At 42.8% G+C, this 975,650-nt stretch overlaps 25 protein-coding genes and 5 long non-coding RNA genes across 58 annotated transcripts; 17 read left to right on the top strand and 13 right to left on the bottom strand.

Moving 5' to 3' along the window:
• Positions 1 to 61,176: 61,176 nt before the first annotated feature.
• Positions 61,177 to 214,120, bottom strand: MAST2 (microtubule associated serine/threonine kinase 2). Of its 6 annotated transcripts, XM_081868214.1 has the most exons (30): positions 213,755 to 214,120; positions 203,142 to 203,289; positions 202,743 to 202,885; positions 153,715 to 153,746; positions 119,457 to 119,548; positions 112,270 to 112,345; positions 105,025 to 105,045; positions 100,968 to 101,046; positions 99,170 to 99,324; positions 95,971 to 96,046; positions 94,092 to 94,301; positions 90,190 to 90,291; positions 86,460 to 86,592; positions 85,595 to 85,662; positions 85,041 to 85,126; positions 83,874 to 84,082; positions 82,144 to 82,282; positions 81,103 to 81,235; positions 80,337 to 80,502; positions 79,999 to 80,100; positions 79,472 to 79,594; positions 77,728 to 77,837; positions 75,844 to 75,995; positions 73,904 to 74,190; positions 72,707 to 72,922; positions 70,818 to 71,044; positions 69,478 to 69,600; positions 67,893 to 68,029; positions 67,269 to 67,456; positions 61,177 to 66,819 (listed from the first exon to the last, which is right to left on the bottom strand). In XM_081868214.1, exons 1-30 carry the CDS (start codon positions 213,917 to 213,919, stop codon positions 64,715 to 64,717), a joined length of 6,003 nt encoding a protein of 2,000 aa, XP_081724340.1. In that variant the 5' UTR covers positions 213,920 to 214,120; the 3' UTR covers positions 61,177 to 64,714. The 6 variants fall into 6 exon arrangements, with proteins under 6 accessions (XP_081724340.1, XP_081724342.1, XP_081724341.1 ...); XM_081868216.1 differs by lacking the exon at positions 72,707 to 72,922; XM_081868215.1 differs by lacking the exon at positions 105,025 to 105,045 and having other exon boundaries at positions 213,755 to 214,119.
• On the top strand, positions 164,161 to 168,415 carry LOC309345304. 2 transcript variants are annotated; one of them, XR_014158165.1, is made up of 3 exons: positions 164,161 to 164,261; positions 164,377 to 164,727; positions 168,235 to 168,415. It is a non-coding gene; the product is annotated as an uncharacterized lncRNA (long non-coding RNA). The 2 variants fall into 2 exon arrangements; XR_014158166.1 differs by having other exon boundaries at positions 164,165 to 164,727.
• A 2,552-nt stretch (positions 214,121 to 216,672) lies between the features above and the next one.
• LOC309345295 (riboflavin-binding protein-like) lies at positions 216,673 to 227,198 on the top strand. Its single transcript, XM_081868306.1, has 6 exons — positions 216,673 to 216,778; positions 216,872 to 217,043; positions 217,857 to 217,956; positions 219,312 to 219,440; positions 224,447 to 224,558; positions 226,798 to 227,198. Exons 2-6 carry the CDS (start codon positions 216,902 to 216,904, stop codon positions 227,041 to 227,043), a joined length of 729 nt encoding a protein of 242 aa, XP_081724432.1. The 5' UTR covers positions 216,673 to 216,778; positions 216,872 to 216,901; the 3' UTR covers positions 227,044 to 227,198.
• A 7,582-nt stretch (positions 227,199 to 234,780) lies between these two features.
• On the top strand, positions 234,781 to 247,135 carry IPP (intracisternal A particle-promoted polypeptide). The gene is made up of 9 exons (XM_081868251.1): positions 234,781 to 234,940; positions 235,663 to 236,008; positions 236,701 to 237,132; positions 239,201 to 239,356; positions 239,481 to 239,648; positions 241,564 to 241,701; positions 242,858 to 242,980; positions 244,854 to 245,074; positions 246,175 to 247,135. Exons 2-9 carry the CDS (start codon positions 235,717 to 235,719, stop codon positions 246,397 to 246,399), a joined length of 1,755 nt encoding a protein of 584 aa, XP_081724377.1. The 5' UTR covers positions 234,781 to 234,940; positions 235,663 to 235,716; the 3' UTR covers positions 246,400 to 247,135.
• Positions 246,946 to 291,099, bottom strand: TMEM69 (transmembrane protein 69). Of its 7 annotated transcripts, none has more exons than XM_081868303.1 (4): positions 290,847 to 291,091; positions 283,757 to 283,900; positions 251,269 to 251,324; positions 246,946 to 250,636 (listed from the first exon to the last, which is right to left on the bottom strand). In XM_081868303.1, exons 3-4 carry the CDS (start codon positions 251,311 to 251,313, stop codon positions 249,926 to 249,928), a joined length of 756 nt encoding a protein of 251 aa, XP_081724429.1. In that variant the 5' UTR covers positions 251,314 to 251,324; positions 283,757 to 283,900; positions 290,847 to 291,091; the 3' UTR covers positions 246,946 to 249,925. The 7 variants fall into 7 exon arrangements, 5 of the variants coding, with proteins under 5 accessions (XP_081724429.1, XP_081724428.1, XP_081724431.1 ...); XM_081868302.1 differs by having other exon boundaries at positions 283,757 to 283,897; XM_081868305.1 differs by lacking the exons at positions 283,757 to 283,900; positions 290,847 to 291,091 and adding an exon at positions 256,438 to 256,497.
• Positions 256,777 to 288,292, top strand: GPBP1L1 (GC-rich promoter binding protein 1 like 1). Of its 3 annotated transcripts, none has more exons than XM_081868278.1 (12): positions 256,777 to 256,918; positions 276,204 to 277,037; positions 278,386 to 278,501; positions 279,815 to 279,944; positions 280,890 to 281,170; positions 281,783 to 281,855; positions 282,969 to 283,162; positions 284,042 to 284,182; positions 284,359 to 284,517; positions 285,609 to 285,730; positions 287,045 to 287,147; positions 287,387 to 288,292. In XM_081868278.1, exons 3-12 carry the CDS (start codon positions 278,442 to 278,444, stop codon positions 287,534 to 287,536), a joined length of 1,413 nt encoding a protein of 470 aa, XP_081724404.1. In that variant the 5' UTR covers positions 256,777 to 256,918; positions 276,204 to 277,037; positions 278,386 to 278,441; the 3' UTR covers positions 287,537 to 288,292. The 3 variants fall into 3 exon arrangements, with proteins under 3 accessions (XP_081724404.1, XP_081724403.1, XP_081724405.1); XM_081868277.1 differs by lacking the exon at positions 256,777 to 256,918 and adding an exon at positions 256,988 to 257,186; XM_081868279.1 differs by lacking the exon at positions 256,777 to 256,918 and adding an exon at positions 257,890 to 258,269.
• A 19-nt stretch (positions 291,100 to 291,118) lies between the features above and the next one.
• On the top strand, positions 291,119 to 296,154 carry RPS8 (ribosomal protein S8). The gene is made up of 6 exons (XM_081868311.1): positions 291,119 to 291,252; positions 291,739 to 291,845; positions 292,734 to 292,833; positions 294,193 to 294,368; positions 295,232 to 295,361; positions 295,993 to 296,154. Exons 1-6 carry the CDS (start codon positions 291,249 to 291,251, stop codon positions 296,100 to 296,102), a joined length of 627 nt encoding a protein of 208 aa, XP_081724437.1. The 5' UTR covers positions 291,119 to 291,248; the 3' UTR covers positions 296,103 to 296,154.
• Positions 296,155 to 296,578: 424 nt separating this feature from the next.
• Positions 296,579 to 309,301, bottom strand: BEST4 (bestrophin 4). Of its 2 annotated transcripts, XM_081868264.1 has the most exons (10): positions 309,249 to 309,301; positions 306,197 to 306,381; positions 304,737 to 304,831; positions 302,600 to 302,833; positions 302,243 to 302,397; positions 302,094 to 302,171; positions 301,472 to 301,645; positions 300,399 to 300,479; positions 299,401 to 299,555; positions 296,579 to 298,920 (listed from the first exon to the last, which is right to left on the bottom strand). In XM_081868264.1, exons 2-10 carry the CDS (start codon positions 306,346 to 306,348, stop codon positions 298,500 to 298,502), a joined length of 1,545 nt encoding a protein of 514 aa, XP_081724390.1. In that variant the 5' UTR covers positions 306,349 to 306,381; positions 309,249 to 309,301; the 3' UTR covers positions 296,579 to 298,499. The 2 variants fall into 2 exon arrangements, with proteins under 2 accessions (XP_081724390.1, XP_081724391.1); XM_081868265.1 differs by lacking the exon at positions 309,249 to 309,301 and having other exon boundaries at positions 306,197 to 307,537.
• Positions 299,472 to 301,822, top strand: LOC309345319. Its single transcript, XR_014158187.1, has 2 exons — positions 299,472 to 299,602; positions 301,582 to 301,822. It is a non-coding gene; the product is annotated as an uncharacterized lncRNA (long non-coding RNA).
• A 2,472-nt stretch (positions 309,302 to 311,773) lies between the features above and the next one.
• LOC309345282 (uncharacterized protein) lies at positions 311,774 to 327,051 on the bottom strand. Of its 2 annotated transcripts, none has more exons than XM_081868281.1 (2): positions 326,901 to 327,051; positions 311,774 to 315,649 (listed from the first exon to the last, which is right to left on the bottom strand). In XM_081868281.1, the coding sequence occupies exons 1-2, from the start codon at positions 326,917 to 326,919 to the stop codon at positions 314,409 to 314,411; spliced, it is 1,260 nt and encodes a 419-aa protein (XP_081724407.1). In that variant the 5' UTR covers positions 326,920 to 327,051; the 3' UTR covers positions 311,774 to 314,408. The 2 variants fall into 2 exon arrangements, with proteins under 2 accessions (XP_081724407.1, XP_081724406.1); XM_081868280.1 differs by lacking the exon at positions 326,901 to 327,051 and adding an exon at positions 316,357 to 316,611.
• A 15,752-nt stretch (positions 327,052 to 342,803) lies between these two features.
• PLK3 (polo like kinase 3) lies at positions 342,804 to 358,517 on the top strand. The gene is made up of 15 exons (XM_081866760.1): positions 342,804 to 343,104; positions 347,246 to 347,353; positions 347,446 to 347,562; positions 348,930 to 349,059; positions 349,335 to 349,422; positions 350,645 to 350,740; positions 352,467 to 352,665; positions 353,170 to 353,296; positions 353,809 to 353,918; positions 354,027 to 354,147; positions 354,822 to 354,905; positions 355,356 to 355,518; positions 356,176 to 356,305; positions 357,189 to 357,299; positions 357,887 to 358,517. Exons 1-15 carry the CDS (start codon positions 342,907 to 342,909, stop codon positions 358,079 to 358,081), a joined length of 1,977 nt encoding a protein of 658 aa, XP_081722886.1. The 5' UTR covers positions 342,804 to 342,906; the 3' UTR covers positions 358,082 to 358,517.
• Positions 358,518 to 363,548: 5,031 nt separating this feature from the next.
• Positions 363,549 to 366,913, bottom strand: DYNLT4 (dynein light chain Tctex-type 4). Its single transcript, XM_081866271.1, has 2 exons — positions 366,661 to 366,913; positions 363,549 to 364,313 (listed from the first exon to the last, which is right to left on the bottom strand). The coding sequence occupies exon 2, from the start codon at positions 364,291 to 364,293 to the stop codon at positions 363,586 to 363,588; it is 708 nt and encodes a 235-aa protein (XP_081722397.1). The 5' UTR covers positions 364,294 to 364,313; positions 366,661 to 366,913; the 3' UTR covers positions 363,549 to 363,585.
• Positions 366,914 to 371,717: 4,804 nt separating this feature from the next.
• On the top strand, positions 371,718 to 423,731 carry BTBD19 (BTB domain containing 19). Its single transcript, XM_081865580.1, has 8 exons — positions 371,718 to 372,189; positions 377,668 to 377,875; positions 384,253 to 384,306; positions 406,930 to 406,989; positions 417,355 to 417,423; positions 417,912 to 418,043; positions 420,088 to 420,213; positions 420,823 to 423,731. Exons 1-8 carry the CDS (start codon positions 372,101 to 372,103, stop codon positions 420,955 to 420,957), a joined length of 873 nt encoding a protein of 290 aa, XP_081721706.1. The 5' UTR covers positions 371,718 to 372,100; the 3' UTR covers positions 420,958 to 423,731.
• A 15,092-nt stretch (positions 423,732 to 438,823) lies between these two features.
• EIF2B3 (eukaryotic translation initiation factor 2B subunit gamma) lies at positions 438,824 to 537,994 on the top strand. Of its 3 annotated transcripts, none has more exons than XM_081865542.1 (12): positions 438,824 to 438,884; positions 457,760 to 457,916; positions 460,087 to 460,226; positions 472,641 to 472,800; positions 474,118 to 474,229; positions 491,349 to 491,438; positions 507,077 to 507,207; positions 507,497 to 507,687; positions 511,528 to 511,605; positions 513,638 to 513,786; positions 529,571 to 529,674; positions 537,778 to 537,994. In XM_081865542.1, exons 1-12 carry the CDS (start codon positions 438,855 to 438,857, stop codon positions 537,828 to 537,830), a joined length of 1,395 nt encoding a protein of 464 aa, XP_081721668.1. In that variant the 5' UTR covers positions 438,824 to 438,854; the 3' UTR covers positions 537,831 to 537,994. The 3 variants fall into 3 exon arrangements, with proteins under 3 accessions (XP_081721668.1, XP_081721669.1, XP_081721670.1); XM_081865543.1 differs by lacking the exon at positions 438,824 to 438,884 and adding an exon at positions 456,921 to 457,080; XM_081865544.1 differs by lacking the exon at positions 438,824 to 438,884 and adding an exon at positions 457,110 to 457,347.
• On the bottom strand, positions 518,577 to 552,344 carry LOC309343750. Its single transcript, XR_014157383.1, has 3 exons — positions 551,325 to 552,344; positions 548,554 to 548,631; positions 518,577 to 520,547 (listed from the first exon to the last, which is right to left on the bottom strand). It is a non-coding gene; the product is annotated as an uncharacterized lncRNA (long non-coding RNA).
• LOC309343746 lies at positions 547,935 to 553,115 on the top strand. Its single transcript, XR_014157377.1, has 4 exons — positions 547,935 to 548,399; positions 548,491 to 548,649; positions 550,039 to 550,101; positions 552,829 to 553,115. It is a non-coding gene; the product is annotated as an uncharacterized lncRNA (long non-coding RNA).
• Positions 553,116 to 564,690: 11,575 nt separating this feature from the next.
• Positions 564,691 to 623,370, top strand: PTCH2 (patched 2). Of its 2 annotated transcripts, none has more exons than XM_081865477.1 (23): positions 564,691 to 564,810; positions 569,378 to 569,883; positions 570,971 to 571,163; positions 597,498 to 597,687; positions 597,980 to 598,049; positions 598,903 to 598,994; positions 603,525 to 603,720; positions 607,211 to 607,332; positions 608,745 to 608,892; positions 609,423 to 609,839; positions 610,528 to 610,620; positions 610,737 to 610,862; positions 611,125 to 611,243; positions 611,794 to 612,196; positions 613,057 to 613,369; positions 614,237 to 614,379; positions 614,722 to 614,902; positions 615,142 to 615,425; positions 616,600 to 616,737; positions 617,403 to 617,545; positions 618,327 to 618,426; positions 618,714 to 618,962; positions 619,574 to 623,370. In XM_081865477.1, exons 2-23 carry the CDS (start codon positions 569,719 to 569,721, stop codon positions 619,985 to 619,987), a joined length of 4,299 nt encoding a protein of 1,432 aa, XP_081721603.1. In that variant the 5' UTR covers positions 564,691 to 564,810; positions 569,378 to 569,718; the 3' UTR covers positions 619,988 to 623,370. The 2 variants fall into 2 exon arrangements, with proteins under 2 accessions (XP_081721603.1, XP_081721604.1); XM_081865478.1 differs by lacking the exon at positions 564,691 to 564,810 and having other exon boundaries at positions 569,104 to 569,883; positions 609,423 to 609,554; positions 609,684 to 609,839.
• Positions 623,371 to 632,764: 9,394 nt separating this feature from the next.
• On the bottom strand, positions 632,765 to 649,084 carry HECTD3 (HECT domain E3 ubiquitin protein ligase 3). The gene is made up of 21 exons (XM_081865490.1): positions 648,587 to 649,084; positions 647,303 to 647,463; positions 646,010 to 646,102; positions 645,588 to 645,723; positions 643,947 to 644,062; positions 641,980 to 642,093; positions 640,511 to 640,593; positions 639,600 to 639,765; positions 639,104 to 639,185; positions 638,555 to 638,737; positions 637,414 to 637,466; positions 636,934 to 636,998; positions 636,288 to 636,391; positions 635,805 to 635,924; positions 635,465 to 635,554; positions 634,846 to 635,052; positions 634,622 to 634,751; positions 634,232 to 634,306; positions 633,729 to 633,810; positions 633,387 to 633,458; positions 632,765 to 632,970 (listed from the first exon to the last, which is right to left on the bottom strand). Exons 1-21 carry the CDS (start codon positions 648,941 to 648,943, stop codon positions 632,886 to 632,888), a joined length of 2,574 nt encoding a protein of 857 aa, XP_081721616.1. The 5' UTR covers positions 648,944 to 649,084; the 3' UTR covers positions 632,765 to 632,885.
• Positions 649,085 to 650,938: 1,854 nt separating this feature from the next.
• Positions 650,939 to 663,253, top strand: UROD (uroporphyrinogen decarboxylase). The gene is made up of 10 exons (XM_081865570.1): positions 650,939 to 651,069; positions 652,284 to 652,396; positions 652,963 to 653,042; positions 656,847 to 656,909; positions 656,999 to 657,196; positions 658,183 to 658,344; positions 659,487 to 659,624; positions 661,712 to 661,812; positions 662,570 to 662,636; positions 662,938 to 663,253. Exons 1-10 carry the CDS (start codon positions 651,047 to 651,049, stop codon positions 663,100 to 663,102), a joined length of 1,110 nt encoding a protein of 369 aa, XP_081721696.1. The 5' UTR covers positions 650,939 to 651,046; the 3' UTR covers positions 663,103 to 663,253.
• Positions 663,254 to 664,992: 1,739 nt separating this feature from the next.
• On the bottom strand, positions 664,993 to 789,513 carry ZSWIM5 (zinc finger SWIM-type containing 5). 3 transcript variants are annotated; one of them, XM_081865482.1, is made up of 14 exons: positions 788,735 to 789,513; positions 700,907 to 701,263; positions 692,015 to 692,163; positions 689,561 to 689,711; positions 679,467 to 679,646; positions 678,058 to 678,234; positions 674,992 to 675,138; positions 674,143 to 674,280; positions 673,159 to 673,419; positions 672,077 to 672,212; positions 670,476 to 670,630; positions 668,704 to 668,867; positions 668,216 to 668,297; positions 664,993 to 667,429 (listed from the first exon to the last, which is right to left on the bottom strand). In XM_081865482.1, the coding sequence occupies exons 1-14, from the start codon at positions 789,447 to 789,449 to the stop codon at positions 666,567 to 666,569; spliced, it is 3,675 nt and encodes a 1,224-aa protein (XP_081721608.1). In that variant the 5' UTR covers positions 789,450 to 789,513; the 3' UTR covers positions 664,993 to 666,566. The 3 variants fall into 3 exon arrangements, with proteins under 3 accessions (XP_081721608.1, XP_081721609.1, XP_081721610.1); XM_081865483.1 differs by lacking the exon at positions 788,735 to 789,513 and adding an exon at positions 744,234 to 744,282; XM_081865484.1 differs by lacking the exon at positions 788,735 to 789,513 and adding an exon at positions 710,482 to 710,506.
• Positions 788,732 to 797,790, top strand: LOC309343749. The gene is made up of 4 exons (XR_014157382.1): positions 788,732 to 788,839; positions 793,295 to 793,397; positions 795,563 to 795,771; positions 797,646 to 797,790. It is a non-coding gene; the product is annotated as an uncharacterized lncRNA (long non-coding RNA).
• A 4,038-nt stretch (positions 797,791 to 801,828) lies between these two features.
• MMACHC (metabolism of cobalamin associated C) lies at positions 801,829 to 811,626 on the bottom strand. The gene is made up of 4 exons (XM_081865603.1): positions 811,465 to 811,626; positions 807,177 to 807,371; positions 805,219 to 805,371; positions 801,829 to 802,778 (listed from the first exon to the last, which is right to left on the bottom strand). The coding sequence occupies exons 1-4, from the start codon at positions 811,546 to 811,548 to the stop codon at positions 802,467 to 802,469; spliced, it is 744 nt and encodes a 247-aa protein (XP_081721729.1). The 5' UTR covers positions 811,549 to 811,626; the 3' UTR covers positions 801,829 to 802,466.
• A 223-nt stretch (positions 811,627 to 811,849) lies between these two features.
• LOC309343741 (uncharacterized protein) lies at positions 811,850 to 823,178 on the top strand. Its single transcript, XM_081865616.1, has 12 exons — positions 811,850 to 811,972; positions 812,694 to 812,760; positions 813,941 to 813,974; positions 814,731 to 814,891; positions 815,366 to 815,447; positions 816,251 to 816,431; positions 816,969 to 817,036; positions 817,182 to 817,258; positions 818,666 to 818,766; positions 820,786 to 820,880; positions 821,683 to 821,814; positions 822,977 to 823,178. Exons 2-12 carry the CDS (start codon positions 812,695 to 812,697, stop codon positions 823,111 to 823,113), a joined length of 1,134 nt encoding a protein of 377 aa, XP_081721742.1. The 5' UTR covers positions 811,850 to 811,972; position 812,694; the 3' UTR covers positions 823,114 to 823,178.
• Positions 823,179 to 829,335: 6,157 nt separating this feature from the next.
• LOC309343717 (uncharacterized protein) lies at positions 829,336 to 847,880 on the bottom strand. 2 transcript variants are annotated; one of them, XM_081865561.1, is made up of 5 exons: positions 847,377 to 847,880; positions 835,076 to 835,480; positions 832,562 to 832,873; positions 832,179 to 832,345; positions 829,336 to 830,945 (listed from the first exon to the last, which is right to left on the bottom strand). In XM_081865561.1, the coding sequence occupies exons 1-5, from the start codon at positions 847,456 to 847,458 to the stop codon at positions 830,901 to 830,903; spliced, it is 1,011 nt and encodes a 336-aa protein (XP_081721687.1). In that variant the 5' UTR covers positions 847,459 to 847,880; the 3' UTR covers positions 829,336 to 830,900. The 2 variants fall into 2 exon arrangements, with proteins under 2 accessions (XP_081721687.1, XP_081721686.1); XM_081865560.1 differs by lacking the exon at positions 847,377 to 847,880 and adding an exon at positions 844,306 to 844,555.
• Positions 847,881 to 862,574: 14,694 nt separating this feature from the next.
• Positions 862,575 to 921,168, top strand: TESK2 (testis associated actin remodelling kinase 2). Its single transcript, XM_081865506.1, has 11 exons — positions 862,575 to 862,856; positions 871,238 to 871,545; positions 879,022 to 879,143; positions 882,392 to 882,440; positions 893,910 to 894,056; positions 905,494 to 905,576; positions 907,209 to 907,284; positions 908,388 to 908,471; positions 914,088 to 914,174; positions 914,606 to 914,753; positions 917,124 to 921,168. The coding sequence occupies exons 2-11, from the start codon at positions 871,324 to 871,326 to the stop codon at positions 918,128 to 918,130; spliced, it is 2,025 nt and encodes a 674-aa protein (XP_081721632.1). The 5' UTR covers positions 862,575 to 862,856; positions 871,238 to 871,323; the 3' UTR covers positions 918,131 to 921,168.
• Positions 921,169 to 924,136: 2,968 nt separating this feature from the next.
• Positions 924,137 to 930,559, bottom strand: TOE1 (target of EGR1, exonuclease). 2 transcript variants are annotated; one of them, XM_081865531.1, is made up of 8 exons: positions 930,449 to 930,559; positions 929,894 to 930,014; positions 929,539 to 929,579; positions 929,014 to 929,110; positions 928,624 to 928,782; positions 927,610 to 927,869; positions 925,749 to 925,923; positions 924,137 to 925,053 (listed from the first exon to the last, which is right to left on the bottom strand). In XM_081865531.1, the coding sequence occupies exons 2-8, from the start codon at positions 930,002 to 930,004 to the stop codon at positions 924,277 to 924,279; spliced, it is 1,620 nt and encodes a 539-aa protein (XP_081721657.1). In that variant the 5' UTR covers positions 930,005 to 930,014; positions 930,449 to 930,559; the 3' UTR covers positions 924,137 to 924,276. The 2 variants fall into 2 exon arrangements, with proteins under 2 accessions (XP_081721657.1, XP_081721656.1); XM_081865530.1 differs by lacking the exons at positions 929,539 to 929,579; positions 929,894 to 930,014; positions 930,449 to 930,559 and having other exon boundaries at positions 929,014 to 929,524.
• A 295-nt stretch (positions 930,560 to 930,854) lies between these two features.
• Positions 930,855 to 944,689, top strand: MUTYH (mutY DNA glycosylase). 2 transcript variants are annotated; one of them, XM_081865539.1, is made up of 17 exons: positions 930,855 to 931,382; positions 932,516 to 932,631; positions 933,743 to 933,864; positions 933,975 to 934,014; positions 935,029 to 935,102; positions 935,229 to 935,270; positions 935,505 to 935,576; positions 936,419 to 936,532; positions 937,296 to 937,393; positions 938,139 to 938,283; positions 938,949 to 939,036; positions 940,262 to 940,456; positions 941,378 to 941,520; positions 942,664 to 942,825; positions 943,226 to 943,273; positions 943,784 to 943,930; positions 944,181 to 944,689. In XM_081865539.1, the coding sequence occupies exons 2-16, from the start codon at positions 932,523 to 932,525 to the stop codon at positions 943,898 to 943,900; spliced, it is 1,569 nt and encodes a 522-aa protein (XP_081721665.1). In that variant the 5' UTR covers positions 930,855 to 931,382; positions 932,516 to 932,522; the 3' UTR covers positions 943,901 to 943,930; positions 944,181 to 944,689. The 2 variants fall into 2 exon arrangements, with proteins under 2 accessions (XP_081721665.1, XP_081721664.1); XM_081865538.1 differs by having other exon boundaries at positions 930,867 to 931,382; positions 943,784 to 944,689.
• A 2,492-nt stretch (positions 944,690 to 947,181) lies between these two features.
• On the bottom strand, positions 947,182 to 948,835 carry HPDL (4-hydroxyphenylpyruvate dioxygenase like). The gene has a single exon (XM_081865559.1). It carries the CDS (start codon positions 948,494 to 948,496, stop codon positions 947,294 to 947,296), a length of 1,203 nt encoding a protein of 400 aa, XP_081721685.1. The 5' UTR covers positions 948,497 to 948,835; the 3' UTR covers positions 947,182 to 947,293.
• A 215-nt stretch (positions 948,836 to 949,050) lies between these two features.
• Positions 949,051 to 960,675, top strand: LOC309343733 (selenoprotein Pb-like). 4 transcript variants are annotated; one of them, XM_081865597.1, is made up of 7 exons: positions 949,051 to 949,166; positions 950,034 to 950,210; positions 951,554 to 951,630; positions 956,128 to 956,362; positions 956,999 to 957,211; positions 957,825 to 957,963; positions 959,444 to 960,675. In XM_081865597.1, exons 4-7 carry the CDS (start codon positions 956,148 to 956,150, stop codon positions 959,693 to 959,695), a joined length of 819 nt encoding a protein of 272 aa, XP_081721723.1. In that variant the 5' UTR covers positions 949,051 to 949,166; positions 950,034 to 950,210; positions 951,554 to 951,630; positions 956,128 to 956,147; the 3' UTR covers positions 959,696 to 960,675. The 4 variants fall into 4 exon arrangements, with proteins under 4 accessions (XP_081721723.1, XP_081721722.1, XP_081721721.1 ...); XM_081865596.1 differs by lacking the exon at positions 951,554 to 951,630; XM_081865595.1 differs by lacking the exons at positions 949,051 to 949,166; positions 950,034 to 950,210; positions 951,554 to 951,630 and adding an exon at positions 951,998 to 952,113.
• A 6,123-nt stretch (positions 960,676 to 966,798) lies between these two features.
• PRDX1 (peroxiredoxin 1) lies at positions 966,799 to 975,215 on the bottom strand. Of its 2 annotated transcripts, none has more exons than XM_081865592.1 (6): positions 975,057 to 975,215; positions 971,859 to 971,975; positions 970,708 to 970,861; positions 969,932 to 970,054; positions 969,134 to 969,264; positions 966,799 to 967,287 (listed from the first exon to the last, which is right to left on the bottom strand). In XM_081865592.1, the coding sequence occupies exons 2-6, from the start codon at positions 971,962 to 971,964 to the stop codon at positions 967,202 to 967,204; spliced, it is 600 nt and encodes a 199-aa protein (XP_081721718.1). In that variant the 5' UTR covers positions 971,965 to 971,975; positions 975,057 to 975,215; the 3' UTR covers positions 966,799 to 967,201. The 2 variants fall into 2 exon arrangements, with proteins under 2 accessions (XP_081721718.1, XP_081721719.1); XM_081865593.1 differs by having other exon boundaries at positions 971,859 to 971,969; positions 975,057 to 975,165.
• Between the last annotated feature and the right edge of the window lie 435 nt (positions 975,216 to 975,650).

The raw sequence follows: 975,650 nt of genomic DNA, 5'->3' as shown, positions 1-975,650 counted from the left end.
TATAAAATCATGTGTTACTTGACTGTGAATGAACAAAAGCACATTATATGAGCAGGTTTATGCACATGTGTGATGACGTTTTGCTGGGTGCAGGAAAGGAAAAGGGGAGGAATGGAAGGTTCAGCTTTTCATTCCAGCAGCTCTCAATCTTGCCTGATATGAAGCAACACACATTTTTAAAATATGTTTTTACTGCTCTTTTGTGCAAATCTGTTATTTTGGAAAACTTGTATTTCAAAACAAAAATGTTGAAAGCTGAACAAATATCCACATGAAAGGATGTGACAACAACACAAAAAATCAAGCACTGGCCACAAGTGTGGACAGGAAACATCCAGGTATAATAATAATAATAATAATAATTTATTATTTGTACCCCGCCCATCTGGCTGGGTTTCCCCAGCCACTCTGGGCGGCTTCCAACAGAGATAAAAAATACACTAAAATGTCACATATTAAAAACTTCCCTGAACAGGGCTGCCTTCAGATGTCTTCTGAATGTCAGGTAGTTGTCCATCGCCTTGACATCCGATGGGAGGGCATTCCACAGGGCGGGCGCCACCACCGAGAAGGCCCTCTGCCTGGTTCCCTGCAACTTGGCCTCTCGCAGTGAGGGAACCGCCAGAAGGCCCTTGGAGCTGGACCTCAGTGTCCGGGCAGAACGATGGGGGAGGAGACGCTCCTTCAGATATACTGGACCGAGGCCATTTAGGGCTTTAAAGGTCAGCACCAGCACTTTGAATTGTGCTCGGAAACGTACTGGGAGCCAATGTAGGTCTTTCAAGACCGGTGTTATATGGTCTCGGCGGCCGCTCCCAGTCACCAGTCTAGCTGCCGCATTCTGGATTAGTTGTAGTTTCCGGGTCACCTTCAAAGGTAGCCCCACGTAGAGCGCATTGCAGTAGTCCAAGCGGGAGATAACCAGAGCATGTACCACTCTGGCGAGACAGACCGCAGGCAGATAGGGTCTCAGCCTACGTACCAGATGGAGCTGGTAAACAGCTGCCCTGGATACAGATTTGACCTGTGCCTCCATGGACAGCTGTGAGTCCAAAATGACTCCCAGGCTGCGCACCTGGTCCTTCAGGGGCACAGTTACCCCATTCAGGACCAGGGAATCCTCCACACCTGCCCGCCTCTTGTCCCCCCAAAACAGTACTGTCTTGTCAGGATTCAGCCTCAATCTGTTAGCCGCCATCCATCCTCCAACCGCTTCCAGACACTCACACAGGACCTTTACCGCCTTCACTGGTTCTGATTTAAAAGAGAGGTAGAGCTGGGTATCATCTGCATACTGATGAACACCCAGCCCAAACCTCCTGATGATCCCTCCCAGCGGCTGCATGTAGATGTTGAAAAGCATGGGGGAGAGGACAGAACCCTGAGGCACCCCACAAGTGAGCGGCCAGGGGTCTGAACACTCATCCCCCACCACCACTTTCTGAACACGGCCCAGGAGGAAGGAGCGGAACCACTGTATGACAGTGCCCCCAGCTCCCAGCCCCTCAAGACGGTCCAGAAGGATGTCATGGTCGATGGTATCAAACGCCGCTGAGAGATCCAGCAGAACTAGGAAACAGCTCTCACCTTTGTCCCTAGCCCGCCGGAGATCATCAACCAGTGCGACCAAGGCAGTTTCAGTCCCATGATGAGGCCTGAATCCCGACTGGAAGGGATCCAAATGGTCCGCTTCTTCCAGGCGTGCCTGGAGTTGTTCAGCAACCACTCGCTCAATCACCTTGCCCAAGAATGGAAGGTTTGAGACTGGGCGATAATTGGCCATCGTGGCCGCATCTAAAGATGGTTTTTTAAGAAGTGGTTTAATAACCGCCTCTTTCAGCGGGTCTGGGAAAGCTCCCTCACGGAGGGAAGCATTCACCACCCCACGAAGCCCATCGCTCAGTCCTTCCCGGCTAGCTTTTATAAGCCAGGATGGGCAAGGATCCAGGAGACAGGTGGTTGGCTTCACTCGTCCAAGCAGCCTGTCCACATCCTCGGAGGTAACAGATTGAAATTGATCCCACACAACTTGACCAGACAGGACTCTAGCACTCTCCCGCCCCGGCCCTGCTCCCACGGTGGAGTCTACTTCTTCCTGAATCTGAGCGATTTTATCTGCAAAAAAATTTGCAAAATCATTGCAGGAGAACATGTGGCCCGTACTGGGCCCCGATGTTACAGGTGGTTCCGCTAAATTGCGAACCACCTGAAAGAGTCTCCTGCTGCTGTTTTCTGCAGATGCAACAGAGGCGGTGAAGAAAGTCTTCTTCGCCGTCGCTATCGCCACTTGGTAGGCTCGACGTTGAGCTCTAACCCGTGTCCGGTCAGATTCAGAATGAGTTATCCGCCACCGGCGCTCTAGCCGTCTCAACGATTGTTTCATTGCCCTCAGATCCGTGGAAAACCACGGGGCTCTCCGGGCTTCATGCAATCGGAGAGGGCGCTTCGGAGCCAAACAGTCAATAGCCCTGGTTAACTCCACATTCCAGCGGGCCACCAGGGAATCGGCTGAAAGGCCATCAACATGGGATAAAGCATCCCCAACCACTCTCTGGAAACCATTTGGATCCATTAAGTGGCGGGGGCGGACCATCCGAATCGGTCCCACCTCCCTGCAGAGGGGATGGGTCGCAGAGAAGTCCAGTTGCACCAGGAAGTGGTCTGACCATGGCACTTCTTTCGTTTCGCTTTTACTTAGTGTCAGATCACCAACATCCGTAGAGGTAAACACCAGGTCCAAGGCATGTCTGCGGCTATGGGTTGGGCCTGACTTATTCAGGGACAGCCCCATGGAGGCCATGCTTTCCACGAAGTCCCGAGCGGCCCCTTGTAAGGTCGTGTCGGCATGGATGTTAAAATCCCCTAGGACGACCAAGCTAGGTGTCTCCAGGAGAACATCCGCCACGACCTGAAGCAGCTCGGGCAGGGAATCCTTGGTGCAGCGGGGAGGTCGGTACACCAGAAGGAATCCTGTACTGCCCCTATTGCCCAACTTCCAGAACATGCACTCAGAAAACTGGGTCTTCCCAATAGGACGCCTGGTGCAAACTAATGACTTCCTAAAAATCACTGCAACCCCCCCTCCCCGCCCACATGACCTGGGTTGCTGTGCGTAAGAGAAACCTGGTGGACAAGCAGCAGGTACATTTTAGAAGCATAAAACTGAATGTGCTTGTGTGGATGAAGGGACACAAACACAAGGAAACAGCAAACATACATGGAAATGCGTATCTACACATTCATGTCCTAGTTTAGACACAACCGAGGTTGCCTTCCAAACTTAAACAGAGGTTTCCACATTCTGGTTTTGGTTGAAGTCGTGGTAATAAAGCAAGGTATGCCTGTAAGTCATTTGTGCATGCTCAATACCCTATTGGGACACGGGTGGGTTAAACCACTGAGCCTAGGACTTGCTGATCAGAAGGACAGCGGTTTGAATCCCCTCGATGGGGTGAGCTCCTGTTGCTCAGTCCCTGCTCCAGTTTGAAAGCACGTAAAAGTGCAAGTAGTTAAATAGGTACCGCTCCAGCGGGAAGGTAAATGGCGTTTCCGTGTGCTGCTCTGGTTCACCAGAAGCGGCTTAGTCATGCTGGCCATATGACCTGGAAGCTGTACGTCGGCTCCCTCGGCTAATAAAGCGAGATGAGCGCCGCAACCCCAGAGTCGGTCACGACTGGACCTAATGGTCAGGGGTCCCTTTACCCTTTTTATTACCCTATTGCCTTAATACTTCTCTGTGGAATTTACACTCAGTTCATTTCTGAGCATGCACATTTTTTTCTTCTCCAGTGGCAAGTAGAACTTGTCAGGAGGTGTTGTGACTGCATGAGTAAAGTTCCAGAACTAGGCCCTCACCATTAGTTCCTGTTTCGGGAGACCACTGGACGAGTGGTTTTCAGACAATTCAAATGAAATCATCAAAATTTATTCTTTCCTTTCCTTTAACTGCAACACAGTCCACACTGACCATGCTTTCTAAAGGACATAATGCCACAAAAAATTCATAAGTGAAAACTGTCAACAGTTTTTCTTCAAATTACCCTTAACTTAGTTTTCCATTTCTACAATAGCAGTCTCTGACATGTTTGCTTCTGAAGTGTCCAAAATTTGAAGCAGTATACTTCTGTATGCCTAAGATTTTGGATGACCATCTAATCTGACTGTCTTGTTCAAACGATGCTTTATTAGTTTTCTTTAAACTCTCCCCCTAAGAAAAACATTCAAAAATACTAGGCAGCTGCCAAAGATTTAGCCTCTGGCATTAAAGCAGCTGCAAAAACCTCTACAACATTTGAACTGTGGGTAGCACATAAAGATCTGCTTTAATACTCCAACCTATAACACATTTATGAATACCTGACACGTTTGCTTTATCATCATATAACACTTGGCCTTCGTGCTCCCAAATATACAAAAACCTCATCCTGAACTTTGATCTGGTCTGAGCCACAAACACCTCTATGGCCCCACTCCTCTTGTTGTTTTAGGCTAGTTCTCCCAGTTTCCCTTGCTCACAGCCACAAAGTGTTGAAGAACTGCAGTATATTTCTGGGTCACTAGTATGGGAGGGAGAAGGGGGAATATGTTAGTGTATGTAGCATTACACTTTCATAGAAGGAGAAATCAATGTGCAGCCCTCCAGATGCTTTGGACTACAACTCCCATCTGGCCATGCCAACATGGCTAATACTCAAGAGATGGTAGGAGTTGGGAATTCACAACACGCAGAGGGCACCATGTTGACTCTCCCTGCTTTACAGAAACATGAGATTGTAGGAGTGTAGCTCAATATACGTATGAAAGGGTCTTCTTCTCCCATATAAGCTCACAGGAAGCTGCTTATCCCAGTAGTGATTATACATCCATCAAGCCCAGCATACTTTGCTCTGAAAAGCAGAAGCTCTCTCTGGGGTCTTGGGCAAAGGTTCTTCCTTTATTAGATATCCTTTTAAGTGGAACTACCAAGGATTGTATCTTGGACTCTTTGAATGCAAAGCATGTGCTCTGCCACTAAGCTATGGTCTCTCTAGTTCCAAGAACCCAGGCCCTAAGATCCCCAATGATGGTTCTGCTGCAGATTCTGGGAGTTGTGGCTATGCAGTGTTATGAGTTTGGGGGAGGGGCAGACTCACCATAATCTGTGGATTCAGTAAAGAGCTAGAATTTGAGCAAAGTCATAAATTCATTAAGTAAGCAATGCACCAAGTAAGCAATTTGGCTAGTTAAAACTAAGTCAAGCACTGTTAAATACAGTGTAGGAACACAAACCCAGGCAGCTTCACATAGCTAGCTAGCAATAAGCCATGTCGTTAGCATGACAACATGTGTTGATGGCCTATCCAGGAGGAATCCTTGGGCCTGGACAGACAGAAATTGCCAAGATGGTGGGGTAAGAGAGAGAGGGGTGACAGGAAGAGAGTGATTTTTATCAAGGTGTGCTGGGAAGAATGGGGAGAACAAAGGGAGAACCATCTTAGCAGGCAGGCTGAAGGAAGGCTGGGAGAGATGCCTTGGGCTCCAGTGCTGCACTTCTGTGGGGAGCAAGTCCCTCCTGAGATGACCATGCTGCAAGATCTGGACTAATAAGACAAACAATACGCAAAACACTAAGAATAACATATAAAGCAGACAGTATCCTAAACAGCTCTATCTTCCTTGTCCAAAAGCCCAACTACTGCCAGAAGTAATCTTTCGAGAGAGAACTCTGCATAAATGCTGCTGGCCTCCAATGCAGCTGCAAGGGCACTGGAAACTTCCATTTCCTGTTTTTTATCAACTACAGTTCAGTGGTAAACACAAACCCAGATAAAATGTGGTTTGTCTTTATACTATGGTTTAGGCCTCTTGTTAAACCTTTTCGTCTGTTGAGGTCTGCATTAACTGGGGGATTATTTTGACGGGCCACATGCTGTTGAGTGACTCAGTGCCAGAAGGGGGTGAAGCCTGCCCCTTTTTCTTACTCTCTTTTCTGCTACCTCCTTTTTCCTTTCTGCCTACCAGGCCGTTGGAAGAGAGACAGATCTCTCTTGCCAGAAGTCTGTATTGATCAGTTACAGAATAATTTCCCCTCCTATTCCACTGTTTGATACGTCCCTGTCCCCCCAGGATTTTTCCTCTTGCCCTCCTTATCTCCCTCCAGCCATACAAAATTAGGCAGAGAGCTACATGTTGCCCTTGGGCCACAGTTCACCTACTCAGGGAAACAAGCCAACTTCAAGCCATGTTTTATGGATTTGGTTTGTTTCAAATAATACAGTAGTTTAGATTAACTACAGAAGCATTGTACTGCAGTTACTTGAAAATAAAAGTGAAAGCTTCTGATCTCACGACCAAACTGGAGAAGAAAAGTGCAGTGCAGAAGTCTCATGTGTGCAATGCTAAACCAAAGTTTACAATTTCATTGAAATTTTGCCATTGTGTATGGGCATAATAGTGTTATGAGTATGAAGGGGGTGGGCTGTATGCCAAGACCCTTCTATTTCCTGGATCCAGCTAGTGTTAAAAATCTAAGCAAGGATTCAAAAATCATATAAAGTTTAAGGATATTAATAGATAGTTCAGCAGTCCTTTCAGCTAAAGAGCAGAAATGCAATCTCTCAATTTTGATGCTTTCCATTGCGTAAATTTCTGAGGCTCTTCAGATAGGCTGTGAAGGAATGTGAGATACCAGCCCAATCTAACTGGAGTACTGTTGAGTGCTTGGTGATCCCACATGCCTTAATCTCATAGACAACCACTGTGGAATGTGACAATCTTTAAGCTAGTCATGCACTTGCAACCAGAGTACACTTATTCCTCCTTCCCACTTAACCACCCCTCACTCATGGGTTGGCAGGCACTCTACACGAGCAAATGCTTAGTGGCAAAACCCAGCATCCTTCAGGACAGGACACTGCAAGACACAGAATGGGAGGAATTCAACATAGCATTATGGTAGTCATTCTGTCAATGCAAATGTTTCCGTTTGCCAGATGGGATCTCTCCACTCCTCCCCCGTGCGCTGTTCTGGGGATTCACCTGACATACACACACACACACAAACACTGAGCCAATGCAAGGCATGTGCGCTAGTAGAAGTCCTTGCTTGGGTTTCTGCTACTGGGACTCAGCTGAATCTGCCCCTATATATCTGGACTGAGGAAAAATAGCTTCTCTGTCTAAAATGGGAAAGGAACACTATTTTGAGCTTTTGGCATTAGACACAGAAGAGCATGTTGCAAAGCCCTATGAGTGCATAGCTAACACAGATTTAAAATGCCATTCTTCACCCTCACAGTAAAGGAAGTCTGCAGACATGTTAGCTAGTGAGAAGTTGAAGCTGCTGGTGCCGAAGAAGCTGCCATCCTTCTTTTATTAGAAGCTGGGCAGCAACCACAGCAGACTGTGAATTAACATTTCCTAAACATGATGGGCAGACACAATAGAGTTTGGGTTAGCTCTAATCAATATATGCAAATGAAGACCCCTCCTGGCGTCTCCATTCCGTCAGTGGGCACAGATGAAAGTGCAAGTAATTAAGAGCTTGCTCTAGTGATACTGAATCGAAATCAGCTTAATGAGAAATTGTCAAACTTGAAGTCTGTTGGGTAAACAGTGCATGAGAGAGAGTGGCCTAGCATACACAAAATGAGCTTTTCCACACTGACGCCTTCCCTGTGGGGGCTTCTGTAGATGACAAGCAGATAACCTCTGAGGTCACAGCTACTGGGGAGTGGTTGCATCCTCCCTCTTGAAAACTGATAGGGACAGACAAGCTACACAGAGCTAGTATTTAGTCAAAAATTCCTTTATGGCCTGTGAGTCAACAGGACTAGTTATGGGTTGAATAGAAAGATATATCTACTGGGCAACCCAAGGCCCAAGTCCAATCTCACTGCCCCTGCCATGCCATCCCGCAGTACCCAAATAGAAGCAACACACAATAGGGTGACTTGTTGAGGGAGAGATTTGCTTCTGTCATGGCCACAGGCCAGAGAGTGCATAAAAGGGACTACCGCCAACCCTGTAATTTACCATATTTTTCGCTCTATAACACGCACCCGACCATAACACACACATAGTTTTTAGAGGAGGAAAATCTGTAGGCATGCCACCCGTAGGCATTCCCTCCATAACACGCACAGACATTTTCCCTTACTTTTTAGGAGGAAAAAAGTGAGTGTTATGGTGCAAAAAATACGGTATATAATAGATACTATTATCTCTTTTCAATGGCATTATAAGCACTCCTTAACCTACACGTTAAAAGTTGGAACAGCATCTTTTCTAACCAACAAGCATCAGAAGCCAAGTTCTCAGAAACACTAGATAAGAACCAGGGAAGTTGCCTTGTTCTTTTGGATTCAATGGCAATAATACCACAAGTGGAGGGAAGTTCGATGCTTTCATTAAATAGATTGCACAAAAAACAATATTTAAGCAAAATAGCACAGCAAGAACAAGATAAACTACTTCCCCATTCTGTTATAGGGAGCTCCAGCAAATAGTAATGAACAGACTCCAGCTGGCCATTACACAGCAGTCTCAGTCCAGGCCTATGCTGAAGTTCAGGAGTCAGAACCCATCTGAGAGATTTAGATAGTCCAGCTCCTTAGTGACATCAAGCTGGCCAGCCTTATATCTCAATTCCTCCCACCTGGTAAGGTAGGCCAGTTTACTGGGGCCAGCATAATTTATGTGCCTGCAGGCACTCAGCCTACAGTTGGCCCACAAGTGGATCTTCCCACATCCTGCTGCTACTGATCCCTGGAGTCCAAAGCGTGAATTAAACCCCAAATCATTGGCAGTCTAGGGGTGCCAACTTGAATAAAATAGGGAGGGCAAATAAGCCCTGTGCTGCATAATCAGTCACATGCACACACAATTTTGAATGATATTTCCCTTCAGCTTTGGGGGGCCCAGCCCCCTCAAATATTTTAGGGGGGGCAAAGTGACCTTGGCCCCTAGGACTTGGCTCCTATGTGCCAGTTCCAAAGGTGACAATAAGAAGGGAGGAAGTATCATGCAAACCAATATCTATCTCCTCAAAATGCAAAATTTGCCCACAGTAGGTTTCCCCTACACCAAGTCAAACCACAGCTCAGTATTGTTTTACACTGACCAGCAATGGCTCTCAAAGATTTCAGATGGGGTCCCTCCCAGCCCTACCTGGAGATGCCAAGTACTGAAATTGGGACCTTTTGCATGCAAAGCCATTGCTTTGCCACTGAGCTACAGTCCATTCGTAAATGATGGAAGATGAGGTGGTAAACTTGTGTTTGGATTAATGAACATTTTGTAACAGGTGCAGCTCACATAATTTAATCTTCCTACAGACAAAAAAAAAAAAATACATATAGAAAACATGGTTGTCAGGAAGAATTCCAGGCTAAATCCTTCTCACGAATACGGTAATTTCTATGTGCACTGTTATATAGAGGAACATCCATTAGGAAAGCTGCTACTTACAAGGTGGTCTGGTCCCACTGTTGCTGCTTTATTTGTGGTTTGTAATGACCTGCTGCTTTATGATACCATTTGATATTAGCTAGCCTACTCTGAGACCATGTTTAAGAACAGTTTTATTACCGGGGGGGGGGGGGTAATAAAAATTATTACCTTAGAAGGTTACGCCTTATTTGACGAAAGTGGCAAATCAGGTTGACTAGGAAACATTTCACACAAGCCTAGCGACAGGAGGATGGGTGCATAGGACCAGTGTTGGCACCTGGCATGCTTGGGCAGCTGCTAGGGCACCCTTAAAAAAATATATCAGAATGGCACTCAAAACAGTCCCAGGCAGCTGCGGCTACCTGTCATTTAAATTTCCCACAATATTCCCACAGCAGGGTATTGTGGGAAGTTAAAATAGTAGCTGTTCCTAGCAACCTGGCCCTGCTCTGAGCACTGCTGCCACCTGAGCTTCTTTTGGTAAAATAAATGAATAAGATGCCAATACTCCTATCTTAATAAATGTGCTGTGGGTGTTGACACAAAATGGCTCCTGTGGGCAGCAAAAGAAGAAGAGGAGTTGACAGGAGTACCAGTGAATACCATCACCACGGCAGCCACATAAGGCTTTCAGGACCCAGTGACAGAGGAAGGGACCCACCAGAGAGCACTTTGCTCACCCAAGACTCCCTCAACCCTGGAGCCAACCCTGCGTGCACAGTGTCTCTCAAGACTCAGCAGTGCAGCCAAGTAATGTTAGATCCTGGACTTGAACTTGCGGGGGTGAGCAGGCACTTTAGATAGCCACGCGTATTAAATTAGAAGCACACAATAAACATTTCTGTTCTTCCCTCCCCCACTGCCGTTCTGGGCCTTTCAATCGCTTCTGCGTTCCTTATATGTACAGTTCGTGCAGTTTTGCATTTTAAACTCACTTAAATCACAGCACCATTGTGACTACAGAACTAAAACGAGCATTGCTTCTGCTACCCTACTGCAAACTGAATAAGCATCATTTAGTTACCCCCCCCCCAAAAAAAAGGATAGTTTTTGAAATGGAAATATCTGTAATCATGTACATGCCTGGCCATCTGCCATAAAATAAGAAAGGGTGACCTGTGGCAGCCCCAGTGGGGTTGATTTGCTCGTGCTGATTGGGGGGCAGGGGGCTTTGGGGCACTGCCTGCCTCATCTGCTGCTCTCTGAGTGGTCATCTGGAGGGAGGGAGGTGGGCCTGGGTAGAATCTAAACACATATAAAAATTGTTCTGAAAACGCTTTAAATTTTTTTTAAAAAAACATACATTGAATTTTCCATAAGGCTCACCATCGCCATCTAGTGTCACATTCTGTACTGTACTTAAAACACACTTAAACATTTTATTTGCAGCTGTATAGCTGAGTCCCTGGACTGTAGGCCCTGGCGCCAAGGTCCATCCATAGATGCACTGTTACAAATTATGACTGCAGGTTTTAATTAAGAGATTTAACATTTTGCTCAGTGATGGGTGGAGGACAATTTTAATAGATGAATACGAATTTAAAACAGTGACACTAAGAGCTGAGGGGACACTTGTTGGATGTTTAAAGTTATTTTGGTTCTGGTGTCCTAAATGTAATAGGACAGTGAAAAAGACAAACATTAAAAACAGCTGTTCCTTCTAATATCTTCTAAAATACTGGATACAGTCCAGTGGTATAACAGAAAATGAGAAGCAGCTTTTAAAAACTAAATTCACCTAGAAGAAAAAGAAGGGCAAGCACCTAGCAATTTCCTGAAAAGATGGGAGGCATTTCAACAGAACATTCGGGACTGTAGCCAATGCTAGTCCTTCTAAGAGTAAACCCACTGAAATTTAATGGGCATGACTAACTTAAGTCAATTACTCTCAATGGGTCTTAGATATTAATTTTAAAAAATGTATAGTGAAATTAAGAAAAGTAAAACTGTCATACTGGATCACACGAGAATTATTCCTTCTAGCAAAGGGGCTGGAATTCACAGAACCCCAAAAAGTTAGACAAAGCATTTTTCATAAATGGCACCTATTAATAATGGTGTTTCACCTTCTTACATTTGTAAATCAAATGAAAAAGGCACATTGGTCAAATCAAATATTTGGTTTTAAAATAGCTCTTTACTATAGGGGCACACTGGACATTGAGGCATTTTTAGCATCACTTAAAATATCAATACAGGAGGAAGTGGCAATGTATCCAATTGGGTCACTTTGCAGAAATAGAAAAAAACCTGAACTGACCTTTTGAGTTTCATTAATCACTTCTTCTGACTAAAATGACTGGAGCACAAACCAAAAAAGGGAAAGGTGGTCTGAGCAGAACTGGATGGTACATCAAAGGCAAGCAAAGTATGTTAGTTTGGGAAGATCAGATAATAACATAATTAAGAGCAATGGTCTGTGCCTGCCTTTGCAAGAGAATATGACCTTCTTTATTAGGCAGATGCTTCTTTTGCTCCTGCCCTTATTTGAACTCCACAGAATCCTGATTTTCAGTAGAATATGGGGAAAGCCACAATAAAGCCATTCACACAGGTGAACAGTACACAGAGGAGATAATTAAACTGTAATTTAAGCAGTTGCAGATGTGTGGTTTGGAAAATATCACTGTGCAAGGCTTTCCACTGGACAGACTTGCACAGTCTACACATCCCAAGTTAACAGTTGATCTAGTAAATCACTAGTCTACAGAGAGGTTGGACTGTTACAGCAGAAACCACTGTCTTGTAGACTAACAGATTCTTTACTAGGACATAAGAATCTGATGAAGTGGACTCTACTCCATAAAAGGCGAAAGATTTATACGATCTGAAGAGAAACCAGAGTATAAAAGCTCATGCCCTCATAAATTTATTAGTCTTTAAGGTGCTTCACAAAGCTTCAGTTTTTGCTTTTATTCTACCAGAACCACCTAGGATAGGGCTTAACAGCCAGATGACAGTGCAGCTGACGGTAGAAAAAAGTCCATTGAACCCCGAGACTTCTTCCCAGTTCATGGAAAAGGAACTGCAATCAGTGCATGACAATCTTCCAGCTTACAGAAGGGAGCAGGTGATCTTGAATGAGTTTGCTGCTCTCGTTATACTGCTCACAAAAGTAGGCTGCTTATGGAAACGTTGTGTGGGTGTGTATGAGAGCAGCTGGCTGATTATCAGAACAAAGTCTCATCTGCAAGATCTAAATGCTAAGCAACAACCATGACCTCTTGGGGCCTGAGGACCAAGTACACCGAGACAAGCAGAAGAGGAAGAGACTAAAGATCCACAACATGGTGGTTGTCTACAAGGTCAGGGCAGTAAGAGGGGCGGTGAATCTGGAATCGTCATGATGCAGTGCATGCAGAGTGCAGATGCAACTAGTAGTGTAGTGGTCAGTTCTGCAGTTCTGTCACTCATCATGATGATCGCCCCCATAGCCATATCCCTGCTAAGCCTATACAACAAAAATGAATTTTTGACCAATGAAGACACTATGGCCTCAATACTAGTATGTCAGCTTCCCCTTCTATCCTGCTTTAATTAACATCTAGCCTGATGAAGAGTGTTGGTAGACTCAGACGTTTGTTCATTATATTCTGACATTCTGGTTGGTCATTATAAAGTTTGGAATTCTTCAAAATAAAAAATCCAGTTTAATCCATAGCTGTGCATGCTAATGCCAACTACCTATTCCTCTGCTTAGGTGATTTGGTGGGTTTCTCTCTGAGAAATGTTTCTTTATTTGGTATGCCGAGGACTTGGAAACAGTACCTCCAGGAGATGACATTATCCCCACTGTGAAATGAATGGTGACGCATGGTCCCTGCCTGATGCTGCTCCACTACACCACTTTTGTAACCCAAATCCAACCTTGCCTGCATCTATTGCATCCTTCTCCCTCCCTCTTTCAACAGACACCACGGTTCTGTACATATTACCAACTTAAAAACACAGCTAGATCATTCTTTTTCTCAGTTCTGATTGAAGCTGGCTTTGCACATATATTCCATATGAAACAAAACAGCAGATACAGATTAAATAGGGATTGTACACCACTTCCCAAGCCAGTGGTGGGAGTGCCCAGGGTGCAGAGTAAATAGGAGTACACAGCCCAAGGCAGCCACTCAGTATCTTCTTATCCTAAACAACCAGCCAATTTCATTCTGCAGTTTCTCCTAGCAAGCTGTCACTATACCTGCCTGTTCTGCTGTTGCATTTGCCACTTTTATTAAGTCAAAAGATGGTGCAAGAGACTGGGCAAGTTGGAAGGAAAACACTTCATTCTAAAATGTCTAGTCTCAAAGGGGCAATGTGCTATTTAAAATGGGAATAAATTTGCATAAGACTAAATACACAAATTAGGGTGCCCGAATTTCCAGTTTGCAAAGGTGGGCACCCTACCAAATTTTGAGAAAGTGTCCCTTATTTCAAAAACAGATCAGCCACAGAGAGTACAATGTATGCCCTTTACCCAGATTCCAAACAGCTCTGCAGAAGAGACTAAAAGCAGCCATGTGTTTTTGAATGGTTAATCTGGCAAGCCTAACAACAGGTTATATTTATAGTCCCCCAGCAAGGAGCATTTGTTGGCCATTTGCCCAAGAATCTGGATACTAAACTGAAAGGAAAAAAGAAGCCTTCCCCTCGCCATACTTACCGCCCCCCTCCATACACACAACCCCCACACAATGCAACTGGGAGGGAAGCATGGGGGGGAATAGCTGACACAGCACAAAGAACTGCTTTTTCATCAGATCCTGTGAAAACTGCTTAGCAACCTGGCCTGTTGGCTGCACATGGCCCCAGTCACTGAACACTGAGGAATCCCTGACGCCCATAGCCTCCAGCACCTAGCAACCAGCCTAGCCAGTGACTGTTCAGCACGTTGAAACCCCTTCTCCCCCCACCCTAGTTTCAGCCTACGTGCCAGACACGCCTGTATCTAGCCAAATTAATCCCCCTTCTTGGAAAGCAGGAGGCTTTTGAATGACAGCACTGGAACAGTTTCCGTGTGAACAAGGCAGGATTGCCTCTCTCTCCACCTCCCCTCTCCCTCTCTATACGCTGAAAGGAAAGGAAAACTATAGGTGACTGAGGAGATGGTAACAAATCCGAAAGCACTGCGTGGCTGTTGCTGTGACCACTCAGAAAGCCATGGCAACAGCAGAGCGAAACCCAGCTCAGGCAAGCGCTAGGGAGAGAAAGGCAAGGGGGGGGGGGGAGAGAGAAAGACAACAGCCTACAAGGACCACGTTATTAAGTGTGACAGCTTTGAAAATTTACTCACTCAGGACATGAGGCAAGAACAGAATGAGGGGAATAATTTTTCCCTCTGTGTGCCAACAATGGCTGCAATGATACACATCCAGTCTGGGCACACAAGCTTTATGGCACACAGAGACGGGAAATGTTGGAGCAAATTCAAAACGTACATTGGGGGGGGGGGCAAAGCAATGAGGAATGCCTTCAGATAACCAGAATAAAGGGCTAGGACACAATTTCAGAAATATTTTAAGCCCTATGGCAGAATTGAGGGGGAAAGCCCCACTCATCCAGAAAGACACAAAGCAAGCTTTTCCACATGGAGAGGGGATCCTGAGAAAAAACTTCAGCAATGCTTCCAAGCTTGACATTTTAAAGGCACCAGCTGCAAAATGTATTGTTACTTGCTCACCCCACTTTTCAACACTGTGAAAAGTTCCAAGGGAAGTGCTACAGAGTTTAGTATCTGACAAGTACACTGGAACATGGTCTTGAAGTTGTTGTTTTTTATACTAAGGCTACGGCATGATCTAAGATTTCACTCAGCAATGGTGATCTGATATATGGTGTTCTGCAAATTAAGTGCTGTTATTTCTCTTAGGCATAAGCATCATGTCAGGCCTCTTACTGGGTCAATTTGTTTTAGATACAAAATAGTCTGTGAACGGAACAGATGGCTGAGCTTCCAGTCATAGAAGCAGTGTGCTGTAACCGAAAGGCAGATGAAGCACGTACCCTGAAATGTTGCCTACATGTTCCATAGTCACTATCCCTGTCACATGCCTATTGTTCCCTAACTTGATCCCTAGCCTCTTGTTCCCCTCCTTGGATTACTTATGAAACTGAGAAATGAACTCACACCACTTAGAAGTGACTGACAGACACGGAGCAGTTACTGCTAATTTCTACCTTCCTATCATTGGACCAGGAAGGGTCTTTTGCTAAATCATCTCCTCTTAATCTAGTTATATAGATATACTAAGACAGGAAAGTGGAGTTTTTATCCTTTGCCATCATTTAAATCATTAAAGCCCTATCTCAGGCATTAAAAAATGCTTGCTTTCTGAACATGCAACCCAGATACCTCCTTTCCCTGCACAGGAACTGTCCTGTGGACTCCTCCTCCAGCGTTTATTCACACTTACTTTTCCTCTGCTCTTTCCTGGCATGGTCTGCATTTAAAAGCTCTGTGTCTGAGCACCCTTTTCTGTCATTGTTCCGGAGCTTCCTCCAACTTGCCCTTTTAAGCTGAATCAGAGCAAACGGTAATCTGAGGAAACCCAAACTGATGTTTGCTCTGAGTGATAAAGAACAGGTTTTCGTGGGGAAAGCTCCATGACAAAAATAAGGTAACAAACAGACCTTTTAAGTGTGGACCTGTGCCTGGAAAGAAGGGCAACAGCTAAGTGTGGGTGTTGCTGAAGACATACCCACACCTCCAGCACATCACAGAAATAAGGACAGATACTAATTCTACCTAACTCTTTCTTCCCTGCAAGGATCCATTTCCCTTCACTCATTCAGTCAAAATCTTTCCCCAACCCACCATTTAGTTGCAGTCAACATCCTTCCCCCACTCCAGTGGCGGAGGAAGGGGGCAGGGGGGCATTCGCCCCAGGTGCCATCTCTGAGGGGGGTGACAAGTAGGCATCCCGCAGGGGGCTTGCCCTGTTGCCCCCAGGCGTGGTGGTGTGAGCGGCCGCCTTCACCCCGCTGCAGCCATGTGCAGAGGATCCTCCACTCGTGGCTGCACCTTCCGCCGCCGTCCGTATGGCGCTCGAGCGGCACCATCGGCAAACCACCAGGCGGCACAGGCATGGCGGCACTACATACAGTGCTGTGCATGCACGCTACATGCGGTGTGCACGCATGCGTCATACGTTGCGGCACACGTGCATACACACTACATAGTGGTGCCACGCATGCGCCACCAGGCTGTTTGTCCCACCCCAACACCCTGAACCAAGTGCCGGTTCTCCTTTCTTTGCACCTGCCCCACTCCACTCTTTCTCTCACCAATTTTACTGCATCCTAATTTTCCTAAGTGAACCTATGACTTGAAATAACAGGACAAATGGAAGTGTGGAGGTCCCCACTTGGCATCAGGACCGCAGTTAAAGAGCGAAAGCCACCCCTGCACCCCACGCCACCCACATATGCCTGGGTCCCCAGCCCAGACTGGTCCCCTGTACATGCAAACAGCTTGCTTGAATGCTGTTTCGTTTAGACCTATAGCTCATGGTAGCAGAGGGGCTGTGATAGCTTTGCCTGCACAGCAAGAAAGGCAGAGCAGACAGAGATGAAGGAGGGAACAGCAGGGGTGAAAAGTTCAGAGGGCAAGGAGGATATCCCAAGGCTGTAGTAGGTGGTTTAACGCTGCTCACAAATTGTGTAGCAACAAGGAACAAAGAGAGAGGCAATGGCTTCTATTGACTCAGATAATTTTCAAGCTGTGATGGGTGTGAGTGCAGGATCTGCTCTCTGTGTTTTTAACAGAGAGGAGTAGGTGGACATAAATGGGCACAACAGAGATTTGTTCACAAGCCCATTTCTCCATTCCAGTGTGAGACTGTGTTCCTATGGTAGTAATGCTAAGGGGTTGAACTTATGCTGACCAACCTCAGAGCTTAATAATAAATGTATGAGGCCAACCCATAATCCTCTTAAGAGCATTGTCTTGTTTGCTGATCCAACACTCAATGAACTCAACTTTGTGCAAAAGCTGGCTTGGTTTGAGTACCTTACTGCTGACACCTCCCGTAAGCAAGCAACTTCCGTTGTCACTTCCATGCAGAGCAGGTATTTCACATGGAAAACATAGGAGGGGTATCATAGGGACTTATATATTTGTTAATAAAGGAAATACCATATACAAAGCTAAAAGTTAATTGAGGCAATAAGAAGAAAAGTTAAAGGAAATGGGGAGCTGTGACTTATAGGCAAAAATAAGCCCATAACCAGAAATGTTGTGCTAAGGGACAATTTTGCAGTGGTAAATTTTGAAGTGTGTGAGGTCATCATGAGAGTCCAAATATGCAGGCAACTGAACTGTGATGATCCAAATACATAAATCCGAAGAGCAGCAGAACATAGGAAAATACCCAGTTTATTAGTATCAGCAATGAGCTGGGAAACTGTAGTGGTTCACATGTTGGACTTTGGCTGGGGAGACTTTGGTTTATAGCCCTGATCAGTCAGTTCACTGGTCAGTCACAGCCAGCCCTAGGCCCAACCTTGCTCACAGGGTTATGATGGTGGTGGTGGTGGTGGTGGTGGTGATAAAATGGAGGAATCCACAACCAGGTATGCCATCAGTGGAAGTAAGGTGGAATATAAATGTAAACCACCTTATTATTATGAGGAGGAGGAGGAGGAGGAGTACAATTAACATTCCGTGTAATACACATGCTAGTAAGGCTCTTTATGGACTGTTTATAATCAATATCAGGATAATTGTGTTAGCACAGTAAAGGCGGTTGCCAGATAAATTAATGAATACAGGATGTCCTATACTGTATTACAATCAACCTACCCCACTCCAGATTTGCAACACTGGCAAATGCAGCTGCTGCAGACAACACTACTGCTCCTGCTGCAAAAAAGGACCAGAGCTGTGAGTGTCTACATTCCTGCTCCACTGCAGATGGGTCCCATGAGTACATGATGTTGGCAATTTTATCAGTACAAAAGAGCCAAAGCCTGCATACAAAGCCCAATATGTTTAAAATTATTAAGCTACGTTGTATGTTGAATGGTAGATAATGTAAAACTATACTTTCAAAACAATGCTTAGTCGTTTTCTTATTATCCCAGCAAATTTGTACTCATTGGCCAGAACACAGGCAGGCAGGAGAGCAGCTGTCCTTCTGCAATCATGAAGAACACTGCTTGCACACTTTACCTTATATTTGATTTTTTTTAAAAGAAAAGAAAAGTGGAAGCTGCATGCTCGGGATGGGGCCAGTAATAGTCCTTGAAGGGCCAGGTCCTTCCATTGCTGCGTCTCTGCACACAAAAAAGTTTGGTTATGCCTGGCAACAGGAGGTGACATTCTTTCCTTGGACAAGTACCAAAGGCTCATCATTGCCAACACTGCTACCCCAGGGAACCTTTCCTGGCATTCTGATAGATGCTGGGTGGCTGCCATTATAATTGCCCACAATGTCCCACAGTGACGCTTCACTGCTTTGGAGCATTGTGCACAATGTTTAGTGCTCACACTTCCAGTTCATTTTTGTGGGAATATTTAAGAGGTACCAACATTCGACTTTCAACAGTGCAAAAAATTGATCAGTCTTGGAAACTGATTTTATGCAATTTACCATTACTTGTTCCCCTTGTCTAAGGGGATTTTTTGGATGTTCCACACATCACAAGGCTTTTCCCTCTTCCCCCTTATTTATTTGGATCCATTTCATAAAATGGATAGGGGTACTTGTGTTCACATGAGTGCTTGGTTGCATTAAATTTATAGCCTTCCACTGATCAAAATCAGGTACCCTTTGTGGTGGCCCTTGACAAATGTCCTTCATCTTTAACCTTGCTGGAAGCTAGGCAAGAAAATATTGTCAGTGTCCCCCATAGTACATTCCCCTTAGCACTGGCAAGTTAAACTTAAGGTTTAGAACACAGGTTTTCACACTTGCCTAGGATGGATAAAAAAAATATTGAGTCCACCATGCTCTTTGAGCCTTTATGCCGCTTCCTCACAAAAACCTAGACATTTTGGTATACTTTTAGCTGGGTCCTTTGCACTGGTTCCCTGGACTGACTAATGAGGTAGCATTACAGGAAATGTGTCAGTCACTAATTGACTAATAATATTCAGGGCTTTGACAGCTGAGTTATGAAAGCACTGCAGGGGAAATTGGGGGGGGGGGGCAAAGAGAGGGTGGTGTTTGGAAATTTCCAGGCATACTGTCACACTCCAAAATGACGCATGCTTCAGATGTCTTCTCACAGAAAGGGCAAAGACCTGGCGCTTTTTCCACTTTGGCTTCTTGAAATCTCTAAAAGACTAACTATGGCAGATAGAAGCAAAACTGAAGGAGTTTTAACATGTTAGGACGACAAATGCAAAAAGTCAAACTAAATTGAACCTGACCCCATCCCCAAAACTCCAAATTAAAATCTCTCTGCTACCTTGAACCTGAAGCACGAGAGAATCCTCTAAAGGAAGAACAACTAACCAGTTCTGATTGAGTTTATATTCAGGCAGTTCCTATTTGGACATAACGCAGGAGCATGAAACCCTGGGGTTTGCTCACTTGTACTTCCACTCCCATCTGAAGCCTAATCCTGTCCCTGCAGTGGTCAAACATCACCGGCAGAATTCCTGAGGTATCTTGATAGTAAATAAGACTCTTAATCCATCAGGTCTAATAGCCTCTACTAGTTCAGAGAGCTCCATTCACACAAAATGCTAAGCCACAGTTTGTTGCAAACATGGCTTGTTCAACAAATCACAGGTTGTTTCACAGAGAAGCAAACTAGCAATGACTTGTTTCCTTAAAGCTTGGTTTGCTTTCCATCTGCTCTTGCCTTGTACCTTTGTACCTTGACAAGTATCTGGGTGGGATGCCAAGGCAACTTAGTTAAGCAAGGTTGTTGGGCTTAGCCAAAATACCAAACAAACCATGGTTTGTAAGTCAACAGCTAGCCATGTCTTAATATTGTGGATTGTTGGCAGGGGGAAAAAACATGGTTAGTCTGCTGGGCTGCATTTGTGCAGTCAAATAAACCATAGTTGGGGTAAACAAACCATGGCTTAGCAATATGTACAAGCCAGGCCAGTGCCTCATCTTGTAGCCACCTCCATAACTACAAAACAAATACACCTATGCCTCTACTCAGTTCACTACTAGCAACCCAATACTTGCAGGGGAAATGTTGTCCAATTACCCAGGATAAGGAAAATTCACTGGACTTGTGATAAGGAGCTGGCATCCTGTGGTCCTTTATCAACTATTTTGTCCCATGTTAGTTGTGATTATTTCAAGTACAGTACTGTAAACAGCCCATTGTTATTGTTTCAGGCAAGTGTTAGCAGCACATGAAAGGTTGCTCTTGCTCCTCTTGGTTTTACTGTGTTCATTCACAATTTCAAGGGCTATTTATACCATAAGCATATTGGGTATGAATACTGTGACTGCAACTGTCTGTCCTTGTTCTAAAATGGAAACTTGAAATTTAGAAGTCACTTTCTCTTAGATTCATTTCTTCATTTGCAAAAACACAACAGTAAAAAAAATCTTGTGAGAGTGGTGGGTCCTCTGACCATTCTTACATATTTGTGTTAGAAATACCTTTATCAATGATTCTATAAGAATTAGGGACACAGCTCCTTCACTTCCTTAGAAGTGCCCATGAAGCCTGATGTGGCTTTTCTAACACATCGGTAAAGGTAAAGGGACCCCTGACCATTAGGTCCAGTCGTGGCCGACTCTGGGGTTGCAGCGCTCATCTCGCTTTATTGGCCGAGGGAGCCGGTGTACAGCTTCCGGGTCATGTGGCCAGCATGACTAAGCCGCTACTGGTGAACCAGAACAGCACATGGAAACGCTGTTTACCTTCCCGCCGGATCGGTACCTATTTATATACTTGCACTTTGACGTGCTTTAGAACTGCTAGGTGGGCAGGAGCTAGGACTGAGCAACGGGAGCTCACCCCGTCGAGGAGATTCGAACTGCCAACCTTCTGATCGGCAAGTCCTAGGCTCTGTGGTTTAACCCACAGCGCCACCTGTGTCCTGTTCTAACACATAGCACCTCCTTTATACAATCTTCCTAAGATTGTATAAAATAAGAGAAACAAAGACTCTAGAGATGACAGAGCCAAAGTCTGCTGCGTGATAGCAATTCTTTAGCAAGTGATCTGCTGATGGTGTTATGTAACCCCTAGATGCAGCTTCAAAAGATGTTTCTGCTCATCAATAAATAATTGGTTAAGAAATACACTTAAGGGCACATGGAAATCTTATTGTGCCTTTAACCCTCCTACATGCAACTTCCAAGGAAGGAAAAGAATTTCACAAATTGTCCTGACAGTTCCTCTCAGCTCTTCCGTACATGAAGCCCAAAAGCATCACAGCTATCACTATAAGTGCAGGAAGGGACGTACGTAGATTCAAAAGTACTGCTCCCTACCTGCTGTTCAAAGTGGGAAGAAGACCTGGCCATCAGCCTTCCTAAGAAGAGAGTCATCAAGGAACCAATGCCAGATGTGGCTTCTTAGGCCAAAAATGGAGGCATGAGTTTAAATCCCACCAACAAAAATTAGTCTTTCCCTATGGCCTGGGATTTAAACTCATGCCTCCATTGTTGACCTAAGAGGCCACAGCTGGTATTGGCTCCTTGTTGAGCCATTACACCTCAATGTGCCAAGCGCTATCCATGCCATCAGAGCAAGTTACCCAATAGCATCAGAGGTGGAGGAAGCAAAGAGCCAAGGGGAAGTTGGCAAGAAGTAAGAAGAGCTTGTCCGCCATGGGGAGGTTACATGTTTGCAGTTTAAGTAATCCCTAAACTTTCCCATTAAGCAATAACATACTTGTATCTTGTTCATTGAAAAAATATGTCTCTCATGATCCCCACAGCCTGCGGGATATAGCAGGATAGCAGGTTTAATAAATGCACATTTAGGCAGGCTCTCCATTCAGACACAAGTCCAAATTTGATCGTGTGATAGTACAGCTCAGTTGCAAGTTCAGTGCGCACGCACACACTTAATACACAATTTTGCTGATTTCATTCATTTTCATTTTCAAACATTTCTACAACTCATCTCCTCTACACACACTTCCCGCTCCCTCCTATCGGGGCTACTGGAATTTGTTACCTAAAATTTCTGTTCCATTTTACCACCAATATCTTTTGCTCTGATTAAGCAAGGCACCCAGGGCAGCCTCTGTGCACTGACATGGGCACGATTCCAAAGAAACCAGGGAGGATGCTGTGGGTTGCTGCTGTTAGCATTCTGATTCTGGATAATGCAGCAGGGCTGCCTGGTATCCAGGCTTTGTAACCAAGTGGGGGGTTTGTTTCACAGGTTATTAAAAGAAAGTGAAACCCACACAGAGTCCCTCACCCTCATCTCCTTCAGCTGCATCTATTGTCCCATTCGCAGATAGGAGCTTTCCCTGTTTTAAAAATAGCACAACTGGGCAGCAACACTTGGGAGATGAAGCAGCCACTTTTTGCAAGTGGCGGGTTCAGCCAATGCCAACACACTTTCCATGAGTTGTCTAGCAGCATTCATTTAGCTGAGGATTGGAGTTATTTTGGGAAGCTTCAATAGCATCCAGGGAGACAGCCTGTCACCTTTTCATCCGTCATCAGAGAGAATAACTTGCTTTTATTTATTAAAGACAACAACAAAAATCCCATCATTTTCTATGATTTCGAGCTTGAATGTGAAAAAAGAAAAGACAGGCAAATTGCTTTGACCTCACAGTAAAGCGCTCTCACACAACTTCCCTTTTCTGAAGCTGGTGAGGAAAATATGCATTATCATAACTCAAAGGCTGTCAGGAATGGGCAGGAGGCTGGCCGATCTGTAGTTAGATTAGCATGGACTTCCGACTCTGTTGTTTAACAGAAGGCCTTTCCTCCCTAAATCAGAAATAAACTGATATGTAGATATGTACAAACGGGTCATTCCAGTCTACATTTTGTGAGGCAATTGGCTCCAACCCAAGCCACCAGATTGCTTGTGTTTCTGTTTGGTAGAACTTGGTGCTCTAACCCCACAAGCCTGAAGCCTACCAGCACCTGACTAACAATCCAATCCAATATACAACTACTCATAAATAAGCCCCACTGAATTCAAAAGGACTTACTCCCAGGTAAGTGGGTACAGGATTGCAGCCTTAGAGATTCTTTCTCATCGTTTTATATACAAATAAAAGTTTCTCACACGCCCTTATAGTGCCCACCCGTCACGCAGTGGTCCACATTCAACCACCCTGGTGTGCTACTGGAAGCCAATGCAAGACTGCTGCTAGTGCAACAGGGCTTTCCTCCCTGCCCTGCCCTCCATGCCTCCAGCAAATCCACTCTGAGAACTCCCAGAACAGCAAATGTAAATGCCCATCATTTCATCTGGCAAGTAGAAATGCTTGCACTGACACAACTATTGTTTTGGTGTGATGCCGAATTCCACCCAATGCTCATATTCCCAAACAAGCAAGAACTGATGCTTGTTCTTGCCATTAATTAACTGCAGGAGTTTGGACAGTACCAAGCTTGTTTCTGTTGGGAGTAAAGCAACAATGTGTCTAATAAGTTACCTGTACCAGTGGGTAGGTGGGTGGGGTGCGTGATAGAAAGGCAACCTATTCTTCCCTTGCTGATTTCTTGTTCAGTAATTACTTGCTGATATGTAGGTTGTTTTCTCAAACTTAGAATCATAGAATCATAGAGTTGGAAGAAACCACAAGGGCCATCGAGTCCAACCCCCTGCCAAGCAGGAAACACCATCAGAGCACTCCTGACATATGGTTGTCAAGCCTCTGCTTAAAGACCTCCAAAGAAGGAGACTCCACCACACTCCACCACACTTTAGTTGCCTCCTACTCCTCCTTCAGTGTTAGCGCTGGTTCTCTGAACCAGATGACTCCCAATGACTACATGTAAGCCTAAATTCAGAATAGCTTTGTTTGTCAAGAGTAATAAACCTTCTTGTTGTTGTTTAGTCGTTTAGTCGTGTCCGACTCTTTGTGACCCCATGGACCAGAGCACACAAGGCACTCCTGTCTTCCACTGCTTCCCGCAGTTTGGTCAAACTCATGCTGGTAGCTTTGAGAACACTATCCAATCATCTCGTCCTCTGTCATCCCCATCGCCTAGTGCCCTCAATCTTTCCCAGCATCAGGGTATTTTCTAAGGAGGCTTCTCTTCTCATGATGTGGCCAAAGTATTGGAGCCTCAGTTTCAGGATCTGTCCTTCCAGTGAACACTCAGGGCTGATTTCCTTCAGAAATTTGATCTTCTTGCAGTCAAGAGTCTCCTCCAGCACCATAATTCCAAAGCATCAATTCTTCAGCCTTGTTGTGGCAAAGGGGCTTGAACAACTCAGAGAAGCTATGAGCTATGCCACCCAAGATGGATAGGTCATAGTGGAGAGTTTTGACTAAACATGATCCATCTGGAGCAGAAACTGGCAAGCCACTCCAGTATCCCTGCTAAGAAAACTCCATGGACAAATACAACAGGAATATAAAAATAAACCTTACTTTTTATTATTTTAACCAGCAGTCTCAGGCTATTTCTTCACTCTGTTGCAATATACTCCAACAGTTTCCACCTTGGAAGTAAAATATGGGGCGAGAAAAGAATTGCCATTCCAATATTTTTTCTGATATTGTGACTGAGCTCTCCATTGGCACTTAAGGGGTATTCTGAGTATTTTAAGTGCTTTGCCTATTTTGGGCTGCAATTATTAACCAGACTCACTTGTATTGTAGCTCAAAGTTCAGGGGTAGCATTTCACAGGCAGTCTTCTTCCTTATGGAGAAACAGTGTGCAAGGAAATGCTGGAAATAATTCTGCAGAAAGAGAGATTCATCTGGGGGCTGGTGTCAGACAAAGCATCCAAGTTAGCAGGTCCCATACACCACTTTCTCAAGGAAATCTGTACAGTAATATTTTCTGTACAAGAAACTGATGTTATGTATGTGCTTCTTCACTCACTACCAAAGCTACATCAATACTTTTCTTTATATTTGCCATCACTGGTTATCTATACTCAATGCAACAATGCTGACAAGGGCAAATCAACAGCTCTCTGTTTCTTTCCTCTTTTTCCCAACTGTAAAATGGACATTCTACAAAAAATTAAAGACAATGCAATGAAGAGGCACTGAGGTAGACACAGTCCCAAACCCACATAGTTTTTCTCCTTTTGAGAGGACACAATAAAACAGCAGCAAAACTAAGAAAAGCTCCCACTTGTGGAACACCCTCCCCTCTGAGATCTGCCTGGCATCACCTTCATTGGCATGCAGCCATCAGGTTAAAACCTGGTTATTTACTCAAGCTTTTAGTCATTCTAATCTCACAATATAATTTTGTAATCACTGTCACTTATGTTTTACGATTCTTTATTGCTTTATTGTTTAATCTACTCCCAACTTTGAGCTGGATTTGTTGTTTTAATGATTGGGAAAAGGGCGGGATACACGGATACACACACACACACACACACACACACACTTATCCTCCCAATCTCAAAACTTCCCTGTTTCTGCACAACAGGTTCAAAACTGAAGGTTATTTTGATATACACAAGGATGACAATGCATTCTCAATGACCAAGTCCAGGAGAATGCCTCTGATGCTTTAACTTATCTGAGATGAGCATTGTACTGTGAATTCTGATGGAAGTAACTACACAGGATAGAATTTATGCATGTACTATAAACCCACTGATAAATAAGGGCTCACTCTAGTACAGCTGCTATGCCAACTAAGAGGCCAGGTGGTTTACTGGAGATTCAATTTGGATCTGGTATATGGTGCTGTGGGATGAGGTTGTTGTTTTTTTAATAAAAAAACCCCTCTCTTCCCTCACAATTTTTCTGATCCAAAAGTTATTAAAAGAGCCAGAAAAGAAAGAAAAGAAAAGCCCTGCTGCCTCTGGGTTGTGGAGTTGAGTGAAGCTCAACAAATGTTGATTCCAACGGCAGGGAAAAGAAGGGAAGGAAAATGTCTAGAAAGCCAGCAACCAACCAACCAAACAAACCATATTCCTATATTCCTCAAGTGTCCTACACTGTTTTAGGGCAGTGGCAGGCAAAGAGAATAATATTCCACATGTGCTGTTCCTTCCCATGTAGAATTTTCTACTTCTACTGTCCTTTGAATCCATGGTGTCTGGGGAGTTGAGCTCCTTTCATTCCTTCTGTGATTCATCCAGGGCTTCAATGCCTCCCACTGCCCCATATTCCTAGAAAAGATAAATCTTTCTTGGCTCAGTGAGGATGGTGGAAACATACCATCAAGCCAGCCAGAATCATTGCTTGCAGCAGCCAAGAATCCTCTGCCAAATGAGGAGTGTGGGTGGGCTGCATAGGTGTCAGATCCAGGCATTCACAGATCCTGGCTTTTCTATGTATGCTGCCTGTACTAAGACAGTCTTCTGGTGCATTCCAGACATTTTGGACTACAGCTCCCATCAGCCTCAATCAGCACTTCCCCAGCCTTCTCCCACCCAGATGCATGTCTAGAAGGCATCAGATTGGGGAAGGCTGTACTAAGGCAAGTCACAGACCAGTGCCTGAAGTTTTAAAAATACCTGTCAATGCCCTCCTCCCCCATTTTGAAATGATGGGGCCATTTTTCTTAGGAGGAAGCCCATTGGCACCTAACACTGTCCACCTAGACTGCAAGACTGGCTTTTTATTACAGAGAGAATAAATCATTAGCATAGAATCCTTTCAACAAATATGGAATCTCTGTCTCCTCCCTCCCCTTCTCTGTTCAACAAAATTATTATTTTTTATTTAATTCATTTCTATTTCACTTTATATTTAAAAAACAGCTCAAAGCAGTTTCCAATCTATCTTAAAACATCAAATAAAATATTTAAAAATATCAAAACATGAAAAATGAAGGTCAAATAGAAATACTCTATTAAAGAAGAATGATGAATGGGATAACAAAATGTTATTTTAAACATAAAAAATAGATAATTAAAAAAACTTCACAGAAACAGTATCATTAGAAACAAAATAAATGAAATAGAAGTTGCGCACGCACGCACACACACACACACACACACACACCATACCCTGCTACAATGCATTCTTAGCCATCTTCCACACACAAACATTCCCGCCACCCATACAGATAACACAACTAATCCCCAGCCAACCATTTGTTGCAAAGCAAACATCCAACCTACAAAAAATCTCTGGCAGAATTAAGCATAATTTACAAACAGCTCATTCAGCCACCTCAATCTAGGGCAATAAAGTATCATACAAACAGCAACACCTCTGTATCCTCGTAACATTTCAGTCACTGATATTCTCAGTTTATTGTGGGTATACTGTGGTCTGTGACAATATAATGCTTTGGGATGGCAGTGGGGTGGGAGCCCACAAAATAATGGAAGGTTCATCCTTGAAGTCTATAATAAAACATGAAGATTCTCCCTTTTGCCCTCAAGCACTAGAGGCCAGGGAAAGCCATGGAGACCTATTGGCTTCAAGCCAGACCTAGCCCACCATCTTCTGATCTTTAGGCTCCCAGCCTCTCTGTATTCCCTCCTTTACAGAAGGAGAATTGTTGGTACTATTTTCCACAGCACTCTTGGCAGCCACTCGGCATTCTGGGAAGACTTTGCACCTGTATATATAAAGCTGCCCGGCATGCAGTGGGTGTGGACAGGGAGCCTCCTCAGGGTGGGCCAGTAAAAGCTACACACACACCCTCCATTCGCATCCTGAATAGTTTTGACTTTCGTTCTGGCAAGCAGGAAATGAGACTTGTAGTGATGCCAGCAGCAAGAGGTGGGGGTGGGGGTGGGGGTGGGAGAGAGAGTGAGAGAGCAGGAGGAGAGGAGATAGAGAAAGGAGAAAGATGGAGAGGAACTACTATGGGACTTCTGTGCTGCAAATAACCAGGCAAAGGAATGAGATACCCAAAGCCCCTTCAGACGGATGTTGGCTTTGGACTGAAAGCAATGTCAAGCCACAGCTGCTAGGCAAATGCAACAAGAGAAGAGACGCACACACATATCCATACGTCACTGCGGACATCTGGAACTAATCTGCAGCACTGCCTCCCACCAAACTCCCCATTTGCTATTTAGTTAAAACACAGGCCTTTCCCCCAGGCAAAAATCGCAATATAAGCAGTTTGCGTTCCAGTTGGCTGTCAAGCGTTGCCCAGTTCCCCATCGTCTGTGCCAAGGCAGGCCTGAAAAGTTGCCATGGTTCAGGTGTAGCCTGCTGTGTCAAAGCTATGCCAGTCTGTATTTTGGGTGGATGGAGGGGCAAAGGCCTTATTTTGTTAGAGTGACAAAACCAGTTCAGCCCAGGGCATCTCTAAGTCCAGCCTGACCATGTCAACTCTGTCCCTGCTCCCACTCCACTAAAATTCACCCTTCTACCAGCAACACATTGTGCTGTTTCAGTACACACCTTCCCATTCATATGATAGGCCAGACAAAGGATCGCCTTTAAGGTACCATTGGCAGGGAGAATTTGAGTGGAAACAAAACAAGATATTTTCTTGAGTCGACATAGTGCCCTCTTGTGGAGGCTAGTTGCTATTGAAAGGAGTGAAGCCCCAGTTGTGAGGTAGCACCCAAGGGTGTGAAGAAGTATTGGTGTAGTGGAGATGCTGATGTAGAGATGCAGGGTGTCAGGCTAAGCAGAAACAAGTAGTTTAAGGAGTGCCGCTTCCAATCTGATCATTTGGAAACTTCAGGAATTTAGCTGAAGGAGGAACTGAGGTCATAAACTCACTTCAGCAAATCACTTTGATTTACATAGCTGGGATTAGGTCCCAATCTGAGGTTTGCTTACCACATGGAGACAGAACCACTGTCAGGGAACACAAACCTTTATGCACACTACACAGTTGCTTCGAACATTGATGGCTTCCTGATGGCTTCCTGATGGCTTTCTGTTTCCTTTGTGTATCTGTTCCATCATGTTAAATTAACAGCCCCCAAAACCAGTGCCAAAGAGGTTATAGAAACTGGAAGAGGAGGAGGGAGGGAGGAGAGGGATATTGGATTCTTGTCAGAAAAGTTTTTGCTATTCCTCACTTTCCATGAAGTAACATCTCTCTCTCTCTCTCTCTCTCTCTCTCTCTCTCTCTCTCTCTCGTCTCTTGGCTCTGGAATTGGAAAATAAACTCATCTAACAAACGGTGCCTTAATTAGAACCTGTTTCCAAGCAAGAGCAGGGGAGGGGGAAGGAAAGGAGAAACGAATCTGCAGTTTTCAGCAACCACTGTTATTATTTTATTAATTCATTTATTTTGCTTCATTCTATTAGTACACAACAACCATAAGCCCATTTTCACATCACAATTTCTGAATGTTCTAGGAACTTAGATGCCCTTTTTTTTTTTGAAGAGCCATAACACACCTAACTGTGCACTCATTTATAACAGACATTTTACGTTTTTAGTAATCGCTACCAGTCTTCATAATGCAGTACGTAAGCTTTCAAGTGACACAAAACTCCTCTAAGGATAATTGGTCAGGCGGGCAGGGGTATATGTTTCCAAGCAAAAGCAAAGTGTAGGTCTTGCTTATATTTGTCTATAGATTATTCCAGTCTCGGGATGGATGTCCTTGCAAACCCAGAGTGCAATCCTATTCATGTCTATACATGTTCACTAGATCTTACTTCAAGTTTAAGTGTGTACATTGCATACAGGATTGCAGCCTTAGGCAGACAGACATAAATAAGATTTTGGTTTTTCATTAAATTAGAACTTAGTTACTTAATATCTCTGAGAACACTGGAATGAAGAAAACTTGGTAATATTACCTAGTAGTTACTGTATCACATGCTGGCTTGTGAAAATTGATTGGCTTTTACATGTTATGTTATTGTGTCTGGGAATTTTATTCTACTAAGCCAGCCAACATTTAAAATATGCAATTTTGCTCTTCAAAAATCCTGCTTGGTCATCCAGTCCGAGGAAGAGTTCTGCTTACCTAGAAGCTTAAATAGTGCTTTGCAAACATTGGTTGGTCCCAATAAAAGGCATTTAACTTATTCTGTAGAGATGGCTACCTCATTTTAATTTATATTTCCAGATGTAAATATCAGCCAGTCTCAGCTCCAGCAGAACATGTTCAAAATGTCAGGGTTCAGCTTCTAAACATGTAGCCATCAGGAAAGTATGTCTGGAAGCACAAGCAGAGTGCCTTCCCTCTATCAGGTAGCCATATCTCACTGTTCCTTGACATTTCACATCCAGGTGTGTGTTTTTTTACGCCCCCCCCCCCCAAGCAGCTCATGACACACAACGGAACAGAGCAACAAAACATTAACATGCAATAAAAATCCATCACAAAACCTCATAGCCACCTAGAAAGATTAAATATTACAAACATGTCCCATGCTTCCCACAGCAATGGGTGTGTGTAAAACAAGAAATCAGTCATTTAATCCATAATTAAATCACAGGTGTTTGTAGTTTTGGGGGTTGGATTTTTTGTTTTTGTTTTGGTAAGAACTAGACTTGGCATTCAACAGGAGCAGAAGGTTGGGAGACAGCCTAGAAGAAGAAAAAGCTCTTAGCTATCTGATCCTAACCTCCCTATTTTGGCACAACATCTACCCAATGGTGCCTGCAGATGGAAAGTTCTCTCCCTAGGGAAGCTTGCCTGGCGCCTACTTGGTTATCTTTTCTGCACCAGGTGAATACTTTCCCCCTTCATCCAGGCTTCTTAAAAATCTTTCGGCTCTGAATCTGCATTGTCTGCTGTTTCATTTTTTATTGTTGTGTTTTTAGTACTTTAATGTAATTGTTGTGAGTTTAGGGGACTTAGGCTGTATACCTTTAGGGAAGTTAGGCTGTATATTCTAATTCCTGGATCCAACAAGGATTAAATATCAGGAACGGTCAGGCCATCTTCCTGGTGAAGTAATGGCCGAAGTATGGGTAGTTAAGGTAACAGATGAAATGGCTCTGGGCCTGAGGACAAATGAGTGAGCCCCCACTTCAACTTGCTGTCAGTTAGAAAGACAAAAGATCAGAGCTGAGGTGTGTGAGCTAGAAGGAAAGACTGGACAGCTGAGAGACAGAGCCCTGCCTGATTTTCTGCTGGGATCCAAGGCTGTGGCTATGGGAGAAGCAAGACCTTCTTGGGGTGTTAATACTGTGAGGCCCTCCACTGTAGGCTCCAGTTGTATATACGTGTAAATAAATCGTATTTCATAAAGATACCATAGCATCCACTGTCTCTCATGCCTATTGCCTGGAATCTTGTACTGCTCTGAGATTCGGATGGTGTGCAACATTATTTTAATTGAACATTATAAACTAGCATTACTGGGGGTTCTTTTAAAGGGCAGGATATGATTTAAAAACAAAACTAAATACTGAATAAATGCCGCCGCCTCTGAATTAACAATGATTATGAGATATATCTCCAAAAACAATGGGGTCCATCTTCCAAACTAAGTCAGTAACTTGTCATACCAACAAGCCAGCAAAAAATCCAAAAGATTGGCTGAACCTTTCCACATTCTTCTGTCAACATAAAAAAATAATAACCACCTTCGCTCTCACAGACAGGGAATCAAGCAGTCTGACTTTGTCTTCACTGATATGGTTATACTCTTAACTTGGCCAGTCTATCATTCAGTCACTTTTACTGGGAGCCTGAATCATATGTATGGCAGAGAAGACTGGGCAGACATGATGACCCTACAACAAACAGGAATAGGGTTAAAAACACAGGTGGGGCTCATCAAGCTCAGATAAAGCAGCTGATACTACTTCCAGGCTGAAGACTAAAAGCCTGCCTCCAACACAAGCAAATTCTAGGCCAAATGCAGGCCTCAAACAAAATCAAGAAAACTGGGGGCCAGTTTTTAAGGGCTGTAATATTCCTGTTGAGTCCTTTTGCAAGTGTCAATCCTAACACTACTATTTGCTCCTTTGATAATCTTTACAAATACAGTTGGGTAAAAACATTTCAATAGCTTGTTTGTGCATGATATCAAGGTTTTCTCCAACTTCAAAATATTTTTGAGAGCAGCTATAAAAAAGAATATTAAGTAAGCGCACAAGAAAGACCAGGTTTTTCCTGGTTTCTACTATCACTGGGTAATAGAGGAGGAAGGGGATGTGGGAAATTGCTGCTCTGTGAGTAAACTACAGTTCCCAGGAGTCTTTGGGGGAAGCCATGTATTATTATTAAACTTACCATATTTTTCTGTGTATAACACGCCCCCGTGTATAAGACACCCCCTATTTTGGGGGGCTCAAATTTAGTAAAATGGGTGATGGCCCAGAGTTTTTCAGCTTTTTGGGGGGAGGATTGCCCAAAGTTGTTGAGCTTTTTGGGGGGAGGATTGCCCAAAGTTATCTTTATTTCCCCCAATTTCAACTGTAAAATGGTGATTTTCTTTTGTAAAAATGACAGTACCCCTAAACATTTTTTTTTGGGGGGGACACACTGCTTAGGACCTTTGTGGTCTGCAGCAGGGAAAAATCAGGCAAAAGTAACAGGATAGCATTGAGGTAGCTTGCTGTATTTCCCCTTTCCTCCAGAGCTGCCACACTGTCCTCAACAGAGCTAGTGTTTTAGGGCTCTATCAAGAATAAATCAATTTCTCAGCCATTGTCTGTGGCTGCTTCCACACCAGAAGAGTCACACTTTGCTTACTTACTTTTTAGAGGGCAGATCCAGAACATCATCCACAAAATACCCCCTCTTGCATTTTCCTTCTTCAGGTTTCTTTCTAGAGCTGAAACAATCCAGCTTTTTAAACTAAATGAAATTGATGAGCAATTTCCTCCAGGTGTAGGTGGTTTATTCTGGCCAGTTACCACCGCTAGAGATCTGCCTATCTAGGATTCAGCTCTATTGCTTCAAATCTTCCCTACTAAATAACATCACCTTTATGTGTGTGTTTTTTAAACAAAATCCATGGGGAGGGGGACTAACATTACAAAAGCACAGAGAAGAAACAGTGCATTTAACCCTTTCCAGAAGCACATTGAACCCCAGTAAAAATTGCAACACACACTTGACATACCACAAATCACAGCACCCTTAATAAACTAGTTACCAGGATTTTTGGTGTGCGTGCTTTAAATAATATTTTGAAAGTAACATGTGTGTGTGTGTGTGTGTGTGTGAGAGAGAGAGAGAGAGAGAGAGAGAGAGAGAGAGAGAGAGAACAAGAACCCACTTGTGCGAACGTGTGCATGGGTCATATGCATATAGCCATATGTTCCTAGACAGAACGTCTGATCCTTCTGCCAAATGGCCCTCCCAGAAGAAAGTACCTCCTTAGCAGTTCAGTTCCAACTAAATGTACCTGTAAACTGAGAGCAGGATATGCAAGTATTCGTATGGTTACTCTGGGTTCTGGCAGAGCCAGAGAGCTGACACAGAGCTGTGGAAAAAGAAATATAAACCCAGCCCATCCTAGATTGAAATCTTACACCTATTTGTATTGCCAAACCAAAGCAACCCCAAAGTATTTCCTGAGCAGTCTAATAGCATTTGTTTCGCTTTGACAAACACAGTAAATTTTGCTATTTCATATCCACTCAAAGCCTAAATCAAAATTGCTGAAAGGTGTGGAAGATCCAGTCAACGTTTTTTATGTATACCCAGTTAAATACATATGCTTCAAGTGTATATGTGCCTTTGCTTCTGGTGTACATAGTCTTCATAAACTGCCTCATATTCAGTCAGGTGCTAATGGAGTTGTTAATAATTCAGGTTTTTTCCAAGCAGAAAGTTCTAACTCTTTTTAACATACTGTATATGGGTAGTCCAATCCTCTAAACTGTCTGGCACAAATTTCCCCCCACTAGCTTTATACAAGGCACTGGGAGAGGAAAAATTGCACCAGTATTAGTCATTGTAGAAATTGGTGTCACAGTCCATGTATGAATCTTAGAGATATGTTTTATTTGGTTGGAGGCAATTTTGCATACTGTATTTGGTTTTTGACATCATTACTCTTTTTATTTTGAAGTTTTATAGTTTTTAATAGTTATATCTTTATCTAAAATAAAAATGTCTAAATCCTAAAACAGAAGTCATTTCCATCACTGCACATTTCCTCTAAAACCAGTAACTTATGGAAAAAACAAACTTTGGAGTTAAAGTGTGCAGCCAGCAGTAGGCAGAAGAGGGAGAATGAAAGGAGGCTAGATTTAACGTCCCTCTCTTTTCCTAAATTAATACACTGGGCAACTTTTGAAAGGTGTTTCAGACCAAGGCCCTCAAGGAATATACAAGTGCTGGAATTTAATGGGGTTTCCCTTTTTCCAGAGGCCCTCACTCAAAACAGCTTTTGCTGGAATGTGCTGACATTGCAGAGTTTCAAACAGCAGGGCCAAAGCAGCACCAGGGGCTTAGAGGGGTGAAAGGGCAACAGAGCCTAATTAATTACAGCTTCCAAATGAATATCAATATGCCAGGGATGGGGGAGGAGCCCACTTGTGAATATCTTGAGGTTTTTGGTCCTACTGTGAAAAATGCAAGGGCTTGGCAGCGAGAGTTGAGGAGAGGTGGAGGCCCTCCAGGAAGCAGGCAGAGGCCCAGTGACAAGCTTTTTGAAACTTTGGCCAGTTTCAAAGAGCTGAAATTACTGAAGGATGTCTGAACTTTTTTTTAAGCATGCCAGATCCACTTGGATCCAAGTGAAAGAAAAATACAAGGAAATTGATGTTTAATGCAGTCATCGTCTTTGCAGGAACAGTGTTATCCTCTCCCACCCACTCCTCCTTGGGGTCTAATTTAAACTGCTCAAACATCAAGGAACAGAAGTCCAGTATTTTGAGTGCTCCTGGAGGAAAGCAGCAGCAGCAACCAGACCAAATTCTGTTGCTTTTCAACATCTGTATTTTGGAACGCTTTGGTGTTTTGCTTAGCTCCACATCCTAGTGCTTGGATTAGCAAAGAACAGAAGCATAGTTTGGGTCTAGAAGAGAGTTTTTGGTGTCAGGCACAGGGCCCCAAAAGCCTGGACCTTTGATCCTCCAGGTTAGCAGGCAAGGATATTTGCCAGCTGCAGAGCACCTTTGGCTGTGCTTACAAAAGGAAACAGAAATCTTTATATGAAGTTTAACACCAGCAGGGGCTTTTTTCTCTACTCACAGACTGTTAGCTAGTAACCCTTGAGAATGACTAGCAGGCAGTACAAGAGAGACCTGTGCTATGAAATGTGGAGCGTTTTTGTTCAGGGTTCCAGGGAGGCAGCCATGCCCCTTTGCAGGATACTCCATTCCAATTTTTTTCTCAATTTTCCATTCTACCTTGCCTTCAATAGTCAGCCAGAAGTCCTTGCCTACTGAGAATGCTGAGAACTATGTGGTGGGGGTTTTTTTGGGAGGGTGTGTGTCCCTCTGTAAATTTTCTTCTGAAATGCTATTGTACTTCTGTAAGCATGGGGGTCCCCCTGAGACTGCCAAAAGCAAGCTAATTGGTAGCTGTGCAGTCCCATCCACCAGTGAAACTAGCCAGCATGTGGTGGGCCAGTACTCTTGTTTGGGGGGGGGGGGGAGAAATGAACACTGGAAGCTGCCATGCACAGAATCAGTGCATTAGTGTCAGTATTGTTGACATTGACTAGTGACTGCTCTCCAGAGTTTCAGATAAGGAACACCCTCAGCACTACCTAAAGATGTTGGGGATTGAACCTGGGACCTTTTGCATGCAAAACATGTGCTCTACCACTGCGCTATGGTCTGTCTCTGAGGTCGTCCTTGAAGATTTTAAGAAACTAGAACGAGTACAAAATACAGTAATAAGTTTATTAGCTGAGAAAAGGCATATGAAACACACCTTATCTATATGGGCTCCTGGTCCACTACTGAATCCAATTCAAGGTATTAGCTCACACTGTTGCAGCTAGGACTTAATGGTCTTTAGACCACCATCTCTGTTACTTCAGTTGTGAAGCACACAATTAACATTCCTCTTCTCTATTCCATGACATTTAAAGCCCTAAATGGCTTCAGCCCTGTATACCTGGAGCATCTCCATTCCCATCATTTAGGTCCAGCTCCGGTTCCCTCATTGTGAGAAGTGAAGTTGCAGGGAACCAGGCAGAGGGCCTTCTTGGCAGTGGCACCCATCCAGTGGAACACTCTCCAGTCAGATGTCAGAGATAAACAATTATACAACCTTCCATAGACATCTGAAGGTCGTCCTGTATTGGGAAGCTTTTATTGTCCGATATATCATGTGTTCTTTATATTCTATTGGAAGCTGCCCATAGCGGCTGAGGCAACCCAGCCAATGCTACTACACTCTTAAGAGTTACACTTTGCCAGACCCAATTAAAAGTAAACACTGAGCATAAGTTTAAACTAACTTAACTCATAGCGCCATCATTACTATAGGAATAAAATGAAGTTTGTATCTGCCTGTTGGACTGATACTAAAAACATATTTACTTAGGAATAAGCACTGTTGTGTTACAGAAAAGGATAATATATTTTTAAGTGAAAATGGTAAAATGAGTGTTTGTTACTGTATACATACCCGGCTGCCAGATCCATGACTAGAGGAGGAGGAGGAGGAGGAGGAGGAGGAGGAGGAGGAGGGAGTGCGGCAAGCAGTGTCACCTCTGGTGGACCCTGGCATGCCCACACCAGCCTAGGTACTGGCACCAAGGCTCTTTGCTTCTGCTACTATCCAGGTAACAATGTCAGATTCTTCCCATAATGTCATTATTAAAATTATTATTATTTTCTAAAATAATTGTAGTTTTATCAAACACTGCAACATTAAGGAGACATCTCAATCATGTAAATATCCAATTATTTTACATAATTGTATCAAACTATATGTCTAGGCAAGGCCCTAAAACTTTTCAAACCTATCAGGCAAAGATAAGGTCACAGTATTAAATCAAATTGGGGTGGGGGGGCAGGATGGTTTCAATATTGACATTATTGTAGCCATTCTACTCTATACAAATTAACAATTCTCTGTATGTTTGTCTCATTGTTACCTGTTATATGCAACTGCTCTCCTAGTTAGATGCTGGGGTCTGAAGATTTTCAGTCAAACCTTCAGATCTCTGTTCTTGGTGGTGTCATGCCTCAAGACATGGAGGAGGGTGCCACCTAGTGTACTTCTGCTTAGGACTTCCTTATGCCAAGATGGTGAGAAACATACACATTTGGGACTATTAGCATTTCCCCCGCCCCACATTATAAGGATTTTATTGCTTAAGGAAAACCACATTATTTTAGAAACATGGATGCAATCCCTTGGTGGACAAAAGCTCACAAAGCATTATTTCTTAAGGGGAAGCTAGGAGATTCAACAGAGCAGTGTTTCTGCCAATAGGTTTATTAACCATAGCTTAGATTCTGAAATAGGCTCCGGTTGTGACTCTTGACAGTGGTCAGCAACTATTGAAGGGGGATTCCAAATCCATTGGCACATGAGCCTCTGTATGGGAGGGAAGACTGCTTCCAGTATGCTAATGGCAAGCTTTGTTGAAACTCAGGAGCCTGTTGTCCTTTAATAGCTGCTTTTTTTTTCCAGAGCAAATGGCAGAGATGCATTTACGAAAGAGAGGCCTCCAGTAGACATGGATATTCACTCTAACCTAAACAGAACAGATTCTGAATTATTGTTGCTGGTGTGGGAGGATGCTTTTCCACTCAGCTTCTGCCTGTGAGCTTCCCATAGGCATCTGGTTGGTCACTGTGAGAACAAGTGGCCTGATCCAGCCAGGCTCTTTTTATTCAGTTTCTTAGTAAAAGACAGTGGAGCTGAACTGTTTTATTTTCGAAGCAAAGCTGGGAGCCTAAAGGTTCTCTCCAAATCTTGTAATTTTAAAGTTTTGAGAAATAGCACTATATTGCAGTTTCCAGAAAATTCTGTCAAGCTGAAGCAGAAGCAGAACACAAACTCTTAAGGTATGTCTACTCAAAAGTAAGTTCTGTTGCTTTCAGCAGAGCTTAAAGCATAGGATCACACCTTTTGAAACTAAGAGTACGATCCACTGAGAAGTTTTCCTGCACCAACAGTGTGGAAATGAAATGGAACTGTACAAGAGGAAAACGGCACTCTCACAATAGTGTCTGCCATGTGGAGCTACCACAGGAGAAAATGTACCGCAAGTGCTTTCCTGTGTCATGAACCCTCATAGCAAACAACCTGTTTTATCAGCTTCATGGAGTGACAAGCAGCCATCCAAAGCAGTTAAAAGTGAAATGGAAAATATTTTAGAACTTTATGCTACAACACTCAAGAACAAGAAAGGTCATGGCTCAGTGGTAGAGCACATGGTTTGCACTCAAAAGATCCAGCTGGCAGTCTTGGCATCTTCAGATACAGCTGGCAGTCGTAATGAGTTAGATCAGGGTTTGCCAATGCCACTCCTGTGGAGACGTGTGTACCAGCAGAGGCCTTCACCGAGGCTAAAAGAGTACCCTCCCCACCTACTGAAATTCAGCTTTTAAGTATTATAATGTAGTTAATAGACTAGGTTGTAGTCTATGTGAATGTGGAGTGCCCATGACAGTTTCACCAATTTGAAAATGTGCCCACAGGCCCAAACATGTTGGCAACCCCTGAATTAGAGAGACCAATGGTCAGACGCAATTTTAAGGCCGCTTCCTACATAAGGAACCACTAGACAAGTGCTACAGGATCAGCAGCAGAAAGATGAGGACAGACTGTGATTCTTACAATTTCCGCAGCTGGGACTCCAAAGAAATACTCAACTGGTCACCCCAGATTTTTTTTCCCCTCCCTATGCAACTATTGACAAGAGCAGGACAAGAAAAACAGAAAGTGAAGGTGGTGAAGGAAGAGTGGCCACTTTCTGTGGGATGTGGGGGAACTGCTGCACATTCCTAAATTAGACGAGCCAGTGTCCAAAATGCAGTGGAGGCGGTGGATTCCAAGTGGTGGGGAGGTCAGCTGGAGGAGGATAATATTGGTCACATCTCTCGCTCTCCCAGTGGAGCTGGCGGGCATTTAGAACATTGCTTTGTACTGGAACATCAGAGGAAAGCTACAAAGGCAAACAGCAGTAAACAGAAAAAACAGCAGAGCTCCAGGAACAGATTGGGAGTGATGCCTTGCTTTGAATGTGTTTCAGACCCAGCCTCCTTATGTAATAGCTGCTCCTGGTTCAGTGTACCCTCCCTTGCTCCAAAGGCAAACAAACCCTTAATTGGAGCAAAAGGCAAAGGAAGAGAGGGGACAGAATGAACTCTGGAACTGGAAAGGGCTCAAGTCTTTTCTCCGCTGGTGGAAGCTACGTCATGTGACTCGAGCTTTTGAAAAGGGGCAATTGCCCCTGCTAATTACAATACGGAGATGTGTGTGAAAACAAATGTGCATTAGCCCTAGGTGTGCTTTGTCATCATGGTTGCCTCGTGCAGGGTAAGTGGTTTGCCCATGTGGTCTCCCTTTCCCTTTGCTCCTGCTGAAAGTGGCCGAAGTCCCTGTTGCATGCTGCCCACTCTCCTGAACAGTGAAATGTTCCGGGGCAGCAAGACTGAGTTTAGCTTCCTTTGGATGCACATACTGGAGGACTTAAGGTGTCTTTGTAACATTGGTTTTTCTTACAAAGCGGAGCATAAGCGAATGTAAAACAGCAATATTACAAGGCAGGAAATCGGCTGTTGCACATCAGATGCCCAAAGGCCTGGCACACCAAGGTGCTTTCAGTCAACTCACAACCACCTCTCTCGCTTTCACACTCCGATCTTATGCCTCCCTCCTCCCTCAGCTGGAGGAGTGGTACTTCTATGACAAGTAACAGAGATTGCAACTATGGTTGTTTACACACAAGCAATTTTATCTGAAAGAGAAGAGTGACTCCAAACATGTGCAGAGTCCTTCTCTTACTCCAAACCCACAACCAACTCCCACACACCACAGATTAGGGTAAAAAGGTCTTCCAGTGTGTGCATTTAAAGACCAGCTTGTGCCCTGGGATGTTTAATTTTAGAAAGTAAGCGATGTCAATGTTTCAAAAGTTCATGTCTGAATCTTTGATGCAACCCAAGGCCTTCTCCTGGTACAGCTCCTACTTCTGGTTTTTGGTCAGCTCAAGCAGAGGCCTCCAGTTTGTCCTCACTGCTCACCTTAGGTGCTTCCAGGTGGGGGTTTAATATTGTAAATGGGGGCAGTGAGATATCACAAATGGGAAATTGGAAACACTTAAAGAGAGAGAGAACAATTGTATTTCCCCTGAAAAGGTAAATCCAGATTAAATTTAGAAATATAAAGACTGGTATTTTGAAGACAATGGCATCATATGAATGCTGCAAAATATTTTGGGAAGTCCTGCAAAGAGGGAATCTCTTAATAGCTGGTCTGCACTTTCAAACAAGCCCAGGGCTATTTGGGAAGAGCCCAAGACAATAATCAGGATTTGGTTCCATACATTTGTACCTTCTACATGTGCTCTAGGGGCATCAACCTTTATATGTCCTGCACAAGGGTCTTCAGACTGAAATAATGTGCTATTAGCAGCATTGCAGAGTTATCAAAGGAGTGATGGAAAGAGGCCCACAGCTAAGGACTATGCTAGCCATCCAAATTACCTAACTGGTAAATATGCCTCTGCTTTCCCAGGCTCAGGGAGCTACTGCCGCAACCTGGTGCTCCCTTTTGGAAACCAAGAGTGACAGAAGCCTGAAAAGGCTCCTGAAACCTGCCACATGCAATCAGTAAAGCTCCCATCACACAGCACAGCTGAGAATTAACGATTGTGGCATGTAGCTGCTTCACTCCTGGGCGTTTGGCTAATGCTTGAAAGGAAAGCTTGAACCAGGAACAGAGTGTCCAAAATTCCACAAGAAAAAGAAAAATATGAAATCTACTACATAAGAAGGCCAAAAAAACGCTGCAAGTTACTTCCCTTCCAAATAATAACACTAGCCAGGAAGTGGTTTAGGATGCCATTGAATTTCCTTAGTATGGAGCAAGGCAGTTCCACTTAAGCTACCCCACTGTTTTCCCTGCCTCCACCTGGGCCTATTGACTGCTTTGGAGGGAAAGGCCTGAGAACCACATGAATGCAAGCTATTGTTCAGGCGCACCACCTTGTCCCCGTGACAGAGGGGGCCTGGGGCACGCCAACATCACTGCAGCATGTGCACGTGACATCAGCACACTCCACAGCATGGTGACATTACTTGCGCATGTCGCAGGGGTGTGCTGACATGTCGTGCGGATGCCCCAATGAGGCATCTAATCATAAGCCTGCATTTTTATCAAAGCTTCTATATGTTTAATCAGGGCTTGCATTTTAAAAATGAGCTTAAAAAAAGGATTTTCAAATGTTTCATGCCAGGCAAAAGACCAGCTGCCTAAAAGAACCTTGGCAAGATGTTTTTCCTCCTAAGACAAGAAGGGCCCCATTGATTTATAGTAGAAAAACAATTCTCAAAGTCATAAAAAGGGAGAATTACATATGCTGCCCCAAGGCTGAGAAAACACCATTAGGAATGGGGAAAGATAATACTAATGTGCCTCCCAGTAAAATGAGCCAGATCTTCTTTCTAAGGTTAAAAGGCCAGGAGCAATGGGGAGAAACATTTAGCTGGAAAGAGAACATTTTTGGGGAAGTCCTTTTCTAAAGCTGTTTCTTAAACTGAGAGAGTTAAAAAAGGTTAAAATGTGTTAAATGTTGGAAAGGCAACTGGCTTGGCAGAAGAAGCAGCTTCTTCCTATTTTATTTTGAGGCTGGAGAGGAGGGGGAAAGGGGGAGGTGCAAACTGAAGAGGCTTCTTTTAAAAGCTGTGTTTTATTGAGTTCCTTCCTTTTTACTTTGAAAAGCTTTATTCTTTTAAGAGGCTACCTATGATAAATGTATGAAATATATTAGCTTAAATATATTGGCTTAAATGTAATTATGCAAAGGATTTAAGGAATGCTAGATTCTTATTTCATATGGTTGTAAGAGTTGTATTTATCCTGAAATTAAGTCAGCCACCAGCCCCCCCCCCCTGCCAGACAGAAGACGCCATCCGGGCAGTCTTGATATATAGTTGTCAGGCATTTTGTTTAGAAACATTAAATGAAGGAAATCTTTCAATGTTGATGTGAAACTCAAGATCCTTGACATCTGTTGAACATAAAATGTAAGATTAAACCATTTGTTTTAGAAGGCAATAGGGCAAGAAGGGCAAGAGGTGAGCTGGTAATTAAGATTCCATGTAAGATATATTATTACTTATATGTCATATATATAGCTCTTTGTCTCCCATATAAGGGCAAGGAAATGGGTGTATCTTTTGTGGGTGTATCTTTTGTGATTGGTTCTAGCAAACAGCCAATAGGAATTTCAACCAGGCTGATTGGACAGAGGCAGCCACAGGAGGAGCAAAGGGGGCTGGATTAAGGGAATATAAGTGCTGGCCAGAATGGCAGGAGGCCAGGCCAGAGCTTGGTAACCACGTACCACTGAGCCTCTTATTTATTTGTCTGACAAATAAATTACTATTTTAATTTCTCTATTGCTGCGTTGAATATTTCATTCCAGCTAAGCGTTAACCACAAGCAGGGTGCTACATTTTATGGTGCCCTGTGACTCGGATAAGTGGTCTGCTGGAACGCAGCCCCTTCGCCCTACTGGGCAGGGTACAAGAGAGAGGACAACTGCTTACCCAAAGCGCGCACTGGTAATTTTTTCCAGGGGGAACGCAGAAAACTCGTCTGTCTGATACCCTGCTCACTGGCGGCGACGGACCGGGGGAAACAGGGAACCAACCAAGGGTAAGTGCACAAAGGGATTTTTGGCCCTCCAATTAATTGGGAGGAAGAGAAGTCTTGATCAAACTTCTGCGTCTCAGTAAGGGGAAACTGAGTACGCTAGGTGGTTGGGTACATCAGATGGTGATCTGGTGTAGGGAAAGGGAAAAATTGGGAGGTAGAGTGTGGTGAAGTATCCAGCGCATTGTATGTGTGAGAAAGTACAGAGCAATCTGTAGCTGACCCGAGTGTGGAGTGGGCAGTACTTCGGTTCCTAGTAAGGCGACTTCACTAGGCAAGGAAACCCACGAAGCGCGTCTGTGAGTGACTGAGTGGATACTTCACAGGGCCATACAATGGGAGTTGGGGGTTCAAAGGGGGAAAATACACCTCTTGAGTGTATGTTAAATAATTTTAAGAAAGCCTTCTCAGGGGCATATGGAGTCAAAATGACGCCAGAGCGCTTGAGAACGTTATGTGAACTAGAATGGCCAAAACAAATTACTGGATGGCCATCCCAGGGAACCTTTGATATAAATTTAGTAAGCAAACTTTGGACTGATATCGCCAAAGAAACTGGAGGGTGCCCAGAACAATTTCCATATATAGATTCCTGGCTGAGCACATTAAATAAAAATCCTCCATGGATAAGGGAATGCAAAGTCAAACGATGCAAATTATTGGCTGTAAAAGCCGAAGCTAGGAAAGGAATCTTGCCAAATAAACTCAAACCCATTTTTGAGGGGCCAGAGGAAGAGGTGCTTCCACCTCCACCCTATGCTCCACATCGAAGGGAGCTTAATCCAAACACTCCACCAGTTGTAACCCCAAGGCAAGAAACTGGAATGAATAATGGGAGTGGAGTCACAGAGTTTGATTCCTTGATAGATTATGATAAATATCTTCAGGAGGCATTGGAGTCCTATAATAAAGCCCAAGCAGAAGTGGTTATTCCACCTGTGACTCCTAATAGACCTCCATCTACAGTCTCCTTTAGTGGAACAACTGATTGCCCACCCCAAACCCCTGTGCATCCAAGTCCCAGAGAAATATTACAGAAGTTACAGGGAGACCTTGCTCGGTCAGCAAGCAATACAGCCAGGCGTATAAAGCTGCTAAAAGAACGCCTTGCGACAGATACCATCCCCTATGATTTGAGGCCCCTAGAGCAAAGTGAAGAGAAAGGTCACGTAGTAGCCCCTCTTAGAAGAGTATTTGATGCACTTGAGGAGCCTGCGCTGGTTAATGGGCAACCCGGACCACGGCCACCTCGAACTTCGACCCTGCAATATATTCCATTCACAACTACAGATCTGATGAATTGGAAAACACACACCCCATCTTTTGCAGAAAAACCTCAGGCTATGATGGACTTGGTGACTTCAATAGTAAATACTCATAGTCCTACTTGGACAGATTGCCGCCAGCTCCTGAATACTCTGTTCACCACTGAGGAAAGGAGAGACATAATTGAAAAGGCACAGATATATTTGCGTGAGCAGGCCAGAGCGGGAAATATTTATAATGTTGACCGTCATCTCCAAGATAACTTTCCCTTGGAAGATCCTAATTGGGATCCAAACAATGCAATTCACCTGGCCAGACTCACCACCTACCGCCAGACACTTGTGCAAGGTATCCGCAGGGCATGCCAGAAGCCCACTAATATGTCTAAAGTTTCAGAAGTAGAACAAAAACCAAATGAGAGTCCGGGAGACTTTTTAGAGAGGCTGCAAGAAGCCTATCGTATATGGACTCCTTTTGACCCTGAAGCCCCTGAAAACAGCAGAATGATTACTGCTACATTTGTGGCCCAGTGCGCTTCTGACATTCGTAAGAAAATTCAGAAATCAGAAGGATGGGAAGGGATGCTGATGAGCCAAATTATGGCCATTGCACGCCGAGTTTATCGGAATAGGGATGAGGCTGAGAAACAAGAGAAGAAGAAGTGGCAGAAGGAAAAGATGGTAATGCTAGCCACAGCAGTGAAGCAAGACCACCGCCCCTTAAATGGAGGGCGAGGGCGAGGAAGGAATCCACCACTGGGAAGGAATCAATGTGCAAATTGCAAGAAGGAGGGTCATTGGAAGCGGGAGTGTCCTGAACCCCTGAGGTTGGAAGAAGTACGCCCAGGCCCAGGCCCAGGCCCAGGCTCCGGCCCAAGAAACCAGGGACGGGGACGGGGAATGATCCGAGATGGAAGATATCAGAGACCAGGACAGGGACGGAGTAGAGACAATTTCATTGGACTGGCAGAAGAGGATTTTACCCAAGACTAGGAACGACCGGACTCCATAAAGTTAGGCTTCCAGGAGCCCACGGTCACGATTCAATTAGGGAGCCATTTAATAGATTTTATGATTGATACTGGGGCTGAATACTCGGTACTCCCAGAACTATTGCAGAAAAAGGCATCTAAAAGTGTAGTCATTAAAAGTGCCACTGGACAGTCAGCCAAGAGGTCTTTCCTCCAACCTTTGGAATGCCAGATTGGGGGACATCGTTTAACCCATCAGTTTTTGTATATACCTGAGTGTCCAATACCTCTCTTAGGTAGAGATATGCTGTCCAAATTGCAGGCCCAAATCACTTTCACTCCTCGAGGTCCAGAAATGAAACTGCCATCAAAAGCAGCAGGAATAATTACCCTCTCAGTACCTAAGGAACAATCATGGCGCCTAATGTCAGCCTTGCAAGTCCAACCCACATTGGATACAGAATTAAACAAGCTCCTCCGAACTCTACAGGTGCCACCAGGAGTATGGGCTGAAAATAGCCCACCAGGAATGGCTAAGAATATAGCTCCAATTGTAGTAACCCTAAAACCTATGGCTACCCCTGTATCTGTAAAGCAATATCCCTTACCCCGGCGAGCAGCGGAGGGCATCCAGAAACATTTGGACCGCCTATTAAAATATGGTCTGCTTAAGCCTTGCCAATCAGAATGGAACACACCCCTTTTGCCTGTTCGAAAACCTGGGACAGATGAATACAGGCCAGTGCAGGACTTGAGGCTCGTAAACCAGGCTATCGAGACCTTGCACCCAAATGTACCAAACCCATATACCTTGCTGAGTTTGATCCCACCAGAAGCAACATTTTTTACTGTATTGGACTTGAAAGATGCATTCTTCTGTTGCCGGCTGGCACCACAGAGCCAACCTATATTTGCCTTCCAGTGGGAAGACCCTTTGACAGGAACAAAAGGCCAGCTAACCTGGACAAGATTGCCCCAAGGATTCAAAAATTCCCCAACTTTATTTGGCACTGCCTTGGCGAGGGATCTAACAAGTTACCCCTCAATACCGGGAGAAAAGGTGGTTCTGCAATATGTGGATGATCTTATACTAGCTGCAAAGGATTTTGATACCTGTAAAGAAGGGACAGAGGAACTGCTCCACTTGCTCTGGGAAGCTGGCTACCGAGTTTCCCAGAAAAAGGCACAGTTATGTTTAGAAAAGGTCAAATATTTGGGCTTTGACATCTCACACCAACAACGAGCATTGAGACCAGAGAGGAAAGAAGCTATTTGCCTTATCAAGGAACCTACCACAAGAAAACAACTTAGGGGATTCCTGGGAACAGCAGGGTTTTGTAGACTATGGATACCTGATTTCAGCAGTCTGGCCAAGCCCTTACATGAAAGCACTCGAGGTGCAGAAAAGGACCCATTCGTATGGGGACCTGAGCAGAAACAAGCCTTTTTAGTTATCAAACAGCGACTTATGGAGGCACCAGCCCTTGGATTGCCTAATTCGGAAAAACCCTTTCAGCTGTATGTACATGAACAGAATGGGATTGCAGCGGCAGTCCTGACCCAGAGATTAGGAAGTTGGAACCGTCCAGTAGCTTATTTGTCTAAACAATTGGACTCAGTAGCAAAAGGATGGCCTCCATGCCTAAGGGCAGTAGCGGCCACTGCGAGCCTTGTCAAAGAAGCTGATAAATTTACCTTTGGCCAGACGATGTATGTGAATGTACCTCATGCTGTTTTGACACTCATGGAATATAAGGGTAGTTATTGGCTAACGAACCCAAGGATGGCTAGATACCAAGGCCTATTGTGTGAAAATCCCAGGATTCATCTACGAGTAGTGAATATGCTCAATCCAGCGACTTTGCTGCCCCTACCAGAGGTAGATGATGAGGAATCACATGATTGTCTCCAAGTAATGGATGAAGTTTATTCCAGTAGACCTGATCTGAAAGATGAGCCATTAAAAAATCCAGATGTTGTATATTATACTGATGGTAGCAGTTACCTGCATGAAGGTGCCAGACGAGCAGGATATGCTGTGGTCACCAATGAGGAAGTTGTGGAAGCTGAAGCTTTGCCTGCTGGCACCTCAGCACAAAAGGCTGAACTTATAGGTTTAACTAGAGCTCTGCAATTGGCAGCCGGATGTAAGGCAAACATCTATACTGATTCAAAATATGCCTTCTTAACCCTGCATGCACATGGAGCTCTATGGAAAGAAAGAGGTCTAATCGGAGCCCACGGGAAGGCTTTGAAATATGGACCTGAAGTAGAAATCCTGTTAGAAGCAGTATGGGCTCCAGAACAGATTGCTGTAATGCACTGCAAAGGTCATGGACGAGGAAGGGATCCAATAACCAGAGGAAATCATGCTGCTGACAAAGCAGCCCGAGAGGCAGCCCAAAAGCCTGTGGGAGGATTTATAGCAGCCCTCATACCAGAGGTAGTTCCAGAAGAAGTTAAACCTCACTATACCCCAGAAGAGAGGAAGTGGGCTGAACAGGAAGGAGCAGTTGTGAAGGACGGTTGGATGATCCTGCCGGACAATAGGATTTATGTACCTCATCATCTAGCAGGCACAATTGTAAGAAATTATCATGAATCTACTCACCTTGGCGGTACTGCAACTAGAGAGAGTCTCAGTCGGAAGTTGTATATTATTAATCTATCACAATTAGCAACTTGCATTTCACAGAAATGTGTTCTTTGTGCTAAAAACAATCCCAGGCAGGGACCGGTACAACCTCCTGGAATTCAGCATGTGGGATACGTCCCCATGGAAAGCCTAATTGTGGACTTCACAGAGCTGGTCCCTTCTAAGGGATTCAAGTATCTCCTTGTGTTTGTAGATACTCTTACCGGATGGGTTGAAGCTTTTCCCACCCGAACTGAAAAGGCACGAGAGGTAACTAAAAGACTCCTCACTGAATTGATCCCAAGTTTGGATTACCTAGATGCATTGGAAGTGATAATGGGCCAGCGTTCATTGATCAAGTAGTACAAGATGTATGTCGAGTCCTACAAGTAAAATGGAGACTGCATACAGCATATAGGCCTCAGAGTTCAGGGAAAACTGAAAGAATGAATCGGACTCTGAAAACCCAATTGGCAAAATTAACCCAGGAAACGGGATTGGGATGGGTAGATGTGTTACCCATAACACTGTTTCGTGTTCGGTGTGCACCCACAAAAAGACTTAAGTTGTCACCTTTTGAGCTCCTGTATGGGAGACCGCCCTCCTTTGTTCAGGATATTCCAGCTGACCTTAAACAAATAGGAGACCATGTGACACAGGAACAAGTGCAATCTCTCTCCCGTGTTTTTGTTTCTCTTAACAGGTGGGCCCTCGAGCGCACGCCGTGCAGCATTGCCGAGCCGATTCATCAGTTCCAGGCTGGCGATAGCGTATGGGTGAAAGAGTGGAAACGCGATCCACTTGCACCTAAGTGGCGTGGACCTTACACCGTCTTGCTCTCTACTCCAACAGCGGTGAAGGTAGCTGAGGTGACCCCCTGGATTCATCACTCTCGTTTGAAGAAGTCTGAAGGCAGTTGGACGTGCAAAGGTGACCCCTCTAATCCTTTAAAACTAACTCTCTCCAAAAACCCCTGTATCTAGCCCTACCGGGAACGGGCTAGGTCACGGGCAACATTTGACGACCGGCCTGCTGCAGCCACAACCTGGAAGCTGGCTGACCTGCGCACGCCTGAAGCTTGAGGAGCGTCTGAACCAGCGACTGTGAACGGAAAGATTCTCTAATACAATTGATTGACTGCCCCCCCCTTGTGGAACAATTATCAGAGATATTACTCATTGGGGATCCTCGGGATATATGTTTTGGTCTTGGTGGTTCCCCATTTCTGTCACTGGGGGAATTATATTGGGGCTAATAATTATTTGCTATCACAATAAGGTAATCTTTTGTGGAAGGAATGCATATACTAGACATCAACATGATTTTATTAATCCTGATCCCTTGGGAAGGGGAAGGGTCCTTGAATCTGACCAAATTGGCTAAATATGGATTCAGCCATGACCACAATATGTGGGTAGGTTTAGCTGAAATGGTAGCTAATGTTGCAAATAGGACCAATTGCCTTGTTTGCTCTCTTGGGCCAGATGATTCAGAAGGAGGTATGCCCTTATTACCGATACCATTAGATGCTATTGGTATGGTAAGCGAAATGCCACACCAAACTGAAATACAGAATTTCCCCGGATGGAACTCAACTAAACCATTACGAGTTATACCTGTACAAGGGGAATTCTGTGTACATAAATCATCAGATGCAGCTGATTCTCCCATGATAGGCTCTTCTCATTGTCACTATACTTGGGATTATAAGAAGAATAGTCATACCTGGGCACACGGTACTACCTATCGAACTCGGAATGCCTTGCCCTGTGCACCTCCTTTTATTCATGCATGGAAAGTGGTGTGGAACATAACTGTGACAGAAGAAGGCAATCTAACATACTGCACTGTGAACTCTCTACCCCTTTTGGTATTTCGCCTTCTGTATTCCCCGTACCAAAAACCTCAGACCCGATGGTTGTGGTGGATATGTGGAGAATGGGCATACAAGAAACTCCCTTCCAAATGGAGTGGGACTTGTTTCTTGGGTTGGGTATTACCACCAATGTGGATTATGCCCACTAGTTCGGCCAGGCGAACACGAAGGAATGCTGATATTTCTCATATAGCAGGAGGAAGTACCCAAAGTTGGAGCGGTACTGATGATTGGCCGCCAGAGCGCATTATAGCCTATTATGATCCTGCCTCCTGGAATCCTGGTGAGCTCATACAAGGGGCACGGGATCCTATTTATAATCTAAACAGAATAATTCGATTGCAAGCAGTAGTGGAACTTGTAACCAATGCAACGGCCCAGAGTTTGAGACTTATTGCACAACAGTTGGATGAAAGTAGAGCCGCCATTTTGCAGCTGAAAATGGGAATGGATTATGTACTTGCCAGGCAGGGAGGCCTATGTGGAGTCTTGAATTTGACAGGGAATGCCTGTTGCTTTAACATTTCTGATAATGGTGAGGCAATCCGTGTGTTGGCCACAAAGATGGAGAATATAGCACATGTCCCAGTACAAACATGGGAAGGATGGGATATGGGATGGCTCACCAATTGGTTACCTAATGTCACAGGACTCAAAGGGATACTATTGTCTTGCTTGTTTTTCTTGACAGTAGTAGTATTGGTTTTATGTATGATGCCATGTATCATTTCATGTTTTAGAAGTACAATTAGCAAGATGGTTTCAAATGAAACTCTACCTCATATCATGGCCCTATACAGAGCTTTACCTCAGGAATATGATGAAGGTCAAGCTATCAAGGACACTTGGGATGAAGGTCCTTGAGCTTGAAAGGGGGGAATGAGGCATCTAATCATAAGCCTGCATTTTTATCAAAGCTTCTATATGTTTAATCAGGGCTTGCATTTTAAAAATGAGCTTAAAAAAAGGATTTTCAAATGTTTCATGCCAGGCAAAAGACCAGCTGCCTAAAAGAACCTTGGCAAGATGTTTTTCCTCCTAAGACAAGAAGGGCCCCATTGATTTATAGTAGAAAAACAATTCTCAAAGTCATAAAAAGGGAGAATTACATATGCTGCCCCAAGGCTGAGAAAACACCATTAGGAATGGGGAAAGATAATACTAATGTGCCTCCCAGTAAAATGAGCCAGATCTTCTTTCTAAGGTTAAAAGGCCAGGAGCAATGGGGAGAAACATTTAGCTGGAAAGAGAACATTTTTGGGGAAGTCCTTTTCTAAAGCTGTTTCTTAAACTGAGAGAGTTAAAAAAGGTTAAAATGTGTTAAATGTTGGAAAGGCAACTGGCTTGGCAGAAGAAGCAGCTTCTTCCTATTTTATTTTGAGGCTGGAGAGGAGGGGGAAAGGGGGAGGTGCAAACTGAAGAGGCTTCTTTTAAAAGCTGTGTTTTATTGAGTTCCTTCCTTTTTACTTTGAAAAGCTTTATTCTTTTAAGAGGCTACCTATGATAAATGTATGAAATATATTAGCTTAAATATATTGGCTTAAATGTAATTATGCAAAGGATTTAAGGAATGCTAGATTCTTATTTCATATGGTTGTAAGAGTTGTATTTATCCTGAAATTAAGTCAGCCACCAGCCCCCCCCCCTGCCAGACAGAAGACGCCATCCGGGCAGTCTTGATATATAGTTGTCAGGCATTTTGTTTAGAAACATTAAATGAAGGAAATCTTTCAATGTTGATGTGAAACTCAAGATCCTTGACATCTGTTGAACATAAAATGTAAGATTAAACCATTTGTTTTAGAAGGCAATAGGGCAAGAAGGGCAAGAGGTGAGCTGGTAATTAAGATTCCATGTAAGATATATTATTACTTATATGTCATATATATAGCTCTTTGTCTCCCATATAAGGGCAAGGAAATGGGTGTATCTTTTGTGGGTGTATCTTTTGTGATTGGTTCTAGCAAACAGCCAATAGGAATTTCAACCAGGCTGATTGGACAGAGGCAGCCACAGGAGGAGCAAAGGGGGCTGGATTAAGGGAATATAAGTGCTGGCCAGAATGGCAGGAGGCCAGGCCAGAGCTTGGTAACCACGTACCACTGAGCCTCTTATTTATTTGTCTGACAAATAAATTACTATTTTAATTTCTCTATTGCTGCGTTGAATATTTCATTCCAGCTAAGCGTTAACCACAAGCAGGGTGCTACACCATGGCGTGTATGCGAGCATGATGTGCTTATGTCCCACAGTGTGTGAGTGCCACCATGTAGAACTTTAGGGATTCCCAGCCCCTTCATTGAAAATCTGTGGGTGCCTGGGCTCCATAGTCCCACATAGATGCTGCCTGTGCTCCTGTTAAAGAGAGTTCCTGAGAGGAAGACCAGAGTGTATTTCTAGTGTAACACTAGCGGTATCTTAAGACTTAGTATACACAGATCATAGTGACAACTGTAAAGAGTGCCATGAAACGAAGTATATGCTTAGGTCAGAAAACAAATACCAGTATATAATTACTATTACAGTACTTGGATTTTTATCCAGCCCTTCCCCCCACTCCAATAAGGCTAGGGAGGCAAACAGCAAAACAATAAAAATAACACAACCATTAAAAAAACACTTTAAAGGAACCAAGTATCACCACAACTAAAAAGCACAGAATACAAAAAGAAGGTGCAAACTGACTGGGTTTGGGTAATAAGTGTATGGTCTAACCAAAGTACACAAATTGAAGCTATGGTGATACAGCAGAAGTCTAAACCCAGGAGCAAAGCAGTGTGTATGAGTGTGTTGTTTTGAAGCTAGGTGTGGTTATCTGTGTACTTCACAGTTGCCTTGTAAGGAGGGATATTTGAGCACATTTAAAACGAAGCCAAGAAACCTGTGACATGGTAGAGTCACCCTCAACCAGAAACAGCAGTGTCATTCCAATAGTCTTTCTTTTCCTATCCTTGCTGCCACACTCAGGTGGGTGCCCTCAGGAGCTGGGGGCCAGATTTCACAAGGTATAAGCCTATTAAGCAAAACACTCACCAACAAGGACAGGGTTGTAGCTGCAGCACAGTGATCCAGAGGCAAGGTCAAGCAACAGTGCAAGGTCAACCTCACGGGGACGTAAAGTAAGACACCATTGTCTACAGCAAGGAGTGGGGACTCAAATTAGAAAAAAGGCACCAAAGACCTGTGTTGCTTCCATGGAAGGCTCAAGAGTGTGACCTTATATATCCTGGCTTCCTAGATCACACCCTAACAACAGCTGCTGGTACTTAGAAGAGAGATTTGGTGATTTCTTACTCATGAGTAGATCACTTACTATCTGTGCAACAACTCTGGGCCCACTGTCACATGCTATGTTGTCGCTTTGGCCTGGACCCACAACCTTTTGGTACTAGCAAGCCCAAGGACTGTGGGGTGGCTCTACCTCCTTCCCTGACAGCTCCAAGGAACTCTCTCTGGAGTGCTCCTCTAGGGCAGGCTTCCTCAACCTTGGCCCTCCAGATGTTTTGAGACTACAATTCCCATCATCCCTGACCACTGGTCTTGCTAGCTAGGGATCATGGGAGTTGTAGGTCAAAAACATCTGGAGGGCCGAGGTTGAGGAAGCCTGCTCTAGGGAATCCTCAGTACTAGTTCCAGAGGACCACACCTGCTTCTCAAAAGTCCTCAACCTGTTCAGCACCTTGTTCATTCTCTGAGGACCCCATGCCACATACCAGGTAGAGGCTAGGCATGACCCTCCACTTATAACCCACAAAAGCCTCTCTGTGTATGTCCAACACAATGCAGTTTCTTTCAGTTTTTGAAGATTTCCATGGGAATGTGTGTGAATGCATGAGCCACTCTCACTCTCATTTCAAAGAGAATAAGAAAGTGGGGGTGGGGAGGGGAGTATGCCTATATACATTGATTCCAACACTTTCCCCACTCGAGGGGAGCTACGCTTCTAAGGAAGGGGCTTGCTGTGCATTTCCTACACTGCTCTGCCTGCCCAATCCCTTGCTATTTCTAATTAGGAGCAAGTCTGCACCACTGGCACCACTGTTGTGAGACCTCTGCCAGTCCTCCTCTCTTCCTCCTGGTTGAAAAATGAAACATTTATAGGAAAAGTAAATGAAAGTTATGAAAATAAGCTGCAGCATGGGACTTTGCCCCCTGTGTTATTATCTGTTTATTAGTCTGTGCCTGAAGGCAAAAGTCTTTCATAACGCAGTGTGAGAAACCAATACTTGAAGGACTCTTTAGAACAATCTGCCTGATGCTTCATATTTATTTTTAAAATGTAGCAAACAAGAAGGGGAAAGGGAGAAGGGAAAAAATCTTTTCTGGTCCCTTAGGAATGACAGACGGTTTTGTTTCAGTAATTTTCTTGTTGGGCACCTTCCAGCTGGCAACTTAGAAAGCTGACAGGGAAGGGATTTTTCATACATTTTAAGCTGAATTATTGACCAGATTGTTTCTCTAGTAACTTTTTAATTTTGGAGAGGATGACTACTTACAGAGATGAGAAAGTGAGCAGAATTGTTTGTATGTGCGGCAGCCCTGATTTGAAGCTAATTGTGCAATGTAAGACAAGTGGTGGGACAGGGTAATTTGCAATATTGTGGAAAGGACTTGAGGACTGAGGCAAGGAAAGAGTGGATAGGTGGGATGGTCAGAGCAGGAACAGGAGCAGCACTGTGGGCAGTGCCTGGGGAGGACTGGGTCACCAGATACATGCAAGTAAAGCATAGGGGAGCCCCCACCTACCATGAATTGCCCAGAGTATAGAGTAGGGGAGATTTAGCATCCACCCTTTCCCAAAATCTTAGGATGAAGGTCAAGCTTCCAATACTTTACATATAGCCAAATACAATAAAAGAAATTTATTAGCAGGGACCACCCACAAACTGCCACCCTGGGGTTTCATATTTCCCTTAAGCATGCCATATCACTCCCCAAATCTCTCCTCTTTCTTGCTATTTCTGCTTGTCTCCATTTCCCAACACATTGGGGCACATGGAAGCCCTCTCCTAGTCCCTGAATTTAAATCCCAGTCATCTGCCACAACCACAAAAGCCATTAAAAGCATCAAAGCTCCCTTCCTCCCAGTCTCTAGCTGCTTTTTTCCTGAATCAACCCACCATCAAAATGTGCTCCAGTTTCAGACACACAGATAAATTATGAACCAGGCCTGTTACTGGTCATCATAGCTATGTACTTACTAGATGTTATAGACTAGTAGGGGGTATAGTACAAAGTACCAGAAAGTACTTGACACTGCTGCCCACTGCCATCTTGTGTGCGTACTTGGCTATGCCATGTGGCCAAGAGAGGCAGACAATAAGGAAAAAGGGGGTGTGGCATGGTGGCATATTTAATATAGGAAGCAACTGCCACTCACATGCCTGTTTGCTTCATTACTTGTGACCTAAAGAACTTGGACACCAGTGAACACAAGCTAGCCCTACAGCAGCCACTTTGCCACTCCTCCAGCCACAGGGGCCTGCTGCAGCAGAATGCTACCTTGCATGGTGTGGGAGCACAGGAAAGTGGTTTGTGCACAGGGAAGGAGCACAGGTTGTGGCAGGTGCCTGAGATAGGTAGGTGGCACCTGCAGGAAATGGGAAGTACTTAGAAGTGCAGGTCTAGGTGTTGGTGGTAAAAAACCTCTGGTTTCGATGCTTGCTCGATCTTCGCATTTTCAGCTTTCCAAAAGGATTCGTGAAATCTTCATTTACTGAAAAACCTGAAAACTTTCCAGCTGGGCTTGTTATAACTGCAGTTTCCTCCCTCTGAACATTTCCCAGCGTTATAAACTTCTATTCCTAAGGATGATGCTCATGCAACTCTAAAGATTGTGCCCTTGATAATTAGGAACAGTAAACACCAAATAATGTTCTATAGAGTAGTTAGTTACTGCACCCTCCTTTCAAGAATCATTTCTGAATTTGCCATTTATGGCTACCTCCATTAATGACTATATTTATTAAAATATGTTTGTGAATGTCATTGACACGTCAGAGCCACCATGCTTATTTGTAGCACTGTATACATTTTTTTCCAAATGCATTCCAGGATATTTAAAGTATCTGAATGACAGAAACAACATATGACCAAATAACTCAGATCCTGCTTACAGGCTTCCTTCCCATAGGCATTTGGTTGGCCACTGTGAAATTAGGGTGCTGGACTAAGTAGACCTTTGGCCGGATCCAACAAGACTTCTATGCAGAAAAAAGATGTGCATTTTAAATCAGTTGGAGTAATGAATTTGTATAACAAGATTTTTTTTTACTACATTACTAAATAATTTAAGACACAGTACATTTCTTAATAATTTAATAACTTTTTTAATCCAGAAAGGGTGGCTACTTCCAGGCAAAAGAGGGTAGGGTTGTTTGTGTGTGTTTCTTGTTAATATGGTAGCCCTAATTCAAAGCTAATCATGCAATTTGCTTATTTTTTTTATTATTGTGCAATCTGCCTATTATTGTACAGCATTTAGAAAAAAAATTAATCACGTTATATTCAAAAGAATGTCAAAGTGATGTAAAAAAGAGAAATAAATAAAATATATTAATAATCAAGTAGAAACCTATTTAAATACAATTTTACTATTTCGTAATTAACCAGGCCAGGATTATCTTCTGGGAGACCTAGTGGACTAAAGATGTCTTATGGTTTTTATTTATTTATTTCCCACTCTTCGCTTTAAGGTCTCAGTCCAGGTTACAACATTAAAACAACATTAGAAACAGTTGAAAACAACTGAACAGGTGCTGAAATCTCCAAAGGGTCAGTGACTGTCTGATACCCACAGCCAGTACAGTACTTCACAGCACAGACTTATTGAGTTAGCTGCCCTATATAAAACAAGCATAAGGCGATTTTCTTGTTTAAGGAGAAACAAGAAACAGCAGCGGGCTATGCCGTATTGTGATGCCACACATGATGGATCTAAGTAATGGCATCAGTGGCCATATTTAACACAGAAGAGGGGAAAATCCCCAAGATTTAGCCTATGCATTTTCTTTTTGTGCAACAATGCTGCCCTCTAGTGGAAGGCTAGTGGCATTTAGGGGAACCTATTGATTTCAGTGGAGATCATTCAGCTTCCACTGCTGTAGGTGCAACAACAGATCAAGTCTGCAGAGAACTCTTGTAACAACAGCGGTGGGCATTGCCCACTGTAGCTGATAGGGTGGGAAGCAAGAAGAACAGTAGGTGGAGCTAACTGTATTTCCAGTTTTCTCCCTGTCCTCTTTTCTGCTGAATTCTTTGTTTATTTATAACTGGAACATGGCTGCAATATATGGGGAAAGAGGAAACTTTCCCCTAACCAACCTGCATAGCCTGTTGATTGCTATTGCATTTGGTAAGTGAAATGACGTCGTACTAACATTAGGGTACCCAGCGGATATACTTTGTGACATTGTTGATGTCCAGCAACATCTCTCCCCCCTCTCCACTTCAACCAATCATACTCAGTACTTAATGCCTCTTAAAACTGAGCATAGAACAACACATGCACAATGCAATGTTTGAAGTATGGCATAGCTTTCTCTTTCTGATGCAAGTACACAGGATTGGAAAGCTGAGCATATATTGAATTCCAACATGTAAGATTTCCACTGCAGTTCCATCAGTACCATACACTAGACAGTTTGAGGGGTGGTGTTGTGGATCTAGAGAGTGTGTTTCTGGCACTGGGCAATCAGGAGTACCTACCCGGCTTGCTAGTGTGCACTATAAAGCACAAACTCAATCACACATTTAGTTACCTTGTGGCCAGAAAAAGCAAGCTTCTTACAGTAAACTCCTATTCCATGTCTCCTGGCTTGTGGGGCAAGATCAGGTCCTCTTGGAGTTATTAAATTGGGCAAGGTCCCGATATCACACACGAGGCATCTGATTTTCTCCCACTCTAGACCCTGAGCTAATACGCATCACAAGAAGTGCTTCCTCACACTTCTCAGTTGAGCCCTATTAACCAGTAGGCAGCACATTTCTGATGTGGCACTGTTTTAGCTTTATTCTAGCAGTTTATTTCTATTGGAGGAGAAATACACCACTTGGGATGTGCTTTGGTTAGCACTTCTGCGGAGAGGCAGAGTTCCTCTTCTGATACAGCTTGCTGCACTTTGCTTTTCCCAATTACACGAAGAGCAGGAAAGCTGAAGTGAAAAAGGCTTGCAAGGACCTCTTTTCTGCGGCACATCTTCTCTCACATACTTGCCTTCTGGTCTGGGAGGAAAGCAAATCAGCTGCTCAGCAAGGCCAGCCCTACCGTTAAGCAGAGTGAAGCAACCACTCTGGGTGGCAGATCTGTATGGGACCATCCACACATCACGATCCTTCCTCAATGTTACATTATTTCTGCCTGGAGATGTACTTTTGTGGCTATAATGCAGCAAAGTGGAACCAAAACAACAACAACAGGAATATTTGTGCTATGAAAAATTACAAGATTTTAGCAGGAAGCTATGTGACATGCAGTATGTTCACTCTGAAAAAAATTTCACGTGCAGAATATTGAAAGTAGGATTGCATGTAGCCTCCCTAATACCATAATTAATGGAATTCATAATACATGTGCAATTAAAAGGACACCCCACCCCCCAAGATTCAACTACCAATCATTTTGTGCATGTGGAAGGCGGAAGCCACACACCATCTTTGTTTTAGGCAAAAAAAATGTCCTTAGGCTGCCCTGTTTAACCTAGCAACCCATGATTTGCCTAACTCTTGCCACATCGCATGACATTTTGCAGTGTCAACAGCTACGCTTGATTTCCGTTTGGTGTAGTAGTGCAAGTATGACAAAATATTGAATGTCTATTTGAGCAAGTAACCTACCTTTGTTATTGCATATACACATATGTATTCTGTTTTTATGATAGTCAAAAGAACAAATATTCTTAAAATATTTACACTTGTATATTTTCTTTTGAATAGTGGTTCTTTCTAAGATGATCATGATATTTACATATTGTTTATGAAGAGCTTCTTTATACAGTATTCAGTTTGGGTAATTACTATTTTTCCGTGTACGACTAGGTTTCCCCCCTAAAAAATGTCAAAAATTAGGAAGCATCTTATACATGGATACATCTTCCCTCATTTTCTTAAATCTGAGTCCCCCAAAATATAGACAGGAAAATACGGTATATTTTTTAAAAAATTATAGTTTCCCTAAGGAAGGACCAGAGTGATCTGAAGCACATTGGGTAATATTATTTTTTCTACTGTGTGGTTTTTGCTCCTTTTCCTTACCTTTTGAAATGTGGCCTAGTTCCCAGGTGACAGTGATCATAATCTCCATCATAGTGGCAGCCATCACTGCATCCCTCACCTCAGCAGATGTAACACAGCCTCAAGCAGCAACTAGAGCTATGTCCCATCAAGGTGCTATAGGCCTCTCCTGCTTTCCCGCCTTTTTTAACCTCAGGGCTGTCATGAGCAGTGTGGCTGCTTTGGCCCGTTTATTCTCTACCCCAGTGCCTTACAGAGGCAGGCCAAGCCTATTGAAGCCCTTAGCCTTTCCTCTTCTGAGCAAACAGCTCTCAATTCCCCTCAGGAGTTGCAGGATAGGTGTGTATAAAGAAACAAACAGCAGTATGAAGGCCTTTCTATGTGGTGAAAAATATGCAAGCCATGCCATTGGTGAGCCAAGAGCTAATATTGGGAGGAGGGACCACCTGCCTCCTAGAGCAGCTTGGAATCAGCCCCGTGTGCTTAAGATGGTCGTTAGCCTACGTCTACGGCTGCAGACGCAGGATACCTTTTGACCACATTTGAACCGCATGTGTGCCCCCCCCCCCAAGAATTCTAGACACTGTAGTTTATCCTTCACCAATTTACAATTCCCAGCAACCCTTAACAAAACACAGGGGCAGGGATTAACTATAAAACATGCTTTAAAGCAATGTAAAGGCCCTGGTCCCCAGTTGTTTTACATCCAGAACAAACAGCTGGCTTACTTCATAAGATGATGGTGTCTGCTGAAAGCTGTAACTTCATTTCAGCATTTTACGGAGAGGAATAGCTGTTGACTCCCTCCTCTCTTGAGTAAACAGTTCGTTTTCCCTCATGAGGCGCAGGAATGGAATGTGGCAGGGGCTAAATTGTTGCACAGCAGCCTAAGCCTTTGCTGCAGGAACACAATGGAGAGAGGGTGATAGCTCCCAGGCACTGCCCTCTCTTAAGGTTTTTATAGCTCTACATTTATTTCTTATGTGAGTACATGTGTCTGGCTGTCTATGGAACAAGACTATGGAATCGCAGAGCTCATTTTACATGATGCCCAAGCATAGTACTTGTACGGAAATATGTTGCATATTAGTGGTAGGAAGGCATAGGATGACTGCTCAAATAAAACTGCACCCACCACCCATGGCCATCTTCCCAGGCTGCTGGTATATTGAACTATGTTATGATGAACCAACTAGATTTCATGGAAGAACAGGAGTAAATGCAGGTGACCACTTACCAAGTGGTAAATTACCACAGTACATATAACACTGGCACGCAGTCTACAGTATCAAGAAGCAGTTGACATGAACACTGAAGTACATTATCAACTGGCAAGTCTTATATGCATCCACCCATTGGTTGCATTTGCATATCATAAAACAGTTAGGAGGGACTAATGAATCACAATACCTGGCATAGTACAGTGGTGCCCCGCAAGACGAATGCCTCGCAAGACGGAAAACTCGCTAGACGAAAAAGTTTTCCGTTTTGGAGGCGCTTCGCAAAACGAATTTCCTATGGGCTTGCTTCGCAAGACGAAAATGTCTTGTGAGTTCCTGCGGGGTTTTTTCCCTCCCCCCCCTTTTTCTAAGCCGATAAGCCGCTTATCCGATAAGCCGATAAGCCACTAAAAGCCGCTAAACCGCTAATAGCGCTAATCCGTCAATGGGCTTGCTTCGCAAGACAAAAAAACCGCTAGACGAAGAGACTCACGGAACGGATTCTTTTCGTCTTGCGAAGCACCACTGTACTACATTTGTTTTGCTCCAAACAAACCATGATGTGAAACAAAGGTTTCTTCTTGGGTTACCCATCATGGATTGGGAGAGGGGGAATTCACTGGCTCAGGCATAATGCTAAGCCAGGGATTGTGGTTTGTAGCTCCCACTAGGGGAGGAACTAAGTGGAAGCAATCTTTGTGTTTACAGTAAACCATTAAGTATAGTTTGCTACAACATGTGAACTGAACCACTGTACCAAAGCCCATTAGGGTTGTTGCAGGACACTCAGCATGGATCAAGTGAAACACAGCATTAATGCAACGTATCACAGGAAATGTTTTCTGAAGAGAAATAATTAAGAAATGGACACGGGTTTATGTAAAAAAAATGAAGTGTATTTCAGGAGTATTTGAACATCAACATGCAGGTACAACAGGAATAAAAATTATTGCACCTCTATTATGTGGCAATTGTTCAAGTTTCTAAAAACACTTATATCCCAACATTCTGTTTCTGCTAGTCAGGTGCTGATTGGCACCAACTTGAAATTGAAGCCCATCTTGAAAGGTGGGCTCACAGCCTCCAGAATAACAAAAACCAAAACACAATGTAAACACACACACAGCTGTAAAATCACCCACTAGAAGTACGGCATCATCCTTCATGTCCAGTAAGAGAAAACTGGAGAAAGACACAATCCTCCCCACAGGAAGAAACAAACAAAACCCCCAAAGAACACCTTAATTCAGTGCTAATGAGGGAAAAAAGCCCCACAGGTCATTCCTTTTACCCTGTCTATGTTGAGTATTCTTCCGTAGCATAACAAACACCAAAAAGTCTTAGGCATTGTTCCCCAGGAGTGGTTTTTAGGCAAGGTGAATGTCTAATATTTACACTTAATATCTAGTTGATGGTTTTAGATGCACCATATAATGGTGTGAAGTATTGCTGAGAAATGCACCAGCTGGATATTGAAAGGTTTAAAGGCTGTATGAAGGAAACTAAAGTTGAAATTCTAGACACCAAACGAAAATAAGAGAAAGTGGGAAAGCAACTTGCTAAGGGAACTGTGTATATTGCATGCCTAAACAAAGTTATCCAATCACCCCCATTCATGGAACATCATGGAGATCAGTCTCAACTAACTGGATCAACACAGTATACATATAGTGGCTTAACTAGACTATAGTTATGCAAACACCTGTCTCCTCAACATGGCAACATCAGTTCAACTCTCATCACATGCTGCCTCCTGATAAGCACTTAAAAATATTAAGCCTAAGACCTTAAATTTTTCCCTCAGAAACATCATGATTGTCTGAACTCTTCAATATATATATATTAGATGTCCAAAGAATAAATCTGATTTACTGCCATGTGGTTTCGTTGCAATGATTTTTTGTGGCCAATCATTTTTACTGAAGTGGGACAACAGTTACAGGAATATATCAAGTAACATGAAAAATGAAGGCTTCTGCAGGCTTTAACAATTACATAGGTTTCCTGGTAATGGTAGAATGAATACATAAAAAGGTAATATCTAAGTGGCATCTATACAGAAATGAGATGGCCCAATATGCTTTATTTGGCTAAACTAGAGATATAAATCCTTTGGCTGCCTTTGTGTAAACAGATGCTACAAGGTATGTTTGAAGCTACATTATTCATCCCCGGGGCTCAAATTCACACAGGGTAAATCAATGCATTTAATATTTTTACATTATTCAAGTTAATGTGCATTTCTGAGTGGCTATGCCATCAATTCCCTTTCTCTGAATGTATGTATTCACTGAGGCCCCAGTTGCCTCTGTTCTGAGGGCAACACAGCAAAGGAAAGGCTGGTAAGATAAAGGTGTGGCTGGATGGACGAAAGCCTAATGGTTTATTTTTAAAATGTTAATGCATAAATTTAGCTATTGTGCACTGGTGGCAGGATTAAAGAGATTAGCAGATCTTAAATCATTGTGGGGAACTACTATTGAAGTTTTGAGTACTGAAGCTTCAGGTTCTATATGAGAAAGCCAATGGATCTTTCTGCAGCATTACAACACACACACACACACACACACACACTATTCCCTTTATTACACACACACACACACACACACACACACACACACTCACACACAGGCTAATATAAAGAAAACCCCAAATCAAAAATAAATTGGTCCAAAACTAAAACCAAATAATTGGGTATGTAGTGGGGAGAATCAGGGAGTTTGGGCAAGACTTGAAATGAGATTATAATAAATTAAGGATTTAAGAGCATATTCCTAGTCAAAAAGTACATGTAGGCTCTGTAAGGAGAAATGGTGCAGGAAGAGCCTTCATATCAGAAACCTGGCTGAGAAATAAAGCTGTGCTGTAATGAATTGCAGTGCTTGCCCTGGAGAGCGATTAGTCAACATGTGATCACCTCTGTAGGTAGAACAGCAGACTATGCAAATAATTACTTTTTCTGCTCACACAGACACATACAGATGCATTTTGTTAGGCAAGGCTGTAAGTATTGTGGAGTTTATGGAAATAGTTACTTTTGCCTATAAACTGTAATTAGATTCAATAAGTAATTTACTTGAAATGCTGCAGCTAGTGCTATACTGTATGTATCAGTGCAGTATCATAGACTCAGATGTCTTTAAGCAAAAAGCACCAACTGATGTTGAACTTTCAAAAACATTCAAAAGGTTACTTAGAAAATATAGACATTTAAGAAAGATAGTAGGTGGATTAAACAATGGAAGGGAAGGTTGAATTATAATAAACTTTCTATATGACTGAAGGGTCAATTTACTGAATTACCTACTTACACTTGGGAAAGAGACACTAATGCTAACGGGACCATTTCACTTAGACACCGTTTGGTCTTAGCTGCCTCCTGATGAATCAATGAAGATCACTTCTCTCACTCACAAAGTCAAATGAGAACACTTCACTGGATTTTAACTTTCGTCCACAACAATCAAGATAGCTCCATAAGACTGGGGATGTGATAGTCCCAAATGTTTGCCTCTCACAGCAACATGTCAGTAAAGTAAGTTAGCTTAGGTTGCTAAAGCAGGGGTGGGAAACCTGTGGCCTCCAGGTGTTACTGGACTGCAATTCCCATCAGCCCTAGGCAGCATGACCAATACTCAGGGATGATGGGAGTTATAGTTAGCAATTACAGTGAAAGCCTACAGGCCCCTTACTCCTGAGTTAGCCTAACTGAAGCACCATGTGCCTCTTTTGAGGTTACTGACTACTTTGAGCAAAAAGGATTAAAAATTCTAAAAAGGGAGAAAAAGAAGTAATCTTCTTTTAAATCAAAGCCTTTTTAAAAAAAAAATCAGAGATAAACTAAATATTTTATTTTGACGTTTTGCTTAACGTTCTTTTTAAAAGGAGGATATTGCCCCATTGCACAAGCTGACACAAGGTTTCCTCACAGATATACATAAATTGGACATCTATGATATGTAAGAAAATATGTGAGGTGGCATAATGATTCAGAACAGTCTGCCATCAAAAGTGTTTATTTTAATCCTTGCCAACTTAAAATACGTGACCTAAAATTTTGGAAACAAGGACTGAAATTTGGAATTTCTCAAAATGTGCCATTTCCAAGTGAGTGGTCTAATTTGGCAAATGTAATTCCCTGGAATTTTGAAAGAAAATAGATATTTAACAGAATGCTTCAAATTTAGGGCCAAAAATGTTGGGGGGGGGGGGGAGTTTGGAAATCATTTTTTAAATCTTGCTTTAAAGATATCCTGCTAAGAGGCATCAAACGCTGAGTACAAAAATAGAATTGCAAGAATGAAAAAGGCAAGAGTGTGAAAACACAAATCAACAAAAAAAGTTGCACAAGTTTTGTGTTTTATATTTGTGTTCTACTAATGTTGTCTTTGCTTCTGAATGTAGATATGTTGCTATGTTTTCTTCACGACGTCACCATCTGACAACAGGAAGTCTCTTGTTTGTGATTGACCTCCAGCCTCTCCGATTTCTCCTGGCATCAGAACAGTTTCCTTTTTGGAATTCTGGCTAGAATCTGGTCCAGATGAAACCCCTGTGCTCTGCCTTGCTGTGCCATCTGCTTGTTTTTCAGGTGGAGGCAATTGCCACCTGTCCTCCAAAATTTCAGGTACCTTAGAATTACCAGTCCCTGGCTTCTCTTTTGCTCCCACTGAACACTCTGGCTCCAAAGACTCTGCTAGGCTTTCGGACCCAATATGGGAACCACATATTTTAATGAGACTACCTATGCTGAAAGGTTTGGCTGTTACTGGGCCTGGGCCTTCCTTTAGTGTTTCCTGCATTTCTTCCTTTGGCATACTCTCTTTCATATGAAACAGTTCCTTCGGGGGGAACTCTTCTCTTGTTCTTTCTAGTTCTCTTGAGCCAGATACGTTAATATTTCCTGGGCCCAACATGCCTTTTGCACCTATTGCTAAAGGAGCTGGGCAAACTGATTTTCCATTTTCAGCTGCTGCATCAAGTGTGAGACTTGGTCTTCCTATAGTACAACTTAAGTTTGTATCACTTGTATGACTTTTGTGTTTTGAAACTAATGCTGCAGATGACAAAGCTTGTGATTCTTCGGCATCAGGAGACCTTTGTGAAGATGTTTTGCCACTGCTTGTCAGGTTCGGAATACTGGTGTTTTCCTTGACAGACTGGGCTTCCTGTTTCAGAGGTGCATCTTTGCAGTCCATTTGGCTTATTAGTGGATGAGAGCTTGTGCTAGTTGTGCAAGTAGAAGAAGAAAGTGCTAACAAAGGCATAATATCATGAGACAACATATAAGTAGTTTCTGTAGAAGCAAATTCCTTCAGGTTATCTTTGCCACTTGCCAGCCCTGAACAGTCACCTTGACCGAGCTGCAGATATCTCACTGGTAGGCACTTCACCTGCTCTGGGCAGTCTATGCTTTCCTGGATAATCAGAGTTTGTTTAGGGTCCTCAGCATCTTCGAAACAGGCACATTTCTGATTAGCAAGTTTGAGAGTATTGCCTTGTCCTGACTCTAATTGGGTTTCAGAATCTGTTAGCTTAACTGCTTCACAGTCACCAAATTTTTCAATAGGAGAAGTTCTCGCACAAACTTCAGATTGTGACTCATCTATACCAGCCAGTGGTGTCCTTGCAACATCCTTTGGTTTGTGTTGATCTGCCCCTTTCTGCAAACTGACAGTTTTTGGTTCCTCAGGAAGAAACGCATCATCCTCCATACTGTCTTTGCTTTCCAACTTGGAAGAATGCTTCATATCCTCGGAGAAAGGATCAGAAACTTGGTGGTCTCTACTGAAGGCTGGCCTGTCCATTTTCTTCCCATCTTGACTATCTTCTGATCCTTCGTCAGTTTCATCTTCAGAAGAATCTACTTCTGTGATGGCCTCCTGCTTCTGTAGAGACTCCCTTCGCTCCACCCTATCGTGCCGAATAGGTCCCAGTTTTCTGGAAGAAGGTTTCTGCAGGGTCCCTTTTTCTGCAAGTCCAACTTTGCCTCCAGTTGTTTCACTCATGGATTCCTGCCAACTTTGGAGGCCAGGATCTCTCTGGAGCATCTCCTTTTTGAATTCTGAATGGGAGATGTCCAAGCTATGCTTGCGCGAAGACGACATCTTTTTTTCTGAAGAGAGAGAGGAGGTAAGTTTTTCAGCTGACTGGACTCTCTTCAGCAAAGGGGATCTTGGCGGCTCAGCACTCTTGGGCCTTGAAATCTGTCGGACAAGAGGTGGGGAGGAGTGCAACTTGACAGGAAATGATTGCATGATGCCTGAACTGCCAACTGAATGCCCTGGCAAAGGAGAAGGGGAGCGCTGAGGTGACGTAGACTGTGGGGTTGGCGAGGGAGTGTGAGCTAGTGGCGAGAGAGGAATGTTCCCTGCAGATTTACGTCGTGGAGATCGATATTGCCGTTGAAGCTTTGGTGCTAGTCCATGCAAAGAGCTGGGTCGGATATGTCCCGAACTAGCAGGGGAGTTGGGAACACTCGAACTAGGTGAACTGCTCTGAGAAGAGTTTCCACCAACTGTGAACATAAAAAAGTAGGATATTAAAAAAAGCATGGAAATACATTGAGAAACATTAGGAACTGCTATAATACGTGCATCACATTTGAAATAAGTTGGCTACTGCAACCTGGCAAAGGTGGAGTTGAATTTAGGCAGTTGTGGTCCACTGCAACAGAAAATATCAGTCAGCTACACCCTGTCTCGATTGTGCTGCTTTCCCCCACTATTTTCTACACCACATTATAATTTTTGGTGCTTGGCCACAACACAGTGAGAGAATTCACGTAACAGCCATCAAACCCTTTCACCTCTTCCAAGAGGTTCATGCTTAACTTTGGGAACCCTGATAGTTTGTAAGACATGTCTCCTTGTGCCCCTCAGGCTGAGAAAATTCTACATTTTTACTACCAAGTCCGAAAAATTTGCTTAAGGTCTGCCATTCTCTACTCCCTGCTTCCCCTTTTACCTGAATGTGCAGACTCAGGAGTAGATCGGTAACTCTGTGTTGGTGAACGAGGGGAGAGGTTGTGAGTAGGTGAACCAGGAACACTCTCTCCAGATGACAGAGAACGGTTGAGAGAAGACAAACTCCTGCTGGTGTGAAGCAGAGAAGCCTGCTTGGTAATCTTCCTGAACAGAGAGCTCTTCTTCTTACTGAGAAAGTGAAAGCGAATACTATCATTATTTGTAAAAACAAATAGGATCAGCATCTTTGATATGCATCTTTTCCCAGCAAAAACTTGGATCCAGCAGAGACTTCTGTAGACAAGGTGCAGGGGGGTGGGCAAATTTTGCCGGTTTCCCTTTCTCCCTGCAACCCTACCCTGTGCTATTCCCATGCAGAGGACCCTACAGGAATCCAGAATAGATTTTTAGAAGGTGCAGATGGAGGCAATTCTGAGACCACCCTGTTCATAAGCAGGAACTTCACTTACGGAACTCTGGGTGCAACCCATAGCTTACTAAAATCGTTTCTCACTGTGTAATTCTTGTGATATAGAACATTCACTGGCAGAAGATATTTCTGCAATTTTCCTTGGCAACTGCTATCAGAGCATAATTTCATTTCCTAAGAGAAAGCATCACTAACCTTTCCTGTCCATCTTTTGTTTTGCTTTTCTTGTTCCTCCTTGCCATCTTTGATTTATAGCTGGCCTTCCGAGCTGGCCCCACTTTAATTGATGTGTTCTCAAAAGGTGTAGTAGATATGGACACTTTATTTCCACTCTGCCAACAAGAAAACACACACACACATTTTACTTATCTCTTTATCTCTCATGAGTATTTTGGTTGAGCTGGATGCTAATGCTAGGGGAAATGCCAGTCTACCACTGTGTGGCTTAAAATAGCCTCTGTAATTCTGTTTCTTCTCCAATATGTATTTATTCATTTTGTCTTTAGAAAATGCTGCTAGAAGGTCTTCTTGAGTCACAGGTTTTTCAACTAATTAAGCAACATTTTTTCTAGTTGAAGGACAGCTCCAAATAGTTTCAACACTGTGATTCCCATTATGCAACATAAATTTGTTAAGGTAACCAGAAGACAATCAAAATTACATGTCCAGCAGCTTCATGCTAGAAATTATTTCAAGCAGCATTTCCCAACTCCAGCACTTCTACTTGGTTTTCTCTTTGGTATTCCTTCCTCTTCTAAAGCATGGATGGGTTACCTGTGGACTGCCATATGTTGTTGGACCAATTCCTATCATCTTTCACTATTGACCATGGTGGCTGGGAGGTTAAGAGTCCTACAACAACAGGAGGGTCACAGTTCCCATCCCTGCTCTAAAGAAATATTTATTCCAATTACTCCCCATTCAGGCAACAGGTTCAAAGTGCATTTGCTCCTTGCATTTCTCATGCAAGTTCCTTCTTTGTCAACTGAACTCCACTGCTGCTCCATAGCATAGGAAGGCTTGCAACTTCTGTGGTGTCACAGGCACTAATCTACTTGCGAAATTGTATTCCAGAAAGCACTTCAAATGCTAGCTAGATAAAACTTTTCGACAGCAACAATATATTACAGTCTGAGTGTTAGGAAAATGAATCAGAAGCACTACCCTGAAGAAAAGCATTTGGACCTTCCAAATCAAAGAAATCATTTCACATTTACCATGTGGAAAAGCCTTAAGACAAATCAGAGCAAAATGCTTAAAAAAATAGTTTTCAATCTACAATGAGAGCAATAAGAGAAAATAGTGTTTTGCAGCTTAAAAATTAGAAGAATAATTCAAATAGCATGTTCCTTATGGTGAAAAAGGATTGATGTTTTAGTAATGCTGCTATTAATGGTTTTGGTTCATCTGCCTCTATTTTTCTAGTACAATATGCTAGGCTCTGTATTGCAGAAGCCTTAACAACGCAAGGCTCCTTGAAACTTTTACCCTGCCTCTCAAAACCAATCTTCAGGAACAGTGTACAATATAGTAATCAAAATACAAATAAAATAATTAAAACTAATGAACAGCATACAAAGAGCAACATACAAAAGCAACATAGATTAAAATCATCAGCAAGATAAAGCAAAGTCTGGGGAAATAAATGGTCAGACACCAATATGACACAAAGGGATACTCCAGGAGAACCTCCTTGGGGTAAGCATCCCTTTTTTATTAAGTATTTATGTTTATGCACATTGCACTTGTCGCACAGCACGTGTGTATACTCCATCTTTACCTTCAAGACCAACTCCACCACTTCAGTATGAACCAGTCCATGTACAGGCTCTCCATTCACATGGGTTATCAAGTCCCCTTCTCTCAGACCAGCCTCACTTGCAGGGCCACCTTCTTCTACATGCTGACAATATAGAGACAATACATAAATTTCAACAAATCATCTGTTCATGTTATCTGCCCTCAACTCTACATACAAACCAGTCTCAGAATTTCTATGCACTATATGCTATAAGGCGATGCTATGCTCACTACCAAGTTTTTCATTTGGACCTTTGTGAAGATATAAATGAACTGCCTCATACCAAGTCAGACTGCTGGCTCATCTAGCCCACTCGTCTATCTAGTGTAGGTTCTCTGGGGTCTCAGGCAGAGGTCTTTCTCAGCTTATCTACCTAACTGGAGATGTCAGGGACTGCACCTGGGGCCTTATAGCTGCATGGCATGTGGTGTGGTTCTGCTACTCATCTCTAAGTTATTAATAATAATTTCTCTCCCAATACAAATAGTTATGAATATTTATGAGTCAAGATGGGTAAACAATCAATTGCAACCATGAAAACAAACAACCCAAATGATGACGTGTTCAATTTGTGGCATGTGATCCTGTGCCTTATGACAGCTAAGTCTTCTACATAATGCAGTCCTTGTCAAGGTCAAGCAGAATAAGGATCAGAAGCAGATTTACAAAAGCAATTATTCTATTCCATATTATTATTGTATCACTGATAATTAGATTCAAACAATAATCACCATTTTGATGAGGAAACCTTAAGTGATGTCTATAGGGAAATTGGGGCACTCTTTCCCCTCCCATTTCTTTTTTTCTTTTTAACCTGTGAGCATCATGCAATTAAAACTGAGAAACATTCTTTGTGGGGAATGGCTCTGGCAAACAATCGCATATAAACTTCAAAAAGAGAACACGTATACAAGACAGGCTGTCTGAGAATACGGGTGAAGGAGAAACAGCAAGCACGCACAGCAAGCCCCTTGTATAATTCACAGCTGAACTGAATTCCAAGTCCCTAGTCAATTCAGTGGGAAGACAGTGATGCTTTAAGACATGTAATCAACTCCAGGCAGATGTGTGAAAAATCCTAAGGGAAGGAGATGATCCGAAGCAGACCATCATTGTCAACACAGCTCAGAAGGAATTAAATGTAATTAACCCAGGGGTTACAACTCTGATAGGGAGCTTCCCACCCCCCACCCATATATTTCTGCGTTGATTCTGAGAAGAGCCAAGGAAAAACAAGGGATTTTATTGGGCCCAGTTAATTAAAGGTTCTTTCCAAATTAGGCTATAAGCGAGTCATATCATGACTGAGAGGAACGTACCCAGACCATGTGTTGCACTGTGTAGACATCACTGTTCCCCATGTAGACTCTAATGGCACGAAGTGTGAAGCCGTATTTCTTCCCAGCTCGGTGGATGATGATTGGTGGTTTGGGATTCATGACAGCAGGAGAAAAGTCCCGACTTGGAGATGAGTCTCTTGAAGATGGATTGGAGGAGAGAGAATGAGGTGACATTGGACTGGCCAATGGAGAACACGTATGGTGCTCTACATGAAAATAAAGAAGGACTGCAAATTAGAAAGCCTGGTTTTCATAAGAAAATACAATGTGCATTAAATTATGAAAGCGGAACCAAATATCTTGATTTGTAACACTTGTAGAATTATAGCACTTGCATTTGAAAAAGCCTAGTGACACTTGATCCCTCTTTTCTTGGCCATTGAAAATATGTTTTAACAAATCAACATCAGAGAAACGGAATATCAGGATTGTGCATTATTTGTCACCGCTAACCTAGCCAAGTTATACTCTTATTCTGTAACTGACCTGTAAGCATGTCCTAAAAAATATTCTGATTTCAGATCTGAAGCTATGGGTTTTTCTTCTTTTATAAAATCACCTGTCTGAAAAGGAGTGATTTGACAGGCTTAACATGATCAAGAGGTTGGAGCACCTTCCTCATGAAGAAAGCCTGAAGTGTTTTGGCTGTTTAGTTTGGAAAAATTACAGAAGGCATGACGGAAGTTTAGAAAAATATTAATGGTATAGAGAAATGTTTCATATAAACAGACCAACCCTAGGAACATGAAATGAAACTGATAGTGTTTTTCTTTTCTTTTCTTTTTTGGTTGTTTTTATCTTTGTATTTTTATATTTTTGTTATTTTTTCTTTTTGGTTTTTTCATTGTATTATTTCTGAAAACCTTAATAAATATTCTATAAAATAAAAAAAAGAAACTGATGGCCACTTGAATCAAGAGTCAGGACATTAAAAAGAAGCACTTTTTAAGGCATTTAATACCATAGGATGATGTGAGATTAAGCAACTTCATAAAGGATATTCATCCACAGCCTCTGGCTGTGAACTGAATTGCCATATTCCCTATTCACTGTTTAACCACACTGTCTAGTATACCAGACAATGGGAGCAAACAGCAGGTGGTAATGGTTAAGTAAATGGGAAATATTGGCCCACATTGACTCACTTCTGGACATAAAATGGTGAACTTGACCACAGATATGAACCAATACTGTCTATGGCAGGCAATGAGAAAAAGGGCAAACCCACACAGCGAATTTTACCCATTTGAAACTCATTCTGTTGACTTAAGTAGTAAATTCACCCACAGCTTGTTCTTTCAATGAATGTTAGAGCTAATGACATGCCGGGAGCAGTGCACAGCTCCTTAAGAATGAGCCGTCAGGAGAGGGTTATATGCAAATAGCTGCCTAGGGCCATATTGCTGCCACATTGAGGTTAGATTTCTATTTTTATGGTTCAAATGAACTTAGTAACTTGATCCATTGCAGCATTTATTTATTTTTGCACCATCTCAGCTGTTCATGAAATTCTTGAAATGCAGTAATGTCGGTAGATGCCTGCACAGCTACAAGACACCTACATTTTTCTCATGCTTGCAATTTTAACATGCTGCTCCATAAACATCTACAAACAAAAGAAGCTGCATTTTAAGAAACTATAATAAAATAGCTTATGGTAGATGTAGTTAAAAAGCTGACAAATAAATTGCTGTCCTTGGTATATAATTGTGTTATAAATGGCAAATCACTGCATCTTCACCGCCAGAACAACATGACTTTAAATGAATCTTGGCCCAACTTGAAATATATAAAGGTATTACTTCAAGTGCTTAAAAGTCCTCTGGTTTTAAGCAAGTCACCCAAATGATACTCTTTCCGTATCTTACCTGAAGGAATTAGGAGAGAGAGGGCTGTGGCCGATGCTGACTTAATCACTTTATTAACAGGACGTGTGGTCCGTTTTTCCCCAGACTCCCCAGAGAGTAGCCTATGTCGGGCTCGCCGCACTGCCAAGTCACTTGTGGCTTTAGGAGTAGTAAACTCTGGGCCCTCGTTGCTATTACTGCGAGTGCACTGATCAGAGAAGTCTGTAGTGCTTCCAGCTACAGTATCAATTAAAATAGATTAGAACCATAGGGAATTTCTAACAGTCTGTTCCCCCGCAGGCACGTATATGAAATCAAAGTCATGTTTACACACAGCCCGACAGTGAACTTTCCTCAGAAGCAAACCCAAGCCCTGAAGCCTTATTTATAGATGCATTTAACTAGGGGTGTTATAATCTCAACAAAATTACCATGTTTTCCTTCTGCTACAAAAACACATAATTAAGCCAAAGAAACTTCACCCCAAACACCCTGAATAAAGCTAACTCTGCCACTGTGTTGGAAGCAGCAGAAGTCTGAGATTTTTTTGAGGGAGGGGTGGTATTAAAGATCCAAACAACATGATGAAAAAAGACCAGTTAGTCTATCAACAAAAGTTGGGGACAAAGACCATAACCTGTTTGTTTGCTACTTCTAAACAAGATGTTCTGTATTATAGAAGGCATTATGAGATAGCTTTTAATATTTTAACATGGACCCGACAAAAAAGCAGTCTAGCTTTTTTACGGTTCCAAAGTGAAGCCAGCTACTGGCCCTGTGGAACTGTGCAAACTTGAGTAACAAGCTTCTTGAGAAACAATCTCCTTACCTGCGACAGGTGAGCAAGACTGCAACTCCCTGCCACCCAGGTCTATCTATATCACCTCAGAGAGATCACTGGACATCTATGTGTGGGTTAACATCTGCATATGGTTTATGAATGTAAAATCCAGTGCATGTAGTGCCAAATTGCACTGTTGATCCCCAGACTGTATGTGTGGTATCACCCACACTGTTCAGATCTATGTGACATTTATGCACATACTCCCTGTTCAATATGACGCCTATGCATAGATGCCTAACAGAACAGAAGCATCCAGGGAGGCAAAATCTTTCTACCCCATGTTGTGTAGGGAGATGTTTAGAATGACCTGCCCAGATAACAATAAGCTTAGTGCACCTAGCGGAGACAATGCTTCCATCTTGAAAGGCACATACCTGTCAGTGTTGAGCTGCTCATATTACTGACAGTTGAGGAGGGTGTTTTAAACCCATCCTCATCATCCAGTTGTAGTTCTCGCTCCACAGGTTGTTCTGGAATTGGAAGAGGGTGGCTTTCCCGTGGCTGCGTCCCATCCAGCTGTTTCTTTTTACCTTCTTCCTCAGCTGAAATGGCAAAGCGGGGCATGTCTAGAAGCCCAGAGCATCGTCGGCGGACAGTCAGAGGTGGACTGGAGTCACTCTCTGTGTGAGAGGATTCAGACACTGAGAGATGTTTACGCAGTCTGGGGGGAGAGAACAGAACAACCCCAGATAATTTATTTTTCAGGAAGTTGGTGATTTCAAGATGCAGCTACTGTTAATGATATACAAGCATAATAAAGCAAAAGTCAAGAATGAGCAATCTAGTTGGAGCAAACTTTGACATGCTTATAAAAAAGGCAAGATAATTTGGTGCTATGATTTGTTAATCAAAGTGATGGTATTTCAGTCAAGACAGAACTGAAATTAGATGATTTGAAAAGACTAAAAAGCCACTATTGAAGCCACAAATTTCACAAATATGTTGAGCAATTTATCAAAACTTTTAATCTCAAACAGCCCACGCTCCCTATCAATATAGGTAGCTGTGGTTACATTTCTTTCTATTTTTCAATACAGTGGTACCTCAGGTTAAGTACTTAATTCGTTCCGGAGGTCCGTACTTAACCTGAAACTGTTCTTAACCTGAAGCACCACTTTAGCTAATGGGGCCTCCTGCTGCTACTGCGCCGCTGGAGCCCAATTTCTGTATTCATCCTGAAGCAAAGTTCTTAACCTGAAGCACTATTTCTGGGTTAGCGGAGTATGTAACCTGAAGCGTATGTAACCTGAGGTACCACTGTACACCAAAACCAAAGTATAAGTGGATTTTATATTTAGAAATAAAGCTTTCAGAAATCTAAAACCTTTTATACTGAAATTTTATACACCAATTGCAGCAGAATTGATATAGTACAATTTGAGGGTTGTACTCTATATTCCATTATCTCAGCAAAGCTAGGAGATGGTTTCACTTGCCTAAAAGTCACATTTTGAAGCAGGAACGTACCAGCTAATTCCTCATACTCTTTAACACTATGCTACACAGCACTACCAATGAAAGATCCAAGTGAAGCATTGAGTACAAGTCATAAACTACTGTTTTTCCATTTAGTATCGAAAAAGGGGAAGGCATGATTAATGGCCACAACAGCTGTATATATGATTTCCTCCCCACTCTTACTTTTAAAGAAATCATTCCTTTCAGCCAAATTAAGCATTTTGGTAGTTGAGTGAAGGCATTTTATTTTGATAGAAGAGTTTTTTGGAGAACAGTTTAAAAACAATCTTTACTGAAGCTGCATATTGTTTTCCACTATCACTGAGATTTAAGCAGAATATACAGAATTGCAGCTTGAAATATTAAGCTACCAAGTCCAATATTTAGACGTGTATTAGAAGGGAACATTGGTATTCAGCATAATCAGAAGTACCAATACGTTTCTTTAAATACATGACTGTAAAAACCTCTACACTGGTACTTTATTTGGATGTTCATGTGAGCATCCCTTTTAGACAAAAGGTAGCCAGCATGGTGTCTGTCATTCAGATGCTATGGAGTAAAATTTCCATTAGCCTGAGCCACCACAGTCAACTGTCAGAGATAAGACGAGCTGTGGCTCACAACATCTGGGGAGCACTGTGTTGATTAAGACCCCTCACAAAATACTTTTTTGCTTAACAGTAAAACTTGTTGCATTATATTTGTTGTGATAAAAGTCTGGCAACGCTTCATGGAATATTAGCATATTACGAAGTTTATCTGTTCATACACTGCTTCTTTGCCCCCACAAACATTATTTTAATCCAGAGGCAGGGAGAAAAAGTAAAGGACACCTAGCATTTGTTACGCTCACATTTCAGGAGACCCAATCACCCAGCTGCGGTCTCGACACTTCAGGCCAAGGCTTTCTAGTCTGTCATCTTTTTCCTCACTCAGGCTACGCTTGGTAGGCGGTGGCGTTTTCCTCTCTTCATGGATGGAAAGACGTTCCATACTGCTGTACACCTATAGGTACAATCAAATTGTATATTAGAATGACAACGGTCACTGATAGACTCTTTAAATCGCAGGATATTTCAGAATTCCAATTTTTAAACTGAAAAGATGGAATTGGCAATGTCCTTTAATTATCTGCTGAGCCAACAAAAAGATGTAGGTGCCCACAAATTGCTGTTATTTCTGTAAAGTGCTTTTAAGTTCTATGCTTGCAACAGAGGTTTTGGAAAACAAAGCTTCACCAATTTAATTAATGGTGAGGGTGTTAAGATTTCCAACCCCAGAGAAAATCTATTTCTAGAAATTCTGTAGTACAAGCTTAACCAAGAGAGATTTTTTAAAAAAGAAATCCTACACCCTACTGACTAATTTGCTTAGTCAATCATGCCTCAACAACTGCTTTACAATGACATTTTAAATCATTGAACAGTTAACAGGAGAGAGAGAGAGAAATCTGTGTTTATAAAACTGAACTCAACTGAGAACCTGATTTGCATATGAGACTGATGAAAACAACATTATTAAAAATTCACAACATCAACAGGATAGCTATTAATAAATTATCTGGATGAATTGTCAGACAACATTTTCAAACTATAATGAGCCTTTCATGCCACCCACATGATGAATGCTGTATTATTTTTCAGAGCTCAAGACACAGGCAGGGCTACATCAGCTCAGTTTTGCACCGTGTCCCCCCAAATACTGCATCTGTACCTCATTTTGTGCCTCATCACTGAGTATTCTGGTTCAGAAGTCAAATTTCAAAATCCATTTGGATTTTTCTAGAGAGCTCATTGAGCAGGACATAAGGCCTGAGCAGGACATAAGGCATTCTGCTCATGCCTATTAGTATTGCTAATTACTAAGCAACCATCATGTTCTAGGATCTTTTCTGAAAATCCTGCTACGAATTTTCAATTTTCTCCTAACGTCTTTTATATTCTTCTACTGAAATAATTCCGAAAAAAGGCCTGCTTATGTGTGTCATCTCTAACAAGTTCCTACCCCCACAAAAGTTGACAGAGCACGTATGCTGCTCTGTGTTTAATTCAATCCCATCAATCACAGCACAGAACTCTGTTGGGCCCAGAGTCCATTTACAAATGGGCAGCTCTTGTACAGGTAAGTAATTATAGTGGTACCTTGGTTCTCAAACACCTTGGTATTCAAACAACTTGGAAGCTAAAATGCAAACCTGGAAGTAAGTGTTCCAGTTTGCGAACTTTTTTCAGAAGCCGAATGTGCTTCGTTTTGAGCACCACGATTCTATTTTGAGTGTTACTCTGAGTTCTGTCTGGTTTTGCTATTTATTTTGCGTTTTTGTTTTTACGGCTCTTTTGTTTTTGTGACTGTGACTGTGTGGAACCCAGTTCAGCTACTGATTGATTGACTGATTGATTGTGTGACTGCAGTACATTGTTTATTGCTTTCATTTTATGGATCAATGGTTTCATTAGATAGTAAAATTCATGTTAAATTGCTGTTTTAGGGGTTGTTTTTAAAAGATTGGAACAGATTAATCCATTTTGCATTACTTTATATGGGAATGTGCACCATGGTTTAGAAACGCTTTGGTTTTGGAACAGACTTCTGGAACGGATTAAGTTTGAGAACCAAGGTACCATTGTACCTCCTAAACAGCCTAGCTTCCATGTAAGTTATAGATATCATACAGCTGGTTCATACTGTTTTGACCACAACAGAGTTCAAATCCCAACTATTTATTAAAAATATATACCTTGCTAAACCTTGGTGAACATGAGGAAAACTGCCTGAGTTCCACATGATCATCATCATTCGTGTCATCCTCTTCCTCAGAATCTAAATGCTGATATCGCTCGGTGCGAGCTGCAAACGAGAACACAAAATTGAGGTCATGTATTCAACAGGCATGGAGGGCACAAGGAGAAGGGGACGACAGAGGACGAGATGGTTGGATAGTGTCTTCGAAGCTACAAACATGAGTCTGACCAAACTGCGGGAGGCAGTGGAAGACAGAAGTGCCTGACGTGCTCTGGTCCATGGGGTCACGAAGAGTCGGACACGACTAAACAACAACAACATTCAACAGGCAAGGAACAGTTGGCACTCTTGGGACTTACAAATAAATATCCTACTTGAGATCAGGGACTTTCCTGAGATTCATCAATTATACAAGTGGAATATAATTTGGCTTGATTCTTAGATAGCAGTCATTGTTTTCTTTCACCATCAAATTTTCATTTTTCCTGGCCATAAGGTACACAAAGTTATCAAAACGAATTACAAAAGTACAGCTTTTTCAAACTTTTAAAACCAAAGATTCAGGCAGTTCTCTTGTCAGTCCACCATGACTACAATAAAAAGGCGGAGTTTCAATTATTAACATCATGGTTGTAGAAATCCTGTTAGCCTGGCTGTGCACATTCAAATTACTTTTAATATAGTTTTGCTACAGCAAGAGCAACTGAAGCTACTTTTACTGTTATACCTCTGTCACACTTGCGGAGTAAACAACAGATTGTCTGTTAGCTGCACTAATATTCACATCCTCAAGTAGCTGAGACAATAAATGTACTCAACGCATCTTGACAACAGAACGGTGGGACTGAAAAGTGATAACTTTTCTTAGCAGAAACCAATTCAATTGTAATTGGTAGTTTTCATAGCCATGATGGAACTTAATCATTGCATATAAGGAGCAATGGGCTAGCAAGACAGAATGACAATTAGTCTAATTTTAAATTCTAATTTTGAAACTGACAACTCAAAACAACAAACCAAAATACTTAATTGAGCTGCTTGATGCACATGCTGTGCTGCAGAAGCAAATAAAATCCACCTTTTCAGGTACATATTGATTATAGTTGGCCTCAACACCAGCTGCATGCTGTATAGGAGACAGAAATGACAATTCCTATCTGGGAGGCTTAGCTTGAAAGAAAACCTGTATCTGGGTAAGGTAGACTTCTCAAGGCCTTTTGTCAGATTTCTCAAATTCGAAGCTCTCTCTACAATAGTCTACAAATTGTCTTTTATTTTACTATGAGTAGTTTAGTGCAAACTTTATAGATCAGTATGTGCAACAGATCATCCTTAGTGGTCTTGCCTATTTTATAGCATTCTCCCTGTTACTACTTCATTTCCTCATATAACACCAACTTCCAATGCACAAAGTTTTACTTTCAAATCCAATCCAACTAAAAGCTTATCATGAGTTTATCTGCACAATGCAGAAGAACCTTAATATAACTCAGACTTCTGAACATTACATTGGGATCCAAGAATGACATTTTTTGCAAGGCGTAATGCAGTATGAGGCTGTGTGAGTGAATGATTTCTGAATCAGAAGGTTGAATGGGTTTTGTCTGAAAGCTCAAAATATGCCCATAACTCCCTTTCATTAACAGGTTTGCAAGCTACTTACGTGCACATCTTAATACACAATATTAACAATAATACTGAAAATCATCTACAGTTAACAGTCAACTTTCCCCCCTTACTGTCAAAGTAGCTTGTGTCATCTTCCGATTCTAACTGTGGAATAAATTCTGCCTTTTGTCGGAGTAATCCATTCCAGTCCAAATCCTTGAAGAATCTGTGTTGCTTCACCTCAAAAGCACTCCCTGAAATGACAACATTGTTAGGAATTCTTAAACCATGTCATAGTAAATGAAGCCAGTAAGTCTACCCTTCAAAAAATGTTTAAACATCAGTCTACTGTTAGAACAAAGTAGAGCTCAACTACAAGACCCAATTGCTATGATGGGAACAGGTCAGGGAATGGGGAGGAAATTGCACCATTCAGCTCTTGCTCCCCATTTATAATGACATATTTCTGCTGCAGAACCCTATATACTTTTAATGGCCAGTCTGCCAAAGACTGAGGAAACAGCAGATTACTGAGAAGGTTAACTGCATGGTCACCATACTCCCCCCTTGCAATTAGCAGGTTTGGGGGTTGGTTTTCACATCCTGTGGTTATATTTCAGAGTTTCCCACAAGCGTTATGATAAAAATGAGTTTGTACCTGTTCCCAGCCTTTCCATAGGATTTTGTCGGAGAAGTTTACCGATGAGGTCCTGCGCATCTAGTGGTAAAGCATCATCTCCTTCTGGCCAGGCAATTTCATCTATATAAATTAGTTTGATAGGATTAGAATAGAAAAATGCAGTATTCTGCCCGGGGAATGAGATTTTATTGCCTTCCCCACCCCCAACAAAGATGCAGCTTTCTGTGCTGTACAAAAGCTGTTTCTGCAGGGTCAGTGGAACTTCCCAACACCTCCTGAGCCAAATAAGTAGACTTGGAGCCATTCACCAAATACAGGGAGACAACCCTTTTTGCTTATAAAGGTAGGACACATACCGTGGATAACTTGTCCAAATAATTCTTCCGGTGTGTCGCCAAAAAAAGGAACGCAGCCAACTAGAAACTCATACAAGATTACTCCCATGGCCCACCAATCCACAGGCTTTCCATAACCCTGCCGCAAGATCACTTCTGGAGCAATGTATTCTGGAGTCCCACACACCTGAACAAGAAGCAGGGGGAGGGGAGATAAATGAGCTATTGCATTCAAAATCACTGTTGTTCCACATAGCTCAAGGAATGAAGATTATCTTTCCTACTGGAAGCATCCCAGAGAATGTAACTTCATATTAGAAAACTTAAAACCCCACACCGAAGCCAATTAGGAGTTACAAAGTTACTGCAATTATCCTGAGATGGTTCAGAAGATTTTAAAAACAAAACTTTTGTCCTTTTATAGTTGAAACTTTCTTCATAAATAAAATGCATCCATGAAGACAACTCACATTCCTTTTTTATTTCATTAAGAAGTCCAATAGTGCCACGGCTTTGAACAAATTATATAAGGATTTTTAACTTTCAAATGTTTGAAGATGTACACAAGGGTCATCAGCATGAATGTAGCTTTGCAGTCCAAATGGAACTGTATCTGTAACTGCCCTATACCTAGGGATCTTTAATAAATATGGATTTTATTATACCACCTGTGGATCAAAGAGATACATGTCACAAAACCTGCAGGGCACATACTTGCTACTGGCTTCCTTAAAGAACAGCATGTGCAGTTATTTATAGATGTTTCAAAAAGAAAACTTCAAAGTACCTGCTTATCCAAGAATTCTCTGGCATCTTTCTCAATGTGTCCTTCATATAGGTTGGTTGTCAAGCTCATTAAGCCAATTTTAGAGAGGCCAAAGTCTGTCAGCTTGATGTGACCCATCGATGTTATGAGAAGACTGAAGCAAAAATAGGTAAGCGTTACTGAAAAGTAAAGCAAACTAAAGTTTTATATATGTTATACTGTTTATGATCTACCAAAACACTTGATAAAATGTCCTTAATTTAGAGTCTTGACCAGTGGCGTAGCGTGGGTTGTCAGCACCCGGGGCAAGGCAAGTAATTTGCACCCCCTAACCTGTGGATTTGCGCCCCCTAACCCGTGGATTTGCGTCCCCTAACTCTAACCCCCAGGTGTTGCGCCCGGTGCGGCCGGCCCCCCCCCCCCCGCACCCCCCACACTACGCCACTGGTCTTGACTGCCACATAGTATAGAGGCAAACCTCCACAGGCAGAGAATTCTACAGATATACTCTTTTCCACAATGAAGGCACACTCTTAAGTGAGGAAACACTGATCAGGGCCTCTCGTACTGATCTCAATGTGATGACTTTCAGGCCACACAGGACTGTAAAGATCAGCATGAGTATCTTTAGCTGGGCATGAAAGTGATCAGCAACATTTTAATGTCTTACTGATTCACTTCTGAGCAACTTTGTACACAAACATTTAAAATTAAAGTTTGAGCCAAGATATCTGCTATAAAGTTGTGCCCTGTCTGCATTTTTAGCAGCTATTAAAGTATAGGCACTGCACAGGGACAATGGGATCCCCCACTTTGTTATATTTAAAATTTAACTCTCACTTCAAATTTAAGCTATCATGAATCGCCTAAATATATTTCGAATATATTTCACTAATAAAAGCACAGAATGACATCTGTAAAGAAAGAGCTCAGTAACAAGAATATTAAAATAAAAACTTGCCCTTGCGGGGGGGGGGGGGAATGGCACACATCGTTCCTATAACTATTTTTAGCATGGACAGCTGCGACTACAGGTCCAAACATGAGAAGCTAAAAGCGTACTTGTCAGGCTTTAGGTCACGGTGGACGATGCCATAATTGTGGAGATATTCCAGTGCCAGAACAGTTTCTGCAAAATACATTCTTGCCATATCAACAGGTAAAGCTCCAATATTCTTCAAGAGAGTTGCACAATCACCTCCTAAGACAACATGGTTAAAAAAAAAAGAACAGCATAAAAAGATGTGTGTCAAGTCACTGTCTGTCAGCCAGATCTGATGAATGCAACTTGTTATAGCAAAATCCGATACACATCTATTCAGAAACAAGTTCTATTGAGTTCAATGAGGTTTATTCTCAGGTAGGTGGCTATGGGTATGAGACTGCAATATGCCAGTGCAACATTTTAATAATATCCTCCTTTATACTGGCTAAGATTTGCTCCAATACACTGCCTCTGGCATAACAGTCTGAAGTCTTGGGCTTGTAACCCTTTTCCCAGTATGAATGTGTACTACTGAGGAGCAGTTCCCGTAAGTACACAAAAGAAGAAAAGGGGTGAAAGAAAAACAGTAGTGTATTGCTGCTAGAGAGAAGGTAGTGTTGTATGTATTTACATTTAGGTGAGCACTCTCTACAGCAATGGGTATCCTATGTCATGCTTAGCTTCTAAAGACTTTTCAAAATAGTAATACACAACAGTGAAAGCACAGGAGGAGGACTGATCTGTAGTGCTCATGGCATCACCAGCCACAATAGCTGTGCTTGTTGGGTAAAATATGGCAGACCTTGCGGTGCTTAAAAACAAAACAAAAAACACTGGCTTTTGCAAGTCTCCAAGGACAAGGAGCAGCACAGAAATGGAGCAACAGACTTGCAGTAACTTTCCTGTTCTCACTTTACACACAAAAAAGCAATGAGGATACTTCTGGTTCATCAAAAAGAGACATGAACCTCTGCTAAGAATGCTGGGGTCCAATCCACCAAGAGTTGTGCAAGTCAAAATTTTGACCTTCCCAAATAAGAAAACTTATACAGACAACAGAAGACTGGCATCGTACGCTCCTAGGAACCCAGTCTATGAAGGGGTGAGAACCTCTCTCTGCACTAGCTAAAGTGTCTGGATAGTGCTCCACTTTGAGTGCACTCGTGGGTTTTAAAGGCATGAATGGGAGTTGTCGTGTGAGTACTCTCACTCTTAAATGTAGTTAGTTGGGTAAAAACCCCTCCTGGATGTTGCACAACTTGGAATTTTAGAACACTACAAAAACTGCAAACCTAAGAAATAAGGGGACACTGATCGCAGATATTTGACTAATTTTAATTATTCCTCAAGTGACAGACTCTGCCAAGCATCATTACACTTAATTCTGTACGGATAATATTATAGTTATTAGCCAGCCTCAAAATCCATGGCTGTTTCCCTATGGAAGAGAATATAGTGTAAGAGTATATTCAATTCATTCCGCTGTGAACATTCTCCAATTTCTTATTTCTTTCACATGACCCTTAAGTCAGATACCAGTACCTACGGTTTCAAGAGCAAACATGGCTAACTAGTCCATGATGAACAGGACCACCTCAAGAGAATGCCCATCTCCATTCAAGGTTAAAACCTTTGTGGCACATAGTGGATTTCTTATTCCATCCTCTAAGATGGCACCTATGGGACACTTTTGAGAATACTGGAAAGCACCATGCAAGTCAGCACATATAAAATTCTCTACCACTTTCTGGTCAATATGTAAGATCATTATTGTGACAAGATGAATTCTATGGTGGTGAAACAATACCTTCCACATACTCCATAACCATGCATAGATGCCTCTTGGTTTCGAAAGAGCAGAACATGCTCACAACAAAGGGATTCTCTGCAAATGTTAGTATGTCTCTTTCCACAAAAGCTTGTTGAATTTGGTTCCTCAAAATGAGATTCTGCTTATTGATCTTCTTCATTGCAAAGCGCTGACGGGTAGTTCTGTGGCGCACCAAGAACACTGCACTGAGACAAGAAAGTTGCACTGCATTAGTGCTGCCATGAGCAGACTCCAGGAATTCTGAATCCTGCTTCTCTTATTCAGGATTCACTTATTGGATTAGATGATAAAGTTACGAAGATTTTTCTTGCCCTGTTCCTTCTGCAATGATAAATATATTGATAAGATCTCAGTTCTGACTCAAATTCATAATGGGTGAGTGCAACAAGTCATAGTTTCTGTCTGATCTCTGTGTAATGTTCATCTATAAGAAACAGGACTTCTATAATCAAATATTATTTTCACGCTTATCATTATATCATTATCTGCCTGTGCACTAATATCAACATTTTCCAATTCTTTTGAATAATCAGAGAGACTGCTGTGTCATACTATATACAGAATATTTCACAAGTAACTGGAGGGGCGGAATTATCAGCACAGCATAACAAGAGCAGCTGATCAACTCATCTCAAGACTTTTATAAAATGTTTAGAATGCAATTATATATGAAAACTTTTAAAATCTTACCAAGTAAAAAATAAAATAAAATTGAAAAATTTCAAGGAAAACCGTTGAACATGTGTCGTCGTCCCCCAAATTTTGTGATCAAAATTAATTTCATACTTTCCCCCTATTTTATTCAGGGCCACAAGGAATAAAGAGTAGTAGAACTTCTCAATGTTTGAGCTGAAACAGGTGCAATATGGGATCTTCAAACATGTTTGGTTAACTTTAAAGCAGTTGTGGGGGCGCTGAATGTGCTTCTACTCTGGGGATAGCACAGAGAGATCACAAAAACAGCACAGAGGGGCAGCATGGTTTCAATCAAATCTGACAAACTTACCTTCCCCCAGCAGTGGATTTAAAGTACAAATATCAGGAGCTATAGCTACAGATCTCCTGCATCATTGTCATTTATGACTCATGGTTAGACTTCAAATGAATTTCTTTTAAAGGCTAGACATCATCTTATATCCTTACCCATATGCACCATTGCTGATTAGCTTAATTGTTTCAAATTCCTCTTCAGATGGAGTTTTCTTGGCTTGCACAGTGGCTCCCCGACTCTGAAAACACCAGAAATACTTTTCACTCTCCTTTTAATGTTAATCTTTTAAAAATACATCTATTTAAGTCTAAAGCCAATCACAACCAAATCTGCTTTGGAAGCGTCTTTAAATTGTTTCACTGTGCTTCTAAAATCTCTATTCTTAAACTTTGTTCTACCTGTTTTATCTCAACAATTTAACATACACTTTTGTAGCTCTTTACTGATATTATCCAGAGAAAGACTGGAGCAATTCTTACGGTTTCTGACTGAAACACATCATGTATGTCCATGCATGGGGGGGGGGGCGGTAGAAGAGCTTAAAATTTTAATCTCCTTTTTAAATATAGAGCATTCAGGTATTCTTCATGAACATAAATCATTCTATCCATGCACAATTTAGACTTTAATAATACCCTATTAACACAGAATGGCTTTATTACAGACCGGCTATTACATGATTAAAAGTGATCATTTAACTCAGTACCTTTCCCTCAGTAAAATCATCTGTCTCTGGAGTGTCTGGACTATCAAAGCTGTTCAGCTGGGCCATTTCTGGGGGGAAACCAGAAATGCACACTCTTAGGATATAATAGTATGCAATATGGTGATCACATACCTAGTTTGTTCACCCACATGCAAGCTAAGACACACAGTTCTCCATACTCAAGAGTATGTGGCGAAAATCTGAAGGCATCAGGTGGAAGAAGGTGGTGTTCATAATATTTTTTCATAGCAGGATTCTTTAATCAAAAGTTTCTCCAGAACATTTAAACAAACTAATTGCAACGTGTGTGTTTATTTAGGGTTAAAGTGATAATTTCACAATTTTACAAAAGTGTCCATTTCATCTCAAAGATTCTGATGAGCAAACAGTACATCAGAAAAGTCACCATTTACCTGGAAGCTGGAGAGCACAGAATGCTGAAGATGGAAAATACGTCAGTCAAAGATGTGCCACCCAGGGCCACGCCACACATTATGATGTTACTGTGTACACTGCATGGACCCCGTAAAGGAAACCACCTTTGGAAATACTTTGTGGTCACCTGGTGCTAACTGGAGCTCTCACTCACTATGTAATTACTGTATATAAACAATTTTTTTAAAAAAGCAGTTTACCTCTCACACTTAATACACAACCACTGTATTTCTTAATGTGTGAATCAGCCCTCAGACTAATCTTGCAATATTATACTCACAAACACAGAAGTAAGTTCCATTGAACTCAGTGGAACTTATTTCTGAGCAGACATGCATAGGATTGCGACTGGAGGTAACAAGGAGGGCTTCTGTTTCTTAACCTACTTGTGCTCTATATAGTCCTAAGAAAGCAAAGTGAAAGTCCTCACCCTCCAGGGGATCCCTGGTGAGTCCCAGCTGGCAAATAATATAACGAGGGATGTCACATTTAATTCCTTCCCCTTCCTTGGCATGGCCTTCAGCAGCTTCTAGCAGATGGTAGAACTCTTCAGGATCAAACTCCTAAAGCACAAGAATACAAGAGGAGAGTGGTTAATTCAGTTCCCAAAGACTATAACTCTGGGTGGTGAGATATTTTAAGAATGATAAGAATAAAGACGCCATTTACAAACACTTTAAACATGTGGGTCCTTCTACATTCAAGTTATGAACTGGATTCAGCAGCCAACAGCTCATCTCACACTGGTACAATATGCACAGCAATAATACTGTATATTGCCTTGTGTAAAAAAAAAAACCCAGTAAACGATTATTGGGGATTACTGTGCTTTTTTTACTTTGGAAAATTTAAGGCAACACAGAAAAGGGGCAGGAAGAAGAAGCGATTATACACATCAGAATTATAACATCACATCGAGTATTTCCTAGCATAATAAGCAGGGAGAGCAAATAATGTGAGCTTGACATTTTATCTTTTCATAATCATGGTAACATTCATTTATCACCCTATTCCCAATAATTAGAAAGGAAAGAGACAAAACAAGCCCTTTTATTCCCATTCTGTGGATGGGGAACAGTTACATAAAAGTAGCTTGTCCAAGCCTTTGCAGGAAGTGTAGCAGGCTGAGATGGGATTTTAGTCCAGGCCCATCTTTAGCAGTGCTCTATCCACTGTGAAATGTACCTACAACTGACCTCAAACTGCAGCTTTTAATCTGAAGGCATAAGCCAACAAGAAAGAAGGGTGGTGCACAAAACCCGTAAAAGGACTGTTAGGACATAATATACAGTGCAATACTAGGAGTCTGTGTATAAATCCCATAACCCAAGATTCAGTGATGAGAAAAGATATCTGAGGATGAAGAAAAATGACAATACAGTATATCAGAATAAAGCGAGTAGTTGACAAAAATCAAAGATGGAATGAGGAGATTAATCCAGCAGATTTGTGCAAATTTAAAATGCCCATATAAAAATACACTGCTTTTAGAAGTGAACAAGTAAATGATTAATATGTTCAATAATTTTATCTTTTGTAGGAAACAACCCAAAGTAATCAATTCTGGGCATTTAAGAGTTCGTCTATCTGTCTACGGTGCTCATAAAGTTAAGGCAAATAAAACCAGATGCTGTTTTGTTACAAGAAATCAATAGTAGTGAGAGTAAGACACCTACTACTAAATTTTATATTCATAATAGATAATGTGAAACTATCACTAGGATTACATGGTATAGTAAAGTAAGCCACAAAAATTATGGATGTATAAGAGAGGTTGGATACTAGAGCAACAGCTAAATTAGAAATGTCCTGTACTTTATAATCTGGGATCTTGCCACATTATTTACATGACTGTCACAACAGCCTTTGGAATTTATTACTCAGATCTCTGAGATGTTACTGAATACACCTGCTTCCATTCTCTTTTCGAAAGGATGAGGGAAACTGGCACACACTGCAAACCTTATCACCTAATTTTAACTAAAGACCAGTCCAATTAAGAACCTTCCGAAAGCAACCTTGTTTAGACATGGGGGGGGGGGGATCAAATGGCAGAAGAACAATTATTTATTTGTTTATGGTATTTAAATATCATTTTTCAGATGAGCTTCACAAACAAGCACCATGATATGAACACATCATAATGACCAACTTTTTGAAGAAATGCATTACATTTTGTTCCACATGTACTACTCTGAAAGTGCACTTTTCCCCGAATGTTTAATCAAGTAAACAATGCTTTATTTTTTCTACAGCAAATGAACACAGTTCATTATTAGTTAAAATAGGATAGTTAGATATAGCTCTGATCATTGGCATGGATATAATGTGACATATATTGGATTTTTTGTAATTGAAAATTAATAATAATAATAATAATAATAATTAGATCTATCTATCTATCTATCTATCTATCTATCTATCTATCTATCTGTTCAAATAATGTAGTCAGGATTCAAAGATTTGTAAACTGGCAGACAGGTGGGCTATAAATGAAATAAATAAATTCCATGCACCAAGACGACTTTTGGCAAATACACAGCAGTCCTCCATACTACAGTGGTGCCCCGCAAGACGAAAAACTCGCTAGACGAAAAAGTTTTCCGTTTTTGAGTTGTTCTGCAAGACGAATTTCCCTATGGGCTTGCTTCGCAAGACAAAACGTCTTGCGAGTTCTTGCGAGTTTTTTTTCCTTTTTTTTAAAGCTGCTAATACCCGTGCTTCGCAAGACGAAGAAACCGCAAGACGAAGAGACTCGCGGAATGGATTAATTTCGTCTTGCGAGGCACCACTGTACAGTCTGCAATATGAAATGGTTGTCTACCATTCAAAGCCCCCACTTGGGAGTCAGCAAGCATTGTTACCATTACTCGCATGTATCAAACATAAACATCAATAAACAAATAAAATTTCAGATGAGAGAAAAGGCCCAACAAGTACAATGGCATCATAGCTAAACAAACATAATGTTCTTTCTTATTATGTGTCGAATATGGAAGACAATGATCACTGCCACAACTTTAGTCAGACAGAGGACCTTAAGGCAGTATAAACTGCATTAACTGATGCTTCCCCAGAAACGACTTGGAGACACACTCACCACAGATGAATACTTGCCCTACTGCCCAAAGCTTCTCCCACTGTCGCATGTAAGTGCCCTGTTGATTGCCACCTCACCTGGGAGTCTGTAGGCCCAGAGCTGATTTTAACTGCTTCAGCTCAAGCACCCCATTTTAACAGGACTTCACATATTGTTAACTGTGGGATCTTATCAACTCAGCTAAACTACAGCCATTACTTACATTTAGTATTACAGCTATTGCTGTATATATGTAAGTATGGTAGGGGTCAGCATGCAGCGGGAAACGTGTCTAGCAAACATCTGGAGTCTGCTTCCTTGACCTAGACATGCACCTGGCAAGGGAGTCTTTTAAGTATGAAATATACTGCATTTTAAAGACTGTAATTGGACTATATGGTCTATAAGGGCACTGCCTGCTCTAGTTCTAAAATGTAAATTTCTAAGGTGCTTAATTAATTAATGTTGTACAAGGATTTTTTTATTTTTTTAGGAAAAATTTCCTAACAATGAAACTAGTTGGCACAGTTAGTATCCGTTCTGAGACTTAGCAAGTTTTCCTATATCACCATGCTTCTATGGACATGATCCACAACCTACAGAGACCCTTTATGTGCATTCATAAATTTGCAATACATCCCAAAACTTGCAGTTTCTCATCCTAAACAGCTTCCCCAATGCCACAGCCTAACACATGCTTAGAATTATCCATGTTATCCAAAGTGACTTGCCATGATGCTGTTCCAGGAGAGAACAATCAAATCTCCTGCTGGACATGAAGAGTCATTGCACGGTCCTCTAATCTGCATCTATTATCATTATCTGTGCATAATGACTACTTAAAAGCTGGTAAGGTCTATTCTGCAGAGAAACACTTAAAACAACGTAATAGCCAGTGTACTTCTATAGAACTATGTACTTCTCACAGAATCACCAAGTCTTTCCTAATGTATGCTCTTTCAAAGCCTATCTTGTTGTATGCATTATCAGTTGGTAAAATCTGTTAAGATTCCACTGGAATTACATTTCATACTCATCAAACAATATATTGCTACACCTCCTAAAAACGCTTTTTACTTACCAGACATTCTAGCAATCGTGCTGGCCGTGCAATGATTATCATCAACTTCTTCACCAACTGGGTAACAAATGCCACTTCTGAGCTCTCTGATCGCTCGTGAGCCTGTGGAAAGGATGTCACATCATGGTTTAAACAAAGAATTAGTCCCTCATAAATCAAGTAGAGTAGCTATCATCAGCTATTTAGCTATAATTCACTGAAGGCATGATAGAAGAAAGGCAGCCTTTTCCTTTTTTCAAGTTCTGTGTTGCCAAAGTTTTGACACTAAAATATTCTCTGCCAATTCACAAACAATATTGCAGAAGGTTTATTCACGGTAAACTCACTGGAAACTTTTTAAAGGGTTTTTTCTTTCTTTCAAAAAAGAGTGTTAATTAATTATACATTGATTTTTTTTCTATGCCAAAATAGGTTTTTATTTCAAGATTTACTTGACATTGACTTTTCTTTGTGTTATTTTTTCCACTTCCACTCTGAAAGATATTCTATTTTATAATTCTTCCATGAAGACATTAAACAAACTGCAGTGCACACAAAAATAGTCCCAAAAGGAAATAGTAAGCTGAACAAGGTGTCTATAGAGCTGCATGCAGAATGCCATCAATATTCTATTATTAATATCATAGTACAAATAGTATCTATACATTATAAAGCCACATGGACTGGTTCAGTCGAATGTTTTTATTTGTTGATTGATGACATAATATTCAAACACTGGGACAGTCAGCATTTTGTTGGCCCACTAAATCTTGTGTGCACATTTTACAAGAAAAGAAAGGAATTTTTTTTTCCCATCACCCTAGCTCAATACAATAATAGCTATACAAAGAACATGTAAGACATAGTTCACTCTTCAAGCTCATAGTATTCCAGAGAAATTAAACACAACTACAGGTATGTTCACTGGAATGATAAATAATACTCAGAAACAGGTTTCAAATACCATATGGGGGACACACACAGAAATAACCTGAGCTTTTTAGCAGCTTGCAGGCACAAGCATTTAATCAAGAAATGTGCAGGTAACTACCAGCAGCAAAGAAATTGGTTGCTAACGTTCACTGAAAAGAAATGAAAATTCATACACTGGCCAGTAGTAAGAAAGCATTGGCATTACTAAGGAATGTGGAAAAATAAGATTGGCACAAACTGCAAACAGAGACCACTGTGTGCATTTAAGAAGACACATACACACCCTGTTGTTTACGGGGAAATTACCAACTACTTAATTTGGCTCACATATTAGAATGACTGTTTGGTATATAATTCTGTTTACAAATTTGGATCTAATTCTGCTTACAATATCTGTTTAGAGTATGCATGCACAGTACATAAGCCCTTCACTCAAGATGTCACAGGAAAGATTTCAAATCTCTTAAACTAACGCAATATATAGATACATATTGCAATGAAAATTTGCCAAGTATTTCAGAATTTGTAATTCACATTCCATTAAAGGAAACTGTACAATTCCTTTAACTGATTTAGTTTGGATTTTGTAAAAAAAAAAAAAAAAGTTTTTAAAAACAATTCCTCCAAATATATAAACTCACTGAAACATAATATGAGGTAGTACGATTATTCAGAAAGGAAACCAATGTTTTAAATACTGAAAACAATTTTCATAGACCAACAAAGACTAGCTTTATTTAAAACAGATTTTAAGACGTTTGCCATGTGATCATGTCCATTTACGTTAATAAAAACGTTCAGTAACTTTAAAAACTGCTATAGCTAGAATTAGATTGAAAGTTTTACTACAACTTGTAATTTGCTCTGAGTATTGAAAAGTTAAGCTATGTAGAAATTAAAAACACAACAGTTAGAAACAAGATTACATAAACACAAAAATGAACACAACTTGTAGCAGCCACTCAGCCATGATATCTGCACAGTGCTGCAGCTCCAGAGTCCTTAGTAAAATCGTTGTTTCTTGTTTCTGTATTTCACACAATAGCCTCGACATCGCTCCAAATGTCTTGTTTAGAAGACATCCCACTTTTATTGCATCTTCAGTGAATAGGTTATATGCCAAACAACTGCCTATCGTTTGCCTCCCTTCCCTTGGTATGATGCATGCCATCTAATTAGCAGCTCCCAATGACAACATGCTTGTCTGAAGGTTGTGGGTGTCATTTCAGGTCCCCCCGCCTCCTTGAGGGAAGGGGGTGGGGTAACCACAAGGGCTATGGGCTGAAGCTTGTGTCATTTGTTTATAGAAACGAAGTCATTTCCAGTGACATATGTACTGGAGGTAGCAATGGGCAATTTACAAAGTGATTCCCTTATCTGAAAGACTCATCCGTCACTAACTGTAGCCACTGGGGCATGAAATTAAAATCACTGTCCTCCCCTGGGGTTTAGCAGGACCAACAGCAGTGATATTCAAGTCACAACTCTGTAATTGAGCTAATATACTGATATAGATCAAGCCAGCCATACAAGAACCAATGCACTTAAACCCTATTAAGAACAGCAACTTTAATCGGGATTTCAGGTTAAGTGGGCAACACAAGCAACTACTGATATAAACTTACTAAAACCTCTGCGGCTTTGCTGTATCTACAAGTTTTTCAATTGTTTCTTCTTTCTTTGTTTTGAAAGCCAAATGTGTATGCATTTCATGCTTTCTAGTAATTCAGTGTGAAGGTTATTACTTTTCTTAATTCTCAATTTGTATTATCTTTCAGTTAACAAAGCTAATTATATATAACAATACAGTTTAGAAGAAAAGGTTAACTGTTCAGTCTAAATAAAGCAGGGCTTGAGAACTCATGACACTCCCCCCCCCCCAGATGTTGTCAGACTCCAGCTCCCATTAATTCCAGCCAGCATGGTCAGAGATGATAGGAGTTGTAGTCCAACATTTCCATTTGTAGTAAATGGTGTTTGGGAGATTTTACAAATGCTAGATGCAGTCTCACCGCAATCAAGTGCTTTCATCTATGACTGATTTCAGCATATGTTTAGGACTTTCAGTGAGACCTACAAATTAAGAGTGCCTAACTTAACTGGACTGTATTCGTTCTTCTTCAACCAAGAATATAGTACACCTACAAGGCTGATTCTTTCTACAATTGACTGGTTTAAAATGAACCCTGAGTTTGTGAGAAACAGAGACTTTGTTATGAGAAATCTGGGATGTATGCAGTCATAACAGAAGGTAGACTATGCAGGAGGGTATTTACATAATAAACTTGGAGGCCAGTATTTTTAGAGCAAAGGAAGAAGAGGAGGGGGAAATAGGAGTGTCTCGCTTTTCTTCGTAACAGGAATCCTACAGACTCTCCTTTATCCTGCTCCTTTCAGGTATATTAACATTTATCCCAAATATATTTCTTCCCACTACCTAATCTTCATGCCTTCTTTTGTAGAGGTGGCCAATTGGGGGGGGGGGATTAACAAGTACCAGCTCCCCCTGACAACTCAGATCTCATTGGCTCCCCCTGTAGAAGGTCAGTTCAGAAACAAAGGAAGGTTAATAAATATAGATCTGGATAAATGTGGTAAACTCTACTCATTTATTTATGGCACAACACCTCATTACATAATATTCACTGGGTGTCTTCCGATAGTTAAAATAAAAACAATTTAAATACAAAATAAAACAAAACCATAACATCAAAAGCTACTTAAATCTAACAGATAAACTGAGTTTCACACATTAGGTATAAATAATCCCTTCACTATTTGAATGAAGCAAACGTTTTCATCTCCATTTAGATGGGCTGTGGCTTGAATTAACTGGGGTAGGGTGTTGGTCTGAAGCACCTATATGGTGCATTCTGTTTGCCCATGTGCTTTGTGGATGTAGCCTGCACTATGTGGAGGGTTGCCATGTGAATTATTTCAGGTTACAGCAAGGCAGGCTGAAGCTGATAGCCTGTGAATTAAATACTTACATCTTGTAGGAGCTTCTCAAGGTTTTCCTGCAACTCATAAAAGTACCGAGAAGTAATAAGACCTTCACGTGATTTATCCAAGCAGTCTCTGGCCAATTCAATAACTTGATGGTGAATGAAACTTAGGACCCCATCTGCTAGCTGTAGCACATTCTCTGGTGTGCTGGATGCAATAAACTCGGCCAGCCGTTCCTCCATCTGGGCAGTGGCCTAAACAATGTAGAAGAATAGTTACAAGCATTTTGCTACAAAAATATCTACATTTGAACTGAAGTAAACATATCAAATCTAACTCATGGGTTTTGTTTGACTGTTTAGGAATTTTGGCTACAGAGACTGAACAAGCGTTGTCCTCCATCACCACCATTCCTAATTTGAATGCTTAAGTGTCATGAAGTTGAAGCAATTTCTAGGTGAAAGGTGCACTAATTTAGAACACACACAAATAAATTTCAAGTAAACTAGAACACCCTAGATGTAAAACAGGTTGAAATACACAGGCTAAACTACATATTAGGTGGAGGAGATGAAATGGAATCTTTCACAACGTGTAGTTTGGCCCTTTAGATGTTTTTACTTCAATATAACCATGCCCTGATTTCGATCAGAGCAGCAGCTGTGGAAGTACGAAGTGGAACGTGTTTTTTTCGTAAAGAGGAAGAGGAAAGTTTAACCTTCCCCCTCATCTCTATCTCCTCAAAGTTGCTATTTGTCCTGCAGTAGAAAAACTATGGGTGGTATCCAACTACGTTTTACACAGAGTAGACCCACTGAAAGTAATGGATAACTTGGTCATGTTCATTAATTTCAACAAATCCACTCCAAATAAAACTTTGGCTTCACACATCCTTCTTGGGAAGTTTGATGTCCATAAAGCCACAAAATGGTAAGATCCTCCTGCAATTTGTTTATCTTACACATTAACCTGGGACGCGGGTGGCGCTGTGGGTTAAACCACTGTGCCACTTGGGCTTGCCAATCGATAGGTCGGTAGTATGAATCCCCGCAATGGGATGAGCTCCCATTGCTTTGTCCCAGCTCCTGTCAACCTAGCAGTTTGAAAGTGCAAGTAGATAAATAGGTACCGCTCCGGTGGGAAGGCAAACGGCGTTTCCATGCGCTGCTCTGGTTGCGCCAGAAGCAGCTTAGTCATGCTGGCCACATGACCCAGAAAAACTGTCTGAGGAAGCGGAGAAACGCTGGTTCCCTTGGCCTGTAAAGCAAGATGAGCGCCGCAACCCCAGATTCGTTCATGACTGGACTTAATTGTCAGGGGTCCCTTTACCTTTACCTTACACATTAACCTAGATATGTATGTTTTTCCATACACACAAAATAGTCTACAAAGCAAGTGGCAGAGCATGTTTTGTAAGGCGTAAAATAATTTAACTACATTAAAACAGCAAAACAATGCTCCAGCCTACAAAAAATTATGCAACAGTGCACTTAACAGTCTCTACTGTGCCATATGTGTTGTTTCTTTCCAGTTCAACCATGGCACCAAAGATATGGCCCTTTCAGATGCAGACCATGATAGGAGCTTATATTTACCATTAAAACAAAACAAATGTTTTGCATCACAAGTCATTAAAACTTTAAATGTTTCCCCACATATATGAGGGCAAGATGACAGTGTTTTGTTAGATTTTTTACATAACATCTACAGTTTCAGTATAAGTGCAATATAAGTTTGATTTCATTCAATATTGATTGCAAAAATGATGTGGGGTCTGTTTTTTAATTTTCATTTTAAATAAACAGGGCCATTTTCCTTAAGAATTGGAAAAATGCAGAATGGCAAAATGTCTTTGTATCAGAAATCTGCTCTTAGTGCCTCAATAAATGTACTGAAAAATAAATTTATGAAAATGGTTCTTACCTTTGGAAATCTTTCTTTGTATACATGGTTCATCATTACTATTTCACTATCAAAGGACACTGGAGAACGGCCAGGACTAGGGAGAAAGTTAAGAATGTTAAAATGTGGTTGAAATGGTAGGTAGTGTGATTGTGCCATATGTGCAAACTACAGTCATCACTACATTGATGTAATTACACATGAATGTGTGCACAAGCACATAAAAGGTTAAGGTTTTTATGTGCACAAGCACATAAATGGTTAAGGTATATCCTTTACCAAAGTTTCTCTCTTGCAACCTTGGGCAAATATAAACAGCAATGCTGCTATTGCTGAAGAAAGAATATGTCCACCCCTTAGTTAAGTATAGATTGGAATATTATTAGGATTTTCTTTTGCAATCTCAGTCATCTGTGTGAGGTCAACTATGCACAAAGAAATAGTGTGTACTTTTGTGCATATTTACACTGAAAATTCACAAACAGTAAAGACACAATTATTTACCAAGTTGGGGAAAGGAACACTGGTTTCTGAGCTATTAGAAAACACAGTTGTTAAAATATGTACTATGAAGTTAATTTGAGTTACTCTGAGTTCATTGTATAAAAGGAAGATTAAAGTTTCTAAACTGAAAGTGAATTTACATGCTAGCAACATACTGGGTTAGACCACTAGTCCACTCAGCTCAGTACTGGCAGCACTGACTGGCACTTCTCCCATGCCAGACTAAAGAAACCAGACATTGGCTTGTCATGCTGTCCAAACCCAGGCTTGCTGTTTGCTTTCCTTGACTATGGGCTGTAAGATATGAACAAACCTTCGTTATCATTCATGGTTTGTTCAGGTGGGGAAGAACAAACCATGAGCTCAGGTCCTGATTTTCAGGACAGATTTCATGTAACCTGTTTCCTCCTTAAATGAGGGTGGGGGAAGATTACTATTGAGGCATTTTACCCAATGTGATTTGAATTTTCCAGTAGTTTTACATTGTCTCCAAAAAATAGTGGAGACAGGAGTCTGCTGCAAGGCCAAATGTGTTCAAAAACCACTGAGCATGATGGATAGATAAGATAGAGAGTTATTTATTTAATATACCACCTTTTTCTTCCAAAGAGCTCAAGGTGGTGTAAATAGTTCTCTTCCTCCCCGTTTCATCCTCACAACAACCCTGTGCAGTAGGGTAGGCTAAGAGATATTGACTGGCCCAAGGTCACCCAGAGAGCTTCATGGCTGAGTAGGGATTGGAGCTCTAGTCTCCCAGGTCATAGTCCAACACTCTAACCATTACGCCACACTGGTTCTCAGATTAGAGATTAAAATATGTCATACTGGCATGTAAACCAGGTGTTACAGCAAGAAAATTTTGTTGATCATCATACCATGGCTTGAAAGAATATATTTTAAATTCTAACAGGGTACACAAAGAGCATGATTTCCCTTACTTTCATCATCATAGAACAGAAGCCAGAATGTAATGCTATGACTCATTCTATCATTAAGTAGCCTTTAAGGGAAAATGAGGTAATGCAGATAGAAATTACACTTCATTCCTTGATTAACTATAGCAAATTAGAGCCACGTTTTCCCTTTTTGGTTTTATATTTATAATATGTTGCCTTTTCCAGTCCTGCATAAATGTAAATAATAATTTAGTAAACTATAATGTTGACAAACGCTTCATGTATAAAGCATAAAGACAAAGTATTAGCATAATTTATAAGATTTCAGCTAATGGTTACATCTATCATGGGGAAGGCAAATTTTAAAATAAAAAGTACACAAACTAAACTTCCACCAGCTCTTCAGTTTATTCTCTGAGGGCAAGGTTGTGGGTTCGAGCCCCATGTTGGGCAAAAAGTCTCCTGCATTGCAGAGGGTTGGACCAGATGACCTTTGTGGTCCCTTCCAACTCCACAACCCTATGATTCTTATGACTACCCTGGATTAGAAGCATAATTTATACAATAATTATCACTATCAGCTGTCTTTAGAAAAAGTTATAGGAACAAAAATAGCTTACATTTTTAAAAATACCAATAGATTAAATTTACAAAGATTAATGTTTGAAATGTTTTAGTACTGGTTTATCAATAAAATATAGTACTCTACCTACAGATTGGACAATAGTCGTAGGAACAGTGGAAGTGTTAAAGATGTAAATAAATAGTTGGACAACAGAGTATCTTTCCAAAACTTAGAACAGCTAAACATACTAGTAGCTATCCAGGCTAGCAATAAAACTGGCATTAGAAATAAAACTTGTCAAATCAAATGACTACTTGAGTGTGGAAAGAGTGTGATGAAGCATATTGCATGCTTGGCTTTAGCCTGGGAAACTACAAAGAAGTGTTTCATCTGTAAGAAGTGTCTGATCCCAGGGAATGAGTGGTTCAGTGGCTTGGGGGGACAGAAATGAAGATGCTGGGGAGGAGCTGAGTAGGTTGTTGGAGAAGCGTCCCACCTCTGTGGCACTGGATAGCCTTAGCCTAACACCACCTACTATGGAACCACTTCTCCCTCTTAGTGATGAGCCTTCCCCTTCTGGAGTGGCAACTGAGAGTAAGTCTGATGCTGAGGGGGTCTGGACTCCACCTCCATTTCCATGGACACAGACACCAGCGCAGATGCAAGCCAACTCATTCAAAGGAATGTCCGTTCTTGGGACTCCAGCTGTTTGATGAACTAATTGCTGTGGCTGTCCTGTTCTTCATTAGGAAGGTGCAGAGGGTGTGTTACTTGTTGGATCAACATATTGGCTTGTGTTTATTACCTTATGTACTGATCTCATTTGAGCATTAAAGCCTTTAGCATAACCACAGCTGCCAGTTAGAGCTTTTCCATCTGGCAGTGAGGGCCAAGACCATCATCATTGCAAGCAGGTTAACACAGGACATGCAGCACTACTCATCAGATTAGAAGAGTGGGAAAACAAGACATTTTCTTTATCCAGTACTGGGACATAAGGGAACTTTCAAGTGAAGGGTACTGCATGCTAAAAATCATTAGTTTGTACCAGCAAAAAGATGCAAAACGGCAACTGAGAGGTTTCATGATTCTAATGTGGCTGTGTTGGGAAGCCATGTTGTGCTTGGTTTACACAAGGAGTTCCTTTAGCTGTTTTGTTGCTGCTGCAGTGGAGTGGTTATTCTTGCAAGTGTGAAGCAGAAAACTAGGCAGGTGAACCGGATTGCTGATGCCAGAAGTAGAGTGTGAGGCTCACCTGAGGCTGCGAGATCGGGGGCGCATTGCTGGAGAATGCCGCCCTTCCTCATCAGTGATGCTCTCTGTGCTGAAGTGCTTTGTCAAGAAATGGAGTTCATCTGGTGTTGGCTGATAAGGCAGTTGGTGCAGCTTCTCCTGAGATGAACATGATGACTAAGAACAAAGTATATACAAGGGAACACTTAATGTGAGGCACAAGACTTAACATAGATGAATACACTTCACGAGTTCTTTCGTTTCAAGAGGTAGAAGAAAATGCTTATGAATCTTCAAGCTGGCATTGGTGAATTCCTTTAGTGAATGACTATTCCTGCAAGAATTAACCATTTTTCTTTGTGTGCTTCATCAAACCACTTGCTGGCAACCCCTGCACTGAACAACTGAATGTAACAAGATTTATGTTTGTTCACCACCCTGAAATCATAATGGGATGAAGGGAGACATAAAAGTATAAATATTAAATTAACTGAAGTTTTCTATAAAAAGACGAGGCTGTCCATAAAAAGTGGGGGATTACAGTGGTGCCTCGCAAGACGAAAAGAATCCGTTCCGCGAGTCTCTTCGTCTTGCGGTTTTTTCGTCTTGCGAAGCAACCTTATTAGCGGCTTATTAGCGCTATTAGCGGCTATTAGCGGCAAAGCGGCTATTAGCGGCTTAGCAGCTTAGAAAAAGAGGGGGGGAGCGGAAAAAATCGCAAGACTCGCAAGACGTTTTTGTCTTGCCTCGAAAAACGGAAAACCCTTTCGTCTAGTGGGTTTTTCGTCTTGCGAGGCATTCGTCTTGCGGGGCACCACTGTACTAATTTGCAGTGCTCTTCTTTTGTGTGAGAATGCAATTTTTTATGAATACTATTTTCAAAACGTGCTCTTGGGTGGTTATTACTGTCTCACTTAAGACAAATTACATAAAAACAAGGTTTAGTGATACAGGGTGGAAATGTGGGGTAGAGGGTGTGGCTGCATCTATGCTGTAACTGTCACAGGATACAGAGTTTTTAAGTAAAGGTGCAAGATGGCAGTACTGGCAATTAAAACATCTGTTAACAACTTTCAGCCTGAGGTACTAAGTGCCTCAGAAAACCCTGCATTATTGGAGGACTTAAAGACTTCAGAACAACCCTTTCAACTAATGGTATCTCTTTACTAAACTCTTAAGGGACAAGTCTAAACCAAATCTGGAGGGACTCAGGACAGAGTACAGTGGCAAATTTAAGCATCCACTTCACATTTGTCAATGGAACAAATATTAACTCCTGTCAGACTGATTTCCATATACATGTGATTCTGTTGGACACAGCAAATTATTATTAATAACAATAACAGTAACAATAACAATAACAATAACAATAATAATAATAATTAATGATGATGATGATGACGACAGCTCACTGGACTCAACAGTATCTTTTTCGGAAAAACTTAACTAGCACTGGCAAGTGCTGCCACTGTAATGCCTTGCATGCAACACTCTGTCACATGGTTAAGTTCAGTCCTAAAGTCATGGTCTTTCAGAGGTCATCAGCTGCATAAATATGGTTTAGGACACCTCCTTGAGATTTGCAGATGTTTAATCTTCCACTGAATTATGTACCAGTCCTTTGAAACCTGATAGAGGGAAATTTATTTGAAATACTTTTGAAGTCCCACTACAGAAGAGTTACAAAAACAGTGATTGTCAAATTGACAAGTTATAATGCATGTAGTAAAATAACAAGTAGAAATCACCATTAACTATTGGAAACAAGAAGAATTAGAAGTACTTTACTAATTAACTAACCATTATGAAAATTTACTTACTGAAACTGTTGAACTGGGAGTGTTTGTTCCATATCCAGATGAGGGGAGGGAGGCCAGGGACCAACGACGCCCATCTGTCCTAGAAAGAGATGCAAGCAACATTACTAAAACTTTGCACTGGTGTTTATAAGCAACAAATCTCTTCTGTTTTAATAACCCATATGCCATAGGTGATTAACAATGTGTTTGTTTATCCGACACAACCTCTTCATTTCTCCGTGAAATTGTTTCAAGCTGGCATGAAGCTGTGACAGAAATGATTATGTAGCCGAGAATCCAGTTCACAAATGACCAGTTGTTGACCTATGGTATAAATGTCACTACCCACACCCAAACAAACCCATGAAAAATTGTTTAGAGTTCCTCTAATTACCTGAACCCATTTTTTACATACTCAGTGTCATGTTATCATGGCATCCATGATAACATTCTGGATGCCATAAAAACAGTTTCGGATTCTCAAAATTCACAACATTTCATTGACTTACAAAATCTGTGGTGAAAAGATATGGCCAGTTCATCTACTGTTCTGACTCATATTAATATTTTTGTAGACTCAGTATTTATTGAAAATAAAATCCCCATTTCCCATAGGCAGATGTTCTATAAGCAAACTGCTTTATAATCTGATTTAAATAAAGGTATGTTTTCACAATCTGTATATAACTAAGGTGATTTTTTTAAAAAAAGACAAATGGCTTTCTAAGGCAACATTACATGGTTATTCCACAGGATATCCAGGACATTCATCATACTTTTCAGATAATCCACAAATTTAACAGATGTAATATGGAGGGTTTTTCTTTTTCTATTTTGCAATTTGATACTATAAACACCTACTTTGGGCCCTTGAATATCTGACCAAACTCCACTCAGGTCTTCATGCCATACTGATCCTTGCCCATTGATATTGTAGACAATAGTGATCGTGGTACTTGCATGAGCTGAACATTATGCAGGACCCCACAATCTGCAATGTGAGCACAGGGCTCTTCCCACTGGTACTGGGAAACAGTAGTTTTGTTGGTACAAATCCCGCTCTTCTATTTAGCACTACAGTGCCTTGCAAAACCATGAGAGTCCTATACAGATAGACAATGTTGAATAAAGCTCTTTACACTTACCCTCAACACCATTTTAACAGGCAAGCCATAGGTTTGGTTTGGTGTCTTAGCTCCAACCTGATTATTGCCTTTTAATTTAATAAATATATATATATTATTTATACCCCACCCATCTGGCTGGGTTTAAAAATGAATAAACATGGAAAGTCAAAACAGATATCTATGTACATATGTTCAGTTACAGATAGGTAGCCGTGTTGGTCTGCCATAGTCAAAACAAAACAAATTCCTTCCAGTAGCACCTTAAAGACCAACTAAGTCAGTTCTTGGTATGAGCTTTCGTGTGCATGCACACTTCTTCAGATACACTGAAACAGAAGTTTCCAGACCCTTCTATATAGTGAGAAGGTGGGGAGGGGTATTACTCAGAAGGGTGGTGGGAATGGGTGATTGGCAGATAGCTGTGATGAGCCTGTTGACGACTCTTAACGACTGCAATAGGTCTTACAGGAAAAAGCAAGGGGTGAAAAGGTGAAAAATGGCTTTGTCATGTATAATGAGATAAGAATCCAAGGTCTTTGTTCAGACCAGGTTTCTCCATGGTTTTAAGTTTGGTGATAAGTTGTAATTCAGCAGCTTCTCTTTCCAGTCTATTTCTGAAATTCCTTTGTAGTAAAACAGCTACTTTGAGATCTTGTATAGAATGTCCTGGGAGATTGAAGTGTTCTCCTACTGGTTTCTCTGTCTTGTGATTCCTGATGCCATTTTTCACCTTTTCACCCCTTGCTTTTTCCTGTAAGACCTATTGCAGTCGCTAAGAGTCGTCAACAGGCTCATCACAGCTATCTGCCAATCACCCATTCCCACCACCCTTCTGAGTAATACCCCTCCCCACCTTCTCACTATATAGAAGGGTCTGGAAACTTCTGTTTCAGTGTATCTGAAGAAGTGTGCATGCACACGAAAGCTCATACCAAGAACTGACTTAGTTGGTCTTTAAGGTGCTACTGGAAGGAATTTGTTTTGTTATGTGCATATGCATTCAGTTCTTGAGGAAAAGAGCAAGAGTCCAATGTCACAAAATATGAACACAAAATAGAGTTAAATTTAAATGAGTGAGTGAAACACAGTTTTGTGATATTTAATGTGAAAGCTGTGACTGCTATCTTAGCTAGAAATAACAGGTCACATTTTTCTCTATAACACATGGAGAAGGTTTAGACCAACAGTGCCCTGAACAGATCTTTTGCAAAGCTCTTGAATTACCTTTATTCTGCTTGATGTTTCAAAATAAAATCAGGTCTAATTTGAGAAAGGTGCAAGCATCTCATTTTACCTCCCAGATTCAGGCAAACAACTGACATTTCTACCCCCCAATATCTCTCTTACAATTAAAGAATGAAACAGCACAAGCATTTAATAAACAATGTCTTCATGCTTCATGCACAGGATCACAATGTTTTAAGCTGCAGTTACTGAATCCATGCTATAATTACAACCCCATTAAGGCAATTGTTTAAACAGAATGACATTCAAATGTCACTGGTATCTACATGTATATATGTCTATATATCTATCTCTATGTATCTAGATAGACAGATATGTCTAGGAGGACACTGTAAGATGCTGTTTAAAACCATAGCAGCATTTTATTTTGGAGGAAGGCTTCTTCATATGCCAAATACACTGCACACTGATTTATCAGAACAACCAATCAGGGCTTTAAAATTATTTAGAAAAAGTTGAGACAGCAACTGCATGCCCATTCTCTCTGAATGGTGAACTGAAAATAATTCAACTTCTATGAAACAGGTTCGTCTTAGAATATATATTTTTCAAAGAAATCCTGAGGCCCTTTCTAAAACAAGTAGAAATGCAGAAATACAGAGAGCTACCATAAGCTATAGGTCTAGCAACCTCAGGACGGATTCTCCTGTGGCTGTCATATTGAAGGTGCTTATAGTTGCTTCTGTTTTACAACTGCTTCATACAGTAGGCTGTTCCCATATGGGCCAGCTTACCACATAGACTGGTCTCCACGTTACCCCCTACCTCTGAAAAAAGCATTCCTGGAAGTAATGTGAAGACACTTATGCAGTACAGCTAATATATTAAACAAAAGGAAATGTATGATTTAGCTCCTTGAGAGGGAGCAGCTGCCACTCAGAAGTTTCAAGAAGCCTTCATATGGCAAATGGATCATCAAAAGTGCCTATTAACAGCTATTAAAGATTTATAACCTTTTTTCTGTCCCCAAAGTCCTCTCTAGTTTAGCACTGCTACGAGGCACAATGTTCCAGTTTAGGCACAACAAGAAAACACCCCTGTGTCTTGCATAGACGCTGCACAAATGCAATACACATTATATTCTGGACTGATATTTCGATTATATCCTACTGAAATTTTCAGAGACCAAAAAGAGCTAGAAATAACTTTGCCATGCAGAAAGATGGATTTTGAAGTTCAAGTGAAACTGAGGGGTTGTCAGATTAGTTATTTCATCATGTTCAGTTCTTTGAGAACAGAACATGTTGGATGTAAATAATTGGGCATGTTTTCTGCAGCTCCAGTCCAGAATGCTGATCTGGAAAATGAGAACATTATTGGATGCAGCATAAAAAGCTGCACACCACTAAAACAAATTGCTAAAAACATGGGATTCTTTAAATTCTGGTCACTACCTATCTTTTAAAAGTAAGTTTAAAGCTATTTTATACTATCATGCAGCAGAACTAGACCAACTTCACTAAGATTGCAGTTCTACACAGTTACCTGGAAGTAAATTCTGCTCAAGAGAACTTACTTCTGAGTAGATATATCTAGGATGATGCTTTGAGATAATGTTTAAAAAACACTTGCTGCTCATTTTAATTGACAAAGTTTGCACCGGAATGCCTAAATGGGGTTATAGCAGCATATAAGCTCACTAGGACAGTAGCATGCAGAAGCATTCCATTTACATTCCACATAATATATATCTGATGTACCATTACCTGTCTGCCCTGTGTCCATGGCTATATAAAAAAATAGTACCAGTAAAAAAAACAGGGGGGAAATTGTAAACATAATCTGCTTCTGAAAAAGTAATAAATTGTTGTTTTCATGCTTGTAAATCATCCTGGGAATTTTTATAGATGGAGTGGCATATTTGTTTATATTTGTAGATAAAAATGAAACTGCATATGTGAATGTGGCAAAATTCTGTAGTTTGAAAAAAATAATCCTTTCAATTACATTGCCATAATTCTAATATCACTGAAGCACTCTATTTTGAGAATGGTTCATCTTTGTTTATCAGGTTTTAAAAGCACTCAGATTTTTTATAGTAACAAAATAAATATTCACAAAATAAAACAGCTTGAGATTTATTACAAAACACAGCAAGCCAGAGTGGCAGTATCAAACAAAATATCTAAGCACATTACCCTATATGAAAGGAATTCTAACCAACATATTTGCTTACCCGCAACCTCTTCAAGCCAACATATAAACGTTAAGGAAGCCACTGCGCAAAGAGACAGCTCAGGTCTTATTGAGGACCCTGCTGGCCACATCAATCAAATCACCACCCCTTCGAGATCTTTGGCAATATCACGCCTGGTGCCGTCTCAGACCCTCGGCAATGCTTCTCCCACCAGCAATCAGAGTAATTGACTAGCATATAGTCCCTCTTTAAACTGCTTTAATGTGCTATCCTGGAATGTGGCGGGATGGACGTCCAAACAGGATGGTGGGAATATGAAAGAGTTTTTAGCGAAATTCCAGATTATGGGTATACAAGAGACCTGGTGCCTAGAATCGTCACCTCCCCCATCCCTACTGGGCTATGACGCCTTTGTGATTCCTGCAACCCAAACACATTTGTATGGGTGCCCTAGTGGTGGCCTGGTAACATTTGTCGCGCAGGACCTTCAACTTAATATCTCTCCTCTCTCTTGGCTAGAGAGTAATTCCATACAAACTTTACACATCACTAACAGCCCGGTTGGGGACTTCATATGTGTAAACCTGTACAATCCATCTACCTACTCCCATTCCCATTCAAATCAGCTTTGGGAGGATTTAAGATTTATCCTCGATAAATCCGTGGCTGAATTTCCAAAGTCAGAGATCCTTATAATGGGGGACTTTAATGCCAGAATTGGAGCAGATATAAGCTCATTCACCCATAAGTCGCAATTATTCGTTGAAGAGGAGTGGTTTCCTACGTGGAATTCACATGATAAGACCACCAATAGGGCTGGCATCATACTACTGGAGTTTACCATAAACTGCGGGCTCCGCAGCTTGCATGGCACACCCAAAGACTGGTCCGGGGGATTCTATACTTTTCTAGGATCGAGAGGGGCAAGCGTTATAGACTATATCTGGTCCTCCTCGGCACTTAATGATAAGGCATATTGTTTCAATGTGTTTAATAGAACCGAAAGTGACCACCTTCCAATTGCCATCTCCTTCCTCCACACACAGCTGGGGCTTCCCAGCTCACTCCACCTCCAGGACCCACTGATCTTAACCCCCCGATGTAAGAAGTGGGATACCTATCTGGAGCAAGACATAAAAGTCCTCCTAAATTCCCCTGAGATCCTAGCCTTGAAAGCTCAGCTGTTAACAATGAATGTGAATCATTTCTCAACTTTTCAGCAAATCCTAGCCTACTTGCTTCCTTCTCTCACGAAACCTCCCCATGCGATTCCAACCTGGAAGAATCAAACTTGGTTCGACCAAGAATGCAAACAGTGCAGAAGTTGGCTTAGATCTCTTCAGTCTGATTTGAAATCAGACAGCACCCAGAGCAAAATAAGGGAGGTAGCCCAATTCCGTTCATACTATAAGAAGCTGCTTCAACATAAGAAATTGCTCTTTGCGAAAGAACGCTGGACGGCGCTGTCAGTGGCCATTAAAACCTGTGACGACAAGAAATTCTGGAACTTAATTAATGCAGGTTTAAGACCCCACTCATTCATTGTTAATAACATCACAGCAGCCAGTTGGCACTCTCACTTTGCTCAGCTGTATTCCGCCCCAGATCCAGTAGTAAACGTAGTCTCTATTCTACCAGCATCTGCCTTGCCCACCTGGGAACCAGTTTCCCCAGAGAGATGTTTACAACTAATCAGCATGCTTTCAGGGGATAAATCCCCGGGGGAGGATATGATACAACCGGAGGTATTTTTATCGAACCAGACGTGGTGGGCCCCTATTTTAGCATCTCTCTTTACCACTATCAATGCTACTCTTAAGATCCCATCTAACTGGAAACAGAGCATAGTCATCCCAATACATAAAAAAGGGGACCCACAAGATCCGTGTAACTATCGACCTATCAGCCTGCTGGATACTTCATACAAGGTCTATTCTAGATTCTTGCTAGAGAAATTAATCGAGTGGGCAGAAGAAACAAAGCTATTCCACCCGGAACAGGCTGGCTTCCGTAAAGGTCATAGTACATCTGGCCAATGTCTTGTTCTATTTACCCTGATTGATAAATACCTAAACAGGTTCAACTGCAAACTACACGCGGCTTTTGTGGACCTGACCTCCGCTTTCGACTCCATCCCTAGAGATAGGCTATGGCAGAAGCTTAGCTACACCAACATAGATAAGAGACTCCTCCACCTTCTTATGGAAATTCACAATGATATATCGGCCAGAGTAAAATTTGGCCCTCTGGGAGCCCTTTCTGATTCTTTCCCTCTAAATAAAGGGGTCAAACAGGGCTGCCTCTTGGCCCCTTTTCTATTCAATTTCTACATCAATGACATCGTTACAACCATGAAGGCCCTAAACCAATCTGCCCCCTCTTTACAACAGCTAAAGATCCCTATATTACTCTACGCGGACGATATGGTGTTACTGTCTCTAACCAAGCAGGGCTTAAACAACATGCTCAGAGGGCTCATGACATATTGTGATACCAACTCCCTCAAAATCAATTTTGCCAAAACCAAAATTCTTACTTTTGGCACGAAAACTCGGAAGCCATTCTGGAATTTTGAGGGCCACTCTACTGAATATTGTTCAGCATTCAAGTATTTGGGTATCACTTTTCAGCATGGGCTTAGCTGGTCAGCTCACCTAAATATGTCCATCCCGGCTGCCCGTAGAACCATCAAAGCCTTGGAGAAATTCTTCTATGCAAAAGGCATAGAAGTTGGTTCCACCAATCAGAAAAGCATTTATCAGCAAAGTCCTCCCGATGCTACTGTATGGGGGTGGAATTTAAAAACACTACAACGGCTCGAGATTCTACAAAACTCCTTTGCACGAAAGGTACTGGGTCTCCCCAAGGGCTTGGTTCCTGCACAGTTAAGAACAGAACTGGGCCTCCCCTCCATTGTCGCAAGAGCCCACATTAGAATCATTAGTTTTTATTGTAAATTAATCAAAGCCCCAGGTTCCCTTTTAGCCAGGCAAGCCTTTTTAACTTGTTCTCACAGCAATAAATGGTCCAAGGCCATGGAGACTATTACTGCACGCTACTCCCTCCCAGATCTGGGCACGCTGTCAGCTTGGGATCAACATAAAATCCGGGCCTGGATTCTTACTAGAGACGAGGCCATGGACCGGGCACAGTCCACCACAGCTCGCCTCTCCATGTGGCTCCCTAAAGTGAAAGTGGTAAGATCACTTGCCAACTACTTGATAGACCTGACGGAGCCCAATTTGAGAAGAGCGTTTACCATGGCCCGTTTCCATTCTATACCCACGGCCTTTCTGCAGGGGATTTACTCTAAGACCCCTATTACACAGCGTCTATGTCCATGCACAATGAATGAAGTTGAGGACTTCATACATTTCTTTTTCTACTGCCCTATTTATGAGCTAATAAGAACTAAGCTCCTCCTCTTGATCCCGTCCACCATCACATCCAAGGAAGACTGTTTGAAATCGCTTCTTGTGGACGCATATCCCCAAGTTACACGTGGGGTGGCAATCTTTATAGTGCAGGCCTTGAAACTCAGGGCTACTCTGACGGGGTAGTGTGTCCTAGACCTGGTCCTGTCTTAATTCTTTTATTACCTTTTTATTATTTTATTTTTTATTATTATTATCCTGCTATGGCTGTATGCTAATGCAATAAAGGTTTGATTGATTGAACATATTTGCTTAGTGAAGCAGCACACTGGTTGTCAAAGCATTCTTTTTCTTTGGTGATCACTCATAGCCTGACTAAGATTGTCTTCCATGAACACGGTCTTAACAGTGAGTCCGTAAGTGACTGTGGAGGCCAATTCTGGATCCACACGTCCTTCCACAGTGGGGACATAGGTTTCCGGGTAGGAACGGATCACGGTGAGGGTTTCCCAAACGTGCCTTCTTCTTAGCATGTTTCTCCCTTTTGTCCTGAGTTTGAGCATCTGCAAAGTCCACAACACCCTTGGTAAAGGCTGTTCTCCAATTGGAGCACTCGCAGGTCAGTGCTTCCCAGTTGTTGATGCTTATATTACCTTTTTGTAGATTTGCCTTCACAGAGTCTTTAAACCTCTTTTGTTGACCACCAGCATTACACTTTCCATTTTTAACTTCGGAATAGTGTAGTTGCTTCAGAAGACAATAATCAGACCTCTGAACAACATGACCAGTCCAATGAAGTTGATGCTGAAGAATCATTGCTTCAACAATGGTGATATTTGCTTCTTCCAGTACACTGGTATTAGTTCGCCTGTCTTCCCAAGTGAAATGTAAAAATTTACAGAGACACCATTAATAGAATCTTTCAAGGAGTTGGAGATGGCGTTTATAAGTGGTCCATGTTACACAGCAAGATTGGTAGTACAGTAAGATTGGTAGTAGAATAGCTTTGTAAACACGCATTTTGGTTCTCCTGCAAATGTCATGGTCCTCAAATACTCTGTGCTTCAATTGGGAGAAAGCTGCACTCACAGAGCTCAGGTGATGCTGGATTTTGGCATCAATGTCGGCCCTTGTGGAAAGATAACTGACCAGGTAGGAGAAGTGATCCACACTTTCCAACATTTCACCACTGAGTTAGATTTGTGGCATTGCAGAGGGGTTGTTCTGTGCTTGTTGGTGCAGCACTTTAGTTTTTTGGATGTTGAGTGATAGGCCAAGCTTTTCGTAAGCTTCTGCAAAGATATATAGGATACTGAAGCTCTATGACGGAAGTTATGGTAACCTTACTCTTTCCTTTCAGCCTACTCAGATTAAAGAGCTTTCCATCTGTTTGATGCATGACTTCTACCCCGGTGGGGAGTTTCCCTTTGACAATGTGTAGGATCATGGCAATGAAAATAATTAATAGAGTTGGGGCGATAACACAACCCTGTTTAACACCTGACCCCACTGTGAATAGTTCACTTTGAGAGCCATTGTTATCTGTAATAGTTGTTGTCATATTATCATGGAGGAGCTGAAGGATGTTCACAAATTTATCAGGGCAGCCAATTTTCAGGAGGATAGTCCACAGGGCATTATGATTTACAGCTTCAAAGGCCTTAGTCAGGTCAATAAATGCCATATAAAGGGGTTGGTTATGCTCTCTGCAATTTTCTTGAAGCTGTTGAGCAGCGAAGATCATGTTCCCTGACCCAAGCAATTATTAAAATATTCAGGAGAGAAGAAAAATGCCACCTAAAGAGGATGAAAGCACAGTCTCCAGTCTGGCAAAGTTTTCCCTGCCTCCCAATTTCACTGAAGTGACTTTGCCTCACACTCTTTTGGATCATGGAAGTTGGGGGAAGGGTCTCATGTGCCATGATCCAGTGTAGGTTGCCTCATGTAGCATAGCTATTTTGTGAATGACATAGGACTGGCCTTTATGGTAGCTGGCCCTCCTCCCACTATCTGTCTCCTGTGAGCACAGCAAGAGAGAAGGTGAATAACTAGTCACAGATCCTGTGAGATAATGCACTACTGTATTAGCAACAGCTGAAACAGTAAGACCACTTGCGACTGAGGAAGACCCAGGCTTTAGGAACAGTTGTAAAGACACTGCAACATGGCTTAAGTGCCCAGAACTGTATGTGTTTGCTGTAGGCTGGAAAGAGTTGGGAAAGCAATTGATGAAGCAAGGCACAGGCTCACTATTTGCATAATGTATTGCAGTATGAGCAAGGGGTAGCATTGGGTGTTATTCAGTTATCCTTGAAAAAATACACTGATGCAATGAGTAATGGATGGGAGTTGGCATTGTTTGCTTCCCCCTTTTTCCTTGTACCCAGGGTTTTCTTTGGGGAGGAGAGCTGCTTCAAACACACAAGCATATTATGGATAGCCTGGTGTTATTTTGGGCAGCCAGATATTTAAAAAGTCATTTCCGAAATAGATGACCAAAAGATAAACGCTTTCTTTCTAAATAGCCAGCTCACTCAGTCTTCCCTCTAATGAGAAGGAAGGCCTTGGTAGGCCAGGAAACCTGTAGACAGAATAGAAAGATAAAGGCAAGCAAAAGAAACCAGGTGTTCCAGTGCAATGAACCATTGGGAAAGGATGACAAATACCCCACAGCCCAAAAGTTAATACCAAACAACTATAAAAAATCTTGCTAACCAAATCTATGCCCTGAAAAAACAAACAGGCAAGCAAATAGTGCCATCCAATAATGCAAAAGCTATTATGGGAGTACCTGAGCCACATACAGAAGCTGCATCTTACCCACAAAAATGGGCTGTCAGAGGTAGGTTTTGATTCTCTGACTGTTTTGCCAATCAGTGTTTGTCTATAACTTACAAGGGCTGACTGGGCAGGGTTCCACACTGGTAGCCTTTAAAGCACTTTATTTCAAACAAGCATTCCCCATATGGTCTGTGAACAGAATTGGCAAAGGCCATTTTCATCTGTCCCAATCTGGAAACAGCATGAGGGGAAATGTGATCATAACTTTCACTTCCCCTTCTCTCCCACTCTAACACTGCAGAACACAAGGCATACCAACTCCACAACTCTTTGCATCTCCTGCCACATATGTTCAAATATAGCCACAGGAACCCACTTTCTCAAATATAAGCACAATAATAAACATTTGCCTAGGCCAGGCAGTCTTCATGTGTGTACTTCTTTCTTTCATTTTTTCCCCTTTTGCTTGCTTTTCTGCAATGTCTCACATTCTGAATGAGAAGCTAACAAAAATGTTTTTAAAAAAATATTCTTGAGAATTGAGTTAAGTGGGTCAGTGAAGAACACAACACCAAATTACTTTAAGCAACAAGCAAAAAAGAACTGCCTCATGAGGCTTTTACATGCAAATCAGAACTAAAATGTGCATGCATACATACCTCCGGGCAGGAACGAAGGAAAAGTGAGAGGGTGCATTTGGGGAGAAATTTCTGGGACTGTCCAACGGACTTCCACCTGTTCAGAAAATTACAAAATGTTGACATTTGCTGTGCATTCAAAACTATTTCTGTTATTGTAATTTGATGAGTGCCTCAATGCTGTACAAGTCACTGAGATTTCTATGTTCAGATGACGGTAACCAATTTTTACTATCTATTTTTAGTCTACATCAGTTTAAAGGCACTGATCTTTCATTGTTTCTATAGGAGCAAATGTAAAGTTATCTGAATATGGGAACTGATGAATTAGCATTAAAATAACCAGGATACCTGATTAGAGTAACATATGATTATCTACTTTTGCAGTGATTTAATACATTCAAGATGTGGCAGCATTCAGTAGAAGATTGACATTTTAAGCAATAGATGTAGCCTGACCCGACAAATGAGATTAGTAAAATGTTTATAAACTGGTGGTGTTAACAAATGCAACACAGCACATAATCTGCTAGATAGCACACTCTGACTTCTCAATAACAGTTTGATAGGGGTTTCTGTGGCACACACACACACACCCCATTCTGGAATTTTAATTAGATCCCAGGTGAGATATTTCCCAGCTCAAGATGAAAAACAATTAGCAGCCCTATTCTACTTGTCAAAGTGAAAACACTGAAAACAGAAGGGAGAAGGGGAATGTAGGAGCTGTAGTTCAGTTCGTCCTATGTAGTATTATTTCTTGTACTATTCTATGGGTTGGACCCATACTTGCTCATTCCATTTATGGAAGGAACCAGGATCCTGTAGAGGCTTCCCCACTGGAGGAAGGGATTAATTTTTGCAGATTCTCTATGCAGGCCCCACAATCACCTCCCCAACTCTCGAGAGCAGCTTTCCAGGGACATAGGGAGCTACAGGAGGAGGAAGGAGGAACTGGCAAAAATAACCTCCCCACCCTCTTTCTCAAGCATGAACAGAACTGTGCTCATTATAAGTTTGAATCCAACCGTATGTTTTAAACAACCCATAAATCGGAGGGGGGGGGATAGGGGGCAGGCAGGACCATGAGTGGCAGCAGTCAGAGGGTTAGGCAATGAAGATGGAGGGACGTTCCACAGGTGTAGAAATGAGTGGAAGTACACTATCTGCGCTTCCCTACATCAATGTACCTCTACAGTTGCGGCAAGCAATAAATATGCCAGCATAAGCTTGCAGTCTATGAAACATGAGGAAAACAGTTCAAATAGTAGGGCTTACATAACATTAAGAATATACTGATAGAAATACACACAAATTTGCTGACATAAAATAAACTAATCTCCATTGTAGGAGTTTTTGTCATGTGACATACATGAGTCTTTGTGTTAACTAAAAATCTAAATAGCAGCATATGTTGTGAGTGTGCATTTTATTTGTATGAATGATTTTTGCAAATGGTTGGATTTTGACAGTGTTGTTCCCACTGTCTGTCAGCCTTAAGATCTGCAGGAGAGGCCCTGTTTGGAGTTCCGTCAACAGCTTGGTCTTCTCTGTTATGGCCCCCTGGTGTATCCCACTGGATACAGTTGCCCCCCATTTTAATTAGTTTTTCAACATTAAGATGTAACTTTTCCTTCATACCCAGAGAGGTGACTAATTTATAGAATCCATTCCTGTTTCATGACTACTTTCTTATTACGTATAGATTTCTAGATTTCTATGGTTTACGTAATATATTGTTTTTAACTGAAATGTTGTGAACCAGCCTGATACATTCAGGCTGAACAGTAGGCTATAAAAAAATAAAATAAATAAAGCAGGGTATCTCTCTCCACGATGGATGTTTAAATTGTGATTAGGTGAAAGCCTCTGATTGAATATGACAATTTTAATGCTTTATAGTGAGCAATTGTATACCGGGCTCCAAAACTCAAATCTCTTCAAATTCTATGGCAACATGTGACAAATGCATTTTTAAAAACAACAACAACAACAAAAACCTTGGCAGCAGTGCCAATCATCCTAAGAGCTTTAAGCAACTCTCCATGAAGCATTTGATTAGGACCATCAATCTCTAAAATCCTATTAGCCTAAATCCAGATATCACGTTCTCTAGAAAATTCATGTTGTGAATTTCAAATTAACAGACAGAACATTTAATCAAGCTGGATACATTATGGAAAAGTTAAAAAATAATTATTTGAACATGTAAAATTAAAGTCAAGCTAATCCACTACTACCCATTAGGACAACAGCAGAATTTGGTAATCTCTGTGTGTGCACGCACGTAATGCAATAGTGCCAGATATTTATAAGCAATTATTATTATCAAGGTAAATGCCAGAGAAACTGCTCACAAGACCCCCATAAAGATCTGAACAAGTCCTCACTGTCTATACTACAAAAAAAGTTGGTGTTGGCAAGCCTCTTCTCATTGATGGTGTCATCTGTCTGTGATTCTGCATGTATAAGAAGAAGCAATCCAAGAATACCCTCCTGTCACTAAGAAGTGAAAATGCAATAAATATTTAAATTACATTTCACAACGGTAGACCATAATGAGACAGTAAGAAATGCACAACTCTTAGCAGAAATACTCCCCCCCCCCCGGCCCCCGTTTACGTTAGTACCATCTTGCCCCTGGGACAGATGTCTATGGAGAAGAAAAGGGCACCACTGCTGCAACACCATTTTACTGTGCCGTTACCAAAAGTAGAGCGCTCTGTTTGGTCATTAAAGCTGACAGGCAACAAGGTGGTGGTCTTGCTGCTCAAATGCTTACACAGCTTTAATGATCAGGTGGCAAGGGATCTAGAATCAAAGGGTTCTCAAATATCTCTTAACACCTCGCAAGTTGCTGCTTCCTATTTCTTCCATATATTGGTGCTGCCATCTATTATTCTTAAACACACACACACACACACACACACACAAATATCAAGCAGCTCCAGTAATTGTTTGCATCACTACTTTGAAAGATGATGCACAATAAAAACATCCATATAACAGTGTATTCATTTGAAAACTGAACTATTACTCATTTCACCTATAAACCTTTGAGGTTGTTTCCAGTGAAATTATTTTTGAAAAATGTCCATTGAAACTTCTTGGGAATGTGTAAATTCTTTTTACATTAGAAATGTATATTTTAGGACCCACCCTATTTTTACGATTGTATGCTGTTCTGATTTGTTTTTAATGTTGTGTTTTAAATGGTTGTAACCTGTCCTGGGACCTCAGTGTGAAGAGTGGGTTATAAATTTATTGTTGCAACTGGGACATCTTTTCATGCATAGTGGGAGTGTGGAATAATAAACCATATTTTGGTCTTGGGTATCTGATACAATTTAATCATTAACTTAAGATACCTTGCCTATCCAATCCAGTGGGAGGAGTCATTCAATCAAGTGAATATCCTCTAGTTAACTCTGACAAACTTGTAATGACAAAGATAATTGAATCACTTCTGTGATCTAGTTTGACTCTGTACTAGGTATTCTGTAATCTGTGTTTGTAACTGGTTTCTGTTATGAAATCAACAAAATTATTAGACCATCATAATAATTTCTTTTACATTTCTCAGCTACAGGATTCTGTCTTTAGAATAGAGTGCTTCTTAGAATTCTGAAATGCTTGTTCTGTCAAAGGCCAACAGGCAACTGTTTAAACTCTCCTTTGAGAACTTAAGGAAGTTCTTGGATACCAGTAGGATAAGCAGCTCTTAAATCAGAGGAACAGATGGCTCATTCTAGTTGAACTGCTACTATTCCTTCGGTTTTGCTGTCCAAAGAGGATATGGGGGATACACTTTGAACAGAATGAACTGTAGCGTTTCACTAAAAACATGAAAGCCAACAATTCCCACTTTTTCGGTATTCTATTCATACTTCTTGGCATTTCTTGGCAGGATAATTATAGCATCTGGTGATCCCCAGGAAGACTGGATCAATGCCAACGTTTAGGGCTGTCTGGGTCAGTATCTCCGGAAAGAGAGATATCAGCTCTCTTAGCTTTTATGAAGCTAAGAGAGATAATCAGAGATACCCTGAAATATTAGCAGCATTTAAATGTACTTCCAAAGCATCATTTGGTACTATCAAGAAAGAGCCGCAAAACAGACACACCCCCGAAGTGATTTTTTAAACACTGTTAGAAACCCACGATATATAAGCTAGGTGACAAATGGCTCCTTAAACCAGGGTTACAGTTGCCAAAACAGAATGCCTAGTTGCCATTTTTGGGCCAAACGGCTCAAAAGTCTTATGCGTTGCTGGCGTGTGACAATGCTTTTGCCTGGTGCCTAAAGATATGTAACAAAGGTGCCAGGCGAGCCTCCCTGGAGAGAGCATTCCACAAGCTGGGAGACACTGAAGAAAAGGTCCACTCTCGTGTTGCCACCCTCCGGAGCTCTCATTTAAGAAGCAAATGAAGAAGGGCCTCATGATGATAATTGCAGGTTCTGAGTGAGTTCATATGGGGAGAGGCGGTCCTTGATGTACTATGGTCCAGAACCATTTAAGACAGGCATGGCCAAACATGGCCCTCCAGATGAGTTGGGACTACAATTCCCATCATCCCTGAACACTGGTCCTGTTAGCTAGGCATGATGGGAGTTGTAGTCCCAAAACATCTGGAGGGCCAAGTTTGGCCATGCCTGATTTAAAGCTTTATGAGTAAAACCAGCACTTTGATTTGGGCCTGTAAACTAATTGGCAGCCAGTGAAATTGGGCCAGGAATGGAGGTTTATGTTCAAAGTTTCTTGCCTGGGTAACCAGTCTGGCCGCTGAATACTGCACCAGCTGACATTTCCAAACCATCTTCACTGCAGTAATCTAACCTTAATATTACCAGAGCATAGATTGCAGACATTAGGCTTGTTGGGGGATTGATCATTCGTTTTGCAGAAAACTGAATAAGTTTCTGTTAATTGGAAATGGAGAATGTTCCAGAAACTGACCCGAGAAGCCTAACTACTTACACTGGTGCAAGACAAGGATCAGGTGTTAATTGGTTTCCTTTGAACAGCCAGGAACCTGTAGCCTTAAAAGGCTGGTCTTTAGTTTCTCTTTCTAGCTAGAGAGCCAGAGAAACAGCTAGAGAAAGATTCAGTGAGAGTGTGTGTGTTAGTTTCTCTCACTGCCTGCAACTGATGAAACTACTACTACAACTGCTGCTGGTATGGATTAATGATGTATTCTGCTGTATGCTGTATGAGATGTCTGGCTGCTGGGATCAGTAGCCTAAGTGGACTATTCTGTATATATTGCAACAGTTACGCTTAATGCTGGCAATAAAGAGCGAATTGCCTGGACTGCTTCTGTGTCTTGAGTGTTATCTATCAGGGCAACTCCCACATACAAGAGCCACGTGTAAACTAACTCTGCTGGAAGTGTGCTAGGCATTTGATTTATGCCAAGAGGTGAAGGCCACAAAACCTGACGAGGCTATCCCGGTCCAAATAGGGGCACAGCTGAGCCACCAGCCCAAGATGATGGATGGCACTCCACACCACTGAGGTCACCTAAGCCCCATGTGACAGCTATGGATCCCAAAGTACCCCCAAGTTATCCACTCCTTCAAGAGCAGGCAGCCCATCTGGTCTAGTGAATCACCCACTAACAGTGCCTCAGTCTTATCTGGATTGAGTTTCAGTTTATTGGCTCTCATTCAGTCCATTACTGTGACAAGAAAATGGTCCAGCACATCCACTGCCACAGCTGTATATGGAAAAGAGAAGTAGAGCTGTGCCTCATCAGCATATTGCTGACAATGTACTCCAAAGCTCTGGATGGCCCCACTCAGCGGTTTCATGTAGATGTTAACAGCCTGGGGGATAAAAATGGACCTTGAGGAACCCTACACTGAAGTCTCCATGGGATTGAAGAGCACTCCCCAAGCATCACCCTCTGGAAACAGTCATCCAAATAGGACCGGAATCACCACAAAGCAGTGCCACCCATCCCTAACTCAGACAGCTGCTCCAGAAGGATACCATGGTCGATGGTATCGAAAACCACAGTGAGGTCAAAGAGAATTAACAAGGGCAGATTTCTCCTGTGTCTCTCCTGAGGTCATCATGCAAAGTGACAAAAGCAGATACCGTGCCATAACCAGGTCTAAACCCCAATTGAAATAGATCTAGAAAATCAGTTTCCTTTGAGAGCACCAACATCTAGTCTGCAATCCACCAGCTCAGGAACCTGACCCACAAAGCGAAGACTGAGAACTGACTGGTTCCAGTAACAACCTCAAATCACTTTCTATGGACCTTGGGATTTTGAAAACAAAAACAAAAACAGCTGTTGCAGCATGTATTGTATCAACTAAAGCAATAAAACTGTGCCTTTAGAAACGGGGTCAATGCAAAGGTCGATGGCATGTTCAATATGCTTTTAGAGCAAACTCATTTAAATGGACTATTTTCTATTATTAAAGAACAACAAGTGAGAGTTCATTGGACTGATCTGATCTAGGGATAATATGTTTTAGAGGGATTAGGTAGGAAATCGCTCTGGAAATATTTTCAAAAAAATATAAATATTTTTTAAATGAATGATTGCAGGGTGGGGGATAAAATAACAAGGAAAGATGTGGTGTGGTGGGTACTGAAATGTGCCAGGAAATGCTATTCAGGGGAGTTTGTTGGTTACTCTTCCAATGTGGTTTGCTCCATGTTGATCTTCGTTTCCCAACTGTAACTGAGCTCACAACATGTTTCCCTATCATAGTGAAGTGCTTGTATGGATCTCTGCCCAAGACAAATAAAACACTTTTTAGATGAATCAAAAGAAAAAGAAATGAGAGAATTGGGAGAAGTGCTCTGGAGAATAAATAACATGAAACAGAAACCGTCTCTCTTAGAGGTAACAGAGAAGTTAACAAAGCATAAATGTAACATTAAAAAGTCTATACAAAAAGTAAACTTCAGACTGTTTTTAAAATGCTTTGAAACTAAGAACGGCAGTCCTTCAAACAGAGGTGATTAATTGCATTATGACATGATGCCCAAGCTACAAACCAAAAACAGATGCTATTCCTACTGTCAAAATTAGGGACACAAATTATTAATGAGCTCTGATTCGCTTCACTCACAAATACCAAATTCACTTCAAAAACTGATGCCCAGCATCGTGAGAACAATAGCTGCTCTGTCAAAAAAGATTTACAGAAAAAGGGGGGGGGAGAGAGAGAGAAATATTGTCATTACCTGCATGGCCATGGAGTGGAGAATGTGGTCGAGGAAGTGTTGGAGATGTGCTGGAGGTTACAATCAAGCTCTTTCTATTACTGGTCCTACAACTGTAATGAAAGGCAAAGAGAAGCAAATACTGAAATAAGGGAAATAATTTTGTTAGGGCATTTACAATGACTCTAGAGGAATAATATTCAATTTTACTCTAGATTTAAAGAAATCGATGTAATACCTTTCTTGATTTTGATTTACTTTATAGAAATCTTAGACACTAAAAGTAGAAAATAGTATCAATAACTGTCCGTGAATCGCATTATCAAAAGAAAAAAAGAACTTTGATAATTAAGGAGGAAACTAATATAATACGCATGTAAGGTACATATATTAGCCAAGGTATTTGGTAAAGTTTTACCAAATGAGATTACATGAAGTATTCCTAGTTTATGGAAGAAAGGAAGTCATGAATGGCTATACAAAAACTGGCTGTAATTAAAATGCTGCTTCTTGTTTCAAGTAGTACCAGTAAAGGTCAAGGATTCCTACCTGAGAAAAGCATAGCAATTAAAATTTTCGAACACAGGTTAAACACCAAGGCTTCTGTGAGGAGTGGATTCATTTGAGGAGCTGGTTTGAGTTAAATGACAATGACACTGGGTGAGCTTTTTTGCACACGTCGGTCTTTAGAAGTCCCTCAGATTGTTATATTGCGCAGCAATATAATAGGTTTTATAGGTACCATACCTGCAAGAACCCTTTTGGCCAAGCCCCACCCTTACCTGCCCCACATTAAACATCATACATGACATCAGGTGCAAGGCAGGTAGTGCAGCTTAGCCACAAAGGCCTCACAAGCCAAATGTGACGGTGGTGGGGGCCTGCAGGCTGCTGTTTCACACCCCTGATTTTAAAGAAGAGCAAGTAAAAAACTATATGATCAGATGGGAATAAAAATCTAGGAAGATCTAGAACATTTGATATTTGCAAGTTTACATTGGAGGGTTTTTATTGGTAAGTCAAGGCACACCATTCTAACATGTTTACTTAGAAACCTAAAAAAGGAAATAATTTCTAATTTTGTGCATCAGTTACATTTTTTAAAACTTTTCATCAAAAAGGGATAGCAGTTATATTGAAAGCACAGATAATAATACTCTGTTAAAAGAATTTAAACCATTGTGAACATCTCTGATAAGAGTGGGTAGAGAAACAAGAGAAAATTAATGTACAAGGGGAAAAAATCAAATGCTGGCCCCAGAACACGATTACTTTGTATCCTTTTGTTTGAAGACTCAATACTTCGACAGAAGGCACATTGGGATAACAATGCAAACGAAATGAGCTTTTAAACACCCCGATAATCATTTGTTGTTCTTTTGTGTCTCTGAATATTTTTATTTAAAGACAAGTTTACTGTTATTCAAGAGAAGCTAAAGCACATTAAGGAAAATTGATCGAGCTACCAACCATAACCTAAAGCACCATTAAGCTGCTGTTCTACCTCTTTGGTATACTTAAAATGTTCAGTAAAGTATCAAATTGCTCTTTTGAGTAAGAGAGTCCATTCAAAATGTGTCTGCTACACCACATACAGTATGCAAATGTTGATCTTCAGTCTTGTGCTGTTAAGTCTCAGTTTATAAAATATATTCACAAAGTGTCTTCAAGTTAATGCTCTGCTTCAGATTCTCCAGAAACACATTTAAGAGATTAGTTGGGGGCAAAGTAATCACAAAGAAATGGGGGGAAGAGGCCGATTTCAGACTCAAGCAATGGAACTGACAGTTGTGCCCTGAATATAGGATGGTCCAAGTAATAAACCTATTAGCGAAATAGTAGTTTTGCTGGAGGACTCCTGGAGAAAGGGCCTTATCCTCCTCCTCCTCCTCCTCCTCCTCCTCCTCCTCCTCCTCCCCCTCCAACCAGTGGGGCCATGTTAGGTGCTAGCTGGCAAGAGTGGGGAAGCCTTCCCTGTCTCTCCACTGGCTCCCCCACTCCTCCATGTGTGACTGGCAGAAAGAGCTACTAGGTAATGTCCTCTGTTCATTATTCCCATTGAGAGGAGAGGAAAAGCTGAGATAGAAAGAACGTCAAGACAACTCATTTTACATGCTTTCCTCCTTCCTGTCTTTTTACTTGTGCACAGACATCCCCAAGTTGGGAAATGCAAGAGTCAGGCAGCATCTGTCAAGGAGCTACATTCTGTTTCAGGATTATTGACTGCCAGCTCAACTATTACAACATTTGAAAACTATTTGAGGTTCATCCTAATTATAACTTCCACTAATGTCACCTGTTTTACTATAAACTGCATTATACATAATGCATATTTGGCAAAATTTACATGTTATGAAGGATTTTAAAAGCTTCCAATAATTTCAAAAAGCAAAACAGTAATTTAAGAGACCTGCAACAATACTGAATGTTACTATGGGGACAGAAAGCATAGGGAATTATTTGTGTTACATAGGGTTAACCATGCACTCCTGTAAGTAAAAATAACATTTGTTACATGTGTTTAAGAGTTCCCAAAGCATTCTTGAAACTCAACACTATGGAACACTGGCCTGAGATATTGTTGACATGATACTGCACCGCAGCTCTCTGACAGTGTTGGATCAACAAGGTATGAGAGCATTTACAGGAATAGGCGGAAGGAAAAGCAGGCATGCATATGCTGTAAAATGGATAATACTGCCTCCAATAAGGTTGTTTTCAGGCCAAGAACTTGTTTACCGATCACATAAAAGCTGTATCAAAATAGCTCCCACCATTTTGATCCCTACCTGCTTCACTCCAATTTATTTCTTGTTTTCAACCATGCTTGATATTTTCAGCATTAAAAACACAATGATTTCACAGTGCGCTAATGTTTATGGAAGCAGCCATTTAAAAGCAGTTACTTTTAAGGGTTATTTAAAATAAAATGTTAGAAAGTAACCTGCATCTATAGTCCTCATTCTTATGAAGCACTGCACCATGGTTTAGCTCCTGTATGTGCACATACTGGAATGAGCCTGGGCAAAATCTTGGGCCTATGAGCTCCTCTTTCACTTTTTCCTTCCACACAGCTGAGAGGAGAGGCTTGTCAACATTACATTCAGTTTTCCCTAATCCCGGCTTGTATGCGAAGCAACAACATGATTCATCACAAATTCTGGTTGGTTGTGCAAGACAGCTTCATAAGCCATGATTTGCACTTGTTTTGAAACTGACTGGAGCTTGTAATAAACCATGACCCCCAGTTCCCACACAAGGCCAAGCTCAGAAGACATGTAGACACCCACATATACACACAACCAGGCCTCAATGGATGGAACTGGCAGAAAGAATAGAGATGTGATGTACTATTCTGCTCCTACAACATCAAAAGTAAATGAATTCTTGCTCCTTGCTCCTTCCTTTGTGTTTAAATTTCTCAGACAGGATCCTACCAGTTGCAAACACAATAAATTCTCCCTACTATTGTTGCAGCAAACGTGAAAATCACATCTGTTGAACACTGAGAACCACAAAACAATTTCTTTATAGCTTTGGCATTGGACAACTAGCACATGCTTCAATAATCCAGTCCATGTCTTTAAAACAACGTCTTCACCTGGGTCCATGAAACTTTATTAATTGTTTAAACAGTCAGCATCCACCTATTCATAATGTCTTGTACACATACTGAAGAAAAAGTCTCCACATTTTCCTGCCTATATCAGAGGAGGAGATGGAGAGGACCTTCACTGCGAGACCATGCATGGTGTTATTGTCCCATAATACATTTCAAGATTGAAGGCTCATCACACAACTGCAGGAAACTCCAGCTATAACTAAGTTTGTTCCATCCTTTCAGGAACCCAGCTTGTAGTGACAAAAACATTGCAAATCTCAGGGAAGATCTTTCTTAATACTATTAAGAGAAAGTTTTCTTTATGAGAAATGGATATTTTGAAGATGAAAACAAATATTAATTTTTTTCTTTACAATGCAGCAAAGCATATAAGTCTAAAACTGACATGTTAATGAAAGCACCAGCTGCACAGCAACATTAACTAGATATGGGAGTTATAGCTCTAATTATAGTAATTTAGAGATGGAAGCAATTTTGTAAGCAATTGCACTACTGACAACAGGAATAATTAAGTCCTTCAAAATAGATAAGAACAAGAAAGCATCCAGGAAAAGATTGTCTTCATACTCAGCGACAGTTTAAAAAGGTATCTTTGTTAGAATAAATGAACTAAGTGTTATCTGTTTGCATTACACTGTGCCACAAACAAGATTGGTCAATGTACTTCTTATTAATCTCTCTTGTACACTGTGAGTGAAGTAACAAATTAGTATCAAAGTAACTAAAGTATGCATTCTATAATGGGATGGAATTTGTGACAAAGCGAAGCCTTTCTAAGCCTGAGCTTAATGAGTTTCAGCAGCCACTGCAAAGAATTGTTGTTCTTTCAGACTTTCACAGAGACTGTGCAATTTTGCTGTAGAAAGGTATCTTCACTGTATAATTACTGTGATTTTGGCTTTAGCACATCACTCCAAGCTCTGTAAATCCTGAACACCATATCAATTCAATAAACTTCAACTAATTATCTATTTAGCAACCATTCATTAACTGTGATGATAGCATAACATCATAGGAGAAACCCTCTGGGATTAGCCCTCCACCTAATCCAGCATCTTGTTTCCACCAGTGAACCAGCCAAATACTTCCGGCAAGCCCACTAGCAGGAAATGAAGACAACAGCAGCTGGTTTTCAGAGCAGTGTTGCTTCTCAACCTGAGGGTTCCTCATAAGGACATGGCTAACAGCTGCTGAATAGGTTTATCCTCCCCATAAATGTGTCTAATCCTCCTTTAAATCCATATACACCAGTGGTGGTCAACATATTTTATGCATACATACATCATATTTGTATGCTTACTGCATGAAAAGTTACATAATTACAAACATATCGAAAGTTGTCATAAACAATAAATAAAACATCCAAAAGTACACAACCAAGCTGAACAATTTCCACACACATCATAAGAAGGTCTAAAATAAAGATACAAAAGATTAATATCAATAACATCCACAACCCCCCTCACCCAACAAAACCCCCTAAACAATACCCGAGCCCAAGAGTCTGTTCAGCAGGCTCAGCTTTTGTAGGTGGAGTCAGTCTGGGCCCTGCCCTCCACGGCCAAGTGGAAAAGGGTCTGCAAGGCAGGGAAATTTTCCACTAGAAATATTCTTTTAGATATGCCTTATGTTCTTTGGTCAATCTGTCATGATACTTACAACAAATCTATATTGTTGTTATAAGACTACCAGTTTTTTTTAAAGTTAACCACAGCTACAAGAGATTCCCAAACCACATTTTAACAAGTTTCCCTAGCCAGGAAACCCAAACACCCACCAGTGCCCAGACCACTAGATGATTTCTGTGAATTTTTACAAAGGTATTACAAAGGTACACAGCTGAGGTAACATCAATTGGGACAGGTTTTCTATACCGCTTTAACTATATCACAAGCTCCAAATTCTGAAACTACAAAAAATCCTAGCTACAAATGGCCAGGGCTAAAAGGTGAAATCCCCCTTTTAAATACAAGCATGTACTGAAAGAGGGTTCAGCCTCAATCACGATAAATTCTCATTTGAACAAGATGCATTGTTGGGTATCCCTGCTAATGACGGAATAGATCTTTACTTAAAGAGAAGGGAAAGAAGATCACTGAGAAATTGGGAAATGGGATATTTAGGTTGACTTAAACCAGCGGGTGGCGCTGTGGGTAAAACCTCAGTGCCTAGGACTTGCCGATCGTATGGTCGGCGGTTCGAATCCCCACGGCGGGGTGAGCTCCCGTCTTTCGGTCCCAGCTCCTGCCCACCTAGCAGTTCGAAAGCACCCCTAAGTGCAAGTAGATAAATAGGTACCGCTTTATAGCGGGAAGGTAAACGGCGTTTCCGTGTGCTGCGCTGGTGCTGGCTCGCCAGAGCAGCTTCGTCACGCTGGCCACGTGACCCGGAAGTGTCTCCGGACAGCGCTGGCTCCTGGCCTCTTAAGTGAGATGAGCGCACAACCCTAGAGTCGGACACGACTGGCTCGTACGGGCAGGGGTACCTTTACCTTTAAACCAGCTTAGTGCCTTCCACCCACACTTTGATATTCAGTCCTAGTAACTGCAGTGGCAGAACTGTACTCTGCATTCTCCTCCCTTGTGCATCAGTCTCTATACCAATCCACACACAAGTATCACATATGGATATGTGCCAGAAATGTTTTATCCTACTATTTTCCTCAACCCACGTACCCAAATCTCTCTTTTAATCAAACATCAAGTCACCCAAGGTATCCAGGTAATGATGGTTATACCATATAAGTAAGTATTTGCACTGCCAAACATTTCCTCATCCTATCTATCTTCAGGGACATATTATTTTTAACTTAATTTGTCCAAGAATAGGGCATAGGAAATCCCTACAATTTGACAAAAGTCTTTAGAAATTAGTTGTTAGGTTTACATTAGATACAGGCTGCATGTGTAAGTTAGACTGTGTTCACATTAGCATTCTTCATGGGGAGCGCCCACTGACTTTTAGGTTAATTCACATGCCTTCCACAGTAAAGTACTGTATTTTTCTGTGTATAAGACCATATTTCCCCCTATTTTTTCAAGTTTAAAATTGGGGGTCGTCTTATACACGGATAGTGCATATGGGGGATTTCTTTATTTTGAGTCCCAAAAAATAGGAGTCGTGTTATACACAGGGGCGTATTATACAGTACGTAAGCAACAACTTGTGCTCATTTAACGCATTTCACCTTCAACTGTCAGTATGAATAGTTCCACATTAGGGCAAACTCTTTTTTTTACAGCAAAGGGAACAAGTAGAAGTTAGAACCACCCTTCCTCCATTGCCTGTTCTAATTTTCATAGTGGCAAGCTGAGCTGACCAGCTCTATTCCAGAGCAATGACTTCAACAGCAACTGCCGCCTGCCTCTTCTCTTCCACTTACTGCAGAGGTAGCCCTGGAGGAATACAGCTATGCAAATGCAGCCTCAGTAAGTGTGTAATTTGAGATCTGAAGACTTCATAACTTTTGAGAGAATACCATCTGGTTTCAGAGAGCAGGAAATTGAAGCTGCTGTTTACATCATCAGTAACCCTGATGAAAAATCTAGTGGTGTAAGCTGTAAAACCTACAGTCATTTAAACAGAGATCAGTCTTCAACTGAAGGAAGTAACTCAAATTTGGACTTCTTCCACCACTCCCCTTTTTTAAAGACAGATGTTAAAAACTTATAATCATCACAACTCTCCTCCTATCTCCCTGTCTATACTTCTTCATTCAACTCTGAAGTACACATGGGGTACACTCAAGTACACTCTCACAGGGCATACTTGAGCACCACCACAACACATTCAGAAAAACCCCTCCAAGTGCCTGCCATTTCAAAGGAAGAGTAATATGACTGGTAGATCAGCAGTGGCTATTGGAATTGATAATGCAGAAACAAGGCAATCAAGGCAATACTAACTTATACAATGAGACAGGCTACTGAAACATCTGCACCAGAATACCTGCAACAATGCTAAGAAATTTGCTTTAAAATATTTAATTACCGTAGCCTTGCAAAGCTTCCTGTGACTCTATGAATATACTATAGTTACTATAGTTAAACTACAGCATATATGTTTATTCCACACACACACTTTGAGGCAACACCTAATGTGCAGTCTTTATTAATCAAACATGCCTCCTCCCCAGTCTATTTTGAAATTAATATTGATGGACCTTGCAGAAGACAAGGACTGTTCCTCCATGCTCACTGCTTACTCACTTGGAGCCAGCAGGTGAACAGGCAAGCCACAGTATGGAAGAAAAGCAGCAGGGTAAGGAAGCTTATGGGGCGCAGGTGACGCCGTGGGTTAAATCATAGAGCCTAGGGTTTGCCAATCAGAAGGTCAGCAGTTCGAATCCCTGCAATGGGATGAGCTCCCGTTGCTCGATCCCTGCTCCTGCCAACCTAGCAGTTCCAAAGCACGTCAAAGTACAAGTAGATAAATAGGTACTGCTCCGGCAAGAAGGTAAACGGCGTTTCCATGCACTTCTCTGGTTCGTAAAAGGCGAAAGATTTATACGATCTGAGGTGAAACCAGAGTATGCACTTCTCTGGTTCGCCAGAAGTGGCTTAGTCATGCTGGTCACATGACCCGGAAGCTGTACGCCGGCTCCCTCGGCCAGTAAAGCGAGATGAGCAGCGCAACCCCTAATGGTCAGGGGTCCCTTTACCTTTAAGGAAGCTTAAAATACTGGCAATGAGCCCCATAATGGGGTATGGGCCTTGGCAGATGCCCAATGATGCCAACTCATGATATCAGCATTCCTGTGCTCTGTTACCTACTTCTACTCACCCTCTGTTTCCTTCTAAATGGGGCCTATATGTGGAGCTTTTATTTTAAAAGTACGGTAATTCTGGTGCAGGTAGGGATGGAGATGGAATCTGATTGAGCTTTGTTCCACATTCAGCTGTCTCTTGCATTAAGCACCCTCTTTGACACAAGGTGCTCATGCATCGTTTTTTTTTTAAAAAAACCACCCCAACTAATTATACTAAAAACGTATTTAGTGCATGTATATATACATATGAATCATCAAACCAATTTCTTTGTGAAGGAAATCGCCCTAATCAACCTTAACAACGTGTTCAGTTCAGAGATGTCTACAGAAGTGTACAAGCTCAGAATCTCTCTGGCTCTCTTCTTACACATACATAGATGTATTGAACCTTTATATCTCTATTAGCAAATCTCATCAATTGTGTCACCTAATTTTGAAATATTTAAACAGGTGAAATTCTGAAATACTTAAACAGGTGTTCCTTCCCACTCCATAAGCTTCTATGGTTCCCATTATTTTGCTTTGATAATGGGACACTTATATCAAGGACTCCAGTCCTCAAACCTTTGTTAGGTGCCTAATTTCAAATCTTTGTTTAAAAAAATTGAGAAAGTTTGATTGCTATATTCCCAGGGCATATTAATTTACTGAATCTGCCAACATAAGCTGATTTGTAGTTATAATTGCAGAGTTTAATACTACTATAATTCATCGTTTTGTGAAACCTAGAGCTTCCTTCCAGTTATTAACTCCTACAGTAACAGTCACCAACTCAGCCAGTTCTTTAGCTATTTAAGTACTTAACAGATTAAGCTTGTGCAATGTCCCCATTTTCTGCATATATTGCATTATTTGACATTATACACACATCACATGCATAATATGAATTTTACATGCATTACACATGAAAAAGATGAGAGCACATAGTAACGGTTGGTAATCAAACAGAACCAGGGAATAATCTCAGACCAAGGAGACATAATTAGAAAAAAAAAGGCAAAATAGAAAATTATTCACTTCACTACCAAAAGAAAATACATTGCTCTGTTGGCCCTTGCGTGTAAATTACTGTATAAGTCCTCATATTACATGCAAAGTTAGCTGTGTGAACTTAAGATGTTGTAGGAAATGCAAACTTATGTATACAGAAATTTGTTTTTGCCTCCAAAAAATACAGGCTTCATATGGAAAACTTAAGGCAAGCAATTATGCCCTTGTTTCGCTTACATCCATGTTCTCTCTCTCTCTCTCTCTCACACACACACACACACATACAGTGGTGCCTCGCAAGACGAAATTAATTCGTTCCGCAAGTTTCTTCGTCTTGCGAGTTTTTCGTCTTGCGATGCACGGTTTTCCATAGGAATGCATTGAAAATCAATTAATGCGTTCCTATGGAAACCGCCTTCCCCCGACCTCTTCTGGCGGGCGGCATTTTAAAATCGCCCGGGACAGCGGAGGACTTCTCCGCTGTCCGGGCGATTTCAAAGCCCCTGGGAAGGCAAGCAGGGGGGACAAAGACTTTTGCCCCCCCCCGCCTTCAGAAGAGGTCCAGGACAGGCTTCGCGGACCTCTCCGCAAGCAGCGGGAGCGCTCCTTGCGGAGAGTTGCCAGCGCGCCCAGGCTTCGCGGCCCCGCCGCCCGGCTTCGGGACATCGTTCCGATGCCAGGCGGCGCGGGGAGGCTTTCTCGCCCTGCCGCCCGGCATCGGGACGATGCCCCGAAGCCGGGCGGCGGGGGGAGGCGTTCCCGCCCCACCGCTCGGCTTCGGGACATCGTTCCGATGCCGGGCGGCGGGGGGAGACTTTCCCGCCCCGCCGCCCGGCATCGGGGCATCGTTCCGATGCCGGGCGGCGGGGGGAGACTTTCCCGCCCCGCCGCCCGGCTTCGGGACATCGTTCCGATGCCGGGCGGCGGGGGGAGGCGTTCCCGCCTCGCCGCCCGGCATCGGGGCATCCTTCCGAAGCCCGGCGGTGGGAGGAGGTGTCCCCGCCCCGCCGCCAGGCTTCGGAGGAGGTCCGAGGACAGCGGGGAAGACGAGCTGCGCTTCCCCACTGTCCCGGAGATTTCCCTATGGGCTGTCGTCTTGCGAAGCAAGCCCATAGGGAAATTCGTCTTGCGAAGCGCCTCCAAAACGGAAAACCCTTTCGTCTAGCGGGTTTTCCGTCTTGCGAGGCGTTCGTCTTGCGGGGCACCACTGTATATCCCATGGATAGCTCTGTTGGTAGAGCATAAGACTTTGCCTCACATTGAGCAAAAAGATTCCTGCATTGCAGGGGGTTGGGCTGGATGGCTCTCATGGTCTCTTTCAACTCTTCAGTTCTATCATTCTATGAAGTTAGTGCTTAAAGGCCTTTCTAGTCACCCAACAGTTCCATCTGGATTACTAGAGCAGCAGTAGCTAGGATCTACTGCTATATCTACAATACACAGTCTCCATGCAATGGTTAAATGGAATCTCTAAGTTCAGAGGAATTATGCCACTGAAGAGGAGGCCAATTGCCCTAATGCCCCATTTGTAGGCTTCCTGAAATCATCTGGTTGGCTGCTGTGGGAAGAAAGATGTTGGACTAGATGGAATTTTGGTTGACCCAGCATAGCACTTCTTGTGTTCTTATACAGAAGGGTGAGTAAGGTGTTAGGGAGTTAGATGTGCATGTCAGACATGGAATAAACGTAAATCAATAAACAAACAAACAATGCAGTGAGATGGCATTTGCTACTATGAAAGACTAAACTTTTAATGAGTAGTCTCTCAAAGAGTTTAGCACACACTACTTTGTATATGCTTTAAGTTCTAAAAAAAAACCCCACCAAAATCATTATGCTGTGCACTAATTATGTGTTCTATTAGTGCACCTGGCAACCTGGATATTAGCATAATTATAACATACATGGACACAGCACTGCAAATAACAACCTGATGCACCTGTGTGTATGAATGTAGGACAGGAAGATAAAGAGTACAAGTGTGTAAGAGAGGGAATGAACTTTTCAAGTGCCATCTATTACTGGGGGGGGGGGTGTAAACAAGCTGATTTTATGAAACATGGATTGATTGTAGCTGAGCATTTCTTTAAAAAATATTGCGTGGAAAGGCCTTTTTCAGGATCGAACAATAAATTCTGATTCTAAAATGGATGGCATTTTCTAATCTCTCTAGATTTGGGGAGGATTCTGGATTCTTTTCATGCAAAATGAAGCCCAAGGTGTTTTCCACTTATCTATTCGAGATGAGGAAGTAATATAAAATATGGAAGTATGCCAAAGGCATTGCAGAAAACAATATCCCAGGCAAAATATGTATCACAATATACTAAGCTGGAGGTTACTTGATACCGAAAGATGATAGAAGCCAGTTTCTGTGCCAAAATGATATACACTAGGCTGGCAGTGAGACAGGCTAATTCTACCATCAAGGAGGCGGAGTATATGGCCTTCCAGATGTTGCTGGAACTACAACTCACATTCTTCCTGACTACTGACCACCCTAACAGAGCATGGGGCAAGTTTATCCACTTATCTGAGGTATTCGCAGTCTACTTTAAGAGTCCTAGGATGGTAAACTCTAAAAACCACAAACAATAACAATGTAACAAAATTAATTGATCAGAATCATAAAATTAATAATAGTCACAAATAAACAGGCAGCAGAACTGAAGATAAAATATCACCAGGCACTTCATCCCTCCCCAGAATCCTGGGTAAAAAGATGCACCCGACAACCACATCATGAAACCAGCAACAAGAAGCTGCCAGCTTTAAAAAACAAAATACCAAACTATGTGGCAATAATGACAATAGCCTCTTCCACCAGACATGTGATGTAGACATTTAGATCAAACTATGTGGAGTTTTTTAAAAAGAACTATTTCACTTACATTGCTAACACTGGAAATGAATTTCTCTCTGCACATTTGAAACCACATTAAAGCAGTAATTATTATGAACTTGAATATTGAGGCTATAATCCAACTTGTGGCTCCAGAGTAGCCCAAATGAAGTCAATGGGGCTCCATGGAGTAAGCAGCTTAAAGAACACACGCTGAATTTAAAACTGAACTCCCCCTCCCCTGAGCATACTAATACAAAGGGCTAAAGCCAAGTGCCTTATTGTTTTCTATTCAAAAATGTTGCAAATTATCCACATGAAAAGTACTTTGACCTATATTAGTATTCACAATGAAAGGATGGATATAAAGCATAAGAGGATATAGTGAGCAAGGTCCACAACAGAGATGCAGGCCAGTAGACACCTCTTCCTTTAAAAAAAAAAAAAAAAGTTATAGAATTCTTGAAATCTTTACACAGCACATCCTTTGCAGACTTCCTTTGCTACATTTTAAAATTCACAGATTCTTCCTGGTATAAGATTCCAGTATTATCATGTCATTAAGACCACCATGTCAATGTGATCCAGTCTTGGTTACACAGTTTACTTGTTTACCTGCTCACACCCTTCTTGCTTCATAGCAAAATTTAAACTTCGCTCCAACCACACACTACAAAGTAGGAGGTAATTAATGGATCCATTCTTCTTTACTGCAGCTCGAAGAGGAATATTCCTACTGCTAAGAGTTCTTGAAGGTTCTAGAGTGTTACCAAGGAAAAATACGGGAACCCCACCCCACTGAAAAATTCAATTGGCAAAACAAATTTAATAGCTATTAGTCAACATCTGAAATTTTAAAAAATAAATAAAGGGAAAGATCCCAAATCTTACCACAGGTTTGCCACTGCCTAGGATTTAAGACAACAAAATAATTGATATAATTTACTAGTAGTAATACTAGTACTCTGCAGCTGATGTAGGCTCCTACAAGTAGTAACACTATATCTCTTTGAATGCATTTTGGATTAAGATTCAGATCAAAATAGAAATTAAAGATATCCAAAGCACTTAAGATCCAAGTTTGACATGCTGAGGTTCATTTCACCACTACAAAAAAATGTTAATCTATGGATCCTTGTGAGAGATGCCCTGGTAATTACCAAAACAATTTGAAACAACAAATGGTGCTCTTCTGCTTCTTTCTTAAATAGTTTAAGTATATTATGCACTTCCATTTTAATGTCATATACATGCTCTGAACAGACAATTTGCATGAATTTATAATCATCTTCTATCCCCTCACATATGCATTTTTAAACTTTGAAACCACAGGAAAATACTAGAACCCAGCAGATTACTGTGTGAATTAAGTGAGTGAAATGACATATTAAAGTCCCTACTATGACAAAATGTTAGCACATATATTAGATAGCAGCTTGAAGCAAAGCATTAAAAATGCAATCTAGGATATTACTGCCAGCTAGCAAATAGAAATTTTGAAACAGGGACTTTGCCATTTTTTCCTTAGCATTATTATGGGCAAACACCACGGCTATTGATTAATCTAATTTAAGAAATAATATATTTACAGATGTGCTTCGTTCTCATATGCTCTTGTGGAGAAGAGACTACATTTTCAGTTCCCTTGTATTTTTGTCGACTAAAAATTCTAAGCAGCTCCCATTTTTAATACATTATAAATTGAAAACCGCATGTATCCAACCATATAATCTCATCCATCAGCTTTAATCTCTGCAACAGTCTCGACTACATGAAACAGACAGAGTAAACATTCTAAGATTTTGTTTTGAGAATCCTTTGATTACCTTTTGGATCGCCTCAACATGCTGGTTTCTGGCAGAGAGAAATTGGATAGCACTGTCCAGAAGGAGTCAGACATGATCTTTGTAAGCTTTCATTTCCAGCAAAAACACTGCACTATCAAACCACAAGCAATAAAATAAGGGACCAAAGAAAACCAGTGACAGAGCCAATGCAAATTCCCTGTAGATCTTGCAGGCTGTTCCATTAATGTGAACGAGACAAGTAGGCAGGCAGGCAGGCAAGCAGGCAGCTGCTTTCAGTGTCTCTGCTTTCTATTGATTTCACCCTTGCCTGTCTTTCTTCCTTTCTCTACCTAGAACGGCATTTACAGAATGACACTGGACTGCTTAAGGAAACTTACTGTCAATACTACAATGTATTTGGCTTAAATTACATTTTATTCATATATTGTGCTCAGTAGTTAATTTATTCCTTTTATTTAAAGAAAATATGAAACTGAATTCCCCTCAGTCCTCACGTGCACTTGAAAGAAAGCCTTAATGTATGAAACCATATTTAGTTCATATCATCCTTTGCTAGACTTTGCATCTCCTAGTCCACCACCCTATTCTTTACTTTTGCCTCAATCTTCACTGCCCTCTATTCTCTTCTCCACTGTGGAAATGTATTGTAACTTCTTTGAGGCCAGGGATCCATCTTTTTTGCTTATGAAGCTTTGAGAAGTGTCATGCAAATTGAGGGTATCATATTAACCAAAGCAGGAATTTCCAATAAAAAATCACTGTTTTATCTTAATTGCAAGAAAAATTAATAATGCCCCCCATGTATATAGGTAGCTGCAACTCAGGATAGCACTTCATGCACCTGATGAAGTGGACTATGATCTTGGAAAGCTTTACTGTTTAAGTTCCCATGCTATAAATCAATAGATTATTCAAGGAGAGATTAGTGCAAAGCTGCTCAGAAACCTGTTGGCTTGAAGCTGAGATTAATCATTTTGGCCTATCACAGGTAATAATGCACACTAGGACTAATATCTGGCATTTCAGTGATGGGTTTTATCTCTATACTAGCAGGGAATGGTTGGTGCTGTTCAGGATTTTTTGTGAAACCAAAAATTATTATAGTTTTTAATTAAAGAGTGTAATTTTTGAGTTTGGGTGCCTCACAACAAGGACTAGGTGAAGTAACGCCCAATTCCCGTTTCAGTTCACCATCTTGATTCAAAATGGTGTCCAGCATCCCAATGGCAATGAAGTCCACCACCCCAGTCAACGAAGACTGCTCCCCATCCCCACTTCAGCAATCCTCATGCTGAGTTTGGTGATGATAACCCGAGAGGCTGCTGAACCTATGCCAAAAAACAAATTCACCCCAAAGTCACATGTCAAACATCAACAAAAAGTACGGTCCCCATCTTGGAAAAACCTTGTGCCAAGTTTGCCAACAATATCTCAAGAGGCAGCTAAACACAGAGAGACTAGACAGACAGACAAACCACTTTCCAAAATATATAGCAGACTAGCAGGTAGTGCCTGGTGCTGCCTGAGAATTTGTAGAAACCAAAAAGCATTTTTTAAAATGCATAGTGTAATTTGTGAGTTTGGACCTGTCACACCAAAAATCAGGTAAAATTATGTCAAAGTGCCATTCCAGCTCTTGTGCCACCATCACCATCACAAACAGGTAAAAAGAAAAAAGAGCTGCTGCTACTGTAGCAGGGGTAGGCAACCTAAGGCCCATGGGCCACAAGTGGCCCACGAGGGTCGTTTAACGGGCCCATAAACTGCCCCCGAACTGAGCCGCCCACTTGGTGAGTCCCCACCCGCTGCACTAAACCGGTGCAGTGCGGCGTGGGGACTCGCTTCTGCGGCGCCGGAAATCACGTCTGCGCAGACGCCGGAAATTGCGGGCATGCGTGCAATCCAGCCCACAGAGGGATCTCCGCTGGAGTAAACTGGCCCAGGCGAGGTAAACCTTGCCGAACCCTGTACTATAGTAATGAAAACCATAGCAAACAGTTCCCCCCTGAAAATAATCAATGCCCCCCATGACACAATTCACTATCATCTTGTTTTAATAAAGACAAAAAATCAACATAAAATGCAAGATACTATCAAAATATTTAAATTCAAAAAATTTAGCCTGCCGTCATAGTCTGCCTGCCCACCCATCAACATCAGGGAGTTAGAATCACACCTTAAATCATGTAATAAGTAATTTGATTTTCAAAATCATGAACAAAAGATACAGTGACCAATGTCATGTTATACGTAAAAAATACTAGCCAAGAGAGAAAGTTGGAAAGTTACCGTATTTTTTGCCCCATAGGACGCACCTAGTTTTTTTTTGGGGGGGGAATAAAGGGGAAAAAATTATTCCCCCCCCCCGGTGTGGGGCTGGGGCAGGGGAAGCCCTAGCTTCCCCCGACCCCAGCCCCCAGAACAGGCTGCTATCCGCAAGCCGTGGGAGAGCTGCGCGAAGTCGCGCAGCTCTCCCACGGCTAGTGGAGGACTGCGCGAAGCCCGAAGCTTGGGGCGCGCTGAACTCAGCGCACCCCAAGCTTCTGGGTGCCGGCAAGGTCTCCGCTAGCCGTGGGAAAGCTGCGTCTCCCACGGCTAGCAGATAGCTTCCTGAAGCCTGGAGAGCGAGAGGGGTCGGTGCACACCGACCCCCCTCGCTCTCCCGGCTTCAGCGAAAGCCTGCATTCGCCCCGTAGGACGCACACACATTTCCCCTTCATTTTTGGAGGGGAAAAAGTGTGTCCTATAGGGCGAAAAATACGGTATATACCTTTTGTTAAGAAGATATTCAATGAAAGGCTTAATACACACACACACACACACACACACACACACACACACACACAATCTTTCACAAAGAATAAATTGCAATTGAGGATAAAAAATAAAACCCTGTGTAAATCATTCTCTCATTGCTGACCACCTTCCAAGACCATCCATTTTACTTCTAATAAATAAATAAATAAGAGTTTTAAAAGCTCCCTGCAGATTCTATGCTACAAAAGTAGAATGCTGCTTCAAGCAGCCTATTTTGAAAAAATAAATAAATTTCCCTTTGTGGATCTGTATAGCAGAGTGAGATTAATAAAGAAAGCAGCTGGCTGAGAAAAGAAAATGGCACCAACAAATAATTTGACAGAAGATAAAATCATCTAATAAAGCTTATAATTTATATTAGAATGGTAAGATCTATTTTGATGAAATGAATAGATTGTAAGTGAACACTGCTACACTGCTTAAGAAAAGGTCTTTGGGATGTTTTCACTGAACATTTTTTATCTACCTCTAATGCCAATATCTTTTTATGCTGCTCTGAATATGAAGTCTTATTGAAGCTGAATGTATGAGATTACAATATTAAAACAGCTTGAATTCAATTCAGTTTTTCAATATAAGAATACGGAAACATCACCCTTATAAATCTTTCTAAGTAAGGCAAGTCCCACCTGTACTCCATCCCCCACCTGCCACAAAAAAATGAAGCAAATGGTAGGGCCACAAAGCATTCCGTAGACATCAAATGTGTTCCAGGTTTCTCATGGACCTCCAACTCTGGCAATCAAAATGATTTCTAGTTACTTGATGCACAACACACTCTGTCTTTTGAATTTTGTCAAAAATAGTGAACCCACAACAGTTCATAACCCTTGTAATATATACGCACAACAGCAACAAAAGCATGCAAACGTTGGAATGCAACAGCAGCAAACAATATATAATGGTTACAAATTAAAGTGGTTAAATTGACAGCCTAGTTAAAAAAATGGCAATCAATGGACACATTCCCATGCTTTAAACCCAGTGAAACCATGGCTAAGCGCAAACATGTGAACATGCTGGCTACCAAGGATTGCACCTGCTCTGCTGCTCTTCGGGCTTTTTAGCTTAGCACAGCATAGTTGCAAAGTCAACATCTGGATCTGGGTCTAATCCAAACCCAAGATTAAGGTCAAGGTCTCTTCTCCTTAACCAAGATCTTCTGCAAAGAACAAAACCTGGCTTAGCTGACATCCCAAGCCAAGCTAAAAAGTCCAGAAAAGAGCAAAGCTGATGGAAGCTCCTCCTGGAAGCCAGCATGTTTGTAAATTCCTGGTAATCCATACTTTGGGTTACAGTGACATGAAAATAGGCCAATATAGGACAACATTTCCTAGTTTTGCAGATTACTCCTCATTCATTGCATCTTTTGATGAAATTGCACAGCATTTCAAGCTGTTTTTTTTTCTTTTACAGAATATGTATTTTATTTTTAAAATTGTACTTCTTTATAAAAGCCCAAAAAAATATCAGCAGCAAAATGAAACATGTCCAGACATCTACCACTGCATCTACATCTACATCTGACAATGTATCAGTTGGATACAAATCTACAATAGTCATTATATGTCTCTGTAATTTAGATCATTCTCATGAGTATTTCAAAGCTCTTTTGCATAAGAATATGTTTTACAATAGCTTGAATAGCAATGCAAAATTCAGATAATTTTACGTACTGACATCATGACAGGTCTGGAGTCTGCTACAGAAAAAAGGCTGTACCCAACTGGAGTGTTCAAAACAGATGTGTGTAAAGACTTCAGAATTCAAGTCCAAATCTTTCCTTAGGTTACATTCCCTATAAAGTGCCATCTTCTATGACATGTGAAGTTGTTAGATACTGTACCGTAGTGCTTGTCTGATGGCTTTTTCCAGCAGTAATTAGTGCTTTTTCTTAACTATACGTATTAGTTCACCAACTGAACATTTAATAACCCATTTAGCACTTAATGCTAATCCAAACCATGGTGTAATGCAAAAGCATTGGCTCCCATAAAGAAGGACTTTACTCCTCCTCTGGTCCCCGTCCCCCCCGCTTCTGTGAACTAAGCAATAATTTGGCTTAGTGTGTCATCTGAACCTGGGCTCAGTTTTTCTTACATCAGGCAAACTACAAGCTGTATACAAGGTTCATTCTATGGCTTACCACTCATGGTTTGTCTGGAGAAAATAAAGCCATGAATCTGGGTGCAGATGACATACAAAGGTAAACCAGGGCTTAGCTCACAGCAGTACAGCATCAGGGTACTGGAAGAGGAGCAAAATGGCCAAGATCTCTTCTCAGGCAGCTTGCACACTTCCACTAAGCCATGGTTTGTTGTAGTTTTGTGCATGAACTGAGTCACTGTCACTTTAAAGCACTACTTTATTTTTTGGATTATTAAAAAAATTAAACAAGCTTCCTAAGGACCTATAGTGTTCGCAATTATATATGCACTCTTTCATGCTTTAAAAATCACATGATTATCCTAATTATAGCTGACACATTTACTACGAGAAAAAAATCGCCTTATTTTTCCAAAACAAAATTTGAATGTACTCAGTGGCAAAGCTCAACATTTTTCCTATGTGCACCAATATACAAGTTAACGTCACATATTCAAAACCTACTATCATTCTTCAAATTTGAAGGCAACTTCTTCACAATGATGTACAGTGAGACCATGATTTATGCTCATTTAACTTGTGCGCATTCAGCTTTATGTGCTTGGCAATTTAAAAAAATGTAAAAGGGGGGCAGAAAGGGGGCAGGCATATAGAAAAAAGGCTTTGGCAACCCTGTCTGCCACTGCCTGCAATGTGTTTTGACTATATGCAGCTTTGGTTTAGGCATGAACCCTGGAATGCAACCCCTCCATAGGCTGAGGGCTTATGCAGTGTTATGTTATCAGTATAACACTGATATTGACTCAGTGACCTATCTTCATGACACTGGTGAAAGGTGGCAGCGGACTACAACCCCTGCTTGCTATTGATGACTAATACACACACAAATGTTTCCCATTATAATTTCATATATGCTTATTATTTCTTCCCTTTAAAAAAACCCCCATCAAACAAACCTGCCCTTCCTGCTAATTATCTTAAGGTACTGTACATTTTCTTTCCTAAATTTGATAAAATTGTTCTGCCTCAACTCGTTTGCTTTAAATCCTCTGTTGGATCTTTATCATTCATTTATTTTAAACAAAGGAAATTTAAAAATCTCACCAGCAGTCAACTGAAACTGCCCTTGAATACATTTGCAGTTTGCTTAATCTCGCTAAATCTCATATTATCTTTTCTAGTCTTCTTCTTGACATTCAGCTTTTGATACTATCAGCCATGCTACTCTTCCCACCATTTTGCAAAAGCTTCGATTTGGTGAAACTGTTTTGTTCACATATTTTTGTAAGTTCTGGTGATTTTTAAAAACACTTTTATTTTCTCATCCTTTTCTGTTGCAAGTGCCCTTTAAATATTCTCCCAGTAGAATGAAAATTCCTCACCTTTAAGGTGAGGTGCATAGATGGGAGAATGCCTAAGCCATTCAACCATATAACAGGGTCTTTCACATAGGTATTTCACAGAAAACTGGCACATTCAGTGGAAGAGACAGATGTATTCAGCCCCATTTAGTTGAATTACCGAGACATTCTCCCGGCTGCATGAGATCTGGTTATTTAAGTATTTTTTAAAATTCTGTATTGCCCTTTTAGCATAAGATGCAGCAGTGGAGCTCACCATCATCTGAATAGCCTCCTCGACACTACAACAGCCAACAGGAGCCTTGAGTGGTGTTGAAGCCACTCATGCAAGCTATTTCATCCAGTCTCCATGCAGCTGGTATAACATTAAAATAAGTTCTCACTTATAGAGCATAGAGAATGCATGGGAGTAAATTCAAGAGTAGAGTTCTCCATGGAGTAGGAATAGAAGTTCTTTAGTATGCTGGAAAGAAAAGAAGTATATCTGTCTCAGAAACTACTTGGGGCTTTTTACATGGCAGAACCAATAGTAGCAGAAGAAGCAGTGTCTTGGGACTGTGGCTAAATTTCACAAGCTTCTGCTACCCATCCTTTCTAAGCCCCAATATTTTCTCAATGAGTCTGGAGTTATTGTGCTATAAAGCATGTCTGGGTCAACCTCCATTGGAAAAAATCATATCATACCACTTGGTACTGAGCAATTACTCATCATGTTTAAAGCTAATGGAAGCTGAAAGAAGCAACAACTAAAACTGGCAATTGCCACCTGCTGTGACAGAACAATTTCTAAGCAGCATTTAGCCTTAATATAGTTACTCCACAGACATCTGTCAAGCAGCAACCCTCCACGCCAGAGATCAACCAATATTCTACCCCAAATAAACTGTTTAAACTAGTGTGTCTCCATTTAAGAATACATGCATCCTAAATTAACCTACTGATATCATTTTTCAATATACCCTAAGACCATACATACATACATACATACAGTGGTGCCTCGCAAAACAAAATTAATTTGTTCCGCGAGTCTCTTCGTCTTGCGGTTTTTTCATCTTGCGAAGCACCCCTATTAGCGGCTTAGCAGATTAGCGCTATCAGCGGTTTAGCGGCTTAGCGGCTATTAGCGGCTTAGCGGCTTAGAAAAGGGGGGGGAGCGAAAAAACTCGCAAGACTCGCAAGACGTTTTCGTCTTGCGAAGCAAGCCCATAGGGAAATTCGTCTTGCGAAGCGCCTCTAAAAACGGAAAAACCCTTTCGTCTAGCGGGTTTTTCATCTTGCGAGGCATTCGTCTTGCAGGGCACCACTGTACTATATTTTACTGCAAGTTGTCCTGTTAACTGAACCGTAGAATATAAATCTTAGTAACTAAAAGCTTACAAATCATATTCCAATCACTTCTGTTATAAAGATGTATTAACTACCCTCCTTGATCGCTTAACAGCAACAAATCTGGAATATCAAGGTGCTCTGATATTGGTCTTAAAAGAATGGACTTTGACACAGCTGCTGAGGCATACCTGGGAAACTTGTTTTTACTTGCTTTTTGCAACTAAAAGTTAACTTGGTTATAACTTTTTACAATTTTATTGTTTGGTTTTATGTTTTTATATTGCTGTAAACTGCATTGATATTTTTATGATACAGTGGTATAGAAATATTTAAATAAATAAATACAATTAGAATGGAGGATAAGTGGTGGGCTAAGGTTAGGCAAATCTGATTATGACTAGCTGATCTTATAACTTGCTAGAAGTTCAGATACCTCTAATTGCTAAAAGTCTGATTTTTCCAGTCAGAGATTCACTACACCAAGATGTGCCTAGCAGTCACTGATAGCCTTATCCTCCATTCATTTGTATAATCCCTCTTGAAAACCAGTCAATGGTTATTTTGTGGTAGTGGATTTCAAAGAAGCACCAATATTCAGCTTTTTAGATGACCCTGAAGTCTAGCATTATATGAGAAAGAAATGCTTCTCTCTCCCTACTTTCTTTACACCATGCATAATTTTATGCACCTCTGTCATGCCCCTGCTTAGTCACCCTATTTCTAAACTAGAAAGCATTAAGTGTTGTAACCTTTCCTCACAAGGGAGTTGCTCAGGCTCATTGGTTATTCTGGTTGCCCTTTTCAGCACCTATTCCAGCATTACAATATCCTTTTTGAAGTGCAGCAAGAAGAACTGTACACAATACTACAAACATGGTTGCACTATATATTTATATAATTTGCAGTGTGTGTCTCCCCCCCACCCCCGATTCCTTTCTATTTATCCTTAATGTAGAATCTGCCCTTTTTACCCAGCAGTCAGGCTGTTTAACTCTCTCCAGCAGCTGAGCTGAACAAGTTATGGGCATATGTACCAGGCCCTGTCACAAATTAATTGTCAGGGTAAATAATAGTGGTACTCTATCATCAAGATCTTGCTTGTATTGGCTCTCTTATTTCTCCCTCCTTCTCTACTCTTTGCCCAAGTAAGCACAGAAAATACTTTAAAACCACACTTCTGGTATTATAGAAACTGGAGCTTTGTGATGTTTTCATTTGTTATTAGACATCAATAAACAAGGGTAATCCTCGTTCCTGAATGTTAATCAAGGCTATCATGGTCATATTTAAATGTCTGGTTTCAAGCAATTACAAAACTATTATAAAATTTTATATTAACTGACACATGTGAGGTACAAAATGTTTGTCTCCAAGTATATTTGACCTCCCTAAAGTTGGAAACTTCTTTTATCAGATACTGTTACAAGAGAACTGGATCAGGCAAGTGGACAGCTGTTTTTCGCACAGAAAGGCTGACTACGCCAGAACAAGAGGAAAGGAAAAAAAACCTATGTAAACATTTATGGAAGAACACAGACAAATCAATGTAATGTTAATACCAGACAATGTAATTCCCTACAGAGCTAAGGTAGCTGCAACGTAGCTCAATTGTGGGTGTTCAAATGTAGCTGTCAGAAAATAACTTGACAGGATGAACTTAGATTCCAAATCAGCAGCAAAAGCAACCGACTGGTATCCAAGTAAATAAAACGACAACAAAGAACAAATGGATAAAATAGGATTAAGAGCTGCACAGGTGAAGCAAGGAATTCGAAAATTATCATTACAGAGCTGTGCTTTTAGACACAACTACATATCAACAGATTATCATCTATTGTGTATTTACAAAGCAGAAAGGCAGAACCTCTGAAACTACAAAAAGCTATGATCACCCTAGTAAAAGCTGAAATCAAAATCAATATTAGTTATTAAAAGATTTTCCATCTTTTGGGACAAGATGGCATAAAAGATCATAAAACGTATATAAACAAGAGCTTAAAACAATTAAGCCTCTTTAAAAAAAATCAATAAAACAGATTCCAACACAGAGGCTTTATCAAAAACTTTACTTGTTGACTTCTTAAGACTCAGCCTTTCAAACTTCTACCAGTTAAGGTGCAACTTTAAGGGCAGAACTCAATGAACCCCATTAGTGGAAGCCCTTTAGGTGGGTAGGAGGGAGGATTGTTCAATCTAGCAAGCTGAAAGGCTTGCACAAAAGGAACATTTGAATTCCACCTTAAGTGTTCTTTAAACAGCATATTAGTATCACTTCCTTTTCCTTCTTTTTTTAACTCATTTGTCAGGAGGTCAGGTGTTACACTGCTGCACAAAGTAGGCCTAAGGTTTTTATGTAAGTTTCTGCATATTATCCAATGCTTCCTCTTTATAACTTGAAGGTTTTACCCAACCAAATATTACAGATTTGTTCTATTTTATAATTGAACTTTCATACAGACGTTTTGATGCAATAATTTCATTTTGGCACACCATGTGTTCAAAATAAACTTTGATATCTCTCTCAATTGTTGCAGGCAAATCCCTGTGGTTCCCCAGAGGGTTTCATCCCTCAGGCCCCTCAGCTGCATTACCCTGGAGTTGGCCCAGGAAAACATGAGGAGAGCCCACGCCTAACCTTCTGCTCTAGTCCACATGCGCCAAGAAGCCATAGGATGTGACAGTGGATTCATCAACCCACACATATTGTTGCTCTGTCAAGACTAGGAGCCTTCACAGGTAACACAACTCTTGATCTATAGAAAAAAATACTATACTAGATTAAAAAAACACTGGGTGGGATTCATCCAACTTATACTCAGAGTAGACCTATTAAAATTAATGGACCTAACTTAAAGTCATGTACATTAATTTCAATGGGGTGACTGAATAAAACTTCACTGAATATCATCTCTTATGTGCAGTCATGTGTAAAGATTCAAATATTTTTTTATTCTGTATTAGTATATGAGAGAAAGACATAGAAATTATTACTTATCTGCTTCTGGCAGCCAAACTGACAATATGTCAGAACTGAAAAGCACCATCACTGACTCCACTATTTTCTTCAAACTCTTGCTTAGCTAAAATTTGGGATATGGTATGCATGATGAAGTTAAAAAACCTGGTTTAAGTGAGAGAAGGTGAAAGAAGTTGCACCTTCTTCCCTGAGCTGCTGCCTGCTTGTTGGCATTATTTCATGGTGTTATAAGTATGACAGAGCGTCAAATTGCCTCATAGGACAACTTTATGCAACCAAACAAGTACCTAGAATTGTTTGTGCACTGCCCACAAAGGAGTTCATAACAAAGCATCTATCTCAATTTAGCAGGAAAAACTGGCCTTATGTTTGCATGCACAAATTTGTTTGAATTATTACTCTACATGCAAACATAACAGCTGGTTAACAGGAAGCCTGAGGAAAGGTTCTACTAAAGAGGATTAAAAATAGGGAAACTACCAAAGGCTGACTTGAAAGAACAAATGAGCAGATATTATGATAGCAAATTTAATTCACTTAAAACAAGGAACATGTGAAAAAGAAAGCATTTTTGGGATGGGCTGAATGTAACTTAAAGTGGTACCTCGGGTTACAAACACTTCGGGTTGCAAACGCTTCAGGTTACAAACTCCGCTAACTCGGAAGTAGTTACCTCGGGTTGCGAACTTTGCCCCAAGATGAGAACAGAAATCACAGGCCAGAGGCAGCAGGAGGCCTCATTAGCGAGAGCGCACCTCAGGTTAAGAACAGTTTTGGGTTAAAAACGAGGAACGAATTAAGTTTGTAACCCGAGGTACCACTGTATTTTAGAAAATAATATATCTTGTTAAAGATAGAAAGACTGTAAGAATTATGTTTTAAAATTGTAGAGGAGGTGAGAAGAGGCCAACATCTGTATGCTTCAGCCACTCTCCCCCCGGATCTATATTGACACACCTTCTTCCAGTCTGTATTCACTGAATAGAGCAAAGGCAATAAGTAAATGCGGAAGTCATTCAAGAGAACGCAGGGTCAGCTCAAGCCTTTCTGCTGCCGGGGTGCAGGACAAAATAACAGAATGAGATAGCAGATGGTGAGATGTATGTTTTAGGACCCACCTTATTTCTTTGACTGTTTTTAATTGTTTTAACTGATTTTAATATTGTATTTACATTGCTGTAACATTTCCTGGGAATTTATGTTGAAGGCCATATAAGAAATAGTGATGCTGGTGGTGGTGGTGGTGGTGGTGGTGATAACAACAACAACAACAACAACAACAACAACAACAACAACAACAACAACAACAAATTATATTTCTTTATTATTCTTAACTTTATATCCTGCCCTTCCTCCTTTGCTCAGGGTGGCAAAGGACATGTAGTAAATAAAAATTTGAGAAATAATGCTTCTGTAAACAAGTATAGTTCTATTAAGGGCCCATCTATAAATGAGAAAAGCATTACACAGAACTGTGGCAAAGACAAGGGGGGCACATGCATACAAATGATTTTGACCATGCTTATTGAACTGGGAGGAGATAATCAGTCTACTATGACTGATAATAGAACAAGGTTTCTGAATAATGCTTCCTTTCTTATTTTAGATGTTTCATGACCCTGACAAAATTTTGAATGCTACAGAGATACCTTAAATTCTAAGCCTACTATTGAAATGACCCAAGTTAAAGGTTATGCACTACTGATTAAAGAACGCATGTTCCCAGTTTAAATTCCTCCTTACCTCCACTGAAGTGGGTTGCTGCAGCAAGGGCTACCAGGGTTGCTCTGAGGTTGTGGGTTGAGGTAAAACACTAGAGGAGATGTAGCAAGGGCACAATCAGCACTAAATGGGATTTTAAGATGCTGCAGACCTGGAGCAGAAGTAGGAGAGAACACATGCTGGTGCCCATCACTTCCTCGGCAGTGGGAAAGGAAAGGAGAGGAGATTCTGACAAAGCACCACAACAGAAACAGTCAGTTTCAAAATTATCCTGCCACGTACTTTTTGTTTGTTTTTAAAGAAAACAAGTTGCACACAACAAATAACAGATCTACACCTAAACAGACACATGTACCTTTGGATTGGGCATGGAAAGTATAAAAGCTACACATAATTGAATCTTCATGCATCAGCCCAAATTCATCTAATGAGTAAACTACAGGTTAAATAAAAACATCAATTGCTAATCTCTTCTTAGGCATCGAATGGGAATTTATAAAAGACTGAAAAACTAGATAACCCTCCACTTACATAATCGTCATACCTAATGGCATATTCCATGCACATTCAGTGTCACTTGCAGCCATGGCCACAGTCTCACAAGCTGCACCTCTGACTGCGGCTTTTCTCTTCCATGGCAGTGGCTCACAGCAAACTGCAGTCACAATATTTTATTTTTTATTTCTAATATGCTCTCATATGTGGAGATGTATATTAAAAGTGCAAGAACTTATACATTAATGGGGAAACTTGAGGTTAACTTTATTTACTCCTGATACTTAAGGCACTAATCTCCATAATTCAGCTATACTGAATATTTAATTGGAATCAATAGCCCTACAAATACGAATTATGAAATAAAATAGACCAGAAAGCTCAATATGAACTTTTATTCACTTCATACCAAGGAGAGCAAAAAATTAAGTTGCCCCATTATATAAAAATAAGTGATAGTACATTAATTATATCTATGCTTAAAAGACCAACAAAATGTATGACTGTTTATTCTAAAAACTTAAATGAAAGCATGGATTTGTTAAACTATTGCTTAACTGACACTCAAGATTCAGATTAATATTATATTTGTTCACTCCAATAGATAAGCTAAGCACTGAGTCTATTTCACACAACAATCCTTACTGGATCCGTAGAGATGGGGCTCCAAACCTCTCTCTTCTTCGTTTCATCATTTCACTGTGTGAAATGCTAGATGTGTTAAATGAATAGATCTTAAAGCCAGAAAAGTGGAAGTGCTGTTAAATCCAAGCCTGAGTTTCTTGCGTAGCCTCAGAGTCAATGACAAATAACTATGCCTTCAACTGGAGTCGAAATCTATCAGATAGATCACATCACAAGGCAATTGTTTAAGAAGCCTTCTGCAAACTTATTTATGGCATCCAGAAACAACCAAGCCGAAGTCAGCCAGCATGAGGAGCAAGGTCTGAGAAGCCGAAGATAGGGACTGAACCGTTTTGTTTCACCGCCTACATTTTACTTCCATTATCACTCACAGTTGAGGCACGGCAAATCACGGAAAAACATTTGTTCATTTCAGCAACACTTTCAGCAAGCCACAAGGAAACAGAGACTGAGAGGGAGAAATGGCACATGAGCAAAAACTTTGGCAGAAGCCTCGCATACCAACACGAAAGCTCACACTGCAAAAGTAGTACACAGTGACTGCTGACCCAGAGCCCCAGGAAAGCCACAGGCAGCTGCTCTCTGACTGCTGTCGATTCCCACCCCACCCCCACCCCACCCCACCCCACCCCCCAAAAAATATTTTTTGGATTTCTAACATGGGGGTTGGATCTCATACCTTTTTCCTTATTCTGGATTTTTCATATTGTACTCAATAGCACTTAAGCATACTGTATTAGGTTTTTTATATACAAGGCTTTCCAGGAAGAGGAAACAGGACTTTGCTTCAACCTGTACTTTAATTCTTTCTGGATCTACGAAGAACTGACAAAGGTGATGAGAGCTCCAAGGCAAGAGATTTAACAATGTGAACTAACCAACTCCTTTTTAAAGGATAAACCATGGGTAGGCAAACTAAGTCCCGGGGGCCAATCGCCTTCTAAATCTGGCCCGCAGACGGTCCGGGAATCAGCATGTTTTTAAATGAGTAGAATGTGTGCTTTTATTTAAAATGCATCTCTGGGTTATTTGTGGGGTATAGGAATTTGTCCATTCCCCCCGCGCAAAGGTCTGAGGGACAGTGAAAAAGTTTGCTGACCCCTGGGATAAACTTTCCCCCCCTGTCTAAATAGTGACTCATTCATTTTGGCTGTGAAGCAACAGTTCTTGCCACTGACTAAGATCAGTGTAAGCATACCAAACTATTAATCAGTATCTTCAAAACCACCATGTATAGAAATTGCCACTTATACTGGAAGCCCAGGAAGCACACTGATGCATACTTACATTTTACTACTCAAAAAATGTCACCTGAGCCCTGCAATAAACTCCAGTGCCCAATCTGTCCTTATGTATTGCTCGGTATCATTACTGTATGATCAAATAATGAGCTTTCAAAAGCATGGATGACCAGCCAGCACATTTTCCATCACTTCCTGTATACTATCAGGAAGACTAATTCTCAAATCAAGAGACAACCATGTATAAAGCTGGCCTTTAAAAAAAACATGTTACGTCAGTATGTAAACTAGTATCCCAGATATAATCCTGATACTATTTGAATGACGCCATTTTTGACTGACTCACTGACAAAAACTTAACCCAAAGTTGTCTAAATGATGCCTGCATAATTTAGCTGTGGAATGTCTCTTAATAAACACATCTCAATTAAAGATAAACCTTTTTAGCTGAATTTAGAGAAAGAGGGGGGGGGGGACTCAGGCACCAGAAGTTACCTAATTGTTCTAAAGAATGGTCAGCAAAAATCTATGAAGACGAACTCATACATACGAAAAAGGTGCCAAACAGCATATTATGGGGTTATTTGAGCAATTTCAACAGAAGGGTTGATACTTTTGAACTGCAGAACTACAACATGATTTCTTGAAGTTACCAGCACTCTGAGAAAGTTCGTCAGTCTACTGGCACATGACAGGATTGGGACACCTCTTAATCTGATTTATCAAGTTCTTCTAAAGTAATCTACATTCTCTCTGCCTCACTACGTATAACTGTTCTTACCAGGGGGTGCAGGGGAATCAGCAGAAGTCCACACACCCAAGCAATATCCCACTAAAACAACTCTGGTTAAATCAATATAATAATGAAGTTTAGCCCCAAACAGCTCCTATGCATCAAAACCTGAGTAAAGTTGTGAACGTTCGACCAGGCCAAGTTATAGAACCACTGGCTATTAGCTACTACTGGATAGAAATGAATGGGGCTGAAAGTACTTTTACATATTATTTAAATATTAATGGTTCTCCCGTGTTAGTTAAGATACAAGCTCCTTGATTATAAAACGCTATCCTCAAGCAAGAAAATATAGTACTGTACAGTTTTTGTTAATAATAATAATATCACACTGAAAAAACACTACCAATGTGAAATTTACAAGATATCCCAAATGTATTTGGTTGTAAATGATATAAGCTATTTCAGCTGACCAGTATTTATAATATGGATATTCAGAAAGCATAGTACCAGATTTTCTCATTTTAAAGTACTGCTAAAATACTGCACTAATTCCTTATGCCTTAAAAGCTTGCCATATATGCAAAGCTAATCACCCCCAAGTACGGTGAATGTACTTCTTGTTCAACAGAAACACAGACTTTCTTCATGCAATTTTGGGAAGTCATGTTGCAACATCAGCAATACAGTTTGCCGTTCCAATTTCTGAATCAGCACCTCCTATCTTTTTAGAAACAGGTAGTTATTTTTAGAGCGGCTCTTCTTGAGAGCCTCTCCCCTTGGCTGAGTTGCTATCACTCCACACTTTCAAATTAGGAGCACTTGGGAAACTCTTCAAATTTTCTTTAGTGTTAGAATCTGTACACAGAAGGCTACCTTTTTATGAGCACACAACTGACTCCTACTACTGGAAGGCCAGGTAAAGCCTTGAGTGACCAGAGCTAAAAGCTGCCCATTGCCCCTTCCAGCACCTCAGTAGAATGTAGAATACTTATTAATATTCCAGTCCAAAGCACTATATGAAAAGTATAGTATACTGATAAAACATAAAACGCTCAAGAGAACACAGAAAGTATTTTACTGAATGGTTCTGACAAATGCAGCAACTTATTGTTTTGCCGTTCAACAACTTTAAGTCAGCTTAAATATCTTTTCAAAGTTAAATGAGTGGGGGCTTCCGGGTTACCGCCTCCGGCAATGGCGGAGTTCCTCTGATCGGGAGTAACTTGCTCCGTGGAATTTAGGGTCTGGCCGCCACGGCAAAGGCGGAGACCCACTAAAAATCGCAGGCGGGAGAAGCCTGTGAACGTGGGATTCGGCTGGCACCTTTTACGCCTCCCCTACTCGCGGGGAGACCCGGTTTCGGGTATCCAGAGCGATGTGGGGTGAGTGGCGCGGTGCTTCGAATTGACTGCTTCTTTCACGGAGTGAAGCCGCATTGCTGTTGCCGGAGAGCGCTGACCTTTTCCTGTGGACAATTTGATTCTAAACAACTACCCATGAGTAGAACGGAAAATTGGATTTTTAAACGTCTTAATTTGGCACCGAAACGGGGAGGTTTCAAACAGGAAGTCCACCTTCCCCTTTTGTAAATAGATTGAAGCAAAGAATTTGCAAGCTAAAGTCTTGGAAAGTCCTATGTAAAGGATTAAACTTCCAACGGCTAAAATCATTAAACCCCCCTTGGAGGCAGGAGAAGAGGGGGGAAATTTTGGATCGCGTAAGCCTGCAGGAGAGAGTGAAGAAAGTTGGATCACCACCGCTCTGAACCTGGAAATGGACTGCTAGTAAGACTGACGTTTTTGGGAAAGTTCATTGACTGTGACAGTTAGTTAAATAAGAGAAATACATTGTTTTCATTGTCTCCTGCGTTTAAAAAGGAGTAAAAGTAGCTGAAAATTGAAACTAATTACTGCTTGAACTGTGCTTAAAAGGATTGATACAAACAGAAATTGTTTCCCTCTAGAGGGAGCCTTTGAAATTGTTACAAGAGTTGGGCTGGTGGAATCTCCAGCTGCAAGAGAAAACCGTGAGATTGACCTTGGATTGCTTGAGAATGTCGACAGAAGAAGCCTTAGTGATTGCACTATGCAAGATAAGTGAGTCATTGGAACAGCTCCATAAAAAGATGGACGTGATGAATATTAAAATTGATATTTTGGGACAAAAAGCGACTAATTTGGGACAGAAAGTGAACATCTACACAGAAACTATTCAGGAACCAATACAGGAATCTACTTTGACATGCCAAATGGTGGAGAAAGCGAGGGAGAAAGTTGTGGTTGTTGAACCTAAAGTAATACAAGTGGAGAGGGAGAGAGCCCCAGCCTTACAGAGGCAACTTGATGATTACAAGTTGTTGCCCTCTATGACTGAATTCAGAGAATGTCAGATTGGAACCCTGCTTGGACTGGAGAAGGAAAGTTGGATAGATCACTTCATGCAGGGATTTACTGACCTTTGGGATCTGGACCTGGGTCAGGAGGAAATTGGAGTTGTGGGGACCTGCAGATTTGGAGGGACTTTGAAACACGTCCTGAAATATCTTTTGGATTTTAGTTTTAACCATGGAGATGTGGATGACATGTCGAGAAGGAATAAAAACATTGTTAGGTTGGAGCTCCCTCGAGATCTACTCTTCAGCATCAAAGAAAGGAAATTAAGAACAAGATCAGCAGAAGACAAAGTAAAGTGTATGTATAAATGCGAAGAAGACTTGCAGAAGGGACCTGGAAAAGAGTTTAAAGCCTCAGACAGAAGAGCACCAGGTTGATGGACTATATGGAATTGACAGAAATGACTGGCAGAATCCGAGACCAGGGAGAAGAGACGGTGGAAGAAGATTGGAAAAAGTTTAAAGTTTATTTATAGAAATATGGTAAAATTAATGAGTGTTAGAAAAATGTTGGAATGAAATTATAAGGAGTTAAGCTTAAATAAGTATTATAGTATTAATGGAAAATAAGGTTAAAATAAGTTAAGATATTTATATGACAGAAAATAGTGAAAGATGGAAAGGATTTGCTGAAACAATTAATAGAAGTGGAATACAAAAAGGGAGGTGAGAGGAAGGGAATGAAAGATAAGGCATTGAAATGGTATGATGTATGTTTTTAAATTGTTTTTGTTCTGTTTTGTTTAGTTTAATGCGTTAATGTTGTGTGGTGTATTGTTTATATATTGTATTGTTTTTTCTTTCTTTTTCTTTCTTTTGGTTTTTTTTTCTCCTTTTCTTTTTCTTCTTGTTTGTAAGGTTTAAAAGTAATAAATATTATTATAAAAAAAACAAAGTTAAATGAGTGAACTTCACTCCAACTGTTTCTTTACTGAAAGCAATTTTACTTTCTCAGTCTAAATATCTGTTTCACCTCCTTTCATTGTGGACTGCTTAGACCAACAATGCTTTAATCACCAGTTTATGACATTTCTTGAAAACACATATCTGGATGATGTACTATTTCTACACCGTTTATTCTATTATTCTATGTTAAATATTTCAACTTGTCAAGCACAGGTTCCATAAATTACTGGATTTACACAAAGTACTCAGGGAGGTTTCATACCAGTTCTTTTAGCCTCTGACCCTTCCTGTTTGTAAGTGTTGCTGCCAAAGAGTGGAGAAATCAGAGGAGTATGAGTTCAATGCTAGTTTCCTCAGGAAGGAATTCACTTACCTGGGAGATTTAACGCCATTAAAACAGATATGAAGGAAGTGAGTTAGCTACACTGGAATTGGTAACTTAGAAATAAAATGTGAGAATGGCTCTATCAAGTGTCACACAACCAGTTCTCTCTGCTGTAAACATGAACACAGGTTGTGTGTCACTAGTTTTATATTCACAAGCAAACAGCCACAGATACAAGCCAAGACAGAAATAGACCATATAAACGCAACTACTACATTATCTCTCATTTGAGAAGTGTAGCTGATGACCTGTGGTGCCTATGAAGACTAGAGAACTATGACTACCACTTAAGACTGAGCCTCTGATAATGCAAACAAGGTTCATAAGTTGAGAAATAATTTACAAAAATTGCCAAAAACCTATACTCAACACACTCTTTGAGAAAGAAAGAATGCATAATTTGGTCTACCGACAAGCATCTCAATATGTTCTGTAATTTTAACAAAAATACTGTTGCAACCATTTCATCAGCATTGCAAAAATCCAAAATAGTTTCATGGAAGTTTAACAATAGGGAGTGTTGCAGTGGCTAGGGCCTCTATGCAACAGAATAGGTTCTGGAGAGACACCAGACGTAGAGGCATCAAGCATTGTCCTTAACAAAAAGGAAATACTAACAAGATTTCTCTCAGCAGCATCCTAAATCTAAGCCTATTTCTTGAAAGATAACATAAATATTCAGATCATGTTTTTCAATTATACTACTGTTTTTCATTTTCAGTCCAGGATTAGGCAGAAGGCTCACTTACCTCTCACAAATCCAACCAGAAACAGTTTCATTTTACCACTGACCAACCATATTGGCAAGTAATCCTTAAATCATGAATCTGCATAAAATGTCTGTACTGCTAAAATTATGAAGACCACATGGCACATAAAAATGTAAAATACATTCAATTTTCAACATGATGGTTTTAACAGCCGGCTTTGTTTCTTATTCAAATGCTTCCAAAAGCCTAATTCCACAGTATCATCCATGTTTCTGGAGATGCCTAATGTGCAACAGTATTCCATCATCCTCAGTAACCATGGGCTTTTATGTGCCCCACCCTCTGTTCCTACAAAACATATAAAAGATCCAAAAATATATCTGATACATTTAGTTACTATTAAGACAAGAAAGAAATGTATACTTACAAACTTCCTCTTCTAGGGAGACTAAGTTCCTTCTGTGGGAAAAATACAAACAACAAATCAATCAAGCTGATGAGGACAATGGGGACCAGCCTGCTTTTGATCAAGTAATAACCATGCAGCTGTATTACCAGAACTCCAGGTATAACATTGTCCCCATATGCCTACAGCCAACCATGTTACAATTTGGATTTTACAAGAAGCAAGAGTTGCTGAAATACAGAGGTATTCTGTAGTTGTCTTCTAATGTGCAAAGAGGAACCTCACTGATGTCAATAAACAGTACACAACATTCCTAAGTTCCCACTTCTTATAAACATCCCCATTAGCTCTGAGAATATAGCTGGTCTGGTATGCCGGCATTGTGTTTATGACTGTTATTGTCACAACATTAAGACTATCTGTAAACATATTTTATTTTATAATTAATTTTTAAAGCATATTAAGCATATTAGCGCACATTACGTGAAGCTAATACTTTTTTCACATTGAACAGCTACAGTACATGCATTGAACTGTTTTCACAAAGATGTTGGGTATAAATTAGATGTATGATATAGAATTCAATTTTTAAAAATGCTTCTGTTTCAGATCAACCTATTTATTTTTATGTTGTAAATATAATATTGTACCACTAGATGGTATCATTATCCTACTTGACAATCTTGCAAAGATTAATAAAGGTAAAGATTAATAGTGTTCTGAAACCAGAAATATTTGCGGTAAACGTTTACTACAGAAAAAACACACAATTATGCTACTTTTTAATCCCGGGGGAAACTTATCTATTTAAAGTAATTCTGACATCTCATGCAATATTATTTACCAGACTGTCTGCTGAGTTGTTGTTTAAGCCATAGCTAGTTATATTGGTCCACTGAGTCTGTATGGTTTACACTGCTGTAATTCAAATGGACCTTTTGGATCAGCTTTGCTCTTTCCTATTAACATGTGGAGGCAGCAAACCATTTTATCTTTGGGCTCAGGGTTGCATCCAAACCAGGATTCATGGTTTGTTTCACTCTCAGCAAGTTATAATCTGTAGGCAATGTTCTTGTTTCCTCCACACACTAGCAAGGTGGAGGAAAAATAGTTCACAAAGTCACATTCACAATAAACCATTAACTATGCTAACGGTGGCATGTAAACTGAGCTGGCAGTAGCTCTCTGGGATTTCAGACAGTCTTTGGCAGTCCTACCTGAAGATACCAAAAGTGTGAACCTAAAACCTCTTGCCTTAGAAGCATGTGTTTTACCCCACTGAGCTACAGCCCTTAACCTTAATTTCCATATTCTCTTCGGAAATTCTGATTGCATCCTGTAACAACATAAAGGTGAAAATATTCTTCTAGTTCCTTGTGCTTAATGTTAGGGCACCCTCCACCTCACCCTCCCAAACCACAGAGGCATCCATTGTGCTTTGAAAATTCTGTATGAAGGAAAGCAGTTTTCCTTGAAGTCACAGCCATCAGCAGTTGGAGGGCTGAACCAGTTACTCTTCTTCTCTTGGAAACAGTTTGACTTTATCTGCTCAAACCTCACTTGCTGTGGATTTCTTGGATTTGGGTAGGTAGAACCTGGGAATCCTGGATAGTCAATTATCTGTCTCCAAAGTACAATGACATGCAAAATCTGTCCTGACTATCAGGTTGTTGGTGATGCAAAGCACTAGAAACTGTCCTCACAATGTGTGATGATTAAGGACAATTGAATTAATTCATCTCTTCCCTTCAAATGTCACTTAAGAAAAGCTTGGCAATACTTTACACAGCTATATATTCATGGATACCAGTAGGAATCACAGCAGGGAAATTAGTATGCCAGCCTAGCTAATGAAGCATTTCAAGTTTGGAAGCTGCATATTCTTGGTGTCCCAGCTTAGTCATAGCATTCTGAATGTACAGATAATATGAAAGAATAAGGTCTTTTGCTAGTTAAGAAAAAGGTTTCCATCTACTCATACAGAAATGACAACCTAATAAATATACTGTCAAGCTGTGACCAGCTTTAACCCTGGTAGTAATTCTCCACAGTTCAATAAATCTATTCCTAAATGTACTAATTATGTTTAATGCTTTGTCTCACATAAACCCCTGCATACAAATTAGAAGGAAACATGAAAGCACAGCTGAGTCAAGTGTACTGTCCATTTCTTAAGAGTACTCTGGCTGCCAAAACACAAATTTAGATTGCCCTAGTTAGGTGTGTTTAGTCAGTCTAGGTGTGTTTTAAGGTTGTAACAACCTTACAAATGTAGCTATTTGCCCAAAGTACTAAGTCCTAAGCTATTTAAATACATATAGATAGAAACCAGGACTTTGAGCAAGTATCATTATTTAAGTATTGGTGAGATAATGTTCCCTATTGCCAGCCCCACTGGTAACCTAGCAGCCGTGTTTAATACTAACCGAAGCTTCCAAATGATATTCAGTAACAGCTCCACATGCAATGCATTGTGGGGGGTCCAATTGAGAAGTCACCAAGGAACAGCTGAAAAAAGACAAGTACCATGGCTTCTACTGGGCATCCAGTGACAATGGTGAATCGGTTGGTACCTCCAAACATATCTTTCAGAGGGAGAGCAATTACAGATGGAGCAGCTCTGCCCTGATAAAACAAGCCATTAAGTTTCAGTTAATTGGCCCTCAAGCAGTCCATTAATGAGCTCAATTTAGAATCTCCATGGCCTCCCTTAAGTTTGATGACAGGAGAAACAAAGCTGGGTGTTAGAAGTTAAGTGTACCAATCTCATTTCATTCAGTGTTTTCATGAAAAGGCTAAAAAGCATGGGAGACAAAATGGAACAAGCAGCAGTCTCCCAAATACCACCTTCTGAAACTGGCCATTCAAGTAGGGCTGGAACCACTGAAATATAGTGCTCCCATCCCAAACCAAGGGAAAGCTATAGCATCAAAAGCCACCTAAAGATCCAACAGAATGGGCTTCTCTTGGGATATAATATATAATACATAAGAATGACAAAAAAGTTCCTAAAATGAAACCAGAAAGAGGAGGAAGTGTGGCAGAAAGAGTGAAAAGGGGACCCGGTGTGCTTTTGACTTTGACCCTACCTAATTTAACTCTGGCTCTCCCCGCTACTGGTTCAAGTTACCACTGAAGGACTGTGGCCCTCCAAATAAAAATGTTGCCACCCTACCTCATAGCTTCTGTGAAATTATGCTTAATTTACCAATTGGCCCAATAAAAAACATTTTCCTTTTGCATCAGAACGTTCTTTTAAGATTCAGCTATATTGAATTTTCACTTCTCTCACTAACTTTAGTGCAAGATTTCAATGACTATATCACATTTAAATGTTTATTCCTCGTTACACTTCAGACTAGAATTTCCAAGCTACTAAAGGTGCAAACCTCAATGACACAGCATACAGCAGCAATTAATCAGTACTACCAGGCAGCATTATTATTTTCTTTTGACAAACCATCGCTTTGTTGGCAAAAAATGTTTAAGAGTGTACCAACTGGCATTTCCCTAGTATAAAAACATATTAACGGCTCATATTTCCAAGTTCAACAAGAATACTTGGTATTAAGCTTATTTATTTTGGGAGAAGTCAATATTATGTTTCAACGTGTGGTTATTATGAAAGAACACAGAGGGTTCAAATTACTAATTCTTCACTGGTCACCATAAAGAGTATTTTATTGTGCACCTATGTTCATGGAGCAATCACAGCTCAGACTCGATTTTCCAGTGTTCAGACCTGCTTAGCTCCTAGAAAAGCAGAAATTCCCACCCTCTCACCTACTACTGCAAACTTCACAAATGCTGGGAAATTAGAACAAAAAGGAAACCACTCATTTTCACTATATCTTGTGAGGCTTAGGAAAGCAAGCTGTGTTTCTACTGTAGCATTCTCAGAAGAGCATTACTTGATCAGTATCTGGCTTTGAAAGCACACAGGCATCATAACAGCAGCAGAACTATAGTACACTGATGCCTCACATGATAATGTTCTAAACCCTCTTTATGAATATGAGCTTTTAGAAACCACTAGTAGAAACAGTATCTATATTCTACAAAGAATACTTGAATAAGCACACATTCATCTTGAACAAAGCACGCTTTCCAAGACTGGGCATGCATCAAGAACAAATACATCATCGTGGCTGCTACAGAATATAACCAAATCCAGAAACAAACATGTGCTAATTTAGTCTCCCCTCCCCTCAGTATGATACAATTATTAACTATGACTTCTCATTAAAGTAAAACTGCAGTTTACTGCTAAGCAATTTTGAATATGTACAAAACAATGGTAAAAATGTGTGGGGTAAGAGATCGAAACCAATGATACAAAACATAGAAGCTGTAAATTCCCAAGTATAAATATTTTGTCATCAAAGCAGAAACTGGTGGAAATCTTTTTCAGGTAATTTTGTTACTAGTGTTTGATATAAAGTGACACACAAACCATTACATTAAGTTGGAAATTCATTCACAAAAGTTATTGTCAGGGAACTGCCATCGGAAGAGCAGGTGGTGGAAGGGCTCAAGGAGGTTAGGAGAGACTTAACAGCAGAGGAGGGAACCAGCAGGGGGAGAGAAGGAGCTCCGAGGGAAAGGGAGTCGGAGGGATGGCTCTGGGACACTTCTAGCGAAAACAGTGAGGAGGTTTCAGGACCTCCTATAGGGACACCCACACCTCGCCGGAAACTGTCACGCCGAGAGTCCAGAAGACGCGTTTCCGTTAAGGAGCTTTTATGTTGGAAGAGATTCCGCAAACGCCCACTGTCGGATTCTGCCAGCGATTGAGGGAGCCATGCTTAAGGGGCTCCGCTACAGACAGAGCTTTGCTAATCTGGGCAAACTCTGAGGGACTAAGCTTTTACGCACAAGCAGCTCATCATCCCATCACAGTTATGAACTTATTTTTTTATTTTAAAGTGTATTGTGTCACCAAGAAGCCACAAAACCCAAACTAATTTGAGATTTAGGGAATTCTACATATTTCATGACACACAGAAGTGTGGCCCCAGCTGCATGTTCTCATACCCCACAGTAATGAAGTCTAACAATATACAACTTTTAAAAAACCCTGACTGTTCTTCTCACTTACCTGTTTTCACACCTGTGTGAAACCTTTAATTTTAAGCTCTTCAGAGCACAGCAAAGACTTGCCTTCTTGCAGCAAGAAAAAATGCCATGAATACTGGTAGTGCTATATAAAACATTAGTAACTTAGCACTTTGCTCACTAAAGCCCAGTCAAAACAGGTTAGAAAGGTCTTACCTGCCTATGAATATACTGATGGTTTGGATTCCCCCAACATGACAGAGGGGACGTTGCTGATAGTACAGTATCTATTTGTCTGAGCTAAAAGCCTGGTATTGAGAGCTCTCTATCAGCCTTAATTGCATTGGGACAAAAATCACTTGACTCCATGGGTATTTGAGGCACAAATAAATTAGCACATGCTAAGTTCATGTCTAGCCTTCTGTATCACTTCTGCCTCCAATAAGCTCACAAAGCCATTCGAGCACCTGTATAATTGATCCTGATAGACCTTCATTTTCAGAAGGGACATATCATACTGTGCACCAGTTGCCATCTCCAAGCATTTCTTAAGAGCTGTCCTATACTGATGTCATTATATAACCATCAGAGCAAAGATATGAATGACAACTGCCAGGCTTGAAACACTAGGTTCTCAGCCTTGCAGACATGGTGGAGCCATCATTTCCTACATCTTCAGCTGATGAAGCAAATCCCCCCCCTCCCTCCTTTTATCTGTGAACATATGAGTGTGGTGGATTTGTGAAAAGAGTATGCCCATTTCCAGCCATACCTAGTTCGACCCATTAAAATGCCTTAATTAAAAGACAATGTTCTGTTCCTCAAAGCATTGCTCATAATCTCTAGTGCCCTCTCTGTACTATTCCACAAGGCTCCATGTAGCGATAAGGGAATATCTGCTTGCTCAGCTGAAGCGGAACAAAGACTTGAAGGGTTTTTTCAAGTGTTTGACCTGAACTCTTGAGCAGACCAATTTCTCCCTGCATTTTCCCGACAAAAGAAAGAAAAAATAATTAACTTAAGGAAGAGCGGTAAACAAGCAACGGAGAGAGCACAAGCAGCTGTTGTAGCCAGACTGTGGGTTTTTCACTTAAATATTAAATTTTCTGATGCAGAAGCATCAGAATGTTATCAAATGCAATCCACTGATCAACCAGAGTGACAACTTTCTCCTTCCCATTAAAACACTTTTAATAAGCCCAGAAGCCGAATATGCCTCGGCATGTCTCAAGCCTTTAATCTAATCTTCATAAAACATTAGCTGCAGATCCTTGCTCAATACTTGCTCTCCCCCACCCTCCACTTTTCCACTATTTCATTTCCCACCTTCTACAACTCCAAAACATAAGCACTTATTGCAGTGAGTCATTTGAACATATAGGCACTTTCTCCAAGCAAGGATCTGGAAACTCTCAATACTTGAGAGAAAGAGCAACAATACACCTTTTCAGCTTTAATTCCATCTAGACACCAGGACTACAACACCATCCAGTTTTGCTGCTCTCAAACAACTAAATGTTCTGAATTTTATTGAGGGGAACTCCTTTTCTGACAGGCAGAGAAGTATAGCATATGTACTATACATATACATAGCTAAAATGAGAGGAAAGCTAGCTTTCTCACCTATTAATGACAAAGCAAAAGGGCATGTACAATGGTGGCACATGGCCACAAAAATTTAATGACCACTGCATGGTGGAGTGGAAGGTGGACAATTCAGAGAAGTAGCAGAAAAAGGACCATTTCTTCCCCTGTACTAGATGGTACTCACACTCACAGGTCATTCTGCCCAGATGCTGAGGTCCAGCGCCGAAGGCCTTCTAGAATTTCCCTCACTGCGAGAAGCAAAGCTACAGGAAACCAGAAAGAGGGCCTTCTTGGTATTGGCGCCCGCCCTGTGGAACGCCCTCCCATCAGATGTCAGAGATAAACAACTACCTGACATTTAGAAGACATCTGAAGGCAGCCCTGTTCAGGGAAGTTTTTAATGTGTGATATTTTAATGTATTTTTTATCTTTGTTGGAAGCCGCGCCCAGAGTGGCTGGGGAAGCACAGCCAGATGGGCGGGGTACAAATAATAAATTATTATTATTACCACCAATGACTGCTCGCAGAGAGGAGGTACTGGCAGACAGAGCAAAGGGCAGCAGCAGTTCGGGACATAGCCCTGTTCAATAAGATAAGGTTACCAGATGTCCCCGTTTCCTGTGGACAATCCCCGGATTTACAAATCAGTCCCAATACAAAATCTATTGAAGTTGGAAAATATCCCTGGATTCACTGAAAAAAATCTGGTACCCTTAACATAAGAGCAACCTGCAATAGTAGTCACTGTAGAAAAAGACTAGTTTTCTGTGTGAGTGAAAAATATATCAGTCTGGATCTAGCTGCTAATATGTGGATGGGGTGGGTAGTATGGATGCCCTCAAAATACTGCTGCCATGGCAGGATTCCTGTGTTATCAACTACTGCTTTTTGTGAATAGTTCTGTTGTGCTTTTTGGCATATCCTCTCATTTGGAGCTCACTGCTTACAATCTTCCTCCACACCAGCCATGTCCAATTTCATACTAAACTATTCAATAGTGTATATTCACGAACCACATATATATGTACCTGCAATTCGGGATAATACAGCATCTGATGAAGCGGACAAGAAGCCATGAACACATATGTCGTAATAAATCTGTTAGTCTTTAAAGTGCTGCAAGTCTGTGGGGTTTTTTCTGCAAGAACCTAAAACGACTTCCCCTCTGGAAATCAGTTCTGCTGAATAGATCAGCATGAAACTAGACATGACAGGGCAGCCACATTTCTCTTTACCTATCCGCCCTATTCATGCATAAAGCAAGAATAGCAGTCTCATTTTTACATCAAAGCGAATGCACAAATATGGGATGGCAAATTCTTCCTACCTGCCCTCACCTTACCTCTCCATGCTCCATTGCACCAGACACATTTCTCCAAGTTTAGCTCATTTCTGATTTCTAAGACAAGAGCTTGTGATGAGGCAAGGGGGAGGAAGGGGAAAGGCTCAGCTCCTCATACCTATGCGTTCATTCTGATGCTATAATTATTGTACATTCCTTGAGACAATGGTGTAGAAGGTGATTAACAAATTAATAATAATAAATAAAATAAAGAATAGACTCTTGCTATATAAAACCACTTTGAGGTTGTTGTTTACAATCAAGCAGAATATTTTTAAATATATATACATACATACATACATACATACATACGCAGGACAGACACATGTATGGACAAATGTGACTGCTTTCATCATGTCTAGTTTAGACCTTTTAAGGGGAAAGAGCACAAGATCTCCAAAAACTAAACCAAAGAACTCTTTTTTTGGTAACTGTCAGAAAAGCAAACTGGCTGCCCCTGCACTCACTGGGGTTACTGTAAGTGACAGCAGACTTATAAACAAAGCCCAGGCTCCAAAGATCCATGGAATTATGTTTGTGTACACACGTACATGTTGATTCAGATTTAAGATTACATTATCTTCTCAAATTAGCTTTACTAAAGTCGAGCTCCCTACAGGCTTGGGCAAAACAGCTGATGAGCCTCTGTGGAGCTTCCTCAATGCACTGTCAAAGCTGCATCATCTGCAAGCAAGATCTCTCAGATAAGGGCCTGCCACACTTTTGTTTTGGTGTGGTGATGTGCCAGGTTCAACAGACCCATCACTCCTCAAATGAAAGTACATACCGCCTTCAGCCAAGCTAAAGGCATATGAGAGCAACAGGGACAAGAATATCGCAAAGCAAATTGGGGGAAGGCATTCAATGTTCTTGTGGAAAAATACATTCATTTTGTAAAGCTTAGGTGGGCATCCTATCTTGCTGAGCAGTCCTTTTTGGCTGAGTCCTTTTGGGATGGGGGTGCTCAACTAGGCTCATTTGTATAGTGATAAACCATGGTTTTGTGTTTCATCTGAACTGGGCTAAAGAATTCTAAACATGGCTTTCTGCTTTCTTTTTCTAAGCTATATGGTTTTATCAATCTTTGCACTTTGCTGATGAAAAACAATACCAAACCTACCATTTACAAAGAAATTATTTTTACTGTTACAAATCAAGGAACCAGGGAACCCTGCACTGTGCTTTCTCGGTAGTGGTGCCCACCCTGTGGAACACCCTCCCATCAGATGTCAAACAGGTAAACAACTATACTACTTTCCAAAGACATCTAAAGGCAGCCCTGTATCAGGAAGTTTTTATTGTTTAATGTCTTAATGAGTTTTTATATTATGTTGGAAGCTGCCCAGAGTGGCTGGGATAACCCAGTTGGATGGACAGGGTATAAATAATAAATTATTATTACATTATTATTGTAAGTCCCATCAGAAGGCACAAGATTTCTGCACAGCAGGGAGGTTGGATTAGATGGCCCTCAGGGTCCCTTCCAGCTCTACAATTATGGGCTTCTATGAAAGTTAACATACCAATTTAATCTAGCGGATTTTTTTGCACACAATATCCAAGAAGACTGGCAAGACAGTCTGAAAACTATACAGTCTGCACTACACCTGCATGCAAAGATATATAGTTAAGCACATATTGGAATTTTTAGTTTTAAGTAGAGGGAGAAGCACAGCATAATCCTATCCATATTTACACAAAAATAAGCCCCACTGTGTACAATGAGTATTTCTTCCATATAAGTCTGTATGGGACTGCACTCTTAACCATCTTAAGGTTTAATTCTCAAGTGATGGATCTTTGGCTAATGCATCATAATGAAAACATTAATACTTTGTAATTCCTCCTTAGTTAATAAAATGTTCAAGGGAATTAACTTCTGTGATTGATCATTCTACTAAGCAAACCCCACAAGGCAAATTAAACAACTACAAATGGGTAATTAACCCAAGTTGCAAGTCAGATGGTTTCCAGCTATTCCTCATGAGAGCAAGATACAGAGATTGGTAAGGAGTCTCAGTCTCTCTCTCTCTCTCTCTCTCTCTCTCTCTCACACACACACACACACACACACAGAGAGAATTTTGCCTTCCATTGTAACACATGATTTGAGTCACTTTCAAGAGTTATATTATGCTCTGGGTTCTGCACTTATGGGACAGGCAATTTATTCTGCATTCTGGGAGGGGTCAGAGTTGACAATCACCCACCATTTAGATGGCTGCCCAATAAAGAGAACAGAATGATGGCTTAAAAAGCAAAATATTATTCCTTAACTGTATTACCGTAAATACTTCATCTCAAAATATGTTACTATTGTAAGTTTATTCTGTGAAAAGCACAGTCTCATCTAAACAAGTTTTTTCTCAGACTGGTACTTTGGAGACATAGATGACACATTATAAATAGCAAACCAGCTTGCCAGGGCTTGATTTGAAAAGCACTTACCTTAATCAGCTCAAGAGCAAGGATATTTATAATGGCAAGATGGCGATAGTGGCTGTGACTGCACTTTTGTGTTTCCCTGCAGGGCTGGCTGTGTTTGCATTTTGTTTTGTGCTCAATTTGATTCTCTGGGGAGGAGTAATTGTTCTTTTATTTATCATCATTGTCTTTGGTTCCATTTATTATATGATTTTGCGACTGCCGTTTTTCTATTCCTTTTCACCATTTTTTTTCCTTCTCTCTTCACCTACAGTGAGGCCTGTCTAGCCAAAATCAGCTTTTTGTAACTGAACGCAGGAACTATTATACAGTGTACCTGCTTGTGTCACCAAGATCAACTGTACCCATAACAGTTAGAGAAGCATCTTTCATCTGCTGGGGAACTATGGTTCCACCAAAACTACTGAAAGTAGTATATTGATATATTTAGCTGCAAGATGCTGCAAGCAAGTACCTGCAGTGCAAATACACTGAATGGAAGAAGACAAGGAACATTTCTAACAATCTCTGAATTACAGCTCTTAACTTAAAGACAGTGATGATAGAAAATCCAAGATCTGCAAGCAAAGAACTAATTGTTGAGTCTCTCTGGGATCAAGCAATGGTAATTATCATCATTTTCTCTGGAAAGCTAATGAAGAATTCTGTTTAACAATGACTTTAATTATTTTGTTTCCATTTTGTCCACAGGCATTGCTTTATTGTCCAATATTTTGTCCGTCTTAAAGTTAGTATATGCAATCAGTTGAGTACTCTGCATTTTCTTACTGTTTCTGCAGGGTAAATTATATGGCTGGGCTCCAAAGAGATATTTTAAGGACACCTGAGGGCTCACGTATGCCCAATAGACTTTTTTTCACTGAAAAACAGCACTCTTGCAACAAACACATCTCAAAATTCTGTTTGCAGTTTCTCAGATGCAAAAGTGATATTCTAGGTGCTATAAGGGGCTGAAGTTCAAGAAGCTCAAGCCCAAAGCCCCCTTGCAGTCCTATATTGTGTCCTATAACTGGCACAAATCTGAGTTTGATTATGCTTTTTTGCCGCTGACTTTTAGTTTGTATGTTTCAGATATGATTTTTGGAAATATTAAATATATATAGTCTGAGGTTCTAACTCTAGGGCTACACTTACTATTAGATGAGTGTGTGAGTCAAGTAGAAAGGTTAAGGGACTGAATTGAAATAAAAGAGCCATTTAAATCCCATAATTAATTTAAAAATTCTTATTTTAATCTATTAAATGAAGACAGGCTTCCTATCTGAAAATATTACTGCAACTCTTAGGAAAGAATGAAGAGCTCCCCATCTGTACAAACAATTACTGTTTAGGCAAGAAAAGCATTAATAGCAACCAAGACAGAACGGGATGAGATTATATGAACTTCCTTGAATAAAGAGCATTCCTTTAGAATACATTTGGAACAGATTTACAAAACTGAATTATGTTGACTGTGGGGCAAACAGAATAATGTTACCCACAAATATTTTGGGATCTACTGTCTTTACTGTATTCGCACTAATTCCTGGATAAAATTATAATCTTGAAATGTATGTCTTCCCTTTGGTAGAGTTGCATAAACTTTTTTCTAACTTGCTTTTGGTGTGTATGCCACTATTATTTTTTTATTTAGCTATTGTTACCCCACTTCAAATTTCAAATCCCCTAACAAATGGCAAAAATAACCTTCAGTTAAAGAAAACACAAATAATGACATATTTTAGATGTGACTTTTACTCAAAATAAAGTTAATTGTTATCGCCCATCAGGAAAAAAATCCATATTGAAGCAATATCTTTTCTCAAGTAAACCAAACTGTCACAAAAATGGTACTTAATCTTCTGTGTTCTACAGAACTCTTCACCAAGCTAGATGGTAAACAAAGTTGGGCTGGGGGGGAAATATCAAATACAGGAGCCATTAGGCAGTATCCACCTAACAAGGGGTTTTAGCTGGCTTTTGTATTTCTAGAGGTGGAGAATCAACTATTGAGTGTTTCTCTCTCCCCAAAGACCCTGGTGCAACTGGAAACCTACAGAGCCTCATTTAATGATCTGCAGTATCTGTCCACAATCCATCTTAAAACTCTTACAGATGCAGATTCATTACTTTTACCCGCCAACTTTTTTCCTCTCCTGCTTTATTAACCTGATGAAGAGTTCTGGAGAACTTGAAAGCTTAAACTATTTTGTGTCATTTTGGTTGACCCAATAAAGATATGGCCCTAAAACAGATCCATTTCTTATAGGTCACTTACCTTCACTTTCAAATAAAAGTCATAGGGACTGTGGTTTTCTTTTAGATACTGAACCAAGTCAGAAATATATTTCCAATTCACTTCAATTCATAAATGGCTATTACATCCTGATGTAAGCAGTACAAGAAGCCTATTAATGCAAGAATTAACACATCTATCCCAGACATGTACAACCCAGTTACTTCAAATGTTCTCTAAAGCCTTCCATGCTAAAGCAATTACCTCTCCTAGCCATGTAGCTGATGAAGGAAAGGGCAAAAAGGATCAGTACAGAATCCATTATCACCTCCCTGCTATGCTAATCTAAGTGCCATACTTATTTGAGCTTCAGTGATATTAAAAGAAGCATTTGTCTGCAGAAAAGTTTATCTGACCATAACTCCATGCAATCAAAGCCTGTATCCTGAACAGCTGACTCCAACCTTTTTATAACTTAATGTAATAAGAACATTCAAAAGTTATTCTACATATAGTGAAGAAAATGACAAAACAAGGATAGATGAAATTTTATCAAAGTCTTTAAACCCTAATTATAATATAAAAAGGGCAAAGGCAAAGAAGGAATTGCATAGGGGGGGAGTTTGGGGATACCCAAAATTCCAATTTATGATGCAGAAACATTTATGTTATCACTTTGAAAATCATATATTTCTGCTGATGTTTCTCTTCTTTTGCTTTTTATTTTATTTCCTCTTCCTCTCTTCTTCCTCTCTTTATCTCTATTGTCCCTTTCTTTTCTTTTTTCTCTGTTTTGCATATTTTGTAGTTGTAATTTTATTGTATTATGAGAAAATCTCAATAAAAAAATCTTACCACGAAAAATAGAAGAAAAAAGAGAAATTGACATATTTCTAAAATCTAGCACTATCAAGCTGACTTTTTAATAAGTCACCTTTTCATCCTGAGAATTGAATAATTCATTTATTGAATAAAATAAAAAATAAAAACATGAATTATTAAATTGCATGCAATTTTCACAATGCAGAATACCTGGAGGCAAAGAATATACCAGTTACTTAGGAGCTCCAGGACACTAAATGGTTTCTATCTTTGACATATTTAGGCATGAGAACTTTGGAGGATTACAGAAAGAATCAGCTTTGTTGTTTTGGGTGTTTTCATTTCTCAGCTTTCAGGTATCCTGGGGGTAAAAGTTATAGTAACATACAACCAAAAACAGGTTGCCATGATACACAAAAATCCAAAACTAAAATGCCATGCCAGGTAGGGGATGAGCCGTACAACCCAAACTGTAGGTAGGAAGTACCTGTTCCTGTTCTGCTGCAGAGAGAATACGTATGAAGGATGAGGAAAACACAATAATGTTTCGACTTCCCTTTGTGCAAATTTAGTTACTTTCTTGTTTGCTGCAAACCATAGTCCATAATTACATTTTAAATCACAAACCATGTTTTGCTCTTGCTCTGTAAAACCAGGATCAACCTAGTTTACAAACCTAGGGCAAACCATGCTTTGAATGTTCGAATGAAATGGCAAACTATACATAAGAAAAAAACTAAATAAACACCAAGGACTGCACAAGGACAGTTAAAGGGGAAGCTTAAAATCAACACTCCTTTTACTGTCAGACCGTTAATGCACATTAGCTAAAGAGAGAGAAAATATTCAACCCAAGCATGGCCAATGTTTTTTTTTTTAAAAAAAATACAATTAGAATCAATAAAACTATTGCTGATTTTATTCTGAATTATTTGATGAAGTAAACCTTAAAGGCTTTGTCCAAATTAATATCTAGCAGTAACAATTGTCTTCATCCTTCTTTCATGTTGGATCATTCTGGATATCCAAATTCTGCACCCTCTTGCCCTACCTCCCTCATCTGTCAATAATCAGGAAAAGGGAGGGTACAGAAACCAGCATCAGGAAGGCTAGTCGACCCAGTGGACCATGGAATAAAGGATCAGAGGGTGAAAACAAGCCGTCTACAGTGTCCACATTTTTGTTTTCAAACTGGAACTCTGCATATTCCCTGTACTCTATAGAGCCAGCAATAAATCAGTAAATTGTTCTCTAATCCTTTCTTTTCATTGTCTATTTAATACTATAAACATTACATCATATCCAGAGTGAACAGCAGAAACAAGATCTATATTTCATAATATTAAACAAGCTGACAATCATGTTTTCTTTGAACATCAAGAGAATGCAAATAGAAGGGCAAAATGCAAGATATCATTCAACTTGGACAAAAGCAATTTAAGACATTTATGAAGGTCAGTAAATGCCATAAATTCAGTGAACAGAAGCCAATTATTGGAGATCTCTTACAGATACCAGTCATCTGCCAAAGAGCTATCTACTTAATACTTACTATGCATCAGTTCAGCAAAGTTGACAATTGCATTTTCTTCTATTACATTTTCATGACTCTGAGATAAGTATATAGCCTTCTCTTCCTTTAGGATACATGCTTTCAAAAAGATCAATAAACTAATGTACCTTCTAAAAGCAATAATTATAGCTGACCAGGAATTATTTAGGACAGAAGGAAAATAAATCCTTTAGGAAACAAATACGGACAGAATGTTTTAAAGTAAACAATCCAGTCCTTACTCCAGCAGTACAAGGGAATAATATATTTAAACACTATGCACGTATACCTCCAGATTTTTGAGTTGTTCAATATACATGAGCCTACATGCCACCCTGGCTGAAAGCAGGTCAAATGTAGGCATAAACTCTAGCTATTTTCTAACTCTAGTAGGGCACTGAGAGTGTATAGTCGGTGTGTTCCCTCCCATTTTTCCTGTTAATGTGAACTATGGTATAGCATTGTATCTGCAATTCTGCACATTTGTGCACACGTAACCAACTGTGTGAATTATTAGTTAGCTGGATTAATCTAGCTGTCAAATGCTGGCTGTCAGGAATGAATGGACAAAGGGCACCAGAACAGGAACAGAGGCGAGAGAAGAGAGTTCAAAGGTTGTATTCGGAACAATTTAGTAAGGATCTATAGTGGTACCTTGGGTTAAGTACTTAATTCGTTCTGGAGATCCGTTCTTAACCTGAAACTGTTCTTAACCTGAAGCACCACTTTAGCTAATGGGGCCTCCCACTGCCGCTGTGCTGCCGGAGCACGATTTCTGTTCTCATCCTGAAGCAAAGTTCTTAACCCAAGGTACTATTTCTGGGTTAGCAGAGTCTGTAACCTGAAGCATATGTAAACTGAAGCGTATGTAACCTGAGGTACCACTGTATAAGCCATATCATATAAAACCAATTATAAAGGCCCTCTTAATCTTCCAACACTCAAAGATGGTATCAGATTAGTAAGTTGACAAGAGAGACAAAAAGGACAGGTGAAGCAGTATAAAGTTAAATATATTTATAAATATAATATAAAGTTATAATAAAAGGAATACATAAACAGAATGATATTTTACTTTACAAGTGTCAGCAATATCATAAGGTTGTGTCCAATGTTGTGTCTCTACCCATCCTGCAGCCATCCACACACCCTCAAAATCTTATCCAGAGCGTTGGAGGACCCTCCAGAGCAGATTTTCAGGGTGCACAGAGTGCTGCAGAGGGCAGGAAGGGAAAGGAAAGGAATAGGTCTAAAACAGCAAGTGAACCAGAAAGGAAAGACTGTGGAGTAGAAAGGAGCAAAGCTACATAGTAAGTGGAAGAAAATGTGGGACAAAACATGTTATACAGATCTTATACAGAAGGCATAACAATATACAGATCTTATACCTAATAGAATATTTAACAATTTCTAATAGAAGGAGAGGACTATCCACTTCATGTTCAGATTGAAATATTTCCATAGGCATCTTGATGGCCATTGTGAGAACAGGCCTTTAGGCTGATCTGTTAAGTAGTTTCTAGCATCTCAAAAAAAGAAAAGAAAAATTTGGCATCTTAATTCCTGTTCTAACCCTGCAAGCAGATTCTATCTTTAATATTTGTTTTTACTGTTTTATTGTTACCGGTATTTCATAATTCTGGTTTTGAATCGCAAGCTGCCTTGAATAAACTTTCCTGTAGAAAGGCAGGGATAAGTTGTACATTCCTAATGCACAATTTAGTCTTATGTCTCCTGCATTACTCACAATTACCATCCAGAACAGTAGCTCAACAGCATGGACAGATAGACAGACAGACAGACAGACAGACAGACAGACAGATATAGAATTTAAAGTTGATCCTTGGAATAAAATACTAAATGAGAAAATAATTCATTGGGAATTATAGAAGAGATACTAATGCACTTTAAACAACAACAGTATTTTCAGTGTCCTTATTCCTCTTCTACCCTGCAAATGGGTTCTCTCTATCTAGTATTAAATTACACCCCAAGGGCTCATTTTTATTCAGTTTGTCATGTTGCAGATACAATAGCCAGTACACATAAACAAGCATTACAAATGAAATATTGAACATTAAAAGAGCAGTATGTATTTATCAAGATTCATGACAAATCAATGTTTGCAGCATAACTAATTTACATTTATTGTATTCACCTCTTAAGGCAATGTGTAGGGCATGTTTTTTCTTAAATCAGTCCCATGGGTGTTACATTCCATTCCATGTTACAACAAGCTTTAACAAAAAAGATTTTATTACACCACTCCATCACCTGTCTAAACTTAATCAAGCACAACATTGCTTTCTGCAACTCTACTGTACTCTCACATCCCCAAGGGACTTGACTCGTACTAGTCACTTTGGAAGAAATATAGCAGCCCAGCACGCCCAATTTATTAAAATTTACAATTGGGTAGTCACCAGTACTCAACTGGAGCATGCTGTTGTCATGTGGCGGGGGGGGGGGTTACTCCTTTTTACAGCTGAGTACAAGGGATTATTATTTTTATAAGCAAATATTTAGAACATCAACTTGAACATTGGGCTTTCTTGTACTTTTATGCCAGCAAAGTGGGAAGCAACAAGGTATTGGGAGGGGGGTGTTAAATAATCTAGACTTCAGTACATTTGGAACTTCCACCAACATTTAAAACCAATTATAGGCATAATTTCTGCAGTAACCATCCCTAAAATGGTGGGATGGCATCTTGTATGCCTCTTTCCAGCAACTCCTGCAGCGAAGCTGGTGCGAAATGTATTGCTCCGCTTTCCTTTAGACCACATCAGCGAGGCCAAGAGCGAGGTTTTGTCGTCTGGGAAGCCCAGGACCTCCATACACACTGCTAAGGCTTGCACCCCAGAAAGGTCACTTTGTGGCTGCTAACATAACAAAAACAAGGGAGGCAGTAGTTATAGGTTATGGGCCTCTACAGCTACAGCAGGCATTCTCCAGTGGTTAAATTTCGCCCCTGGAGGCACATTCTATTATCTTTGGAGAGAGATGCCAACAATACAAATACTATTTGAGGCAGGAGGATCAGAGTGGGTAAGAAATTAAAATACAATAAAACTATCAGGAAACTGCACAATTGTGTGTCAAAAAAATGCCTTGCTTCTGAAACACAGTCAATGCTATACAGTATTTGACAAACATATAGGGCAGAGGAGTTTCAAAAATGTAGCAAAAGTATCAAGAATGTTTCTCTATGCCCATGAAATGACAACTATGTATGTGGGTGTTTTTGTCAAGAGGCATTTTTAGTCAATTTCAAGGCTGTGAATAGAGGGAGAGGGATGTCACATATACAATGGGTGCTTTTTAGTTTTACCTGAACAAAATATGCAATGCAGTATCCCTCCCTGCCCCCACTTTTAGTCTCTCTTGATTACTACCATTTCCCCAACCTTTTTTTTTTTTTTTTGCAAGGTTAAGCTTTGTCAACGTGCTGTAACAAGACAATGGGAAAGAAAGAGATCACTCCATCTCAAACCTTTATTTTTGTTTTATTTGATGTATCCCATCCCAATAGGCATGTGGATTACAGGTGAGTTACAAATGTTCTTAATTTAATAAAATAAACCTCTAACAAGCTCCTACATTTCCTCTAATCAAGGGCCTCTGCCCTAACAAAACAAACTCTGCTCCTTCAATCACTACCTGTCATAGCAATGGAAAAGAAAAAACTACCGTTGACACCCTAAATTCACAGCAGCTCAGTCAAGATAAACACATAAGCCCAAGATCTGTATCAGAGACAGAACCTGGGGCCTTTCAGGTGCTGCTGTACTACATCTCCAAACATCCCTTGGCTGATGGGAGTTGAAAAACATCTGGAGGACCAAAGGTTCCCCATCCCTGATCTATATAAAGGTCAGGAAACAACAGCAATTTAGAGCTGTACAGAAGGCAGACAACTCCCTTATGAAGATAATTCCTATCATGTCCAAATAAGGGTGTTAAGCCTTTATCTGAAGAAGGGTGCTCAAATATGAGGAACATACTACAACAAGGAAGCAGTCTAATTAGGTCTGCCTGGGAGAAAGGGGTGATACTAGAAATAAAACAGAAGCACTGTAGTTCATAAGCTTGAGCCCACTCATATTATGAAATGCAGTCTTGAAACATTTCTTTCCTTACCTTCCCAATAAAGGTAAAGGTAAAGGACCGCTGGCAGTTAAGTCCAGTCGCGAACGACTCTGGGGTTGCATCGCTCATCTCGCTTTACTGGCTGAGGGAGCTGGTGTACAGCTTCCGGGTCATGTGGCCAGCATGACTAAGCCGCTTCTGGCAAAACCAGAGCAGCACACGGAAACGCCGTTTACCTTCCCACTGGAGCAGTACCTATTTATCTACTTGCACTTTTTTGTGTGCTTTCAAACTGCTAGGTTGGCAAGAGCTGGGATTGAACAAAGGGAGCTCACCCCGTTGCAGGCATTCAAACCGCTGACCCTCTGATCATGGTTATTCAGTTTAGATCAATGTCCTATTTTGTTCATTTTAAAGTATTAATGAGAAACCTCTACACAAGAGCTTTTTCCTCCAACTACTACAGTCAAGTTCCAACTGATTTCTTTTACATCACATCTCATTTGCTGAAACATGCCAGACAACCTTCATCCAAGCTATCATCTTATTGAAAATCCAAATAATGTTATAAGAGGAGCTCATTTGCCAAAGCAGCATCTGGTCTACTAAACTAATTTGATTGCAAAAGAGCAAGAACACCAGGAAAATGAGTCACTAAGCCGCTTGATTAAAATAAACTGAGGACTGTTACCTTTTCTCAATCACCTAAACTTTGGAGTTATGGCTGTGCCATCTCAGTTTCCCTCCAAAGTCAGCCACTCATTTCTCTCAATAGCATATATAGCAGCAATTGTGATGACTTAAATTCAAAACACATCCACTGATTGAACAAGAACACACAATATGAAGTACAAGAAGCAGAAACTATCTTCTATTTGGATCTGTTTATTCAGAATACTTAATACTATGAATCCTCAGATAAAAACTGACAGGATAGTGGCGTATGATGAATCACAAAACATGTCAGAATTGTGAATCTACTGAATAGGAGATAGACACCAAATAAATTGCTTTAACAGGAAAAAAATGCAAAAATTTCAAGAAATTGTCACTAGACAAATAAACACTTGAGCAGGGTTGCTATTCATTTATTTATGCAAGCTTGTATATCCCACCTTTCCTCCAAGAAGCTTGAAGTCGCTTACATCAGAGGTTTTCAACCACAGCTCCCTTGACCAACTACATTCTTTTTGCAGCACCCCTTGCCTGCAGAGCTGGTAGCCCCTCACCCCTTTTCGAGCCCCCTCCCTTGTGGAGTGTTCCTTCAGCCTCCTCTCTTCTCTTCTCCACTCTCCTTGGGAGTCCCCTGGTCTCTAAACTGCCCCTCCTACCCCAAAGAAAGGTGCTTCCTCCCACTGCCCCACAGGGGCCTGGGAAGCACCCCCTGGTCAGTTCCATTTGCCTGGTGAGATTATAGCCAGGGTTGCTGCAACACACAGCTGTTCAAGCTTTGGGGGGGAGGAAGAGATGTGAGAGGGCATCAGAGGATGGGAGGGAAGGAAAGAGGGACAGAGGCCAGTGTTGCCAGCGGCAGCCCTGGCCATCATTCAGGGCACCCCAAGGTGCCACGGCACACTGGTTGAAAACCACTGGCTTACATGGTTCTCTTCCTCTGTGTATTATTCTCACCATAAGCCTGTGAGGTAGGTTAGACTGAGAGATGGCGACTGGCCTGAGGTCACATAGTGAGCTTCATGGCTGTGTGGGAATCTGAACACTGGTCTCCCAGGTCCTATTCTAACACTAACTACTACACCACACTGGTCACTGCAAACAAGTTGAAAGAAGAGACAAACACCACACTCCAATACAGAGGTACTGTGGCTGATGCTCTGATGCATTTGGATTCCTGCAGGACATGGTGCAAAGGGGGCAGTTTTACAATCTATTATGTTGTGTCAACTCCAGTCAAGCACAGTACCAGGGCCTGTGACACACACAAACACACACACCCCTCCAGTAAACAAACTGGATCCAGCACATCCATTAAAGCCTCTGCAATGGTATTTAACAAGGAAAATACTGAAGTTGGGGTGGGATTTGGAATAAGAACTATCTGACAGAAGAAATATTAACTATTAACCAAGACCTGTTTTCACACTACAGTTGCTATGCCACCTATACTGATGTTGCTATGCCATCTGTACTAATCCTGTTAGTCTGCTTCCGGCATCAATCAAGACAGGAATTAGCAAAATTCCCATTTGAATTGGGGGTGTCAGCATCACCAATATACCTAACACAGAAAAATGCTGTGGGAGGCTAGAACATTGGGAATGAGTCCCTTCTGAAAATAAGCTAGGGAGACTATGAATGTGTCATTTAAGATGTGTAAGACAACGGATAAACACCTGCAAAAAAAGGTTGTGGCTAGTAAACCACACCTTGAAGCAGAGGATCTGAGTAGGTAGACCATTCCATTCCTTACCAGACACACATAAAAAAGGGAGTATCATGTAACATTCTGATCTCTTCAGTCCTTTTAAAATAATAAGCAGGGTTGACAACAACAAGGTTGATAACCAATTTCTGCCTCTAGGCATCAGTTTTGCTAAGCAAAATGCATGCTGCCTTCCTGCGAGATGCTCTCTCTCATTAAAGTGACAAGTGAGATTTCTTACATAGCGAAGATGGATAGCAGAGCAAATTAGAAAAAGTCAGCTTTGTAGCATGCTGGCAGCATATTATGCTGCCAAGAGGGAAAACTGGTTCTGCTATAGACTAGGGATTTCTGGCACAGACATGGCTGCATCTGGGGTGATATTAATAGAAGTGATATATCCTATTTCTCTAACGGCCACAAGGATTCAAGCAATTATTATTTGGCAGAACCAACAGAGGCTACCAAGGACCCTGTTGACTATTTACCACCACCAAACTGGGAGTAAAATAACCAAGCCCATAACATTGATACAATATGGTGCAGATGAAAGGACAGAGAATAAAAGTAAACATTAGTTTACTCAACTTATTTTCCGCATCAGCAAAACACTAATAAAGACTTTTCCTAATAGGTTTTGCTTTTTAAACACAATCTACGCAAATCAAGAGCAACAAAGCAAGTGCACAGTATTACTTTAAAATGCAATTTAAAGGACTGGATAAATCAGGTGGTCATCAGAGAAATCCTTCACAGAAGGCTTTCACTGATTTCCTACTCACATTATTCTTCCTCTAACTTGTCAGTAGAAAACTACTTAAATATTATAAACAGTAAATAAATAAAATCTAAATGCATGGAACTTGGGAGTACCTAAAAACTTGACAGGCTGTATTTAGAAGAAACTAGCTGATTAAAAGAACAAAATAAAACAGAAATCTTAAAATCAACTTGAATGATTACCGTCACACTCTTACAAGCATCCATATCTCAGTAATCCCAATCCATGTGTGAAATGTCTTGTAAAGGTGATTTTCGCAAATTTTGCCCAGTCTCCAATATTCCTCCTGTGCACATGTTTAATAGTAGACATTACTCATCATTTAGCACAATAATAATGTGCAATAGCAGGCCTTGAAGTTGCTCATTGCCCATCTCTTTGTCTTCTCCTCTGGAGCAGTCACAATAAATTTAGAAGCTTTCACTTCCAGTATAGAATAACTGCAGTTTATATAGTTTGACTGAAACAAGTCAGCTTCAAACCATGATTTATAAAGGCAGCTTGTTTTTGTGTGTGTGTGTTTTGTTATTTAAAACGGCTAAGATTAACTACAGTGGTACCTCTGGTTACAAACTTAATTCAGTCCGGAGGTCCGTTCTTAAGCTAAAACCGTTCTTATCCTGAGGCGCGCTTTTGCTAATGGGGCCCCTGGCGCGCAATTTCCGTTCGCATCCTGGGGCAAAGTTCGCAACCAGGGGGAGCTACTTCTGGGTTAGCAGAGCTTATAACCCGAAGCGTTCGTAACCAGAAGCGTTCATAATCAGAGGTACCACTGTACTGTTAAAGCTTCAGGCAACACATTAAAATATAGCTAATGGAAATTGGAAGCAATAGTTTCTGAATTCCTCCTTGTGACTGTGAAGAAGGATGAGTCAAGAGTCCATGAACCTGAGGCTTGATAGGGTTTCTCTATATACAGTCAATGGCATTTGGATATAATGGTGAACTATGGTTTATAGTGCCACTACTTAGTCTCGTGAGTTCCCCTCTCCTTTGACACAGCTACAAGAGAGAGATTAGAAGATGTTGTTTCCATTTTCAATTAACCACAGTTTAGTTTTATGTCAAAAGCATTAACTATATCTTAATTGGCTTGTTTCAATCAACCATAATGAAGACTAAACCACAGTTTGTCCCAGTTCAGACATAACACTCAACTGAAGCTAGTTAAAAATGGAAATGAAAGCTTTTGCTCTCCTTATCGCTGCTCCCCCCTTGGGGAGCAGGCAAGCCCTAATACAACAGTTTAGCCTTATGTGCAATTGCACTTGTGACTAGGAAACATTTTAATTTTTGCAGTGGGTCAAGAAAACCCACAATTTCAAACAATAATGCAGAAGTGGCAGAACAATTCAGATTTCCATCAGCCTCCTTCAGTCTCCTGCTGGCCATCACATGTTAAAGGACACCAGTGCAAAGCTTCCCCTTCTGTTTGAGCTGACCCATAATCTGTTGGAACCTAAGCTGGACCCACTACAGTCTCGTGACAGCACTGGGCTCAATCCTGACCCAATCACTTTGCCAGCTCAAGGCTTGCTGCCCATGCACCACAGCAGGGCTGGATATGCCAAGCTTGGAAGGGCAGAATTTGCATTTTAATAATTCATAAACTATAGTAACCGGGGGGGAAAGAAAGTGTGGATGTGCCTGATCCCCAGGGTATTTAGGGCCTAAAAATCAAGAGACTTTAATTGGTACTACTCACTCCATGTAAAAGAAGGAGAAAAAAGCTGACTAAGTGCATCCAGGCTGCATTTGTTTTTAACTGTATGTTTCAAGGATACAGGGAGAGGTAACAGGAAATTTGGGTTAGCATTCTGCCCCCTAGAATTATCTGTCCACAAAGTATGAAGGTCATCACTCTCAAAGTTGAGTCAAATTGAATGAGGCAGATTATTAACTTTGGAGGCTTCTTTCCCACTTGGAAAAAACTATCTCTTTACTTAGAGGCAGGAAAAATTAAAAAGAATCAAAAGAAACAATTTGTATTTTCTGCTTCAGCACCTTTAAGTACAGTACCCATCTCAAGCACAGACATATTCGCTCTTAGCAATCCAAAATGGTTGAATTGCCTGAATTAAATGCCACATCCTTGATATAGATAACCCCTATAATGGCAGAAGGGGAAATTGTTTCAATGAATCAAGTACGTTAAAAAAACAATTTTGGACCTATGACATTACTAATGACCAGAACAAGTTCCTCTTTTCCATGACTGCATTGGTCTGAAGCCTCTGCTAGAACTAAAACACTCTCACTGGTACCCCATATTCAGAAAGTATTTGCATTACCTGATTAAATTTTAAAGTATTTAGAGTAAAGTATTTAAAGTAAATTTAAAGTACATGGTACAGAGCAACAAACCTATATTCTCCCCCACAGCACTGCTCTGCTACGTGATATTTTCCTCTCTCCCACTTTTCCCTTCTATTGGGCATCCTCAAACCCTGTTTAACAAAAGTTTCTTTCCAAGCTATATATTCTCCTTAACTAGCACTGAAATAAACATAACAGACTTGCTATACCACAACCCTTCTAGCAGCTATTAAAATGCTGGATTAAACAAAAACAACAACAACTGGGTGGGATTCACCTAACCAGCTCCATCAGCAGAAGCCCTGTGCAAGACTTCCACTTGCACAACAGGGCTTCCCCTTCTCTCCTCCCATGCCCCCCAAAATTGGCTCAGGGAGGGGGTCAAGGAACCCGCAGAGCAGCACACAGAGAGGAGGATAGCAGGAACCATTCCTTCCAGCAAACTGCAATGCTTGTTCATCATGGTGTGACACTGAATTCCACCCTGGGCTAGTTTTAGCTATTAAGGCCTATGACAAAGCAAGTCATAAACTACAATCCTATGCATGTTTATTCAGAAATAAGTCCAACTGAATTCAATAGGGCTTACTTCTAGGTAAGTATGTAGAGGGTTATGATGAGGCTGCAGTCCCCTAACCCTGATCTGATTCTTTAACTGCCATTTAAAGACTACCTTACATCTGCAGCAACCCAAGCACACACAAAAAGACTGAGGAATTTGTACTGAATTGAACTAATGACTAATATTTAAGAAATATTTTAAAGCCATGGTTTATTCAAATTACCCAACAGACACCCTAAGCACTTGGATAATCTGAATGAGCATAATGATAATTAAACATAGTTGATTTAAAACAACGTAAATGGAGAATGCACAGACAATCAGGAAAAAATTAAGAAGCCTAGTCTTTAGATACGAGTACTATGGCAGTCCAGATAAATACACTTAGCATTCCTTGTGCCCAGAACTAGCAGTAGAAATGTTTTAAATAAACCATGGCATTTAATCCAAAAGTTATAAGATTTCATTCTATGTCCAGCTGCAACCTTTACGTCAAGCCTGTGCTTACTCGTATCACATGCCAACAGAAAGGTTTGTTCAGTACATAAGCAGTAAATTTAACGTGTGTTAAAATACTTCTCTGGCCTTCAGAAATCTGTAAGCAGAACTATGTGCTATTGTGTTGAATAATGTTAAGATTCTATGGATTACCATCCATCAACACAATCTATTTGAAAGTGGGTTTTGTTTTGAGCAAAAACAACATTTCAAAAGACAAGCATGAAATTTGAGTTTGCTACATTGTTCCGGTGCTGTTTGTTCCGGATAAAACTGTAGAAATATTGAGCAATACCCAGTAATACCACTCAGGCAAATTCTTCACAGATGAGATCTGGCTCCAAATATCACTAAATGTGGGGCAACACAAAGTAAAGTCATGCTTTAATATATTTTTATTATCTAAAACTATCTATTTTAGAATATATCTTATATAATTTATAAGCTCTTGCTTATAGACAAGAGATGTTTCCAAATCTATATTGCTATTTACTGGGCTTACCCTAACTAGTGTTCAATTTCAAACAGAAGTTTCTCTAGAAATGTTACATTTCCACACAATCAAGTGGGGGCTCACTCTAATTCCATATTTTTAACTTGACACCAATTAACAGTACACTCCTACGCTTGACTATTCAGAGGTCAGTGGGGCTCACTCGCAGGTAAATGTGCAGAAAAGTCAGTCTTGTCTCATTAAGACAGAAAGGCTCTAAGGCTATTTATCCCAAATGATCTAGTGAAATACCTAAAACTGCAAATAAGTCATTTCATCAGAAAACCTTGAGATGTGCTTTCCACAATACTAATTTATGAATCTAAAATGCTTTTGCTCATAAGCATTTAAGTATATTCCCCAATGCCAACGGGTGACTTCATACATTTTTCATACAGCTTTGGAAAGTTGATTCTCTTTAAAATCAAACACCATTGGACTGCATGAAATCAAGAATTTTAATGCAGCTTCAAAAATCATTTTCAAAACCCTGTAACAGAATTCTATTTAGAACGTTGTCATTAAAATAACTGAGCTCCAAATGCAGCTACAGCCTTATTGTATTCTTTTTCTACAGCAGAATGACAGTTCTATAATTTTCACAGCATTTTAAACTCACCCTAGCAGGGAATTACTAATTAGATTTGTTTCTTACCTGTAACCCCCTCCTTCGTAGAATGCTCGAATCATCCATATTTTCAACTCTCAGCAACTCTAGGTTATCAAAATCTTTCAATACTCTCCTGTTCCTCACTTGTGCTGTTTTCTCTCTTATTTTCAATATTTCTTCTTTGCATATAAAGAAAAATTAGCTTCCTCTATCATGAAGAGTAACAGTCAGTGCCTCCGATCACTTATATACACACACTTTAATCTGCTTCCTTATTGACACTGTCATAACATATTCAAGTCTATTGAGAATCTAGGTTCCAGTATGGAGATGTTTTTGCTCTCTCACACATGTGTGTACAGGTTAAACACCTAGGAATGCAAGCACAAACAATATGCCAAAAGCAATCAATTCATATTTTCTCCTTACTTTGGTCAAACTGATCTCCTGCACAAGCAGAGCAAACTACAACAGCTGCATTTATCTTGAGAGTACAATAAGCTTTGAAAATCCAAATCCTGTTTCCTTGAAAAAGCAGTGCCCCAATTCATTCATTTTTAAAACATCTTCGGTTAGTCAAATGAATGTAAAAATCCCACATTCACACAGGGATTTCATTATGTTGAACATGTAAAATTCCTTTATCCTCTATACAGACAAAGCAAATGTCAGAGTCTTCAAATACAGTAGCATATTCTTTTGTTTCTGATGTCTCAAGTACGCTGGGCTCCTTCTTCCTTGAACGTAGTAGACATGATTTTCCTTCTTTTAGTTCTGTGCTGAGAGCTAACTTCTCCTTTTATGTAGTTCCAATCCGAAACACGTGTTTTGAATGCGTAAGAATTCATTCATTGGCACTGCTTTCATCACTGACAGAGCGGTCCTAAATAAGCTCTTCCATTTTATATCCCAGAGGGAAGTGGCACATGCATTATTTCTTATAGATGTTCTGTACTCCGTATTATGGTATCTTCCAACCCCATGATATAGTTGTTTTCAAAATGCACCTCTTCAACACAAAGTCCAAAATGTTTCCTCCTACATGTGACCCTAAAATCTCATTTTAAAATCCAAAGATATTAAGAAAAAGCAGCAAAAATACGATAAACAGAAGAGAACTTCAAAGAAAAACTTCTAAGACACAAGGCAGAATATAAAGTGAACCGAACTTCCTCAGCTTGCTTTATAGAGGCCTTGACAAGCAAAGTTGCAAACAAAGGAAATATTGTGAAAGAAGCAATCTAAAAAAAAAAAAAAGTACAGTAATCTTAGAAAGTGTTTTCAGGCAACAGATCCCACCTTCTGATCAGCACACACAACAAAAAGCTATCAACCAACTTTCCTTTCTGAATCACTTACACAGATATCACATAAATCCTGTACTTTACAAGATATTCATCAAGTCATTCCACTTATTAAAAGTGTAATAACGGCAACAAAAACCCAGACTTCAGCCTATTACTAACAGCTCCTCAAAAAGCTCCTGTTCCTGCAAGGACAGCTGCTACCAACGAGTGTCTCAGTCAGATATAATTTTCTGGCTCTGAAAGAGGGTGGATATATACATATTTTCACCAGCTTCTTTGTGACTGTAGTCACACAAGCTAACCATGCCATTATAAAGTGACCTAAGCACAAATAATGCCCAGATCCATTCACTAGCAACATTCTGATCCTCAGTGGAATCACTGTAGTCTTTTTTGCAAGGTGTTAACAAATCCACAGCTCACCATCCTTTCCTTCCATCTGCCGTTTTAAACAACTGAATGCTGAATTAGGTCTACTGATTCTTTGTGAGCCACCCAACAGAGCAACTAACTGCAAGCAGACTGATCAGGCGGCTTATTTGCATAAAGCACTATACAAAGCAGAACCAGTGTGCTGCAGAAAACAACTCTTGTCAGTCCTTGATTTTAAAGCAACAGCATCCTCTAGCCCCCAAAAGAAGCACATAATAGAAGCAGCAGTTAGCTTTGCTCTACGTGTACAGTACTAAGTAACAGAGTATAACATTGTTTTAAGTAAGTGCCTGCTGGCAGTGCATGACTGCTTTCAGAAACCACAGCATGAACTTTTATATTTTTCTCATTTTCTCTCTCTTTCTCTCTCTCTCTCTCTCTCACACACACACACATATATATATGAGGAAAAACAAGATGTGTTTAACAATTCCTTGAAGCTTTTCTTACTATCGGATATGAATTTTCAGTGGAGAAAAATCAATTGCAAAACAAACCATACGGCTCTGGTTATTTTTAGAGGAGTAAATCGATGGCCACATGTACTTTGACAAACCAAATGTCAGTAAAATATTAAATCAGTGTCACCTGCCAACGATGCAGCATACAGGTATATTTTAAATGTTTCTAGATGACATATTCCAGCTTCAAAACCTAATGTCCAATCTTTCTCCCGTATTTGCCATAGCTACATGTATTAATTTTTTCCCGCATCCTAGAATATCTGCAGAAATCTATCTCATAGTACTTTGTCACAGAAATCAAGCCTGGAAAGTGCATCACGTAGAGAAGCATTCAACCAACCTGGTACTCACAAGATGTTTTGGATTACTGTCATTCGAAACTTTCAGAGAACACCAGTTTGGCAAAGATTGGTGCACGCAGCTTGCCCAACTTAACATTTACGTCCAACCAACTTAGAGCTTTTTTGGGCACACCATTAAAAAGACCATACATAATTAGATCAACATAAAAGACATCCTCCATCAGCACCTTGTAGATTCAACTCCCAAAGGATTTATTTCCAACTTCTGGTGACAGTAAGTTTATATTAATCAGACAACCTTCAATTGACATTGTTGAACAGTACACACACACACACACACACACACACACACACACACGAGTTAGAATTCAGGAGGTTCTATAAGCCAGCAGAAGGCACTTTCAATCATGCTTAATGCCCTGTCCACTTGTGCCAGTTCCCAGCTCCCACTTCAGTCCCTATGCTATATGCCATGGGTAGGCAAACTAAGGCCCGGGGGCCGGATGCGGCCCAATTGCCTTCTCAATCTGGCCCATGGATGGTCCGGGAATCAGCGTGTTTTTACATGAGCAGAATGTGTCCTTTTATTTAAAATGCATCTCTGGGTTATTTGTGGGGCATAGGAATTCGTTCATCCCCCCCAAAAAAATAATATAGTCCAGCCCCCCACAAGGTCTGAGGCCCCCTGCTGAAAAAGTTTGCTGACCCCTGCTATATGCATTCCAAAGTGACCTCAACCCTTAGTGAAGGTTTGGGGGGGGTGCAGCAGAAGGGGGAAAACAGGAAACTAAGGTCTGCTCATACTTTTCTAGATCCAAACCAAGATCCATCTGTGAAGTTTAATATTTTCATGCTGTATTGATTCAGGGTAGGGAGGGTAGGGAGAATTCTCTCTTTTAACCCAAACTTTATTTTCACTGCATCTATTTTAATGTATGTTATAAGAAGACGTAGTCAGAAATATGACCTTGCTTGGTATGTATTGGTCTCAAACACAAGGGCATTCCTCACAAATTCAGTTTCCTTGCTAGTTACACTTTGAAAAGCCAGTACATGAGAAATATATATATACGACTCTGCAAAGAAAAGTGGTATCTCATAATGAAAACCTCTAATTTTCTTAGCTAACCAATATAGATTTCTTAGTACTAGATAGCTTGTATTGCAAAAACTAGTCAAAACTATTTTACAGAGGGGGGGGTACTTTGCCAGAATACAAAAAGACAACAGCATAGTGCTGCAGAGAACAAATATATCAATGTTATCTACTTTCTACTCCTAAAGATGAGCCACTTGAAGACTTAAGGTTCCATAATTTCCGAGCACTATCAAAATGGCTCACAAGGCTTTTAGTAAATGGCAAAGCTGCAGCTGAAACTGCACTCTATGTTCCAATACTATCCCAAGTCAATGTTTTTTCTTACTTCTGGCTGAAGAAACTGCAGCCATCAAAGCTATTACCCTGTCTACAAGCTTCAAATGTCAAGAGGGTCTGCAGTGCACAGCCTCTAAAAACAAAATATGGAAGACAATATTTTTCAACTAGCCATGTGCTGATATAAAGCAAGCATAAAAGTTAAACAGAAGTTTTCACAAAATCACTAATTCTCATTTATTCAGAGCACAGGGTTAGAAATGTAAGGTTTCCTCTAGTCACTTCCTTTTTCTTTACATACGTCTTATGCATTGATCAACAGGCTTTATAGTACAGATTATGGGTTGTATCCAGTGCTAGTCCTACTCAGAGTAGACCCATTAAACCTAATGGGCATTATTCTCTCGGGTCCATTAATTTCAATGGGTTTATTCTGAGTAGAACTTAGTTGGATACAACCCTGTATCAGCCAAGGCCCCTAAACTGCTACATTATAGTTGCCTATATATCCCTGCTAACAAGAGGATATTCCCTAGGGTAGACCAAAATCTATTCTATCCTATCCTAAACAAAACATACATTTTGAGCCAATGTGAATGTAAAAATTCTCATACAGTACTATTACTATGTGTTTTTGCTTTCCACAGACAACTCTTCAACAAGTGTACAGGACCTTCCACGTGCCCAGTTCTTTAAAATGACCACAAGAGAGGCTCACAGCATGAACAGCAACAGTAATCAAAGTGCTCCTAGCTGTTCCCCTGTGGCATTACCAACCTACTTGGCTCCAGATAGCCTCCTACAACTCTACAAACTTCATTACATTTATGAAGGCATATCCAGGATCAAGATGGAGCCATGGGAACCACCAGGGCTGCTACTCTGGTTATCTGCCACACAACTGTCAAAAGCACAGATACTGGTCAAGAAGGCTGGCAACACCATCCATGCGTCTTTCTCCCAGAACCCATTCTCTCCATCTCTGAAGTTCTTCAATTAAAAACAAAATAAAAAAATCCTTCCAGTAGCACCCTAGAGACCAGCTAAGTTTGTCATTGGTATGAGCTTCCGTGTGCATGCACACTTTGACTATGGCACACCAACACGGCTACCTACCTGTAACTTCAATAAAAACTTTCACTTTGCCATAGATTTGTTACCTAGTGACTAGCAGACACAGATTCCTTTCTCCCATTCTAGCTCAATATCACTTCAGCTGGCCTCAGGATCAGACACTTATTGCAACCAGAGAGGGAACTTTTGCAACAAGAGCTCTTGCTCCAGAGAGTATAATGGAGGCAGGCCTCTGAGACCAAATGTACCATATTTACTCGAGTAATGCACCATCAAATCTAATGCGCACCTTAATTTTTGCAATTTGGCCAAAAAAGGTGAGCATTAGATTCAAGTAAATATGGTGTCTTAGAGTAGATTCTCGTGCTCCTCCCTCATGTTGCCAAGAGTCTGGAAATCTTTGCATCAATACAGTTTGTGTGTTTCCCAAACTGAGACACTGTGGTTAATGCTGAATATAGTTTGTTTGAAGAAAATCAACTTTGTTTAGGTTCTGGAGGTAACGCCTCGGTCTTTACCTAGACTTTAATATCAACAAATGTTTCCCAAATCAGTAGGCAGCGGCCAACAACTCAAGTTGCTTTGTATCTGCATGGACACAAAATCAAACATGCCCATGTGAAAAAAATGTCCAGAGTATTTCATGGACACGCTCCTTCCGTAGCCTGAGCTTCTGATCTAGGTAACCCACAAACAATTTATTCAGTTTCTACTAGCAAATTAAAGATCTGTATTCAATGCAACTTTGCCCCATAGCTCATAGAAAAGAACTCTTCAGCCAAGCTTGCAATCTACTATTTGTGATCACCCTCCCTACCCTAAAATGAAGTCCATTAATAACAGTTGCTGCTTTAACACAAAGTGTGGAAGCACTGAAATCGTCCGGGAGGATGGTTGCAGAGAAGCAGGGGTCAGGCAACCTCCATCATGCATGGATACAGCTTCATGCAAGAGCCCCTCCCCCCAGCTACCATCACTGAATACTAGAGGGAGAAGAATCCAAACTCCTTCATTGTGTTTACAATAGCTCAACTTTGTAACTAGGGCCTGGGTTTGTTTTTTGTCTCCTCCCTACAAAGTCCTTTTTTCTTTTGTGTTGTATTTTTCTCAGACAGTAAACCTGAGCGCAGGGACTCTCATATGTATAGCCTATGCTTGAAACCCTTTCCAGCGGAGTAAAATTCTTTAACTAAATAAAATTACAATTTTCTCTTTTCTCCAGCAGCAGCCTTAGGCCTTGTTTCGACACCTCTATTTCCTCCCAGGTAAACAAACTACGTACTGTAACTCGTGTGCCTACTCTTTTTTATTTTAAGGACCTTACATGTTGCATTTTAGGTTGTATTATTTTATATGTACCACACCCTGGGACCATGTGGTGAAGGGAAGAATATATACGTGAGAATAAATAATACATAAAATACAACTACTATTGTAAGCAAACAGCACACACACACACACACACACACATATATATACACACACACACACACACACACACACACACACACACACACACACTGGTTATGTTTATATACAGACTGTGGTTATTAATATGCAGAATAATAATAATAAAGTAAAACAAAACAGAAGTTTGTTACACAAACATAGAATAAGATATTAAGTGACTGAAGGAAATACTCTCATCTTCCTAACAAAAGGAAGAAAGACTGAAAAAGATGCTTTGTAACATTCACTGCTTAAAATTTATAAATGATGGGAGTTAGAGATCAATAATAAGCAACAGCAGATAGACAAATGATGTAGCAAGTGAAAAGGCACCTGAGGGTACCTATAACTGGCAGGTAGCAAAATGTGCTAATTAAAACAAGTAGGGTTCAATCCACAGAATTCCTTCTCTGCAGCCAAGAGATGGTACAGCTATTAAGTACCTGAATGTTCTTTTTGGAGCTATTAAGAACAATATTTTTGCATTAATATTTTTAACAGTATATGATTAGAAACATATTTAATACTACTACAGGTGTGTTTAAGAACTTAAAAAACATATTGTTAAACGCACATTCTACTTTCAAGAGTCTCATTCCTTTCCACTCTGATTAACATCTTAGAGCCAAATGGTCTAGAAAAATCAAATCAATGTCTATATAGATATTTCTGCTACCATGATAGAACAATCTGTCTCACAGACAAAGCACTGCACATCAGTATATGTAACAAGGTAAAGCTCAATTATCAAGCCTATCATAATTTAAAATGTGACATATTTATCCTTAAAGCTAGGCAATGTGGAAAGGGACTCTAGAACAGCTGCTCCTCACCAATTTAAATGCTCATGTGTTTTACGTTGACCTAGAAATCAGCATCATCCTAACCAAAAGCCAATTAGATAATGGTATTTTTTCAGCTTGTAGAATGGTAATTGAACAGATTTAGTACTGTAAAGCAAATCAATAAATCACAGGTGTTTAGGCTGGTTTTTCCTTACTATGGATCCAAAACATCCTAAAGAAAAAATGTAAGTGTCTCCTTGCTGTAAACAAATTCATACATGGCCAGGCTGTTATGTTATTACAATTAGGCCACTATCTTATCAGGGTCAGACACACAAAATGTAAAAGCTGTTCTACATAGAACTGAGAATTCCGATTCAAGAAGATTTGTAACATTCAGGATTATAACATATTAAATTTGTATTAAGATCGACCTATGATCCACAAAGTCCATTAAAACCTACATTGATTGGAGGAACTCCCCAGGATCCCAGAAAGAGAAACATTTCCCAATCCTGCTTGCCCAGATCCTTTTAACTGGAGATGCAAGGGGAAAAGCATGTGCAATGAAGGACTATTATATTATATAATAGATTGAACAGGTGCAGAAACACACAACAAAACTGATTGTGGGTTTGGGTCTGGGACACATGGGGATTTTAGTCTAGAAATGCAGGGGGAGAACATGATACTAGAGAGCTTGGAGCAATCCAATGAAGCTGATTGTTGGAAGATTCAGGACAGAAAAAGGAAGGCACTTCTACACACAGTGCACAATTAAACTATGAAATCTGCTATCACAAGATGTGGTGATGGTAACAAACTTGGACAGCTTTAAAATGAGATTAGATGAAATCCAATAAGTCTATCAATGGTTACTAGTCATGATGGCCAAGGCAGCACCTGCAGCATCAGAAGCACTATGCCTCTGAGTACCAGTTGCTGGGGAACACAAGTTGGAAGAGGGCTACTGCCGGCTGCCCACAGGCATGTGGTTGGCCACATTGGTTCAGGATGCTGAACCAGGCCTTTGGCTGCTCTTATATTATTATGCTCTATTATAAAGTGAAACTTGCTTATCCAATAATACATTACCTCACGTCTTTTGCAACTCTCACTGCCTAGAATCAACATCTACAGCAATAGTCGGCATCCAAATATGCAGACATCCATGCTGAGGCAGCAGCAAGTCACATCACAGCTATCTCAAAGGCAAATGAAACAGAAAAGCACAAGACCCTGTGTTGGAAAATCCAACAAAGCTGGGGAATGGGATAGGAACAATTGACAGTGCTGAACAAATGCATTATGTCATCTCCACTTCCGCCCTCCCCACAAAAGCAGTCCTGTCCCCCCCCCCCCATTTTTGAAGTTCCTTCAAAAGGGGAAACGGCTGGGGAGGAACAGGTTGGGAAGGAACAGTGATTGGGTGTGGAAAGAAAGAGTTCAGCAACCGCTCCAGCAGCCCGCCATTCTCTGTTTCAAATCATACTCCTGCTTCACAGGAATTCAGCACAACCTACACATTCATTCGAACATGTTTGTCATCCTGCTGTAACATGTAGCTAAAGCCCAAGCACAGCTACAAGCAGGTCAAAAGTCAGTCCACACCCACTGTACACCTCCACAGTTGTACCTCCTCTGACTGCTTTTGTACTATCCATTAAAGCCCTTAATGGCTTGGGCGTGGCAGCACAGGAGCTGCCTTTTCCTGTATGTCCTCTGTGCACACTCCAATCGTTATCTGGGGCCCTACTTCAAATCCCTTGACCTCAAGAGGAAAGGCTGGTGCCAACTAGGAGTAGTGTCTTTTCTGCTGTGACACCAACCCTACAGAATTCCTTGCCAACAAGGGTCCATCAGGTAGTTGGTGAAGACCTGGCTTGGGGGGGGGGGCGGGGAGAGCCTTCAGTTAATAATGTTATTTTTGCTGCCTCAGTTCTACGTTATTTCTCTTCTGCTGGAACTGTTAAGCTGGTTGGTTATTGTTAATTTATTAATCTGAGTGTATACTAGAGGGGTTTTTTTAGGGATTATGCTTGTTTTATTCTGTTTTCATTACTGCTTCTTAGCAGCCTAGAGTCTCTTTGGAAAACTAGGTGGGATAGGAAAAAGTAAAATAAATAAATAAGCTGTTAGAAAGAACATGGAATTTGTGACATGTCTACATGCTTATACACACACCTTTGTTCCTATGTTAGAAACAGTCCTGCTGATAGGACTGTTTGCCAAGGATTCAGGCAACAAATGTTCACAACTGACAGGCAAAGCTCTACACTGACCTAAGTACTATAAGTTGTGTATCAAATCAAAATAAAAGCAGTGGTTCCCAAATGATCAATTAAGACTCAAAGGGCAACTGAACAGGAAATGCAATCATTTGGTACATCTGCTCTGATTACAGCTTTATGATTCTGTCTACAGAGGATTTTGAAAAGCAAAGGGATGTATTGTGGTAAAGATTTTCATTTTTTTCCATTTAAAAATTAGACATTGTGTATAGGCACATATGCTACAAAATTAAAATATTTACACAGTGACACATTGCTGCAAAGTGCCAACAGTACAGTAGGGCAGTATTTACCTGCAAAGTGATGAAAAAACAAGATTTAATATTTTTCCTTAGAGAACTTTAGCAACATTTATAGTCAGAGAAGCTTGAAGAAAATGCTTACAACTCATAAAATTGGTTTTTTTATTATTTAAAATCAACATTTTGCTTTATAGGTACTGATTCTGGCTTTGTCAAACATATGCAGCTAGTAGTACAAGGACTTGATCACTCCAGCTGTCTTAAAGATTCTGCTGGCAAGAGAGGATTTGTGACAAATCCCAGCATGCTGTAACTTTCCCAATTACATTAATAACTTATGCAAATGAACTGTGGCCTCCAGCTCACTGCAAACTGCCAATGTGTCCTTCACACTGTGAGTTGTACTAATATGTTCTGTGTCCACTAATCAATTCCAAAATTCTGCAAGCACTGCAAAAATATAAAATTTTAGAATCCAATGTAAGGAGCTAAAAGAATTCAACTAAACACAGTCAGCACAACAAGTCCTGCTGTCCCCCGCCCCATCCCAGCTCCCCACCCAAATAAGCTCTGGTGAGAGAAGAGATTGTTTCATCTGGCAAGCAGAAATGTTTGCACTGACAGAATAATCATAAGACCACAACACTGAATTCCTCTTTAAGTTATTATATCTTCCCATGTTGTTTTTTTGTGTGCATTTCTACACCAAACATGAACAAATTGAATCGAACACATTGTCCATATAGCGGCTTACTTGAATGATAAAAAATGGTATTCCGAGATGTCACTGCATGCAATGAACTCAGTCAGCACTGACTTTTTTTTAAAAAAAGTGTATGTTCCATTTTATTTATTCCAAAACATATAAGAAACCTGTCATTTTGTTCCCTGCACATTTTGAATGCAATGTGTAATTCAAAACCATTTTGATAAATATTTGAAGCAAGAACTGTCAAGACCAAACAAAATACAGCGGTACCTCAGGTTACATACGCTTCAGGTTACATACGCTTCAGGTTACATACGCTTCAGGTTACAGATTCCGCTAACCCAGAAAAAGTGCTTCAGGTTAAGAACTTTGCTTAATATTTACTTTCATTATTATCATTTTCTGTGCAGGTGTGGGTGTGTGGGTGTCTGCACATATGTGTGTTGTATGCAATGTTTGGGAGGAAATACGACGGTAAATAACAAATAAACTAAATATTGATGTATGTAATTTTTATTTCTTAAGTATATTTAGTGGTAGAATGGCTGTATTGTTTTTTGTAACATAAAATCATTCAATAATTTTTTTTATTTAAAAAAAGAACTTTGCTTCAGGATGAGAACAGAAATCGTGCTCCGGCGGCACAGTGGCAGCGGGAGGCCCCATTAGCTAAAGTGGTGCTTCAGGTTAAGAACAGTTTTAGGTTAAGAACGGACCTCCGGAATGAATTAAGTACTTAACCCGAGGTACCACTGTAAAGCTATAAATATTAATTTGTTTAAGAATATGCCAGACCTTATTCCACATTTATTCAGCATGAAGCTTAAAGTAAAGCAGCTGATTATTTTTTGCTGAGGCGGGGGGGGGGGATACGTTTGAAAGCTTCTTGGCAGAGTTTCATGAAAAAAATAAAATCTGAAAGTTAAAAGTAGTCAGGTAATTACCAGATTGGCAGTGCTGTCAATTTTCAGCTAATATTGATCTTTAATCTTAAGAGCTAGCTGAAAATGCTCAGCATTATTCAATAATGGCAGAGATCCTAAGGCATAACTAAATACAGTGGACGCTGGGGTTGCGAACATGATCCATGCGGGAGGCACGTTTGCAACCCGCAGCACCGCGTCTGCACACACGCGGGTCGCGATTCGGCGCTTCTGCGCAAAGCGTGATTTAGTGCTTCTGCGCATGCGTGAGAGCCGAAACCCAGAAGTAACCCATTCTGGTACTTCCATGTGTGGCGCAGTGCGCAACCCGAAAGCCCACTACCTGAATCGTCTGTAACCCGAGGTATGACTGTACCTATAAATATATCTTAACAGTGCAGTCCTATACATGTCCACTCAGACGAAAGCCCCCCTGATTTTGGTATAAGTATAGGGCAGCAGCCTTAAGTAGTATATAGGCTGCACTGGCAGCATTTGCTAAATCTTTAACAACTTTCAAGAGGTCTGAAAATACCAAGCAGAGTTCTCACAGCATTCTGTTCCATATACTCAACTCGGAGTCTGGAGGCTAAGCAAATGTTATAACTATGGTCTGTCAATTCACACATCACATCAAATAATGGTCTGCAAACCCGCTTCAAACAATGGCTTTTTATTCTGGATTGCTGGGCCTGCAGATTGTATACTAGGGTATACTTAAACACAGCAAACTAGCACTACAATTTAAGAAAAAAATAATCAAAGAATTATTGCAATCCTATGTATGTTTACTCAGAAGTAAAACTATACAGTTCAAAGATGCTTACTCCTGTCTAAGGACTGAAGACTACATCAGTGTACTGATTAAATTTGCACAAGAATAAAAGATTTCAGCAGAAATGTATTTAGGCATGTTTTTCAGCGGGGGAAAGGACAGCTGCTTTTAAAGATTTTTATAGCATCAGAAAAAAATAAATACTACCAAAAATGGGAGAATATATTTAGCTTTCATTCTGCATTCAACCATAATCAACTAAAGCTGCAATCTTATGCACACTTGCCTAGGAATATGCCCCATTAAATAGAGTGGGACTTACTTCCAAGTAAAGACCCAGGATTCAACTGCACAGCTGCAGCTCTAGTGAAAAGGGTATTCATTTATAATTGCATCATTTGATATCTTAACAAAAAAATGCTCCACTGACAAGAAATTTTCATCTCACTATAGGAAAGGGAATACAGGGCAGGAACTGTGTTTAAAAACCACAACATATGCTTGGGGTGGGGTGGGGTTGATGTTGGCAATGGGCTCTCTTGAGCCTATCTGACAGAGTGCGACTAGCTAGGCAGAGACAGAGGCGTAGGAAGGTCAGGTGGTAACCGGTGCGGAAAATTTATTGTCATACCCCCCCCCAACACACACACATTGGGTTTTTTTGTTTTTTGTTTTTTATTTGCCTGCAAAAATGGTTTTACGTTATTTCATATTTTCTTACAAAGGAATGTGGATGCTGGGCCTCTGATAACAAGTAGGCGACTATGGACAGCTACTTAAATCTACAGAATGGATTGTGTTTTGGCTTGTGTTATTTTATTTATACAATATTTATTGTTTGTGTATTTAACAAAATTTATTTCAAAAAACCTGCAAAGCGGTTTACCCAAACAAAAAACAAAAAAACACCACAGCAGTAAAATCAGGAAAAATTAACAATCCTACTTTAAAACATTCAAAAGCTAAAATATTAAGATTAAAATTACTTCAACTTCCCAAACATCTAGGTATGCTTGCCTCAAGAAGAATGCTTTTAGCAGGTGCCCAAAAACAGTCTAGCAAAGGCATGTGCTTTGTTGCAATAGGTGGGGAGTTCCAAAGTACAGGTGCTATCACAGTAAACAATGCAGTACAGATGTTATGTGGAACCTGTAGTAGTGCTTGAAACTAATGAAGGGGAGGTTTTATTTATTGTGATTTCACCATGCTCTGTATTATCTGAAAAGGAAAACATTTATTTAAAAAACAGGACTGCACAGCAGCAATCTAGTCTCATGATCAGTGAGTTATTCCCAAGCAGACAGTGCATAAAGATGGGCTATGCACCCCTTGCATTCAACTTGTACTTAAAACTCTGGACAAGCCCGCACCAGAGAATTGTAGAGTTGGAAGGGACCCCTGAGGGTCATCAAGCCAAACCCCTGGGGCATTGCAGGAATCTCAACTAGACCGTCCCTGACCAATGGCCATCCATCTTCTGTTTTTCCCTGGAGGTGGGGGAAAAGATAAATTTTGACCCTGCTCCACTGAATTGAAATTTCAGCCTTCACGACATAGGAAAACGGGCAAGTAAACAGCTATTTTCGTGGAGGAGGGTCAATATATTAACTGATATGCATGCAATTTCATATATAGCTATATAATCCCTAACGTAGTAAAGTTAAGACCTTTGGAGCAGGCGTTTTCAAAAAAAAAAAAAGTTTTTTATGAACTGCCCTAGTAGGGCAGTAATTGTCCCTTGATAATTTGTCACCCCGCTCCATGATGGCACCTGGGGCGGATCGCCCCCAACCCTTTCCTACGCCTCTGGGCCAAGGAGGTCAAACCCCAGCTCTGTAAGATCTGCCATGTATGGCTGCATTACAGCCATTTCCTGGAAGGTTAAAGGTCACTGTTCTATTTCTCCGGAACCACGAAAGCCTGTTTTTGAAAGGAGTGGAACTATGAGCAGCCCACAAGCTGATCATTATAAAAAAAACTGTAACATTAAAAATTTGATGCCCATGTTTCCCTCTTTCTTCCCCATCCCCTTTTCCTTTTGTGTCATTTCTGTTCAGATGTAAGTCTGAGAGAAAGGAACTGTATTGTTTTTAATAATCTGTAAGCTGCTCTGGGAATCCTTCCAAATGAAGTGCAGAGTATGAATGTTTTGAATGAAGTAAGTGCTCTCAGGCTAAGAAATCCAAACCTATTGCTTTTATCCTCACAACCATCCCTTGGAAGGTAGTGAACTCTCCTTCCTTGGAGGTTTTTGATTCTATGGATGCTTGAAGAAGGCTATTGTGACTTAATAATAAAATATCACTGTACAGTGGTACCTCGGGTTACAGACGCTTCAGGTTACAGACACTTCAGGCTACAGACTCCGCTAACCCAGAAATAGTGCTTCAGGTTAAGAAATTTGCTTCAGGATGAGACCAGAAATCGTGCTCCGGCAGCACGGCAGCAGCAGGAGGCCCCATTAGCTAAAGTGGTGCTTCAGGTTAAGAACAGTTTCAGGTTAAGAACAGACCTCCAGAACGAATTAAGGACTTAACCCGAGGTACCACTGTACTTTTCAGAACTAAACACAACAATGAGTTATACTAATCTAAATCTATTGAGGTCCACTAAAACTACTAATAAATTTTGAGTTCCAAAAGTTATTTTTATTTTTTGGTTGCAATCTTAAATACACCTACTAGGTGAGTAAGCCCCAGTGAACACTAATACGCATAGGAAAGCACTGTTGCACACCCAAAACGAAATTCCCCAACTGATATTTGGTCCATATATTTGGTCAACGAGTTCAAGGGCAAGTGTCCTAAAATTTGAATTAGGCCTCAGAAACTAGCAAAGCAGAATCAGTTCATTTTATATTACTTACATAAGTTAGAACTCGTTTCAGAGAAAGAAGGAATTTAAGAGTCAAGAGGGACCTTAACTTTTCCGAAGTGCTTCCTGATGTTTCCGAAGTGCTTCCTGATGTTTCCATATTAATTCTTCAGAATAGCAAAAAGAATATTGAATTTCTCTAACACAGCAAACCAGAATGTCAGGAGTGGAATAGGCACTTTTAAAAAAGCTGTTCAACAGGACATCAAGGGCGAAAGATTAAAGCTTCCAATATAAAAAAAGAGCAAGCTGAAATCAGACTCACAAGATACTCATCCTTTGAGGGGACGGATTGCAACCCACTGACCTAACATTCTGAATCCTTCTTTATGAAATACTTTCAAGTTAGAATAATAAGAATCATGCTTGCCAAGCACTCTCCAGCAGTTTCTCACTTTACACTCACAATAGGGCTGCTGTCAGAAAGAAAGCAGAGTCTGCGTGCCAAAATCAATTCAACAAGCTCTTGGATAAAAAAACAAAAAACACAGCATTTGAGGATAATGAGAACTGCAATCATTCCAGCTGACAGTAGATGACTACCAATTATCATAAGGCAAGTTCCATGCATTTACATTTGGTTGAGTAGCCCCTAACCTGACTTGCTTCTAAATATATGGCAAGCATTCAAGTTCTTTTAGAAATTTCGTGTTAGCTGTTGAGGACATCCAGAAATGAGAGAAGCTTATTTAAAACTAAACAACTCTTTGCAAAAGAAGTTAACATTTCTACCACAAAACAAGGCAGTGATGAATACTGTGCTAAATGGAATGTGTGCCAACATAACATCTTTCACCAAATCTAACTGCTTAATAATCAACCGAATGGACATGCATTCTGCATGTGTATACAAGGTGGATGCCTCCTGCAAATTACTACTCCTTCCAGAGCTATTTACTAGTTAACACAGAATAATAAACTATCAGCTACTGCCACACTCTGGGTATAGCCTGCTACTGTGCATAATTATCTTCCCTATAATTATCATCATACAAATAACTGTGTGCAGAATCGCCTCTTAAAGTATATTCATTTTAAACATTTGTACTAAAAGGCATTGAAGAGTAATTTACTTTTTTTGTACTCAAGATAATTACCCTTCCATTACCATTGCTCATCACAAAGAGCTGAGGATGTCCTTGTAAAACAGCCAATTTGGCTCAAATATTTCTACCAGAGATCCACTTGTGCCTTAAAACTGTAACATAGAGTTGAGAATACTGCCTCCCTATCCAGTTTCCCTCAAATTGTCTGTCACCCCATCTATCTATCTATCTATCTATCTATCTATCTATCTATCTATCTGGGGTACAAGCTTTACAATCTGTCTGCTGAGACTGTTTTATTATAACTAATAGCCAGCATTTTATTGTAAGTTAATTTTAATTATTTTGTCATATAGCAACAACTGCCCTATGCTGAAGAATATGAAAATTTTAATACTGAACCATCTACTATCTGCTGTATATTTTGCAATTGTGTTTGTTCTCTATGCATAGAGTAACTCTAAAGATACTTAACCATCATTTTGCATGATAGTTTCAATCAAGGAGCAGGTTATTGTCTATGCTGGGATACAACTGGACAAAATTTTGAACCAGGATGGTTGTAGTTTTGCTTTTTAAAGAATTAACTGTGTATCAAAGAACTATAGTCACAGTAAGTCGATTTAGGTGAGTCACGATGTGCTTTTCCCAACACATACCACCCTCTGAAAATGCTTAACATGGTGTGGAATACAGCTCACCTTAAGCGCCTCTAAGACAAGCATTCTCAATTCTTACAGCTTCTTGAAGGAGAAGCAATTGATTTACTAATAGAAGTTTCAATTAACTTTCAACATTCTTATATAATCTGGGAATACCAGGTAAGTACTAAGAGAAGGTCAAAGAACCCACTATATAAAAAATTATTCTTGCCAGGACAGGACAGGCAACATGATATAAGAAACCTCTACAGTAGAACCTCTACTTACAACCACCTCCACTCGCGGACATTTCAAGCTGTGACCACGGCAAACCCGGAAGTAACCGGTGGGTTTGCCGCCGTTCGCACCTGCGCAAAAGTGGGCAATCACAGCTGTACCTGAGCACAATGGTGCCTCTCCCAGCGACCTGTTTTGCCATAAGGACGGGCCTGCGGAATGGACTGTGGTCGTGAGTAGAGGTTCTACTGTATTATATCTCAACAGAAGAGAAGTACAACAGAACAGAGGTATTTTCACCTGGCAATTCAGGTGACCTACTCTGATTCTCAACAAACATATATCCATACAAAGCTGTCAATAAGATATCTGTGTCGAGGTCATAAAGCACCACCTATGGAATTGAGGGTGAATTCTCCACCACCACTAGTTGGCACTTCTTAAGAGAAACGGACGGAGTGGAGTGTGGAAGGAGAAGCTGAAGGTATTTGGGAGCTTGTAGTTACAGCCATCACTGTAGGTATTTGGGAGCTTGTAGTTACAGCCATCAAACTTTCAAAGCAACATAACCTTCATTTTAAATTAAGCAATGGGGAATATCACCTTGTACGTTACCTATTGAAGAAGCTGCAAGGTTTGTCCATGCTGAGAAAGTGACTTTCTTTAATGAAAGGTCTTGCTGCTTCAAAACCTAGTGATTTAAGAAAGCCGAAACCCAGATTGCCAACTAGGTGATCAAAACCAGCGTCTCTCTAACTCAAAGCCAATGTTTACATGACCAGAAAAACTTGCTCAATTTCAAAATCTTGGCTTTAGCTTCTGATTTGTTAGGAGAGAAACAAGCCACAAGCACTGGTTCATAGGTAACACTTAGCCAGTGCTGTGGTTTGTTTCCTCCTAACTCAGAAATGGGAGAAGCAGGGTAGGTGTGATTTGAGCAGTATGTACCAAATGCTGTTTGATCTCAGTAAGTCAAGGTTTGTTTCTTACCACAGCTCACCATTATATACAAAGGGAACAAATGTTGCCTTTCATACCGGTTTCTTCCTCCCGGAACCAAGCAATTTGATTTCATTTTTGCTTTGAAATGTTATAAAAAAGAGTGACGGAAACTGTAAAATCAAATTGTGTGGTTGCTATGTTCCTGGCTTGTGAAGTGGCCAGTTTTAGCTGATGCTAAGGGCATTGGTTAAGTGGAATGCGTGCAATTTTGCAATTTCAAATAGGTGAGAAATAAATGGGTCTTTATTATGTTAAGGGTTTCATGTGAAAAAAGCATGCAAGTGAAATATTAAAGAAGGAAAATGAACAAGCCAGAGGATTTTGTACAGACCGCAGTCACCCCACCATGGCCAAGACAAACACTGTTCAGTGGTGGACTGCACACTAGGTCTGATACACCATTATTTCCTTCAGCTGCTTTGTTAGAGTTTAGTAGAAAACAAAAAGCCTACAGGGTAGTTTACAAGGCAGGAAAAATAATTTGCAACGAAGGAAAAATATTCCTTATTAAAATGAAAAGGACTCCCAAAGCAAGTGATGGAATCCTTTCTATTCAACCAAGACTTAATTAGACTGTCATTCACACTTTCAGAATCTCAAGGATAGGACTGTCCTCAGTTGTCTGGAAGCTTCGGCTTTCACATTTTCCTTGTGAAAATTTATCATAGAGAGATCACACACCACCGATACCCTACAGGCTATGCCACCTCCCTATTATTTTCCAGGCATAAGCCAAGATGCTGGCTGTAACCTACAACATCCTCATACAGCACATACATGACCACCTTTTGTCCTTTGTACCATCCTCACAGTAAGGTCAACTCAGCAGCGACAGCTAGTGCCACACTGCTTCTCCCACAACACCAATGACATTGTTGCTGACTGAGATGCTGTGTGGGCACACCAGCAGAGCCAGTCCAAGGCTCACACTGATAATAAGCAGAACAAAATAGAAAAACTGTAAGAACTTTGAGAATAAACTATTAAAGGCAGCTTCTAATACAGGCATCCCCAACCTGCGGCCCTCCTGATGTTTTTGGCCTACAACTCCCATGATCCCTTGCTAACAGGACCAGTGGTCAGGGATTATGGGAATTGTAGTCCAAAACATCTGGAGGGCCGAAGGTTGGGGATGCCTGTTCTAATAAAACACATATGTACTCAAATTAAGTATTAGAAGACATAAGGAAATAATAAAACAGGCAGCCCACCCAAAAGCAATTTAAGCATTCCAGTTTTCAACTGCTTATCAGCCCAAGTCATTAAGAAGGACGGAAGAAGAATTTTAAAATAAACTTAGCAAGTGAAAGTATGTTTCTCTCCTTCGCCACTGCATTTCCTCTTTCTTTCTGACAGGAAGAGCTGTTTGACAGTGGAGCAGACACCTGCAAAAGGTGGTGGACTCTCCTTCCTTGGAGGATTTTAAGCAGAGGTTGCATGGCTCTCTCATGTATCTAGCCGAGATTCCTGTACTGCAGGGGGTTGGACTAGATGACCCTCAGAATCCCTTACAACTCTACAATTCCGTGATTCTATGACAAACATTGATGTTCTTCAGTCTTTGGACTTTAAATTGGCAAATCTCCCCCAGTAGATGGCACCATAGCATAATGCTCAGACAACTTGTGGTGAATTGCCATGTTCATACTTTAAAATGTATTTTAATAATGCCTATAGGTGCAAAATGTTTTTAAAAGAACTGAGAGTACGCAACCTGTTTCATAAGAATTATACTCAACCTGTTTTCAAAAGCATTAAATGTGCAGGAATTGTATCCTGTGCTATGCATACAAGAGTAGAACAGACTTCTACATGCACAATGGGGCTTCACTTTCTTCTCCTTCCCTGTAGCCCTCTATTACTACTCTGCTTTGGAGCAGATTTTTCTTTCTGTGGGGGGAATGGGGGGGCTGCAGTGACGAGAAGAGGAAGGTTAAGTCCCATTATGCAAGTAGAAGCCTGCTCATACAATGCTGGATTACACCCAGTCTTATCACTAAACAAGATCTTGCAAGTGTATTGTGACAGCTTAAAGAACAACTTTGTAAATCTTTACACTGGAAGACTTTTTCTCATATTTGCTGCTGCAGGCTAACATGCTACCCTCTGGAATAAGAACATGAGGATCCACCCTATGAATAGTGGAGATCAACAATTTAAATCCTATTTTTCATTTAATCCAAAACTGTCAAAGTAAATATTAAAAAAGATATATACTTGTGTGTGTTTCTTTACTTTTGGATACTCAAGTTGCCATTTTATTTTCCATGAACCACTTAGAATACAACACATTTGTAGAAAATGCAGTATATACATGAAGTAGTAAAACAATTATTTGCATTTATACACTCATTAAAAGACAAAAAAAATCTGGACCTGTCAGGGAACTGCCATTGGAGCCAAGGGTGGTGGTAAGGCTCCCAAATGACGCTGGAGAGGGAACCAGCAAGGAGAGAGGGGGAGCGTCCGCTGGGGAAGGAAATAGACGTGACGCCAGGGAGAAAGGGGAGGCTGAGGGAGCTTCGGAGGGAAGGCTCCAGGACTCTTCCAGTGAAGCCAGCGGGAAGAGCACAGGACCTCCTCTTGGGACGCCCACTCTGCGCAGAAAGCTTCCGCGCAGAGAAGCTAGGCGGCGACTTGGTGTCAAGGAACTTTTATGTTGGAAGAAATTCAGGAAACGCCCACTGACGGATTCTGCCAGTGATTGAGACAGTCACAGAGTACTGACTGTCCAGCCAGGGGAAAGTTTTAACCAAACTACTCAGCTTGGAGCAGTTTGCGCCTTATGCACAAGCAACCCCAAACCCCATTACAGGACCAATAAAAGCTTTTTAGCACTAAATCATTGTGCACACAAAACAACTTCCACAAGCACAATGGAACTTCCCCTCCAACTGCACCCCCTCCAAATATGATCCAGAGAATTAGGATACAAGAGAATTTGAAGACTTACTGCAAAAGCAGAAGTCCATTCATGCAATGTTTGATTCTTCCCTATAGCCCCAATCATTTAACACTAGTTCATCCAGTGTTCTAAGAAGTACAGCCCCTTATACTGTTACTGTCAATTTACCTATCTTAAATGGCTAAATCATACCTAAATCCCCAAAATTATTATCATTAAGTTTAATAACCACCAGTGAGGCATGCATTATTTAACAGAATGCATCATGAGCGCACAAATAAGTACAAGTGTCAGCAAACTCCTAAATACATTATATATTTTCCAACATGCTAGTGGATCCACCCAAATTAAACCTGTTCCAAACAGGTCCTTTCGGAGTCTGCACCCAGCACCAATATTGTTTCTATCAGAATTAGGCAAGCAAACCTGGAGCACATAATATTACACACCAGGGCAAAACTAGCCTCACAAATCAGCCAAACTCCTGTCTCAAACCTCATTTTTCCATGAAGTCTAGCCATCACAAAAATATCATTCATGTTGTGAACACATCCATGTGAATGACATGCTCTTAGACATCTGGTAAGTAACCTAAATGGCGGAGCTCTTCGCCCGCAAGGCTGGTTTTGCCCCCTCTCTTATAGCGTTTTACGCTATGGCAAAGCTTTTATTTTACTGTTTGGCCAAGCTTGTGTTTTACTGGATAATTTTCTTTTAAAAATGATTCCTGTTTCATGTGCTGTACTTATATCTATTTTCATTATATTTTATATCAGAAATATTATTGTATTTTACAGTTTTAATTGTTGTAAGCTGCACTTAGAGGCTGTATATTAAAAAGAAAGAAAGAAGTGGGAAGAGGCATGCCAGGGAGGGCATTATTCACTGCAAAATGGCCAGACTATTGCTACTGCCTTGCACAAAAGTATAGGCCTCTTAAATCCTAGACTGCCCAAGAGCCTAATCCAGATTTAATGTGAGGACAAGACCAATTCTCCCAAGATCCAACAGGTGTCTAAGGACATTAAACCAATGACTGTAAAATGTAATCTGGATCTGGTATGGAGGTTGTTCATCCCTACAAGCCCCATCCTACAAAAGCAGTTAATTTTATTGATTTGATTTATATTCCATCTTACATCCAGGAGTTCAAGGTGGCATACATGGTTCCCCCCCTCCCCATTTTGACTTCACAGCAATTCTGTGAAGTATGTTAGGCTAAGAGACAGCGATTGGTCCAAGGTCAACCAATGAGCTTCATGGCTGAGAGTGGACTGACCACTCTTGGGATTCTTGGGGTTCGTCCATGGGTAGCAACACAAGATGTATATAAATCAAGTATAAATTTGATAATGAAAAGATGAGAGGAACAATCAAAATGGTGACAGATCTAAAAGCAAGTCATCCTCTTCTTAAAAACAAAAAACAAAACTTTGCTAATGAAATTGTAAAGTGCATCAAAACTTACCAATCCAGCTGTAAGTGAAGGAGCAGACTGTCCCAATGACTGGTTCCTCATGCGGACCAAATTGGATGATTCTCCAGATGGCTGCCATGCTGCCTGGCCCACTCCGCTGTGCATACTAGTGGATAAAGGAAGCAACTGCTTTCCTTTAACGAAATAAGCAAAGCAAAACCTTCTTCACTTTGTGGTTCATTAGTTCATTATACAATAATTTTCACACAGAGCGATCAAAAATACTTTTTATGCAACAGCCTTAGATAATACATTTTTAACAATCTTTACCCACAACCAAAACAAAGAAATTCTTGCCCAGGTAAATATACAGTTTGAACTTCTCTGTACCATTAATTTGCTTAACTGAAGAAACCTCTAAGCAATTTGGTGAATAGAACAAATCTTTACCTGACAATGAGCTGGCCAAACTACCTCTCTGAAGCTTGCAGTCATCTTGACTCAGTTGACGATGGATCTTACTTTTGCCAGCTGAACCAGCTATATCAGGGTTACTAAGCTTCCTGCAGCGCAAAGAAATTGGTTCCGCTGCAAGATTCTGAAACAAAAGCCAAAAGAGAACAGGATAAATTTTGATGAGTAAATTACTTATGCACTAACTTCTTGATATATAACTTCAGTCTTATCTTGGTTGTTTACTCAGAAGGAGAAGTCCTAAGTTCAGTGCAACTTATTTCCTAATAAAAATGCTCAGGGCTGCAGCCATAAAATGCTCAAGTTGTTATTGCAACACAAATTATGGCCAAATTTCCTTAATTTGAAAGATGTCATATTTATTGCTTAATCAGACACTTTAAAAAAAATCTACTGTTCCCTCATCACTCACAGACAAGCTATGATCTGCACAGACTTTTCAAGAAATCTCTAGATTCACAAAATTTCATGTGTTGGATCCAGACATCACCTTCTATATACAGTGGTGCCTCGCAAGACGAAAAGAATCCGTTTCACGATTCTCTTCGTCTAGCGGTTTTTTCGTCTTGCGAAGCAAGCCCATTGACAGCTTAGCGGATTAGCGCTATTAGCGGTCTAGCGGCTTTTAGCGATCAGCTGAGAGGCGGCTTATCAGCGGAACAGCTGATAAGCGGCTTAGCGGCTTAGGAAAGGGGGGGGCGAAAAAAACCCGCAGGAACTCGCAAGATTTTTTCGTCTTGCGAAGCAACCCCATAGAGAAATTCGTTTAGCGAAGCGCCTCCAAAACGGAAAACCCTTTCGTCTAGCGGGTTTTCCGTCTTGCGAGGCGTTCGTCTTGCGGGGCACCACTGTACAGAAAAGGATTCTTCCGTCCATGGCAGGTTTTTAACCTAGCAGAAGACTCCTGTTGGTGGAGAAGGCTCCCAAACTGTTCCAATGCGCCCCCCATACACTCAGCGTGTGAGGTGGCCCTGAAGGCCAGTGGGACAGGAATCTGCAAAAATCAGCTCCTTGTGTTCTCCACCAGCAGGATCGCTGGCCGAGCAACACTCTGGTGAGAATGGTCTGCATCAAATTCCCTGTGTTTACTACAAGAAAGGTTTCAATCTACTTTCTTATAGCAAAATATTCTACCAAAAAACTGTACTGTAACCCATTGATGGAAACAAAGTTAGAATTCCAAGGTATTTTCATGCTAATTTCACACCAGCAACCTTATTAGAAGCAAGGTACAATCACAGTCACATTATACTATAAATATATTCTTGCCATAAATTCATTAAGATAGATTCATAAAAAGCAGTAAACAAATCCAGTTAGTACCCTACCATTTTAGAGAAAATAGTAAACATCCATTCATATTATAAATGGACAATAAAGGTTAAAGAGAATTTAAAAACATATCATATAGCATATTTCAGCCAAAGGGATAGCACACACGGTTACAAATACTGCAACGGTACAGCATGAAGTAGTAGACTGATTTCATGACAAATAAGCAACTAAGGCATGCATAGAACACTGCATAACAGAAAGCAGCCTAGATGATAACAGACACCAGTGCAGATACCTATAGGTGTAGTAGATAAGTATCATGGACTCTTTTAAATCCACTGTATATAGACATGTTCTCTGATACCACCACCAGTGGCTGCCACACGTTTCTCTAGGAAAATCAATTTGACATAACAAGCTTAACTCTTATCCCAAATAAGAACAGCTGACATGAGCTATGTCCCCCCCCCCCGCCGCCGCCGCCACCATACTAAAAACATTACAACTTCCATCAATCAAATACCCCATATGACAATGTCAACTGTCATGAGCACTAGGCATTTCAAATATATTCAGAAAGGAAAAGGAAGGTAAAAGTGGCACTAAAATGCCTACCTACTTTCCAAGTGAACTCTAAATCTATTACAGTATGTATACACCAGGGACCTGTAGCAATTCACCCTCATTAAAAGTTGATAGAATTAAACTGATAGCATAATTATGGTAAAAGAGAAGGGAAGACAAGAGAAAAGGCAGGCAGGCAGGCAGGCTTTCTTCAATGACATACCGGAACAAGTATTTGGTGGCCAACAATGAGAGCAGTGTGCCTTGTAACTCTTTTTGTGTAAAACCTAGACTCTAGGCTCTGGTGAAGTAGAACACAGAAGACACTAATGGATTTCTTAACATTACAGTGATTAATATCTGTTAATCTACAGCCACTTGCCTCTGGAGGGTTTCCTTCCCATTTTGGTAAAATAATGGCAGTGATTCCATGTAACATGTGGCTGACTAGCAATGGAGGGTTCTATCCAATGCTACTCCTACTCAGAGTAGACTCATTTACATCAATGGACCTAAGTCAGTCATGTTCACCAATTTAAACTGGTCTACTTTGAGTAGGACTAGCATTGAATACAACCCAATAAATTTATATTTCAGACTTGAACTGTGAAATCTGCTTATTAAATGTAAACAGAGATACCTCTTTGGGAAGGCACAAACACTCCATGCATGCTGATGACATTTATTTCTGAAGCTCACAATTCTGAATTATGTCTACCCCTGCTCAATTTAAATCACTTAGTATAAGTCATTCCTAGACTGAATAGAATACTGCCTGCACCCTTAGAAGAGTAAATAATTGTTTAGCTACAGATAGGTAGCCGTGTTGGTCTGCCATGGTCAAAACAAAATAAAAAAATTCCTTCCAGTAGCACCTTAAAGACCAACTGAGTTAGTTCTAGGTATGAGCTTTCGTGTGCATGCACACGAAAGCTCATACCTAGAACTAACTCAGTTGGTCTTTAAGGTGCTACTGGAAGGAATTTTTTTAATTGTTTAGCTTCTACTATATATCAGGAGGATTTAAAATCTATGAATATTTTATCAAAATCTTTGAATTTTCATTTGTTCCTTTAAATATGTATATAATTAATTAAAAATAAAAAATACTGTTCAATAATATAAGTTAATAAAATTGGGGTTTTTTTATTAACTCACTCTTATATATTTAGATGAATCATATTTTCAGATATAGTCACACTTATTTAGGTAAACAAACAGGGCCATCACAAAGGGCACACAGACCATAAATACACCACAGCCTGTAAGTTCACAATCTGTCCATTTAAAAAAATTGTAAGGTGCAGAGTCTCTTTTAAAGCACATGTTAGAATATATTCTACAAAATCTTCCTCCACAGCACATAATGAGAGTTGTAATTCTGTGCCTTTTAATAACATATTTTGTCTGTATTATTTAGTTTTTGCCATGCTAAAACAAGAATACACTGAGGCAGATAATTTAAGAAAATTAAAGTTGTATCCAAAGTAGTGCTTTGTAGAGGCTGAATCAGTGCAAGGATTTCTTATTGCACAACATCGCATTCTCTCCTTCTCCCACACACCCCAGGCATTTTCCCACCCTTCCAGAACAAATCTGGGGAGAATGTAGGATGCACACAGGAAGAGGAAAGGGTAGATTCATTGCAAAATCCTTGCACTAATCCTTGTATGTGGGAACTGGATACTACCTGTTAAATCAAAGTCTGGTGTAGTATTTTATCTACAGTAACTTACATGACACACACACAGCCATCACATTGGCAAGTGGAGATGGGATGGCAGGCAGGAGGGTCCTAAATGATATCCTGGTAGAAAGGAAAACTGCTGCTGTGGGGCAAAAGTACCCATTCAAAGGGAACCATCTTGCTCCAAGTATCCCTTGGGGGGTAGGCTTTTGTACTCCCAGGTGCAATTTTCCCCCTAAGCAAATTAACAGGAGAATATCTCCCTTAGTTGACTCCTTTCCAGAGAGCCCACTTCTCTGGCTATTACTGAGATAACTGCTTCTGGAATGTAAAATCACCGAAGGAGTCCCAAGGGAACCATAAGGGTGGAATTTTGACTTCCCCATAAGTAATGTTCCAGGTGCAGTGTGCTGTACATGGTTCCTCAATCACTGTGCAAAGAAAGGTAAGATGCATGCACATTTTCCATTTCTGTTTACCTTAATTTGCAAGGTATTTGAACTAGGAGCCTCTTGATTTGTAGCAGAGTTTCACAGCCACTAAATTACACCGGCTCTAGTTAGTAAAAACAGGCCCCCGAAGCAGATCTTTTGAAAATATAACAGCAGGAGTATACAAGAAAGGGGCCAGCGTTACAGCTGCCCAATCTGTTTGGCTGGAGCGGATAACAATTGTACCAGCGGAGGATTTGAGTGGGCAAACTATCTGTCTATGCTGTGCCAGCAAAGCTGCAAAGTAGCTCTTTAAGGATAGAACAGTTACAAGAACTACACTTTAGGAAAGCACATCATTGTATCAAAATTTCATAATTACCTCAGCTGACACTGTGCATCTGTCCCACATCCTAGCAGGGACCTAGATGGTGCAACATTAGTCACCTCTTCAAGGAGGAGAGGAGCTAGTTGCAAAGGTGAGAATACAGAAGAGGAATATGACAGGCAGGACTCAACCACTCCTATTTTACTTGCAAGACTACAGTAATCTAAAATGGCATCCTGAACTTGCCATATGGAACAGCACCAGTTGATTCTACACCCTTACTAGTCAAATTCCCCAAAAATCTTTAACTGCCCTAAAATTAGAACAAATCACCAATGGGAAGCACTTGGCTCCATACTGATAACCCTCAATCTAGCACTTAAAGGGCTGCCAGATCAGATTCTCATTTCCAACACAATACTCCACTGGAGTTGCATAACACCCATTCATTTCACAGTTGTGAAATCCAAGAGTGTGAACAGTACCAGTGCAGAAGTGCCAAAGGCATTTGCTGTCCCAACACTGAGAATCAATCTCAATAGACCTGAGGATCCACAGAGACTCTTACGAGAAATTTCAGAGGCTCAAAATTTTAGGTCCTATTGATATATGCTTTTTTTCTAGTCAAGTTATAACACACAACATTTTAAAAACCTTCCTAAGCAGAAATACTTACTTTAGTGTGGTTGTGACAACAGTTTCTGGCAAAAAATAAAAACCCCTCAAGAACCAGATAAATAAAACTCTGCAAATACAACTGTAGCTCTATGTTTAATGCAACTCAAATTAACTTTAAAGTTCAAAACAGTACTGTATACACATTTAAGATGCTGAAAATGGCTTAAGAATGTTAGTATATTCTATTGCACACCAAAAAAAACACAACACAAAACTTAAGCCTTCAATTTTCTAGCCCCAACTAATAGTTCATTTCAAATTCTTGAGTTCTAGACTTCTTGGTTGTGAAGAAACATGAAAACATGCCAAACCTATGATTCGCTTGAGAAGAGAGGGCATTTTCCGCTTAGCATGCAAAATGACAAAATACCCAGAACTATTAACTGTCATCACAGCCATTTTTATTTAGGACTAAACAGGATTTTTGTGAGCTTCATTTTTCAAAGCTAGAAATGACATTTCATGAGGGATTTCCCTCCCCCCAAAAAAGCAGCGTACTCTAAGAGGGAACAAGGGAAATTGGGAACCTCCCTAGCCTTGGCAAAGCACTTGCAAAAAGAAAAGGAAGATCTTGCTGGCCCCTGCTTATTACTGCTATTCCCCTTATTTAAAATGGCTGCTGCAGCTGCTATAAGGGAAATGACCCCCCACCCCAAGACATACAGAACACAAGCCATGTCCTTTCTTGGCAAGAGAAGAGGTGGATCTCACTGCAGAATGAAGAAGCACTCCAAACACATCTGCAGCAAGTGAAGTAACATTCCCTTCCCTCGTGCTGCCCCCAAATATCACTAAAACTCAGAGCCCCTTTGCAAGGCCCCCTCATTTAGACTCAATCCTACTTCTTGGGGAAAGGACTAGAGTGCCTTACATGCAGAACGTCCCAGGGAGGGCTGAGAGAGAAGCCTGTCTGAACCGCTAGAGCAGAGCTTTCCAAACTTTTCATGTTGGCAACACACTTTTTAGACATGCATCATTTCGTAACTCAGTACAGTGGTACCTCGGGTTACATACGCTTCAGGTTACATACACTTCAGGTTACAGACTCTGCTAACCCAGAAATATTACCTTGGGTTAAGAACTTTGCTTCACGATGAGAACAGAAATCGTGCTCCGGCAGCGCGGCAGCAGCAGGAGGCCCCATTAGCTAAAGTGGTGCTTCAGGTTAAGAACAGTTTCAGGTTAAGTACAGACCTCCGGAACGAATTAAGTACTTAACCCGAGGTACCACTGTAATTCAGTTTTGCTAGCAAACAGGAGGTTAAACTAACCCCTTTCCAGCCCTGGGAGGAGCATTAGCACGATACATCTACATGCTGCAGCTGACACACTAATGTGTCGCTACACACAGTTTGGAAAGCTCTGTCCTAGAGAACCACTGCTAGTCCATGCAGACAATACTAAGCCAGATGGGCCAGTGTTCTGACTCAGTATAAGATAGCAACTTCTGCATCACTATGTCCCTGTGGTTTCTGCAATGATATGCAGCAGTACAATTAATGTGTAGCTCATCAGCCAATTCCTAAAAGAACTTTGCAGTTACTCTATCCATATTACCCATTCCAAAGCCCATTTGTTCTCCTTCAATACTGATCTAATTAAGAAAAGAGTAAATACTTTTGCTCAAAACAAAACAAATTCCTTCCAGTAGCACCTTAAAGACCAACTAAGTCAGTTCTTGGTATGAGCTTTCGTGTGCATGCACACTTCTTCAGATACACACTATGTTTTGACTATGGCAGACCAACACGGCTACCTATCTGTAACTGGTACTTTTGCTCAGTTTTGTTTGGAATTACCGTATTTTTTGCTCTATAAGACGCACCAGACCACAAGACGCACCTAGTTTTTGGAGGAGGAAAACAAGAATAAAAATATTCTGAATCTCAGAAGCCAGAACAGCAAGAGGGATCGCTGCACAGTGAAAGCAGCAATCCCTCTTGCTGTTCTGGCTTCTGGGATAGCTGCGCAGTCTGCATTCGCTCCATAAAACGCACACACATTTCCCCTTACTTTTTAGGAGGGAAAAAGTGGGTCTTATAGAGCAAAAAATACGGTAAGTTGCAGGTTCATTTACCACACTACAACTGGAGCGGGGTGGGTGGGGGAGATGGTCCTATTCAACAGGGGCACATGTCCACATGCACCATTAGTGATAACTTGCCTAAAGCCAAATGCGACTGAAAAACTTTCAGCGGCTTGTTCTTCGCAGATTATTGCTTTTGTGTGCAGCTGTAGTGTTAAGTGACTTTGCAAAACCTTAACTTAAAAGTAGTCTTATCACAGACACCAAATAAGAGGCTTCCTGCTTTCCACTTCTAATTCTTAAAGCTCTCAGGGTAGCTTCACACAAGGTAACACACAGTACCAATCAATGGATGACTATATGCTATCTCCAAGATCAGAGGCAGCATGTCTCTGGATACCAGATCCTAGGGAACAGCAGGAAGGACTCAAAGTCCTTATGTCCTGCTTGTGGGCTTCTCATAGACAACTGGTTGGCCACTGTGAGAAACAGGAAGCAGAACTAGAATAACCTTTGATCTGATCCAGCAGGGATGTATAGAAAGCAAGTTACATGAATGCACTCATGCTTCCAAATGTTATTATCCCTTTGGCCAGATGCAACTCCTGCAAGCGAGATATGCAGGTTATCTTTTTTGATACGACAAGATTCCAAACTTTTTAGTATATTATTATTGATCTCAGAACAGGCCAGAAGGGTTTATATGTATTTTATATATAAGTAGCAGATTATCTATTATATTTATATTGTTGTTGTTATTTAAAATTGTATACCACCCTTTATCCATAGATCTCAGGGCGGTAGAGAACATAAATCTAGCTCTCATCTAACTCCCCTAGCTCTTGTGGTTTACTAATTAGGCATACAGGCTATGTGAAAGAAGATCTACCGCACTTCATGAGAGCTAGTATTCACCAAAAAAAACCCAACTACAGATAGTTTGAACTACATAGTTTCCTATTTTTTAAAAGTGAGTATCACCAGCCAAACCACTCTTATAAAATCCAGCTGGACCTATCAGGAAATCTGATTCTTTGCCAATTAATCCAACTGTGTCAGTCATTATACCATGGCAGAGTATTTTCAGAGGCCCTAGAAGCTGTAGAAAGGATACGTTTTCCCCCTGCTGTTAACATTTTGGGCTTCGTTCTCTCCTTATTTTTTCCTATTTTGCCACCACTCCTTTCCATTTTCATATCAATACCAGTTGCTTCCTCTCATACCATTACTCAAGTTGCACACTGCTTGCACAGCTACCCATCTACCAAAACAGATAATGAGCAAAAGATTTAATGAAACTACTAAAAACTTTCAGGTGCTATTTATTTGGAAAATGGATAGGCTGCTAGACATTTGCCAATATCATACAATACTTCAATGCAAAATATCTCACACAACAATAAAAAATACAAGAAACAAAGCAGATAAAAGCAGTTTTTCAAAATAAATCTGATGGTGCCCATTAATTACAGGAATGACAGACCTGCTCTTCCACAACACTTCAATCATTTTCTTACTATAATGCCCAAAGGGGAGGTGCATATAAGCAAATATGTTGGGAATGTGCATCTGGAAGATGTGGTCCTTGAAACCTTTAGACATGAACATTCTGTATTTTTGTACATTATCTTCCCTACAGTCATTAAGAGGAAAGGAATAGTCATTGTGCTATGGAAATGAAAGAACCCTATAAAATAGCTAAATAATTGAGTTCAAAAATTGGCAAGTATACAGCCAGTGACATTTCCAAAAGGAAGATCTTGTTTATTTTATTTTTATCTAAGCAATTTATATACTGCTTAACTACAGTTGTCTCTAAGCCACTCTTTAACACATTCAGCAGTAGTCACCTATAACAGGGTAGGCAGCTCGGTGATAAGGCATGATAGTACTCGCCTTCAGACATTGTTAATTAGGGAGAAGTTAACATTTATTTATTTAAATATTTACAGGATGCACTTTCATATAAAATCACCAGGTGGTAGACAACCTAAAAAGACAATCATGTGAAAATTATGTAAAAGGTGCATTGGTGATGTCCTATCTCCACCTCCCTCATCACCATTCAACATTCTTCATCACCTTGGAGGGCAACCTTGGGAAGCAGGCTATCTTTTGTACAGTGGTACCTCAGGTTAATAACTTAATTCATTTGGAGGTCTGTTCATAACCTGAATCTGTTCTTAACCTGAAGCACCACTATAGCTAATGGGGCCTCCTGCTGCCGCTGTGCCACCAGAGCACGATTTCTGTTCTCATCCTGAAGCAAAGTTCTTAACCTGAGGTCATATTTCTGGGTTCGCAGAGTCTGTAACCTGAAGCGTATATAACCTGAGGTACCACTGTACTCTTAAAAGCCCCTGAGCATTTTGAAAATCCAACTTTCCAGTGCTTTACTGCACACACACAGGGAGATTCCACAAGTACTCTCTGCTTTATGAAGTTGCCCTCCACATATTGGATGATATACCTATATATATATTGATGGGGGGGAAGTAAGGTAAAGGTAAAGGGACCCCTGAACGTTAGGTCCAGTCGCTATCATGCTAATCCCTATTGCCCCCTTTGTATGCCGCCTCTCATCAGATGTTACTAATCAAGAATAAGCTATGAAGCATAGCTGGATTCACACACTAGCCTAACTGCCAGTCTGCCACAAGGTATTTGGTGGTGTTTGGCATTGGACCATACCTAAGAAATGATAGACAGGCAGGGCCAATGCTGTAAAAATGCAGCATATAAACTGCATATGCTGTACATATAAGCACATAGCTAAAAGATCTAATTGAAACTCCTACCCCATAACAGGACCATTTATATGCAGTCTGCATCCTCCTTCCCACCAGTCCACTAACAGCAACAGGTGATTAGATCACATTTCGCAAACTAATGAATTATATAAACTTCCTCAGCATAGCTCCAGATCTCTTAACTACTCATCCCAATGCTCATCCCATGTTTACATATTCTCACATATTCTTATTAAAACAAATGATGCAGAGTAGCAAACTGAAGAACACCAAGATGGAATTGAACATGCCTGGCTGCCCCTTCACTAAAATGGTACCTACGTGCAATCAAGAAAATAGGCACAAATACAGACTTATGGAAAGTAGGCCATCCAAAGGAATAACCAAAGGTCCAGGCTACCAAAGACAGAATCCCTTTACCATATGAGTAATATTAGCCTGGCCAAGCAACAAAGACCATAAAGATTTAAGAGATATTTTTACTTTTTACTGGAGCATCAGGAATGATTGCTCGACACCAGTAGACGATCTTCACTGGCTCTCCCGCTGCCCAAAGTACAGTTTAGGAAATACCCCTTCCCCCCAACCCTCTGGAAGGCTGTGCCTAGAATAACATACCCTCCCACAACACAGAACCGCTCATCGTCCACAACGTGACCCTTTCTCTCCCCAATTCTCTTGCAGCGACCAAGTGCCAGGGCTGTGAGCATCCCCTGCCCCCCCCCCAAAGCCCGCTGTCTGGACATGCCTCCGAAAGCAAAACCGCAAAAGACGCCTCTGGACTCCCCTTTTCGCGGACCTCCAGTTTACACAGACCAGGGGACAGAAGAACACACTGCAACCGCAGTACCTTCTCGGGCGGTTCCCTGCAGGCTGCGCCAGCCCGACCCGCTTCTTCCGCCTCCTTCCTAGGACCCGCCGCGTCTACGGGGCCCCGGACGGGCTGCTCCATCCTCCTGGGGACCTGAAGAGCCGAGGGCCCCGCTTTGTCCCCCCGGGAGCGGCCCTTCCTCATGGTGGGCGGCGGCGGCGGCGGCGGCACTTGCTCAGCGCGGGGGCTCGCAGCCTAAGCAGCCGGCCATGGCTGCGGAGGAGGGCGGCGGGGTTGGCGCTGGGAAGCACTCAGGCAGCGCAACCTGCCTCCCGCGCGGACATCCCCACTCTCCTGCCAGAGGCGAGCACGCCGGGCACTGCGGCAATCCCGCCCCCTCAGCCACGTATCGCGAGAGGTGGGGCCACCGGCGCGCGAGGGCGTTCTAAGGGGCCGGCGGCGCGGCGGAGGCGAAGAAGCGAAGTTCGGCGCGAGGTGGGAGGAGCCACACGGCAGGGGGCGGGGAGACGGAAAGGCGAGGGAAGACGCGTCGCGGAACAGCTTGGAAGGCGAGGGGAGGGGGCGGCGCGCAATGCATGATGGGGTACATGGAGCAGTGCTGTATAAGTGCAAGGCGGCGCAGAAGCCTTTACTGTGTGCGGCTCCGTAATGGTGCAGAATGATGCCGTGTCTTCATCCATCACCCTTGCCCAGCTCCACTTGCCTTCCCCAGCAGGGCAACCCTGCTAAAGAGGGCTGCCCCCATGTGCCTGGCTAAATGGTGGTAGCTAATTGGTCTTAAATCCAATTCTAATATGGATTACTTCACTGGTTATAAATTATGGAAATAATGATGGGCAGCCTGTTAACATTTCCCAACTGATCTTTGTGACTTCAGCAGCTATACACAGAGTGCTATCAGAGTTTATGCTGCTTTATTAAGATGATATGTTGCCTGTTTCTGATACAACAGCTGGCTTTTGGCCATTGAGCACTGGTGCCAATCTTGTCACAAAGTTACATCCAGAAAGACTCCGTTCCCTAGACTCTTTAAGTACATTTTTAAATGTTATATGAAAAGGCAAAGCACTCTAGATTCAGAACAAATTGCAGCAGCTTTACTTTGTTCCATATCACTGCCCACTCTGGCCACTCATAAACAATGCAATTTGTAACTTTAAATACGAAATAAGCCGAATTGAACCTTCAGCGTGGCTTACTAGTACCAAGTAGACATAGAATTGTGGAGTTGGACCATCTAGTCCAAACCCCCTGCAATGCAGAAATCTCAACTAAAGCATCAATGGCATGATACGGCCATACATAACTGGAGTAAAATAAAAACTGAGTTTCTAGGAGGGAAGTGAAACTCCCTTCTTTTCCCTGTACTGTAATGTAGCTATATTTAAATGAAAATCTAATAAAAATTGCAGTGATTTTCACAGTTTGTAGCATCAAGGTACAAATTGCTGCCAGAAGGTAGATACTACCAAAGTTTCTTTCATTGTTGTTCTCAGACCTCCTGTTAGAGCAATATAATTGTCAGGAACTCAAGCTTAAGCACTATAACCAAGCATTGGCTCCTTTAGAAGCTTCAGGATCGGACTCAGTGCCTGTTCATGCTCTTCCAGATTTGCCATCCTTTTGAATCAGGCTGTTCTCCCCAAGCATGGGGCAAAACAGAGAGCAGATATGAAATCTTATATTGTGTGCTTGCATAATCACCTTCTGTTTAAATTATTTGGACACCATGTTTTGCTCTTGTGTAGCTCAAAGTGTCTTGGATTTGGGTTTTTTTTCTGGAATGACACACACACACACACACACACACAAACACACACACATATATATATGTATGTCAAGCAAAGCTGAGCAAAACAATCCCTCAGGTATTGGGAAGCAGTGCTTCCCTGTCAAATATTAGCAGCTTGACCTGGTTTTTAAAGTCATCTTAACTTGTAGTTGGTTAGGGCACAGTGAGGAAATTGGACTCTACTCTAATTCTAATGTTTGAAATGGGTTTCCAGGGCAAACATTTGCAAGCTCTTAGAATCTTGGGCAGCTTTACCTTTTGGAAAAACTGGAACTTAAATTCAAGCAGACTTTTTAAAAACTAAAATGAGCAGTGCAATGGTCAAATGCTATTGACAAGTAGTTATAATTATTAATACAGTTAATAGTAATATCCAGGATGGGGGGGGGAGCTAGGAAAGATTCACCATCTGGAATCCTAGAAAGCTACTGCCAGTCACTTCAGATGAATTGGATGTACCAATGGTCTGATTCAGTATCAGACAGCTTCCCATAACAGGCCTGCATAACTTGAGTCAAGAGCAGACTACCATTGGCTTGATAAATCTCCTGGTTTTGCTGTCTGGCTAGGACTGCAAAATCAGGCTTTTAGCATCCACATGTTTAAAAAAAAAGGGGGGTGTTCTTAAGCATCTGTCAAGTCAAAAAACTGACTTAAAATATCTTTATGCTGTTTTTCCACAAGCTCAAGGCAGCACAAGTGAGAAATAAACATCACTTAAATCAAACAATGAAACCCCCCCAAAATCATACAATGAAGCCTATACAAAATAACAAAAAATAATAATGGCACCCATTGACTTCCAACTTACCCAATGAATCTCATAGCCCTTGACCAGACATGCCAAAAATTAGCTAGGCATTCCATGGCCTCAGTAATGCTTCTATAAAGGCCCTGCTCTAACTTCTTAGGTTAATGTGTGGTACAATATGGCCTAGCTGCTTCTGAGCCTTAAACTTCAATATATCTTCCCTGAGCAGCATTGGGTCACATTGTGCAATCTGTTTTAGAGTATTCTGACAGACTACTGTTGGAGACAGGATCCTAAACTATGCCCAAACTAAGTTATTATGCCTTTGCTGCAACTGACCCTGAGATAAGTCTGTTAGCTTTGCAAAGGGTCAGGGAACTTTTCTTGGCAAACAAACTATGGATTTCTGCTGACAGGCAATATATATAGAGAGAGAGGAAAGAAAGAGCAGCAGCACTTTGTGTTCCAGCCTATCTCAGAGACGAAAGAAGCAAGAGGTGTGTTATGCCCTACATTTATTTCTGAAAATTTAATGAAGCTTGCTCCCCACCACCCCCAAATTCTTTGACCATAATGTACTATTTCCATACAGGGCTATTAAAAAGACAACGGCAACAAGAATATGCTAAGGTTTTCGGTGCTCCTGTTCTTCGCGATCTCGGCAGTGTCAATCAGTGGAAAGAGGCAATGTCTGGAAGGAGCAGCTCACAAGCACAGACCCAGCCAGGAGAATAACTTGCACGAATGCACCCTATATTCCAAATGTAAGTCCTGTGAAATCTGTGAAATATTTGCAAAACTATTTAAGTTAGCCTTTACATTAACTTAGCAGCTTTGATGCCACCCATATTAATTTGATGCCCTGAAGAATTTATTAAAGTTAAGTTTTTATATTGATATATCAATATATAACCAATATATCCAACGGCACAAGAAAAGTCAGCTGCCCAATTGGTTATTTGCATCAATTGGATTTTAGTGAATGTGTGTGTTTTGGCCCACATGTTGAAATCTTATTATCACTTGCTCCAGGAATGATGTTAGGTTGTTGTAATTAACAATGTGTGATATCCTGTTTATGCCTGAGCTTTATGCATCAGGGTTTTGCTTCTAAATGGGGCATGCACTGGGTGGTGGGGTAAGAACTGTCTTTATGAATTTGTCAGTATCAACAATTTCAGCTTATGTTCATGATTTCCAAAGGGTCCCCCCCCCCAAGTCTTTTTTTTAATATAGAGATGATAAGTGCACTGAAGGAATGAAGCTCACATTCTTTTGCATGAAAATAAATCTGTATTACTGTATAATTTTAAATCTGTATAATGTTAAATTATCATTTCCAATATCAAATTTGAGTTTGAAGTATTTAATTAAGATATTTCCTTTGTAAATTTTAACTTCCCAATAGTCTTTTGGTTTTAAAACATGTTTTTAGTAGCATGTTTTTCATTTTACAAAAGCACATGAAAAATAATGACGGAACTCACTTCCCATTTTTAACTAAGGGACCACTGTGGGAACTTACGTTACAAAGTAAACCTTCAGAATGAGATATATTTGTTTTTAATTCCCCACAGCCTCTTGTTGCTCTGAAGACATTACAAAGGAACTAGCTGATTCACCAGTGATTAAAGTAAATACCACCTATTGGAACCGATGTGGCAATAACAGTAAATTGTAAGTGACTTGCCCTTGTTCTTTTTCTCCAAGTGCATTCAAATTTTTTCCTTAATTCAAGGGTTCTTGAATGAAGCATAACTTTGTGAAAAGCACAGCATAAGGCTGCTGCCCTTTTGGGGGGTATGGCTTGTGTACCTTTAACAGTAGCATTGCATGCAAAAATGCATTGGGTCCAGTTATGCGTTTCATGACAGTGCAGTTGTTGAACTGTTGAAAACAGGAGCCATTGCAGAAAAAAGGTTGGAAACCCTACTTCCATATGCCAGAAGCATCCCCTCTTTTTTGACTGAACACTTACATTTCATTGACTTTAATATATTGCATTATTATCAGTGCACAGCAGGTATACACAGGGGAAGAGTTTATTGTATGCATTTTAAAATTTAAAAAATACATAAAAGTAGAGGCTCACTGCAGAATAAAAAGCATTTCTGCATCAAACCTATTTATTTTTGTAGAGTACATGGTTCACAACTACCCCCATCATCCTATCAAAGTCAGAGTGGCATTCAACTAAATTTTAACCAGAACAGATCTATTAAAACTAATAAGTATGACTAAGTTAGGTCATTAATTAAGTGAGCCTATTTTGAGTAAAACTTATTATTTGAGTAAAACCTATTCTTCAGATGTGGGCCCTTGTGTAGACAAAATGTTACTATCCATGCACCAGAGGGAAATATTTAGAGGCTTGGGGATCCCTGAAGTTTGCAAAAATTCAATGGCTCTTAGAAATGCTGACCAACTATTGTTTGGGATGGACGTTGGAAAACTAAGGGGGGGAAGGTGAAATGGAATAGAGTATCCTGGGAAAGGACAAAGCTGGCTGGCTGAAACCCTAAGTAGGAACACTGAACACTGCAAGACTGTTGCAAATAACACTTGCCTGATAAGGCATAATGGCAGAATCTCCATAGAAGTGGAACAGTTGCCTGTGGATAGTATGTGTTCCATAACCAAATAAGTTCTATTACAGAGTGTCTGACCATTTAAGTAGAGGAAGTCAAAGGTGTTAGGATAAAGTAATGGCACATTATTCTCCTGTGTATTGTATACCATAAATACATGCAGGTCTTGAAACATGTGAGTGCCAGGGGCTGAACGGCAGAACTCTAATTGTATTGTAAACCGCATTGAGATTTTTTCTTTAAACTATAAAGCGTTATAGAAATGAAATTAATAATAAAAATAATAAATAATGTTGCCTTGGTACCCTAGCCTAGCCTAAAGTGTTGCATTCCAATAAAGTTCTTTGGAAAAATGCAGGCTGATCTCCTAGAGCATAGAGGTAGCCACATATGCAATGCTAGTTGTTTTTCATGTAATAACAATGGTTATTTCTAATGCAACAGATGTCAGAGCTATCTGAAGAAGATAGAATGCTTTTACAGGTGTTCACCATATATTGCACATTGGGCACATCCCCACTACGCAGCTGCTATTGTGTCTGTTCCCATGTGCCAAAACTTCTGTGATGACTGGTAAGTTGGGGATTATGCTTCTCATTTTAATAAAACAGTATCTTTCAGCCATCAAATGCCCAGGTAAACAAAGAAGTTATAAAATTCCTCTTGACGGTTAACAATTAGGGTGACAGACACACCTCAGTGTGGTTGATATTGAAGCAGGAACTCTTGATTCTTGGGTCCCAAGATATTTAGGGCTTTGTATGCTAGTACTAACACCTTGAATCGGATATGCACAAAACCTTGCACTGACAGAACATTCGCCTTAGCGCTATTTTGAACACATCCCTGACATTCCCACCACCCCATTACATCCCTGTGCCTGTTTTACAACATGCCCCTTATTTTAAGATAAAGGCAAACAATACAACACACATGCCAGTTCTAATGATGGACAACTTTATTCTACAACACTTCAGCTCTGTAGAACTGATGACAAAATTCCTGAACATCTTGCAATAATCTAGAGAACCACACAACAAGCTCCACATGTACAGTGGAGATTTGAACTTCTGTTTCTTGACAAGAAGCAGAGGTTGCTGATAGACTTCTGTTCAAATAACAGAGTTACAGATCCCACGGGGCATGTTCAAGACCTTAGATGGAGCTTTCTGGATTGATGTCTGCTCTCTGGGGGTGGTGTTCATTTGAGCAGACTTGTTCCCAAATGATAAAATATTAGTAGTTCCTCACACTATGGACAATATATTGCACCTATCTCTGGCCATCATCTAATTCACTGACGAACACTTTGAAAAGAGAGTGAGGAATAGCGAGCAGCACTTCTAACACTGCTCTGGCACCCCAGATACCACTTATCCACAACACTTTAACCTCTAGGTTGACAACTGGGGGACCAGGTAGCATTCTTCAAACAGCTGGATTTGACCTAGAGTGCTCAAGTTATTGACCCACAAATGAGTCTACTTCAAGCTATATGCTGGGAAAGCTTTGAACAATGTTTCTACTTCTCCTGTACACCCAAGGCGGAAGTTGAAGAACTCTTTTGTTATATAGACAGTAGAATCTGTTTAACATACTGCATGGCTGCTAAGGGTATCCCCATTCCCCACATCCTACAGAGATCCTTATTTCAAAATCCTCTGAACCTTTGTTGTAAAGGGTAATTTTCACAGTGTTCAGAAGAAACAAGAACTTGACTTTAAGGGACATAAGGAATCTTACTTCAAGCTTTCCTCTTTCTTTCTAATGGCTTGGAATTTCCTGCACCAAAAGCTCATTTTTCAGTATATATGTGGACTTTGGAGAGCCCTTAGGGGTAGCTTCCCTTTCCAACCCACCTGCCAAAGAGTCCTTGGACAATTACAGAGGAAATGGTGAACTTGACACATTTAATAATTCTCAGCACTGACATAAGGATTTGTTTTAAATGAAAACAGATCTCTCTGGTGAATCATACTTTGGGAAAGTGCATTGCTTTTGTGTTATTATTTCATTTCTTTGACACTGTACACCATATGGTTTTTCTCCAGATATCCTTTTCTCCAGCCCTCAGTATACTTTAAAGCTGGGTCATCATAAAGCACTTAAAAAAAAAAAAAGGCAAACCAAGTAATTGATAAAGTATCTACTTTTCTACACTCTTATTTGGAAGTAAATCCAACTGAAATAAATGGGACTAACTTCTGAGTGTGAATGCATTCTAGTGGGCTGCAATCTAGTGACTATTTTATCATTTGTTGGCAGCATGGAAGTAAGTTTGTCAGATCCAGTACAAGGTGGGCCTCCAGAGTTTTCAATAGTTTGACCAGGCAGAGATTAAACAGAGCTTTTCCTGTCATAGTGCTAGAATGAAAGGAGAATCTGTGCTTGTGACATATCCCCCTCCTGTACAGTAATTAAAGTAGTTCCCTGTTGGATCTGATGATCACAGCTGCAAAATAACCATCCTGGAAAGCCAATGCTCTTGAGAGCTCTTGAGAAGGGGAAGGAGCTGCAGAAGGAAGTGACAGCTGTGTGCATATCCTGCCCTGCCCAAGCCTTCAAAGAAGCACTAGGGGAAAGAGAAAGTGTGCTGCTAATTCACTATCCTGTCGCTCTGAGCTGGAAATGAAAGACAAGTCATTATATTGCCTATGGTGAGGGCTGTGGAAGGGAGCAGGCGATTAGTCTCTGATCCTGTTCCCACTTGAGAGAAGGATCAGGGACATGCTGCCTTCTCCTTTCCTTTAACCTTCTCTCCCTTTGTCTGTAATTGTTGAAATGTCCTTTAAAAAACCTGACCTAGAATATTAATCAGAACAGGCATTATATCATCCATACTTGTGTTGACAGTACATAGCCTTGAAAAGCGGGACTTTAGGCAATACAAAATTCAGCAATGACACACATGTCGCAAGCAATATTGCCAGGCTGCAACACGGAGAAGCAATAGAGACTTCTTTTGTCCTTTCCTTTGTTAGTCCTTTCACCTACTCTGCCCACCGCCAACTCCCATGAGCAGGCCATGCAGCAAGCAGTGGAGACACAGACAGAGAGGCCAAAGAAGAAATAAGTGTGGCAACTTATTTTCTTGCTTTCTCAGTGGCTTTAGAGAAAAGGTGGGGAAGCTGGAGTCCGGCCACATCTGCCCTTGCTGGCTAGGCTGATGGGAGCTGGAGTTCAACAACTTCTGGAAGCCCACAGCTTCCCCATCTCTGCTTTAAAGCTGCAGTGTAAATTTCAACGTCGTCACACAAGTCACGTCTAAACAGCAAACCTGCTTTGAGAAGATGAACGTTCACCCTGGCATTAGCACATTATCGCAGGCACTGCTTATGGGCAGATTTTTACACCTGTAAGAAATGAAAACGTTACCTTTAGGAGCTAATCTTAATTTCAAAATCTTACTACATCTGCTAAAAATTGTCCGGAAGAGTCAACTGAGATGCTCATAGGAGCCTGCAGCTCTTGGAGTTTCTATTATATTTATATATTTTCATGACCAGACAGGAATAATAAACTGAAGAGATGCCTTTATAGCATTTTAAACAATAGATTCTTCTAGCAAACCATGATCTAAGGTAGTTTTTATGTCGTCGTCCCCTTTTAATTTGTAGTTCTTTGAGATTAATTTGTAATTAACCTCTTTAAACAATATTAATTTTAAAACAATTACCTTACTGACAGGAACTAATCTTTCCACTAACCATATTTAAACTAAGGCATGCTTCTTATTTATAATATTAATGTGATTATACAAAATGGTCTCTTTGATCCCAGTCAGAAGTTAGGGGGTTTGCTTGAGTTTTGCCAAGGCAAACTTCTACAAGATACAGGCTAAAAAGGCTGGCAAAAGATGAAAGGAGGAGGGGAGCCAATGTTGCTAGTGTTATTATGACTCAAACATATTTTTTCATTAATTTCCATGGCAACATAACCATCATACAGTGTCAGCTTTTGAAAAAAACATGCTAAAAGACATAGAATTTTAAAAGTATGTTCATATCACGCCTTTATTTTTAAGCACAGATTGCATTCATATAAATGGTGTGACTAAAGCCAAATACGAACTTATTGACCTGGTATTTGTAAACTAATACAGTGGTACCTTGGGTTAAAGACGCTTCAGGTTACATATGCTTCAGGTTACAGACTCCGCTAATCCAGAAATAGTACCTCGGGTTAAGAACTTTGCGTCAGGTTGAGAACAGAAATCGCGGTGCAGCAGCAGCAGGAGGCCCCATTAGCTAAAGTGGTGCTTCAGGTTAAGAACAGTTTCAGGTTAAGAACGGACCTCCAGAACGAATTAAGTTCTTAACCCGAGGTACCACTGTAATATGCTGAGTACATAAGAAAGAACTGTGCTTAATTCTGTTAAAATTTAGATACATTCTCTTGCCAAACAAGAAATCATGCGTCAAAGTCCAGTTTATGCAAACATGTTATTCTTTAAGCATTTTCTAGCTGAAAACAAGGTCAAAGGAACTGGTTCACCTGTTACTGAGGGCCCCTGCAGACAGGAATTTTAGTATGTATTCAAGGTGATTTGTGTTCTTGTGGGTATCAGGATGGTCATATGTGATCTTGCATTCAGGGCAGTTCACACCATCAAAACACTCTGGATCACACAGCATCTGTTATGAGCTTTGCATGGCCCATAGCTTCCTTACCACCCAAACGTTACTTTTCAGATCACAAATGTTCTAGGTGTTTTTTAATCCAACATTTATAGTACTGCAGTGCTTGGCTACTCTGGCAATGCACAGACTTAAATTTGCTTATTGGTGATGTCACTACTTACACATACTTCCTATTGATGCCGTTTTAGTGGAAACAACTGAACTTTTAGCACAACAATCACACAGAATCATAGAATCTTAGAGTTGGAAGGGACCCAAGGGTCATCTAGTCCAACCCCCTGCAATGCAGGAGTCTCTGCTAAAGCATCCATGACAGATGGCCACCCAACCGCTGCTTAAAAACCTCCATGAAAGAAGAGTCCACCATCATCTTTATAATCTTTTTTTAAGGGCATAAGGTTGCACTAAAGTGGGATGCCACAACGCTGTGAGGAATACAGGCTCATTCACTTCTGTTAGATCAGCTGGCATTTACTGAGCTGGAAATGAGAGGTGGAAAGGAGAGGGATTGTGTGTGAGAGGTGTGTAGGATCCTGTTACTGACCTTAACAGATTGGAGAACTGGGCCCAAACTAACAAAATGAATTTCAATAGGAACAAATGCAGTGTTCTATATTTTGTTTATAATTTTCACATTTACAGATTTTCCACATTCACATTCACCATACAAAAACAATACACAAGGTTTTACACTTAGGCAGGAAGAATCAGATGCACAGCTATAAGATGGGGGACACCTGGCTTTCCAGTAGTACATGTGAAAAGGATCTAGGGGTCTTAGTAAACCACAAGCTTAGCATGAGTCAACAGTGTGATGCAATAGCTTTGAGCTAATGGAATGGAAGCAAATGCTATCAGCCCAGCCTACACACCTTCCTCTGTGTTGATTTATGAGAGATGGCACATAAATCAGTAATCTATGCTTTCTTTACCTTGCAGGTATGAAGCTTGTAAAAATGACTTCACTTGTGTTAGCAACTGGCTGACAGACTGGGCAATTGATGAAAAAGGAGAAAACCACTGTAAGAACGCGTGCATCCCCTACCACGAGGTAGTGTATCATAATGAACCACAAACAGTGCACCTATGTGAGGTAGCCAGAAGGCTACATATAGCTCTGCATTCAACACCAGGGACCTAGTCTAGTAGATGTTCCTTCAACAAGAAAAAACTCACCTACTCAAACTCCACCGGTATTCCAATATCCTTTAGTAGAACTTGTGCACAGTAGTAGAGTAGTAAAGATTAACAATAATCTGCAACAAGTCACTTAATTGAATTTCTAAATTGTGACATCCATAAGACAAATTCTAAACCATGTGTTAAAATGAAGTGATGCGTTATTTGTTAGAAATAGATATATCTAAAAATATGTTTTCCAAGTTTCCAATAGCTGATCTACTTTTTCTGAATTAAAAGATAATTGTTTTAGAGTGAAAGGAGGAACTTAACACCTGTGTTTGTGCACTGCTGTGAACTTTCATTCAGAAGTCCAGAGTGATCATACAAAGACACAAAAATTCAACCTTATCTTAAGGCAAATAATTCTGCTTAATCTGCATTGGAAGGAATTGACAGTGCAATACTTTGCATGTCTATGCAGAGGACTTTCTCTTGGAGAAGTGGATCTAACATAGCAGACTGAATTTATCTCAAGCACCTCCGATTCAGAGACACAAGTTAATTATCCAGCCCTAGTGGAGGCTGATTGAAAGGAAATAAAGGAAGAGCAGTGAGTACATAGAGGGCCTTTGTGAACCTGCTTATTTCACTAACAGTCCTCACTTTGGGAATCGCTGATCTAGATTAAAAGGATGCAGGTTTTGTATTTATTCCTAACTTTTACATTGCACCTTTCCGCCAAGAAACTCAAGGCATTATGCATGGTTCCTCTCCATTTTTATCCACACAATGACTCTATGAGGTGCATTAGGCTGAGAAGTAGTGACTGGCCCTAGGTTATCCAATGGGCTTTAAAGCTGAGTGGGGATTTCAATTTGAGTCTTCCCAGTCATAGTCTGCCACTCTTAACTACCACACGGGCTTCCTGATTACTTTCTCAAAGCAATATCAATTTTGCCCTTTAATAATGGCCCATAATACATGCTAATTTACCAGCTTGCAGTCTATTCATCAAACCACTGCCATGTGCTGCCCAATCACATCCCAAAGTATGTTGCTGCTTCTACATTTGGCAAGACAGAAAGGGGCCGTGTATCTCAGCTGGAGATGACTTGGGTGACATCCACACCATACACTTAAATAACATGGCTTCCCCCAAAGGATCTTGGGAATTGTAGTTTAAGGGTGGTGAGAATCAAAATTATGTGAGGGGTAAACTACAGTTCCCACAATTCTTTATTTAAAGTGTGCTTTAAATGTATGGTGTGGATGCGACCATGCTTCGCATGCAAAAATGTCCATACTTCAGTTCCTGGTTAAAAGGATCAGGCTAACTAGTGATAGGCAAAACCTCTGAGAGCCAAGAGCATGGGTAGGCAAACTAAGGCCCAGGGCCGAATCCAGCCCAACAGCCTTCTAAATCGGATTCAGCGTGTTTTTACATGAGTAGAATGTGTCCTTTTATTTAAAATGCATCTCTGGGTTATTTGTGGGGGCTGCCTGGCGTTTTTACATGAGTAGAATGTGTGTTTTTATTTTAAATGCATCTCTGGGTTATTTGTGGGGCATAGGAATTTGTTCATTATTATTTTTTTTCAAAATATAGTCCGGCCCCCGACAAGATCTGAGGGACAGTGGACCGGCCCCTTGCTGAAAAAGTTTGTTGACCCCTGGCCTAAGGAGCAATTGCCAGTGAGAGCAGGTTAAAAAATGGGCTAGATGGAAACACTGTATAAGCCAGCTTCCTATGTTCTTGTGGAAGCAAAGAAAATTGAGATTTCTGTTTGAGTTGGCTCACAGCTGAAAATAAAAGTGACTAAGATCCAAAAGGAATAGAGCTGGTCAGCGCACTGAGGGAAGAAGATTTGTCTCTTTATTTCCATTGCTTTTAGCTCATACAGTAAAGCAATCAGCCACTCCCCGCCCCCCGCCCCCCCCCCCGATTTGTACAAATGGCAGAAAGGAGCAGTGGAGGGGGAGTGCTATGTGCCCTACATGGGCTGTTGTTAATCCTGGACCAAGCTTTTCCAAGCATGGCGTAATAGAAAGATCTAGAGCAGGAGGAACATGTGGCCTAATTTTGCAAAGTGTCATCAAGAGCCATTTCATTTTGTGTCTATTGCATTGGATGTCGTAAATTTAGACAGTTTTGTTTCTCTGACTCCTAGATGTATGGCAATGGGACTGACATGTGCGAGAGCATGTGGGGAGATTCACTGAAGGTAAGTGACTCCCCCTGCCTGTGCCTGCAAATGGATGAGATGGATAGCAAGGTCGTCAAGCTCTTGGAGGAGAGGGCCACCGGTAATAGTAGCAGCAGCAGCAGAAGTGATGAAGAGCAGTTCTGTCGCCTCAAGTTGGACAAAATAAAGAAGCTGAAGGAGCCGAAAGAGGAAGGTGTGGAGACATTCTAAGTGCCAGGGTTTCTTTAGGTTTTAAAGTGACGCATGTTGCACCTTTCCACTATTAAAACAATACTCAGGGTGGCCATCAGCCACACACACAAAAATACAATAAAGTGACTGAACAATTAAAATAACTTTAAAAAATTAAAAGCCTGAAAAGTAAACAGTGTGGCAGATAATGAAAGCATCAACCACCATTAAAAATGGCATGGCTAACCGAAAGCCTACCTCAAGAAATGACCTTCACTTGGTGGCAGAAGCTGAAAGGAGAGGGAAGCAAACAAACCTCCACAGGAGAGAGTTCCATCACAGGGGGCTGGCACAGAAAAGACCCTGTTGTACATCATCAGTCAATGTCAGGATCCACAAAGGGGCCTTTTCACCAGATCTCAGAGTGTGGGCAAAATGGCATGGGAGGGCAGCAGTCCTTAGGCATCCTGGACCTGAGTCATTTAGGGCTTCATTTGTGATAACACTTTGAATTGTCTAGATGTTGCTGGACTACAACTCCCATCATTACCGACTATTGCCCAAGCTGCCTGGAGTGATAAAAATTGTAGTCCAACAACATTTGGAGGGCACCATGTTGACTGCTGTAGCTAGTTGGGTGCTGACTCTAGTGTGATTATTTCAGTTCGTCCTGCTCCCTTCATTTGGGAGAGTAGGCCACTTCATCAGTCTTCTTCAGCCTAGGGTCCACAGATGTTGTTGGACTTCTAACTCCCATCATCCCTGACCCCAGCTGGCTGGGGATATGGAAGCTGAAGTCCAACAACATCGGGATACAAAGTTACATCATGCTGAAACATAAGGCAACATAAATCAGCTGCTGGCTTAATCCCTTCACTCATTTACTTACACAGTGCATAACAGAATTACAAAGCCAGTTAATGAATACACAAGTGAGCAAGGAAGCAGTGCACCTGCAAATCCTAATGAATTGCAGAATTGTATTATTAGGTTCTTTCAGAACCCACTTCCAGCTCTGTTTAGCTGTATCCGTACTGAGCAGGTTTCCATGGCAACCAGACGTAACTGCACTCTTCACTAATCTGGTCTCAGCCTCCTAGCAGCCCTACAAAAGGAAGTAGGATAAAGCTCCAGGCTGGAGATATCGGCAGTTTTAACAATTCCTGCCTGTTACCTTTGGCATATGTCACTTGATTTGAACTCTGGAGTTCTGCTTGCCTTCATTGATTAGATACTTGGCAACAAGTGAAGTCAAACCCACACCATACATTTATCCCAAAGACCCCTGGGAACTGCAGTTTGTTGGGTGTTGATGGTTGTTAGACCCCCCCCCCCCAGCGCTGTCCGCAGACACTTCCGGGTCACGTTGCCAGCGCAGCACATGGAAACGCCGTTTACCTTCCAGCTAGTAAGCGGTCCCTATTTATCTACTTGCACCCGGGGGTGCTTTCGAACTGCTAGGTTGGCAGGTGCTGGGACCGAGCAACGGGAGCGCACCCTGCCGTGGGGATTCGAACCGCCAACCATGCGATCGGCAAGTCCTAGGCGCTGAGGTTTTACCCACAGTGCCACCCGCGTCCCACCTCCACCCGCGTCCCACCTCTGCCTAACATAGTTTTTAAAAATGTTATATTGTCATTTTTCACAATAGAAGGGTTACAGACATAAGCAGTGAAAATAATTGTAAAAAATAATAATAAGGATAAGGATACAGAAGGGAGGGAGGGAGAAAACCTAGGAAAAACTGAGTGTGGAATTCAACATTACCATAATGGCTGCTCTTGGGAGGTCTGCAAGGGGTGAAATGGATGAAGTAATGATGGCCCTCTAGTTCCTTAGATAAAAACAAGAAAAAAATAAAAGGGCAATTGAAGGCTTAACTAAGCATGAAATAAGTAAAAAACCATAGGTAACAATACCCTTCCAAAAGACATATGAGAAGCCCAGCATTACATGCACCTCTATTAATATTTGTGAAAAAGGATACCAGGTCTCTCTAGCTTTGACCATGGACAATTTCTTAACCTGCTGGGTGTCTACTAAAAACCTTCCTGCTCCAGAATATTGGGATCTACCTGATCATCCCCAGGATTTTCAGTTATTGATACGAGAGTCAATAAAACTCAGGATACTGTACAGAGCCTGCTACTGTTAGGAGGGACCAGAGTGGGCAAATAATGCCCTAGCAGAAGCCAGTGCTTGCTCCAGGTTTGAGAAGGCCCTGGCCAGTGTCCTCTGGTGGGCCCTCTTGTCATAGATTTAAAGAATTGTAGAGTTGGAAGGGACCCTATCTAGTCCACCCCACTGCAATGCAGGAATCTTAACTAGATCATACATGACAGGTGGCCATCCAACCGCTGCTTTAAAACCTCCAGTGAAGGAGAGCCCACAACCTCTGGTAGCAATCTTTTCCCACAGGCAAACAGCTCTTTCAGAAAGTTATTCCTGATGTTTAGTTGGAATCTCCTTTCTTGTAACTTGAATCAATTGGTTCAGATCCTAGTCTTTGAAGCAGGAGAAAACAAGTCTTCTCCATCCTCCATGATATCCTTTAGATATTTGAAGATGGTTATCATATCTCCTCTCAGTCTCCTCTGGACCAGGCTAAACATACTCAGTTCCCTCAACCACTTCTCATAAGGTCGTCTTACACATTGCAGGCAATACTTAGAACTACACGTATGTGGAACCGGGTCTAGTAGCTTCAACTGATGGCCATAATGAAATAACTGGCTCTTAAGTATTGGAGGAAATATTTTTGTTATGAGGGAAACATTGACAAAACTTCTGTCAAATCTTGCTGGCTACTTTGTGACACTAAAGCTGGTCCCAGTGAAGGCATTGCTCAGTTGTGGATTTTGATTGTTTTCCCAACGAATCAGTAGTTTCCTCTCCTTTTTGTGTGTGCTGACTAAACAGTTACTACAGTTACAAGCAGCGTGAATCCTGAGAAGAGAAATATGTGTGTGTACATATTTTTTCTTTCACTCCTCTGCAGCTCTTGCAGTGGGGGACCACACCCCTTAACTCCTGAGCCCTGCTGTGTCCCTGGTTTACCCCAACTCTGGAACGGACACATTGAATCCTTGGCAAATTAAGCTTCTGAGTCTCCTCTCACTCAACACAGCTGTGATCAATTAATTACACAGACTCTAGAGTTAATTTCCTTGTTAAGCCATTTTCCTTCTCAAGAAGGTGATTGTCCCCAAGGGGGAAATGAAATGTACTGTAACTAGCATACTGTAACACTGAGGTTTTACAAGCAGCGCTCGGTATGTTTACTCATAAAAACAAGCTGCCTCAGTGGGTTGTATCCAGGCTTAAGAGTTTAAACAACACTGTTCTCAGCTATACATATCAAACGTAAAACTCCTATAACATAGGAGGAAGATTTTGTAGGGGCTCTGGCAAGTACAGCTTTTATGTCACAGTCCTACAGGAGCTGGAAAAGCTGCATGTGGAGCCTCCTTTCCCTCTGTAGTTTTGTTATACAATTATGCTCCCATGTGCAGTTTTAGCGTTGGGTTAGGCATATCCTATTTCACTGTTCTTGTCCTGACAGCAATGCCCCACCCCAGATTCTCTATAACGGGGATAGGGAACCTGCAGCCTCCAGATGCTGCTAGACTCCAACTTTCATTGACTCCAACCTGCATAGCCAAAGATCAGGAATGGTGGGAGTTGTAGTCCAACAACATCTGGAGGGCCACAGGTTCCCCACTCCTTCTGTAAAAGATATCATTTTAGTAGATGCAGCCTATGTAACAATGCAGCAGAAATCAGAAACACTCACTGTTCTTTCAGTCTTTAATAATTTTATCAGGGATGGCTATTAACCAAGTCATAGGCCACTTGGTTCCCAAATCAATTTATTTATCTTCTGGCAATCCTGCCAAATAAAGGTATGGTTAAAAGCTTTTTGACCGAAACTAAAGTGGTTCTTAAAACATTCTAACAAAGAAAGTATCCACATTGTAATGCTACATCTCTCCTTGTATGGGGTGCCCCAGCCATGAGCCTGCAACTGCAAACCCCTCTTACTGCTTGATAACATGTGATGGAGTCAGTGTGTGTGGCAAAATACACTTGTGTGTGACAGTAGCTCCCAGCAACAAAGAAGCTGGTCACCCCTGCACAGAAAACTTCAAAATGTAAAACATGGAGCTACGTTTTCTGTATAGTCTGCAACTTTTGAGAACTTTAATTTCAGAGAGGCAATCTGGAAACCTCAGTACATCAGCAAATATTTTTACTGGTGACTCAAATTCTAAACAAATGATGTCACTGGAAAACCATTGTATGCTTTAAGAGTTGCCTATGTCCCTTTGAGAAAATTAGTGAGAGAAATATTGAACATTCCAACAAGTAAAATTTTCAGAAGAGGGAAAGCAAAGGATTTAAAGGCAGGAATTGTTAAGCAAAAATTGTTATAAATGAATAGTAAAATTGTTTCTGGTATCAGCATGTAAATCTGGAGCAAAAAAATGCATTAGGTGCAGCCTGTCATTCACCTGGTATGTTTTTGCACTGACCAATTTTATAAATCCTGTTTTATGAACCTCATACTAGGTGGGAACTAAACAGAAGAGTCCCCAACCCTTCTATTCTGCTGTGACATTATTCCCGGTATTCTGACCCATTATGCTACAAAGCTAAACAAATGGAATAGGGATTTTTTTTAGTAGATTAGCTACAAAACCTTAATAATGGAAGTGGCCACTTCCACAATTGTTAACCCTCCTCCTATATTAATCGCTGTATTTAAAACATGTTGCAGTTGTGCCCTCTGCTGGAAGCATCCACCTCCTGTTGTATTACTTGGAGAAATGTTAAGGATTCCCTCCTACTGGGATGATTTGTGGTCTCCATTATCAAACCCCAGGAACTGTAAAAGTGGTGTTAGTTTATCAAACCCTCGAGAGTCAAGTTTCAAACAGTTGCAGTCAGACTACTGCAATTGATCCATGTGCATTTCAAAACTGGTTAAACCACTTACTTTAAACCAGGGGCGGGGGGGGGGGTTATTGCAGTTGATATTGCAGTGTCCCGTGCACAGCGGAATGATGAGGAATACGTGCACATACTCTAAGTTGCTTTATTTACTTTTCAAAGCTGGTAGATTACAGAAAAACATCTTGCCTCTGCCGGAGCAGAGAAAGCATCCTCTCTCCTCTAAAGTACGGAGAGAACAACACACTGAACTGCAAAGAACAGTGAAAAACAGGAAACCAGTGTACGTCACATCCAGTCTCCCTTTCCCGTGGGAAAACTCCAACAGCAACTGACTGTGGAATGTAAACATTGTCTTGTGACAAGCACTTCGCTGCACAGTGAAAGAGAGCAGAAACCAACACTGTGGCCCTCCAAATGATTTTGGACCCCACCTAGCCCCAGCCAGCATGGCCAATGGTAAGATATTATGGGAACTGTTGTCCAACAAAATCTGGAGAGCCACATGTTCCTGATCTCTCTATTAAACAGCACTGTCTGAGAATATGTCCAAGTGCTATGAACATCTGTGGTGACGTGTGAAAAAATAAATCTTAATCTAAATAGTATTTCAGTATTTAAGAGTGCATTTCTGCATATGATAATGTTTGTATTTGCTAGTTAGGACAGAGACCAACTATAGAAACGGTGGTGCAACATTATTTCAAGTACAAAGTACAGTGGTGCCCCGCAAGACGAATGCCTCGCAAGACGGAAAACCCGCTAGACGAAAGGGTTTTCCGTTTTGGAGGCGCTTCGCAAAACGAATTTCCCTATGGGCTTGCTTCGCAAGAAGAAAGCCCATAGGGAAATCTCCGGGGACCTCTTTTAAATGCTAGCGGTGGGGAGCAAAGCCTTTTCCCCCCCTCCGGCCTTCAGAAGAGGTCCAGGAAGGCCAGCGGGGGCCGAAAGGCTTTGCTCCCCACCGCCAGCATTTTAAAAGCAGTCCGGGATAGCAGGGAAGCGCTTCCCGCTATCCCGGATGGCTTTTGAAGGCAGGCAGGGGGGAGCAAAGACTTTTGCCCCCCGCCCGCCTTCAGAAGAGGTCCAGACCTCTTCTGAAGGCGGGCGGGGGGCAAAAGTCTTTGCTCCCCCCTGCCTGCTTTCCGGGAGAGCGGAGAAACGCTTTCTCCGCTTTCCCGGACGGCTTTTGAAGGCAGGCAGCGGGGGGGGGGGGGAGCAAAGACTTTCGCCCCCCACCGGCCTTCAGAAGAGGTCCTGGACCTCTTCTGAAGGCGGGCGGGGGGCAAAAGTCTTTGCTCCCCCCCCCCGCCGCCTGCCTTCCCGGGAGAGCGGAGAAACGCAGCGCTGCGTTTCTCCGCTCTCCCGGGAAGGCAGGCAGGGGGGACAAAGACTTTCGCCCCCCACCGGCCTTCAGAAGAGGTCCAGGACCTCTTCTGAAGGCCGGTGGGGGGCGAAAGTCTTTGTCCCCCCGCCTGCCTTCCGGGGGCTTTTAAATCGCCCCGGGACAGCGGAAAATTCCTCCGCTGCCCCGGGGCGATTTTAAAATGCTGGCGGGCAGCAGCGCTGCCGCCCGCCAGCATTTTAAGATCACCCCAGACAGCAGAGGAATTTTCCGCTGTCCCAGGGTTTTTAAAATGCTGGTGGGCAAAGACTTCTCCGCTGGTGGGCAAAGAAGTCTCCGCTGTCTGGGGTGATCTTAAAATGCTGGCGGGCGGCAGCGCTGCTGCCCGCGAAGCCTTCGCTGCCGCCCACCAGCATTTTAAAAACCCCAGGACAGCGGAAAATTCCTCCGCTGTCTGGGGTGATCTTAAAATGCTGGCGGGCGGCAGCGCTGCTGCCCGCCAGCATTTTAAAATCGCCCCGGGGCAGCGGAGTAATTTTCCGCTGTCCCGGGGCGATTTAAAAGCCCCCGGGAAGGCAGGCAGGGGGGACAAAGACTTTCACCCCCCACCGGCCTTCAGAAGAGGTCCAGGACCTCTTCTGAAGGCGGGCGGGGGGCAAAAGTCTTTGTCCCCCCTGCCTGCCTTCCCGGGAGAGCGGAGAAACGCAGCGCTGCGTTTCTCCGCTCTCCCGGGAAGGCAGGCAGGGGGGGGGGAGCAAAGACTTTCGCCACCCACCGGCCTTCAGAAGAGGTCGGGGGACAGACTGTCCCCGGACCTGGTCTGAAGGCGGTTTCCATAGGAACGCATTAATTGATTTTTAATGCATTCCTATGGGAAACCGTGCTTCGCAAGACGAAAAATTCGCAAGACGTAAAGACTTGCGGAACGAATTAATTTCGTCTTGCGAGGCACCACTGTACAAAGTTGAAGTCATTACAGTGGTACCTTAGGTTACATACGCTTCAGGTTACAGACTCCGCTAACCCAGAAATAGTACCTCGGGTTAAGAACTTTGCTTCAGGATGAGAACAGAAATGGTGCTCCAGTGGCGCGGCAGCAGCAGGAGGCCCATTAGCTAAAGTGGTGCTTCAGGTTAAGAACAGACCTCCGGAAGAAATTAAGTACTTAACCTGAGGTACCACTGTATAAGTAAGGGAACTTTACCCTCCCTTAACACTTGTAAGGCTTACAAGAGCTGCCATTTTCCTGCAAGCCCTGTCTTCTAAATAAGTTAAATTATACAGTATACTAATTTATCTCATTTTTGAGAGGCTCATCCTGCCTCGCTAACAAATGGGTGTCTCTCTTTCGCGCGCGCAGCGTTCTCTCCCGCGCATCCTCTCTTCGACCCTCTCCTTCTATTACGGGCAAAGGCCTTCACAGTCTATAATGCGCAAGCGCCAAGAGTCGCCTTCCTTCTCCGGTCCGTCTCCCCGAGACATGCGCAGTGGTATCTCCCGTCCCGGAGAGCGTTGAATGGACGCTTCTTCCCAGCTTTCTCTGGTGCCGGAAAGGCCGGGGGGGGGCGGGGCGGGCGGACGCAAAAGTTGTTGGGAAATCGGGGAAGGACCATGAATGGCTGAGTGGAAAAGAAGAAGAAGGTAGTGTCTAGAGTCCGTTGCGCGCAAATGAGCACGCGAGGCAATCCCGTGTTTTGATAGCTCACAGTCCCCGCCTCCCGCCCCGACTGTTAATTTTAAGTACTGTATTGGATGCAATAGATTTATTAAGTTCTCGCGCTGCGTTAGCCTTCCCTTGTTTTAGACCTGAGTGCCGATTTGCTTAGTTCGAACTGTAGTTGAGCATAGGGACATAGAAACAGAAGCTTGTCTCTGAGCGTGTGCAAAGTGCCAATTCCATTAATATTGTGCTCCCTTACCGAGCGTCCATTTCAGTAATGCCACCCAGACCGCTTCTTCTTTTCCCAATTCCGTATTCCTGTTCTGATTGTCGTGCTGAGGATGTGACAAGGTCCCAATCTATTTTCCTGGAGTGATGCAGATAAAATGAATAGAGATTTCATTCTCAGGCCTTCTTAGTACTGTACCTCAACAGATACCGTTGTTTGTGTTATGCCTGCCATGTTCATTTTGGTGAAATTAGATTAGTGCTGCACCCCTAAACAGGCTTATTTGGAAATAAATCTGATTGAAATCAACAGGATTTATTACCTGTGGGGACCAAAACTGAAATCCGGGCTGATCAGACCGGGAAGCATCCTTAGTTTGTCAAACGGGGAAAATGTTATTGTCACTCAAAATTATGTTCATTACAACCCTGTCATTAGATCTTTAATTTTCAAAGGGTTTCTTGTCCTTCCTAGATCATCATTGGGGGATGATGGGCATCACTCACTCCATTTCTCTGTGATCCTGCCATGGCTTGTGTGCCTTGTTCCAACACCAGCGAATTCCCCTTCTTGGCAGATAGGCATGCTCGTCTTATACTGGCCCAGATCAACAAGATGAGATGTGGGCAGCACTTCTGTGATGTGCAGCTCCAGGTTGGTGAAGAAGTATTTAAAGTCCACCGGCTTGTCTTGGCTGCAAGCAGTCCTTATTTTGCAGCTCTGTTTGCAGGAGGGATGAAAGAGTCTTCAAAGGATGTTGTACGGATCCTAGGTGTGGAGGCTAACATCTTTCAGATCCTGCTGGACTTTATTTACACAGGTAGACTCCATTTCTAAAACATTTTTGAGACCTTGTTATGCTTTTTGACAATGCCTTAGTATCCTGGAGCTTGTGAATCAAATGTATGTGCTGTTTTATAACTTGTCGCTGACTAGATCACAGGCACCCCCCAAATTATGTCACAGGGTCTTCATTGGTCTGAATTGTAACACTTCAGAGTTCATATGAGGAGCTCCCTTGACTGAATGTTCATCCATAAGAAAAGTTCACTCTGCATGAAAAAATAAAATGTGAGGTAGAGGGCTTCTAATCTAGTTTTCTCTGTCATGCTATGTGCTGGGGTTTGGGGAGGGGTAAGGAGGAACATTTAGTCTTGTCAATGTCTTTGTTCCCAGTTTGAAGTTATAATTGAGACACATTTGCAATTATTTATGAACAGAGCCAGCTAATTACCATGGCATTAGCTGTTTTATCATCCGTTTAGTGGGGTGGGGAAAAACATTCAATCTGTGCTATTTGTTTTATAAAAAGGGTGCCTGTGCTGTAACGTTTCCTGATCAGTTAATTAATTTAATGGCTGATGATACTCCCCCTAAGGTATTAATAACGTGGCAATAATGTACTTCAGTAGTATCATTCAAGGGACATTCACAAATTTTGTGATCAAACTGTATGCTATTGTATTGGCAAGATTTCGTACCAGCTGAAATAGTTCTCTATTGTTCGTTTAGGCATAGTCAGCATTGGTGAAAGTAATGTCCAGGAGTTGATAGTGGCAGCAGACATGTTCCAACTCACAGAAGTGGTAGACCTTTGCTGTGAATTTCTGAAGGGGCAGATTGATCCTTCAAACTGCATTGGACTCTTCCAGTTCTCCGAGCAAATTGCCTGTCACGATCTGCTAGAATTCACAGAGAATTACATCCATGCCCATTTCCTGGACATCCAGGATGGAGAGGAATTCCTGGCTCTGACAAAGGACCAGCTCATTAAGATCTTGCGAAGCGAGGAACTGAGCATAGAAGATGAGTACCAGGTTTTCATAGCTGCAATGCAATGGATTCTGAAGGACCTGGGGAGAAGAAAGAAACACGTGGTGGAAATACTGGATACAGTTCGATTTCCACTGTTACCCCCACAAAGACTCTTGAAATACATAGAAGGTAACTCAGAGTAGGGTAGTGTGTGTCTGTGCTACAACTCTGTATCTAAATCTGTATATCTTTTCACATCACTCAATGACCCATTGTGGGCTCTTTGGACTAATTTTGTGAAGCCCTAACAACTAGAAACACTGGCATCCCAGCAGAGCTCCAAAACCTCTCGTTAGCATTTAGGCCTGGAATCACTATTACATATAGCACCTGGCAGATTGGGGCCTGTGATAAATCTGAAAATCATTTTGGAAGTTTGCAGCTGTGGGTAATACTGGGTAAGGTAAAGGTAAAGGGACCCCTGACCGTTAGGTCCAGTCGCAGATGACTCTGGGGTTGCGGCGCTCATCTCGCTTTACTGGCCGAGGGAGCCGGTATACAGCTTCCAGGTCATGTGGCCAGCATGACTAAGCCGCTTCTGGCAAACCAGAGCAGCACATGGAAATGCCGTTTACCTTCCCGCCGGAGTGGTAGCTATTTATCTGCTTGCACTTCGTTCTTTCGAACTGCTAGGTTGGCAGGAGCAGGGACCGAGCAATGGGAGCTCACCCCGTCACGGGGATTCGAAACGCTGACCTGATCGGCAAGCCCTAGGCTTGGTTGAAGATCCATTAAAAAGACCTTGTATTTCATTTCTAACAGGCAGGGAAACACTGGATACACACACACACACACACACACACACACACACACACACAATTTTATTTGTATGCCGCCTTTTCACAGTTCAAACATATTCAAGGCAGCTAACAACATGGGGGGGAAATAACTACAACATAACAAAAGTAGTCATAAAACATTAGAAAGTACACAACCAAACGGAACAATTTCCACATAAATCATGAAGAGATATAAAATAACTATACAAAGAAGCAACAGCAACAAACTCCCTCACTCCCACAAAATATGCTCCCATCTCCCGGAAAACCCCAAATACTGACAGTTTGGTCAGTGTGAGGGGTAAGGCTGAAAACTTCGGCAGGATGGGGTGCGGATGAGTATGCGCCTAACTTCAGGTGTCCATACTTCTAGGTGAAGAAGTGGTTTATGTATCAAAGGAAAGGGTAAAGACTGTAATTCAACGTAGAGCCTTTATACTTTTTTAATCTGGCCTGGCGTGTATTCACAAAGGCTGTTAATGAGAACCATTAATGTAGACAGCATTAGGAGTCTGGGGAACTTCTTTCTGCCCTATAGATTGAACAAAACCTGAGCCTGGATATTTCCCAGCAGGGCTACGAGGCATTTTGCTGTACGTATATTGGCTCTTAATGGTTGGGGTTAAGGAAGCAGAAGGAAAGTGATGTATTTTAGTATATGAGTTTATTGATTGTTTTTTAAAATGTGCTGTGACCTATGCTGAGCTCTTTGGCTGGGGGCAAGCTGCAAATCCAATAAATCAGTAGTGGGAAACATTTTTCTGCCCAAAGGCCACATTCCCTTCTGGGGTCCACATACCAGTGATAGGTGGGGCTGGAGGAAAAAGTTGGTAGAGCAAGGAATTTCAGTTTTACCTTTGTATAGTACACTAGTTTCTACACACACTTAAACATCTCTCTGTCTTCTATCCAGGTAAGCATAAACCATTATCAGAGTTCAAAGACACATTCTAGTCACTCAAAAGCACCTAAAGAGTGTGTGATTCAAAGGCAGTGAGGGATGTGGCCTGGAGAGATGAAGAAGAAGAAGAGTCTCAAAGCGGCTAACGTTCTCCTTTCCCTTCCTCCCCCACAACAAACACTCTGTGAGGTGAGTGGGGCTGAGAGACTTCAGAGAAGTGTGACTGGCCCAAGGTCACCCAGCAGCTGTATGTGGAGGAGCGGAGACGTGAACCCGGTTCCCCAGATTACGAGACTACCGCTCTTAACCACTACACCACACTGGCTCTCTGAGGAAGAATAGATGGTCTGAGGAGAGTCCCAAGGGTCAGGCAGGCAGGAGTGCATTTGGCCCCCGACCTGAGGTTTCCAAGCCCTGTAATAAATCAGTAACAATGTAATTGCTAAAAACTACACATCCACCTGGTTTATCTGTAGATTGACTATCACTGATTGTCCCACACTTTTGTCTTCTCAAGGGGTTCCTGATTTCAGCCTTCGAGTGGCCCTTCAAACCCTGTTAAAAGAATACTGTGAAGTGTGTAAATCTCCAAAGGAGAGCAAGGTTAGCAGTTTCCTGCAGGCGGCAAAGGCGCGTCCCAGGAGGAAAGCCAGGAAGTACCTGTATGCAGTAGGTAAGAATCCTGTCTCCTCATTAGCATTTCATGTCTCTTCAGAACCTGAACTGCTGGAGAAACGCTGCATGAGAAGAGCCTGTGGAGCTGCTAATGGTGCCTGCCCTCTCTGTTTTTTGAATAGGTGGATATACTCGCTTGCAGGGAGGCCGTTGGAGTGACAGCAGAGCTCTCAGTTGTGTGGAGCGTTTTGACACTTTCAGTCAGTACTGGACTACTGTGTCTTCTTTGCACCAGGCTCGAAATGGGCTGGGAGTTGCAGTAGTCGGAGGAATGATCTATGCTATTGGAGGTAAGGGCAAAGAATTGCATTTCTGGGGGTGGGGGATAGACTGTTCTTTAGTACTTGCCACAGGTCTTTCTTATTATTCACTTAGTGGAAGGAACTCGCCGGAGACAATATGTAGCATTCTAAAGCCACAGTATACAAAAGGTACAATGATGTCCTGAGTTTGACAGGGAGAATATCTGGGCCTTGCCCTTTGGGATTCCCGGGGTTTGGGGACTCTGGTACAGTCCATTTCCCCAGACTTCTCCAGTCCTTGCACCACGCAGACATAAACCCATTCATTGTCTTGCTAACATGTTGCAGACATTCATAGGTATGTAGTCAAACACACAGATGTAGTTCCACTCACATATAGGGTTATCAAAGTAAAATGATCAATGACTTTTCTCAGTGTCCCATTGTACCTTCCACCCCTGAAGATCTCTTTTTTCTGGAGGAGACTGAGTGAACCCCTGTACTTCTTTCAGGGTGGCAGGAGGAAGAGGAAGAAAAAACTTTGATCCACATTTGCTTTCACCTTCCTGAAGCCTACATATTTTTGTATTATCATCTCTCACACTTGCATAGTACACACACAAACCATGGTTTAGTGCTATATAGATGAGTTTGAGTGATGCATGAGCTTGAGTGCTTCTCCCATGGAGTTTAGGTCCTGGCTTAAAACAAATTCTAATTATCTGGTTTTGTAACTGTGGTTTGGAATTAGCATATTACAAATCTTAAGTTTGTTTTAAATCAGGATCCCTGATTCACACATTACACTAAGACAGGATTCTGTAAAAGTTTAACTAAATTTAGCAGAAGGACATCTCCTTACTGCATTGGGGGTGGAGGGTGCTGAGTGTGTGAGCTGGTTCTCAGCTCCTTCATTCTGATCCACATAGCACTAAACCATAGTTTTGCATTAAATGGTTTACTGTTTTGCATTAAATGGTCCCTGTTTTATTTATATATGCATATAAACAACTATGAAACCTACCAGAACTTTCTGTGTTGCCAAATAAACGTAGATGCTTCAAATGATCTTCTTTCCTGTTCTACAGCCACTACTACTAAAAATACAATCGCTTGTGGTCATTCAATGGCAGCTGCTTTTTGTAGGTTTAAGGAAATGTAGGAAGCTGCCTTATACTAGGTCAGACTATTTGTCCACCTAGTCCAGTTCCACTCTAGTTCTCCCGACTTTCTGGTGGAGAGAGGTCTTTCACATCACCTGCTACCTCATCATTTCAACAGGAGGTACCAGAGATTTGAACCAGGAATCTTCTGCATGCAAAGTGTTTTCATTTATAAACTGGAACACCAGGCACTCATAGGAGGCATTGCATCCAAAAGTGGAGCTGTGCCTTATCTTAGTTATACTTGTTAAGGATGTGGTAAAGTTCCTGCCAAAAGTGAAAACTCTAAGTGCATCTGTAGTATAGACTACTGCTGTGTGAAATGAAAAGTTTTGTAAATACTGTTAACTGTTGAAGCATTCCATCCTGTGCTTGCAGGATACTCACTGTCCTATTAATTAACATCCTGCCATTGCTGTTCCTGCTGCATGCTTTTCTTCCTTTTGCCATTTAACGCCTCAAACCTTTCGGTAGTTAGAATTTTGCAGAAATGCAATTATTGCATATTACTTAAAGAAGATGGTATGATTTACATTTTCCTTTATGCTGGATAACTTGTATTTTGGAGATAAAGTCATACCAGTTTTGACTGGTGGTACCTGTGCATCAGAGAACTCATTTAGAAATTGGGCATTGGGGGAAGGAGAAGACCTTTGGCTTCAGAAATGAAGCATTGCATCTTGCAACTATGCTAAGATGCTCAAATGGATGAACTATTCTGCTATTAGTTGATCGATATATTGAAGAGATAGCATACAAAAGATGTTTTAACTTCTCTATGTTCTTGCCTCTCTTCTAAGGTGAAAAAGACTCTATGATATTTGATTGTACTGAACGTTACGATCCTATTACTAAACAGTGGGCAGCTGTAGCATCTATGAACCATCCTCGCTGTGGACTTGGAGTGTGTGCTTGTTATGGTACCATCTATGCTTTTGGCAAGTCCTTTGACTCTACAAAATCCATTACCTCCTTAAGCTAGGGGCAGAGTTTCTTTAGTGTTGTATACTATAGAAGATAGGAATAACACCCAAACGTGTATGGTAGCAACTAACTAGTAGCTTCTCTAGTTAAGTATCCTTTTTTCAGTAAAAAGATAAAGGGACCCCTGACCATTAGGACCAGTCATGGCCGACTCTGGGGTTGCAGCGCTCATCTCGTTTTATTGGCCGAGGGAGCCGGCGTACAGCTTCTGGGTCATGTGGCCAGCATGACTAAGCCGCTTCTGGCAAACCAGAGCAGTGCACGGAAACGCCATTTACCTTCCCGCCGGAGCGGTACCTATTTATCTACTTGCACTTTGACGTGCTTTTGAACTGTTGGTTTTTCAGTAGCCAAATGCAAATGCTTTCCTTCAGTAAATTCTTGAAGATTCCAAAGCCTGGAATATTTGTTGGTGACGTAGCTGAGAGCTGCCTTGCCTACAACTTGCTTGCTGTCCTGTTGGAGTCTCTAGACAGTTTGCAGTTAAATTAAGCTGCAGTCCTGTCCTCTGGCTTGCAGCAGCAGGGCTTGATGGGGTGGTGCAGCCAGTGCTGCATCTATAGCCCTGGAAAGTAGAAATGCAGAAAAAAAGCCCTGAGGGGACAAGGGAAAATGTGCAAGAATAAATCTTGGCTCAGTGAAGATGCCTGGATTGGGCAAATTGTTATCATGTGATAGCAGCAGGGTTGGCTCAGGATCCAATGGATCCCATGCTGGCTCAGCCCCTTCCACATTTGAGTAGGATTCAACGCTAGCTGTTGCTAACAGAGATAGTGAGATAACTCATGCAGCAGAAGTTGCCCCCAGTTACTGTCACCACACAGAGGCAGCTTATGGTCCAAAATAGTTTACTGCTGCAGAAAATCAGGCTTCAGTAATACAGCCCAGGACAGCCTGTAGGCTTTGTAGATAGAGATATGTACAAATAGAAAACATTTATGTTGCTCTAGCAATCTGGCTTTCCAGATGTTGGGTTCCAGCTTCATCAGCCCTAGCCACCTTTACATTAGACAGCCTTTTTGGCTCAGCTGCCATTGTAGCTGCTTCAAGGAGATAGAAATATTCACAATGTTTTCTATTCCTTGCCTTCAAACGTACTCTGGTTTTCAGGAGGCTGGGTTGGAGCAGAGATTGGCACCTCGATTGAACGTTTTGATCCTGAAGAGAATAGCTGGGAAGTGGTGGGCAGCATGGCTGTGCCGCGCTACAATTTTGGGTGCTGTGAAATGCAAGGTGAGTGGGCTTGGATACAGTCATACCTTGGGTTAAATATGCTTCAGGTTGAACTCTTTCAGGTTGTGCTCCTTGGTGACCCGGAAGTAACGGAACATGTTACTTCCAGGTTTCGCCGCTCGCGCATGCGCAGACGGTCAAAATGACATCACACGCATGCGTGGAAGTGGCAAATCACGACCCGCGTTCGCTTCAGGATGCAAACGGGGATCCGGAACGGATCCCGTTCATATCCAGAGGTACCACTGTATTTGAATAATTGTTGTTTACTGTTAAAACTGTCACAGACTACCCTTGGGCTGGTTTGGCACTCCAACTTGTGGTAAACCTTGCAGCGAGATTGCGGATGGGGACAGACTATCGGCAGCACGTAACTCAGGTGCTCAAAAGCTTGCACTAGCTAGCCCATAGGCTATCAGGTCAGGTTCATGGTTCTTGTATTAATTTACAAGGCCCTTAAATTGGTTCCAGGATACTTCAAGGCTTGTGGAGTGTTCTAGGGGCCAGGTAGAGAGACATGGAAGGCTGCTTGTGGTATACACACTTACCTCAAGTCCCATTTGAATTTAACTTACTTCTGAGTAGGCATGCATAGAATTGAGGTGAGCATTTGGAAAAATTGATAACCTAACAAGTGGTGTTCTATCTTGAAGGGCATTGAGCAAACTATGTGCAACAATTTTGTTGCATTGTGCAAAAGAGCTTATAGTTTAAAAAGCAACTTCAAACTGCAATCCACAACCCACTCATTCAAGAACAGTCCTAATAAGGAAGACCATTGAAATTCTTAGAATCATAGAATCATAGAATCATAGAGTTGGAAGAGACCACAAGGGCCATCGAGTCCAACCCCCTGCCAAGCAGGAAACACCATCAGAGCACTCCTGACATATGGTTGTCAAGCCTCTGCTTAAAGACCTCCAAAGAAGGAGACTCCACCACACTCCTTGGCAGCAAATTCCACTGTCGAACAGCTCTTACTGTCAGGAAGTTCTTCCTAATGTTTAGGTGGAATCTTTTTTCTTGTAGTTTGGAACCATTGCTCCGTGTCCGCTTCTCTGGAGCAGCAGAAAACAACCTTTCTCCCTCCTCTATGTGACATCCTTTTATATATTTGAACATGGCTATCATATCACCCCTTAACCTCCTCTTCTCCAGGCTAAACATGCCCAGCTCCCTTAGTCGTTCTTCATAAGGCATTGTTTCCAGGCCTTTGACCATTTTGGTTGCCCTCCTCTGGACACGTTCCAGTTTGTCAGTGTCCTTCTTGAACTGTGGTGCCCAGAACTGGACACAGTACTCCAGGTGAGGTCTGACCAGAGCAGAATACAGCGGCACTATTACTTCCCTTGATCTAGATGCTATACTCCTATTGATGCAGCCCAGAATTGCATTGGCTTTTTTAGCTGCCGCGTCACACTGTTGGCTCATGTCACGTTTGTGGTCAACCAAGACTCCTAGATCCTTTTCACATGTACTGCTTTCAAGCCAGGTGTCCCCCATCTTGTATTTGTGCCTCTCATTTTTTTTGCCCAAGTGCAATACTTTACATTTCTCCCTGTTAAAATTCATCTTGTTTGTTTTGGCCCAGTTCTCTAATCTGTCGAGGTCGTTTTGAAGTGTGATCCTGTCCTCTGGGGTGTTAGCCACCCCTCCCAGTTTGGTGTCATCTGCAAATTTGATCAGGATGCCCTTGAGTCCATCATCCAAGTCGTTGATAAAGATGTTGAATAAGACCGGGCCCAAGACAGAATTGGGAATTCTGGGAATTACTAGGCTGCAGATTAGTCCACAGTGCATGTTTTCTAGAAATCCTTGAATACCAACAGTGCTGGTGTGGCATAGGTATAATAGAAATTCCTTGCATTTCCAGGTTTAATTTATATTGTTGGGGGCATCAGTAATGAAGGAATAGAACTGTGTTCTGTCGATGCCTATGATCCAATATCTAAGCGCTGGTCTGCACTCCCTGAAATGGGCACCAGAAGGGCATATCTGGGTGTGGCTGCTCTGAATGACTGTATCTATGCTATTGGAGGATTGAATGAGTCTGAAGATGCTCTTCCAAGTGTTGAGAAATACTCCTTTGAAGAGGTAGGTTTCAGTTCCCACAAATCAGATTCCAAGGTGTATTCGTTGTTTATGTTGGTTTGAAGTAGTTTGTCTCATTGATAGGTACAAAGAAATGAACTTATCAGTAATGCGTTCACCAGTCCCCCAATGCAGCTGAAGTCGTATGTGTGTGTGTGTAAGGTTATGTTCAGATGCACATAGTTAAAGCAATGAACCTGATGTTGGCCTATACTTAGACTTCTCAACTGAATGACGTTCAGGAATATCCAGTTTTCCCTGTTTTCATAAGAAGCCAACTAGGTAGCGTATTAATTGACTGGTTCTTGTGGCAGCCATGAAGCCACTCATCTGTGCAAAGTGTCCAGAGCAATATTTTAAGTCTAAGAAAACCAGATTGCTTCCGGGGGGTGTGTGTGCTTAAATAGATAAACATACTAAGCAGGGAGAGAGGGGGAAGTAGAGCTCCTTCCACAGCAGAAACTTTCACCTGCTGTTGGAGGTTCTTATGTCTATATATAGCCTAAGGGTCCTACTTCCCAGGTAATAAGTAGGCTAGTAACTATAAAATCTCATCCCACTATGCCAAGTAGTAACTAATGGGGGTTACAGTCCTTCTGTTTTCCTGTTGTGACACCATAATACACTTGCCTTTGAATGTGCAGATATTCCTTTCCCGCCCCCCATCTTGTTTTTACTCAGAATTAATTTGAATAATTGCCACCCCCTGGCTCTGTACTTAGGCTCATTTGGAGGGAAGGATAGAAAAGAAATGCACAGCAATAATAGTAAACAGTAGTAGTAAACCCATGGGTATAGGGCAGGCACCCCCAAACTCAGCCCTCTAGCTGAGCCACTGGTCCTGTTAGCTAGGGATGATGGGAGTTGTAGTCCCAAAACAGCTGGAAGGCAGAGTTTGGGGATGCCTGGTATAGGGCAGTATATTAATAAAAATCATGACGACGATGAATTGGAATTCCACTACTAAGAATACGGTGAATGGTCAGTTTAACACAGACCTTCCTACAGTTTATTTACACCTGCTAACTAGATTTAAAGTACATCTCTGGAGAGGAACATACTACATAGAAAACATATTTTTGCTTGTTTGTTTCATTTATTAGGAGAAATGGGTAGAAGTTGCTTCAATGAAGGTCCCAAGAGCTGGAGTATGTGTTGTAGCTGTGAATGGCCTCCTTTATGCCATTGGAGGAAGGACTGCTAGTTATGATTCATCTGCCCCAGTAACATCAGATTCTGTGGAAGTTTATAATCCGCATTTGGATACTTGGACTGAAATTGCCAACATGATCACCAGCCGCTGTGAGGGAGGTGTGGCCGTGCTCTGAAGTACAGAACACTTAAAAACAGCTAAGATTGGGGAGTGGATTTTCAAGTGTTCTCGGAATGGTGACAGTTTGGGCTAGAGACTTCTGTTCACAGGCTCTACTGAAACCGTATGCTTCTCCATGTGGAACATAAACTTCATGGGTGATTCTGCCAGTTTGTTGATGGTTGATTGCTGCCCTTGACACTTGGGAAACCGTCTGCTGTTCATCACATGCCAAGACACAATCAGAATGCAGTTGCTGTATTTGAAGTGGAGAAGGTTGAAATTGTCCTAACCACATTACTTCTTAACGGGGATCCTAAGCAATAGTTTTATTCTCATGAAAATCCATTACATTATTTATTTATGAGCAGACGTTGGCTTTCCATAGCCTAAATTAGTTTCCTTGGAGAAATGCAACTAAATGATGGAGCTATTATTTACATACTTGTTTGGGACTTTTGTTTTAGCTGCTCATTGCCTTTAGGAATAAGTCAAACTTGCTTACAAAATGAAAGTAGTTTACATCTCACTCTTATTTATTTATTTATTTATTCATACATACATACATTCATTCATATGCCACCTCTTTCCCTGATGGAACTCAAGACAGATAAGAATATTCCATTCCCTGGCTCATGTTGGGTATTAAGAATCTGCCCTTGGCTTTGGGCTTTTGTTCCACATATGCATACTTAGCTATGTAGGACTGTTTAAAACAGGAGACAACTGGAATATTAAAAACCAAAAACAAATCTGTCTTCACATTTCCTTACAGGCTGCACCATGTGACTTCCAAAGGATCCACATCATGCCCTGTGCTTCCATGGTAAAGCAAATAGTTAAAAGTAGTAAAAACAAGCACAATAAAGGAGTTGGATGAGAGAGGAAAATGGCAGTAGCAAAATGAGGTAACATCATATGGTAGCCTACCAGTTCATTTATTATATTATAAATGCCTTTTCCATCTTTGTAGCGCCTTACCCCATACACAGTTACATCTGTGGAGAAGCATCACTATTTATGGCTGAGTACTATTACCATGTCAGTTGAAAACAGTTCCCTGCCTTATGACACACAAATCTATTTCTCCTTTGTGAGGCACTGGGTGTGCTGGGCCGGTGTCTTGCCCCAGTAATGCACTGGATGACAGCCAACAAACTGAAGCTCGATCCAAAGAAGACTGAGGCAACTTAGACCAAATGGCTGAGAGGATGGGGTTACACTCCCTCTGAAGGAGCAGGTACATAGCTTGTGGGTACTCCTGGATCCTTTGCTGTTGCTTGAGGCTCAAGCAGCCTTGATGGCACAGAGTGCCTTCCATCAGCTTTGGCTGGTGGCTCAGCTGCGCCCCTAACTTCTGTTGTCTATACTTTGGTAACCTCTATGTTAGATTACTGCAATGCCTAATACATAGGGCTGCCTCTGAAGACGAATTCAGCTGGTGCAGAATTTGGCGGCCAGGTTGCTCACTGGGGTATATTACACAGATCCTAGCCCAACTGCTTTGGCTGTCAATTAGCTTCTGGTCCCAATTCAGAGTGCTGGTTTTGACCTATAAAGCCTTAAACGGCTCAGGACCACAAAATACATGAAGGACTGCTTCCCATATACAGTGGAACCTCTATTTGCGACCATAATCTGTTCCGGAGGTCCATCCAGAGGTTGAAACAGGTTGCTGGGAGAGGCGCCGTTGTGCGCAAGCGATTGCCCACTTCTGCGCATGTGCAAATGGCGATTCACTCCTGCACATGCACAAACAGCAGCAAACCCACTGGTTACTTTCAGGTTTGCTGCGGTTGCGACTTGGAACAATCGTAAGAGGCGGTGGTAAGTAGAGGTTCGACTGTACTGTCCCAGACTCCACGTTCATCTGAGGCCTTTCTCCGTGTGCCTCCACGTGGGGTTTGGAGGGTGGCAACACAAGAACAGGCCTTTTCCTCAGTAGCTTCCCATTTGTAGAATGCTCTCCCTACAGAGCTTCACCTGGCACCTTCATCTTTAGACACCAGACAAAACTTAACTCTTCAACCAGGCTTTTGGCCGATTAATATTCTATAGCCTTTTAAATGTGTTTGTGGGAAGGAGGGATTGTTTTGTTGTTTTTGTTTATTTACATCCATTTTTACCTTGTATTTTATCCTGTGAACTGCCCTGAGATCTTATGATGAAGGGCGGCATATAAATCTAATAAATAAACAAATAAATAAAATACATGCAGGTCCCGCTATTGGGACACTAATTATCCAAAATCTGAGTTATCAGAACCCAAAGGACTATACCTAAACCTTGTTGTCTAAACAGCTGATTGAGATATCCAAAAAGCCATTGTTTGTCTACTTCCCTACCTATTTCTAAGGAGAAATTGGACAAATTGGAGCAGGAGAAATCAGACAAATCATTTTTTCCTTTGTTTGACTTTTGCTGGCTGGCTACAGCAGTTTGGGGCAGAAACCAGGGAGGGAGTTTGGACAAATCACAGATTAGAAATGTTCCCATAGGAAATAATAAAAATCAGCTTGTTATGTAAGCACTCGCCTAACAGTTTCCTGGGAATAGAAAGCAGGACTTGTGTGTACTTTTATCACAGTCTAACCATCCTTAACTAGAAGTCCCATTTATGTAGTACTAAATATGAGGAGCTTCCAGACTGGCTGTTTACTGAACATCCATCCCAATACATTTGCACAGAGGTTGAACCATTACTACCAGCTAGTGGTTGCTATTGCAGGCTTCCGAGTTAGGAGTCCACTGATCAGGATTTAGCAGAAAGCAAGTTCCATTAAAACAAGAGATTTACTGCCATTTAACAACTGTAGTATTAATTACATAACATAATTGTTATTTAATAATGGCTAGTAATAATTCACCCACAGCAGTTTTTAAAAACTGTGAAAGGGGAAAATATTTTACTCACTAAGAATTAGCCTATATAAACAGCAGCATACAACTTGTAGCTTAAAAAGCAATGGATGGATGGCAATTGAACAGCCTGTGGAAAACGCAATGCAGTTAGTACATCTTCTAGCTGAGCATCCTAGAAGTATTTAAAACCACAAGAATTGGATGGCTATTGAAGTTTCTGAGCGAAACTGGACATTTGTGGTGTTCTTTCAATATTCAGTGTGTATCAGAACATTCTACATTATCAAGAAGTCTCCACAAGTCTTATCTCTGGTATAACATTCAAAGAAGTAATTTTCTTGTACAGGGAGAGAGATGTGCTCCACAGCAGTGGCTGAGCCACCTAACCCCGGAAGAAGATGCCCTAACTCATCTTTGCGCATTAGAGCAGAAACATTACACACCTCTACTAAATTGTAACTAGCAAATTCATCTTAGGTCTTCAGTATCCACCCTTCCATGGAGCTTGTTCTTCTTTCAGTCCATAAATTCAGCCATAAGTTCATAAGCAGAGAAGTCAACCAACCTTTTCTCATTCCCTCACAGTAGTCTTCAGAGGGGAAAACATGTAAAACAGATTATGAAAATGGTTAAGGAGAGAGGTCCCCTCTCACTGGACAGGCCAATGCATTTTGGGTTGTTTATTTCAATACTTTTGTTTCACTTGCATCACGACTTAGTCGTTTCTCTGGATACGTGTTTGCAAGACATAGTGTGGTAATCAGAGAAACTGTGGCTACTATAGTCAGGACTGCCCTCATGGCTTTAAACCATCTGGGATAGGTGGGAAGAAGACTAAGATCATAATGCAAGGCTATCCCTAACCCTATTATAAGCATGAGTCCAGCTTGAGTGAGGTCATCTTTGAAAAGCAAAGTAAACCAGGCAAGTAGTGAAGGAACAACACTGTTAGCCAGATTAATCCAATCAGGACTGGCAGGACTGCCTTCTGGCAAAGCAAATCCCCATCTGATCCCTCCTAGGAAAGATAGTATAGATGCACCATATGCAATCTGAGCAAACACCAACTCTGGGTAGGAGACCTTCTGGATAGCCATTAACAATGGCACTGAAACAAAGGGAATTAATCCTGCAAACCCCAAATACAGAGCAGGCTTTGGAGAGTCCTTGAGTGAGGGCATGTCATATCGCAACAAATCCAGCTGTCGCGGTTCAGGTTCCGGAGGTTGTTTCTTCTTCCAGCTGCAGCAGGAAGAATGGAAACCCTGTGCCTTGGTTATGCTGGCAGATGCCTGCCTAAGCAGCTGTGATTTCGGCAGCACAGCCAAAGGGACAGGAGAGCCAACTGCCTTACTCCTTCCAGGTTGCAGAAGTCTTTGAAGATACATCATCTGCAATTACAAATGCAAAAAGACATCACTCAGCCTTGTGGTAGCTTAAAGAACCAACTACAGTACTTCATACTTTTCAGAAGGACACTTCATGCATCTAATAAAGTGGACCATAGTCCATAAATGCTTACATCATTAAAATGTATTAGTCTTTAAGGTGCCATTTTCATCGTTTTTGCTTCAGTTCTTAATTGGGGCCTCTGCCACAGCTAAGTGTTAGCAATGAAGAGTGATTTATATTTCCATTTTTTATGAATTTGTCCAAGGGAGTAGGGTTCCCCACCACCACTTATGCATATTGGGAGGGATTCAACTAAGTTTTACTCAGGACAGATCCATTTAAAGTAATTAACTTAATCATGTTCATTAGTTTCAGTGGGTCTCCTCTAAGTAAAACTTAGCTGAACACTACCCATTATCTCTAGTTAAATCCCACCAACATATGAGAAACTTGCCTAGGCAAGACTTGTATATTCTTTAAATTTTACACTTCTAAAAAGCTGCAAAGTAACATTTATTTCCACAGACATATATTAAGGTAGCCTTCTTTCACTTCAGTGAGCAATGAGTGTTTCAATATATAGACAGGTCTTAAAAGCAAATGAAGATGCAACTGTTTTGGAGACATTTACCTTGGAAGGAACTTGAAAACAACATCGCTGTAGAAGGTGAAACATTTTCAGAGATTCTGAAAGATAGGGATGGTTAGCAAAATATGCTCTTGCATTACCTCACCTGAAGTATAATACATGGATAAGGGTGCAATCCACCACATTGCTGTGGCATGCTATGCTGATTCAATTTTCATCCAGCACTAGAACTGGTGGATTAAATTCAGAATATCCCAGAGACATTTGGGAGGTCAAGTCCCAGACAGTCCAGCAGTCAAAGCTGCTGTTTGATGTGTGAAATCATTCCCAACCATACCAAGCCAGTAACGGGAACCACATGGTACTGTGGGCTTGCAAGCCCTGCAGCAGTTGCACTATCTTTGCTCCCCAGTTATGTTGGGGATTTGGTGGAACTTGGCTGTGTATGTTGGTGGATGATGTCAGCAACAGTGGATAGCACCACAGACCTATTAAAACAAGATTAAAGTAGCACAGAAGCTAACACAGGTTTGTACCCAGTGCAGTGCTGAGTGAACATCCCATCAGTGTGAATGGAAATCTCTCCCCCTTTCCTTCCCCTGCATCTGCCTCAACCTTGCCCAAATCTGCCCTGAAGGGTTTGGGAAACCCCAGAACAAATGAAGGGGCATGCAGGGAGAATCCCATTGTTTAAGCAGGAATCTTGCGCTGATGTGCTGCTTGCTTAGTGCTGCACTGGATATAAGTCAGACAAGCAACAACATTCAAAACAAATCAGATACTATATGATATAGCTGCATGTGCCCATTTATTTCCCTCCCACCCAAGTTGCTCCAAGGTAAAGGCAATGCCGGAGGCAATACAAAGTTATTGCAACCTCTCATCAGTTAATACAACCCTGTAAAGAGAAGGCTCAGATTTTAAACATGTGTAACAAAGCCAAGTTTCTTAAAAGCCATTGTAGAATTTTAAGCCTGTGAACAAATCACGGGCCCTACCTAGTCCAATAGCCTGCTGCAGACAAGGTGTATCCCTAATAAATTTGTGCAAACTTTCTCAAAAGCAAAAGGTAACACATGCACGTTATGCACTTCCTCGCATGCAGAACCGCACTCTTCCGGGAATTCACTCTCCCTCCTTTCTCTAAGCATCCGGTCCCGCCAATACTTTGCTTTTCCGCGAGTTTCTCCCACGTCCCGCGCCTGTCACAAACCCATAGAGCCTCACCCTTTAGTAGCAGGGGGAAATCGAGGGCGTTGCAAGGGGCTCCCGGTGGGCACTTTGGGCTGTAGTATCAACCTAGTTGCTCACTAACTTTCACCTCTAAGCGGCAGACACAATAAACGCGACTCGCAGCCTTTGTAGATTCTTACAGGAAGCTTTCCCACAATCCAAAGCCTTTGGATTTGTTTTGTTTCGTTACAAAAACGTGCTTGGTAAAATTGTCCCGGGTGCGGAAACTGACTCTGCCTTCCCAGCGCAATTCGCGTTGTCCTAGCTTTGCTCCAAAATCAGCCACTCTTCACATCAACCTAAACTCAATCCACACTCCGCCTGGGGAAGGGGCGTTTCCTGTCCCCTGCTTTAATTCCGCCGGGTGCGCGTGCGTCGCGCTTAGTCTCTCGGCTTGGAACAGAGGCGAGACTCCCGCCCTTGCGTACTAAAAGTAACAACGCACGAGCGGATCCTCCTCCCCGTGTTTAATGGCGCTGCAAGGCCAAAATGAAAGGCCCTATTGCCGCCATCTATAGGCAACAACGTTATTGCACTTTCCTACACTTTCCCATAAATCCTTGTACAGTACTAGCTAGATCAGGGGTCAGCAAACTTTTCTAGCAGGGGGCCGGTCCACTGTCCCTCAGACCTTGTGGGGGGCCGGACTATATTTTGGAAAAGAAATACGAATGAATTCCTATGCCCCACAAATAACTCAGAGATGCATTTTAAATAAAAGGACACATTCTACTCATGTAAAAACACGACCATCCACAGGCCGGATTTAGAAGACGATTGGGCCGGATTTGGGCCTTAGTTTGCCTACCCATGAGCTAGATCCCAACTCAACTTCTCCATAAGAAAAATAATCCACATCCAACTACATCTCTACAGTCCTCAAAATAACCATCCTTTCACCAGAGTTCCCACAGTGTGAGCTGAACAAAGTATAACCATAACTACTCCCTCTAGCTTTCAAAAAAACATAAATAATCCCTACAAGGGCAAGTTCCATCCACACAAACTATACCAGACACCTGCACATTCCTGGCCATGAGCCAGTAAACTGAACATTCCAACTCCTTATCTCAAGGCCAAACTTGTTATGTCTTGGAGCACCTCAAAACCTGACAAGATGAAGATCCAGCCTTCCCTTCTTAATTTAACTGGCACCTCAATCTGCTCAAGGCATGTCTTCCCTGAGAATTGCAATGTACTTGGGCAGAACTCTTCAAACATTTTGGTAATGGAAAGTGGCAGATTGCTCCTATGTAAGAAGTCTTTGGTGGCACTCCCTGACTCTGCTTAGGACTGGGCTCCAAATATTTGAGGTTAACATAAGGTTACAAGATGTCCCCGTTTCCCAGGGACATTCCCCGGATTTGAAGTTGAAAAGTGTCCCCAGATTCATTGAAAAAAAAATCTGTTAACCTTAGGTTAACGCATAGAACAAATAGAATTTAAGGACACATATAAAAGGTAGGGGACGCGGGTGGCGCTGTGGGTTAAACCACAGAGCCTAGGACTTGCCAGTCAGAAGGTCGCCGGTTCGAATCCCCGCGACGGGGTAAGCTCCCGTTGCTCGGTCCCTGCTCCTGCCAACTTAGCAGTTCGAAAGCACGTCAAAGTGCAAGTAGATAAATAGGGACCGCTCCGGCGGGAAGGTAAACGGCGTGCGCTGCTCTGGTTCACCAGAAGCGGCTTAGTCATGCTGGCCACATGACCCGGAAGCTGTCTGCGGACAAACGCCGGCTCCCTCAGCCTATAGAGCAAGATGAGCACGCAAACACAAAGTCGGTCACGACTGGACCTAATAGTCAGGGGTCCCTTTACCTTTACCTTTATAAAAGGTAGGTCTGAAAAATATTCCCAGGGAATCCTCCACTCAGTAGGTGGCAATCGCACAGTCTCTTCACAGCTGTAAGAACTGCAGCCTGTTACTCAAAGATAAATACTAATCTGATCTGCTTACACAGACATGAGTCTATGCATGCTCCAGTTATACCGAAGAGCTAAAAATTCTAAATACTCTTTAACTACTGTCTCCTATAAGTCAGAGCAGGTGGTCATTAAGCCAATGGGAAGGAAGGTATTCCAGAAGTTAACCCCAAGTGATGCTCAGGCATAGCTGGTGTTATTAAACGGACTATAAATGGTGACCACAGTACCCTTGTGAGTTGAGGCTGGTGATGGTAGGCTGTATGCCTGAGTCCCTCTGATTTAATTTTTCATTACCTACAGCCAGTGCTTTTTTTTAAAAAAAAAAAGTTTAGGGGTGCTCTCATTTGGACTCAATAAAATTACCATTCTATAGTTCAAATCGGAAAAAATAAATACAGTAAATGGACAAAAGTACAAAGATTCACAAAATGTTTAGGGGTATGTGTACCCCTTCGTCCCCCCCCCCCAGAAAAAAGCACTGCCCACAGTACACAGCACACATGTGCATAGCGTACACACTTATCCCCCACCCCCTGCAAATAGGCTATTAAAAAGGCAGTCAGTGGTAATGAGGTGGCCTGACAGGGAGGTCCCATAGCCTGCGATTGGGCTTGTGGTTCCCCAACCTTGGTCAAGGAGGTAAAATCTTTACAGAACACACTCAAAGCCACAATAATAGAAGATCAGCTAAAATTTGTAGCACAGATCAGTTTCACACTGACATCTGGTTAGCCAGTGTGGGAAAATACTGCTGGATTAGATAGGCCTTGAGTCTCAACCTGAATGGCTCTTCTTATGTACCTACTTGATGTTTTTACACACAAGTTGTTATGTATCCATTCATATACACTGTATATACCATAAATAAGATACAGTAGATATCAAAATGATATTAATTAAGTTATGTATCATTTCTGCTATGCTAATTCTCTGGTTTGCTCTTCATGTTGAGTCTTGTTGCTGCTGTCTCATCCTGCCTTGCAATGAATAAGGAAGTGTGAAAGAGAGAAAGGGAGATTCAGTATTTGAAGGGAACAGTTACATCATACAACTATTTCTGTCCATGAAATATACCGTACTTTTGAGTGCTGAAAGTACTGTAGAAAGCGCTGAACATTTTTTTTAGGGGGGGGGAATATTATAGTAACTTCTACACATAAATTCATGTTTCACAGCATATCTCACATTACACTCTTTCTAGCTTCATTTGATCTTTATGGTTTGTGACTGTATGTATAATAATATTTGTATTAATCAGGCAGCCATAATATATTAGTTCTTTCCCCCATTAATTTCTCCTTTACTTTCAGTAACCTAATTTTCCCACCCCATGTTTCATAGCTTTATGGATTGTACACCACTGAAATTAATTAGCTCTGCACAACACACCAGGAATCAGAATAACAGGGAGAAATATACAGGAGTAACCAAAGAGCTAGCATCTTTTGCCTGTCTCTATGGCAAAATAAAGCCAACCGCATGTAGTCAGCATTGTGTCAACATAAAGGAGTATAAAGCACCGGATCTGGCAGCTGCTGCTGTTTTTGCAGTTTCAGTTTTCTGCATTTGCAAACAAAGATTAGGCAAAGTTTATGTCTTTTTTTCCCCCTCGTTCAAAATTATTTGTTGTAATGCTATTTATTCTAATCCTAAATCTGTTTTGGAGGGCACGACTGGTTTGTCTCTTTTCCTTCCTGACAGTTAGCTATTGTCATGTAAGGTTTACCTGACAATACCTAATTATTTACTCTATAGAGTTGACCCACTTTAATCAGTGAGAGCATAGTGGAATCAGAAGACTGCAGCCTTTCTGGAGTCTGTCACTGCAAATTAGTTTGCTTGGCCCAGTTACCTAGATTTTGCTGTAGAAGAATGCATAAATTGCTTTGGCTACATTTCTTTCGGCCTGGTTTATGCACACGAACGAAAAAGTCTGGTTAGATAAAGTTGCTATTGAATTCCTGAGAATCATTATTAAAATTTAAGTAGCCTGTGGTGGGGCTGTTTGCACCACTGGGCTCGCGGTCGCTGATAAATAGAAAACTACAGACATACAAATGTTTCGGAAAGCTTTTTCTTTTCATTCCTATCAGCAATATTAGGCAGGCCTGCGCGCTTCTCGGTGGCGGAATGCCTGCTTGTTCCACCGGCTTAAATTATTTGGGAGAATAAATGAGTGCCTGGCGCTTTAAGAATGAAGAGACTTCAGAGCCATGGCTGGAGATAAGGGCGAAGGAGGAAGAAGTGAAGTCTATAATGTATTCGGGCAGCAGGACGTTAGCGTGCGGGGAAAGCGCACAGCATCACGGAAGTAGCTGTGAAAGGCTGGTTTGCCTGCAGCCTCCGATAACACAACCAGGAGGATACACGCTCACGCATGCGCAGAGCAGAAATGGAAGGCGCGCGAGAGCCCTGAGCAGCCCCTTTGGTGGGCGGCACGCGAAAGACTACTTCGCCTGGCTCGGACGAGCCAGAGCACGAGCGGCGGAAAGCGAGTGCGCGTGCGCCCCGGTCTTTTGGCACGGGCTGGGCCCAGGTGGGTGTGTTTCCCCCTCTTCCCCCCCCTTCGCACGCGTGAGTAGCCCCGCCCCCTCCGGCCCCCGGCCGGGCTGGGCCGGGCAGCCATTTTGGGCAGAGCTTTGTTATGGTTCGGTGTGGGGAACTCAAGCGACACAGAGAGTGAGGCGGGAGGGGGCGAGTGGGGCCTGGTCCCGTAAGCACGGCCTTGTGTGGAGAGAAGGGAAGAGGAGCTGGACTTGAGGCGGCGCTGAGCGGCAGCCAGCGGCCTTTGGGGAGAGAGTAAGGTAGGGAGCGGGCAGGGGGAAGCCCAGAACAGGCGAGGGGGCGGGAGCATAAACAAGTGGAGGTTCTGTTGCAGGAAAGAGCCGAGGGGGCGGTGGAGGCCCTGCGGGGTCGCTGGGCGGCCGGAGAGTTGCTCGGGGCAGTTGTTGGTTTGCGGAAGCGCTCGGGACGAGGGGCATCGCGGAGAGGTGCTTGGCAAGGGTTGGGGGGGCAGGGAGGCGGCGATAGCTAATAAGAGGGTAATGGGGGGACCTGCTTGGAGGTGTCTGCGCGGGCAATTGGGGGGGGGGCAGGGGTGGAGACTGGAGGTGTGCGAGGAACGATCAGCTGGAGTAAAGAGTGAATAGCGGAAGGAGGAGGCTACGGTAGGCCTCTGGAGTGCAAAGTTGAGCAGGAGGTGCGGAGTGGCCAGGGCAGGCAGTCGGTGGCATGTGATTTTCAGGGCAGGTGGGAGAGGGTTTTTTTTGTTTTGTTATTTGTTGGCATGGGGGTGAAATGGATTTGGGGTTCCAGCGTGGGTATAGGAAGGGAGGGAGAAGCTGATCAAAGCAGTTGTGAGACTAGGCTAAGGTAGGGGGCGGGTCTGAAGTGGGGTAGGCGGGGGGGGGGGCTGTCGAGTAGGGCACAGGATTTTATAAAGTGCGAGGAGTTATTCTTTAGAGGAAAGGGGGCAAATGCTGGCTTGTTGGACAACTTGTAGACAGCTTGTTGGACAACTCGAGACAGTAAAGTGTGGTGGGTCAAAACTAGGAATATTTAAGTAAGAATGCTTGACTTGGCGTAGTTTCCCTATGGAACTGTTTTCGTTTTCTTTTTCACACACACCCGCCCCAAACAACAACAGCGACTCTGTGTTCAGGAACAAATATACAAGTGTCAGGACTGGATAATTATATCTTGCCTTCCATGCAGACTGCCTTGTAAAATCTAGTATTGTTGTTCTTGCTGAGCAGGCTGAGAAGGAGGGAGTTGACTTGTGGGTGTGTTTGTAGGGAGGTACAAATAGAGTATTTTGAATATTAAGGCAGAAGGAAGGCATACAGTATTATACTTGTGTAATACTTCTTTGCTGCATATGACTCAAGGTAAGGAGTAGTGTCAGATTCTGGCAGTTACTGGTAGATTTTTTTAATGCTTGAATGGAATGTGCACTTCGTGTGTCTTTCCTGTTGGCTATATAACTCTAGATACTGCTTGAAATTATGTGGGGGTGTGAAAACATTTTCCTTTAAAATTTGGGTAGCTGAGTTAAAATATAAATGTTAAATAGAATCTAGTGCAAATGTGGAAGTTGTTGTGTGTCTTAAAAGGATAGTTGCTTTGACTGTTCTGCACCAACATTCCTTGGGAAATAGGACAATTTGTCTATATGCCTTCTATGTAGAAGATAGCCTGGAGGAAACTGAACAATTCTTAACTTTTAAAGAGAATGTACTAAACTAGTACTTCAGCCTGATAACCTTAACAGTAAGAATTTGCATCTAGAGATCTATCAATAATACTTTAGTAACTTGTTTGACTTTTAGATGCAATAGAAAAAAAGAGTTCCAGTGACCAGTGTTTTCTTAGGGGTGGGAGAAGAGACCAGACTTATAAGTTCTACTTTTGTTTTTTTCTGGAACCCCAAGATCCATCAACCAGAGTTGGGTGCAAAAGGCATACTTAAAATTAAAGAATCTGAACCCAAGAATTTGTTTTTAGTACCAGACCTGAACTGAGCTGACAGTTCTTCCACACACATATCCACTCCTTGTTGCTCTATGCCACCCTATTTTCTTCATTTCAGCAATCTGATTTGTGCGTCTTGCTATTATTAAGCAATTGATAGTCAGAAATCATTGCCAAACTCCTGAAAATCACATAGATCTTCCATTAAATCCCCAATCTCTGCACCCCTGTCTTGGGTGATCATTGTCAGGGTAAGGATGAGAACTAAGTATATTATGAAAGGATAATAGAATTTTGCAATCATTTTGATAGGTACTTCATTTATATAAACTTGTACACACTTTTGCATGAGTCACATGGTGTTCTTTTTTAGATGTATCTCAAAGAGATTAGTGGGTTTGGGATTATTTGTATGTCAGCTAATACTTTTTAGTCGATTTACCATTTGCAATTCTCCCTTTCTGTACAACAACCATAAGTGAAATTTAACCTTACAGTCCAAATACTGAATGCTGCATTAACACTTCTGCTAATAGTAGTAGACAGATATGACTGTGGGTGGGGATTTTTTAATTAGATTTTGAGTTGTGTTGTCAAATTTCTGCTTCTGTTGTCATATACCCTACTGTAATGAGAAGTGGAAATAAGATTAGAAATTTTCTTAAATCCTGCAAAATATTAACATTGTCATGCTAAATGCTCTTCAAATATGTCCACCCAGTTAATAGTCTGCATTCCTATTCACACTAACTTCAAGCTGCATGTGTAGTGGAACTTCTGAGCTAACTGGCTTATTGCACAGTTTTGTTTTAGATACCTGAGTTAAACTCAAGTGCTTTGTACATAGTGAAGCTTATACAGAAACTCGTTTGACGCTTAGGCATTCTGGTGCTTGCTAGTTTTTCTGCCTCTGTAAATTAAGAGAAGAGTGTAAGCCTCACCACTCTGAAAGACTTCATTGCTCCAGAAACTTTGCCCTAGTAACAAATTGTCAATATTTCTGTACACAAGAGTAGCAGTGCAAAAACATTTAGTATTAGAAGAAACAACAGAACTGGAATATAATTCCCAAAGAGGATAGGTTTCCATTTAAGTTTCTAGAATTTTGTTAATGTTTAAGGAAAGAGATGAGAATGGCTATGTTGCATTCAAAGCAAGTACTGAAAGAGAAGCCAGTATTGCCTCACCAGTTGATTTGCATGGTATTTGGTAGCCTTTACTGACTTATGGACAACTGTTAAGGGGGAAGGAATGACTATTGTGAAAGAAATATGTTAGTTCGCTCTTTTGCTGCAACCTCTGTATTTTAGAAAGAACACTGTACTTTGAAAGGTTTTGATACTTCCCATCTCTCCACTTCCCCTTTCCCTACTCCTTTAGCTGTAAAAATAGTTGAGTACTATATGGTAAAGTCAAGCTAGATTGAGACCAATGTAATGCATTTCTAGGGCACACATTTCTTCAAAAAGGTGATGAGACTGCCTAATTTTTATTCTCTTTCCAGGCTCCTAACATGTCTCCTACAGTAGGCTGCAGCATGTTACTAATTTGTCATGAATAATGTTAAGCTCAGGTACTTGTAGCATAACCATATATCAGGGGTCGCCAACGTTTTTGGACCATTTTGAATGTTGAGAGAATGCTGATGGTGCCAGTTACAATATGGCAGCCACGGCGGAATGGCATGCCACAAAATTAGAGAAAGTGAAGATACATTTTCTGCCCCTGAGCAACCTCATGCTTACCGTGGGAAATCAGCTGTGGAGGTACTAATGTCAAAGGCACAACAGCCTTGTTTTCCCCAATGGCAGTTCTAAACCAAAGCATAAACTGCCATCCTGTATCTAGAACATAAATAGAACAAGCCCTATTTAAAAATGGAGAACAACTTCTGAAATAAACGTGTGTACTGTGCATATGGGGCCTATCACATTTTTTTGTAAAATGGTATAAATACGGCCTTGTAACATAGTTTCAAGTACCGTATTAGGTCAGAAGAAGAAATGCAAAAAAATTAAATTGTGGTGGTCTTAAAATCTAAGCTTTCTTTTTGAAAGACTGTAATATGTTTGATTCATGGTGGAAAGAAAATTCTGTTCTAGATAATAAAGAGAAACTCTGTGAAGGGTGAATTCCACTATGTATTTGATCAAACACGGGATTCACTCATAGCACACTTTAAAAAAAAAAAAAGATTTTGAAAGTATGTAATAGATGCTATGAACAATTAATGCAGATCTTTCATTGGCTTAATTTCTGGAGTGTACACAGATATTTTACAGCTGTGTGTGTTTGGAAATATGGAAAGTAGTAATTCAGGTTCAGGTGTAACTGAATTACAAAAAAATGGTTAGGTGTGTAAAATGGCTGACTTGTCTTCAATTTGTCTGACATGACTTTTTAAAGAATATATTGAAACAGACCGCTTTCATTTTAGAACTATAATACGTTGTTTGTTTTAAAAGGGGGAGACTCAAGACCACTTATTTCACAATGTATGGTGTTTATACCCAAATAATTGCATCTCCAAAATAGCTATGTATTTGTCCAGGCATTTAAACTTGCCCATACCAAAATTGGAGCTTACTTGCAGCCCATTATGGGTTGAATCCAGCAACCATTGGATAAATAGAATGACTTCTGCTCCTGCAGTGGAATGTCTCCTCCCCATGACCCCCAAATCTGAGGTAGTGGGTTGGGGAGGTGGGGGTGCATGGAGGGGGGAGGAGAAGTATATGAATGAAAGCCATTCCACTTGTGCAATGATCTTTTCGGATACAACCCAGAACATTTTAAAGCTTGGGAAGTTTTAAATAGTGCGGCAGTGGAACTGGTCACCTTAGACTTTGTTTATGGATAAATATATGTGTTGTGATGGTCATCACCATTTGATGTTGATAGACATCTGTATTAACCTGAGATACAAGCAAGAGTCAGCATCCACACACAGCCATTTCACTCCTTCCTTCAGCAGAGTGAAGCAGCCTGTGGTTTGTATATAGAAATACACCATCTTGCGTGAATGGAAATATATGATTTTTGTGGCCACAATGTAGCCTACTTTACGAAGGTAACAGTGTTCGAAACTCCCATTGTTTTAGGCACATTGTGCGACAGGAAATTTTATTAGTGTGAGCAGTTTCTGAGCTCTGGGCGCAGTACTACGCCTAAGATTTCAGATTAAAATTGCAGTGGAAGGAAGAGAGGACCTTTTCTGACTCCCCACTTCCAGCTACTCTCTGAAGACTGGAGAAGAGACCCTCTTAAGAATAATCCTTAAGGGAAGGATTACACCATGTGAAAATGAACATAATATTTTAGCTGCAGTTCATTCATTTTCAGCTTTGTATTGTTACTTAAAAAGCATTCCGTTGTTGCACCCATAACCTAGGTTTAAGGTGCCATTTAGCTCCTAACTTTCAAATCTGTTTCTAACACTGGAAGGTAAGACTTGTATTTGATATTCTGTCCACTCTTGTACCTGGCCCTTTCTGCAGCCCTTTGGCTGAGACCTTTCTCACTCCCATTTAAAAGGTTAATACCAATACCAATAACACAAGCAAGATATGATTGCATAGCATTCTTGTTGGCAGTCTAGCTGCAATAGTCTAAGCTGCAGTTTCCAAAATGTCTTCAAAAACAACCCCTTGAAAAGCTCATTGCATTATTCCAGTCTAGAAATTAACCAGCCATGGCCAGGTTGTCTCTTGTCAAGAAAAGGTTGCAGTCAGCATATCAGGCATAGCTGATAAAATGCACTACATGCCACTGAAGCAATCACACGTTGAAATGGCAAAGTTGAATCCATAAGCACCCACAGGATGCACACCTGATCTTTTCGGGAGAGTGAAATCCTTTTCAGAACTGGTTGAACAGCACCTTCCTGGGCAGATGAACCGCCCACCAACAGCACTTCCATCTAGTTACAATTTATTGGTTCTCTGCCAAGACAGCAGTGCTTCATCAGGAATTGACAGAGCTGGGTGTCAAAAGCCCCATAACCCTTTATAGGACACAGGAGTTCCTCAGCAGATAAGTTGGTGCAGAATGGGTTCCCATAAAATAAAATTCTGGTGCAAATCATAAGCACTGCAGCAGTTGTCTGAACCACCTAAGAACATTCCGCCAAATCACCTTCTTCCATCTAATCAACCATATTCAAGGTTTCAGTGGAAGGAAATGAAGGTGGAAGAACCATCTCCAGTACACGGCTTCAAATTTCAGATTTAATGACAGTTACTTGATTTTAAGCTTTCTCGGAAGTAATACATGCAGATCCCATTATCTGAACATAATGCGTTCCTAGAAAATCACTCATTAGGCGAACAATCGCATAATGATCTGATGAATCCCATATTCCCCTCCTAACATTTAGTTTGGCCTTCAGTCACTGCCTCTGCTCTGCAGGTTATATTAATCACATACCTTTTGAAATTTTTATTGATCAGGGTTGACCATACCAGTTTGAATTTTGTCATCCTAAGGATGGAAGGTAGGGCTGTTGTTCGCTTTTGTAGAAGGTGAAAAGATGTGGTGTGAAATGTTTGTACTCTGTTCTACATGAGTTGGGCCAGACTGCTGTTGCTCCTTTTTTCTGTGCTTGAAAATAGACTAGGATTTAGACTGAAGCAGTGTTAGTTGATTATACTGGTTCATCATAAATACATTCTGCCATACTAAACTGAAAGATCAAATTCAAAATTGTTAATATATGAAGATGTTTTCTTTGGTGTGGGAATAAGTTCAATCCTTCAAGTTCTTTTTTTTTTTTAAAAAAATAATTTTTATTGATTTTACAACATAAACAAAAAACAAATAAACATAACACGACTTCCCCAAACCTCCCCTTCCCTGCATCCATATTTTAAAAATTTTTAGCAATTCTTCATCCCATTTTTATATTTAATTCTCTTTAAAAAAATTCTATTTTATAAATTTCAATTTATAGCTGTAATTCTTTGTATCCAATCCCTTGACATCTTAACATTCCGAAATTTTACAACAATTTTTAAGATAGATTTTAAATTTTTTCCAGTCCTCCTCCACTGTCTCTTTCCTCTGGTCACGAATTCTGCCGGTCATCTCTGCCAGTCCCATAAATTCAGTCACCTTGGTCTGCCATTCTTCCAGAGTAGGTAATTCTTTAGTCTTCCAATACTTCGCCAAAAGGATTCTTGCTGCTGTTGTTGCATACATAAAAAAGGTCCTATCTTTCTTTGGTACCAATTGGCCGACCATGCCCAGGAGAAAAGCCTCCGGTTTCTTTACAAATGTCCACTTAAGGATTTTCTTAATTTCATTATAGATCATTTCCCAGTAGGCCTTAATCTTTGGGCAGGTCCACCAAAGGTGATAAAAAGTTCCTTCACATTCATTGCACTTCCAACAATTGTTATTGGGCAAATGATATATCTTTGCAAGCTTGACTGGAGTCATGTACCACCTATAGATCATTTTCATTATGTTCTCTTTCAGGGCACTGCATGCCGTAAATTTAATACCTGTGGTCCATAACTGCTCCCAGTCAGCAAACATAATATCATGACCAATATCCTGTGCCCACTTAATCATAGCTGATTTAACCGTTTCATCCTGTGTATTCCATTTTAGCAGCAGATTATACATTCTAGACAAATTCTTGGTATTGGGTTCTAGCAATTCTGTTTCTAACTTTGACCTCTCCTTCTGAAATCCTAGTTTTCTGTCCTGCTTAAAAGTTTCATTGATCTGGAAATAATGTAACCAATCTCGAACTTTAGGTTTCAATTTCTCAAAACTCTGTAGTTTCAACTTTTCACCATCATATTCTATAATTTCACAATATTTTGGCCACTCTGTATCCATGTTCAGTCTTTTTACCGCCTTGGCTTCCATTGGTGACAACCACCTGGGGGTTTTACTTTCAAGCAAATCTTTATATCGATTCCATACATTATACAATGCTTTCCTAACAATATGGTTTTTAAAATTTCTATGTACCTTTACCTTGTCATACCATAAATATGCATGCCAACCAAAACTATTATCATAACCTTCCAGGTCCAGAATGTCTGTATTCTCAAGAAGTAGCCATGGTTTCAGCCAGCAAAAAGCCGCTGCTTCATAATAAAGTTTTAAGTCCGGCAGGGCAAAGCCCCCTCTATCCTTTGCATCAGTCAAAATCTTAAATTTTATTCTGGGTTTTTTGCCCTGCCAGACAAATTTAGATATATCTTTCTGCCACTTCTTGAAACAGTCCATCTTATCTAAAATTTGCAATGTCTGGAACAGAAACAACAATCTCGGCAATACATTCATCTTGATAACAGCAATTCGGCCTAACAAGGAAAGTCTCAATCTTGACCATATATCGAAATCTTTCTTCACTTCGGCCCAGCATTTCTCATAATTGTCTTTAAATAGGTTCACATTCTTAGATGTTAAATTCACCCCCAGATATTTTACCTTTTTAGTAATTTCCAAACCAGTTTCTCTTTGAAAACTATCTTTTTCCCCCACCGTAAGATTTTTTTCCAACACCTTTGTCTTATGTTTATTTAATTTAAAACCTGCTACCTGACCAAATATTTCAATAAGTTCCAAAACTCTTTTTGTACTGGTTTCTGGCTGTTGTAATGTCAAGACTAGATCATCTGCGAATGCTCTTAACTTATAATGTTTAGTTCCGACCTGTATACCTTTAACCAGCTGGTCTCTTCTAATCATATTTAGGAAAACCTCCAGTACCGATATAAACAATAGAGGGGAAATTGGGCATCCCTGTCGTGTCCCTTTCTCTATTGGAATTTCGTCCATAACCATACCATTTACAATTAGTTTGGCCTTTTGCTCAGAGTAAATTGCACTTATACCATTTTCAAAGTTTTTGCCTACCCCCATCCCTTGGAGATTCCTCTTCATAAAGCTCCAACAAATGTTGTCAAAGGCTTTCTCTGCATCCACAAAAATCAAAACAGCTTTTCTATTTATGTCAGTTTCCAGAAGTTCTAAAATGTCTATAATATTCCTCACATTGTCTGACAATTGCCTGCCTGGTAGAAAGCCAGTTTGGTCCCTGTGAATCTCCTCTAACAAAACTTTTTTGAATCTTTTTGCTAAAATGTCTGCAAAAATTTTATAATCCACATTCAAGAGTGATATAGGGCGGTAATTCTTAACTTGATGTTTCTCAGTTTCTGTCTTCGGTATAAGTGAGATGAATGCTTCCTTCCACGATTCGGGAGCCTTTTTCCCTTCCAAAATTTGATTGCAAACTTCTTTCAATGGTTGTATTAACCAATCCTTCAGTGCTTTATAGTATCTCGCAGTTAGTCCATCTGGTCCTGGTGATTTTCCCAGCTGCATATCCTGAATGGCGCTCTCTATTTCTTGATCTGTAATTTTCTCATTCAAACTCCTTCTATTATTTTCAGAGATTTTTGGTAAGCCGTATTTTCCAATAAATTCTTCTATCTCCTGTTCGTTTTTTGGCCCTTGTTTGTATAATTTCTTGAAGAAACTTTGAAAACAATTACTTATCTCATTTGGTTTATTAATAGACTTCCCATCTACTTCGAGTGATGTCACTGTATTCAATTTTTGCCTCTTTTTCAATTGCCAAGACAGTAGCTTCCCACATTTATCTGCGGACTCAAAAGTCTTTTGTCTCATTTGTTTAATTTTCCATTCTATTTCCTGATTCATCAATTCCATATATTGTGTTTGATAGAATTTTATTTCTCTTAATATCTCTTGAGATTTAGGTTTAGATCTCAATTTCTTCTCCCCTTCTTTTATTAGATTCCAAATTTTCTCTTTCTTCTCATTCTGTTTTTTCCTCTTTATTGAATTCTGTTGTATTAGGAAGCCACGCATCACGGCTTTACTTGCATCCCAAATAACTCTTTTTTCAGTGTCTGATCTCAGGTTAATCTCGAAGTAGTCTTTAAGTGTCTTTTGGGCCTTTTTACAAATTTCTTCATCTCCAAAAAGAGTGTCATTCATTCTCCATCTAAAGGTTCCAGCTGTTGTCAGTTTCATTTCCATCTTGACAGCATTGTGGTCAGAACAGGTCTTTGGGCAGATTTCTATTTTTTTAACTTTTGATGCCAGATTACTAGAAGTCCATATTTGATCAATTCTAGTCCATGTCATTTTTGCTTCAGAGAAGAAGGTCCCCTCCCTTTCCAGAGGGTTCCTAGTTCTCCAAATGTCAATCAGGTCCATAGTGTCAGTCAGTTCGAAGAATGTCTTTGGTAGTCTTCCATCATTAGATATTGTTTGTCTTTGGGCCTTATCCATGTTTGTGGAGACGACTCCATTCATATCACCCATCATTATAATTTTAAAATCCAAAAAGTCCATTAAAGTCTCATGCAACTTCTTGAAGAATTCAGCCTTCCCCTCATTTGGTGCATAAACTCCAACAATCAAAATCTTTTCTCCATGAATTTGAATTTCCACTGCCAGGTATCTTCCTTGGTCATCCTTAAAGATCAGTTTTGGTTCAAATTTTTCCTTGACATAGATCACAACTCCTCTTTTCTTAACTCTATCTGATGAAATAAATTCTTGTCCTAATCTCTTATTTGTTAAAAGTTTTCTATGTATCCTGGCAATGTGAGTTTCTTGTAGACAGATTACATCTAGATGTTCCTTCTTTAATAGATGGAATACTTGACCCCTTTTTCGAGGGTGGTTCAAACCATTACAATTCCAGCTGAAGAGTTGCAGAGACATTTTTGTTACTGGGTAGCTCTTCCACCGACTGCACCAAGTTGTTGTTCCTCCTCGGTCGGTGCTCGGTTCAGTCCAAATGATAGATTTGAAATGTCCGGTACTTCCCCCTCACTAACAGTTCCTTTTTGAAGATCCTCTTGATTTCTTTCCAAAAAGAGTTCTTTATCCTGGTTTGTTTTTATTTTAATTTTCTTCCCTTTAAAGTTAAAGGACAGCCCTTGTGGAAATTCCCACCTGAATGGGATATTATTCTGTTTAAGTAGATCAACTAATTCTTTAAATTGAGATCTAACCTCCAAAAAGTATTTAGGAATATCCTTGAAAATCTGGATCTGAGAATTTTTAATGACCAAGGCCTTCTGGAAATGTAGGTTCAGTATTTTGTCTCTTTGTTCCTTTGATCCCAAGGTAATTAAACAGTCTCTTGGCTTCTTCCCTTGCTTCCTGCCAATCCGAAAGGCTGAGGTTATCACAAATTCATCTTCTTCTCCATCTAACTCATCATTCCAAAAATCTTGAAATTTATCTGTGAGGAATTCCCCAAGCTTGTCCTCTTCCTCTTCTGGAACCAGTCTTAATTTCAGGTTCTTGCTTTTCCTTTCCAGTTCTAGTAGGGCTAATGCTGTATCATGTTCATGTACTTTTTTTGCAATAGGCGCAAACTTTCCTTTGGTTTCTTCGGCAGTAGACCTAGCACTCTCAGCTATTCTCCTTGTTTCCGTAGACTCTTGAACCAAACGGTTTATAGAATCTGTATTAGATGAGATTGTTGTTGTGTTCAGGTCTAGTCTTGTTGTCAGCTCCGTCAGTTTCTTAGAGTTCTCTGTAGACTGTTTAGTAAGTTCTGCAGATTGCTTGGTGAGTACTTCTAATGACTGATTTATTTTGAGCAGAGCCTGTGTCATTGACTCCATTGATGCTGCTGTTATTTTTTCTTGTGCAGCTGCTGCTCCTGATAAAGAGCCTCTTTTTTGAGCTTGTTTTTGAGCCTGCTTTGTTTTACTTCTTGTTGAAATTTCTTCTGGCGGGTTGCTCATAACTCAAGGTCATTCACACAGGAAAGTTGCAAGTGGAAAATCCCGCTGGATACACCGTAATACAACTAAAGCCCTCTAGAGGAGGAAATTGTAACCATCCAAAGGCACCCACAACAAAGAAACAGAAAGTCCAAAGGCAAAAGTCCCACTAAGAGTCTTTAATTTGTAGCACTTTACTGTTAAAATTGTAATCCACCAAAGTCCCGTTAATATGTTTCAAATAAGTCTTATTTTGTAGCCACTGTCTTTTGACAGCTCACTTGACAGTTCCTTTTTCAGGCGATCGCTGCTCCGGCAGCCTGACCAGAAGTGTCAGCAGCAGAGGTTTTTTATTCCTTATCCCTTTCTTTTGCAGGTTAAATTAATTCTGTTTCCTCCCCCCCTTCTCCTGCACTACAGGGGGGAGATCCTTTCGATGTCTGGTTTAATAAGAGTTAAAAGGAAAGTCCGTTTAAACACAGCTCAGTCTTTCATTGCTCCGTTAATCATGCAGATCCGGGAGGCTGACTTCCTTAATTTTTGCCTTCCCGTTTTCAGCCAAATCTTCTAGATTTTTAAGTCCCGTTTTTAATTTTGCGTTCTTACTCACGGGTATTGTTGTTGCCAACCTTTAGTTTCAGAAAGGAATCGGCGCTCTCCGTTAATGGCGACGCGGCTTCACTCCGTAAGCTGGGTAGCGATCCTCAGCACCGCGCTCACCCCGATGCCGCTCCGGAGCCTTTAAAAAGGCTCTTTCACGATGCCGGGGGGGCGCAAAGGTGCCCACCGAATCTCCTTGCTCACAGGCTTCAGCGCCTGTGATTTTAGGGGTCCCCCGCTTGCCGTAGCGGGTAAGACCCGAACTTACGGAGCAGTCCTGCCTCGGAGCCCGAGGCTAGGACCGCCATCAAACGCTGGCGCCGACCGGAAGTCTCAATCCTTCAAGTTCTGAGGGTCCAGATGCTAGTGCTGCTTGTGACCTATGGGCCAGTAAGTCTTAGTATGTGGCTGAACAGCACATCCAAGTGTTTTTGCCTACCAATAGTGTCTTCCAGTACAGAATTCCATTGCTCAAAATGCATTTATATGGGAAAATGCAATGTAGCACTAACTAGCAAAGAACTACTGCACATGGCGTTGGAAGTTATGCAATCAAGAGATGTATGGAGCAAATTAGGTTTCGGAAGTAGGATGAACTGTGTTTTTAATTGAGAACATAGTAACTAATCATGATTGGGTAGAATTAATGGAATCTGGACTGGTTTTTTTGCAGATTTCTGTTTAAGGTTAGATAGTAGATCCCATGTGAATCACTCAGTAATTTGTGTATACCTATACCTAACAAGGGACGCGGGTGGCTCTGTGGTCTAAACCACAGAGCTTAGGGCTTGCCGATCAGAAGGTCAGCAGTTTGAATCCCCGCAACGGGGTGAGCTCCCATTGCTTGGTCCCTGCTCCTGCCAACCTACCAGTTCAAAAGCATGTCAAAGTGCAAGTAGATAAATAGGTACCACTCCGGCGTGAAGGTAAATGGCTTTTCCGTGCGCTGCTCTGGTTCGCCAGAAGCGGCTTAGTCATGCTGGCCACATGACCCGGAAAAACTGTCTGCAGACAAACACCGGCTCCCTCGGCCTAGAGCGAGATGAGCATGCAACCCCAGAGTCGTCCACGACTGGACCTAACAGTCAGGGGTACCTTTACCTTTATACCTAACAAACATTGAGCTGTAACTGTATGCATCAGTGATTAGAAAGCTGAATGCATAAAACATGCAGTTTTCTAGAGTAAACTAGGCTCTTCTGCACACTCAGCTGTTTGTCATATTGGTTTATTAGTTGCACTTAAGTCACAGTTTCCTGTGAAGCTGTGGTTTGACAAACCTTTGAAGCATTGAAGTAAGGCACTCGAGGAGGTAATGAGATGGATGCATTGTCATATTGCTAACTTTCAGACTGATGAGTGATAGCTTATCTGTCAGATTGTTGAGAGGCTCCCTGGGACAGTAGGTTCCTTTGATTTAAACATTTACATACAAGGTTTTGACCACTATAATATGGATGTGGTACACAAACTTGCAATATTATATATGTATACATTTTTGAAGGGGGCATGATTTCATAGTGTTTCACTAGATATAAATTGCAAAGCTGCCAGACATGCAAATAGCCATTTTAAAACTCTTTAGAAAGAAACAATACTAAAAACATTACAAGTAAGGGCTATTCTATGGAGATTACACTTAACTTTTTTTGTTCTCAGTTCTATTGGTTATTCAGTGTCTATGGTAACATCTGTTAGGTCTTTAATAAATGCACAGGTATTTGCAGACTTACATGTAACTGCATTGTGTTAATTTAACCCTTCTTTGCTTTGCTTCTCAGGTAAACTGAGCAATAGCTTGGAACTTTTATCCCAAAATAGAACCCAGTTACAACTTTGCTGAAAGGAAAATAATTTTAGTATTTGAGTTAATTGAATAACTTTTCCTCCCAAGAGTTGTAATGTCAAATTCCTGAATTATACTGTGTATTAACTTTCACTTTTAGTTTAGACAAGTATATTACGTCATTCATTCTCTTTTTTTTAATTTTTTATTAAAGATTTTCTTAATACAATAAAAAAAGAAACCAAAATAAACAGAAAACAAAACAGAAAAAAAACAGGAATATAATTAACATCTTGTAATAGCCATATTTTCTTCGCTTTTTGGACTTCCTCACATCTCTCGCTCCTGCATTCCAAAATTATACAATTTTAACCAGCAATTTATTACCTTGTTTCCATTCTTATTATATAGATTGCCAGTATTATGTCCCTAACTTTAAATACTTTTATCCAAATCTTAAATACCCAATTTAAACATAATAATTATTCAAAATTTATTTTTCTCTTTAGGTTCACTTATTCTCATATTCTTTTCAACTAGCTTAATGGAGCCGTGTTATTTTCAATCTCGCATCCTTCTTAGCATTCATGTAATTTACAATGTTTTTGTAGATAGTCCTTAAATTTCTTCCAATCCTCTTCCACTGCTTCCTCTCCCAGGTCTCGGAATCTGCCGGTCATTTCTGCTAGTTCCATATAGTCCATCAGTTGCATCTGCCATTCTTCCAGCGTGGGCAAATCTTGAGTTTTCCAATATTTGGTGACAAGTATCCTTGCTGCTGTTGTAGCATACATGAAAAATGTTCGATCCTTCTTTAACACCCTCTGGCCAACAATGCCCAAAAGTAAGGCCTCTGGTTTCTTAGGGAAGGTATACTTGAATACCTTTTTCAGCTCATTATATATCATTTCCCAGAAAGCCTTAACCCTAGGGCAAGTCCACCAGAGGTGAAAGAACGTTCCTTCAGTTTCCTTACATTTCCAACACTTATTATCAGGCAGGTGGTATATTTTTGCAAGCTTGACTGGGGTCATGTACCACCTATATATCATTTTCATAATATTTTCTTTCAAGGCATTACATGTCGTAAACTTCATACTGGTGGTCCATAACTTTTCCCAATCAGCAAACATAATATTATACCCAATGTCCTGTGCCCATTTTATCATAGCTGATTTAACCATTTCATCCTGTGTGTTCCATTTTAACAGCAAGTTATACATTCTTGAGATATTACGTCATTCATTCTCAATTGTTACTTGCTAGAAGGGTAAATACTAGTTATCCATGGATGAGCACCCAGCTGACACCATGCATCTGTTTCTGCTGGAGAGCTTTAGTGATAGATGCCACAGCACTGCAATGTGCTTTTCTATTAATAATACTGACATTTTTGAACAACTAAAATACAAGTACACACCCAGAAGCACAATAATTGAACAATAGGACATAAACAACCTAACTTTAGGAATGGAAGCAAGAAAAAAGTACGGTATAATCGAATCTAAAGATACGTGGTATACATTCTACTTGTCTTTGTTTTCCTTCAAAGGATCCTTACTTCTGAAGGAAAAGTTGAAGTTGGGATACAACCATATCTTGCTGCACTTAAGCTACGCTCTGTATAGGAAAAAGAGGTGGGGGAGATGCTTATGTGTAACATAGATCAGGAGAAGATGACTAATCAGAATCTAGAAAAGGGTTCTGTATTTTTTTCAAACAATTTAAAAGTTTGCTGCATCTTGTAGTTCACCCACTCCTTGCATACCAAATCCAACATTCCAATCCGGGCTTTCAGCTGGGTCCTAGTGCTTTCATGACTGAATGATTGTGAGGGTGGTACAGGTGGATGAGAGTGGGTAAGCCTCATTGCACGAGCAGAAACCCTTGTGTTGGCTCCTGCTAGCTAGCAGAAATACTTAGCCCAACAGGTCTACTGTGAGTAAAATATAACTGAGTACTATCCACAGGCTTTTGAGTATGCTAAAATCAAGTTGCATTTTCAGTGCATTTTTTAATTAAAATTTAAACTGCATAAGGCAGGCATCCCCAAACTTGACCCTCCAGGTGTTTTGGGACTACAATTCCCATCATCCCTGACCACTGGTTCTGTTAGCTAGGGATGATGGGAGTTGTAGTGCCAAAACAGCTGCAGGGCCAAGTTTGGGGATGCCTGGTATAAGGGAAGTGCTGCTGGCCTTATGTTCTTGCCTTTGTAAATGGCATACTTAATGGTATAGTTAATGATTTACTGTGAGCATAGCTTTCTGGGCTGTTACCATTTCCCTTCTAGGGCACAGTGGAAGCAAACTATGATCCCTGGCTTAGTATTGCATCTGAATTGGGAATTATTATTTATTTCACTTCCAAACAGACCATGGTTTGTGAATTATGCTTTGTTTCTACTTGTGCTAGCAGAGAGAACACAACAGCCCAGCAAAACATGTTCACAATAAAACATTAAGTATGCAATGTGATGTGTGAAATAGTGTGTTGTCATGTCAAAAATGTAAGTATTGTAATAAAAATCTGAAAAGCTTTGCATTTGTTTGGATATAACATCTAAATCACATTTAGTGTTTTGATTCCCTCCAACCCCATCATATATTTAAGTTCAAATACTCTTGGGAGCAAAATGGTATGTAGATGAACTTTTGGTCTCATTCAGCGGGGTTCATCTTCTTAATTATTATTATTTTTTGAGATACTTCATTAGGTAAAACTAACCCATCTTTTTTGTTTTGTTTACTTTAATAAGTCAGAAATGTTAAATTGGAATCTATTCAACTGAGGGCATCAGGATATGTTCCAGGAAATCAACATTTCTGGTTTGAGTTGAATCCTGAGAAGGCTTTTGTGTGTGTGTTAATGTCTCTTGCAAAATAATGTTGAATTCCCATCTGGCAGATATGGAGTTCAATTTCCAGGTTGTGAATGGATTGTTAACCTCCCTTCCTGCCCCAATCAGTAAAAGAAAAGTCATCACTTCACTGGGGACTTGCATGAGGAGGTGTTGCTAGAGGACCACAGTTCCTGGCCATGCTGGCTGCACTGATGGGAGTTGGAGTTCAGTAAAATCTGGAGAACCAGAGATTTCCCATTCCCAGCATAGTAATTATGGGGCCAGTATATTAAATCGGCGATTCTTTTAAAAATAATGTGCCAATCTTGACATGGAACTTTTTGAATCAGGGTAGAGCAGCTTTCCCTGACTTGGAGCCCCCTCCATCCCCAACTACAGCTTCAGCTAGCATAGCTAATGATTAGGGATGATGGCAATTGTAGTCCAAAATGTCATGAGAGCATCAGGCTGGAAAAGGGTGAACTAGGGAATATAAACTTACTACTTTGCCATGATTATAGCTCTACACTGAGCTATATGAGATCATAGAATCTTAGAGTTGGAAGGGATGCAAGGGTCATCTAGTCGAACCCCCTGCAATGCAGGAATCTCAGCTAAAGCACCCATGACAGGTGGCCATTCATTCAACCTCTGCTTAAAAACCTCCAAGGAAGGAGAGTCCACTACCTCTTGTGGGAGTCTGTTCCACTGCCGAACAGCTCTTACTATCAGAAAGTTTTTTCCAAATGTTTAGTCGGAATCTCCTGACAACTTGAAGAAATTGGTTCAAGTCCTACCCTTCAGAGAGGGAGAAAATAAGCATGTTCCCTCTTCCATGTGACAGTCTTTAAGATACTTGAGGATGGTTTTCATATCTCCTCTCCTCTTTTCCAGGCTAAACATACCCAGCTCCTTCAAGTGCTCCTTGTAAGCCTTAGTTTCCAGACCCTTAATCATCTTGGTTGCCCTCTGCACATGTTCCAGCTTGTCAACTTCCTTCTTAAATTGTGGTGCCCAGAATTTGGACACAGTATTCCAGGTGGTCTGACCAAGGCAGAATAGAATGGTACTATTACTTCACTTGGACAATGTACTTCTGTTGATGCAGCCTAGAATAGTGTTAGCTGTTGACTCATGTTAAGCTTGTAGTCCACCAAGACCCCTAGATCCTTTTCACATTTACTGCTAGTAGTCCAGGTGTCCCCCATCCTATATTTGTGCATCTAGTTCTTCCTGCCTAAGTGCAGAACCTTAGATTTGTCCCTATTGAAATTCATTTTGTTTGCCTGGGCCCAGTTCTCCAGTCAAATATAACTTTACAGGAAGTATGTATCAAAGAGAAATTCAGGACTTAAAGAAATGAATGCTATGCAGAATACCTTAAATGTTGCTGTTCTGGGGTTTCTTTTGGACCAGTTGGAAACCTTCCATAATTTACCTTTCGTGATTCTAGGCATATAATTTCTGCCATGGTGATAAATCAACGGAACGTGGAATTTTTAAATTCTAAAATGCATAGCATCCTTAGTGATGTGCTAGTGTTCTGTGGTGTGTGTGTATGCGTCCAATTTCAAATAAGTCATAGTTTAGTAGTTGTTAGGGTTGATTAATTATAGACACTGTATTAGTGCGGGTTATTTTAATAGGTAATAAAATCTAAACCTTTCATAAGAGTTTTTCAGAGCTAGATTTACATATTCAGCAATGCATAGTATTGACTGTGCTCAGTCCTCTTTTGGTTGACTTTGGGGGTTTTGCCCCCTTGTAAAGTTTTTTTTTATATATCTGCAAGCCTCAAGGTTCCCTCTGAGCAGGCAGATAACTTTCCTTTGGTTTCTTTCTGGACCTTTTTGGGGGCTTTTGTCAGTATTCAGTGAATTTGCAATTAGAGAGTGTTATTTGTATCCTCTGTTGGTAGTGCATGTTGGCAGACCTGTGTTTGAACATGGCGGCAGCTGCAAAGTAGGAATGTCTGGAGTGTTGAAAGTTCAAATCCTTATTCATGAAGCTCACAAGGTAGCTTTGATGGTGGTAATAATAATAATGATGATGGTGATGATGATGATGATAATTTGTACCCCGCCTATCTGACTGGGTTGCCCTAGCCACTGTGGGTGGTAAAGTCTTTCAGCCTAACCTACTTCATGAAGCTATTTTATGAAGACAAAATAAGGCAATAAACATGGACAGATGGGGTACAAATAGGATAACTTTCAGGTTAAAAATGCTGAAATAGGGTGTTGATTGAAAATAATTACAGGTAACTTAAAAACTGGCTTGCTTCATGATTTCAGTAGAAACTGAAGAAGACATGGAAAACTTATATGTTATTGAGCTTTTAGATCCTTTTTGCTTCACTTACTGATAGGTAATACTGTCTTTCTTTCAGAGAATACTTCGTGAATTCTACACTTTTCAGAAGATCGTCACCCAAATTCATTATAATACACCAACTTTCTCTTTTTTAAAGCAACAACTCAACTAAATTAGTTCAGGGAGAGATTATTTTCTGGCTTAGCCCCTTTTAGCTTTAATTGAATGCATTCATAGCAAAAATAGGACAGAAATCATTGTGAATCTTACCTCTTCATCAAGTTGCTTTTAGTTCCTCCGCAAGGAAATTTAAGTTACATTATGTGAAAATCCTTTCACGATACAGTTTTAAGAATGCTAACAACTTTTTAAGCAACTGTAAAAGTGGTGAAGATGAGTCTTGCATTTTAGAACTTCTACAAATATAAGTTTTAACACACATTTTCAGAATTTGCAAGATACTTCATGGTCCTGCCACCCACCTCCCCGCCCCCATTCCAAATCAAGTTGTTGCAGAAGATGAACAGAGTGGATTTGTGGAGTTCACCATTAATCATGGTGTCTTTCTGAATGCTGTGCATATCTGATAAGTACTGTTGTAATGTAAAAACTGAGTTGCATAGCATTGTAACAACAACAGCAAAATTAATGAGGTGAATGTAGTTGTGGCTTTTCAAAAATGCACACTCCCTTTTAGGTATTTTTTTTCTCATATAAGTGCAGAGAGCAATTAAGATGAGCAGCTAGAGGGGTGAGGGGTGCAGTCGGCACGAAGTGCGGCTTCTCGTGCTTCCTTTGGGACTCACCCTTGCCACAAAGCTGGCATAGGTGCACGCTGGAGAAGGAAGAAATCTGGAGAGCCAAGAGAAGTGCTAAAAGTGAGAGTGGTGGACTGCAGAGGCCGGACTAGGTAAGTCATTGTGGGACTTTTTTTGTTTATAGCTATATGAAAATACACAATCTTTGCGCCTTCATTTCCATCTCTGTTTGTGATATTTCACAACAGGTATGTTCAAATGATCATATCTTGATTTAATAAGAAGAAATAAGAAGTCTTGTGCACCCACATGCAGCTGCTCCTTTCCTGTATTTGCATGAAGTGGCAAAGAACAGGGAAGTCTTTAGTTAAAAATAATATCCTGTTTAGTAGCTTTGGAACTCACCAGTATTTGAAGCCATGGCTTGAGGTTGCCTTCAGATGGTGTCTAGAAGCATAGAATTGTAAGTTGGAAGGGGCCCAAGAGTCATCAGGTTCAACCCCCTACAATGCAGGAATCTTAACTAAAGCATGACAGAAGACCATCCAACCTCTGCTTAAAAACCTCCAATGAAGGAGAATGCACCACCTTACAAGAGAGTCTTTTCCACTGTTGAACAGCCCTACTGTCGGAAAATTGTTCCTGATGTTTAGTCAGTATCACCTTTCTTGTAACTTGAATACTTTGGTTTGGGTCCTAGCCTCTGGGACAGGAGAAAACAAGCTTGCTGCATCCTCCACGTGACAGTCCTTTAGATAACTGAAGAAGTTTGAAGAGTTTCCCAGTTCAAACAAAATGGGAAATGGGATATTGTTGACTGTGGATTTCTTGTTATGTGCTCATGGAAAAGCCATGATACCGTTCAAACATGCTTATTGTGAAAGATTTATAGCAGGGGTCAGCAAACTTTTTCAACAGGAGGCCAGTCCACTGTCCCCCAGACTTTGTGGGGGGCCGGACTAAATTTTTTTTTTGGGGGGGGATGAATGAATTCCTATGCCCCACGAATAACCCAGAGATGCATTTTAAATAAAAGCACACATTCTACGCATGTAAAAACATGCTGATTCCCAGACCGTCCGTAGACCGAATTTAGAAGGCAATTGGGCCAGATCCAGCCCCCGGGATTTAGTTTGCCTACCCATGATTTATAGTGTACAGAGGGAGACCTGAGTGAATTCTAATATGCTGGAGGGGAAATTAATACTGAATTCCTCATCAACTTTTTCTAGTTCCCAGCAGAAACTAGAAAGGTTGATGGAGCTCAGTTTCTAGGTTTATTGGTTTGAATTGAGCATGGAGCGTGGAAATCAACAGGAGTCATTGAACTACAGTAGTTCAGAATGGATCTATATCAAGTTGTACATCCTTCAGTTAGCTCTTGGAAAGATACTGAGTTGCTGTCCAAGCTGTTGGGGGCAGGCCCAGTCCTGTCTTTGCTGTGTTGTCTTTGCTCTGGGAATGGCTGACAGTGGATATGTGTTGTTCATCTTGTCTTAGATCCTGGCCATGAGGTTTGATGCCTCGCTTTATTGAAGGAGAGACACTGGACCTAAATGGCGCAGCATGACTTTGTTCCTGCCTGGCTTAACTTCTCTACACCGCAGTCTGCTAAGGTAAACGACTGAATCTTGGATCAAACTCTTCAATAACATTTAGACAAGTTATGACTAGGTTGCCTATTTGATTATGAAATGCATACATGGCTTTGTAAAATAGTTAAGTTAAATTGGCCATATTGAGCCCACATTAAAAGTGCACCAACAATAAAATGGTAGGCCATTGCTACCAGAGTTGATAGCCCATTTGTCAAACTAATGCTTGCATTAAAAAAACTAACACACAAATTGCATTTTTGGACAATTTGTCACTAATGATGTGTTGTCATGACATGGAAAAAGCTGCAAAACTTAAATGTAACCAGTGCCCTCATCAAACTGTTTTTTGCTTCATTGGTAAGGGTTGGTTTAAACTCTTGTGTTTTGCGTGGCTGCAATGTAGCCTATTCTAGTTACATTAATTGATCCATGCACTTTTGCCTCTGGCCCCACCCACCACTGGCATGCATCCCCTGGAAGGTTCCCAGGGAATGTAGACCTCGGGTTGAAAATGGTTCTCAACCCCTGGTTTGGAACAGCCAGTCTCTCAAAGTCATGCACAGAGAAAATCCAAACATTTACCATTACAGTAACACACAAAATTGTTAATTAATATGCGGGCAAAATATGTGCCCTGAGGGACAAAGTGGATGTTCTGGGAACAACAAATGCTACAATATGACTGAAGCTAAGCTGGTGTTGTCCTGGAAGCCAGGCTACTGGGAGCCCCTTGTAAGAGTATATCTATAATTTGGATAGGGTTGTCTTTACCCTTAAGATTCAAATGTGCAACATAGGGGTGTGGCATTGCTCCTGTGTGCCCAGTAGCAGCTATAGCCAGAAGTGCTTTTTGCTAGTTTTGATAGGTGCACCAGCAGTTCCCGTTCCTGGTTAGGACAGACCTGGTAGCAATAATTAATGACAATATCCAGATTGGATTATCATAATGCATAGAACTATTATAATGCACTCAATGTGCACTTTCAGTGGCTTCTTATAAATGAAGAATCTAAATGCCATTTTCCAATATAGGTCCTAAACTGTTTGACAGTTGATCAATCTGTTATCCTGAAATAATAGCAAGATAATTTGCTGTCACAGTGTATTTAAAAGGCGTCAAGGAAGGAACAGATTCTACACAATTGCAAATGTGTGGCTGAAGCTGGTACATATATACCAAATATAGCTTTGTTGGTTGTTTCTGGTGGTCACTGGAATATCACTTTTGAACAAAGTAGGAAACAGTCTGTTGATAAACTCCTGAAAACTCATGCGGAGCTCATAATTCCAGAGCCTTTGCATATTTTGATTATTATTTTTTTCCTTAATAGGCCTCTGGAACCACTCTTGAGAAGCACGGAGAGCATCTTCCTCGGGGAGAGGGCCGCTTTGGAGTAAGCCGGAGACGCCACAACTCTTCTGATGGCTTTTTTAATAATGGTCCCCTCAGAACTGCAGGAGGTATATAAAAAGGCTCATACTAGAACTTGTACACACTGGTCTTAGGTTTTATTACTCAGTTAGGTGCTGCAAACATTTAAATGCTTGAAAAACCTGATTGTTTGAGATAAAAGTGCGGAGGTTTTCAACTTACCCAGGGCTTTGTAACAGTTGATTCCTATGAGAGAGTAAACTGTGAGCACCCCGCCTTATAAAAAGTAGGTGGTATTCTGATTTTTCATGATGTGCTAGGAGTCTGTTGGCATACTTAAGCAAACAACAAGAAGACAGCTGTGATAGAAAACTATAATGTCATTGCTTGTATGGTAGAATGGTTAGGGTATATTGTTCACTTGGGCTTCACAATAAAGGCTGTAATCCCAAAATCTGGTTGGAGTAGTATTCTGAACTGACATAGAGCAGGGATGGGGGAGTTTTCCCCCAAGTGGGCCAAATCTGTTTCTGCCCTACACTTTGCAGGCCAAATTTGGGCAGGGTCTCCTACCTGTCAATCACAATGAGGTGATGTGCCTCTATGAAAGAGTACTCCCAGTATGCCTTCAAAGAGGTTTGCTCCAGGTTTGCTATGGTGTTTGCACTGAATGCCCTGCTAAAGTGAAGAATTTTCCCTCCTTTTGAGCATTTGTTTCCATAAAAATCAACTGATGGATGGTTAGAGTGTGCCCTGCTTCAGCAAGGGAACAATGATGAGCTTGCTTCCAATTGTTCCTTTGAAGCCACTTCAATAGCTGCATATGGCATTGGGGGGAGGGGAATAGATAGGTGTGATTTGCCAGAAGTAGCTGGGGGTGCATTGTAGGTCCAAATTGGTTCCTGCGCCAGAGGTTCCCAACCCCTGACAAAGTGCATTGTTGCTGCATGCTGGCTTCATTAGAGATCTGTACTATGGCAGATATTTTAGATATTGACTATTTTTATTCATACAACAATCTTCCTCTCATGCAGACTGCTGGCATCAGCCTTCCCTGCACCGTCATGATTCTGTGGACTCTGGTGCTTCTAAAGGAGTTCATGTTGGGCTAGCTGGCAATCAGCCTGGCTGGTATGGTTCTTCACGAGGCCATGATGGCATGAATCAAAGAGGAGGAGGAGGAACTGGATCCCATCGCCACTGGAATGGCAATTTCCACTCCCGAAAGGGTTCAGCCTTTCAGGAAAAACCACCTGCTGAGACGAGGGAGGAAAAGGAAGAAAAGGAGAAACTGCAATTTGAGGAGGAAGACTTTGTAAGTGTACAATACTGTGTTTTCAACAAGGTTTCCTGCTGATTTTTCACAAGCACTGATTTCTTCTATGCTTTCATGCATCTCTGTGTTTCCCCAAGCTGCATAATGTGTGAAGGCTCTGCCCCCAGAGATGTATCCAGAACATGTGTCCACTTACATGTTCAAAGGAAAACTTTCTTTGGATATAGATGGGAAGTTCCTACCATGTGCCAGTTGGGCAAACCAGTATAATTTTAGTTTCTTCCTCTTTCCAATTCACAGCTTTCCCTAAGGCTAGATGCTAATCAGGCATACTGATTATTCCATGTTTAGACTATATTAAAAAATTAAATCTTCTTTTCATGCAGTACATTTGCTTCACTTAAACCTATTTGTATCTCCAACCTAGTTCTTTAATAACTTGCTATTTGCTCACACTGGTTTGCAGAGTAATTAAGTACAACAGCAAAGGAACATTGTCAAGATGTTGGTATATAAATTGTGAAAGAATAATGTTGAATTTAAATACAATTATTAAGTTTTTAAAACTTAGTCCTAGCTAAGTAACTTGAAAATGGAGTTAATAAAATTTTGTATCATAGTAAGACATACGTTTTTCTTTTTGTTTTCTAGCCATCATTGAATCCAGAAGCTGGAAAACAGAACAGCCAGAGTAAACCAGTTGGGACTCCATCTGGTGTTTGGGGTAGGTATTGAGGCATCATCGAACAGCCACCTTCTTAGTAAAAGATATAAATTGTCTTTCCATTTTCAATCCCAAGAATTCTGAAGCAGATTGAGCTGAATCTTAGAATTTTCAAAGATGCCTTGGATATTTAGTGGTAGAGTTGTAGAGTTCTTGGGTCTCACCAAGAAATGCCTGTGTTCTCTTCTCTTCTTCCCCCACCCCCATCATGTTTGACATTCAGCATCCTAGACATTTAAATTCTGCCCATTCAGTATCTAGAGCACTTCTCCAGTTCTTTCCAGCAATGTGGAAAGTGCTGTGTTTCCCATCCCTCATTCAAACCACCAGACACATGGCACAAGCAAGAGTGGTGCTTGAGCCCTGAGCCTTAAGAAGCCACATAGTAAAGGAAGGACTTGATTCAATGAGTTATGGATCCTTTTTAATGCCCAAAGCAGCCCATGTTATCTACTAACCATTAATCACACATCTACTGTACCAATGTTCAGCCATGTAACATCCAAAGTAGTCCTTAAGATTGTTAGGCCTTATGCATACCACTGGTTACAGACATATAGCCAGAATGGAACATACTAATTGAAAATCAAGACTTTTTGTGAGAGGCCTAAGATAAGCATAGCTATTTGCATCTTAGTGCTCATCTAAACTATATTGGGCCTAAAGATGAGCTTGTAACAATATGCACAACTGATAATTCCTACTGGTCCAGGTTTGTTCCCTTCAAAGACGCTCATGGAAGAATAGTGAATATAACTTGTTTCATCAGATTGCAATTATATAAAGCATTGTCCTTTAGAATTGGGCTTTATTTGAACTGAATATCCATTTTGGTTGAAAACCTAAAATAAATCTATTTGTTAACTACATTTCCAGACTAGTCCTTCTCAGATCCCGTCCTATATGATGAGCTGTCACCAAATATTTCCTATTTGAGCAGGTGCTACAATAACTGGACTGAGAAAAGAGTGAACTCGTAACTCTTGAAGACTATGTTTCTGCCTTCCTGTAACAAGCAGTGTCTATAAAACCATCCATTCCCATTTGAACTAGGGATGAACTGCATTTTTAATGGAAATTTGGTGTGTTTCTCTTCCCCACCCCTTTTACTAGAAAACCCTCCTAGTGCCAAGCAACCTACCAAGATGCTGGTCATCAAAAAGGTTTCAAAAGAAGATCCTGCTGCTGCCTTCTCAGCTGCATTTACGTCACCAGGGCCTCAGCTTTCAAATGGCAACAAGGCAACTACCATTGTCCCAAGTGTCTACAAAAATCTGGTTCCCAAGCCTGCAACACCCCCTTCCAAGGTATGCATAGGTTCACTCAGATAAAAGATAAAGGTACCACTGCAGGGGAAGTTTTAACATTCTGTTGAGTAACCTAAAGGAAATATTAAATTGTGCTGTACTAAACCTATACAATACTATTAGAATGTAAATGGAAAGAAGGGGTTCATGTTGAAGGTTAAAAGTTTTTTTAAAAAACTGGTTATCTTGAGTTGGTGTTCTATATGCACTTCCCTTCTTTTCTCTTTTCTCCCCGCTCCCCAGTGTGAGGGTGTGCCCTCTCTCCTTTGCTGAGAAGGGCTGCATTATGACAACCTAGACACAGGAACATTTGGTATTAAGCTCTCAACAGTCTCTATTTACTTGTGACTTAGGGACATGTGCCAGGTTCCCTCGTTACTCCAGTTCTGCATGCTTTCCCCCCACCTGTTCCTGGCTTCTACTTTTGTATTCCCTGTCTTCAACTCTTAGTGCTTCCTCTCCAGTTTAAATGTTTTACACAGGGTGTTACCATATAATCACCATGCACAACATGTGTCTTGTAGGATAAATGCAGCCCTCTCTATTTGCACACATTCAGGGGAATTCTAATTGCCCACAGTTGCACCTTCTCACCTCTTTGTAGGAATAAGCAAGGCCTGCCAAAGCCCGTCACAAGTAGAAATGGGGATGGGAAACTTTCTACATTACTCCGACCACTTTCTTTTCCTTTTCTTTTCCTGGATACTTGATGGGGCTGGTGCCAGTTTTTTCAGCCTGCTGACAAAAATATAAATAATAATCAAGGTGACTGTCTAGTTTTAAGCAAGATAAAAAATTAAGTTACTAGATTAATAGATGTTGCTTTTATGCAGTTTCTTGCTCCCTAATGTTACTGTATTTGTTCTCTTCACATGGTAGCCAAGCCAATGGAAAGCTAACAGAAGTGAACATAAACCAGGCTCGCTCTCCTCCAGCCGTGATTCTGCTTTTACAAGTCCAGTGTCTGTAACCAAACCTGCTCTACTGGCCAGTGGCTCTGTTCTCACCTCTTCCAAAGAGGTAAGCTTGAAAGGTTGTATTAAAAAACTGGATTTGAAAGTATTTGAACATCAGTGAACATATACTTATGATCACCCAGCTTAAATGACACAAATAGAAATGAGGTAGGGAGGACAGGATCCCTCTGGTAAAAAGTAAACTCTGGAAGATTTGCAGCACTTTTATTCTCTCTACAGAGTCCTTCCAGCATCACCCCTCCCATTGAAATAAACTCCTCTCGCTTGACAAAGCTGATGCGCCGCACCACAGATAAGAAGAGTGAGTTCTTGAAGGCCTTGAAGGATGACCGGAATGGGGAGTTGCCAGAGCGCCATGAGAGCAACAAATTGGAGGATGTAAGGGTGCAGCTCCCGTTTTTCTTTCTAGAGTATTAAAATGATAGGGATTTTTGAATGTGAAATGAAATGCTGTGTTAAAGGTATGGCAGAACTGGTATTTTCCAACTATTCTAAGTGTTTGACTTGTCTGGTAATCAGCTACTTTTTATGGGAATTTGAATTTTGGTTCTGTTCTTTGACTTGTGCAGATATGTGATAAATGATAGTTAAAGGAGTGAGTTTTCGCATAAACAAAATGTGTGTCCTCTTCATGCACAGTATGTCCATTTAGCGAATAAGCCCTGCAGAAATTCATTTTTTAATCTATATATACTAGTTTTTTCAACAAATAAAACAAAGCTGTATTTAATTTTTAGAAATGTAAAGTGCATAACACAAAACAGTATAGACATTTTCATTCCCCCACTCCCCAAATAATTGTGCTGGACTAGCACATTAAGGTAATTGAAAGCTTTTAAAGTCTTTTTACTTTTGGGAAATAAAGGGTGATAGAGGTATTAAAGAGTACTGGCTACTGACCTTGGAAGCAAAAGACCCTTATTGGTTACAATAAGGTTACAACTAAGCATTTTGTCAGATGTCTGTGGGACCAGATCCGATGTCTGCAGAATACATGGTTAAGTTATTTGTTGGGAACCCATTCACAATCCTTTATTGTAGGATTCATCAAGGCTCGAAAATTGCACACATAGCACCGTTGCACATGTGTTTTTACTTTGCTGGATTGTGTTCTTATTAGTAGGACTTGTTTAACATTCTAGAAACTACAGCTTCTAGATAGAGGGACCTTGAAAAAAAGGATATTTTTACAATGTAATTTGTTAGTATTAATTATGGTCAGGAAGGCAGGGTATATATTGATTATTTTCCCAAAAGTAAACTCCTTACAGAGCAATTTGTGCATGTTTTGAAGTCTTGCTGGGCTTATTCCATAGAAAGTGTGGTTTTGATTAGATAGATAGCAGTACAAGAGTGGTTGTTTAATACTATGATCTAAAAGCCTAGGTAGGCCTTGTATGATATACAAGGCCTACCTAGCTCAGCAGCCTTCACCAGGCAATTTGACTTATTTTTTTCTCCCTTGCCAGATGGAGGATGGCAGCACACCAGAACCAAAGGAAAACTGGGAAGAGAATTGTCACCAGAATGGTCTTTCTCTGCCTTTAGAAGAAGGGGAGAACCTTTCTCACTCATTAGAAGCAGAACACAGGTGAGAGGGAAGACAGACTGCTAAAGAAAATCTTTTTCTACCAGCGTTGTAGATAAATTAGTGGAATAAGAGTCAGAAGTAAAAGTAGAACCTGAAACTACTTAAAGTTCTATCGCCAACCACAAGTTATTGTCAGTTTTTGCTTCTATTGTTTGATCATGCTGTTCTTGCAGCGTAGTGTGCTGTCCTGCAGTGGGTGCTCATATACTGGGAGAGTCTTTGCACAGAGGCATATTATTTCAAAGGTGATGGCAAGGGTGTAACTCCCTAACAGCTATCTATCACACATAAGACCAGAATGTTTTTGTGGAATAAATCATTAAGTCTTCTGACACTACCCCAGCTGTTTGAGCACAACAGTAGATACTTAATGTCACGGCTAGATCAGGCCTGCATAAACCTGAACCCAGTAATTGCTCAACCTCTGATGCTGCAGTGCTGCTTTCTCAGAGCAGGCATAGGAGTAATGGCTCCTTATCTGTTAGGGATGCTTTAGTTGTGATTCCTGCATTGCAGGGAGTTGGACTATATAACCCTTGGGATAGCTTCCAACTCTACAGTTCTATGATTCATAACAGGAGTAGGGAGCAAGGTGTATTTGCCATCATTTGTCACAGAGTCCCTGTTGACAGTGATGTTGCTGCCACAAGGTAGAGTGAGTTGGGGAAGAGACATTTTCTCCCATTTGCTCTGGAAGAGGCAGATGACACAATTATTTTCCCCATTATTTATCACCCCTCAGATTTTGACATGCTGACAAGCACCTAATATATGCATGTCAGCGTGCATACACAAAAAAACTATTCCTCAAGAATAGTTGCTTTCTTACTAATGAATAAAGAATACAAGAGGTGTATTCTACTCAGTTATAACCTGAGAGGGAGAAGGGGGCAACCACTTGGCTTCCAGCTCCAGCCATCACTGGTCCAGTTCTTTCTCACATTAACCCTCAGTAGTGGGCCTGTCACAAAAAAGCTCCCAATTCCTGCCATATTCCTTTTTCATTCCCCAGTCCCTCATAACCACATCATTTACTTTCATTACCTAGGTTCCTTCTTCATAAAGTCACCCCATGTTCCTTTGCAGCTGAAGAATACATGTTAAATAATTGTTAACAATTATTTAATATTATTTAACAAGCATTGTTAACAATGCTTGTTAAATAGAACTTAACTAATTCATGTAAAAATCAGTGGTGAGTATCTATAGAAAACGTGTCAATTTTGTATGCATTGTGATGTGGGGGTGGGTCTTTCTTCCATTGTTAATCCAACCTCTCTTTCTCAACCCACCCCATCTCCTTTAAATTGCTAGGTTATTGAAAGCAATGGGGTGGCAAGAGTACCCTGAAAATGATGAGAATTGCCTTCCCCTCACAGAGGATGAGCTCAAAGAGTTCCAAATAAAGTCAGAGCAGGTATGTTTAGCTTTTGTGTTTAATATTATTATCAATCTTTTAGCATTGGTCATTTCCTAGTTTTATTTCATAAAACCTGTGAGATGACTGCAAAAGCATCTACTCATTTATTTTTTTGCATGTTGACAAGCCTATATAGACTTTGTTTTATATGTACATAGTATTAGAGTGTACTCTGCTTTGAGCTCTGAATGGAAAAGGGAAACAAATATGAATTCATTTTCCTTTCTTTCCTGCAGCTAAGAAGAAACGGCTTTAGGAAGAATGGATTTCTTCAAGGCCGTGGCAACAGTCAACTATTCTCCCACTGGAGAAGCACTTTTAAGACAGAGTTTGAGGAGTCGGATACAGAAACAAGTAGCAGTGAAACTTCAGACGATGATGCCTGAAAATAGGCACAAAAAACCCACAGTACAAAACAACCCAGCAAACTCAGTTTGTAGTTCAGCACATAAATGTTTGGGGTTCAAATGAAGCAGAGTTTATTCTGTCTCAAGTCTGTTCAGTTTCTTTTTATTGTTGAAAACTTCATGCACAAGGGAAAGAATTATATCCCAAAGAAGAAAGCTATTGGCTTATTTTTGGTTTTGCCCTTCTATGCTTCATAGAGAACAGTCCATGCAGATGGGTGACTCATGGCCTTCTGGTGCAAGGCATAGTTTCAGTCTCATCAGCAGCAGGATGTAAGGGACTGAGTTGGGCAGCCACATGCTTCTCATACTGCCGTCCACATAGCAAAATGCTGTGCGGCAATAATGTGCTAAAACAATCATTGTCAATGACAAAATGGCTATGGAAGTTCTAATTGTGTTAAATTAATGCTAATAACATGGAACTTTTTTATTTTGTTTTTTGGCGGCTCGGGGAGCTTCATCACTTAACCAGGCGTGTTTGGTTTTTTTTCTTTTTTGGGGGTACAGCTGTAAAATATTTGGATATAGGAATTGTTTGTGTTCTTGCAACCTTGATATTCAGGGTGGATTGTAAAATATAAATTTTTGTGGGACTTCAAAGATTAAGATTATTTTGATAACATTATTTACAGATTTAAAAAAGTGACTATCACATTGAGTCTGTATGAGGGGGAAAACTACTGCAACAAAAGATAACTAACTTGGAATAAATATTTTGCATCAGTTTGCCAATTCTGTGTCTCATTTCTCGTGAAATACTATATAAGTAAGGCAACTTGGCTATCCTTATTTTGTGTTATTGTGGCCTTCATATAACAGAACCTGCTTTAAAGAAAAGTTTTGAGTAACTTGAATAAATCCTGATTTGGTTTTTAAGCAAGGGTTCCCTGCTCCTGCCAACCTAGCAATTCGAAAGCACATCAAAGTGCAAGTACAGTGGTGCCTCGCAAGAGAAAATTAATTCGTTCCGCGAGTCTCTTCGTCTTGCGGTTTTTTCGTCTTGCGAAGCACCCCTATTAGCGGTTTTGTGGATTAGCGCTATTAGCGGCTTAGAAAAAGGGGGGGGAGGGAAAAAACTCACAAGACTCGCAAGACGTTTTCGTCTTGCAAAGCAAGCCCATAGGGAAATTTGTCTTGCGAAGCGCCTCGAAAAACGGAAAACCCTTTCATCTAGCGAGTTTTTCGTCTTGCGGGGCACCACTGTAGATAAATAGGTACCACTCCCGCGGGAAGGTAAACGGCGTTTTTGTGCGCTGCTCTGGTTCGCCTGAAGCGGCTTAGTCATGCTGGCCACATGACCCGGAAGCTGTACGCCGGCTCCCTCGGCCAATAAAGCGAGATGAGCGTCGCAACCCCAGAGTCGGCCACAACTGGACCTAATGGTCAGGGGTCCCTTTACCTTACCAGTTGAATAGTTGTACTTCTCTTTCTCTCTGTGCAGAGCAATTTTACATTACAACGCAGATATTATCAGAACTGAACATAAATTAACATCTGAGTGTAAAGTGAGGGAGAGAGGCTAAGTTGAAATGCTAATGTTTATACACTGAAGAAAATATAGAGAATTCAAATCAAACCTACTTTAATTTGATACTCATTGTGTCAGTCTCAACCTAGACTAACTCACAGGGTTGTTCTGAGGATAAAACGGCGGGCGGGGAACCAAGTATACACACACACTATTTAATTTGTATACCGCACTATACCTGCAGGTCTTGGGGTGTTTACAATATAAAATCACAAAATACCAAACAACCCAATAACCCCCCCATATGCTATATTGAGTTCCTTGGGGGAAAGTGGGAAATAAATATAATAATCCACATGCTCTAGAAACAGCTTCAATTCATAAAATTCAAAGACACAATTATTGCACCCAAAGAACTTAGTTCCTTATGCTCAGCAGTTCCTTGGGCTTGAAGCTTCCTGAACAACACACTCATTTCTACATGGCAAATCACTTCTAAAAGCAATGCATTATACAGCATGGGAACCTGCTATTCAACAACAAAACCTCACTAGGAATGTGCAATCTTAAGAGGGCCTTTGCATCAGACTCAACATGAACAACCAAAATACTTAATTTGCAGAAAGAGCAGGAATATATTATGAATCAACATACTACAGGCAACTTATATATACACAGCCAGCATAGGAGACTATCCTCTGCTCGCCAATAAGCAGAAATCATCTGTTGCAAGTACTCTCAATCACATGTTCAGGTAACAGCAGAAGAATGCTGACTCACCAAAGGATAACATTTATTGTGACTCTGGACTACTGTAATAAAAAATAAACTTAGCTGAACTTGTAGGATGGATATATAGGTTCACATGTACTTAAAACATTTATCAACTTTCAAATTAATTTCAACTAGGTTGCAAGAATTTCATAGTAAAATCTGGAACTTTCCTAGAGCTGTAGTGATATGACATGACTAGACTCTCAGCTGGGGATATGGCTATGCTTGGTAAGACAGGTGATATTTGTGAAGAATCAGTCTCATGTCAGTTTTGATGCACAGTGGAGGATTAGAATGGGGTATCGGGTTTTTTCCTAACTAAATCTTGGTCTCCTATTTGGGATTTTGTAGATTTTCTGCATCAGCAAAGAGTTGAACTTCAAGGTCCCATCCAATTCTGATTCTATGCTGAAATACTGGCTTTCCGGCATTGACACCTTAAAGTCTAAAGCAGATTTATTGTGGTACATGCTTTTATAAACTAGAGCCCATTTGTTAGATGTATAAAGTGTTGTCTTCAATGTGTGTGTAAATGTGTATGTGTGTGCATGTGTATATGAGGTGCAAGTGGATTTTTGACATACCTATGCAAAGCCCAAATTTATAGAAGATACCCTTATCATAATAGTTGTAACTGATGTTTCCTTCGTATCTAATTTAGCACCTATCGGGGATAATGTGACTGGAGTAAGATTTGTTGAGAAATCCTAGTTTTTAATTCAAGTCTTACTATTTTTGTGATCAGCACTAGCCTATTCCAAATGTTCTGGTTTCCATCTTTCTCAGACTGTTACAACCCTTCACTGTATGCCATTGTCGCCAATTGTCATATCAAACTGTCATATCATTTGACTGTCATGTCAAACATTGTCATATCAAACTGAAGGACAGGCGTAGTTGGTACCACCTACATTTTGCGTTAATCTGCCTTTCCGTTTCGTTGCGTGCGTATTTTTTTAAACTACCGGATACAATTATTTTACAAGAGCCGTGTACATTTTTAACGGTCATGCAGGAGAGGGAACATTAGCAGGCTTAGCTTACCTGTCATGGCTGCAGAACTGCGGAAAACGTGCGAGAAGCTCCCTTTTCTACAGCTACTGCAAGTGGAGAAACCTTCCCACGCGATTGCATGGGGCGAGTAACAGACCTGCGCAGAGTAGTAAAGCACTGAAGCACTAATGCGGCGTGGAGCGATCATCCATGGCTGGGTACAAATGGCTCGCTCTCCTCCGCGCACACCTGCCATCGGACACACTTCTGTTCTTGTCTTTGCCGCGGTCGCATTCCTTCGCCGACCGCGCAGGCGCGTCTTACTTCGATGACGTTTAGACGCACAGAGGACGCGCTGAGATCACGCAGAAGCCATCGCGAGATTTGACGGGCAACAAACCGCCCCGTGGTGCTTTGCGGCCTTCTCTTTGCAGTCGGCGCCTCCGGAGAAGGATGGGTGAGTAGCTTGGGAAGCTGGAGAGTGAGGTCCTTCCATCCGTTCCCATCCGGCCAGGTGGTCGATCCAGCGGGGATGCAGCTCAAGTAATGGGGGACGGGGGCATTTGCACGATTCAATGCAGGGTCTATTGGGGCCGGTGGCTCCTTTTTGCCGCTTTCATGGTTGGGCCCCGCCTCGGCCGCAGGTTGTGCCTGGGCCTGCGTGCCTTTGCCATTTTGACGCGTTGGCTGCCTACCCTGGAGGAAGGGTCTGCGGGAAGCGGCCTCCCACTGGCGTTGAGCCAAGGGCCCCCTTCGCGTTCCTTTGCCCCGTGTTACTGTGATGAAGCATCTTCCACCGAGAATGCCGTGCGGAGACATTTTTTACCTTGGAGAGCTGAGTAACTCTGGGCATAAGGAACTCTTGCAGTCGGCTGAGGTGAAAAGGCCCTGCTCTGTGCCGCGCGCTCGTCTTCACCATTTGGCTTTTGTTCTGTCCGCTCAGGTATCTCCAGGGACAACTGGCACAAGCGCCGCAAGACCGGGGGAAAGCGAAAGCCCTACCACAAGAAGAGGAAGTATGAGTTGGGGCGACCCCCTGCCAATACCAAAGTATGTGCTTGTAGCGAATAATTACTTGTGCAGCTAGCTGTCTCTTTGTGTTTTTGGTGCTCAGCTTATGACTGCAAAATCCCTGTTTAAATTAGAAAGCATATACAGTATCTGTTTCTTGAAGTACTTGAGACCTCCATGCACTGCTCAGGACCCCTCAGTATTCATTGCAGGGGTTCTTTGTTCTTGAGTAATCTGAAAGGGCACACTTTAAAATGCTGATCGTATGGGATTATCCTAGTTTAGAGTCATCAAAGGTTCATGTTATAAAAGATAGTATTTTATTTTTGTGTGCTTGACCTGGAAGTAGTATGAATGTGCAAAAATTAGACTATAATCAGAGTACAACTCATAAATTATAACATAATAAAAGTGTGCCCCTGAATTTCCCAGTTGTAAGTGTGTTCCAGAGTTTATTTTTCTGACTGTGAATAGCATGCAGCAATTTCTTTCTTGTACTTATATGTATGGACCAGGATCCAGTCTACTTTGTGTTCATACAACTGCAGAGGCACTCTTGGTGGGATGTTTGACTTCAAGCAACTGAAGCACACCACAAATATGCCATTTCACAAATTGCATCTGAATTTCCCCTTAGACTCTATAGTGCAGCACGGGGAGTTAAACACAAGTCCAAAATCTGGTGTGCTGGAGTAGTTGCATAAATAAGTAGATCTGAACCATTATATTTGGAATGGGAGGCAACTGGAGTGATGAGAGCTACACCTTAGGTGGATGCGAGACCGTTTTGGTCATGGTTGCATTCACCAATGCTAGGGGTTGTCATAGTTACACTGACCATGTTGCCATGTGGTTTGAGTATTTGTAAGAAGATTTTAGTGCTGTGTACCCGTGTGGTTTGACCTAGTCTGTTCTGTTTTGTTGTAGATTGGACCTAGGAGAATTCACACAGTAAGGGTACGTGGAGGGAATAAAAAATACCGTGCTCTGCGTCTCGATGTTGGAAACTTCTCTTGGGGGTCTGAATGTAAGTGCAAAATGGCTCCTCTGTGTGGCATTAGCTAGGATGGTACATACTAGTGACCTGGAAGCTAAAACAAGAGAACAGTGATGATAACTTTGACCTTAAGAGAGTTTTGGTGAATTCCTAAACTCTCAGTGATGGTGGTGTCATAGTTACCCTGAGTGAGTGCATTGTTGCTTCAAGTGCGGTTATGTAAATTTAAAGGGCAAACAAAATTGTTTGTATACTACATTTGAGGTGTATTTTCCCAAGAATTTTATTGTGTGAATTGATTTTGATCACAGATGCTGTTAAACATAATGCTGTGAGATGTTAAAGATGGATTGAAAAACTTCAATTCTGTGGCCAAGGGACAAGAAGGGAGGAGGCCTGGTCTAAACATTTTGTGGCTACAGAGACAATAACAGGCAAAGAAAATCCCCTGCTGTGAAAATCAAATACTGAGTGTACATTGAGTGTGATTCCTTATTGGTGCCTTGGAGCACCTATTTGGGTTAGTCTGCCCAAAGTTTCTAACTTTATGGAAGTGTCAGATTACAATCTTGTTACTATTTTTTTCTAATTGGTGGAGATTATTCACTTGATTGCAGATTCTGTATTTCCACCATTCCATATTTAATATTGAACTTGATCATTAAAATCTTGTGCAGATGGGCAATTGGAACACACCTTTTCATTAATTGATTGTAGACCATTGGCTTATGACCAATATTCCAGACTATCTTCCAAAGGCAAAAGGTAATCATAAATTTAAAAACAGAAGGTACAGGCACACGTTCAGTTGACGTGGAACCTTCAACACGTGGGTTGTTTTCGACCTGGAAGGGGGCGGGGTGGGCTTACGTGCGCTCTGCCAATGTGTGAAGGCCCAGAACACAACCCATTCACAGACAGGGAGTTGTTTGTAAAGCATTTGCCTTTCACAGAAGGGGATAAGTTGTTCTACTGAAATCGGGAAATACTGCACATTTCTAGGACTGCTTCTCTGCTGTTGTTTTGTCTTACAGTAGTAAGTGCAGAAAATGCTCCTTCCCTATGGTACTGATCTGTAGCAGATTATATTTTTTTAAAGTTGAGGTTTGCAGAAAGAGTGGGTTGGTTAAACTTGGGTCTGCGGAAATTCTTTCCAAATTGTAGTATGCAAATTCCAATTTTCCTCATGATCTTTAAATGTGTGTTTTAAAAGTAGATGTAATAGAAACTTCACAGCTGTATTTTTAAAGCAGAAGCTGTATAGATCCTGCAAACTTCAACCTCCAAGGGGATTTCGGGGCCTATGGTTTTTATGTACACGAGAGGCTCTTTTGCCATGGATTTGTATTTTGTTCTTGGAATTTGTAACATGGTCTCTTCTCTTTACAGGCTGTACCCGCAAAACCAGAATCATTGACGTAGTGTACAATGCGTCTAACAATGAATTGGTGCGCACAAAGACCCTGGTCAAAAATTGCATTGTCCTTATTGACAGCACACCATACCGACAGTGGTATGAAGCCCACTATGCCTTGCCACTCGGGCGCAAAAAGGGTGCCAAGTTGGTATGTATTAAGTGGGTCTGCAGAAGCAGATGGTTGTCCTGTGCTTTTTAATTAAGTGTTCAGCCACTGTGCCCTAGAGTTTAGGGTTCTTCTGTCTTCTGGTGAGGATACCTTTGTCCAGTTCTGCTTCTGAATGGAGAGTGATGACTGACATTAATCTGAAGAAGACATCTGACCACCCTCCATTGTTGGTTCTTGTCCAGTTACAGCATCTCTTTGCTGATATGGGTACAGATGTTTTGAATTAAAAATGCAGAAAGTTAAATGAATTCTTAATGTACACAGTGCAGGTACTGGCTCTTTCTATTACTTGTCACTTGGCCAGGCTCAGATCCTCAATATTGTAATCGTAGAATCTTAAGAGTAGGAAGGGACCCCAAGGGTCATGTTGTCCAACCCCCTGCAATGCAGAAATCTCAGCTAAAGCATCCATGACAGATGGCCGTCCAACCTCTATTTAAAAACCTCCAAGGAAGGAGAGTCCACCACGTCTACACTGCTGAACAGCTCTTACTGTCAGAAAGTTTTTCTGAATGTTTAGTCTGAATCTCCTTTCTTGGAACTTGAAGCCATTGGTTTGAGTTCTACCCTCCAGAGCAGGAGAAAACAAGCATGCTCCCTCCTCCATGTGACAGCCCTTAAAATACTTGAAGATGGCTATCTCCTCTTTTCCAGGCTAAACATAACCAGCTCATTCAAGTTCCTTCAATCACTTGTTAGTAAATTATATACTGCTTAATGCCAAATGAGACTTCTATGTTGGTTACAAAAACCAATTACGTAGACATTAAATGGGTGAAATTATGGGAACTGACTATCAGTTGAACTCCAGTTCTATTCACATGCTTCTGCTCTTGTTCCAGACTCCTGAGGAAGAAGAAATCTTAAACAAGAAGCGTTCAAAGAAAATTCAGAAGAAGTATGATGAAAGAAAAAAGAATGCGAAGATCAGTAGTCTTCTGGAGGAGCAGTTCCAGCAAGGGAAGCTACTTGGTGAGACTCTGAAACAGGAAAGGGTGCTGTGCTTGCCAGTAGCCTAGGTGCTGTGGTGGGTGGATGCTGTTTTATCTTATAGTTATTATAAAATTGCATTTTATTACCTTCTGGATTTCAGGAAACCCTATGGTACTAATTCAGCAAATCTGACTTTGCATTGCTGATTTGCTCATTCAACTCTTGGAATAGTAGTTGGCAAAAGCTGAGAGACTCAACTAGAAAAGTGTTACAGGCTTTTCTCAACCACGATGGACACATGTGTAAAGTCATTCAAGTGGCAGGCAACATTGTGTTCCCTGGTGTTTTGAAGTTGGCCTTGTGACGAAAACTTTGTCCAGTTCTGCTGCTGAATGCAAGTGGTGACAATTCAAATTCTGAAGGTGACTTCATCAGGATGGTTTGGTGGTTCCTTAGACTTTGCAACTTGGGGAGGGGAGATGGTATGATCCTCCCACCCACCCTAATTTGGAAAAAAGATGGGTTCATTAGCATTAAATTGCTTTGTCTCAAGAGGTTAGCAATGATGTCCTGGCATGAAAGACTGGCAAGAAGTACATTACACAGGGAAAAGCAGCCCAGTTCTTCTTACTTGATACTTCCCCATTTCTAATATGATTTCGTTTTGCAGCTTGTATTGCCTCCCGGCCTGGGCAGTGTGGTCGAGCAGATGGATACCTTCTGGAAGGCAAGGAACTAGAATTCTACCTGAGGAAGATCAAAGCCAGGAAAGGCAAATGAACAGTCACTGTATCTAATGTGCTGAATAAATACCTACAGAGTCTTGTATAAATGATTGATGTGATTATTTATGGACAGTGAGGCAAAGACTTGAGTATGGTTTACTGTGACCATGTGAACGTGTTGGTTGCTGACAAGGAGCTCACACCTACTTAGCTTTCTCCCAGGATTTTTAAGTGCTATGGGATGAAAGCTAATGCAAGGCTTGTCTTAATATGTCTTCTAAACCTGGGATCCTAGTTAGGGTTTCTCCTCCTTAACCATGATCTGTAGCCAATGTTTGCCCTGTGGTTACACGTTGGTTAAGGAGGAGACACATTAACCAGGATCCTGGGTTTGGACAAAATACTAAGGCCAGACATTTGTTTAGCTGCTGTTCTACATTGATACTAAAAACCCAGGGAGCAGTTGCTTCCTCCTGTTTAGGAGCTAGTGTATTCACACTAAGTATGCTTGTATGGAAGGTTTTTTTTAAAAAAAAATGAGTGAAAGTTGTTTGACTTGGAAGCGTCATCCGCCTTAAAAAGCACATGCTGTTGTAATGGTAGGGTCAGGCTTTTCCTTACCACTATACTAAAATGCCACCCTTAGAGCTGTGATTTTGGCAGGCAGGTATTGCTGAACGGGATTCTTCACGGTGTAGAATTGGTAGTCTCCAAATGCCATCAGGCATGCCAACTAATACTACTCCCTTGAACATGCATTGAGGGGGTGTGGGTTCACTTTTGTTTAGAATAGTATATAAGTAACTAAGGACTTAATGACCATCAATCTGCCATGGTTGTTTCATTTGTGTGTTGAGTACTCTAGTATAAAAGCAGCAAAGTTTTGCTTTGCATTTACGTCTTTGCTAAATTGCCCAAGTCTTAAAGTTAATAATTGTTATGTTTCCCTGAATAGGGTTGAAGCTCTATACTTAGGTATGATGAACTCTCATTATATAGTATGGCGCTATAAATGTCAGCAGCACAGGTGTGTTGTCTTCTATTTGTTCTCCCAGTTCCCTTGCAACATGAGCTTTGTAGTGTGCACTTCAAAATATCCTGCTTTTGGTGGCCCCATGGAGAACAGATTTTCAGAGCCTTCATCCTCTTCCAATGCATAGCATATATTTCTAATGATTAGGTATGTGCACAGGGTATTAATGAATGGAAGCTGAGAAAATTATTAATGCGTTTGTTGTTGGCAGTTGAACTGCCCAAATTGGAAGCTGTTAGTTGAATTTTTTACATTTAGCGACAAAACAACTGGTGCACTGCTAAGTGTCTAGATTGTCTTCTTCGTGACATTCTGGTCTCATTCCAGTGCAAGATTAACTCCCTTCTAGCAGAAGGGCCAGGCCTCTTTCCAAAAGTCTGGTCCTTTCGAAGGCTGGGAACAATACTATCTTCTAACAAGATACATTTTCATCAGTTTGAGAGGGTAAGGACCAGTTCTATGAATGGGAGCATGGATCTCTAAGAACATACCAGACAAATAAATGGCTTGCTTATATGGGTTTGGACAGATAGCAAATCTCCAGACTTCCACATAACTTTACAGAAAGCATATGCAGCTAGATACAGTGCTCATCCCACTACTAAAATTTTACAGTAATAGTCTAAAATCAAAGTTGGAGTTAACTTTTATTCAGGAGATTATCCTAAGTTATTTTGTGTGTATAGCTCTAGGAATGCTCATATGGTCAGATTTCAATGCCTTCATTCATAGCCCCTTCTCAGGCTGCACTTTCAAATATGCTTACTAAGAAGTAAGCCCCATTGACCTATTTACTAATAAATATGCATATTTATACTAATAGGAGGAGGGAGAGAGTAATCCTGTACATGCTTACTCAGAAGTAAATTATTTTGAGTTCATTAACTCAGGTAAATAAGTATAGGATTGCAGCCTTACAATAAACATTTTGAAAGTAAGCTTTGAATTTGTTTCATTGTGCTTCCCTAGAATTTCCTCCGACATTTCAGTTTAACCACACACATTTCTCTATTGAAAAAACCTTTCAGCTATTTATACAGTATGTAAAATTAACATTTCTTAGATTTGTTTGATAAATATAAATAAAATAAACTAAATTAACTCTTCAACTGAGTGCTGATTCCAAAAAGCTGCATCACTGCAAGTACCTGTTTATTCAAGCTTTTTTTTACCTGTTCAAGGACAACCCTGCTAGGTAAAAGGATGATGTTTCTATGTGTGTTCATATGTCAGTACTTTCTTCCTATTTTGAGTGCGTGGCTTTCAGTATGAGAATGGGCAGCTGCAAATCTTTGGCATTAGTGTTTTTATCCCTTGATGTATGCATGTTTAGATAGGGCAAGTTTCTCTTGTATATACTGGACCTGTGTGGCTTGAGTGGGACATTAGTCCTAAATTCTGCCTTAAAAGGATTGGGCCTTAGTTAGATGGTTGGTCACTGATACTGATCTCATCTGGGGGCTCCACCACTGTAATGCTGGGCAGCTCTTTTCTCAGATTCTCAGTGTTTGTCTTCTTATGGGGGACTTTGAGGTGGGAGCCAGGGGAGGAGGTTTCACTAAGTCTGGTCTCTTCATCTTCCATGTCTTCTTCGTCAATGCGACCAACTGCTTCAGGATCTTCCCTGCGATAGAAGCTGGGGCTGGAAGAGGGGAAAGTGCCCTCAGTCCTTAGGCGCAGTAGCTGGGGATGCTGAATCCGACTGCCCTTGCCAAAATTTTTGAGGCTGACTGCAGGAGAGGCAGCTGCAGTGAGGAAGCGGTTGAGCAGGGGAGTCTGAATGCGGCTCATGCTGGGTGATGCTTCCACCTGCTGGCTCTGCTCTGGGTCATCACTCATCCTGCAGAAGGGGAACAGACTGGGTGAAGTAAACATACACCTGATTGAAGCACTGAAATTAGCCCATACCATCAGAATGGTCAGATTTCCTACTATGAAATTCAAAGGAAAATGATGCAACAGTGGGGTGGATGCATTCATACAATCTTACCAAATGATCTGATATTGTAGGTTCTTGTATCTCTAAAAAGTGGTTGGGCCTGTAAGCTAACCAGGATTGGATTAGGCCACTTTGCAATTTTTGGATGTGGCCCTGTTGCTCACAGTATGCATCCTGTGTTCATTATGCATTGTGTAAATATTCCCTCTTAACACTGGATTCAGGGCTAATTGTAAAAGCTCTATAAGTAAAGGCTGAGATGGTAAAATGCAATCCAGGAAAATGGTCCCCTCCCTTATAGCTGATGGAAGAGATTGTATTTGGCAAAGTTGCCAGGCTCAGGTTGTCAGCCTTTTGCCATGGCAACATAGCTGAACTTACCGCATGTCAAAGGTAGAACCCATGAAGGAAGGTTTCAAGGTCTCTGCCACTGTGGCAATTGTGTACGGGGGCTGAGCTGTAGATTCATTCCAGTATTTGTCTTTTCCAGTTGGTGGTAAGTTCTGATACATGTCATCCACTGAAAGCAAAGACACCTGAGCAGACAAAGGAATATTTCTCATCAAAGACCTGCATAAGACTTGTAATTGCTTTAATTACAATTGTGCTTTAATTACAGTTGTGCTTTAACACAAGGTTCTCAATAGGAAAAAGTATCAAAAGAACACCAGCAATATAAGAGGCAGCTAAATAAAAATGCTTCTGTCTCAGATCGACAGTTGCACCCTTTATACCTGTATTACTAAGATTGATTACATTTATTCATTGCTTTGTACAAGTCTCAAAGTGACTTGCAGATCTGTAAAACAAAAATCATTTAATAACCAGGGGAAAAAGATCCAATTAACAAGATCTTAGAATGCTCCTCATGATACTACAAAAAGGACAAATTGCCTCACTCTAAGTGCCACTTTTTCTGTGTGTTACTAGAGATTTGAAGTAAGCAATTGGTTGTCCCAATAAAAGGTGAACTGGTTTATGTCCAAGCCTACAAGGGGATTTTGTGTACTATCAAGGAAAGTATCCTGTCAAAAGTGTGGGAAGGGGAGCATTAATAGACAAACTGAATATTCAGGGCGCTATATTCAGCATGTGGGTAAAGACAATTGATTCTTTGATATATGGTCTATTTTGCATCCATTGCTTTGCATAAAAAGTTTAGAGAACGTTAAAGGTTCAGACTGGAGAGCAGAAATGGGAAAGAAGGTATACACAGAGGTAGAACAGTATAGATGACAAATAGCTTACCAGATTTTTCAGGCCAGCATGGCAGTCATTAAGCGTTATATGAAAAAATACCCAAACACCCAGGGCGCCAAGTTGTATGCTGGATATACCTGTGTGAAGTGTGACTAGGCCTTTGTTTTAAACAGACTCACTTGAAGGTTCCTGTCTATCAATTTGTTAGTTTCAAAGTCATCGTCATCCTCTCCGAAGGGATTAATTATCTGCTCTGCCACCTATAGGAAAAGAAAGGTGTAGCATATGAATATTCCATATTTGAATGTGGGAGGGAACTGAGTGGCATTAGGGCTATCCTTTTTTGTAAATTTTAGCAGGCAGCCCTTCTAAGCACAGTCTCATCTAGCTTGTCTTCACTGCCAATGGCATTCTCTGGAAAACAGAGACAAACATTGCAAAGCATTCTGCTTTGATGTGATTAAAAAGTATTAAACAGTGAAGCTGCTGTATTTTAGCCATGTTCATGCCTGAACACACAAATGTTCAAACTGCGAATGGGGTGGGTGGCGTGTTGCACATGCAACCCTTTAGCATCCCCATGTGCACGAAACCGCCCCCATTGCGATTTACTGGGGCCCTTGATCTTATGGAGGACTCTACTCCAGTGGGCACAAGCAGAAGTCCTCTGCAGACCTTCCCCAGTAAACAAAGGCTGGAGACTGAGCATCCACAATCAGAACAGTTTACTTCTTCATGTGAGCATCTGACTTGCACCTTCTGTTGCAAGTCTTTGCTCCCTTTATTTCCAGCATTTAGGCTGTGAGTGTTGTTTGTGTAGGCAAATCATCATCACCCTGCTACAAGGAGAGGTAACAGCAGGCTGGGGGAACCTTACAGTGTGCAAAGGTTTAAAAGACCTTCAGGATAAGGGACCATAAGGGGAGGAACCACAATAAACCAGTCCAACGAGGATTGCACATGCTCAGTCAGGATGCTGACTCAATGTCAGGGAGAGTGGAATTGAGGCTGGAATGGAAGAACACCCCCAACCCACTTCTCTTTTCAGTACTGTAAAATCCAGAAGGGACAGAATCTGCAGATGGGGACAGCCTCTTGCGCCCCTGAATCTTCCCATCTGGTTCAAACAATGCATGGGACTCACTGATGCTCACACCAACTCTGTCTCAGCACCCCATCTCTTATAATTTGAAGACTGAAGATCAAGTCAGATGAAGCCATCTGCATGGAAAATGGGAGCCAACATCCTTACCTTCAGCCAACCAGCATAGAAGAAGAACTGTAGAAGAGTAGGTAAGGGAACATACAGATCTAGGTCCTCATCTTTTTTTGTCATGGTTTTGTTTTGACTTGGGTCCACAGGTTGTAGGAACTGACGCCCAATCACACACAAAGCAAAGAAGGAATAGACAGCAATGGTGACCACCTGTGGAGAAGTGGCTGTTAAACATTTGCCAGGGTTTCAAGAGAGCATCGTGGAACTATGCTTTTCATTGTGGAAACCAAAACATTCTCCTACAGTACAGGAGGTCTGCACATTATGCGCTAGCATGTCCTGCGCACCCTACCAATTCAAAAACAACTAAACTGGCACTTTCACGAACTGATCTATTTCCCAGCTTGTTAGTCAGCTGTTTCCCAACGAACATCAAATATTTTGGAGCTGGAAACTTGTTCCTTTCTTCTGCAATAAAAAAATGAGATGTTAAATGAAACTAAGTAGAGTTGTGCTGTGGAGATGCACCAAGAGAGAGATTTAGAAAGTGTATGGGAAAAGTAACCTTTAGTCTACTTGTAGGAACAAAACTGCTACTGAGAGATGAGCATTGAGATGTGCAAGAGTATCCCGAGGATGTGGAGTGCTCCTTGCTCACCTGTGTGTACACCAAGGGGATGCTTATCCAGTCATAGTGGAAAAGCATGCTGCATTTGGAGCGGTAGAGGTTCAGTTCCTGGATAGAGAAAGACAGGTGGTTATTTCACGTTTGCACAGCTGGTAAAGCAATTCCATTGCAATACTTACATCTATGAGCAATCTGAGTGCCACGTCATCCCGGATCCTTCCTTCCCGCCTGGCTTGGGCTGCTAGATTAGTGAACCACACACAAGGGATCCAATACTTGTTGAAGTCTGAGTAGTGACTCTCAAACTTCTTACGCTCATCTTGTGTCATGAAACCTGCAAGAGAGCAAGGGAAAGTTGGAGCACTGCTTCTCCATCTGCTCCTTGATACTGGGAAGAGGTTCAGGGGCCACCAGTCAGTGACACTGGGTCATACTAAGTTCTGGTGGAATAATCTCTTGATCCCTGTGGCACCTTAGAAAGACTAATAAAAGTAGACTCCCAGACCATCCTGTTCCTTTCCCCAAGTTAAACTCACCAGCTTCAACTAAGTGGTCCATAGTGGGGAATCTCTTAAGGACTCTAGCACTGACTGAGCGCAAGATGAGCACAGAGGAGAGGTTGGCGTAACGGATGAGAGTGCGGCGCAAGATGCGGCCCTTGTCATCCTTCCCATGCACATTGCTGGAAATGACGCACATGAGCTGGTCTGGCAGAGGAATGCTGGTATACTGCGCCCACCAGCGGTTCACGATCAGTGTGACATAGAAACCTGCCAGGAGAGAGAGATGGATGAGGGATGAGGACTTGGAGACAGTGAGAGAGCATGAGGCAAAGTCATCAGGCATAATGAACTGCTGCCATTTTAGCACGTTGGCACTGAGAGCAGAAACATTCTACCCATTTGAGCTCTAGGAGTTGCTTAACTTGTCAAATACTTTGGTAAGGAATTGTGAAAGAACTTATCTGTATGACACAAGACAAAATTTCACTCCCCTTTTTGTTGGTTGGTCATCTTTACAAAAGAAGCAAAAACATTTATGAAAGCTACAAAATTAAAGATTTATGAAGTTGTCAAATTATTTTTTACATTTAGAATTTGGTAATGAAAAGTTTCAGTATACTGTGTACCTCATAGCTTGCTATTTCTTGTTAGGCAAATAAAATTCTTTAATACTTAATGCAGAAGTCTGCAATCACAATTTAGAGGCAGTTTGTTTACAAAAATCCTTCAAAGAGTCCACACATGTTAATGGTGGGAACCATTTCTCTAGGAAATTGCCAGGGTGCTTAGGATTTGTCATAATCTTCAATTGAGTACTGATCTTATCTGCTGAAATTTCACTCTTTTTAAAAGAGTTAACACTCTTGGAAAGAAATAAGAGAATTTTTCAGGCTGTGGCTGAGTCAAAAACTAAACAGCAGACATACAAAACAGGGAAGTGCAAAGAGTCATATTTATCAATATTCAGAGATTCTGGCAGACATGGAAGCAAAACCAACCCTTGCTCTTATCTATATTTGCACATATTAACAAAAGATCAACACATTCAAAACCACTGGGTTCCCCCCTGCCCTCCCATTTTCCCTTTTTGAAGCTTTCCTATGAGGGAAAAAAATGGTATGTTTCCCATCCAGACAAAGAACAAGAGGGTTCCTCTTCCCACCTCACCTGCATATTGCATGTACGGAAACAGAGTCAACAACAGTACTGATGTGCCAGCAACCTCAACCATGCCTGAAGGCTAGCTTAGGAAGTGCAGGGCAGGCCCCATGGTACACACAGATCTCTGCCTTCCAACACTTCACCTCTGGTCCTTAGTCATCAGTATCTTCTGCCTGAGGCAGCTGCCCCATCTGCCTAATAGAAGGGTTGTCCCATCTTACCCTTCCCTTCCAATGCTTGCTATGGCATGATATAGGCTTCTTGGAAGCTTGAAAGAACACCTGGCCCACGTGGACAGTCATTGTTTACTCCTTCCAATGCCTTCCTTCTAGGAATAGCGAGTCAACAGGCTAGGGAGAACTGCAGTTTTACTTTAGTTGACCTTTTTACAGGAAAGTTTTGCAAAGGCAATGAAAATTCATAAGGGAATCATTTTTAAGCAGATCAATTTAGGCTTGCATTTATGATATAGACACTTCTAATGCAAAAACTAGGTCTGTTTACTCAGGAGAGTCAGGCATGTTCATTGTGCATTTTTGCAGCCCTAGCTGTACATCATTTAGACATAAACACTCTCACCTGTCAAGCTGTCACTTCCTTTTCCATTTTAATTATCCACCTCCTACTTTTTAACTTTCCTTTTTTCGTTTTGTGACACCACTCACATTTCTTTTTTCGTGATGTGGTGTTTGCTGCATCTATCTCACTTTCACACACGCACACACACAAAAATCAGGGTCAGCCTCCGCAGTAATTCAGAGCAAGACTTTTAGAGTAGTCTATGGCAAGAGTCCTTCAGATCATCTGACTCCTCATTCACTCCTGGATGCATACCATGAGCTCTGCCACTGATTTGTGGTACCTCCCAATGGGAAATAATTTGGGATTCTGTGCAATCGAAAGATTAAAGGGGCTTTTGCCAAATGTATGCATCTGGCCTTAATTAAAGCAAGCAATCAAGAAACCATAGCAACAAGGCCTCCTATCAAGAGCAGGTACATAATCATACCTAGGACGAAGGACAGAGGGATGAGGTCAGTTGAGCGGTTGCAGTATTCAGCCACCTTTGCAAAGAGACGTTTCTGATCCACATTCAGAAGGTGACTACAGGAGATGGGGAAGAATAACAGGCTTGAACTCTCTCATGATATAAACATTCTTCTTCAATTAAACAGAAGCCAGGGCTCTTCTCTGTCCCTGCCAAAGCAATCCCTCTGCTTGGTTAAGTACCAAAATAACTGTCACTATGGCAAACAATAGGATTCTTTCAAGGATACAAGGAATATTAAAACAACAAAAACAACAACAACTAATACCACCTCCAACAGATTTCACTAGCAGGTCCTAGGGCTGGTTACAACTATTTAAAATTCTGTATTAAAAACAGCTAAAACAAATTGCAGTCATAGGAATAGTCCCAAAAATACACAGCACTGATATCAAAGGCCAGGGTACAGAGATGTATCTTCAGCATTTGCTAAGAGCTATATAAAGAACATGCCAGACACACCCCTGTGGGGTGGGACCTCCACAACTTAGGGGTTGCTACAGATAATGCCTTCTTGGGAAGGTGGTACCCTTCAAACCCTCAAAGCCCTACCAAGAGGACTCTGCTGATTTAAACACTCCATCAATTCTGACATTGGTGGTCTTGCAGATATTTGGGGCTTAAGTCATTTATGGGTTGCAGGGCATGAGCCTCTAGGCATAAATGTGGCAGTCTCTGTAGTCTAAGCTCTACCCTTCTCAGCAGAATCCAACAATACCCCACTCACCCATCCTGGCCAACTAATAATGTTCAGGGGAAACAGATTCTCCTGAATGTTAGAACAATTTGATTTATTTACTAGAATGATTACTATTACTATTATTTTATTTATATGTCTCCCATATGACTGGGCTGGCCCAGTCTGGGTGGCTCCCAACAAAATATTAAAAACACAATATTTAAAACACATGAGGACAACCCATAGCCCTTTGAAGGCCATCTGTGCAGCCCACTGCAGGTATTCAGTCTGCCTCCCACAGCCAAATTTGCCCCTTGAGCACTGCCAAATTTTGCTTCAGGGGTGGCAGGGGGGTGGGGAGCACCATGTATTTGGTCTCCTTGCAGCCCATTTGGTGGTCTGGAAAGAGCATGATTGTGATGGGAAGAAAGCCTGGAAAGCCATCCCCATATAAATGACCTGGTGGACTGCGTGGAATGCAATTGTAATGGAGAGAAAGGCCCAGCAAGAAAGTCACCCCTGGAAGCCTTCCTTCCCACTAAACAGTGTAATTCTGAGGTTGGTTTAAAGTGGGGCAAGCAGATTGGTAATGAACCTCTGAAAGTTGAGAGCAAAAGTACCACAACACTGAACGCTCCTAAAAAAAGAAGAGCAATTTTACGTTCTTCAACCATTTCAGACGTCTTTAACTATGTCCCCCTGGAGAGGTTTCATTCCATTAAACAGGATATTGCCAACTTACCGGTAGATGACACTTAGTGTTCCGTAAAGCAAGACGAAGACAATGAACTCCTTGTAGAGCAGCTTGTAGATGCTCCCTTTCCAACGAAAAAGTAGCTTGGAGAAGCCCCCAAAGCGAGCATTGGCCACTTTCAAGGTGTAGGAGACTGTCATGGCTGCCTTGTCTATGCCTCATGCAGGCAGCAGCTGAGACACAGAGAGAAATAACACCCAGGGAGGAAAATATCACTTCTCTTTTCTCTCCTGCCACCTTGATTATGGGAAGCTAAGTGCAGGGCTGGATCTACCAGGAGCTGCATTGAGCCACAGGGCTCAGGCAACAAACTGGGAGAGGCGGTGAATCGTGGGCCAAATCTCCCGCCCATAGAGCTGCCTGCGAATGATTGGTCAGCCAGCGGGTCACTGGAGCTACTGTACGATCTGTTCACCACTCTTCTTCCCTTCCGCCTTCACCTGCTCAGCTGATCAACTGCTGAATTGATCACCCACCTGCTGCTAACAAAGTACCTGTAAGAGCACTCCAGGCATTATTCTGAGGGAAGGGTTGTCACTCACCCATTCCTCGTTGACAAAGTGGTGGCAGTGTGAGCAGCCTGGACCTCAGTCTGAGGAAGGGGTCTTCCGTCAGAGTGTGGCATTGTGGGACGGCCCATCCAGGTGGGTCCTAGTGCTGCTGTCACTTTTATACAGCAGCGGCAAGTGAAGTTAGCATTTTACATCACTTGAAGACATCTAAGGTTTTGGGTGATTTTACATAGTAGTTTGCCAAGATGGCCCTGCTTAAATGTTGATTGCCAGTACAAAGAATTAATCACATATCAGAAAGGCCATTTACTTCACCATGAGATCTTCTGCAGGAATGGTTTTGCACAGTGCTATTTTTCTAGAAAAAGAGGTGGCTGGAACTCATCACGCCTGCCTCCTTTGTTTTCTGGCACCCACCTGAGAGGCGCAGAAACAGAGTTCCGGCAAGTTCTGGCTGAAAAAAGCCCTGGCTGTGCACAAGCTGTTTTGATAGTGTGTGCTTGCCTTATTCAAGGGACTTATTCAAGGGCCACTAATTGCACCCATTACTTACATCCAGATAATCTGACCTTTTTCTAGCCACATTTTCACAATTACCCATCAGCTTGAGGGGCAACAGTTCTTTTCTGGTGATCCAAATAAATGGCAGTTCTCCATGGCCTAGCAGCAGAATTATACAGGAAAAGGAGTCCCACCACATAACATGTTTTGCAATCTTCCCAAAGAGCGTTGGCATGTGTGCAACATGTGAGTGGCCCCTTCCTCGAGGAAATTTCCTTTTTTTCTTTTTTCTTTCCCATAATAGCTTATGTTTTATGCCATGTACTTTGATATTTTTTGTAGTTTTTTTTTTAGCTTTTTCCATTATTATTATTATTATTAAGGATTTTTCTTTTGTAATTTTGGTTGTTTATATTTATCTGTATTTGTTTAAAGCGCAATAAAAGTATATATAAAAAGAATAGAATAGACATAATAGTTCTTGTGGCATAAGAACTAAACAAAATCAAGGACCTGTATTTTTACTGTGATAGGAACATAATCAGAGTCCTGCAGGATCAGGCAAATGGCCCATCTAGTCCACTATTCTGTTTCCCAAACAGGCTCATGGGAGGCCCAGAAGCAAGACATGAGAGCAACAGTCCTCTCTCAGGGTTGTTCCCCAGCAACAGGTATGCATAGGCAAGGGGGGGGGTGTCAGATCCTGGAGGTGACATGTACCCAATAAAAAAGTATACAGCCAATAAAGGTGTCAATAAAACACTACTGAAATGAGTGCTTCCCATGTGAGATTTCACTACAATTAAAAGAAATGAGGAGAAGAAAGCAGTAATTAGAGCCTCCTGCATGAGACAAGTAATAGAGGCTTTTCAATGGTGGATATATATGCAATTTATCACTAATTCCCGACTCCTGTTCATTGGAAAGCAATAAAACAGGAAGGGTTTAATTAAAGGCACAAGAACAGTTAAAAGCCTCAGTCCTGCATTGCCTGTCCACACAGGTCAAGCTGGTGCTGCCATTGAATTTTATTACCAAAAGAAAATTGCAAGAAAACTGGCTATGGAAGAAACCATAGAGGACTACACAGAAAACACTAGAACGCAATGAACTGAGATCATCATCATATGGGTGTTCTATAAAAAGTGAGTGAACAGGTAATGGCAATCTCAAGGGGGCAGGAACTGCTAATGTGGTAGCAAAGCAAGCCTCAGCTTTTACACCGTTGCCAGGGATTACAGCTAAAGGGTTGCCATATTTCAAAAAGTGAAAACCGGACACAAAAAACTGTTGAGCAAAATCTCCCAAAAACATTTGAAGCTATTTTGGGGGAAATTCACAAAAAATCTACACTTCTGATATGGGCTGCTATTGGACATTTTGACCAATTTTCAAACTTTGCTCTCGGACACTATTTTTGACAGCCGAATCCCAGATATTTCCAGGAAATTCCGGACGTATGGCAGCCCTAATACTACTACTCATGTCTGGAGAGATACTGAGAAACAACAGTGGAGGTGAACCAGGGGGTGACCTAAGAAGGTAAATAGGAGGAGACGAGAGAGTAACTCGGATTTGGAAGTCCACAAAAACATAGAAGGCAGCATAAGATGACTTTCCATAGGCCGTAATCCTAGGCACACTTACAATGGAGTAAGTCCCATTGAAACCAGAGGGCCTTATTTTGGGGTAAACATGCTTAGACTTGCATTGTGAGTCTCAGAATTATAGGCAATCTTGAGCAAGACAGCTGCCGGGACACATGGAGAAAGGAAAGGCTGGTTGCATGGCCAGCCCAGCGCTGGAGCTGCTGCGTGTGAGAGAGAGCTCCTCTGCCTTTGGCTTACTAAGTGGATATTCAGCAGGCATGAGCAGCATTAGATAAAACTATTGCTGTCACTGTTAGGTTTCTACTGCCATTCAGTCAATAAAGGCACAGGAGCTTTGCTTAGGGCAGAGTGGAAGGGTGGAGTGGCAACCACAAAGTGACAATACCTCCCTGATGAAAAGAAGCTAGAACTTCTTACCTGTCCTGGGAGTTCAGTTGAGGCTGGTTATAACTGTCTCACTAATGCAGAGAAAGAAGAAAAGCTGCTACCCACTTCCTTTAAATATCTTACTCATGGTAAATAAACTAGACTGCTCAGAATGATTGATGGTGGGCTGTTAGTAGCCCAAGAACAGGGAACTGTGTAAATGCCTATGTGATGTTCATGGTTATAATTTACTTTTGTGAAAATTAAGCCATAGATGGAAATTCCATTCTAATTTATTTATGACATTTACACCTCACCTTTTTTCCTAAAGAGCTTAAGATAGTGTTCTCTTCTCTCTCCCACCATTTTTATAGCAGGCCTGCCTCTAAATCGGACCAAGTTCAATGTGTTACTATTAGAACTTAGCAAGTTGGGTCTAGTTTACTTGCGGGATCGCCTTACCCTATATATGCCCACTTGAGTGTTTTGCTCTGCAGAACTGGCACTGCTACATCTGCCATACAGTACTCATTCTCTAAGAAACCGATCTTTTAGTGTGGCACTTTAGAACTCCCTGCCTATTGACACTTTCACTGTCCTCTTTCCAATGCCTGCTTAAAATATTTTTGTTTAGGCAGGCTTATGCAGACGTGTAGAAGTTACATGTGTTCTCATTGTTGTTTAGTTTTTGCTGCTTTAAAGTAGTTTTTGAACTACTTTAAAGTAGTTAAAGACCTGCTTTTAACTTTAATTTTTAATATTTTTTGTAAACTCACTTGAGGTTTTACGACAATCAAGCAGTATATGAATTATGTTAAATAAATAAGTAAACAAAACCTTAAAGACTACTGATGCTTCAAGACACCAGGTATGTCTGTAATGTATATCACATCAATACTACTCCAAGCCATGTGTGCTCTTGTCTGTACAGATCATGCAGTCATGTGCTGTGTTTATTCTGGTAAGGTTTCCACAATTCCAAACTAACACAATCGTCATTGTGAGAAGCTGATCTCCAGCTGCAGCCTTAGGCACTCGTCACACTTTACAGGATGAGCATGTGTCTATGTGCATAAAGAACATAGCCACATAAATAGGTGTGTATTGTCAGTGCATTGCTGTGATCTTAGCTTTTCTGGATCTCCATTAATGAGTGACCAGGGTTTCAGCCAAAGAATGTTAATGTTCCTTATGATTTCGGCACTAAAGGAATTTTTGTTTTCTTGTGATATTTGGATGAAAAGATGGGGGGGGGGGAACCATAATAAAATAATAGCAGAAAGGGAAGACACAGTGGATCTGATCACAGTTCCTCCCTCATCCACATGCTCACTCACTGGACATCTACAAAAGGGCTGTGCATTAACCTGCATCAGACAGCCTGGTGCCAGAAACAGAGAAGAGGAGAGAACAAGGAGCATTAGCTCAGAAACACCTGCCTGCAGGAGACCTACATCATTGTTCATTGATTCCCATTTCACACCATGTCATAGTAACTTGTTGCTAACAGTTGGCTCTGAAGAATGGATGAAATATATCCTCTGTGAGAATTCCCCTGGGAAACATAGCTGGACTTTACACAGATAATGAATTTACAGCTCTGCGGTGTCATAAAGAAGTAATTTATCCCACGGGGATGTAGGCTTGGATGGCAATGGTTATTGCTGCTTGTAAATCCATCCTTCAAGAGAGCTTTCTCATTTGCTTTAGGGAAGGGTCGTAGTTCAGTAGCAGAGTTGAGGCAGAAGGTCCCAAAGTTCAGTCCACAGCATCTCCAGGTAAGGCTGCGATTGTTCCTTTTCTGAAACCATGGAAAGCCACTGCCAGCCAGCAGGGACAGTACTGAGGTAGATAGACAAATGGCCTGACTCTGTACAAGGCAGTATTTGTCATAAGCAGCATGTTGCTGATCTAAATCAAATTTTTCAGTTCTTCTTCAGGATTAAAGCACTCACCTGTTCCCTACCTGTCCCTCTTGTTTCAGAGTTCAGCTATCTAAAGATTGTTGGATAATGTAAGTAATGCCTTTCAAAATTACAATGAATTATTTCCCCCAGCCAGTTCCGATTTGGGGGGGGAGGGAGTGTAGTAACAGGAAGCATTAAAGCAGAGCTGACCAAATTACAACCACAAAAGTTGTGACACAATTGTGGTTTGGATTGCATTAGGCTAAGTTGTGGTGGGTGGGTGGTATTGCCTGGTAGGACAGAGCATATTCCATAGTTGTACATCTTTGATGAAAAGAGCATATTTTGCAGATATAGTAAGTCATTAATGTTGCACCTGCTGAATGTCTGTCTCAATAGGCAAATCCCACCCAGTTGTTCCACAACGCCTCATTCTGAGTAAGGGTGCAGAAAAATGGCTGCAGGAAGAGGAGAAGCCAGCAGCAAGTCTATCACTGCAGCATGGGAGGGGGCAGTATTTAGGAGGAGGAGGAGGAGGAGGTGGGGTGGCAGGGGCATCATTTGCTGGTCCACCTCAGGTGGCAAAATGTCTTGGGCCATCTCCGTCCATATAACAGCAAGACGAAAGCAAGAAAAAGACACGCTTTTGCATCTTTGTTAAACTCTTACAAAAGTAGAACATAGTCATTTATTCCATGTTATTTACATTCCCCCACACACACATATGCTAGTATTCTTTTCTTCTCTTTTTGAAAGGGATGCAGTCCAGAAAGATCATAGATTGAATAGTTTACTGCAAAAGTTAGATCAGGACAAAATATATGTTAAGTCTTTTACATTCAGTGTATTGTGGTTTATAACGATGGGGAGTTAAGATGCCAGTGTCTCTTTGGGAAGCAGAGCTTTCATCTGTCATATGGAATACATTTGTACAGCTATACATCTTGCTCCTGAGAAAACTGGGAAGCATTGCAAGACGGTAGAAAGAGCTTTACAATATCAAAATTCAAGGACACAGTCTAACCAGGGAAAAGCACTTGAGGTGGTTGTGGAGGAGTAGTGTAAGGCATGGGGAGAGCCCCAGGGTGCCAGAGAGAGATACGCATTAGACACCTTGCAGGCCTGAGGTGCCTCATCCTCAGCATAGAACAGGGTTTCCCAAACTTGGGTCTCCAGCTGTTTTTGGACTACAATTCCCATCATCCCTGACCACTGGTCCTGATTAGCTAGGGATGATGGGAGCTATAGTCCAACAACAGCTGGAGACCCTGGCCTGTTGTTGTTGTTTAGTCATTTAGTCGTGTCCGACTCTTCGTGACCCCATGGACCAGAGCACGCCAGGCACTCCTGTCTTCCACTGCCTCCTGCAGTTTGGTCAAACTCATGCTGGTAGCTTCGAGAACACTGTCCAACCATCTCATCCTCTGTCGTCCCCTTCTCCTTGTGCCCTCCATCTTTCCCAACATCAGGGTCTTTTCCAGGGAGTCTTCTCTTCTCATGAGGTGGCCAAAGTATTGGAGTCTCAGCTTCAGGACCCTGGCCTAGACTCTGACAAAACCTGCTGAGGACATTTTATGCCTTGAGGTACAGTACATTCTCTCTTTCAATTCCACATACACGATTAGATTGCTGGCGACTGAATTTTATCTTAACATTGGTGGCATCTCAGTATCCTCTACAGCAGCTGATGGGGCAACACCCCTACCATTTGAGACGTTTTAGGTGACATGGCAGAAGTTTATGAAATTATACATCATGTGAAGAAAGCGGATAGAAAAATGTTCTTTCTCTGTCGTAGCATTAGAACTTGTGGACATTCAATGATGCTGAATGTTGGAGGGAAGATAAAAGTGCTTCTTCATGGAGTGCAAAGTTAAGCTATGGAATTAGCTACCAAGAGGAGGCAGTGATGGTCTTGAACTTAGGTGGCTTCAAGAAAGCATTAGACAAATATATGGAGGACAAGGCTATTGATGGCTAGTAGCCATGATGGTTACGTGCTGCATTTATAGTCGGAGGCAGTAATGCTTATGAGAGCAGAAGCCCAGCTTAGGAAGCTTAGCACACACCACGCTGTCTACCAACTTCTTGCTACTGATCTGCACCCCCAGCATCTGCTACCTGAGGTACTTGCCTCTGTCTGGCAATCGGAAGGGCCGGTGCTGAGAAGGGGAATTCTGCCAGTTGTGGCTTCTCCTGCCAATGGCAGTCCTAAGGGGAAAATATGAAACAAGAACTCTCTGTGTGTGTGAGTTTCATATGTTGATTTCTACTAACCAGCCACTCTAGTTTCATTAACCTCTGTGCCACATAAATTTCTGTGATGCTCAGCTGCTGAATCATAAGAGCAGAAGGGGTCAAAACACCATCTTTAAAACAAGAGGCAGGACCTACCTGTCACCCCAGATCAGGCTACATGCATAGCAAGTTCCATGAGAATAAACAGAAGGAAACGAATGCACTTAACTTAGATCAGAGAAATGTTAATTGGATGTAGTGAAAATATGCTGGAAAAGTTTTTCAATGTTTAGAAGGACAGCAGAAAGAAAGGTGGCTATGTGCAGACCTCTCCACTAGATGTCACTCTCCTCCTTGCAGTGGAGACCTAAGCCTTTAAATAACTGGAGGAGATTCGTGGAATGCAGAGCCCATCTATGACTGGTGTTTGACAGGGAAAGAAACTGAAGTGCAGAGACCAGCTCACACAGCAGAAAAGGAGGTCAGTGAAGAGGGTTTGGGGATTTAAGTGGGAGCTGCAGGCAAAGCCAGGCAGGGATATGTAATACCCCAAAAAATCTAAAAATGCCAAAAAATTCTCTAAATAAAATGGCAGATTAAAAAATAATGGGCACAGCTGTTATCCTGTCCCAGTTTGCAACCTTCATCCCTGCTCATATGGGCTCCCCGCTGACCCCAACTATTGTGTTCCTCATCTTATTTCCTGGAAGGAGGCTAGATTATGAGAAATCTTCACCTCTACTGGAAACCGCAATTAAAATTAATTCTATCAAAGGGCTAGAAACTGCAGCTCATACTGTCCCTCCATCACACACACCCCCCCAAACTGGAACAGACACTAATACAAATGTTCTTCTAGGCATATTAATAACAACACCTGTGTCATTCCAAAGGCTCAGAAGAAAGAAGAACAAATCCCGGAACACAAAATCATTTACAAGAGAACTCTCATTATTTGTGAAGTTTGCATAATGTTGGGAGCTGGTGATCCTGCTGCCCCTTTCATAAACTGGATAAGAATTAGCCTATTTTGTGTTCTTATCATACTATGGATCAACAAGCAGCCTCAGCAAAGGTCAACATTCTCATACTCCATGTGGTCTGAGTCCTCCAGTTCAATGCCTGGAACCAGGTTGTAATAGTCTACCGACTGGTTCATATAGAGCTTTTCACGGTCTGCAGAATCCTTCAGAACGTCTGTCACACTCACTGTCTCGGCTTCAGACTCCCCACCTGTGTAACCTTCCTCTGCAATGGTGAGTTTTTTGGATCCCGACTTATCTTGCTCAAGGCTTTCCCCATTGGCCTTCACCAAGGAATCATCAGAAGCTCCCAGTTTGATCTCCACCTCTTCATAGAGGTCTCTGCTGCTCCCTAGTAGTGCAGCTGAAGGCTTTAGCAAGACCTGGTTCCTCAACAAGATGTTCTTCTCGCTCTCTGCAGCCGATGCCATAGGCAGCTCACATGGGATGTAGCAGTGATGGTCCCCAGGGTCTTTGGAACCGTTCCTCTCCACTGTAGCCAGCCGGCATTCCTTCCCGGCGTGAGGATGGTAGCTGGTTTTCTTCTGCCGCTTGCAAAAGCACCAGGTGACCAGAACCAGAATAGCTACCACAGGCAGGCAAACAAAGAGAGCCGTTAGGCTATGGTTCCGGCACACCTCCTGCTTAGGGATATCTCTGAGATTCATGCCATGGTAACGTTCTGGGGTGCTACAAGCCACCTCAATGTTAAATGGTATAGGCAGGCATTTTTCCAGATCTTCAAGCAAGCTGCAAGTACAGTGCCAGCTGTTGTTGGAGAGACCTAGCGTGAGGAGGGAGGGTTTGAAAATCCCCGAGGGAAGGGAAGACAAGTTATTGAAGGCAAGGTGGATCTCCTGGATTTGGTCAGATGCTTTCAGGAATGACTCAGGCAGCTTCTGGAGTTGGTTGCTCTCCAGATGAATGACACGCAAGCTGGGTGCATTTCTTAGGAAACCATCTGGGAGCAAACTTAGCTGGTTATGGTCTAAGTGTAGAATCTCCAATGTAGAAGAGCCATTCTCTGCGTTGATAATGTCTGATATGCCACAGTTTGATAGGTAGAGCTCCCTCAAACCCGCAGTTCCAGCGAAGATGCTCCAGTCCAAGGAGCTGATTTTAGTCCTGGTGAGATTCAAGCAACACATCTCAGGAGCCAATTTGGTCTGCAGTTCCTGGAAATCAACTTCTGCGCTGCAGTTGCACATCTCTTCCAGAGTTCCTAACACAAGTTCTCTTGCTAAGAGGACCACGCCAAAGAGTATGAGTGTCCACCTCTTCTGACCTATAGCAAAAAAAATGACAAGCATCAGTGATTTCTCACAGGTTACAGGTGGGAACTAGATGGCAACGTTGTTGTTCCTGGTTCACTCACAGACATAACAGACAATAATCTGTGAAGTGCCATTGCCTCTAAATTGGATTCCAGTAGTTCACCAAATTCACAAATAATGCATAGGTATTTTTAATACACACACACACACACACACACACACAATATTAATGTGTCTGAGCTAAAATTCATATTATAATGTGAATTAGATTTTAAAGAACCAGGAATACCATTTTATTTAATGCATTAGCACCCCCTAGTGGCAATGTATGCTTAAACACAGTAAACATTGAATTAAATTACTTAAAGTTTTAACTGGGCTGGATTTGGGTTCATATGCCCTCTTTGGAAATTTAACCCCTGTCCAGTGAAACCTATACAGTGGTACCTCGGGTTAAGAACTTAATTCGTTCCAGAGATCTGTTCTTAACCTGAAGCATCACTTTAGGTAATGGTGCCTCCTGCTGCCGCTGCTGCACAATTTCTGTTCTCATCTTGAAGCAAAGTTCTTAACCCGAGGTACCACTGTAATGAGTATCAGCTTCAGCTCACTGCGAAAGGAGCTTAGAGTGGTACATATTTGACTATTCCATTCTTGCAATTATAACTTATGAAGCAACAACTCCATTACTTCCTAGCATATCAATGGGAACACACACCTGGAGGCTTCTGGTGGCTGCGTGGGCTAATGACATCACTAGTTTGTGCCCCTGCTGGTCGCTGGAGCTTATTACCATACAGGTGTAGCATCACAGAACAATATTCTTCCTTGAATGTCGCTAAGGATCAAGACCCAGAGGCCAAAGAGTTGAGAGCTCTCCTCCTCTTATCAGCAACCAAGGGCTCTGAGGAAGACTGTGCTATACAACTGCACCTGTACTTCACCCCCCCCCCCCATAGCCTGGTGACCTTAATCACACCACGCTTGTCACTGGGTGCACTGTGGAGTCACAGTGAACAGCATGACTCTCCTCCAAGTGCTAAGTTGCTGGTATGAGAAAGGGCAGCTACTACTGACCAGATTCAGGCAGCAGGATGTCCAAATCTGGGCCTGGATATATATAGCCTGTTGGTTGAGGCTGATAGGAGTACATTTAAACTTCATAATTTACAGCTTTATAACTAGGTTGTTGTTTAGTCGTTTAGTCATGTATGACTCTTCATGACCCCATGGACCAGAGCACGCAAGGCACTCCTGTCTTCCACTGCCTCCCGCAGTTTGGTCAAACTCATGCTGGTAGCTTTGAGAACACTATCCAACCATCTCGTCCTCTGTCGTCCCCTTCTCCTTGTGCCCTCCATCTTTCCCAACATCAGGGTCTTTTCCAGGGAGTCTTCTCTTCTCGTGAGGTGGCCAAAGTATTGGAGCCTCAGCTTCAGGACCTGTACTTCCAGTGAGCACTCAGGGCTGATTTCCTTCAGAATGGATAGGTTTGATCTTCTGGCAGTCCATGGGACTCTCAAGAGTCTCCTCCAGCACCATAATTCAAAAGCATCAATTCTTCCATGATCAGCCTTCTTTATGGTCCAGCTCTCACTTCCATACATCACTACTGGAAAACCATAGCTTTAACAATACGGACCTTTGTTGGCAAGGTGATGTCTCTGCTTTTTAAGATGCTGTCTAGGTTTGTCATTGCTTTTCTCCCGGCAGTGATCATGGAGCCCAAGAAAGTAAAATCTCTCACTGCCTTCATTTCTTTCCCTTCTATTTACCAGGAGGTGATGGGCCCAGTGGCCATGATCTTCGTTTTTTTGATGTTGAGCTTCAGACCATATTTTGCGCTCTCCTCTTTCACCCTCATTAAAAGGTTCTTTAATTCCTCCTCACTTTCTGCCATCAAGGCTGTGTCATCTGCATATCTGAGGTTGTTGATATTTCTTCCAGCAATCTTAATTCTGACTTGGGATTCATCCAGCCCAGCCTTTCGCATGATGAATTCTGCATACAGTGGTACCTCAGGTTAAGAACTTAATTCATTCTGGAGGTCCATTCTTAACCTGAAACTGTTCTTAACCTGAGGTACCACTTTAGCTAATGGGGCCTCCTGCTGCTGCCGTGCGATTTCTGTTCTCATTCTGAAGCAAAGTTCTTAACCCGAGGTACTATTTCTGGGTTAGTGGAGTCTGTAACCTTAAGCGTTTGTAACCTGAAGCGTCTGTAATCCGAGGTACCACTGTATATAATTCCGATTTGCAGGAACTCACTCCTTTAGCATTGCAACACCTGTCCTCTGGAACTACTGACACTAGGCAGGCACCCCTTCACTATAATGTTTTAAATTCTTGCTAAAAACTCGTTTGTTCCAGCAAACCTATCTAGACACATAATTTAGTGCTTGCATTGGCCATCAATCACTGACTCAAACACGTAGCCCAAGAAAGAGACATTTGCAACTGTTTAGTATTATAATCCTCTGAATCGAAGGAGGCTTTCTTCAGGACAGTGGCCTAGCGTGGGGGGTGCAGGGGGGGCCGGCCGCACCGGGCGCAACATGGGGGGGCGCGCTCGCACTAGCAGCTCTCTGCCCCTACTAAAATCCACGGGTTAGGGGGCGCAAATTACTTGCCTTGCCCCGGGTGCTGACAACCCACGCTACACCACTGCTTCAGGAGTGGTCTTACATATTCTTCCTTCCTGGCAGCTGGAACCATTCCCTGTGCTAGGAAGAAATTTATAATCTCCTGAACCTAGTCCCTTTCCAGTAGTTGCAAAAAGCCATGAAACGCAAAGATTGAACACACAAGTGCTAGACTGGGTCTACTGAACCTTAGACTAGCATTGACTACCACCCTAAATGTTGTTGGGCTCCGACTCCCTTCAGTCCCCGCCAGCATGGCCAATGGTCAGGGATGGTGGCAGCTGTAATTCAACAATATCTGGAGTGCCACACATTCTCCTCTCCTTCTGTAAGGAAGTCAGGAAGAAGGATCTAAGTAATTGTGTCCCCTCTAAGTTTGCCCCACTGATCTTCAGCGCAGAGCCAACCACTCCCTGCCACTTGTATTGAGGTGTCTCCCTCAAGCCTTCCTGCTTTGGTTACCTAGGCGCTCTCATATGTTGATAGGGTTTCTGAAGCAACCAGACCAAATGCAAACAAAGAATTGCCTCCAAATCCCTTGCAAACAGTGATTAGCTCCATCTCTGCTGTTAACACAGCTCAGAGAAGTAATCACACTCTTGCTAAGGTGGCCTTTAGACATCATATCAGCACCACGGGAGGCATTTTTCAAGGAGTGAGTGAGTGAGCCCGTAGTATAGCTATTACTCACCACAGCCTGGGCAGGGCTGAGCATGAAGACCTTTCCTTGGAATTGTTACCTATCCTCCCAGAAGGGGTTTTGATTCTGTGATGTGGGGAAACCCACAAACTGGTCCCATCCATGTGGTCCTGGGATTCAAATGGTACTGCCCCACTGTGGGATGAACCCATTGGAAAAAACAGCTCCCAAACCAGTGTTAGAAAGCTAGGAGCTAAATGGCACCTTAAACCTAGGTTATAGGAGCAACAATGGAATGTCTAGGTGCACTTTTTTATAACAAGAATACAAAGCTGAAAATGAATGAACTCTGGGCTAAAATCTTATGTTAATTTTCACATGGTCTAGTCCTCATCTGAAGACTCCAAAAAACAAAGCCATGCTTCCCCTGCCCACCAAACTAATATTCTTAAGAGGGTCCCTTCTGCAGTCTTCAGAGAGTGGCTGGAAGTGGGGAGGTAGAAAAAGGTCCTCTTTTCCTTCCACTCTGCAGACAAGCCCTGGATTCTCCTTTACCCTCTTTCCTTCATATAAATATATCTTTTTGGCACCACAATTAACACATATCAAAGGCCTATACAGCTGATGGCAGAGACACCCACCTTGAGTGTCCAGTTCGCAAACCTTAGGTTTAAGGGTCCTTCAATGATCCTACTCCAAACTTTGATTTTAAACATCACTGTGAGAGTCTGAGGTAGATAACACTTTAACATGCACTACTTAAACCATTTTAACTAATTGGCTGGTATACCGTATTTTTCGCTCTACAAGATGCACCAGACCATAAGACGCACCTAGTTTTTGGAGGAGGAAAGCAAGAAAAAAAATATTCCGAATCTCAGAAGCCAGAACAGCAAGAGGGATTGCTGCGCAGCGAAAGCAGCAATCCCTCTTGCTGTTCTGGCTTCTGGGATAGCTGTGCAGCCTGCTTTCGCTCCATAAGATGCACACACATTTCCCCTTACTTTTTAGGAGGGAAAAAGTGAGTCTTAAAGAGCAAAAATTACGGTATTTCAAAATCAAAGCACATCATACCTTAAAAGTACATTAAACAAGGCAACTAAAACCTAAACAAAACATGTTGGGTTTAAAAGAAAAGAAAAGAAAGTTTTCAGGACCCCAATCCATATTTTACTTGGGAGGAAGCCCCATTGAACTTGGTTGGGACTTACTTCTGAGTAACAGTGGCAATTTTAATCTGAAATCTTAGATGAAGTACTGCACCTAAGAGCTCAGGAACTGTTCGTGTTCATTAAATTCCCCGTCACAAAACGCGCCTAGAACAATGGGAGTTTCGAACGCTGTCCCAGACTGCTGTGATAACATTTCTCTCAGTCTAGCATACCTCACAGGGTTGTTCTGAGGATAAAATTGGGAGTGGGAGAACCATCTATACCACCTTGTGCTCCTTGGAGAAGAGGTAGGCTCAAAGTGTAATAAATAAATAAATAAAATTAATGAAAAGTTTCTCTGGAATGCAATATGGAGCACCTTAAAAGGTTAGTGCATAGGCAAGTAATATAATAGGCAGGCTGGTTTTCATGGGACCAGAAGGATCCACTGAAAGGATCCACTCTACTAGGCAAAGGTTAGGCAGACAGCACATAGTTCAGGGGAAGTGAACCCAATGCGATCTCACTGAGTGCTTGAAGCATTTTAAGTGCATCTGAAGCTGCTTCTAATAAACATTTCACAAGGGGAGAGGAAAGTTGGCTGCAGAGAAGCTCTTCTGCAGTGGTGCCATCAGGGTAGGGCTTTGGGGCTGATGCCTGGGGCTCCACTCCGCAGAAGGAGCAAGAGGTTCCCCCAAACACAGAAGGCATAGCTGTCAACTTACAGATTTGAAAATAAGGGACCAGCAGCCAAAATAAGGGACCTGCAGCCTCACCTGTTCCAGGCACTCCAGTCTTCCTGTCCTCCTGCAGTCTGGTCAAACTCATGCTGGTAGCTTCGAGAACACTGTCCAACCAACTTTGTAACCAGAGGTTTAACTGAATAGAATCTGAATCACATGCACCACAAGGCCTATGCAGCCTCAACTGAAGATGGCTCCCCGGCCTGGCTTTGCACTGCAAAGTTTGCAGCAGCACGTGCAACAAAATGGCGTCCAGCATTCAAAAACCCCCTCAGCTTGCATTAACTAGCACACACAAGGCATGCAAGCTCCACCCCCCAGTTGTTCTTAGACTTCTTATTGGGTGAGCAACACAGCCAAGCAACACAGTTGGAGCCTCCGTCCTCCCTGGCCGGCAGGGAGGGAGGGAGAAGAGCTGCTTCCTTTGAAATTTAAGGGACATCATTTAAGGGACATCCACCAATAAGGGACAGCAGCGGGACATGGCGCTCGAATAAGGGACTGTCCCTTCAAATAAGGGACACTTCACAGCTATGCAGAAGGGCTGTCTTGTTACAATTTGAAGCGAGCAAAGTCATAATAATTTAAAAGGGGCATTCTCAGAAGTCCAGAGTCTAAAACAAATTTCTAGAGTGCGCTACTTCCTCTCTGTCTGTCATGTAGTGACCTTCTGACGATATGGAAAAAAGGAAACCAGAATGATTGGAACTGTGTTTCTGAAGCTTTTGTAACCTGGAATAGGGTGTTTGGGTTTTTCTATGGCTTAGAACAGAAAGCACAATTTACCTTTACACTCAAGAGAGATGCTCTAATGGTAGCCAAGAGGCTGATACAGTATTGATGAACTGGAAGAGTAAAGATTGGATTGATAATATGATAACACTTGCAACCTGCGAACGGACTGCTTACAGACATAGACTCTGCTTGGATAAGTATGACAATATTTGGAACAAATTTATACAAAATGTAGTAGACTATTAATTTTTCTATTAGGATAACATCAAATTTATAAAAGAATGTATGGGTTAGGGTATTTTTTATACATATTCATATAATGTTTTCTCCCCCTTTACACAGTTCTGTGTTTTGTTCCTTTCCCTTTTTTCTTCTTCTTTTTGTATCACTTTACTGCTTTATATTTGTCCCCCCCCCCCAATAAAATATGAATTAATTAAAGAGAGAAAGAGAGAGAGAGATTTTGTTGGTCTTCTACCAGAAAGATGGGCAGGCATCGTTGCAACTAATGATCAATATTGCCCGCAACTCTGTCCACTCTTCCCCTTTACTCAAGGGTTCAGGATGAGGCCAGGCTTCCTGGGCAATGGCGGTGTTTCTGGAATTCTCTCATGCCTGTCAGGGAGACTCATTCCCTTGGAAAGATGCCACTGCCCATGTATGGGCAGAAAGAGGGAGGATCAATGCTGCTTGGGGCCTCTGTGTTTCAACAGGCAGAGAGTGGTGGATGAATCCAAAACACTGGCTTAACTTTTTTAAGGCATGTCTTGGCACACAGTTTGGAAATCCCTGGACTAGAATGTACCATGTAGAAACTCTTGCTAGTAGATTCCAGGGCCGGGGAGGCACAGCCTCAAACTGGTGCTCATATATATATCATGTATTTACAACATTTATCTGCTGTAACTGGATGTCATTTTACTTATATAAATAAATGACTTCAGTCCCAAATATCTGAAAGACAGTCTTCCTTGCAGACCCTCTTGGGGTTAAGGTCCTCCACCCTCAGAAGCTCAGGCGTGGGGTTGACCCATGAGAGAGAGTGGCTGCCCCTACACTGTGGAGTTCAGTCCCCACAGAGGTGTGTCTGGCACTTTCATTGTACAGCTTTCATCCTATGCTGAAGATACACACCTCTTAACCCTTGCCTTTGACACTTGAGAGATATAAATAAATTTAGGACCCACTCTAGTTGTGATTGTAATTTGTTTTAAGGTGTTTTAAAAGTTGTATTTTACATTGTTCTGATCTGGAACAGCTTAATTCTGAGCTTTTAAGACCTCAGACCTAGATTTCTAAAAGCTAAATTGCTTCTTATTTGTCTCTCTTGACAACCTCCCATCTTATAGCCAAGCCAGCCGCTACTTGTGTTTCTACGATGTTATGCTTCTGCCATTGTGTGTAATCGGAAGTTGTGGTGCTTTGGAACCCGTTCAGGAGACATTGATTTTATCTAGGCAGTGCTGGAACAATTAAAATACCTTGAGCCGGAATAGGGTCCCTCCCTGGACTCTTCCTGAGCAGCGATGTCAGCTTTTCCTCCCCAGGCTATTGTCCTTAAAGGCCCAGTGACCATTCCCAACTCGTAAAGCAGCTTATTAAAATTAGTGCCCAATTCCCTGAGAAATGTATAAGTGGCAAAGAGCAGCAGCCGTACCTCTGTTGGTGTGAACAGAAACCAGCACTATTTTGGCCAGGAGCAAAATTGGTTTTTCCAGAAGGGTCATGATTAAACTGTAGATTTGTATTTGTCATGGAATCATAAGATGAAAATTAGTACAGTACTAATGAGTTTCCCAAAAAATTGAGATGAATTCATGGTAGTCAGGCCAAAACAATATCTTTTAAGATACAATTTTGTGGGAGGGATACAGACCCGAAATTTTCTAGCTACTAAAATGCTTGACAATGGATGGCTTGCTTTACAAATGTGCTTTTGTTGTACCATTTCCTTTGAAGCATCTGACTCAGGCTGCTGTTAGGCACAGGATATTAGATTAGATCCATAGCATTCACAAGGCAGTCTGTGATCCCTTTGTTTACAGCCTCTGCGCCGGCCCTAACATTATGCCGATTGAGGCAGTTGCCTCGAGCAGTGGATACTGGGTGGTGGCGGCAGCAACCATCCTCCTTGAGCTGGTAGAAGTAAGATCCCAGTAGTGGGAATGCTTGCTGTGTTGCCTAGGCTCCTTCTCCCAACGTGTCACAGAGAGCACAACTGTGAGCAGGCAAAGAGGCACCTTGCAGCCCAGGCCATGAACTCCCATAGGCATCACACACTCCAATCATGTGATATGTATTGGTGCAGCTGCTGCAACACAGCCTTACTTTCTGCAGGTAGCATATAGGTGTCAAGCAGAGTGGGAGCAAGGTGCTGGAGGACAGAGCTGTGTGTGTGTCATTCAACGTGACCTGCACCCCATTAGCACATAAGAAAAGCCCTGCTGGATCAAACCAAAGCCCCATCTAGTCCAGCATTCTGTTCTCAACATGGTCAACATGCTGATGTCCACAGGAAGCCCACAGGCAATATGTGAGCATGACAACACTTGCCCTACCCACTAAGCTAGCCTGCTGCGCTTGGGTGAAGTGAGAGATGCTGCCCCATCAAAAGCACTGAAGTAGGATTCAGTTGCTAGTCTAGTCCGCGTCTGTGTGTGCAACTGAGGAGGAGGGAATATTGTCCTTTGTCCTAGGCGGCAAAATTATTGGGTCAGCTATGGGTTTTATTCTTCTTACCCCATTTCCCATACCTGGTCCAGGTAGCTCTCTCAGGTGGTGAGTGCACATCTCTCCCCCCCCCCCGCCTCCTTTTCTAGCATAACATGCACATGGAAAGCTGAATCATATATCCCTGGTAGGGAAGTTAATGAGATTCAAAGTAAGGCAGAATGCATTGACTCTCTCCCTGCTAGGGGAGGTCATGAGTTCTCCGTTTCCATGTTATTCTGAAAGCACAAAATCCAGGTATGCAGCTGACTCACAAGCACACTCTCACCATTTCCTGCATTGTGAAATGCTGCCCTAAGGTGGCCACTTCCCATCGCTAGACCTCTGTTTACAGCCTTGTTACCAGGGTAAAATAACTCTCTTGCGGGCAGAAACAAATGACCAGAATGCTCACGGGTGCTAGGCATTGCACCGCTTCACAGTGCAGCTGAAAGACTGCCTATTTTAATACTCCCCATGTACACTAGACCAGTGTTTCCCAACCTTGTATCTCCAGCTGTTTTTGAACTACAACTCCCATCATCCCTGACTAGCAAGACCAGTGACAAGGGATGATGGGAATTGTAGTCCAAAAACAGCTGGAGGCACAAGGTTGGGAAACACTGCTAGACCACAGTTGTCTGCCTGCAAGGAGTGGGATGTCGCATCTCATTTGCCTCTGAACAGGGATTCAGAACTTACCGTCACCACATACTTCTTGCTCAGACATCCTAGCGATGGCTCTCATGTTCTTTTCTGCCCTGCTTGCCCTACCCTGCTTACACCCAGGTCTGCATTGTGATATCTTGCAATAGGATGCCTATATCCCACACTGTAACCCTGCTCTTTTCACCTGCTCCCTTCTCATAGGTTTCACATGCTACATTGGGCCAGGATAGACAAACGATGTGTTGCGTCCATGCTGTGCGACTTGCACAAGTGATGCGAGGACGTCGCACAATGTGCATGCATGGCGTGTGCACGGTTGCCATGGAATTTTGAGGTGGCTCAGCCTCTACTTGAAAATGTGGGGGGGGGGCCTTAGCCTCCCCCTGCCCCCTGCCCACCACAATTCCATGTACAGAAGATGACGGGACAGGTTCTTGAATCTTACTTCGACATTTGTGACAGGGCAGCATCCTCCATCACAAGAGGGCAGGCACCTGTAGCACACATAGCTCCACCCTCCAATACCTGCTTGCCGCCCCTGAGCAGTTGCCACCTGAAGCAGCTGCTTCACTTTGCCTAATGTTAGGACTGGCTCCGGGACCAGCTCTGGCTATTCCTTCCCCAGCTCTTCTTCAAAGGAGGAGTAGAACTTGGGGGTGCTGACACACAAAGGCATGGTGCCGCCACTGTACGCTGAACGTTCCCCCAGTAACCAATTCTGTGCCAGGGGAAGTATGTAAACCTGGAGAGAAAGCAGCTGCCTCAGGGGAATTGCCTGGTGTGTAACAATTATACCAGCACAGGTAGTGCACCCTTGGTGACCTTTCCTGAAGTTTACTATTTGCCTGGTTACAAAAATATAGCAAACAAGCTACCAAGCCTTTACAGAGCCACCCATTCCTCTCCCAGGGACTGCTGCCCCCTAGAGCCCTGGGGGTGCAAGTGACTCGGAGAGAAGGGCAATTGAGGAACTGTGGGAAACCCGGCCGAAAAGATGGAAAGCGATACCCTCCCTTGGACCTGCTTCGCGCCGCCAGGCAGGGGCGATGAGAGAAACGTTTCATTTCTCCCCCAAAAGAGCTAAATGCTGCCCTGATGCTCACGCACTTTCACCCACGAGAATACGGTCCAGCAAGAGGTATCTTTTTACCTTCTTTTGTTACGTCCTGCGGCACACAAAATACTCTGAAGAGCAGTCCTATCCCCTTCCCACCCCACCTGTTCGCGTTTTTGAAAAGGGTGCAGGCTCTCCCCCCTCCCCTTCATGTTTGGCTGAAAAAAGGAGAAACGGGTACTCAGGGCCCTTTGACTGCGGGGCAAACCAGGGAGGCAAGAAAGCGGATTTTCCTCCTCAGTGGCCGCCTCTCTCTCCCCCCCCCCCCCCGCCCGCCCGTCTGGATCAGACTTGGAACAATGAGGCCCCTGTTTCTTTAAGACTCGCCGGCCGAAACTCCGCGTTCTTCTCCCTCAAAATAACTTGACCAGAGGGGAGGCTGGTCTCCCGGGATACAAGGTCAGAAACAGAGGGCATCTTCTCTCTGCTTCATGGCAAACCACCTCGGGCCGAGCCAAGAAATGGCAGGGAGACCCTCGTCGCCGTCCCAGATTGCTTTCCCCCTTGACAGATCAGCTTAGCGCTCCTGGGAACAACGCAGCTCGCTTTTCCCACACAGGCGAGCCGGGCAGCTGCGCGCGATCGCCACCCTCCAAACTCTTAGGGTGTAGTGGGGATTAGACGAGGGCTCCCCCTATAGATGGGTGGAGATACAACCTGACCCCCCCCCCCCCGCCTCGCCCCAAAGTCTCATTGACCCACTGATGCATTGATCCAATATCGGACGCTCGTAAGGGAGCAAGAAGCGCAAGGGGGCGCTCTCGGGCGGGAGGGGTAAGGGGAACCCTAGGCGACCCCACCCGCCTCGCCCAGGGCGGTGGGGGTGGCGCGCCCAGCCCTGCAGATGTCCCGGCACTCACCTGCCCCGTCCCGTCCCATTCTCTGGGCGCGTTGCGGGGAGCCTCTCTCAAGGCTCTTCCATACCTCGGGCGCTCCGGGCTGCCTGGCGGTGCGCGATCTCCGCCGCCGGGCAGCCCTTGGCTCTGCCTTCTTCCCCGGGGCGTGGCTCCCGCGGAACTGTTGCGAACGGCGCCTCGCCAGGGCTAGAAGCAAGCCGGCAGGCGCCTCAACGCCACGACCCGCTCACCCAGCACACTGGAATTTCAGGGCAGCTGCGCGCAGCTCAAAGCCAGGACAAACCTCTTTCCCGCACCTTGCATTTGGGCTCTGCTGAGAGAAATGTGGTTCTCTTGGCGTCCTGACCGCCTGGCCTCTGTTCTTTAGAACAAGGATGGAGAAATTATGGCCCTCAAGGTGTTGTTGGACTCCTAACACTGGAGAGCTATTGATAGTCAGTGTGGTCTGTACAAGGCTAGAGAGATCGTTTTGGCATTCTATTATACATCTGACTTACATGGGAGGAAGGTGCATGAAAATAACTTATACTTCCAAGCGCGCAGAGGGGCAGGTGTGTGCGCGAAGGTGGGGGCCTGTCTGAGTCAGTGATTTCAGAGGCCATTTGTCTGCCCTGATGCCAGGATGTTTGTCCAGCCAGTGCAGCAGGAACATAGACACCCCATGGCTTATGGTCACGAAAGCATGCACAATTCAAGCCCCTTTCCAATGATCCACCACCTAGCCTGGTTTTACTGATTTATTAATTCTGAATCCCACATTGCAACATTAACCAGGGAGAAGCAATTTTGTTACAGTTTAACTCTGGGTGCTTTGCTTTACCCCCCACCCCCACCCGCTGTTAATCACCTTTTGCACACAGCTCCTTTTCTCTGCTAGCCCTTTTCCTTTACGCAGGAATACTCTTTTCTCACTGCACTCAAAGCCAAATGCACTCTCTCCTCTCTTTGCACAAGATCTGCATCCTTCCCTCACTTGTGCTACTATTATTCTCTTTCCCCATCTGCAGTTCTCATGACTTCCCCATTCACAGAACTTGCTGCTTTCCCGGACACCTCAAATACAGTATACATCCTCTTTCCTGCCACTGCAAATAAATCACACCCTCTGCTCCTCATTGCACCTCATAGTACTACAGCAAATACCCCACCTCTATGTCACCCAACTTTTCTCCTTCTCCAGCCCCCAGGCCTCTCTACACCCTTATCTCTAAGCTTCTGTATTTGGTTTCTCTCTCTGCCCTACCGAGTTCAGTGGCAGTAGCCCACAGGGCTTTTGCTCTTCCAGCAACCCACATGTTAAGGGAGATGCAAGATGGCCATGTCGTGTGGCTGGCTCCTGTAACAGACTGGCAAGGTAAAGCTAAAGGGATCCCTGACCATTAGGCCCAGTCGTGACCGACTCTGGGGTTGCAGTGCTCATCTCGCTTTATTGGCCGAGGGAGCCGGCGTACAGCTTCCAGGTCATGTGGCCAGCATGACTAAGCCGCTTCTGGAGAAGCAGAGCAGTGCACGGAAACGCTGTTTACCTGTGGTACCTATTTATCTACTTGTACCTTGACGTGCTTTCGAATTGCTAGGTTGGCAGGAGCAGGGACCGAGCAACGGGAGCTCATCCTATCACGGGGATTCGAACTGCTGACCTTCCTACAGAGCCACAGAGCTACCTGCTGCACCTGCCTGAATCCCTTCTGGAAGCAGGTATATCAGCATTTGCCAACGTAGCAGGGGTGGGTGGGGTGTTCCAAAACTTTGCTTTCCAGGCAGTTGCTGGAAATCTGGCTTTTGTCACTCCCTTCATGACAATACTCCTCCCTGCTGCCTCTGCAATGCACCTTCCTGCTCATCAATGGTCCTTCGTCAAACTGGAGGGAGGATTTGAGTGGGTCAGTTTTGTTAGCTCAACCTCACAGTAAACAATACTCGGCTTTAGAATTACAAGCGTAAAGCAGATTATTAATATAAGCAAATTAACATTGGGGTTTCCCTTCTTGCCCAACCAAAAGAGGTAGAAACAATCCTCCTTATATGCACTGATGTACTGATTAATTGGCCCCTTGGGCCTGGGTAGTAACTCTTACTACCCAGGGAGAAACCCAGGATAGTGGTTTAACTGTGAAATATGCAGGCACCTGGGGGAGCATGAACTGCCTGGCTGATTAATTGGCCACTAGGGCCTCTCAGCAGCTCTAGCAATGTATATCTGCTCTGGAGAAGTCTATTTGGATATGCTTACCCAGTTCCATTTTAGTTTTGTGCCTTGAGATTTGGGTCATCTGACAGAAGAAGCAGGTAACACAAATCCAAAAGCGCAAAATTTGGAGCAAACCTACACAATTTGTGTAAAGAATGATGGATTGAAACCAACATGCATACCCTCCAACATTCCTCCAATGAAAATAGGGACATTCTAAGGAAAAGTGGGACATTTCGGGATCAAAACAGAAACTGGGATGGCTTCTCTAAATCAGGGGCATCCCTGGAAAATAGGGACACTTGGAGGGTCTGAACCTGCACCACTTGGCATCTTTTAGCTTTAATTCCAAGACTGAGTAAGGGTTATGTGTAATCCAAAAGCTTGCTTCCGTCATGTTTTCACAGCCAGTTGTTTTAGAAGTATATAATTGCATTTTGTGTGTGTGTGCTATGTGGTATTGATCCAGCTAACAAACACTCTGATCCTCTCAATCCTCCATTAGAGCCTTGGGTTTATGAGACTGCTGAGAGATCACTGGTGCTTCACAATTTTTATGTTCAGTATATGTCAAACGAAAGTTGGTAGTTCAAAATTTTAAGCCGTCTTCCTGATCTTGCCGTTATCAGTTGCAAAATTTGCATTGAACATAACAGGGTCAAGACAACTCCCTAGAAACCTTTCCTCCTACTGATAGCAGAGCTTTGGGAAGGTGGCATGAGGCTCTGGCAGGGTCTTAGAGTCCTCCCAGCTCCTTCCTAAAGCTGGGAAAGCACTAACTAGGTTTTGGGAAGGAGAAGGGGGGACTCTAGAACCCTGCCAGAGCCCTCACACCTCCTTTCCAAAGCCCGGTGCCTCACTTACCTTGCTTTGGGAAGGCAGCATGGTGGCTGCTTTGTGTTGGACCCTCCTGGCATAGAGAGTGCAATCCTGCATTTGACCTGTAGGCCAGAGCATCTCTACCCCTGAAGCAGGGCTTCCCAATCCCAACGTGATGATTTTGTTGGTTGCCGGGGCAGAGCTTTCACACAGCAGTGGGAGGAAATTACCAGTATGCTTCATTGTAGGAATCGGCCTAGAGGAGGGCCAAAGTAGAATTGGGTAGTTTTTTTGGCTCTGCTTGGAATAACTTTGCTTGGGTTCTTGGTGATCTCTTCTACAAGATCAGTTTTATCCCACAATCAGAAGTCTTTTATCTACTGAATGAATTATGATGGAACCATCCAGCAAAGGAATATTAAGCACTCTATGTAGATCAGCCAGCAGAAGAGACTGACTGTATCCAAACAGATTCAGAAACAAAGAGAAGTCTATGTACATCAAGAGAACATTGGAGGGCTCTGCAAAGACTAGTTTAGCATAGGTACACTAGCACCCTGTGAACAATACAAGTCTCATAGCAACAGGCACAACAGTATTCTGGCCCCAGGGACTTTTCAGGAAAAAAACCAAAAAAAGTGGTGTGCAGAAAAAGGGAAACAAGCCCAGAGGAACTTCCCCTTTCAGGATGAGACAGAGGAAATAGCTTTTAGGTAGTGACAGGCAGTTCCTGGATGGGAACTTATGAAACATTCTGAGATGGAAGCACGTGCTGCAAGTGGCATTGGAATTTTTCCTGGTGGAATTACTGAACTGGTGAAGTGGGAACTTGGAATATGATGAGGCTGAGAGCTGTGTCTGTCCCACAGGTGTGTCAGTGACCTAGAGATACAGAAATGTTTGCAAGTCATCCCAACAGTGCAAATGACTGAGGCAGCAACACACAATGTACCTTTAAAGAAGCAAGCACCACATCTTCATAAAGGTAAATGGTAAAGGTACCCCTGCCCGTACGGGCCAGTCGTGTCCGACTCTAGGGTTGTGCGCCCATCTCACTTAAGAGGCCGGGGGCCAGCGCTGTCCAGAGACACTTCCGGGTCATGTGGCCAGCGTGACGAAGCTGCTCTGGCAAGCCGGCACCAGCGCAGCACACAGAAACGCCGTTTACCTTCCCGCTATAAAGCGGTACCTATTTATCTACTTGCACTTAGGGGTGCTTTCGAACTGCTAGGTGTGCAGGAGCTGGGACTGAAAGACGGGAGCTCACCCCGCCACGGGGATTCGAACTGCCGACCATGCGATTGGCAAGCCCTAGGCGCTGAGGTTTTACCCACAGCGCCACCCGCGTCCCCGTGTTCATACCTAATGCCAAATGAAGTCTTAGGATGCTTTCCTGGCCTCTGCATCACTGCATTTCCAAAGGGGCCAATCTGCTCACCCAAATTATGTGTTCTTTATCCTTCTAGCATGAATCAAGAGGAGCAAGAGGGTCTGAATTTTTATCTTCGAAGTTGGTAGCTCTGTAGATTATAATTTCTTCTGTCCTATAGTTGAGATAATCCACTCCTGGAGCACTGCACCTTCCATTTCTCTATTCTTCATCTCAACACCACCGGCTTCTTGTCTCAGTGTTTTAGGCCCAGCATATGGGTAGAGGTGGTGGCATAATTATTTATATGCAGGGTCTGATGTCGAGAGGGTCTCAACTCTGCCTGTTACTCACAACACAACTGATATGCTGTCATTTGTATTTGAGACTAGTGGTTACAGCTAGGTAACTTTAAACTCTGTACCTAGTGACTTGTATCCAATGCAGCACTAAGTCTTCTTCTTTGAGTAAGATTGTCTTCCATGAACATAGTCTTAACAGTGAGTCCGTAAGTGACTGTGGAGGCCAATTCTTGATCCACATGTCCTTCTATAGTGGGGACATAGGTTTCCGGGTGGGAGTTGATCACGATGAGTTTTCCATATGTGTCTTCTTCTTAGCATGTTTCTCCCCTTTGTCCTGAGTTTGAGTGTCTTCAAAGTCCATGACACTTTTGGTAAAGGCTGTTCTCCAATTGGAGCGCTCGCAGGCCAGTGTTTCTCAGTTGTCTGTGTTTATACTACATTTTTAAAGATTTGCCTTGAGAGAGTCTTTAAACCTCTTTTGTTGATCACCAGCATTACGCTTTCCATTTTTAACTTCGGAATAGAATAGTTGCTTTGAAAGACGATAATCAGGCATCCGAATAACATGACCAGTCCAACAAAGTTGATGTTGAAGAATCATTGCTTCAACACTGGTGATCTTTGCTTCTTTCAGTACACTTGTCATCCCAAGTGATATGTAAATTTTTTTGGAGACACCGTTGATGGAATCTTTCAAGGAGTTGGAGATGGCATTTATAAGTGGTCCATGTTACACAAGCATACAGTAAGGTTGGTAGTACAATAGCTTTGTAAACAAGCATTTTGGTTTCCCTGCGAATGCCCCACTCCTCAAACACTCTGTATTTCGATCAGGAGAAAGAAACCTTGTGGAAAGGTAACTGCCCAGGTAGGAGAAGTCACCAACATTTGCCAATATTTCACCATTGAGTTGGATTTGTGGCACTGCAGAGGGGTTGTTTTGTGCTTGTTGGTGCAGCACTTTGGTTTTTTGGGGATGTTGAGTGAGAGGTAAAGCTTTCCATGGGCTTCTGTGAAGATATTTAGGATGGCTTGGAGGTCATCCTCTCAGTGTGCACTGGATACAAGCCCAGTAGTGTTATGCTCCTCTCACTCTGCAAAGGAGTCCCCTGGGCTTCTGCCCCAAAGTCACGGCCCAAGACTGCAGGTTTGGTGAGGACTCTTGTGTTTGCTTGGCTAGGGTAGGGAGGTGACATTTCGAAACAAGCCTAAGATAAGGAGATGACATTTCCAAACACAGGTGAAGCAAGAACATGGGCAGATTTTGCTAAACAGGTCCTTCCAGACATGCAGGGGTAAGGTCCAATGTCTGGCCATGACCTCTCCCCCATGAAGAAGCTGCCTGCACCTTATTGTTGTGTCACTCACAATTGTTAGGTGATCACATAACCTCCTGCTGCTTTGTTGTTTCAAGCAATTATAGCTTCAGGTCTCCTGAGCTGAACATGGTAATGTTATGCCGATTTGGATATAAGATACCTTTAAAATAATATCTAGGTTGCATAGTGAAAACTTCAATGAAGTGCTTTCTTTATGAACAGGTGAGGTCCTATGGTCCTGCAGTTCTGTTATGCCAGGGCTATTGCCAACATTTATTATTTAATTTATATACAACCATTTCCTCCAAGGAGCTCAAGCGATGTACATGAATTTCTGTTCCCTGTTTTATCCTCACAACAACCTTCTGAGGTAGGTTAGCCTGAGAGACAGCGACTGGTTTAAGGTTACCCAGTGAGCTTTATGGCTGAGTAAGGATTCGAACCCTGGTCTTCCAGGTCACAGTTCAAAATAATAACAATAATTTTAATTATAAATTTCTTATACCCCACCCATCTGACTGGGCAGCTTCCAGCAATAATACATCAAACAAACAAACAAACAAACAAGCAAACATTAAAAGCTTCCTGAAAGAGGGATACTTTCAGATGTCTTCTAAAAGTCAAATAGTTCTTTATCTATTTGATCTCTGATGGGAGGGCATTCCACAGGGTGGAAAGTCCTGTGCCTGGTTCCCTGTAGCTTAACATCTCACAGTGAGGGAAGCGCCAGAAGGCCCTCGGAGCTGGACCTCAGTGTCCAGGCTGAACGATGGGGGTGGAGATGCTCCTTCAGGTATACTGGGCCGAAGCCGTGTAGGCCTTTAACATTACACCACACCGGTCTCACATAACATAGCTTGAACGCTTATCCCTAGGCACTAAAGCAAAGCAGAAAACAACAAACTAGCAGCAGAAATACTGTAACAACTAATATGCCAACCAAGACAGCCACCCCAAGAAGCATCCCTAGCATCTCTGTTACCACACACCAGTCAGAATTACCCTTGTTGATCTGATCTAATTATCAATTTATGGAAGGTATCAATCAATGTGCAGCAAAAGCAAAAAGTTGTGATGGGAACATGAATCTTTAAGAAAATAATTTTGATTAAACCTTGCTATTGCCATGCTCCACTACCTTATATTGGCAGTGTCCTGCGAGCGGTAGGGTTCCACTGGCAATAGGATACCACAGATATAAGGATGTCACTGTGTGTATTCACTTTCCTAGCACACACACACACCAATAGTAATCCTCTCCTCATTTAGTGAGCATTACTTGAGATAGAATTGTCTTATGAGATGCTTTACTTAAGAACATTCAGCCTTTCTTCGTTTGTAATATATATAGGTATATTATGTTAGACTATGATCGTTCCTATTCGTAAGTGAAATATTGTTTCTCATTCATCAGCCTCCGTTTTGTCTGCCCTTCTGAGCAATAGGTCCCTAAGAAATGATTCCCACCCCCGAAACATGTCATGTCATAGCAAATCCTTCAGCCAAAGACACTTTTAAAATGTGATTGTTTCCAAGTTGTAAATAAGAATTTATAATAATAATAATTTAAAATCTGAATTTTGAGGAGGAAATAACAATTTCACCATATCTATCAGCTGATCTGCATAACACTGCCTCGTTTTCCCCCTACTGGTGAGAATGATACAGTACAATCTGATTTTGTGCCTACACATTAGGTATGTATAGATACAGCTGGTTCATATAACTGACACATGTAATTTGCCTTCCAGGTGTGTATGCTCAGAGGCACGGTTGTACTGAACTGCACTATATCAGGAATAGTAATGCTTTTGATTCCTCCTGTGCTATAAATAAAATTTGAGCCCACTTTCATGGGTGGAGCCAAGGGGGCAGGAGGGGACCTGCTCCCCTAAATTTATACAAATCAATACAAATCTGAGGTTCTTTCTCCCCCTAACAAAAGCCTGCCCCCCCAAACAAAAATCCTAGCTACGCCCATGTCCACTCTGGTAGTTTTAAAAATCCCTGTAAAAATATTAGGAGATCCGAATTAACCTTGGGGGTTGAAGGAAGGGCTTGTCCACACCAGAGCACAATGTGGACCCCATCCTAGTGTTATATCACTCCCAAGGGCATACTTGGGGTTTGGGCAGGTTGGCTACTGCCAAGCATGCAGGCCTGGGGGGGGGGAATTGTGCCTCTCCCCTCTGACTCGGAGCCCGCCTGCCCTCCTGCACACTCCCCTTGAAAAAGCCATTTTAAATGCAGGCTTTTCAATTCTGGCTATTTCAGACTTTACAGGTTGAAGTCATTACCTACATGTTTTTTTCTCTAGGCCCATGTATATACATATATACCTGTCAGGTTTTCACTTTATGCACTTAATATTGTGGAATCTAGTCCATGAACGTTTATGCTGTAATCAATTTGTTAGATTTTTAAGGCACCACAAGGCTCCTCATTGCTTTCACAAAGTGTTATCATCTTCTATTGTCTGCACATGAAGCCGGTCTTAAAAGGAAAGCTACAGGGACCTGATGAGAAGCTGGCAACCCTAGCAAAAATCTCATGTTTGTCAAAGACGTTGCCACCCCCACCCCAGGATTTGTTTGCCTTGGAAACAAAGATTGCAGGAACACATCCATTCCCACAACAGATATCAAAAGACAGGAAACCACTAAGCTCCATTTGCCTTCCACATCCTAAACCCGTCCCATGCTGCAATTTATCTGGGTGTTTGCAATTAATTAGCTACGCCACACGGAAGTGTGACTTTTGCTAGACTTGCTCAAAATGAATCTCATCTGGGAAGAAAGGAGCAAGCAAAGTTCTGTACAATCCTTTGATTGGTCAGTAGAGGGCAGTGCCTTCCTGTCATTGCTCATTCCTTGCTGGGTGGAAACTTGGTATTTGCTTCCTGTGCTTTGGGACTGGGTCAGCAGCAACCCCTGGTGGAAATATATTGCAAAAAGTTTTCAGGTGGTAATATTTTTGAAATATTTTTTCTCCATCATCAGAAACAGATAATAAAACACAATTACACCTTTAACCCAACCCTGTACAGTAACAGCTTATTCCTTTCAAGCAAGCCTCAGTCTGTCAGGATCTCTAAAGGCCTTCTTTATCTTTGGTGCACAATTCTAGTCAGTTCTGTATCCAAATAGCTTACCTGGTCCCCACACTTGCATGCCTAATATGATGGGGTTTCAGACACATTTAAGCCAGGATTACAAACCTCAATACCAGAGTGACATTATCCAAAGGCCTTGTTCATTCTTTCCTTCGTGCCACTGCAGCACAAGCAACTTTCAAAGGTAAAGGGACCCCTGACCATTAGGCCCAGTCGTGGCCGACTCTGGGGTTGCGGCGCTCATCTCGCTTTACTGGCTGAGGGAGCCGGTGTACAGCTTCTGGGTCATGTGGCCAGCATGACTAAGCCGCTTCTGGCAAACCAGAGCAGCGCACGGAAACGCCGTTTACCTTCCCGCCAGAGCGGTACCTATTTATCAACTTGCACTTTGATGTGCTTTTGAACTGCTAGGTTGGCAGGAGCAGGGACCGAGCAACGGGAGCTCACCCTGTCACGGGGATTTGAACCAACGACCTTCTGATTGGCAAGTCCTAGGCTCTGTGGTTTAACCCACAGCGCCACCCGCGTCCCATAGTCAAAGACACATAGACCTTTCAAAATAATTCCTACACATCACCACAAACATGCAAAAAGCACAAATTAGCAGCATTTCAAAAACCATTGCCAAAACTTGCAGGAAGGATTCCTGCAGCAAATCAGTACATAGTACCCAAAATCAGAAACCTCCACCTGCATGGCTCTTTGTCTTGGGATTTCACAGAGTTCTCAGTAGACCAACAGCTACTTCAGGGCTAAGATCACAGGGCACATCACAGCAAACTCTGCCCTCAAAACTTAGGCTTTATCCTTCTAACTATTTACAGGTAGGTAGCCGTGTTGGTCTGCCGTAGTCGAAACAAAATAAAAAAATTCCTTCCAGTAGCACCTTAGAGACCAGCTAAGTTTGTCATTAGTATGTGCTTTCATGTGCATGCACACTTCTGAAGACGTTGGTCTCTAAGGTGCTACTGGAAGGAATTTTTTTATTTTGTTCCTTCTAACTATAATAGAGCTGGAGAAAAGGCCCCACTCATTTACCAACCTGGCACAGATCCCCCTCTCCTTTGCTCTCTTAATTACCCTTTTCTTTTGTTCTCTTAATGGCCCATCATTCAGGCAATTGCCTGAAGCTAGCCTGGCTTCTATTTTAACACTTGTTGGTTCCAGGGGTTGAAAGGGGTCCCATACCTGCAATCTCATAACATTATGAACCTGCTTCTTCAGAGAGTGAGAGAAGAATTGCATTCAGAAAAAGTAACTCCTCAAGTGTTTCACTGAGTTGCCATTATTTTGTGTTATTATTACATATTTAAATGGCTGAGCTACCTTCCTCCATACAGGTCTGTAGATTGCATGCTGTAATAAACACACTTCACCAACCTAGCATCCTCCAGATGTTTTGGACTATGACTCCCATCAGCCCCAGTCAGCACCTGCTGGCTGCAGTTGATGGAGGGTGTGGTCTAAAGTATTTGGAGGGTGCCAGGATGGCAAAGGCTGCTATAATTGCATGAGTTTTCCCACTAAGTTAGCTGAATAGAAGAGTGAGGTGTCCAGAAAAGGGAAAATAGCTGTATTCACACTGGTTTCTGACCCAGCTGTGGAGAACTGAGATAGAGCAATAGCTTGGAAATTGGGATCACTTTCAAACAGTCTGATTATAGAGCATTCATTCTGGTTTGTTTGTGTACAGGTTAGATGGTTCAATCAAGTGTTAGCCAGTACATTTCCCCCATCACTTTCCCTATAGCAAAAAGTCTGATTTCCTGAGGAAGTGTGATTGTTGCACAAGAGTTCCAAATCAACTGCAATTGGCTAGCCTGAATTTAGCAGTAAGTGGCTGAATCCCACTGGAAAATAGCCGTCTAGAAGCACCCAGACTCCATGCAGGTGGGGGGGGGGCTCTCTGAGAACTGAACAAACTTCAGACAACAAAAGTTAAGGTCAGGTGGCTCTCTACAGATAATTTTCCTTCTGCTTACACTAAAGACAGTGGCAGTTCTCTGAGGGTGTTGTGGCAAGGCTGATAGATACAGGGACTTTTAAATAGTTTTATCATTTCCAATGACTGTGTCGTTACAACAAAACCCAGCACAGGTTTAGACTGTTCTCTTGAAGGATATTTGCATGGTCAGGGGCATAGGAGGACAGGGCCTCTGTGGTGCAGAAGAAGGGATGTTGGGCAATGCAACTGGTAAGGCAATTGCTGAAATGTCCTTTTCCTTTGCCTCTAGGTGGCATAAAGTATTGCAGAGTTGCATCTGGCACTTTTAGGCCAGTGTTTCCACATATAACTGGAAAAGCAGGAACATTCCCTAGAAAATGTGTATACGTTTGCTTCTGGGGTGTTCTGAAGTACTGATACTGGAAAGCTGTCTCTGCGAACGCCACAACCCACACTTGCCTTGTGCAGTCACTTGAAAGTCATGCAGATGGGTAGGGACCCAACACACGCTAAAGATCACAGTACAAATGGATTGTAGAAATTGGATGTACTGCATCGACAGACACATAAAACCACCACTCCCATTAGCACCGTGAAGAAGTTTGTTTGGTATTACAACAGGTCTGCAGGGAGAAACAATGCTGTCATCCTCCTCCTCCCCCGCCACCATGTGAAAGCAGACAGTGATGAAAGAGAAGCCATAGCTGGTCCTTCACCTGTGGTATGAATAACACAATAAACACCCAAACCAGCAAGCTGGTTCAACCACTAGACTTGCCTTTCTTAGGATTCAGGTAGATTGTCTGCTTTGTTCTACAAAACTTTCTCTTTCTTTCTTTCTTTCTTTCTTTCTTCATGTTATATTAAACAGCTAAAAAAATGCTCTGGCGACTGGGGAGGGTGGTGGTGTATTGATGATGTTCTAAAAACTAGCCAACTGGTGCTCCCCCCCCCCAAGCTGGCTTTTCCCCAGGTCAGATCCACTTCTGTACTCTCTCCCTTCTGACCCAGTCTGCACAGATTGCTCAGAGGCGAGAGTGCAGGAGAAGTGGAGGAGGCTGCTCTGTGTCCTCTTTCTTGCATTGCTCAGCGAGGGTAGGTGAACCAAGAGCGACACTGCAGAGGAGGGCCATGAGGCTTGGAGTGTGGCAGTGGGCTTGCAGCAGGGATGTGGGCCTTGTCAGGTGCCCAGTAACTCCTATCTCTGATGCAAGTCCAGATTCTATAGGAGATAAGTTATCAGTGGGGTGCCCACAGGTGCCTGTGTGACCACCAGCAAAGGCCATGATACCCACAAAAGGTCTTAGTAAATATCCCCTCAAAAATCTACAGTGCAGAAGAAGTTGCTATTTCTGCTCAGTTTCTGTTTGCCTTGGCTCAGCCTCTCTTACACTGAATATTACACCTTGAATATGTCATTGGATGCCAAAGCCGGATACCCTCCCTCCCATAGCTGTCAATGTTTCCCTTTTTCTAAGGGAAATTCCCTCATTCCGAATAGGATTCCTCGCAAGAAAAGGGAAAAGTTAACAGCTATGCTCCCTCCTAGTCTGAACAGAGAAGAGGTGCAAAGAGCTTCCTTCTGTATTCACAGAATAGTGGCTGGTGTAGGTGCCTTCCTGCCCACTGCCACCACAACTGATGGGAACATGCAATCTTGTGGCAGCGTCTTGTTCTGCATTTTTAGATGTGGCAGCCATATTTTTTTTATGCCACAGCCCCATGGCAGCCATTCTGTGACTGGTGTCCACAACACTTTCTCAAAGTTCCAAATAAAGATTGTCAATCTCTGCTTTAGTATATTAGATGACAAGGTGCATTGATTCCCCATATCTTCAGACATGAGCATCATGGGGGAAAGTCACAAAGGAAAACAAGTGTGCCCAATTTTTTGTGTGACTTTATATGCCCAGGATCTGGTTTGAGAGGCAAAACTGCACATGGAAGAAACATATCCTGAAGGATGCTAAGAAAGATGCTGGGCAGAATCTAAATATCAGCATATAAACGGAAGCAGAGTAGCTCCAGTAATTTCTTATCTCTCATTTGTTTTATTCTTTGAACAGTAAATAACAATGCTCTTTTCTACACAATTTTATTTTGCACATATCTTTTTTTAGTTTTGGGGGTTGTTTTAACCAGCAAACAAATAAAGGAAATGGACTCTTATCTGCAGACATCAAGTGTATTTTGAAATGAGTTCCACTTACATAGAAAAGTATAGCTATTCTCCTCCGCACCCTCACACATGATATTTGTCTTCAATGTATACAGTGGTACCTCAGGTTACATATGCTTCAGGTTACATATGCTTCAGGTTACAGACTATGCTAACTCAGAAATAGTGCTTCAGGTTAAGAACTTTGCTTCAGGATGAGAACAGAAATCGTGTTCCGGTGGCACGGCGGCAGCAGGAGGCCCCATTAGCTAAAGTGGTGCTTCAGGTTAAGAACAGTTTCAGGTTAAGAACAGACCTCCAGAATGAATTAAGTACTTAACCCGAGGTACCACAGTACATACATTTTTGTATCTACTGGGTATGCCCAATAGGCAATTCTGAGATTCTACATAGCAGAGAAAAAGAAGCCACATATACAATGTAATTCGTACACTTTGGCTACATATATATCATATCTGGAGTATGGAGGAGCTAATTCACATATATATGCCATGCAGGATTCTACCCACAAGTTTCAAAGTGTTAGCCCAACTTATTTTTGGGTGCTTTCGTGTTTAAAATTGTTTCCTTACAAAGAGGAACCTCCTCCAGATGGCCCCACAGTACTGTTGCCATGGCAGTTTGTGTTGTTGCTTCAGTGTACTTTTTAAGGGACAAAATAACTATTTCCAGTCGCCAGAACAAACAAAAGGACAGAAAAAAATGGGTAGGGAAATGGTGTGATACCTAGAAATTCATCCACTATTCCAAACCCACCTGAATTCCTCTGGGGAGCAAAAATAGCCATAGGACAATTAAAACAGAGGAAGAGAAGTGTTAGCTACATTTTCCATTCTAATATGAAATCAAATGCAAACATCTGGAAAATAAATGCAGGGGAGATGGTAAGTTGCGTGGGGAAGACTAAAGAGCTTCTTTTAAATTTGTCTACCTGTTTAACTAATAAGTTATTTAAAACAGAGTTTCCAACTGACACCCTCCCCCAAGTACTTGATCTATTATTGTGTGGCAGGAGTAACTTGATCTGTGAATAAATAAGCATGTGAAGCTTTAAGGTGTGGAGATGAACATCATCACCAGCTAATATTTCCACACCAAACTGCTCTTAAAGGCACTGTTACAAAGGTGTTTGGAAAAGTTGGAAGCCCTGTTGAAAAGAGCAGATAATTTAGTTTTGTTTTAAAGCTACATTGGCAATTGCAATGAGTTTGCATTAAATATCTTGAAGCAAGAGAGTTTTTATTAAATAGAAGTTAAAACAACTAGTTTTCTGCCTTCAGCTGGTCAGGCTCCACCCACTCATAGATTCTCCAGGGATCATCTTCCAACTCCCATCCCAGTGTTTCTTATACGGAAAAGTCACTCAATTACTACAATCACCACAGTCATCATATGCAATCCTAGTTCACAGGATGGATAATTTTTGGGAGTACACAGGTGCATTCCCATCAACTTGTGGTATGGGCAATCAAGCATCCTGTCAGGTCACAATCCCACAAATTTAGGTTCATAATAAGAGTTACTTTTAGCTGTGCAGCTTTTCCTTTAATGCTTGCTTGATGTGCAGACTTTAGCAGATTATAATGCTTCTTTCCATGCTGTGAATATAGCCGGGCCATATCACTGCCTGAGGTGAAATGGGAAAGTGCCGCCCTCCCACCCCCCTTTGATTACTGGGGTGACATGACTGCAGCTTCTGGGTTCTGGTGAGGTCTTGTGAGAGGTCTGTGAGATCTCACCAGAACTGGGAAACCAAAGCTGCTTCTCCTCACTTCTCTGGCACTGGTGGCAGAGGTGGGCACAGTACCTGTGAGGGTGCCACCCCTTGGGATTCTGCCATTTGAGGCGGCTGTCTCAGACCTCCTCATGGGCAGGGTGGCCCTGGAACATAGGGAATTGCCTTATACCAGGTCAAACTTCTAAAATAAAGGAGGACTTCAAATTCTAACATAACAAGGAACCTGTGGGACTACCACCCATCACCTTTGACCATGCTGGGTGGGTCTGATGAAAGTTGGAGTCCAAAATGTCATCCAGGTGTACTACAACTCCCACCAGACCCAGCAAGCATGACTGATGCTCAGTGGTAGGTGGAGGGCACCAGGTTGACGAAGACTCCTCTAGCCAGTCCAGCACAGTTAAGATGGAGTAGGCTGAAAATTAGTTTTAAAACCAGATGGTTCTCTCAACATAAACTATAGGATGATGTCCCAAGTGGTCTCTCTCACTCCCTTTCCCTTCCCGAGCCCTACTAAACAACCCTACTGAGTGAGACACACGAGGAATTCCCCACAGCATAAACTAGCTCATGGGTTCGAAAGAAACAAGGCAGAGTTCACTGTCCTAGGAAAACCGAGCTCAAGCCGCCTTTGGATTTGATTCATTGGTCTGCCTGCCTCTCCACTGTTAATACTCCAAGGCCTCGGTCGGGGGGGAAGGGAGTGAGCGAAGAAAAGCTATTTTTATCTCTCTCGTTCCCTTTCATGCATTCTTCCGAATTTCCCCTTGGCCTTGCAGAAAAAGAAAGTCATCACGCAACTCCCAGCGGGCAGCGGCTGCTTTAAAAAACTAACCCCGCCCCCTGGCTGGAGGGAGGGTTCCCTAGCCGGTGACGTCTGCCGCGCTCATTGATAAAAGCCGCGGGATTCCCTGGCCGCGGGTAGAGGCAGCGTGCGCGCGCGAAACTCCCGGGGCTCCACGTGATTTTTGTGCGGGGAGAGAGAACCGGGGAGAGGGCCGGCCCGCTCGCAGTAAGTGGGCCCCGTCAGCCATGGAGCCCGCTTGCTTCCTCCAGCCCCACCCGTTCGGCGATCCTGGGGTGGGCTCGGATTTATACAAGCCTTCGCCTCCCGCGGTCGCTTCGCCCAAATCCGACCGGGTAGAGCAGCCGAAGCCAGCCGAACCGACGCGGGTCATCACCGACCCGGTCTCCGGCAGATCCTACAGCAAAGGCCGCCTGCTTGGAAAGGTACGTGCGGTGTCTCGGGAGAGCGGTGGGCTACGCGGAACCGAAAGGCGAGGGAGTTTCTCCCTCCCCAGCCCCGCTGCCTCCTAGTCTGAGCCGGCCGGCTTCTAGCGTGCGCGGCCAGGGCTGGGTTCTGGCGCGCGCTAGTGAGGGATCGTGGATTTAAGGGCCAATTCCGACCTCCCCCTCTCCCCCCCCCCCGCGGAAAGCTACCCGCGAGTTACGACGGAGGAGACTTGTCGCGATAGGGGACCCAAAAGCGCCTCATCCGCTTTCCTTCCTCCCTCTTCTCGTTCTCTATTTGCTCGCGTGGAGGGTTTCCTTCCCCCGCCAAGCCTTCCCGCTTGATCCGAGGCAGGCATGTCGAGGCACGATTCTCTCTCCCTCTCCCCCCCCATCTCGTTTTGTGTGGGGCTTCGGGTGCAGATGGGGCTTTAATATTTAACTACTCGCCATTCATCCCCCCCACTTCGTATTTTAGTGCGCTCTTCCCCGTCCACCCACCCCACCCCCAAATGAGGAATCGTCCCAACAAGCGACCGGAGCTTTTAAAGAATAGATAGAAACGGTTACGCTACCCAAGTGGGTCTTAGTTTGGGGGGGGGGGTGCGAGAGAGGGAGAGAGAACGAATAGGAGGCGGGAAATGGCTGCGGTTTTCCCCCCAAAATTACAATAGGCCATCTCTTAGGACTTCTCCAGGGCAGCTATGATTCCATTTGACTGAGTCAAGCACGTCTGGGACCGGATGTTCAAATCGTAGTTCTTAGCTCTTTGGCGACTAGTAAGCCGTTTTCTGGTGGGTTTCTTTAGGTTTTGGGTTCTCTTGCAGATGCTGAACTGCAACTGCTGGTCTAATTCAGTGAATACGTTCTGGGATGCCATAACAGATCCCAAGTGCATTCTTATACTATTTGTACAACATGGACCACAGGGATCTGGGGGGGCGGAAGGGATATGGTTGGTGATTTAGATTACTTAATCTGCATTATTTATAGTCCTACTTCAACAAAGTAGGTGCTGGGGAAAGCTGACCACCATACCTTACACCTTCCAGAGAGCTAGTGTGATACCATGATTGGAGTTCTGGGATGGGATGTACCGTAGATGGCCATATTTAAAATTCTGTTTGCATGAAGTTTGTTGAGTTACCTTAGGCTGGTCATAGTCTCTGCCAACTGTTCTGTACAGGGCTAAGATTATGCTACTGTGACCTCCTTGGAAGAATGGTGGAGCCTAAATGTAAAAAATTTAGCAGACAACTTGGGGATTGGATCCCAACAGTTTCTCATGTTTATCCAGGAGTGTCAAGTAGCTTGCTTACCTCATGCAGTAGATTGCTATTGGAGGCTTGCTAATCTGCAATATGGAGGTTTCAGAAGGGTGGTGAGTGTCTGTTTCTGCTTGAAACATACGTTGTAGATATTTTCCAAATTTATTATGCAATTTTTGTGATACACAAATGACACAAGAAACTTGGTATACATACTTGTATAACATTATTGTTTATAAAATCCTAATAATAATAATAATAATAAGCACATATCTGATGTTTACTGTTGCGAAGCCATGTGAGCTTGCTAAAGATCAGGGATCAGCAACCTTTTTCAGCTGTGGGCTGGTCCACCATCCCTCAGACCATGTGGTGGGCAGGACTATATTTTGGGGGGAAATGAACAAATTCCTATGCCCCACAAATAACCCAGAGATGCATTTTAAATAAAAGTACACATTCTACTCATGTAAAAACACGCTGAATCCTGGTCTGTCCACGGGCCGGATTGAGAAGGTGATTGGGCCACATCCGGCCCCCGGGCCTTAGGTTGCCTACCCCTGCTAAAGATGCTCAAATGGATTCTAGGCAAGGACTTCAGTGATTGGAGAAGGGGCCTTCTGTCTGCTGTTCCCTTAAAGGAGCAGGGGCCTTCAGGGTTCCATTCATCCTTTGTTCCATTCTATAGCATCATTCCCTGGCAAATGCAAATTTTGCTCAGCAGCCGATTTAGTAACAAAGTCTGCAAAAGGATGCAATTTTTGTTGACAGAAAGGAAAAAAGATGACAGAACATTTTGAAACAGTAAAACAAATACAACACTGTGGTAATAGTTGATGAGATGTTGCATGACTGCACTGGTTATATGCATTGCAAACACTGGTTTCCCAGACTGCGCATATATTTTTCTTTTTTGCCTTAGAACTCTTCTGATTCAATTTTTTTCCCCTGGCTCAAAACCACCTTGCTCATTGAGCAATCTGTGTAATCAGGTTTCAGAGTAGCGGGTGGGGGAAAAGCAGCAGCATTTCCACTGGAAATCTCTCCTCTTGGTGAGCAAAGCTGGCATTGTTTCGAAGATCGTGCTTTGAAGGAGGGGTGCGTCGGTTGGTTCCTTTTGCCCTACATCAAACAATGTGATGTGTCATATGGAAAATCTGCTCATTGTGTATGGGGGTGTCTTGGCACTTCCAAACGCGGTAGAGCTAATGTCAAATTTGGCAGTGTGTATAATTCTCTCTCTCCCCCCAACCCCTGTTCTTACTGCTTCTTTGAAAGATCCTTTCTGGCAATACCAGCCAGAGCTGTTTCTGTGCTGATGCCCAAGCTAGGATTTTATGAGAAACTGGTTTCTCTTTGTTCAGGATGTTGTATAGGTGTGAGGCTTATTTTAGGTAAGGTGTAGGCTGCAGCAAAGATATACTTTCTTTACAGCCGGAAAAACCTGTCTCTAGTCCTCCTTCAGTGCTGGTTGTCTTGTGAGAAGAACTAAATCATATTCTGTTAAAAAAAGCATGATGACAGTGGGTGTGGGGAAACCCAAAGGAATAGACACAAACCCTAGGATAGTGAGAGCTGTAACATGAAATAAAATGTATGCCTGGAGAATGTGCTAAACCATAGTCAGAAGTGGAACTGTTTCTTTAAAATGGAATGTTTTCACTACATAACATGTTCAAATGTTTGAACTAGGAGAATATTTTGTTTACCATTATGAAAATAAGTTGGTTTTCAAGTTACACAAACTTGCCCATAAATTTTGAATATCCAAAGGGGCAGGACACAAATGCTGGACTTCCTCTGTTCGAGTTTCTCAAACTTGTCCCTCCTGACTTGGAATGGAACTTTTATTTTATTGAGCCATATACTTGGCCTAGGTTATAATTTCAATATATTGCAGTGTCACTGAGGGAATGGAATGGAATGAAAGAAATGTCTTGAGCATGTTTCCCAAATTTGAAATTATGATGCTGGATCCCTCTCGTTTAAACAAAACTTGGAAGCCCGTGAAATATTTGAATTGATTATTGAGTCTGTTCTTTAGCACCATGGTTGAGATATTACTGTGCTTAAGTGGCTATGACCATGTTTTGAAGTAGTCCATCCTTAAAGGACTTGAAGGGTGAGTTCACATTAGCTCTTGCCATCTGGCTGGGTTCCTGTTTTGGTATACTTTGCCTGAGGTGCTAAAGCAGTGATCTCAGGCATATGTTAGATGTTTCTCACACTTCAGGTTAGAATGCTTTTAGTCATGCGGCAATTGCATTTTCTGTGATCTCATCCTACTTAGATCTGAATTGGATCCCATCCTGATCCTGTTTCCTTGCTTTTTGTGGTCTTGATGTCTAGTTCTAGTTTTAGGCGAAGATCTGAGAGAATGCTGAGTATGTTGAAAGGAGGCACATGAACCTCAGTCCAAAGTCCAACCATTGACAAGCATCAGACCTCTGGGGTCTCTAGCAAAAATTGGTCTTCCCACTACTACTTATGAGCCTTTTAACTAGAGATTTTCTGTATATACAGCATATGCTGTACAACCAACCTTCTGAACTAAGGACTCCTCTTCTGATACCCATTACGCATGAATGAAAGCAGGCAGTTCTTCCAGTAACTTGTGATACCTTAAAAGAAGAGCCTTAAAATCTATCCTCAACTAGTGTTTTATGTTGACTTAGTTTTGGTGGCAAATATAGTCCTAGCACTATGGCTGAAGACCGCGGTTCCCCTATTTTTATTTTAGAAGTCAAATTGATGGTACAGGTGCCAGGGGGAAAGGAGACCTGAGATGCTTCCCATGAGTTGCTAATCTATCAAGGACAAGAAAGGAGTTCTCTTTAGCCCACCCTCCTAATTGCTGCCTTATTGGTTTGCAGGGTGGATTTGCAAGGTGCTATGAAGTAACAGACCTCTCGAGCAACAAGACCTATGCAGTGAAGGTCATTCCTCACAGCAGAGTGGCCAAGCCACACCAGCAGGAGAAGGTATGTAGCTCCCTAGTCCTGAGCAGAATGAGGATAGCTGGGGTGTTGGCCATGTCCTAGCTACCAACTCTTTCTGATTATGCTTCTTCCAGATCATCAATGAAATCGAGCTGCACAGAGACCTGCACCACAAACACATCGTGAAGTTCTCACATCATTTTGAGGATACGGAGAACATCTATATCTTCCTTGAGCACTGCAGCAGGAAAGTGAGTCCCAACTTTTCTTTCTCTACAGAGAACCTGTACCTCTCCATCAAGCATACTTTATTTCTATTGGACTCAATGTTTTATTGCACTGTGAACAAAGGGCAGCAGAAATAGAACCCGTAGAATGGTTTGCACTGAACAACAGGTCTCTGCCTATACAAGATATATCATCCACTGGATACTTCCTATGGGTACAATGGATGAAAGTATGGTTTTCTGTTATGATTAGACATGGTAGGAAAAGATGGGATATATTACTGCAGCATAGGGAGTTGCTGGATTAGAATGCCTCTTATTGTGTCAAAGCAGTAGGACCAGTAATAGTGGCAATTAGTGCTGCTGTCAGACATTTCCCAGGAGTGCTGGGGACCATGTAGGTCAGGCAGACCTCTTTCAGCATCCTTGGGAATGTAGGAATGTTCACAGGCAGGTTTCCTTACCGATACTGAATTGGCACATTTGCTGTTTGCCATTTGATACTCCTGCTTTGCATGATACAGCGCCACAAATGCTTGCATAAGAATCTGTCATACAGGTGCCCTTGGCATGGAAGCTGCAGCTGCCATGCATAACAGTCATGCTGTTTTAGCTGCTTGTTCTGTTTGCAGTTCAAACCCCTGTAAACACAGTAAGTCAGCCACTGGCATCTTAATGGCTTTGGCTGCTCTGGGATAGATCAAACTTGATATAAAACTGCCCTGCAAGGATTACTTGTTGGAATAGTGCTTGTATAGAAGGAATTGGGATCGGATCCAGGATTTCACACAGGAACTTCATTTTGCTAAAACAGAACTGGTTATTGCTATCTAGAGGCTTTTCTTGGAGCACTTCAGTTGCATTTCTTAATGTTTAATAGAGTTCGTTTATCTTCATTCGGCTTGCTTGTAAGCCTTGCATGATTAAATCTGCAGTCTTCACATCCATTTTGGAATAACTGTTGGGAGAGGTTTAGTAAATCCCCCTGGACTCAGTATAAAGGGCACATTGTAGCAAATCTTGGAATCTTTGTGATTAGACCCTGAAAAGAGATTTATTTTGAGAGAAGCCATAAAACATGAAGACGCATCCCTAGCTGGATTCAGAGGTTTAGGATGGGAGAAGGAGGAAAATCTGATAGTGGAAGACAAGTGTGTGAGAGTTTGGAATACTTGCCCAAACCACTGTTTTGAACCTGAGAGGAGGTTGGCTTAGCATTGTCCAGTGAGCTTCATGGCTGAGGAGTCCTTTGAATATGGTGCTTCCAATACTAATACTGGAACAACTACACCGCCCTGGTTCTTGCCTGCAATACACCAGGACAACTAGTCATTCTTAGACTAATAATAGTCTGCAAGAGCATCTCTGTAACCAAACCTTTTCTCTTGCAGTCTTTGGCACATATCTGGAAATCCCGGCACACTCTTCTGGAGGCAGAGGTCCGATATTACCTCAAACAGATCATCTCTGCCTTGAAATACCTCCACCTTAAGGGCATCCTGCACCGGGATCTGAAACTGGGTATGTGCAACATAGCAGCTCTCTTGTTCATTTGGGAGCGAATTTGTATTGTTGAGGTTGAAGTAACCTTCAGAAGTCGGCATCTAATCTCCTTGTATCTTAGAAACTTGCATTTAAAAAATACAAAAACTGGGTTTCTAGATACTAAAGTCTATTCAGGAAATGCTGTTCTGTGGGGAATAAGCACAGCTTTGTCTTCTAGGTATCTAGAGGAGGAACTGCTGAGACAGTTGCACAATGTTTGACATTTAGAGCCCTGTTATTTTCTGTTGCAGGTAACTTTTTCATCAATGAAAACATGGAACTGAAAGTTGGAGACTTTGGTTTGGCTGCCAGACTGGAGCCCGCAGACCAGCGAAAAAAGTAGGTGGCTTGATGGATCACTTTCGTATGCTCTTTCTTTGTCGAATGCTGCCCTAGCTTACTCCAGAGTAAAGAGGTTCTCTTACAGTGTCTCCTTGGCCTGTTTATCCCACCACACACACCCCTTTGCAGCTGTGTGCGTTTGGGGAAGGGGGAATTGGAGTACAACAGGGACACTGGACTTGAAATACTCCTTTGCTTCAGCCTGGAACTTGGTGGTGAAAGGAACAAAGCAGTTACTGTGTGTGCAGTTCTGTCTAAGGCAGAAGCCTCATGTTTGCACAGCAGAGAGAAACAATGCCCAACCTTATATTGGATTTCTGCCTCATGCAAAGTGTTGGTTGCTGCTGTAACTGCGATGGGCAAGCATACAGCGTAGAAAGGAGTTCTGGATGGGGAAGGGTTCTTAACACAACAGGGTAGCAGTGAGTGGGTATAGGTGCAAGGGACAGCCGAGTCAGTACTATTGCGATTCTAGTCAGAAAGATGTGACTGAGGCTACTGGGAGGCTCACGCAGCAAAGTAGTATGGTATTGGTTGGTTCATTCACATGTTGCAGGGGCACCAGGGGGCTGGAAAAGGAGCTACAGTGAGATGCGCCAGTCAGAGCCTCAGCTGCAGCCTTGAAAACTGGCAGAATGATCTTGTCAGATCAGGGTTTTTGTTACCCACTTGATCAGCTGTGATCCTATTGTAGTAAAATAAACCTTGTTCACTGTTTGCTTTAAGAAACTATAATCCAGCCTGTACTATTGCAAAAGAGGACGCCCAACGTCTAACAGTAGAACTCTTTTAAAAAGGGAGAAAAGAGACCTTTTTAAAATAAGAGTTCTGTGGTTAATTGAATCGCATGTTGTAACTTTCCCCAGGTACATGTTTACTCAGCTTAAATCTTTGCAGTAGGAAATGAATCTGAGAGGATGTTGTGAAAGTGGTATTTCTGTAGAAACTTCGGTGAAGTTGGCGTGGCTTGGCATGGTCTATGGTAGAAGATCTTAAGATGTCACAAACGAAGCTGCCCTGAGCCAAACCACTTGTTCATGATAGCCAAGGGATTGAGCTTGAGACAGAGTTCTGCATGCAAATCCTGCACTCTATTCTTTCCCCTTTACTCTTCTGGCAGCAGCATTTCCTATGCCAGAACTTCCCTTTTTGTACTGCCGACATGGCAAGGAATCCCTGCTGTAGCCCAACTAATGATCCTATGTGTGTTTGCTTCCAGGACTATCTGTGGTACCCCCAATTACCTTGCCCCCGAAGTGCTCCTGCGACAAGGGCATGGGCCGGAGTCAGATGTGTGGTCTTTGGGCTGTGTCATGTAAGTCCAAAGCACGTTTTTTCCCCTCTGAAGGCTTCTTGCAGGCCTGTTTCAGTGCTGCAACTTCTTGGCTTTTTAGCTCTTGTTGTATAGCTAAATGGGAGGAAGCAGGATTCTTTGGCCAGCATGTTCTAGCACAGTGGTTCTCAACCTGTGGGTCCCCAGATGTTGTTGGACTACAATTCCCATCACCCCTAATCTCTGGCCTTGCTAGCTAGGGGTGATGGGAGTTGTAGTCCAACAACATCTGGGGACCCACAGGTTGAGAAAGGCTGCCTAGCACAACATAAACCTTGTTGAAGATTAGGTACTAAAAAATAATAGGCTACAAGCAAGAGCTTGGAGTGGGCGGCAAATGCAGGAACCCTAAGGAGAAGCTGCGATGAAATTAAATGCATGAAGCGTGGAGTCTGCATGCAGCTGAGCAGCCTAAATTCTAGCTGTTGACACCTTGCTTCAAACAAAGGATTCCTCTTCTCAAAAAATGTTGATGGCTTTGTTGGGGAAATTGTTAGTTAGCCACAGAGCACCACTGCATATCCCTCTATCTGGGGCTCAAACAGACAGGTGGTAATTGAAGTTGGGGTTATTGGAGATTGGTAGAATGAGGAATCAGTTTGCTCCAAGTATATTGGGATCAAATTGCAAACAGCTTTGTAGGGCTTCTTGCTAAGTGCTTATTGCCTCCCTATTGCTTCCTACAAATGCTGAAGCGCTTGTGTCAGCTTGACAGCATAGTGCACCATGTTCTGCACTAGATGAAGCTCACAAACACTTACCAAGGGCATCTTAAGAGGGAAAGTAGCGGTTGAAGCTTTTCAGAGGTTGATAAAGCTGAGGGCTTTGCCAATTTATTTTAAGTGCTCTTGGCTATGATAGTAGTGTGGAATTCAGGCTACCTGTTGGGTCCCCTGAGCAATGGAAGTATTGGTCTGAGTATTAGATAAAAGATGCTTGTATGCTGAGCACATGTTGCTAGCATAGCTTGACTGCAACTAGACCCATAAAGCTGTGCCCAAAATGATTGCTTAAATGTATTTCTGGGCCATATATAAGGAGGTCTGTTTTAAGGACAAACCTGTTTATTTGATGAAACTCAAAACGCCACAAAGCTGCTGCTAATCTTCCACAATCTTATTGACAATTTCATTAGAACAAATGGAAAAAGTGGCTGGCCTGTGGTTCACAGCTGGCTATTTGGCTCAGGTGCTATTCGGCTGCTTTCCGGAGTGTCGTCTTAAAAAATAGTTTGTGCCTTCAGTTGTCTTTGCCCTGGTTAGCCACAGCTTCCTGTTAAGTTTTCACAGCGCAGTAAATGGAAATTTTTTATCTTGAGTGCTGGGGGGTGAGGGAAGAGTAGCCTTGAACCTGGTGACTGCAAAGGGGAGATCCCGCCTTCTCTCCTTTTCCCAGTTTTCAGCTAGGCACAGAACCTCTTCTAGAAAGGCTTGGCTTGCTAGCTCTGATCACATGGAAGGACTGTCACTTGCTCTCCGGATGTGCCTCCGGTCTGCAAGCACCTGAAGCGACAGCAGTGTCTTATGAGCTTCATTACAGGGAGCACTTAATTGGGTGTTGCCACCTGTCAGACTTCCTCCAGAGTTGTTGCTGAGTCATGTGCTTATGGAGGCTGCCAAGGGCAGGCTGCTAGGCCAGAACTATTCTGGAGTCTCCTGAGCACTGAGTGAATTCACCACTTGCCACCTTTCTTCTCCCCACCCCTCAGGTACACGTTGCTATGTGGGACCCCCCCTTTTGAGACTTCTGACCTCAAGGAGACCTACAAGTGCATCAAGCATGTCACGTACACGCTCCCAGCCTTCCTTTCCCTACCAGCCAAGAACCTGCTTGTTGGCATCTTGAAACGCAACCCCCAGGACCGCTTCACGCTGGAGGAGATCTTGGACCATGAGTTCTTCAGCAAAGTGAGCAGCAATCTTGTGTGTGTGTGTGTGTGTGTGTGTGTGTGTGTGTGTGTGTGTGTTCTAGCGATGTCACTGCCAAGGTAGTAAGCTAGGCTACACAACATGCTGTAAGGCGAGAAGTAGCAATATCTCTTTCTTGGGGTGATAACTTCTTCCTATTCATATGGAGTCTGTGACTGGGCCACCTCCATTATTGGAATGGCAGTGTTCTATTAATATGGGTGTTAGCTCCTGGGATCCTGCCTGGATTGCAATTTAGATAATTACATCCTGCTTCTAATTATCGCTTAACAATCCTCAGATATCTTTGCTCTATGCTGCCTGGTTATTATACCCTTTCCAAGGGTGCATGTGATTTAGAGGACTTGCAAAACTTGTGAATGTGGCCAAATCCTGTCGATTGGCAATAGGGCCTTGAAGAAGCTGGCATTGGTCCAGTATATTGTGCACAGTCTGTTCTGATGCATAGCTCAGCTTCGCTAATTAGTTTCCTCAACTTTCAAGGGGTACACGCCTGATAAGCTCCCACCCAGCAGCTGTGTGATGGTGCCAGAACTGAACCCTCCCAACCCTGCCAGGAGCCTGTTTGTAAAGGTCACAAAGACTCTCTTTGGGAAAAGAAAGTCAAAAGGTAAGTTGCACGTTGACCTCTTGTTCTGGGAACTGACTGTAGCCCCTGTGAAAACTTATGCTCACACTTCTGCTTAATAAGAGCCAAAGGCCCACCTAGGTCAGTGTTTGGTTCATGCCAAGGCCAACAATATGCCTTTGGGAAGCACATAAGCAAGGCATGAGGCTAATAGCAACATGTTGGTCCTGCCTGGAAGTAGCCACTAGTTTTCCCTTGATGTTTCATCTGCAGGATTGGGAAACTGGGAGATACTAGGATTGGCAATAAACTCCAGACACTGCAGCCCTTCACCACCTGATGCATGGAATAGAAGAATATGGGGAAAGGAGACTTGCCACTTGGATCTGTAAATTAACACCAAGTGGCCAAGCCAGAGCAACCCCTAGAACTCCCATGTTAGTCCCTAACCCCTAATGTATGTACTTGACAGAGTCTACTTTAAGCAATATCTGCAGCCCTGACCTGTTGACTTTGTGTTAGGATCTTATTAACTTGTATTCTTCTTACTTTAGTTAAGAAGGCTCCTTCAGAAGAGAGAGATGATATCTCCAAGCTGGTAACAGGCCTTGTGAAGACCTCCATCTGTAGGCAACTGAGCCACAAAACTGTCGAAGGGAATGAGGTAAACTAACTGCAGGAACTTGGCTGTTCAGTTGTGGCTTTCAGAGGAAGGAAAGAGAAACAAGGAAGTTACCCTGCTATGTGCTGATCAGACTTTCTGCCTCCTTAGGTCACTCCTTTGAATGGTCAGAGTCCTGGCTCTAGCCCAGTAGATACGGTAGCAGAGGAAGCCTCACAGAAATCCATCTCCAGGTCCATTCGTGGGACGATGGCTAGCAGCAGCTGTGAAGGTGAGAAGTGGCAATGTCTCAATTAGCAGTTCCTCCTTAACAGTGTATTTTGGTCAGATGAAATCTGCTGTCTGTCAGGACTAGTCCCAGGGTGGTAGAGGGCCCTTCAAGAGCAAAGCAGAGAAGCACTTCATCGTGGACAGTAGGGCCAACAAGCAGTTTAAGTCTTGAGCAGACTGGCAGGTTCAGTCTCACAATGCCTATCAGTCATCGAAACTGAACAACAAATCCATTCTTAGAGGCGGGGTAACTCTGGATACTGGAGACAATTGGGGAGGGCCATTGCTGTCACATCCTCCATTGTTTCTGAAAAAAATTCATTTCTGCTCATGGTTAGATAATGAATTCTATTCTGGGTTCGATGGTCTTTTGGCTGGGTCCTGTAGGTCTTAATGTTAGAAGTGGCTTAATTTGAGGATGCAAAACTGTGGCCCTGCAGAGGTTGTTGGGCCCCAATTTCCTTCAGCCCTAGACTGCATAGCCAGTGGTTGGAGATGATGAGAGTTGTAATCGAGCAACGGGGGGCAAGGGGTCAACAGGTTCTTCAGCCTTTCTCTTCCCACTCCCGTTTGAATTTTGAGCTTCGGGAGCAGAAAATCTCTTGAGCTTGGCCCATGTAAGCTGATTTTGTAAAAACTTAACTATCTTCTTCCCCTCTTTCCCCCACCCACTAGTATTTGAAGACTGTGTCACAGCATCATCTGTCATTGAATCAGCCATTGGTCTTCTGAAGAACTGTCTATCTGTCATGCCACCAGGTAACTTAAGCTTCAGGGAGTATCACAATCCCTGGGATGGTTAGAGACAAATGGAAGAACTGTTGTCTTGGATGTTGATATTAGGGGGGAGAAGCAGGAGAGGTGCAGCCCTAGTTCCTCTAACCTGCTAAAGAGGCTTTTAACATCAGGCTCCCTGGGTCTCGGTTACCTGATATTTGTCGTCATCCAGAATAAGGGCCACCTCCTTTTAGGTAGCATCCTGATGGAATGCAGAAACTAAGGGGTGGGGTGTGTGTCCATCTACCTATTTATCTAGATAAATGGTAATCCAATGATTAGTTTGCAACATCTGGGGGTAGGAAAGTTGAGACTGATTCTGTTCCTATCCCAAGCATGACCTCTTCTCTTTCAACCTCATTTCAGTACCACTTTTGAAATAGGTTTGAACCTATTAGCTTTATTTAATGAGTACCTTTCTTCCCTGTCCAGCTGAGAGGAATCCTGCTTCCCTGGCCTGCCATGAGCACTTTGTCTGGGTGAGCAAGTGGGTGGACTATTCCAACAAGTATGGTTTCGGCTATCAGCTCTCCAACCACAGCATTGGTGTCCTCTTCAATGATGGAACTCATATGGCCCTTTCTGCCAACTGGAAGTGAGTGGAAGAAACAGATTTCCTGGAGGGTTTTGAGGTTGGGAAGTGTAGAAGTGTAGTCATGGCCTACCTTGACTAGGGTTCAGGTCCTACTTAGCCACCTTCTGGTGTGGTGAGGGGGACTGCAAGACATTATATGAATCAAATTCTTGGGTAACCCACAAGCATGAGAGAAGGGGCTTCCCCTGCTTGGAGCAAGGCTAGAGGACTAGATTGTGGGAGAAGTTGAACATTGTGCTAAAGCAAGCATTCTTTTTAGTGTGAGCATTTCTGCTTGCCAGGCAGAAAGACCTCCCTTCTCCCTGTGTGTTCTGGGGGGGTTCTACCAACCCCTGCCCGCAAGTAGCTGGAGGAGGAGAGGAGGGCAAGCCCAGTTTGCAATAGCAGGCACCCTTGCACTGGTTCCAGCTAGTTGAATGCACTTAGTTGAATCAGGCCCTATCTTTATGATCTTATGGCAGTGGGGACAGTCTGTGTTTACCCACATGGGGGTTTGTCTTGGGATGATGCAAAAGGTCTGATTCAATAAGGAACAGACAACCTTTAAGGGTTTGGGTTTTTTGGAGCATAGCAGATAGACCACTTTCATAAACTGAAGCTAAAGTTTTATGACTACAATCTGGCTACTGCAGCTAACTGCATTCTCTTTCCCTTCAGGAAAGTGCATTACAACCTGACAAACAGCAAGCATTTCTCCTTCCCGGCTTCAGCTGTCCCTGAGCAGCTGCAGGGGCAGATGGGTGTCCTGCAGTACTTTGCCTCATATATGGAACAGCATCTAATGAAGGTGAGCAGCTGCCTGGCTTGGCGTAGTTGGTATGTGTGTACAGAGTTAGTTGCATTGGCTTGCTGACGACTCAGCTCGATGCAGAAAACACGAGTTGCGTTTTAGCAGAGAACAATCCCCCCTTCGTCTCAAGTATGTTTGACTATATTCAAGGTTCATAGGAAAAGCCTCCCTTGAGGTCTTGTGGGATACACCTGAAAGAACTGAAGCTTTCATTATACAGTGGTGCCCCGCAAGACGAATGCCTCGCAAGATGAAAAACCCGCTAGACGAAAGGGTTTTCCGTTTTTCGAGGCGCTTCGCAAGACGAATTTCCCTATGGGCTTGCTTCGCAAGACGAAAACATCTTGCGAGTCTTGCGATTTTTTTCGCTGTTTTCTCCCTTTTTCTTGGCGCTAATCCGCTAAGCCACTAATAGGGTTGCTTCGCAAGACGAAAAAAACGCTAGACGAAGAGAATCACGGAACGGATTCTTTTCGTCTTGCGAGGCACCACTGTATTGGCCAAACTTTGGTTCGAGGCTCCAAACACCAAAACATGTATTTGGTGGGCTCTTTACTGCCAGATTCTGCACTCCTAGTTGCCTTGCCATGCCTGCTCACTCTTTATGATTACTTCATGTACTCAAAGTCTCAACTGATGGATCGAGTAGGACTTCCTTTCCCAAACAGAGATGATCCATTAAACGGATGTGCTAATTCATGTTCCTTGAATTTGGCCAATACTTACCTTCTCCTTTGGCTTGGCAGTAGTGTCAGGGATAAAGTTATACAGAAAAACAATTGCTAGGACTAAGCCAGTCATGTGGTGCCAATGATTCTCTAATTTCTCTTTTTTCTTCCCTTCTCTCCACTCCCTCCCCCCCCCCCAAAAAAAATCCCAGGGAGGAGACTTACCCAGCATAGATGAGACTGGACAGGTTCCACTGTTGCTTCTACAATGGGTGAAGACTAATCAGGCCTTATTGATGCTTTTTAGCAATGGAACCTTTCAGGTAATAATGGCACCAAGTCTTTTTAGCAGATTACGTAGGCCTTATGTCCTACCTATTGATGGAGGTGGCACATGCTGGCGTTTCATATCCAGTTGCTATAACTATTGTGGTGGGGTATAATCTGAAGTGTTGCCTTTTGATTTGGACAAGAAGCTTTCTATGGAGTGCTTCTGAGAATGTGGATGCTAAGCTGAAGGTAGATGCTGGGCTATCTGCTTTGTAGAGCACATTCAGTTTGTTATGGCTATTCTGCTTTTTTTGAGTAGCAGCTGGTGTCTTGAAATTAAGAATTCTAACACATTTTAAAGCACCTCTACAAATACTAAACATATCTGATTCCATAGGCCCTTTTCTAAATCTAGATTCCTATCCCTTCAGCAATTTGCCCTTTGTTTCCACTTAGATGGAGATGTCTGTGGTGGGGGCATAAAACTACCCTCCATATTAAGGCTATGCTAGCAGATACCTAGGTGCAGGCCGTGGTTGATGGCTAAACCCAATTGAGTTGGGAGTTGAGGGTAGGGAGTGCTACACAGAAAGAGGCACAAGTATTAAATGCCTGTTGTGCTCCATCTCCTTTATTCTAGGTGAACTTCTACAATGATCATACCAAGGTGATCTTCAGCAAACCTGACCACACCTGCCTCCTCACCTACATAAACCGTGACAGGAATTCCTACACCTACAAGCTCAGCAGCATTGCAGAACTTGGCTGTTCACCGGAGCTCCAGCGTAGGCTCAAATACATCCTTAAGCTGCTTCAACAGCGAGTGGATGCATAAGGCTACAGGGTGGACACCTGGTATCCTTGGCCCTTTCTGTTCTTCCAAGAGCTTTGTTGTTAATGGTGCAGGAGAAGGCAATGCTTGAGACATCAGAATTCTTCCTTGGTCACATGCCTTTCTACAAGGGAAAAGTTCAAAACCCAAACTGCACTCAGATTGGGCCAAACCCTTCTTCGGAATCCATCAACTTCTGGGATGCTAGCCACCTAATGACTTTTTATTATTGTTAAAGAAATGGGATTTTTTTTCACTTGCTTTGACATGACTGCTCCAGTCCACATTGGAGAGGAGGAGTAGAGATAACTGCCTTTACTCCTGTGTGGCCTTTGCACAGATGGTTATGCACATTGGCTTGTTCATGGGGAGGGGAGAATCTGTGATCCATACACTCCATGGGAAACAAGTAGTGAGGGTAATAGCAATTTTTTTTTTTTTTAAGTTTTCTGAGTTTTGTCCAGTGCCTAATGCCAAATCTGCTGTTGGATCTTGGCATCTCAGAGTCTGAAGGGTTAAAGGGCTGTGAGTCCAGTTCATGTATTCAGGCTAAATCAAGTGATTTCTGTTGTGAGCCATTTCAGGCTCTTGCAACACTACCGCTGCCTTCCCGTGGAATGCAGTTTTTTGTTTCGTTTTTTGCTCAGAGTTGCATTACTTGCCTAATCCTTGGCTGGTTCTGACTCATGGACCAAACAAGAAATCTGTGAATTGGGTGTGGCTGCTCTGCTAAGAAGGGCAGCAGAAACGGATACTGCAGAGGCACAAGATCAGACAAACTGCTTCCCTGCTTTAGCTGTGATAGGACCTCCACAATCCTTGGGGGACTGTAGTTAGCTGAAGAGCCAGCTTGCTGCCTTCTGGAATTGGTAGGGAAGAACTGCTACAACTCTTTAATTTGGGAGGAACAGAGGTAGGATAGCTGAATCTTCAGTCTGAAATCAGGGTTAATTCAAATACCTAGTGCTGCTGCTGCTAAGCACTCGAGGCTGCAAAGGTACATGTTGGGTAATGGAACTGTTACACTAATTAGGCAAATAGGATTTTTTTTTTCTTTTTGTGCTGAGACTGTGAAACACCCTGTTTGCCTCATTTTCTCAGCTGTTTTCATTCCAAGATGCAGCAGAGGGATTCTGTAAATTGCCATGGTACAGACTTGAACGGCTTTGTTGGAAGCTGCCAGTTTAATGTTTTGAACTTGACAAGACTATTTGTCCAGCTATGGAGCCTAAATGGTGTGAACATCCTAAGATTTATTTATGTATTTATGAGCTATTTATTTTGCACCTGTGTCTTGTCAATCATTGCACACCATGTCTCCAAAAACCCAGCTGTCTTGATTACAATAAAACTCATTTTTATTTAAAAGCAAAAGAACAATGGTTACTTTGTAAGTGTCTCATTGGTGGTTAGGAGTTTCATTGGGGCTGCCGGCGAGGCAAATAAAAAGCTGTATTAAGGTTTCCTTGGTCTAGACTACTATGACATATTCGTGCTATGGAAAGCTGCTTCATATATTAGCATGTCCCCAGAGGAAACTTGGCAGGTGTGCACTTACATAGACAATAGACATACATCATATGCTAGCTAGCAATACAACATCAGCTGCAGATAATAAAAAACAACTTCCGCTCAAGCAGCAGAAAAAAGATTCTTTTATAGACCTTGTTTGGGGGGGGGGGGAATTCACCTGGTGCTAGAGAAATCAAAGAAGGTGCATTGCTGGGCATTGCACAGTCAGGATCCCACTGCCAAAAACCCCCTCTTCCCAATAACTGTCTACTGCACTTGTTGGGGGTCACCTGGAAAGGCATCTCTGAACTTCATCTCAAAGACTGGGAGGAAGCCATTGAGTGGGATTTAAAGATCAAAAACAGAACTGGGAATAATAATAATAATAATAATAATAATAATAATAATAATAATACTTTTTTATTTATACCCCGCCCTTCCTGGTTCAGAAAACCCGGCTCAGGGCAGCTAACAACAAATTTAAAACACTTAATTGTAGAAGCAGCATAAAATACAGTATAAAAACATGAATAACAATAAAATTCAAAGTTCTGAAATCAGTTTGGGGGAAATCCATCTAATAAGCATTAGTCACCAGGGCTAGCTGGCTGAATTAGTCCTACTTGCGCCAGCGAGGAGGCTAGGGGAGAATTAGCTGTGGGGTCTCAGAGCACATAATCTTCATAAAAGGGGAGAGGGGGAGGGAAGAGAAGGGAAGGGAAATAAAAGTCAGGCTGAATTCAAATTAAAGGCCAGGTGAAATAGCTGTCTTAGAGGCCCGACGGAAGGAGGTTAAATCCTGAAGGGCCCTAGTCTCATGGGACAGAGCATTCCACCAGGTCAGAGCCATCACTGAAAAGGCCCTGGTCCTGGTGGAGGATAGTCTGACTTCCTTAGGGCCCGGGACCTCTAAACTATGGTTATTCATGGACCTTAAGGTCCTCTGCGGGGCATACTAGGAGAGGCGGTCCTGTAAATACGAGGGCCCTAAGCCACAAAGGGCTTTAAAGGTCAAAGCCAGCACCTTGAACCTGACCCTATACTCCACCGAGGGGCAGTGCAACAGGTAAAGCACTGGGTGAATATGATCCCATGGCAGGGACCCCATGAGGAGCCTCACTGCAGCATTCTGCACCCGCTGGCGTTTGTAGAACAGTTTCAAGGCAGCCCTGCGTAGAGTGAATTACAGTAGTCACGCCTGGAGGTGACTGTCGCATGGATCACTGGCCAGATCGGGGTGGGAAATTGGAAGTGGAAATGGACTGGAAGTCAGTGCTGATGAGAGAGCACTGGTGTAACATGATCAAAACATCTAATCTTGCAGGCTTATTCGGGACCAATTGAAGTTTCTGGAACATTTTCAAAGGCATCCTGCGTACAATGCATGGCGGTTATCCAAATGGGTGGTTACCAAAGCACATGAGTAACAGAAGCAAAGGCTATTTTGGTCTAGGCAGAGCATGAACACTGGGGACTTTCCTGTACACAGGCAACATGGCTGGAGGCTGGTTCAAGCATGAAGTTATGTCCAGTACGGAAATCTCTTGCAGCTGTTTGAAAGTGGCTGAAATGTTCCTACTTGTGAGAACTGATTTAGACATTGCATAGACTAAGCTAATGAAATGCTGAGCTGAGATGTCGTGTTTGTGGGTTGTTCTTTTAAAAAATCTGTCTACAAACGTAAAGTGTCCTTGTTGTTGCTTGTGATTTTTGCTGTTCTTTGATAGTCAACGAGTACAATTTGCAGCACCTAATCACAGTATAGTAGGTGCAGGATTTCTCTAGTGACCTGTCCAAAATGAACCCCCTTTAGGAATTATTGGAGGTACTTGGCGTATGTTTCCAACCTTTCGCTGACTGCTTTTGTTGTCACCTTGTTACCTCTCTAGCCTCTTATTTTACTACTATTTTTGATGAGTGCGCAAAGGAATTTCCTCTGGGTTGAGGTCATGTGCAACAGTGTGCGTTAGACAAAGCCACCTGCTTTGTTTGGTGCCCTGACATCCCTTCTCTTGGTGCTGTTGCCATCAGAGGCTTACTGAAGCATATCCAGTGTCTGCAGAAATGGGGCAGCTGTTGTAAAAAATGGAAAGGAGTTACTTTAGGGCAGGAGTGCTCTGTGTAAGGTTGCGAGCTGGCTGTTTTTGAACTGGACTGAGGGGGTTCTCCTAGGTCATTCTCAGACTGGCAACAGCCAAAATGTGCATGTATTTAACTGAATTACCATGCACAACTGAACAATGGCAGACTCCATAAGATGAGCCCTGTTGGATTTATTTATTGATTTCTACCCCACCTTTCCTCCAAGAAGCTCAAAGCAGTATTTATGGTCCTCCCCTCCACATTTTACCCTCACAAAACCCCTGTGAGGTAAGTTAAGCTGAGAGGTGGTGACTGGCCCAAAGTCACCCAGTGAGCTTCATAACTGAGTGGGAATTTGAACCCTGGTCTCCCAGGTCCTAGCCCAACACTTCTTCCTACATGTGGTAATTGGCTTGTTAAATTTAATGCTTGGTCATATGTACATGTATTCACCATTAAGTGTGCATGGGATTGTAGCCTTTGTTTGCTGTGTGCTGATTTGTCAAATGTTTATCAGGGTGAAGAAAGTTGACATTCTTAATCAGCACTGAGACTTTTTCTGAATGTTGGCTGCAGCATAGTTTATGTGAAAAGCTTATTAAGATGGCTTAAGATGTTAGAGCCTACTGAGGTCATGGAGTTAGTCTATTCCATCTCCTCTCCACACCCTCATACCTACCAAAAGGAAAAAAAGTCTCATGGAGATTCATCTTATTCATCTGAGAGACACTGTACTGGCAAGTGGGTTGATAGATGGAATTATTTTTCTGGCACAATCAGAAAATTGCACAGATACAAACTGTTCAAAGCACACCCACATGAAAAACAGTATCTTCTAGCAATGGGTTTAAATTACGGTAAGCCTGTAACTTCTTATAGCACCTTGCAGAGAATTCATGGCAAATACAGGCACCCAGATCCAGGATTGTTACAGTTGAAGCCAGTGTCCTAACTTTGAGTCATCTCCACACTATACAGTAGATGGAAATACATTGGTATTTGTGAATATTTCATGCCTTTTCTGTACTTGCTTTTCTCATGAAGTTGATGCTGAAATGTACTGAATCAGCAGTAGATGCATGTTTTCCATAAGCAACTGTATTTGGTCATAGGGAGAGACAGATAGAGGCTCTTTAAACTTGTGCATGAAGAAAGATACCTTTCTACTTGTGGAAAAGATCCCCAATGTTCTTCTGCTTGCAGAAGTGGTTACACAACATCTTGCACAAGCAGAAGCCTGAGAACTGCTGTAGAATCTATGTAGTTTAATGCTCTGTAAACTCCTTTGAGTGTTTGCAAAACTGCGCTGGTAGCTATTTTCACTGCACTCATGGTTCTTTCATGTCTTTGGGAATTAGTTTGATGCTAGAATATATTACTCTCTTTATATTGTACAGTCTATGTGTAGGTAAATAAGCAGCCTAAAGTTAAGCTAAAAAGAAACTAATAGCTCCTGAGCCATCAGAACCCTTCTATTTCATATTACAGTCATACCTTGGTTGTTGAATGCCCTGGAACTCAGACATTTTGGCTCCTGAACACCACAAACCTGGAAATGATTGTTCCAGTTTGTGAACATTCTTTTGGAACCCAATGTCCAGTGGGGCTTCCGCAGCTTCTGAATGGCTGCAGGAGCTTCCTGCAGCCAATCAGAAGCAGCAATTTGGTTTTTGAACGTTTTGGAAGTCGAACGGACTTCCAGAACAGATTCTGTTCGACTTCCAAGATACAACTGTACTGTAATACATTTTTATCTGACAAATAATACTACGGATATTAAATTCTTCCACTATTTCATATCAACTTAAATTAAATATGGGTAATAACTACCCAAGTCACATTATGCATTTATTTTATTGCTAGCTTGTCACAGCAGGTAAGGGAGAGGGAACTTTAGGATCAGCAAAGCAAACTCATTCAAAATAGAGTCCATGAACTGTGGCCACAACAAAGAGTGACGAGTTAGTGAAAGTGGCAGATGCAAAACTGTCATTCTCCACATCCCAGAGGGATTGACTAGCAATGCGCAGACCTTGGTTGGCCTTTTGGCCCAGAAAGACATTACACACCAGCTTGTAGCGAGGTGGGATCAGCTCTTTGATTCTGTTCCGGATGAGGTCTGACAGGTTCTTGGCCACCTGCCCGCCGTTTGCAGGGTTATACTTGGCATCCCCTAGGTAGGTGGCTAGGACAGATTCAAGAACTTGCTGCACTTGGGAGGCATTAAATTTGCAGCCTTCATCTGGCTTTGTCTTGTAGCTATTTTCATAGTGCGTCTCCCGCATGGGCTCAAAGAGTGGTAACCCAGAGAAACTCACTCGGCCGCAATGCATCCAGGGTCCAATGGAGAGCCGCCTTCCCCCAGCAGCCAGCGAGTTCCTCCTGCTGGGAAAGGGGGCATTGAGGATGCTCATGATGGAGCTTCTCCGGGATGGTGGAAAGGGGGCTTTCCCTTCTTCGATACTCTGCAAGCGAAGTAGTGGCTTGGGTGCCATATCTGTTGACTGGGAGTGCAGGGGGAGAGAGAGTGGCCCTGCCTTCGGATGGCCAGAGTCCGTGCCCTCTGAGGACATCATCTGGTTTAGAGTTTCCTGGGACAGTACCTGAGGCTGCTCTGCCATGCCTAAGTGGTAATCAACTCCTGGGACACAAGGGAAAGAAAAACTAAATTGCATTGATACATTACTGCTCACTAGGGCCACTGTACTCCCAGCAACCCATTTCTTTGTTCATCTGGACAAAAGTTTATTTACAGGTAAAAGGTAAAGGGACCCCTGACCATTAGGTCCAGTCGTGACCGACTCTGGGGTTGCGGCGCTCATCTCGCTTTATTGGCCGAGGGAGCCGGCGTACAGCTTCCAGGTCATGTGGCCAGCATGACTAAGCCGCTTCAGGCGAACCAGAGCAGCGCACGGAAACGCTGTTTACCTTCCCGCCGGAGCAGTACCTTTTTATCTACTTGCACTTTGGCGTGCTTTCGAACTGCTAGGTTGGCAGGAGCTGGGACAGAGCAACGGGAGCTCACCCCGTCCCGGGGATTCGAGCCTCCGACCTTCTGATCGGCACGCCATAGGCTCTGTGGTTTAACCCACAGTGCCACCCGCGTCCCTGCCTTATTTACAGGAGCATTCCTCAAAAAGAAAATGTTGACTCCCTCCTTCAAACACCAGGCAAAACCAGTAACGTACAAATGTCTATGTGGCCAGTGTATCTGAGAATGTCATTGCATGACTTTATGCTGTTATTTTTGGATGCTTTTTGCTGCTATTTTAGGTTTGTTTTTAAGTTTGCATGTTTTTATTGAGATTTAGGCCTTGATTTGTTTGGTTTACTGCCCTGGGAGGGGGGCACATTATTGGGCAAAAGGGCAGCAGATAAATATGTTAAGAAAGAACAGATCGATGGAAACAAGTGATGGCGCTTGGGATAGAGGACCTGCCTCCTTCCCTGGTCTACCACATCCAGGCTCAGAGGCTGGATCTGTCCATCAAGGAAAAAGGTGTTGGGGAGGGGAGAGAGTGGTTCTAGGAAGTAGGGGTTGAAAGCAGGTCCTGCTCATTGCTTCTCTGGTTGAAACTTGCACCACCAAACTAGCTGTTTTTTAGAATACTGGTGCAAGCCGAGTTCTAAGTAATTAGTCAATCGTTGCAGGAAATAGACAGACCTTTAGCTCAAAAGGCTAAGAAGTAGTTTTGTTACTTTTAAAAATTACACATGAAAACTGAGATTTTCCAATAAGTCTGTAACTCCAGATTCTATGAGGCAAGAGTCTTAAGGAAAAAAACATCAAAGGAAGTGGAATAAATGGGTCATTGCCAGGGACATTAAAACCAAGAAGGAAGAGTGGAAAGAACAGCTGCAAAATTATTTCAGAGGCTTCTTCACTTCTTTTCTGTTGGGATTGGAAGCAATACATACTACAAACTGCCCGAAAGTGAGTGAGGGTGCATACTAGAGATCACATCTATGTAGGAATAATTTAATACTGGATTTCCTTTCCTTTCTTTGCTATTTTTAAAAACCCAGTTTTAATTTTTATTCAAAACAAAACAAATTCCTTCCAGTAGCACCTTAAAGACCAACTAAGTCAGTTCTTGGTATGAGCTTTCGTGTGCATGCACACTTCTTCAGATACACTGAAACAGAAGTCACCAGACCCTTCTATATAGTGAGAGAATTAATTTTTATTATTATATTGAGAGAATTAATTATTATAGTGAGAGAATTAATTTTTATTATTATTTAATCCTATTATTTATTTGGCATAGAATATTTATAATAACATTTTTGTAGGGCTGTAGGCGCCTTAAGCTCTTGGAGATAGAGCAGGTTAGGAAATTAAGTAAAATATGGCTAATTTGATTAGAAACAGCATCCTATCTTTTAAGGAAACGTTTACATGATAACAGCACAGATCTATTACGTTTTCAACTGACTTCCATATCCTTTATTCGAACAACCACAGAAAAACAAGAAAGGAATGATTTCCCATAGCCAATGATATTTTTCTAGAAAAAGAGGTGCCGGAACGCACCATGAACACCTCCCTTGTTCTCCTATAATGGCAATGGCACCCACCTGACAGGTGCTGGAACTGAATTTGGGCAAGTTCTGGTTGAAAAAAAGCCCTGGGTCTTTCAGCTGAAAGTAATGGAAGTATTCTCGCAACCATCTGGTAACCCTTTGCATTTTAGGTCAGATTAACTAAACAGAACAGTATAAATCTCCCTCCTCCATTTTCAAATACCCATTAGGTGGAAAATAGGCACATGCTTAACCTCACCTGATACTGATTAAGCAAAAAGGATGACTAAAATGTGATTACAGGTAATTAATTCCCATTAAGTGATCTTGTGTGCACAGCACACACGAGTTCCAGAGCATGCGAGAAAATCATTGAAAACATCAGCAAAATATTTTGCTCAGTCAGCAAAAGGTGTGATTTATAGAGATGGACCACAGTGATGTTTGAGTCTGGCCTATCTTACCTGGAAGCAACGAAGCCTCACACAGAGGCCAGTGGGCTTGATAGAAGTTGAGTCCTGCTACATCCGTGGTCAAGAGATAGGCTGTAGAAGCTGTTTAATACCCTTCATCTTGCTAAAGCTTGCTCAGGCTTGTTGCAAGGACCTGCCAATGCCCTCGCCCCTACCTCCCTGCCTTATTCAGCTCCCTCCCCTCCCCTGGTAAATCATTGGCTGTTTAATGTGACAGTTCAATGGGGAGAGCCATCAAAGGCATTGCAGGAGGACTGGGCAGGCTGCCACCTGAAATACACAGTCTCCGTGGAGACTGTCTCACTCACATTATTTTTGCACAGATTAGAGTGTGTGTGTGGCAGTTAATGCCTCTATGCTTCATGGGGAGGGGGTGCAGAGGAAATATTTGGTTATGGCCTAATGTCCCTTGTAGCCACTAAAGCGCTAGGCCAAGCTTATGGGGTTCTGTTCTCAGTCAAGGGGCCTCCATGAGGTCATACATTCTGACCCCACCTTTCCCTTCCTATTAGTGTCTATGGTTCATAGCTGAATATAGCTTGTTGTCCAAACTGGATGTGATATTAACTGCATGAACTTCAGCAGCCTTGGAACCTTGGGAGAGAGAGAGAGGAGATCTCTCCAGACTGGTGTTTGATTGAAGGTATATTCTTCAACATGTCCTTGACACAATGATAATGCATTAGTGGCAGGTTTATTCTGCTTTGCTGGTTTGATTTGTGATGCTTCCCCAAAGCTACCTCATTATTGCTGTCTGGAGGAGCTGCACATGACTTCAGCAGGACAAAAGTAAACCAGCAGGAAGTTACAGGATATATACTGAATGGAAACAAAGCCATACGACCTCAAAACCTCAAACAGCATTGAAAGTGGGATTGTGTATGACTGCCCAGGTAGCATCATGAGTACCAAATAATCATGAATGTGAAATTATGGAGGAGCCCAGGAACTCCTTCTCTTCCTGCCACACTCCTGAAAAAACTGTGCCCTCTTTGAAGCTGCTGTATGCATTTTAAGCGAACCTACCTTTGGCAATCAGGGAGGATTCCTATGGACAGCAAAGATCAGCTTCAGAGCAGAGGATCTTTGTAGGCAGGGTGTGGTGGGGGGAAGTCAGTACCATGGCAGAGAGAGGAGTTTAGATCTCTTTCCTTTCCACCACAGTTATGAGGCTCCTCAGACTTGCGAACTGCATGAGCTTCATCCACACAATTCTAGTTTGACCCTCATTCTCACTGTATGCCCAAGTCCTGTTATGTAGGCAAAACACCGTCTCACAATGGGCTTATTTTGGAATTGCCAGTTGCAACAACTGGATTTCATTTATTTGCTCTCTTTTTCCTTAGTGTGCCTAATGGAAAGGAAAGAAGAAACTTAATAATAATACGTTTATTTTACAAGGTTTGTTACTGGCTCCAGAACAGCATGGCTCTTAAAAAAACCTACTGAGTACCTTGTATTCCAGAAATAGTTCGTACTATTTGGTTAGTCAATACAGTGGTACCTCGGGTTAAGAACTTAATTCATTCTGGAGGTCCATTCTTAACCTGAAACTGTTCTTAACCTGAGGTACCACTTTAGTTAATGGGGCCTCCCACTGCTACTGCGCCGTGGCAGCACGATTTCTGTTCTCATCCTGAAGCAAAGTTCTTAATCTGAGGTACTATTTCTGGGTTATTGGAGTCTGTAACCTGAAGCGTCTGTAACCTGAAGCGTCTGTAACCTAAGGTACCACTGTATTATTTATTAGATAACATTAATTATAGGCATGTCTACACACACACACACACACACACACACACACACACCCCCCCCTCAACAAGGGGACATTCCTCCATTTGAAGGGCTGGCAGAGTACAGTCCTCTATTTCAAGGGCTGCCTGAGCCAAATTTGGTTTAAAGATAAGGAACCATAACAAGGGAGAACAGTGGGAAGTAGGCACATAGGCCACAAAGTTGGGCAGATGTATTTTCTTTATATATTTTTTAAAAATTGCATCCATGCATATAAATTAGCACTGCAAATCTGTGTCCCCTTTTCTTATGATGCATAGATTGCCACTCTGACACATACACACATTCCAAAATAAAATAGAAAAGAACATTGGCTGACTAAAGCTACTCAAAGCCGGATTAAATTTGTTGAGATGCCATCAACAGAGCCTTATGATCTAGCTACCAGCTGCACATGAATGCATGTAATGAAACTGTGACAGGCCCTATTGCTTAACTGCAAAGCAGCACCAGGAAGGGGTGATTTGGAGCAAATAAATAACGGGGGGAAGGGGTCTCAGTCCTGTCTGCTCCTTCACTGATGCAACTCTATCTTAAGTGCATTTCGCCAGAAGGAAGAAGCCCATCATGGTTTTATTATTTACACATATACATGAAGAATGTGCCATTAAGTATACAGTTGGCTATGATCAAATGTCGAACCTATTCTTATGTTATCAGGTTGCCGTGGTTGCAGCTCCCCTGTGGCTCCATCAGTTCCAGTGATAGCTTTGGTTACCCTTCATCCAAGCACTTGCCATCCACTTCCTGCAAACAGTCAGATCTGATCTATTGTCCAGCTAAAGGTGTTCACTGATGCTGGGTCAAATCTGACATTTAAGTAGAAGTCAAAAGGCATTTTCCACGTATCTCTTTTTAGAGGAAATATAGCGATGCGGGGGTCCAGCTGCAGTCAGGTGATTTCTGACTGACTGCTTTCTTTACCTGCATAATAAAACAATTTTGACATGAATAGCACTTAATTGCCAGGCAGAGAGTTATACAATTGGAAGTGTATTGCACACTTTGTTCTGGGGATAGGAGAGAGCAGTTTTTAACTTAGTCTGCGTACACATTACTGCTCACTTTGGTTCCAGTGCACTCTCACCACTGGTGTTCAAAGCCGGGGATACATGACATTCGCCACAATTCCTATATGTCATATAGTTTCTTGAGAAATACTGCTGTTTGGTGTTACAGTGGTACCTTGGGTTACATATGCTTCAGGCTACAGACTCCGCTAACCCAGAAATAGTGCTTCAGGTTAAGAACTTTGCTTCAGGATGAGAACAGAAATTGTGCTCTGGTGGCGTGGCTGCAGCGCGAGGCCCCATTAGCTACAGTGGTTAAGAACAGTTTCAGGTTAAGTACAGACCTCCGGAACGAATTAAGTACTTAACCCGAGGTACCACTGTATTTCCCTCAAACCAGCTTCCATCTGATTTGAAAATGTAAGTCTTGTCCCCTTTGCAGTAAAGCTGAGGAGTGTACATTTGAGACAGCTGTTGCACATGTCAGATGACAGCTTCATAAATTCTAGGGTGGCGGAGTTGCAGGCGTGGGAAAACCAAACAGGTCCCTGACGTATCTCTGGCGCACACAGCAACACGCAAATGCAACTTGTACATTTCACTTTAGACATTAACTAGGCTTCAGTACTGTACCTTGGGCAGTAAACCTTAAGGATTTGATTAAAGAGCCTTCAGCCCCAGAAGGCCTTGTGGAGACCAACAGTCTCCCAAAGATATTATTTCAACAGCATGAAACCTATGTAGGGCAGCTCCTCAGCTAAGGATAGGTTTGGGTTACTTACAAGTGGGGTTGCCCAGTGACTGTTTCAGAAATTGAGCCAGGCTCCTGCACCTTTAATATGACTTTCCTGATAAGGCTCCCATCCACAAACAGACCAACCTAGCTTCATTGATGGAACTACATAACCCCTGCCCATTGGAAATGCCTCAACAGATACAATGGACTGGCACTTCAGACCATTCGCTAGGCCAGTTAGTTTAAGGCAGTATTTGGCTTTGAATGAAAGCCTGAGGGAGTAGGTGTTAGCAGTGTCTCATTCGCATCACAGGCGCAAAGTCCAAATGGGAGCTACCTCCTAAAAGTGACAGGGGCTGTTAACTAGGGCCACTTTTTATGTTTTATTTAACTTCTCACACTAGTCTGGTGATGCTGAAACAAGTCGCCTGTGTATGTAGGAGTGTGTGTCAGATAAAAAGACCCTTTCCCCATGTCACTGCTAGTTTCACCTCTCCTTGGGGCCAGATAGCATTGTGGCATGGATATGGGGAGTTATGATGTCATCTGCCCCTCCTCCCAAGTGGTATCCCTGCTTCAGACATTACTTCAGCTGTGGGACATAATAATTAAGGACGTCCATTTTATTGTGGTCATACTGCTTCATTTCCAATCAATGCACATTCCATAACTTCCTGTAGATGTTCTGGGTTTGTTGTCCCATTTTTACTGTGCTATAGGCCTCGGGATAGCAATAATGTAGTAGCATTGGGAAAGTATTGCAGAACTAATAAAGTATTGCAGAGCTAATAAAGAGGAATTATAAAGAGTGGCTGGGGAAACCCAGCCAGATGGGTGGGGTATAAATAAAATAGTAACAACAACAACAACAACAACAACAACAACAACAATATCTGACACTAATTCACATGTTGCGAAATATGCCCACAATAAAACATTGGCCTGGAGGGAACCACAGAAACAGTAACCACACCAATTAGGTACCGTAATTTAAGAATTGGTCCTTTGAGAGCAGGCAGGATGTTCAGTGTCAAAGGCCTTTGAACTATTTGAGTGCCAGGCCAGGTATATGTTCTTCTCACCATCCCCCACCCAGTCTACACCTCTGTATTGGCCTGAGCTGCTATTGACAGAAAGCTAGTGCTGGAGTCTGTTCTACGTGGATGTCATATGACCTCAGCACATCACAATCTCTCTTTTTGTCACATGTGCACACACACACATGCATTCTGCGACAATGAAGCAATCATTTCTATATGCCTTCAGGAAATTATGCAAAAGACCTTAGCAACTCTGTGGCAAAGCAGAAACACTGAGGATACCAGATGCAGAGATGTGTCATTTTCATTTTGCTGACAGAGGAGCTGGCAGTCCTGTGACCTCCCCATGCCAAGGATGAGCTCCTGCCAAGTTTGAGCCGGTTCTGACCCCCCCCCCAAAAAAACCCCATGCAGGCAGTTTCCGCAACACACAAAGGTCCAGTTTGCTTGCTTAAGACAGCCCCTGGAATGAGTCTATCCCCCTTTCCTTTTTTATTTAATCCCCGCCCTCTCATTTTTCCACATTCTCCAGCCTGTTTTGGCGTGTTGCTCCCTCTTTTTACAAAAGCCTTTCCCTTCAGGATTTCTGCGGTCCCTCCCAGAGCAGCTGGATTTTAGGGCCTGGGCAGCTGCTGTTGCCTGGCAATGAGCTATGTTGCTCTCCCCTTTTCTGGCCTTTCTCTGCATTCCTGCCTTGCAGCTGAGCGCCCAGCCAGCCGTGACTTCTCTCAGCTATATCTTTATCACAGACAGCCAGGCCAAGGAAGCCACCGCTGAGCCCCTGAGCATGCCTGCTGCCCTGCTCTCCTAGGCCTGGTCCTGATCCTGATCCGGAAGCCCATTCCCTAACTATGGCCTCTTCTTGCTCAGCTGTCCTGCTAGGGGATTCAGCTGCCTTTGCTGCTGCCCTCAGGACTCTCATCAACAACCCACAGTTCAGGTGAGCCAGCTGGAAGACCCAGCTAAGAGAGCCTGGGGATCAAGGTGGAGCTGGGAGTGAAGGCCGCAACAGGGAGGTAAACTGGAGAGCAGGTTTTAAGTTAGCTCTGCCAGGCTGTTGAGCTGGGAAGATTCATAATACTGGGTCACTGTGAAGAGAAGAAACAGACCCCACCCTGCTCCACTATCTGCCAATCTCTCTTGCAGATTTGGCTCGTGACTGTCAGGGAAGCGTTACATGTTTGTAAGCAGTACAGAAATACTGTAGTGAATGATACCGCATATGATGGTGTTATCTTGGATCCTCTGCTTTTAGGGATCATGAAAAGTGGGAGGGGATATCTGAAAAAAGTTTTAAAATTATCAAAGAAAGGAAAATTATCCTCTCACCCAGGTGCAAATAATCTGATGAGATATTTTTTTGCATGCATTATTGGGGGGGGGGAGGAGGTTGGAACAGTTTGTTTTTAAATCACAGTTGTAAATTTTTTAGTGATAAATCTATTGCTTTATCTTTTTGTAAACTGCTCTGATGTTTTTTTCTGCAATCAAGTGGTATATTTTGTGTGTGAAATAAATAAGCAGATTAGAATACAAAATATGTTATTAAGGCATGGGTCAGCTGTTCCTATGAGCTTTTCTGTTGTTGTTTTTTCATGTGGAGATGATAGTAAAGGTGAAACCATATATACCAGAAGCACAGCATGAGTGATTGGCTGTGCATTATTGTGTCAGCTGGGAATGCTTTGGCTACCCAAAATATCATACAATACAGCCTTTACTTCACCAGTTTGATGCCCTCTAGATGTTTTGACCGTCAACTCCTATCACCCCCAGCCTGCTTGCAGTTCAGAACAACTGGAAGGTGCCAGGTTGACAAAACTGGTTCAATTGATGGGCACAGCAGAGCAAGCCTACAAGGGGTTGGGGATGTATGGAGTGGCAGATTCCTACCTTTCATCCATTGCCCTGCCCAAGGTAAGGGCCCTGTCCATGCTAGGATCCCCATCATGGCACCATAGCACTCCACATTGGGTCTTTACACCTTGTTATCTGCCTCTTTCTGAGTCACAGCTTTGCCTTCTGTATAACACCAGAATCTATCTTTCATAAACAAGGGGGAGAAACACTGGTGTAGCCTTGAGCACAATTTACAGGCCAGGCCAGTGGCCTGTCCACACCAACATCTTGCTTTCAACAAATGTGGGATTATTTTGGCAACATGCTGCATGTCCTGCTGACCACTCTGATTAACAATAGTGTTGCTAGGTACTTAAAGGGTCACGAAACAGATCAGCAACAACCTTGTATGAATATTATAGGGTACCTTTAGACAAATGAAGCTGGTAGGTGGCTCAGGTCTAACCATCGCTGCACTTAGATGCACATCCTGCATATTAAAATGGCGGACCCTGCACAAAAGGACAGGAGATATGGGGGCCCGTACAAAAGACTCAGGGCTTCAGCCCCCTGTACCAAGAATGCCTTTGCTGTTTAACATCCACTGGATTTTCTGTGTTAATACTGATACTTGTTAGGTAATAGTTATTGAAGAGATGCATTATAAGCATCCTCTCCAAAGATGCTATCCTCTTGAGTGAAGTACTACTTACCGGGAACTTGGTACTTAAAAAGGTTCCATGTAATAGCTCTTAACTGCACGGAGAGCCTGTTATCTCTTGATTCCTGTTATGCAGTGCCTGAGCACACTCCCATTTCCCGACAGTGATGACTGGCCCTTCACAACCCACTCCCGATCTATGTTTAGAGGTGCTACATCAGTGATGGCCAAACTTGGCCCTCCAGCTCTTTTGAGACTACAACTCCCATCATCCCTAGCTAACAGGACCAGTGGTCAGGGATGATGGGAATTGTAGTCCCAAAACAACCGGAGAGCCAAGTTTGGCCATCACTGTGCAACATGGACAACAACATTTTGAAACAATTAGCTGCTTTCACCTGTTTTATTGATAAAATTGAGCTTCTGTGTATATGTCATGTTACCTCATCTGTGCCTCAGATGATGGGCCCAGGACTGAAGCTAGGCTTCTCTCAAAGGATTCTCAGCCCTACTTCCTTGATTGCTTACTTGATATTGCATACAACATGAGATGGGCATTAAACCTGTGAAAAATTGGAGCTTCAATTTGTGCTAATGTCCTAATCTGTGAATGCTCTTCAGTCAGTGCTAATGCCCTAATCTGTTAATGCTGGTTGAGTAAAAGTTTGAGGATCAATGCATTAATTAGTTTCTTAGTATTACTTCATACGTTTAATTCAGCTTAGAACCGATAATCATTTTTTGTCCTCCAAGCCATCGGAAATGGCTGATACTTAAGCAGAATTTGAGATGGAGATTTCCCTCCTTATTCAATGTGGGTTGCCTTGCTTTTTGGAAATATCAAGGTGTGTTTTTCTAAATGCTTTCCCTATCCGAATTGTGCTACTGGTACAGTGGTCACATTGCATGATTTTCATCTGTAATAAACAGGATATTTTCCTATTACAATATCTAATTTAGAGGATTGCATCGGGGATAGCATGGGACAAGTGAAGATTCTTTTCTGAAGAATTTGGTTAGGATATAAGCGATTTTTCTAGGGGCTTACCATACAGAATTGCATTATGTGGTTACTGAATATAGAGGAGCCTGCCTCTACATTCTAGGTGAAATTTCAGTTTTTATCAGTTTCTCATTTTTTCATACTTAATTTCAATCCATCATATTTCTGCATCACTTTGATTTTTTTTTAAAAAAAGTCCCCCAAATTTGCAAGGAGATTTTAAGCAGATTGTATTTGTACATTGCAGTAGTGTTGATGAGGAGCTATCCCAACTGCATGTGAGGAGACCATTTTATTCCTCCACTGAGGGTCTTTTATGAGAGATGGTTTGTTTGGTTTTGCACAGTGTTGATTCCTATTTGTTCCTTGGGGATGCAGAGCCATTGCTGAATGAATACTGCATTTTCCTAGCTGTCAAACTATATTTTGTTGTCATTGAAAAGAATGATATTTTCTCCTCACCTGTTAACATGTCCACTGTGAATGAGAGTGCTGAATGGAATGTGCTCATGGGCGTAGCCAAGGGGGGAGGCAGGGAGGGGCAGCTGCCTCCCATAATCAATAAAAATCAATAGAAATACATAGCAAACTGGGGTTCTGCCCCCTAACAAAAGGCCTGCCCCCCCTACAACGCTGGCTACGCCCATGAATGTGCTTATGTGAATATTCCAGCCTCCTATGGATAGCACCTATGACTTAATTAGTTGCACATGGCATCATGGTGTATCATTATTATTACAATAACAATATCGTCACCAATCATTATAACAAAAATTATACTAGTGCAATATCTTCTTTAGAGGCGTAATGCTTCCCACTAATAAAAAGACATTTAACAGAAGGCTGCCTCCTTTGGTCTACAGTAGTGGATGCTATTTTGTGGTACTTTCACTTTATATTGATTTAGTTTACACTCCATCTTCAACAATGGAACATGTGTGTCCCCTGCTTTTACTTTCAGGTGTTGGTGTCCCCCTGCCCTCCTGCAGCAAGGCATGATATTATTCAACTGGTGCTAGCTTGGGGCTGGGAAAAGCCCAGGGAAAGTGCAGCTTATTTAGCAACTGATACTTTCTATAATATGTTACTGTGGCTGTTTGCGTTGGTGTAGTTAGCAACTGAGATGATTGTTTTGTTTCAGAGGAATTGACATTTTACGAACAGGTGTGAGTCAAAAATGCAGATTAGTTTTCTGGTACATAGAGGTCAGAGAGAAAGCCGCTAAGGTAATGGAAAATGAAGTGAAGTGAAGTCAATTACAGAACAGGCCCTGCTGTGGCTACCTGGGTTTACATACCCGTGTACTGTAATGTGGCAGGGAAATCTTCCTACATCCGTGCTTCGACTCAAAACAAGTGTAGCAGGCCCTTTCTATAACTCTGGTGCCCTTACATATACAATTGGGGAATTCAACATACTACTTGGAACACAGAAGTAAGCATCAGGTGGCTGCTTTACTTAAGCCCATGTAGATTGCCAAATTATTCCACTTCTACTTCATGCTGATCTGGTCATGTGCAGCCACTTGTGTTAAACTTATTCATCTTTTTTGCCATGCTGTTGCTTCCTGATCCCCTTCAGGCTCCGTTACATGAGCTACATAGATGTGCCTGCATTCCTTAATTTTTTACCCAAATTTCCAGAATGTGCCCCCACCACCTGCAGCTCAAACCCAGCACTGAAGGGGTGGAGTTGTAAGGGGATTTTACCCCCTGGTTTGGTTCTGGATCAGATTAGTCACCCACCCCTGTAATTTGTAGTATTACAGGATATAATAATGGCCACAAACATGGAAGGCTTTAAAAGGGGGTTAAACAAATCCATAGAGGATAAGGCTATCTGTGGCTTCCGGCCATGATTCTGGAGGTGGCATGCCTTTGAATATCAGCACAAATGGGGAGGGTGCTATTACTCTCAGGGCCTGCTTGTGAACTCCCCAGGGACATCTGTTTAGCCACTGAGAGAGCATGATGATGGATTTGATGGGCCTTCAGCCTGATCCAGCAGGGCTCTTCTGTTGTAACATGTAGTTCGACCCCAGGAAACAATACATGCAGCCCAGATAGTGTATTTACTGAGTTTGCTGAAACTGAGGAGGAACAGCAGGAAATCAAGTGTGCTATTAAAAGGCCCCATTCAAGTGCTTTATGCTTTATTTCTAAAATGAGAACTTTTGAGGTTAATGTCACATCCTCTGTCTGGGAAGCTCTTACTCCATTCTTTCTGTATGGTGACTGGCTTTCTTCATGCAGTGCTGAAGAGAAGGCTCTCTGCTTGATGGATTACTATTACTGCTTCATTTATTCTAGGACTAAATCTGGCACTCGGGTTGCCACCTGTCCCTAGAAAGATGTGATTGTCCTTTCTTTGTGGGGGGAGAAATGTGTTCCCTGTCCTGTTCGGACTTCAAACAGGACACCTTTTTCATGTATTCAAGCACATCCTGGTCCTCCTCAATGTGGGCAGAGGTGGGTCCGATGGGAGCAGGTGAGCGAGAGCCTGAGTGGGAGTTTGTGCAGGCAGAAGGTGGGTTCATGAGGAGGAGAGCTGAGAGCAAGAGTTATTGCTGGACACAGGCAGAAGGTTGGGCGGCACTGGGTGGAGCAGTTCAAAAGAGAGTTTTTGTGTGGGCAGAGGGTAGGTGTTTGCAGCGCACGGGTCTTATAGCCCAGCCAGGAGGGCTTATGATGAAAAAGTGGTAGGCATGGAAGGGCTTCAGCTGCTCTACAGCTGATCAAAGAAAGGGGGATGCTGCTGAACATGTAGTTTGTTGGCCTACTGCAAATTTTCTTTGAGCACAGGCCAGCTGAACTCTGCAAGATGGTTCTCAATGGGGAGTGTAGCTGGAGAAAGGGGAGAGCAGGGCAGGGCATTGAGAAGTGTGCATGGTAAACTCATTGCCTGTTTTCCCACAGTGATGTGACATTTCTGGTAGGCAGAGAGCAGAAGGAAATCTTTGCCCATCGCTGCCTCCTCGCTTCCCGCTGCCAGGCACTCCATGCAATGTTAAGCCAGCCCCAGGAGATGCAAGCCCCACTGATCCTGAGCCACGTGGAGCCAGAGGTGTTCCTCGCAGTCATTGAATATCTGTACACCAATAATGTCACCCTCAACAACAACATTGTAAGTATGACTTGTATTAGTACAGGCTTGGCTTGCAGTGAAGTGAGTAAATGGAGAATGGCTTAAAATTAGTAAATGGTATTATTAATGTGCTTATGAGGAAACACAAACCTTTTAAGTCACCCTTGCAGATCAATTAAAAAATGTTACCAACACGAGTCTTGACAGATAATAATAGGTCCTCCCCGCAACCTTTTCCATTGTGTGTCTGATTTTTACTGCTGGTCCTGTTTGCAGATTCAGTGTACACAATTTTAAATCATGGGTACTGTACATATATATTTCTCTATAAAAAGTAACCCACACAGTCTATTGTTGTTAAAAAGCAAAGGTGGATGATGTTTTTATCCATAAGATGATGATAATTGAAGTAAGTCACTTCTGCTTATGCGCTATATTTATAATGGCAATCTGGTAAAACAGATATGTTAGTGATTATGCTGATAATGGAGAGAGAGAGAGAGAGAGAGAGAGAGAGAGGCCCTGCTCATAGCAATCTATTCACCTGAAAAGAATCAATATGCACCCCACATACGTACTTAATCTCAAGGCTACTCTAAACCACAGAAAGGGCAGCAACCACCCTGGTATAATGCAGCTGTTGCTTGGTTGAATGTGCTAAGACTCAGTTCTAGTAAAACAGTACAGTAGTGATATTTGAAAGCTGAGTAGCATCAGTGTCTTAGTATTGGATTTGCTCCATCCTCTGCCGCATTGCCCTGTGTCTAGCATCTCTGTCTTGTATCACAGAGCCAGTGCTTTGAGCTCTGAAAATCCTGTCTCTTTTCACTGCAGAAGATCTAGAAATTGGGAGAGGATGTGGGCTGGGTGTCTGTGCAAGAATGCTGACTTAATCAACCACCATTAGCAGCTTCCACATACGGTAATTGGATTGTTACTTAGGTTTTTCTTAATTTAAAAGCTGTTGAATCAGATCTGTGCATCTCCTAGTGATTTCAGACTGCAGCCAAGTAAGGCAATGAAATTACTTGTGAGTCAGTGCAGTAGTTTCAAGATTATGTTTAGCACCTAAAATGGAGCAGCAAGCTCATAAAATGGAGGCTTTTTTACTGGCAGAGATGAGGGAAAGTCTCTGATGAGCACCACAAAATCCAATTCTCTCCATCAATGTCATATGTGTGGCACATCCTCTTTTTAGCTAACCCTTCTCTATTTTACGTTTTATTTTTAACAAATGTTTAGGATAGGGGCTCTCTTGTTCACTTGTGCAGTGATTGTAGAATACAGATAATTTGGTCTGTGCCTTTTCCCCATTGTGCATTAGCAAGCAGGGAAGACCACATTTTTCTCTTACTGATTCAGGGACCTTTTCTTTTTTGGAAAGTTCCATCTGGATGAAGCTGTTTATTTGGATGAGGGTGGATGGAGCTGTGGCCCTCCACCATCCCTGACCATAGGATATGTGGACCGGCTCTGATTGGAATTGAGAGTCCAACAACATCTGCAGGGTCACAGGTCCCCTGCCCTGATCTAGATTCACAGAATTCTGTTCTGGGCTTGGTTTTGGGAAAGAAATTGCTGTCATCATGCTGGTTAAAAGTTTCAGTTTTGATCTGTAGATATATTATTCTATTTTTTTAAAAAAATATATTTTATTTGGGTTTTAAACATAAATGCAAAAATAAAAACAGCATAACATATATCATAACATCTTTTCTTGACATCTATGGACTCCCTCACGCCTCCCGCTCTCATTTGCATCATTTTCAATTCTTGCCAGCAATTTATCATCTTGTTTACACTCTTGTGTCAAATTCATTTAAATATAATCTATAAATTCTCCAATAGGTTTATAATTTTTCCTCAAATTTACTTATCATCTTAAATCCTTCTATTTTAGTGGTGCACAATTATTTATGATCTAGCATCCTTTCTTAACATTCAACCAAATTACAGTATTTTTTAAAATAAATCTTGAATTTCTTCCAATCTTCTTCGACCTTCTCCTCTCCCAGGTCTCAGATTCTGCCAGTCATCTCAGCTAGTTCCATATAGTCCATCAGTTGCATCTGCCACTCTTCCAGTGTGGGTAGTTCTTGGGTTTTCCAATTCTTAGCGATGAGTATCCTTGCTGCCGTTGTTGCATACATAAAAAATGTTCTGTCCTTCTTTAACACCTTCTGGCCGACAATGCCCAGAAGGAAGGCCTCTGGTTTCTTGGTAAAGGTATACTTAAATACCTTTTTCAGCTCATTATATATCATTTCCCAGAAGGCCTTCACCTTAGGGCAGGTCCACCAGAGGTGAAAGAATGTTCCTTCATTTTCTTTACATTTCCAACATTTATTATCAGACAAATGGTATATCTTGGCAAGTTTAACTGGGGTCATGTACCATCTATATATCATCTTCATTACATTTTCCTTCAAAGCATTACATGCAGTGAAGTTCAGCCCAGTGGTCCACAACCTTTCCCAGTCCTCAAACATAATATTATACCCAATGTCCTGTGCCCACCTTATCATAGCTGATTTAACCATTTCATCTTGTGTATTCCATTTTAACAGCAAGTTATACATTCTTGAAAGTACCTTAGTTTTTGGTTCCAACAATTCTGTTTCCAATTTCGATTTCTCCACCTGAAACCCTAGCTTTTTGTCATTTTTAAAGACTTCTTTAATCTGAGCATAATGTAACCAGTCTCGCACTTTGTCCTTCATTTTATCCAAACTCTGCAATTTCCAATTGTCTGTAGATATATTATTCTAGCCTTATAGAATAGAATCATAGAGTTGGAAGAGACCACAAGGGCCATCGAGTCCAACCCCCTGCCAAGCAGGAAACACCATCAGAGCACTCCTGACATATGGTTGTCAAGCCTCTGCTTAAAGACCTCCAAAGAAGGAGACTCCACCACACTCCTCGGCAGCAAAATTCCACTGTCGAACAGCTCTTACTGTCAGGAAGTTCTTCCTAATGTTTAGGTGGAATCTTTTTTCTTGTAGTTTGGAACCATTGCTCCGTGTCCGCTTCTCTGGAGCAGCAGAAAACAACCTTTCTCCCTCCTTTATGTGACATCCTTTTATAAGGAAAAAAAAATTGAACATGGCTATCATATCACCCCTTAACCTCCTCTTCTCCAGGCTAAACATGCCCAGCTCCCTTAGCCGTTCTTCATAAGGCATCGTTTCCAGGCCTTTGACCATTTTGGTTGCCCTCCTCTGGACACGTTCCAGTTTGTCTGTGTCCTTCTTGAACTGTGGTGCCCAGAACTGGACACAGTACTCCAGGTGGGGTCTGACCAGAGCAGAATACAGTGGCACTATTACTTCCCTTGATCTAGATGCAATACTCCTATTGATGCAGCCCAGAATTGCATTGGCTTTTTTAGCTAGCCTTGTTTTATATCAACCACTGTGGAAATATTCCTTCAGTAAGGGCGGTATATAAATATTGTAAACCAATCAATATATTCTCATAGGAAGAAAGGGGCAACCTTAAGATTTGGAAAAACTTCCTTCTCTGTTAATCAGCAGATAGCTGTTGTTCAGGTTTTACATACGCCTGCAGTATTGGCAGCATCTCACTCCTGTGACTCAGCTTCTCTGTCAGGAGCCGCCTCCAGGGAAGGTTGAATTCCAGCCCTGTCATCATAAAAGGACATAGTAGATGGTGTACTTGACATCTCGCTGCCTCCCTCTGTCATTCCCTACTGTGAATGATTAGAGACTGAGTTTGTACCACCCAAACAAATGCAAAATCAAATTCAAATAGCTTTGGTTATTTTATGTAAGAATAAAGGTAAAGGGACCCCTGACTATTACGTCCAGTCATGGACGACTCTGGGGTTGCGGCGCTCATCTCGCTTTACTGGCTGAGGGAGCCGGCGTACAGCTCATGTGGCTAGCATGACTAAGCCGCTTCTGGCAAAACCAGAGCAGTGCACAGAAACGCCATTTACCTTCCCACTGGAGCGATACCTATTTATCTAATTGCACTTTGACATGCTTTCGAACTGCTAGGTGGGCAGGAGCTGGGACCGAGCAATGGGAGCTCACCCTGTCGTGGGGATTTGAACCGCCGACCTTCTGATCGGCAAGCCCTAGGCTCAGTTGGAGATGGAGAGAGAAATAAAGAGACATAAAAATGTTGCCCTCCCCCAGTTTTTCAATTACACCAATCTGTCCCACTCCACCCCCCTCCAAAAAAGGAAAATATTGCAATCAGTGCTATTTTTCTGGAAAAAGAGGTGCTGGAACTGAGTTCCGGTGAGTTCTGGCTGAAAAAGCCCTGGTTGCTATATTGGTCGATAAAAATATCCAAAATCCATAGCTCTTCAATACTATTTGCCATGCTTTTGTGGCATTTTGGTGGTCCTGAGAGATGTATTGCTCAACTATGGATTTTTGAATATTTGCCATAGAAACCATAATCAGGTATCAGGTACATTTTTTTCATTACATCAACAACAACTTCTACATAAGGTAGAGTCTGGATTTATTAAATAGGTAATAGTTTGAGAGTATATGAACTGCAGTTTGTTGACATTCATCAGGGAAGTTTGGACTGTCCTCTTGCTGGCTGCACCAAACTCATCTGATCCTTATAATGTTTTCTCTTATTCTCTCTCACACAGCTCAGGACGTTGCTTTCATTCTTTGGAATTTTTAGCAGCCACACCCAGCAGCATGAGAAGGGCTGGATGTTTCATGGGCTGGGAAGAACATTATACGCACTCCTTAATGCCCAGTAGAAATTCCAGGAGAGATATAACATCTATCCAGGATGGGGGCAGAAGGGGAGCAAGCTCTAGTAGACAAGCCTAGATTCTAGGGTTTAAGGGTTTAATTTGTTCTTAATCTGTAGAAATGTGATGATTATCAACCTAAAGGGGCAGAGAATTGCAGCTGCCAACTTTGTGAACTGAAGAGTCCACAATGGTGAGAAGAAAATGTAGGGAAATAGGATTTTGAAAAGAGGGAACTACAAACTCATGTGTGTGTGTGTGCGCACGCACGCACGCACGCACGCGCGCGCACACACACACACACACACACGTGCCATTAAAATGAATATATTGGCTAGGATGCTGTTTTTATTCCAATCAATCCCAATTGTAAACAATTTAAGCTACTTCAAAGAATGGAAAAAGATATCTCTAAATATATCTGGCGGGGGGAAATCCAAGAATTAAACATAAAATTATGATAGATACTAAAGAAAGAGGAGGCTTTGCTCTGCCAGATTTGCAAATGTATTATGAGGCAGCTTGTTTGTGTTGGTTAAAAGAATGGATTATATTGGACAATCTTAGCTCAGGGGTCAGCAAACATTTTCAGCAGGGGGCTGGTCCACTGTCCCTCAGACCTTGTGGGGGGCCAGACTATGTTTTTTTTTGGGGGGGGGGAGAATGAATTCCTATGCCCCACAAATAACCCAGAGATGCATTTTAAATAAAAGCACACATTCTACTCATGTAAAAACACCAGGCAGACCCCACAAATAACCCAGAGATGCATATTAAATAAAAGGACACCTAATCATGTAAAAACACGCTGATTCCCGGACCGTCTGTGGGCTGGATTTAGAAGGTGATTGGGCTAGATCCGACCCCTGGGCCTTAGTTTGCCTACCCATGTCTTAGATCTAGAGGGTCATGGCTTAACATTCGACTGGCATGCATGTCTCTGGTATGGGAAGGCTAAAACCTACAACAGTTTTATGAAGCACATCCTTAGGAAGGATCTGTATAGAATCTGGGAGAAATATAAAAATCTGCTGGAAAGAAAAACACCTTTATGGCTATCTCCCATTGAGGCAATTACAATTAAGAGAGTTGATATGGACAGACAATGGGCGATTTACAGGGAACTGGTGAATTTTACAGCGGGGGGACGACCCAAACTGAATTCAATGGGAAACTTTAGAAGCCAAGTTACGGTTTGGTTGCAGTATCACCAGATATACGACATGTTTAAATTAGAAAGAATGGATTTCTGGACCAAAGCTCACAATCTGAAAAACAACTCTTAGAAAATAAGGAGAAACTTCTGTCTAAAATGTATATTTTTTTATTAGAATGGGAAACAAAAGACGAGCTCGTTAAAGCTTCAATTACACACTGGGCAATAGATATTGGACACAATATAGATCATAACCTCTGGGAGAAACTTTGGAAAAGCATATTTTTGTGGCACGAGTGCTGGAGGGTGGAGGGTAGGAAGGCAAAGTCCCATCGTGTGAGCAGCAGTCTAATTGTGCAAGTCAAATTTTGCCCATAGAAACTTTACAGAAAGCTGAAGGGCAAAAGACCGAGAAAATCAGGATGGATTCAGGCACGTGCCATCATTGCCGATAGAACAGAGAGCATTAAGTACCAAGAGCGTGCATTAATCACTCCTTTGTTTTGACTGTAGGCCCTGGAGGTCCTGACTTCATCCATAGAGTATGGGCTGGATGACCTCAGAAAGGTAAGCACTATGCTTTGTGTCACTTAAGTTGATTCTCCACAAGATGTATTTGTAATGTACCGTAATTACTTCTGCTTGCATATTACAGGGTGAGGGATGTAGGAGTTCTTGCTCAATGACACAGCCTCTGGGATGCAGCAGGGCATGTTACTGGCTGCTTTAAAATAGCCTGCTGGTAATTGAACCCAGATTCCCCTAATCCTTATCAGTGGATCCCACACAGACATGCCTTCCATTGTGTGCTCTCTTTCACAATGAAAGCAGAATCCCACAACTGTGGGTGCTAGAAGGCCAGATCCATACAGTGTCCTCTGTCTGTATCCAAACCTGGCAATGTTAAACTTTGGACTGCCCCACCCCAATCTGCTTTTTGGATGCATTACTTCACTTCAAAATGTGGTGAGCAGCCCATATTTGGAGATCCTTCCTGACCATTCTGTTGAGCAAGGGCTCTGGACTCTGTCCCCAAATCCTCTTCTGATGACGCCACTGATATAAACTCGGGGAAGTATTTCACCTTTCTAGCGTCTTCCTGTCTATGGTGGTGGTGGTGGTGGGGAGGTAAATCAATGATAGTTTGTAAATGAAAGATGGAAAGAAAAATGCTTGCTATGGACAGTTACTACTAAGCTGATTTGACTGAATTGGAATCCCTGTCCCTTCAGCTCCTACAGTTTAGTGGGCAGAAATGTTGGACTCAATGACTGACCTTACGTTGGGCCTACCTTAGATGTTTATTTTCCACTAGCTAGTGCCTTCCAGCAGCCGCCTACAGAAACTCAAGCATCTGTGTTACATTGCATCTTGATTTCACTGTTGTGGTTGGGGAGGAGGCAGGAAAGCTTTCTTCTTGGTTCTTTCTCACTTGTTTCAGAGGAACCTTAGCTAGAGAAATTGTGAGGGGAATAGAGGTAGGGAAGCCCCATGACAAAGCTTGCAAAACAGAAACTCTCTGCTTTTAGGAACAAAGAACTTGCCTTATCTTTAAATTACAGGAGACATGGAAGCAGAATGCACTGGCAGTGTTCAGGTTCACACCAGCCATGAAAGAAAATACACCATGCCAGTACTGTCAGCAATGCAGCCTTACATCGGCAGATTCCTGCTAGCCCAGGAGCTGCCAAACACTGTAAAACTCTGTTCTAATGACTCCAGTAAAATCCGCCTTATTCAGGAAAATCTAATCCGGACAGCTCCTGATTCTGACTGGACTTTGTGTCCATTTTGGACAACTTCCAGGTCCCCTCCAGTTGTCCTGCTTGGGAGCATCTTCCTGCCAAACTGATAACTAGATTTTCCTATTGCTGATTCAGGGTGATTTCATGTGTTTACACAAGTCTTCATAATGGTGCATCTGGATAGTGGAGGCCAGTTCATTAGGGCAAATATGCCATTCCCCCAACAATCTCTGCTTGCCCTCAGGCAGCCCTCAAATGCCTGCCTTCTTAATTACATCCACTCCAGGGGGTTGTCTTGGCTAAGGGCTTCCTCAGTTTTGGCTTACAGAACTCAGCAGGGAATAAGATTGGAACAGAAACAGAATTAGTTGGCTCTTCCTGCCATTGGCTCTGGCTCCATCTACTGATGGTCTCCCTGTCTTCCATCCTGCTAGTCCCAGTGGGCATAGCCACCACTGCAGCTCAGCTGGTATTTTTTGTATGCAAACTGTTACTGGTTTTTCCTGAAGAATGAGATATGGGCACATTGCACTGCTTGACCCTGCCAACTTTTTGATCCACGTTCTGTGTTTTTCCCCCATTGTAAAGCCTGTAATTTGTTAAAGACCTACCCCATCTTGGCCTGCACAGGTTGGTTCCTTCTACATCTGCATCACATCAGGATGTTGATGCCAGTGCAGTCCCTGATTGGTGGGGTGTGGTGGTGTTTCCAGGGATGCTGATAGCATGTGCATCATTTTGGTCTTTTCTGGCTCTGAGTTTTTCCCTTTCCTCCCTGTCTGAGCACACAACGGCTGTTCGACTGGCATTGCAGCCATGTGTCCCCAGTCCCGGCATAATGTGAGTTTAGGATTGCTTTGTGATAGTAACTTTTTAAATAATTAAACAAAAGCACTCAAAGCAAGCTGACATTATGCACACCACTGTTGGCACTGCTTACACTGAAACTTGGGACTCCAGGGTCATGACACTCCCCAGCTGTGCAGGATGCTGAGTCAGAGGCTATAGGGTCACATGCTGGGAGCCAGACCAGGTGGGTGCTGCTCCTGGGCCCAAGGAACTGAGTGCCTCCTATGCTCCCTCGCCAGTTCATTGGTGCAGGGTGTGCATGAGGTACTATGGGGTGTGCAGGAGAAGTGTGTTTCTTCAGGCGAGAGGTGACTCCTTAAAGAGACCCTAGTTCTCCTAAAGGGGGCAGAGCTTAGAAGAGGTGGATGGGAAGCCGAGGTTCAACATGGCCCCAGTTCTTCCAATCCTTGTTGGAGCAAGTTACTCACTAGGAGCTCTCTTTGCTGTCTTGTCCTGTGGGTGCATTTGCAGGGCAGGGAGTTAGAGGGGACACTGTTTGGGATGTGTAAAGTATATAGAACAATTTGAATCATAATGGAGGAGGCATCTTTTATGACATTCTCTGCCATCACAATCCATTTGTATATTTGTTATCGTTGGATATGTATATAGATGGAGGAAGAAAATATGGTGCGTAATGAAACAAGAACATTTATTAATGAAGGCATGAATGCAGCTAACAATTAGTAATTTGGCCTGCAGTGTTAACATTCCTCTGTTGGGCAGTTTTTTTAATGTGTGACTGAGTGTTTTAGTAGTTGTGTCCTGGGAAAGGCATGTTTCACCAAATTTGTAGCAGCATGGGACTGTCTAGAATCTGTCCCTATCCTGACTGCCTTCCCAGAGAAGACTTAGCAGCAAAGACTCATAAAACGATGAGAAAGTAAGCAGAGCTTGAGGAGAGCTAGGTTTCTGGTGTGGGTGATTTTACTGGTGGTGACATTCTTTGGGTTAGAAAGAGGATCTAAGGAATGGGTGGGGAAAAGTAAACACAGGACAAGTGAGAGCTGGCCAGGAACATAAATTTTCCCAGCTGCTTTCGGATGACTTGAAAGCACGGGACACTGAGTTCACAGGGGAATTTAATGACTTGCCACTTCCCTGCTAGGTCAGGAATCCAGGAATAGGTCTTATGTGACTATTAGGAGTTTCCCATCTGTTACAAGGATCTGAGGCTGTAAGGGAATAGCAGGGAACTCCATTCTTGTGACTGCACACATGCAGCGCAGGGGATCTCACGGAAGGCAACTGAAAAGGAATCAGTATCATTGTCTTAGCACTTAAGGGGAAATTCTAAGAGACTAAACAGAAGAGAAAGTTTTAGAAAATGACTGTGAATGGATAGTCATTATGGATTTCATTTGAGGTTTTCTCACAGTAGAGAGGTAGTTAGGTAGATATAAAAAGGAAGTGTGAGGAGAGCAAGAAGACTAATGGGAACAATTAATGGTGGGGAAGTAAAACCATAATGAATGAATTACCGGTATGATAACCTGAAGAAAAATAGTGATTAGCAAAGGTCAGTTGTGTTCACACTCCCATTTACTGTGCCCTCACTGCATTTCTGACCCTGGATTTTTAATCTGTGTTCACACAACACTATCCAAAATGCATATGTATCCTGTACTTATAAAATACTAGTTTGATGTGTTGTTTCTCAAACCTGCTTAACACAGGTTGGAGCCCTTAAGCTGTTCCTAATTCTTCTCTAGCAAAAGTGATAGCACATTTGCATAGAGTAAAGTCGCTCCCTTCCCATCAACACTCCCTGGTGAAACACAAACAGAAATGAATCTGACATTAATGAAGTCATGCTGATGTGAATAGCTAGCAGAGTTGGTGGGGGGTGGGAAGAGCAATGAAATGCACTAGGGAAAAACAACAACTTCAGTGCATTCTGAGGTGGTAATGTGAACCCAGCCTTTGCTTTGGGTTCCTTGATCTATCTGGCAGACCTTAATTCTAGGAAGAATATGACAAATGGTGGATCTATATGGTGGTTTTGTGTGCCTTTTCAGATGACAGCCTCTTGTGGTCTTTGTGTGTGTGCCTTACACATCCCAAAATATATTACTTTGGATTTACCCTACCTCACCAATTATTGCAGAAATCCATCCTTCCCTTTTTTCATCCCAAATAGGAGCCAGCATACACCAGATTTAGGCTTTCTTCCTGATTTGAGGTTATCTGCTGTTCAGCCAGTTACATGCTGACTCTCTACTGTTTGCCTTCAGAGTTATTTAAACAAGGCTTGAAATATTTGCACAGTCTGTTAAATTCCATGACGAGGGGAGGTGGAAAGGTCTTCTCTCTCTACCTTTATCCTTTGTCACTTTACAGAAGTTCAGAGCTTTTGTAAATTCATCCATATGCAAAAAGGTTCTAGTCAGAGATACTGGCAGGGCAATATGTGATTGCCAGAATGTAAAGGGACAGATCAGGAATAGAATAATTCCCCATAACCATCAATTAGCAAAATATGTTAGCAACTGCAGAACTGTTTGGAGAGGAAGCATGAAGCAAACGTGGGGGGCTTGTTGCAGGATGGGAAAGTAAAAATAAAATATTTTTATTGGTCTAAATTAAATATTTATATCCTTCATCCAAGGATCACAGGGCAGTTTTCAATATAAAGACACAAAAATACATAACATAATAAACCAAGCAATACCCCGCTCCAGTTTAAAAGGCCATAGATTGTTTAATTAGCCAAAGATATGTAATAATATTCATGAAGGCAAAAGTTGAGCCTGCCGGGGGAGAGTATTCCACAAATGGGAAACAGTTGCAGAAAATGCCTGTTCTTCTGTTGCCATCATCTGGTCCTCTTGTGGAGTTGGTTCATATAGGGAGAGGCAGTCCTTGGGTTATTGTGGTCAACAGAAAATAGAAAACAACAACAAAGTAATCAAACAAAATATTATAAATGAAATAAATTACTAAGCTGAAAACTAAATACAGATCCAATTACAACCCGTTCTTCCATAACTTAGCTGGCAAAATGACTCGCCAACCCATTTTGAGGCATGTCCTCATTTTTCTAGGATCCAGCTGGAAGGGAACCTGCAAACGCCTTGGGTACCAAACCTAATATCACCTTGGTGTGGTTGCCCCCACAACTTTGATAGGAATTTGACAGGAAGGGGATTGTATGCCACCTGCTTTACCACACTGCTGTTTGTCACATTTGTATTCTGTTCCTCCAGAGATCTCAGAGCAGCTAACACATGGTTCCAGGTCATCCCGGCTGCACTCAGCTAGTTAGATTCCGCAATAGAGCTGGGATAGGTACCCATGCAGTATGGAACTGAATTACATGGAGAAACACAGGGTGCTTACAGACTGTCGCTATTTTGGGATGGGCTTTAATCACATACTGGCAAATTGAGGTTGCACCATTGAAGTTAATTTGGAACTGCTGAACAAAACCAGACCTTTTGCGGTAAGAAAAAGTGATGGGGAAATGCACTGGAAAATGTGAGATAAAATTTGCTTGACACAATGCCATCTAATCTTCCTGCAAACAAATTGGAATGAAAACTCAATAAAACGGCATCTGGAAGCAACCTTGGACTCTCCTTGTCTTCAGGGAAGTGGCAGAGAGAGACATCTGGGAAGAGGCTTGGGTTCTTCTTGCCTGTGATTTTAACACCACGTTTCGTTCTGATTATCATTTACAACCTGTCCTTCTGGGAACTCATGAGAACACAGACGGCTTCCATTCCCGGACACATCTGATGTTTCTTAGGGGCATGTGAGCATGCCTTTGAGAGTGGGGCAGGGTTGTTAACAGCTTCTGATGTGACAAACAGGGAATGAGAGAAACCCCTGCCAGGAGATCAGGCCCTTGTAAATGTTTATACAAGCAGATTATTTGTAGGACCTTTCCACACTGCCCTGCATAGGACTTTTGGCATCCCTACATACCTTTGAGCTTTACACGTTCACGGGGCCTTGAGAAATACAAGTGTTTCGTAACTTGAACCTTTGCATACACTGTTTTGACAGTAGCTTGACATTAGTGAAATATACTTTCTGTTATTTAAATATGTTCAAATCCGTGTCTTGGCAACGGCCTTCAAAACCCTTTGGTGCTCACCTGACATTTTCAATCTTTTCTGCATAATGATGAGGGCCAAAAATTGATATGTGTGTGTGTGTTTTTAAGGGGATCTGCAATTCCTTTGGTTCAGCATAAATCAGGAGACTGGTGTTATCCTGTTGCCAATCTCCAGATGGAATTAACACATGCAGCCACACTATCTCTAAAGCTCTACTCATGCCCAGTTTCAATGCATTCTGGAAAAATCAAAACTAACCTCCAGAAGTGTAGCCAGCAGTGCTACAATGAATATGTGCACATTTGGCAGTTATATCACAGTCTCCCACACTCGCTGAGTTCTTTTACAGCTGTTTTAGAAAAATCAAAATCATGAAAATATGAATGCTTATGTACCTCCGTATAAGTGTGCACACAGCATTTTTAAGAAGGGGAAAACAATGCAAGTCTCTCCCTTTTGGACTTGCCCCTCAGCTTAAGAGCATCAGTAGTATAGTGGTAAAATCAGAAGTGCAGCTGCTCTTCAGGACAACCCCCACAGCTGCACCCCACAGCCATACCCCTTCTGAGACTGGGGAACAAAAATGAATTTTTGAACAATGCAGATGTTATGGCTTTAATACCAAAAGAGCCTTCCCCTCCTTCCCCCAGTTTGTTTAACATCCAGTCTGATGAAGAGGCTCAGCACAGATGGCAGGTGTTTTGGCCCACTTGGACAGATAAACTAGCTGGTTCAGTACATTTATAGACCTATTTGAGCAGCTCTCTCCTACTTGCCACTCCATAGGCATGTCAAGACCTGTTGCTGCATTCCTTGTTCTGCACTGCTAGGGAAGGCAAGGATTCTGTAAAGGCCACCCAGGTGGGGACATGCTGCCCTGTTAGGTTGAAGGGCTGGGGGTCATAATGCTTCACTAGGTACTGTAACCCACAACAGAAGAGAACAATTGATCATAGATACAGGAAAATGCACTGCTATGCATTTTCATAACACGTCTCACAACAGTCAGATTAGGGTAAGAAAGTGAAACAACAAAAGCCAGCAAAAGTTAGCAGACAGCCTGTTGGTAGATGCCAGCTTTTTAATGCTATTGGATTTCACTTCCCTCCTATACCTGGGATAATCGAACCCCAGAGTCTGGGTCTTTCTGGTCCCCTTGACCTAAGCCACAAAGCCTACGGTTCTCATAGAACATGAAATCCTTGTTCCCAAACCCCTTGTTCAAGCAACACACACACACACACACACACAATCCTCACTCCTATCTTATTCCAGCAAGCTAAACAGCATTTATCTGTGACACAGCTCATAGCACGCTAAGGTTTCACTCTAAATGTATCAGGTGCCCAGGGCATTCTGAATTCCAATCAGCAAAAGAAACGAGCAAGGGAAAACTGAAGCCTACATCCGAAGTATATATCCCACCTTTCTTTCACAGCAGCATGTATAGATTGTCAGGAGGTCTCCCAGCTAGACGCTAGCCACACCCAGACCTGCTTAGCATCAGTTAGATTTCTAAATCATGTTCCTTCAGATCATAGCTCTGGGTGAGACACCCTAGCAGAAAGGCATTGTGTATTATTCACTTGTACCTATATTACATGGTTCTGGTTTACACTGCTTATGTTGCTTACAGAAATACATAGGGTTTCCTGCATTGGCAGGGGATGGACTAGGTGACCATTGAAGGCACCAAATCTGTGACTTTTTTATTTGTATTTAATCAATTGCAGAGATGTACCTAGGCTCCCTTGCGCCCTTGGCAAGGAGATGTATCGGCAAGGAGAGGTGCAATTTTTGTGCCCTACTGGGCCTGCTTAGGGGGCCAACTTAGCCAACCTCTAGGTATTCCTCTGGCTATTTGCCTCTTCCAGGCCTCTGCATGTATTGTGTGTGGATGGGGAACTTGTGGAGATGTTGTAGGATTACTGCTCCCATCATCACTGGCCTTGCTGACCAGCGTGGATGGAAAGTAGAGTCCAGCAACATCTGGAGGGCCACAAGTTCATCAAATAGCCTGCCCCTAGGAATGCATTATCCACCCTTGTTTTGCCTTTTAAAAAACCCTCTTGGAACAATTATACCAGTGCACACCCTAATGAGCAATGAATGTGTATGCTTATAAAGAAACAGCTTAAAAGAAACATGTGTTATTTCCCATCGTGGAAATTATGGAGCCCATCTGCCCAAATGAGTACAGCAAAATCTGCACAATTGTGCAAAACATAATCAAGGAAATCCCCTGCAAGCCTTACCTTTTGAACTGGGAGAAATATTGAAAGAGTTGGGGTTAGGGGAGTGGGATGTAGCTAACAAAAACATACTCAAGTCTAGAAATCACTGCCTGTTTTCAATCTGCTTGTGAAAATCATCAAAGATCGCAAAGAAAGGAATATACGATAACAACAAGAAGAGAAAGAAAGTAATAAAGGACTATCTGGATCGAACTGGATAGAAGTGTCTAATTAAAGCAGTAATATAAGTGATGCTTGGACTTGTCCGGAGTTTTGGACTCGTGCGGAGCTTGATGTATGGGTACCCCCAACAAAATTTAAAATTTGGCTGTATAGTTTGGAACTAATGTGATTTGGACAATGTGATGTGATTGGCCTGTTAATAAAAATTATTTTTTAAAAAAAGGTCTAAAAATCACACCTGTGGCTTCAGACTTTTCTGGGATTTCTGCCCACAGTTTGGATAGTAGTGAATTGAAACATCAGTCCTTTGGTTCCGTTTCATGCACACACATACCATGTCCTCAGAATGGTGAGGCTGGTCCATAGTATGTAAAGGGGGGTGGTTCCCAAGATTAGCAAACCAGATGCCCCTGGGTTAAATGCATCTTAAAGGTACCATAAAATGCACTGACTCATCAAATTAGACGTGGCACGGTCTGTCATCAGAATCCCCTCTTTCATTTTTTAAAGTAAAAGAAGCTGGTAGGCAGATGGGGATCAGGACCATGATGCTGGGGGCAGAGGGTTTAATTTTCCTCTCCCCTTGCTGTTTTCCCAATTTAAATGCCACCCTTCCAAAGCTTCTCTTTGCTGAAAGGGGTGGGGAGGGGGGATATGCTGGCAGAAGGACTTAGGGACAGCTGACCTGTATTGCAAAGCCCAGACTGAAGCTAAAAATTGCCCTCACTTCAGCAGGGGATGCAGCTGATTGTTCTGAATCAAAGTTAGTCAGGGCGGAAGGAACAGAGATCCCCTTAATCCATCCAGCCATGAGCTGGAGCAAATCTTTGTTAGGCTTTCCCCCAAGAAGAGGTCTTGGAAATACAATCCCTTGGCATGGCCCCATGGATCCAAGCTGCTCATTGTCTGTAGGTCAGCAGCTGCAGAGAGCTGGCTGGGGCCCATGTTCTCTGTGATGATTTAACAGCGCCCACCCCCAGCTCCCAGGCCTTTGCTTTTAGTATAATAACTTCCCATTCCAGAGCCAGAATAGAGTGGTGATGGTGGTAGTAGAACACAGCCTGCTATTCCCAGAAGGCGCGTGGGGTTATCTGAGTGTTATTTTTAGGAAATATCATCGGCATAACCAGCCTGCAGAAATAAAAGCTAAATAAACAAAGCTGCATTCCTAGGCTACTAGGGTAAACCCATTAGAGTTCCTGCAACTGATACACTGAGGATATACAAGTAAGCCAGAGCAGTTGACCCCAAAGAGGCTCACACTTTTAGCTCTGTTTGTATTGTTCCAGTCTTTGCAAGTAGTAAGTGTTCACAGTGCTTAATTTGCATTCTGGTAATGGCAACATGTTTTATTTAATTTATTTTCAGCATATTAATGCTGCTGCATAATATAAAGTTCTCTGGGTGGATTACAATAAATAAGAAAACACAACATGTTATATCCAGTGTTGAGCGTGTGGACTTCTCTTTGTGCAATGGACTTCTCTTCCCTTTCCGATTCTCCTTCTGCTGTCCTCAGATCTATTTTGGAGTGTCCCCTAACCCTCTGGAGCAGATTTTTGGAGAGCACGAGAGGGCGGAGATGAGAGGGAAGTTCCATTACATGGGTAAGAGTCTTTTCCCCTTGTGGAAGGAAGATACAACCACATGTAAATATAAAGTAGACCACAAAATACAAAATTTACAAAAAAGCTCATAACAGGCACAAATTGAAAAACACAGATTGAAAAACTGAGAGGCCCAGACTACATAAGTTGTTTGAAGGCTTGGATGAACAGAGATGTCTTCATCTATCACTGAAAAGACCACAAAGGTGGTACCCAGACAAAGCTGTTCCGTAACCTGATTCTATTACTGCAAAGGTCATCTCCTTGGTGGTTACTTGATAGGTGCAGTCTCTGAAGGTGAACTTAAGATTCAGGTTGGTAAATATGTTCCATTCATGTACATGTTTATTTGGCTGGACATACCAGGTTTTATATAAGAAGAATTACTTGGTTGGGTATGAAATAAGGGGCCTTCATTGTGTGTGTGGGATGGGTGTTGTAATGTAGTATTTATTCATTTTCATATTTAAACTGTTTAACATGGTTGTTTTCAGATACAACTTGGTTTACATTGGAGCATATTACATGAAGCAATTCCATAAAATTAAAATTTAAACAATAAACACTCAGATAAACATTCCTGGGCATATTAGCAAAGTTGTTTCAAAGTGTATGTACCAAAATTATTACAGATATGAAAAATCCCCTGATCTAGTTTCCAACTTTCTGTTTCCAATAGGGGTCAGCCAAATGTCTCTGGAAAATTTGTGTAGAGAACTGAACCACAACTGGACCATAGGGCAGTGGTTTTTCAGCTGTTCTGTGTTACCACATTGCCTTGGTAACAAACTAATAGCTAGTAGATCACATATTGCAGGCACACAGGAAAGGAAGCGGGCCAGGCCAGGAACCCATTATAGCTAGGAAGAGGCGACACATGAGATGAGCAGTACCAAAAAGTGCTTCTGTGGCACTTGTAGTGAGAAAGGAATGTGGGCATGATGGGGCAGAAGCTTAGCTGGTAGCACAAGAGGAAAGGAATACCTAGCATGGAACACCTATCTGGTGTAAAAGGGGTTTTCTTGGGAAGCTGAGAATGACTAAGGGCTTAGAAATTGGTAGCTAGAGCCAGCTGGCTCCCGTCCAACTGCTTCTTGTGAAGCTTGCCGAGCTCCAGACCACAGAGGTGGGAAAGGAAACTGAGATCATCCAGTCTGTTGCCATGTGCCAGGCCAGGCAATCCCTCTGCACTGCATTCCTGAGTGCTGAGTTTAGTGTGACTTCAGATACCATGTTCACTTTTCAGAGTCTGTTTCTCAGCTCTTGTAGTAGCAGTACCAGTAATGTAACTTGATACTAGGCCTTAAAATTACAGTTTTTCTAATCATAGCAGCATACCTTGTCCTTTCCTGGGGGTTGCAGGCCTGTGTTTCCAGTATGGTTGGTTGGGGACAACTAGTGGAGGCTAAAACTTTATGGATGTTGAGTTTTTATCAATGTGTATAGGTGACAGAAAAGCAAAAAATGTGATATGTGTATATGACTTCAACACAGAATGGTTGTATTCCCCACCAGCACCACTTTCTAAAACAAGCGATGGGCATGTCTGCTTCAGGTGACTGGAACTATACTACTGGTTTCTATTTACAACAGAAATATCAACCACAATGAGAAGAAGTTTGAGTTATAATTGCAATGTACAGTTGCCTTTCATGAATGGTCTGACTAGTTTCCAAATAAGCAACTCTGGCTGTGGTTACCAGTCTGGGAATGGATGAGAATTTTGTTCAGTCTGAACTGAACTGATCTGTTTTGAACTTCCTGGACAAATGCCAAGATTGGAACACAACAGTGGGGACTGGGTGGTGCACATTGGAGCAGGCAAGATACCAATAGGAGCAAGAGCCAGGGCCAAGGACAGGCAGAACCACCCGCCTGCCTGGTTGTAAATAAGAAGACAGGCAGATTGGGGGCTGGTTGAGGTTTGTGGGGCAATGTCCAATTTGCTGAAATGGACCAGCCTCCAGTGGATAATTATCCTTAGGATTTTTTCTAAGTTTTATTATAACATTCTTGTTGAACACGCCCCCCCCCACAAAATGCAAAAAAAAAAAAAAAAACTTCCTGTAGTTTGTGCTAAAAAAATACTTTTAGAAATGTGTACATTGCAAGAAAGTTGTATTTTAATAACTCTTTTGTGATATGTATTTAAATTCAAATTTTGCAAGGATTTTTTTTTTAATTACAGATTGATTTGGAAACAGAAAGGAACAAACTAATGAGTAAACACATGTGAAATAGATGTGGAATAAGAATAGACTGATCTGTCCATCCTATTCCAGTCAAGAATCAGATGAAGGCCAGTATCATTGTAGGATATTGGCCAACAAAATTGGATCATCTTAACCAGATGTGCACCAAGAAGTCATTGCAATAAAAGCCCCTGTTATCAAACACTAGCCCTGCCTGAAGATTCCAGGTTCCTAATCAACTCTATGTTAAATGGTTCCTTGCTGTAGCCTTTTTATCTCACAATACAAATGCCAACTTTTTTCTGACATGGTGCCTATGACAGCTCAAGGGCAAGATGAAATTCACCCTGTGACATTTTGCCTGTCTGTCACAGGAAATCTACCAGAAAAAGAAGGTGGCAATTTTATTTAACCCAACAGTTTTTTTCCTTTTTTTTTTTTAAAAAAAACTTTCCTAATAAGCTACCCTGCTAATCACTTTTGTAGGGCATTAACCTTTGTAGTTTGACATTAAATACCAGGTTGTCAATAGGATCACAAAGGCAGGAACTTTTCACACCTTCTCTGTGGCATGCTTTGCCTCTGAGTTTACGCCCCAAACCCACAGCAGTGCTACTTGCTGCCCTTAGCTATAAAAGGTAAAGGTAAAGGGACCCCTGACCGTTAGGTCCAGTCGTGGATGACTCTGGGGTTTTGGTGCTCATCTCACTTTACTGGCCAAGGGAGCTGGCGTAACCAGAGCAGCGCACGGAAACATCGTTTACCTTCCCGCCGGAGCGGTACCTATTTATCTACTTTCACTTTGACATGCTTTTGAACTGCTAGGTGGGCAGGAGCAGGGACCAAGCAATGAGAGCTCACCCCGTCACAAGCATTCGAACCGCCGATCTTCCAATCTGCAAGCCCTAGGCTCAGTGGTTTAGACCACAGCGCCACCCTTAGCCATACTGCCTTGCAAATCTGTGCTTTATATGTTCCGTCTACATGGAGATCCTGCACAGAGCCAATTCTGTTTTCCTGAATTGTTTTGTACATCATAGAATAATAGAATTGTATAGTTAGAAGCAGTGCTTTCCCCCCCCCCCAAAAAATGTTTAGGGTTACTCTCATTTTTAGCATGTTTAGCCTGGAGAAGAGGAGGTTAAGGGGTGATATGATAGCCATGTTCAAATATATAAAAGGATGTCACATAGAGGAGGGAGAAAGGTTGTTTTCTGCTGCTCCAGAGAAGCGGACACGGAGCAATGGTTCCAAACTACAAGAAAAAAGATTCCACCTAAACATTAGGAAGAACTTCCTGACAGTAAGAGCTGTTCGACAGTGGAATTTGCTGCCAAGGATTGTGGTGGACTCCCCTTCTTTGGAGGTCTTTAAGCAGAGGCTTGACAACCATATGTCAGGAGTGCTCTGATGGTGTTTCCTGCTTGGCAGGGGGTTGGACTCGATGGCCCTTGTGGTCTCTTCCAACTCTATGATTCTATGATTCTATGATTCATTTTCCTACTCATATTGAAATACTGCCCCTCAATGAGGCCAAACTTAGATTAACAAAATGTTTAGGGGTATGCGTACCCCTGCGTACCCCCCAGAAAATAGTACTGGGTAAGAAGGAACCACAAGGGTAATTTAGTCCAACCCCCTACAATGCAGGAATCTCAACAAAAGCATCCATGACAGGTGGCCATCCAACTTCTGCTTACGAACTTCCAAAGGAGAGTCTACCACCTTCTGAGGGAGTCAGTTCCACTGTTGAACAATCCTTGCAAATAGTCACGATCTGAATGATTTGCCCAAGCTTTCTTAACTGATTTTTATTAAGTGTTGTTGGCTGTGCCACATTTGTAGTTACCTATCACCATCCCTTCCCCAGCCCCTATGTTTTATTCTGTAGTGTGTTTAATCCCCTTTCCAAGCCATTAGTGCTGCTGAACGCACTTCTGGGACACGCCTTTCGCATGTTCATACTTACTGGTTAATCATTACCTCTCATGGTCTTTCAGTTAGGGCTACAGTGTGTGTGACAGTGTTTTGATTAAGACCTGTTTTGAACAAAGATCACCAAGTTGCCTGAAACCATGGCAGATGGCTCAGACATAAAGTTGGTGGTTTCTCCAGGAAACATGGAGGGTGACCGTGACCAGATGCAAAGGAGGACAAGGCATCTGTGCCTTTAATAGTAGTTCTTAGCCTAAATTACTATTAATTCAATACTGTGTACACATTACCAGCTTAAAAAGCAGCGAGGTTGTTCCTCCTTCCCTCCCTGCTGTGTTTCAATTCACATGTGCATGTTGTTGTAAACATCAGTACAGTTGGATGTTTTTCCAAGTTGCCTACTGCCTGCCCCCTCCAATGGGTGAAGAAAGGGCTAAGATCATTTTATTTGTATTTGGTAGTCTATGTACACACACCTACACATGTTCATATGCACAACTGTTAATGTTCTAAGTATTATTATTTTTGATATCACTCATTTTCACTTGGGTTCCTTTGGCTTTTGTTACTTATATTTGGGGATCCTCTCCTTTTTCTTTACATGGTTTCCATTTTATCCTTACAACAACCCTGTTGTTAGGCTGAGAAATAATCATAGAATCATAGAATTGTAGATTTGAAAGGGACCCCAAGGGTCATGTTGTCAATCCCCTGCAATGCAGGAAGCTCAACTAAAGCATCAGTGACAGAAGGCCATCCAACCTCTGCTTAAAAACCTCCAAGGAAGGAGAGTTGACAACTTCTCCAGGGAGGCCGCTCCACTGAACCGCTCTTACTCTTAATGCATTTGAACCTGAGCCTCCCTGCTCCTAATGCAACATGCTAACAACTCCACTGCACTGCATCCCCGATGGGCACACTCTATCTGATGAGCACAAAGCAGTCTCTGGGCATACAGTAGTGCTGTGAATGAATATAGCAAAGTGCTCTGTATACTTTCATGCAAGCTAGGACTTTGTATTGGGATCTGTTACGGCTAATATGTGTACCAAAATACAATTAAATCAACTTCAGTGCCAGCCTCCTCATCTTCCTTTGCTGGAATCTGTAGAAAGCTCAGCATCTAAATGCAAGTGGCTTTTTTCAGGCCGTAACCAAGCCTTGAGTAATGCCCAATTTCTCCAGAATCTCTGCCGCACTGGTTCTATTTTGGGTGCTACGTTCAGCTGCAGTTTTCTTATGCAACCATGGCAGCCTGTGCATTGCCGATATTATGAAGAAACAGGAAGGATGAGGCATTTACCATTCCCATCTCTCTTCCTCCTCCTTCTCCACCTCCTCCATCTCTGTATGTCAAAAGCTGCTCTTTGGTCTGGTTTCACATGTCACAAGATTGCCTTTTCACTGGCATGACATAGCATAGATGCTCCTGCAGCTGGTTTTTTTTATTTTTAAATAAGCTATAAAATCCATAAATGTTGGCTCCTCCTCCAGTCTGGCACAGACAGCTTCTATGGCTGGCAGAAATTCCCACTACCTATGTAGACTGCAGCTACTGTCTAAAGGAGGATAGGGATTTCTGTTACCAAGTTGCTGTGGAAGGGAATTCATCCCTTAGCATCAATCCAGTTTGGCAGGAAAGAAGGGCATGTTCCCTGCCTCACTTTGCCCAAAGTGCTCTGTCCTTAGTGTTACCAAGGATGAAGGATAAATATGCACCATCAAGTTGCTTTACATGCTGTTGTGGATACCTATTTATCCTTGGCCATTCTGCACAGTATTCTGCTTCTCCCTCCCAAAGCAAATTTGGGTTAGAGCAATGTTTTGATGTGTTGTCCCTCCTCTTTCCCCAAGTCAGTTTCCTTAACTTTCCAAGGCATTGCCTCCCAGTCTTCACCTTTGCAGGCCGAAAAGCTTTCCCCATTAGATATGCTGCAGTGGGTAGAGCGATGGATTAGAACTGAGCAGACCCAGGTTGAAATCCCTACTCAGCCATGAAGTTCACTGGCTGACCATCAGCCAGTCATCATCTCTTACTCTGACCTACGTAACAGGGCTGCTGAGAGAATAAAATGGGAGTGAAAGAAAGAGGACCGTGTTTGCCATCTTGAGCTCCTTGGAGGAAAGGTGGGATTCGACAATAATAAATAAATACCTCTCTCTCTCTCTCTCTCTCTCTCTCTATGAGTCAGGTGATAGGTGCATTCGCACCATTTGGGATAAAGTGGCCTAGTATGATGACCAGTCAACTGCATAAAATAACAAACCAGTGTGAAGTACCAAGTGCTTTGGGAAGACTGTGCTAATGTCATCTCTTCATTTAGTTAGGTGATGCAGCACATGGGGTTGTAAAAGGTTCCCTGTGTCCTTCACTTCTTTGTCGTAAAAACAGCTAGTTTGTGCAATGCTGCCATAGTGACATGACAGTTTCCTCTTAGTGGAGACATTTGTCATTTATGCTTTCATAATTTCCACTGTGTTAAGAATATGATTAAAAACTGACTTCTTAAGGGCTGATTACCAACTAAATGGGAAGGAAAGCTGTGTTGTGGAATACACTGGAAATTCTGTTGCCTTACGGCTTCCTGGAGTGGAGCAGTAGTGGTCACGACCCTGTTTAAAGACCTATTCGTATTGTGGTTTGCTTTCTCCTTACACAGTGTCCCTCATTGCAACATCTCTGTGGTGACCATTGTTGGTGCTCTCACACATTCCAACCAACAGTATATACAGACCTACAATATACTGTACTGTATACCCTGAGCCCATGTATCTGAGGAAACATCTTCAGTAGAAAGCCCATCCCTTTCTTGCTAGTGGGTAACCAAGGTTTGTCCTTGACTTACTGCTTCTTGTTTGTTTCGGTTGTTTCATCCCTGGCAGCGGCAACAGCAGGAGTAAGGTTTGATGTGTGAATTGGCTGCTAGTGTGTGTACAGTCAGTTATTTGATTTCAAGAGTTTCTAAAAGGCAGAAAGCATGAGACCTATCAAATATCAAGTATCCAGCTTCTAATAACTCTTGTAATTGTGTGAAAAAGCTGAAGGAGGAATGTGATCAGTAGTTTCTAATAAACTCTTCTCCAGAAGAGTTTATTTCTACTCTAACTTTTCTAATGCATTAATTAGACAGTTTAAAAAAACCCCCACCATTCCAGTTCTAAACACAGTTTTATAACTTGGAGAGGAAGCTATTAATGTCATTAGATCATCCTCATTAGATCATTTTATGCTGATGATAACCATACATCGGAATTAAAGCTTAACCATACATCGGAATTAAAGCTTGGCTATTTGTTCTGCTTTCAAACATGTCAGTTGCATCTGCTTCCTTATTTCATCTCTATGGTGACCTTCAGATAACCTTTTTTATTCTGCACTCATCCTGATTTGCTTGTGCAGAGTCAACACAGTGGTTAGATTAGACCAGGCATGTCCGAAGGCTGTTTTGGGGGGCCTAGTCCGATTTTATCCAGTACCTGTGGCAGTATATGTCCTGGGGTAAAATCCTAACCCTAAAAAAAACTCAACAACTTTGGTCGGCCTCCACGCATGTTCAGTCCATCAATCTGGCCCGCTTTGAAAAAAGTTTGGGCACCCTTAGACTCTGCCTGATTTTTACTGATAATTCATTCTGATTTGCTTACAAAATACCGACCGTATGGAGTCGGGTTGTAGGAAGATCATCAGGATATCAGGATATAATTCCAGGTAATCATGAAAGTAGAAGCCACAGCTAGAGCAATGGGAGAGAACGTAAGCACAGTGAAAGCCAAGGTTATCCAAGTTTTTATTCCCATGTCTAGAAGGTCTGCATGTTTTTTTTTTCTTTTCTTTTCTAGGCTCTGTTGAACTAAATGGCAGCTCCGGTTCTCTAGAGAGAATGCTGCTCTTGATCAGCTGGCATGGCAATTCTGAGTACTACTGACAATGTGCTCACTAGAGCCAAGTGGAACTGCTTAACTGAGAGTAAGTCTCATTGCAGTTAGTGAGAGCTTCCTTCTGAGTAGACATGCATGGCATTTCCTTGTCACTGTACTACAAAAGCACATTCTCAAAAAGAAACCAGATGTGTCTTATTGTAAGACATCCTGTTTTCTTTACATGACCTCTGGCAATGTTGTCTAATAATTTTAAAATCATTTTCCATTGTCCAATGTTGCTGAACTCCCAGCTTCATAGATGTTGTTGGATCAACTCTCAGAAATCCTTACTGCTGGCCATTTGGGGATCCAAGGTTCAAAAAAAGCTGCTGTGTAGCATTTAGTGTCTACCACCAATTTTCTACAGCTCTTCTTCCGCTTTGTCATGTTACTGTTCCTTGACAAACAGAGACATAGAATTGTAGAGTTAGAAGGGGACACAAGGGCTATCTAGTCAAACCCCCTGTAATGCAGGAATCTTTTGCCCTCTGTGGGGCTCAAACCCACAACCCTGAGATTAAGAGTCTCATGCTCTACTGAGGACAAACTATTCAATTTAAGGAGGGTCATGCTAAATGATGAAAAGTGCATTCATTTTATGGTGTGTGTGTGTGTGTGGACCAGAATTCAATGTTTCTGTTGCATTTTAAACCTCTTTTGGTGGAGGGAGTAGATGTGAAAAACAAAATAAAGAGGAATGGTTAAGCACCCCCTCCCTTGTCACTTCTCCATTGCAAATTTACCATGTAATCAACGATGTAGTTTGGTCCTAAATCCTTGTCTATAAAATATGTGTGTCACTTATTTCTGATTTCAATTCCATTATGTTCCATCTGACTCCAATTTTAATATTTTCAGCATTAAATCCTAGTTCCCTCTAGGATTTCTTTTGCAAGAGAATATATTTGTTTAGCCAGCCTGCCTCCTTGGTTGAAGACCAGTTGACAATGAGAGCTTTTTTCATTTGTACTTCATAGTGAATATGAAAGTATGTGATTCAACAAAAGCTAATTCTGGCTCATTCTGCACCACAGTGAATGGGACTGTCATTGAAAAAGAGAGGATCCCACACTCCTGGCTATTATGTGTCATGTTTAGTTGGCAGTGATAACGAAGGCGCGGAAGGATCACGCTCATCAATTCCGTCCTTGGGGAAAACCCTGCATGCGCTGCACTTATTGCTCCCAATCTGCTGGCATTCTGCTCATTGCTAGGAAACTAATTATAGCTTTGAAATCAGAGAGTGTGAGTGGGGGTAGAAAGCCAAGTAGCAACTGCGTTTCTCACAAAGTGTGGGAGTGGAAGACAGTGCCTTGCTCCAGAAAAAAAGCTGGGATTAGGGGTGGTGGCAAAATTCACTATTAGCAGACTGAACTGGCCTTTAATCCACTTGTCTTTGCAAAGTGGTCTTTCTTGCACCAACTTTCTGTATTTCCCCAATGCCAGTTTGATCGTTTTTAGAACAGAGTATGACAGCATTTGTACGGATACAATTTAGCCAGCTACCACCATCATCAAAATTTGATCTTAACTGTCTGTGCATGGGGTACTGCTTAAATTTGTATTCACTTTAACTTATATTTCATGGATTCACTACTGAGGTAATTATGTTAGCCATTTACCACCATTAACAGTCATTTTTTAATTGTTAACCTCTCTCTCACTAATTCGTCCCATGTGACTTAGCTTTGTACGGATCCATCCAATTTGCCAATTTTGCTTTAATTCTTCTATTACCAGCAGCATCTAGGCTCATTATTCAACACTGGGACTCGTTTGGCTCTAAATTCTGGGTCATCCTGAAACATGCCCAGCTGGTTCATTTTTAATTCTTAGTCCCCTTGGCCATTATGACACTATACTAAAAGTCTGCTCTCCTTTGCTCTTCTTGTAAAGATTCATGAAATAACCTGTTATTGTAGTTAATCATCTCTGCAAGAGTGCTAGGGAGGTTTGGAGCATTTTTCTTTTTGTAGTTGGCAGACAAACTCTGAGGACAGGACGTGGGGGGTGGGGTGGCACATCCTCTCCTGTAAATCCCCTGTTACTGCCACAGAAAACGTCAGCACCTTCCATAGATGAATGGTAAAACACATGTTTTTTTCATGCAGAAGGTCCCATGTCCTGGCTTCTCCAATAAAAAAAAAAAACCTAATTTATTTCCCAGCCTAGTTTTAGACTGAATTTTATATCTTCAAATCTTTAAATTGTCCAAGAGGATATTTGTAATTCTACAGAATATCTGCCTTATTAGGGAATGCTATTTTTGGTTGGTGTTGTTGTTTTAATTAAAAACAATATGCACATACTCTCTTGTAATGCATGTAGTCTGCAGTCCTTTTCCACTTCATGTAGCCCTGGTGTAAGTGTGTAGGTGAGACTGAGTAGTATGCATCTGGGTCAGAAAGCAAAAGTGACATTTGCAATACATGATGTGTGATTTGACCCATTAGCACTTGAAAATCACTGTTCAGTTGCAAGCCCAGAGGGGTTATTTTGAGCCGAGTGACTGTGTCACAGACAGGGATGACATCACTCCACTTTGCATGACCTTCACATGGTCCTATCTTACAATCTTTGTTCACTAATGAAATTCAAAAGCTTTCACTGGTTTTGTCAGTCCAGCAATCTCTGCTCCAGTATTTCTTATTAATAGTTATAGTTGTTGTGATGAGGATATTATTATTATTATTATTATTATTATTATTATTATTATTATTATTATTGCTGCTGCTGCTGCTGCTGCTGCTGCTGCTGTTAATTATTATTACTGTTATTTTTATCTCACTTCTGGCTTTTGAATCATTACTCTTTTGTCACTTTCTTGGTATACTTCACCTGAACGTCCAGCTTATGATTGCCTTGCAAAATTCTAGACAGTCTCTCAGTGTTGCTACAGCAGCTGCCAAGGTTGAAGTGCGGGTCAGGCTGCTGCTCAGACTCCACAATGGGAGTGATGAAGCTTAACTTGAAAATCTCTCTGACTATACAAATGCAGAGAAGTCAATTCCCAAGGTAGCAAGAAGCACAAAATGGTATAAACTTTGCTTTCTAGCAGCCCTTATTTCCATGGTTCAGAAAGCCTACTAAATTTTCTTATAAACCAAAGGGGCTAGAACTATCACCCTCCCACCCAGCTCCACCTGCCAAAACCTGCCTCCAAGGCTGCTCATTGTTGTTGTTGTTGTTTAGTCATTTAGTCGTGTCCAACTTTTCGTGACCCAATGGACCAGAGCACTCCAGGCACTTCTGTCTGCCACTGCCTCCCGCAGTTTGGTCAAACTCATGCTGGTAGCTTCGAGAACATTATCCAACCATCTCGTCCTCTGTCGTCCCCTTCTCCTTGTGCCCTACATCTTTCCCAACATCAGGGTCTTTTCCAGGGAGTCTTCTCTTCTCATGAGGTGGCCAAAGTATTGGAGCCTCAGCTTCAGGATCTGTACTTCCAGTGAGCACTCAGGGCTGATTTCCTTCAGAATGGATAGGTTTGATCTTCTGGCAGTCCATGGGACTCTCAAGAGTCTCCTCCAGCACCATAATTCAAAAGCATCAATTCTTCGGCGATCAGCCTTCTTTATGGTCCAGCTTTCACTTCCATACATCACTACTGGGAAAACCATAGCTTTTACTATACAGACCTTTGTTGGCAAGGTGATGTCTCTACTTTTTAAGATGCTGTCTAGGTTTGTCATTGCTTTTCTCCCAAGAAGCAGGCATCTTTTAATTTCGTGGCTGCTGTCACCATCTGCAGTGATCATGGAGCCCAAGAAAGTAAAATCTCTCACTGACTCCATTTCTTCCCCTTCTATTTGCCAGGAGGTGATGGGAGCAGTGGCCATGGTCTTTGTTTTTTTGATGTTGAGCTTCAGACCATATTTTGCGCTCTCCTCTTTCATTAAGCTCCACCTAATGCAAAATGTGGCTGGTTGAAGAGAAACTGTGTACTGCTCTTACTAATCCATTCTTTTTCAAATAGAAGGGTAAGGGGAAAGGTTTGTTTATTTATTATTCTTACATTTCCAACACTTTAACAATAACACCATGCTGGCTCTCAGTTCCCTCCCTGGGGCATGGGATGTCCCTTAGATTGCACAGGCGCTATAAGCATTTATCTGTAGTGGCTAGAGAAGGCAATTTGGGTGTGGCCATGCACTGGGTTTTGTGGGACTGAGAAAGAAGGTGCTATATGGGGTCTGTTTTCTCTGCAGCAATATGTGGAGCAGCCCTCAGTTCACAGTGCCATTGCCTAGAAAAACTCATTGAAGGTCAAACTGGAACAGAGACAAAGTTCAGAGAATAGATTTCAAAGCAGCAATGTACCGTAGGTCTCCTGTTCCAAATTGGAGAGGCTGTAGCTCCAAAAATGCTGTAGATCTCAGGAAAGTGTTGGGTTGTTGCTAGTGCTACAGGCGTGTTCAAGATTCTGTCTTGCACAGTCTGATTCTCAACCTCTTTTGTTCCAGCTATGTGTTGAATTCATCAAGGACACACTGAGTGTGGATCAGGCCTGTGAGGCCTTTCAGGTGAGTGGCATTTCTCCCTCCTCCTCACAATGCCTGTCAATCCTAGAGACCTAGATTAATTTACATGAAGGGGCGGAATACCTTTCCTAGGACATCCTGTTGTTAGTCAGCTGAACAGTTCCGATTCCCTTCAGATTAGGCTGGTTCTAAAGATACGCATCTCCAGTGATGAATATATAAAAGACATGGGATTGTTTGTGTGATTGTGGGCAGGCTGCAGAATGGTTAAACAACCAATCCATCTTCTCAGGGAGCTCTGAGAACCATAGCTCAGTGAGGGGAATAGGGGCCCCCTATCAACTCTCAGCACCCTTAACAAACTACACTTCCTGGGATTCTTTGAGGGCTGGTTGTGACTGTTCAATGTGATACATTACTTTGAATGTATAGTGCAGATGGAGCTTCAGATTTGAGGTGGTAATGTTTTCTCTTTAAGAGCGCCCTATCCACTTTCTTTAAAGCCACGCACAAATTTGTTGAAATGGAACGTAAGTAGTTATTTATCTTTTGGCAGCCTATCTCTGTGAGGAGGGATGTTGGCATGGATACTACCCATGTGATCCATCAGCCCAATGGGATTCTGGCCTTCAAACACTCAGGAAAGTGGCAACAGTGCCTTGATGATATATTAATTGGGACTAATTTAAAACCAGTCAGACGATTCCTAATGGGCAATAGTTATTCTTGGATCTCATTAGCTAAGCTATAGAAGGTTTTTGCTGCTACGAGGAAGCAAAGGCTTAATACTACTCTTGTTTTGGCAATACGTACACTCTCATCTCTTTTGGTATATAAACAGAAGAAATTGTTATAGCCTATCCCACTCTACCACAGACCTCATGAACGCAGCTTGTATATTATTTTTACATATTTATTTCCTAGCAACAAAAACAAAACAAAAAAGCAACACATCACCCAGGGCTTGATATCAATAAAATTGCTATTACAGCTTCAACCTTCATCTTCATTTATCTGCAGAAAAAATATCCAAGCATCAATTTCAGTTTGTGAGCTCTTTTGCCCCTCTGTTATTAGAAATGGAGGAAAAAAACAGAGCCTAATCGCCCTCTCTGGAACAGACTTCATCAGCATGAGAAGTGCATGTCTCAGAGTTAGAGCAAAAAAGCTGCCAATATTTTCTCAGCTTTATTGCAGATATTATGATTTTAGATTTTGTGGGTAAGAGACTAAAGTTTTGGAAAGAGGAACTGGCCAAGGAGGAGCAATGCATATGCTGGTGAGGGAGCACTAGAAATGTATCCTGATATAAAAATCCCTTTTCCAGCTTTGTATTGCCTCTGTGGTGCCCTCCCTCCTTTACCATCTCCCTAGAGATTGTACTGCCCCTTTCAGGGCAATAGAGGAACCATACTCTCTTTGAACTTTACTCTCCCAGCTCCCACTCCACCATCTGAGTTCTCTTTACAGGACCATAGCAAGGCCTCCTGTAGTGCTGCAGCCTTTGTTCTGGCGGCACCTGCCCCTTCCAGGCCAACACTGAGCCCTGCGGGCTGATTTCACGCCAGCTGACACACACAAGCCAAATCTAGCAGCTGAAGTTCAGGAGCAGCCGGTAAATGGGACTCTGGCATCTACCAGAAACCACTCTAAGCTGGTGACCAGGCATTATAAAATGGGGAGGGGAGGGGAGTCCTGTTGTGCCCGGTTTCCTTTGCAACAATGCCTAGACGCTTCCTTTATTTTTGGTCGATTCTTTGTGTGCATCTTCTCCCCTGCCCCCACATATAGCATGTATGGGCCAGAAGGATGAGGAGCGGCAACAAAAGGGTCTGTGCTCACTTTGCCTCAGGGAGCAGCCAGCCTTCTGTGCTGTATCAGTTGTGCCCAAAGGGAAAGGAAACTACCATGCTGTAAAATCTCTGGCAAAGGCTGGGGCAGCATTCAGTTGCTAGATCCTTGACACAGTAGGCCAAATACTATCACCCCATTTATGTGATCAAACATTGAGAAAACATTGAGAGCCAGTGTGTTGTCATAGTCAGAGTCCTGGGCTAGGACCTGGGAGACCAGGGTTCAAATCCCCATTTGACCATGAAACTCACTGGGTGACCTTGGACTAATTGCTATCTCCCATGCTAACTTACCTCACGGGGTTGTTGGGAGGATAAAATGGGAAGGGGGAGAACTATGTATGCTATTTTGCATTCCTTGGAGGAAAGGTGGGCTATAAATGCAATTAGCAGCAGCAGCAACAACAACAACAACAACAACATTGCTGTGGTACCTTGGATCCCGAACGCTCTGAAACTCAGATGTTTTGGCTCCCGAACGCCGCAAACCCAGAAGTGATTGTTCTGGTTTGCGAACGTTCTTTTGGAACCTGAATGTCCAACAGGGCTTCCACGGCTTATGACTGGCTGCAGGAGCTTCCTGCAGCCAATCAGAGGCCGCGATTTGGTTTTTGAACGTTTTGGAAGTCAAACGGACTTCTGGAATGGATTCCATTTGATTTCCAAGGTACGATTGTATTCTCTACTACAGTAATCTGATTTCATGAGGGTCTCAAATAGGCCTCACTTGATATAGTTTGCCACTGCTATAAGAATTGAATAAAGCAGATGTGGAAGCTCTGTGGCCCACCAGATGTTCTTGGACTCCCAGCCTCCATCAGCCCCAGCAGTGGTCCCTGGTATCCATTGGGACTACTAGGGCAAAAGGCAAGGAGGCCAACAGTAGGCAGAGGCAGGATCAGTCATGAATCCTAGTCATGAAGCTAGTTGTGTCCCCGTCCTCATCCCTGCTAAGTACTACTAGGGGCAATACTAAGATTAAGGAGCAGGAAGCTGACAGTCAGTGGATTGGGTTGTAAGTAAGAAGGCAGTCAGGTGGGGCTGAGAGATGGTGGGACCATTTGCTCTAATGGGCCAGCCTCTACTCAGCCCCAGCCAGCATGGCCAGTGGTCACAGAAGATGGGATCTTCTGGAGGGTCACTATTTTCCCGAAAAGGTAAATTTTTGCAGTGATGCCCAGGATAACTGGAGATGCTCCACTGTTGAGTCTTGTTGGCTTCCATAGGTGCTTGCTGTCACAAACTGAGTCTCCCACCTTGCTTCTTGCTTGTATCATGATCACATAGCATCATAACATGTTATGATTATAACTGTGATATGATAGCAGGCTACAGGCAAACTGTGACCAAAGGTGTGTCAAGGTAGCAACCTTGAATGCAGCAAATCCATATGTTCTAAATGCACCCACATCCTCATTCCATGCTTCTCCCTTGTCCGCTTGCACCACTCCACACTGCAGGTGGTGGTGGTGGTTATAGGACCATCACAAGCTGTGCAGTGGCTGAATATATACCATTCAATGAAAGCACATTAAAAGCACATGGTTTACCTCAAAGAATATTGGGGCCTGTAGTTTGTTAAGGGTGCTGGGAACTGTAGCTCTGTGTGGTATAAACTGCCAAATATACATACACAATCATTTAATTGTATGCCACCTTTCCACAGCTGAAACTGTGCTTAAGCTGGCTTACAACATGAAAAAGTTCAAAACACAGCAAAAGTAGTCAGAAACAATAAATAAAACATCAAAAAGTGCACAACCAAACTGAACAGTTTCCACATAAATTATAATAAAGATACAAAAAAAAAAAAAATCACTAAGAGCAACAGTAACTCCCTAACAGGGGCACTAGCTGGTGGGAGGCGAGGGCCCTTGCCCTCCCCCCAATTTTCAAGGAGGGGGATGAGCCCCCTCAATATCCTGTGGCAACGTGCATTCCTTTATTTATTTAACATTTATTTATTTTTATTTATTTAAGATATCTATACCTTGCCCTTTAATAAAATTACATGGGAATCTTGCAAAATTTCAGACACAAAAAAAGAAATTTAAAAATACCCTTAAAAATACCCCCCCCCCCCGTTTCCTAATGCATGCTTTGTGGTTGCTGTTTTCCCAAGGGCATTTGTGAAATTTGTGGAGCTAAAGTAGGCTAACCAACTGATGCTGCTGCTATTTTTGAATGAGCCACTGACCCATATTTCTGTAGCCCAGGGGCTATCACTATACTAATTAGGGGAAGGAAAGGGAATACTGGACTTATTCCAGTACAGTGTATATACATACTCTCACCCCACTGAATAGATAACCAGTGCTCTGGTAGCACTATCTGTGCACCAATCACCTCTTGTGCAGATGATGGTCAGAAATCGGCACTTATGTGGCCCCCACAGTGTATTCATACCCTCCAGCCTAGATAAAGCATGGTTAGACATTCTGATTTTCCCCTTGCCTGTGAGAAGGTAATCAAATCTTCCCTAAGCCGCAAACTCTGCGTTGAGCAATGTGATGCACTACATGCACTCTTTCTTCTGCTTATATCAGAAGCTACCCCTAAATTGTTTGATTAATAAGAGCACAATTTCTTCATCTTCTTTCCCCTGCCTGTGTATATTTTTTACCCCTATCTTCAATGGTCCTTCATGTGTCAGCAAATGCAGGAGGGCTGCACTTCCTGGCTGTAACCTCATTCATCATGTGGTGGCCCCGCCCTCCCAATCTTATTGCATTGAACATGAAGGCCTGAAGAAGGAAATTACTCCTGCCCAGGCAACCCAAGACACCATGTTCAGTGGAGTGAGAGTAGACCCCTACTGAATTGAGTCAGGAATTCCCTTTCCTCCCCCTAATTAGTATTGTGATTGAACCTGCCCTTGGGATCCAGAAGCCTTAGGCATGAAAGTCAAGAGTCAGAGTCGGCAGGACACACAGCACCATAGGTGGAATCAGCAGTCACAGTCCCATTCTGCCTCTGTGCACATGCAAAGGTTTTTTTGTGTGTGTGTGTGAATAGAGCTAATGGATAACTGTATTCTTAACTGAACTAGCAGAAGGACACAGCACCAGCGCCATATTAGTCCCCACTCCCCATTGCAGTGCACATCCATAAGAACTTAGGTCCAAATAGTAATTGATCACTATCAACATGTGTGGAGCCTCTTTCATGCTCATGTTTAGGTTAGCTTCATCCCCACCTTCAGGCAGAGTCGGTGGATGTGAGACTAAAACGAGGACTCCTGGCCTGGGGAGTGAAAGCAGTACTAGTTACAAACAGAGTTGTGGGTTCACAGATACTCCCTCCCTTTTCCTGTTTTGCTGCAAAAAGAGAACAGATAAAGGGTAAAGCCTCACCGTGCGCTGTTGATGAACTTTGTGTGGCCAGGTCCAACCCAGTTTACCAGAATGTCATCAGCATGATGACGTGTGCAAAACTCCCTCATATCTGTCTGTTAGGCTAGGTTTCTCCCACCTACGACAGGACGGATTCCCCTTAAGTTCTCTCCTCCCACCCCCATTACCAGTTAAAAATAATAATACTTAACTTTTGGTACTGTGGGAACATTTTATTTGTTTATGAAATGTAGTATCTGTTGCCTTTTGGTCCCCAGAAAGGACCCCTAAAGCAGCTTGCATTTATAATAATGTGCAACACAAATAGACAAGAAGACTAAGTTAAGGTGGAGCTAGTTTAAATACAATCAAGTATTTAAATAATCCAGAGCCGATATAACACCTGGAAGATTTTTTTCAAAAAGTTTTTACATCTCACTAAACAACCATAAGAATGGGAGCCAAGTGAAGCTCGTGGGAAAGGTGTTCTGTGATATGGGTGCTGCACCCAAAAAGGTTCTTCTGCAACTGAATGTATCTTTGAGGGCACTTGGAGATGGAACAAGGCCTCAGATGATGAACATGGCGGGTGGACCAGTTTACGTGAGGGGACAAAGCAGTACTTTGAGTAGCATGGTCCCACAAAACCATTTAGGGCTTCATAGACCTAAATGCATCTTAACCATGTTGGGACTAGTTGCATCAGCACCTCTACTGCTTCTTTTTTTCCCTCTCCAAAGACAATCTCCAGAGATGAAAACCATGAAGCAATTATTCAGGTCTGCAGCAAAGCTGTTGTCCAAACTCAGATGGTTCCGGCTGTTAAACAGGAAAAACATTTCTTGTTTTCACAGATGTGCCATCTGACAGAGTGCAGACATCCAAGGTTTAGTGGGCAAAAATATAAAATAATGTTAACTCGCATGACAAAGCACTCCTTGCAATTATCTCCCCAGACCTGCTTATTGAGCATTCATCTCAGTTTGCTTGCACAAAGAGTGGAGATAATTCAATGTTAGCTGCTTCTGATTTGTTTGCAGGGAGGTTATACATAACTGAGTCAAGTGATTGTTATCTTGCACTTTCTGCTGCATTGCCCTGTCACTTTCCATACCACAAGAAGTCTGGGTGTGTTTTTTTATTTAAAAAAGTGGTTTGCTAACTGCATAACCTAAATTTGTCAGTAAGTGACTGACTCTCACTCAAAAATAGTGACATTTTGGAAACAGCTTGATTTGCTCTAGTAGAGGATGTTGAAGTCTCCTGCTCCACAAATGTTGATGCCTTGGACAAGACATGCACTTTCAGTCTTTGGACAGAAATGTGTTTTAAAGTTGAAGTTCATTGAGTCATTAAGTATCTGATAAGATTTGGAAATATAAAATTTCCATTCATTCAGACAAAAATCGGGAAAAGGAAAAAATCAGGAGGGGAAAATGCATCCTGGGCAGCAGGTAGAGGAATGACTCTTTTGCTTCTTAACAATTGAGGTGTTGGTGTGACTGGGATGCCTACCTCCATCTTCTTCATTGATAGCTTTTAAGGAAGCATTCTAGCATCTCTCACTTCTTTCTTCCGCAAGAGTTCTTCAAGTGGACATACACAGAGAGACTGATTCTGCTAAACACAGAAAACTGCTTGCTTTCTGAAAGCAGGCTGGTTGACTCCTGATTTGTCACAGGATTTGCTCTGTTCTCCCTCATGCCTTTAGCTCAGGGGTGCCTGCCACCTTTGACCCTCCAGATGTTGTTGGACCACAACTCCCATCACCCCCTGACCATTAGCCATGCTGGTTGTGGCTGATGGGAACTGGAGTCCAATAATATATGGAGGGCCACAGACTCCTCATCAGTGAAATCACAGGAGGACCCATAACTCTTGTTCACACCACTCTTCCCATACAAGACGTCAAATATAAGGCTATGGTGAGAAATGAACCATATCCAACTGGAGTGGAGGCAGACAGATAATCTCCCCACCTCATGTCTCTCTCTCGGCTGAATTACATCTGTGGTATTCACAGAATGCATTTCATTGACCTGACACCCAAAGCTTAATGAGCCCTAGGCAAAACCCTTAGACATGTAATGGCTACAGAATGAGGAGAGACACAGTTAATTTCACCACAGCTGGACAATACATTTGCACCCCATTGTGTCAGCTTTTAAGATACAGCTCATCCAGTTGGTCTCCATCCTGTTTTATGTATGTAACTGGCTTCTTCCAGTTGAGTTGCATTTCAATTTTCTTTTTAGAAGAACCATGCATTTCTACCAATATAGGAATCCCTAAGGCTGGAATGTTGCCAAATTGGGTAGAGGGTACAAACCTGGGCTAGTTGAGCTCTAAGAAGGGCATGGCCTATGCCAGGCATGGCCAAACTTGGCCCTCCAGCTGTTTTGGAACTACAACTTCCACCATCCCTAGCTAACAGGACCAATGGTCAGGGAAGATGGGAATTGTAGTCCCAAAACAGTTGGAGGGCCAAGTTTGGCCATGCCTGCCTATGCCCCTTTGTGGGGAAAGCATTCCATATCTGTGAAGTGTTGCTTCTGGCAGTTCCCATGTGATACAGGGATCAGTTCCTGTAGGAGACATGAGATTTGGTGGTGTCATATGTGGTGGGCTAGCCATACCCATGTGTCAGAATTCCCCCTTTTTAGGAGGCTGGGTTGACTGGAACTCATAGTTTATACTGCATTCTCCCTTTTACTCTGTCTGATAATAATAGAAAAACAATGTTGCTACTCTGGTCACATGTGGTTTGACGGCTGTTTACAGTGGTCAGCTGGTGCCGTTAATTGGAATCGTTAGTTTCCAGCTGCATGCTTGGCCATGTGGTGGGGCTGGTGTATCCTGAAAGCAACCAGCAAGATAATGTGGTTTGCCACAAACACATTGTTTTCACACAGTAGAAATTGTTTATTTCTTGCTTAACTGCACAACTTACTACTCCTAGCTCCCACCTGTAATTTGTGCTCACTGAGCCTAGGATGTGTCTGACACAATATTCACTAGTTCTATCCCCATGGGAATCAGCAGAGTAAGCAGACATCATCACTTTCTATGGGGACTGATCATTTTCCTTGTAGCGTTGAATCCACAGATGCTTCTATTGCTCTGTAGGAGATTGTGTTGATATCATTTGGATTTTCAGATAGTGATACAAAGGGAACATTCCACAGATGCATTTCTGGTTTTACCGAGGTGATACCTGCAAGTTCTGTCTTTAGAGATGGCCATGCTTGACCTTTCAATAATATGAAAGTTCATGTAGAAAGTAAAAAAACACACAACACACACACAAAAGTGACCCTGTTGCAGACAACGTTAATTCAGAACTTGGCCTATGTTTTAAACCATGTATACAGTGTGACACTTCTATATTGATAACATCACAAAATGTGTTTAACTAGAAATTATTTTCAATTTCCTAAGTACCATCACATATCTTTATTGTCATTTGCAGTGCAGTCCTTCACATGCTTCATTATAAGTAAGCCCCATTGTGAAATAAACTAGGTGAAATGCCATTCACACACTTAGCATGACTGGCTTTTTAAAGGGAAACTACAGGCCCAGGGAGCCCAATCTGCATTGAGACCCTGGGGAGGGGACTTTAGCCTTTAGGTCTTGATTGAGATCACAGTACAAGGCAAGAGCTTAATGTCATCTATTCCCCATTCCTGGGTCTTGCACTCCTGCAATTTACTTTTAGAAAGGCATTGATACAATTACAAATTACATGATAGCCACTTCTAGTTTGGCCCCAAGTTCAGTGGGGCTTACTCCCAAGTAGTGGGCATAGGATTGCAACCTAAAATGTTATGTTTAAAAATATTTTTCAAGCAAAGCTTTGCATTTTTTTATAGAAGACGTGTAAATATTTTAAGAGATGACAATTCAGTTAGCATAAACTTCTCTTTCATTGTTTACATTTTTAAAAGAGAATGAAGGCATTGAAAACCATTAATATACTAATTTTAGCCTGCCCTCAAGAGGTGCTGATTAGATCTATATATATTTTGAAGTATAGACTTCTGGTTAAAAATTTTTTATAGCTTTGAAACTGCCCAGTAATTTTGTTACGTTCCAAATTAATTTTATGATACAATGCATTTTTAGAAATGAGAAAGATTCCATGGAAAAATGTAGTAGTGGAAAAATTTCTACTGTACATCCGCAGTATAAACCCACTGAACACCAAATCACAAACACATTTGGTCATTTTGAACTCTGTTACTTAAACTACGTTATAAAACAGCTTGTGATTGGGTTCAAAATCAGGTTTTGTGTTTGTAACGAGTAATTCAGACTGGTACAATGAAGGTAGGAATCCTATGAAGGTAGGAATCCTAATACATCCCCATCATTATACAGAATGGGCATATGAAACAGCTCTCGGCCCCATCTCTTTGATTTCCAGAGGAACCTTGCTATTCTAGAACACAGACTTGCATTTGGTCCCAGGAAAGGATCTACTGATTGCAGAGACTTTCCCAAGTTTACCCAAATGTACCCTCCAACAATTCTCCGATGAAAATAGGGACATCCCATTCCATAATCATAATTTTACTATTTATACCCCACACATCTTACTGGGTTGCCCCAGCCACTCTGGGCAGCTTCCAACATATATAAAAATAATAATAAAACATTAAACATTAAAAAAAACTTCCCTATACAGGATTGCCTTCAGGCAGCTTGGGGCTCAAATAACTCCATACCCTCCAACATTTCTTCCAGTGTAAATAAGGACATCCTACCATGCCCTCCAACATTTCTCCAATGAAAATAGGGACGTCCTAAGGAAAAGCGGGACATTCCATGATCAAATCAGAAACTGGGATGGCTTCTCTAAATCAGGGACATCCCTGGAAAATAGGGACACTTAGAGGGTCTGCCATAAGTATCTCCATTGTGGGAGAGGGGAAGACTTTTGATGGTGTTTCTTCCAGGTTCAAATACTTAGAATGAAATGAAAAGCAAACTGCAGCCAGTTCTGTCACTCCCAACCCACGATCCTTTCCTGCTTCACCTCTACCTAAAGCCCCAACATTCTTTCATGGATGGGCATCTGGTTGGTCTGTGTGAGAACAGTGGTAGATTAGATGGACCTTTGGCCTTATCCAGCAGAACTCTTCTTACATTCTCTCAGCTTTGTCTCTTTAAAGTAAACACAGCCTTTTTATCAATTTTTCTTCTCACTCTCTTAATGGCAGGCAGCTGTAGCATATGGGCAGATGGGTTTGCAGATGCATTGCCTGGCTTTCATCGAGAGTTGTACTCAGGTAAGCACAGGACAAGTGCAGAGGTTTCCCCATGAAATAGGGAGGTCCTATTCTAATCAGACCTCTTCCCTATAGGACCATGTTTGTTGTTTGTGCATTTGATATATTTATATCCCACCTTGCTTCCATTACCGTGGCGTATATAGGGTGTCCAGAGTTGCTGTGTCATGTGCTTTCAGACCATACTGGCTCAGTATCATGATTTGGTTATGCAGGGAACAGGGTGCCACCGGCAGAAATGACCTGTCCTCCAGATTACATCATCTCTCAGTACCTCGGTGCAATTGGGAGGGATGGTGGTCTTTGTGCTTCATCATGGTAGGAAGAGGGCTCTAATGCAGTTTATGTCATCTAGCAGACCTAACTAATTCAACCCTAAACTCTCTATGGACATACCATGGGTACCTTACTCATTAGCTGTGGCCACCATTTTTTAATGACAGAGGAGTTCTCTCCACTCCACAGATGAGCTGCATATTTTCCCCCAGGATGTGGTGCTAACACGTGGCTTCTTGGAATTGTCGGAACTGGCAATGCAAACTATCTTGCGCAGTGACTGTTTGGCCATCGATGAGGTGAAGCTGATTCGTGCTGTTCGGGAATGGGCTCACGTTGGATCCGTAAGTGCTCATTACGTGGTGAGAAAAGGGAATAAAGGGAGCAGGGATTGAGGATCCCGCTCACGGGATTCTCTTGGAAGATATATAGAGCTGAAAAAGTCATGTAGGGGAGGAATGATTGTGGATTCTTCCTGGTGATAGCAGGTTGCTGTGGAAGTGGGGAGTGCATAATTTTGCCCCACAAGTTGGAGAGGCAGCAACAGATGTGAGAGTGCTGATGCTCCATATAAATACAGGCTTGCACAGTTGGTGGGTGGGGCTGGTTGTCTCTGCTGTAGTTCTGTATTTCAGTCAGCTAGTGGTTATTATTGTCTCCATATGTTAGTTGTTTTAGTTTATTCTCATGTTTAAGAGGATCTAATTGTTCTGTGTCGTAATTTTTGGTGATATTTTTATAATGTTGGGAACCACTCAGACAGTTCTTGGAGGAATGAAACAGTATATAAATTACCTAAATAATATAAATAACTGCAACCCATTGGCCAAAGGCAGCAACTTAACCTTTATTGAGTATATAAAACGTTTTCCACAGAATTATGTGGTTGGAAAATAAATGTACAACCAGCAAACCACATCACATTAATAGCAGATGTTAATCTACAGTTATTTGCAGGTTTTCCATAGCATTGGTGTTAGGGCTCTAACTCTCTCACACCCACCCACACTGAGTCCACCTCCCTCATTTAACTACCACCAGGCCTGGCTCCAAGATAGAAGAATCTTGGTTTTCAGACCAGCCAATCAGGCACCGCAGCTGCAATGTTCTAAACCTAATGAGCTAGTCCAGTGCTCTCCTTCAGTAAATTTGCTTAGAGCCAACCACCTACCAACCAACAGAATCTAGGCCACAGTGTGTTCCAAGGAGATAAGAAAGGGTTGTAGGATAGAGCAACTGCTTTGCATGCAGATGGTCCAAAATTCAGTCCCTGAGAACTTGAGGCAAGGTTGGGAGATACTCCTGTCTGAAATACTAGAAAGCCCTAGCAAGTCCATGTGGTAGACACTACTGAGCTAGACACTACTGACTCAGCATAAGGTACCATATTTTTCGCTTTATAAGACGCACCTTTTCCCCTTCAAAAATTAAGGGGAAATGTATGTGTGTCTTATGGAGTGAATGCAGGCTCCTTGGCTTCAGGGATAGCAATGCGAAGCCTCCGAAGCGCAGAGGGAGAGCTCCCCCCGCGCTCTAGAGGCTTCGCGTTGCTTTCGCTGAAGCTACCTGAAGCCCCCGGAGCACAGCGGGAACTCCTGCTGCACTCCGGGGGCTTCAGGCAGCTATCCACATGCCTTTGGAGCGCAGCAGGAGTTCCCGCTGTGCTCCGGGGGCTTGCGGATAGCCGCCTGAAGCCTGGAGAGCAAGAGGGGTCGGTGCACACCGATCCCTCTTGCTCTCCAGGCTTCACTTCGCTGGAGAGGCGCTGCACAGTTTTCCCTCTCTGCGCAGTGTCCCTTCAATGAAGCAGGAGGAGAAATAGAAGGGGCTCCGTTTCTTCTGCCACTTTGCTGAAGGGGCGCTGAGCAGAGAGGGGGAGAATTTTTTTCCCCTGTTCTCCCCCTCCTATGGTCCGGTGCGCCCTATAGAGCTAAAAATACGGTAGCTTCAAATGTTCCTATGCTGCACTTGCCCCAGTGAAATGACAGCCATCAAATTTCCCTATGTTCTTACCAAAAGCTGCCTACAAAGCAAGTAGCTCCGGCTTAGCTAAGAAAGCGAGATGAGACACATCCAGGAAAACATGGGGATTTTCCTACTGGTGCCACCATCACATGAGTTTTCCCTATTTCTACCCAGCTGCAAGAGCACGGAGCAGGGCCCACTAGATCCCAGGAATTCTGAGGTGCCTTTCTCTGATACTTCACATCTCCCATTGTTTGGCGACCCACTCCCTGGAACTGAAAATTATTTCCTTCCCTTTCCCCAGAGTTTCTGCTGCATCACAGCAGCTCAGAACTAGGACAGCTTGTGGCATGATTGCTTATCCAGGTCTGTCAGCAGCCCCTCTCCCCTGGCCTGTGCTGATCCTGAACTCCCTTCTTGCAGGCTGTTCTAGACAGGACTGTGCATGATGTGGCAGCGGCAGTGGTGCCAGGGCTCCGTCTGGATCTGCTGTCACCAAGTGAGCTGACCACGGTGGAGGAGGAGAACAAGAAGGACCAAATGATTCCAGTGAGAGAGGCTACCCACCACAGTAATAGCTTTTTGCACCAGCTTGCATGGATCACATGTCTCTCCCTGTCTTTAGAGCGCTTGCTCCTTCTTTTCATATTTAATTAGCTAAAATTAATGGCAGAGAAGAAGCGCCTTTCCTGTGGTTTGCAGAAGTACATAAGACTTTTAGGGGAGTGGGGAACCTTGAGGGAGGTGGGACCAAAAATAGCTCTGTGACGACTGAGAATGCTCAGTGGCCGGACCACAGAATACTGACTAACTCACTGGGGAAGTTGTGGAAGGGATGAGGATAAAGGAATAGAATGGATTATCCTGGAAAAAAGCATCACTGGCTCAGTGGAACCCTGGACAAGAACACATGTAGAGTTCTGAGACCAAGAGAGTTTGTTGGTTTACTAGGTGATGGCTTCAAGGCCTCTGATGGAAAAGAAGTAGCTGTCTCTACTTGTTCCATCTGCTTCCCACTGTATCCTCCTCAATTCTCCTGTGCCATCCCTGCTTAGACACCATCCTGCTGCATTACCCACCTGGGTATGGTTCCCACTTATCTTCACTCCTGTCCAGCACTGGCCTGAATATAATGGATTTGTTTCTACCCTTGCCTAGGTGGAAAGCCTGGCTCAGGCCTGGAAGATGCATGCACTACGGAAGGGGTGTGGAATGAGATCCTCCTTGTGCCAGCGCCGGCGTGGAACACTGTCGCGGGAACATCAACGCCCCCTTGACCCACAGCACAAGTGACATGGTGACGCCTGAATAAGAAGGGGGTAATACCTCCATGCCCAGCCCATCCAACTTTGGTCATGTTGGCACTGGGAACTTGCAGCTCCTGCTTTGAATGCCTTGGGGGCACCCTGCCTGGAGCCTGAGCCTTACAGTCAATTGGCAGAGAGAGGTAGGGGAGAGTTCCATTGTGTGAGGGGGAAAGGCCTGGTTTCCATCAGAGGTAGACAGGTTCCATCCAGGCTAGTGTTGTACAGTGGTACCTCGGGTTACAGACACTTCAGTTTACAGACTCCGCTAACCTGGAAATAGTACCTCAGGTTAAGAACTTTGCTTCAGGATGAGAATAGAAATCACATGGCGGCAGCGCAGTGGCAGTGGGAGGCCCCATTAGCTAAAGTGGTACCTCAGGTTAAGAACAGTTTCAGATTAAGAACGGACCTCCAGAACGAATTGTTCTTAACCAGAGGTACCACTGTATCTAATATTTGGTTTTTTATTCTTTTGTTTCTTCCAATCCCAACCTGCTCTTAGTGTAGTGATGAGTGTGTCAGACTGAGACTGAGCAGGGAGAGGGAGAGACCCAGGTTCAAATCTCCACTTACCCTTGAAGTCACACTCTCTTAGCCTGATCTTTCTCACACGGCACCAGGCATGCTTCCCTGGGGAAAGCACTCCTCCACAAGCAGAGAGCCGCCACTGAAAAGTCCCCATTATCATGTTGCCATCCCCTGCACTTCCCTCAAAGGTGGCCCATAGAGAAGGGCCTCAGATAATGAACACAGTGTCCAGATAGGTTCATGTGGCCAGATGCAGTCCTTGAAGTTCTGGGTTCCTGAGCAGCATAAGGCTTTATAGATCAAAACCAGCACTTTGAATTGAGCCCCCAAACTAGCTGGTAGCCAGGGCAGTTGTGCCAAGATTGTTGTTATATGCTCAGACTATCTTGCCCCAGCTAGCAATCTGGCCGCCTTATTCTTCACCATGGCTCGCCTACCACAAGGGACAAAGGGTAGGAGAGATGTGTTTACTTGGACTGGTCATGGAAAGGTGCTCCTACATTGAAGTGAATGTTTTCATTGTAGACAATAGGGTGTGTCATAGGAAATCCTGAGCACTATCGTATAATCAGCTACCATAAACAGTGCTTTCTTAATACTTCGATGCACTTTCTGTTAAGCAACCAGCTTATCACTTGAAAACTGCCACTCCAACCGACCTTCTAAATTGCACCCGTTACTAAAAGTTATAATTGCATCTACTCAGAGTAGTGCTTATACATGCTTGTCAGTCTGTGTCAAAGCTCGGGAGCTAAGGTCTCTTTGACACTTATCTCACTTATCTCAGAAACATTGCTTAGTATAATATACTCATCTATATGAGTCACTTTTCCACTAGGAGATTGCAGAAGTAACAAGGGCAAGGTTCAAAAGCTGGTCAAGTTGTGGGAGATGGTTCTGTAATGACCCAAGCCCTCATAGAAACTGGCTGTTCTGTGGGCAGGATCATCCCTTTGCACTTACACAAATAATGTTGTCTTTTCTTTTAAATGGAAATAGAACCTCATCTTAGAATAATAAGAACAGCAAGCATTATAAATAAAACTCATTCCCCTTTAACGTAATCCAAGCAACTTCTTATGAACTTTAGCATTTTCCAAATAGTCCCTAGTATAAGTAATATGAAGGAAACAAAACAAACCAAAGAACACATTTGAATACTGATAGCAGCAAGGTTGCTCATCATCCAAACTTGGATGTATTTGCATGGTTTAACAGTGGAGTTAGTTAAAGGTAAAGGAACCCTGGACAGTTAAGTCCAGTCAAAGGCGACTATGGGGTGCATTACGATGATAATGATAATGATAAATTACTAATTTCCCAGTCTTCAGCCTAAGGTCCCAGAGCACATTACAGCGATAAAACAACAGAAATAAGGTGGGTCCTAAACATATACACCTAAGTGTCAAAAACCAGGGTGAATAGGTATGTATAGAGATGGACTATAGCTGAAAAAAATCACTAATAGTAGTAGTAATAATAATAATAATAATAATAATAATAATAATAATAATACAAAAGGGCTGCCTTCAGAAGTTGTGTAGTTCTTTATCTACTTGCCACCTGATGGGAGGGCATTCCACAGGGAGGATGCCACTGCCAAGAAGGCCCTTGCCTGGTTCCCTGTAACATCACTTCTCACCTTGAGGGAACTGCCAGAAGACCCTTGGGGGACAACCTCAGTGTCTGAGCTGAATGATGGGGTGGAGACGTTCCTTCAGGTATACTGAGCTGAGGCCATTTAGGGCTTTAAAGATCAGCACCAACACATTGAATTGTGCTCAGAAGCATACTGGGAGCCAGTGAAGATCCTTTAGGACCAGAGTTATATGGTCCCGGCGGCCACGCCCAATCATCAGTCCAGCTGCTGTATTCTGGATTAGTTGCAGTTTCCGAGTCACCTTCAAAGGTAGCCCCACACAGAGCACACGGCAGTAATCCAAGCGGGAGATAACCAGAGCATGTACCACTCTGGCGAGACAGTAAGTTTAAAGTGTTGAACAGCAAGGAAACACCAGGTGTGTTTTTTATACTACATGGTAGCAATTTATTTCGTACACCAATGAAACAGGACTTAAAGAACAACATTGCAAATACAGATGCCATAACTGTCTCTGTCTCCTTTAGTATGAAACAACTTTTATTTTTTTGGATGATGACGGGACTGTCGCTCAGATGTTGTACTTGATATATCATATTTTGCTGTAATAAATTACAGAAAGCTTTTATAAATGCTATGTACCTCCACTGGTGGGAGGGAGGAATAGGCTCAATTTCATTGTCATTATTTTATATATCTCCTCAAAATATTTTTAGAAAACAACACATTCAGAGTAAATAAAATATCAGTTGGACAGGAGCAGTTGAAGTTTGCTATATCCAATATACAACTTACTCTCTATGCAACACAAATCAAAGGTTAGCTCCCTGAGCCATGGAGAATTCCCTCACCTCCAATGGCCTCTTTCATGCAGCATATTCAGCCAATAGATGCTCCCAGAACTTCATTCTAAATTCCAGGGACTTTTTCCCCCCAATAGTCCCAACATTCTAGGAGTGGAATACATGGAAATGAACCCATCAATCTGTATCCCCAGTGACTGACTTATGCAGAAGTAGTAACAGCTTCATTTTTAAAGGCCAAGAAGCAGAGGATCTAACTGTAAGGGCCAGTTTTTCCCCCTAACAACACAGGCTCTGGTGAACCTCTCAGTCTTCATGTGGATGCTAGGGGTTCAGATTAACTTCTTAGGTCAAGGTGTGGTGGATACTGTCATTGTGTAACCAGAGTTCACCATGAATGGGATTTGACTGTACTGTAGCCTTTGGCACAGTTGGCTGGCCACTCCTTTCAAAAAGAGGCCTGCTAGCCAGCTGCTTCAGGTCAGACACAGGTAGGTCCTGTCTGGCACGGTTTGTTTGAGTACCTGGTTGCTAGGCAGGCAAATGGCCCAGGAAGTCCAGAGAAAACCTGCTTTTCACTGTATTGGAATGTGCTGAGTCACTTGTGTAGTTATCAGCCATTAAATTTATATTTTTCATCGTTAGCCACACTCCTAGGTATTTTACCTTTTTCGCTTCTTTAATTCCCGATTGAAATTCTAACTGCCTCCTTAGAACTTCTCCCATGTTCTTAACCATCATTTTAGTTTTAGTTTTGTTTAACTTAAAGCCCGCTACTTTCCCAAATTCCTCTAGAAGTACCAGGACTTTGTCAATACTTTGTTCTGGGTCCTCCACTGATATTACCAAGTCATCAGCGTATGCTTTTAGTTTGAATTCTTTCGCCCCCAAGAATAGGATAAAACTCTCCTGGTCAGGTAGAATGGCAGCAATTAAGATGTGCATTCTGCCAAAATTATTATTCTTATTCCAAAATGTCCCGGTGATTAGAGGAAGTGTAATATTCAAAAACTGGCAGAAAATTCTCTCTAAATTCATATGGCAAGGCAAAAGACCGAGAATTAGATTTAAATTGTTAACGGATAGAAAAGACAGAGGAGGATTCTTGGTCCCAAATTTGAGATTGTATTATGAAGCCTCGTGCCTTTGCTGGCTTAGAGAATGGATTACCTTAAAAAATACAGATCTGCTAGACTTAGAAGGCTTCGATTTAAGATTTGGTTGGCATGCTTATCTCTGGCAGAATAAGGAGAAGGTGCATAAAGGCTTCTCAAACCACATTATCAGAGGAACACTGTTAGAAGCATGGGGAAAGAATAGGAAACTATTGGAAAAAAATACCCCCTGGTGGCTTTCGCCTATTGATATCTTAACTATTAAAAAAATAAACATGGAAGGTGAGAGATTGACCTATGAAGATCTCCTGGTAAGATCGGAAAGAGGATGGAAAATTAGACCATACGAAGAGTTAAAAAGCAAATTAACAGGTTGGTTGCAGTATCATCAAATTAACGCCTTATGGAAGGAAGATAAAAAGATTGGAATGAATGAGAAAAAATCTAAGTTCCAGGTAGAGATAATAGAAAGCAAAACAAAACTGCTATCTAAAATGTATAATCAGCTATTAGATTGGGACACCAAGGATGAAGAGGTTAAGGAGGTTATGGTAAAATGGGCAATAGACATTGGATATAATTTGGATTTTGACAAATGGACGAGGTTGTGGACTAAAGGAATGAAATTTACAGCCTGCACTACCCTTAGAGAAAATATGGAAAAGATGATGTACCGTTGGTACATCACCCCTGTGAAATTGCAAAAAATGTATAAGACTGGTGATAAAAGGTGTTGGAAGTGTAAATCCAAAGAAGGAAGTTTCTACCACTTGTGGTGGAAATGTGAAGAAGTTAAAAAAATTTGGGAATCCATATACAACGAACTGAAAAAAATACTTAAATACACTTTCGTTAAAAAGCCCAAAGCCTTCCTTCTGGGAATGATCAGAGATGAGATTAAGAAAGAAGATCATATAATGTTTCAATACGCAACTGTAGCTGCCAGGATTCTCTTACCACAAAATTGGAAAACCCCAAATATCCCGACCGTTAAAGATTGGCAAATTAAATTATTTGAATATATGGATTTGGCAAAATGACGCAGGATATCAGACAGCAAAAAGGTACAAAGTTTATTGACAATTGGACCAAATTCATAACATACATGGAAACAAACTCAAGAGACATAAAAATCACAGTAGGTTTAATATAACCCTTGCAATGTGTAGACGATATAAAATGAAAAACTGCAGAATGGATGTAATATTTACATAACCCAAAACCGAGATGGAGGGAAGTCAACCGTTATTTGTTGTTAATTAATGTTTGTCTTCTGGTTTGTTCATGTTTTTTGTGTTGGTTGATGTTTTCTTTTTTCTTTGGTGTGTGCTGTTTATTTTTCTTTTTCTTTTTTTGTTGTTTGGTTATAGAAAATGAATAAAAAGAAGTTAAAAAAAAAAAAGGACTGTGCTGAGTCACCTAAGTCCAGGAGTTGCTTTTATTTGCTTCTCATTTGTGGGAAAAGAACAGCTACCCCAAACAAAGATGTGAGCCCTTTGGTGGAATTGTACAAGACAAGTGCACTGGAAATAAAGTTGTGAGTTCGACCATTTTGAACACTGAAGTAAAACTAAGAGCTAGATTTAATGAGATGGTGGGAGATTCACAATTGGATCTCCCATGATTTTCAAAACTGATAAATGCAGCTGGTGGGGGGTGAGATTCAGATCAGGAGGTGCACTGAAGAAGGGAATTACTTTCCCATCTCCATCTGGTTTCCTGGTTAAAATTCCCCTCCTTCTGCCCCTACACAGCTGCTGTTGCCAATTCATGGATTAAAACATATGGTGTCCTCCTTCGTCCTGTAACAAAAAGATGAAGTCACAGGAACCCAGTTTAAAGTGAAATTAATATAAACATAAACATAAGATACAAGCCAAAGCCATTATGCGAACAACAATATAATTCTCTGAACAAATTGGTATGTGTAGACAGTGAAACAAATCTCCAAAATAATATTTACATTCATATCACTTTACATTGAGTTCTTGTGACTTGGTTACTTTCAGCTGGGGACTCCCTCCTCTGCTTGGCTTTTGTCTCCTTCCTCCTGTGTCACAGGCCCAATTTTCTTCTCTCCCATGGTTGCATTTGCCGTTTTTCTAAATCTGTTGGGAAGTCAGTAACAGCTCTCCCTTCTTCTTGTCTAGTCGCTGCTTAAGAAGCTGAGATGTGTTCTCTGGTCGTGTGGGACGATAAGGTTTTCAAATAAACCTGCGTTTTCAACCACATACCTGTTTTTTCAAAGCCCATGAGTGAGTGAGGACTGGTATAATTATTATTTTAAATCAGGTTACGAAAAGTTTATACCTTAGGTATAACAACACAAACATCATCTACTGCAAAACATAGCAAATTACATACATACCATACAGCCATTTTCAAAACATCCTTCTAGCATTAGACAGCATTTGCTCCAGCAAAATATTCTCTATCTTTAACTATCTAATAGGTGTTGTGCAGCCTGAACCTATGAATGTAAACGTCACTGAATTCATTAGAACTTACCCCAGAGCCTTGGTGCGCAAGGTTTTCCTGATGTTTCTGGTTCTCATGAAAAGCACCTTTGGAGTCCCAAATTAGAATGAAGGGGAGCCTTTTTTAAACCATTTCCCTCTTTTATCCCTTTCCTTGAGCTAAACCGGTCATCCCCTCCTGATGCTATTTGCCCTACTGAGAAAAACCGACCCCAATCTCCTTCATCTCATGTAGTTCAGTCCAAAGGCAGCAGACTTGTGTAAACTGTTTTGCATACATGCCTACAAATCTGTTATTTAATCTGCTCTCTTTAGTATACAATAAATGGTTTTTTTAAAAGAAGAAGAATATGTCTATTAAAAATAAGGACTGTCAAATCATTTTAAATAAGGGTGCACAGTCCTTGGAACGGTCTCCACCCTCCTCATGTTGGGCAACATCAAAACTGGCCACGCCCTGACTCACAGCTATTCCCTGTCAGGTAGATTTTCTTCACAAAACCTATGGAGACTTGACAGAAATTTGTTCCAGATGCTGCACCTTTATCTTAAGGCCCAGGGCTGGGTGGGTTGGCCCTGCTGTTGTTTGGGCCTCACAGAAACCAGGAGGTGCCAGAAACTGGATGAGGAGAATGTGTCTTGTATAAATGTTACTGTCTTTATCTGGAGAATAAGGTCATCGTGCTCACAAAGCTATTCTTTTAATAGTATTGACTGTTGAGCTCATGTGGTCTAAATAACAGAAATGTGTAGCAGGGTTTTGCCTATGCCAGCCGTTTGTGTGTCTACATGGCTAGGGGAGACTGAGGGAACAGTGGAACCAGCCCATTGTATGCAAAAACTGTCATCGTCTCAGCATTTTTGGGATGATGGTGCCTGTCCTTTCCAGGGAGATTTCCTGGACAACCAGTCATATGCCTGGCTGTAGCGGCTGCTGTGTAGACATACCCACAATACAAAGCAGGTACAGTGTTATCTTCTACTGGATCGTCTTACATTGGAGTATGTAAGCCTCTTTCTCACACAGAACTCTTAGTCAGGCAGACTGGGAATGCAATTCTTTCTGGGAATGCTTTGTCTAATGAAGCTATTTCAGTGATTCCCAATATGGCCACTCCCTCTGACACCTAACTACTTATAATACAAGGAGTTGTTTACCTACCACACCTTTTTGAAAGTTGAACGGAGATATTTTGGGATCGTTACAATTGTATTTAACTCTTATGAGCCAGCACAATTTGCATTTGAAGTGCTAAAATCTTTGAAAACAGGCTGCTAAATTACATTTGTAACCAGTCAGGCGCCTGTCCCTCTCTCTGCCAAGTCCATGGCAAGAGCACATGGGATCTCAGGCACCCACATAGGGTCTGTGTCCCTTTGGAGAACAGAAGATACAGTGGAGCCTATCATGCTTTAAGAAAGAGGATTTATTCGCCTAATTACAACCTTGGTCTGTGTGGAGGGGGTCCAAATCTTACAGCATGGCCCAGATCATTGCAGGCAGTTTTTCTTTCACCCTCACCATGATCTGTCTCCCCTTTTCTTCCTCTTTCTTCTTCCCAGAAGCCCCTTGCCCTCCCCCAGAGCAGTTACCCTGGCAACCTTCCAAATCCCCAGTCTCTGGTCTTACCTGGGACAAGGAGTTGTTGACTGGTTTGCGTAAGGCAGCCCAGGAACCCCCTTGCAGCTTTTATTTCCCCTGCATATCACAAAAAACCCATAATCCTAGCATTTATTAATTTCTAGGGTTTAGGGGGATTCCCCCCAATTTCTATAACAGTATATACACCCAGACTGCAAGAAGGAGAGTCCAGTTTAATTTGAAAATTTGCATACTTAGGATTCTTACACCAAGATCAATTAGTCAAATCAAAGATTGTCCCTTTCAACATGGAGAAGGATTCTCTTGCTGGGTTTTCATCGGGTTCAGGACATCACACTCCACCAAACAGATGAGAGGTACTGTCAAAACTGTGGTAAATGTGCCAACCATCAAGGGAACAGAACTGTTAATCAGAACTCTGTAAACTATTTTGGTGCACTCTTAAATCTGTGCTTATGCCAACACAAGATCAAGAACGGGCATATGGGGATACATAAGGGGGAAAGTAGAGTGGTAAGCAAGGTTTCAAAAAGCACTGTACAGGAATCCCCTGTCAAATTATATGAGCCTTTACCAAGAACATATTTGGCACACTCAGACACACCCATTGATCACTGTCCATTCTAGAGTCAAATTTATTACTCAGCTAAGCAGAGAGAGAACTTCAGTTAGTAAAACTTAGGTGCAGAGAATCACTTTTGTACTTCTGTACTGCCCTCTGGTGGGGAAAACAGATCTCTGGCGCACATGATGCTGTTGACCAGGCCTGTTTGAATCCAGTTTCTTTGTTCTTTTCCAGTTCATTTGTTGATGAGAAAAAGCTGAAGGAACTGAATATGCATGAGAAAGAAGTAGGTGCAGAGAGGAGTGATTAATAACATTTTTAATATTCAAAAGGTTACCATCTGGGATGTAAGAGGGTACTGATTTATGGTCCGCCACGTATCTAAACCAAGGAGTAGTCAACCTTTTTGGACAAGTAGGCAAATTGGAATTTTGAAAAAGTGCTGTCTTTTGAAAAGGCACCAGTCAGAAATGGTACCAGTCAGAAAACGCTGCCACAGGATAATAACTTAACACAAAATGACTGCCTAGAGGGGCATGGCATAATGCAAAAAGGTTGCCATGGCAAAACAAAAAACAAAAACAGAAAAAGAGAACCACAAAATGATGCTGGGGTACATACAGCCCCATCAACAGAGAGAGGAAGAAAGAATCCTACATCAGCCACTACCCCATTCACTCAAAGAGATAAGCTCTTTGCACCTCTCCTCTGTTTGGAATGGAAAGGAAGGTAGATGTCCAGTTCTGGCATCCAAAGAAATGTGGGCCTGTTTAAGGAATTTTAGGAGAGAATGAGTCAGTGCAGACAGGAACTGAGCAGGAAAGGCAATAGACTTTCATGGGGGGGGGTTGAGCATATTTTTACTGTGACAATTTGCAGGTGTCACAGGAGATACTGGTGAGCACAGTGGTCACACTGGTGCCCCCTGATCTAAACAAATGGTCTTGCTCCAGGTTTGACATGGAACATATTTTGGACCTGCAGTGAGGTGGGTATGGATTTAATCTGTTACTTTTCAGGGGAACGCATATGGGGAATTCCCATATTCAACACCGGGGATGACAGAGGACAATAAATTAAGGCATTTTATCAAAAGAAAACAATACAGGTTTAAGCCAGTATTTTTATTCTTATAAAATGCAACAAAAAAATTAACCAAAAGGGAACATACATGGGGTTACTTTCATTTATAAAATAAGATATGTTACAATTAAATAAACAACAAGAATGATACAGTATTCGGCATATACCTGACACATGCCTTCATGAATTTTAGTTCTAGTCCAACGTAACCCAAAATACTTCCATTGGATCATGTGTGGAGTGTCAGTTCTCCCATAGCTTCTGGAAGTGAATCATTTTTATCATTATCAAAGTTTCCCAAGCATTTTGAAATCATTCATTTTTTGTTGGTAAATTTAGTTTTTCCCAGGCTCAGGCCAATGTTGAAGCTTTGCCAAAATCAAAATGCACATCTTGCTCTTGGGTTAACTCACCCACCTGTCATTTAGTCTGTTTGTAATTTTGTTTGTAAATCTGCTTGTTTCTCTGTAATGTGATAAGTGAGTTGATAGCTGAAATATTGTTTTAAATATCAGTTCTATAGTGGGGGGGGGTGAGGTTGAATGTTGGAACAGATTGTTGAAGGTATGATGGCAGAAGGATTCCAGGCACATGGAGGAAAAGAGGATGGGATGAAGACCATATGGGGAAGGGCTACAGGGCAATATGAGCATATGCTTTGCATGCAGACAGTCCCAGGTTAAAATCCCTGGCATACCCAGGTAGGAAAGGAAAAGACTGCCAGTCTGTGTAGATAGATTGTACTGAGCTAAATTGACTTGGTATAAGGCAGCTTCCTATGTTCCAGTGAAGCTTCAAGGGGTATGATTTAGTTCTGTGAAATATGGAATAATATAGAAGGAGAAGGCTACCATTGGCTACTAACTTGGTTGGCATCTGTCTATCTAGAGAGACAAAGGAAAAGTGGCCTACGTAGATGGGCCACTGGCCAGCAGGTCTCTCCTTACATTTTTAGGACATTGGCATCACTTGCTGAATGTTGATGTGAGACCTTCCCAGCCCTATAGGAAGCCTGTGTGGGCATCCTAGTGTTCATCCATATAGTATATAGTCATGGAAACGGTTCTATATTAAAAGCTTCATTATTCTTTAAATCACGAGCATGCTGTTTCTTAGGGAAACTGATATGATTCATCCTGTTGCTATAAAAAAAAGTCAGAATGCAAGATTTAGAATGCAAGCTGTCAAAATTTCAGAGAGATCAGTTGAAAGGTGGCTTGGCTTATGGCAGTTTAAAAATGGGAAAGCGGATGGTACTTATATACCCTGCACACATAGTGGCATCTGCTACTAAAGAGCAACTACAGTGAATGTAGCTACTCCTCACTCTCCTGAAGTCTTTCAGCGTTTGCCCAGTCCTCTTGTTCTTCACCATTTAATGTTAATTGATAAATGCACCCACAAGCCACCTGCTTCCATCAAGCTGCCCACTGACAGAACTTCCAGGTTATACTGGCTGGCTTCCCATACAGCACTCAGGGATGGCTGTCCTGTCAAAGGAGCAGTGATGCAACCAACCGAGATGCAGAGTGTTGACAATTGCTTCTGGCGCCTCAGATGCCTCCCGAAGTTTCATCTTCTTCCTCTAGCTGCCTGGTTGACTCATGCGGGGATACCAGAATTGGCTAGGGGAGCAGGGAACATACGAAAGAGGGTATGGGGCAAGGCAAGCTTTTTCTCCATGATGAATTCCCCTTTTCCATTGGGTGTTTATAGTGGCAACAAGAGTTTTGAAATGTAATGTCAGGGAACCTATAAAAATAGGATGACAATCCTGCTTTTAGATTGCCAGTTTGGATCAGGGACAGTGCTTTGTGGTATTTCAACATCTTCTTGGAAAGCAGATTCCAGAAGGGGCTCCTGTTCATTCCTATGAGAGGTGTTCTGTGGGGTTCAGTTTTGTCCCCCATGTCTGGAATGAAATGGTTGGTGGAGGTCATCCACATGCAAGTATGCTATTTTCTCCTTTTCATCAGATCCGAGGAGGGTGGTAGATCTCCCAAAGGGTGCAGTGCCTTCAGTGATTAAAACTGATCAGTGGTTTCTGTGATAAAGAAAATCCTGGTGGGGATGACTCACAGCAGTACATATGTAGTAGTTGCTATTTATTGTATAAAGCAGCAGTAGCTGCTGTGAAAAGGGATTGATTGTTAAACCACTCTAAGAATTGTAGCTCTGAGGGGGGGAATAGGGTCCTCTAACAACTCTCAGCACCCTTGATGAACTATAGTTCCCAGAATTCTCTGGAGGAAGCCATGGCTGTTAAAGTGGTATAATAGTGCTTTAAACATGCAGGTGTGTCCCTGGCCTGCAGTGTTGCAGATCCACTATGGACCATAGTGAACTCTCATTGCTTGGGACGTTGACTATACTACAGATTTGCCTGCAGGTGGTGCTGCTTGGCCACATTTTAAATGTTCAGAATAGTTGACCGGCTCTGAAAAAAGAGTGACAGAAGACCTAACCCCTCTGGTGTTTACAGTATTGTGATCCTTGAAATTGATGCTGCATATAATTCTTTTAGCCTTATTCTATGCATGACTTTGTAGATTGGGCTAAGTGACCATGGCTGGGTTTTTGCATGGCCATGCTGTTTATCTAACTACAGTTTTATCCTGCTCTAAGTTCTCCAAGGAACTCAGGCTGGCATAGGTGGCTCTTCTCCCTGCCCTCCATTGCCTGTCACAACAATGCTCTTTTAATCTATGATGCAAAGTAAGAATCCTAAGTATTCTTATTAGCAGACAGCAAACACCACTGAATGCATTGGGACTTCCTTCTGAGTCAGCATGTTCAAGTGTTGTCCTGACAATTTTCTATCATGAGTCCATGGCAGGTGTGTACATGTGGTAGTTCACTAACATTGCAAGAACTATCTGTTTATTACTGATCTCTGTTTCTTCTTCTTCTTTGACCACTTATCACTCCATAAGAAAGTCCAGCTTCTTACCACTTGTCCACTTGTCCAGAGCAGAAAGTTATTCTGCCATTTGAGTGGACATAATTAACCCGAGATGTGTGAGTGCGTGCCTGTGAAGAGGCAAGACACAGATCAGGAAAAAAGCTGGGGTAATGCCAAGGGAATTGAAAGCAACCACCACCAAAGAGTTCAAAGCCTCCTCAGGAATTTTGCTCAAAATGAGATTTATGGGTAATGTAGTGTACCCAACACATTCTTCCTTTTTCAGGGGCAAAAGGATTTTGTTCCATTCATTGTGGTAGCTTATTGTAAATTACTACAATAAGTGGAACAAAATCTTTTTTCTCTGAAAAAGGCAAGGCTCCAAAATGTGTTGGGCACACTCTATTTGTCACAAACCTTTTCAGTGTTTTCTTCTTTGTTTTTTGGAGACAGAACCAATATACCCATCATATTTTTGTCTTCAGGCATCCATGCTGCAACCACCCCAGACACATACGCACATACTGATCCTTCCTTAACTTTATTTTATTTTTAAAATTTCTATGCCACCTTTCAATATAAATATTCACAGAGCAGCTTATGCAATAAAGTTTAGTCAGCCTCTTCATATTTTATATGATAGAATTTTGTTTTTACTCTGTTTTTCTCTACAATAGATTTTTAAATGCTCACCATCTGTAAAATATCTACCCAGTTGCCAAAATGTTATCAAGCATCTCCTGAATTACAGCCCTATTTAAAGTGCTGGCAATTGCACAATTACAACCTTGTTTTGCCGTTTTGATCACTGCCCTTCCTGTTGCTCTGTAATCATAGTTAGGTAAAAGCTTTGGTCAGTGACCAACCCTCGCATGGCCTCACTCAGTGCAGCCTCCCAAGTTGGCAGGGAGCAACTAAGTACTATTTCCAAACAAATTGTCAATTGATTTTTCATCCACCTTAAAGTAATTTGGCCCAGTGCGAGGGCCACACATGGAGGCAGAGCAGCCCTTCCTTGCTCCCCCATAGAGATCAAACAGCTGGCTGAGCCTATGGACTGCCTGGAAAGATCAGGCGTGGAGTGTGGTGGGTGAGGGGAATGCCCACCCCCAGTGAATAGGGAGACACAGCCTTGTGGAAGTCTTCCCTCAGGGCCTGTCCGGAGCAGTTTCCTGTGCTCCTGGTTCCACCACAACACACAAATGCAAATGCAGGAAGTGTCCTTCCCATTAGCCCACTGCGAAAGCTGGCTGTGCAATCCATCCACATGGGCTGGTGGAGGGAGCAGCAACAACAGCCAGAAGCACTTTTTGCAAGGGGGCTGAAAGTTAGAAGCCCTGCTGAACCCACTAATCTGATCTTCAAATTCAGGGTATTTTTGCACGTGTTCATATTTATCCCTTTCATCCCCTTCCTCTGTTATCCAGCCCTACCCGCCCCACTCCACTCTCCATGCTGCTTCAATGTAAGCTCATTGCAGCAGGCATCTGTGCTCCTCTTCCTCCTCCTTCCCGTCTTATATTTAACATTCATTTTGGATTCCCTTGACACAGAATCCATGCTCCAGAGTTCATGCTCCTTGATGCCATGAGGACACCGCAGGAACCGTCAAGCAAGGTGGAGAAACTCCATGTTTCATACAACCAGGCCTTCGGTCTCTGATAAGGGCAGCCCCACCATGCTTAGGTGACTGGCTCAGCATCTGATAGTGTGCAGTGATGTCTGTCATTCACCTCAAATCCTCACAGCTCAGGCATGCTCCCAAGTAAGTGTTTATTGAGGAAACAGTGCTGCTCGTGCATGCATGCTTTCCACAGCTGCCACTGATGCTGTCAGCATCAAAATGCCAGCTCATACTTTTAACATGGAAAAACCACTGTTGTACATCCAAAGGAACCACTGTTATGGATGCTTGTTAGTGCATTTATTTTGGTAGGTGGCCCTTATCACTCTACTCCTATTTCTGTTTGCTCCTCATTTGTTTCGGGTGGCCCAAATGATACAAGCATGTCTATTCCCACTGATTGATTCATGCTGAAAGCAAATCCCAAACTGAAACAATCCGATTTGGAGGAACTGTCTCCACACTGCTCATGTGTGAGGGATTATTCTAGAGACTGTATGCGGCATATACATTAATTGAATACATTTTTTAAAAAAACACTAATAGGGAGGTCTTATGCAAGACCTCTTCATCACTCTTATGCAAGCCTTATGCAAGTCAGGTAAATATTCTTATGCAAGATCTCAGTATTGGAAATGGAAAGGGGAAATGAAAATGGATATTGCCCCCAATTAACCACCACAACAACAAAGCCTTAGTTTTGCACATTATGAAACATAGTAATTAAGGCTGGTGATGTTTGTTCTTGTATACTTCCAGGGATTTATTCTTTTTAAAGGTGTGCACACACAGGTACATAAATACCTGTGCACATGGCCAGAGAATGAAAATATAGTGGAGGGCTAAGAGAGAGGCGGGGCAGAAAAGCTCCACCAACTGGTGTGGATGACATGCAGGAGAATAGCAATGAGTATCCATGACTTAAAAAAGAGGAACGTCAGATCTTTACAAACATTTGCAATGTAAACTGTTTGTAATATAAGACCCGGGTCTGGAAATATACTAAGTCAATCTACCAAACAAGGAGAGTCCCCCCCCCACTTTCCTAGTTTGGTTGTGTGAATCATCTATCTGCTAGATTCAAGTTGTTGTTGTTGTTGTTGTTGTTGTTATTATTATTATTATTATTATTATTATTTTACCCCGCCCATCTGGCTGGGTTTCCCCAGCCACTCTGGGCGGCTTCCAACAAAGACCAAAAATACACTAAGATGTCACACCTTAAAAACTTCCCTGAACAGGGCTGCCTTCAGATGTCTTCTGAATGTCAGGTAGTTGTTTATCTCTTTAACATATGGTGGGAGGGCGTTCCACAATAATAATAATTTAGTCCAATGTGTCAGATGGAAACATGTTAGCAACAGGGATAGGGGCCCTCCCCAAACAGAGGCTTAATTCAAAATTTCCTTGGAGTTTTTTGTTATGCATTATGGCAGGTGGAAAGAAAATAATGGTCCACTAAACTTCTTTAGATGACTAATAACTTACTCATATTTTGTGCGAGGTCCATAGCTTTGTGGCATGTATACAGCTCCAACATAGTTAACATTAAAATACTTAAGCAAGTTATATTTATATGTACATGGATAAGGCCCTCTAGTGTTCTTTGGGCTGCAAGCATTTTTGTCTCCGTCTGCTGCCACCATCCAGTTACTCTTCACCTCATTTGTTTAAACAGTTGCTCATGTCCTGGGGCAGTGAGTTCCAAAAGCCCATTAGTCTTAGCAGGAAGCCATCTTTTATTGAATTCATTTGGAATTTAACATCTACCTTGAATTTTGTTGACTTTAGGATAGATAAGTAGCAATTCCTATTAATATTTGTACAAAATGTTATTTTATATTATAAATCTCCATATACCAAAATGGAGTTTGGGGAGTTACTTTATTTTCCCCATCCGCTTCTGGTGTGTGTGTGTGTGTGTGTGTGTGTGTGTGTGTGTTCCAGTCCTTCTCTCCCTCCTAAGTCCTCAACGTTAGGAGCACATCCCATTCAACTCAATAGAATTTATTTCCAAATAAGTGTACTTACAACCGCTGCATGCTTTTCTTTCTCTTTCTCCCCAAGCCATTTTTGGTGTTAATTATGTTTTTCATGTGAATCCAATAATCTTCTTGGCAAGTAGCGAGGTGGGGGTGGGGTCTACACATTAAAGGATCCACAAATCTTGCCAAGACTGGCAAGATTTATTGAAAGCAGGATTCTGATTCCTGCATGTTGGGACAGCACTCTATTTTGGGTCTGGCTGGGAAATGAGACACAGTGGGCACATCTTTTCTTTCTCCCTCTCCGTTTTCTTCAGCCCCCTCCCTCCCAGGATGGAGTCTCACCCAGTAATGGTGTGAGAGAGAAAGCGATTGTTCCTGTAGTTCCAGACAAGCTCACATGAGAAATCCAGTCCCTCACTGGGTTCCTTGGCACAGACAGGCATCTCAGCTGCTGATCAGTGATTGATTGATGGCCCCTTAGCCATCAATTGGGCCTGGGGGAGCAGAGGCGGGTACCAACCAGCTGGATGAATCACCCTGATCAGGATGCGTTCCCTACCCCCCTTGGCTTGTTCAGTCATGCTGAAGCTGCTTTAAGAAAAGGTAATGATTATTATGAATCTTTGGAATGGATTCCTGCTCCAAGTCCCCCTCCACACACCCTGCTGTCTGCAGCGTGAGGCATTCCCATGAAGCGCTGCTGAGGAAGTCAGCTGGTTTGTGGGTGAGGCACCCCAGTGAGTCTGGCTTAGGTAACACTTCCAATTCCTCCGTACAGACAGGGAGTGGTGAGTAAGCAACTGTGGAGTTGCAATTTTGGGGGCAAGGGCTGTGTGTTTGCTTGTGCGTGCGCTCTCCTCTCCCAGGCCAAAACCACCCACTGTGTGGCCCCAGGGATGTGTCTGTGTGTGCAACTGCATGCCTGCACGTCTGTGCATGTGTTCAGAGGCACACACTGCTTTGTCCTCTAGGAGGCATACACACAGAGATAGGATATTTATAACGCTACTACAGTATGATGTGCTGGGAACTAACGAGACTTTCCACAGAGATGTTTCCTTGTGGAAGTAGCTCTGAAGTAGCTATAACGTCCACATAGTTCAGGGTGCGGTCTGAAGTCACATCAGGGTACCACCCTGCTAAGGCTAAGTAGGCCTGGCTCTGCTGAGGGCCAGATGAGTGACCTTCTCAGATCCACAAGTGACACAGCCTTGGCTTCCATGATGGAAGAAAGGTGGGGTAGGAGCATGAGAAAATACAAGAGTAAAAAATAATATAGATTATAAAAAGGATAACTTTTTGCAACTCCTTGCTGATTACAGTGCCCTAGCTTTTATCCTTTAATCTTATTTTTCTGTTAATTTCACTATCAATATTAAGAAGAGGATAGGATATCTAAAGTAACATGATTATACCAAAGCGCTTGTCGGAAGTTATCAAAATGATGTCGTGTGACACTCCAGTTTATTCCTTGGATGCCAGCAGGCTGCATGAAGCTGCAGGAGAAGTGATATTTGCATCAGCCTTTTGTAATATTATGTTCAGGTTTTTTAAAAGCACTTTCTCCGCCATTGCCTGGCATTCGTCTTGGTCAGATGCCTGCTAAGCTTCTTCCTCACAAGCAGGTGAGTAAAGGGCGGGTGGGGAGGTTGAAGCTATTCATGCCACTAATTAGCAGCCATTTTTCTTTAGACTGAGGGAAATAGGAATGTTTCCCCCCAGCCAACCGGGCCCCAGGAATGAATTGGAGGCAAACAAGCCAGGGGATAAAGGGGTAGGCGGGTGTTTTCCTGCCTCAGTTGGCAACTGTTTCCCTAATAAAAAGAGAAACATACTTGAGGAGGGGGCTGCAGGCCCTAATTAGAAGGAAGGGGATTAGAATAGTGAAAAGGGGGCTCTTCTCTCTCTCTCTCTCTCTCTCTCTCTCTCTCTCTCTCTCTCTCTCTCTCCTGTATACAGGATCCCTGAGTTAATGGGAAGAAAGGGCTTTTGGGGGTGGATGGAGTCAGCATGCGGGGGTGCAGGTCCCCCCCCACACACTGATACAGCTCAACTGCCACTCTTGCCACCACCCCATGGGAGAGAGGATCGCCTGATTTAGGAATGGGGATTGTCTGAGTAGGCTGCACCAGTTTTGATCTGGCAAAGCAAGAACCAAATTTCAATAACCATGTGCCTTGGGAAGGGGAGGGGCCCAACCTCTGGTGCCCTCACTTGGGAGTTGGATTGATAGTTTTTTGCCCTTCGGAACAAAAACGTATGAAATGGAGATCTTAGCAAATGTTTCGATCCTAGAAAGTTTTCTGGCTGAGGGAGTGAGTAGCTGGGAGTTAGTCTGCTTCCACAACAGGTGTTTAGTGTGGAATCGCCCTGCCTTAGGTGCTTATATTTCACAGTGGGGTCACACAACAACCTTGCCCAATATTGTAACCCTCCTGTGTTTTCCCTGTGCTGCTTCTGTCTTTCTTCTTACCGCAGAAAGTCTGACTTTTTTTAAAGGGACAGTTGTAGCTGCCTTGAGCACTACTCTAACTTATTAAAGATGGATATCTTTACTTTATTTATTTATTGAAATACTTGTATAGTGCAGTTTCATTTAAAAAATAGTTAGAGCAAGTCCAGTTGAAGCATTCAGTGAACTGTCTGCTTCATCTGTACTGGATCAGTTGTGATGTGAGGATGTAGAAAAACTGCTTGAAAAAGTGTGACTGACAAACTGTCACCTTTGTCCATCTTGGCTTCTTAAAGCTAGTAATGAGGGCTGACTGGGAGTGATCAGTGCTTCATTGGAAGTGGGGGAAGTACCATTCTCCTTGAAGGAGGTGGTGGTCATCCCCTTCTTAAGAGGTCCCCCCCTGGACTTTAAAGTGCTAAGCAGCTATCACTCAGTGGCGAATATCCCCTTTGGGGGCAAGAGTGACATGGTGCTTGGTGCAGTCTCACTCAATGCACATTGCTTAATATCTGGTACTTGTTATTCTACTTGTTTATCCCAGCTATCCTGGATGTGGCTCTTTCAATGGCGGTTTAACCTTGGCAAAAGACAAATTTTACTGCATGCACCTAGCACAACCTTATCTAGCCTGGTGTCCTCCAGGTGTTTTGAAATACAACTCCCATCAGCCTAAACCAGCACTGCAAAAATATCTGGAGGGTACCACGTTGGCCTAGTACAAGACTCAAGAGTAAGAAAATTAGGGGTTTGTTTCCCTTGTAGACACTTCTGCACCCAGCAATAAATGCTTCTGGTTTTCAACATTATGCTCACAAGCAGATTCCAGAGAAGATTGATTACTGCGTACTATGCCCCTGCCACTTCGGATAAATCTCTGGAGTTTGAAAATCATCAAATAGCAGTAGGGAAGGAGCCCAGGGATAATATTAGTACAGTGGTACCTTGGGTTACATACGCTTCAGGTTACATACACTTCAGGTTACACACTCCACTAACCCAGAAATAGTGCTTCAGGTTAAGAACTTTGCTTCAGGATAAGAACAGAAATCGGGCTCCGGCGGCGCAGCAGCAGCAGGAGGTCCCATTAGCTAAAGTAGTGCTTCAGGTTAAGAACAGTTTCAGGTTAAGAACAGACCTCCGGAATGAATTAAGTACTTAACCTGAGGTACCACTGTATAGGGCAGAGTGCCTCAAATTCACATCATTCCCAGAATTACTTCTGGTTGATTGTTACCAGGCATTTTCATCTGCCCAGAAAGTTTATAAAAAATTTTATGGAGTGGTGGCTGCTGGTGGTATCTCAGGCTATTTTCTCTACAACCCACATTACATTTGTTTTAATCCCACCCCTAGGGTCCCATACAGAGTTCTCCCCATTTACCCTATTTTAACCTCACAATGCCATCATAAGGTAGCTTCATTTCACAGTGAGCTTCATGGCTGAGTGGGATCCCTGGTCCTAAGGTGGTAGGGGTTGCCTCATGAATCCTGGGAGCAACTCCTGTTTCATGTGGGCACTCTTAGGGCCCTGCTGCTGAAGTCCAAAGAACCTAAGAGTGAGTGAAAAAGCCCTTGAGCCCATCAAGCTTCTTGTCCTCCCATCGAGAGCCATATCGTGAAGCTGGATGAAGCCAAATCACACTAGGGTATGGGAGAGGGATCACTATTTACCACTTCCTAGGAAACACACGGCATTTCCGTGCACTGCTCTGGTTCGCCAGAAGCGGCTTAGTCATGCTGGCCACACGACCCGGAAGCTGTCTGCAGACAAATGCCAGCTCCCTTGGCCTATAGAGCAAGATGAGCGACGCAACCCCAGAGTCGTCTGCGACTGGACCTAACGGTCAGGGGTACCTTTACCTTTAGGAAGCACACAAAAAACACATGGCAGTGTCAAATCTGGGATGGAGAAGATCCCTGAAAAGGAAAGGCCCATATGTGGGAGTGACAGTCAGTCAGGACTGCAGGACTCCTGTGCCTTGAACAGTGGCTTGGCTGACAGAAGGATGGTGCAGTATTCCTTACAGCCCCACCAGCATGCTAAGGATACCTTTGTCTGTTGCATAACTGTCACGGAGCTTGCAGAGGTACAGGAACCTGCCAGGAGCAGATAGTTTAACACTTCCAAATAGGAACAGCTGGGAGCATCCTGGGCATTGCTGTGAGTCAAGAGGTGGGCCTGCCTCCTCACCTGCACAGAACAGTCACAGGATAGATCCTGTACCTGTGAGAAAAGTAACCTATCAAGAAAGTAATGGGAAACAGGAAGCAGCTGGAGCATATAGCCCCTGAATTTGCATGCACAGTAGGCATGAGGAAGTAAGCAGGAGTATGGGGTCCTTGTCGCGGGATGACATTCACCCAGTGGTATACCAGCTGCACTGGCTCCCGGTGGAGTACAGGATCAGGATTAAGGTGCTGGTTTTAACCTTTAAAGCCCTATACAGCCTAGGACCCTCATACCTACGGGACCGCCTCTCCTGGTATGTCCCATGGAGGACCTTACAGTCTTCAAATAAAAACATCTTGGAGATCCCGGGCCACAGGGAGGTTAGACTGGTCTTGACCAGAGCCAGGGCTTTTTTGGCCGTGGCACCAGTCTGGTGGAACTCTCTGTCACAAGAGACTAGGGCCCTGTGGGACTTGACATCTTTCCGCAGGGCCTGCAAGATGGAGCTGTTCCGCCAGGCCTTTGGCCAAGGCACAGTCTGACCCCCTCTCTCCTCCTGTAATCTTCATAGAATTCTAACCCAATAATTGCCATTAATTTGATTCTGAATTGATTCTAGAGTGTATTTTAATTAACTGACTGTGTAATTTTATGTACACTGTGCTATTTTTACCTGTTGTTAGCTGCTCTGAGCCCGGCTTTGGCTGGGGAGGGTGGGATACAAATAAATTATTATTATTATTATTATTATTATTATTATTATTATTATTCCCTCTCTCTTGGTGATTGTAGTGAAACACTGTGTCCAGCCATCGCTTGTTCTGTTCCATATGATCCTGCAAGGCAAAAGTATTCATGTCAGTAGGGTTGCCATATTTCAAAAAGTAAAACCAGGACACCCCAAAAGTTTTTTTTTAGGAAGACTCCCTAACCTGAAAGTTGTACTGGTCAACAATGCCATTGGCTGGAATGGAGTGCCTCATATTTGGAGGAGACAGCACTCCCTGCTGTTGGGAGGGGAAAGTGTTGGAGCAATACAGTTCAGAAAAGACACAGTACTGTATTCACACATGGCAAAGGGGTGTAGGATCATGGGAGACAATCAGTGCAGTTATGCATTAGATTAGATTAGAGCAAATGTTTTACCACCCTCCTGTCAAAAGGTAGCCTAGAGGGTGAGCCAGATCTGGACCTGACCCACTGGACATATCCATTTCCTTACCTCTGCTATAGTGTAGGATTGTACCCTATGATTCTGAATTTCCAAATGCGTGTTATGTACCAAGCCCAAATGTCTTTGAATTAAAGAAAGTTTACTATTTCAAATTTTCCACCATTCCATATGGAGATGAAAATGAATTTTGAAACATCAGACTCTCATGTGGGATGGGGATTCCATTTTTGGCTGTACTCTAGCACAGACATGCTCAGGAGACTTACATTGTTCAGAGAGCTTCCAGATGTGGGGAACCTTGAAGAAATGAAGTATTAAACAAAAACAGTGAGAGCTTGCTCAGGAGAAATACTGGAGATGGACTGCCTTCCCTAACTGCCATTAATTGATCACGTTTGCACAAGCCCTGCCTAAATGTTCTTTAGTCCTGATTTTGGCCCAGATAAACACAAGGTGATCTTTTTTTAAGTTGTCATTAATGTACATCTTACAATATGGAAAAACATGTTTGCGTATGTTTTAATTTCCTTGTTTAAACATTCAGTTCTATAGAATCAGCAGAAGCATAACATTTTTGATTGGTTCATACATCATAGCTTGACTCTTTTTTATGTTATGACTTTTGGAAACATTAAGTGATTATTGCAGAGCATATACAGTATAAGCATTCTGCATTCCCATATAGAAGGCACTCGGGGACCACAGCTCGAAACCATTCAGCAATGAGGCCCAAACTGCTGTTATAAATACAAAATAACCCCATTTACAGTACTTCTATATTATATTAAAATTTACATGCAAATATACTGCAGAATGTGAGACTATCCCTCAAAATTACTTCTGTTGCCTAATTTTAGCCTTTAAACAATCCATCTATAGTGTCTCTAGGTAAGAACACAAAAGTATGGGCAGGATTCAGCGACTAAGCCCCATACGTAGAAGCACACAAGGACTTCCACTAGTGCAATGGTGCTTTCCCCCCACATCTCCCCCCTGCATCCCCATTTCCTCCCCAATTGGCTCAGGAGAACCTCCCAAATTGGCTCAGGAGAACCCCAAGGACAATATGCAGGGGGAGGTGAGGGCAGATCGTTCCAGCAGGCAAGAAGATATGCTTGCGCTATTGGAGTAATCTGCTTAAAGCTAAAGGGCAGCACCAAGATAGTAATTGGTTCTGAACTTTCATAGGCTAAGTTTCATGAGCCCCTGAAGGAAATGAGGCAAACTCCTAATCCTTTGGGAGCCAATGCCTGCAACCTATAATGCCTAGTGTTATGTAGTGAAGTTTCACCCTGGGCCAGCAGGGGGATACTGTATATAGTTTTCAATCAGGTCTGTAGATAGTTTTCCCTCAGGTCCGCGTCAGTTATTTTAGGCGGGAACTCTGGGCTGTTGTTGTTACAATGTTGACAGCCGGCTGCCTATAAAAGCAGGCCGGCTGAGCTGTTTGCAGTCAGTTCTATTCCAGCTTACGAAATAAAGAGCTAGTTGGAGAAATCGCTGTGTCGTCGGCTATGTCAACCCACAACTTAACACTGGCGACGAAGGTGGGATTGATGGACATCAGAGCACAGCCAGATGCGGCCAGCCTCTGAACTGAGCTGAATCACTGAGCTGAATCACAGAGCGAAATCACTGAGCGAAATCACTGGACAGAACCAATTCAGAGCTGACTGTTCTGGCTAGAGCACTGTGTTCCATCCATCGCCCTTCACGCCGGCATCGGAATCATGGCTTCACTTGTGCCTCTACCGCCGTTTGCGCCAGCCTCTGAATCATGGGATTCCTACCTCGCTCGGTTCGACTGCTACCTCCAAGCCAACGAGCTGACAGCAGTATCAAAGGATCGGAAGCGGGGCCTATTCCTCAGCCTCTGTGGGCCTGAGGTGTTTGAGACGGCCCGAGCATTGGTTGCGCCCGAAGCAGTCCAGGCAACACCATGGGACACGATCCAAGAGAAGCTCCGCAACCACTACGCACCAAAGCCGTCCAAGATTGCTGCCCGCCATGCGTTCTACCACCGGAACCAGGCAGAGGGGGAGTCAATCAACAACTACACCACCGCCCTGCGACAGGCTGCAATGCACTGTGAGTTCCGAGACTTAGACGATGCCCTGATGGATCGAATCGTCTGCGGGGTCCGGGACATCCATCTGCAACGGCGTCTCCTCGCCAAGCCAGACCTCACGCTGCAGAAAGCCATTGAGGAGGCTGTGGCCTCAGAAGCTGCTGAACGCTCCGCCCAGGAGATCCGCAAGTGCAGCAGCCCGCGTCTTGCTAGGGAGCCAGTTCCGGTGCATCATGAAGAGGCCAGCAGTGATGAGGCATCCTCCAGTGAAGGCGATGACGTGCACCAGACAAAGCGGGAGCACAGGAAGTTCCAACAGAAGTCCAAGGGCCAACCGGAATGTGCCGGCTGCGGAGGCAACCATTCCCGTGCCAAGTGTCGATTCAGAGACACCATCTGTAGGAAGTGTTCCAGAAGGGGCCACATCGCTAAGGTCTGCCGATCGGCTCCGTCTGACACCCCCCCTTCATCGACTCGCAAGTCCAAGCCTTCCCTCCAGTCTGCCAAGGAAAGTTGTTTCGCTCTCACCAACTGTCGCTGCCCGTCTGGAACCACGATTGGCCAAACCGACTCGCCTACGCGACGCAAGCTGAACGTCACGGTGCTCATTGAAGGAGCTCCATGTGACATGGAGATCGACACCGGGTCTGCCCTGTCCATCGTGTCGTGGAGCACCATCAAAAGACTGGTACCCAGAGTGTCCAAAAGGCAACTCGACTCTCACCGCGTACACCTGAGAGACTACCAGGGAAACGACATTCCCGTGGTAGGCGTTGGCCGGTTCCGGATTGCCTTCAAGGATTTTTCGGGCCTGCTCCGGTTGGTGGTGGTCGAAGGTCAGCGGCCAAGCCTCCTAGGGCTAGACTGGTTTGATGCCCTCGGCCTGGAAGTCACCGGCATCAACTGCATCTCTAACGCAGAGACTGAGGGTCTGGTCAAAGACTTTGCCGAGGTTTTTGACGGCACCTTGGGGCAATATACAGGTACGCCCATCTCCTTTAGCCTTGATCCACAAGTCGCCCCCATCAAGCTAAAGCCACGCCGGGTTCCCTTTGCTCTCAAGGCTAAGGTGGACGAACAACTGGACAAACTGATCGCCCAAGGAGTTTTGGAGCCGGTTGACCACGCCAAGTGGGAAACCCCCATCGTCACGCCTGTCAAGCCAGATGGGTCGGTGAGAATCTGCGCTGACTACAAGTGCACGATCAACAAGGCACTTCAGCAGCACGCTTATCCGGTTCCTGTTGTCCAACACCTGCTGCATTCCCTGGGTGAGGGTAAGGTCTTCGCTAAGCTGGACCTTGCCCAAGCCTATCAACAACTGCCAGTCGATGATGCCACTGCTGAAGCCCAGACGATCGTCACCCACCGGGGGGCATTCCGTTGCCGCCGGTTGCAGTTCGGGGTGAGTGTGGCTCCTGGCATCTTCCAAAGCCTTATGGAGCGTCTCCTGCAAGGGCTTCCGGGCGTGGTACCATATTTTGATGACGTCTTGGTGTCTGCAGACTCACACCAGCAGCTGTTCGAGCGCCTCCGTGCCGTGCTGACCAGGTTCCAAGAGGCCGGGCTCAAGGTAAAGAGGGAGAAGTGCCAGATCGCCGTTCCACAGGTAGAGTTCCTGGGCTATCTTATCGATGCCTCCGGCCTTCACCCGACCACATCCAAGATCCGCGCTATCCAGCAGGCCCCCACCCCAAAGAACAAGACGGAGTTGCAGGCATTCCTGGGGCTGCTGAACTTTTATAACAAAATAAAAAAATTCCTTCCAGTAGCACCTTAAAGACCAACTGAGTTAGTTCTAGGTATGAGCTTTCGTGTGCATGCACACTTCTTCAGATATACAGATATACAGATGCATGCACACGAAAGCTCATACCTAGAACTAACTCAGTTGGTCTTTAAGGTGCTACTGGAAGGAATTTTTTTATTTTGTTTTGACCATGGCAGACCAACACGGCTACCTATCTGTAACTGGAACTTTTATAACATGTTCCTGCCCCACAAAGCCACAGTGGCTGAGCCTCTTCACCGACTCCTTAGTACAAAGACGCCTTGGGCCTGGGGTCATCGGGAGACGGCGGCCTTCAACGCGGTTAAGGCTCTCCTTTCATCAGACAGTGTGCTGGTACAGTACAGTGAATCCAGGCCGCTGGTCCTTGCCTGCGACGCCTCACCTTTTGGCATCGGTGCTGTCCTTAGTCACCGTTTTCCAGATGGAAGAGAAGCACCACTCGCCTACTTTTCCAGGACACTATCTCTGACGGAACGGAATTACAGCCAGCTCGACAAGGAGGCATTGGCACTTGTGGCTGGAGTGAAGAGGTTCCATGAATACCTCTATGGCAGGACTTTTGACCTCATCACTGACCACAAGCCACTCCTGGGCCTCCTCGCCGGTGATCGTCCAACTCCACCGGTCCTCTCGCCACGCATGCTGCGATGGACTGTTTTCCTGGCTGCCTACCACTACCGGCTCATCCATCGCCCGGGGAAATCGATGGGCCATGCTGACGCCCTCAGCCGTTGCCCTCTTCCAGCATTTGTGGAAGACCCGGCTCCAGCTTCATCGCTCCTTCTGATTGAGGATCTTCCGGCAGCGCCTGTATCAGCTGCCTGTGCTGGTCCCGGGGGAAGGTACCGTGGGTGTAAGCAGAGTCCACACGAAGAGGGGCGAGGTCCAAGACGGGGAGCCGGGCGGGGAACAGGTACGCTGGAACAGGAGGCCGAGCTGGGAACTGGAACACCGGATAGTCAGGAACAGGAGGCCAAGCAGGGATCAGGAACACAGGAAGGTCCAAAGCCAACAACGACGTTGCTCCCGCAACCTGGGGCCAGGCTGACTGGGCTTTTATCCTCTTCTAAGGCCGGGGGCGGTCCCGACCCCCAGGAGCCCCGCCTCCTCTGGCCTTAAGGCGAGCACTCCTCCTGGGGGCAACCAGTTCCCTTCGCCTCTCTGCCCTAAGCCTCTGCAGATCAGGAGAGGCCGAAGGGTTACTGGGCCCTGGAGGAGGCTCACCTGTGGCCACTGAGTCGTCAAGCCCCTCTGGGGCCAGAAGGGCTTCACCTGGGGCCAGCTCCTGATGCTCTGTCACAGGTGCAGGCTCTTCAGCATCTAGGCCTTGCCCCAGTTCAGCCGGCCCTGGAGGCGGGGACTCCTGTGCAGGCTGGGATTCCTCTGGTTCATCCTCTGAATCGGAATCCCAGGCCATCACACCATCCCCCCTCCCAGGCCCCCCCCTCAACCGAGGGTCCGGACCCGGCTTGCCGGGGTACGTCGCATGGAACTCTCGGAGGCAGGCAGGTGCGTGGACGTTGGCCGCTGGTTCCCAGGAACGGTCCTCCGGTCCATACCCCTTCCAGTCAATGAGATACTGCAGCTTTCCCCTGCGGTATCGGGAGTCCAGGATGCGTTCCACCTCATACTCAGGCTCTCCCTGAACCAACACTGGCTGCGGACGGGGACGGTTCGGGTGGAACTCGTCGGGTGGGGCCACCGGACTCAGCAGGGACCTGTGGAAGACCGGGTGAACCTTCAGGGTTGCGGGTAACCGGAGACGGAATGCTACAGGAGAGACTTGGTCCACGATAGGGAACGGGCCGGTGAAGCGGGCGTCCAACTTCCGCGAAGGTCGAGAGGGGTGGAGGTGGCGAGTGGAGAGCCAAACCAGGTCACCGACGCGAAGTTCCGGCCCCACCTGGCGGTGGCGGTCGGCCTGGGCTTTGTACGCTTCCTTGGCCTGGTGCAGTTGCTCCACCAAAAGCTGTTGCTGGGACTGGAGCTCTTGAAGCCACTCCGTCACCGCCGGGACCGCGGATGCTGGCAGCACATCTGGAAACAGCCGTGGATGATAACCGTAACTGGCCTGGAACGGGGTCTGCTGGGTGGATGCATTCACCGCGTTGTTGTAGGCGAACTCCGCCAATGCCAGGTGGTCGACCCAGTCATCCTGCTGGTAGCTGCAGTAACACCGGAGGTACTGCTCCAGCACCGCGTTCGCCCGTTCCGTCTGGCCATCGGTCTGTGGGTGGTAGGCTGACGAGAGGCAGACCTCTGTCCCGAGGGTCTGGTGTAATGCTCGCCAGAACCGGGATGTGAACTGAACGCCCCGGTCGGACACCACGCGCTCTGGTAGGCCATGCAGGCGGAAGACATGCTGAAGGTACAGCTGAGCGGTTTCCTTGGCTGTGGGTACAGATGGGCAGGGGGTGCAGTGCACCATCTTGGTGAAATGGTCGGAGAACACTAGAAGGCAGGTACAGCCACGAGACGGGGGTAAGTCCACTACAAAGTCCAACGAAACCGTGTGCCAAGGGCGCGGTGGAACTGGCAATGGCTGAAGTAGGCCGGGGGGTCGCCCGGTAGGACCCTTGGCGCGCCGGCAGACATCACAACCAGCAACGTAGCGAGCCACGTCGGCCTTCAGGCGGGGCCACCAAAACTCACGACTGACCAGATGGGTGGTCCGATACCGTCCAAAGTGCCCCGCTGCTGGGGCATCATGGGCCATCCGGAGAAGCTCCAGCCGCAGTGGCCCTGGCGGGATGTACAGACGGCCGTGGTGCAGCAGAAGGCCCTGATGCAGGACCAGCCCCGGATACTGTGGGCTGGACCCTTCAGCCAGCTCCCGGAGTCGTTCCTGGGCCCAAGCGTCGACCCGCTGCTGTTCCCGCACCCGAGCCTGCAGTGGTTCCGCCTCCTGGGTGGCCAGGAACGCAGCTGGAGGTAGGATCGTGGTGGGTTCTGCTTGCTGTACCGTGTCTGCGTTGTCTTCAGGTTTCCGGGACAGGGCATCTGCCTTCTGGTTCTGAGAGCTAGGGATATAGCGGATCCGGAACTGGAACCGGGAAAAGAACAACGCCCACCGGATCTGTCTTTGGTTTAGCTTGCGGGTGGTCTGGAGGTACTCCAGATTCCGGTGGTCGGTTCTCACCTCCACCGGATGTCGTGCCCCCTCAAGATGGTGGCGCCAGACCTCAAAGGCCACCTTGATGGCCAGTAGTTCCCGCTCCCACACAGTATAGTTACGCTCCGCTGGTAGGAGCTGGCGGGAATAGAAGGCACAGGGCAAGAGTGGCGCTTCAGGTCCATTCTGTTGAGACAAGACGGCACCGAGAGCCGTACTGGAGGCGTCGGTCTCCACCACAAAGGGTCGAGAGGGGTCAGGATGTTGTAAGATCGGCGCCCTCTGGAAACAGGCCTTCAACCCCTGGAACGCCTCCTCTGCCTCCTCGTCCCAGGAAAACGGCGTCTTTGGGCGCAGTAGCCGGGTCAACGGGGTGGTGCGATGAGCATAATCTGCGATGAAGGTCCGGTAGTAGTTGGCGAACCCCAGGAAACGCTGTAGGTCCTTGCGGTTCCGGGGTGCCGCCCATTCTCGAACCGCTGCCACCTTCCCAGGGTCCATCTGCACCCCATCTGGAGAGAGCCGGTGACCAAGGAAGTCCACAGTCCGCTGATGGAACTCGCACTTGCTGAGCTTTGCGTACAAACGGTGCTCACGCAAGCGCTGCAGCACGGTCCGGACATGTCCCTCATGGCGAGCCGGGTCACGGGAGTAAACCAGTATGTCATCCAAGTACACCACCACGTACTTATCTAACAAATCCTGGAACACGTGGTTGATGTAGCGTTGGAACACAGCAGGCGCGTTGCATAAACCAAAAGGCATAACCAAGTATTCGAACTGCCCGTACTGGGTCCCAAACGCTGTCTTCCACTCATCCCCGGCTCGGATCCGAATCAAGTTGTAGGCCCCCCGGAGGTCCAGCTTGGTGAACACCTGTGCCCCTTGCACCCGCTCCAGCAACTCCGAAATAAGGGGCAAGGGGTACCGGTCTGGGATGGTGATTTTGTTCAGGGCTCGGTAATCATGGCAAGGACGGAGTTCCCCACATTTCTTCTTAACAAAGAGCACTGGTGCCGCAGTAGGCGAGGTGGAAGGCCTAATGAACCCACGCTCCAGGTTCTTGCGCAAGAAGTCCTGCAAAGCCTCGCGCTCTGGCTCTGTTAGAGAGTATAAGCGACTCACCGGTAGGGGCGCTCCGGGCTGGAGGTCTATGCCGCAGTCAAAAGACCGATGCGGCGGCAGCTGGTCTGCCCCCCGTTCCTCGAACACGTCTTGGTAGTCCCGGTACACGGCTGGGAGCGTGGGTGCTGCCTCCTCCGTGGGTGCGGCCGCTAGCATCTGCGACTGAGCATGGGAACATGGATCTGGGAAGTGTACGGTCCGTTTGACCCAGTCAATCTGAACGTTGTGAGCCTCTAGCCAGTCCATTCCGAGCACCAGGGGGAACCGGGGCATGGAGGCAATGTCCAAGGTTCGCACCTCCCGGTGCTGCTGGAGACACAGGACCAAGGGCTGGGTCTCCCGAGTGACGGCACCCGAACGCAGGAGCCGTCCGTCAATTGCCTCCACCTGTACCGGTTCTGGTTTGTTCTGAAGTGGCACCTGATGATGCGCGGCAAAGGCAGCGTCCATATAGGAGCGGGTTGCCCCCGAATCTACCAAAGCGTGGGTAAGAATCCAGGGCCCACCTGGAGGGTAGAGACGCACCGGTACCATGAGATGTCGCAATTCTACTGGTGAGGGCCCTTCTTGCATGGTTTGGGACCCCACGTTGCTAGGGCCTTCGGCTACCGAGGTTGGCGGTTTCCCTGCGACTGGTAGCTTCTCGGGACAGGAACGGGCGTAATGTCCACCCCCACCGCAGTAAAGGCACAGGTTCCCCTCCCGACGCCGCGACTTCTCCGAGGGGGAGAGCCGAGGTCGCGCAGTCCCGAGCGGCGTTGGCTCGACTGGCAACTCGGCTGTGGGCGTGGACCTGCTGGGAAGGACTGGCGCCAGGAGTCGGGAGTGCTGGCGGTCCCGGGTCTGGCGACGGTCCTCCAACCGATCGTCTATCTGCAGGCTCCGCTGAATGAGGGTATCCAGTGTGGTGGGACGATCCATCATGGCCAACTGGTCCAGTATCTCGTCCGACAGTCCCTCAAGATACTGGTCCCGTAGTGCAGAGTCATTCCAAGACAAGTCTTGTGCCAACAGCCGAAATTCTGTGGCGTAGGCGGCGGCTGTGGACTTGTCCTGTCTCAACTGACGAATCGCCCGATTGGCTTGGCTCTCCTTCAGTGGGTTACCAAACGCAGTCTCTAAGTGGTTACAAAACCCCACATAGTCCGTTAGCAAAGGAGAGACTTGCCGGAGCAGTGGCAAAGCCCACTTGGCCGCCTGGTCCTTTAACAAACTGATTAAAAAATGCACCTTGGTGCGGTCGTCAGGGAAGTTCCGGGCTCGCCCCTGAATGTACAACTTGGCCTGGGCGAGGAACATGGGAAAACTGGCCTGGGTCCCATCAAATTTCTCTGGCAAGGCCACTGGGTACTTGCCTGGAGCTAGGGCGTCGGCCCCAGGATCTGGAAAGGCTTCCAACCGCTGCTGAAGCGCCGCAACCACATCGCTTAGCTGCTGAACGGTGTGGGTCAAGGCCTGGTTTTCCTGGGCCAATGCCACCAGCGCAGCCGCCTGGTCAGCCATGGCCTCTGGCTCTTCCCGAACGCACCCCAACGAAGGGGGAGTGCGGGTGTGGCGGGAGCAAACTGTGCTGGTCCCGGGGGAAGGTACCGTGGGTGTAAGCAGAGTCCACACGAAGAGGGGCGAGGTCCAAGACGGGGAGCCGGGCGGGGAACAGGTACGCTGGAACAGGAGGCCGAGCTGGGAACTGGAACACCGGATAGTCAGGAACAGGAGGCCAAGCAGGGATCAGGAACACAGGAAGGTCCAAAGCCAACAACGACGTTGCTCCCGCAACCTGGGGCCAGGCTGACTGGGCTTTTATCCTCTTCTAAGGCCGGGGGCGGTCCCGACCCCCAGGAGCCCCGCCTCCTCTGGCCTTAAGGCGAGCACTCCTCCTGGGGGCAACCAGTTCCCTTCGCCTCTCTGCCCTAAGCCTCTGCAGATCAGGAGAGGCCGAAGGGTTACTGGGCCCTGGAGGAGGCTCACCTGTGGCCACTGAGTCGTCAAGCCCCTCTGGGGCCAGAAGGGCTTCACCTGGGGCCAGCTCCTGATGCTCTGTCACAGGTGCAGGCTCTTCAGCATCTAGGCCTTGCCCCAGTTCAGCCGGCCCTGGAGGCGGGGACTCCTGTGCAGGCTGGGATTCCTCTGGTTCATCCTCTGAATCGGAATCCCAGGCCATCACACTGCCACTGTGGCCTCCGCGTCTGCCCAGGATTGCACCATCAGCCGGGTGCTCAACTGGGTGTGGAGGGGGTGGCCACAAGGGCCTTTTGCATCGGAGTTCCAGCCCTTCGCAACCAGACAACATGAACTCTCAGCTCATCGCGGCTGTCTGCTGTGGGGAGACCGCGTCGTGATTCCCCAGGGACTCCGTCAGCGCGTCCTGGAGGCTCTGCACGTTGGCCACCCGGGAATTGTCAAAATGAAGGCGTTGGCTCGGTGTTATGTCTGGTGGCCTAATATGGACGATGCCATCACTGCCTGGGTGTCCGCCTGTCAAGCGTGCCAAGAGTCGAGGCCTGCACCACCGGCAGCTAAGGGACACACCTGGGAGACGCCAAAGACACCCTGGTCAAGGGTGCACATCGATCTGGCTGGCCCCTTTCACGGCCGGACCTTTATGGTAGTGGTGGACGCCTATTCCAAATGGCTGGAGGTCGCCCTGATGCCCTCCACCACTACCGAAGCTGTCATCCGGGTGCTGCGAGGCCTGTTTGCAACGCATGGGTGTCCTGATGTCCTTGTCTCTGACAACGGACCACAGTTCACGTCAGGCACGTTTGAGCGGTATCTTTTGGGACTGGGCATCCGCCATGCCCTAACGGCACCCTTTCATCCATCCAGCAACGGGCAAGCGGAAAGAATGGTGCGCTCGACAAAAGAGGCACTGGCGCGCCTGGACCGGGGAGACTGGCATGAGCGGGTCGCCGAATACTTGTTCTTGCAACACATCACCCCGCATGCGGCCACAGGGAGGAGTCCTGCTGAACTGCTTATGGGCCGCCGCCTCAGGTCACCACTCGACCGGCTACACCCGGACTTTGCCGTGGCTGAACCCCCAGGCTGTGCCAACGCGCCACGGTCATTTGTCCCAGGAAACCAGGTCTTTGCCCGGAACTATGTGGGGGACATTCCTTGGGTGCCAGCCACAGTAGTGGGAGTCACTGGACCTCGCTCGTACCAGGTGGCACTCGAAGACGGACGCTTGTGGCGACGGCACATAGACCAGCTTAGGCGCAGGGTTGGGGACTTGGACACTACCGAGGTGCCCCCAACTGCGCTTGCGGCTCCAGAAGAGACACGTACAGATGGCGAGGCCCCACCTACACCTCCCTCGCAAACTGCCAGCGTGGAGCCGAACCAAGCCGCTTCAGAGGGTCTGCCAGACTTACCACAGACTCAGACCACTCCACTTGCGGAGGCTCCACCCACAGCAGCGGATCCAGGGGATTTGGTTCCAACGCCACCTAGGGTCGCACCACAGCCTCAGCAAGAACTGTGTGGCCCTCCGGACTTGGCTACCAGTCCCCGGCGGTCTGGCAGAGTTCCCAAGCGCCCAACTTATTTAAAGGACTATGTTGTTGGACATGTATCACTGTTGGTCTAAGTATGGGAAATGTAACCAATATGCTTTTGTGCCTAATTGAACCATTACGCGTAGTGCTGTATATAAGGAAACCATTACGATTGTAACTAACGCCTTATCTCGGTGGGGAGGGGTGTTATGTAGTGAAGTTTCACCCTGGGCCAGCAGGGGGATACTGTATATAGTTTTCAATCAGGTCTGTAGATAGTTTTCCCTCAGGTCCGCGTCAGTTATTTTAGGCGGGAACTCTGGGCTGTTGTTGTTACAATGTTGACAGCCGGCTGCCTATAAAAGCAGGCCGGCTGAGCTGTTTGCAGTCAGTTCTATTCCAGCTTACGAAATAAAGAGCTAGTTGGAGAAATCGCTGTGTCGTCGGCTATGTCAACCCACAACTTAACACCTAGGTACCAGGTTTTTTGGGGTGGGTGGGTGTGTCTTTTGTTCTTCATTAAAATAACTCCTTTCCATTTTACTCATTATATCCAACCTACACATACCCAAGTGACATATTGCTTGCTACCTAAACATACAGTCCACTTGGCAAGATTACATGTGGAAACTCAGTAGGTTCTAAATTACTCTGCTCTTTTTGCCTTGTGTGGTCTCTCACAATGTTAAGCAAAGTTAAGCTTCAGCACAGATTCAGCCCCTAAATGTTATGTTCTTGGTCTTGCTTCAACTGTTCGACCTCCCTCCCCACAATAAGCTTCTAGTTATCTTGGGAATGCTGTAGTCAAGCGGCTGTACTGAGTCTGGTTTTCTGCAGACCAGGAAGCAACAATGTCATTCTGGTCACTTCCAGACTGTATTTCATGGGAAAGAGTTAAGTGCATACCAAAGGTTTCTGTAATTAAAGTTAATTAAAAGGTTCAGTCACCCTAGTGCAGCAAATCCACTCTTAAAAATGGTTAGACTTTTTGTGATTTGAAAGTGATAGGGAAATGCATTGAAAAGAAACAGGAAGACACCAGAGCGGCAAATCAGGAAGAATGCTCAGTTATATAGCCACCCTTCAAGCAAAGTAAATGTTCGAATAAAGACAGGATATAATCTAACTTCTGTGTAAGGTTTCTGCAATCAAATCATGTTTCTGGACTGCCATTCCCAAAGAGGCTCACGTGGCACTGATTCATGTTGTGGGCTTTCAGTGCCAGGTAGACCCTTTTTCATTCCCACAGGCTATAAGGAAAGTCTTTTTAGTCGTTTTTAGATCTTTGGCACTGCAGTTTCCTGTGTCAGTTTTTAAAATTGTTTTTATATTGTGCTGTTACTCTTTGTTTTAGAGTCAATGTATATATGCTTCCTTTTTTCTAATTTTGCTATCTTCTCCAGCATCTTGAAGCCTTCTGTATATGCACTGATGCAAAAAACAACAAGACAAAACACTAAAACGGTAGCTGAAGATGTCTCTTATTTTTCACATCATTTTCTGGAGATGATAACAGTGAGCAGCCAACAGATTTGTTTTTAAAGCCTCTCTGATATTTCAGTGTTTCTGGGCAGAAAGGCTAGAAATTTTCCACAACCCTGGATTTGCATTTGTCACTAAACCCGTGTTTATATTGAACCTCGGTTACCACTAGCTGTAATAAAGCTCAAATTTCAGAAACATGCATGTCTTCCAGAGCCAATTTTGACAAAACCCAGTCAGACTCACTATCTGTATTGGCAGATATTCTAAGCTGAAACAACGTGAGATTTCAAGTTTCACTGCTTCCCATCAGGCAAAAGTAGTCAACGGCAAGCACACACAGAGAGAGATAAATCCGCGCCAGGTTGCGCGGATTGACTTGTCCCATTCGAATCCGGCTTTACTCAGCCCAGATGTTCCTGGACTACAACTCCCATTATCCCTGACCATCGCAGGCTCTGTTGCTCTGCGGCTGGTGGAAGCTGCAGTTTAACAACGGGGCAGGGGCGAAGGTTTACCAACGAGAAACAGTAGATATTTTATTCTTTGGGAGTTATACTTTGGGAAACAAGAGGCAGCAAGCCACCCCACCCGCCTCCCCTCCTTCGAGCAGCTGGGAATGGGCTCCTCCTATCCGAAAGAGCTTCAGAAAGAAACCTGCAGATCGGTAGCTCGGCGTTGCTGCCCCTGCGGGAATCGACAGCTCGGTACTCTTCGCGCCCGGCTTATTTTCCCCGCCCGCAAGGAGGAGGGTTGGTTGTTCGGCGCTCTTCCTGAGGGGATGCTCATCGATTCGCTCCGCGGGTAAACACGCTGGCGCGAGCCTATGCACGTTGCGGCGGCGCAGGCGCGGAAGCGACCCTGAAGGAAGGGGAAGTCACTGCGATTGGTTCCTTGTCACTCTGGCAGGGGACTAACCGGCAGCCTTTGGTTTCCAGGTGACAAGGTGAGGGGTGTGCTGGGCTGCGAAGCCCCGGCGAGCCCACCGGGGGTTTCTTCGCTGTCACTGGGCAAGGGGGACCTCGGCCATCTTCAGCTATCCAGCATAATAAAAGAGGCCGAAGTTGCCAGGGGACATCATCAAACCCCGCCTCGCTTGCTTTTGCTGAAGTCCGTGGGCGCTGCAAACAGGCTTTGATACCAGAGCTCAGTTGTGGGACGCCTTTGGCTTGCTTGCCTGAATTTCTAGCCCTCGCCAGGCCAACCCAGTAAGGCAAGTACTGTAAACACAAAGTAAAAGTAAAATTCAGCATGAAGCAATAAAGGTAAAGCCTCTGAGCGTATGAAGAGTGTGTTTCCCCCGAGTTACTGTACCACAACCTGCCCTGTCCCAGAAGATTCAGCTCTGGCCCCTCTGGTTTTATAAACTGGATCATTGTGTTTCAAATTTTGAGTTCAGCTCTGAGGTCGGCATACTTTGGGAGCAACTTAGCCTGGTTGGGGGCATGTTAATTGTCTGTAAATAAGAGATTAGGGTGATGGTTGTGCTCCAAGGCAGTGCAGAAGCCTGTAGATAAGTTCAGGGGCAGTTGCCTCAGGGTGACACTAGCTCTGCATTTTCTTCCCTAGGAGACAGCCTATTTGCTGGTTCTGTTTCTAGATTGCTCTCTAATTTGTCTTTCCAGATCTTTGCCATGGAGTTTCAAGCAGTGGTAATGGCGGTTGGGGGTGGATCCCGCATGATGGATCTGACCTCAAGCATCCCTAAAGCTCTCTTACCTATTGGCAACAAACCCTTAATATGGTACCCACTCAATCTGCTGGAACAAGTTGGTTTTGAAGGTGAGCACCAAACATTGCAGAATGCCTATGATAAGATGACCTGTAGTGTGAACAAATTACACATAATATCGGAAAGAAAAGAGAGATGGCATTGTATTTCTTGTTTGCAGCAGGTGTAGGAATGAGCTACAAAGAAGAAGCAAAATTGGAGGATTTTGCTTCATATATGCAGGCCAAATAAACCCAAACTGACACCCTACTCTTCAAGGGGTTTATATATAGTTTTATATATAGTTATATATAGTATATATAGGGGTTTACATATAGTTAAACTATGGCATTTACTACCACAGGATCTGGGGATGGCCTCTAATGTAGTCAGTTTTAAAGCGGAATTAGACACATTTGTGGATAGTAAAAGCCATTAGTGGCTACTAGTCGTGATCCCAGGATCAGAGGAACAGAGCAGGTGCTGGGAAACAAGAATGGGAGAATTGCTTGAGAATTGTGCTCAAGTCCTGCTTATGGGCTTCCACAGAGGTGATTGGTTGGTTGCTTTGTGGAACAGGATGTGGCACTGGATGGATCTCTGTTCTGGTCCTGAAAAGCTTTTCTTATATTCTGATCCTGTGACTGATATAGCTTGGTAATTCCTGTATTTAAGTGTAGGGTTATATGCATTGGTGTTATATATGAGTGTTCTATAGTATGGCCATGATCCAGAGGGATGCATATGCCATAATTATTCTTATTGCTTTTCACTTTTGGGATTTGGCATGCAAGCAGAAAAACAGTGCACATCAGCAGCACTATCTTTTGTTTTAAAACTGTTGTGCCAAGTTTCAAAAATGCCTTCTGAGTCAGAGAAAGTTTAAAGTTTTGGGGTTCTTGTAGGGCCAACTTCTGTGATGAAAACACAGAAAAAATTGAATGTATGCATCTGGATTTCTGTAGAATAGTTTGGTTCATTTTAATATGATTCCCCAGATTGTGGCTTGCAGTTAGTTTAAAGTACCGTATTTACTTGAGTCTAAGCCAACCTGAATATAAGCCGAGGCACCTAATTTTACCACAAAAAACTGGGAAAACTTATTGACTCGAGTATAAGCCTGTTCACCACACCACAAACCTGGTGGCGGCGGAGGAAGAACAAGCAGCCCCAAAGGGCTGCTTTCAGGCTGCTCATTCCTCCTCTGCCGCCTACAGCGGCAAAGGCGGAGGAGGAGGAAGGAGCAGCCTGAAAGGACCCTCACTCGAGTATAAGCCGAGGGGGGCTTTTTCAGCATAAAAAATGTGCTGAAAAAGTCAGCTTATACAGTACCTTTCTTCCAAGTGCATAGGTAACATTTTCCAGGTATAGCTTTCAAATAGTAAATTGTTGTTTGTATACTGCTTTTCTACCCTAATAGTTCTCAGAGCAATTCACAGTAGTAAAATTGGATTTATAGGTAGATTACTGCCTCTGCAATAGTAAATCTGGAATACCAGGTACTACTTATGGTATTAAACACTGATGTCATCTGGTTCCTGGCCCTGTTCTCCTGAAATGTGATAGCTGCAAAGTGGGGTACTGGGAAACAGATGTTCTTCAATTGCTCCTCTCATGCAGGTACTCTTGCCAGAGATCAGACATTAGCCAAACTTACCCAACAAGTTTTGCTACCCCTAACAAGTGGCCCTGAGACTTGATGGTTTACCCAAGGTGTGTGATTAATAGCCTAATGGAGGAGTTGGACCTGTATTTCCCACATCCAAACTTAAGCATTCTAGATACTCTTCAGAGTGAGGTGTTCTTACGTACCTATAAAGTCACATGTTTCAAACATGATCTGTTCAGGTAAATATTGAGTGCCCATTTAAGTCCATGGAATGCCACACTAAGCAGAGGTGCTACTATTTCTTCATGTTCTCCTTACGTTTTTGGTAACTTTCTTATACTTTGATTGTGAGCTCCTTTAGGTGAGACTGTTGTCTGCAAGGCAACTGTGTCACAAATATAAAACTAATATAAAAATAAAATACTTAACTCCATGAACTGTTAACTATTTACCTATTCTAATGCAAATCATTTTTAGTCAGTAAAAAGCAGGTGTTCTAGATTTCCCACAATAGCAGCTAGTCTTGGGGAAAAACAAGCTTTGATTGATTCATATTCAGTTCAGTAGACGAGCATAATAATGTTAGAACTTTTCATAGTTGTACTCATACAACATTTTCTTCTGCACTTTAGAAGTCATTGTGGTTACAACAAAAGAAGTTCAGAAAGTGCTAAACTTGGAGACGAAGCTGAAGCTTGATATTGTATGTATTACTGATGATGCCGATATGGGGACTGCAGACTCACTGCGGCATATTCATGAGAAAATAAAGGTATTACTGTATTTTAAAATTTTACTTTAAATTATTCATTTAACAGAATTTTTAGTAGATATGGATAATGTATAAGGAAAAGCTAATAACACAATTAGCACAATATATTCTTCTATAATGAAGAAATGATTAGTACAATATATATTCTTCTATAATGAAGAAATGAAATAAACTTAAAAATAAATAAATATAAGAAATAGGGGAAAAAAGAATTAGATTTCCCGTATCCAGGTTTCCTGTATCAGATTAATGGTTGTTCTTTAATCATCGTACATCATGCTAAATCACAATTTAGTATGATAAAATGAGCTGCAGTGAACCTTTGCTCTCCAATGCAACTGTGAGAAGGAGTTTGGGAGCATTTGCTTCTATTGTGGTTGTTGTACAGTCATACTGCGGGTTGCGAACGCTGCGGGTTGCGTGTTTTCGGGTTACGGACGTGCCGAACCCAGAAGTACCGGAATGGGTTATTTCTGGGTTTCGGCGCTTGCACATGCACAGAAGCACTAAATCACGCTTTCTGCATGCGCAGAAGCGCCAAATCACGTCACGCACGTGCGCAGATGCGGCGCTGCAGGTTGCGAATGTGCCTCCCGCATGGATCACGTTCGCAACCCAAGGTTCCACTGTATTATCAAAATCTGACAAACCGTGGCTAACTATGGTTTGAAACAAGTCAACTTTGTGCCATGAGTTATAAAACTAGCTTATTTAAAAGAACCATAGTTAACATTATTCTAAACTGTAAACTGTGGTTGAACTGTTGCTGTGCAACTAAAAGCATCCAATCTCAACTTCACAGCAGAGCGGGGAGGCAGGGGCAGAACATGGTAGCCAGAGGTTTTCTGCAGCTTGTTCTTGTCTCACTGAACTATAGTGTAATGTCTATATGCAGCCAATAATTTTATAATTTTAGCAATCTGCCAGACCTTGTAAAGTCATGGATATGTTTTTGAACTTAGTATTTCTCCATTATATCGTACTTGAGTGAATTTCAGTGTTTCAGTGAATAGATTTGCTGTTCATTTCAGTCAATCCCTGGGCACAGCATCTTTTAAGATAATTCAACATTTGAACAAGTAGGTCATGTACACCATCCTGAGCTCCTTGGAGGAAGGGTGGGATATAAATGCAATACATAAATAAATGTGAAATATTAATTCCATTATTTGTTTTGTTTAATACCCTTATTCCCAAATCGAGTAATAGAAATACGTTCACTCCAGATGCCTAATAATTCTTCTAAGAAACTTAATCCTTTTGAAACACAGAAACAAAAAGGATGGATTCTTACCATTTTTGTGTATTGTATTTCTCATGGTGTAAGATATCGGTAAAACAGCTTTGTAAAAAATGTTTTGGATTTATGGGTGGGGGGGACCCAAACCAGAGCCTATGTAAACCAAACTTTTTCACACTGTTTCATGCCTTCAGTACTTTCCCTCTTGTAAGATATTTTGTTACAATTATATAATCTCCATTGCATAAACACCATTGCTAGCTAATAACCAAGTATTTTCTCAGATATTTATGCATAATCTTAAAACTACTTATTTAAGTGGTTGCCTTGCCCATTATTGTGCTACTTCCTCATGTGAAAGATTGTGGTGTCTTATTATAGCCTTTAGCAAAGCTGGCCAAAGGCAAATAGTGCCTTTCCTAGTAATTAAAATGGTACAAGATCTGCTGAAATATCCTTCTATACAAGCTGCCTTTGAAATGAGATGGTTTCCTTGCTCTTTCCCACGCAGCTGATGCAAATGCCTCCTCAAATCTGGAATCTCAGGTGGCTACTTCCTGGCAGTTGTCTTCTCTCTCTTCTCTAGCCATACATTAGACCTTCCCAGTTTGACTGGTTAAAATCTTTTTCAAACAGGCATGCAGACAAGGGAGGGTTTCAAATAGGCAAGCAGACAAGGGGGACTCGATATATTCTGGAATTCATCCCAGGTGCTGAGTAACAAAGTGGAGAAAAGTCTTGTAAAACAGTTCGGTTTGTTGGATTTGTATCCCACCAACTGACTGTAAAACACAGTTTCAAAATATTCCAGTTAAAATAAAAGTGATGCTTTTCAAACAAAATTAAAAATCCAAAATGTTTAAAAACAGCAAATAAAATATCCTCCTCCTGGTCAGTTTAAACACAAATGTGAATTGGCTGTCTTACTGATTCACAACAAACAATCCAGATGTATTTTGACTTGCTCTTGTTCCAGAGCTGCCCAAGAAATGTTGTCTTTTCTAAACATTAATCCCTTCTTTAATCTTAGTTTGTATAATTAATAAAAGAATTTCAGGATTGGGAATGCCATGTCACCTTTAGCATGTGATTTTTCAGTGTTCTTAGAAAAAATCAGAATGTTTTTTAATTTCATGTAATTTAATTTCATGTGTACTCAGCTGTTTTGCTTAAAAATACATTAAAGGTACATACATTTGGAGACATGGTGCATTGTTTGTTACCCCAGTTCAAATGGTTTCCTCACATTTATCTATTCTTCCCTTTAATTCAAGTCAGGGGGATTTTCTGCTTGATTGCAGATTTGTTGTGTGTTTAGATAGGATATTTTGCATAGCCATTCTTATCCTATTTCCTAAGTCATGCTACCTAGCAGAATAAGCCATGATGTCACAGGTGTGGGCTGGAGTATAGCAAATGTGCATTATGTACCAGTGTTGTATGTAAAAAATTATGGTAGATCCTCAGCAAGATGACACCAAACAGAAGACAACCATGTTCTAACACAGCAATTTTCCAAGGGTTTCAGTGATGTTGCAATACACATCCCTGTGGTGCCTTACCAGACACTTTGTTTAGGAATTATTCTCACATGATTCTGCACATGTTAGACTCCATTGGATAGCAGCTGCAATGATTCTTTGGGAGCCACCTGAACTGATTTCTAAAGGTTCCTCTGTGTCTCTTGGTCCTCTCTACAACTCTTCTTCAGAGGCTTAGGAGAGGAGGCAAGATTAAAGGGAAGGTATATAAAAAGATAGTCGAAAGCTCAGAAGTGCGGTGGAGCTTTTCACTAATAAGATCCTTATAGTAACCTTCAGATATCCTCTTAGCCTTTGTAAAAAGGGTAAACTTTAGAGAGACACCTGAGCAAATTGCCTGGTACGGCTTTTGAAAGCATTATCTGTGGTTCTTAAAATTACCTACAGTGTTAAGGTAAAGGTAAAGGGACCCTTGACCATTAGGTCCAGTCGTGACCAACTCTGGGGTTGCGGCGCTCATCTCGCTTTATTGGCTGAGGGAGCCGGCATACAGCTTCCGGGTCATGTGGCCAGCAAGACTAAGCCGCTTCTGGCGAACCAGAGCAGCGCACGGAAACGCAGTTTACCTTCCCGCTGGAGTGGTACCTATTGATCTACTTGCACATTGACGTGCTTTCGAACTGCTAGGTTGGCAGAAGCAGGGACTGAGCAACCGGAGCTCACCCCGTCGCGGGGATTCAAACCGCCAACCGGCTGATCGGCAAGTCCTAGGCTCTGTGGTTTAACCCACAGCGCCACCCGCGTCCCTAATACCTACAATGTTACATACATACAATTAATGCCAAGATTCTTGTGACTGAAGCAGTTCTTGAATGGGTACATTGTTCTGTTTGTATTTATGAAAATAATTATATTTTTTTCCAATTAGTTTTACTCTGGTAATGATACAGGAAAAGGAAGATACAAATATCTCTGGGGACTATGAAGAGGGTCTGGAAGCTATACTGAATTCTGTTCATTGGCTGCCCAGTGCTGTCTATCTTTGGTTTAAGTCTTCTGTAGAAATAGCTTTCATTTGCAGACATTTTAGCACTCTGTATACATTTTTCTTGCTCTCTGTGTGCCTTTGTAACATTGAGTGCTTCCATTTTATTTTATTTTTAAAGGGGTTCATGAACCTGTTAAAGTCATCATAATGTACAATGCAGGCCATCTTCCCAAGGAGATTCCTGGAAGTCCTGGCCATTTCAGTAATTCCATAGCAAGTCATTTGGTGTAGCATCTGTAATGCAAGTGGAAAACATAGAAAAGTGCATAACTGGCAACTAACTGAGAGGGTGGAAAGGAGTTAGTGTGAAGAAGCTAAAGATGCAGATTGTGATTGTTATCATATTGGCATTCTGATCCCAGACTTTGCCAAGATGCCTCTATTGTATGTTGAAATTTATTTTCATTACAAATTAAGTACTCTGGGACAAACAAATCTTTTTCATAATGGAAAATGGGGCTAACTCTTTACTTTTTAAAACAGTTGAATTTCTTACAATGGTGAGTGAACGATAGTGACACCTGTAATATAAAATGTCCTGATATATACATACATATATATATATTGTAAATCAATAGAATTTATGCTGTTGGATCCTCAGTAAATTCAAGAAAATTCTAGGTCACCTTATGCCAGCAGTAGGAAACCTGTAGCCCCCTCCAGCTGTTGCTGAACTCCTTCTCTTACCATATCTTACCAATGGCCATGGTGGCCGGGGTTGATGGGAACTGGAGTCCTACAACATTTGCAGGGTCACAGGTTTCTCATTGCTGCCTTAGGCCATGAAATGATCCACATGTTCCACCTGGTACTCTGGCTATAATGTTTTAATTTGACTTGTATATCTGTTTACCATGTGATGAAGCGGAAACTTTTATTACCACAGCTGTTATGAACAGAATTAGTTTTCAACGTGAAGGGCTAAGATTTGACTTCTCGGTACAAGTAATGTTTTTGAGCTGGGGTGGGAGGATATCCATTGCCTTCCTATGTTTTGAGGCATTGTTCCCAGATCACTCCATGTGCCCCCTTCCCACCTGGCAGGAAGTGGGAAGTCTAAACCTGGACAAAATTTCATCATTCAGTTTTCTGAGATTTAAAAGCAGTTTTCATTAAAACCACTGCTGCCAAGAGGTTTTTTCCTTCCTGAAGTGCTACTCCACAAGACCCACTTGACTTTATAGCACTGTAACTTGGTTCTCCATCTTCCATCTTTACCCTTGAACCTTCTCTTGTGCTACCTACCATCTCATACATTCCTGGAATGCTGACTCCCATCGCCACTCTTCTTATAACCCTAACGTTCCACTACTTCAGACTTTATAATGACAACTCTAAGCCTAAGAAGTCTAAATGAATGTATGCCACCTTTAAAGAGCTTCAATGAGAGCCTTGAAGACCCTGGATATGCAAGCATCCAGCTTTCTACTCTTCTACAGCAGCAGCAATTATGCTTCTCTTCAAACTGAATTTGGACCATCATCTTCCTTGCCTTGATGATTCTAACTCTACAAGTCTCCCGTCAAGATCTTTGCATAGCATCAGAGCAGATAAATACAACTGTGTATCCCCATCACATGTGTTGGGAATTTGGTATTAACAGCCCATAAAAGAAACTTGTATTGTTTAGAAAAATAAGCATAATATCACTTAACCTCCAAATCTTCCAGAATAGCCCTCTCAGATTGCGTTTCTCTTGCCTAAAATCCACAATACTTGAGAATGAATTCATATGCAATATTAGCAAAGAGATAGTTAAGCTCCTGCCTGTTTCTGCTTATGGCTCTTTCCTGAAAAATGTATGCAGATTTCACTTTGTGACCTAATGATTTTCACATGTGTTCCACTATCAGAATTGGGCTCCAAACTGGGCTATTTCCACTCTTTTACGTTATGTATTCCACTGCCAATCCCTTGAATCCTAATTTTTTTTCTATACAACGTGTTAACATCATATGCAAAGCACAAGAGTCTCCATGGAGCCATCAAGAGAGGTAAGTGAGGCAAAGCAATTTTTATTTGTATTTTAGAGGGACGCACTGCAGCCTTAAAGTACAGAGAATGTCCTTTCAGCCTCACTAAAGGAGTCTGGTGAAATGCTTTAAGAAAACTAACTGCTCTGTTTATCTTTTTCAAATTTCACTCCTAAGTGAGGGAGGAAAAGGTCCCATTTGTCTCTTCATAGATGAATTTCATGGTACTTTAAAAAAAAATCCACCAAAACAGTCCAAAAATATCTCTAATATGAGTTTGAAGTTTTTCTTTCCATGGTCACCAAGTTCTCGTCAACTGTACAAGAGATTCAGATTCCACCTCCCAGCCGTTACAGTGAGCCTTCTTACATCATGTGTTTGGAAAGGAGATTTTTCAACAGAGGAAGTGAAGCGCTAAGCTGCTCCATCCAAGACTACACGGATCAGTGATCCTCAGCAGCATACAGACCACTGCTGTGACATCACACTTTCCACAATGTGGCTCCAAAAGATGTACATACCAAACAAGATCTGGATTCTCGGTCTTTGTTTAGCTGTTCTGAGACATTATTCCCCCCTCCCTCTCCATCTGTGGAAGAATTGTGAGCCTTTTAAAAAACATTACTTTGAAAAAAATAAGGAGAAACCAGGTAGTCCATCTGACAGAACATTATTTAATAGTCAATGTCTTAGCAAAAATGGAAGGTAAAATATAATGAAGACTGGTTTGCTATGTGTTAGTCAGGGCTTCCATCACCCAACTAAGAACTCATTGAGGAAGGAAAATGTAAAAATTTTCCATTGCTGTAACACTACAACTTAATAGCTGGCCAGAGTATAGCTAGTGACACAAGGCGGAGAAGAACTTAATAGCATGAGAAATACTTAGGAAAAACAAAATAAAGTATATGGGAACACATGCATATACTCCAGCATACTAGCTTCATGTTCCAAACTCTCACCAAATAGTCCAAATGATCCAGTTATATCTGCCTAATTAAAAGGGTGTGGCAGGAGACAAAGAAAATAGGAGAACTATTGTCCTATATTTGTCAAGGAGCTGTACTTCCTGGTCACATCTGTGGCTCTATGTGGTTTGGGTTTCTACCATACGCAGCAGGGACCTCTTCCAACATTTCCCTTTGTTACATGTGCCATTTGGTAAAAAGTCAGAGATCTTGTGGGAAGAGTTTTCTTCTCATGCTAGCATTGCTCCTATTCCCAGGAGGAGCATTAAGAGCATGGCAACCAACCATGCCATGTGTTCCTTCTATGAGTCTTTGGTTTTCTGATATTATTGGTAGAAGTAGGTTTGTATGAGGCATTTCAAGTCTAGTGATGAGGACGGTGCATTAATTGAAATGCTTTTTCATGTGGACGTAGAGAGTTTTCACTGTCAAGATAGAGTTCTATTTCAGATGTGTGAGATGCTCAGTGGGTGAATAAAGATCTCGCTACAGCCCATATTGATGGTCTGGGGGAACTGCTGAACTGATAGACATTTCATTGATGAGATTTATATAAGTCTTAGACCATGTCAGTGCTGTGAAGAAACGTAGAAGGATTTGTATTTCATGTTGAATTATGAGGTTTGTGGGAAGGAAAGTTTTATTTGAGTTCTTGACCTACTTACTGCAATTCTGTAGATCGCAACAAGCTTGATACATTTCCTTTCCTCCTAAGCATCAGTCATTGCTTAGTAAGTCAGTGAACTGAGAGGAAAATACACTGATGCTGAAAATGGTCTGTTCAACCCAACCACTAGTAAAATGGAGATAAACAAACAAATAATTGTATTTTAGGATAACTTTGTTCTTTGTTCTTGCATGTGTGTGTATCAGTTTATTACTCCAAAAGTGTGAGATCATATTAAAATGAGTGATAACTTACAACTTCTGTTGGGAGCTGCCCAGAGTGGCTGGGGAAACCCAGCTAGATGAGCGGGGTATAAATAATAAATTAGCAGCAGCAGCAGCAGTAATATTGTGTCCAGCTAGGAATCTAGAAAGTACAGAGCCAAAAATAGCTTCAAATTCAAATACCATCAATATCTAGATTTAAAAGATGTATTTCATTCCATTTCAGCTGGGCATTATCCCTGCAATTGTTTGTGGTTCTTATTGCCCTGCATACTCAAGAGTGAGTGAGTGAGAGAGGGAGATCTGTCTGGCCCCCTCCTCGATAACATTCTGTCCCTGTATGAAGGCATTTCCTTTCCAGTAGGCCTTTTACCTGACCAACACTTGGCCTCTTGGCATTTTTTAAGATCTGCATTTCCTGTCTTTGTTCCCTTGTGTATTTATATTCTGACTTTTTAAAATTATGATCTGAACCACCTTAGGCATATATTTTTTTCCAAATGGAAAGGTAGGACATAAATACTTTAATAGATGCATTTAAATCTTCCAGATTTATGTTTGGCTGGCAGGCAAGGGGACTATTTGCTCACCAGGGCTCTTCCTCCCCACCCTACCCCCTGTAATTCTAACTAATTCACACTTCTGCAGCATGCCAGATTTTAAATAGCCAGAATGACCTGAGAGAGAGAGAGAGAGAGAGAGAGAGAGAGAGAGAAAGTTCTCTGGTGTAGTTGGGGGTTGAATGGGATGATTAGATTAACCAGAGTGTAGTTGCATCTTTCCTGTCCTTTCCTCAGCCAAAGCCCCATTTCAGCTCTATACAGACATGGTTATTAGCAGCAAAAAAAAAGCCTTTGCTGGCATGGATGGACAGGTTCCCCTGTTTTTTAGTCTAGCCACTGTTAAGCTGGCATGAATCCCAAGCACAAATGTATGGGGTGAAAGGGATATGTATGGGGGAGTGTTGCAGGTGTTCCCCATATGTAGCATGTGCTGCTTTCAAATAACTAGTTTTGGCAGTGCAGTTTGTATAGGGAAGAGAAACAAGAACATCACCATCCTGAGAATCAAGCTGCTGGGAAGTTTGTGCTTGAAATTAAATATTTTAGAAGGGGTCTTGGCCTTTTATCCTGGTTATTTATTCTGTTTTGTTTGTTTATTAATACATTTACTGTATATGCCACCCTTCATTGAAAATTCCAGGGTGGTTTAATAATAATAATAATAATAATAATAATAATAATAATAATAATAATAATAATAATTTATTTGTACCCCGCCCATCTGGCTGGGTTTCCCCAGCCACTCTGGGCGGCTTCCATAGAAACCTTACAACAATTTCCATAAAAAGCAGTAGAGTAAAGACAGAAAAAAGATTTTTTAAATCCAAAGTAGAAAAATTCAAATACTAAAAGCTAGGTAATAAGAGCAGTAAATCGTTAAGCAAATAAGTTGTATGGGTTGTACTGTTTGTTACTGTTGTTGTTGTTAATTTAAATTTATATCCCACTTTTCCTCCAAGGAACTTGGCCTAAGTGATTTTGTGGGTAACAAGTTGTTTATTGTGTACTATATAAGCCTATAAATAAATAAAATACACTAAAAGGAAATTGGGATCTGTTTATCTAACAAGGACCTAAGGTAACGAAAGTGGGGGTAATACACTGAGGAACAGGTCTGAATGATTTAAATCACAGACTGAACAGATTGAACATTAAGAGTGACTTCTTCATGGTAAAAGCAGTTTTGGCAATGGGACTATTCACCAGAATTGTGTTTCTTTCTTGGTGAAAGTATTGAAGCAGAGACTGCAGAGTTTATTTATTTTTTATTATTACATTTATATCCTGCATTTTTAATCCTCAGAGGAGTTGAAAGTGGCATACATGACACCCCCACCCCCATTTTATTTTCACAACAGCCCTGTGAAATAGGTTAGACAGTGACAGGCCCAATGTCACGAGTGAGCTTTATGGCCAAGTTAGGATATGAACCCTGGTCTACCAAGTCCTATTCTAGCATTCTGAAGCTGCTACATCACTCTAGTCTTCCTTCATTCTCAACTTGTGAGGATTGCACTAGATGTCCTGCAAGGCCATGTTTCTGTTCAGCTTTCATGTACAAGTATCAAATAAAGGATGTTTATATAAGTAATGAAAAATATATAATTATAGGTGATCTGGGAGGTCCCATGATACTTTGAATATTTAGATCCCAGTGTTTACATCAGGTATAATTTTTATCTCTTTCCCAAACTATGTTATGAAAGTATAGTTGTTCCGCATGATTTTTATTCCTGTTTGCATTGACTGAACCTGAAACATAGCGCCCACTTCAGCATCAGTTAGTGTTGCTTCTTATTGCGTCCCTTTTTAATAACTGGGGTTTGATCTATCCGGTATGGAACATTTTTAATTAAGATTTGCTCTGTTGGGATTTTAACGTTTGCGGAATTTATGAAATCAAGCGGTAGGACCACATTTTTGTGCAACCCCCCCCCCCTTTTCCTAGTGGACATGCACTCTGTATGTGATTGTCTTCCAATCAGTGGCTCATCACGAAAAATTTTGTATTCTATAGTTTAAAAAATACAAACTGTACCATTTATTTTCTTTCTACTGCACCAACTATTGAAAGTAAAGGAAAATACACCCTTCTACTAGGGTGCTCGCCTGGTTTATTTTTTCATTCAGCCATTAGTTTATTCTTTCAGGGGTTCCACGTTGGAAAAAGGGCATCCGTCAGACAGTAAGGGCTTTATTTATGAGGGTGTTGGTGTTTCAAAGGGGAGGCTGTTGAATCCCAAAAGAGCCTTTCATGGTGTACTCTCAGCGTGCATCTGAGGCCACTGCTCTGCTCATCAGGAGGAGAGGCAGAAATGTGGGCTTTACTTAGCAACCGTGTGTTTCACTGGTCCCTGTGCTCTCTGACGTTTATTTACATATTGAGAGAGTAAATGGGTAGAACAGATGGCAACCAGACATTTGGTGGTTCTGTTCCCTTGCGCTCCTCGGGGGTCTTGCATTCAGCCTTTGCCAAAGTTCATCCTAAAACTAGAAGCCTGTTCGCAATTATGAAAGTCTTGTTGGCAGTTTACTAGGGTGACAGATTAAAGTACATAGTTAAATAATTGCACGATTGAGTTAACAAGTCCAGATAGTTGTTTCTAAAGGCATGTCCGTGGCCCTGACGTAGTTTTCATCGTGGATGTGAATTCTTTTCAATTTTGAAATAAAGAGGTTTCCTAATGGAAAAAGAACAGTCTAGTCTTTAACAGCAGCTATGCCATAAACTTTTTGCTAAAACATTTTCGACAGTTTTTTTGGTGCTGTCACAATGAACTTGACAGGCCGAGCACTCACAGATTTCAACACTTCCATGTTTTTTTCACTCTGTTCAAGATTAGCTTATGACCATTTGCAACTGTCAAAAGTTAATGGTGGAATTTTATTTCTGCTGTACAAGGGATCACTTCTGTGTTGAGGTAGGGTTGCTCTGAAGCGGACAAGTTGTGTTTTATCCTTTGTAATTTTGATTTGAAGGCAGGGCAGGGGACAACTGGAAGGACATTATCTTTGGAAAACAGCGTATTAGCAGGGACATGGGCAGTTTGATAATGGTAACATTTGCAGTTTTACCAGTGCACTTACACATTTTCTCTGGAATTTGTACAATTTGATTTCTTCTGGATATGTTACTATCTCTGTAGAGTTTACACTTCATAAGTGGTAGCCTGGTGTTAACAATTATTCCTTGAAGACCCAGTGAAAGCTCAGTCCTGTTTTCCCTGGGCTCCTCAAAAGAAATATATCTTTCTGAAGCAGTGTGTTGGTTTCAAAAGCAGCAATTCATATATTCCCTTATTCAGTGCAACGCAACATAGGATAGATGTTTTGCCTGGAGACAGTGCAATTCAATACATATCTACTCAGCACTAAGTCTTGTTGAGTTCAATGAGACTTACTCTCAGGTGAGTGTGTATAGGATTGCAGCCTTAGGCTTACCTGGAGTTTTGCACCCATTGAGTTCAGTGGATATTACTTCTGGATAGAAATGCTTCTGGACAGAAATCATTGTGCTATAACTTACCTGTGAATTTGTGAAAATTAAACTAAGATAGGCGAAATTTGGTTTAATTTGTTTTTTAAAAACAGCCTGTTAAATGAGATTTAAGCAAAAAGGCTTTTTAAATAAATGCCCATTTATTTAAAATGTTTTGCATATTTCCTTTTATCTGTGGATAAGTTGCGATCTTGAAATTTGGGGCTCAGGAGAGAATCAAATACAGTAAACTTTATTTTCTCACATGGCACACAAACTAGGAAGCATGGGAACAGAGGAAGCTCAGTTCTTCTAGCTCAGCATTGTGTATGCCAGCTGGCTTTCCAAGGTTTCAGGCAAGGGGCCTTTCCCTTATTCTACCTGAAGATGCCAGGGATTGAACCTTCTGCAATCAAAGTAGATGTTCTACTACTGAGCCAAGAAACGTAGCAGTTTTAACTAGGGACTTCTATACGATTCTAGTGTTCTGTAACCTGATAAAAGGTTTAACGGATCAATTCTGGGTAGTGCACCAGCAGCAGAAATATGCGAAATGGAAACAATCATTTAAGCTTTGTGTGCTATAAGTAAGTATGACAGGTAAAATTTCTTAGTGGAATGGCCCATTGGTAACTCTGGTAGTTTGATGCAGATTCCAGAAAAATAATAATATTTGTTGGGATAACCTTCCACATTGACTTCTCCTTGACAGTTTGTATTTCAGATGTGTTTGCATGTGTATGATCTCTCCTCCTCTTTTCTCTTTTGACAGACAGATGTGTTGGTTTTGAGTTGTGATCTGATTACAGATGTTGCTCTTCATGAAGTAGTGGACTTATTCCGAGCCAATGATGCCACACTCTCCATGTTGATGAAGAAAGCATATGAACCTACAGAACTTATACCAGGACATAAAGGGAAGAAAAAGCTAGGTAAATTGGGTGCTCTTTATACCAAAGTCCTGTCATTTTCACAGGGATTGCCAGCAGAAAATGACAGTTTTCACAAACTTGGAGCAGAATCTGCCAGCTGAAATGGTTCTCCATGTTTGTGTCTGGTTTCCCATATTTGTGTCTGCCAATCCCTCTGTAATCTTAGCATTGTTGCCACATTGTCCTGAAGAATTTCCAATATCCACATGTACAGGGGGGGAAATACAAAGTATGTATGTTAGTTTGTTTGAACAGTTATCAATCACTTATTAATGTCTTGACCATAGTCAGAATCCCCATCTTAGGGTTTGAGGCCTGGGATTCAGAGTAGGAATTTCCTTCAGAGTCAGCCCCAAATATTCATTTAAAGACAGAAATTCTGACACTAGAGGAGCCTGTTCCTGTACATCTCCAGTTAGTTGAGGTTTTGTTGCCCTGCTCTCACACTATGGATGCCAGCTCAGAAGTCCTAGCGGAATCAGTATTTCTCATTCTTTTGGACTCTTAAAGTAGATTGAGCCCCTTCAATGGAAAAGGGAGTGCTAACTAGTCAGGGCTGCAGTTTAAGGCTCTGTTGGAAGTTCAATGGTGCTGAAACAACGCTTGATCTCTCTTGTTATGGAGCTGTCCAGGGTGCCACTATATCCTGCAACCCTTGCCTTGCCAAAACCTAGAATTGATTGCTTTGATTCTTCTTGGGCAGGGTAAACAGTTTCTTGAACAAAGCTACCACCGCCCTGAAACCCATACTGTACTTTGCTGTTTATGCCCTTTTCACTTTTGTATTGTCACTTTTAAAGAGATGACTTGTTTCAAGAATTTATTCTGGAAACCAAAGCATGTGCCCAAGATTTTAGGTGTTGAAGAATATCCTTGTACAAAATGAAAAGCTCCACAGTAACGAACCATGTCAAAAAATAATCTGATTTATGTTGAGAAGAGTGGCTTGTGATGACAACCTCACTATTGCTGATTCTTAATGAGGCAAATTTTAAAGCAGTGATGCGGTGCCAAAATGTATGGGAGGAGTTCTATCTAAAATTCATCCAGTATTCTGAGGGTTTCATTCTCTACATATATCATTTCCAAATTATAGATGCAGGTAGCTGCAGGGGTGACACATATTGTTTCTTCAGCTTTTCTGCCTCCCCTCCCTTGAATGGCATGAGTATGCTCCAGAATTTTCAGGAATTCTTTCAGCTTTGATGAATGAACTTTGCTGACATTTATATATGCTGTGTTTCAGCTGGAATATCTATCATTAGATTGCATTAAAACAGAGGTGTAAAATGTTTGTGTTATGATTTTCTACTTCAGTGGAACAGCGTGACTTCATTGGAGTGGATGACTCTGGAAAGAGGTTGCTCTTCATGGCCAATGAAGCGGATCTGGATGAAGAAATTGTCATTAAGAGATCTATCCTTCAGAAGTAAGCTTTGGGACTCCTCTTTCAGCCAACTCATTTGGAGTGGGAGAGTATAACTAAGGGTACTGAAAACAGATTGGGTTGTTAAAGGAAATGAAAAGCAAGGAACTTGTCGTAATGGTAAAGAAAGGATAGCTCCTGTAGGTAGTAGTGGGAATATAGGTAGGGCTGGATGTATATTCTGTCCCTTACAAATTTTAATTCTATGCCCAAGCAATAATTGGTAGTAGCTAAATTGGAGTCCGTGGAGGGTTCCTTAAGAAATACCTACATAGCTTCTGCCTCTTGAGTGGAGAGCATTGCCTTGCATCTGGTTACTCACAGGAGACCCATTAAAATTAATGGGCCTAAGTTATTTATGTTCATAAATTTCAGTGGATCTACTCTGAGTAGGAGTAGCACTGGAAACAGACCATAGTTATATAATTTAGAAATACAGACAATACAGACGATTCACAAATATTTTCCCCCTTCAGCATCAGTGTCTAGAACAACTTCCTAGACTGCTGTTCTGCCATAGATTAATGTTGAACATTTGACTTCTGATTTTTCACTTGTTGCAACTACCGTATTACTTAATGTGCAATAAGACATGCAGTTCCCTTTCTTAATCAGCATGGTTGCATTTGATTCCTGCATTGCAGGGGGTTGGACTAAGTGACCCTTGGGTCCCTTCCAATTTACAATTCTATGTTTCTGTTATTATTGAGTTGTCTGTATCACTTTTTGGAGAGGATTTTCTCTTGATTATGTTGTGTTGTAGATGCAGTTCTTGTTTGCTAGCTCATATGCCAAATGCAACTTACTGTCTTACCAGTCAGTTGGATTGTGTCCAGTGAAGTTGTCCGGTTCATGTGTGGATTCCCACTTGCATAACAGAGCTACTTTTTTCTCTCTTCCCTCCATGTAACCTCCCCCATTTGTTCTGGAGTTTCCTCCAAACCTCTGAATAAATTTGGGGGAGGGACATGGAATGAGGAGAGGGAGGGGACCTTCTGTTGTGCAAGCCCTTGAGCAAACAAGATTATTTCATTGGATGCAACCCATTGTTTCTTGTCTGTACTTATTTTTCTATCTTGTCTGTGGGGCATGGACTGCAAAAAGCCACTTGATTTTCATAGAAAATAACACCGATTTAAATGTGAAGATACCATAAGCAACACAGCCACTGTTGGTTTTGTTTAAGCTTTCAAACTGTCTTTCTATTGCATGCCTAATCATCTGCGTTGAGGATTCAGCAATCCTATTTCTGCCTCAAGCATTTCTTTTCAACCCATATTTTGTTTGTTTGTTGCATTTTAATAACTTGCCTTTCAGTTCTCAACAAATAAAACAAAATATAATACAACAGTAAAACAGTCAAAAGGAACTGTGAGCAGAGAGACTAAACAGCAATCAAGAAACCCAAATAAAACCAGGCACTTGAAACATCAAAAGTATCATCCAGATGTTGTTGAAGTACAACTCCAACTATCCCTGATTATTGAGCAAAGTAGCTTGAGTTGATGGGATTTGGAGTCCATGAATATTGGAAGTACATCACATTGTCTCCCCTGATCTAAATAAATAAATATTTCATTAAAAGTCTGTTTTTAAAAATCAAGTTCCTGAACTTGACAGAAAGCTGGTTCTGTAACCTGGGAGCTACCACCAAGAGTGCCCTTTCCATTGTGGCTACCAACTTAATTAGAGATAGAACCACCACAAGTTTTTCTCAATTAGATCTTAGAGTGGGGAAACATACTGCTTCCTTCATGCAGTTTACTTAAAAAGCCACTGGCTCAGTTTGAGCATGACACTAAGCTAAACCATGGCTAAATTTAACGAGTATATGTGCTCATGCATATTTGGAAAACTGCTGCTGCTTTATTTCTCCCTTGCTGTTGCTGCACTTCAAGAAGTTAAATGATGGAATGGCTTAATGTTACATCTGAACCCGGGCTCATGGTTTGTCTCCCCAAAACAAACCAATGTCCTCAGTAACAACTACTAAAATAAATTAAAAGCTGCAGCAGTTTATTCAGTTGATCCCAAACACCCTCTTGACTAAAACTGTCATCACCTGATGGGAGAAGGAGAACAAGGAGAAGGAGAAAGGTGGGGCTCCATGAGGAAGATGTTCTTTAATTTAGGGTCTTTTCAGTAGAAGTACCAAACTTGTGTCATCATCCTTGCACTTCTGGCAGAATGGGAGTCTGAGGCCAGGCCTTCAAAGGTAACTTATGTGGGCAGGTTTATATAGAAGAAGGCAATCCAGGTTCCAAACTGTTTAGAAATTGGAGCAGAATATGGTGATTATCTGCAAAATTGTTGGAACTTATATGGAAGAGACCAAACGTGTTGAAATAGTGACTGATCTAATGATAATGCTGAATATTTTATATAAACTGCTTAAAGATTTTTTTATATATATTAAGCCCTATATGCATTTTATAAATGAATCATTAACATCTAGCTGTTCAGGTTCTGTTGCACTAGAGGTCCTAACTTTCTAAAAAAATATTTGATATGAGGATCCTGTTGGGTCCCCCCCCCCCCCCGGAGATTTTGAAAATTGAAATGTCTGCAATACTTACTTAGATGTCAGTATTATTCTGGTATAGAATCTGATGAGCTCAGATATAATATTTAAAATAGAACTACACACATAACCCACAAATCAATTCTAAATTCTATGTCGTAGATCCAACACAGAGTTAGGCTTGCCAGATTTAGGCCTATCATCTGCTCATGTTCTGCACAAATCTTCTTAAAATATATCCTGGTACCCTCTTTTGTGTCCATGGAAAAATATTTGCCTTAAAGTGACCAAGGACTCCATTTCATTCTGGATCCCTTGCCTCTGACACCTTCGCACCACCTCCACCCTCACCCTTTATACCCTATTGGTCAAAGCAGGGCAGCAGCTAGCCCTGCCCATTTTTCCTGACTTCTGTTCAGTGTCCTCCTACCCCACAGAAGCTTCACTTCACCAAACTCCATCTCTTTAAGCATTTTGGCAAGCCATGGGGTTGAGGAAATAATGAGAATTCCATTGGCCTTCGTTCCCCCCCTCCCACCTCAAGGATGTGGGGGCTGATATATTTGTTTTCAAAGAGTGATTATTATGGGCAGGGAATTGTTTGCCTCACCTTAAGACATTTATGGTTGCACAAAGAAACACAGCAAAAGACACCTGTTGGAGCAGGTCTAAATTTGGAGCATTTCCTTTTAAAATGCTGCTGGGTTGTTTGAGGATGAGCTGTCCCTAATAAACCATCCGCCTTCGTGGGTGTTCCATCTGTGCAAATGCAGGTGCAGTGCTGTTTCCAGAGGATGTGCTAATAAATCACAGTGACAATCCGGACTACTCATTACCTCATACAGAAAAGAATACCTCCTATATAAATGTATGGGGTAATTGCAAGAATGGCTTTGAAGTGACAGTGCAGCCTTCTTTTAAAAGATCATACTCATCATGTGTTTGAAACAGGGTGTTTGGGGTACCCCCCCTTCCCCTTGTCTCACTTTAAGATGCAAATGAAAATAGTCCTCTTGAAGTTCTTAATGTGGGGAAAATAGATGAAAACCTCTTTAAGTGCAGCGATAAACACACACACAAATGTTGGTAGATCATGGGGACTTTTGGTTTGGGTAACTCCACTTAAAATGAATATAAAATAAAGACAAAACCTAAGTTAAAACAAAAGAAAACATCAACCCTTGGGTTCACTTGCAACATTTTTAATTTTTTTTGCCACGGTCTTCTCTTTAAATTCCCTCTCTAAAAGCCAACTTGACTCCTTTTGTACCTTTGGAGCATAATACCATAACAGAGGGTAGCTGCTATAAAGTACATATTTCAGGTTAATTTTGGGTTTTATGTCAATGTTGAGGTTTTTACGGTTTCCTCCAAGGCATCATAAATCACCATGATTAGAAAAGGGGTAACTAGTGAGAAGGGCATGTTAAATAGCTAAAAGATCCACCCACCCACCCTGCTCCCCCCCCCCCTTTGGTAGATTCAGAGGATTCCTCTCCCCTGCCCCCTTTATTGGCAGTTTAGCTATTTGCCATAAGTGGTTGGAGGATGGAATTCTCTGCATGTCAGACTAAGTGCTGATTTTTAAAATATAGTTTGCTATGCTTTTGGTACACTCCTGTCCCAAACTGCCTGCAACAGCCACAAGCTCTGTCTAAATATCCTGGGAAAATTACCAGAAAAAAATCATTTGGAAGAGATTTTTTTTTTAAAAAAATATTATTACAGTATTTAAAAAATCAAACTTTATAGTTGGCTGTGTGCCTGATTTTACAATAGTGTGCCCATGGAGTGAGTCATCAGTTTGCCTTAACTCTAACCTCCTTTGCAGAGTGTGGATTTGTGATGGAGAACCTTCTGTGCGTGTTTGGATGCACATATTTTTCTTCAAATTTGAGGGGCACCTTGGTTCACTATTTGTACTTGGCATCAATGCTATGAACTGATCCTGGTAGTGACACCAAATACTTCAGGGTTGTCCTGTTTCCTTATTCAAATTAAGGGATCTCAAAGGAGCACAGAAAGCTGCCTTATGCAGAGTCAGACCATTGATCCATCTACAGTGGTTGGTTGGCATCCGTCTGTCTTGGAAGACAATAGAGGAATGTGCCTTTGGGGGTGAAGTCAAACTGTTGGAAGGTTACAGTGCCTGCTGTGGCTGTAGAGACTGACACACAGCACAACAAGACAATAATCCCCCCCCAACAGCATACAAATCAATATGGCTAGCCTGACCCAACAACCTGCCCCCTCCACACACATATAAGCAAGCCACACTGCAATCAACTGAATGCAACCAACCAAACTCAGGACCCCCTAATCTCTCGCATTATCAATATAAATAAATAAATAAATAAATGCATAAACAAAGGACCTCACTATGTGATGTTGACACAAACTCTTACACTAATAATAAGCAATAGAACAAAAGTTCTGGTATTGTCAGATATTGGACCTGGGACCTTCTGTATGCAAAGCATAAGTCCTCTTATTGAGCTATATAGTGGTACCTCGGGTTAAGAACTTAATTCGTTCCAGAGGTCCGTTCTTAACCTGAAACTGTTCTAAACCTGAGGTACCACTTTAGCTAATGGGGCCTCCTGCTGCCACCGCACGATTTCTGTTCTCATCCTGAAGCAAAGTTCTTAACCCGAGGTACTATTTCTGGGTTAGCAGAGTCTGTAACCTGAGGTACCACTGTATATCCTCTGTATGTGCCCCTCTCCCTTCCCCCATTGCAGTTCTGCACATCAGCTCTTTTGTAGAACTGAAAGCTGTGCGTGTATTCCTATAAAATCCATGCATACCTGAAGAAATGTGAGGGAGAGGGCTGATTAGGCCCCTATGTTCCTATCTGTGGATGCTGCAGTGATTAGAGAAGACTGGATCAATAATAATAAATACCAAAGCAATTTCCCTCAAGTGCAAACAGCTGTGCATGTGGGGGGGGGGGGCGTCCAATGTTTTGAAAGCAAGCTAGAAACTACTTCAGTAGTTTAAACTATATAAAAAAGTCAAAACCTCATTAACTAGTTTAAATTAGCTATAAACTCTTCCGATAATGGAAGTCTCAGCAAAACAGATGTATCCTCATTGGCTGCCTGAAAAGATATGTAGCATGCTAGATCTTGCTTGGGATGAACGCCAAAGTTGCAGAACCACCTCAGCATCTTAATGGCCCCCCCTTTCACCCTTCTGTGAACATGAGTGAGTGTGTCTGCACATGCGCAGACACATACATATCAATTACAGTGATGCCTCGCAAGATGAAAAGAATCTGTTCCGCGAGTCTCTTCGTCTAGCGGTTTTTTCGTCTTGCGAAGCAAGCCCATTGACGACTTAGCGGATTAGCGGTTTAGCGGCTTTTAGCGGCTTATCGGATTAGCGGATAAGCGGCTTAGAAAAGGGGGGGGGAGGGAAAAAAACCTGCAGGAACTCACAAGACATTTTCGTCTTGTGAAGCAAGCCCAAAGGAAATTCGTTTTGCGAAGCACCTCCAAGACGGAAAACTCTTTCGTCTAGCGAGTTTTCCGTCTTGCGGGGCACCACTGTATTTTTTTATTTGTTGCATGTGCACACAGAATGTGGACCTTTTGCCTAGAATTGAATAAGGAATAAGGAATTCACTTGGGCCAGAGTTGTTGAATTTAAGTGTCCCGCTTCTCTATAGTGTGTAAAACGGCTGCATGCTGGTCACATGGGAGACAATATCCTGGTGGCTTTCTGCCTCTTACTGTAACACAGATATTAATAGAACTCTATATGGTCAAATTTGATAGATGAAGCTTGACCTGTGTGAGCTCCTGGTACATTCAAATGTACAAGTGTGCAACTGTGTACCTTAAGAGACACTATTGAGGGTGGGAAAGCAGTATCAAATTTCCTGGTGAGAATGTGAACACTGGTGAATCATAAATGTTCCTTTTTTATTAAGTTTGAACAGGCCTATGTGATATATATATATATAGATAGATAGAGAGAGAGAGTATTGATCTTTGGAATTTGGGCAGCATCCTCTTAGTGGACTGCTCCTAAGCTGTCTAGCCGCATTTTACTGTGCTGCAGGGATGGCGCAGAAGGCTGAGTCAGAGGTCAGAAGAGTTATCCATGCCTATTTGAACACGGCCTGAATCTTCTCGGCCACATGTTAGACATATGTTACTCATCAATGGGCTGCGGAACTCCATGACGCAAAGCAGACTGGAATGCAAAGTGAGTTAACACCCCTGCCCTAGCTGGAAATATATTGACAAATGTAAGGAAGCAGAATAGAGAAGAAATATTACATGAAGCACTGCAAGAGTAATGTGAGGCATGTGGCTGTTCCTTCCTAAAAAGTTAAATGTCCTCAATCCTTGAGAGACCTGAGACTGCTACTAAACTCAGCTTAAGCTCTTTTTGCAGCTTCTGTTACTATCCCGCAAATGTCTAATGTTGTGCCGTAGCACAGCATTTTTAAGGTGGGTACAGGAATTCCCCCACACCCCTGTGGGATTTATTTTTTCAGCTACCTGTGTGATCATTTTATTTTCATTTTGCAAGCTACTATTGATTTGCCTTACTCCAAGAAGCCTCGGACAGATAGGGCTGTTACTCAAACCCAATCATTTTGTCTACAAATGCATGCAGTTTGAAAGAATACTCGAAAGTGATCTCATTGTTTTTAAACTTAGCTACATTTGGTATTGATTGAACTAACTGGAATTACATAATGCCAATTTGCTACACTTACTGCACTGGCTGCTGAGGGAATGTTGTGCGTGGCCAATGCTATTCACTGTGGTGAAACTCAGCACCATCAGGTCGAAACAGCAAATTAAATATCAGCAGGAAACATGAACTAGTAGATTGCTTGTGAGGTCATTTAGGACATTCTGCTTTTACTGATGATATTTTAAAAATCCTCCTTTTATTGGTGGAGAATCCACTGAATCATCTTCTGACTGTTGTTCAGTTGGTCCCCAACCAGAATTGCTCTTATGGTTTTATTATTAATTTGATTGGTAGCACAGGAGAGAGAGCGCGTGCGCAAGTATTATTTCTCTTTAGTTTCCCTGACAGGCCAAGTACAGTGGAACCTCGACTTACATCAGCCTCTTCTTGCGGACGTTCCAAGTTGCGACCGCGGCAAACCCAGAAGTAAACATTGGGTTTGCCGCAATTTGCGCCTGCACGGAAGCGGCGTCTGCCATCTGCGCATGCGCACAAGTGGCTGCCGCCTCTACGCATGCACAGAAGTGCGCTGCTGCCAAATGAGCGTGCACACAATGGCGCCTCTATTAGCGGCCGGTTTTGCCCAGTGGATGGGCCTCCGGAACAGATTATGATCATAAGTAGAGGTTGTACTGTAACTGGAGAAAGGAATAAAAGAGTGAGACACTATATCAGCTTTTACCCTGTTTGACGGCCACCATCTTCATGCCTTGTGGAACATAAATAGTCAACAACTGAAAGTTGAAAGTTAGTTCTCTCCAGCTGCTGAATGGACTGCCTCTAACATGGAAACCTTTTGTGGGAGCAAGAAACTAGACAAGCCACTTCAAGAGTCTGGTTCTGGTCCTAGGCTAGTCAGATGGAAGCATAAGTGAAAACAAGTATTTCCACACAATAATAACCTGGGTGTAGGAAAAAAGTATGTATGTATTTATGAAGAATGATTCAAGAAGAGAGCGAAGGAGGAAGGCAAAGACCACCTTGGAGCCTCCCCCAGCTGCTCTCCAAGTTGTCATATGCAAAGGATTTGAGAAGTGGGAGGCAGGAAGATGAAAGAGGCAGGTAAGCAAAGAAAATACGTGTTCTAGCAGGACTGTACTGCTTCTCCCCCCCCCCCGCCCCCATAGGCAGTTCTACTATCAACTGCCCTTTGGGAATGCTCCCAGGAGAGAGAGAGAGAAAAGCAGGCGAAGAGCTGGATTGGCCCTTCTGTTCCCTCCTCCCTGACCTATTACCACCAATAATCCTGTGGGGAAGTTTGTGGTTAGTTGCTACATTAATAAAGCCATGACAGTATTATTACTTGTAAGACATCTTGGAAGGATAGGCATACCAAAATGTAGGGTATGAATAATTTAAATAAATGAATGTATCAATAAATAATTTAAATATATATGGTGTTTTCCTCAAACTGTATATTTCACAAGCCCATACCCTAAGAGGCTTAGAATCTAAAAATAGACACAATGGGAAACAGAAGGGAAGGCAGATGTAAGCTGGAGAACTCTAGTCAATCACTTTAGTAACATGCACTTCAGCTTGGTTGCAATAGTGTATTGAGACTATATATGAAATGTGTACAGCATGTGGATTGCAAATGCTCCTGAGAGAAATCTGGTGGGCATATGAAGGAGCTTGTTGGATCATGACCACTGTCTATATGTTTTAGCTATTATTGGCAAGTCATTACCTTTCATCTTTGGCTCCCCACGTGTACAATAGGATTATCTTGTGTCTTTTTCACGTTGACTCTGAGGATGAGCAGAAGGAAAGGGGATGCCGTCTGAAAACTGAGGAAAACCTTTTAAAAAACCAAGAAAAAGAAGGGGCAAAGTTTCAAACTGCTGTTCAAAAAATAGGAATTGATTGTGGGGTGAAACATGCTCAACTAAATGAATTGTTGCAATAAAACTGGAATAAAAATGGTGCAAAATTTTGCTTGCCACTGAATACTAGCATAATGGATTATGAGGATGGTCAAGAAAAGATGCCCAAACTGCTTATGTGCTTTAAAATACTATAGCAGTTATTGATATAATAATCCAGGGACTATCAGATTCCTTGCATTGCATCTGCTGTAAGCGTCACTTATTTTTAAAGTGTTAGAAGTTGAACATCACACTCATTGGATAAGCTATGGTCAAATAAAGTGAACATTGTTGAATATCTTTGAGCTCCCCACTTGAAACTCTGAGTCTTGGCCAGATAGAAGAGTAATAACAGAATCTCAGGGTACTATAAATTCAGCTAGAACCTGGGGGGGATGCCAATTTCTGTTTGCATTATTATTAAAACTATTTGTGCAGGAAAGGCTTTTCAGCAAGCCTGATTATTTTCAGAGGGGCCCCATTTTTCAATTCTTGCAGTAGAATGGGCTAGGGTTGTGGCTGGAACATTTCACCCGAAGGGCAGCCACCAGATAGAATATCTAAAAAGAACCCCTGAGAACAGGACCTCTTCAGACTCCCTTTTCTCCTGCAGCCTTTAGTTTTAAGAGTACTTGAAACATATTGTTCATCAGGTAGAGTACTGCTCTGTGCTTGGTCCATGCGTTAGCGTTTCAGTGAACACCTCTTTCCCAGGCCAAGCAGCTATTGAATTTTTTTTAAGCTTTTCAGGAAGGAGAGTATGTGAGCACATATTTAGCTGCACCAGACGCTATTGAAAGAATAATGGATTCTTTCCACATTCAGCTCCATTCTTCTCCTAATGGCCAGACTACTGGAGCGCGGTTGTGTCAAAATTATTTCATTTCTGTGTTTCAGTCTTACTTTTGCTCACCCTCTCAGCCCCAAGTGTACTTAATGAGAATGCTGAAGGCCAGAATTTAAAATTCTGTGTTGGGCAAAGCCCTTTAACCTGTGGGTTTTTCCATTATTATTATTTTTGGGGGGTCCCCCTCACTATCTGTCTGCACAATAAGACAGAGCATTCCTTCATGTTCTGTTCTTGTTTTCCTTCTCCGGCCTCTGCTTGATATACCTATTCCTTAATAATACAGTGCTAGGATACAGCCATTGTCAAAAGTACATTGGTGTATGAAGATAAGAGACATTTGGGAAGCTGGGTAGGATTCTCACAATTGCATGCTGCTTAAAAAGAGGAAACTGAGAAGAAAAATGTAAGAAGTTGTGAGTGCTTACCATTGAAGATGAACTAAAGCCAGGGTGAGAACAGGCAACCTTCAGCTGTTGCTGAACTAAAACTCCCATCAGCCCCTGCCAGCATGGCCAGTGGTCAGAGATGATGTGATTTTGAGTACAGGTTGGGGAAGGCTGTTGTAGGTTATGGGTGTGTATGTTTAGCATGGTTGATTTTCCAACACACTGCTTGAGTTTGCTGGGTCTAGAATAGTGTGTGTTATGTGAAGTGACTCCTTTCTAGTATGGATAAAACTGAACAGTTGTGGAGAACTGAATGTTTTGGGTTCTTATTAGAATCCTGAAAACTGAATGACAACTTTAATTGTTTTCAGAAAAACAAGTGAGTTTAATAACCTGTGCTAAAGACTTGGGAATCGGAGGAAAAATAACAAAGGCACAATTTTAGAGGCACTGACTTAAGGATTTTTATATCTGGGCTTAATAATTCCACCAACTTTGGCTTGCTACCTACAACATTCATTTAAAAAAAAAGAAATAAAAGTTTTTGTCAGCTACTGAGTGTCTGGAGTAAAAATGTAGAAGAAAGCCAGCAAAACCCCTCAAAGGAGAAGTTTTGCCTTGTAATCCTATTTCCTATGGCAGTTCCTTAACTTCAGTCATCACACATCTGAAAGAATTTTTATGACCATGTGAGACAGAGATGAAGGTAGTGAGAGAGAGTAGTCTAATCTTATGATGAAAGACACTCTCCTAAGGTACATGAATCACTTGCATTAGTGCAATTCGTGTGGATATTTTCTGCAAGGTGTCTGAATAAAAGCATCTTTCAGTAGAAAGAGTTTTGTGAATCCAATCTGAATCCAATCCCAGTCCCTATGCTACAACACTTCTCATCAAAGAGTTACTCCTGATGTTATTCAGAGGTGCCAAAAAGGATGACACAGGTGATTCTTGCATCCTGTTCCTTTGTTTTAGCATAATATTCAAAGTGGGGACTTCTCCTGTGGGGAGTATGCACAAAAGACTGTAGGAAGATATGGAGGTTTCTGCTTAGCCTTAGATAGTTAAATTGAAAGTAGGGCTGCGTGATATATTGATCTATTGTCCAAAACCGGTTTGAAGTTCAAATCATGATAATTGTTTCATAATATTTGAGCTGGCAATACAGTGGTACCTCAGGTTACATACGCTTCAGGTTTCAGTCTCTGCTAACCCAGAAATAGTGCTTCAGGTTAAGAACTTTGCTTCAGGATGAGAACAGAAATCGGGCTCCGGCGGCACGGCAGCAGCAGGAGGCCCCATTAGCTAAAGTGGTGCTTCAGGTTAAGAACAGTTTCAGGTTAAGTATGGACCTCCGGAACGAATTAAGTACTTAACCTGAGGTACCACTGTATATTGCGAATCACAATGTGTGTAAGGGCTAGGTGATATCTAGTTTTCAACATCATGATAACTCACCAGCTGAACATTGCGATAACTCACCAGCTAAACACTGCAATGTTATCAGCAGGTAAACATTGCAATCTACCACAACGTCTGAAATAAAGATGGAACTATACAGAGACAAGCAGGACAATGTCCTGGCAACTTGCATTTTCAGCTTGTCCTGGCAACTTGCATTTTCAGCTTGGATTTTGGCTTGCCTGCTGATCAAAGTGATCATGAGGTGATTGATAATATCATAATTTATCCGTTTTGGACCCTAAGTAGTAGCAGTTGCCAGGACATTTTCCTGTTCACCTCTGCGTGGTTCCTTCTTTGTTTCAGATATCGTGACATAGCAATATATCACAATGTTTAGCTGGTGATATATCATGATATTGAAAACCAGTTGTCACCCTAATTGGAAGTGTGGGGAAAGTATCCTCTTTTCAGTGCTTTTGCATATTTTCTGAATTGGTCCAGAGAGAGATGGCTGTAGAACAGATCTGTTAGCTCCTCCTTGAAACTCATTCAACCCAGTCTATGTTATCTCTCTTGATGGAAAGCCCTACTGCTGTCTTTTTTTCAGTGGTGAAGGGACTTTGGTGATGAAATTAAAGCCCAAGATTTGGCTTAGCAGGTCATGTGAACCAGCTCATACTTCACGTTTGAGCTGTGTTATGGTTCTGTGACTACCTTACCCCATATAACTGACTCTACTATCCTATTCATATGTTCTACTTCTACATCTCCACAAGATGCAAGAGGGGAGTGTGAGATAACATGTACAACTTTCTACCACCAGCACCCAATCTCCCTCCATGAATTGGAGGGATAACTCCTGGGGCAGGGAATTTTCTCTACTCATGCATGATATAGAACCCATATTTTCTGTCATTCTAAATCTTTCAAGGAGCCTACTTGAGCAGAGAAGTTTCCCTCTCCAGCTCATAGAGAGCAATGGGGGCAGAACTAGCATGGTTATCCTCACTCTCCCTTCTTGCATGTTGATTAATCACAGAAGAAGAAGGCTTGCCCTGTTTATCCATCGCCACCTCTTTAAGATGTCATTGACACTGATGTCTCAGTTCATTTCAGATATTTCTATTGTGCTAATGCCACTGAATATAACACTGCTGCTTCTTCAGGACTCCATACTTCTTCTACAAATATTCCATGAAGCAGTTACTACACTATTCTACTTTTACTGTGTAAAAACATAATTCTGGAGGCTTAGCTCTAGCATCCTGTGTTTGTCAATGCAGTACACCCAAAATATTCAAAATTATTCATCACTGGTTTATTAACTTCAAGTATGTTCCATGCTAATGTTAACATAATTAGTGCAATGTGTATATAGTCTCTTCTTGAATTATTCCTGCAAGTTCTAAATGTTCATTATAAAACTGGAAAGATGTTGAGCACCAACACAATATGCCTATCCAGCTTTTTGTTCCATTGTATTTGACCACATGGCAGTTTTTAATAGATTCCTAAATTCTCTCTACATTTCTAAAACACCATATTGAAAAATGTCTTTTTGAATAGCAACTAGACCATTGTTGTGCATGCTTTGTATCTGATGCTTTTTTTCCAGGAAGCCTTAATTTTATTCCATAAAGAACAGGACCAAATTAAATAAACTTGATGACAGATTCATATGTTGGTGTTCTTGGACTTTCATGCCTTGCACCACTTCCGTCCTCCACTGCTCAGTAGTCTGCCCGTAGCTCAAGTCTCTGTTAAGGGGAAAGCCTCTTAAAAACAGTGCTTTTTTCTAGGGGTACACAGGGGTACGCATACCCCTAAACATTTTGTGAATCTTTGTACTTTTGTCCATTTACTGTAATTATTTTTCCCGATTTGAACTATAAAATTGTGATTTTCTTGAGTCAAAATGGAGTACCCCTAAACTTATTTTTAGAAAAAAAGCACTGCTTAAAACAGAAGCAAAGTCATTGAAAATCAATCTTCCACCTCCATCTGCTTTGAATCCATTAGTCAGAACATGGGTTTTTATTCTTTATTGAAATGATTCTCCCCCTCCATTTTTTAAGCAATTAGGTCCTGCCCCTTGTCTTGTCTTCCAATAGAAGATTGCCATTGTGGTTTTTATGGACTTCTCCATTGCCTGTGACTCTGTGTCTTCCCCAAAATTGTTTTGCAGCTTTTCTTAATGCCCTACCTTGTACAGCTTCCAGCTATTTTCCAGCACTAAGGATATCTCTCCCACTATCCCTCAGTGAAATTAACAGAAATGGTTTTAGTCTTTAAAACACACACTTGCACCTTAAGACTAAAGCCCCCTCTGTCCCCCTCACCACCCCTACAATTATAAAATACAAAGGTGCTACTTTTGTCTCATGCCTCTAAGCAAGGAAGAATTTAGTGCTCTCATGAGAGGCTGTCTCAGACAGAGATATGTGACGATACTGAATGTTAATTAAATTTAGGGCCCTTGTTGCTTTGAAAGTTGAGTTTCCATGTTTTATGGGAATCTCATCTTTATCAGTCAGTTTTGTAGGTGCTCTAGTTTCACGGTGTTGGGTCAGAGGAGGGAAACTGGTAATTAAGGGAGTAATTAACAGACATGAATATTATTCTATTAATAATATTATTTTTTATTCTGATGTGTTTAGTTCTAGATTTAGCCTCAAAACTCTGATGATCCATACTTGTTTGAACTCCATAGGGCAATATTCTTTTAATCCTGCCTAGATTTGTTTTAACACGGAAGGTTGTCGTATTTGCCAGGAATAGAATTGCAGTGCTTCAGGGTTTGTACTTCCATAAATTCTTTCATGACTTTAATTTGTATTTGATTGTTGGCAGGGTTGCAAGATTTGTATGATCTGATTGACTGACTGGGTAATTTTTTTAATTAAATATAGTTTGAACTCCCTTAAAACATGCTGCATTTGCTTATAAAGGAGTTTGAAATGAGTTTTGAAGTATCTTCCCCGCACTTGGTCATCTTTAAGTAGTTGAGCAAGCAGTTAACATTTATGACTCCATTTTAATAAATGTGTTGGAGGTCTTTAACGCAAACAAAATGTGCTATTCAGGCTAATTAAATCAATACTACCATGTAGGAACTTGCAGTTTCTGGAATTGCTCTCTTAAAGCTCAGATATAAACAAAAACCTCGTTATTTTTGTGGTGTACTACCCTGAATGAGGGAGGTGTTTCCTGCTTTATGCTGTTAGTGGAATGCATATGGGATTTTTTTGTTGTTGAAATGTGACCTGCAGCTGCATTGGATTTGAGCAGAGCTGTGTGGGGTGGCAACATATGAGAATTCCAAATTCTCCAGCACATTGTCTCCAGTTTACAAGAGAAAAGAAGAAGTTTCATTTCCAACAATTTATTCAGTTTCTGTAGTTGCCACACTTGGCTGAAACGTTTAATTCAACCAACAAATTAAATAGGAAGGATACTACAGGTATTGACCCAGAAATCAATTATACATTATCCCAAATTCTCTGAGCAGAAGAGCCAATATTTTAGCTACAGTCCAAAGTTGCTTGTGTACTCAGTGAAGTCTCCTATCCCATGTCAAAGCAACATACAGGGTGCAATCTGCCATTTAAGTGAATGAGGAACCTTGCTTCTGGGAACTTTCAGTAAGTGTAAAAGTCACACTAACAACACATGTCTACTCAAAAGCAGGTCCCACCCTGTTCAGTGTGATTTACTCAGAAGTAAATCTGTGTAAGTTTGCACTCTAAAGGTGCAATCCTTTGTATACTTACCTGGGACTATGGATTGTATCCTACAAAATCATTATGTGAGCAAGATGGCTTCTGTTTGTGCATTGGAACTACCCTACCCTTTCCTGCCTTGTGTGTCCCCTGCACTTCATAAAATCTCATCTGGAGGTTTCCCCAAACTTTTGGAGCCGATTGGGTTGGGTGTAGCAAGGCAGGTGGAAGGGCGAAGAAAGTTACTCTTCTAACTTTGTTGGATCTACCCTAAACCTCACTGAAAATTGAACACAGAAGTGGGACTTTTGAGTAGACATACATAGGACCAGTGCTTTTTTTCTGGAGGGACGCAGGGGGATGCATACCCCTAAACATTTGGTGAATCTTTGTACTTTTGTCCATTTACTGTATTTCTTTTTCCTGATTTGAACTATAAAATGGTGATTTTCTTGAGTCAAAATGAGAGTACCCCTAAACATTTTTTTTTAGAAAAAAGCACTGCATAGGACTGTGCTATAAATAATAGAGTCCTTTCCCATGGATGTAAGTAGCAGAATTGCTGAGAGAGCAAAACTGGAACTATCATCTTGCCTCATTCAAGATGCACTAATTGTATATTCTGCTTTGACCCTCATGGTTAGATTCTGACCCTGATTATGCTGCTTCATTGGGTAAGCCTGGTTTCAGGAGTCAGTGTCAAATTGTATGATTCTAGTTTCTTTACAGTACATGTTTGCTTTTACGTGCAGAAAACAGGACTGAACATGAAGCACTATGTAGTATTTTACTTTTGCTTTGATTGAGTTATCTGTGTTAAAAACATTTGCAGGTCAAGGAGAATTTAAAGTGATGATGCAGGTCATTAGCAAAAAAGAAACAAAAAAATCCCTAGGTTTCATGTTTCTCCTCTGCATGTCATGATCTCTTGTCCATGTTGTGTGCACAGCTCAAGACCACTGCCCAGACTTGTGCCCCCAGGAGGTCACTTTGGCGCTGCTAATGAAATGGTTTGACTTCACTTCCAGAGGTGCACTCCCATTGTCTCTCAAGACAGATGGATGCCACCAACACCAACGTTTGTAATACCGTCTCTTAAGAAGAAACAAACCCTGATTTAAAATGTATTCATGTGGGGGGAATCCCATATAGTACATGAGAAAATTAGTGTTTCTATAGAAATAACTAGCAAAGTGATGTTGGTATACCTAACTTGAAATCTTACTACAGTTCATAATAACTTGGTTTCTGCATTTAATAAAAAATAAAGAAAATATATTCAAAACACTTGTGAAGAATACCCATTGTATTAGAGGTACAACAACAACAACAACAACAACAACAACAACAACAACAACCTTATCAAATAGTCTTGTGGCATCTTCAAAGGCTATTGGATTAATTGTGGCCTAAGCTTTTGCAGGCTGGAGCCTACAGCACTTATGGAATAAGGGCAATGGATGAACAGGTGTATGTTTGTATGACACAGTCTAGTCATGGAAGCCATCAACATTCACCTCCCTACTAATTCCGCAGCAAGGGTTTGGGAACACAGATGTCTCTTGTAAAGTTTTACCATGTAGTGATTTTAAAGTGGAGCTCTTAGAATGGCTGTGGAATGCAGATCCGAATAACTTCACTCTCTTTCATTCCCTTTCCAGGCATTCTAAAATGCACATTAGGACAGGACTGATGGATGCTCATCTGTATTGCTTGAAGAAATGTGTGGTAGATTTCCTTGTAGAGAACAGGTAAGGAAAGAGGTCTTCTAGAGTCTAAATCACATGTGCATTTTAAAGCGTTTTAATAATCACATTAGAAATTATGTGGAATGCACAAGGTGGGATTTTCTGTTCAGAGATTCTTCCACTGTTGGAAGAGGGTGGGTGGGCAGAGAGAAGATACTTTTATGATTCTCAACCCCATTTAATTGCTGTGATTGGGTTTGAATGCTTCCTAAATTCCTCCTCTCTTAAAAAACAAACAAAAAGACAACAAACCCTTAAGCTTTTCCCGTTCTAGCAGCTGCAGTATTTTCTACCCAACCTCTGTTCCATAGGTTAATCTCTTCCACCGCCTATGCCAACCCTGTAGTGACAATGTCAGATACAAAAGCCCCTTTAGGCCACACAATCTCCAAATCTGCTTTGGAGGGTTGGGGGGGGGGCTCAGAACAGTTTTAGGAAGCACATTAGGGGAGGAAAGGGAGAGAATGATTTGCTTAGTGATATGTTGAATACAACCCTGTCTGTATATCACCCCTGCGCACTATTAGTGGAAGAAAGCACTTCTGGTGAGACACTGTGTTCAGCAATCTTGCTTTTAGCCCTCACCTGATGAAAAATCAGCTGGGCTCTGGTGAACAAGAGAAGCCAGAAGCTTCCTCCCAGAAACAGAGCTACAAAGGTGGAGGGATGATTCCAGCCCCAAAGATGGGAGGAAGGTTGCAATTTGCTTTAGCTTCATGCTTGCTTGATGCCAGCAAAGAGCTAAAACAAGCCTTTGCCCTCCCCACTGGCTCATTTTTGTGCCTGTGCCTCAGGTGGATGGAACTCCAGCTGCATGGCAGGTGCAGAGAAGGCCTGCAGGAGTCCACAGCCCCTTTCCATTTCTGAACTGCAGGAGAACCACAGAGGTGCCTCTGTTTGTCCTTGACCTTCTGCTGTGTTTCAGAGATACAGCTGGTGTCAGAGCTGCTTCTTAGTGATGGCTATGTTCTTTTAACCATTAACTTTTTAACTGAGTTTTCCTGAAACATTGGTACAGATTGCATAGTTGCAGAGACAGCAACTGAATCACTATAAATTCAACAGCAACAACAAGAAATGACATTAATCATATTGACAAAAGATGCACTGGCCACCAAGTCTATCCAGAATTAGTTGACCACTGGTGCCATGTGTGATATGGGAAGGCTCATTGGTTTTAACTAAGAAGTTGCCACAGGACCTCTGCTAGCTGAACATATCAAATGAGAGGGAAGTTTGTTCAGCATAAATACTTGACAGTTAACTGTATCTGACAAGACCAAAGCAAGCTGTTTAGACACTTAAATTAAATCCAAACCCTCAAATGTGTATTTTTTTATGACTGATAACTTCCCACCCAAAAGCAGTAGCAATAGAAGATGGGATATACCACACTGAACCAATAATCTTGCTGGTTTCTTAGAGAAACCTAATACGTGCCTGCTTTCTCTTAATTCACATCTATTGGGGCTTCCTTGTTAACAAAATTAACATATTTCCATTCCTTTTGTGTGTATATTGTTTGGTGCATCTGCAAATCCCACCCCATCCTGGATAACCTTGCACATCTTTGATACATCCTGTATTCTTTAACTTGTGGTGTTTCTTCTATGAAACTGAGACCACCCACTGAGAGGAAGCAAAACAACCATTTATGGAAGGGAGCAATCCTGGCTAGAACAGTCTTTGTAGGAAAAAGTCGGCGCATTTGCCTTAAAATCAGGAGCAGCCCATAGCTGAGCCCACGGACCCTCACTTTTCTTACCACTTGCTGTAGTCACTACCGTAAATGAGATAGGCTGTGTACTTCAGTGTCTCTCATCACCTTGAAAGCCAAATGTCTGGATTTAGGAAACTTCAGGAATGCAACTCTATTTTTTACTTTTAAAAAAGCTGGTGTGAGTGGGATAGAATGAAAATCAGTAAAAAAATGCTGCTACGTGATACAGCAGAGATAATAGTTTACTAAACCTTGACTTGTTCATGAAAAAGCCAGCCAAGGAAGAGAGGTCAGCTTCAAAAATACATCTACATGCAGGATGTTCCCTTCAGTACAATGCACTCTAATGGTAAAAGGACAGGGGCAGTACTGTATTCAACTACCCACATCTCATCAGTGCAAGGATTTCCTCTTGCACAACAGGGCTTTTCCTCCCACTGTTCATACCCTGCACTCTCCACAAATCTGCTCCAAATTGTTGCAAGAACCCCTAAACCAGGTTTGGGGGGGGTGGGGGGCTGTGGAGAGAAGGGGGGAGGAGAATGTTCTGTTGTGCCTTTGTGCTTTTGAATATTCTACAGCCATTTGTGAGAAAGGCAGACTTTGCATTCTGTAGTGACCTCCAGATTAGGCTGCTGTAATATGCTCTATGTGGAACTATTTTGAAACTTCAGTTTTCAGAATACTGCATGTAGAATGCTGACAGAACTGCAGCACTCTGATTTTATCATGTGGGTTCTATGTGATTTTCTGGGCTCAATTCAAGGTGCTGGTCTTAAACGTAGCTTGGAATCTGTGTGCTTTGGAAACTGTCTTATTCAGAATGTTCCTCCCTGCACATACTGAGTGTCATCTGGGGCTTTGATTCAGATCCCTCAACCTTGGGAGGTGAAGTTGGTGTTAGCTATGAGTAGGGCCATTTCTGTTGTGCCACCTACCCTATAGAGTCCCTTGCTGTGCAAGATCTATTGGGAACCCATACTCTATTGATTAGTACGATAAGCTAAAACTTGGCTTTAAAAAATGCATTTAGTTCATGTTTTAAGTTTTGCTGGGTCAGTTTTGCTTACTTTTGTGCTTCTGGAATTTATTTGTTCTTAATTAATCTGAATGCTTATGGGGTACATTTAGGGATTATCTTAATTTTGTTCTTAATACTGTTCGTAAGTCCCATTGAATCTCTTTGGTGAAAGAGGCAAGATAGAAAATGATGAAATGAATAAATTTCTGGTTCTAGTCCTCATGACTCCCAGCAGAACAGGACCGGGGGCCTGGATATCATCTATAGCGGGAAGTTCCACACCTTCCTATATCACCAGACCAAGCAGTTGCCATTTATCTAGATTCAACCTGCGTTGGTTGGTTTTCATTCATTATTACAGTTAACCTCTCCCACCACCTGCCTCCAAAGACCTCAGAGTGCTGGATACAGTTCTTCCCCATTTTATCATCCCAGTAACCCTGTAAGGTAAGCTATGCGTGGAGCAGTTCGCTGAGTAACGTGGTTACTGTGCTCTGCTGAAAAGCTCGTTACATTCCAGTTGTAGCTCTTGGCTGGCTTGTATTCAGACTAGCTAAATTGTCACCTTTAGTGCTTCTGAAAAACAGGAATTTAAAAAACAACTATAAATGATTGAAAAACCCTGCATTTTGATAAACCACTTCCTCTATAGTTCCCCTTCCTCTTCCTTCAGCCAGCCCTCCAGACCTGCCTTTCTCTGGGAAAGTGTTCCAGAAAAGATCGCTTCTCCAACCTCAGCTACAGTTTGAAATTCTTCCTGCGAGGGAAAAGTTGAAATGTGTCCTGTACCTCCTATGAAGAATACTGAGATTACCAGGGGGTGGGAAGCTCTGCTTCAGTTGATGAGGGTATAGTGTGTCCATACGCTTCTGCTTGATTTGCTTTGTGGTATGTTGTACACAGAGGCCTCTGCAGGTTTACATTAAGATGCTGCCCAGACTAAACCAGCCCATAGCTTTGCTTTCCCTTCTCAATGCCTTTTTATCATTCACACTGTCACCTGTGTTTCCTGGCAAGGCCTACAGACTGTGAGGGAGGTCTGGCAGAGCCAAACTCCTGGCTTAATGCATGCTTTCTCTCTCTCTTTCTCTCTCTTCTCGCATGCCGAAAAGATGGCTGCAAAACAGAGCTTGCTCTGTGGACACCTAATAGAGAACACGTCAGCCGTAGGGCTGGAATGTATTTTTTTGCCCTGTAAAAATCAGGCTGTATAATGAATACTTTCCTTGTGATTAAAATGCATAAAGAAACAAATTTGTTCAGAAGAAACTGAGCAAATTGCAATATTTCTAGTAATCAAAATGCAAACAAAATGTATATCCTAATTATTTATAATGTGGAATATGAAGTTTTGTCTGTTAAGTAAATGTGCAATTAAGGATATGTGGTTGTTGTTTTTCCTTCCTACTTATGAGGAGACCACTGCTTCACACTTGCCTACATTTTAAACAGTCCCATTTATTTTATCTCAATAACTCTTAAATCTGAAGATTTACAGAGTTGGGGGTGGTCCTGCAGTAGGGGAGGACAGAGTACCTGAAAGGGAATGAAACTTTGAGGGCACTGAAGTCACCACCTCTTCCATAGGAAGCTTTTTCTCTGCTCAGCGCTACTTAGATTTCTTTGGTGCCTATGTTTCCTAGCTGGTCTCAGTTGTATTTGTAGCTTTCAGATGTGCACACTGTCAGATTTTAACAGTCTTTGTAACTGTCATTTCAGAGTGTTGTAGGTATATGAGTATTTTGAATCATAGAACTGTATGTGAATCCTTTGATTTCTTGATATATTAAAATACGAGCAACCCCATCCAGAAGAGGCTGTTGGTCCCAGACCTGGGAACTACCTGCAAATAGCACCTCCATCTTACCTGGATTTAGCTTCAGTTTTTTGGTCCACATGCTGCTTATTACTGCCTCTAAGCACAGATTCAATGTCTGGACTTCATCTCCTGACACTGATGGAACAGAGAGAGAACTGGATGTCATCAACATAGTGATGGCACCTCACCCCAGATCCTCTAATGACGCCATCATATAGCTGTTAAATAGCTTGGGCAACAAGATCAAATCCTGTTGGGCAACCACAGAAGAACTTTCATGGAACCAAACAGAAGTCATCCAGTGTTATGCTCTAGAATTGCTTTCAGAGATAAGAGCAGAACCACCATGAAACAGTGCTCCCAACTTCCAAATTCTGCAAGTGGTCTAGGAGGATACCATGGTCAATGGTATCAAACGCTGCTGAAAGGTCAAGGAGAATCAACAAGGTCACACACACTGTCTCTCTCCCAACAACGGTCAACCAGAGCAACTGAGTCAGTTTCAGACCCCAAACCAGTCTGAAGCCAGTCTGGCTCCAAATAATGTTTTATCCAAGCATGCCTGGGGCTATACCACATTCTTGAGTACCTTTGGACATTTTTGCATACATTGGGGTATATTAAGAAGCACCTTAGTTTGATTTAAGTGAGATTATTGTTTTGTTTTTTGAATTTGTTACCAGAAACAATGAATAATTGGGAATAGGAGTCTGGAATAACTAACTCCAATATATGGTACATCTCTGAACATGGCTTTATAGTCCCACTTAAGGTCTGTACCTGTTCTGTGTTATAAAATTCAATGGCATAGAACTGTTAGACTGCATGGAGACCCTGAAGTCATCAAACTGATCTGTGTCCTTAGACTTAAACTCTTGTCACTAGTAATATAACAGGTACACAACAGTAGATGAACGTATCATTTTGTAACCACAGCCATGTGACACTTTCAGTGGCAAGATAAGCACTGCATGAGGGAAATAATAGATTTTATCCAGTGCTTCTACAGTAGACATATACTGTGGAATTGCCATGCTTTCTTCACTGTTTTTATGAAACACCCTCATGGCACCTCCATCCATCATTGTCATCCTGTATTTTCTTTGAGGTTCTTCCATCTATTCTCAGACTGCAGAGTGACTTTTTTTTCAGTAGAATGGAAAAGTAGTTTAATCTCCACACTTGTGGATGCCATTTTTTTCCAGGAGATCAAACGGGAGCTGTGAGCATGGAAAGACATGAGGCAAAATGATGTACACACAGTCCAGGCCAAAAATTGTATGCCTGTTTATTTTCCCTACTGTTGCATATAACACACATCTGCTAGCACTGCATTCTTAGCATGTCTCTGAAATTCCTAAGTTTTAGAGACGGGACTCAGTAAAGAAAGTTAAAAAAAGAAGAAGCTAATAATGGCTTCTTCCATTGTGCTCACTAAAGCCATATTGTGGGAAATCAACCCAAACCCTGTCTTTTAAGGAATGTGGAGTCTGAAGCAGGTGGTATTAACTGGGGGCTGCATTAACTCTTTTCAGATCTCTTTTCCCTTTCCTTGAAGAGACATGTTTGGTGTGTATATATGGTAGGGGCTGTTTGCCCGCCTCCTGCATTGACATTTTAATTTGGTCCATGATATAAATATCATTTCCCTAATCCCCCTGTTCTTGGCATTGTTTTGTCTTTTTTCTTCAAAGTGAGTTGACTTTTTTCTTCTTCTTTAAAGCAGTGGGGATTGAGGGGGGGAGGGGAATTGTGACTGGTTGCTCTAGTTTGGAGAAATAGAGAGCTGGGGGGAAACCTCCAAGTAACTGTTGTTTCATTATTTGTATTCACATGGAAATTTTTAATCTCCATCAAAGGATCAGGAGAAAATAATGTTGAGATCCAACAAGAGTGCGCCTGGTTTACACGGCATTTTTAAACGTTATTTGGCTTTATCCCTTAAAACGATGAGAACCATGAACTATGTACCAACAGGGTTCATAATTAACTTTTCTCTTTCTTCTATCCTCTTTACTTTTTTGTCCCTCCCTCCCTTCCTCTGCCCCCACTTACATTTTTCTTATTTTTTTGAATCTGCAAAACTCATCAGGACTGAATTGGCAGGATTAATATTTAATTGACAAGCATCTGTCGGTTAGAAACCCATACTGCTATAGGTGTAACACTGGTCTATTCCTATTAAGATCAATATGAATTTCCTGGTCATAATAGAGGTAGGAAACCTAGCCAAATCTCTGCTTAAATTCTAGCCAGATATTACCAGATGGTGGTGTAAAAGACAGACCAGAGCAATATCAAGTCACAGCTCTCCAGAAGTGTCAGGTGAACTTCCCATAGGAGGTGCAGCTGGCTTGAGAGGCGAAGGCAAAGCAGTGGCAGATATTAATAGTAGAAAGATACTAAAAAGTGGGAGGGAGGCAACAGAGGAACTGAGCCAAGAACCAAAGAGCTCTTTTCAAAAGCTCCAGGGAAGTAACTTTATAATTGTTTAGGCTTAATCCCTCAGTATGTTAAGAAACCCTACCTACAGTCTCAACAAACCTTCAAATGAAGCAATCAGTCAGGGGGACCCTGAAATTAAAGGAACAATTCTGCTCTGTTGCTTTGGTCTTTGTAACTACTATTATACCTGAGAAAATAAGTGATGGTGTTGCTCTTCTTAATGAGGAGGGCAACACTCCCACCCTGTAAGCAGTGCTAAAGAAAGGATAGCAGATTTCACAGGTGGGGGCTGGCAACAATAAAAGATTTCACACTTCATCACAGATCAGTATTAAAAAAACACACGAGGCGCTATTAAAATGCTAATACTCATTAATACTGTTTTATGGTGTTTAACTTTAAACATAGAAAATAAAAATGAATGACAGCCAGTGAAATGGGAGTGACACTTGTAGTAAAAACATCTCAAGCAAGCAAGAAACAGTACAAGGAAGTATAAGCAATGGCTGTGTCCATCCCTGCCGGGGGTCAGGCCAAAGAGCACCATTTTGAGGACTAGGAGGCAGAGGAGACCATCCAAGAATTATCTGTATGACATGATTTTGGAGTAGCTGGTTTTGTTGCTTTTTGGCATGACAGTGGGCCAGTTTTTGTTACTAACAGCGTTGTCAAATATTTTTCAGGATTTAGGGTGTGCTTTGCTAAACGCCTGTTCTTGGGATCCTGTTCTGCAGAGGCGGGAATCTTGCTCTGCATGAAGGACATTTTATAAATATATTGTAAGCTGTAGGCCTGTGGCTAATTTTACATATTTTATTTGGATAATGGAAATTTCATCCCTTCCATGAAAACATTCATGAAGCTTCCTGTGCGATGAAGTGTAGATGTTCATTTGGTGAACATGTGTGCATTACCCTTGTCCTAAAAATATTAGCCCTCAAAATAAAAAGCCAACCCCAGAATTGTTTTAGATTTGCCTTAGAAATCAACAGATTTTGCATGCAGTTTGTTTTTCTTATTCAGTTAACCTTTTGCATGAGACTTTGTCCGTGGCAATAAGGCCAAACCCCACATTTTTCAAATGAGATTTTTATGCTGCTGGGGAGTCCTGTTTCAGCCATTGGCGTGTAAGTTGCCTGCCTCTGTTCTGCCTCACTATATTCCTCCTCCGACAGAGTTCTGCAGGCTTCAGCTGCCATGACTGCAAGTTTTCACTCACTTGTGGCTGAATTATTTTCTGTATGTGGATCGGACAGTACAATTCAATCACTTGGAGGCCTTTGGGGAAGCTATAGGATCCAGGATAAGAGGGGAAATTTCTGGGTTTTATCAGTTTACCTCTTCTTATGCCCCATCTGCAGAGAGTGATGAGAGTTGTTGGAGGACTGCTATTCCCTTCAAGGAGCTACAGTTATCAGAGCTCACAGCATCTTCAACTAACTACACTTCCCAAGATGCTTGAAGGGGAGCCATGACTGTTTTAAGTGGTATGATGCTGCTTTAAATGTATGGTGCAGATGGCACCTTTGTTATAATCTGAGCAGGCAGCTGCTGCTGCTTCTATCTTACCTGAAGAATCAAGATGGGCTACTTTGGCTCTTCCCATCTTCCTTCTGATTGGCTGTTAGTGTTAATCCTCCTGCCTTTCCCTTCCTTCTTGCTCCAGCTCCATATTAATTTGCCACATTGGCTGGCAGACTTCCTTTTTTTTAAAAAAAAATAATATTTATTAACATTTTAAAGACTACAAAAGAAAGAAAAAGAATTAAACAAAACAATACAATACAATACAAAAACAAAAACACCACACAACACCAACCCCAAAACATTAAATTAACAAAACCAAACAAACACAATTTAAAACACATCTAATAAGTTCAGTATCTTAACTTTCATTTACTTGTTTCAACGACCTCCTCACACCTCCCTTTTTGTATTCCACTTTAATTAACTGTTTCAGCAATTCCTTTCCATCTTCCTCTGTTTTCTGTCCTGTAATTTATCTTAACATATTTTAACCTTATTTTCCCTTTAATACTCTAATAATCTATTTGTGCTTAATTCCTTGTAACATTTCTACTAAAGCCGTATAACTCCTTTCCAACATTTTTCTAACACACATTAATTTTACAATATTTTTATAAATAGTCTTTAAACTTTTTCCAATCTTCTTCTACCGACTCTTTTCCCTGGTCCCGGATTCTGCCAGTCAAATCCGCCAATTCCCTATAGTCCATCAACCTGGTGATCTTCTGTCCGATGCTCTTAACTCTTTTCCAAGTCCCTTCTGCGAGTCTTCTTCATATTTATACATGAACTTTACTTTGTCTTCCACTGATCTTATTTTCATTTTCCTTCCTTTGAGGCTAAAGAGTAGATCTCGGGGAAACTCCCACCTAAAGATAATTTTATTCCTTCTCGACGGGGCAACCAAATCTCTGTAGTTAAATCTAAGATCCAAAAGGTATTTCAGAACGTCTTTCAAAATTTCCACTCTTAACTGTTGTTCTTCTAAGTTCCTCTGGTAGTTCCAACAGTCTCTTATTTTGTTCTTCTCTTTTTTCCCTCCTCTTCCAAGTCCGAAGGCCCTCACAGTTTTAATCTCTTCTTGACCCAAGTCCCGGTCCCAAAAGTCATCAAATTCCTGTGTGAGGAAATCTATCAAACTTTCCTTCTCCAGTTCAGGTAGGGCTCTGGTCCTCGGAATCTGATTTTCTTTAAATTCAATCGTAGCAGGCATCAACTTATGGTCATCAAATTGCATCTGTAAGGCTGGGACTGACTCTCTCTCCAATTGTGTTACTTTAGGTTCAACAGCAATAACTTTCTCCCTAGCCTTCTCCGCAGTTTGCCATGTCAAAGTAGATTCCTGTGTCAGTTTCTGAATAGTTTCTATATTGGTATTCACTTTTTGTCCCAAATTGTCAATTTTAGTAGTTACCACATCCACCTTTTTGTGAAGCTGTTCCAATGAGTCACTTATCTTACATAATACAACCATTAAGGCCTCTTCTGTCAACATTCTTAACCGATTCAAGGTCCCCAGAATCTCACAGGTTTTATCTTGCAGCTGGAAATTCCCCCAGCTCAACTCTTGTGACAGTTTCAAAGGCTTCCTCTAGAGGGAAACACTTCCTCTAGAGGGAAACAGTTTCTATTTGTATTAGTCCTTTTAAACTCAATTCAAACAATAAAGTTAGTTTCAATTTTCTGTTACTTTTACTCCTTTTTAAACGCAGACGGAGACAATGGAAACAATGTATTCCTCTTATTTAACTGTCAGTGAACGTTCTAATCACGATCAGTCCTGTTGGCAGCCCGTTTCCAGGATTGGAGCGGTGGTATATTAACTCTGTTCGCTCTCTCCTGCAGGTATACTCAGTCCAAAACTTTCCCCCCTCTTCTCCTGCCACCAAGGGGGGTTTAATATTTTTTACTGATGAAAATTTAGTCCTTTACAATAGACTTTCTGAGACTTCAGCTTGCATCCTCATTGCTTCAATCTATTTACAAAAGGGGAAGGTGGACTTCCTGTTTTAGACCTCCCCGTTTTGGCACCAAATTAAGACGTTTAAAAATCCAATTCTCCGCTCTACTCACGGGTAGTTGCTTTAAGATCAAATTGTCCACAGGAAAAAGTCAGCGCTCTCCGGCAACAGCTATGCGGCTTCGCTCCGTGGAAGAAGCAGTCAATTTGAAGCACCACGCCGCTCACCCCATGTCGCTCCGGATCCCCGAAACCGGGTTTCCCCATGAGTAGGGGAGGCGCAAAAGGTGCCAGCTGAATCCCACGTTCACAGGCTTCACCCGCCTGTGATTTCTAGTGGGTCTCCGCCTTCACCATGGCGGCCAGACCCGGATTCCCATGAAGCAAATTCCTCCCGATCAGAGGAATTCCGGCATTACCGGAGGCGCTAACCCGGAAGTCGGCTGGCAGACTTCCATGTAAGATTCTCACGCCGTCACTAGTGTTGGCAAAAGCCTTAAAGAAAATTCCAAAGGCTTTATTGCTCACTGCCTTTCTGCTAATAAAACAATACCTTCCAAAAGCATTAGACCCTGGGACAATCCACAATAAGCCCTGCTTAAGCAGCACCGAATGACCAGCATTCACATGTGATTATTTTTTTCCTACAAAATGTGTGGTACAAAGGAAGCAGGTTGATAGTGCCAAGCTAGAGATCATGCTGTTTATCACATACACCCCTATTTTTATTTTTTGAAGGGCAATATAATGCTAGGTAGAAGCATCCTGAGACAAGCTTTGCCATCTTCCTTTTTCCATCTCTTTAATGCCATGCTGGGCAACACTGCATCAGACAATGTTGGCCTCTGCCAAACACAGCAATTTTATATGTAATGGATCCCATAAATGCTCTGGTCAGCCTCTGAGAGAAACACAGGACTGTCAGTTTTGGACTCAGCATAAAACCCAAGCAGGAAATCATTGCTGAATGACACAGCTGCATGTAAGCATTTTAAGCTAGTAAACTGCCCATCTGCATACCCACATGCATGGCAGAAGGCAAGGCAGAAGGCAAGGGGAGGAACTATGGTGCACTCAGATTGTAAACAGCAGGGAGAGATGCTGTGATTCAAGAATGAAGAGTTATTCATTAGTTCTTGATTATAGCTCTGTGATTATTTCAGACATTAAGGACAGATTACAAAATACAATGCACAGAGGAGGGTAAAATTATGACAAAATAATATAATTATGTTTAGATACTTCAGCTTGCTCCACAAGCAGTGCCTAAAAATTTATAGGGTACAATTATGAAACTTTGGTTGAAAACCTCAGTGGTACCAATGCCAGGAAAATGCTGGGTTTAATCTTTACAGTAGGTCTGGGGATGAAAGCTGAAATATCCCATGGAAGTCAGAGATGGAAAAAATCAACTCTGGCTTCAAGCCTAATCCAACTCCTCTATGTCTCAAGGCCATTTTGCATATTACTTTTCAAGCATCATCTCTGAGTAGGAAAAAATGTGTGTCCTGTAATATATGATGGGTGGCTTGTACACATCAGGAAGCAAATACCACCATGGCTTCCTGATGTATGAACCTGTGATGTTCACATCCCTCTCATTTCACTTCATATATTACACTATACACATTTTCCAACACTACAGACAATTTCCATGTTTGAGAAAGTGTCATACATATGGTACTATGAGAAGACCACAGGATTGTTCTTGGTGCATATGCTGCATCTTTTAAGAATCCATTCAACATGTGAAATAACTCACTCTCCATGATTTATTTCTATGATCTTCATCTTTGCTATGTGCCAACCTAGAAGCAATGCCTTTTTTCCTCCCTAAGGAAAGAACCATGTGTGGTCCAAGAGCTTGCAATTTTAAACAAGCAGAGTTAGCCTCTTATCCTCATTTCGTGAGGCAAATAAGTCAGCACTGCTGGAACATACAAGGAGACAGCAAATCAGTCCCAGGTGTCCTAGTTACAAACATAGAGGAGAAATCTATAATGCCACAAAAATTGTTTTAATCCTTTCACCACTAAATTTTTTGTCTGAAACCATGATAAGATTATAAAAAGGAACACCTGCTGAGTGAAAGCTGCTTGGTACCAACAATATTTTCAGAACATAACTATTTAGATTCTAATTTTACCCAGGTTTTTGTTGTTGTTTTTAAAATGACATGGCTAATGCTTTTAAGTTGTGAATGTGGAGTGGGACAGGGCTTGTAGTGCCTGTGCCTCTCAGAGCATCTCTGGAACTTTCTAAAGCAGGAGTGGCTAATCTGTAGTCCTCCAGATATTACTGGACTGCAGCTCCCATCATCCCTAACCCTTTGGTCATGCTGGCTGGGGCTGAGCACAGTTGCAGCCTAAGAACAACTGGGGGGGGCACTAGGGGCGCATTGGAAGATGGCCGACAATACCATCTCTCTGACCCACACGGGGTAATTAAGAGGCTGTTATGGGAGTAGGCAGCCTCCCTTGTTGCCCCAAAGAAATGGGGAACACTGCCCTTGCCTGCTGTGCCCATAAATCACCCCCTAATTCGAAAGAAGGGGGTGAGGGCCCTAGGCAGAATGCCCTCGTGTGGACCTTGGCTCTCCTGGACGCTTCTCTGATCGCGCACTAGTTGCAGCAATTTGGAATAATTAATTACAAAAGAAGCAAATGCACATATTTCAAGTGAAAAAGGGGAGTGAAGTCTGTTAATTTAAGTGACCTCTGCGAAAGAAGACGACGGGTTGGAGAAACAGGAATATTTTACGATGAAGATACACCAAAGGCTGGGTATGTTGACAACGGGACTGAATGGGGGGGGGAACCTTTTTTACTTTCCTTCTATGTGATTTACAAGAACCCCTCCTCATTAGAATCGTCGGTTGAACTGACCCAAGCAGGATGATTAAGGTCTGTGTGGAGATAAACTTTAACCAAAAGTATGCTTTATGGAGATCGAGAAGCAATAAGAGCTTTTGGAATGGCGCAGCAATTAATTCGGAGTTGCCATCTTGCCAAAGGATTTATAGCCGGGAGGAAGAACGGACTTGTTTTCAGACTGCATTCCTGGTGAACCTCCTCAGAGGTTTTGAGAAAGGAGGCAGATTGGTGAAGATTAATGACGCTAAGACTGTTTTGATGTATGGAAGTGATGTTATATGGAAAACGTCTGGATATGGTTACTGGATAAAAAAAATAATATCCACGCAGGATTACAAATTGTTCTAACCAGCTTGTGGAGACTATAGGAGGTCACAAAGAGAAAGGAAAAATATATGAAAATAACAACAAGAGATGTGGAAAAACAATAAGAAAGGACTGGATAGTACTGTGAACATCATAAGGTTAGATTTGTGGACATTAAAACAACAGCAAGAAGCAAGAAGTTGATTGGATCCCCTTCGGAACTTGAAATATGGGTACCCCCAACAAAAATTTAAAATTCGGCTGTGTAATTTGGAATTTATGTAATTTGGTTTGATTTGATGTGATTGGTCAGTTAATAAAAAATTATTCTTTAAAAAAAAGAAAAAGAACAACTGGACAGAACAACAGTTTACCCAGGCCTTTCATGCATTTGTCGCAAGAGACAAAGTGGTGCCTTCCTCAGTTCTCTTCTGATCATTGCAACATAACAGAGAACTTTATCTGAGAGTCCTCTCTGAGCTCAGTGATTTTACTCATTTTTCTTTCATTTTCTTAGTATTTTCAGTTAATTGGCTTAGACTCCATTCGTATTTTGCAAAAATCATTTTATTTTATTTTACCACCACCCCTGTGACACAGTAGGTAATGTTTAAAAAGTATCTCATGTGTGGAAGCAGGCAAGGTTATTGCTTGATATGTCTAGTTGGGGAGCACAAGACTGAGCACTGTTGCTAAGGAAATTATCATTTTAGAGTTTATGCTTTTGGTGAAGGCCTCCTCTGCTGAATTGGTGGGGGGACTTTCCAGGGAAGCTGTATAAACGGTCTCTGTTCGGCACCTTCCAACCCTGCTTCTGACCCCACTGTCCATTTGGCTTCTGATGACTAAGACCTCTTGCCTAAGACTGAACATGCCACCAAGAAGACTTCCAAGCACTCAGAGGAGACAAAGCTCTTTGCCCCTTCAGATCCACGTACTTGATTTTTATTTGCATTAAATTGAGCTTCTTTTGCATAGCTTAGAATATCATTGTAGTTAAGCTGTATATAAATTGTTCAAATAAATAAATAAATAAATTTCTGATGGACAGGAGCAGCCACAGTAACACGTTGGCAAAGTCTCCCATCTCTGCTTCCACTTCTCCTCCTACTCTAACTACGGTATTGTAAGTACTTGGGTTTCAGTCCCAAGACCTGCTGATCTGATCCAGTTATTTACCCTTCGCCCACTTGTGAGGCTACACAGAGACCTCAAAGAAGAAAAGCAACGTGCTTATCTCTCCCCCCCCCCCGTGTTCTTCAAGTGGTCATCTGTATAGTATAACACAAGGGGGCCCTGCTGGACCAGAACAAAGGCCTGTCTAGTCCAGCATTCTCTTCTCACAGTGGCCAACCTCATGCCTATGGGAAGCCCACAAGCAGAACCTGAGGGCAAGAGTGCCCTCCCCACCTGCCATTTGCAGCAACTGGTATTCAAAGACCTACTGTCTCTGAGGTAGAACGTAGGTATTGTGACTAGTGGCCATTGGTAGCCTTATCCTCTGTGAATTTGTCTAATCCTCTTTTAAAGCCATCCGTCCAAGTTATAGTTGGCCAAGTATACTACAGTTAACCCACTCTCCTTCCCTGCTCCTGCTGTGTCTTCTTTGTTGGTTGGTATAAGGAGGCTGTGTGGAACGTAATGAGCACTAAAGGGTTCTTGTCCAAATCTAGTTCTCTCTGTCTCAGGAGAAGGGACACAGGAGCACCAGCTCACTGGCTTGTGTCATCTTTCTGTATTATATATAAAGTATCTAATATGTGCTCGGTGCTGTACAGAAGTCAAAACCAAAGTGCATGTCTACTTGCTCACAGTTTAAAGGTTCTGCAAATGCTCTGCTCGAGTTTCAAATCCATTGGCACGAATGCAAAGATAACCACTTGAATATCAGTTATAAATAAGCAACTTGTTTTTCTCAAAGTGTTTCCAGATTTAATATCAATATGTTGTTTTGTTTTGACTTCCCCTAGGTCATTTACATCAATCCGAAGTGAGCTGATTCCATACTTGGTTAGGAAGCAGTTTTCATCTCCTGCACCATTGCAACAGGGACAAAACATCAAAGAGCACGACCAAAGGAAAAAGGACCAGAAACCACTAGGTTAGTTCAAAAAGGAGTATGTATTTATTTAGACAGCTTATATACTGCTTAATTATAGACAACCCCACCTGCTTCAGCTGAATTGCACAGATCAATTGATGGGGGACTGAGTATCCTGAACATGTGTGCATGCATGTGAGAGCCACATCCACTTTTGTGGATGGCATTTTGTACAGCACACAGAAACATGCATGTGAAGATGTGCTGTATGCTTTCCCAAGTAATGTTTTCAAAATATTATGTGATGTTCACTCAAATCTCATTTTTATGGCTTTTGCATATTGTACAGACATCTATAGCTTCTTGAAGGAGGATAGCCTGTTTGAATTGGGCACAGACAACCTTTGTTGGAACAATCGGAGAGGAGATATGAAGGAAGCATTCCATGAAGGGAAAGTTCGTTGTTATGTTCACATAATGAAAGATGGGCTGTGCTACCGAGTAAACACTCTTGGGCTTTACATTGAAGCTAACAGACAGGTAAAACAAAAACAAACCACATCTACATGCTTATCTGTCTACTGGAACAATTTTGAGATGTTGCATGACTTGTGGAAGATGGAGGTGTGTACATGTTTGCAACAGTCCAATATAGACTGGTGTCCTGTGATCATAAATACACAAACTTAAGGAATTTATTTTTTACTTTGTTCTTTTGTCGGGCACCCTGTGCTATCTGTTGGAAATCTAAACTGTATGGGTTGGTTGGTTGGTTGGTTGGTTGGTTTAGTAAGTAGACCACCCTTCGTCTGTAGGTCTCAGGGTAGTTTGCAATATAATATTACAATATAAAAAACACAAAATACATAGTAAAATTTCCAATACTGTGTGTAGCTGTGGCAAAAATGCTGCATGATTTTGTTGATGGGTAAGGTGGGAAGTTTCTGCATCTTGGCTGCATCACTTAGAGGAAGGAGACTGAGTGGCCAAAGACTGCTCACACTTTTAAAGGATACCATTGCATTCTCCAGATTGCCACCATTTTGAGGGCAATTTAGGTTTGTACAATCAAAATAGATTAAAGTGCTCCGTCACAACAAATCCACTTAAAAAAACAACACACAGAGAGAGTTCTTGCAGTTAGGAAAGTGACAAGGAAATGCATCCTAAAGTGTGGGATATGGATGGATTGGTAGGAAGACCACCCTGAATTCTCATTGCCATGTAATATCATTGCAAACAAAACTGCTCAATACAAATGCTCAATAAAGAGCAGGCATAGTATTACATCTATGTAAATTTTGTAGAAAGAAATCAGGATAAATGCTTAATAAACAGGTCATCTGGAGGAGCTCCAGGCATTGGACAGTAAGCTGTTCTACCATTTGAGATGAATGGGACCTGTGCTGTGGCATAGCTGGGATGGCAGCCATTTTATGGCAGGGGCAAGAGAGAGAGAGAGAGCACTGCTGCTACCATTGTTAATTTTGAGCAGTATGGCTAAGGGGGCCACTACTTGCTGTCAGCCTGTGTAAGAAGCCACAAAGTTGAATTCATCCAGAAACTGTGGGTTGCCTCTAACCCCCCCCCCCAGCCGCCTTTAAGATATCTAAACAGTTGAAGCATTTGGGGTCAGGACTGAAAATGTGTTTGCACCTGGGTGGTAATCCCAACTAATGTGCAAATCTTCACAGGGGTCTCGATGGTCAGAGAAGATTTTCCTTGAATGTTTAACTTTCCAGGATGGTAACATTATTAAGGAAACTATGCCGAGGGAAAACATCACAGCAAAAGTCAATGAGGAGTCCTTAAAAGGGAGTGTTGTTTCTAACATTCTGATTTTGTTTTTTCGTTTTTTGGTTTGAGGTGCTCCTTTTAAAAAAAATCTGTATTTGTTCGATCTGCGCATACATCCCGCCCTACTTTTTCTGCTTTAATTTGTGGAGTTGCATTCAGAATTCATTCACTCATTTGTTTGTGAGCATATTTAGTCCACTGGTACAATAAAAATTACGCCAAAGTCAGCATTTTGTTCAGAAAGCAGAGTCTTTACCTGCAGCATTATTCTCTTAAGCCTGCTTCACTTATTACTGCTTTCTTTGCACCGTTTGTGTGCATGTTGGTTGCATAGTTAGGTTTGGAGTGGCTACATGTATACCTGTTCCATCACATGGGGGGAGAGAAGATTAGCTTCTGCTTCACCATATGTAAGCCACACCATTAAGGAGATGCATGTACAGATGTGCACACAGTATATTCTTTTTTATCAGTAACTTGCGAAACAGCTGTTAATGCTTCAGCAGCAGAAACAGAACAGCAGTTTACCTCCCTGCCCTTGCACTCAGGAAATGTTTTACTTGTTTTCAGTTGACCTCTTAAGTTTGCCGCTGCCTTTGTGTGGGCAGGTGGCAGCAGGAGGGAGTAGCTCCAAGAACAGGAAGTAGGTTTCTTCAGAAAAACGAAAAGCTAAGCTAAACCTTCTCTTGACCCTGACACTCCCTGCAAGTACTGCTCTATCTTTCATATCTCCTTTTTCTATGTATAGCCGCTCTCTCTGGCCACTTTTTATGCTACTATATGGGCTCTGATATTTTAACTGAGGATTGTGCCTTGAGTATGCACATTATCTGTGTATCTTACTCGCTCCTCTGAAGACGTGACTATTGTGGAACATTTTCCTATTCTTTCATGCATTTGCTGAAGCACCTGGAATTTACTACAGTCAGCATTAGTTTGACCTGGTAGAGATCATGCTCTTCTATCTACCCTTATGTCTTAAATCTTATTCTTACTACACACCTCCCCTATACCAGAAGCCTTCAAACATACCTTGAGAACTCATATATTCCAGATGGCCTGTCTTTAACAGTCTTTGCCACTGATTCTTACTACTTCTTTTTTTACAATGCTGTATTCTTACAATTTTTTAGTCTTCCGGTGTATCTTAAAGTATCCCATCTCATTGTTTCCTGCCTTGTGAGATTTCCCCCCGAAAGGTGGCCTATAAGTACTTTGAATAATAAATACATAATAAATATATTCTGGCTCCTCTCTCCTCATCTCTTAAGTCTTCAAGGTGGCTAAATATGTACAGCGTTATGCACAAGGTCTCTAGCCCCTTACACAGGCAAAACAGGTCTTCAACATGGAACAAAAAGTGCTCTAACAACTGCCTGATCCTGAACTAGCCCGAAATTGTAACTGGGGAGGAGGGACCTTTGTCTCTTCTTCATGCCTAGTCCTTGCCTTCTATCTAGCAGCAATTCAGTTTTTCTACTTGACTTCTGATGTGTAAATCTAGGTAGCAGAACTAGCATAGGAAAAAATTTCTCCTGGGTTGTTTGGAATGTTTCATTTCTTAGGTGCATAGCTGATAGTTGCCTCTTAGATAGTTATTTTCATTTTCTCATGCAGGCAACAGGCAGGAATGGTGTCCTTTTAGTTGACAATTTTTGCATTATTTAACTGAGTTACACATTTTAAAGCTTCACAAAGCTCTTGCACCTTTTCTCCTACAGATGGGCAGGAAAGCAGCTTGTGATTGGAACAGTTTTGAGCAAGGAAATGGCTGGAAGGGAAAGAGTTCAACAGCCCCTCTCCCTTTGCTTTCTGCATGGTCCTTTGCTACATCTTCTTTCATATATCAGGGAAAAGTGGGTACAAAATTAGTGAAGATAGTATACAAAAAAATGCAAAACAGTAGGTGAAAGTGCTTGCAAAAATGTGTATATTGGTCAAAACTGCATACAAAAAGGGGTTTATTAGGAGAAATTCACACTAAAATGCTAAAGAACTTTTGTGAGGATTGACAAAAAAACATGCAGAGAACTGACTTTCAGATTGGAAAAATGAGAAACTGAGAGAACCAAAATTGATGGTGCCCTAATATTTCCCCAACACATCCATCCCTAGCTCTAGGTCATAGCTCTCTAGTCACACAGCATATTGCTTCTAATAATATTGCTTGCTTTTAATTAACTAGGACTAGTAGTATTTTTCTGTCTCATCATGAACACCTCCCTTGTTCTCTTAAAATAGCAGTGGCACCCACCTGAGAGTTCCGGCTGGAAAAAAGGCCCAAGACACCCAAAAGATTGTCTCACCACATAGATACCTAGACAATCACTTCAGTCTGCAGGAGCACTCCTTCAGATAGTATCGCATCAGGAGATTCATTCCATATGATGTACAAATCAGATTATTAACGTGGTGGCAGCTACACTTTGGAACTCCCTCCTGATATATATCAGAAAAATGCAATTTTTGCTGTCTCTTTGTACCTATTGAGGACCATTCTGTTCCCACAAGCCCTTTGGGTGTAGATTTTTATCCTAGTTCTGCAATGGATTGTAACTTGTGACTTTGGATATCATCTTTCAGGTTCCTAAAATGCTGTCTTCGCTTTGCCCAGAGGAACCTCTGGTTCACTGTACTGCACAAGTAATTGACAGAGGTCTGGTGAGTAGCAACATCTCTTTATATGGGGTGCTGGGACAAAAAAAGGTCCTTAATTTACATGATTTCCTTCCATATTAACGGTCCGCCTAATACAATGAAAGTTCTCAGAGACTGTCTTTGGACTTACTATGCTGAGATATGAGTGATAAGTGTGTTCATGCATGCAGCCACACCCTTTTGCAGCATGCCTGAACATGGGCATAGCCAGGATTTATTTTTGGCGGGGAGGCTTTATGTTGGGATGGGGGCAGAACTGAGTTATTTGTGACACAATTGGTCATTACTTAAGTATACGTGACTACGCCCAGGTGCCTGAATGCAGTATGGAAGTCTCAAATTAACCCTATTTTTCCATTTCCTCTGAACCAGGAAACTGTGGTTACCAACTTTAGAAAAAGACAAGATCTTAAACAAACTCTCAAACATGGTTTAAGATGCTGGTTTGTTTTGAGGCTAGTAACCATAGTTTCCTGGTTTGGATGATATGGGAAACTATGGTTAATTGAAAACAACCACACTGCATTCAGGTGCACTGAAAAGGGAAATGCTTGCATGCCTACAGGCATAAGGCTCACTCATAGCTCAGCTCAATATATAATTGTACAGACTGGGCCAGAATGCATCCAGCTTCAAGTCAGACTGATCCAGCAGACAGGCATCGTTGTTATGTATCAAATTTGTAGATCTTGATGTAAGTATTCAGTCAGATAGAGCTGTCTTCCCCCACCTATTGCAACCAATTACCATTTATGGCAGGATGTATTGGAAAGTATTAAACTCTAAGTGAGAGCAGCAACCAACAGTAGTATTATGCTTTTTCCTGCTTCCTCATAAATTTTAGCCAAAGACTCTGACCATTGGACACCATTGTTCTACTATGGTAGATTGATTGATTGATTGATTGATTGATTGATTGATTGATTATAGTGGGTTGCACCAGTCACTCTGGGCGGCTTCCATCATATATACACATAGTAAAACATTAAACCTTAAAAAGGTTCCCTGTACAGGACTGCCTTCAGATGTCTCTTAAAAGATATATAATTACTCATCTTCTTGACTTCTGATGGGAGGGCATTCCACAGGGTGGGCAATGCCACTAGCTGTAGTGCACACATACACAGTTCTACGTGAGCAAAGACTGCACCACCCTCTTGCTAAGACTCATATCCTGGAGCCAGTTCTTTAGTTCTACAGCACTGAAAAGAAATAAACAGACCTTGTTTATGTGGAAAAGACTCTTGGATCACAAACATGCTTTGTATGACTAGGGGAAGGCATAGCTTTTTTCAGAGATCAAATATCTCTGAAGTAATAGTGCCACTGTATTCTGCTCTGGTCAGACCTCACCTGGAGTACTGTGTCCAGTTCTGGGCACCACAGTTCAAGAAGGACACTGACAAACTGGAACGTGTCCAGAGGAGGGCAACCAAAATGGTCAAAGACCTGGAAACGATGCCTTATGAAGAACGACTAAGGGAGCTGGGCATGTTTAGCCTGGAGAAGAGGAGGTTAAGGGGTGATATGATAGCCATGTTCAAATATATAAAAGGATGTCACATAGAGGAGGGAGAAAGGTTGTTTTCTGCTGCTCCAGAGAAGCGGACACGGAGCAATGGTTCCAAACTACAAGAAAAAAGATTCCACCTAAACATTAGGAAGAACTTCCTGACAGTAAGAGCTGTTCGACAGTGGAATTTGCTGCCAAGGAGTGTGGTGGAGTCTCCTTCTTTGGAGGTCTTTAAGCAGAGGCTTGACAACCATATGTCAGGAGTGCTCTGATGGTGTTTCCTGCTTGGCAGGGGGTTGGACTCGATGGCCCTTGTGGTCTCTTCCAACTCTATGATTCTATGATTCTATGATCTGTCTGGGTTCCCATCTCCTAGTCTGCTGTAAGGGACTGTTCTTCCCTGCTGGTTTTCATTTAAGCTTCCATGAGTCCTCTGTATCTGTTCTGTGCTCATTGGACCTAGCAGCACCTATAAAAGGTAAATAGGAAGTTTAACTATGTTTTCTTTCTGCTCCTCTCAAGGTTGGATCTGACAGCATTGTAGGTGCATCAACACAACTAGGAGAGAAAACGGCAATTAAACATTCTGTCATTGGTTCTTCATGTGTGATCAAAGACAAAGTTAAAATTACTAACTGTATCATCATGAACTCTGTCAGGATTGAGGAAGGGTAGGTAGTTTTCTTAATTTTTTTGTGGTTTGACATACTTAAGTTTTGGTTACTGATTCACCAATGTCTGCTGAAGTAAGTGTATTCCAAGCACACTTGATCTTGGCTGAAAGCCCCGGGACAGAAGCTTTCATCTTCCAAGACCAAAAGAAAAATGATGAAAGGAAAATAAATGTTAAGTTGCAAAGGTAAGGGGTTGCATTCAGTGTAGCATTACGGTGAACATTACATTAGCACAACCATACCTTTCTAGGTTGATGAGCCCCCTCTTCCCCTCATTTCCATCTACAGCACGTGCAGAAATCATCTTCTTGGCCATTGGATTCATTATTGGTCCCGTCCATTCAATCCACCGTAGCCTGTCTTTGCTTGCAGGGGAAGTCCCTAACTCACTGAGGGTTTGAGACCCATCGGTTACCCTCACCTGCTTTAGCTGGCCGGTTGAAGCCATTTCTGGGATGTGACACGCAAATTTATGAAGCATTCCATCTTTTAAAAAATAACAACAAATGGTTACCTAAATGGCAGCTGCCATGAATGTTTTCCACCTCCCTTTACAGAGCAGCCTCCTGTGAGCACTAGTGAATAGGAAACCCTACGAGCTATTGACTCCTTTTTGCTTAAGCTTGACATTGACTCATAGCTCTCATGAGAGTGGTGAGACCCCTGAAAAATGTGAAGTTGGTTCTCACAGCCACATGCTTGGGTGGAGGGGAGGAAGCAAAAGATGTCAGATCTCTGGAGAACACTGTACTTAATAAAGGAAACTACAGGTGAGTGTGGTGCCCAGTTGCCAGACATTGAGTACATCATAAATCCTTTGGCTCAAAAATAATGGCTAGCCTTTGGTTCATTTGTAAATTGATCCCATACAGTTTTGGTGCCATGAATTACACTTGATAAATGGCACTCATATTCTGTTGAGAGCTTTACCTTGGAGAGAAATAGCTTTTTGGTGAAAATGGAAAGCTTGGGATATAAGGATCTCCAGTGTATAAACAAATGGAATATTTTAAAGAGTAACTGCAGGTTTTTTATTATTCTGATTTAGCACCCTGCATTTGACAAACAAAATGGATCTGGGTGCTTTAAATACTACATTTAACAATGAATATCAAAAGCTGATTGTTCATTGGGTGGGGAAATATTCTGAATATCTCATGTGTGAAATTATTCTGCACCTTCTGCTGTGGCATTAAATAATATTTTCCTACACTATTCTAAATACTGAATATTTTAAAACTCCACTGCCCATCTGCTTTGCTGTCCATGATTCACCTTCTGATAGAGCTCCTCTGTGTTAGATTGAGTATTTCTTCTAAGGTATTTGTGAAATCCCATCAACCCAAAATAGCCCTTGTGCTGCTTGGCCTTCATAAAATGAATCAGGAATTCAGCACCAAATAACAGCTAGGATCTTCTCTTTAGAGTTGTGGTTTAGCTCACTTTCTCACCTGAGAGTTTTTATCTGGCTGCATGTGTTCAACCTACAGTGCTGTTTTCAACAATAAAGAAATGTGGAGATGTTTGGAATTTGCATCAAGGCAACTCTTTAATAATGTTTATCTTTTAATTAGCGTGCATGAGCCCATTGATTTGCTATGACAGAAAGAGTTATTTTGTAGAACTCAACAACAATGAGCCAGTTCTCTTTTACATCAAGTCTAGATTCCTAGTTTGGTTAAGTAATCCTTAGCATTTTTTTAAAAAAGAATCCAATATAGCTAAGTGAGATTATCAGTTCTCTCCTTAATGCTTTCCTAACTACAACGCTTGCCCTTCAATTCAGGAGGCAGTAAACTAACGCAAGTTCCATATGTGCTGAATGACAGGCATGCTTGACCAGGTTTGGCAAGCAGGCGGGGTGAACTGGTAAAAGCTGTTAAAGGAAGTAATTTATAGAAGAGTATAAGTGCTGAGAGATGCTGGCAAATCAGGTAACAGGCAGGAGTGTAGAAAATGCCCATGTTTCCTTGTGGATATTCCCGAGGGCTCAGTGACAAATGACTGCACTGAGCTGTGCAGCCAGGAAGAAACTGCTCCCCACACTGCAGAGACTATTCAGTTGCCAGCCAGGTGTATCCATGCACAGTGCACAGTAGCCACATGCTCTCCTTCAATCATTACAGCAGCTGGGAAAGGGACGTTGGCTTTTTTACTTTGGCTAAAGTGTGGCAAGGTAGGAGTCATGATTTATGCCTCTGAGTGTTTGACACTTAAGTCTTTTGTTTTTAGGCTGCTTACCATGCAAACAGCTACGGCCCCTGGCAATAACTGAAAGGTGACCCTTGGCTCCAAGCTGTCTCATTGGTTCTGTTCTGCTCCTTCTGCCACATATGTAACCAATGGAAGAGTGTGGCTTGCAATGAGAAGTGAGCACAGAGATTGGCTGGTAAGTTAATAGCCAATCTCTGCATCAAAGCCAGTTCAGCTAAGTAGAAGCAACTCTCCCACAGCCCACCCCAACCATCCCTAACAGTAGGTAATCTGCCTGAGTTTCTACAGCCTGAAATCCAGTTGTTGTGACCAGTCAAGGATTGTTGCATAGTATCAGAAGGTGCTGGGGAGAGAAAATCTTAATAGAAGCATAGCTTCAAGATGCCATTCATATTATTCCATTTAGTGCTTCTTTCACCAGAGCAAGTGAGCCTCTGTTTTTTGTAGCATTAAAGTTGATTCTAGAACCCCAGAATCAACTAGTTGCACTCAGAGCCAAACTGGGTGTCAGGATCACAAATCCATGAGTTTAAACCTAGATATTCCACAGCCACGTAGAAAGTGGGGAATTGGAATGGTGGTCACTATATGGCTCTTAGTTATGTAGCAGATTCTAATAGATGTTATGGTTAGAGGTGGGAGATTCACAAGAAGTATCCTGATTCCCAAGGGAAATGGAACACCAGACAGCGGACGGGGAAGGAACAATCTTGGAAGCAAAGTTGACAAAGGACAAACTTGCATATTCCCAAGCTTAAGTTTAGTCAATAGTACTAGAGAGATCCACATTTGGAGTTGCTAATTTTGAATTTCATTAAGTTGGAAAAAACAGTGAAGCAGAAACATCAAGGTCTTACCCAAATTTCAGTTTTTGACATGTAAATGGAATGTAGAGGAAACACCTCAGGGATACTCAATTGACAAATTATCTGTGCATTGTTTAATAGGAATGTCTAGGTGTCTAGTCTCATGCTCAACCAACTCCTTGAAAAGGGATTCTGTTGCTACTTGTCACAGAGCCCTGCAATTTATAATTATTCTCCATGTTAAAAATACTCAGTTTGCTACTATAACATGGGCAGGAGACTGTAGCCGTTCCATTGGGAACTTCCAGCCAAGTTCTCACAGCACTGAGCTGGCTTTGCCTATCATGTGGCATGCACAGCACATCTGGGAAGATTGCTTGCCAAATGACAAGTGGTAGTGAATGTCATCAGAGTAAAACTGATGTCATTGGTAACAGTAACATGTTTGGCAGGCTCTTTGCTCTTATTGTATAATTCAGTCAGTTTTATTTTCAGCATATTACTTAAAACACTGGATGTGCTCGGCTGCATTCCAAGATGCCATGGGCTTAAGCTGGCTATGTTTGTATATAAAATGTTTGCCTCTGAGTCTGCATGGTTAATCCATTGGGATAGAAGTGTTAAAAGACAAGATAAAATCAACAAAGTACTTTCTGGGCCATTTTTTTGTTTTGTTTTGTTTTTTTCCAAGTGAAGGCATGGAGTTTTTGCCTATAAGCATGGTAATAGAACACTCAATCTAGGAATGATAGACGACTTCTATTCCTGCAGTTTTCTTGCATTTTTAGAACTAGTCTAGACTATATTGGCCTCCATTTGTGTAGTGTGGTAAAAATACATTTGATGCTTGAACACGTCCCCTCCCAGTTAAGGGACCAGAGAGAATCCCTGCCCTGATTTGCACTTTGATGGCAGTGGAAGCCCCTCCCCCTCACAGACACCTCGCAGAATGTGTGAGCCAGACACACTAATGGCACATGATTGTGCAGAGATCTCACACCTGCTGTCCTCACCAACCAGGCAGATATGCTGCATGACTAGGGTCTCCATCTGAAAAGATGTCATTGTGGAGGATCACTTGACTTGCATATTCTTCAAGGGGAATGCAAGTGGGCGAGCTTCACAAGCACAATACAATATGAAGTTCGCTTGAGGTATTGTTCAATAATAGCACTATGCCTCTTTGTATACTTTAGACACTTGTTAAATGAGGTAACTTGCCTAATTAGGTAATTTACAGGTCAATTCAAGGAACAGGTGAGGATAAAATCTTGGACAAGGGTTGGGTAGAGATCTGAAGGGCCTGGTGACTTGAAAGCTTGGTATCATGTGATAAAACAGACAAGGGAGGTCACTTGTGGGGATGATGACTTGAGGGAAGTATGAGGAAGTGAACAGGCACTTTGGTGTCTGAGGCACAAAATCCAAATAGCACCCTTGCCACAGGGCACAGTCTATTGGGAAATTCTGCTCATGCTGCTTGAAGATGAATGGGCATTGCGAAAGCAATGAGAGCCAGTGTGGTGTAGTGGTTAGGAGCGGTAGACTCGTAATCTGGGGAACCGGGTTCGCGTCTCCGCTCCTCCACATGCAGCTGCTGGGTGACCTTGGGCCAGTCACACTTCTCTGCAGTCTCTCAGCCTCACCTCAGAGTGTTTGTTGTGGGGGAGGAAGGGAAAGGAGAATGTTAGCCGCTTTGAGACTCCTTAAAGGGAGTGAAAGGCGGGATATCAAATCCAAACTCTTCTTCTTCTTCTTCTTCTGTCCTTTTGTATAGCTCCTGTTCATTCAGTGGAGTGCACCAAGAGAATTGCTCAGTTTAAATGCTAAGGATCATTGTGATGGGAATCAGTGTGGTCAGACAAGGATGTTGAGGTGGAAGAGCCTGGATAAGATGTTGGGAGTTTTGAAAGGGTTGGGGAGGAATAAGCAACAATATCTGAACACAACCTAGATGATATATTTGGCATCCAGAATCTGGAACATTCTACAAAGGCCAGTACACCTGGTCCCATCACTGTTCACTTTCAGATGAGCAGTGGCTTTATTTCAATGAAACGTTTTGGGAGATAAAGATTTTACTCCTACTGAAGCTGCTGCTGTGAGCTGGCTTACATAATTTTATTGTTCTTGATTGTTTGTAAGCTGCCTCAATTATAGTTTATATGGAAAAATGGGATAGAAATATCTGGGACCTTCTACAGTCACTCATAGTTAGGAAATGAGCTGCTTCTTGGTGGTGGTTGTGTTTTTCTAAAGCACCTTTTCAGTTACCTGCCTGAGTGAACGATGTAGATGCATTCACTGTTCTCCAGGCAGCAGGCTGATGGGAGAAAGAGCACATGTGTCTAGTTAAGCTCCGCTGCCGCCTACCACATGTCTCCAATTTAATGCTACTTTCTATGAGAATGTGTACAAGGGCGGGGGAGGGGAGAGAAAAACCCAACCAGCAAGGCAAGAGGAGTTGGCTGCTAACTGCAGATTGATTGTGAAGTTTATGAGTTGTTTCCTCGATGGTGCCAAATCAGCACCTGATGTACAAAGTTGCGAGCAATCTGAAGAAAGTTCTAATTAAGCCCAGGGTGGTATTGGGGATTTATAGGGGTACAAGCACAGAAGCTTTCTCCCACCCCCACCTTGTATAACACGTACAAGGGAACAAGCCTGCTGCCAAGGCAATATTTGTGTGGCATCATAAAATATATTTTACAACATAATCCCTCTTGAGTAGGAATGAGAAAATGAAGTTGTTTCCAACCTCATAGTTGCGAAGCTGCAAATAATGTGGAACTCATGTGGAGATGATCAAAACATTTTATATTGTGGTGGTCTGCATCCTAGGATGGTAACTGTCACAGGAATGCCTCCTCTTCAGTTGCCAGTTTGGCATGCTCCTTGTGGGGCTAGACTAAGGGTGATCATATGGGACACACTGATGCAGGCTACTTATGTCCAGTGATAAATGATGGATTCTTTCTGGAGGACACTTTGCCATCAGTCAGGCAGTATGGGCTGAACAAAGTGCTCTGGCATTAATGTGAACCAGAATTTGTTTCTGTTCTGGAGAAAGCATTTGCCCCACAAAACTGAAGCAGCACGAATTTGGAACTCCCTGTTTATACTGAGTGGGCTTTGTGGAAGATGTCCACCACTTAAAAAGGACAAAAATATTCTACATATAAGATTTATATTTAACGCCAAAGCAGCTCTTGCCAAAGACAGACAAGAAACAGCCAGCAAGATGCTTGCTTTGGCGTTGGGCCTGGCCAGCTATGCCTCTGGAGCTCCAGGATGAGCTCTGCACTGCGTTATACTAATAGAGAATGTCGCTTCTTGACACCTTACATGTCCTTCACCATTATGAAGGACTCTAGTTAGCAGACCACCCAGAACCATTGCATAATGGCCCATAAGCTTGTAGGAATGCCCACTGGATTTAATGGGAGAGGGGGTGATGCTATTGCCCTGCCAAAAGACCAAGTCCCCGCTTGAAGAATTGAGACATTTGTACCATTTGCCCCTATCCTTCCTTATTTTACATGATGCTTTTTACAGTGAAGAGTTCTACAAAACTGTTCATTGCACTTTGCTGGAAGCAACGATGAAGGTACATAACTGAAAATATTGCAAGAAGTAATGAAAATATACTAGCACTTACATGACTTCTCTCTCTCTTCCCCTCCTCCAAGTCATAAGGCTGTTGCACTCTGTTTTAAAGTTGGAGAATGGTACCTAAATCTGAAGAGAACTTATCTGAATGGATAATCCCCCAAATCAAGCATATGAAACCTGGAGGTACTTTATATGAGAGTAGAAGGTGATGGGGTCTGCTGTTACTGCAAACATTAAGCTATTTCCCAAAACAGTGCCATAGCCTTTATTGCCTTATTGAATTCAGCAAGTGGCCACAGTAAGAAATTCTCATGCTGTTTTCAGAACAGGTGTTTTTTTTAAAAAAGAAATCTGTTCTGCTCTTAGGCAGAAAAGTGAAAGGATGGAGAGTGCAGGTGCATGCAGGTGCAATGAGTGTTTGGGCTTAAATTTGATCCAGAGGTCTGTGGGACATAATCTCAAAAGTAATGTTCTGACCACATGAGGAAGAATAAAACACCTTTCCATCATGGTCCAATGATCAAAGATAAGATGTTCCAGTAACACAAACACTGTAACAAATACATGGCTGAAATAAATGTTATTGTGTTAAGCAGTTGTGAAATAACCTAGGGACAGGGTTTTGACAACTGCGCTAATAATTCCTGAATATAAACATATTTCGGCAACAACTGAAATGTATCTAAGCAGTTCTGACAAGCAGGTACTGTGACATCTCTGTTTTGGATTCTGCTCCAACAATCAAAGTAAGCTTGTATTATTTTATCTGCAAATTGCTTTGCAAAAAAAAAAAGAGTCCACATTAGCTTTAAATACCATAATATTCAAACATGGGAAACATAGTCTCTGTACCAGCTGGAACAGCTCTTCTGGGCATAACTGTGTTGGTGATTTTTATGCCACATTATAGCCCTTCTGATTGGCTTTGTGGCATATTTGGTCAGATTCAAACTTGCATTGTCACGCCTCCTGCTGCTTTGCTTCTCTGTAAGCAGTGTAACTGACTGAATCTACAATTATGGGTGGCTTCAGAGTGGAGTAGAGAAGCACTTAGGAGCAATTGTACCAACAGCCTCTGTGTTATATTAGACCTTTTTCCAGAAACTGACTACATCATTACCTTGAAAACTTGTGAATTAAGTGAGCAATTTTGAGTTCCGGAAACGAGTCAGATCCATAGATCAATAGTCCCTGAGAGTCATGCCCTGAAAAAGCAGTCAAAGGTAACATTCTAGTCCCATCACAATACCAGTTAGCAGATTCCAGCCTTGTATGGAATTTATAAATCCACTGTATATCCTGCCACATCTGTGGGGCTGCCAATACAATACATGATGAGATCTGTGGTTCCCTCAGGAGCCTTGAAATGTTGAGCCAGTCTTGACACCCGTGATTTAGATGTCGGCATTTTCTAGGACACCAGGTCCTGGAGTCACAGACACCAGCTCTGAGACAGGTTGATCAAGATTGTTTTAAGAAGCTGAATGTTCAATACAGCTGCAAGACTTCTAGACTATCCCAGGTTCCGACACGAAATATGCATATTCCAAACTTGCAATAATTTTGACCTAAAGGATGAAAACTTTACAAGTTCTGGCTAATTACACTTTCCTGTCCCCTTACTGGGCTGAATGATTCACCACATATTCCTTCACAACTCTTCAGAGCAGCATAAGCCATCGTTCAAAATCCAGCCAGGGCTTGTTGAAGTGTGCCACATTGCCAGCCTTGCCCTGTGTCAAATAATAGATGGCTGCTGCTCCATTAGCCACTACCCTGGCATTTAAAAGCACCACATAAAAGAATAGATGTGTTGTGCTTCTCCATGTCTGTAGACTGGCTGCAAGGCAAGGGTTTGTCATCCATACCTTTTTGGGTAGCTGAGTCTAGAGCTGGCGCTCTGCTTGAGGTCTTGACCTCAGTCATCTAAGCTCCTTTTCCTCCATGGCTGTTCATTACTTTAATCACTGACTCCTAAATAATTGGCGGGTAGCCTGTAATTATGGGCTGTGTTTTGGATTTCTGCAGCCTGTTCCTTGTGTGCTGAATGCTGCAGATTTTAGTCTCCCACCCTTCCCATTCTCCCACTCCTCCACACTATGTTTGATTTCACTCAGATGCATTTTTCTGGGGCTAAAGAGAATAGAAGACCACAATTCCTTGGCTCTCTCGCTACCTTTAGGTGGTGGAGGCTTTGCTTTTCTCTCGCTCTTTAAGTATAGAGTTAACTTCCCTCAACGCACTTGATTTATAGACAGATAGCAAGCTTTGAAAGTCAGCAGTCCTGGCACTGTGTAAATCAGCCTTCCTTATTTATAGTTTCAACAGGAAAAGGAATTATTTCCCAATTCTTTACATTTCTTTCCGAAGTAATCGACCACCCTGTCCTTTGGTTTAAAGCTGTGTAGCTTTACCACAAAATGGGGGGGGGGGGAGAGAGAGAATGAGGCCTGGGATTGCTCTGCTATAAAAACTCCAGATTGTATGTTCTTGGACATTGCCTTTAAAACAGCTTCCTTCAAGCCCACACAAGAGATGGCCTGTGTCTTTGCCTCCCTCCCTCCCCCTTCTTTCAAACAATCTCTGACCTCTTAGAAAAATAAATAAAAGATAAAGCAAGGCCTGGAATGCTGCAGAATGAGTATACATTTTACTCTCTGTTGTTTTCTGCTGGGATTAGTTGTTTACAATGGAGGCATGGGGGAGGGGAGGGGGTGGGTTGCGGCTTTACTGAAATTAGAAGCATTTCAGAGTCATCTTGTTAGGTGGTCTCTGCTTTAAAGACTTAAATCCTTGTAATCTACCCCCCCCCAACTTCTTGGTCATCACTCCTCTTCTCCATGCCCCCCCCCCATTTCTCTCAAAAGTCAGACTCCCAACCCGTTTTTCTCTCTATCACACCTGGTCAACACATTAACATATTTTAGCATCAGATGGCTGTGTCTGCATTAGTATCACAAAATTGGGCTAAATCCCTTCCTCTCCAGAGAAGACCAGTTCAGCTACTTGGATTTGCTTGAAGCCGATCAAAACTCCTAGTTGTAATTTCAGTTCTAAGTCAAACGGTTTGTGATGCATCACAGTTTTGTTGTGGTTGATAGCTTTTTCATTATTAAAAAAATTAAAAACTCTTTAAAAAGCTTTTCAAACAAAACAAAAAAAGAACATAAATTATGCTACTGAACTTAAAAACCTGTATAAACATTCATATTGAGATGTATACATAGCCTTCCAAATTTAATGAATAGATGCCATGTTTTGACAAAAGTTTCCATTTGTTGGCTTCCTTATCCCAAGTTTCACAATCTCAGTAACTTTAGACATTTGTACAATGTGCCATTCTTTGGAGAACCATTTTTAAATTGTAGTTTTTTTTGTCTGTGCCCATTTTTAGCAACTAATCAATTGTCCACCTCCAATTGTGATGCCCTTTTGTTCATGAAAGGGCTTTTGAGCTCATGTAGAATCCTAGAATTGTAGAGTGGGGAGAGACCACAAGGGTCATCGAGTCCAGTCCCCTGCAATACATGAATCTTTTGCCCAACGTGGGGCATGAACCCACCACCGAGACCCTGAGATTAAGAGTCTCATGCTCTGCCATAGGAGCGATCAAGTGGTGTCCGCTAACAGCACAGAGAGGTGGTTTTTGCCAGTTCCCCCTTCTCCCTATAGCCCCTTGTGCCACTCTTCACCCTGTCCTGGAGGGTCCCCCAACTCCTTGGAGCTACTTTTCAGTGGGAGCTGCAGAGTGCTTGTGAGAGGCAAAAATACCTCCCCTCCTCTTCCACTAGCATGAACCTAAGAGCACCAGTTTAATTCCACCCACCATTAATAAAGGAGAGGTGAGCATGTGATGTTTATCTCTCACCATTCCATCCAGTAAAGCAGGTACGTTGTAATGTCGGAAAACATTTCCATGATACATTATCACACAATAGATCACATCTCCAGCATTTATGAATGACATAATCATCGTTTTCAGTTTGTTGGGGCTCAAATACTATTATTATTTTATAATGTTTCCCTCATATTAATATTAACTGGCATATCAAAACATTTAGTACAGATTTTATCCCACTCAGGCACTGCAACAATTTTGTTCAAGCATATTTTCTCCACTTAAAGATTTGTTTCATACTAGTAATTAATAAGATAGCAAATTGACAGTGAATTCTAAATAACATTTTTGGAATCGTTCCAATTAACAACTAGTATTTTAAAATCGGTGAATGCTGTTTTCATATTTTTCCCATTTCTCCATTCTGTATTTCAATAATGAGAGCTTGTTACTGTCTGGTTTTCTGTATTCTTAGAAACACACAATTTCTTAAAATATACCACGGGTTCCCAAAGTGGTCTGCGGACAAGCTTCCTTCAGGTGGTCTGCACTGTGTCTGTGAAGAACTCACTTGCCTTTTGAATTCCATAGAATTCTGTGGAATTCAAATTGTAATAGGATACAATACAATATAAGAAATAAAAAAGCAATAAAGATACAAATAAAAACCATACAGCGCCTATCACGGCATATTGTGATTGCTACAAGAGGCAGAAAAATAATGAATTGGTCCACCAAGATCCTCAGCAATTTTTAAGTGGTCCGTGGGGAAAACCACTTGGGAGCCACTGAATATACCATTATAAAAACAAAACCACTACAATTGCAAAACACGTAAAACAGTACGAAATGGAACAGAATGGAATATCTTCCAATGGGCTTGTGCCATGTATTTAATGTGTCATTTTCAGTGCCATGACAAAATAGTAAGAGTTTGGGCAGGCTGCTCTCTTTCTCTTTTGAATTCTGCAAAGAAACTCATTATCATTTACCCTCCCAACTAAAATTAGATAACATTTTCCTGCCAAGTTGTCAGTATTTGTGCATGTATACTAATTGGCACATGTTCAAAGACAAAAAGAAACCTCAGGAGTGTATTAATTCTAATAGCAGCAACTCTGCCCATGCATGACAATTTTAATTTCATCATTTTCCTTAGACTTATTAAGCAAAGAGACCACCCTCGTTACTTATTAAAATAATAATAATTACAAGATATCTTACAGGTTTTTCAGCGCAATAAATACAGTGGTACCTCAGGTTAAGTACTTAATTCGTTCCGGAGGTCCGTTCTTAACCTGAAACTGTTCTTAACCTGAGGCACAACTTTAGCTAATGGGGCCTCCTGCTGCCGCTGCACCGCTGGAGCACTATTTCTGTTCTCATCCTGAAGCAAAGTTCTTAACCCGAGGTACTATTTCTGGGTTAGCAGAGTCTGTAACCTGAAGCGTATGTAACCTGAAGTGTATGTAACCCGAGGTACCACTGTACTATTCTGTCTCGTAATGTCTTTGTTGATATCTGTATTTTATTTTGTATTGATTTTACAGCCTGAAATTTGACTATGGCTCTTAAACAAAGCTTGAGTTGCGGGATTTAATGGACATTAAATATATTATGATTAACATAGAGGCTGATTTTGTGTTCACATTGGCCAATTTGTATACCTTTAAATCACTTGTGACTTGTTAATAAGGTGAGTGCTGCAGATTTTAGGATCGGAAGATATCTACTTTCACAGTGCTGAAAATATAGATTGTCCTTTTCGCAACAATAAATGTGTTTCCCATTAGAAACCACTCTATCCGATACATTCTTACATAGGTGACTGCTAGCATCAAAGCTGTTATACAGGCTAATGTTATATTTGTAGTTTTATAAGGATACAGTACTCAAAACTGGAAATCAAATTGCCAGGAAATCAGATGCTTACCACATAAGAAAATAAGCTTATTTCTTGACAGGGGTGGGGGAACAGAAAGGAGTTTGAAATAAAATAAACACAAAATTCTTCTGTTGGCAGTCTTTATAGTTTGATTTTAAAAATGTGCACAAAAAAGCATTTGCAAGTAATTTCCAAATGGCTGTATTACATCTGTCAGTGAGTGGAAGGAACACCCACAAAATGTGTTTTACGTCTTCAATTTGTTTTCCACTCCTGTGGTAAAATCTGGCCAAACTGCTCTATTGTGGGGCAGGGCCCTAGTGGGAGCTTAGAATTATCAGTGTGTGTTTGAAATCCTGCATTATAGATACTGAATTTAAAATGTTTCCAGCCCTGGTAAGCTTTTGTCATCCTGGAGCTGGAAAATACGTTTCCCTTGTTTTGCTGGAATCTGACATCCAGAATGAGATTTCTGCTCTTTCACGGATTCTTTCAGCCCAACAGATGTTGAAAGCAGCCAAATTTTGTTTCTTAATAAGCCCAAACAAGAGCAGTATTAGAATGCCTTTATTAGGCCAAATAAAAGCCACAAAACATTAAGCGAGCTTTTGAGTAACACAGAACTCTTCCTCAAGCTCCCTGTTTAAAAGGGTGATGGAGGAGGGGGTGAGGGTGTTTGCCTGTTTGCCATATGTCTTAAGAGGATGCTTCTGGAAGTTCTTTGCAGACTAATTGATTTCAGTTTTTCCCAGTGTAAAAGATTTTGTAACACCAAAGCATACTGGTATAAAGAACTTGCCCTTTGAAAATATAGAGGTGAGCAGTTTACTTTATGTATCTCCTGAAATTACAGCCTAGCATCACAAATGAAGCCAGCTTAGGAGCATGGGTAAGTTCAACAGTATGCGAGAGAGTGTGCTCTTGATTTGTTTTCCATGACATTTGTTTTAGAGTCACTTGGGATCAAGATATCGAGAAACTTTCAGCTTGGAAAGTTATAGTTTGCAATTCTCTGCGATGGCAAACCACAGGTATTTTGCAAGGGCTGCACCTGAACTTGGGGTGCATTTTTTAAAATCCCAACAACACTCTGTGTTTCTAGTGTGTAAACCAGTGAATCCTAGATGCTCTTCATGCTAGCACTGCTGTGCAGTAAATGGAGCTGTTGGAAAGGAAGCAGCTGTGTCAGTGTAGCAGGGATAGGGAGCAAAGGGAGAGAGAGAGCTGTCTACACAGCCTTTCCCCTCTATTAACATCTCAATAAGAGGCCTTGCCAAGGCAACCTGAGCTAGATGACTCCATCATGCATAACTGTGCAGCCTTGCTGTGTGAGAGGGGAGGCAGTTGGGCTTACAGCAAGGAGAGTCTTGCCTGTTCAAAATGTCTCCCTTTTCATACCATTGGCCTGCTCCTCTCTGAGCCCTATGATGTCTTAGAGAGGGAGTTAAATTCTTTTCAACAAGAGGATTGTCAACTCAGCTTTGACTGGAGAAGCTCAGTTCCCAATTGTCTGAGATGGGAGTCGGTCTCCTTAGCAACCCGGGGCATTATGATCGTATCCTTGCGAATTTTCATTAAGTCCAGTCAAGGTCTCTGTCTTGATATTTGAAGCCCTGTATATGCTGCTTGTGCTCACGGGACAGTCTGCCTGCTTTGACAGCCGTGTTCCACTGAAACAGTGACGGGCAACCAATGGGGGGGGGCAATTTCGCAGGGTCTAAATCTATCCTGTGCCAGGGGACTTGAGTGCAGCTTTCTTTAGCTGCAAGTGGGCAACTTGGGAATGAAACATGAAAAGCTTGAATTTTACATTTCAAGTGAGGTTGTCATTTTCTTCAACCAGAAATGAGGAAATGTCATAAAATGTGAAAATTATTAAAAAATTTCCCCAATTCATCCAGGTTTTAATAGAGCTTTGGAATTTGATACCAAACACTAGGTGATGAAAAGAAATATAGATTTGTGTCTCATTGTGAAAGGGCTTAGGGAAAACACATAGAATTCCAGCCTTTTGGAAGTATCCAAAAAGCATTATGGTTTCTGCATTTCTGTGTGCTATTATTTTCTGTTTCCACACAGAATAGAAACTTCTGGATTTGCATTGAGATTCCTGCATTGCAGGGGGTTGGACTAGATGACCCTCATGGTCTCTTCCAACTCTACAATTCTGTGATTCTGTTACATAATGAAATCAAATCTGTTCAAGTAGCTGGATGCCTATGTAGCTTTTCTGTTTTTGTACTTGCTTGGGCACAGACAAGAAGCCTTTGATCTGACAATGCTTTGGTATGTGTTTGGGAAGGAAATTGTGTGTAATGCCAGTGAATATTTCTAACACTGATTTTCACACTCCCTATTTTGTCTGATGATGGATTCTCATGAGACAGAGATGCAAAGGAATAGTACCACTTACATGTATGATTTTGAGAGAGCTGATCTGGTGCTTGCTTGCTTGTTTCTCCTCTGATTCTTTAACTGTGACTTAAAACCATCCTTTTGCAAAGACTGTTGGCGGGGTAGTATACCTTTCACTATTTTGGCTATGTCCTTGTTATTCTAGCAAACAGTGTGCAAGCTTGCACCAATTGGGAATCCCTGAACCAGAGAGCATTCCAGGCTTTATTTCCTTGGCTTTTGTTGGTTTAACATAGCAGGGTATTTGTGTGTGCATGAATACAAAGTCAGTGGCAATATTTACCCTAATACAAAAGGGTGGAGGGAGCTCTGCAAGGCAGTAGAAGCTGCAAATAGAAAAGCATCCTGAATGTGAAAGGTGGCAACTGTCTTGTCTTTGTCCTTTTGTATGCTTCCTTTGTGACATCTGGCAGCAGAGCTCTGTCATAGCAACTAAGCACCCAGGCTGGGAAAGAAGAAGACTGGAGTTGGAAGAAAGGCAGGTTTTACATCCCAGGTCTGCTCATAGGAAGCTGCCTTACACAAGGACAGGCTATTTGTTCATATAGACCAGTATTGTCTGCTCTGCTATGACTGGCAGTCATTTTCCAGGGTCTCAGGCAGGGAATTTTTTACCCACCTACTACCTGATCCTTTTTTACAACAGAGATGGAATCTGAGACTATACATTTATGGTTCCTGTCCCCTGGTGGCAGTAGCGGTGCTATTGTTGGTCAAGGAGTCACTACTGTACTTGGTCTAACTTCCTGCTGCATTTCAGAGCCAGCATGGTGTGGTGGTACCTGAGAGACCAGGGTTCAAATCTCCACTTAGCCATGAAGCCCCCACTGCATGACCTTGGGGTAGTCACTAGCTCTCAGCTGAGCCTACCTCCCTGGGTTGCTGTGAGGATCAAATGGAGAGGGGGACAAATATGTATGCCACCATGAGCTCCTTGGAGAAGGTGGGATATAAAGGTAATAATAAAACAAATATCATAATAATAAAGCCCCATTTATAATTGCATTACAGGTGCAGCTTACAGAACTGTGTTGTGTGCCATAATGCAGTGATAGAGAGCGGAGCCGATATCAAGGACTGCTTGATCGGAAACAGCCAGCATCTGGAACCCAAATGTAAGCAGATGAATGATCTTTTAACTTTACTACTGTTTTCTAGAAGGGCTACTATTTCTCATTCATCACCACTTCCAGGATTTATCCTTTCTCAGCTAGAGCAATATGCAAGTGCACATGATTAGCAAATCAGTGGACCCAAGAGAGTACATTGGTGGTAAAAGCAATATCGTGAAATGGAGATTATTTAGAATCCTGCCCCAAATGTAGACAGTAGCGTACTAAAAATAGCTCTGTAGTGAATAAAAGTTATCCTTAAAAATGATGGTGGCCCTTAGATCACACACAAGTGTCAGGCAACACAAGGAGTTACTAACTAACTAGCTATTTTCACATGCCCCAGATCAGGTATGCTTGGTGGCATGAATACAAGTGGGAAATTAGATTGTGGCCATTTTGAGGAGAGGGGTTGTCAATATATCCATGATCTGATCCATTGTTGCCGGTCTATAGTTTGGTTCCTGGATTCTCATGGAACCAATTTCAACAAATAATTTAAATTATTTGAAAGTACCTCCTAAAACATATGTGCCTGTAAAATGAGTTTGTGCTCAGAGGATACGCAGCCTGCCAAGTCGGACCATGCTGCCTCTAACCTTTGAAAGTGCTGGCAATAGAAGTTGCAGGGACCAACATGCTGTCTTGTGCCTGGAGCCATGAAGCACACACTCGAATCAAGGTGGAACATACACACGTGAAATAAAAAGTAGCCTAAAGCAGTTTTGCTATAATCATGAGGTGCATCAAAAACTGGTCCCTACAGTACAAGGAGCTGGTATTGAAGTCTTAGCAGCTGCCCATCTGAGCTGGTTGATCAAGGACTAGCTGTTTAAACTATCTTCTCTGAAACCAGGGTTTTAAAATGAGTGGAGGAGGGAGGGTTGGTACCTCCTTTGCTTGGGATGTGGAACTGTGACAAAAGCATTGCACCCAAGCAGTTAATTTGTGGTAGAAATGGTTGGCTTGCCTTCTCTCTCAAGCTGATTTTTAGGCTTTAACTGTCTGTAATGGAAAGGCTGGCTGGATTTGTATACACTGTGTATGACCCGAGTTGCAGAAGTGTTTACACTGTGTTTTGTCATTTAATTTGGACACTAATGCATTTGGTTCTCATGGGCATGAACAGACACCACGAAGGCTTTCTGATCATAACGATTTCGTCATTATTTCTTTTACTTGTTTAAACCACCCTATCCCCCACAGTGTAAGCTGGACAATACTTTAAAGAAATAAGTAGTGAATCTTCTAAATTCTGCCTTTTAAAAAACCCTCATGCTCATCCTGGCCATGGATAATTTGCTCAGGCTTGGACTTTGTTGGGTTGCTAGAACTTCCAAAGTGAGTAGCAGCCCCAGGAATACCTATTTATATTCCTTGACTGTTTGCTGTACTTAGCCCACTCAGAAGCGGTATTTCCTGTTGCTATCAATTGGAGCTATTGCCACATCCCATCAAGAGTGCACTTTACTTCCACTATTCCATTTTTCATGTTTGATATTGAAGGGAATGCAAGAGTAATCTAATCTTGCCTTTCCCACTCACATAGGCCAAATCTTTGAGATTTAGCATATCCCTGGGGACATGAATGGAGCAATCCTAACCCCCAACCCATGCTGCTAGGTGTTTGGATTAAGCAGAGATATCTCTGTAAGGGGCAGGGAGGCTCTGACACAGACTATTTTACAACTACCACAGGCAATGTTCCCACTGATGAGAGGCCCCCAAATGGGTGTGTTGAGGGTGGGGTGCAGAGGAACATTGATTGATTGATTGATTGATTGATTGATTTGATTTATTATATTCTTATGCCACTTTTCATTCAAATGATTCCCAAAGTGGCTTACAAACAGTAAATAACAATAACATGATAGAACATAATAGAAAGTCACAAATACAGCATAAAGCATATAGAATAATTAACAGACTGCCAGTAAAACAATTACAGTGGTACCTTGGTTCTCAAACTCAATTTGTTCTGGAAGTCCGTTTGACTTCCAAGATGTTAAAAAACCAAGACACAGCCGAAACGGATGTTCGGGTTCCAAAAAACGTTCACAAACCAGAACACTTACTTCCGGGTTTGTGGCGTTCAAGGGCCAATTTGTTCGTCAGCTAAGCTGTTCGGGAACCAAGGTACCACTGTACAGAGAACTGGGCTGGCAAAGGATCGGCTGGATATTAAGCCAGCCCCTTTGCAGAAGAGGAATGTGAAACTGGAGCAGTAGAAACAATGTGTATTCTAAAGGGATGCCAGATCGAGCTCTCTGCTGTGGCAGCCTGGCGCTGACACTCCCCCCCCCCCTGCCCTCCTGACCAATAGGAGGCAACAAGGCTTCAGATGTAGAGGTGGTGATCAACAGTTAGGGTTGCTTTGTAATCCAGGAAATAACATGCCATGCAGCATTTTCATTCAGTTGCCCAACTACTCTTACAGCTGGGAGGCACTTTCTGCAACCCACATTCAGTCTAGTCCACTATAAATTGAACCCACTGAAGTTGTCATTTGTTTTGTTTTTGTTTGGGGGCTATCTCCCGGTTATCCTAGCAGTAGCTGTTTCTCCTTCTTTTCCCCATCTTTATTGAATATCTGACAACAACTTATTTCTTCTTCATCGGTTTTTCCCTCTGGACCATTGCTTCTCTAATAGTGAAGTAGGCATCCCTTGTGAGGCACCTGCAATTTTTAGAAAAGATTCAAACTCTGCCCCGACTCTACTACCACCACCACCATATATTATATGTATCTTGAAAAAGAATCTTGTTCACTGGTGATTAATTATCAGTGCTAAATGCCCATTGGAAATCAGCACTAATACCCAATTGATCGTCTTTGGTGGGTAACAACCACTTGTTTCCTCCATGCATGCAAATGTGCACACAGGCAAACAAACACATTGTTTACCCAGTTACTTATTGCCTTGACCCCTAAGCTAAGAATTAAAGTGAATGTTGCAAACTATGAACCACTCTTCCAGTTCCTTGGGGATTATTGAGTGATGATCCTGTTGACTTGGTAAGACCCATAATGACAGCTTTTGAGGATGCCTGCTCTAGAGTAAGTCTGCAGTTCCTGTGGCCAGTCTTCATATGTCATGTGTTCTGTGTTCTTTATTGTTTTTGTAGGTCCCCACTTAATTTGCCTCAATATGTTCACATACTTACAATTTGATGACCAAAAGCTTAGCTAGTACACAGTTATTTTGCTTCAGTGTCTTGTGGATAGTGTTTCATTAAAGGCAGCTTACTTCCTCATGCTACTCTTTACACTCAGCTCTACGTTATACTTAGTTCTATGTTTCTGACCCTTCCAGTTCTCTATTATGCTGCTGCACTTCCTTGGAAAAGCCATCATAGGTCCAGTGCTAAGGATTTGAACATACTTTTTATTTGCTAATAGATAAACTTAAATAATATTCTTCAAGAACAGATGGGTATATAACCCTTTTTGGCATGCTGCTTCTTATGGTTTTGTAGGCCTTAAACAATTTGTTATAGTCATGAATCCAAGAGCTGCAAGCATTCATCTTTCACATGCCCATTAAAATATAAAGTCAGCCTGGCACATTTGTTGCAGCCAATAGCTGGCAGTAGCCTTGTAATCCAGTTTTACCTTCTTCAGTGGAAACCAAGTTAAAGTTAAAACGCTGCTTGTCTCCTTAAAATGTAAAATGTTTCTCTCTTCTTCTATAATAGTGATCATACTTTTGCAGAAAGGTCAAAAGAGATCAGACTCTGAATGCAGAGGTTTATCCTGGACTAGAATCTATCACAACAGGAAACTGCTCTGTGTGGCCTGAGGTTCTCTGTAAACAGCCCATGTGAGTCAGAGACCTTGTTGTTAGCTGTCCAAATCACTGCATGACATTTGTATAATCGCAACTGTACATCTGGAAGGCCTTGGAAATTTAACTCCAGGGAACTGACTTTAGGGGCTGTGTACATGCAGCCTACAGTGGCATTTGCATATGGGTGGCTCTGCAGAAATATAGAAAAAGCACATTGCAAGAACCTGCAGTCCCATTCATCTCCTGTTCTTGTTTCTCCCCAACTCACCTTCAGAAGTGGGCTAAGGAGCCCTGGATATGCATCTGTCACATATGCAACTGGAAATGCTGACAATGCTTTCCACAATTTTTCTACATACATTTTAAAAATATTGTTTAGCTCTGCTTCACAAGCATGCCGTTTCTTCCTCTCTAATCATTAAATTTAGGGACTTGGTTGCCACGCTTGATGAAATCTCTCTTGCTCAAATAATAGTAGGTACCCATAAAAAGACAAAATATAGACTGATGTGAGCTAGATATGAAAATATCCAGATTCTTGCTAATCCAAGATGAGTGTTATCTACCGTATTTTTCGCCCCATAGGACGCACCACCCTATAGGACGCACCTAGTTTTTTTTTGGGGGGGGGAAATAAAGAAAAAATTTATTTCCCCCCCCAGGCACGGGGCTGGCGCGGGGGAAGCCCGAGCTTCCCCCGACCCCAGCCCCCAGAAGAGCCTGCTATCCACAAGCCTGGGGAGCCACGCCGGTCTCCCCAGGCTTGCGGACAGTTGTGCGAAGCCCGGGCGCGCTGAGGCTTCCTAATGCAGGCAGCTCTGCGCAACCCTCCGGAGGCCAGCGCGGCTTGGCGTGGAGCCCACATTTCCCCTTCATTTTGGGAGGGGAAAAAGTGCGTCCTATAGGGCGAAAAATACGGTAACTCTAGGATTGTTTGTTCACAATAAAATATAGCTCCCCTGTAGCAACTTATCTGCAACATGTGATTGCAGAATCAGTGACAGGCACCTTAAGAGATTGCATATGGCCCTCTCAATGAGACAGAGCCACTGAAAGGGAAGGCCTTGCCAGTCTGTTCTTTAAGTCTTCAGGTGACTGTAGTTCTTGGAGACATCATCTATACATGAGCCAGCAATGAACACTGGGAGCTGCGCAGGGGCTTGCTCTGATCTTTTTTATCTTGCTCTTGACTTGACGAAGGGTCTGTTTATCCACTATCACTTTCCCACCAAGCCCCAGCAGAACATGATACCACGTTGTGTGCAGTGATCTAAAGATTCAAGTGCAACAGTCTTTGAAATAATGGGATTTTGATGCTCCTTGGCAATTCCTTAAATCCTGAAATATTAGTCTTAGAACTCTTCAGGTTTTTTCCTTCTCAGATGTGGAGCTCTACCTGTCTCAAGAAGACCTAAATCAGCAAACCAATCTCCCTTCCTTCTGTTTCTGGGTAGGTCCAGCGGGGTTTCTAGGTTTAGTTCTGGAATGGGGTTCTCTTATACCAGCATTCCTTCCCTTTGTCTTGGCTTGCAGACTCTTGGAGAGCATTGAGCTCCTAGGTTCTCCTGGCGCATCTACTGACTTTGTCCTACCAGCAATAGAAGGGACATGTCTGTCCTTCTTCTCCCTCTGCATGCCTCCTGGACTTCATCTGCTGGCTCTTCTTCCATTGGTCTAAGTCAAGGGTACCAGCTTGTTCATCTTCAGATGTTGTTGAAGTTCATATCTCATCAGCCCCAGGCAGCATGACCAGTGGTCAGGGATAATGGAAGTCAGAGTCCAGAAAGATCTGGAGGGGGCGCCATTCTGCCTTCCCCTGGTCTAAGTGCATGAGGGGCAACCTATCCGAACTGAACCAAGTAAGCAGCTTTCTTCAGGGATCTTGAGCATAGTTGCTGCAGCTGTTCCATTACCTCCATCATGATCACAGAATATGCCTAATTTGTCAGAAGCAGGAAAGGTGCTGAATTCAGAACTTTGAGGCAGAGCTAGTGGTTTCTTGCTACAGCTGGATGCATGGATATTCCAATCCTAGATATTTGCAGAAGCAAATTTCTCCAGTTTTGCCCCTAGTTGCCTTGTCCATTGTTCCTCTGTAAGACATTTACTTTCTTGCCCAGCTCCCAGCACTTACACCAGAAGACATCAGTCCATAATTAATCCTGGTTAAGCAAGACTTTTCACTGTGGGAATAGCTTTCTGGGGCTAACTAGTCCCAAACTAAGTAGTTATTGTCCAGGCAGAAGTCTCAGATTAATTGTTTTTAGTGAAAACATTTTGATAATAGATATTTTGGCTGTTTACCCGACAGGTGAATGCAACAATAGGGATTAACTACGTCTTTCCCCATTTATTACACCTGGGAAGACCCAAAGGCGCTCAGCCTACTGACACACCCCATTATAGTGAGTGCATCAACTAACAAAAGTCTCCTATTTAAATAGAGCATTGCATCCTAGGAGCTGCAGTTATCCCTGTTGATGGCTAAGTGTACAGCACCATCTACTACATTAGGCCCGTGAGGCACCACTGAATTGTCTAAATAAATCCTGAGCGGAATAGAGCAAGCATTTGTGAGAAGCTCCCACTCCTGTTACCAACACAAACAAACCAGCCCCACACCACCTGTTTCCCTTCTCCCTCACCACATGGTACTTCCGGGCCCCACCCCACCTCCTGACCTCTAGCTGCAGCTGCTCCCTGCGTCTGTGGGTATCCCCTCTATCCCACCTACCATCAGATCAAGAGAGAGAAAGGAGTTGCTTTTTGCACTAGCTCAAGCCACCCAGAGAGTGTGCTTTTTCATCTTTGCAATTCTACAATCTCAACCCCACCCTCTCCTTTCTATTCTGTTTTTTAATGTTATTGTTATTGTTATTATTATTAATTCATCTCTGGCTTTTCAGGAGTGCTCATACACAGCGGAGTCTTTCATCACTACTGTATAATAGAACAGGAACTCTGTGCCAAGGACTGTTTTCTATTTTATTTTAAGGGTTTATAAAACAGTGTATGTAATTGAGTGAGTAAACTGAACGTTTTCTGGAGCCCCTGAGGGCTGGAGCTTCGTGGTGGTCCTGGGTTTTGGCCCTCGCCCCTTCTCTCTCTTCCCACACACCCTCTCTGCTCCTCCTCCTCCTCTTTTACAGCTTAGCTTTGCCATCACCAGCAGCAATCTGTCTGGAGCTAATTGAGCAAACAACAAGGAGATGCTTTCATATTCCCCCCCCCCCCCGAAGGCAGAGCTCTCCAGGACAGATGCTGCCAGCGAATAGCTGCTGTCCGGTGGAGGAAAGCACTTTGTCATGAATGCCCAGTGCCATGATGGAGTTTTGCTAGGACTGAGTCATTTCTGTCCCTGTGTTTATTCAAATTGCAGTTTGATTGCAACAGAAGTTCATCAGCCTTCTAGATCCCAAGCTTTCTGTGAGGGGCTCTCTGTCTGCGTTTCCCAAGGAGTTTGCTTGTTGCAGCACTCCTCTGTTCCCAGCAGAAATTCCTGCGTAACAAGTGACACATTTTCCAAGCCATTCAGGTTGGAGCACCCAGAACAAATGGGCCAGGCAATGCTCCCTCACCAAGCACTAATCAGACATTTTGATGTGGCTCTGGATCTGCTTGGCACAGATGCTCTCAGTCTGAAACAATTGTGCCAAGCAGAGCCCAAATTCTGGGACCCTTTTGAAAGTACCTTCTTTAATCCCTCTCTTTTCTTTGCGGCTTGAATGCATCTGTAACCTTGCCAATGGCAAATAAAAGACAGCCTGGTAAGAAAATTTTGAGGAGGTGGAGAATTTGCAAAACCCTATCTGGGTTTTAGAACAGGGTGAAGCCAGCTGAAAAGAACTGCCTCTCGACCCGGGACTGAAAACTCCCAGAGCCCTTTTGTTTCTGCTAATTCTGGGCCCACTTCCGTACGGGGCTGACAGAAGAGGGTTCAGCTTCTTGCCAAAGGGAGGTTGGTCTGGGTGGGGTCGTACTGTGATTTAGTTTCTACAGCATTTCCTTCCTTTACACCAGTGTGACTCCACGCTGATTTCCAGATATACACCTGCCAGCTACAGCTGCTGCTTGCTCTCTGCCTTTGTTGCATGTGGCAGTGATTGATACTTGTAAGCACTCTCATTCAAGGCACCTTCTAATGTTTGGTTAGGTGCCTGCCTCAGACAGGAACAGATCATTTGTTTGCTGTGCCTTACTTACTAAAGAATCTGTGCCCCTCCCCCTCAAAAATAAATAAATTCATTTCTAAATTGGATAAGGCATAGGTTTTAAATAACTCACTTTTCAAAAATGTGTTTCTCTTTCTCTCTTACAGCTAAGCACATTAATGAAGTTATTATGGGTACTGAACAGCTGATGGAAATCTGAATTTGACAGATTTAAAAGAGGGTTTTCTGGCTGCCTGAGCTTATGGCATGGCTAGAGCCTGCAGTCCTGTTTCATGATCTGACTCCTAGCATCGTTGACACCGGTATCCTCTCCAGCTTTTAACTTCTTATTTACACCTTAATAAATAAATATTTACAAGAACATCTCTCTGTTTCCTCTGTGTGACTCTTCCCTCCCCCCCCCCATATCCTCCCTCATTGACATGCATGCTGCCTTGCACAGGGTGATATTGGTTCCTGTAAATCCAGTGAATGCTGTGTGTTGCCAACCAAGCTAAGAGCAGGGACCACACATATTGTACTCAGTCAAAAGAACAGCTTAGCTGATCTCACTATGATGAAAGTGCCAACTTTCTGGGTTCCAGTACCTTAAAAAAGCAAGATAGTACAAGATGATTCAGTCTTAAGGCTAACTACGCAATGTTACAAAACGATTAAATAACAGTGGGAGGAGAAGCAGTAACTGCAAGGTGATGCACAGTGAGAAAAATATTCTCTGCTAAAAATCCACTTTGATTCTGAATTAACTAGTCTCACTCAGGCATCTGTGCCTATCGTCCCTAAAATTGTCAGTACAAAGCACTGCAGCCCTCAAAAGGCAAGCAGAATGTTGGGGAAAGGGGATAAAATATTTCAGAAACCATACATTCATTAGCCCAGCAATCAGTATATTGAGAATTGTTTAGGTGTCTGCTGACTCCACCTTAAAATATAATAAAACTGAAATATCTACAGAAAAACAAGATGGTCATGAGTATGGAATGCCTTCCAAAGCAGATCAGGATTCATCTCCTTCCAAGGGAAAAGAGTGGGGGAGGATAATAGTATTTAAAATCATGAATGCCTGAGTTTTGGGATTCACTGCAAATGCGTGATTGTTTGCTTGCAGGAGATGTTGACACTTACACAATTTTAAATTCTTAAGTCTATTTGAGTGACAATAATCCAGTATCTGAATTGGCTCCATATGATCTTACTCCTTATTCATGGAAATGCACAGACACACAAGGCTTTAGAGCTGTGATCACACCATGTCAACATAATACAGCAGATAGGTCAAGGTTATATCAAGGTTTATAATTAAATGCCAGCATATACATGTATCTGAGAAAGAAGGATGTCTCACAATGATAAGACCACAAGTAGTTGCTTTGGGGACTATACATTCAGTAAAAGCTCATGAAAGAGCCCTTCCAGGTGGGTAATTGTGTTTTTAAAATCATTTGCAAGCACTTGCTACCTGGTAGAATACTGGTATATAATATGAACTAAGCTTTGCTCATAAACTAATGAGCACTTTATCCTTAAACCACTTATGTTATCAAACCACCTTGTGCAGATGTAAACTCAAATATTTTTCAAGCTTCCACATGATGAACAGTACCTGCATATGAATGGCTTAGCCCAGGCTATATCTGCAATACCCTATTATCTCATATGAACCTGCCCAGGCCCTGAGATCTTCAGGGGGAGGCCCTTCTCTCAGTCCCGCCACCCTCACAGATGTGCTTGTGAGAATGCAGGAGGGCGCCTTCTTGGTGGCTGCTCCCTGACTTTGGAACTCTCTTCGTGGAATGAGTTAGACTGGCTCCTTCCCTGTCGTCCTCTTCCTTTTTATTCCAACAGGCCTTTAGGAACTGCCTGTTTTAAGGAAAGAGCTGCTGCTGTGATGTTTTTATTGTTGTTATTCATATTTTATATTATTGATTAATTACTTTTTAATGATTTCTGTGTTTTTAGCTTTTCTGTTTTAGCTGTATTTTGCACTTTTTTTGTAAGCCACCTTGAGTCCCAAGCCAGGGAAAAGGTGATATATGAAGAAGAAGAAGAAGAAGAAGAAGAAGAAGAAGAAGAAGAAGAAGAAGAAGAAGAAGAAGAGCAACAGCAACAACAACAACAACAACAACAACAACAGTGGATGTTACAGTGGATATCAAAGGAAAATATACCACAGGCTAGCCATTTAGTGAACCAACTCCTGTTGTTTATCTTAAATTTTTGGCAAGCTTTGGCTTACCTTGGGGCATATATTACCATTCCTTTACTATCTTAGAGTGTGTCCTGACCACTCAGAGGGTTTTTGTTCTGTTGTTAGTATTCACCTGAAGATGGAGCACACAGTACACCATTTCCTGTGCTTTGTCACTGCCTTACCTTTGCTGATTTTGGCAGAAACTAAAAGCCTGAGTGCTTTATGTCACTGTTTTACAGTTCCACATTTAGTCACCTCTTTTAGGTTCATTGCATCAAAAGCTGGTAGCATTTAACTACCCTAAACTTTGTTATTCATTCATTTAATTTATTTATTTAATTAATTTGTATACGGCCCTTCATCTGAAAAGCTCAGGATGGTTCATAGCATAAAAATACAAAATAAAAACACAAACACATAATAAAAACAACAACAAAAAGCAATAAACCCCCCTGCATAAGGATACTGAGACTATGCAGTGATTATGGATTCCATAAAACCAAGGAAATATTTTTTTAAATGGATGGAGGACAGGAAAGAAATGGTAAACCTGAGTCCCATTTAAAATCTCTTAAGCCTCTTGAAGGTTAAATATTTATCTAAATGTGAATATTACTATACTAGCATAGTCATGGTAAACCAAGCTCCAGTGGAGTGGTATGCATCTAACCCTTTAGCCAAAATAGTTTTATTTAAAATAACACGCATGTCCTGTCAACCACAATTCAAAATACAATTCCAGGATCATGGTGCAAAATAAAGTTCTTGAACTTTTGTGTGTCAGAAAGAGGCTCTTTACTTCTTAAAATGTTTGGTTCACAGGAATCTGACTAGCAGAACTCTTAAATTGCACATCTAAGCCTGGTTGTTTGGTCTCTGCTACCAGATATTGGCCCAGAGGAATATTAGTTCATTTTCATTAGACAAAGTGATAAACATGATCCTGATCTTTTTTCCCCCTAAGGGGAGCAGCATTTTTTCCCCCATTTAACACAGGAGAATCAAAATTATAAGCCAACCCTGCCCATTCCTTCATAAATTAAAAATAACCACATTAAAGAACTGGCTCCAAATGGAAAGATGTGAAGCAGCAGCTGTCTAAGATGAAAGGCTGCTTGTCTCTCCACATGCAGCCCTGTGCAGCTCTTTGGTCCTCCTATATGGCCCAAGTTAACCCTGCATCTAAGTCCTTATGAACTGCTCCAACATCTAATGTCACATTGCACTTGTGGAAAAGAATGCAGAAGCATAACTTTGTTCCACAAATACCCAGAGAAAACTTCAGCACCCTATTATCTTTTTAAAATGTAACTAGCAATAGAACTCAAGGTACCAACATATTGAACTATTCTGGGACATCCTGTGAGCAGGTTACAAAACAATAGCATGCCCACATAGTCAAGGCATTTAGATGTATGTGTACATAGCACTGATATTGCCATAAATTGTGAGATCTGTCTAAAGTTCAGGTTAGTGGATTGGGCAGAAGTCTGCAGAACGCAACCTCCATTTTAAAAACTTAACATTTTACTTTAAAAAATAGAGAATCTCATCCATTGCCCCTTTGTGTTATTCTACTGTAACCCAATGTTGCTCTACTTCATACATAGCCAGATAACCCAGATCATATTCTGATTCATTCTATAACTTTGGGGTTTGCTAAGTACAAAATGTGCATTGCTTGCATTTGCTGGAAATGGTTCTCATGCATTTAAACCTGTGCATTCGCATAGAAGCAGCAGTTGGGAAAAGATCAACCTTTCCCACTCTCCTAAGTGAATTTACTGAGAAAATCACAAAGGTGTGTTGAAATCAGAAAGGTGTGCTGATCTTAGGTGACACAATATGTCTGTCTTTTGTATGCAAGTATCCTGAATACAAAATGTAAATTGAGAAGTGAGCCTGAGGAGTTGGTACCGTAGTTTTTTGCAAGGTCTTTGCTCCTATGATAACTCCCCATATCTATATCAGATGTTATCTCCTTGTCTTCATAATTCTGTTTTGCTTAGTGTCGTGAGATGGGATGGGAAGCCTCAGTGAGCAGATTAGAACTGAGGTCCTCAATTCAAGTTTTCTGCTGCTTGCAAGTGCTGCTGACTGCTGGAGGAACCGGCTTTTCCTTTTTGCCTTTTATGACCTGCAGGTGTTTGGGGCAAGATAAAAGTAGATTATCAAAGCACAGATTTGCTCTTGATGTAGTCACTGTGTGTGGCAGCAGTGCAATTATGAATAATTCCAAATAATGGTTCCTCTAAAAATCACAAGATAGCTGTTTTAATTTAACCCTCTAGTGATCTGGCAGTGAGATTCTGGGGTCTGCTCTGCACAAGGCTCACCTTACACATCCTTCCAGTAACAGAGGTGCTTCCTCTGGGTTCATGCTAATGTAGTTGTGTCTTATAGCAGGCACCCTCCACACGGCTAGTTCCTGCTCCCTTGCATCCTAGCAGCTGTTTGCCTCAATCCTCTTCCAAGTGGAAACCATCAGCTCTTGAGTCCCTACAACTGCACAGATCTCTGCAAGGCAGTGGCTTCTCTAGTGAGCTGCTCTTGTACTGTAGTTACTTATTGTGACCCATTTCCATCACACATCTTAAGCCATGATATGCCATAGTTCAAAGTACCTCTTTCAAAAAGCCCTGGGGCTCAAGCAGCCACCACCCCACCCCCAAACACCTTCAGTGTCCAATTTGCCTGTTGTACATTCTTGTAACACACACACACACACACAGAGAGAGAGAGAGAGAGAGAGAGAGAGAGAGAGAGAGAGAACGTAATCATTTTGAAGGTGGAGCTGCAAGTGTGACCAACAGGTCCAATTTAAACATGAAATTATATGGCCACATTAAACTTAAAGAGCTCACACTGTGCTATCAACACACATGACTAGCACCACATTTTCTTTGGCACAGAGTGCCATGCAGGCAAATGAGTATCAAAAGAGGCAACAGCCACATCTTTACCTCTTTTTCCCTTTCCCATTCTCATCCCTGCAGATCTGCATGAGGCCAAGTTTGAAAATGTGTCAATTACATGTGGCTGTACTCTTAAAATAGGCAGGATGAGGGCTGCAAGACTACCAATACCACATCAGGTGTTTCCTCTTCAAGCATCATCTAGAAAAGCACTCTACACTGTGGTAAAAAATAGCTTGGCCCAAACGGACACACTTTTCTGGTGTAATGGGGTTTCCAGCTGTGGGGAAATCTCACAGATTGCTTGATTCCCCCAAAAGACCTGTAGACTGGCCGTCAGAGCCTAAAGGTAGAGATCTCTCCTCAGGGCCCCAGGAGAGGGGAGGTGGCCTCTAGTGCCAGTGGGTCCACACAGGATGGTTCAGGGAGTAGACCCATCTCCTCCCCTGTTTTATCCTTATATTTTCATGGGACTGAAACTTTTTATCATCTGTGTTGCCCTTTCAGTAGTATCTAGTTTCTTGACATGCATCTCAAAATGTGATTATAAGACCTGGAGACTGACTTATGGGTTCAGTTCTCTTCAGGGAAGTATTTCTTTCATTAGAAATGTACCCTGTAAATGCATTTGCATTGCATTTACAAGCCAATGGAGAAGAATTGTTCTCCAAATGCTGTGAGGCTCAAGAGACTCCAACATTTTTATAATAAAATCAGCCATATCTTTGTTCTGGTGTGTCATGTGCGGCCTGTGTGTTCTGATAGATAGGCCAGCCTATCTTGTGGCAGGCCAGTTTAGCAATGTAATATTATCAGAGTCCCATTTTTGTCAGACCAGTTATGAATGTGTTGGCTGAGATTCGTGTTAGGAATAGCGAAGATACAATAACTACTCTGCTTTCTGGAAGGAGGGGCAGGGGAACATGGCATATTGTGCATTTATCACTCTGTCTCTGGAGATGCCCATTTTCCAGCCTGGAAAACTAGATGACAATTTAAAAAATCTTGTTTGAACACAGTAGCAAACTCTAGATGTAATTTGAAAGCTAGATGTAAAACAAATCTTACCAATGTGCTTTTGGCCCTGCTGGGTGTGTGGCCAAAACCAGCGGCGTTGCCAATTAATCGGTGTAATTTTGCTATGAGTAAATACCATTTTCCTAAACACACTAATTGCTGGGAAGATATGATTTTCTTCATCTTAATGACATGCAGGGTTGTTATAGCTGAAGGTCTAGAAATCTGCATAGCTTCTATTATATCCCAAGGCACTGAGCTTTCTAGCACGGGATCTACAAAACATTATGCACATTATGCACATCTAAGCAAATTTGCAGCATCAATTACAAAATTCACATGCTTTGTTTCAGACCTTGAGTTACAAGGTTTGGTGCAGATATCCATATACACATGAATACATGCAGCCATACATTTATACCAACTCTAACTAAGCTGCCAACCCAGAGTGGTAGCCTTTCAAACATATCCCAGGAACTACATTTAGGAACATAGGAAGTTGCCTAGCACTTAGTCAGGCCATGGAGCCATCTAGATCCTTATTATCCACCCTGACAAGCAGCAGCTCACAAGGTTTACCAGTGGGGTCCCTTCCAGTCCTGTGTGGGAATGCTGGGGATTAAACCTGGAACCCTTTACATCCAAAGCTGAGGCTCCACCACTGAGTTATGGCCCAGGGCCACTTAAGTCAACGTGCACAACAGCCAAGTGGGATAGCTCAGTTGGTACAGCATGAGGCTCTTACTTTCAGGGTTGTGGGTTCAAGCCCCACATTGGGCAAAAGATCCCTGCACTGCAGAGGATTGGACTTGATGGTCATCATGGTCCCTTCCAACTCTACAGTTTTATTAAGTCAATGTGCACAGCAGCTTCAGACAAGGGACACTTGCAGGTATCCAGTGTCCCAGCTCTACAAATGCAATACACTACGGAGCTCAGAGCCTGCTCCAGCCCAGAAGAAGGGCATATGTGCTCAGCATTTCTTGGGAGAGCTTGGACAGTAGATGTTTTTGGACTTCACTGCTTTCCCTGCTCCCTGGCCAGAAGTACAAGAAAGTGGCCTTGAGGAAATGGCTCTGGCATGATATGTGTGTGTCTATGCGAGAGTGCACACCAGTTTCTGATCCCTTGCTGTCATTTAGAAGAAGAAGAGTTTGGATTTGATATCCTGCTTTATCACTCCCCTTCAGGAGTCTCAAAGCAGCTAACATTCTCCTTTCCCTTCCTCCCTCACAACAAACACTCTGTGAGGTGAGTGGGGCTGAGAGACTTCAGAGAAGTGTGACTGGCCCAAGGTCACCCAGCAGCTGCATGTGGAGGTTCCCCAGATTACGAGTCTACCGCTCTCAACCACTACACCACACTACAATACAGCTGCCAAACCAAAGTTCAAACAGAGGCTTCTTCTCCCATTGTCAGGCTCTCAAGAGAGGAAGCACCTGTATATACTCCTCTTCCCCAGTGGTGGTAACTCCAGTTAAGGAGTGAAGCTAATCCTGAAGTAGCAGGATTTTACTTCATCTCCCAGGTTTGACTTGCTGTTCTCATGAGAGTTAAAAATATTTATACATCAACAGACTATGTCCACACATGTGAGTACTTGGTAGGTATATCTGAGGGGGAATGACACTCTCCACTTTTCAGAACACTGTCTCTTAACATCTCTGATTAATCTGCATTTGAGAATACAGGTTACCTCCACATATGAGTGGCAGTGGGTCGAGAAATAACTGTTGCAGGCACAGCAGACCAGTGGATAGGCAAAGCTCATAAACAGATAGTGTGTTGAGGCAAACTTCGGGTTTATAAGGTACCAGAATTTCTGGGTGCCACATCAACTGGGATGCTTAAGGCTGTTTCAGTGCTGACCATCAAGATAAGAAAGCAAGGAGCTTGTGAGGCCTGCACTTGAGGGCAGCTGAGGAGCCTGCCATTGGGCCTTTATCATTCAAGGAAAACTGAAGGGGTTAGGGGATTTTCTTGGCTTTTGTATTTTAGCGGAAAGTAAAAGATCTGCCCCCTGGTTCCTTGCCCCCACCCCCCTTCCGCCCCCCACCTCAAGGAAAAGGACTAGCGTCTGGCCTTGTATGCACAAGCTAATCCTTTGTGCAACATCTAAATGGTTAATTGTGTTTGAGGAAGACGTACAGGCAAATGGGGGGGGGGGGAGAGACCACCCAGCATGAAATAGACAAGAAAGAGCAATCTTTGCAATGTTTAACCAGGGAGAGAGCAAAGTTGTTTAAAAATATTTAATTTACAACATTCCACTCTGCTGATTATAAGCCAGGCAGCCAAGAAAACGCCACTGCGTGTGGGGAACCATCCAGGAAGTTTGCAACAAATTCCTTGGATTGTTTTTAATCTTCCTCTGTCAAGCGCTTTTTAACCCAACCATTGCTACACTTAGGTTGCCAGAGGCCAGTAAAACAAAAGCCCATGCCTTCCTTCTCAAGAATTGTGTTTTTATTTTATTTTTAAGGAAGCCAGAGCAGAGAGGGAGCAAGCAGAACAGACTAGTGGGAAATGGCCTGGGTTATCTATCTATCTATCTATCTATCTATCTATCTATCTATCATCTATCTATCTATCTATCATCTATCTATCTATATCATCTATCTATCTATATCTATATCTACCGTATATCTATATCTATATCTATCTGTCTGTCTATCTATATCTATCATCTATCTATTTATTACATTTATATTCTGCCTTTTTAACAAAGAGCTAAAGGGAGTGTTCAGGGTTCTTCCCCCCATCTCATTTAATCCTCACAACAACCTTGTGAGGTAGGTTAGGCTGAAAGACAGTGACTTGCCCAAGTTCCCCCAGTGAGCTTCATGACCAAGTGGGGATTTGAACCTTGTTCTCCCAGGTCCTCGACCGGCACTCTAACCACTACACCACACTAGATGTCCAGCTTGCATGCTCGTCACTGGTCCAGAGGATAATCTTTTTCATAATACTTTTGGCCAGATGTCTGTATCACTTCACTAGCTGAATGAAGGGACTCTGCATCTTCTTTGGCCCTAAAGTGCCAGTTCTGTTACCTTTGCAATGTAATATCATGGTAGTTCCTGTCACACTCAAGGCCTATGGGAGAGTTACAAAAAGAGAGATGCTACACTGCCTTTCCACTCATTTCCACATAGGCAGGTTTTTGGACTTCTAGAGTGGTAAACTGTGTCACTGCTGATATGTATATGTGCATGTATTAATATGTGGATGGATAGCCACTGTTGTGCAGTGTTTAGAAAAGCAGTAGCCAGCATCATGATCTCTTGAGGTTTTGGACTACAACTCCCATCAGCCACAGTTAGCGGTGAGGAGAATTGGAGGGTACCATATTGGCTACTCCTGGATAAGAGTGTCAGACTAGGACCAAGAAGACCCATATTCAGATCCCTGCTTTGGAAAGGCACTCACTGTGCGTCTTTGGGCCAATCATTATCTTTCAACCTAATCTTCCTCACAGGGTGACTGTAAAGAAAATGTAGGACAAGATTATTTATTTACTTATTTACTTATTTATTTGAATATTTATATACCACTGTATCATAAAGATGTATCACAGTGGTTTATAATAATATAAAATCATAAAACCAAACAATAAAATCATAAAGTTAAAAACAAGTTAAAAGCAAAAAAGGAATTAAAAACAAACATCACTAGTACTTTTGCTGCCCTGATAATCCTGGATAATATACTCTACCCAGAGGTAGGCTCACTCAGTCAGATCCGTTCACACATTGCAATTCATAATGCTCCCATATTCTGCTGGAGGCAGAAGAGAATACCTTGTGGTCAGTGGCTTTATTCAAGGCCGCAGCCGGCCCTGCCATTAGGCAAAGTGAGGCGGCCACCTTGAGAGGCAGCTGCTGAGTGTTGGGGGTGGGGAGCAGAGGCAGCAGCCCCTTCCAACTGAGGTAATTCGCCTCTGTTGAAAAGCAGAGTGATATATATGCCTCATATCCTACTCTGCGTTTCCAAAAACTAGCCTGCTGTCTTCAATGGGACATTGTCATGTTGTTGGTGATGAAATACAATTCAGTTGCCTGCCTGCTTGATTTCTGAATGTTGAATGATGGGTGCCATCTTGTCCTTGGCTTCATGCAGTAAGGCCGCACCCTGAAGGTCAAAGATGCCCAAGCAAGATCTGGTTGGCATAGGGTGTAGGCGGGGTGGGTGGGGAAAGATTGGCAAAACACAGTTTTGATAACAGATTTAATAGAACGATCACTCTGCCAAACAGGGAATGAAGCAAGATGTCTCATTCATTTCCTTGTCTCTACTTTTCTTCACATCCACACTGTACATTGAAAACACTCCTATGCTACTTTAACAGTCATGGCCTACCCCCACCCCCCAAATCCTGGGAACTGTAGCTGTTAAGGTGCTGGGAATTGTTGCTTTATAAAGGGTCTCCTAACAACACTCAGCACCAACAAACTTGCAGTACCCAGAATTCTTCAGGGAGAGGCCATGACTGCTATAAGAGTGCTTTCCATATATTGTGAAGATGTGATTTCTGTCTCTCTCATCTAAGTAGAGGATTGTGGGAGAGTCACTAACTTGCTTTCAGAAGCAGACAGAAGAGAAAAACTAGGAATAATTGGCTTACATGTGCTGTAAATGGAGTATGGTGAGTAGACAAAACGGAAAGTATTTATTTTACTGCCTTTATATCCCATCTTTGCTCCAAGGAAATTTTCCATTGCATCTACCTTTACCAGGCCAAGTCTAAGGTTATGATATTGGCATACATAGGAACCTGCCTTATACAGAGGGAGACTGACCTGCTGTCCAAAGGGAATGCCCATTGGAACGCCCTGTGATCCATCAATTCCACTGGGGATACACTCAGATGCGAGCCCCTGTTGAAGACAAAACAGGTAAAGTGTGTCAACTCCAAATTGAGCTTTGGCCCTTGGTACAGTGCCAGATCCCAAACCTTACATTTCTTTCTCCAGAGAATATAGTCCCGGAAGCCATTAGAGCAGCAGCAACTACTCCTTCTTAGTGAGTTGTGCCTTGCCTCTCTCAGTGTCCCCTCCAACGATATCTGCCATAGGCACCAGAAGTTCAGTCTTGTCCAAGTGAGTTTGGTCAGCTTGTGGGGTCTATGGCAGCCCAATAACCCCTTTCCCAGAGCTCTGAGGCTTTGGGGAGTAAAAGGTCTTTCCTGATGAAGGCTCAACTGTATTTTTACTTCTTCACAAATTGTTTCTGGCATTAGACATCTGTGTATGTTGCAGTTGGGATTTGTGATCTGTATTTTAACCTATTTTGCATTTTATGGAATGGTTTTATTGTGCACCACTTAGACACATCATTTTGAGTTGTAAGTAGGTAGGTAAATAAATGTATGTTGGATTTATTCCGTACCCGTTCATTCCTTCTCCGTAGGTCAGAAACTCTTTGCTTCCCACCCAGGCCCACTGTAGAGATAACTTATCCCAGTTCCTGTTGTTCCACAAAACTGACAAGAACCTAGATATGCAGTGCAGTTCACAAGGCTAGCTTCCAGTTGTGAGTTAGGGGGTATCTCAGGGAATGATACCTACCAATTCCTAAAGTGCTTCCTGACTGTGTGCTAAATCACTGGGCATAATGATGGAAGAGGAGTGAATACAAAATGGGGTATAAGCAGCTTGAACCACTGTACCACCACACAGTAGAATAAAACCCAGACATGGTTGTGATGTGGGTTTACAGGGTAAACAGACAACATACATTAATGACAGGTCTCCAATCTATTGCTTCTCCAAGTAGGTCCAAAACCCTGGCAGTCTGCTGCCAGTCAGTGGGCCCTTTCATATGCTAGTGCATGCTGCTAAATCACTGCCCTCCTGAAGCTGGGAGCAACAAACCACAAGCCTTGGCTTCCCATGGCATATGAACCAGCACTCATGGTTTGTTCAAAACACAATTTGAAATCAATGAGCAAACCTTGGCTAACCATTGTGGTATGTTTGGAGCAGGGGGCAAACCCACGAGTGCTGTTTCAGATGTCATAGTAAGCCAAGTCTTGTTTGTTCCTCCCAGTTTGAGGAAGAGTGGAGTAAAATGGGAGTGATTCAGCAGCATGGACTTGCACTCTGCTTGTTCACAGTAAGCCATGGTTTGTGGCTTTCTGCAACATGCAGACAGGACCACTGACTGGTAGCAGTTCTCCATGTTTGTGGCTGACCATGAGGCATGAACACAGCCAGTGTAATGGAGTCAATGAGTCAGGTGAACAAATGGATATGTTATATGGCACCTTCCTATTCATCTTTCAGTGTTCTGTTCTACTGTTTGCCTTGTCGAAGGGTCATCTCAAGCTAGTTGCTGTCACAGGCAAGGTAAGCAGAGAGACCATTCATCTGACATAGTAAGGACTTTGTTAGGTTATTCTGTAAGTCCCATGAGTTGTTTAATGACTGACACTAAGCAAGAGATTTGTTCTTCTTTGTTTGAATCTCTGAGCCAGGCCTTTAGTCTTAGACATAGAGGCCAGCCTTAGGAGCATGATAGACTGGGCAGAGATAGCAACGTGGCTTTCGAGAATACTCTGCTTGTGTCCTCTGAATTCTGTTCTGCCTGAGCTAACTTTATAAAGACTTTTTGGCTGCTGATGTGAGAGGGTTTGGTTTGTCAACTCCAAACATTCTGATCAGAGCTGTTGTCATGGTAGGAGTCTGGATACCTCAGGCAAATTTGGGGCTCCATTCCTGAATTTCCTTTTTCTTTCCTTCTTCCCCCTTCTCCATTCCCCACGAAGTCTCTAGGCAATTTACACATGCAGATAGAAGGGCAGGCAAAATTCTACCCAATTCCTCACTAATTAGTAATACCATTATTTATTTATTATATATTTGTTTATATTTGTCAGATGCCTCATAAATAAGTTCTCCGGACATAATGCAAATAAATGAAAAGCATAATAGCACCATAAAAATTCAGACTGTAACTTAAACATCTAGCCAAAAGAACAACAAAATAAAATACAATATTTTAGCTCACAGGAGCTAAAAAACAACCAGCAAATATAGAAATACTGTACATAAAGACCGCTAAGAATATCACGGGGACTAAAAAGAAAACCAGACACATGGTATTAGATGGCTTGAGAGAACAGAAAAGTCTTAAGCCTGATGCCAAAAAGAGAACATGGATGCCAGAGAAGGCAAACTTCCGCAGGGAACACTTTCTGCCACTGAAAAGACCCTCTCTCTCCCTCTCATGACCACCTTCACAACTTTGGGTTGAGGGGGCAGCTGCAAAAGGGCACCCACAGATGAGCTCGCCATATAGGCAGGAAGAGGCGTCCCTTCAAGTCTCAAGGCCCCGAACTGTGTAGGCCTTTTAGGCCAAAACCAGCACTTTGAATTAGGAGACAGTGAGGATGAGAAAAGTGTGAGATATTATGTTCATAATGTCTGGTCCCAATTAACACTCTCACAGCCATATTTGGCATCTGCTGAAGCTTCCCGACTGACTCCAGAGACATGCAGCCCCACCCACAAACACATTCTAATAATCCAAATGAGAAGCTACCAACGCATGAAAGCTTTCACACACACACCTATATTTGCGTCAATCCTCTTCCCCCAGACTTTTGCCTGTGGGTAGGATCCCAATGATAAGTGGCATAATTCAGGACGCTCCATCTTGACTAGTTCTTTTCCTTGCTTCACCTGAATGTTTTCAGACCTGAGACTTCTCAGTGCCTGGATTCTAGCTGGTCCTCCACAGGTCTGAAGCAATCCCTGGCCTTGCCATCCTAGCCAACAGGCAAATAACTTGGATTCCCAGCTGAACCACTGCCCTTTCCTCAGGCATTTTGTTGGTGAGCTGCTCATTCACAGAGATTGCCAGCAGCTCTCTGTGTGTGCGTGTGTTGTGGATCCTGGCTAAAAGTTGTGTAGCTGAGCTCAGTTTGTGTAGTGGTAACCTTGCCTGACACTGTCGATTGCTTGCTTGGCAGCCTTTAAAAGTGTTTTCCTTCTGTTAATTAACTCCTGGTGGGAGCCAGAGACTTCCTTGTTTCTAGCAGTGGCCTATTAAGAGCGGGGAGCCCTGGGACACTGGCGAACTGCTGTGGGTTTGGCCTGCTCTCTTCTACATGGCTGAGAAGGCCTGAGGTGAGTGCTGGGCAGCTTGTGATGATGCAGCCAACTCCAGTAGTTACTAGGTAGAAGAAGGCTTGAAATAAAGGGGTTTCTGTCCAGGTGCCAAGGTTACAACCACCTTGCCAGCCAACTCAAACCTTCACGCTTCCCATGACGCAAGAGCCTGAGCCAATTTAGTCCCCCCACCCCCCGTTCAGCATGGAATCACAGAGGTTTGTTTCTTCACTGTGAACACATCAGAAAGAGCATGGCTAGCGGAGGCCCAACTCTGTCATCACTCCCCTGATGTCTCCTCTGCTCAGCAGCCACAGCACCTATTGTACACATACACACACTGCTGCCCCAAGTGAGACTGCTATATGGAGGCTTTTCATACAACCACAGGAAGCTGCATTGTACTGAGTCAGATCATGTCTAAACCTTGTCTACGCTGCCTGGCTCTCCAGAATTTCAGACAGTGTTTACCATAACTTCCAGGCTTACCTTACAAATTTCTCCTTTCTTTTGCTTTAGGTCACTACTCTCCTCCCAGCATCTCTCCAAACCAAAGGGAGATAAATCACCATCTTGTAATTTCTTAGAAGAAATTTCTTGTAGACAAGTCAAACTCTTCTGCATGTCCTAGGGTGGGAAGGTGGGGTGGGGGGGAGTAGCCTCTCCCACTGTCATTTTCACTCTTACTCTGCCTCCTTCCTGATATTCAAAGGGGAGGTTTCCTAATTGCCATAGTCAAATAGCTGTATTTGATTCCTGCATCACACTTTTCTAGCACAGGAACTTTCTTCTTCTTTTTGCTATCATCATGTGTTTATTTGTATGACACTGTTCCACAAAACTGTACCCAAAGTGGCTCACAACATAGCAAATGAACACTAAGTATAAGAATTTAAAAAACACATAATCAACCTTTGATCTTTTGGCAACCTACTTAACTTTAGATTCATTGCTGTCTTGCAGCCAGACATGATGCAGAGATACATGGCCAGTTTCCAGTAATGCCCAGCAGGAAACTTCCCAATTTGTGACCTCTAACCTTCAGCTGTTCCTGAGATTCCACCATGCTGCCAGGCTCCATCCAAGTTTCTGAATGAAAATTCCAAATAGGCAAATTTTCATATCAGTTTCTTGTATAATATTCCTTCATGAGCATATTTTATGTTCAGAGGTAGTCCCAGCTCATTTATTACCTAGGGCTGAATGAGGTTCAGAATATATCTAATGGTGGCCAGCAGCTTCTCCTAGTGGGAGTGCCAATGGGCTCTCACATGCATGGGCCCAGACATCATTCAGCCCCCAAGATACATCTTTATAGCACTCAACCAATGTCTCCAGCTGTCTTACTGAGGAAGCATTTGGAGATTGGCTAGGAAGAAATGGCCATTACTTAGGGCTGCCATATTTTAAAAAGTGAAAATCTAGACACTGTTTCCCACCACCGAATCACGGCTATGTCCAGGAAATTCCGGACGTATGGCAACCCTACATTAATCTAAGCCAATACTTGAAGCCTTTAGGGTTCCATTGCAGCTGCTCAGGGGCATTCAGTAGTTATAACAATGCTTTAGAACTATTTACTTGTGTAGAATCTACACATCTGCTGCAAAATACATGATGGTCCATAGAAGTGCACAGCACATTTCATTAAGGTGTGCACCCTTAATGGGTGGATGGATGATTTATTTATTTAAACAAAGGAAGGGGGAGGGAAATGACAAGACAAACAAATAAGGATTAGGAAGAGGTAAAGAAGAAAAACAAGCCAACAAAACGATCACATCTAGAAGCCAAAACATTAGATTTTTCCTGCAGAGAAAAAGACCCTTGCCAAGCTGACCAAAGGCAGGGTAATTCTGGAGGGCCAGGGGCCAAATGGCTCCTCCCCCTTGCTTGCATGCCACAAAAGCAGCCCCTCACCCCACAGATCTCTCTCCACAAAAGGTGGCCAGTGGAGCTTGGATGGAGACAGAGCCATGAGAAGAAGAAGAAGAAGAAGAAGAAGAAGAAGAAGAAGAAGAAGAAGAAGAAGAAGAAAAAGGCTGGATGGATTTTTAGCTTTTGCCTGAGATGGAGGGAATTCCTGCTCCTTCCTTACTGCCGTCACTGGAGCCAATTGCCTTGTCACCGCTTCCAGAGGCAGCTGCAGATCCATTCCAGCCCTTTTATTCTGCTTGCATCTCTCTCTGTCTGCTTCCTTTGACCCCCAGTTTTTTTAAAACATTAGGGTGTGTGTGAGCACACCCCCTTTGCATGTCTATCCCTAACTCAGGGACAAATCCTGACCAGGTTGAAGTCAGGCTGCCTAGTCATCTATAAAGATGGGCCTGCTATTGCTCTGTACTGCCTTGTATCCAGGCCATCAGAATAATCCCTTTTCCACCTCTGCCCGGGACTCTGATGTCACAGCCACTTAGTCTGATCTGCAAACATCGTGGGCTGACACCTTGTTAAACACTCACAGGGGGTCGTGCTTCCAGGCCTTTTCCTGACCTGCTTTCTTTTTGCCCGCTGCAAAGTTTCAGTTGGCAGGCACTTCCCTTGCACTATTAGGTGTCATTCGAGGAACAAGGCACCCAGATCACTTACAAATTAATTTGGAGTTAAAACTACAGAAAATTAGGAACATGTTGCTTTGCAGACTTGGCTAGCTCTCAAGATAAATACATGGAAAACTCCTTCATTTGTAACTTTGCTCTGTGAAAAGGGGGGGGGGGCACAAGCATTCCTGCTTCCTGTCTCTTAACTGTTGTCAAGGCCTTCAACAGCTGTTTAATGGTCTGAGGCCTTACTTCCCAAGGAAAACTGAAGCAAACAAACAAAGGATTGGAATTATTTTCCTTAGGGCCAAATTAAGCTAAATAAAACTGATGAAGCACACAATCTAAAACCCTTGTCAACCATTAGTTTTGCAGGAGAGTCGCCTTGAGAAGCTGGCCCTTTTCCCCTGCCAAAAAAAAAGTCCTGCTAGCAAGTTCTGTTTCCAGTGTCATCACTTTGTCTTCATTGCTTTCTCACTTCTGGGTTGTCAGCTGAGGAGCCACTCTTAAAAAGACCAAATTGTACCCAGCAGGCCTCTGGTTTTAAACCTCCAATCTAAAAGCCAATTTCATTGGTAATCATAATGCCAACCAATACAGGGTTAGAGTAGTGCTCAGTCAGCATAGACTGACATGCCCTGGTGTGCACAGGCTTAGGTTGTAATGGTATCATAATACCACAGCAGGGCAATTCAGCCTTTCTATGCTTGGCACAATTGTTATTGCCAGATGCAGAGTTGTGGCATTGTGCATGTAGCTGGTACAACAGGGCACAATACCTGAAAATGGTTCTGCCACCACGGAGCTAGCTACATAGCCACAAACCTGTACAATTAGTTATTGCTGGTAAGATGTTGTTATGAGTACAGTAGACCTGCCCACTTGCCTCAGTTTGTCTGTCCCTATAATTCATACCTAGGTTACTATGCATATCTACCCAAATATTAGAGGGTTGGGTGTCACTGGTCTACAAAAATATATCAAAGGATGCATTCCATTGGTGGGCTCAATTATGAGCTCAATTTTAATGTTGGCACCCTCATAATGTTTTGTCATGCTGTACCCAATAAATGGGACACGGGTGGTGCTGTGGGTTAAACCACAGAGCCTAGGACTTGCCGATCAGAAGGTCGGCGGTTCGAATCCCCGCGACGGGGTGAGCTCCTGTTGCTTGGTCCCTGCTCCTGCCAACCTAGCAGTTTGAAAGCACCTCAAAGTGCAAGTAGATAAATAGGTACTGCTCCAGCGGGAAGGTAAACGGCGTTTCTGTGCGCTGCTCTAGTTCACCAGAAGCGGCTTAGTCATGCTGGCCACATGACCCAGAAGCTGTACGCCGGCTCCCTTGGCCAATAAAGCGAGATAAGCGCCGCAACCCCAGAGTCGGCCACGACTGGACCTAATGGTCAGGGGGCCCTTTACCTTTACCTAGTAAATATCTACTAGGTTCAATACATCTTTTTGTTAGAATCATAGAATTATAGAGCTGGAAGGCACCACAAGGATCATCTAGTCCAACCCCTTGCAATGCAGAAATCTTTTGCCCAGCATGGAGCTCAATATTATTACTATTATTATTACATTTATATCCCACCTTTCCTGCCAGGAGCTTAATAGTTCTTCCCCTTCTCATTTTATCCTCACAACAACCCTATGAGGTAGGTTAGGCTGAGAGGCAGTGAATGACCCAAGGTCACTTTGTGAGCTTCATGGCTGAGTGAGGATTTGAACTCTGGTCTTCCAAACCCTAGCCTGACACTGTAACCACTATACCACACTGGTTTTCTATGTTTCTGTATGTATCATACAACACTTTCCATATTTTCCCTCAGACTATTGCAACATTTTGCTCTTCTTGCCACTAAATATATTATCACAACCAGTGATGTCTAGACCAATTCCTTTGTATGCATCTATCTACACCCTGAGGGCAATGGGAGAGGCCCTTCTATGCCCTGTGAGGATGGGAATGCATAACCAGGCCTTCTCATCATCAGCACCCACTCTAGCCACTGCCCCAGAATATTTGCCTCACTTTACCTCTTTGAGTGTGTTCAGATGTCAAGTTTAAATAGTTTTGTTTCATGGTACTGCCAACGTTTTCAATATTGTCCAGCAAGTGTTGTGTTTTTGTGCCCATACCTCTTGAATATTAATCCATTTTTTTAAAAAACAGCAACTTTATAATGTTTTATCATGTTCTTAAATCTATTTAAGCTTATCTGAGGACCCTGTGTTGTTGCAAGGGTGAGATACAAATATTTAATAAATAAGTAAAATAAACTCAGAATTCCATGCTAGGATCTAAGCAGGCAAAATGAGCTACACTAGGATGGCTCTGGAAAGGCCATGTTTTATGTCTTACACGGCAAATTTCCTCCTTTAAAGGGCTCTATTGGTCTCTGCAGTCTGACAGTCTTACTGAATGTGGAGCATATGACACAGTCAATGGTCCCTGATGGCGGCTGGTGTCCACGGGGACTGGCAGGGCAGATGGCAGGGAGATTGACAGTAGGTGGCGCCATAGCCAACAACAGGCAGAGCCAACTCATTCTAGTTTTGTCCCCATCCTCTTCCCTGCTGAGTTTTACAAAGGCAACACTGAGATTAAGGAAGAGGAAGCTGACATCCAAGGCTGCTCTCTGGGCTGGTTGAAGGTAAGAAGGCAGGCAGGTGGGAGCTGACTGATAGCTCACTGAGGTTGGTGGGGAAGTGCCCCCATTTGCCTTAATGGAACAGCCACTGCTGAATTGGCCTCTGATTCTAAGAGAGAAATCTAGAGACCTTGCATTCCCCCTGCCATGTTTGTGTGTGTGTGTGTGTGTGTGTGTGTGTGTACTTGCATGCATGTACCAGTCAATAGATGTCTGGAGGGCAATGTGTGTGCATGCCTGAAGGGTACATGCATCCATGCTTGAGGCGTGTATGTCTGTGCAAAGCAGGTTGGACCGACTGCTGTGTGCTGGGACTGTGAGTGGGCGAGTTCCCTGCTCCTGCTGTCCTCTCCCTCCCCTTCTCCTCCCCCTCCTCAGTTCAATGCCCTACTGCAAAGAACTGCGCCTCTATTGTTTCTCTCATGCAGATTTTGGGGTGTGAGGAGAGGAGGAGTGAGAAGGGAAGAGCAGGGACAAGATAAAAGCTTTGCTCTCGCCTCACCAGGCAGAGGCAGAGCCCACCCAAGTTTCAAGGCGTTCGCTCAGACGTCTGACCTCTGTGCCTGCAGAAGGTGCTTTCTTACATTTTCAACGGTGCTTCTGAATTGCAATTTCCTCCCTCGCAAACAGGACTTGGTATGAAAGGGACTACAGGGATGCATCCCATTCCCTCCTCCGTGATTCTATTTCTCTGTTGAGAAAGCCATGAAGAAGAAGAAAGAACTAGAAAGGCCAAGCCTCTAATCATGTATTGAGCAGTGGTGCTGCTGCCTTGTGTGCCCCATTACCTGTTTATAATCTCCCCTACAAACCCTTTCTGCGCTACAGATTCTTCTTTGGGGCTTCCAAGCTGAATGTTGCATTAATGTAATCATTCTGGCAGCCGGGTAGATTTCTGCATCTTGTAAGAGTTGTTACTTTCTGAGTCCCAGAGAATGCAAGATGCCCCCAAATGGATGAGGTGCTTCTGTGTCCTTACCAGTTTCATGCCTGCTTACAGCCATATCCTTACCATGCAGGTTGGATCAATAAAAGCACTAATCTCACTGGTCCTGACAGATCCTGGGCTCCTTCCAGAAGCCGTGCAACCACAAGTCCTTCTTAACCCATCTGGCATCACCTTTCCCACCATTTCATTGCCAGATTCAGAATGTTGGACATCTGGACTTAGTGCAGTGAAAGGAGATGTATTTATAAATATGCACAAAAAGAGAGAGCATAAGTTAGTATTGGGCCAGCTTTTTTCCCCTTTTTTGCCTGTCACCTTTATACAATCAGAGCTTAAGAGGATCAGGCTGCCACTCTTGGTCAGGGTAAAACCTTACTTAAAGGCTGGAAATTATTTAGAAAAGGGTTATTCAGACCAACAAAGCTATCTGTGCTAAAGGGTGACTGAACCTCGTTCCTCTAAGACATACCAAATCCAGATGGAGTTCATCAACCCCAGCCTTCCCTACCCCTGCTATTTCAGCTATGAATGCCCTCCCCCATATCCAGTTTATGCTGGTGCCACTAAGTAAAGGGCATTAAAGATTAACTGGCCCAAACCCCCAGTTTGGAAAACTCCAACAAAGTCCATCTTGTCCAGTTTTATGTTGCTACTCTCTGCCTAGTACTCAAATTTATCAAGTTGATCTGTTTTTTGAAATGTTTGAGATCCCTCCAAATATCACTCTGTCTTCAGATTTTATAAACATGCTCACAGTGTGCTCATCCAAATCACAATGAAAACATTTAACACACAGCCCCCCCCCCATTGTTTCTGTGGGACATTATTTGGCATCCTTTTCCAAAAGGGTGTGGCACTTTGTACGCCAGAGAGACCATTAACTCTCTATAGTAGTGCCAGTTTCATTAGAAGTTCTTTGCCTGTTCTTGCATAAAATGATCAAGCATCCTTCATGTGCTTCCTAATATTTAAAACACTGAAGAAACCATGTCCTGCTGAGTACAGAAAGCAGCCCTTTTAGGGACTCAGAGGTGATATTCCTAAACTGTAGCTCCCTGCAATACACATGGTCAATTTCCTCACCACAGTATTGGGACAAAATAGTTTTGCAGGTGTATGTCATATTTTAAGATGTATTGCAAATCATGAGAAGCCTCAAGAAGCATGACTAGCACAACTCCATTCTGAAACATTGGAAGCGGTGCAGAATCAAGGGACATTATTGCTCCATCATCTCTGGACGACACCCCGAATTTTGGATTGCTCTGCTCTTTGTAGCAGTTGATAGAACAGACACTGACATTTTGATTTGGGAGATCTGCTTGCAGTGATTTGTCTAGACCTGCTCACATGTGGATGCAGGATAGAGAATACAGATTGGGAATTTGGGAGTGATCTGGAGGATACAGGATGGGTCCCATTCCATGTGAGGTGTGTGAGGTGGGAAAGAAAGAAAGAGAGAGGGGGGTTCTCTCTGAAACTCCCCTCCCCAAGCAAGGAAGTTTCTCTCCTATCACTATCAGTGCAGTGAAACTGACTGAGGAGTGTCTCTACTCTGCCTCTCTGCATCTTCAACCAGGCTACCCCCCCCCCCTTGCACAAATCCACCACAGGAAAAGAAAAGCCCCCAAAGAAGACAAAAGAGCCTGTTTTGGCCATGCCACCTGCTATCCCCTACCCTACAATACCGCCTTAAAAACTGGACAAACAAAAGGCCTTAAAATCTTAAAGGGGCCCATTCATTAGGGTGACAAAAGGGGAAAGAAATACATTATCATAATTAATCCTGCGGCTGGCGGTGGGTGGCGAGGCCCTCTGTCTCCCAAGGTGGCAGTGGCGGTTATGTCACCAAGTCCTGCACTAATGTACACTGGGTAGGCAAAGCAGGATGTGAAATAAACCCCCAAAGGATGAGTGCAGGTTTGTTTTCTCTTTGCCTGCCCCCACCTCTGCTTCCCCCCACTGATATATATTGATTCCTTCCCAAGTGCCTGCCCCCCCCCTTCCCTCGCTACCCATCAAGTCATCCCTGTTTTGCAGGGCTGGAACAGCCCGCATTTGTCTGTGCCTTGTTCCTCACGTGCACAGACACACAAGCATTGTGACCCTCCCTTGCAATCACAGCTGAAGAAATGTCTCTCACCTTCTCTGGCTCCTTAGACAGGCCAGGGATCTCTTCCTGGGAAGCTGTCAAAAATATACCTGTAGCCCAAACTCTATATTGAGCCTATATTGGTTATTTCAGGAAAATGCTGAAAATGCTCTAGCAGTCCTCCATCCATCTCCACCTACTCAGCTTCCAGGGCTAGAACTATAATAATGCATCTCTAGACCATCTACATTAATAGAAGTTCTCCCAGCAGCATGCAGTCACAGAAGAACAAAGTCCCACTTAATGCATGATATGGGAGATACAAGCCCCCACTGAAACTGAGTTCTAAATGTCCTTTTTGGGGGGTTATGTTCATGTAAGCTATTCTTTATTGCTCACCTTTAATTTATTCTTTTCTTTCACGTTTCCTTAGTTCAGCAGTATTTCGTTAACTTGCAATTGGCTACTGTTTTTCTTGCTGCTTCTGTTGAATTTTAAACCTGCACCTCATATATGGCTTAATATTAGTGGGGGCAAGTTGCATTTCTACCTTCCCTGCATAAATCCTAAAGGTACAAAAGCTCTGCCCTCTATGGCAGGTTCCTCTAGGGCCTATGAGGGGGGTGGGAATCTTCCTACTGTAGCATTAATGCCTGCTAGGTTTTGCCAGGCCTGAGCACTGAGAGGCTCCTTTAGGATTCTAAAAGAAGAATGTAAGAAGTACTTTAATCCACTGCACCTTTTCTGTTCACAGTGCTGCAGTGATAACAGGAAGCTGCGCATATGCATATAGTGGAGTGTCCCCTTCTTTGCAACTCTTAAAGATACAGGAGCCCTCTCAGGGTCTGGATTTCATATACCAGTAAGTATGATGCTGGGCAAGCCATTCCTAACCAACCCAACCAAATACTAAGGTGTGTGGGTGGAGAGAGAAACCAGGTCTTTGTGATCCACCTATAGGATGAGCTTGTAAGGGCACCACTTCCCTTGGTGACACTTCTGCCTCATACAAAATGTTGTCCAGACGCCCTCTAGCTATGCATTGCCCTGGGAGCTCTCCAGCGTTTTCCAGATCTGAACTTTTGTCACATATTACTCAAATAGTTATCTAACACATTGTTTTCCAACCGGGGACTATATGGCCCCCTGGGCCCCCCCAATAATATTCCAAGGGAGCCACAGGTTAAAATCTTGTAAATGGGGGGCCCACAACACAAGGCTTGGGGACCACTGAGGGAAGTGAGAAGTGAAGGGGGAAAATTCTGATTGGATGGCTATCTGCTTGGCCAATCACAAGCGGGTAAGGGGGTGGCCCACCAAGGGCTAGCACTCCTTTTTGCCACCTGGGTTTCCTTGGAGCAGTCCTGGTTTGTTTCCAGTGGGAGAGGATGATCACTGAGGCTCCCTTTTTGACCAGCAGAGCCCACAAACCAGAACCCCCAGGTCAGGTAAGTGCAGTGGTGGGGTGGCAGTGGGTAGGACTGGGCGAGCTGCTTGTTGCTGCCGCCAGTGCTGGGCCCAGTAGCAGCCTGGGCCTGACTCTGCAATGTGCAGGGTGCAATCCACCCCAGCACCTAGCCATCTGGGGCTGCAGACTTGCATCTAGTAAATAACTAAGAGTCTACTCAAAAGAAAGCCACACTGTGTTTAGTGGGCCTTACTCCCAGGTAAGGGTGTGTGAGACTATAGTGTTTTATCTAGGCAGCCAGGGCTCCTCCGCATGACAAGATCTTTTTGCACCAGGTCAGTGAAGACCACTTGCTTTAAAAAAATAAATAAATCCCATATATACAGAACTTCCTATATACTTTTTGGACTGTATCTGTGGGTTTCCACCTCTGTGTCAAATAACTGGGGTCAAATAAGTGTTGTTTATTTTTTATAATACATGGAAGATGGATCTGCCTCTGTAGGTTCTGGACTCTCCTTCCTTGGAGGTTTCTAAGCAGAGGTTGGCTGGCCATCTGTCATGGATGCTTTAGCTGAGTTTCCTACATTGCAGGGGGTTGGGCTAGAAACATGATCCTTGGGGTCCCTTCCAGCTCTATTAGTCTCTGTTTTTCTGCTTCAACAATATTTCATTATGTTCCTATCATTTTATGTAATTGTATTCTGTATAAATTATAAAAATTATAAACAAAACATTTAAATAGATACCTTTCGACCAGTAGGAGGGGGGCATGGATGTAGCCAGGATTTTTGTTAAGGGGGGCAGGCTTTTGTTGGGGGGGCAGAACCTCAGATTTGTATTGATTTTTACTTATTTGTGGGGCACAGCTGCCCCCTGCCCCCCTTGGCTACGCCCATGGGGGACCACGGTTAGAAAAAGGTTGGAAAACACTGGTCTAATGATAGAATGCAAAGATTGTGCAATCTAGGGTGCAATAGTGATGGGACAGGGTACCCTTCTCCTGTAGATGTTGGAAGGAAGGAAGGAAGGAAGGAAGGAAGGAAGGAAGGAAGGAAGGAAGGAAGGAAGGAAGGGTCTGATAGTTGGTGAGCTTTGTTTTTTCGAGACTGTAGCCAATAAGAAGCACTATTCTACAGATTTTAACTCAGAAGTATGTCTCAGGTAAGTGTGCATATTATGGTAGCCCCAAAGTGTATTGTGCTACAAACCTCCTTCTTTAGAGTCAGCAGAAGTTTTTACTTCTATAGGTGCAGGACTGTGTCTTTACAATGTGTGTATACTTAATTGGACCTAAATCTCACAGTGTCTAATGGGGCTTCCTCACTAGTAAGCCTAAGTTTGCAATTCCATACATACACACTTACCTGGGAGTGAGTCACATTCAACACAATGGGCCTTACTGCAGGTGCTAACTTTTATTAAAAGTGCCCATACTGCTTTTAAATGGGGTGGAGTAGCAACCAAATCTAATACAGGCATGGGAGAGGAGAGGGAAAACATGTTCAATTAAAAAACAATGGAGGGTGGAGGAACGGACACACTTAAAACATCCCATCAGAGATTGTGTCGATTACAGTGCCCACATACAGAGGCAAACAAGGACTCACAATGACAAGGGCTGGTTGGTCATGTCTGTGGAAGTGCAAACATGCTGGGAATGTGGGCTTGAGAGAGCAAATATTTGTTTGAGACTCTGTCCTTCCATGCAATGTCCAAAATCTTCCTGATGCAGTACATACGGAAGGCGTTTAGGGGTCACTCCTGGCGGGTGTAACTTGCCCACGACTCACTTCCATAAAGCAACATGCTCAACACTCATGCCTGGTAGACCTTCATCTTGGTATTGGTCATTAGCATCACAGTCTCCCTTACCTTTTTGGAGAAACGAGCCATTGCCATAGCTGCCTTCCCAAAATGCTTGTCCAGCTCAGCATTGGTGGTGAAGCTGCTGGTTGTGGTAAAGCCCGGGGAGATAAAAAATCATCTACCACCTCAGGCATGTGGTCACCCAGGCTGATGCGTGGCATGCTGGTGATGTCCTAACCCAGAATGTTGGTTTTCATCGGGCTGATGGTAATCCTTGATTATAGCTTACAGTGATTTTTACCAAGGTGGCTGACAATGGTGTTCTCCTGTAGCATATTATTCCTGGATACCATTTCACTTCATTTGGTAGATATTGCAATGTAATAAATGGCTGGAATTGTGCATCTCCGTCCAATGGGTCAGAAGAGGTGCAGCTGTGTTACAGGGCTTGGCTGTAGTTGATGGGATGTGTTAGGGCTCGCCCACACTTCCATTTCTGTTGTGCCTAGAAAGCATGGGTCTGAGTGGTTATTGCAATGTAATAAATGGCTGGAATTGTGCATCTCCGTCCAGTGGGTCAGAAGAGGTGCAGCTGTGTTACAGGGCTTGGCTGTAGTTGATGGGATGTGTTAGGGCTCGCCCACACTTCCATTTGTGTTGTGCCTAGAAAGCATGGGTCTGAGTGGTTTTCTGCTTGACCCAGGCTTTCTAGGCACAGGTCCAAATGGTTTCCCCCTTGTCCCACGCCTTTCCAAGGGAAAACTCACTCTTTGGCGAAAGATTGGAACAAGTGGCAGTCTAGGGAAAACCCAAATTGACATTTGCTTCAATTGAGCATTAAAGAGCGGTTTCCCCGGGGGTGGGGGGGGGGAGCAGTGGGACCAGAGGAAGTGTGGACAAGCCTTTAGTCTTTAAGGTGCTACAATGCTTTTTTGTTTTTGCAGCAGCAGATTAACGCAGGTACCCCTCTGAAAATATAGAGCTGTTCTCTGAAATCTCAGCATTTATCAATTTCAGTTCATTCCTTCTCATTGTCAGAATTTATCAGCATATCATATTCTGAAAACTTTCAGTGGCTGTGCAGTACAGACTTCCCTTGGCAATTTGCCATTAATTTATGCAAGGGGAGGGAGGGAGAATAACACCAAATTTACATTCTGTGGCAGCTTATCCCACCATTGTCCACTAGGGGGGTTCTCGCTCCTTTTTGTGTTCTGGGTCCTTCTCATTGACCAACTGAGTTAGTGGAGCCATGAAGCTGTTGCAGTTATTATAGTCCTCTCTAGGATTAGTGTTTAACGTTAGATATGCAAGTGGTAGCTTTCATCACAGCGTTTCACATATTTTTTCCATCACATTGCAGAAGGCATTCAGCAGTCCCACCAGCTCCGATGGGTTCCAGCCACCACTGATGTCCAGTGAACATTAATTCAGATAAAGCAGAACTGGGATCATGAAGTGAGAGGAAAGGCCTCTTCGAAGCCAGGCCTTTGCTGGTGAGAGAAATGAAACCCCCCTGAATATTGAGACCAAATGATGGTTGTGAAGCTGTATGAGGGATTGGGGAAGATGTGTGCTCAGAAACGGAAGCTGTAAAGACTTACAAAAAGAACCGGTATGAGCTTGTAGCTTCTGAAAAGGAGACAATAAGATGGCATGATACTATTCTGTATACACACTCATCAAAGGGAAGGGAAGGGAAGCAGGACAAGTGGTACTGCTCTTCACTGTTTAACAGTCTGGCAAGGATTAGGAACCTGCCGTCCTCCTGATGTTGTTGGACTCCAATACTCATCATCCCTGACCATTGGCTGTGCTGCTTGGGGCTGGTGGGAATCCAATAATATCTGGAGGGCCAACGGTTCCTATCCCTTTTGTTAAAAAAGGGCCAACCACTAGAGCAGAAAGGTGAAGGAAGACCAGATCGATCCTATGGGATTCACTGCGCCAGAAGGGGAGCAGACACCAAAATATTCAAGAAGAAAATAATTACTGCCCATGAATTAGACCTTATGTAGAGGAAAGTAATGCTGTTCAGGACCAGAGTTTGTGGGCAAACTATTATTGCAAGTGCTTAATGTAAGTTCTGACACTTCCTCCTGCAGCACCAGCTGCTGTCCCTGTAGAATGGAAACAGTGAAAGCAGCCAGGTACTTTTAGACCCTTTAGATGGCCGTACATATTCCCTAAATAGTGAAGCACACAACTAATTTTTCTCTTTCTCTTTCTCTACCTCACTATGCCAAAACAGTGACCAGCATCAGTCTATGAGACCTGGCATCCCCACACTGGCCCAGGTGCTAGTGCCAGGCCTGTTTGCCAGTGTTCACAACATCTGCTTCTCTCTAGGTTGTCATCTTGGAGATGGGTTTTGACACTAGCTCTGGTGTCGTGAACCTTTGGCCTCCCAGATGTTACTGAACTACAACTCTCATCGTTCCTGGCCACTGATGAGGCTTGTTGGGACTGATGGGAGTTGTGGTTCAGCAACATCTGGAGGGCCAAAGGTTTCCCACACCTGCGCTAGCTGCACCACCAGAGAGAAAGCCAGGATGCATGGCCAACAGCACAGAGCAAAATTGGCCACTGCCATATTTCTGCAAAGACCATCATCCTCGGAGGCTCATCATTTCCTGTGGGTGATGTGTGTTTCAAAAAAGGGGATAGGCGGTGGAGGTTTGTTTTTAGGCTTTTGTGAAAGAAGCCCAGAAGCCCCAGAGTTAAACAGTAATACCAAATAGGCAACTAGCCAGTAGATGACAGATGAATTGCTCTTAGATGGGAAAAACCAGGGCCCTCACTTACATTGCTGACTGGGACCCGAGCAAGCTAGTAGTTGTAAGGAAGTTGCATTTCAGGATATAGTGGGGGTGGGTGGGTGGGAAAGAGTCATCCTTCAGCTGGTGCTGTGCACACAGAGACAGACAGAATGTGTGGGATGTTATGCGGAGGGCTTGTTCTCATTACCTCGACTGCCTTAAATATGTCAGCATCCCATTGCCTCTGAGGAACGATCAGGAGCAATACTGTGCTAATGGGGACTGAGGCCTTTCAGAAACTTTTAAATCCTGTTGTAATTTTTGCTTATTTTCTGATGTTTCAGAGTATGTATGATCTTGGTGAAGAAAAGGGTGAGCAGAGGGGGGGATATAGTGGCAAAAGGCCACTTTTGGGGGATGCTGAAGGTAGGCAATTGTTCCGGAATCAAATATTGTGGATTCCACAAACTTTCCCTCCAGCAAAAACATGAAACTATCTATCACAGATAATAGTAAAGACAGAGTTACGTCAATAATGCATTTTCCTCACCCTGGTTGTTGGTAGGAGCACAGGGCAGGGTAGGGATGAAGGAGAGGGAGAGAGTAGAACACTGTGAAGAAGATTACTGGATTTTAAAGGTAGTGGGTATTGTTTCAGGTCTGGCTGACCATCCAAGGAAGCCCCCAATAGGATTTTTTAAACATCTGTCTATCTAGTTTGAAATCTTCTCTAGCTCCCACTTGATCACTTCAGAAGAAATAAAATGTTTCACTTTTATAATTTTGTCAGTGTCCAGTTCCAGACATACCTCCCACAAAAGCCACTACATAATACTCACATTTATCTCAGAACATAGCATGCACATGCATTCACGTTGTAATACACATGCATAAACCCTAACACAAAAAAACCAGATAAACGGTCTCCAATATGTAATACGTTTCTTCTTCCTTACCACCCAAGTTCTTCTGTAAAATTTACATTCCCAAATATTCATCAAAGGAGCAATCTATTGTTTCCTAATATGGGAACAGCAGTGATTGTGCCTCCATCAAAGAAGGATGGAGAAGTACAATTAAACGCTACTGGCTTTGGTTTTGGTTCTCCATATTAATGCACACTCCCATTTACTCTGCATCCAGTACACTCCTGCCACTGGTTTCAGAAATTGTGTATACATACGTTTTGATGCATTTTCCTCCAAACCAGCTTCAATCCAAATTGAGACTTGCTCATTGGGTAAGAAAAGTCCCACCTTGTCTCTGTCTACCAGTGCAGATATACAACGGGCGACTTAGATATGCATCAAACCACGTTTGTGAGTACAACAATATGCAAACATGGGGGGAAATGCAGTGAAATGCAATGACCTCACTGCATGTGTACATGTGTCATGTGTACAGGCCTTCACTTCAGCCCAGAGTGAGTCACATGATTACTCAGGCTGCCATCTCTCAGCCAGATTAGTCCCTCCCACATAGTGGGTCTGTTTTCTTCCAGTCCAAGTTCTGCAGCTAGAATTTTGCTGGTGCCTCCTTCTCTGGCAAAGGAAGGTATAATGGGCATCTTACGGGGCTGAGAGAAAACAGACCTACTGGGAGCTCATCACCTGCTAATTGAAACCTGTCACTTTTTTTCTGTGTCAGAGAAGAGTATTTCAAGGTTACTTTAGAAAAAAAATGTATGAGGTTCTGAGTATGATGTAGGGGGTGATACAATCCTGCCCCTTTGTGGACCACCAGCCTGGTTGTAGTTTCTCAGTGGTGGAAAGTGAAGCACTGACTTTGCAGCTGGCTTTGTGTTTCCTGGCTTTCTTGTGGGTTTGGTCAAAGGAAAGTTTGTCAGTAAATTTCCAAAATGAAATTCTTGGGTTTCAGGCCTGCCTGGATGTCACACAGACTAGAAACCCATCCTTCCCTCAACCCCTCTCCCCCCTCCCAAAAAAACTGGATAAAGTTGTCACTGCTCCAAGGTGTATGAAGGCTAGTGATTATTACTCAATGATGAGTACTTTGCACATGTTCAGAGATTATTCCTCCCCCATTTCCAAGACTGGCAGTGCAATTCTATATGTCTTAAGTATATACTCCTAGATATGGGATTATATGATTGCAGCCTAAGCCATTGAAAATAGGTTATAATTTGAAGGTCTGGAGGACCCTGGCTCATATTTTGGCCCATCCATATGGCCAAAATAATTAGTTATTCCATTTTTATGGAAATACAGTTTTGTTTCTGATGTTGACTATTATTATTATTATTATTATTATTATTATTATTATTATTATTATTATTTTGCCCCGTTAGGAACCCTGCATGCTTCGGAAGCAAGAGTTCCTTGGTTTGTGTTGTTTAAAGATAAATTTGTTTTCTTGGATTTGTATCTGTTCCCCTAAATATGTATTGAGTTCAAGAATCTATGCCATGTGATATGGCTTAATTTCTAAGCGACAGGTGTTGGGGCTCCGTTTTGTTTGGAAGTTTCATACTCATGTCTGTTCGCATGGAAGACATTCCCTCTTTCCACAGGGTGTGCAGAATAACCAGGGTTTCTCAGTGCAAGGGACTGGGACTACAGCACTCTGTACATGTTCAAAGGCATTTTGCCCCTGTGTGCTTTACAAGTCCTGGTGAAGGAAAGGGTGTGTGTGCATGTGTGTGTGTGTGTTAGATCACACACACACACACAGCTCAAAAAGTCATTACAAAGCCATCACAGGATAAGAAAAGTTGTGTTGTGTTGCCCCCCCCCCCTTGATGACGGTGATAGTGCCACTTTGGCTTTTCCCACTGTTTATACCTATTTAAGCTTTTTCAATAAATCAGTCCTCTCCACCTGCCTTTTAAAAAACCAAAACAGCAAACCCCAAAGTTTTTACCCTTTTCTCCCCAAATCCTGGAGAGTCCACCCTGTGTGTCCCCGTCCCCCCCGCCCGCAAAGTTTGCAGCTGTCCCACTACATCGCTGCGTCCGCTTGCAATAATAAATAAAGGAGCTGGTTTGGATTTGGGAGGGGGGCAGCTGGGAGGGGGCAACGGGCAGCATTTGAAAATCTGTGGAGCAGAATTCCTGTGTTGAAGGCAAGTCTCTCCCTCCCTCTGCCCTCATTGATTTGAGGCGGGGAGGAGGGAGGCGGGGGAGGGCGCTGCCTGGGTGGTCTCTTCTCTCTCCACTTTGGTGAGCTGTTGCTTAGCAGCTAATAATAGGAGATGTTTGCGGAGTAATTTGCCTCTTCCTCGGCCAATGGGAACCGGGGCACTTTCCCATCAAACCAAACCTTCCTCCCCCCGCTCCTCTTTTCAGGATCTCGAAGGAGACTGTTTGTTCCAAATGTTGGTGGGACGCGATCCGAGGCGCACTGCACCGCCGGGCACCCGGGCGCCTCTCCTTTCGGGGGCTGTGTGAGCTTTCGATCGCCGTCTGCTGCCGCGCGTCGAAGGGGCCACGCTGGGAGGCGCCGAGGGCGCATGGGGCGCGCTTGGATGGCCTCGGATTCGCCCCCATAATGTCCACATGGGATCCCCGCAGCAGCCACTCCTCTGAAGCCTCCGACCCCGCGCTTCTCCCCTCTGGATTACCGCTCCCGGGAAGCCGCCTGCGCCCCTGCGCCTCCCGTCAGCACCGTCCTCGCTCGACCCTGGAGCATGGCTTCGGATCGGCCGGTCCCGGGGGCCGGGGGCTTCCGGGGAGAACTCCCGCCGTCTTACGCGGCGGCGGCCACGGCGGCGGCGGCGGCAACTGCCAACTCGGATCTTCTCCGGAGACCCAGCTACTGCCACGCTGCCTTTGCCCTCAAACAGATCTCCAAGGTAAGGGAATGGGGCGAAGGCGCTTTCCCACGGGTGGGGGGGGGGACGAGAAGTAAAGTTGGGGCGACCCCGTCCACCCGGGAGAGAGGCGCGCAAGCAGCTGCAAGGAAGGGGACAAAAAGGCGAGGGCTCGGCTCTTCTGGGCCCGGGGGGGCTGGGAAAGGGGGTCCTCTTCGAAGCTTTCGGCTTCTTTGGGGCCAGGGAATGAAGGAAGGGGGCAGGCTTTGGCCGGCGCGCTCCAGAGCGAGCCCGCGCCGTGGCCCCTGGAGTTTGTTTATGGAAAGGGGAGACGCCGGGGAGCCGTCCAGGAGGGACGCGAGGGAGAGGCCAGCCCCGGATCGGATCTGCGAGGGGAGACGGCGGCGCGGGGGTGGGTTTGCGTGGAGCGTTGCGCTCTGGAGCGAGCAAGGGAGGCGGGTGGACTTGAGTCGCTGAATCGGTGGAAGGAGAGGAAGGGAGACAATGGGGGAGTCTCCCGCAAGGGAAAGCAAGGGAACTTGACAGGTCAGAAGGACGCACCTGAGGAAAGGGTGCAGCGGACATCTGCTCTCCCCAGAGCTGGAAACTAGACTGTGGTAGGACTCCTTAACATACCGGGTTGCCTTTTGCAGGGCTCCATTCTAACAGGGCACTTCAGCTGCTGGGTTGCTCTGAAGGTGAGGAGTGTATCTGGAACTGGGGAAGGGAAGCAGACCACCGCTGAGGAACAGAGGAGGGAGATTCCCGCTCAGCAACCTCACAGACATAACACATGGATGGTGGCAGGAGCTTCTCAGTGGCCTGTTTCTCCACCCTGAGTAGGGGATTCACCCGCATCTACAGCTGTCACTCAGGAGTTCATCTTTCTGTAGACTGGGAGGATATGGGCACTGGCCTTCACAAGTTCCGAGCAGATGGAAGCGCTGCAGGGACAGGCAGGCGAGCACATATATGCCCCCACAAATAATCTATGGCAAGGTTCTTGCTGAAATGCTTGCTCCCAAAGGCTTGAGGTCTGCTTTAACCCCAGTGCCAGCTACCCTGGGGCAGGATGTTGCTGTTCCCTGTAGCAACAGTGTCTTGGCTAACTCTCCATTTCTCTCCCCAGGGTAAGGCTGTGGGCCAGAAAGCCCCGCTGTGGCTGCGGGCCCAGTTCCAGGCCCTGCTGTTTACACTGGGCTGTTGGATCCATCGTCACTGTGGCAAAGTACTTTTTGTGGGGCTGCTGGTCTTTGGGACGCTGGCTGTAGGGCTGCGAGTAGCCTCCATAGAAACGGATATTGAGCAACTCTGGGTGGAAGGTAAGTTCCATTTTGTGAGTGTGTGTGAATACTGGAAGGGCTGCATAGCGCTTTAGGACATTGTTGGGTGATGGTGGAGCAGTTGTCAAACATAGTGGAAGCAAAAGGTCTAGAAGAGCCTTTTAAAGGGAGTTGTTACCAAAGGGGCCCCTCTCTAAGCTCCACACATGTGTGTAAATCCAGATTTGCACACAGTTTCTTGGAATTGGCATCTTGGGGGAAGCTACCAAGTAACAGGGGGATAGAGAGCACTTTCTTGGATATAAAAATGTATTCTAGTTTGAGGAACTCTTAAAACCTCAAGTCTTGCAATAAAACCCTGTTTCCCCATTTTAACTTTTTTCGATAATTGAAGAAGAGTTTGTAAGCCTTGAGAAAAGCTTGAATTATGTGACTTTTCAAACAGGCTAGAAAGCCTCCAAGACCAGCTGGCAAAGTGATGAAAACAAGAAGCTCTTTTATTTAAAAAGATAATTGCACAGGGAACAATCATGCTGGGAACTTCTTCTGTGCAAGCCCCATTGATATGAATAAGAGCTGGATGATAATGTGTGAGTGCCCTTGTGCAACTCCATTCAAGTTGAAGGGGCTTCCTCCAGAAATGTTTTCAGTGGGTTGTGCCAGTGGTTTTTAAGCCAGTTCTCTGATTTTCAGAGCCCAAATCAGAATTCTTTTGAATGTTGGTTAAATACTATTCTCCATGATGGTAATGAGCACTGTTTGTGAATACTGAATGATGGGACAGACACTTTCCATGCCCTAAATTTACATGTAGACTTGTGGGGTGACATGGTATAAAGCTGGAGAATGTAGGGTTGCCTTAAGTGCTTTTGAATAATTGAAGATTGTGCCAACGATTATGGTTTGGATTTAGAGGCACCTGGCAGTTCTGTTCTTGGAGGTCTCAGTAATCACATTTATGACACCCTGTCTTGCAGCCCATTCTTCCTCTTACTTGCTCAGAGTGGTTTCCTTACATGTGGTTTCCAGGCAGTCTCCCATCCAAGCACTATACAGTGCTTAACCTGTTTTGCTTCAGCAATAGAATCTCACTCACCCTATACCTTCAGACCACCTTCCAGAAAGAAAGGTGTTGTGGTGATCCTCACTGATTTCCTGTCCAGGCATGGAATTTTCTTCCCTTTTTTTGGATTCAATCTTGTTTGGTTATATTGGTCTCAGTCTATGAGAAACAATGATTTATACACCAGAAATATTCGGAGACAGACCTCTTCCGTAACCCAAAGTGTTTGGTGTGGTTGTGGTGTTATAGAGAGAGATTTCTACCTTGAACTTGTTCCGCAAGAGTGTGTGCGAGTGTGCATAAACCTTCCTATGCTGCTCTGCATGTGTGTGCCTGTGTTCGCCATGCCGTGTGTGCAGTCCAGATCCCTATCGGTGCAAATACATGCCCCCACATAGACAAGTGCAATTAAATTATTTCCCCCATCTCAGATAATATGGCTTTTCTTGCCACCGGGCCCTGCTTGCTGCATTGCATTATTGACATTAAAATCCTAAATTACCTTTCTGAGGGTGGTGCTGAAGGAGAGGATAATTACTGTCTACAGCAGAGCTGTCAGTTGAAGTTTAACTTGGGTTACACTTGCCTGCCAGCTGAGAATGGAATTGGGTTGAATGCAAATAGCCGAAAGCAAAAGGGGTCACCAGGAGCAAATCCTAATTTCCTACTGGAAACATTTGATAAAAATGATGCCTTTGTTATTAATAAGTTCAGCATGCTATGCTGCCCCCTCCATTCTCGGCACTGCCGTCAATCCATGTGGCAGTGCCTGGGGTTTGCTCCTTGCTTTCCATCCCCTGCTTATTGCAGTCTCCTCTCTTTTCCAACACCAGGTTGCGCCGAGTTTTCACACCCTAGGATTTTTATTTTATTTTAATTCTTTTTTTAAACAAAAAAAATTGCAAGCAGCCTGGGAGCTTTCCAAGAGCAGATGTTTCTCTGTGATGACTGTCAGCGATCTTTGGCGTTCCACACCTCCTCCCCCTGCACAACCCCAGCTCCATGTGTGGTCCTAAACTACTCTTGGATTTTGTTCAACAATAGAAGCAACTTCACTCTTCCACCCTCCCACTCCCTTTTAAATAAAACCCACACTCACATGAATGCCAGTAAAGTTTACCCACCTGTTTCACACACTGAAGGGGGACTGGAAAGGGAAAAATGCCTCAACCTTAGCCTTCTGCCCCCTCCCCTTCTCTCCTTGCTTCTGCCTTCCAGAGGCTTGTAGCAAAAAGGAGATCCATCAAGACCTGCAGCTGTTAAACATTTAAAGAAGGGAAATCCCCTTTTTGTAACCAGCCCATCTCAGCCCAAATCAAGAACATCCCCTGAGAACCTGCACGGTTGGGCTTGTACTTATTTATTGCTTTTGATGCTGACATTTGCTTAGCTTTAAAAGAAAAAAGAAAAAAATCTGTTGGCTGTCCCATAGTTGGAGTGATGGCTTGTAAGCTACATAAAGCAGAGGGCACACATGATCTAGGTTTTGGGGATGTTGCACTGAAAAGAGCACTAAACTTTGTGGAGCTTTTTGGTTGGACGTTTTGTTTTGCTACAAATTTATATTTGGATATATCTTCATTTTGAGATTAAAAAATGCTCAGTGATACTATTTTACTTTAAATTATGCATGTTAGAACTAGGTACTGCAACAAACAGTGTAAAAAAAGCGATATTCTGATTTATCACTTGCATTTCCTTGAATCACAGTTTATCCTCTCAGCTGGCTGGCATTTGCCAAGTGGGGCTTTGCAATATTGTCTTTCGGTTGGCTGCTTGGTGTGTGGCAAAAAAGCTGGCTGGGAAGAGTTGGCATACAAGTAGAAGTGGAAAAAGTTCACAGCTGTAGATCTCCTGTTGTGGATAGTTCCAGTGTGTAAAATGTTGCTGTGATTACTTGTTTGCTGTGACGCAGGCTCCTTTCATTGGAACCCCATGGCGCTCTGAGGATACTTCTGTGAAGCTGTGCTTTGAACTGTACTGCATCCCCCTTATCCTCTGTTGTGGGCCATTTGGATCAGAAAAGGTTTGCTGTCAAGATTTGGATTCCTACACCAGAAATTCCTTAGCTTCCCTTGCATCCGTGACAAGCAACATGCAGCATTGATAGTGAAAAACCAGCTGAATCTAACTGCGAATTATCCACAGGCCTAGCCATTCTGCAATATGGCAGTTGCTCCATGACTGAGTTTTGTTCATGCCATGCCCTTTGCCACATTTGATTGATCTGATTTGTGCATAGCCCTGTACAAATGCCTCTGGAGAAAGCTTCTTTGCATAATGATAGTATAGTATAGATGCTCTTTCTACCAGTGGTGCTTTTCACTAACTTAAATTAGACAAATCCAGAAACACATAATTTGAAGGAAGTGACCATTGACTCTTGTTTGAAGGTCGCAGTCCCCATACTCACCACTGTTCTATGAACAAATATCTGTGGTAGCTTCTCACACTTTTTGCACTGTGGTACACTTCAATCACCCTGGAAAAGATGGTTGAGTGTATTTGTGCTCAAAACATGAAGCTGTCATGCAGAGTGTGTGGGCCAGAGTGTGCACGCGCAGGGTGAAGCACCCTGACCTTGTGTATAGTGGAAAACATCTGATTCCTTAAAACAGATGGGGTATCATTCTAGACGTTAGTGTAACCATGGCTGTCTCTCCTTCCAGCCCAATCATCCTCCCTAAACTACTCCTTCTACCAACCTCTTCCGTTTGCAATGCTGTTGTGGATCAGCCTTTGCCAACATGGTGACCTCCAGATATTTGGGAATATAACTCTCATCAGCACCAAACAACGTGAGAGATAGCAGGAGAAAACATGTTTAAAAGAAGGAATATGCTTCTGTGACCAGTATGTTTGGCCCTTAGAAAGTTCTCTCTTGGTGTGTGTTGTCCACAAGAGAGAGAGTAGGGAGGAGTATAGATACATGAGTTTAAAGAACTGCCAAATTGAATTGAACCACTTGACCCTTATTTATGAATGGTGTTGAATTTTACTGAGGCAGATAAATGGAAACACTGTGGGAATAGATCAAACAATTTGATATTGGTGAATGAGCTGTTTGCCCTACTGATATCCCATTTGGGGGTTATATGATGTGGTTGGTAGATTCTGTCCATGGAACTGTGTTGTATCCACAGATGCACTCTGACTTCACACTGTTGTTTAGTTTGGATGAGGAGAGCAGAGGAGACAAGGGACCTGCTGGGTATTGATGGGATGGCAGTGTGTCATCCCAGCTCCATCTTAACAGCAGGCTCTGCTTGTTCCTTGTATTGGCATTTGGCTTTAGCAGTGAAAAACTGAGCTCCTCTCTCACAGTTTGGGCATATACTGTATGCCTTTTCCTTAATTCCACTCTTACTGTAAATGCTCATGTTTAAGAAATTGGCTTTGTTTCCTATGTACAAAGTGACCTCAGAGGACTGTGAGGAACTAAGAAAGATCTATTCCATGAATATCCACCAAGTCTTGTTAGAATTGGCATCTTATTTTTGGAAATGTTGAGATAAAGGAGGAGTGTTGAAGTCTGTAAACAATTTGGTGTAAAATGCATGAATATATCCCACATCTACACCATGCAACAGTTTATATGGCAAGTGTGCATTTCTCTCCAGTTTCTGGGTCCCCTTCTGTGCAATAGCAGCTGAAAGCCTTGAATTGAAAACAGCAAGGTTACCCACCTTGACTAAGGATCAGGTGTCTCACTGTGTGATCTATTCTGCAACAGTGTTGACACCAGTCATCTCAACCAGTTATTATTATCTATTAAATTTGTATACCGCCTTTCATCCATAGATCTCAGGGCGGTTCACAGCTTAAAAATAATAAAAAAAAAATGCAGTGGATGGGAAAATACCAAGAGCTGATGTCAACAGGAACTGACTGTAGGCACTTATAGGTAAACCTCTATAAAGGTTGGCATTGTTATGACCAGGGTAGACTGCTGAGTGGGAATTAAACCCTAGAGCTTGGGGCTTGAAAACAAACCAGCATTGGAGAGGCAAAAGGTCATGGTTGATTTATAGGCTATGGGTGACCTCAAAGAAAGGCAGGTTTAATCTTTAACCAGAACATTTTGGTGTAGCTATGTGGCTGCAGGGCCTTTTTAAAGGTTGCTGCTACTGAATGGCTGTTCTGCCAGAGGAAATGTTTTTATCTTTGAATTCCTGAGAGTGTGGGGAGGCAAGAAAAACCGATGAAGGATTTTTGCCCACCCATACTGGAACTTGCAAGGATTCGGAAGAAATGAAGAGTTTGATGGATTACTGCTGGGGCAATGGATAGACACCCTTGCTGGACAGACTGCAGGCAGCATGCTGAGGTGATAAGACCAGTATGCAGAGATCTGGAAGGTACTGTTCAAGAGACTTGGTGGTGAGCCCAGTTGCTGTTCTGAGCTGGCAGTCAAAATTGACCTTGAACGTGTTTCTATATCTTGAATGAGTCAGAACACCCAGAGTGGACAGTAGTGACATTTTCCAGGATAAAGTGTTGTAAGATGCCTTCATGCTGGAGAAAATGAAATTATTTCACTGTACTGGCCTATATCTTGGGATAGGATAATGTCAATATTTAAAAAGGAATTAATTAATTAGGACAGGATTTAGTGAAGCCAACTCCTGGAGTGTAATTTGTGGAGTGGCGTGATTGAATTTCTACTTTATAACCTGGGAGAATATTTTGATGCCAGATGCAGCTCAGTTCTCAGTACAGTAGTGTTTTGAGGGAGTGAACATCTAAATATATATGACTAGAGGTAACTTGTAAAGGAGGGAGATTCTGTAGTTTGGATGCTTGTAGGGTACACAAACTGTAGGGTACACAAACATTTAGCTCAGAATGACTGGGGAACCTAGCCTCATTTAGGGACTTCAGCTCAGTATAACAATCATGCACCATTGGCTTATCTGTATCTGATGCCCAGTGAAAGATGTCTAAACTGCCCATTTGAAATGATAGCAAAGAATGGTTCCTTTAAAGAGTGCTGGGGTTCTGAGTCTATCTAGTCTGAGAGAGCTGACGCCTGACACCTTTACAAACTTAGCCTGATATTCCTGCAGATGGGAGAGGTGAAGCAGCCTTTAAATCAGGTCAGACCTCAGGGTGTTTGAGACTGGAGATGAACCCCATGAAGGCAGGCCATGTGAGAAATACTAGAAGGCCCAGTATATATTCAATGAGGCTTTTCTACTCTGAACTCTCCTTCTGAACAGATAAATAAACTGTGAATGTGGGGCCTGCATACCTCGCTCACAAGAGCAAATAAACAAGCCCCCAAGGCAGCTGAGTGCAGAGGCCAAGGGGGCTTCAGTGTATATATGTACGTAATGTTCTTGGGTGGCCAGCAGAGGTGGGTGGCCTAGTGGCTAGCAGAAGCCTCTGAAGTGGCCTTGGTGCTGATAAGAGTGAGAGGACAACTTCAGGAAGGATGAGAGCCATGGGGGAGATGGGTGACGTGAACAAGTGTGCTTCCCATATTGTTGGACATTTGCATTCCTTAGAGGCAAAGGAGGCTGGCAGCAGAATTAAGGAATCTACAAAAAAGAATTTATAATCTCACATAGACAGTATGAAAGTAAACTGGACTATTTAAAGTGGAAAAGCAAACTCCAGAATGTTGTGATGCAGGGGAAGTATGTGAATCCAACAACGATAGGAGAAGCTAGGTAATTCAGGGAGTCTGGGTATAAACTTAAGGCCTATCAAATTTCCTCCATAAAGAAGTCCATCAGGCTGCCACAGGGGCACACAGTTTCTGCACTATTTTTGGAGTGTATCCCAGCATCTTTCCCTCATACCCTCCAAAATTTTATAGACAATTCCTCATTGTTTCCAAGAAAGAAACTGTATTTCTTGTAGTTTTTTTTTACAGAGATGTCTGCTGGTATGTCCTTTGATAGTTTAGATTTGGTTAATATTCTATGTGTTTCTCTTCCTTCTGTAGAAGTGATGATTCTCCCACACTTGCTATACTGTATATTAAATAAACCTCCTGTTGTGGAAGTCTTAGGTAATGATCAGTCTAGGCTTAAGCCAACCTATTTCCTAGATTCTTCCATAGTCACCTTGCCCCTTCTCTTGTCTTTTCTTTGGCCGGCATTTGACAGGATTCAACACATAAACTTTGGCACAATAAAGAAAAGGGGTTTCAAGCTGGGCAGAATCCATAGATACGTTTTAAAAACAACACCACACAAATGAAAAAGCAATTGTCTATGGGCCACAGTGGAAAAACGCTACTATCAGTGCAGGTAGGAACGATGATGACAAACTAGGATAAAGTCCAACAAAGAGGGAAATGCCATTAGTTTTGTTCTTTTTCTTTGTCACCAAGTCATTACCAATTTCCATTGGTAGTAAATGCCAGTAGCAAAGTAACACTGGAGTTAACTAAATGCAGTTGTTTATAACCACACTTGAAGAAGAAAAAAATCATTGAACAATTATCATATGCTTCATAGTATTTATTGTGATTGCTAATAACTGCTGTGAGGGTTGCACATGTGATTGCACATGCAAGTAGTAAATAATACCTGCAGAATAGAAAGTGTTGTAACTACTATTTTAAAAATAGTGTATTTGAGGATACCCTTCAGCCTCTCTATCCTCTAAAAGAGAGAGAAAGAGTGGGAGAGCGTTGGCCATTATCCTCTAAATCTGCTTTGTTTTCTGCCTCTGCTTTGACATTTGCTCTAAGAGGCATCTTCTACTGTGACCATGGCCGGCTTTGAAAGGATCTTTCTTTTCTCAGACTAGCTCAAACTTGCTAGAGTTGCCACTCAGGCTGTTTCAGTTTCCCAAAGAATTGAAGGGTTGGGGGAGGAAAGAGCTCCTTTTGTTGAGGGGGGGGGTGGACAAGAGAAGAGTGAGAGGACGGATGCTTCTAGATAAAGATGGGGTCTCCCCACCTCGCTGATCTGGTTGTACATATGGAGATTCCATTTTTAAATGATATGTGAAGAAGGGTGTCTGACCCAGCCCTAGAGATTTTATTTTTTATTTTATTAGCAAGAGCTGTGAGTGGGGAACAGAAAGTGGAGAGAGAAGGAGAGAGTGTTATTCTCTGATCCATCCCCCCTGGCTTGGAAAAGTGGTCTGAGTTCAAAAAATTCATTTCTTGCCTGAATGAAGGCAGCAATGTGGAAAAATTTCGCCATTCAGAGGGGGATGAATGTATGTTTCAACCGCACATTAAGTCACATTAGCAGGCAGTGGAGTGCTTAATGTGGGCATTTTTCACAGCGGCCAACAGAGGGGATGATTAGCATAATTAGTCCAGGCAACTCTATACATATGGAAATGCCAAATGCGTAAATGCCAACACCAGTGGAAATTTATGTCAATGCTGACAGGAGTCTTAGCAGTGAATGGCTCCCAACTGAATCTCTTTTAGCCCCCTTTTTCGGGGGTCGGGCTCTCCCCTCGTCTTTGGCCAAGGCTCCTTCATGCCGTTCCTCTCCCTCACCCGCCCCCTCCACACTGGGAACCTGAGCCCTTCGGATTTCTGGTAAATAAAGACATTAATTTAGGTCTGGGATAAACAAAAGGCCAGGCCAGGCCTGGGGAATGGAGAGTAGGCCTCAAACGGGCCTTTCAGTGCTCTCCTTAAAGCCAGCTCCCCCATCCAGCCTGCCAGCCACCTCCACCCCCTCTGCCTTGTTTATTTAGAAAGCAGCCTGGCGTCTCTGTCTTTGTCAGACTAGGTTTGTTAGAGAACAAGCACCAAGGGACACGGCGCTGCACATCTCCCCCTACCTCGGCCCTCAGCAATGTTTAGCCCCAGGGTGTCAGTTTAATGGGGTGCTTGGGCTCCCTTGCTTGTCTTGATGGAGCTAGCTGCTTTTCCATGGTGAACAGGATCCTGGTTGGACGTGTTTTGACAGCCATAGGCCAGCTAGCGGCTGGCAGGCCTTTCAGAGCAGCCGGGACAGGTAAAAATGGCTCTTTTAGCACGCCCCCAGCGAGACTTCCTCCCGAGCAGCATGGCTCCTTTCACAGCCTCCCTAATCCAGCTAATCCGCCCCTCAACACTTTGAAGGTGGCCCAAGGCATGTGCGTGCAGCGCTGTGTTGAGGACGCTGCAAGAAATCAGATTCGGCTGCGGCTGCCACTGCCATAAGGGAGGGAGTGTGAGAGGGGGGTGGGTGCATATTAGCCTTCCCCATCCTTTCTTCACTGTTTCAGGCCTGTCAAGGAATCAGATCTCCACATGGATATGGAGGGGACACAGCTGTCCACTTACTCTCTGTTTAGTTGCATTATTGAATTTGTTGCTGGTGGGAATAGTCATGGATTAAACCAAAACATAAGCTGTCCATGATGAAGCCTCACTTTCAACCTGGCTCACTTCCAAGGCTATCTGGACTAGTATCCTGCTTCAGATCAGGCAGCTTCTAGTTGTTGGGGTTTTTGCTTTTGAGGAGATTTCCCAGTGAGTAGAGATGTGGGCATAATCTGCCAAAATTACAGTTGACGCCTTGACGCAAGCAGTCAAGGATAAGATTTATTCTTTATACTTTTATGTCATCTAGATCAACATGTTCACAAATGCAGTCAAAACGTGGGTCTCTGAATCAGGATAAACCCATGCAGTTGCAAAGAAGACAAACATAAGTTATTCTTTAAAAAAAATCACATTTAATGCATTATTGTCATGGACAACAAATAAGCAGTATTCAGTGTGTAGCTTTAAAACCTAATATTCATGACAGTATTGATTTGTTTAGATCAAGGATCTTAAAGTAAAACACCACACTACAGCAATAACTTACATGATATTTTATCACACTGAATTTCCTAAGTAGTACATTTCTTAGGAACAATATTGGTTGATGATTTCTTTTGTTAAAGATAGCTGTTTTATTTCTCTTTTACTGGACTTTAAGTTTTTATTTCTCACGATCCCTTGTGTGAATATTCAGTTAATGAAGGATGCATACATATGTGCATAATTAGTGTGGTTTGAGCTGCAATCCTATAAACATCTATCTGGGAATAAACCTATTGAACTCTGGGAATTCCTTCTGAGCAGGCATGTATAGGATTGCACTGTGAAACTGTACCCATCCTATTTTAGTCATACATGCAATATTCCATGAGGATCAAGCTTTGCATAAATTGTCTCTGCTATTTTCCAACAGAAGCCAGCTGTGCGTGCAATGTAAAATTAAAAAGCCACATCCCAGCAGATTTTCAAATTTAATAAAATGGGTATACAAATAATAATGAACAATAGTAAAATAATAAGGCACAGAACAAATGTCTAAGTGTATAAATGGACAAGACAGTTGAAGGGATATTAAAGGTGGAAAGGGTACCTGAAGCAGGGAAAGAGCAGCAAAGAGGACATCAGCAAAAGATCTGTCACTTGAAGAGTCAAGTCAAGGGAAGATAGGTTTATCCTACAGCAGAAAAAACCAACAGTTCATGTTTATGCATTTATTTATGCTCATCCCAAGTTCACCTTTCACAGATTTGTAGTGGTTTGTAATATATAAGAGGTATGATGTGGTTGTAGCCCTAGTCCTGCTGCAAATTTTAAATTATTTTTCTTGTCCTTCAGAACAAGCATTCTCCTTTTTTTCCCTTTTCACTTTGTATATCTTGATGTTTAGACCTTATTTTTTTTGTTTCTGATTTATCTGTTCTGCTGTTCATACCTATCCTAATTAATGACCTTAGTTTGCCTCATATGGTTTTAGATCAGGCCTGCAGAACCTATGCCCCATTAAGTCAGGCCCTCCCACCACTAAGTCTTGTGTCTGCCTGCTACCTGTTTGCCTGTCCTCCTATATTTTTTTCCTTTTCCAGTAGTTGTTTCTCCAATTTTTCTCATGTGTCACTCCAAAATCTATAGAAACACCAAATATTCTCTGTGGTTGGCTGTTGTAGATAACACTCTTCAAGGTTACCACCTTTACCTCTTCAGAGTATTTGGCAGAAGGCCTTTATATCCCATCTTGTAGAAAATCTAGGATGTGGGGGACTAGGGCTAGGATCGGCCCACCTATGTGGCAAGGTTAGATGACCACCTCAGGTGGCAGGATCCACAGAGGCAACAGATCCTGATGTAAATCTTTATTACTTTCTTGTTCCTGTTGTGGATCTTCACTTACTCCTCCTTCCCTGGCGGGGTGGTGGTGGTGGGCAGCGTTTTGTGGTTTGCCTCAGGTGCCAAATTGTATTGGGCCAACCCTTAATAGGGTTTTGACACAAATGTCCTCCAGCTAGCTTCATAAATTCTATTAGTGGACTGTCTTAGTGAATACCACATCAAATACCCAAAGACCTTGTATGCTCCTGGCTTAGGGCATAAAGTGTTCAGATTCAGAATGTACAGATGTGGATAAGCTACTGGGTTTTGGAACACAGTAGGTTGTGAATCCACTCCCATAAGTTGTGAATCCACAATCCATGAGATAAATACAAGGAGACTGAGATCACCCAAGTCTCTTACAATATTACAAAGCACCTTGCCTAGGATCAGTAGACCTTGCCTGGGAATACATACAGGAGGCCCATTGGCGCTTCTAAGATAGAGAATCTACTCCCAAAGTCAGTGAAACTCTCTAGTGTAGAACAAATCTGTCTTTCTATTCACTTTTGAGGCAGAAAGGCCCACTTTTTTTATTTCCAAGGCTTTGAATTGAAAGGAAGTCCTCTTTGAGGAACTATTCTCCTGAGTCCAGTTCATGACAGATCCAAGGATATCCTCTGATTTTAAAAGGCAATTATCCAAGTTATGTGTAACACTGTCAAGAGAAGAGGTTTTCCCCTCTGGATTTCACGAAACCCGGTTCCACTTTGCTTGTTTAACAAGACTGCAGCACTCACACTGTGACTGAACCAAAAAGCAAGTCTGGATACAGATAGTGCTATTTATGGGGGGGGGGGTGGTAGATGTCATTTAATCATCTAGTTTCCATGCAAAAAGTTAAAGTCTGATGAATTTATTGAGATGAATATAGAATAAGTCTTACTCCCCTATTATGAGCTTTTCAAATTAGAAAAATGAAAGAATGAACACTAATACCCTGCTGAGCATCTAGTACCAGTTCCACATCTTGGGATTGTAGCAAGATTTGGATTATCTCTTTCCATCAGTTGTCTCTTCAAAAGATTTCCAAGAAGAAGAGAGAACAAAGCACTTATTGGTAATGCACCAGGCTCCATAATATGGCTTCTGGAGATGGCACCTAGGACCCCATCTGTCGCAGTGGGGCGCCTGAGTCAGTCACAATTCTTGTTGTTGGGCTGATGATGAGAGAAGTTCTAGGAGTATTTTTATGTCCCAGTTGAGGTTAGTTTGTGCTGGTACACGTAGCTAGAGTATCAAAAGGATTGGTTGATGAGTGTTTTGTCAGAAGAATGAGCTTTGGAGGGCCAAGGGAAGGGCCACTGCCCTGCTTCCAAATCAGTGAATAGCTTTTCATATGTTCTTTGGACAGGTTCTCACTTGAATATGGCAGTTTTCCATGCCCTGGATCAGAGGGGTTTATGGTTAGCGCTACGGAGTCTGGGCCAGGACACACACAGACATTATGCAAGCAGACAATGTAGCAGTCTCTAGGCCAGCACCCACTGCTCAAGACATTTTGTTGATGTTTAGGTCCACCTTTTGTCACCCTGAAGTTGAGCCCAAAGATCAATTAACCAGGACCAGGGAACTCTGCAGCAGAGGCTTTAAAAGCACACGGCTTTCATTTTAGTACACTTTCTTTCTTAAACTATGTAGATCAGATATTGCAAGCTGTGGGGAGTGCTGTGTCCTTCATTAAAGCTCCATCTACTCAAGAGAAGCTTGACTCGAAATACTTGAGTTGATTTACTGACCCTAAGAGCTATACTTTTACTTAAGCTGAGGTTTCTCATTTATAAGGTGATCAGAGCTAAACAGTTCACCCACACAGTCCCTCCTGTAGAGAAACCAGAAATTATAGAATCTTGATCAGCTGGCTTGGGCTTCCTAAGAGCAGTCTCTGATGGGGAAGATTTCCATGCCACTTGACCCAAATCATCTGACTTTTAGGATGCAGGCATGCAGAGTAGGAGAGGAGTGTCCTGCTTTGTTTGTGACCAGGGTAGTTGGTGATACAATGTGGGAGCGATGAACTTTGAACAGTTTGTGGTGTCACAGATCACACAAGCATTGTAAGTCCATGCAAATGGTCTAATAAGAGACCCCAATCTTCAGTTCTGACTGAACTAAATTATGTTTTCTGCTCAGGTTCGTTATGCAAAGGTGAGAGAAAGCAGCAAGTGAAAGGCCCAGGTTTCCCTTCTAATTGGGTCTTACATCCTCTTACTGTCATCAATTGAGCCCTTAGAAAGGTGGGAAGATAGCAAGGGTGTGACTCAACTTGAGAAGTGGATGGTTATTTGTCCATGTAGATCAGTTGCCATTCTATTTGAGGTTTCTGGGGGCTAAGGCCAATTTAAAGGAACTTCTACTAATTTCAGTCTGCCCTTATAAACTGGGCCAGCAACCCAAAGGATATTCTACTCAAGCGTCTACAAGGAAGAGATTAGAAAGCAAAAACTGTCCACTGTCTGCAACCATTTGCTGGGGCAAAGTGTGAATGGGAGACTTGCAGGAAAGATTGGAATGTCCCTATAGTATAGACCAGTGGTGTGCAAACTTTTTTCAAAGAGGGCCAGATTTGATGAAATGAAGGGTTGTCAGGGACGACCAAAGTTGTTAACCTTTTTTTAGGATTCAAGTTGTTGAGGTAAACTGCCACAGGGGTCGGATTAAACTGACTGGCAGTCCGGATTAGGACCCCGAAACGGACTTTGGACATGGCTTGTATAGACCTTAGTGCTTCTTTTTTACATGTCTACCTTTTCTATTGAGCTGGAAGCTCATATATACTTGGATGATACAGGGCATAGCCCGAAGTTACTCTGGTTTCCTTGTGTCCATTCTGTTAAATCCTTATTTAAACTTTTGTTCTGGAAGTCAAGATTCTGCCCTTGTTCTAGCACCAAGTAGGTTTGTTGCAGAAAAGGATCCAGAGAGTTCCCCATATCCATTTCCGGCATGCTGGCTTTGAAGGATGCTCCTCCCAGCCCCAAAAAGTCCACCCAGCTGTTGGTATCTGATAACTGAAGCCTCGTCTCTGGCAAACTGCTGTAAGCAGAAGAATCCCAGCTGGATTCTGGGGTGGGGCAGTGTCTTCAACCTTTGGATTCAGGGCTTGATTTTATTTTTATCATTTTGAAAAGATGGAGCTATAAAAGGTGTCGAGGAACATTTGATTATGGTCCCTCAAAACAGCCATGATAGGAGGTCAAGTTGAATCCCATAAGGACATATATCAATATCATACTTTTTTTATCCCAGATGACTTTCACCCATTGGACTAGAAGAAAGGTGACCAAAAATGTTCTGAAGGGTTGATGTCGAAATATACAGAATTTTGTGGCACCTTATAGACTGTTTTCTTTTCACATAAGCCATAATAAATCTGTTTCTAAGGTGCCACAAGTTATTTTTGTGGGGAGGTTTGCAGTATCAGACTAGCATGGCTATCCCTTTGGAATTTATCAAAACATACATATCCTTATAATTGAGAAAACAATGCATTGTAAAATTTGTATCTTGCAATAGTCATTCTATCTCAAAAGATTAACATGTTTCAAAATTCAGTGAATGCTGTGGAAATGGGGAAATAAAATCAAGTAAGTCAGTCTTGTACTGCCTACAGAAACACAAGTGGCAGGTACACTACAGTATTGGGTGCACATGTTTGCACATGATAAAAGGAATGAGAAAATATGTAGTCTGCTTATTAAATAAGCACATTGGGAAGATATATGATTTCCGGGATGTTACCATGGCTTATATAGAGGTGCCCACAGGCATGTGTTTTCTATTGGATGGGATCTCAGCAGATGCCAGGAACGTGTTCTTTACTGATACATTAAGAGCATTATATTTCCCCTCCAGCAAATAATTGTGGGGAACTGCATCCTTTGAATATTGGAAGAGACAGATGTGTAAGAGAGACCTATGTCTTGAAAATGCTTCCATGCTTTTATCTGGAGTTCATGGGTCCCATATTCAAGTCTGACCCTCTTGACATTACAAAGACACACTTTCCTATGTTTAAAAAACTGGATTGTTCCTGAGACAACAGTTCAGATGCTGTTCAGTTGCACTCTAAGCTCCATCTAATGCAGAACAACCTTGGACTAGGATTAATATTGTTGCTTTGGCTGCTATAGTTAGAAGCCTACCCCTGACCACTAGCACATGGCCTCCAGGAGTTGATTACTCCTGCTTTTCTTTTATACACCCACTAGCTTGTTTTGTCACATTCAGTCTAGTTTGCTTTTTAAAAGAGATGAGATCCACTGTGGATCTGAATACGGTAACCTTTCTCTTCTAGACAACAAGCCCTATATTTTTATCCATGCAACTTTTTTGTTTTCATTTGCTTTGTTATTTATTATTATAATTATTTACTTAGTTGCCTAAGGTGAGAAACAGTCTCAAAGCAGCTTACAAGCAATATGAAACAAGCAGAGGGCCTTCTCGGTAGTAACACCCTCCCTTCAGATGTAAATGGAATAAACAACAATCTTGACTTTAGAAGACCTCTGAAGGTAGCCCTGTTTAGGGAAAGTTTTAAGGACTGCTGTTTTTAGATAAGTTGTAAGCCACCCAGAGTGGCTGGGGGAACCCATCCAGATGGGTGGGGTGTACATAACAAAATTATTATTATTAATTATTATAATGATATAAAATACAAAACATACCAATAACAATAACAATAAAAAAAACTAGCATACAAATGCTACTGCCACACCATCCCATGAAAATACCAGAAACATCACTGGTACAGTAACGATTTTAAAGTGCCAACCAAGAATTACTGCTGCACATACTTCTATGTCCAACATCATACCTTCTACCTATCCTAAATGTCTGTGATTTGCATTTTAAATGGAGGTTATAAGATACTTGAAATACAGGGATCAGCTTACTGTGCAGTGTTAACATGTCCCCCATAAGAGGGTGCTTCCTCCATATTATTTTTCAGAAAGGGAAGACTGTTAAATTATAAGTTCAAATAGAAGTTCATAATGACAGAAACCATTACAGATCAGACATCACAGGCAGAGCTTCTGAGCCTTCTCACTATAATTCAGAAATGGTGGGCACAATCAGCAAAAGCTAGTCACAACTTAAGACTCATTCAAGTAATGAAATAGAACAGATCATAAATACTTTCCCTTGAATGTGGAAGCACTTTTATAGTGAGGCAGTTTTGCACATTCAGCTGTAGATAATCAAATGATTGCTTGGCCACTATGAGAACGAGATGCTGAACTAGATGGTGCTTTGTCCTGGATCTTAGGCAAGTCAATCTAAAAACTGTGGGTTGTTTTTTACAATAAGTATAGAAAATTATTATTTTTAAGTAAGTTGGTATGCACAAGTTTTGTACAAAAAGTGATCTTGTACAAAAAGTGAATCCAGCTCCTTGGAAATAAGGCACGGAACATATATGGACACTAAACAGTGCATGGAACGGTGGCACAGTGAGTGACAGAGCCCTTTGTCTTCAGGTGGCTGAGTGAAGCACGATGCGGTCATGCTCAGATATCTTACGACAATGTCAATCTTCTCAGTATAAAATGATTATGTGTGCTAGATTAACACAAGCAGTTCAAATCTCAAAAGTCCTATACTGTATTTAGTCTCTTGGTTTCTGATCATGGGTGAGTCACTTAAAATTCTGGGGCTTCAGCTGCCCAACTGAAATGAGATCCTTCTGTATCTCCAGCAGTGATAGTGGGTAAGGGCAGGTTGAAGGACAATATAGTGAGGACGCATGGTCAAGAGGCATCTACGGCATATATTTATCCATGTTTTAGCCTCCATTTTCCAATTGATATTAAGCATGTGCTACCTAAACAGTATAGAAATTATTCAAACCATTAAGCACCCATCTCTCAAGATCTGTGGGACACTTTTGGACTGGTGGGGTCTTTGCTGTGGAGCCCTAGCTGATGTCTAGCTTTCCACCCCCTGAAGTCGCAACAGGCCCGCCTCAATGTAAAACTAGTATCCCTGTTTTCATGCATTAAATGTTGAAAAATTAAAAAGTTAGCTGTTGCTCTTGCTTGCAGGCAATGTTGGACTTTATTATTTATTTAAGGAATTTATACCCTTATTTTCTTTATGTGTCTTAAAGTGGCTTTCAGTAAAAATATTAAGTCTCTTTGTGCAGTACTGCTGCCTTCACAACTGGGAGCAGAAAATGCTTTTCACTCAGAATTCTTGATAGAAGGATGCAAGGTAAATATCATGGGTGTCAATTCAGTTCTTGTGTGAAATTGATTTGTTGTACCTTAGTTTCTGTACAGAAACCACCTAGTTCACATTTTCAGGTACTGAAACCTCTCCTCCTCCAGTTTTTGATTTCTGCAAGTAGCTAGAATTTAGGATTTTACTCTATATCATCTGTGTCTCATGAATCAAATCCAGAATCTTTTTCAGCAGTAAATGTAAAATTGTTGCTCGTGTACTTCAGGATGTTCTTGTTTTCCATCAAGGAAGTGCTTTTGTTTCAGAGTTATTTTATTTTCCCAACACAAACTACAATGTAGTTTCAATGAGAAAATCTCCTTAGCTTGAAGGGCTGGTGCAACTTGAAGTGTTAATATGTTATGTGGCTGCACAGGTGTCACAGGTTTGAGCAGGATATCGCACAACTGTTGCTGGATTATGACTTCTGTGAATATAGTACTAAAGGGTTATGTCTGAGATTTTTTTTAATCGTTTGGATAACCCTTCAGGACCCTAACAATCTTCCTGAGGCAAGTTCTATCCTCTCACTTTATCCAGATGATCTTTTGGCATGCTCTTGGATTGTTTGTCCCTTCTCCTTTGATGACCTCTGATATCTCCTGTTAGGTCAAAGGAACATTATGTGTGTTAATACAAGGAGTAAAGACAAACTCTGTGTTCCATTGTTATTTGTAGTGACAATGCCTAGATTGAATGGAGAGGGCAGACTGAAGGTGGAAGCCAGTTTTATGCATGGAGAAGGGTCTTCTTGTCCAGTTGATTAATTACACAAAGGTTTCTTAATGCCTTCTAGTCACTGCATCCCTGGAGGGTCTCATGAGTCTATTCTCTGCCCTACAAGCTAATGCCAGGTGCTTTCCTTTTTTGGTCTGGCCCAATACTTTCTATTAATACTTACACCCGACCCAGGGCAAATTATAGGGTTGCGCTACTCATGGAATCAAGGCAATTGTTTTCCCTAGATAGCTCCAGTAACATTCAAACTGCCCAGTTCTGTACTCCAGGAAGGGCTTCTCTGGAAGCCCATGTGAATCAAACCAGGAAGTACAGCAGCCCTATGTGGGCTTGCTGCAGGTTTCCTGCCCATGTGTACAAAAAACCCTTGTGATGAAAGTGACCATGTATATTTTCCTCAACCTCGAAACAGTTACAAATGCTTTTTTAACTCAAGCTTGAGTTTCTGTTCCTCTGCACACCTTTCACTCTGGAGAATTACCCCCTCCACCCCCACTCCCACAAATAAAGAGAAAAGGGGAGGCAAATGTTGGAATTTCCCTTCCTTGGAAAACATGGGATTTGTGGAGACTGCTGTTACTCATTTGTTATATATGGGAAACAGACAGCTTTCCTCAAGGAAGCATTTCTGTTTCATGCATATTGCATTTTTCCAGTGCTCAAGCTGCAGTATTAGCTGAGTAAATGATATTTGACCCCTCCCTCCCTTCTGTTGTGAATACTGGATGGAACAACATGGCATGAGAGTTACAGACACCTATTGGATAGTGCTTGTAATGGCTGCCCCCACCAAGTATCTGTGTGTCACTTCTTGGGGTCTGGTACAAATTTGTAACACGAGTCTTCTTTCCTCTCTGCTGCTAGCTCCCTCTTCTCCCAACCCCCCACAAAAGGCTTTGTCTATTTTGAAAAATTAGAGGCTTGATTGGAATATGTTAGCATAAATAATGGGAACTAAGGAGGCTCTTTCTATTAGTGGCTGCCTGATTTGTATTTATAGCCAGATGTGGCAATATGGGTGTGTGTGGATGGGTGGGTGTATCTCACACTAAATGCTGTATAGGCACTGTGTTCCCTTGTCATGGACCTACTGTAAGTTCTACACATTGTGAAGGCTAGAGGCCTAATATGTTTGCTGACGTATGTTCTGAGACCTGCAAATCCTATCAAGCAGCACTCTTGTCTTGCTGTCCCTGGTTGGTACAGTGCTTGTTCATCCCTCCTTCTGGCAGTCAGATGCCAAAAGTGTTGGATTCTTGTCTATTGGGATTTTATGTTTAAAGACCATCGTATGTGGTGGTCTTGCAGTTAAGGTTAAAGCTTATTGGGAAATGATATATAATGAATTGAAAAAGATGCTTAAAATAACATTCAAAAAAACAAAACAAAAAACTAGAAGCTTTTATTCTGGGAATTATAGGGATAGAGCAGGGATCAGCAACCTTTTTCAGCCATGGGCCAGTCCACCATCCCTCAGACCATGTGGTGGGCCGGACTATATTCTGGGGGGGAGAAATGAACGAATTCCTATGCCCCAAAAATAACCCAGAGAGGCTTTAAATAAAAGGATACATTCTACTCATGTAAAAACACTCTGATTCCCAGACCGCCCACGGGCAGGATTTAGATGGCGATTGGGCTGGATCCAGCCCCGGGGCCTTAGTTTGCCTATCCATGGGATAGAGCTACCTAAACAGTATAGAAATTTATTAATGTATGCGACTACAGCAGCAAAAATGTTATTTGACCAAAAATGGAAAGAATAAGAAGTCTCAATGAAAGAAGAATGGATACCAAAACTTATGGACTTTGCAGGCATGGCAAAACTTACTGGAAAAAATAAGAAATCAAGATAACAAACTTTTTATAAAAGAATGGAAATGGTTTATTAAATATTTACAAACAAATTGTAAACAGATAAGGACATTGGCAGGATTATTGTAATAACCTGCAATTTCATAAGAGTATACAATTAAAGTAGATGAATAACTGAAAACTATAAATAATTTTTAAAACAACAACAGTGTTGGATTCTCTTGAGTGTGCACAGGAAATGTCAGCAGGAACATAGGAACTCTGGAAGTTGTGGCTCTTGAGAGAGCATCTTATGTAAAAGGGTGTATATCTCTTTGACACAAACGAAGACATTGTGTTAACTATATAAGTGGCTTTTGTGTGTGCTTTTCTTTACCTGTGGGTGGCGTGTCCTGTTTGGGGTAGCAATTTTACGCTTTGTCCCTGCTGTGGCCTTGACCTCCCGGCTGCTGTTTTCACCAGGGGGAAAGTCACTGTCCCACTTCTGCCCACTTCTGCCCACATGCTTGGGCCCTGCCCCCCCCCTTTAACTACTCCAGCATGTTAGCAAGGAACGCTCCCTTTGCAGCAACACCCTCTTTAGGATGCCTTTATGTATTTATTACTAAGTGGTGGGTGAGTCACCTCCTTCAACAAAACTATGTCCACAGCAAAACTACTATGAATTGCTTTGGAGACAGGATATTGTGTTATTGCATCCTGCTTTGAATAAAAGCTGGGCTTTTTAATGTCTTCGAAGGCTCTGAAAAGGGATTCTCTCAAGAGCTTTGTCTGCTGCTCACTTACCACCCTTACTCTTTCTGTTCAGTCTATGGGGTGATGTTTTCCCACAGGTGCTATGGGCATAAGGGTTTTGTTCCCTTCTTAGCCCCTGCTGTGGGGCTGGAGAAATTCCAGTCCCTTTCCTTCTATGGGCCTGACTTTCCTCTTGCCCAGTCAGACCAAAATTTCAGTTCTTTGAGGCAAGAAATTATCTCTTACTTTTTTGTGTTTGGGGCTGGATCTCTGCCTTCTACCATAAATATCCATAATAATAACTATGAAGCTTTAATAACAGATTACTCCAGTATGGTAGCGCTAAATTGGTTGAGAGGAGGTTTTACCCTAGAAGAGGGTTGGAGTTTTCTTTGGGGGGGAGGGGAGTTTATTGTCCGCACATTTTCTCAAGCCAGGTGGGCCCTTAAGAGGAGAGCCCTATCCTGTCTCTTTTAATTGAAGCTCTCTTGGGCCTCCCAGCTGGTGTGGAAACAGAGCAGGGGGCTGCATTTGGGTGGCCCAGCTGGGAGGGAGGAGGTGCCCAGCCCAGCAATTTATCCAAGAGCCTGTAATTATGGGGATAATTCTGAAGGCCTGTTCCACTGCCTGGGAAGCGGCTCTGCTGAACCTAGGGGGAGAGAAAAGGGAGAGACGGTGTCAGCATGTGCAACCCAGGACTGAGATAAGTTGCTTTTGTCAACACCAGGTAATTGATCTCCCCTGCTCCTCAGTTACATAGCTACCCATTTCTCAGCTGGGTTAAGAGATGACCCTTGCCTTGAGGGCAGTTGACCATGTAGCCAGGCTGAAGCAGCACTCTGGAATCTACTAGGACTAGGATGTCATAGTGAATCCCAGGGTGTGGCTTGGAGTGGCTTCTCAGGAATGAGAAAGGGTGGCAGGAAATAAAGTCTTCCACAGAATAACCTCGCTATGAAGCTCTGCTCCAGTGCCCTGTTGGCACCGGTACTTTCAGGCATGCTCTTGCACTAGGCTTGCAACCCAGACTCTTTTTGCAAAAGCAAATTGGCTAGGCCCTTTAGACACAAGTCCTGCCGGACGTGCTGTGGGGATGTTCCTAGATCAGCCAGCTCTGGGTTACTGGGCATCTCTCCACTTGGCTCCCAACCAATTCTGCTTTTTCGGCTGCCCTTGTTGGTACCCAGCTCTGCTTCTGTGGGGAGACAGGGAGTGTTTCTGGGAGCATGCTGTGAGGCATCCTCTGAGCCAAAGAGGCCCTGCTAGGGGAGGAGTGTCCTACACAGTTGGCTTGTCTAGCAAGATGGGGCAGTGTAAGTCTGTCGGACCCCACACAGTGCAAGGGCCAACTGATGGGATGGAGCTTGCAGCCTCTCCTTAAAGAAACCTGGGAATCTTGAGTACAAGAAGACCCTAATGTTTACAAGGATGTGGTCCAGTGTTTTCATCCCTGCTGTTCTGGAGATATTTCAGTGCTCCTGGGGAGCCTGTGAGAGTGAGATATAGCATATCTGAGGTGTGTACGTGTTCAATGCATGTGGGGTGGAATGAGGGATAATCCAATCTAATACTCAAAGCCAAAGCAGCAGTACAATTGGGAGTTTGATCAAGAGGGAGAGGGACCCTTTGCATGAAAAAGGAGAGGGCTTCCTTTGTTAATTGGAGTAAAAAAGAATTTGCATAGGGCTCCTCATTAACATGCTCACTGTTGCTACCTCACTGTAGCCCAGAATCCCCTCCCCCAACTTTGTATCAAACAATGCTGCTCTCTCAGTGGAGGGGAGGGGGGTTAAGCAGGAGCAGCTGGGGGGGAGGCTGTGGCACATAGAGTGACAGTACCTAAGTTTAACGCCCTCCCCATCAGACAAGAGAGTGCCCCATGTAAAGCATACTTGGCAGCTTCTCTCATTTTGCCTTGTCTTTTCATGTTGCTCCCTGGTTAATTAGGGTGTTGGAATTTGAGGCTTCCTCATTCCCCTTTGAAGCTTCAGATTGTCCTGTTCCAAATTAACCCTAATTACAAGGAATATCTCCCTCTCTTCCCTTCTTCACAACACTTGCAGATGTATTGTCATTTCAGCTCCGAACGTTGTTAATAAATAAATAAGGCTCCCAGTGTCCACTTCCTACTATCACTCATCCTGGGCAATGACAAGAACAAGGTTGTTGAGAGGGTCTCTCTCTCTCCCCCTCTCTGCATATTTCTGTCCTGGCCATCACATGGCACAAAACCATCTCCTGGCACTTGTTTAAAAAGAGGCTTTGTACTTAAAGACCGTCTGATGAAGGATTCCTCTAATTTTTGGGATCCATCTTTGCCTGTGGCTTCAAAGTTTGGCCTGAATGTGTTCCCCACCCTTCCTCTACATTCTGGTTGTACGTGTGGTTTCTCTCCTGGGTGGCCTAGTCAAGATCAGCAGAGCTCAGCATGACTCCTGGTGCCTTGCCTCCCAAACAGCCTGGAATGGTTTGGATTCTGCCTCTGATGCTTCCCTCCCAGCTCTTCACATCTCGGACAGACGCAGAGTGTCTGTCCCCTCCCTGTGTTCCTTGGCATAGCCTCCTCCCTCACTGGCATCCCAGCTGTTCCTTTGGGGAGAGTGGCGTGGAAACCAAAAGCATGCCTGTCAATCAGCTTGGGTTTATATATATATATATTTATAAAAATCAACAGCTACGAAGCATTAAAAGAAGAATTTATACTTACAAAAAGTGACAAAATAGCAGGACAGGATAGAATTGTTGAGCTCAGCAGTGAGCTTGTAGTAAAAATGTCTACACAAACTCTCTCTTACCAAGTTTGAGAAATATAATTTATGATGAAGAACCCAGAACGATGGAAGAGGAGAAGCACCAGTAAGCAAGAGAATTATCAGGCTGTGGAATATGTGGTTTTTATGTCCTCATTTTCTGCTTCTGTTAAAAATAAGGTGAGCCAGAGAATTTGAAAAGGAAAAGATAATATGTGAAAAATGTTTTTTATTTTAATATGAACAATATTTGGATAGGCTATCCTGTAGAGCATTCTTCCTCCCACTTGGTGCCCTCCAGATAGAAAGATAATTTTATTTTTTATTTTGACAAAGTAATAATGATAAATAAATAAAAATGAGCACTCTGCCCACAAGGCAATTCCATTGTAACTTTCCAACCTCCCAAAATTTCAGCACATCTTGTGATGGTTTGACCCATATATTTTTATAGACTATAACTCTCATCGTCCTTGACCATTGCTCAGGCTGGCTGGAGTTGATAGGAGTTTTAGTCCAAACCACCTGGAGGACACCATGTTGAGGAACGCTGTACTAGAGTCACATAGTTGGCAAGCACCCTACAGTGCATATTATGAACCTTCCATTTGTTGTGCTCCACAGCTGCTGCCATAAGACATACCTGTGTCACAAACTTATTTTGGTTGTGCCCCAGTTTAGCTGTCTATACTCCTTCCTCGTCCCCATCCCTGCTGCTGCCACCATCAAATAATCCTGGGAATTGCAGTTTGTGGTGTTTTCTGGAGAGAGGCAACATGTATTAAACCAGTTAAAGACAGATATGTCCACACACGTTTAGGAGAAAAGGTGTTGGGAAAATCAAGAAAATGTTAGAATGCATTGGTGTTTCTTGGATTCTGACCCTCAAGAGACAGCTATGTTGTCATTAGCCCCATAAACCTGAAGCCTAACATTGAGAGTCTTCTGCAATGGCTTGAAAATGGGAGATTGTAGTCAAAACAGAATTTATCTTTGGGTTCAGTAATCTGTCTCTCAGCCTGTGTCTCTATATCTGCAAAATGGAAATAGTGACAGCTTCCCTCACATGCTTATTTTAAGGATGATTAAGGGAATATCTACACTATAGACCCAAACCAGTATGAAATTGGTTTAACTGCCATGGATTTCCCCCTGGAGAAGTGTGGGAATTGTAGTTGTTTTTGTGAGGTTGCTTTGAGTGCTCAGATACAATCCCTTGAAAAAAAGCACAATGACCATAAAGATGGTTTAAATTTATAACACAAATTACTTAACAAACTACTGAAGCAATGCTGAAGCAATGTAAATTCATTGTCAATTTCCAAATGATATACTTGTTGTTAACTTTATAAATAAAATTTTATGAAGACACGTGCAATATTCCTCAATGAGAAGTTTAACCACGGCAAACAAATGTCTCTGAAAGTCAGCTTTATCTGTTTAACTTCCTATCTTCTGCAGTGTGCAGCCACAGAAGCTTGTGTGTACTTTCACTTTGTACAGAGTGAATGTGAGGCTCAACAGACTTGGGCATTACTATGACTGAACTGAGTATGCGCTGTAGAATATTTCCCAGAATCCTTTGCTATATACAGCTGTTCTGTGGCAGGCAGGCAACTTCTTCCACAACTTGCACTATTTTGTAGCAAAGCTACCATTGGGGCATTCTTCAGAGTGGAAGCTTGGGGCACAGTGAATTTGCCCTTGGCATTATTAGTTCACTCATCCCACTCAAAGCCATAAGGGGCAAAAATGTTATTCCCCTTCAGCTTTTAATATACTGACTACATTAGTCATATTTATATACTTCTTATTGTGGCTTCTGGAGCACCAGGTCAGTTACAGTATATGGTGGCAACTTCCTCTGGCAGACGATGAACTACAGTGGTACCTCGGGATGCGAACGGGATCCGTTCCGGAGCCCTGTTCACATCTTGAACAGAACGTAAGATCAGTGGCGTAGCGTGGGTTGTCAGCACCCGGGGCAAGGCAAGTAATTTTCACCCCCTAACCCGTGGATTTGCGCCCCCTAACCCTACCCCTAACCCTAACCCTCAGATGTTGCGCCCAGTGCGGCCGGCCCCCCCTGCACCCCCCACGCTACGCCACTGCGTAAGATGCCTCTGCGCGTGCGCATGCATGGGTTGTGTTTCACTGCTTCTTCTCATGCGCGTGACGTCATTTTGACCGCCTGCGCATGTGCAAGCGGCTTAACTCGGAAGTAACGCGCTCCGTTACTTCTGGGTCGCCGTGGATCGCAACCCGAAAATACTTATCCTGAAGTGTATTTATCCCGAGGTATGACTGTATAGCACTCTGTGCTGGTAGCAGCTTCTCAATATGTAGTTTCTCCTTCCACTCGCCCTTTCCCTTTCTTTTTCAAAAATAAAATACAGTCCCAGAAGCTGCAATTACAGAGGAAGACTGTGGGGGAGGCAGTTCTTAGCCCTTTCCCTCCAACAGTTGTCCCCCCCCCCCCCGCCTCAGTAAAACCGCTCCTTGAAAGTTGCTGAACACCTGCCTCCTCTCCAGTAGGATTTTGCTTGTGGGTGGGGAGCTTATCAAGCAATACCACTCCTTCTTGAGCCCCTCCTCACTTCTACCTCTGCAGCTGTGTTTTGTTTTATGCTTTAAAGATACTATATGTGATCAAGCACAACACTTCGCTGTGTCTTTTAATTTGTTTTAATTAATTAGACAACTAACACAGATTGGAATCATCAGTCTACTAGTTAAATCTTCCAAGGGTTGGGGAAATGTATTATTTTAACCAGCATGATAATGTGAAGAAGAATACATGTGTTAAAGGGAAGACCAGACTGCATGATGTTCCCCTGTGGGCTTATTCTCAGTTCTAGGGTCTCTCATGTGAATAAGCGAAGAGCCAAGTAAGAGGTCAGAGGTAAGTGGGAGGTATATTAACTCCAGTGTTTCTTTCCCTTTCCCTCCAGAGGGCAGCCGTGTCAGCCAGGAGCTCCGGTACACAAAGGAAAAGCTAGGAGAAGAGTCTCTGTACACACCCCAGATGCTGATACAAACTCCCAAACGGGAAGGTGAAAACATCCTGACCCCAGAGGCCTTGGGAATGCATCTTGAAGCTGCTCTGGCTGCAAGCAAAGTGCAAGTCTTACTTTACGGAAAGTGAGTTTCAAAATGGAAAATCTGTGTTACTCTCATAAGAAGAACATACACTTTTTTATGATGGATTAGATGAGGATCTATCTAGTCCAGCATTCAGTTTCTATCAATCTTCATGTGTCTCTGGATGCTCACAAGCAGAGCATGAAGGTTATGGCCTTCCCCAATGTTTGTGCCCAGCACCTGTTACTCAGAGGTACATTGCCTCTGCAGCTTCCATTTAGTTAACATTCCTCTTTCCAGCAATTCTTTTGACTTTTTTTTTGACATTCATTGCCTCTGCTTCTTCTTTCAGGTCTTGGGATCTCAACAAAATATGCTACAAGTCAGGTGTCCCCATAATTGAGAATGGAATGATTGCACGGGTGAGTTGCCAAGGGAATGCATGCATCTGCAGGGACAGGGGTTGCACTAAAACCCATAGAAATTAGGTAGATCAGCTGGGGAAAATCTCTTTGTTAGATGGCATAAATAATTCCCTGGGGTCTAGCTGGTTGGCTAGAGAATGGGGTGGGTCTTAGAGAGGATATCCAGGTTGCTATGGGGATAGGGTGGAATCTTTAAAAAAGGATGGTGTTACAAAGGAGCAGCTTCCCAAAGCACCCTTCTGGGTTCAGAGACTTGGACATTTCTGCATAGACTGGACATGCTTCTTTTTGCTAGACCCCTAACCCTGGTAACAATCACTCCTGTGTATCTGAGATAAGAGCTAACTATGAGGCTTTATCTCCCTTCCAGCCATATGCTGGGGGAGTAGAAAGTGGAAAGTCTATTTTATCCTCAACTGCTTTCAGTAGTGCCTGACCTTTGGTGATAAGGGTTTTACATCCTGCATGCCTCAGTTGCAAGAGACTGCTGTCCCCTTAGACAGGTATCCTCAGAGTGAGGACTGCCCGTGGCCCACTGTAGCCCATTTGGCTAGGACAAGTCTTCCAGGTTCTCATATCTGGGATCTGTTTCAATTGAGGGCTTGTATTTGGGATGGTACTATTTGGTTCCCAAAGCCGTTCACTGTTCCAAAAGCCTTCAAGGGAGAGAAAGGGGAGACAAGGTAAGTTAAGTTGCAGTAGGACACTGGTTGTAGAGAGGGTAGTCCCACCTGCAGTAAAATTATGTGAGCATTTGGGCAGGTCAAGGTAAGGGACAAAGAGAGCAGAAGAGAACTGGAAAGATGAACTTGTGGTTTTCCTCTGTGACTGTGGCTCTTGTCATTCCCAGATGATCGAGAAGCTCTTTCCTTGTGTTATCGTGACCCCACTGGACTGCTTTTGGGATGGTGCCAAGCTGCAAGGGGGTTCCGCTTACCTCCCGTGAGTACCTGTTTTTCAGGTGTACTTTTCTGCCCTGCTGTGATTGGCCTGTGAGGCCAAGGCTGTGTAGAAGGCTGTCTGTAGGTTAAGCATGTATCCAGCACAGGGATTGAGACCTGACATGCTTTTAGCTATTTCTCCTCCTTTCAGTATTTTTTCAGCGTGCATTACTGCTTGTTTGGGGAAACGGAGACATAGTTCTCATTTTCAGTGGCACATATACTATAAAGGTGGCACCTGTGTCACAGGAAGGAGAATACTGTCCATCTGCTGTAGAATAGCATAATTTGCCAGTTACCACCATAATACTACAGCTTTTCTCCTCTTACCTATTCCACCACGGCATGGCCAACGGGGTTTTGCTTACACCCCCCCCCCCTTGTTCTGTGATGCCACATTAGGGAGGGGGTGGTAACAGTTAGTGGGTGGTAGGATAGTCTCACATCCTCCAGCCTGCCCCCACAGAATTTGGGTATAGGTCCACAGCCCCAGCAGTTTCTCCCTGTCCCACTTCCGAACCAGAGGGAAAACGCTTTCTCTAGTCTCCTACCCCCTCCCCTAAGTTTCTACTTTGGGGCCAATTGCTTTGTTTTGTTGCTCCTGCTGCCTCGTAATTATGTTTCTATTAAGGTGTACAAAATGGGGGATGGAGGGGGAGAGAGGGGATGGAAGATGTGGGGACCAGCCCCACTGGAGGCACTGGGGGAGGGAGGGCCAGGAACAATAGCCAGCATTCTTTCTGTTTACAAGTGTGTTTGTTCATAAGGGGCCCTGGAGACTTATGCTTTGTCAGCAAACGGCAACACCACGTATTCTCATGCTAATGATACTTTGAAAGCTCCAAGTTGCCCAACAAATGGAATAGTAGCTTTATTCAGCCTGCTGCTGAGAGAAAGGGGACTGGGAGGGAGGGAGGAGAAAACAGATTTCAGAAAAATTAAAAGAGGGAGGGATTTTAATATCAAACTGCCAAGAATAAGGGTTGGGGTAGGGTGAAGTGTTTTCCGTTGAACTCAGGAGCAGCACAAATGCAAGGTGTGGGGTTTTGTTTTTTTAAGGGAACAGGGTCTGTTTCATCTCACTGAGTTTATCTCATACAAATGCTGGGTGCTATTTGCAGGGTGATTCACTGAACAAAATGGAGAGTTACTCTTAAGCACCCCCCCCCAAAGGAGAGCTAAAGGTTACAGAATTTGAGACTTTGGGTTGCTTTCAAGCTTCCCTTTTCTTTTCCTTTTTTAAAGTAGATGAAATATGGGGTTTTAAGAACACACTTTGCATAACAGCTCAGACTCATGTGCAAACGAAGGCAGTTGGCAAGGAAGCCTGGGGATTTTCTTGCTCTTCCTATTCTTCCATGAAACGTCATGTCCTTGCTCCCTTACTTTCTGTATCCAGTCTCTTGGGTTCCTTGTTTATTTATAATGACTCTCGTATCCCCCCTCCTCCACTGCTCAGAAATTTCACACACACACGTCCCAAAGTTTTCTTGTCAGTGGCTGGAATGGGGGAGTCTTTTCCTCAGGTCCAGCTTCCGCTTCAGTTCAGCTGAGGGTCTCTCTCTCCCCCCCTCCTCCTTTTAACGCAAAGGGAGAGAAAACTTGGGAGAACAAAGGGCAGCAATCTATGGAAAAACAAAAGGGCCCGACTTGGCTCAGTGAAGCAAGAAACAGCAGATAAAAGAAGCTCTCTTTGGGAGCAGGAGCTGGGCTGTTTGGAATGTGGGAATCAGGCAAGGAGGAACCTTCTTGGGACCTGGGGCTTCATGAATGATTGGAGAGTGATTCTGCTCCGAGCATGACAAGACTTTCCCTGCCCCTGCTTTCTTGCTTTCCACATCTTGGAGTTTTGCTTTTTCCTTCTGTTTTTAAAAAAAGAAAATAGCAAGCAAAATAGACTTTGCTTTGTTATTCCAGCTGAAAGGACAAAATGCTGCAACTCCCTTCTTCATATCCAACCCCCCCCCCTCAACTTATATTGGTTTGTTTGGCTACAAACTTGTGTGGAGAGACAGAAAAAATCCCTAGCAGCCAGCTCTCTAGAAAGAGTCTGGAAGACAAGCTTTGACTATCAAGGCTTTCAGTAATTCGATAGGCCCTGAGAGTAGAGCATGTAGGTCTTCAGGCCCTGATCCTGCATGGACAAGCTCCTCCGATTTTAATGGCTGCACAACAGGAACAAGAACAGATTCTCCTATTAGAATGGGAAAATGAACATGGAAAATCATACCTGGCAAATTTCCTTGCTGCAGAGCTCTTATAGACCCAGAAACTTAGGGGCTAATTACTCCGGGACTATGTGAGCAGGATTGCCTCTACCTCCAATCCACTGGGAAGAAGTACGGTTGCTAAGATTACTGTATATCAAGGCACTGAGGGAGACTGCAGTTGCCTTGCCACTTTCCCTTGCTTCTGTGGCCTCAATGATGCAACCACTCCGTGACAGGAAGTTGAAGACAAGAATGCATGAGAGCACCAGTGGAAGAGTGAGTGGCGTCAGAGGAACTGTAGCTCCAACCTCAGGGTCGTCGACGTTGTTGTTGTTTGCATCATTTAAAGCAGAGATGAGGAACCTCAGGCCCAGGGACCTAATGCAGCCCTCCAGGCCTCTATATATGGTCCTCATGAATCTCCCTGGGCCACAGCTCTCACTCATCCTGCTTTTTGGAAATAGGCCTCTTGTTAGAAATTTGCTTCAGTCATGTTAGGAAGATGCTGCATGAATGGCAGTGGAGGAGAGTTGCTGGATATAATCAGACCTGAAACAAGATGCCAGGATTTGTTTGGATTGTAGCTATAACCTTGATCTCGGAGAATGTGACACAAAGCCTGGATCAATTACAATATACTGGCTAATTGAGTTCACTGTCAAATTCTACTCTATGAAGTTTCAAAACCCTCCACCCTTTCCAACAGGTACTGGTCTAGGGAAATATCTTTTATCAGGTAATCTCTTGTCAGACCAAGCAGAGGATTTGCCCCTCGAAAAGTTGCCCATTTGGAGAGTTTACTATAATCAGAGATCCCTTAAAGACTGTTTCTGCTAAACTGTATTCCTATCTGTCTAGAGCTGGAATTAATTCCTAAGCAACTCCCTTGTACTTTATACAGATAAAACTAACCTCTATGGCTCATTGTGGCCTTTGGAACCATTCTTATTGCCTCTTCTCTGACCTTTGCCAGTACTTTATATGTTGCCAGAAGCAGTCATGCAAGTTGCTTGGGTTTAGTTCTCTGAATATCTTGTCTCAGTGGTTCTTCTCTCCTAGCCCCAGATACTCATTTTGGTGGGTCACTGACCCTTTCTCACAGTGTGAAGCCAAGGAACATTTTCAGCGAAGCTAGAAAGTGACCAAATAATGAAGTTTTCACAAAATTCTTGTGAAATTTACTGTCTCAGGATAATGTTGGGCAGAACTTGGCACAATTTGCCCTTTCTTTGGTGGGTAGGGAAACTCTAGGTCTAGTACTACATTTTCAGGGGATGTGACCTTTCCTCTGTAGTACAACAGATCTGTCATTGCAATGGTTGGAGATGAAGCCTTCCTGGGATAGATCCTTCCACACTTGCTCATTAAATAAGTTGCATGTTACAAGGGTTACCCTTTTTGTTTGGGCAGAAGCAAAATGCCTTTTCTCCCATCAAGAAGCCTTTTCAATATGTGTATATTATCTAGACATCTATATAAACAGAAAGAATAAATATGCACATAAAAAATTATACTGCTGTGTACATCTCTGTGCACAAATGCATCGGGCCAAGTGTTGTGCATGGAAAATACCCCTCTTCCCTTTCCAGCTTTTGTTTAAAGATTCTCTTTTTCTTCTGGAATACACCCTGATGCCCCTACATGCACATGACCCCAGCCTACGGCACACACACAGCTCTGGTGCTCCCAGAGGAGGCACTGTCCAGATCCTCTGGAGCTGGCACTCTAAACCAGATGCCAAATGAAAGCAGCATGCCTGATCCTGTTATGCACGGGAACAAAAGGAATGAAGCCCTATATCAGTACTGAGCAGACCCCTCCCACCCCCTAAATGAGTCTTGTGCAGCCAGTCAGGGCAATTAACGCCAGCGTGCTAACATCTTGATAGAGGCAGTGCTGGGAGAGCCAGGGCTCTGTATGCAAGGGAGAAGCAGCAGTACACAGGACAAGGGAAATGGACTTAAATTATGGCCAGACCTAGTATGTGGTGTGTGTGTGTGTGTGTTCAGAGATCTTCCTTCTTGGGGGACAAGTCCACGTTCCTTCTCTAGCCTCTTTATTGCTCCAAAGGAAAATAAAAGCTGCTCAAGTATGCATTGCTGCATAAGTATGCTACAGCCCAGACATATGGTCAGGTTTAGCATTGCAAATATTCACACAAATTACTAGCCTACCAAAAAATGTAGTTACCTGCCTACTTATACATATATGAATTTACAAGCCTCCTCTTAAAATCATCCATTTAATATAATCTGTAATAGGAATAAGTGATGCTATCTGGATATTTTCTTTCCCTGTTAACCCATATTTTATGTCCGTAGGGGCCGGCGCGATATCCAGTGGACTAACTTAGACCCCATTCAACTGATGGAGGAGTTGGGTCAGTTTGCCTCGCTGGAAGGATTCAAGGAGATGCTGGATAAGGCAGAGGTTGGCCAGGCCTATATGGAGCGGCCTTGTCTTGACCCCTTTGACCCTGAGTGTCCTACAAGTGCCCCCAACAGCCAAAGCCTGCAGGTGGGTTTGAGCCAGGCATGTTCCCCAACTACTCAGTGTATTTCCCAAATGCATATGTAAATGAGAAAATGAATTCTCCCAAACAGTATACAAGGGGGTAAATCTGTATGTCTTGACTGTTCTTCACACTGCAGATGACAGCTCATACAATGGCATACTCTCCAGCAATAAAACATTTGGAACTTTATCTAGCTTTCAACACATAATAAATATTTTTGTAAGAAAGCACATGTTTTGCATGCAGACGGTACAGGATTCAGTCCCTGTCATCTCCACGTAGGGCTGCAAGGGACTCCTGTCTGAAACCCTGGAGAGCCACTGTCAATCAACTTTGACAGAATTGAGCTAGATGGACCAGTGCTCTAAATTCATGTAAAGCAACATCTTATGTTCCTAAGGAGGAGAGTTCCATTTTATGGGTATCTAGATCTTGATATTAAGAGATGCACTAAGACAGGTTGGACAGCTGCACACACAATGCAACCTTCTTGTAATAGCCTTTTTGAAAAGGAGAGAATTGTAATATTGTGAAGTGCACTCAGGAGGAATTCTGCAGAACGGACACAAAATTTGCCACATGGGCAAAGAATTTGGTAAATAACGAATCTTAATTGGGATCGCAAAGCTAAAGAGATCTGCAAATTCCATAGATAAATGTGGCAAAAAGGCGAGTGCCATTCAGTGCTCCTAAGACATGCTAACCAAATAAAAAGGCAGTTTCTCCAATTTTTATACCTTTGCTTCAAGATACCAGTAGCCAAAGTACCATAGGAGCCAACTCCTTTGCCCTCCCAATAAAATATTTGAGGGATCCCTCCCAAGTTGATGGGCATTGCCATTCAAATGGTGTGTGCATGCCGCATCTTGTGATCGATTATGCAGAGTGGGGCTTATTTTATTCAAGCTGGCACCCCTGCAAGGTATACACTAAATACCATGACATAAGACTGATGTAGCCAAAGTAAATGAACATTCTGGGTACAAAAAGTAGAGCTGATTCTCCGGCCTGGACTCTGGGAGGGGTGGGGAGGAGGCTCGATGAAGTCACAGAGCTCTTCAGATTGTAGCACATGTGCAAAGCAGCAGAATAGCTTCCTTGTGTCTTGTTGGAGCTAGGGACCTCTTTTCAGGCACTGTGTGTCCCAGAAGGCTGGATTCACTGTGGGGTCCCCCATTTGGTTAGCTTTGCCCTTCTGCGTCCAGGAGTGTGGGGAGATGTGGAATGCAAGGCAGCGTGCCAGAGAGGCACAGGCAGGAATGATGGTGCTGATCCAGGCAGACGCAGTGCAAGTGCTCACCAGCAGGTGGTCATAGTTGGAATGTGTCCCAGAACAGATGGCAGCTTTGGAGCTTTTGGAAGGTGGAGGGGGGAGAGAGCAGTGTGTGCGTACACACACGGAGCACATATGACCAAGGGCAAGCACAAGGAGCGGGAGGATGGAGTTGCAGCCATAATTCCACATTTCCTGGCTTGAAAGCCAGACTGTTATCATTATGGCTATCCAGTTTCTCTCGCTGCCACCACAGGAGCAGGAAGGAGATGCCTGTAGGATTGAAGGGAACACCCAGTGTGCCTGTGGGCAAGCACACGCACACACAGGATGATATAGTCATAATGGATTCTGCAAACTCCTCAATCAAATGCAAATAGACACTATGATTTATATGCAGAAAAGCATAGTAGTTGCCTGATATAATACCAAGTCTTCTTATATTTCTCTTAGTTGGATAAATATTATCAAGCATTAGCTGAATTGAATTCATCCATCTGGTATTTTCCAAATGGGCTGCTTCTTCTTGTTGTTGTTGTTGTTGTTGTTGTTGTTGTTGTTGTTATCCTTGTTGGCTGAAAATGTGGCACTGCTGCTTTGCAAGGTAGATGATAGATAGATAGATAGATAGATAGATAGATAGATAGATAGATAGATAGATAGATAGAAAGAATGTGAAGCCATGATTGGCATGCTTTATGAAAGTGCTGTCCTCCAGCTTACAAGGTGATAGGAATTTTCCTGCTTTTCCCATTGCTTGATGTTTGTCTTATGACTGTGTGGGTGACTCACTGGTGATTGCAGGGCGACAGAGCCAGACTGATTTTGGGTCCTCATTCTATGAGAATACCTAGACCAGGGAAGAACCAATATGGAGCACTGTCACATAAAAGCTAGAATCTATCAGATCTCTTTAGCTCTGCTTGCTTTCCCTGCACAGAGATTGTGTGATTTATTATGTCTCAGGGTTCCAGGCATTATGATAATGGTGGCAATGCCATATGGCATGTCGCCGTCTTCCATCCTCGGCAATCAGGGAGGCATCAGGCTGCTCCAAGGAGTAGTTTTTCTGACAGTTGTTAGTAAACCTTCTTAATTGTTCCAGGCCAATGTCACTGAACTGAAATGTGGATTATTATTGTCAGATGTGAGGTTACATAGCTAGGAGCAGAATGGATTATTTCCAGAGAGGATCTCAAGCCTTGCCCATTATTGTTAACCAGCAGAATATGCAATATTATTATGTTTATGTATGTGGTGTTTGCTAAAAGAGAGCTTCTGTCTGTTGTCCTCCTTTCAAGGGCACATGTGTATGTAGGGTCCCTATCAGCAAGGGACTGACCACCCAGGGCAGGTTTAGTCACCAGTCCAACATTGTCCCAAAGGGCAGAACTTTACTTTTCTCCACAGAAGAGGATGTCAGCTATTCACTAGTGGGTGATAGTAAAGAGAAGCGCTTGGGCACCTCATTGGTGTTTGGGCTACACCAACTCCAGCCAGTGAGAATTAAGCCTGTTCCTATTTGTATAGTTCCCTATAAGGTTCAATTTCTTGATCACTCCTCTCCTGGATGTGACATAATGCTGGAATAGTGTTACGGAATAATGGGAAATATTCTTTGTTTTGTTTATAGAGACATGGATTGTTCCAGTAGCACAGTTAATGTCTAAAGTGCTTTACATTTTTTTCACTATTTTATTTCCATTTATTGGATACAAAACTGAAGTTAATAAATGTTGACTTTTCCAAAGTTCTCAATGAATTCATGGTTGAGCACGAATTTAAACCTGTTTGGGTCACTCAAATTCAATATTCTGTCTGCTAGAGCAGGCTGCCTGTCCTACTGAGAATTTCGTGCGTGTGTGCGGTTTTTGTTTTGTTTTGTTTTTTACATGTGACATTTGCAGAGGAGCAACATTTGCCCTTGCTTTCCATAACAGCTGGGTTTTGTTTTATTAGCCAGCTAGTCAGGGCTATAGCATATAATCCCTTAGTCTTAAGCAGAACAGTTCTGCTTCAATAGTAGTAGTAGTAGTAGTAGTAGTAGTAGTAGTAAATGTACACAGTGCACAAGTCAGAAGTGTGCAAAGATACTTCTTCCTCCATGAAAAGCAGGAGATGGGGCTATAGTGGTGTCCTTAATATGCATCTAAAATACCTGTGCTTATGTCTGGAGTTTATGCTGCTATTTTACATTCCATTCTTGTTGTCTCCACCAGGAACCAGACATCCCCTCAGAGCTCACAGGTGGCTGCCATGGCTTCTCACGAAAATACATGCACTGGGAAGAGGAACTGATCCTGGGTGGCACTGTGAAGGATTCCCAGGGCAAACTGCAGGGGTAAGTGTGTGTTTGTGTGGTGTGTGTGCCTGTCAAGTCAGAGGTCTTTGGCCAGGAATAACTCAGTAGCTAAGGAATTCTTTATGCAGAGCAGATGGCTTTTCCCTGCAAGCAGGGCCAATTAAAAAGGATGGACAAAGTCATAAATGTTGTGTTTGAATGGTGAGGGGAGAGAACAGTGTGGCTCCTGGGAACTGCTTGGACTCTCGCTGCTACCCCTTTCACAGTTGGGGGTGGTAGTAAACTGCCTCCTGAGCCAGCTTGTAACTTGATGCCACTGAGGTTCATATTCTCGTGGGTGCATGTCCGCGACCTGACCCTAGGAGCAACTGGCTTGGGCATTCCTAAGCCATGGGATTTATGTTGATCCCTGAAGCTCTGGCTGCCATCACCCCTTGCCTCCCGAAGCCACCTCCCCCCACCCCAATTCCTTCCAGCTGCCGTGGATGCTGGAAGACACAGCACAGACACCTGCTTGCAGCAATCCGCAGCCCTGATCCTAGAAAGGGGCTGAAATGCACATTGGGAAGTTGATTCCACACAAGTCTGCACTGTGCTGGCACCTGCAGTTATCTGTTCTACAGGTTGCCATACCTTCTGTTTTGGCATGGTGGGGCACGTTCCGCATGCTGGTGGGGGCAGTGTCATAATCGGTGTCAGCTTTTAAAAACCATTGTTCTTCAGAGGGGAATTCTTGTGTCTCTGAACCCTTCCATATCTCACAATGCAAAGAGCTGCAAAAATGGCTAAGGAATGGGCAATAGATTGGGGACAAGGGTTATTGCTGCTATACATTGCCTTGCTTTGGTTTAAAAATCCCATGCAAGGAAGCAGTCAGAATATGGGAAGCAGCCAGAAAATGGGAGAAAAGATCCTCACCTTTTAAAGCTGGAAGGCTCAGGCAGAAGGAAGAGATGTGCTTCTGATATTACAGGGAGGTGCATCTGCAGCCATTTCCAGCTCTTTCCATGCATTTCTAGAACACAATACATGCAGACTTTTTTGTTGTGTATAGATTGGGATGTATACATGGTGAACTTTCTAGGCAAATCATCTGCTACAATCACAGGTCTGCTGTGAAAGCCTATTGGTTTTTCTCAGGTTTTGTGTGGAACGTTAGTCAGTGACTTGCTTTCCATGGCAGCTGATCGACATGGCATGCATACCTTTTGCATACCTTTTTGATAGGGGTGGCTAGCCACCTGTTTCAATTGAAAAAAGCCCCATAAGTAGGCTTGTGAAAGAACTGTGCACAGAATGAGGGCTGAAATCAGGTTTTTGGTTTCTGCCTTGAGCCTGGGCAGTGGGGGAGCAATGGGGCCTAAAGGCTCTAGTTCCAGAGCTGAAAGGAGTGCTGCCTCCTTGACTGTGAGTAGAAGGGTTGTCTCTCATCCAGCTTCTGTTTCCTGCAGAGCCGAAGCCCTACAAAGCATGTTCCTGTTGATGAGCCCACGACAGCTCTTTGAGCACTACCGGGATGACTATGAGATACACGACATCAGCTGGAGTGAGGAGAAGGCTGCTGCTGTGCTGGAGGCCTGGCAGCGGGAGTTTGTTGAGGTGAGATGGACAGGTTGGTTTGTGGCATCTGTGTGGGAACTCCAGGGCTGTTTGATGCAGGTGTGTGCAAGGGTGAAGACACAAATGCGTCTACAAAAGGCTGAAAAAGTGTGTGCGTGGAAGGGAAGATGCTAGGAAGATGACGTGCAAAACTGCATGCAGGTCTGTCAGTGAGGAGCAGAATATTATGTAGGGCTGCATGCAAATATGCATCTGCCAGTGTGAAAAGTTTGGGTGCCACCATGAATGCTTGTGAGCATGTAGAATGGCATGAAAAACAATTTATAGGGTGAAAACATAGCCAGTTGTTCTTGAATTGAGTGTATGGACCCTGTACAGTTTTCTGTCTTGCTTGGTATTACTACATGGCATGTCTAGCAGCATATAGGCTCCTTCATGCCAATGAGCCTTCATGCCTATGCCTGGCGTGTAGATGGATCCTGTGGATGCATTTATGTATGTGAGAAGCATCCCAGCCACTGAGATGACTCTTCTCCTTCCAGTATCTCATGAGTCTTGCTTCTTTGCAGTTGGCCCAGGAATCCCTCCCTGCGAATTCCTCCCAGACTATCCATGCCTTCTCCACCACCACGCTCGATGACATCATGAAATCCTTCTCAGATGTGAGCGCCATCCGTGTGGCTGGCGGGTACCTGCTGATGGTGTGTAGCAGCTTCTTCCCTCTCCTTCCTCCCTCCTATTCCTTTATCTTCCATTGTGTACTAAAGCATAGCTTTTCCATCCTTGCCTTTCTTCTCATTAATTGCCGTCTCATTCTCCTCCACTTGCAGCTGGCGTATGCCTGTGTCACCATGCTGCGTTGGGACTGTTCCAAATCACAGGGTGCTGTGGGCCTGGCTGGGGTTCTTCTGGTTGCCCTTTCCGTGGCAGCAGGACTTGGACTGTGTTCTCTGCTAGGAATCTCATTCAATGCAGCCACGACCCAGGTAGGCCACATTTTGGAGAGGTCTGCCTTCCCTAATGACCTCCCTTAGTTCTCCATCAATTTCCCCTCCTCTTTGCTCAGCAAGCGGGAGAACTGTCTACCCTATCAATTTCTTAGGTTATGCAATGCTGAGGTTATGTTCTGCCTCTCTATCCCTGCTTGGCATTAGAAGGTGCTGTGTTGTAGAGAGCACTTGACTGTTCCTGATGTTCCAATGACCATTGTGCTGCCTTCAGCAATCAGATCACTCTAGCTGCCTACATGCTGTTTCTTGTTCAGAAGTTCCAGAGGAATATACGATACTGTATATTCCCTAGCAGCTGAGTTTTTAAAAAAGAACAACTGTCCATTTGTACCGAGGCAGGTACAGACTAGGAGTATGGCACAAAGAAAGCCTCAGATCAGGTGCCTGCAAGGCAAGGAAGGAGCCTAATAAACCAGGTGCAGGTGACTCAAATATATGTTAGCAGAAAGCAAAAGCCCACCAGAGTCACCAACCAACCTGACTTTGGTTAACATGAGAATCATTTAGAGCCTGAGTATAACAGCAAAAGGAAGAATTTGTGGTACTTTCCAGTCACAGTTTGCAGCCTGAGACCTGTTTCTACTTTTGTGGGATTTGAGCAAGTCCTGGATGTGCTCCTCTAACTGGGATTCCTCCCATTGTGCTTTTCTCCATATCTGTATAGGTGCTGCCCTTTCTGGCACTGGGCATTGGTGTGGATGACATGTTTTTGCTGGCACACGCCTTCACAGAGACCAGCCAGCACGTCCCTGTCAAGGTAAGAAGGTTCCCTGTTTTTGCACAAGCCTTTGAGTCCCTATGCATTGCCAGTGCACGCTCAACCCGTCCTCAACTCTATTCTCACGGTTCCTCATTTGCACCTTTTCAATGCAGGAGCGGACTGGGGAATGCCTGCGCCGCAGTGGCACCAGTGTGGCACTCACCTCTGTCAATAATATGATTGCTTTCTTCATGGCTGCTCTTGTGCCCATCCCAGCACTGCGTGCCTTCTCTCTGCAGGTAAGCCCCTCTGCTAGGAGCTCCTCCCTGCAGGTTTGTCAGCAAACTGTGCTTATGCACATTTGCTTTTTCTTAGAATCTCACTGAAGGCAAGCCTTCACTTCCACTCTGAAGGTAGCTGTGCCCCCAGTTTCCATGGCCTTGGCTGGAAAGCTGGGTGATCCCTCCCCTTGAAGGATAGATGCCCCTCTTTATACAGAGGGTGACCTGGCACAGGATCTTCAGCATGTTTAATTGTTCTCTCTCCTTCATCTCCTTGCAGGCTGCTGTCGTGGTAGTGTTCAACTTTGCCATGGTGCTTTTCATTTTTCCTGCCATCCTGAGTCTGGACCTTCACCGGCGTGAAAACAAGAGGCTTGATATTCTGTGCTGTTTCTACAGGTACTGTCTTAAGAGTGTTTGTTTGTCCGTAAGTAAATATGTGTAGCTGCTGGCGGTGGAGAGACAGTTGCCCCCCCCCCCAAGAGTCCCTTCTCCTTTGGGGCAGTACTGCGCTCTCCCTGGCTAGGCTGGACTCCATCAGATCTCCCAGGAGAGGAGACGCATGCTGCAATTGGGGGCAGCGGTTTGGAAAAGTCATTAAGCCCAAGAAGAGAGGATCAAATGCAGCTGTAAGGAAAAGAGCAAGAGAACAAAGCCAGCTGCACAGATGGTAGTGCTCTCAACAACATTTTGAAAAACACATTTCTTTATTATGGTAAAAGTTTGTCTATAAGAACAAGTCAAAATGCACATCAAACTGCACATAAAATCAGCATACTCTGAAAAGCCCCTTTAAAGACATTGTGAAGGGTATCTCTATGTGCTCACCAAGAGAAGTGGAACTTTTTGTGATAGTTATATCCAGATGCTGGGTGTGAGTTAGGATGCCTGGCTAGCTAGGGGACTGTGTGTTGCCCAGCATTTTCTCAGTGTCTTCTTCTCCCCACAGCCTCTGCTCCTCCCACGTCATCCAGATTCAGCCACAGGAATACACGGATGCAAATGACAACTCCACAGCACCTGCTTTCCCGCATGGACATCCAGCACTGACCACCAGCACACGCATCACCACTACGGTTCAGGCCTTCACCCAGTGCGATCCCTCCGGGCGTCATGTGGTCACCATCTTACCACCCACCCAGCATGTGTATACCACCCCTTCCACTCTCCTGCCTGCCAACCCTTTGGGGTCGCAAGTCTTCACCCCTGCCAGCTCCACCCGTGATCTTCTGGCACAGCTGGATGAGAACAAAAGCGCCCAGGAGTGTGTGCCATTGCCCCTTTGTCATTGGAACTTCTCTAGCTTTGCTCGCGACAAATATGCACCTATCCTGCTGCAGAGCCAGACCAAGGTAGGCAGCTGAGAATCGCTTTCTTTGTGGGTGGCATTCTGTCCTATGTTGAAATAAGAGGGGGGGGGAGTACAGCATCCTGGGTAACAAGTCTGTGATGCCAGCACTACAGCCAATGGAGAACTAAAGCTCCCTGTTCTTCTCGGAGATGAGAGAAGCAATCTGAAATGTAGTCATTGTGCATGTCATCCTGTATGAGGACATGGTGTTGCTCTCCCCTGTGCCCTGCCTATCAGGGGCAAAGATTGCATGTCCCTTGTAGTCATTCAAAGACAAGAGCTGTACATCTTTCCTAGTCTATTTTTACACATCTAGGAAGTTAGGTATGAAGGCTCTGCATCTTCCTTGGGTAATTCCAGATGAAGTGGCTGTGTCAGTCACAGATAATCTAGATGATCTAAGATATTGTGTGTGTGTTTACCTTCAGAGAGAGAGAGAGGTCCAGGTACAGAGTCAAAAGAACTATGTTCTCAAGGTTAATATATGTGTGTGTTATGTGCCCCCTTGCATGGAAAACTCCCTACCTGTCATTATTGATTCTCTTGCCTTACAAGTATGCTCCATACTCCCACAATATGGCACATGTTGATATAAACTCCATTAGGGGCAATTCATACCCTGCACGTACTGTAGGTACTAGGAAGTGGGGCTGGGTGGTTGCAGTTCCAGCCCCCAAGCAGTTGTTTGCTTTTCATAAACATCTGGCTGTCCACTGTGTCCACTGTCCACAGATTTTCTTCCATTCTCCCTATGTTTGCTAAGTCAAGTCTCTTGACAGCAGCAGAGGAAAAGTTAGCTTCTGCAGAAGAGATTGGGGTCGGAGTGCATCCGTCTTCACTCTTTCCTTTCTGCATTTCCAGGGAATTGTTGTAGTCCTGTTCCTGGCACTGCTGGGCCTGAGCCTCTACGGTACAACCAAGGTGCATGATGGACTCTACCTGACGGATATTTTACCACGAGGCACAAAGGAGCACGCCTTCATTTCAGCTCAGTTCAAATACTTCTCCTTTTATAACATGTTTGTGGTTACAAAGGGTGGCTTTGACTACCCCAGCTCACAGGAGGCCCTCTACAGCCTGCACCAGGCCTTCACCACCATCCAGTATGTTGTGCGTGATGAGAACCGCCAGTTGCCAAAGATGTGGCTGCACTACCTCCAGGACTGGCTGCGAGGTGAGTCAAGGACACTTTGCCAACCCTCTCTCCTGTCCTGCACTGCCTCTGCCCCAAGAAGTGGGGTGGGATGCCCTCCTCCAGCTCTCTGTGCAGGATGCTTTTAGTACAAACCTGCTTGAAGGCTAGAAGATGCGTGGGAGTTTGGTTGAGGTGTTAGTGGCCAGCTGCTTCCAGGGAAGGAAAGCATCAATGTCTGTTTCACAACCATGTTCAGGATAAGTGCTATAAATAATTTTTAGCTTCTAAGGAACCAGAAGCTCTTCATCTCGCACAGTTTTTGTGTCTTATACACACATCCATTTAGGCAAACACTGTTTACAGCCTTCTCTGCAGTGGCTCCCCATCTGTGGAATGCTTTCCCCAGGGAAGTTCACCTGACACCTTTAGGCAACAGGCAAAAACGTTGCTTTTTAACCAGGCTTTTAATTGATTTGATTGATATCCTTTACCCTTTAAAAATGTGTTGGGATTATAGAGTTGTTGTTTTTATTTTGATTATGTATTTTGTAGTTTTTATATTCTGATTATATTCTGTGAACCACCCTGGAACCCGTGGCTATGGGGCAGTATATAAATTCTATATAACTTCAATAAATAAATAAATATAAATGTTTGTGGAGATGCTCACCTGCACAGTTGTACAGCTGCCCTTCTGCCTTCTAGGATTACCAGCTCTGTTCTTGTTCCTCTAAAGTAGGGACCGAAACATGCTGCAGGGGCTGAGAGATCTGAGTTAAACAGGAAAGGGGTGGAGGCAATGAAAGAAGGGAAGGGATTGGCATAGCTAGTGAGAGGAGCTCTTGCTTCTGGGCCTTGGGTTCCACAGATGGCACTCCCTTAACTGTATACCCCCCTGTTCTGCAGGTCTACAGGCAGCCTTTGACCGGGACTGGGAAGCTGGGCATATCACCAAGGAGAATTACCGCAATGGATCAGAAGATGGTGCCCTGGCTTACAAGCTCCTCATCCAGACAGGCAACAAGAAAGAACCCTTAAACCTCAATCAAGTAAGTGGGGGAGCAATCTAAAAGTAGGGAGTGGGCAGGCAAAGAGAACCCAGTGTGCCATAAGAATTAAGGGTGAGTCCTTGGTGTACCAGGAGGGAAGGAGGAGATAGATCCCCACTGCAAAAGAATAGAGAGAAGAGAAAGCTTTCCCACAGGCATTTGGGGTCCCTTGGAGATGGAGGAACACATGAGATCTACATGGCTTTGGGAATAGCCAGCTGGTGCCCAAGCAGGGGCCTCAGCCCTATTTCCTGCCAAATGATAGCACCTGTCTAGTAGCTACTACTTACTATTAGTTGCTATACTTCTTAACCGCCCTGCATCCCTTCCATCTGCCTACAGCTGACAACTCGCCGCCTGGTGGATGAGAATGGGATCATTCCTCCTGACATCTTCTACATCTGTTTGACAGTGTGGGTGAGCAACGACCCTCTTGGCTTTGCTGCATCTCAAGCCAACTTTTACCCACCACCCCCGGAATGGATCCACGACAAATACGATGCCACTGGCGAGAACCTTCGAAGTGAGTTCAGGCAGCAGCCTCATTCTTGTTCCACTTTCCAGCATGCATTACTGTTTCAGCTCAGTCCTATCCCCACTTCTATGGCAATTCCACAGTGTAAATCCTTATGATGTATGTTTCCCACCTTTGCAAGCCATGCCTGGCACATGAGGAAAGGAAGCAATTCATTTTTGGCCCTAGAGATGGGAGTAGGGGGCAGAAGGCCACTATATCTGATGGGCTGCCTCTCTTTCTGACAGTCCCTGCTGCACAGCCTCTGGAGTTTGCTCAGTTCCCCTTCTACCTCAATGGACTGCGGCAGACATCAGACTTCGTGGCAGCCATCGAGAGCGTGCGTGCTATCTGTGACGAGGTGGCCCTGACGCATGGTGTTCTCAGCTACCCTAGTGGCTACCCTTTCCTCTTCTGGGAGCAGTACATTGGCCTTCGACACTGGCTTCTACAGGCCATCAGTATTGTGTTGGCCTGCACTTTTCTAGTGTGCACCCTGCTACTCCTCAATCCTTGGACCGCCAGTATCATTGTGAGTATCCTTTTTCATGAGCAACAGGGTGTAGCAGTAAGGGAGATGTTTTAGCTCCAAACGTTATATGTAGTAGCAATATGGCATTGTGCAACAAGGGAAATGGTTGTCAAACACTGTTACTGTTAGTTAAATCAGTTTTTTGGCTCTCGTGTTTAGGACAGGAAATTTGGAAATAGGAGTGGGGGAGAATTAGTGAGATGCTTCCTGTAATCTCTGCATAGTTGCCTTTCCGTCTCCCTTGCCTTACATAGTGTCCTAAAAAGTTTTCCTTCAATACCAAAGACCATTTTAAACCATTCAGGTTCTGCCCAAACTCAAAATTTTGCAGCTGTACTGTAATACATTAAAAAAAAAACCTTGCTGCAGTAGTTTGTAGAATTTATTCTGACTGCAGAAACTGAGTGTTTTGTTGCAAGTCTGGAATGTTTTCATACCTTCTCATATTCTTTTTTAAAAAAACATGAACATGCGCATATTTTCCATAAATGTATTAAGGTTTGCATGCAACAGACACCATGTATGCATTGTACAGGTGTACGCACCAAGGAGCTGGGAATGAGACCAATTCCCACTGTATGCAGATGCAATGGTAAACACACATCTGCTACCAGATAGAGTGTAAAGTACAGCTTTACCTTTGCAGCAAAAAGTAAATATCTTTTTCTCTCCTCAAGCTTCTTTCCACAGTGCTGAAAGGGTTAAGCCTGCACACTAACATGCAGGTGCTCTACTATATTTGCATCCTTATCCACCTTTAGGGCTAGTGTGTGCACAGCCCCATACCCCTACTGTTTACCATACAAAAGTGTATAATGCAGCTCGCTCAAACAAACAAACAAACAAACAAACAAATATATATATATATATATATATATATATATATATATATATATATATAAACAATCAAGGTATCAAACAGGCATGGTAGTAGTGGTTGGGTGATTACTGTTAACTAATAACCCGGTATTCATGTGCCACAATGAGATGTATACATTTTCTGAATTAGTTCTGAATTCAGAAATTACATACATATGAGCTTATGGATTTGTAGGTACCTATTCTTAATCTACCTGTTAACCACTACATTGGGCTTTGTTCATTGCTGTAATTGACATGTCCATAACCATAGCTTGCAGGTAAGATACTGAGCTGTCCCTTCTCTCTGATGTAGGTATTCGTTCTAGCTATGATGACAGTCGAGCTCTTTGGGATCATGGGCCTGATGGGCATCAAGCTGAGTGCCATCCCAGTAGTCATCCTCATCGCCTCTGTGGGAATTGGTGTGGAATTCACCGTACATGTGGCTCTGGTAAGAAGCAATTGTGTGAGCACAGCCCGTTCTGCTACCATGTCTAGAGCATGTGATTCAGTGAGACTTCCTCTTTTTGAAGCTCTGTGGGTCCATACTGAAAGGAATAGGGTTCCCTGAACACCCTTGCAGAGTTTTCAAGAGCTCTTTTTCACACCAGAGAACTTGGTGTGTGATATTACAACCATATACATTCAAATAGCTTTAGTGGCACCCAACCAGAACATTTAGATTATTAGGTTTTTATCTGTTGTATCAAACCTGATCAGTAGTGGAGTCTGTAAGGGAGAATCAATAAATTGTGGGTTCATTACCCCCTTAATATCACCCTTATGCAGTCTGGGTGGTCAGAGCAGAATTTAATCCATAATTGTGGGTGCACCATCCAAGGGTTGGTGGTTCTTTTAATTAGTGCTGAATATAATGATATAGCTGTGTATGGTATGAAAAGCAGAATCCAAGCTGTCATTTCAAGATGAGCCTGTTCCAGCTCTGGCAATACCAGCTGACTCAGTGCACAAGAACAGATTTGGGCTTAGCTTCTTGTTCTTTCTCCCAGTCTGGAGGGCCTCCCAAGATGCAGTGTGGTGATTGGCCCCTTTATGAGGGTCTGCTTGGACAAGTCACTCTCTTGAGTCGCATTCTGACTGTTCGTCTTTTCTCAGGGCTTTCTCACGGCCATTGGCAACCGGAACCTGCGCACTACTGTGGCCCTAGAGCACATGTTTGCCCCTGTGATGGATGGTGCTGTCTCCACGTTGCTTGGCGTCCTTATGCTAGCTGGTTCAGAGTTCGATTTCATTCTGAGGTGATTGTCATGTGTCTATCTTCTCCCCTTGTATACTTATTCTGGTGGTGCTCTGGACCAATGTGCTGGGGGCCATTTCCAGAGAGGTATCAGTAAAAGGAGTGGCTAGAGAATGGGAAATTGTCTTTCTTGACATCTGTTGGGAATTTGGGTAACACCACATTGGGCAATAGGTCTGAAGGTCTCACTGATCAAGAATGGATATAAAGGCAGAATCTAATAGGGTTCAAGGCAGCCCTGGAGGGGCACTGGTACATTCTGCCAAAGTTGGAGAAATCTCCCTGTTCAAGACCACAACTTACAACAGGTTGAGAGGAAGACATTCTACAATACATTTATGCCTTCTCTGGCACTTTCCCTTACGGCAGCTAAGGCTTGTGAACTCTACAAGTCTGCTGGCTCAGAGAAGGGACACTCTTATCTTCTATAGGGAGCAACCTTGAGCTGAGACTGAGGGATAGCACTTGTCAGTCCATGGGTGTAACAGTAATGAGTGTGCAAGAGAATGTAAATGAATGTGTGCTGGTGAACTAACTCTGTACTTGGCTGCCCTGATAAGAGGCTGAGATGCTTTACTGCCACCTGCTGCCACCTGGGTAAATAAATAACGTTCCCTCTTCACAAAGGCCACAGAACTATGGTGCATCTCAGCTTCCTGGAATTAGGACAAAAATATACAGAGCAGTAACTGATTTTCATCCTAAAGTTCTATTGTACGCAGATGATTTGCGCAAATGACAAATCTGACCATTACTGACCACCTTTACCTCCCCCCCCAAAGGTATTTCTTTGCTGTGCTCACCATCCTGACCATTCTGGGACTGCTCAATGGCTTGGTGCTGCTGCCTGTCCTGCTGTCTATCATTGGACCACCTGCAGAGGTAAGAAAACGTTCTGTTTCTTATCAGGTTGCTCTAGTGAAGAACCATAGAGAAAAGCGGAAGGGGTCCTATATCTCACTGTCAAAACCCACTGCCAGATTGAGGTGAAGTGCTTGAACAGTCACACAAGTCGTAATAGAACGTAGGTCTCGGCTTTCACCTGCTATCAATAGATTTCAGGATTCACTACAATGAATGGAAAGCCTGTGCCTCTCAGGGATCATGCACAAAGACCCTTTATTTGACACCCTGTTTTCTCAGTGTGCATTCTGCTTTTTGTCATATAGGTCACACCAGCAGATAACGGTAGCCGCCTGCCGACACCGTCCCCCGTCCCCCCACCCATCAGCCACCACAGCTTCTACGTACAGCGGCACGGTGGAGCCTTTGGTGACTCCTCAGACTCCGAGTACTATTCAGAGAGCACAGGAGCATCAGACACGGGTGAAGATGACCGCAGCACCTACATCATCCCCCCAGCGCAATCACATATCTTGGTCAAGGCCAGCAAAAGCCCCAGCTTCCCCAAAATCACTGTAAGTGCCCATCAAGAGCCAGGGAAGCCAGAACTCTTGTTTCTCTGGATGGAGAGAGTGGTCTGTGTTCAAAGGCAGCTGGATTCTAGTTTGAGTGTAAAGATAGTGTCCCCAAATGAGTTGGGAGGCAAGGCAAGAAGAGAACCAGGAATGTTTGCTTCTGTTGTTATGCTAGTATGTCAGTAGGCACTGAACTGGGGTGGGCATGTCTCTGTGAGACAAAATTCCTAGGATCTCTGGGAAAGACAGACCATAGCACCTTGGAGCATATATCTGGGGTGCAATGTGGCTGTAGTAATGTATAATGGGGTAATAGGAGTCTAGCTTCTATTCCCAGGTCCCAGGAGTTAAAACAGATAGTGCAACCCCCTGTAATGCAGGAATCCCAGCTAAAGCATCCGTGACAGATGCACAGTGGTTGAAGTCTCCTCTTTAGTACCTTAGGGCAACATAATTCACTCTCTTTGTGCTTCAGATTCTTCTTACTGAATTTGCTGCTTTATGGTTTGAAAGTTGCTGTCACAAGGACTCCATGCCAACTGCACTTGTGTTGTTGCCTTCTTCCCTTCCATATCCAATACACTAACATCAGCCTTTCCTTTCCTGGGCAGGTGGTGAAAAGCTACAAGACCAGCCTAGAATCGCCTCTGTCATTGTGCAGCCCAGACTGGACCCAAACTGTGACCCCTGGAGGACATTTGCCACCCACTGTCACAGAAGTCAAAGACGCTTCACAGCAGCAAGAGCAGCCAAACCACAAACAAAGGCCTCGGTTGGCTCAGACTGCCCCCAATCCCCCTCGGACCGACCCTACTGCCCACAGCACCAAAGGGCCGCCTCCTGCATCCGGTGGCGCCTTCACCACAGTTACAGCCACTGCCTCAGTGATGCTGGCCTTGCACCCACCCCTGCCTGGCTCATGCCGGGGCTACACACACGAGGGCTTTGAATCTGATGGACCTGAGGAGCCTCGTAAAGACGCATCCAACAGCTTGGAACTGCAGAGCCTAGACCAGAGGCACTAGCATTTCACTTTTGCCAGGCCCAAGACCTTGGGTCTAGAACTCCTGCCTCAGGGATGGGATGTGCACAGTATCCCTGGTGGGGTCAGGGGCCCAGATTGTTCACACATACACACACCGCAGACTGTGAAGCAGGATGGATACCTGGAAGCTCTTGCACTGTGTTTAAACAACTGTAGACATAGACAGTGCCTTTGGGAACTGGAGCAAGAAGGCCAGATGAGCTACTGCCGTGAAAAGGTTGATGGGAGAATCTCTCAGCACCTGGTACTCCACTTTCCCATGCCTTGTTTCTCTAGGTGTTATCTGCCACCAAAAACATGCTGGGTTTCTTGGTTACCAGGACTTCTGGCTTCAAAACATCCCTAGTTTGCATCCTTACATTGGACTGTGATAGCCCAGATAACATTGTGCCCACTCACCTGCAGACAGGGAAAGTTCCCATCCCATCGAACCTGGAAAATGAAAGTGACAATTCCCCATATGCTGTGTGAACCATCTCATGGCTGTCATCGGGGCAGGGCGAGAGAATTGCCCAAACACTGACCCTCCCATGGAGAGAACAGGACTCAACTTGTGCGTGGGGAAACTCCTCCCGCATTGTGCTGCTATTCTTTTATTTTTATTAATATTAATATTATTATTTTAAGCTGTATAAAAAAGAGTCACGAACCCTCCCCCTTATAATTATAATAATTATTTTTTATTATTTTTACAGCTCCCTCATTAAAAAAAAAAAGTGGCGTATCCCTTTAAGGGGAAACACCAGGGTGAGGTGGTAATGGAGAGAGGACCCCCTGGGCGTGTGGAGTGGAGGGAGTATGCAATGGAGGGGCACAATGTGTCTTAGTGCCTTCTATGCAAGCTGTGTGGGATGGGCTGCACTCTGCTCCTGCTTCCACCAGCATGTCTGCCTATGCCAGCATTCGCCATCTGGCTGTTCCAAATCCTGTTAAATTCCTCCCTGTCCTATCCCACACTACAAAAACCTTTCTGCCCTATTCTTTTTGCTTGCATGCCTCTTTATCAGTCCGAGGTAGCCCATCACACAAGTGTCCCATAAGTACTTCCTTTTAGAATTTACATTTTAAGGCTTCATCATTTCCCAAGAATATCATTGAGGAATAATTTGTGACTAACAGAAGATGAGAATCATTCAGGGCAGGTTTTTGGGCCCTGCAGGACATTTACCCCACACAGATGGAGATCAGAGCAGGGCTTTCTGGAAGAGCAGTTTATATGGGTTTATGTTTTTTCTGCTTCCATCTTTTAAGAGGTACTTCTCACAAGTGAGTTTGTAGTCTGAGACTGCTGCCTGAGTACAAAAATGTATGTGTACTATGTTGGTTTACGAAGGAAGTGTTTCAAATGGAAATTTAAGCTTACTTTAATAAGAAAGCTGGGCGACCTTCTGGTAAATTCAGCCATTCATTGCCCTTGTTAAGGACAATGTACCGTTTTGAGTTTTTCAACACATGTTTTTCCTATACTGAGATTATTAGCTTCCTGACCTGCATACTTTCAGCACAAACATTCATGCTGCACCTTCACAACTGATGGTGTACAGAACTTTCCCCCATCTCTTCACAAATATTTCTGTGTAGGAAAAAAAATCATGTGTAAAATTATCCTTTGATTCTCTCCCACCTAAAAACATCCCTATGTAGTAATCAGAGCAGAAAATGTTCAACGGGAGAGACGAGTTGGGCAAAACATTCCATTTCCTGCCCAAAAGTATGAGTGCTGTGGTTGCTTTTTCTGTTTCTGAATGATCTCTTTCCGGTTCAGCTTCTTTGGCTGAAAAACAAGAAATGAACTGTCGCTTGGCAGCAGGATTGGTTCTCAAGGACCAGTTCCATTTCCATCTGACATGCTTGGTTTCCACATAGCTAAGTCAAAATTGCTTTATAAAATGTTTCAGTTTTTCCATTCTGGTTCAGGACACAAATCAGAATTTTGCACAAAATTCAGAGTGCTGTTTTCTGGCCAGCTCTGCCCTGTGCATCAATCACAAAACAACAGCTCACAACCTAAATCCTGAAACACAATGCTTTTTTTAAAAAAAAAAAAAAGTTATTTTATTTCTTTCTTACTGACCTACTCTAAAGGAAAAAGATGGCAGCTGGGGGGAAAAATTCTGTTTGTTAGGATTCTTGAGTGATTTTGGAACCTGATGGATGTGCCACAGTTTTCAGCACACACACAAGATGCAAGGTTTGGGACCAAATGTATTTTTCACCTAAGACAGTGAAATAACTTTAGGTACTCCCGATTGCAGGTTTGGAGATTTGGGGCTTCAGGAAGAGACCCCTCCAACTGCAGAAGTTGCTCAACATCTTTCTGCACTGCAATTATATACACAAGTAGTTTGCCAGTTTCTCGGTGGCACTGACATTTGTAGTGGAATAACACTTTACAACTTTGTCTTTAGAATGAGATAAATTAAGAAGTGCAGATGCCTTCTAGCTGTTCTTTGCCAACATGGAGTTGTCCCTTGGGGGCTTTGTGTGAAATTCTGACCCACTTGGGCATAAAATTGTGTGTAGTTTTTGGGCACAGAGACTGACGCACCATAGCTTACTTGTGTGAGAGAGCAGGGCTGATTCACCTTTGAATCCACTTCCTCAGTGACATTCTTCCTTCTCTACCGCAGGCACTTTATATTCCCCCTCCCTTTCGCCCAATAACTGCTGTAATTATATCCCCCAAAATATGCCGGATTGCCTATTCACTTCATGCTGCCAAGGGAGTTTCTGCTGAGATTTTCACATTTTGGTTGTGTGAACCCCCTTGGCAGCTTCAATAGGATTGGGCCTTCTATTAAAATGGATTAATTCAGTTGATTTAAAACTAAGAACTGCTTCTAGGATCTGGAGAGAATTCCTGCACACAGAAACTTGCCATGTGGCAGAGATTCCTCTGACCATTTAGATTTGTCCTGTTTTCTCACCACGAAACTATTTAGACCAGAAAACACTGTCAAAGGTAGAACCTAGCAACATTTGACATGTATGCCCCACTTCTCCCGCTCTCCTTTCCACCCACCCACTGCTTAAAAATCTGCTAAGTGCTTCTAGCTAACTCACAATAGAAATTGTGTTTCTCCTCCCCCCCGCGCCCCCCCCCGCCAACAAGTCTGTGACCAGCAAAGCACGGAAACGGTGGAAAGGGGGACACATTATGTGTGCATGTGTGTATCTGTGTGCGCGTGTGCATGTGAGTATGTAGCAGGTGTGCTGGAGACCTTTTAACCTGAAATGTTGTCATGCCATATAAATTATTTATATGAAAAGAAAAAAGATTTATTTTTGTAGTTTGTACAGACCTCTAGCCTTGCAATGGAAGTTTTTATTTTTAAAAGTAAATATATATTATATATAAACCTATCTTCTGATGGTGCCTGTGTGCAGTTCTTTGGTCCCTGCTTTGGAGTCTCTGTGTTTGTAGTCAAGAGTGTACCTACTAGATTGATGCAGGCTGTACACATAGGTTTCTCTTAACAGGACAAATAACAGCTGGGGGAGGAAGCTTTAAGCTGGGAAATGGAGCTGGGGGAAAGGGTTAAACACCTTTCTCCTCAGCACCACTGTCCCGGTCTGTATCTCCCTTTTGGCTGTTATTTGGTAAAACTTAATGCGGATGCAATCCCATCACAGATTTCTGACATTGTGTCTTGTTTTGCTCTAGACTTCCATCTTAGAGAAGTGTGTGTTGATGAACAACAGGAGTTTGTGTGTGCATGAGTAAGGATGCACATTATATATAATTAATATATATGATGATGCATGTATAGCTGGATGTTCTTCTGCTCCCAGAAAGATCAAATCCTGCCCCAAGAAAGTGCAAACTTTGGATTAATTAGTTGAAGGAAACATTTTAATATAATTTGCATATTTTATTCTGATTAACCTGTTCACACAATTTAAAATGTATTTTCAAGGCCTGATAGGGCACAGAAAGTGCTGGTGCAGGAGCTAGAGGGAACCATCCAAAGTTTACTTTTTCAGTCTTCAGCAAATACTGTGCTTCATTTTTTAAAAAGGAAGAAAAGATCTGTGCGCCTTGACTTGAGTGTTGTCTCTGGACATTTTCACAGGTGGTACTAAATTACTTTCAATCTGAATTTATGAGGCGGGAATATTACTGAGAAGACAGAATAAAGCTAAAGAGAGATCTCTTAAAAGCAAATGTACAGTTCTACTTAGTGTAATTTTTTGTGCAATTTACAGATGCAGAAAATGTAATCAACTACAATTTGTGAAAATCAGCTTCTGCAACCAGCCTGCCAAAGGCAGCAGGAGACCCCCAACAGATGAAGTTGACATGGCCAAAGATAGTGTGTAATATAAAGGACTCTTATACTAGGTTGTCAGTAACAACCTGTAAAAGCGTGAAATCTCTGCAGAAGAGGGAGACGATTCTGATGTAAGAGCTGGGTTTTTTAACTTGGTTATTTAACATGGTTGGGGGTGACAACTTAGTTTCCATTCTTTATAAACTTCAATTAATGTTATAAATATGCACAGGTTTCCACAAACCAGCAGAAAACAGGGGTATGAAGTGGGAAGCAATTGTCCAGTGGGATAAACATTATCTTTGCTTCCCTGGAAAGTGCAGAGAGGGACTATGTAATTAGACACAACCTGTGTCTGCTTTCAACTCTTATTATGCTGGAAGTAAGACACTGTAAGTTCAGAAGTATGGAAAGGAGTCTGGCCCAGGAACAACACCCCCCAGCCCTGTACTGCCCTCCCTGGCACGATCAATTTCTTGAGCCTCCAACCCCATCTCAGCAATGGCTGTACTGCAGCTGCCTGGCAGTGTTTATTTTTCCAGTGTGTTCAGGAAGCCGGCATGGTGCAGCCCAGCCAAAGGGGGGTGGGCGGGCGGGCTAGGAGGTTGTCTTGTCAGCAGCCACAGGGACCACAGCTGAGCAGATTCCGCAAGCAGAGCAACAAGCAGAATAAAGAAAAACAAACCGAGACCAGAGCTTGCACACACACAGCCAGCATTGTAGACTCAGTAAGGGGCACCCTCTTCACAAAAGTCCATCAGACTTGATGGCCTTATTAGGTGTCCCCACAATTGCTTTGTATCTTGCCATTTCTTTGCAGAGAGAAATTGTCTATGGGAGCAACCAAAGCACTGGGGGGCAGGCATATGCTTGAATATACCAATATGCAACTTCCGTTCAAAATTCAGTGGTTACTCCCAGGGGAAAGAATGCTGGATTGGAGTAATGGAGATCAGTGGAAGAGAACTCTTAATCTTGCTAGCTCCAACCCTTCCCTTCTCAACAGGCGTGCATATCGACTAGCCCATTTAAAACAACTGTGGTCTGGGAATTAAAAATATAGTTCACTCAGCAGTTTGTATGGATCCAGACTTTGTGTCTGAGCGTTAAACGCCCTGCTCCCACTACCTGCCTCTTCTTTCCCCCTGCAAGATGCTTCTCAGCATGATATCACGACTTTTCCCAGGGAGGAGAAGCTTCTTGTTCAAGCCTATTGCACTCCTACTTTCGCTTTTGGAACTTCTATGAGATACTGCCACAAGATTTTGCTTTTTCTTCTTGTTCAAACATTTCTTGACATAGCAGATGCTCCTTGTCATGTTCTCCCCCTATGTTATAGCCATTAATTCTGCATGTTGCAAGAACCTGATAGAATTTACAAGTAGCAGCCTATGGCTTAGTCTTGAGCTCCTCATTAAGGGACTCATAATTACCACCATCTGCAGTCTTCCTGAACTTCTTCCCTCATCTCTTTCTGAGTTTATCTTATCTCTTCTTTGGCACCATCTCTATCTAGGTTAATTTTCTCTTTAACTTCTCGTTTTTGGCTATACATTCCTGAGTACAAATACCCAGGCAGTGCATTAATTATGAACAGTGTACAGCCTATTCCTTTCCTGACAGCCATTTCTGTGTATATTTCAGGGGGCAGGAAAAAGGCCATTTAGGGACAAATAAAATGCAGCCCACTGACACATTTACAAACAGGAGAACCTCTCATGGGCACCATGCATATGCCACAACCAAGCACACACACTTCTATTGGCTACAATTCTTCAAGCATCACAGTGGGAGGAGGAAACAAAGGAAGGGCGCCAGGGAAGGCCTTTGTGGGTGGTGCATGTGTTCCTGTGGCATGCAGCAATAGCTATAAGAAGATATAAGATAATAGCTATTAGTGATAGTCTACTTCCAGTTTGTCTAGGCCCGAGTTTAAAGGCGCTGGCTCATTCCTGCCTAGCTACCCTACTAAATCAGTGGTTAGAGATGGTAATTAATGGTAATTACTGTGTTTATTTATTAAATTTCCATACTGCCCTTCATTTGACAATCACAGGGGGCTTACAATATAAAAGCACAAAAACGCACAACAGTGAAAAACATAAAAAAAAAACCATAAACAATACCCCCCCCATTTAAAAAGCCATAGACTGTTTAATTAGCCTGTGAGAAGAGGAATGTTTTAGCCTAGCACCTAAAGATACCGTATGTAATGAAGGCTCCAGGTGAGCCTCCCTAGGAAGAGCATTCCACAAGCAGGGAGCCACCACAGAAAACACCCATTCTCGCGTTGCCACCCTTCAGATCTCTCATGCAGGAAGCACATGAAGAAGGGCCTCAGATGATGATTGCAGGGTCTGGGTCAGTTCATATGAGAAGAAAAACCCTTACACAGCACTCTTAGGCTGCAAAGCAAAAATAGTCTTCTACAGCCCTGAAGAAAGCTGAATCTACACAGAAAACACAGAATGAAAGCACACAGGACCTGTGGGGCAAAAGAAAGAAACGTCTTTCAACTGCCTCACAGGCCAAGTCCTGTGGTGCTTCAGTACAACAAATTTATGTCACTGTCAGGTTGTTCAGATCTATTTTTTATTAATGTGCAATTGGCACTCAGTTTTATCATAGAATCATAGAATCATAGAGTTGGAAGAGACCACAAGGGCCATCGAGTCCAACCCCCTGCCAAGCAGGAAACACCATCAGAGCACTCCTGACATATGGTTGTCAAGCCTCTGCTTAAAGACCTCCAAAGAAGGAGACTCCACCACACTCCTTGGCAGCAAATTCCACTGTCGAACAGCTCTTACTGTCAGGAAGTTCTTCCTAATGTTTAGGTGGAATCTTCTTTCTTGTAGTTTGGATCCATTGCTCCGTGTCTGCTTCTCTGGAGCAGCAGAAAACAACCTTTCTCCCTCCTCTATGTGACATCCTTTTATATATTTGAACATGGCTATCATATCACCCCTTAACCTCCTCTTCTCCAGGCTAAACATGCCCAGCTCCCTTAGCCGTTCCTCATAAGGCATCGTTTCCAGGCCTTTGACCATTTTGGTTGCCCTCCTCTGGACACGTTCCAGTTTGTCAGTGTCCTTCTTGAACTGTGGTGCCCAGAACTGGACACAGTACTCCAGGTGAGGTCTGACCAGAGCAGAATACAGTGGCACTATTACTTCCCTTGATCTAGATGCTATACTCCTATTGATGCAGCCCAGAATTGCATTGGCTTTTTTAGCTGCCGCGTCACACTGTTGGCTCATGTCAAGTTTGTGGTCAACCAAGACTCCTAGATCCTTTTCACATGTACTGCTCTCAAGCCAGGTGTCACCCATCTTGTATTTGTGCCTCTCATTTTTTTTGCCCAAGTGCAATCCTTTACATTTCTCCCTGTTAAAATTCATCTTGTTTGTTTTGGCCCAGTTCTCTAATCTGTCATGGTCGTGTTGAAGTGTGATCCTGTCCTCTGGGGTGTTAGCCACCCCTCCCAGTTTGGTGTCATCTGCAAATTTGATCAGGATGCCCTTGAGTCCATCATCCAAGTCGCTGATAAAGATGTTGAATAAGACCGGGCCCAAGACAGAACCCTGTGGCACCCCACTAGTCACTCTTCTCCAGGATGAAGAGGAACCATTGATGAGCACCCTTTGGGTTCGGTCAGTCAGCCAGTTACAAATCCACTGAGTGGTAGCATAGTCAAGACCGCATTTTACCAGCTTCTTTACAAGAATATCATGGGGCACCTTGTCAAATGCCTTGCTGAAATCAAGGTAGGCTACATCCACTGCGTTCCCTTCATCTACCAGGCTTGTAATTCTGTCAAAAAATGAGATCAGGTTAGTCTGACATGACTTATTTTTCAGAAATCTATTGGTGATCACAGCATTCCTTTCTAGGTGCTCACAGACTGTTTGCTTAATGATCTGCTCCAGAATCTTCCCTGGTATTGATGTCAGACTGACTGGGCGGTAATTATTTGGGTCCTCTCTTTTCCCCTTTTTGAAAATAGGGACAACATTTGCCCTCCTCCAGTCTGCCGGGACTTCGCCTGTTCTCCAGGAATTCTCAAAGATACTGCCAGTGGTTCTGAGATCACATCTGCCAGTTCTTTTAATACTCTTGGATGCAGTTCATCTGGCCCTGGAGACTTGAATAGATCTAAACTAGCCAAGTATTCTTGTACTATCTCCTTAGTTATTCTGGGCTGTGTTTCCTCTGCTGAATCATTTGCTCCAAATTCTTCAGGTCGGGCATTGTTTTCTTTATCGGAGAAGACTGAGGTAAAGAAGGCATTGAGGAGTTCAGCCCTTTCTGTGTCCCCTGTTTGCATTTCACCATCTTCTCCTCTGAGTGACCCCACTGTTTCTTTGTTCTTCCTTTTGCTACGGACATTCCCATAAAAGCCTTTTTTGTTGCTTTTAACCTCTCTAGGAAGCCTGAGTTCATTCTGTGCTTTAGCTTTTCTGACTTTGAGTCTACACGTGCTGGCTATTTGTTTGAATTCCTCTTTGGTGGTTTCCCCCCTTTTCCATTTTTTGTACACATCCTTTTTTAATCTTAACTCAGTTAAAAGTTCTTTAGATAGCCACCCTGGCTTCTTTAGGCACCTTCCATGTTTCCGTCTCATTGGTATTGCCTGAAGTTGTGCTTTTACTATCTCCCTCTTAACAAACTCCCAGCCATCATGAACTCCCTTTCCTTTTAGTATTACTGTCCATGGGATCTCACCCAGCACTTCCCTAAGTCTTTTCAGTCTTACGTTTTTCATATCACACCAGCAGGCGGTGGTCGTTGATGGAAAGCTTCCATGCCGAGTTTCTGGGTCCTCTCCTCAGTTACTACATTCACCTTCCACTACTGTTCTCCATTTTGGGTTCACACACAAGTATTTCTGTACCTAGGTGCATGCACCTTTTCCAGAAGAAATCACTGGAATTTTTAAAGAGTGAAAGAGCAGATGTTACCAGCCCTTGGCTATCATGCTTCAAAACTGGCAATATGGAGGGTGCTGCTTTTGAGTGGGGAGGGTGGGCAGCATCTATTTTTATTTGGTGTTTTTTTGTTTGTTGCTTAATGCCAAGTTTTTGCACAACACCAGTATTTCACTGTACCAAAACTCTAATAAAGAGTTACATTTTTGTCCCTTTTCTGCTGCAAGACAAAAGCCACATTAAATGTGGGGAAAGTGCGGGCTGTCATCTCGATGGCAATGTTTTGGAGAGGGGGGTGGGAATCATGCTGGGACAGCACCGATTCCACAATAAACATCCGTCTGGAAGCGCCCTGGGCTTGGCTGAAAGCAATCTCGGGTCTTTCACACGTGGGCTAGACTACAGTGCCCCCTGCTGGGAATGCGATCAGTCACAGGAAGTCGGCTCGCGCTTGTTCTCAAGCAGCTTTTGTGTGAAAACCAGCCCAAGAGACCCCGAGAGTGACCGATTAACCAACCCACGACTCAACCTTGCTTCCTCAGCCGCGACTTCTCGCTCTGCTGCTTCCACCTCTGAGGCCGCTCGCGCCTCAGCGCCTCTCACCCCTCGCACCGCATAGTGAGGTCACGTGCTTGCTTCAAGGCTAGGCGCTGTGCCGTCCTTGTGGCTACCTTGAAAGGAGGCAGGTTGTCCTCACCTGCGGTTTAGGTTCAGTCAAGTAACGGCTCCCTGCCGAACCACGGGGTAGAGAGCGAGCCACGTGCAACGGAGAGCAGGGCTCCGCCACACCTTTCACAGCTGAGCTGAGAATTTCAGCAGGTGCAGCAGCTGGCGATGCAAACGGCTGAAATTCTCTTTTTTGCACGACTTATTAAAGAAGGTGCGGGAGCCCTTGCTCTCCTTTGCACCTGCGAGTCGCGCGCTCGTCCTGCTACTCGACGCGCGTGGCTTGGGGTCTCATCCCCACCCGGGACCGGCGCGAAATGTTGAGCCACCTGCAGTCCCTCCCTCACGCATCATGGCGGTGTCGGGAGGGCAGAAATGCATGTCCCCCTTCTGCGCGCCTCTCCAGCAGGCGCGCTCTGGAGCCCGGGGCGCGGCCCTCTCTTTCGGTGCCCCTCATTGGCCTGCTGTGTGGTCTGTAATTAATCCCCCGCCGCAGGGTGTCGGGGAGTTACACGTCCTCGCCCAGCAGGGGAGCCCCGGCATCCCCGGCTAATCCCCGTTTCTTGTCGCTCTCCTCAGGGGGCCCGCCGGCACCTCCAGCAGCCCCTCTTCCTCCCTGTCAGATTCGCAAGTGGCTGTGCGCAGGCCTAAGACGGGGGAGGAAGCTGCCATCGCCAGAGCAGGCGGCGGTGTTCGCCTAATTTACTGAGCTTAACCCTGCAGCAAAAACTGCACACGGTCCCGCTCGCCGCCTCCCCATATTCCCTAAGGCTCTCATGACTCTTATGTGGGGAAACCCGGGAAGGCGCGGAAACGGCTGGGAGGGTTGCAAGAACCACGCCGGCCGGGATAAGAGAGAGCGGGTGGGGTGGAGGAGAGGAGCATTGAAGAGCAGCTTCGAGGTGCTGTGAAGTCGCGGGATTTAAGCTTCCCTTCCTGCCCCGCTTTGCATGACAAAAAGCCCAGCTGCAGAGATGACACCGTCCCTTCCCCCCACGCCAAATTCACCTCCCCAATTACCAATCAAGCCCATTATGCGGCTACAATAGCCTTCAGCTCCGAGGCCCACCCAGGCAGCCAACATACAGACAGTACATCCTCGACCCATGAATGGAGCCATTTTGCCAGAGTGTTCCGTCTCCCCTCTTCTATTAAACACAGCCCATTGCTGTTACTGGGAAATAAATACTAGTAACTGCTGCTATTTGAGTAAAGTGAAGCTCGTGGCTTTTGAGGGCCACAGTCTCCATTTAGCATTGGGAGCAGGCAGACCCTGCTGTTTTGGAAAACTTATCGTCAAAAAGTGTTTCGCAGTCCCCCAGAAAAACGTATATTCCCGGTTCTGTATTCCCACCCCTCAAATTCTTTTCAGAATGTCAGAACTCGGCCTATCTTAGCAAACTGTCTCTAACAGCTAGCCAAGCACAGTTCTAGTTCCCTCAGCCAACACGGACAGCTTTGGTGAAAGGCTTTAATGAAGGTGGTATCAGAGAAAGCCTAATATCAAATAGATGCAGGGATTAGCAGGAGTGTGGCCCCTCACAGTCAGCAAAGCAGAGGAGGGGCTGACTTTTCCTAAACCTCCGCATCATCTTATGTTATTATATTATCTCATGGGTGTAGCCAGTGGGGGCAAGGTGGGGCAGCTGCCCCCCCCATCAGGTAAAACAATAGAAATACTTAACTAACTGATCAATCACATTGGTTCTGCCCCCCCCAACAAAGTTCTGCCCCGCCCCCCCAAAAAAACCTGGCTACGCCAGGACATGGGATTATATTGGGCTCCATTGTGCCATACTGATATGCTTTGGACAGGTAAGAAGGGTAGCTGAACAATTTAAACAAAACAATCTTAGAATTAAAATGGTCAGACCACTCCTTTTAATTATGGTGCCATAATGCCTACTGGTGGCCAGAGCTGACCACTGCAACTGCTGAGACAAAAACAGGAAGACTTGGAAGAAGAAAAGTGGGTGGAGGGAGTATTGAAAACTTTGGACTGTAGTTCTGCACAGAAGCAGGCATGGAAATCACTACAAAGAGGAGGATCCCGAACTGTAACCTGAGGATGAAGTCATTAACAATGTTGGTGTGTAATGAGGGGACAGTGTAAGTTAGTACTAAGAATTTGTGGTGATATTGCTTGTGGATTGAATGTATCCCACCCCCACACACCCCGATTGAATAGATTTTTAGTACATTATGTGTGCTAATTGGATTATCAATACCAGGATGTCTATGTCATCAAGAACTGTTTTTCAAATTACTGGTACTGTATTAAGTACATAATTATCACTGTACTTTGTTGCATTTCCTTTCCTTATTACAACCCTCCTCCCCAAACAATGTGCATCTAAACCTATAGCTCATGATAACACTACACACATCTGATGCAGTGGATAGTAGTCCACAACAGCTTATGCAGTCATTAAGGTGCTGTAAGAGTCTTGTTTTCACTGCAAAAACCCCCAATACTCCTCTAGAACTTATAATTAAGCTGTGGCCCTCATGTTTATCTTCGGCTAGAAAGATTGACAGAGGAATCTTATAAACATCACCTCAGGTCCATGGGATTTGCTCCCAAATAAGTGGGTTTGGAATTGCAGCCTAAGGAGAGGTACAGGTTTCAGAAGAGAATTAAGAATATTCTAAAATGTCAACTAACAACAAATATATTTTGCAACTGTCTGCATTTCTTGTTTGACATCTTTCCTGAGAAAGAAACCAGAATTATTGAATTCTGGAATCCTACATGCCATTGTCCACTTGCTGGCAACTTGTGTCAGAAATGAAGAGTTTTTCACCATTCCCATTTTTTGTTTTGGGCTCACTAAAATCCAAGGGGGCAGGCTGTCCGTTTTATTGTATCTGCTTATCAATAAACTGCAAGCCTCACACTTGGTAATTTATTATATATACACATACATGCTTTCTGGATCTTTATAGTAAGAGATTATTGCATGTAGGAACTATGTAACACAGAAGAAATGGTTAACAAGACCTCAAAATAGACTCACTCCTCCCATGGGCTCACATCTGTGTCAATAGCCACACAGTTATAAGCCGCATAACGCAACTTTTCCTCGCAGACTTTGGCCCTATAAGTGAAAAAGAAGAATCACATCAATATTTTCACATACCTTCTGGTCATCCCAAACTCATCTCTGACTCCCCAAGATGTTATGCTTCTGTAATTAACACCCCACATTGCTGATACTCCCATCTCCATGCATATTATTCTCAATGGCAGCCACACTTCCCAGTACATTGGCCTACTTCTTAGCCCTTCCCCATATCTCCCCCATCATAATCCGCTTTGCATTGCCGCACTAGAAACTGGGAATATCATGTCCCTGGTCACTTGGTGATACTCTAGGCACCTCAAACTCACCCAATGTTATTCCCATGTCACAGCCCGCCAAACCTTTCAGCTGCCTTTCCCAGGTCTGTGCCACAACCACTGGGATTTTGTCCAATACACCCTTGCCCAAGAGATTTATAGAACAAGACTTACGAAGCATAGTTTGGCAAAAAAAGTGTGCTGGAGCAAGTGGAAGATTCAGGAAGCGCATCAGTGGTTTCAGAGCTTTGAGAGAAGAGATAACAAATCAGTGAGATCTGTGGAGAAGGCTTTACCACACAATAGAAATACAAAATGGCTGCCAATCCATCATCACTCACTCTGCAATATGATGCACATTAACAGAACATAAGGAGAGCCCTACATGTCAGATCAAAGGCCCATCTTGTTCAGCATCCTTTTCTCACACTGGGTAACCAGATGCCCATGGGAAGCCCGCAAGCAGAACTTGAGCACAACAGCACTCTCCCCACCTGTCATTCCCACAACACTCACCCTAATTTGTCAGGATAGATATAAATCCGAGCAGGAAGTCGGCTTCTTCCAGTAACAAACCTCAGGAAGCGACTGCGATCCTCTGAGGGGAAGAGTACACAACCATCAGAAACTTCCAGGGAGATCTCACCAAAAGTTATTATCCACAACAAGCTTGCCCAGTATGCATGTAGGAATGAAAACAAGACCCAAGCTTTTACTGGGAGCCAGCCAATGTTCGAGGTGGGAGTAAAAACTGACCCTCCTAAACAGGGGGAACCATTCAGTCGGGGGAGCTGTTGTAATAGTATGTTTGGGGCTATTTTTCTCCATTCCCATCTCCCATTGCCACATTGCTGTGACTCCCTCCAAGTTAAGTCTCTTAAAAACAAAACCACTTTCTGGGAGTGGTTATGAGCCACAGTGGGAGAAGCCTCTCAAAACCTACTGAACCTGCAATTCATATCACAGATTTCTTCACATCATCACTCCATAACAGTGTGTATTTGCCAACATCTACTTACCATTAGTAAAGTTGTTCAAGGCTTCCCAGAAATACTGAATTCTAGTATCTGATGGTTCAAAATCCTCAAAGCGAGCTGTGAGAAGAAGAAAAACAGATAGATGGTACAGGTTATGGAGAAAAATATTGCTGGCACAGAACCAAGGTCCAACTGAAGGGGAGAGGGAAAGATGGTATGCCCATTATTTGGGCAGAACACATTAAGGAAGAAAGGAATATATACCTAGGCACATGGATATGAGGTGCTAATATGCTAGCTCAACCCACTGATATGGCATTTGTACTGTGAATCTCCACTCAGTGCCGTAGCTGAATGTGGAGTCGCCACATGTTTTATGATAACATCATGTGGTATGTTACCCATGAAGAGTGCAAGGTCTCCCACACTTACTGAGCTTCTTTAGAGCCTCAACGGTAACTTCAGGGTCACCACAGACCTTCTTCTCCAGTTCCTGCCAAGTGAGCAGATCCAGTACTGCCTGAGGCACTACCTTGAGAAGTCCAGCCTGCATGGCCGCAAGCTGAGAGAGTCAGGAAAGAAGAGACAGATAAGATGGGGCAAGGAACCACCAGTCAGCACCAAAATCCTATTACCCGAATGCTATACTGAATTACCTGCTCCTTGCTCTCATTTAGCCGTGCCTTCTGCACCAGGCGGATGAAATCCAAGCGGTCCTCATAGTGCACCACAGTGCGAGTGCCACCAGGGATAAGCTCCACCATGCACTGGTCGCTCAGCACAGTGGTGTATGTCAGCTCATGCCCAAACTTGAACTCAAAGGTCTCTTTGTCCATTCCTTCCATCATCTCCAGAAGCTTCACCTGAAAACAAGGAAAGGGATAATCTCACCTATGCCCAAGAAAGCAAGGAAGTGGCAGACAGGGATTTTATAAAAAAACCATAGCCATAAATAAACAGTTATTATAAGATATTGTCAAACACTTTCTATCACCTGGAAGCTTGCATTATGTCTAAAACTGTGCAGCTGTTATGGTTGGAAGCTGCAGTATTTGTGTGTGGACCATTGCTATGTGTTCAACATCATGAAATGTTGAAGGAAGTTTACTTACGCACCCCTTCACCCTCCCCACTGGCAGATTTAGAAAACAAAATGAAGCCAGCTGCTCTGCCATGCCAGTATCCAAATCCACAGGCCATGCAGACAAATGCTAAATAGAAATCTGCACCCCATGTTTCAACAGCGACTCCTAGATACACGTCCCAGTGACTCACCAGCACAGAGTCAACAGCAGGGAAGTCCTTGCTCCAGCTCACTTCCTCCCCTGTCAGTTGCTTCCAGACAAAGCCAGGCAGGGCCAAGACCTTAAAGATAAGAGGAAGGAGAGATGCAGCACTGCAACACATTGCCTCCAGATGTGGTCTTTTGTGTCCCACTATGCTCAAAGGAAATGCTCAGGAAGGAAGACAAGGCAGTTCCTAGATCTGATTTTATAAGAATACTTGCAATTATGAATGATTAGAAAACAATTTGGCACAGTTTGGCACAGGAGAAGGAAAGTCTGACTTCCACTACTGGTATCAAAGAAAGATCCAGCCTTCATCCTATACTCACCAGGAACTCCTTGCCACGCAGGGCGGCTCCCATGATTTGCCCAATCCACTCATATTTTGTGAACTCTTTGCAGGACGGGTTGGGGACATACATGTCTCGGGCCTCTCCGGTACCACTGCCCTGAAACAACAGACAGTTCAGCTCAAATGTCCTGATAGGGACATAAGAATGAATGTTAAAACACATGTACAATCCAGTCTCTCTGCATTAATTTCCCCATGCAATAGTGGCACACTAAATTTCCACACTGACCAGGACTAAGCAGAGGGTGGATACAGCAGGAATAAAAGTTGGATTATGGGAAAGCTGGAACCAAAGGACAGTGCTTTGGTGTCCATATTCTCCCTCAGAGAGCACTGCTACCTAAGCACTTTCCTTTCTCCAGAGCTTGCCCAAATCCTCACATTGACAGTCTCTTGAGACTCATGCTGCTCTAATATCCTTAAGAGGAGGAAAGGGTTAGCTTCATCAGGGAGCAAGCACCTGGTTGGACGTGCGGACGAAAAAAGGCAGCGGCACTGGAGTCTCAGCTGAACTAGGACACAGCTCCTCGGACATATCAGCAATGCTGTCTCGGAAACCGCCACCTGGGAGAGAGAGCACATGGAAGTGTGTGATCAGCTTTGCTATGTTGTCACCACCTGCTTGCGTTCCTGAATACATTAGCTGGATTTCAGATTTTCCCACTCCCGCTCTTGAGGCCTATCCAATTTTCTGTAGGATGCAGAAAACCCTGAGAGGACACAAGAAAAATATTTGAAACTATGTTTTCTCCCCACCAAAATCTCTTCACACTTGGCATTCTCCCTGGTGGACCCATTGGAGGAGGGGGGCTCAGGCCTCCGTTGAAATCTTCTGCTGTAACTAATACTTCAATCCCCTTCAAGGATGCAATTGGTTTAACAGCCAACTCAAAGGCAGCAGCAGAGTTCTCAACACTGAACCACTGTACTACAAATCACCATCCTTATTGTTTATGCTCCTAACCAGAACTCTGTTCAAATAATAATAATAATCTCCAAAACTGACTCAAAAGAAAACCCAAATTTTCAGCTTCAAACTCTGGAAACTGTCAGAGATCAAATTTCTATTAGCTACCATTTTGGACTACACAAAGTGCAAAACTTACCCTGATCAATGATGCCCTCAGCAATGAATTTACACTCCCACCACTGGTCATAACGTAGCGGCCACCTGAGATGAATGAAAAATGGTCACTTAAACCTACCTGTGGAGGTTTGTGGGAGGCACTGCATTGCTGGTGAAAGTGCAATTATTCTAGCGCCTCTTTTTCCCAGTCGGAAATCTTTTGATATATTATTATTATTTCCATTTCATTCCTATACTGCTTTATATTTTTAAGAAATATGGTAATAGCGCCATATTTCTGTGTGGCCCAGAACCTACTAAGGTCCTTGAATAACTGGTATGTTGCAAATATTTGCAGCAAGCTCTCATTTATAAAAATAAGGCTCTGTTTTCTTTCTGAGGATTCAGCTTTCACTTTACTCGAAACTTTGTGGTGCTTGGCATTCAGGTACTTAGGCTAGAGACACCAAGCTGGAAGGGGCAGGGAAGACGCAGGTGGCTGCTGGATGAAAAAACTCACCTGTAATCCAGGGCCTTCTCATACTTGTCAGAAGGTTTTAGTCCCTCATATACCTAGGAAAGCAGACAATGCAGCAGAGGCATCAAGAGAAGAATCCTGGGCAATGTGCTTGCAGATAGGAAAGCAGGAATAGGCATCCTCTGAAGGTCTTGATGAATTTGTTACACGACGACTGGCAACAGGCAACATGCACCAAAGATGTACAAGAAGTTCTTTTGCGCACTGCACAGTCAGGCAGATCCCTAACAACCACCAACGTATGTGTAGCAAGGGACACACATTAAATTAAAAAGCTAGTGTGACAAAGTGGCTAGAATAGCTAGGGTTGGATGTAGGAAACCCAAGTTCAAAACCCTGCTCAGCCATGAAGTTTATTTAACACACTTGGGCAAGTCACTAACCCCACAATATTAAGAATAAAAAGGTATAACCTCATTTATGTCAGCTTGAGCTCCTTGGTGAAAAGACAGGATAAAACAAACAGTAAACAAGCAATGAACTACAATTTCCAGTTACCCCAATGCCTTAGAAATGAGAATGAACCATAAACACACGATTCCTGCAAATCTGAACTAACATACACCTTGAAATTAGAGTTTAGAGAAGCGTGAACTAATTGGTTCTGGGAAAGGTTTGAACCAGGTATGTTAGTTATTTAATCCCATGTGAAAGAGGAAATAATCATCATTTTATCATTTTATCTGAGGTACATTGTGCATGTGCGTCACCAGCAGCCACTGCTGAATTTCTTCTTATATTATAAAGTGAGGGGCTCCAAAAACACACGGCTCCCATTAGCACAGTAAAAGAGCAAAATGGCTAGGGAGGGGCGAAGGGACTGTGAGCTCCTCTCCCTGAGCCTGTCTGCTCATGTATTCATGCTAAGCCAGGGTTTGGGTTAGTGTGACATGTAAACCAGGCCACTGAGTAGGACTCCCAACCACACAGAAGCTGCATCGCCCTGCAAAACTGTTTGCTGAGCTTATGCTCAGAGATGGATCTTGCTTTGAAGGTATAGGCTGAAAAAGCATTTCTGGAGTACAATAGGACAGAAGACATGTTGCAGGTTGCAAAGGCAGAAGACTCCCCCCCCCCATCCCTCTTGCCACAGAGTACCTGCTAGTGGGTGAGCTGGACTTACCTGAGTGAAGACTGTGTTTTTACAGCTGGGGTCAAGTGCAGGATTGTCACGATGCTCCATGGCCAGGCGACGGTTGATGTAGAGCCGTGGCATGAAGTTGGGCTTGCTAGTCTCTGAGTCTTTGAGGCACTGGGTGATTAGCACTGTACGTCTTTTGGACAGCAACAGGAACTGTTTGATGTGCTATCACGGGCAAAGCAACACTGGGTCAAAGTCAGGAATATCCCGCACAGTCCTTCTCCTACTTTACAAACCAGCTGGCTCTACTGCCAACATCACCGCAAACTATTCTAGCGCCTCTCTTTCCCAGTAGGAAATCTTTTGATATATTATTATTATTTCCATTTCATTCCTATACTGCTTTATATTTTTAAGAAATGAAAAGTCTCAAAGCAGTTTACAACCTACCTTGAAAGATCAGATAATAAAACAATCCAGAATGAAATATTACCGAAAAAAGTCAAATATAAAGTAGACATTCAAAGCAATGGTTTATTTCCCCAAGATAGAAAACACAGAAATTGGGAATCAGAAAGTCCCTCGCCTCACCTTGAGTTGGCTGAAGGTGCCAAGTGTGTAGTCCCAGGCTGGAACAAGATGGTGAAGAACACTATCCAAGATCTTGATAAACCTACCCAAACCAAAAGCACAATAAATAAATACCAACGTTGCCATTGCAGATGGCGGCAGAGTAACCAGACGTGTTAAATTTGACCCCTACATTTACTCCTACATTTCTTGCTATCTCTGTTGGCTTCCCTCCCTATTTCACCCGACAAGCTGATTAAGCAGGTGAGGATTTACAACTACAGGTGAAACAAAACAAAAGGAAACAATAAATAAATTCAATAGGGTTTTACAGCACAGACACCTAGTGCTGTACCACAGTGCATGAACACGCACATGCTCAGCCCACTACCACCACAGTGACTGTGGAAGCTCTCGCTCTTTGAGGCATTTCATATTGCAAAACAAAGAAATGCTGTCAACAACAAGGGCAACACCGAGGCTGGAGAATGTTCCTCAGCCCTGCCCTGCTCCATACCTCTGGATGATCACAGCCCGCCGATAGAGCACATCAGGGTCTCTTCCCTCCAGGCGAGGATACCTCACCAGGTTGGCTGGCTGAAACATATCTGCATTGAGCCCCAGTTCCCGTTGCCGAGAAGATTTGATCTTTATTCCCCGTAGCCGAACATCTATCCCATCATCTGTATTAAAAGGGAAGAACAAAGCAGCTTAAGACACATCGGTCAAATAGGGAACTGTTTCTCCAGGAGGCGGGAGAGAAATACTGGGGGGGGGGAGAGTAGGGATGAGGGTCTCTCTTTGGGTCACTCTAAGTGACCCATGGTTATCACAAATTGGGGGTGGGTGACTACTGGAGAAATTCCAGGGCTTTATTCATCACTTGCCACAAAAACAGCAAACCTGTGGTGGCTTAAAGATTAATAAATGTATTGTGCCTTTGCTGTTTTTCCTAGATAAAATAATCACAAAATGGCATCCACCAAAGGGGAAGCACCAGGGCAGCTGTCAAAGCAGTGAACCACTAAGGAGAAAATAATAATAATAATAATAATAATAATAATAATAATAATAATAATAATAAAAAAAAATAATCCTCAGCCACTCTGGGTGGCTTCCAACAAAATATTAAAAATACAATAAATCATCAAACATTAAAAACTTCCCTAAACAGGGCTGCATTCAGATGTCTTCTAAAAGTCAGATAGTTTTTTATTTCCTTGACATCTGATGGGAGGGCATTCCACAGGGCGGGCACTACTACTGAGAAGGCCCTCTGCCTAATTGTACTCTGACTCTAGATGAAACCTGTCTGGGTACGTAACTACAGAGGGAGTGAAATTCTAAACTGGAGCATTTAGAGAAAAGCAGGGAGATCATTGCACCCCAGGGATTAAAAGGCGCATCCCCAAACTGATACCCACACACCTCTGCACTCCACAATGCGGATTTCAATGACAGGCAAGTGAGCAGTCATGTCTTCCAGCACACACACATCCCCGATGTAGCTCCTGGAGACACAAAAACATCTATTTCCTCTTGCACAAGGTAGGCTTACCACCCCCCTCCAAAATAGAAATCCTTTAATCTTACATGCTCAGGGGAAGTTACATCAAGGTGGATGTGGGAGCCAGAAACCAGAACTCCTGGGATCTGTTTCCAACCTTCTGGGTACCCTAAAGAGACCCATCAATCACCTTCAGATGGTTTTCGAAGGAAGCACAGGGAACTTTTATGCTCATGAAGGCAGTGGGTTGGGGTGAACTACACTGTATGTTTCTCCCTGAGACACTGTAGCACGCAATGGTAGCTTTATGCATTACCTCAGGAATATGAAAGATGCCAGGAAATGCCTCCTCATAGTATAGAGCAGAGATGGGGAGTCTGTGGCCCTCCAGACTGTATCTCCCATCTTCCCTGATCTTGCTGAAAGACAACTAGAGAGCCACAGTTTCCCCATCCCTTGCATAGATAAGTATTTACCACATTTTAAAAAGTATTGCATTTTGGGATGGCACTTTACTGTGGACCTCCAGTCTGCCCTGTGTGTGGCTTTATGTTTTTGCCTTTTGTACTTTATGTAACTGCTTCTATTTAGCCTTGAGTCACAGCTGCATTTTGTACATACTGCATTTTACTGGACTGGTATAAACATGTGTTGGTTCTCCAGGTGCTGTAGTGTTTGACTGGGGTTGGTGGGTGGACTATTAACTATGTTCCTTGATGTTTACTTATCTCTGAGGTCATATACTGGGCCCTGATTGTGTGTCTTTGGAGTTATAAGGGTGTGTACGCTTATATATCAGTTGCTATGGACAGAGGGAGAACTAATGGTAGAGGATGGATAAACTGGGAGAGCCATGGGCATAGCCAGGGGGGTCCACGGGGGCAGCTGCACTTGCCTCAAGCCAATAAAAAAGTTAATAATAATAATAATGAGATATTTCCTTCCTTGAACCCGTTGGGATATAATAGGCTACAAGCTCAAAAACAAAGAGATGTCCATTAGCCGCTAACACTTCAGGTCTAGTATTTTGTTGCTTTTCTTCACCATCTGATTACAATAGAACCCCTTTCACATTCACTTCTTCTCTTCCCCTTTCCATGCCTCATGAGGTAAAATCAAAGGTGCCATACAGGCATAGGCTAGAGCAGGCATGGGCAAACTTGGCCCTCCAGATGTTTTGGGACTACAACTCCCAATATCCCTAGCAAACAGGACCAGTGGTCAGGGATGATGGGAATTGTAGTCCCAAAACATCTGGAGGGCCGAGTTTGCCTATGGCTGGGCTAAAGAAAGAATCTGAGCCAAATTTAGGCTCAGTTTCACACCTGGTTTTCCTCAACAAGCAAATTCTCTCTCTCCACCCACCCCCCACCTCCCTCGTCTGACTTACTCATCAATGCCCACGTCACTCAGCTTCTTCAGGTTATCCCCCTCGCCACCATACACAGCCACCCTCTTGGGCATGAAATTCTCATCTGTTGTGTCCACAGTCAGGAACAGCTTCCTGGGGGAGAGAATTAAAGGGTAAATGTGAGACAACAATAAGATACAGGACAAGTTTCTGGCTTTTAAAACTACTTCCCAGAGCTCCTATGGACAATGGAGGGTCCAAATATGCTTAGAAACCTTCACTGCAACGAGCTGAGAAATGTGGGTGTCAGAGCTGCCCGAGGTCCCAGCTCACAAAGGACCAACGCCAGTTCTTGTTATATACAAAAAGTCTTTATTGAAGTTCAGTTTCGATTTCAAAGCCATGGCGCGCAGCTCTACGTCTTAAACTCTAGACCGCTGAAGCTCCGTCTGAATCTCCTCCCCCCAGACACCAGTTTAAGACTCTAGCCTTGCTCCATCTCTTCCTTTGCTCTTTCCTCCTCTGGGTCCGCCTGTCTGCTGGGGTCTTGCCCTTTCTAGACTCTTCTGACGCTGAGTCCCCTGAGTCTTCCCCCAGCCTCCGGCAGGCTTTAGGACCTGGCTCCCAATCCGGGTCCTCTGCTGTCCCGCGCGCCTGTACATTTGAACTTGGCATGCGCGCCCAGCCGGCAACCTTTCTCCTGACCGTTACACTGCTCCTGTCACTGCTTCCCCCTTCGGGGGAGCTAGCTGGACCTGACTTCTCCTCCATTCCCTCACTCTGCGATAGAGGCGTGGCCAGCCCTGACTCATCTTCTCTCCCTACTGGAGGAGACGCTGGCCCTGATGCATGGGACTCTTCCCCCCCACTCCGCTCTGGTGGGGAAACTGGTCCTGATCTCCCGCTGCTGCTTTGGGAGTCCCCGCTGGCCCCTTGCTTCTGGTGTGTCCCCCCTGGGACCTCCCTTGCCCTGGCCATCGGCGCCCCCCTCTGGGAATCTTCTGAATCGCTGGAGAAGCTCATGGAATCTCTCGGGTCACTGTCATACTCCCCTACGCTGCCCTCAGATTCTTCCTCTTCACTCTCCGTTTCCTCTCTTCCCTGTGCCTCTGCTCCTGAGCCCCTGACAGTGGGGAAAGCAGGGGAAGGGTGCAGGGGAACCTGGCAGGCGATAGAACTGGCTATGAAGCTTCCCCCAGGCTGGACCTTTATGTGGCTTGGAGGAAAAGCTTAAACCTTCCCAGGAACGAACCAAAAAGGGCCAGAAAGACTCAGCCATTTTGAATTGAGAAGGGTGGTTTTTGTACATCACTAGTACTACATTCTGCACAAACCTATGTGATCACAGAAATCTTACTTAACAGGAAAGCCAAGGTGGGTGGAAGAAGAGGTGGGGATGCCTTTGTCTGCCATATGGAAAGGAGAGGGCAGATTCAAACAAATATTTTGCTGCAAACCTCAAAAGGGCCATTCTGAAATTGCTCAACATTCAGTTTCATGGCAGTGGTGGAATCACAGTGGTATACGTGAGAAAAGATAATTCCTTTGTTGTTGTGATGAAGGCAGTAATAGTTTAATTTTCTACCCACCCTTCACCTTGAGGTCCCAGAGTGGGAAACAACCATTTAAAATACAGCACTAAAAACAATTTAAAACAACTTACAGTCACAAAAATAGTATGAGTCCCAAAAATATGCATCTCAAGTGTCAAAGGCCAGTTTATAAAGAGGTGCATCTTCAGCACCAAACTTAAAGCCTCATAGCACCTAACCAGAAGTCTTTTCCATGATTCCCTCTTTGGGCAGGAAGAAGCCCAAGCACAGAACAAGGCCAACATTCATGGGCATTAACATGACCCAGCTGCTTTCAATGTAGCTTTCACACTCAGTGAGAGCAGAGGAAACAGGGTACTTATAGGAAGTAGCTGATTAGGCCAGGACAGCGAAGTGTCTGCCAGTGATGTCCCCACATATAAGGAATAGGCTAGTAAAGGATAGGGAACTCACTTGATAATCGTCCCTTTCTTCATGTTGAGACGGACCCAGTGCTGACCCTGAGACCCATCACTCTCCCAGTAGGTATCTGCATGGTTGTCTGTCAGGCATGAAACATTGAATTCTTCCTGAGGGAAGCAAAGACAGACTGAGGGGAGTTAGAAATATCCATGTAATAACTTGCTTTCAGGCAACCCACAAGATCCCTCCCAAGAGGATGCCAACTCTAGAACCTCAGACAGGAACTTTTAGTTCCAGACACTCAGGCATCCAGCTGCACCTTCCTACTATCCCTGAAAATAACTGAACACATCTTCCTCCCTCAGGGCTTCCTGGATTTTTACCACTCTCCATTCACCTAGGAGAGGCAACCTGCAGATCTATGAAGAACGTTAGAGGAGACACCAGGCACAATGTCCTAGCACTGATCAGGGTAGTTAAGCATTATCAAATTTCAGAGAAAGACTTGATGACCACTAAAATCAGCAGGTGGCCAACTTAATCTGAAAGTTTGCAGACCTATGCCAAGACAACACAGAATTCAGAAGTGTATATATTCCTACAACTATAAAAGTTGATCAAGTAAAACACATTATTTCACACATTATTTTATTTCATTTTCTGGAACCAAGAGAACAACTGTCTAATAACCCATTCCAGGGGCCGGTGAAGTTCATTTCATGAGTAGAGCCCTACCATTAGACAGAATAAGGCAGTCGCCTCGGACAGCAAATTCTGGAGAGTGGCAAGATTTTGGAGGACAGAGCTGTGTGCCACATGGCCTACCCTGTACCCCAAAGCTAGCCTGCTGCCCCCAAGTCTGGCTGGCCTGTCCCCAGTGTTAAAATAAGATTCAACCGCCGGTCTAGTTGTACATAGCATTGGAAGGGAGTATCATTTTATCCTTTGCCTCAGACAGCAAAATCTCTTCATTACCAGCAAAGAGACACCCAGAGTCTGTTTACACAAATAAGTTATCCTGACCTAACAAATTCTTAACTCAGTTCACCCTAAGGTTATAGGTATCAACCAGAAGTTATCTGTTGTCACAATCTGGCTGGCTCCCAGACTTAATAAGCAGCAAGTAGATGTTGTCAGTTTACAAGCAGATTTATTAAACACCATCATTGTACTCAGAGCAGCTCCCATGGGCTACTGTCTCTTTCAAGATGTTGAGGCATCTGGGCTCTGATTTCGGCGCCAACAGGAAGCACGCCAGAACCTCGCCTTCCACTTCCTTGATTGACGCCTTTCCCTGACCCTCGTTAACCTATGGGAATGGGGAGATTCTGGCTGGCCTCCTACCTTTTCCTCTGACGAATCATCCCTCCCCTATGTTGTTGCTAGGGTCCGCTTATCAGCGACTTGGCCTCTCTCCAGCCTCCTCTTCTCCGGCTGAGGAGAAGGGGTTGCGGGCGACGGTCTTCAAACAGCTGAGAAGGAAGCAAAACTACTCCTTCCTCCTCTGACTCTCTGTCCCCCTCATCACCCTCATCGTCCCTCTGGGAAGCCCTGTCCCTGACATCTGCCTTTGCAAACCCTTTAATATTAGCAAATGATGGCCTAGTGGTTAGGATGCTGAGGCAACAAGCGACAGTATGCATGAAGGCAAGGTCTCTATGCAAAGGAGCCTGGTTGATAGTCACACTTTACCGTGTAGGAGGACACATCAATGCTGTCCACATATTGCTTGATGCTGCCCAGATTCTCATCTTCCTTGCCGATGTGGTCATAGAGGAAATGCACCAAGTCCTCATCACATTCGTAGCTCCATGTGGGTGGTACAAATCTAAAATGGCAATAATTGGTGTGAATAGTACAGGATGAGCGAGAGATCTGCATTTACATAAATTTACATCCCCGATCATACTACCCAATTATATCCTCCAGGATATTATTTTTACTCCCACTTCTGCACAAGCACTACTCCCGATAGAATTAAGTCCTCAGGCATACAAAGCCTGGATAATATGTAGAAACGTCCAGTGCCGCGGGCCCAGTTACCACTTTCAAATTAAGTGCATTGGCTGCCCCCCTTTTTCTTATTGCTGTAAAGGAGGTTGCATGCCCTTTACCGGAGTCTCTCTACCGCAGCTGCATCTGGCTCCATGATTTTTGGCTTTGCCCCAAGACGGAGGGAATATGTTAAATCCACCACCTGCTCCCATCTGGAAAAGGGAAAAAGGCAGAATTAACAACTATAAACTTCTGTTTAAGCAAACAGAAATAGGAAAAGTTCTAACTGCATTATTAGCTACTAAAACAAGAGATAAGTATCTGAGAATAATTCAAAGGGTTGATATATAGCCCTTTGTTTAATGCTACAGAGGATCTAATTTATAATGCTTATAGTAATAATAATTTTTGCTGCTATTAAAATGAAAAACCTTACATTTATTAGATAAAACAACAAAATGGACACACAGAACTTAACACATCTTAGACTTACTGATAAGGTTTGAGCCAAGTGATGTGTGTGTTTGTGCGTGTTTGCATACATTTTTGACACAGTTGTGAATATCCCTTTTTTACAACTTTGGGAGCTGTGGACAGGAGTGACAGTGTTTGCAGTGCAGTAGCTGTACTCCTTGTTCTCCCCGAAGACATTCAAAGTGAGGGCAACACTTCCTACTTTCACTCTGAATTGGCTTCGTTACATCACCACAGTCTAATCTGATTGTCTGTTTTCCACTGTAATGTCACTACACCGCTTATTTGATCCACAATTGGCTGCAATAACGTAATCCGGAAGAAGAGAACCTCTCTCCCCCTTGGCACACAAGCTGTAGATCAGAGGAGGAAATCAGCCATCAGGAAAGAAGCAAACAAGAGATGAACCACCTGAGAACATATGCCACTCCCCCCCCCCAAAAAAAAACTTTGAAATTTTGGTACTGATACAAATTTCTATTAGAAACTAAGAACTGAATGTAGGCAAAGTGCTCGTGGTTGATTCCGTTAGCAAAATGATTGGAAGCTACTAATTTAGCTTGCAACCATAGGTATTTCTGAAAGTCACACATTCATTGATAGTATTATGTATTTGCTTTGGCCACCTCATGAGAAGAGAAGACTCCCAGAAAAAAACTCTGATGTTGGATAAGACTGAGGGCACAAGGAGAAGGGGACAATGGAGGACGAGATGGTTGGACAGTGTTCTTGAAGCTACCAGCATGAGTTTGACCAAACTGCGGGAGGCAGTGTAAGAGAGGAGTGCCTGGCGTGCTCTGGTCCATGGGGTCACGAAGAGTCGGACACAACTAAACGACTAATCAACAACATGTATTTGCTTACAGTGAGTGCCTTCCCCAATAGTCCTCCTCAAAAGCCAATCAATCCAAACAAAATGTAGAGATGGTTTTCAGTACCTGATTACAGGCTTATAATCCACCCCAAAGAGTTGTTGCTGCCTCTGGATTCTCTCCATTGATTCCACTGGCACCAGCCTGTCCCCACCATCTGCATGCTTGCACATGAGTACCCAGCCTTCCTCCAGATCACAGCCAATCTTGAATTCCTCCAGTTGCTCCTATGAGAGAAGAATATGAAATCATTTGTCCAGTACAAAATGCGACATTGGAATCCAAACAGTTTATCAAATCCTCATACATCATACAAAGAGATTTACACAGATGGTTAGGAACACTGATTATCTATAGAGAAATGTACAGCTCCTACTAATTGATTAAAAACCAAAATGCATGTCTTTAGTCTGTGCTAATGAGTGTCTATGACTACTTTTTCAGGTTTCTACAGACCAACAACCGTCCCCTTTCTCACTTGAAAGAATGCACACGCATGCAATCTCAACAAAATGGTATTAAACCGACATTCCAATTATAATTATAGGAAATTTGCTGAATTCTAAAAGATTGTAGGAGGATGCCCAGGTATACATGCATAGGAATTACTGAGGTTTACTAGCACATAGCCTTTGAGGGCCATGCAGTTATCAAAAAAATCTCCCCAACTATAATAAGGAATGTTGTTGGTATTACAGCTGTTTGCATATTCCTTATTGTTGCTATTTCCCAAGTGCAAAATGTGACAGCCAGTTTATTGCCACACTAATACTAAAAGGGAAAATGATAACCAAGGCAGGGGGGAAAAAACATCATATGGGCCAGGAAAAACTGAAAGGCTCTTCTGTCAGCTAAATTCGTATCAAGGAACCATAAAACTAGCTGATAGTAATCTATGACTGTAAACAGTGACAGGAATACTTGTGCCCTGTGTTACCATCCTTGAGTGCGCATGTAGGACACAGCCCCCAAAAGCAATGGGAAAGATAGGATGAGATGTTTATCTCTGTTACTTGTGTCTCAAGCCTCCATCTACATTTGCTCTAGCATGCAAATTATGTAAGTTGGGGGGGGGGAGGTGTCAACCCTAAAACATTTGAAATTATAATACGGGCTCAAGTGCCTCTGAACATGGGTAGAGTGCATTTCCTCCTCTTCAGAAAGCATCCCGGCTGGATTGCCAGTTCACACCAGGAATTCTGGACAACAGGAATCATTACACGGTAGGAGGAATGTGGCGCTAACGGGCTGGAGCCCTGGCAATTTACCCTCCTCCAACTTCCGCGTTCAGCGGGTGCGGGTGCCCGTGCGCTGCAGGCCCCGCCGGGGGCTACACCTTGCCACACTCACCTTTGTCAGCTTCACCCAGAGCCCGTGCCCGTTGCAGTATTCCTCGCCGCTGGCTCGGATGCACGAGCCCTTGCGCAGCTCGATGGTGCCCCTGCCCAGGCCCTTCCTGCCGCCCGACCCGGAGCCGGCGCCGGCCTTGCTGGGGTTCTCCCATACCGACAGCAGGGTCCGGCCGGAGGCCGAGGCGGGCCCGGGGGCGCTGGGGTCCTTGCAGATCTTATACTGCACCTCGCGGGGCACGTAGCACAAGGCGGCGGGCAGCGGCTCCGCGCGCGTCAGGCACCCGATCGCCTCGCTCAGAAAGCGCAGCCGGCCTAGCAGCTGGTGCGGCGACTCGCCGGCCGTCGGGGGCATCATCCTGGCCGCCTGCAGCCGCCGAGGCGGGGTTGGCCCAGAGGGAGCAGCTCCGCCGGTTGCCCCTTCCCTCCCGTCCCGATTCTGGCAGCCGGCGAGTCTTTCCCCAGCGCGGCGACCCGGAGAGGGGCGGCTGCGGCTGCTTCCTGCTACTCTCGCCCTCCTTCCTCCTCGGTTCTGCCGGGTGTACCGTAAAGCAGTCTCTATCGGCGGACGGGTGAATGAGCAAGCCTAGCATGCAAGAAGCCAGGGGAACCGCGCAACGGGAATGGGTAGGCGGCAAGCCCCGCACCCCGCGAGGGAGGTTTAGGCCTAAGGTGAAAGTGGCCAAGGAAGGTCGACGCGCAAGATCTCGGACTCCGTTTCACTTCAGTTCCTGGGCTCATGTGAATGGCTGGCGATGAGGCATATCATAAAAGTTCGCGTTTCCAAAACAAACAACAGGGCAGGCGGAAGGATCTCTGATCAGGTGCCAGGGAATTGACACTAGTAGTAATATAGTGGCCTTAAACTAGGGATAGGGGACTTGCGGCCTTCCAAACCTTGCTGGCCTGGATCACAACTCCCATCATCCCTGATCATTAGCTATACCAGCCTTGGCTGATGGGAGTTTGGCGACCCCCAGGTTCTCTAAGGCAGTGGTTCTCAACCTTGGGTCCCCAGATGTTTTTGGCCTACAACTCCCATGATCCCTAGCTCACAGGACCAGTGGTCAGGGATGATGGGAGTTGTAGTCCCAAAACATCTGGGGAACCCAAGGTTGAGAAAGGCTGCTCTAAGGCATTTAAACATGTTCTCTGTTGCTGAGTTGTGCTCTTTAGATGTCACTGTTCTTTGGAGGTGCCCAATTATCTAGTGGTAACTCTGCTTGGTACAATCTTAACACTTTCACCTCTGTATCTTCTCTCCCAGAAGGACCTAACACTGTTTCTCAGATCTGTCTTGTCTGTCTCCCTCATCATTAATGTTGTATGATGATCTGGAGTCATATTGCTTCTTAGACTTACCAGTGTTGATGAACATTGTTAAGCAACACTACAGTACAAGGATCTGTGAACACAAATGCACTTACCCACATGGGATTAAGAAGCCAAGTGGCTTCTGGAAACTTCTGCTTGGCCTGATGACAAGTTTTGCTGTGGAGGTTTTTGCTTGTACTTCTGCCAATCTTGGGGTCTCCCCGAGCCTGCTAATACTTCCTTCTTGCACATATATGTTGCACCTTTGGTTACATAAGGACTGGATCTCTGAGAACTGTGTTTGCTGTTGGTGTATATATATCATGACTGAGCTGTGGATTCTCCAGTAATATGAGAAATAAGGCAACACCTTCCCACATTTTTATCTATTGGTCCCATGTGGTGCTGTGGTTAGGCTAATTTTTATCTCCAAGCAAAGAGCACAATGTATCCGAGGAGGTGGTGGTCCAAAGTTTTTATCAGCCAAGCACAGGGAGTGGCATTTATCAGTTAGGACAGGAAAATACCACATATTTTATGGATGTAGAACTAGTAGCAGATGTACAAACCCAGCTTCCTAATCATTCCCCTTGGCTGTGAATACGGGGGCTACATGAGGGCAGTGGACTTGTGGGGAAACTGAATGCATATTTCTGTTTTTTAATTCATTTCTGCATGCACAATAGCTGCCTTGACCCAAGGGTTTGGTGCACTTGTCTAGCTCCCATGAACTATATGGGTTGTTTCAATGCTCTCTGTACTGTATTTAATTTAATTAGGAGTTCTAATGCCAGCTACTTGTTGGATGTCTATGCTCAAAATAGACCAGAGGGGTTTTTGCTGCCCCACCCCTTGGGCGTCTACGAGCCCTGTTCCCCGGTGCTGGTTCTGCCCTCTCTCCAGCGCCCCAGACAAGCGTCCGCGCGTGTGCTGTGTGCCTCCCTTCCTAACTTTTCCGGGAGACGTGCTACAGCGCACATTACGGTAATGCGGGTCCTGCCCCGGCCACGCCCAGCGGGAGCCGTGGGTGGATCCCACAAGCACCAATTGCGGGAGCTGGGGAAGGAACCCGGAAGTGGGGAGGAAGAGGCGTGTTGTTCTCCCTGCCAGGACTCGGGACTAGGGCGGCCGCAGCAGCGCGGGCGGGATGGAGAAGAACGGGCCGGTCGTGTGAGTGGAAGCGAGAGGGCAGGCATTGTGCGGTCGTGGGTTCGTGGGGTGGGACAGGGGATGAGTGACATTTGCCGCTTGTTCCCTTGGCCGGGCTGCTGGGTCTTCAAAAGCTGCAGGGAAGCAGCACCTCAGCCGCTGACGCCCTTTCTGACATGCAGGTCCACCCGTGCAGTACTTGGGGTTGAGCTCGTGTTGCCGGTGCAGGCAGGGCTGACACGGTGCCGAGTTGTCTGCTTTGCGCCGAATGTCGGTTCCGCTGAGCACCAGTAGGCAAAGTTTGGGTTAAGAAGCGTTTCCACCTTGCTTTGCACTGCTTTTATCCATTAGACATTAAGACGCAGTGCTACAGAGCATGAGAAAAAAGGAGAGGCTCCTTTTTCTCTTTCCCCCTTCCGGCGCGCATTTGAGATGATTCTGCGTGCTGTAAGCAGACACTGCTTGCTGCAGTGAGATTCTTTCTTTCACCTGGGTTGCTCTACTTCAGCTTCTATGATGGTATTACTCTCTTTGTGGCCAGCGTGAAAGCACGTACGCCCCAGTGGGCTTGATGGACTCTACTTCTGAAGTATTGTAATATACATACAGTTGTGCTTGCACATGTGGCAAACCAGGCTTTTGAACACACTGCAAGGGCTAAGCCCAAATCTAGCTCTGATCCAAATGACACAGCGTAAAGCAAGGGTTCCCAAACTGTGGTCTGTCAACTTCATTTAGGTGGTCCACAGCATGTCTGTTAAATAAAATTAGAAATAGTCCCCCAAGGGACCAATATAAATATAGAATGTAGAACCTGTAGTTGTAACTAGCTAAGAGGGGAATAACTGTTCCTGTCTGGCACTGATAATTTAATCCATGATAGTTCCATGGACTGGACTGGTGTTTGTGTGTCTTTTCCCCTCTGGTTTCCTTCAGATTGTAATGCAGTAGTTTGTTTGAGAAAGTAAAACAGACTGCACCCCTCTTGCAGCAAAGAATACAGCAACATGGTAGTGAGAGAGGAAATGGTCTGTAAATATTTTTTCCAAGTTTTAGTTAGTGAGTGCCACTTATTACCTTCGCTGGTCATCAATTAAATATTTGAAAGGGGGAGGAGGGGGAGAATCTTCTTTCACCTGGGAGTCACATTATATTGGATGGTTTTTGATAAATGGTCAAACACACCTCTTCACCCAGGCCTTTGAATGAGTGGCTGTTTTCTGTTCCCTGATAAGTCTCACAGAATTCCCTGAACTGAAGAATGATACCTTCCTCCGAGCAGCACATGGAGAAGAGACAGAATACACCCCTGTTTGGTGCATGAGGCAAGCAGGAAGGTACCTCCCAGGTAAGTGAAGTGACTGAGGTGTTTGGGGCAAAGATGTTTGGATCTTGTATTCCTGTCTTTGGGGCTGGGATGGCCTGCTGGTTGGCCTTGAGTTCTGAGAGAGGAGTATGATTACCTAAAAATGAGTAGGAGGGAGAGGGAAAGAAGTTCTCAAGACCAGAGCCTTTGGAGGATTCTGAAAGCATGAATCCAGCTGTTAGTATCTGCCCACAAGATGGATCTGGGAGAAACTTCAGTTCTGAAAAGCATTGACAGATAGTGTCCTGTGGCTGGATTATTTTCCTTGCAACACCTCTGTGATTGACATAATTAGCCTTTACCCATTTCTGAGGCGGGTTCCTTTACTCCACAGATGGAGGGAATCTCTGGCCCTCCAGATGTTGCTGGAAGCTGACTCCCATCAGTACCACCCAGAATGGTCAATGGTCAGCATTATGGAAATTGGAGTCCAACAACATCTGGAAGCTCCTAGGTTCCCCGCATCTCTCCTCTAGGTTAAGTTGCATTCCTTTTGAGAAGCATCTCTCTGCCACTCCATTTTCTTATTTTCTTTTTCTTTTTTGCAGAGTTTCGAGAGACGCGAGCAGCTCAGGATTTCTTTGCTACCTGTCGATCACCAGAGAAGTGTTGTGAACTGACTCTGCAGGTGTGTTGTGAACTTATTCTGCAAGTGTTCCAGGAGGGAGATTTCGCTCTCCCTTCCCCATTCACAATTGAAGGTTATTCCTGTTCTGCAGACTGTGGCATGAGCTGAATATACCCCAGAGTATAAACTGTGACATTTGCTCCCAAAAGATGGTCACCAGCATAGTTTTACAAGAGGCTCCCCAGATTCACCATCTCATCTTCCTTTCCCTAACCAATTTCATTTGTCTCTTCCATCTAAATAGCAAAACTAAATAGCAGTTATTGACTTGGGTTTTAATGTCCTCCTTGCTGCATTTGCTATTCAGTTGCATGGGCAACTTATATATTTAGGTCAGGGGTGGAGAACTCAGATCCAGGGACCAAATGTGGCCTTATCTGTCCCTTGGGACTGTATCTGCTTCACACCCTTCTTTTTGTCTGGCTGGAATGTGTCATGAGCTCTGATAATGCTTCTTGCTTGCCTGGGTGGAGGAGGTGTGTAGAAACTAGCTCATTGTGCAAAGGGAAAACTTACATTTGTTGCTTTGCCCACTTTGCCTCTGCCTTGTGACTCCTGGAACATTCCCCTGGAGGAAATGTGGCTCTCAGGCTAAAAAAACACCCCCACCCCCACAGTTTTTAGAAGCATTGTAGACTTCTTCATTAGATGTATCTAAGCATTCTTCAGGAAATAATTTGGTATGTTGTTCTACACTGTTCCTTGAATATAAAAACAATAGTGTCCGTGGGTGGAATTCAACATAGTGAGAAGTAGGCTGTTCACAAGTTCACAAGTGGAACAAGGTCTGCTTGCACAATGGGACTTCCCTCTAGCTCCCGTCCACATGCCCTCTAAACCTGATCTGGACTGTTTCCCCAATTTTCCAGAGCAAGTTTTGAGGGGAGCAGGGGAGGGAAAGTGCTCATTTTACTCATGCAACAACTTAGCTGAATTCCACCCCATTTCACGATGAATGTGTTGACTCCAGCAGGCACAAATGAAAATGTGCCTGAAATATGAAATATGAAATAGGGATTGTGATAAAATATGAAAGATAGGTATATAAGTAATAAGTTATTACCACAAATGTAAAATTACTAACAGAACATTATAATTTTGATAAATGCATTTTTGTGTTTCTTTCAATACAATATAAATATTTTTAAAAGAAATACGAAAGAAAGGGCTCACTAGCTAAAACATGCCGTGGTACCTTGGTTCCCAAATGGCTTAGTTGTCGAACAAATTGGCTCCTGAACGCCGCAAACCCGGAAGTAAGTTTTTCAGAAGCTGGACGTCTGACATGGCTTCCGCGGCTTCCGCTTGAGTGCAGGAAGCTCCTGTAGCCAATCAGAAGCCACACCTTGGTTTTCGAATGGTTTGGAGAGTCAAACAGACTTCTGGAATGGATTAAGTTTGAGAACCAAGATACGAAAGTCTTGGCAACTCTACTAATAGGAAACTGATATTTCCACTGTGACTATTACGCTTTCCCTTGCACAGACAGTGCTTGGCTGAGCAATAATGTCTCTGTTAGGTGTGCCATGTAGCAGGAAGGGTAGCAGGGTGTGTGTATGAAGTCTCTCCTCCGGTGTCGCTACATGTTGGCTCTATTCTAAAGGCATTCATTTGAACTTGCTTAAAACATCCATAACTGGAACCCTGATAAAGCAGAGGTCCTGACTGGAGGGAGGCTTCTAAGTGCATTCCTCTGAATAAGAACGTAAAGAAGAGTCATGCCGGGCCAGGCCAATGGCACATCTAGTCTTGCATCCTGTTCTCACGCTGGCCAACCAGATGCCTGTGGGAAACCCGTGAGCGGGACATGAGCTCAAGAGCACTCTTCCCTCCTGCAGCTCCCTGTAACTGGTACTCAGGAGCATTGCTGCATTTGACCATGGAGGCAGAATGTAGCCCATTATGGCTAGTAGAATGCTCTTAGATCTTCATGCTCAGCTTCCAAAGATCTGAAGCTTCCACATGGGGATGGGGAGGTTGGAGTGGGGGCTAACATGCAAGGCTCCCCATACACACCGTTTTGAATACCTGGGAGTGGACTATTGATACATGTGCATCAGATTGCCTAATTCAAAATGGAAGCATTTGATCGGGCTCGGTGTGCTTTCAAATGCACAAAGGCACGCCGTGCGCTCTGGCAATGTCCTGAAAGACAGATGATGCATGATTGTTTTCTAAGACCCAATTCCTTCTCAAATAACATACATCTGTGCAGCGTGCTTTCCCTTTATTCTTTTATAATGTGTCTACTTCTCGGACCTCCTCCCTTTTCTCTGCTTTTGGCATTTTCATGGGTCTCTGATTCCCCCCCCCATGTTCTTTTTTGCAACATCATTACAAACATTTCTATTAAGTCTATTTTAGTAACATTCATTAACAGACCCCTCCGTACAGCACTGTTTTTCTCTTCAAAAATGTTATTAATGGCATAACGTTTGTTCCTTTTTGTTCAGTTGTAAAAGAAACCCCAAAATTCTATGCAGCTGACTGCTTGAGGAATTCTTCCACCTCTTTTTTAAGAAAATAAATAAATAAAAAAGACAGCATTTATGCAGTGCTTCCTTCTGTTTTGCCTCACTTCGTTATACAACCTGTCAATATGTTTTTCAGTGTTCATTGTCCCTCTGACAGCATACCTGTAAACATTACTGTATTTTTTTAAAATGTTCATAACTCTCTTGGTCTCTCTCTCTCTCCCTCTCTCTCTCTCTCTCTCTCTCTCTCTCTCTTTCTCTCTCTCTCTCTCTCTCTCTCTCACACACACACACACACACACTCTTTCTCTTTTTCTACACATTCTAATCTCATTCTGTTTTGGACTAATTTAGGTTTTGAGTCAACTTGAACAGATTATCGTTTTGGTTCTTATTATCTTTGTAGTCTTTTCCTGCCATAAAAAAATAATAATCATAGCTCCTTTATTTTTGCAATTTTGAATACTAGACTCCTTTTCTTTTGGGTGTAGAGAGGAGCTCCACAAACCAACATTGTCCTGTGTATTGGTGTAGTCTGTGTATCAGTGCTGTTTTCCTACATATCTGTACTTAAAATGGACTCGGGGAAAGACAGGAATGGGTTCCTGCATGCCCTCCAGCGTACGGGAACCTATTTATGCCTTTCCCCATGTCCCATGCACACCCACTTTACCTTTACAGGAAGTGATACTTCCTCACCGTCTGAATTTGAATATTTTGGTAATAGTATAGTGGTGGTAAATCAGGGGAGATGTGGACTCAAAGGACCAAGAAGATCATCTTGTGGAGTACACAGGCAGGACTGTATCATTGTCTGCTGAAAATCTAGGCTGCAGGGTTCGGGCTGCCTACTGGAATGTCTGCAACAGCACTGCCTGGCATTCTCTTTCATGAAGGAGGGGCTGTAGCACATGGTTAGAGCACATGCCTTGCACACAGATGGTCCCAGGTTCAATCCCCAACATCTCCAGGTAGGACTGGACTCCTACCTGACCCCTGGAGAAGAGTTTCCAGTTAGTATAGATATCACTGAGCTAGATGGACTAGTGGTCTGATTCAATATCCTATTCTCTGATTCAGCATCCTATGTTCTGGTGTTCATATGCTACGTCTATAGTGCACTAGCTTTTGGGCCTCAGTAGAAATCTTGCCCTCCTTCCCCCTTCCAGTTTTCCCTGGATTCTGAGTTTTCAGGCTTACTGCCTTTGTATTTTCAAATATTTCCTCTCTCCTATGAGAGGGTGGTTCTCTTTCTACACACGTGTAATTTCTAGCTTAAAAATGGGGCAGAGCACCCTCTACAAGGTCTGTGTGTTCTTCTTCCTTTCAGCCTCTACGGCGCTTTCCTCTCGATGCTGCCATCATCTTCTCAGACATCTTGGTGGTGCCCCAGGTAAGAGATGCTGGACGTGGGGAGGGGCGGTGGGGGGCGGCTGTACCACTTATAGAAAGAAATTCCTTAACATCCTGCTGCTTTCCTAGGCGCTAGGCATGGAGGTAGTGATGGTGCCTGGCAAGGGGCCCACCTTCCCTGAGCCACTGAAGGAAGTCGAGGACCTGCTGAAACTCCGCCAGAAAGTGGATGTGGCAGCAGAGCTTGGCTACGTCTTCCAGGCCATCACGTTGACCCGGCACAAATTGGAAGGGAAGGTGCCCTTGATCGGCTTCTCTGGCGCCCCGGTAAGTACAGTTCTTTGGAAATGGGTATCTCCCAAAGAGATTGTGTGTCATTCTGTAAAAATGCTGGTGGGCGCTGGGAAATGTTGGGATGTGCTGGCCATCTGTGCCGCTGCATGAGGCCAGGTGGATTCTGGGTACCGTGGATATGTAGCTGCAGCATTTGACAACTCTGCAGAGGAGAGAGTGTCATGGGGGGTGTCACTTACAGGCTGGCGTTGTTCATGCTCTCTCCTAGTAAGGCCGTTGGGTCCCCGACTCCCTGCCTTAGCTTGCTGCTGCTCAAACATTGACTTCATAGGATGATATTTGTGGAACTAACTGATGGGTGGCAGGTGGCTGAGAGAGGCGGCTTTTCTATGCCTTCCTTTCCAGCATTCTCTGCTGGGCAGGGAAGACACACTGGAAAGGGTGTGCCAAGTATCTCCTTAAGATATTGCTTAAAATAAGTGTGTTGCATTACATTTAGGTGAACATTAAAAATTGTCATGCATTTGACTGATTACAGTTGGCCAAAAGTCAACTTAAGAGTGGAAGCATCAAATCTTGGGCATGTAAGTTTTGGGGCAGGAGAGGCAATGCACAACATCTTTAGAAGTGAATGATATCAATTAAGGCAAAGACAACTTCTGGTTTTTAGGAACCCAGAGGGGTTAAGGCCTGGTTCTGAACTGAACAAGAAACCTGATATGTTGTGAACTGCCCTGAGATACGCAGGTGAAGGCCAGTATGTAAGGTTAAGGCCTGGTTCTGAACTGAACAAGAAACCTGATATGTTGTGAACTGCCCTGAGATACGCAGGTGAAGGCCAGTATGTAAATTCAATAAATGATAATAGTAAATAAAAAAAGAAGAAGAACAGAGCTGCCTCGCAGTTTCTGCCAGAACCACTTGCCTTACAGAAGCTGGCTTGGGCATGGTGAGGCATTGGAACAAGTGCTTTTGAATTCATGCCTGCTTTCACTTTCTGCTTATTGTCTGCTTCCTAGTGGACACTGATGTCCTATATGATTGAAGGTGGCGGCTCCAACACAATGGCCAAAGCCAAGGCCTGGCTCTACCGGCACCCTGAGGCCAGTCACCGTCTACTCACGTTATTGACTGATGTAATTGTGGATTACCTGGTGGGGCAGGTGGCTGCAGGCGCTCAGGTGAGTGGAAGAAGAAAGTGGCAACATCCTGCTTGAGAAGAGCTGTAGACTCCTGGGCAGCTCCTGCCCACAAGCTTTCAGGCATAGCTGTAAGTTGGACAAATTTTGCCACTCATTTTTCAAGGCACTTTTGAGATACCCTTCGTCTTCTACAGCCATGACCCTTAAGACAAATGAGATCTGGAAAAAAAGCTTACTTTAGGAAGGTAAAGGGTGCCGGCAAGAAATCAGTAGTGCCATGCTGCTAATCATAATCTTATCATGTAACCTTTTATTACAGAATCCAATCACTTTGCTTTTAGCCCTCGTGGTTGCAAATAAAAGAAAAGGAAAACAGCTTTCCTCCTTTGCCAAAATTGCTGCCTGATGGCACTCTGCATATCACAGCAAACTTCTCCTCCTCCCCAAGATCATGCCAGCTGGTTTCAGCCCTCCCTGGTTTTATTAATTCAGCACTAAGGTGACAATGGGCTATGCATGTGATTGGGGAGCATGGCAGGGTTCCCAGTCATGGGGACAAGCACTGTGCACCAGATGCTCCCTCTTGCCTTATGTGGAATGCATGGGAGGTGGGTCAGCTGGTGCGATTCCTACCTCCATTTGTGAATTCTATTCCATTCACATAACTTACGGCTGGAACATGAGAAGAAGTAGCCTTCCAGCTGATTTCCTTAGCTTGTGACAACCTCCTAGAGCACAACCTTTTAGATGATGGTGATGAGAATAAGGTCTGTAAATTAACACTCTGATCTTATTCATATGTACTCAGAACTAAGCCCCACTGGCATTCTTCCGCCCCCCTGTGATTTACTTCCAAATAGGGGGTTTAGGATGGCAGCCTAAGGCAGTTTAATTATAGCATTGGTTGCAGTTGAAGAATTCTAGATTGTTTACTGGAATCGCTTGCCTTGTGTCAGGAGAGATTGGATTAGGGGGGAAATGCATTGTTCTGTGCCAGGCGTGGGCAAACTTTTTGGTGCCAAGGGCAACCTTTCCTTGGGGTGTGGGTGAGTGGAGGAGGCCCACTTGTGTGCTATGGGGAAGGAACAGTCCTTTCTGATATTTGTAGAAGAGTTGCACTTAAGAGGGAGAGATGTCAGCCTAGAGGGATGCTGATTCCTTGGTGCTGTCTCTCTTGGCAGGCTATACAGCTTTTTGAGTCCCACGCAGGACACCTGGGGCCAGAGCAGTTTGCAGAGTTTGCCCTCCCCGCCATCCGTTGCATTGCCAAGCGAGTGAAGAGCAAGCTACGGGAAGACGACCTGCCTCTGGTGCCCATGGTAAGAGACAGATCTCTTGGGTTCCTTGTGGGATTCATAGGATCAGCAGATCTTGGAGCTGGAAGGACTGTTGGAGTTTTCTGTTCATCCTAAAAACAGATACCACATGGTGATATTGAAGCAGCAGCCATGGAAGGCCGCTCCATCTGTCCATACCGAGGGTAGGACAGAAGGCCTTTGGGAGCTGCCTTCCAGAAGAAATATAGATGGGCAATACTGGTGTATGTATGGGCATCTCCTCTAGTGTGCCTTGTGCACAATTAAAAGCAGAGGACCATGGTGCCACAAGGCTGAAAGGAACTTCTTGTAGAGTCAGAAAGAGAGCAGAGGATAAGGTGAGAGCAGGACTGTAAGAATTGGGGAGCAGGAAAATTCTACCCCCCTTAAAAAATGTTTTCCCCAACTCATACTGATTGGTTGAGGTGGGCTACGAACTTTCCTAAATCCTGGAGAAGTTTGGCTTTTGGTATCTTTGGTATCTTACTAGTACTGTACACTAGTACTGTACACACCCATGTGCTGGAGGTTACTCCTTAACACACTCAGTTGATAATCTGGGACATCCCTACCTCTGCACTGGGAAGGAGTATAGCTCTGGGATAAAGCTCAGGATATGCACGTGGGAGGTGCCAGGTTCAAATCCTGGCATCTTCCATTGAAAGGACAAGGTAGCAGGTTTCCAAGTCCTAATCAGCTTCTGCCCAGTATACCTGAAGGAGCATCTTTACCCCCATTGTTCAGCCTGGACACTGAGATTCAGCACCGCGGGTCTTCTGGTGGTTCCATCACTGCGAGAAGTGAAGTTACAGGGGACCAGGCAGAGAGGGCCTTCTCCGTAGCTGTGCCCATCCTGTGGAACGCCCTCCCATCAGATGTCAAGGAGATGAGTAGCTATATAACCATTAGAAGACATCTGAAAGCAGCCCTGTATAGCAGAGCTTTCCAAACTGTGTTGCGATACGTTAAGTGTGTCAGCTGCAGTGTGTAGGTTTGCCGTGCAAACACTCCCCACGCTCCTGCCAGGGCTGGAAAGGGGTTTAGTTTAACCTCCAGTTTGCTAGTAAAGCTTAATTACTGTGTCACGAAATGATGCATGTCTAAAAACCGTGTCACCAACATGAAAAGTCTGGAAAGCTCTTCTGTACTGTATAGGAAGCTTTTTAAGGTTTAAGGTTTTATTATGTTTTTATGTTGGAAGTCATCCAGAGTGGTTGGGGCAACTCATCCAGATGGGCAGGGTATAATGATAATAATAATAATAATAATAATAATAATAGGAAGGAAGGAAATAAATAAATCTGAGACCCTGGAGAGGTGTTGCCAGTCAGGGAATATGGTGCAAACTAGGTCTGACCTGTCTCATGAGGCAACTTCTCAAGTTCCTGTGAGATAGCAGGAACAGCAGTATTGACCGGAAGTGAAGGAATCTGCAGAAGGAACTTCCTGTGCTCCTAGATTATATACCAAGCTGTTGACTGCTTGGAGGGAATCTGCCCCACACAACCTCCCTCGAAATCACCTGCATTCCAAGCCAATTCTGGGATGGCAGGAGGGGCGGTGATGGAAGATATTTCAGGCTGGATGTATCTCTTGGTCTGTCTGCTGCCTGTCCCCATTCCCTGTTTTCTGTCTTTCCTTTTAGCTTGGGGCTGATGTGTCTGTGTTAAGGAGAAACCCCCCTTTTAAAATAAAAGCAAAGTACAAAGTTGTAGTAGTCCTGTTTCACCACTAGAAGGCAGCCAAGTAATGAAGCAATGCCAACTGGGCAAGCCAGAGCGGTCAAGGACCTGCCTGCAAAGATCTGCTTACCTATTGAAACTTATCCGTTGTCCTGTTCCCCCCTTTCCCATCGTGCACCAAGAGAAGCTCTGCTTGTTTGTGGATGTGAACGTCTTACAATGGAGGAGACCTGTTGCCCTCCAGATTCTGCTGGACTCCTAACTCTCAGGAGCACTAGTACCAGCCAGGGATGATGGCAAAGGCGGCCAAACTGCGTCTGGAGGGCCACAGGTTCCCCATTCTTGCTTTGGCGCCAAGCACGCAGCCCTGCCCACCACATTGTCCTGTTGTTTTGTCTCCTCTCTCAGATCATCTTTGCCAAGGATGCGCATTACGCCCTAGAGGATTTGGCACAATGTGACTATGAGGTCATTGGCCTGGACTGGACCATCTCTCCCCAGGCTGCTCGGTGAGAAATTGACTGGCCTTCCATAGGGACTCTTAGGAGGGTTGGTAGTATTTCTAGAGTGCTTTTCCCAATATTAGAATCCTTTCGTTTCCCATAAATTTTGCTTCATACAGTATTGTAAATACAACAACTACTGGCTAAGCAGAATGGACTGGGAATAGTAAATAAGAGGAGCCAGCAGTTTATAGGTGCAGGGAGCTCCTTCATTGGATTGCCACTATGAAGAACCAAACCCTGCTCACATGCAGCAGTTGGGAAACAGAGAGCTGATTGTTTCATGTGGTCAGTGGAACAAAGTAAATTTCACTCTACTGTTTCAGTTAGCAGGGCTAGAAGGAATGGGTGGAAACCACAAGGAAGCAGAATTTTGGCTAAATCTTGTTAGAAATGTCCTAATGGGAAGAGCTGGGCAGTGAGCTCTTCTTCGCTAGAGGCTTCCAACTCCAATATTTTATGACTTTGCAACATAAGTACAACCTGGATAAGTTTAATTAGGTACAACCTTCTAACTAGGGCTAGCCAGATACATCAGAATTAGACCCAAGAGGCACCTGGGATACAGGTGTCAAGTAGATGTAGGCAACCATCATTAGCTCTTATGGCTTCCAACCATTGCGCTTCTTGTTTTAAAACCATCTGATTTTGTAAGTATCTCACATTCTTGTGACGATGAGGAGCTACATCTTGCTCTGCTGCTTACAGGTATCCCCCTCAACCTCCAGAGCAGGTACTGATGTTTTATTTTGTTCTGTTGCAGTCAGCGGATCGGGAAAGACATTACCTTACAAGGGAATTTGGATCCATGTGCCCTCTATGCACCAAAGGTAAAGAGGCAGGTATCACAAGCCCCCTAGACAAATGTCAGGGAACATTTCTTAGGGCTAAGGTCAAGTTACTTCAGTGGGAAGCTGTTGGTGGGGGGGGGACACATTTCAGTAATGGGCGAGGTTGGACCCAACACACAAAGCCACAGGATGCTCTTAGTTAGCAAACAATGGTTGTAAGGACTGTCTGCACTGAGTCTGTCAAATACGCCCCGCCCCCCTTCTTCCAATACACTATAAGTTAGCCTAGATTGGTTGCTTCAACTGTCTTGCCCTGCTGATTCTTCTTCGCTTTTGTCAGGAGAAGATTGGGGAGCTGGTGAAGAAGATGGTGGAAGGCTTTGGCTCCAGGAACTACATTGCCAACCTGGGTCATGGCCTGTATCCTGACATGAGCCCGGAGCACGTGGGGGCCTTTGTGGATGCTGTACATAGGCACTCTCGCCATCTCAAGAAATGTTCCTGAAGACTTGAGCCAGATGGAAAATGGACAAAGCATCAAAGAGACTGCAGCAAGAGAGGATCATGTTTGCGAGTGCTGGAGAGCCAGTCACTAGGACTGATATAAAGAACAAGGATGTGGGTTTGTAATAGCGCACTATTAAAATGCTTTCCACTCAGAATGGCACAATGCTTGGGGTGGTGGGTGGGTTGTAGAGGGGGAGAGAATGTATGGTCTTGGGCATTTCCTGAAGCACCCAATGCTTTTGATCCTGGCTTTGTCCCTACACACTACAAAGCTTATCTGAGAAAGGGGTGGATCCTTTTATTGACCTTTTCTTGCCCCTTCCAACCAGTGGCTAGGTGTGGCCTTTCTTATGCTCTGTCCTCCACAGCGGAGTAAGTTTTTTGCCATTTAACAATAGAAGGTGGGTTAGGGTACCTTGTATCACCCAATTGCTCAGTTTGGAGCCCTCTTTAGCAATAGCCATGTGTCTCTACAAAGCGATGGCTATGCACCATACCGCAAAATGAAGTATTTACAACAGTTTCCCATCTGGATTAACAATCCAGCACATGGTGTTTAGTTAAATGATTGAATCTTCCTCTGCTTTGGTGCTGCTGTTCTGGCTTAGTCAAGGTCTGCATATGCACAACCCACTCAGGAAGGATGAGCGACCATGTCCTTGCTGCTGAACAGGCGACCCAGGAATAAGTGGAAAAGACTCTTGTGATGTTTATTCTCAATATGAACATGCTGTGCTGCACTGCGCCTCACTCACTGCTATTCATTATCCAGCAACAGCTAAGCAGGTTCCTCCAGTAAAGAAATCCAGCCTTCCTTTCCCTATATCTCTGCTGCCATAGTGGTGACTGTGTCTGCTTCAGCATTCAGCCTGGTTGCATCTGACAGTTATCAGTCGCATGTCATGATAAGGAAACATGTTTATAGAAGACACAAGCAGCACCAGCCCCCTCAGAAAGTCTGTTACTTGTGTGTGATATGTAAACAGACCAGTGGATGCTTTTCTTAGAACTGGAATAGCATGGGAGGGAACTGTGGTGGTTAAGGCAATGATTGCTTTGTTAACAGGTATTTGGGAAGGGGATGCTATAGTGTTGAGGCTGCAGCTAGTAAAGGTGGCATCAGCAGCTAAGAGAGGAGCAGGGCTCTTGCAGAGACCTGTTAGGTTTTTCTCTACACTGCTGTTTAGGTCTAACATAACACCAACACCTCCAGCGGTCCAGATAAAAGAACAAAACCAAAGAAGGCATCATCATCAGCTAGCAAAAAACAAAGCTCAAGCCTTAAAATTGAAAGGATGAGAGTCTGACTCTTAAGTCATGTATGGAAAGCAAGTGCCAATAACATTGCTTTCCCTGCCTGCCGAACCACCCTCAGGGATGGCCTAGTTTTACCTCCTTTGAGAAGGAATTCCTCCAAAGTGCTGCCACACACAAAAATCTTCTGTTGGCAGGACGTATAGCAGGGCCTCCAAAGAGGATTTCAACCTACAGCCGTGTTCCGATTGCGGATGGGGGAGAGACAGAGGTTTTTTCAGGTTTCATGGCCCTAAGCCACGATCATCACAGATGTTATGCCAATGTATCCCACTGTACATCAAAGATCCATACTCTCTTTATAGGATTGTTCCTGCACAACAAGTATATTCCATCTGAGGCAGGGGGTATTGACATATAAATATTTGCTGCTGAAGTAACTGGAGACTCAGTACAGGAAGAGGCAAAAGCCACATGTGGTTCTTTCCAGACCAAAAGGATGCAAGGCTGGTGGTTTAGAAGGTTGCATTCACTCCCATCCCTCCCATCTCAACAACTGCCTTTGAACTGCTGTCTTTTTATTCCCTTTTAATTGGCACTGCTGACAACAGAAAGGGCTGGAGTGATACAGAAGTGGTATGAACATCTTCCTTCTTTTTTATTAAACATTGGGTCAAGAGGTTGTACACAAAATAAAATAAGTCAGACGTGAAGAATTATATTTCTATGGCAACAAATACTGGGGTGAGCTGGGTTTCCCTGGCCCAGTTTTCTCATAGAGTATTGTGAAAAACAAAACTGGAGTCAGACAGTAGGTAATTTTAATCCACATTTTCTAAGCTACCCTTCAGCCCGACCCCTGCCCCACCCCACCCCATTCCCTCCCTGTCCCTTTTAAAACTAAGACACACTGGAACAGGGGAACACAAAGACAAGTGGAAGAGCCGTATTGCTCCTGCTTCCTACCCCAAAACTTTATTTTTCATTGGAAGAAGTTAAAAAATAAGATGAACCACTTAAGCAGTGGTGGGAGGTGGAGCAGCAAGAAATAGGACCAGGAAGGCTGTCCTCCAGAGGGCACCAGACTGCAGGTGCCATCAAAGGCAACAGTTTAGAAATGGAGTTGAAAATAAAAGACACATAAGCAAGAGAAAAATGTGTTCCCTGCTCCCCATCTGCCAAAGGAAAGACACATCTTCCCACGCGCATATAGCATGCAGCTCTTGCACGCATCTATCCATAGGCATGTGGATGAAGGCCAAAAAAAAAAGATTATTTACACTATGGGCCCAACTGTTTCACAGGCAACAATCTGGCTTCCTGGGGTCTTTGTATTCCATAATTGGAACCACAGCATAAACCAGCAGAGGCAGGGCAAGTGCTGTGGCTAGCAGCCCATGGGCCAAGTCCACGCACCCTGATGGCGGGCTTTGCCATTTCCACCTTGGTCTCCTCTCTTCCAAGGCTGCTGTGTCGCGGTAGTTCTGCATGAACTCTTGGTCCATCCTCTCTACTCATCAGACACCACCCACCAGCCCCTCTTCACCAACAGTGCTGGCAGGCCGGGGAACCTGAGAAATGTTCATCTTTTCTCATGTTCAGATATGCTTTACAAAACCAAAATCCCCAGCCCACAACACATTTCAAGTATCCCCCAAACAAAAAGAGAATAATTATAAATAATTAGAACTTTACAATTTAATAATCGACACATATACTATCATATTTACAGTATCATAAATGCTTCTGTTACTTTTAGTAAAGCAATCCCTGAGAACAGTTAACGTTAGGTTTTTTTTCAGTTAAGGATCTTCACAAAAAAGAAAACGGTGAAATGTGCCCGTCTTGGCAGGCTGCACCTCTTACAAGGCCACCAGCCAAGAGCCATGGTGGCAACGCAAGAGGCTGAGCGACGCATTACCACGCCTCCTTCGAGGTGGTTTGCTTTTCAGCCTCCATCCGCCATGCCCTTTGGGAAAGAGGTATTCAATTTTTCCTGGTTAGCTTTTGGTATTGCCGAGGTGTTTGCGAGTGGGTGGGAAGCAAACCCTTCCTGCCGTGCTGCTTTTGGTTTACGTTCCTCAAAATAATAATAATCCAGGAATCCTCTCTGGATGGAAAACATAGTCCGTCTGGCCCAGTAGGCATGATTCCACCAACAGGGATCAGGGTTCCTTCCTTCTTTCCTTCTTTAACTAATGCAGAAGCTCATCCAAACCGCTCCCTCACTAGCAACATAAGCTTCTTCTTGCCCTTGTATATCTGCTTGAGGTTGTCTATGAACTGCGCAAACTGAATGTGGCCGTCCTGAGCCAGGAGGAAAGTCTCCCGAGCTTTGCTGAGAAACTCTATGAACTCCCCGTAGTGCCGCGGGCTGATGTGGGTGAGCCGAGAGTGCGTCGTGTTGATGTAAGCGCTTATCGTGGCGTCCAGCAGTTGGCGCAAAGGCGCTTTGTCTGTGGACATCAGTTTCCCAGAGTTCCTGCGGCCGGGAATCCCTGCAAGGCCCGGGGCTGTCATGGTGCAGCGGCGCAGGATGTCAGACAGCACCGTGGCACAATGCACGCTCTTCACCACCAGTGGAATGATGGCCGCCAGCTCATTCTTGCCCAGGGAGTGGCTGAGCGCACATGCCCAAAGCACGTCGTTGATGGCCGGGTGCGTGTCCTGGTTATAGGCAAGGTTGAGGTGGGTCATGGCGAGAGATGCCAGCTTGAACGCCCGCAGAGGGTACCCACGGTGCTCCATGTACCGTGCAATGGTGAAGAGCTGCGAGTAAGTCATGCCTGTGGAAGCAGCATCTATCACAATTTGGTAGGCAGTCTCAAAGGCGATGTGGTCTTTCTCGCAGAGGGTCAGGGCGGAGAGAGCGCAGTTCTGGGGATCCTTCATGGCGCACTGCAGGGCCAGCGTGCGGGCACAGCTGGCCAGTTCTTCTCGTTGCGGGTAGTCCAGGCTGAGGCGCAGGATGGTTGTGTGGGACATCACTGTCGCTGCTACGATGCTGGTGGCTTCAGTCGGGGTGAAGAGGGTGTACCAGCTCTGCAGGATGCTGACTAAGGCCCGTACACCTGCCAGAAGGGAGTACAAGCTTTTCAACCAATAGTAAAGTGGCAAGCATGATGTTGGAGCACTTGAGTATGTGGCAGTGGCAAAAAAAGAGCCGAGTGACTGCTTCAAAACTGTGTTCATAAATATTATGGTCATTGGGCTCTGCAGTGATACAAAAGTGCAGGCTAAATCAGCCACACCCTAACCTCTTAGTCTGTATCCTAGAAGCTGGACATCACTGCTAAATTTGGCAAGGCTCACAATGAAGGGCTGTGCCCGTAACCAAAACTGCTATGATCACAGGAAGCTTAGTGTCTGGCTTAACGTTATAGGTGGAAGGCCTCTGGTTTATGTTAGCCAAAAAAACAGATGTTTTTAAAAGCTGCACACAATGGTATCTTCCTTGGTATAAAATTACATTTATCTGTTGCTGTTGTTTTGCTAGTGCAGGGATCTTATCACATGGGAAACAGCTACATTTGTGGATGTTTGGGTGCTGATGCATGTAGCCTGCAAGACATGGAGCTGTGACTCAAGATGTCCTTGATTTGAATCTTACCTCTGCCACAAACTCAGTAAGAGTTCTCAGGCAAGCCCTTCTCTTTCAGTCCTCACATGGGGATGATCAGTGCCCATCTAACATAATTGCTATGAGGATTTCAGCAAGATGTGCTTTTAACACTTGAAAGTGCTGTCTTAAATCATATCCTTTGTGTGAGCAGGACCTGCCACTGGCTCATCAGAATGTACAGACTCGCTTTGGGCTGCAGCCCTCCCTGCAAGATGTGTGAATGAGAGATACCAACCCACTTCTGTAGCACAGGTCACCAGCCACCGAACCATTTCCCTCCGTCTCCAGTTCAAGGTTGATAGGGTCATGCGCATTACCTGGAACAGCAAATGGGTGGACAATGATTATTTCCCAGAGACGGTCACAAAGCTTGGACTTGCATTTTCCTAGATCAGTATAACCCTGTATAACCCAGAGAATGATATGAAGACTGGATGTATTTCTGCTGCAGAAAATAAGCAGAACTGGCTTCATAAGCTCCTTGGATGAAGTCTACCTGAGAACCATACATAAGCTGCTTTGAACTTTTCAGGTGGTCTGTAAATTCTGTCCATTAATTAACAGGTAGAGTTGCATGTTAAGAGTCCACCATAAAAGCAGCAAGAATGCCCAAGTTCTGAGCCAGGTTCAGATTCTACCACTGGCTTCAAGGGCGGCTTGCCCTTCAAAAACATAGCCCTGGAAAGTTCCCCGCTTTTCCTAGCGATTGCCTCTCTCCCTTACCTGCAGTCCCAGCTCCAGTGCCACATTGAGTAGGGTTGTGTCCGAGTTGTTGTCTGCAGGTGTGGCAATCTTGAAGGCATCCTGGGCCAGCTTAAAGATCAGAGAGGAGGAATGGATGTTCTTTTGAATGGCTTCCAGAACCGTACGTAGGCGCAGCATGTCCCCTGGATTGGAGACAGGAAAGAGCTCACCTACTGCCTGGCAGGTTGCCAACTCCCTACTAAGACATCAGCATTCTCAGGATTAAACTAGACAGTAAAGGTAAAGGTACCCCTGCCCGTACGGGCCAGTCTTGACAGACTCTAGGGTTGTGCGCTCATCTCACTCTAGAGGCTGGGAGCCAGCGCTGTCCGCAGACACTTCCGGGTCACGTGGCCAGCGTGACAAGCTGCATCTGGCGAGCCAGCGCAGCACACGGAACACCGTTTACCTTCCCGCTGGTAAGTGGTCCCTATTTATCTACTTGCACCCGGGGGTGCTTTCGAGCTGCTAGGTTGGCAGGCGCTGGGACTGAACGACGGGAGCGCACCCCGCCACAGGGATTCAAACCGCCGACCATGCGATCGGCAAGTCCTAGGTGCTGAGGTTTTACCCACAGCGCCACCCGCGTCCCTTAAAACTAGACAGTACTGCACTCCTAAATATCTGGGAGGAGAGCAGAAAAGTGGATTCTTCCTTTTCCTCACAGCCTTGCTGGGGAGAATTGGGATGAAGTGTACATAAAAGGGACACCTTGCATTTCAGATCAAAGCCTTTTCGTCTGCTCCATTAAGCGTTCACTTGACCCCTCCTCAACCCCCAAGTTCTACCCACCTCAGCCTTTCTCAACTCAAGCAAATATCCCACGGAGAACAACAACAAGAGTGCTTAGGAACAAAGGAATCTGATGTATACTGAGTCAGACCATTGGTCCATCTAGCTCAGTATTGTCTACACTGACCAGGGGCTCATCCACACTTCTGCTTGTCCAGTGCCTTGAAAGCATGAGTCCAAGTGGTTTTCCTTTTTACCTGCACTTTCTAGCCACAAGTCCCAAGTGGTTTTTCCCTCACACCACTCCTTTCCAAGGGAAAACACACTCTTTAGTGCTAAATCAGAGCAAAGATCAATCCAGAGAAAACCCGAATTGCCCTTTGCTCCGACTGAGCGTTAAAGAGCGGTTTTCCCCAGGGGAAAGCAGTAGGACAGGAAGAAGTGTGGATGAGCCCTAGTGGTGGCTCTCCAGGGTCGGGAGCGGGATGCTAGACATTTGGTCTGAGCCAGGAGAGCTCATCCTACACGCTGTAGACATCCTAATAAAGATGGAAATTTAGTAATGGGAATTTTAAGTGATTAAAGGCAAAGCCCTGACGATAAACAGAGGCCAGAAATGTTGCAATGATCACATTTCTCTATAGGGCATGCCCCAAACTGATTAAGTGAGCGCCTGTAAATAAAACGAAGTCCTTGCTGCAAGGTCAAGGAACAGAGACAGCAGTTAGCTGGAGCCTCATAAAACCAGTTCTCAAGGAAATGCCATGTGGGTGGACTGTGTGTAGAAGAAGAGAGCAAGTTATGGGGCAGCAGAGATAGGAAGGGAGTGCTCACTGAGGCTACCTTGTCCAAGGACCACCCTAAACGTGGGAGTCAACCCACCCACCAATGACCAAAGCTGTCCTTCATTGATTTTTTGAACCACACTGGCTTTCTTTATTGCACAGGTCCAAATGGTGAGCAAGCCAGCTAGAGTTTCTGGTGGCTATAATCCATTACACAAGGAGTCCTTCACTCACCTTTGGCTGCTGTCAGCATAGTGGAAGCAAGTTCACACTGTTGTGATTCCAAGTGTCCCAGAGTAAACCAGCGCGGGTATCTGCTAGGCACCACTGAAACAATATGGTGAGGGTGGGTGATGTCGCCTGAGGCCGTCGTCTCCAGAACGGGCAGCCTAGGGAGAACCAAACCAGCAATGTCAGGCCAGTGAAGAAGGGGTACCTGCCAGGGGTCGGGTCAGTCTAAAAAATTTTTTGGCCTTCTTTGTCCATGGTATGCTGTCTGTAACAACTCTGTAGTAAACCTTGAGGTCTTCTACAACATATGGATGCAAGACCAGCCTTGAACAAAACTTGAAAGGCCACTAGAGAGAACTAAGGAGTGATTTATAAACTTGTAAAGAAAAATATAAGTTTAGAAACATCCCCCTCTTGTGCTTTTATGTCAGAGCCAAGCATGATTTGCACACAGCAGTCATCTGGTTTTGCTTAGAGATGGCGGGGAAGGGGGGCTGTCTTGCCCCAGGGCATCTGCTGCAGTTTGGAGCTACCTGCTCACATGTTTCTATTTAAAGCCTCCCCCCCCCCCCTTCAGCCTTCTGGAAACCAGAACTCTCCCTCCCAGACCAACCTGTTTGCTGGGACACACAGCCACTACAACACCTGATGGCTTCCTGCATTTCCTGTTATGCCCTTCCTGATAAGAAGAACAAAAGTACCACCCAAGAGACCAAAGGCATTGCTCTATCCAGTACTAGCCTGCTTACTCTTTTCAACACACTACACAATCTGGTTCACACGACACAACAAAACAAGCTATGGCTCAGTGAGACTCCGTGGATGTGCAGGGCTCCCACACTTTGCAGCTGCTATTCTCCCACCCACACCCCTTCCTACTGCCAGGCCATAGCTGAGGGTTGCCGCTCATGGATAGTGAAGAGAGAGCTTAAGCCGGAATCCCCATTCCAACAACATTGTGAGCCAAACCTTGGCTTAGCCTCTCATGGTGCAGCAGTCAAAAGCCAGGATGAAGCAAAGCCTCCTCTCCTGGGATCTTGCATGTCTATGTGGTCTCGCTGAGCCAGCTTGGTTGTGTCATGGGGACCAGCTCTTCTATCTGGCTGGAGCAGCTATAAGCAGACTCTTTGCATTGGTTACTAAGGGTGGTATGTGAGGTCCCCATCAGGGAGCATTCTGAACCCTCCAGTTCACTACAATTTGCCCGAAACCCACCTGACGATACTAGAACCACTGGGTCCTTAGAATTTCAGAATGCTGTTCTGACTAAAATAGTCATTTTCCAAAAAACACACACACACAAAAACACCACCTATATAAGTAAGGAATAAACAGCCTATTGATGAAACAGACCAACTGCACCTGCTAATCAGTAACTTTGTCTTTGCATTCCTTTATAAAGGAAAATGCATGCTAATTCTTCCTTGAAAAACTTGCCAAGAAAATAAATAGTACTGTAGCAAACTGGATGCTGGAGAAGTTTGAGGACAGAATAATTGAAGATGCAGAGCAATCTTGGCGGGGGGGGGGAACACTTGCCATTCCCACCTTCGCACTGCAAGCTGCCTTTTATTAAAGGAAGGAAGGGGAAGGGTGGTACCAACCTCATGGAGCGCAGTGCCAGCTTGTAGGCCAGGTCAGCGTCGTGGGGCAGCAAGGCAGAAAACAGGTACTTGGCAAAGGTGTGCATGGGGACGCTTTCGCGATGGATGACCTCGCCAAGGCCACTGAAAGGGCCACCTAGTCAGGAGCAGAGCCATGTCAGCATCTATCCTGCAACCAGACCCTTTGAATTTAAGCCAGAGAGTTTTGCTGGCTCAACAGTCCCGCAAGCAAGAGGATACCTCCCAACTGGCCTCTGTTTTATGGTAGAGATTCAGACCAAAGAAGCTGGGTTCCTAAGTATCAGGGAGGGCCTACTTGATTTTGAAATTGCAGACCCAAAGGAATCAGAAGCACAGCCCCTTTAACCATCACACGGAAGGCCTGCTGTTGCTCCCCTTCTTCCTGATGCACCAGAAGCTAGAAGGGGGCAAAAGACACTCTCCCTGCCCCCCCCCCCCCGTTGCTGCTCTGGCCACACACTGAACTCCTCCTCCATATACTGGGACTGCAGAGGTTTGAAAATGCTGGCACAGTGGAGAGCATGGGGAGAGCAGAAATTTGCAAGAGGCTGACTCGGATTTCCTTCTTGACACAGCTGCAAGTGGGGAGCCTTGCGACAGAGGAGCTGCAATCCTCACTGCAACGGGTTCCTTTTCACTGAAAAACCTCCTCAAACAGCACCGTGTGTTTTAAGAGGGTTTGTGAGTGTAGGGGAAAATGGAGGAAACAAACTGTATGGAGAGCATCAAGTTAAAGCATAAGAAGAGGGGCTTGTTTTTGGTTTTGGTGGGATTTCTAGTGCTCAGGGAAGGGTGATATCTATACTGAGTACCTCTCTTTGAGAACATGTCTTTTTGAGATCCTATCTCGTTATGGTCCCAACCCCCATCTCATAATACATACATTGCTCCATTCAAATATCCTTCTGACCATCCATACATGATTGGTATAAGTTATTGTGATCAAGGGGGTTTTTCTGCGGAATATACTGCTTAATGCAGGGAACTTAAGACTGTTTCAGGGTAGTAGGTTCAGCCTCCTTCCTCCAGAGCAGTTGAGGGCAGCATCTCAGTCCTCTCACCTTCCAGGAGCAGGATACACTGTTTGCGTAGCGTCTGCACCAGCACAGCGTCCAGCTGAAGCTCCTGCAAGCGGGCAATGATTTGCTCCTCGTTGCGCCACACTTTGTCTTGAGCATAAAGGCCCTCCGGCATCACCCGCTGCTGCCCCATCCCCATCAGCGCAACTTCCAAAGCGAGGGATAAGTAGGATTCTCCGCTCTCAGGGCAACTATTGGCCACAGGCACATGTTGATACACGGGAGGCTTGGCATCACCAGCATCTGATGGAGAAGAGAGTTATCAATAAGATGGGCAGTGCAGCCTGCAGGTAGGGTCTCCCTCCTGCCTCCTTCCAAAATTCATAGCCTGACTGGCTCCATCACTGCCATTGGTCCTTCTTAGCCTACTTGCTTTCAGAAGACAACACAGTGCCTGCCTCCTGGCACTGCTCACGTGACCAGATGTACTGGGCTGAGCTGTGTTGAGCTTCACAGTTCTTTAATTCATACCGGCACTGGGGAGCTACAAGGTAGGAAGGCCACAAAGCACCTGAGCCCCTCAATTCACCTACAGCAGGGAGAGAAAACTTACGACTTTTCAGTTGTCGTTGGCCTTCAACTCTCTGGCCATGCTGGCTGGGGCTGATGGAGGTTGGACACCAGCAATATCTGGAGGGCTACAGTTTCTCCCTCCCTGATTGACAGGGTATCTTGGGCCAGAGGCAGCTGAACACTCAGACAGTCTGCAGGCCAGCACTTGTTTCTGGGACCAACAACTGGCTTTTGCATATTTCACAGAAACGGTTTGCCCAAAGACCTCTTCCTCTGGTCAGCACAGGGTGTCCCACAGGAATCCAACCACAACTGACTAAATAGCCTCTTCCAACTCTATAGACTGCAACAGCAGAAACTTGAAAATGGCTCCAACATGGAAGCTCAGGGAAAGAGCAGAAACTCTGCTCTGGGCTCAGGGTTTGGCAGTCTGGGGTTCTCATATACTCATACCTGAAATTTCAAGGCAGTTTTCATCCTCTACTCGACATGCTTCTGTCAAAGTGAGAAATAAGCAACCAATGGGATTGAGGGGGTGCCCCACCCAGCTCTCCAGATTTGTGATGGTGGTTGCTCCTCTCTGCAGCAGTTCTGGAGTAGGCAAACAGAATAAGGGGAGTGGGGAGAAAATCCCACAGTAATTACTTATGATCCTTCCTTTCTGCCATAAGAGGCATAATCTCTGGTTCCATCTTCCAAGGCACAAAGTTTCACAAGCCTGGCAGAGGACAGTCAAGACTCCCCTGTATACACCTCCCTTTCCATTTGCTGTGTTGGTACCATGCTCTTCCATTGTGACAAGACTGAGCTTACTATTAGGCAAAGTGAGCTGGTCACTGTCCTGGCTCCCAACCTCAGACAAAAGACTTTGACTCTCGGCTTGGGAAATTCCCAAAGGCTTTATTGGTAAAGTCAGCACAGAGTTTCAGCATCAGCTGTAAGGGCATGATAAGCAGAATTCTAGGATGAGCAAAGCTGTTGTCCCACAACTTGATACACCCGTCCTATGGGGAGCTGTTGGATCTGTTCACCCTTGATAATGGGAACAGAATCCTACCCTCCCTCCCCCTCCATCTCAGCTGCCTCTGCCAATTCACCAGCTGCCTCTTCAGCTATCCAGGGACAGGTGCTCTCAGGAGGTGGAATGAGTCTAAAATGTTGGAAGAGGGGTTTGGGGGCTGTTGTTGTTTTACTGTTTGGAAAAGCTCTAGGCAGCTCCTGCTGGACGCTACAATGCTCATAAAAGCACCTAACTATCCTTCGATGGCCAGCCTAAACCCACAACAACAGGCCAACTCATACCTTTCTTTTGATGCTTGTATATCTCCAGCTGCCTCTGTTGTTGCAACCTCAGGGTGTTGATAATAGCCACCGTTAGACGGAGTGCTTCCTTAGGGTATCCATGGGAACGAAGGGCATCGACACGGGCACAGGCTGTGGGAACGTGTTCTGTGGCATAATAGAAACAGCGTGTGCAATTAAGCTGGCAATATAGGCAAATGGTATTGTCTATGTAAGCAAGTCAACTCTATCATCAGGAGCTTGGGATTCAATTTCTGTATCTAAATTCTCTATTTTGTTGCCTTGTTCTTTATTAGAACCAAACCATGTGTGCATAAATATTACGTGGGGTTGCTGTTTTACATAGAAGAATTTCCAAATATACAGTCATCCACCTGTAATCTGAAGTGGCAAAGACCAAGGGGGGCTGCCCTATGTTATTCTGATCACACGGTTCCAGCTCCTAATCCTGCCAGCCCACAGTTGCTCCTGCCAGAAACAATAAAGGACCCACCTCTTACTTTCCAATACAACCAAGTCCTACACCACCCATCAAGTTAAGGGGAGGGCTCAGTGGAAGAGAAGAACATGCTTCCTATGCAAAAGGCCCCAGGTTCAATCCCTGCTAGTCCTGGGAGAGACCCCCGTGTGAAACCCTGGAGAGCTGGTGCCAGTCAGTATCAACAAAGCAAAGCTGGATGGACCAGGGGTCTGACTCGGTATACAGCAGCTGCCTATATTCCATCAACTGAAACTAGTCTTTATGCAATGGCCAGACACTTTGAAGATGATGGCTGATTCCAAACAGGCAGAAATAGCATGTGGTGCATGTTGCTCCTAGGCTTCCAATTGCAGGTGAGGAATTGCATGTTAAGATGTTTCCTCATAGGAAAGACCTGTGTTTCATAAGGAAAGCTGCCAAGCAAAGGATAAGGTTTTCAGCCTGGCCTTCTCCCTGGCATGCTGGATTTCCATTGGAACAGAGGCACCTGCATCTGCTTTGTATAACTTATGCTGAAAATGTTCCCCGCATCCAGCTTCATCCTAAAAGGGCCACCCTTAGCTGTTCCACCCCTCACACCTCTCTACTCTCCTTGCCTAGGAAAGACTTGCATCTCATCCTGCAACTTGGGCTCAGCTCCCTGAATCCCTCACTGGAAGCACTTCTCCACCGAGTGTGCCTTTTGCGTAATTCCTGAGGATCTCAATTACTCGGAAACAGCTTGCCCCTGTGAGCAACACCATTGTGTGGCACAGAAATTCATCTGTTCCTGCTGGTTGATCTCCACCTGAAGTCACAGTTGCTGTGGAGAGGATTGCGACTCTGAGGGAGAGGTCATAAGGGGGAACAGATGACACGCACAGGATTCGGGGGGAAGCAACAAAGGGCCCACTCCTCCGCAAATGTCTCTGCCGTGGGGAAACATAGAAGCCAAAGCCAGAGGAGCATGACTTCCTCTAAAGGAAGCATTTTCTACAAGGTCTCCAAAGGCCTTTAAAATGCAGCTATACTCCCTCCTCCAAATCTCCTGCTATTAAAGGCTACAGATGAGCAAAAGGCTTGAGGCACAAACATTTCAAAAAGAATCTCTAGTGATCGTGCATTATATAAAGCACGGCATCATTCAAATGCTGCTGGCAAATCAAAAGCAATTCCGTGGTGCTGCTGATGTCCTCTAGGAGGAGCTCCAAAAAAACCCAGAGAGTGGGAAGACAAGGCAATAACATTTCAGAATCACAACGTGTGGGATTAATTCCTTTGGCAAGTCAGACATCTCGCAAGCTAGGGAGGAATTTATGTAAACCACTGAGGGCTGAGGAGCAAGATAAAGCAAAGTTTCATCCAGAACTTTTTGTGGCTCCAGACGGTTGTTCCACATGATTCAAATGGTGCCACTCAGGATCTCATGCATTGCTATGGATGCCAGGCTGTGGTACTTGAATTGTGCCCAGGTACATCTGCTGCAAGGGATGAGACAGGTGCACCCCTCAGCTTCACTGGCACGCCTTAAGATATTGCCACCCCAAGCAATCACTTGGGTTGCTGGTGCAGTTGGTTTAGCTCTGGTGGGGTGCTAGAGAGTCCCTGAACTTCAGTACTCTGAAGAGCATAGCAAATGTTGCTCTTGATGGTGCAGCCTGAGTACTCAGCTGTAGAAGCAGAGACTCTGGGAGAAACTGCAAAATTGTCTTCCTGTGATGACCACACCTATAGCACTCTGACAACATGTGACTAAGCACATCTGCAGTGTGAAGGAGTTTGGGTATCTTGGTTTTGGCCTTGCTGAGACACACACACATGAGTGTGTGTGTGTGTGTGTGTGTGTGTGACACTATCTTCTTCCTGTATAGCTGCTACCGCAGCTTAATGTTTGAACCATAGATGTGGAGTCTCCTGTTTAGTGTCAGGCAGATAACCATCTTTGTTGGCATTACAGCCTTGGACAAACTTCTCCAAGGCAACGGCCTTAAGTTACTGTGCAGTATAAGGCTTTCCCCATCCTGAAACAGAGAAAGTTTCAAGAAATAAAGGAATTCAGTGTTGTGCTATATGACCATTCCATCAGTGCGAATATTTCTGCTTGCCAGATGGAACTATCTCCCCTCTCCTTCCCCCATGTTCTGTTTGAGGGGTTCTTCCAATCCCAACTACAAGCCAATTTAAGAGGTGCAGGGAAGGAGAGGGAGGAGACCCTGTTGCACTTGCGGGACTTGTTACACTGGCTCCTGCTAACACAACTGCTTAGATGAATCTGTCCCTTGGTATCCCAAGCAAAGGACCAGAGGCCAGGTTAGATGTCTTGGAGGCCAGGCACAAGCTTCCTGTTAAGGGACCCAAGTCTGCATAGGAAATGACTGAATGCCATAAATTCTCAGGTTCCGCAAGGTGAGTAGATGATGTGTTCTTCCCTAAAGTGACCACAAATGTGTACTTTTCTTATTTTACCAGAGTAGGATTCCAAATTTAATTTTCCAGTCATCTCTTGAGCAAACACAATACTCTTCCTTCAGCATACCGGAATCCCCAGAGTAGTGTGCTACCAAGTAAGAACATAATGGCTGCTACTAAGAAGAGTGACAACTTACCCAGCCACAAAGGCTGTCCTTGTGAGTTGAAGAGGAGGCCCTCACCCTCCCTTTGATAAGAGGGAGAGATGTAGAAGTCGCTGCTGATTATCCGCTGGAGGTGGCTATCCTGCCAGTGCAGGTCACAACCTTCGATGGCACGAGTGAACACTGTGCGTCTTGACCTTGCTAAAGAGCCTACAAGGAAATGAGCACACAGGGTAGCCAAGTGTGTTGCATGGACTTGGTTAATGTTTGCCACCATGGGTCTGACCACTGAGGTGCTCAGCCATCACCACAACAAACCACACCACAATAAGCAGAATTTCCTGTCACCATGTTTTTAAAATTTAACCATATCCAAACAAAGTAATTCACTAGAGATTTGCTACCACGCATGTCTAATATATCCCTCCTGCTTGCAGCAGGACTGCTGGCAAGCAAGGACTTGAAAATCCCAGATTGTACCACTGCTATAAATTAATTAGGGCAAATCAGCATGCATTCAATCTAAATAGCTGTCCAATTTAGAGATAGATTTGAGGCCAAAGGGTGAGGAGGGCTGACAGTTAAGGAGCTTTGGGTTTTTAATCCAAATTGTGGGAGTGTTTAATGGGAGGAGGCTTCCAATAACTAATTATGCTAAAATTGCTAAACACCCTACAAAACAAAACAGATGCAGTTTCCTCTCTCTACAAGGGTTGCAATGGACTCTTCACAATGCAAAGTACACCGCTGGTGCTGGTGCAGACTTCACCCTAAAGCTCCAGCTATACGAATGGGCTTCATCACAATGAAATGCAGCACAGGGGATATTTGAGGACACTGAAAGGATTTACTGAACTTTAACTTCTTCTTTTAAAATGTATTGGTTCTTGTTTGTAGTAGTAGTAGTATGCAAAACGACCAATCCCTCAGCAGTACCAGCCCTCCCTGGATAACCATTCCTCCCATGACCCAAACCCAGCAAGCGTAGATAAAGGTAAGGATAACAAGAGAATGGATGGGGTGGGGAAAGCATGAGCCACCAGAGATATCTAGAAATTGAAATGGGAAAAGTCAGTATTCCGAAAGCTCTAAGAATTCAAGCCAGGCACATTTGCATTTCAGCAGTTTCCCTCTCAATGAGCTATTTTAAACAGAACATGTATGAAATGTGTAGTGTGGAAGAAACCCTACTGATAGGGCTGCATGTCTCCATACTGTAAACATCACCCTGGTACTTCCATAGAGGAGTCTACCAACTGGCATGCAGAGACAACAATAGGGATAATCTCTCACCTGAGCAAGCTTTTATATTTGAGCACAGTCGGGGTCTTTCCAGTTGTTTTTTGTTTGTTCACCAGCTTGTTATAACACTGGGGTTCCCCGGTGTGAAAAACATTACATAGCAGAAGACAAGACACTCTCACCCCCCCCCCCCAACTTACTTTGCCTGTGACTGGAGCTCTGAGTAAGTGCACTAGTGATGTTGGGAAGTTCATTGCCGTAATTCCCATCCTCCAGCGGGCAGACATCCATATCTCCCCACTTCCGCAGCTGTCGCAGCCAGCATCCCTTCTCTTCTAGTGTGCAGTGTGGATTTAACACCACACACACCCACAGGGCCCCTGTATGAATGAACCAGGTGCAGAAATGCAGAAGGAGTTATTCACTGCTATCTTGTGTAAGCATGCAGCAAGGTTACCCCCACATTGTTTCCCTGCCTGGGTATTTTTTTTTAAAGAAACATCCACATCTTGCTTCAGGGAAATGCACTGCACATTGGGAGGGAGGATTTATAAAAGCAAATAAATAGCTAAAGTCAACATTTTTTCCATACAGAAACTCCACTGTATTCTTGAGAGATGGAAATTGGGAGACAATAATTGCATATGCATCTGAGATTATTTTGATCTGCCAGGACAAAATTCCTGTTTGAACTGCACATCAAAGACTGCTTTAAAATACTGCAGCAAGCCCAAGAGTCAGAAGTTCCGAATGATAACCTGATTTTTACCCAGTAAACGATTGCTCCACTTTAGAAAAGAAATATCACAATGGCATTTCATCTGCCATTGTTCTCCAGTCTATTTGCATTGAAGAGGTTTTTGATGTTAATTTCTGAAAACTACTCCCCCCCAAACTTGAAGTTTTTCACAGCACCCTGCTGGCATAATACTCTTTACTGTGATCTTGGCATAGCTGTCAAACAAAAGAGTGTTCAGAATGCATAGAAGAGGCAAGGAAGAGATAGTTATGTAAGTTTTTAGACTACAACTCTCATCATCCTTTACCAGGAGCTGATGGGAGCTATAGCCCAGCAACATCTGGAGAGCCACAGAATAGCCACATCTGCCCTAAAGCAACATACAATGCCTCTTTGTTAATAATAATAATAATAGAAAGTTTTGTGGCACTTTAAAGACTAACAAATTTATTATGGCAAACGTTTTTGTGGACTGCAGTCTACTTCATTGATGCTTTTATTCTTAGTTACATGCAAAGGCAAGACAATTTCAACCATACCATACTAAAAATAGTGTCAAGCTTTTCGTCCTGTGGTACAGAGCCTTATTCCAGCCAAGGAAGAGAATTCAGCCTTCAGTGAAAGCTCTATAGCAGAAAGCTGTTTATGCCAGTCCTAAAGCACACACACATGCATGCACACACAGTTATATGTTTGATTGTGCCAATTTCACGGCTTGCAGGAGTTCTATGTAACTCAAAAACCTGCATACATTTCCACCAAGAGAACATGCTGTAAGGAAAAGGTATCATTATATCCAGAGCTAATCTTCAGCTTTGCACAACTCCAACTAAGCAGGCTGCTCTCCTCTCACAACTGGCACTGACCGGGACTCTTCCTGCTGGCTTGGGAAATTACCAATTCCACTCGCAGCCAGAGACTGCAGCAGGTCTGCATAATATATGACCTACTAAGCAACATAGAGCCCACCAGCTATGTGTGGGGCTACCAGGGGCTCTGTAAACCTCTTGCACATGCCTGTTTGCTAAAAGAGAAACTCTGCCAAGGACCTGGTGGGCTTCCACACACCGCTGGTAGGCTCTGTTCAGATCTGGTAGGCTGCAGGTTTGGGCTATAGGGCAGCAAAAGCCATCCATGTCTGCCCATTCTGTTTTGTTCATCTTGCCCTCACCCCCACTTGAGAGTCTGTTAATCTCCTTCTCCAGCCTTCTTTTAAGCAGCTCAGACTTTTCCACAAAGCTCTGGAGAACGAGCAGGACTTTTTCCCGCCTCCAGAGCATTCTGAACAGCAGCGGCATGGAACTGTTTGGGGGCAGTTCCTGGCATTTCCTTTTGGGGCCCAACCACAAATACAGGGCAGCCACCCTTGAACTTCTAAGAGTCTCTTTCCCTTTCCTCATACAGGGTAAAAGAGTGCAGCTCTATAGATCTGGCTTTTGAAGTCTCCCAGCCGGCAAGTCCTCCCATGGAGTTCAATGGCCTGCAGCAGGGCTGTTTCCCCAACGCTGCCAATTTAAAGAGTCAGTTCTTTTGATAAAGGGCTGGGAGAGTGCCACGATGCTCAGCATAAAGTAATTCACAGAGCTGGCTCCTGGGTGGCAGGTTTCTAAACTCTCCTTTGGGTTTATACAAAACAGCTGATCTAAACCTCAGGCTGCTGGAAGTGAATGACAGGGGATAGACCGCTCTCTAATTGCCCTGTTCTGAAATCTGATAATAGTTACTGTGTTGGGGGAGGGTAATAAGCTACACAGAATGTGTGTCATCAGCATATGACTTAACACAGAACACTGGTCAGAGCCCACTAGCATCGCGGTACTTCCTTGAAGTACTAAAGCACAAATCATTTCTGCACAATTATGTTTCTTGGACAATAAATGTATAATTTGTTATTCATTCATATCAAAGTTGTACATCTCTCTTGTGGATGCTGAAACTGCAGCAGTGCCAACTTGGAAATATGCAATGCTTCCTCAAGATACCATAGCCGACTTATAGAATCAACAAAAATAGTTTGTCAACTTGTGTGGGAACAGCAGAAACCTACACTGGCACAGTTTAGAATGTCTCTATTTCAGCAAATATCCAACTTCAACTTACAAACATTGATATTTTTATATAGACAGAAAGATGTTAATTATAAACCATCATAGCTATCCAGTGTGAACAAGGCTGGCTGGGCCTATGCCTTTCCTCTGGTTGTGTCCACACCAATTTGAATATCTATTTACCTCTTCATAAGAGTGCATGAATGTGCACTTTTGCAGCAGGGGACACGATGAGAAAAAGAAAGAGAGAACTTTTTTCAGGTTTGGAATGACAGAATCCAGGAGTTGGAGTGCAGAATTTGTTTCTATGCATAGATGGCAAACTTGCATGTGAGAACTGTATAGGAATTTGGTTAGCCAACTGACAAGCTACACATGTCCCTAGCATCTGCAAGACCTATTTGATGCCCACAAAAAGTGGCAGCAGGATTAACTGAGTGTATTCCATCAAATGAGTTAGATGCAAAGGATTACAAGTGATGATAGCAAACAGATCATAGTTAAGGAGACCAAACCTTAACCATGATTCCAGGTTTCCTTGGCTTAGCTGCTGCACTGTTCTAAAAAGACTAGAGAGGAACAATGGCAGGTATGAGTTTCTCTCCACGAACAAGCATCTTTTCACACTCCTGGTAAGTCATAGCTTAGTCTACCATGACATGCAAATGAAACCACTATTACACAAGTTTGATATGCAGGCATATGTTCAATCCTCAATAGTATCCTACCTCTTGGACAATACCAATGCAAAGTAGGCTACCAGATGTCCACCTTACCTTTGGTTTTTTTTGGTTTTTTAATAATATTTATTGAACATTTTCAAATATAACAGAAAATAGAAAAAAGAAAAATAAAACATCCATTTTATAACCTTATTTTCATTGATATCCTTTCAGGACTTCCCCGCCCCACCCCCTTTTGTATTCCAATTCCTTCAAATAGATTCAACAAGTTCTTACCCCAAATTTTAAACTTATTATGATTAACCCAATGTTAAAAATGTTTTTCCATCCCCTAAAATCGACCCCGCTCCCTTCCACGAGTTCCCCTTTTTAATATGCAGAACAGGTTAAAATAAAAAAAGATAGAAAAAAGAATAAAATATAGTTTAACACCCTTTGGATTCCAATATCCCCCACCCCTTTCCCGGTTGCGTTCCCCAGTGTCCATCCCTGCTGTCATCCTGGAGATCCCACATCTAGGCCGAAATCCTTCACAAGTCCACTTTGCCGTCTTTTTAAAAGTCTTTGCCGCCTTTTTGGTCATCTTTAATTTTGAACGTCCAATCTTGGAAAAACTCTATCTCAAAAAGGCCCATTTTTTCCCATCCAAATCTCTATATTCAAAAGCAAAAACTCCAATTTTGTTTCTTTAGACCTTTCAAATCTGGATGTCCCAAATGTTCCCACTTCCAACTTTATCCAATTCTTATTGTTCATGTTGTTCTTGTTATTCTCTCTCCTCACTTTCCTCTAGTTTCATTTCCTGCTCCCCTGCAAAAATGTTCTAATTCCAAAAGCTTCTAAATCCTCTACAGAGGCTTTGTTATTCAGGAACAAAACTTTACGTCAAGTCCCTTCCATTCTTCAATAGATAAATCCATTGTCTCCTTTAGTGTAGAGACCTCTGTAGACAAAATAGTATTCCATTTCTGCAGTTTCCCAGGAGATAAAAAGTCCTATTCAAATTCCATACCAGCAATACTTGTAGTGTCCCACATCCCCTCTAGAGGGATTATAGTAACTCAGTTTCCTTCCAGATCACTCCCAACAGTCAAAGTAACTTGTTATTCCTTATTTTAAACAATTAATATCCAATTTGTAACGAATATAACCGGCAAAGTCCTCGTAACAAAGTTCTCTTTTTATTCTTCAACTTTGACAGCTCCTTTGACAGCTGTCAAAGCCTCTGTTGCTCCTCTCCCGGCGCTCTCGCAGATCGCTCCCGGTTCACGGGGGGGTTGCCTTTTAGCTCACATTTTACTTTTCTCCTCCAGCCCAATCTTATAGTTTTCCATCGTGAAATTAATAACTTTATCAAGATAAGGTAGCACTCGATCTTAGTTGTCAAATCCTTTGCTTTAATTCCTCTACAACCGGGGGGAGACTGACTTCCTTTTTGCACCTCCCCCGCTCGCTCCGAATTCAAATTTTTTTTTTCCCTTTTTAAGTCCAGTTTCCAATTACTCACGGGTTGTTCTTTTTGATCCAAATTTTCAATGGAAGAAGTCAGCGCTCTCCGCCGAATGGCATGCGGCTTCGCTCAGCAGGGGAAGCGGAGGACTCATAGCACCACACACCCCCCCGGCACCCGCTCCGCAGCCTTTAAAAAGGCTCCTTCGCGGGTCGGGGGGCGCAAACGGTGCCCGCCGAGTCACCATGCCCATGGGTTTCAGCGCCCATGGTTTTTGAGGGTCCCCGCGTCGCCGGCGCGGTAGGACCCAGCCCCTGCCGAGCTGGCTCCCTCCGGAGCTCGGAGGGAGTCCGCCATTCGGCGATGGCGCCAACCCGGAAGTCCTAGCTTAGTCTACCATGACATGCAAATGAAACCACTATTACACAAGTTTGATATGCAGGCGTATGTTCAATCCTCAATAGTATCCTACCTCTTGGACAATACCAATGCAAAGTAAGCTACCAGATGTCCACCTTACCTTTGATAGAGGTCCAGATGGATATGCTTTGAAGAAAATGGAATGAGAACCAGTCTATTCTGTATAGTCTTTCTAGCGCAAGCACTGACTGCTGCTGACACCATTATTTCAGAGCCTAAGAGCGACGAAAAACTGACAACCTGTATGAATGCTGTGCTTTGCATGTTCTGCAGCAACTCAATCTGCAAACTAAGCTTGCTCTGCAATCTGTGGTAGCCTACGATGTTTGGCCTGTCTCTAGGTCTGCAGTTTTCAACTGCCCTCACCTAGCCTCTATATGAATGCCCACTATGCTGAACACTGGATTATTTGGTTTAGGGGACTAAGCTTCATTTGACCAATTTTAAAGAAATGTTTTAGTTGGTTCTCATATGAATGATGAAGATCCACCCTTTCCAAAACACAGGTAGATTTTAGCTAAAGTATGTTTCTCTCTTCAGACTGAGAACTCATGGAATATGACTAATGTTATCAATGCTTGCTTGAGTTTGAGCCATTTTTAAGGTTATCACATTCATGTAAGAGCTGCCGAAAGGACATCTTAATGTGGTGTGTTTAAATGCTCCATGTCTTGTGCACCACCCAACTGTGTGGGCATATCCTTGGAGATGTCAGTGCTGGTGTGCATGGGCACTCTATCTAATCTGATAATGTTATACCTTGCCTTTCAGACTACTTTCCAATGACTGGGTGATATGCACGGTGTAAGCAGTATTTAAATGTTACAGCTTCACAGAAAGCACCATGGAAAAGGACACAGCAGTGTTCACATGGGAGTGGTTAAGTCTAAAATTAGCCCAAGTGGTACATATACTAAAATCCCTAGCAATCAGTACTGCTATTTATGTCACTGAACAACGGGCTTTTCCATATCACCTTGAAAAGGTGCATATATTAAAACTGTCCGTATCATCTTGAACACATGAACTTGCCTTCCAGTGCTGGTTCATCTATCAGTAATGTCCAATCCACCCAGAATAATTCCTTGTGTCCTTTTTTAACCTGGAGAGGGATCCTGTGATCTTATGAATACAAAGCACATTCTCTATTGAGCTATAGCCCCACTTAAAAATATTAAATAGACACAATCCATTTAAAACAGACACAATTCCAGAAAACTGTCTCACCGTAAACCCTTTAGCTGCACTTTATAAAAAAGCTGCTCCTTCCACTCAAAGTAGTATATTGTTACCAATGTATTTATTTATTAAATACATTTCCATAAAATATTATAAAAAAATTCTTAGCACAACCTTCTTCTCTCTTTCAAAATCTCTCTCGCATAGGCATAAGTATACTCAACTATTGTCTATCCTTTAGATCTTTTAAAAAAAGAATTTTTATCAGGATGATAGTAGATTAAGAAAAGGAAAACTTTACCATTTTTCTCTTAAAACCACAGTTTTCCATGGCCAGGATTTCACAGATGCCTATAAGGAGTTCCACAAGGATATTATTTGTAATGGCAGAGAAAGGACTTGTCCATGCATAGAGTAGCGGCTTAGACCACCCCACCCCCCAGGCCTCACTGGTGCTGACACAAACTGAGAATGTGCCTAGAAACACACACCCAAGACCCTCCGCAATGTGCAGATGTTTCTGAGGACAGGAATCTTGAACACCACCATCATAAGGAGAGACCAGAGGTGACCACAGTGCCACTGACTGAACTGAAACCAAAACCCAAAGTCCAGATGTAATAATGCCAAACCATAATCTGGCACTACAAGAACAAGCCTTGGGCTCACACATTCCCTCCTCTTCCTCTATTGACTTGAGTCCAAACAAAATGGCAAATTATAGTTTATGGAAAACCAGGAAGTGTGGGAGGTAATTGGAGCTTGTGGAGCCTGAGGCTTGTTTGTTTTGTGTTTCATCTGAACTAAGCCTATTTCCCCCTCATTTTATTCTCTCTACCCCACCCCCCTGCAAACCTAGCTCAATCCTCAACTGTAAACAAAGGAAATACATAAACTGTCTCCAGAGAGATTAAGGTCAAGCTGTAGTCCAACTGTTTTCAATCTACTTCTCACAATTAGAATCTAATCTCCAATAGTGCACTGCAGCAATTAAAGCTCCAAAGATTCTCATGCAATGGCAATATTAGCTTTGCTCTTGTGCTTCAACTGGCAGAATAATCTGCACACACCATTTGTGCTTCAAAGAAATGTCTGACGTTACTGGGAATAAAAGCCCTCATTTCTGTGAACCATGGATCTGAATACCAGTTGCTGGAAAGCAAGATGCAAAGAGGGCTATTGAGCTCATGTCTTGCTTTTGGGCTTCCCAAGCTAGATGAACCTTTGCTGATGCTGTTATGCTTAACATAGATCTCAGTTCACACTGCAAACTAGATAGAGGTTTTCAAGTGAATAATTCAGCCTGAGCTTGAAAGCATGTAGTTCAGGACGGCCAGCTTTCTTCTTCCTGCAAAGATCAGTAAGGCCTTTCTGGAATATAAAAGAATGCTTTCTAACTTGGTGCCCCCCCAACCTATAAAGGAAAAGGTTGAAGTGCCTTACTGAGGGGCAGTGGACCAGTTTTGTTTGCAGCCTTTAAATTCTTTGGCTCTGGAGAGAAGGAATACATAATTTGAAAAGGTCCACAAGAGGCAGAAAAGGTCTAAGGAGCAGGGGTGGGGCAGCCTTGCTCCACAAACCATTATTTGGCATTACATGAATGAGCCTCTGGCTCACACATTCCCTCCTCTCTTGATGGTGCTTGCCTCTCTCTTTATGTTTAAATGGTTGGGCAAGCACGCGCGCACGCACCCCCCCCAACAGCAATGGCATAGTGGGGGAAGCACTCAGCCTCCAAATAAGGACAAGAAGACTATGCTGTTTGTCACCTAACTGATGTTGTGAGCATGATTTAATATGTACCTGCAACACTCTTGCGACCATGCTCCACACAGCCCAAACAGACATGGCAGCTGGGGTGGGGGGCTGAGAATAGGAATTGTCTGGCTTGCCCAAAAGAAGGGAGAATGACAATCTGCAAACCATCTCTAAAAGGTAGCAATGCATACTTTAAACCAGAAGTGCAAAGAACAGTTTCTTCAATCCTCATTATACCTTTCCATACAGATAACCCAGACTGCTTTGGGCTGACAGGTTTGCGGTCCCACTTATGAAGTGTTGCTTCCACAGGATTTTGCTGGATCTGGCACAAACCTTGAAAGACAGGCTTTCTCTCATGAATGCAAAGAAAGCCCTGAAAACATGTAGGCAGTATAAGCTAAAGGCTTAGAAACAAATTGTGAAAGGGGAGTCTGGACTTCAGAGCTCTCTTTTGGGGGTCAGAGGGCACATATTTCCTTGCTCCAGGGCTCCCAGTCCTTCTTTCCCTTGCCTCTCTGTGTCCCCCTCTTTTACTGCTATCCCAGGCAAGATTATACATGAAAATATACACATTTATACTGACGAGTTGCATTGAGTATTCCGATATACAGAGCTGCACTCCTGGTCTCTCTCTCTTTCTGTCTGTTAAAGATCAAACACAGTGCTGGGTTCAGCCTGGCAACAATATTCCTCTCATCACCTCTAACAGTACAAACTCGGCTGTACTTCAGGCCTGGGCTGCAGCACTATTTTCATTTCAAATCTGGATCAAACACTACTCAATTTGGCCGATAGAAACAGCAGGCTTCTTGGCTTGCAGGATAAATACTAGCTGCCCTGAAAGATATAGCAGTTGCATTTGGACATCATAATAAACACAGTTTATTTGATCAACTTTATTATGACAGGAACAATCCACAGTTTGGGTTCACACACTCCCCATTACTAGCAGTCATGAAGAGCTTGGAAGCTTCACTTTTGTTTCAGATTAACCAAAACTTGCCATTTTGTCCCAAACTGACAAATTGTGGTTAAATCTAACCATGGTTTGTTTGAGACAAGCCCACTTCAAAGCATTGGTTAAACTGCAGTTAGTGAAAAATGGAAGCTGAAGCTTCCAATCTCTTTCTTGCAGCCCGGCCAGGCGGGGGTAGGGCAAAGGGAAAGAGTGCTAAAGGCTCACTGCAGCTCTTTCTCATCAAGATAAACCATGGTTTATTGTGACATCCAAACTCAACCACCATCTCCCAAATAAAAGGCTATGGCAGATTGTCTTGGAATATAAATCTCTTCCCCAGTTTTCAGCCACAAGCAAAGTTCAAAGAGGCTGTTTGCATGGCAGCCTACAGGCCTCTATTACGCTAACTGACAGTGGCAGGCACTTGCCCTGGCTGCTAAAAGGCAAAGATGTGGCCTGCAGGCAAGCTAGCTTTCTATGCATTACTCATTTCCTATGCAGATAAAGAACATGAGGGCAAAAGTTTCTCCAAACTCAGATATTAAATTGCAAGACAAGCCTGTGAAAAGGGGATGGGGACAACCATATCTTGGGGAGGCACCATAGTTTTAGAGCATATGCTTTGCGTAAAAAGCTCCCACATTCAATTGCTGGCATTTCCAATTAAATTAGAATCTGGCAGATGATGAGAAAAAGGCTTCTGTCGGAAACCCTGGATAGCTGCGGAGAATACGAAGCTAGTTGGACAAATAAACTGACCTGGTATCAGGAAGTTTCCTGTGTCGCTAAATCTGAAGGAAAAAGTTTACTTCTTGAATCAACTTCCCCTCAAAATAATTCTTTCTCTCATGTACACAGTTGCCTATGGAATGCTCATTCCTACCTCTGTACAGTTTCTAGCTGCCTCCAGAAGCCACTTGCCCAGAGCAGACCAGCAAGTGTCATGCAGCCCATCAGACATGTTTTCCACAAGGACTCATTCTAGCTTCTCCCATCACAAATGGTTGGACAAACTGGCCTCTCTCTAATGGGACGCACAGAGACACGGAAACTCACCTAGCTCATCCCAAAGCTGTCGGCATTTGTCTGTCATGCCAGTTCCCTGCTGTCTCCAGAGAGCAAGCCGTGGATCTGCCATGAACTGTTCAGTTATTAGTGTAAGCATCCTGGCTCCATTGGAATCTCTCATGCGCAGCATTTCACGGACCTAAGGCAGCAGAGGAAAAGAGGTGTTATTTCAGTTACATGCAGAATGCATTTAGAGATGGGAACTATATTTTGCATGCCTGCGGAACTACATACTTCGGTGGGCCAACATGCTACCTTAAATAGTTGTGAAGACATATCACTAAGAAGCAAGCCTCATCTAACCTGAGTCTATTCAGGTCTTGGCCCAGTATACCTGAAGGAGCGTCTCCACCTCCATCGTTCTGCCTGGACACTGAGATCCAGCGCCAAGGGCCTTCTGGTGGTTCCCTTACTGCAAGAAGCAAAGCTATAGGGAACCAGGCAGAGAGCCTTCTTGGTAGTGGCATCTGTCCTGTGGAACGCCCTCCCATCAGATGTCAAAGGGATAAACAACTACCTGACATTTAGAAGACATCTGAAGGCAGCCCTGTTTAGGGAAGTTTTTAATGTGTGACATTTTTTTGTATTTTAATCTTTGTTGGAAACCACTCAGAGTGGCTGGGGAAACCCAGCCAGATGGGCGGGGTACAAATAAATTATTATTATTATTATTATTATTATTATTATTATTATTATTATTATTATTATTATTCAAGGGCAGCTGGACAATCCAAACTAGGAAATCTCTCCATGAGAATCAAGTGAGAGGCACAATCTGACTTCAACAGACGAAATCTACCATTTATCGACTCCTAGGACGTTCCTGCTTTGAAAACTGGCCTATTTCTTTTGCCTCACCCTCATTCCCCACTTAGCTACCTGCAAGAAGAAAGTAAATGGAGCAGTTTCGGCTCCATGGTCTCATTTCTGAGGGTGGCTTTGCTTCATTCTCTACAATGCAATGATTAAACAGGAAGTATGAGAAGCAGCGTGGAAGACCTGCACAGTGGGAGAGTTTGGATAATCATATCTTGGCTTAATAAGCCAAGATATGGATGAGGCATTCCCTCCAAAGCATGAGTAAACAAACCAGGAAGTTTCCCATTCAATATAGTTTCCCATTTCATCTAAACAGGAAAACTACAGTCAACACCTTTGGAACAAGTCAAGATATTAAGCCGACTTCACTGGGAAAGAAAATCCCTAAGAGTTGAATGAACAAATCTAAGTTCAGTTTCAAGTATTGTTGCTGATTCAGCAACATGGTGCAATACAGGAAAAAGAATGGGCTCTGGTTGAAGGAAGGAGATTCAAATGGATAAAACCTAGCAAAGGCACCATGCTAGATGGAGAAGAGGAACCTTTGAAAGTGGAGGGCCTTCCTTGCCACCACAGCACTGGGCTGGCAGGAGATCCTCATACCCCAGTGTTTCAATGGGAGGGGAAACTGCTCTCTCTGCTCTTCAGAGTTCGCTCTCTGAAAACTGATCTTTGAAGAGCACATATAGTGTTTTTCTCTTCATAGCACCTTGGGGACTGCAATGGAGAGGACCACTCCCAACTTCTCTGCTGACTGGCAGAAGTGCAGGGATGGGCTACGTCTGCCAGACCCATACACCAATAGATAATTCCAGGACTACATCATCATCTATCTAAAAATGTACCAAAAAATGGACTGTTTTCTTTCTACCACCAACTAAGGGCTCTGTCATCCCAGTTTTTTAGAACAACAGAAAAGGTATGTGTATGTAATGTATGGGTGCTACACATTCATCAACTCAAAATGACCTGAATATCATACATCAGGCACGTCAAACTCCCAAGAGACTGTGATCTACTCCCAGTATAAAAAACTGGCAGTGATCTACCCATTGTCATTGGAGGAAGAGGAGCATGCGTGGCGTGGGTGGATTGCCCAGAGTTGTTGAGCTTTCCCCCCGTAACTTTTTGTACATGATATGGATCCCACGATCTACCAGGATCAGCTGGGGATCTACCGGTAGATCACAATCTACTGGTTGGACATCCCTGTCATACATGATATAATGCACTTGTGATATCAGTGTTTGGCGATGGCAGGGATATCTAAGCCAGGGATAAGTTGGGTATGTCATGATGTGGTGAAGCTATCAACAGCCTTAGTTCCCATATTACTTAGTGCCTACATTTATTTATTTCATAGGATTAAAATAAGTTGATTTATGTTCCTTTGCGTGGACCTTTCTAGTGACAAACTAGCAAGGGGCACCATGCTTCCTGTAGTATGCAATCTAAGCCATGCCAATGCCTGTAAAAGGAGTAAAATAAGTGATCTGAAAAGCACCAGAAGTTGATTTCTGGAGCTCCTAAGGACAACATCTGCAAAGTGAAGGAGCACTATAAGACGTCAAGCCACATGGATGCAGAGCTTTTGGGGGAGGGAAGAAAAAAGCCACACCTCACCTTAGCAAACATGGAATTGAGTTGCTTTCCAGAGCCATAATACCCTCCTTGGGAGAGGAATAGCTTCACCTGCTCTCGAACCTGTTCCTCATCCAAATGCCAGCAATTCTCGTCATCGATGCTTGCCCCTGCAGTGGGGTCTGGCGCACCTGTGGCAAGAGAAGCCCAGCTATTAAAAGAAACCATGTCCAGAGGAATCAGTCCATCCTGCCATGTAAATTTGTTATGAGGATACCTTCTATTGCATTCAAAACAAGAATTGAGAACCATTCTCTTATGCAAACCAGTACTGCAATATTTCTGCAGTTAATTTTTGTTTTCACTAAAGAACAAGCATCACTGCAGTGTAGGGGCATTGGAGCCAAATAGGAAGCAGACACACCAGCTTATAATAAGTGACCCATAATGAAGGAATGATAAGACCAAACAATACTAGAGGATAAAATTTCAGTTCCTTGCTATCGTTACAGGTATGACCCTTACAGTGCTATTAATCATTTGTTCTTAAACCCAGCAGCTCATGAAATGAGCTAGGATAACTGTCAGTGCTAGACCCTTCTGAGCTCCCAAGAGCTTTAAAACATACCACTTTAGGCTGAAGACCCACATCTGCCATGTAGTGATCCCCTAGACTCAGCGAACAGTCTGGATGACATACACTCCATATTTGTCCATCTTCTGGTGCTGATCCGTGCCCAGCTTTTCTTGTGTACATATCAGCAGAGAGAAACCATGTTTCTAAAACAGTGCAATTCTCTCTTCCAGGCAATGAACACATACTGTACAAGCAACCATCAGCTGCTGGGTCCAGGGAATCTAGTGAGCTTGAAAGAAGGTTAGGAGATGTCCGTGCAGAAGACATGCAATATCCAAGGAATAATTTAATCCTAGCTAATGGACTGGGCCTTCAACTTCCAGGAAGGCTCAATTGGGAGCTATGTGAAGCAGTTCCAGGATCACAAACTAAGACAGAAATGCACTGTAAGGGCAATGATTGCAGGGCCACATTATTCAATCACTTTTGGATTACCTTTTCCCCAGAATGAACAAAATTACTACCTTTGGTACACATATGGCTGTGGCTAATGGTGGCTTAACAGACAGGCATCACCAGGATGGCCGACAGTTTAACGCATAGGGCACTAAACCAATATCCAGGCTGACTAGAGTGCAAGTCAACCCCAAGTGATGTAAGTAGACACAGATGCCTTTATACCACTTTAGGCAACAGCAAGCTTCTAAAGTACCTTTGCGACAACCAACCATCAAATGAAAAAATGCAATTCAGTGGGGTGGGGCTTAATCTTCTTTTCCCTAAACTGGTGTTAAAAAACAAGCTGCTTCCTGAATATCTATGGTATATGGTAAGAATGTTCATGGCTCAGCTACTTGCTGTTAGATGGGAAATTATATTCCCCCCTTCATCCAGCAGCAGGAAAGAACAGAAGGAAACAACAGACAAATTTCTGGTTTGCCAGGCAAAGCCTCCTACTTCTGGAAAGTCTGAGGCCCCACGCATGCGTGTGACCAGTGTGTGTGTGCGTGCGCGCATGCATGCACGCCTGCTTGCATAGTTCTGAGTGCATTCAGGGAGGAATCGCTGAGACTACCAGACCCTGGAATTGTGACTTATTTTGCACTGACTTAGGAGAATCATCTTGCTTTGGATACTGTTTAAGAGGTTTCACATCTCTGGAGCATCTGGAGACTGGTAAGATTTTGTTTTGCAGGTAACTCTCCTCCTATGTAATGCTCACTCCAAGGAACGGGAGCCAGACTCTTTAATGGCTCATCTGGAATGTTTTATTAAGAAAGAATAATCATGCCCTAAAGAACAGGCTTCTGTTTTCCTTTCTCAGAGCCTCATGTCTTCCCGTTTTAAGTTTCTCAATATAGTTCTGATTAGTTCCTCCCCATCCTCACACATCCAGTGTCTTTTACTCTTCATGCTTATATTCAGGAATGCTGCAAGGCATGCAATTGGTTTGCAAGAGCAGCTGGTAGCCCAGTTGATGTGCCTTGCACAATTAAATGCAGAGGATGCCACAAGACTGAAAGGAAATTCTTGTAGAGTCAAAAGAAGTTGAGCTTAAAACTGAGAGATGCAGAGTTTACCAGCTTTCCTTCCTCCCTTTGAAGCTACGGGGGTGGGGGGGAGTAGCTTGCACTTGGAGAGGACAAAGCAATATTTATGAAGCACTCTGTTGTAGAGCACTCCCGTGAAATTAGAAAGCATTCTGCATTGTCGTGTTGCAGTCAATTTGCACAAGCCAGGAAAAAAATAGATTCTATTTTCAAACCTTTGAAATGCTTCAAAGGCAGCTTTGTGAAGAGCTGAACAATGCTTCTACTTTGTAGAAATTATCAGCATCTCTGCATCTGGATGCTTGACATTAGATAACAAAAAAAAACAAAAAAAAAAAACCAAGTTCCCTACACCAGACTGTCTCTGTGCACAGAAAAAGCTGGGTGAAAAACCATGACAATGAAAAATCATGGTGCCTGGAGCATGCTCTGTTGAACTTTAACCCACTTGCCTCATGCTTATTACTACACTTCAGTGAGTAAAGGGGTCATTGCTGGAACAGCAAGGCATGGGCAGCAGAAGGAAAGGAAATAGCTACTGCACTTCCAGTTCAGTCTAGTGACTCTAGTCCACTAGAATTGTGCTTGGTCTTGTCAGTAAAGGTTTACCCCCATTCAGAGATCACATGTTAAGAAATCTGCCCTGATCCTAGTCCAGATGATGGGTGGGAGACTAACAATGTCCTGCAGGAGCTCCACTCTTACTCTGCCACACCCTTTTATGGGCCAAGGAGCAGCCTAGGGGGTGCAACAAAGCCACTTTCCTGACACAGGTGCTACTGGCACCTACTGGGGCAGAGCAGTGGTGAGGTTGGAGCTGTGCAGGAGCACGGCCAGAGCCAATCTAGTGCTTCCGTTGGTTCGGCTGCACAGTCCCAACTTCCCTGCTGCCCTTCCCTGTCCCAGTAAGCAGCCCTGTCCTGCCACTCCTGCATGGGCTCAGTGGCAGCTGGCATTTTCAAGCCCTAGAGGAGCCAAGGTGTTGCTCAGGGAACCAAGGCAATGAAGAGCCAGGATGCAGCTTAAACTACTGAATATAGATTTAGTTCCATTTTCACTTTTATATTTTGAGCCTGATATTAATTAAACTGCAATTAAGGCAGGGGGTGAATCTAATTACCAATCAGTGAATTTGCTTATCAGAGATTCATAAAAGAATGCTTTAATAGGAGGCTCCGTCACACATGACAAAGATGAAAATAATGTGCTATAAATTACACTGGAAAAACGGATACACATTTCAGACTAAACAACAGAATTTGCAACATGCTCAAATATTAATAAGATGTACTGTCATATTCCTTTTGCCAATATTAACATGCTGTTAAGCCAACCAGTGGCACACGGTAACACGTGGAAGACAATGGGCAATTGTCTCATCTTAGCTCCAAACTGATTGAGGATTGAACAAAGAGAAGGCCTTGAGACCCCTTAAACTGTCACTCATACAGCAGCAACATTGCTACCTTCAAAATCTGGTCTCAGATCAGCTTTACAGACATTCTCCTGGGGGTTGTTTACACAATGATTTTTTTCCAGAGATAACAACCCCTAAAGCTTCAGCCTCAGCCTTGTGCACAGAACTCACAAGGTTGAAGTGACTTAAAAGTGAGGTGCCTGGAATAATGTGAGGTGTTTTCCTCACCTTGGCATGTTCTATCACTTTTCTTGCAGCAATCTGCCACATAAACATTGCCATGGTCAGTACCTGCACAGCATAAGAATCGTAAAGAAGAGATGCACAGAAAACCTGATATACTCAGTCTGGCAACCTGCATGGATCTCCAAAGCAATAGAGGAACCAAAGCTGAGTTTATCCATTCAATATATATAAAAATCTTATTAAGAGATTCTATCCTACTGTGTAAAGAAGCTCTAGGATAAAGACAAGCATTTCCCTTTCTGTCCCATATGAAAAGATGCTCCAAACTCACTGCAGAGCATTTACAACTAGACATGTCAGGCAAGCTTCACCTCAAACAGGTTGCATTTATACTAGATGCTGGTGTATTGGGGCAGATATAGACCTTAGTAACATTTGATTAAGGATTACTGTAAGGTAAAAGTAATCACTGAAAGTAGAACTTTGCTAAATCAGGTACCACATTTAAGAAAGTCCAGTTCTGGCAAGTGGCAAGTCGCTAGCCAAATCACAGACTTGAGATGAATATTTAAACCCTGATTAGCTTGACTAACGATCGCTACAGAACTCTTAAGTCAGTACCTCAAGTGCTTCTGCTGGGGAGCTCATGAGAAATTCATACGACTTCCTTGTGAGCTCACACTTTCTACCTAAAATGGCCCTTACCTGACCCTCTTCCTCCTTAATGGCAGCTCTCCCGTGGATGCACATGGTAAGGGATGGTTTAAACCTAAAGCCACGTGACAGGAATGGAGCAGAGAAAGCAGGGGAAGCATGGCTGGAGAAATTTAAAAAAGTCAAAGAGCAACACCAAACATTTCGCCTCTTCCCGCGCGTATCACCTCTGCTTTTCCTGCCCTGGAGCAGCCGTTCTCACATAAAGCCCCTTCCTCTCTCCTCATAGGGGAGAACCCCTTGAACATAGTTTTCACACTGTCCCACCACATGACGTAAGGGAAGGTGGTGAAGGTTCACCTAGGGTGTTAGTTTGAGTGGTGGTGGTGGGGTAGTGTACCATAAAGGGGAGGGGCGATAATGATGAATGGCATCCTTCAGACAGAGCTCTTGCAGCAGGTGATGCCTACAGGGAAACGAGAAACACATTGGTGAGAGCAGGAAGGTATACCATAGAATGAATCCATCAATGATTGGGAGGATGAAGCAAGTACAATATGCAGCAAACAAAACCCATTGCTGATAACAGCAGGCCCATCGCTCAACCACAGGATGCAACTTATACCTTCAAAGCCATTTTCAGCCTGCAACAATGTCAGATACAGAATATAGGTAAATGGATGTGTTACAAGCTCATGGAATGGAAAAGCATAAAATGGAATACTGTAAATAAATCAGTTCATTTCCAAACTAGAACAAGCCTAAGTAACAAAGGCTACATCTCCAACTCACTTTTTGTCCCTCTTACATCTGAACTGATGTGGCACCAACACTGCAAACAACAGGACCAAACATGCATCCCTGAAGACCTTGTCCAACATCACAAGTGGAGATACACAGGCTCAGCTGGAGTCAAGGATCAGAATCCAGGGAACTCTACATGCCTGGGAATCTGAACTGACCAAGGAAAGTGCACATATAACTTAAAACATTTACAAGTAAGAAATCTGTACATGGTCAGAGTGCAGAGGGAAACTGGCAGGCAGCTGTGTGAGGTTTAATTCCTGCCAGCAGAATTGCTCCCTTTGGGTATTTGACAGCAAGCATCCTTAACCCAAGGATCCTTTTGTTCAATGTTTGTATATTTTCCATACTTCACATTCCCCAGTGTGCTCTCATGATGGAATTCCAGTTAGCCAGTGTATCCATGTTTACATTGCTGATTAAACTAATAAGACATACTGGACTTGGCAAGAGATGCTCCTGAAGTTTGAGCCATTAACCATACAAGTCAGCTCAGGGGACAGGTGATACATCTCAAGTTCTCTGGGCCATGTTTGAATGATGGTATGCAAAGGAGAAGTCCATTGATTTAGGATTTGTTTCTTCCTAATCAATGCCAAGGCATGAGGGATCTTTAATCCTACCCTGGGAAGCATGTTTTGTGTGTCATCAACTAGGATCAAGGATACAGGGGCTCTGCATTTGGCAGTTAGAAAGCAAAACATGTTTCAGAGAAGATGCTGTGAATATGAGCTGTTTTGTCATCTCAGAATAATTAGTGAGATCAAAACTGAGGGGGGTTTTTTAGTCACTCCTCCTCACTTCAAAATATCTACAAATAGAAACAACATTGTTTCCTAGTTTTTGAGTATCACAGTCGAAAAGCCTCTGGGTGCCTTCTGCTAGCACTCAGGCAGCTGACAAATCCCCACACGCTAATATGCTCAGGCACCAGATTTTTAAACCACAGTGGCTATGGATCTGAAAGTTATCAACACCCTTTGAATCCTGGACTGTCTGCCCCACTGCAGGATCACCCACTGTAAAGATGCATTGATCTAAACCCTGAGGAAAGATACTTGAGACCAGGGATTGACATGTTGGTATCCATCTGTCTCGAGAGACAATGGAGTGCACCTCTGGGGGTGAAGTCAAGCCACTTTGTTAGCACCACCAAAGTGACCTTCCCAGGGCACAAGCCTGGGCAGTGTACCTGGAGATCCTGGGCTCCCCAGACAACTCTTGCCTTGCTAATGTGGTCCAAAGGAAAGCAGAGCATTATGTTTGGCACCAGCTTGGCTGCAGGAGTTGCCAGAAGGAGGTTTACAAGATGCCATCCAACCATCTTACGGACTCTGCTACGAATTTGTGTAGGGTTGTCCCTCAAGTACAGATTGTTCCTTGGGATTTACTCCCGACACCTTTCTCACAAATGAGTATAGCTGCAAGGCAGCAAAGGTTTAGGAACAGAGTTTTCCTTCTCCTAGCTCCTTTCCCTTTCCCTAACTTACCAAGGGTTTAAGACCCATTGGCTACCCTCATCTGGTTTAGGCAGCCAGTTGTAGCTGTTCCTGGGGTGTGGCTGCTGTTGCATGTTGACAGCTTCTAGGAGCTGAGTGGAGGGTGGGAACCAAAGGTGGATAAATTACTCCAGAAGGAGCATGACGTGTTCCCCCACCAGAGGTACCACCCCCTCATAACACCCCACACAACCCTATAGTAGGAATTGATACCTATTATAGATACAGGGGTTAAGTTTTTCTTTTTCACATACCCCTGAGCTGATAGGTGCACCTTCAAGAGCAAAGCCCTAGTCACTATATATAGTCCAAGAGTATCAAACCACAGAGCCTAGGGCTTGCCGATCAGAAGGTTGGCAGTTTGAATCCCCGCAACGGGGTGAGCTCCCGTTGCTCAGTCCCTGCTCCTGCCAACCTAGCAGTTCGAAAGCACGTCAGAATGCAAGTAGATAAATAGGTACTGCTCCAGCAGGAAGGTAAATGGCATTTCCGTGCACTGCTCTGGTTCGCCAGAAGTGGTTTAGTCATGCTGGCCACATGACCCGGAAGCTGGACGCCAGCTCCCTCGGCCAATAAAGTGAGATGGGTGCCGCAACCTCAGAATCAGCCACAACTGGACCTAATGGTCAGGGGTCCCTTTACCTTTACCTTTATCACAACACTAGAAGTACAGCTAACCAAGAAGATGTTGTTGTTGCCTAGCAATCAGTCAGAATGGCATGATCCTTTCTAAGGTAACTTGTGCTCTGGTTGCCTTTGTAGTTCTAAGGGAGTTTTCCACTGTGTAGTTGCTGTATATGCTCCTAGTATGGACTTGGCCTGAATTGCTCAGAAACACAAATCCCTGTTTATTTCTCCTCATACTATGTACTGTCTTTGTTCAGTTCATCGCATACAGTGTTATCAATTCGTTTTCTTTCTGGACTAAGACTGCACTACAGTAAGCTCACAACTTACGCAAGGGGTTACAATCTGGGGATCACACCTAAAGCCTAAATTGCGTATAGTCAAAACATGTTGGGTTCAATGGTGGGTGGGATTCCCAAAGTCTTTTTCTAGACACCCACCCCCTTTCAGCTTGTAAGGCTGAATGTGCACAGGTTAAATGCTGACTGTATTTAAGTGACTCTGCAACACTCAAGTCCTGCTTGTGGGATTCCCATAGGCATCTAAATGCCCACTATGGCGGGGGGAGGAGGGGAGGGAGCTGGACAAAATACTAGGCCTTGGATGTGATCTCAGCAGGGCTCTTCCTATGTTCTTAATGGGACAGGACTATATGCATTAAACAATACATTGTCATTCAGATTACAGTGTGCCACAAGCAGAGAATGGAAAGGTGTACCATGTCTGACACATAGAGGAAAATGAGAAAATCTGAAGACTTTCAGAAATACCAGCCAACCACACAAACAGAAAACAAATATTTCCTTATTGCAAAGCACAGCAGTGAGTTTCTAAGCATGAAAGGGAAAACTGAAAATAACTACTTGCCTATGCACATCCCAGAAACCCCACATATTCAAGAATAAAAGTTTCCTTATCCTTTTTAGTACTTGCCCTAACAAGCAATTGGGTATTTTATTTTATTTTAAAAAGCAGCCATTGCACACTTCTTCCCACCTCCAGCAAGCTAGCACTGACGTATCAGAATTATATGTACGTATGTTACTCTCAAATATCCAGGCCCATTTTATAACTACTGATTATTCCTCTCTCTCTCTCTCTCTCTCTCTCTCTCTCTCTCTCTCTCTCTCCTACATAACTTTTCATCTTCAGAGTATTTGATGGACATTAATTCACCCCTACATCTTAATTCCTCAAATCTCATCACACAAGCAGAGATATAGTGAGGATGAATGTTTAACTGGCAAGCTGTGGAAATGTATTATGTAAGTGACTTAAACAGACCAGACAGAAAGCAATGAGAGGCGAGGAGATCCAGGCCTCCATGATCTGCTCAGGTTGTGATTTCAGTGTCAACTCTCAATCAATATTTGCTTCAATACCCATTTCCAAGTAGGGAGTACAAAGCACACTGCAAACTACCAGTTTGGCTCTAATCACCAGTTCTTCCCTCATGAGTAGGGGAAAAATCACTGAAAGTATTTTGTATCGGAACATTAACAAGCATTGTATTTAACATCTCAGCTACACTTGCTTACCACTGAGCAAGAGTTATCTGTTGGCTGGGTTACATGCTGCTATGGGAATTTATCAAAGGCGATTTTCAACAGGCAGACTTACCATGCACTTGATTGATTTCAGAGTTGGAGGACAAGATTTCATCAGCCAATTTCTGGGCTGTCGGGAGCACTTCAGTGTGGTGGGCTGTGATCAAATACTGAACAAACTTTTGGAGCTGGTCTCTGTTCATTTGGAAAAGAGTCTCTGAGATAGGAAGACGGAGTTTGACCTGATCAGGCTTGCGAATTCTGTACAGTGAGAGTGCCACTACATGTGCACAGTAAAAAATGTCCTTGTTCCCACAACCACACGTCACAGAAGTTATTTTGCACCGGTCAAAGCTGATGGCTACCTTGTAGGTCATTTCTGCTTCTGCTGCAGTGGCAGGTTCTGTTACTGTGCCACTCAGGTGGAATCCTGGAAGGAGAACAAGAGAAGGATATTTAGCTTTGCAAAGGAGTGTTATCATAATAGCCCGCTAGCCTGCTCAGATTGTATAAATGCTAACAACAATGTGCCACAGCAACAAATTACATTTCCTTCATTCCAAAATGAGCATATATTTGAGACTCACTATTCTGCATGAAGATGTTCAGCTGAACAGAATGACCGCTCCCCACTTAAAACGGGGGGCGCCTTTTGCGTGGACGCGTGCAGCCCTGGATCTGGAGTGGCCCCATCAGCATAGGCTTTGCCTTCCCCCAGATGGGATACCTGGAGGTCCCCGCCTACCCCAGCGAGTTGTCCAATCCCACCTGGGGGAAGTGTTGCCAGGGAAACCAGGCCAGGTAAGGGGAGGGATTACCTGCCCACACAATAGAGGGTGGATCTTAATTGTTAATCCTCACTTGGCTCCAGAGCTTCTCCTGGAAGGACGTCGCTGGACTTCCTTGCTCCAAAAGGTAAGCCTGGGGCCTTTGGCCTCCCCCCCCCCCCGCGATTGGGTTCCAAGGGCTAGCGGGGGGGGTAATGGATTCCAGGATCCCCCTTTTTAAAAGGGGATCCTTTTCCCTAGGCGGGCCCTGATGCCCTGGGGTGCTGGGTGATGGCATGGGGCCCCCTCTGGCTGCCCCCCCATGCCTGCGGGGGCGTGTGGGCCGCGGGGGGGGGGAATGCCACACGCGGCCCCTTCCCCTTTCCCTGCCAGGCCTGGCGCCCCTGGGGTGTGGTGGGTGGTGGTGGAGGGGTCCCCGGCCACCCCCCAGGGCCTTTGTGGCCTCCAGGCGGCCTTTTTTAGGCCGCAGGGAGGCCTGCCGCGTTTTGGGGGCCTTACTAGGCCTCGGGGGGGCTCCGCGGCCTAATCGGGCCTTGGGCGGCCCCGGAACCTCCCCTGGGCGGTGGGGGCCTTCCTGCCGCCCCCGCGATTGCCGGGGGGGGCGCAGGCCGCGCCGTGTGGCCTCCCCCCGGCTCCAGAGGCCTAGCTGGGCCTCAGAGAGGCCTGGCTGGGCCTCGGGAGGCTCCGCGGCCTAATCGGGCCTTGGGCAGCCCCGGAGCCTCCCCTGGGCGGCGGGGGCCTTCCTGCCGCCCCCGCGATTGTGGGGGGGGGCGCAGGCCGCGCCGTGTGGCCTCCCCCCAGCTCCGGGGGCCTAGCTGGGCCTCAGAGAGGCCTGGCTGGGCCTCGGGAGGCTCCGCGGCCTAATCGGGCCTTGGGCAGCCCCGGAGCCTCCCCTGGGCGGCGGGGGCCTTCCTGCCACCCCCGCGATTGTGGGGGGGGCGCAGGCCGCGCCGTGTGGCCTCCCCCCAGCTCCGGGGGCCTAGCTGGGCCTCAGAGAGGCCTGGCTGGGCCTCGGGAGACTCTGAGGCCTAATCGGGCCTTGGGCAGCCCCGGGCCCTCCCCTGGGCGGCGGGGGCCTTCCTGCCGCCCCCGCGATTGCCGGGGGGGCGCAGGCCGCGCCGTGTGGCCTCCCCCCGGCTCCAGAGGCCTAGCTGGGCCTCAGAGAGGCCTGGCTGGGCCTCGGGAGGCTCCGCGGCCTAATCGGGCCTTGGGCGGCCCTGGAGCCTCCCCTGGGCGGCGGGGGCCTTCCTGCCGCCCCCGCGATTGTGGGGGGGGGCGCAGGCCGCGCCGTGTGGCCTCCCCCCGGCTCCGGGGGCCTAGCTGGGCCTCAGAGAGGCCTGGCTGGGCCTCGGGAGGCTCCGAGGCCTAATCGGGCCTTGGGCGGCTCCGGAGCCTCCCCCGGGCGTCGGGGGCCTTCCTGCCGCCCTCCGATCCTGCCTCCCCCGGCTGCAGAGGCCGCTGGCAACTCTGAACCTCCCCTGGGCAGCAGGGGGGATCTCTGCAGCCGGCGGGTTTACCCCCCCTGAGTCGGCCCCGGGGGACAGTGTGGGTCCCTGCTTGCCCCACCCCCCCTCAAACTGTGTGGCGGGGGGTGGAACCACATCACGGGGCCCTGCCAACCCACTGTAGGACTGGTCTCTGCTGGGGGCGTGCAGGGCCTGCTTGGGGGTGGCCACATGGCGGCGGCCATCCTGGATCTGGCCGCGTGGCAGCGGTCATGCCTCGGTGGTCCTCAGGCACACCTATAGCCTCATTAGGTACGTATTGGTTTTACATATCGCCACCATGACTTGCCAGCAGGTGCAGCGGACAGCAGGCATCGTGCTCATTATCGTCGAGGGGAGACCGCCAATGGACCTCAACCGAAATCTGTGCAGTAATTTCTAAACTATTGCTTGTTTTATTTTGCAGCCTTCAGTAGCGATTCCTGCTGTGACTCAGTTCTTGCCTTATGTCCTCCCCTCCCATTATCTGTACCATTACCTTTATCACTAGTGTGTTTTTGCAAATTGATAGCGGGCATTTCCTACCAATCATTGCCCCCCCCCTTGTTTTCCGGATTCCCTAGCATACCCCACTCTATCAGCCCCACACCATGCCGCCAAAGCGTCAGGCTGCTTCTCCTCCCCGCACCAGAAGGGGCACTGTAAGGGGCGCACCCACCAAGCCTGCCCAGAGACAGGCGACTGGACAGCGGAAGGCGCGTCCGACCAGGGAGGAGCAGGCCAAGCCCAGAAAGACCGCGCCCAAGAGGGCAGCGGCACCTAGAGGGCCTTCTGGGTCCATAAGCCCACTAGCCTTGGCAAGCCACGCCAGCAAGGGGTCGGCCGCCAAGCCGAGACGTACAGAGAGCTCCTCCTCTACCCGCTCCTCCCTTAGTAGCAGTCTCTCGCACTCGGCGCGTGGTGACAGTAGGGATAGGACCATTGCCCGGCTGAGGCGCCGTCTTGAGCGGCGGGATTCGCGCAGAGGGCGCTCTGTGTCACCTCACAGACGCAGGCGAGGACGCAGTAACAGCTCCGCTGACCGCCGTGCTCAGGAAGGGGGATCACGCTCATCATCCGCATCCACCTGGCGCAGAGGTAGGTCCCCCCGTTCCAGCTCCTCAGACAGGTACAAGAGTGACAAGAGCCCTGAGTCGCGCAGATCGCGTCATCGCGGGAGGAAGCACCACAAGTCCAGGAGGAGGGGCCACAAGTCCAAGAGGGACTCGTCTGGATCATCTAGTTCCTCAGGTAGGTCCAGCTCCACTGATAGTGAACAGGGGGGGAGCATCAAAGGCTATTGGGTTACAGGCCCCGACGCCCCAGGGCTGCCGCACTGGGTCTGGCGGCGCCGCAACCGGAGGCACAGGCGTGAACATGGTGCTATCGCGCCTTGCGGGGAGGAGGGCATTGACTCCAGAGGTAGAATTAGGAAATCCAACCACAAAAGAACCGACCAGCCCCCAGGCATTCGCCTGCGCGAGAAGTTGCGGGAACGCATCCTTAATGGGGAGTTCGTGGATTTGTTTGATCTGCTATCCCCTGCCGCTTCGACAGCCCTAAAATCTAAATCCGCCGAGCAGAGGAAAAAAGATAAAAAAGTGAGTGTTGAGCGTACCTTTCGTAATTGGCTCACTGCATACACCACTTACATGGGTATTATAGTCGCTAGTTACCCTGACAGGGGTTGGCACCTGACCAACTACCTACTCATCATCCTAAAGGCTGAAGCCATGTCTGGGGGGGAGGCGGCACTCGCCTATGACCAGGCATTCAGGGAACGGGCGGCAGTGGACGACACAGTTAGATGGGATATCAAAGATGATGACGTGTGGTCTGAGTTGGTGTCGCCGCTCTTCAAGAAAGGGCCCGACAATGTGAAGCAGTCCAAATATCAATCCAAGGCCCCCAAGAGATCTTGCTGGGAGTATAACAACGGCTCCTGCTTCAGAGAAAAATGTCGCTTTGCTCATGAATGCGAGCGCTGTAGTGGATCTCACCCCACCATGAAATGTTCTCGGGGGAAGAAGCTTTTTCGAGGTTCCCGCGGATCAGGCGCAGGCGCATCTCAAGACAAAAGAGAGGCCGGAGCCTCTTCAGGCTCCTCTGGCGCTCAGCAAAGCAAAAACAATGCCCGCAAATAGTGCTCTCCTTTCCCTAGCCCCCTCACCCATATCCCTATCAGCAATGCTGCCTTTGTTACACCAGTACCCCAATAAAGAGGCAGCAAAATACATTGAGGAGGGCTTTAAGGAAGGCTTCCGCATCCCAGTGGTAGGCACCCCCTCATGCACCAATCCCCCCAACCAAAAGTCTGTCCGAGATATGCCACACATTGCCGAGAAGAAGATTACCAAAGAACGCTTGCTGGGGCGAGTGGCAGGTCCCTTCACAGAACCTCCATTTCCTAGCCTCATAGTGTCTCCACTAGGTATTGTACCTAAGAAGGCCCCATGCGAGTTTCGATTAATACATAACCTTTCTTACCCAAAGGGTGGGTCAGTAAATGACGCCATTCCCCAAGAACAATGCTCACCTCAACTTTGCATGCAGGGTTATCTCGCCCGGTCGCGCCTTTTGCGCACGCCTAGCCCGTCTCACGGCTGGTGGTGTTGCCCCCCATCACCACATCAGGGTCACCCACACCATAAGGGAAGACCTCAAAATATGGCTAACCTTCCTGGAAAGTTACAATGGGGTGTCCTTCTGGCAAGATTGGCTGCTGCCTAAGGAACAGCTACAGGTGCACTCTGACGCCTCTGGTCGCTTTGGCTTCGGCGTCTACTTCAGGGGTCACTGGTGCGCGCAGCCTTGGCCGACATCTTGGCATGAGGAGGGCATTACACGTGATTTAACTTTCCTTGAGTTCTTCCCAATCCTAGTGGCTCTCCGTGTTTGGGGGCACCTCCTCAAGGACACCAGGGTGTGCTTCTGGTCGGACAACCAGGCGGTGGTAAGAATCATTGCGAAGCAATCCGCAAAATCCAACAGGGTAATTCGCGTGCTCCGTCTCTTCGTGCTGGAATGTCTGAAAAGTAACATCTCCTTTTCTGCGCGGTTCATCCCGGGCCTCAATAACGACATCGCAGATGCCCTGTCTCGATTTCAGATGGAGCGCTTTCGCGACCTAGCACCCGAGGCCGATCAACTCCCAGAAGCCTTTCCGGAGGACCTCTGGGAAATTGGACGGGAGAAGTGACAGCAGGAGTTCTGAGCGCCCTTGCACCATCAACGCTGCGGTCCTACACCAGAGCATGGTCCCAATTCGAGGGGTTCAGAGATAAGTTTGGCTTACGTCGCAGGCGTACAGCTAAGGAGTCTGATGTTCTAAAATATCTGGTTCACCTAAAGCGTAGGGGCATGGCCCTTAAAACCATCAGCCTGCACAAGGCCGCTATCTCCTACTTAAGCAACTGTTTTTGGCTCCCAGACCCCTGTAACACTTTCCACGTAAGGAAGCTTATTGCAGGGTGGCGTCGCTCCCACCCGCCCATTCCAGATAAAAAGTTCTGCACTCTTTGACCAGCTCAGAATAATCCCAAACTGAACTAACAGCAGTACCCAACCATATGTAAAAGATTGAATTTGCTTTTGAAATAGCTGGGCTGGCATAAAACTAATTCCAGATTGTCTTAAAACTCTTAAGCCACAACCAAACTTGGAGGAGCTGTTTTATTATTAGTTCCGGGAGTAGTTAAAGGGCAAGGATGAATCCTGCAAAGCATCTCTCACACTCCATTGCTTCATGTTATTTATACTGCCCAAATGAGGAGGGGTTGGCTGCAACCTGAAGTTTCCTTCTTCATCTGATGGAAGAGTGATTTTAATATCATGCTGAATCTTGCTCATTTTCTCTGCCAGAAAACATGATGTAGTATATCTTGGCAAATGCAAGCTTTTCAAAATCAGCTGAACACCAGATACTCATGCAAAATACAACACATGATACCAAATCTGGTTTGAAAGGACATTAATTGCTTTTGAATAAAATTTCAACATGTGTCTATTAAACATCAATCTGTATTTCTTCGCTTTAAGGAATAAAAAATGAGCAATGCTTCACTAAAAAGTAGGATGCAAAACCTAGAGCAGAATTCTGCACAATATTGGCAATAGACAATATTGTACAACTGTTTAGTAGCCAACATTCATTCCTATGATACAAAAATGCTGAATTCAATTGCCCCAACCTCGAAACATATCTCAAATGGAATAGAAAATGGGAAAGAGCACTCTTCTTCTGAGTCAACTAGGAAAATTCCATGAAACTACCAAAGAGTAGAAACAAGTCTCACCAATTCTATATAGTTCGAAGTAAATGAATAAAAACATTAATTCCTTATTTTGCCATGATACAACAGTGGGTAGGAAAGGGAACAAATGAATTTTAACAAATACAAAAGTAGTATCACACTGCATTAAAATATTTACATTTTTAAAGTCTCCCATTTCAAGACCTCAATCAATAGGAACAACACTCTAGAAAATGTTTCAATTCCTTCATTTATTCTACTTGAAAGCACAACCCAATTTCTGGGTGCACTCTAAGACCCTAAAAGTGGGTCACACTAGGCTTTTAGCACAGGGCAACAGTGGTTGTGATCTACATCATAAGGAAATTGGATTCAGTACCATGTGACAATCTTTAACTTCTTCCTTTTCAATAACTAGCTTTATTTGTCAAGGCAAGCAAGAGCAAGAACAATATTCACTGAGCTCTTAAAAGTCTTCAGTTGTTACCTTATCTGCAGAAAATCAGTAAGGAAGAGCCATCGTACTTCACTCCTGGCTGGATTGCCACCATTCAGAGGCTGGATTACCAGCTGTTAGGGAAGCTTTGCTAGTAGATTTCCTACATCAACAGGAGGTTGGGATAGATTATCTTTGATATCCCCTTCTAACTGAGATGGTCAGTGGAAATCCACAAAACAGGGTAATATCTTCCAAACAACAACATCAACAACAAAGCCCCATTGAAAGCCAGAGTGTGGTAAGCCATGAAGCTCACTGGGCATCCTTAGGTCAGTCACTGCCTCTCAGCCTACCCTACCTCACAGGGTTGTTGTGGGGTTTAAATGAGGAGGTGGAGAACCATATATACCACCTTGAACTTATTGAAGAAAAAGTATGATATAAATGCAATAAATAATATATAACCGAAAACAGTTTCTAAAATGTGCACCTGCACAAAACAGTAGTTCTCATCGCATATCTTTGGCTTTGGATGAAAATAGTAAGCTAAAAGATCAGCTGCTTTTCCTAAAATCAAAATAGGACTGGTCAAATGGTTTTATAGGAAATCCATGTGTCCAGATTCTTAATAGACAGCTTCAACCACAGTATTATTTTCCCCCTCACTGATGCTCTTTTATTGCTTATACCGCTGGAAAGTTTCTAGGAATGTATTTCAAACACAAACTCACACTAGAGGAAACTGAAAGATAGCAAAAGAAGAGAAAAATGATTAAACCACGTTAACTGCATGAATCCCTTGTGTGTTTGCCAACCCTTATAAGGTTTCTGAAACAAATTCTACCAGAGGTTTTTAATCAACAGCATCAAAACCATCTATATGCTGCTATTCTCTTTCAAGCGGTGCCAAAACCCACATCCAGATCTGATTAAGTATTGAGAGGTTTCTTTCACTTTAAGAACTGGATTTTAAAAATTGGCCTTGTAAACGACCATAAAGGGCTGTATTACTTGGATTGATCTAAAGGCCAGAAATATGCCCCCCCCCCCAAAAAAAATTGACCATTCAAAACTTGTCTGATAAACATATCCACTCTCCTCATATAATTAGTTTAAAATAAATCTGAGGCAACTCTCAGGCTGTGTACAATTATTTATATGGAACAGCGGGAGCTACTTCCTCCTGTACCACCACACACTGACACGGTGTGCAGAGGGCAATTATGGCTCTATGTAAATTGCTTCCAAGAATATGAAAAGCTATAATCCACACACAGCCCCCAACCTTCCCCTCTCTCTCTCTCTCTCTCTCTCTCTCTCTCTCTCTCTTTCGGTTATTATTATGCTGTGTGATTTCATCAAAAGCAAGCAGGAACAAAGAGCAAAAGTGTGCAAAAGTATTTGGGTATCCCAATTGTTTTGCTACGTGTTTTGCACCCTGAGCATAAGGATTGTCTGTCAAGAAGGGTAACAAACCCAAAGGAACCCTGTTTGCTCAATGAAGAACCTTCCCCACATCTATGCAAACAGACTTATTCTCCAGCCTGCCTCTCTCTCTCTTACCGTAAAACGGTATTCTGCACTCACAACTGCACCAGAAATAAATGCAGTTCCATGAGCCACCAAAAATACTGCTGTAGTGAAAGGAAAGCTGAGGATGCACATTTCAAACTTAGAACCACAGTGCTTCTGAATCACCCTATCTGTGCAAGGATACAAGTGTCTCATTTACCCATTACTCTCTCCCACTCTGAACCAATAGGGTCCCAATGAACATTCACCACATTCGCCTGCACTGAAAGCAAGAAACAGTAAGTGATATAAACCTCCTATGCAAACTGCTCTGTAAACATCTATTTGTGTATTTATTATTTGCCTTCCCTCCAAGGAGATCCAGGTGACATACACAGTCACCCTTTTTAGGCTCACCACAACATTATGAGGTGGGTTAGGCTGAGAGATGACCACTTGTCTAAGATCACCCAGTGAACTGGTGCCATCCAGATACTGTTGGGACTCCCAACTCCCTGGGCATGGCTGGCTTAAATGCCCAAGAAGCAGACTGGAGGGAAGCCATGGAGACATCTCCTCTCTGGTAGACTCCCAAAGCCGTGTCCCCAAGCTCACCCATGAAAGGCTGCCACCACAGGCGAGCCCCAGCAGACAGTGTGGCCAGTAAAGGAGGAAGTGATGTCATCTCCCAGCTGTACCAAAGCTAGAGGGGCGCCCACAACTGTAGGCTGCATTGGACCACAATTGCCGCCTCCCCGCAGCTAGCAGGTAAGCGGCCATTGTAAATCTACTCTGGATCTCCTAACAATTCTCAGCATCCTTAACAAACTAGTTTCCATGATTCTTTGTTTAATATGATGTAATACTGCTTTAAAAGTATACGGCAGATGGTGCCTTAGACTAATGGGAACATTTAATTTCTGCTTTGCCTGAATTAATCAGTTCATGATCACATTAATATTACTTCAACTTAGCAAACCCTCTATTTCACCCATATACAGAATTCTTCACCACAGCGAGAACAATTACTGCTCTATTAGGATTACGGTCTATGAGTACTATAAGGCCTGTTACATGCTGGAAAATCTAATTCTGTACACTGTATGATAAACACTATGGCTTAGTTCAGATGATCCCCCATGGTTTAGGATGCAATTCCTATAAACACTTACCTGAAAGCATAGCTGAACTCAGCCAGATTTATTTTTCAGGACATCTGCATAGGACTGTGCTGTTGAGAATTTATTACAGCTTTGTGTGCTTCTCTCTTCCTCTACTGTCATGTGCTTCCATTTCCAGGTTGTTGAAACCATGGTTTGCCACAATGTCGGAATCAGGCAACTATGGTTAGCACTAGCTTCCAGTTCACAGTTTAGATATTAATGCTAACCATTGTTTGCTTGGTTTTGTATGCCATTGCAAACTATAGTGTCAGCAATCCAGAAATGGGGGATAGAATAAACACGCAAGGGGAAGAAAATGTGTAAGAGAAAGTGTACAAGCCTGCTGCACATTTCCAGCCCCCCCCCCATCCCCTGTGGTCATCTGTATTTGCCCAAATGTGACTTTCTGATCTGCATACTCAATCTCTGAAGAATTAGTAAGGTAGACCCAGAAGCCAACTGAACAGCACAATTTTTATCATTTGCTTTCAGGTATCAAGAAACAACCCTAGAGTCATATTACATTTAGCCAAAATTTCTATCCTGGTCCAATTTTGATGACAGCTGAAAACAGTCTAAGGGAAAGAGGACATAGCTCACATCCTACATATTTGTATCAAATAAGCCATAAATATATCTGGAGTCTGCCAAGTTTATCTAGTGTTTAGCTTTAAATCAAGTGTCAGTTTAATTTCTAGCTGTCATGACAGCACATCTATTAAAGATTAACTAGGGAAAAAACATATGCAAAATATTTATCAAAAGCTTAGCCAGAGATTAAACACTGTTCTGGAAAAAAAACAAGTTTGAGTAGTCGTTTTATTTGGAGTCTTTACATCAGCACTTGGAATGTCTTTGGCTGGCTGGCCAGCCACACCAAGCTTGCCCTTGAAAGCTAACAGTAAGCACTAGTAAACCCCAGTACAAAACTGGGAAGCAAACTCTTACTGTACAGGACAACATCTCATAAGAATAGTCAGGCTGCCACCCTGGAAGTGGGAATCTCATGGCAGGGTGAGACAAGTCTATTGGAAGAGAAATAGCACACACTCATTCACTACAGAGAGATACAGAAAATTACTGTACTGAAGCAATGAGAACTAGGTGTGATGTGCAGTGGTACCTCGGGTTAGAGACGCTTCAGGTTACAGACGCTTCAGATTACCCAGAAATAGTACCTCGGGTTAAGCTAAAGTGGTACCTCAGGTTAAGAACAGTTTCAGGTTAAGAACGGACCTCCAGAACGAATTAAGTTCTTAACCCAAGGTACCACTGTAGTGGATAACATGTTGAACTTCAACCTGGGTTCAGTTCCACAAAACTCTTTCCTTTAGTTATTTACGTGGAGGAAATTACCATTTGAACTTTTTTGGGTGGAGAAGGAATAACTTCACATTGCTTGGACTGCATTCCAAGTTCTCCCACACTCCTTCCCCCCTAATGTTTTAAATTTAGATTTTAAGCACCTTAGGGCATCGTCAGTCTCTTATTTGTGTTATTGTATGCTTTGTGATGGTGCTATATAAATAACAAACAACTTTTCAGCTTTGGGAAAGCAAGTAGTTCTGGGCTAACTCTCTGCTTCAGCATGCTGCACCTTCATTGTTTTTGATGCACCACTCATTTAGCATAGAGCAGGGCAGGAAGTGCTCAGTGGTTGCTTAGCAACTGATTGACATCTTCCACAAGCAGTGCAGGACCTTTCCCTTGAGACAGCTTTTAGTGGCAAAGAGCAACCCAATACAGAAGCAGTGTTCTAATATATACTAGGCTTCATTCATTTCATTAAAAATGGTTATTTTCACACGTTTATGAGTATACCTGTACTGAACCTTTAGAAGGAAGCAGGCTATAGTCCAAATAAATAACACACAAATACACAACCTGCTGAACAACAAATAATTTCTTGGCACATTTACTTTATTTTCTATTCTATTCTATAGTCCTATTCTTGGCTGCCAGTATTGTAATGACTTTATACAAAGCTTGGTATGGGCAGTGTCCAGTGTTGTTGCCATCTCTCAAAAAGATTACTGCAGAACTGGAAGGGATGCCCAAAAGGGAATCCAAAATCATCAGAAGGGGAGCAATTCCCCTGTGAGGAAAGGTATCAGTGCTTAGGTCATTTTTCATTTTAAAAAGGACAGAATAAAGGAAGTAGTTCTTCACATAGCACATAGTTAAACTATGGAATTTGCTACCACAGTATGTGGTGATGCCCACCGACTTAGAGGACTTTAAATCAATTCAAGGAAAACATAAGACGAATCAGCTCAAAGGCCTATCCAGCCCAGTTCTGACAGCGGCCAACTAGATGGCCTGTGGGAAGCTGAAAAGCAGGGAGAGAAACCCTATCCTACTGTTATTGACTGCTATTCAGAGGCATGCTGCCTCCAATTCTGGAGGTGGTTCACAGCCATCATTTCCAGTGGCCACTGACAGTTTTCTCCTCCATAGATTTGTCTAACCCCCTTTTATGTAACCTAAACTGCTGGTGCATGAGACGTAATTCAGCTTTACCAGAATGTGATTCAGGTCATACCTAGGAAATAAAACGGCCAAGCAATTGCACTGATTCTCCTTCATTCCTGTTTCATAGTAATCCTGTCTCAAACACAGGAACCAAGCTTCGTCCCTGGAAATAACACTCTGGGCTCAAAGTGGAACAGTTGACTTAGTTCTGAAGTGTACTAGTTGAACTGGGTGCTCATATGAGAAGTGGTTTAACATAGAAACTTGGATGGAATAATTTGATCTAAGAAGCCTTGTTTACAATCAACAATATGCACTCTGAACACTATATCACTGGCTTTTCTGACAGAGACCTTTTAATCTATAATAATTTTCCAAAGCATGTGCCTACACAGCAAACAAGATCCTCATCCTTTCATTCACACATAAGTATATTTTAATATTTTCCCTAAATAATTCATTAATCTCCACAACTGGTGAACTAGAATAGCTGAAGCAGCCATCCTGAGAACCCTGTGCCTTTTGCAATTATTACCTAAGATTTCCCCCCTGTTGTAGATTACAGTTGCTCCAGAATTTGAACATTTTCACATGATTTCTGCAAAACCTTCAAGCAGCTACTCCAGTGATATGACTTGGGAGCTGACCATAGCTGGGAATTGCTCTCTAAGTCCTTCTGCAATGTTTCCACTGTCACAAAATATTTCAATATCCACCAAGTCTAGTACTTATAGAGTAATTCCAAAATCTATGATCAGGGCACATTTCTGCAACCAAATCTATTTAACATAGCTGTCACATATCATTTTCTTATTTGAGAAGTGAGGAAGTGTGATGGCAAAGAGTTTCCTCATTCAAAGCCCACCAGAATCACAAACTCATTACCTAGTCCTAGTCTCAAGCAAGCCACTGTTCTTTCAGCCATCTTTGATGTGGGGATTAAAAGGTAAAGGGACCCCTGACCATTAGGTCCAGTCGTGACCGACTCAGGGTTTGCGGCACTCATCTCGCTTTATTGGCTGAGGAGCCAGTGTACAGCTTCCGGGTCACGTGGCCAGCATGACCACTTCTGGTGAACCAGAGCAGCTCAAGGAAATTCTGTTTTTACCTTCCCGCCGGAGCGGTACCTATTTATCTACTTATCTACTTTGACGGAGCGGTACCTATTTATCTACTTATCTACTTTGACGTGTTTTCGAACTGCTAGGTTGGCAGGAGCAGGGACTGAGTAACGGGAGCTCACCCTGTCGCAGGGATTCGAACCGCCGACCTTCTGATTGGCAAGTCCTAGGCTCTGTGGTTTAACCCACAGCGCCACCCACATCCCAATGTGAGGATAGTACAGGCTTATTTAACAGGGTTCTAATAAAAACCCCTGAAATAATGCATGTAAATAACTTTGAACACTTGAAATAATTCTGTATGAGCATTAAACTTTGGGAACTTTGGTGAAGAAGCAAGGGTATTAACTTCAAAAAGAGTGGTGGTCATAGAAACTGCTTGCTGCTCACAGGATTAGTGTTTTTCTGTAACAAGGGAGAAGTGCTGCATACATTTTGTTCCCAGGAGACATTGCTAATACAGTACATCTTTGCACACTGCCAGCCAGGTGCAGCTGCTCAGTAGCCAGTCAGCTTTCTGCTTCTCTCCATCACTCTTCGCTAGCACAATATCTTACTAAGCATGTTCAGCCTTCAGTTCTGAAACACCCACATCTAATCAGACTACCCCAATTTCAACTGTGTTGTCTGCTGCATAGCAGCCTGCTGTCCGATTATAGAGTTGCCTGAGACCAAGGATATGCAATGGTGATGAATGGCTAAGATCACATGGCTCTTCCTGAACCGCTTGTCTTTTCATAAACATTTCCCTCACCTTAAACACATCACCCTTTCAAAGGCCAAAGTGAAGGCCAATCATGGGGCATCATGAACTAGTTGGAGAATGGCTTGCCTGTGGTGGAGACGATTCCCTCAGGGTGAAAAACATACCCAATGTCTTATCCCTTAGGCAAGCAAATAATAATAATAATAATTTATTATTTATACCCCACCCATCTGGCTGGAAGCTGCCACTCTGGGCGGCTTCCAACAAAACACTAAAATACAATATTTGAATAAATTCAAATATGTTGAAAAGGAGCAAACAGATAAGGCAGCAACTGACAGGGCTGGGCAGATGTGCACAAGTTCCCAGTACAAGTCACAAAACAGGATTACCCAGGCCAAAATCGTGCTATGATTTCAGAATCCCTCATTGGAAGAGTAGAGGAAAACGATACCAGATTCTATCTCTTCAGAACACACACATGCACAGATGGACCCCACACCTCAAGGAAAGTAATAATAATAATAATAATAATAATAATAATAATAATAATAATAATAAAATTTATTTATATCCCGCCCTCCCCGGCCAAAGCCGTGCTCAGGGCGGCTAACAACAATCAAATAATCAAACATTTTAAAAACATTTCATTATAAAAATTAATTAAAATCAAATTGGTGGCAACCGTTAAGCAAAATTCTGTGCAGGTTGCCAGAGGAGGGAGTCAGGCTGCGCCCTAACCAAAGGCCTGGTGGAACAGCTCTGTCTTGCAGGCCCTGTGGAAAGATGTCAGGTCCCGTAGGGCCCTAGTCTCTTGTGACAGAGCGTTCCACCAGATTGGAGCCACAGCCGAGAAAGCCCTGGCTCTAGTTGAGGCCAGCCTAACCTCTCTGTGGCCTGGGACCTTCAAGATGTTTTTATTTGAAGACCGTAGGTTCCTTTGTGGGGCATACCAGGAGAAGCGGTCCCGTAGGTACGAGGGTCCTAGGCCATATAGGGCTTTAAAGGTTAAAACCAGCACCTTAAACCTAGCTTGGGAAACAAAACATTTGTTGTTTTCCTAAGAAGAAGTCTTATCCAGCACCAACTAACAGTTGTCACACTGTCAGTTACATATGCCACACCAATCGTCACATTTCCAAAGCTAATAAATTTTTAATTGCTAGTTGTGAACTCAGGACTGTCAATATAGGGTGTAATATGTACACACACAAACAAACCCACATTCAAAGCTATCTGTTTGCTGGCGCAGTAGGGAATGGAGGTAAGCAAACACTTTCTAGCAAATAGATCAATTGCTCCAGCCAGCTGAAACTGACAATTGCTCTATCCCTGACCTTGCATTTGGAAAGAAGATGGGCTCATGAACTCATTTCCACATGACAATGCTCCAGCAAAGTGATTTGCTTGCCTGTGAGAATAGTGGAGAGTTCTTCTCAGTCCTGTCTTCTCAGGCTCAATTGAAAGCAGCTCAGTGATGGCCTTTTGTGCTATAAGTGCAAGAAAGACTCCACTGAAGATGTGTGCAATTAAACCCACTTTGCTTGCTGCTCTTTTGATTCACAGAGACTCCCTGGGCAGGTGTTGCCACACACAATGGAGAAAGAAAACCTAATCTTTCCAGCAAAATGTACCACCCTTTGTCGTCCCCCTACCTCATACCCCACCAAAACAAATAAAAAAACCCACAGATGGGAAAGTAAACATATTTTATTGTAATTTCTCTTTTGTAGACAGACAGACAGACAGACAGACAGACACACACACACACACACACACACACACACACAGAGTGATTACTGTGATCGCTATTTTAAAAAAGAATATGGCTGCTATCAATATACATGTTTTCTTGCAAAAAGCAACTTCTTTCTATGACTAATGGATGGTGTATGCTGAGCAGCAGCATCCAAGGAAGACCTTATTGTGTGGGTCCCTCTCTTTGGCGAGAGGAGGATGCTTTTCTGCAGGAAGAATGCTGACATAGCAGAAATAGAAGGACTTCATTAACTTTGCACATTTTCTTTCCTGCTCCCCCTCCTTATTATTTATTACCAACACACAATCCTGAATTCTGCCTTAATGAATAAGGCCACAATAAACAAAGCATCTGGCTTGTGAGCAAAGCCTAATAACCAGGAATCTAAGCAAAAATGAAACTGTAGCTTTGCCAGAAAAGCATCAGAACACAACCATGCAGCCTGCACAGAAACATACAGATGAGCCAAAGGGAGGAGCAAACACCTATGTCTGCAGGTTAAGGTGAACTGTTGTGATCCTGGTGGAGAGAAATGCAGGCAACTGCTTTAAAATGAGAGGCTGTAAGTAGGCTTGTTTGTATTAGAGGTCGCCATAAACTTCTCTGAGCAGCTGAATAAGCTGCAGGGACATTCTCTTTGCCATCTGCTCCTTTCCCAGAACACCTCCTGCAAATCAAGAGTCAGTCTGCTGGTTTCTATTCCTGTTAACCTCTAATCACCCACAAGGGCCCTTCCTTGCTTTGCTCTTTATCTGCGCCAGCTAATGCGTGAAGTGGCCTTCGCTTCCCATCTGTTCCAGCATTAGTAGAGTTAAAGAACAATGCAGCTTGCTCGTTTCAAGCATTCACTTACACAGATGCCCTGGTATTAACTCAATTTTCCACTGTTTGCAACTACTATCCATACAGGATTTGGAATGTTTGCTTATTTCAAAGCCAAAAAATAAAACTTTCTCCTATTTGCTTGGTGCTTTCTTACTGCATGTCAGTAACACAAATCAAACTCTCCCAATCCCCCATGCCCATCTGATTCAAATTATTAGAAATACAGAATTTATTAACGCATGTTCTTTTAAGCAGGCCTAGGGTGTCTCCTTTTTCCCCAGTCAGGACCCAAGGCATTAGTCAACACATCCACTACTAGGCTGTCATTCCTTAGACAAATGGATTTTTAATCTGCCCATGCATGCCTGAATTAGTAGGCACTACATGCAAGGTTGCTCAAAATAAAATTGGAAATGGAAATGAAACCTTGGCATTAATCAATCCCAAATAGTCTGACTTCACTAGCAGTGTCAGCTATATCTATATATCTATCTGTAGTAGACCAGTTTTAGAATGAGGCGAGTTTGTTCTGAAATTCGCATATCATCAACACCCGTGTTCATCAGCAGTCAGCATAGTTGACTATAGCAAGTTGCTTGTGAACTACAACATCAGCTCGCTGTCGTCTCTTCCAAAAAAATGAAAAGCTTTGGAAATGGCAAAAACTGATCAATAAACTGACTGGTGCTCGTAAGAGTTCAGCCCCACCATACCTCAAACCTAAGAGCCCCCTCAGGGTCCTCCATGCTGCCAATGTCTGAGAAACCACTGGAGCGGGGCATTCCTGCCCCAGGATTAGAGATCCCCATACCAGCAGCCTGAGTTCCTGGCCTGCTCTCATAACAGCCCCCCTGCCCCATCTTTCTCGGGGTCAGAGGAGAAGTGGGGGTGGCAAGCCAAGCAGGAACATCACAGGTGCCACCATATTGCTAGGGTAGCTGTATGTGAGGCTACTAGGCCTAAAAGGGAAGTGAATGGAAGCACCTGCTTAGATCAGGGCCTGAGAGCCCAGAAAGGTTAGAGCCTCCAGCTCCTCTATAAGCTTCACTGCTGAAGTAACAGCTCATATCCAAGCTGCAGCCAGTGGCGGAGCAAGGAGGGTGCGGTGGGTGTGGTTTGCCCCGGGTGTCATCCCTGAGGGGGGTGACATCGCTGCCCCGCCCCTGGGATGCTCACCACGGGCAGCACCCCCTGGGATGCAAGCCCTGCCCTCGCGGGCGGCTAGCCCCTGGGTGCACAGCATGTGCACTGCTCCAGGTGCCAGAGCAGCTAGCTCCACCTCTGGCTGCAGCCTTGACCTGGGAAAATGGACAATGCTGTATTAAGGAGAAATGAATCTGTTTCTTCTGTTTTGCCAATAGATGTGGTCATCTTTTGTTAACTGTCAGAATGGACATTCTGATTTCATTGTATTAAACTGCAGCTTGTTTTATTAAATTTGTTTTTAAAAATAAATCCACAATTCATTAACTAACATTTTCAACTCTAAAATGATAGTTAACATGGAGGTTCCCCCCCCCCCATGCAATACACATTGTACTATCAAGTTGCCTTATAAAATACAAATAAGCTGAATGCTGAAACACAGCTCCTAACAGCCTGACTCATAAAATCAGCACACACCAAACTCTTACTAGAACCCTTTTGCGTCTCTCAAACACCAAGCTTAATGGGGAAGGAGGGATTTCAGATGTACATCCAGTAGTCAAGTTCTTCCAGTTACATAAATAATATCCGCTGACACTGCAGTCCAACACATGGTATGCAAATACACCAAAGTAATTAAACGGTTTATTTTGTTTCAGCTATTGCAGGGAGCCAAGAACATTTCAGATCTCCTTGAGCTGTTCCAAAGATCTGCAGAGGTACCGCCTAGCATCAGCATCCCTGCCTGAATAAGAATTGAGTTATGTCTGCTTAATCCTGTTAATCGGTCATAGTCTCCTTGTACCCATTGTCTGTCTCCTGGTTTGCGTTCTTCCCCGCCAACCGCCCCCCCCCCAAAAAAAAACACTTCAGTGCATGGAAACGTCCTTTGCTGTCTGCATTCCCAATCTCAGTGATGACCTGCTTTTCCGTGAGACAGCTTCCCTACCACATCTGTAAGTTTTCCAGGCCTTTTGTTCTCTTTGGGTACATCCAGACTCCAGGCAGCAGAACAGGCTTATTGATTGCCTCTAGCCAGAACAGCTTCTTGGTGACAGCTTGGTTAGTAAGGCGTAAAATGAGGGGTTTTGTCCTGATATGCATATGGCTAGACATGTAAATGGAAAACTAGTATTAAAAACCACTATTAAGTAAATATGCTGCTGTTTAAAAAATCCTACAGCTGTTCTTGTGAAAATCGCAATAGTCCAGCCCGTGAATGCCTCACTCCCCTTTTCAAGAAACTACGAAGGAGGCATTTTATAGGTTATTGTTACCACTCAAAACAAGATGGAAAGCACAGAGAAAATGTTGCTCAGCCTTATGTGCAGCTGGATTCTGCAATATAAAATATATATTCACACACAGAGCAAGTCTGAAATCTGCCATTACCCCAAACAATGGGTGGCCAATAGGTACTTCATGGGGAAGGAATAATGTGCCCATTATGATTGAATAAACACTGTGGTCTAAACCACTGACCCTCTTGGGCTTGCTGATCGAAAGGTCGGTGTTTCGAATCTGCACGACACGGTGAGCTCTGGTTCCTCTGTCTCAGCTTCTGTCAACCTAGCAGTTTGAAAGCATACCAGTACAAGTAAATAAATAGGTACCACTGTGGTGGGAAGGTAAGCAGCATTTCTGTGCACTCCAGCTTCCATCATGATGTCCCACTGCACCAGAAGCAATTTAGTCATGCTGGCCACATGACCCAGAAAGCTGTCTATGGACAAACGCCGGCTCCCTCAGCCTGAAGCAAGATGACCGCTGCATCCCATTGGCTGCTTCTAAACTTAACATGTGATGTAGGCAACTATTTGACACAGTTGCCACTAGGTAAGTACACATGTCTCTTACTACCTTTCACTTCCAACTAGTTCTTAAGGACACAGTAACATTTGCTTCTGGTCCATGGGGTCACGAAGAGTCAGACACGACTAAACGACTAAACAACAACAACAACAACATTTGCTTCATTTTGTGGAACAGGCCTCTTTTTAAATAAGAGTTCCACCTTTCAGCTTCTCTGGCAGCCAGTGCTAGTTATTTTGTGGAGAACTTGATCGCAGGACCAAAACCAGCAGTGGCTTGTTTGTTTGTTTAAAATGTTTATATCTTATCTTTCCAGTATCAAATCCCAAGGCAGCTTTAAAAAGAACAATAATGGCAAACAGCAATACAAAAAAGAGAACAGACAAATTTTGTTAACAGGCAACGTAAATACAACAATTCTACAAAATAATTCAAACATGAAGGCTTCCTACAGAGCAGCTACATTTTTTAAATTATTGATTCAAAACATTTTTAGGTTGCCTTTAAAGACAAAAACTCATCTGAAGCCAGCCTGAAGAAAATCTAAAACCATAAAACCACAAATGCAATAATTCACCACAATTTGAAAACAACAGTTTACAAAAAATTCCAAGGAAACCAGCTAAGCTATGGCTAAAACTAACAGGCAGTTTAAAACACAATACAGCATTTATAATCCAAAAAGCCAGAAGCATTCTTAATCACAATCACCCCTTTTAAAGGCCATTCAGAGCCCCTCTGTAAGACAAAACCTATGGGAGCCATGCCCCTTGGAAGGGAATGCCACACATTAGGTGCCAATGCTAAAAAGACCCTGTGCCTCATATCTGCCCATCTAACTGACTTTATCAGCAGGCTAGCAAGCACAGCCTCTGAGCAAACTCAGGTCACACCCATGCTATCCATTAAAAAAATAATTTAACACATTTGGCTCTGTTCAAAGAATTTTGGGCACTGTAGCTTGTTAAGTTTGCTGGGAATTGTAGCAATGGGATGGGTAAGCTACAGTTTGCAGTGAGTAGCCATGTACTTTAAATGTATGCTGTGGATGTGACATTTAACTAGCTTCCTGAAAAATCAAAAGAAAGGTCTTTACACTGCAGCAGAAGGCCATCAAGAAACAAGGTGAGCCTCCCTAGGCAAAGGATTTTAAAGGCTTGGCACAAGGAGGAAATGTAATTTCTGAAAGGAGAGTTGTCAAGATACAAGCTTGCCTTAAAACAAACACACCCACACACACCCCCCCACCCACCCACCCCAGGGAATCCTTCATCCTCTCCGATCTCATGATCTCATGTATGGACAGAGTCGTCGTGATTACAGTGGCACCTCAGGTTACATACGTTTCAGGTTACAGACGCTTCAGGTTACAGATGCTTCAGGTTACAGACTCCGCTAACCCAGAAATAGTACCTCGGGTTAAGAACTTTGCTTCAGGATGAGAACAGAAATCGTGCTCCGGAGGCGCAGCAGGAGCAGGAGGCCCCATTAGCTAAAGTGGTGTTTCAGGTTAAGAACAGTTTCAGGTTAAGAACGGACCTCCAGAACGAATTAAGTACTGTACTTAACCCAAGGTACCACTGTAGTGCTTTTTGTGTGGCTCAAGTGACAACATTCAGTAGTGCCACGTATGCTCCTGGGCTGAATCCTCATGGCATTGTGTCCTGATGAGGTTTAACCAGACCTCCAGCATCTTCTCTTTAGGTACACAAACATCCATTGTCATGGGGAAATCATGTCTGCTCTTGATTTAAATTCACATTTCTCTCTGCTCAAAATGTATTCATACAATACAAAACAGCAATCTGAGACAGCTGAAAGGATGCATGTTCAGGATTAGAAAGAACCCAAGTTGCCTCTTAACACATTTAAATCACTCTTTTGTGCTTACAGTCAGAATGGTAGAAGTGTGCCTTTCTTCCCAATTCAATACACAGTTCTGTGTAGAGTGGCCATTCTGTTGTATGAGTCATGGGGAAAAATTGCTCCAGACTGAAGTAATTCAGACTGCAGCATGATCTGACACACTATGGCTAGTTCTTTTCTTAAAGAAACTGGTCAACTTTCAAGACAGGAGATAGTCATTAATTCTACTTTAACACACAATGAATTAGCAATGTTATACTGTTCAATCCTTATCCAAAAGTAAAAAAGGAAAGATGATGTTGTATGATACACTCTCAGTAGGAGGATCCTTTCTGGTCAGCAAGTATTAGAAATCACCCCAGAATTGGCCCAACTAAACACCTTCCAAGACAATAATGCCCATTTACACCACAAAAAACTCATAACCCACCTACTATCAGCAGCCAGAAACATCATAACCAGACACTGGAGAGACCTGTCAGGAGTAAGCATGGACCAATGGTACCAAATAGTATGGGAAACAGCCTTACTAGAAAAATTAACCAATAAACTGAAACTGACACGGGGACAAATAGAAGAAGACACCTTCACCCTGGTATGGCTCCCCTTTATCACATACACAGCCCAACAAGACAATGACAAAAATCCACCAACAGCATACAAATCAATATGGCCAACCTGATCCAAAACACCCACTCACACATGAAAAAAAAGATCACCACAGCCAATCACAAACAAACAACCACACCCTACGCCAACCCCAACCTCTCTCACCACCAAAGGAACACAGCAAAGAACCTGCACAAGCGACGCTGACACAAAACTCCACATATATTAAGTAAAATAGAAACATCGTCACCCCACCCCACCCTCACTCACCTTTCCCCTCTCCACATCTTCCCCCCTTTTCTTCCTAATGTCTCAACAAATGAAACTGATCTGTAAAAAATGTTACTTGAAAAAAAAGACATACTTTTGGACATACTTTGGACATACTTTTGTAAAAAAAGACATACTTTGGACATACTTTTGTAAACCAAGAAAATCTTTAATAAAAATAGATTAAAAAACCACCTTGATTTGTAAAGTTTTATGCGGCAGAATGCACAATTTCATATTATAAATGGAAGATGACTCAACGCATCCAAACTATTGAAGTCTATCTGTCACCAGTCTTAAGGCGGAGGTATTATGCAGGCTGCCTCACTAAAATTCAAACTCCTGATTAAAACTGTGCTAGGAAACATTACTATTCCATACACAACTATGCTGCAGCCACCTTCATTTGTTTTTGGTGCAGTGCAAACATCTATAATGATACCATCATCAGGGTGACTATTGCTATAAGGAGAAAAGATGCAGATGTAGAATGAAGAAAAGTGGTACTTGTCCTGCATGAAATCCATAATACAAATCCTCAGGGGGTGGGGGGTGGGAAGCAACGATCAGAAGGGAAAGGAGGGCTATAAAGCTAGGAGGGAGATTTTCTTTTTTGGGGGTCTGAAGTGATAATAAAATACCACCAGAAACTGAACTTGCTTTTCAGATATCCAGTGTTACATAAAACAAACATACATATGTATATATGCATGTGTTTCTATGCATTAGATCACAATCTAATCCACCGAGCAGTGCTGCCTGAGGAAGTCAAAATTTGGTAGAGGAGTTCCTCCACCGAGCTCTGCACCTGCCTAAAGCATACAGAGGGTCCTGGGGCATTATGGGGGTGGGGTGGAGTTGGCCAGCTATGGCTCTACAGAATCTCAGGTCAGACTGTTTCCCAGAACAGGGCTGACATGAGCCCTTCTGCTACACCATCCGGGAGCTGGCACAGTAAAAATTACCAACGTTACCTCACCGCCCAAAACCCCCCCAACAACCCAACACTGAAAACCAGATGAAAACCAAACATGCCTATGAAGTAAACATAAAAATCCCATTTTCTGTCACATAATCAACTACGAAGAGCTAAAACAACCTCCTAAGGACTAAAAGATAAACCAACCACTATCAAAAGTGGAAACTAAGAATATTAATATCACTCTTTAACATATATAAATTTTGAAAGATAATACATTTTAAAAGAGTATTAAACAACATTAGATGTTAAAAGGTATTGGGGAATTTTTGAAAAGTTTGTTGCTGCTGAAAAAATGTTACTAGGTGCTAGGCAAGACTCTCTAAGGAGAGCATTCTGGTGCCAGGGGGCCACTGCAGAACAGCTCCTGTGTCTTGTAGCTGCTTTCCATATTTCAGATTCATAGGGCACTCTAAGAAGGGCCTCTGCTGCTTATCTAAGGGCATAAACAGGAATATATAGAAAGAGAGCTTGCTTCCAGTACCGAGGTCTCTAACCTTATATGGCCTTATAGGTCAAAACCTACACTTCAAATTGGGCCTGGAAATGAATTGAACACCAGTGCAAGAAAGAAAGGACTGTCATGCTGTGTTGACAATGCCCAGTGCTAGTTAAAGCTTTCACCATTATATTCTGCATGGAGTGAAGATTCTGCACCCTCTTCAAAGCTACACAGAATAAGATGCAGTAAAGCAAATAGGAGGTTACCAGAGCATGGGTCACTGAGGTCAGGTTATCTACATCCAGGTAGGCCAATGCCATGGTAGAATTCAGTCACTATGGAGTTGGGGAAAGGAATCCAGAAAGTAAATTTCAGCAAGGCGCTGGAAAAAAACATGAATGTGATGTGCAACAAGGCACCAAAAAGGACAATGTTAGTAAGATTTCAAGAAGCAACATTCACATTTCTGCATAGGAGGTATTTAGCACTATTAAAACTCCATAGAAAACTCCATAAAATAAACCCTATGATCTCTGATGAATGCTGGAAAGGTTGTTTTATTTGTGGTGGGAATGAAGATATTTAAAGGAATTTAGGGGTTTTTTAAAAAAAAATCCCTCTACAATCTCAATTAAATAGATTCAATTAAATAGATTTGGGATACTGTAAGTTCATGTTCTGCTTTTTGTATCTATTGTAATTGTGACATCTTTGAGAATATGCTCTGCCTATATAGATGTTATTATTGTTTTCTTTCTTGTCAACTGTTAAAAATAACTAAGCATTTTTTAAAAAATGATTCTGGAAAAGAAAGGTCAAAACATTTTACCAGAAGTAGCCTATGCCATTGCTTTCTAGGTATCTGCAGTGCATACACATATTCAAACCAAAGTAAATGCGAAGTTCTAAAATTACATTTACTCCCTTTCTCATTCTAGCTATGCTGACCATGCACATCACATTTTCCAGTAGTTTTTCCAGAGGCATAAATCCGTGCAATGTCTATGAACATCTTTCCTGCCCCGTGGAATTACAGCGACAACTCGATATTTACTTTGCACTGTTGAGCAAAGGGTTTAAATTGTGTTGGAAAAGCCATCTGTTTGGATTAATAACTGCTTTGTTTCTGAAGCAACTCTAGCCCTGAAGTAATGGATTTGTTTCAGGCTTAAACACAGAGCCATTTTCCTTGCCATTTCATGGTTGAGTTTGCACATGCCTGCAGAAGCGTCAAGAGCTGGACAAAACAAGTCTGGTTTACAGTTCCAGAAATACAATTTCCAACAGCTCAAGGAGAAAAGCTGAAGCCTACTTTCTAAATAAAGTCTAATGCTCTGAACAAATTTCTAACCCTGAGAGAGACTGACATATTGCAGGCAAATTCAACAAGATTTAGAATTCCAAGTAAGGTGTGATCCAAAAATCCATGACAAACATGATAGGAAGGGACTGCAACTTCACCTTGTCAAATGCTTTTTAAAGGGTGTGCTGGAACCACAGGGAGGAGGTATAAGAGAGAGAAAGAGAGAAAGACTGCATGAGTGGACCTAGCATATGCTCTATGTGCTATACATAAGAAGCCAGATCTCTAGTAGATGCTGACAACCCAGGGCACAAAGCTAAAGAGATGGACCAACAGGAAGCTGATGGAGGCCAGCAGGACTGGGTAGAAGGGACCTCTAACCAATCCAAAGTCCCCAATGTGGCACAAAGCGGGGTTGGTTTGCTCTGCCCATTAATAGCTACATTTCAATTGTACACGGTTTTTAATTCTGTTTTGTAAACTTCTGTACCCTGCCTTATGCGCAAAGCATTATAACAATGTATGAATGAATGAATGGTCAGTTATTTTTCATCACTATATTATTGTAGTCCTAGCAAAAGATTCCAATAATGGATATTCCACAGTGCCCACTCTTAAAAGCTATTCAGTCATTTTCTATGATGGCACAGTTCAAAAAGCATATTACCCAAAAAGCAAAGCCCATTAACTGATTTCACATTTCCATAAACCCATTAAAAATACTGGCTACCTAATATATATGCAGTGGTACCTCGGGTTAAGTACTTAATTTGTTCCGGAGGTCCGTACTTAACCTGAAACTGTTCTTAACCTGAAGCACCACTTTAGCTAATAGGGCCTCCTGCTGCTGCCGCGCCACTGGAGCACGATTTCTGTTCTCAACCTGAAGCACTATTTCTGGGTTAGTGGAGTCTGTAAACTGAAGCGTATGTAACCTGAAGCGTATGTAACCTGAGGTACCACTGTATATGATGATATCCAGCATTAGTCATACTTGGAGTAGACCCATTGAAATTATTGGGCTTAATCTAATGATTGCAAAGGGTCTGTTCCATGTATGACTAACATTGGATATCACCCATAGTGTTCAGGACCCTGGTTTTGGAGAGGGAAAAACTAATACAGTGGTACCTCGGGTTACATACGCTTCAGGTTACATACGCTTCAGGTTACCGACTCCGCTAACCCAGAAATAGTACCTCGGGTTAAGAACTTTGCTTCAGAATAAGAACAGAAATTGTGCTCCGGCGGCGCGGCAGCAGCAGGAGGTCCCATTAGCTAAAGTGGTGCTTCAGGTTAAGAACATTTTCAGGTTAAGAATGGACCTCCGGAACGAATTAAGTATTTAACCCGAGGTACCACTGTACTTTGTTATTCAATGGCCCCCTTGCAGAATTAGACTTGAGGATTTTAGAGTGTATTTACAGCAACATATCACTCATAAATAAGGTCCAATTTGTGATCCGTTCTAATGCACACATATTATTCTTTGTTTGCTCTTGGAAAAACCTCAAAAGCTTAAATTGAGAGTCTCCAGTATTTAGCTGTGCCTTTTCTCCGTAAGAGTGAAGGCCTGTTGTTATAGACACGACTCCACTTGTCCAACGTATTTGCTGTAAGTAACAGAGCTACCATGCTAAAGTCACACTATACAGTTCTGATATAATGGAAATTTGTTCCGTTTGGTGAGCATTTTACTGAATGGTTTTCAAGTTGCTGTTCAACTTGCATTACATTCTTTCTTTAAGGGAACATTTGTAGCCTGCTTAATCAGAAAGTTGTCTAAGCAATGTACATAATAAAACTGTCAATGAAACACAGATAAAATAATTGAATCCTGTGCTGTTGCACAGTATTTTTACCCGCACTTGGCTGCTAGATGTGCAATGCAAATATTGTAGAAGCTTCTCTGTATTGTGGGCTGGCAAGCAGAAAAGGGGAAGGCAGAATTCCAGCTAATTAAATTGCTCATTTGGAGTCATGGTTTAAAGGCAGGAACAGGATGTTGGACATTTGGCAGGTTTTGTCTTACATTCTCTAAGCTACTCATATTTTTGAACTCTTTATCTGAGAGGTTGAACTGGTCAGTCAAGAGCTTTGCGCCTTTGCCTAATACAGATGTCAAGTTCAAACTCATGAGGATCTATGTTCCCATTTGAACTACCCAGCAACATCCCCCCCCCTTCACCCACAAGTGCCTGCCACGTGCCTCATACAATGAACCCTCTGGATTGCCTCAGCAGAGGCTGCCCTGCAGGAATGCTGGCTTGCATTCCAGAGGCACTTTTCAACTATCCCCATGGCTTCAGCAAGGAGAGGCATTTCAGAAGGAGAGCCAGACCAAGGCATTCAGCCAAATCCCAGAATTACGGCACATAATTTAGGGGGAACGGGGTAGCTGGCTTTGCAACCTGAGCATTCAAGAGCAAAGAAATTACTGTCTTTATGCCACTAGAGAGATCACCCTTTGAGGAGGATGTAACCTCTTAATACCTCTCCATTAGATGTTCTGGCTTTGTTCTGCGTACCAAGTTGGAATGCTCCAGCAAACAAAACAGCACTTGTTACGTGGAAGCCAAGCAACCTAAATTCCTGCAATGCAGGCCACCTTTATAAACAGAATAACAAGATAGCTTGCACTAGAATCCATGAGAACAACAAAGTGCACAACACTGAGTGGGGCAGGTGAGTGAAAGCATTGTTAGTCCTGTTTAAAAAACCGACTGATTTTCACAATAAGGTTCTGCTGCTTCCAGAGTCTAACCAACCACTGCATGGCTCCTCACACACCACTTGATCCATCACAACAGCTCCGATGCAGCAAGATGACAAAAGGTTAAGAAATACACATCCCTTTTAGTCTGTATCAACAATTGCGAGTTTGCCACTACTGCTATAAGATGAACCATCCCAGACAGGATATATCTGATGCAATATGAGGTAATATAGTACAGTACTGACACTTCTCTTGACACAGTCACAACACTAGGGAGCAGCTCACTTATCCTCAGTGATGATTGTATGAGACTGCAACCCCCACCACCACCACAGTATTTTGGTTAAGGCTGCCATACAGCTGGATTTTCCCGGACATTACTGGGATCTCAAAGGTGGAATTGACATCTGGGGGAAATCGGAGTCCTGAAATATGGCAATCCTAATGTTGGTTAGCTGCACATCATGGAATCAATCAGTGGATTTCAGCTGGTCCAGGCACCATTTGATGTGAGACAACCTGGTGTCAGTGCCACTCTTGGTACCGTGAGTGCACCCATGCACACCTAACATAAAGCAGGTCCTTTCTCTTCATGCAAATATGAACTACAGCTATAATAATCCCCAGATTGGTAAACATGTGGCTGAATATTGTGTGGCAGCGGGTGGCTGTGGTTAATTAGTTCAGAATCTCTCTCTCTCTCTCTCTCTCTCTCACACACACACACACACACACACACACAGGTCTCTTGAGGCATGCTTGTACAGCTAGCGAATACAAGTGACACCAAAATGACTTGGAGAGTGCACCATTTTAAGTGAATCTGGGACCAATTTTGGACGCTGGACCAATCTGCCTCTGATTTATTAAAAGCTTTTGTACTTCCAGCCTATCGGGAGAGGCGGAAAGAATCTCCTTGGTGCAAAGTCACTTCATAAATTTTATTGGAACTAAGCTCTGCAAGTCTGGAAGCTCTCTTGCCATTTCCTTTAAGGTCTTCAGCTCTGTTAAACGTTAACTGTAAAAAATAATCATATACTTCACATGACAAAGACACTAACAATCTGAGTCCAATAATTCACAGGGTAATGAAGGGAGTGGCCTTGTGGATTTTCATACTTCTAAAGCCCCTCCGGCATTAGAACAAAGACACCCATTTCCTCTCTGAAAGTTTCAAAGCCGAGATCTCTAGCTTTCTACAGCAGACCACATCAATACATTCTAATGCTGCATCTCTCATGGCACACAGTTGGCTTCAGAGTAGCACATAAAAAACATGCTATAGATGAGATACACAGGATGAGGTCCGCAGGCCTTGGAGAGATCTAACGCAAATGAGGCTAAATAGTGCTTAGTGAAAAACATAACATACAGCAAACAAAACTGGCTCTACTTTTTGGCACTCAGGGTGCAACCAGATGTGACATTGAGAGATCTGTGACCAGATTTCCTATTGCTGTTTTATGTAAGCTTAAAAGCAGCTGCAGGTCTCCCTGACTCTGGTCAAGACTGTGGTTTTGTGGGAGATGGGGTTCAACTCTTTCCTCTCTGTGATTCTAAATTCATAATCTGTCAATAATGTTGGACCCCGTGCACACAATACCATAGCTGACATACTGTAGGTCAGAGGGAGATATTTAGACTACCAACTGGTCAGTGTCCTTGGGATCATTGTCAGTTATTGCAACTCCAGGATGCAGAAAGGACATCTGCAGGAGAGAGGCTGACCACCCATTCTCATGACAATTGCCAGAGGTAGGTTAGGGAAATGTGACCGGTTCAGTCACACTGACCGATGAGCCTCGGGGGCACACAGGAGATGCCACAACTATGCTTTAGAATGGAGTACAAGAAGCAGGCGGACAGAATTTTGGTTTTGCATAGGATGCCACCGAAATTTGAGACCCCAAGGCCCACCACTGCACTTGCACATCCTCAACACCTCTTTCAATACTAATGAATTCTCCTAGAGTGGTTTGATGTTGGGGATTGGGGGTACTGTATAACAGTGATTCCACTGCTACTAGAGAATAATAGTGAATAGTGTCCTGCTTTACACCATGACATTTGTGCTGTGTGTTCCCACAGGGTTCTATTTTGTCCCCAGTGCTGCTTAACACCTATATGAAACTGCTGGGAGGTGCAATCTGGAAATATTATTATATTGATTTAGTATATTTATTTTAGTATATTGATATCCCACCTTCCATCCATCACAGAACTCATGACAGTGTACATCTGGTTCCTAAGCAGTCTCCCATTCAGGCACCGACAAGACCCCAACCTGTTTAGCATTTGTAATGTGGCTACATCATATGCCCTCGGGGCTAACTAATAAGCACCATTATTAGTAGCAGAGCAAATAACAGAATGGTATTTGCATAATGCACAGAAACATAAGGAACATGGCGGGGGGGGGGAGTTGTATTCACCTGGTTACATGTGGATCTTTCATAATGGATGGAGCTTCAGTATAAAATTTTATTAAAACTCTCAGTTGCTTCCCCTTCTTTTCAAAGGCAAAGAGAATAATTTGTCAGCAAAATGCAGCCATGTAGTACCATTACATGGCCTTCAACCAACAGCAGTTACTTTAGCAATGACCTACAAATTTCTAAGTGATTTTTTTTAATTAAACATACCAAATGGGATAGTGGAAGGAAAATGAACAACCACCACCACCACCACCTACAGAGAAAAACTGTGGGAGAAGATGCTGAAAAGAGCTACGGGCATTGCCAGAATGGAGAATGACTTTGCATTCATTAAGTTAACCGCTTAGGAGAGCAAGAAAAGGAGCAATCTTTTATCAGTACCAGGTGAGAAACTCTGTCTCTTTCCAAGACATGTTGTTGGAAGTATTTGCTGAGGTGAAATCATGAGCCAAGAAACCTATTGCGAAAGATTTATCTGAAGAGAAACCAGAGATTGAATTGAAACCTATTACATAGTGATTCTCTGCATGCTATTGCTTACTATGGCCTGAACACAGGCAGCTAAATATTGAGAAGCTGGGGTTCAACAAATGCCACACAGAAATCAGAGAGTACAATTTTCCCTTCTATATTATGTGCTGACTATCTGTAATAGTGGACTGGTTCCTGCTGTTGCCTTGGTATGGAGTTCAGCACCAATCTTAATTTGTTATATTGTGTTTTATAGTTTTAATAAAATTGTATATGCATAACTGCAGTGAGGCTATGAGGAAGGGTGATATAGAAATGAATGAATTAATATATGAATGAGGTCCTGCCTACAGAACTAAAATCTAGGTATTGTGCCATATTCAATAGGATGGCAATCCCAAGCAGTACAACAAAAAAATATGTATTTAAAAGAGTCAGGAATAAGGGCTCCAAATCAGAATGCTAAATATGAAAAACTATTCAAGTTGCAACTCACTCTCAACACCAAGGGTAATATCTGAGTCTCCCCATGACAGTGCCCTTCAATGCACAGATGACTGGAGCCCATCAGCAGGCAAAAGTGAGAATGGCTGAGTCATGCTGCAAAACTGTCCATGGAGGAAAAGATCACTCTGTTCTCCATGGGCAGTTGGTTGCATTTCCATGGAGTGCAGTGAAATAAGAAGCATTGGATGTGGGTGGGGGAAGATGCAATGGTAAGGTGTGTTCTCTTACATGTTCCAGGTTTTCTAAATTTACAATCATGCTTTTAAGCCAATTCTCAGAGCATACACAAACAAAAGTGAAATAATAAACAATAAAACAAATACTCAGAAGTAACATGAAGTCCATAGAACAGAAACCACAATCATATAAATTATCTGAGAATATAGAACACATTTGGCCCGGTGCCTGAATATGAGTAAGATAGGCAGCAATAATGCAGCCCTAGTGAGAGCATTCCACGATCAGTGCAGACCCTCCAACTGTCCCTATTTTCCATGGACAGTCCCGGATTTACAAAACCTATCCCAGTTTCTGATTTGATCTCAGAATATCCCGTTTCCCAAGAGAAATGTTGGAGCATATGGAGTTATCTGACCCCAGAGCCATCTCAAGGCAGCCCTGTATAGGGAAGTTTTTTAATGTTTAATGTTTTATCGTTTTTATATATGTTGGAAACCACCCTTCGTCCAAAGATCACAGGGTGGTTTACAGTAAAACAAAACAAAACAAAAAACCCACGACACATTTTAAAGACCATAGATTGTTTAAACAGCAAAGGCCTGGGTGAAGAATCATGTTTTTGTCTGACTCCACTCATTTACCATGTTGACATTGCCTTGGTACTTTTTAAAATCTGTGATATAGATTATAGTGAAATGTCAGGCAAGAAGGAAGGATTGGGTTATAGTGTTGGCATCGCAAGAGGTAGATAGAACTGTAATGGGAAAGCATATGGGAGGGGGTGCAGAGTTAAATACCGCATTCAGAGACTCCACATATACCAATCAGATAAAGAAAGTACACCTAAACAGAAGTAATATAGAGTACACATTTCTTTTCCTCTGGGATAACCAGTCTTAAATATCCATTTTTAAAGGAGTTATCAGACTGCCAATGAACCAAATATTACCTTACAAGAAAAAGGAGGCCGACAGAGCAATCCTGTACATTGGGGATAACCAATGTAGTGCCCTCCAGATGTTGTGGGTCACAACCCCCATCATCCCTGACCACTGGCTGGGGTTGATGGGAGTTGCAGTCCACAACATCTAGAAGCACCACATTGGCTACCCCTGCTGTACATGCTTACTCAAGTCCCATTGTGTACCTTGGATTAAGTGTATGCAGGATTGCTGCCTAAAATGACAAATCTACACATACCTAAGTAAGCATCAATGAGCATATTGACACTTACTTCTGAGTAAACACAGCAGGGGGTATGCTGTTAAGAGCTGTAGTTGTGGAGCATTTCAGTAATGCTTCTCCCAGCTGGTGCCGAATCTCTGCAAGCGGGAGTCAAAGCTCTGAAACAATTTTACATCACAGTCTTCTGACAAAACATGGCTAGAAGAAGCAAAAGCACTGAGCCACTGGGGACAATTCAAAAGCAAGGTGATATACTTTGTTAAAGCAACCATCTGCTATTATGGATAAGCAAAGAAGATTCCTGTCATTATCTTGGCAGAGAAGGGTTTGAATGTGGTTATCTGCAAAAGGTTCTGAAACCAAAGGTGGTGTTTGACAGGAGTTTCTATGGATCACGAGTGACAATGTGCTGTTGAGGTCATATCCTTCTAGGGGCTTCCTATAGGCCTCTGACTGAACCCTGCTGGACCAGATGAGCCTGTGATCTGATTCAGTATGGCTCTTCTTATGTTCTTATGAGGCACAGTACAGGGAATCCATGCTCTGCACGGGTGCTTGCCTTTTCTTTCAAATTTCCTGGTTCCTATCGCCTTGTACCCTTATAAGTTCACCCCATATTATACCCTCTCATGTCAATGTTTTCCTTCACATTTAACAATAACAACAACAAACATTTTATTTGTACCCCTCCCTCCCCGGACGGAGCCGGGCTCAGGGCGGCTAACATCATAAAACTAACACAGTATACAAAGAACATAAAAACAGGCAATCAATTAATTAAAATACAGTGGTGCCCCGCAAGACGAACGCCTCGCAAGACGGAAAACCCGCTAGACGAAAGGGTTTTCCGTTTTGGAGGCACTTCGCAAGACGAATTTCCCTATGGGCTTGCTTCGCAAGACGACAGCCCATAGGGAAATCTCCGGGACAGTGGGGAAGCGCAGCTCGTCTTCCCCGCTGTCCTCGGACCTCCTCCGAAGCCTGGCGGCGGGGCGGGGACACCTCCTCCCGCCGCCGGGCTTCGGAAGGATGCCCCGATGCCGGGCGGCGAGGCGGGAACGCCTCCCCCCGCCGCCCGGCATCGGAACGATGTCCCGAAGCCGAGCGGCGGGGCGGGAAAGTCTCCCCCCGCCGCCCGGCATCGGAACGATGTCCCGAAGCCGGGCGGCGGGGCGGGAAAGTCTCCCCCCGCCGCCCGGCATCGGAACGATGTCCCGAAGCCGGGCGGCGGGGCGGGAACGCCTCCCCCCGCCGCCCGGCTTCGGGGCGGGAAAGCCTCCCCCCGCCGCCCGGCTTCGGGGCGGGAAAGCCTCCCCCCGCCGCCCGGCTTCGGGGCGGGAAAGCCTCCCCCGCCGCCCGGCTTCGGGGCATCGTCCCGATGCCGGGCGGCGGGGCAGGAACGCCTCCCCCCGCCGCCCGGCTTCGGGGCATCGTCCCGATGCCGGGCGGCGGGGCGAGAAAGCCTCCCCCCGCCACCTGGCATCAGAACGATGTCCCGAAGCCGGGCGGCGGGGCCGCGAAGCCTGGGCGCGCTGGCAACTCTCCGCAAGGAGCGCTCCCGCTGCTTGCGGAGAGGTCCGCGAAGCCTGTCCTGGACCTCTTCTGAAGGCAGGCGGGGCGCAAAAGTCTTTGTCCCCCCTGCTTGCCTTCCCAGGGGCTTTTAAATCGCCCGGACAGCGGAGAAGTCCTCCGCTGTCCCGGGCGATTTTAAAATGCCGCCCGCCAGAAGAGGTCGGGGGAAGGCGGTTTCCATAGGAACGCATTAATTGATTTTCAATGCATTCCTATGGAAAACCGTGCATCGCAAGACGAAAAACTCGCAAGACGAAGAGACTTGCGGAACGAATTAATTTCGTCTTGCGAGGCACCACTGTACATCTTAAAATTAGTTCAGAGCAAATTAAAATCTGGACAAATGGCAGACCACAGGTAAAATTGAGAGTGGTTAATATTTCCAGGGCCAACTGTTACCACTGGTCTTATAGTTTCACAAACTATTCAGAATTCTATTAGAACCAAAAATGTTGCTGTTAAGATAAAACACACACACACACACAAACACTTTTTTCTACCCAGAAAAAAGCTGCAGGACGCAAATGAAGCTCCTGACGCAAATGAAGACTCAGGTACTTAGTGAGGAAGAAGTGTCTATCTTCTTCTTCAGACTTAAGAAGAGTTCACATGCTAAAAAGCTTCTGCATGGAATTCACTTTCCAGGCAGAAATTTGTGCAGATCACTATTTGCCTATGCAGAGATTTGCACACATGTAGGCTAAACGACTAAACAACAACAACAACAACAGGCTCGTCATACCTAATTACAGACATGTTGGATTTGCACAATTTCCTACAGAAACTACTTCTGAAGAATTTTGTGGTATGTGAAGTGGCTCCTGGTCTCATCGAGTGTTCTTCAACACTAAGTGCTTTGCAGATGACTGCATTTTGAATGAAATTCCGTTCCAAAAAGGCAGCACAGTGTGCCACCATAAGAACAAGGTCCATGCATGCATCTTTAATAGGTATGCCAAAGGGACTGTTAATAAACTGGCAATTGCTTACATATAATAGTTGAGACTTGGTTATTAGACATACTGTATAGGAAAAAGTTGAGAAATGTGGTGCAGGTGGGTGTCCCCCCACCCCTGCACTCTCGTCCCATCAGGTATGTGTTACTTTGTCCATCCCCCAAACTCTATAAAACAAAGTCCTTTGTATCCTGTGATGTCCCACCTCCTTTTCATCCATTTCAAAACCTCTGGGGGCGGGGAGGGATTCTGATGATGAGAGTTAAGACAGAGAAGAGAAAGCCTACAAGGACTTCAAGGCTTAATTTAACTGTCACTGGGATGAAGCATTATATAGACTGCAGCTCAATAGCAGAATTCTGAATCCATATGTTTTATATACAGCAAGCCACTTCGCAGCTGCATAGAAACATGCTCTGATTTAAATACCTCTCGGAGCAATATCTATGCACAAACTAAGTGCATTCTGTTCAGTAACTGGTCTTGTGTTCAGCGAGGCATTTTTGGCCAGGGAAAGGTGGATGAGGAACACCAACAGTTATACAAAAGCAAAGCTCATTGTCTCTGAAAAGAACCCAGTGATTAGCTGGACATTCTTTCAACTGCAATGTCATCCTGTGCCTTTTAGAATGGTGTGGTTGCAAACTGACCTAATGGTCACAAATAGTCTCTTCTAACTATGCACAAATAGTTTTCATTTCCATCCTTTTGCTGCAGGAAGACTGATTAATACATGGGCTTTGTGTATTACAAAATCCCATGCATGGTATTAGGCCCAAAACTCAACAGGCTGAGAATCTGAGCTTGTTTTCCTGCAAGTTTCTAGCCCTTTGTGGTTGTAAAAAAGATAGACCTGAAAGCACCTGGGGAAGGTCTTATGGGATCTCAGCAGTTAAGAGCAGAGGCTGAGCACCATTTCCAATGTTCAGGGTGTAAAGCTCCAATGTCCTCCCCCTTTTGTGACGGGCAGAAACAGAATAAATTGTGCAAAATAAGCTAATATATCCACAATGTATAAATTTGTTTATAAATTACGGACTGCAGATTTCAGCTTTTCTTGGTGCAGAGTATAGGATACCTTGGCACAAATATTTTAATCTGTGTCAATAACCACCATTGGTTATCATTAATAAACAGAAAGTAAGGCATAATTAGTGAAGGGTTTAACAATATTTATTCTAGCCACCTTCTCAATAGCTCCTGAGTGATTAATCATAGCTATCCTCCATTTTACAAAGGGGAAACTGATGCTGACCAGCCTATGGCGAAGGGACAGGATGATGCCTTCCCAGTTTCATGCACAAAAGCCTCCTAGACCTGCAACTGAACCTTACTTCACCACTGGTGATGGGGCAGCATCCTCTCCTGCACTTGAAGACAGCAGGGTAGCTTAGGGGCCACAAGGAAGGTTGTATGCCATACATAGCTCTGCCCTGAAACACCTTGCTGCACACCCCACCTTCAAGCATCCATGTGGAGACACCTGTTGGTGGGGAAACAAAAGTGGGGAAACAAAGATGGAGGTGCAGAGAGAAGAGAAGATGAGCAATGGGGGGGGGAGGAGGAGGAAGCATGAACAGAGATGTTGAGAGGGAGCCTGCATGCTACAGACAGAAAATGAAAGTTAAAGGTTTATTTATTTATTTTAAGAAAAGCACCATTATGTTCAAATGGCAACAAAAATGCTTTCCCATGTTCAATAGGGTAAAAGCAGCTCTTGAACTGATAAAAACCTTTAAGTGGCCCTCAGAGCGATTTGAGGATGTACTTTCTGCTAAATAGAAAAGAACTAAATCCCTTTGAGAATTCCTCCCCACAGGAGGCGTTATTGTTACAACAAGGAGGTTAAGCACATCATCACAAAGCCCTGTCTAAGGTGCAGGAGCAGATCTACAAACTGGACTTAGGAGTACCTAAGTGTAAGCAATCTGCAGCACACGCTCTCAATATACTTTCCTTCCATTAGAATCAATGTTTCCTTCCTTCAGGAGCTTATGGGGTATAATTAAATAATTTAATTCGTACCAGGAAATGAGAGGGCGAGAGATGGAGAATCCTTGTGGCTCACATGAAAACCCTCCTGGAGCCCAAAGAGGACTTCACTGAGGGCAGAGAAGAGAGTGGAGGTGCAGCGGTGTTTTGTTTAGGCTGGTCAGCCTCCCCACCTAACAGTTGATGTGTGCTGTGGTGCAGCAGCCACTTTTCTTTGCGTCCTCTAGCCTCCGGCTGGCCCCAGAGCTTCAACTTCAGTTGTGGATATTTTTGCCATGGTCTTTTTTATCTGGATTGGAGAGAAAGCTGCAGAAAGCTGCATTTAAAGGGTGTTTAGAGGGTGCTCTCCACTTACCCGATTTTCACTTATGTGTGCCAGAATGTAACCCCCATGTAAGTGGGGAATTGCCTGTATATTTGATTCAATTAGTTTCACCTAGAGTTGTGCAAAGAAGATTCCAACCCCCACTCCCAATTCTCCTTAAATTCCAACCAAAAAGTATGGGGGATCCTGCCTGCATCTCTCCCCTTGCCCTCTGATCTTAGGTTTTACAAAAGTTCATTTTCATGCTTAGGAGCCAGAATTAAAAACCCTTTAAAGAAAACTAATGCTTCAAAAATGCCATACATGGTCAGTGGTGAAGCTATACAAATATGAGTTTTTCACAAACCACTTACAAAATGTTTCCAGGTGTTGGCCTCTCCCATGATGGCAGCTGACAACTTGGTCGCTGACCACAAGAGGAAAAGGAGAACTTGTGAATTTAAATGTAAGTTACAGATGTCATATAAACTTCCATATGCAATTAGTGCAAAAAAAAAAACCTCTAAAAGATTCCAAAAAAAAATCTATGCCAGTTAAGACTTTTGCAATATCTTTTATACACATAGATGGCTACAAATCTGCATTACTCAGCAGAGGCACTTTCCAGTTATTGATGTAAGAAATCAGAAGGCAAGGGCCCACAGCACTAATACTTCTAACCTATGATAGGCCTACTGATAAATCTTGGCTTCCCTCTCATGGCCTCTCCCCTCTGTTGCATCTCCAGGAGAAAATTGGTTGCATATGTAATCTACTGCCTTTCAGCACCACTCTGCCTGCAAACCTAATTTAGTACAGTGGTAAAAACCTTATAATGCAAGCAAGCATCAATTTTTTGGCTTACATAATCTATTGGATCAATGTCTGAAACTAATTGCTCTCATGGAAAAACTGCTAGCCTTGCAAGACAACCCAAGCTACCATCTCACCACCTTTCACTTCCTAGAACCATTAATCACACTCAGATGATTTATAGGTTATTGGGATTTTCTGATTAATTTCCCACATCTCCAGATCTGTCTGCCTCAGGTAGATACAGAGGGCAATATGAAACCACTGAACAAGTATTAGGTGCCTGTTCCAAATCTGAATGTTGTCAAAGTGGGGCAGAGGGAGGAGATACTTATTCTAGTCTTGCTCCATAAAGTTTCTTCCCTATTAGCATTCCAATGGTTTTAATCAGCTCCCAACATTTTATCTGTAACACAAGATAACAATGATTTGAGGATGTTTGTTACATCAAACAACTTGGAACCCAAATACTGCAAACCCAGAAGTAAGTGTTCTGGTTTGCAAACTTTTTTTGGAAGTCGAACATGCTCCGTTTTGAGTGTCACACTTCCATTTTGAGTGTTACACTGAGGTCTGTCTGTTTTTGCTATTTATTATGCGTTTTTGTTTTGCTACTCTTTTTTGTTTTGTTTTTGTGACTGTGTGGAACCCAGTTCAGCTACTGATTGATTGATTGATTGATTGATTTTGTGACTGCAGTACATTGTTTACTGCTTTCATTTTATGGATCAATGGTCTCGTTAGATAGTAAAATTCATGTTAAATTGCTCTTTTAGGGGTTGTTTTTAAAAGTCTGTAACGGATTAATCCATTTTGCATTACTTTCTATGGGAAAACACACCTTGGTTTTGGAACGCTTTGGTTTTGGAACGGACTTCCGGAATGGATTAAGTTTGAGAACCAAGGTACCACTGTAAGTCTCACCCTCATTAACAAACATTCAAACTGCAAATACCATCAAGCATTATATTTTGCCCTGTTAACATGGATTCAGAAGGAAAGCCAACCCCAAGTCACTGACCAGAAACACAAAACAAAATAGGACCAAGTCTCTCTTCTCTTAAAGCCTAAGATTTTCCAATGGAGACTGTTGGTCAGGTGCTATAACTGAGGTTAACTAGTAAGAAACACATAGCCAATGTGATGCCCTCCATATATTGTGGACCACAATTCCCATCATCCCTGACGAGGGCTGGGGCTGATGTGAATTGTAGTCCAAAACATCTGGGGGGCACCAGGTTGGCTAGCCCTTGTAGTAAGGCACTCATGGTAAAGCACTAATCAGAAAGCTGTACCTCCTGATCGCGTACAGCATAATTTGAAGTCACTTATTCCAGGTTAATAATTAATGTTACTTTCAAATAGACCGAAAAGTATGAACTACTAATACACAACCAAGTGTGGCCTTATGAACTCGCTCTCTGTACATCACAGAGACACACACAAGTGGTTCTATCATTAAAGTGTGGGGTACTCTGTTAAAACCACAAAAATTCAATTCAGGATGTGGAGAGTCTACTTGTCCTCTCCCTCCCCACATTCTCCACCTATCAACCTTTCTGTGCCATCCCAAACTTGCCCACCCAAATTGAAGCATAACAAGAAAGCAGCAGGCAGCTAGATACTCACTATTACTTAGATACTCAGTATTACTTTGAACATGCAGAGGAAGAGGATTAAGTGACAGAATGGTTGCATGGCGTATCAGTTGTAAGCAAGCTCACTATGTACGTGCCTCAATTCTTTTAACCCAATGGTTTTTGGAGCTTAGGAAATTTTATGTGTGTGTGACTCCCCACCCTACCCATATGTTGTATTGTGCTTTCAGCAGCAAAGCCTTGGACACTGATTGGATATGGTGGTGTGAACATAGCAATTGGTCTGAGAGCAATGCTGTTAAATTTGCATGGAAGACAGAGGCAAGAAAGAAAGGGAAGGAGAGAAACAACATAATATTAGAAGCTGTATGTTCGAAGAGACTTCTAGGAAGTACTGGGAAGAGGCAGAGTAGCTCAAGGAGACAAAATACACAATGGGCTAAAAGAAGGAATCTGGGGAAAGTTTGGGTACTAGACAAATGGAGCTGAAAAAATAGAGGCACTGGGCAGAGGCCAAATTTCACATTGGGCCTGGTAGCAGGCTCAACACTATTTGCACAAGATGGGCAAACTGAGAAAGCTGGAAGGCTAAGGGCTGAGAGACAAGGAGGCAATGGGTCATGAGGCCGTTTGAACTAGAATTTAGACAAATATTCCCTTCCTTTGCCTCAAAAGGGCAAGTTTTGTCAGTTACGGCTACCACTGTTGCTGCACCACTGTGACCTGATAACACTAAGAAGGCATAAAGGAGCTGAATTTGACATACTGATTTGAAATTAACAATTCCTTTGCTACAGGCTTCATGCACATGTATGTAAGCAGAACTAAAAAACCTTCACAATTATGTACTTACGCAAATTAAAACAAATTGCAATCATTGTTTTTCAGGAACTGTTTTCAGTAGCGGCCAATACAGCATTCACAACAGTGTGTCCGCACAACTTGACCTCACTTGAAGTATAAATGAATCCGACACATGTCTGCTCAAAAGCCAGTCCATTGAGTTCAACGTCACTTAAGCCCAAGAAACTGAATGTAGGATTGCAGTCTAAGAGAGTGGTTTTCAATACCAATACAGTAACAACAAAAAGACTCATTGAAAGAGATGGCATTGTGCAGAATTGGGGAGGGGGAAAATACAGAACAGGACTTCTGTTTACCCTGGCTGAAAACCTTTTCTTTTCTCAATCTTCCTCAGCCTGTACTTTCCTTGTTCGGAACAAATGGAGTAGGTGGCCTGAGGTTATGTCTAGTATAGTCTGCAAATTCTTTTAAAATGAAGGCAGGAAATCTCAAGACAGGCGGATTTTGCCTGAACTCAGATTTCACTCAGCATGGTCCAGAACTCATAAGGCTCTATAACAGAAAAGTTGTCTTAAGCGGAATCCTAGAACTTGCTGCACCAGCAAATAAGTGTTAGGAAGAAGCATACAGAGTTCTGCGTCAAAAGCATTAGGTTACTCCAACACTGCAGGGATGTTAACTCTGGTGTTTTAAGGTAATATGTCAGCACAATTTTTTAGGAGAGGAATGAGAGATTTGCCATTTCTAACTCTTAGTTTCCAACTTCATATTTTAAAAAAAATTAAAATGTGAGATGTTCACTTTTGGAAAACCACACTATTGATGCATTTTAGAAGCGACAGCAGGCTTAGAATATGTTTTCTATACATCCATCACATATGCATCAGGTTGGGCAATTAGATATATTTAAGCATATGGCACCCTAATTCAGTCCAGCAGGGAAATAGATTTTGTTAATCTTATTAAGTTTGAGCCATGCTGCTGTTGTTATTTGTATGAGGGTCTTTCTGGCCTTATTTTCCAACCCCATGGGCATAATATACCACGTGGTGTCACCATTTAAACAAATGTATGATAAGAGATTAAAGAACAGACTACCAACTTTTTTGGGCTCATGAGCTGATTAGCAAACGGAACAAAGTGTTGTGGGCCTCTCTCTCTCTCTCTCTCCCCTCCCTGCAGCCTATTCTACGGGTTACAACAGAATGCTTCCTTCAAGTCTACTTTAATTGAAGGAGAGGTGGCCTCGCATGCACCAGGGAAGGCTTCTGTGGGCACATATGCAACCCTGGGCACTTTGCTGGCAACCCCCGGAATAGTTTTCCCAGCAGCAAATATTGTTTTATTAATGATGTGCTATCCTGTGACAATGTTTTCCTCGTTCTTGCTGACTAATTTCCTTAAATTTTAAGGCTTAAACCAGTGGTTTTCAACAATTGTGCCGCAGCATGCTGGGGTGCATTGAATGATGGTCAGGGTGCCATGGGCAACACTGTCCCTCTTCTGTCCCTCTTTCCTTCTCTCCCTCCTCTGAGGCCCTCTCCCGTCTCTGTCTCCCAAAGGTTTGTACAGCTGTTTGTTGAAGGCAAGGGGTGACATAACTGGGCTCCTGAGCCCCACAGGGGTGCCATGGAAAGAATGTAGTTGGTCAAGGGAGCCGTGGACCCAAAAAGGTTGAAAATCTCTGGCTTAAACTAGTGGGAAGCTTTATCTAGCATTCATTTCATACAAAGGAAGTTTATTTAATCATTTTGCTGTAAAATGGGAAGCTCTATTCACTATTTACTCGAGTAGCAAATAAAGAATAGAACCTCATCACTCAGAAGGGGGAGGCTAAGGACTCTTCCACCACTGGGTGATAGAAGCAACAAGCATTTCCCCATCATACCAAGAAGTAGAAGAGGATATTGCAGTTCCTGCCCAGCTGGCTCAACATTAAGCTATTGAAACAGTAAGCCATCATGGTTTGATGATGGGAGCTATAGTCCAAAACATCTAGAGGGTACCAGTTTGGGGAAAGCTGGTTTACACTGACGAGAAATAGCTCTTTTTCACTGACGAGAAATAGCTCTTTCCCAGTCTTATGCCTCAATTGTAGGGGGTTGAACTAGATGACTCTCAGGATCCCTTCAAGCTCTTTAAATCTATGGTTCTATCTGGAAATATCAGGGATAAACCTGAGCCCTTCTGCATGCAAAGCAAATGCTGTACCACTGAGCTATGGCTCTTCCTCGAGGCCAAGTGGGAACTCTGTATGAAAACCAGCTCTGGCATTAGACCTATCGAGATGAGAAGCTCCTAGTCCTCAAAACCATTAAACTTTTGTTTTAAATCACAAAATTGACAATCTGAAACAGTACCTTTTTATGCTTCCAACCCATAAATTCAGCTGGGAAGAAAACACATCACAGGCATTTTGCAAAATCTGAATGACAGGAAAGGGATGAACCTTCTCAGAAAGGTCCAAGTAGAAGAATGTTTTTTTACAGGAATGGCCACAGTGTTCAGTTACTGCTACAAAAAAATGACAACACAGTATTGCAACCAAAGCAGAAAACAGTATAAGGACTTACAGTATTGTAATCCATAAACTAGTAGTAAAAAGAAATCTGAAAACAGGACTGAAAATCCAATGTGTTTGATAGCTTTTATGTATGTTTAAAATTATGTATACTGCAAAACATTATCTTCAGCATTCCACAATGATCACTGCAGTATTCAGCAACAATGGCAGAGACTTTTACCTAGGTTGAAACAAACGTCTTCTGTTACCCTAGTAGAATTTGGCTTTTTAAAAACAGCTTCTTCGCCTTGTCACAATGTTTCAGAATTATTGTTGTCAGTCTACAATGTAGCATACAGCTGGGGAACTGCTGTTTCACAAAATAAGGCAAAGGTGCAATCCTATGCGTACTTACCAAGGAGGGGTAAGCCTTCCTTTTCAGTAGGCATTCATAGAATTCAGCTGTAAAACCCCTTGAGATCATCAAACATCTTTTCACAATCCATTGGATCATGGCCATTGATCCAGAAGTAGGAATGAACATGGACTTATTTCCCCCTCAAAATTTGCTGTGCAATGGAATCAGTCTGGAAGATTTACAAGGGAAGACATAATATCCAGGGCAGCAATCCTAATCCAGGAGTAAGCTCCACTGAATTCAATAGGATTTATTTCTTGCAACAGAATGTACTGCAAAGGTGCTGCCTCTTCTTTTCGCATCAAGTACAGTATATATGACCACAGCTTTACCAAAACAAGGGGTTAATACAAGCACCTCTGTAGTTCAGAAAGCTGGGGTTAGAGAGTCATATCACCAGTTTGCTGACAGACCAACTCCTACGCTGAAAAATGCTGCAGCTTTCCCGCAAGCTACTGGGCAGTACTTTACTAACCTCTGAACTGTCCTTCCAGTTGCCCTGAACCAAGCCTGCTGCTCTAATGCCTTTTCCACTAATACCACTTTGAGCACAAAGGTGCAGCCAGGACAGGCCTGAAAACAAATCTAATTTCTCCCACTCCCTTCCTCCTATGCTTCATTTCATTCAGACTCTTTGGATTAGGATAACAAGAAGGGTTCAGAAAGCTGGAGCAACTCTATAGTCTCCCTGCAGGAAGCCAACATAATTCACTTAACTTCACTTACATGGAGGCCTGTGAGTTTATATCAAACATTTCTATGTGAATGGGAAAACCACAATCCAGGGAGTGCCCCCACAGCTGGCTTCCAGCTGCCAGCCAACCAGACTTCAAAGACAATTGCAATTTCCCTCACCCTTACACAGTGCTCAGCAAAAAACCTCTTTGCAAAAGACAAATACTTAGGCTGCCAGCTCTTCCAACATTAAAGCTCCCCCTGCCTTTCTTTCCTTTCTTTAAATCCATAACCACCCGCTTTAAAGCTTTAAATCAATATCCCTTCTTTCTATCTGTATTCAAAGGGGAATTATTCACATTGGGCGCTTTAAAAATTAAGCTAAGCTTCCAGGGCTATGCCAAACTTAAATGACAACAACCTTTAAAATTGGATCAGGGACACAGCAGAGCCCTGTCTGATCCCTGGCCGCAGGGGCTGAGGTGGTTTTACTATCAGGAACAAAAATGAACATGGTTGTTCTATAGGCAAAGTGACTCTATATAAGGTGGTCAGTTTAGATTGTCCTGTCTTTTTCTGTTACTAAATTGCAGAAAATATTATTATTGTTAGGGCCTTTGCAGATTACGTGAAAAATCTACATCTATATCAATCTCTATTTATTTCTTATTTCTTACATTTAAATACCACCCTTATCTTCCAGGGAGCTCAAGGTGGTTTATGTGGTTTTCCTCCCCATTTTATCCTCACAACAACCCTGTGAAGTAGGGGAGGCTAAGAGATGGTGACTGGCCCAGGTCACCCAATGAGTTTCAAGGCTGAGTGGGGATTTAAACCCTGCTCCTCCTGGTCCAAACCCACTAAACAGATGGTTGGCAATGCGAGTACTGAATGGCTGCTGAGCAAGTTGGTGATCATGTCTTCCGTGGAAGCACATACCTAGGTCTCCATGTACTGCAACGTAGAGAACATTGCCCAGGCTGGATTAATGTACACTTGATGCAGAAGCAGAAGCAGTTCCGATTGCTGCAGAATGGCTTCTGCCAGCAGTGAGGCCTTGTCAGCACATGATACTTCCACTCAGAGCTCTGCACTGGCTGCCAATTTGCTGCCTGGCCAAGTTCAAGGAGTTACTATTAGTATATATAAAGCCCTTAGGGATCACCTTATCCCATTTTTGCCCATTCAATCACTTAAATCTGCAGAACTGGCACTGGTAGAGGTGCCACATAATACTCGTCCTGCAGTTTTAAGAAATCAGTCTTTGAGCACCCCCTAAACTTTGGAACTCCCTGGCTATTGACATCAGGCAGGCATGTTCACTGTACTCTTTCCAGCACCTACTAAAATATTTTTGTTTAGGCAGGCCTATTCAGACATAAGAAGTTACATGTGTTTTAATCTGTTTGTTGCTGATTTTTTTTTGTTTTTTAAAATACCTGTCTTTTATTGTCTTTTATTGATTTTTTTATTTTTTTGTCAGCTTCTTTGAGGTTTTATTACAAATCTACACATTATTATAATTTACTGAAAACATATCTAATAACTGAGCTCAACTATAAGTAGGTACATTTACACATAGTGTCACCATCTACGGGAGTTGGATATTGTAAGTTTGCTAGCTTACCCTGCACTTTTCCATTTTTACACTGTAAGTTTAACAGAATTTTAAAATTCAAAATGTAAAATAATATGCTTTTAGGGGCCCTGGAAATCTCAAAAAACCTTCAGTTGCACAAAGTATTACGCTCCCACTTAAGCCAATAGGCTTGCTCAGTACCAGACTATGAACACCTTTCTCTGATTAAATATTAAACAGTCACCCTGGTTTTCTAAGTTTTATTAAGGTGTCCAGCCAACGGTATTTTTATCTTCTTTTGGGACCTACCCTGCACCCTCCACCTCACAAACACCTGGTCAAAATGGGCCTCCAGCTGTTATTCACTTTGATGCAAAGTCACCAGAACATAAAGCTCCGGGTATAAAATGAGAGTGGAAAGTAAACAGTCAAATGCCACAAAAAACTACTTTTTAGCATTATTTTAAAATATTCAAATTTTTTAAGTTGCAGCAAGAAAAGCCAACACCCAGACCCATATTGTTACTCATACAGCAAAGCAAAATCACAAATGGCATTATGCTAGCAACAGAACAGACCAAGTTGACAATAATGCCTTTATTATCATCTTTGCTTATAGGCTGACCAATTTGCAAAATAACAGCACAACACAAAAATTAAGCAAATCACTGCATCTTTGCTTGGGTTAGAGAGAAGGCAAGGCGCAGGCTATTAGGGTCAGCAAGGCTCAACAAATTGTCAAAATCCAGACAAGGAAAAGACCAAGAATAAGCCTTTTATACCCAAGAACAGCAAGAGGGTAAAGCAGCACAAGCAATGATCGATGCATTTTCCAAGCATAATCGTGCTAGCAAAAAGTTATAAAGTGATAGCCATAAGGTTTAGTTTAGAAGAAACTGCACATTTGCTTAACAGGACTGCAATATAAAAGGGATACAGATGATTGGGTTAAGTATAGTCTGTGAGGTGTATTGATTATATAGGAATTTATTTATGCGCTAGCAAGCAGCTTACTTTTAAAAATACAGCTTTTTTTTACCCAATATGTTGGCTGAAAGGTGCAGTTTATTCTAGAAAATCCAGAAATCAGAAGGCAAAGCCTAGTAATCTTTCAGAGCCCCATACATCAAAGAGAAAGTTCCTTCTGTGATTCCTCCAGTCTCCATTTTCCTTACAAAATTTCATATCACGTGGTTTGCAGAGGGCCACTATTACAAAGACAAATGTAGATTCTGTCTCTGTGCAAGAAATCCAACTAAAAGGTTAAAGTCTGGCTCTCCCAAAGATTTGTGCAAACATCAGTCAACTTCCAAGCCTTCCTGATCTACAGCTCTTGGTTGTTGGCACTTGCTAAAATCTTGGCCATTAATGCCAGCATGTTGAGTTTGTCCTGACTGCATCACTGCTATAGTTATTGTGTTTTTATCTTTTTTATGATGAAGCACCTTGAGATTGTTTTTATAAAAGGCAGCATAAAAATGAAAACAAGAAGGTTTTAAGTTGTAACTTCAGGGGAAGGGAGAGGGGAGAGATACTGCTAATTTATTCTTTTAAATATATCTACTACATATATGACCACTACATACACAGCCCAGGAACGGTTTTATACATCATTGAGCAGTTTCGTCTAGGTCAGGCCAAAGCCAGCCTTAGACACAATGGGCATTATCTGCTGCCAGGTTCTTGAGACTCTCTTAGCTCAAAATCCCAGCAGTGTCTGCAGCACATAAAAGGTAAAGGTAAAGGTACCCCTGCCCGTACGGGCCAGTCTTGCCAGACTCTAGGGTTGTGCGCTCATCTCACTATATAGGCCGGGAGCCAGCGCTGTCCGCAGACACTTCCGGGTCACGTGGCCAGCGTGACAAGCTGCATCTGGCGAGCCAGCGCAGCACACAGAACGCCCTTTACCTTCCCGCTGGTAAGCAGTCCCTATTTATCTACTTGTACCCGGGGGTGCTTTCGAACTGCTAGGTTGGCAGGCGCTGGGACCGAACGATGGGAGCGCACCCCGCCGTGGGGATTTGAACCGCCGACCGTGCGATCGGCAAGTCCTAGGCGCTAAATAAATGCTTAGTAGAACCAAGCAACAAATGTCATGGTACAACCATGCTCATTCAGATTCCCAACAAAAAGAGAAGACATGCCATTATTAGAGGAATTAATAAGAGATATGCCTAGATTACTCATGCTTCAGTAAGAGTCAGACTATAATGGACATAAGAAACTCCCTTATAGTGAGTCAAACCGCTGGTTCATCTCAGTACAGTGGTACCTCGGGTTAAGAACTTAATTCATTCTGTAGGCCTGTTCTTAACCTGAAACTGTTCTTAACCTGAAGCACCATTTTAGCTAATGGGGCCTCCTGCTGCCTCTGTGCCACCGCTGCACGATTTCCGTTCTCATCCTGAAGCAAAGTTCTTAACCCGAGGTAATATTTCTCGGTTAGCAGAGTCTGTAACCTGAAGCGTATGTAACCTGAAACATATGTAACCCGAGGTACCACTGTATTTGTCTAGGACTGAAAGCAGCTCTTCAAGGTTTCAACCAGGAGTCATTCTCAGCCCTATCTAATGAAATTGAGGATTGAACATAGAAACCTGCCTGAAAAACTGAGCTACAGCCCTCCCTTCAGTTGCCCCTGCTGAGCTATTACAGAGCCACATTTTGCAATTACACAAACTATCCATATGTTTCCTTCTTTTAAGGGGTTCTTGGATTGCATGAGCTCCAACTCTATTATCATTTTCTCACCTCATAACTTTCAAAACAATTTTTCCAGCAGGATTTGTAACCCAAACCTAATTATTCTTAAAGGCCATGCTGTGCAAAGCATAACAAAGAATAGGACAGGTGAAACTACAAAATGCCAAAGGAAATGGAACAAAGCTACATATTGAAATCCTATGTGCTCATTGTACTAATGGAGATAAGAAGCGTATTTCCAGCATTCAACAGCAGGGAATTCACACGCCAGGGGAATAGAGAAAGTCTCTGAAATATCATTGGCAAGTTAAGAAAACTTATAAGTCTTATGTTTTCAGCCAAGTATCACTCAGCAGCCATTAAACATATTTTTTACCCATTAGCGGAACATTAGAAATTCCATGAATTTGAAGTTTATTATTTCCATGGTTCAGTTTATACTTTTTATGGGATTTATATCTTTTGGCTGAACTTCCCCAGGCATAAATAAAACCATTTACTATGCTGGCTAGTGCACAGGAACATATGACTGGCACTTTTATGCATGTTGGCTTAAGAAGGAGGATTAAAGGAAGGGCCAGACACATCTGATATTTGCTTTTAAAAGCATTTAATAAACCTGTGGTTAGCTTTTCAGACAAAAAACTGGGCAAACACATGGATCCTTGCACCTTCTCAAGGCCAATTCAGATGTAACTAATTCCTGCATGCCACACATTTTCCATGTAGGAACCAATATGCAATACATGTGTCATTACTGCATACACCCATGTAGTTAAGTTGCACGTATACATGCTGTAGTGTCAATAATTGTTCATGAAAATGAACCTCTTCAGTGGACTGGTCTAGGCGCCAGATTGATAAGTGGGGTGCAGAGGTGCCAACTTGAATAAAATATTGGGGGCCCAGGTAAGCCCTGCCCCACATAATTGATCACATGACACAGTGCACACACACCATTTGAATGGCAATCTTATCAACTTTGTGGGAGTTTGGCCCCCTCAAATATTTTATGGGGGGGGCTGAAGCCACCTTGGCCCCTAGGAGTTGGCTCCTATGGTGGGGTGCATTACTGAAGTCTTGGCTGAATTGTTCACATGTTCATGAGTTCACATGAGAAAGATGTTATTGGTGTATCTCAAGTACAGGAAAGGCTTTTGGGGACAGGAGTTGAGAAAGTGGTGTCCCAAGTGTGCTGTAAAGATGTTGGCAAGTTGTGGGGCCTTGCAAATGCCCATGGCAGAGCAACTGATCTGAAGATATCTCTGCAACTGACCTTAGAGTCCTCATCCTTGGACAAAGGAACTGCAGTGCATTGAACACAGGAAGACAACAACATGGAACTCCTGAATTACAATTCATCAAGAGGTTAGATGCTATAACTTGCGGAATGATTCTGGACAAAATGTGTTTTAACAATCACATTAAATGTGTTAATTGGATTACCAAAGCCAGGGTATCTATATTATCAATAGCAACTGTTTTTGTGTGTGTGTGAATAGCACACGGTTATCACTGCTTGTGCTTTCTGCATTTTCCTTCTGACCCTACTGCTGAGAATCCGCCCCAGATTTGTATATCTTCCTGTAACTCAGGGTAATACTTCATGCACCCAGTGCAGCAGACTATAATTAATGACAGTTTATGCTAGAATAAATTTGTTAGTCTTTAAAGTACCACAAGACGCTTCGTTGTTTATTTGCTGCAACAGACTAACACAGCTACCCCTCTGGCACCTATTTGTGAAGCAGCATCCATGTTGACCACATTTGAGTAATAATTAAACTATAAAGAGAATAAAATGATGACCCCAACAAAATAGTATTTTGTAAACATTCAGCTCAGTTTTCCCCAGATATCACTAGCAGCGTGCATACCACAAAATAGAGAGCAAGACTACAGAAGTTGGCAACTTGTTAAACAAATTAAGAGAGATGACTGGAATGAAGTATGAGATTTTAGGATTATGAACTCCCTCTCTGCCCCTCCCTTCTCACACATGGATTTCTTCATCCTCAACCATGGCTATAGTTCCCTACCCTGAACCATGGATATTCACCACTATTATCACTAACCAGGGTGAACGCCTAACCTGGGATTCAAAATAAAGTTCTGAAGGTTGTTGCAAATCTTAGGTTATATCTCTCTTCTCCAGGTGACAAATGTCAACACAAAATAATTGTTTGCGCTAACACTTTAATATTAATTTGGGGCTCTTTGACCTTAACTGTCACAATTCACCAGCTTACGCTATCTGTTGTAGCAGGCAGAGGGATTTATTGGCATGTCTTATCACATACTCTCCAACTGTCACCATTCACCTACTGCAGTTCCAGTTTTCTGTCTCCTGTCCCAGGTGAATCATTGCCAAAGTGAAATCTTGGTTTTCTCCTCAATTATATTTTTAAAACAACAACAACAAAATATTAAGCATCCAGGTACACATAAGCACAACTCTTCCTATTTCTTTCTTTCCTCCAAATACATTATTTCTCTCTCAAGATCTCAAGAGTGTGCTAGGAAGGGCAGGGCTTTGCTTGAGGCACTGCACACATATTATTTTTACTTCCTACCTAGCAAATTTGTTGACTGCAAAATGCAAAAGGCAGGTGCAAGTAGATTAGTTGCTGCTAAGCAGAGAATGTGCAAATTTGAAGACGTTCCTGTTCCTGTTCTCACCAATGGCTAGAACGCAGAAGAGGAAAAAGTTCTGAGAAGAGATGCAGCCTTCAAGGGAAAAAACAAACAATCTCCCCTTGATGACTAGCCATCTACCAGTAGCTATACCTTGGAACACCTGGCCAGAGAACCAACCACTGGGGAGGCAACCCTGGTTGCAATTGTGAGTAGGGCCAAAGATTAGGTGTATGATATAGGTGTACATTTCCAAGTTGGTTTGAATCAGTGGCTACAGTATTATTGCTGTTATTTTGATTTCTTCTCTGCCCTCTACTTTAAGGTCTCAGGACGGGTTACAACAATTTAAAATTCCATATTAAAAACAGTTCAAAATAAATTACAATCACAGTAATAGAGTGAATCATGAAAGCATGTATCTCAGGTGTTAAAGGTCAGTGTAAATAAATGCATTTTCAACATGAGAAATACACAAAGAAAATGCCACTCTGTGGAGGAGGAAATTTCACAATCTAGGAGATGCTGCAAAGAATGCCTCCACCTGTGCCACCAGCACCCCAAACTTCTCTAGGCAGTGGAACTACCAAGATCAGCAAGTGGAAAGTTTCCCAGGCAGTCCAACATGGTCTCATTCATTCATTCATTCATTGATCATGCCTTTCTACATGTAGCACCCAAGCCAGCTGTGAACGGTTCTGAGACCTGTGGGTATAGGGTGGTATATAAATTCAATCAATCAATATAAAATAAGAGTGACAATAAAAACTGGTGGAAAACAATATAAAGCCAGAATTATTAATTACAAAGGAAAATAAGTCTTGCTTTAGATAGAAGAATCAATTATGGCTTCTGCATATGAAAATCCTGCTCTTGGTACTCTTTGAGTGTCAACAAGAATGTAGATAAGTGTGATCCACTAGACATTATACACTTGGGCTTCTAAACGGCTTTTTACTAAGACTTCCAAGGAAATAGTTTTAGGTACTGAATTGCAAAGTTGAAAGATAGGAGCCAAGTTTCAAGTTGATTATCTGGAGCATGTAGCCTCCAGTCCAGAACAGCTATTTGATCCTGCTTGTGAGAAGTAATGCAGCATGTGCCTAGCTAAAAGCTCACTTCTGCTATGAATTCAGCAGGGCTGACCAAGGTAGTGGTGAGCCACCACCCTCTCAACAGCAACAGTCTTGTTGATATTAACCAGGGAAGGACAAGGATGGAACAGGGCAGTGATGAAGTTGGGGCCATGTGAGAAAACCAGCAGAAGCACTGGGTTAGTTTCACCACTGCACCTACATAACTCTGAGTTGGCTCTCACCCTGACCTCATTTGTGAAATGCTGAGACCAGGGTGTTTCTCCACTTTCAGTGAAAAGAACACTTTTGCTCCTACATTTTGTTCTTCTGAGACACTGGCCATTTTGTAAACCAGCTAATGTTTTATCACCAGACTTGTTACATACTGTTGCATGGACCGCAAAAGTTATCAACAGGCTCTGAGATCATTCCTTCCATGCTGCCATACATTGTAGTAAACTGTAATAGGTTGCTTGGTTAAACTTGCTTTGAGATGTGCCTTTTACAGCTTTGGAAGCTGAACCTCCCATCCTCCCACAGTAAGCCAGCAATGACAGCTTCTCCATTTCCTCTGTGATGCTACAATTTAGTCACACAAAGCACTGCAAAGCAATATACAGTTTTGTCCAGAGCTTGCTCTGCTTTCTAGTGCACTGCATCTTTTTCAGTATACCACAATGCAAAGTAAGACACCTGAATCCAGAAATGGGGAGGGGAAATCTAGCCTCCTTCCTGAAAATGGAACCCATACTTCAATCCAATCCACAATATGGAAATGAGGAACTAATAATAGCAGCAGACTTCTCAAGCTGGCTTCATCCCTCACATTAATCACAGCAGACATCAGACTGGGGAAGTTGCCATGTGCTGAGTCAGACCGTTAGTCCACCTAGCTCAGTATTGTCTACAATGACAAGCCATGGTTTCCCAGGCTTTGGGGCAGGAGTCTTTCACAACCCCACTATACAATATATATAATACACAAGTTATTTAAAATCACTGCATGACATTTTGGAAGCCAAAATAAAAAGGAACAAGCACCCACTCTTAAAAGTTTACAACCCACAATAAAACAACATTAGAAACTACATAAAGGGAATAAGTAAAAGTTCATTTACCCAACTAAGCCCCACAACGCTGGTGTTAATTGAAAACCTCTGGAATTAATGTATTCACATATATGCTCTGGTAGAAGCTACATCAAGCAGCAGTGATCGAGTGAGAGGAGTTGACTATGTTGATGGCATACCATCATAAATCTTTCTTGCTAGAGAATATCAAAGGCTACAAATACAATTGCATGCACCAATTGAATTGGTCTGCAGTTTTATCATGCCTTTAATGTATTTAATACATAAAGAGCATTGTATCCCTTATGTATTTTTTCCTGCAGCCCTAGCAACTTTATTAAAACACATCACTATTATTTCCATGAAAAAATAGTGAAATGATGACTTATACAAAGCAATTCAAGCCAACTCAAACTTTCTTGCCACAATGTGGCTAATGTCCAAACGGCTGTAGACCCATAGCTCAGTGGTGGAGCCTGCGTATACATCACACATTTAAAGCACACTGCTTCCCCAAAAGGATTCTGAGAGCTACAGTTCTTGCTACCCTTAACAAATTACAGTTCCCAGAATCCTTTAGGGTGGGGGTAGGAAAGCAATGTACTTTAAATATATGGTGTATATGCAGACAAAGAAAGAAGGCCCCAAGACTCTCACTGGCTTCTAAGCATTAGCAAACACTGTTGATGCAGTGTCAAACATTTATCTACAAAAGTCTCCTCTGGCTCCAACCTGGTGCCCACCAGTTGTTTTGTACTACAATTCCCATCACCCTCAGGTGTCGAAAGCAACTGGAGGCCATCAGCCAGGGATAGACTGCTATTCTTCTTCTTCTTTTTCAATAAAGGTTCTGCTTTGAACATGTACATTCTAAACCAACTCCAAGGGGATGTAGTTCCTCCAATCTTGATTACAGCTGATCAACAAATGGAAAGAGTTTTTCGTTTTTTGAGTTGCTTCGCAAGACAAATTTCCCTATGGGCTTGCTTCGCAAGACGAAAACGTCTTGCAAGTTTGTTTCCTTTGTCTTGCAAGTTTGTTTCCTTTTTCTTAAAACCGTGCATTCAGGGGGTGCAGTTGCGACTTGACTTCGAGGAGCAACTCATAGCACGCGGTGTGGTAGCCTTTTTTGAGGTTTTTGAAGACTTTGGTGATTTTTGAAGCTTTTGCAAAATCCGTGCTTCGCAAGACGAAAAAATCGCGAGACGAAAAAACTCGCAGAACGAATTAATTTCGTCTTGCGAGGTACCACTGTACTTGACACATTGATATAATGCTGGGATCAGCAACCTTTTTCAGCCATGGGCTGGTCCACCATCCCACATCGCTCATGTGGTGGGCCGGACTATATTTTGGGGGGTAGAAATGAACGAATTCCTATGCCCCACAAATAACCCAGAGATGCATTTTAAATAAAACGACACATTCTACTCATGTAAAAACACACTGATTCCCGATCGTCTGCGGGCCAGATTAAGAAGGTAATTGGGCTGCATCTGGCCCCCGGGCCTTAGGTTGCCTACCCCTGATATAATGTCTGTCTCTCTGGGAAACGAGAGATTGATATTGTGATATTGTTGACACCAGACAAGCAGGAGAAGCTATCACCAGTCCATTGTCTGGGAAACCTTTGTCTAGCATGCTCACAGGAACTTAGTAATATGCTAAGGGGGAAAGCAGTCAGTAAAGACTCTGATCTCCTTACTCGAAGCCACCCATGCTCATATGACAAAGGGCTTGAATGCTTCTTTGATTGGCTTGATATTAAGGAAACTATCCCTCTACAGGGGGGCTGCCATCTGCAGAGCAGGCCCAATTTTTATTCTTGAGCAGGAGAAGGAGTTGTATTCAGCAGCCAAAACTGAAATATAGAATGTGGTAATTATTTCAGCCAAACTGGTATGTAGCTATTTCTGACTCAATAGACTTTTGCTTCAAATTAAAGACATATTTATTTAGACAGTTGCCAGTTCCTTTATCTTCTTCCACTGTGCAGGGTTGCCTCTCATGCAATTGTATCGTTCTCAGTTTTGAGAGGTAGGAGAGAGCCTTCCCCAGGTCTCTGAGACATAAAAGGGCAAAAGGCAGACCTGCTAATGCACCAGAGCCTTATTTGCCCTTTTCACCAGATGGCCAAGAGCTTTCTTTCCACTCCATCTCTGCAGTTCCAGGTTACTGAGAAGGTAAATCACCTGGCCACCATAAACTGAATAAATCTTGAAAACACACACACACACACACACACACACACACACACACACACACACACACCCAACTCAAAGAAGAAGCTTTGCTTTATCCAACACAAAATAAAGCTGGCAAAATCAATAAAAGAGAACTTAGTGTGAGGGACTATCTTCCTCTAGAAATTGAACTGGCCTCACTTTTTGCACTTGGTCATCAGGGTGAACCTCTCTGTCACAGTCTCCAAATCATCCAGAGTATGTTTCCCTGCCACAACTCACATGCGTGCACATGCTCCCTCATGCTCACACATTCACAAAGAAGCTCTTTCTGTTGCCATAACTAAACAAAAGACAGAGGGTGAATTGGGCCTCAACAGGGCCCCTCCCTTTAATGAATTTAATTTCAGCTCAAGTGAATATTCATAAATTACTCCTGCTCTACTTCGCAGAAAACATTCGCCAGCAAACACACACAGTGGGCCCCAACAATTTTGATTACAATTCCCCTTACCTTCATTTATCTTGTATATCTGCTTAAATTCTGAGCTGTATACATGGTCATACCACCACCACTCACACCAAGGCTGTTTGTTGTTACTTTACTCTTTTATTATAACATTCCCTCTTGTTTCTGCTATTCATTCAATTTAAAAGAAAAATGAACACGAAAAAGAGAGAGTGTTGTCTGGGTGGAAAATTACATTTGGATGCTTGAGAGGGGCCTGAGGGGCTCTCTGTGGGTTTTGGCAAGAATCCTAAGCTTGGTGAGGGAGGAACACTGGTTTGATTTCCTCTTTCCTTCCCAGCCCCTCCTGCCCACCCTTTCTTTCCATATTATATATGTCGAGTTGATTTCGCTTTTCTTTTTCTGCATGTGCAAACCACTTGAAGAACAATGGCACAGATTAGACGCCCTCCTTAGGGCTGTTTATGAATGCAGTTGTAGAGTTCAGCAAAGCAGAAACATTAAATACAGTAATTGGACATTTAATTACTAATGAAGCTAGCAACTTAATATATTTTTTTCTGAGGGTCTGAAGTAATCTGACAGTCTTCTTTAAAAAAAAAAAAGGAAAAGAAAAGCTCTTTCACTGCACACTTAATTACAGTTTCAGATAAGCTTTACTGGACAAAACTATGGGTTTAGAAACCGTTCCACCTTTTATTAAATCAAAATTAAGATAGCTTCTGCTTGAGCGTCTAAAAATTGAGTTCAGGCCAAATGGGCAAAGGGAAGCCGAGATGCACAACATTCACACCCTGAAGCAACTGAAGCTGAACTTCCAAAGCAAGGGGATTGAGGGGCAAAGCGTGAGAATGCACAGCAGGCTTCAGCAAAAGAGTAGGCCTCGCCACATATTGAGATGAGAGACCCATTTGGTTAATCCAAACCAGGGGGGTTATTAACAGGGCAGGATCCTGTCCTGTCTATCATGTTGCTGTTTGTATTTCATTTTTTCCCCTGTGCGTGACTCTCTTCACAACTCACTAGGAATCCAAATATAGCAAACAAAGCCATGGTTTATCCTCAGTTTTCCCTGTGCCTTCAAATTAGTCAATTATTCTTCTCAAGATAATAATGAATATCACCTCTGAGGATTACTATACATCCATTCAAACAGTATCCATAACAGACCCTGGCCTTGTGAATAATGTTTACAAAGTCAAGAGACAAATTACTAAACAAATAATCAAAAACAATTGAAGGGAAACAACCTTTTCATATTAAGGGAATCAAATATGAACTAGGTTAGCAAAAAAATATGCAAGCTATTAGTTGGCATTTAGTTCAGTTTCACCAACGAGATTCTAAAGAAACAGTTTGAAATTATGCCTTAGATATCACAGGCTAACCAGGAAAAATACTCTACAATATTTGGGCATCTCAGTGCTTTCAGTTTCAGGGGATCTTTGCTACCTTTTTACATTGCCCTTAGTGACTCCCTAAAGCCACATGTTTGTCTCTATTAAAAGAGTTCTTTACTCACACTACTCAACTTCCACGTATTTAGAGAAATGTGAGGTTATCCCTAAGGACTGATGAACATAAAAAATAAACCTTACTGACCCTAGAACTATCCAGAAAAGCTTAAAGTGAATGGTGGTGAACTCACTCCGACATTTTTCATGTGTCTCACTCTGAAATATTTGGCTCTAACCACCATAATTAACACGATTCACAATTATACAGTCATACCTCGGGCTGCGAATGTGATCCGTGAGCGAGGCACATTCGCAACCCGCAGCACCACATCTGCGAACGCGCATGATGCAATCCAGTGCTTCTGCACATGCGCAAGCGCTAAAACCCAGAAGTAACCCATTCCGGTACTTCCAGGTTTGGCGCAGTCCATAACCTGAAAACACGCAGCCCGCAGTGTTCGCAACCTGAGGTATGACGGTATACAGATCTGACCCAAATATACTGGCACCTAAAATAGAAAATCCAAATGATGGGGGAAATGAGTAACAGACCATCTTGACTGAAAACATGACTCAGATTTGCCACCCAAGGCAGTTGCCTCACTCAGGCCTGTAAAACAGACCTATTAAAAGACTGCAGGGAAACAGAAAGAGTGATAACTTGAGAACACTTTGTTCATATTTATTTATTTCATAAAATTTATACACTGCTTGATTATAAAAATCCTCAAAGCACTTTACAAAACAGTAAAACAAGAAAATAAAGAAAAATCTACAACCATATTTAAAATCATATAAAAGTTAAAATGCTAAAACATATTAAAATTACCACGACTTTTTAAACATCTGAGTAGGCTTCAGATTTTACTTGAGACACAAACCTACTCAGTTACCCAACTGAAAAATTATGACCTAAGACTTTTTATTTTCATATATTTATTCTCTTCTTTAAAAAATACTATTCACAAGTGACTAAGCAAATTGGATTTTGTTGTGTCTGTGTGTGGTTATTGTTTTTAAACACAAGAAACTGGCAGGTGAGGAACATCTCTCTTTCTCATTCAAACTATGCCACTGGAAATCAGCCAACAATACCATGCAAACAAACAAGAAAGGAATCAAATGACAATGCAAATGCACCGTAACTAGAATTGGGGAGGGGGAGAGAGAAAGAGAACATTTGTACAGTATGCTGAATCTTCCTAGTAATAGTTCAATTAAAAAAATCAATAAAATCTTGCAAGATGAAAATTAGAATGTTAAAAGGACTTTATCCTCATACTATGTGAAAGTCAGTTTTGGGATTCTTGACATTAAAGACAACTTTACAGATTTTGAGATAGAATGACTTGCTGATTCCTTTCCATGTCTGAAGCACCCACAGATAGAAAGCACCCTGCCACATCATGGGTTTATCTAACTTAGTATTGGTAACACTGATTGGCAGCAGCCTTTCCCAACTCCATTAAATGCCAGAGACATGGGACCTTTGCATGTAGTGCATGAGTTCTGCACTGCAATTGGGCCTGTACCCAGATCTTTAAATCACTCTTTTATGACAGAATGCAAAGCAGGACTGCTAAATTTACAGAAGCCACCATCCCCAAAAAAGCTAATTAGGCGTGGAGACAAATCTACATCAGTGCTGCTTTTTACATTACAGTTCTAATTTATGGAAGTGCCCCAGTAAGTCACTCTTGTGATAGAACCCATCACGAGGGAAGGATTTATATTTGTGCCACTTCTGAGGTACTAGGATGAAGAATGGATGAACAATGGCCAATTCCCCATTTTTGAAAATATAAATTAAGCAATTCTGTAGAAGTGCCTCCAGCCTTAAGCAAAACACAGATTCATTGTAGGAAAGAACAGTAACGAAAAGAAACACAGCAATTTTTATATTGACAGAGCCAGGGATTATTTTTTACTGGTGTACTAGGTTAAAATAAAGACAATAGAAGCCAAATTTCTCTAGTGGTAAGCTTTTCCTAGTGGTTGGAGGGAATGTTCTTGTTACTAGATAAAGAGTATGTGGCCTTGCTTGCATGTCACTTTAAACCAGTGAAACTTAACTATACAGAATTGGATTCCGAACGCCTTGCAAGTCGAACGTTTTGACTCCCAAATGCCACAAACCTGGAAGTGACTATTCCAGTTTGCAAACGTTCTTTGAGACATGAACGTCTGACACAGCTTACGCAGCTTCTAATTGGCTGCTGGAGCTTCCTGCAGTCAATCAGAAGATGCACCTTGGTTTCCAAATGTTTTGGAAGTCAAATGGACTTCCAGAATGGAATCTGTTCGACTTCCGAGGTACGCCTGTAGTTTAAAGGTAAACGCACAATATACTGGTGCATAGGTCAAAAATTGTAGACTCTTTGCTCCTTCCCTGCTCCTGCTGCCATCACAATGCTAAAAACTATACTATTTGTGTAGTGTTATGCCCCCGCAAACAAGTCATGCAAGGTAAGCCAAACCACAAGCCCAGTGCTAAGCCAAACCATGACTTAGCTCTCAGCAGTGCAGAAGCAGGTGGAAGTTCCTGTGGAAGAGGAGCAAAGCTTCCAAGATTTTAGCCCTATGCCCCAGTATGGTACATGTTCAGCTTTAAACCGTAGTTAAATACAACTATGGGTTAAAGTGATATACGAACCAGGTCTCTGTATTGGTGGACCTGACTCCCATATGACTGCCAGTTATAGAGCCTCATTCCTCCACTGATTATCACATAACACCCTAATGCCTTGGCCTCGCCAGCTGCACATAGGCATTCTTTGTTTCAAGGAATCTTTGGCAATATTTGACTGTAGTCAATTGATTGCTCAACTGATAATATCTGCAGTGTCAACTGACCCTCTGAACAATACATTTACTTGGCTGCAACTTCTGCCACCTTCCATTTGTTTTGGGTAGGAGAGTGCCAACCCAGATTGTTTGCACAGGCCCAGTGGAGAAGATCGAGACTTTTTTTTTAATGAGGCCTACAAATAGTTTTTAAAATGCTTACTCAAGCTGCTGCTTTTAAGACCTTTCCCACTTATTGATAACAGTACTGTAAATGCATTTTCTACAGACTCTAAAATCTTTGAACTTTTCTATGTTATTTTATGTAGTAGAAAGGGGTAAAATAAAATCCCTTCAACTATTATCAGGAAATCTTGATGAACATGTAAGCAGGCTTGACATAATTCAGAAAAAGCATCACTGCAAAACTTGTGCTCTTCTGAATTTGCTTCATAAGAACATTTCTTTTTTCCCCTCCTGCTTTCTCACAAGCTAACATATCTTAATGCAAGATTACTATGCAATTCTGTGCCAGTCAGACACTATAGCAATTCCTTCTTCTTAATAAATGAGCTGCCATGAATATCACAGATCAACACTTCAGTCTCAAGCAAAAGGAGATGGGTTTTACATTTCAAAAATTCCTAGTTTAATCACAGATGTGAGAGAGGTGACAGCAGCTCTTCCAAAAATGAAAAATATTCATGAAATCCCACAGGAAAGGAAAATTGATTTCAGTTTAAATATGATTACACTGTATATTTTAAAAGGCTCACCAGTGCAAGATGGGTCTAGCCACAAGTGTAATTTACACATCTTGTTCTTTCAGCATTTGCAAAGTCACAAATTATTTTGAAGACACTTCTGCAGAGAAATGTCCACAATACCTGTGAAGCAGTTACTCTGCCCTCTGCAGATGAAGGTGTGCACATTTTCCCCATCATGACCACTGATATTCAACTACAGTCGTATACAAGCATTAATACTCTTATCCTATAATGCAAAAAGTGGAACTGAGAGACAAGGTTCTTACTAAAACCCAGCTTTCAAATACAGGAAAACCACCAGACTTTGTTAGCCTTGCTTAGCCTGGGTTTGTAGTGCACCCTCACCTAAAGCCGCTGCACTTTGCTCAGACTCAACCTGCCCTACACTTGTCTGAACTGTCAGTACTGCCTCTTCTGCCTGTCAAGGACCAGCATCACTAAGAGACAAATACCTTTTTAGACTGCACTGATAATTAAAAGAGAAACTAGAATTAAAGTAGAAAGGTGGCAGGCAAATAAGATAGCCAGCTGTGCATGTGATGTAAAACCAACTGACATTCATGTGAAAATAAGTTGAAAGGAGTTACACACACACACACACACACACAACAAGTAAGTAGAAACTAAGGACGTAGGCAAAGTGAGAGCCAAACTAGCTGTGAAATGAGAAATCTGTGATAAAATCCTCCAAAATATTTATTTTTGTTAAATGCAGCCACAGTGCGTGCACACACACACACACACACATCCTGATCTGGATCAGGCACTAGGGGACTTAAATTCTTCTTCCAAAACAAGTGTCTTTTCTCCTCTCTTCAGCTAAAGGCAAATTATTTCTCCCTGTGCTACAGAGCTGACCCAACTCCCCCCACCATGCTTCTTTTAAACAAAGAAATATTTATTGGAAAGCCTGATGACATCTCCCGTGTCACATCTAGTTTGTCCCAGAGTAAATTGGAGATAGGAGACATAATGGCATCTGCAATGAAAAGCATAGCAAACCATATTTCACTCTGAATATAGTGTGGGCAGGGGAGGTGGTCCAGAAAAAACGCAAAATGTGTGCCTGTGGCATTTTGATCTCAATTTTCCCCACTAGGTTCTTTGCAGAAAGGGTGGGGTCTTAACACACCATGGCAGTTACGAACAATTATAGGAAATCTCCACAAGCAGCAGAAGTCAACTATTTTGCTTAACAAATATGCCCACCCCGTTTACTTGTTCTACACCACAGAACTAATTCTATGGTTATACACCCATCAATTAAAGATCCCTAGGAACGTGCCTGATGCAGAGAAATACTAGTTAGGATACAAGTAATCAAACTGTTTTGTCACTTGGTGGCAATTAATCTTCATGTAAGCAATATACCGTACTAATTTAGGAGTGCAGCATTCACCATACCCACCAGCAGCTCCTAGTTATTCTAATAAATATATTCAGCTGTATCCTAAGCCAATATTAGCACAGGATGAAATCTGCATTTTATGGACTCTTCAGATGTTATTATAAGCAGTAACTTCTCATTTTATTAATAACAACCACAACAAGCAACTCACGCAACACTGTAATTAAACTATTAACAAATATTATTTTAAAATCCCACACAAATAGTTCATCCGCCTAAGTTTACTGCAACGGCTAAGGGCTTCCCCACATATCATATGGCAGCAAACACAGGTTTACAACCAAGTGCACACTTCACAGGGAGTTGCAATGTATCCAGACTCTCTGATGAACATATCAGTATATAGTGCATTGTTTTGTCTCATTCACATACTAGGATTTTAGAATGCTTGGGGGCGCGGAGCCCTTAAGCGTACACCTTAAAAAAATTGTATATTAGCCCTAATGTTCCAAGGTTGGAACATCTAAACCAGTGGTTTTCAACCTGTGTGCTGTGGCACCCTGGGGTGTCTTGAATGATGGTCAGGGGTGCCGCAGGCAACACTGGTCTCTGTCTCTCTTTCCTTCCCTCCCTCCTCTGATGCCCTCTAGTGTCTCTGCCTCCCAAAGGCTTGCACAGCTGTTTATTGCAGCAGCCGTGGCTACAAGCTCCGCAGGCAAATGGTACCTCTGGGAGGCACCTCTCCTTGGGGTGGGGAGCTCAGAGACCATGGACGGCAGCAGCAGCTGCCCAGAGGACTCCCAAGGAGAGGAGACCGAGGAAACACTCCACAAGAGAGGGTGTTCACAAAACGGTGAGAGGCTGCCAGCTCTGCAGGCAAGGGGTGACATAACTGGGCTCCTGAGCCCCACAGGCGTACCGCAGAAAGAACGTAGTTGATCAAAGGAGCCATGGACTCAAAAAGGTTGAAAACCTCTTATCTAAACAAATAGAGAATGGATATACTTGATGCACAGTGGCTGGTTTTCTAAGCGTCTGCAAAGATTTAACAAGTTTTACGTGCAAAACAAAATGGAGACTTCCAACTATGCTGTGAGATTTCTGTGTGCTGAAGTAATCACAACAATTTGACAAATGGATCCAGTGGAGCTTGCTGGGCTATTACTTAGCTCTAGAGGGGCAAAATGTCAGCTGCGTTTGCTGCTGATTAAGTCTGCTGCTAAGGCATCAAATTGTCACTTTGGTTTACAACTTGAAGACAGTCAGATATGGTTTCTGCAGAAGTTTGGGTTTATCTTCACATTTTCCAGCAATCAATCAGGCAAAACTGATTCCTGCTGCAAACACTGTTTGGAGGGCCAGCTGTAGGGGAAATGCGGGGAAGCTCAGGGGAGAAAGATAAACACCCCTCCTTCCCTGCTTCTCACATCCAGATTGCTCCTCCTATCTACTCAATGCTGCTTGACAGCAAGAAGCAGTTGCCAGTTTCAAGCACAAATTATCCACAGAATATATAATTCCAGCATCAACTGCAGAAACAAATAAAAAACGCTTGCTTCAAACCAAAGAGATTCCCTATCAAACTCTCAAATGTGCAGCGCTGAATTATGCGTACAGAAATACAGTATTGTATGGCATAGTCCTTCCAAAATGCTGTCACTTCAAAATGCAGGGGCAAATCACATGTTTCAGTAGTCTTGTCACATAAATAGCTACCTCTGCAGAGAAAACATAAAACATTACAGAGCAGGCAAGGTAATGCCTCCCCATGATGGCTTCCCAAATATAAGAATTTCTGATACAGAGGAGCATTCAAACAAAACCGTTTACCTCTAGTCTGAAGCAATATAGTCCAGTAAAGACCGCACCATGTGCTGTTTCTGAATGTACAGCTTCGTTTTTTGTTTAAGATGGGAAAGGACTATTTGCTGTCTTAATACTTGCTCAACACAGCCAGCGAACCTCCATCTGGTGTTTCTAGCATTAGCCTTCTAGGTTCAATTACAAGATGAATGTGTATTTCCCAAAGAATCTCCAAATGACAAAGGCCATTCATGTGCCTTGGCAATTTGTTTCTGCAGCCAAACACAAATTTTAATCAGTGATGATGGATCATTCCTAGACTGACATTTGCTGAAAAAATCTGCTCCCAGCCAGATCTTGTGCATTCATCCAATAGACTAAAAAGCTTTTATCTGATTGCCTTGACTTTGCTTTAAGCCTGACATCAATCTGAACCTCAACTAATGCTGTGCTACCAGATTATACATGTGTCACCCTCACTTTACGCAGGACAGATTCGATCTCTTTTCTTGGTCTCAGTTATCCAATAGCTCTTCAGCAGCAAAATGAAAATAACAGAGTCAGTTCTAAGCAGTGAGAGATCAGCCTCTAATTCTTATCAAAGTACATGCCCAGAGGGCAATGGTAAGTTTGGTCCATCAGCTTCTTCGCCACATGAGGTGCATGTTCGCACACAACAGTACTGGATGCCATTCTTAAATCTCTACCCTTTGTGAGAGGTCAAAGTTGTTTACATTTTGCAGGCTGCTAAGCAACTTTTAAAAACCAGCTCCTGTGACCTTCTACAGCTTTGTTCCATGAGCAGAAAGACTGAATAAAACATTGGGGCGATGCATTGTGCGTGTGCAATGCACAATATAGCTCAGAATTCTGATTCCCAAGAAGCCTGGCTTTGTTCCCCACCAAAGCAAGTTCCTTGCCCTCAATTCCACTATAATGTGCATGACCACAGATTATGGGAGGACCTTGGCTTAGTGAAGAAGAGTTAGATGACTTTCAAGCCACCTTTAAAACTATGGTTCTGTGCAAAATTTATAGAGTAAGGTTCAGAAGTCAGATTAGACTTTTGTGCTTACCTGTTCACAATCACCTACATTTTATTCAATCGCATACATTCAGAGCTTGCTTACTAATTTACGTGTTAAAAGACAAATATTGTCTTTGAACATTTCAGATATTCAAAGCACTTTGCATACATTTCTCTCAATAATTATTGCAACAGCCCCGTAAGATGGGTCCATATATTTTATCCTGGTGAAGCAGATGGAGCTGAGGCAGACAGAAGTGGTTAGTCAAAAGTTTATTAACTTGTTAAGGGATGTCTGTTGCACCTTTTCAATTCCAAACAATGGCTGAAGACAGCTAACATCAACAATAAAACTGCTAAATATGAATAATGAAACTGTAATACAATATAACAAGATATAAAAGAAACAAATAAAAAAGTCAAAACTATGGAGTATCAATAACAAATTCCCATTGAAACAGCAGACAAGCCAAAAGCTTGCTTAAACAGACTCTTCAGTTGGCAAGATTGGGCAAAATATATCTCCCAGGATGCCGAGTCCCACACTTGGAGTGTTACAGCCAAAAAGGCATTTTCATGCATTTGTGCCCACTACACTTTAAAAAGCAATGGGTCATGCAGAGCTACTTTTGTATCTGTAGCCCCCTTACTCATGCCAGCCAGGACAAAAGGTGGGGAAGATAGGGAAATATTGCATTTTTGCTGTGCCAGTCCATTGCTAGCAGTCAGACCAACTTAGGATCCAGTGGATCCTTAGCTGGCATAGTTCTGGCCTCTCAGTGACCTTCCCCCTTTCAGGGATATATGCCAGCAGTAGTTTCTAACTGCCTGAAGTTTAGGTGGCTACAGTTAGGAGTTCTGCAATGGCAGAAACCCAAACCAGCACACCTTCGCCTCATCTAAAACCCCTGCAGTGTGAGGGCTTGGGTTTGGATGGCTCTGCCCACCATCCAGGGTACATACATAACACAGTACAGTATGTGTAAAGTGTTGCTACTTCTCTGTTTTGTTCTCAGAAGTCCCATAAGTAGCTGTTTTCCTTTGGCACTGCTTAATTTGGAAACCCTGGAAACACGTAATATTGGCAGAAAAGGGCACATTTATACCAGGCTTCCTCAACCTCGGCCCTCCAGATGCTTTGAGACTACAGTTCCCATCATCCCTGACCACTGTCCTGCTAGCTAGGGATCATGGGAGTTGTAGGCCAAAAACATCTGGAGAGCCAAGGCTGAGGAAGCCTGATTTATACAGAGCAATACACTGTCAAAACACACACAAAATAATCCAGAGCTGATCTGTAAGAAATTCAAAATGAGTGTGGGTATTTTCCTTTGAGAATATCACTTAAAAAGGAAAAGGAAAAGATTCACATGACTGTGAAATTTCACACTATTTGTCTTTCTATTGCTGTGCATATCTTTTTAGGCCAAGAAGTCTTAAAGTTTATTCTCAGCTGCTCTCTCCTGGTTTGTAAATGTAAACACAGATGCATTAAAAATCTGCAAGTACAGGGAGGGGGGAACCATCTATTTCTATTACCGGTACCTAAGTTTTACCAAAAACACTTGGATTATTTTATATAGTAACAGAAAAAATATCATTTTTGTTCGAATAATATTAAATTACTTGAAGCCAGGTGTAAAAAGATATCACAAAGGGGAAAAAATACCTTTTTTTACATAAAACTTATGTATGAATGCTACTGTATGTGAAGGGTAGAATAATTTGCCAAACGGTTAGCAGGTATGTCCAGCTTCATATACTTTCAGCAATGTTTCGATTCCCTGGCCCCAAATCAGAATTAGCTTGCCTCAAGCTAGAAACACAGTATGATAATGCTATCTATTTATTTGACTGCTGGCAATGGGAACAAAGAACAAAGTGCTACCTTCTCCAGTGACATAGCAGGTCGCAACACACTGTCTGCCAATAGCCTCCCATAGTGCAATACAAGCACCGCTACAAGCTGGAGGCAACCAAATGAAAAACTACTCCATTCCAGTGAGCTCTATCACAAAAAATGCCCTGCTTGGTGTTATGTCAGAATCAACTCATGCTTCCAGAGGTAGCAAGCCACAAGGCTCACTCCTGGGCGTAATACTGTGACAGCCTCTTACAAACATGGTAGCTGCATTGTTCTGTCAATCTTTTCTTATCTTTTCTACCCCCCAAATCCACACAGTGCTAATGAATACCGTATTTTTTGCACCATAACACTCACTTTTTTCCTCCTAGAAAGTAAGGGGAAATGTCTGTGCGTGTTATGGAGGGAATGCCTACGGGTGGCGGGGGGGGGGGATCTGCTGCAGTCGTGAGCAGAGGATCCATGGTTCCCCTTCCTTCCCTCCTCCGTGGCTCGCTTTGAAACAGCAAAGTGGGAGAAGAGCTGCTGAGTGGCGAGAAGAGAGGGACAGAGAGCCTGCTTCTTTAAAGGAGCAAAGCATGAGAGGAGAGGAGCCGCTTACACGAGTGTAAACGGCTCCTGTCCGGTTGGTTCCTTAAAGCAAGCAGGCTCTCTGTCCCTCTCTCCTCCCCACTCAGCTCGCTAAATAGCAGCAAAATTTTCAGCTCACTAAGCCGGGGATGAGTGGGGAGGAGGGAGAAAAGCAGAGCCTGCTTGCTTTAAAGGAGCAAAGTGGGAGAGGAGAGGAGCCTTCTCCCCTTAAACCCCTCTTCTGCATTATTAGCAGCATCCTTCTCCACCCACCCCAGGAGTGTTCCTTCTCCCCTTAAACGCCTCTTCTGCATTATTAGCAGCATCATTCTCCACACACCCCACGCGTGCTCCTTGTCCCTTGAGTGCTTTTCCTTCCCTCCCCACTTAAAACGTGGTTACAAAGCACGGATCCACATGGATCCTCAGGATTTTTGCACTGGGTCACCCCAAATTCACCATCAGATCACATAGCATGTCCATGGCTACATCTTGCACCAAAAAAAGCATGCACCCACTGTTGCCTGGGGCCGCAGTGGTGCAAAAATGTGGTTACAAAGCATGGATCCACATGGATCCTCACGATTTTTGCATTGGGCTACTCCAAACTCACTGTCAGATCGCATGTCTGTGGCCACAGCATGAACCACAAAAATCATACATCCACTGTTTTGTTTAGAATATTTTTTTCTTGTTTTCCTCTTCTAAAAACTACGTGCGTGTTATGGTTGGGTGCATGTTATAGAGTGAAAAATACGGTACATGTATTTGAACTGTGCATATGAAACTATTTCCAAAAGCGAAGTTTCAATAGCATTCCTCATGCAAACTTGATGTGATTTTATTTTTGTGAAAAGTGAAGGGTGGAAAAAAACTACAAAATGCACTACTGTACTGGAAATTAAATAAGAAAAAATTTCAATGTATACCAAGTACTGGGAATATTATGGCAGCAATAAGATGTTGCTATTAGAATGTTTACTAGAATGTTTAATTTCACTGCACACAGGTGGTGTAGTGACAATAAAGGTATTATTATTATTATTATTATTATTATTTACCAGCACCCATTTAATAAGATGGCAACAGCAAAAGCAATGTGAACTCCACAATAATGATTTAGCAATAACATGTATGCTGTCTGCATATAACCTAATAATGCAAAGTAACCAGACACAAAGCTTTCCAGCTTTTCATCAGATCTATGTCATCTTCCCCCTTTTTCAAGCACAATAAACATACATCCTTATTGCTTTCCTAGCCTTTTATCTGGGTCAGCATAACCACAATCCCTGCCCTATTGGTTGTTGTCAAGGTTTGTTAAGGCCAGGATAACAAAAAAAAGGGGGGGGGGAGGTAATGTGTAGCATTTGTGCAGGCTGTCTGACAACAATTGTACTGCAATAGATAATTTCCACGGTTCAATTACCTGAAACCTTTCAAATCATCAGGACTACCTGGCAAAATGTGTAAGGGTGCTTACTTGTCTTCAGATTTCCTACCAAAAAAAAAATCTGTTTGAAGTCAGAAAAATTCCCTTCAGTTGTACTGAAGCTATTTCAGATCAAGCCTGTCTAATTTATATGCATATTCATAACCCCCATGTATTTAATTAAATTCTTCAGTCCCTGGAGTGTCTTTCCTAAACAATGGTAATTTATCTTACACAGATAAGGGGACCTTGGATATATTCAAGTTTGTAGCTAACGACATTCCCTTTTGATGCAGCACAGGAAGCTGATACAAATGGAGATATATATTTTTTAAAAAATCAATGATAAAATAAAGATTTTTTTTTTCAAAGTTCACTGTTTTAAGCACCACACACTTTCCTGTCACCACCAAGTATTGATACCATGCAATCTCTGCTCATTTTCAGTCTAGCTAGGGCAATAGTAGCACACTGTGAGTTGTCCCTTGAAAGCTTAACAGTGTAAATTCCTGAAAAAGTTCCCTCCCTTCCAAACGTAATAAACCCTACAAAATGTATTCCATTTATGATTACTACAGGCTTCATGAACACCAACAGCAAACCTTGGACTCAGCTACACAGCTACAATTACAGTGGTGCCTCGCAAGACGAAATTAATCCGTTCCGCGAGTCTCTTCGTCTTGCGGTTTTTTCATCTTGCAAAGCACGGCTATTAGCGGCTTAGTGGCTTAGCGGCTATTAACGGCTTAGCGGCTTAGCGGCTTAGTGGCTATTAACGGCTTAGCGGCTTAGCGGCTTTAAGAAAAAGGAAACAAACTCGCAAGAACTCGCAAGACGTTTCGTCTTGCGAAGCAAGCCCATAGGGAAATTCGTCTTGCGAAGCACCTCAAAAAACGGAAAACTCTTTCGTCTAGCGAGGCATTCGTCTTGCGGGGCACCACTGTATAACGTTGTAAGTGTGTTATAAAAATGTGACATGACACCAGGTGGTGCTGTAGAGCTCAATGGCAAATTGCACATATATTTTTATGGCTGTTTTTTTTCATAGCATTTTTTATATTTGTGTAGATCCAGCCCTGGTGTCTCCAGACAGCAATAAATTTATGATGCCTGCTTCAGAAGCTGCACTCATGGCCAAGACAACCACTAATCCATTCACACATACAAAGTGTCACTGTGACCCATCATTATGACAGAAGTGGTTAATCTTCAACATGCCAAGGCTGAAACATTTTTAAAAGGGCAAAAAAATGGTACTACGGGCCACAATCCTAGGCTTGAGCCACAGAACTCTTGTCGTATAATATGTACTATTACCCATTGTCACATATTTTGACATACGCTTATCCTTTTCCCTGACCCTTGCTCTTTGATTTACATAGCTGCATAATGTCACTGAAGGCCAAACAGTGCTTCATTATTGCTAGCAGCACTGATGGTGCACACTGCCATTCTCTCTCTGGCTACGAGCCTGACAGATCCCACAAGGTCAGCAGTACTTTCCCAGCACAGGAAGTGATGGGAAAGAACACTGAGAAAAAGGCTCTATTTTTGTCTCCTAGACTACACACTTCCACTCACTTGTCATACAGAAGTAAATGCTTTGTATAAAAGTATTCAGACATGGTAACATAACACCAGGTCTGCACAGCATGAGGCCCAGGTACCCCCTTCTCCCGATATAATTCCTATTGTTTGTAGCCTGTACCCATCTTTTTATGGGAGCCTCTGAGGCCACACAAGACCATCAGCTGTGGGGATGAAGATGGGATATTGTTCTCCTCCTCCCTGGTGTTATAGAGGCATTCAGAGTTTGTTCTGATTTTTTCCCAACTGCTCAAGCCAGAAAGCTATGCTATAAAACCTGTCTCATCTGAGTTGACTAACACACTACATTTCTTAGATGTATAGTAACCTCCTAAATTTTTTTTAGTGTGCATCTAAAAATGTTATTTATTTAGGATATTTACATACCATTAAATTAATCACATTTCTAAGCATAAATGTACATAAAAACAATCCACAGAAAATGGGACATTAAAATATATATTTTTAATCTAACACCGTCTTAAAATGCCTTCGATTTCCCCATCTTTAGATGAGATAAGCATTTTTTCAAAACCTTTCTAACATACTAGGACACCCTTTAGAAGCCAGGATTGGCTACTAATTCCTGTCAGGAGTACTCATTATACATGGAAATACCTTTACTGCAGGACAGAAGTAGAGTATAACAAGCATCTGAGCATACAATCCTATATATATTTACCTGGAAGTAGAAATGCATAGGATTGAACTGTAACAGAAGAAAAGGGACATATGAGAGATGGTGTACTAGAGATGGCAGTTCAGAGTTATCTCAACTTGGGACCTGAATAGTTCCATAAAATTGACTCAGCTATTGTGAAAATGTTCTAATGGACACCAACTGAAGTTCATTTGGTGGGAATACATGAAGCAAGACCTCTGAAGTGGAAAGGAAAGAGTATATAATATTCTCCCTTATTCCTTTCATCTTCAGACTTACTGCACAGCAACTCATTGTTTATTGTTTTAACTGTGTGCTGTGAACCACTTTGAATTACCCAAGAAAAGCAAGATAGATTTTTTAAAAACAAAACTAGTAATTAGTAATAATAACTAATTAGTAACAATTAGTAAAGAAAGCAAGGTGGGGTATCTAAGAGGTGCTGCTGCTGCTGCAGAGAGCACAATGGGGATAGGAGGACACAGCAGAAGGGGAAGAGGGTTTATCAGAGTGTAGAAGTGTGACGAAACGCCTTTCCACCACTAACATAGCAGTGCTGCTCTCTTGAATTAATAAAAACATAAAAGCGACTCTCAAAAGTTATCTGAAGTCATCATCCCTGTGAAACATCAATATTCAATGTGGTGCTGCGCCCCTTGTTCCGTCAGCAAGAGGATTTCTGCTGACACAATGGAATGTTCTCTCCCTGTTGTCCCCTAAATCCATTCCAGTGGTTCACTCAATCCTCTGAAGCAGATTAGGAGAGGGTACAGGGCACATACATGTACAGGGGAGTCCCACTGCACAAACAGAAATCCTTGCACTGATTGAATGAGGTACAGTACTTAAATACAGTCCACTGAAGTGAGAAGAATGGAAATAAACACAGAAACCACAGTCAAGCCACAAGGATGGATATATATATATTAATGTGGCACTTTTGCAGCTTGCAGGGTTTCAAAATACTGTACCTTCATTAAAGAGTTCCTAAAATCACTGGCCTGGGGAAGACTGCCATAAAAAATGTTTAGGAAACTAGGTAGCTTTCCCTTCCATCTAAGGCAGGGATGAGGAAATTTTGGCCCTCCAGATGTTGTTGGATTACAACTCCCCTCATCCCTGACCAAGAGGCATGGTGAGGGCTTCATGTTCCTCAATCCTGATCTAAGGACTGATATAAGCAAAAATACTATAGAAAAATAATTCTGAGAGCGTATGGTTACACAAGTGTGTCATTTGTTAAGGGTGCTGAGAGTTGTTAAGAGAGCCTTATTCCCCTCTCGGAGCTGCAATTCCCAGAGCGGTTTAACAATCCCTCTTCCCAGGGAGCTCTGGGAATTGTAGCTCCGTGAGGGGAATAGAGCTCTCCTAAGAAGCATTACAATATGCCAACAAAACAAAAAGTTGTAAGAGCTGAGCTTTTGCATTCTTGAATGGTTACCTGGAGTGGCTGTACATTATATTGCCATTTTAATATTCAAGATACATTGTCCTAAACTCCCTTTAAAGAAAGGGAAGTATAGAGACGCAACTAAATAAATATACTCTACCTGCTAGGGATGAAGGGTTTATGTAATTTATTCACATGTATTTAAAGTGGAACATTGGTGAGGAAATCAGACGTGAGCAGCATTCATACTTGAGGAGTGGGGTATATATTTTGTAGGCTGCTGTCCACACACCAAACACAAAATAATCCTGTGAGAAGCAGCCAGCATAGTGGTGATTATACTTTGACTGAGAAAACGTTAACTTTCTTTGTAAATATATCCTCACCTCATTCATATAACTTTGATGGGTTTTTTTATTTTAAAAATAGCTGTTCTGTTAAGTTTGTTATATTCTGAACTATTCAAAACCCCAGTTACTCTATGCAAGCCGTGTGTCATGTAAGTTACACCTAAATTCCTCTTCTACACAATTACTAAAGGTGTAGGACCCCTGTCCTCTTATGCATCTGGTCACACTATGTGGCTGTCAGGAACTATGGGGTATACAGGAGGATATGGACTGAATTTGAAATAAGCAATACCAATGGTATAAAAACTACTACGCAGATTTTGCTCATGAGAAGGAAGTTTCCTTTGCATGGCTCCTTTTTCCTACCAGATTATTTAAAAAAACGTAAAGCCATAGGCAGCTGGGCTGGCTGAAACAAAACCCAAGTCAATGGCATTTAAGCAGACTAGAGTTGTGCAGGATTGCAGCCTGAAACGGATCTAAAAAGTCCTCAAAGCAGCAGAGCGCCCAGTTACTAAAAACAGTGATTTAGCAATGACTGAACTATTAACTGCAGGTGAAAATATTGGATTTAATTTAATTGGCACTACTGTGTGTAAAACAATCTTGTCAGCGGTTGTAAATGTTGCAAACAATTTATTTCTGTCTCTTAATTCAAGTGGTATTTCAAAAAAAATGATTTGCCATACACATGATTTCTATTATATTTAAAGGAGAGGAAGTAAGCTATTAAGGAGAAACATATCTTAACATACTTAACTGAAAAATAGTTAATCAAAGGATAAATGTCCCTTAATAAGTTGGCAATTGTACTGGAAAATGAATAGATGCTGTATTTGTATGCAGTCCTTTCACCTATCCTTTTTAACAATATTTTGTAATATGATATCAACTTCCATGTAAATAGTGTTATTTGCAAAATGAGCTGGCCAGAGTCCTTTGAATTTTAGATATGACATGTCTCCTATGTGTGGGTGAAATGATCACACACAATTTCAGGGGCTTGTATCCAACTAAATGACTGCACAAGCAGAATGACTTCCACTCACGTAATGGAATTTCCCTCCCTTCCCTTCCTTCCTGTGCCCCCCACAAATCTGTTCATGGGTTTTCCCCAACCCTCCACAGCAGATTTGGGAAAGTAGAGGGGGCATGTGGTGACAGGAGGGGTAGACATTCCATTGAGCAACAACTCAACCCAGGGACTATTTCGCATCTTCAGAACATTCAGCACAATACTGAATTTCCATGTGGAAAACCATTATCTCTACTAAATCCATCATGCTTTTGAATCCACTCAGATGCCAGCCAGCAGAGACTTTAGGGCAGAAACAATACTGTCTGCACAAGAAAGATGTAGTGCTTGGCTTTTCCATTTGCCATCAAAAGAGCCTGTCACCATAATTACAAGTAAAATGTTCCACACTGTCTATTCAATCTTAGCTCCAGGTGAATGATTATTTAATGTATGTCCCCTAACCTTTGTCCTGTCTCAGTGCTTCTTTGACTTTTGTTATTCCGTTGCAAAACAAAACCCAGTGTTAGTTAGACTACAATGCTTACTGCCCTGAGAGTAAATCCACTGAAATAATAAGAACTATTTTTGAGTAGTCATGCATAGAAATGCCCTGTAAGAATAATTTCTAGAGCTATCCAAGGGTGGCCAATAGTGGCTCCAGATGTTGCAGACCACAACTGCCACCAGCCCTGTGCTTTGTAGTCCAAAACATCTGGAGGTCACCAGATTACGGAAGGCTGGTCTAGAGGAAGCATTTATTCTCCCCATGAGCTTCTTTTTGGTAGCATCGCCATGCTGTTGCTATCTAGAATGTGGCTCCATCTTTATCCTGCCCCCTTTGTCTATGAGACTTGGAAACATGGAATTCCCAGGTGATCCCCCTTCCAGGGACAAACTAACTTAACTTTTTAAGATGACATGCCAGAGCTGCTTAGCTTTAGAGATGGAGTCACATCAGGAGCTCTTGGACAATTCTTGGTACTGAAGACCATGATGTTTTATTCAGTATGTGATATTATGTGATTCCTACGCGGCCATGGGAATTTTAACGACGACAAAGGGTGTAAGGGTTGCTCTAGGACTGCAGAGCTAAAAACAAGCACACTCCAGCCTTCACCATCTTACAATTCAGCTATGTTCAAAGAAGGTAGGACATGCATGCATGTTTATGTTCTATTTTTCCCAATTCATGTTGCAGCTCATGCGAATGGGCACATATGTATATATTCTTCCTGGCTTTGCTTTTGTGGAGAATGAGAAGCATATGTACACCTCCCATACCCGCGCCAGCCTGCTTGCTCTGCTTAGTCAAGGAACATCAGCTTCGTGTTCACCTTCTTTCTCCGAGCGAAGGAGGGAGAGCAGAGCAGAGGTGTGGGAGGTGCACCTAGGGCAAGCATAGGCAAACTTAGCCCTCCAGATGTTTGGGGACTACAATTCCCATCATACCTGACCACTGGTCCTGTTAGCGAGGGATCATGGGAGTTGTAGTCCCAAAAACATCTGGAGGGCCAAGTTTGCCTATGCCTGACCTAGAGCCACAGTTCTTAGTAATGATAAAGTACACTGAATGTGCATACCCCCAGGGACAAAAGAACCACTGTGAACGGAACTGAGCCAATCCGACAGTCTGCATACCTGATTCTGAACTCCAATGAGAACTACTGTAGAATTTTGAGAACTTGCAAAAAAGAAAAAGAAAGCAGCATGTCATAGATTCGAACCGCTGACCTTCCGATCAGCAAACCCAAGAGGCTCAGTGGTTTAGACCAGAATGCCACCCACGTCCTAAGGTGCTATGAAAGAGGATCAGGTAACTCTACTTCCCAGATCCTTTTTCCAGACATTGCCAATGTCCTTTCAAATAAATTGCCAGGGGCTAGAAACCTTATGTATTTTTAAACAATGAAAGCTGACATTCTCAGTCATCTGAATCTTAGAACATACCAAACAAGCATTGCATGCATGTAATTGCAAAAAATGAATCACATGGATTTCAGAAAACTAAGAATCCTGCTATTGGTATGATAAGATAGGAACAGAAAACCAGACTTTCCCACCTCTATAGATGTCTGGGAGAAAAGGACATGTAAGACACAAGATTTACCCACCCTGGAAGAATGGCAGATGAAAGTAATTGCCTATATGGAATTGGCGGAAATGACTGGCAGAATCTGAGACCAGGGAGAAGAGTTGGTGGAAGAGGACTGGAAAAAATTCAAAGATTATTTACAGAAACACTATAAAATTTTTGAATGTTAATGATCCTGGAATGAAATGAAGTGGTTTTAGCAATAAGGTAAAATAGGGGTATGTAAAATTGGATTGATATTAGACGAAAATTTGAAGTTATAATAGGTGAAGACAAAGAATTAAGAGTAAATTAAGAGTAAATAAAGAGGGTATGGATTTGCTGAACTAACTATTTAACTGGAATACAAAAAAGGGAGGCGCGAGGAAGTCATGAAAATAAGCAAATGAATAATAAGACATCAGAATGAGGGATTTTTATTTTTTCATCTTTTCTTTTTATGTTAAATTTTGTTTTTTGTATTCTTTTTGTGTTTTTTGTTTACCGTGTACTGTTTTGTAACCTTTTTTCTTCTTGTTAAAAAGTTAATAAATATGATTTTTTTAAAAAAGAAAAGAAAAGGACATGTAATGTAAAGAATATGTATTCCTTAAAGAGCCTTAAAAATAATGACATATACCTGGCCTTGGTTCTACAATAAAAAGGGTACGTTCTGCTTCCTTGCCACTGTAGTATCAGGCCCTCTGTATAGGAATAATTCAAAATGGCTACAGTTGGCAGCAAAATAGAAGATGTGTGCATTTAAAGCGCACAAACCAACCATTTTTGACACTTTGAGAGAGGAGAAGTCCGTACTCAGAAAGGAAAGGTTGCTTTAAAAGAAAACTAACCCCTTATAATATTGAATGGTACCCTTCCAAGCAGAACACATGACAAAAAAATTAATTTATTAAAAGAACCAGTGGAATATTAATGTGTTTTATGTGTGTGTGTTTGTGCAGCGGGGGTGCTGATAGGGATAATATTTGAATTGTCTGTTCTGACATGTATCTGACAAGGATTAATTTAAGTAGATATTGTCTCCTAAGCCAAAGTCCATTGAACATTCTCTCAGCCTATCAGCCATGCAAAAGAAGAACCTTGAACAGCTTTGCTGAGTACTACAACATTACCTTTTTTTAATGGTCAAAACAAAATAAAAAAATTCCTTCCAGTAGCACCTTAAAGACCAACTGAGTTAGTTCTAGGTATGAGCTTTCGTGTGCATGCACACTTCTTCAGATCTGAAGAATTGTATCTGAAGAAGTGTGCATGCACACGAAAGCTCATACCTAGAACTAACTCAGTTGGTCTTTAAGGTGCTACTGGAAGGAATTTTTTTATTTTGTTTTGACCATGGCAGACCAACACGGCTACCTATCTGTAACTTTTTTTAATGGGTTAACCTATTTTTTTCCTGCAAGATGAAAGGTCATAGAGAAATTTATTTTATAGAACCCTTGATAGCATAAAGTAATGCAAAACAAATACAGTTAAAAGAAAATAAGAAAATGCTTTGAAAAGAAAAAGGTCACAGTTTCATAGATCTTTACAGTGCAAATTTCACTTAATACACAGAGAGAGCCTTGAATAAGCAATTTTAGCATGTCCTCTTGGGAGACCTAGCGACGTGTACCAACAGCACTAGATTATAAAAAAAAACATGGATTGCACTTTCCTGTACATGTGAAGTTTAATGGGCAGAAAACATCATGTTTTTATGCAACATACTCCAGGGTATGTTATGCCTGGTCAGACGATGTGAAGTGGAAAGAAAGCATTCCTTTCCATGAAGGGAAGAAAAAGGAACCACAGCTTGTTTGCAATACATTTCTCACTACATCTCTTATGTTTTCCAGAGATGGGGGCAGGGGAGAAGCTAATTTGCTGCAGATATATTTATTATGGTGAGAAAGTGTTATTTTTGCGTAGCTTAAAGAAGCCTCGGCTTGGTCTGTAAAAATGATTGGGAGGGAGCAATTCCTCCTATAGTTCCTTTTAAAGCGCCTTCAAAACACAGAAATGCACAACCAGAAAGAGGTACTCACACTACCAGTTCCTTCCTGCAGTGGCACAACATTCATTGCCTAGCCATTTGACCAAAGCAAAACAAGCAAAGAACAGGAGGAAACAACACCCCTCCTAAATGAGCCAATAGTCTACAGAGTTCCACCCAACCTCTCCTATTCAAGCACATTGGGGCATTTTATTCCCTTTAGTAGCCAGAAACTTGATCTGTGGATGTCATCAGCTGTGTGCGGATTAACATAGCTACTCAGACGTCACTGAGGTGGGGGACAGGACCTAAGTATAATTGGATGCAATATATTTACCTTTGATTTCTCGTTTGCAATCAAAGCAGCAGGGGAAATGCTAGCAAATACCATATTCTGACATATTAAAATAGTATGCTCCCCACAATGATGAGCACACACACAAAAGTAAATGATTGTTGCAGCTTTCTCTCAGGCAGGCTTCAGCATCAATTGCTACTGAAATGTAGTTGAATAAATTTGTACCCTTAAAACAAAACTAGTAGATGCAAGACAAAACCTGTTGATGGTTTCACAACCTCTGGATATATTTGTGTAGTTCTTGTGCTTAGCACCATAAATGGTTTTATTTTAAAAGCCTGTTTTGCATGATGCAACTCCTCTTAATTCAGTGTTCATTACTGTCAAGGGATCTGATGTATTTCCAAATGCATTTATGGCATCTGGCTTCAGAAAGGAAATTATGAATGCTTATCCCTATTAAATAAATTAGGTGTGTCGATGCTCATTTCATATGCACATAATAAAGCACACTAACCCTTCCCCATTGTAAAGGTGTAGAAAGAGGAAGCTTTTATTTTTGGACTGATCAAAGACCAGCCGTGTAATGCTGAACCACACTCATTCTCTCTTGCTCTCTCAAAACTCAGCTGCCACCTGTGAAGGCCCAGAGTTATTACTGGAGCTTCCATGACATATGTTTCATAGTACAGTGGTACCTCAGTTTAAGAACAGCCCTGTTTAAAAACTAACTACGCAAAACCAGAAGCAGTGTCCCGGTTTGCGAACTTTACCTCGGTCTAAGAACGGAATCCGAACGGTGGAAGGTCACTGGCGGCGGGAGGCCTCATTACGGAAAGTGCACCTCGTTTTAAGAATGGTTTCGGTTTAAGAACGGACTTCCGGAACGGATTAAGTTCGTAAACCGAGGTACCCCTGTATTCTAACTGCTTTTGGGAAAGGTATAAGAAGAGCCACAGTGGATCAGTCCAAAGGCACATCTAGTCCAGCATCCGCTTCCCACAGTGGCCACCCCTTGGGAAACCAACAAGCAGAATCTGAGCACCCCGTTTGTCTGTCCTGAAGCTTCCAATATTCACTTTCATGGGATGGCCCTGGTTTCTACTATTAAGAGAAAGAGAGAGAAACTTCTCTCAACCAGCTTTCCTCCATGCTATGCATAATTTTTGGCCACGGCCCCTTAGAAAACTGTCAGCTTAGCTGAGAGCAAAACCTCACACCAGGCCTCAAGGCAGGTGTTGCAGTTTGTGGCTTGCAGGGGGGAAAGGGCGAATTGCAGCAGTACTGGGCATTCAGGGAGGCTGAGCATCGTTATGGAAAGAGAGCCTAGAATGCAGGGGAGTAAAGGGGCAAGGAGACGTCAAAGACAGGCACAGAAGACAGTAAGGTGAGAAGTGGGACTTAAAGAGAAAAGTAGGTAGGCAGTGCCTGGAGGAATAGGGGAGTGGAATTATAGGGAACAGTCAAGGGGGAAGAAAGGCTGAATAATACTTGGCATAGGGAAAAGAGCAGATCCTATTGGTAGGGACTGGCAAAACTTTAGAGCCAGGGACCAGGGAGGGTAAAAAGAAGGTTGCTGTGTGAAGCAGATCTGAAATAGACCACTCTCTATAGGCAGAACAGAGAGATCATCTATTCTAAAGGGAGTCCACATTTAAGATTTCAGCAGCACATTTCTAGAACTAAACATCCGCTGAAAGGGTTTTAATGGGTGCATTTCAATCACAGGCTATTTGAAAAGTTGCTTGTGTTAAAAATAAAGCTTTGTAATTTTGGAAGTGTTTGATGTAAAAGAAAATTGCTGCCTGTACCATTATTCATTACAAAGATTGGCAGCAGAGACATCTTTTTTCCTTTTCTTTTGGCTATGGGGATGGTGGTTTGGTGAGACATCAAGTGTTAAGCCACTCATCTCTTCCTGTGTATAAGAGCAGCAACTGATACCCTCCTGGTTGCTCCACATCCAAGGGAAATCTGTTATGTAGCAACCAGGGAGAGGGCTTATTCTGGTGTGATCCTGTGGAATGTCCTACCCCTTGGAACGTAGCACCAGCTGAAAATCACCTATTCCAGCATGCCTCTATGCATGGTTGGCTGCCTGGTTGGACATTGACTATTATTATCCTTGCTGTTTCTGCCTGAGGTTTTATATTCTCCTTCTATTCTTCTGCTTTATTTTAAGCGTCATGCTTCAAATTTATTTTATTGCACTTATGCTGGTATCACACTGTGACAAAGGGGAGGTTAAAAATATTTTGAATAAAATATAAAACAATAATTTAGATAATCAAAGTGTAATTTCAATTGGGTTGCCCCAAACTGCCCTCCTTTCCTTGTGGTACAGCTGCACTTAGTAATATCAATAGTGCAGTTTGGCAAAATAATAAAATCAAGGTGTTGGAATGGTTCCTCAAAGACCATCTAGTCCAGGCGTAAGCAAACTCGGCCCTCCAGATGTTTTGGGACTACAACTCCCATCATCCCTAGCTAACAGGACCAGTGGTCAGGGATGATGGGAGCAGTGGTCCCAAAACATCTGGAGGGCAGAGTTTGCCTATGCCTGATCTAGTCCAATTCCTCAAAAAGCAGGAAATCCTCCTGGCTTAATAAGTATGAATTTTAACAGCTATCTAATTACATACAATCTTCACAAAGAAATGTCCCTTCTTACCAATGCATGTTACTTGAGAGCAAGCCTCACTGAGTTCAAGAAAGTTGATTATGTAATATTTAGTAGCAGAGATGGCAAACCCGCCTCCCACTCAAAAAATGATCATATAATGACAACATGGCAGTGACATGGTTTTGCTCCGGTGGCAGCACAAAAGACTCACACTCTGCTCTGTTAGCCATACTTTCTAACATACAAGTCTGTGTCAAAGTGTTGCTACATGATCACGTACTGTTGTTTGGGGAGGGGGTGTTATAGAAAAGGGAAATGGAATCTACCAGTTCGTAGCTAGCAGGAGATTTATTATCTGCTGGAAGAGTCTCACCCTTTACCCCTAATAGCTCCCTCCCCACAAAGTTAATCAAAATGCCTACAACTAGCAAAATTAAAATAGGCTTACTTTACATGCATGTAACATGACATTTGATCCTCTGCCTCACATCGTTACTGGAAAAGCCTTGCAGTACAGCTGAAGCAGAACCAATTAAGAGATGTAAAACAAAACTTCTTTATAACATGTGCCCTGACAATCTCTTGAAACACATCCGACTAGCTAATACATGACGATAGCATGTCTGGCATTGGGCTATCTGAAGTGCTGGTTCCAACAGGACTAGAATTTTGAGTCAGAGCACTTTTTCTAGTGGTCATCTTGAAAGGCCTCCCAAATGCTGAATTCAGGACAAGCTCAAATGTCACAGCCAATGTGGGCAGCACCCCGGAAATGATCTTTTTCAGCTTCTGCCTTCTGGAAGAAGGTATAGGGTTATAAAGGCCAGGACTAGCCGCTTGAGAAACAGTTTCTATGCTAATGCAATTCTGGTTCTAAATGCAGCATAAGGGGTCTCTGTAGTATAGTGTATTTTAAAATGGGGTTTTAGAGTTTTTAGGGGTTTTTGAATGTTTTATGTAGTTTTGATGTAGTTTTATGTAGTTTTGTGGTAGTTTTATGTAGTTTTTATGTAGTTTTATGTAGTTTTTCAATTTCATTGTTCCGCAAGGGACAATGACAATAAAGATATCGTAATCGTAATCGTAATCTGTGTGACAGCTTCTGCACGTAACAACCTTAACACTCTCTACAGCTGAACTGTACATTGCTGAAAGCTGCTGGTGTGAGGATCAACAAAGCAAGTGCCACTAAATGTTAAAGCCATTGCATGCAGAAGTCATCATGTGGGTGTTGTTCACTCGGCCATGCAGCATGGAACTCATCCAACCTTTCTGTGCCACTTCACAGGAAATTCTAAGCCCGTATTGGCTCTTAACCTGGTTTCCTAAAAAACATGTGTAAACTTTTCCATGTCAGGCAAAACCCCAGTCCTGAAAATTCTGGTGGCAACTATAGCCAGCAATCCAAGCTTACTCCATGGCTTCTTTATCACAAAGGCCAGCAAATAAGCACTTTCATAGCTTACTTCCTATGAAAAGAGAAATAAATTACAGTATTGCTTCTGAGCTCACTACTCTGAGGAAGGCTAGACGTCTGACCAAAAAATGATAAGCTGGAGATCCAGAGAAGTCTAACCATGCAAACTATTTACATCTGTACAGACCCTAAAACAATCCTGTTTCCAGTTACTGTTTGCCTTGATCTCTCTGCCAGTAATCAACACCTCTGCTGCCCTGTGATGTGGCCCTCAATGTTCTTTTTATATTATCCACAAATATGCTTTGAGAAGTATCTGTGCCTCCTGGGATAAAACTATGCTGTAAGATTTGAGCTGTAACATCAATTTAAATTATGGGAGCAAGTTGTTAAAAAGTAGAATAGAATTTTTGCTAACACAAAGTATAGCTACATTTTATAGGTTTTGCATCAATTGTTCTGTTTACTAACTGGTTAAAATAAATCCTTTTTCTTTTGTGGCAATGCTGGTTTGGGTACAACTGCCCAACTATTAAAATATAAATAATTACTGAATCAAAGTATGGTACATCCTATTCCATATACATAAAACAATGGCGAAACATGCATTTTATTTAGTAGAAGCTATTCACTGTTGCTAATTTCTTAACAACACTGTTCTCAGAGATTGGCAACAAATCTGGGTCAAGTTTATGTCTAAAAGTGAAAGTTGCAACAATGTTTCCTTACACTACTAAATTTAGATCTTAGGAAAAAATTGAGAACATAATTAGGCACACGTTACTCTTACTGAAACTGTTATGACGTTAACATGCTTAACTGGGCACTTTAGATGAACAAAGTAAAATAGTGCTGAATGCAAGCTACAGTCCTAAACATTTATAAATAGCACAGTCATCAAAGACTTTGGAGATTAAAATTTTAGGAGCCATTCATAAAACTGTTTCAGGAGCAATAGCAGTACCTCCTAGTGATGTCACTACACAGCAACAAAAAGCATCCCAAACCCAAAGTTAAACACTTTGCTCTTTTTAACTGATACTTCAAATCAATTTATATCAATTTAAGAAGGCATCAGGGCTTGTTTGTTTTTCCTCTGAACAATTTTCAAAGTCTTCAGTTTTGACATAAAAGAGCTATATTAATTTATTTATTTTGTATTGCCTTCCTCTCTTGTGTTTTCCCCAAAGAGCTCAAGGTTCTCCCCTGCCCATTTCATCCTCACTACAACCCTGTAAGGTACATTAGGCTGAGAGACAATGACTGGCCCAAGGTCTCCCAGTGAGCTTCATGGCTGAGCAATAATCTGAAGCCTGGTCTTCCAGGTCCTAGTCCAACACTCAGACTTCTTCTCCACACCCGTGGATATGTTGATTCCCAATTGGTGAATAATGTTTATCCCAGATGTGAGCAAAACTGCCTGAAGCACAACATCAGAAGAATTGTGAAAGTCTAAGGAAGAAAGTGAAAGCAAATTTACAGCAAAATCCTAAGCATGTTTATTCAAAGCCACACTGTGTTCAATGGGACTTACAGGTCAGCATGCACAAGATTGCCCTGTTGATTATATACTGTATTTTAAAAAACTTTTCTGATGGCTCCGCAGTAAGTTTTTAAAAAAGGAATTCCCCTCATGTATCTAGAAGCACACATACACTTCTCTGTAAGCATTCCAATATTGCAGGATATAAAACACAGTGAATTTCAGGTTTCTGGATGTATTTTCTATATTAAAAAGCTTGATAGTTATGGCTGACAGTGTGTAAATGTATCTTTCCTTGTCTGAGAATGTACGGTAGTTATAAAGAGCCACAAATACACACACCCCATCTAAAAATGAGACATCTGCTTATGAGTATGCAAGCATCAACTCAAGGACAAACAATATTAAATTAGAAGTGCAAACTAGAAGTGGAACTTTTTGTGTTGGACAGCATGTTGGATACAAGTTTATTATCAATATCCATAAACAATATTTTCTCCAAAGAAAATGCCTTCCGCGTACATTTTTATTGCTATTTATTTATATTTATATAATATTTTTATTTATTTATAGTTACTGAAAATTTATTGCACCTGAATTAACTTGTTAAAAATTGACTCCCTCCTTTAGGGATCCCAATAAACAGTGTGCTTCATGTTAAGGCTCAATATTCCCCATTCCTTTAAGCTTTCCTTTATCCATCTACTAATTTCAAAACAACCCTACTATAACTGCCCCACAAAGCTAAGGATGTCTTATGTAAACAAAAGACAAAGATGCTTGTGTCCAGCAGCCTTCTAACACTGAAAAATCAATTTAATGACTCTAGTGAGATCAGGCTTAAGCTGTGTTTAAGTTTTACTAAGCATGAAGGAATTATTAATTGACCATACACCGTAAACATTGCTCAGATCTCTAGAATACCAGGCACCAAAAGGTTAAATATATATGAAAAATCTTTTATCTAGAACTCCACTACTGTTCTGATTACTTTAAAACAAATATTTGCTTGTCTTTATTTGAAATATCCATTGGACGTCCTGAAACAATATTAACTGCATCCATACAATTTTAACAAGTATGAACAGACATCAAAGAATGCAATGAATGGATGGGATCATATTATGAACATACAAAAAAGTAGAGCTACAGATGGTCTTTATTATAAATTAACAATTATTATTTTTTATTTCGTGGCCAGTATATATTTTCCCTTAAAACATAAAGGCTCTCATACATCACAGCATCAAAAGTTCCAATTTCAATGCAAATGCTTCCAAGACCAACAAACCTCTTTGTTGGTAAGGCTTACCCTATCTTACACATTAGTAGATGTGGTTACCAGTACAGATATGGAAACTATTATGCTCACCATCTGCATGAGATAAACATTCATCACTTCAGAGCATTTTGTTTTATTTAAATTCTCTTTCAGCTCCTCTCTAGGAAAGGGCTTACAGTATTATGCAAATGTGCACCAACTCCTTTCCCTATTAAATCAGCCGTCTTTCATCTCATTCTCCAGCCCTGTTATAAATTTATCTATGGCTTGTAAACTTTAAAAAGAGAGGGGGAGAACATCAATAGAAGCTGACAACTTCTTATTGTCGGTAGCTGCAGCATAGATTGCCATTCCTATATTATGGAATATTTCCATATGTTCAATAAGAAAAAACTCCCTTTCCCACCCTCCTGATACTAGTGGTGTACTAGAAAAACGTTATATTTACACTGAATAGGTATTCTGTTTGCAGCTAAAAACTGCATTTATGCAGCATGGTACCTGACAAAATCAGGTGCCCTGTTGCGAACTACAAGCCGCAAGAGGCTACTTAATCTAGTCATGGAACCATGATACGGCAAATACATATCAATGGAAGAGGGCCTAGATAAACTGGTCTGCTCTCAGTCTAAAAATTGTTGCATTCCATCTGCAGCTTTGTGTGTACTTTCCTTCACCATTTCCCTGTGTCCTTTACAAAATCCTCTACTTTCCCACCCGCCCCAAGTATTTTATGAAGAGTCATCCTTAGAGGAAACACTCCAGCTGCTGCAGTAAATATTGATAATACAATACAAAATAAGTTACAAAGGCTTCTAGATTTCTAATTCAAGAAATGCTAAGAATTATTTATTCAGAATTTTGCACTCAGTTGCTCACATTATTATCATAAATTCTTTAAAAGACAACAGTGTTTCTTAATTTACCGTACCAAATCAGTCCAAAAACCTCTAGTCCTCACATTCACATGTCAATGAGTCATCCATTACAAAATCTACAGTTGATTTCATACCTATTTTGATATAAAGTTTAATAAACCATTTGTGTTCTTGTTGAAGTACATATCAGATGTAAATGTTCTGTAATCCAAGGATTGCAAACTCCACAGTCAAATCATATTCAGAGATTCTTCATAGACTTATTTCTCTTCTCACAACATTGTTTCATGTTGCCATTTCAGCTCTTTACTCCTACAACCACCTATTATTTTAGTCATAGTGGATAACTGAGCCCTTCGTATGAAAAATATATATATAATTTAATTATGTATGTATTGTTAAAAGGTGTAAGCATTCCAGAGGAGGCTTTTTAAAGGGAATGTGTAGATATATAAAAATCTGTAAACCACTTAAATTGTGCTGAGCTCTGCATCTTTCAGCTTGATTATGCCTGTATTTTTGTGATGACTAATTTTTTTGCAAATAAATTTGATTGACTAACTCCTATTTTTCTACAAGAGGAGGGTGGAATAGCCACACATACTGTCTATAAGAGTAAAACATTTTTTAAAAAATCTGGGGAGACCTAACAAGACGTTTATACATGGCAATGGGCATCGGCATAAAATTAATTTACATTTCAAATGTGCAAAATAAAATTATAACAGAATATCAGTTTAATGGGAACACTCATTTCATTCACCTCCACTAACAATGTGAAACAGATTATTTCTAGTGTTTCACAAAAGCAGATTTCAGGAGGGAAATAGGATGGGAGGAAAACAACCTTTGTCACTCACTCAGACTTGCGAATCCCCTGACAAGGCTCGTAATAATAACCCTTGTGTTGAATGTCAATAAAGTCAAGGACTTCATTTCCATTTTCAGTTTCTAATGGAATCCATATCACGCTTATACTCACACAAGAAATGGAATGCCATGATGACAAAATTCCAAACATTCAGGCACTAGCAAAAGTTATACATTAAACATTACTTTGGTTCTCCCACTGCTCCTAAAATAATCCCATTTGTTATGTTCAATGAGATTCTCAAGTATTTGCATAGAAGGCTATATATTATTTCATTTTAAAAGCAAATAAGAGTTTTCTAAAGGCAAGGAGCAATAATGCGTTGCAAGGTGTCCTAACCCAGCTTTCCCTACAGACATCATCTTCTGATGTTTGGGGGGTGGGGTTTGGTCCTTCTCTAACCCACGGGTGGGAGAGAGGGGTTTTGGAAGCAGGCAACGTTAGGGGGAGGCGTTTTGACAAAAGAGTTCGAATCCTTTCCCAAAGCAAGTTCAGGTCTCTATGATGCTGGCAGCTGCCTACGTCCTTTGGAAAACTTCCCCCAACATCTCCTTCACAGCAACACCCCTACTTTAGGAAAAGGGAAAGAGATCAAAGCCGGCTCCTTCTCAAGCCCGCCACAAAGCAGAGCTTGCATGGGGTGTGGGGGACACCCTCTCATTCTCCCTTCCAACCTCCAACCTCCGCCCTCCGGGGTGGTGGTGTGGATACTGTCAAGCAGCAAACAGACCAGACAAAAGGCTGCGATTGTTGGAGGGAAATCTTCAGGGTCTTAAAGCACAGAAGCAGCAGCAGAGATAAGGGACCGAGCGAGAGAATAGGGGGAAAGGCAGGTTGGGGGTGGAGAGAGAGAGAGAGAGAGAGGGAAGGGGATCGAGGAAAAGGATACAGTATGGGGGGGGAGGGGAAAGAGGAATGGCATTTGACAGGAGGGAGGGGAATGAAAGGGCAGCGGGGAAGGAAGCGGAGGCGAAGCCTGGGAAGGAGAGCGAGAGCAAGGCGAGGCGGCCAAGGAAGAGGGGGAACCAAGGATCCTCGAGCGGAGCAGCGGCCGGACGCGCCGGCGGAGGGCAGAAGGGGCGGTCTCTCGCCGCCGCCGCCGCCGCCGCCGCCGCCGCAGTGCCTCACTCACCCACTTGCAGCACGTTGTCCACGGCGCCCGTCTCCAGCAGGCGGATGCCTCTGCGGAAGGGGAGCCCCTCGGTGACGGCGGCGCTGGCCGGGACGCCCGAGGCCGGTAGGGGGGGCGCGCCGGGGGGAAGGGCTGCGCCGGTGGCGGCTGCCGGGGCCGCCGGACTGTCCTCGGCGCCGCCGACGCCCGTCCCGTTGCCCGCGGCTCCCGTGCCGCCCGCCGACGCGCCGTTGCCGGGCCCGGCGGCGCCGCCTCCGCCGGGGCGCCCGGGCTGGAAGCTGGAGTACATGCAGATCTGGCGCTCGCTGCGGGGGAAGCTCCAGTAGACGATGCGGCGCTGCACGGGCTCGGGGATGCGCTGGAAGCGGCCCTCCACTCGCTCGAAGGCCCAGCTGCCCGCCACTCGCTTGGCCGCCGCGTCCAGCAGAGACTCGGGCTGCTGGAGCGGCAGCAGCGGCCCGGCCGGCCCGCAGACAGGCCCCGGGCCCGGCCCGCCCGAGGAGGGGCAGCACCCCCGCGGCCCCACCGCCGCAGCGTTGGCCGCGCCGCCGCCCGCCCCGGCCGCGCCGACGGGACCCCCCGGGCAGCCCCCCGCGCGGGGAGCCGCCGCCGCCGCCGCGCCCACCCCCCGGGAGCACAGGCGCTTGGGGCCCGGCGAGCCCGCGGCGGGCAGCGGCGGCCGGAGCAGTTCCTCTCCCTCGCCTCCCTCCGCCATGGCTGCGTCCGACCCACTGAGCCCCAGCCCGTGCCTGCCTGCCTGCCTGCCTGCGAGCGCGACGGGGGGGGGGCGCGGTGGAGGGAGGAGACTGCGGCGGAGAAGGGGGGTGACGGAGGGAGGGGGCGGACGGGGACCACGGCGTGGGCGGCCGCCCCAGAGACCGGAGAGGGGGGTAGGTGTCACGTGGCCCCTCCCTGTGGAAGGAATCTCTCATTCGGAACATTTGACACTCCCCCCCCCCCCAACAATTGCTCTTTCTCATGACTTCAACCTGCGTAGGTGAGAGATGGGGACTCCCTCTAGACATGCCCCGAACGTCTCCCCCTCCCCTCCCCGGCCACCGTTTCACGTCCTTTTAATAAAAGCAAATCTCTTCAGAGTAGGAGGTTGACTTTGAGTAGCGTTCTAAGTGCTCTTTTCCTCTGGAAAGAAGCGCGGAGATACGTTTCGTGAAGGGCGAAGAATGCTTTTGTTTGCGCGCGGTGGGGGCTTCGTCGACGGGGCTTGCCCAGTTAGCAGCCTTTCGCATGGGGTCTGGGGGTGGGTGGGATTCCTTTGCGCCAAGAGGCTCAGCTTCGGAATCTGCTCTCGGTTCTCCTTCCCAAGGGGCTGAGTCCTGCTGGAAATAGAAGTGATCAGACGGAGAAGCGCCTCTCAGGACAAGCAGAAGGTCTTTATCTGGCCGCTGAGTAATAAGCAAGGCGGCTTGTCCTCCTCGCCTACCTAGGATTAGGCAGGGCTTCAAGGGCAGGTGGCAGAGGGCGGCTGCTAGGCAAGGGTCTCTCCTTTTAGAAAGGCAAACCCTCAAAAGCATTCATTGCTCCTCTTGACCTGCAGTCTGCAACGTCACCCACTGCCACTGGCATGCCTTGAGTGCCCCGTGGAATGAGCCTCGCAGCTTCTCACAAAGCCCTAGAAAAAAATAGGAATGTACAGCCGAGCCAACACTTAATTCAGAAAAACCTAGAGACTGGCACCTGAGAGGGTAGAAATCTGTACTCCTCCTTTCTTACAAGGCAGCAACTGGGCCATTCAGTATAAGCTAATATAAAACGATCAGCTGTAACATCTGCTGTATGGTACCCCACAGACTAAACCCAGTTCCATAGATCTTCTATGATGTTACCTCTGGATCCATCAAGCTCCCATCGCAGACACCTCGCATTGCGCAAGAAAGGCCCCTGGCCCCTCTGGATTCTGTAAGAAACTAGTTGTGCCTTTGGGGAAAAACACAACAACCTTCATTTGCACAAAGATGAACACAAAGGAAAGTGCATTGTTTTTATCTTACTATATAGAACAGTGTGTAGCCATGCTATCATCTGAGCACTATTTTGAGTATGCATGCATTAGTGCTTGCAGCTGGCTCTTATGCAGAGATAGACAAGCCTGAGACTACCACAACAAACTGGTTTAGGCATTCCTAATTCTGTTTAGAATCTGGTTGCATAGCACAATTGATCTTCCAGGCACAACATGCCTAAGTCAAAGTATCCTTCTGTAAGCAAAATAATGTGTGCAAAGACATTCTAACATCCTTAGACCTATACCACTCACTCCATAGAATCCTAGGCAAGTCTTTGCATCACTCCTCCTCACTTCAAAATCTGTGTTGGGAGTGACTGGTTCAGTTAGTGGCTGAAAGGAACTCCTGCCACATGCTGTGCAATCTCAGTAGTTTTCTTTTCATCAAAGGACATACACACACATACAGATGTTATCCATAGCCTCAGACAATAAACAGGCAGGCAGAGAGACCAACATCACATGAATATAGAGAGGGAGAGAGGGAGAGTTCTACTTTGTGGAACAGGTGAAAACCTGGATTTTGTAGCTCTGTAATGGTGCCAATGTTTCCAAAAGTAAACGGTTATCTTCCTAATTTTGATAACTAAAATTAACCTCAGAGGGCAATATAGATTTTAAATGCTATTTACTATGACATTCAATGTGAATTCAATGGAAATATTTATGAGATACAGAGAAGCCCCTGTATTCACAAATTATCAAGAGAGACACCACATTGCATTGTAAATGTATGTGAGAGTACCGGTAACTTCTATGCATCAGCAGGCAAAAAGGAGAAGCAATACTGCAGCGCTTGATACCTCACAAGTTCTAATATTGGATCAATGATGATATACATAAGAGATCATGCCACAAAGCACCGTATCTTGTTTGTTGGGTTACTAGATCTGCCTTTGCTGAGGCGGCTGTGAGCACAAACATTGGCAAAAACTTTAGCAAGTCAGTGTTTCAAGTTTAGAACTGTAGGCAACTAACTTTTACTCCGAGTAGACCCATTGAAAGCATTGCCAATAATTGAAACAGGTCTACTCAAGAGTAAAACATAGTTGAATGCAACCCTTAATTTTGACTTGCAATCCTAGATCAGCTGGCCATGTTTTTATCCTCTACCACAGTAGCTGGCTTCCTGCTCCATATACAGTTTCAGCTAGACTTCTGCATATACAGTATAAAAGTTGCATTCTCCGCTTTTTGCAGATGAGCTCTTTTAAAAAGAAAGGAAGCACTGTGACCCAAGTAGCAGCTGCTGTGGAGAGGTTTAACACCCCTAGAGCAACTGGTTTGCTTTATCCTTTATAGTTCGTTAGCGTCTCCAGTTTTTCCATGTTGGCTCCATGCATTGAGACATGGCATCAGATCAGGTTCTGTCTTTTAACTGGATCATTGGACATGCCTTTGCAACTAGAACATGACCACTTGTGTATCGCAGGTGTTCCACTGGTGAATTTGTCACCCCAGCAGCATATAGGGAAAGTCTATAGCTCAGAAGTAAAGCATCTGTTTTGTATAGCTTCCCAGTTTCAATACCCAACTTCTGCAGGTAGGGCTGAGAAAGTTGCTGCCACACAGTGAAGACAATACTAGGTTAGATGGCCCAATGGTATCTGACTTGGTGGAAGACAACTTCCTGTATTCCTCTGTATCTTGACTTCCGCCAGCATAATGAAGCTTCCACCAAATCCTGCACTCCTTCAGCCAGTGGACTTGCACGCTAAAACAGTCAAAAGTCAATATTAAAATTATTCTATGATTGCTCTTCCTCATTAAAACCCATAAAGAATCCTTGTCCTGCTCAGAAAGTTAACCCAACATGTATGGAAATTTAACAAGTTCCAGGATTTAGTTTTGTTACATCAGAGCAAGTGATATTGACCAGACCTTACAAAAGCTGTCTCACATTTGGCATGCCTTCTCAAGCTCAAGTGTTGAAAACTGAGCAGGTGAGGAAGGAGCAGGTGGGATTTTGCAAAAGGAGCGGAAACAGCTCCAACGCAAATATGGGACATCTGTCACAGTTAGGAACACTGGTTAAATAATGAGAACTTAGCAGAAATAAAGCACTTGAGGTCCCAATACAAAATTTAGTTCCTCCTAACTATCATGCTTTCACAGTATTGTCTTCTCTGAGAGCCAGTTCAGATTTTAAAAATGTGTGTGTGTGTCTGTTTTTTATGCTTTTAATTTATAAAAATAATTTTTATTAAAGATTTTCTTGGTTTACAAAAATACATGCATTGTCTCTTTTTTCAGGTTGTAAAGTCTTTTCTACAGATGTTACATTTGTTGTGAGACATTATTAAAAGCTTTTAGTTAATCAATCAATTAAACACTACCAAATGTACCTGGTTGTTCGATGTAAGATGCATAGGTGTACAAATGCAATATGTAATCTGGTTATTAGCTGACAGCAGACAAAAGAGTTCTCAGAATATATATCCCTGTTATATGCTGTTCTGATACAAGAAGTAAAGACATGAAACACATATAAAAATAAGGTGCCTGTTACAGTTCTCACCTACAATATCTTTATTTAGTGACCACTGTGGCTGCTGCCAGCCAATAACTGTGACTATCTGAATAACATGATGGGGAGGGCTGCCTCCAGGGTTGAACAGGACCTTGGCAAAGTGCTGTCTGGTGAGCTTCTTACAATGGAGGGCATCTCAGTTGGTGGTATTTCTGGAGGCAGCAGAAAGTAGCTGGGAAGCCACCATTCTGAATTTCCCACGGTGCCTTGGAGCATTCTAAGTAGCATCACTCTGTGACATTTAAAGACATTTAAAATGGTGGCTCCCCTAAATCAGTCATGTATTTGTGTGTGGCTGGTGGACGGCATTAGCTGTGGTGGGCCCTGAAAACTGCACCTAGGATGCCAGATGTTGGTGCTCGCTCTAATTATGAGAATGCTTCTGTTAAGTAGTTTTTAAAACCCCATTGATATTAATGAGAAAACTTAACTCTCCCTTTCAAATCAATGGGCTTTAAAGCTGCTTACCTTTGGGTTGGATGGTGTCCCATGTTTTTACAGAACACTAAATGCTTAATGATTGTGAGCCATAAAGCTAACGACCAAGTAACAGTGCTTACAGAATTCTTATGCAGTACCACAGTGTAGCAACACCCAGAACCAAACAGTGCAATCCTATGCATGTTTCTTCAGAAACAAGTCACATTTAATTCAATGGGGCTTACTCCCAAGTGTGAACATGGGAGCTTACTAAGACAGCTAGGGCAAATAATTGAGTGTAGATTTGGGTTTAGGAAAAAGAGGAAGCTGACATAAGATCACTGAATAGAATATGAAGTAAGGCAGACCCTTAGGCAAACAAGCACTTTCTCCATATGGATAATGTGGCTGCTACATTTTATATTAATAGTTTAATTAGTATTACAATTATTTATGCCCTCATTGTACATGAACAATTTTACAAAGGGATAAGCAGTCATGCTAGTGGTGCCAAATACTTCACATTCTTTAATTTGGGTTACTAAAATAAATTATGAAAATTAGGAATATTTACAGATACTGATTTAATTTCACACTTACGAATTGAACAGAGCAAATCCTGTGCCTTTCGTAGACTCTACCCCTCACATTTGTAGGCATTTCCCTCATGACCATAGAAATCTACGTTCACACTCTGAAAAGTTAACTTCTCTGGTCCACCTGCACAAAACATTTAATGAGAGTTTGCTAATTGCAACCATCCAAACATCTAAAGTCCTGGTTAGCCTCTGGTTATAAAGGTCAAACTTGAAAAGATGCGTGAAATCCATGATTTGATCTCATCAGGGCTGTGGCATAGCGAGGATTCAGCCCTATTCCACCTGGCTAGTTTCCTGGTCTGAAGTCTCTCTCACACACACATTCCACCTCCCCCCTTGCTCATTGCATCACTGAAGGAAACTTGCAAGTGCTAAATTATGAGGTTTGAGAACAGAGCGCCCAAAATTACTTTATTCAGGTCACTCTTTCTATCCAAGAAACATCTATTATTGTCTGTTAGTTTGAATCAGGTATCATACGTATTTCGATCAAGGTTAAAAGCACCAAGTTATTGCATTCTTTTAGACATTCTTCCCACCACATGGAAATTGTTTATCCACAACATGCAGCTGGGAGAACATTTAAATTATCCAACCTCCCAGTTGTTGGTTATTTCCAATCGTCTTTTGCTCTTGTGATTGCACTATTTAAACGTTTTCCCAGCTGTACGGAGCTGCTCATAAACAGGTCCCATGTGGCAGGAAAGAATAAAGGGCGCTTACTACCTCTGTAGATGTTGACCTAACAAGTCTCTTTATATCTGGGCATCTAGAATGTCTAGAACCTTGCCCAAAGGTTTACATAAGGAATTACCGGTAAATAAACTTAAGCTCCTAGTTCCATGTAATAAAAGAGAAAGAGGATGCTTCCCATGTTGGAAACATGGAAAACATTCACAGGTGACACCCTGGTTCATATCCTTTTTTAAAAGAATATTTTGTTCATTTGGTAGTAAAATAACAGCAATGAATTCCAAACTTGATTCACAACTATACCAATTTTACAAATCAATCCTTTAAGAGTGGCCAAGTGCCCAAGTGAACTCTTTTGCCTTGAATTTAATACCCCCCACCCTCTGATCCACTCTGAACACTTCCGCATTTTCTGTTCTCCATGACTGGCTGATGTCAAGTTGGAAAGGACAAAAGGCTAACCAACCCATGGCCTCTCGGGTGTTCCAGGTGGAGGCTTTGTTTTCTTTCCTGCAGTGAAATGAAATAGGCTTGATTTTAATTAATGCTGTTTTATATTCCAGGTCCCTCTTGTGGTAGAAACGAGGAAAGCAATGTTAAAAGTCTGTTTCAAGAGGAACGTGGAAGATACTGTACCGTACATCTCAAGCCTTTCATTCAGTTCCTGAAAGCTGCAGTAGCTGTGGAGATAGATGTCTATTGCAAAGGATCAAACTATCTAGGCTAGTAGATTTTTCAGCCATTTGACGCTGAACACCATGAGATGCTGCAGGTAAAAACTGAATTGGGTTCTGTCCCCCCACCCTGATTCCCTGCTCCTTTTTGCACATGTTATATTCAGTATTTAATTATTATTTTAAAAGAGACAAGACTTTCTTTTTGTTCAGAAGCAGGCAGTTTAAGCAAGGATTGTAAAGTGTAATGAACATTCTCAGCTTTTCTCCTTCCCTGTAGGGAACAGGAGCTTCAGTATATATATGCATAGTGTCCTCGACTGAAGAGAAAGGCTAACTGACAAGGAGCTACCCAAGTATACAGAGAACCTTTTCCAATTGCAAAATGTCTTATTAACCAAATCTCAGCAAGCAAGATTTGCTTGCATGGTGGAGACTGTTATTCTAAAGCAGCAATGCTGCAGCAAGCAAAGGCTCTAGCAGCTCAGTCAGCTGCTTGTGGCTGCAAAGCCAGACAGGATGTTTGTGACTGTTGCCATGGAAACAAAGGGGCAGTCCATTCTTATTGAGCACAGGATGTGAGCTCAGTGTGTGTCATATGACCTGTACAGGATATACATGGGTGGAGTTTGGAGTTTCTCTCTGTTGAAGAGAGCAGACATCTTTGACTGTATGACTGCTAAAGACAGGAATAAAAGCATGTAGATACATTTCTGTCTGAGTCTGATTCCCCTCCCTGGGGATATGCAGGGAGGAGGAGAAGGAGGAGAAGCAGATGGTGTGTTTTTCTCACAGCCTGAGGAAAATCGCCGGAACGGACCTCGTGTGTTTTTCCTGCCGGGAGTCGCCGGAGGGAGGTCAAAGGAATTCAGCCGGTGCCTGGAATGGCACCACACACACACCCTTCTAGGGTTTGATCTGAATCAAAATGGTGTCTGGCATCTAAATGTCAATGAAGACCGCTGTCCCCACTTCAGGAACCCTCATGCTAAGTTTGGCAGCGATATCTGGAGGCAGCCAAAACTATGCCAAAAAAGTCATGCCAAAGCCACGTTTTGATTTGAATCAAGATGGCAGCTGGCATCCAAACAGTGACAAAGTCTGCCACCTTTCATGCTGAGTTTGGTGGTGATATCTTGAGAGGTAGCTGAACCTACACAAAAAAAATGGGCAAAGTCATTCCCAAGTAACATTTGGGTTCTCCACCTTGATTCAAAATGGCAACAAGAATCCAAACTCCAACAACAACTGTCCCCCTCTCCACCCGCAGCTCAGGAACCCTCATGCCAAGTATGGCAATGGTATCTCATGAGGCAGCTGAACCTATGAAGAACAGAGGGACAGATAGATGGACAAATCACTTTCCAAAATATAAAGTAAAGGGCTGGCAAATAGTGCTTAAGGAGAGGACATCCTTTTCTTGCAGTGAAATAAGTGGTACTCCACACTACTGAATCCGAGATGGCAAAATAACCAAGTTTATTGAACTTCCCTTTAAAACCCAAAATGTAACCATGTTGTGTATAGGCAATATTTATACCTTAAACAAAATTCAAAAGGTTTGTACATAATAATCGCCTCCCGTATATTATCTAACCTGATGGGTAGATAGATATAAAGCTCCTAACTTTGTACAGTTTGACAGCAGCACATAACTGGACAGGCAGGTCTTTGTGTGAGAAGCCAGGGTCACATTGTGAAGAGGCTGTGAGGTCCACATTTTGGATTCAGATCTAATGGGAAACCATGGTTTACAGTGTAAGCTTTACACCAACCATAGTTTGCTGAGACTTCTCTATATTTGTATTAACTGAAAAGCTGGCAAATTATGCACAAACGCGCTGCCACTTGCCCCCCAGGTTTCTGCTTTTTAGTTTTCAATCTTCCATGAAAGTGTCTTTTCCCTGCCACATCGTGGCACAACTTCTTCAGCCTACAAAGAACTATAATTGTTCTGTCTTTGAATCTTCAGCCAGAACAGCTTCAGTCCGAACTGTAAAAGACTAGACTTCCTTTCAAACCTGGTACCCACATGGAAAGCAAAGGACCAACCATCCAACACAGAAGGAGGCTCATCCAACACATTACTTCATATTTCTGTTACAAATACATTTGCTCTGAGTGCCAACAATTTTATGTCCTAACAAATATCAAGATACTGGCATGTGAAGCCTGGGTTACTGCAGAAAGAATTACTGGCTTTTCCTCTCCTCTGGAGGAAATGCTAATAAGGGGGTTGAGATCCAAAATGTTACTCATTGACCCAAGAGAGCAGGCTTCTGGCCCAGCTGGCCTTGGCTGAAAGCAATGCTGAGTTCAGCAAAAAGAAGCCCCAACCACACATCCCCTAATCATTCATGTTCACTCTAGTTAATTAGAAATACTAAAATAACATGGGAAACATTTTTGCCAGACTGAAAGAGCATGAATAAATCAAGCAAAAACTATGAGTAAACAGGACACTTCAAATTAGCTTTCCAGAATAGTTCCTTCATCAATTCAAGCTAGTTTCAGTGTACAGCATGGTGGTAAATGATCAACATGGCCTTTTCCCTAGCCCCCCCCCCAAGGGCTCTTTACCTTAAAACCCCAAATTTTGCAATAAAGAAGAGAAAACTCTTTAAGAGCAGAAGCATCCAGGTGAGCAGGCATGACGGATTCGGCAATTCAGGTAAGCTGAACTACACATATTACACAACTGTAGGAACCTTGCAAGGAAAGGACAATTCACTGTATGGTGTTGTGCCTGTACTAAAAAGGAGGAAAACATACATCCTTGAATTTCTCTTTAGTTCCAAACTCCCATATATTGCAGCTAAGTGTGGGGAAGCAGGGCTGGTTCAAGACATTTAGCTGTCTGAGGTGGAGCAGCAAATCGTGCTCACCAAGCTGATTGCCTCCCTGTCCCCTCCTCCACCATCCTGTGTGGCTGCTATCACTTACTGCACAATGCTTTTCTCTCAGGAATGATCCTTATTCAGGGTCCTTATTCAGAGTGAGGCATTGCGGGGCAAGTGGGCCCTGGAAAGGCATACTGTAGAAATGTTGTCCGTGCTTCTGATTTGCCATCGCAAGCACTGCTTAAAGTGTAATAGTTTCCTGCTTAAAGAGCTTTTGCCACAGCAGCAGTGACAACAGGTAGACTTGCAGATCTCATCTCTGTAGCGTTCTCAACCCACTATGCCATGCTTTGAGGAAGAAAGCTGCCTTATGTGTGGAGAGATAGAGGTGGAGCAAGGGCCCATGGCTGCTTTGCTGTGGTAGCAAAAACTGCTTAGTTTTTCCCCATAACAGTGGCAGGAACTTATGGGACTCTCCTGCTCATCAACAGCAGAGAGCATACAGTACGTAGCCAGTTCTCTCAGTCTCTCTTCGGGGGGTCATAGAAGGGACCCCAAGGGTCAGCTATTCCAACCTCCTGCAATGCAGGAATCTCAACCATATCATCCATGACAGATGGCTATCCCGCCTCTGCTTAAGCAAAGGAGAGTTCACCACCTTCCAAGGGAGTCCATTCCACTGCTGAACAGTTCTTACTGTCAAAAAGTTCATACTGATGTTCAGTTGACATCTCCTTTCTTGGGACTGGCCTATGGTTGCAGGGGGACAACAGCAGCAGGGTGGGTGCTGGGAGTGGCATAGATAGTAGGCACCAATGGTACTGGCACCAATGGTGGCCACCCAGCAGTAGTGGCCACAGTGGTGGGCTGGATGGTGGGGGCATGTGCTCATTCTGCTGCCCTCCCTTCTGGGTTCACCACCAGAGTTTTGAGGCTCATCTTGCCTCACGCAGAGGCCAGCCCTGAGGGTAGGGGAAAGCATTTAATATGGGGGAATTCAGGCCTATGGTTTTACTGCTCTGTTCATTTCCACTTGCCCATTTTCTTGAGCTCAGCTGCTGCCACTAGGGAGATATTTCCAAAGCAATCTGACTTGGCAATTCTCCAGCTTAATGCTGGGTACCCCACAGCTGTTGTGGGATGGGGGAAGGGAAAAAGAAAGAAGGGGACATAATTTATGTTATCCATTCTTGGAACAGGACATTTAATACTACTCAGCTGATTATTATTGTCTCCATAATGGCATTTTTGTGTTTTTTAAATACTGCGGTTTTCCAATTACATTTTATTCTTCTGATTCTGAGCCTGTTCAATGCTCCATTTTCTAGTTATAACCTGGAGTAATAATAATTACAAACATACAAAATATTTTATCATAGTTTCCCCACGTTGCAGTACAGGTGGCCTTTGTTGACAAGCGTGGGGAGGTTATTTGTTAGCCTTACTGGGCTTGGCAAATTTCAGTGTAGAGCAGAGAAAAGGCGGACAGGAAAGCTCCTTTGACACCCAGCCAGCTAGTCTTCTCCAAACTGGTGCCCTCCAGGTATTGAACTACAGCTCCCATCATCCCTAACCATTGGCTGTGCTAGCTGGGACTGATGGGAGTTAAAGTCCAAAAACATCAGCCAGGGGGTGGGGTCAAGATGGGGAAGGTTGCCCTAGGATGTTCAGCTAATATGCACATAACCTAGTATAATTTCACTTTACAAAACATTTAACAAAGTTGGGTAGCAATAGTCCGCAGTTTTGCCCCAGGCCCAAGTTTAAATTAAATACTGGCCAAGTGTAGTTACAACCTATCCACTTCTAGAGTAAAATCAGGACATGGCCCCATGCTGTACATCAGAAACCAATTCAAATAAGAGCACTAATTGATTGGATGGCAGCTACCTTCCATCACTGGGATGTGGAAGCTGGTATGCTCCCTACAGAATCTCTTGCTCAGCAAATGCTTGACTGTGCAAGCTGCATACAGAGGTAGTACTGTGCACAATGGTGCTCTCTAGACTCCACAACAGCCACTCAGCCTTAGCTGGCGAATGGCAAAGGGAAGACATGTGGAGAGGAGGCTGTGAGGGATTTAGAAATTAGTCATAGCCTGGCAGACTGCAGACACAAATCTTTCAGTTGTGGCCTTCCAATCCCAACTGCTTATGGTGCCAGCAAGTAGGGATTAAACACCCAATTTGCTGCTTAATGCAGATGGATTTGAGCCCCATGGAGGCAAACAGCTGACACACACAGACACGATGAGCCCAGACTCACCAGCAGAGTACAACTTCAGATGGTTCCCATGTTAATTTTTGTGTGAGCCTTGCATGCCATGCATAAGCTCCCAATGTAACACGACCTGCTGTGTGTGAGGGATGGAAAGAGATGAAGAAGAAGAAGAGGAGGAAGGAGGTGGTGGAGGAGGAGGGAAGTGTGGTCGGCCTTCACTAAACAGGGCAGCCAGCCTATTCCTCAGCTGCTCAAGCACAGAATAAGGAGTGAGATTCCATTTGCAGGTGGGAGATTCTGAATAGGGCACCAGTGATTTTACACCACACATCGGGCAATTTCAGCATCCAAAATTCAAAATACCAGAATTCAGGCAGCATGACTTGAGGCCATATGTTGAACTGGAGATTCCCCAACCTGTGCTCAACTCAGGACTACAGACTCTTCTCCCAGAACTGTCTCAGCAGCCATTCCGCCAGGTCATGAAACATTTTTGTAACCTATGCAGAATACCTCAATGTACTCTCTTTATCCCATTCTACCTTTTGTATAGTAAGCTTACAGGTAGACTGGATTGTTTTCTTGGGGTTTCATCCATGTTGTTGTTTCGCTGTGTCAACAGACTTCCACTTGTACAATGAAATTTCCCCCTCGTCTCCTGTGCAATCCCCTGAAAAACCCTTAAAATCTGCTCTAGAGAGTTGGGATACCCTCCAGAACAGAATCTGGGGTGTGTGCTGGGAAAGGAAGGGGTTTTTCCATTGCATGAGAAAAACACTGCATGTGCAGCATTTGGATACAGTCTTTAACCTTTGCTGAGGGTATTGAAAATGTCAGGCACATTATGAATTATTAGCGTGTGCCAATTCTTAAAATATGTGAACAGCAAGGCAAGTTCTTGTCAATAACCCTTACGGAAATACCTAGCACTTCACCCATGCCAACAGTAGATATTGTAGGTCCTGGCACGAATGGACTGGGTGAAACTTGCATTCCTAGTCTAATATTCTAATTCAAGGCTATGTACTTTCCCCAAAAAGCCTTGCAACATAGCATGAATGCCACAAAAGACTCGTAACAGAAAGAGCCAGACAGTTTTGCTTCCTTCAGTTTTACTATCACCTCCCCTTCACAACATGAGTTAGACAACAGCTCTAGTCCTTTGAACAGGAGTGGAAAGTGAAAAAGAAACCACTGGAACACAATGATTTCAAAGCCTCAGAAGCAATGTTGAGAAGCTGAAATGACTTTAGACTATGATAAGGACTAGACAACACCACCCTTCAAAAACAACTGCTTCGTGGGGCATCTCTCCCACAGGACAGCAAAAGTGCCATTTACAAAAATATCTCTCCTGAATTCATAACCGAAGAAAAATAACTACACCACCTACCAGAGTCTCTCTCACACAAAAAGCATTTTTAAATACCCTCAAATTAAATACAGCAGCATGTTTTAAAAATTACATTCCTCTAAAAAATAATAATGGGGGGATGGACAACTAGTGTTCCTACACCTGGATTCACAGGCTTTTAGTGTAACTAATATTACAGTGCAACCCTAGACATATTTACTTGTAATAAAGCTCCACTGTGTTCAATGGGTCTTACTTCCTAGCAAGTGTGTCCAGGACTACAGCTTGGGTCCCCAAGTAAACCACTTATCTCTCCCTCCATGGAAGTGGACACAGTAGAATAGGCTATGAGTCCCCCTTGGGCCAGGAGAACAGCAACTCAGTGCATTGCATTCCTTTGCAATCCTCCTTGCAGAGTCAGCAATTTTAACCGTTCAGCTGGAGGAGTTGCAAAGTACGTTTTCTGCTCCTCCGAGTACTTCTCCTTCACATCAGTAATGTCCCGATAGCTCCAGTCCCGCCAGTGGAAATTGAACTTCTCCAGAAGTTCTATTCTCTTTTCCTCTGTTGTCACACAATCAACAGGAGTTTTCTGCAGCAAGGAAGGCACCTCAACACCCGGAAAAAGCAGGAGAGCCCGGATAGCAAACCAACCTCCGTAACGTGGGTGGATGCAGACGCCATAGATCTTCTGGAGAAAGAAAAAAGGCTAAGTGAATTAAACGGCCTGCCAATCTTTACATCTCACAGAGAAAAAGGTAGGATATTGTAATAGATAAATATAACCAAAAGATTTAAGAAAGCTTCTCTTCAAGGTGTAAGGTTGGCACCTAGCAGGATGTGAGTAGTTCAGCAGTGTAAGTTATATAGCAAGAGATAATGAGATAAGAAACATGGAAGACGTGGAAGGGTAGTACATGGAAGAATGTATTTGTTTTGTTTGGACTGTAGGAGTTTATGTAGTTGGTATTACGTATTATGTATGTAGTTTATGTATTAGTGGAGAATGTGTAACAGAAAAGCAAATAAATAAATTAATAGGGGGGGGGAGATGTAAGGTTGCCATCACTTAATAGGATTTGGGCTGGTTCCGTTCCTGCTACACCTCAGGCTCTTGTGATCATGGAGGCACAAGGGAATTTGAAGTGATTTGAGAGAAACACATATTTTCATGGTGCACAGACACATTTTTCCCACACTCTGGAAAACGGCTTCGACTGACTGGCTAAACCAGGTGAGGGTAGCTGGTAGGACTCAAAACCTTGGTGAGTTAGGGACTTCCCTTGCATGCAAATACAGGCTCCAGTAGAATGAGTGGATGAGACCAATAGTGGGGCCAATGGTCAAGAAGGCAGTTTCTGCATGTACTGTAGAGGGAAGTGAGGGGAGGGTGGGGCTTGTCAACCTGAAAAGGTAGTTCATCTAGGAGAAAGATAACTCTGGTCCTAAACCTCTGCTGCCTTGTGGGATACCTTCTGGAGAAGAAAAGGCTAAAGAGTAAACCCTACACAAATCCAGAGTGGAGTCTCCAAGGAGCTTCTGGAAACTCCTGCAGCCAAGCTGGTGCCAAATGTATTGCTCTGCTTTCTTTTGGACCACATGAAGAGGACTGAGAGGGAGGTCTTGTTGTCTGGGCAGCCCAGGACCTCCATATACACTGCCCAGGCTTGTGCCCCAGGGAAGTCACTTTGGTGCTGCTAATTCAGCAGTTTGACTTCACCCCCAGAGTTGCACTCCATTGTTTCTCAAGATAGATGGATGCCAACAACATCCAATGGGGTTTGCAGGTTTTTGAAATAATGTCAAAAAGAGTAAGCCAGAGGTGAAAACATCACAACCAACATACAATCTTCATGGAATCATAGAACTGTACAGTTGGAAGGGGCCCTGAGGGTCATCTGGTTCAACCCCCTGCAATGCAGGAATCTCAACTAAAGCATCCATGACAGATGGCCATCCAGTCATCCAGAGTGTGTGTGTGTGTGTGTGTGTAATAAAGCATCTAAGTGCAATCTCATACAGTACATGTCTACTCAGAAATTCCATTGAGCTCATAAGATTTCAGCCTTAGTTTCCATTCTAGGCACCTGATTGCATAGCCAGTTAGATAAGTAAACAAAGAGTGACTTGTTAACTTACAGGCTGCCCAGCCCTACGCATGTTTACTTGGAAGGCAGCCCACTGAATGAACTGTTTTGTTGACTTTCTGTACAAAAAGCATGTACTTTACCATCAAACTACAGCCCTTCCAAAATGTTTTGCTACAGTGCTTTATAATACTAGAAAGGGGAAAGTATCCTTGGTAGGAAATCCTTTAGGATGGAAAACCTGTGGCCCTCCAGATGTCGTTCAACTCCAATTCCGGCCAGCCTGAGCCATCACAGCCAATGGGCAGAGATTACTGGTTGCAGACTGGCAATATCTAAAGGGTCATAGTTCCTCAGCCCTGCTTTAGGGCATCTCACTAATTATTTGCAGACAACTGACACTGTCACTGAAATGCCAGGGAATAATTTACTACTCAAAGTAGGCTGCCCTGAAATTAATTAATTAGTAATGTACCAGTACATTCATTTCGGTGGATCTACTCTGAAAATAGCTAACATTGGGCAGCCTACCTAAAATTACTTTTAAAAGCAACTTTTAAAAAATGCAGCTATGAAGCTTAAACATGTGGGAGAACTTTTTCAAACCATGGAGGAAACATTTGCTGAAATCTCAAATCTTAGCAAGCAAAACATGACACACTAATGGCTGCCTTCCTGTAGCTTCAACCAATGCCAGAGAAGACTATTCTTATGTCTTCTGCCACCCAAGTCCTTGACAAAGTATAATGGAAAAAAATAATATGAACACTATAATAAAGTAAAACAAACCCCTTAATTTCATAATTTATCTAAGAGAAGAATGTGCATTTTCTTGATGGAAAATATGGATCTGTATTGGGTCAATGCAAGGAGAGGGTGCGTTCCTGATCATCGTACATCACAGACAGAGAGAAAGAAGTCACCCAATAAAACATTTAGAAAACACACTAAATCTTCTGAAACAGAGAAAGTCACAGTTTAACAATGGCTCTCCAAGAAACAAGCACCCCTCTGCTGCTTCTCCTGCTCCAATTTAAATCTCACCTTCTCTCCCCAGGGATCTTGTTGCACATCTTTCCTCTGGTAGTAGTAAGCAGCACCAGCTATATGTGCAGCTGTCTGGGCCAGGAACTTGGGCTTCCGGTTGGGCAGCAACTCATAGTCATACATGATGTCTACCTGCTGGTCAGCAAGACTCTGGAAAGAGGAGTTTTTATTAGATCAAACTCACATTTGAAGATGATTAGCTACAGGTAATATAGGATGATGTAGCAAGTCAGTCTACATTCCCCAGCCTCATTCTGTCCCCTGCTTCAAGCTGGGCCTCTAGTCTTGTTGAACGAGCAATGTGACCTCTTGATAAAGGAGCTACAGCCTTGTGTATTATGAAACTCTGAGGCATGTGTCACTTTGCCGACCTGCCTTAGAAAATCTGTCCTATATTGGGAATTCTTTCTCAGGATTTCCAGAATTATTCCACCCAGTTCCATTAAGGAGTTCACAAATCTTCTCACATACAGGTGAAGCATGACTGCCAATGTAGTCTACAAACAGCTTTTAACCCAAAAGCAAATTCTTCCAGTTCCCTGGGCTTGTCACAATGGCTTCTTTTTTTAAAAGTCTCTATACATAAAATGAAATTGCTGATAAAGATTTGAATTAATATTCAAAGTGGCAGAACAAGAAAAACCACTCTGAATGACCTTCAAGCCTTTACAACATTTATTCAAATACAGTCATACCTCATGTTACGTCTGCTTCAGGTTGCATGTTTTCATCTTGTGTACCGTGGCAACCCAGAAGAATGGGTTACTTCCAGGTTTTGCCGCTCGTGCATGCGCAGAAGCGCTAAATCGCGCATGCACAGAAGCACCAAATCGCGCCATGTGCAAACGCGGCGCTTTGAGTTGTGGGCTTTTCACGTTATGGACGGGCCTCCGGAACAGACCCCATCCATAACACAAGGTATCACTGTATAGTGAAGCTGGGTGACTGCAGGGGAGGTGAAATGGAGAAAACAAAGCTAGATTGTCTCATGCTAGAGACACAGAAGCCATCGCTGGCTTTGTGCATAGCCGTGTCACTACTGAATAGTGTTTCTTGGGCCCAGGTGAAAGTACGTTATCACAATGAATGGCATTGTGTTTGCACACCTGTCTCCTTATAATGCCACTGCAATGTCACCACTCAGCATTTTTATTCTGCAGACAGGAAACTGAAGCCACACAAAGGGAAACCATGTCACATGAGACAAAGCCACCATTGTAACAACAGTACATCATTTACTGCTTGCTTATTTTGAAAAAAATCACCCCATATAAATCCCAGGGAAAGCTTAGCTCAGTTAGACCAGTGTGAGGTGGGATTATTGCAATATAATAAAGCAAGTTCTCAGTGACCCCTTTACCCACAAAACAATTTTTCCAAACAATACTTGCTAGGACTTACACTTATTTTGCAAGTTATTTCCAATATTGGTTCCAAAAACCATTCTACACATCACACAGAAGGAGGTGGCAATGGTAGAACTCTGGATTTAATTGCTTCAGATTGCAGGAGGGTGGGTGTGTCAAGTTTCAGAATGCTTGTGTAAGTAGAAAGCTCCCAGCATACAGGGCTTTGGTTTGTTGTTTCATTTTTTATACAGTGCAGCATTAAATATGCAATCTATAAAGGTACTGTACAAAAGTCTACCATCTCTTTCAGTGTAATGTGTAGAATGGCTTTTAGCCACTGTGTCTCCCAATCCCAGTTAAAAATATAAGCAGTAACTCCATCCCCAAAACACAATATGGATTATACTCTATCTATTGTTTGGTTAAAAAGGAACAAGGATGACCACCCAAATATTTTGTCTTTTCCCAAGGTATAGGGAACTGGCAGTACATTTCTAGGCATGCCTCCTTAGAAGTAAGCCCCAATGAGTTCAATGGGGCTGACTTTAGGAAAGTGTATATAGCTACTCTCTCCATGACTTGTCTGTATGCATCAAAATCTCTTACCTCCCTAAGCAATGTGAGGTGATGAGAAATGCACTGGTCCACAGGGTCACGAATCTTTTTCAGTGGCCCATTCCTCAAGAAAGGTTTGAAGGCTTTGTCAAACATAGCAGGAGTGCTGAGCACCACGAATGCCAGAGTGTCATCCAAGTAGGGCAAGTGAAAAGCTGGAGAAAGGACCGCATTGTACCACCCTACCTTCAGAACAGAAAAAATATAATTACAGTTAGCCTGGATTCTGGAAACTGATGGGAGTACACTCTGTAGGTTTTAATATGTAGGTTTTAAGATACAGCTTTTAGAAGCAAATCAATCAATCAATCAATCAATCAATCAATCTTCAAATGTCTTTACCTCCCTACCTGGAACTCTGTGAGTCTTTCAAGGACACTCAACAATACCACATAGAAAGCAACACAAATTATCATACATATAGTTGCATAATAGTGCTTCACTGTGTTTCTCAAGGTTTCAGATTTTCAAAGGATTGAGAACTTGCTGTTGTTTTTCCAAAGGCGGGGGAGATGCAAGAAGCAGGTAATTCAACCTTAAATCTGTGGTTGCAAAGGAAGAATAATGAGCACACTTTAGAGTGTCCTCCTAATTTTTCCTTTTTAATTTGGCACTGCAGCTTTACCTGCCTGGCACCTAATGTGATATGATGTCATGTGATACCAATGGGCAAGGCTTCGGCCTACTGTTACTTACAAAACCAATAAAATATAATTATTATAAAATAAAATGGAAATTTCGGCTAAATTCTGATTTCTACCACCCATCAAATTGCTGTAGAGAAATTAGGACTGCAATAACTGAGCTCAATTAATTTAGAGTTCACAGTCCAACCTCTGACATAGGCTAAAATCACACAGCATCACTGCTCCTTGTGATGTCACAAGGGTTGTGAGCAGCAGCAAACAAGAAGCCTAGGGCCTGCAGTTTAACCATGTGATTCATGCCCAAAGATCAGCAACTAGAAGGCAGAACAAGCAGCAGGGGTCATGAGCAGCAGGAGACCACAAAAAGGGTTTTGGAAGTACTACCTGGAAATAGGTAAGAGCAAAATGAATGATGGAGCTTGTAGTTGCCTAGATGCAGTAGTGGGATGGATGAGAAAAATAAGTTGAGCTTGAATCCTGGCAAGATGGGAGGCACTGTGAGGAAGTTGTTCCTGGGTCTGACAAATTGGTCAATTGCCAGGCTTGCACTCCGTTCTGAAGGAGCAGGTACACAGGCTGGGGGGGCGGGGTGTGCTTCTGAATCCAGCTTTGTCACTGTAGGCCCAGGTAGCCTGAGTGGCATGAAGTGCCTTTAATTAACTGTACCTGGTTCAACAGCTATGGCCATTTCCCGACTGCGAGAGCTTGACCATGGTAGATCAGGTACTGGTGACTTCAAGATTAGATTGCTGCAATGCATGCTATGTGGGGCTTCCCTTGTGCATGACCCAGAAACTCCAGTTGGTATAGAATGCTGCAGCATGGTTGCTCACAAGAGTGAGGTGCTGTCAGCATAAAACACTGCAGCCCAGATATTTGCACGGATTGCCAATTTGTTACTAGGCCAAGTTCAAGGTGTTACTATTGGTATATAAAGTCCTTAACAGCTGGAGACTGGTTTATTTGCAGAATCATTTTACCCCATTTGTGCCCACTTGACCTTTTCCGGGCATGCATCTTCACTGTACTTTTTTTGGCATCCACTTAAAGCATTTTTCTTTAGTCAAGCCTATCCAGATAGGTAGGTATTGATGCATTTAATCTTTGTACTGTTAGTATTAATTATATTTAACTGTTTTTATTGAGAATGTTAACATTTCTTGTAAGCTGCTTAAGCTGTTTAGAGGTTTTACTGCAAGCAGCATATAAATGTTGCTGAAAATAAACAAATACTTAGAACTGAGGGATCAACACAACTCTTGATCTTGGTCTTTGACACTTGAGATATAGGTTTCAGAAGCCACCCTATTACTGTAGTTGTAATCTGTTTTCAGTATTTTTAATGCTTAATTTTAAATAATTGTAACCCACCCTGGGACCTGCTGGTGAAGGGTGGGTAATAAATTTAATAACACCAGCAACAACTAACTGTTCAGGTGGCAATTTTATGCATAAGAGCCTACAGGATCAGGTCAACTGCCCATGAGAACATCATGTTCTCATAGAGGCCAACCAGATGTTTGTGGGAAGCCAGCAAGCATGATTCAAGTACAATAGCACTCTCCCCTCCTGTGGCTTCCAGCAACTGATATTCAGAAGCATTACTGCCTCCAAGTGCATTTCACCATAAACCTGCTCTGAATATGTCTAAAGAATGATGTCAACACCCAAAGTATGGGTGGCCCCGAGTCCTTCCTACATCTGTCATAGACTTTTCTCTACAGTCTCTCTCCCTAAGCATTTTTCACCTTTCACTCAGCTAGGGTCACTTCCAATAGCTGGTTGACAAACTGAACCCAAAGACAGCCCATTCATGGTTCCCCATCATCTTGGATAAAAGTGACATGCTGCAGGGTTCTGTCCTGGGCCCACTGTCATTCAACATCTTTATAAACAACTTGGATGAAGGAATTGAGGGGATGCTTATCAAATTTGCAGATAACACCAAACCGGGAGGGATAACCAATGCCACAGAAGACAGAATCAGGATTCAAGATGACCTTAACAGAACTGGGACAAAACTAACAAAATGAATTGCAATATGGACAAATGTAAGGCTCTACTGTACACTTAAGCAGGAAGAACCAGCTGCACAAATATATAATGGGGGATAACAGACGTGTCAGCAGTACATGTGAAAAGGATCTAGGGGTCTTAGTAGACCACAAGCTTAACATCAGTCAACAGTGTGATGCAGCAGCAAAAAAAAAAAAAAAAAAAAAAAGCTGTTCTAGGCTGCATCAACAGGATTATAGTGTCCAGATCAAGATCCAGAAGATCAAGGGTCTGGAAACCAAGCCTTATGAGGATCAGTGCCCTGGCAGGTCTTGAACCTGCATCTCCTGTTTCCCATCACACTGTGCTGTCCAGTGAGTTTATTAGCATTTGCGCCTCCTATGAGAACACACTGTCATACTGATGGATTTAATTTCTTCTCTAGAGCCTCTAGGCCTTATTAATTAGCAAGCCAAATGGAGATTTGTTTTATAGCCTCTAGCACTGATTGCCTCTTTGGCAAATCACAATGTACTCATTTCAGTCATGTGACTTCTCTGTCTCATGCAAGAGTTATATTTGAGGACAGCTGCAACTGTGTATAGTTAAACCACAGAAAACCAGGAATACATTTTTGCAGGAATGTCAGGATTTGATTGGCCTAAAAGAGAAAATTGCTTTTTTCTTCTTCCTCTACCTTGATTAATATTTAACTCACAGGTAGGACATGCCTCAACTTCACACTAGTTGAATCTATTCAATGTCAATCTTTAACTTCCTAGACAACAGAACTTGACATTCATCTTTATAACCAGCTACTGTTGGCCACATTCCCAGCTATACCCCACTTTCCACATTACTGTGCTTTATTCCTTCTCTGTATCTAATCTCATTTGTATCTCCTCTGATATATTACAACCTGATATATTTCAGAAATACAATTATTCTTTAAACTTAGGGGTAAATATAAAATGGTATCCTGGAATGCAACCCACAGGGCGGTAAAAGAAATGGAACACTTCTAGAAACAATGGGTAAAAAAATGATTTGGCACATAACCAGAGAAACAGGGTTTTTTCCACAAAAAGATCTGCTAGTATATCAGATGGTGCCTGATATCTGAGATTGTTAATGGCTTGCAGCCTATAATGTTCGCTCACAAACAACACTAACAAGCTTACTTGTAGCCTTTCAGATGTCCATGTTGTAAATGTAACAGATTATGCAATAAAAATGAAAATTTCAGCCCACGTATTTATTCCACACATTATTAAAAAATGCATATTTAAATAGCAGAACGTCAAATGGCACCAAAAAATGGTAGCAGCCACACACAAAAAAGTGATACTATACAAGGAGCAGCAACTACAATGCAACAGCGGAGCAATATGAACAGAATGGCAGAATCACGAACCAAAGTAGGCACAATGAACCACATGAATCCGTGGGGAGCTACAGCATAGCACCTATATTCATTCTGGGTCCACAGGGGTCAGTGTTAACACTTATGCAACGCCGCTCTGCCCCACCAGCATGCCAACCATATGTCTGAAGAAGCACATGCAATTAAGAAACCGATGATTTCCCCCTCCTCGCTTCGACTCGCTTCCCCCAACTCTGCACCCCTCCTGCAGTACCTTAAGCGGGTGGATTTCAAAGCCCAGCTTCTCCAAGTGATCTCGGATCCTTTTCTCCAGCTCAACCACGCGTAGCTCCATCATAGCATAAGCGCGGAGCACTGTGGGAAATGTAGTTTCCCATGAGGTAAGGCGGACCCACACCACGCGCCGGACACCAGAGCCGAGAGCCGAGGGCCGCGCGCCTCTCCCAATAAGGAACCGGGACGCTTTTTCCCGACACCCCCCGCTTTGGGGCGCGAAGAGGCTTTCGGGAAATGCAGTCCCGGTGACTTCTCCCCTCACAGTAGCCGCTAGGCCTTACGGACTTTCCTCTCCAGAAACCTCCGCGGCGGAGCGGAAGGCGGAACCTGCCTCGGGGTTTTTAGCGGTTTCGGACGTGCGTGTTCGAATCCTTTGCCTTCGGAGAGGGGGTCTGGCTGCGGGTCCAGGCAAGGCCGGCGCGGCTTTTCGCCCCCGACCCTCCGTTCCCTTGGCCTCCGTTTGGTCGGGGCAGCCGGGAGCGCTAGTGAGTGGGGCCTGGCTTGGCTGTCCTCATAGCGGAGAGGCTGACGTGGTTCCTGAGCCAGCCCTCCAGACTGGAGCCACCACCGGCCGTGGCTGGGTTGAGGCGGGCGGGGAGTTCCTCGCTCCCTTGTGGGACCGGCCGAGGGAGACCCTCTCGCCCAGCGCTCCAGAACGTGTCCCGGACACCAGGAAGCGACCTCCCTGGAGGGGCTGCTCTTGGCCGCAGTCTCTAAGGACGGGGGTGGGAAGAGGGCGCCTCCGCTTCCATTTCCCCTCTGCTGAGGAACTGCTTGGTTATCTCTGCCCCTAGAGAGCCATGGTCTATCGTTGACAGAGTTTATGGGCCTCCGGAGCGTTGTGCTTTAGAGCTGTGCTCTTTAAACTGTTGGCACAGTAGTTAAAAGGTGCTTGTGAATCTGTCCCAGAGATGTTGGGTGTCTGATGCTGCATTCCCTTAAAAGGCATTTTTGTGTGTGATGTGAAGGAAACTTGTTAGGCAGTCTTTCTGCAAAAGTGTCTGCATTTCCAAGTCTGTACCTTCCCCACCCCACCCCTCCTTTGCTATGATGAGATTCAGCGTTGCTCACGGGAGAAAAATAAACCGTCTCCTGCTGCTTTTGCAGGCGCTCTTCTCTCCTGCTGGGATTTCTTTCTAGCCAAGGACTCTTCCCGGGTTACAGTTGAGCAGCCAGTGAGTTGTTAAAACATCTTTTTGCTAACAGCATGGATTGGGACACACAGCTCAGCTCTCTCTTGACTGCAGCAGACAGCAACATGGCAAAAATTAAGGCAAGTTTTGTTTGGAGCAACATACTGGTTGAAGAAAAGTGTCTAGTGTAATTGAACAGGGGGGGTGTATGCTGCTAAATATTTAAAAGTTGATCACACCAAAGTTGTGTTCTGCAAGGAGGAAATGTGTTGATGATAGTTTCCAAGAACTAGTCTTTAATAAAATCTGCTGAGTGTTTTGCTGCTGATTGTTAAAGGTGGCTATTACTGTATTTTTCGCTCCATAAGACGCACCTGACCATAAGCTGCACCTAGTTTTTAGAGGAGAAAAACAAGAAAAAAAAATTCTGAACAAAACAGTGGATGTATGATTTTTGTGGTTCATGCTGTAGTCACAGACATGTGTTTTGACGGTGAGTTTGGGGTAGCCCAATGCAAAAATCCTGAGAATCCATGTGGATCCATGCTTTGTAACTACGTTTTTGTGCCATTGCGGCCCCACGAAACAGTGGATGTGTGTGTGTGTGTTTGGTGCAGGCTGTAGCCATGGACATGCTATGTGATCTGATGGTGAATTTGGGGTGACCCAATGCAAAAATCCTGAGGATCCATGTGGATCTGTGGGGTTTTTCTGAGCTTTGGAGCTAACTTATAAGAGCTGTTCATTTGACTCTGTTCCATGACATTCTGGATACAGGTAAAACCATTTTTGTGGGTTTTTATTAATTTTGTTCTGCTTTTAGAAATCACCCTTACTACCTGGGTTCTTGCTGTTAAACTATTTAGTTCTGGGCTTGTATTGCTATTGTAGTTTTGCTATTTTTAGCCTGTGATTTTAAGATACATTGACTATTTTGTACACCAGTTTGGCTATGGCAGCTAAAAAGCACCTTTGAAATCTTATAAATAAAGGTATGGGAATGCTTCTTTGATCTTTGGCCAAGTTAGCAAATGACAGTTGCTGTCGTTACCTGGAAAATGTGGCATTAAGACACTGTGCAGATTTACCTTGCTCTGTGTATTTTACTGTCGTGTCCAATGAAGGCACTATAATGATGAATGAGAACATTTTGTCTTGCCAGTTCTTCTCCAAGTGTTTATGCAGTACTTTCTAACTTAAATTTCATGTAGCATCCCTCAGTGGAAGCAATGTGCATTCATACACTCAAGTGTTAATCTTTCCACTGTTTATTCAAAACAGTGTTATAACTTTCTGTCCCATCTTCTGTTTTTGTTCCAGCAACGTCTGAACACTGCCAGCATCTCTTCCAAAGGTAAGAATGATTGACCTGCATTGTATAATTCTAAAGCACCTTTTGCAGAAAGAAACATCTCTTTAATACTTTGAATTTCTGAAGTTTTGAGATTAGAGAGCTCTTTACTGATTCTACTGTATATAAATCCTGGGAGCAAACAGTGAGAGAAGGCAATTGCCTTCGTGTATTGCTTATAAGCACCTAGAGGCATCTAACTAACTGGCTGCTCCTGCAAACTGAATGAAAGGCTAGATGGAGCTGGGTCTGGTACAGCGAGGTGATTCTTTGAACCTACACATCCACCCCCACCTCTGTTTTCTCCCTTTTCCAACTCTGGATTTGCTTTTTAAAAATGATAGTAAACTCACTTCTACACCATTGGTTGCTATTTATAAAAGCACCTAATATGCATGAGGTGAAGCAGGAAAGTATAGCAAATTCCTGCCCAAATCAAAGGGAGGTAGTATAAAAGGGTTGAAAGCCTACAATAATTAACTTTTGAGTAGGGAGAGGGTTGGAATCCAATAGCCACTGAAGAGAATATTTTAATTTCTTAAAAGTGAGAGAAAGAGGTAACAAGCTGAATACTTAAAAGGAAAGATTTCCATACCAGGGGCTATATGTCCAAGAGCACACATGGACAAGAAATAGCACAGCGGAGTAGGCTGAATGGTGCAATTGAGGTGATTTGGAGAGCAAGCAATGTAGGTAGATACTTTTGACAGTTTCCATACTAAGTGGACCAGTCAGGTTTGTTCCTTTCCATCCCAACAGCTGATCTCTTGCTAGACAGAATAAATACTGAGAGTGCTGCTCTGACTGAGCAACAGACTGGACCACCACCCCTGCATTTCACATGTGGAGCTCACTCATGCTGTAGAATGGCTGCTGAGGAGCTTTCTGCCATCAGCAAGCAATTGCATTCCCAAGCCCAGGTAAGTGACGCTGAAATGATGCACAAGCTACTATGCTATGGTGTAGAGAAAAGCTTTGCTAATACATCTGGGTGCATACACCAGCAAAACCACATGCAAAGTCTTCCACATGAGAAGATAGTGCCATACAGTAGATGGTTGAACTTAAAGCAGACAGATCTGGGTTGTAAATTGTTGTTCGGGCATAAAACTCGCTGTGAGACCTTGGCTAGCCATTGTGCCTCAATTTAGTCTGCATCACTGGATTGTCGTGAAGTTAGAATAGTGGGGAATTCCATGAATTCCAACCCCTGCTCCTTGGAGGAAATGTGAGATTTAAATCATGTAATAGGAAATAATACACGTTCTCAAACCAACAATTTGGTTAGGATTAGTTTTTCTAGTATATTATGTTCCAGCCTAAGGTTTTGAGGGCTCCTTGCTTATATGGTATTTGCTGTTCCCATGACTCTGGTCCTCCTTTCTTTCTCTTAGGTCATAGAATCCCTCACCCAGGCAGTACATCGGCTGAAACAGGAGAAGGAACTGCAGCAGCAGAGTATCAGTCACCTAGAGGGTATGAGAGATTTGTCCAGTTTGGCATTGCCTCTGCCAGATTGCCCTTTCTCCTATTACTGATCTGTTGAAACGTTTCACCTCTAAACCTAAAAGAGCACAAGTTTTATTTATTTTACTTAAAACGTGTATTTTTCTATTTTTGCTTTTTGTATTAAAATGTTCAAAGCAGCTTACAATTACAGTTTGAGAAATATACAAGGTAAAAGCACAAATATGGGAGAGAGCGTGCATGCACAGAAAATGCCTCAGTTCAGGAGGTTTCAAACATCAACAACTCCCAAAAGAGTCATCTTTAGAAGCTGATGGGATGGAGCAGGGTGGACATAAAAAAAGTTCCCCATAGCTGGTGCAACTGCAGAGACGGTTTGTGCTGCAGTCCAGCCTAACATAATTCATCACTGAGACATGAAGGAGAGCCCCTCCAGCAGATTTTAGTGAGTGATAATAATTAGCATTTTTGAATTGGACCCAGAAATGAACAAAAATCCAATGAAACTGTTGGAAGATTCTTCTCTTGCTTAACTGATAATCCTGTTATGAGAAATACCGGTATGTCATGGTACCTAAGAATCCAGCCACTTCTCCACCTCCCTCCTTCCTCATACTTGAATCCACACTTCATTTATGTCTGTCAGCACTCTTGCCAGCTCTATGGTATTCTGATGGGGACAAACCTCTCTTGAATGTGGTCAACAGACTGCCGTGCACCAATGGTGAACGGGCATCAATGTCACTGTATCTGCACAACAGCCAAGGGGAATACTGTTGGCTAATTTCGTCCTGTCCTACTTCATGTTGCAGAGGAGGTGGATCGACTGCAGCACAATTCTCACGGCAGCTTAGACTCAGTGCTGGGAGTCAGGATGGAAGGGCTGAAGACTGAGTTCCGTAGCCTTCGGCAGCAAGTGTTTCAGCAGTCAGATGGTGACTGTACTCCTGATCCTTTTTCCAACCCTGGCATCATGCAAGATATGCGGGAGAGGTCAGCAGTTGAGCTATCTAGTGAAAGTAACTCTGCTTTATGTATAGGGATGTTCGAGATGAGTGGGATAGTGTGGTGATGGACAAAGAACAGTACTTTTCCAAGTATCAACTGCAGATCATTAATTGCTGGAAGAAAGTTGGCATGTCATTTGCAATTTGAGAATGTCTTCAAAGACTTGAATGAACTGTGGCCTCTGCCAAGTTTTCTTGAATGGGGTTGCTGCTGTGCTGGGAAGAATAACAGTTGCTGTTCTAATAACCACTTGCTTGTAGTGAATTGTGCTACCTGAGTGGACCCCTGTAGGTTAGCAATATATTTTTCACGGATTTCTAGCCTATAGAAAGCCAACAATGCAAGAATGCTTGAGCTCTATCTTACCATTTCTCTGGGATTCAGTTTGGCATGGGGCCAATTCTATAAATTTCAAAACTATTAATGTTTTAAAACAGCTGAATTTGGAATGGACTTTGCAGTAAATCCAGAAAAGTGATCCCTGTTGTCTTAATTCTGTTCCTGATTTCCTTCTTACTCTAGTAAGAAAATCTTGTGGCAAGAATATAAGTGCATCAGAAGAGAGATGGAACACCTGAAGCACAAACTAGGCAAGTACTACTTGATGCTCCTGCTCCCCTGGCCTCTGTCCTGTAATAACTATTGGGATAAAGGCTATGTGCCCTGTGGGCCTCATTGGGAAGAGAGAAATATGTACAGAATTGAGAAAATGACATGGCTTATTGCACCCTTTAGATCAACAAGAGGATGATCTGTTCCACCAAGTGTCTGCAACTGATGAGATAAAGAAGACTCAAAGAAGATACTGTCAGGTACGTTGTTAAGAAGGTTCCCTGCTGCTACCCATTCACTTTGTGCTAGTAGTCCGAGGCCCAGCATGGAACATGAAGGGGGGATGCAGTCCCTACCCCAGATATCTAAAATATATTGGACAGACAAGACAGAGATGACTGAAAAATTAGAACAAGGTTACACTATACCTACAAGCTAGATGACTCTAGCACAGGGGTGAAGAACCTTTTTTTGCTTTATCTGGCACCTCCTCGCAGGTCAACAACCTACCCGTCAATTCTATGACATGTTACATGATTGACAGGTGAGTGTCTTGCCCACTAGCGAAAATCCTTGTGTCCAGGAGGAAATGAAGAAAGGGCCATTTTGCAAGCAAAGGCCTTTTCCCTCATGCACTCTGCCTTGGCTTGTGAAAACTCTCTTCCTTTCTTTCAATGCTCACAAAAAGCACCTTCCTTTTGGCTTGCCTTGCCTGTGGTTCCTGCTCATACAGCCAACATGCGGAGTTAAGCTTTGCTTATCAGCTGAGAAGTAAAGGCTTGCAAGTACCTGTTTGTGCAGCCAAGGCAGAATTGAACCCTGCCCACCTGACAGCTGATGCCACTTGGATTTGTCAGCAGATTGACTGGTGGGCATGGTTTGTGGAAAATAGCCTGGTTGGCCAAGATTTGCCCCACCTGCTGCACTAGCAAATATTCAGTTCAAGAAGTAGTCATTCACCTTTGATGCCACTTGTTTAAATACTCTTCCTTCCCTAATGATGGTTTCTTAAGGTATGGAAAGATTCCTGAACTATAACCAGCACCATCAGTCTTGATGTATGTCCTGCCTTTCCGGCTTTCACATTAAAATAGAGTGTGGGCTTAGAGCAAACAAACCGCTATTGGGAAGTAATGATTTAACCTTGGCTTCAAATTGTGAGGTTTTATTTGGAGACAAACCAGAAGTGCTGGTTTGAATGCAAAATGATTTCATTGTTTGTTTTGTTCATGGAGGGAGGAGTCAAGTGGGAGGGTTACAGCTGTATACACAGATGCTTAGCTTGTGCACAGCCTAATTCGCTTAAAACAATAGTTAATGACTTACTACTGCTTCCAAACATTGTGGAAACTTGTGGGCACCTCTTAAGGCCATTATACCACTGTGCTGTGCTTCCCTAGCCTGGGAAAAGCAGTGCAGTGGTATTAGGAATATGGTCACATGTGTTTGCCATTCTGCTTCTGTCTGTGGGTATATGCTAATCTCTGCAGAAGAATACATGAGTGGGAAACTATGGATATACTTTAAAACTAAAAAACAAGCAAATACCCAAAACACTCTTAACTCCCTGCTTATGTTTTTTTTGTGGGGGGGGGATTTCTTTTAAAAACAAAATGAACCCTAAAAGCTTAGGTTAAAACCATAGTTATCTGTCTTCTTATTCCCAGATGCTGGAAGATCTGAAGGACAGTCATAAAGCTCAGACTAAGGATTTGGACAAAGCTAGGATTGAGACCCAGAGCACTCAGAAGGAACTTAGTCATGTCAAGTAGGGAAACACATGTTATGCTGTATGTGCTTCACTTGATAGCTGCCCGTGGTTTCGATGCAGGATTGAGACGTGCATGGTTGCTAAATTATTACCACTGTTTCTCTAATTCAAAAATGGTGTTGTAGATGGTTGCTAGTAGACAATTGTCCACCAGAGGGCCTCCTATTCATTGCATTAGCCTCCAAAAAGGCAGTGATGAGACAAGAATCTTTGAAGGTGCTGCAGAAGGCTAGCAGTTTGCTTTCTTCCCAAACCAGACTTCCCTAATCTGGGGCCTTCCAGAGGTTTTGGACTAATTCCTGACCAGACAGGATGGTAGCAGGTTGAGGAAGACTGCCCTCGTCACCCAATGGTTTGGATATTTCCCATCTCCTTCTCCCTATAGCCACTTGACACCCCAGCCCAGGCCCAAACAACTTCTGTGTAGAGTCAGTTCTTCATGATCAATGTGAAATGGGACTGCTGGGGAAAAGAGAAAGGGAAGTGTTTCTTCTGTTAACTTTACATTGAGCCCATTGAGATCAATCCTAATCCTGGTTTGGGGTGATTCACCCATCCCACATTGCTCAAGAGGGCTCCTGACCTCCCAGACTGACTTTTCAGGGAGCACAGGTGGCTGGAGAAGGCAGGAAACTCTCCTTCTGTGAACTTCCTTATGTTAACTTGCGAACGAGCTCAGTGAATTTGATGATACACTTGGTGCTGTTTAGAGAGGGGTTTCTATCAAGAGAGCTCACAGACATGCCACTTCAAACATCAGCTACCTCTGTCCACTATTTCCTGTTTCTGTCCCTTTTGATTGAGATTAAGTATTTGCTTTTTTGCCTTGCTGCATTTTATAGCTTTTGCCTTGAACTGTAAGAACCTAAGAGCCGTGCTGGTTCAGATTAGAGGTCTGACTGGTCCAGCATTCTGTTTTTGCAGTGATCAGCCAGTAGGGATGGACAGAGATGTCAATTTCAGTTTCCTGTTTATCCATACTTAATTTCAGTTCTTCACATTTCTACATCAGTTTTCCTCTCCCCCCCCCCAAAAAAAAACCCTCATGAAAATTAATCAGAGTGTTAGTGTGATTTTATTTATTAAGTAATATGTACATTTTATATGCAATGTTGCATAATATAAACATTTTTGTATGTTATTTTCCATAGCATATGCATTTGTATGCACACTTTACCTTAGTATGTGCATTTTTGTACACATTACTGGCCTGGGGAACTGCATTGCAAAAATTGGAGGAGCACAAATTGGGAAAGATGGTTGGATTTCAGTTCTCATATTTTTTTGGAAAATCTGAATTAGATAAGGTTGCCTTCGAATGCAAAGTGAATTGAATTTCTTCCCCAGCCCTATCAATCAGATGGCTATGGGAAATCCACAAGTATAGGACATGAGTTCAATAGCACTTTTCTGCATGTGATCTGGGACTGGAGGTAGTACATAGCCTACAAAGACTTAGTAGACATTGATAATCTCATCCATGAACTGCTTGGATCTAATAAGAGGGGATGTACTGAGTGGCACAGTACATGTCCATTTCCTAGTATTCATCTCTTGGGAATGAAAGAACATTCTCCAGCAATTATCACCCAGGTTCACAGAACCTGTAGTGACTGAGTCACATTATAGTGGTTTGAATTCAGAGGATCAAAGTCTTTTCTCTCTAGTTCCTCTTATTTCCCTGTCTTCCTCCCAAACCTATGAATGATTCTAAGTAAGCAACACCAGAGAAGCCATTGAATATATCATTGAAATAAACTTAGCTGCTCTGTCACTGAAGTCAGTCATGGCTTGCTTTTCATTAGCTCATCAAGCATTTCCATTTTAACTGAAGGCTTGATTATTTCACTGCCTACGGATACTTTCGGACATTAAGTGAATCACACAGAGCTGTTATGAGCTTACTTGACTGCATCGCCCAGATTTATGAGGTGCAAGAGTGCCTCATCTCTTATAAATATGTTTCTTCTATCTGCACTAATAATTTATGTGGGCTTTTGAATTTGTTTTAATCAGAAGTACAGTTACTGACCTAAAAGAACAGGTGAAAGGTTTGCACTTGGAGGATGAACTCTACGCTGGTCCACTAAGAGACAAAAACCTCCGTCTAAGTAAGTGCTTGTTCTTAGAACATCTGACACTGAGAGCATCTCTGATTAGGAAAATGGGTGCACATGGGAAGTGTGGCATGAGGGCTCATTTTGCTGCAAGTTTGTGGACTGGGCAGCTGCTGCACATCCATTTGTCAGTCTTGTTGCAAAATAAGCACTCAGATGCATGAAAGAGTATTTGCTTTTTGCTATGGATATATTAACTTTTTGAAGGAAAATATAACATTGTGTAAAATGGCCCTCATTGTACCAGTGTTGCTTCAGCACAACCCATTAGACTCTCATCTTCAGCTGTGAAATATTCTGCTCCTGTAAAATATATACATGGTCAGAGAAGCAGTTCGCTTTTCTCAGTTTTACTCATTTTGGGAGGAATTCAGTGTCACACTATATCAGCTTACCAGGTGGAACGATTCCCTCTCTCCTTCCCCCATGCCCTGACCTGGGGCTTCTCCCAACACTGCTGAAACCAATTGCAGGAGTGCTGGGGGAAAAGATAAGCCCCCTTGCACAGGCTTCCACTGCCAGGACTTGTAAGGTGAATCCTGCCCTATGTATGCATGACACTTTCCACAGATAAACCCAGGTGCCAGCCATATTTTAAATGGAAATAATAAAGCTCTTAATTAGAAAAAAAAGTATACTGGCATTGCATACATGGTCTTGTCTTGAATCGTTGGGACTTTGGACAGTAAGGGCAAGCTCAGTTATTTACTAAGTTGTAAACATTGCTTTGAGACAAAGCTCAGAATTTTAAGTGAGCTGCTAGTCTCCCTAATCTGCCTTGAACTTTGTCCCCTAGGAAAAAAGAGAGTTTTGCTGCATGATGCTACCTTGTCATCCCTTCTCAGTGACGATTCAGCCTCTGAGTTCAGTCTCACAGATGTCAGCTCAGATGAACTCTTTAGTGAACCAGAGATTGCACAACTTGCTGGTGAGCCTGGGTGTAACTCTGAAATATTTACTGAAACCATTACCTAGTGATTGCTCTGGGGCTGTGAAGTTTATCTCTACAAGTTTTTATTTTGAATTGCAGCATTGCCAGAGTACCCTGGAAGAGGAACGGATTGATACTGAAAATACTACTTGCTGTGTTTACTTTTCTTCTGTTTCTGAAATAGCAAAGCCCATATTGCACCACATAGAGGAACCCTCAGTTTTGAGAATAAAGGGATTAACATTCTCATCAAGGGAATTCTTACCCTATTTCATTAAGATGCTTAAGATTCTTGTGCACAGATTCTCTTTAAACCTCTTTGCATTTTGCTTTTTCTCTACCCTAATCCTAGTGACTCAGTCTTTTTGAAGGAAGCTGCTACATTTCTACTGTGTTCTGTTCTGGTGCCCTCAAAGTGTTTTCTCGGATCTTTACTAGAGCTGTTTCCCTCTGTAGAGTTGTCTTTTACCAGAAGATTTTGCACATCTAAGCTCATGCCTAGGGGATGAGCCAAATACAGTGGTACCTCGGGTTAAGTACTTAATTCTTTCCGAAGGTCCGTTCTTAAACTGAAACTGTTCGTAACCTGAAGCACCACTTTGGCTAATGGGGCCTCCCACTGCTACTGCGCCACCAGAACACGATTTCTGTTCTCATGCTGAAGCAAAGTTCGTAACCCGAGGTACTATTTCTGGGTTAGCGGAGTCTGTAACCTGAGGTACCACTGTAATCCTTTGGGTTTTGTAAAGGAAAACCAATCACTCCATAGTTGGGTGCTTGAAGACTCTTCTGAAGCTCTTGACAAATGGGTTTGACACTAGTAATAAATATGAAAGGGAAGCTTATAGATATACTCACTGCTGGCTCAACGGTGATGCTTGTGGATGATCGCATACAAGACTTAACATCTGTACATGTGTTGGTCCTGGAAGACAACACTTTGTCTATTAAAATTTTAACGTATGGAAAAATATGCTGCTGTATAGTAGCTCAGAAAAGTGGTCTACCAGTTTTCTTTCAATCTTTTCATTTTTTTAAACTTCCCCTCTTTTTTTGAAAGCACTTCTTTCTAGCTTATTAATTCTATACTGTTGAATTGCAAAATGTTATAACAATAACCACAAAATAGTCAGATAATTGCTTTGTATTGTACTTGTAGATGACAAGATTTCCATACCAGGCTTGAAGCTGGAAAAGAAGACCCCTGGAGGTGCAGCTGGTGGCACGCTGGACACAGAAGACCTCAGCAGTGAGCTGACTGACACTCCTCCTGAGCTCAACTTGAGTAACCTTTAAAACTTCACCTAAGGATTGCCTCATTCTTTCTAATGAGAAAACAAATTAAAGAGCAGAGAAACATACGTACTGTTCTCACACACACTCAGCTGCCTTTTGTACAGATGCAACATTGAGGTAGAAGGACAGTATTAACCTCAACCTATGACCTGGTGATATTAGCACATGCAAGTATGATGCAGGGGGCTGAAATCATTTGAGAAGGGTGTGTTGTGTGTGTATATATATATATATGTTCTGTTCAGAGATTTCCCAGTGTCCCTTTCTGGAAAAGGAACAATTGCATTGCTGGTCCCTGCGTGTGTGATATGGATCATATCGGCCAGCTTCAAGGAACTGATTATTCTCATCTCTCATAATTTGCAGTGTTTAAATATTGAAATGAAATATTGAGACTGAGCCGCAAGAGAAAATATTCTGGCAAGCAATCCACTTTACCCCAGATTCTGTTAATTCAGGCTTCCTCAACCTCAGCCCTCCAGATGTTTTGGGCCTACAACTCCCATGATCCCTAGCTAGCAGGACCAGTGGTCAGGGATGATGGGAATTGTAGTCTCAAAACATCTGGAGGGCCAAGGTTGAGGAAGCCTATGTTAATCTGTGTCACGGTGCTTGCCGCACAACAGCTCCTGATTCAGCACTAAGACAAAACCAGCAGTGATGGGAACAGTCCACTGAAGAAGGGAGCATATAGTATGTTAAACTACTTTGGCAAGTCACTGATGTGCCACATGAGCAGTTGACTAGGATAGACTGGCTGTGTGATAAGAAACCTGTGGGGAGCATTCTCTTATCTGGGAAATACTTTGTGCAGCTAACTTTTCCCCCCTCCTTGCCAGTTGAACTGCTGGTGAACTATGATTTCCAGTGACCTAAAGTGGTCTGAGTAGTAGTGGCATTGGTGTTTCTGAATTTTGGATCAGGTGACAAAGCATAATATAGTTTCAACGCATTAGTTAAATATCCTTCATATCTCTGGTCCTTTCTTGGAATAAGACCAGTAGGAGCAGAACCAAAGAGTCTTGGTTGCCTTCTCAGTTTTCAGAACTTTATTGAAACAAGATTACACAACTGAGCTTAAAAAAGACTTTCAAACTAAGTTAGAAGCTCACATAGAATGAGATCCATCAACCACTTGCTAGCCAAGACATATAGGAAATGCATATAGTAAAATCCTGGTGTGGTTTTTTTGGTTTTTTTTGAAAGGCAGCTGTGGAATGCTGCCATTTTGAGCAGAGGAGTATTGGGACAGGGGCCATGTGACTGCCAGCTATTTGTTTAAAAAATGCCCCCTAACTATTCTACACATGCTCCAGATGCAGAAAACCTGTGGAGGGCAATACTTAGTGGAAACAACTCATGCAAGGAAAATGTTAAGTAGCTCCCATTACTCCTCTCCTCACACTTGCAGCCTCCACATTAAAAATAAATAAAAAGGGCTTCATTGCATTAATTTGCTGCACAAAATATACCTTCTGCCATAGCTTTGTTGGTGGGGAATCACTCACTACTTGGGGGCTACCTGCTGCTCTTCAGCACAATTAGGATAATGAGAATGTGCAGCAGTTGCACATTCTTCCCTACTGTTTCAGTTGACTGATGGCTTGCTTTTTCTTGCCTTGGTAGTAAGTTGTACTCATACCAGTGAAAAGGGCAGCCTGTTCACCCACTGTATTGAGCAAAAGTGATCCTGTCTACCTCAACACACTAAAATTCTTAAAGTTATGGAGAAGATATTCACGTCCGGACTTGGTAACTCTTGTAAAAACTGGAATTATATGACGGACCAGGATGAGTAAGTGTTAAAAGCTTTCCTGTACAGTACAGTTATTCTGAAACTCCTGGTCTGGACTTTCAGAAGACTGCGTGCCAGTTTACTGATCTGGAATTGCATCAATGGCTGCTGTTTCCTCCCTTGTCAATGCCTGAATTAAAAGCTCAAACCTGTTACAACTGATAAAGTTCCCCATCTTATTCAGACAATATAGTGTAGCAGCTGGAGCTTGTGTGTATAACATGTTAGAACATTAAGTGAAGTGTGTCTCCTACTACCCCCACCCCACCCCATAATACAAAACCAACTAGGGAATCCTGTGTTAAGAGGAATCCCGCAAAGGGCCATATGCAGTAGACAGCATGTCCAATTTCAGGGTAAAAACACTTCAGAAGGAAAAACGATTAATGGCAAGGGGAGGGGAATTAGCCCACAGGGGATTAAATCAACAGATGCTCCATTATAGTTCAAAGAGTGCTGGCAAGCAGTGATTGCTCCTAGAGCTTATTAGTTCTGGGCTGCTCGTAACACACTGGTTTGTTTTTAGGGCTGGAGAAATATAGGCCGAGAAGTCTTTAATTAATGACCTCTAGACAGCACAGTTTGTCGCAAAGCATGTAACTAACTCTATTTGTGGGACCAAATCGTGTGTATTCGCCAACAAATTTGATGCTGCTCAGCTGATGGAACACTGGGTTTTGCTGGAACTTAAACTTTTTATAAATGGAAAGGAATAAAAAATTGTGGTAACCAAACTACTTTGTCTGTTCTGATTTAGTCTGTCTTTGCATTGTAATCACTATTGTAGAGAATACACATACAACTATAGGATAGTGCTCATATAGAACTTACATTATATCATAAATTTTAATTTTACTACTTATTGTAGAACAAAATATTAGCTCTTTAGTCCAGTATCTTGGCATGTATTAGGACACATTCTAGTTATGGAGGAAGCAGCACTGGCATATGGGGAATATACTTTAGGAAAGATGGCTCCTTATGGGCTGTCTTGCCTCTGCCCCAAACTTCTTTGTTGCCTGTACTGCAGTACTCTGTTAATATGAAGAGAGAAACACAAAAAGATGCCACCTGGGGCCACTGACCTATAACAATGTCAAAACAAGCTCATTGCTGCTAATGAAGGACAAACTCAGCTTTGTAAGGGAATTTGACTAGAAGCAAAATGACCCTTGATGCCCATGGGGCAGACAATACTAACATTTTAGAACAGTTTAACTGTAAAAGAGGCCTGTCCAGGAAAGTCTGAAACATATAGGTTGTGGTTTGGTTTTGTTTTTTGCTTTAGTGAAAGCAAAATCTAAAGATGAGAGCTGATAAGGTTAATGGATGCAGCAGGCATATTTCTCATCTAAAACTTGGCTGCTAAGCCGCTGTTAGGGAAAAAATGGAGCTTTTCATGAGGCTAGTGACCTTTTAAGCATCTTTAAAAATAAAACTTAAATCTGAGTATGCGTATTGGCTTGAAATAAAAAAAAATCCCTGTGGTTGCTTTTACTAAGTGATGTCATAATAATAGCCTTGTTATTATGTAACACCATGAGGCTAGCTAACCTAGATTCCAGTGCTTTGACTTGCTGTGCTTTAAAGGTGAACTACAGAAGAAGAATACAATTTGGACTTGCAGGGAACCCGACTGAACCATAAAGTATCAAGGGCATTTACATTAATGTTAAGTTATCCATTCAACTATATAACAATAAAGAGCATTCTCTCAGGTTCCTTCAGGGACAATAGTATGTTGTCCTCTTTAAATTACCTTTTAAGACTTATAAATCTGAATTTATCGTTCACGTTTTATACTGTATTTTATGCTATTTTTTGTTGCATCAATTAAGTGTTTTAAATTTATTGTTAGCCGCCCTGAGCCCAGTTTTCTGAACCGGGAAGGGCAGGGTATAAATAAAAATTTATTATTTATTATTATTATTATAAACAGCTTTCTCAACTGCATCTCTCTCTGTGCAAATTGAATCTCAAATCAATGCTTCTAGAGACCAAAGTACTTAAGCAGCTCCCAAAAGACACCTCTTCATTTTGGCAGTGAATATAGCCTGATCACACAAGCAAATGAGGTAGTTGGAATGGTGTGAGTTGCAGGGATGCTAAAGAGGCAGTGTGTAAAAAGGGGTGGTCCACAATCCCTTGCACTATGATGCAGGGTTGGTAGGATACAAAGATGGGCTTGTTCAGGGCAGTCACTTGGCTTGACAAAATATGTCTGGCCAGCGCTGCCTGTAAACCAACAGTGCGGTAATGTTACTTTAAGCCCAAACTACATTTTTTTTCCAGAGCAATAGCTCAGGCCTGCTTCACACATTATATAGTGATGAACATTTTGCTGCCATGTGTACATACAGTAGGAAGTCACAGTTGCTCCTGACTCCCTGCATCTGTAATGCATGAATAATGTAAAATGAAATGGGCTGTTCAGCCCTATGTGTGTTGTGTTGTTCTGCTTTTATACCACCCCTTCCTTTAAAGAGCCCAGGGTAAAGCACATGGTTCTTAAACATCTCCCCTTCAAGATGGGCAACAAAAGTTTCACCAGTTTGCATTTGTACCCATAAAGACTGGCAACCCCTGCTCTAGATATACTGTACCTGAAATCCAAGTTCACCTGCACTGCTGTAGTTGACTCACACTAATGTAATACACTGCAGCACACTCCTATGTGTGTGCCTATGCAAAAGCAAGTTCTGTTGAGTTCAATGTGCCTTGTGCCCAGAAAATTGGGGATAGCATTGCTGCCTTGTACATTGTTAGTCCCCCCCACCCTCACTCATGACATAGCATGGAACTTGCTTTGCTGGCAAACTTTTCCACTGGCCATTAAGAGTCTGAGACCTTTCAGAAAAAACTAGCTTCAGCGCTGGCTGGCTTTATAGGCACCATACAGCATATAAATATGGCCACTATTTTATTGTTTTACCACAGACACATGAACACACACTCCCACAAGGAAGTGGCTTGGCTTAGATTTCTTTTTATCTGGGTTTGTGCCCCACCCATTTTCTAGCTTCAAAGGTAAGCTGCCGAGATTGATTTCTAGCCCCTTCGTAATGAACATAATTATGCAGCCTGGAATGGTGAAAAAAGCAACAACCCAGAGGAGCTATCAAAGGCTTGTGCTGCCTTCAAAGGGACCTATAAGGATCTGGCACGCTGCCCATTGTGGCTCTGTCAAACAGACTCCTTGCTTGTGCAACAAAACCTCAAATATCTTTTGGGGGATAGCCCCTGGGGAACTGCAGTGTTAACATTCATTCAGCTACAAAGCAGAAGGGTGCAGCTTTGCAGGGGCAGAAGTCTCTGAGGCAAGCCTGCCCAGGAACTTCACTCTTTCTTTGAGGCCCTCTGAAAACAGAGGGAGGGGATGAGACTTTCTTTCACACACACACACATATCTAGCATGACAGAGTATGAAATAGCCTCCCTGCAGACTCGTATGTCTCTACAACCGCCTTGCTTGCTATAAGGCAGGCTTTGAAAATACAGCTTTGTTTCAGTGGACGTTCTGTTAGTGCAAGGACTTTGGGTTGTGTACTGAGCCTGCATCGATCAGTAAGCAAATGTTGTCTCCCCGTGTCATGGATGTTTTAGCAGAGATTCCTGCATTGCAGGGGGTTGGGCTAGATGACCCTTGGGGTCCCTTCCAACTCTACAATTCTGTGAATGTGCTTCCTGCCTAACAGTTATCTAGCAAGCAGGGCTGCAGTCCTTGACACACATTAGAGTGAGCCCTATTAATCTCAGTGGCACAGACTTCAGACAAAACAAACCTGAATAGGTTCACACTATCAGCATCTTTCAGGCTTGCTTAGGTTTATCTGGATTAGTCCATCAGTTGTGGCTACAAGTCCTACTCACTTCTAGAGCAGTTCCGCAGACTTCAGGGGGAGCATTTGTGCAACCCCTTTCTTAGGGGCATCACATGGAATACTGAACTTTCTGCAGGCCTTTGAAAAGCCCAAGAGTGTGACACCTTGAGTTTTAACTGCGGAGGTTCTCAAACTTCCATCAGAGGTAGCTTTCCTAACTAGATAAATGTTTGGGGTACCCCTATCTTGGAATGATGGATCAAGAAAAACCCAAGTTCTTAGAACTAGTCCCCTCACAGTGAGATTCCCCTGCATGATTGCCCACTGAATAAAAATTCCCTTTCACAAATCAGATGGTGTTTGTAAGGATTTAAAGAGTAACCTTTAGAGCTTTTTCTTTGTTCCTGGCGTGCTCTCTCTAGCTCCTCTTTGAATAATCTATGCTGTTCCTTATTTTATACAGGCATGTGAAGGGGAAGCAGCAACATAATTCCTCCAGTTTTCTGGGATGCAAATTGGGGGTGTTGCAGAAAACCCGAGCAAAGGCTCCTATCTCATCCAACTAACAACTTGAGAAGCTTCAAGCAAGAAAGGAAATAAGCCTAGTTAGAGGAAAACCAATTTATTTGTAGACCCACAATCAACAGTCCAAACACAAAGGTGTTATGTTCTGGGAAAGCCTTCAGAAGGCTAAAGATGTAAATGAGAGATGTCAGGTGGAGGAAGTGAGGGGAAACAGAACGGGAGAAACAGAAAACAGCTGGAGAAAAGAGGATACAGGGTGGAATAAAGAGAATTTTAAATGAAGAAGTAAAAGGTACACTTCTATGCAGACATAAAAGGGACACTGCAGCTTAATTGGTCTGCCCCATCTTTGGTTAGGACTAGTCTGGGAGATAAGTTGCACAACATTTGGGATTGTGCAGCAAAGTTAGGGATTGGTGAATCTAGATTTCTTCATCCAAACAAGGCACAAGCAATTCCTCTAGGATTAGCAGGTAAAGAAGTAACAGGAGAGGACAAGGTGGGGAATGAACGCTCTGTGCAAACAGCAGGAGGTAACTGCCAAGAGTCCACATGAAGACGGTTGCCAGGACTATTTAAATATGAATCTAACAAACAAGCAAGCGATACAACAGTTAGATACAGCTTCCAGTGGCAGCACTGAGTACACATATGAGTCCCATTGATCTGAGCTGTTGTTGGACAAGTGTCTGGGCACAACTGGGCTGGTATAATTGCTGGGCATCTCCTGTGCCACACCTTGGTACCAAGAACAGTGGCAGAATTTTCTGGAGAAACTCCAAAAATAAACTGCTTCCCCCAAACAGTGTTGTCTGAATCAAAACTGCTTTTATTCCCCCTGAAATACAGCAATAATTGGGGGGCCGGAGCACGTCTTCCGCAGCAATAAGGCTATGCAATATCTTTGAAGACCATTTGCTAGGGAACAACTTTGGGTCAGGGTTACTGTCTTCAAACCCTGTTTGCAAGGTTCCTGGAGGCTCCTGACTGATCAATATGGGAAGCAGAATGATGGGCTGAATGGATTTTTGGTCTGGTGGATCAGGGCTTTTCTGGCAAATATGGGGTCACTGCTCCCTGTTTTCCTGCTAGACCCTCTGGAACACCTTTGGATCCGATTGATAAAAAGTGTAAATAGAAGTGCAATTTAAAAGTATATATGTAAAACTCAAGGAAGGAGCCAACTAGGCCTCCAAATCACAGTTGGGTTGCATCTCCTTTCACATGTAACATACTCCGCGGTTTTGCGCTGGGCTGACTCGCCCCCACAGCTGCTTCACTTCTTCTGCAAGAATCCCACAGTGCAGCTCTTCAAAATCCAAGCAAGGCCTCCCTTGGCAATGTGAACAAGTGTTAGTGCGGTCACTGGACGAAAGTCCATTTCCCCGAGAGCTGTATGGCTCTGAACACAAGGCACAAGGAGGACAAAGGTACAAGGGAAAGGACTAGGTCAGGCTGGTGCCAATTCCCAAAAAAGAAAGAAAAAACAAGTCTCTTTGTAGACTAAGTCAGCTGACTCACAACTTTATAGTCATGGGAAATCAGGACAGCATCTTGCAGGGGATGCTCTTCCCGGTCAGAAACCTTTACGCCTCCCTTGGCTGGTCAGAATCAGAATCACAATAGGAAAATTGTCTTCCATCTGCTTAGTAGCTGTAGAGGGAAAGAGGTGTGTCCTCCATCATGTCATCCTGTAAGCAAAAAGGGGGGAAAGGGAGACCTTGTTAATTTTGCACAGGCCTGAAGGAGCAGGAGTAGGTGAAGGGCATAAAAGCAAGCAGTGCACACAGGCCCTCAGCCCATGCCTCAAGGAGTAGTATTAGCACTAGCAGTAATTTTATTTATATGTTACCCATCCGACTGGGTTGCCCCAGCCACTCTGGTCAGCTCCCAACAAAATATTAAAAACACAATCAAACATCAAACATTAAAAACTTCCCTGAAGTCTTCTAAAAGTCAAAGAGTTATTTATTTCCTTGACATCTGAAGGGAGGGCATTCCACATGGCGGGTGCCTCTACTGAGAAGACCCTCTGCCTGGTTCCCTGCAACCTGACCTCTCGCTAGAAGGCCCTCAGAGCTGGATCTCTGTGTCTGGGCTGAACAATGGGGGTGGAGATGCTCCTTCAGGTATACAAGTATGCACTCTATGACTTGCCCCATTCCACAGACACCCTGAAGTAACCTTCTTGCTGTTATCAGACAACTGCCGTATTTGAAAGAGATGGGCAGCCTCAGGAGAGGCAGACGGATAAGATTTATTGTGTACTGGCATCTAGGCCATGCTACAGGTGAGATGCCCTAATGTGAAGGCCCACAGCTGGAGAGCTCATTCAACTTAAATTGGGGGGGGGGTCTAACCTTTGTCACTCTTACTGTGGGGGGAATCTATGGTGCCATTTTCTAGCCCCCCCCCCTGAAATGGTACCTCCATGTGGTCTGGAGGCCCTTCATCCAATTATCACCCTTAATGATGGAGTAGAAGACACTAGAGATGTTCTCTTCCCAACTCCAACTGAATCCTTCACAAAAGGTTACACTTTAATGCTACCCTAGTTAGGGTTGACGAACACTTATGGAGCCTATATCCTTTTCAAATGCATTCTGATCATGATATTTGAAAAGTATATTTTTTAAAAACCTTAGTTTCAGAGCAGGGCACTCAAGGCAGAGGAAGGAAAAGGGCCATAACTCCATGGTAGGGCATCTGCTTTGAATGCAGAAGACCCCATGTTCAATCCCTGCCACCTCCTGTTGGGCTGGGAGAGACCAAAGTCTGAAACCCTGGAAAGCCACTGCCAGTTAGGGTTGAGCTAGACTGCCTCCTGCCAAGTCAGATCATTGGTTAGCTTCCTGTCTTCTAATAAGAGCCTGTGAAGTCCAGGTTAGAGGTCTGACCGAGGAGGATTAATCGAGGGCACAAACCATAGGCAAATCCTGGAGCCGCCGGAACTGCAGCTGGCCACTGCGCTGTCGGTACCGCAAGAACCCCATAAGAGCCAGGATCCCCACTGTCACGATGAAGATGAAGATGACTGCAATCACCAGAGGGTCCTCACCTATTGGGCTGGCTTCTGGTATACTAGGTAGGTCTGCAGAAAGGGGGGGGGGAGTCAGACAGCCAAACATGGATTATTGCTCCTGGCCCAGAATGGCAATTCTATACAATTACTAGGCACTTCAAAAGTCAAAACTTGTTCTGTCGCAAAAACATCTTTATATACCTTCGTCTCCACTATATATCTAGTTCCCAAACTGCTCTCTATCCTTGTTTCTACCTGCATGGAATAAGAGCTCCTAGTGAGTACCTTCGCCATCTCCCACGTCTGTGGTAGAGGCCTTCTTCTGCACGTGGTTAGCTGGTTGCTCTGTTTCCACTGGTGGGACTCTGGGAGATGTGAGTGTGGAGGAGACAATGCCTGGTGTTAATATGGTAGTGCTAGAGGCACTCTCTGTGAGCACTCTTCCATCCGTATCAGTTGCATTTGTAGCCAAGGTGGACTCGGCACTGCTCCCCTCTGTGACAACACGGTTTGCCACTGACATAGTTTCTGGTCTCCCTTCTGTAGGCCCTGAGGTGATGAGTGTGGAAGCTGTTGGCTGGGAAGGAGATGTTGGTCCTGGAGACAGAGACAAGAGAGACACGCACAAGTGAATCAAGCAGGAATCCTGGGTCTTTGACGTGCAAGAATAAATGAAAATAATCCAGCATGATCATTTCCTCTCTATTACTACAATTCTAGCACATGGATGGAGCAGATCCAGAGTCCAGAACAAAGTATATCAAACTTGCAAAGAGATTTACATCAATGGCTGAAACACACTAGTGGATACTCATAGCCCTTTGCCATAGTTCGTCTTACAATAGCAAGCTTTCTGAGAGTGTTGTGCAGAAAATATCTGTTCTTAGATTAGTCAGTTGGCAGAATCTGGGTTTTTCAGCTGTAGAGCCTGGAAATCTTAGGGTGCAAACTGAGACAGCTAAAGTGAGTCCTAACTGATCTACACAAAATAATTAGAAGAGGGTTCTGACTGAAATCCTAGAAACCAAATCTTTAGTTCCAAACATACTTCAATTCTATCAGACAAGCCAGGGGTCAGAGATCATCCCCCCTCAAAGAATAATGGGAACTGTAGTTTGCCCCCACAGAGCTACAATTCCCAGCACCCTCAACAAACTGCAGTTCACAGGATTCTTGGGTGGTGGGGATATGCTTTAAATAGATGGTGTGTACACAGCCTAGCTCTTCTTTTGTCATGTGGCCCAAGGGGGCAGGGGAAGGTGAATCAGAATAGTGTACCCTATACAGGAAAAGGAAGTTCAAAGGCAAGCCCCACTGCATGGTGCATAGAGGAATCTCTTGGAGCGTTACAGCATCAGCAATCAATTGCCTGCCCAAACACATCAGAGATAGGTGCCTACAGATCAATGCCTATGTCAATATGAGTTTTGCATCCTTTGTTTCTGACGCATCAGACACAGAGCTTTCCCCTCCTCCCACTGTCAACAATGGTTCCCCGAGAGAAACTGCTCTTTATCCTGAAGCCACCAAAACCAATAAAAAGTAGTCAAAGAACAATCAGAGAAAGACTTCTGCCTTCATGGACACCAGGACTCCCAGTATGGAATGGTTCCTGCTAATCATATAGAACCCTGCAGCCCATCTTGCTGTGATTTTCTCATCTTTTGAAGAAAGGTGAAAATAACATTTCCTATTTTTGTTAAAATGCCATAACTTTTTAAAAAATATACTTATAAGCTTTTACACTATACAAAATAAATATAAATTTAAATTTAAATTGCAGGCAATCATTACTTATTTAGACTCCCTTCTCCCTCTTTCTGCGGTTCCTTGTTTATATTTTAATTTACTGCATATCCAAATTATACCAATTTTTTATGCCATAACTTTTTATATATATGGAGCAAGGCATTTGCCCAGGTGTCTGACTTTCTGTTCTCCATTTACTGCCTGACAACAACCCAGAATTACCTGCCTTCCATTTAATGAAAAACTGCAGGGTTTTCAAAGTGTATTGAAGTTTACATGAGGGATTGAATAAATATCCTGTGTTAACAGAACTATAATTGTCATCGAAGAGGTAATATTTATGCCTAGGTTATAGAAACATCTAATTATGATTCCAGGCACTTGGGAGTTCTACTCAGATTGTGTTCTATTCTCTCCACTCCAATTTTGGCAGGTATGGGATATGGTACTAATGGTACTAAAGCCAAAAAACTTTCTGAGGTATTCCACCTAATAAAGTCAATAGAAAAGTCTACCCAAGGCTGTGCACTCACTAACCCATTTGTAGCACAGATATGTAGTGTTTCTCCATTGGGAATCATTTATGCTTGTCCTCAACATGTGGCTTTCAATCTACAGGGGTAGGTGAAAACCCTCCCCTTGATTAGGCTATCTATATGTTTTCCTGCCTGCACATGCCCCAGGTGATTGAAGAAGGAAGCAATGATTGCAGTCTTGGTGTATGCACACCCACAACATAATTGCTGGTATGGATACAACCCCCAGTGCCAGGATTGCCTACATCTTGTTTCAAATGGACACACTGTGAGGTATTGCAGAATCAATCCACAATGAGCTTTTATTTTTGGAATGAAACCAGTTTCTCAAGCAATACTTTTCAGGGAAATAAAAATATGCAGTAGATCTAGATTGTGCAAGGACTACATAGAAAAAAACGCAAGCATTCAGTCTCCTTTGATTGCAGAACAAAATGTTGTGTGTACACAACCCAAGTTGCTTGAGAATTAAGCTACATTCCATGGGAAATGGTTGACTACTACCAAGTCTTACCTTGTACCTCCTTTGGCTGAGAGGGCTCTGTAGCCATAACATTTGTACTGGAATTAACCCAGGCTGTGGTACTGATGGGTTCGGAATCATCCAGGCGGGTCTGGTTCACTTCTACTGAGTTTGTAGTTGCAGCAGGAAGGGAATGGATGTCAGCACTACTGTTGGCAACATGCGTTGTGTTCTGTAGTCTTGCTGTGGTGCTTAAGGAGCCGTGTACAGTAGGTGCCAGAGGTTCAAGCAGGACTGAGCTACTGACGTTTAACTGTGAAGCAACGGTGGCATTGCCATCCACACTTATGGCAGTAGGGGGAATTGTCCAGTTGCCAAGGCCGCCAGCCTCCGTGTGAGGGAGCACGAAGTGCGACACAGTGCCAGATTGAACTGATGATAAATTCTGCCCATCTCCTAGTGCAGGAAAAACAAACAGAGGAAAGCTAAAATCACAGACACATGCCCAGAAGGTCAGCTGCTTCCAGCAAGGGGAAAATAAGAGGGAAAGGGAAGGAACAGAGCCTACAGGACAAATCAATTACAATTACAGGGTGGAGAGGAAACTCCTCTTCTATTAACCTCCTCCTCTAGTCGCACTGCAGCCATCCAGTTCTCTGCAGAATGGAAATAATTTTCTCCAAACTTCACCCTCTGCTCCTCAAACATACAAAGTATGACAAACCAATGTATTGGAGCTTCATACTGGAGTAGGAAAGGTACCTACGGCCACTGATGATCATTGTTGGGTAAAGAATCAGAGAGAGAAATCAGCAGAGTTACGAAGTCAAGGATTTGAAGAAGCACTATTTCCCCACCTCCAAAGATAACAATGGAGCTATGTAGACCAAAACATTTTGTGAGGGTACTTCCTTGCAAAATACAGTGGTACCTCGGGTTACATACACTTCAGGTTACATATGCTTCAGGTTACAGACTCCGCTAACCCAGAAATAGTACCTCGGGTTAAGAACTTTGCTTCAGGATGAGAACAGAAATCGTGCGTCGGCGGCACAGCGGCAATGGGAGTCCCCATTATCTAAAGTGGTACCTCAGGTTAAGAACAGTTTCAGGTTAAGAACGGACCTCCAGAACAAATTAAGTTCTTAACCAGAGGTACCACTGTACGAAAAAGGAGTAAAGACAAAAACTACAGTAGGCCAAGGCTGAAATCTAACACCCCTGAAAAACAAGTTTTCATGATCTCAAAGTTCAAGTCAATTTGAGAATCTCATGTCCTTTTGCAACAATCAATCATATATATTTATAGCGACCTCATTCTTTAAGTACTGATCCCGGTGTACACAAAATGGAACCATCCATGCACAAGAGAGAGATGACAGCAGGCTTGGAGGTGAACCCCCGAGTTTTCAGAAGTCCAAAAAAAATCAAGGGGAGGCACTTAACTGGTGGTGGGAACAACCCCAAACAATTAGAATCAAGTATGCTTGGTAGCCATTGCTGTCTCTGCAGAAGAATCACTTCAGCGTGAATGAAGGATCTCGTACGTCCCATACAGTGTTGAAGAATCAACAGCAAACAAGACAGTTAAGTGTGGCATGGGAGGAAGTCCCACACCACTTGCTCACACAGTAAAGCACGAGTTAAAACTGGACTCCCACTCTCCACCCACAAACCACATAATTACAGCTTCTCAATAACTCTTTACTCATTTTATTCCAGTCTTGGGTCTCTGCTGAGGCAGCTGTTCCTCTGCATTGCTGAAAGAACCCTCATGCTGGAGAACAACTGGGCTGGCTTCTTCACCCAAACTCAACACACCCCTACACAACAGGCTCAGGATAATGACATGGGGAAAACAGCATGCCCAGTCTCATCAGCATGCCAAAATGTTTGGGGAGTATGGTTTGTGCATGAGATAGCATCTATTATAAGGCAGCCCCCAATGCCTTTTGAATTTAAGCTTTTATCTACAGTCATCAGAGTAAACATAACACACCAGACTGTGACTAAACCCTCCATCCTGAGGAAGGGGAAAGGATGGTGATAGTCTTTGGCCACTGACCTGGGCTTGGTGGTGATCTACAGCACAGCAGTAGCAACAGAATCCTGGTCTTGTCCTCTGTTGCCTTGCTGTTACTGAGGTACTTGGCCAGTTCTGCTTTACACATGTGGATGTCAAGGGCTTTGTGATTGTTACCCTTCTAACAACCAGCTGTTGTACCCTTCTAAAAGGCATCCAAGAAGAATGAATACTGCCCATTAACCATCTTTATAATCACACACATACCACCTCTGGCTCATTTAGCAAATCCCATTGGATTAGTATGAGAGAAGGTGCTTTTTAATACATGTCAAGTAACTAGTTTGCTCATTTTGAACCTGCAAGGCATCCAAGTGGAGGAAATTCATTTTGTTTGTGTATGTGTATGTTCAATTTTCATGAAACTTGTTGTTTCTTTATTCAATACACATTGAATTACATTTGTATTAATTAAATAAAAATAAATATTATAACCAGTCCTATCGACCTTTGCATCTTGGCCTCCCTCGGTAGGCAATTTGACAGAGTCCATAAGAGGACAATTTTCATCTTTCAATAACTGCCATGGCATGCATCTGGCTTGGAGGAAAAGACTGCTGGTACCCTGAGCTCAGAATACAAAGGAGTCACAAAAGGAAACAGACTTTTCCAGTTAGAACAAAGAACTCCTTCCTTTGCATTAGCATGCAGCAATCATGAGCCAATAGTTGCCGTGGATTTTTTAGGTGGAAATATTAATCTAGCCAGAAGCAGTTCTTTCTCCACTTCAACCACTCAAGGGTACAATATTAAGATGCCAACCCTCTCTTATCCTGAGCTGTGCACATTTGCAGTCACATCACAGCATGATATAATTTGTCTCAGTGCTTTTTTCCCTTAGAAAAATAGGTGCTGGTACTCACCGTGAAGTTGTTATAGCGAGTGCCACACTTTTTAACAGCACTGATTATTCCGTCTGTGGGTTCTGCATCATTCAGTTCATATCAACTCACATTTTTAAAAAGCTGCAGTGGCAGAAAAGACAACTCTGACAAAGATGTGAACAGTTCCACAAGACTTAGAATCCTGCAGAGCTTTAAGTGGATGTTCTCATACTTGGAGATGGGCATTCTGCCTCTCACAAAATGCTCACTTCTGTTCTGGACTGCTTCTTTTTCGGCTCCTGCAGCTAAATGCCACATCCCACCTTCCCCTCAACACTATCTTTTGGGGGGGGGCTGTGTTAAGGGGAATGGAGAAGTTGTAGTCCAAAACACAAGGTTGGCATAGGCTGTTATAAAAAGTAACACCAAAGTAGCATGCCAGAATGAAGCAAGCATGCATAGTAAGTATATCTCATACACAGTCCCGTTTTTATTGTAGCTGCAGGATGTGAAAGAGATTAAACATTCAACCTTACATTTCTACAGTCCTTTGCCTACCTGAGTCTTTATGGTCTCACACCAACCTGGGGAACTGAGAAACAATTTTGCTAATTTTGAGCCTTAAAACTGGGGTACAGCCAACTCATGCAATATGCAGCAGATGGAAGCAGAGCCAGGCTCTGGGTAAAGGCCACCTCTTCCTGTCAAGCATAACTAATCATTATGTGATAAATTAAGCCTTTAATAATGAAAAAAAGAATCATAGAAAAGTGGTAACCTTAAAGACTGAAGACAGTAGACCTCATTTGTACTATTTATGTGTTCACACCCAGAAGCTTCCAGTTCCAGGGGACCAACATTTGTTTACTATTCTGGGTGTTCGAAGTGCTTCCAGTGAACCACAGAATCTGGCTAAGGGTGGCACTACCTGTTGCAAGAAACATCTCTGAAAACAGCAGCCCCATGTTGAAACCCAACTTGCAACATGTGGTATTTTAATGTTCTGGGTTACGTTCTGGGGAACCACACATTTAAGTGAAATTGTGTATACTTGAAACACTTCTGAAAAAACCTGCAAACACCCCAGGCATTGTAAAACCTACCCTTTCTGTCTAATTAAGGTCCATTGGGACATTTACAAAGATGCAAGAATCAGAGGCTAAAGGAAAGAAAGCTGATTACAGAAAATATTTATTCATGCAAATCAATAAACACAAAGGTCTAGATCACTGCAATTGTCATTATGGTGCTTCTACATAAATAGGCTAGCTAGTGATCAATACTCTAAATCAGAGCACCTGTCACTCTCACAAGGTACATGCCCATGGGAGTAATATTTCATCCTATTGCTGCTAATCTACATAGATGTAAGATACACAGTGGTGCCTTGGTTTGAGAGTGGCCCTGTTTACGAACTATTCGGTTTACGAACTCCGCAAAACCGGAAGTAGTGTCCTGGTTTGTGAACTTTACCTCGGTCTAAGAACGGAATCTGCGCCTTGGTTTAAGTATGGTTTTGGTACCACTGTAATAGAAAACTATGCTTTGTTATTACATGAATGGACCAGGACAAGTCTCAGGCTCATGTGCTCCTCACTCTCCTTTCACAGGAGGAGAAAATTGGCAGCTTTCCCTTCCAACTTTTATACAAACCACAGTTCCAAGTTCAGACATGATGTGGAACTGTGGTTTGTTTAAAATTAGAAGCAGGAGCTTCTAATTTCTTTACTGCCACAAAACAAAACAAAAAAGCTGGGAGGAGAAAGTACATAAAGCTCACCACAACTTGTTCTTGTAACAGGAAACCATGGCTTCCTGTTATGTCTGAACCAGACCTAAAAAGACATATTTACCTTCACAGCAATGTAATCATGTTCAATCTAAACATCTCCTTCCTGTTTACTGGCTACTGTCACCCAATTGATCAATATGCAGAAGAATCTTACTTTGAGCTACTGGTCAAGCACAGCCTTTCTTCAACTACAGAACAGTGCAGTTAGATTACTTATCTAATCTCACCCATAATGAGCATGCTGCATGCGGAATTTCCCTCAGAGACTCTCTGGTCATTGGAAAAGGTTGTCCTTTAATCTGTTTCTACACATAGTAGTCTGTTATAGAACACACTGCAAAGTACATACAGGAGATGAGCTTGTATTCTGTCATAAGGCCCAGACAGAAAGCTGGTCAAGCAAGGAACGTAGACCTAGGGATTGAAACCAGGGCCGCAAATCCCAGCTGAAATAAATTCAAGACCTGTGAGAAGTCTTTTGTTTTTGTTTTGTTATTTGCGGTGCCGCCACTTAAACACGTGCAATTCTAGGTGAGCTGATTAGCTGGCTGCTTATTGTGCACTCTGAAAAGCTTATATCACTGGTACAGCCTGCCCACAACCTCCTGTTTGAAGCCATCAAGGAGGAAGTCACCTTGGAAGCTGAGGCAGCCTGGACAAGCATCAATCTCTTTCTGAATTAAAGTAACCACCATACCTGCTGCCAATAATGCCCCACCCTGCATCTGCTGCCTCTGTCACTGCTGAGAGTCATTCTGCTGCTATTACTACCTCTGTTGCTCACCCAACTTTCTGCCATTCTAAGTCTGTTTGGAAAAGCAAACCAGGACCTTTTGGGCTAGATTTCCTTTCCTACAATGATACCTGGAAAGGCCACAGAGCTCTGGGTGGCAATGGGTAACTCTGTGGCAGAAACAAGGACTTCTTTTCGCAATGGAGTCATCATCACTGATGAAACCAGGGGTGGTGAGGGAGATCTGATCCCTTATATGTTTGTGTGACAAGTGACTAATAAGTTAATAAATGGTGATGATGATCAGTCCTTTTTCCCCCAGGGGGTACTGCAGTGCTGGCAGCTCCTTTTTTGTTGTTAAAAAGTGTGGCACTTACTGTAACAACTTCATGGTAAATACTGGCATCTATTTTTCTAGTGGGGGAAAGCACTGATGATGATGGATTTTGAGAAAGTTTTAAGAAGTTCCTGCTGGATGGTCCATCTAGCCCAGGGGTAGGCAACCTAAGGCCCGGGGACAAGATGCGGCCCAATCGCCTTCTCAATCCGGCCAGTGGACGGCCCGGGAATCAGCGTGTTTTTACATGGGTAGAATGTGTGTTTTTATTTAAAATGCATCTCTGGGTTATTTGTGGGGCATAGGAATTCGTTCATTTCCCCCCCTCAAAATATAGTCCAGCCCACCACATAGTCTGAGGGACGGTGGACCGGCCCACAGCTGAAAAAGGTTGCTGACCCCTGATCTAGCCCACCATCCTGTCTTCACGGTAGCCAACCAGATGCCTTCTGGGAAGCATACAAGCAGAACTGAGCTCAACAGCACCCTCCGCTCCTGCAGTTCCCTGCAAGTGGTATTCAGAAGCATTCTGCCTTCAACAGCAGAGGTAGAACATAGCCAATGTGGCTAGTAGCTGTGATAGCCTTATCCTCAATGAATTTGTCTAATCCTCTTTTAAAGCCAAGTTGCTGGTCATCCCTACTTCTTGTGGGAGGAGGCTTCTGAGAAGCCTGTATGGCTAATTGTCTGCCGATTTCCTTGGGCTCAAGCCTCATTGGAATCTACTTCTGAGTAAACTTATTCAACAGTAAGTGCCTTTTATTATTTCAATGGGGCTTTTGCCCAAGGAAATCAACAGAAAACAATTGCAGCCTTGTAAAAATATGTGCATGTGCAAATTTGATTGATTGAAAATTCAAGCTGAAACCCACTTGATCAAAAAGCATATGCACTCTCACACATGACACCCAAGGAGAGTTCATAATATTGGTTTACTTGATTAATCAAAACATATTTTTTTTACTTAAAAAAAAAACCCTTAAAAATGTAAAGAGTGGAAGCCATAGCTGAAACTCATATTCTGGCCATGGACTCTAAGTGGGCATAGACAACAAGGCACTGCTTAGAAAACACCTTCTTTTTTTTAAAAAAAGATAGGAAATTGTGCTCTCAGGTGCTACTTGACAGATTCCCAGAAGCAGCTCATTGGCCACTGCGAGAACAAGATGGCCTGATCCAGCAGGCTCCTCTTATGTTCTTAAGATAAAGCTTGGGGAATAATTGTGTATGCCTCCTTCAGCTGCTTAGATGAAGGATGGGATACAAGTGTAATAAATAACTAATAATAATAATAATAATAATAATAATAATAATAATTTATTTATACCCCGCCCATCTGGCTGAGTTTCCCCAGCCACTCTGGGCGGCTCCCAATCGAGTGTTAAAAACAATACCGCATTAAATATTAAAACTTCCCTAAACAGGGCTGCCTTCAGATGTCTTTTAAAGAGAAGATAGCTGCTTATTTCCTTCACATCTGAAGGGAGGGCATTCCACAGGGTGGGTGCCACTACCGAGAAGGCCCTCTGTCTGGTTCCCTGTCACCTCACTTCTCGCAATGAGGGAACCGCCAGAAGGCCCTCAGCACTGGATAGATCAGTATTACTATACTCAGTGCTTTTTCTCTGGGGGGACACAGGGGTACGCATACCCCTAAACATTTTGTGAATCTTTGTATTTTTGTCCATTTACTGTATTTATTTTTCCTGATTTGTATATAATTTTTTTATTAGTTTTTCAGCATATCATTTTCAACAGTAATTAAACATACTTTCATATCTTATACCATTTTTTTTACTTCCATCAATCACATCTGAAAATTTTCCAATCTATTCACTAAATATACATTTCCTACTTCCACAGTTACATTTAATTCATAACCAATATCTCTATTCTTTCTCTACTTTGCAATGATTCATACATTTCTCCTTACAAAACTTCTTGTAGTTCTACTAGCGCAATTTGTTGATTACAGTTGCTCTTCAAATAGTTCATATATTTCTATTTCCCCCTGATTTGAACTATAAAATGGTGATTTTCTTGAGTCAAAATGAGAGTACCCCTAAACATTTTTTTAGAGAGAGAAAAAAGCACTGACTATACATATATAGCAGATGGTGGATCTGAGAAGAAGACACTGTAGCTTGTGTAAGGGGGGATACAGTGGTTAAATTACCAAGGTGAACAAGGTACTTTCTGTCTTCCAGCTTAGACTTTTAACCAATAATAAATAATAATATGCTGCCTATCAAATCAATATCCCAATTTTTCTCTGAGGAGTGAAAATTTGCATACAATTCCATCCTGGTTTAGGTAGATGATCAAAGGCAGGCAATAATAAACTTCTGTACTCTTTGTACACAGGATGTATTGCAATAACAAGGTCCAATACTAATTGACTATTCCTCACCGCACCCCACCCCCACGCAAAAACATCTAACACACACCAGAGCTTTGTATCCCACACCTTTGGGGAAATAGCTTGGTTGCTTGCCAAGGTGCGTCAGAATGCTGAATGCTCTCATTCATTCCACAGCATGTGTTTATATCCAAAGGCAGAGTACATGGATCCAACTCATTTACTGCAAGCAGGGATATGACACTTAAACATAGATGTGTGACCTGGATATGAAATATCAAACTCTGGCAAACTGCAGCCTAGAACTGTCCCTTTTCAGCAACAGTCTACAGGTTCTATTAAGAGCACGGGCCATCTGTGTGTTTCTTTAAATTATATAAAAATTGAATCCCCATGTACATCCTCACTAGCACTTTGCATTAACACTCCAGAGGTGCAGAGAATATCGACTAGAAGCCCTTCACCGCTACTTGGCCTGTAATCATCCACCACTCACTTAAGAGTAAGCCGTACTGAATTCAGTGAAACTGATTTAGGATTCTGCTGTACACAGATTTAATCCACAGACACAAACACAGAACACTGGCCCCAGAAGTGCTTTGCGAAAATGGAGCAACTCTCAGCTGCCACCCCACCAACATGTTCTGTTTAACATGAAAGAACCTTTACCAAAAAGGGTGGTATAATAAGACAGGGTTTTCAAGGTTTTTGGGTCCACGGCTCCCTTGACCTACTGCAGGAGCCCAGTTATGTCACCCCTTGCCTGCAGAGCCAGCAGCCTTTTCAAACACCCTCCCTTGTGGAGTGTTCCCTCAACCTCCTCTCCCCTCTCCTTCCTGCCACCCCTCTTGCTGCCACCCCTCCTCTGAGCTGCCCACCCTGCCCCAAAGAGAGGTGCCTCCTCAACTGCCCCACAGGGGCCTGGGAAGCACCCCCTGGCCAGCCCCCGAGGCACAATTCATCTGGGAAGTTTGTAGCCAGGGCTGCTGCAATAAACTGCTGTGCAAGCCTTTGGAAGGCACAAAAGCAAGAGGGCATCAGGGGAGGAAGGGAAGGAAGGAAGGAAAGAGGGCCAGAGGCCAGTGTTGTCCGCGGCACCCCTGGGTGTCATGGCACACCAGTTGAAAACTACTGTAATAAGAGACAGCCTTACTTTGTTTCCCAAATTCTCCGACCGCAACAGAGCAGCAGCCTGCTCCAGTTACTTGAACCTGAGGCTTTGGAAGTGGCTGGCACCCATCACATTTCCCTACATTCAATTGTCTCTTCCTCTGTTGCACAAGGCCCCTTGGACTGAACGTGTCCCATTTCATTTCCCAAGCTGTAAGAGCAACTAAGGCAGCCTTGGGGTGGGAGTGGGAAGAGAGGAGGAGACAGACACTGCCCATGTTGGCTGTGTTACACACTGCTCCCAGTGTATCTGTGACCTCAGGGCAATAGAGCAGGGCCTGGAACTGTGACAAACTAATCTTTATGCTTCTCTGCAAATCAGGGCTCCGCTGAAGACGTGCATGTACAGAAGACAAGCAAACACAACTACTACCCAGACACAGCCAGAGGCATTCAGGAGACAAAGCCAAAATTCACAGACCAAAAAATAAAATAAAAACTTTCAGGAGGAGTTTTATATTTTTGAAAGTCATTTGAAGGAAGTGGGTTTCTTCATTTAGCTGGGAAAGGCACTACTGAACAAGACGAGTACCTGATTGGTTAGCTGAGACTGAGCTGGCAGGCAAATTTGAACTCCTGCCACAGGGAGTCCTAAGCAATTCCGGAGACAGCCATTCCAACGGCTCAGGAACAGAACTTAAAAACACTTAAAATATCTAAGCATCTTCAGCCCAGTCACTTTTTAAAAGAGAAATTGCTTGGGCCTATCTTAGTTCTAACTCAGAAATTGTCTGAACCACCTCTTGGATCTGCTATCTCATGAAGGCTCTGTAAGGGGAGCAGAATTTCAGCAGAACACACAGCTTGCTTTTATTTTCCCCTTCCAGAATTAGAACAAGAAGGAGACTTGTAACAAATAACTCTTTGACTGGTTGCCTTTATTGCTCCCAAAGTGGATTTGTCTGGTAAAATTTGTTGCAACTTTGGCCGCATTTAGATGCAACCTTAAACCATAATTTAGCACTCAGGCTTGCATGCTCCCTCACCCCATGCAGCTGGGATGATGATTTGACCACAATTTACCCAGAGTCTCTGCTCACCATTGTGTTAGATCTGTGGTTTAAATTATGGTCAGTTTTAACAAACCAGCTTCATAGCCCACTATTTGAAGCTAACTTGTTTTGAAATGGGAGGCAATTCATGATAGTCCACAACCACCAGTTCAGATGCAGTGACCATAGGTTGTAGCTCAGTGTAGAGCATATGTTTTTCAGCCAGAAGGACTCAGCTTTAATCCCCAGCATTTCCAGATAGGGCTGGGACTCCCTGCTGGAAACCCTGGAGAGCTGTTTCAAGCCAATACCGAGCTAAATGGACCTATGGTCTAACAAAGCATATTAAAGCATCTTCCTAAATTCTTAATGACAAGCTGATATTCTGGGAAACTGAAAGTAAATGCTGCCCAAATCCTCCTCCTGACTATGCAGGTGGTGGAAAGTGTACAAGCCAGAGGCCAGTTGTGCCACAGTGCCAAGCCATGGTTTAGTGTTATATTCAAATACAGCTTCTCAGGTTTGGGAGCAGAGTGAGCATCAAGACAGCAGCATTGCAAATAAGTCTGCTACACTGACTGATCCACATAAACAGTTCATGGCGCACCTGCCCTCACATGCCCATGTCAGTTATTTGTGGTACATACATTCTGCAAGAAAAATATGGCTGATTATCTTCCCATTTACCAACCCCCTCCCCCACTATACTTTTCAGGAGGCTCTTTAAATCAGACCCCTGCTTTGATTTGGGCAGACCCAGATATAAAAACAAGCAGCTCTGACAGTTATTTCTAGTGCATGTCTGAATCCTGGAGTTTGATCTAGTTTCCTGAAAAGTTACATCAATCACACTGGGCAGAAAGCGACTAAAGATTTCCCCAACACCATCTAAGAACTTCTGAAACATCATTGTCTGAGTGTGGTCCTGGACTTCTGCCCCAGCATCCTGCCCTAACAGCACCACTGTCCCACCCACCAGGAGGGGAGGAAACGTCATAGTTTCAGACTTGTCTGCAACTAGCAAACAAACAACAGAAAGGCCTAATTTGTTATTGACTTTCAGGCGGAATTTAGCATTTCTGTTTACCCAGGCATCTGATGGCTGAAATGCACTGTTCCTGGCAACCTTGAGATTACTGGTTGCGAGAAAGTTTTTAACTGTTTTTAGTCTGGTGTGTGTAAGTCTGATGTGTTTGCCACCCTGGGCTCTTTGGGGAGGAAAGATGGGATATAGATTGAATGACTAAATAAATAACTAGTCAGGGAGAAACTGAGAGGGAATCAAGCATAGGGGGAAAGCACAGCACAAGGAGCCTCCATCAAACATAAGGAGGGTGTGAAAACTAGATCCATCCAAACAAGAACTTCATTTGAGCTCAGACCCAGTAATGTTTCTGAATGCCGAATTTCGAAATGGGAAGCAGAACTACTCACAAAAGACGAGACTACAAGCATATGCAGAGTGCATTTTCCTGACTGCTCGCTCTCTCGGCCAAGCGCCTCCTTCAGGGCTTCGAAATTCCAGATCAGTCGAGGATAAAGCCTTAGACCCCGGACATTCTCACGTTATAAACCAACAATCACAACAGCTTGCAAGGACCGACGGCGGAACTCCGGGAAATGGGGGCCCCGCCGAAAGGAAGGACACCATCTGGGCAGACACTACAGCGCCTCAAGCTCACAAGTTTCGAGACAAGATATAGAACGTTCTTGCGCTCTAAGGGGGCGGGGAAAACCCACCTTGGTGTCCAGGGTGGGAACGAAGCTACAGAGTCAGTCCCTTAGGATAGTAGCACGAAGGGAGCAGATCTGTCTCCTGGGCTGCGGAAAATCTAGGGCGATCACATGAAAAAGCCAGATCATCAGACGCGGTAAGAAAGCTGGGGTATTAGCAAACACAGGGTAGGTACTGGCTCCTCTGAGAGACTTATAGGATGCCACCCAAGCGCGCGCCCTCTAGGGGATCTCAAGAACCCATTAAGGATCAGGACACTTTCCCGCAAGAGCGTTCGATTCCAAAGTCCCACCTAGGACGAAAAGAAGCGATCGGAGGCTCTTTTACCTGGCAGCGGCAGGAAGGTTCCAGCGAGGAGGCAGCAAACGGCGGAGAAGCTGTAGGGGGAGCGGCGCGTTGTTGCCTCCATGCCGGGCTGATTCCGGATGGACTGGCTGGCAGCGGCGAGCGAACCGGCGGAGAAAGCGCTAAATTTCTATGAAGAGTCCCAGGCACAGGCGCGTCTCCAGAGCTGGAAAGGAGTCTGTGCCACGTGGTTCATTCACAAGCCCACGCGCGGCCTGGGCGTGTCAGATGCGCCCCCCTCCCTCGCTCCCTACCAGGCCGGCGGGATCCTGGGTTCAGCTCTTCCGCCTCCTCGGCGTAGCCCCACCAGGCGCAACCCGCCTCGTGAGTTGAAGTAAGGCGTGTGGATCCTCCCCCGCCGACTGGCCGGAGTGGTTTCTATTGAAAGCCTGTGGCTGTTGGGTTTTGTCTACAGTATTTCCTAGCGCAAAGTCTGTGCTATTTCAGTTTGTGGGCGCTGCAAAGTCATCGGCGTGCGCCCACGAGTGCGCTCCCACCCCACTGAAGGGCCAAACGGGGCCTTCGCCTTCCACCCCGTAGCGGGAGGGCGAAGGTAGCTGCCTTGAACGCTCTATATTTAACACAAATCGTCATCCATCCAATTCAAGGTTAAATCATGGGATTCTGCGAGGGTGAGTCAGGACTTCGCGATGTATATTTCAAGCTTATTTTTGATAGTTGGTCAACAAAATTGTTCTGGCTGTAGCTGGAACAATGGCCCAGTTCAGGCGTTTAGGGTATGTGCCAGCTTGAAGTGATATTGGCATGTGGACAGGCATGTGCACTCTCATGCCCTCTGCTATGTTCATTCTAACAAGAATTGATTGATCGATTAATTAATAATTACAACTTGCTTTTTAAAGAGACTTTCTCCACCAAGCATCTTACAAAATGCGCGTCAAAACATAACCCATAAAATATTGAGGCATCTGATCAAGGCCTGTATTTTAAAATGAGCTTAAAGATATATTTGCAAATGTTTGTATGTTTCATGCCAGGCAGAAACCAGCTGGCTAAGTACTTTGGCAGTTGTTTATCTTCCTGCCCTCCTGAACAAGGGCCCCCCTGATTTATAGCAGTAGCAGGAGACAAGTTTCTCAAAGTTGTAAAAGGGAATTACAGGCTGGGAGCAAAGGTTACACTGACCCTACATATTCACAATCAAGCTGCAAAAACACTAATTAAGAGTTGGTAAATAGTAATATTTATTGTTTAACAGAAAATAATACTGTGTGCCTCTCATTAGACTCTAGCCATATTTTCCTAAGGTTTAAGGTATACTGAGAGAGTTAAAGGGCAATAAATTTTGGGAAGAGCTAATGGGGAAAGCAGCTGGCTGGGAAAGGGGGGGTGTAAACTGAAGAGGCTTCTTTTGAAGCTGTTTTTTACTGAGTTCCTTTTTACTTTGCAAAGGCCTTTTCTTCTAAAAAGCTATCTATGTTATGTATGAGATTTGTTGGCTTAATGTAATTAGGCAAAGGATTTAGAAAGTAAGAAATGTTAGATTCTTATGTTAGATTCTTATTTCATTGATGGTGTGTGAGAATGTGAACCCAAGATCTCTGTTTAGATAGAATTTAATACCACGAGCCATTTGTTTTAGCCATTTGTTTTGGAATGCAGGGGCAACAGGGGCAAAAGGTGATCTGGTAATTAAGGTGCCTTGTCGAGGCAAATGTAAGATATATGGCTACTTATCTGCCATTGATGGATAGAAGGAAATATAGCTCTTTGTCTCCCATAAAAGGTAATAGGAAATGTGTGTATCTTTTATGATTGGTTCTAGCAAACAGCCAATAGGAATTTCAACCAGGCTGATTGGACAGAGGCAGCCGAAGGAGGAGCAAGGGGGCTGGGCTGAGGAAATATAAGTGCTGGCCATCAGGGCTGGAAGGGGGCAGAGCTTTGGTAACCATATACCACTGTGCCTATCATTTATTTGTCTGACAAATAAATTATTATTTTAATTTCTCTATTGCTGCGTTGAATATTTCATTCCAGCTAAGCGTTAACCATAAGCAGGGTGCTACAATATGATTGTACACCACTAAAAACACTGTATATTACTAAAAGCCAGTTCCAAAAGAACAAAAAGCCCAACATAATTTATTCACAGAAAAACCAGAACACAGCACCATTTTGGGGGCTCAGTTTACTATTAGCCACTGGGGGTAATGGCAAAATGGTGGCTTTCATCATATACCATCTAAAATGCTGAGGGTTGGAGCATGGTTGATTTTATGTTGGATTGAATTTCAGAGCAGTGGTGCCAACTGCAAAAAGGCAATGTTCAGTGTGCTCAACAACGTAATGGTTGTTGTAGGCTGTAACTAAGCAAGGCCTCTGAAGTAGATCTTGAAGCTGGAAATAAGAACAGTGAAAGGGACAGGATGGACCACAGTGTATACCATCTTGACGGCTTCTGAGACTTTCAGACAGAAAAGAAGAGATATGGATTGTGTTTATTTATTAATGACCTGGTTGTATGTAAAATTAAGGATTAAATTTGGCGAAATGTGAAGTGTGGGTGACGCTGGAAGATTGGCAGCATTAGAGGGGAGGGATGTATATTATATATTTATACAAAAAAAAATCTAGAGGTTTCATTTTCACCCTCCGCACCAGTGAGGCTGAGTCGTTGATTAATGGGGCCAGATGTTAGACAGCAATGTTCATAGCCATGTTAAGGAGGAATGTGTGTATGTTGTCTGGAAGGAAGCAAGATCTGTTTTTCTCAGGCAAAGTGTTACTCAAGAGGTATCAGAAGGAAATGTTTGAAAATTGATGAACGACTATGATAGATAGATAGAAAGAAGAGGATTTACTCTACTCAACTATTTTGAGGACAAGTTATAACAATGTATAAAAGCTAAAGCAGAAATTAGTAATTGAACAGGTGATGTGTAAGGAGAAGGGATGAATATTTTGAAAAGTTAGCTGGAAAAGTTATTTTATTGGGAGCAGCAAAATAGGGAGGAAAATAGAGGAGACATCGGGGGGGGGAGTCAACTTTTAATTTTATATTGAATTTGTATTAATTTGGTGACAATTTGTTGAAAATTATGGAATATCAATAAAAATAATTGGCAAAAAGCACCTCTAGCCACCATCACTGCATGAGCATCCTCAGTTACCACCAAGTCATTGAACTTGGTCCTTCACAGGGAGTGCAATCTGGTCAGACCTTGTGGGGGGTCGGACTATATTTTTTGGGAGGAAATGAACAAATTCCTGTGCCCCACAAATAACCCAGAGATGCATTTTAAATAAAAGCACATTCTACTCATGTAAAAACACCAGGCAGGCCCCACAAATAACCCAGAGATGCATTTTAAATAAAAGGATATATTCTACTCATGTAAAAACACAATGATTCCTGGGCCATCCACAGGCCGGATTGAGAAGGCAATTGGGCCGGGTCTGGCCCCCGGGCTTGAGTTTGTATACCCATGCTCTAGGACGTTCACTCCCTGGAGGCCCTTCATCACCATTGGGTGACAATGAGCAGATGCAATAGTGATGGCAAAATATGAACTCTGCAGCCATCATTGTCACAGGGTAAGTCCATAAATGGGTTCTTATATGTCAAACAATATGCTAGGAACCAGGGAATAATTAAGAGCAACATCCACTTCTAGAGATTCTCTTGCCATTAGGCAGAATGAAGCAGCAGCCTCAGTTGAGTGTCACAAAAGGGCAATGAAATTCTTAGTTATTTAAATTTTTTTATTGCATTTCTACTCTCAGGGAGAAATATTTGGGACTTTCCATCTCAGGTGCCAAAAAAAAAAAAAAAAACCCCCTTGGCAAGCCTTTAGTAATATGTCACTTGATTTGGGGGTTGGCGTTGGCGTTTGCTATTCTACGTGAGACAGCAAAAGTGTCTCAGACCAGCCCTGATGAACTTTGTAACTGCCTTTACTTTATAGCTGGTTGGGAAAGCACAGAGGTTTTTTGATGTTGTATCAACTGCAGGATCTTAATAGACCAGCTGCAACCAGGATTAAGGAAGCACATGGTGTTTAGGGAGTTCTCACATAAATGCATGTTTTGTAGTTTGGAAGTGTGCCTTTTGTATCCACCACACTTAAAACAAATACAAAGTTTTATTAGAAGTGGCATGGGACAACCTTCAGTACTTTGGTCTTGTGCTAGGAAAATGCATGCCTGCGCTTGTGTAATCCCTTTTGTGACCTGTGTTGCCTTTCCTCATACTCTGGCTAGCCTTTATTTGTCTTTCCTTTGAATAATAATAAGCAATACTATATATTGATTGCAACAATACTCAGAAGATGGTTTCTGCACCAGCATTAAAGAGAGCAATGTCCTGCATTTTGTTACCCTGCTCTGTTTATTTATCACATTTACATCCCACCTTTCCTGAAGGAGCTCAAGGTGGCTTACATCATTCTCTTCCTCCCCATTTTATCTTCACAACAACCTGGTGAGGGAGGTTAGGCTAGGAGTGACTAAGTGGTCCAAGGGCACCCACTGAGTATCATGGCTACTTGGGGATTTGAACCCTGGTCTCCCAGGTCCTAGTCCAACACATTAACCACTGCACCACACTAGGACACTGACAACAGGCACACACACCTTCATGCTTTGAGGCAGCCTTTATACTAAAAATGCATGGTTGGGTATAGACAGAAATTAATACAATACCATACAGCACTTAGACTAGTAGAATCCTGATCCTTGGTGAAATCTTCTAGTGTAAGAGGCTGGGGTTCCTAGCCTTTTTGGGCCCAGGGACACATTTTAAAATCTAAAAAAAAACTGTTGTGGGCACCACAAAATACTCATTTTGGAGAAGAAAACCTAGTGATGCTCAGAAGCCCACTCCTCAGCTGGCAAAATGTCTGCATACCCAAAAACAAAGAAGGCACAGACAAAAGAGCAAGCAACAGCCTACAAACAACCAAAAAATAAAATAACCCCCTTCTCAATTAAAAATAAAAATAAAATTGGGAGACTCAGGGTGTCATACTGGGGACCCCTGAGATAAAGTGTAACAGCAGCCACAATTCACCAGCATTCTTTGAGGAAGTTGGATGTACAACTAATAATCAATAGGTACTCCTAGGCACTCAACATTTTTTCTTAAATAGACAAATGCATATTCTTCTGCAAAAAAGCATAGCAAGCATAGCTCTGGGTTACAGTTGCACCCCCTCCCTGCCCCAAGCTTCTCTGCTTTTAGCAGCTGTGTTTATAAGTAGAATTTAGCAGGCAGAGGGGGTTTTGCCCCTGTCGCTGTATTTCCATGCCAATAAAAGCTGTGTTTGCTACATTTCTGATGGTCCCATAGCTACCAGAAAAACACAAGGGAAAAGCTGGCAAGCAGCAACCCTATCTCTGTGCAAATTAGTCATTCACAGTGCGACTGAAAATTGATAATGAGGCATTTTGCTCCTAGAGGATGTGGCATCTCTGCGAATGTTATCTGTCAGAGCTGGATATGGTTTCAGAGGGATGGACTTCCTCTTATCACAGTTACTGATTCTGATTAAGCAGTGATGCACAACCCAGGATCTTTTTTTGTAGCATCTTTGCTATAAAGCAGCGCACCACTTTCATTCCTCACAGGTTGCAGACTGTGTAGGAGATGCAGTGTGGATCCCTTCTGTAATGTACTTTCTATTACATAGACCAGATTTCACAGCTGTGGGCTGGGACGCCTTTGGAAGCAGGTTGCCACATAAACAATATTCTCATATTTTAAAAACTTTTTTCCACACTTAATATATGTTTGGAGAGAATAATTTCACAGGTTGCTTAGGAGCATTCGCATGATAAAAATAAAAGCAGTAGTGTATCCAGGGAAGGAAATGTCCTGCAAACAAAATGCAAGACAAAGCAATCTGGAATGATAAGAAAGGGGGTTGGTTATTTCTTTGCTCCCTCCTTCCATCCCAGTTTAGCAGCATATCACTTTTAGAGGAATAAAGCCATCTGGTGTGATATAATCCAAGGACTGAAGATCTGTCTGCAGGCATATTAGAGTATAATTAGATGAAGGGCTGGGGATGGAGGGGAGGGCAGGATGCACAGCAAATGAGCAGAGCTTCCTGGAGTGTGGTTTTCAGGATGCCTGCCTTCCTTGGCCTTCCTGTATGTGTGGGGAAGATAAATAAGAAAGGATTGTTGCCCTTGTGAAACATTAACTTTGATCCTTTCCTTCCAGTGCTGCTTTTAAACTCTTCAGGAAGTAATGGGAAACTCAATGAGTTGTCTGTCTTGCTGCCACACTCTGTGATTGCTGCTGGAATAGCCTTCTACCCTTTGCCAAGCCTTCTCCCACCAGACCCACTTCTCCAGAAAACCACAATTTCTCCCTTGTCTTTTACAAACAATTCACCTCCCTACCTACCTCACTGCATCACTTTGGGCAGCTCCTGTCTTTTCCTTTAGCTTTTGCCCTTGTCCTCTATTTTAGGTTTTGCAGCAGTCATTCATTTTTAAGGCCCAGAGATTAGAAATTAATCTCTTTGCTGGAATGGGCAAAGGCATTCATTTCTGTGCATGTGAATGGCAACACAAGTGGAATGCACGCTGCAAATACGGACAGAGGAAGGGGGTTCGGTGGGTGTGGGCTGCCCTGGGTATCGCCACTGATGGGGGTGACAAAATGCCGGGCGGCACTCACCACGGGCCTGCAGCGCACCCGAGCCACACATCTCTCCTGGGAGAGATGGGGTGGCTTGGGTACATGCAGGCTCCGCGCTGCCCAAACTGTCCATCCACTGCCTCCCCTCCAGCTGTAGGACAGCTGAGTGGGAGGAGGCAGGCAGACTCCAGAGGCACTGCGCTGCACCCTGCCCCTATGAGCAGCTCGCCCTCTCGCCCCGTCGCTATGGGCAGGTTGCCCCGCCCCAGGCGCCCGAGCAGCTTCCTCCGATGCTGCAGACAGGGAAGATGTGCCAATCTCTGTGCTGGGAAAAGTAATTTTTGGAGCATTCCTTCTAACAGGGATGGGGAACTTGTGGTCCTCCAGATGATGTTGAACTACAATACCCATCATCTCTGACCACTGGCCATGCTTGCTGGAGCTGATAAGAGTTGAAATCCATTAGCATGTGAAGGACCATAGGTTCCCCATCCCAGTCTGCCTTAGAAAATCATTGAGAAGCAGTTCGAACATGTAGAAATGGCATGAAGTAGACTCCATCCTGAGGTAGAGGTTACTGTGTTCCTTGCAGTTTGGGAATATTCAGATGTATAATTCTCCATCCTATCATATGAAACAATGCAGTTTTTCCAAGGTGGTACCACTTGGCTTCCCTGCTTTTATGAAACAGCCCTTAGAATTTAGTTTGAGTCTTCTGGGGAGGCTTTGAAAACAGGGAAAATGTGTTTAATACTGGTGAGTTAGGTTCCAAGTGGCCTTTCCCAACACTGAGTTCACAGATGTTGTTGGTCTACAACTCCCATCATCCCTAGCCATCATGTTCAGTGGAGATTGGTGGTGGAAGTTGTAGTCTTGCAAAAACTGAGGACACATGGTTGGGAAAGGCTGATTTAGGGTCAATTGTCTTTCTGATGTTTTTTGGAGCAGCTGAAGTTTATGAGGACAGACTCACATGCAATGCATTTATTACAGCACGATACCAGACATAGATAGCTGAAGCTACATCTATCCAGGAGGGGGTAGCTGAAACAGATAAAACATGCTTCATGCCACAGAAGACACCTCACCCTCCAAAATGAGGGTAGGATCTCACAGCATTCCCAAGCTACAAATGTGATAATCGGCAACACATCTCAAATCCTCTGCTCTGCAGGATCTGGAACATATTTTTCACCATGCTTTATTTGCAGCAGTAAGTTCAATTAAAAACATGTAAGATTAAACACTTGGGATTCTGAAATAGCCGCAGGATTGTGGGCTAAATTTCAGACTCTTAACATGTAGACTCTTAACTACAATCTCAACTAGTACACCAGATTTCAGATCTCCAAAACTTAATACAGTACAGGATACTTCCCTATAAATAAGGAGTGATTTAAGTGCCTGCCAGAAGATGTCCCCAGAGAGTTGATAAATGGCTGCTTTGTATCTTGCAAAGGACAAAGGAGACTGTACAGTACAGAAAACAGTGCTTGAGTTTGCTTGAGAGTGAGGAATAGCAGTACACACTCTTCATGCGACAAGCTACCAAAATCCTTAAAGTTCTTCCATCACTAGGCAGCTAATATGTTTGAAATAGTGCTAAATATGTTTGAAAACAATTCTACCTATGGATCTTCTCTCCCTTATCTTGTTCTACTACAACAGTGCAATTATTAGTGTGTCTGCAGAACTAAATATTACTAAATATTAGCTTTTACTATTGGAAAGGGGGTTGATGGTTGTAAAAGCTGATAGTGTTTTGAACTAACTAGTCTAAAATTATGTATTTATAACTACCTGCACAAAAGAGCTCTATTCTCAGATAACTGTACATTATTTAATGCAAGCAGGGGTGCTTTCTCACAGCAGTATTTCTGCTGATGGTACTGTACTAAAACTTAGGAAGCTCATATGTGTTTTTACTTGCTTTAGTTTGTAAAGTGTTTGCTCCTATTTTGATTCTGATCTTTCTTTTCTGTTCCTATCCTTTATTTGCCTCTGTTTAGATTGTACATTTTTAGCAATTATGTGGTTTGCTTCCCAGCTTGTAAAGTAGCATTTACATTGACTGTGCCACAAAAATAATAAATAAGTAACACAAATGTCCGAATCTGCACCATACTTTCTATATGTTACTTGTTTAATTGTAAATAATATGTTGACAGAATATACAAATCTGTGGCTGGATGGGAGAAAATATCATTTCCTCTCTCTTGAAAAAGTAGAACTGTGTATGTGTGTGCATTTTACACACACATGTCTATGGTATTTGCCACTCATACATTAAAATAAACTGAGTTTCAGAACAGATTAGTAAAGGCTGATGTAGTCCATAAATGGAAGTGGGGACCAGATCATGCTGTGAGCAGCTGCTTTCCTGTATTTTTTAGAGCAGGTATATATTGGCTGTGCACCTCTATCTTTGTTGTTGTTTTCTTCCCTTTCATTTAAATATTAACTAACTAGCCATTTTTAAGTAAGTAGAATTGCTACACCATTCTCAAAGGATTTTAATTCCAGATACAGTACCTGTAAACACTTAAATTGTTCACTCTTTTGAACGCTAGATGTCACCATCCTTCAGTGTTTCATAGCACTGCCCTATACTGTACTGTGTGGTCTAAACTCTAAACCACTGAGCCTAGGGCTTGCCAATCAGAAGGTCGGCGGTTCGAATCCCCACAACAGGGTGAGCTCCCGTTGCTCACTCCTTGCTCCTGCCAACCTAGCATTTCGAAAGCACGTCAAAGTGCAGGTAGATAAATAGGTACTGCTCTGGCAGGAAGGTAAATGGTGTTTTTGTGCGCTGCTCTGGTTCACCAGAAGCGGCTTAGTCATGATGGCCACGACCCAGAAGCTGTATGCCAACTCCCTCAGCCAGTAAAGTGAGATGAGCGCCGCAACCGCAGAGTTGTCCGCGACTGGACCTAACGGTCAGGGGTCCCTTTACTTTTTACATCTCTTTTCAGAAATAAGTCTCACTGAGTTTGGTGGGACTTGCTCCCTGGTTAGTGGATACAGGACTGCAGCCTCAGTGTACTCACCACAAGCCTAATCACAAACTCTGTTGAATTCAGAGGGGCTTACTCCCAAGAAAGTAAGGTTGGGATTGCAGCCAGGGCTATTATTAACTGATCTGCTGATACTAACAGGGATAATTATACTTGAACCAAGAACAAAAACATGTGAACAACCCCAAATGCTGCTAGAGAGCTGCATAAAATTCCTGAGAAATTTGATTTGTAATCTGGATATCATAGGACCTAGCAGAAAAGAGAAATCTGACTTTTATAGAGAAGCCCTGATAGACTATGGCAACAACGCTTTGTACAGAAGGGATCTATGCCTTTTTATAACTACAACACTACATACCCACCCAAGATCACATTTTCCCCCTCTTTAGAATTCACCCATTCTATTGATAAAGGTGGATGGAATGTATCCTTTTACTGTAATTCAACACCTCAGTTATGAGTACCAAATGGAGCATACTAAGAGTGGTTACAATGTATTATGGGATAACTGTTTTGCATTATGCTAGGTGTATAATCAGGTAAGTCTCTGCTGCCATGGGTATCTATTTTGAGTTGGAAACCTAAAGAGAAGTGCAGTTATCATGTTTCAAAGCTGTAATTGATATTTTTCTAACACCAGAGTACAAAGCACTTTGCAGTTCTTATTCTGTTCATCCTCACTGCTACAGTGAGAAGCAAATTAGGATTGGAGTTAGTGACTTACCTAAGGGTACTCAGTGATCAGGAACTGAATTTATGCAGCCCACTGCTCCAATATTGATTCAAAGTCATAGTGGTATAGTTGGTACATTGATGCATGAGGTCTTCTTCTTCTTTTGTAGGTGTAGGGTAGTCATATTACATATGTGCATCATGAAACCCAGCTGTTTTAATAGGACATATAAATAAAAATGATAAGTTTCTTAAATTATCTGCATATACCAGTCATAACTTTTGGTTGTGACAAAAGTAAGAGATGTTCAGACTTAAAATTTGAACCATTGTAATGTATTTTGCATGGGCCAGTACTTGATGACTATTTGGAAGTTGCAGCTGTTTAAAAATGTGACTTTCTAATTACTGTCTATCACTAGCCACTGGGGGTCATGGTGTGATATGGGAAGCGTAGAAATATCTTCATTGGTTGCTAGTTCTTCTGGAAATAATTAGAAATGCTGGTTTCTAAAGTCCTAAGTGATCCAGGATCAGATTACGTCAAGGAGTGTCTTCTCCTATGCATATTCACTCAGGTGAATCCCTGAATGAATCTCATAAATCCCTGACCTTAGTGCCACATCCACTAGGTTGTGCACCTTGGAAGTTAGGTTGCTGGCTGGTGAGAACAAAGCCCCCCCCCCCAAACTGCAGGCACACAGGCACATAGTTAACACATGTTAGTTTTTAATGTTTGACTTGATTGGATGTTGCTTGATTAGTGTCTTATATACTGGGTATATAAGAGGTCAGTCTGCCTCTCAAGTATATGTCAAACAAGACCTTGACATCTGCAGTGCATTTTCAATATAATTGCTATCCATGTTAAATAATAATTAGAAAAAACCTGAAGCACAACATTTCAAAACACAAAGCAAGATCTCTTTCATGGACAGGTAAGGGAGCAATAATGTGTCTTAATTCTATCTTTACTTATTTGAAGCAGATGACATTGTTGCTGAAGCAGATGACATTGTTGCTGAAGTGATTCCCTGGGCAGAGTGGTGTGGATGGATCTCCTCTGTTACAGTGCCATTTCATCTAAAGATTCCCTTCATTATCTTCTTGAACAAGAAACTAAAGTCTTATGCTCATATGAAGATAATTTCCACATTTTAAAGATGAATGAGGATAGCAATGCACATTGCATTTTAATAAGAGCACTACCCACCAGTTACACAGTGCAAATGAGGCAAATTGGCTTCATATTGTAAGTGTAACTTTAATTGCTAGGCAATGGACACACAGAACTGCCATTAATTTATGTATCTTAATATGCTAATACAGTGGTACCTCTGTTTAAGAACAGCCCTGTTTACGAACGATTCGGTTTACGAACGCCACAAAACCAGAAGCAGTGTCGAGATTCCAATAGAGAAAGGGACACGACAGGGATGCCCAATATCCCCCCTATTGTTTATATCGGTACTGGAGGTTTTCCTGAATATGATTAGAAGGGACCAGCTGGTTAAAGGAATACAGGTCGGAACTAAACATTATAAGTTAAGAGCATTTGCAGATGATCTAGTTTTGACATTACAACAGCCAGAAGCCAGTACAAAAAGAGGTTTGGAATTAATTGAAATATTTGGTCAAGTAGCAGGTTTCAAATTAAATAAGCATAAGACAAAGGTGCTGGTAAAAAATCTAACGATGGGGGAAAAAGATAGTTTTCAAAGAGAAACCGGTTTGGAAATTGCAAAAAGAGTAAAATATCTGGGGGTGAATTTAACATCTAAGAATGTGAACTTATTTAAAGATAATTATGAGAAATGTTGGTTGGAAGTGAAGAAAGATTTCGATATATGGTCTAGGCTGAGACTTTCCTTGTTAGGCCGAATTGCTGTTATCAAGATGAATGTATTGCCGAGATTGTTATTTTTGTTCCAGACATTGCAAATTTTAGACAAGATGGACTGTTTCAAGAAGTGGCAGAAAGATATATCTAAATTTGTCTGGCAGGGCAAAAAACCCAGAATAAAATTTAAGATTTTGACTGATGCAAAGGATAGAGGGGGCTTTGCCCTGCCGGACTTAAAACTTTACTATGAAGCAGCAGCTTTTTGCTGGCTGAAACCATGGCTACTTCTTGAGAATACAGATATTCTGGATCTGGAAGGTTATGATAATAACTTTGGTTGGCATGCATATTTATGGTATGACAAGGTAAAGGTACATAGAAACTTTAAAAACCATATTGTCAGGAAAGCACTGTATAATGTATGGAACCGATATAAAGATTTGTTAGAGAGTAAAACCCCCAGGTGGTTGTCACCAATGGAAGCCAAGGCGGTAAAAAGACTGAACATGGATTCAGACTGGCCAAAATATTGTGAAATTATAGAATATGATGGTGAAAAGTTGAAACTACAGAGTTTTGAGAAATTGAAACCTAAAGTCCGAGACTGGTTACATTATTACCAGATTAATGAGACCTTTAAGCAGGACAGGAAACTAGGATTCCAGAAGGAGAGGTCAAAGTTAGAAACAGAATTGCTAGAACCCAATACTAAGAATTTGTCTAGAATGTATAATTTGCTGCTAAAATGGAACACACAGGATGAAATGGTTAAATCAGCCATGATTAAGTGGGCACAAGATATTGGTCATGATATTATGTTTGCTGACTGGGAGCAGTTATGGACCACAGGTATTAAATTCACGGCATGTAGTGCCTTAAAAGAGAATATAATGAAAATGATCTATAGGTGGTACATGACCCCAGTCAAGCTTGCAAAGATATATCACTTGCCCAATAACAACTGTTGGAAGTGTAATGAATGTGAAGGAACTTTTTATCATCTTTGGTGGACCTGCCCGAAGATTAAGGCCTACTGGGAAATGATCTATAATGAAATTAAGAAAATCCTTAAGTGGACATTTGTAAAGAAACCGGAGGCTTTTCTCTTGGGCATGGTAGGCCAAATGGTTCCAAAGAAAGATAGAACATTTTTTATGTACGCAACAACAGCAGCAAGAATTCTTTTGGCAAAGTATTGGAAGACTAAAGAACTACCTACTCTGGAAGAATGGCAGACCAAGGTGACTGAATTTATGGGACTGGCAGAGATGACCGGCAGAATCCGTGACCAGAGGAGAGAGACAGTGGAAGAAGACTGGAAAAAATTCAAAATTTATCTTAAAAATTGTTGTAAAATTTCGGAATGTTAAGATGTCAAGGGATTGGATTTACAGCTGTAAAAATTGAAATTTAAAATTTTTTAGAGAGAATTAAATATAAAAAGGGATGAAGGATTGCTAAAAAACTTTAAAACAAGAATGCAGTGAAGGGGAGGTTTGGGGAAGTCGTGTTATGTTTGTTTGTTTTTTGTTTATGTTGTAAAATTAATAAAAATTATTTAAAAAAACAACAACAAAATAGCTTCAAAAAAAAAACAAAAAACCAGAAGCAGTGTCCCGGTTTGTGAACTTTACCTCCGTCTAAGAACGTAATCCAAATGGTGGAAGGGCACTGGCGGCGGGAGGCCTCATTAGGGAAAGCACACCTCGGTTTAAGAACGGTTTTGGTTTAATAACAGACTTCCAGAACGGATTAAGTTCGTAAACCGAGGTACCACTGTAGTTGGTTGCCGTCCTTCTGTCTCAGGAGACAATGGAAGAGTGCACCTTCAGGGGTGAAGTCAGATCATTGGAGGGTTACAGTGCTGATGCAGTTGTAGAGACTGATATGAGAGAGACATGTTTTGTTGCAGGTGGGGCAGATGAAGGCATCTGGTTGTGCTGATGCAGCTGTACCATGGTGTTTCTTCTTTCTGTGCTCCTCCCAGTGATCATTCCTTGACTGATCATTGCTGTGGATACACGACTTGTCTCCAGGCACTGTGGGTCATCTGCGGGGAATTACCACACAGCACAGTTAATGTTGCCAGCCTTCTTCTCACATTTACATACATCTTTGTAATGCACTTCCTTGGGGATCCTGCCATTTTCCATTCTGTGGACATGACCAAGCCAGTGTAGATCTTGCAGAGACAGGAGTGCAAACATGCTGGGAATGTGGGCAAGGCAACTATGGCAATACCAAGATGAAGGGTTACCAGGTTTATGTGTTGAGCGCACAGTTTTATGGCAGTGAGACCTGGGCAACTTGCACACACCAGGAGAGATGCCTCAACGCCTTCCACATGTGCTGTGTCAGGAAGATTTTGGGCATCTCATGACACAGTAATACACAAATTAACCATTATTATTACGCGTGTACGTGTGTGTTTTTATTACTAGAAACGCTGCTGCATATCCAAACGCCCACTCAGCAAATCTTGATCCCACCCCCGTCCAGCGCCCAGGCAGTTCATGACTCTTCACTGTCTCTCAGCACTAATTAAGGTCTGAGCCTGTGTTGACAGCTGTATTATCCCTCCTCCCGGGTAAACAGTTTAGAATTGGCTCCCAGGCTTTGCAGTCTCTGGTAAGCACATTCTCATTGGCCTGACGCCCTGTTTATCACCCGCCTTCGACTGACGGCCAATAGTTCTGAAGCTCCCCTAGCAACCCGCCTTCTCCTCCTCCTCCTCCCCCCCCCCCCCGTTCGCTCTTCCCCGCCCTTTCGCAGGCTTCGGCCGAAGCTGTTGTTGCGCTTGAGTCAAGCTGGCCTGTCACTCAAGCGCTCTTTCGCTAACCAAAAGGCGACCCACACCTCGACCGTGCTTAGGTCTTCGATATGATTAGCCGCGTGAGCCGCCAATCAGACTCTGGTCCATGCGGATTGGCGGATATAGCAGGGGGAGGAAGGTTAGCTCCGCCCTTCTCCGTCTTGTGGTGGCTTCGAGCCAGACAGGCGACTCAGTTGGTCTGCAGCGGCCGCTGGACTAGTGTGAAAGTGCGCCGTCTCATTTCCTCGGCGCTGCGGAGGACGGTGGGCGGGGGGGTGGGGAAGGGCCCGAGGCCGCTGCGGCCCAGCCTTGCCGTTCCCTCTGGAAGAAGGAGTCTCGGGTCGCCCTGTCTCTGCGCCCCCTCGCCCCGCCCGGACCTTCACGGCGGGGCGTTAGACCTCCTTCCCCGGCTGAAGCGCTGCTGGAGTCTTGGTCGCCTCCCAAGGAGCGGGTGAATATGAGCCGTTTCTGGGTGCGCGGAGCCCACCGCCCCTCCTCTCTGAGGCAGGTAAAGAAGAGCGAGGTCCGGGGCGAGGGCGGGCGCTTCGTGGGGGCGGAGGCGAGAGAGGCTGGTTCGCGCGTGGGATGCGGGGGGGGGGCTGTGGAGGGGGGGGTGACAATAAGCCGGGAAGCGGGGATGGGATTAGCGGACGGGACCCCCGACGGCAGCGAGTTCTGAGGCGCGGAAGGAGCGTGGAAAACGCCCCCCTTCCCCTTCCCACCCCCTTTGTGGTGATGTTGAGGAACATGACTGTCACAGAGTGAGTTCCTGAAGACGGGAGCCTGAGGAGCGAGGCTGGGGGCCTCTTAGGTAGAGAAAGGTTGGGGGGCTGTCCTGAGTTGTGCATTTTGTGGGAGTGTTGTGAAGGAAAAGTGCGAGGGCAGGAACACGAGGGCGAAGAGATTCTTTAGTAGTTTGACAGCACTTTGGAGAACTCCCATTCTCTCTTCTTTCCCTAAAAAAAAAAAGCCCTAAAAAGTAATGCAAAGCCTTTCTTTTGGTCCCCAATGGGAGGAACTGGTCAAAGATGGAGGAGTGTTTAGCCACCTGGCTGAGGGTGTGAGGTAAAGATGATGAAGGGGAAGGGGGGAGATGACTTCCTTGCCTTTTTCTTTTTCTCTCTGCCAGCCTCCACCATGCCGTTTAATGCCCAGAACTTTTCAAGTAATGAATCTCATCATTTTACTGATTTTGGTTCAGAAGGTTTGTCTTTGCTGGGATGCTTTGAAAGATGCAATTGGAAATATCCAGCGTTGCTTAATCCCAGAGCTCTGCTGCTGTTGCTTCTGGGTAGTTGTTTCCATGAAAAAGGCTGCTCTTACTTGAATGGGAAAGCTGAATGCTCACTGTGATGGTTTAATTATTGTTTTGTCTTTGTTTATGTTGCACATGGGTTTGCTTTTAATGGAAGGTATAATAAACTGTCATATGTAGAGTAGGACTATATACTTTTTGTCACTTATTTAGGTTGTTGATTAATTGCCTCTGAAGTTGACACACTTTTTCTTTGACATTGTTCCTATAGTTTTTGTAAAGTTTGTTGTTGAAGTTTTCTATTTGTTAGAAAGCTACATAAAACATTGTTTTGAATTGCACTTGAATTCCAGCCCTACCTTGCTTTGTAGATCTACAAAGTAAATAAGACTTTTGCAATTTAAAACCTGAGATAAGGCATTCAAAGGCCTTTTACATTAGTGTATGCATCATAAATACTTTCATTGTTTGTTCTTGGTGTGAAAGAGTGAAAATGGTGAAGTGTGTGTCACATGTCTCACCATTTCAATAACATTTTTTCTGCCATTTCTCTTGAGTTTAAAGAAATGCATATTAAAGAATAATGGCTATATATATATATATATATTCTACAATATTTAGTGTAAGATGTATTACTTTTCTGAGCGAGTATACTGTTCATCTAAGCATTCTTTTATAATAGTGGTTTGCTTCACTTCCATTTAGAGGCAAACTACTAAATGAAAAGGGGATAGAGCAACTCCCTTATGATGAAAGATGACACTATTTGGGACTTTTTTAGTTTAGAAAAAGGCAAGTAAATGATGGCATTATAGTGATGTAAAATAAGTATGATGTGGAGAAAATGAATAGAATAGTTATAGGGAATATGATAGTAGATGGGCGTTCTAAAGGACAATATTGGTTGCAAAAGTGTAGATACTGTATAAATATTTTTCCTAATCTAAGAATCTGTACTCTGGTTTTTTATGAAAACTTGGCTATTTGAGTTTGTTTCCTAATATATATGATAGGTTGTGGCAAGAGTAAAATAAAAAAATCCCACCAAGGAAACATTTGCAATAACAATAGAATAGGAAGGGGACAATGGGCCATTCTCTGTTGGCATTTTGGTTTCTGTCTGGAATTACTACTTGCATATGCGCACAGGAACTTTGCATTTTATATACTGTTTTGCAAATTGATGCTTTAGAAAAGAAACAGCTTTGTGTAGAGGATTGATAATGTAAATCAGCAGTCGACTGTTCTCAGGCATTTATGTTCTACTGAAATGTTTTTAATTTACAAAGTGAGACTATATACTTGGGACCTCTTCACAGTTAAAGCATAACTAATGTGTATTAAACAATCCTGACTATGCACTCGTATTTAAGAGCATAAGGCCTGGACCCTGGATCTGATTCAGTACATCTAGTCTAACACAGTCATAGGACATAATGGTAACAGCCATATTCTCTTATCTGTCACCAGTTTCTTGTAATTGGTGAGATATGTGGTCTCTAACTGTATCTTGTGACTGGTCACTTGTGAGGTCCTTATTTGTAGCCAAGCCTTGCTTTGTGTAACTTAGGGCATTTCCTGGTGATTTAAAAAAAGGAAAACAGTTTTGATGTTATATCCCAGTCCCAGTCCACCACCAGCAATGCAATTTCATGTCTCATAGGATACATAAGGGAAGCTGTGCTCTGGCGGGATTGCCTGTTCACTGCTTTTGCCTTTAAAAAAGAGTGCATACTAGATAGGGGAAATTATACATAATACAAAAAATATGTAGGGAGGTAGCTTGCTTGTGTTTCCAAGTTTGTAATATTAAACAAGTTAAATGATCACTGCAGTAAGTATTGTTCCAGGCATAGGCAAACTTGGCCCTCCAGATGTTTTGGGACTACAATTCCCATCATCCCTGACCACTGGCCCTGTTAGCTAGGGGTGATGGGAGTTGTAGTCCCAAAACATCTGGAGGGCTGGGTTTGCCTATGCCTGGTTCAGCCACTTAATCAGTCTAATTTTTAAAAAATGGTACGGTGTATGTAAAGCATTTCCATCATGAGAGTTGTTGTGGGCACTAACCATTAGGTGGACTGCTGGAGTAATAAAGTTACGGATCTCTCCTGTGTGAATATGACTTTCCTGCAGTTGAAGTGCTAGCTGTGGGAAAGATATCTTGCAACAACTATTTGTCAGTGAAAGGATAAGTCTGGAAAGGCTCTTGCGGACTTGCATCTTGATAGCAGAACACATGCTGACGTAAATGCATATAGATTGCACCTTTCCTCTATAAATCATGACCTAGATAAGATTGCTCACCAATGATCAAACAAGTTGCCTGTTCACTTTTATTATTATTATTATTTCAAATGACTGAAGTGTAGAACTCTTATTAATAATGTCTTTAGCTGTAGCACATGGATGGAATGCAATGTTGTGCAAGTGGACTTTGGCTTGCGCAATGTCCTCTTCTTTCCCAACCCTCCAGAGCAGCTTTGGAGGTGCAGGGGAGAGAGATGGTGGTGAAGTAAATGCATATAGATTGCACCTTTCCTCTATAAATCATGACCTAGATAAGATTGCTCACCAGTAATCAAACAAGCTGCCTGTTCACTTTTTTATTATTATTATTTTTTCAAATGACTGAAGTGTCATTGTTGTGTGAGCAGAAGTCTGCTTTGCTTATTCACAGACAACATTGGATACAACCCTGTGTTTAAATTGCTATGTTTGCACTTCTGTAAGTGTTCTGTAGGTGCCCAAGTCTGCATTGTTGTAAGCCATAATTCAAGAGAACAAAAATATTTTGAATAAGCTATGTCCACTGACTTTGTCATGCTTCCATTGTGGCTTTTGTTAGGTTCTGATATCCTGTAAATTGAAAAATAAAAGCTGACAATGACTGTTCCTTGTGTGGATGAATAACAAAGCACTATCTGTCCAATTTCCTTACCCACAGGGCTAGGCTTCTGCTCATACTTTCATTTTTCCAGAAAGTCTGTCTTTCCTCTGGTTCTGCAATGAATCCTTTTGTTGCCTTAGATTTGCTTATGCTGGTAATACTCCTACAGACATGGGTGTGATTGAGGAATGGAACCACTGTTGCATCCATAGCCCTGCTGCCCCTGCTGTCTGCAATGGAAGGTGGGGACCAGGTAAAACCTGCTCTGGTGTGGCTGTCAGGCCTAGATTGGGAACTAGAAAATTCTGGACATGTTCAATCTCTCCCTGTCTGGAATACCCAGTATGGGGTTTTCTACAGGTTACAGCTGGTGGAAATCCATGGGGTATTATATCTGCTGGCCTGCACTTTGGGCAGGCAGAATGGGAATTACCTGAAGCATCTTGTGTAGGTCAGGATAATGAGATAGATGGGCCACTGAGCTGTTCAATAGTTTACTGTGTTAGCTATTGCCCTCCAAGTGTTTGGGGTTACACCTCCCATTAGCTCCATACAAAACAAAGGCAGATTATTGCAGGGGTCTGAAAATAAAAAGTTGGCTTACTTTGTCCTTTGATCACAATCAAATATTTTTTGAAGTCTAGAATGCTCTTTTGTAAATGTCAGCTCTTTTCATGCATCTTGGTAGGAAAGTTACACACAAATACACCTCCCATTTAAGAACTGGCATGCCCAAGTATTTCTGTGCTCTACAACTGTTTCTGGAGAACTTCTGCTCTCTCCCTTCTGGAGTAAACCACATGGCTAGCTTCTATTAGTATATGCTGTAACCGTAGGCATATCTGAACAGGAACACAAGATTGAAGAGGAATAAAAAAATAAACACACCTGGTTTTATTTGTTTTATCCTGGTACATTATCTTCCTTCAAGGGTGCTCAGGGTGGCTTATGTGGACTAGCAGAGTGGGAGATTGTAATTGTAACTGACTGTAAGTCATCTATTGAGTTTCACATTTGGGTAATTACAACTTTACAGTATATCCAATATGGTGGCAGGTTTGTCATTCAAAAATCTTATTTTTTTAAATGATTGGAAATTGATATGCAGTCACGTAATTGAAATAAAATAAAATTTAGCGAGGAGCTTTCTGAAAACATGTTCACTTTAAAATCTGTCAAACTGAAGGGAAAAATATTTTAAAATAATTACAGCCTCTGAGTTATCAGGGCATGTACAGGAATGCTAAAAGGATTTACAGACCCCTATTGTTTTGCACTGAGTAGTGCATGACTGCCTCCACTAAAATACAGTGGAAGGTAGTGATTGCAGAGGCAGGAGGGTGATCAGGATGCTGGTGCACAGCTGTTGATTGGACAACTGATGCCCTTTGACTTTTATGCTGTCCTGTTTTCTTAAGTTGTAGGAAGAGAAGAGTGGTTACATATAAGGAGAGTTAGGCAGGTGGTAACAGAAAAATGGGTTGAAAGAAAGCAGAAGGAAATAAGTGTTCAGGAGTAAATTAAAAGGGAAATTGATTTGAGGAATTTAATGTTTGTAGCATAGACCTCACATTTGCCTTGTACAGCACTTTGTTCATAGCCTTGGACAATTCACTTGTGTCAAACACATTCGCTTGTCTTACGTAAAATGTTGCAAGAGCAAATTTGGGGTTCAGGCCCCACCACTGCTTTGTATTCCATCTAGTTTAGCATCCTGTTTCCAACAGTGACCAACAAAACGTCTCTGGGAATTCAAGTAGGTCATGAGAGTACTGTATCACAGTTAGCCCTGTTCTTCTGTAGCATTTGGTATATACTGCCTCTGAACACGAAAGATACATTTAGGTGTCATGGGTGCAGGGCCTGAGCAAGTATGAAAACTTTTGGGTAGGTAGAAGTGAATAAGGGGATAGTGCATGTAGTTTGGGGAGAAACATGTAATGCTCTCACTTTTTGGAAGACACAAGCTGCAATTCATGGTATACACACTAATCCATCTTCCACCTTCCTCAGTTGCATTAGAAAGATGTGAAATTCAGTTTTTTGGGGGGCATCTTCTTGGGGAGGCAAGCTAGGTCCAGATTAGAGAATTAGAATGGGCAATTGTAACTGTGTTCTTTAATTTGGTTATAGTAGTTGAAAGTTCCCTACATGTTAACTGGCACAAGCACTGAAGGAATGAATTCTGTGTGAGGTTTTTTGTTTGTTTGTTTTTGCACCACAACTACGTTCCAAGATTAAAAATACCAGTCTGTCTGGTGTGAAGTATAAATTTGAGACTCCCTGGCTCCATTCAGAAAGTTGATGCCTGGTCACTTTATTGGGTTTAGACTTTGCTTTGCTAATGTGAGACGTCCTTTTATAATGTGAATTAATTTCCACCAAACTAGTACACTATGTAGTGACAGGCTCTGCCTGAACCAGAATAGTACAGGGTAAAGAAGGTCACCTCTTGGGACTGATTCCATCTGTGGGAAGTGAGAAATATGATAGCGCTAGCTAAAACTAGGAGTTTTCTTTTTGGAGAAGCAGTTAATCACTGACAGAGGCTATGCATTTAAAATACTTCACAAAAGGTAAGATGTAGAAGATGCTGATACCGCATCTTCAAAGCATTGTAAAAAGTGATAATTTGTGGGTGAAAAATCTCCCTTGCTGCCTATGACAGTGGGGATAGAACATAGCAGTCATGGCTAGTAGCCATTAATGGCCTTAAGGCTCCTATAGTCCACCTGCTTGTTTGGCATTCCCCCTAATTTGCTTGCACAAAGCTTATGTGGCAGATAGACTATGCCTGGTATTTACTGAACACTTGTTCTGATTTGTTTATGGGGCAGTTTTATCTCAATGAGATTTCATTCTGCTTACATATCTTGGTCATCATTTGTTCATCTTACACTTTTCAATGTGTTTTCCTCATCACTTAGTAATCTGCAGAAAGTCTGAGTTTTTAAAGTGGATCTGTAGTGCTAGTCAGAGGACTTTAATTAATTTTAATTGCACAAACCTGAAGTTCCAGTGTGCCCTTTAATCTCTCTTGAAAATACTAACAATCTTCCATGAATTTGTCTGATCCTTTTTCAACGCCATCCAAATTCATGGCCATCACAAATTCCATAGCTCCGTTTGTCTGTACTGTACTGACTCTTCTAATAACCAGAATCATTGGATGCCCCCAAATTCTAATACTATGAGAGAGGAAGAAAACCTTTTCCTTATCCATTTTCTCCACTCCATGTATAATTTTACACCCCTCTGTTATGCCCCACCAATCTTTTCTCTAAACTAAAAAACTCCCAACTGTAAACTTCAGGTGAAAATATCAACTACGGATCAGTAGTGCAACACATTGCTGCTGGCTCTTGAGAGAGCTCTCCCTTGAATCTCTGGGGCAAGCAGGGATCTCAGCACAGCACAGGCACAGCTGCAGAGAGCAGGTGGCACTGTGGTCTAAACCACTGAGCCTCTTGGGCTTGCTGATCAGAAGGTCGGCAGTTTGAATCTGCATGATGGGGTGAGCTCCCATTGCTCTGTCCCAACTTCTGCCAACCTAGCAGTTCAAAAACACACCAGTGCAAGTAGATAAATAGGTACCACTGCAATGGAAAGGTAAATGGCGTTTCCGTGCACTCTGGCTTCCATCACAGCGTTTCGTTGTGCCAGATGCAGTTTAGTCATGTTGGCCACATGACCCAGAAACCTGTCTGTGGACAAACGCTGGCTGCCTCAGCCTGAAGCAAGATGAGTGCTGCACCCCATAATCGCCTTTGACTGTACTTAACCATCAGGGGTCCTTTACCTTTACCTTTTTTATGTTGGACTGACTGCATCCTCACCATGCTGAGATATGTGTGTGGAGGATTGCTTCACTATTCATCGTGCTCTAGCTGGAATGGGGTGCAGGGATCTAGCACATTCTGAAATTAGAAGTTTAAAATGTTAAACTATATTTTAAAAATTCAGTTAAACACTGTGTGTGAAAGGAGAAATTATTATTTTCTTTCATTTATGAATCTCTTCCTGTAGGGAATCCCAAAGTGACTTAGAGAATAATAAAACAGTTGCACATATAAACATTTAAAACAATTGCATATATTATAACAACACATAAAACCAGTTTGAACTGAAACAGATAGCAGTTAGTATAAAGATTTTAGAAGGTTTGTTGAAAGAGGAACATCCTTAACAGATGCCAAAAAGACAAGAGAAGGCAGCAGTCATTTGTGTTCAACCTTGCAAGCAAATATGCAACACTTTAGTATCCCATTACAGTGGTACCTCTGGTTGCGAATGGGATCTGTTCTGGAGCCCCATTCGCAACCTGAGCAGACGCAACCCACGTGTGCACGGGTTGCGATTCACCGCTTCTGTTCATGCACGTGACATCATTTTGAGCACCTGTGCATGCGCGAGCAGCGAAACCTGTTCTGTTACTTCCGGGTTGCCACGGGACGCAACCTGAAGCATCTTTAACCCGAGGTATGACTGTAGTTCACGATATTAATGTTATTGATTTTTTTGAGACTAAAAGAAAAGGTACCCCAAGTTTTGCGAAGCTAACTTCTCTGCTCCCCTAGAGTCAATTCTGACCACAGATTGATTGCAAACCTGGGATCAAGCATTGTGCACCTTTCCCCCTTCACATCCACCCAAGTAGAATTATACTTTTATAGCTTCATCTTGAGCATTTTATCAATAGATTTGGGACAAGAAAATGGTTCAATTCTTTTTCCTTCATTTTTAGTATACGGCTAGAGAGAAGAAAAACAAATTGAGCACCTAGGATGTGAAAGCTCCTCTTCTTCCTAAAGGAACCATATTGTTTGCAAGATGGATCGGAGTAAGCGAAATTCAATAGCAGGATTTCCACCACGCTTGGAGCGCGTTGAAGATTTTGATGGGGGTGGCGGAGGCGATGGGAACGTGTCCCAGATGGGCAGAGTTTGGACTTCTTCATACAAGGCCTTGATTAGTGCCTTTTCAAGACTTACACGACTTGATGACTTTTCTTGTGAGAAAATAGGATCTGGTTTCTTCTCTGAGGTGTTCAAGGTGAGTAGACTGACCTTAATTCTCCTCTTTCCCTATTTTTCATATAGTAATTAAACAAATTATGAATGAATATTCTCTTGCTGTTGGTCTTTTGACTGTGCTTTGCCTAACTCCCTGAGTAACAGGGACGTTAAATGCCTTGGAATATTTAACATCTATGAGTATTTCTGGAAAGCTTAAAGTACAGTGAGATGAGACACCTGGTTGGCAGCTGAGTAACATATCTATACTAAATACATGAATACATTTAGATTTTTTAAGTTGGAAAGCTTGCAGAAATGTGTATGTTTTATTTAAATATCTAGCTCTATTTTTCAGACTGAAGCAAGGTGACTTGCAGGCCAAAAATTAAAACGTCATGAAACTGTAAAAACAGGAGGGAGAAAAGATGTTAAAATTAAAACCTCATCCATTGGCAATCCAAAAGAACAATATATATTCTCCTTCACTACTTGGGATCAGAATGAATTGGCAGCTAAGCATAAGATCTTGCCCAATGAATTATGATCTTCAAGTCTTTTTCCTACCTCAAAGAATGGTTTAGTAATATCTCATTACTGGACCACTCCATGAGACAGATAATTCAAATTTCCTTTGCAAGTTTAAGTTGCAAGACAAAAACCGCACTTTCTGACCATATTACATTTTATAGACAAAACATTACAAGTCTGAGGAGATGATAAGACTGCCTGAGGAAATAAGCCAGTCTTGCAATCTTCCCTTTTTACTGACTGGATTAGTTTCTTATGCACCTTTAGCCTCTGGTCAGTAAGAAGAATTATTTGAAGTGTGCCCCTTGCCACTTTTTAATTACAAGGATTGAGGCTGCAGGACCTTGGTCTAACTATGGTATGAGTAACCCATTAATGTCATTGAACTCTCACTCTTTTTCTTGTCCAATGGCATAGCAATACATATTACTCAGAGCAGATGTGGGAGTGGCATAAGCTAAGTTCTCTATCTACATGGTCCACTGTTAAATGAGGTGAAGAAGTTTAACAAGTTTTCTGCATGGCCATTTTACCTACTCAAATTTTGATTTACAGCAGACATTCTATATTTAATGTCTGAATATATTGTTCTAATTGCATTCCAGTTTGTGTTGAAGCTTTGCATAGTATGTACCTATTGTGAAAATTACTTCATAAAACTAAAACCCTGGCCTAGGCTTGTGTACTATGTAGTCCTTGGTCATACAAAATTGTGATGCTATGCTTCTTCCAGAGAAAACAGAATAATCCTCAACTGGATTTTGCCCATATATAGAATTTATTGTGTACTCCAGTTATCTTGTTGCATTTAGTAATGGCAATAATATTTAAAGCAAACTGCAGTTGATGAGGTGTAGATAATATGGGTATGTGGGGAGAACTTACTGTGGAGCTTTTAGCTTCCACAACAAAAGCCTTTAATGCTTGAGCTTAAAGAGAGCTGCCATATGCCCAGTTCCTTTTTCAAAGAAAAACAGAAATGTTCAGAACAAGCAAGGCTTTTCCATGTGTTTTTGATTCTGGATATTTTGGGTCATACCCATGACAATGTAGGCCATCTGGGAAGTGCAGTTTGTGCTGAGTATGTTATCCAGCAACACATACATCTATGGGAGGCTGCTTCTGCCTTCAGGTTTTGTTTCAATGTCTTTTTTCGTTAAAACAAACCATAGTAGGAATTCATGACACAGAAACATGACTGCATACACTTGCCAGGTCTAAGCACTAAACTTCCCACCTCCCTGTGTGTCTGGAAAAGTACACTTGTGCATGTTGGGGAAAGAAAATGCCACTTTTCAGCAGCAGCTGCTCATGTCTTATACGTGAGTTGGTGTTCCAGAGTGTCCTTCAGTCCTGAAAGGTTTTGAGGGTGGTGGGGATGGGAAGAGAAAAATCACCTGAGTGCAAGAATACTGTGTCATTTTGGATCCCTGCTGTTGCATTTTGCATTTGTTTTACTTCATTTATTGGTCAAAGGAATTGCTACCAATATCTGAGAAGAGAACCACGTTATCTTCAGAGTTTTCATTGTTTAATGAAGGTCCGAGCTGTTTCTACATCTTGGAGCTATTTATTTTCTTTTTAAAAAACTGTCAAACCATCTATTTGAATAGGAACTTCCACTTATGACCTATTCCAATCCACTGAAGAACAAAAACAACATATTTGAACATTGCCTACTTGCTCAAAATTATTGAGGAAAGTTACTAGAACAGGGGTAGATAACTTGTTGCCCTCCACGTGTTGTCGGACCTGAACTCTCAACAGCTGCAGCTGGCATAACCAGTTGTTGTGGGTGGTGGGAGATGTTATGCAGGGTTTGAATAGTGGTGCAGTTTCCTCTCCTTTTAAAATCTTCTTTACTGGGTCTTTTCTTTTATATTTTAATTATGTATTTTCCTTCTGTATTCTGACCTGACAGCTCATGGAGAAGAATCATTGTTTGAGCAGCCTAGTTTTGGTTTTTAGTGTAGTCTACTCTGAAATGGTAGACTTTATACATTTCTTGTCCAGTCATATATGTGCTTGTGTGTGTGTGTGTGTGTGTGTGTGTGTGTTTAGATTAACTTTGGGAAGCACTTGTAGATTTTCAGATTTTCATGAACCATAGTTTGGTCTTCTGTGCATGAGAATGGGGGAGGGGGAACACTGAATTAATAACTGAGATAGCTAAAGACGAGGCAGGGGAAGAAATATGAGAACAAATTAAAATAAATGACAAAGCAGCAACTGCTGAATGACTGCATGGCATACAGCATAATATGCACATTACATATTATAAGGAATCAACTTCATTTGGGAATCAGTACACTGAGGATTTGTATTATGCGCTAGACTGAGATTCTCTAACTTTACTCTTGGGAAGTTACTTTTAAAATATGATATAAAAGCAAATAAAATCTTAGGCATCTTTCAAGGCCATAGAGGTTGTCCCACCTGGGTATACAGTAGTTGAAAGGTGCTGCATTGCAGTTTCCCATTTACAGGAAATGCATCTCAAGGACAGAAGCATCATTTTTAAGTTAACTGCTTTAAAGAAGTATCATTTTTTAGTAACTGTTTTAAAGAAAAGTGTCTTGCTGTAATCAAAGTGAAGAACATTGTACATGTATTATTTAGGAAATGTGGTACAAATTTAAAACAACTGGGAAAATGCCAAGTATTTTCTTATACAATGTGATTTTAAGAAGAAAAGGCACTATTTTGAAAACTTGGAATACAGTGAGGCTTAATAGGGTAAAATTATTATTTGAACTCTGCCTAATAATTGTGGAATCTGTTGTGTTTGCTATTCTCCACATTTTGCTTACATTCTGAAAAGCAGAGTGGGTAGTCCTGTAATTTGTTTGCATGTTATGTTTTGGATAAGAGTTGCTAATACAGATTGGGAAGAAGAGGTGGTTACATTGACAGTTGGAACATGAGGTTTGCTGATGTAAACATCCTGCAGCCACAGTTTGTTCCTTTTTGCTTGTGCAAGTTCATGTGAATTGTTTCCAGAATTTGAAGAGGAGAGTTTTCCTCTTAAATCTAACTAAAAGGGACAATCTTCTGAGGACTATTTGGGGTGGGTGGGTGCTTTCTGTTTTCCTTTTCAGGCATTTTTTATTTTTAAAAAGAAAGTTATTTCCCCTTCTGTTGCTGTGGAAACCTCTGTTGGTGTGATTTGCAAGTTATGTGCTTATCTTTGGTTATAAAAGTATTTATATACTTCCCTCTCATAAATCATCAGGTCCAGCAACATAAAAACATTTAAAAGCAAATAAAGCAATCCTTTAAATGACTGGTAACTCAAGGAACATTATATATTTTTTATCCTTATTGACTTGTCTAAGTGTAAATCTTCTAAATCAACTTAGTTTCGTGTAAAAAAATGAGCAAGTGCTTAATTGTGGCTTTTGTGACCATAATAGAGATGCTTTACTGTGGTCACCAGGATAGATTACTTTAATAAGCATTGATCTTGGGAATTCCCTGAGGGGAATGGCTCCATAATTGCATGTTTATGTTGTGTACCATCAATTACAGTTAAATGTCTTATTTTACCACTTAAAATCCACTGGAAAATGAAATTAAATATTTAGCAGGCTTCCAATTGAAATTCCTTATCTAATAATGCAGCCTGTAAGTTTCCTAGTTCAATGCATCAGTTCATTTATGTGTCATGCTTCACAGCAGAGTTTGTGGAAACAAAATACAGTATGCTAATACTGTGAAAAAGGAAGAAATTTTAGTAGCCTGGTATGCAAACTGTCCAACATAATTTCTATCTAGCTGCATTCGAAGTTTTGTGAGCAGAAGCTCGCTAAGCTAGTACAGTTCAAAGTTGCCCAACCTTTTCCTGAGAGGTCTACAACCTTCAGAAGCAGGTTTAAAAACTGTTTCTGTGAAGGGTTTTCCCTTGCCATATCTTGTACAGTATGGGCTATTCCAAGGCTCATTCTGACTTTGTGCGATTTTGCCTTTATGCCCCTTTATGCCCAACCCCAGGTAACATAACCAACAAAGTTGTTGATAGAATGCTTATTTGTTTTTTCTCGTTTCTGCAGATATGTTTGGCAGGAGCTATTTTATATATTAATGAACTTTTGAAGGAGTGAGGGTAGGCTGTGTGCTGTTTTTTCTCCTCAGCATTTCATTTGACAGTGCTGTTATTTGTTGAAATAACCCAGAAACATTGAGGAGAAAGTGAACACTGTGCAGATTAAACCGAAGTCAATAATTTAAATTCCTTTTCCCATGATTGCAGAACATAGGGATTATATTCAGCATTTTATATGTGATATGTCTTAACAAATACTGACAAATGTATTTCTAATATAAAAGCATGCTCCTTTCTGTACATGCTATAGAAAGCATTTACATTTATCACAAAGTTAAAAGCACCCCACTCTCCATGCAGCCCAGTAGCAATGTAGTAATTTCTTCTCAAGAAGTCATTTCACAAATAATGCTTTTGCTATTATGCATGTGCTTTTCATTAGTCTACTCCAGCACTAGTTGCCAGTAGCCTACTGATGAATGACTTGCACTCCATCTTCTCTTCAGATTTTTTTTTTTGGGGGGGGGGGGCAAGGCTTGACATAAATGCAGCTTCAGTTCCAGCAGAAGAAAATGCACATAAAATTGATCTTCTGTTAAGCATGTCTTCAGGCTACTTTTAAAAAATTAACCTTCTAAAATATTTGGCAGGCTAACTTTTTTCTTGGGTATGCAGATCTTAATATAGGACAATATACAAATTGTGTTTCACTGGCTCAAAGCTATGTATAGTGGGAAATATAGTGTGGAACTACAGGAACTTAAAAACCTGCACAATATATTTGACCAGATATGAAAGTAGGACAAAATAAATGTATGTACACACCATGGAAACAATCAAGGATTTTACTGCAGAAATAGAGTAGCAAATGTTTAGTTAATTGATTACATTACTGTTTCCAAGTTGGTTTATAATCAGTTTGCTTGTGAAAAAAACAACCAGCTATGGATCTAAAGTACCCGTGACACAAGAGAAGAATAGGTATCGGGCAGGTTTTTCAAGGCTCTACATAAATCAGGGTGGGTTAGAATGGTCTTGTTCAGTGTAAATGCCAATAACACAGAATATGCAGAGAAGGCCTTCCCTTTCACTCTATACGGTCAGCATTGCAGTGCTGAAAACCAATTTGATTTGATTTGGTTTTATCTTATTTGGTTATGACTTAATGCTCAGTTTTAGATTATTATATGCTTATTGTTGCACTTTTTACTTTTATTGCTCAGACAATTTTTGTTGTTCAGTCCTATAAATGACTTAATTTGGTAACTCAGATATGAGAACTTTGGACTTTGCAGGATTGATTCAAGTCTGTGGGTTATTTACAGTGTGTCACAGAAACTGGAAATTCTTCCACTTACTATTATTGGTTGCTATGCTCAAGAGTCTGAAAGTGACTAAAAATAGTAGTGAAATACTCTATACTACAGATAAAAAACAAAATAATTAAAAGAAAAGCACAATAAAAGGCAATCAAACCATAAAAGCTATCCTTCTATCCCCTAACGTAAGTCTAACCACCACAAATAGCCCCCAAAGAGGGAAGAGGGCACAACGAACTGCTGCAAATGAAAAAAAAACAACACTAAATTATCTTGAAGATGAGAAACATTCTCTCATCTCCACACTTCAGACAACTGCTGGAGAGGGCACTCATAGAAAGGCCTTTGACGCTCTTCTCAGGGCATAATTGGGCTCGTATGGAAAAATTCATTCTGTAAGGCATGAAGTCCTGAGCAGTATAAGACTTTATAGGATAAAACTAGCACCTTGAATTGAGCCCAGAAACTGCTTGGAAGTTAGTGCAGTTGGGTCAGACAAGGTATTATACGTGTGGATTATTTTCTTTGCTGTGGCACTGGCCAACCTGTGATTCTTTTTGGAAGAATCACATAGAGATGTGAAAGCCTGGGGGAAAAGACAGAGCTGTGGGGGCTGATCCCCCCCATTGCTTTCTGCCCTCCCTCAATTTTGCAGAAACAAATAGGGGGGAAACTGAAAAGAGGGACACAACTTTCCCCAAGTTTTTCTGACTTCCCTAATTTTTCTGACCTCATTTGTAGAACTGCAAAAGAATGAAGTAATGGCTTTTGCTACATGTTATGGTGCTGATGTGAAAACTTCATTATGTAGAGACCATTTCTAGCATCCTCCATGCAATTAAAGATTAAGGGTTTTATCCAGTGTCAGTGCAGCTCAAATTAGAACCATCAAAATGAATGGGCATGACTACCGGTAATTTAGGTCCACTAATTTCATTGTGTGAAAGTTACTTGGATGCAACCCCAACTTTGGACCTGCCTTAAACACTTGTGACCACTTGCAAAATTGGAATAGAGAAGGGTAACTTAACTTAAAGGGCAATTTGTGTGGAGTCTTAGGGTGTTGGCAATACTCCCCTCAACTGCGGAGGAAGCCGCTTGGGCGCCTGGGGTGCCACAGGGCCTCTGGAGTCTGCCTGCCTCCTCCCACTCACTCACCCTGCAGCTGGGAGGGAGACAGCAGGTGGACCGTTTGGGCAGCGCGGAGCCTGCGTGCGCCCAAGCCACTGCGTCTCTCCCAGGAGAAATATGTGGCTCGGGTGCACTGCAGGCCCCATGGTGAGTGCCGCCTGGCATTTTGTCACCCCGCCCCCTCAGTGGTGACACCCGGGGCAGCCTGCTCCCCTTCCTCCGCCCCTGACTCCCCTTACTCAGCTTTACTATAAATTAACATAGTCTACTTGAAAGTGGAAGAGAACCAGCAAGGAATCCATTGTTACATAAGCACATCTCTGAAGTTTTAGAAATGCTTTTAAATATCTGTAGAAGGTGATTAACTACTATTGTGCCACATTTCATATTAGAGAATGTAATTTTAACTTATTGAGATGTGTTAGGCCCATTACTGTTTCCATTCATTTTCACTGTGTGACTCATAGCTTCTTTTTCGGGGGTTGTCTTTTAGGTGCGGCACAAAGTATCTGATCAGGTTATGGCTTTGAAGATGAACACACTAAGCAGCAACAGAGCAAATATGCTGAAAGAAGTCCAGCTCATGAATAGACTTTCACATCCAAACATATTAAAGTAAGAAAGGTGGGGTGTATGTTTGTATGTGGGAATGCAAATCAAGTTTCATGTACCATCTCTTATGATCCTTCATGTTTGTGGAGGTAAAGTTGAATATTCAGGTACTGTCTCTCAAAACTTCGGAGCTAAGTTTTGGATCAGTGGTTAGACTCTTGTTTATCCCTTTATTCCCAGATTCATCCTGATTCCAAATACATTTCTATTAGCTTATACAATAATTTTGACTAGCTTTCTTCTGGCCTTCTGCATTCTTAATTAAATATGTGTTGTATTCCACTAACTTTTACTCAGAGTAGACCTTTTGAAATTAATGACCATAACTAATATGGGTCCATTAATTTCAGTGGGACTGCTCTGAGTAAAAACTGAATACAGCTGCCCTGTCATCTGCAGTTGATAAAATGCAAATTGAGCAGATGTGTCTGCAAGTTTATGTACTATAAATGTATAAAGCACTTTTGCATAGGGGAGCACAAGAGGATTGGCTTATATTCTTTATGTTAAAATGGGTAACGGTGTTTAAACTTGTGCAGGGAGACTTTTATTTATATTGCATGCCACCGAAGAATGTAATTTATTTTTACAAATATTAGTTGTTTAAATCTTAATTTGCATTGTGCCTGTGTGAAGTAGTGATTCGAGCATTGAACAGAGCTCAAAGACTTTGAGGTGGGTGAGACATAGCAGTGTGCAGTTTTACAAAGTGGTTGTAAATTTAAATGAAACCTCTCTGAAATGATATTTGAGGTAGTGCTTGTTGTGGAATATTTGTTACAGTACAGTGCAAGTATTTTGCACAAATAGAGCATTGCAAAACATAATATTACTACATGTGTTGTGGTGATGACTGGCATTTTGACCAGAAATACTCATGCAAATGATTAGGACTCCACTGTCATCTTTTAAATCAGTATTCTTTTTCTAGCATGATTAAACAACTGCTTTGATAGTGACAAGCTCCTGAAGTCTCTAAACATCTATCTTGCTTATAGCATATCATTTCCATAGGAAATATTTTATGCAGTTCCATTTAAACCTGTATTTAAATGAGAAAACGGGGAAAATATATTCGTACAAATGAGTTTATAAAATGGGATTACAATTGCACCTGTATACTTTGAGCTTTGTGACTTCTGTTAACTAGAACTGTTCATATGAATGAAGTGCAACTTGTCTAATTTCCTCATTTCCAACGGCTGACTCTGTGCAATGCTACTCAAGTGCTTAGCACTGCACTTTGGGGAACTAGGAACATAGGATACTGCCTTAATGCTGAGTCAGACCTGATAGTAGCTCTTCAGGATTTCAGCCTGGGCCCTTCTGCATGCAGGTCCTTATAACTGAACCACAGCTCTTCTCAAAAATTGTGAGGCTAGGGTGGAATCGAAGCCAACATGGGGTTTCCAGTTCCATGTTTGTTTGTTAATGAAAATGGACAGAGGCATCTACAGAGGGGAATGGGTAAATATAAATTTCCATCTTACATAAACATATTTGTATAGTCCTGCCTCAAGATTCTCCTCCTCCCCACTTGGCACGTTGTTGCATAGGTATGTGTATGAGTGTAAATACTTGGATAGGTGACTGCCTGGAAACCACACGTATGCTACCTTGAGTTCCATGAAGAAGGGAGGATAGAAATGCAAGAAAATAAAAAATAAATAAATAGGTGTGTGCTCTGTTGGGAGTGGTGCTTTTTTTTAAGGTGCGGGGGACACAAGACTTTTTTTCCAAGAAGAGGAAGTATGTATGCATAGGAAATGCACAAAAATTAGTGGGACAACAGCAGTGAAGGGCAACAAGGAGTGCTGGTGCTAACACGTTTTCATTAAACTAGGAACTGGATTATTTTCAGACTTTGTTTCTGCTCCACTACGTGAAATAAAGTGGGTTTTAATGGATCCTGGATCTTTTTTACTTTAGGAATGCTGAAAAAGTAAAGCATGAGATGTCATAACTTTCACTCATGGTCAGCACTTGCTATTTTCACAAGTTACGTTTTGAAGGTGGAAAATGTGTTGTCAAGCTTTTTTTCTTTTTTTTTATGTGGTTCTGAGGTTTGTGTTCTATAACTTCCTTTCCTTTTAAATACTCTGATATGCCTTCAGGTAGCGGCATAGTTGCCATACAGTCAGTTTGCTGGTTAGTTATCATGTGTGATTCCATGTGCTATAATGTCCGAAGTAGCTTCATTCTTTATGCTTTATTTCATTTGAAGGCAGAACGTTGTATATTGGATAAGAAAGAAATGAGCCTATTTTATTGTTCTATTAACACAAACAGATTTTCATAGCTGAAGGCTTATTTGCTTGTTTTCCTTCAACTCTTTATGAAGTTATCCCTGTACCCCCCCCCCACTTAATAGGTAAGAGTACTGAAAGTTTACTCAAAAGCAGCTTACATTCTACCGCATGTTTCTTGCATCATACAGAACTTAAAAATATATATAAATGAACACTTTCCATAAGTCAGTTTTACAGTATTCCTTTTGTCAGGCATCTTGTGGTCTTTATTTTTGAAATTGTGCATTTTCACTTCTTCTTATGCTAAATAAAGTCCCAGAGTTGCTCCACACTAAAAATTAAACTATTGTTCCATTTTCAGTTATGACATAGCTCAGTGTCATGACAGAACTCAAAGGTACTTTCATAAAAGTCATATTTAAAACTGATAACATTTTGCAGTTGTGAGATGAACTGTAAACAATTGGAATCCTAAGCCTTTATGGCATGTGGAATCTATATTTTAAATGAATAGAAAACTTAGCAGTTTATTTGTTGGTCTTTTCTGGCAGTGTGATCACATTTGGTGGTATCTTCATTGCTGTTCTCATAATCCAGATTTTGTATACCAGTATTAATGTCCGGGTAGATATAAAATCTAGCTAGACAATTGCTAAGGCCAGGCCAAACATACACTTTCTACTTTAAGACACAGCATTGATTTCTCTACACCAAACTTTTTCTGTATGTATGAATGTAAAACATTGTGTCTGTTAGTATTGTCCTCACCCCAAATCCTACAAATGTTTAGGAATAGGCAGAATTTAGAAATCTACTCCCCATCTTCAACTACATTGGTTCAGTATACTAGTGCTAGACAGAAACTAATATACTTGGTGATTTGTATTTTTAAAGCAGCAGCTACTAACATAATGATTCAGATTCACTGGTAACTTGTTTTAAAGTTGACAAAATGTACTGTCTGTTTCCCATTTTAAGAAGCTGTTTACTCCTGTTTTATAGGTTTATGGGCGTCTGTGTACATCAAGGACAACTGCATGCCCTTACTGAGGTATGACTGTATAAAGTACCAAGCTATTTATCATATGTACTTCCCTTGAACTAGTTGGGTTATCTGTAATTGTCCCTAGAAACATTGTTTCCTTGGAGGTTTTTAAGCAGAGGCTGGGAGGCCACTTGTCATGTATAATCTAGTTGAGAATCCTGCATTACAGGGAGTTGGACTAGATGACATACGGGGTCCCTTCCAAATCTATGATTCTATGTTTACCCAAACATTCCAATATAATTTAATGCAAGTCTTAATTGTAAGGGTTCTATAATCAGGCCTCTTAATTTTCACTGACACATTCCTTATTAGAATCAAGTAGGAGACCAAGTCATTGCTTAAGTCATTGCATACTATGCTACTACCACACCTATAGAACTTCTAATATACGCTAGTTCACATTTTAATATTATTGTAGTTTATATTTAAATTTCACAGCCCTTCCTTGCCAAAGTAGAATATAAGAAAGGATGTGTTAAGAGTATCTCTGGTGTTCAAGTAATTTAATTCCTATGCTGCTTTATAAATTTGAGTGGGATGTCATTTCTGAGCACAACGGAATTAATAGGGAGATGGAAAACAACATTGGTTTCTAAAAGGCAGGCTTGGTCACGAACTGCAGCTTTTAATCTAAAAGGACATTCTCCAGAAGTCAGAACACACTTGTAGTTTGTTCATCTTGTGCCACATCTAATGTTATTCGTATGAAAGGAAGTGTCATTAATTCAGCTACTTGCCTTCAATAATTCAGAGCAGGAATATTATTAAAAAGCATATATAAACTCTATTGCATTAGCACTGGTTGTTTTTATGTTGCTAGTTAAGAAACATCTTGGATTCAAAACAGGTTTTGTTCAACAAAAAAATTGTGCTCATAGACGTTCTGTGCATGCAACAAAGCTTCCTCTCCCTCTCCTCTGCCTGCCCCCTCATATCACCTCCAGTTTCAGTTTTGCACTGGAGGGTTGAGAAAACCCTTGGAGCAGATATGGGGTATGTGTGGCAGGAGGAAGGGGAGAGGAAGTTCTTATGAACTAGTTGAAGCTGTCCCACGTGCACAAGTATTTAGTTGGATACAACCCAAGATAGTTAAAGGAATGCTCTATCTTTTCTTCCTTTCAATTCCTGTTTAGGTGAGACACAGATTCATTCTGAATGAATTTTGAATGCAGAACTAGAGATCTAAAAGGGTTAGATCTAGCATCTAGCATAAGATTAGCACATGAACATAGTTTCAAGTGTCCAAGATTTCACATCTGTTCTTTGAGCTGGAGTCTTCTGGAAAATATTATATGTGGATTTTGTTGTTGCTCTTCACTCAAGCAACAAAGATATCAAGGAAGTGTAGCAAACTTGTTAAAGGAATTCTGAAACTGAATGATGCATCTTTGCACTGTTGCAGATTTGTGTTCTGTAGAAGTGCAGAATGGCTATACATCAAGTATTACAGGCTTCTTTCTCACATGTCTGCTTGAGAGTCTGTACACATTAAAGATTTTGAGGTTATGTGCTTATGTTTGAAGGAAGTTAGCACATCTGGTTCTTTAAGGGAAGGGAGGGAGGACTGATACCAGTCAGTCTTATTTTGAATTGCTTGCTTTAGAAATTAGTTTTCTAGCAAACCAATCACATATGTTGCCATCCTGCACTACAAATCCTCAGCTGGATGTAGAGCAACTGCAGTAATACGTTTCCAAAAACATTAATGTGGAATTAGTTGAATGAAAGCCTGAATGAAGGACAGGTGAGGGAGAGGCTATTTCTTTCAGTTATTTTCTGATCAATATGAACACACCCACCCTCCCAGGCTGCTTGTTTAAACCTGGAGCCACACTATTAGAAAGTGAATAGAGACTGGTTTTAACAGAAGAGGGGTATGTAGGTGAAGAATATAGATCTCTCCCTTCCCCCTTTCCCACTTACTTCCATATTGTCCTTCTTCCCAAGCCTTTTCAACAGCTGAGTTCAGATTGCAAGAAGGGTCAAACAGCTTTTGCATGCATGCCATCTGCTCATAGGATCATATACCTCCCCTCACTCCCTCTTCCTAAATGATTGGGACAAATCTGGATTAAACACTGATCTACTGTTACCATGTCTAGTTTGTCACTTAGTTTGGCACCACTAGAGACAGAAAACTACAAAAGCTATGTTTGAACTATTGAACCAGCAATACCACTTCCTAAGTGCATGCTCTATTGAGCTGAAAATCCCACTTGTCTCAGTGGTTACAGAACTTCTGCAAAATCAGAAATTAGAGAAGGGTGCTAAGACAGTAAGGATAGTCACATCCCACTGATTCTGTAAGCTATATTGCACCTGGAGGCATCAAAGTGTGATTGCAATTAATTCTGTGGCATAGTTTTGAGTGGACTCCATCCCCTGTGGTTAACCATTCTCCCATTTGATCTTTTGTTCTTAATGATGCTTTACAGATGTTACGCTTTGAGAATATTCAATAGGAAATGCTTCCTATGCCCTCCAAATCCAGCAGTTGTTTTCTGTCTATAGTCCTTGCAGACCATTGTGCAAGGAGGGTAGGGAACTTAATGCATATATACAAACTAGAAGCAAATGTGTAACTTATTGGGACAGAGTGCACATGCTTCTGGAGAGAAGTTTGCACCTGCTTTGCTTTTCCGAGATTTTTAGCACATTGCAATAGCTAAGCCAAGCTTTTACTTGGCATCCAAACCAGGTTTGTGGTTAAGGTCTTAGCTGCCTCACCAAGCTAAAACGTCCAGGGAGGAGCAACGTAGCTTCTCCAGTGGGTAATATTGTCATTTTCATGTGCTTGAAAAATTGATAGAATTTCTTTGGCTGTAGTTTGCTTTTGTTAGGTGTGGGGAATGGTGAAATTGAGGAGGCTCTTCACTTTTCACCTAGAGATTGTATTCCTATAGTTTGAAGGCCAAAGAGAAAGTCAAAGTTGATAATTTTTGTGAAATTTCTTACTTTTTTGCTCTCCATAGAACACCACAACGGTGGCTCAGGAGCTCTTGTAAAGAAAGGGTTGAGCTGGAAAAGTTATATCTGTAGGAGTAGGGTATGGGTGGTGAACTTGATCCACTGACGGGTGGAGATTTCAAGCTACATTCTGCAAGGATAAGCTGCACAGTTGAGTTCCCCATGGGGAACTATGTTGTGCATCTAATTGAACTGTGACTCTACCAGCTCCACACGTAACATCAGATGTGGATTAGATAGGTTTGATTTGGGGGAAACGGCCTCGCAGACCAAATGTGACCCATGCTGGGCCAAATTTGGTCCATAGGCCAGAGCTTCACATCCTTGTAGACAGGGGTAGGTACTCCTGTTAAGGGGAGAGTGACTCTTCCTTTAGTTGGGAACAAGAGGTGCCCATTACAAGGAAAGGGTTGGCTTAGTAAAGGTGTAGATGAAGTTTATCCTAAGCATAGTTATCCCTTCTGTATAAAGTCTATTCTGTGACAGCTGCATATTGCTTAATTAGCACTGCATATTGCTTAATTAGCTAGAGCTTGGATAGTATCTGTAAAAGTAAATAAAAAATGCTTATTGTTGTATGGAAGCACTTTTTGATACAAATAAGTCATGTTGCAGTTAGCCATGTGGCTGTACTTTGGCATGAAATCACTCTTTGGCTTGGAAGCTTTTCTTCAGCAATTCAAGTATTCACTTGTAAACTCTCTTGAGGTCTTAATGCATATTTCATGTAGTTATTTTTAGTAACTGCCAAGGCCTTTGAGAAACTTGAACTGAGTTTGGCACTTAGTCTGCACAAATAAAAGATATTTTGTTACTTTATAAGCGTAACTTTTCCTTGTATTTTATACAAAGAATAATTTGCCTTGACATTTCATAATACTCTCCAATTTAAATGCATTAATTTTTAATTATAACAAATTAAATTGGAGCTATTTTTATTTTTAAACAGCATTGTTAAAATATTATTTTCTCATATTAAATATTTGGAACTTAATCTGGCTAAGGAACCATAATTCTCAATGAAATTCTAAAAATTCAGGCCATCTCTGCTTCATCAGCATTTTCACAGGTAGACAATAGACTGAAATGGCTTAATTCACATGTTGCGTTAAACTGGTTTAAAAGAAACTGTGGTTTCTTAAACTGTGGTTTAACGTGAATGTACAGGGTCCTGGTACATCCTGTTTAAAAGTTATTGCTCCTCCCCTGCTCCTACTGCACCATCAGGAAACAAGGCAGAATCTGGCTTATCATGAGTCAGGGGCTCATGACTTGTTTACCTTAAACAAACCATGTGCAGGAAGCCAAGGACAAATCAGTTAAATGTTTTTAAGTACAGTCCTTGAGCTTACAGATAGGTAGCCGTGTTGGTCTGCCATGGTCAAAACAAAATAAAAAAAAATTCCTTCCAGTAGCACCTTAAAGACCAACTGAGTTAGTTCTAGGTATGAGCTTTCGTGTGCATGCACACTTCTTCAGATAATTATTTTTAAACAGCATTGTTAAGTCTTCAGTCCTTGAGCTTGTGTGCTTTCTCCTTTCCCCTTCTTCCCTTCACACATGGCAGTTGAATACTTCATTTTATCCCATGCTTAATGAAGATGGGTGATTACTTTGTTGCAGTGAGAAATAGCCATGCTACTGTTTGCCCCACCCTCCTTTTTCAAAGCTGGGATGATGGTACTTTCCGGCTGTTAAGCCTTATAATGAGAATTTGTAGAGGAACTGAAACTGATTACACTCAGGATTTATGTGTGGAAGCCTCTGGTTCATTTCACTTCCACTGGTGGTTCAGTTGAGACAAGTTGTGGTTTGGTAACTGGGAGTACCCAGTCAACCAGCAGGCTTCCCTTTCTATTCCTGTGTCACAGAAATGATGGCAAACTATGGCTAGCAAATATGAAGTGGAGGAGTTGCATGTGAGAAGAAGGGGCAGAGGAGGCATACAAACATTTGGGTGACTTGTCTTCCCCACTGTGGTATGTGTTTTTAGTTTAATTTTCTGAAATTCTTATTTTATGGTCATCAGGTGCTAATCTTAAGCCCCAGTTCACTGATCCAGTTGTTACTGCTCAGCCAGGGAAACTAAATTCTATTGCACTTTTGCAGACTTGATTACTAGTCACTAAACTCACTGTACCCCAATATCAAATTGCACAGCATAACCTCAGTATAAATTGGATGGTATGAGGATATAGCTCATGGTACCCAGCATCCATTTCTTGTAGTTGCAAAAGTGTTCCTTCTTCTGTGGAAATGTCTTCTGATTTCTGTAAGTTTACAGCCAGATCCACACATAGGCTTTTCCACATACATAGGAGGGATCATGTGGAAAGAATTAAGTGACCAGGTCCTTCACAGTCCTTAGTGTTGCTGTACTTCTTGCTGTGCTAAAACTGTTTCTCCAACTGGAGCTGCATCTTATTGCATAAGGATACAGCATACAGATTTATAAATTCATCATCTGTTCTATTTCTTTTTCTCTTACCTAAATAGATATATATTAAAAGAGATGTTATGGTGGAATTTCTATGAGTAGCATTTCTATGAGTAGGTTTGTACAGGCTTTATTTTACAACTAAATATAAGTTCCATGTACTGCTTCTCTGCAGTATAGGGGAAAGGCCTATAGTTAGTTGCCCGCAAACTTAAGATCAGATTGTTGGAAGAAATTTGTGAAGCTCAGGACAAAAATAATTGCAGAATATGTGCAAACACTTATTCTTGTCCCTGTCTGGCGTTTCCGTGGGCTCTGGCTTCCATCACTGGTGTTTTGTTGCACCAGAAGCGATTTAGTCATGCTGGCCACATGACCCGGAAGGCTGTCTGTGGGCAAACGCTGGCTCCCTTGGCCTGAAAGTGAGATGAGTGCTGTACCCCATAGTCACCTTTGACTGGACTTAACCACCCAGGGGTCCTTTACTGTTACCTACAAATTTCTCTAATCCCGAATTCTCTAATACTTTCCTACAACCCACAGTTTCACAGGACCATACAACAACTTTGCAAACACTCAGAAGTAAAAACATCAGAATCAAGAATTTAGATCTACATGAATTTGTATTGCTGCTTAAAGTATATTCTATCAAGGATTGTGAAGAAAGGAAACAACATTCAGCTGAGTTCCAACAACACACCCAGTAGGCCTTTCCTTCCCATCTAGCTCTTCAAGGGCAGACTTGTATTTTTAATGGAATTTGAATTGTTGGCATACTTGGAGTACAAATATTCCCAGCCTTCAGTCCTGAGCTGCCACTCTTGATGTACTTAACCCTTGTTCCAGTTGGAAAAAAGTCCTCTGTTACTTGCAAAGCCACAGTTTGTTTTGTACATAGTGGGAGCAAAAGCTGTCACATCATTATACTTTTTTACTTTACCCCCCCCCCTTGCTTAGAAGGCTATTCCAGATATATAATTAGGTGGAGCCTTATCCCTATTTTGAAGAGTTGGATTAATTTGGTTTTCAGTATTGTAGAATTGTAATTGCATTTGTACACACAATGAATTTTTAGGCCCAAGTGTTAAAGCAGTGCTTATATTGTAGCATCAGCTGGAGCAAGGCCCCATAGGATAGTTAATTTATCTGAAATGGCAGACATTCAGAGCATGCATATTTGAAATTGCAAAGACCACATCTTCCAGTACTTGCATTGGGACTGATAACTTTTTGGGAGGAGGAAGGTGGAATAGCTTGGTAATAGAGATCCTTTCACCTGAGATTCTTGACTATGGGAGCCTGTGGGGCTGGTGAAATGAGCCGTAGTCCTACTATGTAAAGAGAAATGAGCAAAGTGTTATAATTCCTCCTGGGGAAGATTTATTCAGATCTATGGTACCAAATGTTTGAGTAGACTGGATCTTGCCTTTTTTATGTGCTAACTGCATCAACAGATGAGATTAAGTTACAGTTACAATAGACAAAGTACTCTGAAGCCAAACAGGCAATCAGCATGAAATTGGACACGTTTGCACTATTATAGCCCTTTCACTATTAAAGGTCTTTCTTAAACCTTCATTAATGATTTGTAGTCAGATATTTCCAGTATCTGCATACAGGACAACTCCATGCTTTACATGCCGAGCTCATTTTGCTGTGGCGACATAGCATTCAATAAACAAGAGGGTGATATCCACTGATCCACCAGTGGCATGTTACAGTTTGTGGAATGGATTCCTGCTCCCATTGCAGCCCTCTGTGCATGCTGCAACTCTGTTATGGTGGCTGAGCTGTGGCAGGTGCAGGGGGTTGGAAAGAGGAAGTCCAGTTGCATGAGTGGAGGTCCAATTCTGTGACGTTGACTATTGCCCATACAGAAGAAAAAAGAGTGATTGTGGTAAAAGTGCAATGTGCTAATATACTTGTAAGCTGAATTCAAAAATGGGTAATACTAAAATACCTGGTAAGCCCAGTTTAATTATTGTCTGCAGTATAGACACAGCAAACTAATCAGTGGTTTGTTCCAAATCAATTTATGAATTGCTTCATGCAGGAAAAAGTCCCACAGTGATTTACAACACTATGCAGTTTATACACAATAAAAAGCCAGTGGAACAAAACAAATATGAAAAGTGTAAATTGACAAAAACCACCCAGCAATATAAAAATAATCAGCCCACATTCATAGAAATGAACACTAAAAATAAATAGCCAAAATTCAGACTATTGGAACTCTTTCCAAATGCTTGTGAGAATAAAAATGTTTTTGGCTGGAACTGTGAAGGTGACAAAGTCAGTGCCAAGGAAGCATCTCGGGGAAGGACTATCCATTATTTGTGGGTAGCTTCTCTTGTTGACACCCTCTGAATATCTGTTGGAAGGGGCACACAGAAGGACCTCAGATATTGATTTCACCTTCATGTGAGGAAAAGCAGTCCTTGAAGTGCTGGCGTTCATAGCCACCCAAGACTTTAAATGTCAAGATTAGCACTTTGAATTGGGCTCAGAAAAAAAATATTGACAGTCAGCACAAGCTAGCCTGAACTGAATTTATATGTTCAGGCCAGCTAGTCCTGGTCAGTCTGACTACCACATTCTTCACTAGCTGCAGTTACTGAATAGTCTTCAAAGGTATTTCAACATAAAACACAATGCAGTAATCTATCGTATTACCTATCCTATTACCACATCACTCAAGCCAGGCTATCTGTATCCAGATAGGAAGGCTGCTGGACCACCAGCCAAAGCTGTTAAAAGGCACTTGGCGGCATGGAGCCCACTTGTTCCTTCATTGACAATGGAGGATACAGGAGTACCCCCCAGGTTTGCACATCTGTTTCTTCAATGGGATTCTGACCCATCTTGACGGGCGAAGGCTACCTACTGACTATGCGTATCTCTTGTCTGAGTTGAGCTTCAGTTTGTTGTTGCTCACCAATTCCATTATCAAGGCCAATGCACTGGTTCAGCACATCTGCCATGACACCTCTCAGTCCTTCAAACAATGATATGCAGGAGACAAAACAATACTGAACTGTGAAGGACAATATGTTCTGAGAAAAATATGAAGGAAGTACTGTTTGTGCAAAGGAGACTCTTTGAGAATGATGGTTGGATATTATGTAGCAGGACGGTGATCTCCTGCGGCTTAGTACCATGTAAAGAGGTGTGTGGTGCATTGCAAGAAGACCCGACATCAGTATTGCTCCAAAACTGCAGATTCTCACACCAGTGAATCTGCGAACAACTGTAATTTGCAAAGTAGATACTGTGGCTCAGTTGTTTTAACTATCAAAAAAGTATGCCACTATTTTCATCCCAAAACATTTGCATGGTTCCATAGAGTGCTGGATGAAGCAAGCAGGAGAGCCCATAGCTCAGTGACAGAGCACCTGCTTTGCATGCAGAAGGTCCCAAGTTCAATCCCTGGCATTTCCGGATAGGACTGGGAATGCCCCTGTCTGAAATCCTGGAGTGCTACTGCCAGTCAGTGTAGAACACGGTGGGGAACCTCAGGCCCAGAGGCCGAATCTGAACCTCCAGAGCCTTTTCTAGTCAGCCATTGAGATTTTCCCAAGGTCACACCCCACACTGTAGTGCTCCAGCCGCCTCAAGTGCTCTTGCCTGGCATGAATCTGTCCTAGAACTATGACAATGATTCTTGTTTTCTTGAATGGTAGATGGACTGTGTGTGAGAGAGAGAAAGAGAGAGCGAGAGTGAGAGAGAGACTGACTTCTGATGTTTGTGTGGTTGAACGAAGGTAAAGATTCACATCCGTTGCTGCACCCAGTTCTTGCCACTGGCCCTATGTACCACTATCATGTGGCCCACAGAAGGTTGTCCGTGAGAGTATCTGACTGGCAAATGTTCTAGATGGGCTGATGGGTCTCCCTCAATAAAAGGCGGCTTCCTTTGTTCCTAAGCAAGTTGCTGAATTACTGGATTTAAATAATGACTTGACAAACAGAATAGAGCAGGGTGTGTGCAAGAATGTTATCACGTACCATCGGAATATATTTCCTACATGTATGTTCATGGGCATCTCTCTTTTAATTATGGCAGTAACCACGCAGGCACAGTGGATCCTGGAAGACTCATTTTTGCTGCATCAGAAACTTGTATTTGCCTGGGGCAGATAACCGTTGCTTCCAAAGGGCAATCTGCGTTAATATGCACAATTAATTTGCTTGTAGTGGAAATCGCTACATAAACTAGTCCTGGTCCACAAGTAGTAAACAACTGCACTTTTTTGTGAGGTGGCCTTGAACTCTCCTGGCATAATACGTTGAGAAACTTGAGCTGGTTCCTAAAATCTGGGCCAAGTAGTTTGGCATCTAGCCAAGGAACACTTCGTTTTGATCCTCTTTAGATCCTCAAGTATTCTGGACAGCTAGAAATTAACAGTTCTTTGATTTGTAGCTCAGTGGATGATACAGTTGCTGGGTCACTGGTTTGTGTTAAAGTAATCCCACTTGGATATAAATTTTTGGTCTCATTGTATTTAAAGAGGGGTGCAAATATAGAACGAATGTTGTATACTTATTCTTTGTGCACATGAATTTCTTCAGCTCTTGCAGTTTAACAAGTGGGACTTATTTGATAGTACTTCTTTACAAGCGTGAAGTCTGGGCTGACTTGCAGAAATATTGCGCTACAGTGTGTGGTGTTTAGCAGTTAGAAATCTACTACATGAGAACTCTTTTTATAGTAGAAATACAGGGAGAGAGGAGAACCTTGAATTACTTCATGCCACCACCTGCTGGCAAAAACTAACCATGTTAATTGAAATCTAGGATGATGTCTCAGTTATCAGTTGTTTTGTCTGCACTACCTCTTTCCAGTTGTCATTTCCTCCTCTTTTGGTGTATGCTGTGCTTTAGGGAAGGGTCATAGCTCAGTAGCAGAGCACTCGTGTTGCATGCTAAAGGGCCCAGGTTCAATCCCTGGCTTGTCTAGGTAGGGCTGAGAATGTCCCTTGGCTGAGATGATGGATTTTTCGGAGCTAGCCGACCTGACTGGAATAGTCCGTGACCAGAAGGAGGAGGATTACCAGGAAGAATTGACGAAATTTAAAGACTATTTAGTTAAATATGTTAAGTTAAATTAATTGGAAAAGCTTGCAAATACCAGATAGGCTTAGGACTTAAATATGTAATGTGATAAATTAATATGTTGAAATTTAGATTGGGAAAGAAAGAAAGATGTTAAGTGACTAAGTTAATTTTATGAGAATATAGGTTTTGGAAAACCTTTAAAATGATATACACTGAAATTCAACCAAGGGGATACAAGGAAGTCACTTAACAATGTTACTAAGATTAGTTTTAATAAGGTTAGGATTTATGTTTGTTTATTTGTTTGTGTGTGTGTTTAAAAAAATTGTGGAAAACTAATTAAAAAAAACGGGGGGGGGGGGGAGAATGTCCCTTGGCTGAAACCCTGGAGAGTCACTGACAGTCAGTGTTAACAATACTGAGCTATATGGACCAAAGGTCTGGCTCAGCCTTGACAGCTTCCTATGCATTCATTAAAAACGGGTCAAGAAGGTGGTTTCTAAACATATCCCAAGTGGGGTCCCTAAGACTGTTGGATGGCACCTTGTATACCTCCTACCAGCAACTGAGGCAGCCTAGCTTGTGTCAAACATATTGCTCTGCTTTCCTTTGGACCACATCAGTGAGGCCATGAGGGGGGCGGGTCTTGTCCGTCTGGGCAGCTCAGGACCTCCATACACACTGGAAAGTTACTTCTGTACTGCTAACACAGCAGTTTGTCTTCACCCCTGGATGCACACTCCATTGTCTCTCGAGATAGATGGATGCCAACAAGGAGGATGTCCAGAAGTTATTGGGGATGCATTCACCTACCAATCTTAAAGTTAATAGATTATTTATTTTTATGATTGTTTGGTTTGAGTTAGTATATCATTAGTACAGTTGGAGGAACTTACATTTGCCCCACTAAATCCAAGAAGAAATTCCTCACCTGTCTGTACTTTGAAGTACAGATAGTTTAACTGTGGTTTTTTTCTTCTCTTTTTAATTGGTTTTTTTTTATATATTTTCAGTATATCAACTGTGGTAACCTAGAACAGCTGTTGGATGGTAATCAACACCTGCCTTGGACAGTAAGGGTGAAGCTGGCACTGGACATTGCTCTGGGACTCACTTACCTTCACTATAAAGGCATTTTCCATCGGGATCTGACATCCAAGGTACCATGCGTCCCTATCATATGAAACCATTTGGCAATAGATGTGTATTACTTAGCGGACTACAAACAATCTTGCGTAGTTTTACTTTTCTCCAGCCCCACTCAGTGCCTCAAACTGTAAAACTGTTACATAAAATGTCACTTTAAAAGATTGCGAGAAAACACTGAAAACATAGTTTAGTGGATTAAACTTTCCCAGAACAACTCATGTTGTGTAGATGTCTGAGAAGAAACTAACCTGAAGTAGAGGTCACAAATAAATGAGTTAGGATTATGTTCCTGGGAAGGTGGTTGCACAACTTCTTTAATTTGTTCGCAGCAAGTTATTCAAACTTCTAGTTCCCAAAGCCTAGAGATCCAGCTTCTACACATTTTATAATATAAAACTACAAAAAGATGCAGGCATACAGACTTGTCTCTGTGTCCCACTCTACTTTCCTAAAGGTTTATTGCTGTATATTTAAATGTTCCCCATAACTTCAGATACGTTCAACATTGTTCTACAGGTGACCTAAACTGCTACAGAGCAACACTAAGCTGGTAGTAGTTTTACTCCAGCAACTGTTCAATTGATGGATAAAACATGGCTACAAATAATTGCATAAACTTTGCTTTTCAAGATGCCTTGTCATTACGACTATTTAACATTGTAGCTAGTAATATGAAAATCATTTCTTTTCTTAAAAATGTCCCACTGTAATTGCAGAATGGTGAGGAAAGCAATCAGAAATTTATCACCTTGACAATTATCTGTTGTTTTGGCACTAATTCATAAACAACACTATTATAAACAGCTAATGATTAAAAAATAGTGGTCTTTTAAATGTGCCATAGGTAAAATGCTGAGTTACGATGAAGGTTCTCATGCAAAAACTGCAAATGACCAGCTGGGATGCACTTTAATAGTCTGCCAACTCTGGGAAGATGGGACAGAATGGAATAAAGAGTTACTGTCTCTGTTCTTGGGAAGCAAAGCATCCCAAATGCCACATATTCTGTTTATATGAGTATTTCCAGACTTCAGTATACTGATTTTTGTAACTGAACTGTGGTCTTTTTGAAACTAATTCAAATGGAGGGCACATTTTTACAGGTGGTATACTTATGGCTGAAGAGTTGTGTGAGCCTTGAAAGTAATTAGGTTATGCCTGAAGCACTAAGATGAGAAGCTTTAGTACAACAGCACTTAGGCTGCATTGATATCACTTAATAGTGTAAAATTGTTTGGTGTTACAATATTGATGAGCAAATCATAATTCCTGTTAGTGTTGCCTATGGTTTCACTCTATCTTACTATTTAAGTGATTGAGATACAAATGATGAATTATCCCGTTTGAATCAGCCCTGAACTCACTAGGTAGCCTTAAAAAAGCCACACCCTCTCAATGTCGACCCCTCTCCCCATTTGTACCATGATGATATCTACCTTTATAGATAGTTAGAATTACAACAGTATAATGTATTCATATGTGCAACCTTTTTTGAACCCTTTAAATCAGGGGCAGGGAAGCTTTAGCAGCTGGTGGGCCATTTTGGCAGTTCCCCCATCCCCTGCAGACCAATTTGACAGCTGGGTGGAGCTGTCCACTCAAATTACCAAATTACCTGACTTCAACATGACATCAGATGACGCAGAGTAATTATTTTCCTTTCTCGCCATGGCTTGAGCCATGCCAGTAGATTAAAATCATTTGAATCACCAGCTTGAATTCAAGCTGGGAATACAAAGTAATTGGTTCTTTCAGCAGCACCAATCCTCACTTGCCAAGGAACAACTGGGAGCACACTCCAAATCATTTGTTGGCTGCTGTGTCTCTACCTGCTGCATACTTGACATCACAGGTATGGGGTATAGAATCATAGAATTGTAGAGTTGGAAGGGACCCCGCGGGCAATCTGTTCCAACCCTCTGAGAGGCAGGAATCTCACCTTGCAATCCCCCATCCACTTTGAAACCAAAGCAGACCTGCTTAGCTTTGCAAATGTACTAACAGTTCTATTTCCTGGCAGAAAGCCCCATTTAATTCAATAGGATTTTCTTCTTGGTAGGCGTGGTTAGCATTGCACTGCAAACCTCCTTTGCCAATATCGATCTGACTTGTTTGTGTTTTGTAGGTAGGATCCCAAGAGGTTTTATATTTAAGCCCAGCAAAGCCCCTAATGGTTGAACATCTTTATCAGTATCACAAAGGACTTGTGTAGAACAGCTAAAATATTTGCATTTCTCACCATTTCTTCTTTGCTTTTAAATACAGCCTGGGAGGCGTTCTGTGAAGCACAGAAGCTCTGGCTGAGGGTCCAGTTCTTTTCTTCATTTGAAAAATAGTAGCATTTTTGCTCGTATGCTTTCCAACCAGATGCACAGGCATGAAGCTTACAAGGAGAGACAGACAGCTCAGGGTTTTTTGAGGAAAACATCCTTGTGGACCATTTTGGGATCCTTATCAGACTAACGACCAAAGGTTCTTCCTTGCACCCTGGTCTAAATGTAAAATATATTGAGAACACTGTGGAGGATGAGGAGTAGATTTCCATGTTGCCATTATGCTTCTTGAAAAGTTTTCAAGATTTTCAAGTTTGACAAACCAGAGTAGTACAAAAGCTCCATAATCCTAAATTTTAAAATCCTAAAATAGAAATACCAGTGTTACTTAAATGGTAACAATTCTACTCAGCATATTTTTTTTATGCTAGCCTTTTTCCTACCTTCCTTTGATTTATGGAATTGCTATTTAAGCTAGTGACATTATATTTGGATTTAGATAATTTGCTTGTAAAACCTTCAAGTTGGCAGAAAGGAATAATGAAAAAGGATGAAAAGCAGGAGACAATGAGTTATTGTGAGGATGCATTTCTTACCTGTTAATGTTTTTAGATAAATCTGTTTGTCTGAGACAAAATTTTACAGTGCATAATTGTCTGAACTCTCTCTTATTTATATATATATATATAGAGAGAGAGTTTATATCTCACTTTTCAGCATAAATTGCATCTCGTAAATGACTTCATTTAACAGACATGGATTTCTTTAGCAATACTGTAAAAGTTGTATGTAACCATTAAGACAGTGGCAGGATTATATTGTCCCATTTGGCTGTTTTAGCTAATGTGAAGGAAACTGTGGTAACATGCCTGAATATAAAGCAATCCTTCTTTGCTTTCTGCAGCACAAAGAAAATTAATGGAAACTGCATTGGGCCTGAACAAGCTATTGCTAGTGGATATCTTTTCTTATGTGAGAAGAAAATAAATGTTGAACTTCCTTAGCAGGATTACACTGTGCAAAGCAGATGTTAAGCTCTCTCAACACACAAAAGGAGCTTTATGTTCACTCACATCTGTTTATGTATAAACATTTGTTAACTCTTTGGAGCTCAGTTTCAGCTTCTTTAAGTGAAGATTTCCGCCTAAGGAATAACTCAGGTTGTATAAACTTCCAGAATTGTATCTCTGGGGAAGTCTCCACAGAGAGGCTTGATCATGTATTATTGGACTTTTTTATACATGCAATGTAGCAATACATTCCACAGAATTTGAATCTGCATAACGAGGGGCCGTAGCTCAGTGGTAGAGTGCAATATTTGCATACAGAATATTCCATGTTCAATCCTTGGCACCTCCAGCCTGTGAAAAGCCTCTGTGCAAGACCAGTCAGGGTAGAGGGTACTGGGCTAGATAAATAGAGCAGTGCTAGTCCCACCCACCATGTTTCAGATGGTGATGGGTGATTGGACATACAAAAAGCGCCTCTCTCATTGACCTCAGTAGACGGGCAAGATTAAAGTAGGGCAGATGGCAGTCCTTTAAATATCCTGGACTGAAACAAATAGGGTTTTAAAGACAATGACTTTGAATTTTGCCTTAAAACAGTATGGTAGCAAATCTGATTTTTTTTCCCCTCAAGGGGAATACAATTCCATCCAAAACCTATTGCTAGACTGTCACTCCTTACTAACCAAGAACACTCCTGATTGTTCAGATTAAATTCATTCTAAATTCTTATTTTCAGGGATGTTATAGTGACAGTAAGTATTCCGAGTAAATGTCACCATTGGTTCCCAGTCTGATTGCCTTCTCTTTATCAAAATAAATATAATTTAAAAGTTTCCCAGAGACCTCCTGTGAAGCTCAATCCAGGGACATATCTATAAGAAATGCTCACAGTTGCCTTGTAGAGCACAGCTTGGCTAATCAGTGATGTGGGTTTTCTGGAATAATTTTCTGATGTCCTTGTAGTGTTATCTGATTTAGCAGATTGCCCATGTTAATTCGGGTCTCAATACATATTAGTATTTGAACTGAAATTTGATTAGAGAAGAAACTAAATAAAGCACAATTAATATGGCTTAAAATTGGGCTTTAAAAAATCTATAAAAATCTACCTATGTACACATAGATCATAGATTTGTAGAGTTGAAAGAGACCCGAAGGATTACCTAGTCCTGCAAATGCAGGAATTGCAGCTAAAAAATAGCTGACAGGTAGATTTAAACACTTCCAATGAAGGAGAGTCCCTTTCCCTTTCAATGTAGTCCATTTCCACTGTTGAACAGCTCTTACTGTCAGAAAGTTCTTCCTAATGATTACGGTAGTTGGAATCTCCTTTCTTGTAATTTGAACCCATTGGTTCAGGTAAAACACGATGCTTTACAAATAGCATTCTAAAATAAACACAGGAAAAACAGGAAGTGGGAGGGAAATGGAGGCAGAGAAGAACATGGTGGTTTCAATTACACACACTTTGACTTAGTTACAGTAAGGTATAGTTACTGGGGTGAAGGGGCAGCAATTTCAGAGAGTACTGTACAGGAAAAGGGAAGTTTTGAGCGAGATAATGAATAGGAATGAGTTTAGGAGACAAACTGTGGGTGGGTGTCATAATGATTGAAAAGGGTATCCCAAGCAGAGTTTGACATGAAGTTATGTTCAAACAAATTCAAAGCAGTTACAGATAGGTAGCCGTGTTGGTCTGCCATAGTCAAAACAAAACAAATTCCTTCCAGTAGCACCTTAAAGACCAACTAAGTCAGTTCTTGGTATGAGCTTTCGTGTGCATGCACACTTCTTCAGATACACTGAAACAGAAGTTTCCAGACCCTTCTATATAGTGAGAAGGTGGGGCGGGGTATTACTCAGAAGGGTGGTGGGAATGGGTGATTGGCAGATAGCTGTGATGAGCCTGTTGACGACTCTTAACGACTGCAATAGGTCTTACAGGAAAAAGCAAGGGGTGAAAAGGTGAAAAATGGCTTTGTCATGTATAATGAGATAAGAATCCAAGGTCTTTGTTCAGACCAGGTTTCTCCATGGTTTTAAGTTTGGTGATAAGTTGTAATTCAGCAGCTTCTCTTTCCAGTCTATTTCTGAAATTCCTTTGTAATAGAACAACTACTTTGAGATCTTGTATAGAATGTCCTGGGAGATTGAAGTGTTCTCCTACTGGTTTCTCTGTCTTGTGATTCCTGATGTCCGATTTATGTCCGTTTATTCTTTGGCGTAAGGTTTGGCCTGTTTGTCCAATATAGAGAGCTGAAGGACACTGTTGGCATTTGATGGCATACACAATGTTAGACAATGAGCAATTAAATAGTCCCGAGATGGTATGTGTGATGTTGTTGGGGCCAGTAATGGTGTTGTCCGGGTGTATGTGGCAGCAAAGTTGGCATCTGGGTTTATTGCAGGCTCTGGTGCCAGTGTCCGTGTTAGGTCTGGTTGTAGTATTATTGTGGGTTAGGAGTTGTTTAAGACTGGGTGGCTGTCTGTAGGCAATGAAAGGTCTTCCTCCCAGAGCTTGAGAAAGAGAACTGTCATTGTCCAGGAGAGGTTGTAGATCTCTGATGATGCGTTGTACTGTTTTAACTTGGGAGCTGTATGTGATGACTAGAGGTGTTCTGTTATTTTCTTTTTTGGGTCTGTCTTGTAGCAAGTTCTCTCTGGGTATCAGTCTGGCTCTGTTGTCTAACTTCATCTGTTGGGTATTTTAGTTCTAAAAAGGTTTGCTGTAGATCTCTTAGGTGAGAGTCTCTGTCTGTAGAATTGGAACAGATGCGGCTGTAACGTAGTGCCTGGCTATATACAATGGACTGTTTGGTATGTTTGGGATGGTAGCTAGAGGCATGTAGATATGTTTGTCGGTCAGTTGGTTTACGGTATAAGGTGGTGTCTATGTGCCCATCCTGTATTTTTATAGTAGTGTCCAAAAAATGTATTTCTTGCATAGATTGATTCATTGTTAGGTTGATTGTGGGGTGAAAATCATTGACTTTCTGGTGGAAGGTGTTCAGGGTCTGTTGACCATGTGTCCAGATGATAAAAATATCATCAATGTATCGCAGGTACAAGAGAGGTTTGAGTGGGTAGGAGTTTAGGAAATGTTGTTCTAAATCTGCCATGAAGATGTTGGCATACTGTGGGGCCATGCGGGTGCCCATTGCTGTGCCGCTGATCTGAAGGAACAGGTCATCACCGAATTTGAAGTTGTTGTGGGTAAGGACAAATTGGCAGAGTTTGGTGGCAAGGTCCGCTGTGGTTTTATCTGAAATGGTGTTCCTTATAGCTTGTAAACCATCGTTGTGTGGGATGTTGGTATACAGAGATTCCACATCCATAGTAGCTAGTATAGTATTGTTGGGAAGATTATTTAAAGATTGTATTTTCCTCAGAAAGTCTGTGGTGTCACGTACATAGCTGGGAGCACTGATGGCATATGGTTTCAGAACAGAGTCCATATAACCGGAGACACCCACTGTAATAGTGCCAATACCTGAAATGATGGGGCGTCCTGGATTTCCTGGTTTGTGTATTTTAGGTAGAAGATAGAAAGTTCCTGGTCGAGGTTCTGTTGGTGTGTTAGTGAGGATCTGTTCTTGGATGTGTGGGGGTAGCTCCTTAACAATCTTGTTCAGTTCTTTTTTGTATTCTTGTGTGGGGTCTGAGTCCAATTTTATGTAAAAGGCGGTATTGGAAAGTTGTCTGTGAGCCTCCTGAATGTAGTCAGTTTTGTTCATGATGACGACAGCTCCACCTTTGTCCGCTTCTTTAATTATAATGTCTGGGTTGTTTCTGAGATTATCTATGGCTCTCCTTTCAGCATGGTTTAGATTTTGTTGTAAGCGATGGTGTTTTCTGGTCACATCTGTTTGGATTCTGTGGCGGAAGCAGTCAATGTACAAGTCCAGTGTGGTATTGCGTCCATCAGGAGGGGTCCATGTGGAGTCCCTTTTTGTGTAACACTTTTTCGGTGGTAGTTGGTGGTCAGTGTTCTGTTGGGAGGGTGGTTGTTGTTCTCCAGTGGGTTGAGAGGTGTTGTGTTGTGAAGTTGTTGCTTGTTCTGCTTTGTCTTGTTGTTGTGTGTGTTGAAAATACTCCTTCAGGCGTAAACGGCGGAAAAATGCTTCCAAGTCCCCGCAGAACTGGATCATGTGTGGGGATTTGGCAGGGCAGAATGACAGTCCACGTGAAAGGACTGATTCCTCAGCTGGGCTGAGTGCTTGCTGTGAGAGATTGACAATATTGTTGATCTTGTTTTGATTTGTAGCCTGTAGGTTGGAAAGGTTAGAGAGTTTCTTGTTTTTCTGTTTTTTCAGTAGCTCCAGTTGAGAGTGGTAAATGTTTTGTTTTTCCTTTTGGAACTCTTGCCAAGCTTGGTGGTTCCTGATAGAGTTGTCCAATACAAGAAGTTCCTCCTTTATTAGCTTTTGTTTAGAGTAGAGGACGCTGATCAGGTGTTTGAGCAGCTTCTTAGAGAAAGTGTTGCATAGTTTTCTTGCATATTCAGTGGGATACGTGGATTGTAGAGGGTTCTTAATTCTAAGACCCTTGGGTATAATGTCCAGGTTCTTGCATTTAGTAAGAAAGAAGATATCAGTCTGTACCTGTGCAAGTTTCTTGGTGAGGTTGATGGACTTCCATTTCATGCGGCTCAATGTGGTGCCTTCCATAGTTCCAGTTACAGATAGGTAGCCGTGTTGGTCTGCCATAGTCAAAACAAAACAAATTCCTTCCAGTAGCACCTTAAAGACCAACTAAGTCAGTTCTTGGTATGAGCTTTTGTGTGCATGCACACTTCTTCAGATACACTGAAACAGAAGTTTCCAGACCCTTCTATATAGTGAGAAGGTGGGGAGGGGTATTACTCAGAAGGGTGGTGGGAATGGGTGATTGGCAGATAGCTGTGATGAGCCTGTTGACGACTCTTAACGACTGCAATAGGTCTTACAGGAAAAAGCAAGGGGTGAAAAGGTGAAAAATGGCTTTGTCATGTATAATGAGATAAGAATCCAAGGTCTTTGTTCAGACCAGGTTTCTCCATGGTTTTAAGTTTGGTGATAAGTTGTAATTCAGCAGCTTCTCTTTCCAGTCTATTTCTGAAATTCCTTTGTAGTAAAACAGCTACTTTGAGATCTTGTATAGAATGTCCTGGGAGATTGAAGTGTTCTCCTACTGGTTTCTCTGTCTTGTGATTCCTGATGTCCGATTTATGTCCGTTTATTCTTTGGCGTAAGGTCTGGCCTGTTTGTCCAATATAGAGAGCTGAAGGACACTGTTGGCATTTTATGGCATACACAATGTTAGACGATGAGCAATTAAATAGTCCCGAGATGGTATGTGTGATGTTGTTGGGGCCAGTAATGGTGTTGTCCGGGTGTATGTGGCAGCAAAGTTGGCATCTGGGTTTATTGCAGGCTCAAATTCAAATTCAAAGCAGTTATTCTTACTGGAATACTTGTAAAAGTTTGGACAATAAGATGTGCCTCCCATGCATTGTTTACATTTAAGGAAAAAAATATTGAAGGCTAATGCAGGAAAGCAAAAGAATAGCAACCACTCACTGATCAGCAGCATAATTTTTTTTTTTTTTGAGAAATACAACTCTGTATTCAGGGCATATAGTTTGATAGTTCATAAACTGTAAGAGAAAGCTTGATTTCATTGTATTATACTAAAAGCTTCTTAAGTAGGTAGAAAAATTACTTGCCATATGAAGCACCAAAAAAGAACCCTAGCATTATGAAATGGCTGCTGCCCAACATATGGTTACTTCTACACCAACTGCTGAATTTTCATCATGGTTTTAACATTGCTGTATGATTAATGTTATCCCTCTAGGATTTAGCTGCATTTTGCAGTGAACAAATAGTTTACCACAAGCAAGCTGAATGAATGCATTCTTTGACGAGAGATAACAAAGGCCATAATTGAGAAGCTTTAGTGTGTGTTGGGTTGGCCTGATTCAGTTGACCTTGTGCAATTTTTTAAAACTCAAAGTGAGCTGTGTGTGCTATAACTGATCCAGGTTAAAATAAAATAAATATTAATTGAGAGAAGTACAATGAAGATCTGTGACCTCTCCCTTCCTCCACCTCCCCTTTCCTATCTGCTCTTTTTATGAGCAGGCAAGTACCTGAATTTATTTGCTGGTTTTGCAGGTTACAACTCAAGAGAAGTCCATAAAGTCACTGTTGCCTGCTGTTAACATGGATGTGTGTGTTACGCACAGTGGGCAATGCAGTTGTGCAAGAAATTAAACTGGACAAAACTAAAACAGAACAGAACTTTACTATACTTTCATTTTATAATGAAAGGCTAACAGTGGCCAGTGCCAGAGGCATCAGTACATTAGAGAGAACAGTACACAGACCAGAATGCTTAATTTCCCCCATCTGCTCCTTGTCTTTGACAGTTAAGTATCATTGTAATGATGTGGCCATTGCTCTCCAAATCCAGTAAAGACTACAGTTCACAGTCCTAGATAACCTACAAGATTTTGGCTAAGTGAGACTTGACAGTGGCTTGCAGACACTACAAGCAATTTATTTTTTAATTTTAAAATAGATTAAATGTATGTAGTGATCTATTTTAAAAAGCAAAATCCCAAAAATGTTCTGAATGGAAATATCAAATTAATGTTCTACCTGAGATCTTAAAATCAGTAAAAGGCAAAAAAAAAGAAAGAAATTAACACTGTGCTTAAACTACAGCCTAAATGCAGTGTAAACCTAGAAATTATAATTCATAGAAGTAATAATCCATGAACTGAATCTAGCAGTGATTTCACTTAAAGATATCAAACAGCACAAGAGCCCAATGTATCATATTTGTTCCTTGGTCTGCTTGGAACTCATTCCTATATGTGTTTGCTCAGAAATCTTGCTGGGTTCAGTTTGATTTGCTCCCAAATGTGAATAGAATTTCCAGCCTCATGGTGCGGTTGTATACTTGTTGAGAATTCCTACTGTGTTCAAGGGGGATTGTTCCCTAATAAGCATGTTTAAGAGTGGAGCCTTAGGCTGCAATCCAATACATACTTACCTGGGAGTAAGCCTCCTGAATGTAATGCGGCTTACGTCTGACTCAGCAAGCATAGAATCGCACTCCTAGTTTCTCTAGCCTCCCAAATGTTCCTGTGCTATTGGGTAATTATTCAGGTAACTGTTGCATATTTAGAATTGGGTGGACATTCTTTTTCCCAGTCAAACTGTATAGTAAACCAGAACAGATTGCTTAAAAAATGAGTAGTAGCTTTGGCTGATCTTCAGATCACATATCTGGAGATTGCAGAATCCAGAGTTTTAGTAGGTATATTTGCCTAGGACTGTATAACTAGTCCTCAAATACATATACTTGGCTGCCTATTGGCCACCAGGCCAATTTCAGAGTTTTATTTCTGACACACAAAGTCCTAAATGGCATAATAGGGGCCTGATTATCTGAAGAAACACCCCATATTGTTCTGGCCAGGCTTTGTGGTTGGAGGCTCCTCTGGCAGTGCTATTGCTGACTGAAGTCACAAGATGACTCACCAGAGGGTCTTGGCAAGAGCACCCCATTTGTTGTACATTCGCTCCGTTCAGAACTTCACCTGGTGCATACTTGTCTATATTTATGCACCAGCTAATGACTTTCCTCTTCTGCCAGGCCTCTTAAATTTGTGGTGCATGTGCCTGCATTACAATGAGAGGTGTTCATTGTAATATCTGACAGATGGATTAGTTACTATGATTAATGGTTTGTTAGTTGATTGTATACCGTATTTTTCGCTCTATAAGACGCACCAGACCACAAGACGGACCTAGTTTTTGGAGGAGGAAAACAAGAAAAAAAATATTCTGAATCTCAGAAGCCAGAACAGCAAGAGGGATCGCTGCACAGTGAAAGCAGCAATCCCTCTTGCTGTTCTGGCTTCTGGGATAGCTGTGCAGCCTGCATTCACTCCATAAGACACACACACATTTCCCCTTACTTTTTAGGAGGGAAAATTGAGTCTTACAGAGCCAAAAATACGGTATTTAATTTTGTGAGCTGTCTCGAGATCACTTCTGATGAAGGGTGGGATACCATATAACACACACTCTTACTTGCATTGCTTCCTAGTTTTAAGTTTTTAATGGTGGGATTCAAATGTGGACCACACTAATTCCCCTCTTCTTTTCATTCAGAACTGTTTGATAAAGCTTGATGAGAATGGATATTCTGCTATAGTTGGTGACTTTGGCTTAGCAGAGAAAATCCCTGACTTCAGGTAAGTGGCATTTTCAGCATGAATCAAAATGAGGAATATTGCTGCAAACATAAAATATGGGGGAAATCCTCAGCCGTGGGAATAAAATGGCAAAGAAATTTAAAGGTACAGTCTGAAAATTCACTAAAGCTTTTAATCTGTCAAACAAGTAGTGACCATTCACAGCAGCAGGTATTGCTTATAAATTATTTAACAGAATCAACTTCTCATTGCTAATACCTGCAGTGGGAGAGAGAACCATTTTGTATATTCAAACAGAATTAAACTTGCCAAACAGGGCAAACAAAATCAAATATGGTTATTAGTTCTAATTCTTCTATTTCATGCTAGATTTCCCTTTGAATTTCTTCTAATAGAGAATGGCAGCTTTCAGCAGCAACCTGCAAAACCAAAGCTGAAGAAGAACAGGACTGTATTCCACCTGTTTGCAATTATTGGCTTTTTTTAGCCCACCTATTTATATTTTCTCTCTTGTATGCCCCAGTGTGTATATGTATCTGTCAAGTGAGGATAACAGTCCCAGCAGCAACTTACGAAATGGACTCCAGACCATGAAAGCTTATGCCATAATAAATTGATTAGACTTTAAGGTGCTATAAGCCTCTTTGTTTTAGCTGCAATAGACTAAGACTGAAGTTGCTCTGGAAGTTTTTACCATGAGTTTGCATAGTGGCTAAATGAAGTCATCTCCTAAAAAAGATAGATGTTGGTGCTCACCTTGACGTGCACCTTTTGATCCTTAGTGTTTGCTGCAGTATATGTTTGCTCAGTGATGACTATAAGTATTTTGCACATGCTCAGGTATATCTTCCTTTACACGATCTGCATTTGAGTTCTCACACTGAAATCAGTTCCTGAAAGTTCCATACAGTTCTTTCAGATATCATCACGCCACTTAGAAACCTTTCTCCTTGCCTGTTTTTCATTTTCTTTTTAAAAAAAGATCTCAAAATGGTTTAACTGCTGTGTAAAGTACCATGAATACTAATGAGTGGGGTTCTGTAACATTACTATTTTAGTGACTATTTTGACCCTGAACATGCTTCAAGCAGTTATGCAAATCAGTATTGTCATATTCTTCCCATTGGATAAGTGATCCATTAATGAACTGAACTAGAACAGTTTGGGTGAAACAAAATTAAACTAAAAAATGCACTGACTCAATACAGCTGCTCTATAAATATGGAAATGAATTATTTCAATTTCCAAGAAGCTTCCTATCATGCTTCCTAAGTAGAATACTTTTCTGAATTGTCTAGGGAGAAACTTCTGAATAGTCTGATTTGTCATGGGATATTTTGTTCAAGATAAGGGTTATCTGCTACTGAATGGTGTTCTGAGGTGTCAACTGTTGCCTGTTAATGATATCTGAAGACTTGCTCTAAAGAACCTAGAACTATGAAGAGGCCTTTCAGGAGAAAGGACAGAAGCTCTTTTGGCTTGCAGTGGTACTCTGGCCACTTCACACTTCACCTCTGCTCTCTCCATCACCTTCTGTTGTCCAGACAAATAGAATCAATATGAATGGCAAGAGAACAGCTTGTACTTGTTCCCATGCTGAAAGTGAAAGGAGTTGCAAATAAATGCTTAATTTGCCAGCTTCTAACCGCCTCTCTCTTCAAATGTTTAAAGTGAGAAACTGCCAGTGGTGGGCTCTCCTTACTGGATGGCACCTGAAGTGCTGAGAGATGAACCATATAATGAAAAGGTTGGTCTTCTTTAATTATACATCAGTTAATAGATACTGGGTTGCTGGTTGCCTGGCATAGTTGGGGGTGGGGAATTTGTGAGCATCTGTATCTTTAAAGCTGTTCTAACATGATAGTAATTAATACGTTCAGCTGAATGGGTCCTTCATAGAAAATTCAATTGGAATCTGCTCCTTCCTGAACATGAATTCAGAGTTCTGTGGATTACTATAGATCTCATTTGAATGGAATGACAGCACTTTTTATTTAATTAAGTGGAATAAATTTCATACACATGCTGTTTTGTTTTGAATATTGCACAGCAATGTGTGTTATGTACTTTCTCTTTCCTGTGAGTAGTATTTTCTATAGCTCTAAATACATTTGGTAATTGTTTGGATGAGCTCTCTCTCCCAATTAATATTGCAACATTTCCTGATTTTCCTTGTTTGGAGTAGGCAGTGGGATACATGTACATTAGATGTACATTATTTTTTAGCACATCACATTTTTGTCCAGGCTCTTCCAGACTGAGCTTAAATATGTTCTTCTGGTTTGCAACAAAAGCCAGTTTTGCACAGTACTGATTAGCTGGCCGCAACCACAGTCACAGCTTCTCAGAGCAGTTTTAAGAGAGAATAAAGGTTAGCCAGTTTTTAAAAAGTGTAGTAAACACACACTTGATCATATAACAGTACAAATTGGGCAGCCTACCTGAAGCATGGAAGGGAAAGGGAAACAGCCAATTGGACCTTGATCTGGGGGCTTGCACACATGCATTGAGCAGCAGAAATGGGGAAGCGGAGATCACCTCAAAGTTGAAAAGTCCACATTGAGCCCTGTTTACAGGTACATCTCTGGGTCCTAAGATACCTGTTCAATGAACGTGCTTTTATGCATTATCCCTTAGGAGAAGGAAGTGAGACTGCCATTCTGCAGGCCTAGGTTTTAATTGCTTCACCTAGAACTTTGGCAAATGTTGGAAAGTAAAAAGCGTGAACACCTTAGAGGACACTTTTGTCATGTGAATGGGGAAGGGAGACCCTACCAGATCAGGCAGCATAGGAGTGCCTGTAATAAAGTTGTGGTCATGTTTTCTTTCTCCCCCTCCACCCCTCCTCAGGCGGATGTATTCTCGTATGGCATCATTCTTTGTGAGATTATAGCAAGGATCCAGGCAGATCCAGACTATCTCCCTCGCACAGAGGTAAGCAGAGTGCATTAACAAGGACTGGAAAGGGAAGAATCCTCAAGAATTTCGCTGGGTCATTAATGTTTGCAGAGTTGCTGAACACATGATGAGCTTGCAGGGCAGCAGCTGAAGAAGGAGCAAAAAGGGTTTTCTCGTGTGTGTGTTTCTTTGTGGCTAATTAGCTGCTCTCCCTGTGCAAAGGTCAGAGGGGGCAGGGTTTCTGTTGAGGCAGGTGATTAGCTGTGGGAGGAGCTTATCAGAGCTTGCAGGGCAGCGGCGCGCCGCGCGCACAGTTTGATCCATCTTTTAGATTTAGGGGAGCTAGTCTCAAACGTTTGTTGGAGACCTAGGTTTTTGGGGGGGAGTTATTTGTCCTGTCTTCACGTTTCTTGTGATGGAGGACCGCTGTAGCCACCCCCAACGACACGTTCTCAAGATGGAGAGTGAGGGAACAGCTGCAGTCGCCTGCGGTTCCTGCGCAATGTTTGCCATCTTGCCAAAGGTTGCAGGCAGCTTTACCTGCAGCAATTGCATGTTGATTGCCCTCTTAGAAGACAAAGTCCAGCAACTGGAGGAACGTGTAGCTACGCTCCAAAGAATTAGAGAGCTGGAGCTCTTCTTGGAAGCAACAGAGCACACCATCTCCACCAAGGAGGAGACAGGGGACTCCCCTGAGAAGGAGGCTAGTTCACCAACACAGGAGCCAGATATATGGAGAAACGTGTCTCAAAGAAGTAGGAGGCCCAGGGTTCGCTCTGATTGTTTAGAAATACACAATCGCTTTGAGGTCCTCTCCCCTAGCATGGAAGACGAAGAACAGACTCCATTTGAGGATCTCTCCCTCATTACAGTCGATCAGGTATATGAAGACGAGCAGCAAAGTCAGTCCTCAGGGAATGTGCAGGCGACCTTGGAACGGACAGCTCACGGAAGAACCCCGACCAAACCTAAGAGGAGGCGTGTAGTGGTGATAGGGGATTCCCTACTGAGGGGAACAGAAGCAGTGATCTGTGGGCCTGACAAGATGTCTCGGGAAGTGTGCTGTCTCCCCGGGGCTAAGATCCAAGATGTAACTGAACGACTGCAAGGAATCATAAAACCCACTGACAAATACCCCTTCCTCTTAGTTCATGTGGGAACCAATGACACTGCAAGCGATAGCCTCAAGAACATCAAAAGAGACTACGAGGCTCTGGGCAGGAAATTGAAGCAATTAAATGCACAAATTGTCATCTCATCTGTCCTCCCAGTTGAACGACGTGGCCCAGGGAGAGAGGGAAAAATAGTGGAAGTGAACAGCTGGCTTCACAAATGGTGTAAACAGGAACGGTTTGGATTCTAGGATCACGGACTGCAGTTTCTTGAAGATGGACTTCTGGCAAGTGATGGGCTGCACCTCACAACGGTTGGGAGGAATGTTTTTGCCAAAAATCTCAGAAACCTCATCAGGAGGGCTTTAAACTGACTAATGTGGGGGAGGGAGACAGTGTTCCTGAAGGTAGGAGTCTATCAATTGATGAAGATGATCATCCAAATGTCATAGACCAAATGGAGCAAACAGCACACAGACCTAGTGGTGGGAGGAAAAAATCCTTAAATAAGAGACACGGGGGAATGATTAATGGACTTCAATGTCTGTACACTAATGCGCAAAGCATAGGAAATAAACAAGATGAGCTTGAGCTCTTGGTACAGCAAACTAAATATGACATAATAGGCATCACTGAAACCTGGTGGGATAAGTCCCACGACTGGAATGTAATAATGGAGGGATACAATCTATTTCAGAGAAACAGACCAGACAAGAAAGGAGGAGGAGTGGCGTTATATGTCAGGGATGTGTATACCTGTGAAGAGATCCAAGATTTAGAACCTCAAAGCCAAAGTGAGAGCGTTTGGGTCAAAATTAAGGGAGAGAAGAATAACAGTGACCTCATTGTGGGAGTTTACTATAGATCCCCAAGCCAAATGGAGGACATAGATGATGCCTTCCTGGAACAGATGGCCAAGCATGCAAAAGGAAGGGAGATAGTAGTAATGGGGGACTTCAATTACTCGGATATTTGCTGGATGTCAAACTCAGCCAAGAGCATAAGGTCAAACAGATTCCTCACTGGCCTTGCAGACAACTTCGTTGTCCAGAAAGTGGGAGAAGCAACAAGAGGAACAGCCATTTTAGATCTGGTCCTAACCAATGTTGATGACCTGGTTAGTGGGGTAGAAGTGGAAGGATCATTAGGCGCGAGTGATCATGCTCTTCTGAAGTTTACTATACAGCGGAAAGGAGCAGCCAAGCATACTAGGACTCAATTTCTTGACTTTAAGAAAGCTGACTTCATAAAACTTAGGGAAGTGCTGGGTGAGATCCCATGGACAGTAATACTAAAAGGAAAGGGAGTTCATGATGGCTGGGAGTTTGTTAAGAGGGAGATAGTAAAAGCACAACTTCAGGCAATACCAATGAGACGGAAACATGGAAGGTGCCTAAAGAAGCCAGGGTGCCTATCTAAAGAACTTTTAACTGAGTTAAGATTAAAAAAGGATGTGTACAAAAAATGGAAAAGGGGGGAAACCACCAAAGAGGAATTCAAACAAATAGCCAGCACGTGTAGACACAAAGTCAGAAAAGCTAGAGCACAGAATGAACTCAGGCTTGCTAGAGAGGTTAAAAGGAGAAAAAAAAGGCTTTTATGGGTATGTTCGTAGCAAAAGGAAGAACAAAGAAACAGTGGGGGTCACTCAGAGGAGAAGATGGTGAAATGCAAACAGGGGACACAGAAAGGGCTGAACTCCTCAATGCCTTCTTTGCCTCAGTCTTCTCCGATAAAGAAAACAATGCCCGACCTGAAGAATTTGGAGCAAATGATTCAGCAGAGGAAACAGCCCAGAATAACTAAGGAGATAGTACAAGAATACTTGGCTAGTTTAGATGTATTCAAGTCTCCAGGGCCAGATGAACTGCATCCAAGAGTATTAAAAGAACTGGCAGATGTGATCTCAGAACCACTGGCAGTCATCTTTGAGAATTCCTGGAGAACAGGCGAAGTCCCGGCAGACTGGAGGAGGGCAAATGTTGTCCCTATTTTCAAAAAGCGGAAAAGAGAGGACCCAAATAATTACCGCCCAGTCAGTCTGACATCAATACCAGGGAAGATTCTGGAGCAGATCATTAAGCAAACAGTCTGTGAGCACCTAGAAAGGAATACTGTGATCACCAATAGTCAGCATGGATTTCTGAAAAATAAGTCATGTCAGACTAACCTGATCTCGTTTTTTGACAGAATTACAAGCCTGGTAGATGAAGGGAACGCAGTAGATGTAGCCTACCTTGATTTCAGCAAGGCATTTGACAAGGTGCCTCATGATATTCTTGTAAAGAAGCTGGTAAAATGCAGACTTGACTATGCTACCACTCAGTGGATTTGTAACTGGCTGACTGACCAAACCCAAAGGGTGCTCATCAATGGTTCCTCTTCATCCTGGAGAAGAGTGACTAGTGGGGTGCCACAGGGTTCTGTCTTGGGCCCGGTCTTATTCAACATCTTTATCAACGACTTGGATGATGGACTCAAGGGCATCCTGATCAAATTTGCAGATGACACCAAACTGGGAGGGGTGGCTAACCCCCAGAGGACAGGATCACACTTCAAAACGACCTTGACATTGCAAGATGAATTTTAACAGGGAGAAATGTAAAGTATTGCACTTGGGCAAAAAAAATGAGAGGCACAAATACAAGATGGGTGACACCTGACTTGAGAGCAGTACATGTGAAAAGGATCTAGGAGTCTTGGTTGACCACAAACTTGACATGAGCCAACAGTGTGACACGACAGCTAAAAAAGCCAATGCAATTCTGGGCTGCATCAATAGGAGTATAGCATCTAGATCAAGGGAAGTAATAGTGCCACTGTATTCTGCTCTGGTCAGACCTCACCTGGAGTACTGTGTCCAGTTCTGGGCACCACAGTTCAAGAAGGACACTGACAAACTGGAACGTGTCCAGAGGAGGGCAACCAAAATGGTCAAAGGCCTGGAAACGATGCCTTATGAGGAACGGCTAAGGGAGCTGGGCATGTTTAGCCTGGAGAAGAGGAGGTTAAGGGGTGATATGATAGCCATGTTCAAATATATAAAAGGATGTCACATAGAGGAGGGAGAAAGGTTGTTTTCTGCTGCTCCAGAGAAGCGGACACGGAGCAATGGATCCAAACTACAAGAAAGAAGATTCCACCTAAACATTAGGAAGAACTTCCTGACAGTAAGAGCTGTTCGACAGTGGAATTTGCTGCCAAGGAGTGTGGTGGAGTCTCCTTCTTTGGAGGTCTTTAAGCAGAGGCTTGACAACCATATGTCAGGAGTGCTCTGATGGTGTTTCCTGCTTGGCAGGGGGTTGGACTCGATGGCCCTTGTGGTCTCTTCCATCTCTATGATTCTATGAATGACCGCTGTATAAGTCTTCTAAGAAAGCATTCATCCTCTGCTACAGTTGCATGCAGAGACTGGCACTAATCCCTTCTCTCCACTCCTTCCCCATTTAAAGCACATAATTATACTTTGCAGGTGAATGCTACATCAGGAATTAGTCATGAGCTTCTATAATATCTGACTGGTATAACCCAAAGCAGGTTATTGATGGTACCTTATTCACTGAAAGAGGACTATCTGCATAGGAATCCTTCTCTTCTAAATTAGAAATACATTTTGGTATTGGCGAGTTGCCTCACTACCTCAGATGCACTTCTGCCTTTTCACAGGAGAGCAGGATAAGAGAGAAGTTGTTATGTCCTATCCTACCTATTCAGAAAGTTCCAGGTTCAACCCCAGGCATCTCCAGTTAAAAAGACTAGGTAGGCACTGATTTGATAGACCTCTGCAGGAGACACTTGAGAATTACTGCTAGCTCAAGTAGATGATGCTTGGCCAAATTGCAAGTAGCCTGACCTGGCTTAAGGCAGCTTCCTATGAAATATTCTCAAACTGAAAGTGTAGAAAATGTCTTCTCTTTGCAAGAGAAGGGGGGATTTTGAGGCAGTCATCTTGCCTTGGAGAGAACTTATGAAATTACCAACTCTTAAAGTAGTCCATGCCAAAGTTATTGCAAAACTAGATGGATTATGATGCAAGTTGAAAGTTTTCCTACTTCATCACAGATACGTTATGCAGTTTATTTATGCATTTTAAGCTGTAGATGGCTAAACATTGTACAGTTAGGAATGTCAGGTTATATGAACTGTGCTTCAGATAAATTCAGCTCATATGGCAGAATGTTTAGGAGACAGTAGGTATACCTCAGTGTCCATACAAGATCAAGGCACAAACTGAGACAAGAAGAAATTACCCTTTCCCCTTGCCATTGCTCATATCTACATAGGAACCTTGTATTTGTGTTAGAGCACTAATAGATGTGATTTGGTGTGTTGCTTGTATGGGGAATAACCTATATATGTAATTCATTGTATTGCTTAAGTAGAGAATTATTATCTGTAATTCCCTTTCATGCTTTGCCTTGTAACACTGTCTTCATGATTTCCTCATTTCCTCGTCCAGCACATATTTCCTCCCCCCTCCTCTCTTGTGCCTCAATTGTTAACTTTTCCCTTCCCTTTCTTTTTCCACCTCTACTTGCAGAATTTTGGGTTGGATTATGATGCTTTCCAGCACATGGTGGGAGATTGTCCCCCTAACTTCCTCCAGTTGGCCTTCAACTGCTGCAATGTGAGTATATTTAAAGGAAAATAATGGAATGAGCATATTTCCTAAAACAAAACATCAGTACACTGAGTCCTCTGGTAACTTGGATAAATGGTTCATGAGGGACTTGGAGGAGAGGACATCTATACAATCTAATGTTAGATTTCTGGAATGCAAATAGGATATTTTAAAGCAAAGAGGATATTTTAAAAGTTATAATTCCTCTGCTCCACATTGCTTTAGATGTATGGCTTTGTCAAAATGAAACATCAGTTAATATTTCTTCCATGTAACATAACAATATGCTTGTAGGTATACATGTGTTAAAGATGGTGCCTGTGAGAATTAATTTATTAAAAACCAAGAAAATAATGTTTTTGTAACATAGTGCTATGTGTACAGATTTTTCTTCATGACTAAGCTCTTATGTATCTTGTCACTTATTTTGTTAATAGATGGACCCAAAATTACGTCCTTCATTTGCTGACATTGGCAAGACACTGGAGGAAATTCTAGGGAACTTGAAAAGTGAGGAGGCTGAAAGAGAAAGAAAGCTCCTAAATCTGGACAGCGCAGATCGAAAACCCATCTCAGTTTCCAAAGGTAGGGATCAAGGGGAATGAGCACAAAGCTGCTCCAATTACTAATCAAGAATAACAAAAATTGTATTATAATGAGGGTTCCTTTCTTGAATTTTTGATGGGGAATGTAAACCAGAAATAATACTTTTATTTCTAAATAAGAAAACTTGACTTGAGCTACATTATCACAAAATTCAATATTGATGTTGCACTGGGGAAACAAGGTGTGTGCCAAAGCCCCCTTTCCCCAGACAGGCCCATGGAAAAGGTGCAACTCTGTCCCAGCCCTGTCACTTCGCCCTGGGGAGAGAAAAGGAAGCTGCTCTGTTTGCAGTGGCAGTAGCAGGACAGTTGGTATGATGGACACTCTGCAAGTGGATCTCCAGGATGTTGTCTTGTCTTCTCTCTGCCACGCCCCATGTGTAAATGTGAATTAGAATTGCTCTGCTTAATGTCATTAAGGATCATCTTGACTAGTGGAGTAAAATAATCCTTTGTTTGGTGTCGTAATCCTTGCAGGATCAGAGCAGGTGCCACTTTGAGAACAAACTTTCCCCCATACCCTAATATCATTTCTGAGACACCCATTTTTTATGCATCATAGGCTATGACAGATGAAGACCAGTTCTCACAAATGCTTTGTTGCTTGACATTAGTCCTCTTATTTTATTTTTCAAAGGGAACATTTTATTTGCATATGATGTAAACTTTTGATCGTTCATCTTTTTTATTCTTATTTCCCACTTTTTCTAAAGCCCAGCTCTGTAGGTACCCAAATTCTAACTATATAGACCTCAAAAGGAAACTGTTACATAAGTAACTACTAGCTGTTAGTAGCTTTTTCTGTAGCTTGCACTTTTGGAGTTTAAATATCTAATTTTAGAAGCAAACAAGGCTCCTGGTGTCTGCTGTGCCCTTGTGAAACAGATTCCAGGAACTTCATCCAAATTAAGCTCTTCCTTGTTGGCTTGGGATGTCTGACCTTTAACCAGAGGCTGACTTATTGCAAAGTATTTCCTAGAGGCTATATCAGATCAGTTTGAATTCTTGCAGCTTTGAAGATTACTGCTGCAAGTTGGTTTGTGGAAACTGCGAGTGAAATGAATCTAGGGACTGAATACATTGTTTTGGGCCATAGGTGTCATTACCCCACACAATAAGGATTGAGGACTGTACGGAAAAGTGCCTTCATTTGAACAGCAATAGCCGCTGTCAGCTTGATCCAGAGTACACTGGGTTCTTCATTCTTTGCAATATTAAGGGCACTGGAGACATGTGAGGACAGCTGTACTTGGCATTGTGCAAATGAGGAAGTGCTTTCATATATGGGAGATAAATGTGGACCCTGAAACTTGTTCAAAAGGTTTCTGTATCAGTGCTGGTTAATTGCAAATCCTTTAATGTACCCAGAAATATGTATGTTTAACATAATAAAACATAGGAAGCGTTGGTGTTAGGATTGGATTGTACCTTCTTGTAAAGCATCACACTGCCCCCTGGTGTGCTTAGAGAAATTGCAGCCAAAATTTGGGTACCTGTTCTCAGTTTTGAGAGGAAGCTGTTACATGGCTGGGACAGCTACTTTCCACTTGACCTTAATATTTGCAGTTGCTCTATTTAGTGATGCATTATTTACATGTATTTAACAGATTTTACCCCCAAGCCCAACTGCTGTGTGTCATAGTTTCTGCACTGGACTATGTGCTGTTTCAAAGCTGATGTGGAATATAACCTCTTCACTTCCAGAGGGAGGTATTATTGTTTGCCTTCACCTTTCAAAGCACAGGGGTGTCTTTGCTCTAAGGAAACCTCACGTTGAAAACATCAGCCTTTAGTAGCATGAATTTGTCTTATAGTCTCATGAAATGGTGGCTGTCCTCCTCAACTCTTGTTCTTGGGAACAATCTGCTAGTGCACAGAGCACAATAATAGAATGGGAAGGCTATATCTCCTGTTATGTTGGCCTTTGAAAATACTTGCCCACAGATAAGACTTGTTATTCTGTCTTCAGTCTTTAACAATTGGTACTTCTTTCCCCTCTAACGGTCTATGCAGAATGAAGCTTAAAACAGTAAAATGTTGACTTAGAGAAAAGATTTTGGATGAACATGAGGAGTTAGAGATCATATCAATCCTTAGATTACTTTAAACACTATTTATTGGTACTAATATTCTACATTAGACCTTTACTTCCTACTTATGATGAATAAAAAATTAATTAGATCTCAACTGATACAGAATTCCATGTGAGTCCATACATTTCCAAGGTGTGGGGTTTTGTGGAAGACTGAACAGAATGTCATATGTACACTGGTGATCTTTTTCTGTATCATTCTAATCCTGTCACTAGCAACATCCTTTAAGTCTGATTTTCTTTTTCTCTCCATTCTAGGTTTACTAGAGAGGGGACAAGGAGTAAAAAGGCTAAGTTCACTGGATGACAAGATTCCACCTAAATCACCCCGTCCACGGCGCAATATCTGGCTATCGCGCAGTCAGTCAGACATATTCTCTCGCAAACCTTGCCGCAAGATAAATGTTCAGGATCCCTACTATACACCAAGCAAAGGGGCAAACCGGAAAGTCAACCCTTTCAATTCTAGGGAAGACTTGAAAGGTGGAAAGGTCAAATTTTTTGATTTGCCAAGCAAATCTGTGATATCACTTGTATTTGACTTGCACTCCCCGGAGGCAGAAGGATGTCTAAAGATGAACCAGACCCCATTCCGTCAAACTTCTAACACTGACTGGCTGGACTCCTCTTTCCTTCCTGCAAGACGGAGCAGATCACTTCCAGGATCTCTTGAATTTGTGCATAAAGATTATAGAACATTTGGGGATCTCTCTTCAACCATTAGTAGATGTGATCCTAGCCAGCTGGGGGCTGAAATGCGGCAGAAGCTACTGAGCAGCAGTCAATATGGAGTGTCTGAGATTCCTCCTTTTCAGGCCAAACATCATAGGCAGGACTCGCCTTCTCCTCCTCTGCAGGAGGAAGAAATGGACTATTCTGATGGACTGGAGCCCCAAGATGAAAATGGATACTGCCCTGTAAATTTTGCTAAGGAAGCAGAACTCGGAAAGCCCAGGGGGCAAGTTGCCCAGAATGTAGATGGTATCTTGGCACATAATTTAGACCATTCAGATAGTAGATCCTCAGAGATGTTTATGAGCTGCATCTCCTCTGAAGATATGGAAGTTGAAGATGAAACTCAAAGGAACATGCCTTCCACTAGGTCGGAGTCTTCCAAACTATTGTTCAGTGTTAACCCTTCCCCACAGTCTGGCAGAGAAGCCTCTCTTTTTGAGGCAGTGGATAGTGACATCTCAAATCTTGTTTCTCTGCCATCTTCAGATGCACCAGCATCAGTATGCGAGCAATCAAAATGTGACATTTAAAGTTCAGCCATGATACCATGGTGGCATATTCCTCCCAACTTCTTTGCTTTTTTAATTTTTTATTTCAGAATACTCTAGCAAAGTGTAGCAACCAGACCAGTCTATTTGGAGAGACAGCATGTATGTCAGTGTGTGAGAGATAATAATCCCTTACTGCACCTCAGGAGGCAGCTACTGCAGGCAGAAGGGGAGAACAATATCTCCATGGAATGCCTGGATCAATGCAGGGCCATAAATTTGGGATCCTAGGCTTGCCTCTACTTAGAAGCCATTTTCTGTCTGTGTACACAACTTAGATCCCATTGAAGAAATTCTTCTAAACTGGGCAGCATCCTTAAAAAAAATCTATAAAACCTTGTGTCCCTTCTTGGGAGCTGCTGAGCAGGTATAAATGACCTCTTATTGAGTATAACAAGATGGAAACTGGCAATGCTGGGACTACATAGATAGATAAGGTGGTAGCATCCTGCACCTCTGTTATAATGACAGGTTCATAGTGCTGGCCTGAAACCCAAACTTCCGCTGAAGAAAGTCAGACTTGACTGCTGGAGCTAAATTTCCTACCTCTTCCAATCCAGTTTCAAACACTGGAAGCAAACAGCTCAGATTCCTACTTCAAGCATTCCTTGTCCAATTATTACTTGCTTTGGTCACCTTAATACCATGACCAAGAAAGAGGTCGATCCCATTTTCCTTAAGCAATAAGAGGTGCTGTGCAACCAAATGCCTATTCAGTAAATTTGAAGTGCACAAAGAGGATGAACAGCTGTGTGTTTATAACTATTCAGTATCTCCAATTTTACATTGTAGAAGAAATTAAGTGTATAACCATCCAAGTGTTTGACATGAGAGCTCTTAAAAAATAAGCCAGCCCTTCCGCCTCAGCATTCTCTTAAAATCCAGCTCTGTCCAGCTCTTTGTGCAACTCTTCAATTAGCCTCTCCATGTGGGTCAGTCACACACTCTGAACAGATGTGTGCACATATGGAAACTTGGTCTGTATTTGCATTTTGTATAACTTAAAAGTTCCTCACCTGAGATTCCTCCATTGGAAGAGGGATGCTTGTTCACTAGACTCTGACTGTAGCTGCAGAAATAGTACTTCCAGTCCTTACTGGTCTCTCTTTCTGAGTATCAAGTCCAGCACAATGCTCAAAGTTGAGAGAAGTTAGTAGGTGCTGAATAAGAGGGATTGGAGTCCCAAGTCTTGACTCTAGTCCCTTATTTTAATATAATAGGCTAATGAGAACTCCCCTGTGGGGAAGAAATAAAAAAGCAGTGCTGCTTCCTGATGTGTGTAGATGTCCTATCTTATTAACCCCTCAAAAAGGAACCATAAAAACAGTGAAAGTCCACAAAAAGTATCAAGCAATAACTTGGGGATCACAGATATGGAAATATTTGAAAAGCAGGTAACAATATTTTGCCCAAGAGTTGCTTGTTGCAACCTTAACAGCAGTAACATCTTTTTGCAATCTATGCTTATTTATATAGGAGCCCTTGTCAAGTTCCTTCCAGAGAACTCCCCACAGCTATTTTTTTGCATGCATTTTTTTAAAGACAGTGAAAAATAAATGTGTTACCATCTCACTGCACACTTAGGATATAGTAACCTTTTCTTCCTCCAAGGAAGAAGCATTTACTCTTGATCAGTGCATGGATACTGAAAGAACTGAGCACTGGAGTCTGCTTTAGAGGCCATGAAAGGAGTCCATACTTCTGCCTTCTCTGGTCTGTGGTTGATGTGTGAGCTCCTAGCACCCTGTAGCCTTTAGATGTTTGACTTGTGTTCTTACTGTTTTGTGAAGATTTAAACAAGTGGCCTCTCTAATTTTGCTTCATCTATGTTTTTCCTGCTTTCATGCAGTTTTTCTGCAAACAACCTGTCAGATGTGGTATTCTTTCTTGAGCTGGGGGAGAGGGTCGCTGCTTATATGGTTGCTCTGCATTCTTAGCAGAATGCTAGTGCAAGGCTTTAGTCTCTTATCCTGGTACAGAAAGCATGACATTTCTCCAGCCCACACTGTAATGGAGTTCTTTTTGAAGGAGCTTGGTGGAAGCCAATTCCTTGGTCATTGTGTGGCTAAAATTAAATGTATGCTATCCACTTTTACAACATGTAAGAGCCCCTGGCCATAAGGCCTTCTGGGTATGCAGTCTAGAGCCAGTATTGCAGAGCAGCTGTTGGCCATTAGCTGTAATGAATACAGATTGTGGCAAGACAGTGGCAGTGCTTTGTACAAATACAATAGTGAATTTTGCTTTTATCATGTTTTTGATTTGCTGACAGATGCATCTTGCTTTCTTACAAGCGACCTGCAGACCCATCTAAGATCCCCAATCTGTTTTTAATTCACTCAATCTTTCTATGTTACATTTATTAAACACGTAATAGCAGCAATACTTGTGACTGATTGGTGAAAGATGACTGTGTATAATTGTATGTAACAAATTGCTACCCCAGCAGAAGACAGGAGTATGATAGGTTATTCTTGGTTGCTGTATCTTGTCGAAGAACACTGGTGTTTCTTGCCAGTTTAACTACAGACACTTGAATAATTCCTCTTTGCACTTAATGCTGCTGTTTATACTGCATGTCACTACATTTCTATGCAAAAATAACCTTTGGGGGCAGCCAAATATTTGATTAAGGTTTAAAGATCTTTGCAAGGTCTATTTTCATATTTATGAAGGAATTTTATGTCTTAATATTTGCAGTCTGTAAATAGCTAAACTTTGTCATTAAATCTTAGGAAAAAAGTCTGTAGCCTGTGTATAATTTAACACTGCCAGAAAAGAATCTTTACGAAACATTTTTCTAATACTGCAGATATTTATGGATGTGTAAAGAAGGCAAATATTGGTTTTTATGTTTTACTTGGTCTGACTTTTTTCCTGAACTACAGCAGCAGTATGTTTTACTGGAACTGAAATAAGTAACCAAAGATGAATCTAGATTCAAGTATTTGAATGTTTTCTTTGTCAGTTTTTGTAAACTGTTTCCCAATTTGCTTTCAGAATAAAAACAAATAAATCTACTTTTGTGGTTGAAAAGACAGAGCTAAGGAAGAAAGCTCTAGCCTGGATTCAGCATCCTCTGACCGCCAAAGCAAGAGCTGCTGCGCTAGCATAAGGGCGAGAATAATGCTTGAGCAGTATGAAATCCAGTGAAACAGTTGCATTTCTTGTGCAACTTTTAAGGGATGCGATAGTCTGCTTCTTTGGTAAATGTCTGATTTCACAGAGGTTCCTTTTATAGTATTTCATGCTACAAAGACACAGTTACAATTTATTTGTTGTGTGGAATTCAGATTCCCCCCCCCCCCAAAGAAGCTGTTTCTATTTCCAAGTACCCAACAGTACGCGGCTTAGAAAATACACCCCCCACTTTTGTCCTGATCTTTCATCCAAGCTGTGCTTTGAACTAAAGTGTCATCATTCTGTTTCCCACAGTGGTCAAGTCACATTTCCATAAAATCAAGAAGCAATGCATAAACAGTATCCTCCCCAACACAACAGGTATTCAGGCGCATACTGCTTCTGGCCTATTTCATGTATTTGGTATAATCTTTTTTTAGTCATTTAACCCAGTAGTCATCACAACATCTTATGTCAACAAATCAAGTTATATTAAATACTTCTATAATTGTCCTGAATGCTTGGCTCCGCTACTTATGTGAACAGGACTTCTGAGGACTAGCAGCTATAACAACCTCTTGTAACACATGCAGGACTAGCCCAAAAGGCTATATAGTACACCAGTGTTGGCAGTGGGCGTTATGGCACCAGTTCAGGCAAAAGTGGTAGATTAATATGTTCTGCTCTTTTCCCCATACAACTCCTTTGTAGCTGAAACCCACAGATCACCATCAATTAGGAATATTAGCAATAAGTGGCAACCAGTGAATTAAAATGTACCATCAGTGTTAGAAGCAGAAAACAGAAGTTAGAAAAGCAAAAGCAAAATAAATTCAAGCGGAAGAAAAAGATAGAGAAGCTTAATGTATAAATATATTTGAGTGGGGGGAACAGTAAGAAATACTGGATAGATTTAGAACTTATGGCTGATCTGTACTGCAGATGTGGGGAGCCTTTGGCTCTTCAGATGTTGATGAACTGTCATCACTGGCAACACTTGTGGGGGCTGATGGGAGTTGTAGTTCAGTAACATCTGGAGAGCGACAGGTTTCTCACACCTGCTGTACTGATTTAGTTGTATACCAAGTTTGCTTGATAATTGTGCTATGACAATAAATTCTAAGCTGCAATATGCAGGAGTGTCAGGCACCCACACATGGAAGCTTTGCTCCTCCCTTTGTGTGAGCTGTGAAACAAGCCAGGAAATCCTAGTTAAGCATGGTTTCCACTATGAACAAATGGTTAATAGCTGCCAAACAAGCTAAGATATATAAGCAAACTTAAAACCTTTAACTCCATATTTTGGCTTGTTTGGAAGCCATTTGGGCATAACCAAGCACTATGATCAACCAAGGCTTTCTGCTTGTTCACAAAAAGGAAGTTTGTGCGCAGCTGATACTTGGGCATACTATACTTCTACTGAGATTAGATTGGTCAGAGGGCCAAACTACCACAGTATGGGGAGGCCACTGTCTTTGCAACTAATTGGTGGAAGGATTATTTGGCCTGAGAAAGAGAGTATTAACAAAACAGACTGTTTTCTTTCCCTGCTAAAACTAGTGGTGACAAAGTTGAGTAAGATTAAAAGCCTTTTATAAGTAAAGGCAGCCAGCAAGAGATTAAACCTCAGCTGTAACAGCATTAGTTGGCTGGGCACATTTCCCCTCTACTAATGCCAAATGTGACTTTAAAGGTAGCATTTGTGAATCGATTTCACCATTATTGTTACAGAAAAGAATAGGCCGCATCTAACCAAATCATATATATATTGCACACACTGCCAGGTTGCAGAAATGTCAAGAGCACATGGGGGGCATGCAATGGGAAGAAAGGGAACACTGTTGCACTTGTGGAAGTCATTCAGTGCACACAATTATTTAGTTGGATACAATGAAATATTTCATAAAAGGTGATATGAGCAACAGCAAGTCTGCAAAAGGTATGTTGTTGTACTGTTGGTGCCTTGTTCAAAACAGACCTGCTGAACCTCAAGAATGTCTTAAGTTACTTTAAGGAGCAGAGTCTTTTACTAGGTTTTCTGCACATGCCTTGTACTAGGCACTGATGAGACCCATAAAACTTTAGTTAACTACTTTCCCAACCCATCCAAAGACTCAATCATCAAAACAATGAGCTTAATTATATGACTACCATGTGCATTTTAAAATATGCAAATGGTGGGCACAAGCAGCAGGGTGGGATGAAAGCACCCCCACTGCCACATACCCTGGAGTCTGAATGTTGTTCCTTCTCCCATTCCTCCCTCTGCAATTTGCATCTTTTTGAATATGCACTTTAATGGAATTTACACAATACTGTATCTAGTTTGGTAAGTATGCTGGTGCATACTTACCAATATATAGTGGTTCCTCTACTTACAAACACGATCCGTTTCGGGGTGCTGTTCGCACCCCGAAAAGTCCCTAAGTAGAGCGCCGCTACTGCACATGTGCAAAGCGCTTCTGCGCGTGGCGAACCCGGAAGTAAACGCTTCTGGGTTTGCCATGTTCATAACCTGAAAAGCCGCAACGTGAAGCAAACTTAGCACGAGGTATGACTGTAATCCCCAACAGGCTCTGATCTGAAATTTAAAATGCACAAATACTGCATAGATACAAGGTTTTATACTGCTATAAATATTGTTACTTATATATGGAAGCTGTTTGGTCTTTGTATGCAAGAGAAGAAGTGGTCTCCATGGTCGTTACAAAAATAAGCTTCTGGTTCTCATGCTGGTGGTTTGAATGAGTGGATTAAATTAATATGCTATAAATTAGGGCTCCTCATAGCTCTCCCATGTTTAAGACAGTTGCCTGGTCCTGTTTACATAAAGGCTCTACCTTTAACAAACAAAAAGAGAAATTCTAGTACTGTACAGAGTAATTTAATTGTGCAGATGTTTAAAAATAAAGTCACAGTCTGCTGTTTTTGTTTGATGACTGTGGGTAGAAGCTGCTGCTATTTTCAACAGCTCTTATGTAAAGTCCCAAGTAGGAGGGTTCCCAGCTCTACTTACTAGCCCAAGCCAATTTCATCTTCTGGCTGTGAGCTTTGGAGGATTTAGAAAACAAACTTTTCACTATCTGAAGGGGGACAGACTTCCCACTGAGGTACACTTTGTTATGGCAGTCCGGCAACCAAGGCCCTTCACTTGAGTCTTTGTGTTCATCATTTTTGAGCATATGGACGTAGGCAATAATGTAACCTGTCATGAAGGCATCAAAGCCAGCCCGGTGAATACCACCCTCTGAACAGCCAGGCACTGGTGCCACTGGGTTCTGGGTGCCAGACAAAGCCGTCACTACAGAAGCACACTCTATCTGGACTTCTGGTCCTGATCCTTCAGTCCCTGCTGCCCTTTGTTGTGGCCCATCTTTGGATGGTGATAAAGTGATGCCCTCATTGTCTGTGGCACTGGCTTGTTCCTCATCCATCTTGGTATCAGTTGTCGTGTCAGAGCCTAGTTCTCGTTCCACATCCATAGAACTCTCCTCATTACTGGATACAGTTTCTGTGCCTGCAGAATCTACAGTAGGAGCAACCATGTTGCTTAAACAGGACTGCTTGGATGGGGGACCGTCTTCCATATTGCAAGCCGCCTCTCCTTCCTTCTCAGGGCTTCTCAACACAGGTTCCTTTGAGGGCTCTACAAAATTCTTCCGATGCTTCCACTTCTGCTTTCTTTTCTTCCGCTTGTCCTCTTTGTGGTTCTCATCTTCATTAATTATTAGGTCAATGTTGTGAGACTGTGAACACTTCAATCCATCTGGGCACCAGCCATAGGCCTACAGGGGAGAGTGAGAATCATTAGCACACTTGAGAAAATATCACTGGATCTTAGATACCCTACAGCAGTGATTCTCAAACTTGGGTCTCCAGCTGTTGTTGGACTACAGCTCCCATCATCCCTAGCTAGCAGAACCAGTGGCCAGGGATGATGGGAGTTGTAGTCCAACAGCTGGGGACCCAAATTTGAGAAATGCTGCCCTAGAGCAACTTTCAGCATTAACTTCTGGATATTTATCACATTTGTGAGATTGTGCCATGCTAATTAACCGGAAAATAGCAATATTAAAAGACTATTCTGGATCATCCAAACCTCATGTATTACTTGCAGGCTTCTGGGCTGGGCCACTGTTGGGAAAATATACTGGACTAAATGGACCTTTAGCCTGACCCAGCAGGTCTCTTGTGTTCTCTAGTAAGCTCCCAGATACCCTCATTATTAAAAGGTAGCACCTCTCCATTTTTATCAGAAAGCTGCAGAAAGAGGTACCATGCTTTAAAATTGACCATAATACCAGCACGAGCATTTGCCTCCCACTGCCAAACACACATCCAGCCAAAGAGCCTGTCTCTCATCCTAGACAGCTTGTCCTCATAGTCCCTATCTGAGAATATCCACCACACTGAATGAACTATTTACAATTTAGTATTTGACAAACTTTCAAGATAGAAGGGAGACAGAAGTAATACTTACAGAAAATGTCTGACAGATGGTGACTTTGTTTGCAGGGTCAAGCCCAGACTGGCTGGCATCTGATAGGGAACAGAAGCGATAATCGATGTAGGAAGCTATGCTGTCTGGGTAGTTGCAGAACTCTATGCTGAGGTGCTGCTTTTCTGAATTCTTCAACCTGTAGTTTTCTCGCTTGCTGGAAGGCAAGAATAGCATTAGAACCTGGAACAGAGGCTGTGTCAGAGCAAGGAGATCAACTGCCCTTCAGGACAGGCTCCTCTATGTACTCATAGGAAAGCCCCCTGAATGTAGAAAAATGAGCTAAAGCGGAAATAAGAATATAAAAGATACATAGCGTTGCCTTTTAGAAGAGAAGCAGAGACACATAAAAATGCTATCAGCACAACTGCTTGTTCCCCTGACTGCCAGATACCTGGGACACCATAACAGGGTATGAGCATCTTCCCAAACTAGTACTTTTCTCTAAGCAGAAGGCAAACCTCTCATCTGATTATTAGAATCAGGGAGTGGGGAAACAGAGAAAAGGGAAGAGAAAACCTGAGGAGTTGTTTAGTCAGTTCCACACATTTCTACTAGTTTCATCTGCTAGTAGCCAAGGACAACATGAAAAACCCTACCCCTTCATTCTGCTGCCACAGAGAACTTAAGGCAGAAGCCATCTTCTACCACATTAGGCAGACGAGACAGTTGCAGTCTCTTTTTCAAGTCTTCTGATATATGCAAATAACTTTTTCTTCATGCCACATTTTGAAGATACTGAAAATTGAGTGAGAATCCTTCTTGCTGTATTTTAATGTTTTAAAGGCACAGCATGGAATGTGACTGACCCTTCATCTCTTGGGTCCTCTGCATGTGCCAACAGAGCAGAGTTTGTGGAGACCATAAATTATGGCTAACTGCCAAGGCCAGTCAAAATTTTGTGGACTGGAATTAAGTAAAATACTTAGAATCCAAGCTCTAGTATCAAATAGGAGATTTCAGTCTCCTAAGCAGTAAAAAGAAATGCAACTCATTTTCATTATACATCTTTAGGCACCAGGTGAAAACGTTCCTCTTCAACCAGGCCTTTGGCCGATTGACATCCGATGCCCTTTAAAATGGGTTGTGGAAGAGGTGATTATTGGTTTGTTTTTGTTCATATTTCTATCATGTATTTTGTGTCTTTTATATTGTAATTTTATGTTGTGAACCACCCTGAGATCTACAGGTATAGGGCAGAATACAAACTTAGTAATAATAATAATTTGAACTCATAAAGAATTTCAGCTGAAAGCTGTAGCAAGGAAACAACCTGAGACAAATGGCAGGCAAGTACATGCATGTGGAGTTATGAGTTTGTAGTGGAGCCTGGGGATTAATTGAATCACAATTAAGATTTAACTGAATCACAGTATTTGCCCAAAATGCACATAAATAGAATAACCCATATGGAAAGTAACAAAGTCACTAACTAGATATGGTATTCATACTTCTTGTCCTCCACCCTACTCATCCATACCCAAATCAGACCCTGTTCTGGTAAAAATAGAAGAGCAGCAGCCTTGGACCCAGCAGTTGTGTTCTTGTTACTTAAAGCCCAGGAGCAGCATTCAATGATGTATGCCTGCTTACCCAACAGAAATCAGCCTGTGCAATGGAACTTCCAATTTCTATTCTACCTCCCACACCCATGTGCTCCAAAAACCTGGTCCCTCAAATCTCCAGAGTAGATTTTGGGAGTACATGGGGAGGTGAAGGGGGGAGGGGAGGAAGGAAAAGCCTTATTATGTGATCAGGCAAATGTCCACTTGTGCTATGATGGATCTCGGCCCAAAAATCCTTGTCAGGGTGCTTACAGCTTGACCTGGCAAGAGATACCTACCATTTCTTGTAGGCATACTCTAGGTAAGAAGCCACAAAACGTGCCTCAAACTCAGAAGCATACTTGGTGTCATAGATTCCAGCTGGGAACATCTCTGAAAGATCAGCAGTGAAGGTGCCCAAATTGTCAGGAAGGTGAGCATAAAAGCACTGGTACAGGAAAACCAAATCAATTAGGCCATTGTGCAGAATGAGGGGCTTCTTGGCTCGGATCAGTTCCAGGAAAAAAGTACGGACAGTCTGGCTGTGGTTTTCATTTCCCTGTGAGAGAGCAAAGCGGGGATAAGGTTAGCTGGCCTCATTTCCAAAGCCTGCACTAGTTTCTATGATATGGGAACAGCCTGGATGAAGATGAGCCTCAGAAGTGCTGGGCGGTCAATGCAGGCAAAGGCAGCAGAGGTAAATGCAAAAGAGGGTGGCACTGATCCCCTGGAGTTCCCTTCACCTGTTTTGATGGTACAGGTCTACAGCCCAAATTCTGCCACTGCTTATGGATTCATGACCCAGGTTCTAGGGCAGAACCACCACACCTAGTTTTCGCTGAGGTAAAGCCTGGAAAAGGCAGGATGCCCACCACCACTCTCTCCTTTACTCTAGGCAGAGATGGTGCTTTATTCATCTACCAGAACTGTCAGATGAAAGTGCAGGACATTTCGCACCCTTTCAGCTCAGGCCCTGGTATGTGTTCCCAAGCTTATTTCTGTGAGGGCAGTTCTCCTCCAGCTCAATGGTGAAACCAGCTGCTAGCAGACTGACTCCTCCACAGAAGCTCCACAGAACTACTTTGACTAGGTTGGTGCAGCATCAATTCAGCCCCATGACACTGAAGTGTGAAATGCATTGTGGGTTGTTAATTGATGTTAATAAAGGTTTTTTAAAAATACATGTGGATAATTTTGATTAGCAAAAGAAGTGTGAAATGCAAACGAAGCCAAGCAGATATTAAGAAAGAAACCAGTTACTTTCTCATTGTGGTCTCACCTCACTTATACCTTACAGTAAAGAGTCCCCATACCTTGTCATTGCCTCTGTGATAAGGAATGCCCTGAGAATACTGCTTGTTGAAGTCAAAGCCATGTTGCACCAGGAACTGAACTGACTGTGGTTCAATGATATAATCCTCCATACAGAGCAGGGTCAAGTTGTAGATCTGGGAGAGGTACGTGTTCTCTGACTGCAAATACAAGCCAGTTCAAAGAAATTGAGAGCAGCACAGAAAAAGTGCAAACAGTAACATCCTAGAAATCAACAACTACTTACTTTAGTGTCTAGAATCAATACTGGTCACTTTATGCATCACTTTATGCATTGAAGACTGAACCTTCAATATACCATCCTCTTATAAGCAACACATTCTTAACTCAGCAGTAGAATTAGGGTGAATGCCAGACAATGAGCACTATACCTTATCAGGAAGATGTTTGAAACAAGCAATTCCTAGAGACAAAATGGAGCGTGTTCTGGCAGCACTGCAAACAGATTTGTATCGTTCTTCAATACACCTGTGGGGAGAAGCCTCAGGCAGCTTAGTAGGAAATTTAGACCACTGAACCATAGCTTCCCTATTGACATGACAAATTTCACCTTTCCATTCAAGATCAAGACCAGCCTGAATTTCGAAGCATATTAATAGCATGTGGGCCTGTTCCCCACAGCTTGCATATTTCCTGCCCTCAAAGAACTGATTACTCCAAATGGGCAAGCACATCTTAAGCCATCCACACCCACACAGTCAAAGAACTGCTTCCACTGTGAATCCCAATAGGTCCACTCAGCTAGTGTCTGGTACTGAGTTGGGGGAAACAAAGACTCCTGAAAGTATCGGCAGACACTCCACAATGCTGTCCATACTCAAGGACCTAATAATTCAGAACAACAAGAATGAGAACATCATGCTTCAGGACTCACACAGAAGCAGCACATTACTTACTGATTCAACAAACTCTTCCTTGTTCCAAGCCCACTAAGCTCCTATGGACAAAGATAACAATTAGATTTCCACTCCATGGTAGAACAAGTTATGTAAAATAAGTTGTAGCTCAGTGTTACAGTTTTACATGTACAAGGTTCAAGGTTTAATCCCTGATGTCTCCCATGCAGAGCTGGAAAACTCCTGTCTGAAACCCTGGAAAGTAGTATAAAGAATAGGTAGATAGACCAATGGAAAAATTAAATAAAATGATGTCAGCTTTCCCTAGCAAAGACAGCAACCCAATTACCATAAAAGTTACAGTCCCCGTCCCTACCCTTTTTGAGAAATCACAAAGAAGGGCAACTCCACCCACCGTGTCAATAGCGATAAAGCTAGATGTTTTGATGGCCAAGAGCATGGATGGCCAGAGCTCTTTGAAATTATCATTCTGGACATCGATGACTGGCACTTTCAAGGAAGTCATTCTTATGCAGCTGTTGGGACACAAGAGATTAGACATGCATAACTTTTACAATCCAATGGTTAATTTTGCTTTGGGGATACCAATGATTAAAAAAACCCGAACCCACAGATTGCTCCCTGCATATATAAAATAACAACACCTCAGAAAAAAAGAGAGAACAGGAACCGCTGCTTTATATGGCAAAAAACCCAAGAGCCCCAGGTATAGTAAATGCCTCATCTCGTTAAAGCTCAAACCAGACCTAGAACGGGAACAGTAAAAAGTCATCAGTACATGATCCATAACATGCACGTTATAGGTGAGATCAAGTTTAAACCTCCGCTCCACCACCATTTCCTGGTCCCTGGCCACTAACTCGTTTAGGAGAATGCACATCGTCTGCACAAGAAACCGCTGAGCACAATACCTCCTCCCAGAAGGTGCTTTCGAAAGATCTTCTCTTACCTTCGAGAAGTGACACCTGCGAGTTACTTAGAGAACCGCCATCTCCCTTGTCGTTCAACTCGCCAGCTTCCGGCGCGTCCTGCTCTCTGGGGTCCTTCCTCTATGGGTGGCGCGTAGGTCTAGCTGTCTTTGCAAGTGCCTTTCGCCGCATCCAAACCCACTCATTCTCCCCAGGCCCACAATCTCCTTAGCTCACCCAGCTGTTCACCAGCCCAGCTTTGCATGGCGAAAATGTACTCTGAAAATGATTTCTGGGCTTGGATAGGGTGGGATGTGTGAGTGTGTAAAAACTAGCCTACTGCACCAAAGTAAAACTCGTATTCATTGCTCTCTGCCCACGATTTGCATGTGGCGTCCGGAAGGTAGAAGGATAGCAATACTAAGGGCTGGAATCATAACCCTACGTATCTGAATGAGGCTCATTGAATTATGCAGGACTTACTTCGGAGTAGACATAGTTGCAATGTGCTGTAAACTACCCCCTTGTTGTTCCCTACTGTATTCATTCTCACTCACTCGCTTTTGACCACAGCCCCACTTCTAACTTGCAACATCCGCGGTGCGCTACACTGCAGGGATGTTGTGAATGGTTGAAGCTACACATTTTCTACACGAAATGTTAGGAACAGCACGGGCGGGCTTTTACTGCCCAATCGCAGTTAACGCTAAAATCCTAGCTTTTTTGCGCTGCCCCTATGGATACATTTCATTTCAACTCTGTGCGAAAATGGCGCCAAAAGAAACCAGGAAGTTGGTCGTCGTGACTCAGTTTTTGTTCCGTCTTTGACGCCGATTGGCTTGATGCTGTCAGCCCCTTTCCTTGCGAGCCTTCCGCTTGCCGGGATGAAGTTGTGCTTCGGTTTGATTGGCTCCACGCTAGTTGGAAGGAGGTCCTGAGTTGGACGCGCGCAAAGAAATCAACAAAGAGACGAAGGTAGGGATGTTACTCGTGGCCTGTCTCTCTAATAACACCGTCCTGAGTGTGAAAGTGCATAGAACACTCCCTAGTGTGCATATTCCTTCGTGCATGTGATATGGGGAGCCGAGCCCTTTGGTTTTACTACACACGCAGCGGATGAGGTTACAGAAACTTGAGGTGGTAGAATGTACCATACCAGTTCAGGCTACGGATGAAGGACCCGCATTTCTCCCCTATTGGGGAGCTGGGAGCTTCCTGCAGATAGAAAACTAGCACAACAAGGGAGTGACCCGTGTAGAACTTTTCTTTCTGATGTGTTAAATTTTGTACTTTCAAAGAGTTTTGCATAGGAGATTTAGATAGATAGATGATAGATAGATGATAGATAGATAGATAGATAGATAGATATCTAAAGTGATGCAATCTATTACAGTACGTTTCCGAGCACAATTCAAAGTGTTGGTGCTGACCTTTAAAGCCCTAAACGGCCTCGGTCCAGTATACCTGAAGGAGCGTCTCCACCCCCATCATTCTGCCCGGACGCTGAGGTCCAGCGCCAAGGGCCTTCTGGCGGTTCCCTCATTGCGAGAAGCAAAGCTACAGGGAACCAGGCAGAGGGCCTTCTCGGTAGTGGCGCCCGCCCTGTGGAACGCCCTTCCAGCAGATGTCAAAGCGATAAACAACTACTTGACATTCAGAAGACATCTTAAGGCAGCCCTGTTCAGGGAAGTTTTTAACGTGTGATATCTTACTGTATTTTTGGTTTTTATGGAAGCCGCCCAGAGTGGCTGGGGAGGCCCAGCCAGATGGGCGGGGTATAAATAATAAATTATTATTATTATTATTATTATTATTATTATTATTATTATTACAGAAACTCAGGATTCATTATCTGTCTATTCTTGTATATGTAGACTACATCTATTAAGGAGTAATAAAGGCAGGCCTCTTATATCACTCTTCAGTTGCCCTATAGTTCTGTCTATCCATATTGTCAGCATTTATATTCATAGTTCTTATTCACATCTTACCACCTTGATGGAATACAGGGTACTGTATACAGTATAGAGTGTTGCACATATTGCTAATTTTGGATCTGGACATGGTGAAGAGAAATATAATTTGACAGTGGTACATTTTTTTTCTAGGCTGGCAATGAGCAAACTCCAGTTGGCAACACGCAGCAAGCTAGGAATACAAAGGAACACTGGGAAACAACAGAAATCGCTGAAAAAATGTGAAGGAAATACCACACTATGCAAAGGTGCTTGAGTTACAAAAATATTTTTTTCATCAGTGTAGGATGAAAGAAAATTGAAAAGAATTGTTTGAACCTCTTTTCAGGATCACTTATTTTGTGGTAACAGCTATTGAACTCCCCTCAACATTTTAGCTCGCTATGCATTCAAAGACTGAATCAGAAGCTGAAGTTACAAATATCTCAGATTTAATGCATCACTGATTCCACAAACTGGCTTTGGGATAGATGGAGTTTTCCTTATGAAGGAATTAGAAAATGTTTAGCGTTGCTTGGCCAACAACACAAAACCTGAAAATTTGTACCTTCCTTGCCTCCGTTCTTGTAACATTCTTCGACCCAAATTTATTTGGTGACTTTTTTAAAAAAAAGAAATTGAATTGAAACTTGTAGAGTCAGAAAAGTATTCTGTTTTAGAATAGTGTGACATAAGCAGACACGGTGCTTGTTGTCTAGTTTGCCATCATAGGGGCTCATCTTCCTGCTTTGAATTTGTGTGATACAGGGATGTGGAACATCCAGGCTGGGGTCTAGTATGATCCTCCAAGAATCTATCTAGCCCATAGGACCCTCCCCAGGCCACACAACTTCCAGAGCCCCGCTGCTCATTAGCCCTGCTTTGCATCCTCCTTAAGTGTTTTTGCTGGCTAGAATGTGTCCTTGAACTCTGGGGAAATGCTTCTTGCTTGAGTTGGATGGAACATAGAATGCTTGATTGCGTAAGAAAGTAGCCTACTACACAAAAGTAAAAATCCACATTCATTGCTCTCTACCCACATTTGTCTCCAGCCCTGCCCACCATTGGCATGTGGCCCCAAGAAGGTCACTCAGAAGGGAATGTGGCCCTGGGGCTGAAAAAGGTTCCCCCAGCCCTGGAAGAATGACATGGACAAAGGAGATATCTGCTGAGGACTTCTGTTTTTGAGGTTAACAGAAAGAGCAGATCTTTGGGAAATATTTGTAGAGGGGTATGCCAGTAGGGCTGCTGTTCTTCAACTGTCTATCAAATACATATTCCCCTCTGGCCCAGCGCAGGTTTATCAACTGCCGTGTATATTTGTACAACCCGATAGAAATTGCCACTGCAAAAATTGTAACTGGCCTCTCTTTGTTGCAGGAGTTCCCAGCCAAGAGTCTCCATTCCACACCTTCAGCAATGCGGCTGAAATCAAAGAGTTTCGGAAGAGGCTGCTCACCTGGTACAACAAATGCAAACGAGATCTTCCTTGGAGGAAATTGGTATGGCATATTGTGCTGGGCTTCTAGGATGCACAGAAATATCTCAGAAGAGAGAGACAATTGCTTTGCTGTGTCCTGTTCCCTAAAGTCCCCTGTTCACTTTTCTACAGGCTGCAAGTGAAGAGGATGCTGACAGACGAGCATATGCTGGTGAGAGCAGGAACCCTCAGGAATTCTGCTGGGGATTCCTGCCATCTATCTGCATTCAGGGGTGCTCTAGAGATAAATGCCGCAGGCTGCACACAACACTGTCCTAGTGGTAGCAGCAATGTGGTGGTATCAGTTTTACTGCTGAGAAAAATACTTTGAATTGTGGCTCCTTAGTCCAATTAAGGACATTGGTGTTCTGCGTTGCTAGAGATCCCCTAGTCAGATCATGGCACTTGACTTTTGGCAGCAGTGTAATATTTAAGGGGCAAGATAGAACCGCATGCAGAACTAGTTATCTCCAGCTAAACAGTCCCCCTGGGATATAAAAAGGTTGCTTAACCTCTTACAATTGCCTTTAAAGTACTGTATTTTTCGCCCTATAGGACGCACTTTTCCCCCTCCAAAAAAAAGGGGAAATGTGTGTGCATCCTATGGGGCGAATGCAGGCTTCAGGAAGCTCTCCGCAAGCCTTGGGAGCCCGCGGGAGTTCCCGTCGGGCTCCCTAGACTTGCGGATAGCAGCCTGCATCCCGAAGCCTGCACAGCGCACCCTGGGGTTCGGTTCCCCGACCTGGTTTGGAGGCTTGCGGCGGGGAGAAGTGCACTTCTCCCTGCCGTCAGCCCCACAAGCTTGGGGGACAGCGGGGAGGCGGAGCGCCGCCATCCCGCTGTTCCCCGACCTGGTTTGGGCTTCAGGCAGATATCCGCAAGCCGTGGGAGCCCGGTGGGAAGTTGCGCTAGTCTCCCAAGGCTTGCAGAGAGCTGCCTGTTCTGGAGGCTGGGGTCAGGGGAAGCTCGGGCTTCCCCCGCTCCAGCCCCACGCCTGGGGGGGGAAATAATTTTTTTTTCTTTATTTCCCCCCCCAAAAAACAACACTCCGTGCATCCTATGGGCCAGTGCACCCTATGGGACAAAAAATACGGTATATTGAGCAGCACATCCCCTCCCACTTGCCATGCAGAACAAGGAAGGTATCAGAATGCCTGATGCACATGCTTTATCTTTGTGCCTGCAGTGTGGGTATCGGAGATAATGCTCCAGCAGACCCAGGTGGCTTCAGTGATCAACTACTACAATCGCTGGATGCAGGTGATGCTGAGATCCTTTTCTCTCTGTGGCATGCTCTGTTGTGCATTAGCTCCTGAATTCTGGATCTTGGATCCATTGTGCTTTGGAGACCTTGTAAATAAGTCCCTGTTTTCCTTTTTGATACAGAAATGGCCAACCTTGCAGGACCTGGCTCAGGCTTCACTAGAGGTAAGAATGAGAATGCAATATTTTGTGTGTGTTCATGCATGAATATTTGAATGGAACATGCAGCTTTGCTGTCCACCCCACTTTAAAAAAAGGATTTAAATACATTTTTTTTTAAAATACAGAAATACCCAAAAAATCCACAAAAATGAAATAGCAAAAAAAATACACTAAGCAAAAGCATTCATTATTGGTCTGGTCTAATATTTTTTTCTAACTCTTTCTATTTGGAAATAGGAGGTGAATGAGCTATGGGCAGGGCTTGGCTACTATTCCCGAGGGAAGCGACTCCAGGAAGGTGCACATAAGGTACTCTATAGGCAGTGGGTCAAGAAACAAGGCATTTTTGCAAGAAGATAGTTCCCTCTATGTCCTGTGCTTACAGAAAGGAAGATTTTCTAATAGCCACTTAAGAAAGAACCAGGTGCAAGATAACTAGCTACTGTAGCTATTGTACTAACTAGTCTAATTGGGAGTTCAGGTAGGAATAGCAAAGTGTTATTAGATGGCAAGGTGGGAACCCCAAATGGTTTACTCTTGAGCTGAGTAGCTTCCTAAAACTGAGGGCATAGTTTGTAGGAAATGTATATCCAAAATCCCCTCATGTTTGTATCCCACCCTTCCTCCAAGAGGCAATGGGCAGTATTTTCATCTCATGATATCTTATCACCAGAAAGGTCACCTTCTTAATGAGCTGCTCAGGTTGTGCTATAGAAACACGGAGCTCTGATACTGTTGCAGTCACTGAACCCTATATAGTGGCAGCAAGGCCATCCCAATTGTTAGCCCCATCTGCAAAGGCAAGTGCTTCTTCAGTGAAAGCCAACCTACTCCTATTGCAATAGAGCAGGGGGCTAGGAATGTTCTGCAATAGTTTCTTCCAAGGACAGCAGTGCCACATCCTCTGGCTGGAGGAACACTGCCCTCACAGGCTCATCAGATAGAATTACTTCTGGGGCTGGCCCTCCATTCCCTTTCCCCTCCTGCTTCAGAGTCTTCAACCTCATCCCCTGAAGAAGGGGAATCTGACTCCAGGATCATGACACCTTAAAGGGATGTTGGAAGTTTTAACGGTGTGCCTAAGAACCACCAGAGGTGGTGCTTTTGAGTGACGATGTCCCTGTGTTGCTTCAACTGGGTTTATTTTGCAGTTGGTGTCACAGATGGAAGGACATATGCCCAGGACAGCAGAAGAGCTGCAGAAGCAGTTGCCGGGAGTTGGAAAGTACACTGCAGGAGCTATTGCATCCATAGCGTTTGGTCAGGTAATGAGGTTGCAGTCTGAGTGGGCAGATTTGCTTTAGGAATATGCACAAAGGAATATTACCCAACCTGGCTTTGGGATTCTAAGTCCTTAGTCAATCTAGAGGGCTAGACATTTTCTTATCTCCTTTCCCTTTGCAGCTGTTGTTCACTCCTGTGTTTCCCTTGATGCCCCTAAAAACAGTGAATTGGCTACTAATTCCCTCACTGTTAGAGCTAGAACAAGTAGGAACAAATAGGAAGATCTCAGCCAAGGAAGTAGTGTGTAATTTAGATTTCTGCACTGTATGGCATGACTTCATAACCTGTATAAATGAAAAGAAAGAGTATCGATACTTTTCTAACCCTGTGACTGGAAGAAAGACTAAATTGTGGCTAGTCTTGGTCATCAGTCCTAAAGAGTAACTTCCTTTTGTACAATACAAACACAAACCATACAGAGGTGGTGTCTGGCAAAAGAAACAGATATTAATACAGAATTTAATATAGTCACTAGACATTACTATCTAAGCCACTAAACAATGACTTGTACCTCTGTGCACTCTGCTTCAAACCAAAGACTTCCTGAACCATACTTGATATCCTAACCACTACGTAATCTCAACTTTCCATGGATTCACAGAGTGAATTTGAAGCAGGCAGAGGGCCCTCTGTGGCCTAGTTGGGCTCTTCAGTAGCTCTGTCAGCAGCCCTTAATGGAGGCTGGAGCAGAAGTTGTCACAAGTGCAGTAACAGCTGGGTTGCTGTTTTGTCCAATGCATCCAGGTGACCGGTGTGGTGGATGGGAACGTAATTCGGGTCTTGTGCCGTACACGAGCCATTGGTGCTGCCCCTTCCAATTCATCTGTTGCTGACAGACTCTGGTAAGGGAAGGAATGGGGTTGGGATGGTGCAAACCTAGCTTTAGGACCTGAGAGTCAGGAAAGGACAATAGCTTTTGGAAGATAAAAGTATTTTGTTCCTTCTTCCCCATCAGATATCCAAACTGGGGACAACACGTCCTGGCAAAATCTAAGCTCTTCACAGTCAGTCCCTAATTGCATATAGTGGACTTGCAGTTGGTCTCCCCTTGCTGAGTTTGAACTCTTAAGGTCAAAAATATAGTGAATTAGCAGTTCAATCAGCAAACCAGGAGCTGTACACACACCCAGAGAAGTAGGCGTGAATAGTCCTTCACATGTAAGAAAATTCCATTCAAATCAATGGCAGTCCTAACTAAATGTTCGTTGGCTCAGGCGGAAGAGCTAGGTGCTGTGAAGAGTGAAAGAGGGCAGAGAATTTAGAAATGCTGCTCTTTATCTTTTGGAAACTCCCCATTACTGATTGCTGAACTTTTACAGAATGCTGGTTTCTAAAGCCCCCTCTAAAATTAGGGAGTAGGTAGCCACCTCCCCAAGAAATACTTCCCTACAGCACAGAGCAGCAGCTGGCAGCCCCAGGGCAGTTTTTGTGCAAAACTAGCACCTCTCTCTGTCTCTTTTTTTCACTCTCAGCTCTCTCCCATCAATGCGGTTGTAGGTCGAGAAAGCTCAGGTGTTGTTCTTTTTTGAGGCTGCTGCTTTAGAAAGACTTGTTATGCTTGCTAATGTAGGCTGCTGTCGTTCTTAGGGCTTTAGCACACACTCTGGTGGACCCATCCTATCCCGGTGACTTTAACCAAGCGATGATGGAATTGGGGGCAACTGTGTGCACTCCCAAGGCCCCACGGTGCATGGAGTGTCCCGTGAAGCAGCACTGCAGAGCACACCACAAAGTAAGGGAGCTCCTCCTTTATACCCTTTGCTGTTCCCCATGCTCTGGTGTTTTGCTGTGGAGTCAGATTATTATTATCTGTTGGGAAAGAAGAGCCATTTCCTGCAAAGCTCCCTGAACAATTTAACACTCCTTGTACACATACCACACAGACATTGTATGGGGGTTCTGCATGTCTACCTGCATGTCTGCTCAGAAGTACTTTGTTCAGTGGTGCTTACTCCCTAGTAAGTGTGTTTAGGAATGCTGCCATGCACATAAATTCCCTCGGAGTTCGTTCAATTTCATATGGTTGGATTTCCTCCTGACCAGAAATACAGTCTAACAAAGACACCTATTAATGCTTCGTTATAATGTCTTCAGTTAATCATATTCTAAATTATTCTAAATCATATTATTCTAAATCATATTCTAAATTCTAAATATTCTAAATAATTCATTTCACATAACCAGGCCCACTTCATCTCTTTTTAAAAATGTTGCATATACAACACAGATGTGCATCCTATTCTGCCCTTGGGTTTGGTCTCAACTTTGGAATCATGGCTAATGTCAGCATATAGCTTGAAGTTAAGACTGAGGACATGGAAGTTCTAGAAGAAGCCTCAGGTACTTGCACAGTCCCCCACCTCTCTGTTCACTGATGGTTGGAACCTTTTCTTGCAGGTGGAAAAAGAGCAGGCAGCCTCTGCCAAGAAACTGTTAGGAAAACCTGCTTCTAAGTGCCCCCAGGTGCTGGATGTAGAAGAATGTGGTAAGCGCTTGAGAAGACCTGGCATTACCAGGTTGGTGGTTTGAAGTTTTTACAAGGTGGGAAAGCTCTCAGATCTCGACCTCCAGCAAATCTCTACCTTCTCTTCCCAATTCCACCAGCAGCCCTTCTTTATTCAGGGTAGTAGATGCAAGAAGGAGGGGGAAGAACCACAGCCAACTTCTGTAGCCAGCAAATTAAGCCCCCCCCCCACACCCCACCAAAAAACGAAACATACTAAATCCAGCTCCATTTTTAAGGAGCAACATGTGGCCTTTTTATTTGAGCAGGCTTTTGTGATGGTTTATGAGAGTTGCTGTGATGAATGGTTTTTGATGAGGTTCCATAAAAATAATTATTAAAATGCAAACAAACAAACCCACCCTTAATATGTTAATTGCATTTTAATTATCAATCTGGTGTATTTTATGCTTGTATTTGTATGCTGCCTTAGGCTTATGGCAAATGCATGGCAAAATTTCACTTTTAAACATGTCTGTCCCTAAAAGCTCTCTGGTAGAGAAGCAAAGGAGCACTGGATCCTTCCTCTGAAGTATCTTATTTCCCCTGCAGGTAATTTTTTGTACCATAGTTGCTCTCTGCTTCTGGTAATTTATTGTTTTAATTGTGTAGGTTTATCTATGAGAAGCTAGTAAATGGCTACACATTGATCTCTTTCACGCGTGTGATTGCATAGAGTCTATAGATAGATCAGAGGCGGGAAACATTTTTTCACCCCAAGTGCTACGTTCTGTAACGGGCAACACAAACGTCTCTATCCTTCAGCCAGGCAAGCAAAATGTATTATCACAGTTTAGGGAACATTCCTGCCAGGCTGAGACACTTGAGGAGCCATGAGAGGCATGACCTGTGGAGAGTTCCGAGGGTCCAATAGAGAAACCTGGATGACTGGAGGTTTCCCACCCTGGTATAGAGCTATTGGCTAGACTGGCTCAAATTCAGTTTAGGTGTGCAGTTCATGCTTCACTGAGCAATTTATTTATTTATTTGCAGTGAGATTAGTGGTTTCTTGTTTGGTTGTGAATTGACATTTGTCAGCTTTGCCACCATGGAATGGGCAGCATTGGTTTAACTCTGGCTTCATTAGCAAGCCAAGCCTTCCTGTCCTAGAACATGCCATCTCCCACAAAGATGCTTTGCAGACAGTTGCCTGTTGCCAGCAGTTCAGAGCCAGGCATCTCATCTGTTTCATTCTTCTGATTTGTAGCCGCTGCCGCCACAGGGAGCTGCTCCCTCTGCCTGCCTCCTTCAGAGCCATGGGATCCCAGCCTTGGTGTGACCAACTTCCCCAGGAAAACTGGCAAGAAGCAGCCCAGGATTGAGTGCACAGCCACATGTGTGCTACAGAGAAAGTGCAGTGATGGGAAAAGAGAGTACCTTATTGTGCAGAGACCTAGCACAGGTAATGGTCTGAGAAAGGGAGGCTTACCATGCCTAGAAAATAAGTTGTTACATCTCCAGCTCCTGTAACCCACCCACGTCAGTGATCATTCCAATTTTATGTTGAGCACATTTATTATGACGTTGAGCTAGTGGTTGCAGAAAACAGATGCCTGCAAGAAGGGTCGAGTTTATCTGCCAGTCTGTTCCAGGCTGCTATACTAGGTGCCAGGCAAAAACGTTTCAATATAACCAGGCCTTTGGCTGATTAAGGTTCTGTGGTCTTTAAAATGTGATTGTGGGAGGGAGGGTTATTGGTTTGTTTTTGTTTATTATGTATCTTGTGTTCTCATTTTGTATTTTTATGTTGTGAACCACCCTGTGGTTTTCAGATGAAGGGTGGTATACACATTTAATAGACAGATAGATACCCTGGGCACCCAGACCTGTCTCTGTTATTGAGCATTTTTTCAGCTGTTAAAAAATTCATGCCACAGTTGAAGTAAAAGAAAACCAGCTGAATTATTTAAGGCATTACTTTCGCCTGCACTAGTCAAGGGAGAGAGCACTCAACCCTGACGTAGTCATGTACCTTAGGAGCACTGCTCGTTTACTATGGAAGCAGTGTTGTCTAAATACATGTCATGTGTGCCTGATAGAGGGTGGTTATGTTTAAAATATGATATTGACAACACAGTATTTATTTAGAGCATTTCCTAGGTGTTTTGTGTACATTATCCCAGGAATCTCTGCAACAGCATTATTAAGTAGATACATATTATTGCAGGTTTTTAGATATGGCTGAGAATGTGTAACTTTGCCAGAGGATACCAAATTTTATGTCCAAGATGATTTTGTGAACCAGGGATTTCTAGCTCATAACTCAGGCTCTTAACCACGATACAATATCAGCTTGTGCTGGTGACGGTACATTTTCTTGCAGGTCTGTTGGCAGGGCTTTGGGAGTTTCCAAGCCTCCTCCTTGAGTCAGGGCAGGAGAAGCGGCAGAAAGCAGCGCTGGCAGATCACCTCCAAGCCTGGGTTGGTAGTAACGTGGCAACAAGAAGCCTGCAGCATGTCGGAGAGGTACATTGGACCCCTCTCCCTGCAGAATTGGCCCATTGTTTATACTGTGTCTCTCCAGCGAGTACCTCCTCTCTCGCCGCCACCTCCCCTTGCATAGGATTTACAACCTACAACCTGGGGTGGCATTAGCATCAGCATCTCTGTTGCTATTAACTGCCAAACAAAACCTTCAGGATGTGTGCCATGCATGAAGCTGGTTTGAAGGGGAAGACAGTTGTTCTATTTTGTAACTGACAGATGGAAAGTTTTGCAGTTAAATAGCTGGCAATGAAATTACTGCCCCCATGAATATCTGGAACAGTATTTGTCAGGATTGAATTAAATCTCACTTCCAGCCATTCAGCCCTCAGATTATTTTTAGATTATCACTCAAGTTATGCCATAGGTGGGAGAGATCATCATGTCTCTCTAGTCAGATACTGCCCGTCTTGAGCTTGGCAGCCCCAGTCAATAAAGGGTGGCCCCCCACTGTCCACCTGCTTCAATGGTTGCTTGGAGCTCAGAGTATCACTTGACAAGTGGAGTGAACTTCTTGACCCCCAAAGGCACACTCCTCCATTATCTCCCGAGACAGACGGATGCCAACAGGCTACATTCCAGCCAAACAAAAGTCAGGTTTTAATACACACACACACACACACACACACACACACACACACACACACACTTTCATCCAGGCAGGCCAAGAGCATTATTGCACTTCAAGGCCACATTCCAGCCAGGCAAAAACACTTGGAGGAGTTTGACTGGGGAGGGGTGTGGAATGGGAAGGAGGCACAACCTAGTGTGAGTCTCAGCGACTGGGAAGAGAAGCCTAGAGCACTGCAGCCTGCCTCCAGGCCTGCGCCCCTGTCCTAGTCCTAGAGCACAGTCTCTGCTTTCTTCCCTGTCTTCATTCCCACATACAAGTAGGTTATGTACCTGCAGCTCCTTGTTCTGAAACAATGAAGGTTCGGAAGGAGAAGCTCCCAGGTCTCCATGCAAAGCCCAGCCTCCCTCTATGAGGCTGCAGCTGGGTTTCTTCCTTCCCAAGGAACTTGTCCTTCTTACCTGCCAGAAGGTAGGGAGGGAAGGGATGCTGTGACATAACGGCATCTCTCACCTTCCCTAACCACATCTGCATATCTTCGCCTCCTTCACCAGGTTCTCCATATCTTCTCCCACATCCGCCAAACATACGTGATCTACTCTTTGAATCTGGATAAAGATGAAGGAAACTGGGATGCGAAGCTGGAGCTGTCGGCATCCCGGTGGGTGACCGAAACAGAATTCCACAACTCTGCCATCTCCACAGCCATGAAGAAGGTACTGAGAATCTAGAGCTTGGTTGCTTCAAGTTTCCCAATGGACCCACATGTCAGTTTCTCCTGAGAGATGCAGGTGATGCAACAGTGTGGAATGTTAGTCCCCAGCTTCTGGGGAAATGCAAACGTTAACTGCAGCTGGAAGTATGATTGAACATAGCTTTCTAGCAAGGGATACACTTGGCCCACTTTTAGCTGCTTCTCTTGTTGCGTGTGCTCTGTCTCCTCTTTCACACTGTCCCTGTGTTTCTGGCTCAAGCAATCAGTGGTTCCAGGGGGCAGCTGATACGTTAAAAACGCCTTTGTACGTAAACAGTTGCAACCTGCCCCCTCATATGGAGTCAACACCATGTATTCATTATGGTGCTAGATGTGTTATGTGGACTGTCCTACTTTTCCAGGTCTTGAAAGCTTATGAAAAATGGAGCTCTACACTCAGTACTGCCAAGGTAAGGACATCCATATGCTAGAGCTGAACAGCTCTTACCTCTCTCTGTGCAGCTCCAATCATGTTCCTATTATTATTATTATTATTATTATTATTATTATTATTATTATTATTTATTCCCTGCCCATCTGGCTGGGTTTCCCCAGCCACTCTGGGTGGCTTACAGCATATCTAAAAACATCAAGTGTTAGAAACCTCCCAATACAGGGCTGCCTTCAGATGTCTTCTAAAAGTTTTGTACTTCTTTATCTTCTTGACATCTGAAGGGAGGGCTTTCCACAGGGAACAGCATCTCGCCCCTCTGTCTACTGAGCTCCATCACTGGTCCTGCATGTTGGGAGCCACCAGTTTGAGGCTTGCCAACTGCACATCCTTCCAACCACACTGGGTGGGTCCTGCTGGTTTGTCTCCACCCTTCTTACCAATGTTAGGCCTATAAGCAAGAGGATGGGATTTAGAGGTGGCCGCAGTGCTTTCTCCGTCAAATTCATATGCATGTGTGACTGTACAGATTGTCAAGAGGAAACGGGACTCCCTACACACCAGCCAGACCCTGCATGAAGAAGGTAGTTTTTCCAAGAGGCAACTTTCTCTGGATTCATTTCTTGCAACAAATCCCGGGGACTGATAGCAGTCTCTATGCTCTGCCTGACCTCACGTGAGTACACCTCATTCCACTCCTAGCAACCTTGTCCAACACTTGGAAGCCCCATTGGTGCCTTCTCAATGAGCATCACCGAAAGGTCTCAAGATTCTCAGCTGGGATGATCACACTACCCAGGCAGTGAGGTGTGCCTGCCTGTTGTAAACAGTGCTAAGCTCCATAATCTTACTAGAGTTCAGGGCAGTGGGATGAGTCCAGTTGTTTCGTCTGCATTACCATTCATCTGATGTGCCTTACCTTTTAGTTTCGGAGATGAGGGACTGATCTCCAGCAAGGATGTGGTCATACTGGAATGAAACACGGTGGCTGCAATGAGGGCATCATGGGGATGTTGTGACTTTAACATTGCCCCCCTCCACTCCAATACGTAACACGGGCACAATTCAAACAAGTGTGGCTGTAGTGGCTCCTAGGAGGTCAGAGTTTATTGGTGTGCCACACTGCAGTAAAATGGACTTTATAAAAAAGTATATGAGGCAGGCTGACTGAAAGACTTATTCTCCAGTGGATGCTAAGCAAAAAGACTCAATGTCTCTTCTGCATCCTTCTTAAATGCTGCTTTCTTAGAGCTAGTTTATTCTCAAGGACAAGTAACTATGCAATTGCCATTTGCTCACATCCATAGTCAAGAAAGTGTTTTGCTGCTGTACTAGATGCCACAATTGCTGGAGTTCACAGATGAAACTGTTTTTCAGTACATGCAGTGTCCTGTTTTAATTGTGGGTTTGCTAATAAAATTTTAATGAATTTTTACTGTGGCGGTTATTTAGTTATGCTTTCTTCTTCTTAACTGATTGTATTATTCACACTGTAACATTGAAAATTGGCACACACACACACAACCTTAAATATTGTACTAGCATGTTGATACCTGCACAGCCATGTCACTGGCACGGAACCAAGAAAGTCTCTTTAAAAGCAAGCATTCAGAAATCTGTTAATACAAAGGTGGAATATTGTGGAGTTTTCAGTTCTTTTCTCACTATTTCTAGTATTTGCCATTTCACATGTGAAAAAAGCACAATAAATGACTACTCTATAATCTCCCCATTGCACCCCTGCGACCAAAAGGGGCACATTGGTAACATTTACCAAAAGAGTAACTACCCCACCATAAGCAATTTGGAAAATATGCTATTAGGCATGTCCTTTTTGTAAAGTACAGCTAAGTAGCAGTATCTGTTCCCCAAGATGAAGAAACAGCAAGTTCATAAAAGCTCAGCCACACAGTGAGCAAACACATAAATAAGACCTTGTTCGTTGCATAATGTTGATAAGAATCAGATTCTAAATATTCTAAACTCAGAAGGGAATTAATGCAGAGAAGCATGTAACAGTGTGTTCTATTACAGAACTACAAATAAATATTTAAAGTTAACACAATTGTGTTTTTAATTCAAATATAACAAAAAACAGTCTCAACTGATATTAAGAATTTTTTTAAAAGATCAACCCTGACTTAAACAAATATATCTTTATTACTATAAGTATTCCACATGCCCAAATAAATATCCAAACAAGACTGACAATTGAAAGATGTTTAAAACTTAACACAATTGTAACAAAAATTAAGCAAGTTTACTAAAGAAATAAGCTGTTCTTCAGCTGACTAGCAGGCCAAATTGAAATAGTAAAACATATTACCAGCTAGACCTAAAACAGAAAAAATGCTATTATACCCAACACTTAAAAGAACATTATATTTCAGTGTTACAGTGGTGCCTCGCAAGACGAAATTAATTCGTTCCGCAAGTTTCTTCGTCTTGCGAGTTTTTCGTCTTGCGATGCACGGTTTTCCATAGGAATGCATTGAAAATCAATTAATGCGTTCCTATGGAAACCGCCTTCCCCCGACCTCTTCTGGCGGGCGGCATTTTAAAATCGCCTGGGACAGCGGAGGACTTCTCTGCTGTCCGGGCGATTTAAAAGCCCCTGGGAAGGCAAGCAGGGGGGACAAAGACTTTTGCCCCCCCCCGCCTTCAGAAGAGGTCCAGGACAGGCTTCGCGGACCTCTCCGCAAGCAGCGGGAGCGCTCCTTGCGGAGAGTTGCCAGCGCGCCCAGGCTTCGCAGCCCCGCCGCCCGGCTTCGGGACATCGTTCCGATGCCAGGCGGCGCGGGGAGGCTTTCTCGCCCCGCCGCCCGGCATCGGGACGATGCCCCGAAGCCGGGCGGCGGGGGGAGGCTTTCCCGCCTCGCCGCCCAGCTTCGGGACATCGTTCCGATGCCGGGCGGCGGGGGGAGACTTTCCCGCCTCACCGCCCGGCATCGGGACATCGTTCCGATGCCGGGCAGCGGGGGGAGACTTTCCCGCCCCGCTGCTCGGCTTCGGGACATCGTTCCGATGCCGGGCGGCGGGGGGAGGCATTCCCGCCTCGCCGCCCGGCATCGGGGCATCCTTCCGAAGCCCGGCGGCGGGAGGAGGTGTCCCCGCCCCGCCGCCAGGCTTCGGAGGAGGTCCGAGGACAGCGGGGAAGACGAGCTGCGCTTCCCCGCTGTCCCAGAGATTTCCCTATGGGCTGTCGTCTTGCGAAGCAAGCCCATAGGGAAATTCGTCTTGCGAAGCGCCTCCAAAACGGAAAACCCTTTCGTCTAGCGGGTTTTCCGTCTTGCGAGGCGTTCGTCTTGCGGGGCACCACTGTATAATTTAAATAAGTTATAAATAAATCTTATAATTTAAATTGTTGTTAATAAACATATTAATGTTTTGCTGTGATCTCATCACAAATATACTTGAGACAGAAACCATTCAAGTAACAGTTTTTTAAAAGCGCTTCAGCACATAGTTTTGTACTGAAGAAGATGGATTTCATATTATTGAAGAACACCATTTCCTGTTCTGGGACAGTGTTGGACAAGCACCAACCTGATACTACCCCTTTCCATGTTTCTTAGTCTTTGCCTCTGGAGCCCCAGATCTACAAGGAATTAAGAGCCAGATTTCTATGCTTTCTGTTTGTCTCGCTTGTTCCAGCAGTGAAGCTTGTTGATAAAGATGCAGAATAGAGAAGCCCTGTTCTAGGAGTATTGACCACACTTGTTTGCAGGCAAGATGCAGCTGCCAACACAATGTTTCTTCGCTGTGGTTAGAGCTCCCAACTCAAAATAGGTCAGCAATATGTAAAAAGTTCTGATTAGGTGGGTCATCCAGATCACATGGATACTTTTTACACCAGTGAAAGCAACTCTGGTGGAGGTGCAGAGCCAGTTTAGGAAGTATGCACATAATCTAGAACTCCTTATGTCATTGATATAACAGGGAAAGCAACCCCTTAGGAGCAGGTTTGCAGAACTCGCACCATCAGGTTCACATATACACTGAGCACAAGATTGTGTAACGGGGTGTTGGTGCGCATTCTTCAAACTTGCTGGTCCATATAGTTTTGTACAGACTGCCAGAGAGCACGAATGTTTCCCTCGCCAAACCCTGTGGCCCCACATCGCTCTATAAGCTCCAGGAAGAAAGTATCCTCTGTAAAGAGAGGCTTTGTGAAGATCTGCATGAGGTATTGCTTCTCACAAAGGCCTCCAGAGCCACCGTTGCCTCCTACGCCAGCATCCAAAAGGATACCGTGGTCCTTCAGGAGCTGAAGATTTTGCCCAGCTTGCCTTATCTCCTCCACCTTCCTTTTCTCACTGTAGTATGATAAGGGGGGCTTGAAAAAGTTTGCGCCAGATCTGGCCATGGCCGCAGCGGCCCCTATAATACCTGTGGTGTAGAGTGCCACGTGTTGGATGCCCGATCCACCGTGCTGCTCTAAGAAAGTATCCACCTGGTTCTTCTTTTGCTCTGACAAAGACTCAGCTAGAATAATTTTACAGTCATTGCGAAGCTGAGTCGAATCGCTCCCATTGGACTGCATGGCAGTAAGACGAAGACCCATACCAGCACCCTGGATTGCATAACCATCAGTACCGTTGTCTTGCTGGTGGATGGGGAAGCGCTGGAATCCCAAACAGTTCTTGTACCAGTCCAACACAGCTTGCGAGCTACCTTGGGGGCAAGCATAGGTGATATGGTCAAAATGTGTCACCTGGCCACCCACCTGGACCTTGGGAGCACCCTCCACCATGTGGAAACCAGGCAGGAACGGTCCACTGTACCGAGATCTGTCAAGCAGTGTGTGGCTGATGTTGCCTATGATGGATCCCACTACTGAATAAGTGACGTGGCCATTTTCATCTCCCACGGCTGTGGGAGGGATGAGAATCTGGCATCCTCGTTCCTGTAGGCTTTGGGAGATGCCAGGTACATCTTCTGCCTCAAAGCAAATGTTGGAGGCTGTACTGACGGCGTATTCTAGGTCCACGTCGTACAGAATTCCTTTATCCTTGAGGCAGCCTGAAGATGGCACAGGTGGAGCGTCTCTCTTGGCAGACTTCAGCCTTTCATTGACGAGAAAAACGGCATCCCCTCTCCGGAAGGCCATCTGCCTGCTCCATTCTGCCATCCGTGCAGCAAACAGCTCGAATCCAAACTGGCGCACCAAGTTGCTGGCCAGCTGTTGCCCCTCAGGGACGTGGAACCCAATGTGGCACATCCGGTTCAGAAGACCAGGCATTATGCAGTTTGAAAGGGTGGTCAATGGTAACACAACTTTTGCTGCTAGACCTACAGAAACAGAAAAGAAAGCCAGCTCAGTTGTTGTGGGGTGGGGAAGCTCAGTGGGTAGAGCACAAGACTCTTAATCACGGGCTCATGAGTTCGAGTCCCAGGTTAGGCAAATGTTCCCTGCATTACAGAGGGGGTTGGGCTAGATGACCCTAGTGGTCCCTTCCCTGGATGGGAACAGGGGCCTGTTCTGTTAGTGCCTCCAGGTTTTGTAGGGGGGGCAGGAGGAGGAGGAGGCAGCTCTATGCCATCTCCCTTCGGCTGACGTGTGCCTGAAAAATCAAAGGAATCCAGGAATCTGCCCCTCCCCCAGAAATCTGCACGTTTCTCCTTGTCTCTCTGCCTAGTTTCAGAGTCTATCCTCTCCCTCTCTTCCCCCTTTAGATCTTGCCTCAGGCCTCCTGATTGAAAGCTTATCTGCCGTGTGTCTTTGATTCCTCACGTGAAAGTGACTTTCACGCAGCGGGCAGGCAGGCAGGCAGGCGCCGGAACTCCTCCTCCTCCCGCCGCTGACTTGAATCTCCCGCAAGGAGGGGCTCCGCAACACGCGGTCGGAAGCGGAAGGCGAGTGTCCCCAGGGCGCACGTGGAGCTCCGCCAACATCTTCCACCGGCTCGCAGGTCCTAAGCAAAAGCAGTTGCTACGCTTATCAGCCGTTCAATGGGCTGCGTATACCGGAGCCGCAATCTCCTTTCCTACAACGCCATTCCCCCCCCCCCAAAAAAAAACAACCAACAACAACCAAGAGCGTTTATTTTACCTTTGTTGATAACACTGTTTGTGCTACAATTATTTTATTTTTAAAAAATCCCAAGGAATGTTCTTAAAATACATTGCTTTCATACCGCCACCACTGAGTGGGCAGCCTTGTTAAGTATTTGCAGCGCTTGAAGACTCGCTGTTATTTTTATTTTTTTATGTGAGGAGGAGCTTTGCAATTCAATCTTGAAAGTATTTTTAAGAATAGGCCTTTAGATCGAACCTCTCATTTTCACACACTCCTAACAGTTTTAGATTTCAGTGGAAAGGCACAAGGAAGTGGCATACATTGGTACCTCGGGTTACATATGCTTCAGGTTACAGACTCCACTAACCCAGAAATATTACCTCAGGTTAAGAACTTTGCTTCAGGATGAGAACAGAAATCATGCTCCGGCGGCGCAGCAGCAGCAGGAGGCCCCATTAGCTAAAGTGGTGCTTCAGGTTAAGAACAGTTTCAGGTTAAGTACAGACCTCTGGAACGAATTAAGTACTTAACCTGAGGTACCACGGTACTTTATAATGTTGATGATGATGACTGATTATTTAATTTTTGTGCTGCTTATTTAAAATATCTCTTAAACGGTTTACAATAAGCTGAAACAGCAACAGCAGACAAAACAAAATATTACAAAAACACACATAAAAATATTACAGTAATAGAAAGTTACCACTATATTTAAATCCATATCAATGCATTTTCCTTCTGACAACACCCTCCCTCTCAGCACCCAGGGTCGAAACAAACTCTCAGCTCACCAACAAAAGTTTCACGAGAAGAGTTCCTGGAAATCTCAGAAATCACCCTATCCTCTCGGAGACTTGCAGATCCAAGGTGGATGGGACTTCCTCAGGCTGCCCTCCACGGTGTCCCACTCAGCTGCACTCTCTACTCCCAGTTCCAGGTACATCAGGTTTGCATGTGTCTTTATCAGATCTTGGGAAATACTTTTCTCTCCCTTCAGGGCTTCTAAAGTGGGGTGGGACTATTGTGAGGGAAAAGAGTGTGTGTGTACTGCTGGAAAGGTATAGATTTGGAGAAGGCCAATACTTGGGGGCGGGGCTTGATTGGGAATGGCCTGTAGGTACTAGTCGTACAGAAACCTGGCAAGAAAATGGGGACAGGACATAATTTCTAGGTTCTTACGTTACTCTGCTAGTATGGGATCTGCAGCAGCACCACTCCTGCATGGTACAAGAGTGTATCTTAATGGTTAGCATTGGCACAGGAAGAAGCTGTGATGTGGGCTTTGTTACTCATGGTCTGGGCTTCTCACTGTTACCCCAGCAATGCAAGAAGGAGCAGCACTGCAGCACTTCCAGCGTTGTTGGGGTAACATGAGTACGGGGCCTTAAGGGACAGTCTGGAAGCCATATAATTTGCTCAGGAAATCCCGTTTCAAAATGTATTATACATGACAGCTTCTCTCTTGCAAGGCAGAGGTGTTCTGCACATGTTCAGAGGAACTCTATTTCACTTGTACCTCACATCACTCAATCAAATCACTTATATTATCCCAGAAAACCAGTTTTCCACCCAGGTTCTCTCATGTCAGTTCACATTCAGTTAAATTTCCTCCAACCCCATAGTTGACTGCTCATTGTCAAATCTGTCCTCTCATATACTTTAGAGTAGGAATATTAGGGAGTTCATGCCTGAATTGGAAACTCAAAGGAACTGTTTTTCATATACTCATGGATATCTCACCATGCTGTACCAGTCATACTAGTTGGACGCGGGTGGCACTGTGGTCTAAACCACTGAGCCTCTTGCCAATTTGAAGGTCGGCAGTTTGAATCTGCTCAATGGGGTGAGCTCCTGTTGCTCTGTCCCAGCTTCTGCCAACCTAGCAGTTCAAATCACACCAGTGCAAATAGATAAATATGTACCACTGCAGCAGGAAGGTAAACGGTGTTTCCGTGTGCTCTGGCTTTCACCACAGTGTTGTGTTGCACCAGAAGCAGTTTAGTCATGCTGGTCAAATGACTCGGAAAGTTGTCTGTGGACAAACGCCAGTTCCCTTGGCCTGAAAGTGAGATGAGCACCACAACCCCATAGTTGCCTTTGACTGGACTTAACCATCCAGCAGCCCTTTACCTTTTATCTTTACTTACTAATCTTAAAACAATTTTTCATCTGAAGCAAAAAGTCAACATATACCACCCCATCACAATAATGCAAGTTGAGTGGGTACAGTTTGTCTCTTTTGGAATCTGTTGCCTATAACCAGAGCTTCTTTTCATCCAGAACTCACCGGAACTCAGTTCCAGCATCCTTCAGGCGGACACCGTTGCCATGATAAGAGAACAATGGAGGCATTCATGGTGAGTTCCGGCACTTCTTTTTCTAGAAAAATAGCACAGCCTGTAACAATTGCTTCCTTTTGCTTTATAGCAAGGCGGCCCATCTCATCACACAGTAATGTATTCCTCAATGTAACTGAAAACTCCCAGGATGCAGTCCTGTCATCTTCCAAGAACATAATGCTTTCCAGTGTTCCTGGCCTGGTACTGCATGGTATTTCTTCAGTTCCTGAATGTGATGTCTCTGAATGAAAAACAAGTACCGCTGGGTGTATGGCAGTGGTGAACGCAATTCATGCTGCTCTGAAATTCTTCAAGGACATCTGTGTATCTAGCCCCCAGCCAAGCACCTCCTCTCTCCCAGCCCCTTCTGGGTGGAGAGACCTTGAATGAGAGATAAAGTACGCCACAGCCAGCCTGGGGATAAGAGATCTGAGAGAACAGAGCTACAGTAAGACTGTCATAGATTGGAGTAGAACAACAGCTGGAGTCACCTGAGAAAAGGCAGAGTATCACCTGGTGGGAATTCTTGGTGCAGACTTGTTGGGAAGGGGGGTGGCAATGTCTACTAAGTTCAATTTCTGCAGTTGGTCAATATAGCTGGTGCTTTGGAGGCGCATGAGAAATATTTATCACAGTGAAGTTAGAGCAGAAAGGTTCCAAACAAGGAAGGCAAAGTTGTGCTACTGCTTCCTAGAACAAAGTCTTGGTGGATTCCTGAGAGGCCCAACATTGGCAAGGTGTCAAATCACCTTTGACTGAACCACCTTTTGTGCGTGAGACTGTGAGAAGTTTTGAATCTTGCCAAGATAAGCATTATCTGATCTCTGAGTTGTTCCTAATCTACTACCACCACCCCAAGGTTGTTTTTCTTGGATATGGGGAGTATATGGGAGGGAATTGCACACAGCCTGTGTGGTGGCAAGCAGGGGATGACGGGGACGTTGTGAGCAGCTTTAGAATGCAAGCGCCACTGCTTCTGATGGTGGACTCAAAAGCTTGGACCCTGTTCCAGAGGACAATTAGGGGAGGGGAACATCCTGCCAAGATTTGACCCAACCAAAGGCACTGCCTTCCCTGTTTTGCCACTTTCTGGGATCAACAAGGGCTTTCTAAATAACTATTTTTATTGAGAGATTAGGGTGGTGTGGCTGAATCATGCTGGGTTTCGGTGGCTTGTTTTTACAAGTTTAACAAGGCTTGGGTGTGTTTCCTTTTCTAACCAGTGTGTTGGAAAGCAACAAGACTCTTGCTGAGATTTCATCCATGTGATTGATGTGTGTGGCTCACCAGGACTGTGCAAAATAGGCTGGCTCCCAGAGAGGAGCTTTCACCTGTTTTGTTCCTCCCTAGGCTTTTTAGCTCAGTTGGGTAGCTAAGCTGCAATATGTAGCCAGTAACAAATCTTGGCTGTACTGTAGATAATTGTTAAGGAGGCAAGAGCTTAATCCGTATCCCAAGTTCAGACAACTCACTAAGCCACCCTTGGCTTTGGTGCTGCACCCCACTGAGCTAAAGGGGCCACAGAGGAGCAGCTGTAATCTTCTCCCCAGCAGCCAGTTCACACTAAACTATGGCTTTGCTTAGCATTAGATGTGAATGCAGCCAGAGCTGTAAAAAAATGTGGGGGAGAAACTAACGGTGCCTCCGAACTTTCACTATCTTTCAGAAGGGATGCAAATACATGCTGGAAATTTAGATTTGCACAGTTAAAGCAGATTAAAGGATTCTGGGCAACAAATCCACTTCACACAAAAACACCAGACTTTTTGCAGTTTGGAAAGTGATGGGGAAATGCACTGAAAACATGTGCAATGAGCAAATGACTAATGGGAAGACGTATAAACACCCTGCAATAAAATCTGAATGGATGCTAATTGTCATATAACTAACTACCCTGCAAACAAATCAGAATGAATACTCAGCAAAGACTAGCTAAAGTATAACTTCTGCGTAAGCTTTGTGCAAGCAAATCAGGATGAATGTCAATAAACAGGGGGCTCTGGGTTAGGAATACAGTTTGTTGCGTAAACTGCATATGAGAATTCTCTGCTTTTAGTTTGCTGACAACAGAGGAAGACAGTGCCTTTTTTCCTCTTTGCTTTTTGAACAGTTCTTAATTTCTAGTAAAACCTATACTGGAGCGTTCATCTATGTAGGAAACATGCCATCACATCATCAGCCCTCCTTTGTATTTATAAAAGTATAGGGAAAGGAAAACTGCAGTTGTTTAGTAACAAGTGAAAAACATATGCTCAGCTGCGCACTATTCCTAAATTCTAAGTGCAGGGAGGAAGGGAAAGCTGCAGGTGTTAAGCAGCAAGGGGAATTACTCTGAATATGCTCAGAGGCACACTCTTTATTAATGTTTAACTATTTGTGCATTCTCTCCCATGGTTATCTGACTCACATAGGGTGCTGTGCCCCACTTGTAAAATGGGACCAATATCCTCTAAAAGCAATAGGGTGCCCATATGTGTCTTACGTATGTGAATTGCCTTGTGGCCTGTGGCTTACCTGATTGCTTTTGTCTGGTCTAAATATTTGCTTGCATTCATTTTTAGATCCCACTTTCTTCATAAGGCATGTTTCAGTCCAGATTGTGTTGTCTTCAGCATTGTCTGCTAGAGTGCTTGGCTGCCAGACTCTTTCCTTGGCCCTATCTGCTCATCAAATTATGGTGGGACAACACAGTACTAGGCATACTCAGTGCTTTTTTTCCAGGGGGTACTCAAGGGTACGCAATACCAGCACCTCCTTTTGTTGTTGTTAAAAAGTGTGGCACTTACTGTAACAATTTCATGGTACCAGCACCTATTTTTCTAGGGAGGAAAAGCACTGGGCATACTGTGTACCATTCAGGTCACCTCCCCTAAAAATATATTCTGTAGAGTTGGAAAAGTTTCAGAAAAGGCCAGGGCAACTAAAAAGATCAAAGGGCTGGTACAACCATCTTATGAGGAAAGGTTACAACATTTAGGGATTTCCAGATTAGAAAAAAGGTCTATAAGGTAGGGACATGATAGTGATGTCTACAATTTTGCATGGCATGGAGAACGTGGATGGAGAGAAGCTGTTCTCTGTCTTCCAGAATATTAGGCCTTCCAATGAAGCTGAATATTGGGAAATTCAGGGCAGACAAAAAGAAGTACTATATAAGTACTTGCTCTCACAGGATGTGGAGATAGCCACTATTTTGGAGGTGTATAGGAAATGCATCTGGAAAACAAAATGTATTGAGGAGTTAGTGATCTGACACGGTTACCCTTCCTGCCTCTGTTGCTCTCCCCTCCCTTGCTCTTGTTAAGTTTTTTGACACTGTGAGAACAGTCTTTAATGTCCTGAGAACTTTGGGAGGAGGTGAAGCCCCACACACAGCTGCCTTCATCAGTTGTGGAGGATAATTCTGGGTACCTTGGACATTGCTGGACATTGTTTTGAGAAAGTGAGGCCTTGGGAGGGGGTGGCTAATGGGTGATCTGCATGTAGCCAGTCTTGGAAGCCACACAGGCTGTCTATAATATCGGACGGTTTGGGCAGAGTTTCTTTGAAGTTCATGCACAGACTGATCGGCCACAGGGCCGTGCAAACTGAGGGTACTTGGGGGAGTCGCTTCGCCACTTCTTGAAGGCTTCCAAGTGGCAGGTTGAAGTGCTTGCTTGGTATATGTATACCTTGCGTGCTGTTTTAGAATAAAATATTTAAACTTCTCGCTCACTTGTGTATTTTGTATTGCTTCTGAATCTCATTTTAAAAGAACCACCTTGCCTTTGGCAAGACAGGAGGATTAGACAAATTCCTGGAGGACAGGGCTATTCATAACCACTAGATATGATGGATACCTCCACTGTCTGAGACACTTCTGCCTACCAGTCAATAGGAATCACAAATAGAGGGAGTGCTGTGGCACTAGGCATCTGGATGGCCACTGTGAGAACAGGATGCTGGACTAGATGGCCTTTGGTCTGATCCAGCAGGTCTCTTCATATGTTCTTAATGACCATGCTGGGAGTTGTACTGCAACAATACCCAGAGGGCCAGAGGATAGCAACAACCCTTGCTGTAGCTGAAATCCTGGGCAGCTAATATGTGAGTGTGTCTTTAAGCATCCATTACTGTCACTTTCAAATACAGGGCACTAGGGCATCCATGTAGGACAATCCTATCTAATCCTGTGTATCTGAAGAAGTGTGCATGCACACGAAAGCTCATACCAAGAACTGACTTAGTTGGTCTTTAAGGTGATACTGGAAGGAATTTGTTTTGTTTTGACTATGGCAGACCAACACGGCTACCTATCTGTAACTGAATCCTATCTATGTTTACTAAGAAGAAAGTCTACTGAGACTTAGAGGCTGCATCTGGCCTGCTGAGGGAAGTTCTTTTTTTAAAAAAGTTTTTATTAACAATTTCAACATAACAAATTATCAAAACATATCATATTCATTATTTTTTCCCCTTAAAGCCCCCCCGCTGAGGGAAGTTCTTATGGTCTTAAGCTGCTCTCTTCTACTTTAGGCTGAAGGGAGGTGGCCAGGATGGGCTATTCAGCCCTAGCCACAACAACCTTGCTGCTGCTCCTGGCAATTGCTGCTACGCTGGCAGATGTGGCTGAGAACAGGACCCGAATATGCCAGCCTGCACCACTCTGGAAGATCAATGGGGTGGCCCCCATGGCTGGGATGGAGGGCCAAGTGACAGTGGTGGCACTGTTGAAAGCCAGCTGACAGTTCTGTCTCAAGCAGGCTGCCAGGTGAGTTCATAGAGAAGATTGCCTGAGTCAGGAGCTGTTAGGTCGCAGCCACACCATACATTTGACGCACATGGCTTTCCCCAAAGAGTCATGGGAACTGTCGTTTAAGAGTGCTGGGAACTGTAGCTCTGCCAGGGGGTAAATCACAGTTCCCATAATGCTTTGGGGAAAGTCGCATGCTTTAAAAAGATGGTCTGGATGTGACTAGAAAGTCAGATATGTGTTGGAACCCTGTATTTGGTGTTCAGTGGCAATATCACAACTCTTAAGGTCACATCTTTGCCCCTAGGCTTTCTATCAGGAAACACAGAACTGAACTGATTGTCTATAAGCTCCAGTTCAGCAATCAAAAATTGAGGCCTGGGCTGCAGCAGGCCAGATATAACACACATATAGAAGGTAGATCCAATTTTCCTGGTGAATTACAGCTCAAGCATAATATGTATCATTTAACTTATTGCTGGATCTATGTAGCAGGGACCGCTGTAATGGCAAGTCCAGTGAACTGATAAATGAAGGGGCCTCCGTCCAGCAGTGCAGGCTCATATCCCACATGGTATGTGTAGAGGGCAAGGGCTGGAACCTATATCTGTGCACCGCAATTCCTAAACGTTGCTTGTTCTTCCTACCCACCAGCCTTGGCAGCTTGCAGAGGAAGCTGTCACTTGAAGGAGTGACCAATGTCAGCTTCATGATTGTGAATGAGAAGACTCCTTTCTCCAGGGCTATGTACTGGGAGCTCAAACGGCATGCCCCAGAGGGAGTTCCTGTTTACCAGCAGCAGATTCTGGAGCCTGACGTCTGGCAAATTCTAGATGGGGACAAGGATGACTTCCTGATCTATGACAGGTCAGTGCTTAAGGGAGCAATTCTAACTCCCCACCCACCCAAGACTGATTAGGGTTTTTGGAGAGTCAGGGCCACTGCTGTGCATAGCAGCCGGGGCAGAAGGGAGGGAAGGCAGATCACTGAGCCAGCTTGGAGCTGGTGCAGCAATTGAGCCTGGAAGAAGCCCAGTTCTGGCAGTGGGACCATCTCAGGATCCAATGGACTGCAAGGCGGCTCAGTCCAGCTCCTTCCTTGGCTACTGAAAGCCCCTGCTGCCACCAGTAGGGATCCCATCAGCAGCACTAGTGGGGACAGAAGTGGGTGCTCCATAGGCAGCTGCTGATGGGAGGCCAATGGGGGTCTGCAGGCCTGGGCAGAAGGAAGGAAAGTAAGATATATGGAATTCGGGATTCCTGAATACATTATCAAAAAGTCTGTTTGAGGACACATCTGGAAAGAAAGGACATACCATGATGTAAGTGTTTCTCTTTACCATCATGCCTCACAACTGTTGGTGAGGAAAACCAGATTCTTCAGGCCAGGTTAGATTCATTTCCAGTGTAAATTAGTGGATTACATGCTCTCCTGACACTAACTTTATGTCCATTTGTTTCATGGCTCTCGGGCTTTGCAGGTGCAGCAGGCTGGCTTTCCACATCCAGCTGCCATACAGTTTTCTGCACTTGCCCTATGTTGAAGCAGCCGTGCGGTACACACACAGCAAAGACTACTGCGGCAATTGTTCCTGGTACCCCTCTAACAGCAGCCAGGAGGTAGGGACTTGAATCCCCTCATCAACTTCCTTTTCAACTCGTTTTGTTTAAGCCAGACGTTTCCTCATTTGCCCATCCTGAATTTCTGCCTGGGAATTCTAGGTTTCTGATCAGATTGGTCTTACAGCAGGGATGTGGGAGGAGAAGGTGGAAGGGAGGGTTTTATTATATTGGGCCGCTACAACAAGCAAGGATGTTGAGATACCACAAAGCATCTTTCATCTTGACAGGAAGTAAACCATCTTGAAATAAAAACCTCAGAAGCAAATTGCAGATGGAGACACCAGGTCTGCCACAGTCACAGATAGTGTAGCGTGGAGGGGTCCAGGAGAACCCAGGTGGGAGGAAATGCTAAACTCCCCCCCCCCACTTTCAGCTTCTCACACTCCCCCAAGTGCTTGCCCTCCCCCAAGTGCTTTTCTCCCTAGTTGAGTTCAGATACTAAAAGTGAGATTGACTTGAAGAATCATAGAATCATAGAGTTGGAAGAGACCACAAGGGCCATCGAGTCCAACCCCAAGAAGAAAAACACTTTGGAACAGAAAGAAAAACACTTTGGAACAGAAGCTGTGTGGCATCAAGTGCAGGAAAGGTTTGGTTCCTCTCACCCAGGCACCCCTTATCTCTAAAGTCAACCCCACCTTCCTGTTTTGTACATGGTGGGTCAAGACCTGGATCTTCTGCCATCATGTACTGCTTGAGCCTCACCCAGTAGCCATAGTCTGCCCTCAGTTATTGAAAAAAAAGAAATTAACAGCCTTAATTTGTCAGGTTGAAGTGCTTCCTGTTCTCAATGAATGGGAGCATATTGTTCCTTGGACAGAAGAAATAGTAACTGCTGTCTTCTCCTGTGGTGTCACTTCCTGCCCCATCAGTGACCTGAAAGTTCATTCCTCAAGGTGGGATTGCGGGGGGGGGGGGGGGGCTGATGTATTACCTATTTTAGTTTTTTGCTGTCCTGATAGCCAATGCAGCAAAATATTATAAATACCTTTTAAGCCATTTCGACCATACCGAGAGTGAAGTCAAACAGATCTCCTTCCAGGAGCGGGTGCAGGTTTTTCTGATCTGGAGAAATCAAACCTTCTTTCCTCCCCGCTCTTTTGAGAGATATATATATTTGACTTAAACTCCTGTGCAGCTTTTTGCCTCTCAAACTTTGGGCTTTTAAAAACCATTTCTACGCCTAAACATCCAGCATGTTTACTCATTTAAACTTCTATTTTACACATTCTTTAAAACCACTTTTTAAGTGACTGCCAGGCAATCACCATTCTTCACAGCCAATTTCTCCTGAAAACAGAAAGTAGCAGTTGCTCTGAGCTCAGTTTATTTTGGAAGTTTACATATTTTGTCAAAAAGGGCTGAATGCAGATCACTTCAGATATATACATCCATCTTCACTTTTAAAAATGTGTTTCTGTCTTCACCCTAAGCCCATCTGCATGTACATATATAGAATCTTTCATTACCTTCACAGGTGAATAAGACAGCAAGTACTAACATGACGACAACTGAGGCATCTGGACAGAAAGAGAAGCACCTGGAAGACCCCAGGTACCATCATGATGAGCCAAGCCAAGAAGCACCTAACACCAAGCACACAGCCCATCACTATTCATATCATGGAGGAGTCGGCAACCATAAAGCCTTGGGTTTGAGCAGTACACACCAGCCAGTTCTCCACTCTCAGAATCGCTCACAGAAGCATCAAACAAGGGAATCCCCATAAAACATTTAAACTTCAATGTGTGCAACACCCAACTGTTAGCCATAAGCATACTTAGCACTAAGCAAGCTTTTAAGAAGAGCCAGGGGGCAAACTTACATGCATCAGAAGGAAGAAATATGATGGCTCGGTTTTCAGCAGGGGAAGGGAAGTGAATGTTCCACTCCCTAGACGTTCAAGGTCTCTCAACAGATAGCAGAGGACACAACACAAACTTTTGTAGTGTCATATATGTGATTGGAAAGTTTAACTGCTTGTCCACAATGAGACCTCTATCCTCATTTTGAATCTGTCTCCCAGTTAACCTCATATCCACCAGTTTTATTCCACCAAGCCTTAAGGTGGTGTTCCTCTTGGGCTCAGATGGATTTTTAGATACATCCCATTTCTGTGGTGAGGACTGCCTTAAGGAAGCCATCTTGTTTTCCTCAGGAACACAGAGCTGCTTCTTGAGAAGCCAATTTTGACCCCATTTTTGCATTTCCTGCTTTTCTGCACTTAATGAAGCATGTGATGTAAACTTTCTGTCACCACATGCTGACACTGTACATAAAAGCATGTCCTTGGAGATGGAAGGATGGGGATCAGAACTGGTATTAGCAGGAGGGTGACTGACTGTGGCAGAGAAGGCTGACTTTGAGCCTGGGGCTCAAGATTTTGTACATTAAAGTCCATGCACACAAATTACTAGCTTGTAAAATGACATTTGTTGTGTTGCTGGAAGTAAAGAACATTTGCGGGCTGTAGGAATGAAAGTGGTGAGGCAGAATTAGCCAAGTTTACAGGTATGTTGATAAGAGGTATGAAAGACAGAGAAGTCTGAGTTGAGAGTTGAGTTTGTCAGTGCTATGAGAGCTGAACAAGGGAAGAAAATGTCATTTATCAGGAAAATTCATGGAAAGGGATGCACTGCTTGCTGATTAAAAGTAGTATAACTGTTTCTGGGGAAGAATGTTGGAAATAAATTCTCTGAAATGTTTGAAGTCTTTCCTCACAATACCTTAATGTACAAATGGTGTCATTTATTTCAGACAGTACCCAGCATTGTAGAACACGTATTCACCTTCAACATTTAAGAGATGCCCCATAGGTTATCTGCATTTATGGCATACTAAGCAGTCCTTATTGAGAATAGTCCAGGTTCCTGTTATTTGTTGAAGGTCAGTGAATGGGTGCACACTGTACAAGTCCTCCACATCTCAGTTTTAGGAAGCTACTGCTACAAATATTTACGGGAGGGTGTAATCTGTCTTTATTGTATTGTTAATGCTGATATGTATCCACCTATAATCTGTTTATTCCAAAGTAACCCTAGTTAGTATAGGATACACTTAACATCATAAGATTCCATGACAGCCCAGGGTGTGTGCCCTTATGTGTTAGCTGGTTAAAGAAAAAAACAATAACAATACATACAAAAAAAGCAGCACAGAACAGTAGCAGTAGAAAGAATGAGATTAAAATAATATTTAAAACACAATACCTTAAAGTTTTGGGGAAATAAAACAGTTCTTCACCTGGCCCCAGATATTCATTAGGCTTGCTGCTGGTGTCAGGCAAGCTTTTCTAGGAAAGATAGGGCAGTATAGCTGGAAAGACCCAATCAGAGTCCCTGAAAGTGGGGAGATCTGAAGAAGGGCCTCCTGGTATAATATTAGTAGTTCAGGAGGTTCTTGTGGAAGAAGGCAGCCTTTGAAATTCTGCAAAGCAATAAAAGGGCATTAGGCTGTCAGGTGCTTATAGTTAACAACCCACCTTTGGTGTAAACAGCATACTTACTGCAGATTTATTTATCCCCTTGTGTATATCAAAACTCTCCTGATATCTGTACATGCTGGCTACTCTTAACATACATGTATTAGAGCTATAACATAATTTATAGCTTTTGGTAATATGTTATATAAGTAATCGCCTTCACCCAGGGCATAACCAGCACAATGGACTCTAAATAAAATGCTCGCAACTGTGATTCAACTTGCAGCCTTAGTTGCTTAACAACTAGTTTAATGTTCTTAGCAATCTTGCTCTCCACAATACATAACGTAGTAACAAACAAAAACAATATCCCCACCCCACCGTGCAGCCGTATGGTACCTGCTATGATCTGGTGTAATATTTGATTACTTGCCCAACTGACATGGAAAGATTTAGCTGTCCTTCCCACATGCTGTTCCGTTCCCTTTTTATGTTCCTTTAGTTCATTTCCTACTTATGTACATACCTAGCTGAAACCATCCCTGCCCCCCAGAAATCTGTAGAGGCCCAATCTACAACAGCTAGGTCATAATTTAATTGTTAAGAGAATATTTTCTTGCTGATAGTTTTGTACCAACCAAAGTAATTATATGGCTGGCTTATTTTGGTTTTTTTAACATTCCAGTTATATTTACAATCTCTTCCCTTTATTTCTATGTACAGTATTACATATGATTAATTACCAAAGAAAAAATCTTCAGTAGTACCAGTGCTTAAAAAAGTTGGTCAAAATTATGTTTTGCTTAGGACAACAACATTCCTACCTAATGCTGGCCTTGGGCTCTGATCCAGCTTTCCTGATGCCCTCTGCCCCAGCCCACAGCTCCCATTATCCAAACTAAACTCCTTTGCGTCATCTCCTGTTTGCTTACATTTGCAGCAGAGTCCACAGGTTCACAGCAAAACTGGAGCAAGACTATTATTATCATGTTTAATGCTAATCTCATCTAACATGCAGGTCAAATATTTGCTAAAGATCCTCTTTAAACTGGCCTCTCTGATTGCAGCAGCCAGAAAATCTCTTATAGTTTGCCTGTTAATGCCTACTCAGAATAAAGCCTCATTTGAGTTCTATGGCACTTACTGCCAAGTATGTGGCTATAGCATTGCAGGCGTAGTCTCTTTTTGATGGACAAGGCTGGCCCTACCATTGGGCAGAGTGAAGCAGCCACCTCAGGTGGTAGATGCTAGGGGGATAAAAGTGGAGGCAAGATGTTGGAAGAGAATTGCCTGTGTCACACAGCCTCCCCTGCTGCCCTCAGGCATGGTGGAGGATGCAATCCCATTGCAAATGGAAAAAGAAGACATATGAAGGCCACCCTGCATAGGGAAGTTTTGTAATGTTTAATTATGTTTTTATATATGTTGGAAGCAGCCCAGAGTGGCTGGGGCAACCCAGTCAGATGGGTGGGGTGCAAATAATAAAACTATTTTTAGTATTACATGTATTTTGCCTTGGTACTAAATCGCATTAGGGTTTTGTTTGACTGCCTGATTACAGAATCAAATCAAATAGATACTCAGTTAAAGGAGCCTTAGCATTTAGGGTAGAACTGGTAGAACAGCAAAGTCTTTCCCACAGATTTTTATTGTTAAAGCTCTCCAGAGGGAAGCAGTAACAATATTATTGATGTTAACATCTTCCCCTCCAATAATTTTTCTCCATGGATACCGGAAGTGACTTTGACTGGATGAGAAGCGTTTTGGCAGGGAACTATGGAAAATTAAGTACTGAGTGGAAGGAGGGTTTGGATCCTCTTACCCTTCTGATTATTTGCCTTAAAAATCAAACCTACACAAGTCTACAGGGTGGGTAGTATAGCACACAGAGAAAGGAGTGATAAAATTTGCTAGGCTACAGTCTGTGAGGAACAGTCCTCCTTCCTCTGTTTACAATTCCCCCTGCATTTGCACCCATAGGCTTGTCTCTTACTTGACTAGCACCAAGGACCATGAGGTTGTGTAAACATCTGTACAGCTTTTTTATCTTCTACTTAACATTGTCATTTGCTCTAGAGGCCCTTTAACCCTGTTCATCTGAGGGATCAGTGAAAGAATGAAAAGCAGAATGGGGTGTGTGTGTGTGTGTGTATGAGAGAGAGAGAGAGAGAGAGAGAGAGAGAGAGAGAGAGATGAAGAGGGAAGGAGAGGCTGTGTCCATGTCTATTTCTCCATGGAATTCACACTATGGGCTGCATTTAGGAGATGTAGTACTTCTGTTGGAAGCCTCAAAAGTGGGACAGCATTAGACTTTAATCAGCAACGGAGGAGGCAGCTGAGGGGTAAATATGCTTTAATGCCTCTTAACTACCCTTTCCCTGCCCAATCCACTTTCCCCTGTTGGGCAGTGAAGTAAAAAGAAACAAAGGCCTATCTAGCCAATTCAGAGGGGTTTTCTTAACTGGCTTCATTATTCAATTAAAATGTCTAACAGTGCAGTAGAAACTCGTTTATAGAAAATGGTCTGGCACATTTAAAGTTTACGCATGTAGAGTAATTGCTTCCATTGGAATGTTATGTTCATATAGTATTCAGAAGTGTTTACATAAGTGATACAATATAAAATCCAACATGCTAATGAGTTTCTAAAACTTATTTAAGAGTCATTCCCTATAGATAGGCCATGTTTGAGTATTCTTTAAGTTTGCAATCTTATACATACTGATTACAGTTTAAAATCTTACATGCACACTGAAATCACTAGGATTTTCTTTTGGATACGAATGCATGGGATTGTGCTTTGAATCTTTCACCATCTGTTGTATAAATAAGAGTCCTCACATGTAATTCCCAAGTATAAAACTCAATTATCAAATAATTCATTCAAAGCTGTATGCTTCTGGTTTACAATGATATTCATTTTATAATGAGGAGCTCAGAAAAGTTTAAGAAATTATTTCAAATTATCATTTTAAACAATATTTCTACCGACAACTCAGAAGTCTTCTCATGAATATGTAGGTTTTATATTGTATAGCTTCTACAAAATATTGGTAGAGCTTCATAAAATACAGTAAGAATAATTACTTCACTCTAATGTATATGATTCTATTTTTGCATGAAAGTACATTTGAAAACTAGCTGTGAGCTCAAAACTCAACAGGCCATTTCCTAAAAATAAGAACAGTCTTCTCCAGCACATCTAAATATTTTATTTTTGTTTTAGGTATGGGTTGCTGCAACTTTAATGGCAACTTTCTGCAATTTTAAATCCCACACCTACAAAAAAAGTTTTAAGAACAGCTTACAACATATAATTTTAAAAAGCATCATGATTAATCTCCAGGTTTTGTGGCACCAGTTCTTATCCTGCTTATCTTCACGTGCTTGGGAGGTGTGGTAAGCTAGATTTCTACATCCATAATCTACAGTGTTATCTGCCAATATCATAATGATGTTGAAAAGTTGTGCGCTCCACATGCAAGGATCAATGTGGCAATTGTTCTTGGTACAGAAGTATGAAGCTCTTCTGATTCCTAATCCTCACTAATCTTACTCCTTGTACACAAGAAGAAATAGCAACTGCCTTTGTTAGCTCCCCTCTAATTTTTCTAGCCGTTAATTCTGTTTGTCTGTGTGATACACCAGATGCCTATTATTACCTTCACAGGTGTGTAACACAGCAAAGACTAGTATGACGGCAAGTGAGGATACCAAACATGGAGAATCAGAAGGAAAGGAGAGCCAAAGAACACTCAGCCCTGGGTACAAAGCTCACAGAAAATAGAAAACAGCTACAGAAGTCTTGGGTGTGTGCCAGCACATTCCAGCCAGTCCTCTTAGAGGCACCCATGGAAGCAGGGCAAGGGGGATAAAGTGAAGGGACTGCCTCAGAAGAATGTACTTTGAATTAACCAGAAGTCTGCTAGTAATCCTTACTTGACGCTATCAATTTAAGAGAGGATCCCAGCTATAGGAGGTATTGGAATATCACCATCTCAATTGATGCTCTGCAATCTTAGGAAATCAAGTCCTTTTAATATAGTGCCTTGTGGGGATATTTCCTAATGTTAGGTGGCAGTGCCACATTGTGGGTTCTATCAGTTAGTGCAGCAGTTTGTGTAGTGTTTCCCACTTCCTCAGGATATCCCCTAAATTGCAGGATGTTCAACCTGAATGGCTTCTCAAGATCAAGCACTTTTGGCAGCTCTTTTGTATTCTAATGCTTGGACAAGTACAGGAAGTTTGCTTTTAAGATGCTATTTTATCAAATTATATATCATATATTTATTCCTTTCAGATTTCTGGGAAGTATGTTGATCCTCCAATTTACTGAGCGCAGGTGTGAAACATGTAATCTTGAGCTACCTCAGTCTGGCTTCAGGTTGTTTTGGGACCTAGTCAGCATTAGTGGTCCTGATGGATGACCTTGATCACAGGAGAGTGTGACCCCGCAGCTCACTCTTTTTTGACAACAATCAAGGTACCCACTTGGACCAACAGTGTTGGGTGGGGATTTGTGGCACTTTACTTCACTGGTTCTGTTCCTTTCTGCAGGACCTTTCAGAGAATGACTCTGGAGGACTATAAACCCCTGGCATTTTTACTATTGGGTCTCTCACGGTACCATCACATCCCCAATGCTTCTAAACATCTACCACGTTACCTAAATGACCACTTTATCCCTTATAAACCGGCCAGATCACAGCACTCTTCTGAAGCCCTCCTGACATAGATTAAGTTTCTACGGGAACCAACATTTAACATAGCAGCACAGGTGCTCTGGAACATTGTTTCAAGAATTACCACTTTGATAATTTGCCACCGATAAAAGTTGCTTTCTCCAGTCATTTTTAGATGATTTATTTGATTCCTTGTTGGTAATTTGATTTGCATTTTATGTTGTTTTATTGTACTGCCATGATTTTTTTTCTATGACTTGGCAGTTCATACACTTGGAAACAGAAAATAAATAAATAATGTAGAGAAATTCCAGAACTGCGTAAGTACCCAAAACGTTGTGAGAGGGAAAGGACCATATCAGAGCCAGTACTGATAGGAAGGCAATTAGGACTATGCAAGGACTAAGATCAATCAATGATTTTGGGCTTGCCATTCAGGTTTTGGATAGTGAAAGTCTGTAAGTCATGAGTTATTAGACTGAAGGCTGCAGCATCTGTTACATGGCTAAAAGGGTTTGGCAACATGGTTAACAAAGTCTATTTAGCAGGGGTTGCATAAAGCTTAGGGTTTTTTACACGTTGAATTATCTTTTCACACCCAGCTCAGAAATACCATCTCCCCTCAAAGGAGTACAAAGATAAGCTTTCTAACAGAAATAATGCCCTTTCAGAAGAGCTATTGCATGTTCCTGCTATACTGAGATCACTCAATTAATTAGAGACATAGGATTCCAATTTCCCCCGAGTTTAATGACAGTACAAAACATCAGAAAAACCGACTGTTCTACATGCATCCCTGGGCCAATCATATACATGGTACTGGTCCTTTTTATCCACACTAGCACAAGGAGCAATTTCCCTTTCCTGGTTCTGATCAAAAGGACATATACTATTAACAATAGCTATTAAGTACTGACCAATTTTTCAGTTCATAATCCATTTACTCCAAAGCTGTCCTAGTAACGTACATTGGATTGAGCCAGAATAAATGGCATCTGAACTATAAACCAGTTAGCTCACAATAATTTTACTATTAAAAATAAAGGGAATGACAAGTACAGGTCTGCTTTTACTTTTACAGGTTACAGAATAGATGCCTTGTACAAAAAACAACAACAATCACACAGCACATTTAGTTCTGCTTGGAGAAGTACTCTCTACTCTTCTGAACATCAGGCTTGATAGTGTCTTTCCCAGGATGCCAGCCAGCAGGACACACTGAGGAGATAATAATATTAACTTTTAAGTTACTCCAGGAGTACAGACCGAAAACAGCATACAAAGAACTAAGTTGTTATGTCAATCACTAGACTTGATGACTTGGATCACTACAAGCTCCGTCATCTATTTGACTAACTGCTGGAACTAGCAGCAGTCACCACCCCACCTCTCCTACAGAAGGGCTTCTTGATGCAATTGTGTACCTGAGTTGTACAGGACAGCCGCCTCTTGGAAAAACCGAAGCGATTCACAGTTTATGCATATAAATTACTAGCCAAATAAATGCCTGACAGCAACAGAAGACTGAAATAATGACTGAGAGCAGGGAGGTTGGATGGAATATGGGCCAGAGTTGAGAGCGAAAGACTAGGATTGTGTGTCCATTGAAAAGTAACAGCTGAAAGAGTCCCTTTGAGGGACTGAATGAAATGGGAATGAGTTTAGAGAGCCAATGAGAGGCAGATGTAGAAAAGGATAGACATTATGAAAGTTAGAACAGTCTGTACACAGTCCTGGATGTTATGTTCCTTAAGTAAATACATGTTTCTGTTTTAATTGTTCTGGTCAGGGTAGAGTTTAATGTAAATATATCTCATTGACTAAGAATATATTGGTTTCTGTAAGTAAATAGGTGGTTGATGCAGGTCTTTTAAGAAAAGTCTTGATTCAGTGATAAAGGAAGAATGCCCTTAGTGCCCACCTGGAAACAAACCTTTGCAAGGGAGCCTGCAAATATCACAATATGGTGGCAATGTGGCAGAATAGTAATATATATGAGTTATAACTGACATTTATTTGTTGGCAGTAGGGAAGAAAAGGATGCATGTTGTGCCCTGAGTCTAGGTTTGTCCCCTAAAAAATGATGTGAAAAATTAGGGGGTGTCTTATACATGGATAGTGTTGAGGTTGGACTAGCGATTGGTTGTTGCTGCAAAAATACATGGGGGTGTCTTATAGATGGAAAAATACGGTATGTTCTGTAGGAAATGGCCTCAACAAGAATCCCACAGAGAAGACAAGCAAATAAGGTGAGGTGCCAATGCTTTCTCTAACACAGCAGCCCCCAAACGCAACATTTGAGATTTCTTCCCATGGGAATGAATGGGAGCTACTCACTTATGTGGGAAAATGCTACTGTGTATATGGGATACTGTCTTTACAGGGACAGTAGTTGCTGTCTACCTCTGACTCTAGTTTCTCGGTGGAAAGATGTTCTGCCCCTCCACCAGCTGTCAATACTATCTCTTATTTGTCCTGTAGATATGGCTAGAAACCACAGAGACTCTTAAAAGCCTATTTCTATTTACCTATTCCTGGACTTTTTTTTAGCCATACAAGATGCTACTCAGGAACTGGATTTTTATCAATGAGATACTGTTTTAGAGAACTACAGTGGTACCTCGGGTTAAGTACTTAATTCGTTCCAGAGGTCCGTTCTTAACCTGAAACTGTTCTTAACCTGAAGCACCACTTTAGCTAATGGGGCCTCCTGCTGCCTCTGTGCCGCCGCTGCACAATTTCTGTTCTCATCCTGAAGCAAAGTTCTTAACCTGAGGTAATATTTCTGGGTTAGCTAACGGGGCCCGCTGCTGCTGCCGCGCCGTAACCTGAAGCACTATTTCTGGGTTAACGGAGTCTGTAACCTGAAGCGTATGTAACCTGAAGCGTATGTAACCCAAGGTACCACTGTATAGTCCTAGATTTTCACATTTATGTTTCCTTAAACATAGTATCCCCTTTTGCAGGGAAGAGGATACGCTATGAACTGTTAAGTGCATCCTCCTTTTTCACTGAGAAACTTACTGCAGTTCATGCTTGCCTAGCCTGAACTTGACAGTCTTACCTTCTCCATGTTTGTCTGTAAACTGAAAAGCCTGAACTAGCCGGAGTGTTTCATCAACTGAGCGACCGACAGGGAGATCATTGATTGTGATCTGGCGCAAGATTCCCTTATCATCAATGATGAAGAGGCCCCTAAAGAGAGAAGACACACACACACACACACACACACACACACACACAAAACACTTAAATGTATGGTGGCAGAATACACAAAACTACAAGCTAGCATTCAATACCAAGTTCTGTACCCTTTTAGTTCTTCTGAAAACATCAAAACCAGTTCTCTTAAGATCTGGTACAACTTCCACACTATATATAAATTAAAAGCAAAACTATATAGAGACTCATTTGCAATTCCAAGCACTAAAACCTATATAGAACATTTCATAAAGGAATGTGGTAAAACTTCCTGCGTACAGCCTCTTTACCTTTCACCCTTCAAGAGACTTCTAACTTGAATGTTCAAACTTTTGTTACAAGATACTAGCACTATTCTGAAGAACGGAGTTTAAATTTGAATTGGTGTTTTTCAACCCAGGTGCTGATAGCGGATCTGGGAAGATGCCAAATGGAGATTGCACATATTCACACATTCACTTTCCTCTTCCTAGTGAAAAGGACATTCATAATTAAGGGCAGCCTTAGTAACAGGGCTAGTAAAGTGTGCATGTTGACTCAAAACTTGATTCACTTATTTTCTGTGGGCTTCTCCCTCTGATTAAGTTTTATCTTTTAGAACCTTTATCATGCAGTGCTCTATATACCACAAGTCACTAAGAGGCTGCAGTGGTAACCTTACCTGTAGGAAATGCCTTCATCTTCTTTTAATACTCCATACTTTTTAGAAATTTCACGGTTTGTGTCAGACACCAAGGGAATACGCATGCAGCCTAGTCCACCCTGTTTTTTGGGTGTGTTGATCCTGTTAACAACAAGAAGAAAGGCATTTTATAAAGCAGGTTAGTATTTCAATAATATACTTGTCCTTCTGTACACTTACACATTCGACTGGAGCAGAATATCTAAAGTACAGGAGATTCAGTGGTCTTTGCAAAAGAGGCAGTGACCCAAAACCTCCTGTCTAGTTTCAAGCACTAGTTTGGAATTATTTCAAGTCCCAATCCATGTTACTGGAGTGGTGTGGGAACAGCTTCCTAGTGGTCCGGTTCCACACTGCTCTTACAATATCCAATAAAGGAAACCCACATGGTTCTTGCCATAATGGTTCTTACCAGAGAAGCAGCTTCATTGGGTCTAAGGTTACAGCTCAAGCTGCTCAAGTTCAGGGACTTAAGATGACTACACTTAAAAAGCTACAGGACTGGATCAGAACAGGATTGTGAAGAGTGGGCAAAAAACCCTTAACCAACCCCCTTTCTAGCACAAATTGATTTGTGAGCAGGATGGTGTTTTCTTTCTCTTGCACAGGTCATGAGGATGGGTTGGGGGGGGAGGAGAAATAGCTGGCAAAGGTCACTTGTTGGTAGCTACTTCTTTCACCCATTTAACAGGCTTATAACTTTTAACGTAGGAGACCCCCAGAGAATAAAAAGGCTGAGGTCCAAATATTCTTACCAGGCAAGATGGCAAAAGTGAGAGTCGACAGAAGCACCAATCACTTCGCAGTTGATTTTTCTAAACTCCTCAGATCTGTCACTGAATGCAATGATCTCAGTTGGGCAGACAAAGGTAAAGTCAAGTGGATAGAAGAAGAACACAACATATTTCCCTGGAGAAGAAGGTAACAAGTTAAGATTCCCACCACAGCAAAGATGGAAGCAATTCAAAAGTCACAAATTTCTGATTCCAAACATTAACAGCTTTGTGGCATTCTACCCCAGAGGTGAGGAGCCTTTTTTGGCATGGCAGGCCAGTTGTTTATCTTCTGCCACCATGGCTAGCAAACTTTGCACACGATCACCTTACTTGTCAGTCATCTGATGTCATACTGCCACCAGTTGATTTGACAGGTGAGTTGGACCACTAGGGAGGGCTAAGAGAGAGCTATACAGTGGTACCTCGGATTACATACGCTTCAGGTTACATATGCTTCAGGTTACAGACTCCGCTAACCCAGAAATAGTACCTCAGGTTAAGAACTTTGCTTCAGGATAAGAACAGAAATTGGGCAGCAGTAATGTGGAGGCAGCGGGAGGCCCCATTAGCTAAAGTGGTGCTTCAGGTTAAGAACATTTTCAGGTTAAGAATGGACCTCCTGAACGAATTAAGTACATAACCAGAGGTACCACTGTATACATCACAAAGCAGGATTGAACTCCCTGGGCATCTGCCACACCTGAGATCACATATGGGGCAGGTGGGTGTGGTTTAAGAAAAACAGCCTAGTGAGCCTAGTTTGGACTGTAGGCTGAAAGTTTCCCACCCATGCTCTCTTCTCTCCTTGATCTCCAAATAAACAAAAGAAGTGCTGCAAATAAAAGTCGTAACTATTTTCTTCCAAGCTAGCAGAAGTGACACATGCAAGGACAACAACAGAATAGGGTACCTACATGCAGATGTGTTAGTAACTTTCTGCGGACTTATTTGCAATACTATCCAATGCATTTTTGTGAATGCCAACAAAACTTCCATTTCAGAATCAAAGAAGGTTACAGTATGTTGTTAGTCCAGACAGTTGTTAGGGTTTTATACATGTCACATACTTATCAGTACCTCAGTAAACCCTTGCCAACAAATACAAATACAACATGCTTTATTGCACTTACCTTTGTACTGGGAGAGTGTGATTTCTTTGAATTGCCCATCTGGCATTACAGCCGTGGCCAGAAAGTCTGGGGCTGGCTTCCCAATGTGAGCATCTCCTGCTGACATTCTGACTGGAGCTGGAGAAAGTTTGAACTTGTTAGGTTCTGTGGCTTTTACATTGACCCACCCCAGAAGAGGAAACCCATTAGCAAAAGTTTAGCATACATTTAAAATACAATTTAGAATGTGCTGGACTGAACAGAACTACTGCAGGTTTGTCAAGATATTGTAGGAACAACTATTTCATTACCTCAGTATTTGGATCAAAAGAAAAAGAACCTTCACTATCTGTATATTCAATACTTTTTTTTAAAACACAATCGATGTAGCACACAAAACAGATGTTAAATGTTCCACATGCTTTGATTTAAGCAGTATCTGCTGAGTTATAAACTCCATGGGTACAAGTAAGTAAACTCTACTTTTACCCTTCAGTATCTACTCTGCAGCACGGGGGAGCCTTCAGCCCAAGAGGTTATTTCAGGCAAGCAAGCTACGCCCATACTCTTTGATCGCGAACTACCATACATACATGGGCAAAGGAAAGCGGCCCCACCCGCCAAAGTTGAACTGCAGAGTATGAAGTTGCAATAGGAGTCATAGGGCCCCTCTGCCAAAGGTTTGCATAAATAATGATGAGCAAGGCCAAATGCCATCATGCATGCAGCCTGAAATTCATTTTAAAGTATGTACTTCAACTAAGTTTATGTTGCCACATAATTTTAAATATCTGAACCTTAACACAACCAAATTTTCTACTGTGATTGTAGCCAACTATGCATTAGCATAGTTTTTAAGATATAATATGACTCAAGAATACATACCAATCACCTTTAAATGCCAACATTAATTGTCTCAACAGAGCAGAAAAAGATTAGATGTGTGCATCCTGCCATCTTTAAGCAAACTGGAAAGATACTGAGGGAAGTGCTCAGTCAAGTGTAAATGTATCAATTTTGTTTTTTTTCATAGATTCACAGAACTGCAGAGTTGCAAGAGACCCTCAAGGGTCATCTAGCCCAACCCCATGCAGTGCAGGAATCTCAGCTAAAGCATCCATGACAGATGGGCATCCAACCTCCACTTAAAAACCTCCAAGGAAGGAGCGTCCACAACCTCCCAAGGAAGTCTGTTCCACTGTCCAACAAGAGACACTTTAAGGGATAATCTATACTAACAATAGGAACATGAAACTTAACAGCATTCTGTAGAACAAGAGTGGCTCCCACAAACCCTCCCACAAGCATTTTCCCCCCTCCCACCATCACCCATGGGGCAGCAGGGGCAAAATGAAAAAAAATATTAGATGCAGAACTGGGTTGGGGAGTGGAAAACTGTACCCTCTAGACTAAAATTATAAAAGTATTTATATACCACCACCTGCTAAAGTATCAAGGCGGTATACAATAAGTATATAATAAAATGCAAAACTATTAAAAATATAAAATTAAAGGTAATGTGAAATATGCATTCTAAGCATATTTAATAAGGATGGCTGCAAACAGTTCCCAAAGGAGCAATCTGATAACCACATGAGGAGCAGTAATTCCCCTTCAGGTGATCTGCCTGGATCAGCTGCATAGGGAGGGTTGTCTGACTCGTGTGTGCATGCACATGTATGTGAAAGTGTGCACAGCCCTTGGGCCAAAAACTTAAAAAGGAATTTTAAACCACAATACATTTCAGTGGCTTTAGTAGCTCCCCATCAGTGTTCGAAACTCCTATTGTTCTAGGCGCATTTTGCGACAGGGAATTTCATTAGGGTAAGCAGTTTCTGAGCTCTGGGTGCAGTACTGGACCTAAGATTTCAGAATAAAAATGCAGAGTGGAAGGAAAGGAGGACCTTTTTCTGCCTCTCCACTTCTAGCTACTCTCTGAAAACTGGAGAAGAGACCCTCTTAAGAATATTAGGGGAAGCACTAGACCATGTGAAAAATGAACATAATATTTTAGCTGCAGTTCATTCATTTTCAGCTTTGTATTCTTGTTATAAAAAAGTGCGCCTAAACATTCCCTTGTTGCACCCATAACCCAGGTTTAAGGCGCCACTTAGCTCTGAGCTTTCATATCTCAGTTTCTAACACTGTTCCCCATACAACTTGGCTCTAGCACAAGAAAATAACAGCTGCGTTATTTTAAAAGTAAGCCTTGAGATTAGCTGCGTAATGCACAAGAAGTATTCCAAGTATAAACTCAGTACATCCCAAAACAGGCAACGGTGCACAAATCAGAGTTCCAGATGATCATCTCAACCCCAATATGCCAAAAATAATAGTAACTTACTCCAATCAGTGCAGTTAACTTTAAACGGTTTAGTTTTCCATTACGCAATGGTATGGAAATGAAACCGATAAGAGGAAACTCGTTCATAACTACCTAGCCTTCGCCCATTTCAACTCTCTTGCACATTGTGCGTCATGTTCATTCGCTAAATTCCATGGAGCTCAGTAGCACCTTTTCAGTTACCTGAGCCCAGGGCTACAACCTCGACCTTACTCTATAATTATATTTAAAAACTGCCATCTCTCGTGGAACACAAGACAACGGCCCCTAACCCGCGGAGGCAGCAGCCTTCCAACTCCCAAATGCCCTATTTTGCGTCCAAGCATCCCAACTTCTCTCCCTACCAAGATAAATGCAGCTTCACGCCCAACCAAACCCACCATCAGCCCATTGAAGCGACCAGCGGAAGGAGCCGGCGGCCAGAACCGCGACGTCCTTTGAAGTTCATTGACTTAATAGCACAATTTCACTTAATAGCTCGGGCGTCGATCGCACCCAGAGCTTTTCCCCACCCTGCAGGCTGCACTTCCCAACTTCCGAGCCTCTTTAAACCGGGATCTTTTGTTGCGCCAGGAAACCGAGGCGAAGAAAAACGACCCGAAGCTCGACCAAGGCAGGAAACTGAACTCAGCTCCGCTCTCCCTCCACCTGTTGGGCTACCAGGCGCCGGGGAGCAAAGCCCAGCTAAGTTACACACACAGATCTCCATCAGGAAACCGTCTACAATTAATTTGACACACAAAACAGCAGATCTCAAATACTATTAGGAAGCACATTCTATTACAGCAAACGAACAAAACCTGTACGAACTGCAGGCCAGCCCTGCCCTGGCCCAGATTCTCATTTTGGACGGCGGAGAGAGAGGTATGTTTTACCTAATGCGAAATTACCCGCTTCCTCAAATATCCTCTTGCCGCTCCCGGCTCGAAACAAAAAAAGATCCAGCCCTGCAGGCAGTGCCCCTTCTGTTTTATACCTTCTCAACTCTCGCGAGAGCACGAAGCCGAAGAACTTGTCGGTTGGCGCCTCCTTCCCGGCTCTCCTGCTTTCTGGCGTAGCTGCTGCGCCAGCATGACTTTGCATTTTGCGGCTTTTTGTTCGCCAGCCTAACTTTTGGTGCTGCTGGTTTTAGAATCGGGTGTTGTTGTTTTTTGTAGTTGGTGGGTGGGAATCAGGGCCAACTGTACTGCACAGATCTTGATAGTTTTTTGGGGGAAAGGTGCCCCCTCCCCTTCGACAAATCGCGTGGGGAAGGGAAGAAACGTGAATTCTAGCTGCAGAGTTATGGTTGCATTAGGCTCGGGTTTTATGGGTGATGCAAACCATGCATGACTACAAAGCGGCGGCGGCGGCGGTGGTTGCAGTCGTTTCACTGAAACCGTGTTGTGCAACCGATCTGAATTGAAAATGCAAAGTCATGTGGAATAGACAGTTTGCTGTGTGAAAGGGAAGGACTTTGGGATTTGCCC

This window comes from Podarcis erhardii, assembly GCF_964252035.2.
Source record: "Podarcis erhardii genome assembly, chromosome: 6".
Lineage (NCBI taxonomy): Eukaryota > Metazoa > Chordata > Lepidosauria > Squamata > Lacertidae > Podarcis > Podarcis erhardii.
This window is presented reverse-complemented; position numbering and strand designations above follow the sequence as displayed.

Bases quoted from the DNA above. Each gene is read 5' to 3' on its own strand.
- GPBP1L1 (XM_081868278.1), top strand. From the start codon at position 278,442: ATGGCGCAGCATGACTTTGTTCCTGCCTGGCTTAACTTCTCTACACCG. The intron at 284,183-284,358 runs GTAAGCTTGAAA...TTCTCTCTACAG, and splicing joins TTCTCACCTCTTCCAAAGAG to AGTCCTTCCAGCATCACCCC. The intron at 284,518-285,608 runs GTAAGGGTGCAG...CTCCCTTGCCAG, and splicing joins AGAGCAACAAATTGGAGGAT to ATGGAGGATGGCAGCACACC.
- HECTD3 (XM_081865490.1), bottom strand. From the start codon at position 648,943: ATGATGCCCCCGACGGCCGGCGAGTCGCCGCACCAGCTGCTAGGCCGG. The intron at 647,464-648,586 runs GTGAGTGTGGCA...CTTCTCTCATAG, and splicing joins TCTGGGTGAAGCTGACAAAG to GAGCAACTGGAGGAATTCAA. The intron at 635,925-636,287 runs GTGCTTGCTCCC...CTGTTGTTTCAG, and splicing joins TCGTCCGCACGTCCAACCAG to GGCAGTGGTACCGGAGAGGC.
- UROD (XM_081865570.1), top strand. From the start codon at position 651,047: ATGGAGAAGAACGGGCCGGTCGT. The intron at 661,813-662,569 runs GTGAGAAATTGA...GTTCTGTTGCAG, and splicing joins ATCTCTCCCCAGGCTGCTCG to TCAGCGGATCGGGAAAGACA. The intron at 662,637-662,937 runs GTAAAGAGGCAG...CGCTTTTGTCAG, and splicing joins GTGCCCTCTATGCACCAAAG to GAGAAGATTGGGGAGCTGGT.
- ZSWIM5 (XM_081865482.1), bottom strand. From the start codon at position 789,449: ATGGCGGAGGGAGGCGAGGGAGAGGAACTGCTCCGGCCGCCGCTGCCC. The intron at 679,647-689,560 runs GTGAGTTTCCGT...TCATTCATACAG, and splicing joins ACAGCTTTGGGATGAGCTAG to GGGCCCTGTGGGTGTGTGTG. The intron at 667,430-668,215 runs GTTGGTATCTCT...CCCTTCTGGCAG, and splicing joins GACCTGTGCTACAGAAGTGG to GTGTACGGGCCTTAGTCAGC.
- RPS8 (XM_081868311.1), top strand. The intron at 291,846-292,733 runs GTATGTGCTTGT...GTTTTGTTGTAG, and splicing joins GACCCCCTGCCAATACCAAA to ATTGGACCTAGGAGAATTCA. The intron at 294,369-295,231 runs GTATGTATTAAG...CTCTTGTTCCAG, and splicing joins GCAAAAAGGGTGCCAAGTTG to ACTCCTGAGGAAGAAGAAAT.
- HPDL (XM_081865559.1), bottom strand. From the start codon at position 948,496: ATGCCTGGTCTTCTGAACCGGATGTGCCACATTGGGTTCCACGTCCCT.
- IPP (XM_081868251.1), top strand. From the start codon at position 235,717: ATGGCTTGTGTGCCTTGTTCCAACACCAGCGAATTCCCCTTCTTGGCA. The intron at 239,649-241,563 runs GTAAGGGCAAAG...CTCTCTTCTAAG, and splicing joins AATGATCTATGCTATTGGAG to GTGAAAAAGACTCTATGATA. The intron at 245,075-246,174 runs GTAGGTTTCAGT...TTCATTTATTAG, and splicing joins AGAAATACTCCTTTGAAGAG to GAGAAATGGGTAGAAGTTGC.
- TOE1 (XM_081865530.1), bottom strand. From the start codon at position 929,316: ATGTGCTTGCCCATTTGGAGTAATCAGTTCTTTGAGGGCAGGAAATAT. The intron at 928,783-929,013 runs GTATAGTGCTCA...TTGTATTTGCAG, and splicing joins TCAAACATCTTCCTGATAAG to TCAGAGAACACGTACCTCTC. The intron at 927,870-928,623 runs GTATGGGGACTC...GCTCTCTCACAG, and splicing joins ATCACAGAGGCAATGACAAG to GGAAATGAAAACCACAGCCA.
- TESK2 (XM_081865506.1), top strand. From the start codon at position 871,324: ATGGATCGGAGTAAGCGAAATTCAATAGCAGGATTTCCACCACGCTTG. The intron at 894,057-905,493 runs GTACCATGCGTC...CTTTTCATTCAG, and splicing joins ATCGGGATCTGACATCCAAG to AACTGTTTGATAAAGCTTGA. The intron at 914,754-917,123 runs GTAGGGATCAAG...TCTCCATTCTAG, and splicing joins ACCCATCTCAGTTTCCAAAG to GTTTACTAGAGAGGGGACAA.
- MUTYH (XM_081865539.1), top strand. From the start codon at position 932,523: ATGAGCAAACTCCAGTTGGCAACACGCAGCAAGCTAGGAATACAAAGG. The intron at 935,103-935,228 runs GTGATGCTGAGA...TTTTTGATACAG, and splicing joins ACTACAATCGCTGGATGCAG to AAATGGCCAACCTTGCAGGA. The intron at 939,037-940,261 runs GTAAGCGCTTGA...TCTGATTTGTAG, and splicing joins GCTGGATGTAGAAGAATGTG to CCGCTGCCGCCACAGGGAGC.
- TMEM69 (XM_081868303.1), bottom strand. From the start codon at position 251,313: ATGTTTCACCTTCTACAGCGATGTTGTTTTCAAGTTCCTTCCAAG. The intron at 250,637-251,268 runs GTAAATGTCTCC...TTGTAATTGCAG, and splicing joins GTTTTCAAGTTCCTTCCAAG to ATGATGTATCTTCAAAGACT.
- PLK3 (XM_081866760.1), top strand. From the start codon at position 342,907: ATGGAGCCCGCTTGCTTCCTCCAGCCCCACCCGTTCGGCGATCCTGGG. The intron at 352,666-353,169 runs GTGAGCAGCAAT...TCAACTTTCAAG, and splicing joins ACCATGAGTTCTTCAGCAAA to GGGTACACGCCTGATAAGCT. The intron at 354,906-355,355 runs GTAACTTAAGCT...TTCCCTGTCCAG, and splicing joins TCTATCTGTCATGCCACCAG to CTGAGAGGAATCCTGCTTCC.
- DYNLT4 (XM_081866271.1), bottom strand. From the start codon at position 364,293: ATGGCAGAGCAGCCTCAGGTACTGTCCCAGGAAACTCTAAACCAGATG.
- MMACHC (XM_081865603.1), bottom strand. From the start codon at position 811,548: ATGATGGAGCTACGCGTGGTTGAGCTGGAGAAAAGGATCCGAGATCAC. The intron at 807,372-811,464 runs GTACTGCAGGAG...TCTGTTCTGAAG, and splicing joins TTGAAATCCACCCGCTTAAG to GTAGGGTGGTACAATGCGGT. The intron at 805,372-807,176 runs GTAAGAGATTTT...TCCTCTTTCCAG, and splicing joins ACCTCACATTGCTTAGGGAG to AGTCTTGCTGACCAGCAGGT.
- BEST4 (XM_081868264.1), bottom strand. From the start codon at position 306,348: ATGACAGTCTCCTACACCTTGAAAGTGGCCAATGCTCGCTTTGGGGGC. The intron at 304,832-306,196 runs GTAAGTTGGCAA...CATCTCCTGTAG, and splicing joins ACACTAAGTGTCATCTACCG to TCACCTTCTGAATGTGGATC. The intron at 298,921-299,400 runs GTAAGTTCAGCT...CCCCTTCTGCAG, and splicing joins GGTTCTACCTTTGACATGCG to GATGAGTGATGACCCAGAGC.
- BTBD19 (XM_081865580.1), top strand. From the start codon at position 372,101: ATGGCCTCTTCTTGCTCAGCTGTCCTGCTAGGGGATTCAGCTGCCTTT. The intron at 377,876-384,252 runs GTAAGTATGACT...TTTTGACTGTAG, and splicing joins TCACCCTCAACAACAACATT to GCCCTGGAGGTCCTGACTTC. The intron at 406,990-417,354 runs GTGAGTGGCATT...TCTTAATGGCAG, and splicing joins AGGCCTGTGAGGCCTTTCAG to GCAGCTGTAGCATATGGGCA.
- PTCH2 (XM_081865477.1), top strand. From the start codon at position 569,719: ATGGCTTCGGATCGGCCGGTCCCGGGGGCCGGGGGCTTCCGGGGAGAA. The intron at 597,688-597,979 runs GTGAGTTTCAAA...TTCTTCTTTCAG, and splicing joins CAAGTCTTACTTTACGGAAA to GTCTTGGGATCTCAACAAAA. The intron at 610,863-611,124 runs GTAAGCCCCTCT...ATCTCCTTGCAG, and splicing joins TGCGTGCCTTCTCTCTGCAG to GCTGCTGTCGTGGTAGTGTT.
- PRDX1 (XM_081865592.1), bottom strand. From the start codon at position 971,964: ATGTCAGCAGGAGATGCTCACATTGGGAAGCCAGCCCCAGACTTTCTG. The intron at 970,862-971,858 runs GTAAGTGCAATA...CTTCTTCTCCAG, and splicing joins CACACTCTCCCAGTACAAAG to GGAAATATGTTGTGTTCTTC. The intron at 967,288-969,133 runs GTAAGACTGTCA...TTATCTCCTCAG, and splicing joins TACAGACAAACATGGAGAAG to TGTGTCCTGCTGGCTGGCAT.
- LOC309345282 (XM_081868280.1), bottom strand. From the start codon at position 316,447: ATGCTACACCTGTATGGTAATAAGCTCCAGCGACCAGCAGGGGCACAA. The intron at 315,650-316,356 runs GTGTGTGTTCCC...TTTTTGCTATAG, and splicing joins CAGCCACCAGAAGCCTCCAG to GTCAGAAGAGGTGGACACTC.
- LOC309345295 (XM_081868306.1), top strand. From the start codon at position 216,902: ATGCTAAGGTTTTCGGTGCTCCTGTTCTTCGCGATCTCGGCAGTGTCA. The intron at 217,044-217,856 runs GTAAGTCCTGTG...AATTCCCCACAG, and splicing joins ATGCACCCTATATTCCAAAT to CCTCTTGTTGCTCTGAAGAC. The intron at 224,559-226,797 runs GTAGTGTATCAT...TCTGACTCCTAG, and splicing joins CGTGCATCCCCTACCACGAG to ATGTATGGCAATGGGACTGA.
- MAST2 (XM_081868214.1), bottom strand. From the start codon at position 213,919: ATGAGGAAGGGCCGCTCCCGGGGGGACAAAGCGGGGCCCTCGGCTCTT. The intron at 85,663-86,459 runs GTGAGGACTTTC...GTTTCCCCCCAG, and splicing joins CACCAGGGATCCCCTGGAGG to AAATGGCCCAGCTGAACAGC. The intron at 77,838-79,471 runs GTAAGGGGGGAA...TCTCGTTTGCAG, and splicing joins TGACACAAGCTACTTTGACA to CTCGCACCGAGCGATATCAG.
- EIF2B3 (XM_081865542.1), top strand. From the start codon at position 438,855: ATGCCTGCTAAGCTTCTTCCTCACAAGCAG. The intron at 472,801-474,117 runs GTAAATTGGGTG...TTTCTACTTCAG, and splicing joins TAAAGGGAAGAAAAAGCTAG to TGGAACAGCGTGACTTCATT. The intron at 474,230-491,348 runs GTAAGCTTTGGG...TTCCCTTTCCAG, and splicing joins AAGAGATCTATCCTTCAGAA to GCATTCTAAAATGCACATTA.
- LOC309343717 (XM_081865560.1), bottom strand. From the start codon at position 844,540: ATGGGCAGTGTCTGTCTCCTCCTCTCTTCCCACTCCCACCCCAAGGCT. The intron at 832,874-835,075 runs GTAAGACTTGGT...CTCTGTCTCCAG, and splicing joins TCAGCCAAAGGAGGTACAAG to GACCAACATCTCCTTCCCAG. The intron at 830,946-832,178 runs GTTTGTGCCCTC...TTTTGCTTACAG, and splicing joins GGCTCCAGGATTTGCCTATG to GATGACATGATGGAGGACAC.
- LOC309343741 (XM_081865616.1), top strand. From the start codon at position 812,695: ATGGATTGGGACACACAGCTCAGCTCTCTCTTGACTGCAGCAGACAGC. The intron at 813,975-814,730 runs GTAAGAATGATT...CCATCCCAACAG, and splicing joins TGCCAGCATCTCTTCCAAAG to CTGATCTCTTGCTAGACAGA. The intron at 818,767-820,785 runs GTAGGGAAACAC...TGTTTTAATCAG, and splicing joins AAGGAACTTAGTCATGTCAA to AAGTACAGTTACTGACCTAA.